The sequence below is a fragment of the Mastigoproctus giganteus genome, chromosome 1 (genome assembly GCF_048544385.1).
Source record: "Mastigoproctus giganteus isolate SK-2022 chromosome 1, ASM4854438v1, whole genome shotgun sequence".
Classification (NCBI taxonomy): domain Eukaryota; kingdom Metazoa; phylum Arthropoda; class Arachnida; order Uropygi; family Thelyphonidae; genus Mastigoproctus; species Mastigoproctus giganteus.
Window position 1 is genome coordinate 77,589,230 of NC_143575.1, and position 1,153,433 is coordinate 78,742,662.

General features: G+C 37.5%; 5 protein-coding genes across 7 annotated transcripts; 3 read left to right on the forward strand and 2 right to left on the reverse strand.

The window, feature by feature from the left end:
- Positions 1 to 32,608: 32,608 nt before the first annotated feature.
- On the forward strand, positions 32,609 to 234,608 carry LOC150090908 (uncharacterized). The gene is made up of 9 exons (XM_090380604.1): positions 32,609 to 32,702; positions 59,465 to 59,620; positions 99,784 to 99,799; positions 148,675 to 148,788; positions 180,150 to 180,231; positions 194,114 to 194,211; positions 211,313 to 211,446; positions 225,898 to 225,954; positions 234,519 to 234,608. Exons 2-9 carry the CDS (start codon positions 59,480 to 59,482, stop codon positions 234,552 to 234,554), a joined length of 678 nt encoding a protein of 225 aa, XP_090236730.1. The 5' UTR covers positions 32,609 to 32,702; positions 59,465 to 59,479; the 3' UTR covers positions 234,555 to 234,608.
- On the forward strand, positions 110,515 to 111,624 carry LOC150090909 (irregular chiasm C-roughest protein-like). The gene has a single exon (XM_090377891.1). It carries the CDS (start codon positions 110,515 to 110,517, stop codon positions 111,622 to 111,624), a length of 1,110 nt encoding a protein of 369 aa, XP_090234017.1.
- Positions 234,609 to 266,692: 32,084 nt separating the features above from the next.
- On the reverse strand, positions 266,693 to 749,078 carry LOC150090910 (serine/threonine-protein kinase DCLK1-like). The gene is made up of 18 exons (XM_090377039.1): positions 748,335 to 749,078; positions 689,951 to 690,047; positions 662,681 to 662,787; positions 661,418 to 661,713; positions 658,000 to 658,153; positions 653,461 to 653,512; positions 637,629 to 637,739; positions 626,278 to 626,354; positions 591,973 to 592,103; positions 571,429 to 571,486; positions 544,241 to 544,360; positions 488,477 to 488,623; positions 453,678 to 453,811; positions 446,787 to 446,864; positions 420,739 to 420,835; positions 399,339 to 399,419; positions 371,481 to 371,594; positions 266,693 to 266,819 (listed from the first exon to the last, which is right to left on the reverse strand). Exons 1-18 carry the CDS (start codon positions 749,073 to 749,075, stop codon positions 266,706 to 266,708), a joined length of 2,709 nt encoding a protein of 902 aa, XP_090233165.1. The 5' UTR covers positions 749,076 to 749,078; the 3' UTR covers positions 266,693 to 266,705.
- A 68,634-nt stretch (positions 749,079 to 817,712) lies between these two features.
- LOC150090911 (acid ceramidase-like) lies at positions 817,713 to 1,061,549 on the reverse strand. Of its 3 annotated transcripts, XM_090380616.1 has the most exons (13): positions 1,061,419 to 1,061,549; positions 1,050,816 to 1,050,853; positions 1,040,653 to 1,040,737; positions 1,025,741 to 1,025,824; positions 982,425 to 982,503; positions 942,167 to 942,241; positions 931,405 to 931,450; positions 912,371 to 912,515; positions 904,380 to 904,434; positions 874,177 to 874,343; positions 857,565 to 857,738; positions 833,042 to 833,098; positions 817,713 to 818,881 (listed from the first exon to the last, which is right to left on the reverse strand). In XM_090380616.1, exons 1-13 carry the CDS (start codon positions 1,061,491 to 1,061,493, stop codon positions 818,795 to 818,797), a joined length of 1,167 nt encoding a protein of 388 aa, XP_090236742.1. In that variant the 5' UTR covers positions 1,061,494 to 1,061,549; the 3' UTR covers positions 817,713 to 818,794. The 3 variants fall into 3 exon arrangements, with proteins under 3 accessions (XP_090236742.1, XP_090236755.1, XP_090236750.1); XM_090380629.1 differs by lacking the exon at positions 942,167 to 942,241; XM_090380624.1 differs by lacking the exon at positions 833,042 to 833,098.
- A 35,505-nt stretch (positions 1,061,550 to 1,097,054) lies between these two features.
- Atox1 (Antioxidant 1 copper chaperone) lies at positions 1,097,055 to 1,131,162 on the forward strand. The gene is made up of 3 exons (XM_090380636.1): positions 1,097,055 to 1,097,163; positions 1,125,480 to 1,125,555; positions 1,130,647 to 1,131,162. The coding sequence occupies exons 1-3, from the start codon at positions 1,097,152 to 1,097,154 to the stop codon at positions 1,130,784 to 1,130,786; spliced, it is 228 nt and encodes a 75-aa protein (XP_090236762.1). The 5' UTR covers positions 1,097,055 to 1,097,151; the 3' UTR covers positions 1,130,787 to 1,131,162.
- The last annotated feature ends 22,271 nt before the right edge of the window (positions 1,131,163 to 1,153,433 follow it).

A 1,153,433-nucleotide genomic window follows, 5' to 3' on the forward strand; every position in this document is an offset into this window, starting at 1 on the left:
CATATTGCAGGATAAATGTTATGAGATATCATGAATGTTTTGTTCTTGAACAGTATATGTGATCCTTAAATATGTGTACATAGTTTATATATATATATGGCATAATTTGGTTACTTGTTTTTCATATTTTTTACAGTTCAATATTTCATGTTGTTTCATAGGGCATCTAATAAGTGCATATGCAGTTTTATTGCTTTTACAGAAGTGGAAAGTTTAAGATCAGATTAAGGTATAGTGTGTCATACTGCATGTATGAAAATACCCATTACACTGAAATATCTATGATATTCTGTTACTAAAGTAATGGTATATTTTTGGATTTTATTTCCCAGTACCAGTATTTTCATCTCATTCTCTTTGAACCTCTAAATAATTAGTTTTCTTATAAATGCAGCATAAAAACAAGTACTTAAGAAACAAAATTATTATATTATATTATAGTACAGGGTAAGGGTCAAGTCACCGAACCCAAACTGAACATTTTTTTTTTAAATTTAGTTATGTGAAGTTAGAAAACATCATCATCTAAATCTGTTATATTCAGTGGGTGTACAGGTCACTGTGATAGTACAAATCAGTCCTTCTGGACTGTGTAAGCCTTACATTCATTATTTTATTCCATGCTGTCCCTTTTTACTGTTATATCTTTAGTTTAAGCAAGAGTAAGACTCCTTATAATGCTTACTTGATACCATCCATGTACCTTCCTCTTAGTCTAACTGAGGGCTTATTACCATTCATTTTTGCTCTAAATATCTGATGAGCTAATATCCATTCTCCCATCTTTTCTGTTTATGAATACTATGATAAGTTTATTTCAGTTACCTTTGATTAGATGTTTATTACCACAAGATTTTTTTCTGGCTTCCTTATTTGAATATGGCCTTTCTGTTGCTTCAGTCTGTTAATTCCATTTATTTTTTTAAAGGTCTTGTTTCTCAAGATCCAATTTTTGATCAGTTCATTTATCTTGTTACCCGGCTCCAAGATCTACTAAAGAGTTTATTTTGTTTTTAGGCTAATTTCTCTTTTGCTCTGTATTAATTTTTTTCATTGGCTTCCTATTCTGCCTGCTTTATTACTGTTTATTTCCATGTTTATCTGCTATTTTCATTAAAGACTGTTCCTTAAATACACAAAATTATCATTCTTGTTTGAATTTTTGCCTTAGTTTATACTGATTTTCTTTGTCTCTTCCAACTTTATTATTATGTTGACTTGTATGCACTTGTCTCTACTGATAATGTTGTGTCATGTCATAGCCATAAAAAATGCTCAAAAGAATTACACACTTTGGTGGTAGCACAAATTTACACGTTCATTATGGTTGCTAAAACACTGTGAAAAGTGTGAAAGCATTTTGTTGGAAATGCACCATTAAACTGTCAATTTCTGCTGTCAGGATGATTGTGGTTCCAGTCATTGCCTTTTGAAATTATGATATGGTAAACTGTCATGAACATTACCAACAGATTTGGGGTAGGTTCTTTGACATGTTACTATTTCATAATATGTTACTATTATATAATAAGTTCCTGTAGCTACAAAAAAATTTGAAGTTTGGGCCCACATGTCTTTGCTATCACCCTGCAAAACAGGAAAGCCAATAAAAAATATTGGTCAGACTTTACTGGGGTTCTGGACAAGAAAAATTTTACTGAAATTTGGGACATGTATTTCAGTTACCTTTGATTAGATGTTTATTACCACAAGATTTTTTTCTGGCTTCCTTAATTGAATATGGCCTTTCTGTTGCTTCAGTCTGTTAATTCCATTTATTTTTTTAAAGGTGGGCTAACTTGACAGAAGCATATTACAATGTTTTACAGAAGCATATTACAATGTCAGATGGAAATGATGCAAATGATGTCACTTCCTAAATGGCACTAACCCAGTCGCTAATGTTCATTCGGTAAAGTAACGGGTGTGAGCATAAAACGTTACATCGTTCATACTAAATATTTTGGACCGAAGTAAAACTGATTCGTAATGGAAATTATGCAAATGATGTCACTTCCTGAATGATGCTAACTCGGTCACTAACATTGATTTGGTAGAGTAAGTAGCATGCATGAACATAAAACATTACACATCGTTCTTCAGGTCTAGCTGTTCGATTTTAAAAATTTAAACAGTTTGGATTTTCATCAAAGATGTTTTCGCATAAAATAAAACGTCTTTTGTGCGTACAGGGTACACACATAATTTTTTTTTTTTTAAACTGCAATCTTTGTTGCTCCATACATATACGTACACTTTTTTCTCATATAGACTATATTCATCTACATGGAATAACGAGACACTTGCTGACAAAGTATCACTGTCTTGCTGACAGTGATACTTTGAAATTTTCATAGTACTATTGTTTTCTTTTTTCAAAAAATATTTATGATATAAATTTTATATCAGATCTCTCGCGTTGTAATGTACTTCTGTAAATCGAGGGTTTAGTGTCAAACAATATTAACTACAAAATTGCATTTTCTTTTTGCAATAACTTTAGTTTTACTTTATAAAAATAACAATTACTAATAAAAAGAAATGTACTAGGCATAATATACTATGAACTAATAGTTTACCATAGAGCTCACAGTGTAAATACACAATCCTTTGTTTGTAGTAGTAAACTACATTGATTTATTTGTATCTCATATTGTGACTGCCTTCACAATGAGTTACAAAGTATTACACCACCTCGAATAAGTAAAGCTTCACCAATTGAGGACTATTGTTACTTATTCTCAGTGGATACCACCACCCAGACAACACTGTTTCAGCGCTTGGTGGGCTGGTAGGTACCCTGGTGTTGCAATCATGCCAACCCAGTTATGAAGCATAACTCCACAATATGAGAGATGCCAAAAGGTATACTTAGTAATATTATTAATAAAAAATAAATGCACTAAGCATAATATACTACAAACTAGTAGTTTACCATAGAACTCTCATTGTAAATACACAGTCCTTCATTCGTAGTAGTAAACTACAGTATAGTAGTTTACTGTAGTTCGTAATAGTAAACTACAGTATAGTAGTTTACTGTAGTTCGTAATAGTAAACTACAGTATAGTAGTTTACTGTAGTTCGTAATAGTAAACTACAGTACAGTAGTAGTAGTAGTATAGTATTAGTAGTATACTGTAGTTTACTACTACTACAAGCGAAGGATTGTCTATTTACACTGAGAGTTCTATGGTAAACTACTAGTTCATATTATATTATGCCTAGTGCACTTATTTTTATTAGTAATATTACTGTGTACACCTTTTGGCATCTCTCATATTGTGTAGTTATACTTCATAACTGAGTTGGCATGATTGCAACACCAGGGTACCTCCTACCTGCCCATCGATAATAGGCCAACAAGCCTTGAAACTGTGCTGTCTGGGTGGTGGTGGTGGTGGTGGTATCCACTGAGAATAAGTAACAATAGTCTTTCCATTGGTGAAGCATTACTTATTCAAGGTAGTGCAGTACATGGTAACTCATGAAAGTAGGCACAATATGATATACAATTAAATTGATGCCATTCACACTACTGCTGTGGTTTACTACTACGAACGAAGGATTGTGTATTTACACTGAGAGTTCTATGGTAAACAAATAACAATGCATATCATGTCATAAAACTGTATCTCTCTGGTACTTTACAAGTTGGTTTAGGCTCTAAGTACATTTCTGGTAAACCAATAAAATGACAAATTATTTTTTTTGGTTAATTACAAAAAAACAACTACAAATGATTTTGTAGTTAATGTTGTTTGACACCAAATTCTTGAAATATCAATATGCATGGAAATAAATTTACATTTTTTTTTTTTTTTTTTTTTTAAAGTGTTTCTTTCAGTTTGTGGCTTTTCTTGAAAGATTTATTTTCCAGCTAACCTGGCTAATCATGAGTCTGCTATATATAGTTTCCTAAATTTCAATAAATTTTTTCACGAGAAACACCGTGAAGTGTGATTAACATGTTATAGTTTATTTCTGAATCCTACATTTGTGATGCCCTGTTCAGCCAACCATATTAGATGAAAGCCATTTAATAAAATTCTAGAACTTTTGAACTTCTTATTTATGGTATAATAATAGTAAATTTCAATTATTTTGTAATATAATTTTTATTTTGATATATTACAGTATATGATTCTTATTAAAAGCCAAAGTATAAGTTGTGATAGAACTTTGGCATGCCAGTAATGTTTTTAACAAGCCTCTTAACATTTTTAGTTTATTTTCTTTGTTTTTAAAATGGAGAGTGCAATATAAAACAGAAAAAAATTAGGTATTTGGTATACTATTGTATTATTTATATAAGCTTGTTTATCTAAAAAAATGCCATAACATTTGTTTGCTAATATTTATAGTCAAATTTTCTGTTCCTATCATGTTCTTGTTTTTTGTAAGTTAAATATTTTTATATTACTTTCTGTATGTTTTATTGAGAAACAGCATTTATAATATGAGAGTGGATAACTCAATATAATTGATTTTAACAATAATAAACCACTAATGGGATTTACTATGTACTTATATTTTGTTTACCAACATATACATACACAAATAACTGTTCTTAAGCCAGAGCTTATTTGCATATTTTGTACCATTGAGAAATTTCCTCTGTTCCCCCTACCCTTCACTTAAAGAAAAGAATAAATTACGCTGTTTTGTGTACAAGTTCTCACTTGTTTTCCTGCAGAACCCCTCCCCAGACAAAATGGAATATGAGGGACCTATTATATATATATTTTGTATTATAATAAGTAATGTTCCGTAAAATATTCAATTATTTTGTCTGTTCTATCTCTCTCCCTTTAATCTTGACTACCTTGAAATAAATTATTTCAGTGTTTTTGTTTGTTTCTAAAAAAAAATCTGCAAATGTACAGTGAGGAATATTTTTAATTGACAAAAGTATCTGTAGTTTTTTAATGGATTTAATAATACTGCTGTGATTCTTTCTATATGAAATGTTTTGATTATTTCTCTTTAAAATATAAGTAATAGATTTAGATTCAGTGGTATTTTATAATGTTAGCTGCATTATATTTCCTAAATGTATAGCCACAACGTATACAGAACTAAACATACAAAAGTGTATAGCTTTTTTTATTATTATTATTAATAAGTGTTCATTTTGGAAATATATTCTAAATAGAGAGATTGCTTACATTTCTGTGTATACAACTTAAAGCAAATAGTCCTTCTGGTCTCTTATTTCATTGAGAATGACTAGTTATGAATCCATCTTTAAAAAATTTTAAATAATACCAACTATATGTATATAAATTAAAGGGTGTTGCATGTCATATTGTGACAATGCATGCAGTGAATGAATCTGAGGTTACAATATATTGATACTTACAGTAATGTACTAAGACAAAGTCAAAATAAGTATGAGGGGGGGGTATCAAAAGGTTTGTACCTTTACCTAGAAATAACAGCCCTAGAAACGTGAAACTTCACAGTAATTTTGATCCTTTTCGATATACTTTCCATGTATAGTAACACATTTCTCCCATCAATGGAGCAGTTGTTTAATGCCTTGTTCATAGAAGTCTGCACTTTATTGCCTGAAACCACGATTCCACTTCATTGAAGACTTCCTGAGATGAATCAAAGCCACTGCTTAGACATGTCTTTAGTCTCCAGATCATACTGGTACACCCAGCATTTGTCATTTGTCACCAACCGATCAAAAAAGTTTATTCCACATTGCTTCTGCAAAGGTGTCAGCAATCTTGGAACCCATTGTGCAGAGACCTTAGACATGTGCAGATGGTCATGTAAAATGCTGTGGGCACACAACTAATTCCCACTTCATATGCAATGAAATGAATTGTCACACATCTGTCACTCAGCACCTCAACTGTCTGTGGATGTTGATGGCCTTCCTTCTCTTGGCTCGTCAAAGACACTTGAATGCACTGGAACTCCTGGTTCCACATTTTTACAGTGTCATAGGACGGATAATTCTGCCTATACACAGCATTCATTTTTTCATCAATTTCCTGAGCTTTCTTGCTTGCAAATGCAGCAACTTGATCACTGCTCAATGCTCCACCTTGTCAACCATAGCGTCCTTCCTCAGATTCCGGGCTCTACCTCTGGCTGGTGCACAATCACCTACAGGAATGAAATTTCACATTTCAGTTATTGAATATGTAGATAACTTATATTAAAAATGGCATCTTCCTACTGATATTTTATCTAGGTAACTTTCTGATACCCTGATACCCCCCCCCCCTCATAAGTAAGCAAAGTAGCTAATGGTATCATAATGCCCATTATTATTCCAAATTGACTTAGAAAATCTTGATGGCATCTCTGGAGAACAAATATCTATCGCTTATCTAATCAGGGAGTCAGCAAGGTGTGTGTGTGTGTTAGGACAGTCCCAAGCCAAACCTGCCACGTGTTTATGTGCGTTACTATACCCAGCAAGGCCATCCTGTATAGTGTTGCAAATCTATATTCTGTTCCATAGCAGATTAATATATTGTCAACACACAGTATACAAGTCATACATAAATTAATTTCAGTCATTAAAACTAAGTGACTTAATTGGAGTTTCATACTAAGCAGTACATGAAGATCTTTTACTGGTCTATGTGTATAGTACAGCGAACTGCAGTTATGTTCATGCAGTGGATTCAGCACTATGAACTGAATATGCAGTTTATCTAAGAACAATCTATTCACGGCACTATGAACTGTGAACTGAAAAAGAACCATAGACCAATTTACTATCCAGTTCGTCAGTCATCGGATGACTTCATTACTGCACTAGTTTGTCAAGAACAGGTGTAACATTATTTCTAAAGTTGAATTTGTGGCAGCAGCAGCACTGAGTGTGAGTTAAATTAAAAGTACAATGGAAGAATGCATTGCTGAAAATTTCCAGAAATATTAAGACCAAAGCCTTGTGGATAAAAGGGAGTTAGATAGACCTTTCTTATGAAAATCCAGGTGAATATTCATGATTAATAAATTGTACTCTACAAGTTTTACTCTACAAATTAACATGTAATTTATCCACTCCTTCAGTTCAAAGAAACCACTTTTAAAAAACTACATGGTGGTTTGTTCTAACAATTAATTATTATATGGCTGAAAACAAATTTTCTCATCTATGTTCTGAAACCATCCTTTTGCACACAAAAATCATACTTTATGCTCTCTTCTGTTATAAATCGTGAATTATTACTATTTGCTAATGTGCCTGAAATGTAACATACATTTAAGGTACCCCATACATTAACTAATTTTTTTAGGTTAAATGTAGTAGTGGCATGTGATGCAAGAAAGCAAGCGGGTGAGCTTATGCAGCATCAGCAAAAAAAAAAAAAAAAAAAAAATTCACACAACCATTCCCTCTAAATGTTTGTCCCGTTCCTCCTTAAATTTATTTAACCTATCAACTTTCACAATGACAGGTGGAAGTTTGTTCGAGCAATTAAACACCCATTGGCTAAAGACAAATTTCCACACATCTATTCTACATCTGTCCTCAATTTGAATTTATACTCCTTTAGGTTTGTAATCTGAACAAGTGGAAGAATCCCATCAGAATTTGGCGTGCTCAACCCATTTCAGATCACCTTGCAGGTGCCTAGTCTCCAGCTGCTGCAATTTGCAACACTTAGGCCTCTCTTGGTAAGAGAATCCCTTCATTCCCCTCACCAATCTTGTTGCCCTTCTCTACATGATCAATCAAATTTACACCCTTCTTAAAATGAGGCCTCCAGACTTGTACGAATTACTCAAGGCATGGCTTGACCATTGCATTATACAGTAGGACAATCACCTCCTTTTCCCTGCTAGCAAAATTCCAGTATATATCATTGATCTGCCCTGGCAGCCTGTCCACATTGCTCAGAAAACTTTATATCTGACTGCACAATTACTCCCAGGTCTTTCATTTTCTACCACCTTAAGTGTAGTACCACACAGTTGGTATGTTCCTCTGGGGTTACTTCCACCCATATGCAGTACTTGGCATTTGTCAATGTTAAACTTCAGTTGCCACTTCTCAGCCCATCTTCCCAAATTTTTTAGATCCTGTTGCAGTAGCACACTGCCATTACTGTCATTAACAACCCTGCCAACCTTGGTATCATCTGCAAACTTTGACATTAAACCTGATATACCTTCATCAATATCATTGATAAATATACAAAACAACAGTGGACCCAACACCGATCCCTGTGGGACTCCACTAATAACATTAGTTCCACGAAGAGCAGCACCCATTGATTACCACCCTCTGTCTTCTCCCACTCAACCATCCTTTTATCCATTATAGCAACTTACCCTTAATACCATTCTGTCCAGTTTGTACAGTAGTTTTCCATGCACAACAGTGTCAAAAGCTTTCTTTAAATCCAAGTATATGATATCAAAATAATTTTTTGCATCCATTTCCTTTGTAACTACATCATAATATCCAATCAAATTTGTCAGACAAGACTTTCCCTTAACAGACCCATGCTGTGTCTGAATTATTGCTGCAGTCTTGTCTAGATGATCCTGCAATGCATCTTTAACCAGTGACTCCATTATTTTACCCAGAACAAGTTTAACTGGTCTGTAATTACTCGTGTCACCCTTTGATCCCCCTTTGTGAATTGGAGACATTTGCACATCTCCAGTCCATGGGGACCTTCCCTGAGTACAAGGATGCTCTCATAATTATGGCTAAGGGTTGGCTTACTTCCTTTGCCATCTCCTTTAATATAACTGGATAGATCCCATCCACCCCAGGTGCCTTTCTTATGTTTAACTTCAACAATTTCTCCTCCACTTTGCTCTCAGTTATTACAAAATCATTAAGCATCCTGTTACAATTTGAACACCTGCCGTTTTCAATCCTTAATAACTCGTGTGAATGCAGATGGAAAATTCTCATTCAGTTTGTTTGCTATCTGAGCAGGATCATCAACAGTCGAACCATCGATATCAAGTGGACCAATCAGATTCATCCCCTTCCTTTTAGTTTATATAAGTAAAGAAATCCTTGCTGTTTTTTAGCATCCTTTGCCAAACATTTCTCATAATCTGCCTAACCTCCTTTGTGACTTGATTACTGACTAGCTTATATCTGCCATAGGCTTCTGTGTCGCCTGATAATTTATATGCATCCCGTGTATTTTTCTTCTCTGCGACAAGTCTCGCGTGGCAGAGAATAAAATCGTGTGTATTGTAGATTTGCCTGTTTTCCAGGCTTTCAGGAGATAAAAGCGTACAACCCAAGTCCGTAATCGATCAACTCGACCACTTTGGTAAAAAAAAATAACATGCTGCCTCATTAGCCGATTGGTCAAAGCGAAAGCCCATATTTTTTTGTTAGGTTTCAGGAGCATCAGCGACATAGGCTACGTTGCGCCTCTGCATAATATGTATATATGTGCCTTAAATGGAATTGAATCCAAATCTCTCTGATAATTTTCGAAATGTTTTCGTGTCTTGTATTTCATTGTTTTGAAATACCTGACAATGTTTCTACAGAAAGCATATTTACGTCATCCTTCGTACAGTTAAAGTTGCACATTAGGTGTTTCTTCAATTTTCTTTGAGATTTTCGAAATAGTGGCACACTTGCAAAATTGTTCCCGGAAAGAAAACCTGGAGGGTCAACAGTTTTAACTATAAATAAATGATTTAAACTACCACGAATTCTTAAAACGCAAAAAGTAAAGAACTTTTTTCATTTTTGCTGTGGCCTAATGATTAGGTGGTTGTGTTTGACTGACCATAGTTTCAGCCTGCATGATTACTAAAATACGGTGTAAATATTTGCTAGCTCCCAACCTGGAAGCTATCAAATAAATAAATAAAATAATAATAATTTAATGCCGCACTCAGAATTTCTTGTACAGAATTTTCTCAATCTTGTGGGTTCCCCTAACAGACTGATTGTCCCAAAGAATAAATAGAAAATTTATTTATTTAATACTTTTATACTGTATATTCCAGATTACCTGTATGAACTTTATCACGTGAAATGCAACTAGCTTTTATCAATTTCAAAGTGAATCTTTTGTTTAATGAATACAATAGTTAATCGTATATAGCAATCGAGGGCTTGAACCACGGTTCACTCAAAGAGCGTGTGCTACAGCACCCTTGACCAGAACCGGAACTATGGTGGGATGAGCGGGATCCCAGGCACAGAATTTAAGGGTGCACTGGACCAGTTACGTATTTTAAAATTGCTTCATTTTTGATTTAATTACAGTGGAACCTCTGTTTAAATGAACTTCTTTATAGCTAATTTTTTAAAATTCCACGTAATTATATTTAAAATGGTTTACGTAGAACGAAGAAAATTTCCATATAACTAACGGTTACGATAGACTTAACTTTGTACTCATTGTTCTCACCTTTATTAGAAAATCCCAATTAGAAAGTGCGAATTAAGGATTAAAGGGATTACCGTTCTGCAATGTTTGCGGTGCCCATAGAAACCCATGCAGCCACCTATCCCACATACCGAGAAGTTGCACTAGTCAATACGTTTTCCATAGCCAATGAAATGATACACGGATAATAGCCTCTAGTCAACCTGTGTTGTGGTTTCCTTTAACTCTGGCAAGTAATCATCTGTTTTTCGGAGAAGTGAGTAATCAACTCCTTTCAGTAAATTACTTCTCTCCATGTATAATGATTACAGTAGCTAAATATCCCATTGATTCCGACATTTTGAACAGTATTCAAAAAACTATTGACAGTACCAAAGTGAATTTCAAGATATTTTCAAATATGCTGATACCACAGCAGGAAAAACAGGATATACCAACTATATTTGCAGATGAAAGAAAAACAGGATGATACTTTACGAATCTTCGGACGATTTCAATTTATCTGCCATATAACAATTTTGTATTGAAATTAAATACGTTTTGGATGTTCTTATGAATCACTTAAGCACTAAATTTGGTTTTCTACTTATTAATAAATCTGTCTTGCAGAGGGCTGCTTCCGACTTTGCATTAAAATACAACGAAGATTTAAATGTGCCAAATATTTCAACAGAAGTTAAAAGTTTCAAACATCATTTTTAATCAATTCTACAGGATATAAAATCTGTAACCCGTTTTCAACTTCTTCATTTCATTCATAATATTGTCTAATAGAATCTTATCCAAACATAGAAATAGCGTTACGAATTTTTCTTCCTCTGCCTGTAACAGTAGCTTCTCATTGAAAGGTCCTTCAGTAAATGTAAATTGATTAAAGTTTACCTTAAATCAGGAGTGTCAAACTAATCTGGGCCGCACACAATCTTCAAATTGCAAATCTTGTCATTGCTAAGCCTAAAGACTCTTGCTCAGTTGTTGCTGATTGATACTCGCAGCTGAGAATGCAATAATAACTAATTGAAAGGAAATGAAAATCTGAATCAACAACAGAACGAAAAGCAAGTTTATTCCAGAAAATACAATATGTCAACGAGGGAATATACATTAAATTAGGTAATCTAGGTCTTTTTTTTTTTTTTGCCAGACACTTGACTCCGTTTGCTTGCAACTAGTTTCGTGAGATTTGGAGTCAAAGATTGAGAAGACACAACCTTCATTATGGAAGAAAAATTGGCGTCGGATAGTCTTGATCTGTACGCTCTTTTGTTAGCTTTCATATGCGAAAACATAAGTTATTGGCTTACATCTGGTAAGTATGGGCTTCACCCAGGATCCTGAGATAGATATCATCATTCTTCTCTTTCTTGGTGATTCTCTTTTACCTCTCTCTCTCTCTCTCAGGGTAACTCGGGAATTTTTTTTGGTTGGTGCAGCATAAGCCTCAGGCTTCCTTGCACCATATAGATAATAATAATAATATGTGCTCCCAAAGTAACATAGAATTTGTGCAGCAAACTTTCTTATCTCTGGGCATTATTGCCCTAAATACGAGTAGATTTTTAGGATCCAAACTTCCCAGTATTTCTCTTTTAAAATTAAGTCATTCTGCAGATCAATTAGTTCTGTTTGTATGGAAATGGGAGCTCTCTCGACATTAAAAGAAAAAGAACCCATGAAAAGAGAAAAATCGTCTTGGTGCTTCTTGAAATCTTTAAAGCGCTTATCAAATTCGTCTTTAATCTTTTCTATTCTGTCACAATATTTGAAAGATATAATTTTACTCTGATTTTTAAACTGTTCACACATAGAAAAGTAAGTTAGAGTACCCTCTTTTAATTGAGTTTGCCACACAATCAACTTTTTTTGAAAACTAACCAGTGCATCGTGCATGTCTGTTATCAACTCATCTTTCCCTTGTAGTTTGATATTTAGATCGCTTCGGTGACCTGTAATATCTACCTGGAAGGCCAGATCTTGTACCCAAGACTGATCCTTCAGAAGCGATACATCCTGACCTTTCATTTCTAGGAACAGTATTATTTCTTCCAAAAGTAAAAAAAAAACAACTCTGTAGTACGCTGTGGCAAGACAACCAACGAACCTCTGTGTAGTATGGCAGCCCTTCAAATTCATTTACCAGTCCAGAGGACTGAAAACATCTGTCCTTCAGTCCTCTTGACTGGATGAAGTTCAGTCTTGAGCACATAGTCCATTTTCAAATACAAACCCTGCTGATGAATAATGCAGTGGAAAGATTGCAATTTTTGTTTGTCCGGCTACTCCTCCTTCAGGTTTGTTTCTAGGGTTGATACAAATCCTTTGACTGCCTGTCATCGCTGGAGCGCCATCGGTAGTCACAGCCACGAGTCTCTTGAGAGGACGCTTGTATTTCACCAGAATGCTCCATATGGCGTCACAAATGTCGTCTCCAGTAGTAGTTCCATGGATGGGAATGAATCATTTCTAAAAACTCTTCAGTTATTTTCAAATTGTCATCGCAGGCTGGAAGAAACAATACAAATTGTGCCATGTCTTCAAAGTGCAACTGAAAAACATTGAAAGTTGCGGATGCTTCCTGCAGTTGTTCACGCAAGTTGTCTGCTATCTCAGCTATTCTTTCAGCCAATGTTTCTTGACAACGAAATGTCTTGGAACACTTTTACATTTCCGGGACAGACGTTTTCAGCTGCTTTTATCATGCATTCCTTAACCACGGAGCCTTCACTGCAAGTTTTGGAACGTTTTGACAGTAAATAGCTGATTTCATAACTGACCTGACTTTCCCTACCGATTCACTGGGTTCGTTAATTTTTGTAATTACATTTTGCTGCCTTTGAAGTGAGTTCTTCGTATCCTTTAGTTTTTCTTCTCTTAATTTACCATCGAAGCGGGAAAATTTTGCAAATAATACAGACAATTTTACCTTTAATCTCTGTGGAAAAATAACTCAATTCCCATCTTTCTTCGAATTGTCCGCAGTCATCGATAACCTTTCTTTTTCTGGTTGGTTTGGAAAGTGACATCACGTCGGAATCACGTGTATATGAGTAACAACCAAAAAACTTTGCTTGCTGACTATATAAACGGCAACACAAATATTAGCTCACTCGCGTTACGATGTAACCTACTCGAACGGTATGAAAGCTGTAGTAAAACTAACTGTCAATTCACGAAGCGATCGCTTAAATAGGCAATGGAAATTTTTGGAAATTGCGCGATCATAGGAAGCAGTAGACAGCAAATTCAAATTATTATATTAGGACTACCCGTAATTTCTTACATATACCGGTTTATATATTATATTTGTAAATGGCGTGTGTACTCTGGTCGATTTGACTGTTTTGCTGGACGAAAAAACCTGTTTCTGGGGGGAAAACCTTGCTATCTACGCCTGAGATCGACTAACTCAGCCACGGAGTGAAAAAAGCGCATTAAAGTTCCTCCCATCATCGACAGGATTCGAACCCGAACCTTTTCCAGCAAAAAAAAAAAAAACACTATTATTTTAAGGCCACCCGAATAATTAAATTCATCTGCCGCGCATTGTGTATTATGTCTGTAAATTGCTTGTGTTCTCTGGTTGATTTGCCTGTTTTGCTCGAAGAAAAACCCGAGTTGCCAGGGGAAAAAAACCTTGCTATTTCCCCCTGAACCGACTAACTCAGCCACGGAGTGAAAAAAGCCCATTAAAATTCCTCGCGTCATCGACGGAATTCGAACCCAGGCCTTTTCCACTCGGTGTGGGTGGGGGGAGAACAATGACGATACCAATGTGTTACCCGCGTAGATGGGCCTTTCCCAGCATGTATATTCATGTTGATGGTGGCTCCTAGGCTTCCATCCATCTCCATCTGTGTACCTCATAATTGATGTAAAACATCTACAAGGGGCCTGAAAAGTATGAAATGCAAGAATGTTAGTAAAGTGTAATATGTTGTACTTGTTAGTCAGGCCTCTTCGCCACCAGGGAGCAGTCGCCATATGGGCAAATGCTCTTTGGTGACCGACCCTGTCATGAGGATCCGGGCCTGAATCTACAATTCTGTCTGTGTGACTAGCACACTTTACCGCACCCACCAGAAGAAGTGCAAGTTTGATGGGGGTGCCAGCCTTCTCGCTCCCATGTTGCCCAACCTGAACGCTGGCCAATAAATAAATAAAATAATAATAATTTAATCCCGCACTTAGGTGCGAGAACAAAAAAAAAAAAAAAAAAACCAACCCGAGTGTCAGCAAAAAAAAAAAAAAAAAAACCAACCCGAGTGTCAGCAAAAAAAAAAAAAAAAAAACATATTAAGACTTACTAAGCAGACATGACCAGTATAGACATTTGTCTATGCTTTTTAAAGACATACTGTGAAAATTCCTGCAAGGCATTAAACTTTTCTCTGCTTTGAAGGTAAAGGTGCTCATTGCCCAGACCCAATTCATGAATTACCTGTTTTAGATGCATCCTATATTGCTCATAAATTAAACAGTCGTATAATACATGAGACAAAGACTTCACGCGAACAGAGGCAGTTTGGATCTGTTGCTAACCGAAAATAACATAACTTTAAATTAAAAGAACCATGACCAGTTAAAAAATAAGAAGTTTTCATCTCTGGAGAAAACCATACATTAATCTTTTTATCAAACGATAACCTTGGGATGAAGAGCCTGGTAACCACTCCTGTATAACTTACTTCCCATCTTTTCTGCCAGATTTCCATCGACTGATTCATAAGTTTCTTTTTAGCCTTACCACGTTCAATTGTAACATCACTTTTTTAATCCCATAAAATCTAAAGAAATACCCTTCCTTAAATAATAACAAAAGGCTCTATAAGCCACATACAAATCAAGTGGCTGGAAGCCCGACAGAACTTAAATCGCATTAGTGGACACTGTTCTACAAAACCTAAATAATTAAGGTATCATTTGCCTCTGTATGAACAAATTTAACCCCTGGGGCTCACATCTGGTGAGCTATGGGCTTGGCACACCCAGAGTCCTGAGCTGGATATCATAATTTTTCTCCTTCTTGGTGATTCCCTTCTACTTCTCTCTCTCTCTCTCCAGGGTAATTCTATTTTTTTGGGTTTTTTTCGGCTGGTGTAGCATAAGTCTCAGGCTTCCTTGCACCATATGGCTAATAATAATAATAATAAAAGTTCCTGTTTGAATTTTACATCCAAGATTTTTGTTATTTGGTTTTTAGGAGCATTAGCAACTGAGGCCATATTGCTCCGGGAATATGCGGTGGTTATTCCCTGATCTTTCAGCATCCTCCGTATTTGGTGCTGACGGGCTTGAACCCCGGTCTAATCAAGAAGCGTGTGCTATGCACTGCTGCTCCTTTCCACCTGGCTACGGAGGCGCCCCATGATTTTTGTGTACCAAACATTAGCACCATATACTACTATGGGTAGAAAGAGAGCCTTGTAATAAAGTACCAAGGCCCTCTTTTCTTAAACCCCAAGCAGTTCTTGCAATGCGAACAATGGCAGAGGAAATTTTTTTCGCTTAAATATTGTAAGTGCGACATAAAAGTCAACCGATTATCAATAATTATTCCAAAATATTTAGTACAAGTAACCACAGGGACGCGTTTACCATCCAATTTTACTACAGGAGGTCTTTCAATATCTAGTTTGCCTTTAACCAACACCATGACTGTTTTCTTATTTGAAATCTTAAGTTTATGTTCTTCAGACCACCTAAATACTGTAAGTTCGTCAAAGGTTGATTGTTTGTTTAGTCAGTTGTACACAAGAGTCTAATTTAGGTACTTTTTTTTTTTTTTTTTTTTTTAACATTGAGTGTCGTTGATATTATTTCCTCTGTGGGCACTTGCTGGTTTTCAACAGGATTACTATGCCTTGGTAGGTATGTTTTCCCAGTAATGAGGATGCATCGCAGTTGGTCATATAATGAACAGTCATACATCAGGTGTTGCGAACTCTCCAACCCGCCACAGGAACAGGTCGGGTCCTTTGCAATGCACTGCAGGGAGAGTTCGGCTTTAATAGATCCGTATCAATCCGTTCGATGTCCACCTAATTTCCGAACATTTCAGAAGCAAAGACCTAAAAAAAAAAAAAAAAAAAAATAAATAAATAAATAATATAAAAAAAAATAGATAAAGTAAAAAAAAGCAAAAAAAGAAAAGCGAGAAAGTTAGAATAGTGGTAGAGTCTGAAGGAGGGGAGGGGCAGGTAGAAACATGGGGATGATAGGGAAGGTAACCCCAATCTGGTCAGTGGGGACAAGCCCCACCAGGAGAAAAGAGGGGAGCAGGGAGGGGACGGAAGTGAACTGCGGAAGAGCGCCCCGTTCAGGTCGTCAATGTCAACAGTCGCTGTCAGGTAATGGATCCGTGTCATTAGGTATTAGGTATGTTCGGGGTCTGACGGCACCTGGGATTTCTCCCATCTCCGCGTATGTTCTCTGTATCGGACAAGCCAGAGATTTAAAAGTGTGTGGGATATGTACTGTGTAGTTTGTTGTGCCCATTGTTCATCCGGCCTGTTAGCCGCCGGGCCCCTATGAGACCCGACGTTACCAATACCCGCCACGGGGAGGCCGGCCGGGTGTTACCAATATTTGTACTCTGGCTGGTCTTGCCACTTACTTTCCTGGGATTTCAGTGGCTAGGACAAAAAAAAAAAATAAAATAAAAAATAAATAAATAAATAAATAAAAAAAAATAAAAAAAAAAAAATAAATAAATAATAATAATAAATAAATCGAGGTTGATATTAGTGATACTTAACAAGTTAGTATTAATAGTATGCGACGTGGGGCTGTGCGGTCAAAGTGAGTTTTAAAAACGAAATAGGTTCGGGCAAGAATTTTGATGTTCTCTTTTGATTTTGACATGTAGGGCTAAACGCTGTGCAAGACAAAAGTTTGGGGGGAGGATGAAGACAGGGGGGGAAGAAATTGGAAATAAGGGGCCGACAGAGTAGATGGCCCCTGTAGGTGGTGAGGCATGCCCTTGCCCCACCAGAGTGAGAAAATTGGGGAGGCAAGCCTCTCCTTCCCAGGAGTTTGAAAAAAAAAAAAAAAAAAAGATCCGCTGAAGAGAGCGCGGATTTGGGTCGCCAATAGGCTGTTCCGGCGGGAGAGTGCCACCGGATGTCGTCTCCATCAGTTTGCAGGCCCTAAAAAGCTGGCCATTGAGTCTCATCTAGGTGGGACACTAATAGGGGGTTAAATCTGAGATGTCATCCTTCCAGACTGCATGTGGTTTGGGGCCTATTTTCTGGTCATTATCTTGGGGTCATAATCAAGTCTACTGGTTGTCATTATGGGGTTTTATCCCTTCCGTGATGTTTGCTAGTCCTTACACTACCTTTTGTCATTTTGTAGTGGGTCTAAGCTGCAAGGTCTTGGGGCACTTTGTTCTGATGTCACGACTATTTAAAGGTTTTTTCGCTTCCATTGGCGGTAATCATGACTCTTATAGTTAGACAATCTATTATCACTTGTCTTTCCCAGTGCATTTTGTAGTCAGTCCAAGGTCTTTATAGTTGGCTCCTCTATGTCGTCTCGCTGCTATTTGCAGGTTTACCGTTAAGGTCTTCTGTATATGGCGGTTAGTGTTTGGCGCCTGGTAAATAATCCCTGGGCAAAATCAGTTAAGGCTAAATATTCTTCTTGCGTATCTAGTAGATGTGACTCGAGATCCCTCGGTAGATAGTGAACTCTAGTTATTAGTCTGCATCTAAGGTCTTCGTATTGGACACACTCAAACATAATGTGCACCCAGCTTTATTGTTCCCCGCAAGTACAACGTGGATCCTCCACTATTCCCAATGCTGTAAGCTTTGCATTGAAAGCCCCGTGACCCGTAAGGAGGTAGGTCGTGTAAAGTCCGGGTTGCAGCCAGGTTGGAAGAATGGGGTATACTCTGTCTACGTCCGGGATGAACTTTTTGGTGATATTCCCTTTTGTTGTGTTTGTCCAGCGGTCTTGCCAGGTTTCTTTTAGGTATGTCTGCAGCCTGTTCTTTTCAGCCTTGTGGGTTGCATTGTTATCCACTGTGTAGTCTTGGTGGGTGCAAGGCATTCCTTTGGTTATATAATAGGCTATTCCAGTACGTATGATGTCCAGATCAAGGGGAAGGGCTCCGGCCAAGACCTGTAGGGCAACAGTGCTAGTGGTGCTACAGGCTCTGGTAATGGTTAACAGGACAGTTCTATGGATTGAGTCGATTATGCGTCTATTTACGGCGGTTGATGCCTTGTGATACCAAACCGCAGAGGCGTATGTTATAGCTGGTAGGAATGTCGTTTTATAATATAAGGAGAGCACGCGACGTTTAAGTCCCCAGTCACGACGGACCACACGTGCTAACAGTGCAGAGTACTTCCTTATCTTTGTTCTTAAATGTATGAGATGCTGCTTGAAGGAAAGATTACAATCTAATATCACCCCCAGGTACTTAAGCTGGCTTTGGAGTTTCACTGTGGTGTTGTTCACCTTTATTTGAGGCGGCCTGTGCAGGTCAAGGGAGCCTTTCAGTAAGATTGAGGATGTCTTAGTTGGTGAGATTTTTAGGCAGTGTAAGATGGTCCAGTCCTGTAGTATCCTGATGGCATGGTTTGCTTTTACCTCCAACTGGGTTCTACTGTCGGCAGCAATTTTCAGGATTAAGTCGTCGGCAAAAGCTTGGGTTTGGACGTCACCAAGGTCCATGGCCAGGAACTCATCCAAGACAATGTTCCACAACAGCGGCCCCAGGACAGAACCCTGGGGGCAACCCCTGCAGACACGGCGGTTTACCCTACCATAGGGTGCCACGACACTGATACTCCTATCGGTAAGGTAAGACTTGATAGTGAGATACAGATTGCAGGGAATGTTGGCCCTCCTTAGCCTTGCCAGGACACTTGGCCACCAAATGGTGTCGAAAGCCCCGGCAAAATCTATGGAGATGATTAGGTAGTATTTACTGTTGCAACTGGCCACACCGTGCAGCAGATGTCTAAGTGCCTCTACTGTCGAAGACTCAGGCTTAAAGCCGAATTGGGTAGACATGTGCAGTTCAGCACTCTTGTAATGTGTGTCAATTCGGGTATATAGCATTCTCTCAAATAGTTTGCTGATCACTGGTAGCAAAGCTATCGGTCTGTAAGTGGTTGGCTGTTGTGGAGGCTTCGTGGGTGTTTTTGGGATCAGCTTCAGTCCCGCAGTCTTCCAGTTTCTTGGGAAGATGCCTTGATGCAAACAGTTGTTAAACAGATTTAGGAGGAGTTCGGGGGTCAGATCCGTTACTTTTTTGACAATTTCCGGTTCGAGATAGTCGAGGCCAGGGCACTTATTATTTCTTAAGTGATTTGCTGCGGATTTGATGTCATCTAACGTGAACGGTGGTTCACGGGAGTCAGTGCTGTATATGTCATTTTCTTGGCATATTCTATGCTGTTCAGGTGAAGTAGGCATGGCAGTCTCTGGGAAAATAGTGCCCAGAATATTTGTGATTGACTGTTGCCATGTGGTGGTTTGGCTCCCCTGTGGTGTCAATGTGGTAGAAATAACTTCCCCCCCTGGGGAGTTTGTTTGTGATTATCCTATAGACTACCCCCCATGGCTCATTATTTCCTGTTATGCCTGCCAAGTTTTCCCAGGCTCTTTGTTTGCTCTTGTTTATCGCATCCGTATATCTGTTTCTTGCTTCTCTATAGCGCTCCTTTAGTATCTGGACCTCCGCAGCAGGCCATGTGCGTCTTGCCCGTTGGAAGAGTTTTCTTCTTCTCATGGTCTCCCTTCTGAGTTGCTGGATCTCGTGAGTCCACCACGGGACTGCTCCCGGTTTGGGATTTCTCCTCTTCATTGATGCTTCACTCGCAGCAAATATTATTTCCGTTACCCTCTTTTGATTCTCGTCTGGATCCCCATTCTGGTTTGTTGTTTCCAGGTGTTGGGCTGCAGCGGGCATTAAAACCTCTCTGAACCTTTCCCAGTTCGCCCAGCGGATGGCGAAGCGATTTAGTGTTTGTTTAGGTATCAGTAGCCTGTTTAATAATCTTCTGATTTGGCAGGTAATCACCCTGTGGTCGGAAGTCGTCCACGAGTCTCTGACGATCCAATCATCAACGTAACCTGCAAGGTTTCCCGTGGACAACGTGACATCAATAGTCGCCTCCCACAGGGTATTACAAAATGTTGGCATCTGGTGTGGTCTGTTCAGGATAGTGAACCGGGAGTTGGAGAGAAAGTCCTCTAAAATCTGTCCATTTCTGGTACCTCTCCTGTCAGGGGTCAGACTATACCAGGCTGGTGAGCGGCAGTTTATATCTGCCCCAATTATGATCCTTTGATCAGGGAGCATGTCGGTCAAGGCCTGCAAGTACCTGGTGATGGGTGCGATGTCCTCGCCCGGCCTGCTGTAAAGGGCCACAGCATAGATTTGGCCCAATGGCGTTAAGATGTGGGCACACGCCGCCCAGGGTGCACAAAGCTGTGTCACTTTAGTCACAGTATAATTGGGATTGCGCACCACAACCGCAGCCCAAGGGGTGTCACTCTCATCATGGACTATTTTGTATGCAGCCGGATATCCACACACTCGTTTTGAGTGGGTATATGGTTCCTGTAGTAGTAAGACGTCAGCTGCTTCTTCGTCTGCTATGACCCTAAGTTGCTGGGCCACTGCTCTAGCTCTCTGTGCGTTATGCTGTATTATTGAAATTTTGGATCTGTTGTACTCTTTAGGGCGTCTCTCCATAGTCAGTTCGTGACTGGTATAACCCTTTTACTTTAAGATAAACTGGACAGTTCGGGTCTCTAATAGAATGCGAATGGTCCATTTTCCCTGCCTTGCAGTTTGTACAGATTGGATCTTGCTCCTTGTTTGGACATGTTTTATATTCATGTCCCCTGCCAGAGCAGTGACCGCAGGTTGATTCTGTTTGTGTACAGGTATGAGTTGTGTGGCCGTATTTACAACACCGGAAGCATTTCGGGACTGCCACATGCTCCCGGAATCGGTGGGATCCCCATTCAATGTAGATTCTCTCTTGTTTCTTTAATTGCTGCCAGACAGTCGGGGCCAGCTCTAGAACCCAGTTTCTGTTTGGTCCTGCCCTAGATCTGGTGGAGTACCTAGGCTGCACCAGGGTTCGCTGTTCCTGTAGTTGCTGGGGCGTCGGTCTCAGATTTCTGCTTATTATCTCTGTGGCTAACTGTTCTGGGGTTAGGTCTTTGTCAATGTCAAAGACAATGATAGCAGGTCCTCTCTTTTTTGGCAATTCTGCAGTCAAACCCAAGGTGGCAATTTTTGGGTTTTTCATTATCGTCTGTATGTCTTCATTTCCCTCCGTTTCAATAACGAGTCCTACATTCCTCGTTTTCCGGATGGACTTTATCTTAGTAGCTTTGAGGTCATCCCTTAGTTCCTTCATCACAGTTGTCTTTATTTCTTCACTAGTTCTCTTTTCCTGGGGGCCATCTGTGGCCACAGGTCTAAGCACAACCAAATTGGGTGTCATCAAGAGAGGTTGCTTCCTTTTTGGGGGCCAGCACTGAGTTTGTTTTCCCTGATTTTGGTTACTCCTCAGCGTTTCAGCATATGTGGGCGTACGCTGTTGCATTTTATTTGTCCCACATTCTTTATAGGCCTGCAGCCTCGCGGTGACCTTTTCATTTTCAACATATGTCTTGAAAAGGATAGTCTCCATCTTGTTAAAGATTGTGACGATTTGCGACCTCACAAGGGTGGTTATTCTGTTATTCGGTTCTTTAAATATTGACTCCAGTGCTGTTTTGAGTGCCAGTGACTTTTCATAGACAGTGCCCACCGGTAGGGAGGGATCTATGGGGGGAGTTTCCTGCTGCTCTTCGTTGTTTGTTTCTTCGTTTGCATTGACATTTTCCTGAGTGTCCTTATTCTCAGTTTGGGAGCGTGTTCCCCGCTCTATTTTCGCTGTTAACAGCTTTTTGTTTTTACGCTTGCTTTGTGTTTGGGGGGTCCCTGGACAGGCGTCTTCTGTGTTCTGCTGTTGTTCTGGGGGGGGGGGGTTATCTCGTCGTCCTGCCCTTTTGGCTCAGTTTCTTTCAGTTTGTGATTTTTTCTATCCATATCAGCAAAGGTTCCGGATAATCGGACGTGCGAATTATGGGGGTTGTCAATCTTTATATCAATTTGTGGCTGTAATATGCTGGTGAACAATACCCGCTACACGCATATAGGGCAAAAGATTAGCAATCAATAATCTACCAATTTTCCCAATAAGTCCTACTGAATCCGCCAGGGTGCGGGAGCACGGAAGAAAAGTTGTAGCTCGCCCATGCAATGACTATTGGTAGGGAGGAACGGAGGTAGGGGGATAACTTGAAGACGCATTTACTTCACTATGTTGTTTACAAGGTCATAGAGTGAAGGAGCACATTCCTACGCTATAGTAGCACACAGGGGGGGAACTAATCCCCAGTCTAAGAATGTGATTCAGGCGTGGTGACCGTATGTTGTCACGTGGTCACTCTCTCCAATTCTAAGCCAATGGCGCTTTTAACGGCAGACCCATTGTCGTTAGCGTTGGATAAATAACGCAAACAGAATCTCACTTCTATCCAAAGAAAGTTAAAACAAAACTCACCAAGGTGTTCCAGTTCCTTAATGGCTTTGATCTAACACAAATCCAGAGTTTGGCGCTAACTTTAAACTAGTAAACCAGGTCACAATTTACGGAGCTGTCACACACACGTGCACGCTTGGAAGCGGCTGACTATGGACTTTTTTCATGGATCCGTGTCATACATTTTTACATTTATTTATACACACAATTCTATATACATTCTCAAGATTTATATACATCCATTTATATATACATGATACAAGATTTATATACATCCATTTATATATACATGATACAAGATTTATATACAATTTATATACATTCTCACATATATATCCATTCGCGACATGTATACAGAAAGTGTATTTGTAAGTTATTAGCGGCTTCCAGGGTTTCCCCTATATCCGCCGTTTGTTAGGCTTTTTGCCAAGTTGCCGGCTTAGAAAAGAACTTAAAAAAAAAAAAAAGAGCATCAAAATTTCACGTATATATTTAACACACAAAAAAAAAAAATAAATAAAAAATAAAATAAAATAAAATAAAAAAAAAAAAAAAATTTCTTTAAATTTTTTAAGTTTTTTGAATTTTGAGAAGGAAAAAAAAAAAAAATGCATCTGATAGATGAAATATGTAATTAGGTGTGCATTAGTGTTGTGTTTGCGTTGTGTGTTAGCCGGCACCTGGCATTTAGCAGTAGGGGGCTGTGGCAGGTTTGTGTCACAGCCCCTCACTCCCATCCCTAGCCACATGGAGGCAGCCAGGATCTACTTTATCTTAAGAGGACACGGACTGCTCCGGTCCTGTGGTTAAGTTTTTGGACGTCTGATGTCCCATCAAGTTAATCCTGTGTGGCCGGGTAATGCATCAGGGAAGGTCCCCGCAGAATTACCAGGGCACACTTTTTTGGTTTTTTATTTCCCCTTAGATATAAAATAAAATAAAATAAAGTAAATAAAACAATTAAAATAAAGTAACGTAAAATAAAATAAATAAAACAATTAAAATAAAGTAAAGTAAAATAAAATAAGATAATTAAAATAAATAAAATTTATTTTATTTATTTTAATTCCGTGTCAGTGGATCGTGTCAGTGGAAACCGGTAGAAACGTCATTATTTTCCATGGAGACGGCGCGGCCACGAAAACAAAACAAAAAAAAAAACCCATCGCGGACCGCCAGTCGGACACACTTGCCTTAGATCAACAACTGGACAAGAACGACTAACCAACTTATCGCGAAGTCTGCGCGCGTAGCGCAGTGGTATCGTTACTGTCCTCCCCATACCACATCGGGTGGAAAAGGCCTGGGTTCGAATTCCGTCGATGACGCGAGGAACTTTAATGGACTTTTTTCACTCCGTGGCTCAGTTAGTCGGTCTCAGGCGTAGATAGCAAGGTTTTCCTCGGGGTTTTTTCGTCCAGCAAAACAGGCAAATCGACCATAGAACATACGTAATTTACAGACACAAATACGGGTTAATGTATTTAATTACAGGCAACCCTAAAATAATAATAATAATAATAATAACCAACTTATCGCAATTAATAGACATAAGACACAGCACGGCAGATGAATTTAATTATTCGGTTGGCCTAAAAATAATAGTTTTTTTTTTTTTTTTTTAACCAACTTATCACAACACTTGGTCTCACGGCAGAACCACCCAGGAAGAAAGGACCCTCCATATGATGTAGACAAAGACCTTAGTCAAGCTACAATACAGATGCTACCTACAACAGGACCTACCTACCCAGGACCCGGAGAGTGTTATCATCCCTAAATATCAGACAAGAAGCAGATATGGCAACTCCATAAATTGGGTTGTAGAGCTTATTCCAGACGCATGGAAGATTCTCACACGGCAGACAAGAATATTCATAAACTGGGGATCGCACTGGTACAGAGAGCATGTAGCAGTACCCAAGTGCTTCCGCTGCTGTCGCTTCGGACACACAACCCACACACGTGTGGGTTGTGTGTCCGAAGCGACAGCAGCGGACACACAAAGTCTGCAAAGTTGTGCTCCTTCTGCACAACTTTGCAGCGGACACACAGTCCGCAAAAGTTGTGCTCCTTCTCTGCACAATGACCTGCGGCCATTGTGCAGAGAAGGAGCACAACTTTGCAGACTTCCCCAACAAGGAACGAGAACCAACGTGCGTAAACTGCAAAACCCTGAAACTCTCACACGTCCATTCCATTCCATTCGTGACAGTAAATGCCCAGTATATCTTATAGACAAGAGTACCCACCAACAGAGAATTGAATATGGGGACGCTGCCTAAACAATATAACCACAAGTGCATCAAGTTCATGCAGATCAATGCGCAGCAGGCCAAAGCTGTGGTAGGCCAGATATATGAAGAAAGGCGGATGAAGGAAACTGCGATATCATCTCATACAAGAACCCAATGCGGTAGCCAGCGAAGTGCAGGTTTACCCGACATCCTATAAAACCGTCCAGGTGGACGGGGAAACACCCTGGGCAGCCATTCTGGTTAGGAACCCAAACCAGAAAGATCTCATAGTTGGTCACAAAGATCTCACAGTTATACTCGGCATGGGCCTCCTGCGCGCACATCATCTCCGCCCTTGAAGATTTCTATGTCATCTCTACTCTAATGTTCGCCATCTCTAATGGAGGAATTCTTGGCAAACAGTGGCATTGTCGTATTAAACTGTCCACACAACCTTCCAATTTTTGCCTCTACACTCTGGGAGGCAACTCTGGATTGAACAAGATTTCTCGCCCATTATATAACGGACTGGAAGGTCCAGCAGGATTGGACCACATCCGACCACCGTGCCATCACTTTCACCATGCACAGAACAATACATCAAGAGCCCATCACCAGTTAAAGCACCAGAGATACACTGTGGAAAAGGCAGAGTGGAATATGTTTGAGGAAGCGATCATTACAAACGCACAGAGACTGTCGACTGCAAAACTACCTCCAATCCGTACGGCAACAATGTTGGATGGAGTCCACAAAAGGGGGAATAACTCGTAAGTTCATTCCAGACGTAAAAACAACGTATCCAAAATCGCCTTCGTGGTTCTCCCGGGACTCTATTGCAGTATTTATTAACTGGACATGATGTCATACGCAACAAGCTAACAACAATGGGAATAGTCAAGAATCCATTTTGTGCATGTGGTTCACAGGAGACCTGGGATCACCTGATTATTATTATTATTATTATTATTATTATTATTAATGGCCATATGGTACAAGGAAGCCTGAGGCTTATGCTGCACCAGCCAAAAAAAAAAAAAAATTCCCAAGTTACCCCCTGAGAGAGAGAGAGAAGTAGAAAGGAATCACCAAGAAAGAGAAGAATGATGATATCCAGCTCAGGACCCTGGGTTTGCCAAGCCCATACTCACCAGATGTGAGCCCCCGGGGTTGTGTATGAGTGCCGATTCTATGCGGACCTCCGGGGTCTATTCATCACTGAGCTAGAGTTTATCCGTAAAGACAGAGAGCACCACATCCTACAGAGGGACATCACCTACCAAGCATTCTCCAAATATGCGCAAAGTCTCTTTACAAGAAGACTGACCCTGCCGCAACCACCAAACTCACCTGAATAGATAGCAACCTGCTACCATGAAAACTAGAGTGCAACAAACACAAGCAGCAACTGCTTGTTGCCTGGATGGAGGCATCTGACCACAGTAGGATAGGATGATGCCGTCACGAAAATCAGAGCAAACCAGATTAAGACATACTCGTTCCCGGATGTGATGCAAAATCGGAGGCGACTGACCACAGAACACAACGAAGCCTAGAGTGAACTACACTTCCCCGACAAGCATCATGAAATGTGATTAACTGAAACACGACTATTGATTGACCAACAGACTCACCCTATAAACTCCAGTTCCCCGGAGAAAAGTTATGAAAACGCGACAAACACTGGACCTCACTACCATTTGCAAGGACTACACTCAAGACAACATGGACGGGACTTGAGTCTCATGAGTGACTAGACCTCTATGGAGGCTAGACGGATACAACCGGACATGACAGTGCAGCTCTGCTGTTGCAGCTTGTCTGCATTGTTCAGAACACTGCACAATTACTCCCAGGTCCTTTTCATTTTCTACCACCCTAAGTGTAGTAGTAGTAGTGGCATGTGATGCAAGAAAGCAAGTGTATGAGCTTATGCAGCATCAGCCAAAAAAAAATCACACCATTCCCTCCAAATGCCTGTCCAGTTCCTACTTAAATTTATTAAACCTATCAACTTCCACGACGACAGATGGAAGTTTGTTCCAGCAATTAACCACCCGCTGGCTATAGGCAAATTTCCGCACATCTATTCTACATCTGTCCTTTCTTAATTTGAATTTATGTCCCTTTAGATTCGTAATTTGAACAAGTGGAAGGATCCCATCAGAATTCCGCGTGCTCAACCCATTCAAGGCCTCATACACCCCAATCAGATCACCGCGCAGGTGCGTAGTCTCCAGCCACTGCAATTTGCAGAATTTAAGCCTCTCTCGGTAAGAGGATCCCTTCATTCCCCTCACCAATCTTGTTGCCCTTCTGTGTACACGCTCAAGCAAATCTACATCCTTCCTAAAATGAGGCCTCCAGACCTGTATGCAGTACTCAAGGCGTGGCCTGACCATTGCCTTATACAGAGGGACAATCACCTCCTTTTCCCTACTAGCAAAATTCCTATATATCATTGACAAAACCCCATGACCTGCGCTGGCAGCCTGTCTCCATTGCGCAGAAAACTACATATCTGACTGCAAAATTACTCCCAGGTTTTTTTCATTTTCTACCACCTTAAGTGTAGTACCACACAGTTGGTACGTTTCTCTGGGGTTACTTCTACCCATATGCAGTACTTTGAATTTATCAAGGTTAAACTTCAGTTGTCACTTCTTAGCCCATCTGCCCAAATTATTTAGATCCTTTTCCAGTAGCACACTGCCATTACTGTCATTAACAACGATGCCAACCTTTGTATTATCTGCAAACTTCGAAACTATGCCTGATATATCTTTATCAATATCAATGATAAATATACAAACAACAGTGGTCCCAACACCGAACCCTGTGGAATTCCACTAATAACATTAGTCCACAAAGAGCAGCACCCATTGATTACCACCCTCTGTCTTCTCACACTTCACCATCTTTTTATCCATTGTAGCAACTTACCCTTAATTCTATTGTAGTTTTAAATGTTTTTCACCAACCTTATGTAGAAATAAAACACAAAAAAACGAAAACTGGAATCTTGATAACTATGTATTTATAATAAGTTATATTTGTCTGTATTTACAATAAATTATATTTAACTTTACAACTAAAATATATGAAATATACATATAAAATATACATTAAAATACACTGGGTTAAGAACAATAAAATACATTAAAATATACTAAATTGATAAAACCAAAGCTTTCGAAGGCTCCGGCCTTCTTCTTCAGCGGTATTTTCTTTGTTCTGCGGTGCGTCTTTAAATACCAGCAGGTTCACGGTACTCATCACGTGTTTCATTCCCACGTGTTCCGTTCTCTTGTGTTACGGAATCGGAAGTGGCTGGAGAGTGGGTCATGTGGAACCGTTCATCCCTTCTGAGGATAGTAGCCTCAAAGAGGGGATGGATCCGCATTCCTCTATCTCTATTAATGTTCACTGTGGAACAGATCCGCAAACTCTCAAGCCACTTCCGGTCCCAGAACTTATTCGCCCGATCGGTGATGATAGCCTCGTCCGGGGAGATGTGGTGCTGCTTCTCCCAAAAAAAAGTAAAGGACCCCATTCAAAAAGAGAATGCAAGTGGGGTCGTATACAGTATTAGATGCCCGGATTGTGGGGAGTGTTATGTAGGGGAAACAAAACGCCGTCTCAAAGACCGTCTGGGGGAGCACACTAAGGCAATAAGAAGTGCGGACTATGGTAAGTCCGCCGTGGCCGAGCATTTTTGGGAGAAGCGGCACCACATCTCCCCGGACGAGGCTATCATCACCGATCGGGCGAATAAGTTCTGGGACCGGAAGTGGCTTGAGAGTTTGCGGATCTGTTCCACAGTGAACATTAATAGAGATAGAGGAATGCGGATCCATCCCCTCTTTGAGGCTACTATTCTCAGAAGGGAGACGGCCTCCATAGCCGAGTGGGCAGGAGCGGGAGTGCAGTAGCACACGCTCTTTGAGTAGACCGGGGTTCAAGGCCCTGACTGCTGAATACGGTCGATCTGCCAACCCGCCCTGGACCAGCGTGGCAGATTATGGTCCATTTCCCTCAACATGAATTGTTGAGGAGGCTTCCATCCTGCAGTGGGTTGATAATGGCTGCACTTTACTTTTTACTTTTTATCCTCAGGAGGGAAGAACGGTTCCACATGACCCACTCTCCAGCCACTTCCGATTCCGTAACACAAGAGAACGGAACACGTGGGAATGAAACACGTGATGAGTACCGTGAACCTGCTGGTATTTAAAGACGCACCGCAGAACAAAGAAAATACCGCTGAAGAAGAAGGCCGGAGCCTTCGAAAGCTTTGGTTTTATCAATTTAGTATATTTTAATGTATTTTATTGTTCTTAACCCAGTATATTTTAATGTATATTTTATATGTATATTTCATATATTTTAGTTGTAAAGTTAAATATAATTTATTGTAAATACAGACAAATATAACTTATTATAAATACATAGTTATCAAGATTCCAGTTTTCGTTTTCTTTGTGTTTTATTTCTACATAAGGTTGGTGAAACACATTTAAAACTACAATATGAACATACCCAACCTCAGAGGCCTGTTTGAAGAATACCCTTAATTCTGCTCCAATTTGTACAATAGTCTTCCATGTGCAACAGAGTCAAAAGCTTTCCTGAAATCCAAATATATGATATCAAACTTATTTTTTGCATCCAGTTTTTTTGTAACCACATCATAATAACCAATCAAATTTGTCAGAAAAGACATTCCTTTAACAAATCCATGCTGTGTCTGAATTATTGCTGCAGTCTTGTCTAGATGATCCTGCAATGCATCTTTATGTAGTACCATACAGTTGGAACCTTTCTCTGGGGTAACTTCTACCCATATGCAGTACTTTGCATTTGTCAATGTTAAACTTCAGTGGACACTTCTCATCCCATCTGCCCAAATTTTCTAGATCCTGTTGCAGTAGCACACTGCCATTACTGTCATTAACAACCCTGCAAACCTTTGTATCATCTGCAACTTCGACACTATGCCTGATATACCTTCATCAATATCATTGATAAATATACAAAACAACAGTGGGCCTAACACCAAACCCTGTGGAACTCCACTAATAACATTAGTCCACAAAGAGCAGCGTCCATTGATTACCACCCTCTGTCTTCTCCCACTGAACCATCCTTTTATCCAGTAGCAACTTGGCCTTCTGCTCCAATGTGTACAGTAGTCTCCCATGTGCAACAGTGTCAAAAGCTTTCCTAAAATCCAAGTATATGATATCAAAATTATTTTTTGCATCCAGTTCCTTTGTAACCACATCATAGTATGCAATCCAATTTGTCAGACAAGTCTTTCCCTTAACAAAATCATGCTGTGTGTGAATTATTGCTGCAGTCTTGTCTAGATGATACTGCAGTGCATCTTTAACCAGTGATTGCATTATTTTACCGAGAACAGAAGTTAAACTGGTCTGTAATTACTCGTGCCCCCTACGATATACCTTTGGTCAATCGATTGAGGCCATATTATAGTATAGTGATTTCACAAAAATAGCCATTGTTTTGCTTTACATAGAAAACGCGTTATTGGAAATACCAATTAATTAGTCGTATCTGTAAATTACTAGCGTACTAAGAAACAGAAGTATATTAGGCATAGCATCGAAAAGAAATATATATTCTTAGGTTTGTTCTGTTATTTGGAGCGTTAGCAAGCAACTAAGGCCATATTGCTCCGGGCATATGCGGTGGTCATTCCCTGACCTTTCTGCATCCTCCTTATTTGGTGGTTAGGGGCTCAAACCCCGATCTAATCAAGAAGCGTGTGCTACGCACTGCTGCTCCTGCCAATCTGGCTACGGAGTTGCGATATTCTTAGGTAGAAATCATCATTCGTTATGTTTAAGAATTAACGTGAATATTTTCTGTTCAGTTATCATTTCCTCACAATCCTTTCACTCTTATGAAAAGGGATTCTCACTTACCCCCTTGCTCTCCTCTCACGGGCAACTTCATACAGACGAGTTGGGCGGAGTCCTTCAACTCAACGACGACACAGATACCGTACCACAAAAATAATGTCACGACATGTTTCGCGTGCTATGTTCAAAACTCCTTAGACAAAGCCTTCCGACACTTTCCTTCCCCTCCACTCCCTTATTCTCGGTTCTCTCCTCTTGGTCTCCCAGGACCCAGTTATTAAAGGGAGAAGATCCTGCAGAGTTTACATGAACCTGAAATCTGATTGGACTCTCCAGTACTCGTCTTGTGCACCTGGACGGCACGTCACGAAATCGGAATGATCGTATTGGTCCTACCATCTCTCTCAATCTGTGTCCCCTATCCAGTGACTACTTGAAGTACCAAGCGCATTTCCATATTTAGCTCAACTGCTGATACGCATTTGCGTGAATATCCACTACAGGCATGTGACTTATGTCCAAGCTAGGAGCATAAGGCTTCTCTGTTTATAATATATGTTATTTTAACAGCAGCTCAGTAGGAGTTGATAACTGAATATTACAAATAATAGATTCTGTAGAAATCCTTAGTAATGGGGAATAACAAAGGAACAGGGGAATGCTCGAACAACAAAAAAAGGTTAACTTTGTAATGAGAAATATACAAAATGAGAGAGGGAGTTTTAAAAACAATTAAAACAGGAAAATGAACTATATTATGACACCATTAATTCTCACAACTGGGGATTTCTACTCGTAAAATGACCCTTGTTCTTATTTTGGTTCCTGATAAAGTCAGGTTATGTAATCTATGCCAGTTATTAAGTTCATGCAAAACCTGCTGTGACCTGGTTTCCTAGTTGCCTCCGTAAATACCCTCAATTGGCACTACAAGATCATCAGCATACGCCACCATCTCGAAGTTCTTGCGCATGCAATCCTCCAAAGTTGGTTTTATAGGTTACAAATTTTAAAACTTAAAATAAATTCAAATTAAACAAGATAATGATTATTCTCGTTTTTGTTTATACGTTATCAGTTGGTCTGCGCCAGTAACACAGTGGTAATAACTACCGTCCTACGCATAGAACTTGGAAAAGGACTGGGTTCGAATCTCGTCAGTGACGCGAGGAACTTTTATGGGTCTTTTTCACTCTGTGGCTAAGTTAGTCGGTCTCAGAAGTTGACAGCCTGGTTCGCCCCTGAAACTCAGGTGTTTTTCCCGCAAAACAGAGAAATCGACGTGGGACACGAAATTTATGGACATATTACACTAGGGCAGAAATAATAAATCATTGTCTTCCCATCAGAAATAATAAATCATTATTATTCTATAATGGGGGGGGGGCTGATATGACTGCACAAAGGAATTCATAGGTACGCGGTTTTCCTGTGTAAACAGGTACAAAGATTCTTTATTGAAACTCCATTTTTAATTTTTTGTTGCTGTATTGCGTTCTAAAGAACAACAGCGCAAATTCAGCATAACGGCCAATTTTCTAATCATTCACATTCGCAGTAAGTACGATTTACTTGAGAGAGGAAGTTTAAGGCATTGATAAAATCCAAACAAGCAAAGCGCTTTTCTGAATATTTATAATACTATGCATACATAAAAAGGTAAGGTTATCTCTTCCTTATAAAAACATTTAAGCAGCAATAACGAAACATTTATTCACAGCATTCAGACAAAGTAACTGCTCGCCACAGTTCAAAAAAAATGTCTATTACTTTTAAATTTTAACGTCCAATATATTAAATGAAACAATTTAAAAATCAGCGAATGAGAGTACAGGCAGATGAAGGATTACGTTTTTCTTTTAGATGTACAGTCATTACAGAAACCACTATACTGTACTTCTATAGTGGGCGCGTTATCCCTTCATGGGGGCCCCCATCTAAAGAAAAAATGGTTAATCCGGTACTGTCCATGTCAAGTACTGCTACTCGCAACGACTAACCGGAAGGGTTGGTCGTTGCGAGTAGTAGTATTTGACATGCCTTGCCCTCGCTATGGTTGGCCTTAGGATGTTTATCCCCCACTTACCGCTGTTTTAATAACGGAAAACGCGTTCCCCACTTTAAAACAGCGGTGGGGGGGAGAATACACCCTAAGACTAACAATAGCGGGCTAGGCATATGCAGTAACGTTATTCCTCCTCACAACGATCAACCAGAAAAAGGCAACAACTTGTAAAGCTTAACCGAAAAAAACTAATAAAGAACACTATCAATTTCATTAATTGTGGCAACAAAAAAAATTATATGACATAAGAACTAAATATAAAATTTCATCAAAATCGGTAAAAAACATTTTTGGAAAAACGTAATTATCAAATTAATTTTCAAGTAAAGTTCATTGACCTTGGTAGGTAGAAAGTTAATTTCCCAATAAAAATCACTAAAAAAATACTAGTGAAAAACAGCAGTGAGTTTTTGAAACAATGATTTTGATCTGATCGGGGACCTAGGCAATGTCTTTTTGCGAATAGGATAACGCACCACTGTGCTTTTGTATCTGCATGGAGGACGGCACAGGAATATACGCGTTTTAAATACGACAATTCACAAAATCACAGTATAGTATTTAAAAATACCTTGTTCAGTAGGCTTTCAGGATAACGGCACATTCGGGAATTCAAGATGCCGTTATTTCGGTTTTTCCATTATCTAGAAAGTTTTATTTTAAATATATTTAATGCAGAACTAATGGGACTAAATAAGAAATAAATAAAGAATGCAATTTTATTAACTTCACATAAAAATGTTGACGATCCAGTGTTATATACAACCCCAGGGGCTCACATCTGGTGAGTATGGGCTTGGCACACGGAGTCCTGAGCTGGATATCATCATTCTCTTGTTGATTCCCTTCTATTTCTCTCTCTCGGGGTAATTCAGATTTTTTTTTTTTTTTTTTTGGCTGGTGCAGCATAAGCCTCAGGCTTCCTTGAACCACATGGCTAATAATAATAATATTTTGCCAATAATACACTCCTACTTACGCCTATTCTATTTTCTATTATTATATCAAGTTTGTCACTAATCTTTAATGTTGTATGAACAGCGATATAAACCGTGATGTCTGTACAGAATTCACCTTCAAAATGGCGATCAGAGTAATCACGTGACTTGCTGTTTTCTTTTTTTTCGGCACTGCAAGACATTAGTGCTGTATGAAAACATCCGATCTCAAAGTGACGCCAGCTCGAATGTTCTGCTACTCCATTTTGTTTCTAGCTTGCGAACTCCTTATGTGGTCTTCCTGGAGTATAAACGGGAAATATTTAATCAAAAAAATTCCTCGCGTCAAGAATGGGAATCGAACCCAGGCCTTTTCTACTCAGTGTGGAGAGGATGGTGATAATATCTACCCTAATATCTTGGAGGGTACAAATGGAAAATCACACGCCATTCTTTCGAATGCTTGCGATGTTGGATGTGCCTCCTTTCCGCGTCTTCTATTAAGTCGAAAGGTACTTAGGATATTATAATAAATAATATCCTAAGTACCTTTCCACACACAAAAAAAATAGCATGTACTGTTTTATTTTCTATTTACTATTAATTACGAAAAACTGCTGTGTTTTTTTTTTTTTTTCTTTCATATAGTCAGGGAAGGGTGAGTAGCATTAATTATAGCAATAATCAAAAGGATTTTATCCTCAAATAAAAAAAAAAAAAAAAACAGAAATTTTTTTTTTTTTTTTTAAATTAAATAGCATTAATTATAGCAATAATCAAAAGGATTTTATTCTCAAATAAAAAAAAAAAAAAACAGAAATTTAAACGTTACTGTCTGTCAGACGGCAGGCTAACGTCGAAAGGTGTAAATTTGTAAAGCTTTTTCTTCAGTCTAGGCAGTTCTCTCGGCATAAGTAAATATACGAGAGAACGACGTGATCAATTGGGAGATTCTCCGCTTGTCAAAGAAGTACGATGTTACCACCATAGAGAAGTTTGTTTGTTTGTTATTTGGTTTTTAGCAGCATTAGCAACTAAGGCCATATGGCTTCGGGATATGCGGTGGTCATTCCCTGACCTTTCCACATCCTCCGTATTTGGTGGTGACGGGCTCGAACCCCGGTCTAATCAACAAGCGTATACTACGCACTGTTGCTCGTTCCCACCTGGCTACAGAGAAGTAAGATATGTTACTACTGTGTGGTGTTTGACAAACGCCATCACTCATTCGAAAAAATTCAGGGAAGGGGTACTACAAAAAAAAATGCTTCTGATTTTACATTCACTTAGAATTCTGGATAATTTCTTTAGCATTCAATAATTTTTTACAGTCGTCATTGCCGCTTTCCTAACGTAAATACATTTAACACACACCGTTATTCATAACGAGGCGGTGTAGTGCACTTATCATTTTACAGTAACACCTCGCCGTTACAGCGCCAAACGTTACACTAACGCTTAAGTGTAGCGTTTTAATTGTAAAACGATAATTGCACCATTTCGATTCTTGATCAACGAGGTGTAAGCAGTGGCGCACCCAGAAATTTTGTTTGTGGGTAAGCTGGTACCAAGGGCTTAGAGGGCAAGCCAGTGCTAAGTTTATTGGGTCGCCAAAAATTGAAAGTCCAAAAAACAAAAAAAAAAAATCACTGTCGAACAACAAGAAAAAAAAACGAAACGCGACTGTATAGAAAATCAGGGCGTGAATTTTTGACATTTGAAAAAAAAAAAAAAAAAAAAGGTATTAAAGAAAATTTAACAGAGCCTGATTGATATGACATTTTGAGTCAAATTAACATCATAAACAAAGCCCTCTTATAGGTCAATTTAATCATGTTACACACTGCTGTTATCCTGCTTGCAACATCAGTTGAATACCTTAAAAATTGTAGAACAGATGATAAATTTAAGTGCCTTCTAGATGGTGCAAAGAAGTTGGCATTTGAATTGAAGCAAACAAGAATTTTTCCCTGAAAATGAATATTCAATATTGAACACAAAGACGAATTGGAATGAAGACAGAATTTTAGGATGCACTTTTTCAATATTTTAGATAATGCAATCCAGTCACTGAAAGGCAGGTTTTAGTTGATCATAAAGCATAATTATTAATTCCAAATTCTACACAATTTAAATTATCCACAGGAATGAGAGTCGGCAAGCTGTATAGCAGTTTTATGATTTAGAATTCTGATTAGAGATGTGATCAGAAAGACATTTCCAGCATTGATTTATATGAAGAAGTAAAATATTTGCAAAGCCATTTTGAAGACAGTTATTCTAAGCTTTCTGAACATCAGTTTTTTTTATGTAAGACAAAGGTTTTTCATTTGATGCTGATCGATGGGTCCTCTGATTGGACTTCCACGTTGTCTTTCTTGCATAAACCATAGCCATAATTCATTGTCTGCTAATACTAATTTAATTTCTTTAAAGTGGAGCAAAAATTTAACAACTCTTTTGAAACAAATTGAGTGCAAAATCCTTCTAGATTTTTTTTTTTTTCCATTCTTTTGCAATTGATTTGCCCACACCTAATTCTACAGCAGTTTTTTTTAGAGAACCTTTATCAATTACTTTCAGCATTGTTTTCAAAGAAACAAAAACTCCATTTCTTTTCTCACCCATATTTTATTACATTTCATCATAATATATAATTACAATAATAAATAAGTTTTGATGCACACACAGCTGACATCTCTGGAACTCAAGAGGAGGACACAGTGTACTAAACTTAGATACAAGTATTCTGGAACAGTGCCCACGGCATACTGCAGTTTGCCGTGGGCATCATATTTTAAAGATATTTTAGCAATATATTTTAAAGAGGGAAAGGAGAGCATTGGTTAATCTGGGAAGTTGGTTAAGAAATGGTTAATCTGGGAAGATGGTTAATCTGGGTAGTTGGTAAGGTCTGTTAAGAAGGCTTCTCCGGTATGTAAATTATAAAATTTAATTTGCATATATACATTAATCTCATAATTGAATTGATTATCTTGGATTGCAATAGTTTACAATTAGGAAGCTGATATTTGTCAGGAAAAAAAACAAGATTAAATATTTTATTCAAAAGTTTATCCAAAACACACACACGGGCATTATACATCAGTTTTCATTTATTCTGATATTTGGATACCATGATTAATTCTAATGTGCTAGTAATTGTAATCAAAAACAACCATCTCATCTTTAAGATATTTTGAAAAAAAGAGATATTTTCTTTTTTCAAAAGATATTTTTGAAAGAAAAGATACAAAAGATATTTTTTTCTTTGAAATTCAATATTTAGAATACTCTGAGCTTAATTTCAGAAAGTAATCTATGAACTGGAACAGTGTTTTGGTGTGTTTCAACCAGTGATAGATCGTTTTTTTTTTGTTTGTTAGTTGTTGGCATATTGGCTTCTGTGGCCATATTGCACCTCCCAAAGTTTTTGCATTTTCTACTCTGATCCAAGCCGAAGGCGGGATTTGAATCCGCGACCGTTGGGTTGCCAGGCAGGCATTTTACCCACCCGGCTAGACTGGTTGGCTGTGATAGATCTAATGACTGATGCTGGGAAATGCCAATTGGGTGTACAGCTGCCACCAAGTTAGGAATAACAAACCGAATCATTTAATTATCATTATCATTATCAGCCATGTGGTGCAAGGAAGCCGAGGCTTTTGCTGCACCAGGAAAAAAAAAAAAAATTCTGAGTTACCCTGAGAGAGAGAGAGAGAGAGAGAGAGAGAGAGAGAGAGAGAGAGAGAGAGAGAGAGAGAGAGAGAAAGGAAATCATCAAGAAAGAGAAGAATGATGAAATCCATCTCAGGATCTTGGGTGTGCCAAGCCCATACTCACCAGATGTGAGCCCCTCGGGGGATTTAATGAAGTAAATAATATTTCTTGCTTCTTATTGCCATACAAACTTTAGATATGTCACTACTGGTATTTAGGACAAGTTATTTCTTTAATGGAAAAATATGAATGTTTATCATACGACTTGAAACAGGAAACACTATAATTTTCATGTACCATTATTTTATCAAAGACAGGGTATCTGTAGTGGAAGAGTTTGTTGGATTACTTCACATTTATTGTTCAAACCGGATTAGAAGATTCCTTGTCAGAGATGATGCTAATGTGGATAATTTTCCTAACATTTCCCACACACACACACACACACACACTGCTAGTGTAGAAAGAAATTGCAAGTGCTTTGAAATGGAGTTTTGTGAATCTGCAATAATGGAAGATCATAATAATTATGAAATGTTATTTATTTGAAACAAATTTTAGCCTTTGATGAATGTACTGAACAATTAGCATGAGCAAAAGTTTGAAGAGGAGTTTGATTAAAATATTTTAAGGGCACAAAAGGTGATATTATTATTATTATCATTTTATTTCCAAAGGCAATGTTCTCCCCAGGACCTATCGAATGGGCACACTGCCCGGTGAATTTAACTGACTGCCCGACTAAAATTTAAGCAATTCTTGTGGTACTGTATGGTACTGCTCACTGATCTCGATCAGTGTTAATTCGAACATACTGTGTGATTGAAGTCAATGCGACAGAAGCATATAATGTTAAATTATGCAATTAATTTTTGCTCTGGATCGCTTAAGTCACATTTATAAATAACAGAAAATTTTATAATATTGCAAAGTATTACTCTTCCCCACCCAGTTGGCAAACTTTTTGGGGGAGAGCACTGCAAAGGAATGTCCTTTTACAACTATGCAGCTAGAGGACACGGGTTACCCAATGATATATGAGTTAACATGGTTACATGAATGAAAAATGACAAGTTTACATGATTTAAAAATGACAAACTATATTATTATTAGCCATATGGTGCAAGGAAGCCTGAGGCTTATGCTGCACCAGCCAAAAAAAAAAAAAAATTCTGAGTTACCTTGAGAGAGAGGGAGAGAAGTAGAAGGAAATCACCAAGAAAGAAATGATGATATTCAGCTCATATATACCATATTTCCCCATGTATAAGACGCACCTTAATTTTGGGGCTCGAAATTTAAAAAAAAAATGTATTATATAAAGTTATTGAACTCAAGTTTTATTCATCATAAAATTCATACAACTCATCACTGTCAAAACTCCCATCCATTAGCTTGTCCTCATCTGTGTCTGATGACGAATCACTGTCTTCATATATTGCCTCGTCCTCAGTTCCATCTATGGTATTTGAAATGCCACACTTCTTAAATGACTTGACAACGATCTCAATCTTGATATTATCCCAGGATCTTTTCATCCAGGTACAAACTTCTCCTATAGTTGGTTTCTTCACTTTTCCTGCTGGTGTCAATTTGTCCCCAGAAGACTTCATGCATTGGTTCCATTCGTTTCTCATGGCAGCTTTGAAGGGTTTGTTAATGCTGACATCAAGTGGTTGGAGCTGGGATGTCAAGCCTCCAGGTATGACGGCAAGTTTTGTTTTTTTTGCTCTGCAGCAATCTTCTTTGTATTTTTTGTTATGTGTGCCCTGAACTGATCAAGCACCAATAGGGCAGGTTTGCGTAAGAGACCACCTGGTCTCCTGCTCTAAACTTTCTCAAACCAGATCTTCATCCAATCCTGATCCATCCAACCCTTGTCATGAATGTGGACAATCACTCCTCGAGGAATGTCTTCTTTTGGCATTGTTTTGCGTTTGAAAATCAGCATAAGAGGCAGCTTGGTTCCGTCAGCACAACAAGCGAGAACAACTGTATAATGGCTCTTTTCGTGTCCACTTGTCTTCACAGTTACAGTTTTCACCCCCTTCTTATCAGCAGTTCTGTTACTTGGGACATCAAATTGAAGGGGGACTTTGTCCATATTTGCAATCTGTCCCAACTCAAACTGATGTGTCTTCTGACATTGAATGACAAAACGATGAAATTCAAGGACCTTCTGCTCATAGCTTTCAGGCATCTTTTGGGTAAGTCTGGTGCTTGTACGCATGCTTAGTCCATTCCGTTTCATGAACCTGAAGCACCAATTGTGTCCTCCTTTGAAATCAGTAATTTCTTTTTCATCAGCAATTCTTCTTGCCTCATGCTGAACCATCTTTATGGACACAGGAATTCCAATTGCCCTTTGCTCAATTGCCCTTTGCCCAATTGCCCTTTGCTCAATCCATATCATCAATTCCCTCTCTAAATCAGGCCATTTTGCTGACTTGCCTCTAATGCCCTTCTTCTGCCGTGGCGTTTTCAGTAGGGTTTCTTCTTCCCGTAGCCAGTCTCGGATTGTTTTCTCAGTTGGAGGAGGACCAAACTTACGTTCAGCAGCACGATTTACATTCACTTTTGCAAACTGGATCAATTTTAACTTGAATTCAGCACTGTACGAAAATCATTTCTGGGCAGAACGTGGCAAAACGTAACCTAATATACCAGTAACAAGTGTGAAACAATGAGCGCAAAGACAACAAGCGCAAAAAAGCGGGAAATGCAAGTAAAAAAAATCTACAACCACTGTATAAGACGCACCCAGTTTTTAGACCCCAAATTTTTCGAAAAAAGGTGCGTCTTATACATGGGGAAATGCAGTATATATATACAGTTTATGTATGCAGTAGTCAGGCAGGTTAACACAATACATGGCCTTAACCAACCTCTGGTTTATATACGTGAATACATCAATGCATACAATGTAGCTTCAGAGACACAATCTCACCTAGAGCTTAACGAGGGCATACATATCTTTGAGAGTGGAAGACCTGTAGGTTTTGTCATTGCACAGCTTCTGGAAGTCTATGGATAACGTGTTCGATATTTCAATAGAGTTAAATGGAAACGTATAGTCCAAGGAGGTCATGTTACACAGCATAGATCTGTATGGGAGTGCATTGGTGAGGCTTCTATTCTGACCTGATGGTCTGGCAATGATCTCCCAGATGCCAGGTGAGTGATTTTGAAATAGTAAGTGGTAGACTCCAATCTTATTCAGCCATTTTAAAATCCAGTATTCCAGTGATAAGAACCTGGTTTGGTATGATGGGGGTGCTGAGGACCATACAGTAGAGGCATATAAGGGAATAGGGATTATGCAACACAGTCTCACCTAGAGCTTAACAAGGGCATGCATATCTTTGAGAGTGGGCACGTTGGCATTATTGACATTAAGAGTAAGAAATCTGCTGACTTGCTTAACAAGTTCAGGTCAACGTTGAAAAAAAGTCGTCTGTTAGGGTTAAATTTGAGTGTCTGCAATTCTGCCCAGACATAGGAGGAAGTATATGACGAGAGCCTTGTTGATCAATTTGGCCCTGGACAGATTGTGCAAGGCTCATGGGGTAGAATTTTTTTCAATGTTGTCTGTGCTTGTTAACAGGAGAGACTGCTTCTACAGGGATGGGATGGGATATGCTTAAATAGAAAGGGTGCAAGAACATTTGCTGACATTATCAAGGCAGTGTTAGATGGGTCAGAAAACTACTAGCTTGGGGAGACTAATAGATTAACAGTAGCTGCAGGCAGAGGTGAAAGTGATACTTGCACTGCTTCTATTGGAACTATAAAACCAGTAAATAAGTTACAAGATATAAATAATATAAATTTTCTATTTATACCCTGGAAAACCACATCAAGTCGGGATTTCACAAAATGGACAGAATACAAGAACATCTACATATTTAGCTGTCATTCAGGCTCAATCCACAGTTAACACAAAAGTGAATAAAAATGGAGTGATACCTAGATTAATAGATTAGCAATAGCTGCAGGGAGAGATGAAAGTGATTCTGGCGCTACTTCTATTACAACAAGCAGAAGCCTTGAAAGCAAGGTGCTGACGATTTCAAGGACTGCTGGGAGTCATCATGAAACAAGTAAATACATTGGCTGTGTTAGGGTAACTAAGAGTAAGAACAGCTGCAAGTATGCTTACATGTACGCCAAAGCTGGGAGTACAGTAAATAAATTTGATGAATTTGAAGTGCTGGTCAACACATCAAAGGCAGATATTGTTGGGATATCAGAGACATGGTATCACACATATATAAGGAATGCTGAATATGAATTTGGGGAGTACACTGTGTACAGAAAGAACAGATGACATAAGAAGGGAGGAGGGGTTAGGCTGTTAATTAGGAAACAACAAATCTGAGGCAGTGCATCCAGTTGATATGGCAGGTAAGTTCAATGCTGAGTCAGTTTGGTTGTGACTGGGAAAGGAAAATTGAGAGGAATGTGTTATAGGCCTAATGACTTTAGATACAATGAACAACTGTACAGAGAAATAGACTGGGCCAGTAAATCAGAATGTCTTATAATGGGGGATTTTAACTTTCCAGATATTGATTGGAACTTGTGGGTTGGTCACTCGCAAGACTTTTGTTTATTTATTAGATGATTGTTTTCTACAGCAGCATGTTCAAGAAGCAACCAGAGGGAGTAATACTCTTGATCTGATTATCAGCAATGATTATTCATGTATAAAGAATTTGCAGATGAAGGAACAACTAGATGGCAGTGGTCACAGTGTACTGATGTGGGATTTACTTAAAGATGTAACTACCATCAAAGGTAAAGGGAAGGGCTTTTGCTTTCGTAAAGGTGACTATGGGGGTCTCACACAGTTTTTAAATTCTATACAATGGAACCAACTGATGATGTTACTATAGCAAATTCTAATGGGAACCATTCAAAGAATTTATCTTGGAAGCTACTAGGCTTTACATACCAACTAAGAAATATTGTTCAAGGTTTAGTCCTAAATGGATGTCAGATGAACTAATTAGACATATGGCAGAGAAGAAAAATGCATGGGATACATATAAATTAATGGGTGACATGGAAGCCTATGATAGATATAAGCTACTCTGTAACCAAGTCACAAAGGAGATTAGGCAAGTGAAAGCAAATTACGAGAAATCTTTGGCAAAGGATACACAGAAAAACAGCAAAGAATTCTTTACTTATTTAAACTTTTTTTTTTATGTAAACTCCAAACACGAGAGGTATTAGAACCTATAGTACTTAGTACCATGCTTGGGTTGGAGGTTGAGAAGACGAAAGAAGATATTTGTTGACATTGGACTTGAACTTCTGTAGACTGTAATTTTCAGCAAATACCTATGAAGGAAGGTTGTTCCAGAAAACGGCAGTTGAATGAATAAACAAGGAAGATTCTTCGAGTTCTGTGAGTTTGAAGTGATTCCCACATCTGGGAACAATATTCCATGGTAGGGCGGATTTGCGATTTATACAGAGTGAACAGCTGTTTGGAAGAAAAGTAATGCTGAGAACGAAAGAGGAGACCAAGTTTTTTAGATGCAGAGGAAGCAATATTTGTAATGTGCTTGTGCCAAGAGAGATTATAAGTCAGAGTAATCCCCAAAAAAAAAAAATATCATTTTGCCTAGAAATCGGAGTGTCACCAAAGATAAGCATAGGAGCAGAAGAATCCTTTTTGCGAGATATAAGACAAGACTGAGTTTTAGAACGATTGAAATCAACTAAGTTGTCTTTGCCCCACTGGAGATTTACCTGAAGATTGGCATTTAAGGAATTGGTAGCAGATTTTCTAGAAGTTGAAGCTGATTGAGTAGGGCAAGGTTTCTCAAAATGAAAAGTGGAATGCAATGTGCTATCATTGGCAAAACTATGAATAGGATTTCCAGTCAATGGAAGGTCACAAGAGGAAAAGAGTGGGGGAAAGAACTGAACCTTGGGGGACACCGGCATTAGTGGAGAATTTAGAAGACAGAGAGCCATCTACCTTCACCCTCAGTGAGCGATCAGAGAGAAAACTGGATAACCAATTACAAAAAACAGTTGGCAAACCATAAGATGGAAGCTTGTCTAGAAGACCTTTATGCCAAACACGATCGAAAGCCTTTCAGATGTCAAGAGCAACTACTTGTGTTTCACTGAACCTTTCCATTGAGTTAGTCCATAAATGGGTAACATAAGCCAGAATATCACCAGTGAATCGACGCTGACGGAATCCATGCTGGCGATCGTTGATCAGACGGAAGGTTTCTAGGTAGTTTAAAAGTTGGCGGTTAATTGATTTCTCCATTACTTTAGAAGGAGTACAAGTAATTGCAATGGGACGATAATTGGATGGGAGGGATTTGTCACCCTTTTTAGGAACTGGCTGGATATGAGCAAATTTCCAAGCAGAAGGAAAAACACCTTTGGAATAAGAAAGTAAAAAAAAAGGCGGCAAAAAATAGGAGTAAGTTCAGGAGCACAGGTTTTGAGAACAAGTGGAGAAATACCATCGGGACCTGGAGCTTTCTTAGCATCAAGATTCGTCAATATCCTTCTGACATCCTTTTGATGGAAGACCACAGGAGGCATTGAATGGAGCATGTTGGGAATGGTGGGAGGTGTTTTACCAAGATCATTAATACATGAGTCGGAAGAAAAATGGGATGCCAACAGGTCAGCTTTATCCTTGTCTGAAGTGACAACAGAACCATCTGATTTGGACAGAGGTGGGAGCAGAGGTGGGCAAAAGTTGTGACCAATAGCTTTGGCAAGAGACTGGAATGCTCGGCTACCATTAGGGCAAGAAGCAAGTTTTCTACTCTTAGCCTGTTCAAACTCTAGTTTGGACTGATTAATAACTGCTTTACAATTGTTGCGAGCTTTGATGTAGGTAGAGAATGAAACTGAAGAATTAGAAACAAGCCAATTATGATATGCAACATTCTTCTCTTGAACAGCCTTAGCACATTTATTGGAAAACCAAGGTTTAGATAAAGGACGAGATTTTAAGGTGGAGTGTGGGATAAAGGATTCCATTTCTGCAAGTATAATTTCATTGACACGATCTCAGCGAAGTTGACATCAGAGGTTTTGAAACAGTAATCTGACCAAGGAAAAGAAGAAAAGAAATCTCGCAGGTCATCCCATTTTGCGTTCTCGTAATGCCAAACAACACGAGGTTGGGAATAGCCATGAGATAAAGGTTCCACTGAAGAAGAGACAATCACCAAGTTGTGATCTGAAATACATAAAGGACTTCTCACTTCTACTGTGTACTTAGAAGGGTTGTTTGTGAGAAAAAGATCAAGTGTGTGCAAGGTTATTAATAATTGCAAAAGCCTCAGTATCTCGGCCAGCTGGGTCGGTGTGACTAGAAAACAGAAGCCAGCTGGAGTTGTGAACATTAAAATCACCAAGGAAAATTACCTCACTGTTAGGAAAGTTGGACTGGAGAAAGTCAAGTTGCAAAGAGAGGAGGTCAAAGAGCTTCAAGTGGTTACTGGAGTTGGGGGAATAGTAGAGACAACAGATGAATTTAACACAACGAGGTAGAGAGATTTTAAGGTAGAGAAGATCAAAGAGAGGAGATTCCAAATTGCCAAGTATCTGACAGGGAATATCAGAATGGACATATGCACAAGTACCACCTTTGAGGCGAAAGGAATCATACAGCGAATAATATGGGCATCTGAGATGAGCAGTAGTTGAATCAACCGATAACTGAAATTCTGTCAGAAAAAGTACATGGGGTTTGGCAGACTGCAGTGGAGATGGACATCGTTGAGATTAGAATTGAGACCACGTGTATTTGTGAAATGAATTTGGAAGTGTTGGGGTGGTTTAGATCTTTTCGCAGATAAGCTTGTTCTATTAGTTTCACAATTCATGGTGTATTGAATAGTAAGAAAAAGTGGGTGGAACATGCTGTATGAAGTAATGAAATTTTTGGATATGGCATACACACAGTAAGAATATACCCAGATCCTTGACATAATGTGGCCTCGACAATGATCCCCGCATACACACTACCCGGACTCCCTCCAGTCACTATCTGGCAGAGTAGAGGTAGCAAGATTATACACTAGCTGATCCGGAAGCCTCCTAGAGAGTTACCAATAAGTTCAGTCCAGTGTACTAACTAGCAGCCGGCCTGTGAACACTGTTTTAGAGCTGTACCCTCGAAATGGAAGGAATATTGGATCATGCCACAATGTTCATCATAACCTCAAAAGTCATCAATCATACTGCATGATGGAAGAGATGGGGAAGGGTTGACTGGAAAAGGAAGAAACTGTAGAAGGAAGGGAAGGAACAGGAAAGTGGAGGAGAAATTGTTAAAGTTAAACGTAAGAAAGGCCCCTCGGGTGGATGGTATCTATCCAGTTATATTAAGAGAGGCAGAACTTAAACCTTTTTACGAGACCATCCTTGGATTCAGGGGAGGTCCCACAAACAAACTGGAGATGTGCAAATGTATCCCAATTCACAAAGGGAATTGGGATACATTTGCAAACGGTGGCATGAGTAATTACAGTCCTGTTAGTTGATCTTCTGTTCCATGGAAAATAATCGAGTTCCTGGTTAAAGAAGCAATGCAGGATCATCTAGACAAGACTAGTTATTATTCAGACATAGCATGAGTTTGTTAAGGGGAAATTTTGTTTGACCACTTTGATTGCATATTATATAACGGACTGTATGCAAAAAATAATTTTTATATCATATACTTGGAGTTCAGGAATGCTTTTTATACTGTTGCGCATAAAAGACTGCCATATAAATTGGAGCAGTATAGCATTAAGTGCAAGTTGCTGCTATGGATAAAGGAATGGTTGAGTGGGAGAAGGCAGAGAGTGGTAATCAATGGACACTCCTCTTCGAGGACTAATGTTATTAGTGGAGTTCCCCAGTGTTCGGCGTTGGGCCCATTGTTGTTTTGTATATTTATCAATGATATTGATGTAGGTATATCAGGTTTAATGTCCAAGTTTGCAGATGATTCAAAGGTTGGCAGGGTTGTTAATGACAGTACTCTGGCACAACAGGATCCAGAAAAGTCAGGCAAATTGGTTGAGAAGTGGCAACTGAAGTTTAACATTGTCAGATGCAAAGTATTGCATATGGGTAGTAGTAACCCCAGAGTAACATACCAACTGTGGAGTACTACACTCAGGGTTGTGGAGAATGAAAAAGACCTGGAGGGTAATTGTGCAGTCAGTTAAGAAGTTGTTTTCAGAGCAGTGCAGACAGGCTGCCAGAGCAGGGTCATGGAGTCTTGTCAGTGATATACAGGAACTTTGTTGGTAGGGATAAGGAAGTGATTATTCCTTTGTATAAGGCAAATGTCAGGCCACACCTTGATACAGGTCTACACTGCATACAGGGCTGGAGGCCTCATTTGAGGAAGAATGTAGAGCTACTGGAATGAGTACAGAGAAGGGCAACTAGATTAGTGAGGGGAACAAAGGGGTATCTTACCATGAAAGGTTTCAGTTCTGCAAATTGCAGCATCTGGAGTCTAGGTACCTGTGAGGTTTTGTGATTGAGGTGTATAAGGCTTTGAATGGTTTGAGTAAGCTGAATGCTGCTGGGATTATTCTTCCTGCTAAGAGTACACACTTGAGGCAGCATAAATTCAAATTGTGGAAAGACAGTTGCACAGATTATGTGCGGAAATTTGCCTTTAGCCAGTGAGTGGGCGATTGCTCGAACAAACTTCCAGCTGTTGTTGTGGAAGTTTGTTGTGGGAAGTTGATAGCTTAAATAAATCTAAAGAAGAACTGACCAACTTTTGGAGTGAATAGATAGGTGAAATGGGAAAGTTTTTTGGTTGATGCTGCATAAACTTTCATCATATGCCACTACTAACTCTAATGCGGTTAAGGTAAAGAAAGCCAACACGAGAACGACGAAAAACTTCGGATAACTTATGTGGAAAATTAGTTTCCCGATACGGCACTCTAGCTCTGCTAACTTGGTAAACAGACAGTAGGTGTTATCGGTCTGGAGCAAAGTCGAGAATGATGTATTGATTGACAGGTAGGCATGGCAAACAATGTACTCATTAGTGTGCGAACACAACACACGATAACATTGGTTTAGTATCAGTTTAATAGCACTAAAGTAGTAGTGGCATGTGATGCAAGAAAGCAAGCATATGAGCTTATGCAGCATCAGCCAAAAAAAAAAAAATTTACACAACAATTCCCTCTAAATGTTAGTCCAGTTCCTCCTTAAATTTATTTAACCTATCAACTTCCACAACAGATGGAAGATTGTTCCAGCAATTAACCATCCGCTGGCTAAAGGCAAATTTCCGCAATCCCTTCATTCCTCTCACCAATCTTGTTGCCCTTCTCTGTACATGCTCAAGCAAATCTACATCCTTCCTAAAATGAGGCCTCCAGACCTGTATGCAGTACTCAAGGCAATGGCCTGACCATTGCCTTATACAGAGGGACAATCACCTCCTTTTCCCTGCTAGCAAAATTCCTGTATATCATTGACAAAACCCCATGACCTGCCCTGGCAATCTGTCTGCATTGCTCAGAAATCTTCATATCTGACTGCACAATTACTCCCAGGTCTTTTTCATTTTCTACCACCTTAAGTGTTACGACACAGTTGGTGGTGCGTTTGTCTGGGGTTACTTCTACCCATATGCAGTACTTTGCATTTGTCAATGTTAAATTTCAATTGCCACTTCTTAGCCCATCTGCCCAAATTATCTATATCCTGTTGCAGTAGCACACTGCCATACTGTCTTTAAAAACCCTGCCAACCTTTGTATCATCTGCAAACTTCGACACTAAGCCTGATATACCATCATCAATATCATTGATAAATTTAGAAAACAACAGTGGACCCAATACCGAACCCTGTGGAACTCCACTAATAACATTAGTCCACGAAGAGTAGTGCCCATTGATTACCACCCTCTGTCTTCTCCCACTCAACCATCCTTTTATCCATTGTAGCAACTTACCCTTAATACCATTCTGCTCCAATTTGTACAGTAGTCTTACATGCACAACAGTGTCAAAAGCTTTCCTGAAATCCAAGTATATGATATCAAAATTATTTTTTGCATCCCTTAACAGACTTTCCCTTAACAAACTCATGCTGTGTCTGAATTATTGCTGCAGTCTTGTCTAGATGATCCTGCAATGCATCTTTAACTAGTGACTCCATTATTTTACCCGGAACAGAAGTTAAACTAACTGGTCTGTAATTATTCGTGTCACCCTTCGATCCCCCTTTGTGAATTGGGGATACATGCACATCTCCAGTCCGTGGGGACCTCCCTTGAGTCTGAGGATGCTCTTATAATTATGGCTAAGGGTTTTCTTACTTCTTTACCGCCTCCTTTAATATAAAAAAATACAAAACTGGATAGATCTCATCCACCCCAGGTGCCTTTCTTATGTTTAACTTCAACAATTTCTCCTCCACTTTGCACTCAGTTATTACAAAATCATTAAGCAGTTTGCTACAATTTGATAACCTTCTGGCATTTTCAATCCTTAATAACTTCTCATGTGTGAATGTAGATGTAAAATACTCATTCCGTTTGTTTACTATCCGAGTAAGAACATCAACAGTCGAACCATCGATATCAAGTGGACCAATCAGATTCATCCCCTTCCGTTTAGAGTTTATATAAGTAAAGAAATCCTTGCTGTTTTTCTTTGCCAAAGATTTCTCCCTTGATCTGACTTTGCCTGCCTAACCTCTTTTGTGACTTGATTATAGACTAGCTTTTATCTGCCATAGGCTTCTGTGTCGCCTCATAATTTATATAGGCGTCTCCGTAGCCAGGTGGGAAGGAGCAGCAGTGCATAGCACACGCTTCTTGATTAGACCGGGGTTCGAGCCCGTCACCACCAAATACGGAGGATGCGGGAAGGTCAGGGAATGACCACCGCATATCCCCGGAGCAATATGGCCTTAGTTGCTAATGCTCCTAAAAACCAATTAACAATAATTTATATGCATCCCATGCATTTTTCTTCTGTGCCACGAGTCTCATTAATTCATTTGACAACCATTTAGGTCTAAACCTTGAACAATATTTCTTAATAGGTATGAAACTTTTAGTAGCTTCCACGATTAATTCCTTGAATGCTTCCCACTTAGAATTTGCTGTTCCTAACATTATCAGTTGATCCCACTGTACAGAATTTAAAAACTGTCTGAGAGGAGGGAGTAACCTAACCTTTTTTTTCTTTAGAATCATAGTCATATTTAGAAATACCTTCATAAAAAATAAATTTTTTTATGAATTTCCCACCTGTAAAAATACAGGTAGGAAAACCTGTATTTACACAGGTAGAAAGAAACCTTTTTCTTTTTTCGTAACCAAACCTAAATCAACAATATAGTAAAAACACTCATGAACTCCAAAAATCTGCTTCTAATAATGAGAAAAAAAACATAATGAAGTACATAAAAATTAACAGAATGAAACTTTTATTAATTTAGTTTTCATCAAAAAATCAACCCACATTTTATTTTCTTTACAAATTTCTTCCATCTTTAAAAGATTCATCGCTACTGTTACCTTTTTATTGTTCATCACAAAACTATTATGCACCATTGTTTACTCATAAATACACATAATGCCATCCAATGACTACACAGTAGCTTGTCGTCTGTCGTGCCCACAACCAATCATTTCATTGTTTGCCATGCCTACCTGTCAATCAATATATCCTTCTTCATTTTGGCTCTAGACCGATAACACCTGCCGTCTGTTTACCGAGCGAGCAGGGCCAGAGTTCAGTGTCGGGAAACTAATTTTCCGCGTAAGTTAACTGATGTTTCTCTTCGTTCTTGTGCTGGCTTTGCTTACCTTAGCCGAAGAAGTTTATCAACATTGATTGACCATTACTTAATTTTTTAAGGAGGACATGGCTACTCTGAAACTTTTATCTGCCATCGTGTCTAAATTTATACCAAATTCAAAAGTGTGACCAAAATAAATCAGTCCTGATTTAATTTTTCAAAGGGTATTTTGAACATAGGCTTTATGCTACTGTAATAGGAACACTTCTGTGTATTAAGAGGCTGTGTAATTTGGATATAAATTTTAAGAAAATTAATAACAATAATGCAGGGCATCTTACGTTTTGATAGATGTCTATGTGCTTCTGAGACGAAATTAAACATGAACTTTTAGAGAGACAGTTTACATGGTAGCTATTTACTCTGCTAACAAAGAATAATAAAAGTAAGGCCGAATGCTATTCTTGTGAGAATTGAGGAAATGTTAATTCCTTATAATGATATGGTGCTGCTTCCTCTTATTGGGTAATTTCTCCTGCTGCCTGTTCATAAATTTTTTGGGAGATAGGTAGATGCAGTTTGGCTGAACTGCTTCAGCCTGGGAGTAATCCTGATGGCTCTAGGTAAGTTTTTCACAAAGGAGAGACTGCAGTGGATGTAGGCCTCCATCTCTCCTAGAACAGTGACCATATGAACTATTAATTTTGATTGCATTGGTCTAGCCCTCATTCAAGTTCATTCCATAGATGTTCAGTAGGTTTCATATTGGGACTTTGCATTGGCCATTCAAACTTTAATTCATGTACATCCACAAGCCTTAATAACACCAGCAGGATGACATGGAAATATACCCAAGAACTGCCATAGCATATACAATTGTCCAAAATGTTAAGATAGACATTATTGTTCATGGTTCCTGCATAATAATTAAATGTCCTAGGCCATACTATATTTTTTTTTTTTTTTTTTTTTTGATTTGGTAGTTGTTGGCGCATCGGCTTCTGTGGCCATATTGCACCTGCCAAGGTTTTTGCAGTACTTTGATCCAAGCCCGAGGCGGGAATCGAACCCGCGACCTTTGGGTTACCGGGCAGGTACTTTACCCACTCGGCTAGCCCGGTCGGCACCATACTATAAGAAAGAGGTCCACATCATAACCTCACCTCCTCCAAACTTGATGGCTGGCCCTAAGCATTAGCATTAATGTTAGTAGAGGCATATGATGCAAAAAAGCAAGCTTATACAGCATCAGCCTCAAAAAAAAAAAAAACAAGAAAACTTCCCATTTCACCCACCCATTCATTCCAAAAGTTTGCCTAGTTCTGCCTTGAATTTACTTAAGCTATCAAATTCCACGACACATTTAAGTTTGTTTCAGCAATCACCACCTGCTAGCCAAAGGTAAATTTCCTCAATTTGAATTTATGCTCCCTCAAGTGCATAATCTGTGCAATAGAAAGAATCCCATAAGCATTGAGCTTGCTCAAACCATTCCAAGCCTTACACACCTCAATCAGATCATTTTGCAGGTGCCTAAATCTCTAGAAGCTGCAATGTTCAGACCTTAAATCTTTCTTGGTAAAAGCAACCCTTTGTTCCCCTCATTAATCACATGGTCCTTCTTTGTACTCGTTCCAGCAGCTGTACATCCATCCTAAAATGAAGCCTCCAGACCTGTATGCAATACTCAAGGTGTGGCCTGACCATTGCATTATACAAAGGTTTAATCACCTCCTTATCATTGCTAACAAAATTCTTGTATATTGTTGACAAGGCGTCATCACCAACAGCCTGTCTGCACTGCTCAGAAAACTTCATATCTGACTGCACAATTACCCCCAAGTCTTATTCATTCTCCACTACCCTAAGTGTAGTACCACACAGTTAGTACATTTCACTGTGGTTACTGCTACCCATATGCAGTATATGCAGTACTTCACATCTGTCAGTATTAAACTTCAGTTGCCACTTCTCAGCCTATCTACCCAACTTTTCTAGATCCTGTTGCAGTAGCATAATGTCATTACTGTGATTAACAACACTGCCAACTTATGTGTCATCTGCAGACTTCAACATTAAGCCTGATATACCTTGATTAATATCATTGATAAATATAAAAAACAACAATGGGCTCAACAGCCAACCCTGGAGGACTCCACTAATAACATTAGAACACGAAGAGCAGTGTCCATTGATTACCACTTTCTGTTTTCTCCCACTCACCTGTCCTTATCTGTTGTAGCAACTTTCCCTTAATGCCATACTGCTCTAATTTGTACAGTAGTCTTCCATGTTTCTTGCATCAAATGTCTTTACTAATGCTAATGTGCAACAGTTTCAAAAGCTTTCCTGAACTCCAAGTATATGATATCAAAATTATTTTTTGCATCCAGTTCCTTTGTTGCCACATCATAGTATCCAGTGAAATTGGTCAGACAAGACTTACCATTAACAAACCCATGCTGTGTCTTAATTATTACTGCAGTCTTGTCTGGATGAACCTGAAATGCTTCTTTAACCAGTGGCTCCATTATTTTCCCCAAAACAGAAGTTAAATAAACAGGTCTGTAATTACTTGTGTCACCTTTTGTGAACTGGGGTCACATCTCCAGTCCATGGGTACCTCCCCTGAATCCAAGGACGCTCTCATAATTATGGCTAAGGGTTTGCTTACTTCCTTTCCTGCCTCCTTTAATATAATTGGATAAATCCCACATACCCCAGTGCCTTTCTTATGTTTAACTGCAACAATTTCTCCTCCACTTTTCTCTTAATTATGACAAAAATATTTAGCTCCCTCTTAGAGTTTTATAAACTTCTGGCCACCACTTCCTTACAGAATTCCTCATGTGTGAATGTAGACGCAAAATACTCATTCAGTTTGTTAGCTACCTGACCAGGATCATCAATAATCAAACCATTGATATTAATTGTACCAATCTCATTCATCTACTTCCTGCAAGAGTTTACATAAGTAAAAGAAGTCTTTGCTGTTCCTTTTTGCATCCTTTGCTTGCCTAACCTTCATTGTGACTTGATTAGAGACTAGCCTATATCTACCAAAGGCTTCTCTATCACCTGATAATTTATATGCTTCCCATGCATTTTTTTTCTCTGCCACAAGTTTCATTAGTTCATCTGACATCTATTTAGGCCAAAATTTCAACAGTATTTCTTATTTGGTATGAAAAGCATAGTAGCATCCGAGATTAATTCCCTGAAGGTCTCCCATTTAGAATTCAGTTTTTAACATCATCAGTTGATCCCACTGTATAGAATTTAAAAACTGTCTGAGACCACCATAGTCACATTTACGAAAGCAAAAGCTCTTCCCTTTAACCCTGATGGTAGTTACATCTTTAAGTATATCCCCCATCAGTACGCTGTGATCACTGTCACCTAGTGGTTTCTTTATCTGCAGATTATTTATGCATTAATAATCACTGCCGGTAATCAGATCAAGTGTATTACTCCCTCTGGTTGCCTTTTGAAGATGCTGCCGTAGAAAACAATCATTCAGTAAATCTGCAGAAATATTGCTGGTGTGCAAGTGACCAATCCACAAGTTCCAGTTAATATCTGAAAAGTTAAAATCCCCCATTGTAAGACATTCTGATTTACTGGCCCACTCTGTTTCTCTGTACAGTTGTTTGTTGTACCCATTAGAGTCATTAGGCCTATATCACAAACCTGCTCTCATTTTTGCTTTCCCAGTGTCACACCAAACCGACTTAACATTGCACTGACCGTCCATATCAACTGGATGCACTGCCTCAGATTTTTGGTATTTCCTAGTTAACAGCATAATCCCTTCTCCCTTCCTTTCTGTACACAATGTACTCACCAAATTCCAATTCTTCATTCCTTATATCTGTGTGATGCCACATCTCTGATATCCCAACAATATTTGCCTTTGATATCTTGACCAGCACTTCAAATTCATTAAATTTATTTACTATATGCCTAGCACTGGTGTACATGCAAGTATACATGCACCTGTTCTTACTCTTATTTAACCTAACATAGTCCATGTATTTGCTTGTTCCACGATGACTCTCAGCACTCCTTGAATTCCATAGAACCTTGTTTTCAAGGCTGCTGCTGTTTGTTCCAAAGGAAGCAATGCAAGAATCACTTTCTCCTCTGCCTGTGGCTATTGTTAATCTATTAGTTTGCGGATCCCCTAATTTAGCAGTTTCTCATCCACCTAACATTGCCTTGATATCATCAGCAAATATTTTTGAACTCTTTCTATTTAATTGTATCCCATCTCTGTAGAAGCAATCTCTCCTGTTAACAAGCAGAGACCATGCTCAGAAAAATTCTACCCCATTAGCCTTGCACAATCTCTCTAGGGTCAAATTGATTGACAAGGCTCTCATCGTATACTCCCTCCTTTTGTGTCTGTTTAGAATTGCAGGCATTTTTTTTTCAACATTGACCTGTACTTGTTAAGTAAGTCTACAGTTCTGCTCTTAATGTCATTAGTGCAAATGTGTGCAACAGCATCACATTTTTTGCCCTTAAAAGTAAGTTGATATCTGCCCTACAACATTATCAACTTTTGCCCCTGGTAGACATACTCTGGACCTGTTCCATCTATTCTTTTTGTGCAGTATATTTCCCTGACAATAGAGTCACCAACGACCTGGAAACAGGCATTCTCCACAGTCATCTATTTCATCGGAATGGGGTGTAGCAGGATTTACCACTCCATGGAATCAATTTCTATCCTCTCCTAAACCAATTCTGGTGTTCATTGCTTCATGCAAAAGTGCGATCATGATTGCAGTTGGTGATATTTGGTATGGAAGAGTGTAGTTTCTTTCCCATGAAAACTGAGGGTGAGGAGTTCCGTATGTAGTGTGACGAAAAAGACCTCAACTCCTGTTGATGAGCCATACAAGTTGAACTAACTTGTATGGCTCACAAGTCTTAATTTTAAATGGAGTAAGGTGGTAAGATATAGAACTTACTGTAAGAATTTCAATAAGTTACAAGAGATGCAGAAAATACAGCATCAGAGATGTGTGAAGGGATATAAAGAGGAATGAATAAATACCAGATGCAACAGATACATTCAGGGCCCATTTAAGCACTTTTTGGGGCTCAAGGGCTGGGAGTTTTGTGACCCCAGATTATTTGTAACTATTTTAAATCTGTAATTTATCATAAGATAGGTTAACATAATATTGCCTGACATAGCCAAGTAGTCAGGAGCATGAGTGCAGTATCACTTGCTCTTTGAATGGGCTGGGGTTCAAGCCGGTGACTGCTAAATACAATTAACATTTGTATATATGATTTATTGGGAACTCCACTGACCTGGTGGTCATGCCAGAGTATAAACAAGAACATTATTTGTTTGTCACATTATATGCGAGCAGTGGTGAGCTATAGTGGGCTCGTCAGAGCCCATTGTTATTTTTTTTTGAAAATTTGCGCCCCCATTGTTGAGACAATCATTTATTTTACAAATGAAATTCTGAATGCGATTATTGAGTATCCAGAGCCGAAACTACGGTGGGGCGAGAGGCCCCCATTCCCAGCATTTTAATTAATGGCACAATCGATTGGTTATGTATTTAGAATTGCTTCATTTTTGATTTAATTATAGTCGGACCTCTGTTTAACGAACTCCTTTATAGCGATTTTTTTAAAAAAAACTATTTAAAGTTCAATGGAAACTTTAAATAGTATCCATTGAACGAAGAAAATTTCCATGTAATGAACGGATTAGGAATGACAACTTTGTATGCATTGTTCTCACCTCTGGCCTTGAGGCAATTTAGGTAATTAGAAAGTGCGAATTAAGGGTGAGAGGGATTACCATTTCACAATATTAGTGGTGTCCATAAAACCAATGCAGTTATATACCAAGAAGTCGCGTAGTCAACATGCTTTCCATAGCCAGTCAGAGGATTATATCCTGTGGTCAACGTGTGTTGTGGTTCCCCTTTACTCCGACAAACGACGTATGTTTTTCGGAGAAGTGAGTGACCCATGCCTTCCAGTAAATGTCTCCTATCTCTGTTTATGTGGTCACAGTAGCTGAATATCCGTGTGATTCCAGCATTTTGCACAATATTCAAAGAACTAGTGAGAGTAAAATGTTCAACGTAGAGGGGGGAGGGATTGAGGCAACTAAGATATTATATAAACTTTACAAAGATGAAATGTGGGCAGATTTTGAAACTTTGGCGAGTCTTTCACTGTGTAGAAAATGTTCTAAAATATAATGGCATACAGGCAATAATTAAAAAAAAAAACTATCACCAATCTCCAAAAAACTAGCATGAATTAAGGATGACTAGTCAGAGCTTGATGTGGAAACTATAAAGATCGGTTGTGTGTTCGGGCCACAATGAGCAGTTTGTAGCTTGCGGATGGCAATTGCTGGTTGGAGGAATTATCCCGCTTTGTGCAAACATTTTGAATCAGATGTTAAATATTCCAGATTATTAAATCGACTTTTAAATTTGGAATTTCTTAACCATTTAGCACTAATGATTGGCATCCTGCAGGAGCTCTCTTACCTTTCAGAAGCTTTACAGAATCACAGTGGTAAATGCATATAAATTAATTATTCGAACTATCAATGCTATTGCTAATTTGAAAAATTCTGAAGGAAATTATGAAGCTAAAATTGAGAGCATGTTTGAAGTGGAAAGAATTTGAAGGAATCAAAATCGAAAGTAAAAAAATTACTTCGTGACAAGTTATTAAATGCATTTTTTTGTCCTTAAAGGATTAGTTATTATTGCAACAGGGTGCTTTTAAATTAAATAAAGAAAATAATGATACCATTGAAAGAAATTTTAAACATATGCTACCCGAAATTGTGGAATGTGAAAGAACTTTCGTCTCAGTTACAATACGGTGAAAACTGAATAAGAAATTTGTTTTCTGATAAAATATGAAATAAAAATTAATGATTTTAGAGATTTTGTCAAATATGACAGTTTATCTTTAAAATCGAGTGAAATTCCCTCTTCAATTATAAAAGCCAGAAATATCTTTGAAACCACTGCGATTAGCACTGCTGAAGCCGAGCGAGCTTTTAGCGTAATGAATAATATTGAGTGAATGAATAATGTTGTGACAATTAAACACGTTGCCGATTATGATGACCATACATCTAAATGGAAAACCATTGCTTCAATTTGATCCGGATCGTTACGTCAAATCATTCCTGTGTAATCATCGCTCAGCTATTGAGCAAAGCAGAAGATCGACAACAAATATTAATGAAGAAGTAAATTCTGTATGGCAATTTTTAGAATAAATTTTTCTTGAATATTTGTGAAATAATTTTTTTTCATGTAATTTGTGATTTTTTTGTGTACTTTTTCTAGAAAGTTTGTTTTTTATGTACTATTATATTTGTTTGTTTGTTTAATATTGTTTTTATATTGTGGAATGTTTTGTGATATGAGAAATATGTAATGTTATTTTTTATTTGCAATATTAAAATTTTATCATGAAAACAATGTATCCATTATATTTCACTAGTTGTTAAAAAAAGACGAATAAAAAAAGTTGAGCATGTGCCAAGCACGTGTGGTAGATGGTTTATGCGAAACATCCTTCGCGTTTCTTTTAGGTATTTTGATTTGTATATATATAGATTACGAAATAAAATAGCTTTTTTATTGTAAATATTTTATTGATCATTCACAGATTTTCATAATTTCTGGAAGACAAAATAAAATGGGTTTATGATAACTAAAGAGATGTATACTTGTGAGTGCAATGTATCTAAATTTCTCTGTAAAATAGCACCGATTGATGTACCGATCTTGTAGTTGAAGCCACATATGCAGGTGTTAGGGGCACCTAACAATGGAATGTAACAAAAATGCGAGACGAAAAAAGAAATTGTTGACAAATATTTGTATTGTTGCACTCATGCTTACTGCAGTAGTAACTTCAGGAAGCATGATTGTGAGTGATGCCATACTATTCAAAAATTCTATAAAGTTAGAACTCCAGGCACTGTCATATCCAGTTATCATTGTAAGGCAAGGCATGACGACCAGGTTTTTAAGTTTTTTTTTTTTTTTTTTAGATAGACCTAGGAATGTTTTACACATTCACTTAAACACATGGTTAAGGGGATAATAAGCCGCATCTGACCCCCCCCTAAATCCGCCCCTGACTCGAGATATCATACCGGTCACGAAAAATGCGTCATGCGCTCTAATCACACTACTAGTAGCAGAGCCGGTCATAGGGTTTGCGGAGCTGTGTGTGATAATAAATGCGGGGCCAAAAAAAATAAACTTTTATTTACTCATTAAAGATACATGCCTTTTCAAATCTAAAAATAATTATTAAAATGAAATCACAGAAAGTTTTATAGAAAAAGTAACAAAAACAATTTCTATACCTTTCTGGAAGACAAAATAACAATATTAACAAAAACAAAATCTAAACAAAAACAATATTAATATAAACAAAAAACACTATATATTTTATTACAAAGTAATTCTACGTGCTTTTTTGCTGCAAAATCATCTATAATTAGTGAAAAATCTATCTCATTGCAAATGTTTCCTTCAATTGCAACTAGCGATATTCCAACTAGTTAAAAAATATTTTAATTTTTAATTTATTATAAAAATACATCGCCAGCACGGGGCTGTGTGCGGTGCACACCCTGCACTCCCCTTTCTCCGGCTCTGACTAGTAGTGCGAGCGTGGGAAGCACCTCTAGTGGAAGCCACGGATGACGTCACTTCCATGACCGATCAGATTTACTCGGTAGAAAGTCGAAAAACTGCGAGCCCATTGTTAAAATATTCACAGCTCACCACTGTATACGAGCATGTTTTGCTATTTATGGTGGTGAGAAATAAAGTTATATATAATTCCTTTTTATGTATAAGAAATGAGATTATTTCTAAATATTCATCTTATCACAGGTCTTCTGATTAGAAATGGAGAAAAGTGGTGGAAATGTTGACCATACTACACATACATCAATCAGTTTACAAGGAGAAGTGCAGAAAATTGAAAAAGCACAAAGCATTCTCTCAGCTCAGATTATTGCCCAAGAAGAAATTTTATGTGCAGTTAAAGTAGGTAAACAAAAATAAAATTAAAATCACTGAGAGGATTTTTTTAATAAAATATAGTATGTTGTCTGCTCCGAAACTAATGCCTCCAAAATTTTTTATTGCTTGTATGATGTAAATGTTACCATCAATAAATGTTACCACTGCATGTTACCTGCGAAATGGAGGGTGACATTTATGTGCAAGGCCGCCTCCGTAGCCAGGTGGGAAGGAGCAGCAGCGCATAGCACCCGTTTCTTGATTAGACCGGGGTTCGAGCCCGTCACCACCAAATACGGAGGATGCGGAAAGGTCAGGGAATGACCACCGCATATCTCCTGAGCAATATGGCCTTAGTTGCTAATGCTCCTAAAAAACCAAAATAACAAAAATAAAAAATTTATGTGCATACACCGATGAGCCAAAACATTATGAGCCAGCAAGTCGTTATGCAAATCAAAGCAACTACGGCACATGCGCGGGTCGGGACACGGTATAAAAAACTCCTGATACTGAGCTCCATTAATCAGTGTTATTCTTGTTCTTCAGATGGGAAAGGCAGTGGAATTAACCGAGTTTGACAAAGGCCAGATGACTGGGTCAGAGCATATCCGAAGTGGCACGGCTGGTGGGGGCGCTCACCGTCAGCCGTGGTTAGTACCTACTGAAAGTGGTCTGAGGAGGGGAAACCCATGAACTGCCGGCGAGGTGTTGAGTGACCATGGCTCATCGATGCTCGAGGTGAGCCTTCACTCACCTTGAGCATCGATGAGCGGAGTAATGTCACAACACACAGTACATTGAACCATGCTTAAAATGGGGCTGCGTAGCCGCAGGTCGCTCTGAGTGCCCAGAGCGACCTGCGGGCCCTCGCGTGCCCACTGTACAGTGGGCACGCGAGCATCAAAACTGGACCTTGAGTGATTGGAGGAAGGTAGTCTGGTCTGATTAATCATGTTTTCTATTGCACCATGTGGACCACTGGGTACGTGTGCATCGTTTACCCAGGGAAGTGATGGTGCCTGGATGCACCATGGGATGAAAACAAGCCGGTGGCGGCAGTGTCATGTTTTGGGCGATGTTCTGCTGGGATACCCTGGGTCCAGTCATCCATGTGCTGGGCACTCTGACATCTACCACCCACCTAAACATCATTGTTGACCAGGTACACTCTTTCATGGCAGCGGTCTTCCTTCTCTGGCAGTGTGTCTTTCAGCAGGATAATGCACCATGCCACACTGTCCGGATTGTTCGAAGAACATGAGGAAGACTTCTAGGTATTGCCCTAGCCTCCAAATTCCCCAACCATCAATCCCATCAAGCATCTGTGGTTTGTGTTGGAACGACAACTTCGATCTATGGTGTCTCAACCACAGACCTTACAGGAGTTAAAGGATCTGCTGGTTACGTGTTGGTACCTGATACCACAAGACACATTTAGAAATCTTGTAGCATACCCATATCTTTCTGGGTACGAGCTGTTTTGGCTGCACGTGGAGGACCAACATCATATTAGGTAAGTAGTCATAATGTTTTGGCTCATCAGTGTATGAAACAATGGCGTGTTGAGTTCCAGAATGTAAAGAACATTGTGTCTATTGAAATTCACTCATTGAAAAATGTTTATTGGTTCATAACAGTTGATGTGAGCACAGTTAGGCATGTCAGTGAGGTAGTGAATTGAAGGACATGCCAATGTTAGGCCATCCTTGCACTGCAGTGAGAGTGGAAAATGTCAGTGGATAAATTGATTCATGAAGACGTGCGTTAAAACCCGGGAAATATGGGCGAGAGTGGGACTGGGCTTTAATGTATTGAAAACAATTCTGGACAATCTAGGATACAAGAAGTTTTGTGTCGGGTTGCATGATTATTAATGTTGGATCACAAGGAGCAACGAGTACAGGCGTATGCCAATCTTTTGGAGTGGTATGAAACCATGGACAATGATTTTCTTGACATTATTGTCAGAGAAGATGAGACCTGGTACAGCACTTTGTGCATGCCTCCGTAGCCAGGTGGGAAGGAGCAGCAGTGCATAGCACATGCTTCTTGATTAGACCGGGGTTGAAGCCCGTCACCACCAAATAAAGAGGATGCAGAAAGGTCAGGGAATGACCACCGCATATTCCCAGAGCAATATGGCCTTAGTTGCTAATGCTCCTAAAAACCAAATAACAAACAAACAGCACTTTGAACGAGAATCAAAATGAAAGTCTGTGGAGTGGCAACAAGGATTCATCAATAAAGAAGAAATTCAAGGCTCCACAGCTGCTGGAAAAATAATGTATTCTCGTTCCTTGACAAGAGAGAAGTGTTATTTTTGTGGATTTTTTAGAATGGGGACACGTGATCCCCCATTCTCTACGTGGAGACACTACGTGGAAACACGAGAGTGAAGCGAGAAAAGAAAGGAAAATATTTCCTTTAGACTGACAATACTAGCCCCAATACCTCCATCCTGACATGGGAGGTCATTGCAGAATTTGAGTCTACTGTTCTGCTACATTCCCTGTATAGGCCCAACCTTGTGTCATGTTTTCACCTATTTTGACCACTCTGCTGATGACAATGCTGTTATTGTGACCATCAGGGAGTAGGTCTGCGAGGCTAACAGTAACTTGTGAGAGGTGGATGGTTCAGCAGTAGAGAAAAATGTATATAAAGTAGTGGTGAATACATGAAAAATCAATGCAATTATGTAAAGACTTGAAATACATAACATAGAGTTTAAGTTGGCATACCTGCAGTAGTATCCAAGAACAAATATGGAGGTATTAGTTTTGAAGAAACCCTCATATTTAAAAAAACAAAGAGGGAAAAAAAATTAGAATATTTTGTTATTTTTGATAATATCAAATAATTTTTTTTCATGTAATTTGTGATTTTTTGTGTACTTTTTCTAGAAAGTTTGTTTTTTATGTACTATTATATTTGTTTGTTTGTTTAATATTGTTTTTATATTGTGGAATGTTTTGTGATATGAGAAATATGTAATGTTATTTTTTATTTGCAATATTAAAATTTTATCATGAAAAAAATGTATCCATTATATTTCCCTAGTTGTTAAAAAAAGACGAATAAAATGGGTTAAGCCATTGGAAGATATGTGGAAGTGGGATCATATTGATCACCAATATTTTTGAAAATTTTAAAATTCTTTTGAACTCTAAGACCACACTGTTTACCTACTGTAATTCATAATTACATTACTAAAAGATTTTAGTAATGTGTTGTGATACTTGGTTTTCAATTAAAAATTTATTCTCTCCATTAAAAAGGATTAAAATGACTCCCACAGACCTATGAGTATTTGCATACCTGCCAGTAGATTAATGGGCTATCAGCAGTAATCCATGCTGATAGTCAGATTGCACCTTATTTATTGTTCTTATTGTCACTGGAAGATTAGAGTTGTGTGGTGGGGTATTAAACTTTTTGATTTTATGTGGTCATGGAAAATATACTTTCTTATTGTGCTCTTTGTATAAAACTCATGATGCAGTACTGTTTTATTAATTCTCTAGCAGATCTGTTAAAAAAAAAAGTCATATCCATATATGTGTTATGGTAAACTTGTTATTCATCAGTTTTTGGTTAAAAAGGTAAGATATAGTTGAAAATGGTGTACTTTAAAATTTATTTTTAATTCTGATGCTATATTTCATAATCAGAACACATAATAATTTAAGTAAAAGCAGTTTTTAGAGGTTTCACATTTGACATTGAAACCTTTGTATTGGGAAGTGGGAAAAATTGAAGCCGTAACCAGTTATATGTGGAATTAACTCAGCGTGTGTGGTTGCTTTTTTTTTGTGTAAACACGAAGTGATAAAGAAATTTTTATGATTATGCTTCTCCAATTAAAAATAATCAGTGATGCAGATTGAAACCGGAGACCATACTAGACGAAGACTAAAGTTTGTGTTTACAGAGTTTTAATAGATATTTTAATTTGAAAGTTTTTTTAAAATGTTTTGGTTGCTAGATACTAGAGTGTGTCCGTTACAGAGTTAATAGATGAATTCTCAAAAATTATTTGAAAAATGTTGTTCTTTCAAAAATTGATTACATAACCCAGCTAAGGAGAAACAAGTTATAACAGTTACCAACCATACTGCAATCATACAACATGAATTTGTTAAGGTGAGATGTTATCTGGCCAATCAGATTAGCTACTATGATCTTAATAACAAAGGAATTGGATGCAAAAATAATTTTGACAATGCTATACTTAGATTTCAGGAAAGATTTTGACACTGTTCCACACGAAAGACTGCTGTACAAATTGAAGCAATGTGGCAGTAATGTTATTAATTAAATCCTTCAAGTTTCAGCATTGGTTTCAATTGTTGTGTTGATTTCAATATTTGTTAACAATAGCAATGAAGGTATATCAAGTTTAATGTCAAAGTTTTCTGATGACACAGAGGCTAGCAGGATGGTTAATGATGGGAATCAGGGTATGCTACTGCAACAAGACCTAAAGAAACCAGGCAGGCAGGTGGGCTGAGAAGTGATAATTGAGGTTTAACATTGATAAATGCAAGATACTGCATTTGGGTAATAGTAACCTCAAAATAACATACCAATTAGGTGCTACAACACTCAAGATGGTGGAGAACAAAAAAAGACCTGGGGATCATTGTGCAGTCCTATTTGAAGTTTCTAAGCAGATGTGGATCTGTTTGAGTGGGTGTCAAGAAAAGCAACAAGATTGATTGGGGGCAGAAAAGGGTGAAATTCTATATTATCAAGAAAGACTTCACTTCCTTAATTTGCTGAGTCTGGAAACTAGGTACCTGCGAGGAGACTTGATTGAATTATTTAAGACTTTAAATGGATTTGAGTAAACAAAATGCTGAAGGCATCCTTACTCTTTTTCAGACAGTGCACATAAGGGGACATCAGTTTAATGAGGGTGTAATTGATTCTGGTTTTGTAGGAGTGGGTGGTTTGAATAAGTTTAAGTGATTTAACAAATTATTAGGTTGAATGTTGTGTGTAGTTTTTTTTGTTGTTGTTGATATGGCAAGGGTTGCTTGGCTTTTCTCATGCCACCTTGGACTTCCATTGCAGTCCAGGTAGACTGACAGTGTAATATATGAAATTTACAGACAGAATATACCAGCACAACATGCATAAGTTGCTGAGTTTCATTGTGGACTCCTAAAAGTCCACAATGAAAAACAACGAAGTATACTGTTGTCTCATCACTTTAGTTGCCTCGGTGCAAAATTAAATAAAGATAAATAAACAAAAATATGCGTTACATTGCATATGTGAAAAATATTTCATTTTAATATTAACTAGGGCACTTCGCCCCCTGCTCGCTTTGCTCACCAACCCTCACGCAAGCTTTTCTACGTAAAATGTAGAGGTATGACAGAGTAAGTCAAATCTTTTCTATGTAAAAGACACCTGTTGAAATGCACTTATCAATACATAATCAGGAAATGACCTGTGTAATTATTTACCTGTGCATTTGTAGTGACGTGATTGCCCCACCCACTTGTACCGCATGACCTGTATCCCTCTTCTCCCATTGGCTACCCCACCATGCAGCATTCTCAAGGTTGAATAAATATCACTACGTAATTATTTACCTGTGTTTAATAGGTCACTTAGGAAAAGGCCTTTTGCTTCGGGTTCCATAATGCATCTGAAAGAGCAGGACTAAAATATTTACAAACTATACAAATATTTAAAATATTTACAAAATACTAAACTATTTACAAATATACAAACTATATCAGGACGAGGGTCCTTTCATCAGCTGATGTAATATAAAGGGTTTTCCAATAGTAACGCTCGATGTTTGGCAACAGCGCATGACGAAGTCGACAGTCACACAGGTGGTATCTTTGGTAGCCGTATTCAGTTAGTCTCTGCATTTTATTATGGAGCGTTACACGACTGAGCAACAAGTCGAAATTGTAAAAAATTATTATCAAAACCAATGTTCTATTCGTCAAACGTTTCGTGCACTCCGTGCAGTTTATGGTGTCGACGAACGTCCTTCAGAATCCACAATTCGCCGTTTAATAAACAAATTCGAAGCAACTGGGTCTGTGGCAAATCTGAAAGTGCCTGTACGTCAGCGAAACGCAAGATCCGTTGAAAATATTGCTGCAGTCCGGGAAAGTGTGCGTGAGAATCCGCAACAGTCCATTCCGCGTCGGGCTCAAGAACTTGGCCTGTCTTCGACGACAACTTGGCGAATCCTGCATAAGGACTTAGGGCTTCACCCTTATAAAGTGCAATTAACCCAACAACTAAAGCCCAACGATCATGCGCAGCGGCGTGCATTCGCTGATTGGGCGCTAGAGCAGTTGGAGGTCGATCCTGATTTTGGGCGAAAAATAATGTTTAGTGACGAGGCTCATTTCTGGTTAAGTGGCTTTGTTAACAAGCAAAATTGCCGAATTTGGAGCGACGAAAACCCACGGGAGATTCATGAGGTCCCACTACATTCCGAAAAAGTTATGGTATGGTGTACACTTTGGTCCGGCGGAATAATCGGTCCGTATTTTTTCGAAAACGAAGAAGAAGTGGCACTTACGGTCAACGGTGAGCGATACAGGGCTATGATAAGAGATTTTTTTTGGCCTGCAGTGGATGGAATCGATCTAACAAACATTTGGTTTCAGCAAGACGGTGCTACGTGCCATATGGCACGTGATACAGTAACACTATTGCATGAGAAATTTGAAGGTTCCGTTATATCGCGAAATGGTGACGTTAATTGGCCGCCCAGATCCTGCGACCTAACGCCACTGGATTTTTTTCTCTGGGGCTTTCTAAAATCCAAAGTCTATGCCAACAAACCACGGATGGTTGCCGCCTTAAAGGCCAACATTAGGCACGTTATTGCTGAAATTGAGCCACTTTTATGCGATAACGTCATCACCAATTGGGTATCCAGGATTAACCAAACCAGACAAAGCCGCGGCGGACATTTATCTGATATAATTTTTAAAACATAATGTTAACACATATACTTCATAATAAAAATAAAAATAGATCACTATCACTCTCACAATTTGTTTTATTGCATTACAAAAATCGAGCGTTACTATTGGAAAGCCCTGTATAAAAAATGTTACAATCGAACATTAAATGATGCTAGGCATGGTCATGTATTAGACAGTGAAGCACGTGCACGAGGTTGGTGAACATTATGGAGGCAGTTGTCCTGCAGTGCGGCAAACGTTGGCATGCATCCCACAGATGTGCTCTATATTGTCAACAGCAAGTGTCTGATTCTGCCCAGTAACCCATTTGTGTGCCTTCCATTTAACGTTTTTTGTATATTAATGTCAACTGATGAAGGGACCCATTGTCTCAATATAGTAGAGGTATGATTGTAAATAGTTTAGTATTTTGTAAATATCTGTATAGTTTTGTTATTATTTGTATAATAATAACATTATAACATACTGATTAAAATCTAATCAGGAAGTAATCTATGTAATTATTTACCTGTGCGCTTGTAGTGATGTAATTTCCCTGCCCTCTTCTCCCATTTCCTTGATTAAATATCACTAAGGGAAAACTTTTTTAATGTATAGATAAACAATTCAAGGATTGTCTATCTATACATTAAAGATAGACAATTCAAGGATTGAAATACAAATTCTCGTTGTCAGAATGACGTAATTCTCATTGTTAGTGATGCAATTTTATGGCAATGGTGCCAAAGGCGGTACCAGATTTTTCTCCATATAGCCCAGTGAGATGATTTCATGTAATGGTAGGAATAATAAAGCTGAAATCTTCCACCTAATACCATGCATTACAATTTATAGTGTTGCAGTATTAAAAAAACTATCACGAAATGTGAAACCCCTGGGGTTCACATTTCGTGATAGTTTTCGTGAGTATGGGCTTGGTGGGCTTGGCACACCCAGGGTCCTGATCTGGATATCATCATTCTTCTCTTTTTTGGTGATTCCCTTCTACTTCTGACTCTTGTTCTCTCTCTCTCTCTCTCTCAAGGTAATTCAGAATTTTTTTTTTTTTTTTTTTTGGGTGGTGCAGCATAAGCCTCAGGCTTCTTTGTACCATATAGCTAATAATAATAATTAGCCATATGGGGCAAAGGAAATCTCAAGATTTTGCTGTCCCAGCTGGGGGAAAAAAAAAAAAAAACACTATGGATGTGACACCCACTTCTCATAAGCACCCATGACTTTGAATTTCCCTGAGAGAGAGAGAGAGAGAGAGAGTCATTTTCATAGTACAGTGCAGCCTCAATATAACACAGTTGTCAGGCGACAACTTTAATTCCCACATTATAAGAGAAGCATGTTATAGCCAAAAAAAATGTATAATTTTTTTAACATAAATACACTTTAATTAGTAAATAAATACAGTGGACCCCCACTTAATGATTGGTTCACTGTATGATCAAATCACTTAATGATGGACTCTCCGTAATAAAATACCGTTCACTATATGATATGTAGTAAGTGCCGGTCATTGTGATCATGTTTGCAAATTGAAATTTAATTCTAACAAACAGTGATTCTAATAAGCGAAAATAGGAGGAATATTATCCATAGGCTATAAAAGTAAAGATATAAAGCACACATTTACACTTTATTACCTTACTAATTAACAAAATTAAATGATAGTTGAAAATTGGAAGAATATTTTCCACAGGTTAGTAAAATAAAAATAAATTTATGCTTATGTATAGCTTAATTAATACTGTAATATGTACATACTAACTAATTGATATTTCTGTTCACTGAAATTTTTTTTTTTTGGTTGTAAAATTTAAAACAGTAAAAAAAAGATAAGTGATAAATAACAAAGAGCATGGCATGCACAAGTTGCAACTAACACGATACGCGCAAGTGAGATACAGAGTAAAAAGTTTACAAAGCTTAAAAAATAGGAATGAAGAGATTTTGAATATTTATTTATTTTTTTTTTTATAAGATTGAAGATTTCAGTAAAGGGAAAACACATTTCACCATGATAACATAAAAAACCACCCAATTCCAGCTATCACTATTTTTGCAAATGCAATAACATTGAGTTTACTACCCGTTTATAATTGCTTGCAGTAACAGAAAAAGTCCAATAAACTGGAAAGTGCTAATTGTTTTGTGGTTTTATAAATGGAGGTCACTACTAGGGATCTCCAGAAATGTGCCTATGAAAAATATCAAAAAAGGCATTCAAAATTGAACATATGATAATAATGAAAGTGTAGTGCATTTTAATGATTTGAATTGGTTTTTTGAAATTTGATTCTATAAAGTGGCTGATTCTATAACCAGTGATCATGTTAACTGTTGCCTACTTATTTCACGATTATCTTTATGATTTACGACATTGTTACGATTGTCTCTGATCCTTAATTATCAATTATCATTTTCAACAACATTTTTTTTTTGGTCGGGGGAGGAAATAAGTAAAAATGTGGCACCATCAGCATTTTTTCTTTTTTAAATTTGCATCATATTTTAATGTTTATTCTCATGTATAGATGCACCACAATTTTATGGTGACTTTTTTTCAGATAAAAGGTGAGTGATACACACTGGAAAATATGGTATTCAGTATTCTTTATAAAACTAATACAATTTTCATTATAAAAATCACCATTTAGAGAGATAAATAGCTTAATTATATAGTGAAAATTTCAACTTCAGGTCTTGGGAATGAATTACCAAAAAACAATGTGTTATTGGGTGCTTAAAACACCGTGGACTTTGACATTTAATGATGCACATTATGATATTACGATACAATGGTATCTCTGGAATGGATTAATATCATAAAGCAGGGGTCCACTGTACTTTGTTTACTAATGTTTTATGAGAATACAGACTGTATTAAAGCTTATGGACTTACATTTTACCTGTACTGTAGTTAGAGCTTTTGCCACCCCTCTCAGTACACACCAAAAATACTACAAAAAGTCAAAACGACGTATAATGAAATAAATTAAACTGACTGTGTGGTGCTGCTGCTGAGACACAGCCGCCGTGGTATAAGCAATAAACCAATAAAGGAATCGTCGTGTCATGCCTTTTATTGTTTTATTTTTAAGAATTTGAATTATAGTATTATAGGGAAATATAACGGTTTTGTTATATTTATATTTTATTTATTTTAGTTGTTAAAAACTAATTATTAATTAAGTAATAAAAATTACTAAGTTAACATAAATAAAAGAATCATTGAAAAATAAAATTGTGTCTCACGTGAAAAGTGCCGCCCGGGACGGACCGCCCCCCCCCCCTCTGCCCCACTCTAGCTATGCCACTGCATTTTACACATCTGGTCTGAATTAGCCAGAACTGATGACAGCATTTTTCAGTACATAATTCTTAATAGTCATCAGATGCAATAAATGAGGATGTTCCCTATAACTCCAATGTTCTAACCATACCATTACCTCATTAATGTTTTCAAGAACTTTGTTAATTTCGTGCTTTTGCCTTAGAGTCATTCACTTTATGTTCTGAGTCGCTCCCTACAGCACTGGCCTTTCATTTGTTGATTAATTCCCACTTTTCGTAGCTGGAGTTTCCGCATCCACCTCAATCCAAGTAGCCAGGTCATTTGCTCCAAGGCTGCCACCAAGTACATTTCAAGCAGCCTTTGCTTCTTGTTCTGAAAATGCTGCTAATTCAAGGTTATTAATAGTGATCTTGGTTTTTTCCAGTACATTTTTTCCAGCAGTTTTCAACTGCTGTTGAGCTTACTTTCTCCTGTGCTAATCCAATATTGTATGCAACTTTCATAGTTTTAATATTTTCAGAAATTCTAGAACTCGAATTTCTGAGTTCACAACACTAGCAAATAGCTCACCACAATAGTAGGCTTTGAAGGCATGAATAATGCCCTGATCCATGGGTTGAATTAGTGCACTTGTGTTCCTTGGCAGTAATACGACTCTGATCTTGCCATCTTTTTATTTGAGGACATTAACCGAAGGATGAGCTAAGCAATGATCCAACAGTAACAGAGCCTTTTCATCAAGTTTTTTGGAAAGCAAATGGTGTCTCACCGTTGGTACAAACTCACTTTCAAACCATGAAGCAAAAATATCACTCATTGTCCAGGAGCTGTTTTTATAAATCACATGTTGATGTGCTTAAAACACCATGGACTTTGACATTTAATGATGCACAATGACTTTAGCTTGTGATTTCCATTCTTGTTTGCACATAGTAAAACAGTAATTCTCTCTTTGTTAGTTTTCATGCCTGGTTTGTTGGGTGCATTTTTAATATCCAGTGATTTGTAGAGAAGTATTTAGTACAGTGCTGTTTCGTCATAGTGTACAACTGTTAATCTGAGAATTCATCATCTTGAATCACATTATACAGAAATTCAGGAAATGCTTCTGCTACTGTAATGTCACTAAATGCATATTTGCCTACAAGATTAACTTGGGATATTCCATAACGAGCCTTCCATTTCCAAAGCCACTCTTCAGAAGTTTTAAATGTGTCATCATCTCCACCAAGTGTCTGTGCTTTCAAAATTACCCCATTTATTGGTACTCCTTCACTACACTTCTGTAGAAACCACTTATATAAGCATTGGTCCCCATCACTGTTTTCACAAAGTCTAGTTTTCTTTCTTTGGAGGCCTACTTCATCTTCTATGGAATCAATGAAGGAATGCAATTTTTCTTCGTCTTTCATCCAATTGCAGATTGTTCTTTCTGGAATTTTACACTCATGAAATAGTGCATTTTGGTTTGCCCCACTTAACTCTTTTAATAGTTTTTAACTCTTTTAATAGTTTTTAACTTTTCTTCAACTGTGTAATTTTTTCTTTTGGTGGTCATTATTTCAGTTCTACTGATTTACTAATATTGCTCTGTATATATTTCTGATGCCCTAGAATTTACCATGTTTTGAGAAAACTCAATCAAAATCAAACTGTCTGGCCTGTTAAAGGAAAAATACAATTGAAATAAGAAAGTTTAAAAAGGTGACACAGAACAGGAGTAAGTTCAGGAGCATAGGATTTTGAAAACAAGCGGAGAAATACCATCAAGAACTGGAGCTTTTTTGGCATCAAGATTATTCAAAATTCTTCTGACCTCCTTTTGATGGAAGGCCACAGGAGGCATTGAGTGGCGTGTACCTGGAATGGTAGGAGGATTTAACAAGATTTTTGATACAAGAGTTAGAAAGAAATGTAGGATGCAAGCAAGTCAGCTATATCCTTAGCTGAGGAGGTAGTAGAACCATCAAGTTTTAACAGAGGTAGGACTGATGGGGATAAGTTGTGGCCAGCAGTTTTGGCAAGAGACCAGAATGCTTGACTACTGTTTTGACAAGAAGCAAATTTTCTACTCTTAGCCCATTCAAAATCTACAAAGTAGTTTGGACTGATTAATAACTGCTTTTCAGTTGTAGTGAGCTGTGGTGTAAGCTGAAAATGAACCTGGAGATTTCGATGCAAGCCAGTTGCAATATGCAGCATTCTACCTTGAACAGCCCTAGCACATTTATTAGGGAACCAAGGTCTAGATTTTAAGGTGGAGTGTGGATCTTACAAAAATACTTTCATTCACATTATCTGAGCAAATATTGACACCAGAAGATTCAAGACAATAATCCAACCAATGAAAGGTGAATATAAATCTCACAGGTCATCCCATTTTATATTCTTGTAATGCCAAGCAACACATGGCTGAGAATGGCTCCATTGGAGAAGAGTTCATCACCAAGTTGTGATCTGAGATACCTAGAGCAATGTTTCTCAACCGAAAACCAGTGCTGTACTGGTAAAGGTTATAAACATTCCACAGAGGACCAGTAAAATTTAGAAAACTACATTCAAAATTAAAAACTGTAAAATGAAAAGTAAAAAAAGATTTAAAATTTTTTTAATCAAGCTGCTAATAAAACTGACAGAATTTAATGTCAATCAGGCACTCACTGACAAGTCATCTGATTTAGGAGGACGAAAGTGGAAGTTAATTTGTTGTTTTGTAAGGATTTTTATTTTGAAAGAATTGTATCTTTATTTTCTTTCTTTTTGAAAATTTTTTTTTTTTTTTTTTTGTATTGTATTTGTTATGTATGTATGTAGATAGTATGAATCAGAGCTGTAATACTCAATACATTCTACGTTGATATTAATATTTGTAAAATGATGAGGAGTTTACCTCAATATAGTACGTAGAACACTTCCGTATGATACTCCCCAGAAATTAAAACGAAAAAATCGGCAACTTACATTAGAGTAAAATATAAATAATTAAAAACCAATTTAACACAATTCAAATCAATTTAAAACAATTAAAAATCAATTTAACGCAATTAAAACAAATCTAACGAAAATATTGTAAGTTGCCAATTTTTTCGTTTTAATTTCTAGGGAGTATCATACGGAAGTGTTCTACGTACTATATTGAGGTAAACTCCTCTTATTATTTACAAATATTAATATCAATGTAGAACGTATTGAGTATTACAGTTCTGATTCATACTAAGGAAGGAAAATGGTTGTGAATATTTTCGTTAGATTTGTTTTAATTGCGTTAAATTGATTTGAATTGTGTTAAATTGGTTTTTAATTATTTATATTTTACTCTAATGTAAGTTGCCGATTTTTTTGTTTTAATTTCTGGGGAGTATCATACGGAAGTGTTCTACGTACTATATTGAGGTAAACTCCTCTTATTATTTTACAAATATGTATGTATGTATGTGTATGGTTGGAGAGGGTAAGAAAGGGGCAAGGAAAACTACCTGAATACCATATGCTCGCAAAAATCTGTCAAGGGCAGGGAATGCTGTGGCCAAATGGCAAGAAACGGGAAAAGAGCAAAATGCTAGAAGGCCTTTCTTTGTTCTGCTTTAAAGTGCAGTACTTCAGATTTGTAGATAGAGCTTTTTTTAAACTTTCCATGCTGGTCCATGGACCAGCAGTTGATATACACTGGCTTAGAGGACTGCTCACCTTGACCACATAATTGGAAGTGTTGTTTGTGAGAAAAAGATCAAGAGTATTGGCTGTATGGTTAGCATATTCTGGTAGGTAAATGAACAATCTGTGTGAAGTCATTAGTAAAGACTATAACAAATTTGGGGCTAGAGCCTCAGACTACAATAGGATTCACTTGAATGAATGAGTAGTGCTGTTGTTATTGGGTTTAATGACACAAGGGCTACTGATGCCAAATTGCGTCTATTAATTGTTTAATTGCATGACCATATTCTTATAGTTGTTAAATTATATACTCTTGTATAGGTCAATACATTTTAAGTATATTAAAAGTTCTTCAATATTTGCATCATCTCCTAGGATATGGGATAAATCATGTGATACGTTAAGCCTGGAAACTGATTGAAAAGTGTTTGACCAGATAGTTGAATATAAGGGACAATCAAGCAGAAAATGGCAGACTGTAAGTTGACTGTTACGGGATGAGCACTGGGGTAGGTCCAATTCTCAGCCTTGCCAACGCCACTTCCTCTCATCTGTTTTGTCAGAAGCCAGAAAGCCACAGCTTTGGTTCTTGTTTTATTTAGTAAAGTTTGCTGTTAATATTCCTTTTCTAGATCTGTGACCAGTTGTAATAACATGCTTTACGAATAACAGGCTTATAGTCAGTGTAAGGAGGATGTTGTGAGGGAGTGGGTTGAGGATGTTTAGCGGCAAAGTCTGCTTTTTCATTTCCCGGAATGCCAGAATGGCCAGGGATCCAGCAAAAGCTGATTGACTGATTGAACATGTTACAGGAGAATAGCTGGGAATGAATATGTTTCAATGTAGGATGAGAAGAGGAGAAATTCTTTCTTATGGCATAGATAGTACTGAGGGAATCAGTGTAAATTATTGCAGGTGAGATGGAAAGTTCAGTAATCTTACTAAGTGCTAACTTGATGGCATAAAGTTCAGCAGTGAAGACACTGCATGCTAACGGTAGTGTGGCTGTAATTGTACATAAAGGAAAAACAGCTGCAGCTGTTTGAATCCGTCGGCGTATATTTTACAGGTATGGGAGTTAAGAGTAGCATCAGCTGAGTGCAACTGTCTGATGTTGTAGGGAGGTAGGGTGCACCATGCATGTGTGCAATGTGTTCGATGCACACAGGCACCAGGAAGCCAAAAGTAAAATTCATTGAATTTTAGAATATTAGTTTCTGATGTTTTTAATTAATGAGGCGCCGTATAAATTTTTGCACACAGGCGCTGCACACTCCTGGCATGCTCCTGTGGAAGGTATGACATTCTTCCCCCACTGGAGAAAATGTGTATCATGGGAGGCAGAAACATACATCCAAGGCGGAACAGGTGCAGTTGTGTTCTGAAAAATATCAGCTAAATTGATATTCCAACTCTGAATTAAATCTTTGATCCTGAGTGAGGCGGGTCGATTTTCATGTGGCTTATTCTCATAGAAAAAATCCCACCGAGTGTGATAAAGATATTCCCAACTGGGGTGTGATGGAAGACTCTCTGGATCTTAGAAGCTTAGAAAAGCAATAATGTTTTCCTACAAAGATGTAATGGAGGATCGTGGGCTTCAATATAAAGACTTTGCATTGAAGAAGTACTGAATGCTCCCAGCACAGTCCTCAGGACACTGTGCTAGATGACATTTAGCCATTCTAATGTACTTTTCCTAGCTGAGTAATATACGGGAGAACCATAATCTAAGCGTGAACGGATCAGAGACTTGTAGAGGTGAAGTAAGGAGTACTGATCAGCTCCCCATGACATGGATGAGACTGACCGAAGCATGTTCAACCATTTTAGACAAGCAGTTTGTAGATATGTGCTTGGAAGTTAAGCTTACTATTTGATGCTTTTTACTACTGGTATTGGACTGTTGTTTAGCTATAGTTCAGGATGGGGGTGGAGAGCATGTTGCTTACAAAAGTCTGTTCAGCTAGTTGATATCCATTGCATGACATCCATTATTCAGTTCTGTTAATGGCGAGTTGGAGTTGATGTTCAATGGTGTTCATGTTTTACGACTGGCAAGAGATGGCGAGGTCATCTGTGCATATATAAGCCTCCACAGTTTTGGGATATCTGGTTATTCTGTTGACTTGAATTGCAAATAACGTTGCACTGAGTATAGATCCATGTGGTACTCCTTCTTCCTGAATATGGGGAGTAGACAGTGTTCTGATAGCGGACCTGAAAAGAGCAGTGGCATAGGAAATTATGAGTTATCTGAAGGAGATGACCCCTTAGTCCTAGGTGATAAAGGTCCATAATAATACCATGTTGCCAGGTAGTATCAAATGCCTTTTCAATATCTAAATTGACCACGACTAGATGTTGCTTCATGACAAAGGCATTGCGAATATTCGATTCAGCTTTGATAGGGACATCAGGAGTGGATATGTTCTTGCGAAAGCCACTCTGATGATCTGTTAAAAGATTCTCTGCTTCTAAGATCCAGGTAAGCCTTGTATGTACCATTCTTTCAAAAATTTTCCCCATGCAACTTGTGAGAGATATTGGCTTATAATTTTTAACCAAAGAAGGGTCTTTGCCTGGTTTTGGTATGGCAAGTATGAAAGAATGACACCAGGAAAGCAGATAAGCATTTTCTGAGAAGATCCAGGTATAGAAGTTCAGTAGGGTTCATAAGTCTTCTTCAAGTGATTGTTTTAGCATAATATAATGTAGTCATCTGGGCCGGCAGCACTATTTGAAGATTTATTTAAGGATTTCTTGAGTTCTGTTAAATTAAACAGTTGATTGTATGGAGGTGAGAGCAGTGTGGAGAAGTTAATTTTGTGGCATTCTGCATCTGCCTTGATGCACTGAAAGGAGATGGAGTAGGAAGCAGAAGCAGATATTGTAGAGAATTATTCTGCTAGCACAGTGGCAATTTCCTTAGGTGCAGATAGATCTTTCCTATTCCAACAGAGTATTGGAGAGGGTGGTCGAGTGAATTTTCCATTTAGTGCTTTTTATTCTTCTCCAAATAAGTTGTGGGTCAGTGTCTTTGGTGATAGCTGAGGCAAATGAGATCCAGGAGTCATATTTGGCTTTTTGCCTAATCTGCCTTGCTTTGGTACAATCTTGGTTTCCTACAACCTACAATCTTGCAGTTAGATTACTGGTTGTAAGAAACTTACGGAATTGTTCCAAACACGGTTTTTCTAACGCTTGGCATCAGAGCAATCTGTATTCCACCAGTTGTTATGGTGGGAGCACTTGTGAGGTCGTGATTTTGGAATTGAATTTTTAGCTGCAGTTAGTACCTGGTTGGTAGGTAGTTACATCTTCAATTGGATGTTGCTGAACATAACTTGTCTAACTGGACCTGGGTGGAGTAGCTCTCCCAGTTTGCCTTCTTAAACTTCCAGGTGGATTGGTGCTCGAGAGTTGCAGTTACCAGTGTTTGTAATGAGCAAAGGATTGGAAAGTAATTGCTGTTTGGAGGATCATTTATCACTGACCATGTCATGCTTGGAAGAATTGATGGTGAGCAGATTGACAAGTCTATTGCAGAAGTAGATCCTGTAGTTGGGTGAATATAAGTGGGAGATCCAGAGTTTAGTATGGTTAGGTTGCCATTATTCATGAATGTTTCAATTAATTTGCCTCTTGTATCAATTTCAGGTGACCCCCATAATGGATGATGGCCATTGACCAAAAAGGCAGATAGGAGATGATAGTTGCATAACCAGATTATCAAGTTTTGTATTTGAAAATTGTTGAGAAGAGGAAATATATATAGAAGTTAGGGTTATTGACATGGGCGTCCACAGAAAATTTTCCAGGGGGGGGGCAAAGCTTGGAGACAAATAATTACATCAATAAATTTTTATTTAATTTTTTAAATAATTATTTAATTAAACAAGTAGATTATAGAATACAGTATTGCATCAATACAAAAACACATACATAATGTATATAAATTTACAATATAAAGGAAACAAGAATTAATATATATATATATATATATATATAGGGCTTAGAGGGGAACAGGTATCCTGTGTGTTATCAGACACTCAGCCTAAAACACTGATGGATCCAATATCTCTCTATTACAGAAGATTTAGGAGAAGTCCGGTTGGCCTGCCTCCCTAAAATCCACTCATGCACACCTTCTCGATGGTAAGCCCTGTTACATCACTTAGGTGGCAACGAACATGTAGAGTGGTTCTCTTCAAGATGCCTAGTCAGCGTGAAGAGGAAAAGACCAAACCCTCCAGCATATGACAGCATGACAAAGCAAATGGCCCTCAGTCCCCAGCAGCTTTCACTCTCCCTCTTATAGCAACGAGAGGATCAGAGTGGAAGCAGAGGGTGCTAAGAATCTCTGGGTACAACCAGGCTGCCATGCACAGAAACTGAACTTGCCCTGTTATAACGTAAGATCACTCATCGGTGAAGACAGGATATTAGAGCTGGAAAAGGAATTAGAAAATGTGAATTGGAATATCATCGGTTTGGCTGAAACAAGAAGAAGAAATGAATCACTTATAAGTTTATCAAGTGGAAATCTGCTGTACACCAATGGAAACAGTGAAAGGAGTGAAGGTGGAGTTGGGTTTCTGGTCCATAAAGATTTTAAAAACAACATTTTGGAATCCAAAAGTACATCATCAAGGGTGTCAAGACTAATACTCAAGATTTCTAAGAGGTACAAGCTAAAGATTATAATGATTTATGCACCAACATCGAGCCATGATGAAGAAGAGGTTGAAGAAATGTACACTGAAATTGAGTCTTCTAGATGAGCAGAAAACCCACTACACTATTATTATGGGGGACTTCAATGCTAAGGTTGGAAAAAGGCAAAACAGCGCAGAAAGAGGAACTATAGGAAATTTTGGAATTGGTGAAAGAAATAAAAGAGGTGAAAGACTTGTGGAATTTGCAGAATCTCAAGGACTATCAGTAATGAACACTTTTTTCAAGAAAAGGGTGAACAGAAAGTCGACATGGAAGAGCCCAAATGGATTAACAACTAATGAAATCGACTTCATCCTCACTAACAGAAGATATATTGTGAATGATGTTACCGTCCTGAATAAGGTAAATGTTGGAAGTGATCACAGAATGGTGAGATGTACACTTGATATAGATCTAGGAAAGGAAAGGAAAGGAAAAAACTGACTCGAGTAAATAATACAAAGGTCTTTGAGATAACAGAGGAGGAGAAAAAGCAGTATGTACTGGAACTTAAGAACAAGTTTGAGCTTCTGCAGACTACTCAGGACCAAGATATCGACGAGGAATATTACAACTTTCTGAAAGTGATAAAGCCCAAGAAACCTATAGGGAAAAAGAAATCCAAAGAAGAAAAAATTAGTCAAGAAACACTTGTCATGATGAACTGAAGACGACAAATGAAGAGCAAGAAAAACACTGATAGGGAGAAAATTGAGTATACTGAGTTATGCAAAGCCATTAGAAGGAGACTCAGAGATGACATAAGAAGATTTAACACAAGAAAAGTAGAACAAGTATTAAGGGAAAACAAAGGACTTAAATCAGCAGCCATGAGCAGTAATACAGGAAGACAAATGATACTGAAACTTAAGAATAGCGATGGTGTACTTATAAATAGCAGAGAAGGCATAATTCAAATAGCAGAAGACTACTATAGAGAATTATACAAGGAGCAATGGAATGATGCCAGCAGCAGTGAGAAAAATGGATCACAAATTAGCAACACATACAACATACCCGATATTCTTCCTGATGATTTAGAACATGCGTTGAAGAAAATGAAGAATTAAAAAGCCCCGTGGGAAGATGAAGTTACTGTAGAGTTGTTAAAATTGGGAGGAAGAGACATAACACAAAAACTGGCAAGGCTCTTCACAAAATACATTAGAAAAGGTGTGACTCCTAAGCAGTGGAATAATGCAATCATAGTTTTGCTGCATAAGAAAGGAGATAAATCAGAAATTGGAAATTATAGACCAATTAGCTTGTTATCCCGCATCTACAAGTTGTTCACAAGGGTCATTACTAACAGATTAGCAAGAATACTTGATGAGAATCAACTGAAAGAGCAAGCTGGCTTTAGAGAGGATTCTCAACTATGGATCACCAAATGAATGGAGACAGCAAATGAATATAAAACACCATTATGCCTGGCATTTGTGGATTATGAAAAGGCATTTGACTCCATACAGCATAAGGCAATGTTTCGGGCACTGGAAAGACAAGGCATAAATACCCCATATAATAATATTATTTTGAAGAAAATATATGAGAGTGCTACCTCCTTTATCTGACTAGACAAAGACAGTAGGAAATTTAAAATCGAGAAAGGAGTTCGACAAGGAGACACAATATCTCCGAAGCTGTTTACTGCTGCTTCAGAAGAAGCTTTCAGAAGATTAGACTGGTTGCAGAAAGGAGTCAATGTGAACGGAGAGTACCTAAACCATTTACGATTTGAAGATGACATTGTGGTCATAAGCCACGCTCCCAAAGAATTAGAGGAAAATCTTAATCAGTTATGTGCAGTTAGTAAGGATTTTGGACTAAAGACGAATATGGCTAAAAGAAAAGTAAGGATGAACAAGTATGCCACAGAAAGGGAAATAATGATTGAAGGAGCAGTAATTGAAAAGGTGGAGTCATATACTTATATGGGACAAGTTATTAGCTGTAATAATGATAAATGGCTGGAAGTCAAGAGAAGAATAAATTTTGGATGGATAGTATTCAGGAAATATAGTCACATACTGAAGAGCAATATCCCAGTTTGTCTGAAACGTAAAATAATGAAACAATGTATACTACCCACCATGACTTATGGAAGTGAAACTTGGGCACTCATCAAAAGAATGGAAGAGAAGATGAGAACTACACAGTGAAGAATGGAATGAATTATATTGGGAATCAGACTGTTAGATAAGAAGAGAAACACATGGATTAGGCAGCAAACTCAAGTAAATGACATTTTTATCAAAACTAAAGAACTAAAATGGTCTTGGGCAGGACACATAGCTCAAAGATATGATGACAGATGGACTAAGAAAATAATAGAATGGTACCCAAGAGGAGCTAGAAGAAAACCTGGAAGACAAAGGCGCAGATGGATAGATGAAATTCATGAGTTTTTGGGTAGTAAATGGATGTCCAGTGCTTAAAACAGAAGGAACTGGAAAGATGTTGGAGAGGCCTTCATCCTGCAGTGGATTGAAAATGGCTGACGACGACGACGACGATGACAATGATATATATATAAAACAGTTGTTTTATTTAATTGTAATACCAACTAGATAAATTGGAGAATTTAGCATAAAAGTATTAGGATGCAAACTGTACTCATTTCTGTTTGCCATTTGCCAAATGGCAAACAGAAACAGATAGCTTCAGCTAATTATTGATGGAATATATTGAGTGGAGCTAGCCTTAACATTCCATTCAATGTATCCATATATCTATAATTAGCTATATTATAATTTTAATTTTACTATTTTATATTATTTTATTTTATGTGTTTATTTATAGGGTACAACAAAGAAGTCCAACTTAGGGTACCTAAACTTGGCCCTCTGAACTAATGAGTATAGTTTGCACCCCTAATACATTTATGCTAAATTCTCCAATTTATCTAGTTGGTATTACAATTAACTAAAAAATTGTTATATACAGACAGATGTAATGTACAATCATAAATTTTATGGCATTAATCTGTTCTGTCACTCTTTCTCCTTTTCTGTTTCTTATATTCTTTTACATAACTTCATATATATATATATAGATAATAATAATTTCAATAATCATGTATCGTATAAGAATTGAATTCTCCGTCAATTGCGTGGCGCCTCCGTAGCCAGGTGGGAAGGAGCAGCAGTGCATAGCACACGCTTCTTGATTAGACTGGGGTTCGAGCCCATCACCACCAAATACTGAGGATGCGAAAAGGTCAGGGAATGACCACTGCATATTCCCGGAGCAATATGGCCTTAGTTGCTAATGCTCCTAAAAACCAAATAACCAACCAACCATCCGTCAATCGCTTGCAAACCTATTGATGACATTTTCAATAAATTTCTTCTTTTCCGCTTCCTCTTCTAGTTTCTTCTTGTGCACACTAATCATACATAAATCTTACAGGTAAGTTTCTGAGATAGTGGACACCTTAACCATGTTTTCACACGTCTCAAGTTGCTGAAACTTCTTTCAATGGTACAGGTCGTACCATTGAAAGAAGTAATGTCATACCAATAGTTATTGCAGAATTAATAGAAGGGAAATAGTCGCAATGTTCCAGAACTTCTGGTAAAGTTTGGGGAATATCAGTCGATGAACCAAAAACAGGAACTCTGTTTTATTGCTGCAATAGATGAAACACGTGTTCTATGGTTACCCCGCCGAGGGCCGAAACTGGCCAACCTGTAATAAAATTTTAAGGCAGACAAAGCGTCCCATGGTCGAGGGTGTAAGGTTACATATCTCAATCACTTTTACGATTATAATTTGTGGAATTTTTTACCAGAGAGGGGTAAGTGCCCTGTTTGCCCCCCCCCCCCTCTGCAGACGCCCAGGTTATTGATATACCGATTGGATTGAAATACATGCTGCCACAGCTTCTAGACTAGTTTGTAACTGAATTTTCCTGGATGGTATTTTTGATTTTATAAGCACAGCTACTCCTCCGCGAGCAGGAGACTCAGAGATCCTGTCTTTTCTATACATTGTATAGTTTGTAAATTTTGGTGAAACTTGAGATGATAAGAAAGTTTCCTGTAGACATACTCCTATTGGATTGTATAGAATTAGTAAATCTCTTAGGTCGTCAGAATTGCTTCTTAGTCCTCTGCAGTTACACTGTATGATATTAGACATTATTTAAGTTTAGTTGTGGTGGAGTGGTCTGACTGTTTTTTTAGAAGTGGAGCATTTCGATCTCTGTCTTGCATTTTTTTTTTAATCTTTTTTCAGGAAATAGGAGTATCATTTGCATGGAGTTCCAAAATGAGCTCCCCATTATCTAAACGCTTATCTACTTCCATATTGTTGGTAGGAGTTTCTATTTGTTTTGAATCTGTGTTAGATTTTGTTTGCTCTGTGTCATATGGGACTGATGGAGTATCACTAGGGATGCTGATTAGCATATTCGTAGCTTTGCTAGTTTTCTTTTGAGGATTTTTTTTTTTTGAATTTGAAGAGAGTAGATTTAAGCCAATTAGCCAGAGAGGTATTAGGCAGAATTTATACATCTGTTTGCTCCAGTAGATACATAGTTTCTAGTGCAAACAGTGTAGGATTGACTACTAAGCATGCTCAACATAACTTGCCTATGTGCCTCAGGAAATGTAACTTTATTTTCTATTTTATATTTTTGAATTTTTTTCCCCTGTAATCCATAATTCACAAGCTTTGGAAAAGGCAGGGTGACTTCCTTTCAAGTTTGGACATGCAGGGGTTGTGGCTGAGCAGTCAGCTTGAGTATGCTCCTTAGATCTGCAGATGGGACAGATGGCATCACCTCTACATGCCTGCCGGAAGGGCGCCTCCGTAGCCAGGTGGGAAGGAGTAGCAGTGTGTAGCACACGCTTCTTGATTAGACAGGGGTTCGAGCCCGTCACCACCAAATATGGAGGATGCGGAAAGGTCAGGGAATGACCACCGCATATCCCAGAGCAATATGGCCTTAGTTGCTAATGCTCCTAAAAACCAAATAACAACAACTGGCATTTGAAGCAACGAACGGGATTCAGAATATATGGTCTTATATGATAATTCAAATAGTCACCTTTAATTGAGGATGGTAAGTCTGGAGTACTGAATGTTAAAATGATGGTTCTGATTGGAGTTAGATTTCCATCTTTTTTACTCATGATTCTTGTCACATTTGTTACTTTTTGACTACTAAGTTCTTGGAGTAGTTCTTCTTCGGAGACTGTAATTAGGTCCCACTCACTGATCACACCTTTGATGAATTTAAGGTTCTGTGGGGGAGTAACTAATACCATCAGCCCCCCCCCCCCCCAATTATGTTGTATTTAACAGCCACTCAGAATGTTTTGAGGTGGCTATTTTAATCAGGAGGTCTCCTGATTGTAGTCGCTTTAGTATTTTTGGTGACCCTGCAATAGATTCTAAACATTTTTGTATCAAGAATGGTGATAACTTGCCTACAGGTTGGGCAGATAGAGAGTGTACCACCAGGAAATTTGGTATATCATTACGACACTGCTTCCCTTTGAAGCCTTTTTGGTTGAATAGAGTTATAGTCAATGTCAGAAATTTGTTGCCTCGAGCTTGAAGACTCTAAAGGTGGATAACTATTTGTATGCATGATAGCTCTTTTTGGCCCTGGGAGTTTAACTTTACCACCAAGGTTACCGGCCCTGCCATGGGGAGGCAGGAGCAGTCCTGCTTTGTGGCCAAGTGTAGAGGTTAGTACAGTTAGTAAGATGAATTAAATTAAAGAAAAATGTATTTTCCTTCTTCTGGGCTCTCTTCTTAGTGCCTTTAAGAAAGTAGAGCTACTTAACGGAAAAGTTTAATAAGTAAGGGAGAAAACAAAGGAGAGCCTAGTTGTTTACAGAAAAACGCTCTTAAATCGCATGAGAATCACTTGGTCACAGAAATGCTTGGCACCCAGGGTCAAGTTAGTGCAAAAATATAATTTTTGCATGTAGTGAATCCTGAAGTAGGTAAATTGGAATTGTTTTATTTATATTTCATATTGTGAAAACCTTCACAGTGAGTTGCCATGATATTGAACTACTTCAAATAAGTAACCCTTCACCAATGGGGAAGGCTAAAGTTACTTATTCTTTTTGGGGTACGAGGTTACTACCGCGTTGGTCAAGATTTTTGTAGCTCTGGTGAATGCTAAGTTTTCATTTATATTTAGTCATTTTATTGACTTAATTGTTATACTAAATTATTTTCTATAAGTAGCTTTATAGTTCTAGCCAAGCTCCGTGGTTTGTTTTGAATTTAGATAGCGATTTTGAAAGTTAATACTTAGTGTTCGTAGATTTTACATTCGTAACTTGCTGCTATTGTTATACGATACAGAATACCATAAAGTTTAACCTAAAACTAGATAGCGAAATACATGGCAGTGTATTAGAAATCTGTTAGATTAGTATAGTATTATCAATAAAATTTATTAATCTTATTAAATTTCATTGTTAATTAAATTATACTTAAATGGAATCATGACCCAGACTAGAGCAGCAAAGCAGTGTTCACAGAATAACCAGAGTGCTATGGCAAGCGGGAGAACCGAAGGGGACAATTCTGCCATGCATCAGTCTAAAACAATGCGTGAAATGTTTGCACACCTGTCTAGAACAGGAAATGATCTAGCCAAGGAGGATGTCTTTGTGTGTGCTAGGTGTACAGACTGTGAAGAAATTAGGCGCCAACTCAGCGTTCTGATGGATGTCTATGAGAGTTTGAGGTGTAGGGTAAATGCCCTCGAAGAAATTAATATGAGGTGCCCATCAAGCTCTCAGCTGCCCAACTCAAAGCCAGAGCTCACTCCTGTGCATCAGGCAACACAGCAGGGACCAGGGTATGTATGCCTCTCATAATTATGGCTAAGCAAATCCTTAGCCATAATTATGAGAGCATCCTTAGAGTCAGGGGGAGGTCCCCATGGACTGGAGATGTGCAAATGTATCGCCAATTCACAAGGGAGGTTCAAAGGGTGACAAAAATAATTATAGACCTGTTAGTTTAAATTCTGTTCCGGGGAAAATAATGGAGTCACTGGTTAAAGAGGAGATACAGGATCAACTAGATCCTGTATCTCCTCTTTAAGGGAAAGTCTTGCCTGACCAGTTTAATTGGATACTATGATGTGGTCACAAAGGAAGTGGATGCTGAAAATAATTTTGGTATCATATACTTGGATTTCAGGAAAGCTTTTGATACTGTTGCACATTAAGGGCAAGTTACTGCAATGGATGGGGAGGATGGTTGAGTGGGAGATGGCAGAGAGTAGTAATAAATGGACACTGCCCTTATAAACAGCAGAGAAGGCATAATTCAAATAGCAGAAGACTACTATAGAGAATTATACAAGGAGCGAGGGAATGTTACCAGCAGTGGGGAAGATGGATTGCAAAGTAGCAACACATACGACATACCCGATATTCTTCCTGATGAGGTAGAACATGCATTGAAGAAAATGAAGAATCGGAAAGCCCCGGGGGAAGATGAAGTTACTGTAGAGTTGTTAAAATTGGGAGGAAGAGACATAACACAAAAACTGGCAAGGCTCTTCACAAAGTGCATTAGAAAAGGTGTGACGCCTAAGCAGTGGAATAATGCAATCATAGTTTTGCTGCATAAGAAAGGAGATAAATCAGAAATTGGAAATTATAGACCAATTAGCTTGTTATCCCGCATCTACAAGTTGTTCACAAGGGTCATTACTAACAGATTAGAAAGAATACTTGATGAGAATCAACCGAAAGAGCAAGCTGGCTTTAGGACAGGATTCTCAACTATGGATCACCTTCACGTAATATCACAGCTAATGGAGAAAGCAAATGAATATAAAACACCATTATGCCTGACATTTGTGGATTATGAAAAGGCATTTGACTCCATACAGCATAACGCAATGTTTCGGGCACTGGAAAGACAAGGCATAGATACTCCACATATTATGATTTTCAAGAAAATATATGAGAGTGCTACATCCTTTATTAGACTAGACAAAGACAGTAGGAAATTTAAAATCGAGAAAGGAGTTCGACAAGGAGACACAATATCTCCGAAGCTGTTTACTGCTGCCCTTGAGGAAGCTTTCAGAAGATTAGACTGATCGCAGAAAGGAGTCAATGTGAACATTTACGATTTGCAGATGACATTGTGGTCATAAGCCACAATCCCAAAGAATTAGAGGAAAATCTTAATCAGTTATGCACAGTTAGTAAGGATTTTGGACTAAAGATGAATATGGCTAAAACAAAAGTAATGATGAACTTTTGTTAAGGAAAGGGAAATAATAATTGAAGGAGCAGTAATTGAAAAGGTGGAGTCATATACTTATCTGGGACAAGTTATTAGCTGTAATAATGATAAATGGCTGGAAGTCAAGAGAAGAATAAATTTTGGATGGATAGCATTCAGGAAATATAGTCACATACTGAAGAGCAATATCCCAGTTTGTCTGAAACGTAAAATAATGAATCAATGTATACTCCCCACCATGACTTATGGAAGTGAAACTTGGGCACTCACCAAAAGAATGGAAGAGAAGCTAAGAACTACACAGCGAAGAATGGAACGAATTATATTGGGAATCAGACTGTTAGATAAGAAGAGAAACACATGGATTAGGCAGCAAACTCAAGTAAAGGACATTCTTATCAAAACTAAAGAACTAAAATGGTCTTGGGCAGGACACATAGCTCGAAGACATGATGACAGATGGACTAAGAAAATAACAGAATGGTACCCAAGAGGAGCTAGAAGAAAACCTGGAAGACAAAGGCGGAGATGGATAGATGAAATTCATGAGTTTTTGAGTAGTAAATGGATGGCCAGTGCTCAAAACAGAAGGAACTGGAAAGTTGCTGGAGAGGCCTTCATCCTGCAGTGGATTGAAAATGGCTGATGATGATGATGATGCCCTACATGGACGGATGTTATTAGCGGAGTCTCCCAGTGTTCGACACTGGGCCTATTGTTGTTTTGTGTATTGATTAATGATATCAGTGAAGGTATTTCAGGCTTAATGTCCAAGTTTGGAGTGATACAAAGGTTGGCAGGGTGGTTAATGACACTAAAGACAGTATGCTACTGCAACAGGATCTAGAAAAGTTAGGCAGATGGGCTGAGAAGTGGTAACTGAAGTTTAACATTGACAAATGCAAAGTACTGCATATGGGCAGCAGTAGGGCTTATAACACCGAGATTCCGGGATCCTGGTAATTTTTTTCCGGTATTCAAATCCCAGTATTGATACAGAATTACCGGTTTTTCGGTATTTATTTAAAAAAAATAATTATCCATGATTTATTCACATAAAGATTATAAAATCGACAACAATAAATGATTAATACTGTTGAATTTGTAAATGAGGGATTGTTATACAAATGCAATGAAAACCTGAAAACATCATGAGACTGTAGGACATAAAATCTTACAAATATATTTCTCTTAATAACTATAGTGTGTATGTGGAAGTAAATCACTTAAGGAATAATGAAAACATCATTACCAAAATATTTCCATAGTGGCAGTAGGCTTGGTAGTGCAATTAAGGAATATGATGAGTGGTATGGCAGGTGCAGATGGGTTAAAATTAAAAGCTTCCGAACAATAGTTTAATCCCACTATTACACCGCTAAATGAGGATGCGACACTTAATGCATTTTGGGAAAGAGTGTCGGTCACAAAGGTATTGTGAACAGGTGATCTTGAGGTAAAAGATGAAAGCATTTCGTTGTGTGGGAAAAATATTCTGTTTTTGCCACCAAAGGAAGAAGAGTGAGTTTAAATAATAACATCATGATTGGATCAGGTTTAAATTAGATAGGGAGAGTTACATAAATGCGTGCAAACCCCTCTGCGGTTTGTACGTAAGCTTGTGTATAAAAAATTAGTACAAGGGGCGATTGTAACTTGCAAGTAAATTCAATAAATAAATAAATGAGAAGGAAATAAATAAGGTGCTCACACCAAAAGAGGGGTGTTGTTGTTTGGTGGGGTTGCAGACTTCCAGTGGTAGTTCTGGGTTCAGTTTGGGGCCAGTGTATACTATATAGCCTGGACACTATATAGTGTCCAGCTGTATAGGCTATATAGTGAATGTTTCTGCCGCGTATGTTCCTGTGCTAGAAGTTAATCCGGAAGTTGAATAACAAGCCAGTCTGATAGTGTCCTGGGTTCTACTACTGCTGTGGTAATTTCCTTCAGTATTAACAGACAACTGTTCTCAAAATCCTGAAATAAGACAGTACGGGAAGAGCTATACAGCAGAGATGCAGAGTTTAACTAAGAAAAGAGAGAGAGAGAGACATCACTACACTCCATGGAAGGAACCTGCATAAAGGAATCCCGCCATGAAAGAGAAGGAAGGTAAGTCCTCTGAAATGTTGTGTTGTTTTGGAAATGGTACTCAGATAAAGTGATAGATTATTTTAGAGTAAGGTTGAACTTGAAGAAACACGAGAAATAAGGAAATGTTTAGTATTGATATTGGTGATTAAGAGAAATATGAGGAAGTGATTAAGATTGAATTAGTTTAGTGTTTGAAGCTGTAGAGAGTTGAGGCTGTTAATTGAGAGAAATTTTATGGAAATGATAGTATGTATTAACAGATTAAATGAGAAAAATGAATAGATTAGATGTAAATGAATATATGTATTGTAAGTAGATTTGAATGATAAATGGATTTTGTTTTATATTTGTGTCATTGCTCTTGAGAAACTGACAGCTCACATAATATATATATAATATACAGTATATATACTCGTGTGTGTGTGTGGGGGGGGGATATCCCTTAGCTCCTGGAAATTCTGATTTTTAAATGCAGTCAGGTAGCTTGTGGGACTTAGTGCTTGAGGGGAGCTGCTGTACAAAAATCATAACAATGGCCACTGACGGCGATACTAAGGTACAGGAAAATAAATAAATAAATACCCCCCCCCCACAACTTAGATCTGGTTTCCTCACCAAGCGTAACTGTCAGATCCTTTCTTTCGTTAATATGGATATAGTGGCATAAAAAGACAAAAAGGAAATATTTTTATTTTTGATAAAAAGGAAATAAGATTTTTTAAAGATGCAGGAATAAGGGGCGGGGGTAAACTGCAACTCATCTATGACTATCTCAGTACAATAGCCCCAACCAGCACAGAATCCAAAAGGACATTTTTTGCTGCTAATTAAACATGTACCAAAATTAGATCCAGTTTAAACGATAACACTGTTGAGTTCCTTAAGACCTCACTTTATTTGGACAGGTAGTGTGGATGCTTATTTTTTTGTTTTTAGAATAACTGTATGTTTAATAATTTTTGCTAGAATATTTATTATTGTAATAAAAGTTTGATTTAAAATGTGAATTCAAGTAATTACTTGTTTTTAAATTACTTTATTGCACCTAATTGTCATCAAAATTTATTGTGAAAAATGTTTTTGTTTGGAATACCGGTATCTCGGTTTCATAAATTAAAAATACCGAAATATCAGTATTAAGATTTTGACTGATATTGTGAGCACTAGGTAGCAGTAACCCAAGAGAAAAAACGTACCCACTGGGTGGTACTACACTCAGGGAGGTGGAGAATGAAAAAGACCTGGGGGTAATTGTGCAGTCAGATGTGAAGTTCTCTGAGCAGTGCAGATGGGCTGCCAGAGCAGGTTATGGAGTTTTGTCAATGATATATAGGAATTTGGCTAGCAGAGACAAGGAGATGATTATTCCTTTGTATAAGGCAATGGTGAGGCCACACCTTGAATACTGTATACAGGTCTGGAGGCCTCATTTTAGGAAGGATGTAGAGTTGCTAGAATGAGTACAAAGAAGGGCAAAAAGATTAGTGAGAGGAATAAAGGGGTGCTCTTATGAAGAAAGGCTTAATTTCTGCAAGTTGCAGCATCTGGAGACTAGGCACATGCGAGGTGATCTGATTGAGGTGTATAAGGGCTTGAATGGTTTGAGCAGGCTCAGTGCTGATGGGATACTTCCACTTGCTTGCTCAGACGAACCTGAGGGGACATAGATTCAAATTGAGGAAAGACAGTTGTGCAGAAGTTTGCCTTTAGCCAATGGGTAGTTGATTGCTGGAACAGACTTCCATCTGTTGTTGTGGAAGTTGATAGCTTAAATAAATTTAAGGCTGAACTAGAGAAACATTTGGAGTGACTGGACAGGTGAAATGGGAAGGTTTTTTTTTTGGCTGATGCTGTATAAGCTTGCTTTCTTGCATCATATGCCTCAACTAATGCTTGGCAGATACCACTACCCAGACGGCAGCACACACCATTTTCAGGCTTGTTGGCTTCTCCTTGGTGGGCGGGTAGGTACCGTGGTGTTACAATAAGTGATAACCCAGTTATGAAGGATAACTCCACAATATAAGAGATGCCAATTGGTGCATAGTAGTATAGACTATAACAAATTCTGGGCTAGAGCCTCAGACTACGATAGGATTTACTTGAACAAACGTTTCAAGGCTTGTTGGAGAGGCAACAAGACTTGAAACGTTTCTTTCTGGGTAGTGGTATCTTCCTAGAATAAGTAACATTGGTCTTCTCCATTGGTGAAGTGTTACTTATTTTAGATAGTTCAGTATCATGGCAACTCGTTATGAAGGTTTTTACAATATGAGCTATAACTAAAACAATGCTAATTTACCTACTTCAAGATTCACTACGTACAAAAATGAAGCATTTGCACTAACTCATTTGTTCAGGTCATTAATAATTGCAAAGGCCTCAGCATCTTAACCAGTTGGGTCCATGTGATTAGAAAATGGAAGCCAGCTGGAGTTGTGAGTATTGAAAATAGTGGAGTTGGGAAAACGATAGATGCAACAGATTGAATTTGACAGAATGGGGTAGAAAGATTTTAAGCCAGATAAGATCGAAAAGTGGAGATTCCAAATTACTAAGTTTCTGACAGGGAATATCAGAGCAGACACATGCACAAGTACCAACATTGAAGTGAAATAAATAATACAGCGAGTAATTAAGACAACTTAGATGAGCAATGATTGAATCAATCAATAATCGGGATTTTGTCAGAAAAAGTAAGCGGGGCTTGGCAGACTGTAAATGGTATTGGATATCATTCAGATTGGAAGTGAGACTGCATATATTTGTGAGATGATTGGAGAAGTGTTTAGGAGGTTTAGATCTTTTTGCAGATAAGTTTGTACTATTAGTTTGACTATTCACGTTGTATTCAGTAGTAAGAAAAGGTAAGGAGGATATGTTGTATGAAGTAATGAAATTTTTGGATGTGGCTTAAACACAAGAAGACTATACTTGGCTCCTTGACGTGATGTAGTCTCGACAATGCCCCCTTGTATACACACTATTGGGATTCCCTCCAGTCACTGTCTTGCAGAGTAGAAGCACTGAAATTATACTTTAGCTGATTCAGATGCCTCCTAGAGAGTTACCAATAGGTTCGGTCTGGTGGACCATCTAGTGGCCAGCCTGCAAACACTGATTTAGAGCTGTACTCTTGAAATGTAAGGATGATTGTATCTCGCCATGATGTACATCATAACCTCAAATGACATCAGCCATACTGCATAATGATGAAAGAGGTGGAGGGGGGGTTGCCGGAGCTTTTCTCTGGAGACTAAACATGGGTTTCGCCACTTCAAACCTCCAATAAGTGAAGTGGTGGTATTGCATCCATTGATGAGTGTCATTTACCGTCTAGTATTGCCTGGTAATATAGAGATGTGGCATTCTTCTGTGTGGTGTGGATGGTACACCTTGACCCCTGCTTATGTTGGTTCACATCTTGGTGGTCACCTCCAGTATACTATGTGCTGTATTTCAGTACTTGCACATGGGGATTATACCCACAGTTATTAACAGTCCCACCATTGTGAAGGGGCAAGCAGAAGATTTGGTTGTTGCAAAATGACCAGACTTTGCTGAAATTTGGTCCCCTTGATTTAAGTGTCACCTGAATTTCAGTTCCATCAGTGTTTTAGACTCCCATATATCAAGCCATAGCTTATGATCCCTGAGAGAATATATGTGACAGCCTCAAGGAACTCAATTTATACAGTAATTGAAATCAAATAAAATTTGTATGCTTGTAATTTGTAATATAATTTGCCTTCAGTTTTCGGGGTGCCATGCACAGTCTTCTTTGGGAGCAGGATAACCATAGGGATAATGCTGCTCCCACTGATCCTGAGGCCAAGTAGTTGGCATTAAGGTTTGTGTTTATGTTCAGTTTTAGAGACAAATGATTTTTCTGTATCATTTTTTTGTGGGAGCAGAATTATCCCCATTTTTGAAAACTGTGTGCAGTAAAGCATACAAATTCTATTTCTACTACACTCTTCTGAAGTGAAAATTTGTCATTTCATTCTTTTAATTTGTATTAGGCATTTATTTAATTAATAGCTTAATTTGAAACATTTCACATGACTATATTGTTTGTAAAATGCTGATCTGCAGACAGTATTTTGTTTTATAACTAATTGGTTGTTAATATTTAAATCTTGTAGTAGTATTTTCTTTAGGCATCCCTATTTCTAACCAGCGGCATAAAGGGTGCCGCTGGTTAGAAATAGGGATGACAATTTTTTTTTGTTTGCAGGTGCAAAAATCCACTAAATTTATGTAGCCAGAAGAGCAGTTGATTACACTTAGTATCAAAATGGTGATGTTCACTATGCAACAGAAAGTTCGGTGGCTTTGGGTGATAAGCTTGTATGTGACACAGAAAATTCAGATGGGGCGCACTTATTTCGGCACCCTTTAATAATAGGAATAAAAAATAATAGGAATATTATTTTCAACAAAAATCTGCTTAATTCTGCCCGGGCTGCTGCTTCTTAAGGTAAAGGATTTCCCTTGCTTGATGTCTTTCAAAGATTTTGTGTTTCTAGAATTTTCGTGAACCTGATAAGGTCATTACCCTAAGAAGAAGTGGCCCAGGCAAAATTAAGTAGCTTGGGATGCAACTTTTTGCTTACAGATACAAGAGCTCAGCAAAAGTCAATGAAAACATTTTGCTAGAATCTATTTCCAAATTTGAATTCCAAATTGTTGTAAATCAGTAAAACTTACAATAAATATATACACACATATTCTTGGTCTTGTTTTATTTTTAGTAAGCCGTTGTTAAAAATTTACCAGCACACCACTGCTTGTTACTATGCAAAGGAAATTCAGGCAGGATTACAGACAGAATCCACCTCAGCATCATAGTGTAGTGAAATGGCATGAACTGTTGTTTGAAACAGGTTCTGTGTTGAGGAAGAAGGTAAGTGGCATCGAGGCAGTGTATGCAGACTGAGTTGAAGCGGAGTGGGAAGCTTTTCATCGAAGCCTCACAAATCCATTCGACAGGCCAGTCAAAAAATTGTCCACGAGCTACTGTGCACAATATTGTGTACAAAAGACTGCAGCTTAGAGCTTACAAGATTCATTTGGTACAGAAGATATAAGCAAGTGACAAACCCAAATGGAGCATGTTTGCTCAGGAAATGTTATCATGGATAGATGACAACAATGCTCCAACAATGATCCAACCTCCATTGTAATGCTTCCTCTGATGAAGTCACCTTTCACATTTCTGGTTTGGTGAACCAAAACAGCTTTCAAATCTGGGGAAGTGAAAACCTACATGTGGTCATTTGTCAAACTTCTCTCCAACTCAGCCTCCTAGGCTTTCAAACTCCTAGCCCATATGCTGATTTGTTACAATTTTGCAACTCAAACAAATCCTTTCTAGGTCAATTATTAGATTACAACACATAACACTAGTTGATTTTGATTAATAACAAAAAACAATATTGTGCAGCACAACCTTTAGCCTCGCAGCAAGGACAGCATCTCCATCCCCGCCATGAGTTACCATCCCCACCTTGAGGAGGTAGGTTGCCCTATCCAGGAAACCATTGTCTAGGCACCCGCCAGACAAATAATATAAATTCATTGACTTTTACATTTTTCATAAAGCAACCTTCAACCCATATCGTGAGTAAGAAGCTCCACCATCATTATAACATTATACCCTTTTTAGTTAACTACATCTAACAACCAAGCACCGGTTCAGTCTCCATCAACCTCGAACCCTGATGCTGGTTTATAGCTGACAGCTCTCCAGCATCCACCAGGAGGTGCCAACTTCGTCTTCCTTGCTGAAGGAGTCCTCCTACTCTGCCCACATGCTGGGTGGAGGAGGACTTCTACATGTGGCATTTGTCATTTGGGGGGGGGGGAGCCTTCATCCTAAGTTGTCTCCCGGGATCTCTCCCATATGCGATTTAGTTCTCATTGTTTGAAATAACCACACTATTCTTTTAGTAGATTTTATAACAAACAAGGCCAACTGGTCAACAAAACAACAGTGACATTAATTATTATCAGACCATTTGGCCTCGTGGAGAGGACGGACTGATCACGCCCCCACCACGCATTACCGTCCCCACTGCGAGGAGGTAGGTCGTCTAGTATCTGGGCATCGCCCACTTTAGAAATACAGACAATATAATTCATTAAATTGTTAAAATTTTCCTTGGTTAAAAACGTTTCTTCTAAACTAGACAATTCAAGAGCGATCATCCCTCGTCTCAACCCAGCTCTCAAATCCGAGTATAAGGAACATTCAAGCACTATGTGGAGGCCCATCTCTGGCTTACCGCAAGCACATCTATGCATATTGGAAAGCCCCAGCTGGAATAATCTCAATTTCAAGCCATGTCCAGTAAGCACAGAGCACGCCTGCAACCTAAACTGCAGCCAAGAACGTCTTTCCCAGCTGACAGTCCAAACAGAGGGCATAAAAGCATATAAATGCCTTCCCTTTCCAGAGGTAGTCCACTGAGTTTGCCTTATGGACTCTAATTCATCATTAACTCACCTCTGCTCAGATGTCAAGGTGGGTGGCAGGCCCGATCGGCCCACCTGGCACAACTTGACACCAAAAACCTGACTGGACAAACCCTTTTAAAGTGTATCTCAAGCAACTTCTAGCTACCTGCAAATCTGCAGGGAATTTACCTGTCAGAATGCACAGCGCCTCAGAAGCAACTGTACAGCATACCCTAGTGATACCTAGGGGAGCGAATCGCTGTGCCGAAATTAATATCCTTCGGACATGTGAATGGTCTGTCCGCTCTCCCCAAGCCACAGTTTGTTGTTCGTTTGTTTGTTATTTGGTTTTTAGGAGCATTAGCAACTAAAGCCATATTGCTCCAGGGATATGCGGCTGTCATTCCCCGACCTTTCCGCATCCTCCATATTTGGTGGTCACGGGCTCGAACCCCGGTCTAATCAAGAAGCGTGTGCTGCGTACTGCTGCTCCTGCCCACCTGGCTACAGAGGTGCCCTCCAAGCCCCAGCTGCATGTCAAGATTGGGACAAAGACATTGTCATAAAGGAGGTGGGGAGCAGCCCCCTTTATGCCCCAATCTACATGTGTAACTTGCTGGAGCTTGGCATAAAGTCTCTTGACTTTATTCCTAATATACTGGGCATGAGCTACAAAGCTCATTAGCTCTCCCAGGCACACCCCCAGGTGCATAGTAGTTTTAACCATTCTCAGAGAGAAATCTCCTGATCTACAAATTGGTGGTTTTGTCCAACTGAGGCCTCCTCTCAAAAGGACAGCCACAGATTTCTGCTGCAAAACCTGAAGCTTATGCAAGGCAGCCCGGTCAATCAATTGGGCTAAGCTTGTACCAGCTCTTTCCTCCAGCTGTCTCCAGGAATGAGCATTCACTAGAACAACAAGGTCATCTGCATAAGTAATTAGCTCCGTTTCCTCCACAGAGTGCAATTGCAAGTATTCGTCCAACACCCAATTCCAGAGTGTTGGTCCCAGAACTGAACCCTGAGGACATCCTCTATTAACCGACTTAATCAAGTCAGTATAAGGCGTTCTGACAACTACCTGTCTCTGATAAAAATAATCCTTTAAAAGTCAATAAATATTTACTGGACAGAGAGAGCAGCTTGAGCCCTGCAGAGAACAGAGTCCCACCACAGGGCATCAAATGCCCCCCTAAAGTCCATGAACAAGCCCGAGATATATCGCCCAGCCATGTGGTAGAGGAATATGATCATGACAGCCCAAAATTAAACGTGGTGTGTCATGACTTTGGTTTCTATTGGCTATTTTTCTTTGGAGAAGCCACAGTAACAGGGGCAACATACCTCAACACATATGCAATTCTTTGGATATTACAAGGATAAATTTTTTCAGCAAGATGGAGCCTCACCACATTATGCAATCTAGCGAAAGCCCACCTGAACAAACAGTCTGGAGAGTTGGATTCAAAGGGCAGGTCCCATCACATGGCCTCCTAGGTAATCAGATTTGACCTCTTTAGATTTCTGTTTAAGGGTGTTTGAAAAAGACCTTGTGTACCAAAAGCTGGTGCAGGATGTAGTTGAGCTAGAGCAGCAAATAATCGTTGCCTGTGAATCTGTCATGCTACAGATGCTGCAAAATATTGTTAATTAAGAAAAACAAAATCAAAAGAAGTGCATCCAGTTGATGTAGATGAACAGTGCACTGTTGAGTCAGTTTTGGTGTGACATAAGCACTGCGAAAGCAAAAATAAAAGTAGGAGTGTGTTATAGGCCTAATGACTCGAATGAGTACAATGAACAATTGTACAGAGAAATAGAGTGGGCTAGTAAATCGGAATGTCTTATAATGGGGGATTTCAACTTCCCAGATATTGACTGGAACTTGTGGTTGGCCACTCACACACTAGTCAGACTTTTGAGGATTTATTGGATGATTGTTTTCTGCAGCAGCATGTTCGAGAGGCAACCAGAGAAAGTAATACTCTTGATCTGGTTATCAGCAGTGATCATTCATGTATTAGGAATTTGCAGATAAAAGAACCACTAGGTGGCATTGATCACAGTGTACTGACGTGGGATTTACTTAAAGATCCCACGTCAGTACATTGTGACGTGGGATCTTAACTTAAAGATAATTACCATCAGGGGTAAAGGAAAGGGTTTTTGCTTCCGTAAAGGCGAGTACAGTGGTCTCCGACAGTTTTTAAATTCTGTACAGTGGAATCAACTGATGATGTTACCAACAGTAAATTCTAAGTGGGAAGCATTCAAGGAATTAAACGTGGCTGCTACTAAAAGTTTCATACCTATTAAGAAATATTGTTCAAGGTTTAGGCCTAAATGGTTGTCAAATGAACTAATGAGACTCGTAACAGAGAAGAAAAATGCATGGGATGCATACAAATTAACACATGACACAGAAACCTATGATAGCTCCAAGTTGATCTGTAACCAAGTTACAAAGGAGGTTAGGCAGGCGAAGGCAGATTACGAGAAATCCTTGGCAAAAGATGCTAAGAAAAACATCAAGAATTTCTTTACTTATATAAACTCTAAATGGAAGGGAATGAATCTGATTGGTCCACTTGACATCGATGGTTTGACAGTTGATGATCCTGCTCAGATAGCAAACAAACTGAATGAGTATTTTGCCTCTACATTCACACGTAAGGAATTATTAAGGTTTGAAAATGGCAGAAGGTTATCAAATTGTAGCAGGATACTTAATGATTTTGTAATAACTGAGAGCAAAGTGGAAGAGAAATTGTTGAAGTTAAACGTAAGAAAAGCACCTGGGGTGGATGGGATCTATCCAGTTATATTAAAGGAGGTGACAAAGAAACTAAGCAAACCGTTAGCCATAATTATGAGAACATCCTTGGACTCAGGGGAGGTTCCCACGGACTGGAGATGTGCAAATGTATCCCCAATTCACAAAGGGGGATCGAAGGGTGACACGGGTAATTACAGACCAGTTAGTTTAACTTCTGTTCCGTGTAAAATAATGGAGTCGCTGGTTAAATATGCATTGCAGGATCATCTAGACAAGACTGCAGCAATAATTCAGACACAGCATGGGTTTGTTAAGGGAAAGTCTTGTCTGACAAATTTGATAGGATATTATGATGTGGTTACAAAGGAACTGGATGCAAAAAGAATTTTGATATCATATATTTGGATTTCAGGAAAGCTTTTGACACTGTTGCGCATGGAAGACTATTGTACAAATTGGAGCAGAATGGTATTAAGGATAAGTTGCTACAATGGATAAAAGGATGGTTAAGTGGGAGAAGACAGAGGGTAGTAATCAATGGGTGCTGCTCTTCTTGGACTAATGTTAGTGGAGTCCCACAGGGTTCGGTGTTGGGTCCACTGTTGTTTTGTATATTTATCAATGATATTGATGAATTAATATCAGGCTTAGTGTCGAAGTTTGCAGATGATACAAAGGTTGGCAGGGTTGTTAATGACAGTAATGGCAGTGTGCTACTGCAACAGGATCTAGATAATTTGGGCAGATGGGCTAAGAAGTGGCAACTGAAGTTTAACCTTGACAAATGCAAAGTACTGCATATGGGTAGAACCCATATGCAGTACTTTGCATTTGCATAGTAACCCCAGAGAAACGTACCAACTGTGTGGTACTACACTTAAGGTGGTAGAAAATGAAAAAGACCTGGGAGTAATTGTGTAGGCAGATATGAAGTTTTCTGAGCAATGCAGACAGGCTGCCAGGGCAGGTCATGGGGTTTTGTCAATGATATATAGGAATTTTGCTAGCAGGGAAAAGGAGGTGATTATCCCTCTGTATAAGGCAATGGTCAGGCCACGCCTTGAGTACTGCGTACAGGTCTGGAGGCCTCATTTTAGGACTGATGTAGATTTACTTGAGCGTGTACAGAGAAGGGCAACAAGATTAGTGAGGGGAATGAAGGGATCCTCTTATCAAGAGAGGCTTAAGTTCTGCAAATTGCAGTGGCTGGAGACTAGGCACCTGCGCGGTGATCTGATTGAGGTGTATAAGGCCTTGAATGGGTTCAGCACGCTGAATTCTGATGGGATCCTTCCACTTGTTCAGATTACGAACCTAAGGGGGCATAAATTCAAATTAAGAAAAGACAGATGTAGATTGGATGTGCGGAAATTTGCCTTTAGCCAGCGGGTGGTTAATTGCTGGAACAAACTTCCATCTGTCGTTGTGGAAGTTGATAGGTTGAATAAATTTAAGGAGGAACTGGACAGGCATTTGGAGGGAATGGTGTGATTTTTTTTTTTTTTTTTGGCTGATGCTGCATAAGCTCATACATTTGCTTTCTTGCATCACATGCCACTACTACTACTACTAATACCTGGTGAGAGATAGAATACTGTCTTGATGTCTGACAGGCTTTGGTGGCCTGTCAGACATCAAGGAGAGACACACATAGAGATTTACTGACATTTTGGATGTCTGTACATCTCTGAGAAATAAAAAAAAAAAAAAAAAAAATCGTGATTCTATCACCATTAGTTTACGGAATATACGCATTTTTTATTGATAGTAATTTTGGAGGACATGCTGTATAACTGTGGCCTCAAACTCCTGAGAGCTGGTTTATATTTTATAACAGCTATAACCCTAATCTGTACCATTTGTGTCATATAAATAATACTGTCTGCACAACAGCCAAATTAACAAGTTCTAAATATTATCTGTTGTGTTTATGATATAACAGTAATTAATTTTTTTTCTTCTGTGATGTGACAAAAAAAAGGAAAGAATTGCAAAAGGTGAGTACTCCTTTTATTGATTTTGCTTTGTCTATGTTATTATTGAAACTACTAACGTAGTATGATGAATATGTTTATCCTGCTTGCATTTAAATTTATTTAAATAAGAATAAACTGGAAGTTAATTTATTTTGTTCACTTCTGAAATAACAAACTTTTCTGTTTCATAACATTATCTTTTTTCTCCCCATGATAATCTGATATTTGAAATAAACATGCCGAGATCCAGAATCCTAGTTGCACATTTCAGTTTCAGTAAAATATTAGTATTAGTCATATAAGTGCAAGGAAGCCACAGGCTTTTGATATATCAAAAAATAACATATATAACTAAATAAAAATAAAACAATAAAAAATGAAATTAATAATAAAAAAAAATAAAAAAAGAAACAACCTATGTGTTTCTCTCCTCACAATATATACTATCAGCTGACCTTTAAATTTCCCCAAGCTGTCAAACTCAACTACCAGTGTAGGAAACCTGTTTCAGTAATTAATAACTCGCTGCATAAAAGTAATTTATTTGAATTTATTAATGAATTTATGGCCTCTAGTTTTGAAATCATTTATAACAGTGAAAATTTCACCTTCATTCAACTGTTGCAGTGCTAATTCCGCCTTTTCCTCTAAATCTATAATAAATATATTAATTTTAATTTCTCATAATTCCCCTATTTAGTTATTATCCAAAACTTCATTTATTGACAATTTTAGAGTTATTAAAACTGAGTATTAAAGCAAGTTTGATGTCCTTAAATCTTTAAATTGGAACCTGTTATAATGGCGACTTAAAATATGGCGAAATTAGCCACAGCAACTGTGTAAAAGAAAGCCTATCAAAATCTCTACATAGGCCTGCAATTGCTGGCTGGCGATGCTATCTTGGGAGCCACTTAACGGGTTACATTTTTATAAACACAGGAGAGATGCGCTTAGCTTGACATGCAAATGATGACGACAGAAGGGGGGGAATCAGAGGAAGATATACAAACACCCGTGTGAACGGATATGGTAGATTCCTCCGAGCATCATAAACTCGGTGAATATGTAAGCTAGAGACTCTTCATTTTCCTAATAAGGAGCTGGTGAAGTGTCTACACGTGTGGCCAGAATGTTTGAGACATCGCATCTCGTAATCAAGGATGGTGGTGACTCCTTTGATTAAGTGTCCCATAACGTGGGAGTTCTCCAATAAGAGAAAGGAAAATGTATAAACAAAAGGGAGAACTAGGGGTATAAAAGCGGGTCCTCGACACCCAGAGAAAGAACAGAGGGAGGAGGAATTCAAGTCGAGAACGAGAAGTCGAGAGAGAGGTCGAGAGAAGAGGAGGTGACGAGACGAGAAGGAGAGCAAAGAAGATACTGCAGAGGATAGACGAGAATAGAGAAGTTCCAGTCACGGAGAACGGAGGGAAGAGCCGCCGCCCAGCAGTATCTTAGACTGGTAAGTTGATGACGAAAAGATGGATTCTTTCTAGCCTTTTATAATCTTGTAACTAATAACTGCTGTGTTTAAGAATGATAATCCCAAAGAACATGATCCTATTATTATCATAATGATTTGTTGAATTTATAACTATGTAAGATTTACTTTCTCTTGTATTAAACTTTATTATGTTTTGCACTATAGGAGTTTCTCATTCTCTGCCAAAACCTCACATGTAACCACTAAAGCTAAATGTTAAAGCATGATTAGAGGTTAATTGCGGTTATCGAGTAATCAGTTGCATGATTACCCGATAATAATAAGCACAACGCGAAGCCCAAACTGCGGGGAGGGGTAGAGAGGGGGATAAACAGCTCCATCTCTCTTCTTCCCTGAGGGTATACGAGGCTTTTGTCCTAAACCAAACCATTAGACGATAAATCGGAACTGAATATACTAAGGTAAATTAAGATGGCAGACCAAAAGAAAAGTGTCGGAAACGACGTAACTACACTTAGAACAAAAAGTATAGGTTATGCCTAGACTAACTAGTTCTGATGCGGCCACACCCTAGTACACACAAAACCTAAGTAAGTAAGTGTAACGAGTATATGTGTGTGTGTGTGTGTGCGTGCGGGGTAACATGGTGCCTTGCGCCCAGGATGGTTTTGAGTAGTGAATAGAAACTGATTAAGCTTACAGGACTAATAAGTAGAAAGATGAAATGGACGGTGGTGTTTTTGAGTTCTTGGCAGAGAGAATTTTACTGTACTACTTTTATTTAGCTATGATAAAATATCAATATTATTATCATTATAGTTGTTTGATAATGCAGAGCAAAAAGTAGCAACATATTATAAAGCAGTTAGCTGCATACATTTTGGCTTGGGAATATAGGCATGAACGAAAAAAAAACTTAATAGTTAGTAATGTAAACATACTATAAATGTTTTTAAAGGTAAATAAAAGAGAATTAAAAGTTGCTGCTTGTTGCTGATGAAATTTTTGTATTTCTTACCTTTCTCTATATAGTAACTTTATTTGAATTTTATTTTTCTTAACTTTTGCGCGCTACATAAAATCTTAGAAAGCTAAATTTAATACTAATAATATTTGAAATGCCCATTTAGCCATAAAATGGTAAGTATATTTATTTGTAAAATTGGGTCTGTACGGTAGGTGCATTGATATTAACTTAATATAAGCGTTTAACATACAAATATTACACAGCAAAATGGAAAGTCCAAGCTTAGATGGGGCGAATTTAGAAATTTCTGAACCTTTATTTCCCACCCAACATGAGGCAACACCTGCAAGGGTGCATCCGCCTCAAATTGCTGGTTTTCTTAATTTAGTTCCAATGTACTTTGGGAAAGACGATGAAGGGCCGTCGGCCTCGTTCTTTTTCGAATCACTGGAAGAAACTGCAAGCATTGCAAACTGGTCTGGCAGAGAGAAAATCGCAGTGGTGAAAAGTCGGCTGAAGGGCCCCACCTATGATTTTCTCTCTCATTCGATGGAGTTAAGATCAGAAAAGGATTATGAGAAATTTAAAGAGGCATTTATAACACGTTTTGAACGTTCACAACCTATCATATCACAATTGCAAAAATTTAGCTCTGCTAGGCAGGAATCTTCCAAAACAGTCATTCAGTTTGGCACTTGTTTAAACAATTTGTGTAGGGTTGCTTTTAAAACTGAGAATGAAACACTAGAAATACTTGCGTTAAGAGATCAGACATTATTAGCACAATTTTTGAACGGATTAAACCCTAGATTGAAACGTTTAGTTCTTAGTCAAAATCCAGCCACTTATCAACAAGCGCTAGAAATTTCAACTCGTGAGGAACAAAATGAAAGATTAACTCAAACTAAACACGTTACTATAAATTTGGCCGAAACTGCTAACGATCGAATTTTAACTCCTGAACAAGAACAAATAAATTCGTTACAACAATCACTAGAAGCATTATCAACGAACAACACTAATCTACATAGCTTAGAAAGAAACTTGTCTACCCTTGCCAGCAAATTTCAGAATTTCACAGCGGGAATTGACCAACAGTTACAAGAAATTAGACAAAATCAGTGTAAGCAGGGTTATCTGCCTAATGTGCGAGACACCGCTGTGAGGCCAATTGCCGAGAGCGCTCCGCACAGCGTATTGTTTACAAACAGAGAAGCTGCGCGCCACCAAGTAGGGTCAAATTACGGTAGACAGAGCAGAGCGTTAGGACCATCGGAAAGAGATATAAACAGAGAGAGGAGCGAAAATGTTACGGGAAGACCACGTATCTTTACCCCGAGTCAAGAGGCCTCTTATCGGCAGGGCTATCGGAGACCAACAGTAGCCAGAAATGACTACACTAGCGCTCCACAAGTTAGGATGCCTTTTGATAACAGGGTAAGAAATCGTTTTCAAAATAATATAGGATCAAATACTTATTATGCTAGACCTAGAGGAATGTTATATAGGGATAATACTGAATATAGACAACCTAGGGTATTCAATCGTAGGCAGATTAATCATATGGGAGTGGCTTCAGACCGACAATTTGGTCGAAGATCGAGTTGACAACCAAAATCTTTTAAACAGATTCCAAAACATAGTAAGTATAATAGAGCCGAGCATGGTGTTTTCACAGCTGAGAACGATACAGAGTTACCCTTAGTGGCAGGCTTTATTCAAGGTATCCCAACAACATTTTTAATTGACAGTGGGGCTTCAGTAACTTTAATTAGTGCAGATATTTTTCACAAAATTAAAAATGACAGATTTTTAAAACAAAGGCCACCTGATGTTACTGTTTGTGGAATCGGGGGAAATATTGTACCCTTGCATTCGAAAATTACAGTAAACTTAACATTAGATGGAAAAACATTTACAGAACATGTTCTTGTAGCCTCAGATACCTTAAGCCCTAGATATGAAATTGTCCTGGGTTCAGACATCTTACGCCGTCGTTCTTTTGTCATAGATTCTGGGAAGAGAATTTTAAAATCTTTACCACTTGGTATTTGCATGAGGGAAATAGGAGTTAGGAAAAAAATCCTAGGTGACACAAAACCCACAGTAGGAAAACTAACTTCTAAACATATCTTACCACCTAATACTGAATCTATACTAACAGTTCAGTGTAATTCCAAGGTTCTCCCAGGGCAATCAGTAATTGTAGAGCCGAATTATAATCTAGGCCGGAGCGATGTAGCTGTAAGGACTTCAATTGACCAGGTATCTCAGGACAGAAGGGTGTCAGTCCTAGTGGCAAATGTTTCTGATGAACCATTACATCTACCAAAACGTATGGGAATTGCTGTTATAGAATGTATTAAAATGAATGAAGTTAATTTTGCAGGTAAACAAGATAACAGGAAAAAGCTGCCTCCAGTGACTATTAATGACTTCAAGCTGAATCATTTGACTGATTCACAGCGACAGGAGTTATCTCGATTACTACATAAATATAGAGACGTTTTTGCTAATTCTCCATCCCAATTAGGTCATTCTACAGTTCTATATCATAGAATAAAACTTACAGATGATACCCCAGTTGCACAACGAGCTTATCGGACACCATATTCTTTGCAAAACGAGGTCGACCGACAGATCGATGGGTTGTTGGACGCAGGCATAATTTCTCCAAGTACTTCACCCTACAGTGCTCCGATTGTTATGGTGAAAAAAAAAGATGAATCGATGAGAATGTGTATTGACTTTAGGAAATTAAATTCTAAATCGGTCACAGATTCCTTTCCGCTTCCGTTAATTTCACAAATATTGGACCTCCTTTCGGGATCCCGTTTCTTCTCTTCGCTTGATATGCAATCGGGATATTGGAAAATCCCAGTGCATCCCGCTGATAAGCATAAAACCGCATTTACAACGGGAAGAGGATTATTTGAATGTGAAAAACTCCCATTCGGCCTCCAGGGGGCCCCGGCTAGTTTTTCGAGAGCCATGACGATCGTATTGCAAGGTCTCAAAACACAGTCCATTTTTTGGTATCTGGATGACATCGTGGTTGCCAGCAAGACGTTCTCAGAACACTTAGAGCGGTTGGAACTGGTGTTCCAGCGCTTGCGGCAGTATGATCTAAAGCTTAAGCCATCCAAATGTGATTTCTTAAAAGAAGAAATCACATACCTCGGCCATAGAGTCAGCTCAGAAGGGATCCGGCCAGATTGAAAAAATATCTCAGCAGTCGAAAACTGTATTCATCCTAGGAGTGTGAAGCAGGTGAGAAGATTCTTGGGAATGACAGGATTCTATAGAAAGTTTATTAAGGACTATGCGAAGGTGGCCAAGCCATTAACTGATCTCACAAAAAAGGACACCCCATTTAAGTGGGACGAGTCAACACAGTCCGCCTTTGAGAAATTGAAAATGGCCCTTATAACAGAGCCGGTCCTTATTTACCCAGACTTCTCCCAGCCCTTTTTCCTTGCCACAGATGCAAGTCAGACTGCTATCTCAGGGGTCTTAGAGCAGAATACAAAAGATGGGGAGAGACATCCAATTGCTTACGTAAGTCGACTCTTAAAACAGGCTGAAAAATCCTACAGCACTGTAGAAAAGGAAAGTTTAGCTGTGGTGTACTCCATATCTCAGTTTCGCCTGTATTTGTATGGGAATTATTTTAAGATCATCACAGATAATTCAGCATTAAGTTATCTATTGAAATTAAAAAATCCAACTCCTAGTTTAACTAGATGGAATTTAATGATCCAGGATTACAGGTTTGATGTAATCTACCGACCAGGTAGAATGCATTTAAACGCAGATTTTTTGTCTAGACCAGTGTTAGAAGAAGATGCAAAGCCTAAGTGCTTAAAGAAACCTAGAACTGAAGAAGTTGCGACGATGTCGACCGGAATTATGTTGGAAGCATTAGTAATGCCCAAGGAGGCTACTAAGGAATTAATGAGAACATTACAGAGGGAAGACAACAGTCTAAACGCCTTAATCACACAATTAGAGGGAAATGGCCAAGCTTTAGCTAAGATTCCAGATTCTTATTATTTAAATGAGGGGATATTATATCATTACTCCTTACCTGATGCTAAATCAACTCGAGAACAGCCATTTGAACAAGTTGTGGTTCCACTTGTATTAAAAGGTCAGATTTTGGAAGCTTGTCACGGCAGTCCTTCCAGTGGCCATCTATCGTTTGACAAAACTCTACAGAAAGTACGAAGAAATTTCTTCTGGACAAATATATACAAGGAAATTAAAGCTTATGTCAGTTCTTGCCCTTCATGCTTAGAAAGAAGATTTTTTTTTTTTTTTTTGATTTGGTAGTTGTTGGCGCATTGGCTTCTGTGGCCATATTGCACCTCCCAAGGTTTTTGCAGTACTTTGATCCAAGCCCGAGGCGGGAATCGAACCCGCGACCTTTGGGTTGCCGGGCAGGTACTTTACCCACTCGGCTAGCCCGGTCGGCTAGAAAGAAGAGGATATAATCCAAAAGCAAAAGCACACTTGCTGCGACTCCCAACGGAATCATCTCCCTGGTATACAGTGAGCATGGACATCCTTGGTCCATTGCCGACCAGTCTAGATGGACATAAATATTTATTAATGGTATTAGACTGCTTTACACGTTATGTGGAAGCAATACCTCTCAAGACACAGAAAGCAGAGGAAATAGCTACAGCTTTTGTAAATCATGTGGTTGCCAGACATGGAATCCCACAAACCCTGCTGACAGATAGAGGAACTAACTTCCTATCAACTTTAATGAAAGAGATCTATCAAAAACTGGGCATTAAGAAGCTTCAAACCACTGCTTTTCATCCCCAAACCAACGGAAGAGTAGAGAGGCTGAATAAAACTCTGGCAGCAATCCTATCGCATGTCGTGAATTCTACGCAATCACACTGGCATATCTGTGTTCCATTGGCAGTAGCAGCATATCATTCAGCTGTACATTCTGCTACCCATGAAACACCAAATTATTTAATGTATGGAAGAGATATTGTAATGCCACAGCACATCTGGACTTCAGAAACCCATCCTACATACGCCTCTTTGGAGCATTATTCGGAGCAAATGGTAGCAAGGATGCAACGAACTTATGAAATAGTTCAGCAACATCTGGAAAACGCTGCACAAACACAAGAAAAATATCGCTCTACTAAGGCCGTAGATAAGCAGATTAGGGTTGGAAGCATAGTATATCTCTATACTCCAATGGTTAAACCAGGTAGAACACGCAAGTTGTCACGTCAGAGTAGTGGACCATATCGTGTGATATCTCAAGCATCGGAAGTTAACTATCAGATTCAGTGCATATATCTAAAGTCATAGAACGCAAACCGTTTCCAGAACTACGTTTAGAGCTGTCAGAAACCACCTCCCTACCTGAACAAACCTCTGAACACACAAAACCAGAAGAGGTATATGTTGAATCAGAAGAAGAAGAATGGATTGACCCAGAAGTTTACCAGGTGCCAAGTTTGCCCGTTTCGATCCCGTTCAGGTATTTACCTAATAAGAATCAAAAACAATCAACAGTAGTAAAGCAAGAAGAACAAATAGTTTCACAGAGTCAAAGGCAAGAGGATAATGCCACTTTGCCAGGCAGAAAACAGCAAGTGCATTCCCAGCCAACACACCAATATAATCTACGGAGTAGAAGTCATGAGCCTCATTCTGTATCAATCCCTGAGCATAAGGAAGAGAAAATACTACCCCAGTCACAAAATGAGATAACTGCTCCTGAAATAGCCCAATCGACAGATGAAGAAATGGACCAAAGCGGTCCCTCCGAAAATATTGTGAAAGAAGACAAGACTCAGCCAGCTCAAATTTGCTCTGAAGAAAGGGCAGAAGCAGCACCGCCGCACTCTGAAGGTCTGAGTATTTATGATCGACTTGTACAGTGGGCAACAGAACCTATATTCGAACCCGATACCGAACCAACTTCGGAACGAAATTGGGCGAACGAGGGATATGATTATGTAGTGAAGTTCCTAGATGCGTTGAAATGAGCATAATCCCAAGAATTAGCATTTTCATGTATTGTACCTACTGGCTTAACTTGGAATCGAGGAGGTTACCATAATGGAAAAAAAAAAAAAAAAAAAAAAGGGGGAAAAGGATAGATGTCATTCGACTCTATCATTAAGTTTTATCAGCAGTTATATTATTGGATAGCCCAAGAAGCACAGAGTATTAAATGGTACAGTGGGCAACAGAACCTATATTCGAACCCGATACCGAACCAACTTCGGAACGAAATTGGGCGAACGAGGGATATGATTATGTAGTGAAGTTCCTAGATGCGTTGAAATGAGCATAATCCCAAGAATTAGCATTTTCATGTATTGTACCTACTGGCTTAACTTGGAATCGAGGAGGTTACCATAATGGAAAAAAAAAAAAAAAAAAAGGGGGAAAAGGATAGATGTCATTCGACTCTATCATTAAGTTTTATCAGCAGTTATATTATTGGATAGCCCAAGAAGCACAGAGTATTAAATGGTATAGTTAGAGACACAGGAAAGAGAAATCAATTTATCCTAACTGTAATTACAAGCAGAAGCATAAGTTATCTTTTAGGAATCAAAAAAAAAAAAAAGTGAATCGTCCAGAACTTTTAATTAACTAGTATTAAACAACCACTATTACTGAGCAAATAATATTTTTCCCCAAAAAAATATATTTTGAGTATACAAAATTTAAAAGAGGAGAGGAAGGATACAAAGGATCTAGGACTTTATAGGCGCCACCCTAGTTACTTTTTGTTTTCTCTCTCTCTCATTGCATGTCTAAATTCAAGTTCAAGAGAAAAGAAAAGAGTTAAAAAAAAAAAGAAAAAAAAAAAAAGAGATATCATCTGAAGTCTAAGGTCAAAATAAGGGGATCTTCTCCTTGTACTGTTTTAAAAAAAAGAAAACTCATTTTTACTCTCAAATAAAGGTTTGGAGCAATCTAAATCAGAATTTTGGTTCTACAAATAATTTTAAAATAGAACTTCATCTACTAATTATAACTGTTTTACATATGGAATTAAGGAGTTATTGACATTACATAGGAATGTCAAGACAGCAAATACATAGTTATTATCGATTAAACTGCATGAAAAAAAAAAAAAAAAAATTCAGCTGTCTTCTTCATGCTACATAAACTACGATTATCTCCGTGCTAACTCACATCACTCAAAACCTACCTATAAGGAATAACATGTGGCTATAACTGCTCTGAACTTTGTGAAGCAAGACGTTTGATTTGAACAAATAAGGTTTCAAGGTAATGTCTATGAATTCCCTTTTTACTTTGACACATGCAGGTACCTTAATCATACGAAAATTTGGAGCAGAGAGATCTTTTGTCATGGATAAAGAAACCCCTTCAAGTGAGTGTTCCCCAGGAGTTCTTGTTAACCCCGGGACCTTTAAAGTTCTTGCTTATTTCACAAAAGGGTAAGATTGTTGAAGGAATTAAACATTTATTAGGAAGAGACGAGTGTTGAAGATTATCTTGTGTTATATGTTGGGATTTGATTAGAAATAGACATTGTTTACCCAAGTACGTTATCTATGGGATCTATATAATAGTGGGAATAATTTTAGCACTTGTTTTTTGGTATGCGAAGCTCATACTAGGGTCAGTATGGCAGACAATAAAAGGTATGTTTTTCATGATAAAGAGTGTGTGGAAGGTGTTCAAAATTATATGGAGAATGACTGCCTTAGCAGGACTGACTACTGGAAAATCAGTGAGATCGACCGCAGGGAAGGTAAGAGAGTACATAGATCATGTGCAACTGAATCTCAGACAGGAAGTAAGAGTAACATTGTTACAGGTTTTCCTATAAGAATCATCCAATTATGTAAAAATCGGAAGGAGGAAGAAGCAATTAGGGTAGATTCTCTCTCACTTTGTATATCTAAAGCTTAGAGAGATGAATAAAACTAAAGATCAACATTCAGATGTTGAGTGAAAGATTCTTCTTTTTCTCATCAAAAAAAAAAAAAAAAAAAAAAAATATATATATATATATATATATGAGAGAAGAAAAGAAGAGGAAGAAGTAACAAAAGAAGTTTTATATTCGTCTTCTCACGCCTCCTGGAAAAAAAATGAGCCTATCAAATCGAACGATCAAAAAAAAAATATGTTCAACTCTGATTTTAGTATTTAGGTCTTTGAAGTAAATTTAATGAAAAAAAAAAAAAAATTTCCACTATCTCCTACATTAAAGTTTTATTTTACTTTAGGCCCAGAGAAAAAAAAAAAGGGGTAATGTTATTTTTGACAGAAATACATACCAGAATACTCATCAATATGACTTCTCCAGCACAGATCATGTTCCTGCTAGTTACGCTACTTATTCGATGTATGCCTTATCATACCGGTATCTTCATTCTTCAGCCAGTAGATAGAGAGGCCATTACTGGTCAAACTATCATCATCCCCTGCAGATTAGTTTCAAATATCACGGTCACTGTAAAATGGTTTTTCAACGGAAAAAGCACAGACCACCTTTTCAGACCGCCAGGGCTTCCTGATTATAAAATCGTCGGATCACCTAGAGAGAATGATTTTGCATTGCAAATCACCCAACTACAGCTGACAGATGAAGGTAAATATTTTTGCCACCACGTTCAAACTAAGGATGGACGTCAGTTCCGATCAAGTACAGCTATTGTAACAATTTATGTTACGCCTCTACCACCTCTAATCGGAGAAGGCTCATTCCTTAGTGGAAACGAAGGGGAGCAAGCCACTCTTACATGCAAATCTTTAGCAGGAAAACCACCAGCTATTTTGAGATGGATTCATTTTAATGGTAATCCCATCAACAGATCAGTACAAGCCAGTCAGGAATTATGGTCAGACAAAATAAGAGTGAACGCTTATTTGAAATGCATAACCACTCTATCACCAGAGTATGATAAGAAAGCATTTACCTGTGTCGCTAATCATCTAACTTACTTGCATCCTCAAATGGTCTCAATCACAGTCCTAGTGAAGTATAAGCCAAGAATCACTATGAAAACAACCTCAAAAATCGCACGTGAATACGATCGGTTCAAATTAAAATGTGAAGCCAGAGCAAACCCAGATGTTTTCGTTTACAAATGGTTTAAAAACGGAGAAATGCTAACAAAACAAGGAAATGCTTCTCTTGAAATTAAAAGCGTTATGAGAACAAATCATAACGATAACTTCACCTGCTTAGTCCGAAACGAACTAGGAACAGCCCAAGCTTCCTTCATAATGACAGTATCTTACGGACCCATTTTCATATCTAAATTGAACGATATTGCTACAATCCAAGGAAATCCAGTTTTGCTACAGTGTGAAGCTAGAGGAAATCCACTTCCAGTAATAAAATGGTATTTCGAGGATAAGATTATTCAAAGCAGTATCATTTCTACTTTATCAAGATGACATGTGTGTCTAAGATGACACGTCAAACGTCAGGTCGCTACACTTGTACAGCAGAAATCTCAAACTATCCTTTAGTGAAAGACCAGGCATTAATTTATATAAAAGGATCACCAGAAGGAAACTGTAAAACACATCTAGCAAGTTTAGGAGACGACGTTCGGCTACAATGTGTTTTTAAACATGTTCCTCCTCTACAGAATGTGACCTGGAAAAATACCATGACTAATGAACTGCTAACTACTCATTTGGAAGTATGGAGTCAACGAGATGTAACCAGTACTCTCAGCATCGACTCAGTCCAAGCAGAACAATTTGGCTTTTATGAATGTCTTGTATGGAATCAATGGGGACAATTAAAATTAATGGTGCATCTAGAATGGAATTGGTCTCGTGAAGCAGTATACCTTACTTTAGGAATCCCAGCCATAGTGTTGATCTTAATCACACTAGGAACAGTGTTATGGAAGCTATGGAAGTGTGGAAGCATCAATATGGAAACTTCAAATCAAACACGCACTTACCAAGTTTATTATAGTGAGAATGACAACGATCGTGTAAGCATTACCAGCCTAGAATAAGAAGAAAGGGGAGGAAAAGCCTTTCTCCTCTTCCCTGATGTCTAAATGAACTTCAGAAGTGCTTTTATTTTTTAGGAAACGTTCAAACTGTGTGTGTAGGGACTCATTGTCCCGTGTGAAAAAAAAAAAAAAAAAAAAAATTTCGAGTGAATTAAAAAAAAAAGAAACACTTAGAACTTTGAACTTTATGAATACTTCTGTTGACATTCTACTGACATTCAAATGAAATTTTAATGGAATAACTATGTTAGAGTGATATACTTATAATAGTAATTGTGAAATAATTATGGAAGTATTAATGCTTTTAAAGGTTTAAATTCTTGAAAAAAAAAAAAAACATTTGATTGTTACTTTTTCTATTATTGGTCAGTGTTATTTATAGTTATATATTAGCATTATGAAAAACACATATATAAATATAATGATAAGAACGTGTACTAACTTTGTTTATTTTATTACATGAACAATGTATCATGCTTGGAGAAAATCTTGGAAGACGATTGTGCTATAGAAAAGACGTGAATCGTTCTTAAAACAGAAGTGTACTACAGCCTAGCCGACCAAAGAAACATTGTGATTAGTGAATGTTATATGGACAATGGACACTTGAGAAGATATAATGAAGATAAGAAATACTATACATTGTAAAACTGTGCGTGCATGATAATACGTGAAGATATCCAATGGAAGATTTAAGAACTTATTATTGTTCATGATACAATATTACTAATGTTATACCGATATTATAATATCATAGATATTAACCTTCTAGTATTTTGTGTTTGAGAATATATATATATATATATAGTTTAGTTGTAGAGGCAGTTGTAAAGGAAGAAGCCATCTTTTACTTTGGGAATTTTAGTTTAGGACCCGATTTGGTTTTTCAGAATTGAGAAGAGTGATTTCCTTCTAAATCCCCAGTCTCAATTCTGAAAAAAAGGGGGAGCTGAGGAAGATGTTGCAGTGCTAATTCCGCTTTTTCCTCTAAATCTATAATAAATATATTAATTTTAATTTCTCATAATTCCCCTCTTTAGTTATTATCCAAAACTTCATTTATTGACAATTTTAGAGTTATTAAAACTGAGTATTAAAGCAAGTTTGATGTCCTTAAATCTTTAAATTGGAACCTGTTATAATGGCGACTTAAAATATGGCGAAATTAGCCACAGCAACTGTGTAAAAGAAAGCCTATCAAAATCTCTACATAGGCTTGCAATTGCTGGCCGGCGATGCTATCTTGGGAGCCACTTAACGGGTTACATTTTTATAAACACAGGAGAGATGCGCTTAGCTTGACATGCAAATGATGACGACAGAAGGGGGGGAATCAGAGGAAGATATACAAACACCCGTGTGAACGGATATGGTAGATTCCTCCGAGCATCATAAACTCGGTGAATATGTAAGCTAGAGACTCTTCATTTTCCTAATAAGGAGCTGGTGAAGTGTTTACACGTGTGGCCAGAATGTTTGAGACATCGCATCTCGTAATCAAGGATGGTGGTGACTCCTTTGATTAAGTGTCCCATAACGTGGGAGTTCTCCAATAAGAGAAAGGAAAATGTATAAACAAAAGGGAAAACTAGGGGTATAAAAGCGGGTCCTCGACACCCAGAGAAAGAACAGAGGGAGGAGGAATTCGAGTCGAGAACGAGAAGTCGAGAGAGAGGTCGAGAGAAGAGGAGGTGACGAGACGAGAAGGAGAGCAAAGAAGATACTGCAGAGGATAGAAGAGAATAGAGAAGTTCCAGTCACGGAGAACGGAGGGAAGAGCCGCCGCCCAGCCGTATCTTAGACTGGTAAGTTGATGACGAAAAGATGGATTCTTTCTAGCCTTTTATAATCTTGTAACTAATAACTGCTGTGTTTAAGAATGATAATCCCAAAGAACATGATCCTATTATTATCATAATGATTTGTTGAATTTATAACTATGTAAGATTTACTTTCTCTTGTATTAAACTTTATTATGTTTTGCACTATAGGAGTTTCTCATTCTCTGCCAAAACCTCACATGTAACCACTAAAGCTAAATGTTAAAGCATGATTAGAGGTTAATTGCGGTTATCGAGTAATCATTTGCATGATTACCCGATAATAATAAGCACAACGCGAAGCCCAAACTGCGGGGAGGGGTAGAGAGGGGGATAAACAGCTCCATCTCTCTTCTTCCCTGAGGGTATACGAGGCTTTTGTCCTAAACCAAACCATTAGACGATAAATCGGAACTGAATATACTAAGGTAAATTAAGATGGCAGACCAAAAGAAAAGTGTCGGAAACGACGTAACTACACTTAGAACAAAAAGTATAGGTTATGCCTAGACTAACTAGTTCTGATGCGGCCACACCCTAGTACACACAAAACCTAAGTAAGTAAGTGTAACGAGTATATGTGTGTGTGTGTGTGTGTGTGTGGGGTAACACAACTCAGTTGAGTTCCCCTTAAAGGTGTAAAAAAAAAAAAAAAAAGGTAAAGTGCAGCCATTATCAACCCACTGCAGGATGGAAGCCTCCTCAACAATTCATGCTGAGGGAAACGGACCATAATCTGCCACACTGGTCCAGTGTGGTTTGGCAGATCAACCATGTTCAACAGTCAGGGGCTTGAACCCCGGTCTACTCAAAGAGCGTGTGCTACTGCACTCCCGCTCCTGACCACTCGGCTACGTTGCCTAGCTGTGCAGCCATATATTTTTCCTCATAGATAACCTTCTGAGGATCTCACCAAGCAGGTTGACATCTTTGGACCCTTTCAAGGAGCTCAGTGTCTTTTTATACAGGAACACAGTATTCTAATTGAGGGCTTACAATTCCCTTATAAAGTAGGATTATAATTTCCCTATGTCTATTTTATGACAACCCTGAACACAAACGGTATAGAAACCTATAGTACTTAGTATGGTGTATGGGTTAAAGGAGATGGGTTGGAGGGAATGCCGGAAACTTTATTCTGGAGAATAAATATGCTTTTCACCATTTCAAGCCTCCAATAAGAAAAGTGGTGGTATTGCACCGGTTGATGAGAGTCATCTACCACCTAGAATAAGCAAATGTTCAATAAATCACCAAAAAAGGGATAGTTACTATTCCCCAAGCACAAGTCTTTGCAAAATGCAAAGAAATGCTTTTGGAATAGCAACATGGCTGCCACCTTTCTGGCCATTCTTGAAGCCTATTTAAGTCATCCTGAAGAAGTGTTGATCATTAACTATGCTCTTAATCTTCACATTATCTGCAAATTTTGACATACTACCGTCTATTCCTTGATTTCATTTATGAAAATTTAGAAATGATTTCAGAATTTCTATTGATGCTTGGATGAAAAAAAGTGAAGACTTCTTTATTTACTTAAATACTAGAAAGAAGAGAATGAATAACATTTGTCAACTTGATATCGATGGTTTAGTTGTTGATGATCCTTCTCATGTTGCTGACAAACTGAACTGATATTTTGCATCTACATTCACACATGAGGATTCTAGAAGGAAGGAAATGCCAGAAGCTTTTCAAACTCTTAATAGGAAGCTAAATGATTTTGTGATAACTGAGAGGAAGTGAAAATTGTTGAAGTTAAACATAAAAACAGGCATTTGGGATGGATGGGATCTATTGAATTATATTAATGGAGGCAGCAAAGGAGGAAAACAAATCCTTAGCCATAATTATGAGGGCATCTTTGGATTTAGGGGAGGCCCTTTTTGACTGGAGCTAATTCGCAAAGGGGATCAAAGAGTGACACAAGTAATTAAAGACCTGTTAGCTCAACTTCTCTTCCAGGGAAAATAATGGAGTGACTGGTTAAAGAAGTAATGCGGCACCATCTAGACAAGGGTGCAATTATATTTCAATCAGCATGGATTTGTTATTGGGTGACCTTGTCTGACCAGTTTAATTGAAAGCTTTTGATACTTTTGCACATAAAAGACTGTTGTACAAATTGGAGCAGTATGGCATTAAGGGAAAGTTACTGCTATGGATAAAGGGATGGTGCCGGAGAAAAGACAGAGAGTTGTTATAAATGGACACTGCTCTTCGTGGACTGATGTTATTAGTGGAGTAACCGGAGTTCAGTGTTGAGTCCTTGATTGTTTTCTATATTTATTAATGATATGGATGAAGGCTAAGTTTGCAGATGGTATAATTATGACAGGGTGGTTGACGGTAATCAGGGTATGCTACTGTAGCAAGATCTAGAAAAATTAAGCAGATGGCTGAGAAATGGCAATTGAAGTTTAATGTTGACAGGTGGAAGGTACTGCATATGGGTGGTAATCCCAGATTAATGTACTAACTGTGTGGTACTACACCAATAGAAGTGGAAAATGAAAATGATCTGGGAGTATTTATGCATTCAGATGTAAAGTTTTCTGAGCAGTGCAGACATGCTTCTAGGACATCTCATGGTGTTTTGTCAATGATGTACAGGATTTTGATAGCAGGGATAAGGAGTTGATTATCCCATTGTATGAGGGGAGGGGAGGGGTTCAAAAAAGCTTTATATTTACTCAGAAGTAGCGGTAATAGAAGATTGAAACAATCACCACATATTACATTTTTTCGACAGTCAACAGACAAAATGACACATTTTTACCATCTCTCAATACACTTCTGCAGGCCAGTTTTGTAAGTTTTGTAGAAGTCCTATGACTGTTCTTCAAATCGCAGAAGAAACCAAATCATCATCAGCAAAGGGCTTCAGGGCAGGAAAGAGGAAGAAATCCAAGAGTGCAAGATGAGAGGAATAAGCAGAATGGCAATATTTCAAATCCACATTTGTGGACATACCTCACTGCAGAATGTGAGGAATGCATAGGGGCAATATCATGGAGCAGGCATACGACTTTTGACAGCTTTACTCATCTTATTTGTTTTATAGCAGCACATAGCTTTATGAGGAAGTTGTAATTCTACTTTGTCATTACAGTACGGCCCTTTTGAAGGAAATCCGTTAGTATTACACCACTTTGCCAGCACTTGGTTATACCTTTGCCTTTTTGCGGAGAGGGTGGTTTTGCATGCTTCCATTGCTTTGACATTTGCTTACTTTTGGGATCATAATGATGGATTCAAGTTTCATCTATGGCGACTAGCTATAATAAAAAAAAAAAACGTGTGTACCATGTATGCACAAAAGATGTTTTATTTTATGTGAAAACATCCTTGGCTTGGATGAGGTTAAAGGGGGTTTAGTATGAAAAGAATCCAAACACATTTAACATTTTAAAGCATTTATTTTTTTTTTTGACAGTTTCAAATTTGTCTTGCATTCATACCGTTTCCCATAGGTTCTTTAGGAGCATTATTAAGCCACAAAAGAATGTGAGCATGTGGACTGCCACAATGTTGAAATTCGATCCCCAATCCACAAGTTTATTAAAATGAATTGCACACGTTACTGTATCGTCACCTTTTCCATAAAATGAAGAGCTTCTGCTTGCTTATCAGGGATATCCAAACTCTTAGGTTTAATTTTTATAAAATTTTTAGCAATTTAGGCCAACCGATTTCGTTTGCACTCAAAGTTAAGAAGAACATAGGTTTACCCAGTTGTCTGATCATCGCAAACAGATCTCTTTTATGTTGTGTACAGTAATAAGTTATTATTATTATTATTATTAGCCATTGGTGTAAAGAAGCCTGAGGCTTATGCTGCACCAGCCAAAAAAAAAATTTCCAAGTCACCCAGGGAGAGAGAAGTAGAAAGGAATCACCAAGAAAGAGAAGAATGATGATATCCAGTTGAATTAGGAATCGATTTCAAAAATGCCAAATTGTTTTCAATGCAGTTATCGACGTATTTTTGAGATTGGATTTGTTCTTTGGTGAGCTTCGTGTCTTTTCCAACATACTTAAAAGCAGCTGTTAACGAATCTCGAGTTCTTAGTCTCATTATTTTCATGGCCATATAAAGAAGATAATAAGGCATCACTCCACGCCGATCTGAACTACCAAGTTCACTCGATGCCATCATAAACGGTGTAACTTTTCAATTATCTATAAACCTTGATACTGACCAACAAGGTAAATGCTAGAAAAGGACAATTATTTGGCATATTCGTCAAAAAAAGAGCAAACTTTGTGGAATATTTCGTTCACCAGGAGCTATTCATAAATATTTGTCATTGCTCCACAAAAGAGTTTGTTGTTGATCATAGCTTCACACATTTCATCATGTGTAGGTGATGCTCCTGGTGAACCATCGTGTCCCATGCTTTCATCAAAGAATGCTTCGTCAATCTTGATATCATACAGACAATACAAAGGAGTCATAAGTAGATACTTTAACCAAACCCTTACATCTCGTTTACGACCCAAGCCCATTTAAATAACTCGATTTATGTATTTTTTACATTTGATATGAACATTAATGCAATAATTGTCATCTATTCTCTGAGGCAAATGATTGACCATTGAATTAACATTTACAGAAACATTTATAATTTGGCCAAAAATTCCTTTTGGCCGAAACCATGTCTTAGTCTTCTAATTTGCATGAATGGTATACAAGGAGAAATGAGTCACTCAATTACTAAATCCAGTCAAGGCAGATGAGATAGAATAGCAGGATAAACGAAACTGTTGCTCTTCAGAAATGTTGGAATCGAATCATTTTTGAGAGATGCTTGACAAGTATTACAAGCCTTCATAGTCATTATGTCTGCAGTTGGAAATCTTAGGAGAAGAACTGGGTAACTTCTTGGAGAACACAATTTTACTTGGAGACCGTCATTTTCATACAATAATCGATCGCAGATATCACAAACTGCTCCAAATGTATTTTTCAGAAATTGTCATTCAAATTCTTTATAGGAGTTACAGTCAGTTTGACATTCTTGTAAATGATTTCGTGCTCGACTACTGTTGAAACTCGTGGAATGTATACACAGACGATTGAGCTGAAATATGATTTTGTTTCTTTCTGGATGATGCAGTCAAAGCTAGTTGTTGCAGTATATTCTGTCTAGCTGGTTCAGAAATCAATTGAAAATCCTCAGGTAATTCATTTGAACTCAAATCTTCTGGATTGAAATCTTTGGGAAGTTCTTGAATATAATTTCGTGATGCCAATGGTCCAGCTTCTTGATGAGAAGTTGATGTAGAAGGTTGATGTTGATCAAAACCTTGAGAAGCAGATTTTATTAAACTGCATTTTTTTTTCATTCTTTATGTTTTTGAACTCGTTCTTTTGTCGATATGGGAAGCTTCTTCGGTGGCTTTGAAGCTTTTATTCTTGCATACTTTTCTTGATTTTGCTCAGCTGGAGTTTTAGTCATCTTCAAAATACTTTTATAGGTATTTTTACAATTCAGTAGTTAGTGAAATCCATTTGTAGACTAGTATGATGTCACAACCAAAAACTGTTGCAAGAAGTTTGTTTGTTTTATTGTTGCATTCTCGAATCAAAACCGTGTAAATTTTTAAATGGTTGATCAAAACTTACTTATTTACGCTACTTAGAAAGTTGACATTAATCAAAATCTTGAGAAGCAGATTTTATTAAAGTCAGCATTTTTCGTTTTCCATGTTTTTGAGCTTGTTCCTTTTCAACACGAGAGGCTTCTTTGGTGGCTTTGAAGCTTTTATTCTTGCATAATATTACTACCTGCTGCTTACTCTACCAAATTAATGTTAGTGACTGAGTTAGCATCATTTAAGAAGTGACGTCATTTCCATATCTTAGTATGAACTTGCTCTGCTGAATCAACTACTTACTCTACCAAATCAACGTTAGTGACTGAGTTAGCATCATTAACACCATTTAGGAAGTGACATCATTTGTCATTTAAAATTTAACAGCCACCTAAATGGAAGTGACGTCAATTGTGTAATTTCTGTAAAAAAATTTTGTTACCAATCAATTGTGTCATTCTGTTACTGTAAGCAAATTTTGTTACCAGTCGATTTTACTCTAATGTCACCATAAATGTTTTCATATCAAAACTCTCCTCTTGCTTTTCCTGGCACATTGACAGGAAAAGACCATGCACTTTGTGTCCTTTCATTCTGGTAGGGGATCAGAAGTCTGGGAATCCATACTTCTATACTCATACGCAACTGTTGATGGATGATATTCTCCACTGATCCTACACTAATTTCAAGCTCTAGAGCTAGTTCTTTGACACCGGTTTGGCAATATTTCAGGATTAATGTCTCATTTTTTGCAACAGTCTTCTGTTACAGCATCTGCTGGGCATCCTGGGATTTCTTCATCATGCACTGAGGTTCCACCGCATTTGAATTGTTTATACCAATGTGCAACACACTGTAACACGGGCAGTGTTCTCCCTAAACAACAATTTGTTTTGGATTATTTTGGGTGTTTTCCCTTGCAGAAAGAGGAATCGAATTGCTGATCTTCATTCCACTTTATCCATTGTGACACTTCACTTTATTTCATTCAGAGAAAAAAAAAACAACTGTCAGATTGAAACCAAAATTTGTGTGGTTTCTATACATCTTTCTATCACAACTACATCTGAGTGAATACAAATCTTTTTTGAACCCCTTTTGCATAAGGCAATGGTCAGGCCACATCTTGAGTCCTGCATGCAGGTGTCTGAATGAAGTGGTGTGTTGGTAAATATTTAACGACTGGCTCGCTAACAAAAAAAACAGTGTATATATTTATTGCAAGTTTTACTGATTTACAACAATTTGGAATACAAAAATTTCAAATAAAAATAAAATATTAATTTTTTTTATTATAATTTCCATATTGCCAATTGATTCTCATAAATTGTTTTCGTTGACTTTTGCCGAGCTCTTGTATCCATAGCCAATCTGTGGTTGCGATTCATCATTGATTTGACAAATGGAGTTGCATCCTGATCCACTAATTGTTTTCCTAATAAATTTATCATCATTAAATCTGATATGTGACGATATCACAACAATTCTAGTAACTTGAAATCTTTGACAGATGTTGGGCATGGGAATGTCATTACCTTAAGAAGCAGCAGCCCTGGCAAAATTAAACGGGTGTTTGTTGGAATAATATTCCTGTAAAATTGCTAGTAGAGATAATCCCTACACAGGCTGCCATGTAGGGAAGGGGGCTTGGGAAAGGAAACTCAAAGGGGACCAAAATAAGTACACCCTGGCTGGGACCCTCTTGGGTAGCACAGTTGGTAGGATCTCTGTCCTCCCCATACTGGGTGATGGAAAAGACCAGAGTTCAAATTTCCGTTGATGACAGGAGGAATTTTTATGGGTCTTTTTCATAATGCGGCTGAGTTAGTTGGTCTCAGGCGAGGGTAGCATTCTCCCTGAAACTTGGGTTTTTCATCCAGGAAACAGAAAATCGACCTCAGAACACACACACACAGTTTACAGATACACATGGAGCAACATGGCTGGAGTCACTGATGCTCCTACAACAATAACAACAGCCCAGGCTGGATTTTCCACGTCACCATATAAAAGCTTATTGTGGATTGAAGTGCAGGCCGCTCTACAGTTTATAGCCATTCTCGATTAAAAACCTACTCACAAAATCCTTGAAAATTCAAACGGCCCATGCAAACTGACACTAGCACACCACTATCTGAAGGCCTCATTTTAGGAAGGATCCAGTGCTGCTGGAATGAGTGTAGAGAAGTTAAACGAAATTGGTGAGGGGAACAAAGGGGTTCTCTTACTAAGAAATGTTTCAGTATTGCATTTGGCAGCGTACAGAGACTAGGCATCTGTGAGGTGATCTGACAGGTGTTAAGGATTTGAATGGATTGAGCAAGCTCAGTGCTGACAGAATTCTTCCTCTTGCTCAGACTACACACATCTAGGGATATAAATCGCAGAAGGATGGGCGCAGAATAGATGTGCAAAAATTTTCCTTTAGTCAGCAGGTGGATGATTGTTGGAACAACCTTCCATCTGTTGTGGAAGCATGTAAATATTTGAATAAATTCAATGAAGTGCTAAACAGACTGTTGGGTGGATGAAAAGATGATGTGGAATTTTTTTTTTCCCATATGCTGTATAATCTTGTTTTCTTGTGTCATTTGCCATTACTAATAATACTAATTACAGTGGTTTCACTGTTGAAGTGCTAACCTCTTAATTGGTGTTTAATTTTTTGTGAACAGAAAAAATTGCCGGCAATTGGTCTGGTGAGTATGGTGGATGCTGCAAAGAGATTGTATTTTACTCTGAAAGCATCTCCTGAATGAACAGAGTGTGCATTTTTTGCATGTAATAATATCCATTGTGCAGCACACAGTTCTGGATTTTTTGCAAAATTGTCACTTGTAATTTGCACAAAAGTTTTATGGAAATGAATTTTTCAAACATACTCTTCCTCTTAGGCAGGCCTGTCTTGACAAAATGTCTTGTTACAGTTTAAGTTCAATGAAATACAGAAATCACTGAAGTGAAATCACCAAACTTCTTTATGACTGCCACCTTATTTGAGGGTTATTAAAGAAAATGTCATATTACATATCCAGCACAGAGTAGTAATAAGCTGCCAAAATGAAGTTGCCTGAAATCATCACATGGTTACCTTTTTTATGAAAACCCCAAACACGAGAGGTATTAGAACCTATAGTATTTAGTACTGTGCTTGGGTTGGAGGTTGAGAAGATGAAAGAAGATATTTGTTGATATTAAACTTGAACTTCTGTAGACTGTAATTTTCAGTGAATACGTACGAAGGAAGGTTGTTCCAGAAAACGGCAGTTGAATGAATAAACGAGGACGATGAAAAGTTGGTTCTGCGAGTTTGAAGTTGGACAGTAAATGGATGTTGGCTAGTGGTGGCACATGTTCGGACTGTTTTGAAAGAGAGAGCAGGAATTATAGAAGCCAATTCAGAAGAACAGTGCCCAACGAAGTATCTGTAGAAAAGGCATGCAGCAGAAACAGTGTGTCTATGAGACAGCGAGTGGAGAGACTCTATTAGAGAGGAGTCATTAATTAACCTGACTGCCCTCTTCTGAATGGAATCTAGAAGCCTGAGAGAGGTTTGGGGGGGGGCACCACCCCAGATGTGTGACAATATTCCATGATAGGGTGGATTTGCAATTTATACAGAGTGAGCAGCTGTTTGGAAAAAAAGTAACCAAGAGCAAAAGAGAAAACAGATTTTTTTGATGCAGAGGAAGGAATATTTGTAATGTGCTTGTGCGAAGAGAGATTAGAAGTCAGGGTAATCCCCAAAAGAGATATATCATTTTGCCTAGAAATCGGAGTGTCACCAAAGATAAGCATAGGAGCAGAAGAATCCTTTTTGCGAGATATAAGACAAGACTGAGTTTTAGAACGATTGAAATCAACTAAGTTGTCTTTGCCCCACTGGAGAATTACCTGAAGATTGGCATTTAAGGAATTGGTAGCAGATTTTTGAGAAGTTGAAGCTGATTGAGTAGGGCAAGGTTTCTCAAAATGAAAAGTGGAATGCAATGTGCTATCATCGGCAAAACTATGAATAGGATTTCCAGTCAATGGAAGACAGTCATTAATATACAAGAGGAAAAGAGTGGGGGAAAGAATTGAACCTTGGGGGTTCAATTCTTTCAATTCTTGGCCACCAGAATCAGTGAAGGAGTTAGAAGACAGAGAGCCATCTACCATCACCCTCAGTGAGCGATCAGAGAGAAAACTGGATAATCAATTACAACAAACAGTTGGCAACCCATAAGATGGAAGCTTGTTTAGAAGACCTTTATGCCAAACACGATCGAAAGCCTTTGAGATGTCAAGAGCAAACTTTTCCATTGAATTTGTCTATAAATGAGTAACATCAGCCAGAATATCACCAGTGGATCGATACTGACGGAATCCATACTGGTGATTGTTGATCAGACAGAAGATTTCTAGGTAGTTTAAGAGTTGGTGGTTAATTTATTTCTCCATTACTTTAGAAAGGGCGCCTTCGTAGCCAGGTGGGCAGGAGCAGCAGTGTGTAGCACACGCTTCTTGATTAGACTGGGGTTCGAGCTCATGACCACCGAATACGGAGGATGTGGAAAGGTCAGAGAATGACCACCGCATATCCCCGGAGCAATATGGTCTTAGTTGCTAATGCTCCTAAAAACCAAATAACAACAATAACAACTTTAGAAAGAGTAGAAGTAATTGCAATGGGATGATAATTGGATGGGAGGGATTTGTCACCCTTTTTTAGGAACTGGCTGGATATGAGCAAATTTCCAAGCAGAAGGAAAAACACCTTTGGAATAAGAAAGTGAAAAAAGCGGCAAAGAATAGGAGTAAGTTCAGGAGCACAGGTTTTGAGAACATGTGGAGAAATACCATCAGGACCTGGAGCTTTCTTAGCATCAAGATTTGTCAAAATCCTTCTGACATCCTTTTGACGGAAGACCACAGGAAGCACTGAATGGAGCGTGTTGGGAATGGTGGAAGGTATTTTACCAAGATTATTAATACATGAGTTGGAAGAAAAATGGGATACTAGCAGGTCAGCTTTATCCTTGGCTGAAGTGACAACAGAACCATCTGGTTTGGACAGGGGTGGGAGCAGAGATGGGCAAAAGTTGCGGCCAATAGCTTTGGCAAGAGACCAGAATGCTTGGCTACCATTAGGGCAAGAAGCAAGTTTTCTGCTCTTAGCCTGTTCAAAATCTAGTTTGGACTGATTAATAACTGCTTTAAAATTGTTGCGAGCTTTGGTGTAGGCAGAAAATGAAACTGAAGAATTGGAAATAAGCCTATTGCGATATGCAACGTTCTTCTCTTGAACAGCCTTAGCACATTTGTTGGAAAACCAAGGTTTAGATAAAGGAAGAGATTTTAAAGTGGAGTGTGGGATAAAGGATTCCATTCCTTCAAGAATAATTTCACTGACACGATCTGAGCAAACGTTGATATCAGAAGTTTTGAAACAGTAATCCGACCAAGGAAAAGAAATCTCGCAGGTCATCCCATTTTGCATTCTTGTAATGCCAAACAATACGAGGTTGGGAATACCCATGAGATAAAGGCTCCATTGGAGAATAGACAATCACCACGTTTGATCTGAAGTGCCTAAAGGACCTCTCACTTCAACTGTGTACTTAGAAGGCTTGTTTGTGAGGAAAAAGATCAAGTGTGTTGGCTGTATGGTTAGAATTGTCCAATATTTTTGAAGGTAAATGAATAATCTGTGCAAGGTGTGGAAGAAGGTCATTAATATACAAGAGGAAAAGAGTGGGGGAAAGAATTGAATCTTGGGGGACACCAGCATTAGTGGAGGAGTTAGAGAGCCATCTACCATCACCCTCAGTGAGAGATCAGAGAGAAAACTGGATAACCAATTACAACAAACAGTTGGCAAACCATAATTGCAAAAGCCTCAGCATTTCGACCAGCTGGGTTGGTGTGACTAGAAAATGGAAGCCAGCTGGAGTTGTAAACATTAAAATTACCAAGGAAAATTACCTCACTGTTAGAAAAGTTGTTTGGAGAAAGTCAAGTTGCAAAGAGAGGAAGTCAAAGAGCTCCAAGTGATTAGTGGAGTTGGGAGAACGGTAGAGATAACAGATGATTTTGACAGAATGAAGTAGAGAGATTTTAAGCCAGGGAAGATCAAAGAGAGGAGATTCCAAATTTCCAAGTCTCTGACAGGAAATATAAAACGGACATATGCACATGTATCACCTTTGAGGCAAAAGGAATCATACAGTGAATAATTTGGGCATCTGAGATGAGCAGTAGTTAAATCAACCGATAACTGAGATTCTGTCAGAAAAAGTACATGGGGTTTGGCAGACTGCAAGTGGAAATGGACATCATTGAGATTAGAATTGAGACTACGTATTAGGAATTGTTTTTTTTTTTTTTTTATGAAAACCCCAAACACGAAAGGTATCAAAACCTATAGTACCTAGTACCATGCATGGGTTGAAGGAGAAGTATGAGGGGAGGTGGATGCCAGAAACTTTGCTCTAGATACTAAACATGGGTTCCACCACTTCAAGCCTCCAATAAGCAAAGTGGTAGTATTTCACCGGTTGATGAAAGTCATAGGTTTAGATCTTTTCGCAGATAAGCTTGCTCTATTAGTTTGACAGTTCTTGGTGTATTGAACAGTAAGAAAAAGTGGGGGGGGGGGGATATACTGTATGAAGTATGAAATTCTTGGATATGGCATACATGGTAAGAATATACCCAGATCCTTGACATAACGTGGCTTCGACAATGCTCTGTTGCATACACACTAATCAGTCCCTCCAGTCACTATCTGGCAGAGTAGAGGTAGCAAGATTATACACTAGCTGATCTGGAAGCCTCCTAGAGAGTTACCAATAGATTCGGTCTGGTGTACTAACTAACGGCCAGCTTGCAAACACTGGTTTAGAGCTGTACCCTCGAAATGTAAGGAATATTGGATCTCGCCACAGTGTTCATCATAACCTCAAAAGTCAACAATCATAGTGCATGATGGAAGAGATGGGGAAGGGTTGACCGGAACTTAGCTCTGGAGACTAAACATGGGTTTCACCACTTAAAGCCTCCAATAAGCAAAATGGTGGTATTGCACTGGTTGATGAGAGTCATCTACCACCTAGTACTGCCTGGTAACATTGAGGGGTGGCATTCCTCCATGTGGTGTGGGCGCCACGCCTCGACTCTTGCTTACGTTGGTTCACACCTGGGTTCACACCCACCACGAACTTATGCATGGAGGTTATACCCAGGATTACTAACGGTCCCACCATCATGAAGGTGCAAGTGGAGGATTTGACTGTCACAGAACGTCCGGACTTCACCGAAATTGGGTTCACTTGACTTGAGTGTCACCCGAATATCAGTTCCATCAGCATTTTAGACTCCCAGGTAGCAAGTACAGCTTGTCTGGCATATCTCAGAGAATGTCTGTGACAACCTCAAGGACCTAAGCCATTTTAGTGCCCTCTTGCCTCAGGTACTAAAATGGCTTGGCACGGCCCTGGTAGAGAGAGAGAGATTTTAAGCTACATAAAATCGAAAAGAGGAGATTCCAAATTACTGTTTCTGACGGAATATTGGAGCAGTCATATGCATAAATTCCAACTTTGAAGTGAAAGGAAGTCCTTCTGGGTAGCACATTTGGTAGGATTGCTGTCCTCCACACACCGAATGGAAAAGACATGAGTTTGAATCCTATGGATGACGAGGAATTTTTATGGTTCTTTTTCACAATGTGACTGAGTTAGTCAGTCTCAGGCAAGAGTAGCACGGTGTTTTCGCCTGGAAACTTGGGTTTTTCACCCAGAAAATTGACCTCATGCAATTTACAGACAGTATACACAGAGCAACATGGCCTTAGTTGCCGATGGTCCTAAAACCCAATAACAATAACAATAAGTGAAAGGAATCATACAGCAAATAATTAGAACAACTGAGATGAGCAGTGTTGAATCAATCAATATTTGGAATTCTGTTAGAAAAATTACATGGGGCTTGGCTGACTAAGTGGAAATGGACGTCATTGAGATTGGAACTGAGACCATGTATATTTATAAAATGAATGAAGATATATTTGGGAGGTGTAGAGCTTTTTACAGATAAGTTTGTTCCGTTAGTTTGACTCTTCATGATATATTCAGTAGTAAGGAAAGGTGGGGAGGACATGTTATATGAAGTAATGAAATTTTTAGATATGGCAATAATATACTCAATTCCTTGACATAATGTGGCCTCAACAATGTTCCCACATATACACTACTTGGACTCCCTCCACTCACTGTCTGGCAGAGTAGAGGCCATGAGATTATAAACTTACTGGTCCAGAAGCGTTCTAAAGAGGTAACAATAGGTTTGTTCACAATGGACTATATAGCAGCTGTCCCATGAACACCATTTTAGAACTGTGCCCTTGAAATGTAAAGAAGATTTAATTTCTCCATGATGCCTATTATAGCTTCAATAGACATCAGTCATACTGCATAAAGGAAGAGATGGGGGATTGCTGGAACCATGGGTTTCACCACTTCAAGCCTCCAATAAGCAAAATGGTAGTATTGCACCAGTTGATGAGTCATTCACCACCCAGTAATGTCTGGTAATACATAGGGGTGGCATTCCTCCATGCATTGTGGACGCCACAGCTTGACCCCTGCTTATGTTGGTTTGCACCTGGGTGGTGAGTTCCAGTATACTAGGTACCGTATTTCAGGACTTGCACATGAGGGTTATATTCAGGGTTACTAACAGTCCCACCACTGTGAAGGTGCAAGCAGAGGATTTGGCTGTCACAGAATGACCACATTTCACTGAAATTCAGTCCACTGATGGAACTGATATTCAAGTTTCACTTGAATATCAGTTCCATCAGCATTTTTGATTCCCAGGTAGCAAGCTCAGCTTGTCATATCTGTGAGAATGTCTATGACAGCCCCAAGGACTTAGTTACTAAACTAATTCATAAATTAAAAGTTTAATATGAAAAATATTGTGCTGCTGTTATCTAAATCGATACATCTCCAGCAGAAATTTCCCAAGTTTGAAAGATGCATTCAGTTTTTTTATGAGAAAAAGTATAACTTTTTCACTATAATTATTTTATTGTGATGAAAGAATAACAACATATAAGGCAAATTGTTTTCCATGCATGACACAAGAACAATCATTGGTCCATCCATTACTGAAGTTTTGTTTTTCACCTCTCTGAAATAAGTTTTTTAACAATTATTTTTTAAAGAGCACCGTATATTACTCATATCTCTTTAAAAGTACCTTTAAAAATGGATTTTTGAAAAATGGTTTATAGTTTTGGACATTATTGTGAATATACAAAACAAAGTGTATTTGAAAGCCTGGCTTTTGTGGACATCCTCACAGATTCAAAGATTAAATTACAAGAAGGCTCACTTCTTCTGGCAAATCTTTACAGTTTATTGAAACAGCATTAAAAGCTAATTTTGAACAATTGATTGAAACTTGTCATAATTTTATTAAATGTTTTGTTTGCAAATCCCAGTGCTGAATTTATGTTTCATTAGAGGTGTGAGCATGTTTGGTATCCAGCAAGAACTGACCTTTGACATGGCCAACTGGTCATGAAGGATAGTGATATTAGTTCATGGGCTTATAAAATTTATTTATTAATATTTTATGGAATTGCTCAGAAATACTACATTCCCTGGCATAATATGTCTATCCTGCATATCTAGGTCTTCAATTTGGGTGCATTTCTGGTATTGTCACTTCCATTGATCATCCTTTGGGAGGTGGGGGACTATCTTCTATGAATTCTCAACCTCATTTCAAGTGCTTAGACCAAACTTTTTATTTTGTTATTCAGAAGGGGTGCGATATCTCCATTACAGTATTCATGAACAACTTTTTCGTCCCTACTCTTATTTTGACAAAAATTTAATGTCTCAGTGCATCTATTTCATGCCGTCCATGTTTTCCTTTGGTTAAGTGGTTTAAATCTGTTTAGTTCTTCTTCTTCTGTACTTCATTGTATTGAGCTGGACCTGTGAAAACAAGATAGATATTTATGACAGTATAATAGAACTACAGTGTTTTATATATTGAGCATATGTAAAAAACTGCAAAGTTAGGTAATTCATTGAATACCCTTTGTACTACTGTATTAATATAAAGTTTAATCCAAAGTTCTGAGATGTTACTTTTCTGAAAAATTAGAATGAACACAGCATATAAGCAAGCTCCTTCAAAGTAGCCCCCCCCCCAATCATATGCAAGTGTCTCACTGTTCTTGCACTTCTGAAAGCATTAGCATTAGTAGAGGCATTTGATGCAAGAAAGCAAGCTTATGCAGCATCAGCCAAAAAAAAAAAAAACATAAAGTAAAATAAATAAATAAAAAATAAGCACTTCCACTTCACCCCTCTGTACGTTCGAAATACCTGTCCAGCTGAGCCTTAAACTTATTTAGGCTATCAACTTCCACGACAAGGGATGGAAGTCTGTTCCACCCGCTGGCTAAAGGCAAATTTCTGCACATCTATCCTACATCTGTCTTTCCTCAATTTGAATTTATGCCCTCTCAGGTGATTATTCTGAGCAAGAGGAAGAATCCCATCAGCATTGAGCATGCTCAAACCATTCAAGGCCTTGTACACCTCTATCAGATCACCTCGCTGGTGCCTAGTCTCCAGACACTGTAATTCGCAAAACTTAAGCCTTTCTTCGTAAGAACACCCCTTTGTTCCATTCACTAATCTTGTTGCCCTTCTCTGTACTCGTTCCAGCAGCTCTACATCCTTCTTGAAATGAGACCTCCAGGCCTGTATACAGTACTGTAGGTGTGGCCTGACCATTGCCTTATACAAGGGAATAATCACCTCCTTATCCCTGCTAGAAAAATTCCTATATATATCATTGACAATACACCATGAGCTACTCTTGCAGCCTGTCTGCACTGCTCAGAGAACTTCATATCTGCCTGCACAACCACCCCCAGGTCCCTTTCATTCTCTACCACTGTCAGTGTAGTACCACAGAGTTGATACGTTGCTCTGGGGTTGCTGTTTCCCATATGTAGTACTTTACATTTGTCAATGTTAAACTCCATTTGCCACCTCTCAGCCCATCTGCTCAACCTTTCCAGATCCTGTTGCAGTAGCATAGTGTCAGTAGTGTCCTTCACAACACTGCCAACCTTCGTATCATCTGCAAACTTGGACATTAAGCTTGATATACCATCCTCAATATCATTTATAAATACAGAAAACAATAATGGACCCAATACTGAACCCTGAGGAACTCCACTAATAACATTAGTCCATTGTCCATTGGTTACCACTCTCTGTCTTCTCCCCCTCAACCACCCCTTTATCCATAGCAGCAATTTGCCTCAAATGCCACACTGCTCCAATTTGTGCAGCAGTCTTCCATGTGCAACAGTATCAAAACCCTTTTTAAGATCCAAGTATATAATATCAAAGTTATTCCCTGCATCCAGTTCTTTTGTGACTGCATCATAGTATCCAATCAAATTGGTCAGGCAAGACTTCCCCTTAACAAAACCCTGCTGTGTCCGAGCTATAACTGAAGTCTTGGCTAGATGATCCTGCAGTGCTTCTTTAACCAGTGCCTCCATTAATTTTCCGGGAACAGAAGTTAAACTCACAGGTCTATAATTACTTGTGTCAGCCTTTGATCTTCCTTTGTAAATTGGGGTCACATTTGCACATCTCCAGTCCATGGGTACCTCCCCTGAGTCCAAGGAAGCTCTCATAATTATGGCTAAGGGTTTGCTTACTTTCTTTGCTGCCTCCTTTAATATAACTGGATAGATCCCATCCACCCCAGGTGCCTTTCTTGTGTTTATCTTCAACAATTTCTCCTCCACTTTACTCTCAGTTATTACAAGATTCTCTAGCTTACTGCCAGAGTTGTATACACCTCTGGCATTCCCCTTGCTGAATAACTCCTCATGTGTGAATGTCGATGCAGAATATTCATTTAGTTTGTTAGCTACCTGAGCAGGATCATCAACAGTTGACCCATCGATATCAAGTGGACCAATCTGATTCATCCCCTTCCTTCTAGAGTTTACATAAGTAAAGAACTCTTTGCTGTTTTTCTTCGCATCCCTTGCCAAGGGTTTCTCATAATCTGCCTTCGCCTGCCTAACCTCCTTTGTAACTTGGTTACAGATCAACTTGTATCTGTCATAGGCTTCTGTGTCACATGTTAATTTGTATGTATCCCATGCATTTTTCTTCTCTGCCATATGTCTCATTAGTTCATCTGCCATCCATTAAGGCCTTAACCTTGAACAATATTTCTTAGTTGGTATGTAAAGCCTAGTAGCTTCCAAGATGTTCTATGAATGCTTCCTATTTTGAATTTGCTGTTGGTAACATCATCAGTTGATCCCACTGTATAGAATTTAAATACTGTCTCAGTCCATCGTAGTCGCCTTTACAAAAGCAATACCCCTTCCCTTTACCCCTAATGGTAGTTACCTCTTTGAGTAAATCCCACTTCAGAACACTGTGATCACTGCCACCTAGTGGCTCATTTATCTGCAGATTCTTAATGCATGAAGAATCACTACTGATAATCAAATCAAGAGTATTACTCCCTCTAGTTACCTCCCGAACATGCTGATGTAGAAAACAATCATCCAATAAATCCACAAAAGCCTTGCTAGTGTGTGAGTGACCAGCCCCCAAATTCCAGTCAATATCTGGGAAATTAAAATCCCCCTTTATAAGACTCTCTGATTTACTGGCCCACTCTATTTCTCTGTACAGTTTCTTATTATACTCATCAGAGTCATTAGGCCTATAGCACACTCCTACTCTCAATTTTGATCTCCCAATGCTTATGTCAACTGGCTTCACTTCTTGGATTTTATGTGTTTCTTTACTAATAGCATAACCCCTCCTCCCTTCCTATCCTGTCTATCCTTTCTGTAGACATTGTACTCCCCAAATTCCAGTTCTGCATTCCTTATATCTGTGTGACACCACGTCTTTGAAATCCCAACAATATCTGCCTTTGATGTTTTGAGCAATACCTCAAATTCATCAAATTTATGTACTAAACTCCTAGCATTGGTGTACACGCAAGTATACATGCACCTGCTCTTCCTCTTAGCCACCCTAACACAACCCATGTGTTTACTTTTACCCCTATGATTCCCAGCAGTCTCTGAAATATCCTGCATCTTATTTTCCAGGCTGCTGCTCATTCCAATAGAAGCATTGCAAGAATCACTTTCTCCTCTGCCAGTGGCTACTGTTAATCTATTAGTCCTTGTATTCCCCCAATCTAGCAGTTTTCCGACCCACCTAACACTGCCTCGATAGCATCAGCAAAAATTCTTGCACCCTTTCTATTTAAGTGTATCCCATCCCTGTAGAAGCAGTCTCTCCTGTTAACAAGTACAGACCAGGCTGAAAAAAAATTCTACCCCCTTGGCCCTGCACAATCTTTCCAGGGCCGAATTGATCGATAAGGCTCTCATCATATACTCCATCCTATCGTGTCTGGGCAGAGTTGCAGACACTTTAAAATTCAACCCTAATTCACGGCTTTTTTTCAACAGTGATCTGTACTTGTTAAGTAATTCTGCCGGTCTCCTACTCTTAATATCATTAGTGCCAACGTGTACAACTATATCACCTTTTGTGCCCTTAAAAGATGATATCCGCTCTACATCATCAACCTTTGCCCCTGGCAGACATACCCTGGTCCTGTTCCACCTATCCTTTTTACAAAGCATGTTTCCCGTTTCCCTGACAATAGAGTCACCAACAACTACTAGTTCCTTTGGGACCAGTGCATTCTGCCTTGGGGGTTGCCGCTGTGTTGTGCGATGACCAAGTGCAAGCTCTGGCATTGGTGTGGGCAGCTGAGAGCTTGTATGGGCCCCTCACTTGTAATCCTTCGAGGGCATCCACCCTGTCCTTCAAGCTCTCATATAGGCCCATAACAACGCTGAGTTGTCGCCTGATTTCCTTACACTCCTTGCATCACGCACATACAAAGACATCCCCCATGGCAGTATCATGTCCCATACCTGACTGCTCTGCAAACATCAAGCAAATAGGGCATCTTAAAAGGCTGTGATTCACAGGGCAGCTACCCCCCCTCAGTTCTCCCCTGAGCCACAGCATTCCCATTAGCTTGAGCCTTTTGCTTTGCTGCTCTGGTTTGAGTCATGATTTCGATTTACTTTCAATAAAATTTCAATTTCAGTACAAAATTAAATCCTAAACTTGCATCCCAACACAGTTATAACGCTATATTTATGTTTCAGTAATGAGTGTTATCTACGAAATATTTATGTTTCAGTAACGAGTGTTATCTACGAAATATTTATGTTTCAGTAATGAGTGTTATCTACGAAATCTATGAGTGTTATCTACGAAATCTATGAGTGTTATCTACGAAATCTATGAGTGTTATCTACGAAATATTTATGTTTCAGTAACGAGTGTTATCTACGAAATCCCTTTATATAACTTCCGTATCAAGTTATGTATTAATTATTTATTTTTACTAATTATTTATGTTACGTAACCTAAGTGGTTATATGTATAGTTAAAAGTACAATTTAATTGCCAATGAAGTTCGACAAGATTAATAGATTTTACTGATTAATTTTTGCGTAACAATGGCGGCTATTTACGAACGGTAAACACGTGGATTTGATACCCTTTCCGATACTAAGTAATACCTACAAAATCTCTATCTAAGTTACTTTAAACTTAAGTACCGTAAATAGGAATATAAAGCTACTCTAGAAAATAAGTTAATATGTCAATTTAAACTAATAAAGCAGAAAAAAAATCAGAAAAAACTTCTCTGTTCCAAGAGCGGCAGAAAGGCACGTCTGCACAGGCAACTCTCCTGCTGCTGGAAGTTTTCACTTTTGAGCTGGTCAAGTTTTCCTGTCACATTCTGTTGGATGGTTGGAATATCAGTAAATATTCATCCTTTCAGCTTCATTTTGAGTTTGGGGAAGAGAGAAAATCACATGAAGCAAGGTCAAGTGAATTTTTTGGATCAAAAATTCTTGAATGGAGAGTGTGATGTTAGCAGGATCATTGTTTTTGGAAGAAACAATCCACCATTTTCAAATGGCTCACAGTGCTTATTTGTAAATTTTTCCATCAATAGAATTAGAACCACTTTATACTATATTTTACTGTTTGACCATTCTGAGCAAATTCATAATGAATCCCTGAATGTTGAAAAAACAAGTAACACTGTTTCACATTTGAAGCTGTTTTCTTTTTTTTTTTTTTTTGGATTGTCGATTTTGGTGATTTTCTGGTCTCACTTGAAACTCTTTTCAGGGTTATAGCTCTACATCCCTCTATCCTGGTTGGTATATCTTTGTGGCGAACTCCTTTGGTCATAATTCAACAAACTTGGAACAATTTTTGCCGACACTCATGTGTCGAAGTTTTCAGTAAAAATCTCTTCACCTAACATAATTGAAAAGAGATTCCCAGTTGATTAGCAGTTTGTCTCCTGGTTAATTTCTGATCTGAATGAATTTTTTTCATATACTTCGGTAATTAGCATTCCACTGATAAACATTGAAGTCAACCTTCTGCTTTAAGCGGCGAGAAAAAGCAGAAGGTTTGTTAGTGGTATATTAGTGGAATGCTAATTACTAACAGCTAATTTGTGGGGCATTAGCATTAATAGAGGCATATGATGCAAAGAAGCAAGCTTATACAGTATCAGCAAAAAAAAAAAAAAAACCTTCCCATTTCATCCATCCATTCACTTCAAATGTTTGTCCACTTGTGACTTGAATTTATATAAGCTGTCAACTTCAACAATGACCAAATGAAAGTTTGTTCCAGCAATCAACCACCAGCTGGCTAAAGACAAATTTCTGCACATCTGTTCTATAACTGTCTTTCCTCAATTTGAATTTATGTCCCCTCAGGCGATCATTCTGGGCAAGAGGAAGAATCACATCAGCATTGAGCATGCTCAAACCATTCAAGGCCTTATACACTGCAATCAGATCACCTTGCAGGTGCCTAGTCACCAGACACTGTAATTTGCAAAACTTATGCCTTTCTTCTTAAGAGCAACCCTTTGTTCCATTCACTAATTTTGTTGCCTTTCTCGGTATTCATTCCAGCAGATCTTCACCCTTCCTAAAATATGGCCTCCAGATCTGTATACAAGTACTCGAGGTGCAGCTTGACCACTGCCTTATACAAGGGACCATCTGCACTGTTCAGAAAACAAACTTCATATCTGATTGCACAGTTATCCCCAGATCCTTTTCATTCTCTACTATCCTCAGGGTAGTACCACACAGTTGATATGTTACTGGGGTTACTGCTACCCATATGCAGTACTTTACATTTGTCAATGTTAAACTTCATTTGCCACCTCTCAGCCCATCTGCTCAACTTTTTTAGATCCTGTTGCAGCAGCGTACTGTAATTAGTGTCATTAACAACTCTTCTAACCTTCGTGTCGTCTGCAAACTTTGGCATTAAGTCTGATATTCCATCATCATTAAACACTGAAAACAAAAATGGACCCAACACAGAACCCTGGGGGACTCCACTAATAACATCAGTCCACGAAGAGCAGTGACCATTGATTACCACTCTCTGTCTTCCCCCACTCAACCATCCCTTTATCCATAGCAGCAATTTGCCTCCAATGCCACACTGCCCCAATTTGTGCAGCAGCCTTCCATGTGCAACAGAATCGAAAGCCTTCCTAAGATCCAAGTATATGATAACAAAATTATTCTTTGCATCCAGTTCCTTTTTTGGCCACATCATAGTATCCAATCAAATTGGTCGACAAGACTTCCCCTTAACAAACTCATGCTGTGTCTGAACTATAACTCAATTCTTCTCTAGATGATCATGCAGTGCTTCTTTAATCAGTGCCTCCATTAATTTCCCTGGAACAGAAGTTAAACTAACGGGTATATAATTACTTGTGTCACTCTTTTGATTCTCCTTTATGAATTGAGATCACATCTGCACATCTCCAGTCCATGGGAATTTCCTCCCGATTCCAAGGAAGCTCTCAAAATTATGGCTAATAGTTTCCTTACTTTCTTTGCTGCCTCATTTAATATAACTGGATAGATCCCATCCACCTCAGGTTCATTTCTTATGTTTATCTTCAACATTTTTCCTCCACTTTGCTCTTTGTTATTACAAAATCATTTATCTTATTGCCAGAGTTAAATACACCTCTGCCATCCCCCCCCGCATAGTTGCCCATTTGTAAATGTAGATGCAAAATACTCGTTCAGTTTGTTAGCTACCTGAGCAGGATCATCAACTATTATGCTGCTCAGGTAGCCTGAGCAGGTTATGTCTGCCAGGAGCAAAGGTTGATGACGTCGTAGAGCGGATATCATCTTTTAAGGGCACAAAAGGTGATATAGTTGTACACGTTGACACTAATGATATTAAGAGTAGGAGACTGGCGGAATTACTTAACAAGTACAGGTCACTGTTGAAAAAAAGCCGTGAATTAGGGTTGAATTTGAAAGTGTCTGCAACACTGCCCAGACACGATAGGATGGAGTATATGATGAGAGCCTTATCGATCAATTCGGCCCTGGAAAGATTGTGCAAGGTTCAAGGTGTAGAATTTTTTTCAGCCTGGACTATACTTGTTAACAGGAGAGACTGCTTCTACAGGGATGGGATACATTTAAATAGAAAGGGTGCAAGAATATTTGCTGATGCTATCGAGGCCGTGTTAGGTGGGTCGGAAAACTGCTAGCTTGGGGGTAGACAAAGACTAATAGATTAACAGTAGCCACTGGCAGAGGTGAAAGAGATTCTTGCAACTGCTTCTATTGGAATGAGCAGAAGCCTGAAAAATAAGATGCAGGATATTTCAGCGACTGCTGGGAGTCACTGCGGTACAAATAAACACATGGGTTGTGTTAGGATAGCTAAGAATAGAAACAGGTGCATGTATACTTGCGTGTACACAAATGCTAGGAGTTTAGTAAATAAATTTGATGAATTTGAGTTATTGTTCAAAGCATCAAAGGCATATATTGTTGGTATATCAGAGACGTGGTGTCACACAGATATAAGGAATGCAGAACTGGAATTTGGGGAGTACAACGTCTACAAAAAGGATAGACAGTATAGGAAGGGAGGAGGCGTTATGCTATTAGTTAAGAAACACATAAAATCCAAGGAAGTGAAGCCAGTTGACATCGCTGGACAGTGCAGTGTCGAGTCAGTTTGGTGTGACATAAGCATTGGGAGATCAGAATTAAGAGTAGGAGTGTGCTATAGGCCTAATGACTCTGATGAGTATAATAAGAAACTGTACAGGGAGATAGAGCGGGCCAGTAAATCAGAGAGTCTTATAATTGGGCATTTTAATTTCCCAGATATTGACTGGAATTTGAGGGCTGGTCACTCACACACTAGCAAGGCTTTTGTTGATTTATTGGATGATTGTTTTCTACCTCAGCATGTTCGGGAGGCAACTAGAGGGAGTAATACTCTTGATTTGATTATCAGTAGTGATTCTTCATGCATTAAGAATCTGAAGGTAAATGAACCACTAGGTGGCAGTGATCACAGTGTTCTGAAGTGGGATTTACTCAAAGAGGTAACTACCATTAGGGGTAAAGGGAAGGGGTATTGCTTTTGTAAAGGCGACTACGATGGACTGAGACAGTATTTAAATTCTATACAGTGGGATCAACTGATGATGTTACCAACAGCAAATTCAAAATGGGAAGCATTCATAGAACTTATCTTGGAAGCTACTAGGCTTTACATACCAACTAAGAAATATTGTTCAAGGTTTAGGCCTAAATGGATGTCAGATGAACTAATGAGACATATGGCAGAGAACAAAAATGCATGGGATACATACAAATTAACACGTGACACAGAAGCCTATGATAGATACAAGTTGATCTGTAACCAAGTTACAAAGGAGGTTAGGCAGGCGAAGGCAGATTACGAGAAATCTTTGGCAAGGGATGCAAAGAAAAACAGCAAAGAGTTCTTTACTTATGTAAACTCTAGAAGAAAGGGGATGAATCAGTCCACTTGATATCGATGGGTCAACAGTTGATGATCCTGTTCAGGTAGCTAACAAACTAAATGAATATTTTGCATCGACATTCACACATGTGGAGTTATTCCGCGAGGGGAATGCCAGAGCTGTATTCAACTCTGGCAGTAAGCTAGAGAATCTTGTAATAACTGAGAGTAAAGTGGAGGAGAAATTGTTGAAGATAAACACAAGAAAGGCACCTGGGGTGGATGGGATCTATCCAGTTATATTAAAGGAGGCAGCAAAGGAAGTAAGCAAACTCTTAGCTATAATTATGAGAGCCTCCTTGTACTCAGGGGAGGTACCCACAGACTGGAGATGTGCGAATGTGAACCCAATTCACAAAGGAGGATCACAGGCTAACACAAGTAATTATAGACCTGTGAGTTTAACTTCTGTTCCAGGAAAATTAATGGAAGCACTGGTTAAAGAAGCACTGCAGGATCATCTAGACAAGACTTCAGTTATAGCTCGGACACAGCATGGTTTTGTTAAGGGGAAGTCTTGCCTGACCAATTTGATTGGATACTATGATGCAGTCACAAAAGAATTGGATGCAAGGAATAACTTTGATATTATATACTTGGATCTTAGAAAGGCTTTTGATACTGTTGCACATGGAAGACTGCTGCACAAATTGGAGCAGTGTGGCATTGGAGGCAAATTGCTGCTATGGATAAAGGGGTGGTTGAGGGGGGAGAAGACAGAGAGTGGTAATCAATGGACACTGCTCATCGTGGACTAATGTTATTAGTGGAGTCCCTCAGGGTTAAGTATTGGGTCCCTTATTGTTTTCTGTATTTATAAATGATATTGATGATGGTATATCTGGCGCCTCCGTAGCCAGGTGGGCAGGAGCAGCAGTGTGTAGCACACGCTTCTTGATTAGACCGGGGTTCGAGCCCGTGAGCCACCAAATATGGAGGATGCGGAAAGGTCAGGGAATGACCACCGCATATCCCCTGAGCAATATGGCCTTAGTTGCTAATGCTCCTAAAAAACAAACAAACAAACAGATGATGGTATATCAAGCTTAATGTCCAAGTTTGCAGACGATACGAAGGTTGGCAGGGTTGTCAAGGACACTACTGATACTATGCTGCTGCAACAGGATCTGGAAAGGTTGAGCAGATGGGCTGAGAGGTGGCAAATGAAGTTTAACATTGACAAATGTAAAGTACTACATATGGGAAACAGCAACCCCAGAGCAATGTATCAACTCTGTGGTATTACACTGACAGTGGTAGAGAATGAAAGGGACTTGGGGTGGTTGTGCAGGCAGATATGAAGTTCTCTCAGCAGTGCAGATGGGCTGCAAGAGTAGCACAAGATGTACTGTCAATGATATATATAGGAATTTTTCTAGCAGGGAGAAGGAGGTGATTATTCCCTTTTATAGGACAATGGTCAGGCCACACCTAGAGTACTGTATACAGGTCTGGAGGCCTCATTTCAAGAAGAGCTGCTGGAACGAGTACAGAGAAGGGCAACAAGATTAGTGAATGGAACAAAGGGGTGCTCTTACGAAGAAAGGCTTAAGTTTTGCAAATTACAGTGTTTGGAGACTAGGCACCAGCGAGGTGATCTGATAGAGATGTGTTTAAAGCCTTGAATGGTTTGAGCATGCTCAATGCTGATGGGATTCTTCCTCTTGCTCAGAATAATCACCTGAGAGGGCATAAATTCAAATTGAGGAAAGACATGTAGGATAGACGTGCGGAAATTTGCCTTTAGCCAGCGGGTGGTTGGTGGAACAGACTTCCATCCGTTGTCGTGGAAGTTGATAGCCTAAATAAGTTTAAGGCTGAGCTGGACAGGTATTTCGAACGAACAGAGGTGTGAAGTGGAAGTGGGGTTTTTTTTTTTTTGGCTGCTGCTGCATAAGCTTGCTTTCTTGCATCAAATGCCTCTACTAATGCTAATGCTAACTATTGAACCAATGAAATCAAGTGAACCAGTATGATTCATCCCTTTCCTTCCAGAGTTTACATAAATAAAGAACTCTTTGCTGTTTTTCTGTGTATCTTTGCCAAAGATTTCTCATAATCTGCTTTTGCCCTCCTAACCTTCTTTGTGACTTGGTTACAGACCAGCTTATATCTATCATAGACTTCAATGTCACCTGTTAATTTATATGTATCCCATGCATTTTTCTTCTCTGCCATGAGTCTCATTAGTTCATCTGATATCCATTTAGGCCTAGACCTTGAACAATATTTCTTAGTTGGTATGAAAAGCCTAATAGCTTCCAAGGTTTATCAGTGCCTTTAATCTTTAATCAGTGCCTCCATTAATTTCCCTGGAACAGAAGTTAAATTAACAGGTATGAAAAAAGATTAAAGGCACTGATAAACCTTGGAAGCTACTCAAAAGGAAGCACTCAAAATTATGACTAATGGTTTGCTTACTTTCTTCGCTGCCTCATTTAATATAACTGAATAGACCCCATCCACCTCAGGTTCATTTCTTATGTTTCTAAATGGAAAGCATTCTCTTTGAATGCTTTCCATTTAGAATTTGCTGTTGTTAATATCATCAGTCTCACTGTACAGGATTTAAAAACTGTCTGAGACCACTTTTGTCACCTTTACTGAAGCAAAAACCCTTCCCTTTACCCTTGATGGTAGTTACATCTTTAAGTAAATCTCACATCGGTACACTGTGATCACTGCCACCAAGTGGTTCCTTTATCTGGAACTTCTTAATGCATGAAGAATCACTACTGATAATTAGATGAAGAGTGTTACTCCCTTTAGTTTCCTCCCGAACATGCTGCTGTAGAAAACAGTCATCCAATAAATCCACAAAAGCCTTGCTAATGTGTGAGTGACCAATCCACAAGTTCCAGTCAGTACCTGGAAAATTAAAATCCCCCACTATAAGACAGTCTGATTTACTGGAACACTGTATTTCTCTGTACAGTTGTTCATTATACTCATCAGAGTTATTTGGCCTATAACACACTCCTACTCCCAGTTTTGCTTTCCCAGTGCTCATGTCCCACCAAACTGACTCAACACTGCACTGTCCACTCATGGTAACCGGCTGTAGTTCCTTAGATTTTGTGTTTCTAACTAATAGCATAACCCCTCTTCCCTTCTTATTGTGTCTTTCCTTCCTGTACACACTATACTCCCTCCTCTAATTCCAATTCTGCATTCCTTATATCTGTGTGACACCACGTCTCTGATATTCCAACAATATCTGCCTTTGATGTTCTGACCAGCACCTCAAATTCATCAAATTTATTTACTAAACTCCTACCATTGGTGTACCCGCAAGTATACATGCATCTGTTCTTATTCTTAGCTACCCTAACACAGCCCATGTATTTACTTGTTCTGTGATGACTCCCAGTGTCTCTGAAATCCCCCACACCTTGTTTTCCAGCCCGCTGCTCATTCCAATAGAAGCAGTGCAAGAATCGCTTTTACCTCTGCCAGCGACTACTGTTAATCTATTAGTCCATGTATCCCCCTCGAAGCTTGCAGTTTTCTGATCTGAATAACACTGCCTCAATAGCATCAGTAAATAGTCTTGCACCCTTTCCACGTAGAAGCAGTCTCTCCTGTTAACAAGCACAGACCAGGCTGAGAAAAATTCTACCCCTTGAGCATTGCCCAACCCTTCCAGTGCCAAATTAATTGACAACGCTTTCATCATATACTCCCTCCTATCATGTCTGGGCAGAATTGCAGACACTTTCATCTTTAACCCTAACTCATGACTTTTTTGCCCTGTTAGTGTCATAATAATTATTATTATTACTAGACATATAGTGCAAGGAAGCCTGAGGCTTATGCTGCAGTAGCCAAAAAAAATTTCCAAGTTACCCTGAGAGAGAGAGAGAGAGAGTCAGAAGTAGAAAGGAATCATTCATCAAGAAAGAGAAGAATGATGATATCCAGCTCAGGAGCCTGGGTGTGCCAAGACCGTACTCACCAGATGTGAACCCCTGGGGTTATTTGGGAACATTTTTGCTACTGATAAATGACAGCTTTAATTAAACAAGCATTACCAAATATTGTTCTTAACTTTGGAGAATTTCAATTCTGTTTTTCCCGTTCCTCATAAAAAACCCTGACAGAAACCCAAGACATGTCTGAACTTCAGCATGTGTTGCTCATTGATTTTAAAGATTGAGATGCAGGTCAAACTAGTAATGAGATGGCCCCCCTCTCTCTCTCACTCTGCCCCCCCCCCCCCATATTTACCCATCATTTTGGTCACCTACCTCCATCACTTTTTTTTTAGCAATGTAGTCTTCGAACTCTTTGATCAGCCCTCACAATTCTTTATCTGCAGATAAAGGAAATGCTAGGTGGTGGTGATCAGAGTGTATTGATAGATAGAGTATTGATGTGGGATTTCCTTAAAGATGCTACTACTGTCAAGAGCAAAGGGAAGGACTTTTGCTTTCATTAAGGTGACTACAGTGGATTGATAATTTTTACAATCTATTCAGTGGGACCAACTGATGATGTTACTAGCAGCAAATTCTAAATGAGAAGCATTCAGAGAAGTAATCATAGAAGCTAATAAGCCTTTTACTAACTAAGAGATACAGTTCAAGGTTTAGACCTAAATGGATATCAGATAAATTGATGGGCAAGTGGCAGAGAAGAAAAATAGATGGGGTGATTATAAATTATCAGGAGATGCAGAAATCAAGACTACTACTCAGGATTTCTAAGAGGTACAAGCTAAAGGTTATAATGAGTTATGCACCAACATCGAGCCACGATGATGAAGAGGTTGAAGGAATGTACAACGAAATTGAGAGTCTTCTAGATAAGCAGAAAACTCACTACACTATCATTATGGGAGAATCCAATGCTAAGGTTGGAAAGAGACAAAGCAACGCAGAAAGGGGAACTATAGGAAATTTTGGAATTGGTGAAAGAAATGAAAGAGGTGAAAGACTTCTGGAATTTGCAGAATCTCGAGGAATGTCAGTAATGAACACTTTTTTCAAGAAAAGGATGAACAGAAAGTGGACATGGAAGAGCCCAAATGGATTAGCAACTAATGAAATCAACTTCATCCTCACTAACAGAAGATATATCGTGAATGATGTTACTGTCCTGAACAAGGTAAATGTTGTAAGGGATCACAGAATGGTAAGATGTACACTTGATATAGATGTAAGAAAAGAAAGGGAAAAACTGACTCGAATAAATAATACAAAGGTCTTTGAGAGAACAGAAGAGGAGAAAAAGCAGGATGTACTGGAACTTAAGAACACATTTAGGCTTCTGCAGACTGCTCAGGGCTAAGATATCGACGAGGAATATTACAACTTTCTGAAAGTGATAAAGCCCAAGAAACCTATAGGGAAAAAGAAATCCAAAGAAGAAAAAATTAGTCAAGAAACACTTGTCATGATGAACCGAAGACGACAAATGAAGAGCAAGAAAAACACTGACAGGGAGAAAATTGAGTATACTGAGTTATGCAAAGCCATTAGAAAGAGACTCAGAGAGGACATAAGAAGATTTAACACAAGAAAAATAGAACAAGTAGTAATGGAAAACAAATGATTTAAATCAGCAGCCATGAGCAGTAATACAGAAAGACAAATGATACTGAAACTGAAGAATAGCGATGGTGTACTTATAAACAGCAGAGAAGGCATAATTCAAATAGCAGAAGACTACTATAGAGAATTATACAAGGAGCAAGGGAATGATGCAAGCAACACATACGACAGTGGGGAAGATGGATTGCAAATTAGCAACACATACGACATACCCGATATTCTTCCTGATGAGATAGAACATGCACTGAAGAAAATGAAGAATCAGAAAGCCCCAGGGGAAGATGAAGTTACTGTAGAGTTGTTAAAATTGGGAGGAAGAGACATAACACAAAAACTGGCAAGGCTCTTCACAAAGTGCATTAGAAAAGGTATGGCACCTAAGGAGTGGAATAATTCAATCATAGTTTTGCTGCATAAGAAAGGATATAAATCAGAAATTGGAAATTATAGACCAATTAGCTTGTTATCCCACATCTACAAGTTGTTCACAAGGGTCATTGCTAACAATACCTCTGAAGTTGTGTACTGCTGCCCTTGACGAAGCTTTCAGAAGATTAGACTGATTGCAGAAAGGAGTCTATGCGAATGGAGAGTACTTAAACCATTTATGATTTGCAGATGATGTTGTGGTCATAAGCCGCCAATCCCAAAGAATTAGAGGAAAATCTTAATCAGTTATGCAGAGTTAGTAAGGATTTTGGACTAAAGATGAATATGGCTAAAACAAAAGTAATGATGAACAAGTATGCCATAGAAAGGGATATAATGATTGAAGGAGCAGTAATTGAAAAGGTGGAGTCATATACTTATCTGGGACAAGTCATCAGCTGTAATAATGATAAGTGGCTGGAAGTCGAGAGAAGAATAAATTTTGGATGGATAGTATTCAGGAAATATAGTCACATACTGAAGAGCAATATCCTAATTTGTCTGAAACGTAAAATAATGAACCAATGCATACTAACCACCATGACTTATCGAAGGTGAAACTTGGGCACTCAACAAAAGAATGGTGACAGCTATACAGGGAAGAATGGAATGAATTATATTGGGAATCAGATTGTTAGAGAAGAAGAGAAATTCGTGGATTAGGCAGCAAACTCAAGTAAAGGACATTCTTATCAAAACTAAAGACCTAAAATGGTCATGGGCAGGACACATAACTCGAAGACATGATGACAGATGGACTAAGATAATAACAGAATGGTACCCAAGAGGAGATAGAAGAAAACCTGGAAGACAACAACGGAGATGGATAGATGAAATTCATGAGTTTGCGGGTAGTAAATGGATGACCATTGCACAAAACAGAAGTAACTGGAAAGTTGCTGGAGAGGCCTTCATCCTGCAGTAGATTGAAAATGGCTGATGATGACAGAAATCTGTAGTAGGTATAAACTTTTTATTCTTGTTATTATAAACTTGTAATGGTTGCTAACAGGAGAGACTGTTTTTACAATGATGGGATACATATAAATAGAAGGGGGTGCAAGAATATTTTCTGATACTCCCTTACTTGAGACAGTGTTAGGTGTGTCGGAAAACCTAGTTTGGGGAAGGATAAGCAGAATAATAGATTAATTACAACCATAGGCAAAGGTGTAAGTGATTATTGCAGTGGTTCTATTAGTATGTGCAGCACCTGGAAAGTAAGGTGTTGGAGATTTCAAAACCTGCTGGGGGTCTTCTTGGAACAAGCAAATACATTATCGGCATATCAGAAATGTGGTATTACCCCGGCATAAGTGATGTAGAATTTTAATATGGAGAGTACAATGTGTATAAAAAGGACAGCCAGTCCTATGTTTACCTATGTTCTTAATTAAGAATCATATAAAATCTAAGTCAGTGTATATAGTTGACATGGATGGGTGGCCAGTGAAATGAGTCAATTAGGTGTGACATAAGCACTGGAAAAACAAAAATGAGGGTGAGATTGTGGTATAGGTCTAATGACTGTGATGAGTATAATGAACTATTATCTATACAAAAAGAGTGGGCCAGTAAATCAGAATGTCTTATAATGGGAATTTTAACATTCTAGATATTGACTGCAACTTGTGGATTGGTCACTTGCACACTAGTAAGTACACTAGTTTTTTTTTTTTTTTTTTTTGAATTTTTGAAATTTATTGTATGATTGTTTTATAGCAGCATATTAGAGGGACAATGATAGAAAGCAGTACTCTTGATCTGATTATCAGCAGTGACTTTTTATGCATTAAGAATCTGCAGATAAAAGTACTACTGGGTGGCAGTGATCACAGTGTATTGATGTGAAATTTACTTAAAGATGTAAAAATTGTCAAGGACAATGGGAAGGGCTTTTGCTTCTATTAGGGTAACTACAGTGGTCTTAGAGAGTTTTTAAATTCTATCCAGTGGAACCAACTGATGATGTTACCAACAGCAAATTTAAAATGGGAAGCATTCAGGGAAGTAATTGTAGAAACTACTAGGCTTTTTATACCAACTAATAGGTAACGTCGAAAGCTTAGATCTAAAAGGATGAACTGATGAGATATGCAAGGGATGCATATAAATTATCATTTGATACAGACACCTATGGTAGATATAAACTAGTCTTCAATCAAGTCACAAAGGAGTTAGGCAAGCTAAGGCAGATTATGAGAAGTCTCTGGCAAATACAATACAATGAAATCTCTGGCAATACAACGAAAAGCAGCAAAGACTTCTTTACTTATGTAAATTTCTTTAACCTTGGTACATTAGGATTAAATTTGCACATCTCCAGTCCATAGGGACCCCCCCCCCCCTGAATTGAATGATGCTCTCATAACTATGGCTAAAGGTTTGCATACCTGTTTTGCTCCCTCCCTTAATATAATAAGATAGATTCCATCCATGACAGGTACCATTTTTATGTTTAGCTTCAACAATTAGTCTTCTACTTTCCTCTCATTTATCACAAAATCATTTAGTTTCCTCTAAACTTCACTGTTTAAAGAAGTAATGCAGGACCATGTTGACACAAATTCAGTTATACGGCAGTCATAGCATGGATTTGTTAAGCAGCAGCTTTATCTGACCAATCTGATTGGATACTTTAATACAGTTATAAAGGAAATAAATGCAAAAAAATAATTTTGACATCATATACTTAGATTTCAGAAAAGCCCTTTTTACTCTTCCACATAAAAGATCTGTACAAATTGAAGCGATATGGTATTAGGACGTTACTGCTATGGATAAAGGAATAGTTGAGTTTGAGAAGACAGAGAGAGGTTGTCATTGGGCACTGCTCTTCTTGGACTAATATTATTATTGGAGTCCCCTAGGGTTCATTGCTAGGCTCATTGTTTTCAATATTTATTAATAATATTGATTAAGGCATATCAGGCTTAATGTCTGAGTTTGCAGATGGTAGAAAGGCTTGCAGGGTGGTTAATAATCATAATGAGTGTATGCTGCTGCAAAAAAATATAGAGACATTAGACAGGTGGGCTGTAAAGTGGCAATTGAATTATATACTGCATATTGTAGCAGTAATCCTAGAATAATATACCAACCATACCAACTGTGAGGGTACTGGAGAGTGAAAAAAATCTGGGAGTAATTGTGCAGTTAGACATGAAGTTCTCTGAACAGTGCAGACAGGCTGCTAGGGCAGCTCATGAAGTTTTGTCAGTGAATTTTGCATTTTTTGAATTTAGATTTTCATACAGAAATTTTTCCAGCAGGAATAAGGAGGTAATTATTCCACTGTATAAGGCAATGGAAAACCATATATTGATTGATGCACATGTCTGGAAGCTTCATTTTAGGAAGGATGTGGTTTGTTTGAATGAATGAATGTGTGCAGAGAAGGGCAATGAGATTAATGAAAGGAACAAAAGAGTACTTTTGTTCCTTTCATACTACTACTACTACTTTTACGTAAAAAGGTTTCTCTTCTGCAGATTGCAGTATCTGCAAAATTGGCATCTGTGAATGAGATGTTTAAATCTTTGAATGGATTGAATAAACTCAATGCTGATTGCATCCTTCCTCTTGCTCAGACTTCATACATGAGGGGGTGTAAATTCAAATTAAGGAAGGATGGTTGCACGATATATGTGTGGAAATTTGATTTCAGCCAGAAGATAGTTAATTGTTGGAACAGACTTTCATCTAGTGTTTTGGCAGTATGTAGTTTAAATAAATTCAAGCAAGAATTAGGCAGATTATTAGAGGGATTGAATAGGTGATATGTGAAGTCCCTCCCCACCTTTTGGTTGTTGCTGTATAAGCTCGTTTTCTTACATCATTTGTCACTACTAATACTAATATTCTTATATACAAATAGGAGTTACTATAAATAAATACAAAAATAAATAGGAGTTACTAAAAATAAATACAAATACTAATTTATGATAACTCCTATGAGCTTGTGTGCCCTGCAGCATAAATAGCAAACTTAATTTTTAAAAGTAAGTGTATAATACTAAGGCATAAAAATAATATATGTGTATTGTAGGTCAGGAAAAGGTGGATAAAAAGGCTCAAGAAATAACCCACATTGACAGAAGAATTAATATCATTGAACAGAAAATTGCAGAAAGCAGCCAAAAGAACTTTGAGTTGCAACAAGGTGAGATGCATATAATCTGAGCTTTATGGATAAATTTTTATGAAGTTCAAACCTTTGAGCTTTTTAGAAGCTATTTTTGTGTAAAATATATATTTTTTTTATTGCATAAATTTGCATTATATGTTTTTGCAGACTGAGCATTTTGCAGATTTTACAGCATTTTATGACAGCATATTGCATCAGTATATATCTATATAAGTATTTATAATAGACTCATTTGTGTGTTGTGCAGTAAAACTCAGAATAAGTTACAGAGAGGAACCTGTGAGTAGTTAATCATTCCTCAGTTTAAAGAAGCTGGTAAAAATTCCTCCAGTCCGAAGGATTTGAACTCAGATCTCTACAAATGAGTGGCAAAGTCACTATACTGTCACAAGAGGACATATATAAATATATAAAATACAGCTTTTTTTTTTTTAAGAAGCATTAGCAACTAAGGCCATATTGCTCCAGGATATGTGGTGGTCATTCCCTGACCTTTCCGCATCCTCCATATTTGGTGGTGACGGGCTCAAACCCCGGTCTAATCAAGAAGCGTGTGCTACACACTGCTGCTCCTTCCCACCTGGCTATGGAGGTGCCATAAAATATAGCATGCAGCATGTTGAAGGTAGCATACATAATGATAAAATACACTTTTCTGTAATGAAAATGATTTATTCAAAGCGTACATATTTGCTCTGTTTTCCAAGTGGACATTAGCTACAAAACTAACTAACTAAAGCCTTCTTAGTGGACATTAGCTACAGAACTAACTAACTAAAGCCTTCTTAGTGGACATTAGCTACAGAACTAACTAAATTACATTATAGGTTAAAAATTTTAACAAAAATTTAATGGGGAAAAACATTACATAAAGCTTTTTGGTACAGCATTCACTATGGAAACTTCAAGAACAAGGCTTATGTTATTTTGGTCTTGGAAACAAGAGACAAAGGTTTGTTTGTTTGTTAATTGGTTTTTAGGAGCATTAGCAACTAAGGCCATATTGCTCTGGGGATATGCGGTGGTCATTCCCTGACCTTTTTCACATCCTCCATATTTGGTGGTCATGGGCTTGAACCTGGTCTAATCAAGAATCGTGTGCTATGCACTGCTGCTCCTGCCCATTGGGCTATGGAGGTGCCAAGAGACAAAGGAGAACACAGGTTGGAGATAGGGTAACATTATTCTCAACCCTGGGATACATGGGATATTCTGATGACATTGTTAGCTATCCTGGTAGACCTAGAAATAAGGGTTTCCAAGTTGTCAGCCTGTGGAGCTGGAACTGGGAAGGAATATAGGGGATATCTGGAGCTTCAGGTTTTAATGATTTAGCCACTGGGGTGGGGGCAGATCATTCACCTCATTCATGTTTCTGTTTATTTTCTGTTTTTAATTACATCATTGCTAATGTACTGCTATATTTACTATGAAGACTGTGTGTCTGACATATCCTCCTGCTTGCCATCCTAATATATTTCTTTATCTTTACAAAGAAACTGTAAAACAGCTTTTCTTCTTAAGAAAATTTAGAAAATTTTAAACAATTCTGCGAATTTGTGCACGAAATTCACTGTTTGCTTTGAGTTAATGAATTGGTTGTAAGGTGTGTTAGGTCTATGTTGCATAAACTATACAGAATGCATAAAGTGAAATGTTATGTGTACTGTAACATTAAACCATATTATCTGTATATGCATGGTTCAAAATAAAAATTTGATTTAACAGGGTTCTTCACTGAGATGCCAAAGACATATGACGTAAAGTTTAAGAGGATGTATATCTGAGATTATAAAGTTATTGTTTAACTAGGAACATTGAGCATAACATGTCTCAGGATAGCATGTCTCTTGGGAAATTGCTATTTTTAATTCACCTGTGAGTTATGGTCTGTTACCTTGCACAATCTGCTGTACGTATGCTGAGTTGTTATTAGCTGACATTAATATAGTTCTTTGCTCAAGGTATAGGGAATGTGAAGATCTTAAATCAAAACTTGCCTTATTAATTTGAGATTGAGTCTGAGACTACTACCTGTTGAGTAACAAAATCCCTGAAGAGTAACAAAATCTAGGGGCTTGGTAGTTATTCAGGTGTTGAGTAATTACCAAGGTACCACGCCAAGGTATCCGTTCCTAACCTCATTCTGAAGGATGAGGCATTAGGAACGGATAATTAGATTGAGAGTGCTTTAGTTTCAGGTGAGGTCATCCAATGTTAGGGAAACTGGAGACGCTCAGTGTATTGAATAATTCAAAGCAGATAGAATAGAATCATGGCATGTCTATGGGGTGCTAAAATTAAGGATGTTGATAACTAGTAGTCAGTGTTTAAGAGAACTAAAGGGCATATAGTTATATATATGGTAACTTATGATTAAAAACCAAATTTATGAATTGAATATAAATTGATGACTTAGTCAAGAAATATAAGGTCATATTGCTGCAAGATCGGCAAAAATGTTATTCTGGCTGCAATTCTGCCCAGTTGTGATAGGAGGGACTATATGATGAAAGCCTTGTGGATCAACTTAGACTTGGGATACTCTGCCAGGCTTATGGGGAGGGGATTATATTTTTTTTGCAGCTTGGCCTGCCCTAATTAATAAAAGGAATTTATTTTGTAAGGATGGAATTCCTTGAACTGGTGCGATATAAGGATTTTTGCTGATGCTGCAGAGAGGACTTTACAAGTTCAGGGAAACTTAGGAGGGAATAGGGAGGTAGTAGTAGTAGTAGTAGTGGCACATGATGCAAGAAAGCAAGTGTAGGAGCTTATGCAGCATCAGCCAAAAAAAAAAAAAAAAATCACACCATTCCCTCCAAATGCCTGTCCAGTTCCTCCTTAAATTTATTTAACCTATCAACTTCTACAACGACAGATGGAAGTTTGTTCCAGCAATTAACCACCCGCTGGCTAAAGGCAAATTTCCGCACATCTATTCTACATCTGTCCTTTCTTAATTTGAACTTATGTCCCCGTAGGTTGGTAATCTGAACAAGTGGAAGGATCCCATCAGAATTCAGCGTGCTCAACCCATTCAAGGCCTTATAGACCTCAATCAGATCACCGCGCAGGTGCCTAGTCTCCAGCCACTGCAATTTGCAGAACTTAAGCCTCTCTTGGTAAGAGAATCCCTTCATTCCCCTCAGGACATTCCTTAAGGACATTGACCAAGGTTACACTTGCACCCTTTTAAAGAGTACTTGTGGAGTACCTTGTAATTCCAAAGACAGAAAGAGCCAGTGAATAAGACACAACACTCTGGCAGTTACTTGCTACAGAGTAAGGCTTGGGTAATAACTATAGGGGATGTATTAGGGCAGTAAAAAGTAAAAAAAAATACAAAACTAACCTGTCTACATAATAATGCTAAGCTGTTGTTTGTAAATAAAATGAGCAATCATGAGTTTCTGGTCATGTAAAATCTCAGAGAGATTTTCCAGGGGATCTCAAAAGTACTTCTTTAGGTTTGATCAACTAATGCTGATATTGTAGGAAGAATTGAAATAAGGTGCATACTAAGGTAGGGGTTGACAAATTTCATTATAGTGAATATGGTGGGTTCAGAAAAGATAAGTTGGAGCAAAGGAGTTGGTAAGTTATACTGCTAATCAAAAGCCTCTAGAAAGTGACAAGACAGTTCCTAGATGTGTGTTATTGTTAAGGGCAGCTCCTAGAACATTAGTTCAAATTCACCTCATGTCACTGTAATTTTACAGACTGTAAAAATGGGCCAGATATGTAGTAGTGTAAGGTTTGTGTAGTCAGTGCGTGTTGTGTTGTTTGTGCTATCCGCTTGGCTACCCAGGCGCAGCAGTCACCTGGAAAGCTGCTTCTGAGTACTTGTCCCACCACAGGAAGGTGGGCCAGTTCCAGTATGTAGGATGCTAAGGGTGTCAGTTTGAGACAATAAAAAAAAAAAAAAAAAAAAACCTCCCCCTGTGGAGTGGGCTCCCAGAGGGGGAGTTTTTTTTTTACAACTCTACATCATTTTAGAAAGGATGTAGAGTTGCTAGTACAAGTACAGAGAAGGGCAACAAGATGTGAGAGGAACAAAGGGGTTCTCTTACCAGGAGAGGCTTAAATTCTGTAAATTGCAGCATTTGGAGACTAGGCACCTGCGAGATGATCTGATTGAGGTGTATAAGGCCTTGAATGTTTGAGCAGACTCAGTGCTAATGGGATACTTCTGCTTGCTCAGATTATTATTATTAGCTATATGCTGCAAGGAAGCCTGAGGCTTATGCTGCACCAGGAAGGTGGGCCAGTTCCAGTATGTAGGATGCTAAGGGTGTCAGTTTGAGACAATAAAAAAAAAAAAAAAAAAAAAAAACCTCCCCCTGTGGAGTGGGCTCCCAGAGGGGGAGTTTTTTTTTTACAACTCTACATCATTTTAGAAAGGATGTAGAGTTGCTAGTACAAGTACAGAGAAGGGCAACAAGATGTGAGAGGAACAAAGGGGTTCTCTTACCAGGAGAGGCTTAAATTCTGTAAATTGCAGCATTTGGAGACTAGGCACCTGCGAGATGATCTGATTGAGGTGTATAAGGCCTTGAATGTTTGAGCAGGCTCAGTGCTAATGGGATACTTCTGCTTGCTCAAATTATTATTATTAGCTATATGCTGCAAGGAAGCCTGAGGCTTATGCTGCACCAGCAAAAAAAAAAAAAAAAAAAAATCCCTGATTACCCTGAGAGAGAGAGTCAAAATTAGAAGGGAATCACCATGAGAGAAGAATGATGATACCCAGCTCAGGACCCTGAGTGTGCCAAGCCCATACTCACCATATGTGAGCCCCTGGGCAAAAGGATCTGAGGGGGTATAGATTCAAATTGAGGAAAGATAGTAGGACAGATGTGTAGAAGTTAGCCTTTAGCTAGCAGGTAGTTGATTGCTGGAACAAACTTCCATCTGTTGTTGTGGAAGTTGATAACTTAAATAAATTTAAGTGAACTAGACAAACATTTGGAGTGACCGGATGGACGGTTTTTTATTTTTTTTATTTATTTTATTTTATTTATTTATTTATTTTTTGGCTGATGCTCCTAAAGCCTGCTTTTTTGCATCATGTGCCTCAACTAATGCTAATATTCTTAATAAAAATTATTAGTTGTCTACTCAATTTTTACAACACACTAACACAATGGACTTATCCAAAGCCATTCGTGTCAGCATAAATTTTAGTGTTTTAAACACCTGATTGGTGAACACATGAAGAGCATTTAGATTAAAAACTTTCTATAAGTTTTGTCTCATGACCAGGAGAAATTGTTCCCACAGTAGTTTCAAATTTTGTCCTGATGTCCAAATATTATGGACAGTCGTACAAAACATGGCTCCAACTCTCAGCCTCTCCATGAAAACAGTGAGATGTATTGCTCAGGACGAATTTATACAGTTTATCATTTAATGAACCATGTCCTGTAAGAATATAAGAGCTGAACATGCTCATAGAGAACCACTTCTTTGTCCTATGTCCATTAAATAAGAAACCTGAGGAATAAATTTCTTAGTCACTAATCCAGCTTCGGATGTATCCCAATTGTTCACCAACTCATCCCAACACCTTTGTTTCTCTCTGTGGATGTTGAGGCTCTGTGGTGCGAAATGATAGGTAAAGGAAAGAAAATAGTGGGGGTGTATTACAGGCCAAGAAATTCCAAAGAGTATGATAAAAGTCTCTTTAGGCAACTTGGGTGAGCAAAAAAGAGCAAGAGAATCATTATGAGTGACTTTAATTACCCTTATATAAATAGGAATTTATGGACAGTCAGAACAATGATGTGAGAGTAGTTTCTTGAATAAACTAGATAGCTGTTATTTATTTCAGCAAATTAGAGAAAGCACAAGGATGTCAAATATTCTAGACCTAGTTCTCACCTAGAATCAAAACAGTATCAGAAATATGATAGTTCTGGAAGATCCTGTTCTAGACTGATCTTATTCAGATTGTTAACAAACTCAATAAATATTTTGCATCAAGATTTACCCATGAAGTTTTTAGGGATGGGAATAATAGAAGTATACCAAGTTATAACTGGGAGTTAAATGATTTTGTATTAACTGAGAAGAAAGTGGAACAGAAATTCTTGAAGCTAAAAGCAAACAAGATATCTAGAGCTGATGAGATCCATCCAGTTATATTAAAAGAAGCAGTAAAAGAGATAAGCAACCTTTGGGCCATGATTATAATAGAATCCCTGGAATTAGGGAAGATTCCTATAGATTGGCAATATGCAAGTGTCCCTCCTACTTATAAAGGATGGATCATAGGGCAACATGAGTAATTTCAGACATGTAAGGTTGACCTCTGTTCCAGGGAAAATAATGTAGTCAGTGGTTAAAGAAATATTGCAGGATCATCTTGATAGGAATGAGGTTTTATGGAAATTACAATATGGATTTGTTAAGTGGAAATCTTGTCTGATTAGCTACTATGCTGCAGTAACAAAGGAACTCAATGAAAAAAAAATTATTTTGAAATTTTATATACTTCAATTTCAGTAAACTTTTGACATTGTTCCACTTGAAAGACTGCTGTACAAATTAGACACTAGGTTTATTACATAGAAACTATGGTTGAATGGTAAAAGAGAGAGAGAGAGAGAGAGAGAGTGTGATTATAAATGGATACTGCCCTTCTTGGACTAATGTTATTAGCTGGATTCCTCACACTTCTTTACTATTTTCTGTGTTTATTAATTATATCGATGAAGGTATATCAAGATGATTGTCTAAATTTGTAGATGATACAAAGGTTGACGGGGTGATTAATGACAAGAATCAAGGTGTACAGTAATGCAACAATGCCAAATAATCGCTCAATAACATTCCAATTAAGTGTTCCACACTCAAGATTGGGGAATGAAAGAGATTTAGAGGTAATTGTACAGTCTGATATTAAGTTTTCTGATCAGGGCAGATAGCTGATTTTGCCAGAAGGAATAAGGAATGGATTATCCCATTGTATAAGTTATTGTATGGTAAGGCCACATCTTCAGTAGTGCATACAAGTCTGGAAGCCTCATTTTAAAAAGGATGCAGATCTTTTGGAATAAGTGCAGAAAAAAGCAACCAGATAAAATTTTTAATTGTTTACACAAGGATTACACAAGGTTCAGGGTGAGCAAAGGGTGCAGCACACTGTACAGGCTGAACAGAAAGTCACCATGCGACAGTTGACATCTCAATACAATATGGGGAATGCAAGAACAATATCCCAAATGACAATACACTGTACACTCAGATGTATGAGGTTCCACAGCAGATGATCCAAGAGACACCTTCTCCTCACTGCTGATCATTGTTGATGGTGGATTCTGTGGTGTCAACAAAATGCTGGTTGGACACTGGAGGACTGGAATGAGTGTGCTGGTTGGATGAGTCTGAAAATCTGGTGTGACACATCAACAGACGACTTTGTGTGTTGCGCAAGTAACACGAGTCCATAGGCCCATCTTGCATGGGGCCCACTATCCAGGCAGGCAGATGGCAGTGATTGCTTAATATAGGGTATGTTCATCCATATGCACTAGGATCTAGTGCATATGGATGACCAATGTTTCATGGTGAGGTCTACTGGCAGCTCTTAGGAGACCGTGTTCACCTTGCTACGTGGCATTTTTTTCTTGATAAAAATGGGATCTTCCAAGATGATAATGCACTGTATCATTGGGCCTGCACTGTGCACAACTGGTGTGAGGAACACAGTGAAGATACCAACCATCTTGATTGGCCTCTAATTTGACTGACTTCAATCCAGTTGAACACCTATGTGATGTTTTGGAATGGGAAGCGAGGCATACAGACATGCAGCTATCATCTATTCTGACACTGTGGAAAGCCTTGCAGGCAGCATGGCTTCAGATCCTTATAGACATCTTCAGACATCTGGCGGAGTTAATGCCTAGGCAAATAGCTGCTGTTGTCCATGTGAGTGGTAGCCCAACATGGTATTAGGTAAGTGGTCATAATTCAGTGGTCACACACACACACACACACACATGCGCGCGCCGATCAGGCTAACCGGATGGGTAAAGTGCCTGCCTAGCAACCCAAAGGTCGCAGGTTTGAATCCTGCCTCGGGCTTAGATCAAAGTACTGCAAAAACCTTGGGAGGTGCATTATGGCCACAGAAGCCGATGAACCAACAACTACCAAATAAAAACACACACACACACACACACACACACACACAGAGAGAGAGAGAGAGAGAGAGAGAGAGAGAGAGAGAGAGAGAGAGAGAGTGCACGTGTGTGTGTGCTTCTGCTGTCATTTTTGTTAGCTCTTGCTATTGATTGTCACACCAGACTGATTTACTGGGTATGCTTACCTTGATTCTTTATGCTTGTCAATTAAAACCATAACCCCTCCTTCCCCTTTGTCATGCTTATCCTTCCTATACACATTGTATTTACCATATTTAAATTCTGTATTAAGCATATCAGAATGATACCATGTTTCTTATATTTCTCTTATGTTTGCATTTGCTGACTTAACCACTACCTCAAGTTCAGCAAATTTGTTAATGACTACTAACATCAGCATAGAGACATATTCAAGTCTTTCTATTTGGGCTTGTTAAAAACATTTGTTGAGCTAATCATTAAAATCGGACAAATAGAAATCTGGCAATTATTTTTTCTTTTTTCCGTACAATTTGTTTGAAAAAAAAAAAAAAAAAAGAAATTTATTGATTAAATGCATTAAATGCAATTTTAAGTATTGTTACAGTATTGTTACAGACAGTCTGTGCATGCTTCTCATGTATTGTCACTTACGAAGAAATATATATATAAAGAGAGAGAAAAGAGACTTAAAAAAAAAAAAAACGAGTATTATGGGAGGAGAGTAATAAATATTATACAGTTGCAATTAAATTAAATGGCTGATTTTATAGAATGTAAACCTGTAGAGCTTTATTAAGTGTTCTGTAAAGTTATAATCTTAGTAATTAATTGATAAGGAGATAATTTACTTTTCATTTCTATTAATCTTTACTTTTTTTTTTTCATTTATTTACTTTTCATTTCTATTAATCACATACTTTTCGTTATTTACTTTACTTTTACTTTTCATTTCTATTAATCACAGAAAATTAAAAATTGTTTAATTTAAGAAAAAATCAAATGCACTGCATCCATCATCTGACTTATGTTTGTTGTGACTCTTAACATTTCCCATATCATCACATGGTGGTACTTTTTCCAGGAATTTTTCAGTTGGATATTAAGTTAGTTTTAACATTCTGTGTCCAACTGTTCAATAATTCTCCATTACTTTCTCAAGGTCCGGTGAACTTAAAGCTGGTTCTAGTTTTTCACTGTTATAATTCTATGAGAACTCTCACTTAGACTCTGTACTTACTCTGTTTATTCCGCAATTTAATTTCTCACCAGGCATTAATTCTTTTCTTCACGCAGTGAAACGTCTAACAAATTTTGAGATATGCTTAATTTCCTCACTGTCCCTGCACTTGAGGCACACAGAGGAATCACCTGTTGTGCAATTGTAACCTTTAGAGATAGTGTCAAATACATGGTACAATCTGTACAACAAACAGGATGCACAGGAGAAGCATCTGCAACAATTCCCCAATCAGTCATGTCATTCTGAGTCATTATATTCTCATATCTAGTTTTCAACATAATTAAAGCTAAGTTTCAAATTAAAGATTATAAATTTAGTCACACCAATAGAACTTCTTAGAAACTCTCAATAAAACATCTCGTAGTGCTGCTGATCCAGATGGAATCTACTACAAAATGTTAAGAGAACTAAACAACAAATCAAAAAAGCACCCTATTAAATTTCTACAATAAAATATTTTTAGAAAATACTTATCCAAACTCCTGGCATCACCCAGTTGTCCTAGCCTTTCTGAAACCAGGAAAGGATCATGCCGGCCTGACATAGCCGAGTGGTCAGGAGCGATAGTGCATAGCACGCATTCCTTGAGTGGACCGGGGTTCAGGCCCGTGACTACTGAATACGATAAATACTTGTATTGACGATTTATTGTAAAGTCTACTGATGTGGTTGTCGTGCCAGAGTATAAACAGAAAAATTTATTTATTACAGACCCATTTCACTGACTAGCTGTTTGGGCCAAGTCCTGGAAAAAATTATTCACAGGCAGTTAATGTGGTTCCTGGAAACTAAGAAACTTGTTAAACAATAATCAGTATGGGTTTTAGAAGAATCGGTTCACATTAGATATCATGATCAAAGCATAAGCAAACATCTACAATGCTTTCATACGGAAATGACACCTGGTCATGGTTAATCTCAATATTGAGAAAGTATTTGATACCAAATGGCAGTTGGTGTTCTTCAAGATCTTCAAGATCATTCTTTTGTTTTTTGAGAGGGCCATTATCTCAAATTATGAAAACTTCCTGTGCAACAGAATATTTTAGGTTAGTTATCTAAACAACTTATCTAGATAATTTGAAAAAGAGGAGAGTATACCACAGAACTCTATCCCCAATGTAACTTTATTTTCAATAAGAATTACATACATGACGCGGGACATTCTAAATACATTTAGAATTGAAATTTGAAACATACATGTTTGCTGATGGCTTCATCATTTTGTCACTCGCAAACTGTGAATACCATTGAAAGTCAGCTTCAACTTACTATACTCAGAGTAGAATCATGTGCACTACTGAATGGCCCTTCCCCCTAGCAGAAAAGAAATCCACTGCAATTTATTTCTGTAAAAAAAAAAACTATACAAACTACGTCTGGATCCAGAAATATATTTAAAAAATAATCTGATTCCACTTACCAACAACTTTCATTTATCGGGCTTATATTTAGATAAAAAACTTAATTTTGCTACTCATATCGTTCATCTTCAGATGGCTTGCCTAAAAAAATTTAACATCCTTGGAGTTGTCTTCACTATGTACTGGGGTGCTGATAGAAGCTCCCTCCTACGTCTCTGTAGAACCCTAATTCTGTTCCACTTGGACTATGGATTTCCAGTCTAAGACTCAGCAAGGAAAAGTTCTATATTATGTCTGAATACCATCCAGCATAGTTCCCTTAGGATAGCTGTAGGAGGCTTTAGAATATCCCTAGTCCACAGCCTGTGTATTGAGGCAAAGAATGCCATCTGCACCTGAAGTGAAAATACTTATTGTTACACTATGCAGCAAAAATTAAAAGTATTCCAGCTCATCCCAGTTGGGAGTATCTATTTGACTCTCAATATGTCATGCTATACCATAATAAACCTATTGAAATCTGCTCCGCAGAACGTTGATTGGAAGAGCTCATGCACAGTTGGGACATTAACTTTAAACTTGCCTTTTAAGATATTGCTACCCCCTGAACTTCTTTCTCACCTCTGTGTGACAGTTTCTTTCTAGGATGGGGAATGAGGATGAGGTGTATAAGGCTTTGAATGGTTTGAGCAAGCTCAGTGCTGATGAGATTCTTCCTCTTGCTCAGATTTCGCACCTGAGAGGCATAGATTCAAATCGAGGAAAGACAGTTGTAGAATAGAGGTGCAGAAATTTGCCTTTAGCAAGTGGGTGGTTGATTGCTGGAACAAACTTCCATCTGTCATTGTGGAAGTTGACAGCTTAAATAAATTCAAGGCAGAACTAGACAAACATTTGGATGGGTGAAATGGGGGTGTTTTTTTTGGCTGATACTGTATAAGCTTGCTTTCTTGCATCGTATGCCCCTGCTAATGCTAATATACAGATTCCTTAAGTGTGGTCACTGCCATTCAGTTTGCTTTTTATTCCTGTCATCCCATTCTGAAACAGATCTGTTCTAGATTGTGTCATTATCAAATGTCCAATCAGATGGTCACCTTCTGTTAGATCCCAGGCCACGTTGGCATCCCAGGTAATGAATGTGCAGATTTTACTGTTAAACATGCTGACACTGGATCTTCCTGTCAGCTGAAAGTTCCCTACACTGACTAGAAATCCATTATTAAAATGGCGTGTAGGAATCACTGATCTCAGCTGTGGTGAACTCAAATCAATAATAAACTCCTGCAGATTAAAAAAGAACTGCAGCTGTGGATATCTAGTTTCAGGAGAAACAAGAAGTGATTTTGGTGAGCCTCAGCATCAGTCATTCTCATCCAACTCATCTGCATTTTCTTATAGAAGAGAACTCTCTTCAGTGTTCATTCTGTCAATCCAATCCCAGCTGACAATCAAGCATATCCTCATTGAATGTCCTCAACAATCTGGAAATCCATCTGTAGCTCTCTATTCAGCTTGCATGAACCATTAGCTCTATCACAGATTCTTGGCAATGATGCAGATTTTGAAGAACTGTCAATATTTAAAATGCATAAATTTATATAATAGTCTATAAATAATTATAATAATAAAGATTTGATCATGCAGTTTTTGGCTTCAAACCATGAACAGGCACAATATAGCCTAGGAGGCTCTTGTGCCAGAAACTCTCAAAACAACAACAGCAACAACAAAAATTGTTAGAAATTGTTAGATGGGATGAACAGGTGATGTGTGATGTTTTTTTTTTTTTTTTTAGCTGATGCTATGTATAAGTTTGCTTGCATCCTTTACTACTAGTAATACTAATATTAGTGGAAAATAGCAATGGCAACCTTATTGTTCACTCTTAAGATCATGATTGCTTAAATTATCTTGAGGAACATTTATTAGCTCATTGTCTGATGGGAAATGGAGATGTTTTAGTTTACCCTTGAGCCTAGGAAATAGATGAAAGGATGACAAATGAACTATAAGCAGGGTTGGGAATTGTTTCAATGCTTAACTGATGTAGTTTTTCCTCAACAATTGAGACTGTGTGCACTCTTGCATTGTTGCAATGCAGTTACTATCTGAATGTTTTCAAATCAGATCCTCCCTTGTCCACTGTCTGATTCAGTTTTTTTTTAAATTTTACTGTAATATTTATCAGACACAGTGCAATGTTTTTGCACACTAAACATAAATAATGCCTTTATATCAAAAGAGGTGAACATATGCTTACTGGCAGACTTAAGAGATGTGCCTTGTTTGGAGATGCACTATATTTCCACTACAAACTTTGTTGTTTTGATTCAGGATCATAGTACTGGATAGGGGACTCATCTTCATTGATTATTTTTTTGTTAAAAAATCATTTTTTCTGACTTTGGTTAGTCATTTTGAAGTGATCACAGCTATCAACTCTAACATCTCTGGTCACACATAATCTGTGATAGCCTCTTTCAGGAGCAAGTAGTCCCTCATCAGATAATTGGTGGTCTTTAATGGCAACACACAAGCAAAACAGTTGTAAAGAAGTTGTTTGACGTGAGCTGCTTTGCAGTACACTGAATCAGAGCTTTCAGAGTCATAATATAGCTAAAGCTATCTGTGTAGGTTAACCATTTGGCCCAAAACACTATCATAGCAGGTTCATCTGTTAAACAAATAGTCAATTAAAATTCACCTCTTAGAAAGTAGTGCAATACCATGGAAACTCATTTCAAAGGTAAATTTGTTCTGCCGGGAGAATTAAGTGCATTACATTATCAATGCAGTTTAAATCCTGCTGGCTCCAAAAATAGATGAAAAGACAAGACAATTCTACAAGCATTTGTAATTTTTCTGAGGTCATATAGCAGGGATGCTTAGCATGTGGGATATGTGCCACTTAGATTTGTTTTGTTTGTTATTTGGAGCATTAGCAACTAAGGTCATATTGCTCCGAGAATATGCGGTGGTCATTCCCTGACCTTTCCGCATCCTCCGTATTTGGTGGTGACGGGCTCGAACCCCGGTCTAATCAAGAAGCGTGTGCTACGCACTACTGCTCCTTCCCACCTGGCTACGGAGGCGCCGTGCCACTTAGAACATTGTGGCTCTAGAAATGACACATTAATGTTCTTCAGATAAGAGAAAAAAAAAATTTTTTTTTTTTTTCAAATTTAAATATTTGGTGCTAAGAGAACAAGAGGCTGAACAAAGAGGGAGCACCTACTGTATTGCTTCCTCTTTCCCTTGTCATACACGAGCTTCGTGGCTCATTGGAGTTATTGAAGAGGTTTGATAATTTATATTTTATATAATTATGTATTTTATATAATCATATATCGAAAGAAGTTGATTCATCAATGAAATAAATCAAGATCAACTGAAGACCCAAAAATTCCTATAATGAAGTATATTTTTCTTTATATATATATTTTTTATTAGATGTGTAAACTTAAAAAATTTATCTACCTGTTGTGAAACCCAGTGACTTTGACATCACTTTAGGATAGCAGAAAGAGAGAGAGAGAGAGAGAGAGAGAGAGAGAGAGAGAGAGAGAGAGAGAGAGAGCTCAGTGTGGATACAGTTAAGTTAGAAAAGTGTATGCTTCATTAATTCCGTGGTTAATTTCTTCCATAAACAGTGACTTACTGATTTGCAAAAACTATAAATTTAATTCCATGCAGCCTAGATATTTTTTCTTCCATTATAATTAGTTATACTGCTTGTCGGTATATAATTATGCTGCATATAAATATAATAGTATTAGTATAGAGTCAGAAGCCACTCACTTGGCTTCTGACTCTAAACCAATACTATGGAAGGCCTAGTGCTACCTGTTGTTTTTCTCTCTGCTATAGTTATAATGGTGGAAAAAAATGAAATTTAGTGATCTCTGTTATTATATGCAAGAAATAGATTGGATTTCTCTATGATATTTTATTTTACAGAAAGAAAAATGTCATATAAACTGATAAAGATTGCTTTGTTATAATAATTATTGTTTAAGAAAAATAGTTAATATTTTCTTGTTCTTCAATACAAAAGTATTTTTTCTCTGAAGAGCACATCCATTGATATTCTGACATTTACTGTGACTGTGTTTATTGTCATTTTGTTCATATTTAACAAATCAATATGTTATTTACATTTTAACCTAGTACTATCTTTTAGTCAATATAAATTTTTACAGATGTAAATATGTTCAGTTATTAATATTAATTGTAATGTGTGTTCCAAAATTGCCCAATCACTCTCCAAAATCCAGAAAATTTTAAAATTCAGCATTGCTCAATCTCCATGGGTGCTGGATTTTAAAGAGTTTATTGGCCTCGAATGCCAAGTGTTTATAGTAATCAGGCAATTTATTTGTGATTATAAGGCAGTTTATATAGTGAAGAGAATACTATATATTATTACAGTTTAAAGCAAATTCTCTGCTGTATGTAAATGCCTAAAGCATAAGTACAAAAGATTCTAAGAAAGGAAAGGCACCTTTCCCTTATTTAAACACTATCCCCACTAACCACTAATGTACTTCAACATGGTCGCTGGTTGGCACCACTCCTGCCTCCCTGTGGCAAGACTAGAAACCTGGGAGGTAAAGCTATCAGTCCCGGGGCAAAAAGGGACAAATGTGAATGATCAAAACATCACAACCACAGATCCCAGAGATCTGGCTCCAGTGAGTTGGAAAAATGAGGATAATGACACCTTTGTTACCAAAAGACAAAAAACAGGACACAACATTGCTTCATGTGCTACATTTATAGTCCTTCATTTTATGACAGACTGGCCATTAGGAAAAATGTTGTCATCTGTCATCGAGAAGTGTCTAGAAAGTGTGGCTGGAACACCTAAAAGTGCCAAGTGACTTAAATCAGGTGACATTCTAGTCACTCGATTTAAGACTGCTTCAAATGACGATATTTGGTGTGATTCCAGCAATGGATTTAATACCCCGAATACATCAAATGGAGTAATTTCTGAATGAGATCTTATCAACATCTCTGAAGAAGAAATTAAAAACGAGTTGAAAAGTGCCAAGTGACTTAAATTAGGTGAAATTCTAGTCACTCGATTTAAGACTGCTTCAAATGACGATATTTGGTGTGATTCCAGCAATGGATTTAATACCCCTAATACCCCGAATCTTATCAACATCTCTGAAGAAGAAGAAATTAAAAATGAGTTGGAAGAATAAGGTGTCAAAGCTGTGAGAAGAATTAAGGTAACTAAAGATGGGACAGTTACTCCAACCAGAAATCTCATTCTGACACTCCCAAGCCACATACATCATTCAAGGCTAGATATTTAAATTAACATCATTCCAAATTCTCTATGTTGCTTCAAATACCAAAACTATGGTCGTTCACAAATGGTAGTTGTCTGCTCCAATTGTGAATCTCATGAATACGCTAATCGGAATTGCCCAACAGAAACTAAAATGTCCAAACTGTAAGGTTGACCGTTCCGTCTACTCAAAAACTCTGAATATTGGAAAAGAGAAAAGCAGATACAATGATATAAAGCAGAACATTGTATCGTATGGAACCTAAAAAGATTTCACAATTCCTCCATAGAAGTCTATTTCAGGCTGAGCATGAGAATTTACTTATAAAGTCCCAGCCACAATTTCAAGAGTGACTCACCATCTCTCCTGACGCAGAACACTCAAAAAAGAAAACCCATGAAGAAAAGCATCATAAACCAAAAAGCCAACTGAACAAATGGGGACAGAAGTGACAAACCAAACAGATGAATTAGTAGCATTAGCAAAGGCACATGATGCAAGAAAGCAAGCATATATAGTATCAGCCAAAAAAAAAAAAAAAACACCCCTTATTTCACCCATCCACTTGCTCCAAATGTTTGTCAAGTTCTGTCTTGATTCTATTTAAGCTATAAACTTCAACAATGACAGATGGAAGTTTGTTCCACCAATCAACCACCCCCTGGCTAAAGGCAAACTTCCGCACATTATCCTACAACCGACTTTCCTCAATTTGAATTTATGCCTCTCAGGTGATTATTCTGAGCAAGAGGAAGAATCCCATCTGCAGTGAGCATGCTCAAATGCTCAAACCATTCAAGGCTTTATACAACTCATTCAGATCACCTCGCAGGTACCTAATCTCCAGACACTGTAATTTGCAAAACTTAAGCTATCACTAATCTTGTTGCCCTTCTCCGTACTCATTCTACATCTTTCTTAAAATGAGGCCTCCAGACCTGTATACAGTACTCAAGGAGTGGCCTGACCATTGCCTTATTAAAAAAACCACTTCCACTTCACCCCTCCGTTCGTTCGAAATACCTGTACAGCTGAGCCTTAAATTTATTTAGGCTATCAACATCCACAACAAGGGATGGAAGTCTGTTCCACCAACCAACTACCCTCTGGCTAAAGACAAATTTCCAGACATCTATCCTGCATCTGTCTTTCCTCAATTTGAATTTATGCCCTCTCAGGTGATTCTGAGCAAGAGGCAGAATCCCATCAGCATTGAGCATGCTCAAACCATTCAAGGCTTTATACACCTCTATCAGATCACCTTGCCGGTGCCTAGTCTCCAGACGCTAATTTGCAAAACTTAAGCCTTTCTTCGCAAGAGCAACCCTTTATTCCATTCACTAACCTTGTTGCCCTTCTCTGTACTTGTTTCAACAGCTCTACATCCTTCTTGAAATGAGGACTCCAGACCTGTATACAGTACTCAAGGTGTGGCCTGACCATTGCCTTATACAAAGGAATAATCACCTCCTTATCCCTTCTAGAAAAATTCCTGTATATCATTGATAAGACACCATGAGCTACTCTTGCAGCCCATCTGCACTGCTCAGAGAACTTCATATCTGCCTGCACAATTACCCCCAGATCCTTTTCATTCTCTACCACTGTCAGTGTAGTACCACAGAGTTGATACGTTGCTCTGGGGTTGCTGTTTCCCATATGCAGTACTTTACATTTGTCAATGTTAAACTTCATTTGCCACCTCTCAGCCCATCTGCTCAACCTTTCCAGATCATTTTGCAGCAGCATAGCGTCAGTAGTGTCCTTAATAACCCTGCCAACTTTTGTATCGTCTGCAAACTTGGACATTAAGCTTGATATGCCATCATCAATATTATTTATAAATACAGAAAACAATAATGGATCCAACACTGAAACCTGAGGGACTCCACTAATAACATTAGTCCACGATGAGCAGTGTACGTTGATTACCACTCTCTGTCTTCTTCCCCCTCAACCACCCTTTTATCCATAACAGCAATTTGCCTCCAATGCCATACTGCTCCAATTTGTGCAGCAGTCTTCCATGTGCAACAGTATCAAAAGCCTTTCTAAGATCAAAGTATATAATATCAAAGTTATTCCCTGCATCCAGTTCTTTTGTGACTGCATCATAGTATCCAATCAAATTGATCAGGCAAGACTTCCCCTTAACAAAACCATGCTGTGTCTGAGCTATAACTGAAGTCTTGTCCAGATGATCCTACAGTGTTTCCTTAACCAGTGCCTCCATTAATTTTCCTGGAACAGAAGTTAAACTCACAGGTCTATAATTACTTGTGCAGCCTTTGATCCTCCTTTGTGAATTGGGGTCACATTTGCACATCTCCAGTCTATGGGTACCTCCCCTGAGTCCAAGGAAGCTCTCATAATTATGGCTAAGGGTTTGCTTACTTCCTTTGCTGCCTCCTTTAATATAACTGGATAGATCCCATCCACCCCAGGTGCCTTTCTTGTGTTTATCTTCAACAATTTCTCCTCCACTTTACTCTCAGTTATTACAAGATTATCTAGCTTACTGCCAGAGTTGAATACAGCTCTGGCATTCCCTTCGCTGAATAACTCCTCATGTGTGAATGTTGATGCAAAATATTCATTTAGTTTGTTAGCTACCTGAGCAGGATCATCAACAGTTGAACCATCGAAATTAAGTGGACCAATCTGATTTATCCCCTTCCTTCTAGAGTTTACATAAGAAAAGAACTCTTTACTGTTTTTCTCTTTGCATCCTTTGCCAAAGATTTCTCGTAATCTGCCTTCGCTTGCCTAACCTCCTTTGTAACTTGGTTACAGATCAACTTGTATCTATCATAGGTTTCTGTGTCACGTGTTAATTTATATGTATCCCAAGCATTTTTCTTCTCTGTCATATGTCTCATTAGTTCATCTGACATCCATTTAGGCCTAAACCTTGAACAATATTTCTTAGTTGGTATGTAGGCATCTCCATAGCCAGGTGGGAAAGAGCAGCAGCTGCAGTGCGCAGCACACGCTTCTTGATTAGACTGGGGTTCGAGCTCATCACCACCAAATACGGAGGATGGGGAAAGGTCAGGGAATGACCACCGCATATTCCCCGAGCAATATGGCCTTAGTTGCTAATGCTCCTAAAAACCAAATAACAGTTGATATATAAAGCCTAGTAGCTTCCAAGATAAGTTCTTTGAATGCTTCCCATTTTGAATTTTCTGTTGGTAACATCATCAGTTGGTTCCACTGTATAGAATTTAAATACTGTCTCAGACCATCGTAGTTGCCTTTATCTATCATAGGTTTCTGTGTCACGTGTTAATTTATATGTATCCCAAGCATTTTTCTTCTCTGTCATATGTCTCATTAGTTCATCTGACATCCATTTAAGCCTAAACCTTGAACAATATTTCTTAGTTGGTATGTAGGCATCTCCATAGCCAGGTGGGAAAGAGCAGCAGCTGCAGTGCGTAGCACACGCTTCTTGATTAGACTGGGGTTCGAGCTCATCACCACCAAATACGGAGGATGGGGAAAGGTCAGGGAATGACCACCGCATATTCCCCGAGCAATATGGCCTTAGTTGCTAATGCTCCTAAAAACCAAATAACAGTTGATATATAAAGCCTAGTAGCTTCCAAGATAAGTTCTTTGAATGCTTCCCATTTTGAATTTTCTGTTGGTAACATCATCAGTTGGTTCCACTGTATAGAATTTAAATACTGTCTCAGACCATCGTAGTTGCCTTTATCTATCATAGGTTTCTGTGTCACGTGTTAATTTATATGTATCCCAAGCATTTTTCTTCTCTGTCATATGTCTCATTAGTTCATCTGACATCCATTTAAGCCTAAACCTTGAACAATATTTCTTAGTTGGTATGTAGGCATCTCCATAGCCAGGTGGGAAAGAGCAGCAGCTGCAGTGCGTAGCACACGCTTCTTGATTAGACTGGGGTTCGAGCTCATCACCACCAAATACGGAGGATGGGGAAAGGTCAGGGAATGACCACCGCATATTCCCCGAGCAATATGGCCTTAGTTGCTAATGCTCCTAAAAACCAAATAACAGTTGATATATAAAGCCTAGTAGCTTCCAAGATAAGTTCTTTGAATGCTTCCCATTTTGAATTTTCTGTTGGTAACATCATCAGTTGGTTCCACTGTATAGAATTTAAATACTGTCTCAGACCATCGTAGTCGCCTTTACAAAAGCAATAACCCTTCCCTTTACCTCTAATGGTAGTTACCTCTTTGAGTAAATCCCACTTCAGCACACTGTGATCACTGCCACCTAGTGGTTCCTTTATCTGCAGATTCTTAATGCATGAAGAATCACTACTGATAATCAAATCAAGAGTATTACTCCCTCTAGTTGCCTCCCGAACATGGTGATGTAGAAAACAATCATCCAATAAATCCACAAAAGCCTTGTTAGTGTGTGAATGACCAACCCACAAATTCCAGTCAATATCTGGGAAATTAAAATCCCCCATTATAAGACTCTCTGATTTACTGGCCCACTCTATTTCCCTGTACAGTTTCTTATTATACTCATTAGAGTCATTAGGCCTATAACACACTCCTACTCTCAATTTTGATCTCCCAGCGCTTATGTCACACCAAACTGACTTGACACTGCACTGTCCAGCGATGTCAACTGGCTTCACATTGAACAATTAGACTTTACTCCAGCCGGTATTCAAATAAACAAATTCCAATCGTGCAACTAAAACACTTTATTTACAATAAAATAAAATAAAATATGAGCGTATAAAATGAAATTAAATGAAATAAAATAAAATATATAATAGTCTAAAACTGATGTGATTTAATTTACAATAAAACACAAAAATATAAAATATATATATAAAATATGATGATAAAAGCGTTAAAAACAATTAATAAAATATCGTAACAACTGTAGCTTTTGGAGATAGCGATCTCCTTTCTCAACAGCATATTTCTGCTGTGTGGCACATCCTTAAATAGCAGATCCACGTCACTCGTCACATGGTTCCTCGGGACTGGCTTCACTCCCTTGGATTTTATGTGTTTCTTAACTAATAGCATAACCCCTCCTCCCTTCCTATCCTGTCTATCCTTTCTGTAGACGTTGTACTCCCCAAATTCCAGTTCTGCATTCCTTAAATCTGTGTGACACCACGTCTCTGATATCCCAACAATATCTGCCTTTGATGCTTTGAGCAATACCTCAAATTCATCAAATTTATTTACCAAACTCCTAGCATTGGTGTACACACAAGTATACATGCACTTGTTCTTTTTCTTAGCTACCCTAACACAACCCATGTGTTTACTTGTACTGCAATGACTCCCAGCAGTCTCTGAAATATCCTGTGTCTTGTTTTCCAGGCATCTGCTCATTCCCATAGAAGCAGTGCAAGAATCACTTTCACCTCTGCCAGTGGCTACTGTTAATCTATTAGTCCTTGTATCCCCCCCAAGCTAGCAGTTTTCTGATCCACCTAACACTCCCTCGATAGCATCAGCAAATATTCTTGCACCCTTTCTATTTAAGTGTATCCCATCCCTGTAGAAGCAGTCTCTTCTGTTAAGAAGTACAGACCAGGCTGAAAAAAATTAGTACTAGAGATTCCAGTGGAACTGCAGAGCACTCCACACTAACATAAATGATATATATACACTGAAAGGTCAGAATTCATGGGATACCTGGTTCCTGGGCAATGCGGCGCTGTCACACCCTCTTGCTAGTGAATGAACCTACCACTTGGCAGGTATATATGTTCACTGCATTCACATAGACGGTAATTCAATGTCAATATGGATAAACGTTGTGAGTTAACTAATGGTCAGGCAACACCTAGAGTACTGTGTACAGGTCTGGAGGCTTCATTTTAGGAAGGATGTAGAGTTGCTAGAACGAGTTCAAAGAAGGGCAACAAGATTTGTGAGGGGAACAAATGGGTGCTCTTACCAAGAAATATTTGTTCTGCAAACCTGCAAGGTGATCTGATTCAGGTGTATAAGGCCTTGAATGGGTTGAAAAAGCTGAATGCTGATGGGACTCATCCTCTTGCTCAGATTAAGAACCTGAGGGGGCACAGATTCAAATTGAGGAAAGACAGTTGTAGAATAGATGTGCGGAAATTTGCCTTTAGCCAGCAAGTAGTTGATTGGTGGAACAGACTTCCATTTTTTGTTGTGGAAGTTGATAGCCTAAATAAATTTAAAGCTGCCTGGACAGGCAATTTGGAACAAATGGAGGGATGAAATATGAGTTTTTTTTTTTATTTTTTTGGCTGATGCTGCATAAGCTTGCTTTCTTGCATTGTATGCCTCTACTAATGCTAATGTCAGTTACTGTAAAATCAAGGCATTTTCACTGATGGAGGTGTTTCAACATCCGGTGATAAACAGCACATTAAAATAGCAACCAGTATTAACCTCAAAGATGTGGTTTATTCAAGATAAATAAAAATTTTGTTTTTTATTGTTTAACTTTATTCTTTTGTTTCTAATAAATAAATAAATTTTCTCTTTATATTCTGTGATGACTACATAAGGTCAGAGGAGTTTATACGTACAAAGTAAGTGTTTAAATTGTCAATTATATGGGTATAAATGGTTTCAGAAAAAAAACTTTCATTTTAACAGACATTCACTAATAATGGATGTGCCCTTCCCCCTATTAATCTGTAAAATCAAGGGTTTGCTGTATATGTGTGCACACATACACAAAAGGTTGTACTGGAAAACTAACAATTTAAAAAATTGGTTTTCTGGTTATCAGTGTGATGCGGAGGATTTCATCACCTGACATACTCTTGTCCAGATATTGCCATTTAGTAACCACAGAACAGAGAAGTGGAGCACAATGTTCTTTCACTGTGAATAAACACCATTCAGTGTTTATTTTGTATTTATTTTAAGCTTAAGCATCAAGATCCAGTACTCTCTGCTCATGTCATTAAAACATGGATATATAATTTTGAAGAAATTGGCTTTGCTCTCAAAAAGAAGCCATACACCAGAAAACATCACAGCTGTCATGACCACTCTCATATGGAGTCCAAAGCATTCTGCACATCAGCATGCACTATCATTGAACTTATCCAATAGGAGTGTATGATGAATATTGCACCAGGACTTAAATTTACACCCTTACAAAGTACAGGTACTGCAAGAATTAAAACTTTGCAATCTCCTTACGTGTAAAAATTTCTGTCAAGGAATGCTGACTCAAATGGATCATGATGAAGACTTTATTCATAAAACTGTGGATGTCTGACGTAGCTGACTTTCATCAAAATGGTTTTGTGAATAAACAAAACTTATGTTATTGCTCAAAATAAAACCCTTGCTAGTTCCATTAGCATCCATTGTACAGTGACTGGGTAATAGTGTGGTGTGCAGTTTCATCTCAGGACATTATTGATCCATTATGCTAATATGATTGCAACTTTTTTGACTAATGAGCCAGCTACTAAGTGTCCTCAAGTTAATGAGGCCAGTTGATGATTTCAACAGGGTGGCATAATGTCTCATTCTGCCGAGGTGTCAGTGGATACTGTACAACTGCCTTTTCATAACCACATCATCTCCAGGAATGGTGACATTTCTTAGCCTCAAAGGTCTCCAGACTTTTCAGAATGTGACTTTTTTTATGTGTGCACTTAAAAAGCAAGGTGCACTCTCATTGCACACATAGTATTGAAGAGCTTAAAGAAAGAATTAATGAAAAAATTGCCAATATTTCTTTGGAGATGTTAATGCACATCATGCTAAACTTACTTGGAAGATTAGAAAAATGCCCGAACAGAGGCAGAGGTTACCTTGAAAATATCACCAGGTTACCTTGAAAATATCATCTTAAAAAAATAAGCACCATGCTATATACTTTAAGGTTCTGTATTTGTAATATGGCAAATACAGAGTCTTTATTTAATTACTTAGTTTTTAAAATCACTATTTATGTATATATTTATTAGCAAAGCAGGAAAACCTGCTTTGCTAATATATATACATATATATAATATATGTATCTAATAACCTAATATATGTATCTAATAATCTGATATATGTATATTAGATATTCATACCTATGTTTTTTATCTGATTTTGCAATACAGTGAAACTTCCCTCTAACGGACAGCCATGGGAAATGAAAATGTGTCCGTTAGAGAGAAGTGTCCGCTAACAAGAAGTCTGAGGGAGAAAAAAAAAAAGAAAGAAAGAAAAATCGTTAAACGTTTAATGTAAAATTAAATTAAAATATATACAGATTTTGAACAATATTTTTGTAAATAATATACAATTACATACACAAGAGATAAAGAAAAATCGTTAAACGTTTAATGTAAAATTAAATTAAATTATATACAGGTTTTGCACAATATTTTTGTAAATAATATACATACAATTGTGCTATGCATATTATGACTTTATCTTAAGAAAAATGCATACAGTAATCACTTATTTTCTTCTGCACCTTCTTCCGGCTGATAATTTTGTTTTCAACATTTGTTTGGAGTGAAGAAACCATCGAAAGTCCTTCCGTATCTTCTTCAGTGGCGAAAAACATTTTTAAACGATTGATTTGTATGAGCACTTCTTCTATTTTCATGGGTGGTTCGTCGTTAATATGTTCTTCGACAGAATGACCTCCTTCCATTTCTTCATCCTCATGAGGAACTTCTTGAAAAATATTGATGATAATGTCGTTGATATCTAGAGCACCATCTTCTGTATCTTTGTAGCCAGGGTCACTTGTAGCGGAAGTATCGTACATTATCAATAGATGTTGAAGTTCTTGTTCTTCTTGGTGCTCCACATTGCTGTTCACAACTTCAGTTTTTGCGTTTGAGAAGCCAGACTTTACAAAACAGTTCATGACAGTTTGTTTTCTAATTGCGTTTACTGAAGAGGAAATCCACTGAATCGCATCTAGGATGCTGATTTTCTTTGCAAGGTCACTCGCACATGTTACATCGTTCATGTTTGCAATGAGATGTCTTAAAACACGTTTTCTGTAGTGAAGTTTAAAATTTTTTATTATCCCTTGATCCAAGGGCTGACACTCTGCAGATGTGTTTGGTGGTAGAAAAATGATTTGAATGTTGCACAATTCAATGTGTGGGTGAGATCCAGCATTATCCATGAAAAGAATAATTTTTCTGTTTTGACGAATCATGTTTTGGTTAAATTGACTTATCCATTCGCTCATGATATCTCGTGTCATCCACACTTTTTTATTAGACTTCCAGTCAACATCCAAAAGATTCAACTTTATGCCCTTGAAACAACGAGGATTTTGTGGGTTTCCTATAACAAGAGGTTGTTCAAAGTCTCCCAGCATATTTGTACACAATAGTACAGTCAAGCGTTCCTTAAGCCGACTGGGCTAGCCGAGTGGGTAAAGTACCTGCCCGGCAACCCAAAGGTCGCGGGTTCGATTCCCGCCTCGGGCTTGGATCAAAGTACTGCAAAAACCTTGGGAGGTGCAATATGGCCACAGAAGCCGATGCGCCAACAACTACCAAATCAAAAAAAAAAAAAAAAAAAGCTTTCCTTAGAAAATTTTCCGCCCTGGCACTTTTCGTTTTTTAAAATCTCGTTTTTTCAGGAAGAGCTTTAAAAAAAACAACCCTGTTTCATCACAGTTGTAAATATCCTTAGCTTCAAAATCACGACATAAATCTTCCAATTTGACGGTCCACTCTTACAACCCCAGTATCAACAGATCCACCTTCACCACTTACGGTTTTCCAAGAAATTTTATGCAGAGTTTTGAACTTGTCTAGCCATCCCACAGAAGCTTTGAACTCATTTACTCCCATAGATTTCGCAACCTCCAAAGCCTTTTCCCTAATAATAGGCCCATTAATGGGAATTTTTTTAGCACATGCGCGACAAATTTGAAGTCCAACAGTTTTCGGGAATGATTTTTGAACCTGATCATTTCCGTGTTGCCAAAATTGTTTGAGCAGTTCATTTTTTTTCTTTAGGATGTCGCTTACCTGCGTCTTCCCAATTTTGAATTTTGCAGCGAGATTGCGAACACTATTTTTTTGCCGATCATACGCATTAATGAGTTCGACTTTATCTTTTAAAGTTAAATGTTTACGAGAAGACATTGTGCACTTCACACGACACTGAACAAAACTGAAAACTGAAAAGACGAAAGGCCGACCATATTCCCCTCCCCCCGCACAGTAATAATCAGAAGTTTTACACGTGCCTTAAAATTCTTGAAAAAGGGTTTAGAACCGCGACGTAAACCTTGATAAAATTCAGAGAATCGGAAATAGAAGATAAACACATGATTGAGGCAATACGTGGAAGAAAAGTTCCTAGAAAAAGGGCCGTGAGCTCTCCCGCAGTCCGTTGTGGGGAGATCAAATTAAGTGCTAATCTAAACGAAACAGTGCAGATTGCCTGTCCGTGTCCGTTAAAGAGAATGTCCGCTAGACAGAAGCTGCAAACACGTTAAAACCAATGAAGGTGAGTTGGGGAATTTGAAAATGTCCGTTGTAGAGAGATGTCCGTTAATGAGAGGTGTCCGTTAGGAGAAGTTTCACTGTACATTGTTTAGTTATTCATTTTTTACTATTTTCCAAATATGTATAATATTAGAAAATCTTTATTGTAATACTGAATAGTATACAATAACCCATCACAGTGGCCACATCGGGGGTGTACATAATAGATATATAAATTGACTGAAACAAAAAAGTGCATAACAAAAGTATCATAAAGAAAACAAAATTATACAATTAATATTTAAAAGTTAATAAAACAATAATTAATAATTATAAGTTAATAAAGCAACAGTTAATAATTATGCATTAATACTGCGAGCATTAAAAGCAATTATTAATAAAGAAACTTTCTTCACTGTGTACATAAAGGGACAGGAAGGTAAAAAATATGAATTGGTATCATACATTTAAATTTCACAATGAGAAATAACAAGTTGCGTTACTTTGAATATTTATCAGAATGCACATTATTGTAGAATTACTGTGTTCAGTTTGATCAGGATTTCTCAGTGATGTAGGGCTTGTATTAGTTTTTAAAGTGACGATATGATTTCAGGGAGTGGATTATACAGTATCAGCTACACACACTCACACTTTATTTGCCTGTCCTTTGAAATTAAAAGTTATGTGTGTCATTTAAGAAAGAGTAAGAATGTCATCAGTATTTAATCAGGTCTCTTTGCAATGTCTGGTTTCCAGATATTGCAATTTACAGAACTTATAAAGTTTTTCTTGGTAAGAGTACCCTATTGTGTTTCTGGCTAACCTTGTTCTTCTCTGCATCCATTCCAACATCTATATCCTTCCTAAAATGAGTCTTTTAAACCTTTGTGCACTACTCAAGGTGTGCCCTCACCATTACCTTATACAGTATGATAATCACCTCTTTGTTTATGCTGCTAAAATTCCTGCATATTATTTGTTGATAGAACACCATGAGCTGCTCTAGCTGCCTGTCTTCACTGCTCAGAGCATTTCTTATCAGACTGTACAACTATTCCTAGGTGTTTTTTGTTCTTCACTACCTTGAGTTTGGTATCACCCAAATGGTATGTTATTTTGGGGTTATTTTACTAACCAAGCATATCTTATATTTAGCAAGGTTAAATTTCAATTCCTGGATGTCAACCCACTCCCCAATTTATTCTGGTCTCTTTGGAGTAGCGTACTCTGATTACTGTCATTAACTTTCATGCTTGCCTTTGTGTCATTATCAAGATTAGACATTAAACATAGTAAACCTACATCAGTATTGTTTACTACCTTGAGTTTGGTATCACCCAAATGGTATGTTATTTTGGGGTTATTTTACTAATCAAACATATCTTAATATTTAGCAAGGTTAAATTTCAATTCCTTGATGTCAACCCACTGCCCAATTTATTCTGGTCTCTTTGGAGTAGCATACTCTGATTACTGTCATTAACTTTCATGCTTGCCTTTGTGTCATTACAAGATTAGACATTAAATATAATAAACCTACATCAGTATTGTTAAATTGTGTGATGCAAAAGTGAAAGGTGGCATATTTATTAGTCCACAAGTAGATGTTAGCTTCACAAGAATTGGAAAACAACACAACTGATACTGAATGAAATGCATGGCAGTTAGTTTCACTTTATAGTGAATAGCTTTCTTGGTAAATTAAGAATGAAAATTACAAAGAATTGTAGTTGACAAGTTGATTGAAAATTATGCAGAAATGGGATGTGGATTGTCTATCAAGCTTTGCACTATCACCTGGATTTCTTCAGACCAAATCTGGGTCATTAGCAATAGCATTAGTAGAGGCATTTGATGCAAGAAAGCAAGCTTATGCAGCATCAGCCAAAAAAAAAAAAAAAAAAAAACCCCCACTTCCACTTCACCCCTCTGTTCGTTCAAAATACCTGTCCAGCTGAGCCTTAAACTTATTTAGGCTATCAACTTCCACGACAAGGGATGGAAGTCTGTTCCACCAACAAACCAACCACTCGCTGGCTAAAGGCAAATTTCCGCACGTCTATCCTACATCTGTCTTTCCTCAATTTGAATTTATGCCCTCTCAGGTGATTATTCTGAGCGAGAGGAAGAATCCCATCAGCATTGAGCATGCTCAAACCATTCAATGCTTTATACACCTCTATCAGATCACCTCGCTGGTGCCTAGTCTCCAGACACTGTAATTTGCAAAACTTAAGCCTTTCTTCGTAAGAGCACCCATTTGTTCCATTCACTAATCTTGTTGCTCTTCTCTGTACTCGTTCCAGCATCTCTACATCCTTCTTGAAATGAGGCCTCCAGACCTGTATACAGTACTCTAGGTGTGGCCTGACCATTGCCTTATACAAGGGAATAATCACCTCCTTATCCCTGCTAGAAAAATTCCTATATATCATTGACAATACACCATGAGCTACTCTTGCAGCCCGTCTGCACTGCTCAGAGAACTTCATATCTGCCTGCACAACCACCCCCAGGTCCCTTTCATTCTCTACCACTGTCAGTGTAGTACCACAGAGTTGATACGTTGCTCTGGGGTTGCTGTTTCCCATGTGTAGTACTTTACATTTGTCAATGTTAAACTTCATTTGCCACCTCTCAGCCCATCTGCTCAACCTTTCCAGATCCTGTTGCAGCAGCATAGTGTCAGTAGTGTCCTTGACAACCCTGCCTAACTTTGTATCGTCTGCAAACTTCGACATTAAGCTTGATATACCATCATCAATATCATTTATGAATACAGAAAACAAAAATGGACCCAACATTGAGCCCTGAGGGACTATTAGTGAAGAATGTGGGTAGATTCCACACGATATTTAGTTAGAGGAGAAGCTGTACCAAGGAAGGTAATTAAGTGGTAGAATGAGGCTGTGATGGGCAACTCTATCTGGTTTTTAGTTTAGGATGCTCACATTGATGACAAAAGATAAGCATGTTCAAATGTACATTTCTGAGGAATTTTTTTTGTTAATGTGAGTTTCAACTTTTAATTTTTGATTTTTTTTAGCTTGTTCTTTATTTGTAACAATGATGTATACTCTATTCTGTACAGAAGTTAAACTTGTTAATAAATCTGATATACGAGTAGCATTATTGCATATATATTTTTATTTCATTTCTGGGACAGCCGTATGCAATGTAAAAAATAAGGTTATATTCAGAATCATAATATTCAAATTCATAAATTAACATAAAAAAAAAAATGCAGATAAACAAAATGTTTCTGAAAATTTATTATATAGTGTAATGTTTAAGAAAAAGCTGAAATCAGACTTTTAAAAAAGCCTCCCCTATTTTCCTTCCAGTCTCCCTTGAAATTTTATCTAGCCCTGGATCAACAGGACAGAATCCATATTGGTAACTGCTGATCAGATGAAAGGTTTTGAAATAGTTTCAGTGCTAACGGTTGAAGGATTTCTCCACGACACAACTTCTGTGTCGTGTCACCTTTTACACTCACTTATTGTACCAATGTCTCCTTCTGAATGGAAATGTGCACACATCCCATTACTAAAAAGGGCAACAAATTCCTCCTTTCCAATTCTATTGTCTAATTGAAATTTCCTCAACTCTTTCCAAAGAAATGGAGAAATCCATCAACTGTTAGCTCTAAAACTATGTCAAAACCTTTTATCTGATCAGTACAGGTTTGGAGAATTTTTGGTATCAAATTTGTTCAGAATTCTTCTAAAGTTTTCTGTTGGAAGACCAAGGAAGGCAGTTAAATAGAATGTGGTTGGTATGGTAAGAAGAGATTTACGACAATCATTGATGCACATATTACAGGACAAGTAACATGCTAATAAATTATTTATAATTGTTGCAAACCTCAATAGGCAGAAAATGATGCTTGAGATCTGGATAAAAGATAATTCCTTTATTATATATTCTTATCCTGAACAGCTTTAGTGCATTTTTTGGAAGCCATGGCTCTGCAAGTGGACAAGAGTTTGTGGTGGGATTAGGAATGAGGATTGCATCCCTATAAGAATAATTTCTCTAACAGTCTGAGCAAATATTAGGATCGAAAGATTTAAAACAGCAGTCCAACTAAAGAATGAAGAATGAAAATTGTGTGGATCATCCCATTTCTCAGTCTTATAATGCCAAATGACATTAGGCTGAAAATGGTCATAAGACAGGCTTCATTGGAGAAGAGTGATCACCAACTTTTGGTCTGAGGTACTTAGAGGTATATACTGTGCACTTTGAAAGGGGTGTCGGGGAGGAAAATATAAAGGTATTAAATATGTGGTATTAATAGATGAGTGAAAGAGTTGTGTGAGGTCATTAATAATGGCAAAATCCTCTGGGTCTGTATACTAGAAAATTGAAGCCGATTAGAGGAGTGAACATTAAAAACACCAAGAAAAATTACTTTACTGTTAAGAAAGCTCTTTTGGAGAAAGTCAAGTTTCAAAAAGAGTCAAACTGAATGATTGTAGAGTTTAGGAACAAGAGCAGCTGGTTTGTTTTGTTTAGTGGTTTTATGGCGTATCAGCATCTGAGGCTATATTGCACCAAGTCAAACAAGAGAGGCAACAAATGAATTTGATAGAACTGATTGAAGCAATTTTTAAGCAACAGGAGATTAAAAAAAGGAGATTCCAAATTGGGAAGTCATAAGAAATATCAGAGCAGACATATACCTTTAAAGCAGAAGGAATCATAGTGAATAATCATTTAAAACAAGTGGCATGAGTAGAATCTTATCAGTTGTTGAGGCAACAACTGATAAGATTCTGTGAGAAAAAGTAACTGTTTTTTATAATTTAGTGTTGGTGTTGTGAATTTTAATGGTGTGTCTTGTCCATGTAATTACTTCATCCAAAGACCACATCAGGTGTTTTATTTTATTTTCAGATATTGAAGAAAAGGTGAAGGACATCCATGCAATGAAATTTAAACTGCATGAAAGAGAGAGAACTTTAGAAGAAGAAAAAAGGTAACACACATACACACACACACACATTACCCAAAAAAATACAATTTATAGTTGCAATATTTATTGATAAAAAAAAAGCATTTAATTTTCCTGATTCTACGAATAGGAAAACTTAAGGCTTGACTAGAATAAAATCTCTCGTCTGGGTTTCTTCATTGCATAATGGAGAAAGAGGCAAAGTTTTCATCCTGTTTGATTAGAACTTTAACCCATGGTATGCAGGGTCTTTGAGACCACACAATTTTAACAATGTCATGCTCTTCATCTGCTCAGTCCACATGGCTGAAACTCTCAATATTTATTGAAATAAAAATGTTTTCTTTGATTTATCCATTGTAAATTACAGAAATCTGGTGGTTATCATGCAAACAGAAAAATTGTAGTCCCAGGTCACATTCTATTCTCAATAATTATATGCATGTTTTGAAAAACAGCTGTCACATCCAGGGTCATGTTAACATATGGCCAAACTGGCCATGGCCCCTCACCTGAAGAGGGTCCTCATTTTCAGTGTACTTTATTTTTCAAGTCAAAAAACATAAAACATTTTTGACCTCTTAGTTTACATTTTTATCAAGGAATTATTATTCACAATATAAATATAAAAACCTATATAGTATTTGTATGTATGAGTGTAATATATATACAGGTATACAGTATGTATATTAAAGGGGCCTCAAATTTAAATATAACTGGGGGCTATTTCATCCTTAATCCGACCCTGGTCACATCCAATTATTGAAGCATGCTGACTGTATTTTTTTGCAGTGCTTCCAGTTGATAGTCTCAGTTTCATGTTATTGTAGAGTCTCAGTAGCATTCAATTATTGAAGCATGCAGATTTTTTATTTATATTCCACTTGCTGACAGTGAAGATAACCCCCAAATAAGGGAGGTAATAAAAAAGCATGTCTGAAGTGCTGCAGAGGGAAGGGGGTTAAAAAAAATTAAAAACGTATATTTTCATATAAAAATGGATTTTTCACATAATAGATACAAAATAAAGGTGACATAAAAATAAACAATTTCGAAATATTTATTTCTGATTTTTAAGGTTATAAATGTGGTAACTTTTTCCAAGTGCACGTGTGAGCCTCAAAAAAAATTGGCACAACTGCTTAAGGGTTATTAGCCACCTTCATTGCTGGCTATTTCCAAAGTTTGTTAAATGAGTGATCTTTTTTTACTAGCAGCTATGATATTAATACTGAATAAGAAAAACCAGATTTCATTTCAGCTCTTGATTTAAATCCTATTCCAAAGATGAACTGATTATTTGCATGACATGAAAATGGCCAAACAGTTGCAGAATAAATTTCTAAGGGTTTACATAACATTAAAAAATAGTTCTGATAATTCTTGGGTTTAAAGTCTTACTTTAATTATATTCAGTCTTTGCCTTCACCTGTCTGTAATAATCAATAAGCATATATAGGTAGGTCCTGATTTACATCAGGCACCTCCGTAGCCAAGTGGGAAGGAGCAGCAGTGCGTAGCACACGCTTCTTGATTAGACCGGGGTTCGAGCCCGTCACCACCACCAAATACGGAGGATGCAGAAAGGTCAAGGGAATGACCACCGTGTATTCCCAGAGCAATATGGCCTTAGTTGCTAATGCTCCTAAAAACCAAACAACAACCTGATTTACATTGTGTCAGGGTCGTTAGCTGAAGCAGCGTAAATCGAGGAAGAATTATAATGTATTTAAATGAGATAGTTTCTTTCACTATGAAAATTGAACCATAAGAGTTAATATAAGTGATTTTCATATTAAATATTTGTGGTTATTTTATAATTATGAGATATAAATAATATTTATAGATAAAATGTAAGTAATAAAATAAAAATTTAACGTAGCACTTCATTCCTGTAGAGCCATTTTTGGAGTATGTAGTAATGCCACTGTCTGCCCCCCCCCCCCCCCCACATTGATGTTCTTTGACAGTGGCGTAATGGGGCAACATTAATGGGATGGGTCTGATGGAGGGTCGATCGGTTCTGCAGGTTCTTTGGCCTTAGAAAAGAGCTGCAGCAATGATATTTGATGAGTCTTTCTCTCTTCTAACATATTGTAGTAGGGCTTAAATATGTTAGTAACAGCTCTTTGGATGGAAGAGTTTCTCAGTCTGGGTCATTATCACATAGAGTTTCACAACCTGTTTATATTTGTGCCAAAACTGATTGAAGTGTCTTTGTGGTGAGGGTCCTAATTGGTGCAATCTCTTGCTCTTCCTCCTCAGAATCCTGTTTAGCCAGTTGGGCAGCCAGCTCCTCTAAGTCTTCCTTTGAAAGAGGCTCACCATGGCTTTGCAGCAACTCACTGACATCATCAATGTCAACCTTGTCAAGGCCAACATCCTCAGCCATTCGAGTGACATCTTCAGCCACTGCTGAAACTGGCTCAAACTCAAGAAAGTAAGACACTGCATCAGGCCACAATTTCCTCCAAACGCCATTCATCCATGATTGTGACCTTTCCTGGCTACAGTAATGTTACTTACGGCCGTAAGGATGTTGTAGGACTTCCAGTAGTCCGTCACAATCACTGAGTTAGATGACTGCCTTGACAATCCCTTTGAAGGTCATATGTAAATAGTATGCCTTGAAGGTCATAATAGCACCCTGATCCACTGGCTGCAACAGTGAGGTGGTGTTGGGTGGCAAATAAATGACCTTCACATTCAGAATGTCATTAAGGATATTTTCAAGATTGGTGGATGTCCTGGAGCATTGTTGAGGACTAAAACAATGTTTTTGGGCAAGTTGTTTGCTGCACAAAATTGGGCCACTTCTGGACAAAAGTATGAAGTGTACCATTCACTAAAAAGGGTCGAGTCACCCATGCCTTCTTGTTAGAGTGTCAGAAAACAGGAAGTCGAGTCTTCACAATGCCCTTCATAACACATGGATTCTTTGAATGGTACACCAACATCAGCTTTAACTTAAAAGTGCCTGATGCATTACCACCCAGAAGTAATGTAAGCCAATCTTTTTCAGCCTTAAAACCAGAGGCAGACCTCTCTTCACAGACTATGTATGTCCTGCCAGGCATCTTATTCCAGTACAGCCCCGTTTCATCAACATTAAAGACCAAGTCTGGGATGTAGCAGCCTTCATCCATTAACTTTTGGAATATGGGAGTGCTGGTGCTAGCCGCCTCATCAGTAATTTTTACATTGTGAATTCTGGTCTGGTTTTTGAACTGGGAAAACCAGCTCCTGCTAGTCAAAAATGATGTGTCCCTCCCAATTCCTCATTAATTTCATTGAACAATCTCCTAGCCTTGTCCATAACCACTGCCTGTGTTACAGGAATGTTATTTTGGTTCATATCATCTATCCACAGCACTAGTAACTTCTCCCTCCTTGAATAAGTTGTTCTTGAAACGCTTTCATTAACAATTCCTGTATGTGACTGCTTGATCTTCTCAGTATTATTCATAATGGTCGTAACAGTAAAAGAGCGACATAAGTGGACCTGTGAGTTTAACTTCTGTTCCTGGAAAATTAATGGAGGCACTGGTTAAAGAAGCACTGCAGGATCATCTAGACAAGACTTCAGTTATAGCTCGGACACAGCATGGTTTTGTTAAGGGGAAGTCTTGCCTGACCAATTTGATTGGATACTATGATGCAGTCACAAAAGAATTGGATGCAAGGAATAACTTTGATATTATATACTTGGATCTTAGAAAGGCTTTTGATACTGTTGCACATGGAAGACTGCTGCACAAATTGGAGCAGTGTGGCATTGGAGGCAAATTGCTGCTATGGATAAAGGGGTGGTTGAGGGGGAGAAGACAGAGAGTGGTAACCAATGGACACTGCTCATCGTGGACTAATTTTATTAGTGGAGTTCCTCAGGGTTCAGTATTGGGTCCATTATTGTTTTCTGTATTTATAAATGATATTGATGATGGTATATCAAGCTTAATGTCCAAGTTTGCAGACGATACGAAGGTTGGCAGGGTTGTGAAGGACACTACTGACACTATGCTACTGCAACAGGATCTGGAAAGGTTGAGCAGATGGGCTGAGAGGTGGCAAATGGAGTTTAACATTGACAAATATAAAGTACTACATATGGGAAACAGCAACCCCAGAGCAACGTATCAACTCTGTGGTACTACACTGACAGTGGTAGAAAATGAAAGGGACCTGGAGGTGGTTGTGCAGGCAGATATGAAGTTTTCTGAGCAGTGCAGATGGGCTGCAAGAGTAGCTCATGGTATATTGTCGATGATATATAGGAATTTTTCTAGCAGGGATAAGGAGGTGATTATTCTCTTGTATAAGGCAATGGTCAGGCCACACCTACAGTACTGTATACAGGTCTGGAGGCCTCATTTCAAGAAGGATGTAGAGATGCTGGAACAAGTACAGAGAAGGGCAACAAGATTGGTGAATGGAACAAAGGGGTACTCTTACGAAGAAAGGCTTAAGTTTTGCAAATTACAGCATCTGGAGACTAGGCACCAGCGAGGTGATCTGATAGAGGTGTATAAAGCCTTGAATGGTTTGAGCATGCTCAATGCTGATGGGATTATTATTATTATTATTATTAATATCCATATGATGCAAGGAAGCCTGAGGCTTATGCTGCACGAGGAAAAAAAAAAAAAAAAAAAAAAAAAAAAGTTCCCGAGTAACCCTGAGAGAGAGAGAGAGAGAGAGAGAGAGAGTCAAAAGTAGAAGGGATTCACCAAGAAAGAGAAGAATGATGATATCCAGCTCAGGACCCTGGGTTTGCCAAGCCCATACTCACCAGATGTGAGCCCCCGGGGTTCATTCTTCCTCTTGCTCAGAATAATCACCTGAGAGGGCATAAATTCAAATTGAGGAAAGACAGATGTAGGATAGACGTGAGGAAATTTGCCTTTAGCCAGCGGGTGGTTGGTTGGTGGAACAGACTTCCATCCCTTGTCGTGGAGGTTGATAGCCTGAATAAGTTTAAGGCTCAGCTGGACAGGTATTTCGAACGAACAGAGGGGTGAAGTGGAAGTGGTTATTTTTTATTTATTTATTTATTTTTTTTTTTTTTTGGCTGATGCTGCATAAGCTTGCTTTCTTGCATCAAATGCCTATGCTAATGCTAGGTGCTAAGGTTAAGTTTTTGCACACCTCTGAACACTGCCCTCCAGTTTCCATACAATGAATGTTGTCCATTTTCACTTCAGTCATTAGAGATTTGCTGCTTTTTTTAACATGTGCAGGCACAGATTCACCGCTCACTAAGAAGATATGGTTGCACAGTTTATTTAAAATAATAAGGCACAAATGAACACAGGAAATTATTAAAATTTATGGCACACCTCACAACGCGTGCACACTGGCAGACAAGGAGAAAGTAATTGGCACTGACATTAGCGCCACCTAGGTACTCACTTCCTGTGCTGTGTTTACACTTGCCTTTTTGAAATTTTTTTATTATTATTTTTTTAATTTTTATTTTTTCAGTATTATTTTAAAAGGATGTTAACGTGAAACAAAAAAAAAGTAAAATGAAAAAAAAATGTAAAATGAAGTAAAGCAGGGCCTACCTGTACTTCTGTTTACAGTTCTAGATTGAGTTGATATTATTTGACTTCCTGACCAAAGGAGTTAAGATTGTACAGAATACAATTATTTTTTCAGAAAAGCATGATTGAAGCAGGATAGGAGATTGTACTTAACTGTAATTTATACCTGTATATTCAGACCTGTGTAAAGGTCTGAATATACATACATACATATATAATGAATTCTTGGCAAAGGTAAAGAAAGCCAACACGAGAACCACGGGAAACTTACTGGGCAAACTCGTTTCCTGCTACTGCAGTTTCTCCCTGCATTCTCGCTAAACCGATGGTGCATGTTATCTGTTGTGGCAGTAGAAGTCGATAATGATCTATTCATTAGTTTTTTCTCATTGATTATAAACTGTGATTACAATTACTTAGAAACATAGATGAGAGATTAGCATTAGCAGTGTCAACTGATGCAAGAAAGCAAGCTTATACAGCATCGGCCACAAAAAAAAAAAAAAAAAAACCAAAAAAAAATCCCCCCAGCAATTCCCATATCACCAATCCATTAAGGTGCCTCCATAGCCAGGTGGGAAGGAGCAGCAGTGCGTAGCACACGCTTCTTGATTAGACCGGGGTTCGAGCCCATCACCACCAAATATGGAGGATGCAGAAAGGTCAGGGAATGACCACCGCATATTCCCGGAGCAATATAGCCTTAGTTGCTAATGCTCCTAAAAACCAAATAACAAGCAACAAACAAACCAATCCATTAACTCCAATAGTTTGTCTAGTTTTTACTTGAATTTATTTATTTATTTAAACTATCGACTTCCACAACAACAGGTGGAAGTTTGTTTCAGCATTCAATCGCCTGCTGGCTAAAGGCAAACTTCTATACGTCTATTCCGCAACCAACCTTTCTTAATTTGAAATCAGCATGGAGCTTGCTCTTGAAGCTTTCTTGATAAGAGCACCTTTTTGTTCCAATTACCAATCTTGTCCTTCTCCGTACTCATTTCAGAAGCTCTACGTTCTTCCTAAAATGAGGCTTCCTGACCTGTATGTGATACTAAAGATGTGGCCTGATAATTGCCATATACAATGAGATAAGCACCTCATTATCCGTGCTAGAAAATTTCCTGCATATCATTGAGAAAACCCCATGAGCTTACCTAGCAGCCTGTCTGCTCTCTCTCTCTCGGAGAACTTCATATCTGCACAATTACCCTCAGGTCTCTTTATTTTCTACATGCCTACTGTAGAGATTTTGTAGAGATGGTATTCATTTGAATAAAGGTGGTGCAAGGATTTTTGTGGATTTCCTGATTTTCTTGTCCCCCCCTCCCCAACTAGCAGTTTCCTGAACTAGAGGCAGTGCACGTGAGGCTGAGCCATGTGAAATTAGTGGTCATATTTATAGATGATTGTTTATTAGAAAAATGTTTTCAAGTAAGGCTCCCGCATTTGGTGGCATATATCCTGTAGTTTTGAGGGAGGGAGTGTATTGGACTGTTGAGGCTAATTATGAGGGCATCTTTCTTAATGATACATAAGCTGACCCTAATGCTGTATTGATATTGTAAACAATACCCTTTCAGCTTTCATCCATTTGTATTTGATCAGGGGAAAAAAGAAAATCAAGGACCATACATAAAACATAAATATTAAGCAGTGTTGTTTGTATGCAACTTGGTAAGCATCCATATTTCTACTACATCTAATGGGTAAATTTGATTGTGTGAGGCCTGGTGTGGCTGCACCTGTTGCACATTCCTAAAGGTAGTCCTACACAGACAAACTTAAGTTGATGACTGTTATTATAATTAACTAATTTGTGTAGGTTGTGGTAAGGCAGAACCATATTAGCAGAAACTGCTCAAAGATACATGCATGTCTGAGCACTTTCATTGAAGTTTTTGTGGCATGAATGACTTGAAAGAAATATCAGAAAGTTCTGAAAATTTCACGTTTAGAGCCTGCAAACTTGCAGTGAGATTTTATTACTAGTTTCTAATGAACAAGTAATAAAATCTGGGGGAAAGTGGTCAGTGGCATCTCCCCTAACTTGGTAATCACTTTTGCAGTCTAAACCTCCTAATTGAAACTGCATATCTGTTACTGCTAATGGTAATGGTGGAATATGGTAATGTAGAAGTGGAAAATTGCAACAATTACAGTCTCTAGGAATTGGTATGAGAAAGCATTTCCTAATAGTAGTATCAATTTTATTGTTTTTAATCAGCTCATATTGCCAAATGAGAGTCTCAATTTCTTGATACCTGTTTGGGTGGAACTGGACTGGAATATATTGAGAGTGAAATGTCAAAATGCCTGGGAAGATATCATTGCTAAAAACTTTGTCTTCATAGCTCCTGCCTTTAGCTGAGTATCTTAATGTTGAAGTTAAAAATTCCTGAGAGGAAATGGTCTTTGTTATTATCATGTCTTCTTTTTATTAATAGAGGTAGAAAAGATAACTAATAAATATCTGTTTTCGTCCATACGCATGAAGATGTCAATCTGTTGGTTCATTTAATCACGTAACAAATTCATGTGAGATAACCAAGTCCTTTTCAGTAACTAATGCTTGCTCCATTTTTATTTGTTCATTTTAAAAGTTCCCCTTTTCTAGACTGCAAAAAAATATAAAGTTGATCCGTATCTCTCATTTGCACCGACATTTATGAAGCAACTGACTATCTGCTACTGATCTGGGCACCTAAATGCACTTAAATGTGCGACAAGATGTGTTAGCATTCCATTTCCTTGGATGGAGGGAACATTCTGACTAACAGCCAAAGTCACTTAATTGCATCAATAGCAGAAAGGTGGCCCCGGGTGCCAAGTGTTTTTCGAGGTCAAGTGATATTACTGCGACTTACAGAGTGCTCTTGACAAGCGATTAAAATTATTTTTAAGTTCCCATCTTTCTCTCAACAGTCTTATTTAAAACAGTTCTATACTTGAAAAACCAAAAGTTAGAATGCAGAAAGGAAACTCACCTTTCTCTACCTTTTTTTATATATTTCTAGTTTACACTAACCAACTAACCCTTTAACTGCTTGGCCTCCTAGCTGCACTGCTCCTGCCTCCCTGTGGTGGGGCCAGAAACCTTGGCAGAAAAGTCCTCTTGCCAAAGGCAAAAGGAGCAAACATGGCAAATGCAGATCGTGTTTCTGCTACTCAAACTAGCAGAAAACTAGATCAAATGGATTCATGTACAGCTAAAAGACAAAGGACAGAGGATCTCCCTCTAGTCGCACCACTGTTTCTAGTTATTCATTCTAAGAATGAACAACCGATTGGAAGTTCACCTTTCAGAATTCAAAAAACTCTTGAAAGCATAGCTAGTTCCCCTAAAATAATCAAAAGACTAAAATCAGGGGATCTACTAATAGAGATGACAAATCAAAAACAAGGAAAGCATCTAATAAAAGCAAGAACTTTTGGAGAAATTCCAATAACAGTTACTCCTCATTCCACCCTGAATACCTCGAAAGGAGTAATTACAGAGTGAGATCTCCTCAATGTTCCTGAAGATGAGATAAAAGAAGAGTTGAAAGACCGAGTTATTCAAGTGAAAAGAATAACAATTAAAAGAGAAGGAGAAATTATCCCAACGAGGAATATAATTCTAACTTTCAACACTCCAAAACCACCAAAAACAGTAAAAGCTGGATATCTAAACTGCCCACTGAGACCATATATTCCAAACCCTGTCTGATGCTTTAATTGTCAGAAGTATGGACACTCTCAAGCAGTATGTAGAGGCTTTTCCATCTGTGCCAAATGTGGGTCACGACTGTACAGCACAGAATTCAAGATGCCCAAAACTGCAGAGGAGAACATAATGCCTACTCAAAAGAATGTGAAGAATGGATGAGAGAAAAAAGAATACAGAAATATAAGGTAGAAAACAATGTAACATACCAAGAAGCAAAAAAAACAATACAACCACAATGAACAAATAGACCAACGTACGCACAGGTAACGCAAACTTATAGGACAATAGAAACACAGACAGATGTAACAGAAATTAGTTTTCCGACACCGGACTCTAGTCCTACTAGCTCAGTAAACAGGCGGTAGGTGTTATCAGTCTGGAGCTTAAATCAAGGCAAATCGTAAATGTGGCAAACAATGAAATGATTGGTTGTGGGTGCAACAAATGACAAGCTACTGTGTAGGCATTGGTTGGCATTATAATGTGTATTTATGAGATGGTGCATAATTGTTTTGTGATGAACAGTAAACAGATAGTAGTAGCAATGAATCTTTTAAAGATGGAAGAAATTTGTAAGGAAAATAAAATGTTGGTTTTTTTTTGATGAAAACTAAATTAATAAAAGATTCGTTCTGTTCATTTTTATGTTCTTCATTATGTTTTTTTCTCATTATTAGAAGCACATTTTTGGAGTTCACGAGTGTTTTTACTATATTGTTGATTTAGGTTTGGTTACAAAAAAAGGAGAAGGTTTCTTTATTTTTCGTAACCTGACCTTAAATGGTAGGTTAAGATTTTTTTTGATTTTTTTTTTTTTTTTTGATTTGGCAGTTGTTGGCGTATCGGCTTCTGTGGCCATATTGCACCTCCCAAGGTTTTTGCAGTACTTTGATCCAAGCCTGAGGCGGGAATCGAACCCGCGACCTTTGGGTTGCCGGGCAGGTACTTTACCCACTCGGCTAGCCCGGTCGGCTAAGGTAGATTAAGAAATAATAGAAAAGGTTTCCTTATATTTCGTGACCTAACCTTAAATATTAGGTTAGGAAATAATAGGAAAAGAAAGAAAGATTCTTTTTATATATATATATATATATATATATATATATATATATATAGTGAATAGCTATTGAGGTGTTGATTGATGTTATGATATGTATGTATCCACACGAGTGTCTTTAAAAATAAAAGTACAGTAATAAAAAATTAATATTTTGATAATAAACAATTAATGCGCTAGTCCACCCATGATTCTAAAGAAAAAAGGTTAGGTTACCCCCTCCATTTCAGGAGGTGTTCAGGCTCCCATGGGATTCAATTGGAGGTAACCTGACCTTTTTTCACCATTAGGGCATATTATTGAACAAGAAAATAAAAATACAGTCATAAAAAAATTTATTTTTTTTATGAATGTATTTATAAATATGAGTGTGATTCTAAAGAAAAAAGGTTATGTTGCCCCCTCCACTTTGGGAGGGGTTCAAGCTCCCATGGAATTCAAGTGGAGGCAACCTGACCTTTTTTTCACCATTACGGAAAGCATTCATTAGGGCAAGTTACCATTAGTCCTTCTGAGTGCTACTAAAGTGATACTAAACCGATGTTATCGTGTGTTGTGTTCGCGCACCAATCAGCACATTGTTTGCCACGCCTACCCACCACCAAATACGGAGGATGCGGAAAGGTTGGGGAATGACTACCGCATATTCCCGGAGCAATATGGCCTTAGTTGCTAATGCTCCTAAAAACCAAATAACAAACAAACAAACAAACAGCCACGCCTACCTGTCAGTCAATATATCGTTCTTGACTTTGCTCCAGATAACACCTACCGTCTGTTTACCGAGCGAGCAGTGCTAGAATGCCGTATCGGGAAACTAATTTTCCATGTAAGTTATCCAACGTTTCTCATCGTTCTCGTGTTGGCTTTCTTTACCTTTGTCAATTTTCTCAGTTGACATTGATTCAGGGATAGAGGGCATGATATCAAAATTTGCAGATGATGGAAAGATCAGCAAAGTAGTTAATGATAAGCTACATGATAGTTAAGCTATATGATAGTTAATGATAAGGATGATTTAGATAGACTTCAGCAATGGTCAAAAAAGTGGCAGTTATATTTTAATGCATCAAAATAAAGGTCTTACACCTGGGAATAGCAACCCCAAAATAACTTATACACTTGGTGGGGTTGAATTGAAAGCAGTAGAGGATGAAAGAGAGTTGGGATTTATGATATGGTCACACATAAAAGTTCTCTGAGTGGTGTAGACAGGCAGAAAAGAAGGCCCCATGGTGTTTTTCGAACATTTGCATGCAGAGATAGGGAGGTCTCAATCCTGCTTCCTAAGTCAATTGTAAGACCACATTTGGAATACTGTGTTTAGATGTGGAGACCGTATACTTAAAAAAAAGACATTGAGCTTCTTGAAAGGATCCAAAGATGAGCAGTGCACCTGGAGGAAAGACGAGGAGAGACGACTTCACTTTTATGTGCTAACAGAGTTTGGAAACTAGCCAGCTTCGAGGAGAGTTAATTGAGGTGTATAAGGCTCTGAAAGGTGAAAGTAAAATAATTGAATATGAAAATTTCACTGTTATAACTCTAAAATTAGGGACCATAATTTCAAATTACTGGGTAAGACATTTAGACTGGATTGCAGAACGTTTTCTTTTAGCCATCATTGTTGAATACTGAACAAGTTGCCATCCATGGATGGTTGAGGCCGGGAGCGTGGGGAAATTCAAAGGTTGACATAGACACCTACATGAGAATGAAGTCAAGTAGATATTTTATTTTATTATTTATTTATTATTTTTAATGAATGAATGAATTTTTTTTTTTGGCTGGTGCAGCAGAAGACTGCAGCTTCCTTGCACCATATGGCTATTATACTAACTCTGGAGCTGTGATGAAAATGCTAAACTAGGAGAATTCTGAAATCTTTAAAAAAAATGAGCTGGCCAAGCATTAAGCACCTACTGCTTGAGTCATGTTTAAAAATCTCATATTGTGACTACCTTCATGAGTTACCATGTATTGCACTACCTTAAATAAGTAATGCTTCACCAATGGAGAAAACTGTTGTTACTTATTCTCGGGGGGGGGGGGGGGAGATACCACCACCCAGACAGCACTGTTTCAAGGCTTGTTGGCCTATCGTCAGTGGACGGGTAGGTTGGTGTTGGTAACAACAGTTTTCTCCATTGGTGAAGCATTGTGAGGCAACTCCACAATATGAGAGATGCCAGTTGGTGTGTATAATAGTAATACTAAAAAGAATAAACCCACAAGGCGTAATAGACTATAGATTGGTAATTCACTATACGAATATCAGTGATATATTACCGTATTTTTCCATAGTAGTAAAAAAACTACAGAAGTAGTGTAAATGGCATTGATTTAATTGGATCTCGTATTGTGACTACCTTCACAATAAGTTACCATGTATTCCACTACCTCGAATAAGTAAAGCTTCACCAGTGGAGAAGACTATTGTTACTTATTCTCGGGGGATATTACCACCCAGATGGCACCATTTCAAGGCTTTCTGGCCTATCTGCAACACCAGGATACCTACCCTCCCACCGACGATAGGCTGAAGCATTACTTATTTGAGGTAGTGCAAAACATGATAACTCATTGTGAGGGTAGTCACAATATGAGATACAATTAAATCAATGCCATTTACACTACTTCAGTGGTTTTTTACTACTATGGAAAAATATGGCGATATATCACTGACTTATAGTGAATTGCCAATCTGTAGTCTATTACTCCTTGTGCGTTTATTCTTTTTAGTATTAAAATTTAGTAAAAAAAATTCTCTTAGCAAACTTTGTTCATAGATTAACATAGGAGAAAACAGTAAGGTACTTTACTGATTCAAACATTTGTCAAGTTTCGTTCTAAGTAACAAAAGTATTCTTGTTACTTTGTGAAGAAGTATTCAGAAGAAAAGAGGAACACCTCTTTTGATAGTCAAAATAACAACTTTCCTGATATAAATTGTGTAGCCAGATTGACATGCTATCAAGGCTTTGAATATGGTTAATGGCTACACAGTTTATGAGTTGTACCTTTAAAAATTTTATACGGTAACCCCCTAATTAAATTGACTTCAGAAATGACAGACAGCATCCACAGAACCAAGTTTTTCTTCTGTATAGGACCTGATGCAACTGTCTCAGTTTGATGGTATTTACTATCAGTTAAAATATTTTCACAATAACACAGATTTAACTAGCAGCTAATGAGATGGTTGGCATTACTTTAATTTATTAATGCAGTATTCATTAATGGATAGTTGAATTTAATGGATATGCTTTCCTCCATGTAATCAACTGAGGTTTTACTATATTTTTGAATATTTTACCCTGCTTCTGCTGCAATACTGGTTGCTTTTCTATAGTGGGAAGATGTTAGTGCTGCTTGAAATTGCTACTATTGTAACAATAAATAAATAGTCTGCACATCAAATAGACCAATAATTTCATTTTTTTTTCTTTCATTGAAATCTGTTTAGTGGTTTCACACTTATGAATAAAGCAAGTAAAAATATGCTTGTGAATATAGTTTGCATGTATATGTATACATATTTCCAGAAACTGTACTGACAGTATATATCATTGTAATTACTTTAATTCATCCTAGAAAATTTAAGATGGCCATTGAAAAGATGGAAAACCACAAAAGGAAACTGGCTGGTCAGGAAGAAAAGCTAAGCATACTGACTGCTGACTGCAGTCATAGTAAGTACAGAGCTATGTTTATTTAACATCTAATATTTGGCTACAAATATTTATACTGATACTTAATACAGTCAAGAAGTTCAATGTTGCAGTTGTTATATTGCACATTTCAATCTGTATCAACATGTGTAGAACTTTTTTTCAGCATTCAGTGTATTTCTTTGCTATATGTTTGAAGTGCATTTACTTTTATCATGATTTCCACGTGTCAAAACTGTGAAATTTGGAACATTGAGCAAACATCAAGCATTGAAAAACTTTGATGATCGCTATGATCTCATTCCTCAAAGTGCCACTCCGAGTAAGGAAAGATACATAGTAGTATTGCACTGGCTCTGACAGGTAATTCTGCAAAAGCATACAGAATGGCGAGCAGCCAAAGTTGTTGCATGCCAATATACCTGCACACTTCTCATTTCTCGTGCAACAAGAGTTCATTAAATATTTTTGTATTGTCTCATCCCTCTATTCATGTTATATTTTTTCTTTTCCTGAAAGTGAAACATTTGTGAGGCTACTTTTGTGGCAAACATTAGCATTAGCATTAGTAGAGGCATTTGATGTAAGAAAGCAAGCTTATGCAGCATCAGCCAAAAAAAAAAAAAAACCCACTTCCACTTCACCCCTTTGTTCGTTCAAAATACCTGTCCAGCTGAGCCTTAAACTTATTTAGGCTATCAACTTCCACGACAAAGGATGGAAGTCTGTTCCACCAACCAACCACCTGCTGGCTAAAGGCAAATTTCCGCACGTCTATCCTACATCTGTCTTTCCTCAATTTGAATTTATGCCCTCTCAGGTGATTATTCTGAGCGAGAGGAAGAATCCCTTCAGCATTGAGCATGCTCAAACCATTCAAGGCTTTATACACCTCTATCAGATCACCTCGCTGGTGATCTGATAGAGGTGTTTTGTAACTTAAGTTTACTTTAGCTTAAGTTTTGTAAATTACAGTGTCTGGAGACTAGGGTCTCCAGACACTGTAATTTACAAAACTTAAGCCTTTCTTCGTAAGAGCACCCCATTTTTCCATTCACTAATCTTGTTGCCCTTCTCTGTACTCGTTCCAGCAGCTCTACATCCTTCTTGAAATGAGACCTCCAGACCTGTATACAGTACTCTAGGTGTGGCCTGACCATTGCCTTATACGAGGGAATAATCACCTCCTTATCCCTGCTAGAAAAATTCCTATATATCATTGACAATACACCATGAGCTACTCTTGCAGCCCGTCTGCACTGCTCAGAGAACTTCATATCTGCCTGCACAACCACCCCCAGGTTCCTTTCATTCTGTACCACTATCAGTGTAGTACCACAGAGTTGATACATTGCTCTGGGGTTGCTGTTTCCCATGTGTAGTACTTTACATTTGTCAATGTTAAACTTCATTTGCCACCTCTCAGCCCATCTGCTCAACCTTTCCAGATCCTGTTGCAGCAGCATAGTGTCAGTAGTGTCCTCGACAACCCTACCTACCTTTGTATCGTCTGCAAACTTGGACATTAAGCTTGATATACCATCAACAATATCATTTATGAATACAGAAAACAATAATGGACCCAACACTGAGCCCTGAGGGACTCCACTAATAACATTAGTCCACGACGAGCAGTGTCCATTGATTACCACTCTCTGTCTTCTCCCCCTCAGCAAACAAGAGGTTATTGATGCACTCAAAATGCTCTCCATACTATCTAACCAGCACAATTTCAGAACTGCTACCAAAAATTGCATTACTGCTCAAGGAGAGTGGGCTTTTTAAGTATAGTTACATTTAATATGTGAGCATGGGAACTTTTTGACTGATACTTTTATATTACAATACTTAAGGACAAAAAAGTTAATCACTTGTGGTATTTAGGGCATGTAAGAGATTGGACATATGTATCTTCTGTGTCTGTTTGCTTACAGCACTGAATATAAGGCAGGTGCAGAAAAGATATTGGTAAGTGGCATAAAGGAGTGATAGTATTTGGTAGGTCTAAAGGACATCCTCTTAAAAAAGCAGTTGAATTTACTGGTATTTCAGAAAGAACAATAATAAAGAGTTTTTAAGAAATTGTGAGGCAAAATCAACCAGAAATCAGCAGCAGAATTGTGGTGTGTTCTACGTCAGTTTTCTCAACTGGGGGATCTGTGGCTTGTGCTTCGGAAAACTGCAAGTTTACCTTACATTTGACTCAGCATTTTCTGAAACTTCCTAATTGGAGAAAGAAGGGAAGAGATCAGTTTCTTGCAAGATCGAGTTCATATTGTCTGTTCCTTGAAAACAAGACTTTGTGCTCTTTATCTTTAAGTACAAAGTAGTCTTGGTGTATAAGTATCACACACTCTGGGAATTTTATCTCATTGTCCCTGTGCAGGCCAAAGATTCCCCACCTATATAAAAGTATTGCTGATATTTTTCCATTTAAACCCCCACAACCAGCGTTTGAACTCAGAAGAAAAAAGGACTTGCAGCACATCAGTTTTACTTTGCTTCCCAGGGGAGAATATTTTATTTATTGAATGCGCCAGTTTTCCATAGTTTGCATAATCAGGAATTCAGAATCTTTGGCAAATTATGGCCTCAGTTGCCAATGCCCCATTAAACAACCAACCAACCAAGTTTCCCCTTATTTTATATATATATATATATATAAATGCTGTGTAATTATTTTTCAGTAACCTCTTTTCCATAATGAGCAAGTAAAGAATGCTCTTTGATTTTGTGCCAACTTCAAAGAAGTTGGCACAAAATCAGAGAGCGTTCTTTATAAAAATCAAAATATTGTGACGATGTTGTCAATGTCGTCACAACAGAAAATAGAAGGTACTGGCAGAACCTTTATGAATACTTTTAGTGGTATAACAAGTGCAACCATAAAAAAAGACGATCGATGAATCTTCCACGAATTTGTCAGATAAGTTCAAAAAACAAAAATATGATTTTCCATACATTCAGTAGGGTTTTTATGGTCCATTTCCCTCAGCATGAATTGTTGAGGAGGCTTCCATCCTGCAGTGGGTTGATAATGGCTGCACTTTACTTTACAGTAGGGTTTTTAGTTGCACTAAACTTGATGGAGTTGTAAGGCTCCAGTGCTGCAGTGTGTGCTTTGTGGTGATACGTTAGTAATAGCCATTATAGTGCAATGAAGATGCAGGCTTTTTGCTGCACTGGCGAAAAAAAAAAAAAAACACAATTAGATAAGAAAATACAAATTATTTTCTTCCCTTCTCATTCAGGTACAATTTACCTCATGTAAGTAAATTCAAATTTTCAGCCTCAACTACCTATGAAGGTAACCTATTCCAGCAATCAATGACTTTCTAGCTAAAAGAAATGTTCCTGCAATCTAGTCTAAAGCTCTTCCCCTGTAATTTAAAATTATGCTCCCTAGTTCTGGAATTCTTTTTTAACAGTGAAAATTCTACATTCATTCATTTTACTAACCACTCTCAAACACTTAAAAACCTCAATCAGGTCACCTCTGGGGTGCCTGATTGCCAACTCTGTAGCCCACATAATTGGAGTCTTTCCTCATATGGTCATTGTTTTACTGATTTCACAGTGCAAGTTGCCTGCCTTTGGTCCCTTTCACAAAACTCAATGTCTGTTTTCAGAGGTCTCCATACTTGAACATATTCCAAATGTGGTCTTACATTTGCTTATACAGTGGGATTATGACCTCTCTAGCTCTAAAGGATGATGTGTGATAAATCATCGATAATACGGGCTTTCCTGGCCGCCTGTTTATGCTGCTCAGAAAACTTCATGTCTGCCGATATCGCAACTCCCAGATCCTCTCTTCCTTTACAGTTTTTATTTCAACCCCAAGAAGTGTATAATACATTTTGGGGATGCTAATCCCTAAGTGTAAGAACTTACATTTTGCTGCAATAAAGCATAGCTGTCCGTTTCTAACCATTCTTGAAGCCTCTTTAAGTCATCCTGAAAGAGTGCTGCTTGGTCATCATCATCAGCCATTTTCAATCCACTGCAGGATGAAGGCCTCTCCAGCAACTTTCCAGTTCCTTCTGTTTTGTGCAATGACCATCCATTTACTACCCACAAACTCATAAATTTCATCTATCCATCTCCGTCGTTGTCTTCCAGGTTTTCTTCTAGCTCCTCTTGGGTACCATTCTGTTATTTTCTTAGTCCATCAGTCATCATGTCTTCGAGCTATGTGTCCTGCCCAAGACCATTTTAGTTCTTTAGTTTTGATAAGAATGTCCTTTACTTGAGTTTGCTGCCTAATCCACGAATTTCTCTTCTTATCTAACAGTCTGATTCCCAATATAATTCATTCCATTCTTCACTGTGTAGTTCTCAGCTTCTCTTCCATTCTTTTGGTGAGTGCCCAAGTTTCACTTCCATAAGTCATGGTGGGTAGTATACATTGTTTCATTATTTTACGTTTCAGACAAATTGGGATATTGCTCCTCAGTATGTGACAATATTTCCTGAATGCTATCCATCCAGAATTTATTCTTCTCTTGACTTCCAGCCATTAATCATTATTACAGCTAATGACTTGTCCCAGATAAGTATATTACTCCACCTTTTCAATTACTGCTCCTTCAATAATTATATCCCTTTCTATGGCGTACTTGTTCATCATTACTTTTGTTTTAGCCACATTCATCTTTAGTCCAAAATCCTTACTAACTCTGCATAACTGATTAAGATTTTCCTCTAATTCTTTGGTGGTCGTGGCTTATGACCACAATGTCATCTGCAAATCGTAAATGGGTTAGGTACTCTCCTTTCACATTGACTCCTTTCTGCAACCAGTCTAATCTTCTGAAAGCTTCCTCAAGAGCAGCAGCAAACAATTTCGGAGATATTGTGTCTCCTTGTCGAACTCCTTTCTCAATTTTAAATTTGCTCCTGTCTTTGTCTAGTCTAATAAACGAGGTAGCATTCTCATATATTTTCTTCAAAATCATAATATATGGGGTAGCTATGCCTTGTCTTTCCAGTGCCCGAAACGTCTTATGCTGTATGGAGTCAAATGCCTTTTCATAATCCACAAATTCCTGGCATAATGGTGTTTTATATTCATTTGCTTTCTCCATTTGCTGTGACATTACATGAAGGTGATCCATAGTTGAGAATCCTGTCTAAAGCCAGCTTGCTCTTTCAGTTGATTCTCATCAAGTATTCTTTCTAATCTGTTAGTAATGACCCTTGTGAACAACTTGTAGATGTGGGATAACAAGCTAATTGGTCTATAATTTCCAATTTCTGATTTATCTCCTTTCTTATGCAGCAAAACTATGATTGCATTATTCCACTCCTTGGGCGTCACACATTTTCTAATGCATTTTGTGAAGAGTCTTACCAGTTTTTGTGTCATATCCCTTCCTCCCAATTTTAACAACTGTACAGTAACTTCATCATCACTCGGGGCTTTCTGATTCTTCATTTTCTTCAACGCATGTTCTACCTCATCAGGAAGGATATCAGGTATGTTGTATGTGTTACTAATTTGCAATCCATCTTCCCCACTGCTGGCATCATTCACTCGCTCCTTGTATAACTCTTTATAGTAGTCTTCTGCTATTTGAATTATGCCTTCTCTGCTATTTATAAGTACACCATCACTATTGTTCAGTTTCAGTATCATTTGTCTTTCTGTATTACTGCTCATGCCTGCTGATTTAAATCGTTTGTTTTCCCTTAATACTTGTTCTATTTTTCTTGTGTTAAATTTTCTTATGTCCTCTCTGAATCTCTTTCTAATGGCTTTGCATAACTCAGTATACTCAATTTTCTCGTCGGTGTTTATCTTGCTCGTCATTTTTCACCTTTGGTCCATCATAACAAGTGTTTCTTGACTAATTTTTTCTTTTTTGGATTTCTTTTTCCCTATAGGTTTCTTGGGCTTTATCACTTTCAGAAAGTTGTAATATTCCTCGTCGATATCTTAGTCCTGAGCAGTCTGCAGAAGCCTAAACGTGTTCTTAATTTCCAGTACATACTGCTTTTTCTCCTCTTCTGTTCTCTCAAAGACCTTTGTATTATTTACTCGAGTCAGTTTTTTCCTTTCTTTTCTTACATCTATATCAAGTGTATACCTTACCATTCTGTGATAACTTCCAACATTTACCTTGTTCAGGACAGTAACATCATTCACAATATATCTTCTGTTAGTGAGGATGAAGTCGATTTCATTAGTTGTTAATCCATTTGGGCTCTTCCATGTCCACTTTCTGTTCATCCTTTTCTTGAAAAAAGTGTTCATTACTGACATTCCTCGAGATTCTGCAAATTCCAGAAGTCTTTCACCTCTTTCATTTCTTACACCAATTCCTAAATTTCCTATAGTTCCCCTTTCTGCGCTGTTTTGTCTCTTTCAAACCTACACTATCATTAAACATAATGATAGTGTAGTGGGTTTTCTGCTCATCTAGGAGACTCTCAATTTTGGTGTACATTTCTTCAACCTCTTCATCATCATGGCTCGATGTTGATGCATAAATCATTATAACCTTTAGCTTATACCTCTTAGAAATCCTGAGTATTAGTCTTTAACACCCTTGGTGATGTACTTTTGAATTCCAAAATTTTGCTTTTTTATATCTTTATGGACCAGAAAGCCAACTCCATCTTCACTCCTTTCACTGTTTCCATTGGTGTACAGCAGATTTACACTTGATAAACTTATAAGTTATTCATTTCTTCTTCTTGTTTCAACCAAACTGATGATATTCCAATTCACATTTTCTTGTTCCTTTTCCAGCTTTAATATTCTGTCTTCACCAATGAGCGATCTTACGTTGTAACAGTCTAAGTTCAGTTTCCGTGCATGGCAGCCTGGTCGTACCCAGAGATTCTTAGCACCTTCTGCTTCCACTCTGATCCTCTCGCTGCCATAAGAGGGGGAGTGAAGCCGCTGGGGATTGAGGGCCATTTGTTTCGTCTTACTGTCATGTGCTGGAGGGTTTGGTCTTTTCCTCTTCACGCTGACCAGGCATCTTGAAGAGAACCACTCTACACGTTCGTTGCCACCTAAGCGACGTAAAAGGGCTTACCATCGAGAAAGTGTGCATGAATGGATTTTAGGGAGGCAGGCCAACCGGACTTCTCCTAAATCTTCTGAAATAGAAAGATATTGGATCCATCTGTGTTTTAGACTGAGTATCTGATAACACAGAATGGCTGTTCCCCTCTAAGCTCCTTGGTACTGCTCTTTATCGTTAACCAGCAGTAACCCTTGGTACTTCTCGTTAATGATCAGTACCAAGTGCTGCTTTGTACTGATCATTAACTACTCTACCAATCTTTACGTCATCTCCAAATTTTTACATCGAGCTGTGTCTCCCTTCGTCGATATAATTTATGAAAATCAAAAATAACAGTGGTCCAAGAACCAATCCTTGGGACCCCGCTTCTGACTTTACACCGATCTGAACAATATCCATTAATCACAGCTCTCTGCCTTCTACCCTGCAGCCACACAACCAATCCATTTTAGAATTTTCCAGTAGTAAGTAATCCTTACATGTTCCAGTTTATACAGTAACCTCTCATGAGGGACTGAGTCAAATATTTTGTTAAAATCCAAATAAACTGTCAAAATTGTTCATTACATACAGCTCATGAGTAACTGTGTAAAAATAGTGCATTAAGTTAATTAAACATGATTTTATCTTAACAAAACTGTGTAAAAACTATCTGAATGTCACTGAATTGCACCATTAATCATTGCCTCTTAAGTTTTTTCCCCACCACTGAAGTCACTCTAACTGGTCTGTAGTTACTGACTTCACTCTTAGAATCACCTTTATGTATTGGTGGTATGCCTTATTTGCCTTTATGCACCAAAGTTTTTCTAATAAACAATCATCTGTAATTAAGACATCAATAATTTCATATGGCTCACACCAGTAGCGTAGCTACCCTTTTTCGGGCCCGGAGGCAAAGAACATGTTCGGGTCGCTACTTAATTAATGAAAACTGCAAAAACAGGAGACAGCCAAAGAAGCCGGGCCCCTAAAGTGCCCGGAGGCAATTGCCTTGCTTGCCTACATGGTAGCTCCGCCACTGGCTCACACAGCCTCTTCTCAGCATTAGGGATCTTTCATCAGCAAAGACTGATGCAAAGTACCTATTGACTTCATTCGCAATGTCAGCTGGATAATCTAAGACTTTCCCACATCCAGTACACAAGGGTCCGATCCGATTAGCTTTTTTCTTCATTGTATTCACATATATGAAAAATTCTTCGTCTCCATTCTTTGCTCCCTTAGACAATGCTCTCTTATATGCAGCCTTAGCCTCCCTGACGTTATTTGTGGTGCTATTACAGATCAATTTTTACCTGTTGTAGGCTTCAATATTTTTCATCACACTAACTGTCCCATGCTATCTCTATCTGCTCTATTTGACCAGCCAGCTCCACAGTCATCCATTTCGGCATCCTCCTCCTGCAATATTTTCTTAAAGGTATGTGCGGTTATGGTTTCTGTGATTTTTGTTTTAAATGTATTTCATGATTAAAATAGATTTAGTATCCCTCAACAATCTGCCTGGTTCACAGATGCCATATAGTGCCTTAAAGTGTGAAAGTCCCCTCTTCTAAAGTTAAAACCCATGCCATTCATTCATAATGACAAAGTCGAGAATATTCTCACCACTAGTATTTTCTCTAACATGCTGGTACATACATTAATTGTCTAATTTATTCAAAAATGTTTTTCCCCATCATGATTTCCCCCTCACACTTATTACAATCAGTTAGGGGCAGATTAAAGTCATCCATAATAAGACATTCATGTTTTCTTGACCATTCCATCTACATATAAAGACTTCAGTCATATTCGTCACAATCTTCTGGGTTGTAAATTACTTCCATTCTCATTGTTCCTTTGCTTCCCATTAACTCACATTACACAGATTCTATGCTGGCAGATTTAACTGCAGATTCAGCAAAAGCACTTTTTGCACCCAGGCTCTTTTGATAAGAAGCATGACCTCCATCCATTCTATCTTCCCAAAATACATTTACCTAACGTAATGGAACTCGTCATCACCAATTTTCAGGTGGCACCACATTTCTGTTAGCCCTATCATATCTGCATTAGTTGTCCTAACGAATGATACTGCCAAAAATCTTTGCACCACCTTTGTTCAAATGAATACCATTTCTACAAAATGGATTCCTTCTACCTACAAATGCAAGCAAAGCTGATAAAAAATCCTCCCCCTTTGCAGATTCCCCAAATTCATGAGTTAATCCACATGGCTTTGGCATATAATCCTACCTACACCAAAGCTCGCAACAATTGTAAAGCAGTTATTAATCAGTCCAAGCTAGAGTTTGAACAGGCTAAGAGTAGAAAACTTGCTTCTTGTCCTAATGATAGCTGAGCATTCTGGTCTCTTGCCAAAACTATTGGCCACAACTTTTGCCCATCTCTGCTCCCACCTCTGTCCAAACCAGATGGTTCTGTTGTCACTTCAGCCAAGGATAAAGCTGACCTGCTAGCATCCCATTTTTCTTCCAACTCATGTATTAATCATCTTGGTAAAACACCTCCCACCATTCCCAACACACTCCATTCAATGCCTCCTGTGGTCTTCCGTCAAAAGGATGTCAGAAGGATTTTGACGAATCTTGATGCTAAGAAAGCTCCAGGTCCCAACGGTATTTCTTCACTTGTTCTCAAAACCTGTGCTCCTGAACTTACTCCTATTCTTTGCCACCTTTTTTCACTTTCATATTCTAAAGGTGTTTTTCCTTCTGCTTGGAAATTTGCTCATATCCAGCCAGTTCCTAAAAAGGGTGACAAATCCCTCCCATCCAATTATTGTCCCATTGCAATTACTTCTACCCTTTCTAAAGTAATGGAGAAATCAATTAACTGCCTATTCTTAAACTACCTTCCATCTGATCAACGATCGACAGTATGGATTCCATCAGTGTGTCTATCCACTGGTGATATTCTTGCTTGTTACCCATTTATGGAATAATTCAGTGGAAAAGTTCGGTGAAACACAAACAGTTGCTCTTGACATCTGAAAGGCTTTCGATCGTGTTTGGCATAAGGGTCTAAACAAACTTCCATCTTATGGTTTGCCAACTGTTTTTTGTAATGGGTTATCCAGTTTTCTCTCTGATCGCTCACTGAGGGTGATGGTAGATGGCTCTCTGTCTTCTAACTTCTCCACTAATGCCAGTTTCCCCCAAGGTTCAGTTCTTTCCCCCACTCTTTTCCTCTTGTATAATAATGACCTTCTTCCATTGACTGGAAATCCTATCCATAGTTTTTGCCGATGATAGCACATTGCATTCCACTTTCCATTTTGAGAAATCTTGCCCTGCTCAATCAGCTTCAACTTCTTGAAAATCTGCTACCAATTCTTTAAATGCCGATCTCCAGATAATTCTACAGTGAGCAATTTAGTTGATTTCAATCCTTCTAAAACTCAGTCTTGTCTTATATCTCGCAAAAAGGATTCTTCTGCTCCTATGCTTATCTTTGGTGACACTCTGATTTCTAGGCAAAATGATATATCTCTTTTGGGGATTACCCTGACTTCTAATCTCTTTTGGCACAAGCACATTACAAATATTTCTTCCTCTGCATCTAAAAAACTTGGTTTTCTCTTTCGCTCTCGGCATTACTTTTCTTCCAAACAGCTGTTCACTCTGTACAAATTGCAAATCTACCCTACCATGGAATATTGTTCCCACATCTGGAGTGGTGCCCCAAAACCTCTCTCAGGCTTCTTAATTCCGTTCAGAAGAGGGCAGTTATGTTAATTAATGATTCACCTCTAACAGAGTCCCTCCACTTGCTGTCTCATAGACGTACTGTTTGCTGCATGCCTCTTCTACAGATATTTCCATGGTCACTGTTCTTCTGAATTGGTTTCTATAATTCCTGCTCTCTCTTTCAAAACAGTCCGAACACGTGCCGCCACCAGCCAACATCCATTTACTGTCCAACTTTAAACTCACAGAACTAACTTTTCATCTTCCTTGTTAATTCATTCAACTGCCGTTTTCTGGAACAACCTTCCTTAATACGTATTTCCTGAAAATTACAGTCTACAGAAGTTTAAGTCCAATGTCAACAAATATCTTCTTTTGTCCTCTCAACCTCCAAGCCTGTACTAAGTACTATAGGTTCTAATACCTCTCGCATTTGGGGTTTACATAAAAAAAAAAATAAATAAATAAAATAATAATCCTTCCTATTGTGTCTGGGTTGAATTGCAAGAAATGCATTCTAACCTGACTTGTGGCTTTTTTTTTTTAGCATAGTCCTTTATTTATCCAACAGATGGTCAGGCTGTGAATGTTTAATATCGTTAGTCACCATGTGAATAATAATTCTCTCTTTACCTCCTTTAAAATCTGACAATCTGTGTTGGTAACATCATCAGTTGTTGCTTTTGGCAAACACACTCTGGTTCTAGACCACTTATCTTAATTAAAAAATATGTTACCTGTTTCCTTGACAATAGTGTATCCCAATAAAAGTAGATCACCCACGACCAGAGCAGGGTGCAGTTGACTATTCTTTTCTGGGATCCGAATTGGGGTGTACCACTTGGCAGGCCAGGAGATATTGGGTCTCTGACAAGCTCCCAGTTACATTTGTTTTTAGGGCAAGCACTCATTTTTTTCAGTGACTCAAATTCTTCTTGTAACACACCAATTTCTAATTTGAGAATCATCAATTGAGCTAGGTCTGTCTAGTAGACCTGCCTTAGAATACGTTGGTTGGTTGTTTGTTTAAGGATTTTATGGCGCATTAGCATCTAAGGCTATAATACGCCAAGTCAAAAAGGTGTACAATATAAAAGTATAATATTATAATTGTTTATAGATTATTGTAAAGGAGTATACAATATAAAAAGTTCATAAAGCATAAAACGATAAAAACATTCTAGATAAAGTTATTTAAATTAATAAGTTGTAAAAACTTAAATATAGCTGACACGTTGTCATTGCCCGATAAAATCTGTCTGAGTGTATAAGGCTCAGACAGATGGCTAAAACATAAATGACGGTCATTATAAAAAGACGGACATTCAATTAAAATATGAAGGACTGTTAAAATGGTGTCACAATTTCTACACACATAGGACGATCGTCTGCCCTCAGCAGATAGCAAAGTGTCAAGTGACAATGTCCAATGCGGAGCCGAGATAGAATAACTTCCTCTTTTCGGTTCCTGCGCAGACTAGACTGCCAGTTTTCAATTACAGGCTTAATCTCATATAATTTGTTTGCAGTCTGTCCATGCCATGAGTGTTGCCATTGGGATACCAGTTTCTTTCAAATTATTTGCCTGTAGTCTGTATAGGGGGACTAACATGCAAGAGTTAAAAAGGTTCGCTGATTTGTCTACAAAGTCTGCCATATCATTTCCTGAGATCCCAATGTGGCCTGGGATCCAGCAGAAACGAACATCAAATTCAGATTGTGAAAGGAAGTGCAGAATCTGCTGTATCCAGATCAGGACAGGATGAGGGTTGAACTTCATCGATGATAAAGCCTGCAATGAACTCAGAGAATCAGTATATATGTAATGTATTTTTTGTGGTGGGTGGAGGATTGTATACGATCCAAAGCTAGCTCAACTGCGTGCATCTCTGCATTCGTGGGAGATCTGCTCAGTTACCGTGGTGTCTGGGAAAACAGCTGCAGATCCAACAGACACTTCTGACCTCGAGCCATCTATGTAGACAGGCAAGAAGTCAGAATGTTCAGAGCGCTGTGCTAAAAAGAGCTGCAGGTAGACAGCAGATGGTGTGCTGTCCTTTCTCCAATTGTTAAGAGAGAGAGAGAGAGGTTGCAGTTTGGGACACGAGCATGCCAGGGTGGAGTAGGTTGCCCTGGTGAGGGAGCAACATTGTCTAATGTGATGTTCAAATTGCCAAGTAGCCTTTGGATACGAATACCATATGGTTGATTGGCAGTCTGCCGAGTGTTGTACAGATTTTCCCAACGTGGCTCAGAAACGGGCGTCCACGTCGGATGGTCTGGCAGAGATTTCAGTTTCAAAGCATATTGTAGAGACAAGTGTTTCCTATGAAGCAATAACAAGGGCTCATTCACTTCAGCATATAGGCTCTGGACAGGAGACGTTCGGAATGCTCCAGTGGCAATATGGATTGCCTGATGGTGGATGGGATCCAGCCATCGGAGTACGCTGAGTCTAGAAGATGCATATATTTGGCACCCGTAATCTAACCTTGATTGCACAAGTGCATGATAGAGGCACAAAAGGGTGCACCAGTCAGTGCCCCAAGAATGTGAAGAGATTGCACTTAGGATATTCAAATCTCTCATGCACTTTGTAAGTAGTTGACAAATGTGTTGTAGAAAGGTCAACTTTCTATCAAATACTAGCCCCAAAAATCTAGTCTCAGGTACTATTGGGATAGCATTAAGTCCAAGCCTCAATTCAGGTTCGGGGTGAAGATTGCGCTTTCTGCAAAAATGCATGCAAACAGTCTTCTGTGGAGAGAACCTGAATCCGTTATTCATTGCCCATGAGTTCAGATGGTCAATGGCATGTTGCAGTTGCCTCTCAACCCTCATGTTGCAGGAATGACAGAATATGCTAAAATCGTCAACACAGAGGGCACAATTTATAGTTGGAGGAAGTTGTTCTGTGATGATATTAATTTGATGGCAAAAAGCATAATACTTAAAACGGATCCTTGAGGTACTCCCTCCTCTTGGCTAAAAGAGCGATAGAGAGTAGATCCTACACGGACTTGGAAAGAACAATGAGATAAAAAGTTTTTTATAAAATTTGGGAGATGACCTCTAAGGCTGATGCTGTAGAGGTCTTTTAAAATTCCAAATCTCCAAGTTGTGTCATACGCTTTTTCCATATCCAAGAACCCGGACACCAGGTGTTCTCGTTTTAAAAAGGCATCTCGAATGGAAGTTTCGAGCTGATTAAATGGTCCAAAGTTGACCTGTTCCTACAGAAGTCGCACTGCAATCTGGAGATGAGCCCATTTTCCTCCAAATACCATATAAGGTGGGCATTGACCATTCTCTCCAGAATTTTGTACAGACAGCTGGTCAGAGCAATAGGATGGTAGTTCGTTGGGATTTTAGGATCTTTTCCTGACTTAGGAAAGGTAAGCGCGAATGTCTTATGCCACGAGTCCGGAAACTGCTCTTCTTGAAATATTTTGTTGCAGACAGATGCTGATCATATCATAATGGATAAGATCTGGTTCAGCAGCACTTGCCTTGGAAAGAGTTAGAGCTGTTTTTACCTCTTCCGGGATGAACTGCCCGTTATAGGGATAAAACTTTTTTGATTTAAAGTTAATTGGCTGCTTTTCAAGTTTTTCTTTCCAGACCAGAAATTCTGGGGAGTAAGATGTTGACGAGATGGCAGAAAAGGTCTCCCCAAGTGTGTTGGCTATTGCAGTTGGATCCGCAATAACGCATCCATTACATTCCAGGACCGATGAAGGGTGCGATATATATTTACCCTTCATTTTCCGGATTTTGTCCCAGATAGCTTTACTGCTGGTAGACTGGGTAATAGTAGATGTAAAGCAGATCCAGGATTCCTTTTGGCTCTGACGACGAGTATATTGTGCTTTAGTGTGTGCACGTTTGAAGGCTAAAAGTTTGACTGTGGTAGGATATCGTCAGAAAATACCCCAAGCTTTATTTTGTGCCTTTTTTGCTGCTGTGCATTCAGGATTCCACCAAGGTTTTGGAAATGGTGGGAACTGGCTAGTTGTTTTGAAATTGTAACTGCAGCTGCATGGACAATGGTTTCAGTGATGTACGCCACTGCATCATTGATAGGCTCCTCACTGACTGCACTGATGTTAAGGTCTACCAGGTGTTGAAAGGTATTCCAGTCAGCCTGATCAATCTTCCATCACGGTAACCTAAAAGGTGGGCACGGCCTTCCTTTAGGTAAGTTGGTTATCATGGGGAAGTGATCGCTTCCATAAAGGTTCTCCTCTACCTCCCAGGTGAGTGAGGGAAGAAGAGAGGAACATATAGAGAAGTCAATAGCAGAAAACGTATGGGTAGGCATGTGGAAAAAGGTGTTAGTTCCCACATTTAGAAGGGAAAGGTCATTATCAGTGAGCATATGCTCTATGACACGTCCCCTTCCATTAACGTGGGCACTATCCCACAGGGTGTTATGTCCATTGAAATCGCCCAGGAGTAAGACAGGAGTAGGCAGCTGCATGATGAGATCATCAATGTCTTTCTGGGAGATATCAGCCCCAGGTGGTAAATAAACCAAACAGACTGTTAATAAAAACCCCACTGTTAGGCGAACCACTACCGCTTCTACATTTGTAGAGACTGGAATAGTTTGAAATGGGGTATGGTTGCTTAGAAGTATAGCAACACCCCCATGAGCAGTTCCATCCCCGGTTCTGTCCTTTCGGACGATAGTAGTGTTACAAAGGGAAGGGTTTTCATTTGCCTTCAGATATGTCTCTTGTGTGCAAAAGCAAACTGGCTCATGCTTTTGCAAGAGGGCCTTGATGTCATCATTGTTTCACTGGAATCCACGCAGTTCCACTGTAAGAATTTAACCATTATTTTGGCTTGGTGGGTCCATCAGGTGGCTTCCGAGGTGCTGAGGGCTTACTTTTGTCAGTCTTGGCTTTATCTTTCCTGGTGAAGTACAGACGCTGTCGGCGCCTCCATAGCCGGGTGGGCAGGAGCAGCAGTGCGTAGCACATGCTTCTTGATTAGACCGGGGTTCGAGCCCTTGACCACCAAATACGGAGGATGCGGAAAGGTCAGAGAATGACCACCGCATATCCCCGGAGCAATATGGCCTTCATTACTAATTCTCCTAAAAACCAAATAACAAACAAACAAACAGACGCTGTCCGGTGTCCATTTCCTCCTCAGCAAAGAGCTCCAAGACTGAATCTTCTTGTACCTCCTTCTCCACGACATCCATGTTTTCTTGGGTACTAGGGGATGCTTCAACTTTCTTAGTCTTTTCTTTGGACGTTGCTTTTGTTACTTGTGGAGCATAAGGAGGTATCGATATAGGAGTGGCAGCTGATTAGTCTTTCTGTGCAGGTTTTTGTGGGCTTAAGAGGTAATGTGCGATGGGAGTGAATGACTTTTGGAGGAATGGTCATGTCTGTCTGAGTTCCGATGGAACATCTCCCTGCTACCTTCTGGGCGTAGGTGGGTTTGGTGAAATTTAGAGGTTTCACCGCTTTCCTTGCCTCCTGGTATGTTATGTTTAGCTCTGCCTTCAGCCGTTGGATTTATTTTTCTTCTTTCCACTTCTGGCATGCTCGTGAGTAGGCTGGTTGTTCTCCCTAGCAGTGAATGCAGGTAGGTTTTGTGGCTGAACATGCTGTTGTTTCGTGGTCCTTTGAACCACATCGAGCGCATGCAAGGACTCCACGGCAGGCCATTTGAGAATGTCCATATTTCTGGCATTTAAAACACCGTAAAGGGTTTGGAACATATGGACATACTGGACAGTTGATGTAGCCAACTTTAATCTCATCAGGAGACTTAGGTGAGTTAAAAGTCAGGATTATATTTCTAATTTTGACAAGTTTCCCATCTCTATGCACGTTAATTCTCTTTATGGCAATAACTCCTTGTGGTTTCAGTTCGGAGCAGATTTCCTCCTCAGTAACGTCGAGAAGGTCCCACTCTGAGATGACACCTCTCGATGAATTGAGTGTTCTATGTGGTGTCACTGTTATGGGTACTCCTCCGATTGATGTTGCTCGGAGTAGCTGCTCAGACCGCCTGTCAGTTTTAGTTTCAATTAAGAGGTCACCAGAACGGAGCCTCTTAACTGATTTGGATGAACCTGCTAACCGATCTAACCCTTTCTGTGTAAAGAAGGGTGACATTTTGCCAATCAGTTTTTCGCCGGTAGAATGTATAATTAAAAACCTTGGAACAGGCCCTGATGATATTTCAGTTCGCTGCCTCTTTGTAGCAATAATGCTATCTGTGTCTTCATCTATATTTTCAAATAGGGACCGGGTTGGGCCCCCCCTGAAGAAACTTAGGCTTAGAAGTGGTATCTCTTAAAAACATTGACATTAACCTTTTTCCAAAGTTTTTTTTTGTTGTGAATTATTTTATCTTTTATAATGGCAGCAAATAAATACGGAATCAGTCCTGAAACAATGGAGCACATGAGAAAGGAAGGTGAATGGCTCACTCTGCAGATAAAAAGAAGAATGAAAGAAAAATTAAATATTCTCCATCATATAGATCAAATGAAATCTAAGGTAAAGGCTAAAGAGCCTTTTTATCACTTTTTCTAATGTATTATTTCATAAATATATTTTATTATTTTATTTTTAATTTATTTTATTTTGTTACACAGAGCATTAAAACTATGATAAATGAATTAGCTTTCGGCTGGGTGGCAGCCTTCATCAGATTAAAATACTTTGAATGGCAGTTGGAATAGAGATGCACTGCCAGGATGGTGCGTGAGGCACGTGGTTAATTGTTTGTTGATGTTTGTGGCTGTGACGTATGGTGGTGACGTGGCCAGCGTTTGTCTATGGACAGAATTACTGCTTCTGTGATGGGGTTAAGTTGACAACCACTGTTCCTGTTCAACGAGGTATCCGAGCATTTTATACTTAACGATTCCAACCAGGTGCACCTTAGGTAATGTGGGACTTGTCTACAACCACAACATCGTGGTGGGTTGTCCAGACATGCTCGGCAATAACTGAGTGTTCTACATCTGCCAAACGGATCGCCCTTTTATGTTCTGAGAGGCGTTTCTCGAGTCGACGTCCGGTCTCTCCAAAGTAGCAGCTCGTGCAGTCACGGCAAGAGATGCGATAGACCAAACCACTCTGTAGAAGGGTGGGGACAGGTGTTTTTATGTTGGAAAGGAGAGAACGCAGTTTCTTGCCTGGGAGTTGGATGCACTTTATCCCATGCGATCTTAGGATTCTACCGATCTGCTGTGACAGGTTGGGGTAGTATGGGATGAATGCCCTCGTGGAAGACTCGTCAGTGTTGGCGTTGCTGTTGGTCGTCACGTTGTCGCGTGCTTGTAGATCACACCTGTTAAGGACATCGATGGGGTAGCCACACCTCGTAAGGCCTACTTTGACTCTGGTGATCTCTTTGCGCCTTTCATCTGCAGAGCTGGAGTGTGTCCAGGCGCGAGTTAGCAAGGTTCGGGCGGTTGAGAGGAGGTGGCCCCGTGCGTGTGCTGACTGGAAGTTGGTAAATTGGCCAGCACACATAGGCTTACGATAAACTGTCGTCTTCAAGCACGTGTCTTCGCGCCGGACAAGTGTATCTAGGTATGGTATAGAGTTGTTCGACTCCAGCTCAATCGTGAATTTTATGAAGGGCGACAGTGAGTTGAGGTGGGTTAGGAGTCGCTGACCTGAGTCTCTAGGGATCACTACAAACACATCGTCTACATAGCGACACCAAAAGGCGATGTGATCCGGTGCGTGTGTAAACGCACGTCCCTCTAACTCCTCCATCACGATGTTTGCTGTGACCGAGCTGACAGGGGAACCCATGGCTGTGCCATGTATCTGCTGGTAGATTGAGCCATTAAACATGATTGCACCCCCTGTTAAGCACAGTCTGAGGGCGGCGGAAATGTCATCAGGCGTCAGCTTAGTTCTGTCGCTAAGGGTTCCATCATTATCCAAGAGTTGTTTTGCGCAAGAGATGGCAAGTTCCACTAGGATGGAGGTAAAGAGTGATACGACATCGAACAATGCCATGACTTGATCTTGCGAGATGGATATAGTGTGGATCCTTTCTATGAACTCAACACTGTTGGAGGCGGTGTAGGTGGTCTTGCCAACAGTGTTGAGTTCATAGAAAAGATCCGCACTATATCCATCTCGCAAGATCAAGTCATGGCATCGTTCGATGTCGTATCACTCTTTACCTCCATCCCAGTGGAACTTGCCATCTCTTGCGCAAAACAACTCTTGGATAATGATGGAACCCCTTAGCGACAGAACTAAGCTGACGCCTGATGACATTTCCGCCGCCCTCAGACTGTGCTTAACAGGGGGTGCAATCATGTTTAATGGTTCAATCTACCAGCAGATACATGGCACAGCCATGGGTTCCCCTGTCAGCTCGGTCACAGCAAACATCGTGATGGAGGAGTTAGAGGGACGTGCGTTTACACACGCACCGGATCACATCGCCTTTTGGTGTCGCTATGTAGACGATGTGTTTGTAGTGATCCCTAGAGACTCAGGTCAGCGACTCCTAACCCACCTCAACTCACTGTCGCCCTTCATAAAATTCACGATTGAGCTGGAGTCGAACAACTCTATACCATACCTAGATACACTTGTCCGGCGCGAAGACACATGCTTGAAGACGACAGTTTATCGTAAGCCTATGTGTGCTGGCCAATTTACCAACTTCCAGTCAGCACACGCACGGGGCCACCTCCTCTCAACCGCCCGAACCTTGCTAACTCGTGCCTGGACACACTCCAGCTCTGCAGATGAAAGGCGCAAAGAGATCACCAGAGTCAAAGTAGACCTTACGAGGTGTGGCTACCCCATCGATGTCCTTAACAGGTGTGATCTACAAGCACGCGACAACGTGACGACCAACAGCAACGCCAACACTGACGAGTCTTCCACGAGGGCATTCATCCCATACTACCCCAACCTGTCACAGCAGATCGGTAGAATCCTAAGATCGCATGGGATAAAGTGCATCCAACTCCCAGGCAAGAAACTGCGTTCTCTCCTTTCCAACATAAAAACACCTGTCCCCACCCTTCTACAGAGTGGTTTGGTCTATCGCATCTCTTGCCGTGACTGCACGAGCTGCTACTTTGGAGAGACCGGACGTCGACTCGAGAAACGCCTCTCAGAACATAAAAGGGCGATCCGTTTGGCAGATGTAGAACACTCAGCTATCGCCGAGCATGTCTGGACAACCCACCACGATGTCATGGTTGTAGACAAGTCCCACCATTACCTAAGGCGCACCTGGTTGGAATCGTTAAGTATAAAATGCTCGGATACCTCGTTGAACAGGAACAGTGGTTGTCAACTTAACCCCATCACAGAAGCAGTAATTCTGTCCATAGACAAACGCTGGCCACGTCACCACCATACGTCACAGCCACAAACATCAACAAACAATTAACCACGTGCCTCACGCACCATCCTGGCAGTGCATCTCTATTCCAACTGCCATTCAAAGTATTTTAATCTGATGAAGGCTGCCACCCAGCCGAAAGCTAATTCATTTATCATAGTTTTAATGCTCTGTGTAACAAAATAAAATAAATTATGAATCCAGAGCATGCAGGCGTGTTTTATTATTATTTTATTTTATTATTCAGAAATAAATTTTATCTAAAATAAATAAATAATATGTTTTAAATGCAGAGTACATTGTGAATGATTTAAAAAAGTGTATATTATTTCACGTTGTGAAATTAACAATACACACACACACTTCTCATTACTGATTTTGCAGACTTGAAAGCTAGAAAGAGACATATTCTTGTATGTGGCAATATGTAACTAATTTTTTATTTGTCAGTTATAATCTTGTCATTTGATGTTTTGCATTAATTGTGTAGAATTAATGTATATAATAGAAGTGTATGTTTTAGATGTTTGGGCATTACTTGATAAGGAGAAGTTGGATTTACACCGAATGTTCAGTGTATGTTCTGCTAGTCTTAGGAAGATTTTTGGATCAGTTCTGATTCTATAGTCTTCCCTCTCCCCCCCCTTATGAAAGTATTTCAGGTATTACTTGTGAAAAAATAGCCAGATTGTCACTAAATTTTCAGCACATTTTTTGTTAATCCATGGGATTTGATTTCCATTTTACTGGCGAAAAAGCAGCTAAAGGTGTAATGCACCAAGCCCACACTATAAAGAGTAAAAGAGAATAAAGTTTTTAGTAGCCTTTATGGGGAGATTATCCAATCATAAAATATACAATTTAAAATTAGGTAAAATGGCAGTTTACTGACTAAAATTTTACTGGCACAAAAGCAACTAAGGCTATAGTTGCACCAGGACCACACCCAGGGCCGGATTTAAACTTGTTGCCCTTGGCTATAAGGATATATGAGGCCCTTCTCTCTTACAGTTCACCTGTGACAATATTAAAAAAAGGATTTTTTTGGCTATAGTGAGGCCCCTTGTAATGTGAGGCCCTAATTGTAGCTTGTCTAGCTTATATGTAAATCTGGCCCTGACTACACCATGAAAAAGTAAAAGATTATAAGGTGTTCAGTAACCTTTATGAGAGGTTACCTCCTTAAAAAATTATACAGTTGTAAAATAGAATAAAAAGGCTGTATACTGACTAAAATTAAATGCTATAATAATTATTATTGTTATTAGTACTGATAAATTGATGCAAGAAGCAAGCTTACATAACATCAGAAAAAAACAAAAAAACGAGCACTACTCACCTGAGGGGCTCACATCTGGTGAGTATGGGCTTGGCACACTCAGGGTCCTGAGCTGGGTATCATCATTCTTCTCTTTCTTGGTGATTTCCTTCTCTCTCTCAGGGTAACTCAGAATTTTGGTGCCTCCGTAGCCAGGTGGGAAGGAGCAGCAGTGCGTAGCACACGCTTCTTGATTAGACCGGGGTTTGAGCCCGTCACCACCAAATATGGAGGATGCGGAAAGGTCAGGGAATGACTACCGCATATCCTCGGAGCAATATGACTTTAGTTGCTAATGCTCCTAAAAACCAAATAACAAACAAACTCAGAATTTTTTCCCCCCCCCTGGTGTAGCAAAAGCCTTAGGCTTCCTTGCACCATATGGCTAATAATGATAATGATAATCTGTCCATTCCTTCTAATAATATGGCTAATTCTTCCTTAAATTTTTCTGACTTTCAACAATAAGTTACTCTCTTTGAAAGCAAATTTTCACATTTGTCCTGCACCATTCTTCCTCAATTTAATTTTTTGCCCCTTATGTGCATTGTCTGAGAAAGAGTTATAATACCACCAACAAGATTACTCAATCCATTTAAAGCTTTAAATACTTCAGTCAGGTCTCCTTATAAGAGCCTAGTTCCAAGTGCTGCAATTTGCAGAACTAAAGTATTTTGTAGTAAGAATACCTCTTTGCGTGCTTGACTAATCTGGTTGCTCTTCTCTGCACCTGTTCCACGAGATCCACATCTTTCTTAAAATAAGACTTGCAGAATTGTATACAGTACTGAAGGTGGCCCAACCATTGACTTATATATGCTGTTAGTTAAGAAACACATAAAATCTAAGGAAGTGCATGCAGTTGACATCGATGGATAGTGCAATGTTGAGTCAGTTTGGTGTGACATAAGCACTGGAAAAACAAAAATGAGGGTAGGAGTTTGTTATAGGCCTAATGAATCTGATGAGCACAATGAACAGTTACACAGAGAAATAGAGTGAGCCAGTAAATCAGAGTATCTTATAATGGGGGATTTTTGTGGATTTATTGGATGATTGTTTTCTACAGCAGCAGCATGTTAGAGAGGCAAACAGAAGGAGTAACACCCTTGATCTGATTATCAGCGTGATTATTCATGCATTAAGCATTTACAGATAAAGGAACCACTAGGGGGCAGTCATCACAGTGTATTGATGTGGGATTTACTTAAAGATGTAACTACCATCAGGGGTAAAGGTGACTTTTTTTTTTTTTATGAAAACCCCAAACACGAAAGGTATCAAAACCTATAGTACTTAGTACTGTGCATGGGTGAAGGAGAAGTATAGGGGAAGGGGGGGGGTGCAGGAAACTTTGCTCTAGAGACTAAACATGGGTTTCACCACTTCAAGCCTCCAGTAAGCAAAGTGGTGGTATTTCACCGGTTGATGAAAGTCATCTACCACCTTGACTACAGTGATCTCAGAGATTTTTTAAATTCTATACAATAGGACCAGCTGATGATGTTACCAACAGCAAATTCTAAATGGGAAGCATTCTAGGAACTAATCTTGGAAACTACTAGGCTTCCAACTAAGAAATACTGTTGTTTTTCTTAGTTGGAAGTTTGTTTGTTTTAGTTTGTTAATAGTTTGTTTGTCTTAGTTTGTTAATATTTCTTTGTTTTAAAATAGTTTGTCTTAGTTTGTTAATATTTCTTAGTTGTTCCAACTAAGAAATACTGTTCTAGAAAACTTCATATCTGAAATCAGAAAACTTCATATCTGACTGCACAATTACTCCCAGGTCTCTTTCATTCTCCACTACCCTAAGTGTAACACCATCTAGTTGGTACTTTCTCTGGGGTTACTGCTACCCATATGCAGTACTTTGCATTTGTCAATGTTAAACTTCAGTTTCCTTTTCTCCGCCCATTGCCCAACTTTTCCAGATCCTGTTGTAGCAGTATACTATCATTACTGTTATTAACAACTCTGCCAACCTTTGTATCATCTGCACATTAAGCTTGATATACCTTCATCAATATCATGGATAAATATACAAAACAACAATGGGCTTAACAACAAATCCTGAGAGACACCACTAATAATATTAGTCCATGTAGAGCCTCAGAGTGATGTTACCACTCTGCCTTCTCCCGCTCAACCATCCATTTATCCATTGTAGCACTTGCCCTTAATGCCGCACTGCTCCAATTTGTACAGTAGTCTTCCATGTGCAACAGTATCAAAAGCTTTCCTGAAATCCAAGTATATGATATCAAAATTATTTTCTGCATCCAGTTCCTTTGTGACCATATCATAGTATCCAATCAAATTGGTCAGACAAGATTTCCCCTTGCTGAGTCTGAATTATTGCTGTTGTCTTGTTTAGATGATCCTGCAATGCTTCTTTAACCAGTAATTCCATTATTTTCCCTGGAACAGAAGTCAAACTAGCAGCTCTGTAAGTACCTCACCCTTTGATCCCCTTTTGTGAATTGGAGATACATTTGCACATCTGCAGTCTGTGGGGATTTCCCCAGAGTCAAAGGATGCTTCTATAATTATGGCTAAGGGCTTGCTTACTTCCTTTGCCACCTCCTTTAATATAACTGGATAGATCCCATCTACCCCAGGTGCCTTTCTTATGTTTAACTTCAACAATTTCTCCTCCACTTTGCTCTCAGTTATTACAAAATCATTTAACTCCCTGTTAGAGCTTGATAAACATCTGGCCCTCTCCTCCTTGAATAACTCATGTGTGAATATAGATGCAAAATAGTCATTTTGTTCAGCAGCTATCTAAGAATAATCTTCTACAGTCAAACCATTGATATCAAGTGGACCAATGTAATTCATCCCCTTCCTTTTAGAGTTTATATAAGTAAAGAAGTCTTTGCTGTTTTTCTTTGCATCTTTTGCTAAAGATTTTCCTAATCTGCCTTCGCTTGCCCAACCTCCTCTGTGACTTGATTACAGACTAGCTTGTATCTACCATAGGCTTCTGTGTCGCCCGACAATTTATGTGCATCCCATGCATTTTTCTTCTCTGCCACGAGTCTCATTTTATCTGACATCCATTTGGGCCTAAACCTAGATCAGTATTACTTAGTCAAAAAGCCTTTTAGCATCTGAAATTACTTCCTTGAATGCTTCTCATTTAGAATTTGCTGTTGGTAATATCATCAGTTAGTCCCACCGTATAGAACCTAAAAAATCTCTGAGACCACTGTAGTTGCCTTTACGAAAGCAAAAACCCTTCCCTTTACTCCTGATGGTTATTACATCTTTAACTTATCCCACATCGGTGCACTGTGATTACTGCCTCCTTGTGGTTCCTTTATCTGTAAATTCTTAATGCATGAATAATCACTGCAGATAATCAGATCAAGAGTGTTACTCTCTCTCTTATTGCCTCTCTAACATGCTGCTGTATAAAACCATCATCCAAAAAATCTACAAAAACCTTGCTAGTGTGCGAGTGACCAATTCACAAGTTCCAATTAATATCTGGGTAGTTAAAATTCCCCATTATAAGACACCTGATTTACTGGCCCACTCTGTTTCTCTGTGTAACTGTTCATTGTACTCATCTGACTGAGTTATAAGCCCTATAACAAACTCCTACCCTCATTTTTGCTTTTCCAGTGCTTATGTCACACCAGACTGACTCAACATTTCACTGTCCATCTATGGAAACTGGATGCACTTCCTTAGATTTTATGTGTTTCTTAACTAACAGCATAACCCCACCTCCTTTCTTATCCTTTCTGTACACATTGTACTCCCTAAATTCCAAATCTGCATCCCTTATTTTGAGTGACACCACGTCTCTGATATCCCAACAATATCCACCTTGGATGTCTTAACCAGCACTTCAAATTCATTTACTATACTCCTGGTATACTTGCAAGTATACATGCACCTGTTCTTACTCTAACACAGCCCATGTATTTACTTGTTTCACGACTCCCAGCAATTCCTGAAATCCCCAGCAACTTGCTTTCCAGGCTGCTGCTCATTCCAATAGAAGCAGTGCAAGAATCATTTCCACCTCTGCCTGCGGCTACTGTTGATCTATTAGTCTGTGAATCCCCCCAAGCTAGCTAGCTAGTTTTTTGACCCACCTAACATTGCCTCGATAGCATCAGCAAATATTCTTGCACTCTTTCTATTTAAGTGTATCCCATCCCTGTAGAAGCAATCTCTCCTCTTAACAATTCCTGGAGTTTTTGCAAATATCCGATTCAACTGGCGAAGGTTTATCTAGCACTACTGTAAACAAATTATGTGCTTGGAATCTGGATATTGGTGACATAAAAGGACAAGGGTATGATAATGGTACAAATATGAAGGGTGCAGAACCTGGACTAAAATAATGATTTTAAACAAAAACCCTCACACCTTCTTTGTACCCTGTGCTGCCCACAGCCTCAATTTAGTAAATACTGAAACAGTCAGTTTCTTTGGAACTACAAGAAATATACAAATTTTTGCAGGATCAGCAAAACACTGGGAAGTACTCAAGATACATATTTCTTCATTGACATTGAAGCCCATTGTGGATGTCCAACGGGAAAGCTGCATTGATGCTCTGCGACCTCTAAGACATCAAACTGGAGAAATATATGATTCCCTATATGAAATTTATCGTAATGAAATGATATATAAAGAAACGCGACGTGGTGCAAAAAAAATTATGCACTAAGCTAAAGGATTTCAAATTTTTGTTTTCACTGATACCATGGCATGACGTATTAAATCATATCAATCACTGAAATGCTTCAAAACATTAGTGTAAACATGGCTGTATCTTTGAAATCCATAAAAAATTTACAAACTTTTATTTCGAATTACTTTTCTAATGCCAGCTACGAGAAACTTCAACAACAAGCAAAACAACTTTGTGAAGATCTTAATGCTATACCAAACTAATAAACAGCCAAACAAGTTTGCTAAAGGAAAAAAATTTAAGCATTTTGACTACGAGCATGAGGATGAATTGTTGCAATCGCCGGAAGATAAATTTCGAGTGGATTTCTCCAACACCATTTTAGATGTTGCAATGGCTCTCCCCAAATGAAAGATTTGAACAACTAAAACTACACAATGAGTAGTTTCAGTTTTTTGTGTGATTTACATAAACTCAATGATTCTGATCACGAAAAACTTTGACAGAATTGTAACAATTTGCAAATACATTTAACAGATGTTCCATCGGTTCCGTTTATGTCAAATAACATAAATGGAACTGAGTTATTCGATGAAATATGTGCATTCAGGGTTCTTTTTAAATTGGATTTAGATAAATTTAAACATCCCTATGAAACATTAAAATTAATTTGCACAAATAAATTGCCTTTTCTGAATTTGACATTTAAGACTTTGATTTACTAGCCCACTCTGTTTGTCTTTCTACATTGATCTTTATACCATCACAGTCATTAGGCCTATAACACACTCCTGCTCTCATTTTTTGTTGATCCCAGTGATTATGTCGCATCAAACTGACCAAACATTGTACGGGCCACCCGTGTCAACTGGACATGTGAAGCACATATGATGATAGTGTAAATTACCAGAGTATTCTCCTGTTAGATAAGTGATTTCTGTTTAGAATGGTTCAATTATTTATTGTCCAGGAGAAACTGTTTTTAATTCTTTTTGAAGTCATTTCATGTTTCTGGTGAACAAATTAAGATGATTTTGATAATTTTGTTGCAACTGTATAAGGAGTGAAAAGTTTCCATTAAGTTAATCACACTACAGTTTGCCTTATAGAAAGGGAGGGGATTAATCAATTGTTAGCATGAGCTAAAAGAGTGTTGCCTCTGGGATTATTTATTTCTATTTAAATTAATAGCAATAACTGTTCTTCCCACACAACTCAGCTCCAAAGCTGTTGTGCAAAACTGCATTGCTATATTGATTTTTTGGCAAAGGACAAGTAGAGAAAAATGGACAACTCTTTGGCAACTTTACTGTAAGTTCCATATGAATAATTTGACAATCTCACTATATGATGTTCATCTCTTGTTGGTTGTTGTTGTACTGTACAGTTTGTGGTGCATCAGCATGTTATACCATGTTGTGCTGTATATATGTCTGTAAATTGCATGTGTTCTATGGTTGATTGGCTGGAAGAAAATACTGAGTTTCTAAGGAAAACAAACAGTGCATCCTTTGCCTAAGACCAACTTTTTACAACAAGCCCATAAAATTGATATCGATGGGTCAACTGTTGATGATCCTGCTCAGGTAGCTAACAAACTAAATGAATATTTTGTATCGACATTCACACATGAGGAGTTATTTAGCGAGGGGAATGCCAGAGGTGTATTCAACTCTAGCAGTAAGCTAGAGAATCTTGTAATAACTGAGAGTAAAGTGGAGCAGAAATTGTTGAAGATAAACACAAGAAAGGCACCCGGGGTGGATGGGATCTATCCAGTTATATTAAAGGAGGCAGCAGAGGAAGTAAGCAAACCCTTAGCCATAATTATGAGAGCTTCCTTGGACTCAGGGGAGGTAACCACAGACTGGAGATGTGCAAATGTGACCCCAATTCACAAAGGAGGATCAAAGGCTGACACAAGTAATTATAGACCTGTGAGTTTAACTTCTTTTCCAGGAAAATTAATGGAGGCACTAGTTAAAGAAGCACTGCAGGATCATTTAGACAAGACTTCAGTTATAGCTCGGACACAGCATGGTTTTGTTAAGGGGAAGTCTTGCCTGACCAATTTGATTGGATACTATGATGCAGTCACAAAGGAACTGGATGCAGGGAATAACTTTGATATTATATACTTGGATCTTAGAAAGGCTTTTGATACTGTTGCACATGGAAGACTGCTGCGCAAATTGGAGCAGTGTGACATTGGAGGCAAATTGCTGCTGTGGATAAAGGGGTGGCTGAGGGGGAGAAGACAGAGAGTGGTAATCAATGGACACTGCTCATCATGGACTAATGTTATTAGTGGAGTCCCTCAGGGCTCAGTGTTGGGTCCATTATTGTTTTCTGTATTCATAAATGATATTGATGATGGTATATCAAGCTTAATGTTGAAGTTTGCAGACAATACAAAGGTAGGCAGGGTTGTCAAGGACACTACTGACACTATGCTGCTGCAACAGGATCTGGAAAGGTTGAGCAGATGGGCTGAGAGGTGGCAAATGAAGTTTAACATTGACAAATGTAAAGTACTACACATGGGAAACAGCAACCCCAGAGCAACGTATCAACTCTGTGGTACTACACTGACAGTGGTAGAGAATGAAAGGGACCTGGGGGTGGTTGTGCAGGCAGATATGAAGTTCTCTGAGCAGTGCAGACGGGCTGCAAGAGTAGCTCATGGTGTATTGTCAATGATATATAGGAATTTTTCTAGCAGGGATAAGGAGGTGATTATTCCCTTGTATAAGGCAATGGTCAGGCCACACCTAGAGTACTGTATACAGATGTGGAGGCTTCATTTCAAGAAGGATGTAGAGCTGCTGGAACGAGTACAGAGAAGGGCAACAAGATTAGTGAATGGAACAAAGGGGTGCTCTTACGAAGAAAGGCTTAAATTTTGCAAATTACAGTGTCTGGAGACTAGGCACCAGCGAGGTGATCTGATAGAGGTGTATAAAGCCTTGAATGGTTTGAGCATGCTCAGTGCTGATGGGATTCTTCCTCTCGCTCAGAATAATCACCTGAGAGGGCATAAATTCAAATTGAGGAAAGACAGATGTAGGACAGACGTGCGGAAATTTGCCTGTAGCCAGTGGGTGGTTGGTTGGTGGAACAGACTTCCATCCCTTGTCGTGGAAGTTGATAGCCTAAATAAGTTTAAGGCTCAGCTGGACAGGTATTTCAAACAAACAGAGGGGTAAAGTGGAAGCGGTTTTTATTTTTTTTTTTGGCTGATGCCGCATAAGCTTGCTTTCTTGCATCAAATGCCTCTACTAATGCTAATGCTAATTCCTTGTGTCATTGATGTGATTTGAACCTGGACTTTTTCCAGCCAGTGTGGGGAGGACAGTGCTTATATGCATTTTGTAGTCTGTAAGGACTCTCTCATTGGTGTTTACTGATCATGACTGTTGTTAATCAAAGAGCAGATAACTAACCAGAACAAACTGTATATGATCATTTGAAATCAACAGAAGACATATGTCTTACAATAAGTTTATTGAACTATTGTACGTTAGTTACAGGGAAAGTCTTTTATAGCAGAACCATAAGTAGTGTCTGTAGTGATTTCAGCGGTGTGACCTGTGGAGCAGTGACAAAATGCAAAATGTAGCATACTTAGATGAGCACAAATTTCAGCCCTTTTGCAGTGATAGTTTTGCTATACAGCAATACCCCGCATAGCACTGATAATTGGTACCAAAACTGTTCCATGTTATGTGAAACCGTGCTGATTGAGGTATAATTATAATGGGTTTTAATTGAATGCGTACCACAGAAACAGTCTATAAACAAATTGTAATAAATCTATATGCAATTTCCGCTTGATAGCCAATTAAAAGGATTTGAAATTAAAAATATAGCATAAATTTTATTAATAAAAAGATAACATCATGAGAGATGAGAAAAAAGCTTTATTGTTTATTTAGGTATTTCAATAATAAAATCTGGTGAAGAAGTCTCTTCTTTTCTTGGCATACAAATCTTTGTAGCATCAAATCCCATCTTGTAAAATTTGCTGTATTTTGATGCTACATTCAACAACCGGATCTCCATTCATAATCACCTCGCTGTCCATGTCAACCCCCACCCCAAAAAAAAAACTTTCTCCAATTCTTCTGTTGAAAATTCTTTTGGTGCCACTTCAGAATTGTTTTCCTCTTCTTCATATGAAGTTTGCTTGTAAATTTCAAGGAGAGTTGCATCATCTAAGTCATTTGCATGTGAGTCAATGCAGTCATGTACATTGACAGTGTTCAAATTTTTGAATCCCAAGTCTTTTCTGATCTTCATAATGTCTTCGGAAATTGTCTGAATTTGCGATTCAAAATCAGTGAAATCATTTGCAAAATAGGGCAAAACATGTCAAACAGAACTCTGTAGTTGACAGTGATTTCTAGCCAAGATGCAAATATATTTTTGATTGTATTTATCCTTTTTGATTTTTTATCCCTTTAGGGATAAAAAATAAATTGTGAAATGAACAGTTTGAAAGCTATCATGTTGTCTCGTCAGGATGGAATTAAGAATATTGAACATTGTTGCACATTGCCGCTGACTGCCTGAGGGGAGCTGTTGGCACATGAGTTTAGAAGTTGGCAGTAGAGTTGGCACTGCAGCATATATGTATGCGTTCATAGGCTACGACAACACAGCATATATGTAGAATACGTATCGAGGCTATTGAATGAGTTTTAATATGTACAGTAAATTTTTGACTTAAACTTAATTGAAAACCGTGTTATAGTGAAACCCATGCTGTTTGAAGCCATGCTAAGTGAGGTATTGCTGTACTTCGGTTGATGGCATGGAGAAGATCTCAAGTGAACTTGGACTCTGCAAGTGTCAATTCTACAGCTGAGGCCAGTAGTGACAGATTGATTTTCCTGTGTTTTATTGACCATAATTGGATCCTCTCATCCATATGGAGGATGACATCAGAGCTGTAACTGTATATTTTAAAAGGTCAAGTATATTTTATGATGGTTTATACTCTTGTCCTGAAAGTCTGGTTATCATTCGGAATTATAGTGAAGTGAATGCCCGTCAGGATAATAACAGTACAATCTCAGTCAGAGGGGTTGCAGGAATGGTTGGGGAATGCGACATCAGGTTAAAATATTTATTCTATCTCTCATTCTATCTCTCATGATCCTTGGTTTTTAATCCTACTAAGCATCTCTGGAATATGCTAAAGCTGTGGGCCAGGAACAGTAGTAGCATTGTGCAATTTTAACATCTGTTGCCAGATGACCAGAACCTCAACAGATAACTACATTGTCCTATGTTACCATGTGCAGCAGCAGCAGTTTTCATAAAGGTTTTTTTTTTTTTTTTCATAAAGGCAGTTTATAATAGAAATCATGCACTATGGAACCACCACCATTTTTTTTTTTAAAGTTGATATTAATGACTTAAATTCTACATATCTACTTCATATTATGTTCTGTTTATAATCTGGTATGATCACTCGATCATAGAAGTTTAATATTAGTCATTTTGACAATGAATGCAATTATTAACCATATGAACTACACGCTACTTAAATACATATGCTACTGCATTCTTGGTCTTGACTACTGGACTATGTATTTATAATGTGAATTATATAATCAGAAATAAATATTTATTTTTTAGATTACAGAGACAGAGAAGCAGCAGCAGCAGCTGGAGAGAGAAATATCTATTTTGCAAGTGAGTGGATACTATATGAAGTCATTTTAGATTTAAATTGAATTTATCTGACATTTTTTATTTTTAGTGTTGTATATTAGTATTGGTAGTGACATATGATGTAAGAAAGCAAGCTTATACGTTTCAGACAAAAATAAATAAGTAAATAAAACATATATAAAAAAAAAACTATACACAATGTTTGTCCCTCCCCTCTAATAATTTTTCTAATCCTACATTTATTCAAACTATCCACTTCTGCAACATCAGATTGAAGCTTATTACGACAGTTAATTATTCTCTGGTTGACAGCCACAGCAAGCATGTCAAAGTGGAAGGGTACATAAGTACATGCATTTGAGTGACCATGATTCAAGTCTGTGTGACTGCTTAATATGGTGCTGTTATTTTAGTCTCTCTCTCTTTATCTGTTTTGTGAACTCCTTTGATTTATTTATTTTTTTAATGAAAACCCCAAGCAAAGATAGGTATTAGAACCTATAGTGACAGTACTGTGCATAGGTTGAAGGTAGATAAGATGAAAAAAGATACTTGGTGACATTAGACTTGAATTTTTGTAGATCGTAATTTTTGGGAAATACATGTGAAGGAAGGTTGTTCCAGAAAATGGAAGTTGAAGGAATAAATGAGGAAGAAGAAAAGTTGATTCTGTGAGTTAGAGGTTGGACAGTAAAAGGATGCTGACTAGTTGAAGCACATGTTCAGACTGGTTTAGAAGAGAGAGTGGAGTTATAGAAGCCAATTCAGAAGAACAGTGCCCATGGAAGTATCTAATGAAAAGACATGCAGCAGAAACAGAATGACTATGAGAAAGAGAGTGGAGAGACTTTGTTAGAGGTGGTTCATAAATTAACCTAATTGCCCTCTTTTGAATGGAGTCTAGGAGCCTGAGAAAGGTTTTGGGGGCACCATTCCAAATGTGAGAACAATATTTCATAGTAGGGTGGTTTTGAGTTTTGTGCAAAGTGAATAGCTGTTTTGAAGAAAAGTAATGGTGAGAGTGAACGAGAAAACCCAGTTTTTTAGATGCAGAAGAAGCAATATTTATAATATGCTTATGCCAAGAGGGATTAGAAATTAGAGTAATCCCCAATAGAGATATATGATCATGCCTAGAAATTGGAGTGTTGTCACCAAAGATAAGAATAGGAGCAGAAGAATCCTCTTTGTGAGATATAAGAGAGGATGGAGTTTTAGAAGGATTGAAATCAACTAAGTTGTCTTTGCTCCACTGGAGAATTACTTGGAGATCGGCATTTAAGGAATTAATAGTGGATATTCGAGAAGTATAATCTGTTTGAGCAGGACTAGGTTTCCAAAATTGGAAGGTGGAATGCAATGTGCTATCATCAGCAAAACTATGGATAGGAATTCTAGTCAATGGAAGAAGGTCACTAATATACAAGAGGAAAAGAATGGGAGAAAAAACTGGACCTTAGGGAACAGCAGCATTAGTGGAAACGTTACAAGGCATAGAGCTATCTACAATCACCTGCACTGAGTGGTCGGAGAGAAAACTGGATACCCAATTACAAAAATCAGTTGGCAAACCATAAGATGGAAGCTTATTTAGAAGACCTTTATGCCAACACAATAAAAGCCTTTGAAATGTCAAGAGCAACTGCTTGAGTTTTACCAGACTTTTCCATTGATTTGTCCAAAGATGGGTAACATAAGCTAGTATATGAGCAGTGGATCGACACTAACAAAATCCATACTGGTGATCATTGTCAGATGGAAGGTTTCTAGATAGTGTAGGAGTTGGTGGTTAATGGATTTCTCCATTACTTTAGAAAGAATTTATTTTAGTAAGTGGAAGGGGACGATATTGGGATGGAGGGTTTTGTCACCTTTTCTAGGAAAAGACTGGATATAAGCAAATTTTCAAGCAGAAGGGAAAACACCATTGGAATAAGAAACTGTGGACATGTGATATAGAACAGGAGTAAGCTCAGGACCTGACACTTTCTTGACATCGACTGTTCAAAATTCTTCTGGCATCATTTTGACGGCAGACCACAGGAGGTACTGAATGGAGTGTACTGGGAATTATGAGAGATTGTTTACCAAGATCATCAATACGAGTTAGAATAAAAATGGGATGCTAGCAGATCAGCTTTATCTTTAGCTGATGTGACAAAAGAACCTCTGTTTTTGACAGAGGTTAGAATAGAGATGAGCAAAAGTTGCAGCCAATAGCTTTGGTAGAGACCAGAATGCTAAACTAACTTTGGATTAGAAGCAAGTTTTCTACTCTTAGTCTGTTCAAAATCTACAAGTAGTTTGGACTGATTAATAACTGTTTTACAATTGTTACAAGCTTTGGTTTAGACCAAAAATGAAATGGAGATTTCAATACAAGCCATTTGCGATATGCAACACTGTTATCTTGAACAGCCTTAGCATATTTATTGGAAAACCAGGGTTTAGATAAAGGACAAGATTTTTAGATGGAATGTGGAATAAAGGATTATACCCCTACAGGAATAATTTCACTGATACAATCTGAGCAAACACTGACATCAAAATTTTTAATACAGTAATGCAACCAAGGAAAAGAAGAATGGATATCTTGCAGGTCATCCCATTTTGCATTCTTGTAATGATAAGCAACACAAGTCTGAGAATGGCCATGAGAGAAAGGCTCCATTGGAGAAGAGACTATCACCGAGTTGTGATCTGTGGTTCCTAAAGGAGTACTCACCTTTACCTTGTACTTGGAAGGGTTGTTTGTGAGAAAAAGATAAAAAGTGTTGGCTGTGTGGTTAGGATTGTCTGGTCTTCTGATAGGAAATGAACAGTCTGAGGGCATTAGTAACTGCAAAAGCCTCAGTATCTTGATCAGCTGGGTCCATGTGAGTAGAAAACAGAGGTCAGCTGGAGTCATTTAAAATCACCATGGAAAATTATCTCAATGTTAGAAAAGTTAAACTGGAATTGCCAAGTGATTAGTGGAGTTGGGAGAACGATAGATGCAACAGATGGATTTGACTGAATGGGGTGGAGGGATTTTAAGCCAGAGAAGATTGAAAGGAGGAGATTCCAAATTACTAAGCCTCTGTCAAGGAATATCAGAGCAGATAATTGCACAAGTACCACCTTTGAAGCGAAAGGAATTGTATGGTGAATAATTAGGACAACTGAGATGAGCAGTGGTTGAATCAACCGATAATTGAGATTATGTCAGAAAAAGTACATGAGGCCCTGGCTGACTGTAGGTGGAAATGGACATCACTGAGATTGGAATTTAGACCATGTATATTTGTGAAGTGTTTGTGGGGGGGGGGGTATAGATCTTTTTGCAGATAAGTGTATTCTATTAGTTTGACTTTTCATGATTCATGCAGTAGTAAGAAAAGGTGGGGAGGATATGTTGTATGAAGTAATGAAATTTTTGTATATGGCCTTGAAAATTCCCCCCCTGCATACACACCACTTGGACTCCCTCCAGTTACTATCTGGCAGAGTTAGAGGCACTAGCTGATCTAGAAACCTCCTACAGAGTAGCCTGCAAACACCATTTTAGAGCTGTAACCTCAAAAGGAATGGAAGATTGGATCTCCCCATGATGCTCATCATAACCTCAAAAGACATCAATCATACTGCATGATGGAAGAGATGGTTCCACCACTTTAAGCCTCCAATAAGCAAATTAGTGAAGTCACACTGGTTTATGAGAATCATCTATCACCTAGTATTGCCTGGAATCACAGAGGGACAGCATTCCTCAATGCATCCATGTGTTGTGGATGCCACACCTTGTGAGAAAACCCCTGCTTATGTTGGTTTGCACCTGGGTTGATCAACTCTAGTATACTAGGTGCCATATTTTGGGATTTGTACAGGGGCTATGCCCAGGGTTAATAAAGTACCACCATCGTGAAGGTGCAAGCAGAGTATTTGATTATTGTAGAATGACCACACTTTGCCAAAATTTGGTCCACTTGACTTGATTATCACCTGTATATCAGTTCCATTAGCATCTTAAGACTCCCAGGTAGCAAGCTCAGCTTGTCATAATTGAGAGAATGTCTGTGACAGACTCAAGGACCAATCCTTTATGGTTGTCCTTGAGTATAAAGTTTAGAAAATTTATTTATTTGTTTATTTTAAAATTTCACACATCTATCCTACAGCCATTCTTTTTCAATTTAAATTCTTTTAGGTTTTGTAATCAGAGAAAAGGTAATGATGCCATCAGCATTTAGTTCTCAATAATTTAAATCCTTAAACATTTAATCAGGTCTTCCCATAGCTGCATGGTTTCCAGACTGTGCAGTTTACAGAGCTAAAATATTTATTGGTATGAATATCCCTTTTTTTTTTTTTTGGCTAATCTTGTTGCTAATTTCTGCACCCATTCAATTTTCAATTGCTGTTGAAAACTGCTGGAATGCTGGAAAAAATATATTTTGGAAAAGATGAGAATACTAATCTCGTCTTTTCTTGAACTGCTTGTTCAAGGTAAATCTCATCAATTTACCTTGAACAAGCAGTATTTTTGGAACAAGAAGCAAAGGCCGCTTGTAACCTCTCTGATCAGTGGGAAGACAATCAACAAACGGGCCAGTGACATAGGAAGTGGCTTAGTAGATAATGTGAATGACTTGTGTAAGGAAAAAGCACCAGAAATTAACAAAGTGCTTGAAAACCTTAATGAGGTGATGATGATGAACATAATTTATTGCAGATGACTACTATTAAGAATATGTACTGAATAAATGCTGTATTAATGACTGAATTAATGACTATTTCAGAATGGATGCATAAAATGAAAGTTCATAACAGAATTGTGTATTAGTAGAATGTAAAGGGAATGATATAACATTTAATACTTTTTTCTTTTAGTCTGTATACTCATAAAACATTAGTAAATAAAGTATTTATTTACTAAGTAACATGCATTTATGTTAAAAACTGTAAAAAAATGGTAAAATTTTTTGGCTAAATACGTTTTGCTTATAATGCTGGTATCGAAGTTGATACGTGACACCTGCGTTATATCATGGTTGCACTATATTAGTAAACAATGCAAGAAAGTAAGCTTATACAGCATCAGCAAAAAAACCTTGCCCTCACATGTCGAGTTCTTCCTTGAATTTTTTTTAAACTACTCTCTTGCACAACAACAGATGGGAGTTTGTTCCAACAATCAACCACCTGTCTAAATGCAAACTTCCACATATCTATTCTGCAACTGTCCTTCCTCAATTTGAATTTATGCCTCTCATGTATGTAGTCTGAGCAAGAGGAAGAATGCCATTAGAATTGAGCTTGCTCAGTCCATTCAAAGCCTTAAACACCTCACAGATATCTAGTTGCCAGATGCTGCAATTTGCAAAACTGAAGCCATACCCGGTGTGCACCCTTTTGCTTCTCTCACTAACTTGTTGCTCTTGTGTGCACTCGTTTAGCATTAGCAGAGGTATATGATGCAAGAAAGCAAGCTTATGCAGCATCAGCCAAAAAAAAAAAAAAAAAACCCACTTCCACTTCACCCCTCTGTTCGTTCGAAATACCTGTCCAGCTGAGCCTTAAATTTATTTAGGCTATCAACTTCCACGACAAGGGATGGAAGTCTGCTCCACCAACCAACCACCTACTGACTAAAGGCAAATTTCCGCACGTCTGTCCTACATGTGTCGTTCCAGCAGATCCACATCCTTCTTAAAATGGGACTTCTAAAGCTGTATGCTGTACTCAACAGGATAATCTCCCCCTTATCCCTGTTGGCAAAATTTCTGTATATCATTGGCAAAACCCCATGAGCTGTCCAAGCAGCCTATCTGTACTGCTCAGAGAACTTCATAGCTGACTGCACAATTATCTCCAGGTCTTTTTCAGTTTCCCCCTACCCTTAATGGTAGGGTAAAGTAATAGTATAATTTAGTAGTAGTATATCACAAAATGATCTGAGATTACTACTACTCATATGCAGAACCTTTCATTTGTCAATGTCAAATTTCAATTGCCATTTCTCAGCCCATCTGCCTTATTTTTTTTAGATCTTGTTGCAGTAGCATACATTGATTACTGTGGTTAATCACCCTGCTAACCTTTGTGTCACTTCAGACTTAGACTTTATGCCTTCATCAATATCATTAATAAATATAAAAAACAATGATGAGCTCAGCCCTGAACCTTGGGAGGAATTCCCCTAATAATGTTAGTCTATGAAGAGCAGTGTCCATTGATAACCACTCTCTGTTTCTACGGCTCAACCATCCCTTTATCCATAGCAGTAACTTGCCCTTAATGCCATGCTGCTCCAATTTGTACAGCAGTCTTTTATGTGAAACAGTATCAAAAGCTTTCCTGAAATCCAAGTACAGCAGGACCCCATTATAACGCAGTTCGCTTTACGCTGATTTGCTATAATGCTGTTCTTATATTATAACCCGTATCTGACTATAATGCTGTCACAGATCACTATAAAGCTCTTTTACAGATTGCATTTTTGGCATATTTAACGAAATTGTTTCATTTGATGGAGTCGATAGCTTGAAAATGAATAGCAAAACAGAATTAAAATGTTTCCCATGCCGACTTGAGAAATTTTCCCATGCCGACTTGAGAAATTTTCCCACGCTCAGTGAAATTTTCTCGCACGCTAATTTATTGCAGTACAGCGACTCGCTACATAGTTCCGAGATCAACATTTTAAAAAATGATCAAGTATATTGCTTGTAATATTTGTGTTATATGCATTTATCCGAAGTCTAGTCATCACTCAGTACAAGACATTGTGCATAACAGACAGTTCACTTGAACATTGTATCATAATTAATGCAACCAATGCAGTTACATTTTCGAAGAGCTAATAATGACCGATAGAAATGAAAAAGCAACAAAGTCTGGGCGCAGTACGAAGACTATAAATGTAAGAAAAAAGACTGAATTTGAAAATTAAATTAGGCATTTTGAAACGAATCGATTCCGGTCAAAGACAAGCGGATGTATGCCATAATTTAGGACTTGCAAGTTTAACTGTAAGAACAATTATAAAAAAAAAAAAAAATAAAGAATTAATTTTAGCATCGGGAAAGGTAGCTGTTCCACTGCAAACAACTAGGATGGCTATTAGGATTGAAATGGAAAGACTAATTTTATTGAAGATAATATCCAATGCAGAATTCAGTTAAGTTAAATATTATTTAAAAAAAAAGAGAGAGAGAGAGAGAGAGAGAGAGAGAGAGAGAGAGAGAGAGAGAGAGAGAGAGAGAGATTAGCCAAAATCTGAAGAAAACTCACCTTAAAAAAAAAAAAGAAAAAAAAGTGGAACCATTTAAAACTAGTAAGGGCTGGTTGAATAGATTTAAAATCCAGGGAGAAGCCGCACGTGCAGAAGGAACCGAAACTTTCAAAAAAGAACTTCTTAAAATTATTGATGAGGGATTATGTGTTATACTTCTCAACAAGTTTTTAACATAGATGAAGCAGGACTTTTGTGAAAACGAATGCCTAAAAGAAGAAAAAAACATGCCAGGTTTCAAAGCGGCGAAGGATCGGGTGACTTTATTGTTGGATGGTAATGCTGCAGGGGATTTAAAATTAATACCCCTTTTAGTTTATTTGGAAGAGGGCCAAAGTTCAACCCAAAATCGACACATTTTTCATGATTAAATTCATTAATTAAATTAAATCAATTTAGATCAATTAAATTCATGATTTTAATTGGAATTTTAAGTTTAATTTTGATATGTAAGTAGTTACCACATAATTATATATGTATGTAATGCAGAATATTTTATATGTACAAATATTTGAATATTAAATATTTGTGCATCTTTTCACTACCGTTTATTATTGATTAGGAAATATCCTATGGCACCGACCGCAACTAACAAATACATATGTTACCTTATGGGAATACGGCGCTCACTTAGTGCTCTGTTTTTCCAGAACGAATTATCAGTGTTAAGCGGGGGTCACCTGTTTATGATATCAAAATTATTTTTTGCATCTAGTTCCTTTATTACTGAATCATATCCAATCAAATTGATTAGACAAGATTGCCCCTTAACAAATCCATACTGTGACTGAAGTATATCTGCACTCCTATCTAGATGGTCGTGTAGTGCCTTCATTATTTTCCCTGGAACAGCAGCTAACAGATCTGTAATTACTCATGTCACGTTTTGATCCCCTTTGTGAATTGGCACATCTCCAATCCCCAGGGACCTCCTCTGAAATACAAACAGTGCCAATCCCAAAATTTGTGGGGCCCTGGGTTCTTGTTCAAAACTTTTATGGGGTATTTTTTGTAATAGTGATTTTTTAATTTTTTTTTTTCCAAATATTTAAGATGTTTAAACCTGTGTTAGCAAGTTTATTGGATTTCTAACTTTTTTTTTTGTTTAGTGTTTTACTTACCAGACTAAACTTTTTTTTTTTTACTGCCCATCCCTATTTTTCCCATAAGCCCTGTTATTTTTAATGCACAAAATACCATAATGTGGAGATTTTTAGGAACCCATGTTATAGTAGAACTTACTGTACTGTAATTTGTTTACCTAGTGAGTGTCAATTTTTTAATATCTAAACTATTCTTTCCATTTTAATAGAAGCAAAATTTTGCACAGTTATTGCAAGAGAAGTGACAACTGCAAAAAACTCAAGCAGAGGCAAGAAAGTTAACACCTGTTACAGGAAGGATTCTTATATTAGATGTGTTATATTGTTATAATATGTATTGTTAATACATCAGATCAGAGAAAGACAAAGTGTATTTGCAATAATACCTCTTGCATAGCAGTTAACATGTTTCCATATTTTTTTAAGCCTTAAAATAAAACTGTATAAAGAATTTTTAGTGGTATTATTAAATTATTTCCTTTCCCATTGGAATCACCACCATATCAAACAAGTTATTATTCTTTGCTGTTATCCCCAAAAACCATTTACAATAAAATTTATCTGTTGACTCCACACCACTGGAGAAAAACTAAGGTTATAAACTATTGCTATAAAGGTTGAAATATTTCTGTCTATCACAATTGGCATTGTGCCGTTTGCAACCATAGGAAGTTTTTTTTTTTTTTTTTTTGTTAGTTGTTGGTGCATCGGCTTCTGTGGCCATAATGCACCTCCCAACGTTTTTGCATTTTACTCTGATCCAAGCCTGAGTTGGGATTCGAACCCCCGACCTTTGGGTTGCCAGGCAGGCACTTTACCCACCTGGCTAACCCGGTCGGCATCCATAGGAAGTTAGCTAAGCTTTCATGTTGCCTAGTGTATATGTGAGCTCATGGTATACGACATCCAAAGAGGGCCTGATGTGAAGCAGTTGCTTATTATGAGGGGGGTATCAATTAGTTGATACCCTTACCTAGAAATAATAGCCCTAGAAAGGTGGAACTTCACAGGAATCCTTTTCTATGTACTCTCTATGTATAGTAACACATTTCTCCCATCTACGGATCAGTTGTTTAATGCCTTGATCATAGAAGTCTGCACTGTTTGCCTGAAACCACAATTCCACTTCATTGATGACTTCCTGAGATGAATCAAAGTGGTGTCCATGCAATGGTTTCTTCATTTCTCAAAACAAGAAGCCTGATGGTGCTAGGTCAGGAGAATAGGGTGGGTGCTGCAGTAGCACAAATCCAACAGTTGGTGAGAACACTGCATTCGACATTGCTTCTGCAAAGCAATCTTGAAACCCATCGTGCGGAGACCTTAGACATGTGCAGATGGTCATGTAAAATGCTGTGAGCAGATCCATAACTATTCCCACTGCATTTGTGATGAAATGAATTGTTACATGTCTGTCACTCAGCTCCAGCTGCTCAACCTTTGCAACCATCTCACTGTCTGTGGATGTTGATGGCCTTCCCTCTCTTGGCTCGTCAAAGACGCTTGTACGTCTGCACTGGAACTCCCGTTTCCACTTTTTTACAGTGTCATAGTTTGAACAATTCTGCCCATACACAGCTTTCATTTCTTCGTCAATTTCCTGAGCTTTCTTGACCTGCAAATGCAGGAAGTTGATCACTGCTCGATACTCCATTTTGTTAACCATAGTATCCTTCCTCAGATTCCGAGCTCCACCTCTGGTGTACAATCACCTACAGGAATAAAATTTCACATTAGTTATTGAATATGTAGACAACTTATATTAAAAACGGCATCTTCCTACTGATGTTTTATCTAGGTCAGGGTACAAACTTTTTGTACCCCCTTCTATATGCATTAGTTTATACAATGGTTCTAATATATTTTAATGCAAAACATAAATCAAAATTAATTTATGTTTTGAGATATCAGGAGGTTTTTATTTGAAGGTTTATTATAAGGCAAATGGTATTTTAAAATATTTAAGATGGAAGAGAATTACAAATCCTCACAAGCCAAGCATGAAGACAATGTTTTTTGCAGCGTCAAAGTTCAGAAACTTAGAAATGGATAAGATAATGCCAAAACAGAAATTTCTGTTTTGGCATTAGAGGTTACAATGGCACTATGTCATTTTCTCTTGCAATCGATATAATGAAGTACCCACAGAAAATCATGGAGGTATATTGAAAATCATGAAGGAATTTGGACCTTCCCCATCCCACCCAAAAAAATAAAAAAATTTTTTTATATTTCAGGCCCACCATATAAGGTCAGAAGAATTTCTAAGATAGATTTTTTTTTTTTTTTTTTTTGTTTTAGTTAGTTTTTGGTGCATCGGCTTCTGTGGCCATAGTGCACCTCCCAAGGTTTTTGCAGTACTCTACTCCAAGCCCGAGGCGGGATTCAAACCCGCGACTTTTGGGTTGTCAGGCAGGCACTTTACCCACCCGGCTAGCCCAGTCGGCTCTAAGATAGAGATATATAAAGAAAAAAAAGTCTAATAAGACAGGTCCTTCACTGGGCAGATCTGCACATATATTTTTTTCCTGGCATTATACAAAAGGTTATACACCAGCTTTATTATAAATGGCTTTTGCAAAAATAAAGTATTAGAAGGTATTGCATGGGACCAGAATTAATCCTTGGATAGTTCTTTCAAAATCTGGGCTATGTGTTGGATATTTCAGGACTTTTCACTCAAAATTTTTCATTGGCTTCTGTGTCTGATATGTAGCATGGAGTCTAGCCATTTGTGGGTTTCCACTGTGCTCAGGCCCTTTGTTTCTGGCGTTAATTGCTATACCCATATTTCACTGTCAAAATGATGTTATGCCAAAATTCATTTTTCTTATATGTCCATATTTGGATCTGGTGTAAGGGAAGCCATCTATGTTCTGCTTACACATTTTCAATTAATTCTCTAAGGATCCATGAAAACACAGATTATGGTAGCCAAAAATATAATGGATGATACCCTACACAACTGAATATAATATCTCCAGTTTGCAGGCTATCTCACATATTGAACTCACTTGGATTGTTGATGTCCTTGGCCTACTGCTGCATCCCATACTGTACTAGTTACACCATTCATTAATATGTTCAAAAATGATATTAAAGTTTCATCATCAATTTCACCATTTTGGTAATGAATTTTCTGCTGCTGGAACTTGCTTTACTTGCAAGAACTAAATACTTTCACAAAGTTACTTAGAAGACCAAATTTCCAGTCTGACATTTTAAACTGGCACTATGAATGATATACTTCTGAGTAATAAACCTTTCAGGATAGGTCAAAGTGATAAGCAGAGCAACATACTTAAATATTTATTTTTGAAACTTTTAAAAAAATATTGTCATCTTTTTATTATGTCTCATGAAATTGTGTACTGGTGTAATATCAATAGCCAATGAGTGAATAGCATGCAACAAAAACATGCTCGCAGATTTGTTATATTTCATCTCATGGTATATGTGCTAATATCTCTCACTACCTTGTCAAAGTTATGTTTATGGCATGTTTCTAATGTTCATAATGTGGAACACTTGGTTTTTTTTATGGTCAGAATTCTCCTCACATTGACTGCTTTGTTGACAATGCACCAGTGGATGTGATTTTTAGTGTCATGTTTGTACAGCCTTAAGCTCACGGAGAAACTTGCATGTTGTGTAAGCTGAAAAAGTTAGGACTCTAATCCCTTTTCTGTGGTTGATTAACTACAGCCTGAGCTGAACTTCGCCAATGGGATTTGAATCTGGACCTCTCAAAACAAGTTTGGTTTGGTTATTGGAAGTTTAATGGCGCATCAGCATCTAAAGCTATCGTGTACCAACTCAAAACAAATAAGAAGTAGTGAATCCACTATACGAGGATTGATCGAAAAGTTCAGGGACCAAACTAGTGGATGGATCTCCTTTGAACTAATCACCTTTACACTATACACCAATTCCAATGCATTTTCACCTTCTGGAATTGCATTCTGAATAATTTTCTAAGTTGTTGTAAATCTGTTATCTTTCATGAAGACTAAGCTCAGGGGAAAAATATATCACAGGATATTTTTTATTATTATTATTTTTTTTATAGTTGTTGGTGCATCGGCTTCTGTGGCCATAATGCACCTCCCAAGGTTTTTTTTTTTTGCAGTACTTTGAACCAAGCCCGAGGCGGGATTCAAACCCGCGACCTTTGGGTTGCTAGGCAGGCACTTTACCCACCCGGCTAGCCCGGTCGGCCTCACAGGATATATTTCTCCTATCTGCTATATTCACCATTGAATATAGCAGATAAGAAACAACAGCGATGGAGTGTTTTACAAGAACTTCTTCAAATGAAAATGTTGAGTGTCCAGGGGCCACTGTTGTGATTCAAGCACCAATTCCGCGAAGCCCACTTTCCAAGCTATTAAGCTATTTTCTCTGATCAGTGTCATGCTTTTGTAGAACTGTTTCATATTATTCCTGGTTCATTATTTAATGTGTGGGATTAATTCAAAACAAACAATTCCTTGTGAGTCAAAAAATATGTGATAATCATGACCTTCACATTTAATAGAGATTATCTTGTTTTTTTTTCTGGCCTTGGAGAAGTCTTCCATTGAGAGTGCTCGGCCTTTGATTTTGTGTCATTGCCATCACCAGTAACGTTGGTAGAAACAAAGAGTAGGTAAGCAGCAGCAGGTTAATGAGGATCCTGACGTGGGAGAACTAGCTGCTCTCTGTGATCAGTGACGACATGAGGCACAAACTTAGCCAAAATGTATCACATTTCCAAACCCTATGTTAAAATTGATTGGCACATCCCATAAATATCAATTTTGCTAGAAACTTTGTTGATGTTAAGCTGATTACTTCTGATCAGAACATGAGCAACTGAATCATTGGTATTTGAAGTTGAAGATCCTGACATGTGAGATCTCCCCTCCCCTTCCCTTGTGAGTACAAACTTTATTCCTCTTTTTATTTCTCAGTGTTGTAATGCACACATACAATCCAAACTTTTCACAAATTGGTTGTTTGGCTAACATCTTTTCTGTAACGAAAATTTTCTGGTTAATTAAAGAACCCTTCTTGTATTATAATAGCAATAAGTGTCATACTATACATTAGTAGTGTAAACCACTATATTTTAATGCATCAGTGACCAGAGGGTGCCATTGGAGGGGTAACTGTTAAATTTTATATGCTATGAGGCAGCGCTCCAAAAATGCAACTTAAATCTATTAACCACAAAAAAATTTACTCACCCGGTCTAATTTATTCTTTTTATAGGTGATGTTTTAATTAAACTGAATTAATTTAACATTTAACTAAATGTTAAATGTTATGGGGACAAAACAAAAGTAATTCTTACTACACTTTACACATAATTATATGAAAATATCATTTCCTTTAGATGGGTTTAAAATGTATGCCAATAATACTTGCAGTTCATTTACATAAGGGCTTCTTATGTCCTCCACTGTATTTTTTTATGTTTGCAAAATACCACAAATCTATCTGGAATAAAGTCCTGCAGAGAAGGACCAGTTGTTGATGACTTTAACTTCCTGTTTATTAGATTCATTTGGCTAAAACCTCATTCATGTGATGAAGTACTTGTTGATAAAACAGCTACAATTTCAGGCAGTTTTGAAAGAAATAAAAACCTGTCCTTATCACTCATTTTTCTTTCAAGATCTTTAATGTTTAAATGCTTCCCCACAACTTTGAACTCGTACCACTTTTTCATCAAATTTATTGAAACTGTTCTTTATTATATCAAAATATTTGTTGAAATGTATATATATATATATATATTTTTTTTTTTTTTCTTACTTCAGGAAAGCCTACTTCTTGATTTCTACATTTAATGTTTATAATTTACACTGCCAAAGTAAGGTTGTTTAAGCCAATAATGTAGTTGCATAGATTGACAGAGTATGGGCTTCAACATAGAATGGTTGAGAAACTATTTCAGAAGTCTGTTTCAACTTCCTGTTGGGAAACGTTTCAACAAATATTTTGATATTTGTTGAAACATTCCCCCAAAATTAAGCTTCCTACCCAAAATCTTCCAGATTGTCAGGCCAGATAAATGTATCAAATATTGAGACAGCTTTGGCAATTTCTGATTCCTTTTCACCAAATCTTTTTATCAAATACTTTATTTCTTCATCTATTAGTTTTTTTTGTTCAACATTCGAATAGCTCTCTGCATGCATTAGCTGAATATACACCTAAGACCATTTACATTACCAAAAAATTTCCTCTCAAAATGTTGAGCTTCTCTTATTTCTTTTGGGAAAGTCAAGGTTTTTTTGTTATTGTTATTTTTTATTTTTTTTGGTTTTTAGGAGCATTAGCAACTAAGGCCATATTGTTCCGGGGATATGCGGTGGTCATTCCCTGACCTTTCCGCATCCTCCGTATTTGGTGGTCACGGGCTCGAACCCCGGTCTAATCAAGAAGCGTGTGCTACGCACTGCTGCTCCTGCTCACCTGGCTACGGAGGTGCCATTACACACAGTCAAGGTACTGTCCACATGGTATTTTTTTTGACTAAGTAGCAGGTTTTCCTTTTGAAAAATCAGTGACAGTTGCTTGAGTAAATTAAAAAATCTAAGAGAAAATGGATCCTTGTTGCAAAGAAGTGTTTTCGTTTTCTTTAACAAGCTTTATGATGTTGCAGCATCATCCCCCTTTCTATTGCCTATTTCCAAATGCATTACCACTGCAAGAGTATTTGCTAACAAGTGCAGTCAGTGCTCTCACTCTATTAGACACCCACCTTACTGAATGCAGATACTTGAAAGGTAAGGATATTTGTGTGTAGCATGTCTGCTACTTTTTCCAATTCTTTCAGTCTTTTTGGTGAGTTCTGGTAAATGGTATATAATTTTTTTTTATCACTGTTTCATTTTCAGCAACACAGGGATTTTTCCATTTTTTTTGCCCAGAACAGATTTACTATTCTTCTCCTGTGTATATATATATATATATATTTTTTTTTTTAAATGTCTCTTTTTTTCCTCACTCTTTATGTATTTTACACAGTAAAGTCTTTAGACAGTCTGTGCACACTTTGCACAGACTGTCTAAAGCTAACAATACTGCATAAGGCTATATTTAATCTATGAATTTTTTTCCATACAAATTTTGTGGAAAAAAATAAATAAATAATTGCCAGATTTATATCTGTCAGGTTTTAATGAGATTTGGAATGGCTCAACAAATATTTCAAAAAGAACTAAATATAAAATTTCACAAAAATCCATCCACTGGGAATTAACTGGATATGGCAAGGACAATAGGCACTTAGCATATATATATACAGTATATATATATATATATATTTTTTTTTTTGTTATGTGAATGTGCCTAAAAGTGATAATCTACATTTAATTTTTTTTGTCTGAACTCTATGGCACAAAGGTTTAAACATTTAATAAAGACTTCTGGTCTCTGTTTCAGTAGTTTCTCAACCATTCTATGTTGAAGCCCATACTCTGTAAATCTATGCAACTACATTATTGGCTTAAACAACCTTACTTTGGCAGTGTAAATTATAAACGTCATTAAATGTAGCAATCAAGAAGTAGGCTTTCCTGAAGTAAGAAAAAAAAAAAAATATATATATATATATATAGAAAACAAGTGCTGTGTTGAAATAAAATATACCATTCTGCTATGTAGGATAATTTATGTTAATTATCAATGAACCCAAGAAATATATTTCAATTAGCACGGGTATGTTCTTATTAGAATAAAGTTTATATAAAGGAGACATAAGTAAAAGGAGCAAAAACTTATTTTTAAAAAATTCCATGAATTAAATAAGTTTTTATTTATGAAAGACAAATGATACAAACACATGACTTACATAAATTATACTGCATTCAGACTATTCACTGTATAAATACATGTATAAAAATTAGTAGCAGCACATAACTGCATAGTGAGTAGAAAAAATACACATTATTTACATAAAAGATAAATATACCACAAAGGACATAACAATGAAACTTTTTTTTTTTTTTTTTGTTTCCCAAATTTAGTTATACATAATTCAAATTAATACAATACATGGAGAAATTTAGCCAGTTTGTAAAGTTTTATAATAAATAAAAGTTAGACACATACCATTTGATTAATACTTAATGGCCATGATCATTATGACTAAAATAAAATTAACTTTTCTTAGCCCTCCATAAAGCTCAGTAACAATAGCTTTCACCCTTCCTCATTTACATTTAATTTCATATAATATAATAAATAAACAAATGAAATGTATTTGTAAGAGAAACTAAGCAATAATACCCAGGATTTCACATACTTTGAGAACTGATTTAACTATCATAAAAACAAATATAAAAATTCTTAAAACAACTTTAACTTATGTGGAACAGGAATAATGACGCTCATCTCTACATGTTTATTCAGTATTTATTACTCTAGCCACAGAGAGAGAGAGAGAGAGAGAGAGAGGTGCTTTGCAAATGCACATTGTGGATGTAATGTTAACACTGCAGTTCCGTGGTCACTCATGTCTCCTCTTGATTTATCTTATGGTGTTATCTAAGGTTACATTTCTTACAACAGGTATTTATGAAGAGCTTCTTCTGGGCATATGCTATTGCAGTAATACATGAACTGAATAAATACATAGAAATGAATGCCATTATTCCTGCTCCAGATTGGCTTCACTTTTGTAATGTCAATTAAACTGTTAAAGACTATTTTACAAAAACTGTTTAAAAACCATACTGGAGCTTTAATTTAGTTAATACTAATTTCAATTGTAACATAATTCAATTAATGTTGCCAGACAGATCAGTATTGGTGAGATTTTCCTTATAGTGACAGTTTTATGTACTAAAACAAAAAAAAAAAAAAAAACTCCTTTATTTTCAATCAAAGTTGTGGATCTAATTGTCACTTATAATCAAAAACAGGATTCTTCAGTTTGATGTCAGATTAATATATATATATATATTATCCAAAAGTTAGAACAAGTCAATCTCACAGCTGAGCATAGTAATAAGCAAGTGCTTTTTTGCATAATTGTTTTTATTTTTTATTTTATTTTTACGAGTTGAGAGTATAGTAATAAACAAGCACTTTTTTTTTTTTTTTTTTTTTTTGCATAATTTCTTTCTTTTATCCCAAAGTATTAATTTTGAGATAAAAAAGGAAATAAATAATTTAAAACTGTGCACTTTGTGATGCCATCCACTGTTTCAATATTATAATGAATATAAGTAGTAATTTTACACACACACACACACATATATATATATACAGTATACAAATACACAGGTTCAATTAAGAGGCATCACAGTCTCACTTATTTTAGGTTTAGGTTATTTGTCCTCTTGCCCATTTTTGTCTTATTTTTGAATTATGTTAAAACTGGCTAGGTATTACAATTTAGATTTTAAAATATCTAAATTTAAAGTTTGCATAATCAGCTGCTTTTTTTCTCAGTGCAAAAGTTGTTTTCCATCCTTGGTTTAGTCTAAAAACATCATTGATATACTTCTGAAACCAATGTAAATTGATTTTATTTGAAGAACACACACCTATAGTTGTATGCAATGTTTGCCCTTCAGCATGCACATTCAATTGTGTAGAACAGCTGGCTCTATGAATGCAATTATGTGTAATGTCTCCTCATGCTAAAACCATTGTATTTTGTAGTTATTTTTTCCACATAAAATCAGATTACATTCATTTCAGAATACGTATATAAAAATGATGTTTTTAGACCAAACTGAGGACAGGCACAACTTTCCCACTGAGAAAAAAAAAAAAAAAAAAAAAAATAGTAGGTGATTAGGTAAAATTTAAATAGAAATACTTAGTTTACTCAATTTTAAAATTACATTCAGAAATTTTAGCCAAAATAAAATTTAGAAAAGTCCATGTCACAAATAACCTAAATCTAAAACAAGTGAGATGGAGTCTGGTGCCTTTTAATTGAAAATTCCTATATAAACACATATGTTACTTTTAATTTCAGAAGTCTAGTTATACAATAATTATAGTTATATTTCTTCACTTTCAACACAAATGGTTTGTTGCAGGCAACGTACCATTCAGTCTTTCCTAAGGGAGAGAGGAGGAGGCTTCAGTTTTAACTGAATATATTATATATTTATTGAAATATATAACATAAATCAGTGTATCTAGATTTTCTGAACTTGGACATAATGGGAGAGTACAAGTCAAAGGAAAATAATTTTAGGATATCCATGATCATCATTCAGAATGTTCCAAACTCATCTTAGGAAATGCCCCATTACTCCAGCCAGTTTCTTCATTGAGGCAGTTTACAGCTGCTAAGATTTCACTCAATTTTTGAACTGTGTGAAGATTGCTTATACAGTATCCTTAAGTAGCACAGGTTCAGATCTCAAGATTATGATGGCCTTAAACAATTCATGCTCCAAATATGCAGGAAAATTACTGATAAAACTTGGTCTTGAAATCCCTCATCGAGAACATTTGCTAAATGTTCTTAATTGAGGATGTTTGGATGTGGAGCATGTTGAAACTATATTTGCTAAAAATTGATATTACTTTAGAAGAGTGGGATAAATTGTTCAAAGAGATGTAGATAACTGTTAGTAGTCATACATATTGTTGAGAAAAACTGGCCTAATGATGATATGAGCTAAAAAGTCTGGTGCCTTATTGAAAATGTACCACACTACACATTTTCAGGGAAACAATTAAGTCTATTATTTTATGTGAATTTTTCTGTAGCTAGTCTATACATGCATGCAATGGCATATTCAGGTATCATTATAAGGGGGGATTTGCCAACCAGGTCCAGGTATCGTAGGAGGGTAAGGTGACAAGGCTTTTGAGTTGTTTTTTTTTTTTTTTTTAGCTCTTGTGTTCTTTAATTTAAAAAAATCTCATATGGTGATGATTTTTCAATTGAAGTTGTTGAGACACCCACGTAGAGATTTTCTAGGCTTCACAACAGCAAATTTATGCTGATCATGTGTAAAATTTTCTCTTGTCCTATTTTCTTTTTGTTGACATAACCTTTTTATTGTTGACCATGTGCTCAACTGTTCCAAGATTGACTAGCTTTTTTATTACAGACCTGCTTGTAACTTTCCTGTATGCACTTGAATTTTACTCAAAATTCATGTTGAATAATATAAGTAGTTTGGTAAAACTGTTTCACTATAAACACATACTGTTCTGCTCTGTATATCATCTTGATTGGTGCTGCTTTATGAAGTCACTGTCAAAAGTAGAACATACTGCAGAGTCCACTAAGTCAGATACATGTATTTCAGAAAATATATGGGTTAACCGCACAATTGGAGCACCTGTTTGGAAAGACGTATTTTTGATACAAAGCAACTGCATTTTGTAACATTGTTCTTGAATTTAAATTTATATTATTATTTTTTTATAATTAAGTGGTGGAAATGAAAAATTGTATTTAGTCGGGCACGTTGCATATTTTGTATGCTCAACAGTGAGAGTTATGATTTTTTTACAGTTCTGCTTCTCTAATTCTAATGCAATCAGTGATGCTGATCAGATGTCAAATCATACTGAGGGAATACTAAAATTCATTTATGACAATCTAATAGCTTTTATTTTTAACTGTTTTTGGTATCCTTTGTATGCTGTTGTACTCACTGGATAGTGAATTATCAAAAATGCAAATATTAGTCTGTTATATAAATTAGCTGGATTCACAGACTGCTATAAGGAAGATGAAACTCACATGTAAGTAACATTATTTACTTTTATTAAAAAAAAAAAAAAAAAAATGTTACATAACTTTTTTTCACATGACCCTTCCTGCCATTACATAATTTGTGAATGGCACCCAACCCAAAACTCTTTTTAAATCCATTTGTTGAAATTTTGCACAATATTAATTTTTTTCATTTTTATTTTTTTTTTGTTGTTGTTGTGGAACAGTATCCACTACTTATTAGTTCAGCATCATGGAAACTATAAAAATACTGATGCTTTTATATTCTAATATCTGTTACAGCTAAATCACAGGCCAAAATAGCAGATTTTTTTTTTTCCCCCTTCTGAAATGTTAATGTGCCTGAAGAAAACAGACACATAACTTCACAGTTTTCTACACTGAAATTATTTTAAGTAAGTACTTAAGAAATTAATATAAGTGGATCTGATATAACTGAAGTAAATCATTGTAAAAAAGAGAAGGCACTCTTTTTACTTGGCTGAAAAATCCTACTACAAGTTATTATTATTAGATAGATTGGGAGGTAGGGTGCTTCACTGGCTGGAGTGAATATGTAGCCAAAAGGTTAGCCATGCGAGCAGATTAACAAAGTAATGATACTTTCATAAATTAATGATTAAGCATTTGCTCTGGAAAATCTACTATTCATAGTGGGAATTCATTTTGTGGCATTGTAGCATTTCTCAAACATGTTTTAACCCCCCTGGATATTCTGTAAATTGAATACGTCTCAAATGAAGGCATTTTGCAGAGCTGTTATGGATATATATGGAAGAGGCACTGGACAAAATGCAATGCATACAATCCAGAAGAGAGTACTTTGAAACTTGCTATTATTTAAATTTTTCTCATATTAAAAATGTATTTTTTTAATTGTCTTGAGACAATTCAAAAATTTTGAAACTTAATTGCCTCACTGTGTATAACTGATTTTGACAGTCCATGACAGATATTATTATAAAACAAAATTGAACATTTTTTTGGTCAGGCAATTTCTTATTTATAAGTATAGATATGTTTATCTGATCCTGAGGAGGTACTTATGTTCTGGATAAATTATGTTGGCATTTCTGGAAACAAAAACATTTTATTTTATGCTAAGCATTAAAATTAGGCTATACAAGGAGTAACCATGAATTATCTGAGAAAAAGAGAGTTCTTAAATGATTCTGTGGATCTTCTTCAGTGCGTGCACACATGCTTAATCTGATGGGGGGTGGGACAAAACATGAAAAATTATGAATCTAACATTTGTAGGCTGTGCACCAAGAAGTGACAGAGAGGGGGGACTAACCTGCATGATCATATACAGCAGTGGTGTCCAACCTATGGCCCACGAATAATTTTTCTATGGCCCGCATGGAAGTGAACTAAAACAGCATTTCAGAAAGTCATGTGCCATTGCGTATACAAGCATGCAAGCGTCCAGTTCAACTGCATCAAATGTGTATCATGTAGCCAAATCATATGTATGCTAAATACAGTTATGTACATATCAATATTTTGATATTGTGAAATTCTACAATTTTTATATAATTTGTTCATTGTATTGAATTATTATTAATTTGCATTGACTTAAAAATTCATCCTTTAAAAAAATGTTGTGAAAGAGGAAAGTCAATTTGGAGTGTTTGGTTTTTAATGCAAGGCGGACTGAAGACTATTTCTTCATTGAGTATGACGAAAAAGCAGTGTGTGGTGTGTAAGGAGATGATGTTAGTTTTAACGAATATAATTTAAGATTCCAAGCATAAATCTTATGATCAAAAAGCAGTGCTGCAAAAAGAAAGTGTTCAAAGTTACAAACCAAATTAAGAAAACAACGAAACATGCTGAAAATCAGTCAAGAAATTTATCTGCTGTAAGTGCTATTTATCAAGTTGCACATCTCATCACTTGTGAAAGTAAACTGTTCAGTGATGGTGAATTTGTTGAATGCTGCTTGTTAAAAGTTGTGGAAGAAATTTGTCAGGAGAAATGAACAATGATACCAGACATCAATTTGTCTCGATGAACAATGTGAACAGTAGAAGATATTGGAAAGAATTTGTTCGAACAACTTTGGGAAAACAAATGAAATATTTCAGTGTGCTACTGGATGACAACCATTCTGATGTAAATGACACAGCTCAATTCCTTCATATGTGGAATTTATGATAATTTTGTACCAGTTGAAGATTTAGTTGATCTACAGAGTATGCTGGAACAACTATAGGTGAAAATCATTTAGAAAATTTTACCACCACCCAGACGGCACCATTTCAGGGCTATTTGGCCCTTCTTCGGTGGGTGGTACCTACCCACCCACCGAAGAAGGGCCAAATAGCCCTGAAACGGTGCCATCTGGATGGTGGTATCCACTGAGAATAAGTAACAATAGTCTTCTCCTTTGGTGAAGTGTTACTTATTCGAAATAGTGCAATGTTATGGCAACTCGTCATGAAGGTATTCACAATATGAGATATGACTTAAACGATGCCGCTCTTGCAAATAATTTGCCAATTTAGGATTAGTTGTGTACTAACATGATGCTTTTGCACTAATTTGTACATAAGCAAAAGTAAGGTATTTAAAAAAAAAAAAAAAAAAGTATTTTTTAAAAAAACAAAAGTAAGTCGTTTTTATAATTTTAATGAAATCTAAAAAATAAATCACTGAGTGATTTGTTGCACATAAGTGTGGAGAATTTTGAATTTTTTATATATAGCCTGAAAATAAACGAAAATAGAAACTTCCTATTATAAGAAACACACTAATTTTTTTCGAATCACTTAGTGAGGCCCTTGAAACAAATCTAACTTTGAATATGGCCCCTGTATGGGAAAAGGTTGGACACCACTGATATACAGGCAAATACAAGCATGCTGTTAGAGTGCAGGTTGTTTCGATGTTTCTTTGCAGCATGACCCAAACATATTTTTATGTGAAACTGAGTGTATTCTATTGTGGATACCTATCTGGTTTGTTACTGTTCATTTAGGAGGAGAAAAAAAAATTTAGATATGCCCATAAAATCTATAAAAATATTTGGGGATGTCTGCAGAAGTCAGCAGTAAGAAATTTTCAGGAGTTTAACCTTTCGGGAGTGAGTTCACGAAATTTTTAAAATTCATAAAAATGAAAACCTTGCACAAAAATCCTTTTAAACATTAATCTCTCCCCCCAGGGGGGGAAGAAACCCTTCCCATACCACCTACCCATCCCATCTAATAATTTGTCTAATTCCTTCCTTAAATTTATTCAAACTATCCATTTCCAAAACACCAGATGTAAGTTTGTTCCATTAATCAATCACTGGCTGAAATAAAATTTTTACACATCTATCCTGCAACCATCCATTTTTCAATTTATACCACTATGTATTGTCTAATAAAGAGCAAGAATGCCATCAGCACTTACTCAGTCAATTTGAAGCCTTAAACATTCCCAACCAGGTTTCCCCCATGTGTCTAGTTTCCATTTTCTGTGATTTGTTGAACTGAAGTCTTTCTTGGCAACAGTACCCTTTTGCACCCAACTAATCTTGTTGCTCTTCTCTGCACCTGTTACAACAGATAGATAACATCCTGCCTAATCTTTTTTTTATTTTTATTTCCCAATATTTGAGTAAAATTATTTTCTTTTTTGATATATTGTTTTCTGCATCTATTTATGTATCGCTCAATTCAATTTCAGATCCAGATCTGAATTCCTGAAAATTAAGGAGTTGAGGATTTAGAAGCCAAAATTCAACAATGGCTGAGGTGAAATCTTCTCTTCTGATTTTCATGCTGTCATCTATTATAAACTGTTTTCAATTACTTAAAAACACAGATAAGATGGGAGCACTTACTGAAAGATTTGGAATGTATTTTGAAGTACTATTTCAAACAATCTTAAAACATATTAAAGTGTGTGTGTTCCAGAAAAGGTTAGAAAACATATAGGGTGGGCCAGTTTACTGAGAAATAATTTGTGCAATTTAAATCTTGAATTCAATTTCATGCTCATACAAGGTGCAGCTATTAAATAATGAGACTGCTGCAATAAAATAAACATAATTAAATATTTTGTGCCTTACAAGTTATTTTCTTCAAAATAAGCCTTGGGCTAGCACACACTCTTCCATGCATTCCTTTCAAGCACAGAAACATTTCTGGGAGTCATCTTTTGTAATCTCTTTTAACACCTCTGTTATTTTTTTCTGAATGTCTTCAGTGGTCTGAAAATGGGTTTCCTTAATTACACTTTTCAAGTTTAAGGAAGAGAAAAAGTCACAAGAGGCTAGGTCTGGTGATTAGGGTGCATGTTCACACACGGATTTGTTTTTTGGCTAGAAACTGGCAAACTGAGAGCACGTTGTCTTGGAGCATCCAACCATCCTTCCACAAATCGGGTCTCTTCCTTCAAATTTTTTCATGCAGCCTTATCAGAATTTCAATGTAGTATGTTTGATTGATAGTCTGGTTTGATGGGATGTATTCAGCCATAATAATTCCTTTAATAGCGAAGAAAACAAGAAGCACAGTTTTCATTTTCGATTTTGATATTCTTGGTCCTGGGAATTGTACTACCTTCCATTGCATTGGTTGTCTTTTAGTTTGTGTTGTGCTGGAACAGCCAATTTTCATTGCAAGTAATTACAATACTCAGAAAGTCTGGATCTTCAATTTTTTTTTAAAACATCTTCACAAACTTCTCATTCTTTGATCTTTATTCAATATTTCTGGCACAACCTTGACACACTTTTCTCCTGCTTCAGTTAAAATTTTGTCTAACTGTTTCTTTGTCCATTCTGATGTAACCATTCTAACGCTTAAACAACAATCACTTCTAATCACATTATCATCAGTTTTCGTGGATACCAGACAGACTGGTCATTCATCATCTTCCACATCCTGTCTTTCTTCTAAGTCTTTTATGCCATTCAAACACATGACCTCTTGAAAACAGTATTTGTATCTTCTCCATAAACTTGATGTAATAACTCATAACTTTCACTTGTTGTTTTGTTAAAAATTGAGGTTGATTCGTTGTTTGATTCTTTTGTCTGTCATTTTTCTGGCAAACTGCAAAAACACAAGATAATGAAAACCCTGTCTCACTGTAAAGTATGTTGGGATGAGACTTGGCAGACAACTAGGGAAACGTTCAAGGTCAACTTCACAGATGGTGCTTGGTGTGTAGTCGCTGTGCGTGCAGTCTTTTTATTTAATTGCCACACATTTATTTTATTATCATTTATATTATTTATTAATATTATAACATTTATGACATTTGAATTAACTGTTCAAATTATTTTTTGGCCCTTGCTTTTCTTAATAAATTGTATCTCTTAGTAAAGTGACATATGGCTGAGAAAATAATTTGTGCAATTCAAATCTTGAAGTCGGTTTTCATGCCCATATTTTATTAATATTATATTTAAATTATGTTATTTATGACAGTTGAATGATTTCTGTATCACAGTTAATTCTGTTATTACTTCTTGGTAAATTGCATCTCTTCTTGGTAAACTGAAATATAGTCCACTTGGCATCCCATGACTTTGTCAAGCCTTCAGGAGGTGATTCCTGAGGTCATTCTGAGTGAAAAATGTTATATTAACATGAGTGTTAATTCTTAAAATGGTTACTGGGTTTGAGTATTTGAAATGTAGCCTGACTGAAGGGGCTTAATATTGCAAAAATTTTTTATTGGGAAAAAGTTTACATCAGATTATACAGTGCAGCAATGACTCAATACATTCTATGTTATATGTAAATAATTTATAAATGGATGATTTACCTCTATGATGTCTTGTCTACGTAGAGTATCAACACTTCAGTACTGATACTCTCCGTAGTTGAATAATTATACAAATAGATTATGTATTCCACTCCATCATAGACAAGATCAGTGACACAATGCACCCCGAAATTGGGGACCCACGGATCCCAAAATACATCGAATCACCACCCCAATTTTTGAGCAAGAGAATACAAATGTATTTAAATCTTGTCTATGAAGGAGTGGAATACATGTAATGTATTTGTATAATTATTCAACTAAGGAGAGTATCAGCACTGAAGTGTTCTACAAAACATCATAGAGGTAAATCTTCCATTTCTAAACTAACTATACAGTTAATATAGTTTAACCCATGGTAATTGTTGAAAATGTCCACTATCAGCTTGGATGCACAGCCTAACTGTTTTGTCTAGAGAACACAATCTTAACAATGACCTGCAGTTTCATTAACATGCTTTGAGATCTCAAAAATTTGCTTAATTAGCTTGTATCATGTACGCCTTCTTCAAACTATTTTTGGTAACTATTTTCTTTGTATATTGCATCTCTTCTTGATAAACTGACATATGGCTGACTATGATACAGCATAGTCAACATATGGCTGATACAGCATAGAGTCGCACCAACGAGGGAACAACTCATTCAGATATCACATGATGTGATGTTATTAATGAAATGTGAGGGTGTTTTGTCATGCTTAGTTTATTTTGCAAAAATCCTGTGAAAATGTTACTTGTCAGAAGATTATAATTCAAACAGCTGGTCACACATAACACATTTAGAGAAAAATTAATCTTGAAGTTACTTTCTGCTGTTAGATGTAGAACCTCATGGGTAAATACATTTTCTGGTATTGCTGATTTCATCATAGGTAGCATGCAAACATGGATGTAAATTACTAGTTTTTGGTTTGGTTTTGGGTTTTTTGGCACATGAGCACAGCTAAGGCTATAATGCACCAAGTCCAGTAAATTACTAGTGGCAGAATTCCAACTGCTTATCTGTGACCACATTTCAAGATGTTGAATTTGCTAGACATAATATGGATACAATTATTAACTGTTTAATGGTTTCAGATGTTGTGTGTGGAAAAGTTAATACTCAGAGAATTTCTGCCCATTTCAGTGGGCAGAAATTCTTCCTGTACTAACTCGTGGACTGCACTGTGTTATTTCAGTGTTGTTGTCCTTTTCGCTTGTGTTCTGTCATACTGGATGTTATGGCACACTTGACAATTAGTCACTTTGCAAAACCTGTTGACTATTAATAAACACTTGTTGATCTGGGAACCTTCACTGTGGAAATTTTTGCTAATATTCCTTAGTAGGAGGCACTGATGCCACAATTGCAAAATTTGTGTACAAAATGCATATGCACATATGTGTACACAGAACACTGACAGTTAATTCTGTTATGACACCAATTTAGCCAAGTGGTCAGTAGAAAGAGTGCAGTAGCACACACTGTTTGAGTGGACCATGGTTCAAGCTAAATATGATTAATAATTGTATTCATGATTTATTGTGAATCCTCTGACCTGGTGGTTATACCAGAATATAAACAAGGTTTTTTTTTTAATGATTTGATTCTTGTTACCTTACATGCTACTCATATGCTCCTAACATAAACTTGTCCATGTGCTACATTTCAAATACATTGAGAATACAGGTGCAAATTAGACACATATTTATATAATGATTTTCATTCAGAATAATCTTGGGAATTTCCATCTGAATTAGAATATAAATTCACAGGGGTGCTTTGTATATACAGAGTGTCTCATAAGTCCACTTCTACAGGTGAACTCTTCTACAGTTATGTAACAAAATACCAAAAGTGAAAGGGGAAATAGTTGCTTCAAATTCCAGTCTGAAGTGTTGAAGTTTTTTATTCTAGGATGAGCCACTCCTACACTACCCTCTTGCAGTATCAATAGTAAAAGATGCTAGCAATGTTGTTACTTTAACATAATAATAAAAGATGGACGTTGCCAGAACAGGGCAACGTCCATCATGTAGACAAATAGTAAACAAAGCCATTATGTTGAATGAATTCATACAGAAACAATGTTTCAGCATGGCCAACAGTGGTAAAGTTCTGCAAGGCAGAACTTTGCCAAAACCACTCACAGGTTTGACATATACAGGTCAAACCTCCTGAAATTGGCAATCCATTATTCAGCATCACCAAAAAAAGTCACCATCTTGGCTGTTGGTTGTAAAGCCAAATTTTTTTTTCATGCTCCATATTTTTTAAGAATTAATAATGTATTTTTTGAAAGGTATACATGAAAAAAGTTGATGGCTATCAAAAGAGTATTTTAATGGCTTTTTATACAGTTTTCGCTTAATTCTGACTGTTTTTTGTTTCTATCACAGTGACACAATTGATGTTACTACAATAGCATAGGGCAAAGTAGCCATTTTACTATTGTTCAGTATAGGTTGTAAATTTTATTAAAACATTGAATAGTGCATGGGTGAGCACTTCTACCTTAGATAAGGATTGTGTGCATGACTATAGTAGTTTTCTTAGTTGTAATTGCAAGCAAAGTATTAGTGATAGTTTTTTTCCTCATGCTTTATTCTCCTTGTTGAGTATTTCTTTTCCTTTCTTTGAATAGTTCTACCAAAAATTACTGAATTTTTGCACCCCCTGAATTTTAATTCAACCCACTCATAATGAAAATAATGTGGCTGGAAATTGAGCAGACCACCACATTACCGGTTGCGAAACCAAGGAAATATACTGGGCAGGTAGCTGCACAGAATGTTCAAGAGGAAGATGAGGTGAATCCAAGCAGAAGCTCCGGGTGAATTCCTGTGAAACTAAGGAAAAGGAGGAAGTGAGCAAACCCAAAGAGTCAGCCAACCTGAGCAAGGACAAACCAAACCAGACTAAGGACCACACCAAAGAACAATCAAATCAGAGCAAAGAGCAAAGCAGCTGTGTACCAATACAAACACCTCCAAAACCTAAAATCTCCTGGATGTCATGGTTGCCTCTAGGCTGCAGCTAGAACAAATTATTCATGAACAAATGCATGAACAAATTATTCATTATTGGCTTGATGTGGAGATGACATCTACAGAGCTAATAATCCAGAACCAGGTTCTTGCAGTCCAACTGGAACTCACAATAAAGGAAAAAGAAGCCTATCAAAGACTTCTTTTTCCTTTATTATGAGGCACCTCCATAGCCAGGTGGGAAGGAGCAGCAGTGTGTAGCACACGCTTCTTGATTAGACCGGGGTTTGAGCCCGTCACCACCAAATATGGAGGATGTGGAAAGGTCAGAGAATGACCACCGCATATCCCGGAGCAATATGGCCTTAGTTGCTAATGCTCCTAAAAACCAAATAACAAACAACATAACAACCTTTATTGTGATAAAGGAAAAAGAAGCCTTTATCCTACTATCCTACACTCAGGTTAGTGGTCATTTGATATGCTTAGGACAAACACTATCGTGCAAAGGTTTCCAACAAACAAGGTCAAACTATGACAGCTGGAAATCCCTCACCTAGGCAGCAGAACACAGTGACTATAAGGCCTAAAGAACAGGGAACTTCAGAAACCAGTGAAGTATTCAAAGACTTAGTAAGGGAGAAGCTTGCAAACCCACCACAAGTCATGGTGAAAAGCGAAAATATGCAACGCAGGAATCTTAATAGACTGCCACCAAAAAGGATGCCAAGGTCATAAAAATCTCAATCAGAGGTGTACAATTAGGGCTTAAAGCAGATCCCCCCCCCCCCACTAATAGAGGACCAGCAATTATCATTTTTAATTAAGAAATCAAAAAGCATGAACTTTCTGATGAGAAAAATTTATGACAAAACCTTCCAAGGAAGAAATGGTCAAGGAATTCACCCTGCGGTATGCAAAAGGAATCCTGACAGATGCAGTTGCATTGTCAACTTCCAGAGTTTGGAAGATCCTAACAAATCATGACTGGATCTATGCTGGCTGGACCAGTTGCCAGTACAGGGCAACACTTCTCCCTGATTAAATGTCTAAAGCGGTGTTTCCCAACGTGGGTCCCACGCCCCACATGGGGGAAATTTGATTGTTCAGGGGGGGCAATTCAAAAATTGCTCATCTAGAGTTTAAAACAACCGCCTACTATGACTTAACTTGTACAAAAGAAGAATTGTTGGTAAAGTCTCTGTTTATTGCTCATACTGCAACTGTCAATCGTACTCTTGAGGCTAGTTATGAAATTTCTTTACTCATTGCTAAATCTGGGAAAAATCATACTACAGGAGAAAATTTAATCAAACCATCAATATCAGAATTTCTTAAAACAGTTCTGGAAAAAGATGACAAAGACTTGAAAGCTATGCCACTCAATAACAATACTGTTAGCGGAAGAATAGATGAAATGAGTGAAGATATTGAAATACAACTTGTTGGAAAGCTGAAAACAAGAAAATTCTCAGTGCAAATGGATGACTCAACTTTGAGAGACAGTGAAGCTGTACTGATAACTTATGTAAGATATATTGGATAAAGGTAATTTTTCTGAAGAAATGTTATTCTGTAAATCATTAGAGAGCACCACTACCTCCAAAGATATATATAATAAGCTAAAAAATTACTTAGATGACAATAATATATCAATGAAAAATATAACATCTTGCACTGCAGATGGTGCTCCTAATAAGATGGGCAAGAAAAATGGCTGCTTAAAATTGATGAAAGATGAGAATCCAGAAATGCTTCTTGTGCACTGTTATTCATAGGGAAAACTTGTGTCTCTTCAAGCTTTTTTGTGAAGAACAAAATGATCATGTGAGATTTTTACTTCACACTGAAGTAAGGTGGCTCTCGAAAGGGAACTGCTTGAAAAGATTTATGGAACTATTTGATACTATTAGTGACTTTTTAAGTGACAAACCTAAAATGAAGCATCTGTTAACAGTCGATGGTAAAGCATTTGTGAGTTATTTAGCCGATATCTTTGAAAAACTAAATATATTAAATAAACAACTTCAAGGAACAAATAAAACTCTCGTCGATGCAAAAGCGAAGACATTTGGTTTCATTACATTTATTAAATTATGTCAAAAATATATTTTTAAAAAAAATTTGAACAGTTTCGTTGTCTGCAAAAATGTGAAGTGGCTGTATTTGTTATTGTTGATCATCTGAAAATTCTGTCCGATGATTTAAAAGAAAGGTTTTTTGATTTAAAACAAATTGATTTTCCAACCTGGATGATGTAACCAATGTTAGTGGATTTGTCTGATGTATCAATGCAGTACCAAGAAGAATTCTCAGAAATGCAAAATGATGAGTCATTTAGTTCCATAAATGATTTGTTACTAAAGAAAAGAAATCGACTGGATATCACAATGTCTATTATATGTTTTGAAAATTTACTTACTATTTTTTTCTTAATAATTTCCTAATGATTTCTTCCTAAAACCTAAGTCTCGTGCCCTGAACAAGTTGGAATTAGACTTCATTTAGGGAATAATTCAATTTTTGAATATAAAAAATATGTATATCGGTGTTTATCAACATTACATAGGGGGCATCAGAATTTTAGAAAGACTTAGGTGGGGCATGGTAAAAAAAAGGTTGGGAAACACCGGTCTAAAGTATGGCCACACTTTGCACCAATGTCAGCAGAAGGACAGCACTTGCAGACATTGTGCTGTAAATGACCATGAAAAAACAAGAGCACAGAGCCAAAGTGTGCCACTTGTAAGGCTGCTGGGCTTAACTAAATACATTCTCTACATGACAGCAAATGATTCATGTTTCACAAATTAGTCAAGCAGTTGAACTTTAAGACATACTCTGGACTTCAACTGTAAATTGGCTAATGATAAAGTGCTCACGTTTGTCCAGCTGAATGCCCAAAGAACCCAAGCTGTTGTGGATGAAATTAAAATCAGAATGAGGAGAAAGAAATAGACATACTGACTGTCCAGGAGCCCTACACACATGGTAGTAGGGTACAGAGTTACCCCCATCATATCATGTTGTGGAATCTGCCACAAATACAACCTGGGCAACCATAGTAATAAGAAACATCACCCTTGTAGTGACTAAGGTAAATGCAGTATGTACACTCCACGTGATCTTCCTGTATTGCAGACCAGGAGAGACTATAGCCCCAAGCATCAATTACTTGAGAAATGAGTGCTCTTGCCATCTTACCTGGCAGACTGCTTGTTTCCACACATACCAATTGTTGCTCACCACTATGACATAGCTGTCTGATAACCATGGGGGTACCAACAGTGAGTTGTTTGTTTGGTTTTTTTTTTTTTTCTAGGAGCATTAAAGGCCATATTGCTCAGGGATATGCATTGGTCATTCCCTGACCTTTCTGCATCCTCTGTATTTGGTGGTGACGGGCTCGAACCCCGGTCTAATCAAGAAGCGTATGCTACGCACTGCTGCTCCTTCCCACCTGGCTACGGAGGCGCCTCCAACAATGAGTGGCTGACAACATAATCAGGTAATGAATTCAGGATATATCTGAAAATATTGCAAATTTGGTGCGAGTTACGGTTTTTGAATTCTTATTCATATGCAGACTAGTAAAAAAGAGAAGAGAGTACTGTATGATTTAGGCGTGTTTTTTTTTAAATTTTTCCTTAGACTATTACAGTAAATGCTCTAATAATGCACTTAAAATTGCTGCAGACTAGTAAAAAAGAGGAGAGAGTACTGTACTGGATTTAGGCATGTTTTTTTTTTTTTTTTTTTTAATTTTTCCTTAGACTACTACAGTAAATGTTCTAATAATGCACTTAAAATTGTGCAGTAAATAAATGCACTTAAAATTGCTGCATCTACCAATGTTAGCAGACTTTCTTAACTCTTGGCTTTCATATGTTTTATTTATGAAGAAAAAATTGTGGAACAATATTTATGCTACAAAGAAATACTGTTCAACAATTAGACTACAAGCAGAGAAGATATTTTTAGGATTTTAAATGAGTGCATGCAAAAGATGAATTTATGTTGGCAGAACTGTGTTGGAATATGAATAGATGGTGATTCTTTCAATGACAGGGGCCACAAAAGGTTTTATTTCCTTGGCAAAAAAATAAAACGAGAAAATACTAATTACAGATTGGTAACTTTCTACACTGAGGAGTGTTGGTTGCAAAAACTACTGGGGAAGACCTAATGATAGTTTTAGACAAGACAGTACAGATGATAAAAGTTATTAAAAGCAGGCCTCTTAAATCATGCAATTTGCTCATATATGCAAAGAAATGGGCACAAAACACAATCTTCTCCTCCACTACTGAAGTTTATTGGTTATCAAGGGGATGAGTATTAAGTTGCATTTATGAGCTCAAGGATACAATGTTGGAGTTATTTGAGCATGAAAATAAAACTGAGTTTATAAGTCTACTTAAAAATGAACTATGGTGCATAAAATTAGCTTTTCTGCCAGTATGCAAGGAAAGGGTGAGAGCATTTGGAATACAACAGACGAAATTTCAGCACTGAGAGATAAATTAAAAATTTTGTTCAGGAAAGTTAAATATGATAATTAGGAAATGTTACCAAAAATTTCTGATTGTTATTAAAGAAAGATATGAAAGATTGGTTTGTAATTACCTGACAAAACTTGAAGAGTACTGTCCAGATTTGAACAGAAACACATGACTGGATAAGAAATAAATCATTTTGTTTCAGATGTTAGTGGGCTTTCCCAGGCAGAAGAGGAGGAATTTTCAGAGCTAAAAAATAACTAGAGCTTGAAGTTAAAATACCAAGAAAATGATCTAGTCAGCTTATGGATTTCACTGCAAGAAGATTTTCCTAATTTAGCTAAACAAGATCTTGTGGTTTTGTTGCAGTTTCAACCACTTATTCTTGTAAAGCTGGCTTTTCTGTGATAACCAATTTAAAAACAGTGAAATGCAGAAGTTTAAAAAATGTTAAATGAGGAAATGCAAGTAAACTTGACCCCCCAAAAGAAATTTATAAGTCACCAAACATGTGAGCCACTAAACTTGTTGTTGTTGTTATTTTGTTTTTAGGGGCATTAGCAACTAAGGCCATATTGCTCCGGGGATATGCAGTGGTCATTTCCTGACCTTTCCACATCCTCCGTACTTAGTGGTCACGGGCTTGAACCCCAGTCTAATCAAGAAGCATGTGCTATGCACTAATGCTCCTGGCTATGGAGGCGCCCCACTAAACTTGAAAAATCTTATTAAAAATATTGTTTGTAAATTTGAATATGTTTTTTCCCATTCTAGAAGACACATAAATACTATAATTATAATACAACTATATATTTTTTTGTGGCAGGACGTACAGAATTTTGAATGTCCTTGGGATTTCGCCATGGAAAATCTTTGGAAAGTTACGGACTACAGGTAAAACAGTGCCTGTACCCTGTACGTATGAAAAATGTTTTTTTTTTTTTTTTTTTTTTTTTTAATGTGAAAACATCTATGGCAGCACTAGGGTAAAACTGTTTAAATTTTTGAACGGTTTGATCAAAACTTATTTATGCTACTTAGAAGGTGATATTGATCAAAATCTCGAGAAGCATATTTTATTTATTAAAGTCTGCATTTTTTTCTTGCATGATATTACTACCCACTGCTTACTCTACTGAATCAACATTAGTGACTGAGTTGGCGTCATTTCCATATCTTAGTATAAACTTACTCTGCTGAATCAGCTACTTACTCTACTGAATGAATGTTAGTGACTGAGTTAGCATCATTAGTTCCATTTAGGAAGTGACATCATTTGTGTCATTTAAAATCTCATAGCCACCTAATAGGAAGTGACATTAATTACATTATTTCAGTAAAAAAAAATTCGTTAACAATCAATTGCATCATTTCCATTACTGTAAGAAAACTTTGTTACCAATTGATTTTACTCTTGTGCTGCCATAGATGTTTTCACATTGAAAAGCTAGCTACACTTGCAAAATACTATATATATAGTAAATTGCAGTACAGATATGCAATACATATATTTATAAGGATCATTTGTACTGAATATTATTTTATGTGCACGTGGTTTTGCTGATTTGCAACTTTTGGCCAATGAACAAATGTCTATGAATAAGTACACTATTCATCTTTCTGTATTGCCACTTTTCTGCTCTGGAAACATACTTTCCTCTTTTGCTGTCATGTTAAATGTGGCAACATTGCCAGCACCTTTTTTTACTGACATGCTGAGAGAAAAGTGCCATAATGGCTCATATCAAGTAAAAAATTCTATAACTTCAGATTGGAAAGCCATGATTTTTAACAACTTTCCTCTCTTTAACTCTTTGGTATTTTATAAAATAAGACTGTTTCCATGAACATCTCCTGTATCACTCTCTTCTCTCTCTCTCTCTCTCTCTCTCACACACACACACACACACACACAAACACACACACACACACACACACACACACAGTCTTTTAATAGACACAAATCAAGAACAAATAAAACAATAAATAAGCATTATAGTAGACGTGTAATTGTGTACATTGGTAGAAATGATGCATAATTTGTCCCAATCCCTACTATTTTTCTGAAAGTTTCAGGCCTCTTGCAGTACTATCACACATCCATTTTAGGTGGTGAACACTGTTTCAAGTGGTGTATTTTATAAATTTTATGGACTTATGCCAGTTTGAGTCATTTTAATATTTCATAAAAATGGGTCTAATTTTTTTCCATTACTGTTTGTAAAAGTTATTTTTAGAGGTTGGAAACCCCAATGTCTATGAAAAAGAAAGTAATAGTTCAGTCCTTAGAATTAGTAGTGATGTTACTAGCAGACCTTTTGTAGTAGTCAGTGAAGGAAATGTCATTCCTCTACCTCTTTTTTACTTGGCTTGTTTGGAAAGGAGAATCAAAGTTCACATCTCTGATTAGACCTTGATCAAAAATCGGTGTAAGTGAAGACAGTCTTAATCCTATTTTAATGTCTCTATCTCTTTATAATTGTTCCTTAAAGTTAAATTCTTCACTTTTGGGAATTAATTTTTGGTTTTTATTGCTACTTAAAAAAAAGATGGATACAGCTCTGGACACACCTTTTCCCCCCTATTATGTTCATATATCTAATTCAGAAAACTTGGTATTTTATCTATAAATCAACCTAGAAAAAAAAAATTCTTCTGATCATTCTTCTATCTCTGAGTTTCTCAAGAAGAGAAATTCAAGCAGATGTATACTTTTGGGGATATCAATCAGTCAGCATTTTGAATTCTTATTCATATGCAGACTAGTAAAAAAGAGGAGAGAGTACTGTACTGGATTTAGACGTGTTTTTTTTTTTTTTTTAAATTTTTCCTTAGACTACTACAGTAAATGCTCTAATTACTGGTATATTTATATTCTAGAACAGGGGCAGGAGGGATCACCAATTATAGTCATTTTCTTGATGGTCCATAATATAAAATGTGAAATAAATACAAATTATGATAACATATTTTTATTTCTTCTTATTATAGAATGCTTTACTTTACTTATTATTACAGAATGCAATTTAAGGTGCATTCAATATTAAGATTGATTTTTTAAATATTACAATTACAAAAATGCAAAACTAATAAAATAATTAGTTACTGCTTGGTGGTGGCTGCCATATAAAAAGTTTGCCATTGTAAATATTTTAATCAGAATAATTAGAACCCCCAAATGATAATATGTAGTTATTTTTGAGTGTCTCCCCCCCAAAAAAAAATAGAAAATTAAAATGATAAAGTCAGGTCACTCAATATTAATAAATAAATAAATAAATAAATAAATAATGTAATGTAATTACAATGTAAAGATTTTTGTTTGACTTAATCATAATACTTTAAAGAAGTATAATATGATACATGCTATTCCAAGAGTCTTTAAATAATAAAACAAAATATATATACTGAATGGCAACTTTATTAAGTACATCTACCCTTTTCATGAAATGGAATACACCTTCAGTAACTACATCACATTTGTATCACAGGATGTAAAGCAAGTAGACAGATATATAGGGTGCTGTACTTGTATTCAGTGTGAGAATGTGTAAGACAAAAGATTTAAGTGACTCTGAATGCCACATGCAAGTCAGCACCAGATGCACAAATGTGATGGTAAACAGAAACTGCCACCCTGCTGGAGTTCTTACATGTAGCTGTGTCTTGGGTATACAGGCAACCCCCCATATAACACGGTTTCTCTCTAACACGGTTAGAGAATTTCCACAGACTGTGCATAACACAGTATTTTTGAGCTTTTGTGTGGGGAAAAACCTGCTATTATGTTGAATGAATTTTTTAAACATTTGCATTCTTTTTTGTGTATCCCCTGCTGTTAACTCAATAGTCATTATGAAAAAAAAAAAAAAAAAAAAAATGGGAAATCATATATTTTGTTGGGAAATCCCCATGTTAGGTTCTGTGCTAATTTGAGACCATAAAAATTTGTGACTTCAAAGCGTGCAGTTTGTAATTTTTAAGGTTTTTGTAAGGTTATTTTGGTTTTTATTTGGTCGTTTATAAATTTTTCCAGATATGTATTACTAAACTCTGTTCTTAAGAAGTGTATTGGAATAATTTCTTTGTTGTGAATTAAATTCCAGCCCTAAATTATGCCTAAGGAAATTAGGCATAACTTGGGTAACTGCTGATTTATTTAAAGAATGGATTCTAAATTGTTTTGTGCCAGCTGTGCAAAATTATTTAAAGTGGAAAAATCTAGATATCATTATTAAATTTTATTACTATTGGATAATACACCAGGCTGTCCAAAAGATTTAAGTCATCCAAAATGTTGAAGTAATGTTTCTACCACCTAATACAACTTCTTTTGATTTTTTTTTGATTTGGTAGTTGTTGGCGCATCGGCTTCTATGGCCATATTGCACCTCCCAAGGTTTTTGCAGTACTTTGATCCAAGCCCGAGGCGGGAATCGAACCCGCGACCTTTGGGTTGCCGGGCAGGTACTTTACCCACTCGGCTAGCCCGGTCGGCAAAAACTTCTTTAATTCAGCCATTAGACTAATGCATTATATCTACCTTTAAAACTCATTACATCAGAAAATCATTACAATGGATTTTGGAAAAAATTAATTCCAAATCTATTGAAGTGATGGAGGCATGGAAACATTTTTCAGTTGTGGGCTGTATTGGAATCAGCTTTATCGCTCAAAGAAGTAAAACCGTCAACACGTGTGTGGTGGAAAAATGTATGGCCAAACCAGCAGAAAATGGAATCAGTATGTTAGTAGAACTTGCTAAGCCGGTAAGAGGATAAGGTTTTGATGATATGACTACTGAAGATGTTCAAGAATTAATGGTAGGAAAAGAGGCTGGCAAAGCAGATTTGGTGGAAATGGTATCGGAGGTAAACCAAATCAATTCAGAGGATAATAGCACAGATGAAAATTCTGAAGTTAAAAATTTTACACTAAAAAGCATACGGGAAAGCATAAACTTTGCCGAGCAATTAGAATCTTATTTTATGAATGCAGGTCCTTCGACTGAAAGGAGCATAAAATTTAAAATGGAGCTTCAAAAATGCTTAGTTCCACACGATTAAATTTACAAAGATCTATCAAGCAAAAGCAAACAAGCCCAGATAACTGATTTTTTAGAGAGAGAAGAAGATACACAAAGTCTAGAAGATGCAGAAGAAAGTTCAGAAGGTGAAGATATTCTGCCACAGAGAAAATGTTCTCCATTGATTGTGTTTAGCAGCGATGAATAGGAAGAAAATTAAATGAACGTACATCTCTGACATATACGCATCACAGTTTGTATGAAGTTTGTTCAGTTATTACTATTTTGTAAAAAAAAAAAAAAAAAAAAAAAATTAAGTTTCCAATAGTTATAAAAAAATGGTGTATTTTTGTTAGCTTTTGGAATGTAACCCCCCTTTCACACTGAATGAGATTTCATAGGAACCTACCGTATTTCCCCATGTATAAGACGCACCTTTTTTCAAAAAATTTGGGGTCAAAAAACTGGGTGCGTCTTATACAGTGGTTGTAGATTTTTTTACTTGCATTTCCCGCTTTTTCGCGCTCATTGTTTCACACTTGTTACCGGTGTATTAGGTTACGTTTTGCCACATTTTGCCCAGAAATGGCTCAGAAAAGATTTTCGTACAGTGCTGAATTCAAGTTATGAGGAGTTGTATGAATTTTATGATGAATAAAACTTGAGTTCAATAACTTTATGTAATACATTTTTTTTTTTTTCAAATTTCAGGCCCCAAAATTAAGGTGCATCTTATACATGGAGAAATACGGTAACTACCATGTTATGTGCGGGTGACCTGTACTGAGATCGGTCCAATAACCAGATAGTATCTAACTGATGGTTATTCTGTGGTTGGAAATAACTTGTTGATGCAAGAGACCGCCGGAGTCTTACAAAACTTGTGTATGGTAACAGAAAAGCTATAGTCAGTCAAGTAACAACTCAGTACAACAGGGGTAATCAAGTAGGCATATCCAAAGGCACAGCATGTTATACCTCATTGTGGATGAGGTATCACAGTAAAAGACAGTGTGGTTCCTCCTCTGTCAGCAAAAACAAAGTACAGTTACCGTGGGTTCAAGAACACTAACACTGTGTACTGGAAAAACATTGCACGTGTGCCTAAAGTGGTAAGCGTACAAATTTTTTGGGCACATGGAATTCAGAGCTTCCCAAAAAAATTTCAAACTTCATGCAATGATCTGTTTGAAGTCGGAGTGGCGAGATGTACTGATGAAATTGCGAAACAAAATTAAGAAAAAAATTCATATATTTCACACATTTATTCAGAACATAAGCTATTGGTAAAGTTATGCGAGATATATTATCCACATTCAGTATTTAGTGTAGCCTCCATTGTCAGTTACAGTTTGTATGTGGCACGGAGATTATTCTTCATTAATTCTCATAAATATTTTAATTGCTATTTGCCCTTTACAGATTGTTCAGGATATCAGCTCGACCGCCAAAGAAACAAAAACATTCAAATGAAGAGGGGAGTAGCAGAGAATTTCAAGGATCTTGGAGTGAAAGATTTGGTATGATTAAGAAGGATAATAAAGCATTATGCATTTTGTGTTCTGAAATGCTAGCATAGTTTTTTAAAAGATTTAACCAATTTTGGCACGCACACTTAAAAATGCTCACCACCCCTGGCCTAGTCTAACAAATCCTGATTCTATTTCATGCTCATGAAAGGAACAGAATATGGTAAAAAAACAGCTCAATCCAGTGGTGGTGAATGGTGTGTAGAGTGTTCTTGCTCCTTGATACCAGTGGAACATTATCTGGATGCCACAGGTTATCTAAAAATTGTTTCCAACCAGGCACATCCCTTCATAACCTTAGTGTATCTATTCATGAGTGGGTTCTTCCAACAGATAATGTGCATGTCACAAGACCAGAATTGTAAAGAACTGGTTCCAGGAATATGAGAGTGAATTCAGCCTACTGTTGTTGTAGCTACCTTCTCAGTCACCAGATTTAAATCCAATTGAATACCTGTGGAAAGTGATTGGATGAGCTCTTCAGAGTGGAGATCTGCAGCCATCCAATTTGCAACAACTGTAGGAAGCAACTGACTCAACACGAACCAACATCCCTGTGGCATGCTTTTGAAACCTCACTGAGTCTATGCCATGACAGACTGAGGTTGTTCTGAGGGCTAAAGGGAGACCTCTCTCTCACTATTAGGAAGGTGTTGCTAATAAAGTGGCCACTCATACATATGAGGATGGAAGAATAAAAATCTTCAATATTTTTTGTTCCCAATAAATATTTTGCCTAAAACTAATTACATTCACAAAATTCTCTGAAGAGAAAATTTAACTAATTTCTCTTCAAACACTGAGCATATAAAAAAATAAGCATCTAATAAATATGACAATTCTTTGGAAGCATTGTAAAGAACAGCTGCTGTGTTGGATATAGCATGTGAACCATTAGAAAAGTTCCTCTTCATCTTCTGTTGGCTGAAAGGGCTGCAGAGAGGCCGATGGTTGTGAGGAACACTGGTTGTTACGAAAGTAGTTGGACTCCTTGTCCAGAGGGGTCCTCTATGGCAATGGAGAAAACTTAGTTAGTTTATTTGCAAAAAAAAAAAAATAAAATAAATAATAAATAAAAACAAAATGCATGGTATGACTACTTTAATACATGAAAAATAGTTTATATAATAAAAAATCATGGAAAGTACTTATAAACTAATTGCACTTTTCTTCTTAAATGTAGCCTCCCTATGCATCAAAAGTGCTGTGCAATATTGCCAACATCACTGGAATTTGTTGAAACATCTCTGGAAGTCATTTTTTGGGAATTTTTTTCATATACTGTTAGAGGTGCTTGAGTATGTGGAATATCCTCAAGGGTCAATCTGCACATTCAAGCAGAAAATGGTGGCCTATCATAGCTCTTTTGACCAAAAACTGTTAGCTAGACTATGCTGGTTGTGGGTGTGCTACTGTACGAAATGAATCAGTTTCCAGATTCCCACATCTGTGTGGTCACAACAAATATTCACAAATGATTAAGTGCTGTAGAACACCCTTTTAAAAGTTTTTATTAACAGTTACACCTACAGGGACAAACTACTTTTGTAAAAACCCATTTTGCATTTAGAAATGCGATCAAGAGGGATTTCACTTTCATCTTCCAAGTACACTTTTTTGAGAAGGGTGATAGGGTTTCTTTTGCTCTTGTCTGTCACTTCACTGGAGGATCAGATTGGAAGCATCAACTTTTATCTCCAGCAATAAAAGAAGTAATGAAGGTGTTATCATTAAGTGAAGTTTGCAGAGGGTCAGCACAACTCACAGTCAGCGGTCAGTTTTGCTGGACCATCCTCCTCAAAATTGTTTTGGTTTGTTTTCCAGAATCAGTCAAAATCCATGACAACTACTTTTCTACTGCTCAACTTGTTTGCTAGCAGCTGAACGGTTACTTAGCAATCACATTTCAAAAATTCCCAGACCCTATTGCGACGAAGCTTCATCACTAAACTTTTTGCACAGGGTTGTGTGTCTTTGTGGCACTTTTGCCCGATTTTAAACAAAATTTAATGTTCACTTGTTGCTTCCCAATCTCCATGCAACAGTGGACTAATATTGTTCAAAACAAGCCAGAATGACGACATCAACTAAGAAATGTGTGCCATGACAAGAATTTGAATGGAAGTAGGGAACTCTCTCTCTCTCTCTCTTTTTTTCTTTCTTTTATGAAAATCCAAAACACAAAAGGTGTCAAAACCTATAGTACTTAGTACTGTGCATGGGTTGAAAAAGTATGGAGGAGGGATGCCAGAAACTTGCTATAGAAACTAAACATGAGTTTCACCACTTCAAGCCTCCAATAAGCAAAATGGTGATATTGCACCGGTTGATGAGAGCCATCTACCACCTAAAAAACTTCACATATACATAAAATTACATGAATATCTACTGATTTAAAAAAAAAAAATTCTGGAACTTTGAGACATGCCTTGTATGCCTTTCACAAAATTATCCTATATTTCTCTTACAATATCAATAAATAAATATTCATTTATTGCAAATACAGCAAGCCCATCACAGCACATGGCTAGGGGCAGGTAAAAATACAAAGGAAATGACATAAAATAATCGAGTATATGTACATAGCAGATTTTATATAGATATTAACAATGACTAGGAATTTTAGTTATGAATTTAAAAAAAAATTGCAGAACAGGACATTTGGCTTTCAGTTGCAATTACTGGGTTGGATTATTTTTCTTCATTTCATCGGAGATCTGACTCCTGTAAGCTTCAGAGTTAATTAACCTATTGCAATCAATGTTGTGATGATTTATGAGGTGAAGGGATGCACTGGGGAACATTTGTTTGAGCCTGGAGAAGTTGGATTTGAATCGCTGGTTTCTTGAATTTTCCCTGTTGGGGGCAGCTATTATATTGGCTAAGTCTGGTGAATCGCATGCAGAGGTGATTAACTTTGCAAGAAGCATGACTCCAGACTCGTTGATCATCTGTTGCAGAGGCTTTGTTTTTAGGTTTTTATAAAGCTGTTGCCTGGATATTGTATGGGGAAAACGAAGCTTACTATCGAGCCATCTAAGAACCCAATATTCTAGGGCAAGGAATTTCTTGATGATTACTTGAGGAGCACCAGACCAGATTTGGAAGCATAGGACAGAATGGGAAAGATGCATCTTTGAACATGCTTAATGACTGTTTTTCTGTCTTGAATTGCTGCTGTTTCTTGTTTAATTAACCATTTTGCTTTTTGAATTTTTTGAGCAACATATAAATAGTGGGCAATAAAGGAGAGATTTTTATCAAAAACAACTCCAAGGTCTTTGTGAGCATAAACATTTGGGATTGGGACATCTGCAATTTTTATTTCTATGTGGTTGGGTTGTTTCTGAAGGGAATAAGTAATTTGAGCAGATTTGCTTGCATTTATAGTCAGACTGAGTTCTTGCAGGTACTTGATTTCCCAAATCTGTGAATTCGCATCATTGATAACTTTGCGAATATCATCACTGGCTTTGGAGATTATAAATAATCTTTAAATCATCGGCATATGCCAGTAGATTTGGATTTTCTTGTAGAAGTGGTTGAAGAGATGCTGAAAATATAGTACTGGAGAGAATGGCTCCTTGGGGAATGCCTGTTGAGGTTGTGACGAGAATATTGTCAGTACTAGTGGGGAAGAGGAGAAGTCTGCGATTTAGGCTGTATTGAAGGTAGGAAATAATAATTGTGTCAACGAGAAAATGATTTTTTAGTATTTGAAAAGCTTTTTTGAGATCTATGTTGTTGAAAGCACCTTTGATGTAAAAATAAAATACATTGCATTGTGCCTTATCTTGAAACGCAGTTTGGATGCGTACAGTGGTGTCAGCCAGGCTTGTTATTGTTGTGGATCTCCCTCTAGGACCAAAATGCATATTGACAGGTTCATTAGCAAAGATTCCATGTTGAAGATATGGGAGCATGATTTTTTCAATAATTTTAGTAATTATTGACGAAACAGCAACTGGTCGATGGCCGGGATGGTTATTTCTGCAAGCTTTTTTAGGAATCAGCGTAATTCTGAAAGTTTTCCACTGTCTTGGAAGGAATGGCTGGCAGATGCACCTGGAAATGATATGCACTACCGAATCAATAATGTATACGCTGGACAATCTAATAATAAAACCAGGGATGCCGTCAGGACCTTCACTACTATCAGGGCTTGATTCGGAGACACATCATGTTGCACTTTGTCTGCTTCATGAGATTTACATGCTATAAATCTGTTTTGTATACCTTCAGTGAAAATGTCAGATCTGCTTGTTTCCATATTGCATCTTATCCATTCAAAAACTAGTTCATGCTGTAAGGTAGCTGTTGTTTTTGTAAAAAGTGCTCTTTTATTGTGCTTTAGCATGGACATAACATAATTTTTGTATGACTGAATTTTTTTGAGTTGAAACAAAGCTCTGCTCTTTTTATATTTTATGTGTGCTGATGAAGTGCCATATTTCTTCCACTGTCTGTGGTATTTTTGCTTACTTTCAAAGTATGGTTTCAGGTGGGATTTGAACCAAGGTTTGGAGTGAGAAGATATTCTAACAAGTTTGGATTCCGACTCTGTTTTCAGTTGAGTCAGCCATTTTATAAGAAGAAAGGTGGCATCCTGTATAGGAATATTTTTAAGAGAATCCCATGGGTAGCATTTTAAGAGTTGCAAAAACTTTTCTTTCTGAAGGAATTTAATTGATGATATTCTTTTAGTGATTTCCAGAGGGGGGGGCAAGGATTCCCGCAGCAAATCGTTGCTTACAGTTCTATACTTTTGTGGTCAGATTTAAATGCAATGTTCCTGCTAAGTTTTTCAGCAGTGGAAAGATGGAGTATACAAGATCAAGTGCTTGATTACCTCTTGTAACAGGAACGTTGATTTTTTTAGCTCCTAGAACTAAAAATGAGTCTGACAGCAGCTTCATTTGTAAATTATATTTGGGCAGGGGGAACGTTAAAGTCGCCCATCATAATGATGTTAGTTTGAGGCTTAAGAACAGTAGTGATCCAGGTTATTACTTCATTAATGATGTCATCAGTAGGTCCAGGAGGAATATAAATATTATAAATTTGAAGCAGAGAATCCTTAACTTGGATTAGTAGGGAAATTCCTTCAAAGTTGAAAGTATTAGAGTTGTATGTGTTCAAAACTTTAAAATTGGATTTTAAAATTATTGCTGTCCAACCACCTCTACGATTAATTCTTGATGTCATGAATGGCGTGTAGCTGAGATTCTCCGGCAGTAGGAAAACATCTTGTAAAGATTCCTGCACCCACGTTTCAACTAAACATATGATGTCATGCGATTCTTCAACCATTAATGAAATAAGCGTAGACAGTTTATTTTTTATGCTTCTTACATTTTGAAGAAAAATGCTGAGACGGACATTTGTGTTAGAAGGATGTTTGCAAACAGATGTCTTAGGTGGCAAGTTAAATGATGGATTAGGATGAGAATTAGGAATATTATTCTCTAGCTATGCAGAGAATTCAGCAGATTGAGAATTAGTTGGTAACTTTTCACTAGAGTTGTTCACCGATCCTCCAATAGCTCCATAAAGTGGCACGACGAGTAGACCATTTGGCCAGATATCAGGATTTAGATATTATTGTAGGTCACAATTCTTTAGCTGAGTTCTAAATGATGAATATGTGGGATGTTTCGTTCTTATTTTGAATGCTCTACCTGGAATTTATAGCTATAATAGTAGCTGATCCATCTGCTGGGAAGTAGTATTGGGGTCTAGCCTGCTAAGAAAAATGTTACTACTTCTAAGCATCAAACTATTTCTGTTTCTAATTTTAATACAAGACTGCATATTTCTTGTTCCTATTATGCTTGCATATCTGTTGTTTCTGCGGGGAAACTTAAAACTTGGGGAGTTTGAAGGCAAGCCATTATGGGAAGGCACTTCAGGATAATGCTCAGAGCAATCATTTTGACAGTGCACATACAAATTGCTCAGTTTTTGTTGATTACTAATAGTGGTGGATATCGGTTGTCTGCCTGTGTCAACACGTTGCGAGGAAGCCGATTGTTTTCTCGGAGAGAAAGAGAGCTAGAGCTTGATTTTTGGGATCGCACAGCTGTTTTTTTTTGGAACAAATTCTTCAGCATCTGGACTGAGGACTGGAACTGCAGAAGCCTGATTAAAAGAAGGGTGAGGCACTGGATGGCTTTCGACCATAGCCTTTAGTGCGAGAAGCAAGTGGTAGAATTTACATTGCTGATCTTCTATTCGAAAAAGATGCTGTTTAATATCATCATTTTCTCTAAATTGTTTCCTCAGCATTTGTTCCATTGTTGTTGTTTTTTGATTTTTAGGAGCATTAGCAACTAAGGCCATATTGTTCCGGGATATGCAGTGGTCATTCCCTGACCTTTCCACATCCTCCGTATTTGGTGGTCACTGGCTTGAACCCCGGTCTAATCAAGAAGCATATGCTATGCACTGATGCTCCTGGCTATGGAGGCGCCCCACTAAACTTGAAAAATCTTATTAAAAATTTGTTTGTAAATTTGAATATGTTTTTTCCCATTCTAGAAGACACATAAATACTATAATTATAATACAACTATATATTTTTTTGTGGCAGGACGTACAGAATTTTGAATGTCCTTGGGATTTCGCCATGGAAAATCTTTGGAAAGTTACGGACTACAGGGAGGGAGAAGAGGTGGGGGAAAGAAAGAAAAAAAAAAACAGTGCCTCTACCCTGTACATATGAAAGATGTTGTATTTTTTTTTTTTTTTTTTTTTTTAATGTGAAAACATCTATGGCAGCACTAGGGTAAAACTGTTTAAATTTTTGAACGGTTTGATCAAAACTTATTTATGCTACTTAGAAGGTGATATTGATCAAAATCTCAAGAAGCATATTTTATTTATTAAAGTCCACATCCTCCGTATTTGGTAGTCATGGGCTTGAACCCTGGTCTAATCAAGAAGCATGTGCTATGCACTGATGCTCCTTCCCACCTGGCTACGGAGGCACCATTTGTTCCAGGGAAGCAGATGAGCGATCATTGTTTGGGGCTGTTGAAGGCAGGGGGGACAGAGAGGAAGCGTCATCCGTTTGGGCGGAGGCATCTTTAGTTGACTTCCTTGTATGGTCTGAGGGCTTAGGAGATTGTACTATATTGACGGGGGAAGACGAGGGATGGTCAGCATCTATTGGGGTATCCTGGGAATTCAGCTTATGCTGACTAGGAGACTGTAAGTTTGCACTTCCTTTGTTAGCACTTTTGCACGAAGGGCATCTGAATTTGTTTTTTAAATTACTGGATTTAGAAAAGTTTTTTATTAATGAACACGCATCACAAAACCCCAAACTGCAAATTACCTTGCAGATAACCCAATTCCATACTGTTTTTTGACTTACATTGCATGAAACCGCTTCTTTAGGTGGCATGTTGAAGAGTTGAGAATGTAATAAATAAGCAGGTGAGCCGTTATTGACACAGCAGGGAATCGAAGAGAAGAGTATTAAGCCTGAAGAAATAAGACGACAGTTCAGACGTAGGAGTGGCTAACTGCAAAATTGCTAGAAGGCTGCAGGACTTTACAAAAGCAGGAACACTGCCAAGGTCACAAACAGCTTTGTGTCAAGGTAAGAACCAGGTCAAAAGTCAATAACGTTGCTGTTTGTAGCTACGCTAAACAAAGGCTCAGAGAGTAATTTGCACACTAAAAATTTAAGCTTAAATAAATAGTACTTATCTTGAAGAAGACTTCGTAAAAACCGTCTAAGTTGCTTGATGGTCATCTAAGGAACATGTCAGTACACAGATTTTATAAAGCTGCCCTTTAAAAACTACTTAAAATCGCTATAAAGCAGGAGCTAAATCACACATGTCTAACCCCTAGGCCACTTGGCGGAAGTTTGGCCCAAAGTTTTCTAAAACTCCTCCAACTCTTCCTCATCTCCCTAATTGTTGATACATAGATTATATGCACATCATACATAAAAAATATACAACAGTTTTTATGTCAATTACAGTGTTTTGAAGTCTCAGTGAGAAAATGTCCATCTAAAAATATACATTTTTAGATGTAAAGAATCATACAACAAAGTAGTCAAAGTGCCCAACCTGTAGTTTATATGTGTCAGCTCCATTTGCTATCACCATTTCTTTAATGATAAGGGCAACTTCAACATCAGTGGCAGTATCCTTGGTGTAAAAGGAATTCTGATAGATTCTGGTTTTAAGTGTCCCTATAGGGAAAAAGTTTAAAGGAGTCAGATCAGGTGAGATTGGCAGCCACTCAGCAGGACTTCTGGAATAATACAGAGAAGCATAATTTTTCTGGAAAACTATGATGAAAAGAGCAGAAAGAGAAAAGTCGTCTTTTAGATAGATTCACGAGCCAAAATATCACAACCACCTACCTAATAGTGTGTTGGGCAGCCTTTCGCTGTGATTAATGCTTGCACCTGGTGTGGCATTCTACTCCACGTGATTCAAATGGTCTGGTATGGGATTTGTTATGATCTAGACGCATGCTAGTTCTCTGATATACCTTGAAGTTTTGAAAGATGTGCTTTTATTTACACTCATGAGCCAAACCATTATGACTACCATTGCCTCCATGAGCAGATGCATCCCACAGTACCTAAGGGTGACATCACTGAAAAGTGCAGCATATATAGTGACAGAATGGGTAGCACCTGTTAGTTCATCAGTATGAAGCTCATGCAATGGGAAAAGAGAAGTACCTGAAGGAGCTTGAATGGGGAATGATTTGGGACATTAAAAACGCTAGGGCTTGCATCTCAGCAACTGCAGGCATTGTACTGCCATAGTGAAGGTATTTGAAGAGGGGTACACAACTGCTCAACATGCTGCGATAGGAAACCACAACTGGTTGACAGTCAAGGTGAAAGGTAGTTGGCACATTGATATCTAGGACGACAGATGGGTATCTGGACCAGTTGAACATCCTAGTGTTCAGCAATGGAGTGAGGCACTAGCATGGACTGGCAAATGCTGTATTCCACTGCATCCTACAAATGTTTGATGGGATGATGAGAGAGAGAGAGAGAGAGAGAGAGAGAGAGGGATTTGGAAGGCAGGGAGCACATAAAATGCTTGGTCATGATCCTTGAACCATTCCTGCAAAATGTGAGCCTTGAGACATGGATTTTATCTTTTTGAAACAGTCCAGTGCCTTCTGGATATGCAGTCACCATGTAGGGCAAAACTTGGCCCGAAAAAATTCTGAGGTAGGATCTGATGGTGAGGGTGTGTTCAATAGGGAAGAGGAGACCCAGTAATATCTATGAAAACAACCATGATACCACTGCTGCCAGTCATTATTTTGTCTAACCACGCAGTCTGTTTGCAGCTGTTCATCTGCTTACCATTGAATACACAACTTCAGCATGATGAAACTGGAACCTTATTCATCAAACAAGGCACCTCTTTTCCAGTTATCCAATGTCCAGAAACATGCTCCCATGCCCATTGCAGATGGAAATGTCAATGATGATTGGTCGACGTGGGTACATGCACAGGTTGTCTAATCCGCAAGAGGGTCTGCTGAATGGTGCGCTCAGATATGTTTCAATGTTCTTCCTGGTGATAGTTCCCCATTAGTTGAGGGATCGTGAGCCATCTGTCGTCCTGGATAGCAGTGTGCCAACTACTGTTCACCTTGACTGTCAACCAGTTGTGGTTTCTTGTCGCAGCATGTTGAGCAGTTGTGTGCCCCTCTTCAGATACCTTCACTACGGCAGCCAACAATGCCTGCAGTTGCTGAGATGCAAGCAACATCTCAGCAACTGCAGGCATTGTTGGCCTTTTTTAGGCTGGGGCTTGCATATTAGGAATGATTTGTCAAATCATTCCCTATTCAAGCTCCATCAGGTCCTTCTCTTTCCCCATTGCATGAGCTTCATACTGATGAACTGACAGGCGCTACCCATTCTGTCACTATATATGCTGCACTTTTCAGTGACGTCACCCTTAGGTATTGTGGGATGCATCTGCTCATGGAGGCAATGGTAGTCACAATGGTTTGGCTCATGAGTGTAAATAAAAGCGCATATTCCAAAACTTCAAGGTATATCAGAGAACTAGTATGCATCTAGATCAAAACAAATCCCATACCAGACCATTAAATTATGTCCATGCACAGCATAAACACGGGCATATTTTTCTTCAATCATTCTATATACTTTACAGGTGGACTTTATTTTATTCCCTTATAAAGCGATGTTATTGAATCAAATTTTAAGTCTTCATAGAGAGAGAGAGAATGTAATGGCTGACTTTTTCAAGCTTTGCCTCCCATTTGGTCAGTGTCGACAAGAATACCACATTTATCTTACTCTTGACCAATAAACGGCATTTATAACAGATGGTCATTATGCAGCTAAACAAGTGAAAGCAAACACTGATAACATTGTTATATGTTTTTACTTGTTAATGTTCACTTTCTCTAATTCCTTATTTTAAACAGTGTGACCATTTATCTGCAACTGTGTATTACTATCCCACTTAATTTTTAATCATAAAATTAAGAAAATAAATGTTAAGATCAACATTCAGAATGCCTTTTTACTGAGAGGTCCAGTTTGACAATTATATATGCCCATTACATTACTGAAATGAAACCCTTCATTTATTAAAAGAATGACAAAGGTTTATAAATTAAGGAAAAAATACAGAATGCAACTCCCTTATGATCTTAAGTGGTTCTTGAATTTTGGAGCATGAGCATATCATGGATAGTAATTTTAATATTATTTGTAGTAGAATTATACAAGGAAGCAAGCTTATGCATTAAAAAAAAAAAAAAAAAAAAAATTCAAACTACTCACTTCCACAACACCAGAAGTTGAAGTCTGAATAGTTAATTGTTTGTTTTTTCCAAAAATCAATTATTCTCTGGCTGCAAGCAAATTTGCTCAGCTATTGTTTTTTTGGGAGCATTCCATCAGGTTGCAGGGCCTCCTGAGGGTGTTTTTAGTGTTAGTAATCTGTCTTCCTCTACGTATGCAGCTATTGTTTTTTTTTTTTATTTAAATTTATGTCTTCTGTGCATCATCTGAAAAAAGTAAGGATGCCACCAGCATTTAATTTATTCAACTCATTTAGAGCCCTAAATACTTCAATCAGGTCTCCTAACAGATGCCTAGTTACCAGAAGTTGTAATTTATAGAATTCAAGTCTTTCTTATAAAATGTACCCATTTGTGCCCCTGACTAATCTTGTTTTTCTACTCTGCACACCATCCAACAGATCTACAACTTTCCTAAAATGAGCCTTCCAACCTGTATGAAGTGCTCAAGTTGAAGCTTAACCATTTCATTTCCATTCCATACTATTTTGTATACAAATATGGTGGGAATATAATTAATTTATTCTAATGCAATCCATTTTGTGGCACTGGCAACATGAGTCCATGGACCCATTGTGTATGGTGGCCACTATGCAGGCAGGTGGCGGTGGCTGTGGCATTTTGCTGGTGGTCATACTGGTACACCCAGCATTCGTCATTTGTCACCAACCAAAGAAGTTCACAACATCCACATTACACAAATCCAACAGTTGGCGAGAAAATTGCATTCGGCATTGCTTCTGCAAAGGCATCAGCAATCTTGGAACTCATCATGCAGAGACCTTAGACATGTGCAGATGGTCATGTAAAATGTTGTGAGCATACCCATAACTAATTCACACTGCATTTGTGAAATGAATTGTCACACGTCTTTCACTCAGCACCAGCTGTTCAACCATTGCAACTGTCTCACTGTCTGTGGATGTTGATGGCCTTCCTTCTCTTGGCATATCAAAGACACTTGTACAACCACAGTGCAATTCCCATTTCCACTTTTTTACAGTGTCATAGGATGGCCAATTCTGCCCATACACAGCTTTCATTTCTTTGTTAATTTCCTGAACTTTTTGCCCTGCAAATGCAGGAACTTGATCACTGTTCAATACTCCACTTTGTCAACTATAGCCTCCTTCCTCAGATTTCAGTCTCCACCTCTGGTGTATGATCACCTACAGGAATGAAATTTCACATGTTAGTTATTGAATATGTAGACAACTTATATTAAAAACTTCATCTTCCTACTGATGTTTTATCTAGGTCAGGGTATGAACTTTTTGATACCCTCTTGTATGTGCTTGGCACACGCAGGGTCCTGAGCTGGATATCATCATTCTTCTCTTTCTTGGTGATTCCCTTCTACTTCTCTTTCTCTCATGGTCCAGTCACAGGATAACTCAATTTTTTTTTTTTTTTTTTTTTGCTGGTGCAGCATAAGCCTCAGGCTTCCTTGTACCATATGGCTAATAATAATATTATTATCAAAAACACACACAAATATGAAAGGTCACACAAATTTATTTCAATGAATTTAGACAAATTAGTTTTAGAAATTTAAAATATGTAAAAATTTTTTCTTTAACTGACTTCTCTGTAAAGGTCTTAAAAATTTCAAAATTTGTTTCTTTATTCTTCCAAGTGGGTTGGTCACCCAGGAATTCTGCCAGATGGAGATCAGTTCATGTCTAATTATTTTCTTCTTGGACATTGTTGTTCAGGTCCAATACTATGTTGTTGCTGCTGCATGGAAGGTTTCGTCTCTTATGGTATACAGCAATATTTCGCTTAGCATGGCTTCAAAGAGCACAGGTTTCACTATAACACGGTTTTCAATTAAATTTAAGTTGAAAATTTACTGTACATATTAAAACTCATTCAGTAGTCTAGACACATACTCTACATATATGCTGCATTGTCATAGCCTAGGTATGGGTACATATATGCTGCAGTGCCAACTCTATTGTCTCATATATTCTGCTCATATGACAGTAGTCCTCAGGCAGTCAGTGGCAACAGTGTTCAATTTATTTTTTACCCCTTTAAATACGATCGAAAATATATCTGCATCTTAGTTAGAAATCATTGCCGACAACATGCGTTATGTTTGGCAGCACGGTTTGCCCCATTTGGCAAATGATTTCATTGGTTTTGAATCGCAAGTTCAGACAATTGCCGAAGAAAAGAAAAGACTTTGGATTCGAAACTTTGGACATTGCCAATGTTGTTGTTATTGTTGTTATTTGGTTTTTAGGAGCATTAGCAACTAAGGCCATATTGCTCCGGGGATATGCGGTGGTCATTTCCTGACCTTTCCGCATCTTCTGTATTTGGTGGTCATGGGCTCGAACCCAGGTCTGATCAAGAAGCGTGTGCTACGCACTGCTGCTCCTGCCCACCTGGCTACAGAGGCGCCTCTCCCAATGTACATGACTGCACTGACTCACATGCAAATAACTTAGATGATACAACTCTCCTTGAAATTGATGAGAAAATTGCATATGAAGAGGAGGAAATCAATTCTGAAGTGGCACCAAAAGAATTTAAGAAAGTTTTTCGGGGCTTGACATGGCCTGCGAGGCAATTATGAATGGAGATCCATATGTTAGATGTAGCATCCAGATACAGCAAATTTAATAAGATGGGATTCAATGCTACAAAGACTTGTATACCAAGAAAAAGAAGAAATGACTTCACAAAACTTCATTTTTGAAATACCCAAATAAACAATAAAGCTTTTTTCTCATCTCTCATTATGTTACCTTTTCATTAATAAAATTTTTGTAATATTTTTTATTTCAAATCCTTTTAATTGGCTATCAAGTGCAAATTGTTTATAGATTTAATATAATTTAGACTGTTTCTCTGGTATGCATTCATTTAAAACACCCATTATAATTATACCTCAATCAGCATGGTTTCACGTAACACGGAACAGTTTTGGTACCAATCATCAGTGCTATGCAGGATATTGCTGTATTAGATAATGGTATACCACCTTGAGATTAAGATGTAACTTGCCAGATAGGACCTGCCGTGCAGGAGTAGAAACTGTTCTGCAGGCCCTAGAGGTCACCAGGAGGATGGTGCGATGTCTTGGTCTTGGTCTTGCTGTCGTTTTATCACAGTGTATTTGGCTCTATGGCCCCGGGCACCAGTCCCATAGGTGGCTATTGGGAGTAAAATACATTCATAGTATAGCTTTAAGGTTTGCTCCCCCAGTTCTTCCTGGTGACCTGCAGGAGCTTGCCAGCATATTTTTTGATCTTCTCCATGATGTAGCTGGTGTGTTCTCTGAAGGATAGCTTCTCATCCAGCAGGACGCTAAGATATTTGTAGGTAGGGTCAAGCATTATTCGTTGGTCCCGATACTTAAGCTGGGGAGGACCTGGTTGGATTTAGGTGTCGTTGAGAAGCATCTATAGAGTTTTAGCAGTTGAGACTAAGTTTGTGGTTTTCACACCACTGTGAGAGATCTTCTAGAACGTTGTTGGCTGCTTCTTCCAATTGTTGTCTCGAATCCCCATGTCGGACCATACCCAGATCAAACAACACCACCCCAATATCACGAAGCTATCTTCGTGATATTGGGATGGTGTTTTGATAGCCAGGTGTTGAACACCTTGTTCCATGTGAGAGGACCAAGAATGGATCTTTGTGGGCAACCCCTAGTCGAAGGTCTGGCAACTTCCTCCGTGGCGGTTGTCCAGGTAGCTGGCCACTAGGTGATACATTGGTGTGGACACCCTGGCCTCTTGGAATCTCTACAGGATGCTATGCCACCAAAGGATGTCAAAAGCCCCTTTAAAATCCACAAAGAGGCCACAAATGATGGCCATCATCACATCACTAGGGTATCTACCCACCCACTGAAGAAGAGCCAAATAGCCCTGAAATGGTGCAGTCTGGGTTGTGGTATCTGCTGAGAATAAGTAACAATAGTCTTCTCCTTTGGTAAAGCGTTACTTATTCGAAGTAGTACAATATTATGGCAACTCATTATAAGGTATTCACAATATGGGATATAACTTAAACAATGCTGCCTTTGCAAAAATTTGCTAATTCAGAGTTTAGCTGTGTACTAATATGATGCATTTGCACTAACTTGTACGTAGTCTAATTCTCTTGCAGCATGAGGCCTAAGCCCTTAATGCATCTTAGTCTTAATTATGTACAGGATATCATTCAAGAAATTGTACAGGATATCATTTGTACAGGATATCATTCAAGAAATCATTAATAGAATGCCATGGGTTTTCCTGGCCACCTGGCTGCACTGCTAGAAAACTTCATATCTCCTGAACAGATAGGGAAGAACCAATTGCTATCTGTTCAGGAGATAGATAGGGAAGAACCAATCCTTGTGGGAACCCCACTTTAAAAATTTCAACATACCAATAAAACAATTACATTACAATGGTCCAGTTAAAACAATTAAAAGCTGGGATGTACAATACACCCACACTTTTTAGCCAGGTCAAACTACATAAGACAGGTTTCCCCATTTGTCCCATCGTTTCTTACAAACACTCAGCATTAGCGTCCCACATATATAATATATGTAAAACCGTTCAGACAAATCATAAAATTTGGAATAAAAACTACGATTCGTTGTTTAATATCCTAAAAGATAAAACACTTAATAATGATAAAGACAACCTATTTTCCCTAGATTTCACCTCTTTACATACCAACGTGAACGTTGCACACACACACACACCCTGGACATCATCCGGGACATGCTAAACAAAGACCCCCCTCTACTGATTAATCATACAAAACTCCCAATTACTGCTATATTCAACCTGATAAAACTTTTAACTGAAGCCAATTATATCACCTTCCTAGGTAAAGTCTTCAAACAGTTTTATGGGCTACCCATGGGATTAAATTTGAGTGGCTTACTTGCAGAAATATACCTTACCAACATCAAAACAATACATTTAATTCCCTTTCATCCATGGATCACCTGCTATTGTAGATATCTGGATGATATACTCCGCATCACAGATGGGGGGAACATACAGGACATCCTACAAAACTTAAATAATATCCATGCAAGATTAAGCTCCACACTAGAATCCGAAAATACCTAAACAAAATCATTACATTTTCTAAATTGCACCCTCACATGGGTTATGAACAATATTCAATTCACCATACACAGAAAGGTCATCAACACTGGACTGCTCCTTCATTACAACAGCTACCACCCCTTCACCTATAAAAGATCCATCCCCCTTAATTTCTTAATGCCTACAAATACTCAACATCTGAATCAGCCCTAAACACAGAAATACAAACACAAAAAAAAAAAAAAAAAAAGATTTAAAAATAGAAGTTACCCCATACCTATTATAAACGAAATAAGGATACACGCAAGAAACAGATTATGCAATACCTTTCCTGTTATCAACAATAATAACATAAAAAATATATTTTATTGCTTTACCATATATTGAACAATGGTTCAAACAACTAAATAGTATTTTAGTTCAAACAGCTAAATAGTATCTAGGGTTGCAACTCCCCATACCAGGGATCCACTCTTTATACACTCAATACGAGAATGAAAAACATTCATTCACTGAAATCCACACCTTTCTATTCAATGAAGCAAAAATTCTCAGCATCCAACATGATTACACCAAACTATTAATTTAAGAGACACTTGAAATTAAATTACATCAAAATTCAGTCAATGTACGTCACCCCTACCCCATCTCAGATTCATGGTCCTTCACGCGCATGTGCCAGGATCGCAACTAATCTCCATGCTATAAAATTCCCTGCAATACCCATGGTTTCACTTTCCTGTGATCATGACCCTGGTCAAAAATCCCCATCCGCTTCAGAGAAGTACAAAATTCTTCAGTCTCTTAATGTTTTATAGGATTCTTAATTTTTTTTGTTTTTATAATATTTAAGAGTATGGATTCACTATGTATTTATTTGGTCTCAAATCATTTAAATTGTTTTTAAAATACAGATGTATTGCATTCTCTCACTCAAAGACTGGGGCAGTGATCAGATGTATTCTTGGGGTCTGCGAGTCTCCGATTCCAGGATGCATTGGATTGCTGATCTTGTCTATGAGGGAGCGGAATACATGTAATATATCTGTATAATTATTCAACTGCAGAGAGTATCATCACTGAAGTGTTCTACCAGACAGAGGTAAATCTTTCATTTCTAAACTAATTTACCAGTAATGGCTCAATACGTAGAACGTATTGAGCCACTGCTGTTCTGTTAACTATTAATTATATATATATATATATATATATATTATGTAGAAAGTGTGAAGAAGATTTTGTTTAATCCTATTGAATCTACGGTATACACCACAAGTGATCTTGACTAAATGGATAAGGAATGTAGCGATATATGGTAAGATATGAAAAAGAGAAAGACGGGCAAGAAATTAAAATAAGAAATGAAAAGGCTACCAAAATAAGATTACATTGCAGTGTTTTTCACAATTTCAGTGTCTTCATCAGAGGCCATCCACCGAAATTATGAGGAAGACGGCAATGTTCTTGCTTCTATTTCTGACGTATTTTGTATGCTATGGTGCACATGTGCTGTAGACACGTGTTAAGAACGAATTTTGAAATTTTGCGGCAAAAATAAGGTCTAATAAATTGTGCCAATAAATGTAATTATAGGGCATACAGATCATGGATGACCTTACAGAAGCAAGTAAAAAGATTGAAAAAACTAAAGTAATGATATCGGAATGTAGGAATAGGCAAGAAGAAAGGAACTTACTGTTGTAAGACTGAAAATGACCAATTGGCGGCATGCCAGTATATTTATGCATAGGTATGGTAACGGTTCCTAGCATTAGAAAATGATGTGGAGAAAAAAAAAAAAAAAAATTGCATAGTATGGTGTCTGTAGGCTAGTTGGACGTATAAACTGAAACGCAATATGTGGTGATGAACACTGTAAAATACATGGTGCCTAAACTGCCCAGGATAGTTGAGAGATATAATGGCTTACAAAGTAGCAGTGAAAAGCAGCTAAACTTTGTTAAGGCAAAAAATAGATTGGGTAAAGTAAGAAGGTAGTATATTTGTGTTCAATAAACTAATGGCTCACAGGACATAAGAAGTAGGGGGTTGCAAACTCGTTCCTATAGTTAGGACCCTGAACGAAGGTCTGGGAGTGAGTACATCATGCATTTAAGGTCAGTTGTGTGAGTGAGAAAAATATGATAGATAGATAATGAAATAAAAATTAAAAATTAAATTAAGTTATATACATGGTTAATACATTATGTTAGGCCAATTAGTGGGTACAGGTTTTCTAAGCTGTAAGACACCGCCACAGAGGCCTAGTGTATTGTGTATACACTATTTACAAACTTGGTGTATATGAGTTTTTGTAATCAATTATTGCTGATTATGTTGTCTATACTGATGACCCATAGTTTTTTTAAGTTTCACGATGTTGAGGACTTTCCAGAAGTGGTAGCGAAAATATACTGTAGGAAAAAGGTGGTTTGTCACTTTTTTGTATAGCATCAAGATGCTACAGCATAGCTTCGGTACAGAATTTTGTATAGCATCAAGCTATACAAAATACAGAAACTGACAAACAATCTTTTTCCTACAGCATATCTTCACTACCACTTCTGGAAAGCCCTCAACATCATGAAACATAAAAAACTATGGGACATCAATATAGACAACATAATCAACAATAATTGATTACAAAAACCCATATACACCAAGTTTTGTAATGGTGTATATACAATACACTAGGCCTCTGTGGGTCTTACAGCTTAGAAAACCTGTACCCACCAATTGGCCTAACACAGTGCATTAACCATGTATATAATTTATACAGTGAATTCCGGTTATTTGGGCCACCGGTTAATCGGGGCAACCGTTTATTTGGGACAAATCTTAAAAAACAGAAACCAATAGAGAAAATAGCCAGGGTTTACTTCGCTTAATTGGGACAGCATGCCATTTAATCGGGGCAGGAGACCGCAGCACTGGAGATTACCATACGATTGTCTCTGACGGTACATTACTTTTCTGTCGAAATTCTGGAGGTTACAACCATAAAACAATGAGCAGTCACCTGTTTATTGGGCTTTTCTGTTAGCGAAATTATCATAACTCCTCTGACCGTATGGTCGTCCCGGAGTATAAACAGAAAATTTATTTATTCATTATAAATGGACAGTAAACTCGATCTTACTGAATTTGCGATAATACCGACAGCTGGAATTCTGTGGGTTATTATGGTGAAATGTGTTTACACTTTCATGAATTCTTCGATCATATAAAAAAATTAATTTTCAGATCTTCTCTTCATTCCTATTTTTAAAGCTTTGTAACTCGTTACTCCGTTCTCATTTGTGCATATTGCGTTACTTTTAATTTGTTTGTGCCGTGTTCTTTGCTATTGATTGCTTATCTTTTTACTTTTTAAATTTTAACCCCCACCCACAAATGTCAGCTAGTTCGTATGTACATATTACAGTACGTATTAATTATTCCGATTATCAGGTATATTCTTCCGATTTTCACGTATCATTTAATTTTTTTAATTGGTAAGGTAATAATGGGTGAATTTGTGCTTAATATCTTTGCTTTTATAACCTGTGGATAATATTCCTCCTATTTTTGTTAATTAGAATCGCTGTTTAATAGAATTAAAATTCAATTCACAAACGTGATCACAATGACTGGCGCTTACTGCACATCATATAGTGAACAGTACTTTACTATATTGAGTTCGTCGTAACTTGATTTGATTGTACAGTGAACCAATTGTAAAGGGGGGGGGGGTGTACATTGTATTTTTAACTATTTACGTGAAACTTCGGATAATTGGGGCAGCCGCTTAATCGGGCCAAAATACACTAGCCCATATGTGGCTCAAATAACCAGAATGGACTGTATTTAATTTTAATTTCAATATCTATCTATCATATTTTTCTCATTCACACAACTGACCTTAAATACACGATGTACTCACTCCCAGAATTTTGTTCTTACCTCTACTTTATTCATCTTTCTGCTTTACTTGCCCCTACTTCTTATGTCCTGTGAGCCACTAGTTTATCGAATGCAATATGCGGGGTACTACCTTCTTACTTTACCCAATCTATTTTTCACCATAACAAAGTTTAGCTACTTTTTGCTGCTACTTTGTAAGCCATTATATCTCTCAACTATCCTGGGCAGTTTGGGCACCATGTATTTAACAGTGTTCATCACCATATATTGCATTTCAATTTATACATCCAACTAGCCTACAGACACCATACCATTTTCTAACGCTAGGAACTGCTAGTGTACCTACGCATAAATATGCTAGCATGCCGGAACTTGGTCATTTTCAGTCTTACAAGGTAACGGTAAGTTCCTTTCTTCTTGCCTATTCGTACATTCTGATATCATTACTTTAGTTTTGTTCAATCTTTTTACTTGCTTCTGTAAGATCATCCATGATCTGTATGCCCTACGTAATATAATTACATTTATTGGCACGATTTATTAGAACTTATTCTTGCCGCAAAATTTCAAATTTTCAAAATTCGTTCTTAACACGTGTGTACAATAGCATACAGAACATGTCAGAAACAGAAGCAAGAACATTGCCGTCTTCGTCACAATTTCGATGAATGGCCTCTGATGAAGACACTGAGATTGTGAAAAACACTGCAATGTAATCTTATTTTGGTAGCCTTTTCATTTCTTATTTTAATTTCTTGCCTGTCTCGCTCTTTTTCATATCTTACCATATATCGCTACATTCCTTATCCATTTAGTCGAGATCACTTCTGGTGTATACCGTAGATTCAATAGGATTAAACAAAATCTTCTTCACACTTTCTACATAATATATATATATATATATATATATATATATACACATACACATTATGGCTGTAGGGTACGTTTTGCTTATGCAGTGTCCCTGATCCATAATCAACGTTGTGTTCCTTTTCGTACTGTTACTCTCCACCCTCCATGATTACTTAACTTCTTAATATTATTATTCTTTTATTATATATATATATATATATATATATATATATATAATTGAAGTAGTTAAGGTCCTAGGACCTACAGCTCTTGGTTCTTACAATTATTAATTGCATTTTATTTTTATTTCAGGTAAATTGATTTTTTACTTACAGGTTCTCCCTATCTTTCTTTGGTTACTACACCTTATAGCCCAACCCCCCCTACCATATACATAAATATATTGATTTTTACCTTTTTGTCTATATATATATACAGGGTGTCTCAATAATATTAGTACAAACATTTAAGGGAGGTAGGTAACATCTAAAGGAATGTGAATCGCATAGGAACCATAACTGGAAACGTCACGGGAAAATAGTAGCAGAGGCACAAGAAGCAGAAATGACACAAGACAGTAATTAGTGGCAAACATTTATTTGATATAATATTAACAATGGAGTATGAGATGGATGCATTTCATGATGTTACAACAGATGCCCGAAGGTTCCACCATGAGACGCGATGCATGTGTGACACCAACGCAGCATGGATTGGCAGACATGGTCAAACACACCTGGAGTTTCTTTGACAGTAGCAGCAGTGCAGACGAGTCTCGCCACGAGATCCATTTCCTTCTCCACAGGCGATTCATACACGATAGATTTGCGGGGCCTCCACAGAAAGAAATCAAGGCTCGATAAATCAGGTGAGCGTGGGGGCCAGGCAACGGGTCCACCACGGCCAATCCATCGATGCCCAAAACGCCTGTTCAAATGGTCACGAACACACCTTCCATAATGGGCAGGTGCCCCGTCATGCTGAAACCAAATGTTGCGTCTCACATTTGCTGGAACATCATCAAATAACCCTGGTAGAACTTGTTCAAGAAAGATCCGATATTTAGCGGAGTTCATGTGGGATGGTAACAGGTATGGGCTGACTAAGCAGTCACCGACCATACCTGCCCACACATTTATTGAGAAGTGATGTTGTGCCGCATGGGGGTGCACACCGTGTGGGCCGTCTGCTAATCCATACACTAGATGCATGTCTGCCAGCTCACAGTTCGTATATCAATGCATGCTCTTCGTGCGGCGACTACTGCTTGAATGAGTAAACCAGAAATTTTCCCTCTCGCGAACTGATGAACAGTGCCGTGTACCGACTCACGGTGACGTTTCCGGTTATGGGTTCCTATGTGATTCACATTCCTTTAGATGTTACCTACTTCCCCTAAACGTGTATATATATATATATATATATATATATATATATATATATATATATATATATATATAGAGAGAGAGAGAGAGAGAGAAAGAGAGAGAGAAAATCCCAACTACTTTTTGCCAAATAAATCAAACTATGGAAAATTAACATAAGAACAGATATGTAGTGCTCTTTTTTGCACGAATGGAGAGCCATAAAGAATTTTTTATGGCTGCTTTTCTAATCAAATTTAATAATGCAGATTAAAGTGGATACCATAGTTAGAAAACACAAAAAATTATGCCATGTAATTTTAATATCTTAAATTAAATTAAATTATTTCTGTGGAGGCCCCGCAAATGATAATTTAGGATATACTGGCATCCAACATTTTTTAAAATGTTGGATGCCAGTATATCCTAAATTATCCACTAGATTAGTGGTGTCTAACCTATGGCCCACAAATAATTTTTATACAGCCCGCACGGAAAGTGAACTAAAACAGTATTTTAGAGAGTAGAGCGAATGCGTATAAAGGCATCAAGCTTTGAGCTCGACTGTATCAAACGTGTGCATGTGGTTCAGTGCAGTCATTTAGTGTACGTATGCACACTAAATACAGTTATGTACATATCAATCTTTTCATATTGTGAAATTCCACTATTTTGATAAAACTTGTTTATAATATTGAATTAAAAAAAAAAATCATCCTTAAAAATGTTCCAAAAGAGGAAAATCAATTTAGCATGTCGTATTTTTGATCAAAGGTGGCCTGGAGACTATTTCTTCATTGAGTAAAATGAAAAAGCAGTGCGCTTAGTGTAAGGATACTGTGTGAGTTTTTAAAAAATATAATTTAAAATGACACTGATTCCAAGCATAAATCTTATGATAAACATAAAGGAGTGTTGCAAAGAGAGTAAATTCTTCAGAGACTTTTCTCTTTGCAACACTCATTAACTTCAGAGATTTCAAAAACGAATTAAGAAAATAACAAAACACACGGAAAACGTATCAGTCAAGAAATTTATCTACTGTAAGTGCCAATTATCAAGTTGCACATTTGATCGCTTTTGAAAGTAAACTGTTCAGTGATGATTAAAAGCTGTGGAAAAACGTGTATGGAGAAATGAACAATGAAAAACAGACATTAATTTGTCTCAACAAACAATTATGTGAAGAGCAGAAGATATTGGAAAGAATTTGATCAAACAACTTTGGGAAAACAAAATAAATGAAATATTTTAGTGTGGAACTTGATGACAGTACTGAGGTAAATGAAACAGTCCAATTCCTTATCTTCATTTGTGGAATTAATGATAATTTTGTACCAGTTGAAGATTTAGCTGATCTACAGAGTATGCACAGAACAAGTGAAAATCTTTTTGAAAATTTTTGCCAATGTATTGAAAAAGTTAGGATTAAATATTAAAAACCTGGTAGGAGTCACAACTGGCAGTTCAAAAAATATGATTAGTAAAAACATTGGGCTTATGGGTAGAATAACCAAGAAAATGATAGATATTGGAGCTGAAACTCCAATGCATTGTGTATCAAGAAGCTGTTTATGGGAAAGTATTGGATATCCAACACATTATGAATGTGGTTATTTCAACTATAAATTTTATAAGATCACATGGCCTTAATCACAGAATGTTTCAACAGTTTCTTTCAGAAATTGAAACTGAATACGAAGATGTAATTTTATATTTTGGAAAGAGATGACTTAGTTGTGGCAAAAAATTACATCGGTTCTTTACACTATGTTGTGAAATTGATATTTTTTATGGCAGAAAAAGGGAAACCAATAAAACAACTATCAAATATGGAATGGCTGTTTGATCTTTCAATTCATACAGACATTTCTAATCACTTAAATACTGTTAATTTAAAACTACAAAGGAAAGGAAAATTGTTCTCTGATTTGTTTGGTGACATCAAATCATTTCAGAATAAGTTATTATTTTAATCCCAACTTGAGCAAGACAATTTAGTCACTTTGAATACTGTACTGAGCTAAAGGAGAAACACATATTTCTAAAGAATCTTTGCCTCTCGTTATTACAATTACTTTTCGACGAGTTTGAAAGTTGATTTGCTAATATAAGATCCCATGAGAAAGCAATCCCAGCTGGCAACTTGAAATTATTGATCTTCAAGCCAAAACATGGTTCAAAAATAAGTACAGGCAATCCCCGTATAACATGGTACTTCTACAACTACTTCTAAATTGAGGGGGCCCATCAAGCTCTCAGCTGCCCATATCAGTGACAGAGCTTGCACTGGTCCCACAGGATATAGTAGAGTCACCAACAACTACTAGTTGTAGGTGACTCTACTGTCAGGGAAACAGGGAACATGGTATGTAAAAAGGATAGGTGGAACAAAACCAGGGTATGTCTGCCAGGGGCAAAGGTTGTTGACGTTGTAGAGTGGATATCATCTTTTAAGGGCACAAAAGGTGATATTGTTATACACGTTAGCACTAATGATATTAGCCATAATTATGAGAGCTGCCGTGGAATCGGGGGAGGTCCCCATGGACTGGAGGTGTGCAAATGTATCACCAATTCACAAAGGAGATTCAAAAGGTGACACAAGTAACTACAGACCTGTTTGATTAACTTGTGTTCCATGGAAAATAATGGAATCACTGGTTAAAGAAGCATTGCAGGCTGATCTAGACAAGACTGCAGTAATAGTTAAGACACAGAATGGGTTTGTTAAAGGGAAGTCTTGTCTGACCAATTTGACTGGATACTACAATGTGGTCACAAAGGAAATGAATGTCAAAAATAATTTCATATCATATATTTGGATTTCAGGAAAGCTTTTCATACTGATTCACATGAAAGACTGCTGTATAAATTGGAGGTATGGCATTAAGGGTAAGCTGCTACAATGGATAAAGGGATGGTTGAGTGTGAGACAACAGAGAGTGGTAATCAATGGACACTGCGCTTCATAGACAAATGTTATTAGTGGAGTTCCCCAGGGTTTGGTGTTGGGTCCATTGTTGTTTTGCATATTTATCAATGATATTGATGAAGGTATATCGGGTTTAGTGTCCAAGTTTGCAGATGATACAAAGGTTGGCAGGGTTGTTAACGACAGTAAAGACAGTATGCTACTCCAACTGGATCTGAATAATTTGGGAAAATGGGCTGACAGGTGGCAACTGAAGTTTAACATTGACAAATGAAAGATACTGCATATGGGTAGCAACAACCCAAGAGAAACGTACCGTGTGGTACTACACTCAGGGATGTGGAAAGCAAAAAGACCTGGGGGTAATTGTGCAGTCAAGTATGAAGTTCTCTGGGCAGGTCATGGAGTCCTCTCAATGATATATAGCAGGGTTAGCCAACGAGTCGATCGCGGATTTAATTTTGGTCAATCACGACAAATTTTAAATATACAGTCTTCCCTCGATTTGTGTACTTTGTGCTATGAAATTTTTGAGATGATTGATCACGGCACATTTTGAAGGACAAAAGTAGATCGCAAAACAAATTAAGTTGGCCACTCCTGATATATAGGAATTTTGCTAGCAGGGACAGGGAGGTGATTATCCCGTTGTACAAGGCAATGGTCAGGCCACACCTAGAGTACTGTGTACAGGTCTGGAGGCCTCATTTTAGGAAGGATGTAGAGTTGCTAGAACGAGTACAAAGAAGGGCAACAAGATTGGTGAGGGGAACAAATTGGTGCTCTTACCAAGAAAGGCTTAAGTTCAGCAAATTGCAGTTCCTGGAGAGTAGGCACCTGTGAGGTGATCTAAGTACTTGAGGGGGCACAGTTTCAAATTGAGGAAAGATAGTTGTAGAATAGATGCGCGGAAATTTGCCTTTAGCCAGCAGATAGTTGATTGGTGGAACAGGCTTCCATCTTTTGCTGTGGAAGCAAATAGCCTAAATAAATTTAAGGCTGAGCTCAACAGGCATTTAGAATGAATGGAGGGGTGAAATGGGAGGGGTTTTTTTTGGCTGATGTTGCATAAGCTTGCTTTCTTGCATCGTATGCCTCTACTAATGCTAATGCTACCTGCCTGTGTAGTTTATAATCATAACAGTGATTTGGTCTACAAGCAACATACTCATTTTTATTTTCCCACTGCTTATGTTGCACTGGCGAACCACATCATCTAGCACTGCCTTCATTTTTTGCACCTGTTTCTGCATTTATTAAGACAACTCTAAGACATGTATTTGCTTATCACATGATGACCCCAGCAGGCCTTGTAATCTTCAACACGTCGCTTTTCAGGCTATTGCAATCAACAGAAGCAGTGCAAGAACCACGTTCACCTCTGGTTGTGGCTGCTGTTAATGTATTAGTTTCTGTATTCCCTGAGCTAGCAGTTTTCCAGGCCTCCTAACCATGCCCCAATAGTATCAGCAAATATTTTTGCAACCCTTATATTTAGTATTACTAATAATAGTGGCAAATGATGCAAGAAAGCAAGCTTATACAGCATCAGCCAAAAAAAAAAAAAAAAAAAAATCCCAATTTCACCTATCCATTTGCTTCAAAAGTTAGTCCAATTCTTCCTTGAATTTATTAAAACTATCTACTTCATGAAAAATGGATGGTAGCTTGTTCTAGCAATCAACTATCTATTACCTGAAAACAATAGATCATTGATTGCACATTTCAGATGGTTCTGTACATTTGTATCAGCATTGAGTTTGCTCAAGCCATTCAAAGCCTTAAACATCTCAATCAGATCATCTCACATGATGATCTGATTGAGATGTTTAATCTCAATCAGATAAAGCCCAAGGCAATTATTTTGAAGGGGATAACTTGTAAGGCACAAAATATTTAATTATATTTGTTTTAATGCAACAGTCTTGTTATTTGATAACCAAACCTTGTATATACATAATATTAAATCCTTAACTGAAATATTTCTAGGTGAGGGTAAATACTTATTGACTGGTTCTCATATAAGGCAATGGTTAAGTGACATCTTGAGTACTGTATGCAGGTCTAGAAGCACCATTTCAAGAAAGATGTGGATCTGTTTAAATGTGTGCTGAGAAGAGCAAGAAGATTAGTCAAGGACACAAAAGATACTCTTACCATAAAAGACTTCAATTCTGCAAATTACAGTTCTTGGAAACTAGGCGCTAGCAGGGAGACTTGATTTGAATTGTTTAAAGCTTTAAAGGGATTGGGTAAACTAAATGCTGATGGCATCCTTACTTTTTCTTGGAACAGCACACATAAGGAGGCATACATTTAAGCTGAAAAAGGATAATTGTAGGGCAGATATGTGAAAATTTGTCTGCTGCCAGAGAATGTGAAAATTGATTGTTGTAAAATTGATTGCTGGTGTGTAAGTGGGTAGATTAATTAAAAATAAGGAAGAATTAGCCAAATAATTAGAGGAGATGAAAAGATGGTGTTTCTTTTTGTTGATGCTTTATAGCTTGCTTTCTTGAATCATTTACCACTAAAAATACTGTTTCACTCACTTCAGTTGTTTGTTGTTTGGTTTTTAGGAGCATTAGCAACTAAGGCCATATTGCTCCGGAATATGCGGTGGTCATTCCCTGACCTTTCCCCACCCTCCGTATTTGGTGGTGACGGGCTCGAACCCCAGTCTAATCAAGAAGCGTGTGGTATGCACTGCTGCTCCTTCCCACCTGGCTACGGAGGCGCCCCTCACTTCAGTAAGAGTTTTTCTGGTATCCTTTATTTAATTAAAAGTTTAATGTTTTTGTTTATTTTCTATAAGTAAACTGAATATGCTATTAAAACAAAAGCATGAATGTTCCACTTGTAATGGTGAATGCCTTATATAGGCTAGGTTTTGTGGAATCAATAAGCAAGTAATAGTAATAGAGGCATGTGATGGAAGAAAGAAAGCGTATAAGCTTATATAGCATCAGCCAAAAAAAAAAAAAAAAATTCACACAACCATTCCCTCTAAATGTTTGTCCAGTTCTTCCTTGAATTTATTTAAGCTATCAACTTCCACAATAAAAGATGGCAGTCTGTTCCACCAATCAACCACCCACTGGCTAAAGGCAAATTTCCACACACCTATTCTACAGCTGTCTTTCTTCAACTTGAATTTATGTCCCCTTAGGTTCGTAATCTGAGCAAGTGGAAGAATCCCGCCAGAATTCAACATGCTCAACCCATTCAAGGCCTTATACAGCTCCATTAGATCACCTCGCAGGTGCCTAGTCTCCAGCCACTGCAATTTGCAGAACTTAAGCCTCTCTGGGTAAGGGATCCCTTCATTCCCCTCACCAATCTTGTTGCCCTTCTCTGTACACGCTCAAGCAAATCTACATCCTTTCTACCTAAAATGAGGCCTCCAGACCTGTACGCAGTACTCAAGGCGTGGTCTGACCATTGCCTTATACAGAGGGATAATCACCTCCTTTTCCCTGCTAGCAAAATTCCTATATATCATTGACAAAACCCCATGACCAGTTCTTGCAGCCTGTCTGCATTGCTCAGAAAACTTCATATCTAACTGCACAATTACTCCCAGGTCTTTTTCATTTTCTACCATCTTAAGTGTAGTACCACACAGTTGGTACATTCCTCTGGAGTTACTTCTACCATATGCAGTATTTTGCATTTGTCAATGTTAAACTTCAGTTGCCACTTCTAAACCCATCTGCCCAAATTTTCTAGATCCTGTTGTAGTAGCACACTGCCATTACTGTCATTAACAACCCTGCCAACTTTTGTATCATCTGCAAACTTCGACACTAAGCCTGATATACCTTCATCAATATCATTGATAAACATACAAAACAGCAGTGGGTCCAACACTGAACCCCTGTGGAACTCTACTAATAACATTAGTCCACGAAGATCAGCACCCATTGATTACCACCCTCGGTCTTCTCCAATTCTGCTCCAATTTTTACAGTAGTCTTCCATGCGCAACAGTCTCAAAAGCTTTCCTGAAATCCAAGTATATGATATCAAAATTATTTTTTGCATCCAGTCCCTTTGTAACCACATCATAGTATCCAAACAAATCCATGCTGTGTCTGAATTATTGCCGCAATCTTGTCTAGATGATCATGCAATGCATCTTTAACCAGTGACTCTATTATTTTCCACGGAACAGAAGTTAAATTAAATGGTCTGTAATTACTTGTGTCCCCTTCGATCCCCCCTTTGTGAATTGGGGATACATTGGCACATCTCCAGTCCGTGGGAACCTCCCCTGAGTCCAAGGACGCTCTCATAATTATGGCTAAGGATTTGCTTAGTTTCTTTGCCGCCTCCTTTAATATAACTGGATAGATCCCATCCACCCCAGGTGCTTTTCTTACGTTTAACTTCAACAATTTCTCTTCCACTTTGCTCTCAGTTATTACAAAATCATTAAGCACCCCTGCTACAATTTGATAACCTTCTGCCATTTTCCTTCCTTAATAACTCCTCATGTGTGAATGTATATGCAAAATACTCATTCCATTTGTTTGCTATCTGAGCAGGATCATCAACAGTCGAACCATCAATATCAAATGGAGCAATCTGATTCATCCCCTTTCTCTGAGAATTTATATAAGTAAAGAAATCCTTGCTGTTTTTCTTAGCATCCTCTGCCAAAGATTTCTTGTAATCTGCCTTGCCTAATTTCCTTTGTAACTTGATTACAGACTAGCTTATATCTGCTGTAGGTTTCTATGTCGTCTGATAATTTATATGCATCCCATGCATTTTTCTTCTCTGCCATGAATCTCATTAATTCATCTGACATCCATTTAGGCCTAAACCTTGAATAGTATTTCTTAGTTGGAATGAAAAGCTTAGTAACCTCCAAAATTAATTCCCTGAAGGCTTCCCATTTAGAATTCAATGTTGGTAACATCATCAGTTGTTCCCACTGTACAGAATTTAAAAACTGTCTGAGACCACTGTAGTCACCTTCATGGAAGCAAAAACCTCTGATGGTAATTATATCTTTAAATAAATCCCACATCAGAACACTGTGATCACTGCCACCTAGTGGTTCCTTTATCTGCAAATTCTTAATACACGAATGATCACTACTGATAACCAGATCAAGAGTATTATTCTCTCTGGTTGCCTCTCGAATATACTGCTGCAGAAAACAATCATCCAATAAATCCGCAAAAATCTTGCTAGTGTGCGAGTGACCAACCCACAAGTTCCGGTCAATATCTGGGAAGTTAAAATCTCCCATTATAAGGCATTTTGATTAAGTTCCACCTATATAGCTATAAAAAATCTTTGGCTAAGAACACAAAGAAAAATACTAAAGATGTCTTTGATTATGCTAACGTAAGGAAAGAAATCATGAACCATATTGGTCTACTGGACATAAATGGCATAACTATTGATGAAAAGATAAATACACATGTTCATCTTTTTGGAGATGAACTGGACATAAAAAGCTGAACCACACTGGCTCACTACATAAATGGCAAACTACTGATGATCCAATACAGTTGCTGACAAACTGAAATATTTTGCATCTGCATTCATATGTGAAGAAATTTGAGAGATGGCCCACAATTTTACTTAACTGGAAGTTACTGTAAATGATGTACGATAACTGAAAAAGAAAGTGGAAGAGAAATTGTTGAAGCTAAAGTTAAATAAGCACCTGATGTGCTAGATTCTCTCCGATCATATTAAAAGTAGCAGCAAAAAAGTTAACTAAATCCTCTCAGCCTAATTATGAGAATAGCTTTGGATTCAAGCGATATTCCTACAGACTGGAGATATACAATTGTAGAAGGATGGTTGGGTGCTGCAGCACACAATGTGCTCTCTGTTTACCAGTTTCTGGTCAAGGAACAAATCTCTCTGTGTGAGCATGAACCCTACTCACCAGACCTGGCCCCTTGTGAATTTCTTTTCTTTCCTAAACTGAAAAGGGTACTTAAGGGAATATATGAAGACATTCACAAAAAAAACAACAGAAGTTAAAAGGGCTTACAGGAGATGATTTCCAGAAATGTATCTGTATTTGGAAGAAATGTATGGAACAGTATATGCAAGTTGAAGACAATTATTTTGAAGGGGTTAACTTGTAGGTATGAAATATTTTATTATATTATGACAGGCTCGTTATTTAATAGTCACACCTTGTATACTTAAATAGAAGGGGTGCAAGAAAATTTGCCAATGCAATCAAGGCAGTGTTAGATCAGTCGGGAAACTGCTAACCGGGGAGGCAGAAACTAATAGATTAACAGCAGCTACAGGTAAACATGTACGTGAATCTTGCAGTGCTTCTATCAGAACATGCAGCGGCATCTGAAAAGCAAGGTGCTGGTGATCCTCACGAAACAAGCAAATATATGGGCTGGCTTAGTGTTGCTAAAAGTAAAAACAGACCCATGCATACTTGTGTGAACACTAATGATAAGATCATAGTAAAATATTTGATGAATTTGAGTACTGTGCAAGTCATAAAATGCAGACATTGTGAAAATATTGGAGACACGGAGTCACTCAAATATAAGGGAAGCAGAATTCGAATATGGGGAGTACAACATGTATAGAAAACAGAGACACGATAGGAGGGGGAGGAGAGGTCATGCTCTTACTAAAGAAGAACATAAAATCTGAGACTGTGCATCCAAGTGACATGGCTGGTGAAGTGTAATGTCCAGCCATGTTGGTGCAAAAACTGTGAAAATGAAAAAAAAATAGGAGTAGGAATGTGTCATAGATGTAATGATTGTGATGAGTGTAATGAACAACTGTAAAGACAAATCAGATTGTATTATGATGGGGCTTTTTAAATTTCCAAATATTGACATTGTTGTTGTGTTTGATGGTTTTTTTGGCACAAGGGCCTCCTGGGCCATATTGTGCCTGTTCATTATAAACTTATGACTGAGTCTAATATGATTATCAGAGGTGATTATATATACAGGTAGTTCTCAACTTTACGAGTTAATTCATTCTTAGCGTGCGCTCATAAAGCGGGAATTTATTTCCCACAGACACAAGGTTAAAAATAGGGGTTACGTTCTCAACAATGAAATTAGTTAGCTAATCAGTTTATATTTAAACAATGATTGAGTTATTGAAAGAAATGAAAACGTAGCCTGTAAAATCAAGCAAATTATAATAATAGAGAAATTATTTACGACTTACAAATGTTAAAGAATGTTTATTCTTCATCATCATCATCGACTAAATGCACACTCGTTTGATCGCTCATTATTGGCTTGGCACTCGTTGGTTTGTTGCACAAGGAGTAGTCTTCTTCAGAAATGTTTCAAGAGGCGTTTGTTTCCAAGATAATATTCTCTATTTCACGATTGCATGCATAAGCATTTTTTTAACGGCACACAAATTGTAACTAACATGATTCGCATGGAGTAACAAGTTTACGAAGCTTACAAAAAAAGGAATGAAGAGAAGATTCTAAAAATTTATTTGTTTTTTATACAATTGACGATTTCAGTAAAGAGGAAACACATTTCACCATAATAATGTAAAAAACCACACAATTCCAGCTATCGGTATTTTTGCAAATGCATGAAGATAAAGTTTATACCAGTTTATAATTGCTTGTAGTAACAGAAAAACCCAATAAACTGGAAAGTGCAAATTGTTTTATGGTCGTGACCTCCAGAAATGTGCTTTAGAAAAATATTACAAAGGCATTTAAAATTGATTCTATAACGGAACACATGATAACAATGAAAGTGTAGTGCATTTTAATGATTTGAATTGGTAGCTAATACAATTTACAAACCATGCTCACAACCTTTTATATGGCCGTAAGGTCACACTCATGACCTTAAAAATGACATTTTAGAGAGATAAATAGCTTAGTTATACAGCGAAAATTTTAACTTCCAAGATCTTGAAACGAATTATCAAAAAAAACCCAATGTGTTATTGGGTTCACATTACGATATTTTAACAATAGGATGGCGTCTCTGGAATGGATTAATATCATAAAGCGGGATACACTGTATTGTATAGCTACATGTGATTTGGAATGCAGTATTTATGAATGTTTAACATTTGTTTTTTTGTAATTAATGTTCATATTTTTGATTGTTGATACTTGATACTTGGGGGGAAAAAACTTGTAAACCCGGGAACTCGTAAAGCAAGAACTGCCTGTATTTATACTTATCAAGTATTGAAACAGTGCTTGAAGATTTGCATTATTGCCAAGTATGTGTGGTAAAGTTAAAGGTTCCTGAAAGTTGGATAGAGGGCAAAAACTAGATTTCTGGGTACTTGAATATTGAGGGCATTTTTTGAGGATATGTTTGATAGTTAATTGGGATTCACAATAGGAACATTGAGGAGGATTTTTTCCCATAAACAGATGAGTTACATAGGAATGACCGATTCAGAGTCTTGCCAAAATGACTTCTTCTCGTCTTCTTTTCCTGAAACTAGAAGTTCACAGCTGAGGTTCTTTTTTACTTTGAAATAGTTTATTATTCACTTGTGTTTGCCACAATTGAATCCTACATGCAGTTTTAACAGCGGATTTATAATCAGTGTACAGGACTTTCAGATGGCAAAATGATCCACTGTCAGGATGTTTAGCAACATGATCTGCATGTTCATTATCTGGGATGCTGACATGACCAGGGATCCAGCAGAAGGTGACCATTTGGTTGAATGTTTCATACTGATATAAACAAGATCGGATCTGTCTCAGAATGGGATGTTGGGGAGAAGTAACAGACTGAATGGCAGTGCACTGCCATTAAGGCACTGACTCCTTAAGTGCAGTGACTGCACTTAAGGAGTCAGTGTATATTAGAGCTTGCTTGAATTGCTGCTTGGTTATATTATCTAGGGCTAGTTTTATTGCATACAGTTCTGTGGTACAGATACTGCATTCTGTAGGAAGAGAAAGAAGAACAAATTGCTGCAGCACCTACAGCTTCATCTGTTTTGGAGCCATCAGTAAAAATATATAGTTTCTCTGAGTTCTCTAAGGTGTGGGCTTCATATAGCTGCTGAAAGTTGTTTGGCAGGGAGTCTTTCCTCCATCTCAGAAAGAAATTATCACAAGGAGGTGAGAATTGAATCCAGGAATATTCAGGAGGAGTAACATCTTCGAGGATATGCTGGAAGTTAATATTCTAACTAAGCATCAGCTCTTGCAATCTAAGACCCACATGGCAGTTTTCATTAGGTTTATTATGGTATAGCATTACACACCGAGGGTCAAACAGGTATTCCCAGCTAGGATGAGATGGAATACTTTTAATTTTTGCAGCCTAGCTACATAGTAATGATTTTTGTCTGAGATGCAGTAGGGGGTTCATTTGCCTTAAAATACAGGCTGTTGACTGGAGACGTTTTGAAGGCTCCTGTTATCCTTAGGGCACTACGTTGAATAGTATTCATATGCTGTTGTTGTTGTTTGGTTTTTAGGAGCATTAGCAACTAAGGCCATATTGCTCCAGGGATATGAGGTGGTTATGGGCTTGAACCCCGGTCTAATCAAGAAGCGTGTGCTATGCACTGGTGCTCCTGCCCACCTGGCTATGGAGGCGCCAGTATTCAGATGTAACAAGGAACTATTTCTTGCGAAGTCATACACAGGTGATTTGTAATTTAAGTAGGATCGAGTTTAGTTTTTTTAGCATCATATAGCAAACTCCATCCGGACAAGCAGCAGTACTAGATGTTTTATTTAGAGACTCCAAAAGTTCCTTTAAAGTGAATGGCGGACTGTATGGGGTGTGATACCATAATAGAAAAGTTTATTTTGTGTTTTTCTGCAGATGCCTTAATTTTTTGAAAGATTTGGCTATATGTGGACACTGCTGATATATTGGCAAATGACTCAGCTAATGCACTTGCTATTTATGTTAGAGCAGACAATTCCTGCCCTTTTCAGTTTAGGATTGAGACTGAAGACTGCACATATATACCATTAAGTGCTTGGATTTTTTTCCAAATGAATGGGTTGTCCATGTTCTTGTAATGGTGGAAGCAAAACTTATCCAGGCATCTTTCTTTGCCTTTCTTCTTATTTGTCAGAATTTGGCTTCGAGTCTTTTAAAGTTAATAAGATTAGCAGTTGTAGGGAATTTGCAAAATAAATTCCAAGCTCTATTTTTTGTCTGATTAGCATGTGTGTATTCCTGATTCCACCAGTAACTGCTGTTTTCATTTCCCAGACAAAGATTTAGGTATTGCAGAATTTGCAGCTTAATATCTGATTGGTGACAATATCTATGGGCACTGAGACTGGACTATCTCATCATCAAACTGGATTAGGGAGGCATATTCATGCCAGCTTGCCTTACAGAATTTCCAAGTGGATCGCTGCAATGGTGACTTTTTTTTTTTTTTTTTTGTGTTTGAATATTGCAAAGAATCGGTTTGTTATTTGGTTTTTAGGAGCATTAGCAACTAAGACCATATTGCTCTGGGGATATGCGGTGGTCATTCCCTGACCTTTCCGCATCCTCCGTATTTAGTAGTCACGGGCTCGAACCCGGTCTAATCAAGAGGCATATGTTACACACCGCTGCTCCTGCCCAGCTGGCTACGGAGGCGCCGCAAAGAATCGGTTGTTGATCACTATTTAGTAGGTTATCAAGAACTTTCCAATATACAGTAAACCCCCACTATTTGTGGGGGTTACATTCCTGAGAAATGCTGCGAATACCGAAAACGCGAATAGTGAGTTATGGCTCCCATAATAATAAAGGGGTTCCATTCCAAAGTATGAAATATATAAGATTACTTATTCAAAGTAGTGCAATATCATGGCAACTCGTCGTGAAGGCAGAGCACAATATGAGAAAGAGCAAATGATGCCTACAACAACTACTTTGTAGTTTATTAAGAGTTATCTATGGTGTATTTAAACACCGATATTATATAGATACCAAACTCTTAAAGTATTATGCCTTGTGCATTTATTTATTTTAAATATTGACATCTACACCTCTTGGCATCTCTCATATTGTGTGATTAACTTCACAACTGGGTCGTCATGTCTGCATTACCAGGGTACCTGCCCACCCACTGGTGATCGGCCAATAGCCGTGAAACAGTGCTGTCTGGGTGGTGGTACTCAACTGAGAATAAGTAACAATAGCCTTCTCTATTAGTGAAGAGTTACTTATTCGAAGTAGTGCAATATCATGGCAACTCGTCGTGAAGGCAGAACACAATATGAGAAAGAGCAAATGATGCCTACAACAACTACTTTGTAGTTTATTAAGAGTTATCTATGGTGTATTTAAACACCGATATTATATAGATACCAAACTCTTAAAGTATTATGCCTTGTGCATTTATTTATTTTAAATATTGACATCTACACCTCTTGGCATCTCTCATATTGTGTGATTAACTTCACAACTGGGTCGTCATGTCTGCATTACCAGGGTACCTGCCCACCCACTGATGATCGGCCAATAGCCGTGAAACAGTGCTGTCTGGGTGGTGGTGGTACTCAACTGAGAATAAGTAACAATAGCCTTCTCTATTAGTGAAGAGTTACTTATTCGAAGTAGTGCAATATCATGGCAACTCGTCGTGAAGGCAGAGCACAATATGAGAAAGAGCAAATGATGCCTACAACAACTACTTTGTAGTTTATTAAGAGTTATCTATGGTGTATTTAAACACCGATATTATATAGATACCAAACTCTTAAAGTATTATGCCTTGTGCATTTATTTATTTTAAATATTGACATCTACACCTCTTGGCATCTCTCATATTGTGTGATTAACTTCACAACTGGGTCGTCATGTCTGCATTACCAGGGTACCTGCCCACCCACTGATGATCGGCCAATAGCCGTGAAACAGTGCTGTCTGGGTGGTGGTACTCAACTGAGAATAAGTAACAATAGCCTTCTCTATTAGTGAAGAGTTACTTATTCGAAGTAGTGCAATATCATGGCAACTCGTCGTGAAGGCAGAGCACAATATGAGAAAGAGCAAATGATGCCTACAACAACTACTTTGTAGTTTATTAAGAGTTATCTATGGTGTATTTAAACACCGATATTATATAGATACCAAACTCTTAAAGTATTATGCCTTGTGCATTTATTTATTTTGAAATATATAAGAAAAACTAGTCTAAAATTTTGTCTATGTATGTATTATATGTACCTTCATAATATGACTATGCACATAGACAGTACATAGTGAAATGCAAGCATAAGGCATCGAAATGAAAAAAAAAAAAAAAAAAAAAAACCAATTTAATATTAAATGTAATATTTATTAGAAATTTCATACAAATCTTTCAATCCAGCACCTTTGCTATAGCAAAAAACTTATCCCGCCAGTGCTATCACCAGTTTCCCTAAAGTGTTGATAAAGGTGTTTTGCCTTTTCACGAATGATGAGTGAACGTAATGGAATTTTATTTTGAGTTCGGTCTTCTATTCACAGATTTAAAGCCTTTTCCATTTTTTCTAATTTAACATCACAAGTTACAGAGCAAATTATTGAAGCAATTAGCGCATTTTCACGGACACTACAGCGGATTTTTTCTTCCGATTTCTTGATTGATCGTACCATTGACTTATTGATTTTATAATGTTTTGCGACTGACGAGACACTTTCACCATTAGAAATTTTTTCTAATAACTGAATTTTACTCGCTAATGTAATCACCTTTGATCTTTTCCCAATACCCTTGTTATTCAAAAATAGCTATATTTTTGTAGGGATTAGAAAAGAGCTTGTCCACAATAAAGTCACTTTCTTCTGTTAACACACTCCAAAAAGTCTATTTTCACTAACACACCGCAAAACGGTAGATTTTTAACTTTTGTAAGCATATCAATTTATAAATTGATAAATTTATTCAATCTATAAGCATATAAATTAAAAGCAAACAACGAAACCTTCCATGACAAGCGCATAGCACATACTGAACAAGGATTAGCGAGAAACATCCACTCTCGTGATTTTGTCACCCCTCTCCTCCCCCACCCACTGAGCGCTGTCTTGACTGGGAAAGATGATTTTTTCCACGCCCATTTTTTATGGCGAAAAATATTCACGGTGCTTTAAAATTCAAATTTTTTTTGGTTTCATTTTACAATAAACCCCCGCTATTTGCGGTCGCTGATTTAATATAAAATGAAACCTAAAAAAAAATGTGAATTTTAAAGCGGCGTGAACATTTTCTGCCATAAAAAAAACATGGGCGTGGGCTAAAATTATCTTTCCCAGTCAAAACAGAGCTCAGTGGGTGGGGTCAGAGGGGTGACAAAATCGCGAGCGTAGATGTTTCTCGCTTATCCTTGTTCAGTATGTGTTATGCGCTTGTCATGGAAGGTTTCGTCGTTTGCTTTTAATTTATATGCTTAAAAATTGAATAAATTTATAAATTGATATGCTTACAAAAGTGATAAATCTACCGTTTTGCTGTGTAAAACAGACTTTTTCGAGTGTGTTATGGAAGAAAGTGACTTTATTGTGGACAAGTTCTTTCTAACCCGTACAAAAATATGGCTACGAATAACAAGAGAAATGTGAAAAGATCAAAGAAGGTGACATTAGCGAATAAAATTGAGTTATTAGATAAAATTTCTAATGGTGAAAGTGTCTCCTCAATGGCAAAATATTATAAAATCAATGAGTCAACAGTACGATCAATCAAGAAATCTGAAGGAAAAATTCGCCATAGTGTCCGTGAAAACGCGCTAATTGCTTCAAAAATTTGCTCTGTAACTTGTGATGTTAAATTAGAAAAAATGGAAAAAGCTTTAAATCTCTGGATAGAAGACCGAACTCAAAATAAAATTCCGTTAAGTTCGCTCATCATTCGTGAAAAGGCAAAACTCCTTTATCAACACTTCAGCGAAACTGGTGATAGCACTGGCGGGATAAGTTTTTTAACTAGCAAAGACGCTGGTTTGAAAGATTTGTTTCAAATTTCTAATAAATATTACATTTAATATTAAATTGTTTCTTATTTTCATTTCGATGCCTTATGCTTGCATTTCACTATGTACTGTCAATGTACATAGTCATATAATACATACATACATAGACAAAATTTTAGACTAGTTTTTCTTATATATTTCATACTTTGGAACGGAACCCCTTTATTACTATGGGAGGCATAACTCAGTATTCGCGTTTTCGGTATTCGCGCCATTTCTCAGGAATGTAACCCCCGCGAATAGTGGGGGTTTACTGTATATTAAATCGGTGACCGCAAATATGCGAATACAGATATCGCGAATAACTGTATTTACTGTATATTGGCATATATGGAGGGAGAACAGATTCAAAGGTCTATTGCAGTCATGGAACCTGTAGAAAAATGGAACCTGTAGAAAAATGGATATAAGTAGGTTCACCAGTGTTTAACAGGGTAAGGTTATGAGCATATCAAGCAGGGATTCTATTATTTTACCCCTTTTGTCAATTGTTGGAGATACCCATAGTGGATGATGAGCATTGAAGTCACCCAGTAAGCAGAATGGAGATGGCAACTGACCTATAAGGTTTTCTAAGTCATCTGAGGAGAAAGAGAAATTAGGAGGGAGATATATAGAAGCTATTGTAAGGGTGATACCAATTACAATGCACACTGCTGCTACTTTAAAGGAGTCTGAAGAGAAACATGTTTGGATGGAATGTTGTTTCTGACAATAATCGTTATCCCTCCATGAGCTGGTGTGTCAATACTTCTGCCTCGTCTAAAGATAGTATAATTTTTGATGGAAGGACTTACTTGTGAAACTAAAAGAGTTTCCTATAATGCTATGCCAGCTGGTTCATACTGATCGATTAGATCCTACAAATCATCTTTTGTATTCCAAAGCCTCTGCAATTCCATTGAAGATTTTTTCCATTATGTGGTTTTGTGTGTTGTGTTTGGTTCCAACAGTTTTTTACTTGTAGTTTGCTTGTATCGATCTATTTTTATCTTGTCTTTCTTAGGGAAGGCAGGCAGGTCACGTCCATCTCATTATTTGCATGTAATTCTATAATGCCATGATCTGAATCATGATGTTCGTTGATGTTCATTCTGGTAGTGAGGGATGATTGTGGTTTCATGGTTTCTGTCACTTTTGGTTTTATTGTTGAGGAAACATCGGTTGGTATGGTAATTGTGGTATTACTGGCTTGTTCACTTGTTTATTGTGTAGGACACTGTTTTGAAACAGAGGGCAATGAACGTGCCCAATTTGCAATAGATATATTTGGAGGAACTGATACTTCAATCTGGTTCCCTACAGACTGGAAATGTTGAGTTGCTGTAGCATATGTATGCTTTGTCTCTGTTTTGATTCTCTATCTTCTCGCCTCTGAGTATATCACTTTGTTTTCTACTTTATATTTCTGAATATTTTTCCCTTGCTTCCATAGAGCACACATTCTTGAGAAAGCCAGGTGGTTACCCTTGCAGTTTGGGCAATGCAGAGTGGTAATTGTGCAGTCAAATTGGTTATGCTCCTTTGAACCACAGTTCAGACATATTGCCTTGCCTCAACATGCAGTTTGTGAGTGTCCATATTTTTGGTATTTGTAGCATCTGATGGGATTCAGATTCTCTATCTTCTCGCCTCTGAGTATGTCACTTTGTTTTCTACTTTATATTTTTCCTTTGCTTCCATAGTTCACACATTCTTGAGGAAAGCCAGGTGGTTACCCTTGCAGTTTGGACAATGTGGAGTGGTAATGGTGCAGTCAAATTGGTTATGCTCCTTTGAACTACAGTTCAGACATATTGCCTCGCCTCAACATGCAATTTGTGAGTGTCCATATTTTTGGTATTTGTAGCATCTGATGGGATTCAGAATATATGGCCGGACAGTTTTTTTAGTAGCATCTGATGGGATTCGGAATATATGGTCAGACACAGCAATGTAGGTTGCCTGCTTTCACAGATGTTGGTAAGTTAAATGTGCTAAAAGTAAGAATTATGCTCATTGTTGGAACCAGAGTATCATATTTTCGGGTCACAATTCTCCTTGCTTGGATGATTTTTTGATCATGCAATTCTTGGACAATTTCCTCCTCTGATACAAGTAATAAGTCCCATTCTGTTATTACTCCCTTGGAGGAGTTTAAGGTGGCATGGGGAGAAACTTTTATTGGTTGTCCTCCAAAGGTTGTGAGCTTTAAAAGCTTTGCAGAATGTTGAGGTTGAGTAGTCTATCAGAAGATTGCCTGACTGGAGTCACCTTACTGATTTAGGCAAACCTGCACAGACTCAATGCATTTCTGCACAAGGAAGGGTGATAATTTACTCAGTGGCCAATCTGATAGAGAATGCAAGATGAGGAAAGCTGTTATCTCCTCTTGAGGGGTTGTTTTTAATCTCTTCAGTTGAGAATAGTCATTATCGATGTTATTTGTCACAAGTTTTGAGCTTGATGGCTATAAAGGTGGAAACATGTTGTTATCTATCTTTGCTCCTTTCAGCCCTGGGAGAGTGGATTTCTTCTCCAGGTTACTGGCCCTAGCACGGCGAGGCAGGAGTGCCGCTAGAGTGACCAAGAGGTAGAAACATTAGTTTAGGGGGGGGGGAGTGGTTTTCCTCTCTTAAACTTACTTACAATTTGTAAGACTAACTTTTCAAACCAAAGAAAAATTGTGGCTTTGAGTAAATGCTCTATGAATCACTCGGAAAATCGTTTGATCACTATAACGCTTGGCACCCAGGGCCCTGGAACTTGTGTGTTGGTCAATCAAGCAGCATGAACACATTTGTAGAATTACTGGATGTCTATTTTCCACACCAGCATATTGGAGAGGAAACAAGAGAAAGCAATATGTGACCTGATTATCAGCAGCAACTCTTTGTGCATTAAGAATCTGCATATAAAAGACCCACTGGATGGCAGTGATCACAGTGTATTGATGTGGGATTTACTTAAAGATGTAAGTACGGTCAAATGCAAAGGGAAGAGCTTTTGCTTTTGAAAAGTGACCATAGCGTCTTAGCCAGTTTTTAAATTCTATGTATTGAGACCAAATATGTTATCAACATTGAATTTTAAATGGACAACATTTAGGGAAGTAATTGTAGAAGCTATTAGACTTTTTATACCAACTAAGAATATTGTTCAAGGCTCTATACCTAAATGGATGTCAGATACGATGAGACTTGTGGCAGAGAAAAAAAAATGCATGGAGGATATGCATCCTCCATGCATTTTTATGGGAAGGATCTATGCAATTATATTCAAGCAGGCAGCAAAAGAGGTAAGCAAACCTTTATCCATGATCGTGATTGGGATCATGATCCCTGAATTGGGAGGTCCCAATGGACTGGAGATACGTGAATGCCTCCCAATTCACTAAGGAGGATCAAAGGATGACATGAGTAATTACAGACCTGTTATGTCTTTAATAAGTAATTCTATCATTTCCAGGAAAAATTATAGAATTGCTCATTAAAGAAGTAATGTGCAGTTATACTGCATTCATAGCATGGATTTGTTAAAAGCATCTTACCAATCTGATCAGATACTATGATACAGTAGCAAAGGAACTGGATGCAAAAAATAATTTTGGCATTGTACGCTTGGATTTCAGAAACGCTTTTGATACTGTTTCACTTAAAAGACTGTTGTACAAATTGGAGCACAGTGGGATCAAGAGCAAGTTGCTGCTATGGATAAAGGAATGGTCAAGTGGTAGCAGGTGAACACTAGTTATCAATAGACACTGCCTTCATAACTAATGTCATTAGTTGTTTCATTGTTGTTTTCTGTGTATTAATGATGAATACATATTAGGCAGGATGGTTAATGACAGTACTCAAGGTACGGTACCACACAGATCTAGAAAAATTAGGCACATGGGTGGCAGTAATCTTCAATTAACATAAAAGTTATATGGTACCATCTTTGAGGTTTGTTTGTTTGTTATTTGGTTTTTAGGAGCATTAGCAACTAAGGCCATATTGCGCCGGGGATATGCGGTGGTCATTCTCTGACCTTTCCGCATCCTCCGTATTTGGTGGTCACGGGCTCGAACCACAGTCTAATCAAGAAACGTGCTACGCACTGCTGCTCCTGCCCACCTGGCTACGGAGGTGCCATCTTTGAGGTAGTAGATAATGAAAAAGACCTACGCGTAATTATGCAATCAGATATGATGTTCTCTATGCAGTGCAGACAGATTCTCAGGACAGCAAATGGGATTTTATTGATGATATATTGGAATTTTACCCGCAAGAATAAGGAAGTGATTATCCCATAGTATAATACAATGGTCAGACCATATGTTGAGTACTTCACACAGAATTGGAAGCTTCATTTTAGGAAGGATGTAAATCTGTGGAATGTGTGCAGAGAAGAGAAAACAAGGTTAGTAAGGGGAACAAAAAGGTGTTCTTACCACGAAAGGTTTCAGTTATGTAAACTACAGTGTCTGGAGAGTAGGCACCTGAAAGGAGATCTGATCGAGATGTTTAAGGCTTGAATAAGTTCAATGGTAATGGAATGTTTTCTTGTGCTCAGATTACAAACACGAGGGCATAAATTCAAATTGATGAAGGATGGTTTAAGGAGGGATGTTTGGAAATTTTCTTTCATTCAGCAGGTAGTTGATTGTTGGAACAAACTTCCATCTGGTGTTGTAGAAGTGGGTAGCTTACATAAATTCAAGAAGGAACTAGACAAACTATTAGTTTTGTTAGTATTTTGTGCCTCTGGATGTTGGGTGTATATTGCTGATGTCAAAAATTACTTTGTGTGCAGATCTGAAAAACACTGCACATGGAATATTCTAATTTGACAAGAACATCTAATATTGATCTAGTGCAACATATGCCACTCTGAAATGCTGGTCGGTTCTTCTGCATGTTTATGGACATAATTCATGCACGACATATTCATTGCATCCTCCACTTTATCAGTAATACATCACAGTCTAGGTGTGAAGTTGTGAAGAACATGCTCCAATATTTATTGTAACAAAGAAAAAAATTTCAAACTTCAATTGCTTTTTACTGTGCAGGAATATTACATGGATTCTTCTGAACCAGTATCCCTGAGATAACCCTAGAGATAATAATCATATGAGTTTAAATTAGGTAACATTAGAGGCCATGCCTATCCTTTACTATACACCTCAGAGTGGGTTCAATATTGCCAACTAAATATCTACCTTTCTTTACAGAGTTATGATATTTAAAAAAAAAAATTGAAGCTTGTAAAACTGTAAAGAAAAGAAATAGTATGAGGAATGAAAAAATCACTATGCCTATATACACTTCCCTACAATGAATATCCAGATGCCCCTCCACCGATAGTGGCTCATGTCCTACCCAAACACCACGTGGCAGGCATAACTATAAATATTCTCACAGGCCTCAAGGAGATAGCAGTACAATTGAGAATGCAAGATGCTGTGTTAGGAGACTTCCAGCATGGAATGATAACAGGGTGCCATATAAGCAGTTGGTCTCTACATGACATTTCAATGGCAATGAAGATCCCTGTTTTGATGACTGATTACGTGATCTGCAAATGAAAGCTGGTGCTGAAACCATCACTAAATTAACCAGAACACCTCCAAAGCTGGCATTGTCCCCACACACACACACACACACACACACACACACACACACACACCTTGCTGCATGACAATCATGCACGATGGTTATGATGATCGTGCAGTTGTCCACAAGCCACTAATCACTCCTCACTAATACCAGATACTATGTGGCTGTAAGGACTGCTATTCGTGGACTGCACACCATTGGAAAGCTGTGTTTTGAGTGACAAGTCACAATACATGGTTTACCAACCTGATGGTATTAGCATTAGTAGAGCCATCATTATTATGATGCAAGAAAAGCAAGCTTATATAGCATCAGCCAAAAAAAAAATAAAATAATAAAATAAAAAAATAAAAGCTTCCCATTTTACCCATCAGTTCACTCCAAATGTTTGTCTAGTTCTGCTTTGAACTTATTTAAGTTGCTGGCCTCCACTGCAACAGATGGAAGTTTGTTCCAACTATCAACTACCCGCTGGCTAAAGGCCGAATTTCTGCACATCTATTCTACAATTGTCTTTCCTCGATTTAAATTTATGTCCCCTTATGAGCAAGAGGAAGAATCCCATTACCATTGAGCTCGCTCAATCCATTCAAGGCCTTTTACACTCTCATTGCCCTTCTCTGTACTCGTTCAAGCAGCTCTAGGGCTTTCCTAAAATGAGGCCTCCAGACCTGTACACAGTACTCAAGGTGCGGCCTGAACATACATTATACAAGGGGACAATGACTCCCTTATTCCTGCTAGCAAAATTCCTGTATATCATTGACAAGACACCATGAGCTACTTTTGCAGCACTGCTCAGAAAACTTCACATCTGGCTGCACAGCTACCCTCAGGTCGTTTTCATTCTCCACTACCCAGAGTAATGTCTCACACAGTTGAGACATTACTCTGGTATTACTGCTACCCATACGTAGTACTTTACATTTATCAATGTTAAACTTCAGTTGCCACCTCTCATCTCATATGCTCAACTTTACCAGATCCTGTTGCAGTAGTGTACTATCATTACATTCATTATCAACCCTGCCAACCTTTGTATGGTCTGCAAACTTAGACATTAACCTTGATTAGCTTCATCAGTATCATTGACAAATACCGAAAACAACAATACTCCCAACACCAAATCGAAGGGACCCAACTAATAGCACTAGTCCATGAAGAGCAGTGTCCATTGTTAAGCACCCTCTGTCTTCTCCCACTCAACTATCCTTTTATCCATTGTAGCAACTTGCCCTTAATGCTATACTGCTCCAATCTGTACTGCAGTCTTCCATTTGCTACAGTATCAAAAGCTTTCCTAAAATATATGCTATATATGCTATATAAAAATTATTCTTTGCATCCAGTTCCTTTGTGACCACATCATAGCATTCAATAAAATTTGTCAGACAAGACTTTCCCTTAACAAACCCAAGCTGTGTCTGAATTATTACTGCAGCCTTGTCTAGAATATCCTGCAATGCATCTTTAACCAGTGATTCCATTTTTTTCCCCCAGAACAGAAGTTAAACTAACTGGTCTGTAATTACTCATGTCACCCTTAGATTCCCCATTATGAATTGAGGATACATTTGCATATCTCCAGTCCATGGGGACTTCCCACGAGTCCAAGGATGCTCTTATAATTATGGCTAAGGGTTTGCTTTTTTCTTTTACCGCCTTCTTTAATATAATTGGATAGATCCCATCCACCCCAGTAGCCTTCCTTATGTTTAACTTTAACAATTTCTCCTCCTCTTTGCCCTCAGTTATGACAAAATCACTTGGCTTCCTGTTAGAGTTTGAAAGACGTCTGGCATTCTCCTCCTTGAATAACTCTTCACGTGCAAATGTAGAGGCAAAATACTGATTCAGTTTATCGGCTACCTGAGCATGATCATCAATAGTCAAACTATCTATGTTAAGTGGACCAATCTGATTCACCCCTTTCTTTCTAGAGTTTACACAAGTATATTTTTCTTTGCATCCTTTACCAAAGATTTCTGGTAATCTGCCTTTGCCTGCCTAACCTCGTTTGTGACTTGATTACAGAAGAGCTTATATCTGACAAAGGCTTCTGTGTTGCCTGATAATTTATATGCATCCCATGCATTTCTCTCCTCTGCCACTAGCCTCATTAATTCATCTGATATCCATTTAGGCCTAACCGTTGAACAGTACAGTCAGTCCTTGTATAGCATGATAGTTGTGTTCCTAGAAACCCTCGTGCAATGCAAAATCGTGCAATATAAACAACAGGCCCTATGGGAAAAATAGGGTTAGGTGCCGACCACCCAAGATTGAACACACATTTGTAACCAAAACATTAACAAACACAATAAATAGTCGTAATAAAATACTTATGTATTTTATTACGACTATTACGTAATAAAATATTGCTAATGCTTTTACTTCTATCGTAAGCAAACTTGTTTTTTGTTTGACAGCCATTCCATCTCTTCCAATTCTTTGTGTCTTAATCTAATGGATTTTAATTACACTTTGAGTTGTTCCTGCTATGAAAGTTGTTTTTATTTTCTCTGCATTCTTTGTAATTCTCGGCGTCACCTCATTTAGGTCTGTAGCACGTGCAATATCACATGGTCTTTCATTTCGCTCAAAGCATTTCACAATTTCATATTTTTTCTCTCTTGACAGAGGCTGTTTGTTTGTTATTTGGTTTTTAGGAGCATTAGCAACTAAGGCCATATTGCTCCGGGATACGCAGTGGTCATTCCCTGACCTTTCCGCATCCTCCGTATTTGGTGGTGACGGGCTCGAACCCCGGTCTAATCAAGACGCGTGTACTACGTACTGCTGCTCCTTCCCATCTGGCTACGGAGGCGCATCGACAGAGGCAGACTAGCCATAAGCCTTACTGGGGTGGGCTGGAGGCTGGTGTGATTTTGGCCATAAATCATAGTATGAGGCCACTATAAATTTTCCCGGGTAAGAATTTTTGACCCAGTCCGCCTCTGTTTATCGATATTGCTTTTCTTTTTCTCTCTGAATCTGCAGTTCTTCACCAGGACGTTTCCTTTTCACACCTTTTAAATATTTTACTCATTTTTAGGGAATAAAGCACAATTACAAAATGAGGCACACCTGATACACATACACAAAGTTGCACACGTGTAGCAACCGAATAAACAACACCGTAAAGGCAGAGATACACTATTAACACCTCACATTTCTAGGGGTTACTACCATAAAACAATAAAAATCCAGTTGCGTTTCTGCTAGTGGAATCTGTTAAAAATTGGTAGTAAACTCGATCTAATTGCATTTGCGATTATACCGATAGCTGGAATTGTGTTGGTTTTACGTTATTATGGTGAAATGTGTTTCCCCTTCACTGATATAAAAAACATAAATACATTTTCAGAATCTTCTCTTCATTCCTATCGTGTTGCGTTCGGTTGGGATGATTCTGCGTTCGACTGCCATTTCTTGTAAACATAAAGGCGAACCGTGCATAGCCAATTCGGTTCATGTTACATTATAAGATATCGTTACCATATTTATAAATAGTGTGTGTTCGAATTCGTGTAGTGTAAACACGTGTTATACGAGGACTGACTGTATACAGCTCGACCGACGCAATCCATTTCTCTCGTGAAAACGATGTAATTTCCGACAAAAGTTGAGCACGAATTCGAACGCACTTGTATAAGTTATTCTTGTATAAGTTGAATTTTGTTCATCTTTCGCTCTCACTTTCCGCCGTCGCTCTGTATATTGATAACATATGAAAAACGACCTTGAAGATAGTGGGCGGCAGTGTTGCCAAACGAAAAAATCAAGAACCGCGTAACTCCGAGTTCGCGTAAGTCGGGGGTATTACTGTAATCAGAATACAAAAAGCAGATTTCTTACACCTTCAGCACTCAAGGAGCTTGAAATGTTCTTCCACAAAGAATAGTCCAAGATTTATTTGAATATATTTCATGGAGAATATATGATGTTTTAAAAACAAAGGGTGGCCCAACATCATATTAGTGTAAATCTTGTAACACTTAGCACACCTGTAACTCTTATACCAGGTGTTTCCATTATTTTGTCTGCTCTCCCTGTGTAATCTATATATTTAATATGGAAGGCGTTTTCTTTCAACAGTCAGTCAGTGTGAACGATAAGCTTAAACGATCAGGCTGAAAGTGGTCTCAAATTGAAGCTGTTTCTTCCTAGGTGTACACAAAATTGTTAAAATTTAAAAATTCCGAATAGTTTTATTTTATGGAAAGGACCAGTTTTGTAGTACAAATGAGAATAGTTCAACATTTTCACTTCATAGATGGAGCCAGAGGAGGATCTTAACTGTTAAACAAACAGATAAGGCTAAGTTCATAAGGCATTTTTTTATTAACAATTTGCACTTTTAACTATTTAAATGATTAACAATTTGCACATTCACACAATCATGTCCTTCGCTACGAAAAAAAAAAAAAAATAATAAATAAATAAAATAAAATAATAATTCTCTACTAGCGTGCTGCTGCCTACCTTAAAAGAAAGAACTAATCGTTAGGATTCCATTGCACTGCTCGCTCACTATATGTCCTCACATTGTGCATGCGAGCTCATACACTCATTGCCATTCGTTACGTTTAATATGTTTAAAATGTTCAGAACACATCATTTTATTGTAATCATTATCAACTTCAAGTTTATTTGTTTTTTAAGGTGAGTAACAATTTAAGGATTTAGAATTATGTCACAGTCAGGAATACTTGTTTGCCGCCATGATACTCTGAATGGTTGTGTTGAATGTACCTTGCGGCGAAGAAGATACACACCTTTTTGAGTTTCTGCAAATGTATTCAGGAATTGGTCTCAAATGGTGAAATCAAAGAAAATTTATAAGTTTCCTCAATACAAGAAATGACAAAGGATTTGACTCGTACTGGCTTACCTGCTTGCGACATAAGGATTCAACGCATACTGGCTTGCTTGCTTACAACAAAACACGCACCACATTTCTTTAGAACGGCTAGAGAAAACTTTAAATTCGCATACTAACGAGCGAACGAAATTTAAAAGAGAAATTCAGGTATGCATTAGTTTCAGGTCTGTGGTTGAGAATTTTTTAGAGAACAATAAAGATCCAGACTAGCAGACTACAATTGAAAATATGTTGGCGAACTTCAAGAAGTTGGGCCGCAACATCAATGTCACGGTTCATTGTCACTGTACCTTGACAATGATGTTGGGCTGCAACATCATTGTCACGGTACATTTTTACACTTCCACATTCCAGGTTTAAACAGGACATTAAACACATGGAGATCAGGTACCAAGAGAGCTGAAATGTCAACATCAGGGCTGATATTTCCTGGATACTGAAGCAGTACTGTACAGTAGAAACATCTGCAAGAAAACGAAAGATACGAAACACTAATAATGAATGTTTGACTGAGTTTTTGAAGTGAAAGGTGAGTTTTAGTGTACTTTTTAATATTCTGCCCTTTTCAGTAGTATGTTAAAGAGATGACAATGAATTGTCCAAAAATTTTCAGGAAAATATCAGGCAATAAAAATTGTGCTACCAATTGCAATATTATTTTACCAAATTGCGCTAAGGTAAGCAGCCTTACCGCGTGTAGATTTGACTCCATCTGATTCGACTTTGCCATTCTCATTTAAGAGACGGCAGTTTCCTATTGGCTGGCAATGGGGTTATTATTAATGTTTAATGTGTAAATTAATTCCAGATTATGATATGAAATTTCAGTTTTTTTCTCTTTCTGTTCTATTGATAGTCCTTATAATAGTTTTGACAAAGAGAAATCAAAAATGCTGTCTAAAAGTTAATTAATTTAAACATTTGGATGATATGTATGTTGGCTTTTAAGTTTTTAAATTCTCTAGCATTTAGTGTAAAATAAATTTCTTCCCCCCCATAAATTAGTATGTTACTGTAAGTGACAATATGTAAATGATAGAATAGCTACTTCACCGAATTACTGAAAGTTTAAAGAGCATGGTTGCTATGCAGAGGTTCTTGATTTTTGTTTTTTAAACAGAAATTGTGATTCTGGTATGTGCACATTGTTTGTCTCCTCTCCCCCCTTTAAAAAAATGAAATGATTTAGTATTACCATTAGTATTTGCAAAATAACGCAAAACAACTACCCAATTCATTGTCCAAACCTTCTAATAATCTGTCTAATCCTTCTAAATTTATTATTCTACCCACTTCCAAACACCAGATTGTTCCAAAAAAGTCACTCTCTAGCTGAAAGAAAACTTTTGAATTTCTATCCTAACACCATCCTTTTCCAAGTTAAATTCATGTCTCCTTATGAATGTTAGCTGCATTTAGTTTACTCAATCCATTTAAAGCCTTAAACAACTTCAATCACGTATACTCACGGATACCTATTTCCTGATGCTGCAATTTTCAGAAATGAAGTCTTTCATGGTAAAAATACTTTGTTTCATTTCTGGCTAATTTTGTATCAGTTCCAAAAGATGTACTTCCTTCTTAAAACTGTTTTATACAATGGGATAATCACCTCTTGTCCCTTCTTGCCAAATTCCTGTATATAACTGACAGAACATCATGGTGTTCTATCAACCAGTCTGCACTGCTCAGAGAACATCATGTCAGATTGTATCCTTAAGGCTTCATTATCGACTACATTTGAGTTTTTTACCACCCAATTGTTATGTAACTGTAGGATTACTGTTCCACAAATCTTTTTAATTTAAATGCATAAGCATTAGATTATGTAAAATACACAGATCTCATGCAAAAGTTGCTTATAAAATAGGAAATTAAGCGAGAAAACAAGCACAAAGGAAGGAAAAATGAAATGAACTGATACTTACACTGTTCTGTACCTTTTCGCTCAGTTTTCAGGGGCTCCAATTCTTAAAGAAGTGCAAGCAGAAAGAAGGAAAGAATATTGGAAAGAAAGCAAGGGTGCAGTAAACTAAGTCAAGAGTAGTATAAAGTAGAGCATATCAAGAAAAAGAACAGAAATCAAGTAGCATGCTTTGCAAAGTACATAAACAGTCTGAGTATGTGTGTGAGGGGAAAGGGAAGGAAAGAAACATCAAATTTTATCTTTTCATATATAGGATTGCTCTATCTCTCATTTTTTTACAGTGATGAACCTTCATTACATATATAAAACTTTGAAAGAAGATGGCTAATGCTATAAAGAAAATGCCACATATTCTCCCAACTAATTTTACAAATTCACTTCCCAAAATATTTTTGTTGGAAGTGAACAAAAACAATGTTATTTATTAACATTCATATTATTCTGAAATTACAGTTTGACAGAATAATAAGGAAATATATATTTTATAAAAGGAGTACAGTCAGTCCTCGTAAAACACGTGTTTACACTACACAAATTCGATCATACACGATTTATAAATAGGCGAACGATATCTTATATAACACGAACCGAATTTGCTTATGCACAATTCACCTTTGTGTTTAAAAGAAATTGCAGTCGAACGCAGAATCACCCCAACCGAACCCAACACGATAGGAATGAAGAGAAGATTCTGAAAATGTATTTATGTTTTTTATATCAGTGAAGGAGAAACACATTTCACCATAATAACGTAAAAACCAACACAATTCCAGCTATCAGTATAATCGCAAATGCAGTTAGATCGAGTTTACTACCAGTTTATAACAGATTCCACTAGCAGGAACGCAACTGGAAATTGTTTTTATTGTTTTATGGTAGTAACCCCCAGAAATGTGCTTTAGTAAAATGTGAGGTGTTAATAGTGTATCTCTGCCTTTACGGTGTTCTTTATTCAGTTGCTACACGTGCGCAGCTTTGTTTATGTGTGCTTCCTCGTTTTGTAATTGTGCTTTAAAAATGAGTAAAATACTTGTGAAAAGGAAGTGTCCTGGTGAAGACACTGCACATTCAGAGAGAAAAAGAAAAGCAATATCTATAAACAGAGGCGGACTGAGTCAAAAATTCTTACCCAGGAAAATTTATAGTGGCCTCATACTATGGTTTATGGCCAAAATCACACCGGCCTCCAGCACACTGGGGTTTCCCCGGTAAGGCTTATGGCCATTCCGCCTCTGTCGATAAAGAAAAAAATATGAAATTGTGAAACGCTTTGAGCGAAATGAAAGACCATGTGATATTGCACGTGCTACAGACCTAAATGAGGCAACGCCGAGAATTACAAAGAATGCAGAAAAAATAAAAACAACTTTCAGAGCAGGAACAACTCAAAGTGTAATTAAAATCCATTAGATTAAGACACAAAGAATTGGAAGAGATGGAACGGCTGTCATCTGTTTGGATAGAAAATCAAACAAAAAAACAAGTTTGCTTACGATAGAAGCAAAAGCATTAGCAATATTTTATTATGTAATAGTCTTAATAAAATACGTAAGTATTTTATTACAATTATTTATTGTGTTTGGTAATGTTTTGGTTACAAATGTGTGTTCAATCTTGTGTGGTCGGCACCTAACCCTGTTTTTCCCATAGAGCCTGTTGTTTATATTGCATGATTTTGCATTGCACGAGGGTTTCTAGGAACACAACTATTGTGCTATACGAGGACTGACTGTATAAGTAAGTAATCTTAAAAATAAACTGAAATAAAAGTATATTTTCAAGGAAAATTTTCCACTGTCAAAAAATGGAGATTAATATTTCTTTACAGGAAGACTTTTTTTTTAAAGTGATACCCTCTTTGTGTAAATAAATCTTTCATTTTCTTTTAAAAATATCAGGCAAATTGTAATTCCTAAAATTTATCAATAAGGTTGCCACTAATGCATCCAAATGTGAATAAAATAATAAAGTAGATGCTTAGATGTGACTGATGAAAGGCTTTGTATGCTGGTGACACACAATACAGAAAAATTAACTAAAACTAACATCTAAACAATTTTAGAATACTAAGGATATAAAACATACAGGGAAGACATATTAAAAACAAAAATGGCTGACTGAGATATGTCACTGAATTTGTTGATGCATTACACAGCACCATCCCCACCTCACATCACATCACAGTTATTAAATATAGAGGAAGTTATGTTTTATCAAAACATGCCAATTTTGCATAATCTAGCCAGTAATGTATGACATACTGATTTATTTTAACAGATATAAGCTAATTCTTTTAATTTTAGCAATCGATTCTGGCCTCTGTTTTCTTGTGAACATAATTACACTTCTACCCATGGTTCTTATGTTCAAATTCCGATGCAACAATTTACAATTTGAAGAGTACACACAGCGTTTTTGGTGAGGATTTTTCCTTTCAGTGTTTTCACATGAGTAGAACTAGTAAGTTTCCACAACATCTGTGTTCTGTTTAGTGATAAAAATTGAATGTGTTGTTTTTATATTGTAGTGTTCAAAACTGAATTTATGTTTTCAGAAATTCATTTAGTGCTACAATGAATAAGCAGACACATAGGAAGTGTATCAATCATCCATACAATTTTTGTTATGTTTGTGGACAGTTTACCCCAAAGGCTCAAAGGAAAAATATCTATGACATTATAAAACTTTCGTATTCTTTTTATTTCAGATGTAAAATTGGTGATTAAGACAAACCTCAGGAAGTGGTTACATGGCAAACTCAAAGCATTACCTTTTGCAGTCCCTATGGTTTGGCGAGAACCATCTAATCAATCTAGTGATTGCTACTTCTGTATAACAAATATATCTGGTGTGTCTAAAACAAGAAAACATGCTATAATATATCCAAACATATCTTCTGCAATTTGGCCCATTCAACACAGTGATGATTTGCCAGCACCAGTGTCCCCCCAAAACTTGGGATAACAGTAGTGGGGAAGATAATAGTAATCAAGTTCAAGTTGAGGATTCCCTCCAGGGAATTTCCTGGAAGCCTCTACTTCACAAGATGTCGACTATGTCAGTAAGTTCAGGTAGTGAGGTACATTTGATCAAACAAGATGAGTTGAATGATTTGGTTCGAGACTTGAATATGCAGAAAGAACAAGCTGAACTGTTATGTTCTAGGTTACAGCAGTAAATTTTTTATGTCCACTAATTTATTAACTGTTGCAATCAATTGTTATATATAGATTTCAAAAATAATTGTTCAAATTTTATATTGTCAAATTATATTATTAATTTTTACACACACAGGTTGTTGTGTTTACCCATAATATGTATATATCTTTGTAAAATTTTTGGAAGCAGACAGTACACTGATCTGTTGTATTACCTACAAATAATACTATTTGCATGTGCTCACAGATGGCAGCAATATTGGGGAGGGTTAACGTGTCCAAACTTGTCTGAACTCCTAACTCTTTCATTAATGAAAGACATTTGTAGCGTGAGTGCATGTTGCACATCATGTTTATTATGTGTTTTTCTTAGCAATGTGCTGTTAAAATGCAAAGGCCATGTCTGAATCACCTTGACAATTTCTGCTAAATGTATATGCAGTTTACAACAAAAACTCAGAGGAAGAAAATCTACAGTATTACTAAAAGTGAGGATTCTTTGTGCATTGGTTGCAAGATGGTGATCAGGACAAATTTTGTCTCCACAAATGTGCCATTATTACCTGCTTACAAATATGAGGATGTGGGTTAAATGGGAAAGCCCTTTGCTGTTCCTTTGGTGTGGTGAGAACCATGCATCCACTTTGATTGCTATTTCTACATGTCAAAAATATCAGGAATATCCAACCAAAGCAAGCCTAGCATCAAATATTCTAAAACATCATCCTCAATAAGCCCAGTTCACTTAATGAAGGTCTGCCAAGAGCAGATCGTCTAGAGTCATGGAATAATAGAAATACTAATGAATATAGTGAGGATTCTTGTGTTGAAAATTTTGCTGGACCATCCGGTTCAACAGATTTGGACCACCAACCAGAAAATTATAACATGCTGCACTTAAAATTAACCTGAATGACTTACTTCATGATCTAAATTAATCTAAAGAGTAAGCAGAACTTGGCTCTAGGTTACAACAGTGGAAGTTATTTGAAGCAAGAACTAAAATTTTACTGAAATCTACATATATGATTCAAAAATATTTCTTGCATCCAAGTTACTTTGTTACAGCATCACAGTAGGTAATCAGATTGGTCAGACAAGATTTCTTCTTAACAAATTCATTTTTGCAAATCGATGAAGTTATAAAGTAATCTATGATTGCAGTTATACATATCTGTGAAAATGACACTGCATTACTTCTTTAAACACTGACTACATTATTTTCCCTGGAATAGAAATCAAGCTTGCAGGTCTTTAATTCCCCTTTGTGAAAAGGAGAATCATTTGCTTATCTTCAAAGTGTAGGGACTTCCACTGAATCTAAGGATGCTCTCATAATTATGGTCAAGGGTTTATTTGCCTCATGCACTTTTTTAATATAACTGATTTGATTGATTTTGATTTTATTGCCATAAAAACGACTACGGTTATACTGCGCCAAGAAAAGATTAAAATATCAACAAAGATAAATTCTGGTAACCTTTAAAAAGGTTACCAGAATTTATATATAAATAACAATTCGTCAAATTGTTATTTATATATATATAAAGCAGTATAAGTTTAAAGGTAAATTATCCAATTAATATATGTGTGGATATATTAATAGCTTGTAAAAATTTAAAAACTGCTCACATGTGGTCGTTGTCTGATAAAATATGACTGAGTGTATAAGGCTCAGTCGGATGAGTAAAAGCAGTAAAATATATATTGCGAACATGGGTTTATTGATAAAACTATTTATTGATAAAATGGTGCCGCAAGACTCGCACATAGGAGGGTCATCTGGCCTCAGCAGAAACGAATATGTCCTATGCGGAGTCGAGCAAGAACAACTTCCTCGCTCCGATTCCTGTGCAGACTGGACTGCCATGTTTCTATTACAGGCTTTATCCGGTATAATTTATTTGTTCTCTCTCTATGCCATAGTTCTTGCCATTGGGAATATATCTTGTTGTGTACTGTTTGCGTGTAGTCTGTATAGGGGACTGACAGGCAACGATTATTAGTGGGAGCTGCTGATTTGGCTGCGGTGTCAGCCAAATCATTTCTCTTTATCCCAGTGTGGCTAGGAATCCAGCAGAAGCGGATATCAAACTTGTATTCATGAAGAGAATGTATCTTCTGCTGAACCCAACAGAGAACTGGATGAGAGTTGTGTCTCAAAGATAATAAAGCCTGTAATACACTCAAAGAATCAGAATATATTATTGACCTTTAGCATTGACAAGTTCGAATGTGATCCAAGGCTAACTCTATAGCATGCAGCTCTGCAGTGTATATGCTGGATTCGGGAAGAATCTGCTGAGATATTATAGTGTCCGGAAAGACAACAGCAGATCCTACACACAATTCAGACTTCGAGTCGTTTGTGTAAACTGGCAGGAAGTCAGAATGCTCAGCTCGGTGTGCAGAATAGAGCTGCTGGTAGACAGATGATGGAGTCTCAGACTTTATCCAATTCTTAAGGGAAAAGTCGCACGATGGGGTATGAGCATGCTAGGGTGGAAGAGTTTCTTTTGGTGTTTGTGCAACCTTGTCTACCATGATGTTAAACTCTCTGAATAGCTCTTGGACACGAATACCAAAAGGTCGGCTGACAGTCTGACGGATATTGTACAAGTTTTCCCAACATGGCTCAAAAACGGATGTCCACATAGGATGGTCTGGCAGGGATTTCAACTTTAAAGCATAGTTTAAAGACAACTGCTTACGTCGAAGGGATAACGGTGGTTCGTTTGCTTCCATGTATAAGCTCTGGACAAGAGGTGTTCGAAATGCTCCAGTAGCGATACGGATAGCCTGATGGTGGACAGGGTCCGGCCATCGAAGGACACTGTCTCTGGCTGAGGAGTATACCTGGGACCCATAGTCTAATTTGGATCGTACAAGTGCAAGATGCCAACCGGGCTAGCCGGGTGGGTAAAGTGCCTGCCTGGCAACCCAAAGGTCGCGGGTTCAAATCCTGCCTCGGGCTTGGATCAAAGTACTGCAAAAACCTTGGGAGGTGCATTATGGCCACAGAAGCCGATGCGCCAACAACTACCAAAAAAAAAAAAGAAAAAAAGAAAAAAAGAAAGTGCACGATAAATTCGTAGTAAGGTGCACCTGTCTGCTCCCCAATGCGTAGAGGAGAGAAAGCGAAGAATATTTAGTCCCCTTGTGCACTTTGTACGAAGTTGACGAATATGTTCTAGAAAGGTCAACTTTTTATCAAACACAAGTCCCAAGGATTTAGTGTCTGACACTATTGGAATAGCATTTTGTCCAAGCCTTAATTCAGGTTCAGGATGAAGATTACACTTATGACAAAAGTGTACGCAAACGGTTTTCTCCGGCGAGAACCTGAAGCCATTAGCAAGTGCCCAGGAATTAAGGCGATTGATAGCTTGTTGCAGTTGTCTTTCAATAACCCTCATGTTGCATTACTGACAAAATACGCTAAAGTCATCAACATAGAGGGCACTGTTTACAGTTGGAGGAAGCTGTTCTGTGATAGAATTTACTTTGATGGCGAAAAGCGTGACACTTAATACTGATCCTTGTGGTACTCCCTCCTCTTGGCAGAAGGGACGAGAAAGTGAGGATCCCACACGAACTTGGAAAGATCGATTGGCTAAAAAGTTTTTAATAAAAATGGGGAGGTGCCCACTAAGACCAAGGCTATGCAAATCTTTTAAGATGCCAAATCTCCACGCCTTCTCCATGTCAAAGAACACTGACACCAAATGTTTGCGTTTTAGAAAAGCATCCCGGATGGATGTTTCCAGTCTAATTAAGTGATGAAGAGTTGATCTGTTTTTTCGGAAGCTGCACTGGATGCTGGAGAGATCGTTCAATTCTAAATACCACATTAACCGAAAATTAATCGTTGTCTCCAGGATTTTGCACAGACAGCTCGTCAGAGCTATAGGTCGGTAATTATTAGGGAGTTTAGGATCCTTTCCTGGCTTTGCAAAGGCAAGCACAAATGCCATGTGCCAGGAATCTGGAAATTGCTCTTTTATATAGATTCTGTTATACAGAACAAGCAGGCGATCCATAGATGTTGGTGAGAGATGTTTAAGCATTTCATAATGGGTGGCATCTGGTCCAACAGCACTTGCCTTGGAATGATAGAGAGCTCTTTTTAGTTCCTGCAGAGTGAAAGGCACGTTGTAGGGAAAAAGGCCTTTTGGTCTGAAATTTAGTGCCTCCTTTTCTCTTTTATGTTTCAGGACAGGGAACTCTGGGGAATAAGATGATATCCCAGAGATGTTTGAAAATGTTTCCCCAAGAGCATTGGCTATTGCAGTGGGCTCTGCAATAGTGCATCCATTATAGTCTAGGATCGATGAGAGGTGAGATGTATATTTTCCTTTCATTTTTCGGATTTTATCCCAGACTACCTTAGTGCTGGTAGACTGGTTAATAGATTATGTGAAATGGATCCATGATTCCTTTTGACTCTGATGGCGAATGTAGCATGCTTTGGCTTGCGCATGTTTGAAGGCTATTAGATTAACAGTAGTAGGATATCGGTGGAATATCCCCCACGCTTTGTTTTGAGCCTTTTTTGCTGCTGTGCATTGTGAATTCCACCATGGTTTGGGAAATGGTGGAAACTGGGCAGATGTTTTTGGGATGGCATTCATAGCTGCTTGGACGATATTTTCTGTGATGTACTTTACTGCATCATTGATAGGCTCCTGACTAACGCTACTGAGGTCGAAATTTGCCTCATGTTTGGAGGCAGTCCAGTCAGCCTGATCAGTCTCCCACCATGGTAACCTAAAAGGAAGACACGGTCTCCCACTGTGTAACGAGGTTATCACAGGGAAGTGGTCACTTCCGTATGGGTTCTCCTCCATTTCCAAAATGAGTGAAGGGAGTAGAGAAGGGGAACAGATAGAGAGATCAATGGCAGAAAATGTACGAGTAGGCATGTGGAAGGTGTTTGTTCCAATATTTAGAAGGTAAACGTCATTGTCATTTAGCATACGCTCTATGACTCGTCCCCTTCTATTGATGCTAGCACTACCCCACAGGGTGTCATGTCCATTAAAATCCGCGAGAAGTAAGAAAAGGGGAGGCAACTTCATTACAAGATCATCAAGGTCTTCCTGGGAGATGTCAGTCCCAGGTGGCAAATAAATAGAGCAGACGGTTAATAAAAATCCCACTGTAAGGCAAATTGCAACAGCCTCTATGCTGGTTGTAAGCAGCAAGGCCTGAACTGGGTCTGGTTGCATACAAGGATAGCCACTGCTCCATGAGCAAGACCATCCGCAATTCTATCCTTACGAAAAATTGTGATGTTTTGCAGGAGGGCCTTGATGTCATTAGTATTTCGCCGGAATCCACGACAATTCCATTGTAGGAATTTAGCCATTATTTTGGCTTGGTGGGTCCATCAGGTGGCTTCCGAGGTGCTAAGGGCTTACTTTTGTCAGTCTTGGATTTATCTTTTTTGGGGAAGTGTGGATGCTGTCCCATGTCCATTTCTTCCTCTGCAAAGAGTTCCAAGACTGATCCGTCTGGTACCTCCTTATTCTCTACATCCATTGTTTCTGGTATTACGGGTGACTCTTCCAAACTTTTTAGCTTTTCTTTACCACTTGGTTTTGGTAGTGGTGGAGCACTAGGAGGTACGGATATAGGGGTGGCAGCCGATTGTGTTTTTTTGGTGGGCTTTTGTCAACTCAATAAATAGCGTGCAATCGGAGTGAATGACTCTCTTGGTGATATAGTCATCTCAGTTGTGTACCGATAGTGCACTTAGCAAAAACCTTCTGGGCATATTAAGGTTTCCTGCTATTTATTGGTTGGATACATTTTCTGGCCTCTGGATAGGAGATATTCAGCTCTGTTTTCAGTTTTTGGATTTCTTTTTCATCCTTCCACCGCTGGCATGTTCTAGAATAGGTGGGGTGCTCTCCTTGGCAATTGAAACTCGGTTTTGAAGCTGAACATTCCTTGCTCTCGTGGTCTTTAACACCACATCGAGCACAGGCAGGGTTACCACGACAAGATGTTTGTGAGTGGCTGTATTTTTGGCATCTAAAACACCTCAGTGGGTTTGGGATATAAATCCTCACTGGGCAGTTTAGATAGCCTGCCTTGATGGAACTTGGAGGCCGTGGGATGTTGAACGTGAGGATAAGAACTCGGGTAGGGACGAGATTCCCATCCTTTCGTATCGATATTCTCTTGACAGTTGTCACTCCTTGGTCTTTCAATTCAGAGCAGATTTCTTCTTCAGAAACATGAAGAAGGTCCCACTCTGATATAACACCTCGTGAAGAATTCAGAGTTTTGTGGGGGGGTTATGGTGATAGGTATTCCCCCTATGGATGTAGACTTTATGATTTTTGCCGCTTGTTTTGTGGTAGAAGCTTCGACCAAAAGGTCGCCAGAATGCAGTCTTTTTACAGATTTAGGTGACCCTGCCAACCCTTCTAATCCTTTCTGGATAAAGAAGGGTGACATCTTTCCAATTGACTGCTCTCCGGTGGAATGGAGAATGAGGAAAAGCAGTGTCACTGATGGTGGTGGTGCATCCTCAGTCCTGGCTCTTTTTGCAGAAGTGTTTTCTGCGTCATCATCTCGATTAAGTAAGGGCCTTGTTGGGGCCCCAGAAGAATTTGAATTTATAATACTCATAGGAGTAAAATAAAAATTTCCGATGCCCTAAGTACCTCACCCACCACGGAGCTCTACGAGGGGACGCCCACCCGTGAACTAGCAGTACTGCGTACACGAATGGGACACCAAGTTAGCTTAGGAGCACCATACCCACATTTCCAATAAGCCTTGATCCCATCCCAGGACAAAAGGGAGGGAGACTTATTGGAACGCAGTTGACCCTAGCAGTAAGAACCACATGTCTTGTCGAAGCAGGGGCCAAAGTGGTGTATTAAGGCTGGGCCCCTCAACCACCAGGAGCCCCATTTCCGAATTCCACGGGTCGCGCCGCACAGCTGCACACGCCGGATTCCAATGATGTAACCCTGGAACCAAGGTATGGACGTTAGATCCCAGTGATGCTAATCTGAAAACCAGCAGCATCACTGGGAGGTCCCCTCACCACATACAGGTACCCACGTCGAGGGAAAAAAAAAAGAATACATATAACACTAATACAGTAATGCCCTGAAGTTACACGATAGGTGGGTCCAACGAAAATCGCTTAAGTTGAATTTGCGTAAGCCGGGGTAAAACTTTGCATATAAATACATATAAATTTTGTTTAATTGGGACCAAGGACTAACAAAAACACTAGTTTAGAAGAAAAATATTTAATAAAATTGCAGTCCTTTATACATATTAATACAAAATATGTGCAGGTGGTGCCTCGCAATTCGACGTACTGCTATTCGATAGTTGGATTTCACGGGCCAGCGAAAACGCTACATGATATTGCACGGTAGAATTCTTTGCTGGACTACGTAACTGTGTTTTAACTGTGTTTTAGTGCCATTTAGTAACAGTTTTAACTGTTACTAAATGGCACTAAATAGTGACGGCTGCTTCATACATTTTAACCAATAGTATTAAAGAGCAAGAGTAACATTTAACCAATGATAGATAAAGCGGGAATAGATCCCTCAATTGTTCAGCTATGTTAGCCACCCTCAAAGATAGCTACAGGTATGCAGTCAGTTCTTCCTCAGTTATGAGACAACATTATCTCGTTAATAATCGTAGTCTGAGTTCACGTTTGCTCTAGTTGTTTGTGCTAATTTATAATTCTGCATTTCTCATAAAGTAAAAAATTTTGTGCTTTGGCAGCTATTTATTTTTTGAGTGAAATTTGATAATGGGTCCAAAGAGAAGTGAACAGCGGAATAATTCAGGAAAGAAACACACTTGGTTGAGCATAGAAAAGAAGAAAGAAATTATAAAAAAAGTGCAGAAAGGTAGAACAATTACAGATGTAGCTCAAGAGTATGGCATCCCTAGGTCAACTGTGGCTACTTTTTGGCAAAAAAGAGACAAGATTATAGGTGCTAGGGTGTTTGTTGGAGCAATGAAAATTTCTGACAGAAACAGATCTTTAATCAATGAAGAAATGGAAAAGCTGCTTCTTACCTGGATTAGAGAAAGACAGATGAAAGGAGATCCGTAACTCAGGCAATGATCTGTGAGAAGGCTAGGTTAATTTTTGAAGAATTGCAGAAGAAAATTCCAGGACGTATCTCAGATCAAACTGATGAATTAAGGCAAGTCGTGGGTGGTTTCACAGATTCAAAGGTAGAACAGGTATCCATAGTGTTCTCAGACATGGGGAAGCAGCTAGCAGATAAAAAGGCTGCAGAAGAGTTTGTGAAAAAATTTGAAGATTTAATCATGAAGGAAGGCTACTTGCCGCAGCAAATTTTTAACGGGGATGAAACTGGGTTATTTTGGAAGCACTTACCAAATCGAACATACATCACGCAAGAAGAAGTGACGCTCCCAGGACATAAGCCTATGAAAGATAGGCTTACCTTGTTATTGGCAGCAAATGCAAGCGGAGACTTGCATTTGCTGTCATCAAGCCCAAACTGCCAGTGATGTGGAGATCCAATGCAAAAGCCTGGGTAGACCAGAAAGTCTTCAAAGATTAGATTTTTGAGGAGTTTGCCCCGAGTGTAAAAAAATTCCTCATTGACAACAATTTACCTTTGAAAGCACTGCTGATTCTTGACAATGCTAGTGCCCCCCCCCCCAAGACTTGGGAAACATTCTTGAAATTGACTTTGATTTCAAAGTCCAGTTTTTGCCTCCAAACACCACATCACTGATCCAACCCATGGATCAAGAAGTAATTGCCTGTTTTAAAAAACTTTACACCAAGGCTTTGTTTTCACAGCTTTTAGACGTGACTCATTCTTCTGTTAAGACACTGAAGGAGTTCTGGAAGACTGAGTTCAATATTCTTAACGCGATTTCCTTTATTAAAACTGCCTGGGGGGGGGGGAGTGACACAGAGGACCCTTCGTGCATCATGGAAGAAACTCGTTCCTTCCTTTTTTCGGGATGACAACAATGCAGTCCAAGCCGCTGAAGAATCAGAAGCAACTGCGGCCATGCGAGAAGTCATTTCGACGGCAGAGAACCTCGACATAGGAGAAGTTGATGAGGCTGATGTGGAAGAGCTTGTGGAGGATCACGATGACGAACCAACCGTGGAAGAACTCAAAACACTCAGCGAACAGGAAGCAAAAGAGAGAGAAAAGGAAATTTCACTTGAAGAAGAAGACAGGGAAAAAAGGCCAATGCCAACAGCTGCCATTAAAGAAATTTTATTCCATTGAGAGAAGGTGCAGTCTGCTTGTTTAAAATGGCACCCCAACACTGCTGTTGTAACTAGAATGACAGACTTGTTTAATAACACTACTATGCATCACTTCAAGGCTATTTTGAAAAAGAGGGAGAGACAGTCCACCCTTGATCAATTCCTCATTCCCATTCAAGCCAAGAGGAGAAGAGAAAGGGTAGAACAAGATAAATAAAACATCCTTCCAACATCTAAGGCTCAATGAAATGTATGTACTCATTATGTATTTTGTAATTTTGTTTGTTATATGGTAGAATATAGTAAAGTCAATATTACTGTGAATTTCTCTCCAACGACGAATTAATCAATCTTCCATAAACTTATATGGAAAATATTGACCCGCAATTCGACAAATTCGCAATTCGACTCTAATTCGGCGACGGATTATAGTCGAATTGCGAGGCACCACTGTATTAAAAAAATAAATGAGTTACGTAAAAAAGTTATTCCGATGTCGATGGCTTCACAAAATCTAACAAATTCATCTGATGACACGGCGGCTTCTTTTTTCCATGCAGAATTTCTTCGTAGTTATAATGCGCTTCACTGGAGTCTATGTTTTCTAAAATTTTTAAGCCCTTTTCAATTGAGCTGAGACCTTCTGTCAAGCTTGCAATTGTCATGTGCTTTTCTGGTAGAACTGGGTCTGAAGTGTCGGATATTTCAGTGACGTTTTGCTCGCGCATCTCTATGAGCTCCTTCATTGTCAGGTCCTGATTATGTGAATCCAACAGCTCATTGACATCATCACCATTGACTTCCAAATCTAATTGCCTGGCAAGATTAACAACTTCTTCTATCACATGAGCGACATGATCAGTTTCTGGCGTTGTTTTCGTCTCGTTTTTGAAAAAAAAATGGACAAAATTTCTTCCAGACACAATTCAATGTTTTTTTTTGTGAATTTCATCCCAAGATTCTTCAATAATTCTTACTGCATCTAAAACATTGAATTGTTTCCAAAAGTCTTTAACAGATATCTCACTATTTACATCTCACGATGTAATTTCCAACAAAAGCTGAGCACGAATTCGAATGCACACATATAAATATGACAGTTGGAATACAAATTCTTGTATATGTGTGCAGCTCATGCGGCAGCAAAGTTGAATTTTGTTCATCTTTCGCTCTCACTCTCTGCCGTCACACTGTATATCGATAGCATATGAAAAATGACCTTGAAGATAGTGGGCGGCAGTGTTGCCAAACGAAAAAATCAAGAACCGCGTAACTCCGAGTTCGCATAAGTCGGGGTATTACTGTTCATATTATATGCATTTATATTTATGTTCATATTATATGAATTTACACAATTAACATGGTCACAACAAGCATTTGGATATAATCTTTTATATAAGTCTAATAATGGCATCCTTTGGTGAGAAATTAGGTAGTGAAATTAGATTTCACTTTCATTTTATATCATCAGGAAGTGAAGAGTCAGTTAAAAAAGTGGAGTAGGCTGGTTTTAGCTCACAGTATTGGATGAGACAACTGAGAGTACAATTTATTTCTTTTATAAGCAGATTAAATTTTTTAGCAAAGCTTATTATCTTATTACTAATGTACTAAGATACTAGTACTAAGTATAAGTACTAAGCTTTGTATCTTAGTACTTTGTTGCTAAAAAAATTTAATGGATAATCAACAGTGCTTTAAGCTGTAAAAGTAGTCAATCATTTTATAAGCAGAGCCAGCTCTAGGCTAGTAGAAGAGGTGCTCAAAACCTGGTTCCACACTTTGAGACAACCATGTGTTTGTAAAGAAGGCATAGAATCATTTAACTACAGAAGGACATTGTGTGATAATATAAACTTCAGATGTCAATGTAAAATTAAATTAGTCTGTCAGGATACAATTTTTTTTTTTTACATTCTTGCTGTACAATTTTTTTACAATCTTGCTGTAAAGAGCACTGGTTATCAAGTTAAGAGGCAAAGTTTCTGAATTCTCATATGGAATTCTGTCATCAGGCCAAAGAAGGGATCTACATAAATGTAAACAGTACAAAGAAACAACTGGGTGAACAATATCTGGATAATTATTATTTATACAATATTAGATAGTTTTATGTTATCATTAGAGGCATATGATGCAAGAAAGCAAGTTTATACAGCATCAGCCAAAAAAAAAAAAAAAAAAAAAAAACACCCTTCCCATTTCACCTATCCATTCACTCCAAAAATTTGTGTAATTCTGCCTTGAATTTACTTAAGCTATCAACTTCTACAACGACAGATGGAAGTTTGTTCCATCAATCAATCAACCAACCACCTGCTGGCTAAAGGCCAGCGGGTGGTTGATTCCACACATCTATTCACAACTGTCTTTCCTCAATTTGAATTTATGGCCCTTCAGGTGATTAATCTGTGAAGGAGGAAGAATCCAATCCAGCTTGCTCAAACCATTCAAGGCCTTATACACTTCAATCAGATCACCTCACAGATGCCTAGTCTCCAGACACTGTATCGTAAATCCCTGCTATTCACAGTCACTGATTTAATATAAAATGAAACATAAAAAAAATAAGGACCGTGAACATTTTCCACAATAAAAATATGGGCATGGCTAAAACAATCTTGCCCAGTCAAAACAGCACTCAGTAGGGGGGGGTGACACAATCACGAGTGCGGATGTTTTGTCGTTTGCTTTTAATTAATATGCTTATGAAAGTGAAAAATGTACCATTTTGCAGTGTGTTAGTGTAAAGACTTTTTTGAGTGTGTTAACGGTTAAGAAAAGTGACTTTATTGTGGACAAGTTCTTTTCTAACCCCTATGAAAATATGGCTACAAATAACAAGAGAATTGTGAAAAGGTCAAAGAAGGTGATGACAGCGAATAAAATTGAGTTACTAGACAAAATTTCTAATGGTGAAAGTGTCGAGTCAGTGGCAAAACATTATAAAATCAATGAGGTAACAGTATGATCAACCAAGAAATTGGAAGAAAAAATCCACAGTACCATAGTGTCCGTGAAAATGCACTAATTGCTTCAAAAATTTGCTCTGTAACTCATGATGTTAAATTAGAAAAAATGGAAAAGGCTTTAAATCTGTGGGTAGAACACCGAACTCAAAATAGAATTCCATTAAGTTCACTCATCATTCGTGAAAAGCCAAAACACCTTTATCAACACTTTAGAGAAACTAGTGATAGCTCTGGCAGGATACGTTTTTTTAGCTAGCAATGGTGAAATCGATATGGCCTTCATAATGCAAAATGTGTAGGAAAGTCTGTATCAGTAGATTTTGTGGCTGCAGAAAGTATCCTGACTGAATTAAAAAAAATTAATTACGAACAAAGGATATGTTCCCGAACAGGTGTTCAATGCAGACGAAACTGGGTTGTTTGGAAGAGAATGCCAGCCAGAACATATTTAATTAGATAGGCTTACTCTTTTGTTTTGTGCAAATGCTAGTGGACACAAGGTCAAACCGATGCTAGTGTATAAATCGCAGAATCAATGTGCTTTGAAGGAAAAAAAATAGAGAACATCTTCCAGTTTATTGGAAATCCGATAAAAGTCTGGGTAACAATACACTTTTTAGAGAACAGTTTAATGATAGCTTTGTGCAAGAGGTGTTAAGTTACTTAGCTTCAAAATCTTTGCCTTTCAAACTTCTGCTTCTTATTAATAATGTGCCAGGACATCCAAGCAGTCTAGCATTTGACCACCCAAATGTTGAAATTGCATTTTTGCCACCCAACACCACATCACTTTTAAAAACTGCTAGACCAAGGTGTGATTTCTGCGTTTAAGCCCTACTATGTTAGAACTTTTACTGGCTTAATTACAAAAATGAAAAGGGAGTCAGACTTAACCATAAGTCAAAGTTAGAAAAATTATAACATTGCAGATTGCCTGATCAACATCAAAGCATCAGTTAATGAGATAAGAGCATCTACAATTAACATGTGTTGGCAAAAATTGTGGCCAGAAGTAGTAGCCAATCCCCAATGTCTACGAATGGGTGCCAATATTAAAGAATTCGCACAGGGGCTTTGAAAACATAGACGCAACAGACATTCAGGAACTCAATGAGGCTCATCAGATGATAGAAGAGTAGGATGAATTAGTGACAAGGTCAAATGAGAACGAAACGATCCCGAGGAATAAGATCTCTACGTTGTTACACCAGAATTAAATAACAAATCATTAGAGGAAATCTTTAGCCTCTCCACACAACTTTCAGAAAAGGTGATGGAAATGGATCCTAATTTGGAAATAATCATCAAGTTTAAACGAGACCTAGAACAATTACTCTTGCCTTACAAGGAAATCTAAAAGGAGCTCAATAAAAAAATGAAGAAACAAACTTCGATTAAGAGTTATTTTTCACTCAGCAACCCATATTCTTGATAAGTTTTTGAAAGATTGCTAATAAATGTTACATTTAATATTAATATTGTTCTTATTTTCATTTCGATAACTCATGCTTCTATTTCACTATGTACTGTTTATGTTTTTATATGTACATAGTCATTATTTAGGTACATATAACACACACATAGACAAAATTTTAGACTAGTTTTTCTGATATATTTCATACTTTGCAAAGGAACTCTTTTATTACCATGGACGCCATAACTCAGTATTTGCGCCATTTCTCAGGAACGTAACCTTCGACCTTCGCGAATAGTGGGGGTTTACTATAATTTGCAAAACTTAAGCCTTTCTTCGTAAGAGCCACCCTTTGTTCCATTCACTAATCTTGTTGCCCTTCTCTGTACTTGTTCCAGCAGCTCTACATCCTTCCTAAAACGAGGCCTCTAGACCTGTATACAGTACTCAAGGTGTGGACTGACTATTGCCTTAAAAGAGGGAATAATCATCTCCATATCCGAGCTAGAAAATTTCCTGTATATCATTGACAAGACACCATGAGCTACTCTTGCAGACCATCTGCACTGCTCAGTAAACTTCATATCCGACTGCACAATTACCCCTAAGTTCTTTTTATTCTCTACCACCGAGTGTAGCACCACACAGGTCATATGTTACTCTGGGGTTACTGCTATCCATATGTGGTACTTTACATTTCTCAATGTTGAACTTCAGTTGTCTCCTCTCAGCCCATTTGCTCAACTTTTCCAGATCCTGTTGCAGTAGCATACTGTCATAAGTGTCAACAACAACCCTGCCAAACTTCTTGTCGTCTGCAAACTTGGACATTAAGCTTGATATACCTTCATCTATATCATTGATAAATATAGAATACAACAATGGGCCTGAACCCTGGGGACTCCACTAATAACAGTGGCCCACGAAGAGCAGTGTCCATTCATTACCACCATCTGTTTTCTCCCACTTAACCATCCCTTTATCCATAGCAGCAATTTGCCCTTAATACCACATACTGCTCCACTTTGTACAGTAGTCTTCTATGTGCAACAGTATCAAAAGCTTTCCTGAGATCCAAGTATATAATACCAAAATTATTTTTTGCATCTAGTTCCTTTGTGACCACATAATAGAATCCAATCAAATTGGTCAGACAAGACTTTCCCTTAACAAACCCATGCTGTGTCCGAACTACAACTGAAGTCTTCTCTAGATGTTCCTGCAGTGCTTCTTTAACCAGTGTACCCATTAATTTTCCCAGAACAGAAGTTAAACTAACACATCTGTAATTATTTATGTCACCCTTTGAACCTCTTTTGTGAATTGGGGTCACATTTGCACAGCTGCAGTCCATGGGTACCTCCCATGAGTCCAAAGAAACTCTCATAATTATGGCTAAGGGATTGCTTACTTCCTTTGCTGCCTCCTTTAATATAACTGGATAGATTACATCCACCGCAGGTGCCTTTCTTATGTTTATCTTCAATTTCTGCTCCACTTGGCTCTCAGTTATTACAAAATCATTAAGCACCCTGTTATAATTTGATAAACTTCCGGCATTTTCCTCCCTTAACTTCTCATGTGTGAATGTAGATGCAAAATACTCCTTCAGTTTATCAACTACTTGAGCAGGATCATCAATAGTTGAACCATCTATGTTAAGTGGACCAAACTGATTCATCCCCTTCCTTCTAGAATTTACATAAGTAAAAAACTCTTTGCTGTTTTTCTTTGCATCCTTTACCAAAGATTTCTAGTAATCTGTCTTTGCTTGCCTAACCTCCTTTGTGACGATTACAGACCAGTTTATATTTTCCATAGGCTTCTGTGTCACCTGTTAATTTATATGTATCCCATGCATTTTTCTTCTCTGCCACATATCTCATTAGTTCATCTGACATCCATTTAGGCCTAAACCTTGAACAATATTTCTTAGTTTGTATGAAAAGCCTAATAGCTTCCAATATTAATTTTTGAATGTTTCCTGTTTAGAATTTGCTGTTGGTAACACCACCAGTTGGTTCCACTTATAGAATTTAAAAACTGTCTCAGACCACCGTAGTCACCTTTACGAAAGCAAAAACCCTTCCCTTTAGCTGTGATGGTAGTTACCTCTTTGAATAAATCCCACATCAGCACACTGGGATCCCTGAAACCTGGTGGTTCCTTTATCTTCAGATTCTTAATGCATGAAGAATCACTACTGATAATCAGATCAAGAGTACTACTCCCTCTGGTTCCCCCAAAGATGTTGCTGTAGAAAACAATCATTCAATAAATCCACAAAAGCCTTGCTAGTGTGCGAGTGAACAATTCACATATTCCAGTCAATATCTGGGAAATTAAAATTCCCCATTATAAGACAATCTGATTTACTGGCCCACTCTATTTCTCTGTACAGAGAAATAGAGTGGGCTTGTTGTTATACTTGTCAGATCATTAGGCCTATAACATACGTGTACTCTCAATTTTGTATTTTCTGTGCTTACTTCGTACCAAACTGACTCAACAATGCAATATCCACCCATGTCAACTGGCACCCCCCCCCCCCGCCTTCCTATCCTGTCTATAATTCCTGTACAAATTGTACTCACCAAATTCCAATTCTGCATTCTTTATATCTGTGTGACACAACATCTCTGATACCCAACAATATCTGCCTTTGATGTTTTGACCAACACCTCAAATTGATCAAATTTATTTACTACACTCTTAGCAATGATGTACACGCAAGTATACATGCCCCTGTTCTTATTCTTAGCTACCCTAACACAGCCCATGTATTTACTTGTTCTGCGAGGACTCCCAGCAGTCTCTGAAATCCTTCACACTTTGTTTTCCAGGCTGCTGCTCATTCCAATAGAAGCAGTGCAAGAATCACTTTGACCTCTGCCAGTGGCTACCGTTAATCTATTAATCCATGTATCACCCTAAGCTAGCAATTTTCTAACCCACCTAACACTGCCTCGATAGCATCAGCAAATATTCTTGAACCCTTTCTATTTAAGTGTATTCCACCCCTGTAGAAGCAGTCTCTCCTGTTAGCAAGCACAGACAAAGCTGAGAAAAATTCTACGCCACAAGCCTTGCACAATCTCTCCAGGGCCAAACTGATTGACAACTCTCATTATATACTCCCTCCTATCATGTCTGAGCAGAATTGCAGACACTTCCAAATGCAACTGTAACTCAGTTTTTTTTCAAACTTGACCTGTTCTTAAGTAATTCTGCCATTCTCCTACTATTAATATCATTGGTGCCGTGTACAACAATATCACCTTTTATGCCCTTAAAATATGATATCTGCTCTACATTTGCCCCGAGCAGACATACCCTGGCCTTATTTCACCTATCCTTTTTGCACAATATATTCTCTGTTTCCATGACAACAGACTAACTGACAACTAGTTCCTGTGGGACCAGCACATTCTGCCTTAGGGATTGCCATCGTGTTGCCTGATGGTCAAGTGCAAGCTCTGGCATTGATGCGGGCAGCTGATAGCTTTATGGGCCCTCAATTTAAATCCTTTGAGGGCATTTAACCTGTTCTTCAAGCTCTCATAAAGGTCCATAAACATGCTGAATTGGCACCTAGTTTCCTCACACTCCTTACATAGAGCACACACACAAAGACATTCTCATTGGCAATATCATGTCCCATTCCTGATAGTTCCACAAACATCAAACAAGCAGTACATTTCAAAAGGCTGTGATTTAGATGACGACCCCCCTCCTAGTTCTTCCCTGAGCCACAGAAACTCTTACTACCTTGAGCCTTTTTCTTTGCTGCTCTGAGGCATGATTTCGATTCAATTTCAATACAATTAAAAATATAACACAACTTAAATCCCTAATGCAATGATATCACTATATATATAAAACAGCAAAGGAGTAATTATTAATCAAATACAATATATAACTACAGAGGTAAATGCTAATGACAGGTATCTTTGATTAAAATCAAGTTGTAGAAAAATGATAAAATCTAACCTTGAAGTTTACTTTCAGATACAAGGAAACACCTGTAGTATTAATACTAAAAAAAAAAAAAAAAAAAAAAACATTTATTAAATCATGTAGATCCATCATTCTCAATTGGGTGAAAACGTTTTTTTTTTTTTTTTTTTTTTTGGGGGGGGGGGGGGAAATAATCATGTTTATTACAATGGTTTGTGGCCCTCTAAAGTTCAACCCTACCCAACAACATCTTATTCCTTAATATTTAATTTCTCTTACTGCTTTTCTTTTCCCCCGAGACAACTGATTTTTAACATATAGATTTATTATATTAGAAGTCAGTGAGAAATTTTGATAAAAGGAACATAGTGGGCGTGATTTAATTTAACGACTTTGCTTTTCATAAGCATTAAATACCTAAGTGCTTTCAGACATAATGTGTCTTCTTTTGTTTCACTGGTCAATATATGAGGCATGGATGGGATGAGGAAATGTTTGCCTATTGTTTCTACTTTCTAAGCAGCAATTAGTATTTATTTATTGTTTCCTTGTGGAAGTTTTTTTTTTATCCACAGTGCTTTTGTGAGTGACATGGAGTATGAGAGTTAAATAAAAATAGTTTATGTATATAAAGTGCTTAGCTCTAGCCCTAAATGCGCCTTAATAAAAATAGTTTATATTTTATTATTTAATGCTTTGTAGTTATTCAGCTCATCATCAATCATGTCAAGTGCTGAAAAGAAAAAGTGTCAACAGAATCTGGATGAATATCTAGCTTATGGTTTTATTGAAATCCCAATGGACTCAAGACAGCCTGTGTCTTAGTAATAGTTCTTTTTCAAATGAGGCTATGAAACTATCAAGACTTTTAGATCACTTAAAAAGGAAACATCCTAATAAGGTTGGTAAACATTGAATATTTTAAAAATTTAAAACAGAATTTTGAGCAACGTAACACTGTTACTTCCTTATTTAAGAAAAACACACAAGCAAATGACAGCGGAATGATTGTGTCTGATAACATTGCAGAAATCATTGCAAAAACTGGTAGTGCTTGTACAGTTGCTGAAACTGTTATACGACCTGCATGTAATTTCAACAGTGATGCATCACAATCCTTCCAGTATTTTAAAAGCATTGCCATTGAGCAACAATTCAATTTGAAGACAAATCGATGAGATGTAAAGTTAACATTGAAGAGCAGCTAATTGACAATATAAAAATGAGAACATTTTCTATTCAGATTGATGAATCCACAGTTACTGACAATAAGGCCCTTCTAATGGCATATGTTCATTAATTCAATGATGATTGAAAATTGCAAGAAGAGATGTTGTTTATAAAATCTTTAGAAACTGACCATACTGGAGAATCCATTTTTGCTGCTGTAAAAACTTGGTTTGATGAAAAACAAGTGCATTGGAAAATTTGTTATCCTATGCCACCGATGGTGCTACCTCCAATGGTTGGAAGACAAAGGCTTTATAGCCTACCTAAAGGAAGTATGTCCCAAAGTTCTTGCAATACATTGTAATGTGCACCAACATCTGGTTGCAAAAAAATTATTAGTTCGGTTCTTTATCAATCTCTCAGTATAATTATTAAAACTATCGATAAAATAAAGTCACATAGCAAATATGATCCTCTTTTCAGGAAATTTTGTGGTGATAAAAAAGAACAGTATGCGAAGCTTATTTTACATATGGCTTTATCAGGAAACTGTATAACAAGATTTATAAACCTTTTGATATGATAATTAGTTTTTTAGAAAGCAAAGGAGACATAGATTTAGCAAAGGAGATGAGCGAACACAAAAACAACATACATAAACTGCTCCCCAAATTATGTAAGGGTTTTGTTCTGCAGAACTCTACATAAGTTGGAATTTCCCTAAATGCTTATGCAGCACTCGCAAATTTGATTGAAGCAAAAAAGAAATGTTCAACGAACATGCAAACAGAATTATTTATTCAATTTTTTTTTATCTCATGTGCAGGAAAAATTATAAAAGTGTACAAAATTACAAATTTATAAAATTACAAAAAGAGAGAGGAGACAGGTATAACGTTAGAAAGTTTTACCATTCAAGGATCGTTGCCAGAATTAACTCTCCAGCTGATAAGCATGCTGCTGCGGAAGTTGAGGGCTGTGGAGATTTAAAATGGGTTTTTTTCCAACACATCACAAAATTTCTCTGCTGCTGTTGCAGAATCGACATTAGCGACTCCAACGCATACTTTAATGTTTCGGAAACCAGCGCAATGCTTGGACCTATTAAACTACCCATTACTTGTCATGAGCTTGGCTTGGGGTTTGCCGTACTTATCCATAATATCTTCCTAAATACTTCTTGCTTTTGCTTGAATGGCCATTGGACTCAGGAGCACTTGCTTCTGAATCTGATTTTTCATTCATATTATTAATAGCTTTTCCACCTTTGATATAGCACCTGAACGCTGGTTTGTGATCACTGTTGATCGTAAATGTATTGATCCTTTAACGTGTTCTTTTATACATACACTGTCCCTTAAAATAGTATTCACTGTTGAAACAGCGAGACCTATTTCCGTGCAATAGATGACAAACTTTGTCCTGCTTTGTACTTCTTAATTAATCATCTTTGTTTCTAAATCAATTTTGTTTTCTTTCCTAGCACTGCCAGCACTTGCACTTTGCTGAAAATTTATTTATGCTTTTTATATTATTGAAGGTTTCAGTGAAGGGGAACTCATTTCACCACAATACTGTAATGTAAAAACCCACAGAAATCCAGTTATCGGTATATTATTGCAAATGCAATAAGATCGAGTTTACTACCATTTATAATAGATTGTGCTAACAGAAAAGCCCAATAAACCGGAAAGTGCAAATTGCTTTTATTGTTTTATGGTCGTGACCTCTAGAAATGTGTTTTAGAAAAATATCAAAGGCATTCAAAATTGATTCTTACAACAGAACATGTGATAGCAACGAAAGTGTAGTGCAATTTCCATTATAAAAAATTATCTTTTACAGAGATAAATAGCTCAGTTATATAGCAAAAATTTCAACTTCCAGGGTCTTGGAGCGAATTATCAAAAAAAAAAAAAAAAACATGTTATTGGGTTCACATTGCGATATTTCACGATACCTCCATTTATTCCTACGGGAGGCAAAATAAGTTTCCACAATTTTCTTAAGTTAGCACTGCCTGGCAAAAACTTACATAAAGGCAAATTTCCATAAGTCAAGTATTATGTAAGCTGGGGAGTAGTTGCATATGGCTTGGATTTTTTGAAAACTTCATTAAGTATAAATTCAACTTCAAGGGAAATTAATTACAGTGATAGATGGCAATACGTATTAAAAGACTTCACTGAAAAACTGGAAATATTTGAAAACAATTTAATGAGAAATGGTATGCAAAAGTTAGCTGAAATCAATGAACCTCTCACCGAGAATGATCTTAAGAATTACTCTGATCACTTGTGTTCTTTAAAAGGTTAAATGAAAAATAGATTTTCAGATTTATTTTCTTTTGAAGTGAAGCCACGGAAGTTAGATCCAACTGGATGCAATGCTGGGTCTGCTAGTGAAGAAATTAAAGAACATCGTTGAATTAAAATGTAACAAGGAATAAAAATATAAATTCAAAGAAGGTGGAATGGCTGAGTTGTGGGGATCAAAAACAACTAAACTTCTTTATCCACCAATGTGGTCTGAAATGGCCAAAGTGCTTCTTTGTGTTCCAACATCTTATATGGTTGAAAATGGATTTAGTTCATTAAATAAATTATTAATAAAGGAAAGAAACAGAATTGATATATATTCAGGAGGTGACATTAGAATTAAACTTACTAACATCACAAACATTGAACTTTTAGCTAAGAAGCATCTGGTTCAGGGATCCCACTGAATAAAAAAGAGTAAGTATAAAGCATTTTTTTTATTTAAAATTTCATGAGGGGCGATTAGTAAAAAAAATTCTCTAAAAAGCCTTTTAGGCCACAATAATTAAAAAGAGGTTGAGAAACACTGAAACAGATAATAACATACTATCACTAAGATACAAGATCTGAAGGCAGATTCCTGCAATGATTTCAAAGTTAATGGTTAGCCAAAATTACCACCAATAAGCAAGAGCAAGTATCTTGTTCATAAGATGCATGATACATATATCACTTCGATGTGCTTTCTTCTTATTGGCACAGTTATTCTGCTGAAAGGCCCTCAGTAATGGTGTTCTGAATTCAATCAGCTTTGAAGATTCTGTGGCTTTTAGGTCTGTTTGCAAATGAATAGAGTGCCTATTGTCCTCATGAAGTTTGACTATCTATGGGTAACAACTCAAATCCCAATGAAATAGATTTATTTTCACAAGGTTTTATATTTGCATCTTTTAGAAAAATTATCAAACAATCCCAAAATTCATTTTGGGCACTATGTGCACATACATTTCTCATTTTTCAAGATCATTTCAACACCAGCGATAAACTGAATGAGCATTTTGCATCTATGTTCACACATGAGGAATTTTGTGGGAAAGTAGAGGCCAGAAACTTATTAAACTATAAACAGGAAGTTAAATGATTTTGTCATAACTGAGAGTGAAGTGGAGGAGAAATTATTGAAGTTAAATATAAGAAAGGCACTGGGGATGGATGGATTCTATCCAGTTATATTAAAGGAGGCAGCAAAGAAGTAAGCCAACCCTTAGTCATAATTATGAGAACATCCTAGGACTTGGGGGAAGTCCCCACACACTGGGGATGAGAAAATGTATCACCAATTCACAAAGAGGGATCAAAGGGTGACACGAGTAATTACAGAACAGTTAGTTTAACTTCTGTTCTGGGAAAAATAATGGAGTCATTGGTCAAAAAGGCACTGCAGGGTCATCTTAACAAGACTGTTATAGTTCTGACACAGCATGGGTTAGTTAAGGAGAAGTCTTGTCTGACCACTTTGAATGAATACTATGATGTGGTCACAAAAGAACTGGATACGAAAAGACTTTTTGATATCATATACTTGGATTTCAGGTAAGCTTTTGATACTGTTGAACATGGAAGACTACTTTACAAATTGGAACTGGTATGGCATTAAGGGCAAGTTGCTGCTAAGGATAAAGGGATGGTTGAGTGGGCAAAGACAAGAGTGGTAATCAATGGACACTGCTGTTCACGGGCTAATGATTATTAGTGGAGTCTGACAGGATTCAGGCCCATTGTTGTATTCTATATTTATCAATGATATAGGTGAAGGTATATCATGGTTAATGACCAAGTTTGCAGAAGATAAGAGGGTTGGCAGGGTTGTTAATGACAATACAATACAGCAACAGGATCTAGAAAACTGAAGTTTAACATGGACAAATGCAAAGTACTGCATGTGGGTAGCAGTAATCAGAGTGATGTACCAACTGTGTGGTACACCACTCAGGGTAATGGAGAATGAAAAAGACCTGGCAGTAATTGTGCAGTCAGATATGAAGTTTTCTCAGCAGTGCAGAACAGGCTGCAAGAGCAACTGATGGGGGTCTTTTCAATGGTATACAGGAATTTTGCTAACAGGGATAAGGAGTTAATTATTCCTTTGTTTAAGGCAATGATCAGGCCACATCTTAAGTATTGGATACAGGTCTGGAGGAATCATTTTAGAAAGGAGGTAGAGCTGCTGGAACAAGCACAGAGAAAGGCAATGAGATTGATGAGGGGAACAGAGGGCTGCTCTTATGAAGAAAGGCTTAAGTTCTGCAAATTGCAGCATCTTGAGAGTAGGTACCTCAAAGCTGATCTGACTGACGTACATATGGCCTTCAGTGGTTTCAGCAAGTTCAATGCTGATGAGATGATTCTTGTTCACATTAAGCATCTGAGGGGCATAAATTCATATTGAGGAAAGACAGTTGTAGAACAGATGTGTATAAATTTGCCTTAGGGTGTGGGTGCTTGATTGATGGAACAAACTTCCATCTGTCATTGTGGAATTTGATAGCTTAAATAGCATCAAGGAAGAACTAGATGAACTTTGGAACTAATCATCTTTTAAAGACACAAAAGGTGATACTGTAGTACATGTTGACACTAATGACCTTAGACTAAGAGATCTGCAGATTTACCTAACAAGTACCGGTCAATACTAAAAAAAAAGTTGCGAGTTAGGGTTAAATTTACCGGTGAAATACCACCACTTTGCTTATTGGAGGCTTGAAGTGGTGAAACCTCTAGAGCAAAGTTTCCGGCATCCCCCCCCCCCCCCATACTTCTCCTTCAACCCATGCACGGTACTAAGTACTATATGTTTTGATACCTTTCGTGTTTGGGGTTTCATAAAAAAAAATTTGACAGTGTGCAATTCTGGCCAGACATGATAGAAGGGAGTATACGATGAGAGCCGTGATGATCAATTCTGCCATGCAAAGATTGTGCAAGGCTCAAAAAGTACAATTTTTTTCAGCCTGGTCAAACTGCTTCTACAGGGATAGGGTACACTTAAATAGAAAGGGTGAAAGAATATTTGCTGATACTATCGAGACAGCGTTAGGTGGGTAGGATAACTGCTAGATTAGGGGAATACATAGACTAAAGGGTTAACAGTGGCTGCAGGCAGAGGCAAAAGTGATTCTTACGCTGCTTCTATCAGAACGAGCAGCAGCATGGAAAGCAAGGCAATGAAGACTTCCAGGACTGTTGGGAGTCACGGTGGAACAAATAAATACATGGGCTGTGTTTGGGTAACTAAGAGTAGAAACAGGTGCATGTATACTTGCATGTACACCAATGTTAGGAGTATAGTTAATAAATTTGATGAGCTTGAAGTGCTAGTCAAGACATCAAAGGCAGATATTGTTGGGATATCATATACGTGGTGTCACACAGATATAAGCAGTGCAGAATTGGAATTTGGGGTGTATAATGTGTACAGAAAGGATAGACAGGACAGGAAGGGAGGAGGGGTTATGCTGTTAGTTAAGAAACACATAAAATCTAAGGAAGTGCATCCAATTGAAGTTGGTTGACAATGCAATATTGTGTCTGTTTCATGTGACACAAGCACTGGGAAAGGAAAATGAAAGTAGGTTTGTGTCATAGGCCTAATGAATCTGATGAGTATAATGAGCAATTGTGCAGAGAAATAGAGTGGACTAGTAAATCAGAATGTCTTAAACTGCAGATTTTGACCAGTTATTTGACCAGGAACTTGTGGGTTTATCACTCGCACACTAGCAAAACTTTTATGGATTTATTTGATGACTGTTTTCTACAGCAACATGTTCGAGGGCAACCAGAGGGAGTAATACTCTTCATCTAATTAACAGCAGTCATTTTTCTTGCATTAAGAATTCACAGATAAAGGAACCACTGGGTGACAATGATCACAATGTACTGATATGGGAATTACTTTTGCTTTCATAAATATGACTACAGGGTCTCAGACAGTTCTTCAATTCTGTACAGTGGGATTAACTGATGATGTTACCAACGTTGAATTCTAAATGGGAAGCCTTCGGGGATTTAATCTTGGAGGCTGCTACGCTTTTCATTCCAACTAAGAAATACTGTTCAGGCTTAAATGGATGTCAGATGAATTAATTAGGCTCATGGCAGAGAGGAAAAATGTATAGAATGCATATAAATTATCAGGTGATACAGAAGGCTATGGCAGATATAAGTTTGTCTGTAACCAATGCACAAATGAGGTTAGGCAGGCGAAGGCAAATTACGAGAAATCTTTGGCAAAGGATGCAAAGAAAAACAGCAAATAGTTCTTTACTTATGTAAACTCTAGAAGGAAAGGGAAGAATCAGATAGGGCATAGATGGGTTGACTACTGATGAACATGCTCAGGTAGCTGAAAAACTAAATGAGTATTTTGTATTTACATTCACACACTAGGAGTTATTCAATGAGGGGAATGCTAAAAGTTTATCAAACTCTAACAGGGAGCTAAGTGATTTTGTAATAACTGAGAGCAAAGTGAAGGAGAAATTGTTGAAGTTAAACCTAAGAAAAGCACCTGGTATGAATGGGATCTATCCAGTTATATCAAAGGAGGCAGCAAAGGAAGTAATCAGACCCTTAGCCATAATTATGAGAGCTTCCTTGGACTCAGGGCAGGTCCCCATGGACTGGAGGTGTGCAAATGTATCACCAATTCGCAAAAAGGGTTCAAAAGGTGACACAAGTAACTATAGACCTGTCAGTTTAACTTGTGTTCCAGGGAAAATAATGAAGTCACTGGTTAAAGAAGCATTGCAGGATCATCTAGACAAGACTGCAGTAATAGTTAAGACACACAGCATGGGTTTGTAAAAGGGAGATCTTGTCTAACCAATTTGATTGGATACTACAATGTGGTCACAAAGGAAATGAATGTCAAAAATAATTTTGATATCATATACTTGGATTTCAGGAAAGCTTTTCATACTGTTGCACGTGGAAGACTGCTGTACAAATGGGAGAGGTAAGGCATTAAGGGTAAGTTGCTACAATGGATAAAGGGATGGTTGAGTGGGAGATGACAGAGAGTGGTAAAAAATGGACACTGCTCATCATGGACAAAAGTTATTATTGGAGTTCCCCAGGTTTTGGTGCTGGGCCCATTGTTGTTATTCATCAATGATACTGATGAAGGTATAACAGGATTAATGTACAAGTTTTCAGATGGTACAAAGGCTGGTTTGTTAACGACAGTAAAGACAGTATGCTACTCCAACTGGATCTAGATAAGTTGGGCAAATGGGCTGAGAAGCAGCAACTGAAGTTTAACATTGACAAATGCAAAGTACTGCACGTGGATAGCAATAACCCAAGAGAAACGTACCAACTGTGTGGTACTACACTCAGGGACGTGGACAGTGAAAAAGACCTGGGGGAGGGAGTAACCGTGCAGTCAAATATGAAGTTTGCTGAGCAGTGCTGATGGGTTGCCAGGGCAGGTCATGGAGTCTTGTCAATGATATATAGGAATTTTGCTAGCAGTGACAGGGAGGTGATTATCCCGTTGTACAAGGCAATGGTCAGACCACACCTAGAATATTGTGTACAGGTTTGGATGCCTCATTTTAGGAAGGATGTAGATTTGCTAGAACGAGTACAAAAGGGCAACAAGATTGGTAAGGAGAACAAAGGGGTGCTCTTACCAAGAAAGGCTTAAGTTCTGCAAATTGCAGCACCTGGAGAGTAGGCATCTGCGAGGTGATCTGATTGAGGCCTTGTATGAGTTCAGCAAGCTGAATTAAGAACCTGAGGGGGGCATAAATTCAAACTGAGGAAAGACAGTTGTAGAATAAATGTGCAGAAATTTGCCTTTAGCCAGTGGGTGGTTAAATGGTGGAACAGACTTCCATCTTTTATTGTGGAAGTTGATAGCCTAAATAAATTTAAGGCTGAGCTGGACAGGCATTTGGAACAAATGGAGGGGTGAAATGGGAGGGTTTTTTTTTTTTTTTTGGATGGTGCTGCATAAGCTTGCTTTCTTGCATTGTATGCCTCTACTAATGCTAATGGATAGATAAAATGGGAAGGTTTTTTTAAATTTAATATTATTATTATTATTTTTTTGTCTGATGCTGTATAAGCTTGCTTTCTTTCATCACATGCCCCTACTAATGCAAATACAGTTAGTCCTTGTATAACACGTGTTTATACTACATGAATTCGATCATATACAATTTATAAATAGGGGAACGATATCGTATATAACACGAACCGAATTTGCTTATGCATTTTCACCTTTGTGTTTACAAGAAATGGCAGTCAAATACGGAATAATCCCAAATGAACGCAACACGATAGGAATGAAGAGAAGATTCTGAAAATGTATTTATGTTTTTTTATCAGTGAAGGGGGAAACACATTTCACCATAATAACATAAAATCCCACACAATTCCAGCTATCAGTATTATCGCAAATGCAATTAGATCGAGTTTACTACCACTTTATAACAGATTCCACGAGCAGAAACGCAACTGGAAATTGTTTTTATTGTTTTATGGTAGTAACCCCCAGAAATGTGCTTTAATAAAATGTGAGGTAGTGAGGTGTTAATAGTGTGTCTCTGCCTTTACGGTGTTGTTTATTCAGTTGCTACACACGTGCAGTTTTGTTTATGTGTATCACGCATACCTCCTCATTTTGTAATTGTGCTTTATTCCTAAAAATGAGTAAAATATTTAAAAGGTGTGAAAAGGAAGCATTCTTGTGAAGACACTACAGATTCAGAGAGAGAGAGAAAAAGAAAAGCAGTACAGTCGGTCCTCGTATAACACGTGTTTACATTACACGAATTTGATCATACACGATTTATAAATAGGGGAACGTTATCTTACATAACACGAACCGAATTCGCTTATGCACGATTCGCCTTTGTATTTACAAGAAATGGCAGTCGAACGCGGAATCACCCCAACCCAACGCAACACGATAGGAATGAAGAAGATTCTGAAAATGTATTTATGTGTTTTATATCAGTGAAGGGGAAACACATTTCACCATAATAACGTAAAAACCAACACAATTCTAGCTTTCGGTATAATCGCAAATGCAATTAGATGGAGTTTACTACCAGTTTATAACAGATTCCACTAGCAGAAACGAAACTGGAAATTGTTTTTATTGTTTTATGGTAGTAACCCCCAGAAATATGCTTTAGTAAAATGTGGGGTGTTAATAGTGTATCTCGGCCTTTACGGTGTTGTTTATTCAGTTGCTACACGTGCGCAGCTTTGTTTATGTGTATCAAGCGTGCCTCCTCGTTTTGTAATTGTGCTTTAAAAATGAGTAAAATACTTAAAAGGTGTGAAAAGGAAGCGTCCTGGCGAAGACACTGCAGATTCAAAGAGAGAAAAAAAAAAAAAAAAAAGAAGCAATATCGATAAACAGAGGCGGACTGGGTCAAAAATTCTTACCCGGGAAAATTTATAGTGGCCTCATACTACGGTTTATGGCCAAAATCACATCGGCCTCCGGCCCACCGGGATTTCCCGGGTAAGGCTTATGGCCAGTCCGCCTCTGTCGATAGAGAAAAAATATGAAATTGTGAAAAGCTTTGAGCTTAAATTATGAAAGACCATGTGATATTGCACATGCTACAGACCTAAATGAGGCAACGCCGAGAATTAAAAAGAATGCGGAGAAAATAAAAACAACTTTCATAGCAGAAACAACTCAAAGTGTAATTAAAAACCATTAGAGTAAGACACAAGAATTGGAAGAGATGGAACGGCTGTCATCTGTTTGGATAGAAAATCAAACAAAAAACAAGTTTGCTTACGATAGAAGCAAAAGCATTAGCAATATTTTATTACGTAATAGTCGTAATAAAATACGTAAGCATTTTATTACGACTTACGTATTATAATTTATACTTACGTATTAAAAAATACGTAAGTATTTTATTACGACTATTTTATTTAATATAATAATTTTTTTACGAATAAAATACGTATTTTATTCGTAAAAAATACTTTTTAGTATTAAAAAATAATAAATAATAAAAATATTTATTTTTTATTATTTATTATATTATAATAAAAAATATATATGTTTTATTACGTATTTTAATCGTTATAAAATACGTAAGTATTTTATAACGATTAAAATTACCCGATTATTTATTTTGTTTGGTAATGTTTTGGTTCCAAATGTGTGTTCGATCTTGGGTGGTCGGCACCTAACCCCACTTTTCCCATAGGGCCTGTTGTTTATATTGCACGATTTTGCATTGCACGAGGGTTTCTAGGAACACAACTATCGTGCTATACGAGGACAGACTGTATTGATAAACAGAGGCAGACTAGGTCAAAAATTCTTACCCAGGTAAATTTATAGTGGCCTCATACTAGCGTTTATGGCCAAAATCACACTGGTCTCCATCGCCTTCTGGCCTCTGGCATTTCCCCGGTAAGGCTTATGGCCAGGCTGCCTCTGTCGATAGAGAAAAAATATGAAATTGTGAAACGCTTTGAGTGAAATGAAAGCCCGTGTGATATTGCACGTGCTACAGGTCTAAATCAGGCAATGCCGAGAATTAGAAAGAATACAGAGAAAATAAAAACTTTCATAGCAGGAATAACTCAAAGTGTAATTAAATTCCATTAGATCAAGACACAAAGAATTGGAAGAGATGGAACAGCTGTCATCTGTTTGGATAGAAAATTAAACAAGGAACAAGTTTGCTTATGATAGAAGCAAAAGCAGTAGCAATATTTTATTACGTAATAGATTATTTATTGTGTTTGGTAATGTTTTGGTTACAAATGTGTGTTCAATCTTGGGTGGTCGGCACATAACCCTATTTTTCTCATAGGACCTGTTGTTTATATTGCACGATTTTGCATTGCATGAGGGTTTCTAGGAACACAACTATCATTCTATACGAGGACTGACTGACTGTATGTCTATTTATCTGTGCTCCCAAATAATTGTAGAGAGTTTTTATTAAAAGTCTATCAGTTCATAAGTTATGGCAGACTGAAAATAGCTTCTAAAATAAGAAGAGATGGCAACTGTTACCCGCAGTGGTCCAATTTTGTATTAGCACTAGCAGTGGCAAATGATGCAAGGAAGCCATCATATATAGCTTAAAACAAAAAGGCTACCTGCCTTGTCATTCTATCCATCTCTAATAATTTGTCTAATTTTCCTTAATTTATTTAAAACTAACCATTTCCACAAGATGGAAGTTTAAAAGAATTGACTACAGCTGGTTGAAAGCAACTGCATCCTTCTTCTTCTGTTTGAAATTTTGGCCCCCCCCCTCATGGTGTGCTGTCTGAACAAAAGTAAGGATGTGCCAGCAACATTTAGCTTACTCAAACTATTCAAAGCCTTAAACACTTCAATTAGATCAACTTACAGGTGCCTAGTCTCCAGACTTTGCAATTTTCAGAACTTAAGCTTTTCTTGGTAAGAGTACTCCTTTGTTCCCTTCACCAATCTTGTTGCCCTTTTCTGTAGTCAAGGTAACCTATTCAGATGGGCTGAGAAATAGCAGTTGAAGTTTAATATTGAAAAATGCAAAGTGCTGCATATGGCTAGCAGTAATCTCAGATTAACATACCAATTGTGCGGTACTACACTTAGGGTAGCAGAAAATGAAAAAGACCTGGTGGTAACTGTGCAGTCAGATATGAAGACTCTAAGCAGTGCAGACAGGCTGCCAGGAGAGTTCATGTGGTTTTGTCAATGATAAACAAGAACTTTGCTAGCAGGGATAAGATAGTGATTATCCCATTGTACAAGGCAATGGTTAGGAGTAATGTATACAGGTATGAGGGGCTCATTTCAGGAAACCTGCTGGAATGGGTGCAGAGAAAGAAAAAAAGGGTGATCTTGCCACAAAAGGCTTCAGTTCTGCAAATTGCAGAACTGAAGTCTTTTGCACCTGGAGACTAGGAACACTTACGAGGAAATCTGATTGAGGTGTTTAAGGACTTGAATGGATTGAGTAAGCTCAATGCTCATGGCATTCTTTCTCTTGCCCAGGCTACACATATGTGATGCCATAAATTCAAATTGAGAAATGATGGTTGCAGGATAGGTGTGTGGTAGTCTGCCTTCAGCCAGCAAGTGGTTGATTGTTGGAACAAACTTCCATCTGTTATTGGTAGTGGAAATGGTAGTTTCAATAAGTTCAAGGAGAATTAGATATATTATTGGAGGGGATAAACAGGTGATGTTGGAATTTTTTTTTGCTGATGCTTTAAAAGCTTGCTTTCTTGCATCATTGGCCATTACTAATACTAAGTATTAATGGAACCACACCATTATTCACAGAATTAATTCCCTATAGTGCCACATTGCTTCAATTTGTACAGTAGTCTTTTATGTGGAACAGTATCTGAAGCTTTTTTGAAAAAAAAAAAAAAAACTAATTATGCAACATGTAAATTGCTTCTTTTTTTTCCCATCCAGTTTCCTTTGTTACTGTATCATACTATCAATCAGAAATCAGACAAAAATTTCTTCTGTCCGTGAAGAAATCCCTGCTTCCTGACTTGATTGTAGATAGTTTGTACCTATTGCAAGTTTCTTTATTTCCCCCTGATAATTTATACACATTCCATATATTTTCTTCTCTGTCACTAGTCTCATTAGTTCATTTGATATCTATTTAGGTCTTAGCCTTGAGCAGTATCTCTTTAGTATAAAAAGTCTAGTAGTTCCTATTGTTACTTTCCTGAATGCTTCCCATTTAGAATTTTTTGTTACTGTTTACACCAGCAATGTATATTTCAGCAATGTAGTCACCTTCCAAAAGCAAACCTTTTCCCATTTCCCCTTCACAGTGTCACCTAGTGGTTCTTTCATCTGCAGATTTTTAATGCATAAAGAGTCACTGCTGTTAATCAGAACAAGAATATTGCTTTCATTCAATGCTTGACTAACATTCTGATGTAAAAAACAGACATCTAGTAAATCCAGAAAAGTATTGCCACAATGTGTGATAAACCCACATGTTACAGTCAATATCTTGGAAGGGGGGGAATTCCCACTATAAGGCCTTCTGATTTACAGGCTCACCCTATTTGTCTGTAACAGTTTGTTGTTAATATTCATCACAATCATTAGGCCTATCCAGAGATTTTTAATGCATGAAGAGTTACTGCTGATAGTCACAAAACGAGTTTTGATTTTTCTTTTTGCCTCTCTAACATGCTGCTGCAGAAACAGTCAACAGTCATCCAAAATATATAGAAACGTTTTGTTAACTTCTGAAAAGTTAAATTTTTTTAACTTTTGAGGCATTCTGATTTTTTTGGCCCAGTCCATTTGTCCGTGGAGTTGTCCATTATATTCATTGATAATTTAGCTTATAACGTATCCCTTTTCTCAATTTTGTTTATCCATTGTTTATGTCACATTAAATTGATTCAGCATTGCACTCGCCAGCCATATCAACTGTATACCATCTTCGATTCTGTGTTTATTTATGCCAAGGGCATAATCCCCCCCCCCACTCCCTGTTCTGTCTGTCCTTTCTTCACAAGTAAATGTTCAACTGTGAGACCACACCTTTGCAGCTGCATATTATTAAGGTGTCATGTCCTGCTGAATACCCATGCAGATTCTACAAGTGAAGGTATTGTGGCAGGTAAATTTTTTATGCTACTTGGTTCAGGGGCTGCCGAGACATCAATAATTATTTGTAACAACTTTTTTATGATCAGATATATAACATTTGAGAAAGCAAAGCATTATCATAGCTGGCATAAGCCTTTGGCTTTCTGTACTAATATTTCAGAACATCAGACTGGGAAAGAAACTTACATTTGCCAAACTTTTATGGCCATGATGGTGTACTTATTTTTTTAGTAACTTTAAAGATATGGACCCTTTCAATCATTTCTTTGTTGGTGTATATATTGAATTTTTTCTTGTTTAATTTACCATATGCTCATATTTCAGCAAACAGGCTAGTCACTTAAAACTGATCTCATTCAATCACACTATACCCCAACATCATATAGCATTAGCAAAAAAAAAAAAAAAAAACCTACACCTCCCATTTCACCTATTCATTCCCTCCAATAGTTTGTCCAATTCTTCCTTGAATTCAAGCACACAACAACAGATGGAAGTTTTTTCCAGCAATCAACCACCCACTGGCTAAAGGCAAACATCCTTCCTCAATTTAAATTTTGCCTCCTTGTGCGTGGTCTTGAGCAAGAGGAAGAATCCCAGCATTGAGCTTGCTCAAACCATTAAAAGACAAACACCTCAATCAGATCACCGCGCAGGTGCAGAGTCTCCAGCCACTGCAATTTGCAAGAACTTAAGCCTCTCTTGGTAAGAGGATTCCTTCATTCCCCTCACCAATCTTGTTGCCCTTCTCTGTACACGCTCAAGTAAATCTACATCCTTCCTAAAATGAGGCCTCCAGACCTGTATGCAGTACTCAAGGCGTGGCCTGACCATTGCCTTATAAAGAGGGATAATAACCTCCTTTTCCCTGCTAGCAAAATTCCTATATATCATTGACAAAACCCCATGACCTGCCTCAGCAGCCTGTCTGCATTGCTCAGAAAACTTCATATCTGCCTGCACAATTCCTCCCGGGTCTTTTTCATTTTCTACCACCTTAAGTGTAGTACCACACAGTTGGTGCGTTTCTCTGGGGTTACTTCTACCCATATGCAGTACTTTGCATTTGTCAAGGTTAAACTTCAGTTGCCACTTCTTAGCCCATCTGCCCAAATTATCTAGATCCTGTTGCAGTAGCACACTGACATTACTGTCATTAGCAACCCTGCTAACCTTTGTATCATCTGGAAACTTCGACATTAAGCCTGATATACCTTCATCAATATCATCGATAAATATACAAAACAACAGTGGACCCAACACCGAAACCCTGTGGGACTCCACTAATGACATTAGTCCACAAAGAGCAGCACCCATTGATTACCACCCTCTGTCTTCTCCCACTTAACCATTCTTTTATCCATTGTAGCAACTTACCCTTAATACCATTCTGCTCCAATTTGTACAATAGTCTTCCATGCACAACAGTGTCAAAAGCTTTCCTGAAATCCAAATATATGATATCAAAATTATTTTTTGCATCCAGTTCCTTTGTAACCACATCATAATATCCTATCAAATTTGTCAGACAAGACTTTCCCTTAACAAACCCGTGCTGTGTCTGAATTATTGCTGCAGTGTTGTCTAGATGATCCTGCAATGCATCTTTAACCAGTGACTCCATTATTTTACCCGGAACAGAAGTTAAACTAACTGGTCTGTAATTACTCGTGTCACCCTTCGATCCCCCCCCCCTTTGTGAATTGGGATACATTTGCACATCTCCAGTCCGTGGGAACCTCCCCTGAGTCCAAGGATGCTCTCATAATTATGGCTAAGGGTTTGCATAGTTGCTTTGCCACCTCCTTTAATATAACTGGATAGATCCCATCCACCCCAGGTGCTTTTCTTATGTTTAACTTCAACAATTTCTCCCCCACTTTGCTCTTAGTTATTACAAAATCATTAAGTATCCTGCTACAATTTAATAACCTTCTGCCATTTTCAAACCTTAATAATTCCTCATGTGTGCATGTAGATGCAAAATACTCATTCAGTTTGTTTGCTATCTCAGCAGGATCATCAACAGTCAAACCATCGATGTCAAGTGGACCAATCAGATTCATCCCCTTCCTTTTAGAGTTTATATAAGTAAAGAAATCCTTGCTGTTTTTCTTAGCATCTTTTGCCAAGGATTTCTCGTAATCTGCCTTCTCCTGCCTAACCTCCTTTGTGACCTGATTACAGACTAGCTTATATCTGCCATAGGCTTCTGAGTCGCTTAATAATTTATATGCATCCCATGCATTTTTCTTCTCTGTTACGAGTCTCATTAGTTCATTTGATAACCATTTAGGCCTAAACCTTGAACAATATTTCTTAATAGGTATGAAACTTTTAGTAGCTTCCACGATTAATTCCTTGAATGCTTCCCACTTAGAATTTACTGTTGGTAACATCATCAGTTTATCCCACTGTACAGAATTTAAAAACCTTTCTGAGACCACTGTACTCACCTTTACGGAAGCAAAAACCCTTTCCTTTACCCCTAATGGTAATTATATCTTTAAGTAAATCCCACATCAGTACACTGTGATCACTGCCACCTAGTGGTTCCTTTATCTGCAAATTCTTAATACACGAATGATCACTGCCGATAACTAGATCAAGAGTATTACTCTCTTTGGTTGCCTTTCAAACATGCTGCTGCAGAAAACAATCATCCAATAAATCCACAAAAGTCTGACTAGTGTGGGAGTGACCAACCCACAAGTTCCAGTCAATATCTGGGAAGTTAAAATCCCCCATTATAAGACATTCTGATTTACTGGCCCACTCTATTTCTTTGTATAATTGTTCATTGGGCCTACAACATACTCCTACTCTTATTTTTGCTTTCGCAGCGCTTATGTCACACTAAACTGACTCAACAGTGCACTGTTCATCTATATCAACTGGGTGCACTGTTAATATAGTTGAGTCTCGCGTCTCATTAGTTTATCTGACATCCATTTAGACCTAAACCGTGAACAGTATGTCTTAATGGGTATGAAAAGCCTAATGGCTTGGCTTTTTTTTTTTTCTTTTTTTTCTTTGTTAGTTGTTGGGGCATCAGCTTCTGTGGCCATAATGCACCTCCCAAAGTTTTTGCATTTTACTCTGATCCAAGCCCGAGGCGGGATTTGAACCCCGCGACCTTTGGGTTGCCAGGCAGGCACTTTACCCACCTGGCTAGCCCAGTCGCTACTAATGGCTTCTATGATTAATTCCTTGGATGCTTCCCATTTAGAATTTGCTGATAGTAACAACAACAACCACTTCTCAGCTGAGAAGCAGCAATCGAAGCTTAATAATTAATAGCTGCCTGATTTATCTAGATCTTGTTGTAGTAACATAACCTGTTTAATGTGATTAACTATCCTGCCAAATTTTGTATCACCTGCAAACTTACATATTAAGACTGGTATGCCTTCATCAGTATCATTATTAAACAACAATGAGTCCAGCACTGAACTCTATAAATAACATTAATCATAGTACAGCGAAACCTCTCTCTACAGCAGAGACCACTGGGGCATAAGGAAATGTCTGCTATATCTAGGTGTCTGCTTTGCCGAGGTCAGTGTATATGTAGTCAGTTTCAATAATTCAGGAAAATGACATTCTCTGTAACTGGTTACTTAACACAGGCTTTTTTTTGTTTGTTTATCATTATACATTTGTCTTTCAAATAACTTTTAATAAATACACCTCTCCTCACTTATGTACCTCTCTTCCTTATGCACTCCTCTACTTACGTAAAACTTGCAGATACGTACAAAGCTGTCATTATGTTTGGATATAAGAATAAATTTTGAACACACCTTCGTGATATTTTTCTAAAGCCTCCCTATGGTAGTGACCTCCAGATATTTTTCTGGAAATCACTACCATAAAACAATAAAAACAATTAGCAGTTTCTGGTTTATTAGTCTTTTCTGTTAGCGCAATCTATTATAAATGGGTAGTAAACTCGATCTTATTGCATTTGCGGAAATACCGATAGCTGGAATTCTGTGTTATTATGATGAAATGGGCTCGCCCTTCACTGAAATCTTCAGTCATATAAAAAACATAAATAAATTTTCAGAATCTTCTCTTCATTTCTATTTTTTGAACTTTGTAAAGTTGTTACTCCGTATCTCACTTGCACATATCGTGTTAGTTGCAATTGTACGTGCTGTTTTTGTTATTGATTGCTTATTTTCTTACTGTATTAAATTTTACAACAAAAAAAAAAAGTCAGTGAACAGAAATATCAATTAGTTACACTATTAATTAAGCTATGTACGTAAGCATAAATTTATTTTTATTTTTCTAACCTGTGGGAAATATTCTTCCGATTTTCATACATAATTTAATTTTGTTAATTGGAGGAAGTAAAGTGTAAATTTGTGCTCTATATCTATACTTTTAAAGCCTGTGGATAATTTTCCTCCTATTTTCGCTTATTAGAATAGCCATTTAATACAATTAAAATTCAGTTCGCAAATGTGATCACAATGACTGGCATTTACTACATATTGTATAATGAACGGTATTTTATTTGAGTCTATCGTAAAGTGATTTGATCATAGATTAAATTAAATTACGTATCGTATTTAGATTAAATTAGTTTTGAATAAATACTGTACTCTACGTTAGTATTCATTTGTATGTTTTTTCAGCCTGATTTTTCTGATTTGTAACTGAGTTCAGTTACCAATCAGGAAATGCTGCATATGATGAAGTTGGTTGGGAGTTATACTCTCAGTGCTTTGTATTTTATTTTGTATTTTGTATCTCCAAGACCGAAATCGAACTTGCGTAGATGAAAAAAAAAAAAAAAAAACCCAATTAAGTATGCAAGTCGAGGAGTGCCTGTAATGCATAATTAATTTTTAATAAATAAACTTTTATTTGTGTTAATTATTATAAAAGATCATTAACTTTTAGTAAAAAAATGAATATAAATTGCTTTCTTTAGAGTATTTCATTTTCATTGTCAATAATTAGATTGCTCGTATATTATTCGAACAAAAAACATTTTAACAAATGCAAAACAGACTGAAGGAATTTTCATTGGGCATCAAATAAAGAAACACACTAAATATGATATACAGTCTAAGCTCTTTATAGCTGTTGTTGTTGTTATTTGGTTTTTAGGAGCATTAGCAGCTAAGGCCATATTGCTCCGGGGATATGCGTTGGTCATTTCTTGACCTTTCCACATCCTCCGTATTTGGTGGTCACAGGCTTGTCCCCGGTCTAATCAAGAAGCATGTGCTATGCACTGCTACTCCTGCCCACCTGGCCACGAAGGTGCCGGTCAGATGTGAAGTTTTCTGACAGTGCAGACAGGTTGCCAGAGAAACTCATGCGGTCTCGTCAATGTTATAGAGGAATTTTGCTAGCAGGAATAAGGAGGTGATTATCCCTTTGTATAAGACAACGGTCAGGTCACACCTTGAGTACTGCATACAGGCCTGGTGGCCTCATTTTAGGAAGGATGTAGAGCTGCTGAAACACGTGCAGAGAAGGGCAACAGGATTGGTGAGGAGAACAAAGGGGCACTATTACCAAGAAAGGCTTAAGTTCTGAAAATTGCAGCACCTGGAGACTAGGCACCTGCGAGGTGATCTGATTGAGGTGTATAAGGCTTTGAATAGTCTGAGCAAGCTCAATGCTGATGGGATTCTTCCTCTTGCTCAGATTATGCATTTGAGGGGGCATAAATTAAAACTGAGGAAAGACAGTTACAGAATAGATGTGCAGAAATTTGCCTCTAGTCAGTGAGTGGTTGATTGCTGGAACAAACTTCCATCTGTTGTTGTGGAAGTTGACAGCTTAAATAAATTCAAGGAAGAACTGGAAAAACCTTTGGATTGAATGGATAGGTAAAATCGGATTTTCTTTTTGGCTGATATTGTATATGCTTGCTTTCTTGCATCATTGCTGCTACTAATGCTAATTGTAGAGTAGCTCATTGTATTCCATGTTGCTAATCCAAATTATAGCTTGTAGTACATCTATACTTTTGCAAAGTTTTGGACAACTTTTTTTTTCTTCATCATTTTTAAATCAGGTGTTTAAAAATCATTTGTTGATATTTTAGCTTAAAGTTTGCAATTAGTCCTTGATCTAGTGGTTGAGAAGCGGATGTGAAGATGGGAATTAAAAACACCATTTCAACATTATTCTGTTTAATGTGTGAGTGAGATGTGGTATTGTTAAGAAATAAAATAACTATTCTATTTTGGTAAATCATTCTTTTTTCCAACTGGATCAGCCATTCTGTCATTATCTCCCTAGTCATCAAAGCCTTATTGTTTTATTTCCAATGCACATTGAGTTTGCTTAATCCAAATCTTTAAAACACTTTCCTTTCCTTTCATAGATTTACCTATAAAAAGAGGTATTTCACCCATCATACTTGTATGCAAAACGCACAGTTAAATGCTTCCTTGCTACTTTACCAGCAGTACATGTTTCACCTCTAAGGCACATTGTTTTATCTGGAACTGCATGAAAAGAAAGACCTGTTTCATCAGCATTCAATATGTTTTCTGGTGATTAAGCAACAAGTATTGATGCAGCTTTTTTTTTTTTTTTTTTTTTTTTTACTCAGCAACAGTTTCCAATTAACATCAGTAGATTCCTCCACAAATTGCTTCAAAGTAAATAGTTTGATTCTATGGAATTTACCCAACCAGCCATTAGATGCTTTAAAGTCAACGGTACCAATTTCTTTATATTAATTTCCAAAACTTTGGTTTGCATTATAGGTCCAGAGATGGGAATGTTTTGATTGCATACCCCGGACTAAACAACTCAAAAGTCAATTTATCCAACAAAGTACCTTTTGCCATGAGAAAATGTATGGTATACTGCTTTCCATTTCCATTTTCCTTGTACCGCTTTAACACAGTTTCTTGATTTTTAATAATTGCTGCTGCTGAAGCCTTTCCAATTTTGAAGTGATCAGCTAACATACGAACTCCACCCTTTTCTTTTCTAGAATATTCTATCACTTCTACTTTTTCTTTCAGAGTTAACTGTTTTTGAGGCATACTGTTTTACAGTATGAGAATGCAAGTGTAAATCCTTACCCAAGCCTGGAACTCTGCACAGAATTTCATGATCATCCAGATTCTGTCCAAAAATGATATTTACTACCATACTGCAACAACCACACACTCTGACGAAACAAAACTGAGCCTTAAATAGATGGTAGCAGCAGATATGTGAGTTGGGGTTTTTTTTTTTTTAAATTCTGAAGCTTGACATATCGTGTCTAGTGGTGATAAGAGTGGTTTCTATCAAAGTGTCCGATTAAGTTTAATTTACAGTTTTATTAATGTAGCATGCATATGTAGAGGACTTAATGCAAATGCATTAGAATCCATTTTTAGGGTATTAATTTTTTTTTTTTTTAAAGAAATTTATTGTACTGTACTGTATTACAACTGTATTCACTCTCACATTCACACTGAAACTCGCTTCTTTCTCTCTCAACAACAGCACCTCTTAGGTTTACAATTTTATTGCCTTGCTAAGTGATGCACATTGCCAGTGAATTGCTTCACTCAAAACAAAGTTTGCAAATTCTATATCAGCAGTGATGAGCATATTAACAATATATTCTGAAATCTGCTCCATAAGTAATCTGTGGCTATCAGAAGTCTAATTATTGTTACTGTAATGAACTTGACATTCACTTGCTTTTGTGGCTAAATGAAGACCTATGAAAATTCATATCTACGAGTTACCAGCAACGAACGTGTTCATCCAAAATGTTACCCTTGAAAAAATTTAAGCATCCACTGCAAGGAGGTTGAAAAATCAAAAAGGACAGCTATCAAAAGTGTCCGAATTTGTAGGAGAGAGTGTCCGCTTTAGAGAGGTCACTTAACATGTAATTTAAAATATTTATGGCTGGAACCCAAGCCTGAGTGTCCACAACCAGGAGTATCTGCTTTAGAGAGGTGTCCATTAAAGGTTTCACTGTATATACAATCAGATTAGTCAGACAAAAATGCCCCTTAATATATCCATGCTGTGACTGCAATATAACCACATTCTGTCTAGATGGCCCCACATTATTTCTTTAATCAGTGACTACATTATTTTCTCTGGAACAGAAGTCAAGCTAACAGTCTGTAATTACTCATGTCTTCCTTTGATCTCTGTTTGTAAACTGGAGATATATTTGGACATCTCCAGTCCACAAGGCCCTTCCCTGAATCCAAGGATGTCTCATAATCATTGCTAAAGGTTTGCTTACCTCTTCTGCTGCCACCTTTAATATAAGATCCTAGCCAATCCACGTGCATTTTTTAAGTTTAGCCTTAATATTTTCTCCTTCACTTTCCTCTCAGTTATAACAACATAATTCAGCTTCCTGCCAGAATTTTACTCACTTCTGCCATCCCATCTCTAAAAATTCCTCATGTGAATCAAATGCAAAACACCCACTCAGTTTGGTAGAAACCTGAGCAGGATCATCTAGAGTTAATCTATTCGTATCTAGTGGATCAACATGATTCAATTCCTTCCTTGTGCTGTTTAAATAAATAAAGGAATCTTTACTGCTTTTCATGTATTCTTTTTCAGCAACTTGAACAGGATCATCAACAGTTAAACCATCAATCATGTGATTCAACCCCTTCCTTCTACTGTTAATATAAAGAAGTTTTGCTATATTTCTTGGCACTGTTTGCCAGAGACTTCTTGTACTCTGCCTTATATTGTCTAACCTCCTTTGTGACTTCATTACTGGCTAACTTATTATCTGCTGTAAGCATCTGTATCACATGATGATTTATATGTATACCACAAAGTTTTCTTCACTGCTACAAGTCTCATCAGTTCATCTCACATCGCTTCTCAGCCTTCTGGCTTAGATCGTATTATATTGTTTAGTTCACCTCACAACCATTTAGGTTCAAGCCTTCAAACAGTATTTCTAAATCAGTAAAAAAAAATAATAAATAATAATAATAATAAAAAAATATGTCTATTAGCTTCTACAGTTACTTCCCTGAATGCTATCCATTTAGAATTTGCTGTTGATAACATCATCAGTTGGTCCCACTGTCTGAAATCATTGTAGTCATCTTTATGAAAGCAAAAGCCCTTTCCTATGCCTTTGAGAGTAGTTACAGCTTTAAGTAAATCCCACATCAATACATTGTGATTACTGCCACCTAGAGGGTCTTTTATCTGCAAATTCTTGATCTGATTAGCAGATTATTGATCTGATTAGCTAGTGGCAGAAATAATCATACAGTAAATCCACAAAAGTCTAGCTAAGTGTGAGTGACCAACTCACACAAGGTCCAGTTAATATTTGGAAAGTTAAAGTTCCCCATTTATAAGTCATTCTGATTTACTGGCTACTCTATATGTCTGTGAGTTGTTCATTATAGTCAATATAATGAACTGGTCGTCAAAAAAAAATTTTTTTTCACTCCACTGATGTTTATGACTAAACCAAGGATGAGGAACAACTTTACCATGAGAAAATAGCAGTTTACCATGCAAAATTTTTAGATATTCTAAAATCCAAACCATAATTCTTAATCAAATTTTAACATAAAATTCAAAAATTTCAGTCGAAATATGACAAAATATCCAATAATCTAAACCGAAAATTAAGTAAGCTGCAGCAAAAGTAATGGTCACAATGTTTTGATATGACTTCCAGCAGTAGCACAGCACACCAATGGTGACCAACCTCTTGCCAGACACTCTGTAACACAGCTGGTGTTAAACATGCAATTGCTATACTGATCCTTCTTTTCAAGCCATTCACATCAGTTGGAAAGGGATGAGGATTCTACATCTGGCCCCTAACATAAACTCACAAAAAGAAGTCCAATAGGGTGACATCTGGTAAGTGAGCTGACCTCAGAGTTGAACTTACATGGACTAATCATCAACAACCTGGAAAGTGGAGATCCAAACAGTTTTGAATATCTTTACAGAAGTGAGGGTATGCACTATCTTGTTGGAAAGGAAAGCACAGCGCATTGCCAGGATCACCTTAAGCAATTTCTAGTTCTCCAACACATCTTGATACGTGGGACTGGTAATTATTCTTTCTGTGAACATAGCTGCTAACTTTTGACTTTCGAAAAGCTAGAAATCAAGCATTTGCAAGGAAAGAAAGCAGGAGGCTTTTGGGCCAAAATAGGAAAAAAAACAGAAGGAAAAGTTTTTCAGAAAAAGCAGGAGTGTTTTTAAAATCTGCAGCACACTATAAATTAAATTTCACTGACAAAATACACATTTCATAATAAAACACAGCAATACACAATATGCCAGTATAATATGCTTTTAAATGTTTGCTAACCTAATGTTTTTCTGTCAATGGATTTATATTTGGATATTTTATTAGAGATCAGCTGATTTTGATCTTCCAGAAAGATACTACTGCAAACTCTGCCTTCTTCAGAAGTGGAGTGAAAGTTTTGTTCGTAAAAATGGCTGGGCTCTCTCGACTTGGCTGTTGGGAGTATTTCCAAAGCTTCAGCAGGAAGAGATCTGAACTCAGTTTTTGTTTTTCTAACCTGGCTGAATACTCTCTCACACTGAGCATTTTCTGAATACTCTGAATACTCTCACACACTTGGAATTTTAACAATGTTAAAATGCCAAGCATGATTGGAGACAATTTGTTATATTTCAAGCTTCCTTGTGCACTTGCCAGTTCCCCAAACCAAGCATCACTGCACATCAGTTCTTTCTTTTTTGCCTAATAGCATGTGGTAAGTTTTCATCTTAAAACTTACAGAACTGATGCTGCAAAACATCTAGTGGTTCATCTGTTTCTTTATCTTTAACAACACCAAGAAATACTAGAAACTTATTCACAAAAAATTTCAAATTTGAAAATGATGTACTGCAAATTTATGAAATTTGTGCTGTTTTAGCATTTATAAGCACATCATTCTTCAATGGGAATTTATGCACTATGGAATCACATGCAGCCACAATGTATCGCTGATCCAAAGAATCAAATCTTCTCTTGTTTTAGACTCTCCATGACCTTGGCCGTAGAAATGCCTATGTCCAAGTCAGAATAATCCATCTGGTTTAGTCTGCTATGGTAATGAATTTCCAAAATGTAAGATTTGAAAACTGTTGGTAAAATAAATTTACACAACATTCTTTAACATATCTAGGAGTAATGACCTCAGTAGTACATGAATATGAGGTATTCTAGATTTAAGAGCTATGTTTGAATTTTCAAATGTTGGAACAATAGTTAAAAGAAACAAGCAAATTGCTTTATTCAAGCCAGAACAGAGAAATCACACACACACACACATGCACAAGTGATGATAACATGCCTAGACTTATCAGCATGTTTGGCATAATTAGGCTTGCTTTTACCAGTTCTTTTTCTTGAGTTCATTATATGTCCTCTTTCCAAACTTTTGGATCATGAAGTGGATTTGAACATGAGTCAGTGCCATTTACTAGTGATCACTTGTTGTACTTTTCAATTTGATAACTCTTAAAGTGTTCATATTACTTTTCTTACCACCTGTAATCTTTTCTTTGCACAAACAAGTCAAAGGTTGTCATTGTTCTACCATTCTAGTTACACATTTAACCAGAAATAGCCAATACATGCTTCAAAACTTTTTTTTTACTTCAGTGGAATACAGCAGTTTAAACTGTTTAAATCTATCTTTTCTTTGATCACTTCTTTCAGATGAGTACTACCTGGAAATTTACAGGTAGTACTCATCTATTTTCACAAGCAGGCATGCCTTTCCAGCACACAAATTAATCAAATAACAAGAAAACAGCCTATTACCACCAAGTACTCACTTCTCTTTTAATACCATTGCTACTCTAGTTTTCTACCATAACAAGCACATTATCAACGCTAAGTGTCAAACTTTTTTTGAAGGAATCTCACATGCTTTCTGGTTGTTCAGAAGATGATGACCCTGAAGAGTCACTTTCCAATGCTGGCACTTAGAGAAAGCTGGATTTGATTTGACTTTTTATTTATTTATTTTTTTTAATATTTGAAGATTAAATGCACAAGGCATAATATGTTATGGGTTTAAATTAACTATATAATATCGGTGTAGATACACCCATAAATTAAACTACTTATGTAGTGCGGAAGGCATTGTTTTTATTTGTATCTCATATTGTGGCTACCTTCAACGAGATACCAGATATTGCACTACTTCAAATAAGTAATGCTTCTCTAGTAGAGAAGACTAATGTTATTTATTCTCAGTGGATACCACCACCCAGACAGAACCGTTTCAAAGCTGTTGCCCTATCATTGGTGGGTGGGTAGGCAGGTACCCAGATAATGCAAACATGCCATCACAGTTGTGAAATGGTTCCACAATATGAGAGATGCCAAATGGTGTACAGAATGGTAGAATATTTAAAGATTAAATGCACAGGGCATAATATGATATGGGTTTAAATTAACTGTATAATATTGGTGTAGATATACCATAGCCACAATACAAGATACAATTAAAAAATGATGCCTTTCACACTACGTAAGCAGTTTAATTTATTATGGGTAAACTATGGTGTATCTACACCGATATTATATAGTTAATTCAAACCCATATCATATGCCTTGTGTTTCAGTGCTACGCTACTGAAAGCTACTGAAGCTAAAATATTTGTGGAAAGAAGTCTCAGGAAACAATGTACAAATTTTATCTAAAACTTCCTTGATGCATTGCTTAGCTTCACACATTCCCTTGACTTTATGAAAGCCAAACAAAGCTTATTTTGAGACTCCCTAATCATATTAATTATAAAGTTCTTTAGAAATTTCATTTCAATTTTGATTTATAACAGTTTTTTCGTGCATATCTGAATTTTTTTTTAATTGAAACAAAACCAAAGGTGAAAACAATACCTTCATTTCAAATTGAATGACCCAAATGAACATGCTAAATAAGTTTATTACTTCCAACCCAATGAAACAAATTAACCTTTAAAACCAACCCATCATACTTAAAACCTAAGATAAAATAAGTGAATCATATATTTTAAAATTAACCTTTTAGAGTACAGAATTACTTTCACTGCCTTCTCCATGCAGTCCATCTCTAACAATCAAAAAAATGATTAGTTGAAATGTGATGTTCAAAAATTATTTATATTAGAGTTTACAAGCTAATATATAAAATAAAACAGCATGACAAAACATGAAACAAATATTCACACAACTTTCAATCTAGATTATTGAAAATATATTTTTTTTAACTTTAGAGTCCAAAATGTCTGCAGAAATCTCTCCCTGCTAAATACATTCTGAAAAATTTTATATCTGTCGATCAATTTTAAAACCAATTTTTCTTTATATCAGGTTTTTTTTTTCCATTTTTAAAATTTTTTTTTTATTTAGTCCAATGTTGATAATAACAGCAAAAAACTCATTTAGTTCATTTGGTGAAACTGAAACCCAGTCACACCATATGGATCAGTATGAAGCTATCTTATTTGTAGGAATTTCCTTACTTGACTCAATTTGTTCAGTAAGTGCCAACATTTTGCCTAAATACTTCACATTAACAGAGCATAAGTGACTCTTTTATGCTGGGGGAGTGGGGAATCACTGCCTACCATTAAAAGTTTAGTATAAACATCAATAAATATCAACTTAGTTTTTCAGATTGTTCATATAAAGTATAAATGGATGGCAGTACAATAGGAAAACTAATTTTATAATTTTAAATTGTGATAGTTATGCTAGTTGCAACATTGGAATTGAAGAGGAGAGAAACATCACCTGCCATTAAAAATTGAATATAAACATCAATTTAGTTTTTCAGATTGTAAAATTATAAATGGATGGCAGTACAGAGGGGAAAAAATTAATAATTGGAGATTCCAACAGCCTCAAAGAGGGGGGGGGGGAAGCCTGCCAGTAACACCGTTTATATGAAGTATAAATGGGTGGCATTACAATAAATGAGCCAGTACAGAGAAAAACAAATTTCACAATCGAAAATGCAGACATTTGTGGTGCCATGACATTTGGCTGAAAGAGGTCTACAAAAAACATTACACCACCTGCCATTAACAATTAAATACAAATATCAATTTAGCCTTTCAGATTGTTTAAAAAAAAAAGTAAATAGATGATGGAACAACAATTGAGCCAGAAGGCTGAAAAACAAATTCCGTAGCTGGAAATGCTAATGGACATGATGGCCACAACATCGGACTGAAGTGAAATTTCACAATGTCATGGTGGTCGTGACAGTGGACTGCAACGGATTACCCTCCTGCTTCAAAGAATTGAAGATAGAGCCCACTGAGAAGGAAAAGAAAGAGACACATGGATGGCTCTGAAGTGCTAAGAACTAAGTAGGTTTAAGGGAGACACTTTATTATTGAAGTACAGTAAACCCCCGCTATTCGCGGTATCTGTATTCGCGATCGCCGATTTAATATAAAATGAAACCTAAAAAATGTGAATTTTAAAGCGCCGTGAATATTTTCCGCCATAAAAAAACCATGGGCATGGCTAAAATTATCTTTCCCGGTCAAAACAGCGCTCAGTGGGTGGCAAAATCGCGAGCGTGAATGTTACTCGCTAATCCTTGTTCAATATGTGTTATGCGCTTGTTATGGAAGGTTTCGTCGTTTGCTTTTAATTTATATGCTTATAAATTGAATAAATTTATCAATTTATAAATTGATATGCTCACAAAAGTGATAAATCTACCTTTTTGCAGTGTAAAACAGACTTTTTCGAGTGTGTTAACGGAAGAAAGCGACTTTATTGTGGACAAGTTCTTTCTAGCCCCTACAAAAATATGACTACGAATAACAAGAGAAATGTGAAAATATCAAAGAAGGTGATGACATTAGCGAATAAAATTGAGTTATTAGATAAAATTTCGAATGGTGAAAGTGTCTCCTCAGTGGCAAAACATTATAAAATCAATGAGTCAACGGTACGATCAATCAAAAAATCGGAAGAAGAAATCCGCCGTAGTGTCCGTGAAAACGCGCTAATTGCTTCAAAAATTTGCTCTATAACTCGTGATGTTAAATTAGAAAAAAATGGAGAAAGCTTTAAATCTGTGGATAGAAGACCGAACTCAAAATAAAATTCCGTTAAATTCACTCATCATTCGTGAAAACGCAAAACTCCTTATCAACGCTTTAGCGAAACTGGTGATAGCACTGGCGGGATAGGTTTTTTTAGCTAGCAAGGATGCTGGTTTGAAATTTCTAATAAATATTACATTTAATATTAAATTGTTTCTTATTTTCATTTCGATGCCATGTGCTTGCATTTCACTATGTACTGTCTATGTACATAGTCATATTATGAAGGTACATATAATACATACATAGACAAAATTTTAGACTAGTTTTTCTTATATATTTCATACTTTGGAATGGAACCCCTTTATTACTATGGGAGCCATAACTCAGTATTCATGTTTTTGGTATTCGCGGCATTTCTCAGGAACATAACCCCCGCGAATAGCGGTGGTTTACTGTATTTAATTAGTTTATTGAAATGAGAGGAATTATTACAATAGCCCCAAGAAGTCCTAATAACAAAATAAATTGGCTACATTTTGGATTTCTATGTTGAAATTCATCTTCAGGTCCGGATTTTTAGTTAAGGATAAGTTTATAACTCTTCTTTGGAGTACCCAAAATGTAGCCAATTTATTTAGTTGTTGGTACTGTTTGGGTCAATTGTAATAATTGTCCTCTCATTCCAATAAATTCATTAAATACTTCACATGTTACAGTGTCTTTAATCATGAGATTTGTGGGTATTATCCATCTAGAAATAAACACACTTTGTACAGCATAATAAATAATTTTGATATATGAGCATTATGTTACAATGAAACATAATCATTATGTTACAATGTAACATAATAGTTATGTATTAAAATTATTTATCATGGTGTACAAAGTATGTGAATAGTTTATTTCTGGATGGTGAAATGTCTTTACTAAACCTACTTAGTAGTAATTCCACATAATGTCCTTCTCAAGTTTAATTATGCTAAAAACTTTCAGAAACTTTCTTCGAAGAGTAAAACCTATGATAACTTACACTATGTTTCAATGAAACAATTCATTGTATTACTTCAAAAAGGGCAGGTTTTGGAAGGGGCTTTAATTTAAAGGTGAAGTAGAAAAGACAGAGATCCTTTCTTTTCCTTGTATACTCTAATAGATTTGAAAGATAAAAGATGGAATTAAAAAAGACAAAAAAAAAAAAAAAAAAAAAAAAAGAATATTTTAGTTTTCCACTCAGAAATACAGGTGTGTAATTACCTGTACTATTAGTTGAAGTCCTGTATAATGGGACAATGAAAAAGAGGGTCCCTAAAGTAAACAAGTGATGCCATATTAGCAATCAATCTGTGTTTGATATTGCAGCAATGTCGGAACACCCTAGCTTAATGGTGGCTTATGTATTCAACAAACGGATTTATCATGGTGCTAGTACAACCAAAAAGCATTCAGGCACGTGAAAAATATTGATGAAAAGAGACCTGAGGGCACTCAGAATGGTACATAGATGTCAACTAGGAGTTCTGCAAGGTCACTGGAACTAATGTTAGTAAAAGGACAATATGTAAGGAGCTGTATAACACTAGATTTTACAGAAGAGCTGCAGCACACAAACCAAACACAGTATTTCATAACATAGTTCATAAAAAGTTGGGAAATTTTGTTATGGAATGGCAAATCACAGTATACAGTTTTCCAATCTGATGGTCATGTCTGGGTCTGGAAGATGCTCAGAGAATGTTATCGAGCAGAGTATGTATGTGCCTCGTTGCCTGGGAAGCTTGGTGGTGATGATATCACCACCTGTGGTTATTTCTCGTGGGCTTGGACCATCATCATTCCTAGAACAATGATCTCATGCAGTATATTGACATCCTGATCAACTTTGCTTGTCTTATACTGTGGCAACAGATGGGGTGTACCCCTTCTGTTTCATCATGACACATCAGCATAAAACAGATGGGGTACAGAAACTTTGTTATGGAATGGCAAATCACAGTATACAGTTTTCCAATCTGGTGGTCATGTCTGGGTCTGGAAGATGCTCAGAGAATGTTTTTGAGCAGAGTATGTATGTGCCTCGTTGCCTGGGAAGCTTGGTGGTGATGATATCACCGCCTCTGGTTATTTCTCGTGGGCTTGGACCATCATCATTCCTAGAACAATGATCTCATGCAGTATATTGACATCCTGATCAACTTTGCTTGTCTTATACTGTGGCAACAGATGGGGTGTACCCCTTCTGTTTCATCATGACACATCAGCATAAAACAGATGGGATACACCCCATCTGTTTCAGCATGACAATTCACCATATCAATCTGCACAGCCTATAGTGACATGGTTTGAAGACAGTGGCATGCAAAAAGTTTTCACTGTCCTGTTCAACACCCGGCCTTAACACTCTTGTACATCTCTGGTATGTAATGTAACATCAGCTTCAGCCTAGGTTAACATGCTCACGGCCAACAGGTGAACTGACAACTGTGCTGAAGGAAGAATGGACAAAAATATCACCTTCCTGTTATCAGAAATTGATTTGGTGTCTACCAGTGAGGATACAATAAAAATATAAGTAAGGTCAAAGTAAATTAATTCAAAATATTATTAATTAGCCTGATAAGAAGATCCTACAAATCAACCAAAACAGATTGCCAATTGTTAAGCAGTTGTGTTGTGTGAGAGTTTTAAACTACTTATAGTAAACTGTAACTGACGTATATAAAACAAAGACTTAAGATTAATAAATTTTCCATGACAAAAATAAACCCATTTATAAAGTTCTAATCAAATCACCAGGTATAACTTGTCCCCTCCTCCCATCCATCACCACAAAACAAATTATCTCAGTGCAGCCTATCCTAATTGCATTCCTAATTACACAAACTACTAAACTTCAAACAGATTATTTCCATGTCAACAGATGATTTTATTCTAAAATTTCAGTAGCTATCAGATGGTATAAAAAAAGAATTTCTAAGATGACCACAACAAAATTACAAATAGGAACTTTTCATTTAGAAATGAAAAATGTCAGTATTGTATGATATAAATAATAATCTGTTCTTTAAATTTCCAATTTCTTAACTGAAGAAATAGCTTTTGGGAGTTCCAGAAAGAGTTTTTCTGTCACCACAACTTGAAAAAACTGGCAAACAATTTTGGTTTTATGAATTACTGTGAAGCTGATGAGCATATTAATAAAATATTTCAATGCTATATTTTTAAACTTTATGGTAGGAACAATTTTTATGGAAATAAATCAAGGCGATTTCTGTTAGATAAACATTGGAGAGCATTGTAACTTTTAGTTCTATTAAATTAAAATTTGTATCTTATATTAAAATTTGTGTACTTGTGACATTATAATTTCTACATATAATTACTATACATGATTGTATTAAACTGAATTTACATCCTCAAAAAAACTGAAAATCATAATTAAATTCTCATAATTTTGGAACTATGTTTAAAAAATACATCAATATTTTAAAAGAGATACTATTTCATTGGTTACTTACAGCTATAAGGGCTACACCTGCAGACCTGAAGGATGATTTGCATTTATTGTCAAAATGAATAGTAAGCTTTTGAGATACAGCTGACAGCATAGTTTTCTCAGAAGCTATGTCCCCCTATTAGTAGAAAATATAATCATCAAAACATAATAAAAATCTAACAAGTGGAAAAATATTACTGAAAAGAGAAAATATTGTTGCTTCAATTTAAATTCTTTTTACAAGGCCGCACCAAACATAGTGTGCCTTCAGATATAACACAAATATAGAAATTTTGAACAATGTAATTTTCTACATAATGATATTTAAAGAATATAACTGCTACTAATGGACATGAGTGTTTAAAATGAAACTCATGAGAGACAATTTTTGCAATCTTACTTTCATATTCAAAGATGCTACATATAATATATACATATTATTATAATGATAATAGAATTAACAAATTTTGTTTGAGGAGTAACATTTATGCAGTATTTTTGATAGTAAAAATTTTGAGGTTCATTATTACATTATTTAATATAGTATAATTTAGTCATTACCTGTATACCAGTTGTCAGTCTTCAAGGGGAAGGAAACATGGTCAAATGATAAAGTAAAAAAGAACTGTTGATTTTGTCATAAAATATGTGGTCATGCTGAAGGGGGGGGGAGAAAAAAAAGCAACAAGTCAAAATGTTGTTATATCTGCAATCCTGGACAGACACAAAAGGAGGTATATGATCAAGGCCTGTTGATTACTCTAAACCCAAGGAACTGTAAAAAGCTTAAAAGGAAAAAATTTTCTCAGTGTGGTCTGCCCCAATTTAACAGAAGGAACCTCCAAAACAAAAACTTGTATGAATTTTTAAAGAAGTATCTGAACTTTAGTATGCTTCACGTATAGTAGCCTGATCTGCATTACTAATTATTTTTTAATTGGAGAAGTACAGCTGTAAAAATTATGTTGAGACTCCATATTGGTACAAAACATTTATATGGGATTTAATATTTGGGATTTTTATTTGGGATATAAAAAATATTTGGGATTTTTTTTTGGAGAACAAGGCATGACTTTATTATTCAGTATAATTCCATAATTAAAAATAAAATATTAGTTTCTCTTTTTCAACAACATTTTGCCTTTTCTCTTCCAAAAAAAAAAAAAAAAGTTAACTCTCAATGAATTTTTGTGGAATGTTCACTAGAGTTGTATATTTACTTCTTGTTTTTCCAATTTAAAAAGGCATTTAAAAGCATGAAATTTCAAATATGCCCATATCTGGACTTTTAAAGTAAATATTATTAAAAACATATTACATATATTTAGAAGTAACTAATAACATTAGCATTAGTTGAGACATATTACACAAGAAAGCAAGCTTATACAGCATCAGCCAAAAAAATGTTCCCATTTGGCTCATCCAGTCACTCCAAATGTTTCTCTAGTTCAGCCTTAAATTTCTTTAAACTATCAACTTCCACAACAACAACAGATGGAAGTCTGTTCCAGCAATCAGCTACCTGCTGACTAAAAGCAAACCTCTGCACATCTATGCCTCCTCACTGTCTTTGCTCAATTTGAATCTATGCCACCTCAGGTTCTTAGTCTGAGCAAGTGGAAGTATCCAGTCATCAGTGAGGCATTCAAGGCCTTATACACCTCAATCAGATTACCTTGCAGGTGCCTAGTCTCCAGATGTTGCAACTTGCAGTACTTAAGCCTTTCTTCGTAAGCATACCCTTTGTTCCTCTCGCCAATCTTCCCTTCTCTATATCCTTCCTAAAATAAGGCCTCCAGACTTGTATGGAATACTCAAGATGTGGCCTGACTATTGCCTTATACAAAGGGATAACAACTTCTTGTCTCTGGTAGCAAAATTCCTATATATCATTGACAAAACTCCATGACTGCTTTGGCTGCACATCTGCACTGTTCAGAGAACTTCATATCTGACTGCACAATTACCACCACATCTTTTTAATTCTCCACCTTCCTGAGTGTAGTACTACACAGTTGGTACATTTCTCTTGGGTTACTGCTACCCATAAGCAGTACTTTCCATTTGTCTATGTTAAACTTCATTTGCCGCTTCTCAGCCCATCTGCCTAACTTTTCTAGATCTGTTGCAGTAGCATACTGCCTTTAGTGTCATTAACAACCATGCCAACCTTTGTATCATCTGCAAATTTCGACATTAAGCCTGATATACTTCTTCAGTCTTCCATGTGCAACAGTATCAAAAGCTTTCCTGAAATCCAAGCACAGTCAGTCCTCGTATAACACGTGTTTACACTACGCAAATTCGATCAAACACGATTTATAAATAGGGGAACGATATCATATAAAACACATACCGAATTCGCTTATACACGATTCGCCTTTGTGTTTAAAAGAAATGGCAGTCGAACGCAGAATCACCCCAACCGAACGCAACACGATAGGAATGAAGAGAAGATTCTGAAAATGTATTTATGTTTTTTTATATCAGTGAAGGGGAAACACATTTCACCATAATAACGTAAAAACCAACACAATTCCAGCTATCAGTATAATCGCAAATGCAGTTAGATCGAGTTTACTACCAGTTTATAACAGATTCCACTAGCAGGAACGCAACTGGAAATTGTTTTATGGTAGTAACCCCTAGAAATGTGCTTTAGTAAAATGTGGGGTGTTAATAGTGTATCTCTATCTTTACGGTGTTGTTCATTCAGATGCTACACACTCACAGCTTTGTTTATGTGTATCAAGCATGCCTCCTCATTTTCTAATTATGCTTTATTTCTTAAAAATGAGTAAAATACTTAAAAAGTGTGAAAAGGAAGCATCCTGGTGAAGACACTACAGATTCAGAGAGAAAAAGAAAAGCAATATCGATAAACAGAGGGGGACTGGGTCAAAAATTCTTACCCAGGAAAATTTGTAGTGGCCTCATACTAGCGTTTATGGCCAAAATCACACCGGCCTCCGACCAACAGTGGTTTCCCCGGTAAGGCTTATGGCCAGTCCGCCTCTGTCGATAGAGAAAAAAGTATGAAATTGTGAAACACTTTGAGCGAAATGAAAGACCATGTGATATTGCATGTGCTACAGGCCTAAATTAGGCAAAGCCGAGAATTACAAAGAATGCAGAGAAAATAAAAACTTTCATAGCAGGGACAACTCAAGAAATTAAAATCCATTAGATTAAGACACATAGAATTGGAAGAGATGGAATAGCTGTCATCTCTTTGGATAGAAAATCAAACGAAAAACAAGTTTACTTATGATAGAAGCAAAAGCAGTAGCAATATTTTATTACGATAATTTATTGTGTTTGGTAATGTGTTGGTTACAAATGTGTGTTCAATCTTTGGTGGTCGGCACCTAACCCTACTTTTCCCATAGGACCTGTTGTTTATATTGCATGATTTTGCATTGCACGAGGGTTTCTAGGAACACAACTATCGTGCTATACGAGGACTGAGTGTATATGATATCGAAATTATATTTTGCACCCAGTTCCTTTGCGACCACATCGTAGTATCCAATCAAATTGGTTGGACAAGACTTCTCCCTCAACAAACCCATGCTATGTCTGAACTATTACTGCAGTCTTGTCTAGGTGATCCTGTATCACCTGTTTAACCAGTGACTCCATTATTTTCCCCAAAACAGAAGTTAAACCAACAAGTCTATAATTATTTGTGTCACCCTTTGAACCCCCTCTGTGAATTGGGGATACATTTGCACATCTCCTGTCTGTGGGGACTTCCCCCATCCTAGGATGCTCTCATAATTATGACTAAGCGTTTGCTAACTTCCCTCGCTGCCTCCTTCAGTATAACTGAATAGATTCCATCCACCACAGGTGCCTTTTTTATGTTTAACTTCAACAATTTCTCCTCCACTTTGCTCTCAGTTATTACAAAATTACTTAGCTCTCTGTTAGAGTTTGATAAACTTCTGGCATTCCCCTCCTTGAATAATTCCTCATGTGTGAACATAGTTGCAAAATACTCATTCTGTTTATCAGCTACTTGAGCATGATCAAAATAGTTGAACCATCTATGTTAAGTGGACCAAACTGATTCATCCCCTTTCTTCTAGAGTTTACATAAGTAAAGATGTCTTTGCAGTTTTACCCTTTGCATCCTTTGCTAAAGAATTCTTGTAATCTGTCTTTGCCTGCCTAACCTCCTTTGTGACTTGATTACAGACTAGATTATATCTGCCATAGACTTTGCATCGCTTGAAAATTTATATGTATCCCATGCATTTTTCTTCTCTGCCAGAAGCCTCATTAATTCATCTCACATCCATTTAGGTCTGAACCTTGAACAGTATTTCTTAGTTGGTATGAAAAGCCTAGTAGGCTCCAAGGCTAAGTCTCTGAAGGCTTCCCATTTAGAATTCACTGTTGGTAACATCATCAGTTGATCCCACTGTATAGGATTTAAAAACTTTCTGAGACCACTTTAGTCACCTTTACAAAAAAGCAAAAACCCTTCCCTTTACCCTCGATGGTAGTTACTTCTTTAGAAATCCCACATCAGTACACTGTGAACACTGTCACCTAGTGGTTCCTTTATCTGCAAATATTCTTAATGCATGATATTTTTGAGGGGCATCTATCAGGTGCCATGCCACAATTAATAGGTTAAGAAATATATTCTTATACATTGCTGTCTTCAGGAATGTCGAGTCAAAGTTTTGGCACAGTCTCTAGACTTGGCTGTCAAGTGCATTTCCAAAATATCATCAGAAAGGAATCTGATGTGTTTTCTGTCTTTCTCATCAGGCTGAATATCCTCACATTCTCAGAATTACTCTGAGGAAATGTTGAAATGCCATGTAATTTGAAATAATAATATATTTCAAATTTCTTTCTGCACACACTAGTTCTCCAACCAAGGGGGGACTCCACATCAATTCCTTCTGCTTTCAACTTAACAGCTTCAGCCATGTTCTCACACAAATTTACAAAATGCTGAGCGTTATCACAAAATAAGTAAATACATGGGCTGCGTTAGGATAACTAACAGTAAGAACAGATGCATGTATACTGGCAACTATACTAATGCTAAGGAGCATAGTAAATAAATTTGATGAATTTGGTGTACTGATTAAGTCATCAAATCAGACATTGTGGGAATGTGAGAGACATGGTGTCACTCAGATATAAGGGATGCAGAATTTGAATATGGAGAGCAAAATGTGTACAGAAAGAACAGATAGGACAGAAAGGGAGAGAAGCATATTATATTTAAGACAGTGCACTAGTTGACATGGGTGGCCAGTGGTTGATTGATTGATTTAGTTTTTAATGGTGCATTGGCAGCTAAGGCCATAATGCTCCAAGTCAAATTTAAAAGACTACTAAACAATTTGGTAGCCTAGGATACCATATCGAGCAATTAACTACTATGTAACAAAGGTTTACTAGGTGGCCAGTGGAATGTTGAGTCAGTTTGGTGTGACAAGTACTGGGACAACAAAAATGAAGGTAGGTTTCTGTTATATGTCTAATGACTGCGATAAGTATACCAAACAACTATAAAGAGAAACAGAGTGGGCCAGTAATTCAGAATGTCTTATAATGGGGGATTTTAACTTTCCAGACACTGACTGGAACTTTTGGTTTGGTCACTCTGTGAGCTAGTAAGACTTTTGTGAATTTATTGGATGACTGTTTTCTACAGCAGCATGTTAGAGAAGCAACAAGAAGAAGCAATACTCTTGATCTGATTATCAGAATTGATTGCTCATGAACTAAAAATCTGCAGGTGAAAGATCCTCTGGGTGTCAGTGATCACTTTGTGTGCTGATGTGGGATTTACTTAAAGACATAACTACTATCAAGGGTAAAGGGAAGGGCTTTTGTAACGGTGACTAAAGTAGTCCCAGATTGTTCTTGATTCTATACAATGAGACTATCTCATGATGTTACCAGTAGCCTATTCTAAATGGGAAGCATTTGGAGAATTCATCATAAAGCCACTAGGCTTTTCATACTAACAAAGAAATACTGTGCCAGGCTTAGACCTAAATGGATGTCAGAAGAACTGAAGAGACTTATATCAGAGAAGAAAAATGCTTGGGATGCATTATCAAGTGATAAAGAAGCCTATTGTAGATATAAACTAGTCTGTAATCAAGTGACAAATAAAATTAGGCAAGCTAAGGCACATTACAAGAAATGTCTGGCAAAAAATGCCAAGAAAAGCAGCAATGATTTCTTTGATTATTCAGGGCTGTTAAAATTAAAGTATCCCTATGTAGAGGGCTCTGGAGCAAGTTCTAAAGCTTGCACTGAAGATAAATTTGGACAACAGGTACAATAAAGAATGCACTCGCCATTTATTGGGAAAAAAAAATTAGTTACAAAATTTGTCACTATATGGGGCTGTGGCAACACAAATCATATGAACAGCGCTATAGTTGTTCAATGTGTCCTCCATTTTAGTCAACGACAGTTTCCATTCGAAGAACAGCATTTTCTACAGCAGAACGTAACATGTCAACTGTAATAGCCAGCATGACGTTTAATGCTGTCCTTCAGATCTGCCAGAGTTTGACATTCTTCCCAATACACCTGGTTCTTCAAAAAACCCCACAACCAGAAGTCGCATGTGGTGAGGTCCAGTGATCGGGTGGCCAAGATATCTGGAAACAACGTATGTGAAACAAATATCTGCATCACCATTTATCTGCTGTAGCATGTGCATCTTGTAAGGATTGTACCACAACACCTGACGTATTACTAGCCTTACAGTGGAAGGACACATTACTAGCCTTACAGTTCAGCAGAGGTAAAAATTCCATCAATATTAAAAAAAAAAAAAAAAAAAATGACGGTCACACTATGGCTAAACAGGAAACCACTGCACACGAAGAAGAGAACAAACAGGATGACCTATCACTACAAGAGGCAAAAAATAATAAGAAGGGGGAAAAGCCAAAGAAAAATAAATTGGAAAAAACATCTTCCAGAAAAATATTGCCAATGAATTTGGTATTAAATCCAGTGCTCCTGCCTGTAAATTCACTAAACCCAAAATTTCAGATCTTGGGTCTGATTCTGATCAAGAAGATGGTCACAAAGCTTATGTTTTCTCTGAAAGGCCTTGTCCCCTACTTTAATATATTTGTCATTATCTTCTGGAAAAGGACTTCTCCTCCATGGACTCAAGCATGCAAGGACTAAAGCCTTCGACTTCGCATAAGCACTCTCCTCCCTCAATTGTAGCCAACTTCCAAGATAGAAGGAAAGGTATTATGATGGATAATTGCTCAAAAATAGACAAGTCAGAAGTGAAACATGTACTTGGAGTGCGGAATGAACTTAAAATGCTATTATAGCTTACATATAGAAAATGAGAAGTTAAAGATGATTAGTGAAGAAATAAAAACAGACATTAATAAACTGAAAAGTCAACAGGTATAACAAACAACAAATTATGAAACTATTCTGAAAGAGTACCTAAACTACAGATCTTGCCTAGTGTTGCTAGAACTTGCAGTGTCCTCTCTTCAAATGCAATGAGAATCAAGCCTAACCAACAAAATATCTTATTTCTAACAAGACCAGTGGAATTCACTTAAGTCAGGAAGTCAAAGAGATTATTATTATTATTTATTATTATTTTTTTTTATGAAAACTCCAAACACGAGAGGAACCTATAGTACTTAGTACCCTGCACAGGTTGTTGTTGTTGTGGGGGTTTTCTGGTGCATAAGCTGCTTTGGCTATAATGCGCCTATTCCTTTATTGTAATAATATATGAGAATTTCTTGTTATGTCAGAAGAGGCAAAAATCAGAAATGACTAAAAACTCCAATTTTCTTCAGAAAGTTAAAAAATTCAGGGATATTTGCATTGTCACCAATGACATTCTCTAGAGTTATTGGTTTGCGAAGGTTAACCAAAGATAGCAGGGTTGTATTTCTGTCTTGATTATAGTGTGGGAATTCAATGAGAATGTGTTTCACAGTCAGATTTAGAAAACAATGTGGACACTGTGGTGGATCATCTCCTGTGAGTAAATGAAGGCGAGTCAAATGTGTATGGCCTATTCTTGATCTTGAAAGGAGTACCTCTTCTCGTCTTGATGAACAGACACTGGAACGCCAAATTCTAGGATCCTGAATAAATTGAAAAATTTTGTTATGTGTTTGAGAGTGCCAGAGTGCTGTCCATTCTGTTAGGCATGCATCACGAATGATTTGTGGGTAGTCTGATGCTGGAACAGGGATAGTGGTTAGATCTAAGGTAGATGGATTTTTTGCCGCTTTATCGGCCAGTTCATTACCAGAAATTCCAGAATGTGCTGGAATCCAGCAGAAGGTGATCATTTGGTGGCGCTCTTCAATCTGCAGTAATAATATTCTAATTTCATTTAAAAAAGGGTGAACTTTATCTGTGGAGTTAGATAATGCCATAATTGAGCTGAGGGAATCAGTGTAAATAACAAATTTTAATGAGCAGTCAGAACAGAGATTTTCTAAGGCTAGTTTAATTGCATATAATTCTGCTGAGAATATACTGAATTCAGGTGGAAGGGCTGCTGAAATAGTAGTATTTAGAAACACTGCTGCTGCTCCAACATTTGAGTTAGATTTAGAGCCATCTGTATAAATTGGGGAAAAGTCAAAATATTTGTGAGTGTGAATTGCACGAAGTTGTTTCACATTTGATGCTTGAAGAACATTTTTTCCCCACTGGCAAAGGTAAGTGTCACAGGTGGGTAGAGGAGTAAGAGTCCATGGTGGTTGAGTGCATGTTACTACTTCTTGTACAGAATGAATGGAAACTTTCCAAACTTGCATCAGTTCAAGAAGGCAAAGACCAGCTGGTTTTACTATACTAGGCTTACTTCTGTAGAGGTTTTCTAATGGTGGATTAAATAAGTATGACTGAATTGGATGCGAGGCACAACTTTGTATTTTGACAGCATACTTCAGTAGCAGTGTTTTCCTACGTAGTGTTAACGGGGGCTCACGAGCGTCAATGTAGAGGCTATGTGCTGGTGATGTTCTGAAAGCTCCAAGTGCAATCCTCAAAGCACTGTGTTGAACTGGATCAAGCCAGCACAAAACACTTGCTCTGGCAGAATCATAGACAGGAGCACCACAATCGAGACGGGATCGGATTAATGCCCTGTATAGCCGAAGTAAGGAGGTGCGATCTGCACCCCATGTTAGGGCGGATAAAGTTCTGAGTATATTTAACTTTTTTAAACAGGAAGTACGTACATTTTTAATATGGTCTAAGAAATTTAATTTGTTGTCAAGGATTAATCCTAGAAATCTGATGTTACTATTGACTAGGATGGAGAAGTTGGAAATTTGGAGTTCAGGATCCAGATGGAGTTTGCGTTGTCGACAAAAATGGATAGCAACTGTTTTCTGTTGTGAGAGTCGACAGCCGTTAAGGTTGGCCCATTGTTGTATTTTATTCAGTGATATCTGAAGCTGCCTTTCAATTGATCTCATGCTTTGGGAATGACAGGAAATGGAAAGGTCATCCGCGTAAAGATATGACTCAACTGTGTTTGGAAGCTGTTTAGTGATGGAATCGATTCTAAGAGCAAAAAGAGTGGCACTCAGCACAGATCCCTGAGGAACACCTTCTTCCTGAATGAAAGTTGTAGAGAGGTCATTTTGGTATTTTACTTGAAACGATCTAGTGTATAGGAAGTTCTGTACAAATATGGGAAGGTTTCCCCGTAGACCGAGAGAATAAAGATCACTAAGTGTGCCATGTCGCCAGGTGGTGTCAAAGGCTTTCTGTATATCTATAGTAACCATTACCAGATGCTCGTGTTTAACGAACGCATTGCGAATGGCAAATTCAGCCTTGATCATGAGATCTAAGCATGATCTGTTTTGTCGAAAGCCATGCTGACTATTGCTCATGAGATGTTGTGACTCTATGATCCAGACGAGTCTATTGTGGACAATTTTTTCAAGGATTTTGCTGAGGCAGCTTGACAGAGATATAGGTCTATAGTTATGGGGATTGGTTGGATCTTTTCCAGGCTTCAGGAACACCAAAACAATAGAGTGGTGCCAAGAAGCTGGATAAGTTTTTTCTAAAAAAATATGGTTGTAAAAGACCAGGAGGAGGCGCAAAGCTTTGTCATCAAGATGTTGCAGCATGATATAATAGATCCCATCTGGTCCGGCGGCACCATTACGAGCTGTTTTAATGGTATGCAATAATTCAGAATATTGTAGAGGTTTGTTATATGGCAGAATGAGGGCAGTTTGGAAGTTAATAGAATACCATTCTCAACTGTTTTTAATTCGTTGGAAAGATGTAGTATAAGCTGATGTTGCTGAGATCTCAGCAAAAGTATTGCCCAAAGCGTTAGCTATATCCGAGGGACTAGTTAAATCTCGCCCATTCCAGAGGAGGACTGGAGAGGGTATGGTTGGAAACTTACCAGAAAGCTGTCTAATTTTTTTCCAGATTAATTTGCTGTCAGTATTTCTGTTAATTGTTGATGCAAAACGGGTCCAGGATTCTTTTTTGGCTTGCCTCTGTATGAAGCGTGCTTTTGCCCTTACTTTCTTATAATTTATCAGATTGGCTGTGATTGGATATTGCCGAAACAAATTCCACGCTTTATTTTTTGCTTTGGTGCATTCCTCATTCCACCAATAATTATAGTGCTTTTGACCCGGTGGATTTGATAATGGTATTGTATCTTTAGCCTCGTTTAAGAGATGCGACGTGATGTAATCTGTCACATCATCAATACGGTGGAGACGGATTTTTTTCTCATCGAAAGAGATTGATGACTGAAATTTTGCTCAGTTTGCTCTTGTAAATTTCCATTTCCTGCAGGGTTTAGTTAAAGGAGTCTGTGCTATCAATACCTTGCATACGATTGAGAAGTGATCACTGCCCATAGGATCGTTTATAACATACCACTCTATGGTCGGGACCAGTACTGGAGAACAAATGGAAAGATCTATTGCTGAAGTACGTCCAGTTGCGAGCTGAATGTGAGTGTGCGTGCCAGTATTCAGTATGGTGAGGTTTAGTGCATCTACAAGTCTTTCAATGAGTCGACCACGTGTATCCAATTTAGAAGCACCCCATAGGGGGTTGTGCCCATTAAAGTCCCCTAATATACAGAGAGGTGGAGGTATCTGTATGAGGAGGTCTTCAAGTTCTTTTAAACAATAAGTATGGTTTGGCTGTAAATAGATTGAGACTAGTGTTATTGCAATATGGAGAGTTATACGAACCGCAACAGCTTCTATTTCAGTTCGAAGTGGGATATGCTTAGTTGGGATCTTTGAATTTATCAGGATTGCTACACCACCGTGGGCAGTATTTGCTGTATTGCGATCTCTTCGATAAAGGCAGTAGTTCTTTATCAATGGAGAAATTTGCGAGGCTAAGTAAGTTTCTTGGAGACAGAGAGCAACTGGAGAATACTGGTTAATTAGATTATGGATGTCATCTGTGTTGCAACGAAAGCCTCTGCAGTTCCATTGTACAATGAAGGCCATTATTTGTGTTTAATTGTTTGAGATGTATCTGACTGCTTTTTGAAGGTGACTGGTTTATGACGTTCCAATTTTTGTTTGTCTTTTTTTAGGAAAACTGGCTGACCAGTGTCCATTTCTTCTTCTTCGGCATGAATTTCTAATATTGGATCTTCCGGTAGAGCAGGAGATGTCGCTGGTATTGTAAGAGGAGTGTTACTTGCCTGGTCTGAATGCTTGGGGTTACTGGACTGTTGCTGAGAGAGGACAGCTCGAGCCCAGTCAGAGATTGATATGTTTGAGGGGACGGTAACTTCAGTTTGGGTGGATACTGTTTGTTGTTTTTGTGCAACATTTGCATAGGTATGTTTGGGCATGGTAGGAGCAATTATTTTCCTTGCTTCTTGAAAGCTTACCTTGTTCTCAACCTTATATTTAACAATTTGTTTCTCAGTTTTCCATCTCTCACACGTTCTAGAATATGCAGGATGGTTACCTTTACAGTTGAGACATGTCTTTTCTGTCGCCAAACATTCAGACTGAGTATGATCGGAAGATCCACAGTTTGGACAAACTGGGTTTCCTCTACATGTTGTCTGAGAGTGAACATACTTTTGGCACTTGTAGCATCTCAAGGGATTGGGTATATACGGGGGAACACGGCAAAATAGATAGCCAGCTTTTACTGTTGATGGTAGGTTTGGGGAATTCAATGTAGTAGTAGTAGTAGTAGTAGTGGCATGTGATGCAAGAAAGCAAATGTATGAGCTTATGTAGCATCAGCCAAAAAAAAAAAAAAAAAAAATCACACCATTCCCTCCAAATGCCTGTCCAGAATGTAAGAATGATATTCCTGGTAGGCATACGGTTATTGTCTTTTTTAATCATGATTCTTCTTGATGCAATAACATTTTGATCCTGAAGTTCTTGGGTTAATTCATCCTCTGTCACGTTCAACAAATCCCAACTAGAAATCACACCTCTGGATGTATTTAAGGTAGCATGGGGAGATACTTTAATTGGTATCCCAGCAAAATTTGAAAGTTGTAAGAGTTTCTCTGAATGTCTACTTTTTGTTGTTTCTAAAAGGTCTCCAGATTGCAGCCTTCTCACAGTCTTCAGAGATCCTGCAATACTCTCCAGGTGTTTCTGGATGAGGAAAGGAGATAATTTGCTGAGAGGTTGTTCTGAAAGTGAATGTAAAATTAAAAAAGAAGGAAACTCTTTGGTTGTTGAATTTGTTTTCAATTCTTGGGTTGTGAAATGTCATAATCAATTTCAGTATGTGGCCGAGAGCTTGTCGGCTCTAAAGATGGATAATCATTTTGCTCCATCTTTGCTCCTTTTCGCCCTTGGCAGATGAGCTTTTCTGCCAAGGTTTCCAGACCCGCCACGGGGAGGCAGGAGCAGTGCCTGGTGTGACCAAGCAAGAAGTAGTAGGGGGTTAGTAATAAGACTATGAAAAAAGAAAGGTGGCTTGCCTTTCTTGCTCTGTACAGGTACTCTTGTAGCAAGAGCAGTTATAAAATAAATAGATTACTTAACGAGAGGAACGCAAAAGAACTATATATCACTTTTTGGAAATCGCACTATAAGGCACAGATAAATCGCTCAGTCACAATCGCTTGGCACCCAAGGCCTACCCTGCACAGGCTGAAGGTTGGGAAGATGAAAGAAGATTGTTCCAGAAAACGGAAGTTGAATGAAAAATGTGAAAGAAGAAACATTGGTTCTGCGAGTTTGAAGTTGACAATTAAAGGATGTTGACTGATTGCAGCACACATTCGTACTGCTTTGGATGAGACAGCGGGAATTATAGAAGCCAATTCAGAAGAATAGTGCCCATGGAAGTATCTATAGAAAAGGAATACAGCAGGCACATAACATCTATGACACGAAGTGGAGAAACTTTGTTAGAGAAGGGTCATTAAATAACCTAACTGCCCTCTCTTGAATGGAATCTAGAAGTCTGAGAGAAGTTTTGGGGGACCACCAACCAAGATATAGGAACAATATTTTGTGGTAGGGTGGATTTGCAATTTGCACAGATTGAACAGCTGTTTTCAAGAATAGTAACACCGAAAGTGAAAGAAAAAACTCAGTATTTCAGATGAAGAGGAAGCAATATTTGTAATGTGATTATGCCAAGAGAGATTAGAAGTTAAGGCAATACCCAATATGGCACCTCCGTAGTCAGGTGGGCAGGAGCAGCAATGCATAGCATATGCTTCTTGATTAGACCAGGGTTCGAGCTCATGACCACCAAATATGGAGGATGCAGAAAGGTCAGGGAGTGACTGCATATCCCCGGAGCAATAAGGCCTTAGTTGGGAGATCAAAATTGAGAGTAGGAGTGTGCTATAGGCCTAATGACTCTGATGAGTATAATAAGGAACTGTACAGGGAAATAGAGTGGGCCAGTAAATCAGAGAGTCTTATAATGGGAGATTTTAATTTCCCAGATATTGACTGGAATTTGGGGGCTGGTTACTCACACACTAGCAGGGCTTTTGTGGATTTATTGGATGATTGTTTTCTACATCAGCATGTTCGGGAGGCAACTAGAGGGAGTAATACTCTTGATTTGATTATCAGCAGTGATTCTTCATGCATTAAGAATCTGCAGATAAATGAACCACTAGGTGACAGTGATCACGGTGTGCTGAAGTGGGATTTACTGAAAGAGGTAACTACCATTAGGGGTAGTTACCTCTTTCAGTAAATTAAGTTAGGGGTAAAGGGAAGGGTTATTGCTTCCGTAAAGGCGACTACGATGGACTGAGACAGTATTTAAATTCTATACAGTGGGACCAACTGATGATGTTACCAACAGCAAATTCAAAATGGGAAGCATTCAAAGAACTTATCTTGGAAGCTACTAGGCTTTACATACCAACTAAGAAATATTGTTCAAGGTTTAGGCCAAAATGGATGTCAGATGAACTAATGAGGCATATGGCAGAGAAGAAAAATGCATGGGATACTTACAAATTAACACATGACACAGAAGCCTATGATAGATACAAGTTGATATGCAACCAAGTTACAAAGGAGGTTAGGCAGGCGAAGGCAGATTACGAGAAATCCTTGGCAAGGGATGCAAAGAAAAACAGCAAAGAGTTCTTTACTTATGTAAACTCTAGAAGGAAGGGGATGAATCAGATTGGTCCACTTGATATCGATGGTTCAACTGTTCATGATCCTGCTCAGGTAGCTAACAAACTAAATCAATATTTTGCATCTACATTCACACGTGAGGTGTTATTCAGGAAGGGGAATGCCATAGATGAAGTAAATACTGGGCTAGATGTGAGCTAGATGATCTAGTAATATTAGAGAGTAAAGTGGAGGAGAAATTGTTGAAGATAAACACAAGAAAGGCACCTGGGGTGGATGGGATCTATCCAGTTATATTAAAGGAGGCAGCAAAGGAAGTAAGTAATCCGTTAGCCATAATTATGAGAGCTTCCTTGGACTCAGGGGAGGTATGTGGGAGGTATTTGCACAGACTGGAGATGTGCAAATGTAACCCCAATTCACAAAGGACGATCAAAGGATGACAGAAGTAATTATAGACCTGTGAGTTTAACTTCTGTTCCAGGAAAATTAATGGAAGCACTGGTTAAAGAAGCACTGCAGGATCATCTTGACAAGAATTCAGTTATAGCTCAGACACAGCATGGTTTTGTTAAGGGAAGGTCTTGCCTGACCAATTTGATTGGATACTATGATAGTCACAAAAGAATTGGATGCAGGGAATAACTTTGATATTATATATTTGGATCTTAGAAAGGCTTTTGATACTGTTGTACATGGAAGACTGCTGCACAAATTGGAGCAGTATGGCATTGGAGGCAAATTGCTGCTATGGATAAAAGGGTGGTTGAGGGGGGAGAAGACAGAGAGTGGTAATCAACGGACACTGCTCATCGTGGACTAATGTTATTAGTGGAGTCCCTCAGGGTTCAGTGTTGGGTCCATTGTCTGTATTTATAAATAATATTGATGATGGTATATCAAGCTTAATGTCCAAGTTTGCAGACGATACAAAGGTTGGCAGGGTTGCTAAGGACGCTGCTGACACTATGCTGCTGCAACAGGATCTGGAAAGGTTGAACAGATGGGCTGAGAGGTGGCAAATAAAGTTTAACATTGACAAATGTAAAGTACTACATATGGGAAACAGCAACCCCAGACACGTATCAACTCTGTGGTACTACACTGACAGTGGTAGAGAATGAAAAGGACCTGGGGGTAATTGTGCAGGCAGATATGAAATTCTCTGAGCAGTGCAGACGGGCTGCAAGAGTAGCTCATGGTGTCTTATCAGTGATATACAGGAATTTTTCTAGCAGGGAGGTGATTATTCCCTTGTATAAGGCAATGGTCAGGCCACACCTTGAGTACTGTATACAGGTCTGGAGGCCTCATTTCAAGAAGGATGTAGAGCTGCTGGAACGAGTACAGAGAAGGGCAACAAGGTTAGTGAACGGAATAAAGTGTTGCTCTTACGAAGAAAGGCTTAAGTTTTGCAAATTACAGTGTCTTGTGACTAGGCACCGGCGAAGTGATCTGATAGAGGTGTACAAATCCTGAATGGTTTGAGCATGCTCCATGCTGATGGGATTTTTCCTCTTGCTCAGAATAATCACCTGAGAGGGCATAAATTCAAATTGAAGAGAGACAATTGTAGGATAGATGTGCAGAAATTTGCCTTTAGCCAGCAGGTAGTTGGTTGGTGAAACAGACTTCTTTGTTGTGGAAGTTGATAGCCTAAATAAATTTAAGGCTCAGCTGGACAGGTATTTCGAACAAACGGAGGGGTGAAGTGGAAGGTTTTTTTTTTTTTTTTTTGGCTGATGCTGCATAAGCTTGCTTTCTTGCATCATATGCCTCTAGTTATGCTAATACTAATTTTAATTCTAGCTGCTAATGCTCCTAAAAACCAAATAACAACAACAATATCCAATAGAGATATATGATCTTGCCTAGAAATCAGTGTCATCAAAGAGAAGTATAGAAGCAGAACAATCCTTTTTGCGAGATAGAGGACTGAGTTTTAGAAGGATTAAAATCAACTAAGTTATCTATGCTCCACTGGAGAATTACCTTGAGATCGGCATTTAAGGAATTGTTAGTGGATATTTGAAAAGTTGAAGCTGTTTGTGCAGGGCAAGGTTTCTCAAACTGGAAGATGGAATGCAATGTGCTATTATCAACAAAACTATGGATAGGATTTTGGGTCAATGGAAGAAGGTTATTAATGTACAAGAGAAAAATAGTGTGAGAAAGAAGTGAACCTTGGGGAATGCCAGCATTAGTGGAGAAGATAAAAGACAGAGAGACATCTACCATCACCGAGCAGTCAGAGAGAAAACTGAATACCCAATTACAAAAAGCAGTTGGCAAACCATAAGATGGAAGCTTATTTAAGAGCCCTTTATGCAAAACACAATCAAAAGCCATTGAAATGTCAAGAGCAACTGCTTGAGTTTCAACCAACTTTCCACTGAATTTGTCCATATGTGGGTAATATAAGGCCTGACATAGCCAAGTGGTCAGGAGTGGGAGTGCAGTAGCACATACTCTTTGAGTGGATTGGAATTCAAGTCCGTGACTGCTAAATACAATTAATGTTTGTATTGACTGATTTATTGTAAACTCCACTGAGCTGGTGGTCATGCCGGAACATAAACAAGAATATAAGCCAGAATATCACCAATGAATTGACACTGACAGAATCCATAACGGTGATTGTTGATCAGATGGAAGGTTTCTAGATAATTTAAAAGTTGTCGGTTAATTGATTTTTCCATTACTCTAGGAAAAGTAGAAGCAAGTGAAATGGGACGATAATTGGATGGCAGGGATTTGCCACCCTTTTTAGAAACTGGCTGGATGAGCAAATTTCCCAGCAGAAGGGAAAACAGCAACACAGAAAAGGAATAAGTCCAGCAGCACAGGTTTTGAGAACAAGTGGAGAATTACCATCAGGTCCTGGAGCTTTCTTATCATCAAGATTTGTCGAAATCTTTCTGATATTCTTTTGATGGAAGACCACAGGAGGCATTGAATTGAGCCTACTGGGAATGGTAGGAGGTGGTTTACTAACAAGTTACTAAGATCATTAATCACCAGTTGGAAGAAAAATAGGATGTTATCAGGTCAGCTTTATATTTGCCTGAAGTGGCAATAGAACTGTCTGGTTTTGGCAAAGGTGGGACTACAGATGGGCAAAAGTTGCGACCAATAGCTTTGGCAAGAAACCAGCATGCTCGACTACCATTAGGGCAAGAAGCAAGTTTTCTACTCTTAGCCTGTTCAAAATCTAGCTTGGACTGATTAATAACTGCTTTACAGTTGTTGCGATTTTTGGTATAGGCAGAAAACAAACCTGGAGATTTGGATAGAAGTGAATTGTGATGTGCAACATTTTTATTTTGAATGGCCTTAGCTCATTTATTGGAAAACCAAGGTTTAGATAAAGGATGAGATTTTAAGGAAGAATAAAGGATTTCATCCCTACAAGAATAATTTCACTGACACGATCTGAGCAAATGCTGACATTGGAAGATTTGAAACAGTAATCAGACCAAGGAAAGGAAGAAAAGAAATCTTGTAAATCATCCCATTTTTCATTCTTCTAATGCAAAGCAACACAGGGTTAACAATGGTCATAGAGAAAGGCTCCACTGGAGAAGAGACCATCTCACCAACTTGTGATTTGAGGTGCCTAGAGGCCCATTCACCTCGACCATGTACTTAGAAAAGTTGAGAAAAAGATGAAGCATGTTGGCTGTGTGATCAGGATCATCTAGTATTCTGGTAGGTAAATGAACAATCTATGTGAGGTCATTAGTAATTGCAAAAGCCTCAGCCCGACCAGCTGGGTCCGTGTGACTAGAAAAACAGAAGCCAGATGGAGTTGTGAACATTAAAATCACCAAGGAAAATTACCTTACTGTTAGGAAATTTGTACTGGAGAAAGACAAGTTTCAAAAAAGAGGAAGTTGTTGTTGTTTGGTTTTTAGGAGCATTAGCAACTAAAGCCATATTGCTCCGGGATATGCGGTGGTCATTCCCTGACCTTTCCGCATCCTCCGTATTTGGTGGTGATGGGCTCGAACCCCGGTCTAATCAAGAAGTGTGTGCTACGCACTGCTGCTCCTTCCCACCTGGCTACGGAGACACCTAAGAGGAAGTTGGAGTGCCACTTGATTAGTGGAGTCAGGAGAACGATTGAGGCAAATAGACGAATTTGACAGAATGTGGCAGAGAGATTTTAAGTCAGAGAAGATTGAAAAGAGAAGATTCCAAATTAATAAGGTTTCTGACAGGGAATATCAGATTGGGCATATGCACAAGTACCACTTTTGAAGTGAAGGGAATCATACAACAAACAATTTGGAAAACTGAGATGAGCAGTGATTGAATCAACTGATAACTGGGATTCTGTCAAAAAAAGTTGATGGGGTTTGGCAGACTGTAAATGGAAATCGGTGAAATTGGAACTGAAACCATATATATCAGTGAAATGATTGAGGACATGCTTGGAAGGTTTAGATCTTTTCACAGATAAGTTGATTAGTTTGAAAATTCATTTGTTCATGAATGGTGGGGAGGACATGCTGTATGAAGTGACAAAATTTCTAGTTATGGTGTACACATGGCAAGACATAACGTGGCCTTGACAATGTCCCCTGTATACACACTACTCAGACTCCCTCCAGTCACTATCTGGCAAATTAGAGCCAGCGAGATCATACACTAGATGATCTGGAGGCCTCCTAGAAGCTTCGTCAACTGGTTTAGTCTGGTGAACTATTTAGCGGCTGGCCTGCAAACTCCATTTTAGAGCTGTACCCTTGAAATGTAAGGAAGATCGGATCTTGCCATGACATCCATCATAACTTCAAAAGACATCAATTGTACTGCATGATGGAAGAGATGTGGGGGGGGGGGGGTTGCCGGGACTTTGTTCTGGAGACAAAACATGGGTTCCACCATTACAAGTTTCCAATAAGCAAAGTGGTGTTATTTCAATGGTTGATGAGAGTCATCTACCACCTAGTATTACCTGTACCAACTAATATTGTAATAGTGCAATATGGCCTTAATAGCTCTTGAAACAATAAATCAAATGAAGAACCTAGTATTGCCTGATAACACAGAGAGGAGACACTCCTCCGTGTGGTGTGAATACCACACTTCGAGTCCTGCTTACATTGTTTTGCAGCTGGGTGGTTACCTCTAGTATGCTAGGTGTTGTATTTTAGAACTTGGTTGTATTTTACAACAGGGTCCAGTCACATTATTATGACCACTAACCTAGTATCCAGAATATGCGCCTTTCAGAGCATACACTGCAGCCAGCCGCCATGGGAGGGGCTCTAAGTCCGCTGGGTATCTGTGACCATGCAGACTGCAGTGAATCCTGGAATTCCTGTAGGTTCCTTGGTGGAGGATCCAGCTGTCTGATGTATCAATTGAGGTGGTCCCATAGATTTTCAATTGGGTTAAAATCTGGGGAATTCAGTGGCTAAGGGAGTAGCTTTAAGTCTTCGTTGTGCTCCTCAAACTGCTCACGGACAATTCTGGCGACATGGCAAGGCACACTATCTTGCTGATAGATGCCATGGCCCCAGGGAACACGGTCAACATGTAGGGGTGTACCTGATCGGCAATGATCGATAGGTAACCATTTGCATTCAGGATGTCCTCCAGAGGTATGCTCCTCAAACTGCTCACGGACAATTCTGGCGACATGGCAAGGCACACTATCTTGCTGATAGATGCCATGGCCCCAGGGAACACGGTCAACATGTAGGGGTGTACCTGATCGGCAATGATCGATAGGTAACCATTTGCATTCAGGATGTCCTCCAGAGGTATCAGCAGACCCAAGCCATTCCATGAAACATTCCCCAGATCATAACGTCGCCCCCATATCTGGGTGTCTGTTTTCGGAGGTTTCACGCCTAATACGCCACCACCCATCCACTCGGTGGAGTAGAAACCACAACTCATTGGAGAAGGCCACCCGTTGCCACTCAGCTGGGGTTCAGTGTTGGTATTTCTGTGCAAACTGATGCCGTGTTTGCAATGAATGGCCATCAGCATGGGTGCTGTCACCAAGCGTCTGCTCCGGAGCCCAATGTGTAACAGGGTTCGCTGCACTGTTGTGTTGGAGACCTTTCTGGTGGCCCCACAGTTCATTTGAACAGCTAGTTGAGCAACAGTAGTGCGCTGATCGGTCCTAACCAACCATTTCAGCTGATGTTTACCTCTGGGATCAAGAGAGCATGCGGCTCTGCAATTGGCAAATCGGTTGTCAAAACTGTCCCATTTGTCCCAATAGTCGATGATTATGCCTTTTTGCAGGTCTTACAGGTTGCGTGCTTTGCCCGTGGCAGAGGCTTTTACTGTGTTCACGGATGCCGAACATCAAGCCTTATATGCTTGCGGTGTGTGAACATGACACGTGTGCTGCATGATTCGCTAGGTGTGTCTGATGTCTGCATTGGGGGGTTGGTCTTAATATTGTGACTGGACTCTGTATGTTATTAGTAGTAATAGTGGCAAATGATGCCATTAAGCAAGTGTATACAGCATCTGCAAAAAAAGCTAACACTTCTCATTTAGTTCTTCCTTTAATTTATTCAAACTACTCCAATCTACAAGATTAGATAGTAGTTTGTTCAAACAATCAACTATCCTCTATCTTAAAGCAAATTCCTGCAGATTTGACCGGCAACCATCCTTCCTCAGTTTCAATTTATGCCCCCTCATGTGTAAGTCTGAGCATGAGGACTGATCTTACTCAATTCATTCAAGGCCTTAAACACCTCAATCAGATCTCCTTGCAGGTGACTAGTTTCCAGATGCTACAATTTAGAAAACTGAAGCCTTTCCTGGTCAGAGCACCCTTTTTCTCCTCTCAGTAATCTTGTTTCTTTTCTCTACACTCATTCCAACAGATACACGTCCTTCCTAAAATGAAATGAAAGACATTTGAACCAAGTCAGTCAGATTAACTAGAAACAAAGGAGTCATGCTAGAAACTGTTATCGATGATGAAATTACCAGAATAACCAGCTCCTCAAACTTTTCTGATATTGGTCTCTCCTCTGATACCTTAAAACTTGCTAATCATACATTACTAATATCTGATATTGACAAAAATTTAGCCAAAGAGGAAATAACAGGAGATATTTTTTGCAAGAACATGAATAATCAGGACATTACATTAGGAGAGGTCTCAAATGGCACTACTTTAAGATTTGGCACACAACTTACAAAGAATTCATTTGAATCTAACTGGGTAAATGGCTTTGTGACCAAGTTATATAAAACTTGTGGTTAACCCAGGATAAATTTTATACTGTTGATTTGTGCATAGAATTAAACGATTTATGGTCACAGGCAAATGCTTTACACGTCTTGGCTATGGGTATACATCTTTCTCCTGTCATGTTAAAACTCTGCCCTGTGGTCACTGTTCTAAAAGTGGACACATTTTCACTGAATGCACCCCCGCCCCCTCCAAGGCAGAACCACTTATCTGCATCAATTGTATAAGGAGAAAAAGAGACAGTAAGCACTCAATATAAGAGATGGCACCTGCCCTGAATACCAAAGAACAATTGAAATAGCCAAACTTGATGACTCAATATGAATAACATTAATACAACACATCCCTCCCATCCACCAGAGATCACTTAATGCAGACTGATACTCTGATATTAATATTCTATAGATAAATGCTCACAATACCAGACACATGGTAAGTGAGATTAATTAGGTGGCTGAAGAGAATGACATTGATATTATTTGCCTTTGAGAGCCCTTCTACTCACAAGGGAAACATTGGTCTGAGATGCAAAATTATAGGCTATCCTGGCCTTTCTCATATCCCTTCTATGCAAGAAGAACCAAAGGCTGGTATTGTAATTGTCAACCCTTACTATGATGTCACTGCCATCAGTGGGCTCTGTAAAGAGCTTTCCACCTGCATTGCATTACAGTTCCTATAGCCCCATTCCATCTCATCTCTCTCTCTCTACTGTCCACCCAATGGTAATCTTGATCTCTCTGCACTATATCAACACAACTTTTGATACCCTAGGTGACAATAATATTATCATTGCTTCTGATGCCAACTCTAAATTTCAGCTGTGGCACAGTGACCACCTAGACTACATAGGCTCTAATGTGGAAGATTTTATTTTAAAACAAGATATTGGCATTTTAAATCAACCCAAAAACTGTATACATTTAGTAATACTCATGGAGAATCCAATATAGATGTCTCATTATCCTTTGCCAACTTAGCTCACAAAATCTCTAATTTGAACATCAAGACTGATGGTACATCAGCAATTACCTTTCCCTTCTAGCTTCTTTATATCACAGAATTCTTGTCAGTCCTCAAGAGCCAAGATTTGTAAATAGAAATGGAAATTCCACAAGTCTATAAATAAGGATCTACCCAACCCAGAAGACCTACCATTCTTTGGAATTCCAACCAGAAGGAAAATCATTCTTAATAAAAGTAACCCCCGGTGGCTGCCGGAGGTATCGCTAAACAAAATGTGTACAAAGAAGAATCTTCCAGAAAAAGAGAAGGACCTAGACTCCCAACGAAGTAAAATATCTTAAACAAATTTACATAAATATGAATAAAAAAAAAAAAAAAAAAATACAACAAGGCTATCAACACCCAGAAAATCTGATCGTGGCAGCACACCTAGTCTATGCTCATTCTCTATGATAATGAGCATTTTGAGCATTTCTGCAGTATTACTTATGAGCATATGGTCATCAGTAATACTGCAGAAACATGAACTTGACATATACAGTGAATGGGTCTAGATAAAGTAATGGCTACAGATGATCCAGCCACAGACCACCCCTATCATCATAAAATAAGAAGACTTGATGAAGCATATTCTCTGCTATAAAAAATTCACTTCATTCACCATGGATAAAGCTGTTACCAAAATAAAGCCCAACAAGTGCGCAGGATTAGACCATTTGAAAAACATTCATTGAAAAATTCTTCTGCCTCAGACCCATCTTCCTAATGCTTTTTAATAAATGCTTAGCCAACAGATTGTACCCTGATTAGAAAACTTCTCTACTAAAACCTAATAAACTCCCCACTTGTGACACACAAAGGCCTTTAAGGCCAATTACACTTAGAAAATTGCTAGACAGCTTAACTGTAGGCAGAATAAACACTCTTATTACAAGAATAATTTTGTCATCAAAACTATATGGTTTCTGACCTGAAAAATCCTGAATGATACCCTGGGATCTGGTCAAATTTATTGCTCTTAAATATGTCCTTCCTCTGGTGGGCAGTATTCTCAACAGGCTCCATACTGCTGGTTCTCCAACCATTTCAGACTATCAAAATTAAAAATCTGTCTGAAGACTTGTCTCTTGCAATTTTTGATCTGAGGACTTCTTTTTTTGGAATCTAGTCAGGAACAACTGGCTTAACAATCAATTTGGGGAAAAAAAACCATCAAATAGGTTATCTCACAACCTGAAAATACTTTTTCAAGGAGGTTCAAGGGCAGAACTAGAGTTATAGCCAATAAGGTACTGGTTAACCTTTATCTTTGGATCATGCAAAATAAGCTAACTATATCTTCTTCTAGAACCAAAATGTTAATTTTCTGCAGCAAGTTAAATCAAGATTATTAAGATAAATAGTGCCTCTATCTCTCTTGTCTCTCACTAGCACAGCATCTTGGAGTTATTTATGGTAACAAGCTTTCTGCATATAAAACATATATGCAACAAAAATCAAACCTACACAGGCATACTGATCCGAGTACTAAAAGTGACTGGAGTCTAAACAAGAAACTTTACTTTTACTCTACAAGGCAGCCTTTATCCCTTATTGTCAACTTTTGCTGTGAGAGCCTGGTTTCATCTTGTCAAAATTGTCAACTGTCAGAATCAATTCTTCTCACCATCACAAACGCCTGCAAAACCACCTCTACCTGAGCCCAAGTCTTCTTGAGATCTCTACTGATAAATCTTCATGTCCTCTTCCATGAATTATAAATATCATATTAAAAAATATATTCCATTAAGGTTTCTAGACATAATCATAAATAATAATATACATTATTATTTATGATTAGAGAGACACCAAGATAGAGAGAACATTTGTTATGCTGCGGGAGCACTGGTCTCTTTCTAGCAAAGGTGCTGTTACTAGATCCTTCTTTCCTAATGTTCACTATATTACAGATGAAAAAAACAGAAATGGTTCTCAAGCAATATATACCTTTCATACTATCTGACTGTACACAGTTCTCTCAACACTATGAAGTTTCAGCCTTGGGATCTCAAATATTGACCAATGCCTCTTTGGTAGCTGGGGAAACTGGGCCCACTGCTCTACTCGTGTTAGTAATGGCCATACGGTGCAAGGAAGCTTAGGGCTTATGCTGCACCAGCAAAAAATAAAATAAATAATAATAATAATTAAAAATCTATGATGATCTTAAGCTTCTGCTGTTGCTAGCTTCAGGGTATTTTTTCACTGGGGATAAGGAAAAATTTGTGTAAAGCAGGGAAATGTTCCAACTTCTGAAAGATTTTGCCATCAAAGCCTTCTCTAGAAGAAAGATCCTTCGCTCTAGTATACCTATAGTAACCATGTCTCATTCCTGTGAAGTGGATGATTTTCTCAACTTCTTTATTCTTGTTCCCTGGGTGGCAACACATCTGCTTCCCAATATATTTTATTTATTCATTTTTATGTTTTTATGTACTTTTTCTCCTCTTTTTTGGGTTGAGGAAACCTTCCTATCTCATAGGAGATATCTTCGCTGGTTCTGTCAAAATGTTTTTCCCCCCACTTTATTTCATTTTATTTTTTTGTATGCCTGTCTTCAGATCAGGCAGTATGTGCTTGTTGTGACCTACCTCTTCATGGTAGATGTGGGTACCGGGAAGCAGCCTTCCAGTCTAAATGGCCAGGTAGAACAAACGAACACACACACACACACACGCGCATGCACACATGCACAGCCTTAATGGTGTTCTGCTAACCTCACAGAGAAACATGGCAGAATTAAACTACTGTTTAGGAGTTTCCACACATAAGATATTTCATGTTTCTCTCCCACCTGTGAAGCTAGGTGGAAAAATATCTTAAATTATCTCTCTCTCTCTCTCTCTCTCTCTCTCTCTCTCTCTCTCTCTCTCTCTCTCTCTCCCTCCTTCACTCAACACATGAAATATTTCAAGGACAAAGTTAAGAAATACACAGGTATGCTTACAAGGATCACAAGGGCAGAATTTGGCCTGAAAGAAAAAAATAACTGGCAGTTTTATACACCTGGAACCCCATAGTTACTTATGGGGCCAAAAGCTGTTTGGATATCAATCATGTAGCCGAGTGGGCAGGAGCGGGAGTGCAGTAGCACACGCTCTTTGAGTAGACCAGGGTTCAAGCCCCTGACTGCTGAATACGGTCGATCTGCCAACCCGCACTGGACCAGCGTGGCAGATTATGGTCCATTTCCCTCAGCATGAATTGTTGAGGAGGCTTCCATCCTGCAGTGGGTTGATAATGGCTGCACTTTACTTTACTTTTTTTACATGTCAGATTCCTATGGTCTTAGACTGAACCTAGCTAATATCTGGAATTAAGCTAATCATTCATTGCCAGCAACGTGCTCCATCCATTCCTGCCGTTTTAGTTAATTCTACACTGTTCTAAATGCATGGAGAGCATCTGACTTTTTCTTCTCTCTGCTGACAACTACAATAATTTTCTATTACCATAATTAATATGCAATAATTTTCTAAGTCTATTATTGTCAACTGACACAGCTTATTCACTCTGATAATATATAAGGTTAATTTATCAAAATAATACTTCAATTTTGGATATGAAAAATAAGGTGTTATATTGTAGTGCTCGTTCGGAAGCAATTACTTCAAAAAATGAAAGCAAGGAAGAGAATTATGGGGTATTATTTCAAAACATAACTGAGGGTCATGATATAAATATACACTTTCTGACTGTATAGTGAGAACCAGATTTTTTCTAAATTCCGAACATGGATTTTCGTTGATAATGAAAATTCTTATACAATGTTTTTTTTTTTTTTGATTTGGTAGTTGTTGGCGCATCGGCTTCTGTGGCCATATTGCACCTTCCAAGGTTTTTGCAGTACTTTGATCCAAGCCCGAGGCGGGAATCGAACCCGCGACCTTTGGGTTGCCGGGCAGGTACTTTACCCACTCGGCTAGCCCGGTCGGCCCTTATACAATGTGAAACATATTCAATCTTATGACATTATTTTATTTTTAACTGTTTCATGCAGTCTTTTATATTTTTAACATTGTGTATTAAAATAATAATAATAGATAATTAAATTTCTAAAAATAAATTAAAAGCACAGATTAAAAGATTAGATAAATTAAAAGCATAGAGAGCAGAAATGATAACAAAATCCAAAAAAATCCAATGCTACGCCTTATAAGTATGGGAAAAAATATTTAGCACTCAGAAGATTAATGGTACCTCACAATCTTATGTAAATGCACACTTTAAGTAACATGATAAACAGATGATATATTCCTTTAAATACACACAGCTAGTAGTTTGTTTAATCTTCAACTTACTTTTTTTTAGACAGAAATAAACAGTTAAACTGTACTGCTAATTTCTTTTCGTGTTTTATTTTGTTTCTATTATAAAAAAAGGATACGTTCTTTATCCTATGGTTCTTATAAAAAAAATTAACTTTTTTAAAGAAATTAAAAAGAAAATTTTAAAAATGTAATAATTTATCTTTAACATAGTAATTAAATTTTATTGCATCCACATGGCTCTTCATTTTCATGCTGATGTAATTTGGAAAAAGATATAAAATAAAGAGAAAATAGAAAATTATAAAAGAGAGAGAGAGAGAGAGAGAGAGAGAAAGGGATGCATTAGCATATGCAGGTTTAAAACTCACATAACATTATGACTCTCAGTTGGCAGTATCTTGTCCAAGTCTGTGGTTATAGCCACAAGATGATGACTGAAAAGGATGGTTATGTATGTAGTTCATTTGAATGAATATGGATCTTTGGTGAAAACGTATAAAAAACCAAATATTGAAGTGAAAGGTGAAAAATAAGACTTCTCATGTGAAAATCATCTCTGAAAATATATTTCCATATTGTTCATGATTATTTAATTTACTGAGCTCTTTAAATAAAAAAGCTTTTTCTGGTATAAAATTTAATAATATATTTTTGATTCTTTAAAACGTCTAATATAATAAGCTTCCTAAAATGTGCAATGCAAGTGGAAGAAAAAATAGAGTTATAATAAACAGATACAACCACCACCAAGAAGATGATGCAGAACCCACCGCTACCCATGGATGTTCCAAAACTTGTGCTGCTGAATAGCGAAGTTTGGGATCAATTTCTAGCATATGACTGATGAGATCCTATATTTAAGAAAAAATATTCAGAATTAGTTATGTATAATACTATGTAACAAAAAAAGTCTATATTTAACTGTTTCTTACACATATTTTGTCTAGAGAATCTAACAACATCATTGGCTTTACTCTGGTGTCAACTGAAGGTGTTATGTTTATGCTATAGTTTATATATTTCAAAAGTGTTTACCAATACAGGACACAAAAGGTGACATTGTTTTGCACATTGGTACCAATGATATTAAGGAGATGTGAGGATTCACTTAATCTGGCAGCACTAGTGTAGGAATGGATGATGCTTTTCTAAAATATCTGTTGCAGATTAATTGTTAATTAAAAATTAAAAATCTGAATTTTTTTCTACCTTCCTAAATATACTCAAACTTTTATTTGAGATGTTTGGGAGGCAAAAAATAGTTTCTTTTCTTTGAATTATAGATGCAACAAATCTGTAAAGTGCTGCACAACTAGTCACTCCCCCCATTATGCTTATTTGTTGGTTTCATTTTCAGCTTCTTACAAACAACACATTGTGGAGGCATCTGCTATGGAAAGTAGTTCCTCTCAGTTTTATCTTTAATTGCTATAAAAATATGTATTATTTATTCTGATTATTATTGTTTTAGTTTTTGCTTTGATTATCATTTATAATTTATCTGTTATTCCTTTATTTATTTGATAAAGCAAATTAATAAGTGCAGGAACATAAGTTTGAAATTTCATGCATTCTTTGAATGATTCTATGAGCAGGAAAATGGAAGGATCTATTAGTTTCTTGTTTATATTTTATGAATGTATCTTTGTTTTTTTAACTTTAAGCACAATAAATATATTTTTTGTTTTTTAAAAATAAAAATATGTAAAAAACACAAAAACAGCATTTTTTTAATATTTAAAATTTATATTAAAAATTACATTAATAAGCAATGAAACCCATTAAGAAAAGAAGAAATACAATGTATACTGCACACAGAATTTAAAATAAAAAAAAAAATCCCAGAAATAAAAAAACAAAATTCTGCACCTATTATCAGATTCCATGCAACTTGGTAGCAAATTGTGGCATGACTGCTGACAGGTTTACAGGTATAGAGCAATGTTGAAAAAAAAATTCACAAGTTAGGATTAAATTTGCAAGTGAATGTTATGATACCCAGACAAAATAGGGATTACATGATAAGAATCTTACCAATCAATTCATACCTAGAGAGAATTTTTCTACAATGACAGGATATGCTTAAACAGAAACTATACAAGAATATTTCCTAATGCTATCAAGGCAGTGTTAGGTGGGTTAGAAAACTGCTAGTTTGCATGGAGATACACAGATTATGCTCTAATCATTGGAGCCAGTCGCATTATGCAAGTGTGTTATGTTAAATAGGACTATGTTGGAGTGTTGTTTGATTGGCCACTTAGCAACCAGGAAGTAACCATCACTTGGAAGGAAATTCCCTGGTTCTGGTCATTGCTACATAGTGAGATACCAATGTACACACTCTTACTGAGTTAAAGAAAACTCCCAAAAATAAAAATTCTCACCTTTGACAAGGGGAGCCTAGAGTCAGCAATCTTGTGCATTCAATATGATCAACATGCCAAAAACAGCAAAAAATAAATAAATACTAATAATAAGATCACATAGATAAAATTGCTTCCAATGCATGGCTCACGGGTGGGACGCTCTTCCCCAAGACTGAAGGATTCATGCTTGCCATCCAAGACCAGGTAATCAACACCAAAAAACTACAGAAAATACATCACCAAGGAGCCCAGAGTGTCCAATAGCACATGTTGACGGTGCCACCAAGACTCAGAAACGATCCAACACATCACTATGGGATACAAGGTGATCACCCAGACAGTACATTCGTAGACACGACCAGGTAGCCAGGATAATACATCAGAAGCTAGCAAGGAAATACCAGTTGATCAAAGAAAATGTACCACACTACAAGTACAAACCCCAGGCAGTACTAGAGATCCCGACCTACAACCTGTACTGGGACCATGCCACAAATCAGGAAGTACATGTACCTAATACAGGAGGTCAAGGAGATGTGGCATATGCAACAAGTAACGACCATCCTGATCATCATGTCAACCACAGGTATGGTGCCAAAGACACTACATAACAGCCCAGCAGCAATAAATCTCCCAGAAAACACCTACAAGGAACTCCAGAAAGTTGCAATCCTGAACACCTGTAGGATAGTCAGAGAGTTCCTTGACCAACAGTAACATCAGACATAACAACAACCACCCTATGTACTTGGTAGCAATACTTGTCACGAGGTGGAATCCCCAATCAGGCAGAAATAATATAAGAGCAATAATAATAATAATAAAAAACCAGCAGCAAGTTGTTGGGTGGAGGATATCAACAAGAGAGGCAGGCAATTGGTTGAATGATGAGAAAACTTTTTAAAAAGGCTGTTACAAAAAGTATGGAAGTGTTTATAATTTTATTTATTTCCTATGAGATGCTGCTCACAACACAATCAATATTGCCAACATTAGAAATATGTAGTGACTTTTCATGAGAATATGACCAATAGTCAAAGAGAACATGAGACCAACTTAACTTCATCACAAAGACAATGGTCAGATAATGATGCACCTTTCTCAAAAAGCTTTTGGTTGAGAGAGGAAGATCCATGACCAGTACAAATAAACGTAGTCTTAGATACAAATAATACAAATAAAAAAAGCAATTGTAGTTTTTCCCATAATGCAGTGATCTTTGTTGCCACGCAATAATTTTTAATACATGCATTTTTTCTATTTAATTCCTTGCCTTTTCAAAGTAAGGTTAATATCCAAAATGTTGTCAGGAAAACTGCAATGATGCAAAAACTGCAAAGCCCAGCATAAAAGACTCTGAGGTCTGCATTCATCTAGCAATGACCTACATGGCAGAAGTTGACACTTATTGGTTGGTTGTTGTTGTTGTTTGGTTTTTAGGAGCATTAGCAACTAAGGCCATATTGCTCCGGGATATGCGGTGGTCATTCCCTGACCTTTCCGCATCCTCCGTATTTGGTGGTGATGGGCTCGAACCCCGGTCTAATCAAGAAGCGTGTGCTACGCACTGCTGCTCCTTCCCACCTGGCTACGGAGTCGCCTGCGCAAATACTATGCCTCCTTAAAGCCTCATGAAATTTAGTGGCTACAGAATTTGCTAAACCAAATTCTGTAGCCATTGAAGCTGCATAGAAAACTTCATATCTACCTGCATCCTTACCCCAGACCCATTTTAACTTTTCCCAATTTTAATTTAGCCTCTCCAAGTTTGAGTACAAAGTTACTTGTATTTGGGATTGTTATTTCCCAAGTGTAAAAGTTACATTTTGCAACATTAAAACATAGTTGCCATTTATGTGACCATTCCTAAAGCCTATCCAAGTCACCCAAAAGGAGCCTTGCTTAACACTGGCATTTAGCCAATCTCCCAATCCTCAGCTCATCTGAATATTTCACATTCCAACCTGTATCCCTTTAAAAGACAGAAACAAAAGAAATCTAATCCTAGCTCATTCTGACAAGTAACCATTGATTATAATTATTTGGCTCCTGCTACATAGCCATCTTGTAATAGATCCAAGAATCTTTTTCACAATCTCAGTATTTGCCAGCTTATATAGCAAACACTCACGTGGAATTAAGTCATATGTCTAGATCGTACTTGCAAGTCTATTAGAACTACCATGCCTCTGGGGGTAGAAGAAGTTAATTTTTTGTCTTCAGTATAATATATAACTTTTAATCTTTGGAGTATGCTGTTAGAGTAGTCTCTTGCAGGGTGGCTACTGGGTCATATTGGGTGATTAAATCATAGAGTTCATTAAATTTGCACCATAAACCTCTGCAGTTCCACTGAAGGATGTGCTGCATTATTTGTTTTTGCTATTGGAAGGTGAATCTGTCTTTTTTTTTTTTTAATGAGCTATTTGTTTATATTTTATGAGCTAATGTGGAAGATTTCATTTTAAAACTTGACCTGTATGCTTTCATCATTTTCTGTTTTTGGTAAAAACAGCAAAAAAAAAAAAAAAAAAAAAAAGCATCCAGAACTTTGACCTTCTTTATGTCTGAAGAATAGAGCATAGTATGTCCGCATCAAAAGAAAGGGATGAACAGAAAGTGGCCATGGAAGAACCCAAATGGATTAACAACTAATGAAGTTGACTTCATCCTCACTAACAGAAGATATATCGTGAATGATGTTACTGTCCTGAACAAGGTAAATGTTGGAAGTGATCACAGAAAAGTAAGATGCACTTGATATAGATGTAAGAAAAGAAAGGAAAAAACTGACTTGAGTAAATAATACAAAGATCTTTTAGATAACAGAAAAAGCAGTATACTGGAACTTAAGAACAAGTCTGAGCTTCTGCAGACAGCTCAGGAACAAGATATCGATGAGGAATATTACAACTTTCTGAAAGTGATAAAGCCCAAGAAACCTATAGGTAGAAAGAAATCCAAAGAAGAAAAATTAGTCAAGAAACACTTGTCGTGATGAACCAAAGATGACAAATGAAGCAAGATAAACACTGACAAGGAGAAAATTGAGTATACCGAGTTATGCAAAGCCATTAGAAAGAGACTCAGAGAGGACATAAGAAGATTTAACACAAGAAAAGTAGAACAAGCATTAAGGGAAAACAAAGGATTTAAATCAGCAGCCATGAGCAATAATACAGAAAGACAAATGATACTGAAACTGAAGAATAGCGATGGTGTACTTATAAACAGCAGAGAAGGCATAATTCAAATAGCAGAAGACTACTATAGAGAATAATACAAGGAGCAGGGGAATGATGCCAGCAGTGGGGAAGATGGATTGCAAAGTAGCAACACATACGACATACCCGATATTCTTCCTGATGAGGTAGAACATGCATTGAAGAAAATGAAGAATCAGAAAGCCCCAGGGGAAGATGAAGTTACTGTAGAGTTGTTAAAATTGGGAGGAAGAGACATAACACAAAAACTGGCAAGGCTCTTCGCAAAGTGCATTAGAAAAGGTGTGACGCCTAAGCAGTGGAATAATGCAATCATAGTTTTGCTGCATAAGAAAGGAGATAAATCAGAAATTGGAAATTATAGACCAATTAGCTTGTTATCCCACATCTACAAGTTGTTCACAAGGGTCATTACTAACAGATTAGAAAGAATACTTGATGAGAATCAACCGAAAGAGCAAGCTGGCTTTAGGACAGGATTCTCAACTATGGATCACCTTCACGTAATATCACGGGTAATGGAGAAAGCAAATGAATATAAAACACCATTATGCCTGGCATTTGTAGATTATGAAAAGGCATTTGACTCCATACAGCATAAGGCAATGTTTCGGGCACTGGAATGACAAGGCATAGATACCCCATATATTATGATTTTGAAGAAAATATATGAGAGTGCTACCTCCTTTGTTAGACTAGACAAAGACAGTAGCAAATTTAAAATCGAGAAAGGAGTTCGACAAGGAGACACAATATCTCCGAAGCTGTTTACTGCTGCCCTTGAGGAAGCTTTCAGAAGATTAGACTGGTCGCAGAAAGGAGTCAATGTGAATGGAGAGTACCTAAACCATTTACGATTTTCAAATGACATTGTGGTCATAAGCCACGATCCCAAAGAATTAGAGGAAAATCTTAATCAGTTATGCAGAGTTAGTAAGGATTTTGGACTAAAGATGAATATGGCTAAAACAAAACTAATGATGAACAAGTATCCCACAGAAAGGAATATAATGATTGAAGGAGCAGTAATTGAAAAGGTGGAGTAATAATTATAAATGGCTGGAAGTCAAGGGACACGGTATGTTTTTTATACTGTGTCCCAATCTGCTGGTCATGTTTTGGCTCATGTGTGTGTGTGTGTGTGTGTTGTAAATAGAGCGTACTTTCAAGTTGCTAGGTACTTGGGCCCAGCAGACAGTGTGCAACAGGTCTTCATGATTACTAGCTCAGATGCCAAGTAACTCAATGATCAAGTGATCTAGAAAATGTTCTCTATTTAAAAGATTATATTAGTTTTTAAATAAATCATTCTATAAATAACAGTACATAATGAATTTACTAGTTTTCATGAACCAAGCACAGGTGACATAGCAAACAATGGCTATATGATCAGTCATCCCAATAAATTTTTTGATTCCTTAATTTTACAATAATGACATGTTGGATAAAAGTTATTCTTTAATAAACCCAAGTATTTACTAGTAAGTGAATACTGAATTGTGTTATCAAAGATTTTCGCATTAAGCGGATAGGTGGAATAGGACCCGGATATGTCTTCCAGAGGCTAAAGTAGATGCCATTGTACAGCAGATATCATCTTTTAAGGGCACAAAATGAATCGAATTTATTAATTATTGGGTAGGACGACTTTCACTGTCACTAACGGAATCACTGCTATCTGTTGACTTTTTTCTTTTTTTGCGACTTTAACAGGGAACCTATCCAATGACACTTGCTTTTGCCTCCTTTTGAGGATTTCACGGAAATATGACATTCCATTGTCGTTAAACAGCTTCATCACTCGCACTATTACAAAATGAGGAGGCACGCTTGTAGCAACTGAATAAACAACACTGTAAAGGCAGAGATACACTATTAACACCTCACATTTTACTAAAGCACATTTCTAGGGGGTTACTACCATAAAACAATAAAAACAATTTCCAGTTGCGTTCCTGCTAGTGGAATCTGTTATAAACTGGTAGTAAACTCGATCTAATTGCATTTGTGATTATACTGATAGCTGGAATTGTGTTGGTTTTTACGTTATTATGGTGAAATGCCCTTCACTGATATAAAAAACAAATACATTTTCAAAATCTTCTCTTCATTCCTATCGTGTTGTGTTCGACTGCCATTTCTTGTAAACACAAAGGCGAATCGTGCAAAAGCGAATTCGGTTCATGTTATACAAAATATCGTTCCCCTATTTATAAATTGTGTATGATCGAATTCGTGCAGTGTAAACACGTGTTATACGAGGACTGACTGTACTCGTATTGCAAGACCTCGCTCATTTATCAAGTTAAAATTTATTAAAAATTTTTGCTCGTCTTGCAAAACACTCGCAGACCAAGTTACTCACAATCCAAGGTACCACTGTACAGAGAAATACAGTGGGCCAGTAAATCAGAATGTCTTATAATGTGCGATTTTAACTTTCCAGATGTTGACTGGAATTTGTGGGTTGGTCACTCAACACACTAGCAAGACTTTTTTAGATTTCTTTAATGATTGTTTTCTACAGTAGCATGTTAGAGAGGCAACAAGAGAAAGCAATAGTAACTTGGTTATCAGCAGTGGTTCTACATGCATTAAGAATCTGCAGATAAAAGACCCACTGGGTAGCAGCGATCACAGTGTACTAATGTGGAATTTAATTAACAAGGCCATAGTTAGGCTGCATATCTGCATATTTAGGCTGCACAGATCTCAAGGCCTTTAGGAAGGATGTAGAGCAGGGCAACTAGATTTGTGAAGGGAAAAAAAGGGGTGCTCTTACCTAGAAAGGCTTCAGTTCTGCAAATTGCAGCATCTGGAGACTAGGCACCTGTGGGGTGATCTGACTGAAGCATTTAAAGCCTTGAATAGACTGAGAAAGTTGAATATGAATGGCATTCTTTGTCATGCTGAGACTACACTCAATGAGGAAGGATGGTTACAGGATAGATGTGTGGAAATTAGGCTTCCATCTGTTGGGTGGGTGGGTGGGTGGGTGAGAGTGAGTGAGTGAGTGAGTGTGTGTGTGTGTGAATTCTTTGAAGGATAACTGTCCCACTGAATACAGTCAATTGTTCCTTCAAAAGTTATGAAAATATCAAGTAAGTATTTGGAAGAAGAACTCTGCCAAACTGTGCCATAACCATGTTGGTAACAGGAGGATAGACTTTCAGTTTCATATGTATCATTTATGCAGGCAGAAAGGTGACTTTACATAATTTTCTACAACTGAATGAAGAACTATCAGCCTAAAGGATTTAGGAGTGGTGACTGACTAATCTGGTTATTTCAGCAAGAGTTTCAGTATAGTCGAGAACTAGAAAAGACCGTGTCTGAGCATTTCACGTTCAACAGTCAGAGTCAGGACATTTACCTGATTTAGAATTTTTTAATAGCTAGAGCTAGCTCTTACAGAGAAAAAGATGGTTCTTCATCAGCAGCAAAATAAGTTTTAAATTCTGACGTTTCATATTAAAATGCACTTGAAGATTTTCTTCTTGAGAATTGGAAGGAGCAGTTTATTTTTTCTAGAATCAAGTCAATGGACTCAGACCAAGAAACATATCAAGAGTTCCATAATAATGCAAGGCAGAAAAGATTTGCTGGTCTATTTTTGTCCATAACAACATGATACACTAAGCCCCAGTGGTCATCTTTACTGACTGAAGTAACCAGTGCTCATCAAAAGCTCTTCACTATGAATAAGTGCTGAATACTAGGTTAAAGAGAGAAGAGTAATTACCTTTGAAGGTATTACTCTCTGGGTGGCAAGAGCATGATGCATGAATGTGTGTATGAAGAACAGAAAGCTCAGCAGTCAATCAAGCAACAGGCCTAGAAAACCAGTCTTAAGTTTCATTGAGTTACTGGCAGCTGAAATAACTAGGTTCTGAAAAAACAAGGACATCTCCTCTGCCAGAAGGGCAGAAAAATAAGCAACATCATCTTCCATAAAACTATTCTTTAAGAAGTTATCAATTTTTCCAAGTAGCATTTTCAATTGAAAATCTTGCAATTTAATAGGAAGCAGAATGTCTAATAGAGTGCTCAATAATATATAAACAATACTCTTGTGTTTTACTGGTAATTTCATCAATAAGCACTTTCCAGAATTTAATTTTGTTTGCAAAAGACGGAATGGCTGTGGTAATAACAATGTTGGATTGGCCCACTGATAAGCAGTAGGTTGAAAGGAAACCAGGTTGGTTAAGGATGACAAGATTTCTGGAAGTAATTAAACAATATGGATGCTGCCTGTGTTGATCATTGAAACTACTCCACCAAAAAGCAGGGTGCCTCCATAGCCAAGTGGGCAGGAACGGCAGTGCGTAGTACACGCTTCTTGATTAGACCGGGGTTCCAGCCCGTGACCAACAAATACGGAGGATGCGGAAAGGTCAGGGAATGACCACCGCATATCCCCAGAGCAATATGGCTTTAGTTGCTAATGCTCTAAAAACCAAATAACAACAACAACCACCAAAAAGCGGAGCAAGCATTAGTATCACCAGCATGTTCTTGATACAAAATGTACAGATTGAAGTTGTCACTAAATTAGAAGTACCATAAAATCAAGTAAACAGAACCAAAGTCCCTGATAGCATTAACACATACGTTATAAGAAAAGCAGAAGGGTTCAATTCATATAAACACCAAGTTGGGGCTACATACAATAATAACTGCAGAACAATTTGGCTCCTGCCTTGATTACCCTATAAGCAAGAGGAAAGCCTCTCACAATGCCATTAAAGCAATATGGCTCCTACAAACTAGCTACATTTAAAGCATCATCTTCCATTTTAATTATAATCTGGTCAGCAACAACAATTCAGCAATGTCAATGAATTTGGAGAACAGGTCCCTCATTCTTGTCTACTAAAGCGGCATATTACTCTAATTTAACCCCTTCATGGATTATCCCAAAATATCTCGTTTTTAGTTTTAAAAGTTATTTGGAACTACACGAAATATCTCGGGATACAATATACCTCAAAATTTAGGATTGAAATGTATTTTCTTCGGCATTTATCTTGCTAATTTTGCATTAGCCAGATAATTCCCGAGATTTCTCGGGATTTTCTTACGTCTGGCGGCAGAAGGCTGGCTTTCATTTTACTTATATTTACTTATTGTACAGCAATGTCAGAACAGCAGCAAGCATTCCTATGTGTCCACTAAGCAAAATAAAATTTGCCATCCTAAATGCTGAATACTGATAAGCGTTAACCAATTAGAAATATCGAAAAATATTTCAGCACCCTCTTGAACTGCCACCCGTAAGCGATGCTTACCTTACCTATCCACTTGCAGAGGCCATGTGTCAGAATGTATTGCTTGTGGGTTAATTACTCCCATGTATTTTCTACTAAAATATTTTTAAAAAACACAAAAAATTATATGAGTATTCGCATGATGCATACTTTTAATCTGTAAAATAAAAAAAAGTCAATCCGTTACGGCACATTTTCCGGAAAAAAATGTTCTGGGAAGGGGTTAAGCTTTATTAGCATGGATTTGCTAGAAATATCTAGATACTCCTTTTCTTTGTCCTACTTTATGTGTGTTTATTTTAGTTTGGCCATATATGGCCAAACTAAATGGCCATGTATTTTCATGTTAATACATGGAAGTTTAACTTTTCGTTGGGCAAAAAAAAAGCAAATAAAATGGTGAATGCTGTGGGCCACACAGATACTTGCAGGTAGTGATCACGTAAGAATCTCTGCTGTACCTAGGACAGGAATGGATTAGGATTAAACTGCACTGATGAAAAGGTCTGCAATGAACTGAGAAAATTGGAAGTAGTATACACTGAGTGATCACTGAATTATGACCACCTACCTAATACTTGGGGGCAACATTGTCTGCCTTGATTTCCAAATTTCTGAGTAGCAATTGGATACAAATACCAAATAGATGATTGGCAGTCTGGCAAGTGCTGTACAGATTTTTCCAGCTTGGCTTTAAAAAAAAGTGTCCACGTGGGGTGATCTGACAATAGGGTTGCCGGGTCCTATGTTTTTTTGGTTGATTTTAATGTTTACATTTTTAATTTGCCCGTAAGTAGGTTTCTTCTTCCCCCCCCTTTTTTTAAACAATGAAAATCATGTTTTAAACGTCCCGGTAAATATAGTTAAAAGTTGGTTGCTAACACAACCATCAAATGATGCTGCAAATATTCTAAAACTGTTGGCAACAATGTTTTTTCAACATTTGCCTCATGAGAAAGGAAGAAGAAGGAAGAAATTGCAGAACATATTGTTCTTTCACTTTATTGTCCATCATGTGGGAGAAGGATGCAATGTAGTTTATCATGTGTTGAAATGTGAAGTTGTTAATTTTTTTTTTTTTTTTTTTAGTTAGTTGTTGGTGCATCGGCTTCTGTGGCCATAATGCACCTCCCAAGGTTTTTGCAGTACTTTGATCCAAGCCCGAGGCGGGATTCAAACCCGCGACCTTTGGGTTGCCAGGCAGGCACTTCACCCACCCGGCTAGCCCGGTCAGTGAAGTTGTTAATGAGTTATAGTAAGGAATATTGAACTTTATAGAAATTTAACACTGTGCACTATTATTCATATTTTTAAATATAAAATCACTTGTGTGCATTATTTCTTCTTAATAGTTCTTTCTTCCTCAAATTGAGAGCAAGATCCTAGGAGAGATGTGGGCTTTGGATTATTTGTTGATGAGGTAGGATTAACAAATTATTATATACTGTTAATTTAATTCTCTCCATATTTGAAATACATTGTTAAGCTGACAGACAATATTTGATATTTGCGCAACTTTTACTACTAATTTTTTTTTATTATTATTATTATTTTCAGATTGCCATTGAATAATTTTTGATAGAATGAGTAAAGTATCATAATCCATTAGTCCTCCCAACACTCCTCCCAAGAAGAAAAAAAAAAAAAAAAAACAATTACAGTATAAGCAAGTCTACTTGAAGTGGGAAGAAACCTTTGCATGGGTGGCTCCAGCTTCTTCAGAGGATTGTGCCTACTGCAAATTGTGCAACAAAAATTTTTTATTAGTCATGGTGGTCAATTCGATGTTAAGCAGCATGCACAATACAAAGGGCATCAACAAAAAGCAAAGGGAAATGTGGGTGTACACAAGTTATCAAGCTACTTTGTTAGTTTTAAAAAATCAAAATATGACAGCGTGACAGCATGTGAACTAGAGTTAATATAATACAATGTGAAACACAATCATAGTTATAATAGTTTGGACTGTGATAATGAACTGGCATCATCCTTACTCCATGATTATGATCTTGCAATAAGATCGTGTTGTGGAAGAATAAAATCAGAACTGTTAGTTAAAAATGTTCTAGCTCCTAAAAGTGTAGAAGACTTTGTGGACATTCTTAATGATCCAACTAAATGCAGTCAGTTCTTTTGTATTGCTACAAATGCTTCAAACAAGGGCAACAGAAAGCTTCTTCCATTATGCATTAGATATTTTGATCTTACTAAAGGTATAGAAAATAAATTGTTAGGTGTTGTTGAAAGGGCTGATTAAACAGCTATTCCTATATCTGAAATGTTGTTAGAAAAACTTGAGGCTTTTCACTTTAAACTCAAAATATATTTCTGCATACAGTGCTGATAACGCAAATGTAAATTTTGGAAAATATCACTCTGTTTTTTAGTTGTTAAGGGCGAGTAATGCCGATATTGTTAAAGCTAATTGTTATTGTTAAAAGCTAACTATATATTGCATAATGCTATGAAATATGCTTGTGACAGTTTTGAAGTAGATATAGAAAACATTGTACTGAAAACATACAATTTTTTTTTTTTTTTTGTATCAGCTAAAAGAAGGAAAAACTTAGAATCATTTTTTGACTTTTTGGAGCTAGACTGGTCTCGATTGGTATATTATTTTCTAACGACAACCATCTCGTTGGTATATCATGTACCAACGAGATGGTTGTCCTTAACACCAGCTGTCAAAAGATTACTTCAAAACTGGCCTGCTATTAAAAGCTATTTACAAAGTATTGATGATTGCCCCAAATTTTTCTCAAAATTATTTCCAAGCGAGGATAGAGATTCAGAATAAAATTGCAAGTGGTTTTTAACTTTTTTGTCAATGTTGGAGAATTGCTAGATGTTACTACTAAAATTCTTGAGAAAAGTGACTTGAGTATTATGGATTCATACAAATCAATGACAATGATCAGAAATAAAATAAATCAAAGAATCCAGGATCAATACTTCGGAAATTCTGCAAAGCAATTTTTGAAAAAGTTAACCCAATGCAAACAGAAAAAGATTGTCGATGAATGTTGTGATTTTTATTCAAATCTATTGCAATACCTAGAAAAAACTATGAATTTAGTGAGAAAAATAAGTGTTCTAAGTTAATAAACTTTTCTCTGGAAACAGAAGAAATTAAGTATCAAGATTTGGAAACGGCAATTGATATTTTTCAACTCCAAGAATGTGTAAATCTGGACGAGTTGTATGAAAACTTTTGTGAGAAATATGTTGAAGTTGATGGAAAGCATTAAGTGTACAGGAAGTGATGTGCACAAGTGGCTTGATTTTTTTTCTAAAGTTCCTAAAGAAAATGTACCCAATATCAGTAGAATAGTAGGATATTTGTTAAGTATTCTTGGCTCAAATGCTGTAATAGAAAGGGTGTGTTCGTTAACGAAATTGAAGTGGACAGATGTCAGAAACAGAAGTCACCGAGAATTAATCGTGGCAGAGTTGCAGCTTGAAATGAATTTCTCTTTTACATGTAAAGAGTTCCTTCAGCAGGTAAAACAGGATAAACAATTGTTAAAAAGGGCAAAATGTCAAAATAAGTACAATAAAATATCAGACAATTTAAATTTTCTTGTATTTTTTTTTAAAACAAATTTTTATCGACAAAAATCTTTTTTTTTTTTTTTTTTAAGGAAAACCCTATCTGACAAGGATTTCAGTTTGAATGCATACTGTAGAGACAACTGTTTCTGACGAAGCAATAACAATGGTTCATTTGCTCAACACAGAAGCTGTGGCCAAGAGATGTTCAAAATGTTCCAGTAACAATATACGAATTGCCTGATGGGAAATGGAATTCAGCCATCAGATACCACTTTACTTATTCTATGGTATCTGCACAGAATAAGTAACATTTGTCTTCTCCACTGGTGAAGCGTTGCCTACTCGAGGTAGTACAATCCAGGGCAACTCATTGTGAAGGCATTCACAATATACAGGGTGTTTGAAAAGTGATGGTCAAAAATTTAAAGGCAAAAAGTACAAACTAAAATAAGCAAAAATGTCCAAACGTCGGGCCACAAATGAACCGTTTTCGAGGTAATGCACATTTTCTGTTAGGATCCGCCACTGACCATGGGAGGACTAGTTTAGCAAAAAAGGCTGTGAATCCTTTGCTAAGGGTGGTTTTATTAAACATAAGATAATACATTTTTAATTTTTGGTTTCAACATCACAGGATTTTACAGATGTTACATGTTACAAGATGTTCTTTCTAACACCCTTTCCTCAACATCAGGTGTGATGCTGCTGGGCCTACCTGCTCATACTCCATGTACGAAGCGCCCATGTTCTCCAAGGCGTTGATGTAGACTGATGAATGTGTTCTTGTTGGGCTGCCTTTGGCAGGGAAACGCTTCTTGGTACAAACGTGCAGCCTCGAGTGTACTGCCGTTGGCTTTACCATACATGAAGTGCATGTCTGCATACTCTTCGTTGCTGTAACCTCTTTCTGTGTTGACAATCCTTTGACAAGTACTAGTATACAGGCTCAGAGCACTGAGAGAGGGGTAAGGGAGAGAATGAGCATAACCTAACCTAACCTAAACAAACAAGCCTAAACAGTCAGTAGTGGGTCCCAACTTGAAATATGCAATATCTCAAATACGATTCACTTAAGGACCCATGTTTACTAGGCTTCTTTTGCACATTGTAATCTGTACAGTTCACCTTTAAATTATTGACCATCACTTTTGAAAAAACACCTGTATATATAAATGGCAATTTAAATATTATACCTGATCTGAAACTCAGAAGCATCATGTCTTATGGCTTCAAATACAGGTTATTATACTCTAAAATCAGCTTGTCACTCTTCAAAAAACAGTTATATTAGGATTTGCTCAACTTCTGTTTTAAGCTTTCTTACCACTATAACATCCTCATTGAAGCCTTCCAATTAAGGATAAATTCAGTACTAGCTAAGATACTACATAACTATAAATCATCAATGCCATATGTGCAACCATCTGCTAGATTAAAATGCCATTCTTTAAAAAAAAAAAAAAAACAATTGGCAGATCTACACAAACATTTGTCATCACACCTGTGGGTAAAGCCTTTTATTTCCAAACATTAAATGCAGAACTCAATTCCAGTGCCATCTACAAATCAATTACCAATAACAGTGGTATAATCACTAAGAAATTAATTGCTTTCAGCAAGAAATTAAAAATTAGCATTAATAATTACAAATTTTCTCATATTTACTTCATACCTAAGTTCCACAAAAACCCCACAGGTTTCAGATTTATCACTTCTTGCATATAAAGTTATGCTGATAAGACAGGCAAAACTTTAGAACTGTGACTTAAACCTATTATGGACATCCTACCTGATAGCAGAATAATTAATAATAATATACCCATTATAAATGCTCTAAGTAATGGCAATATCTCTCATGTTCAAACATTTGACTTTAATAGTCTATTTACTAACATAGACCTAACCAACTTAAAATCAGTCATGAATGAATTTTACAAGAACTATAAACACATTATAAATTGTAATTCCATGTATTGGAACAATCTCATAAATCTCTGCATTTCCAATAATTACATATTTGATGGCAAAACTGTATACAGTCGGTCCTCATATAGCATGATAGTTGTGTTCCTAGAAATCCTCGTGCAATATAAACAACAGGCCCTATGGGAAAAATATGGTTAGTGTCGACCATCCAAGATTGAACACACATTTGTAACCAAAACATTATAATCGTAAGAAAATACTTACATATTTTATTATGACTATCATATAACAAAATATTGCTAATGCTTTTGCTTCTATCGTAAGCAAACTTGTTTTGTTTGATTTTCTATCCAAACAGATGACAGCCATTCCATCTCTTCCAATTCTTTGTGTCTTGATCTAATGCTTTTTAATTACACTTTGAGTTGTTCCTGCAATGAAAGTTGTTTTTATTTTCTCTGCATTCTTTCTAATTCTCGGCATTGCCTCATTTAGCCCTGTAGCACGTGCAATATCACATGGCCTTTCATTTCGCTCAAAGAATTTCAAAATTTCATATTTTTTCTCTATTGAGAGAGGTAGACTGGGCATAAGCCTTACCGAGGAAACCCCAATGGGCTGGAGGCCGGTGTGATTTTGGCCAACGCTAGTGTGAGGCCACTACAAATTTTCCCGGGTAAGAATTTTTGACCCAGTCCACCTCTGTCTATCGATATTGCTTTTCTTTTTCTCTTTGAATCTGTAGTGTCTTCACCAGGACACTTCCTTTTCACACCTTTTAAGTATTTTACTCATTTTTAGGGAATAAAACACAATTAGAAAATGAGGAGGCATGCATGATACACATAAACAAAGCTGCGCGCATGTAGCAACTGAATAAACAACACTGTAAAGGCGGAGACACACTATTAATGCCTCATTAGCTCACATTTTACTAAAGCACATTTCTGGGAGTTACTACCATAAAACAATTTCCAATTGCATTTCTGCTAGTGGAATCTGTTATAAAGTGGTAGTAAACTCGATCTAATTGCATTTGTGATAATACCGATAGCTGGAATTTTGTGGGTTTTTATGTTATTATGGTGAAATGTGTTTCCCCTTCACTGATATAAAAAACAAATACATTTTCAGAATCTGCTCTTCATTCCTATCGTGTTCGACTGCCATTTCTTGTAAACACAAAGGCAAATCGTGCATAAGCGAATTCGGTTCATGTTATACACGATATCGTTGTTATTGTTAGGTTTTTTTTTTTAGGAGCATTAGCAACTAAGGCCACATTCTCCGGGATATGCGGTGGTCATTCTCTGACCTTTTCGCATCCTCCGTATTTGGTGGTGACGGGCTCAAACCCCGGTCTAATCAAGAAGTGTGTGCTACGCACTGCTGCTCCTTCCCACCTGGCGACGGAGGTGCCTACGATATCGTTCCCCTATTTATAAATCCTGTATTATCAAATTCGTGTAGTGTAAACACGTGTTATATGAGGACTGACTGTATTAGGGAATAATGCGACTATAACATGATTTTCACGTTGGGTCATGTGCAATTTTGTCTGTGAGTAATATCGGGTGAACATAAAACTCAACACCAAGCTAAATGTAGCGACATGCGCAGCATACAAGTTTACGAAGCTTAAAAAAATGTCAAACCTTAAATGTGTGAGAGCAATATTTTCCTATATACTGTAACTGTATTGGTCAGAGACACTGTTGTCATTCGCTGTATTCACAAGATTTTTTGTTCGAACCAAAATTTCGTGAGACGGGATAGCGTGAGCAGAGGAGCACATTTCTGGAGGTCACTACCATAAAACAACAAAAACAATTTGCAGTTCCCATCAGAATTGCCACCATATGTAATAACAACAAACTCTTTTTAGATAATATGAAATTACTCCAAAACAAACTACTTGGTAATAGTTTCCTTCAGCCTTACTTTACCATCATTTTAAGAAAGGACTGAATATCATGAAATATAAAAAGCTTATTGACAACCATATTGATATTAACAACATAATTGGTCAGCAGGGTTGTCAAAGACACTAATTACAGTACACTGCTGCAGAATCTAAAAAATTTGAGCATATGAGCTGAGAGGTGGCAACTGAAGTTTAACATTGACAAATATAAAGTAGAAATATAAACCCCAGCGTAACGTACCAACTGTGTGGTATTCACACTGACAGTGGTAGAGAACGAAAAGGACCTGGGGGTAATTCTGCAGGCAGATATGAAGTTTTCTGAGCAGTGCAGATGGTCTGCAAGAGTAGCTCATGGTGTCTTGTCAATGACATACAGGAATTTTTCTAGCAGGGATAAGGAGGTGATAATCCCCTTGTATAAGGTAATGGTCAGGCCACACCTGGAGTACTGTACAGACCTGGAGGCCTCATTTTAAGAAGGATGTAGAACTGCTGAAATGAGTACAGAGAAGGGCAACAAGATTAGTGAATGGAACAAAGGGTTGCTCTTAGGAAGAAAGTCTTAAGTTTTGCAAATTAGTGTCTGGAAACTAGGCACCTGCAAGGTTATCTGATTGACGTGTATAAAGCCTTGAATGGTTTGAGCATGCACAATGCTGATGGTATTCTTCCTCTTGCTCAGAATAATCGCCTGAAAGGGCCTAATTAAAATGGAGGAAAGACAGTTGTAGGATAGATGTACGGAAGTGTGCCTTTAGCCAGCGGGTGGTTGATTGCTAGAACAAGCTTCCATCTGTCGTTGTAGAAGCTGATAGCTTAAATAGATTCAAGGCAGAACTAGATAAACATTTAGAGCGAGTGGATGGGTGAAATGAGAAGGGGTGTTTTTTTTTTTTTTTTTGGCTGATGTTTTATAAGCTTGCTTCCTTGCATCATGTGCCTTTACTAATGCCAATGCTAATTGATATCCTTTTACATTCTGGCTTGTACATATTGTATAGCCAAATATTATCTTATGGTGTAGAAAGCTTGTGCCAACGGATTGGCTAATAACGGGAGTATTATATTTTGTTTGTTATGTCTTGTTAGCTGTTTTTTCGTCTTTATTTTCTTTTCTGACATTGTGCATATTTGTGAAAACGATACCATTACTGACTTAAATACATGAGGCATATGTGCAGGGACCTACTATAGGTATAGGTTACGCAATCCCAGACTGCCAGAGAACTGCATTACTTTTTTCTGTTTTTAAACACTGCATCTTATATCTCAATGCATGATTAGACTGGCTGATACTATTTTTGTTCTACAACAAAGTTTCGTGTCTTTTCAATGCTACTTTGTTAGTCGTTGATTTCTCCTCTTTGCTGGTCCATTTTGTGGTGACTCTATTGTCAGGGAGAAGAGGAATATACTATGCAAAAAGGATAGGTGGAGCAGGACCAGGGTATGTCTGCCAGGGGCAAAAGTTGATAACATTGTAGAGCAGTCATTAAAGTCTCTGACATTGTAGAGCAGTCATTTCATCTTCTATTAAAGATGAAATCTTTAAAATATTTCATCTTTTAAAGGCACAAAAGGTGATATTGTTGTACACATTGGAACTAATGACATTAAGGGTAAGAGATCTGCAGATTTACTCAACAAGTACAGGTCAACGTTGAAAAAAAGTTGCGAGTTAGGGTTGAATGTGAAAGTGTCTGCAATTCTGCCCAGACATGATAGGAAGGAGTATATGATGAGAGCCTTGTTGATCAATTCGGCCTTGGAGAGATTGTGCAAGGCACAAGGGGTAGAATTTTTTTCAGCCTGGTCTGTGCTTGTTGACAGGCGAGACTGCTTCTACAGGGACAGGGTACACTTAAATAGAAAGGGAGCAAAAATATTTGCTGATGCTATCAAGGCAGTGTTAGGTGGGTCAGAAAACTGCTAGCTTGGGGGGATACACAAACTAAAAGGTTAACAGTGGCTGCAGGCAGAGGCAAAAGTGATTCTTGCACTGCTTCTATTAGAATGAGCAGCAGAATGGAAAGCAAGGCAATGAAGATTTCCAAGATTGTTGGAAGTCATAGTGGAACAAATAAATACATGGGCTGTGTTAGGGTAATTAAGAGCAGGAACAAGTGCATGTATACTTGCATGTACACCAATGCTAGGAGTATAGTTAATAAATTTGATGAGCTTGAAGTGCTAGTCAAGACATCAAGGGCAGATATTGTTGGGATATCAGAGATGTGGTGTCACACAGATATAAGATATAAGCAGTGCAGAATTGGAATTTGGAGTACAATGTGTAAAGAAAGTATAGACAGTACAGGAAGGGAGGAGGGGTTATTAGTTAAGAAACACAAAATCTAAGTAAATGCATCCAATTGATGAGGGTGGACAATGCAGTGTTCAGTTTGTTTGGTGTGACACAAGCACTAGGAAAGGAAAAATGAGAGTAGGTGTGTGTGTTATAGGCCTAATGAATCTGATGAGTATAATGAGCAATTGTGCAGAGAAATAGAGTGGGCCAGTAAATCAGAATGTCTTATTATGGGGGATTTTAACTTTCCAGATATTGACTGGAACAAAAGGGATGAGATATGAGTATTTTTAATAAAAGTCTTTTAGTTGCTTTTAGAGTATTTTTAATATAATTACAATATTTTCAATAAAAGTTTGCCATTGTTAAACCATAATACTCTTTTTATAACACAAAGTTGTGACAATGTACTTTTTTTTGTAATTAGATTTGCTTCACTCCATTAGCTCAATAGCTGTCATGGGAAATTTCTTTTGGCAATAATATCTGCTCCCATGATCAGGCACAAATTAGCAAAGAAGTTTTCAAAAACTCTTTTTAAACATGCTATAAATGTGCATTATTTTTAAATTTCCGAGGTAATCTAAGTTTGTCCCATGTTATCAGCAATAGTATTATCAACTGTAAAAAACATAAGGCATTCAGCAACTTTTACAGCAGAAAAATTTAAACAACCTTCCCTAAGTTAAGGAAAAATGCCTTGAACATCAAGAAACATATAAAAGCTACTTGAGTAAATTGCTTAATCTTAATCATAATTTCTTTCTTTCCTCTGCCCACATCATTGTACACTTTTCTGATCTAGTTTATCTGTAACTTGTCATATGCCACATTTCAAATGCTTATATCATGTGACATGCCACTTTTTTTTCCTAGTGGACATTTCTGCTGTTTAAAGATATTGCACACCAAGCACAATTATGTTGCTAAAGATGCCTTATGCCTGAGTCAAAAGCTATTTATGTGACTTCAACATTTTAGCACTTTTATGTATTTATTTTTACCAGTTCTCAATTTACTTTGACTATTTTTATATTATAAGTATGTACTATCCTTCCAAAAGTGTGTAACCAAAAAAAAAAAAAAAAAAAAACAAACAAATGCAATAAACAGTAAACTTGATATTCAGCAGTATCTTTCCTGCTGCTGAATATTTTGGAATATCCAAATCTATTTCTATATTAGGGTTTTTTTTTAACATATTTTATAGTCTTAATTAAATTAATGCTATATTTTTCTATTCTACTCATCGTATTTCAGATTAATTTTTCATTAGAGTGTTGCACATAGGTGTTCCTTGTACCACAAGGGAGACAAGGTCATCTCTGCTAGCTATGTAAAAAAAAAATCTTTGTATTTTAATGTGGAGTAGTATTATATAAACTTCACGGTGTTGTGTGAAATTAGCAGTGCTATATATTTTAACATAGAGCAGTATTATTATAAAAATTTAATTTTTACACCTATGATTAACCAGTCATCTCAAGAAGATATTAAAACTCAAGTTTTCTCGTTCATAAATGATAAAACAAACAACTGTACTTTTGAATTTAAAAATAAAAAGAGTGGAATACTGAAAATGGATTCTTACCTTAGCAGGATCAGATATATCATCCCAATAAGGTGGCATATATTCATATTTTCCTGTTAAAATATGGTCAAACAACTCTTCTTGATTATTGTTTTGGCTGAAAATGCAATATGCAGTAATATATATATATATACAGTCAGTAATAAAAATGTACATTTTATATTATTCATGTAGATGATGAAAAAATAAATTACATGTATATGAAAAAGTTTCTAGTATTAACATTAGTAGTAACAAATTTTATTAATACTAATGATACAAGGAAGGAATCTTATATAGAACCAACCAAAAAATAATAAAATAAAATAAAACCTACACCACCTCCTCATCTTTCTATCACCTCTAACAATTTGTCTAATTCTTTCTTAAATTTATCAAACTACAATTTCCACAATCCAGTAATTCATAACAAAACCAAACAGTAATTCATATAATTTAAATTATACAACTAGAACTGGTCAGTTTCGGCTCTGCCACTGATGGATCACATGTAAACTTCTTTGTTCTCTCTCTCTCTCTCTCTCTCTCTCTCTCTCTCTCTCTCTCTCTCTCTCTCTCTCTCTCTCTCTCACAGCAACTTTTTTCCATTTAAAAATGTTAGTGAGAAAAAGTGTAATGGCTGCACCCTTTATTACTCTCTGGCATTTTCATTTTCATGCAGCCTACATGAAAAATTAGAGGTGCCTCCATAGCCAGGTGGGAAGGAGCAGCAGTGCATAGCACACACTTCTTGATTAGACCGGGGTTCGAGCCCATCACCACCAAATACGGAGGATGCGGAAAGGTCAGGGAATGACCACCGCATATCCGAGCAATATGGCCTTAGTTGCTAATGCTCCTAAAAACCAAATAACTAACTACACAAAAATGGCAGAATGGCACACAGCCACTGTGTGAGTTCATATGGTGAACTCATCTGGCCACTATTCTTTCAGAACACAACTTAAAAAAGCTTACTGTTATACATATGTATATATATATCCCCCCCCCCACACACTTTGAGAAAATATATGTATATGAATTAGTAATCAGTACAACATATTTGAAAGAAATATAAAAGTAAATCAATACAGTAAACACAAGTAAAATGTTTAAAATTTTAGAGAAAATACATACTGTTGGTGTAACTAAAGTATAAGTGACATTTTCACGGGTCACCCACCTAGAAACTAGATGGTTGATACCTGTATAGTGTGTATTTCTTTTTTTTGTTTTAGTAAATAAATCCTTTATTTAATAATAATGTGTTGTGTTATTAAATCTAATTCAGAACTTTAAATTCTTCAACTACTCCATTATGCTGATGCTTATGAAATTCAAATTAAATCTGTTAGATTGAATTATGGTACTACTGCTTTGGGAGGAGGAGGCCCAAATTAAACAGTTAACTAAATAAATGATAAGGCTCACATTTTGCTATAATTTTGTATATCATAAAATTCAAGCTTCTTGTTTTCCATTACTGTGTCAACACATTAATTGTGAGACCATAAAAAGTAGACGACTGTATTTTAAATAATTTTATCCAAAATATTTTGACATTTTTATAACATAAGAACCATTAATGATCTACTGCAACACAGTAGCATTAGGGTATTGGTAAAAATGGTTCCTTTATTTTAATTTATTACAATAAGAAAGAAATAGTGTGAGCAGCGTATCTTGAAAGCTGTGAAACTCAGAGACTGAAAACTAGTATAGATACAAAGGAAATTACAGGGGTGTACCTCCATGGGTTTTTTTTTTTTTTTTTGATAAACACACTAAATTTTTTCTCTACATTATTAATAATTTCTCATTTCTACTAAATGGTGCCATTACTGATAGAAGGCATAATAAAAGCTACTTTACTGACTTTGGAAGGGGAGTAAAAGAGAGAATTAGAATTTAATTTGCTTCTGAGAATATGAAGTTACTGTTAATTATAAACGAATCAATTGAATTATGACAAGTACATTAAATATTTTCTCTCGATAAGCAAAAAATAAAACAATAATAAAATATAACAAATATAATAATAACAATTTAAAAAAAAATTAACAATAACCATTATATTAGTATTAGTAGTGGCAAAAGATGCAAGAAAGCAACCTTATAATTCATCAACAAAAAAAAAAACAACCTCTTCCCACATCACCTGACCTCCCCTCCAATAGTTTCTTTAGTTCTTTGTTCAATTTATTCAAATTACCCAACTCCACAACAGATGGAAGTCTGTTTGAACAATCCATCACCTGCTGGCTGAAGGCTAACTTCTGACTTCTGCACATCTACCCTGCAGCCATCCCTCCTCAATTGGAATTAACAAATACATGCTGAGACTGCAGTATAACTGCAATCCTATATACATGGTCCTACATTACTTCGTTAACTAGTGACTCCATTATTTTCCCTGGAACAGAAGAGAAGCTAACAAGTCTGTAATTACTCATATCACCTAATGATCTCCCTTAGAGAATTAGGGATACATTCACACATTTCCAATCCGAGGGACTTCCCCTTAATCCAAAAACATTCTCATAATTATGGCTAAGGTTTCGCTTACCTCCTTTGCTACCTTCCTTACTATAATTGGATAGATCCCATCACTGAGGCACCTTTTTTCTATGTTAAGATTCAACAATTTCTCTTTCATTTTCCTCTCAATTACAATATATTTCATATTTATAAATGAGAAAGAAGTTTTAAATTGACCTTGGTAAATTTTTGTAATTAACCCAGCAGTGGTGACAAAATGTAGCAAAAATGGTGGTGGGTCACCTAAGAGGTACTCGACTTTCTTTTTAAGTTTTGAAAATTTTTTTGGGTTTTTGAATTCTGTTCAAACAGTGACAATATTTCATCTTTTCTGAATGGATTGCAGTACATATTGTATATACTTTTTAAGTTTTAATAAAATGATAATAATAATTATTATTATTATTAAGTATAAGGTAAAACTAGATAACGTAAGGTATAATGTAAAATTAGATAGCATAATACATATCACTGCATTAGCTTAATGTACTATTGTTAATTAATCAATTAAATTCATTAGGTTAATAAGTTTACCTAATATATTAATTTTTATTGTAAATCAATTAATTTGTATTTAAACAGAAATTATGCCCCTGACTAGAGCAGCAAAGCAATGGGCACAAAGTGTTGGGAGAGCTGTGGCTCCGGGGAGAACTGAAGGTGGCGATTCTCCAACGCATCACATCCTAAAAAAATGTACAAATTATGAAATGTTTCTGGAGCTTTATGGAACAGGACATGATCTAGCCAAGGAGATTTTCATTGTGTGTGTCTGTGTGTGCTAAGTGCAGAAAGTGTGAAGAAATTAAGTGCCAACTCAGCATTCTGATGGGAGTCTATGAGAGTACAGTGGATGCCTTTGAAGGAATTAAAATGGGGGCCCATCAAACTTTCAGCTGCCAACTAAATGCCAGAACTTGTGCATCAGGCAACATAGTGGCAATCTTCAAGGCAGAATGCACTGGTCCCACAGGAGCTAGTTATTGTCATTGACTCTATTATCAGGGAAAAGGAAATATATTTTGCAAAAGGGATACATGGAATAGGCCCGGGGTATGTTTGTTGGAGGAAAAAGCTGATGACATTAAGAGTAGGAAATCTGCAGACTTAATTAACAAGTACAGGTCAGTGTTGAAAAAAGTTGTGAGTTAGGGCTAAATTTGAAAGCATCTGCAATTCTACACAGACATGATAGGAAGGAGTATATGATGAGAGCCTTGTCAATCACTTCAACCTGAAGAGACTGTGCAAGGCTTATGTACATTTTTCTCAGTGTGGTCTGTGCATGTTAATAGTAAAGGCTATTTCTACAGGGATGGGATACACTTAAATAGGAAGGGTGTAAGAATCTTTGCTAATGCTATCAAGGCAGAGGCAGTGTTAAGTGGGTTGGAAAACTGCTAGCTTGGGAGGGATTCACAGACTAAAAAATTAACAGTAGCCGCAGGCAGAAGTGAAAGTGATTCTTACACTGCTTCTATTGGAATGAGCAGCAGCCTGGCAAGCAAGATGCTGTGGATTTCAAGTACTGCTGGGAGTTATCAGGGAACAAATAAATACATGGGCTGTGTTAGGGTAACTAAGAGAAAGAACACATGCATTATAGTTGCACATACACCAATGGTAGGAGTATGGTAAATAAATCTGATGAATTTGAGGTGCTGGTCAAGATCACAAAGGCAGATATTGTTGGGATGTCAGAGACATGGTGTCACACAGATATAAAGAAGGCAGAATTGAAATTTGAGGAGTACAATGTGTACAAGAAGGGCAGACAGGATAGGAAGGGAAGAAGGGTTATACTGTTAGTTAAGACAAAATCTAAGGAAGTGCATCCAGTTGAAATGGGCAGACAGTGCAATGTTGAGTCAGTTTGGTGTGACATAAGAACTGGGAAAGCAAACTGTTCATTGTACTCATCAGCCTAATAACTGATGAGCACAATGAACAGTTATACAAAGAAATAGAGTGGGGCAGTAAATCAGTGTCTTATAATGGGGGATTTTATCTTTCCAGATATAGCCTGGAACGTGTGGTTGGTGGCTTGCACACTAGCAAGACTTTTGGGAATTTATAGGATGATTCTTTTCTACAGCAGTATGGTAAGGAAGCAACTAGGGGGAGTAATACTCTTGATCTGATTATCACCAGTGATTATTCATTCATCAAGAATCTGCAGATAAAGGAACCACAAGGTGGCACTGATCACAGTGCACTGGTGTGGGATTTACTCAGAGATGTAACTACCATCAGGGGTAAAGAGAAGGGTTTTTGCTTTCGTAAAGATGACTACAGTGGTCTCAGACAGTTTTCAAATTCTATACAGTGGAACCAGTTGATGATGTTACCAACAACAAATTCTAAATGGGAAGCATTCAAGGAATTAATCTTGAAATCTACTAGACCTTTCATACAAACTAAGAAATACTGTTCAAAGTTTAGCCCTAAATGGATATCAGATGAACAATTGAAACTCGTGACATTGAAGAAAAATATATCAGATGAATATAAATTATCAAGAGACGGAAGACTATGGTAGATATAAGCTAGTTTTTAATCGAGTCACAAAGTAGGTTAGGCAAGCAAAGGCAGATTACAAGAAATCTTTGGCAAAGGATGCAAAGAAAAACAACAAAGACTTCTTTACTTAAGTAAACTCTAGAAGGAAAGGGATGAATCAGATTGGTCCACTTCACATCAATGGTTCGACTGTTGATGATCCTGCTCAGGTAGATGACAAACTGAATGAGTATTTTTCATCTACATTCACACATGAGGAATTCTGTAGGGAAGTAGAGGGCAGAAGCTTATTGAAGTTCAATGATTTTATAACAACTAAGAGCAAAGTAGAGGGAAATTGATGCAAGAAAAACAATTTCACACAACAATTCCCTCTAAAATGTTTGCCCTGTTCCTCCTTGAATTTATTTAAGCTATCAACTTCTACAACAACAGATGGAAGTTTGTTCCAGCAATTAACCACCAGCTGGTTAAATGCAAATTTCAACACATCTATTCCACAAATGTCTTTCCTCAATTTGAATTTATGCCCCTTCAGATTTGTAATCTGAGCAATCGGAAGAATCCCATCAGAATTCAGCATGCTCAGCCCATTCAAGGCCGGCCCTATATGCCTCAGTCAGATCACCTCACAGGTGCCTAGTGTCCAGCCGCTGCAATTTGCAGAACTTAAGTCTTTCTTGGTAAGAGGACCCTTTCTTTCCCCTCACCAATCTTGTTGCCCTTTTCTGTACACGCTCAAGCAACTCTACATCCTTCCTAAAATGAGGCCTCCAGACCTGTACACAGTACTTAAGGCAGAAATTAATCTGCAATTACCCTGTTTGGTTGCCTTTCGAACAAGCTGCTGAAGAAAACCATCCAATGGATAGATCCCATTGAGTGGATGGGATCTATCCAGTTATATCAAAGGAAGTAGCAAAGGAAGCAAGCAAACCCTTAGCCATAATTATGAGAGCATTCTTGGACTCAGGGGAGGTCTCCATGGACAGGAGATGCAAATGTATCCCCAATTCACAAAATGGGACACGTGTAAATACAGACCTGTTAGTTTAACTTCTTTTCGTGAAAATAATGGAGTCACTGGTTAAAGAAGCATTGCAGAATCATTTACACAAGACTGCAGTTATAGTTCAGGCACAGTGTGGGTTTGTTATGACGAAATCTTGCTTGACCTATCTGCTTGGATACCATGATGTGGTCACAAAGGAATTGGATGTAAAAAATAATTTTGATATCATATACTTCGATTCTAGTAAAACTTTTGATACTGTTGCACACGGAAGAATTCTGTACAAATTGGAACAGTATGGCATTAAGTGTAAGTTGCTACTATGGATAAAGGGATGGTTGAGTGGGAGAAGACAAAGAGTGGTAATCAATGGATACTGCACTTCATGGACTAATGTTATTAGTGAAGTTCTCAAGGGTTCAGTGTTCGTTCAATTATTGTTTTCTACATTTATCAATTATATCAATGAAGTTGTATCAGACATAATGTCCAAGTTTGCAGACGATACAAATGTTGGCAGGGTTGTTAATGACAATAATGACAGTATGCTATTGCAACTGGATCTAAATTGGGCAGATGGGCTGAGAAGTGGCATCTGAAGTTTAACATTGACAAATGCAAAGTACTGCATATGGGAAGCAGTAACCCCCAGAGTAATGTACCGACTTTGCAGGACTACACTCAGGGTAGTAGAGAATGAAAGAAACCAGGGGGTTATTGTGCAGTCAGAATGAAGTTCTCTGTGCACTGCAAACAGGCTGCCAGGACAGCTCATGGGGTTTTGTCAATGATATACAGCAATTTTCCTAGCAGGGATAAGGAGGTGATTATCCCTTTGTATAAGGCAGTAGTAGCCAGCAAGTCAATTGGGGCTTTAATTTCAGTCAATCACGATGAATTTTAAATATATATAAAAAATAGATTAGTCAAAATCTAAATGTTATTATTATTATGCACCCTAATGCATATACTTATTACAAATCCGTCGAACCATGTGACTACTCGTTGCCACCAGGATTGTCTAGTGAAAATTCACGCATTTATGTTGTGGAAAGCATAGTGTATGAGTCGAATTCTTGTTTAGCTTACTTAATATTAACAACTGGACAGTACTTATACGTTAATTTAATACACTGTGATGTTAAATGAATACTATAAAAAAGAGTAAAACATATCCTTTTCATCAAGAGTGTGAACTAGAATACTTTTTTGTAATGATAAAAGAAAAATTATGTTGTTTGATTTGCAATGCTTCCGTGGCTATACCCAAAAAAGGAAATTTAGAAAGGCACTTCAATCGTAAATTCCAATCGGATTTTCTGCCTAATAGTGACCTTAAAAAAAAACATTAAAAGAACTTAAATCGAGATTATTCGCACAACAAAATTTCTTCACAACACCTAATTTACAACCTAAAGCAGTAAGTGAAGCATCATTTAAAGTGAGTCATCTTCTTACAAAAAAATCTAAACCAATTTCTGATTGTCAATTCATTAAATATGCATTTTTAGAAATTACAGATTCTCTTTTTGAAAATTTTAAGATCAAAATTGAAATTAAATGTGCCTTTCAAAATCAATTATATTGAAATACAGCAGACTCAATTTACTGGGAAGCAGATTAACCAAGAAAAAAAAAAAAAAAAAAAAAACACAAATCATAAAATTCAAGTAATCCTTAATGAACCATTATAATGTTGGTGAACAAACCATTATTAGCTATATGGTGCAAGGAAGCCTGAGGCTTTTTTTTTCTTTTTTTATGTAAACCCCAAACACGAGAGGTATTAGAACCTATAGTACTTGGTACCGTGCTTGGGTTGGAGATTGAGAGGACAAAAGAAGATGTTTGTTGACATTGGACTTGAACTTCTGTAGACTGTAATTTTCAGGAAATAAGTATGAAGGAAAGTTGTTCCAGAAAACGGCAGTTGAATGGATAAACGAGGAAGATGAAAAGTTGGTTCTATAAGTTTGAAGTTAGACAGTAAATGGATGATGTTGGCGGCACGTGTTCGGACTGTTTTCAAAGAGGAGCGGGAATTATAGAAACCAATTTCAGAAGAACAGTGCCCATGGAAGTATCTGTAGAAGAGGCATGCAGCAGAAACAGTACATCTATGAGACTGCGAGTGGAGAGACTCTGTTAGAGATGGATCAGATCATTAATTAACCTAACTGCCCTCTTCTGAATGGAATCAAGAAGCCTGAGAGAGGTTTTGGGGGCACCCCCAGATGTGGGAACAATATTCCATGGCAGGGTGGATTTGCGATTTATACAGAGTGAGAAGCTGTATAGAAGAAAAGTAACGTCGAGAGCGAAAGAGAAAATCAAATTTTTTAGATGCAGAAGAAGCAATATTTGTAATGTGCTTGTGCCAAGAGAGAGAGAGATTAGAGGTCAAGGTAATCCCCAAAAGAGATATATCGTTTTGCCTAGATATTGGAGTGTCACCAAAGATAAGCATAGGAGCAGAAGAATCATTTTTTGCGAGATATAAGACAAGACTGAGTTTTAGAAGGGTTGAAATCAACTAAGTTATCTTTGCCCCACCGGAGTATTACCTGAAGATCGGCATTTAAGGAATTGGTAGCAAATTTTCGAGAAGTTGAAGCTGATCTCAAAATGGAAAGTGGAATGCAATGTGCTATCATCAGCAAAACTATGGATACGATTTCCAGTCAATGGAAGAAGGTCATAAATATACAAGAGGAAAAGAGTGGGGGAAAGAACTAAACCTCGGGGAACACCAGCATTAGAAGTTAGAAGAGAGAGAGAGAGCCATCTACCCTCACCCTCAGTGAGCGATCAGAGAGAAAACAGGATAACCAATTACTAAAAACAGTTGGCAAACCATAAGATGGAAGCTTGTTTAGAAGACCTTTATGCCAAACACGATCGAAAGCCTTTGATATGTCAAGAGCAACTGCTTGTGTTTCACCGAACCTTTCCATTGAATTAGTCCATAAATGGGTAACATAAGCCAGAATATCACCAGTGGATCGACACTGATGGAATTCACACTGGCGATCGTTGATCAGACGGAAGGTTTCTAGGTAGTTTAAGAGTTGATGGTTAATTGATTTCTCCATTACTTTAGAAAGAGTAGAAGTAATTGCAATGCAACGATAATTGGATGGGAGGGATTTGTCACCCTTTTTAGGAACTGGTTGGATATGAGAAAATTTCCAAGTAGAAGGAAAAACACCTTTGGAATAAGAAAGTGAAAAAAGGCGACAAAGAATAGGAGTAAGTTCAGGAGCGCAGGTTTTGAGAACAAGTGGAGAAATACCATTGGGACCTGGAGCTTTCTTAGTACCAAGATTCGTCAAAATCCTTCTGACATCCTTTTGACGGAAGACCAGAGGAGGCATTGAATGGAGCGTATTGGAAATGGTGGGAGGTGTTTTACCAAGATCATTAATACATGAGCTGAAAGAAAAATGGGATGCTAGCAGGTCAGCTTTATCCTTGGCTGAAGTGACAACAGAACCATCTGGTTTGGACAGAGGTGGGAGCAGAGATGGGCAAAAGTTGCGGCCAATAGCTTTGGCAAGAGACCAGAATGCTCGGCTACCATTAGGGCAAGAAGCAGGTTTTCTACTCATAGCCTGTTCAAACTCTAGTTTGGACTGATTAATAACTGCTTTACAATTGTTGTGAGTTTTGGTGTAGGCAGAAAATGAAACTGAAGAATTAGAAACAAGCCAATTACGATATGCAACATTCTTCTTTTGAACAGCCTTTGCACATTTATTGGAAAACCAAGGTTTAGATAAAGGACGAGATTTTAAAGTGGAGTGTGGGATAAAGGATTCCATTCCTGCAAGAATAATTTCACTGACACGATCTGAACAAACGTTGACATCAGAAGTTTTGAAACAGTAATCCGACCAAGGAAAAGAAGAAAAGAAGTCACGCAGGTCATCCCATTTTGCATTCTTGTAATGCCAAACAACACGAGGTTGGGAATAGCCATGGGATAAAGGTTCCATTGGAGAAGAGGCAATCACCAAGTTGTGATCAGCCAAAAAAATTAAAGTAAAATAAATAAATAAAAAATAACCACTTCCACTTCACCCCTTTGTTCGTTCGAAATACCTGTCCAGCCGAGCCTTAAACTTATTTAGGCTATCAACTTCCACAAAAAGGATGGAAGTCTATTCCACCTACCAACAACCCGCTGGCTAAAGGCAAATTTCCGCACATCTATCCTACATCCGTCTTTCCTCAATTTGAATTTATGCCCTCTCAGGTGATTATTCTGAGCTAGAGGAAGAATCCCATCAGCATTGAGCATGCTCAAACCATTCAAGGCTTTATACACCTCTATCAGATCACCTCCTGGTGCCTAGTCTCCAGACACTGTAATTCGCAAAACTTAAGCCTTTCTTCGTAAGAGCACCCATTTGTTCCATTCACTAATCTTGTTGCCCTTCTCTGTACTCGTTCCAGCAGCTCTACATCCTTCTTGAAATGAGGCCTCCAGGCCTCCATACAGTACTCTAGGTGTGGCCTGACCATTGCCTTATACAAGGGAATAATCACCTCCTTATCCCTGCTAGAAAAATTCCTATATATCATTGACAATACACCATGAGCAACTCTTGCAGCCCGTCTGCACTGCCCAGAGAACTTCATATCTGCCTCCACAACCACCCCCAGGTCCCTTTCATTCTCTACCACTGTCAGTGTAGTACCACAGAATTGATACATTGCTCTGGGGTTGCTGTTTCCCATATGTAGTACTTTACATTTGTCAATGTTAAACTTCATTTGCCACCTCTCAGCCCATCTGCTCAACCTTTCCAGATCATGTTGCAGCAGCATAGTGTCAGTAGTGTCCTTCACAACCCTGCCAACCTTCGTATTGTCTGCAATCTTGGACATTAAGCTAGATATACCATCATCAATATCATTTATAAATACAGAAAACAATAATGGACCCAATACTGAACCTTGAGGAACTCCATTAATAACATTAGTCCACGATGAGCAGTGCTCATTGATTACCACTCTCTGTCTTCTACCCCTCAACCACCCCTTTATCCATAGCAGCAATTTGCCTCCAATGCCACACTGCTCCAATTTGTGCAGCAGTCTTCCATGTGCAACAGTATCAAAAGCCTTTCTAAGATCCAAGTATATAATATGAAAGTTATTCCCTGCATCCAGTTCTTTTGTGACTGCATCATAGTATCCAATCAAATTTGTCAGGCAAGACTTCCCCTTAACAAACCCATGCTGTGTCTGAGCTATAACTGAAGTCTTGTCTAGATGATCCTGCAGTGCTTCTTTTACCAGTGCCTCCATTAATTTTCCGGGAACAGAAGTTAAACTCACAGGTCTATAATTACTTGTGCAGCCTTTGATCCTCCTTTGTGAATTGGGGTCACATTTGCACATCTCCAGTCCATGGGTACCTCCCCTGAGTCCAAGGAACCTCTCATAATTATGGCTAAGGGTTTGCTTATTTCCTTTGCTGCCTCCTTTAATATAACTGGATAGATTCCATCCACCCCAGGTGCCTTTCTTGTGTTTATCTTCAACAATTTCTGCTCCACTTTACTCTCAGTTATTACAAGATTCTCTAGCTTACTGCCAGAGTTGAATACACCTCTGGCATTCCCCTCGCTGAATAACTCCTCATGTGTGAATGTCGATGCAAAATATTCATTTAGTTTGTTAGCTACCTGAGCAGGATCATCAACAGTTGACGCATCGATATCAAGTGGACCAATCTGATTCATCCCCTTCCTTCTAGAGTTTACATAAGTAAAGAACTCTTTGCTGTTTTTCTTCGCATCCCTTGCCAAGGATTTCTCGTAATCTGCCTTCGCCTGCCTAACCTCCTTTGTAACTTGGTTACAGATCAACTTGTATCTATCATAGGCTTCTGTGTCATGTGTTAATTTGTATATATCCCATGCATTTTTCTTCTCTGCCATATGCCTCATTAGTTCATCTGACATCCACTTAGGCCTAAACCTTGAACAATATTTCTTAGTTGGTATGTAAAGCCTAGTAGCTTCCAAGACAAGTTCTTTGAATGCTTCCCATTTTGAATTTGCTGTTGGTAACGTTATCAGTTGATCCCACTGTATAGAAATTAAAATCCCCCATAATAAGACTCTCTGATTTACTGGCCCACTCTATTTCTCTGTACAGTTTCTTATTATATTCATCAGAGTCATTAGGCTTAAAGCACACTCCTACTCTCAATTTTGATCTCCCAATGCTTATGTCACACCATACTGACTCGACACTGCACTGTCCAGCGATGTCGAATGGCTTCACTTCCTTGGATTTTATGTGTTTCTTAACTAATAGCATAACCCCTCCTCCCTTCCTATCCTTTCTGTAGACATTGTACTCCCCAAATTCCAGTCCTGCATTTCTTATATCTATGTGACACCACGTCTCTGAAATCCCAACAATATCTGCCTTTGATGTTTTGAGCAATACCTCAAATTCATCAAATTTATTTACTAGACTCCTAGCATTGGTGTACACGCAAGTATACATGCACCTGCTCTTCCTCTTAGTCACCCTAACACAACCCATGTATTTACTTGTACCCCAATGATTCCCAGCAGTCTCTGAAATATCCTGCATCTTATTTTCCAGGCTGCTGCTCATTCCAATAGAAGCAGTGCAAGAATCACTTTCTCCTCTGCCAGTGGCTACTGTTAATCTATTAGTCCTTGTATCCCCCCAATCTAGCAGTTTTCCGACCCTCCTAACACTGCCTCGATAGCATCAGCAAACATTCTTGCACCCTTTCTATTTAAGTGTATCCCATCCCTGTAGAAGCAGTCTCTCCTGTTAACAAAAGTACAGACCAGGCTGAAAAAAATTCTACCCCTTGAGCCCCGCACAATCTTTCCAGGGCCGAATTGATCGACAGGGCTCTCATCGTATACTCCCTCCTATCGTGTCTGGGCAGAATTGCAGACACTTTCAAATTCAACCCTAATTCATGGCTTTTTTTCATCAGTGACCTGTACTTGTTAAGTAATTCCGCCGGTCTCCTACTCTTAATATCATTAGTGCAAACATGTACAACTATATCACCTTTTGTGCCCTTAAAAGATGATATCCGTTCTACAACGTCATCAACCTTTGCCCCTGGCAGATATACCCTGGTCCTGTTCCACCTATCCTTTTTACAAAGCATGTTTCCCGTTTCCCTGACAATAGAGTCGCTAACAACTACTTGTTCCTTTGGGACCAGCGCATTCTGCCTTGGGGGCTGCCGCTGTGTTGCGCGATGACCAAGTGCAAGCTCTGGCATTGGTGTGGGCAGCTGAGAGCTTGATGGGCCCCTCACTTGTAATCCTTCGAGGGCATCCACCCTGTCCTTCAAGCTCTCATATAGGCCCATAACAATGCTGAGTTGACGCCTGATTTCCTTACACTCCTTGCATCGTGCACATACAAAGACATCCCCCATGGCCGTATCATGTCCCATACCTGACTGCTCTGCGAACATCAAGCAAATAGTGCATCTTAAAAGGCTGTGATTCAGAGGGCAACTGCTCCCCTCAGTTCTCCTCTGAGCCACAACATTCCAATTAGCTTAAGCCTTTTGCTTTGCTGCTCTGGTTTGAGTCATGATTTCGATTTACTTTCAATAAAATGTCAATTTCTGTACAAAATTAAATCCTAAACTTGTATCCCAACACAGTTATAACGCTATATTTATGTTTCAGTAACGAATGTTATCTATGAAATATTTGTTTCAGTAACGAGTGTTATCTAAGAAAAATTTATGTTTCAGTAACGAGTGTTATCTATGAAATATTTATGTTTCAGTAACGAGTGTTATCTACGAAATCTACTAGTGTTATCTACGAAATATTTGTTTCAGTAACGAGTGTTATCTACGAAATCTACTAGTGTTATCTACGAAATATTTGTTTCAGTAACGAGTGTTATCTATGAAATATTTGTTTCAGTAACGAGTGTTATCTACGAAATCCCTTTATATAACTTCCGTATCAAGTTATGTATTAATTATTTATTTTTACTAATTATTTATATTACGTAACCTAAGTGGTTATATGTATAGTTAAAAGTACAATTTAATTGCCAATGAAGTTCGACAAGATTAATAGATTTTACTGATTAATTTTTGCGTGACAATGGCGGCTATTTACGATCGGTAAACACGTGGATTTGATACCCTTTCCGATACTAAGTAATACCTACAAAATCTCTATCTAAGTTACTTTAAACTTAAGCCGTAACTAGGAATATAAAGCTACTCTAGAAAATAAGTTAATATGTCAATTTAAACTAATAAAGCAGAAAATAAATCAGAAAAAAATTCTCTGTTCCAAGAGCGGCAGAAAGGCATGTCTGCACAGGCAACCCTCGTCCTGAGACTTAGAAGGGTTGTTTGTGAGAAAAAGATCAAGCGTATTGGCTGTATGATTATGATTGTCTGGTATTTTTGTAGGTAGATGAACAATCTGTGCAAGGTCATTAGTAATTGCAAAAGACTCAGCATCTCGACCAGCTGGGTCAGTGTGACAATAAAACGGAAGCCAGCTGGAGTTGTGAACATTAAAATCACCAAGGAAAATAACCTCACTGTTAGAAAAGTTGGACTGGAGAAAGTCAATTTGGAGAGAGAGGAAGTCAAAGAGCTCCAAGTGATTAATGGAGTTGGGAGAACGGTAGAGACAACAGATGAATTTGGCACAATGAGGTAGAGAGATTTTAAGCCAGAGAAGATCAAAGAGAGGAGATTCCAAATTGCCAAGTCTTTCTGCCTACACCACAGGGAATATCAGAACAGACATATGCACAAGCACAACCTTTGAGGCGAAAGGAATCATGCAGCGAATAATTTGGGCATTTGAGATGAGCAGTATTTGAAGCAACCGATAACTGAGATTCTGTCAGAAAAAGTATGTGCGGTTTGACAGACTGCAAGTGGAAATGGACATCGTTGAGATTAGAATTGAGACCAAGTATATTTGTGAAATGAATTAGAAAGAGTATGGATTAGGAAATAATGAATTAGGAAGTTATGCTGCACCAGCCAAAAAAAAAAAATTCCCGCGTTACCCTGAGAGAGACAAAAATAGAAGAAAATCATCAAGGAAAAGAAGAATGATGATATCTAGCTCAGGGCCCTGGGTGTGCCAAGCCCTTACGCACCATATGTAAGCGCAACATCGTAAAAATTAAAGGGAAGCATCGTATTGGACATGCAAGTAGTGCGAGGTAAGTTTTTTTATCTATAGCAATATATTTTTACATAGGTTGCTGAATATTTTTGGATATAGTAAGTCCCCGACTTACATAACTTCTTAATTTGAGTGAAAAAAATTAACATAAGTTTTTTTCTCCTATTATTAACATAATAGGAGAAAAAAATTAACATAAGTTAATTTTTTTCACTCAAATTTTTTTAAAATTTTTTACGATTGTAAAATTTAAAACAGAGTAATAATAATAAGCAATCAATACCGACGATCATGACACGCACAAATTGCACAAGCGAGATATGGAGTAACAGGTAAAACTCTACCATTTTTGCTGTTGTTGTTATTGTTATTTGGTTTTTAGGAGCATTAGCAACTAAGGCCATATTGCTCTGTGGATAGATGGTGGTTATTCCCTGACCTTTCCGCATCCTCCATATTTGGTGGTCACGGGCTTGATCCCCGGTCTAATCAAGAAACGTGTGCTATGCACTGCTGCTCCTGCCCACCGGCTACAGAGGTGCCATTTTTGCTGTTATGGGCATTGCATCAGTCCATGTAAAATTTACTACTTATTTTCGCTGATTGCAATAAAGATATTATAAAATAGGAATGAAGACAAGATTCTGAAAATTTATTTACGTTTTTTATATGACTGAAGATTTCAGTGAAGGAGACACACATTTCACCATAATAATGTAAAATCCCACAGAATTCCAGCTATCGGTATTATTGCCAATGCAATACGACTGAATTTACTACCTGTTTATAATGAATTGCACTAACAGAAAAGCCCAATAACCTGGAAAGTGCAAATTGTTTTTATTGTTTTATGGTAGTGACCTCCAGAAATGTGTTTTAGTAAAATGTGAGCTCGCGTGGATGATAATAGTGAGTTTTTGCTTTAACCCTGTGAAGTTCTTTTCAGAAAATTTCATTTTGACTGTTATCGTGGTGCTGTCTAAGAGAATAAGTGACAGCAGTACTAGTAAATTAATCAAGAAAAGGATAGCGATTGAGTTGAATCAGAAAATTAAAATAATAAGGATGTATGAAAATGGCCAAACATTAATAAGTATCGCGCGGAATTCAGATTTGCCAGTGGCAAGGGTGAACACAATAATAGGAGAAAGACAGAATACGAGATGCGTTGAAGGGATCTGCACCAATGAAGTCAACTATAATAACCAAGTGATATAACTTGGTTATTACAGGTGTTAACAAATATCACTGATGTTTGTTAACTTGGTTAACAAACATCAGTGATATAACTCAATTGTTCGTTTTTAATCGTATGGTTTTCAATGATTCTGCCAGTAGAGAACTGCTGGGTATGGTGTCATTAAAAGAAAGAACTAGAGGTCATGATATATTCAATGCATTCAAAAATTTTATTGAAAAATTAAATTACCACTATTTAAGTTGGTAGCAATAACAACCGATGTAGCTAAAGCAATGACGGGGAATCTTAACGGATTCATTGCCATGAATTTCCAGATTTTTTGAGTTACCACTATATCATCAACCAACAAATGTTAGCCAGCAAAAGATTAAATACTAAAAATGTTATGGTCATAGCTTTCAAAATCGTGAATTCCATCAGAGGAGATCTCTTCAAAGGAGATTTTTCGAAATGCAACTTGATGAAAATGAACCAGATTAAATATTACACACAGATGTCAGGTGGCTGAGTCAGAGTAAGTTTCTACAGAGATTTCAAAATTTGCTGAATGAAATTAAAAAATTTGTTGATCAAATTTTTGATCACCAAATTTTTTAGGGAAAATGATTATCAGCAGCTACGAAGTGGTTGTGTGATCTGTCTTTTTTGGCAAATTTTACCAGTAAATTAAGTGATCTGAATTTGGAATTAAAAATAAAAATGTGGCTGACATGATTAGTAGTATTTCTGCATATAAATACCAATTTTTGGCAATGGCTAACGATCTCAAAGAAAAAAAATGATCAGTTTGCAAATATGCAAGATCATTTGCAAAAATATCCTGTTTTTGATTTAATAGTGAGAAATATGTTTCTGAAATTGAGAAAGTTGATGATTTTGAATCCAGATTCAATGATTTTAAAACAATTGAAGACATTGCTCAATATATTTCTTATCCATTTAATGTCGACTTAGATATGAAACAAATTGCAGAAAAAACCATTGAGATTTTTCACATGGAGAAAATATTACTTGAATATGAAATTATTACACTGTGAAATGGTTTACTCCTAAAAGCCAGATCATCAGAAAAAGACTTGGAAAATATGTTTGCTGAGAAAAGTGCTCAAATGTAAAAAAATGCAACAACTTTTAAATTCCTATTTTTGTTCCACATATCTATGTGAATCGGCCTTTTTGTATTTGAAACAAACAAAGACAGAGAATCGCTTTACTCTTAGGAACTGCCATACAGAAGATGCTTTACAGTTGGCCTTATCACAGTATATCCCAGATTTTGAAAGCTTTCCAGATAACATGAAGATACAAACTTCACATAAAAAATTAAAATACGTATGAATTTAAAATAAGAATTCTGAATTGTATTTAATTTTAATTTATAAACATCATTTTTCAATTTGTGTTGATTAAATTTTTTAACCATGTACAATGAAATTCCTGAGATGGTAGATCGTGGCACATTTTGAAGAAAAAAGTAATCATATTACAAATTAAGTTGGCCAATCCTGGTATAAGGCAATGGTAAGACCACACCTAGTGCTGCATACAGGTCTGGAAGCCTAATTTTAGGAAGAATGTAGAGTCGCTAGAACAAGTACAGAGAAGGACAACAAGATTGATGAGGGGGAACATTGGAGCTATTTTACCATGAAAGGCTTAAGTTCTGCAAATTGCAGCACCTGGAGACTAGGTACCTGCGAGGTGATCTGATTGAGGTGCATAAGGTTTTGAATGGTTTGAGCAGGCTCAATGCTGATGGGATTCTTCCTTTTGCTCTGATTATGCATCTGAAGTGGCTTGTTTGTTTGTTATTTGGTTTTTAGGAGCATTAGCAACTAAGGCCATATTGCTCCGGGATATGCGGTGGTCATTCCCTGACCTTTCCGCATCCTCCGTATTTGGTGGTGACGGGCTCGAACCCCGGTCTAATCAAGAAGCGTGTGCTACGCACTGCTGCTCCTTCCCACCTGGCTACGGAGGCGCCTCCCTGAAGTGGCATAAATTCAAATTGAGGAAAGACAGTTGTGGAACAGATGCATGGAAATTTGCTTTTAGCCAGCAGGTGGTTGATTGTTAGAACAAACTTCAAGCTGTCGTTATGGAAGTTGATGGTTTAAATAAATTCAAGGAAATGAATTCTAGACAAACTTTTGGAGTGAATGGATGGGTGAAATTGGAGGGTTTTTTTTTTTTTTTTTTATCATATGCCTGAACTTATGGAGACTAGGTACCTGCGAGGTGATCTGATTGAGGTAAATCAGATCACCTCGCAGGTACCTAAGGCTAAAATCATATTTGTAGTCAAGATGTGGAACCTAGCGGAATGAAGAATCTCAATGTGTTGGGTTTTTAGCTGGTTGACCAGCATAGCTCACTGCTGGTGACAAGAATCCAACAAGAAATCACTTCTTGTGTTTTTCCTTTGAGTTGTATCAATCAGGTTTGAGTCATGTAGGAAAGGGTAGATAAGAGTGGAGTTTGCTGAAAGGCAGAGGGGAGTATGCTGAAAGGCAGCTCAAGCTAAAAAATAAAGCTTCTACCTCTGATAATCAAGATAAAGCTATTTCAATGGAAATCATCAGGGAAACAGCTTCAATATTTTGCAAACTGAAGGAAGCAGTACTTCCAAATTTTGCATATCACTTTAATGACCAGAAGTTCATTTGTTAAAGAGTCATGCTCACACCAAAAAATGATGCAGTCAATACCACAAACAGTTTTCTCAGTTGCTGCACCTGTGTTGTTGGAAGTAGGGTGCAGTGACTTTGAAACTCTTATTACGTTTTGCTCACCCAATAAAAATTACTATTAATCAAATGGTGAAAAATAAATTGTTGAACAATCAGTGACACAAAGTATTACAGAATTTGTATTTATTAAAAAATATATATCAACCTTGCATATATCACAAATCTTCCATATTAAATTATTGTTTGCACTTTATCTAGAATGACCCAAGCCTTTTCCATTTGTGTCATGCAGAAACAAACACACTAACTCAAGGGTTGATGCCAAAAGTTTGTGTTGGATGTCTTTGTAGGTGAGATGTCAACTTCACGGGTTCCATATCCTGTTGTTGGCAGGGTGCTTTTGTTCTTTTTCTTATTTTCAAATGGTTATTTTATTAAGTTTACTGATTTAAACATTCAGTGGAATTACTGCTTTCAGTCAGTAAACTTGTTCTTTGTGTAGATGGAGTCTGCTTAATCATGCTAATTTTCAGTGGTTTTTATAGTCCACACTGGATAAATTTATTCAATAATGGCAAAGAACACAAGTACAGGACAATGTTGGGAAAAGTCATGAGTTAAGTTTCTGCAATTCTGCTCAAACATAATAGGAAGGAGTACATGTTGAGAGTCTTGTCAAACAATTTGCGCTTGAAGAGACAGTGCAGAGCTCATCAGTTAGAATTTTTCTCAGTGTGGTCTGTGCTTGTTAACAGGAGAGAGTTTTTCAGGGATGGGATACACTTAAATAGAAGAGGTGCAAGAATAATTACTGATGCTATCAAGGTAGTATTCGATGGGATATACAGAATAATAGATTAACTAGAGCTGCAGGCAGAGGTGTAAGTGATTCTTCAACTGCTTCCGTTGGAAAATGCAGCAGTCGGAAAGCAAGGTTGTGGGGATTTCAAGCCTTGCTGTGAGTCATCATGAAACATGTAAATACATGGAATATCAGAGTAACCAAGAATAAGAACAGGTGAATTCTTGTGTGATACTAATTCTAGGAACATAGTAAATAAATCTGATGAATTTGAAGTATCGATTAAGTCATCAAATGCAGACATTGTGGGATATCAGAATGGCATCACTTAGACATAAAGGATGCAGAATTTGAATATGGGAAGTGCAATATATACAGAAAGGACAGAAGGGAAGATAGGGTTATACTCTTAGTTATAAAGCATATCAAATCTAAGGCAGCACATCCAGTTCACGTTGGTGGCCAATGCAATGTGGAGTCAGTTTGCTGTGACATAAGCATTGGGAAAACAAAAATGAGATTAAGAGTATGTAATAGGCCTAATGCATGTGATGAGTATGCCAAACAACTATAGAGAGAAACAGAGTAGGCCAGTAAATCAGAATGTTTTATAATAGGGAATTTTAAATTTCCAGATACTGACCAGAATTTGTAGGCTGCCCATTCACAAACCAGCAAGACTTTTGTGGATTTATTGAATGTTTTCTACAACAGCATGTTAGAGAAGCAACAAGCGGAAGTAATTCTCTTGATCTGATTATCATCAGTAATTTTCCATACATTAAGACCCTGTAGGTAAAAGAGTCTCGGGTAGCAGTGATCACAGTATGCTGATGTGGTTGTTCTTGTTTTGATTGGAGCTTAATGACACAAAGGCTGCTAAGGCTTAAATGTGTTTTCTATGATTCAACTGCATATCAGATTATGAGCAGCACATTGATGTTAATTAAATACTGTGATTAGAATGTTCTGTCTAAGGAAGACAAAAACATTCTACGAAATTTGCTGTATTTCCTAGGAGATGTAGTGTTAGAGGGGGGCCCCTTCAGGTTTAAAAAAAGTCTGGGATGTGTTAGACCTGACATTAGAATAATGGGGGCATTCAATTAAGATATGTTTGACAGCATGCTGGATTTTACATGAAGTGCATTAAGGAGAACTTTCACCCATAAGTAAACAGAGGTGGGTACGGTAAGTGTGGTTAATCTGAAATGGTGTAACATCTCTTCCCCTAGTTTGATTTGGAAAGAGCTAGAAATCCATTTTTCTGGTCCAGTTTTAATGTGATGGAGTTGTTAAAAGTCTGTTCTTTCCATATCATTGCCCATTCCTGATTGCGTGCTTTTTGGATTATACTCTTAAAATCCATGTAGACTGATTTGCTGTTTCGTTTCCCCAGAGTTCCTGGTATCCAGCAGTGTTATTTCTTTACACTGTTGAAGGCGACTTCTAATGTCTTTCAATACTGGAATTGAAGAGGAAAGTTCATTTCCAATAGTCAATAATGCAGTGAGGGAATCTGTATAAATTATGGCAGGTCAAAAAGAAAGATTGCAGAATTTTATCAAGACTAGATGGATTGCATACAGCTCAGCTGTCAGTATGCTACATTCCAAGGGTAGTAAAATATTCTCTATAAAGGAAGGGAAAATGGCAGCTGCACCTACATGATTATCAGATTTTGCATAATCAGTGTATATTGAACATTTAGGAATTTTCTAAAGTATGAACAGCATGCAGTTGTTGAAAACTATGAGCTAGCAAATTATTCTTTCCCCATTGCATGAAGAAGTCATTGCAGTGAGGAATAGGAGTCCACTAAGTGGATCAGACAAGGAAGTATCCTGATGGATGGTGCTAAAATCCAATTTCCAGTTAAGCAGTTATTTCAGGTAAAGTCCTGCAGGTTGAAGCTCTGTAGGCAGTACCTTGTAGAAAGTAAACCGATGCGGATCAAAGAGATACTTCCAACTTGGAAATATCTGTATCTTTGCAGCATATAGACATAGGAGTGTTTGCCTTCTAAGGGATAATGGGGGATTCATTAGCTTCAATATTAGGGAGATTCTAAAAGCTCCAAGAGATGTCTCAAGAGCACTGTGCTGAATGGTGTAAGTCATTGAAAACACTTTTCCTGGCTGAGGCATACACCACAGATCCATAATCAAGTTGGGATTTAATTAATGCTTAACAGAGATGTAAAAGTGAGTCTCTGTCTGCACCCTATGGCACAGCTGATAATGATCAAAGAATATTTAGTTTCTGCAGGCAGCTAGATCTGTTTACATAAGCCTAGATCTGTTTACATTATCCATTATTAAATCCAGAAAATTGACAGTATTAGTCAGTGGTATCAGAGTATTCTTTATTCAAAGTTCTGGGTCAAGGTGTAGTGCATGTCATTTGCAGAAATGCATGGCAATAGCTTTTTGCACAGATATTCAGTGGGTCAATATCTAGTTGAAATGCAGAAATGCAGTTGAAATTTAACATTGACAAATGCAAGGTACTGCATACAGTTAGCAGTAATCCCAGATTAATGTACCAACTCTGTAGTACTACTCTCAGGGTAGTGGAAAATGAAAAAGACATGAGGTTAATTGTGTAGTCAGATATGAAGTTCTCTGAGCAATGCAGATGGGCTCGTGTTTCATCTATGGTATATAGGAACTTTGCTAGCAGGGTTAAAGTAATTACCCCATTGTATAAGGCTATGGTTAAGCCCATCTTGAGTACTTCATACATCTGGAGGCCTCATTCCAGATAATTTACATCCTTCAGGCAGGATGTAGATTATCTGGAATGGGTACAGAGAAAGACAATGTGATTGACGAAGAGAAACAAAAATGTGGCCTCACCAAGACAGGCTTCAGTTCTGAAAACTGCAGCATCTGGAGATGAGGCATCTGCAAATTGATCTGATTGAGGTGTTTTGGGCTTTCAATGGATTTGACAATCTTAAAGCTGACAACCTTCCTCTTGCTCAGACTACACATGGGGGGGGCATAAATTCAAATTGAGGAAGACTAGATACAAGACAGTCTGTGGAGGTTTTCCTTCTGCTGGCAATTGGTTGATTGGTGGAGCAAACTTCCAAATATTATTAGCCATACAGTGCAAGGAAGCCTGAGGCTTATGCTGCACCAGGCAAAAAAAAAAAAAAAAAAAAACTTTCTGAGTTATCCTGTGTGTGTGTGTGTGTGTGTGTGTGTGTGTGTGTGTGTGTGTGTGTGTGTGTGTGTGTGTGTGTGTGTGTGTGTGTGTGTGTGTGTGTGTGTGTGAGAGAGAGAGAGAGAGAGAGAGAGAGAGAGAGAGAGGAAAGGAATCACCAAGAAGAACAATGATGATATTATTGTGGAAGTGGATAGTTTGAATAAATTCAAGGAAGAACTAGAAAAATCATTGGAGGAGATGGACAGGTGAGGCGGGAGGTCCACCCCCTTATGGCCAATGCTTTATAAGCTTGCTTTCCTGACTCGCTTGTTCTGACTTGAATCAATCACAAGCCAAACTAGAAAGGGAAAATAGTCATATGAAGGGCTTGAAACACCAATAAAAATTCCAATACAAACTTTCAATTTTGAGATGTGGTGGGGGAGATTATGCCTGGCTGATTTATGAGATGAGTGTTAAAGCTTTCTGTAAATTATGCAGAGAGGTGTAAGAAATAAAGTTAATAACATTTTCAACAAAATTTGAAGCTGCTTTCTTGTGTAGTGGTTCTGATAATTGGAAGATGGCTTTAGAATAATTTAATAAACATGAAAAATCCAGCTGCCATAGAAAATGTTGGATGACGATACAGGGTATACATAAATTATGGATTAAGTTATGCTTTCATTTTATAACGAACACTGGTAATCGCAGTTTTAAACTGCGATTACCAGTGTTCGTTAGAAGTAGATAAATATAAAAAGTTTTGTTACATTATTAAAGAACTTCTACAAGTGCACCATAAGTGGCCCTTAAAACATCTAAATAATGTTTGCACTCATGGCATACACTTTCCAACATTTGTGGGGTAACATTAGCAATTGCACGTAATGTTTATGCAAATTATTTTTATCAGCAACAATTGTTTGGAAAATCCAAGTCTTTTATGTTATCATATAGAAAAAAATCCAGTAGAATAATGTCTGGTGATCTAGGGGTAACTTGCATTTGATTTGTCCCCGCCAATCAATTTGGAAATGCTGCGTTGGGAGTTTCAAGAACACTATCTGTAGTTGGCATGAGGCTTCTCTCAGTGATTTCATTGGTGATTATGCGAAAGCAGTTATAATGTTTACCATTATCTCATTAGAAATTGTTGGTCTATCATTGCTCCTTCCCTTTTCCACTGTTCCAGTTTCCAAGAATTTTCTCATCCACAACTTAACTTCAATTCAAGTGGATTCTTTCCATATTTCATTCTGAATGACTGCTGAACACTAACAGGAGATTTGCAAGCCAAACAATACATTGTGCCTTCTATGTCATGCATATCATCTTCACTGAACAGCTACTACAGCACTCCTAGTGGCTTATACAATAAACAAAACACACCAGCACAGAAACTATATGTGTACACATGCTTACCTATAAAAAGGAAATGGATTTTAGATTCTCCATTAAAAATAATAGCATACTACAATCAGGGTAATTATATATGGACAGTGTACTTTTGTCAAAACAGATATTAATGTTTCCATTGAATTATCAGAAATGAAAAAGAATGAAATGGGCAAATGTAGGGTTGTACCCTTGAGAACATTTTCTTCTCTTTGGTACCTAGTATATCTGAGGATTAAACATAAGAAGGCACAGAGACAACACAAGCAGGTTTAGAATGCTGTTAGATTTGAAACTGGCAGGTTTCTCAGGGCCAAGAACATTTTTATATAGTGATTTTTTGCAAAATATGTTTATCCCATGATATTACCAATGAGATGACTGAATAATATCTCATTAATTTTGAAAAAAAAAAAAAAAAAAAATAGTACAAAAATAAAAGACAACATATATTAAGCAATTATGGTCAATTAAATAGCAAACTTAAAGTGAACGAAGTTTGTATTTGTGAATTAAGATCTTGAAAGTCAAAAATTGTTTAACAGATTTTTCAGCACTAACTCTCATATTTATAAATAATGAAGCTATAAATACTTCTCTGCAAGGCCAAAATTTGTCATTTCAGCAAGTACGTAAGAAACTCAATTTTTTAATTCAATCATTTAAGAGGTTTTAAGAAAGATTTGAAGATAAAATAATTAACAGTTGCATAAGAAAGTAAAGGCCTTAGTCTCAATGAGCTTGAATCACCATGTCAGAGAAGGATTCTGCCCCCAACAACAACAACAACAAAAAACACGTCTCTTGAATTTTAATTTGAATGCCCCAAAATATTGAAATATTTATTCTGATCTGATCAAAACTACTGTTTCACGTATTAATTCAAATAGAAAAATCAAATGACCAAATCCCTAAGTGGAACACTTCAACATATGAAATTAAGACAATTCCCATGACATCTGCAGAGATATGCTGCTGAAATTTTCAAAGAACAAAAATATAGCAGTCCATAATTTTGAAGATCTGATTCACTTAATGAAAATGAGAAACATAATTCTGAAATACTGACCAAAATGGCACTACTTATCAGACTAGTACTTATCATACTAATAACAACACGTAATGTTAAAAGATCTTTTCTAGTCTCAGGAGACTGAAAAATTCTTTAATATCAACAAAAAATTCTGTAATATCAACACAGGGCAACATTAAGATCATCATAGCACTAATAAAACATAAGTTAATTCCAGTTTGTTTGTATATGTTTAGTGATAATATACTGAAAATAACAATCAATAAGAATTATAAAATGCTACAGTTATTCACTCAATTATATTTATATGGATCTTATTCTTAGGCCACATTCAGAGAAACTCAGGTTATGTGACAGATGTAGGTGGCTGCAGCAGTGAACCAGAATATCATACCTCACCCCTCCTCCCCCAAATAATGAGATAGGGAGAGAGATACAGACAGACAGAGTGTGCATGCAAAATAATTTCAATAACTTAAAACAGGAAGGTAGGAAAAGTTATTAAATGCCAAATATAAAACTTACCTAACAAAGGGAGGGAAGCCACACAGAAGGATATAGGTAATTACTCCTGCTGCCCAAATATCAACTTTCAAGCCATACCTATTGTTATATAAAAATGTCATGTCACAAGCAGAAGAATAAAACAAATAATGTATAGTATGCACACACACACACACACACACACACACACACACACACACACACACACACACACACACACACACACACACACACCAAACAATATCTTAGAGCACAAAAGAAAGGAAGGGATTTAGACATCCCTTAATTCCCTTTGTGTTTCAAAGTGAAAAACTCATATTTTTAATTAGAAAAAAGAATAACAAAGCTGGTCCTTAAGGCTGGTCAGAGGCATTGCCATGTATGAAAAATTAGGGGTTGCTACCTTGGGAGTTTAAAACACTGATGGAACTGATTTTCAGGTGACACTTGTGAGTCAGGTGGATCAAATTTCAGTGGAATCCGGTTGTTCTTTGACAACCAAATCCTCTGTATCTTCACAATGGTGGGAGTATTAGTAACCTTGGGTATAAACTCCGAAATGCTATACACAGTTTACTGGAGATGTGAACTACCATAAGCAGGGATCAAGGGGCCATACCACACAGACAAATGTCACCTCTGCATTACCGGGCAATACCAAGTAGTAGTTGACTCTCATCAACTGGTGTGATACCATCACTTTCTTTATTGGGGATTCAAAGTGGCAAAACCTTTCTTTAGTCTCCAGGCAAAGCTCCAGCAATTCCCCATTCCCTTCCATCATGCAGTATCATTGGTCTTTTGAGGTTATTATGGGCATCGTGGTAAGATCCAATCTTCCTTACATTTCTAAAACAGTAATCACAGAAGAGCCACTAAATAGTCAACCAGACCAAACCTATTGGTAACTCTCTTGGAGGCATCCACATCAGCTAGTGTATAATCTTGCTGCCTCTACTCTGCCAGATGGAAGTCCATGTAGCGTGTACAGAGGAGACATTGGGAACGCCATGTTATATCAAGGAGGTATGTTTATTCTTGCTCTGATACATCATACCTAAAAATTTCATTACTTAATACACTCCCCCCCCCATTTTACTTTAGTACTGAATATGTCATGAATACTCAAACTAATAGTAGTAGTAGTAGTAGTAGTGGCATGTGATGCAAGAAAGCAAATGTATGAGCTTATGCAGCATCAGCCAAAAAAAAAATCACACCATTCCCTCCAAATGCCTGTCCAGTTCCTCCTTAAATTTATTCAACCTATCAACTTCCACAACGACAGATGGAAGTTTGTTCCAGCAATTAACCACCCGCTGGCTAAAGGCATATTTCCGCACATCCAATCTACATCTGTCTTTTCTTAATTTGAATTTATGCCTCCTTAGGTTCGTAATCTGAACAAGTGGAAGAATCCCATCAGAATTCAGCGTGCTGAACCCATTCAAGGCCTTATACACCTCAATCAGATCACCGCGCAGGTGCCTAGTCTCCAGCCACTGCAATTTGCAGAACTTAAGCCTCTCTTGATAAGAGGATCCCTTCATTCCCCTCACTAATTTTGTTGCCCTTCTCTGTACACGCTCAAGTAAATCTACATCCTTCCTAAAATGAGGCCTCCAGACCTGTATGCAGTACTCAAGGCGTGGCCTGACCACTGCCTTATACAGAGGGATAATCACCTCCTTTTCCCTGCTAGCAAAATTCCTATATATCATTGACAAAACCCCATGACCTGCCCTGGCAGCCTGTCTGCATTGCTCAGAAAACTTCATATCTGCCTGCACAATTACTCCCAGGTCTTTTTCATTTTCTACCACCTTAAGTGTAGTACCACACAGTTGGTACGTTTCTCTGGGGTTACTTCTACCCATATGCAGTACTTTGCATTTGTCAAGGTTAAACTTCAGTTGCCACTTCTTAGCCCGAAAGTTCTCATTAAATAATAATTTAATTTGAAGTCTGCTAAATCCCATGTACTTTTTCTGACAGAATCTCATTTATTGGTTGATTCAATTACTGCTCATCTCAGATGCCCAAATTATTCGCTGTATGATTCCTTTCGCCTCAAAGGTGGTACTTGTGCATATGTCCGTTCTGATATTCCCTGAAATTACTTTTGTAGGGATGACTACAACTCAGCTCACTACAACTGAAATAAGTCTAAACAAGATTTTGAACAGGGCAGATTAGAAAACTTGTTTCTTGTCCAAACCACAGTTGAACATTCTGGTTTCTTGCCAAAGCTCTTGGCTGGAACTTTTGCCCATTATACTCACAATTCTGTTAAACCTGATGGTTCTATTGCTGACTCAGCTAAAGATAAAGCTGACCTATTAGCATCCTGCTTTTCTTCAAACTCCAGTACTGACAATCTAGGAAAACTACCTCCATCCATTCATTGCTAGTACATTCCACTCAATGCCTCCTGTGGACTTCCGTCAAAAGGATATCAGAAGGATTTTCAATAACCATACCAAGAGAGCTCCAAGACCTGATGGTATTTCTCCACTTGTTTTCGAAATGTGTGCTCCTAAGCTTGCTCCAGTTCTGTCTTACCTCATTATGCCTTCTTATTCCATTTGTGTTTTTCTATCTGCTTGAAAATTTGCTCGTGTCAAGCCAGTTGCTAAAAAGGCTGATAAATCCTTCCCATCCAATTATCATCATGTGGCACTTAACTCTTTCCAAAGAAATGAAGAAATCTATTAACCAGCAACTCCTAAGCTATCTTGAAACCATCTATCTGATCAATGACTGCCAATATGAATTCCATCAGTTTCAATCTATTGGTGATTTTTTGGTTATGTTACCTATCTAGAGACAAATTCAATGGAAAAGTTTAGTGAAACTCTAGCAGTTGCTCTTGACATTTCTAAAGCTTTTGATCATGTTTGGCATAAAGGTTTTCTAAACAAGCTTACATCTCACAGACTGGTGGCTGTGTTTTTCAATTGGGTATCTAATTTTCTCTCTTACTGCTAACTGCAGTATACTGCTATCTTCTAAAATCTCCACTAATTTTTGTGTTCCCCAAGGTTCAGTTCTTTCACTCATTCTTTTTGTCTTGTATATTAATCACCTTCTTCCACTTACTTAAAATCCTATTCAACATTTTGTTTATTATAGTACGATTCATGCCACATTCCACTTTGTGAAATGTTGCCTCGGCACAAACACCATCAACTTCTTGAATATCCACCACCAATTACTTAAATGATCTTCAGGTAATTCTGCAATGGGACCAAGATAACTTAGTTTAATTTTATCCATCTAAAACACAGTCCTGTCTTATATCTCACAGAAAGGATAAGAGATACTGCTCCTATTCATATTTTTGATGACACTCATTCTAAACAAGATAATATATATGAGGGATTACCTCAATCAGATCACCTCGCAGGTGCCTAGATTCTGCAAAAGTTCCCTTCTTTGCACCTGTTACAGGATATCTGCTTAGAAATTTGCTCATGTCCATCATAAATTGAGGCATCCAGATGTGTATACAGTACACAAAAAGCAACATTCTTGGTCAGAGACTTCTCATAATCTGCCTTGGCTTGCCTAATCCCCTTTGTGACTTGATGATTACAGATGAGTTTTTATCTACCAATAGGCTTCTGTATCACCTGATAATTTATATGCATCTCATGCATTTTTCTTCTCTGCCACTCATCTCATAAATTTATCTGACATCCAATTTAGTCTAAGCTTGGAATGGTACTTCTTAGTTGGCATGATAAAGCCTAGTAGCTTCTTTGATTATTTTCCTAACTGTTTTCCATTTAGAATTTGCTTTTGGTAACATAATTAGATGGGTCTATTGCATAGGATTTAAAAACTGTCTGAGACCACCGTAGTCACCCTTACAAAAGCAAAAGCCCTTCCCTTTACACTTGACAGTAGTTATAGTTTAAGCAAATCCCACATCACTGCCACCCAGAGGATTTTTTACCTGCAGAATCTTAATGCATGTAGAATTGCTGTTGATAGATCAAAAGTAATGCTTCCTCTTGTTGCCTCTCTAACATGGTACTGTAGAAAACAGTCATCCAATAACTTAACAGAATTCTTGATAATGTGTGAGTAAACAAACTACAAGTTCTATTCAATATCTGGAAGGTTAAAACTTCCCCATTATAAGACATTCTGATTTACTAGCTCACTTATACCATATAATTTTTAAAGTTACATATAAAATGGGCCACCCTTTACCACATCCAACTGGATGATTGTTTTCAGATCTTGAAAATGACATCTTCTGCAGTATATTAGATTGGTAAAGGGAACAAAAGGATCGTCTTACCAAGAAAAGCTTCAGTTATGCAAATTGAAGTGTCTGGAGGGCAGGCATCTGAGAGTTGATGTGATTGAGATGTTTAAGGCTTTGAATGGATTTAGCAAGCTCAATACTGATGGTATTCTTCCTCTTGTTCAGACTACACACATGAGGGGACATAAATTCAAATTGATGAAGGATGGTTGCAGGATAGATGTCCATAAGTTTGCCTTCAGCCAGCAGGTGGTTGATTGCTAAAACAAACTTAAATCTGTTATTGTGGAAGTGGTAGTCTGAATAAATTCATGGACAAACTAGACAAATTATTGGAGGGGATAGACAGGTAATGAGGAAGGGTTTGTTTCATTAGTTGATGCTTTATAATATTGCTCTCTTGCCTCACTTTCCCCAAATACAAATTAATACTATTTTTTTCTGAATCCTAAAGAAGTAATGTTTAAATTATTTCCTACATGCAGTATATAAATCATTATGCCAAAATAGATGAGGTTAGTTAACATGATTTCCTCTTGACAAAATCATGTTGTCTGTCCTTCAGAACTACATTTCTATTTAATTATCGCTATACTGAACTGTTGAGAATTATTTCTATCAGTTTGTCTATCGCTGAAGTCAGACTGGCCTTTCTGTAGTTACTCACTTCACTCTTGCCCAAGCCTTTAAGTATTGTCAACCCAGTAGTAGACCTAACCATTGCCTTATACAATGCCATAATTGCCTCCTTATCTCTGCAAGCAAAATTCTTTTTTTTTTTTTATATATATATATTCTGTATATACCATCAAAGAAATTTATTCTAAATCCAACAAAGATGCCCTCATAATTAATTTTAATGGTTCAATTCAATCTCTTGCTGCCTTTCTCAAAATTACTGTTAGGGGAGCAGAAAATCCAGATTACCATATCAGCTGTGTGTTATTACATTCAGGGAAAAAGAGAATGAAAAAGACCTGGGGTAATTGTGCAATCAGATACAAAGTTCTCCGAACAATGCAGACAGGCTACCAGGACAGCTCATGGGGTTTTATCAATGGTATATACAGGATATATATATTTAAAAAAAAGAAGAAGAATTTTGCTTGCAGAGATAAGGAGGCAATTATCCCATTGTATAAGGCAATGGTTAGGACTACTACTGGGTACGTGCCATCAACTCCAGGAAACTTAGGCCACACCTTGAGTACTGCATCCAGGTCAGGCAGCCTCATTTTAGGAAGGACATGGATTTACTGAAACATGTGCAGATAAGAGCGTCGAAAAAAGTGGTGTTGCTTCACTTTTGCAAATTGCAGCATCTGGAAACTAGACCCCTGCAAGGAGATCTAACTGAGGTGTTTAAGGCCTTGAATGGATTCAATAAGTATATGTGGGGGGCACAAATTCAACTTGTCATTTGATACTACTACTGAGTACATGCCATCAACTCCAGGAAACTTAGATGTATTTAGACTGTTCAGTTTTTCTAATATAAACACTTTTTTAATGAATTTGTGAGCGATAACTCACATCTGATAAACATATTTCAAGGCATATTGAAAAATTATAAGTACTGCATATGTGTAGCAATAACCGAAGAGAAACGGTTATCTTCCCCGAGTGTAGTACCAAGAGTGTGGTACTACACTCAGAGAAGAAGAAAGTGAAAAGGACCTGGGGGTAATTGTGCAGTCAAATATGAAGTTCGCTGAGCAGTGCAGATGGGCTGCCAGGGCAGGTCATGGAGTCTTGTCAATGATATATAGGAATTTTGCTAGCAGGGTCAGGGAGGTGATTATCCCGTTATACAAGGCAATGGTCAGACCACACCTAGAGTACTATGTACAGTTCTGGAGGTGTCATTTTAGAAAGGATGTAGAGTTGCTAGAACAAGTACAAAGAAGGACAACAAGATTGGTGAGGGGACAAAGGGGGGCTCTTACCAAGAAAGGCTTAAGTTCTGCAAATTGCAGCAGCTGGACACTAGGCACCTGTGAGGTGACCTGACTGAGGTGTATAAGGCCTTGAATGGGTTGAGGCATGCTGAATTCTGATGGGATTCTTCCGACTGCTCAGATTACAAACCTGAAGGGGCATAAATTCAAATTGAGGAAAGATAGTTGTAGAACAGATGTGTGGAAATTTGCCTTTAGCCAGCGGGTAGTTGATTGGTGGAACAGGCGTTCATCTTTTGTTGTGGAAGCTATTAGCTTCCACAACAAAAGCTTAGATAAATTTAAGGCTGAGCTGGACAGGCATTTGGAACGAATGGAGGAGTGAAATGGGAGATTTTTTTTTTTTTGGCTGATGCTGCATAACCTTGCTTTCTTGCATCATATGCCTCTACTAATGCTAATAATGCTAATCACATTGATAAAATGCCTTCAATAACTACACATTCATTCGAGAACTTTCAAATATGGTAATTGTTCTGTTTGTTTCTGTGACGACTTGAATACAAGCAATGCAGTTAGCGATCCACCTGTTCAAATGAAAACCTTTTCCATTTAGGTTGTAGAATGAAATAATGTTTCTAATCTTCAGCTATGTTTTCCATCTTCACACTGCACTCTCAAATGACACATTCTTTACTAGTTTCAAGTTTAAATTATACAACTGAAATCTGTACTTACCCAGTTTCTGCAAGAATTTCTGGGGCCACATAGGTTGGAGTGCCGCATACAGTAAACAAAGATTCTTTAACTTCTACAGCCAGTCCAAAATCTCCCAACTTTAAAGATTTGCTCCCATCTTCATGCTCAACAACCTTAAAAATATAATAATTAAAATAAATAATTTTTAAATCATCTGAATCTCTGTACGTAATTGATGTTTTGTGTAAGCTTTACTTCTTGGATATGAAAAATTGAACATGTGCTCAAGGTAGAGATAGCACCATTAGCCATATTCAACCTATGTCATTTTAAACAATTGGTATCACCAAAAGGCAAATCTGCCACTCATACCAGAACACCATCAGCATACAGCTATCACGACTAATCTCTCAACTGATGAGGCATGGCTCCGATTATCAAATATATGTCAATCTGTGAATAATGTATTGAAGCTAAATGAGCTGGATGCTCATTTAGATTCACTCAGTTCATAACCTTTATACATGTTTAGCTGGAAGCATTTTTTCATACATTGCTTGGCTCAATTAGATTTAATGTATTCTTCAGGAGTCTGCATACAGTGGCTAATAAAAACCACTTATCATCTGATGAGAGACCAGTACTCTCATCTGAGCAGTGCATTCAGAATAAACTGAATGTACTGACCAGTGCATTCAGTTTAAGCAAATGGTTGATTTGCTGAATTAAATCAATTTAACATGCTATATGGTCATAAGACTTGTCTGCTAATGCTGACTACTCATTTAACTCTAAAGAAATGCATGTACAAATAAAATACAAACTGGAAGAATGTTAGGAAAAACTGCTTAAAAAAAAAAAAAAAAAAACAGCAGCCATTATCAACCCACTGAAGGATGGAAGTCTCCTCAACAATTCACATTGAGAGAAATGTGACCATAATTTGCCACGCTGGTCGAGTGCGGGTTGGCAGATCGACCATATTTAGCAATCAAGGGCTTGAACCCCGGTCTACTCTAGGAGCGTGTGCTACTGCACTCCTGCTCCTGACCACTCGAAAACAAAAAACTGCTATACAATTATTAATGTTTTAAATAAAAAAAACATTAAAAAAATATTGTAATACTATGTTTTATTTTACTTACCAGCTGTGTAGAGTAGAACAGCTTAAAATTTTGCAGCGTTTCCATGATGACAACTGTGACAAAAGCTTATTTAGAGGCTGAAGAGCTGTCAAATATCTATTCTGGTAGTTCAGCAAATATTCTACTAGTATCTGATGATCGGGAGGCTCATGGTAAGGAAAATCCTGCCTACCTGGATTTTCAATATTCACAATACACACTATAATATTCACATCATTCTCTGGCGATACAGTGGCACTTCTCCAATCCAAAGGCATCTCCCTTGAGTCCAAAGATGCCCTCATAATTAAACCTCAGTGATTCAATGCACTCCTTTGCACTTTCTCACAAAACTACATGGTATATGCCATCAACTCCAGGATCCTTACTTGTAATTATGCTCAAAAGTTTCTAATAAACAATCATCTGAAATTACAACATCACTAATTTCATATGGCTCAGTCTCACTCATACAACCTTCTCAACATGAATGGGATTTCGTCAGTAAAGACAGATGCAAAGTACAGGAACTCCCTGATTTGCATAATACTCTACTTATGGAAATCCGACTTTACATAAGTTTTTGCTGGCCAGTGCAAATCTAAAAATATCATCGAAACGTATTTTGCCTCCCGTAGGAATAAATGAAGGTATCATAAAAATATTGTAATATGGACCCAATAACACATTATGGGGTGGGTTTTTTTTTTTTTTTTTTGTAATTCGTTCCAAGTCCATGAAAGTTAAAATTTCGCTATATTAATAAACTATTTATCTCTCTCTAAAAAGCCATATTTATAATGGAAATTGCACTACCCTTTCATCGTTATCATATGTTCTCGTTATAAGAATCAATTTTGAATGCCTTTGCAATATTTTTCTAAAGTACGTTTCTGGAGGTCACGACCATAAAACAATAAAAACAATTTGCACTTTCCAGTTTATTGGCTTTTCTGTTAGTGCATCTAATTATAAATGGGTAGTAAATTTGATTTTATTGCATTTGCGATAATACCGATAACTGCAATTGTGTGGATTTTTACGCTATTATGGTGAAATGTGTTCCTCTTCACTGAAATCTTCAATCATGTAAAAAACAAATTTTCAGAAACTTGTCTTCATTCCTATTTACCTATTACAATGATGAAGGTAAAGCAACCAACAATAAGTGCAAGTGGTGGTAGTGCCAGGAAATGAAACAAAATTGATTTAGAAATAAAGATGAAAATGATTAAGAAGTAAGAAGCAGGACAAAGTTTGTCATCTATTACAAGGGATTTAGGTCTTGCTGCTTCAACAGTGAATACTATTTTAAAGGACAGTGCACATATAAAAGAACATGTCAAAGGATCAACGCACTTAAGATCAACAGTGATCACAAAACAGCGCTCAGGTGCTATATTGAAGATGGAACAGCTGTTAATAATATGGATAGAAAATCAGATTCTGAAGCAAGTGCCCCTGAGTCTATGACCATTCACGCAAAAGCAACAAGTATTTATAAAAATATTAATGATAAGTATGGCGAATCCCAAACCAAGTTCGTGACAAGCAACAGGTGGTTTAATAGGGTCAAGCATCGCGCCGGTTTCTACAACATTAATGTATGCGGTGAAGTAGCCAGTGCCGATTGTGCAGTAGCAGAGAAATTTTGTGATGTGCTGGAAAAAATTATTAATGAAGTTGGCTATTCAATGCAGCAAATTTTTAACATTGACGAGACTGCTCTGTATTGGAAAAAAATGCCGGATCAAACATACATTGCCAAAGCCAAAGAGGAAAATAGAATGCCAGGTTTCAAGGTTTCAAACGATAGGGCCATGCTCTTACTTGGGGCTAATGCAGCGGGAGATTACAGATTAAACCACAGCTTGTGTACCATTCTGAAAATCCTTGTGCATTTAAGGGCATCACTAAAACCAACTTAGCCATGCATTTCCCTTTCTTGGTGATCCTCTCTCTCTCTCTCTCTCTCTCTCTCTCTCTCTCTCTCTCTCTCTCTCTCTCTCTCTCTCTCTCTCTCTCTCTCTCTCAGGGTAATTCAGAAATTTTTTTTTGGCTGGTGAAGCATAAGCCTCAAGCTTCCTTGTACCATATGGCTAATAATAATAATAATAATAATAATAATAATAATTTCCAATCGAACCAGAGCAAGGATAACAATATCTCTCTCTTTGAGGATTAGTTTAAATGCAGCTTCATTCTCGAGGTTGAAAAATATTATAAAGACAACGACATTCCTTTCAAAATTTTGTTTTTATTAGATAATGCTCCTGGACATCCTATGCATCTAGATGATTTCAATTCAAACGTGAGAGACGTATTTCTACCACCAAACATGACTTCACACATCCAACCTTTGGATCTGGATGTTATTTTGAATTTAAAAGCATACTATTTACGCACAACATTTGCTCAGGCATTGTCTGAAGTAGATGATGAGAAAAATTTTACGTTAAGAGACTTTTGGAAATATTACAATATTTACCACGCCATCTTAAACTGGGCGGAAATTACTAAAAGTTGTTTAAATGGCGCATGGAAGAAAATATGCTCACGGCATGTAAAAGGCTTCGAAGGATTTGAAAAAGACAAATTATATGAAGAGGTTACAGATAAGATTGTAAAGATTGCAGAGCTACTTCAGTTGGAGGTTGATGCAAAAGATGTGGAGGAGTTAATAGAGGAAGAAGAGTAGGAATTATCCAACAAAGAACTTACTGACTTGCAGGCAGCGATAGTGAAAGAAGAAAATGCTGCTGAAGCTCAAATGAACCAAATAAGGAGCCAAGAAGCTTCATCACCAGAGAGAGAAAAAGAGAGAGATGACAATGGCATTTCGTGAAATTGCATCGGCAAAGGCAAGGTTTGGGAGGATGGATCCTGACAGCGAACGATTCTTAAAAGTTAACAGATCAGTGAATGATATGATTGCTGCTACAAAGAAATCTATGAGGAAAAGAAAAAAGAACATGGATTAATATGTTCTTTCGTAAGATTGAGTGGCCGACACCTACTAAATCTCCACAGCCCTCAACCTCTGCAGCGCCATACTTATCAACTGAAGACGTCAATTCTGGCAATGATGCTTGAGAGGTAAAACTTACTGATGTAATGCCTGTCTCCTCTCTTTTTTTGTAATTTTATAATTTTGAATTTTTTTTTTTTAAATTGCATGCTTTTGTAATTTTTCATGCGCATGAGATAAATAAATACAATAAATAATTCTATTTACATGTTCATCAAACATTTCTTTTTTGATTCAATCAATTCAGTGAGCACAGTTGCGAGTGCTGCACAAGCATGGGGGAAATTCCGACTTACGTAACGTTCCATGGAATGCAACCCTTATGTAAGTCGGGGAGTTCCTGTACCTGTTCAATTCATGTGCAAAATCAACTGGGTTGTCTGACTTTTCCACAGTCAGTGCACAAGGGTCTAATCTGATTAGCTTTTTTCTTTCTTGTAATTCACGTACATGAAAAATTCCCTGTCCCCATTTCTTTCTTCTCTAGGCCAATGCTTTCTCATATGCAGCCTTGGGCTTCTGGACTCCATTTGTGGTACTATTACAAATAAACTTGTACCTGTTATAAGCTTCAGTACCTTTTCATTCTGTAACTGTCCCATCTAATCTTTTTCTACTCTATTTGACCAGCCAGCACCACAGTCATTCAATTCCAGCATCCTCCTCCTGTAATATTTTCTTAAAGGTATGTATACGTTCATGGCTTCTGTGATTTTTGTTTTAAAAGTATTCCACAATCCAAATGTATTTGCCATCCCTCGGCAATCTGCCAATTTCAGAGATGCTATATATTGCCTTAAACTGTCAAAGTTCTCCCCTTCTGAAGTTAAAACCTGTGCCTTTACCCACTGTAACATCTTTCTTCATCTTCCAACTGACGATTCCACGATCACTTTCTCAATGGTTCCTGTAGTTTAAGTACTATGATGTCATCTGTTTCGTTAGTAATGATGAGGTCAAGAATATTCTCGCCTCTAGTACTATCTCTAATACGCTGGTGCAAATAATAATCATCTAGTTTATTTTAAAAAGTTTTTCCCCGTTGTGAGTTTTCCTCGCACTTATTCTGATCAATCTGGGGCAAATTAAAAGTCACCCATAATAAGACATTCATGTTTGCTTTGCCATTCCAGCTGCATGTAAAGACTCTCGTCATATTCTTCGCAATCTTCTGAAGGTTACTCCTACTCTCATTGTTCCTTTGCTCCTGAGTAACTCACATCACACAGATTCTATGCTGGCAAACGTAACTTCAGACTCAGGAAAAGCTCTTTTCATACTCAGGCTACCTTTGATAAGAAGCATGACCTGCCCTCCATCCCTTCTATCTTCCTATTTTTCCTAAATATGCAGTTGAATACATACATACCATAGTGGAACCCGTCATCACAAATTTCCGCGTGGCACCACGTTTCTGTTAGTCCTATTATAACAGCATTAGTTTTCCTAACCAGGAGTTCAAATTCGGCCATTTTATTGACAACACTCCTGACATTACTGTAAACACAGTTGAGAGTAATCTTCTATAGTTTACTATCCCAACACACCCCTGGAAGTTATTTAGGTTTGTATCCCATGCTATATCTTCCCTCTCGTTTGAAACATTGCTACCCTCAGAACATCTCATCAACATTGAATGTTGTGGCAACAAACAAGAATTCATGAGGTGAGTGCAAGCATTAGTTTCATCCCGCATCATCACATAAATGCAGATCTAAATTACTCATCTTCCCCCTAACTAGCAGGGTCCCCGAACCCTTAGGGTATCCTTAATAATACTGGCAAAAATCCTTTCACCACCTTTGTTTAAACAAATACCATCTCTATAAAATAGATTCCTACTACCTACAGATGTGGCCATGCAGATAATGATTCCCCCCCCCCATAGTCTGGGCAGAATTGCAGATACATACACATTCTAACCTAACTCACAGAATTTTTTCAGCATAGTCCTGTATTTCTCCAACAGATAGTCTGTTGGAGGATTATGCTTAATATCATTATTACAGAAATTATTATTAAAGAAGCATTAGATGAGTGGTTTTCTGATGCTGCCTGTATACAAATATATCCCAGCCTGTATACAATTATAAGATTGCATTTCAGAATCCAAAGTTAAATTCAAAGTTTATGAACATATCCAACAACTTTCTGACTTTTGAGAGCTTTTCTGGATATTTTCACGAATAACAAAATTATCCACAGTTGAAAACTGTGTACTAAGCAAAGCATGAACTGGAAGTCCAACCACTTCATTTGCTTTTTCTTTAGCAGAAGGCAGCATAATATTCTTTCATTAGCAGATGTACCAGGAGCAAAAGTAGGACTGAAAGTCCATTTTGTGAACCTGTTTATTCTGCTACTATAAATTTTGTTTCTTCTCCATTAACCATTCCATGTGAAGCAAAATAAGTCTTCACAGAAACACAACCTTGTGTTGCATAATTTTCTGATGAGTTGTGCTTTTAGAATGGATAATGACTATTTGTCAATCTATGTCATTAAGATCAAATACTTTCTTTGAAGACTCTTGTACTGCCCTTCAGTTCTTCTAACCATTCAGACCATTCTGGATTCACATGTGGGATTAAATCAAGTTTGGTAAACTGCCATGTTCTATAGAACAAGGACTCTGGTGATTTCCTCAAAAAATTAGCTGTAAGAAAAATATGAATTAATATAAAATTAACTCAGATATTCAGTCACATTTTTTGTTTTTTTTTAGAAAAAACATAAATCTGAAGGTTGTTATGCCTATACTCACAAGCAGTGGGCCACTGAATGAAATGGATTGTTATGTAACAAAAAATTGTGGTCCTCTGCAACACATCAAATGCATGCAAGGACAAGACAGGCCATTTGCAAGTGTCTCCATTTTTGACACTTGAGCATCTTAAGGGATTTGGTACATATTGCCTTACTGGGCAGTGCAGGCATCCAGCTGTGATGGAATTAGGAGACTTTAGCAAATTGAAAGTAAGGATGAGGTTTCTAGTGGGTACTAGATTCCCCTCTCTACACACAAACATTCTCTTTACAGCTGCCACTCCTTGTGACAAGTTGAGAATAAATTTCGTCCTCTGACAATTCCATAAGGTCCAACCTAGAGATTGTGCTACATGATGAATTTCCTGTCTTATGAGGGGTAACTGTAATCAGAATTCTCTCATGGAGTTAGCTTGAATTTTTGGCTTTTTGGTTTCTATTTGAATATCACCAGAACAAAACTATTTCACTGATTTTCACATACCTGCCAACCCACCCAGATCCTTCTGAATAAAGGATTGTTGTTTTATGGTGCATTGGCATCTAAGACCACAATGCACCTATAAAGAAGGGTTGCATTTTCCCAATGGGCTTTTCAGTAGTGGAATGAATTATCAAGAAGCATAGTGTAGGTCGTGGTGTTTCTTCCATTCTGATTCCTTTTGCTGTATTGGTGATATTATTTTCAACTATATTAGTACCTAGTAGGGACTGAGTTGGAGTCCCAAAAAAAAGTTTCGATTATCGGGATTCATGTGTGGGGTTTTTTTTGTTCAGTGCCCAGGCTGCCCCCCCCTCCAGCCCAAATGCCCACAGCCTGGCAAGCAATAAATATGCTTGGGAGTGAAATGTCAGGAATACCCAGATACCACACCTGCACCACACCAGAGTGAATCCTGTCCCCCACCATGAGGGTAGGTGCATGGCAATGACACAGTTGACCCTTGCAGGTGAGCTCACTAGCCAACTGATCCCATGACCACCCACCTCATTGAAATGAAAGTGGTGTGTTGAAGTTAGGACACTCAACCACCAGGATCCCCCTTTCTGAGTTTCCTCGGGTTGAATTGCACAGCAAACACACTCAATTCCTAGGATGTTAGCCTGGAACCTAGGATGTCCGCACTCGATCCAAGTGAAATTAATCAGGCCCAGCAAACCAGCAGCATCACTGACAGGTCCCATCACCACATACAGATGCCCTTGTCAAGGGATATTTCAAGAGAATCTAAATAAACTATACAGAAGAACACACCACCATTTAGGTGGTATCAAATTCAAGGTAGCACGACAGGATACGAAAAAGACTTGTTAGCACTGCTAACAAGTCTTTTTCATATTTCACAATTGAACAGGTTGACAATTTCACAGAGAATTGCAGAGAATTTCACAATTGAACAGGTTGACAGAAAATTCTCTGAACAGTGCACACAAGTTGCTAGTACAGCTTGTGGGGGTACTGCCAATATTATAGAAGACCTTTGTTAGCAAACACACAGAGGTGATCATGCCATATGTACAGCCATAATCACATTGATAGGTGCAATACGGCCTAAGTAGCTCTTATATCAAAAATTCTCATTTTTGGTATAAGGATAAAAATCCCATTGTATACAACGGATAGGCCACATTTAGAATATGGCATAGGGGTAGAATTTTTTTCAGCCTGGTCTGTACTTGTTAACAGGAGAGACTGCTTCTACAGGGATGGGACACACTTAAATAGAAAGGGTGCAAGAATGTTTGCTGATGCTATCGAGGCAGTGTTAAGTGGTCGAAAAACTGCTAGATTGGGGGGGGATACAAGGACTAATAGATTAACAGTAGCCACTGGCAGAGGTGAAAGTGATTCTTGCACTGCTTCTATTGGAATGAGCCGCAGCCTGGAAAACAAGATGCAGGATATTTCAGAGACTGCTGGGAATCATTGGGGTACAAATAAACACATAGGTTGTGTTAGGGTAGCTAAGAAAAAAAACAGGTGCATGTATACTTGTGTGTACACCAATGCTAGGAGTTTAGCAAATAAATTTGATGAATTTGAGGTATTTCTCAAAACATCAAAGGCAGATATTGTGGGGATTTCAGAGACGTGGTGTCACACAGATATAAGGAATGCAGAATTGGAATTTGCGGAGTACAATGTCTACAGAAAGGATAGACAGGGTAGGAAGGGAGAAGGGGTTATGCTATTAGTTAAGAAATACATAAAATCCAAGGAAGTGAAGCCAGTCGACATTGCTGGACAGTGCAGTGTCGAGTCAGTTTGGTGTGACATAAGCATTGGGAGATCAAAATTGAGAGTAGGAGTGTGCTACAGGCCTAATGACTCTGATGAGTATAATAAGAAACTGTACGGGGAAATAGAGTGGGTCAGTAAATCAGAGAGTCTTATAATGGGGGATTTTAATTTCCCAGATATTGACTGGAATTTGGGGGCTGGTCACTCACACACTAGCACAGGCTTTTGTGGATTTATTGGATGATTGTTTTCTACATCAGCATGTTCAGGATGCAACTAGAGGGAGTAATACTCTTGATTTGATTATCAGTAGTGATTCTTCATGCATTAAGAATCTGCAGGTAAATGAACCACTAGGTGGCAGTGATCACAGTGTGCTGAAGTGGGATTTACTCAAAGAGGTAACTACCATTAGGGGTAAAGGGAAGGGTTATTGCTCTCGTAAAGGCGACTACGATGGACTGACACAGTATTTAAATTCTATACAGTGGGACCAACTGATGATGTTACCAACAGCAAATTCAAAATGGGAAGCATTCAAAGAACTTATCTTGGAAGCTACTAGGCTTTACATACCAACTAAGAAATATTGTTCAAGGTTTAGGCCTAAGTGGATGTCAGATGAACTAATGAGACATATGGCAGAGAAGAAAAATGCATGGGATACATACAAATTAACACGTGACACAGAAGCCTATGATAAATACAAGTTGATCTGTAACCAAGTTACCAAGGAGGTTAGGCAGGCGAAGGCAGATTACGAGAGATCCTTGGCAAGGGATGCAAAGAAAAACAGCAAAGAGTTCTTTACTTATGTAAACTCTAGGAAGGGGATGAATCAGATTGGTCCACTTGATATCGATGGGTCAACTGTTGATGACCCTGCTCAGGTAGCTAACAAACTAAATGAATATTTTGCATCGACATTCACACATGAGGAGTTATTCGGCGAGGGGAATGCCAGAGGTGTATTCAACTCTGGCAGTAAGCTAGAGAATCTTGTAATAACTGAGAGTAAAGTGGAGGAGAAACTGTTGAAGATAAATACAAGAAAGGCACCTGGGGTGGATGGGATCTTATCCAGTTATATTAAAGGAAGCAGCAAAGGAAGTAAGCAAACCCTTAGCCATAATTATGAGAGCTTCCTTGGTCTCAGGGGAAGTACCCATGGACTGGAGATGTGCAAATGTGACCCCAATTCACAAAGGAGGATCAAAGGGTGACACAAGTAATTATAGACCTGTTAGTTTAACTTCTGTTCCTGGAAAATTAATGGAGGCACTGGTTAAAGGCACTGCAGGATCATCTAGACAAGACTTCAGTTATAGCTCAGACACAGCATGGGTTTGTTAAGGGGAAGTCTTGCCTGACCAACTTGATTGGATACTATGATGCAGTCACAAAAGAACTGGATGCAGGGAATAACTTTGATATTATATACTTGGATCTTAGAAAGGCTTTTGATACTGTTGCACATGGAAGACTGCTGCACAAATTGGAGCAGTGTGGCATTGGAGGCAAATTGCTGCTATGGGTAAAGGGGTGGTTGAGGGGAAGAAGACGGAGAGTGGTAATCAATGGACACTGCTCATCGTGGACTAATGTTATTAGTGAAGTCTCTCAAGGTTCAGTATTGGGTCCATTATTGTTTTCTGTATTTATAAATGATACTGATGATAGTATATCAAGCTTAATGTCCAAGTTTGCAGACGATACGAAGGTTGGCAGGGTTGTCAAGGACACTACTGACACTATGCTACTGCAACAGGATCTGGAAAGGTTGAGCAGATGGGCTGAGAGGTGGCAAATGAAGTTTAACATTGACAAATGTAAAGTACTACATATGGGAAACAGCAACCCCAGAGCAACGTATCAACTCTGTGGTACTATACTGACAGTGGTAGAGAATGAAAGGGACCTGGGGGTGGTTGTGCAGGCAGATATGAAGTTTTCTGAGTAGTGCAGATGGGCTGCAAGAGTAGCTCATGGTGTTGTTGTTGTTGTTGGGGTTTCATGGCGCATAAGCTACTTTGGCTATAATGCACCTGTTCATTTATATTAAAGGAAAAGTGAAAGAATCGTACTGTCTGAAATGTCCTTAATCAGAAAAGATTAAAAATTCTAGTTTGCTTCATAAAATGGAAGAATTCAGATATATCTGCCTTGTCACCTATCAAATTCTCTAGGGTTATTGGTTGTTGAAGCATAACCAGTGATTGCAGGGTTGAAATTCTGTCTTGTTTATAATAGGGGCAGTCAATGAGAATGTGTTTAACAGTCATATTTATATAGCAATGTGGACATTGTGGTGGATCGTCTCCGGTGAGTAAATGAAGGTGGGTCAGGTAAGTATGACCTATTCTTACTCTTGAAAGAATTACTTCTTCTCGTCTTGATGTCCGGACACTGGAGAGCCAGATTTTCGGAACCTGTTTAATCTGAAAGAGTTTATTATTCGTTTGGGATTGCCATAGTGCTGTCCATTCTGATAGGCATGCAACATGAATCATTAGTGCATAGTCTGAGGCTGGGACAGGGATATTGGTTAAATCTAAGCTGGTTGGGTTTTTTGCAGCTTTATCAGCCTGTTCATTGCCTAAAATACCAGAATGTGCTGGTATCCAGCAGAATGCGACCAGTTGGTGACGTTCTTTAATCTTTAGTAATAATTTTCTAATTTCAATTATAACAGGGTGAAATTTATCTGAGGAACTACACAAAGCCTTGATTGAGCTGAGGGAATCCGTGTAAATTACTGATTTTAATGAGCAGTCAGGAGGGAGATTTTTTAGAGCTAGTTTAATTGCGAATAATTCAGCTGAGAAGATACTGTATTCACGAGGAAGGGCTGCTGATACAATTGTATTCGGAAACACTGCAGCTGCTCCAACTTTTGAATTGGATTTAGAGCCATCTGTGTATATTGGTAAAAAATCAATATACTTTTGAGTGTGAACAGCATGAACTTGTCTGATATTTGATGATTGCAAAATATTCTTTCCCCACTGACAGAGGTAAATGTCACAGGTCGGTATAAGAGTTTGAACCCATGGTGGTTGGGTACAAGTGGCTACTTGTTGTACGGAATGGATGGATATATTCCAAACCTGCAGTAGTTCAAGAAGGCGATGACCAGCTGGTTTTACTATGCTAGGTTTATTTCTGTACAGATTTTCTAATGATGGATTGAAAAGATATGGCTGAATGGGATGCGAGGCACAACTTTGTATCTTGACAGAATACTTTAGCAATAGCAATTTCCTACGTAAAGATAGTGGCGGTTCATGAGCATCAATGTAAAGGCTATGTGCTGGCGATGTTCTGAATGCGCCAAGTGCAATCCTCAGTGCACTGTGTTGAACTGGATCAAGCCAGCGTAATGTGCTCTTTCTGGCAGAGTCATAAATGGGAGCTCCATAATCAAGACGGGATCTGATTAATGCCCTGTATAATCGAAGAAGGCAGGTACGGTCTGCACCCCACGTTTGTGCAGATAAAGATCTGAGTATGTTTATCTTTTTTAAGCAGGCAGTACGAACTTTTTTAATGTGCTCTAAAAAATTTAGCTTGTTGTCCGTGATTAAACCTAGAAATCTAATGTTACTAGTGACTGGGATGTAAATATTAGAGATGTGAAGTTCAGGATCCAGATGAAATTTGCGTTGTCTACAAAAATGGATAGCAACTGTTTTCTGCTGTGATAGCCTATAGCCGTTAAGGCTGGCCCATTGCTGTATTTTATTTAATGATATCTGAAGCTGTCGTTCAATAGATCTCATATTTTGGGAATGACAGGAGATGGAAAGGTCATCCGCATAAAGGTAAGTTTCTACAGTATTTGGAAGTTGTTTAGTGATAGAATCTATTCTTAGGGCAAAAAGAGTGGCACTCAGTACTGATCCCTGTGGAACACCTTCTTCCTGAATGTAAGTTGCAGAGAGGGCATGTTGGTATCGAACTTGGAACGATCTAGTGTAGAAAATGCTTTATAAATATAGGAAGGTTGCCCCGCAGACCAAGAGAGTAAAGATCTCTTAGTATGCCATGCCGCAGGTGGTATCAAAAGCCTTCTCTATATCTATGGAAACCATTACTAGATGTTCATGCTTAATAAAGGCATTACGAATGGCAAATTCAGCCTTAACCATAAGGTCCAGGCATGACCTGTTTTGACGAAAGCCATACTGACTATTGCTCATTAACTGTTCTGACTCAATGATCCAGACGAGTCTACAGTGGACAATTTTTTCTAGAATTTTGCTGAGGCAGTTTGAGAGGGATATTGGTCTATAGCTATGGGGATTGGTTGGATCTTTTCCAGGTTTTAGGAATGCCAAAACAGTAGAATGATGCCAAGAAGTTGGATAGACATTTTCTAGAAAAATACGATTGTAAAAGAGCAGAAGGAGATGCAAAGTTCTGTCGTCAAGATGTTGTAGCACGATGTAATAGATTCCATCTGGTCCGGCAGCACCATTGTGGGCTGTTCCGATAGCATACAAGAGTTCGGAATATTGTAGGGGTTTGTTATACGGCAGAAGGAGAGCAGTTTGGAAATTAACAGATTGTTGTTCTGCAGCGTTTTTAATTCTCTGGAAAAGTGGAGTATAGGCTGCTGCCACTGAGATTTCAGCAAATGTGTTGCCCAAAGCATTTGCGATATCTAAAGGACTAGATAGATCTTGCCCATTACAGGACAGAATTGGTGAAGGTACGGTGGGAAACTTACCAGAAAGCTGTCTAATTTTTTTCCATATTATTTTGGTGTCAGTATTTTTGTTAATGCTTGATGCAAAACGGATCCAGGATTCTTTCTTGGCTTGCCTTTGTATGAAGCGTGCTTTTGCCTTTGACTTCTTATAATTTATTACATTGGGTGTTGTTGGATATTGCCAAAACAAATTCCAGGCTTTATTTTTTGATTTTTTGGCTTTTGTGCATTGCTCATTCCACCAATAATTATAATGCTTACGAACCGAGGGATTTGATAGTGGTATTGCTTCTTTAGCCGCATTTAGGAGATGTGATGTGATGTATTCTGTCACATCATCGATAGGCTGGAGACGGATTTTTTCCTCATCAAGAGATATTGATGACCGAAATTTTTCCCAGTTTGCTCGAGCAAATTTCCATTTTCTGCAGGGTTGAGCTGGAGGAGTCTGTGCTATTAATAGGTTGCATACGATTGGGAAGTGATCACTACCAATTATATCATTTAAAACATACCACTCTATGGTCGGGACCAGTAATGGAGAAGAAATGGAGAGATCTATAGCTGAGGTATGTCCATTTGGGAGCTGAACATGAGTGAGTGTGTGTGCCAGTATTGAGTATAGTGAGGTTTACTGCCTCTATTAGGCTCTCAATGAGTCGACCTCGTCTATCTAATTTAGGATCACCCCATAAGGGGTGGTGCCCGTTGAAGTCTCCTAACATACAGAGAGGTGGAGGTATCTGTGTAAGATCTTCAAGATCTTTTAAACACTAGGTACGGTTTGGCTGTAAGTAGATTGATACTAAAGTTATTTCAATATGGAGCGTTATATGCACAGCAACAGCTTCTATTTCAGTTTGAAGTGGAATATGTTTAGTTAGGATCACTGAATTTATCAGGATTGCTACACCACCGTGGGCAGCATTTGCTGTATTACGATCCCTTCGATAAAGGCAATAGTTCTTTATTGAAGGAGAAATTTGCAAAGTTAAGTAAGTTTCCTGAAGACAAATGGCAACTGGAGAAAATCAATTTATTAGATCTTGGATATCAACTGTATTGCAACGAAAGCCTCTGCAGTTCCATTGTAAAATACAAGGCATTATTTGTGTTTAGTTGATGGAGCTGATTCTGACTGCTTTTTGAAAGTGATTGGTTTATGTCGTTCCAATTTGTGTTTGTCCTTTTTTTGGAAGACTGGCCGACCAGTGTCCATTTCTTCTTCTTCTTCGGCATGGATCTCTAAAAGAGGATCTTCCTGTATAGATGTGCCATCTGTGTCCATGGTTGTGTCTTGAATATTTTTGATTATATTTGAATTTGTAATACATGGTGTGGTAGCACTCACTGGAGGAAGAGATTCTGCTGGTATTGTAAGAGGAGTATTATTTGCTTGGGCTGAGAATTTGGGTTGTTGTTTACGTACATTTGGTTTTTCCTCAGAGAGGACAGTTCTAGCCCAATTTGAAATTGAAATATTAGTAGGAACTGTAACATTAGTTTGAGTAGAGACTGTTTGGTATTTTTTAACTGCATTAGCATAGGAAATATTTTTATTCATAGTAGGTGCCACTAGTCTTCTCGCTTCTGGGTAACTCACTTTGTTCTCGACCTTGTATTTTACAATTTGTTTCTCCATTTTCCATTTTTCACAAGTTCTGGAATAGGCAGGATGATCACCTTTGCAATTTGGACAGGTCATTTTTGTAGTCGTACAGTCACTTTGTATGTGATCCGAGGAACCACAGTTGGGGTAGACAGGAACTCCTCTGCATACAGTTTGTGAGTGGCCATACTTTTGACATTTAAAACATCTTAAAGGATTGGGAATATACAGGCAGATACGGCAAAGTAAATAACCTGCTTTTACAGAGGAGGGTAAGTTGGGCGTATTGAACGTGAGAATAATGTTTCTGGTTGGGATAAGTTGATTATCTTTTTTAGTCATTATACGTTTGGCTTGAATTACATTTTGTCCCTGCAGCTCTTGGGTAATTTCTTCCTCTGTGACATTTAACAGGTCCCAACTGGATATGACATCCTTAGATGAATTTAGGGTTGAGTGAGGAGATATTTTTACCGGAATGCCAGCAAAGTTTGTTAACAGTAAGAGTTTCTCCGAATGCCTGTGGTTCGTAGTTTCCACTAGCAGGTCTCCTGATTGTAATCTCTTGACAGTCTTAGGAGATCCTGCAATACCTTCGAGATGTTTTTGTATTACGAAGGGAGACAGTTTGCTCATTGGCTGACTAGTAAGTGAGTGGAAAATTAAAAAGGATGGGCAGGGTTGCTCCATCTGATTAGTCTTCTGTCTCTTTGGATGATCATTTTCTAAGTCGTGATTGGGGTCTGGCTTCTTTTCGCCCTGGGGGTTTCTCCTTACCGCCCAGATTACCGGCCCCGCCACGGGGAGGCAGGAGTAGTGCCGCTTTGTGGCCAAGCGTAGAGTTAGTACGGTTAGTAAATCTAAATTAAAGAAAAAGGTGATTTCCTTTTTCTCGGCTCTCTTCTTATTTCTTATAAGAGGCTAGAGCTACTTAACAGAAAATTTAATAACTGCAAGAGAAAACAAAGGAAAACTTAGTCGCTGGGAAGAAAAACGCTCGATATACGCACAATAATCACTTGGCCACGGAAACGCTTGGCACCCGGGGCCAGCTCATGGTGTATTGTCGATGATATATAAGAATTTTTCTAGCAGGGATAAGGAGGTGATTATTCCCTTGTATAAGGAAATGGTCAGACCGCACCTAAAGTACTGTATACAGGTCTGGAGGCCTCATTTCAAGAAGGATGTAGAGATGCTGGAACGAGTACAGAGAAGGGCAACAAGATTAGTGAATGGAACAAAGGGGTGCTCTTACAAAGAAAGGCTTACGTTTTGCAAATTACAGTGTCTGGAGACTAGGCACCGGCGAGGTGATCTGATAGAGGTGTATAAAGCCTTGAATGGTTTGAGCATGCTCAATGCTGATGGGATTCTTCCTCTTGCTCAGAATAATCACCTGAGAGGGCATAAATTCAAATTGAGGAAAGAGAGATGTAGGATAGACGTGAGGAAATTTGCCTTTAGCTAGCAGGTGGTTGGTTGCTGGAATAGACTTCCATCCCTTGTCGTGGAAGTTGATAGCCTAAATAAGTTTAAGGCTCAGCTGGACAGGTATTTCGAACGAACAGAGGGGAGAAGTGGAAGTGGTTATTTATTTATTTATTTTTATTTTTTTTTTGGCTGATGCTGCATAAGCTTACTTTCTTGCATCAAATTTATGTTTGACTGGTAGCACGATCATATTTAACGACTCTGTTTCGGTAGATCCAAGCACAGCTATGGGTGCCCCTGTCATAGCTAATATTGCTATGGAGAAAGTGGAGAGTCGTATATTTTTGAACCTACCTGTTCTCATCAACCTCTGGTGTTGGTATGTCAATGATGTCTTTGCTGTTGTCCCTCAGGGATCAGAAACTCGACTCCTTCAATATCTCAATTCCTTTTCACCTTTCATTCAATTTACTACTGAGCTGGAAACAAATAATACTCTTCCTTTCTTAGACATCTTAGTCCAACGTGTGGGACCAGGCTTTACAATGCTCCGTCTTCAGGAAACTTACGTGTTCAGGCCATATACTAATCATGGGTCTGCACATGCTTCTAGACATCTATGTGGCAGTGCTCACATCTTATTTACCCATGCATGGATGCATTCCAGTTCCATTAGTGATAGGCAACTGGAAATTTCTAAAGTAAGAATGGAACTTTCTAATTGCGGTTATCCCCGATGTTCCAGATAGGTGTGAGTTGCAAGCTCACGATTTTGTCACTCGATCAAATCCTCCCCACAATAATGAGTTTATCTCTATTGCCTACATCAGTTATTATTATGGCATGTCAGAGCTTCTTGCTAGAATTTTATGCTCTTACTGTGTATGGTGTGTGCAAATCCCAGGTAGAAAATTGCATTCCATTGTTTTCAGACTTAAAACACCTATTCTTCCTTTTTTTAAGGAGTTTCCATTTACCACAGATATCATATGTAGCTGGATTGTGGAATATGTTATGTTGGTGAGACTGCCAGGAGGTTCAAAGATTGTGTTTCAGAACATGAAGTAGCTCTCTACACCACTATATTTGAATGCTCCTCTGTTGTTGAACATTACTGGGTCAAGCAACATAACTTGGGGAAACAGTTGAGGAAAACCTTCCCAAACTTTGTTCAGAGGACAACTTTTCCTCTGACATTAATTTTTCCTCCCTCCTGAATGCAGGTTAGTGTGCACCTGCAGGAGATTCCACTATCTCCCACTCCTTATTTTCACCTCGGAGGATACCCCATTTCTCTCAATCTATATCATAAAACTAACTCTCACCCTGTTCTTACCTTTTCAACACTATTCAAGGGCTTGCCTGAACAGTCGGTGGATTGTTGGCTGCTGCAAAAGGTTAAGTATTTTTAAATTTTTACCGTATTCTTCGTTAATTAGCATGGTACATTGTGTTTTACAGAGATATTGAATAGGTTTAGTAGCATTCATTAGCTTCTTATTTTGAATTTAACTAGTGATTTTTGGAAGTTATGACTCTGGTTGTTAGCACCAATACTGTTGAACTAACCACCATAATGTAGTCAATAAGAAATAGCTTTAAGTATATATATCTCGAACGGATAGCTTAAGGTATCAAGTAAAAAAAAGATAGCATAATACGAAGCACTATATTAGGAATCTGTTAGCTTATTATAGTATTATCAATTAATCAAAAATAATATTAATCTTATTAAAATTCATTGTTAATTAAATGGTATTTAAACGAAAATCATGACCCAGACTAGAGCTGCAAAGCAAAAATCACAGACTAGCGAGAGTGCTGTGGCTCGAGGGAGAAACGAGGGGGGGCGATTGTCCAACACATCACAGCCTCAAAAAAATGTACAAAATGTGAAATGTTTGCCGAACTTTCTAAAACAGGACATGACCTAGTCAAGGAGATACAAAGCAAAAATCACAGACTAGCGAGAGTGCTGTGGCTCGAGGGAGAAACGAGGGGGGGCGATTGTCCAACACATCACAGCCTCAAAAAAATGTACAAAATGTGAAATGTTTGCCGAACTTTCTAAAACAGGACATGACCTAGTCAATGATATTACAACAGATACTCGAAGGTGTGTGCTAGGAGTCTGGAGTGTCAAGAAATTAGGCAGCAATTTAGCGTTCTGATGGGCATCTATGAGAGCTTGAGATATAGGGTAAATACCCTAGAAGAAATCAATATGAGGGGCCCATCAGGCTCTCAGCTGCCCAGCTCAACGACAGAGTTCACTTCTGTGCATCAAGCAACACAGAGGCAATCTCCTGAGGCAGAATGCACTGTTCTCAAAGGAACTAGTTATTGTTGATGATGCTATTGTCAGGGAGACAGGGAATATACTATGTAAGAAGGATGGGTGGAACATGACCAGAGTATGTCTGCCAGGTGCAAAAGTTGATGACGATGTAGAGCAGATATCATCTCTTTAAGGACACAAAAGGTGATATTGTTTTACACGTTGGAACTAATGACATTAAGAGTAAAAGACCTGCAGATTTACTCAACAAGTTCAGGTCAATGTTTTAAAAAAAAGTTGTGAGTTAAGGTTGAATGTGATAGTGTCTGCAATTCTGCCCAGACACGATATGAGGGAGTATATGATGAGAGCCTTGTCAATCAATTCAGCCCTGGATTGTGCAAGGCTCAAGGAGTAGAATTTTTTTCAGCCTGGTCTGTGCTTGTTGACAGGAGAGACTGCTTCTACAGGGATGAGATACACTTAAATAGAAAGGGTGCAAGAATATTTGCTGATACTATCAAGGCGGCGTTAGATGGGGCGGAAAACTGCTAGCATGGGGGGGATACACAGAATAAAAGGTTAACTGTGGCCACAGGCAGAGGCCAAAATGATTCTTGAACTGCTTCTATTAGAATGGGCAGCAGACTGTAAAATAAGGTAATGGAGATATCCAGGACTGCTGGAAGTCATAGTGGAACAAGTAAATACATGGGCTGTCTTAGGGTGGCTAGGAGCAGGAACAGGTGCATGCATACTTGCATGTAGACCAATGCTAGGAGTATAGTTAATAAATTTAATGAGCTTGAAGTGCTAGTCAAGACATCAAAGGAAGATATTATTGGGATATCAGAGACGGGGTGTCAGACAGATATAGGCAGTGCAGAGTTGGAAGTTGGAGAGTACAATGTGTATAGAAAGGATAGACAGGATAGGAAAGGAGGAGGGGTTATGCTGTTAGTTAAGAAACACATAAAATCTATGCATCCAATTGATGCTGGTGAACAATGCAATGTTCAGTCTGTTTGGTGTGAAATGAGCTGTTGTTGTTTTGTTTGTTATTTGGTTTTTAGGAACGTTAGCAACTAAGGCCATATTGCTCTGGGGATATGCGGTGGTCATTCCCTGACCTTCCCGAATTCACCGTATTTGGTGGTCAAGGGCTTAAACCCCGGTCTAATCAAGAAGCGTGTGCTACGCACTGCTGCTCCTGCCCACTTGGCTATGGAGGCATGAAATGAGGACTGGGAAAGAAAAAATGAGAGTAGGTGTGCGTTATAGGTCTAATCAATCTGATGAGTATAATGAGCAATTGTGCAGAGAAATAGAGTGGGCCAGTAAATCACAATGTCTTATAACGGCAGATTTTAACTTTCCAGATATTGACTGGAACTTGTGGATTGGCCACTCGCACACTAGCAAGACTTTTGTGGATTTATTGGATGTTGAACACATTGGATTTATTGGATGTTGAACCTTGTTGTTTTCTACAGCAACATGTTCAAGAGGCAACCAGAGGGAGTAATGCTCTTGATCTGATTATAAGTAGTGATTCTTCACGCATTAAGAATCTGCAGATAAAGGACCCACTGGGCGACAGTGATCACAATGAATTGATGTGGGAATTATTTAAAGATCTAACTATCATAAAGGCTAAAGGGAAGAGCTTTTGCTTTCGTAAAGTTGAATACAGAGGCCTCAGACAGTTGGGATCAACTGATGATGTTACCAACAGTGAATTCTAAATGGGAAGCCCTCAGGGACTTAACATTCCAACTTAATATTGCTTCAGTTGAGGACGAGAGTTTCCTGTGCGGACGTGCCTTTCTGCCGCTCTTGGAACAGAGAAGTTTTTTCTGATTTATTTTCTGCTTTATTAGTTTAAATTGACATATTAACTTATTTCTAGAGTAGCTTTATATTCCTATTTACGGTACTTAAAGTTAAAGCAACTTAGATAGAGATTTGTAGGTATTACTTAGTATCGGAAAGGGTATCAAATCCACGTGTTTACCGTTCATAAACAGCCGCCATTGTTACGTGAAAATTAATCAGTAAAATCTATTAATCTTGTCGAACTTCATTGGCAATTAAATTGTACTTTTAACTATACATATAACCACTTAGGTTACGGAACATAAATTAGTAATTTATGTTCCGTAACCTAATTAGTAAAAATAACCGTATTTTTACTAATTAAAAATAATTAGTAAAAATAAATAATTAATACATAACTTGATACGGAAGTTATATAAAGGAATTTCGTAGATAACACTTGTTACTGAAACGCGATACAGCATATCCGGAATTCGATAGCATTAGCTTTGTATAGTATAGTGCATAATATAATATTGTCAATTAATCAGTAGATCTATTAATCTTGTTAAACTTCATTGTCAATTAAATTGTACTTTTAACTATATATATATAACGACTTAGAGTACAAGCGTAACAAATAATTAATACATACTTGATACGGAAGTTATATAAAGGTAACTCGTAGATAACACTCGATACTGAAAAATAAATATAGCGTTATAACTGTGTTAAGATACAAGTTTAAGGTTTTAATTTTGTTCTGAAATTGTAATTTTATTGACATTTAAATCGAAATCATGACTCTGACCAGAGCAGCAAAGCAAAAGGCTCAAGCTTAATGGGAGTGCTGTGACTCAGGGGAGAACTGAGGGGGGGCAGTTGCCCTCTGAATCACAGCCTTTTAAGATGCACTGTTTGCTTGATGTTTGCGGAGCAATCGGGTACGGAACATGATACTGCCATGGGGGATGTCTTTGTGTGTGCACGATGCAAGAAAATTAGGCGACAACTCGGCGTTGTTATGGGCCTATATGAGACCTTGAAGGACAGGGTGGATGCCCTCGAAGGAAATAAATTGAGGGGCCCATCAAGCTCTCAGCTGCCCACATCAATGCCAGAGCTTGCACTTGGTCATCTTGCAACACAGAGGCAGCCCCCAAGGCAGAATGCGCTGGTCCCACAGGAACTAGTAGTTGTTGGTGACTCTATTGTCAGGGAAACGGGGGACATGCTTTGTAAAAAGGATAGGTGGAACAGGACCAGGGTATGTCTGCCAGGGGCAAAGGTTGATGACGTTGTAGAGCAGATATCATCTTTTAAGGGCACAAAAGGTGTTATAGTTGTACACGTTGGCACTAATGATATTAAGAGTAGGAGACCAGCGGAATTACTTAACAAGTACAGGTCACTGTTGAAAAAAACCCGTGAAGTAGGGTTGAATTTGAAAGTGTCTGCAATTCTGCCCAGACACGATAGGAGGGAGTATATGATGAGAGCCTTGTCGATCAATTCGGCCCTGGAAAGATTGTGCAAGGCTCAAGGGGTAGAATTTTTTTCAGCCTGGAATGTACTGGTTAACAGGAGAGATTGCTTCTACAGGGATGGGATACACTTAAATAGAAAGGGTGCAAGAATATTTGCTGATGCTATCGAGGCAGTGTTAGGTGGGTCGGAAAACTGCTAGATTGGGGGGAGACAAAGACTAATGGATTAACAGTAGCCACTGGCAGAGGTGAAAGAGATTCTTGCACTGCTTCTATTGGAATGAGCAGAAGCCTGAAAAACAAGATGCAGGATATTTCAGAGACTGCTGGAAGTCATTGCGGTACAAGTAAACACATGGGTTGTGTTAGGGTAGCTAAGAATAGAAACAGGTGCATGTATACTTGCGTGTACACCAATGCTAGGAGTTTAGTAAATAAATTTGATGAATTTGAGGTATTGCTCAAAACATCAAAGGCAGATATTGTTGGGATATCAGAGACGTGGTGTCACACAGATATAAGGAATGCAGAACTGGAATTTGGGGAGTACAATGTGTATAGAAAGGATAGACAGTACCAGGAGGGGAGGAGGGGTTATGCTATTAGTTAAAAAACACATAAAATCCAAGGAAGTGAGCCAGTCGACATTGATGGACAGGGCAGTGTTGAGTCAGTTTGGTGTGACATAAGCATAGGTAAATCAAAATTGAGAGTAGGAGTGTGCTATAGGCCTAATGACTCTGATGAGTATAATAAGATACTGTACAGGGAAATAGAATGGGCCAGTAAATCAGAGTCTTATAATGGGGGATTTTAATTTCCCAGATATTGACTGGAATTTGTGGGTTGGTCACTCACACACTAGCAAGGCTTTTGTGGATTTATTGGATGATTGTTTTTTACACCAGCATGTTCGGTAGGCAACTAGAGGGAGTAATACCCTTGATCTGATTATCAGTAGTGATTCTTCATGCATTAGGAATCTGCAGATAAAGGAACCACTGGGTGGCAGTGATCACAGTGTGCTGAAGTGGGATTTACTCAAGGAGGTAACTATCATCAGAGGTAAAGGGAAGGGTTTTTGCTTTCGTAAAGGCGACTATGATGGTCTGAGACAGTATTTAAATTCTATACAGTGGGACCAACTGATGATGTTACCAACAGCAAATTCAAAATGGGAAGAATTCAAGGAACTAATCTTGGAAGATACCAGGCTTTACATACCAACCAAGAAATATTGTTCAAGGTTCAGGCCTAAATGGTTGACAGATGAACTAATGAGACATATGGCAGAGAAGAAAAATGCATGGGATACATACAAATTAATGGGTGATATGGAAGCCTATGATAGATATAAGTTGGTCTGTAACCAAGTCACAAAGGAGATTAGGCAGGCAAAGGCAGATTATGAGAAATCCTTGGCAAAGGATGCAAAGAAAAACAGAAAAGAGTTCTTTACCTATTTAAACTCAAGAAGGAAAGGGATGAATCAGATTGGTCCACTGGATGTTGATGGTTCAACAGCTGAGGATCCAGCTCAGGTGGCTTACAATCTAAACGAGTATTTTGCATCTACATTCACACATGAGGAGTTATTCAGGAAGGGGAATGTCGTAGGTGAAGTAAACATTGGCAGTGAGCTAGATGATTTTTTAATAACTGAGAGGAAAGTGGAGGAGAAATTGTTGAGGATAAGCATAAAAAAGGCACCCGGGGAGGATGGGATCTATCCAGTTATATTAAAGGAGGCAGCAAAGGAAGTAAGCAAACCCCTAGCCATAATTATGAGAGCTTCTTTGGACTCAGGGGAGGTACCCATGGACTGGAGATGTGCAAATGTAACTCCAATTCACAAAGGAGGATCAAAGGCTGACACAAGTAATTATAGACCTGTTAGTTTAACTTCGGTTCCAGGAAAATTAATGGAGGTACTGGTTAAAGAAGCACTGCAGGATCATCTGGACAAGAATTCAGTTATAGCTCAGACACAGCATGGTTTTGTTAAGGGCAGGTCTTGTCTGACCAGTTTGATTGGATACTATGATGTAGTCACAAAAGAACTGGATGCAGGGAATAACTTTGATATTATATATTTGGATCTTAGAAAGGCTTTTGATACTGTTGCGCATGGAAGACTGCTGCACAAATTGGAGAAGTGTGGCATTGGAGGCAAATTGCTGCTATGGATAAAGGGATGGTGGAGTGGGAGAAGACGGAGAGTGGTAATTAACGGACACTGCTCAACGTGGACTAATGTTATTAGTGGAGTTCCTCAGGGTTCAGTGTTGGGTCCATTGTTGTTTTCTGTATTTATAAATGATATTGATGATGGTGTATCAGGCTTAATGTCCAAGTTTGCAGACGATACCAAGGTTGGCAGGGTTGTTAAGGACACTACTGATACTATGCTGCTGCAACAGGATCTGGAAAGGTTGAGCAGATGGGCTGAGAGGTGGCAAATGAAGTTTAACATTGACAAATGTAAAGTACTACATATGGGAAACAGTAACCCCAGATCAAAGTATCAACTCTGTGGTACTACGCTGACAGTGGTAGAGAATGAAAAGGACCTGGGGGTAATTGTGCAGGCAGATATGAAGTTCTCTGAGCAGTGCAGACGAGCTGCAAGAGTAGCTCATGGTGTCTTGTCAATGATATACAGGAATTTTTCTAGCAGGGACAGGGATGTGATTATTCCCTTGTATAAGGCATTGGTCAGGCCACACCTTGAGTACTATATACAGGTCTGGAGGCCTCATTGAAAGAAGGATGTAGAGCTGCTGGAACGAGTACAGAGAAGGGCAACAAGATTAGTGAATGGAACAAAGGGTTGCTCTTACGAAGAAAGGCTTAAGTTTTGCAAATTACACAGCCTGGCGACTAGGCATCGGCGAGGTGATCTGATAGAGGTGTATAAGGCTTTGAATGGCTTGAGCATGCTCAATGCCGATGGGATTCTTCCTCTTGCTCAGAATAATCACCTGAGAGGCCATAAATTCAAATTGAGGAAGGATGGATGTCGGATAGATGTGCGGAAATTTGCCTTTAGCCAGCAGGCAGTTGGTTTGCGGAATAGACTCCCATCGCTTGTTGTTGAAGTTGATAGCCTAAACAAATTTAAGGCTCAGCTGGACAGGTATTTCGAACGAACGGAGGGGTGAAATGGGAGTAGTGGTTGTTTTTTTTTTGGCTGATGCTGAATAAGCTTGCTTTCTTGCATCATATGCCTCTACTAATGCTAATGCTAATGCTAAGAAATACTGTTCAAGGTTTAGGCCTAAATGGATGTCAGATGAATTAATGAGGCTAGTGGCAGAGAAGAAGAAGAATGTATGGGATACATATAACGTATCATGCGACATAGAAGCCTATGGCTGGTATAAATTAGTCTGTAATCAAGTCCCAAAGGAGTTTAGGCAGGCAAAGGCAAAGGATGCAAAGAAAAACAGCAAGGAGTTCTTTACTTATGTAAACTCTAGAAGGAAAGGGATTTATCAGATTTGAACCACTTAACATAGATGGGTTGACTATTGATGATCCTGCTCAGGTAGCTGATAAACTCAATGAGTATTTTGCATTTACATTAACAAGAGGAGTTATTCAATGAGGGGAGTGCTAGAAGTTTATTAAACGCTAACAGGGAGCTAAGTGATTTTGTAATAACTGAGAGCAAAGTGGAGGAGAAATTGTTGAAGTTAAACATAAGGAAGGCACATGGGGTGGATAGGATCTAACCAGTTATATTAAAGGAGGCAACAAAGGAATCAAGCAAACTCTTAGCCATAATAATTATCAGAGCTTCCTTGGACTCAATTAATTATAGACCTGTGAGTTTAACTTCTGTTCCAGGAATATTAATGGAAGCACTGGTTAAAGAAGCACTGCAGGATCATCTTGACAAGAATTCAGTTATAGCTCAGACACAGCATGGTTTTGTTGAGGGAAGGTCTTGCCTGACCAATTTGATCGGATACTATGATGTAGTCACAAAAGATTAGATGCAGGGAATAACTTTGATATTATATATTTGGATCTTAGAAAGGCTTTTGATACTGTTGAACATGGAAGACTGCTGCACAAATTGGAGCAGTTTGGCATTGGTGGCAAATTGTTGCTATGGATAAAGAGATGGCTGAATGGCAGAAGACAGAGAGTGGTAATTAATGGACACTGCTCATCGTGGACTAATGTTATTAGTGGAGTTCCTCAGGGTTCAGTGTTGGGTCCATTATTGTTTTCTGTATTTATAAATGATATTGATGATGGTATATCAAGCTTAATGTCCAAGTTTGCAGACGATACAAAGGTTGGCAAGGTTGTTAAGGACGCTACTGACGCTATGCTGCTGCAACAGGATCTGGAAAGGTTGAGCAGATGGGCTGAGAGGTGGCAAATGAAGTTTAACATTGACAAATGTAAAGTACTACATATGGGAAACAGTAACCCGAGAGCAACGTATCAACTCTCTGGTACTACACTGACAGTGGTAGAGAATGAAAAGGACCTGGGGGTAATGGTGCAGGCAGATATGAAGTTCTCTGAGCAGTGCAGACGGGCTGCAAGAGTAGCTCATGGTGTCTTATCAATGATATACAGGAATTTTTCTATCAGGGATAGGGAGGTGATTATTCCCTTGTATAAGGCAATTGTCAGGCCACATCTTGCGTACTGTATACAGGTCTGGAGGCCTCATTTCAAGAAGGATGTAGAGCTGCTGTAACGAGTACAGAGAAGGGCAACAAGGTTAGTGAACGGAACGAAGGGTTGCTCTTACGAAGAAAGGCTCAAGTTTTGCAAATTACAGTGTCTTCAGACTAGGCACCGGTGAGGTGATCTGATAGAGGTGTACCAAGCCTTGAATGGTTTGAGCATGCTCAATGCTGGTATGATTCTTCCTCTTGCTCAGAATAATCACCTGAGAGGGCATAAATTCAAATTGAGGAAGGACGGATGTAGGATAGATGTGTGGAAATTTGCCTTTAGCCAGTGGGTAGTTGGTTGGTGGAGCAGACTTCCATCCCTTTTAGTGGAAGTTGATAGCCTAAATAAATTTAAGGCTCAGCTGGACAGGTATTTCGAACAAACGGAGGGGTGAAGTGGAAGGGTTTTTTTTTTTTTTTTTTTTTTTTTGGCTGATGCTGCATAAGCTTGCTTTCTTGCATCTATGCCTCTACTAATGCTAATGCTCAGGGGAGGTCCCCTTGGACTGGAGGTGTGCAAATGATTCACCAATTCACAAAGGAGTTCAAGAAGGGGACACAAGTAACTACAGACCACTTAGTTTAACTTGTGTTCCAAGGAAAATAATGGAATCACTGGTTAAAGAAGCACGGCAGGATCATCTAGACAAGACTATAGTAATAGTTAAGACACAGCATGGGTTTGTTAAAGGGAGATCTTGTCTGACCAATTTGTTTGGTTACTATGATGTTGTAACAAAGGAACTGAATGCCAAAAATAATTTTGATATCATATACTTGGATTTCAGGAAAGCTTTTGATAATGTTGCACAAGGATGACTGCTGTACAAATTAGAGAGATATGGCATCAAGGGTAATCTGCTATAATGGATAAAGGGATGGTTGAGTGGGAGACAAACAGAGAGTGGTAATCAATGACACTGCTCTTCGTGAACAAATATTATTAGTGGAGTTCCCCAGGGTTCGGTGTTGGGCCCATTGTTGTTTGGCATATTTATCAATGATATTGATGAAGGTATATCAGGTTTAATGTCCAAGTTTGCAGATGATACAAAGGTTGGCTGGGTTGTTAATGACAGTAATGACGGTATGCTACTCCAACTGGATCTAGATAAGTTGGAAAAATGGGATGAGAAGCGTCAACTGGAGTTTAACATTGACAAATGCAAAGTACTGCATATGGGTAGCAATAACCGAAGAGAAACGTACCAACTGGATGGTACTACACCCAGGGAAGTGGAAAGTGATCGTGCAGCCAAATATGAAGTTTGCTGAGCAGTGCAGATGGGCTGCCAGGGCAGGTCATGGAGTCTTGTCAATGACATATATAGGAATTTTGTTAGCAGGGACAGGGAGGTGATAATCCCGTTATACAAGGCAATGGTCAGGCCACACCTAGAGTACTGTGTACAGGTCTGGAGGCCTCATTTTAGTAAGGATGTAGAGTTGCTAGAACGAGTACAAAGAAGGGCAACAAGATTGGTGAGGGGAACAAAAGGGTGCTCTGACGAAAAAAGGCTTAAGTTCTGCAAATTGCAGCACCTGCGAGGTGATCTGATTGAGGTGTATAAGGCCTTGAATGGGTTGAGCAAGCTGAATCCTGATGGGATTCTTCACCTTGCTCATGCTAAGAACCCGAGGGGGCACAGTTTCAAACTGAGGAAAGATAGTTGTAGAATAGATGTGTGGAAATTTGCCTTTAGCCCGCAGGTAGTTGATTGGTGGAACAGGCTTGCATCTTTTGGTGTGAAAACTAATAGCCTATATAAATTTAAGGCTGAGCTGGACAGGCATTTGGAATGAATGGTAGGATGAAATGGGAGGGGTCTTTTTTTTCGGCTGATGCTGCATAAGCTTGCTTTCTTGCATCGTACGCCTCTACTAATACTAATGCTCTGTGAGATGATTTTGCAATGGAGCAATGAACCAATATCAAATTTTGCTTTAAACTTGTAAAACCTGGAACAGAAATATATGAAATACTAAAAAATTGTTTATGGTGATGAAATGTTAAGTCATACTAGTGTGTCTGAATGGTATAAGCAGTTCAAGGTGTATATGAGAATGTATGCGATTACCCAAGAAGCAAGCATCCATCAATCTCTTGAAATAAGGACAGGGTTCTAAATGGTCGAGAAATTGCTGCAAGAGATTGTCATTTGACCATCAGAATGATGGCTAGTGAATTGGATATGAATAAGGCGGCGAATCATCAAACCCTGAATGAAAATTTAGGGAAACGGAAGGGCTGTGTAAAATTTGTGCTGCACAGCCTCGCGCATGAACAGAGGCAACAAAGGGTGTCATCATGTAAAGCATGTAAAGACTTCAACCAGACTTGTCAAAACAATTCTAATTTCCTCAACTGTAATGTACCTGGAGATGAGTGTTGAGTGTTTCAGTATGACCCAGAGACAAAGCATCAGAATATGCAGTGGATTTCAAAAGACAACGTCCACAGTGGTGAACTGAATAAAAATCATTTTCAAATGTAACTGCTGGAATTGCTTTGCACATTTGTTTAATTTTATCCTTTAACTGTTGAAGCATGGCTGGTTTTCTAGCATACACAAGTAGGAGTAGAGTGGGGTTAATCCGGTGAATGTGAGGGTATTTAAATGAATCCTCATCAGCCTAATCACTAGTCTGCAATATGATTATCAAGATTAGTGCTTACATCATGATGATATTGTGGGAGTGCCCCATCCTACTGGTAATAAACCACTTCAGCTACATAAGTTCATAAATGATGGGCACACTGGATACATTAAGCATATGGACGTATATCTTACCAGTAACCATCCCTTCAAAAAAATACAGTCCAACTATTTCTCTACTTGTAGAGAAATTGTTGGGCAGTTCTGTCAGTTCAGTAGTGTTAGTTCACACTACTGAACTAACTAACACTACTGAACTGACATAATTGGGAATTCACCACTGAGCTTGAACATTGACTCATTCAATCAAACAATCTTGTCCGAACATCTTGTATCCTCATCTACTTTTGCTTTAAACCTGCACAAAATTCAATTCAATGATAAGGATCATATTCATTCAAATCACACAGCAAACTTGGCACAGAAGATTTTCGCTTAGCTCTTTTGAGAACAGGTTGTGCACCTTTCTAAATCTTAATAGCCCTTGAGCCATAAAAACCAAAATCAAAAATCTTTCTAAATTGATTCCAATCTCACAAGTAACTTGCCTTAAGATTTTTATGGTGATTGTGAAAAATCACTGCAACACGATACCATAATTTTCCTCACCTGTTCGTGAGCAGGATCGCCCAGATCTTCACTTGCACAAATCTTGCATATTACCATATATGTCAAATTTATCACAAATTTTTGAAATTGTTCTTTTATAGTGGGGGCGTTTGTGGTAAATTAGCATTTCCACTCTTTGAACTACACGCTCCATATTTTCCATTTTGCATCATGGGTATTATTTCTCTATTTTAACAACTAACACCATCTTTTATCAGCAAAAAAATACTAATCAAAGATTAAAAAAATTAAGTTCAACTATGATTATATGAATAAATGATGAAAATGTATATCCATCTTTTTGAGACACTCTAGACACATAGTTTAGTAAATAGGAAACAGAATATTTAACAATTTATCTGCAACAGTGACCATTATAAACACAAATATACATTCAAAGTAGTGGCATAAACATGACTCATTTAACACAAGTCTGGTTTCATTGGTATGTCTATTATCCTCCCACCAGTGTAAGTTATAAGTCTAAACTAACCTAACCAGTGCATATTTATGTATATTTATTTATATTTATAGGAGGAGATTTAATGGTGACAAAGGTTGTAATGCATGAGTGGTGACGTCATACCTACTGGTGAGAGGATAATAGATGAGTACCATTTCATTTGCCAAACAGAACATTCAACACTATTCCTCAATGCTCAGAGACACATGTACACATGCAGAGAATGGCATAAACATGAGACTCATTTAACACAAGTCTGGTATCTGTTTTGTTCACCAAATAGATGTTCAACATTAGTTGAACATACCTGGTGTATGCTGCCGTATTGCAATTTGTAAATTGCTTACTGTGATGATGGTCGAAAAATTGATGCTTGTTTTATTTTTGGCTGTCAGAATACCATACACTTACAGTTCATTCCTGAGGTCAGACTGTTAACAAGAGCAGAGGATTTGTAATGGGTCAAAAGAAAAGGCTCATTTATGGAGAGCAAAGAACCAAGTCTCCATAATGATAATGCCCCTGGCATATCGTCACATCTAATCAAGGAATATACAACTTGGGCCAGTAAATCAGAATGTCTTATAATGGGGGGTTTTAACTTTCCAGATATTGAATGAAACTTGTGGTTTGGTCATTCACACACCAGCAAGACTTTTGGGAATTTACAGGATGACCATCTTCTACAGTAGCAGCTTTTTAAAGATACAACAAGAGGAAGCAATACCCTTGATCTAATTATCAGCAATGATTCTTCATGCAATAAAAAGACCTTCTGTGTAGCAGTGATCAGAGTGTGCTGATGTGGAATTTACTTAAAGATGTCAACTACTGTCGAGGGAAGGGCTTTTGCTTTTGTAAGGGTGACTACAATGGTCTCAGACAGTTTTTATACAGTAAGACTAACTAATGGTTACCAACAAAAATTTCTAAATGGGAAGCATTCAGGAAAGTAATTGTAGAAGCTAATAGGCTTTTCATAAAAAAGTAAGAAATACCATTCCAAGCTTAGACCTAAATGGATGTCAGATGAACTGTTGAGACTTGAGGCAGAGAAGAAAAATGGATGGGATGCATATAAATTATCAATTAATACAGAAGCGTATGGTAGATATAAACTAGTCTGTAATCAAGTCACAAAGAAGGTTAGGCAAGCTACGGCAGATTAGAAGAGGTCACTAGCAAATAATGCCAAGAGAAGCAGCAAGACTTCTTTACTTATTTTAACAGCAGAAGCAAGGGGTTGGATCAAATTAGTACACTTAGTGGCCACGGTTTCACCGTTGACGATCCTGCTCAAGTTGCTGAAAAACTGAATAGGTATTCTGTATTTATATTCAAACATGAGGAGTCCTTTAAGGAGGGGAATGCCACACTTCATCAAAATCTAACAGGAGACTAATGATTTTGTGATAACTGAGAGGAAAGTGGAAGAAAAACTGTTGAAACCTAACATAAAAAAGGCATCTGGGGTGGATGGGATCTATACAATTATATTAAGAGAAGCAGCAAAGGAGGTAAGCAAACCCTCAGCCATATTTATGAGAGCATCCTTGGATTCAGGAGGGCCTCTGTGGACTGGAAATGTACAAATGTATTCCTAATTCATAAAGGAGGATCAAAAGGTGACATAAATAATTACAGATCTGTAAGCATAAATTCTGTTCCAAGGAAATAATGAAGTCTCTACTTAAAAAAAGTAATGCAGGACCATCTAGACAGGAATGCAATTACACTGGAATCATAGCACGGATATGTTAAGGTGAGATCTTGTCTGACCAATCTGATTGGATATTATGATGTAGTAACAAAAGAACTGGATGCAAAAGATAATTTTGGCATCGTATACTTGGATTTCAGGAACGCTTTTGTTACTGTTGCACATAAAAGACTGCTGTAAAAATTGGAGCAGTATGGTATTAAGGGAAAATTGCTGCTATGGATAAAGGGATGGTTGAGTGGGAGAAGACAGAGTAGCTACTAATGGACACTGCTCTTCACAGACTAATGTTATTAGTGGGGTCTCCAAGGTTCAGTGCTGGGCCCATTGTGTTTTCTATATTTATTAATCCTAGGGATGGAAGTATATCAGGCTAAATATCTACGTTTGCAGATGATACAAGGGTTGGCAAGGTGATTAATGGCAGTAATCAGGGTAAGGTACTGCAATAAGATCTAAAAAGAATTAGGCACACCGGCTGAGAAATGACAGTTGAAGTCTAATGTTCACAAATGCAAGATACTACATATGGATAGCTGTTACCCCAGATTAACGTACCAACTCTGTGCTACTACACTCAGGGTAGTGGAAAACGAAAAAGACCTACATTCTTCTCAAAATGAGGCCTCCAGACCTGCATACAGGTCTGGAGGCCTCATTTTGAGAAGAATATAGAGCTGCTGGAACAGACACAGAAAAGCGAAATGAGATCGGTGAAGGGAACAAAATGGGGGGGGGGTATACTGTGCAGTCAGATTTGAAGTGATTATCCCATTGTATGAAGAAATGGATAGGCCATATCTTGAGTAATGCATACATGTCTGGAGGCCTCATTTTGAGAAGAATGTAGAGCTGCTGGAACAGACACAGAAAAGGGAAATGAGATTGGTGAAGGGAACAAAAGGTTGGCCTTACAAGATGCTTCAACTCTGCAAATTTCAGAGCATAGAGACTAAGCATCTGTGAGATGACCTGATTGAGGGGTTTAAGTCTTTGATTGGATTAGGCAAGCCCAATGCTGATGGCATACTTCCTCTTGCTCAGACTACACACGTGAGGAGGCAGAAATTCAAACTAAGGAAGGACAGTTGCAGGATAGATGCCAACAGGTGGTTGATTGTTGGAACAAACTTCCATCTATTGTTTCGGATGTGGGCAGTTCGAATAAATTCAAGCAAGAAGTACACAAATTATTGGAATGGATGGGCAAGTAATGTGAGAAGGGATTTTTTTTTTTTTTTTTTGGGTGATGCTATATAAACTTGCTCTCTTGTATCATATGCCACTACAACTACTACTACTACTAATAATAATAATATTAATAATATCTGGCAAACACAGAGTACTCATCCTTCCAAATCCCTTACTCATCAGATCCAGTTCCTGAAACTTCTCTCTTCACAGATATGAAAGTAATGAAGGTTTAATGTTTCGAGTCAGTGGAGAAGGTACACAGTGCTATGATGAACACCCTCAAGAAATAACACAGAATGGTTTTCAGAGCTCCTGTGTTCTTTACCTGATATAAATAATAAACAATTTTTTCTTTAAATGTAAAATCAGTGTTCTCCTTACATCAAACTGTTTCTGAAACAATGAATTACTGGATAGAAAATTTAAGAAGTTTACGTGCCCATTGAGGGTTGGGGAATGTGCTGTGAAACTGATTGTTAGTAATCAATGTTGGGTATGCATCATGAAAAAATTCATGATACATGAAGAATCTTTCAGATTGTAATATGTGATGCCATGTTTTTTTTTTCCCTAAGGGAAAATACATTTCATAACCCAAAGCTAATATAAACCATAACTTCTTGTCCACCTCTCCTTTACTCATGCTTCTTACCATCATAGGAAGCAAGTTTAAAACTATCCTGATTTTCTTGAATAGACTGTCTACTATTATTATTACTAACTTAAATAATGCTGTTTTATCTGCTCATTACTTTCACTAATCTATAATGAATAGTTACCTTGAATAACTTAACCTTCTAAATATTAAATTAAACATGCTCCAATTTACACTGTTTTTACAAAATTTTAAGTGTATGATTTGATGGTGAAAAGCTCATAAACTAAGGTAAATTCCCAAAAAATTAGCATGTAAAATACTGTATAAAAACAAAACAAAACAGGAGATAACTGAAACCCAAAATAAGCATTGTTGAAATTAGTTTATAAATTAAGATACTTACTAATAAGTTTTCAGGCTTGATATCTCTGTGAACGATGTTCTGATTATGTAAATACCTCAGAGCACTAGCCAAATTATATACCATTCTGCTGGCATCTTTTTCTGTATATTTTGTAGCTGATGCAATAGCATCAAATAAATCACCATCCTGAAATCATGCATCACCATGGATAAATGAATTAATATTTCTCAAAGCAATATAAAGTAAAGAATTTGTTGAAATAGCCATAACAATGTCAAATTAATACATTTATGCAATTATAAATGAGGCATTCATTCTGAACAATTCAAATATACAATGAGCTTTTCATCTAAAGCAGCTTACTTAGCAGTCTTATGAGATTGTTTGAAAATACAAATACAGTAGACTCTCGATTTTCCGGGATAGATGGTAAAAAAAAAAAATTCCTGGATAACTGATTTCCCAGTTAATCCAAAAATACGGTAAGTCCCCGACATATGTAAGAGATACATTCCAAGACTTCTTACATAAGTCGAGTTTTACGTAACTCGGGAATGACTAATAAAATATTGCTACTATATCCCTGATATGCCAAAATTAAAAAAACCACATAATATCCTCAGAAGACCGAAGAAAAATAGTTATATATTTTTAATTAGTTCAATTAAAAACTTTATCTGGGGACAGTGGTGAAGTAGCCAGATTGGCACATAAGAAAAGAAAACCTAAAAGGAACTAAAAAACACATGCTATTGTACTGTAAAAACTGATATGCATTTCGTAGCCTTGGTTATTATAGCTGACCTTCGTTGGTGCCAATCGCTTCACTGCTTCTCGTATTCTTTCTCCTTTATTGTGTTCACCATTGCCACTAACAAATCTGAATTCTGCGCCATACTTGTTAATGTTTGACCATTTTCATACATCCTTATTATTTAATTTTCTGATCCAACTTGATCACTTTCCTTTTCTTGATAGATTTACCAGTACTGCTGTCACTTAATCTCTTAGTCAGCACCATGAAAACAGTGAAAAGTAAATTTTCTGAAAAGAACTTCACACGGTTAAGGTGAAAACTCACTATTATCACCCCCATGTGAGCTCACATTTTACTAAAACACATCACTGCCATAAAACATTAACAACAATTTGCACTTTTCGGGTTATTGGGCTTTTCTGCTAGTGCATCTAATTATAAATGGGTAGTAAACTCGATCTTATTGCATTTGCGATAATACCAATAACTGGAATTCTGTGGGTTTTTACATTACGGTATTATGGTGAAATGTGTCCCCTTCACTGAAGTCTTCAGTGATATAAAAATATATATAAATAACGTAACGCAAGTCCGAAGTTACGTAAGTCGGGGACTTACTGTGTCAAAAAATGTTCAGCAACCTACGTAAAAAGTATAGCGATAGATGAAAAATGAAAAAACTTACCACGCAATACTCGCGTGTCCAATACGCGAGTAGTGCGTATTTGGACAAACTTTTGAATAATTTCAAGTTTTTGTTTAATTGAAAGCACAACTCTTGCATTTGCCCATCATTTTCGTGATTTCTCAAAAAAAAAAAAAAGTTACTATATAAAATAAAAAATTCCTGACATAAATAACGTGCTTTTGCAGTGCGATGGAATACAACAATCGACATGACACATTAAAACAAACCAAACATTTGGGTGTTTTTTTTTTGTTTTTTTTTTTTTTTTTCGTGGCAGGTTTCAAAGACAGCAGGAGTTGCAAGATAATAAACACACTAATCTCCCAATGACGACTTATAATGCCACTTCTTCTCGCTTATTTACGACTTGCAAAACATCGGTTTATACCTATTCTCGTTATTACTTCAATTTTATGATTTCAGGTTGTGTTTTTTTTTTTTTTAATTTGGCATCTTGAAGTATCCCGGTTAATCCAATCCAGGTAAATCGAGAGTCTGCTGTATAAATTATTATAAAAAATTATGAAACCATTTTAAGGAAAAAATAATAAAAATTTTCGCTTCACTGAACTTTCTAGATTCCAGAAACAAAAGAAAATGATACTGGATATTTTCAGAATAATTCATTTCATAATAATTTATATTTATGATTTTCAAATTTTAGAATAAGACATCACTGTTTTCTTTTCTATATACACACATATAAGGCACGTGATATTAGACAGTTCTAAGAGAGCACACAGTTTTGTAAGAGTTTCTAGCTCATGTGATATTCAAAGTTAGTCTGTGTACTTTAATTTTTTTTTCTAAAATTGTGAAAACTATCTAAAATAAAGGCTGATAAGCAAAAACTAAAATATAACAAAACCTCACTAATTTGGACTTATAATTCAGAATGCTTCAGTTATATCTATTTTTTTATGCAGAAAGAAGATTTGGCTTAATTAATATTTAATGATACAATTCAAAAAATTTACATAATGGTTTCACAATCAATGTACAAAGAAGTAACTGTTCAGAATATAAAAAAAAAATTAAATACGAATGAAAAACTGAAAAGTACTGTTGCATTGTAAATAATGGACCTGCAATATAAGGAGTACAGGTTCATTACTTACAATGCACCTGTACACCAGTCTGTTTAAATTTCAAGTAATTTCAAATGTTTTTTTTTTTTTTTTTTTTACATCCCAATACCACAGCCCACATACAACCTATAAATCAGTCAGTCATTCTCAATTGTGACCATTTATACCTACAGAAATAATTGAAGTGTATGAGTGCATGCACGTGTGAAGTGTATGTGTGTGCATAGACATGCAGTGGCATAACTAAGAATTTTGGTTCCTATCATAAAAAATATCACTTTTGATTTTCATTAATTAACTAAATTATTTAATAAACATTAATATTATATTTATAATTTAATGTTGTTTTAATTTATTATAATATTAATGAAATTATTAGTATAATAATACTGTTATTACTGGTCAATGGGACATGAAAGTCAGGCTTTTTCTACATCAGCCAAATTTTTTTTTAAAAACCCTAATCCTTGTGTTTTCCATTTCTGATCCAACCTGGCCTACGAATTTCCCAAAGCTAATGGCCTAAACTACCAACTTAATAAAGTGACTTAATAAATCACTTTAATAAGTTGTTAAAGTGGCTAACTACTCACTGACTAAATCAACACTTTTTACAATAATTCATTCTATACCACTTTTAATTTTAATTTGTGCCTCCTTGTTCAAGAATCATTAACATGTGTATATGAAAATTTTGCCTTCACCCAAATGCGCAAATACTTGTTGTTGTTTGGTTTTTAGGAGCATTAGCAACTAAGGCCATATTGCTCCGGGATATGCGGTGGTCATTCCCTGACCTTTCCGCATCCTCCGTATTTGGTGGTGATAGGCTCGAACCCCGGTCTAATCAAGAAGCGTGTGCTACGCACTGCTGCTCCTTCCCACCTGGCTACGGAGTTGCCTGCGCAAATAATATTCCTCCTTAAAGCCTCATGAAATTTAGTGGCTACAGAATTTGCTAAACCAAATTCTGTAGCCATTGAAGCTGCATAGAAAACTTCATATCTACCTGCATCTTAACCCCAGACCCATTTTAACTTTTCCCAATTTTAATTTAGCCTCTCCAAGTTTGAGTAAAAAGTTACTTGTATTTGGGATTGTTATTTCCCAAGTGTAAAAGTTACATTTTGCAACATTAAAACATAGTTGCCATTTATGTGACCATTCCTAAAGCCTATCCAAGTCACCCAAAAGGAGCCCTGCTTAACACTGGCATTTAGCCAATCTCCCAATCCTCAGCTCATCTGAATATTTCACATTCCAACCTGTATCCTTTTAAAAGACAGAAACAAAAGAAATCTAATCCTAGCTCATTCTGACAGTAACCATTGATTATAATTATTTGGCTCCTGCTACATAGCCATCTTGTAATAGATCCAAGAATCTTTTTCACAATCTCAGTATTTGCCAGCTTATATAGCAAACACTCACCTGGAATTAAGTCAAAAGCTATTCTAAAGGCCAAAAGAGTCATCGATGCAAACACTGCAGGGATATTGGACACATGGTGAAAATATCCCTCCAATGTTTAGCCAATAAAAGATAAGGAATTTAAGTATGGTGAGTGCGATGTGTACAAAAATGATAGACAGGATAGGAGCGGGAGGAAATAAAAGTTATGCTCTTCATTAAGAAGCATATAGAATCTAAGACTAACATTTCAGCCAGTTGAAGCAGATAGCCAGGTTAACATAAGCACTTGTAAAACAAAAATGTAAGTGGGAGTAAGTTATAGGTCAAATGACTGCAATATGCATAAGAAACAGCTATACATACAAACGGAGTATGCCAGCAAATCAGAATTTCTTATGATGAGAGATTATGACTTCCCAGATACTGCCTAGAATATGCAAGTAGATGACTAACACAGTAGCAGAGCATTTTTTTGGATGTACTGGATGAGTGCTTTCTACACCAGCATGTTAGAGGACAAAAAAGAGAAAACAATACTCTTGATCTGATTATCAACAATTAATCTTCATGAGATAAAGAATCACCTGATAAAGGATCATTAGGTGGCAGTAATCATAATATACTGATATGGGATTTACTTAAAGATAAAACTATTGCCAATGATAAAGAGAAAGGTATTGTTCTCAAAAAGGTGAATGCAATGGACTTAAATTTATTTCAGGAGAGCAACTGATAATGTTAACAACTGTGAATCCTAAATAGGAAGCATTCACAGAAATAATCATAGGAGCTACTGAGCTTTTGACACCAAGGGATATTGTTCAAAGTTTAGACCTAAATGGAAAACAGATGAACTGACAATGTAGTAATGTTATTAATAGAGAAGAAAAATGCATGTGATGATTATAAAATATCAAGGGATATTGAAAACTACATTAAGCATAAGCTAGACTGCAATCATGCCAGTAGGGGAAGATAAAACAGGCATATTGTGAAGACATCTTTAGCTAAGAATACAATTAAAAGCAGCAAAGAATTCTAAGCTTTTGGTAACACTAGAAAAAAAAGGAATGAACCACACTGGCTCGCTATATATGAATGGTGTAACTAACAATGATCCTGTTTAGACTGCTGACAAACTGAATAAATATTTTCAATCTATTCACACTAAAGGAATAGGAATACCAGAAGGGCACAAAGTTATAAAAAGGAGCTAAATGATTTTGAGAAAGCTGGGGGGAAAAAAGTGGAAGACAAACTGTTGAAGCTGAAAGTAAATATAACACAAAGAGGAGTAAGGAAATCTTTGGCCATGAAAGCAGCATTAGATTGGGGGGAGGTCCCTATGGATTGGAAATGTGCAAATATCTCTCTTATTCAAAATAGGGTGGGGAGGCAGAGAGAGAGAGAGAATCAAAGAGTGAAGTGAGTAATTACAGACCTGTAAGTCTGACTTTTGTTCTTGGGAAAATAATGGAACAGTAGTTAAAGAAGTGATGCAGGATAATCTTCACAGGAATATGGTTATACAAAATAACAGCATGAATTTGTTAAGGGGTGATCTTGCTCTGACCAATCCTTATTAGCTGCTGGGGCACAGTAACAAAGGAACTGGATCCAAAAATAATGCAACATCATATACTTAGATTCCAGTAAAAACTGCTATACAAACTGGAGCAGTGTAGCACTGGAGGAAGTTACTGCTATGGATAAAGTGATAGTGATAGTCAAGGGGCAGAAAACAGATAGTAGTTATAAATGGGCTCTTCTCTTCTGGGATTAATGTTATTACTGGAGTCTCTTAGGATTCAGTGCTGTACCCTTTTACCCTTGCAATATTTATAAATAATATTGATTAAGGTATGTCAAGCTCTGTCTAAGTTTCTAGATGATACAAATGTCAGCAGGTAGTTAATGACAGGAAACAAAGCATATTTCTACAAGACCTAGAAAAATTGGACAGATTGGCTGAGAAATGGCAACTAAGGTTTAATGCTGAAAAATGAAGATACTTTATACGGGGTATCAGTAGTGACACACTTACGGTGGTGAAGAACAAAAGACTTAGGGGTGATTGTACTGTCTGACATAAAGTTCTCTGAGCAGTGCAAATGGAACTATAATGCTTCATGGTGTTATGCCAATAATATACAAGAAATTTGTCAGCAGAAACAAGGATATGATTTTCCCATTGTATAAGTATATATACATATGTGGTTAGGCCACAAGATCTTGGGTAAATGCAGACAGGTGTGGAAGCCTCATTTCAAGAAGGATCTGTTGGAACAGGTGCATGAGCAACCAGATTAGTTAAGTACACAAATGGCTACTCATACCGTAAAACACTTCAGTTGCACAAATTGCAAAACTTGGAGACTATGCATCTGTGAGGAAACCTGTATGAAGCACTTAAGGCTTTACAATGGACTGAGCATATTAAATGCGCATAGAATACATATTCTTTCTAAGAAATCACACGTAAGGGAAGGCATATATTTAAATTGATTAAGGAAGATTGTAAGATAGATGTGAAAACATTTCCCAGCAATGACTGAATTTCAGAACAAACTTCCATCTGGTGTCATGGAATTGGATAATCTGAATAAAGTTAAAGAAAAATAATCAGACAAATTATTAGAGGGAATTGAAAAGTGAGTGCATATTATTTGGCATTATTCATCAGAATATCACTGAAATTTATTTCAAAGAGATCATTATTTGTATTACTGTTTAGAATCAAAAGAGCAAAGCAGCCCAATATGTCCTATTATTATAATCTTAAATTAAAAGAAGAAACCTCATACCTTTTTAACAGGACTGTGAATCTTTCAACACTCAATCGTGGATGAATGTATTATTATATGAACTTTTCAAATAAATCAAATTAAAAATAGTTACTAATTAAAATTATCATGCATTCAATTCTCATACCATACCAAGTGCACCAAGAGGAGTCACGAACAGCCGGCGGCCACCATTCCCCACAAAAACCAACCAACACACTACCACATGAGAATTGAAAAACAATTGTTGCAAAAAAAAAGCTTAAAACGACAACACAAATACTCATCAATTTACAAACAATTTAAATTTTAAAAACCATTTACTTCTTTTAAGTGACCAACTTATTCAGATTTTCCGTGTTCACAAGAATTACAAAACAATATGCAAATGATATTCTCCTTGTTATATAAAAAAAAAAAAAATTTGGATTTTCCATGTTCTTTAGAACACAGAAAATCCAAATAAGTTGGTCACTTAAAAGAAGTAAAATGTTTTTAAAGTTTAAATTGTCTGTAAATTTATGAATATTTGTGTCGTGGTTTTAAGATTTTTTTGTGACAATTGTTTTTCAATTCTTATGGTAGCGTGCGATATTGGTTGGTTTTTATGGGGGTTGGTGCACACCGACTGTCCATTACTTTTTTGGTGCAATTGGTATAATATGAGAATTTAATGCTTGTTATTTGTTATTCCTATTTGGTTTTTAGGAGCATTAGCAACTAAGGCCATATTGCTCTGGGGATATGCGGTGGTCATTCCCTGACCTTTGCACATCCTCCGTATTTGGTGATGACGGGCTCGAACCCCGGTCTAATCAAGAAGTGTGTGCTACGCACTGCTGCTCCTTCCCACACGGCTACGGAGACACCGGAATTCAATGCATGATGATTTTAATTAGTAACTATTTTTAATTGATTTACTTAAGTTCCACCTTATTTATTTATTTACCATTTCTTTATGTCCCATCCACCTTTTCTTACTATTGAATATACCATGAATTGTCAAACTAATAGAGTAAAGTTTATCTGTGAAAAGATATAAACCTCCCAAACACTTCCTAATTCATTTCACAAATATATGTGGTCTCAAATCTAATCTAAACGATGTCCATTTCCACTTGCAGTCTGCCAAACCCCATGAACTTTTTCTGACAGAATCTCAGTTACCGGGTTAATTTAACTACTGCTCCTCTCAGTTGCTCAAATTATTCACTGTATGATTCCTTTCGCCACAAAGGTGGTACTCGTGCACATGTCCGTTCCGATATTCCCTGTCAGAGACTTGGTAATTTGGAATCTCCTCTTTTCGATCTTCTCTGACTTAAAATTTTTCTACCTCGTTGTGTCAAATTCATCAGTTGTCTCTACCTTTCTCCCAACTCCACTAATCACTTGGAGCTCTTACTCTTCCTCTCTTTACAACTTGACTTTCTCCAATCCAAATTTCCTAACAGTGAGGTAATTTTCCATGGTGATTTTAATGTTCACAACTCCACCTGGCTTCCGTTTTCTAGTCACACCGACCCAGCTGGTCGAGATGCTGAGGCTTTTGCAATTACTAATGACCTTGCACAGATTGTTCATTTACCTACAAGAATACCGGACAATCCTAACCATACAGCCAAACGCTTGATCTTTTTCTCACAAACAACCCTTCAAAGTATACGGTCAAAGTGAAAGGTCCTTGAGGCACCTCAGATCGCAACTTGGTGATTGTCTCTTCTCCAATGGAGCCTTTATCTCATGGCTATTCTCAACCTCGTATTGTGTGGCATTACAAGAATGCAAAACGGGATGACCTGTGAGATTTCTTTTCTTCTTTTCCATGGTCTGATTACTGTTTTAAAACTTCTGATGTCAACGTGTCGGTGAAATTATTCTTGCAGGAATGAAATCCTTTATCCCACACTCCACTTTAAAATCTCGTCCTTTATCTAAACCTTGGTTTTCCAATAAATGTGCTAAGGCTGTTAAAGAGAAGAACATTGCATATCGTAATTGGCTTGTTTCTAATTCTTCAGTTTCATTTTCTGCCTACACCAAAGGTGGCAACAATTGTAAAGCAGTTATTAATCAGTCCAAACTAGAGTTTTAACAGGCTAAGAGTAGAAAACTTGCTTCTTGCCCTAATGGTAGCCGAGCATTCTGGTCTCTTGCCAAAGCTATTGGCCGCAACTTTTGCCCATCTCTGCTCACACCTCTGTCCAAATCAGATGGTTCTGTTGTCACTTCAGCCAAGCATAAAGCTGACCTGCTAGCATCCCATTTTTCTTCCAACTCATGTATTAATGATATTGGTAAAGCACATACCACCATTCCCAACCCGCTCAATTCAATGCCTCCTGTGGTCTTCCGTCAAAAGGATATCAGAAGGATTTTGATGAATCTTGATGCTAAGAAAGATCCAGGTCACAATGGAATTTCTCCACTTGTTCTCAAAACCTGCGCTCCTGAACTTACTCCTATTCTTTGTCGCCTTTTTTCACTTTCTTATTCCAAAGGTGTTTTTCCTTCTACTTGGAAATTTGCTCACATGCAGCCAGTTCCTAAAAAGGGTGACAAATCCCTCCAATCCAATTATCGTCCCATTGCAATTACTTCTACTCTTTCTAAAGTAATGGAGAGATCAGTTAACCGCCAACTCAAACTACCTAGAAATCTTCCATCTGATCAATGATCGCCAGTATGGATTTCGTCAGCGTCGATCCACTGTTGATATTCTCAGTTATGTTACCCATTTATGGACTAATTCAATGGAAAAAATTTGGAGAAACACAAGTAGTTGCTCTTGACATCTAAAAGGCTTTTGATCATGATTGGCATAAAGATCTTCTAAACAAGCTTCCATCTTATGGTTTGCCAACTGTTTTTTGTAATTGGTTATCCAGTTTTCTCTCTGACCGCTCACTGAAGGTGATGGTAGATGGCTCTCTGTCTTCTAACTTCTCCCCTGATGCCGGTGTCCCCCAAGGTTCAGTTCTTTCCTCCACTCTTTTCCTCTTGTATATTAATGACCTTCTTCCATTGACTCGAAATCCTATCTATAGTTTTCCTGATGAATGCACATTGAATTCCACTTTCCATTTTGAGAAACCTTGCCCTGCTCAATCAGCTTCAACTTCTCGAAAAGCTGTTACCAATTCCTTAAATGCCGATCTCCAGGTAATTCTCCAGTGGGGCAAAGACAACTTAGTTGATTCCAATCCTTCAAAACTCAGTCTTGTCATATCTCGCAAAAAGGATTCTTCTGCTCCTATGCTTATCTTTGGTGACACTCCGATTTCTGGGCAAAATGATATATCTCTTTTGGGGATTACCCTGACTTCTAATCTCTCTTGGCACAAGCACATTACAAATATTGCTTCCTCTGCATCTAAAAAACTTGGTTTTCTCTTTCGTTCTTGGTGTTACGTTTCTTCCAAACAGCTGTTCAACTCTGTACAAATCACATCCACCCTACCATGGAATACTGTTCCCACATCTGGGGTGGTGCCCCCAAAACCTCTCTCGGGCTTCTTGATTCCGTTCAGAAGAGGGCAGTTAGGTTAATTAATGATTCATCTTTAACAGAGTCTCTCCACTCTCTGTCTCATAGACGTACTGTTTCTGCTGCAAGCCTCTTCTACAGATATTTCCATGGTCACTGTTCTTCTGAATTGGCTTTTATAATTCCCGCTCGCTCTTTCAAAACAGTCCGAACACGTGCCACCACCAGCCAACATCCATTTACTGTGCAACTTCAAACTCACAGAACCAACTCTTCGTCTTCCTCGTTTATTCATTCAACTGCCGTTTTCTCGAACAACCTTCCTTCATATGTATTTCCTGAAAATTACAGTCTACGGAAGTTCAAGTCCAATGTCAACAAATATCTTCTTTCGTCTTCTCAACCTCCACCGTACTAAGTACTACCAATTCCTTAAATGCCGATCTTAGTACAATACGTATCGGCATTTAAGGAATTGGTAGCAGATTTCCGAGAAGTTGAAGCTGATTCAGCAGAAAAGGTTTCTCAAAATGGAAAGTGGAATGCAATGTGCTATCATCATCAAAACTATGGATAGGATTTCCAGTAAATGGAAGAAGGTCATTAATATATAAGAGGAAAAGAATGGGGGAAAGAACTAAACCTTGGGGGACAACGGCATTAGTGGAGAAGTTAGAAGACAGAGAGCCATCTACCCTCACCCACAGTGAGCGATCAGAGAGAAAATTGGATAACGAATTACTAAAAACAGTTGGCAAACCATAAGATGGAAGCTTGTTTAGAAGACCTTTATGCCAAACACGATCAAAAGCCTTTGAGATGTCAAGGGCAACTACTTGCGTTTCACCGAACCTTTCCATTGAATTAGTCCATAAATGGGTAACATAAGCCAGAATATCATCCGTACTGGCGATCGTTGATCAGATGGAAGGTTTCTCGGTAGTTTAAGACTTGGCGGTTAATTGATTTCTCCATTACTTTAGAAAGAGTAGAAGTAATTGCAATGGGACGATAATTGGATGGGAGAGATTTATTACCCTTTTTCGGAACTGGCTGGATATGAGCAAATTTCCAAGCAGAAGGAAAAACACCTTTGGAATAAGAAAGTGAAAAAAGGCGGCAAAGAATAGGAGTAAGTTAAGGAGCACAGGTTTTGAGAACAAGGGGAGAAATACCATCGGGACCTGGAGCTTTCTTAGCATCAAGATTCTTCAAAATTCTTCTGACATCCATTTGACGGAAGACCACAGGGGGCATTGAATGAAGCGTATTTGGAATGGTGGGAGGTGTTTTACCAAGATCATTAATACATGAGTTGGAAGAAAAATGGGATGCTAGCAGGTCAGCTTTATCCTTGGCTGAAGTGACAACAGAACCATCTGGTTTGAACAGAGGTGGGAGCAGAGATGGGCAAAAGTTGCAGCCAACAGCTTTGGCAAGAGTTTTCCACTCTTAGCCTGTTCAAACTCTAGTTTTAAACAGGCTAAGTTTGGACTGATTAATAACTGTTTAACAATTGTTGCGAGCTTTGGTGTACACAGAAAATGAAACTGAAGAATTAGAAACGAGCCAATTATGATATGCTACATTCTTCTCTTGAACAGCTTAGCACATTTATTGGAAAACCAAGGTTTGTTTAAAGGTCAAGATTTTAAAGTGGAGTGTGGGATAAAGGATTCCATTCCTGCAAGAATAATTTCACTGACACGATCTGAGCAAACGTTGACATCAGAAGTTTTGAAACAGTAATCCGAGCAGGTAAAAGAAGAAAAGAAGTCTCGCAGGTCATCCCACTTTGCATTCTTGTAATGCCAAACAACACGAGGTTAGGAATAGCCAAGAGATAATGGTTCCATTGGAGAAGAGACAATCACCAAGTTGTGATCTGAAGTGCCTAAAGGACCTCTCACTTCGACCGTGTACTTAGAAGGGTTGTTTGTGAGAAAAAGATCAAGCGTATTGGCTGTATGATTAGGATTATCCGGTATTCTTGTAGGTAAATGAACAATCTGTGCCAGGACATTAGTAATTGCAAAAGCCTCACCATCTCGACCAGTTGGGTCAGTGTGACTAGAAAACGGAAGCCAGCTGGTGCTGTGAACATTAAAATCACAAAGGAAAATTACCTCACTGTTAAGAAAGTTGGACTGGAGAAAGTCAAGTTGTAAAGAGAGGAAGTCAAAGAGCTCCAAGTGATTAGTGGAGTTGGGAGAAAGGTAGAGACAACAGATGAATTTGACAAAATGAGGAAGAAAGATTTTAAGCCAGAGAAAATCAAAGAGAGGAGATTCCAAATTGGCAAGTCTCTGACAGGGAATATCAGAACGGACATATGCACAAGTACCATATTTGAGGCGAAAGGAATCATACAGCGAATAATATGGGCATCTGAGATGAGCAGTAGTTGAATCAACGGATAACTGAGATTCTGTCAGAAAAAGTACATGGGGTTTGGCAGACTGCAAGTGGAAATGGACATCGTTGAGATTAGAATTGAGACCACATATATTTGTGAAATGAATTAGGAAGTGCTTGGGAGGTTTAGATCTTTTCGCAGATAAGCTTGCTCTATTAGTTTGACAATTCATGGTGTATTCAATAGTAAGAAAAAGTGGGTGGGACATGCTGTATAAAGTAATGAAATTTTTGGATATGGCGTACACGTGGTAAGAATATACCCAGATCCTTGACATAACGTGGCCTCGACAATGCTCCCAGCATACACACTACTCGGACATCCTCCAGTCACTATCTGGCAGAGTAGAGGTAGCAAGATTATACACTAGCTGATCCGGAAGCCTCCTAGAGAATTACAATAGGTTCGGTCTGGTGTACTAACTAGCAGCCCGGCTGCGAACACCGTTTTAGAGCTGTACCCTCGAAATGTAAGGAATATTGGATCTTGCTACGATGTTCATCATAACTTCAAAAGTCATCAATCATACTGCATGATGGAAGGGTTGACCGGAACATAGCTCTAGAGACTAAATATGGGTTCCACCACTTCAAGCCTCCACAATAAGCAAAGTGATGGTATTGCACTGGTTGATGAGTCATCTACCACCTAGTACTGCCTGGTAACATAGAGGGGCAACATTCCTCCATGTGGTATGGGCGCCACACACCTCGATATCTGCTTACGTTGGTTCACACTTGGGTGGTCACCCACCATGTACTTGTGCATGGAGGTTATACCCAGGATTACTAACAGTCCCACCATCGTGAAGGTGCAAGCAGAGGATTTGGCTGTCACAGACCGTCCGGACTTCGCCGTAATTGTCTATTCCACAAATTAATCTTTTAAGTAAGAGTCTAAATTATAATTTACCCACCAAGCCACCTTCCTAAAAGGCAAACAGTTATTGAATTCGAATTTGGGTTAAGGAACGCAAAAAATATGGAAAGTTTTATACAACAGATTAATGGAATTTTTAATCAGGATAGTGAACCACATATACCTAGGTTATCAAAAAAGAGAGCATGGGTCTCCAGAAGTTACGACAGAACAATAATATTATTATACAGAAAACTGACAAGGGGAATACAGTTGTAGTCTTAAATAAAATTGATTACATACACAAACGTAGTAATATTATATTAGCATTAGTAGAGGCAGCATTTGATGCAAGAAAGCCAGTTTATGCAGCATCAGCCAAAAAAAAAAAAATAAAGTAAAATAAATAAATAAAAAATAACCACTTCCACTTCACCCCTCTGTTCGTTCGAAATACCTGTCCAGCTGAGCCTTAAACTTATTTAGGCTATCAACTTCCATGACAAGGGATGGAAGTCTGTTCCACCTACCAACCACCCGCTGGCTAAAGGCAAATTTCCGCACATCTATCCTACATCTGTCTTTCCTCAATTTGAATTTATGCCCTCTCAGGTGATTATTCTGAGCAAGAGGAAGAATCTCATCAGCATTGAGCATGCTCAAACTATTCAAGGCTTTGTACACCTCTATCAGATCACCTCGCTGGTGCCTAGTCTCCAGACACTGTAATTCGCAAAACTTAAGCCTTTCTTCGTAAGAGCACTCCTTTGTTCCATTCACTAATCTTGTTGCTCTTCTCTGTGCTCGTTCCAGCAGCTCTACATCCTTCTTGAAATAAGGCCTCCAGGCCTGTATACAGTACTCTAGGTGTGGCCCAACCATTGCCTTATACAAGGGAATAATCACCTCCTTATCCCTGCTAGAAAAATTCGTATGTATCATTGACAATACACCATGAGCTACTCTTGCAGCCCGTCTGCACTGCTCAGAGAACTTCATATCTGCCTCCACAACCACCCCCAGGTCCCTTTCATTCTCTACCACTGTCAGTGTAGTACCACAGAGTTGATACATTGCTGTTTCCCATATGTAGTACTTTACATTTGTCAATGTTAAACTTCATTTGCCACCTCTCAGCCCATCTGCTCAACCTTTCCAGATCCTGTTGCAGCAGCACAGTGTCAGTAGTGTCCTTGACAACCCTGCCAACCTTCGTATCGTCTGCAAACTTGGACATTAAGCTTGATATACCATCATCAATATCATTTATAAATACAGAGAACAAAAAAGGACCCAATACTGAACCCTGAGGGACTCCACGATGAGCAGTGTCCATTGATTACCACTCTCTGTCTTCTCCCCCTCAACCACCCCTTTATCCATAGCAGCAATTTGCCCCCAATGGCACACTGCTCCAATTTGTGCAGCAGTCTTCCATGTGCAACAGTATCAAAAGCCTTTCTAAGATCCAAGTATATAATATCAAAGTTATTCCCTGCATCCAGTTCTTTTGTGACTGCATCATAGTATCCAATCAAATTGGTCAGGTAAGACTTCCCCTTAACAAAACCATGCTGTGTCCAAGCTATACTGAAGTCTTGTCTAGATGATCCTGCAGTGCTTCTTTAACCAGTGCCTCCATTAATTTTCCGGGAACAGAAGTTAAACTCACAGGTCTATAATTACTTGTGTCAGCCTTTGATCCTACCTTGTGAATTGGGGTTACATTTGCACATCTCCAGTCCATGGGTACCTCCCCTGAGTCCAAGGAAGCTCTCATAATTATGGCTAAGGGTTTGCTTACTTCCTTTGCTGCCTCCTTTAATATAACTGGATAGATCCCATCCACCCCAGGTGCCTTTCTTGTGTTTATCTTCAACAATTTCTCCTCCACTTTACTCTCAGTTATTACAAGATTCTCTAGCTTACTGCCAGAGTTGAATACACCTCTGGCATTCCCCTCGCTGAATAACTCCTCATGTGTGAATGTCGATGCAAAATATTCATTTAGTTTGTTAGCTACCTGAGCAGGGTCATCAACAGTTGACCCATCGATATCAAGGGGACCAATCTGATTCATCCCCTTCCTTCTAGAGTTTACATAAGTAAAGAACTATTTGCTGTTTTTCTTCGCATCCCTTGCCAAGGATCTCTCGTAATCTGCCTTCGCCTGCCTAACCTCCTTTGCAACTTGGTTACAGATCAACTTGTATCTATCATTGGCTTCTGTGTCACGTGTTAATTTGTATGTATCCCATGCATTTTTCTTCTCTGCCATATGCCTCATTAGTTCATCTGACATCCATTTAGGCCTAAACCTTGAACAATATTTCTTAGTTGGTATGTTAAGCCTAGTAGCTTGCAAGATAAGTTCTTTGAATGCTTCCCATTTTGAATTTGCTGTTGGTAACATCATCAGCTGATTCCACTGTATAGAATTTAAATACTGTCTCAGTCCATCATAGTCGCCTTTACGAAAGCAATACCCCTTCCCTTTACCCCTAATGGTAGTTACCGCTTTGAGTAACTCCCACTTCAGAACACTGTGATCACTGCCACCTAGTGGTTCATTTATCTGCAGATTCTTAATGCATGAAGAATCACTACTGATAATCAAATCAAGAGTATTACTCCCTCTAGTTGCCTCCCGAACATGCTGATGTAGAAAACAATCACCCAATAAATCCACAAAAGCCTTGCTAGTGTGTGTGACCAGCCCCCAAATTCCAATCAATATCTGGGAAATTAAAATCCCCCATTATACGACTCTCTGATTTACTGGCCCACTCTATTTCTCTGTACAGTTTCTTATTATACTCATCAGAGTCATTAGGCCTATAGAACACTCCTACTCTCAATTTTGATCTCCCAATGCTTATGTCACACCAAACTGACTCGACACTGCACTGTCCAGCGATGGCTTCACTTCCTTGGATTTTATGTGTTTCTTAACTAATAGCATAAGCCCTTCTCCCTTTCTATCCTTTCTGTAGACATTGTACTCCCCAAATTCCAGTTCTGCATTCCTTATATCTGTGTGACACCACGTCTCTGAAATCCCAACAATATCTGCCTTTGATGTTTTGAGCAATAACTCAAATTCATCAAATTTATTTACTAAACTCCTAGCATTGGTGTACACGCAAGTATACATGCACCTGCTCTTCCTCTTAGCCACCCTAACACAACCCATGTGTTTACTTGTACCCCCATGATTCCCAGCAGTCTCTGTAATATCCTGCATCTTATTTTCCAGGCTGCTGCTCATTCCAATAGAAGCAGTGCAAGAATCACTTTCTCCTCTGCCAGTGGCTACTGTTAATCTATTAGTCCTTGTATCCCCCCCAATCTAGCAGTTTTCCGACCCACCTAACACTGCCTCGATAGCATCAGCAAACATTCTTGCACCCTTTCTATTTAAGTGTATCCCATCCATGTAGAAGCAGTCTCTCCTGTTAACAAGTATCCAATAGTTCTACCAACAAGTTTCTGAAGAAAGCAGTGTTTGACAAACTAATTAAACAATTTAATAGCAAGTTAAATGAGTACAGTAAAAGAAGACTATATTTCGATGGCCATTTTAAAAACCCTGAAAGCTAGGTCTAATGCAGTACTAACTCTTTTCGGACAAGTTAAATTATATAAAATAGGATCTCCAATTAGACCCATTGTCTCCTACAGAAACACAGCTTTTGCATCGCTCGCGACGTATCTATACAGCATTAATAAACCTTTGTGTTCAACATTGAAGTTCAGTTTAAAGAGTTCGGACATGTTATTTAACCAATTAAACGGAAAAATCCTAAATGTAGATGATGAATTATTCTCTTTAGATGTTGTTTTCCTATACACTAATGTACATGTAGAATATGCCCTAGACGCAATATGGGACCTTATCAATGATCAGGCAATTAGTTTAAATATGCCAAATTTATATAGGAATGAAATATTCTATTGGATTAAATTTCTTGTTCAAACCAATTATATTTATTTCCAGGGTAAGATATACAAGCAAATATTTGAGTTACCGAAGGGGCTAGCTTGAGTGGATTGGCTGCTGAAATTTATCTGAATAAGATCGAACAGGTATATTTAACACCACGTCTCCCAAATATAATATTTTATGGTAGATATCTGGATGATATCTTTATAATTACTAATAAACACATAGTACAGAATGTCCAGGATACATTTAATAACATAAATACCAGACTTAAGTTTACTTTAGAAATGGAAATTCCCACAGAACAAGTCCATAAATTTTTAAAATTTTACTTTAACTAGGGATAGTGAAAATGTACGTTTTAAAATTTATAGGAAGTTAACGAATACCAGGAAATGTTTGCACTGTTCAAGCTATCATCCTTTCACATATAAACGAAGCATTACTTTTAATCAGTTTCGCAATGCATATAAATATAGCTCCACGCAGGATTATTTATTGGAGCTTATGGATTTTTTTTTTTTTTTGATTTGGTAGTTGTTGGCGCATCGGCTTCTGTGGCCATATTGCACCTCCCAAGGTTTTTGCAGTACAGTCGGTCCTCGTATAACACGTGTTTGCATTACACGAATTCGATCATACACGATTTATAAATAGGGGACCGTTATCTTATATAACACAAACCGAATTCGCTTATACACGATTCGCCTTTGTGTTTACAAGAAATGGCAGTCGAACGTGGAATCACCCCAACCGAACGCAACACGATAGGAATGAAGAAGATTCTGAAAATGTATTTATGTGTTTTATATCAGTGAAGGGGAAACACATTTCACTATAATAACGTAAAAACCAACACAATCGCAAATGCAATTAGATGGAGTTTACTACCAGTTTATAACAGGTTCCACTAGCAGAAACGCAACTAGAAATCGTTTTTATTGTTTTATGGTAGTAACCTACAAAAATGTGCTTTAGTAAAATGCGAGGTGTTAATTAATAGTGTATCTCAGCCTTTACGGTGTTATTTATTCAGTTGCTACACGCGCGCAGCTTTGTTTATGTGTATCAAGCGTGCCTCCTCGTTTTGTAATTGTGCTTTATTCCCTAAAAATTAGTAAAATACTTAAAAGGAAGCGTCCTGGCTAAGACACTGCAGATAAAAAAAAAAAAAAGCAATATCGATAAACAGAGGCGGACTGGGTCAAAAATTCTTACCCGGGAAAATTTATAGTGGCCTCATACTACGGTTTATGGCCAAAATCACACCGGCCTCCGGCCCACCGTGGTTTCCCCCGTAAGGCTTATGGCCAGTCCGCTTCTGTCAATAGAGAAAAAATATGAAATTGTGAAACGCTTTGAGAGAAATGAAAGACCATGTGATATTGCACGTGCTACAGACCTAAATGAGGCAACGCCGAGAATTACAAAGAATGCGGAGAAAATAAAAACAACTTCCATAGCGGGAACAACTCAAAGTGTAATTAAAATCCATTAGATTAAGACACAAAGAATTGGAAGAGATGGAACGGCTGTCATCTCTTTGGATAGAAAATCAAACAAAAAGCAAGTCTGCTTACGATAGAAGCAAAAGCATTAGCAATATTTTATTACGACTTACGTATTATAATTTATACTTACATATTATAAAATACGTAAGTATTTTATTACGACTATTTTATTTAATATAATAAATTTTTTACGAATAAAATATGTATTTTATTCGTAAAAAATACTTTTTTAGTATTAAAAAATACTAAAAATACTTTATTATAATATAATATTATTTTTATTACGTATTTTAATCGTTATAAAATACGTAAGTATTTTATAACGATTAAAATTACCCGATTATTTATTGTGTTTGGTAATGTTTTGGTTCCAAATGTGTGTTCAATCTTGGGTGGTCGGCACCTAACCCTACTTTTCCCATAGGGCCTGTTTATATTGCACGATTTTGCATTGCACGAGGATTTCTAGGAACGCAACTATCATGCTATACGAGGACAGACTGTACTTTGATCCAAGCCCGAGGCGGGAATCGAACCCGCGACCTTTGGGTTGCCGGGCAGGTACTTTACCCACTCGGCTAACCCGGTCGGCTAGGAGCTTATGGAACTCACAAAAAGATTTTTAAACAGGGGTTGTTATTCATTAGGTATCATCAAAGACTCCCAGGGGCTCACATCTGGTGAGTATGGGCTTGGCACAGCCATGGTCCTGAGCTGGATATCATCATTCTTCTCTTTCTTGGTGATTCCTTTCTACTTCTGACTCTTGTTCTCTCTCTCTCATGGTAATTCAGAATTTTTTTTTTTTTTTTTTTTTTTTTGCCTGTTGCAGCAGAAGCCTCAAGGCTTCCTTGCATCATATGGCTAATATTAATAATAAATAGATTAGTCAAAATCTAAATGTTATTATTATTATGCACCCAATTCTGCAGGTGCTTATTAAGATCCATTGAACGACATGACTACTCTTGTCGCCTCGCAGCCGCTAGGCTTGTCTAGTGAAAATTCACCCAGTTACACTGTGGAGAGCATGTGTATTCTTATTTAATAGAGCATTCTTATTTAATATTAATAACTGGACAGTACTTATACATTAATTTGATTTGATTTAAAATTAATACTACAAAAAAGAGTAAAATGTATCATTTTTATCGAGTGGGAACTAGAATACTTTTTTGTAATGATAAAAGAAAAATGTTGTTTGATTTGCAATGCTTCCGTGGCTATACCCAAAAAAAGAAAATTTAGAAAGGCACTTCAAAGTACTCCATGGAAAATACCAATTGGATTTTCTGCCTAATAGTGACCTTAGAAAAAATAAATTAAAATAACTTAAATCCAGATTATTCGCACAACAAAATTTCTTTGTGACACCTAATTTACAATCTAAAGCAGTAACTGTAGTGTCAATTAAAGTGAGTCATCTTCTTGCAAAAAAATGCAAACCATTTTCTGATGGTCAATTCATCAAAGATGCATTTTTAGAAATAACAGATTCTTTTTTTGAAAATTTTAAGAACAAAAATGAAATTAAAAGTGCTCTTCAAGATCTGCAATTATCTTGAAATTCTGTGATGCAGCACATTAAAAAAATAAGTCAAAATGTGAGCAAACAATTGCGTGTTCACATTGCTAATTGTGTGTCATTTTCTTTACAACTGGATGAATCTACAAACGTCAATGATACAGCTCAAATTGCTTGTTTTTGTTCCTATGTTTTTCGATGATTCTGCCACTAGAGAAGAACTGCTGGGTATAGTTTCTTTAAAAGAAAGAACAAGGTCCAGATGGAGCTAAAGCAATGACAGGGCATCTTACCAGATTCATCGCATTGTGCCAAAAGGATGATGAATTCCCAGATTTTTTGAGTCTGTATCATCCACCACCAACAAGTGTTAACCAGCAAAACATTAAATACTAAAAGTGTTATGGACATAGTTTTCAAAATCGTGAATTCCATCAGAGGACAATCTCTTCAAAGGAGGCTTTCCAAAATGCAACTCAATGTAAATGAACCAGATCTGATTTTACCCACAGATGTGAGGTGGCTGAGTCAGAGTAAGTCTCTACAGAGATTTTGAAATTTGCTGAAAGAAATGAAAAAATTTGTTGATCAAACTTTTTTGGGGAGATGATTATCAGCAGCTACAAGATACAGAGTTGTTGTGTGATCTGGCTTTTTTTGGCAGATTTTACCAGTAAATTAAGTGATCTGAATTTGGAATTACAAGGAAAAAATAAAAATGTGAGTGACATGATTAGTAGTATTTCTGCATAAAAATATCAATTTTTGGCAATGGCTAAGGATCTCAAAGAAAAAAAAATTCAATCATTTTGAAAATATGCAAGATCATTTGCAAAAATATTCTGTTTTTGAATTTAATTGTGAGAAATATGTTTCTGAAATTGAGAAAGTTGTGGACAATTTTGAAATCAGATTCAGTGATTTTAAAACAACTGAAGACATTGTTCAATATATTTCTTATCCATTTAACGTCCACTTAGATACGAAACAAATTGCAGGAAGGAAAAAAAAAAATATATATATATATATATATCGTTGAGATTTTTCAAATGGAGAAGAAAAAATTTTACTTGAAAATGAAATTATTACATTGCGAAACGATATCTTCCTAAAAGCCAGATCATCAGAAAAGACTTTTGGAAATATGTTTGCTGGGAAAAATACTCAAATGTAAAAAAAAAAAATGCAGTAAACTTTTAAATTCCTGTTTTGGTTCCACATATCTATGTGAATCGGCCATTTCATATTTGAAACAAACAAAGACAAAGAATCGCTCTACTTCTACTACTGACTTGCATACAGAAGATTCTTTCCGGTTAGCCTTATCACAGTATATCCCCAATTTTGAAAGCTTGGCAGATAACACGAAGACACAAACTTCGCATAAATTAAAATTTCAAATAAGAATTCTGAATTGTATTTAATTTTAAAATTTATAAACAACATTTTTCAATATGTTTTGATTAACTTTTTTAACCATGTGCAATGAAATTCTTGAGATGGTAGATCGTGGCACATTTTGAAGAAAAAAAGTAGATCGCATCACAAATTAAGTTGGCCATCCCTGGTACAGACAATTCATTAACATTTTTAAGAACACTAAATTTAAGATTGTTGCTCAACCCATGAGTAAACTCCATGCCATCTTAACACATAGAGCGATTGGTGTAGTCCCTACCATGGAAGCTCATAACATTGTTTTACAATGTTCCTTGTGGTGGGTGCATTCCGCTTATATTGGCTCGACCCAAAATTTACTTTCGATAAGGATGTAGCAGCATGCGGCATCAGTTAGGGCAGGTGCCTCGGAGCTTGCATTTATGCGATCTATGATGGACACGTCTTCCTTTTTAATGAATCAAAAGTCCTTAACACACAGCAGGAATATTTAAAATTATTAATTGCTGAAATTAGATATGAGATTAAATGCTGACTCTATTAATATAAACAGACCTTATAATATTTTGGACTTGTCGACTCTAACGCGCATGTATGTAAAGTAATTCATACATGTTTATATAAACAATCTCCTGTCAGGTTTCCATAATTTTTTTTATATATAACGGGGGGGGGGGGGGGTATATCATTTGCATATAGTTTTGTACTTCTTGTGAACACGGAAAGTCCGAATAAGTTGGTCACTTAAAAGAAGTAAATGGTTTTTAAAGTTTAAATTGTTTGTCAATTGATGGGTATTTGTGTTGTGGTTTTAAGCTTTTTTTGCGACAATTGTTTTTCAATTCTCATGTGGTAGCGTGTAATATTGGTTGGTTTTTGTGGGGATTGGTGGGCGGCGGCTGTCCGTGACCTCTTGGTGCACTTGGTATGATATGTGAGTTGAATGCATGATGATTTTAATTAGTAATTATTTTTAATTTGGTTTATTTAAGTTCATATAATGATACATTCATCTGCGATTGAGTGTCGTGAGATTTGCAGTCCTACTAAAAAAGTATGAGGTTTCCTCTTTTAATTTAATATAATACTGAGTGTGCGCATGCACGCAAAGTGTGGCAATGAAGTTTCCGAATGGGTACTGTTGCAGTCATGTTTGTTGAGTTTGAAAATAAATGGATGTGGTGTAGTTGACTTCCTCCAACAGATTATGGTACAGATTTGATTTTTTGATTTGGTAGTTGTTGGCGCATCGGCTTCTGTGGCCATATTGCACCTCCCAAGGTTTTTGAAGTACTTTGATCCAAGCCCGAGGCGGGAATCGAACCCGCGACCTTTGGGTTGCCGGGCAGGTACTTTACCCACTCGGCTAGCCCGGTCGGCACTATGGTACAGAGATTATACAGTAGGCTGAAGGTTGCAAGTAACAACCAGTTTTGTTAGTAGTGTTAATGTTTCATGTCACAATTTTGCAAGAACAACAAGCAAATATCAAATCTTGCTTTAAACTGGGAAAATCTGTAACAAAAACATATGAAATGTTAAAACCTGTGTGTTTGAATGTTGTAAGCTGAGCACAGATAGACATGCGAATGTGCGTATCGACCCAAGAAGTGAGCATCCACCAACCTCTCTAAATAAGAACAGTTACAAAAGTTCAGGATATTGTGAAAGGAGATCTTTGTTTGACCCTCAGAATGATGGTTGATGAGTTGTATATGAATAAGATTATTCATCAAATTCTGCACAAATATTTAAGGAAAATAAAGGTCTCTGCAAAATTTGTGTTACACAGTCCCACAGATGAGCAGAAGCAACAAAGAGTGTTATCATGCAAAGACTTCATCCAGACTTGTCAAAACCCAGAAATGAAGCACCAGAGCATGCAGTGGACTTCAAAATCATCACCAAGGCCAAAAAAGTGTCATTTACAGAGGTCCAAGGATCAAGATGATGCTGATCGTGTTTATCGACAACCAGAGTTGTCGATAAACACAATCAAGGAATTTGTAGGGGGAGAGAGTCAATGCGTCGTTCTATGTACAGAGGCTTCAAAGACCAGTGAAGCACATTTCCCAAGTGAGGCTACAATTTCGAGAGAAAGGCTGGTCTGATTTTTGATGTTGTTACACAACAAGGAGTCCGCTGACAAGGCTAGTAGGAGCCAGACGTGTTCAAAGCCGCTAAGTGGATTTTTCTTATTTATTGATTTGAAATTATTGTTTTTCTAAAACTTTTGATTTAAATTTAGTAGTATAGCATTATTTTGTAATTTTCTGATTAATCTGGTGTATTTATTCTTTACTCGGCCTTGTAATTGCATAAAAGTATCGGTAAGGGTATCAAATCCACGTGTTACAAGTTGCAACTTCGCTGAACGAGAAGTTTTTTAGCCATGTTTAGCCGCTTTATTGAATATTTTTTTACATCAAATTATTTTCTGTAAGTAGCTTATAAACCTAGTAAGGATCGTTAGTTTATTCTGAATTGAGACAGCGAGATTTGAAAGTTAATTAATACTTAAGTGTCCGTAACTTGCCGCCTTTGTCACACGACACGTTATATACCGAACTAGATAGGGTTAGTATAGTACAGGTTATAATACTGTCAGTTGATCAGTAGTCTATTAAACTTGTTGAACTTCATTGTCAATTAAACTGTACTTTTAACTAAATACATATAACGACTTAGATTACAAATGTAACATAATTAATTAATACATAACTGATACGGAAGTTACATAAAGGGAACTGGTAGATAATTAATACGTGACACTGAAAAAAAAAATATATATATATATATATATACACCGTTATAACTGTCTTGGGATACAAGTTTAGGCTTATAATTTTGAATTGAAATTAATAGAAATCATGACAGACCAGAGCAGCAAAGCAAAAGGCTCAAGCTAATGGAAGTTTGCTGACGAGGCTACTAGAGACGGTCGTGTTCCAAGCCGCTAAGTGGATTTTTCTTATTTATTGATTTGAAATTGTTTTTCTAAAACTTTTGATTTAAATTTAGTAGTATAACATTATTTTGTGATTTTCTGATTAACTTGGTGTATTTATTCTTTACTCGGCCTTGTAATTGCATAAAAGTATCGGTAAAGGTTTCCACGTGTTTCAACTCCGCTAGCATTCGTAATTTTCCCGCCATTGTGATACTATAGTTGTATGCCGTACTAGATAGCGTTAGTTGAACTTCGTTAGCAGTTAAATTGTACGTTTAAATAAATACATATAACGACTTAGATTACAAACGTAATATAATTAATTATATTTAACATAATTAATAACATAACATAATTAATTATAATTAATTAATAAATTAATAGAATCATGACTCAGACCAGAGCAGCAAAGCAAAAGGCTCAAGCCAATGGAAGCGCTGTGGCTCAGAGCAGAACTGAGGTGGGCAGTTGTCCTCTGACTCACAGCCTTATAAAATGCACTGTTTGCTTGATGTTTGCAGAGCAATCGGGTACGGGACATGATACTGCCAAGGGGGATGTCTTTGTGTGTGCGCGATGCAAGGAGTGTATCGATATCAGGCAACAACTCGGCGTTCTTGTGGGCCTATATGAGAGCTTGAAGGACAGGGTGGATGCCCTCGAAGAAACTAAATTGAGGGGCCCATCAAGCTCTCAGCTGCCCACATCAACGCCAGAGCTTGCACTTGGGCATCGCGTGACACAGAGACAACCCCCAAGGCCGAATGCGCTGGTCCCGAAGGAACTAGTAGTTGTTGGTGACTCTATTGTCAGGGAAACGGGGAACATGCTTTGTAAAAAAGATAGGTGGAACAGGACCAGGGTATGTCTGCCAGGGGCAAAGGTTGATGACGTTGTAGAGCGAATATCATCTTTTAAGGGCACAAAAGGTGATATAGTTGTACACATTGGCACTAATAATATTAAGAGTAGGAGACCGGCAGAATTACTTAACAAGTACAGGTCACTGTTGAACAAAAGCCGAGAATTAGGATTGAATTTGAAAGTGTCTGCAATTCTGCCCAGACACGATAGGAGGGAGTATATGATGAGAGCCTTGTCGATCAATTCGGCCCTGGAAAGATTGTGCAAGGCTCAAGGGGTAGAATTTTTTTCAGCCTGGACTGTACTTGTTAACAGGAGAGATTGCTTCTACAGGGATGGGATACACTTAAATAGAAAGGGTGCAAGAATATTTGCTGATGCTATCGAGGCAGTGTTAGGTGGGTCGGAAAACTGCTAGCTTGGGGGGAGACAAAGACCAATAGATTGACAGTAGCCACTGGCAGAGGTGAAAGAGATTCTTGCACTGCTTCTATTAGAATGAGCAGAAGCCTGAAAAACAAGATGCATGGTATTTCAGAGACTGCTGGGAGCCATTGCGGTACAAGTAAACACATGGGTTGTGTTACGGTAGCTAAGAATAGAAACAGGTGCAGGTATACTTAGGTGTACACCAATGCTAGGAGTTTAGTAAATAAATTTGATGAATTTGAGGTATTGCTCAAAACATCAAAGGCAGATATTGTTGGGATATCAGAGACGTGGTGTCACACAGATATAAGGGATGCAGAACTGCAATTTGGGGAGTACAACGTCAACAGAAAGGATAGACAGGATAGGAAGGGGGGGGGGGTTATGCTATTAGTTAAGAAACACATAAAAACCAAGGAAGTGAAGCCAGTCGACATCGCTGGACAGTGCAGTGTTGAGTCAGTTTGGTGTGACATAAGCATTGGGAGATCAAAATTGAGAGTAGGAGTGTGCTATAGGCCTAATGACTCTGATGAGTATAATAAGGAACTGTACAGGGAAATAGAGTGGGCCAGTAAATCAGAGAGTCTTATAATGGGAGATTTTAATTTCCCAGATATTGACTGGAATTTGGGGGCTGGTTACTCACACACTAGCAGGGCTTTTGTGGATTTATTGGATGATTGTTTTCTACATCAGCATGTTCAGGAGGCAACTAGAGGGAGTAATACTCTTGATTTGATTATCAGCAGTGATTCTTCATGCATTAAGAATCTGCAGATAAATGAACCACTAGGTGGCAGTGATAACAGTGTGCTGAAGTGGGATTTACTGAAAGAGGTAACTACCATTAGGGGTAAAGGGAAGGGTTATTGCTTCCGTAAAGGCGACTACGATGGACTGAGACAGTATTTAAATTCTATACAGTGGGACCAACTGATGATGTTACCAACAGCAAATTCAAAATGGGAAGCATTCAAAGAACATATCTTGGAAGCTACTAGGCTTTACATACCAACTAAGAAATATTGTTCAAGGTTTAGGCCAAAATGGATGTCAGATGAACTAATGAGGCATATGGCAGAGAAGAAAAATGCATGGGATACTTACAAATTAACACATGACACAGAAGCCTATGATAGATACAAGTTGATATGCAACCAAGTTACAAAGGAGGTTAGGCAGGTGAAGGCAGATTACGAGAAATCCTTGGCAAGGGATGCAAAGAAAAACAGCAAAGAGTTCTTTACTTATGTAAACTCTAGAAGGAAGGGGATGAATCAGATTGGTCCACTTGATATTGATGGGTCAACTGTTGATGATCCTGTAGCTAACAAACTAAATGAATATTTTGCATCGACATTCACACATGAGGAGTTATTCAGCAAGGGGAATGCCAGAGGTGTATTCAACTCTAGCAGTAAGCTACAGAATCTTGAAATAACTGGGAGTAAAGTGGAGGAGAAACTGTCGAAGATAAACACAAGAAAGGCACCCGGGGTGGATGGGATCTATCCAGTTATATTAAAGGAGGCAGCAAAGGAAGTAAGCAAACCCTTAGCCATAATTATGAGAGCTTCCTTGGACTCAGGGGAGGTACCCATAGACTGGAAATGTGCAAATGTGACTGACCCCAATTCACAAAGGAGGATCAAAGGCTGACACAAGTAACTATAGACCTGTGAGCTTAACTTCTGTTCCAGGAAAATTAATGGAGGCACTGGTTAAAGAAGCACTGCAGGATCATTTAGACAAGACTTCAGTTATAGCTCAGACACAGCATGGTTTTGTTAAGGGGAAGTCTTGCCTGACCAACTTGATTGGATACTATGATGCAGTCACAAAAGAACTGGATGCAGGGAATAACTTTGATATTATATACTTGGATCTTAGAAAGGCTTTTGATACTGTTGCACATGGAAGACTGCTACACAAATTGGAGCAGTGTGACATTGGAGGCAAATTGCTGCTATGGATAAAGGGGTGGTTGAGTGGGAGAAGACAGAGAGTGGTAATCAATGGACACTGCTCATCGTGGACTAATGTTATTAGTGGAGTCCCTCAGGGCTCAGTGTTGGGTCCATTATTGTTTTCTGTATTTATAAATGATATTGATGATGGTATATCAAGCTTAATGTCCAAGTTTGCAGATGATACAAAGGTTGGCAGGGTTGTCAAGGACACTACTGACACTACACTGCTGCAACAGGATCTGGAAAGGTTGAGCAGATGGGCTGAGAGGTGGCAAATGAAGTTTAACATTGACAAATGTAAAGTACTGCACATGGGAAACAGCAACCCCAGGGCAACGTATCAACTCTGTGGTACTACACTGACAGTGGTAGAGAATGAAAGGGACTTGGGGGTGATTGTGCAGGCAGATATGAAGTTCTCTGAGCAGTGCAGACGGGCTGCAAGAGTAGCTCATGGAGTATTGTCAATGATATACAGGAATTTTTCCAGCAGGGATAAGGAGGTGATTATTCCATTGTACAAGGCAATGGTCAGGCCACACCTAGAGTACTGTATACAGGTCTGGAGGCCTCATTTCAAGAAGGATGTAGAGCTGCTGGAACGAGTACAGAGAAGGGCAACAAGATTAGTGAATGGAACAAAGGGGTGCTCTTACGAGGAAAGGCTTAAGTTTTGCAAATTACAGTGTCTGGAGACTAGGCACCAGCGAGGTGATCTGATAGAGGTGTATAAAGCCTTGAATGGTTTAAGCATGCTCAATGCTGATGGGAGTCTTCCTCTAGCTCAGAAAAATCACCTGAGAGGGCATAAATTCAAATTGAGGAAAGACAGATGTAGGATAGACGTGCGGAAATTTGCCTTTAGCCAGCGGGTGGTTGGTTGGTGGAACAGACTGCCATCCCTTGTGGTGGAGGTTGATAGCCTAAATAAGTTTAAGGCTCAGCTGGACAGGTATTTTGAACGAACAGAGGGGTGAAGTGGAAGTGGGTTTTTTTTTTTTTTTGGCTGATGCTGCATAAGCTTGCTTTCTTGCATCAAATGCCTCTACTAATGCTAATGCTAATGCTAATGAAGTACTGTGGCTCAGAGGAGAACTGAGGGGGCAGTTGCCTTCTGAATCACAGCCTTTTAAAATGCACTGCTTGCATGATGTTTGTGGAGCATTCAGGTACAGGATGGTGGATGCCCTAGAAGGAACTAAATTGAGGGGCCCATCAAGCTCTCAGCTGCCCACATCAACGCCAGAGCTTGCACTTGGTCATCACGCAACACAGCGGCAACCCCCAAGGCAGAATGCGCTGGTCCCACAGGAACTAGTAGTTGTTGGTGACTCTATTGTCAGGGAAACGGGGGACATGCTTTGTAAAAAGGATAGGTGGAACAGGACCAGGGTATATCTGCCAGGGGCAAACGTTGGTGATATTGTAGAGTGGATATCATCTTTTAAGGGCACAAAAGGTGATATAGTTGTACATGTTGGCACTAATGATATCAAGAGTAGGAGAACGGCAGAATTACTTAACAAGTACAGGTCACTGTTGAAAAAAAGCCGTGAATTAGGGTTGAATTTGAAAGTGTCTGCAACTCTGCCCAGACACAATAGTAAGGAGTATATGATGAGAGCCTTGTCGATCAATTTGACCCTGGAAAGATCGTGCAAAGCTCAAGGGGTAGAATTATTTTCACCCTAGACTATACTTGTTAACAGGAGACTGCTTCTACAGGAATGGGATACACTTAAATAGAAAGGGTGCAAGAATATTTGCTGGTACTATCGAGGCAGTGTTAGGTGGGTCGGAAAACTGCTAGCTTGGGGTGGAGACAAAGACTAATAGATTAACAGTAGCCACTGGCAGAGGTGAAAGAGATTCTTGCACTGCTTCTATTGGAATGAGCAGAAGCCTGAAAAACAAGATGCAGGATATTTCAGAAACTGCTGGGAGTCATTGTGGTACAAGTAAACACATAGGTTGTGTTAGGGTAGCTAAGAATAGAAACAGGTGCATGTATACTTTCATGTACACCAATGCTAGGAGTTTAGTAAATAATTTGATGAATTTGAAGTATTGCTCAAAACATCAAAGGCAGATATTGGAATATCAGACACGTGGTGTCACACAGATATAAGGAATGCAGAACTGGAATTTGGGGAGTACAATGTCTACAGAAAGGATAGACAGGATAGGAAGGGAGGAGGGGTTATGCTATTAATTAAGAAACACATAAAATCAAAGGAACGAAGCCAATCGACATTGCTGGACAGTGGAGTGTCGAGTCAGTTTGGTGTGACATAAGCATTGGGAGGTCAAAACACACAGGTATCCTGTGTGTTATCAGACGCTCATCCTAAAACACTGATGGATCCAATATCTCTCTATTACAGAAGATTTAGGAGAAGTCCGGTTGGCCTGGCTCCCTAAATTCCACTCATGCATACCTTCTCAATGGTAAGCCCTGTTACGTCACTTAGGTGGCAACGAACGCGTAGAGTGGTTCTCTTCAAAAGGCCTGGTCAGTGTGAAGAGGAAAAGACCAAACCCTCCAGCATATGACAGCACAACAAAACAAATGGCCCTCAGTCCCCAGCAGCTTTCATTCCCCCCTCTTACGGCAGCGACAGGATCAGAGTGGAAGCAGAGGGTGCTAAGAATCTCTGGGTACGACCAGGCTGCCATGCACAGAAACTGAACTTGGCCTGCTATAACGTAAGATCAATCATCGGTGAAGACAGGATATTAGAGCTAGAAAAGGAATTGGAATATCATTGGTTTGGCTGAAACAAGAAGAAGAAATGAATCACTCATAAGTTTATCAAGTGGAAATCTGCTGTACACCAATGGAAACAGTGAAAGGAGTGAAGGTGGAGTGGTTTCTGGTCCATAAAGATTTTAAAAACAACATTTTGGAATTCAAAAGCACATCACCAAGGGTGTCAAGACTAATACTCAAGATTTCTAAGAGGTATAAGCTAAAGGTTATAATGATTTATACACCAACATCGAGCCATGATGATGAAGAGGTTGAAGAAATGTACACCGAAATTGAGAGTCTTCTAAATGAGCAGAAAACCCACTACACTATTATTATGAGGGACTTCAATGCTAAGGTTGGAAAAAGACAAAACAGCACAGAAAGGGAAACTATAGGAAATTTTGGAATTGGTGAAAGAAATGAAAGAGGTGAAAGACTTGTGGAATTTGCAGAATCTCAAGGACTGTCAGTAATGAACACTTTTTTCCAAGAAAAGGGTGAACAGAAAGTGGACATGGAAGAGTCCAAATGGATTAACAACTAATGAAATCGACTTCATCCTCACTAACAGAAGATGTATTGTGAATGATGTTACCGTCCTGAATAAGGTAAATGTTGGAAGTGATCATAGAATGGTAAGATGCACACTTGATATAGATGTAGGAAAGGAAAAAACTGACTCGAGTAAACAATACAAAGGTCTTTGAGATAACAGAAGAGGAGAAAAAGCAGTATGTACTGGAACTTAAGAACAAGTTTGAGCTTCTGCAGACTGCTCAGGACCAAGATATCGACGAGGAATATTACAACTTTCTGAAAGTGATAAAGCCCAAGAAACCTATAGAGAAAAAGAAATCCAAAGAAGAAAAAATTAGTCAAGAAACACTTGTCATGATGAACCAAAGACGACAAATGAAGAGCAAGAAAAACACTGACAGGGAGAAAATTGAGTATACTGAGTTATGCAAAGCCATTAGAAAGAGACTCAGAGAGGACATAAGAAGATTTAACACAAGAAAAGTAGAACAAGCATTAAGGGAAAACAAAGGATTTAAATTAGCAGCCATGAGCAGTAATACGAGGTATTACTGCTCATGGCTATATGATAGGCCTAATGACTCTGATGAGTATAATACAGAAAGACAAATGATACTGAAACTGAAGAATAGCAATGGTGTACTTATAAACAGCAGAAAAGGCATAATTCAAATAGTAGAAGACTACTATAGAGAATTATACAAGGAGCAAGGGAATGATGCCAGCAGTGAGGAAGATGGATTGCAAAGTAGCAACACATACCACATACCCGATATTCTTTCTGATGAGTTAGAACATGCATTGAAGAAAATGAAGAATCAGAAAGCTCAGGGAAAAGATGAAGTTACTGTAGAGTTGTTAAAATTGGGAGGAAGAAACATAACACAAAAACAGGCAAGGCTCTTCACAAAGTGCATTCGAAAAGGTGTGACACCTAAGCAGTGGAATAATGCAATCATAGTTTTGCTGCATAAGAAAGGAGATAATTACAGACCAATTAGCTTGTTATCCCACATCTACAAGTTGTTCACAAGGATCATTACTAACAGATTAGAAAGAATACTTGATGAGAATCAACCGAAAGAGCTAGTTGGCTTTAGGACAGGATTCTCAACTATGGATCAACTTCACGTAATATCACGGGTAATGGAGAAAGCAAATGAATATAAAACACCATTATACCTGGCATTTGTGGATTATGAAAAGGCATTTGACTCCATGCAGCATAAGGCAATGTTTTGGGCACTAGAAAGACAAGGCACGCACAGATACCCCACATATTATGATTTTCAAGAAAATATATGAGAATGCTACTTCCTTTATTAGACAAGACAAAGAGAGTAGGAAATTTAAAATCGAGAAAGGAGTTCTAAAAGGAGATACAATATCTCCGAAGCTGTTTACTGCTGCCCTTGAGGAAGCTTTCAGAAGATTAGACTGGTCGCAGAAAGGAGTCAATGTGAATGGAGAGTACCTAAACCATTTACGATTTGCAGATGAAATTGTGGTCATAAGCCATGATCCCAAAGAATTAGAGGAAAATCTTAATCAGTTACGCACAGTTAGTAAGGATTTAGGACTAAAGATGAATACGGCTAAAACAAAAGCAATGATGAACAAGTATGCCACAGAAAGGGAAATAATGATTGAAGGAGCAGTAATTGAAAAGGTGCGAGTCATATACAGTAAACCCCCGGTATTCGCAGGATCCATATTCGCGGTTTCGCGTATTCGCGGTCGCTGATTTAATATAAAATGAAACCTAAAAAATGTGAATTTTAAAGCGCCGTGAATATTTTCCACCATAAAAAACATGGGCGTGGCTAAAATTATCTTTCCCAGTCAAAGCAGTGCTTAGTGGGTGGGTGGAGGGGTGACAAAATCGCAAGCGTGGATGTTTCTTGCTAATCCTTGTTCAGTATGTGTTATGCGCTTGTCATGAAGGTTTCGCCGTTTGCTTTTAATTTGTATGCTTATAACTTGAATAAATTTATCAATTTATAAATTGATATGCTTACAAAATGATAAATCAACCATTTTGCAGTGTAAGACAGACTTTTTCAAGTGTGTTAATGGAAGAAAGTGACTTTATTGTGGACAAGTTTTTCCTAACCGTACAAAAATATGGCTACGAATAACAAGAGAAATGTGAAAAGATCAAAGAAGGTGATGACATTAGATAATAAAATTGAGTTATTAGATAAAATTTCTAATGGTGAAAGTGTCTTCTCGGTGGCAAAACGTTATAAAATCAATGAGTCAACTGTACGATAATCAAGAAATCAGGAGAAAAAATCTGCCATAGTGTCCGTGAAAAGACGCTAATTGTTTCAAAAATTTGCTCTGTAACTTGTGATGTCAAATTAGGAAAAATAGAAAAAGCTTTAAATCTGTGGATGGAAGAGCGAACTCAAAATAAAATTCCGTTAAGTTCGCTCATCATTCGTGAAAAAGCAAAACTCCTTTATCAACACTTTAGCGAAACTGGTGATAGCACTGCGGGAAAAGTGTTTTAGCTAGAAAAGGCGCTGGTTTCAAAGATTTGTTTGAAATTTCTAATAAATATTACATTTAATATTAAATTATTTCTTATTTTCATTTCGATGCCATTTCACTGTGTACTGTCTATGTACATAGTCATATTGTGAACGTATATATAATACATATATAGACAAAATTTTAGACTAGTTTTACTTATATATTTCATACTTTGGAACGGAACCCCTTTGTTACTATGGGAGCCATAACTCAGTATTCGCGTTTTCGGTATTCGCAGCATTTCTCAGGAACATAACCCCCGCGAATAGCGGGGTTTTACTGTACTTATCTGGGACAAGTTATTAGCTGTAATAATGATAAATGGCTGGAAGTCAAGAGAAGAATAAATTTTGGATGGATAGCATTCAGGAAATATAGTCACATACTGAAGAGCAATATCCCAGTTTGTCTGAAATGTAAAATAATGAACCAATGTATAGTCCCCACCATGACTTATAGAAGTGAAACTTCGGCACTCACCAAAAGAATGGAAGAGAAGCTGAGAACTACACAGCGAAGAATGGAACAAATCATATTGGGAATCAGACTGTTAGATAAGAAGAGAAACACATGGATTAGGCAGCAAACTCAAGTAAAGGACATTCTTATCAAAACTAAAGAACTAAAATGGTCTTGGGCAGGACACATAGCTTGAAGACATGATGACAGATGGACTAAAAAAATAACTGAATGGTACCCAAGAGGAGAAAGAAATCCTGGAAGACAAAGGCGGAGATGGATAGATGAAATTCATGAGTTTGTGGGTAGTAAATGGATTGCCAGTGCTCAAAACAGAAGGAACTGGAAAGTTGCTGGAGAGGCCTTCATCCTGCAGTGGATTGAAAATGGCTGATGATGATGATAGGCCTAATGATTCTGATGAGTATAATAAGAAACTGTACAGGGAAATAGAGTGAGCCAGTAAATCAGAGAGTCTTATAATGGGAGATTTTAATTTCCCAGATATTGACTGGAATTTGGGGGCTGGTCACTCACACACTAGCAAGGCTTTTGTGGATTTATTGGATGATTGTTTTCTACAAGAGTATTACTCCCTCTAGGCAACTAGAGGGAGTAATACTCTTGATTTGATTATCAGTAGTGATTTTTCATGCATTAAGAATCTGCAGATAAATGAACCACTAGGTGGCAGTGATCGCAGTGTGCTGAAGTGGGATTTACTCAAAGAGGTAACTACCATTAGGGGTAAAGGGAAGGTTACTGCTTTCGTAAAGGCGACTACGATGGTCGGAGACAGTATTTAAATTCTATACAGTGGGACCAACTGATGATGTTACCCACAGCAAATTTAAAATGGGAAGCATTCAAAGAACTTATCTTGGAAGCTACTAGGCTTTACATACCAACTAAGAAATATTGTTCAAGGTTTAGGCCTAAATGGATGTCAGATGAACTAATGAGACATATGGCAGAGAAGAAAATGCTTGGGATACATACAAATTAACTATATAATATCGGTGTTTAGATACACCATAGACACTCTTGAAAAATTACAAAGTAGTTGTTGTGGGCATCATTTGCTCTTTCTCATATTGTGCTCTGCCTTCACGACGAGTTGCCACGATACTGCACTACCTCAAATAAGTAACGCTTCACTAATAGAGAAGACTCACTGAGAGTAAGTAACAATAGTCTTCTCTATTAGTGAAGCGTTACTTATTTGAGGTAGTGCAGTATCATGGCAACTCGTCGTGAAGGCAGAGCACAATATGAGAAAGAGCAAATGATGCCCACAACAACTACTTTGTAGTATTTTAAGAGTGTCTATGGTGTATCTAAACACCGATATTATATAGATATTAAGCTCTTAAAGTATTATGCCAAGTGCATTTAATTATTTTAAATATTATCTTATACACCTTTTGGCATCTCTCATATTGTGCGATTAACTTCACAACTGGGTCGTCATGTCTGCAATACTAGGGTACCTGCGCACCCACTGATGATAGGCCAATAGCCTTGAAACATGTCTGGGTGGTGGTACTCACTGAGAATAAGTAACAATAGTCTTCTCTATTAGTGAAGCATTACTTATTTGAGGTAGTGCAGTATCATGGCAACTCGTCGTGAAGGCAGAGTACAATATGAGAAAGAGCAAATGATGTCCACAACAACTACTTTGTAGTTTTTTAAGAGTGTCTATGGTGTATCTAAACACCGATATTATATAGATATTAAGCTCTTCAAGTATTATGCCAAGTGCATTTAATTATTTTAAATACAAATTAACGAGTGACACAGAAGCCTATGATAGATACAAGTTGATCTGTAACCAAGTTACAAAGGAGGTTAGGCAGGCGAAGGCAGATTACGAGAAAGCTTTGGCAAGGGATGCAAAGAAAAGCAGCAAAGAGTTCTTTACTTATGTAAACTCTAGAAGGAAGGGGATGAATCAGATTGGTCCACTTGATATCGATGGGTCAACTGTTGATGATCCTGCTCAGGTAGCTAACAAACTAAATGAATATTTTGCATCGACATTCACACATGAGAAGTTATTCAGCAAGGGGAATGCCAGAGGTGTATTCAACTCTGGTAGTAAGCTAGAGAATCTTGTAATAACTGAGAGTAAAGTGGAGGAGAAATTGTTGAAGATAAACTTGTTGAAGAAAGGCACCCGGGGTGGATGGGATCTATCTAGTTATATTAAAGGAGGCAGCAAAGGAAGTAAGCAAACCCTTAGCCATAATTATGAGAGAATCCTTGGACTCAAGGGAGGTACCCACATACTGGAGATGTGCAACCCCAATTCCAATTCACAAAGGAGGATCAAAGGCTGACACAAGTAATTATAGACCTGTGAGTTTAACTTCAGTTCCAGGGAAATTAATGGAGGCACTGGTTAAAGAAGCACTGCAGGATCATCTAGACAAGACTTCAGTTATAGCTTGGACACAGCATGGTTTTGTTAAGAGGAAGTCTTCCTGACAGGGAGACCTGTCAGGTCTCCCTGTCAGGAAGACTACCATAGGCCTCCGTAGCCGAGTGGTCAGGAGCGGGAGTGCAGTAGCACACGCTCTTTGAGTAGACCGGGGTTCAAGCCCCTGATTGCTGAATACGGTCGATCTGCCAACCCGCAGTGGACCAGCGTGGCAGATTATGGGCCGTTTCCCTCAGCATGAATTGTTGAGGAGGCTTCCATCCTGCAGTGGGTTGATAATGGCTGCACTTTACTTTACTTTACTTTTTACTTCCTGGCAAATCTGATTGGATACTATGATGCAGTCACAAAAGAACTGGATGCAGTTAATAACATTGATATTATATACTTGGATCTTAGAAAGGCTTTTGATACTGTTGCACATGGAAGACTGCTGCACAAGTTGGAGCAGTGTGGCATTGGCTGTTGTTGTTGTTGTTTTTTGGCACAAGGGCTACTATGACCAAATTGTGCCTAATTCTGTGGAGAGACACTGTACAGATCAGTAAAGCGAGTTTATAAGAGCACATATATATTAATCTGTTTCAGAAAGTGAAACAATTCAGATAGATTAGAGTTGTGTCCAAGTATATGTCTTAGTTGAAGAGATTCATTCAAGTTAGGGAGGGATCTAAATGATGTGAATCTGAAAGACTGATAATAATTGCACTCTATAAGAATATGTTTTATAGTTAGTGGTGAATCACAATGCAAGCATAGTGGGGGGTTATTTCTTTGCAATAAATAGAGATGTGTAAGGTGGGTATGTCCAATATGTGCCCTGGCAAGTACAACCTCTTCGTGCCTGTTTGAGCGGAAACTAGATTTCCATACCTGCGGATTCTGTTTTATATTTCGTAACTTGTTATTTAACTGATTATGCCAAATTTCTCTCCATTTTTCATTGCTTATTCGGTGAATGATTAATTTATAGTCTGTGAAAGGAATCTGGATATTGTCATTGTCAGTGGGATTTCTTGCTGCTTTATATGCATGCTCATTTCCTGGTATTCCAGTGTGCCCTGGGATCCAACAAAAAGTAACAATCTGCTTATTTTTATGAAGATCCAATATTTGAGTTCTTATTAGATTTATCAATGGATGTGGAGAGCGAGAATTACCATGGACCGCTGTCACTACACTCAAAGAGTCTGTATATATTATAGTCTTTGGTATGGAGTTAGTAGCAATGAAAATCAAACCCATCTTAATGGCATAGAGTTCTGCAGTGAAAACACTGCATTCCTGAGGCAACGAGACAGAGACTGTTGATGTTGGTAGAACCACAGCAGTTCCCACAGCTGTGTCATTTTTGGAGCCGTCAGTATTAATTTGCAGAGTTTGTGCATTTGCCAAGGACTGGGCTGCATGTATTTTCTGAAAAGTTTCATTGTTCAGGGATTGTTTCCCCCAACGTTGAAAGTAATAATCGCATGAAGGTATGCATGCTTTCCATGGAGGTTGCACGATTTCTCATTCTTGATGAATATTGGTCAAATGTATATTCCACTGCTGAATTAGTTCTTGTAGGCGGATTCCTATAGATTTGTTTTCATGAGGTTTATTTCTAAAAAGGTTTACCCATTGGAGATCGTAGAGGTGTGACCAGATAGGATGATATGGAAAACTATTTATTTTAACTGCATAGTTGAGGAGCAGCATCTTTCCCCGAAGGTGGAGTGGAGGTTCATTGGCTTCTATATATAGGCTTTGGATTGGCGAAGTCCTGAATGCCCCAAGAGCAATCCTGAGCGCACTATGTTGTACTGTGTCAAGACAGGCCAACAGAGTCTTTCTAGCAGAATCATAAACTGGAGCGCCATAATCTAATCGCGATCTTATTAAAGCTCGGTATAGATGGAGCAGAGTATAGCGATCAGCTCCCCATGTCATGGATGAGACAACTTTAAGTATATTCAGCTTTTTCATACAGATAGTTCGTGTTTGTAGTATATGCTTCTGGAATGTCAGTTTGGTGTCAAATGTCATGCCCAAGAATCGGATATTGCTAGTGATTGGTATCGGTTTATTTCCCAATGTCAATTCGGGTTCTGGATGTAACTGACGTTTTTTTTTACAAAAGTGAATGGCTATAGTTTTGGTTGCGGATAGACGATAACCATTATGTGAAGTCCATGACACTATTTTGTTTATGGAAAGTTGCAGTTGTCGTTCAATGGAACGCATATTCTGTGAATGGCAGAATATTGCAAGATCATCAGCATACAGATAGATGTCTACATTACCCAAAATGTTGGGCACTAAACTGTTTATCCTGAAAGCAAAGAGTGCAGCACTGAGTACCGATCCCTGTGGTACACCTTCGCTTTGGACAAAAGATTGTAAAAGAGCATTACGGTATCTCACTTGAAAAGTTCTATTTTTAAGATAACTCTCTATGATCGTTGGGAGTCGACCTCTGAGTCCTATGGTATAGAGGTCTTGTAGAATGCCATAGCGCCAGGTGGTGTCAAAGGCTTTTTCAATATCTAGGCACACCATGACAAAATGTTCTTTTCGGATAAAGGCGTTTCGTATGTTACACTCGGCTTTCACCATCAAGTCTAATGTGGATCGGTTTTTGCGGAAGCCGTATTGATTACAGTTAATGACTGAGTGGGATCCTATGTACCATACAAGTCTATTGTGTATCATCTTTTCTAATGTCTTGCCCAAGCAGCTGGTAAGGGATATTGGTCTATAGTTGCATGGATTCGTCTGATCTTTTCCAGCTTTAGGAAACACTAGCACTGTTGAATGACACCATGAGCGTGGATAGTGGCTTTCGGAGAAGAGCCGATTCAGAAACAGCAATAGGGAATTTAATGCCTTTTGGTCTAGATGTTGCAGCATGAGGTAATAAATCCCATCAGGACCTGATGCCCCATTTGTTGATTTTTTTAGAGCGTCCTGTAGTTCCAAAAGCGTAAATGACTGATTATATGGATGTGTTAGTTTTGTTCTGAAGTTTAATTTGCATTTCTCAGCCCTTCTTTTATGTTGCTGAAAAGATGATTCATATGCAGCAATATCTGATATTTTGGCAAAATTTTCTGCAAGAGCATTGGCTATTTCAATTGGTGAAGATAAGTGTTGTCCATTCCATCTCAGTATTGTATGGGGCGTTGGTAAGAATCTTCCATTCAGTTTTTTTATTTTATTCCAGATTATTCTGCTATTGGTATCTTTTGTTATAGTAGAGGCAAACTGGATCCAAGAATCTTTTTTAGCCTTTTTCCTTACAAATCGTGCTTTTGCTTTTAAGTTTTTTGAAATTTATAAGGTTCTCCGTTGTTGGGTGTTTTCAAAACAGGTTCCATACCCGATTTTTCTCTTTTTTTGGCAAGCTGGAATGCATCACTCCACCACAAATTTACATGTTTAGAGGAACCAATATGGATTTTGGGTATAGCCTTGGTTGCGGCATTTAGGATCTCAGTTGTGATATGTGTATCAGACATCAATCCATCATCGATGGATTGATATCTGATAACTTTGTTGTCGAATGAGATATTAGAAGCAAACAACTTCCAATCTGCCTTGCAAAATTTCCATTTCAAGTGCATATTATTTGCCTGAGGTATTCTAGATGTTTGGATTTCACAAATTATCGGATAATGGTCACTGTTTAGGGGATTATCCCTTGTTGACCAGCTAATGAGGGGATATAATGTTGGAGAGCAGATTGTTAAGTCTATAGCTATAGTTGTTCTAGTAGCGAAATGAATGTAAGTATCTGCACCAGTGTTCAGCAGTGTTAGATTACATTTCTCAAGTAGTGATTCCAGAATTTTTCCTCGTCTGTCTGTATGCGGGGAGCCCCAGAGTGGATGGTGGGCATAAAAATCCCCCAATAAAAAAGGGGGGGAGGGATCTGTAGCAGAAGTTCTTCTAGATCATTATAAGTATATACTTTGTTTGGTGATAGGTAGATTGAAACTATTGTTAGCAGGATTCCTAAGGAGACACGTACTGCTACTGCTTCTAAGGGGATCTGCAGTGGAATATGTTTAGTAGGAATTCTTGAGTTTACAAGAATGGCCACACCTCCACGCACAGTGTTATTGTTATTTCTGTTATGCTGATATATAGTATAATTCTTGATTTTTGGGATTACTTGTGGTGGTAGATTAGTTTCTTTTAAACATATGCTTACCGGACTATACTTTTGGATTAGGTCATAGATATCATCAATGTTGCTACGTAGGCCTCTACAGTTCCACTGTACGATGTGGTCCATTATTTGTTTTTAGTAGTTGGGTTTGGTTCAGTCTTCCTTTTAGGTCCAGTCTGTTTCTGTCTCTCCAATTTTATTCTTTCTTTTTTCGAGAAAATAGGTCGTCCGGTGTCCATGTCATCTTCTGCGTGTAGATCTAAGATTGTCTCATCCTGGTTGATGTTTTCATCTGTATCCATATTTGTTAAATTTGGCTGAGTTTTGTGCATTGGAGCTACTATTTTAGTTTTTATGGTTTCTGAGGAGGACTGCGATGCAGTTGATGGTACTGTAATTGGTGTATTATTGGCATGATCTGTCGCATGTTGTTGTTTAGTAGATTGCTGTGAGGTTGAGAGTATTTCTCTAGCCCAGTCTGCAATAGACATGGATGGGAATAGACCTTTTCTGATCATAATCCGCTTAGCTTGTGAGACATTCTGTTCTTTTAATTCTTGGACCAGTTCTTCATCTGTGACATTCATCAAATCCCACTCAGAAATTACCCCTCTGGAGGTATTTAGTGTTGCATGTGGTGTAATTTTCACTGGAATACCACCAACGGTTGAGAGGTTCAGCAGAGTCTCTGATTGCTTACGACTCGCACTTTCTATTAGCAAATCTCCGGATCTAAGCCTTTTCACCATTTTAGGCGAACATCCTGATGAGCTTTCCAAGCATTTCTGTATCAGAAATGGGGAGAGCGTATTCATGCATATGCTTGACAAGGAGTGGAAGATTAGGAAAGATGGGAATTCCTGTTGCTCTTTGTCAGTTCGCAGTTTTTTCGACTGTGATGTGTCATGGTCTGTGTCATTGACTTTTGGACCTGATGAGCGTCGAGGCTCAATTGGAGGAAAATTATCAAATTCCATGTTTGCTCCTTTTAGCCCCAGGAGAGGGACTTTCTTCTCCCAGGTACCGGCCCTGCCACGTGGAGGCAGGAGCAGTGCCACCAGTGACCAAGCGAAAAGTGGTTAGTGTGTTAGAGAAGTTAATTATATATATATTAGAAAGGTGTCTTTCCTTTCTTGGCAGGAAGCTTACTTCTTTATTTAGGAAGAGTCAAAATAAATAACTTTATAAAAGAAAAGGTTTTAACAAACTCTCTAATCAGTCGCTTGGAAAAAAGACGCTTTCAAATCGCTTTGTATATCGCTATGATCACTCGCTTGGCACTCGGGGCCAGTGTGGCATTGGAGGCAAATTAACGCTATGGATAAAAGGGTGGTTGAGGGGGAGAAGACAGAGAGTGGTAATCAATGGACACTGCTCATCGTAAACTAATGTTATTAGTGGAGTCCCTCAGGGTTCAGTGTTGGGTCCATTTTTGTTTTCTGTATTTATAAATGATATTGATGATGGTATAGCAAGCTTAATGTCCAAGTTTGCAGACGATACGAAGGTTGGCAGGGTTGTCACCGACACTACTGACACTATGCTGCTGCAAAAGGATCTGGAAAGGTTGAGCAGATGGGCTGAGAGGTGGCAAATGAAGTTGAACATTGACAACTGTAAAGTACTACATATGGGAAATAGCAACCCCAGAGCAACGTATCAACTCTGTGTTACTTTACTGACAGTGGTAGAGAATGAAAGGGATCTAGGGGTGGTTGTGCAGGCAGATATGAAGTTCTCTGAGCAGTGCAGACAGGCTGCAAGAGTAGCTCATGGTGTATTGTCAATGATATATAGGAATTTTTCTAGCAGGGATAAGGAGGTGATTATTCCCTTGTATAAGGCAATGGTCAGGCCACACCTAGAGTACTGTATACAGGTCTAGAGGCCTCATTTCAAGAAGAATGTAGAGCTGCTGGAACGAGTACAGAGAAGGGCAACAAGATTAGTGAATGGAACAAAGGGGTGCTCTTACGAAGAAAGGCTTAAGTTTTGCAAATAGCTGGAGACTAGGCACCAGCGAGGTGATCTGATAGAGGTGTATAAAGCCTTGAATGCTCTGAGCATGCTCAATGCTGATGGGATTCTTCCTCTCGCTCAGAATAATCACCTGAGAGGGCATAAATTCAAATTGAGGAAAGACAGATGTAGGATAGACGTGCGGAAATTTGCCTTTAGCCAGCGGGTGGTTGGTTGGTGGAACAGACTTCCATCCCTTGTCGTGGAAGTTGATAGCCTAAATAAGTTTAAGGCTCAGCTGGACAGGTTATTTCGAACAAACAGTGGGATGAGGTGGAAGTGGGTTTTTTTTTTTTTTTTGGCTGCTGCTGCATAAGCTTGCTTTCTTGCATCAAATGCCTCTACTAATGCTAATGCCAATGACCAAGCCAATTAAACACTTGTTGTGAAGGCATTTCTGATGAAAATGCAACTTTACAGATCAACTATCTGCCTTTCCTTCGTGATCTAGTACCACAAGACTTTTCCTCATTCCCAAGATGAAAAGTGCCTTCAAAGAAAAAAGATTTGACGATGTTGAGGACATAAAGAAACATATAACTGCTGAACTGAACATCATCTCTTTGTATGTCTTCACTGACTCTTTTCAGAAACTTTTAAAATGGTGTAATAAATGCATTCACTTGGGTGGTGAATGCATATACCTTGAATGAAAATAAAAAATTTTGAGATGGCTTTGTGTTTTCCATTGTGTATATACATAAAAGTAGTGATTTCTGCTTTATCTTACTTAAATAGTGACTTTGAAATCTATTATAAATAAATAAAATGATGAAATATATGTACAACAAAAGTAAAAAAATATATTCTTAAGGGAGGGGGTTTAAATGCATATTTTATTTATATCAAAGATTCGGAGATAGAGTGTAACAGATTCAACTTATTGTTTCTTTTCACATGTTAAGATATTAATTTTTGTTTAAAAACTTATTTAATGTACAAAGTGTTACATTTCAGGCATATTAAGTTATTTTTTCTTAAATTCATTTAATTTTTTTTCTTTTTGTGTGATTAATAGAAATATAGCTATGAAAAGGAAATAAAGCTATCTCCATATCAATTAAATAATTTTATAGAACACTCAATACAACCCTACGGTTTTGCATTCTCTAATCTTAGCCATTCAGTTTATTACAATTTATAATATTTATTATACAATAAACCCCCGCTATTTGCAGTATCTGTATTCACGGTTTCACGTATTTGCGATCGCTGATTTAATATAAAATGAAACCTTAAAAAATATGAATTTTAAAGAGGCGTGAATATTTTCCGCCATAAAAAAACATGGGCGTGATTAAAATTATCTTTCCTAGTTAAAACAGTGCTCAGTGGGTGGGGGGGAGAGGGGTGACAAAATCGCGAGCTTGGATGTTTCTCGCTAATCCTTGTTCAGTATGTGTTATGCACTTGTCATGGGAGGTTTTGTCGTTTGCTTTTAATTTATATGCTTATAAATTGAATAAATTTATCTGCTTACAAAAGTAATAAATCTACCGTTTTCCAGTGTAAAAAAACTTTTTCAAGTGTGTTAACAGAAGAAAGTGACTTTATTGTGGACAAGTTCTTTCTAACCCGTACAAAAAAATGGCTACGAATAACAAGGGAAATGTGAAAATATCAAAGAAGGTGATGACATTAGCGAATAAAATTGAGTTATTAGACAAAATTTCTAATGGTGAAAGTGGCAAAACATTATAAAATCAATGAGTCAACGGTACGATCAATCAAAAAATCGGAAGAAAAAATCCGCCGTAGTGTCCGTGAAAACATGCTAATTGCTTCAAAAATTTGCTCTGTAACGCGTGATGTTAAATTAGAAAAAAAATGGAAAAGGCTTTAAATCTGTGGATAGAAGACAGAACTCAAAATAAAATTCTGTTAAGTTCACTCATCATTCGTGAAAATGCAAAACTCCTTTATCAACACTTTAGTGAAACTGGTGATAGCATTGGGGGGTATAAGTTTTTTTAGCTAGCAAAGGCGCTGGTTTGTTTCTAATAAATATTACATTTAATATTAAATTGTTTCTTATTTTCATTTCGATGCCATATGTACTGTCTATGCACATAGTTATATTATGAAGGTACATATAATACATACATAGACAAAATTTTAGACTAGTTTTTCTTATATATTTCATACTTTGGAACGGAACCCCTTTATTACTATGGGAGCCATAACTCAGTATTCGCGTTTTCGGTATTCGCGACATTTCTCAGGAACATATCCCCCGCGAATAGCGAGGACTTACTGTATATATATATATATATATATATATATATATATAAGATCATTTATTGCCATCCAATACCCGGTACCTCCAAGCTAGAGGAGTTTCCATAAATTAGGTGATAATAATTATATAAAATAGGGAAATGTAACTTTAACATAAGAAAAAAAATAAATAAAAATGTAACAAGCCCAATGAACGGGGAGAACAAGTCTGTGAAAGTTAAAAGTTAGATATGAGAAAAGCTAAAATAATTTTTTTCTGTACACCTTGTCACGAATCCAGACAATTCAGTGTCAATATATCAAAGCAGGTGGCCAGCTGGATGGAATTGTTGATGAAGGAAGAATCAAATCTGTTTATTCTGAAGAGTTTAGATTGAGGAGACAGAGTGGCTCTAGTAATCTTGGGTGGAATTCGCTACTGAAGAAAATCCAAAATGTTAAGGAAATCACTTTGGCCATTGAGCAGAATTACACAAAAGACTATATGACTTTGTATTTATTGAGAGAAGTAACAGGCATTATTTCAATTTGTTGATACAGCTGATTTTGAGATGACAAAGTAAGATGTTCAAGCTTATTTAACCATCTGATGAGAAAATATTTGTCAAGCATAATAGGCTGAAAGGCAGATTTCAAGATGAAAAACCAGACAAGTGATGCATAGAGGAAGTGAGGTAGGATATAGACAGAAAAATATTTCCGTTATAGTATTCAGATTATTAATGAGAGCAAGGATGCACTTCATAAAGCAAAATGCTATTAGAATAGTAGACCGAAGCTTTGTGCAATGTACTGAGAAGAGACGTTTAGAATCCAGATGTACTCCTAACAATTTAATCTGGTTTACAGGGAGAATTAACTTCGGTTGGATTCTAAGTTGTAAGATTGTCAAAGGAGCAAATGGTAGGTTCTTGGCCTTCGAGGACTCACATGCAAACCAAAAAATACAACATAATCCAGGAAATCATCAATCAGTTGTTGAGCCGAGCTACATGAATTGAAAAGGCTGATAATGCCAGAAGGGCTAGAAAAGCCAAGAAAATATCATTAACATAAGAGCTGAAGTTCAGGTGACTTGAAAGAAAAGGAAAGCGTATGTTCAAGAAGAACAAGGCCAAGAAGGCTCCGTCTTGGGGCAGGCCTAAGCTAATGTTCCAAATACAGGTTACAGATTTGTTAGAGAAGGTAAGAGCACAATCATAAAGTAATTGTTGAACCACTTTCAGCAGAGGTCCTGAGATGCGGTAATAGTTGTCAAAATATAAGTGGTCATTCATCAGTAAATTATGTAATTTGTTTACCTATAACTGGAATTGCATTAGCATTAGCATGGGCACATGGATGCAAGAAAGCAAGTTTATATAGCATCAGCCAAAAAAAAAAAAAAAAAAAAACCCTTATTTCACCCATCCCCTCGCTCCAAATGTTTGCAAGTTCTGCCTTGAATCTATTTAAACCATCAACTTCTACAACAAGGGATGGAAGTCTGTTCCAGCAATCAACCATACGCTGGCTAAAGGCAAACTTCTGCACATCTATCCTACAACCGTCTTTCCTCAATTTGAATTTATGCCCTCTCAGGCGATTATTCTGAGCAAGAAGAAGAATCCCATCAGCATTGAGCATGCTCAAAGCATTCAAGGCTTTATACATCTCAGTCAGATCACCTCGCAGGTGCCTAGTCTCCAGACATTGTAATTTGCAAAACTTAAGCCTTTCTTCGTAAAAGCAACCCTTTGTTCTGTTCACTAATCTTGTTGCCCTTCTCTGTACTCGTTCCAACAGCTCTACATCCTTCTTAAAATGAGGCCTCCAGATTTGTATACAGTACTCAAGGTGTGGCCTGACCATTGCCTTATACAAGGGGATAATCACCTCCTTATCCCTGCTAGAAAAATTCCTGTATATCATTGACAAGACACCATGAGCTACTCTTGCAAACCATCTGCACTGCTCAGAAAACTTCATATCTGCCTGCACAATTACCCCAGGTCCTTTTCATTCTCAACCACTGTCAGTGTAGTACCACAGAGTTGATACGTTACTCTGAGATTACTGCTTCCCATATGCAGCACTTTACATTTGTCAATGTTCAACTTCATTTGCCACCTCTCAGCCCATCTGCTCAACCTTTCCAGATCCTGTTGCAGCAGCATAGTGTCAGTAGTGTCCGTGACAACCCTGCCAACCTTCATACTGTCTGCAAACTTGGACATTAAGCCTGATATACCATCATGAATATCATTTATAAATACAGAAAACAACAGTGGACCCAACATTGAACCCCGAGGGACTCCACTAATAACATTAGTCCACGAAGAGCAGTGTCCATTGATTACCACTCTGTCTTCTCCCACTCAACCATCCCTTTATCCATAGCAGCAATTTGCCTCAAATGCCACACTGCTCCAATTTGTGCAGCAGTCTTCCATGTGCAACAGTATCAAATTGACCCTACCAACAATGGGATTCTCTCTCTCTCTCTCTCTCTCTCTCATCCTAAAGTTAGTCTCAACCATATACGTTTATACATTATTAATATTTATAAGTACAGAATTAATTAGTCACTGTTAACATCTTACAAAAACTGGAAATGAAACAGAAATTAAATCAATTATTTTTAATACTTATCACTGGATATTTATTTGTTTCTAAATCAAGTTGCCACATATATATATATATATATATAAAATAATACATGCTAAGTGCATGGACTGCCCAATCTATGAATTTATTTTTCTATACAATTTGAAAGGGAAAAAAGAAATAGTAATTATAATTTCTTTTTATAATTTATTATAGAAATATACAAAATTTTAAAAAAATATGTAAAAATAAATATAAAAAACATAAATAAAATTAAAAATATACAAATATTTTTTAAAAGGCCCAAATATAAAATTTCATGAAAATCCATTAAATGAGTTTGTTGTTTTTTGTTTGCTATTTGGCTTTTAGGAGCATTAGCAACTAAGGCCATATTGCTCCGGGAATATGCGGTGGTCATTCCGTGACCTTTCCGCATCCTCCATTTTTGATGGTCAGGGGCTCGAACCCCGGTCTAATCAAGAAGCGTGTGCTATGCACTACTGCTCCTGCCCACCTGGCTACATGCAGACAGTGGGCTGTTTATTATCTTTCATTTTAAAGTAAGATATAGAGTTGCTTAACAAATGGTCATATCTACCGTCTTAAAAATTGCAAAAGGAAGATGAACATACATAGGCCTATCATTCAGAACAAGAAGTTGCTATTGTCAAAAATCAACAAATTTGTTTTCCTATTTGATATATATGATTATCACCCTAGAATATAGTGACCATTCAGATTCCCAAGGATGCAAAAAGGTGTAGGCGTTGAGCTATGAGATTATGTAGCTCATTTTAGTGAACAGGATTTTTGGTGGACAAGGAGCAGATTTTAATGTTTATATTGTCTATTCAGCCTGCCACTGCCTCTAGAGAAGAGTTCAGTAATATTATCTGGTTGGATATGTGTGTTCATTAGGGCTTGCAATACCGGGATCCCAGTCATTTTTTTCCAGTACTGATACAAAAAATACCGGTTTTTCGGTACTAATTTTAAAAAAATAATTGTTTATAATTTAATCACATAAAGGTTATAAAATCACCTTTATGTGATTATGACGTCGTTATCTCTACTAGCAGATGTTCGATAAATGATCGATAGGACACCATGCAACGTTCCAACCTGTCCACAATTCTCGGACAACTTCATGCCTGACCATATCATAACTCCCAAGTCCCATTCCTCCACTACTGACTTTAGTTCAACTCCACCAAGCATATAAGTTATTTTAGAGTTGCTGTTCTGCAGGTGTAAGACCTTGCATTTTGCTGAATTAAAACATAGCTGCCACTTTTCTGACCATCCCGGAAGTCTATCTAGTTCACTCTGAAGAAGCTCTGCTTGGCAGCAATCATTAACTACTCTACTGATCTTTGCATCATCTGCAAGTTTAGACCTTACGCCCTCCATCCCTTCATAGATGTCATTTAAGATAATCAAAAACAAGTGGTCCCAATAACAATTTTTGGGGAATTCCACTACTTAGATTAACCCAATCTGAGGAATAACCATTTATCACAACCCTATGCCCTCAAGCTATCGTGTTATCCATCTAAGGATTTTCCCTATGATTCCAGCCTGCTCCAACTTATAAAGTAACAACTCATGTGGGACTGAGTCAAATGCTTTGCTGAAATCCAAATAAAAAATGTCGAAATTATTCCCTAAATCCAGCTCACGAGTGACCTGTCAAAATGGCTAACCAGATTTGTTAAACATTATTTTCACATTACAAAACCATGCTGTGTATCCTATAGAATTCCATTCCATCTAAATGATCCTGAATTCCACCCTTTATCATTGCCTCCATGATTTTCCCTACTTTGATTTTCCTGTTACACCCCTAGAACCGTCTATGTTCCAATTTACACCAATCCAAAGGAATCACTCCTGTCAGTGATGCTCTAATAACTAGCCTTAATGGTTTGATGCACTCACTTGCTGCCTCATTTAAGATTATAGGGTATATGCCATCAACCACAGGTGCCTTACTCGCCTGTAGGTGCGAAAGTTCTCATTAAATAATCATTTCAAAATCATTAATTGCATTTTTTTTCAAATTTACTTCCATAATATCTCATTTACACAAAGGGTTTTTTTATGTAATATCGATGCAAATTAACTGTTGAGTTCATCTGCAACTTCAGCTATGTTATCTAATACTATCCACGTCCATTACATAATGGTCCAATCTGATTTGTCCCCCTGTTCTTTGCATTTATATATGTGAATTCCTTAACTGTACTCTTTGCTCTCTTCTTTAATCCTTATCCCCACTCTTTGCTCTCTCCCAGACTCAGTAAAGTTACTATAGTGAAAATTATACTTCGCTTAATAAAACGTCTTTCTACTTAATGAACGTAATTCAACCATGGAAGACCAACATGGAACAGAACATCAGTGCTCCGCAAATTCTTTCCAAAATAAGAAATTGCCTGACTCCAATGAGATTTTAAAAGATGAACTTGAGTCAGAAATTAATGAAATACTTTTAATTATTTTTGCTAAAAAAGCCTAGAAAATATGGACTGAGATCATCCACGATTATCTCAGTACAATAGTACCAGAATAGAATCTGAAAGGGCGTTTTTCTGCCGCTAATCAAATACTGTATGTACCAAAATTAGATCCATTTTAAATGATCATGCTATTGATTGCTTATGTTTCTTAAGAGCTCACTTTATTCGGGCAGGTAGTGTGGAGGCTTAAACATAACTACACTTTGCAGTAACAATGTAGTTTTTTGTTTTTAGAATAACTGTATTTTAATGATTTTTTTCAGAATATTTATTATTGTAATAAAAGTTTAAGTAATTACGGTACTTGTTTTTTTCCTTACTTCATTGCACCTAATTGTCATCAAAATTTATTGAAAAAAATGTTTGTTTTTGGAATACCGGTATCCTTGTTTCGTAAATTAAAAATACTGAAATACCTGTATTAAGATTTTGACTGGTATTGTAGGCCCTAGTGTTCATTATAAATTCTAACCCCCCCCCCCCCATTTGTGTTGTTTTGATAAATTCTGCCCTTTCTAAAAATATTGAACTGGCATAATTTCAGCATATTATGTAGTTTCAAAAATGTCTCTTGGAGGCAGAGGTATATTTAGCAGTAAGCTTGTATAGGTCGCTTATAAACAGTGGCTCAGAAATCACAATTCCACTGAAGCAGGATGTTCATTATTTATTTCTTGTTAAACTTTCAGAGCATTTCCAAGTTGCTGAGGTTTTGTGCTTTTCAGTCTTGTTTTTATCATTTTTGGGAAGAAAGGCATTCCTACATCCATTCTTTCCTCAATAAAAGTTTCTAGGGCAGGATCATCTGAAGGATTTTTTCGTCTGTATCCATTTCCTGCTCATGATTTGAAGTTTTGATTTTGTTTCTCCTTGAATCATTGATTCGAAAAGTGGAAGTTTGAGTGGTATGATTTGTTTTTTTTGGCATACGATTTTACTGGCACATTAGCAGCAATGGCTATTATGCACCAAGACAAGGAGCAGTATGGAAACTGGCATTTTGACAGCTTGGGTTTGTACTCAATTTTGTATTTAATAGTGTTTTTACATACTTTGAGAATGACTCTTTTGGTGGTATTGTTATTAGTTTGGTCTGTAATTCTGCTTATTGGTATCTCTTAGTGATTTGAACACGTGTAAAGTCTGTTCACATGGGTTGGTGTTCAGATAATTTGTTTTTCCTCCAGTAGAAAGCATTGATTCGTTTTACATTTTTGAATCAGTTATTCACTTTTCAGTTTGTTTGTTTGTTATTTAGCTTTTTAGGAGCATTAGCAACTAAGGCCATATTGCTCCAGGGATATGCGGTGGTCATTCCCTGACCTTTCTGCATCCTCAGTATTTGGAGGTCACAGGCTCGAACCCCGGTCTAATCAAGAAGCGTGTGCTACGCACTGCTGCTCCTGCCCACCTGGCTATGGAGGCGCCTCACTTTTCAGTGGCCACAATTTCTAGCATAGGCTTCCCAAGTTTAAACAAATTGGTTGTGAAGCAGTGCAGGCTTCGCTGTTAGGATCAACTGATTCACACTTCACACAAGTAGGAGTTCCCTGACAAGCTGTCTGGCAAGATCTGTATTTCTGATGTTGGAAAGATATAACTGGTACAGTGTGTGTGTGTGTGTGTGCGTGCGTGCACATGCAGTTTCTGACATTACATACTACATATCTAGCCTTAATGGAAGTTGGATGCTGAATGGTGTGTTGAGGATTATCTTGACTTAGATTACTCCCTCTTCTTTAAATTCTTCTAAGATCTCCTCTTTAGACATTTTACAGATCCCAGTCCTATAGAGGTGAGCTGTCACCATTACTAATAAATCTTTCAAAGAGGTTAAAATTCAAAGGTTGCTCAGAATGTCTAGTGCTGGAGGTCTTAATAAAGATATCTGCTGATGCAAGTTTTTTAACAGATTTGGAAGACACAGCTATTATTTCCAATTCATTTTGATCTCCTAAAGGAGAGGGTTTGCCAATCAGATTTTCACCACTGGAGTGATTTTTTTTTTTTTTTTAAATCAAGAATGGTGAAAGTAGGTAGGATTCAATGTAACTTTTGAAATGTCAGACCATGCCTCCATTGGTCATATCTTTTTTTCTGACTTCTCTGGAGTGCATCTGGCAGCCTAGAATGTCAGAGATCTTTCTGGCCCTGGGAGGTTGTCTTTTCTCATGGGTTACCAGCCCAACCACATGAAGACAAGAGCAGTGTCACCTAGTGACTCAAAGAAAGAAAATAAAGACGGCATTCTGTTTTTAGGCTTATTAATTCAGATACTCACAAGCTAACAGACTTAGGCAACTCAAGAGAAACTTATTTATAGTTAAGCATACTAGACAATCATCATGAAAAGATTCCCTAATATTTCTTGGCACTTGGGGCCAGTGAATTTCCATGTGGCCAGGGCCAGAGCCACATTCCACATGTGCAAGTAATGTGTAATTGGGGGATATAAAAACATGGCTAGAAGAAGAACAACCTGAGACTGGTTTCCACATGGTAATGGATAAAACAGCCATTCTAAAGGAGAGGGGGTATCATAGGTGAAGCAGAAAAACAAAGACTGTGCTAAGGCTGTTCAAGATATGAATATAGCACTTTGCAACGGATTTGAACCCAAATCTCCAGCTTCATTTTTTGGCTATAATAAAGCCCATAACAATTACAAAGCAGTACTAGTCAATCTAAACTCAATTTTGAACAAGCTAAGAGCAGAAAGCTTGCTTCTTGTCCAAGTGATAGTCAAACATTCTTGTCCCTTGTAAAAGCTACTGGCCACCTATTCTCCTATCTCTGTGATAAACTGATAGTTCTATTGCATCCTCAGATAATGTTGACTTACTGGCATCCTACATCTTTTCTAACTCTTGTGTTGATGATCTTGGTAAAAGAGCAATGGTATCAAAAGTGATGTCTGCATTCACCAAATACCAAGCAATATCTTGGTATTCTTTAGGTGCTATCATCACCCTGAACAGGAAAATTACTGCCACTGATTACCTTGATATACTGAGTGACCTGGTTCACCCTACAGTACAAACATTGTTTCCCATAAAAAATACCATGTTTCAAGGTGGTAATGCTCTAATATACACAACCAGATGTGTCCAATCTTGATTTGAGAAATATGGAACTGAGGCTGGGCATCTCCCATGGCTTGCACAATCATCAGACTTAAATATTATCAAGCCACTGTGGGCATATTTGAAGAGGAGAGTGAGAAGCATATTTCCATCAACATCACTCAAGGAGCTTGAAACCAAGAAGAAGAATGATCATCCCAATTAAGACAGGATTTATTTGAATCTATTCCATGTAGAATACAAGCTGATTTGTTTTACATTTTTGGATCAGTTATTCACTTTTCAGTTTGTTTGTTTGTTTGTTATTTAGTTTTTTAAAGAAAAAAACTAAATAAAGGAAAGGGTGGCCCCAACACCATATTAGCACATACCTGAAATTCATATCACATGTTCCCTTTATTTTGTCCACCACGCCTGAACATACTACCCTCTTCCACATTACATGAAATGACCAAACTTTCTGCAACCCAAGCCAGGACACCTTGTTAAAATGGGGCTAAGTTATAAAGATAAATCCAATTTTGAATGTGAAAAATCAAGATCCTGCAAAAGTACAGCAAACTCTTTAAAATTTGACACCCACCTTTAGGGATTAAAGGTGCTGGATTTTAAAATTTTCTGGACACATTTCAATAAAAGCACAAACAATTGAACTTGTTTACATCTGTAAGCATATATATAATGATTATCTTGTTGTTTCATTTGTTTTGGGGTCCAGAAATATTTAAACTGCATTGACAATGCAATCAATGTAAAGTAGACACTGTTTTCAATACCATTTTATAAATTTTCATGAGATCAGTCCTGATAAATTCAGAGTTTTTGATGGATTTGAAATAAGACAGCTGATTAAAGAAAAATTTTTTGCTGTGTGCATACCTTAGTTGTTGAGTTTTAGGAACTCATCAGGACATTAGCACCAGTGTGTCTCAGAAAGGAATCACAACCTAGACATCAGTTGTGTTGTGGATTGATTTTTTTTTTTTTTTTTTTTTTTTGGATAATCATAACAACAAAGGGAAAAAAAAAATACAAGATTTTCAACAATGTGCTAATTGGGTTTGCATCCAGTATACTGTATTACAATATAAGTTTGAAGCTTTATTTTTTACATAGCCACCTTGACTACTTCAACTCAAAATTTTGGTGCAGTTAGCAAAGGTAAGAGTGAAAGGTCATTCCTCTAGCCTGTCTCTATCTGCTCTTCATAAAATAGTTATACTAACAAACCGAAACTTACATTACAAATGTGAACTGAAATACTTGCATATCCAGCAAATGTGAAAAACAGTTTTCAGAGAGATTAACTGATCACCCTATATGGAAAACTGACTGACACTTTCACAAAAATTACTTTTCTGAAATAATGAAAAGGCCACAGTAACCAAACATATTCACAAAAAAATGTATTGTATAAAGTGTCTATAACTGTTTAGAAAATGAACATATTTAGAGTACAAAGTAAAAATGTAAGATTCTACACGATTTTGATTCTAGCTGATTTTGGTAAAAGCATCATTTAATAGAGTACAATCAACAGCAGATCTGGAATCAGCATCACTAATTTGTCTGAGTTTACCTACTTTCAATAAAACAGGATTTTTCCCCCCCCCATATGTACTGTATACTAGCATAATCCTTCTTGAGCTGAATTCAGTAACTAACATCATAACACTATTTTTTAATAACTGGTGAAATACCACCACTTTGCTTATTGGAGGCTTAAAGTGGTGAAACCCATGTTTAGTCTCTAGAGCAAAGTTTCCGGCACCCCCTTCCCCCCATACTTCTCCTTCAACCCATGCACGGTACTAAGCACTATAGGTTTTGATACCTTTCGTGTTTGGGGTTTTCATAAAAAAAAAAAAAAAAAAAACCAAAATCTAGGATACCATGAAATTCATTATGAGGTTATTATAGTTGCAAAAGTATGGCTTGGCTTTGTTCTATAAGCAGCACTGAGAAAACTGAGTTTGAAACTAAGTGCACTGATCTCATATTTATGGAGACACTTATCACAAATTGCCTTGCTATTGCAATACACACTTTAAAGACAAGCACTGTCCAATGAAGAAATAAATTTACAAAACATAATACTGAATGATGTTTGAGAAATATTACAAATCACTCTCTTCCTGTTTAGTGTGCGAACACTAAATGATAAAATTAAGATAAGCCCTCATGATAAAATTAAGTCAGAGTTAGGCAGACTAACTCTGACTTAATTTTATCATGAGGGCTTTCTTATATACAAGGCACCAAATTTTTACAAAATTGAAACCAGATTTTTTAACCCACCCCATAACTTAATACTGGTAAATATTATGACTACCAATATGCAACAGTGGTTACAAACTATATGTTTAAAAACACCTCATTAAAGAGCATACCTTTACAAGTTCCATTACTAGATAAAGTTCATTTTCATAATCAAACTCTCCAAGTAACTGAACAATATTTGGATGCTTGACTTTCCTTAATATAGCCACTTCACTTGCTATCATGTGTTCCTAAAATCAAAACCAAATGAAAAAAAAAAACTAAATTATTAAATTGTATTTTTACAGTGAAACTAAAAATTTCACTAAAAAAAAAAAAAACACATTTCATATTGATATTCATAAAATACACATTTTACATTAAAATACCATAGGACTGTTTATTAGTACAGTATGCACTTAAGCATTAACACAACTAATAGTTTTCTGTCTACAGATTTCTGCTTGGATTGTCTTTTAGATATCAACTGATTATGACCGCTTCAAGAAAATATTGTAGCACACTTTGCACATCTTCAGAAATGTTGAGTCACAAGTTTTTGTTATAACAATGGCAATGCTGTTCATAGCTGGCCGTTGAGAGCATTTCCTTAACTGACCAGAAGGAGATTGGAATTCAGTTTGTTGTTGTTGTTTCCCCCCCACACCAAGTTGAATATTTATGACACTCAGCATTATTTATGACACTCAATTATTAAAATGCCAAGAATGACCTGGAATAGCTTGTTATATTTCAAGCTTCCTTGTGCATTTGTCAGATTCTCAACCAAGGAGCACTAATAGCATTAGTAGGTGGCTTCACATAGAAACAGAACTGGTGTGTGTGTGTGTGTGTGTGTGTGTGTGTGTGTGTGTGTGTGTGTGTGTGTGTGTGTGTGTGTGTGTGTGTGTGTGAGTGAGTGAGTGAGTGAGTGAGTGAGTGGGCAAAATCAATTCTTTTCAATTTGGTTCAAAAAATCCATTCTCCAAATGTTACTGGATGAAAAATATTAGTTCTCCAAATATAATTAAATTTAAGTTAAATAACGTTTAACTTAATGCTTCTGATAGCCCGGATGGACTAACTTGCTATCTATGGATTCTGTTTGGAGACAGAAAATTTCCAACTGCTGTAAAGAAATATACTTTGGTCTAGGAAATTCAGAATAGAAAGTCAGCTGGCTGCCAAATTGGCAGCCTCTCGAACTCTGGTTGCCTCTCGAACATGTTGCTGTAGAAATCAGTCATCCAGTAAATCCACAAAAGTCTTGCTAGTGTGAGAGTGACCAACCGACAAGTTCCAGTCGATATCTGGAAAGTTAAAATCCTCTATTATGAGACATTCTGATTTACTGGCTCACTCTATTTCTCTGCACAATTGCTCATTATACTCATGAGATTCATTAGGCTTATAACACACACCTTCTCTCATTTTTCCTTTCCTAGTGCTTATGTCACACCAAACAGACTCAACAGTGCATTGTCCACCAACATCAATTGGATGTACTTCCTTAGATTTTGTGTTTCTTAACTAACAGCGTAACCCCTCCTTCCTTCCTGTCCCTGTCTATCCTTTCTGTACACATTGTACTCCCCAAATTCCAATTCTGCACTGCTTATGTCTGTGTGACACCATGTCTCTGATATCCCAACTATATCTGCCTTTGTCTTGACTAGCACTTCAAGCTCATCAAATTTATTAACTATACTTCTAGCATTGATGTATGTGCAAGCATACATGGGCTGTGTTAGGGTAACTAAGAGTAAGAACAGGTGCATGTATACTTGCACATACATCAATGCTAGAAGTATAGTTAATAAATTTGATGAGCTTGAAGTGCTAGTCAAGACAAAGGCAGATATAGTTGGGATATCAGAGACATGGTGTCACACAGACATAAGCAGTGCAGAATTGGAATTTGGGGAGTACAATGTGTACAGAAAGGATAGACAGGGACAGGAAGGAAGGAGGGGTTACGCTGTTAGTTAAGAAACACAAAATCTAAGGAAGTACATCCAATTGATGTTGGTGGACAATGCACTGTTGAGTCTGTTTGGTGTGACATAAGCACTAGGAAAGGAAAAATGAGAGAAGGTGTGTGTTATAAGCCTAATGAATCTCATGAGTATAATGAGCAATTGTGCAGAGAAATAGAGTGAGCCAGTAAATCAGAATGTCTCATAATAGAGGATTTTAACTTTCCAGATATCGATTGGAACTTGTCGGTTGGTCACTCTCACACTAGCAAGACTTTTGTGGATTTACTGGATGACTGATTTCTACAGCAACATGTTCGAGAGGCAACCAGAGGGAGTAATACTCTTGATCTGATTATCAGCAGTGATTACTCATGCATTAAGAATTTGAAAATAAAGGAACCATTGGGTGACTGATCGCAACGTACTGATGTGGGAATAACTTAAAGATGTAACTACCATCAAGGCTAAAGGAAAGGGCTATTGGTTTTGTAAAGGTGACTACAGGGGTCTCAGACTGTTTTTAAATTCTGTATAGTGGGATCAACTGATTATGTTACAAATGTTGAATTCTAAATGGGACGCCTTCAGGGACTTAATTTTGGAGGCTGTTCATTCCAACTAAGAAATACTGCTCAAGGTTTAGAGGCTCATGGCAGAGAAGAAAAATGTATGGGATTCATATAAATTATCAGGTGACACAAGAGCCTATGGCAGATATAAACTAGTCTGTAATCAAGTCACAAAGGAGGTTAGTAGCAGTAGCAGAATGTGATGCAAGAAAGCTAGTGTATGAGCTTACGCAGCATCAGCCGGGGAAAAAAAAAAAAAAAAGGGAAAAAAATCTACAAAACAGTTCCCTCTAAATGTTTGTCCAGTTCCTCCTTAAATTTATTTAACCTATCAACTTCCACAAATACAGATGGAGGTTTGTTTCAGCAATTAACAATCCGCTGACTAAAGGCAAATTTCCGCATATCTATTCTACATCTGTCTTTCCTAAATTTGAATTTATGCCCCCTTAGGTTCGAAATCTGAACACATGGAAGAATCCCATCAGAATTCAGCATGCTGAACCCATTCAAGGCCTTATACACCTCAATCAGATCACCGCGCAGGTGCCTAGTCTCCAGCCACTGCAATCTGCAGAACTTAAGCCTCTCTTGATAAGAGGATCCCTTCATTCCCCTCACTAATTTTGTTGCCCTTCTCTGTACACGCTCAAGTAAATCTACATCCTTCCTAAAATCAGGCCTCCAGACCTGTACGCAGTACTCAAGGTGTGGCCTGACCATTGCCTTATACAGAGGGACAATCACCTCCTTTTCCCTGCTAGCAAAATTCCTGTATATCATTGACAAAACCCCCATGACCTGCCCTGACAGCCTGTCTCCATTGCTCAGAAAACTTCATATCTGACTGCACAATTACTCCCAGGTCTTTTTCATTTTCTACCACCTTAAGTGTAGTACCACACAGTTGGTACATTTCTCTAGGTTTACTTCTATGCATATGCAGCACTTTGCATTTATCAATGTTAAACTTCAGTTGCCACTTCTCAGCCCATCTAACCAAATTTTCTAGATCCTGTTGCAGTAGCACACTGCCATTACTGTCATTAACAACCCTGCCAACCTTTGTATCATCTGCAAACTTCAACACTAGGCCTAATATACCTTCATCAATATCATTGATGAATATACAAAACAACAGTGGAGCCAACAACGAACCCTGTGGGACTCCATTAAAAATATTAGTCCATGAATAGCAGCACCCATTGATTACCGCCCTCTGTCTTATCCCACTCAACCATTCTTTTATCCATTGTAGCAACTTACCCTTAATACCATTCTGCTCCAATTTGTACAGTAGTCTACCAAGCGCAACGGTGTCAAAAGCTTTCCTGAAATCCAAGTATATGATATCAAAATTATTTTTTCCATCCAGTTCCTTTGTAACCACATCATAATATCCTATCAAATTTGATGACCTTAAAAAGGATTGATTTCTACTAACAACTGTCTACTTACTTTATTATTATTTAAAATAAAAATTTACTGACATCATAGTAATAAAATTACAAATACAGTAGTTCTGTCAAATTGTAACAAAATTAAAAGAATAGTAAAAAAAAATCACAATAAACAAAATTTACAGCAATGAGTAACATATAGTAGTATCACAAACTGGGCAATGTTTGATGATCGCCGACATCATGGATCATTCATAATTTGTGAATGGTCCATCATGTAAAATAAACTAATGAAAACTGGAATAATAAATATACTTGCTTAAATCTTCAGCCTTTTTATCACAAGTTGGAAAAATTGCAATCGTGCTGGTTGACAGTGTTTTTCTTGCTCTGAGAAACTTGAAAATGTAGAATAATTGTACATGATGCTTGATAACAGCACAGAATTTTCTTTCTTTGCCAATAAAGGGAAATGAAAATCTGTGATTTACTAAATTCTTTTGCTTTGTTTCTCATCTCATTTCCCAAGTTACTCCTTCGAGTAAATTTGCAACAAATTTTCCCACCACAAACGAAAACAGAACAGAACAGATACACATAAAAAGGTTATAAAATGTATTATTCATTGACAGCGAAAAAGTCTGGGTCTTGTTAACTGTATAGAAACAAAGCAATTGACAAGGGTAGAATGTTGTTGTGAAAATGGCAAATTAACCTCAAAACCATAAATTTAACGAAATTTCATGCTTTGTAGTGACTGAAATAGACCTTTACTCTGACTGGTCATTGTTTATTCCGCTCTCTGAACACCACGGGATAAACACTAATTACAGGAATGGTTCCTTCCAATGCACTATTCAGTTTCAGAACGTCAAATGCAAGGATCATAGGTTCTGCAATTTAGATGTGTCTTTGGTTAGCATAGTAATAACTGATTCCTAGTCCTTGAGGTTTAGGGCAAGTGAGGTAATGCCACTGGTTTTCAATTTTTACGGTATTTTTCGCCTTTGCCATTTTCTGCCAGCGTGTTGATCACGCATTCCCCGCACTTCTGAGTGGCCCTGACTATCTCTATAGGCTACTGTTTAATAAATCATCAATAGGCTTTCAAGGGTGCCTGTTTAAACTGCTCAGAGAATGCAATATCCAGCCATATAATACATCCTAGATCCTTTCCTCTACAGTTTAATTCATCTACACCAAGTGATTAGTTATTTTGGGGTCACTATTCGCCAATTATAAGATCTTGCATTTTGCTGCATTAAAACACAGCTGCCACTTTTCTGACCATCCTTGAAGTTCAAGTCATCCTGAAGAAGTGCTGCTTGGCACTGGTCATTAACGACTCTCCCAATCTTTATATCACCTGCAAATTTTGATCCCCACTTCTTATGTTACACTAATCTGAAGCATATCCATTAATCACAACCTTCTGCCTTGCAGCCAACCTGTGATCCATCTTAGAATCAAGCCAGTAATCCCAACAAGTTCCAGCTTATCAATAACCTCTCGCGAGGGAATGAGTCAAATGCCTTGCCAAAATCCAAATAACCTGTGTTGAAATTATTCCCTATTTCAAGCTCTTGAATAACTGGGCTTTCCTTTAATTAATTAAGCATATGAATCAGCAAAATAGCTAACCAGGTTAGCTATTTTCCCTTAACAAAACCATGCTGTGTGTACTTCAGAATTCCATTCCTGCCTAAATGTCCTGGATTGCACTCAATCATTTCCTCCAAGATTTTCTCTACCACTGAAGACAGACTAACTTGATTTTAGTTACTAACTTCAGTCTTAGAACTTCCTATATGTACTGGCGATATACTGGCACATATCTAATCCAAAGGAATCTTTTCTTCAAAATTAATGGATATATGTCTTCAACTTCAGGAGTCTTACTTGCCTTTGGGTGCTCAAGTTTTTCTAATAAACAATCACCTGTAAATTTCAAAATCGCTGATTTCATGTTTCAGCCCCTCTCACACAGCCACTCATCACTATGAAAGGTTTTCATTAGTAAAGATGGATGTGAAGTATCTATTCATCAGCAACATTAATGGGTTATCTAAGACTCTCCCACACAAGGGTCTGATCTAATTTGCTTTCCTTTTGTTGTATTCACATACAAAAAACCCTTATCCCCATTCTTAACTCTCTTATAGCCAGTGTTTTCTGATACTCAACCTTGGCTAACCTAACTTTTCTGTGATCAACTTGTAGCTGTTATAGGCTTCAATACTTTTCACCACTCTGAAACTTTCCCAAACCATCTTTTTCATTCTATTAGACTGGCCAGCTCCACATTTGTCCACCTTGGCATCCTCCTCATGCTATATTTGCTTAATGGTGCCATCATCATCTTCAACCATTGTTGATCCACTGTAGGATGAAGGCCTCCTCAATATATTTCCAGCAACTGGTGCTTTCTTTTGCCATACATCAGAAAATTTCATTGATCCACCTAATCTTTGGTCTTTTTCTTGGGAGTTTAATGTCAAGAGGTATCCATTCCAAAATCTGTTTAGTCCATCTGTCGTCAGTTCTTGATATGTGACCTGTCCGTTTCCATTTTAAGTGCTTTGCTATTTCAATGGTCACAGATCTTAATTTGTTGGCAAACTCGTGCACATATTTTTTTGGTCTCATTTGGTTATGTTCAAAATTCAGCACTCCATACCTCTCTGTGTGAGCCTCAGTTTTTGTAAAGCTTTAACATTCAATGTCCATGTTTCAATCATAAGTTAGGACAGGGAGGAGGAGGAGGATTCATTGATCAAAAACTTTTCATTTGAGAGAGAGTGGCAAGTTTGTCTAGAAGACTATATTAAGCTTTCCAAATGTTTGCCATTGCAATTTTATGTGCCAATCAATTTCCATCTGCTGAAGTTTCTTGTCCATCGTCCATGATTTTCTTTGGTCTGGTAAATTTGTTGGACATAACCTGTGTTTTTTTTGACAATCTTCTTTAAACCAAACTTTTTGTTTTCATGCTGCAGTTCAATGTTTTGCTGCCATTCTTTCAAATCATTAGCAAAGAGAATGATATGATCTGCAAATTGTAAGTGATTCAGATAATTTACATTTATCTTGAGTCCTTTATCCTTTATTATCCTAATTTACCTAGAAAAAATTTCTTCTAAACAGGCAGAAAACAGTTTTGGGGAGATTTTGTCTCTCCTTGTGGGATTTCTTTTTCTATGTTGATATGAACTTTATCATTGTCGATCCATACATTCTGCAATTTAGATGCATCTTTGGTTAGCTTAGTAATAACTGATTCCTAGTCCTTGTGGTTTAGGTCAAGTGAGCAATCGCCTTTTCATATACTGATTGGAAAATATTGACACAAGCTCTGCCTATGCCTTGGTTGATTAGGGAATTAATTATTGTTTGTTTTGTGACTCTGTTGAATGCTTTTTCATAGTCAATGAAGGCTATACATAATGGAAGGTTGTATTCATTGTGCCACTCTATAACTTGCAGCACTGTTTGGATGTGATCCACTAATGAAGCTGCTTCTCAAATCTGCTTGTTCTTTAGGTTGTGACACATTAAGTATTGTGCCTATTTTTCTTGAAAGTATCCTTGTAAAAATCTTGTAGACAAATGGCAATAGACTTATTGTTCAGTAGTTTTTTAAAACTGCCTTGTCACCTTTTTTGTGCAGCAGGATGGCTTCTACATTTTTACATGCTACAGGTACAGTAAGCATTTTAAAAACGGTCTGGTCTCCAGCTTCCAATATTTCAACAGTGACTTTATCGGGTCTTGCTGTTTTGCCATTTTTTATTGATTTTAGAGCTTCTTCTACTTCTACACAAACACCAGATGCAGCTTCTGTATCTAGTGTTGGATCCAGTTGTCCTTTATCCTTATAAAGATCTGAATAAAATTCAAATAAAATGGTCTTGCACATTTCTACATATTCTACCTTGTTAATTATGTTACCACTTTGATTCACGGTATATATACCGAGTGGTTATAAAATAAAGTTTCCCTATTCAGGAGACTGTATTGTCAAAACGGTTAGAGATAGCGCTGCAAAAAGGTATGTGGGTATGTCATTTAGGGTATGGGGAAGCAATTTATAGAAGTAAAAAATATTTCAAATTTCCGCCACCAGGGGATGAAATTGGCATTGTAAACATGAGATGGAATACTTAACTTAGGATTAGATTTTAATATCAGAACTTAGAAATCTACAGATATTGTTCTATGTGCTTTCCTTCACTTGAGATGACATTCTGAAAACAGGGAACTGCATACAACACAGTTTCGGGTAGCATCTCATTGAGGAGGCTACACGCTGTTTAATGCTTGCTTTCAAATCGTCAAGCGTCTGTATGCCCCACGGTAAACTCTGTCTTTCCGGTATCCCCATAACCAGAAATCACAGGGATTGAGATCTGTGATCGGGATGGCCAGAACTGCGGAAAGTCTCTAGAAATGATGGTATAATTTCCGAATGTTGAACGGAGCAGTTTCTTCACTTGTCGATCAATGTGGGGGAAGGCACCATCTTGCACGAACACTACGGTCTCCAAGTTGCCTTTGTTGCAGAGCGGGAATGTGATCTCTTAGAAGAGCGCAGTACCATGCACTAGTTACTGTACACCTGAAGGGGCCATGAGGTGTACACTCTTCAAAGAAAAATGGTCTGATTATAAACTCTGCTGTGAATCCACACGATACTCTAACATATGGACTTTGTAGTGGTCTTTCATGCACAGCAGATGGATGAGAATTTCCCCATATTTGGCAGTTTTGTGCATTTACAGCCCTATAAAGAGTGAAATGTGCCTCATCAGATAACAAGATCATTCGAGCCCATGTATCATCAAGTTCCATACGAGCCAGAAATCGTAGAGCAAAGTCTATTCGTTGTTGCTGATCACAAGCCTTTAGTCCTTGCACTACGTGAATCTTGTATGGGAACCAGCATAAAATTATTCAAAGCACTTTACGTACAGTAAACCAAGGAAGGTTCAAGTCTCTAGACACACATCTGGCACTACTGACTGGTAGTGTTTCACATTCTGACCTGAAGGCAATTGCAACCACCACTTCATGCACTACTTCCATTCCGATATTTCATCGTCCCCTGCCTGGAATTGCACCTAACTCCCTGGTCGTTTCAAATTTCTTTATTAGTTTACAAAGCTCCACTAATGTCAAAGGTCTTTTACGCAAACCTTTAAGTTTCCGACATTCACGTAGTGCTGCATTAGCGTTACTATTATTCTGGTAGAACAGTTTCCCTAAAAGAGCACGTTCCTTTTTTGTAAGAGCCATAATGGTTACTGACGGTGGCGTAGGCCTTTCTGCTTTTATCTAACAGGATGTCATTTGCATAAGCAGCATGCTTGAAGTAAATGACAACTTTTACATATGTGCAGCACCGTTTTCCCCTGGTAGCAGAAAATTGAACTAATTTTTTTTCTTCTACAAATAAATCACTTCCCCATACCCTAAATGACATATCCACCGATTTTCACAGCACTAACTCTAACCGTTTTGATACTAAGGTCTCCTGAATAGGGAAACTTATTTTATAACTACCCGGTATGTGCATATATAGCTTTGTGATTACTGCTTTAAAGTGTTCCATAATCTATTGTATTCCCTCTTCCTCTGCAATCTGCTTAATTGATAGACATCATGTTGCATCTTAAACTGTCATAGTCCCCTTTCTTGAAATTAAAAACTTTTGCATTTACCTTTAACTACTGCAATATCTCTCTTCATCTTGCAACTGACTGCATAATCAGTACCTGCCAGTAGTTCCTGTACTATGAGCTCCATGTTGTCATCTGATTATTGAGTTGTTTGTTATTTGGTTTTTAGGAGCATTAGCAACTAAGGCCATATTGCGCCGGGGATATGCGGTGGTCATTCCCTGACCTTTCCGCATCCTCCGTATTTGGTGGTCACGGGCTCGAACCCCAGTCTAATCAAGAAGCGTGTGCTACGCACTGCTGCTCCTGCCCACCTGGCTACGGAGGCACCGATTATTGAGTAATGATCAGGGTCTAGAATATTCTTACCCCTAGTATTTTCTCTAATGTGCTGTACAAATAATAATCATCTAGCCAATTTAAAAGGAAAAAGATAAAGCATATGGATCTGAGCAGTGACAAAAACCAAAATAGAAAGTGTGCAACACATTCAGAAATTATGACTGTTATCTCTACATAGCAATCCTGTAATGCTAAAGAAGCTTAAATATTGGTATTCAAAAAAATTCCTAGCAAAATTCATTGAATTTCTGTGAAATTTGACAATATATCATATATGTTTTCTAATAGCATTACGCTGTTGTATCATCCATCTCCGTACATGATTGCATCACACTTGTGGCAGTGTAAATACAGTGCATATGCTATTGCAATGTCCAAATTTTCACAATTAACACCACATAGGAAAAGTGCTGCTGCTGCTGCTGCACTGAATGCAGAGGAACATACTATGAATAAAATAGCTAAAAGATTCACTGTAATCAGTCAACAGTGCAACAATTATTAAGAAAATTATCAGAAACAGGTAATTCAAACAGAAAGAAAGAAAGTGGATATTTACAAATATCCTCTACAGTGCAGGACAAATTTCTGGTCCATCTCTGTGTCTCGAACACTCCTCGCTGGCAGATCTTAAAACAGCAAGGGAAAAAGATACAGGAGTAAAGGCAAGTCCTGCTGCAGTATGTAAATGCCTTTTCTCATTGCAATTAGCAGTAAGTTTCCCAAGAAAAAAAAAAAAAAAAAATTGACATAAAACACTTTTGTTTTGTGTTTGTTTTTAAAACACTTTTGACATAAAAAATGAAAGCCCAGTGTCTAACGTGAACAAAAGAGCATGCTAATTGGTCTAGGCATCAGTGAAAATGTGCTATTTTTTCTGATGAATAAAATTTCAACTTGCATGATTTGGATGGCCAGCAGACTGTTAGATGAAGAGAAGAATTTCATCCTGACTGTGCTGGTTCCACAGTCAAACATTTGCATCCCAAATAATATAGGGGTACATTTCACATGGAGGAGTTAGTTATCTCGAATTTGTGAAGGGTACAGTGAATGCTGAGGTGTACCAGGACTGGAGACAAAATTACTTCCCACAATTAGAAATCACTATGGGAATGTTGCCAAATGCATTTTTAAGAATGACTCTGTTCCATATCATAGAGCCAAAACCGTAAATACTACTTTACGAAATTAGCAAAAGTTTTAAATTTATGAAACATCTAGCTTTGATTAAATAAATGTAATTTTTTCTGCTGTCTTTACTGTCCATAGATGCAAAAATGGTTGAGGGATATTTGTTTGTTTGTTTCGGGGTTTTCTGAGGCTATAATGCGGCAAGGCAAGGATTTAAAAATACATAAAAGTAAAATATTATAATTATTTAATAAATTATTGTAAAAGTGTATATGATATAAAACAGTTATAAAACATAAAAAAATAAAACATTCTAAATAAAATGTTATAAATTAATATGTTGTAAAAAATAAAATAAATCTGACACATTGTCCAATAAAGATTGTGAGTGTATAAGGCTCAGACAGATAGGTAAAACACAAATGATGATCATTATTAAAACACACACATTCGATTAAAATATGACAGGCTGTTAAACAGTGTCACAATTTCTACACGTAGGATGATTGTCTATGGAACCTGTGGGGGGTGCCGGATTAGTGAGTTTGCCGGATCACTGGTGGTTAGATTAGCACATACAGTTTATCCAACAGCTAACCACCTCATCCCACCTCATCCTACATGTTGACTGCCAGGTTAGTTTAAGAAAAAAATTCCCCAGGGGCCAAAAAGTATTTAGCAAATAATTTGATTAGTAATTCTAAAATAAATTTTGTAATGTCAGTGTTGTCATTTTTTCGCTTAAAATATCAAAAAAAGAGAATTTTTTTGTGTCGCATATACGTGGCCCAGTAGGTTACTTTATTTCTTGAAAAGCCGTGTCAGCCACATACGTGTGACGCTATTACGGAATACATATGAAGGTCGTTTGTAATTAGCTTATTGCAAGCACTGCAATAAAACTAATTGCAATAAAATAAACTCTCAAATGTTTCAATAAGTTTGTCGTATTGTTAGAGATTTTGTGAAAACAAGTTCGTTAGCGCACTGTATTATCCATCATATTGTATTGTGTTTTTCCGCAAGTTTGTACAAGTGTGTACAACAGCAGGTTCAACATGGGAAGCATTCTAAGAATTAATCTTGGAGGCTACTGGGCTTTTCATACCAACAAAGAAATATCGTTTCTTTGTTGGTATGGTCAACAAATGCTACCAAAACAGTAGCGACAGGTCGGTGTGCCGACTGGGGAAATTTGAAATTACGTTCTGTGAAATTATGTCCAAATTAGCGATGGAACCGGATTAGTGATGGTCGACCTGTACTAAGAAATTAAAAATACATTTGTTGGAAAATGAAAGCACTAAATTGCTGTATGAAAGTCGATTGAAAGATAAACTCAAATCAGATGAGAGAGTGATAATGTTGAGGAAATCTGGTCAAATATGAAAAAATAAATTCTGGGTGCTGCTGAAGAAAGTCTTGGATATAAACCTATAAAAAATATAAACAGGCTAAGAACTTGGAATGAAGAATTGAAACAAACAAGCAATGAGAAAAAAAAAAAAAAAAAAGGGCTATAAACTGTTCCTACAAACTAAAGACGTACATCTACACATAAAATATAAAAAGCTTAAAGCAGAAATTAGAAAACCAACCAGAAGAGTCCGACGAGATGACTGGGATAAATTTGTTAAATCATTAAAACATGATATCACGGCCCACAGAGAGGAGGTTCCAAAATTTTTAAGAAATTACAACTAGATACAAATGATCAAACAAAAACCAACTCGATCTCTCAAGCAGAATGGAAGCAACACTATTCCAAACTATGGTATAACTCTGACACAAAGGAATTGGAAGATGAATCTGTGGTAACCAAAGATGAAGAAAATATAACAATGGAAGAACCAGAGTTAATATTACGAAAATCAAAAAAAGGACACGCATAGACAATTTGAATGTAGAACTATTTAAATATGGTGGCACCTTATTAAAAAATGCACTTCTAAAATTATTTAACATCATAGGGCACAAGCAACACATACTCAAATTAAATAATAAAATGATATGAGAAAAAAATGGATCAGCCACATAGAAAGAATAAACCTAGACCAGATCCCAAAATTAACCTTTAACTACAAAACTAAAGGCAAGTGTAGGGTGGTTAGTGTCAAACGGCACCAGGGGTTCCCCCATCTCTGCCAAACCTACAGGCAAGAGAGATGTGGGTTGACCAAGACAACAATGGCAAGATCAAGAACATCTCCAGAGCTACAACAGAACAGGTCTTAAAAGACCTAAGTCGGACCAAGTTCATGATGATGATCTCACATAACTTCTTGTTTGCTGCCTGCCTATGCCATGAGTATTGCCAATGGGATACCAGTTCCTTATGTACTAATTGCCTGTAGTCTATACAGGGGGCTAACAGGCAAGAGTCAAAAAGGGTCACTGATTTGGCTGCCAAATCATTTCCTAATACCCCAATGTAGCCGGGGAACAAACATCAAATTCAAATTGCAAAAAAGTGCAGCTTCTGCTGTACCCGGGACAGGACAGGATGAGGATTGAACCTCATCGATGATATAGCCTAAATGAATTGGAGTCGATTGAGGGATAAATCAATTTGTATAATAACATGGACCAGGAACAGTTCAGATCTCAATCCAACTGAAAATTGTTGAAATAAAACTTATGTTGCAGTAATGCAAAAGAAACCAAAAACACTCAGAGAAATAAAGGAGACATAAATCCATGTTTAATACTGTGGGATTTCCCAGAAATATATTCAGAACCTTATCCAGTTAATGCCACGACAATGTGAAGCAGTCACAAAGCAACAAGAGGGCCAACAAAATTAGCATTAGCAAGGACACATGATGCAAGAAAGCAAGCTTATATAGCATCAGCCAAAAAAAAAAAAAAACACACCCACGTACACCCTTCTCACTCCACCCATTCATTAGCTCCAAATGTTTGCCGGGTTCTGCCTTGAATCTGTTTAAGCTATCAACTTCTACAACAACAGATGGAAGTTTGTTCCAGCAATCAACCACCTGCTAGCTAAAGGCAAACTTCCACACATCTATCCAACTGTCTTTCCTCAATTTGAATTTATGCCCTCTCAGGCAATTATTCTAAGCAAGTGGAAGAATCCCATTAGCATTGAGCATGCTCAAAGCACTCAAGGCTTTATACACCTCAATCAGATCACCTTGTGGGTGCCTAGTCTCCAGATACTGTAATTTGCAAAACTTAAGCCTTTCTTCATAAGAGCAACCCTTTGTTCCATTCACTAATCTTGTTGCCCTTCTCGGTACACATTCCAACAGCTCTACATCCTTCTTAAAATGAAGCCTCCAGATCCTGTATACAGTACTCAAGGTGTAACCTAATTATTGCCTTATACAAGGGGATAATCACCTCCTTATCCCTGCTAGAAAAATTCCTGTATATCATTGACAAGACACCCATTGAGCTACTCTTGCAGCCCATATGCACTGCTCAGAAAACTTCATATCTGCCTGCACAATTACCCCAGGTCCTTTTCACTCTCTACCACTGTCAGTGTAGAACCCTGGGCACACATTCTATATGAATGTTTAATTTATGACATCCCCAGAACCCAGCTAATAGCACAGATTGGCCCCCTTCCAAGGGGAGAAGGAAGAACATATATTCATTATAGAATGAGGAAAATTAAAAAGCCCTTACAACCTTCACACAGAAAGTATTCAAAATGCGCAGAACTATCAATATAGCAATTCAGCCCCCCAGCAATTAAATAATAATCAATAGTTAAAATTGCCCACATCTCCCACCACGCCGAGACAATGACCTAATGACTGTCAGGACAGCAGTATTCTGCACCTTGACATGACAAAACCGGATTGACCTGGGTACCCCCCCCCCCCCCCAGGACAACCCTGCCATGTGTAGGAACCTGTGGCCCCACACCAAATAAGTAACCATGTGGAGGGGGGGGGGAGATGTACAGACAGCCAGGGAAGCAGATTAGCTGAAAAATATCAGTAAGCTGGTAGCAATGGGATACAATATAGAATGAAAGACAGAATGAATAGGCTGGTCACTTAGTGAAAGGGTGAATTAGTGATTATGCTAAAAGGGAATAAATGTAAGTTCTGGTAAAAGAAAGATGGACCCAGCATGAGGGAAAGAGAGTGAATGAGTGTTATGGTGAATGGAAATGAGTGGAAGAGCAAATGCACTAACATTTGCTCTTCCACTTTTTACTAAAAAATTTACTAACAACACTATGACTGCATTCTTCCCGGCTGCAAAAAACTTGCAGCTAGGCCTGCACCACAACTGAAGAATAATAGTAAGTTGACGTGCCGAGAGAGTGCAGTGCAGAAAGCACGAGTCGAACAAATGAAATGAAAGCCAGAAGAATGAATGAGAGTGTAAGTGTGTGAGAAAAAGAACACAAACCATAAATGTTAAGTTCACACAAAGCCCAGTTTTATTATTTTATATTCTTTCTTATTTAGCTTAATTATTAAGCATCAGATTTAAATTACATTACACACCATTGCAACCCCCCCCCATGGTGTGTGAGTGGAGAAAAAAAAAAAAAAAAAAATATATATATATATATATATATATATATATATATATATCCTAACAGGGAAGGAAAAAATTATTATAAACTATAAGAAAAGAAAAAAAAAGTATAAAAATAGAAGGCAAGTAGATAGAATGCAAATAGATTGCACCCTTTCTATTTAAGTGTATCCCATCCCTGTAGAAGCAGTCTCTCCTGTTAACAAGCACAGACCAGACTGAGAAAAATTCTACCCCTTGATCCTTGCACCATCTCTCCAGAGCCAAATTGACCAACAAGGCTCTCATCATATACTCCCTCCTATCGTGTCTGGGCACAATGCAGACACTTTCAAATTCAACCCTCCAACTCACGGCTTTTTTTTCAACATTGACCTGTTGAAATCTGTGAAATCTTTTTTTCAATATTGACCTGTTGAAGACTGGCGGAATTACTGTTAAGTAATTCCGCCAGTCTCCTACTCTCAATATCACTAGAGCCAATGGGTACAACGATATCACCTTTTGTGCCCTTAAAAGATGATATCTGCTCTACAACATCATCAACCTTAGCCCCCTGGCAGACATACCCTGGTCCTGTTCCATCTATCCTTTTGGCACAATATGTTCCCCGTTTCCCTGACAATAGAGCCACCAACAACAACTAGTTCCTTTGGCACCAGCGCATTCTGCCTTGGGGGGTTGCCGCTGTGTTGCATGATGGGATTGAGAATCAATGCCAAGTGAAAGCTTTGGCATTAATGTGGGCAGCTAAGAGCTTGATGGGCCCTCAATTTAAATCATTCGAGGGCATCCACCCTATCCTTTACGCTCTCATATAGGCCCGTAACAATGCTGAGTTGGCACCTGATTTCCTCACACTCCTTACATCGCACGCACACAAAGACATCCCCTTGGCAATATCATGTCCCATTTCTGATCGCTCAACTAACATCAAACAAGCAATGCATTTTAAAAGGCTGTGATTCAGAGGATAACTGTACCCCGGCCCCCTCAGTTCTCCCCTGAGCCACAGCACTCTCATTAGTTTGAGCCTTTTGCTTTGCTGCTCTGGTCTGAATTATGATTTCTATTCAATTTCAAATAAAATTCCAATACAAAGTATAACCCTAAACTAATATCCCAATGCAGTTATAACACTATATATGTGTATTTCAGAATTTAATATTACCTCCGAGTATATGTTATATGATTTTCTTTTCTCCTGTCAAGTTATATGTATTAATTTATAATGTTTACGTTTGTAAAAACTGTCATTATATGTATTTAGTTAAAAAAGTACAATTTAATTGACAATGAAATTTAATAAGATTAGTAAATTTTACTGATTAATTTATACTACTATACTCGCTATCCAGTTTTCAGTTAAACCTTATGCTATCTAGTTCAGGGTATACGTTGTACGTATAACAATAGCCGCAAGTTACGAATGCTAAATCTAAGGACACGAGGTATTAATTACTTTCAAAATCGCACTATCTAAATTCAAAATAAACCTTGCAGAATAAAACAAATCTTGCACCTCATCCCATTTTGCATTCTTGTAATGCCAAACAATACAAGGATGGGAAAAGACGTGAGATAAAGGCTGCATTGGTGAAGAGACAATCACCAAGTTGTAAACTGAGGTACCCAAAGGACCACTCACTTCGACCACGTACTTAGAAAGGTTGTTTGTGAGAAAAAGATCAAGCGTGTTGGCTGTATGGTTAAGATTGTCTGGTATTCTTGTAGGTAAATGTACAATCTGTGCAAGGTTATTAGTAATTGCAAAAGCCTCAGCATCTCGACCAGCTGGGTCAGTGTGACTAGAAAACGGAAGCCAGCTGGAGTTGTGAACATTAAAATCACCAAGGAAAATTACCTCACTGTTAGGAAAGTGGGACTGGAGATAGTCAAGTTGCAAAGACAGGAAGTCAAAGAGCTCCAAGTGATTATTGGAGTTGGGAGAACGATAAAGACAGCAGATGAATCTGACACAATGAAGTAGAGAGATTTTAAGCCAGAGAAGATCGAAGAGAGGAGATTCCAAATTACCAAGTCTCTGTCAGGGAATATAGGAACGGACATATGCACAAGTACCACATTTGAGGCGAAAGGAATCATACAGCAAATAATTTGGGCAACTGAGATGAGCAGTATTTGAATCAACCGATAACTGAGATTCTATGAGAAAAAGTACATGGGATTTGGCAGACTGCAAGTGGAAATGGACATCGTTGAGATTAGAATTGAGACCACGTATATTTGTGAAATGAACTAGGAAGTGTTTGGGAGGTTTAGATCTTTTCGCAGATAGGCTTACTCTATTTGTTTGACAATTCTTGGTGTATTCAATAGTAAGAAAAAGTGGGAGGGACATGCTGTATGAAGTAATGAGGCATACACATGGTAAGAATATACCCAGATCCTCGACATAACGTGGCCTTGACAATGGCCCTCGCATACACACTACTTGGACTCCCTCCAGTCACTATCTGGCAGAGTAGAGGTAGCAAGATTATACACTAGCTGATCCAGAAGCCTCCTAAAGAGTTACCAATAGATTCAGTCCGGTGTATTAACTAGCGGCCAGCCTGCAAACATCATTTTAAAGCTGTACCCTCGAAATGTAATAATAGATTGGATCTCGCCATGATTCGTCACAACCTCAAAAGTCATCCATCATAATGCATGTTGGAAGAGATATGGAAGGGTTGGGTGGGAAGCTCTTTGACTTCCTCTCTTTGCAACTTGATTTTCTCCACTCCAACTTTCCAAACAGTGAGGTAATTTTCCTCGGTGATTTTGATATTCACAATTCCAGCTGACTTCCGTTTTCTAGTCACACCGACCCAGCTGGTCAAGATGCTCAGGTTTTTGCAATTACTAATGACCTTGCACAGATTATTCATTTACCTACAAGAATACCGGACAATCCTAACCATACAGCCAACGTGCTTGATCTTTTTCTCACAAATGACCCTTCTATGTACACAGTCAAAGTGAGTGATCCTTTAGGCACCTCAGATCACAACTTGTTGATTGTCTCTTCTCCAATGGAGTCTTTATCTCACGGCTATTCCCAACCTTGTATTGTTTGGCATTACAAGAATGCAAAATGGGATGACCTGTGAGATTTCTTTTCCTTGGTCGGATTACTGTTTCAAAACTTCTGATGTCAACATTTGCTCAGATCGTGTCAGTGGAATTATTCTTGTAGGAATGGAATCCTTTATTCCACACTCCACTGTCAAATCTTGTCCTTTATCTAAACCTTGGTTTTGCAACAAATGTGCTAAGGCTGTTCAAGAGAAGAACGTTGCATATCATAATTGGCTTGTTTCTAATTCTTCAGTTTCATTTTCTGCCTACACCAAAGCTTGCAGCAATTTTAAAGCAGTTATTAATCAGTGCAAACTAAATTTCGAACAGGCTAAGAGTAGAAAACTTGCTTTTTGCCCTACTGGTAGCCGAGCATTCGGGTCTCTTGCCAAAGCTATTGGCCACAACTTTTGCCCATCTTTGCTCTCACCTCTGTCCAAACCAGATGGTTCTGTTGTGACTTCAGCCAAGGATAAAGCTGACCTCCTAGCATCCCATTTTTCTTCCATCTCATGTATTAATGATCTTGGTAAAACATCTCCCACTATTCCCAACATGCTCCATTCAATGCCACCTGTGGTCTTCCGTTATAAAGATGTCAGAAGGATTTTGACGAATCTCGATGCTAAGAAAGCTTCAGGTCCTGATGGTATTTCTTCACTTGTTCTCAAAACGTGCTCCTGAACTTACTCCTCCTTTACCGCCTTTTTTCGCTTTCTTATTCCAAAGATGTTTTTCCTTCTGCTTGGAAATTTGCTCATATCCAACCAGTTCCCAAAAAAGAGTGACAAATCCCCCCCCCCCATCCAATTATCGTCTCATTGCAATTACTTCTACTCTTTCTAAAGTAATGGTGAAATCAATTAACCACCAACTCTTAAATTACCTAGAAACCTTCTGTTTTGTGGGAGATGTTTTACCACTGATGATATTCTGGCTTATGATACCCATTTATGGACAAATTCAATTGAAAAGTTTGGTGAAACACAAGCAGTTGCTCTTGACATCTCAAAGGCTTTCGATCGTGTCTGGCATAAAGGTCTTCAAAAGAAGCTTCCATCTTAGGTTTCCCAACTGTTTTTTTTTTTTTTTTTTTTTTTTTTTTGCTAATCCAGTTTTCTCTCGGATCGCTCACTGAGGGTGATGGTAGCTGGCTCTCTGTCTTCTAACTTCTCCACTAATGCTGGTGTCCCCCAAGGTTCAGTTCTTTCCCCCACTCTTTTTCTCTTCTATATTAATGACCTTCTTCCATTGACTGGAAATCCTATCTGTAATTTTTAAAATGATAGCACATTGCATTCCACTTACCATTTTGAAAAACCGTGCCCTGCTCAATCAGCTTCAACTTCTCAAATATCTGCTACCAATTCCTTAAATGCCGATCTTCAGGTAATTCTCCAGTGGGGCAAAGACAACTTAGTTAATTTCAATCCTTCTAAAAATCAGTCTTGCCTTACATCTCACAAAAAGGATTTTTCTGTTCCTATGCTTATCTTTGGTGACATTCCGATTTCTAGGCAAAATGATATATCTCTTTTGGGGATTACCCCGACTTCTAAACTCTCTTGGCACAAGCACATTACAAATATTGCTTCCTCAGCATCTAAAAAACTTGGTTCTCTTTCGCTATCGGCATTACTTTTCTTCCAAACAGCTGTTCACTCTGTACGAATCACAAATCTGCCCTATCATGAAATATTGTTCCCACATCTGGGGTGGGGCCTCCAAAACATCTCTCAGGCTTCTTGATTCCATTCAGAAGAGGGCAGTTAGGTTAATTAATGATTCATCATTAACAGAGTCTGTCCACTCACTGTCTCGTAGACGTACTGTTTCTGCTGCATGCCTCTTCTACAGATACTTCCATTGGCACTGTTCTTCTGAATTGGCTTCTATAATTCCTTCTCTCTCTTTCAAAACAGTCCGAACAAGTTCCACCACCAGCCATCATCCATTTTACTGTTCAACTTCAAACTCACAGAACCAACTTTTCATCTTCCTCGTTTATTCATTCAACTGCCATTTTCTGGAACAACCTTCCTTCATATGTCTTTCCTGAAAATTACAGTCTATAGAAGTTCAAGTCTAATGTCAACAAATATCTTCTTTCATCTTCTCAACCTCCAACCCAAGCATGGTACTAAGTACTATAGGTTCTAATACCTCTCATGTTTGGGTTTTCATAAAAAAAAAAAAAAAAAAAAAACTGAAGTTTAACATTGACAAATGCAAATTACTCCATATGGGGGGGGGGGTGCCTCCATAGCCAGGTGGGAAGGAGCAGCAGTGCGTAACACACGCTTCTTGATTAGACCGGGGTTCGAGCCGTGTCACCACCAAATACGGAGGATGCGGAAAGGTCAGGGAATGACCACCGCATATTCTCGGAGCAATATGGCCTTAGTTGCTAATGCTCCTAAAAACCAAATAACAACAACAACAACTCCATATGGGTAGCAGCAACCCCAGAATAGCTTAACAACTGTGCAGTACAACACTCAGGGTAGGAGTTTTTTTTTTTTTTTTTTTTAAGGAGCATTAGCAACTAAGGCCATATTGCTCCAGGGATATGCGGTGGTCATTCCCTGACATTTCCGCATCCTCCGTATTTGGTGGTCACCAGCTCGAACCCCGGTCTAATCAAAATGTGCCATGCACTGCTGCTCCTGCTCACCTAGCTATGGAGGTGCCACTCACTAATACTAAACACACACCTTTTGTCATAAAAACAATTCAACACTCACAAAAACTGCTTTTCCACGTGGTTGTACAGACTGTTACGTTCATGTTTTGAAATTAACAAATGATCGAAAATTCAGGAGAATAAGGAAAACAAAACGCACTCCATGTTCTTTCAACTATTAAGTAGACATTAACAAACATTTGCACATTTTACTTGTTACTTTCAAGTCTTTAATTTTTAAATAAATCTGTATCAAGGGTTGAGTATTTCACTGCATCTCTGGAGTAAAACAGTTTTACCTGTAAAATTGAAAGGAAATCTACCTTTTCTGTTTAAAGAAATTTAAGTCCAGTTTGAAAACCAGCGAGTGCCTCCATGATCTTAGGTGGTGGCAGCTCTTGCTCCTCAACTTAATTTTCATCAATTGCATCTGGATCATGACTTTTGCCAGTAAGGTTTCAATTATTTCCAAGTCAATCATGTGCTCATACGTAGGACAGTTGTTGTCCCCATCTATCCAACATTCTACAGTGGCCCCCTCTTTCTCTATTAACGAACTATGCCAGTACTGGCTCGGCATTGGTCATGTCACCTTCTGTCAGGCCTTCATTAGTGTACTTTTCCAAGAACTGGTCAGCAGCAGTGACAGCTTCCTCTATAATGCCCTCAAAGTCATTCTCTTTATCACTGTCACTGGCTACTTGGGAGTTATCTTGTTGTTGTTATTTTGTTTTTAGGAGCATTAGCAACTAAGGCCATATTGCTATGGGAATATGCGGTGGTTATTCCCTGACCTTTCCATATCCTCTGTATTTGGTGGCTACGGGCTCAAACCCCGGTCTAATCAAGAAGCATGTGCTATGCACTGCTGCTCCTTCCCACCTGGCTACGGAGGCACCAGGAGTTATCTGGGATCAGACTTGCACCCAATATGTTTCTCCAACATTTTGAAATACACCTTTTCATCACAGTTCCCCAGGCTTCGCCACTGATGTGAAAAACTTGCTTTAAGTTCAGTTTCTTTAAAAATGAGGTAAGAGGATCCTCACTAGTGATTATTCAATTAAAAAAAAAACTTTCTTATTTAACCTATCAACTTCCACAACAACAGATGGAAGTTTGTTCTGGAAATCAACTACCCACTGGCTAAAGAAACAGACAAGAAGGAATAACTGTGTTACATAATCAAAGCCTTCCATATACATGCACAGCTTCAATAAGAGTGATGTCACAGCAACTACATCTGTAGATTTTGGTTTTCTTATCCTGAACACATAAATGTAAGCAACAAGACTCTACACGTTGTAGAGCCTTACTGCTTATTTATAGTTACTGTGGAGTGTAATAAAATGCACAATACAAACATTAAAAATAACAAGTTTATACATTTGAATAAAAAAAAAATGACAATATTTCTTAATACAGATTTTACTGTAACAAACCACTATTATTCAAGAATCAAAAGGACTGTAATAAAGGGGTCAACTTATAGGGTGAACACACAATTAACAACTAATTTTCAGGGAAAAACAAAAAACAGAAGTCGACTTAAATGCCATGTCAACTTAAATGCAAGAATACTTAACTCTATTAAAAATCTTAAACATCACCATTATATCTCAACACATTTGACTACTTCCACATATGAGGTGTGACAATAAAGTTCCCTGACTGGTTCAATAAAAACATGAAGTGAAGGAGCTCAAAAATGGTTTTATTTTTATCCAAGGTAATCACCACCTGATTGAATGCACTTATTACACTAAAAGAGTCAACAAAGTCATCCAAAGAGACGATGTTCATTTTATTGGTTAAGTTTTTCTTTAAGTTCTCAACATCCTGAAATATCTTGAGGATATGCGAGCCTAACTTGAGGATTGTGGGCCCTAGACAAAAAAATTTTTGGGGCCCCTGTAAAAATATTAATTATGAACAGGGCCTATCATTGGAGTATTTGATCCTTAAGCAAAATATTTTTTCTGAGGCCCTTACACACTACTTTAATAGTAAAAAAAAATAGGGCATAGGGGGCCCTTGGAAAATTAGGATTATGCAATAAATATAAAAATGTAAAGCAAATAAATCTGCAGTTCTAGGAAAATATATTCAAATCTGAATAAATCGGCTGTAAGCACATTTTGACTAGAAGCTACATCACAATTTGAAAGTGTATTTTATTTGCAAATTTTATAAAGAACACGAGCACTGATGCTCATCGTTACACTACTGGATATCACCGATTTTAGCTGTGTCATTTATGGGCCCCTAAAAGTACGGGCCCTAGGCACATGCCTAGTTTGCCTAGGCCTAAGGTAGGCCCTGCACATGTGCGGGACATTGTCGTGCAACAGGAACTAGCAATCTTGAAGTTACAGCCTCACCCAGGAAATGCACTTCAATAGTCTTTTAAGCACCTGATGTAGAATGCAGCATTGATTTTCTCCCCTTCAGGTGAAAATTCCTTATGAAACCCACCATTTGTCAAAAATCACAATCGGCATCACGTTGATTTTCGACTTCTGTAAACAAAACTTTTTGGGCCTTGGTGATGATTTTAAAGTCCACTGCATGCTCTGATGCGTCATCTCTGGGTTGTACTGAAACATGCAACACTCATCTCCAGTGACAATACAGTTGAGGAAATTAGGATTGTCTTGACAAGAGTCTGGATGAAGTCTTCATGGATGATGACACTCTGCACTGCTTCTGATCATCCATGAGACTATACAGCACAAATTTTTCACATATCTTCCTTTTCAATAAATCTTCAAGCAGAATTTGATGAATTGTAACATTATTCATATTCAACTCATCAGCCATCAAGGCACCTCCATAGCCAGGTGGGCAGGAGCAGCAGTGCGTAGCATACGCTTCTTAATTAGAACAGGGTTCAAGCACGTGACCACCAAATACGGAGGATGCGAAAAGGTCAGGGAATGGCCACCGTATATCCCTGGAGCAATATGGCCTTAGTTGCTAATGCTCCTAAAAACCAAATAAATAACATCAGCCATCATTCTGAGCGTCGAATGATGATCTCCTGCCACAATTTCCCAAACTTTTGCATCTTTGTACTCACTTTACGAGGCTAACAGACATCCACTTCTTAAGTAATTACAAACATCCTCGTGTTCATCTTTGAACCACTTATACCATTCATAAACACTGGTATGACAATGTTTCATCACCATAAACAGTTTTTAACATTTCACATATTACTGTCGCAGATTTTCCTACTGTAAAGCAATGATATTTGTTCGTTGCTCCATTGAAAACTAGTGACATGGAACATTGCTGCTACTAATGAAACTGGCCATTACTTGCAAACTGTCATCCTACTGGACAATCGTTGTACCACCATCTGTTGGAGAAAGTATGAATTAAAGTATACCACAGCTGTTTATTTTCAAACTCATTGAACACAACCAAGAATATAAGAATATTCTTTTATGCTTCAACTAATCATACCTATTCTTTGTTGCACCCTTTCCTACAGATGGACATTCTTCCTAAAATAGGTTTCTTAACCTGTACACAGTGTTCAAGATGTGATCTAATATTGCTTTATATGTGATAATCACCAATCTGTTCCTGATGGTAGAGTTCCAGTGTGTTGTTTGCATAACCACACAAACTGCCCTCGTAACCCACCTACACTCTTCAGAAGGCATCATGTCAGAATACAATTATCCACAGTACATTACTTTCATTATCAACCACCTTGAGCTTGCTGCTTCCCAACCAGAATGTTATCTTCAGAATGCTGTTACTGAATAGCAGTTCCTTATATTTATGAACGATATATTCAGCCCATGTGCAGTGTATTTATACCTTGTTGAAGTAACACATCCTGATTAGTATCAATAACCTTCCTTCTCATCTCTAAATCACAAGTGAACTTAGACATTTAACTTAAAATATACATCCTTCAATATATATTAGAAACAGTAAGAAGCCTAGCACGGAACCCCTAGGACTCCACTAATAACAACCAGGGCACTGGCCATTTCTAACTACTCTGTTGCCTACTATTTTACCATCCCTTTTCCCATAGAAGCTTGCTTGTAATGACAAATTTCCTAATTTACACAAAAAAATAATTCATTTGGAAGTATCAAATAATGGACTCCATAATTTTCCTGAGGCATGGAAATCATACTTACAAGTCTATAATTATTTCATCCTTTGAACAACCTTTGTGAATAACATATACATTGGAGAGATTTCCCATGAACTCAAGATACTCATTATTATAGATAAAGGCTTGATTACCTCTTTTACTGCTTCTTGTAATATAATTGGAGAGATTCTATCAGCACCAGGTATCTGTTTTAGTTTTAGCTGCAACTGTTTTTCTTCCAGCTTCATTACAGTCATCATTAAATCATTTAACTCCCACTTGCTATTAGACAGACTTCCTGTATGCCCAGCTCTAATTTTCATGTGTGAATATAGATGCAAAATAATTATTCGGTTTGTCAGCAACCTGTCCAGGATCATTATTTTTGTCATTCTGATCATCAAGTGGACCAATATGTTCCTCCATTTTCTTCTAGTGTTAATACATGCAAAGAATGCTTTGCTACTTTTCATTACACTCAGCCACGGGATTCGTCCCATAATCTGCCATAGTATACCTAACCTCCTAAGTAACTTGATTACAGACTAATTTATATTTACTGTAGCATTCTGTTTCCTGAGATTTTATACTCATTAATTTTATTTTCTACTTATAAGATCATCAATTCATGTAACATTTTCATTTTGGCCTAAGCTTTGAATAATACCCCACCGCACACACTTTTTTTTTTTTTTTGTTTTTTAAATATATAAAGCTAAGCTGTTTCTAGAATTATATCTCTAAGCTTCCTATTTGGCATTTGTAGATGATGAAGAGGATGGGGGACATCAGTTTGTCCCAGAAAAATTTTTAAACATATCTATGACCTTTCAAAAACAATATCCCTTTCCTTTACCCTTGACAGTGTTATTTCTGACTGACATTAATTATTGCCTAATGACTGCTAGTTACACTTCTTACTATCTAATATTAAAAGCTGTTGCTATTTTTCATATTAAAGTAATTTCTTTTGTAAATCATACATCAATATACTATGGTCACTGCTGCCTAGTGGTTACTTTGGTTGATGATACTTAATACATTATGAATTGCAGCCACAGTCAAAGTAAGAATATTAGATTTTCACATTACATCATGAAAGCAGTCATCCATCAAATCCAGAAAAGTACTGCGATTACTAATTGAATCACCAATCCACAAGTTCTATTCAATATCTACAAAATTAATATCCCCTTGATAAGATATTTTGATTTAGTATTTTTCACTGTATTTTTCTCTATATTGTTTGTTATACTCATAATTCATTTTGCCTATAACAATACTCCTATTCTCTTTTTTTTTCTTCTCAATGCTCATGTTACACAAGACTAACTCAATCTAATTGTGTCTCAACCAAAATGTCTGCCCTGTAAAGAACCTCCTACTCCTTGTTTTCCAGGATCTGAATGTATAAACAGAAACAATGCAAGCATCAATTACACTTCTTCTTATGGCTGTCTTTAGATTATTTTTCTGTATATCCGCAGAATACCACCTAATACTTCTATTCAAATGCATCCCATCTCTATAAAAATGGTCTCATCTGTTAACAACTGCTAGCCACGGTGAAAAAAAAAAAAATTCTATCCCAAAATGCCTTTTATCCATATCCATAGTAGTATACATAATTTAGTATGAATACTACTACTATGGATACTGTGGATATAGTGTAAATCCTTACACTCTATAACAAAAAATGAGTTTAGCTGACATTACTGTGGTTCTCTTATATTCTAAATTATTAGTTGAAAATGGATACATGGCAATGATTTTAGTAAATTGAAACATTAATTCTGATACACTTACTTTCCCCCTACATTTGGTTTTGTCAATAATTTTCAGAGCATATTCTTGTTTTGTAATCCTGAAAAAAGTATCAATAACCCATATACTAAAAATAACTATAAGTTATATTTATAATAAATGTAATAATATAAATAAAAACATAACCAAACAGAGACAATTTGTAATTTTTTGCAAGTGCGCTTCATACTGAATGCCATTCTCGATATTTTTTAACAAGCAAAAATTGTTTAATATGGTAAATTTTATCATTCTAATCTTTATTCTAACACTATTGGATAACAACAGCAATTAATATCTTTGTAATGGCAATCTTTTATATACAAAAAACAATTAATTACTGATTTTAACACTTTGAAACGGCAAACCAGTGCAACCAAAAAACTGAAGATGAAACCAATGCATTGCAGAAATATGAGTGCAGTGCATTTTGTACACCAACTTTGATTCTTTATTGGATTTTTACAGCTAAACTCGTCAAACAAAAAATAATTAGAATGAAGATCAAAACTAAAGACACATTTTTTCTTTAGTGTTTTTTAATGGAAACCTCAAAATTGAGAGGTATTAGAACTGACAGTACTTAGTACCTGATTTTGATTTTTTTTTTTTTTTTTTTTTGATTTGGTAGTTGTTGGCGCATCGGCTTCTGTGGCCATATTGCACCTCCCAAAGTTTTTGCAGTACAGTAATACCCCGACTTACGCTACCCCGACTTACGCGAACTCGGAGTTACGCGGTTCTTGATTTTTTCGTTTGGCAACGCTGCCGCCCACTATCTTCAAGGTCGTTTTTCATATGTTCATATGTTATCGATATACAGTGCGACAGCGGAGAATGAGAGCGAAAGATGAACAAAATTCAACTTTGCTGCTTTTATGTTTTTTATATCAGTGAAGGGGAAACACATTTCACCATAATAACGTAAAAACCAACACAATTCCAGCTATCGGTATAATCGCAAATGCAATTAGATCGAGTTTACTACCAGTTTATAACAGATTTCACTAGCAGAAATGCAACTGGATTTTTATTGTTTTATGGTAGTAACCCCTAGAAATGTGAGGTGTTAATAGTGTATCTCTGCCTTTATGGTGTTGTTTGTTCAGTTGCTACATGCGCGCAGCTTTGTTTATGCGTATCAAGCGTGCCTCCTCGTTTTGTAATTGTGCTTTATTCCCTAAAAATGAGTAAAATACTTAATTAAAAGGTGTGAAAAGGAAGCGTCCTGGTGAAGACACTGCAGATTCAGAGAGAAAAAGAAAAGCAATTATCGATAAACAGAGGCGGACTGGATCAAAAATTCTTACCCGGGAAAATTTATAGTGGCCTCATACTATGGTTTATGGCCAAAATCACACCGGCCTCCGGCCCACCGGGGTTTCCCCGGTAAGGCTTATGGCCAGTCCGCCTCTGTCGATAGAGAAAAAATATGAAATTGTGAAACGCTTTGAGTGAAATGAAAGACCATGTGATATTGCACGTGCTACAGGCCTAAATGAAGCAACGGCGAAAAGCACATGACAATTGCAAACTTGACAGGTTGAAAATTGAAAAGGGCTCAATTGTAAAGGGCTTAAAAATTTTAGAAAACATAGACTCCAACGAAGAACGCGTTATAGCTACAAAGCAAGGAATAAAAAAATTATTAGCTTGCTACGATGAAATTCTGCGTGAAAAAAAGAAGGCGCTATGTCGTCAGATGAATTTGTTAGATTTTATGAAGCCATCGACATCGAAATAACTTTTTTACGTAAGTCATTTGTTTTTTTAATACATATTTTGTATTAATATGCATAAAGAACTGCAATTTTATTAATATTTTTCTTCTAAACTAGTGTTTTTGTTAGTCTTTGGTCCCAATTAAGCAAAGTTTATATGTATTTATATGCAAAGTTTACCCCGACTTACGCGAATTCGACTTACGCGATTTTCGTCGGACCCACCTATCGCGTAACTTCGGGGTATTACTGTACTTTGATCCAAGCCCGAGGCGGGAATCGAACCCGCGACCTTTGGGTTGCCGGGCAGGTACTTTACCCACTCGGCTAGCCCGGTCGGCTGTACTTAGTACCATGCATGGGTAGAAGGTTGAGAAGATGAAAGAAGGTACTTATTGATATTAGACTTAAATTTCTGTAGATTGTATATCAAGAAATACACATGAAGAAAATTTGTTCCAGAAGTTGAAGGAATAAATGAGGAAGAGGAAAAGTTAGCAATATGAGTTTAAATTGAACAGAAAAAGGATGGTGACTAGCTGCAGCCATTCTATTTTCCAGTTTCTCAAATTGGAAGATAGAATGCAATGTGTTACCATTACCAAAACTATGGATAAGATTTCCATTATGTAAGAATGGTTATTAATATACAAGAGGAAAAGACTGGGAGAAAGAACTGAACATTGGGGAACACCAGCATTAGTGGAGAAGTTAGAAGGAAGACAGACAGCTATCTACTAACACACAATGAGCAGTCAGAGAGAAAACTGGATATGCAATTAGAGGGGGAAAAAAAAAAAAAAAAAAAAAAAACAATTGGTAATCCATATGATGGAAACTTATTTAGAAGACCTTTATGCCAAACACGATCAAAAGCATTTGAAATGTCAAGCTGCTTGATTTCACCAGACTTTTCCACTGAATTTGTACACAGATGGGTAACATCAGCCAGTGTATCACCAGTGGATCAACAATGACAGAATCTGTGCTAGCAATCATTGATCAGATGGAAAGTTTCTATATAGTTTAGGAATTGGCAGATATTGGATTTCTCCATTATTTTAGAAAGAGTAGAAATTTGAATTGGAGGGATTTGTCACTGTTTTTAGGAACTGGCTGGATATGAGCAAATTTCCAAGTAGAAGGGAAAACACAAATGGAATGAGAAAGTGAAAAAAGGTTACACAGAACAGGAGTCAGCTCGGGAGCACAGGTTTAGAGAACAAGTGAAGAAATACTATCAGACAGGAAATACTATCAAATAATTTTGAAAAGTCCTGATGCTTTCTTGGCATCACGACTTTTCAAAATTATTCTGACATCCTTTGATGGAAAACAACGAGAGGCAATGAAAACAACAAGAGGCAAAGTGTACTGGGAATGGTAGAAGATGATTTACCAGCTCATTGATACAAGAGTTGGAAGAAAACTGGGAGGCTATATCTTAAGCTGAGGTGGCAATAGAATCATTGGGTTTTAACAGAGGTGGGAGTAGAGATGGACAAAGGTTGCTTCCAATGGCTCTGGCAAGAGACCAGAATGCTAAACTATCATTTGGACAAGAAGCAAGTTTTCTACTCTTCACCTGTTCAAAATCTACTTTGGACTGATTAATAACTGCCTTAAAATTGTTGCAATCTTTAGTGTAGGCAGAAAATGAACCTGGAGATTTGGATGCAGACAATTGCTATATGTAGCATTCTTATCTTGAACACCTTTAACACATTTATTGGAAAAGTAAAGTTTAGATAAAGGATAAGATTTTAAGGTGCAGTTTTAAATAAAAGATTTCATTTCTAAAAGAATAATTTCACTGACACGATCTGAGCAAACACAGACAACAGAAGACTTAAAACAGTAATTTTCCTGGGGCATGGAAATCACACTTACAGGTCTACAATTATTTCACCCTTTGAATAACCTTTGTGAATAAAATATACATTGGCACATCTCCAATATGGAAAGATTTCCCATGAACTCAAAATGTTCTCATTATTATATATAAAGGCTTGATTACCTCTTTTACTCCTTCTTGTAATATAATAGGATAGATTCAAACAAGGAAAAGAATAGAAATCTCACAGATCATCCCATTTTGCATTCATGTAGTGCCAAACAATGCTGGGCTGCCACAAGAGAAAGGCTCCATTGGAGAAGGGACCATCACCAAGTTATCTGAGGTACTTAGAGGACCACTTACCTCGACTGAGTATTTGGAAGGGTTCTTCATAAGAAAAAGATCAAGAGTGTTGGCTGGGTGGTTAGGATTGTCTGGTATTTGGGTAGATAAATGATCATTAGTAACTGCAAAGCCTCATCATCTCAACCAGCTGTATCCATGTGGCTAGAACAGAGACAGCTGGAATTGTGAACATTGAAAATCATCAAGAAAAATTACCTCACTGTTAGAAAAGTTGGACTGGAGAAAGAAAAATTAGAAAGAAAGGAAATCAAAGAGATTAGTGGAGTTGAGTGATTGACAGATACAACAGATGAATTTAACAGAATGGGGTAGAAAGATTTTAAGCCACAGAACATTGAAAAGAGAAAATTAAAAATTGCTAAGTCCCTGACAGAGAATATCAGAACAGACAAATGCACAAATACCACTTTTGAAGTTAAAGGAAGTCTCATTGCCCTTATCTGTACTCTATCTAGCAGCTCTAAATCGTTCCTAAAATGAGGCCTCTAGACCTGTATGCAGTACTCAAGGTGTGACCTGAACATTGCCTTATACAAGGGGTTAATCATCTCCTTATCTCTGCTAGAAAAATTCCAATATATCATTCACAAAACCCCATGATCTACTCTTGATCATGATCTACTCAGTCAGATGTGAAGTTTTCTGTATAGTGTCTGCACTGCTCAGAAAACTTCATATCTGAATGCATAATTACCTGCAGGTATTTTTCAATCTCCACTATTCTGAGTGTAGCACCGCACAGTTGGTATGTTACTCTGGGATTACTGCTACCTATATGTAGCACTTCGCATTTGTCAATGTTAAACTTCAGTTTCCACTTCTTGGTACATCTGTTGACTTTTCCAAATCCTGTTGCAGTAGCATACTGTCCTTACTGTCATTAATAACCCAACCAACCTTCTTATCATCTGCAAACTTGGCCATTAAGCCTGATATACTTTCATCAATATCATTGATAAATACAGAAAACAACACCGGCCCCAACACGGACCCCTGGGGGCACTATTAATAACATTAGTCCACAAGGAGCAGCATCCATTGATTACCAGTCTTTGTCTTCTCCCATTGAACTCCCATTCATCCCTTTATCCACAGCAGCAACTTGCCCTTAATGCCATACTGCTCCAATTTGTACAGTAGTCTTCCATGTGCAACAGTATCAAAAGCTTTCCTGAAATCCAAGTATATGATATCAAAATTATTTTTTTGCATCCAGTTTCTTTGTCACCACATCGTAGTATCCAATCAAATTAGTTAGATAAGACCTCCCCTTAACAAAACTATGCTATGTCTGAACTATAACTGCAGTATTGTCTGGATGATCCTGCAATGCTTTATTAACCTGCTTAATCTGTATAACTTAATCTGTTTAAAATCAAGAGCAATACTCTTGATCTGATTATCAGCAGTCTTCATGCATTAAGAACCTGAAGATAAAAGAACCACTAGATGGCAGTGATCACCAGTGCATTGATGCGAGATTTACTTAAAGATGTAACTACCATCAAAGGTAAAGAGAAGGCTTTTGCTTTCATAAAGGAGACTACAGGGGTCTGAGACAGTTTATAAATTCTATACAGTGAGGGTAACTAATGAGTGCTGCCAAAAACAAATGGGAAGTATTCATGGAAAAAATCACAGATGCTACTAGGCATTTCATACCAACCAAGAATTACTATATAAGGGTTACCTTATATAGTAATTACGTTCAAGGCTTACTGTTCAAGAATTACTGTTCATTTACCTACATAAATGGATGTCAGATGAACTATTGAGATAAGTGGCAGAAAAGAATGATGCATGGGATGCATATTAAATATCAGGATATACAGAAAGATGTGGTAGATATTGACCAGTCTGCAATCAAGTCACAAAGGAGGTTAGGCAAGCCAAGGCAGATTACAAAAAATCTCTGGCAAAGAATGCCAAGAAAAGCAGCAAAGACTTTACTTATATAAACAGTGAAAGGAAGGGACTGAATTACACTGGTCCACATGATGTCGATGGTTTAACTGCTGATGGTCCTGATCAGGTTTCTGACAAACTGAATAGGTATTTTGAATCTACATTCACACAACGTGTTCTTTAGGTAGGGTGATGCTAGCTCTAACAAGGAACTCAATGATTTTGTGATAACTGAAGGCAACATTGCTGAACTTAAAATAAAAAAGCCATCTTAGGTGGATGGAATCTATCCAATTATATTAAGGGAGACAGAAAAGGATGTTAGCAAACCATTAGCCATACTTATAAGAGAATCTTTAGATTCAGCAGAGGTCGCTGTGGACTGGAGATGTGCGAATGTACCTCCAATTCCCAAAGGGGGATCAAAAAGTGACATGAGTAATTAGAGATCTGCTTGCTCAACTTCTACTCCAGGAAAATAATGGAGCTGGTTAAAGAAATAATGCAGGATCATCTAGACAGAAATTCAATTAAACTACATTCACAGCATGGATTTGTTAAGGGGCGGTCTTGTCTGATCAATCTGATTGGATACTAAGATACAGTGATAAATGAACTGGATGCAAAACGTAATTTTGACAGAGAGTGATTATCAGTTCTAAAGTAATGTTATTAGTGGAGTCCCACAGTGTTTGATGCTGACCCACTGTTGTTGTCTCTATTTAATAATGATACTGATGAGAGTATATCAGACTTAATCTCTAAGTTTGCAGACGATACAAAGGTTGGCAGGGAGGTTAATCACAGTAATGGTGTGCTGCTGCAACAAGACTGAGAAAAATTAGGCAGATGGTCTGAGAAATGGCAATTGAAGTTTAACATTGACAAATGCAAGGTACAGAATATGAGTAGCAGTAATACCAGAGTAATCTGGCATACAGAGCACAAACATAATTCTCCAAAACTAAATGTCTAATTGTTGAATAAGTTTTGGAGGTGGAGTAGTGGATTAAATTTCTTCCTAAACAATATTGCTAATTGTGGGACATTATTCAGCTATATTACAGACTTGTGCATTTAAAGAAATGTCCTCAATATTATTGTCCTCAAGACCTGAAGGCTACCTCAAAAAGGACAGGACTTCTTGTCATTTTTAAAGATTGTTTGGACTTTTTTCTGGATGACCAATTTCTGTCACACTGGGATAATCATTCAAGGTGGCCTATATATTTTTCAGATCTTACTTCCTGTGAAAGAGGAAAAACGAAGCTGCAAAACTAGGCAACACCAATCATCTTCCTAAAGTACAGTGGAATCTCCTTAATACAAAGTTCAATTTATTTGGTTTTTAGGAGCATTAGCAACTAAGGACATATTGCTCCGGGGATATGAGGTGGTCATTCCCTGACCTTTCTGCATCCTCCTTATTTGGTGGCCACGGGCCCGAACCCTGGTCTAATCAAGAAGTGTATGCTACGCATTGCTGCTCCTGCCCACCTGGCTGCAGAGGTGCCACAAAATTCAAGGGACCTAAATTTTCACGTTTTGTAATAATGAGGTTTGTAGTAACAAGGTCCCTCCCAAAAGTGTCAAAATTTTACCTTGTTTTTTTTTTTTTTTTTTGGGTACATACTGTATATCTAAGAATAATAATAAAAAATATTCATAAAAAAATAATAATAAAATAAAATAAAAACAAAAGCCTTGTCTAACAATACAGTAATAGGAATAACATATTTTTTAATGATTTTATTTTATTTGTAAGATAAACTAAGAGAAAAGCAATATTAACGTAAATGAAAATATTGTACAGTATTTTGATTTACAGGGTGTCTCAAAAATATTGGTACAAACGTTTAGAGGTAGATAACATCTAAAGGAATGTGAATCGCATAGGAACCCATAACCGGAAACATCACCATAAGTCGGTAGATGGCACTGTTCATCAGTTCGCAAGAGGGAAAATTTCTAGTTTACTCATTCAAGCAGTAGTCGCCGCACGAAGAGCATGCATCGATATACAAACTGTGAGCTGGCAGACATGCACCTAGCGTATGGATTAGCAGAGGGCAATGGACGAGCCACTCAACGAATTTATGGAAAACGCTTCCTAGACAGACAGAAATGTACGGGACCACCATTTGTTTGCACGTGTGCATCAAAATTTGTGTGATTATGGGTCATTTAGAGGTAACAGGAGTAGTGCGGGCAGACCACGTTCGACGCGAACTCCCGCCATGGAAGAAAGTGTGTTGAAAGCCATCCAGAATAATCCTACTACCAGCACACGTGCCATTGCCTCTGCCTTAGGAGTGTCTCGTTGCAGTGTGCAGCGTGTCTGGCACGACGATTCCTTACACCCCTTTCATCTCCAAAGGGTTCAGTTACTGCTCCCCAAGATCATCCTGCACGTGTGGCTTTTGCGCAGTGGTTTCTCCAAGAAAGTGTTCAAGGCTTGAATTTTCCAGCCTATGTTTTGGTCACGGATGAGGCTTATTTCACTCGGGAAGGCTTATTCAATTAGCACAATGCTCATGTGTGAGCTCACGACAACCCACACGGTGTGCGCCCCATATGGAACAACATCGCTTCACAATAAATGTGTGGGCAGGTATGGTCAGTGACTGCTTAGTCAGCCCATACCTGTTACCATCCCGCATGAACTCCACTAAATATCGGATCTTTCTTGAACAAGTTCTACCAGGGTTACTTGACGATGTTCCAGCAAATGTGAGACGCAACATTTCGTTTCAACATGATGGGGCGACTGCCCATTATAGAAGGTGTGTTTGTGACCATTTGAACAGGCGTGTTGGGCATCGATGGATTGGCCGGGGTGGACCCATTGCCTGGCCCCCACGCTCACCTGAATTATCGAGCCTTGATTTCTTTCTGTGGGGGGCCCTCAAATCTATCGTGTATGAATCGCCTGTGGAGATGGAAATGGATCTTGTGGCGAGACTCATCTGCGCTGCTGCTACTGTCAAAGAAACTCCAGGTGTGTTCGACCATGTCCGCCAATCCATGCTGCGTCGGTGTCAAGCATGCATCGCGTCTCATGGTGGAACCTTCGAGCATCTGTTGTAACATCATGAAGTGCATCCATCTCGTACTCCATTGTTAATATTATGTCAAATAAATGTTTGTCACTAATTACTGTCTTGTGTCATTTCTGCTTCTTGTGCCTCTGCTACTACTTTCCCGTGACGTTTCCGGTTATGGGTTCCTATGCGATTCACATTCCTTTAGATGTTACCTACATCCCTTAAATGTTTGTACCAATATTTTTGAGACAGCCTGTATACAATATTTTAGTATCACAGTAAAAAGAATTACAATCTTAATATAAAAGGAGACATAGAAACCATTCACTTTTTAATAATTTAATCTAATTTAAAGAAAGAATCCAATGCTGTTTGCACGGTTTTTGTCCTATATGCATTTTTAACTACAGCACAGACGTCATCAAATGCAATAGTTGTTTCTTTATCAACGTTACTGCAGACCAACACATTCTCTATTATGTTCAAATGCATTTTGGGCAACTTTTTTAGATGGCAGTGTGTGTGCACTTCTTCACTTTTGCTGTCGCTGGTAACAAAAACATCATTGTTTTGTTCGGTTCCCAGCAGTTCTTCTGGTGTTGGCATTGCAGTGGTAGCAACTTCTTCATCCACCTTCACAAACTCTTCAAATCTGCCAACAAAATCCATATGCTCCTTCAAATTCCTCCATTCCTCACTGTTGCTATCACATTCGTCTGCTGGACCATGTTTTTCGATGATGTTCCCACCAAAGCCACTCTTTCTGAAACAGTTGATTATTACACTTGATGTAATACTTTCCCAAACAATAACAAGATTATGGATAGCATCCAAGACATTCCAATTTGGCTGCAAATTGTTCCCTCCTTCTATGTTGCAGATCAAGTACCTTATCAGGCGGGCTCTATATGCTCTCTTGAGGTTATAAATAATGCCTTGATCCAATGGTTGCATTAAACTGGTGGTATTGTTGGGTAAAAACAACAGCCGTATATTTGTCAACTTAAGTGTCTCGGCAGAATGTGCTGTACAACAGTCTAGAATCATCAAAATGTTCCTTTTTTCTGAAGCCATTCTGTCCAATTTTGACCGCAAGCCAAGCACTTCTACTGGCCTCGTAATCACAGGGAAGTTGGTTAACTGCTTTAAAACATCTTGGCTTGGAAAACTTACCAATCACAAATGGACACAGTTTTGTACTGCCATCTGAATGCAGCATAACAGAACAATGAGTCTTTGTTTACTTAATTCTGCACCATGACAAGACTCTTCTCAAACAGCAAATGTTTTGTTTGGCAGCAAATTATAAAATAAACCTGTCACTTCAAGATTAAAAATATCCTTTGCCTCATATTTTTCAAGGATGGACCATACAGAACACAACCAGTCTGTAGCGTTTTCTTTGTCAACTAATTCAGACTCACCGCAAACATTTCGTGAAACCAAGTTATCTCGTTATAAGAATCAATTTTGAAGGCCTTTGCGAAATTTTTCTAAAGTACATTTCTGGAGGTCACGACCATAAAACAAAACTTTCCAGTTTATTGGGCTTTTCTGTTAGTGCATCTAATTATAAATGGGTAGTAAATTCGATTTTATTGCATTTGCAATAATACCGATAACTGCAATTGTGTGGATTTTTACGCTATTAGGGTGAAATGTGTTCCCCTTCACTGAAATCTGCAATCATATAAAAAACAAATTTTCAGAAACTTCTCTTCATTCCTATTTACCTATTACAATGATGAAGGTAAAGCAACCAACAATAAGTGCAAGTGGTGGTAGTGCCAGGAAACGAAACAAAACTGATTTAGAAATGAAGATGAAAATGATTAAGAAGTACGAAGCAGGACAAAGTTTGTCATCTATTACAAGGGATTTAGGTCTCGCTGCTTCAACAGTGAATACTATTTTAAAGGACAGTGCACATATAAAAGAACATGTCAAAGGATCAATGCACTTAAGATCAACAGTGATCACAAAACAGCACTTAAGATCAACAGTGATCACAAAACAGCACTTAAGATCAACAGTGATCACAAAACAGCACTTAGGTGTAATATTGAAGGTGGAACAACTATTAATAATATGGATGGAAAATCAGATTCTGAAGCAAGTGCCCCTGAGACTGTGACAATTCAAGCAAAAGCAACAAGTATTTATAAAGATATTAATGATAAGTATGGCGAATCCCATCCCAAGTTCGTGGCAAGCACAGGTGGTTTAATAGGTTCAAGGTTCGCGCCAGTTTCCACATTAAAATATGCAGTAAAATCACCAGTGCCGATTCTGCAGCTGCAGAGAAATTTTGTGATGTCCTGGAAAAAATTATTCATGAAGGCTACTCAATGCAGCAAATTTTTAACGTTGACAAGAATGCCTGTATTCGAAAAAGATGCCAGATAAAACATACAATTCCAAAGAGGAAAACAATGCCAGGTTTCAAGGTGTCAAAGATAGTGCCACGCACTTTCTTAGGGCTAATGCAGCGTGAAATTACAGATTAAAACCACTGCTTGTGAACCATTCTGGAAATCCTCGTGCATTTAAGGTCATCAATAAAGCCACCACGCTACCCGTGCATTTCTGATTGAACCAGAGAGCACAGATAACAATATCTCTCTTTGAGGACTGGTTTAAATGCTGTTTCATTCCCAAGGCTGAAAAGTATTGTAAAGACAACAACATTCCTTTCAAAATTTTGCTTTTATTACATAATGCTCCTGAACATCATATGCATCTAGATGATTTCAATTTGAAAGTGAGAGTAATATTTCTACCTCCAAACATGACTTCACTCATCCAACCTATGGATCAGGGTGTTATTTCGAATTTAAAAGCATACTATTTACGCACAACCTTTGCTCAGGCATTGTCTGCAGTAGATGGTGAAAAAAATTTTAAGTTAAGAGACTTTTGGGAATCGTACAATATTTACCACGCCATCCTAAACAGGCCTGGGCAGAAATTACTAAAAGTTATTTAATGGCGAATGGAAGAAAATATGCCCACGGCACGTAAAAGACTTTGAAGGATTTGAAAAAGACGAATTATATGAAGAGGTTACAGTTAAGATTGTAAAGACTGCAGAGCTACTTCAGTTGGAGGTTGATGCCAAAGACATGGAGGAGTTAACAGAGGAAGAAGAGAAGGAATTATCTAATGAAGAACTTATTGACTAGTAGGCAACGACAGTGAAAGAAGATGCTGACGAAGCTCAAGTTGAGCCAAATGAGTAGCCGAGATATGCTTCATCACGAGAGAGAGAGAGAGAGAGAGAGAGAGAGAGAGAGAGAGAGAGAGAGAGAGAGAGAGAGAGAGAGAGAGAGAGATGTCAATGGCATTTCGTGAAATTGCATCGGCAAAGGCAAGGTTTGAGAAGATGGATCCTGGCAGTGAATGATTCGTAAAAGTTAGCAGAGGGTTGAATGATATGCTTGCTTGCTACAAAGAAATCTACAATGAAATGAAAAAAGCCACCGTCCAGTCATTAATTAATATGTTCTTTCGTAAGGTTGAGCAGCCGAATTTAAATCTCCACAGCCCTCGACCTCCGTAGCAGCATACTTATCAGCTGAAGATGTCAATTCTGGCAACGATGCACAAGAGGTAAAACTTACTGATGCCTGTCTCCTTTCTTTTTTGCAATTTTATAATTTTGAAATTTTTTAAAATTTTGTAAATTTTAAAAAATTTACAAAATTTCCTGCGCATGATAAAAAAATTGAATAAATACAATAAATAATTCTATTCACATGTTCATCGAACATTTCTTTTTTGATTCAGTTAATTCAGTGAGCACAGTTGCGAGTGCTGCAAAAGCATGGGGGAAATTCCATGCTTGCGTAGCGTTCCGCAGAATGCAACTCTTATGTATGTTGTTGTTGTTGTTTGGTTTTTAGGAGCATTAGCAACTAAGGCCATACTGCTCCGGGGATATGTGGTGGTCATTCCCTGACCTTACCGCATCCTCTGTATTGGTGGTCATGGGCTCGAACCCCGGTCTAATCAAGAAGCATGTGCTATACACTGCTACATCTGCCCACCTGGCTACGGGGGAACCTCACTGAGATATCCTTACTTGACTGTATTATTCTACACAATAGCCCACACACACAAAAAACATATATACGTACATATCGCTCTATTGAGCATTGTCGTGTATACAAGGTCAAGTTCAAGGTGTGTTTCTTTCAATTGCGGTCTCCAGGGTTTCCCCTATATGCTGCTGTAGCATCTGAAAAGGTGAAGGCCGGCAAGCGTAGGTGTGTATGTATGTAGGTGTGTAAGTATGCATCTTGTTATGTTGAGTGCCGGCACTGGTGACTTTGCAGCCAGGGGGAAGGGGACCAGGTGTCCCCTGCCTGACTCCCAACCTTAGCCACGAGGAGGCATGCCAAGGTCCACTTTCTAGCTGAGACTCTTACTGGGGCTATCAGGCAAGCCTGGGATGTTGTATATACAGATATATGCTCCAAAGAGCTCACGCAAGAAAGATGGGTTAGTCTTTAGTATATGTTACTCATTTTAATGGCCATGCAAAGATGTGCTGTAAAGCAGTGATCGACAAGCCAAATATGGATTATGGAAATATGCAATGCTTATATGCATGTTGTATTTCTGTGTGGCACAAAGCAGTGATTAGCATGTGCAGTGTAATTTACCATTTGTTTGCATCTGAACATTTCTGATAAGCTTCTAATATAAATGTATTAGAATGTTTTGATAGGTTATAAGTTACAGCTCATTTCGGTGCTGATGTATTAAGGCAGGATTTGGCAACTTTTTATGAGTGAAGAGCCATTTTTGATCTAATTTTAAAAAAGAGAGAATCCGAAGAGCCGCACCTCAGCTCAAGCTGGGGGGGGGGGAGTTTTTTAAGAAATGGAATAGAGTGGGAAGGTGATTTATTAAAAATGTATATATTTTGAAATATTATTTATCAATACCGAAAAAACGTAACAAACATCCAGTTAGGTACGAATTGCTGAGAGACTCGCATAGTTCAGACAGTTTCTTTATTTTTTTTTAATATAATTCATGTTCGAAAATATTTGCACACAGAAATACATCAAACCAAAAATTGAATCCAAATGCAAATATTTTCAAACTTATATACATGTCCGGTAAGTTACTTCACGTATCAAACACAATTTGGTCTTGCCTTTTCAATTCATCTATCACCGTCCATTTGTGTAGAATTGCATGAGCAGCTTTTTGCATTTCCAAATCCTCAATTTTAGTTTTAAGGCATTTTAAGTTTTGCAATCCACGTACTCGATTTTTAAGTCCTCTAACTCCATTTTAAATTGTGCTTCATATGGGCTAAAAGATAAAGAGCAGCAGTTACATGTTCTAAGAGCCGCAGGTTGCCGACCCCTGTATTAAGCAAAAGTGAAGTGGTCATTTCCATTTCTAATAGAATAGGGCGAGTAGGCCATGAACCCTCTGGAGGGGGGAGAGGGAGAGAGAGAGAGAGAGAGACTGCAAGATTTTTCTATAGTTTGCAGAAGGATAGATGTAAGTGTGTGACTGAGTGGTATATGAGTGTGGGTTTGATATAAATGCCCCACGTGTGGAAATTTAATGAAATTTTTTTCTTCCCCCCCCCATGAAAACCCCAAACATAAGAGGTACGACAACCTACAGTACTTATTGGCAGTTGAGAAGGTGAAAGAAGATATTTGTTGACATTAGACGAACTTCTGTAGATTGTAACTGTCAGGAAATACATATGAGAGAAGGTTGTTCCAGAAAACGGAAGTTGAAGGAAAAACGAGAAGGGAGAAAAGTTGGTTCTGTGAGTTTGAAATTGGACAGTAAAAAGATGTTGAGTGGTAATGGCACGTGTTCGGACTGCTTTGAAAGAGAGAGCATAAATTATAGAAGCCAATTCAGAAGAACAGTGCCCATGGATGTATGGATAGAGAAGGCATGCAGCAGAAACAGAATGTCAATGAAACAGAGAGTGGAGAGACTGATAGAGATGAGTCATTAATTAACCTAACTTCCCTCTTCTGAATGGAATCTAATAGTTTGAGAGAGGTTTTGGGAGCACCACCAAAGATGTGGGAACAATATTCCATGGTACGGCAGATTTGCAATTTGTACAGAGTGAACAGCTTCTTGGAAGAAAAGCAACCATAAGAGCGAAAGATAAAGCCAGTTTTTTAGATGCGGAGGAAGCAATATTTATAATGTGCTTATGCCAAAAGAGATTAGAAGATGGGGTAATCCCCAATAGAGATATATCATCTTGCCTAGAAATCGGAGTGCCATTGAAGATAAGCATAGCAGCAAAAGAATTCTTTTTGCGACATATAAGCCAGGACTGAGTTTTAGAAGGATAGAAATCAACTAATTTATCTTTATCCCACTGGAGAATTACCTGGAGATCAGCATTTAAGGAATTGGTAGTGGATATTTGAGAAGTTGAAGCTATTTGAGCAGGGCAAGGTTTCTCAAACTGGAAGGTGGAATGCAATGAGCTATCATCAATAAAACTATGGATAGGATTTCCAGTCAATGGAAGAAGGTCATTAATGTACAAGAGGTAAAAGATTGGGGGAAAGAACTAAACCTTGGGGAACACCAGCATTAGTGGAAAAGTTAAAAGAGAGGGGGCCGTATACCATCACATGCAGTGAGCAGTCAGAAAGAAAACTGGATATCCAATTACAAAAAGCAGTTGCCAAACTGTACAATGGAAGATTATAAATAAGCTTCCATCATATGGCTTTTAGGGGATCTTTATGCCAAACATGATCAAAAGTCTTTAAAATGTCAAGAGCAACTGCTTGAGTTTCACCAACTTTTCCACTGAATTTATCCATAGATGAGTAACATAAGCCAAAATATCACCAGTGCATTGACACTGCCAGAATCCATACTGATGATCGTTCAGATGGAAAGTTCTCTAGATGATTTCTAGAGAACTTTCTAGAAAAGTTAGTGGTTACTTGATTTCTCAATTACTTTAGAAAGAGTACAAGTAATTGCAATGAGATGATAATTGGATGGGAGGGATTTGTCACCCTTTTTAGGAACTGGCTGGATATGAGCAAATTTCCAAGCAGAAGAAAAAGAAAAAGATGGAATAAAACCTTTGGAATAAGAAAATGAAAAAAGGCAACACAGAACAGGGGTAAGCTCAGGACACAAGTTTTAAGAACAAGTTGAGTAATACCATCATGACCTGCAGCTTTCTTATTATCAAATTGTTCAAAATTTTTTTTGACATCCTTTTGATGGAAGACACAAGGCATTGATTGGAACATACTGGGAATGGTGGGAGGTGGTTTCCCAAGATCATTAATACACGAGTTGGAAAAAAAATAGAATGCTAGCAGGTCAGCTTTATCTTTCACTGAAGTGGCAATAGAACCATCTGGTTTTGACCCAGGTGCAAACACAGACGGACAAAAGTTGCAGCAAGAGACCAGAATGATCGGCTACCATTTGGACAAGAAATAAGTTTTCTACTCTTAGTTTGTTCAAAATTCAGTTATTAATCAGTTCAGACTGATTAATAACTGCTTTACAATTGTTGGGAGCTTTGGTGTATGCAGAAAATCAAACTGAAGATTTGGAAACAAGCCAATTATGATATGCAATATCGTAATTGGCTTGTTTATATATATATGTGCTAAGGCTGTTCTTCTCTTGAACAGCCTTAGCACATTTATTGGGAAACCAAGGTTTAGATAAATTATGAGATTTTAATGTGGAGTGTGGAATAACGGATTCCATCCCTAGAAGAACAATTTCAGACATGATCTGAGCAGACATTGATGTCAAAGTTTTGAAACAGTAATCCGACCAAGGAAAAGAAGAAAACAAATCTCGCAGATCATCCCATTGTGCATTCTTGTAATACCAAACAACATGAGGTTGGGTAATGGCCATGAGAGAAAGTCTCCATTGCAAGAAGGGACCATCACCAAGTTATGATCTGAGGTGCCTAGAGGACCATTCACCTTGAAAGTGTAATTAGAAGGGTTGTTTATGAGAAAAAGATCAAGTGTGTTGACTGTGTGGTTACGACTGTCTGGTATTCTTGTAGATAAATGAACAACCTGTGCAAAGTCAATAGTAATTGCAAAAGTCTCAGCATTTTGACCAACTGGGTCCGTGTGACTAGAAAACGGAAGCCAGCCGGAGTTGTGAACATTAAAATCACCAAGGACAATTACTTCACTGTTAGAAAAGTTGAACTGGAGGAAGTCAAAAAGTTCTAAGTGATTTGTGCAGTTGGAAGAATGATAGAGGCAACAGATGAATTTGACAGAATGTGGTAGAGAGATTTTAAGAGAAATTAACCAAACGAAAGGATGTTATAGATGGGGAATGAATGGAAATGCAGAGTGAAAGGAAGAAATACTCATATTGTGAAAAGATCTGTGCAAAAGGGGTCATAGTTCTTAGAATGCTAGTTAAGAAATTAATGTTCTTCTTTTGACCTATTATTGGGTTCAGAAGACACCACGTGAGTTTGTGATGCATAAGTTGGGTGTGAGTTCTACAACCAAGACTGACTGGAGGCACTTTTCTCAAGCAGCGTGTGTAAATATGTGTGAAAGAAAGTTGTATGCTTGTTAGTTTGGATTTTTTTTTTTTTTAGTGAAACCTCAAACATGAAAGGTATCAAAACCTATAGTACTTAATACTGTGCATGGGCTGAAGGAGATGAGGAGGGGTGTAGTTGTTGAAATTGATGAGAGTAAGTATAGGAAGAGAAAGTACAATAGAGGTAAACGTGTCAATAGGAGATGGGTGTTTAATGAAGTTTGATGAGGTTCCATATGGTGTTTTTTCACAATGTTAAAAATTGGAGTAAATATGTCCTTCTAGAACTTCATTAAGACTTCCATTTTGTCCTACTGTGGTATCGGATTGCTGGAAGTCTCATGATTGCCTAATTGACAAAGGTTTTTGGCATATCTCTGTGAACCACCTGCCTCATTTCAGCAATCCTGAAACAGGCAAGAACACCAACAGTATTTAGGGCTCATGGAGTTCTATTAAAGAGACACATTCTGCACCGACCTGAAAGAAATCAATTTGACTCTTACCTCGCCAACTATATGTGGTGAAGAAGTCACATACACACTGTACCAACTTGAGAAAGTAATTTTTCATGGTGGTGAATGCCAGTTTTAAACCGATGGATTCTGACCAGCTGCCATGAGTGCAATGTACAAGCCACTCTCATGAGAGCAATGTACAAGCTGGTGACATCAAATTAGTGTTTATTTCAAGTTTTGCTTAGTTTTCTTAATTGGATTAAGTTACAATAGGTCAGGTTATGTGTCATACCACTATTCGGGAGAGATTCCAACTAGTTTCTGTTTCATGTAAAAAAAAAAAAAAAAAAAAAGTAAAGTAAACTGCAGCCATTATCAATCCACTGCAGGATGGAAGCCTCAACAGTTCATGTTGAGGGAAATGGACCATAATCTCTTTTCAGGTAAATCTTCGACACCCTCATAACAGAGTTCAAGCCCCTGACTGCTAAATACGGTTGATCAGCCAACCCGGACTGGATCAGCATGACAGATTATGGTCCATTTCCCTCAACATGAACTGTTGAGGCTTCCATCCTGCAGTGGATTGATAATGGCTGCAGTTTACTTTACTTTTTTTTTTTTTTTTTTTTACCCTCACAAATGTCAGCTAGTTGAAAATTGCAATGCAATCGTGGGAGAAAACTGCAGGAATGCAATGGGTGGGAGAAGCTAGTTTGCTAATCAGTGCTTCATGCCCTCCATGCCCAATCAAAAGGGATACCATATACTAAATTAACAGAAAGACATACATATAAATATGTACAAATAGCAAAATGGTAAAGTGTAACCATGTACAGTCAGTCCTCGTATAACACGCGTTTACACTACACGATTTATAAATCGGGAAACAATATCGTATATAACACGAATCGAATTTGCTTATGCACAATTCGCCTTTGTATCTACAAGAAATGGCAGTTGAATGCAGAATCACCCCAACTGAATGCAACACGATAGGAATGAAGAGAAGATTCTGAAAATGTATTTATGTTTTTTATATCAGTGAAGGGGAAACACATTTCACCATAATAGCGTAAAAACCCACACAATTCCAGCTATCGGTATTATCGCAAATGCAATTAGATCAAGTTTACTACCAGTTTATAACTAATTCCACTAGCAGAAACACAACTGGAAATTGTTTTTATTGTTTTATGGTAGTAATCCCCCAGAAATGTGCTTTAGTAAAATGTGAGCTTTACGGTGATGTTTACTCAGTTGCTACATGCATGCAGCTTTGTTTATGTGTATCAAGCGTGCCTCCACATTTTGTAATTGTGCTTTATTCCCTAAAAATGAGTAAAATACTTAAAAGGTGTGAAAAGGAAGCATCCTGGTGAAGACACTACAGATTCAGAGTGAAAAAGAAAAGCAATATCGATAGACAGAGGTGGACTGGGTCAAAAATTCTTACCCATTTATGGCCAAAATCACACCGGCCTCCATCGTCTTCTGGCCTCCAGCTTGTCGGAGTTTCCCAGTAAGGCTTATGGCCAGTCCACTTCTGTTGATAGAGAAACAATATGAAATTGTGAAATACTTTGAGTGAAATGAAAGACCACGTGATATTGACGGCCTAAATGAGGCAACGCCGAGAATTAGAAAGAATGCTGAAAAATAAAACTTTCACAGAACAACTCAAAGTGTAACAAGATCCATTAGATCAAGACACAGAATTGGAAGAGATGGAACAACTGTCATCTGTTTGGATAGAAGATCAAACAAAGAACAAGTTTGCTTACAATAGAAGCAAAAGCATTAGCAATGTTTTATTAAGTAATAGTCAAAATAAAATACATAATTTATTACATTTATTTATTGTTTGGTAATGTTTTGGTTACAAATGTGTTCAATCTTGGGTGGTCAGTACCTAACCCCATTTTTCCCATAGGGTCTGTTGTTTATATTGCACGATTTTCCATTGCACGAAGATTTCTAGGAACACAACTATTGTGCTATACGAGGACTGACTGTACCACTATTTTCATTTAGTAATAGCAATATTAATTTTTTTTTATGCTCAATATATGTTTGACACACAACGTCTGTAAGCTCAACTGTATAAAAGAATTTCATAATATATTATGTATATTACGAAATTTTATCATTCGTAGTGAAAGAAATATGCACAGATACATAATTCAGAGCTCACACATGAAAGATATATATATATAAATAAGTACATACTTCCAAAATGGTAAAGTGTAATCATGTACCGCTATTTTCATATAGTTATAGCAGTTAGAACTTTTTTATCGTTTTTCATGCTCAATATATCTTTGACATACACAAGGTTTGGAAGCTCAACTGTATAAAATAATTTCATAGTATATTATATATCATCTCATGCAATATAAACCATTTTATTATTCATATTGAAATAAATCAGGCCTGATGTAGCCAAGTGGTCAGGAGAGCAAGTGCAGTAGTACAATCTCTTTGAATGGACTGGGGTTCAAGTCCGTAACTGCTAAATATGATTAACAATTTGTACTGATTGATTTATTGCAAACTCCACTGACTTGGTGATCATGCCGGAGTAGAACAAAGCTAGAACAACTTAAATTTTTTCAAGAGTTCATTAAACGGTAGTGCAAGACACTCCTTACCTGTCTGTACATTCTCGAACAACAGCAAAATTGCCATCTCCTATTACCTTGCCTATTTCATAAAGTTGTGTTATTTCCCGAGGAAAAACAGACACAGAAGTAGGATGACCATTCTGCAACTTCTTTATATTCTAAAAATAAATAAAAATTAATATTCAAATTTACTTTTATTTGTATTCAAGTAAAACAGGCAAAAATCTTTAAATAATAGGAAGGAGTAACATTTCAAACACACATTTTCATGGTAACACAGTTTCAGTAATATAAGGTGTGATTTAGTTATAACTTATGATAAGCTATAATTCTGAGCATATATCAAGAATAATTTGGAATCTCTGCTATATAATCTATCATAACCAATACTTTGAAATATAAGTAGTATATATCCATTGTAAAGAAATGTGATTCAGGGCATAGATGGGATGAAAAACCTTTCTGGAAGCAGATATACAAACACAATTTTAATTAACAATGTAAATAATAAAATGAATTCTTGAATTCATTTTATTATTTGAATATTGAATTGAATATTCAATGTTGAATTGAATTGAATATTCAATGTCTATTGAATATTCAATTCAATAGACATTGAATGTTCATAGACAACTAGATGGGCATATCTACCTCCAAGATTACAGTTAACAGATCACTTACTGAGAGCTGCTAAGTTGTCTTTTTTCAATTACTTAAAAGGTATTGATTTTTGCTATATTCTTATACAAAATTAGTAGAGCACTTGTTATTTATGTTTCTCTGATAAAGCAGGCTAATTTTATGTTTACTTGGTTTTCAAAATAGTTTAAAAAACTAAAGTTATAGTCTGCTGCCATTGTTACTGTATCCATACAACAATAATATATCTACAATAGTTATAGTATCAATATAAGGACAATATAAATGTAATATGAATTATAGTATTATTATAGAATGATATAAATGTGATTTAGTAGTCTTCTATATAATTCTGTAGAAGCATAGTTAATATTAGAAGAGTTTTAAGAAGATTAAAAATATATAGCAATAAAAATGCACTCTCAAAGCAATTGTATCACAGAGTCCATAATGTAACTTAGCATAGTAAGTTAATAGAATAGCAGTTACTCCTGCCAAATAATCCAGACCCAGGTTATGTTATATACATTACACCAAGAAATATATCATACTGATATGTAATAGTTTTGTATGGCATTCTTAAATTTAGACTAGAATCATGTCTCAGACTAGAGCAGGGAAGCAAAAGGCTCAAAGTAGTGGGAATGCTTTGCCTTGGGAGAGAACTTCCAAGAGCAGTTCTCTTATGAATCAGTGTTTTATCATATGTCCTGAATGTTTTCTCTGCGAAACTGCCTTTAGCCAAACATCAAACAACCAAAAAAGGGCACGCATTGTATGTGTGAGGTAATAAACACGGGCATAGGATAAAACTCAAATTCAGCAGCCTGATAAGCTTAGGAGAGCTTGAACACCACGAACAATGCTCTCAAAGGAATAAATAATGAGTGACCATCAAGCACTCAATTCAATACTATATGCATCTGAGCATCTCATCCACTAAAACCCAATCCATTCCCCTGAAGGGCTGTCTTGATCCGCGGAGGCTGCCTCAAATCAAGATACATGGCACAACCATCAAGCTTGTTACCCAAGGCGCCTCCGTAGCCAGGTGGGAAGGAGCAGCAGTGCGTAGCACACGCTTCATGATTAGACCGGGGTTCGAGCCCATCACCACCAAATACAGAGGATGCGGAAAGGTCAGGGAATGACCACCGCCTATCCCAGAGCAATATGGCCTTAGTTGCTAATGCTCCTAAAAACCAAATAACAACAACAACTTGTTACCCAGCTGAAACTCCTGGGCATTATCATCAACAGCAAACTAACATTACTCCCACACCTCAACTATCTAGAGAGGAAATTAAGAAATTACACTGCACTGGTTGCCAGGGTGACTCGCCGAGATTGGGGGCTCAAAAAATGCACTGTAGCATTACTCTATAAAGCCATAATCATTCCTGGCTATCACCTACGCTTCTGGCATATGGTTCACCAAAGCCTCCACTGGACGAAGAAAGCTGAACATCATTCAACGGCCAATTCTCCTTATGATAACCAGAGCATGTTGCACCTCCAGCACGCACACTGTACAGGTCCTCCCCAGTGTACTGCCCCTAGACCTTGAGGTGGCCCATGTGGGGATGCTGTATCAGCTCAGCAGAGGAAAGTCTACTACCTTTATTGATTTTACCACGGACCCTGCTAACACCTATTCCAGTGAAAAAAGCAGACTCCTAACATACTTATAACAGACCTGGCAAGCTAGATGGTCTTAATCCACCAAAGGGGCCATTACCCACAAATTTATACTGGACATATGCAAAGTATATCCCAAATCATCATCCTGGTTCTCCCCAGGCCTTCTAACCATGTATCTCCTAACAGGGCATGGTGCTTTTCACAGCAAACCGAACATTCTTGGACTTTCCGACAGCTACCTTTGCACCTGTGGTGCCCAGGAGACCTGGGATCACTTGATGCGTGACTGCCTACTATATGATGACCTCAGATCTTCTCTCATCATACAAATTCATTCCATCCCGAGAGACCAGGAGCAGCATCTCCTGGAAGACCACCATACCTATATAGCCTTTTCTAACTTTGCTCAGGGCCTCTTCACGAGGCAGAAAACCCTACCACAATCTCAGAATCAGACCCAACCAGACAATGAAACGGCCTAATCAGCCATGTGTCAAGACCACTACTTGCTTCAGCGTACTGCAATCCCCGTGAAGACTTTCAATCTGCACAATAATCGTGCCTTTACAATGCAGCCTCAATATAACCTCGATCTACCATGACTGCCACTCCGGCTTCGCCCCCACCAAGTTGACTCACCACTGAAATGACTTCACCACCTGGACTGGACTCTGCCAACTATGACTTCATGCAGCATTGCTGCCAATGCCATGTGGTGATCCTGAACCAGTGCTCCCTTGCACGGATCTGTTTCTCCCCTATCCTCCTGGCAGGGGGGAGGTGACGGTCCTCTTGTCTCCTCCCTGCTGCCCCCTCTTTCCTACTGGTGGGGCATGGGCCTGCCTCACTGATTTTGAGGTCATCTACTCTATCGACCCTATACTTCTGTCTCTCACCCCCCAGGCTTCAGTCTCCCCCCCTCTAGTTTTCCAACTAGCATTCATCCCATATCAAAATTATCCTAGCCCTACACCCAAAATTCTTAATTCCACACTGTATAACTTAAAACTCCTTTGGCCTGACCCACCCTCAAGTGCACCTCCTCCTCCTTTTTTTTTTTTTTTTTTTAAGGTCTAGCCACTGAAATCCCAGGAAATTAGGTGGCAGGACCTGCCAGAGTACTTATTTAAAAATACTGGCTTGCTTCCACGGGGCTAAGTGTGGACAATGTTGGGCCTCAGTAGGGGTCCAGCGGCTAAATGGCCAGATGAACAATGGTACATGACACTACATCCAACAATATCCATACACTTTTAAATCTCTGGTCTTTACAGTGTTCTGTAACACACGACAATGTAGACTACGCAAAGATGGGGAGAAACCCCTGGTGCCGTTAGAACCTAAACACACTATATGCACACTAGACAACACAACAGACATCCTCAACAACAGAAATCTCTGGTCTCACAGGATAGCAGGTTTCAGTGCAATGGGACGATAAAGATGGGAGAGATTTTTCATGCTTTTTTAGGAACTGGGTGGATATGACAAATTTCCAAGAAGAGAAAACACCTTTGGAATTGAAAGTGTAAAAAGGTGTAGAACAAGATTAAGGTCGGGAGTACAGGCTTTGAGAACAAGTGGAGAAATACCATCAGGACCTGGTGTTTTGTAGGCATCAGGACTGTTCAAAAATTCTTCTGACATCCTTTCGACAGAAGACTATAGGAGGCCTTGAACGGAGTTTTCTGGGAATGGTAGGAGGTGGTTAACCAAGATCAATACACAAGTTAGAAGATAACTAGGATGCTAGCAGGGCAGCTTTATCTGAAATTATCTTTAGCTGAAGTGACAACAGAATCATCTGGTTTTGAGAGATGGTGCCAACAGAGATGGTCAAAAGTTGTGGCCAACAGCTTTAGCAAGAAACCACAACTTGACTACCATTCAGACAAAAAGCAAGTTCTCTACTTTAGCCTATTTGAAATCTAGTTTGAATTGATTAATAACTGCTGTACAATTGTTGTAAGCTTTGATGTTGGCAGAAAATGAACCTGGAGATTTGAATGCAAGCCAACTGCAATATGCAACATTCTTAATCCTGAATAGCCTTAGCACATTAATTGGAAAACCGAGGTTTAGTTATAGGATAAGATTTTGCATTCTTGTAATGCTAAACAACAAGAAGTTGAGAATGGCCATGAAAGAAAGACTCCATGAAAGAAAGACTCCACTGGAGAAGGGTCTATCACAAAGTTGTGATCGGAGGTGCCTAGAGCACAACCCACCTCAACAAGGTACTTAAAAGGGTTGTTTGGGAGAAAAAGATCAAGTGCATTGGCTGTGTGGTTAAGATTGTCTAGTATTCTTGTAGGTAAATGAATAATCTGTGCAAGGTCATTAGTAATTGCAAAAGCCTCAGCAGTGTGAATCGAACACAGAAGAAGCTGGAGTTGTGAACACTAAAATCACCAAATAAAATTAACTCACTGTTAGGAAAGTTGGACTGGAAAAAGTCAAGTTTCAAAGAGAGGCTCAAAAAGTTCCAAGTGATTAATGGATTTGGGAGAACAATAGAGGCAACAGATGATTGTGGAAGGGAGATTACAGAATGTGGAAGGGAGATTTTAAGCCAGAGAAGATTGAAAAGAGGACATTCCAAATTACTCTGACGGGGAATAACAAAAAGGCCTATGCACAAGTACTACTTTTGAAGTGAATGGAATCATAAAGCAAATAACTCAGACAACTGAGATGAGCAGCGGTTGAATCAACCGATAATTGTGAATCTCTCGGAAAAAGTACATAGGGTTGGTTTGGCAGACTGTAAGTGAAAATGGCATCAATGAGATTGGAACTGAGACCACATATGTTTGTGAAATGAACGAGAAGTACTTAGGAGGTTTAGATCTTTTTGCAGATAAGGAAAATGAGGAATATACTGTGTAAAAAGGATAGTTGGAACAGGACCAGGTTGCATGCTGGGGGATAATGCTAATTGTTAAGGGCAATTGTCATTTTTTAATAAGAGTAGTAGATATGATTATTTACTTAAGTGTTCATAAAAAAGTCACATTAGGAAAAAATTTTAAATTGTCTGCAATTCTGCCCAGACATCATAGGACAGAATACACGATAAGATGCTTGTTGGCACTGGAGAGACTGTGTGAGGCTGATAGGGTAGAATTTTTCTTGTCGTGGTCTGTGCTTGTTAACAGGAGAGAGTTTTTTGTTGATGCTATCTAAGCAGACTAATAAATTAACAGCAGCTGCAAGGTGTTGGAGATTACAGGGCCTTCTTGGGGGAAGGGGTCATCATGAAACAATAAAATACATCGGTTGTGGTAGGGTCAGCAAAGGCAAAAATAGGTGCATGTATACTTGCTTATACACTAATGCTAAGAGTATAGTAAACAAATTTCGTGAATTTGGAGAACTAGTTAAGTCAACAAATGCAGCAGACACAGCAGGGATATCAAAACCATGGTGCGACTCAGAAATAAGCAAATGGGTAATCTGAATATGGTAAGTACAATATGTACAGAAAGAATAGGCAAAGTGGGGGAGAGTAATGCTCTTAATTAAAAAGCACGGAATCTAAGGTACTGCACCAAGATGATGTGTACAGCTAGTGTAATTTTGAGTCAGTTTTGTGTGATACAAGCACAAGGAAATTAAAATGCAAATAGGAGTCTGCTATAGACCAAATGAATGTGACAAATATAATTTACACTGACAGGCAGAGTGGGCTTGTAGATTAGAATGTCTTATGATGGGGAACTTTAACTTTCCAGATATAGAGAAAACTTGTGCATCCGTCACTCACACAGTAGCAGAAATTTTCTGGATTTATTGAATGATTGTTGTCTAGAGCATTATGTTAGAAAGATTTGTTGGTTTTTAGGAGCATTAGCAACTAAGGCCATATTGCTCCGGGATATGCGGTGGTCATTCCTTGACCTTTCCGCATCCTCCGTATTTGGTGGTGACGGGCTCGAACCCCGGTCTAATCAAGAAGCGTGTGCTGCGCACTGCTGCTCCTTCCCACCTGGCTACGGAGGCGCCATGTTAGAAAGAAGAGTATGCAATACACTTGATCTAATTATCAGCAGTAGCTCATCATGCATTAAGAATATTCAGATATAGGAACGTGGTGGCAGTGAGCATAATACATTGACGTGGAATAAAGTTAAAGATACAACTACCATCAAGAGTACAGCCACTACCTGACTTATGCAAAGGTTGCGTTCCGCGGAACTCTACATAAGTCGAATTTTACGTAAGTTGGATTTTCCCTAACTGCTTAAGCAGCACTCGCAAATTTGATTGAAGCAAAAAAGAAATGTTCAACGAACATGTAAACAGAATTATTTATTCAATTTTTTTTTTTTAAATCTCGTGCAGGAAAAATTACAAAAGTGTACAAAATTACAAAAATTTCAAAATTATAAAATTACAAAATGAGAGAGGAGACAGGCATAACGTCAGCAAGTTTTACCTTTCGAGGATTGTTGCCAGAATTAACTACCCAGCTGATAAGCATGCCATGCTGCGGAAGTTAAGGGCTGTGGAGATTTAGAAGAGGTTTTTTTTTTTCCAACACATCGCAAAATTTCTCTACAGCTGCAGAATCGGCACTGGTGACTTCACCGCATACTTTAATGTTTTGGAAACTAGTGTGATGCTTAAACCTATTAAACCACCCATTGCTTTCCACTAACTTGGCTTGAGGTTTGCCATACTTATCCTTAATAGCTTCATAAATACTTCTTGCTTTTCCTTGAATGGCCATTCAACTCAGGGGCCCTTGCTTCTGAATCTGATTTTCCATCAATATTATTAATAGCTTTTCCATCTTCGATACAGCACCTGAACCCTAGTTTGTGATCACTGTTGATCCTTTGACATGTTCTTTTATAGTGCACTGTCCTTTAAAACAGTTGAAGCAGCGAGAACTAATTCCGTGCAATAGATGACAAACTCTGTCTTGCTTCGTACTTCTTAATCATCTTCGTTTCTAAATCAATTTTGTTTTCTAGCACTGCCAGCACTTGCACTTTCCATTGGTCGCTTTCCCTCCACCATTGTAATAAGTAAATACGAATGGAGAGAAGATTCTGAAAATTTATTTATGTTTTTTATAGGATTGAAGATTTCAGTGAAGGAGAACTCATTTCACTATAATACCATAACATAAAAACCCACAGAATTCCAGTTATCAGTATTATCGCAAATGCAATAAGATTGAGTTTACTACCCATTTATAACAGATTGCACTAACAGAAAAGCCGGAAATAAACCGGAAAGTGCAAATTGTTTTTATTGTTTTATGGTAGTGACCTCCAGAAATGTGTTTTAGAAAAATATCACAAAGGTGTTCAAAACTGATTATTATAAAGGAACATGTGATAAAATTAAATTTCCAAATTAAAATTTCCCCGATTTTTTTTAAGTTTGAACCGGCCAGCAAAAACTTACATAAACTCAAATTTCCGTAAGCCAGGGAGTGCCTGTAAAGGTTTTTCTTCTTTCATAACAGTGAGCTTTACTTTTTAAATTTTTTTCAGTGAGACTATATGATTATGCAAATTATAAATGAGAGGAATTCATAAAAGCAATAATAGCAGTTACTAAGCTTTTTATATCAACTAGGAGATACTGTTCCAGGTTTAGACCTAAATGGATGTCAGATGAACTGATGAGATGTATCAACTGATGAAATGTGAGGAGTGTTTATAATTTAATAAGAGACATAGAATCCTACAGAAATCACAAACTAGTCTGCAAACAAGTCACTAAGGGATTGTGCAAACTAAGGCAAATTATGAGAAGTCATTGATAAAACATGCAAAGAAAAGTAGTAAAAAAAGAATTCTTTTTTTATATTAACACTAGAAGGAAGGAAGGGTATTAATCACATTTGGGCACCTCCGTAGCCAGGTGAGCAGGAGCAGCAGTGCGTAGCACACGCTTCTTAATTAGACCGGGGTTCGAGCCAGTGCCCACCAAATACAGAGGATGCGGAAAGGTCAGGAAATGACCACTGCATATCCAGTAGCAATATGGCCTTAGTTGCTAATGCTCCTAAATAAAAAAAAAATCACATTTGCTCACTGGATATAAATGGCATAAGTAATGATGATCCTGTTCAGGTCGAGGACAAACTGAATAACTATCTTGCATCTATATTCATGCATGAAGAAGTTTTTAGGGATGGGAATACTAGAAATGTACCAAGTTATAACTGGAAATTAAATGACTGTGCTGTAAGATAAATTGTTGAAGCTAAACATAAATAAAGTATCTGGGGCTGATGGCATCTATCCAATTATAATAAAAGTAGCAGCAAGAGAGGAGAGCAAACTTTTGAAACAAGAACTGAGAGAGCAAACTTTTGGTCATAACTGAGAGAGCAAACTTTTGGCCATAACTGAGAGAGCATTCTTGGATTCAGAGGAATTTCCAACAAATTTCAGATGCACAAAAGTTCCTCCTATTCACAAAGGGCATCAAAAAATAATGGAGTCACTGGTTAAACAAACACAGAAGGATCCCCTCAACAGGAACTATACAGAAATCACAGCATTGGTTTGTTGGGGGGGCCTATTCAGTATGACCGATCTGATTAGCTACTTGGATGCAGTAACAAAGAGGAACTGAATGCAAATAACAATATTGACATCATATATTCAGACTTCAGTAAAACATTTGACACTGTTTCACATGAAAAACTGCTATACAAATTAAAGCAAAGCACATTAAGAGCAAGTCACTGTAATTAATAAAAGGATGTTTGAGTGGCAGAAGACACAGAGGATGGGTATATAAATGAGCACTGCTCTTCTTGGACTAATGCTATTACAAGAGTCCGTCAGAGTTAGAGCTGTGCCTATTACTGTTTACAATATTTAGTAACGATACTGATGAAGTTACAGTCTGTCTCCAATATACGTAAGAGATACGTTCCAGGACTTCCTACATAAGTTTAGTTTTACGTAACTCGGGAATGACTAATAAAATATTGTTACAATATCCTTGATATGCCAAAATTACAAAAACTACATAATATCCTCAGAAGGTCTGCTGTATCTGGGTACAGCAGTGAAATAGTACTGCTTTCAATTATTCTCTTAAGCGGCACCATGATAACGATCAAAATGAAATTTCCTTTAAAGAACTTCACAGTGTTAAGTTAAAAGAGATGCTGTCATGCCTTACAAGATGTGTATACATGATAATAGTTTGACGCTAAGTCGTTGAAAATGGTAGGAGAACATGAATTTCAACTTCACCGCAATAACCCGATGTGTAACAAATATTACATATAAAAGCACACAAAAACTCCCATTTCGCTCTCAAAGAAAACTGATTTGACTCTACAATACAGAAAGAAAGAAAGGAAAGGATGTAGAGACAAAGGGCTAGCGTGTAATCCTCCTAAGAAATAGCTGAAGGGACACAGTCCATGTGGCTTGAACATTGTGGGGGGGGGAAATCTCTGAAGTGCTTCAAAGTAATTCACCAGTCTGAAACACAATGTCGAATATTTCTTCGGAATTTTTAAAGCAGAAAATGAAACGTTAATTCTAGTTATTTACCTAGATTCTAGTTATGCTGCAGGTTATTATTCAACATATTTTGCAGGGGAACAAAAATAAAAATTTCTACTTATTGTTCCTTAATTTGACTTCACTCTTAAAAATTATACAGAAAGTATCTACAATTTTTACCAAAAAAAATATATGTATGTATATCTGAAGTTACGTAGTAGTTGTAATAGTGACATGTGATGCAAGAAAGCAAGAGTATGAGCTTATACAGCATCAGCCAAAAAAAAAAATTCACACAACCATTCCCCTCTAAATGTTTGTCCAGTTCCTCCTTAAATTTATTTAACCTATCAACTTCAACGACAGATGGAAGTTCATTCCAGCAATTAACCACCCACTGGCTAAAGGCACATTTCCACACATCTACTCTACATCTGTCTTTCCTCAATTTCAATTTATACCCCCTTAGGTTCATAATCTGAAAAAATGGAAGGATGCCATCAGAATTCAGCGAGCTCAACCCATTCAAGGCTTTATACACCTCAATCACCTCGCAGGTGTCTAGTCACCAGCCACTGCAATTTACAGAACTTAAGCCTCCCTTGGTAAGAGGACCTCTTCATTCCCCTCACAAATCTTGTTGCCCTTCTCTGTAAATGCTCAAGCAAATCTACAACCTTCCTAAAATGAGGCCTCCAGAACTGTATGCAATACTCAAGGTGGGGCTTGATCATCGCCTTATACAGAGGGACAATCAAGTAATTTTTTCTTTTTTTTTATCTTTTCTTCTTTTTTTTTTTTTTTTTTATATGTAAACCCCAAATGAGAGAGGTACTAGAACCTATAGTACTTGATACCGCGCTTGGGTTGGAGGTTGAAAAGACGAAAGAAGATATTTGTTGATATTAGTCTTAAAATTCTGTAGACTGTAATTTTCAGGAAATACGCATGAAGGAAAGTTGTTCCAGAAAACAGCAGTTGACTGAATAAACGAGGACGACGAAAAGTTGGTTCTGTGAGTTTGATGTTGGACAGTAAATGGATGTTGGCTGGTGGCGGCACATGTTCGGACTGTTTTGAAAGAGAGAGAGAGCAGGAATAATAGAAGCCAATTCAGAAGAACAGTGCCCATGGAAGTATCTGTAGAAAAGGCATTCAGAAGAAACAGTACGTCTATGAGCCAGTGAGTGAAGAGACTGTTACAGAGGAGTCATTAATTAACCTAACTGCCCTCTTCTAAATGGAATCTAGACGCCTGAGAGAGATTTTGGGGGCACCACCCCTGATCTGGGAACAATATTCCATGCTAAGGGCGCGCCTCCATAGCCAGGTGGGAAGGAGCAGCAGTGCATAGCACACGCTTCTTGAATAGACCAGGGTTCGAGCCCGTCACCACCAAATACGGAGAATGCGGAAAGGTCGGGGAATGACCCCCCGCATATTCCCGGAGCAATATGGCCTTAGTTGCTAATGCTCCTAAAAACCAAACAACAAACAAAAAACCATGCTAAGGCAGATTTGCGATTTCTACAGAGTGAACAGCTGTTTGGAAGAAAAGTAACGCCGAGAGCGAAAGAGACAACCAAGTTTTTTTAGTTGTTGTTATTTGGTTTTTTAGGAGCATTAGCAACTAAGGACATATTGCTCCGGGACATGCGGTGGTCATTCTCTGACCTTTCCGCATCCTCCATATTTGGTGGTGACGGGCTTGAACCCCGGTCTAATCAAGAAGTGTGTGCTATGCACTGCTGCTCCTTCCCACCTGGCTACGGAGACGCCCCAAGTTTTTTTTTTTTTTTAGATGCACAGGAAGCAATATTTGTAATGTTCTTGTGCCTAGAGAAAATTAGAAGTCAGGGTAATCACCAAAAGCGATATATCAACTTGCCTAGAAGTCAGAGTGCCAACAAAGGTAAGCATAGGAGCATAAGAATCCTTTTTTGCGAGATAAAAGACAAGACTGAGTTTTAGAAGAATTGAAATCAACTAAGTTGCCTTTCCCACATTGCAGAATTACCTGGAGATCGACATTTAATGAATTGGTAACATATTCGAGAAGTTGAAGTTCATTGAGCAGGACACGGTTTCTCAAAATGGAAAGTGGAATGCAATGTGCTATCATCGGCAAAACTATGGATAGGATTTCTAGTCAATTACTGAACCTTGGGGGATACCAGCATTAAAAGACGGAGAGCCATCTACCTGAGCCATCTCTCTGATTGCTCAGTGAGCAATCAGAGAGAAAACTGGATAACCAATTACAAAAAACAGTTGGCAAACCATAAGATGGAAGCTTATTTAGAAGATCTTTATACCAAACACGTTAGAAAGCCTTTGAGATATCAAGAGCAACTGCTTATGTTTCACCAAACTTTTCCATTGAATTTGTCCATAAATGTGTAACATAAGCCAGAATATCACCAGTGGATTGACACTGACAGAATCCATACTGGTGATCGTTGTTGTTGTTGTTGTTGTTTGGTTTTTAGGGGCATTAGCAACCAAGGCCATATTTCTCGGGGGATGTGCGGTAGTCATTCTCTAACTTTTCTGCATCCTCCGTATTTGGTGGTCACAGGCTCGAACCCCGGTCTAATCAAGAAGCGGGTGCTACACAGTGGGCGCCTCCGTATCCAGGTGGGAAGGAGCAGCAGTGCATAGCACACACTTCTTGACTAGACAGACCGGGGTTCGAGCCCGTCACCACCAAATACGGAGGATGCGGAAAGGTCAGGGAAAGACCACCGCACCAAACCAATATGGCCTTAGTTGCTAATGCTCCGAAAAACCAAATAACAACAACAGCTACGCAGTGCTGCTCCTGCCCACCTGGCTACGGAGGTGCCTACTGGCGATCGCTGATCAGACGGAAGGTTTCTAGGTAGTTTAAGAGTTGGCGGTTAATTGATTTCTCCATTACTTTAGAAAGAGTAGAAGTAATTACAATGGGATGATAATTGGATGGGAGGGATTTGTCACCCTTTTTAGGAACTAGCTGGATATGAGCAAATTTCCAAGCAGAAGGAAAAACACCTTCGGAATAAGAAATTGAAAAAAGGCGGCAAAGAACAGGAGTAAGTTCAGGAGCATGGGTTTTGAGAAGAAGTGGAGAAATACCATCAAGACCTGGAGCTTTCTTAGCATCGAAATCGCAAGAGGTGTTTTACCAAGATCATTAATACATGAGTTGGAAGAAAAATGGGATGCTAACAGGTCATCTTTATCCTTGGCTGAAGTGACAACAGAACCGTTTGGTTTTGACAGAGGTGGGAGCAAAGATGGGCAAAAGTTGCAGCCAATAGCTTTGGCAAGAGACCAGAATGCTCGGCTACCGTTAGGGCAAGAAGCAAGTTTTCTACTCTTAGCCTGTTCTAAATCTAGTTTGGACTGATTAATAACTGCTTTTAAATTGTTGCAAGCTTTGGTGTAGGCAAAAAATGAAACTGAAGAATTAGAAATAAGCCAATTACGATATGCAATGCTCTTGAACAGCCTTAGCACATTTATTGGAAAACCAAGGTTTAGATTAAGGACGAGATTTTAAAGTGGAGTGTGGAATAAAGGATTCCATTCCTACAAGAATAATTTCACTGACACGATCTGAGCAAACACTGACATCAGAAGTTTCGAAACAGTAATCTGACCAAGCAAAAGAAATAAAGAAATCTCGCAGGTCATCCCTTGCATTCTTGTAATGCTAAACAACACGAGGTTTGGAATAGCCATGAGATAAAGGCTCCATTGAAGAAGAGACAATAACCAAGTTGTGATCTGAGGTGCCAAAAGGACCACTCACTTCGACCGTGTACTTAGAGGGGTTGCTTGTGAGAAAAAGATCAAGCATGTGGGCTGTATGGTTAGGATTGTCTGGTAATCTTGTAGGTAAATGAACAATCTGTGCAAGGTCATTTTTCAATTAGTAATTACAAAAGCCTCAGCATCTCGACCAGCTGGGTCGGTGTGACTAGAAAACAGAAGCCAGCTGGAGTTGTGAACATTTAAATCACCAAGGAAAATTACCTCACTGTTAGGAAAGTTGGACTGGAGAAAGTCAAGTTGCAAAGAGAGGAAGTCAAAGAGCTCCAAGTGATTAGTAGAGTTGGGAGAACGGTAGAGACAACAGACGAATTTGACACAATGAGGTAGAGAGATTTTGAGCCAGAGAAGATCAAAGAGAGGAGATTCCAAATTGCCAAGTCTCTGACAGGGAATATCAGAACGGACATATGCACAAATACCACCTTTGAGGCGAAAGGAATCATACAGCGAATAATTTGGGCATCTGAGATGAGCAGTAGTTGAATCAACCGATAACTGAGTTTCTATTAGAAAAAGTATATGGGGTTTGGCAGACTGCAAGTGGAAATGGACATCACTGAGATTAGAATTGAGACCACGTATATATTTGTGAAATGAACTAGGAAGTGTTTGAGAGGTTTAGATCTTTTTGCAGATAAGCTTACTCTATTAGTTTGACAATTCCTGGTGTATTCAACAGTAAGAAAAAGTGGGGGGGGGGAGACATGCTGTATGAAGTAATGAAAATTTTTGGATAAGGCGTACACATGGTAAGAATATACCCAGATCCTTGACATAACATGGCCTCGACAATGCCCCCCACATACACACTACTCGAACTCCCTGCAGTCACTATCTGGCAGAGTAGAGGTAACAAGTTTATATACTAGCTTATATACACAATACAGATCATATATACAAAAAAAGAAGCCTCCTAAAGAGATACTAATAGGTTCGGTCCAGTGTACTAACTAGCGGCCAGCCTACAAACACCATTTTAGAGCTGTACCCTCGAAATGTAAGGAAGATTGGATCTCGCCATAATGTTCATTATAGCCTCAAAAGTCATCAGTCATACTGCACAATGGAAGAGATGGGGAAGGGTCGACCGGAACTAAGCTCTGGAGATTAAACATGGGTTCCACCACTTCAAGCCTCCAATAAGCAAAGTGGTGGTATTGCTCCGGTTGATGGGAGGCATCTACCATCTAGTATTGCCTGGTAACACAGAGGGGCGGCATTCCTCCATGTGGTGTGGGCACCACCACACCTCGACCTCTGCTTACATTTGTTCACACCTGGCTAGTCACCCACAGTGCTTGTGCATGTAGGTTAAACCCAGGATTACTATCAGTCCCACCATCGGGACTGTTAGTAATCCTGTTAGTAAACTTTTGGTTGTCAACGACCGTCCGGACTTTGCCAAAATTGGGTGCTCTTGACTTGAATGTCACCAGAATATCAGTTCCATCATTGTTTTAGACTCCGAGGTAGCAAATATATCATTGACAAAACGCCATGACCTAACCTGGCCGCCTGTTTGCATTGCTCAGAAATCTTCATATCTGACTGCACAATTACTCCCAGTCCTTTTCATTTTCTACCACCCTAAGTGTAGTACCACACAGCTGGTACGTTCCTCTGAGGTTACTTCTACCCATATGCAGTACTTCAGTTACCACTTCTCAGCCCATCTTCCCACATTTCCTAGATCGTGCTGCAGTAGCACGCTGCCATTACAGTCATTAACAACCCTGCCAACCATTGCATCATCTGCAAACTTCGACACTAAGCCTGATATACCTTCATCAATATTTTAGCAGGATGCTTAATGATTTTGTAATAACTGAGAGCAAAGTGGAGGAGAAATTGTTGAAATTAAACATAAGAAAGGCACCTGGGGTGGATGGGATCTATCCAGTTATATTAAAGGAGTCGGCAAAGGAAGTAGGCAAACCCTTAGCCATAATTATGAGAGCATCCTTGGACTCAGGAGAGGTCCCCACGGACTGGAGATGTGCAAATGTATCCCAATTCACAAAGGGGAATTGAAGGGTGACAAGTAATTACAGACCAGTTAGATTAGCTTCGGTTCCGGGTAAAATAATGGAGTCACTGGCTAAAGATGCATTGCAGGATCATCTAGACCAGACTGCAGCAATAATTCAGACAGACACAGCATGGGTTTGTTAATGGAAAATTTTGTCTGACAAATTTGATTGGATATTAAGGAACTGGATGCAAAATATAATTTTGATATCATATACTTGGATTTCAGGAAAGCTTTTGACACTGTTGCAAATGGAAGACTACTGTAAAAATTGGAGCAAAATGGTATTTGATAACCTTATGGCATTTCCAATCCTTAACTCCTCATGGTGAATGTAGATGCAAAATATTCATTCAGTTAGTTTGCTATCTGAGAACGATCATCAACAGTCGAACCATCGATATCAAGTGGACCAATCAGATTCATCCCCTTCCTTTTAGAGTTTATATATGTAAAGAGATCCTTCCTGTTTTAAGCATCCTTTGCCAAGAATTTCTCGTAATCTGCCTTCGGCTGCCTAACCTCCTTTGTGATTTGATTACAGACTAGCTTATATCTGCAACAGGCTTTTATGTCACTTAATAAATGGTAGCAATAGCTTAATTTTTAGCTTCTGTGTCACCTGAGAATTTATATGCATCCCATGCATTTTTCTTCTCTGACACGAGTCTTATTAGTTCATTTTACAACTATTTAGGCCTAAACCTTGAACAATATTTCTTAATAGGTATGAAACGTTTAGTAGCTTCCACGATTAATTCCTTGAATGCTTACCACTTAGAATTTGCTGTTGGTAACATCATCAGTTGATCCCACTGTACAGAATTTAAAAACTGTCTGAGACCACTGTAGTCACCTTTACGGAAGCAAACACCCTTTCCTTTAACTCCTGATGGTAATTATATCTTTAAATAAATCCCACATCAGTACACTGTGATCACTGCCACCTAGTGGTTCCCTTAATTGCAAATTCTTAATACACGAATGATCACTGCTGATAACCAGATCAAGAGTATTACCCTCTCTGGTTCCTCTCAAACATGCTGCTGCAGAAAACAATCATCCAATAAATCCAAAAAGTCTTACTAGTGTGCGGGTGACCAATTTACAAGTTCCAGTCAATATTTGGGAAGTTAAAATCCCTCATTATAAGACATTCTGATTTACTAGCCCAATCTATTTCTCTGTACAATTGTTGATTGTACTCATTCGAGCATTACGCCTATAACACGACTTATGTAACTTAGGCTTACGTAAGTCGGGACCAACTGTACACTCATAAGCCAAAATATTATGACCACCAACGGCCTCCGTAGCGGAGTGGTCAAGAGCGGGAGTGCAGTAGCACACGCTATTTGAGTAGACTGGGGTTCAACCTCCTGACTGCTGAATACGGTCAATCTGCCAACCCGCACTGGAACAACGTGGCAGATTATGGTCCATTTCACTGAGCATGAATTGTTGAGGAAGCTTCCATCCTGCAGTGGGTTGATAATGGCTGCACTTTTTTTTTACCTAATAGCATGATGGGCTACCTTTTGCTGTGATAACTGCTTGCAACCAGCGATCATAGACTCCACAAGAAAACTAAGATGTCCTCAGATATTCTGGAGAGGCTGGAGAGAAAGATGTTCCAGAGTATCGCAACACAGCTGCAAAAGTGAAAACTTAAAAATATCACAGGCAATGATATTTGAAAGTGCACCACGGACAGATTGCTTCTAGATGCCATTATGCCAGCAAAAATGTCAGATATGTGTAAAAACATACATTAAAAAAACATTGGACAATACTGAAATCACAGTACAATTAGGAATGATATTGATACAGTACAAAGGGTACTAGGAAAGTTTTGCAATACAGCTTTGTTTATTCAATTTTTTCAAAGTAATTTCCTCTACATTCAATACACCTCTCCATCCTCCGAAACCAATCTTTAAACCAGTTCTGCCAAGTTTCACTAGGGAGTAAAGCACACTCGTTGTCCCAAGCCCGTCCTCATCACTGGAAAACCGCCTCCCTTTTAGCTTCATTTTCACATGCGGGAACAGTGCAAAGTCGCAGGGAGCAAGGTCTGGACTGTAGGGAGGGTGCTTGAGAAGTTCCAGTCCTGTCACGGTCAAATATTCGGTGCAGGCTTTGGCGCGGTGAGCTGGAGCATAATCGTGATGGAGTTACCAAGTGTCCATTCTTGACTTTGGCCGCAGGTTCTTCATAGATCCAATGACTTTAGGCAGGCATTGTTCAGTATACCACTTAGCTGTGACTGTCTTCTGCGTGTCCAAAACGACACATTCCACAATTCCACTCGATTTGAAAAATACAGCTATCATTTTCTTCTTTACAGATCAGGATTTTCTGACAATTACGGGTGTGTCGTCATCATCAAAGACCCAAACTTTGTTTTGAGCCTTGGTCGGCAGATCGTAATAGTACAGCCAAGTCTTGTCACCTGTCACGATGTTGTTCATATACCGAGATTGTCCCTTATCAAACTTTTTTAACATCTCCCGGCACCAAGTCACACGTCGTGTCATCTGCTCTTCAGTCAGTTGATGCGGCACCCAGAGAGAACAAAGTTTCTTCACGTGCAAATGATATTGCAGAATCGAACGAATTGCTGGTGCATTTAGGCCCAAAGTATCCTCTATCTGTTGGTAGGTCACTCGCCTGTTTTCATCAAGCATTTTCCTCACAGCAGTAACGTTTTCCTCCGTAACTGACGTTCCTGGCCTTCCCGGCCTCTCAGAATCCTCCAGAGTGAAATTTCCCCTTTGGAATTCTCTATACCACCTGAATATCATTGTACGATGTGGACAATCATCATCTAGTACAAGAGTCATTTCTTCTAAGCACTGGTCTATGGTTAAACCACGCACGAAATTATACCGCAAAACTGTCCTTATCTCATTTCGTGACCACGATGCCATCGCAAGCACTTTATACTCTCACTACTAATGAATAACTGAGCCCATCGACTTGGCGCGGCGGCTACTATGCACGTATGAACATGTCTCAACATGCAGCTTGTTGTTGTTGTTGTTGTTATTTGGTTTTTAGGAACATTAGCAACTAAGGCCATATTGCTCCGGGATATGCGGTGGTCATTCCTTGACCTTTCCGCATACTCCGTATTTGGTGGTGACGGGCTCGAACCCCGGTCTAATCAAGAAGCATGCGCTACGCACTGCTGCTCCTTCCCACCTGGCTGCGGAGGCGCCTCAACATGCAGCAACAAGCAGCTTCCTGTGATTCATTGTTGCGTCATATTGCAAAACTTTCCTAGTACCCTTTGTACAATTACTTTATGGTAATGTATAAATCCACCTTTACATCTGTATTTTCAATTGCCCAAGTAGCATTTAAAAGGAACAAGCAAACTGTTTTATTCAAATTAGAAGAGAGGGACATGAACAGACTTACCACACAACTGATTCCTGTGTGGTAGGCGACTCTCTTCAACCAGTGAAATACCTTGCTTACTGGAGGCTTGAAGTGCTGATACCCATATTTAGTCTCCAGAGTAAACCTACTCATCTCTTCCATCATGCATTTTGATTAATGTTTTTTTAGGTTATGTTAGGCATCATGGCGAGATCCATTCTTTGTTATATTTCAAGACTACAGTTCGATGTTGTTGTTATTTGGTTTTTAGGAGCATTAGCAACTAAGGCCATACTGCTCCAGGGATATGCGGTGGTCATTCCCTGACCGTTCTGCATCCTCCGTATTTGGTAGTCACGGGATCGAACCCCAGTCTAATCAAGAAGCGTGTGCTACACACTGCTGCTCCTGCCCACCTGGCTATGGAGGCGCCACACTACAGTTCTATAATGCCATTCACAGGTTGGCCACTAAACAGTCCACCAGACCGAACCTACTGGTAACTCTCTAGAAAGCACTTGGATCAGCTAGTGTATAATCTTGCTGCCTCTACTTTGCCAGAAAATGACAGGAAGGAGTATGAGTGGAGTGTATGCAGGAAACATTGTCAAGACCATGTTATGTCAAGGAGCTGGGTATATTCTTGCTGTGTGTACCACATTCAAAAATTTCATTACTTCATACGATATATTCTCCGCAGATTTTCTTAATACTGAATACATCACAAATAGTCAAACCAATAGAAAAAACTTATCAAAAAGATCTAAACCTCCCAAACACTTCCTTGTTCATTTCACAACTATACACAGTCTCAGTTCCAATCTCAACGGTGTCAATTTCCACATACAGACTGAAAAGCCCCACTTACTTTTTCTGAGAGATTCCCAATTCAGTGGCATCAACTACTACTCATCCCAGCTGTCCTAATTATACATTATGATTCCTTTCACTTCAAAGATGGTACTTATTATTTTTATTATTGCTCATATTATGTCTCCCTGATTGGGGGTTCCAGCTCATGACAGGTATTGCTACCAAGTACACAGGGTGGTTATTATGTCTGGTGTTACTGTTGGTCAAGGAACTCGCTGACTATCCTACAGGAGTTCAGGATTGCGACTTTTTGGAATTCCTTGTAGGTGTTCACTGGGAGACCTATTGCTGCTAGGTTGTTATGTAAGGCCTTTGGCACCATACCTGTGGTTGACAGGATGAGTGGGATGGTCATAACTTGTTGCATATGACACATCTCTTTGATCTCCTGTCTCAGGTTTGTGTACTTCCTGATTTTTTTACCCATGGGTTTTCTGGACATTGCCAGTGTTGGGCACTGCTATGTCAATCAGATAAGTAGCTTTTTCCCTTCTTGTCTACAAGAGTTATGTGCGGTCTGTTGTGCAGGATTGTCTTATCTGTTATTATGGCATGGTTCCAGTACAGCTTGTGGGTTGGGGTCTCTAGTACTGCCTGGGGTTCGTACTTGTAGTACGGTAAACGTTCTTTGATCAACTGATATTTCCTTGCTAGCTTCTGATGTATTATCCAGGCCACCTGGTCGTGTCTATGAGTGTACTCAGACTGAGTACACTCATAGACACGACCTTGCACCCTGCGGTGATGTGTTGAATCATTTGAGGCCAGGTGGTATTGTCAACACGTGTCATCGGACACTCCAGGCTCCTTGGTGATGTATTTTATATAGTTTCTGGTGTTGTTTATCTGGTCTTGAATGGCAAGCATGAATCCTTCAGTCTCGGGGAAGAGCGTCCCACTCATGAGCCATACATTGGAAGCAATTTTATCTATGTGGTCTTGATGGAGATCATTGTAATTTATTATGCACCCCTAAGTAATTTATTTTATTTTGAGGCACCCCTACTCAATTTTCTGCCTATTAGATCTGATTCTCTCTCTGTATATATCCGTGTATATATATATATATATATATATATATATATATATACACAGGGTGATTCACTACCAGTGCGACAAACTTGCAGGAGGTGTAGGAGGCACAAAGACGAATCGGAATCACATAGCATTGCAGGGTCCGAAATGCCTTTGTAATGCAGTAGAAGGCGTTGAACGGAAGGTCGCGTGAACAGCAATCCCGCTGGAAGTCAGCATTTGCGAACTGGTTCCCAAAGCAGTAGGATGGATGAGTATTCAAACATTGAACTGGCCGACATGCACCTCGCATATGGAGCTGCGGACTGTAACGGGCACGCTGCTCTGCGCTTGTACCAGGAACGTTTCCAGCACAGGTGTGCTCCTCATCATACGATTTTCGCACATGTGCACAGAAGGTTACGTGAGACTGGTTGTTTCACGAGAGGTACCATGAATCGAGAGCGAACGACGAGAACGCCAGACAATGAGGAGAATGTCCTACGTTTTGCAGAAGGCAATCCGAGTACGAGTACTCGAGCGATACGATTGGGTATTTCCCAATCCACTGTATGGAAGATACTGTCAACAAACCAAATGACTTCGTACCATCTGCAACGCGTCCAATCATTGGACGCCTGCAAATTATCCACTCTGGAGGACTTTTGCTACTTGGTTTCTTAAACAGAGTGCGGCAGACAGCACATTTGCTGCATCCATATTGTTCATGAATGAGGCAAGTTTCACAAGAGAGGGAACCTTCAATCAACATAATGCCCATTTGTGGGCTTTGGAGACCCCCATGGTACGCGAACACGTGCAACTGAACACCGTTTCTCTGTCAATGTTTGGGCCAGCATTGTTGGAGACCACCTCATTGGACCGTACCTTCTGCCCCCTTGTCTGGACGGTAGGGCATACTTGATCTTTCTACAGCAAGTCCTGCCCGAACTTATTGAAAAGCACATGTTCCTCTGTCGTTGCGCCACTCATTGGACGGCATTGGATATGTCGTGGTGGTCCGGTTCATTGGCCTGCTAGATCGCCGGATCTATCATGCCTGGACTTCTTCTGCTGGGGTCAAATGAAGACATTGGTGTACGAGACCCCCGTTTATTCAGTTGAAGACCTCGTCGCTCGAATCTCTGTAGCTGCCGGGGAGATTCGAGACATGCCAGGAATCTTCCAGAACGTTAGGGATTCCATGCGGCGGAGCTGTGAAGTCTATGTGACTGCTTCTGGTCGAACTTTTGAACGCCTTCTGTAGCATGGCTTTTTGCCAATGTAAAACTTGTCATTAAAGTGATTTCTGTTACACTAACGAGTTGCTGTTTCTGTTCTTTTTCTTTGCTTCTTTGTTCACGCGACCTCCAGCATGACGAAGGCATTTCAGACCCTGCAATGCTATGTGATTCCGATTCATCTTTGTGCCCCCTACACCTCCTGCAAGTTTGTCGCACTGGTAGTGAATCACCCTGTGTGTGTGTGTATATATATATATATATATAATATTAAAAAATATATATGTTATATGATATTTATTACAATAATATAATTATAAAAATTACATTTCACAATACAAATTATATATATGCAGTATATAATTTTATTCTTTATATAGAGGTACTAAGTAAACATCAATTTATCACCACAAAATTAAAAAGTAATGCAGTTCTCCACAAAAGTAAAAAGTAAAGTAGTTCCTGCCCATCTTTCTAGCTTTGTTTGTGCCTCCTGGTTGAAAGGGGTCCTTGCTTAGGTTGAGTGGGGTATACCGCTTGTCTATCTTCCTTATGGCCTGGTGGAGCACTGCTGTGTTTCCAGAAGTAATCCTTCAGATTAGCATTCACTGTTTCCTGCTGCTCGATGAGGTCTATCAAGGCCCCTTCTTCCTTCTTGTGCTGTAACTGCTGAGCCTGCATCATCCCCAAGTATTTGTAGGCCTCTCCCTCTGCCATGGCTTTGATCTCTTTACCAATCTGCATCTGGTAGTTTCTGTTGACTAATTTTCCCTGGTGCAATCCGTGGGACTTGCATTTGTCTAAACCAAATTTCATCCTAATATCACTGCTGAATTCTTCGGTGATCCAGAGTAGTTGCTGGAGTTGCTGCTCGATTCCCGCATAGAGATTGATGTCATCCATGTACATCAGGTGGGTAAGAGCATACAGGTTCTTCCTTCCTTCTTTGGGGTTATATCCGTACTAACTTGCTGCTGTTAAGCGCTAGACAGAACCACAGTGGACTCAGGGCATCTCCCTAAAAGATTCTTCTCCTGATGGGGATTGGCTTGATTGTAATATTCTCAACCTTAATGGGGGTACTCCATTTCGCCATCATTTCTCCTAGGAATTTTGTCACTATCGGATTGACATTGTAGATGTTCAGCGCCTCTACTAGCCAGCTATGAGGCACGGAGTCGAATGCTTTGTGGTAATCAATGTAGGCTGTGTACATGTTGTGGTGCTTCTTGTAGGCTTTCTCTATAACCGCGGCATCTATGGTTAATTTCTCCTTGTGTCCTTTGCTCAGCCACTTACATCCTTTCTGCTGTTTGCCCATTATGTCCTGGCTCTCCAAGTGGTGTGATATCTTCATGGTTATGCAGCTGGTCAGGATCACGTACATTGTTGTGAGGCAGGTAATTGAACTGTATTTCACCGGGTTTTTTGTATCTTCGTCTTTAGGCTTCACATATGTGATTCCTTGAGTGAGACACTTCGGGATTGTCTCTGGGTGCCTTATCATTTGGGTGAACTGCTCTGCCAGGTGCTTGTGTGTGCAAGTGAGCTTCTTATACCAGTAGTTGTGGACGTTATCTATTGCTGCAGTTTGCCAGTTGTGAGAGTTCTTGATTGTCTGTTTTACTTCTTCTTCCCGAATCTTCCACTCTCTCATTCTTGTACATCCTTGGTTTTCTTACGTTCTGGTTCTATCCAGGAGGCTTGGTTGTTAAGTCTTACTTCCCTGCTCCATACGTTGCCCCAGAACTCCTCAATCATCTTCTGCTCGGGTGGTCCGTTCCCTTCTTTCCCCGTCTTCTCCGAGGCTCCTGTAGAAGCCTCTTTGGTACTAATTGAAGATTCGGTTTTGTTTGTTTTCCTCTGGGAGCTCTCTTTGTATTGGCGTAGAATCTTGCTGAGTGCAAGGAGGTTCTGCTTCAGTATGTCCAAGTACTCTCCTATTCGCATCTCATGTTTGCTGTGGATGCTGTCTTTCTTGTTTGATGCTCTTCACTTACTATTATTATTAGCTACGTAGTGCAAAGGAAGCCAGAGGCTTAGTCTGAACCAGCCAAAAAAAAAAAAAATTCCCCAAGTTAAGAGAGAGAGAGAATCAAAAGTAAAGGGGAATCACCAAGAAAGAGAAGAATGATGATATCCAGCTCAGGACCCTGGGTGTGGCAAGCCCATACTTGCCAGATGTGAGCCCCTGGGGTTATGCTTATGTCCACTCTGATATTCGAATCTACTCTTTTCCATTTTCTCTGGCTGAAAATCTCTCTACCCCATTCTGTCAAATTCACCTGCTGCCTCTATTGTTCTCCCAACTCCAGTAATCACTAGGACAACTTTGACTTCCTTTCTCTAAAACTCTACTTTCTCCAGTCCAACTTTTCTACCAGTAAAGGAATTGTTCTTGGTGATATTATTATTATATGGTTCGACTATTGATGATCCTGCTCAGATAGCAAACAAACTGAATGAGTATTTTGCATCTATATTACCACATTAAGAGTTATTAAGGAAGGAAAATGCCAGAATTTTATCAAATTATAACAGGGTGCTTAATGATTTTGTAATAACTGAGAGCAAAGTGGAGGAGAAATTGTTGACGTTAAGAAAAGCACCTAGGGTGGATGGGATCTATCTAGTTATATTAAAGGATGCAGCAAAGGAAGTAAGCAAACCTTTAGCCATAATTATGAGAGCATCCTTGGACCGAGGGGAAGCCCCCCCCACATACTGGAGATGTGCAAATGTATCCCCAATTCACAAAGGGGGATCGAACGGTGATAGGAGTAATTACAGACCAGTTAGTATAACTTCTGTTCCAGGAAAATATGGAGTCAATGGTTAAAGATGCATTGCAGGATCATCTGTACACGACTGCAGCAATAAAACAGACACAGCATGGGTTTGTTAAGGCAAAGTCTTGTCTGACATATTTCATTGGATACTATGGTGTGGTTACAAAGGAGTGGATGCAAAAAATAATTTTGATATCATATACTTGGATTTCAGGAAAGCTTTTGACCTGTTATGCATGGAAGACTACTGTACAAATTGGAGCAGAATGGTATTAACGGTACGTTTCTACAATGGATAAATGGGTGGTTGAGTGTGAGACAGCAGAGAGTAGTAAGAAATGGACACTGCTCTACGTGGACTAATATTATTAGGGGAATCCCACAGGGTTTGGTGTTGGGCACACTGTTGTTTTTTATATTTATAAATAATATTGATGAAGGTATATATCAGGCTTAGTGTCAAAGTTTGCAGATAATACCAAGGTTGGCAGGGTTGTTAATCATAGTAATGACAGTGTGCTACTGCAAAAGGATCTAGAAAATTTGGGCAGATGGGCTGAGAAGTGGCAACTGAAGTTTAACACTGATAAATGCAAATTACTGCATATGGGTAGAAGTAACCCCAGAGGAATGTACCAACTGTGTGGTACTACACTTAAGAGTGGTAGAAAATGAAAAATAACCGGGGAGTAACTGTGTGGTCAGATATGAAGTTTTCTAAGCAATGCAGACAGGCTGTAAGAGCAGGTCATGGGGTTTTGTCAATGACATACAGCAATTTTACTAGCAGGGAAAAGGAGGTGATTATCCCTTTGCATAAGGCAATGATTAGGCCACACCTTGAGTACTGTATGCAGGTCTGGAGGCATCATTTTAGGAAGGATGTAGAATTGCTTGAGCATGTACAGAGAAAGGCAACAAGATTGGTGAGGGGAATGAAAGGATCCTCTTACCAAGAGAGGCTTAAGTTCTGCAAATTGCAACACCTGGAGAGTATGCACCTGTGAGGTGATTTGATTGAGGCGTATAAGGCCTTGACTGGGTTGAGCACGCTGAATTGTGATGTGTTCAGATTACGAACGTAAGGGGGCATAAATCCAAATTGAGGAAAGACAGTTACAGAACAGATGTGCGGAAAATTGCCTTTAGCCAGTGGGTGGTTAACTGGTGGAAAAAACTTCCATCTGTCGTTGTGGAAGTTGGTAGCTTAATTAAATTCAAGGAGGAACTGGACAAACTTTTAGAGGGAATGGTTGTGTGAATTTTTTTTTTTTTTTTGTTATTATTATTTTTGGCTGATGCTACATAAGTTCACACGCTTGCTTTCTTGCATCACATGCCACCATTACTATTACTATTTTAACATTCTGAATTCCAACTGGCTTCAGTTTTCTAGTCTCACAGATCCAGCTTGATGTAAAACTTCACGAGTGAGGTCATTGATTAACCCTTCATTATTCCAGCAGGATGCTGAATTTTTGCAATTACTAAGGAACTCATACATTTCTTTTTCACCTACCAGAATAGGAGGCAATTCTAATCACACAACCATGGCTCTTGAACTTTTTCCCATGAAGAGTTAAGGTGAGTGTTCTTCTAGGCCAGTGGTTCCCAACTGGCGGTTTGCAAACCCCTGGGGGTTCATAAAAGTGTTCCAGGGGGTTCGCACTAAAAATTCTGTAATGGTGTCTGCTTAGATTTACATGGTATATTATTGTTTGTAAACTACAAAATATAACTAATAATAAACAATAAACTAAAATAAAATTAAACGAAAAGTAAAAAACTGCCAAAGAAAGAAATCAAATCTCCCACAATTCCTTATAATTACTTTACTATCTTACAGTATTATCATGTTAAATAAATATGTTTCCATACTAAATTTTTTTTCATTCTCAAGGATCATTGTTATGTATAGGTTAGGTACTTTTTTTTTTTTCTTTTTTTTTTAAGAATCTATAGTACTTAGTACTGTGCATGGGTTGCAGGTAGAAAAAATAAAAGAAGATACTTATTGACATTAGATGAACTTCTGCACATTGTAATTTTCAGAAAATACTATGAAGGAAGGTTATTCCAGAAAACAGAAGTTGAATTAATAAACGAGAAAGAAGAAAAGTTGGCTCTGTGGGATTGAACTTGGACAGTAAAAGGATGTTGATTGGTTGAGGCATGTGTTCGGACTGCTTTGAAAAAGAGAGTGGGAATTATGGAAACCAATTCAGAAGAACGGTGCCCATACAAGTGTCTATAGAAAAGACATGCAACAGAAAGTCTATGAGACAGAAAGCATAGAGACTCTGTTAAAGATGAGACATTAATTAACCTAGCTGTCCTCTTTCAAATGGAATCTAGAAGTCTGAGAGAGGTTTTGGGGGCACCGCCCCAGATGTTGGAACAATATTCCATGGTAGGTCGGATTCGCGATTTCTACAGAGTCAACAACTGTTTAGAAGAAAAGTAACGCCGAGAGCAAAAGAGAAAACCCAGTTTTTTAGATGCGGAGGAAGCAATATTTATAATGTGCTTTATGCCAAGAGAGATTAGAAGTCGGGGTAATCCCCAAGATCTTGCCTAGAAATCAGAGTGCCACCAAAGGTAAGCACAGGAGCAGAAGAATCCATTTTACGAGATATAAGACAGAACTCTGTTTTAGAAGGATTGAAATTAAATTATCTTTGACCCACTGGAGAATTACTTGGAAATCAGCATTTAAGTATTTGGCAGTGGATACTCAACAAGTTCAAGCTGTTTGAGCAGGGCAAGTTTTCTCGAACTGGAAGGTAGAATGCATTATGCTATCATCAGCAAAACTATGGATAGGATTTCCAGTCAATGGAAGAAAATCATTAATATACAACAGGAAAAGTTGGAGAAAGAACTGAACCTTGGGGAACACCAGCATTAGTGGAGAAGTTAGAAGACAGAGATTGTCTACCATCACCCACAGTGAGCAGTCAGAGAGAAAACTGGATACCCAATTAAAAAGAACAGCTGGAAAACCATAGGACAGAAACTTGTTTAGAAGACCTTTATGCCAAACATGATCAGAAGCCTCTGAAATGTCAAGAGCAATGGCTTGAGTTTCACCAAACTTTTCCACTGAATTTATCCATATATGGGTAACATAAGCCAGATATTCCCAGTGGAACAACACTGATGGAATTCAAACTGGCGATCGCTGATCAGATTAAAGATTTCCAGATAGTTTAAGAGTTAGCAGTTAATTGATTTCTCCATTACTTTGGAAAGAATAGAAGTAATTGCAATGAGATGATAATTGGATGGAAGGAATGTCACTCTTTTTAGGAACTGGCTGGATATGAGCAAATTTCCAAACAGAAGGAAAAACACCTTTGGAATAAGAAAGCAAAAAAAGGCGGCAAAGAACAGGTGTAAGTTCAGGGGCACAGGTTTTGAGAGCAAGTGGAGAAATACCATAAGGACCTCGATCTTTCTTGACATCAGATTCAATTCCTTCTGACATTATTTTGATGGAAGACCATAGGAGGAATTGAATGGAGTGTACTGGGAACGATTTGAGGTGATTTTCCAAGATCATCAATACATGAGTTGGAAGAAAAATAGGATGCTAGTATGTCAGCTTTATCTTTTGGTGATGTGACAACATAACAAATCTGGTTTTGAGAGAGGAGGGAAAGCTATTGCGGCCAATAGCTTTGGCAAGAGACCAGAATGTTCGTCTACCATTTGGACATGAAGAAAATTTTCTACTCTTAGCCTGTTCAAAATCTAGTTTGAACTGATTAATAACTGCTTTACAAAGTATAAATAATATATTTTAATTTAATTTAATTAAATTAAAATATATATGAAAGGGGTTCGCGATAAAAAACATAACGTTGAAAGGAGTTCAAGAGTCAAAAAGGTTGGGAACTGCTGCTCTAGACACTCCAGATCACTCTTTGTGATCGTCTCTTCTCCAATAGAGCCTTCCCTATTAGCCTTGTGTTGTTTGGCATTACAAAATAACAAGCTTACATCTTATAAAATGTTGACTGTCTTCTGCAAGTGGGTATCCGGTTTTCTCTCTGAAAGCTTGCTGCTGTGGGTGATGGTAGATGCTCGCTGTTTTCTAACTTTTTCACTAATGCCTCTAGATCTAAAAACTGGGTTTTATCTCTCACTCTCAGCATTACTTTTCTTCTAAACAACTTCTCACTCTGTACAAACCTCAAATCTGTTCTACCATGGAATATTGTTTCTGCATGGAATATTGTTTCTGGCTGATGCACCCAAAATGTCTTTCAGGCTTCTAGACTCATTCAAAAGATGGCAGTCAGGTTAATAAAAAAACCAATCTTTTGCAAAGTTTCTCCATTCTCTCTCTCTGTCTCATAGACATTCTCTCTGTTTCCTGAATGTCTTTTCTATAGATCCTTTCACGGGCACTGTTATTCAGAATTGGCATCTATAATTTCTTCTCTCGCTTACAAACCTATCCAAACATGTGCTACAACCAATCAGAATCCATTTATTGTCTAACTTCAAACTCACAAAACCTGTGTTTCTTCTTCCTCATTTATCCCTTCAACTTCCGTATTCTAGAACAATCTTCCTCACATGTATTTCCTGAAAATTACTCTGTACCAAAATTCAATTTCATGTTAACAAGTAGTTTCTGTCTTCTCAACCTTCAACCCATGCACATACTGAATCTCTAAATATTTAATGAAGTTTGGTTCCAACAGGATGGAGTACAATTTCACTATAGAAAATTGACTGGATTGATCTCAGGAAGTTTACATTTAGTTTTTGTGTTTCAAACCACCTGAATAACCCATCTTCATGAATGGTTGCAGTTGACAGTCTGGCTGAATCTAATCAGCAACTGGATTGTTACCACTACCTTGTCAGACAAATAACCAAATAGTGCTCTCCTATGATTTGCCCTTTTCAGTTCCAATGTACAGACACACTTATAATGGATGATGCCCATTAAAATCACCCAATAAAACAGAAAGGAGCAAGTATTTGTGCTACAAGTTTTTCTAGGTTTGGTAGTGCATGGATGATTTGGTGAGAGGTATACAGAAACAAGTGTTTCTTTATACCTCTCACCAAAAGAAAATTTGAATGTAATATGGATAGCAACTGCTCCAATTAAGGTGTGAACAGAAATATGTCTGAATGGTATTCTCGAGTCAATTATAACTGCATATCGGCTGAGCACAGGAAGTTAAATTTCTTTCTTTTCAATACAATATATAATTTTAATCTTTGGAGTAACCTGTAGGGTCAAATTAGTCTCTTGCAAGCACATGGGTCATATCAGGAAATTAAATCACAGAGCTCATTGATATTTCTGTATAAACCTCTGCAGTTCCACTGAACGATGTGGTGCATTATCTGTTTTTGCTAAAGGAAGATGAATCTGTCCGATTTTTACATGCTGTTTGCTTATGCCAATCATTTTTACCCTTTTCTTTTTTTGGAAGAAAAGTAAGTCCAGAATCCTGACCTTTTCCTTCTATGTTTTAAGAAAATCGTCTTCTATATGGAGATCAAATACTGTTTCACCTTGGTCAATCGTATCATTGTATTCAATCTTGTAGTAGTATCCATACTGTTCTGATTTGCTTGCACTGACTGTTCAGCATCGAGCCTTTGTTGTTTCTTTGCCATTTGATTATATGAGGAGTGATTTTTGGTGGAACTGTGATCAGCTGTTGCATTTTCTTGGTCTGTTAAGGTTATAACTTGAAGGTGAAGGATGGTTTGAAAGCACAGATCTTGCCCATTCTGCAACTGATGTATCAGGTAAAACTGACACTTCTGTTTGTGTTGCTACTGTCTGGTAATTCCAAGTGGTGATTGCATATGTATGCCCAGGCATAATTAATTTTACTTGTTTTCTCTCCTCTTGGTATGTTACTTTATTCTCAGTCTTATAATTTTGAATTTTTTCCCTAGTTTCCAAAGATAACATACTTTTGAGAAAGTAGAGCACTCATCCTTGCAATTAAAACATTGTGGAGATTGGCAGTATATTCATTTTGTGAGTGATTTTTATATCTGCAATTTGCATGAGTAGTTTCATCACAGCAAACTGTCTGGGAGTGTCCAAACTTTTGATAATCCTAACTGATTACGGATAACACCGTAATCAGTTAGGAATGTATGGTTGAATACAGCAATTTAAGTATTTGAGGTCAGCAAATTCGGTGAATTAAAGGTGAAAAAGATGTGGTGTTGGAATTACATTATATGTCAATTTCTAAATCTTGCAACTCTTCCAACTATTTCCCCTTCTGAACAGTTTAACAGGGTTCATTCACTTATAACTCCCTTGGAGGAGTTTAGCTTTGCATATAGAGAAATGTTTCTGGCAACTGATAAAACGTTTGGTAGGATGCTGCAGGATTTCACTGTGCAAACCTGGCTTCAATGAAAATGCAAATAAGTCATCAGCAGAATTAAAAACCAGTTTGTTCAGGTGGTTAAAAAATTTGTTGTGCAGTATGAAAATGAAACATGTTACACAAACTTGGCAATTAAATTCAGTTGGGTTTAATAATTGAAATGACAAAATTTTGTGTCACAATATTTGGCAAGCCCACATTCACATAAATTAGTTGTCAAAAATGGTAAAATTTTATGAACTGCTTTGTCTGCTATATCAGAGGAAGAGTCCAACAAACTAGCCCAGAAGAAAAATAGTGGAACACTAAAAAATTTTCTTGGAGTGACAAGAGATATTAATCAGTTCTTCTTTTGTGGATAGGACATGGGAGTTTTGGTTTTTCAAGAAAGGGTTTGCTATCCACCTGTAATTTTTAATCTGTGTTGACAAGAAAACAGCTGTGTGAGGTAGTCTATTATTGCTTTCTGTAAGTCTGACTCTGCAGAGATAGTTTTCTCAACAAGACATGTAGTACAAGTATTGAATACATCATATTATCCTGCTTCAGCTCTCTTTCCCAAAGAATAATTTTATCTTTGAATGAAGAGATTTTATCATTAGCCATGAAAAGTGTCGTGTTTTTACCTTGAAGTGATAGATTCGGTGCAGTCAGTTTGTCAAATATATCGAAAAGGTATGCAACCCCTTGTAAATTCATAATCACTAGACAAAGTCGATGAATCTCTGTAGTTTATCTTGAGTTGTTTTTTTTCTGTGGCTTCAGGACTCAGCCAAAATGCTTCAGTGTAAAAAAAAGTAAGCAGCCATAGTCCCTGCCCATTTCATTGCAAATCTGCCAGAAAAGCCTTTTATTTAAGCCACTAGATTTCACATGAATGACAATTTCTATTATTGTCTTAAAAATATTTCAGTTTTGTAAGAATGTTTTTCACAGTTAAATTTTCCCCGTGGAGTACACAGTGACTACTTGAACAGGAAAGGTGTGCTACTGCCTTGATTCTCATAACACCTAAAATGGGACCCTGCATAGCCTTAGCACTGTCAGTACAGACATCAATACATTTCTTCCAGTTGAGTCCATGAGCACAAAAAAAGCTGTCAATTTTTTAAAAAATATCAGCGACTCTTGTAGTGGTTTTGAAATCAGAGATAAGAATATCTTCGCACAGATCACCATTATACAGGTATCAAACAAATACTAACAGCACAGCTAGGCTACTGACATCAGTGCTCTCAATGAGTTGCAAAGTAAAATAAGGCAACAACTTAAGTCCATGAATGAGTTTATTTAAAAGATTGGCTGAGAAAATAAAATTCTTCTTTTTACAGCATCATTAGAGAGCAGCAGGACCTGTTATATTTTTGCTGATTCTTTGCATCAGAATATTGTCTCACACAGGTCATTAGTGCATGACATTATCAAATTTTCACCAAGTGTGGGCCTCTTCATGACAAGCAATGCAATTGCTCACTTTCAGTAAGGCTTCTAATAATTCTTTTTTGACTCACAAATATAGATTACACCAATGAAGTCTTTTTTTTTTTATGTAATACTTCTTTTCTCTTCAAAATAAGCAATGAACTTACTGTTCAACTCTTGATGATTTCTTTCAAAATGTCTCATCAACAGAGAGGGTTTCATACAGTTATTACTGAGTTTCTGTTAACATATTAAACACAGAGGGGGTTTGGTTCTGCTCATTAATGGAATAATGGAAGCCATATTTCAAATATTCATTTTGATAATGTCATTTTTTTTTGTTACTATCTGAAGCTGATTTGCTTGTAGATGGACTTGGTGAATGGTCATGATTACTCACCACTTGATCTGTCATATCGAGATGTTCTCAAGTCATCTCCACATCGTTTCTCAAGATTTTCTGTTCTCTCCGTAGAATCTAACTTTCTATTTGTTCCTCTTCATAAAAATTTATCCATGATTGGATGGTGTGAAATAAAAATACTTACACAAAAAAAAAAACCACCACGTTGCTCCAGCACAAACTCACAAAGCATTTCTGGGCCTTGTATACCTGCTGCATATCCATATTTCTAAGAGGGAAAAATGCTAAAAATTGGCTGTATATTTGCATCGATATATTCAATATTCAACTGCCTAGCAATTTTTGTAAATGACAGGACTCGTCAGTCGATAATTACCGAAAACACCCAATTTCTCCCCTCAGCTGAAAATGCAATAAACAAGTATTTCAGTGGAATACTACTTACAAACAGCTACCTCTGGAGGGGAATTCGGCTACCGTTCATCAAGTGCAATACATTATTTGCAAAGTAAATTTTTGTAAACAGCAGCACATGACATCCTTTCACCAACTAAAAGTTACACTTAGGATAGTAAAAACTGCTAAGGACTAAACTAGACAAAAATATACGTGAAGTAAGAAGTGATTTAAGGAAAACTATATGATGACTTCATTTTGGCACTATGATAGGCAGGGCAGTTTTGTTTTGATTTAGTTTCAAGGCATCGAAAATAAATAAACAGTAAAATCAGAAATATTTCTTAATTAGCTGATAAATATTTTACTAACACTACGCACATTAAAATCTGCCATTTTGGATGCAAAGCCTGAGGTACTCTCCCAAGGCCCTGATTGAGAACCATGGAAGTATTATACGCCTGTTGTTTCCTAATATGGTATAACATACATCACCAGGACAGAAGTGTACAGACATGCTTAAAAGTTCAGAAGACTTCGTCCTCCTTCCTTAGCTAATCAGTTCCCCAGAAATCAACTTGAAAAAACACATATGAAAAAGTATGGATCTTTTACCATTCATAGCAACAGGACATTTACTTCAGCTAGTACTCCTTAAGTCCAAATCACTGCACATCCAGAATGCCATTATGTAGGTATTCATATCGTGCGTGCGTGCGCACGCGCGCGTATGTTTTAACCAATTGTGAGCATTAAGCTACTGCATGAATATAGATTCCAGCCTCCTAAAAAAAACTGAAGAATAAAAAACAAAACTGATTCTAAGTATTCCAAACAGTAATACTTACTGGAGATCTTGAATACATTCTACGAGATGCCTTGGGCGATCCAGAAAGTGAACTTCGGCCACTTGTACAAGGAGACCCTAACAAAATAAATGAATCAGTGCCTCCTACAAATAATAATCACACTAAATCAGTATGAATGCAACACACAATTCACATGCACATGTGAATTGTCTGTGTGCACTCGGAATGCTCAGTTGATAAACAGAACAAAAACATCACAACTTTTTATTTCTATATATCTTTCACAGTGAATTTTCTTCATAAATAAATACTGAGAGCAAAAGGTAGATTAATAAGGCTGACAAACAGGGGTATAGTTTTGTTGCATTTCAATTACTGTACAAATCAAATGATTATTTACAGAGATAAAAAAAATATCTCATATGTTGGATGTGAGAAAAATTTCTAAAATAATTAGAAATAGAGAATAAAAAAAATGCCAGTCAGCAATCACAGAAAAACAAGATATAAATATTTTGATAAAGTGAAAATATAATGTAAAATAAGATAAAATATTTCACAAGTCAATTTTTTTAATGAAGATATAAAAAAGTCAAGGGACAACAATGAAGGCTATGTAAGGGAAATCAAGTGAGAAATGTATTGATTAGTAATTTCCTGCATGGAATTGCACTGACAGAATGCAAAGCAGGTGAAAAAAATATTTTGTCGCCTAATTTACATTCTGACAGTGCATAGAAATTTGAAATGACTGGCCATATCTATGTGGCATCTTTAATCTTGGTACAGTGAATTCTTACTTTACGTGTGTGTAAATTATATGAATTTAAAATAATGCTTGGCAACCATATTTACGGAAAACTCCATGAGAGGGGGGATTACATACCCGAACAGATATTGAACTTCGATGAAACATGTTTATATTGGGAAAAAAAATGCCCGATTGCACTTATATTTCCATTGCTGAAAACACTGTGCCTAGCTTTATGGCAGCAAACGGTCAGCTAACACTTCTGTTTGGTGCTAATATGGAGGATCATAAACTGAAACCTGTGTAATTTACCACTATCAAAACTCTCGTGTGCTTAAAGGGTACAACAGGCCATGTATGCCTGTGTACCAGTTCTCAAACCTAACGGGTCAATGACTGCTGTTATTTTCAGAAGTTATCTTGGATCTCAGTTATGATCAGAAATGGAATTCCGTTCAACATCTTACTTTTTCTTGATAATGCCACAAGCCATCCACCAAGTAATGTGGATGTCTGTTCCAATATCAAAAATTTTTTTTTTCCGGCAAATACAACCTCAATACTCTGGCCTATGGATTAAATCTTTTTAAGCTCAGTATTTAAAGTATGTTCTGGCTGATCTAACACTTCTTTTTAATAAATAGAAAGAATGTAATCTGTGAAGAATCTTCACTCCAGGTAACGCTGGCATCTGTTGTTAGTAGCATTCTAACATCAACAGATGTATCTGAACAAGATTCAGAATCTGCAACACTCAAATAGAATTCTATTTCAGTATCTGATGACATATTATAAAGAGCTGATTCTATGTCATTAGCTTCAACATACTGTCCACCCCTACTCCTCTTCAGTCCTGATGTCTCAGGCTGTGGATCCATTATAATAACCCTTTAGGGAAAAACATTATAGGAAAACACATTTTAGACAAAATTTTATCAGGAGACACATACTAAGGATGTTTTGTTTTTTACCAAGTTAAAGAATTAAAACTCAGCAAGAATAATCTTCAAAAAATTTTATCTTCTTAGTTAAAAAACTAAACTAGATAAAATAGCTTCAAACAAGCAAATAACATAAAAAACTGTGAACCAAGTATATAGTTTTTATAGTACTCTTGGAGATCATGAGAAGGACAAGGGAAATAATGATGAAGAGCCACCAACACCATCCCAAGGTGGTCACAAACTAAAGAATTAAAATTCAGCAAGCATAATAGTCAAAAAATTTTACCCTTTCTTCTTATGGAAAATACTAAAATAGATATAATAACTTCAACATAAGCAAGGAACATAATGAAACCGTGAACCAAGTATATATGCAAAGCCAAGTATAATATGAACAGCAACTGCTCCCAAGGATGTTTGAAAGGGGATATTATTTGCTTGGATGTGATGGGATATATCTGGAAGGGATTCTGGAGTTCACTAAGACTGTCACACCATGTGTGGAGGAGGATGAGTTCCTGTCTTTTATAGCACTCTCTAGACCAGTGTTTCTCAAACTGTGTTCTGCGGAACACTAGGATTCTGTGAGATGTGAACGAGTGTTCTGCAAAAAATTGTAATTAATAATTAAAAAAATAATAATAAATAATAAATAAATTTTGCATATTTGTAGGGTACACCACTTTTGTATCATTATAATATTTAACATAATTTTTTTTTTGGTTAATGTACTGCCACAGATTAATAATAAAATAGACCGCGGAACACTTTATTTTGGCGGGTTTTGCATAGAAAAGTATGCTTGAAAAGAGGAACTTTAAAACGAAAAGCAAAGTACTTCTAGTAGTACAACTGTGGTCGATGAAAACGAACACAATATTGTCACATTTCAAAGTGAGAATGAACAATCACAGCCTTTTGTTCCCCAAAAATCCAAAGTGAAAAAACAGGAACCAACTAATAAAAGACCAAAATGAAAGTATAATGACAGTTATTTGAATTTCTACTTTACATATGTTGGAAATAAAGATGCTCCTGATGCATAGTGCATCAGGAGCATCATTATTTATCCATCATAGGTTATAAAATATTAACAAACAGTTCTTTGGCTCCTGCTAAACTTGTGTTTTGTAAGTGTTCCGTGCAATATGTTGTGAGATGAAAAGTGTTCTGTGACTAAAAAAGTTTGGGAAACACTACCCTAGACAGTGCAATCGATGCTAAGCAAAATCTCATCCATAACGTAAATAGACCATTGCTCAATCAGTGTGTCGATATCAAGCAGTTTTCATTCCACATGCCTTTCCTTTTAGAGTGCTCCTTTACTGATCGCAATTGAATGGACACATAATTGAATTAAGACAATTTTTTTCATTTCATTTTTCAATGTTTGCATTCCAGCAGCAAACATGTTAAGAACACTTGCAATTTTGGATGGACAATTGTGGTATAGTAATATTGGGGTTGCTGCCAGTATCTGATGTGCAATACACTCTGCAGCAGAATCAACAAGTTGGTGCTGATGGCTTTTTCATCAAATTAAGTAATTTTAATTTGCTCCAATCAGCCTTGGAAAATTTCCATTTCATACAATACTCTCCTCATGAAGAACTTGATGTTTGTATCTTGCAGATTATGAGACAATGATCACTATCATGTGGAACATCTGGTACTGGCCACTCAATACTTAGATATAAGTTAGCAGAACAGATGAAAAAAATCGATGGCTGTGGTTAACCCAGTAGGTACACATAAGTGGGGCAGACAGCATTTAGTAGAGTAAGACTGATATCAAGTAATAATTCTATTAATTTTCCTTGTTTATCCATCTAAGAGATTCCTATAATGCAGGCCTGGCCAACCAGATGATTTTTGTACTACTGACAACATCAGTGGGAAATCATTCACAGCTACACTAAGCAAAATAAATAATGTGAATTATAATACTAGACCAGCTGTACTTCCCCGAATCCCCACCACTCATTCCCTTCTTCGAACCGGAAACTCTGCAGATGGAAGTAATTGATTTACAGTGCAATAATGAATTAAAACACGTTCACGCCACGACATCAAAAATCAACTTTAACACATGCATGTGTGACAGCAGAAAAGTATTCCAAATTAAGATTTTTTGCATAAAAAATTGCAAGCACTTTCGGATGCACACACATTTGTGAAACTTTCTTTTCAAAAATGAAATTTATTAAAAGTAAATCTCGAGCTTCAATAACAAATCAATTAAGATGAGCAACTACCAACATTAAAGTAGATTTTTAAAAAATTGAGTGATTGCAAAAAAAAAAGCAAATATCTCATTGTGTAGATATAAAATAATAATGAATGAATAAAATAAATTTTTATGGCATTTGATTTTTTATTTTTAAAAGATTGTTTCATTTTATATGTGGCCCATGGAAAATTTGTAGTTCATCAAAGTGGCCTGTGAAAAATTTGTAGTTCGTCAAAGTGGCACACAAAAAATTTGTAGTTCGCCAAAGTCGTCCACGAAAAATTTGTAGTTCGCCAAAGTGGCCCGTGGAAAATTTGTAGTTCATCAAGGTGGCCGGCAGAACGATTTGGGTTGCTATAATGGATTGTGGCCATTAAAATCGCTGAATAAATAAAGAATTTAGTTTGAATTTGAGCAACAAGTTCTTTAATACACAGGCATGATTTGAAGAAAGGTATATGGAGACCACAATTAGTGCAAAGCAAAGCATGATATGAACAGCAACTGCTTCTAAGAAAGTTTGAAGGGGATATGATTTGTTTGGTTGTGATATATCTGGATGGGATTCTGGAGTTCACTAAGACTGTCACACCTCCATGTGTGGAGGAGGATGGTTTCCTGTCTTTTGTATAAAATATGAAGTTTTTGATATTGGGAGAAACCTGTGGTAAACCATATGCCTATGGGATTATAACGAGAGATAAGCTCACGGAAATCATCAATTTACAATGTAAACCTCTGCAATTTTACTGTGCGATGCTTTCCATTAGTTGGTTTTGTAAGAGGTAGAAGAATCTGCATGCTCTTTATGAGTAGAATATTTATTGCAATCATATTTTAATTTTTATTTACTAGAAAATTAGGGTTTATGAGTCCTTAATATTTTCTGTATTCTTGTACAGAACATTACTTGTTCACTATCTGTTGCAATTACTTGTTAACAGGAGAGTCTGCTTCTACAAGGATGGGATACACTTAAATAGAAAGAGTGCAAGAATATTTGCTGATGCTATCGAGGCAGTGTTAGGTGGGTCGAAAAACTGCTAGTTGGAGGGATACAAGGATTAATAGAATAACTAACAGTAGCCACTGGCAGAGGTGAAAGTGATTCTTGCACTGCTTCTACTGGAATGAGCAACAGGCTGGAAAACAAGGGCAGGGGATTCCAGAGACTGCTGGGAGTCCTTGCAGTACAAGTAAACATATGGGTTGTGTTAGGGTAGCTAAGAATAGGAACAGGTGCATGTATACTTGCGTATACACTAATGCTAGGAGTTTGGTAAATAAATTTGATGAATTTGAGGTATTGCTCAAAACATCAAAGGCAGATATTGTTGGGATATCAGAGACATGGCGTCACACAGAAATAAGGTATGCAGAACTGGAATTTGGGGAGTACAATGTGTACAGGAAGGATAGACAGGATAGGAAGGGAGGAGGGATTATGCTATTAGTTAAGAAACACAAAATCCAAGGAAGTGGAGTCAGTCGACATTGCTGGACAGTGCAGTGTTGAGTCAGTTTGGTGTGACATAAGCATTGGAAGATCAAAATTGAGAGTAGGAGTGTGTTATTGGCCTATTGACTCTGATGAGTATAATAAGAAACTATACAGGGAAATGGATTGGGCCAGTAAATCAGAGAGCCTTATAATGGGGGATTTTAATTTCCCGGATATTGACTGGAACTTGTAGATTGGTCACTCACACAAATTGCATGAATGTTTTCTACATTAGCATGACCAGAAGTAATTAGAGGGAGTAATAATCTTGATCTGATTATCAGTAGTGATTCTTCGTGCATTAAGAATCTGCAGATAAAGAAACCACTAGGTGCCAGTGGTCACAGTGTGCTGAAGAGGGATTTACTCAAAGAGGTAACTACCATCAGGGGTAAAGGGAAGGGTTTTTGCTTTTGTAAAGGCGGCTACGGTGGTCTCAGACAGTATTTAAATTCTATACAGACCAAGAGCAAATTCAAAATGGGAAGCATTCAAAGAATTTAGCTTTGAAGCAACTAGGCTTTACATACAAACTAAGAAATATTGTTCAAGGTTTAGGCCTAAATGGATGTCATATGAACTAATGAGACATGGCACAAAAGAAAAATGCATGGGATACATATAAATTAATGGGTGACATTGAAGGCTATGATAGATATAAGCTGGTCTGTAACCAAGTCAGAAAGGAGATTAGGCAGGTAAAGGCAGATTATGAGAAATCTTTGGCAAAGAGTGCAAAGAAAAACAGCAAAGAGTTCTCTACCTATATAAACTCTAGAAGGAAAGGGATGAATCAGATTGGTCCACTGGATATTGATGGTTCAACTGTTGATGTTCCTTGATCATCAACAGTTGAACCATTGGTCTTAGCCAACAGGTGGCTGACAAACTGGGCGCCTCCATAGCCAGGTGGGCAGGAGCAGCAGGGCGTAGCACATGCTTCTTGATTAGACCAGGTTCGAGCAGGTGCCCACCAAATACGGAGGATGTGGAAAGGTCAGGGAATGACCACCGCATATTCCCTTAGTTGCTAATGCTCATAAAAACCAAATAACATAACATAACATAGGCGCCTCCGTAGCCAGGTGGGAAGGAGCAGCAGTGCGTAGCACACGCTTCTTGATTAGACTGGGGTTCGAGCCCGTCACCAACAAATACGGAGGATGCGGAAAGGTCAGGGAATGACCACCGCATATCCTGGAGCAATATGGCCTTAGTTGCTAATGCTCCTAAAAACCAAATAACAAACAAACATAACATAGATAACAAACTAAATGAGTATTTTGCATCTACATTCACACATGAGGAGTTACTCAGGGAGTGGAATGCCAGAGATGAAGTAAACTCTGGCAGTGAGCTAGATGATTTTGTTGTAACTGAGAGTAAAGTGCAAGAGAAATTGTTGAACATAAACCAAAAAAAGGCACCCAGGGTGGATGGGATCTATCCAGTTATATTAAAGGAGGCAGCAAAGGAAGTAAGCAAACCCTTAGCCATAACTATGAGAGCTTCTTTGGACTCAGGGGAGGAACCCATGGACTGGAGATGTGCAAATGTGACCCCAATTCACAAAGGAGGATCAAAGGGTGACACAAGTAATTATAGACCTGTTAGTTTAACTTCTGTTATAGGAAAATTAATGGAGGCACTGATTAAAGAAGCACTGCAGGATCATCTAGATAAGACTTCAGTTATAGCTCAGACATAGCATGCTTTTGTTAAGGGAAAGTCTTGCCTGACAAATTTCATTTGATTCTATGATGTGGTCATAAAGGAACTTGATGCAGGAAATAACTTTGACATCATATATTTGGATTTTAGAAAGACTTTTGATACTGTTGCACATGGAAGACTGCTGAACAAATTGGAGCAGTGTGGCATTGGAGGCAAATTGCTGCTATCGATAAAGGGATGGTTGAGTGGGAGAAGACAGAGTGGTAATCAATGAACACTGCTCATCGTAGACTAATGTTATTAATGGAGTCCCTCAGGGTTCAGTGTTGGGTCCATTGTTGTTTTCTGTATTTATAAATGATATTGATGATGGTATATCAAGCTTAATGTCCAAGTTTTCAGACAATACGAAGGTTGGCAGGGTTGTTAAGGACACTAATGACAGTACGCTGCTGCAACAGTATCTAGCAAATTTGAGCAGATGGGCTGAGAGGTGGCAAATGAAGATTAACATTGACAAATGTAAAGTAAGGGAAGAAGTAACCCCAGAGTAACATATCAACTCTGTGGTACTCCACTGACAGTAGTAGAGAACGAAAAGAACCTGGCAATAATTGTGCAGGCAAATATGAAGTTTTCTGAGCAGTACAGACGGTCTGCAAAAGTAGCTCATGGTGTCTTGTCAATGATATACAGGAATTTTTCTAGCAGGGATAAGGTGATTATCCCCTTGTATAAGGTAATGGTCAGGCCACACCTTGAGTAATGTACAAAGTATACAGGTCTGGAGGCCTCATTTTAAGAAGAATGTAGAGCTGTTGGAACGAGTACAGAGAAAGGCTTAAGCAGAACGCTCTTATGAAGAAAGGCTTAAGTTTTGCAAATTACAGCGTCTGGAGACTAGGCACCTGCGAGGTGATCTTATTGAGGTGTATAAAGCCTTGAATGGTTTGAGTACGCTCAATGATGATGGGATTCTTCCTCTTGCTCAGAATAATCACCTGAGAGGGCATAAATTCAAATTGAAGAAAGACATATGTAGGATAGATGTACGGAAGTTTGCCTTTAGCCAACAGGTAGTCGGTTGGTGGAGCAGACTTCCATCCCTTGTTGTGGAAATTGATAGCATAAATAAATTTAAGGCTGAGCTGTACAGGTATTTGGAACAAACAGAGGGTTGAAATGGGAGTGTTTTTTTTTTTTTTTTTTTTTTTTGCTGATGCTGCATAAGCTTGCTTTCTTGCATCATATGCCTCTACTAATGCCAAAGCTAATGCTAACATCCAATTTTCATATCATTATCATCATCTATATGTATTTTAAGTAATTCATCTTGGCAAGTAATATCATCTGTGTCCATACTTTCTGGGTGTGATTGTCTCACTTCAACAGGATTTGGTTTATGTGATTTATTTATTACTTGACAAAGGAGGTTTGTTTTACTATGCCACAAAGTGACAATGCATTGATCAGCATTCCCTTCAATCATAATGGATGTTGTACCTACCTGTAAATATATATTTTCATTAATTTTTAATGTTGCACAGTTTTGTTTTTGACGGGTAACACAGCGCCAGAAAGCCCTTATTGCATTCGATACTTAATTAAGTTTAATATATTTGTGCAACACAGAAAAACCTATTGCTGCACACCATACACCTTATTACAGTTTGTGCCATCAGGTGACACTGATCACAAATCGATATTGCCAGTGTTTGGAAATTTCTACACTTCATAGTAGTTTTCACTATACAAGGTATTTGCAGTACAAGAAGCATTAGTAACTGGGTATTAATGGAAGGATGAGAATAACAGTCAAAGGAGAGGAGAAAGGTCCCTTAGACAATTACTGTGCCAATAGTCAGCAATCTCTGCATCTTTGTCTCCCATATGAATCAAGCAGTAATGGCAATGACTCGCCTAATATTGCTTATGCATACAAAGTATGTGACAAATGACAACCTAAGTATTACACAAAAAATAGTTTCTCATACTTGAACAACCAATTAAATTATTTCTTAGAAAAACTGAATTGAAATTCTGAGCTACTGATATCAATAATCACTTCAGATTTACAAAAATCAAGTATGTAAATAGCTTCAAAGTGATCAGTGGTAATACTCAGTAAGAGAATATGACTATTCTGATAGCAAAATTATGTTTTGAAATATGTCTGATAATTCTGCAGCTTAACAAAATTATGTTAAGCTGCAGAATTATCAGACATATTTCAAGTACATATGCAGCCTCAAGAGGATGTGACCGGAGAAATCTCTAGACCTACTCTGAAGCCTTGCCAGTGTGCTCACAAGCAGACAACCTTGACAAAAAGGAGGGGAAAAAATGCCAGAAGCTCTAAATACCATTAAGTTAATTAATGATCACATTAATAGTAAAGAGCAACAGCTGGAATATTCCAGATGACAGAAAAAGATTTTATATAGTGCAGTGTAGATAGAAGCTTTGTCTAATTTTAATATTAACAATATTATTTACATTTTATAAGGGGTTTTTTTTTTTTTTTGTATGGGTTGAAGGTTAGAGAAATAAAAGAAAATACTTGTTGACATTAGACTTGAATTACTGTGGATTGTAATTTTTAGGAATTATGTATGAAGGGAGGTTGTTTCAGAAAATTAAAGTTGAAAAAATAAATGAGAAAGAAGAAAAGTTCATTCTGTGAGTTTGAAGCCAGACAGTAAAAGGAGGTTGACTGGTTGTGGTACGTTTTTTTTTTTTTTTTTTTTGTTAGTTGTTGGCGCATTGGCTTCTGTGGCCATAATGCACCTCCGAAAGCTTTTACATTTTACTCTGATCCGAGCCCGAGGTGGGATTCGAACCAGCGACCTTTGGGTTGCCAGGAAGGCACTTTATCCACTTGGCTAGCCTGGTCAGCATGGCACATGTTTGGAATGATTTGGGAGAGGGAGAAAGAGAGAGAGAGACCAGGAATTATAGAAGCCAATTCAGAAGAACAATGCCCATGGAAGTATCTATAGACAAAGCCATGCAGGAGAAACAGAATGTCTATGAGACAGACATTGGAGAGACTTTGTTAGAGATGAGTCATTAATTAACCTAACTACCCTCTTTTGAATGGAATCTAGAAGCCTGAGAGAGTTTTGGGGACACTGCCCCAGATGTGGGAGTAATATTCCATGGTAGGGTGGATTTGCGATTTGTATAGAGTGAACAGCTGTTCGGAAGAACAGTAATGCTGTGAGTGAAAGAGAAATTCCAGTTTTTTAGATGCAAAGGAACCAATACTTGATGTGCTTATGCCAAGAGAGATTAGAAGTTGGGGTATTCCCCAATACAGATTAAAGAGAGATTTGCAAATACAGGTAGTTCTCGTACAAGTTAATTTGTTCCTAGCGCGTGCTCATAAAGCGAAAACTCGTAAAGTGGGAATTCATTTCCCATAGATGTAATGTTAAAAACAGGGATTACATTCTCAACAATGATTTTTAACCATAGTAATGTTAAAGCTCAACAACACAATAGTTTATGATTAAACAATGATTTACTTATCCAAATAAATAAAAACATAGCCTTTAAAATCAAGAAAATTTAATAATAAAGAAATTATTTGTCATACAAATGTTAAAGAATGTTTATTCTTCATCATCAACCAACAATGAAGAATAATAAGATCTCGTTTACTTATGATCTTATATTTTGTTTCCAATGTTATTCCTCTTCGCTGTTTCTTTTTATTAATATCACTCTCCATAGTATTACTTCGCTTTGGCAAACTACAGTATTAATAAGCAGGCTAAATTTGAAATAAGACAAGATGGCAAAAATGAAGAGCAACATAACCATCTTTTGTAACATCAACGTGGTAACTGCTTTATGTTATGTGAGTCAGTGAGATGCTCTCATCTGCCTGAACAAACAGCAGCACACAAGGTAGTACATGTAGCTATACAATATTACAATAGTTCTGTAGTATTGTATAGCTGCATACAGGCTTGAAGTGCCATATTTATGAATGTTTAGCATTTATTTATTGCAATTAAAGTTCATATTTTCGATTTTGTTGATACTTGAAAAAAAAAAAAAAGAACTCGTAAAGCAGGAACTGCCTGTAATTAAAAACTTGCAAAATTATGATTTTGACATTTTTTTTAATTATTGAAGCTAATATTTTCTTATTCTTCATAATCTACTGTCCAAAAAACATTTGTACTCATATTTTGCTTTAACTACAGTACCTTGTAAAGTAAGATCTAATTCACACACACAATTTTACTTTCCTTGAGCCTGACTTATTTACTACTTTCCTACCTTCAACTGATACATGATGTCTTGAGAATGTAGGAGAAGACAGAGCACTTGTGCGGCGAGATCTTCTTGTGGGAACTGGAGTTTTCGAATTTCCACTCAAATATTTACATTCTTAATTGGGGGAGAAAAAAATTTATGTAGTAATTTATATAATGCACTTATCAACAAAAAAGTTTATACAACAGTATCTCATTAATACAAAGTTCAAGAATCCTAAATTCTCTGGTTTTGAAATAACAAGGTCCTCCAAATAAGTCAAAACTTGGCCATTTTCAATTATGCATATTAAGTTATGCTTTTGTGAACAATAATGTTTAGATTTGCTTTTACTTATAGGATGTGCTTATATTTGAATGGCAATATATTTGAAGTGAAAATACATAATTAGTACCAACAAACCAGTAAACAAAGAACCACAGTATTAATATTAAAGGCAACATGAAAACCAATTAACTCTGTAATAAATTAATTAATTTAGAGAAAGAATCCAATTTCACTTGCAATTTGTATTACATGCATTCTTAAGTATGACACAGATATTTTAACTTTCATCAATGCAACGAAAACTTCATTTTACTTGGTAATCAGCTCCTATAAAGCAGTGCTGTAGTAGCAACATCATTCATGTTGCTACTAAAGCTGTTGAGGCAATACAAAGCTGTTACTTTACAAAGCCACTGATGCAATACCATCACAAGGAATAACATTGCATTTTGGCTGAAAACTCTTCCATCCTTCTATGCTGAGGATCAATTACCTTACGCTCTCTTAAGGTTATAAATAATGCCTTTATCCAGTTTCTGCACAAAACTGGTAGTATTAGAAGGTGTGTTCTTCAACCATAGCATCTCAGCAGAATAACGATATACTATCTAGACTTGGATGTATCAAGTTTTCTTTTTCTAAAGTCATTCTATCCACTTCCAATAATCAAGACAAAAAAAAATTTTTGACTGCAAGCCAAGTAACTCCTAATGATTCTCAAAATATGAAAAATAGTTCCTAAAAGGGAGTCATGGTTACAGTGCTAGTCTCCTAGAAAACATTATAAAAGGAGTTTTGTGCAATTTTGTGTCCATATATACAAAGTGTGACAATACCAGACTGGTGTAATAAAAAGAACATAATGTGAAGGAGTTCAAAAATGGTTTTATATTTATTCAAAATAATCACCACATGATTGAATATACTTATAACACAAATTTCTGAAAAGGGTCGGCAAAGGCATTCAAAAAGATGATGTTTGATTTGGTAGTTACGTTTATGTCCTCAACATCCTAAAATCTCTTTTCAGGGCAGTTTTCACCTTGGGAAAGAGGAAAAAGTCTGGTGGTACTAGACTGGGAGAGTATGGTGGATGGTTGGTTTATACAATGCCATGTTTTGTCAGAAATGTCTTCACAAGAATTGCAGAATGTGTGGGTGCATTTTTGTGTAATAAGAACCAGCTGAATTATCTTGAAATTGCGGCCTTGCCTGGGAAATGCACTTCAGTAGTCATTGAAGCATCTGTATATAGAACACAGAATTGACTCATCCCAATTCAAGTAAAAATTCCTTGTGAATCATATTCTGTTTGTCAAAAAACATGATCAGCATTAACCTTGACCCTGGACTTCTATAAACAAAACTTTTCCGGACCAGGGTGGTGATTATTTTTAAGTCCACTGCATGCTCTGATGGTTCATCTGTGGGTCACACCGAAACACTCAACACGCATCTCTCCAATGACATCACATTCAAGGAAATCAGGATTGTTTTCTTGACAAGTCTGGATGAAGTCTTTGCATGACAACACTCTTCATTGCTTCTTCTCATCTGTAAGGCTGTGCGACAAATTTTTCACAGACCTTCCGTTTCACTAAATCTTCATGCAGAATTTGACAAATCATCGCCTTATTCATATTCAACTTGTCAACCTCATTCTGAGGCTCAAACAAAGATCTCTTGCCCCAAACTTTTCTTGTAATTTTTTCAGCTCCGGCGAATGCTAAGTTTTTAATTATATACAGTAAACCCCCGTTATTTGCGGTATCTATATTCGCGGTTTCGCGATCGCTGATTTAATATAAAATGAAACCTAATAAAATGTGAATTTTAAAGCGCCGTGAACATTTTCCGCCATAAAAAAATCGTGGCTAAAATTATCTTTCCTGGTCAAAACAGCGCTCAATGGGTGGGGGGAGAGGGGTGACAAAATCGCGAGCGTGGATATTTCTCGCTAATCCTTGTTCAGTATGTGTTATGCGCTTGCCATGGAAGGTTTCGTCGTTTGCTTGTAATTTATATGCTTATAAATTGAATAAATTTATAAATTGATATGCTTACAAAAGTGATAAATCTACCGTTTTGCAGTGTAAAACAGACTTTTTCGAGTGTGTTAACAGAAGAAAGTGACTTTATTGTGGACAAGTTCTTTCTAACCCATACAAAAATATGGCTACGAATAACGAGGGAAATGTGAAAATATCAAAGAAGGTGATGACATTAGCGAATAAAATTGAGTTATTAGACAAAATTTCTAATGGTGAAAGTGTCTCCTTAGTGGCAAAACATTATAAAATCAATGATGTCAACGGTACGATCAATCAAAAAATCGGAAGAAAAAATCTGCCGTAGTGTCCGTGAAAACGCGCTAATTGCTTCAAAAATTTGCTCTGTAACTCGTGATGTTAAATTAGAAAAAATGGAAAAGGCTTTAAATCTGTGGATAGAAGACCGAACTCAAAATAAAATTCCGTTAAGTTCACTCATCATTCGTGAAAAGGCAAAACTCCTTTATCAACACTTTAGCGAAACTGGTGATAGCACTGGCGGGATAAGTTTTTTTGCTAGCAAAGGCGCTTGTTTGAAATTTCTAATAAATATTACATTTAATATTAAATTGATTCTTATTTTCATTTCGATGCTATATGCTTGCGTTTCACTATGTACTGTCTATGTACATAGTCATATTATGAAGGTACATATAATACATACATAGAAACAATTTTAGACTAGTTTTTCTTATATATTTCATACTTTGGAACGGAACCCCTTTATTATTATGGGAGCCATAACTCAGTATTCGTGTTTTCGGTATTCGCGACATTTCTCAAGAACGTAACCCCCGCGAATAGCGGGGGTTTAATGTATAGCCTTTTAACTGACTTAATTGTTATATTAAATTATTTTCTATAAGTAGCTTATAGAACTAGTCAAGCTCCTGGTTTTCTTTGAATTTAGATAAGGATTTTGAAAGTTAATTAATACTTAGTGTCATTAGATTTACTTTCGTAAATTGAATTTTGCAAATTCGTAACTTGCAGCCATTGTTATACAATACAACGTATATCTGAAATAAACAGCATAAGGTTTAACATGGTTTAACATAAAACTAGATAGCAAAACACATAGCACTGTATTAGAAATCTATTAGCTTAGTATGGTATAGTATTATCAATTAATCAGTAAAATTTATTAATCTTATTAAATTTCACTGTCAATTAAATTGTACTTTTTTAACTAAATACATATAACGACCGAGATTTTACAAAAGTAACATTATAAATTAATACATATAACTTGACAGGAGAAAAGAAATTCATAATAACATAACTCAGAGATAATATTCGATACTGAAATACACATATATAGTGTTATAACTGCATTGGGATATAAGTTTAGAGTTATATTTTGTATTGGAATTTTATTGGAAATTGAATAGAAATCATGACAGACCAGAGCAGCAAAGCAAAAGGCTCAGGCTAATGCGAGTACTGTGGCTCAGGGGAGAACTGAGGGTGGCGGTTGTCCTCTGAATCACAGCCTTTTGAAATGAACTGCTTGCGTGATGTTTGTGGATCAATCAGGAATGGAACATGATATTGCCAAGGTCTTTGTGTGCGTGATGTAAGGAGTGTGAGTAAATCAGGTTGCACCTCAGCGTTATGGGCCTATATGACAGCTTGAAGGACAGGGTGGATGCCCTCGAAGGATTTAATTTGAGGGAGCCAATCAAGCTCTCAGCTGCCCATATCAACGCCAGAGCTTGCCTTTAAACATCGCACAAAACAGCGATAATTCCCAAAGCAGAATTCACTGGTCCGAAAGAAACTAGTTGTTATCGGTGACTCTATTGTCAGTGAAATGGGGAACATATTGTGCAAAAAGGATAGGTCGAGCAGGACCAGGGTATGTATACCAGGGGCAAAGGTTGATGACGTAGAGCAGATATCATCTTTTAAGGGCACAAAAGGTGATATTGTTGTACACATTGGCACTAATCATATAAGGGTAGGAGACCAGCAGAATTACTTAACAAGTACAGGTCAATGTTGGAAAAAAGCCGTGACGTGAGTTAAGGTTGAATTTGAAAGTGTCTGCAATTCAGCCCCATACACGATAGGAGGGAGTATGATTAAAGAGGCCTGTGCGCTCTGGATTCATTATTAACATCGAATTACTGTTGCACAGAGTGAAACGGATACAGAATAAATTATGACAAGTTTAATAATAGGAAAATACACACATATATTAGATTAGATACATACAAAAAAGGTTTTGGTTGTTTTTGTCAACCTTCCTCAGTCAAACTGACAGTTAAGAGTGGAACACGAAAGTGTGTACTGCCAATCATGTACATGAACTGCGTGATTAATTGTTGGATGTTGAAGCCTGTGGCTGTGATGCATGTGAACGTTGCCAGCGTTTGTCATTAATCAGAACTGTTGTTTTGATGATAGGGTGGACCCGACATCCACTGCTCCAGTTGACCGAGGTATTGGAGCATGTGATGCTCAACGACTCCAACCAGGCGCGTTGTCAATAGTGGCGGGACCTATCCACAATCACGACATCGGTCAATGTCGTGGTAGGTTGCCCAAACGTGTTTGGCAATAGCTGAGTGCTCTACATCCGTTAAGCAGATTGCTCTTTCATGTTCGGAAAGATGTTTTTCGAGTCGTCTCCCAGTTTCCCCAATGTAGCAGCTAGTGCAGTCACAGCAAGAGATGAAGTAAGGTGGGGACTGGTGTTTTCACTTTAGAGATGAGGGATTGTAACTTTCTGCCTGGAAGTTGTATGGAAGTTGTATCCAATGTGATTTTAGGACCCTATAAACCTGTTGTGATAGGTTTGGGTAGTATGGGATAAAGGCGCTCGCGGTTGAGTCATTACCTTGGATGTTTCTGTTGGTTGCTACGTGGTCATGTGTCAGTAGGTCACACCTGTCAAGGGTATTGATGGGATAGCCAAACTGCGTAAGATCCGCATTGACTTCAGCAATTTTGGTGCGCCTCCCATCTACAGAACTAGAGTGGCTCCAGGCACAAGTTAGCAAGGGTTGTGCAGTAGCAAGAAGATGACTACGCATGTGTGCTGACCAGAAGTTGGTAAATTAGCCAGCACACATTAGTTTACAATAGACAGTTGTCTTCAAGCGCATGCCCTCGCATTGGACAAGGGTGTCTAAGTATGGTATTGTCTGATTCTGGCTCGATGGTGAATTTTATGAAAGGCGACAGAGAATTGAGGTGGTCTACGAGTCAGTCACCCGAATTTCTGGAAATAACCACAAACACCTCATCCACGTAGCGACACCAAAAGGTAATGGGATCTGGTACATTCGTAAATGCACACCCCTCTAATTCGTCCATCGCAATATTTGCCGTGACTGAACTAACCAGGAAACCCATGGCTGTGCCGTGTATCTGTTGGTAAATGGAGTCATTGAACATAATTGCACCACCTGTTAAGCACAGTCTGAGGGTGGTGCGGATATCGTCTGGTGTTAGTTCAGTTCTACTACCAAGGGTTTGGTCGTTATCCAAGAATTGCTTTGCATATGTGATGTCAAGTTCTACTGGGATGGAGGTGAAAAGTGACACTACATTAAATGATGCCATGATTTGATCTTTTGAGATGGATAGGGTTCGGATCCATTCTAAAATGATGCCATGATTTGATCTTTTGAGATGGATAGGGTTCGGATCCATTCTAAAAATTTGCTACCGTTGGAGACGGTGTTGGTGGTCATGCCTACTAGCGGAGAAAAGAGCCCCGAGACAAACTTTGCTAATTCGTAACTCGGTGAGCCACAACAGGAGACAATGGGTCTTAACGGTATGCCTTCTTTGTGAACCTTCGGTAGTCTGTAGAATTGTGGAATCTGGAAGCCAGAGGCACGGAGGCGATTACGTGTGGAATCTGTTATTTTCTTCTGTTTAAAGCAACAGTTGACGAGGATGTTCACTTTCGATTCCTATCATTCCAAGGCTTTGATGGGAGGAACAGTTAAGGGTTGGTAAACAGAAGTGTCCTGCAAGAGCAGCAAGGCTTTTATCTTGTAATCTGTGCGATTCATTAAGACTGTTCGACGTCCTTTATCTGCCGGTAAGATTACGATGGATGAGTCTTGTTTCAATGTCTTCAGAGCAAAAATTTGTTTTGCGGTTGAGATTGGAAGAAGCAGGCCGAGTGCAAAATTGTTACAGTTTTTAGGCGAATTGTGTTTGCCACATCTTCAGGGAAATGTGCTAAACACGCTTCTACGCCTAAAGCAATATCAGTGATTGGTGGGTTTCTTGGGAGAACAGCAAATTTCATACCCAGAGTCAACAGGTCTACTTGTTCTGTAGATAACTGTTTGTTGTTCAAGTTCAATACAAAATGTGTGCAAGTTGTGGAAGGGGTATTATGCTGATGACGAAATTTATGGGACTCACCAATTAAAACAGCAAACTTATGTTTTTGACGTGTACAGTAGCGTTCAGATTCTGTGACGGATTCATAGCACAAGATATGGATTATATCGGTGTAAACAGGATCAGGAACTAAACTTCTAAGTTTGACTAGCAGGGCTGCTTTACTCATTGAAGCATTTTGTAAGTCTCAATGAAGGCAGCCAATCCATATATTCAGGGTCTTGTAGCTGAAGTTTTGACAGGCACGTCGCATACATTCGTTAGGAAATGGTGGTTTGTAGAGAAATCCTTTTGGCATGATTTTTTTTTTTTTTTTTTTTTGCACCTGTGAGCAAATCTGAATGTTGTTTGCCACGGACTATAAAGATTAAATTCTTTTGCAGTTTCATGACTATGTCATATGTTTGTTGGCCAAGAACAGTTCAAATATGATTAAAGAGGCCTGTGCACTCTGGATTCATTATTAATATCGAATTACTGTTGCACATAGCGAAATGGATACAGAATAAAGTATGACAAGTTTAATAACAGGAAAATACATACATATATTAGATTGGATACATACAAAAAAACTTTCGGTTGTTTTTGTCAGCCTTCCTCAGTCAAACTGACGGTTAAGAGTGGGACATGAGGGCGTGTACTGCCAATCATGTACATGACCTGCGTGATTAATTGTTGGATGTTGAAGCATGTGTCTGTGGCGCATGTGGACGTTGCCAGCATTTGTCATTAGTCAGAACTGTTGTTTCGATGATAGGGTGGACCCGACATCCACTGCTCCTGTTGACCAAAGTATTGGAGCATGTGATGTTCAATGACTCCAACCAGGTGTGTCGTCGATAGTGGCAGGACCTATCCACAATCACGACATCGTAGTGTGGGTCAATGTCATGGTGGGTTGCCCAAACGTGTTCGGCAATAGCTGAGTGCTCTACATCCGCTAAGCGGATTGCTCTTTCGTGTTCGGAAACACGTTTTTCGAGTCGTCTCCCTGTTTCCCCAATGTAGCAGCTAGTGCAGTCACGGCAAGAGATTCGGTAGACTAAACCGCTTGTAGTGTTACATGAGGGATCGTAACTTTCTGCCCGGGAGTTTTACACATTTTATCCCATGTGATTTTAGTACCCTAGAAACCTGTTGTAATAGGTTTGGGTATGACTCAACCACGAGCGCCTTTATCCCATACTACCCAAACCTATCATCCCAAGGTGCAAGAATATTAAATGACACTATCAAGGCAGTGTTAGGTGGGTCGGAAAACTGCTAGCTTCGAAGGATACAAGGACTAATAGAATAATTAACAGTAGCCGCTGGCAGAGGTGAAAGTGATTCTTGCACTACTTCTACTGGAATGAGCAGCAGCCTGGAAAACAAGAGGCAGGGGATTCCAGAGACTGCTGGGAGTCATTGTGGAACTAGTAAATACATGGGCTGTGATAGGGTAGCTAAGAATAGGAACAGGTGCATGTATACTAGCGTGTACACAAATGATAGCAGTTTGGTAAATAAATTTGATGAATTTGAGGTGTTGGTCAAAACATCAAAGGCAGATATTGTTGGAATATAAGAGACGTGGTGTTCACACAAATATAAGGAATGCAGAACTGGAATTTGGAGAGTACAATGTGTACAGGAAGAGAGGAGGGGTTATGCTATTAGTTAAGAAACACAAAATCCAAGGAAGTACAGCCGGTCGACAGGGCTGGACAGTGCAGTGTCAGGTCAATTTGATGCATAAGCACTGGGAAATCAAAATTGAGAGTAGGAGTGTGTTACAGGCCTATTGACTCTGATGAGTATAATAAATAGCTCTACAGAAAAATAGAGTGGGCCAGTAACTCAGTGTCTTATAATGGAGGATTTTAATTTCCCAGATATTGACTGGAATTTATGGGTTGGTCACTCACACACTAGCAAGGCTTTTGTGGATTTATTGGATGACTGTTTTCTACAGCACCAAGTTCAGGAGGCAAATAGAGGGAGTAATACTCTTGATCTGATTATCAATAGTGGTTCTTCATGCATTAAGAATCTGCAGAAAAAGGAACCACTAGGTGGCACTGATCACAGTGAGCTGAAGTGGGATTTGTTATTTGTTATTTTTGGTTTTTAGGAACATTAGCAACTAAGGCCATATTGCTCCGGGATATGCGGTGGTCATTCCCTGACCTTTCCGCATTCTCCGTATTTGGTGGTGACGGGCTCGAACCCCGGTCTAATCAAGAAGCGTGTGCTACGCACTGCTGCTCCTTCCCACCTGGCTACGGAGGCGCCCGAAGTGGGATTTACTCAAAGAGGTAACTACCATCAGCGGCAAAGGGAAGGGTTTTTGCTTTTGAAAAGGCGACTATGGAGGTCTGAGACAGTATTTAAATTCTATAAGGTGAGACCAACTGATGTTACCAACAGAAAATTCTAAATGGAAAGCATTCAAAGGTTTTTCGTACAAACTAAGAAGTGTTGTTCAAGGTTTAGGCCTAAATGGATGAACTAACGAGACATGTGGCAGAGAAGAAAAATTCATGGGATACATATAAATTAACAGGCGACACAGAAGCCTATGAGAGATAAAAGCTGGTCTGTAACCAAGTCACAAAGAAGGTTAGGCAGGCAAAGGGAGATTACGAGAAAATTTTGGAAAAAGATGCAAAGAAAAAGGGCAAAGAGTTCTTTACTTATGTAAACTCTAGGAGGACGGGGATGAATCAGATTGGTCCACTTGATATCGATAGTTGCTGATGATCCTGCTCAGGTAGCTAAAAAACTAAATGAGTATTTTGCATCTACATTCACACATGAGGAGTTATTCAGAGAGTGGAATCCCAGATGTGAAGTAAACTGGCAGTGAGCTAGATGATTTTCTAATAACTGAGAGCAAAGTGGAGGAGAAATTGTTGAAGATAGGAAAGATAAGAAAGGCACCTGGGTTGGATGAGATCTATCCAGTTATATTAAAGGTGGCAGCAAAGGAAGTAAGCAAACACTTAGCCATAATTATGAGAGCTACCTTGGACTCAGGGGAGGTACTCATGGACTGGAGATGTGCAAATGTGACCCAATTCACAAAGGAGGACACAAGTAATTATAAACCTATTAGTTTAGCTTATATTCCAGGGAAATTAATGGAGGCACTGGTTAAAGAAGCACTGCAGGATCATCTAGACAAGACTTCAGTTATAGCTTGAACACAGCATGAGTTTAAGGGGAAGTCTTGTCTAACCAATTTGATTGGATACTATGATGTGGTCACAAAGGAACTGGATACAAAGAATAATTTTGATATCATATATTTGGATCTTAGAAAGGTTTTTGATAATGTTGCACATGGAAAACTGCTGCACAAATTGGAGCAGTGTGGCATTGGAGGCAAATTGCTGCTATGGATAAAAGGATGGTTAAGTGGGAGAAGACAGATAGTGGTAATCAATGGACACTGCTCTTCATGGATTAATGTTATTAGTGGTGTCCCCCAGTGTTCAGTGTTGGATCCATTGTTGTTTTCTGTATTTATTAATGATAGTGATGATTGTATTTCAGGCTTAATGTCCAGGCTTGCGGACAACACAAAGGTTGGCAGGGTTGTTAATGACACTGTGGCTCAGAGCAGAACTGAGGGGGACAGTTGTCCTCTGACTCACAGCCTTATAAAATGCACTGTTTGCTTGATGTTTGCAGAGCAATCGGGTACGGGACATGATACTGCCAAGGGGGATGTCTTTGTGTGTGCGCGATGCAAGGAGTGTATCAATATCAGGCAACAACTCGGCGTTCTTGTGGGCCTATATGAGAGCTTGAAGGACAGGGTGGATGCCCTCGAAGAAACTAAATTGAGGGGCCCATCAAGCTCTCAGCTGCCCACATCAACGCCAGAGCTTGCACTTGGGCATCGCGTGACACAGAGACAACCCCCAAGGCAGAATGCGCTGGTCCCGAAGGAACTAGTAGTTGTTGTTGACTCTATTGTCAGGGAAACGGGGAACATGCTTTGTAAAAAAGATAGGTGGAACAGGACCAGGGTATGTCTGCCAGGGGCAAAGGTTGATGACGTTACAGAGCGAATATCATCTTTTAAGGGCACAAAAGGTGATATAGTTGTACACATTGGCACTAATAATATTAAGAGTAGGAGACCGGCAGAATTACTTAACAAGTACAGGTCACTGTTCAGCAAAAGCCGAGAATTAGGGTTGAATTTGAGAGTGTCTGCAATTCTGCCCAGACACGAAAGGAGGGAGTATATGATGAGAGCCTTGTCGATCAATTCGGCCCTGGAAAGATTGTGCAAGGCTCAAGGGGTAGAATTTTTTTCAGCCTGGACTGTACTTGTTAACAGGAGAGATTGCTTCTACAGGGATGGGATACACTTAAATAGAAAGGGTGCAAGAATATTTGCTGATGCTATCGAGGCAGTGTTAGGTGGGTCGGAAAACTGCTAGCTTGGGGGGAGACAAAGACCAATAGATTGACAGTAGCCACTGGCAGAGGTGAAAGAGATTCTTGCACTGCTTCTATTAGAATGAGCAGAAGCCTGAAAAACAAGATGCATGGTATTTCAGAGACTGCTGGGAGCCATTGCGGTACAAGTAAACACATGGGTTGTGTTAGGGTAGCTAAGAATAGAAACAGGTGCAGGTATACTTTGGTGTACACCAATGCTAGGAGTTTAGTAAATAAATTTGATGAATTTGAGGTATTGCTCAAAACATCAAAGGCAGATATTGTTGGGATATCAGAGATGTGGTGTCACACAGATATAAGAGATGCAGAAATGCAATTTGGGGAGTACAACGTCTACAGAAAGGATAGACAGGATAGGAAGGGGGGGGGTTATGCTATTAGTTAAGAAACACATAAAAACCAAGGAAGGGAAGCCAGTCGACATCGCTGGACAGTGCAGTGTTGAGTCAGTTTGGTGTGACATAAGCATTGGGAGATCAAAATTGAGAGTAGGAGTGTGCTGTAGGCCTAATGACTCTGATGAGTATAATAAGGAACTGTACAAGGAAATAGAGTGGGCCAGTAAATCAGAGAGTCTTATAATGGGAGATTTTAATTTCCCAGATATTGACTGGAATTTGGCAGCTGGTCACTCACACACTAGCAAGGCTTTTGTGGATTTATTGGATGATTGTTTTCTACATCAGCATGTTCGGGAGGCAACTAGAGGGAGTAATACTCTTGATTTGATTATCAGCAGTGATTCTTCATGCATTAAGAATCTGCAGATAAATGAACCACTAGGTGGCAGTGATCACAGTGTGCTGAAGTGGGATTTACTCAAAGAGGTAACTACCATTAGGGGTAAAGGGAAGGGTTATTGCTTCCGTAAAGGCGACTACGATGGACTGAGACAGTATTTAAATTCTATACAGTGGGACCAACTGATGATGTTACCAACAGCAAATTCAAAATGGGAAGCATTCAAAGAACTTATCTTGGAAGCTACTAGGCTTTACATACCAACTAAGAAATATTGTTCAAGGATGTCAGATGAACTAATGAGGCATATGGCAGAGAAGAAAAATGCATGGGATACTTACAAATTAACACATGACACAGAAGCCTATGATAGATACAAGTTGATATGCAACCAAGTTACAAAGGAGGTTAGGCAGGCGAAGGCAGATTACGAGAAATCCTTGGCAAGGGATGCAAAGAAAAACAGCAAAGAGTTCTTTACTTATGTAAACTCTAGAAGGAAGGGGATGAATCAGATTGGTCCACTTGATATTGATGGGTCAACTGTTGATGATCCTGTAGCTAACAAACTAAATGAATATTTTGCATCGACATTCACACATGAGGAGTTATTCAGCAAGGGGAATGCCAGAGGTGTATTCAACTCTAGCAGTAAGCTACAGAATCTTGAAATAACTGGGAGTAAAGTGGAGGAGAAACTGTTGAAGATAAATACAAGAAAGGCACCCGGGGTGGATGGGATCTATCCAGTTATATTAAAGGAGGCAGCAAAGGAAGTAAGCAAACCCTTAGCCATAATTATGAGCTTCCTTGGACTCAGGGGAGGTACCCATAGATTGGAAATGTGCAAATGTGACCCCAATTCACAAAGCAGGATCAAAGGCTGACACAAGTAATTATAGACCTGTGAGCTTAACATCTGTGCCAGGAAAATTAATGGAGGCACTGGTTAAAGAAGCACTGCAGGATCATTTAGACAAGACTTCAGTTATAGCTCAGACACAGCATGGTTTTGTTAAGGGGAAGTCTTGCCTGACCAACTTGATTGGATACTATGATGCAGTCACAAAAGAACTGGATGCAGGGAATAACTTTGATATTATATACTTGTATCTTAGAAAGGCTTTTGATACTGTTGCACATGGAAGACTGCTACACAAATTAGAGCAGTGTGACATTGGAGGCAAATTGCTGCTATGGATAAAGGGGTGGTTGAGGGGGAGAAGACAGAGAGTGGTAATCAATGGACACTGCTCATCGTGGACTAATGTTATTAGTGGAGTCCCTCAGGGCTCAGTGTTGGGTCCATTATTGTTTTCTGTATTTATAAATGATATTGATGATGGTATATCAAGCTTAATGTCCAGGTTTGCAGACGATACAAAGGTTGGCAGGGTTGTCAAGGACACTACTGACACTGTGCTGCTGCAACAGGATCTGGAAAGGTTGAGCAGATGGGCTGAGAGGTGGCAAATGAAGTTTAACATTGACAAAAGTAAAGTACTACACATGGGAAACAGCAACCCCAGAGCAACGTATCAACTCTGTGGTACTACACTGACAGTGGTAGAGAATGAAAGGGACCTGGGGGTGGTTGTGCAGGCAGATATGAAGTTCTCTGAGCAGTGCAGACGGGCTACAAGAGTAGCTCATGGTGTATTGTCAATGATATATAGGAATTTTTGTAGCAGGGATAAGGAGGTGATTATTCCCTTGTATAAGGCAATGGTCAGGCCACACCTAGAGTACTGTATACAGGTCTGGAGGCCCCATTTCAAGAAGGATGTAGAGCTGCTGGAACGAGTAAAGAGAAGGGCAACAAGATTAGTGAATGGAACAAAGGGGTGCTCTTACGAAGAAAGGCTTAAGTTTTGCAAATTACAGTGTCTGGAGAATAGGCACCAGCGAGAAGATCTGATAGAGGTGTATAAAGCCTTGAATGGTTTAAGCATGCTCAATGCTGATGGGATTCTTCCTCTAGCTCAGAAAAATCACCTGAGAGGGCATAAATTCAAATTGAGGAAAGACAGATGTAGGATAGACGTGCGGAAATTTGCCTTTAGCCAGCGGGTGGTTGGTTGGTGGAACAGACTTCCATCCCTTGTGGTGGAGGTTGATAGCCTAAATAAGTTTAAGGCTCGGCTGGACAGGTATTTTGAACGAACAGAGGGGTGAAGTGGAAGTGTTTTTTTTTTTTTTTTGGGCTGATGCTGCATAAGCTTGCTTTCTTGCATCAAATGCCTATACTAATGCTAATGACAGTATGCTGCTGCTGCAACCGGATCTAGAAAAGTTGAGCAGATGGGCTGAGAGGCAGTAACCCCCAGAGTAACGTATCAAGTGTGTGGTACTACACTGACAGTGGTAGAGAATGAAAAGGACCTAGTGGTAATTGTGCAGGCAGATACAAAGTTTTCTGAGCAGTGCAAAAAGGCTGCAAGAGAAGTTACGGTGTCTTGTCAATGATATACAGGAATTTTGCTAGCATTGATAAGAGGGTGATTGTCCCCTTGTATAAGGCAATGGTCGGGCCACACCTTGAGTACTGTATACAGGTGTGGAGGCCTCATTTTAGGAAAAATGTAGAGCTGCTGGAACAAGAACAGAAAAGTGTAACGAGTTTGGTGAATGGAACAAAAGGTTGGTGTTACCAAGAAAGGCTTAAGTTCTGCAAATTGCAGCTTTTGTAGACTAGGCACCTGTGAAGTGATCTAATTGAGGTGTATAAGGCCTTGAATGGATTAAGCAAGCTCAGTGCTAATGGATTCTTCTTCTTCTTGCTCAGATTACTCACCTGAGGGGTATAAATTCAAATTAAGGAAAGACAATTGTAGAATAGATGTGTGGAAATTTGGCTTTAGCCAGTGGGTAGTTGATAGTTGGAACGAACCTCCATATGTTTTAGTGGAGGTCAGCAACTTAAATAAGTTTAAGGCAGAACCAGACAAGCATTTGGAGTGAATAGATGGGTGAAATGGGAAGGGTGGGGTTTTTTTTTTGCTGATGCTATATAAGCTTGCATTCTTGCATCATGTGCCTTTACTAATGCTAATTCCTGAACTTTTGCAATTCTCTCCCCATGTTAAGAGGTTGATGAATGCTCACTTCCTGGGTAATGCAGAGATCTTCATGTCCACCTTTGAATAATCACTTATACCAATAAAACAAGCTGGTACGACTTAACATTTCATCACTATTTGAACGGTTTTAACAGTTCATACATTTCTTTTGCAGATTTTTCCAGTTTTAAGCAAAATTTGATATTTGATTGTTGCTCCGTTGCAAAATCATCACAGAGAACATTAACACTACTAACAAAACTGGTTGTTACTTGCAACCTGTTAGTCTACTAGGCAATCTCTGTCTGTTGGAGGAAATTTTAACTAACCATACTACTTCTGTTTATTTTCAAACTCATCGAACATGATTACAACAACACCAATCCGGGAACTTCACTGCCACACCATGTACATATAAATATAAACTTGAAATAAGTAATAAAGAAAAATGGAAAGGAGGAAGAAAATCAGTGTAAAAAATATCAGTGGTTGAAAAGCTTTACTTCCCACACGTTGCAGAAACTTAATTCGAATATAAAACAAGAATATGCTAATCATATGGCAAAGCATGTAAGTGGCAAATAGAAAGTGAACCAGGACATAACTACAGCAACAAATGAAGAAAAGGTGGAGGGGGGTGAGAGAGAGAGAGAATTAGAATTTAAATTTTAATTATGTTTCCTCAGACCACTGGACTCATTTTTGTGGGGTTACCTTAAGGACCAAACATACAAGCCCTATGCCCCCACCTGCAACTAAAGTGCAATGACTTGGAGGGGAAGATCACTACAATGATCAACACAGGTACATCAGCCAAGTCACAGACCACCTGGAAAGAGGTTGATAAGTACCATGTTACTGCTGGAAGCTATAACAAAATGTAACCATTACTTTCACTTAAACTTTGGATTTGTACAAATTTGCTTCCAGAAAAATATTTCTTCTATGTAAACATAATAAAAAAAGTTATAAATCACCAAATATGTGAAGCTACTTTTGATTTATCTTGTATAAATAACTCATGGGGTTTCCAGCAGTAGCATATTATGAAATGTATTTCCAAAAGTAATGTTCTAATTTTGTTTATGAAATCTAACTTTTCAGGAACTGGTTTTCTATATTTCTATTTTTTTATAATTTTGAGAAAATTCTGTATATCATCCAGCAAATATCTGTTACATCAGATGCTATCTGTAATAAACACTGAACCGCTTCTTATAGTTTATGTAGGGAAAACACAAAGTCCAGAGAAACTGAGCAGCCCAACGATCTTGAGTGTTCTGTGTTAAACATTACAATATTCTACTGCCCAATACTGGCCTGAGGATAGAAATCAGAAGGAAGCAAGAAACACAGGCAGAGGTGATCTAACTGAGGTGTATAATAAGGCCTTGAATGGTTTGAGCAAACTCAATACTGATGGAATTCTTCCTCTAGCTCAGATTACTCACCCAAGGGGACATAAATTCAAATTGAGTTTAGACAATTGTAGAACAGATGTGCGGAAATTTGCCTTTAGCCAGTGGGTGGGTGATAATTGGAACAAACTTCATCTGTCATAGTGGAGGTCGACAACTTAAATAAGTTCAAGGCAGAACTAGACAAGCATTTGAAGTGAATGGATGAGTGAAATGGGAAGGGGTTTTTTTGGCTGACATATAAGCTTGCTTTCTTGAATCATATGCCTCTGCTAATGATGCAAAAAATGGGGAGTGAAAGTAACTATCACCCTTCGATTTTGTTTACTAGAACCTGCAAATATCTGTGAATGGCATGATCATGCAAGGTTATTAGCATATTGTCATGAACAAAAACATTATGACCACCTACCCAATAGCGTGTTGGGCTGCCTTTTGCCGTGATAACCACTAGTAGGCGGCATGGCATCGAATCTACAATACCACGGACAGAAGGATGTCACAGAGTTCGGCAATGGAACGAGACACTGTCGTGCACCAGAAAATGCTGCATCCTGCCACTTTCCACAAATGTTGGATGGGATTGGTGGCCAGGGGAACACGCAAAATATTTAGACATGATCCTCGACCCATTGTTACACTGGATTCTTTCAACAAAACAATGCTCTATGTCATCTAGATATGTGGTCACTATGTAAGGCAAAACTTGGTCCAAAACAATGCAGAGGTAAGATCTAGCAGTGAGGGTGTGTTCAATGGAGATGAGAGGACCCAGTGGTGCCCATGAAAACATCCTCCAAACCATGATGCCACCAGCCTGTTTTCATCGTCATGTGCAGTTTGGTTGCAGCTGTTCACTGTAAAATCTGCAATATGCACCCATCCACTGGTATGATGGAGCTGGAACCTTATTTCATCAGACCAAGTGACTCTTTTCCAGTCATCTAATAAATCATCGATAGGACACAATTGGCCTTCCTTGCAATCTGTCTACAATGCTTGGAGAATTTCATGTCTGGCCAAACTCCCAAGTCCTTTTCTTCCACTACTGATTGCTGCTATATTCTTCCACTACTGATTGCTGTTATATAATTTCTATGCAGTAGAAATTTAGAATTCAGAGGAAGTGATTATCATCGTGACTCTATTAATATCGGAATTTTTTAGGATTACTTGAACTACTGGAAATATAATGTCATTCTGGCAAACTATTTATCTAATAGTTGAGAAAGTAAGGCACATGTTCAGCATCATCTGTCTAATAGATCTCAAAATAGGTTTTTACAAGATCTTAGTGAAAAAGTATTGAACACAATTTTAATGTTAGAACTGCAAAATAATACAGTTTGCAAATGGACTGTACAACAGACATTTCACACAAAGAACAAATGTCAATAATAGACATGTTCACAGTGACAAGAACTCTAGTGAAGTAAAAATTCTTGGAAACCTTATAGGGTTTTCAAAAATTATATTAATTATATATATAATTTTTTGAAGTTTAGATCACACTGGTGACGGTCTTGCAAATCTGCTGTTAAATAATTTAGAAAAGTATAATACAGACATTGACAACTGCAGAGGGCAATGTTATGATAGTGGATCAAATATGAAGGGCAACACGAAGTTGTTCAAACCAAAATATGCACATTACTCCTAAAGCAGTATACTTAGAAAATGTTACATATATTTATATGTAACATATTCTGCATCAATCTAAGAATAACATTAAAGCCACTAAGTAACACTCAATGGAAAGCAAGGATAGAATCAGTTAAGGCCATTTTCTTCCATTTAAGAGGAAATCAGCAGACTTTCTAATGCATTCAGCAAACAATAATGCAACTAAATCAGAAGCTAATAGTTTACTAAAGCATGTTCAGAAAGACCCTTTATCATTTTTAACACTGTATGGTATGATACTGAATTGTTATTCTGACCCTCAAAGTGTACATTCAGTACACCTTCAGCAAATCCATCTCCTAAGCTGAGGCTTATATGTGGGTTATGCTACTTCAGTGAAAAATTTCTTAACTGTGTTAAAACATTTCATTAAACATCAAACTATTTAAAATTCATAAACAACACTCAACTCAAATGAGAGCACTATACCTCTTAGCCATAGCCAAGAAGGATATAGTCTTGGCTAACGTCGTCTCACATATCCTAATGGACTATGTTACCGTCCCCAGCCACGGGGAGGTGGGTACTACTATCTAGCCTTTGTCTTGCTCTCCGCTTAAAAACCAAACTCACAAAATTATTAAAATACCAAAACAGAGCCCTATCCATGAACCTGATCCAAAGATTTCCTTGTTCAAGTCCACCCAAGCACACCTCCAACTCATTCCTCAAATCAACGTAACTACTACAATGCAACATAATGTGTGCACTGGTTTCTTGTTGTCCACAAAAACATAAATCACTTTCTGCAAGTCCCAACTCATATAATCTTTTGGCCAGTCCGTGTCCTGTAATTAGAAATGTGGCATGCAATCCAAATTGCTGCCAAGGATTCGCTCACACATTCAATATGTCCACCTTGGGAAGATACATATAGGTAACACGGACTTTCTCGCTGGTGTCCCATCTTTGTTGCCATACTGCCAATAATTCACTTTTTATTCTTACCTTTTCATCCTTAAGATCACATCTAGTGTATGTCTTATGTGAATCAGGACAAGAGGCCACACCCAACACTATTTTTCTTATATTGTTCTTGGTACAATATAATAATGCCGACAATATGGTCCACAAGTCAGCCGGTAGTCGACCAGCCAAAACCTGCAGAGCATCTGTCAACACCGTCCTACAAGCATGTGTCGTATATAGGAGAGCGAACCTCTGCGCTTGGAACAAGTATTTCTTGACAACAGAATTTGTTATCCTGTGCAGCCAAGCCACTGAAGAGTGTTATGATGGGGACAAATAAACAATCATAAAGAAGATTTAAGGCTCTTCCTTTTATCCCCCAATCAGTTCTTATCATTCTTCTTAGCTTAGCATAAAGCACCGGCACTTTATTTTTTAAATACTTCATATGCTCCACAAGTACCATTCTCTCCCCCACACATACACCAAGATACTTAACAGAAGTTACGTATCGAATGGACATATCAAGTGCTCTTACCACCAGACACCTATTCATGCTTAAGCAACCCTTAAGCAGCATCTGCACAGTTTTCGTTTTTGAAATCTGTAATTTAAATAGAGTCGACCACTCTATTAATTCTTCCATGATCTGAGAGGCACGTACCTCTAGTTCGGACCTTGCATTGCCATATACCAGAATTAACAAGTCATCAGCATATATCATCCCGTTCACACCAACGTGATTCCTACACAAAAAGTCATCCAACACTATTGCCCAGGCACGAGGACCAATCACCAAGCCCTGAGAACAACCACGTGTTACATTTCTTCTTACTTCCGTGTATCCAGTTCTTACCACTATCTTACTGCAAGTCCCAACTCATATAATCTTGTTTTGAGAAATATTCCTTAAAGACTGAATACAGGTTGTCTGAACATCCAATAGTTCTAATCCTAGAGAGAATTCCCTCCCACCAAAGTATGTCGAATGCACTGTGAAAATCAACAAAGATTCCAAGGACATAATGCCCCTCGTAGCCCTAAACATATGATATCAACTGATAAATAGCATCCTCTGTAGACTTTCCTTTTTTATAACCATACTGGTTATTAGAGAACATATGATTCTCATCATATTTAATCATAAGTCGACTGATACACAGTCGTTCATAAGTCTTTGCTATTACAGATAACAGTGCTATGGGACGATACGAACCTGGTTCACTCGGAAGCTTATCTGGACTCTTCATTATCAACTTCAAAATGGCCACTCTCCACACTTCAGGGAAAGAACCCAACTCCAAGCATTTGTTAAACATGTTAACTAACAAATCAGGTCTTATAATAAACACCCTCTTCATAATCTTAACCTCTATTAGATTCTTGGAGGAGTCCTTGACAGGGTTCTTCCAGAAAATACCTCAAACTCTGTTAATTCCTGAACTTGTGACAAGATTTCTCCCGTTATTTCCTCCCTTTCATCATCTGTGACCTCAGATGTTGCCTCGGCCAATTCTTCTTCACTCAGAATCCCGTCCGATTCTTCAACACTAGCCATGTATACAATAAAATAGCTATTTACAATTAAAAGTTAAATCTCAATAATGAGAAAAAACAACTATTTATAATATTTACACGGCTTCCCACAGCTTCTGAATGAATTACTAAAGGATTTCTGAAATCTATCTTTAAAAAACAATTAATTCACGCCCAAGTCAAACGGGTTGTGGTCCCAGGAACAAAACTTCAAGGGCACGGAAATGCTTTTAACAATTCTTTCCTAAATCCCAGAATCAATCAATTAAGTCCGTCTAGCCAGCCGGGGAATCTCCCCGACTGCCCACTCCAGACTACGAGAAAGTAGGGCTAGCTAAACTGGTTCTGGCACTATAAATTGTACAAAGCAAGAAAACAAGAAAGCAAATTAATACAACTTACAATCAAATTATTATATCACTCGGATATCTCGCAATGTAAGCACCCCAGAATAGTCCCCTGGGGCCCTCAAAGTGTACAGACAAAATAATTTAAGCACCTCCGTAGCCAGGTGGGCAGGAGCAGCACTGCGTAGCATATCCTTCTTGATTAGACCGGGGTTCGAGCCCGTGACCACCAAATACGGAGGATGCGGAAAGGTCAGGGAATGACCATCACATATCCCCGGAACAATATGGCCTTAGTTGCTAATGCTACTAAAAAAAAAAAAAAAAAAGAAAAGAATTTGAGCTTGTGAGAATGGATACAATTTTGGAAATTTTTACCATCTTCTTGATTAATTAAAACATGAAATTGTGTCTGAAAAATATTTTAATAGTCTTAGTCATTAGGCATGTTCGTTAGCTTATTTTTAAATTTAGCCAGAGATTTTGTAAGTTACGACTTATTATTTGCAGACCTTTTCAATCAGTGTTTTGGCATGGATATCTTAACACATAACTAGTAGAGCAGTACAATTGTAGGGATTTAATTGTGAAAAATAAGTAACTCAAAGGTTCTAATCCCATATTTTGGCATATTGTTTTTGTTATCAGCCACAAAATTTTGCTTTTAATAAGGATATAACTAAATTAAAACTCTATGAATGTAACAGAATAGTGTAACATATAACTTTAACTTGATAGAGTAACATATAACTTTAACTTGATAGAGCAACGTATAACTTGAACTTGATATAAGGTATGATGTAAACTTTGATAATGCAATACATATCATTGCATTTAAGAATCTATTAGATTAGTGTAATATTGTCAATTAATCCTTTAAACTGATTAATTTTATTAATTTTCATTGTTAATCAATTAAATTGTATTTAAACAAAAATGATGCTTCACACTAGACCAGCAAAGCAAGGAGTAAAAGTAGAAGAGTACTATGGCTCGGGGGAGAACCGAAAGGGGTAATTGTTCTACGAATCACGGCCTAACAAAATGTACAATTTGTGGAATGTTTGCAGATGTTTCTGGAACAAGACAAGATACACCCAAGGTGGAATGTTCTTGTGCATATTCAGAGCTGAGCATGAAAAAATTATATGATAAATTCTGATGAGCATTTATCAATCAGAGCTTGAAAAGTAGGGTGAACACCTGAGAAGGAATTAAAATGGGGGGAATTCATCAAGCTCTCAGCTGCACAACTCAACACCACAGCTCACACTTGTGCATCAGGCAACACAGTAGCAATCCCCAAGACAGAATGAGCTAGTCCCACAGGAGGTAGTTACTGTCAGTGACTCTATTGTCAGGAAAATATATTGTGCAAAAGGATAGATGGAATCGGGAGTAGAGTATGCCAGTGGCAAAAGTAGATGACATCTTATAGCACATACCATCATTTAAGGATACAAAAGGTGATTATACATGTTGGCATGTATTAAGAGCATGAGATCTGAGGACTTAACACGAACAGGGCAATGTTGGGAAAAGGTCACAAGTTAGAACTGAATTTGAAAGTGTCTGCAATTATGCCCAGACACAAGAGGAGGGAGTATGTTGAGAGAGAGTCTTGTCAATCATTTCAGCACTGGAGAAAATGTGCAAGAGACGGCATGCTCTGTGCTTGTTAACAGGAGAATCTGTTTTACAGGGATGGTATACACTTAAATAGAAGAAATGCAAAAATATTTGCCAATGCTATCGAGGCAGTAATAGTTTATTGTTGTGTGGGTTTAATGGTACACAAGCTGCTTTGGCTATAATGCGCCTACCAGTAATAGGTGGGTTGGAAAACTGCTAGCTTGGGAGGATACATAGACTAATAGATAACTAATAACTAGAGCCACAGGTGTAGGTGGTTCTTCCAATGCTTCCACTGGAACATGCAACGACCTGAAAAGCAAGGTGTCCGGAATTTTGAACCCTGCCATGAGTCATCATGAAACAAGTAAATACATGGACTGTGTTAAAGTAACTAAGTGTAAGAACATGTGCATATATACTTGCACATACACTAAAGCCAGGAGCATAACAAATAATTCTGATGAATTTTAAATACTGATTAAGCTGTCATATGAAGACATTTTAGAGATAACGGAGACATGATGTCACTAAGACAATAAGTGATGCTTAGCATGGATTTGTGAAGGGGTGATCTTGTCTGACCAATCTAATTGGATACTAATGATGCAGTGACCAAGAAACTGAAAACAAAAAATAATTTTGATATCATATACACCTAAACCTCTTTTTACGCGATAGATACATTCCTAAAAATAACGCGTAAAAAGAACTACTGACTCCATAGAAAAAGTGAAGATTGGTTCCAAACCTGAAATATAAGCAAAACAATGAAAAAAACAAATATTAAATTCGTTAAGATCATAAGATTTTTATTTACATTTCATGGAGAACACACATATGTATATGTATACATATAATGATTTTAATAACTTTAAAAAAAAACATTCATTTCAGTTGTTTGCTAAGGATTCTATAAAAAAATTATGTTATTCACTATCAGTTTCTGACAATAAACGCAAAAGCTTTCGTTTACGTGAGACTATAATATCACTAGAACTACTAGATATGGTATTATCTTCATCGACTTCCGCCTCGACTTGTGGAATTCTTCTTGTCATTACCACTACAACTAGTGGTACTTTTGTTCAATTCTTCTTGAACAAAAGTACCACTAGTTGTTTCAGTAGTTTTAGGCATGAACTCAGTTATTAATCGCTGTGTTGATGCTTTAGATAAGTCGCAATATAATTCTCTGTATGAAGACATTAACAACTTAAGCTCACGGGAAAACTTCCCAGCACATCCTTCATTTGGATCATGTCGGGCAAAATAATTGCCTAAATTACTGGCCAGTTTAAGGCCTTCTTTAATTATATCAGCAGTAAAAGTAGATCTTGATCTTTATCATTAACTTCTTCGCTTTCAGGAGTCTCAGAAACAATCTCCACTCTTTTGTCTTCACTAAGAGGTTTATCAATTAACAATTCTTCGATATCTGCCGACGTAAGATCATCGAATCCTTCTCCGCCAATTTCAAATGCCAAACTTATTATATTGGGGAATTCTGCAGTATGATTGAAGGGAACAGGAGCATTCTCTTTAACACATGCGGGCCAAATAGCATTCCAGCATGCATTCATAGTTTCTGGTCTCAATTCAGATAACGAAAATCGAACCTGATCAATACAATCCATAATTGAAAATTTTTTCCACACATCCATAACTGACAGTATTTCCTCATCATTTAGCTTGTTCAAAACGAACCGAAATGTTCGGCTGACATAATATGTTTTAAAAGTCGCAAGGATATCCTGATCTAGAGGTTGTAGCAATGATGTGGTATTGGGTGGCAGAAAACAAAATTGCACATTTGGGTGTTCTATGGCAGGATGACCGGGTGCATTATTAAGAATCAAAAGCACTTTAAATTCGAGACACTTGTCATTCAAATAGCGTCTAACTTCTGGCACAAAATGTTTGTGGAACCACTCAGTGAAAATATCAATGGTCACCCAAGCTTTTTTGTTGGCCATCCAATGAACTGGCAATTTTTGAAAATCTACGCCTTTCATTGGCCGTGGTCTTAATGATCAATTTATGAGCAGTGGTTTTAACATCCAATCTCCTAAAGCATTCGAACAAAATGGGAGTGTTATGCGATCCTTTGCTGCTTTGAACCCACCAACAGTTTTTGCATTTTTGATACGCTAGTTCTGTTTGGCATTTTTTTCCAGAAAAGGCCAGTTTCATCCATATTCCAAACTTGTTCATGAGTGTAACCTCCATCTTCAATTATTTTAGCAAGTTTTTGTGGAAATGCTTTAGCAGCTGTTTCATCAGCAGAAGCTGTTTCACCTTTAATTTTTATATTATGAAGAGCATGTCTTTTAATAAACTTAGCTAGCCAACCATTGCATGCATGAAATTCATATTTTTTCCTAGATTGAGATGAAGTATCTGGCTGCAGTTTTTAAATCAGTTCATAAAATCTCAATGCTGATTGCTTGATGGCATTTCCGTCAACTGGCATTCTTTTTTGTACATTATCTACTATCCACATCAATAAAGCTTTTTCGCCTTTTCTAGAACAACATCTCTTGTGTATGATGATAATTTCGCACTCAATTTTGTACCAGAACATACCGCTTTTCTAATAGCCTCTTCATTTTTCTTTATAGAGCTGATAGCTGATTCACAGATTCCAAACTGCTTACCCACAGCCATCGCACCTTCCCCAGTTTGAAGACGATCTAAAATTTGAATTTTTATATCCAAGGAAACGGCTTTCCTTATTTTTTTGGTTACAAATGATGTTTCCTTATTTTTTTGGTTACAAAAAAATAAGGAAACATCATGTGAGGGCTGGATTAAAATCTTCGGTTAATGAAATGAAAGTTTGAAAATTACATACAATGTAGCTTACCATTTATTATTTCTTGGCAAAATTATTAATTTTACAGCGCGATTTTTATTTTGATTTCACTTAAAAAATGCAAATACAAAAAATGCAGTAACTGTGTTGTCTACTCAAACACCAAATTCAAACTACTAAGAACTGCTTTTTTATGCGCAGTCAGTTATGTAATTCGGGGAATTCCCAATAAATGAAATTCGTAAGAATTTTCTAAGTTGATACGAGAAACCAAATTCAAACTGCAAACAACTGCTGTTTTTTTTTGTTTATGCATAGTTAGTTATGTAATTCGGGGAATTTTGAATTTTCTTAATTGGAACAAGAATGCAATTCTACAAAATTCTCAGAATTTTCTTGAATTACAGATTTTTTCCTAACTTAGACTTTAGGTTGGTCACATAAAAGTGAATAAAATTCGCGTAAAAAAAATAATTTTTGATATCCCAATTCGTGTAAAAAAATTTGCATAAAAAGAGGTTTAGGTGTACTTGGAATTCAGGAAGGCTTTTGATACTGTTACACATAAAAGACTGTTGTACAAGCTGGAGCTTTGTGGCATTAAGAGTAAGTTAAAGTCAATGGACCCTGCTCTTCATGGACTAACGTTATTAGTGAGGTTCCCCAGGTTTCAGTGCTCGGCTCCTTAGTATTTTCAATATTTATTAATGATATTGATGAAGGTATATCAATCAGGCTTAATACTTCATTTTCAGATGATTACTGTCATTAACCACTCTATCAACAGTTGACAGAGTGGTTAATGAAAGTAATCAGCATACGCCACTACAAACAAGATGTAGACAAATGGGTTGAGAAGTGGCAATTGAAGTTTAATATTAACAAGTGCAAGGTACTTCATATGAAGATTGTTTGTTTGTTTGTTTGTTATTTGGTTTTTAGGAGCATTAGCAACTAAGGCCATATTGCTCCAGGATATGCAGTGGTCATTCCCTGACCTTTCCGCATCCTCTGTATTTGGTGGTGACGGGCTCGAACCCCAGTCTAATCAAGAAGCATGTGCTACGAACTGCTGCTCCTTCCCACCTGGCTACGGAGGAGCCCCTCATTCATATGAACAGCAGTAATCCAAAATTAACGTATTGACTGCGTGGTAGTAAACTCTGGGTAGAGGTAAATGAAAAAGACCTTGGGGGTAATTGTACAGTTAGATATAACATTCTCTGAGGTACTTCATATGAAGAGCTGTAATCCAAAATTAACATACTGACTGTGTGGTAGTAAACTTTGGGTAGCGGGAAATGAAAAAGACCTTGGGGTAATTGTGCAGTTAGATATAACATTCTCTTTTTAGTGCAGAAAGACTGTCAAGAAGACAGCTCATGGGGTTTTGTCAAAAATATACAGAAACTTTGCTAGTAGGGATAGGGAAGTGATTATTCCTTTGTACAAATCCATGGCTAAGTCTCAACTTGAGTACTGTACATAGGTAAGGAAGCTTCACTTTAGGAAGGATGCAGATAAGGGCAACCAGATTGGTGAAGGGAACAAAGGGATGCTCTTACCAGGAAATGCTTCAGTTAGCATTAGCAGAGGCATATGATAGAAGAAAGCAACCTATATAGCATCAGCCAAAATAAAAAAAAATAATAAAAAACCTTCCTGTTTCACCCATCCATACAAATTGCAGACTAGGAGACCTGGAGACTAGGTGCCTGCAGGGAAATCTGACTGAGGTGTTTAATGCCTTGAACGAATTGAGTAAGCTAGATGTTGATGCCATCCTTCCTCTTGCTGAGATTACACACAAGGGGCAAATTCAAGTTGGAGAAGGATGGTTGCAGACAGATGTATAGAAGTTTGCCATCAGCCAGTGGGTTTTTGATTGTTGGAACAAACTTCCATCTGCTGTTGTGGAAGTGAGTGGTTTGAATAAATTCAAGGATGAACTAGCCAAATTCTTGGAATGGATGGATGGACGAAGGGGTTTTTTTTTTTTTTTTTTTTTGCTGATGCCATAAGCTTTCTTCTTGCATCATTTACCATTACTCATACTAATATTCTCAATGATTAACTGTAATTCAAATGCAAAAAGAGATATTCTGTTTAAAAAATGGTGTAGATTCAGTGATAGATATATTAGAATTGTAAAAATCTGAAGTCAATTGGGAATAATGAGAGAATTTACAGATATCGAATTAGGAAAAGGTTTCATTTTGATGAAACTGGTGAGGATAAATCATTAACAAATGTAGAGGAAAACTTTAAAGTCTCAATTTACTTAACATCAGTAGACAGAATAATAAGTCAGAACAATGTTTTCCAAATAATCTCCAGAAGACAATTGACACATATTTTTCTCAAAATTAAACTGCTAGCACTACAGATTTAGCAAAGTGTGTAAAGGATTTCTATTAATAATATTCTAATAATGTGATTGAAATTTGCTGGGAAGAATCAATCCTACAAGTTGTGTTAAACACCAAAATCATCTATCTTCAAACCTATAGATATGCTATAATACATAATAGGAAATAACTTGGAAGATATATTTCAAAATTGTTGGAACAAACTGCCATCTGCTGTTGTAGAAGTGAGTGGTTTGAATAAATTCAAGGATGAACTAGATAAATTCTTGGAGGGTATGGATGGATGAAGTGTGTAATTTTTTTTTTTCCTTCTTTTGGCTGATGCTTTATAAGCATGCTTTCTTGCACCATTTGCCACTACTCGTACTAATATTCCCAATGATAAACTGTAATTAAAATGGAAAATACCCATTAGAATATTTTTATCCTTTCCTGAGTGAAAAGTTGAGTGAACATTCAGGAATTTATGTTTAATAAAGACATATCTGCATTCAAACATTCACAGGAAAGATCTGTCTGCTTTTAAAATGATTTTGAAAAAAACCACACAGATTTACAATGGATTGCACTGAAAAACATACTGCAACTTCCTGTAAAAAAAAAAAAAAAAAAAAAGATTTTAAAAGTTATCCCACAGTTTTAAAACAAGGATCACTTGATCCTTGATCTAAAAGTTTTCATTAATAGTTTTTTACTTTTAAATACTGAATTTAATTAACTGTAACAAAGTTATAATAAATGTAAAAAAGTGTTTTGCATATTAATAGAATTTTGGTATATATTTTTGAGTATTTTATTGCATATTTTTCCTGTTTTTAGTGACTTATAGACACCACTTTGGAAACCCATGATCTGGACTGAAACCTAAAAGTCAGACTGCAAGCAAGAAGTATATAGTTATCAATTACTATATGATAAGGGGAAAAGGCCTCTCCTATCTTAAAGTGATTAGACTTTAAAATATAACTGGGAAAATTGGTTTGCCATTACCGAATATGAAGAGGAATAAGGATAGTAATAGATTGAAGTCTATTACTATCCTTATTCCTCTTCATATTTGCCTTAATTTTAGATATAAGCCTTCCTTTTCACTACATAAATAAATAGTTGGTTCACATATATTATTCATCATTCACTTCCATTATTATTAATTTTCACAGCTATCTGTAGGGCTAGCAGTTATTCTGCCAGTTTTCTACTAAATTTAAGGTATATTAAAGTAATTAAGCCAATTTTATTATATATTCACAGTAAATTCTCAGTATATTTGAACATAGAAAAACTGGCAAATGGCAAACAGATGGCCTCAGCTAATTACCGATGGGATATATTGAGTGGAGCTAACCCTAGTTAACATTCCATTCAATGTATCCATATATCTATAATTAGCTATATTATCATTTTAATTTTACTATTTCATTTTATTTTGATTTTATTTTATTATGTGTTTATTTATAGGGTACAACAAAAATTAGTCCAACTTAGGTTACCTAAACTTGGCCCTTTGAACAATTGAATAGTTTTCACCCCTAATACTTTTATGCTAAATTCTCCAATTTATCTCGTTGGTATTATAATTAATTAAAAAATTATTATATATATATATATATATATATATATATATATATATTAATAATTTTAAACAATTATTAAAAATTATTAATAATTTTAAACAAGTGTATACAGTCAGACCTCTCTTTAACGAACTTTCATATAGCGAGATTTTTTATGTAGCAAACTTTTTTGATTTCCCCTTGGTCTTTACACTGAAAGTAGTTTCCGTATAACAAAGAAAATTTCCATATAACGAACTGATTTTGAGAAACCTGAGTATGCATTGTTTGCACCTCTGCCCTTTAGGCAATAGAACTGATTCTGTAGAAAGCACAAATTAAGAGCTAAAAGGATTAAGAATTAATCCCTTTAGCTTTAATAGCTAAAGGCATTAATTCCACAAATTAAGAACTAAAACATTTTACAATTTAATGGCACCTGTAAAACCCTGAAGGAGGAGAAAACTGGCCAACCATGGTGCAGGATAAAAAAAGATGGAAGATTCTGGGAGAGGCCTTTGCCCTGCAGAGGATCAGCAATGGCTAAAAAGAAGTAAAACCTATTCAACTTATACACTACTATACCAAGAAGTCCTGCTGATCAGTTGTCCACAGCCATTGGCAAAGATTAAGGCATATTCCTGACATGGGCATTGGCTCTGATCAACCTATTTTCTACAGTAAGAATCCTATTAGAGAATTAGGAGCAAGTGATTTTCCTTTATCTCGGAAATTCATCTGTTTTTTCGAAGAAATGAATCATCCACAGTTTCGCTAAATTTCACCTATCTCTGTTTATGACATGTACCTGTCTAATTATTTTGGCTTTGTTTTAACTGCTGTGCAAGTACTTGAGTGAAGTGTGAAAAAGTGAAAGTGCTTAATAGTGTAGATTGGAGCGTTAAAAAAAGAAAAATAAATCGCTTTAAAATTTGAAAAACCATGTTTCAATTTTCAAACTGTTTAAGGAAACAGGACCCAATCGGAAGCATGCGAAATTATGCCTTTGGGAAGATGTAGATGAAGCAGTTTTTAAGTGGATGAAGTTGATTCGAAACCAAAACATGCCGATATCAGGGCTATTAATAAAAGAAAAGGCTATGAAGTACGCATCTTTTCTGGGGCACAAAACATTTCAAGCCACTTCTGGTTGGCTGGACAAATTTAAAGAGTGTCAGGTCTTACTCGAAAAAGTTATTTCTGATTAAAGTGGAGTTGCAATCGAAAAAGACTATACCCACTGGAAAGAAACAGTTTTGAAAAAATTTATAGAGGGTTACTAGTCCAAAGACATATTCAACATTGATGAAACAGGTCTATTTTTTAAACGTTTGCCGAACAAGACATTAACTTTTAAAGGTGATAAATGTGTAGGTCAGTGGTTTTCAACCAGGGTGCTGTGGCACCTTAGGGTGTTGCAACAACATTCCAGGTGTGTGCCATGTAATTTGGGTTTAAGTAACTTAAATTTATTATTATTTTTTAATTTATATGTTTACAGGTGACCCCCGCTTAACGCTGATAATTCATTCCGGAAAAACAGAGCGCTAAATGAATCTGCGTTAATCGAGCACCGCATTCCCATAAGGTAACATGTATTTGTGAATTGCGGTCGGTGCCATAGGATATTTCCTAATCAATAATAAATGGTAGTGAAAATATGCACAAATGTTGGTCAAAATATTTAATATTCAAATATTTGTACATATTTGTTGTTATTTGGTTTTTAGGAGCATTAGCAACTAAGGCCATATTATTTGTACATATAAAATATTCTGCATTATATATGTATATAATTATGTGGCAACTACTAACGTATCAAAATTAAACTTAAAATTCCAATTAAAATAATGAGTTTAATTGATCTAAATTGATTTTAATTTAATCGATTTTGGGTTGTACTTTGGCCCTTTTCCTGGTAAACTTTTTTTTTTTTTTTTATGAAAACCCCAAACACGAAAGGTATCAAAACCTATAGTACTTAGTACCGTGCATGGGTTGAAGGAGAAGTATGGGGGGAGGGGATGCCAGAAACTTTGCTCTAGAGACTAAACATTGGTTTAACCACTTCAAGCCTCCAATAAGTAAAGTGGTGGTATTTCACCGGTTGATGAAAGTCATCTACCACCTAGACTAAAAATGGGTTTTAATTTAAAATCCCCTGCAGCATTACCAACCAACAGTAAAGTCAACCGATCCTTCACTGCTTTGAAACCTGGCATGTTTTTTTCTTCTTTCACAATATGAAACTTCTTTTAGACATTTGTTTCCAAAAAAGTCCTGCTTCATCTATGTTAAAAACTTGTTGAGAAGTATAAAACATAATACCCCTCTTCAATAATTTTAACAAGTTCTATTCAGCCTCAGGGGCTCACATCTGGTAAGTATGGGCTTGGCAAACCTAGTGTCTCAAGCTGGATATCATCATTCTTCTCTTTCTTGCCCTCTACTTCTGATTCTCTCCGGGTAACATTGGAAGGGTTTTTTTTTTTTTTTGGCTGGTGCAGCATAAGCCACAGGCTTCCTTGCACTATATGGCTAATAGTAATATTTTGAAAGTTTCGGCTCCTTGATCTGCACTTGCGGCTTCTCCCTGGATTTTAAATCTATTTAACCAACCCTTACTAGTTTTAAATGGTTCTGCTTTTTTTTTTTTTTTTAGGTGAGTTTTCTTCAGATCATCATATAGACTAATCTCTTTTTTTTTTTTTTTTTTTTTTAATAATATTTAACTAAACGGAATTGTGCGTTGGATATTATCTTCAATAAAATTATTTAGAAGTCTCTCCACCATTTCAATTATAATAGACGGCCTAGTTGCTTGCAGTGGAACAGCCGTCTTTCCCGCTGCTAAATTAATTCTTTATTTTTTATATAATTGTTCTTACAGTTGAACCTGCCAGTCCTAAATTATCGCACACATCCACTTGTCGTTGAACGGAATCGATTCATTTCAAAACGTATAATTTAATTTTGAAATTCAGTCTTTTTCTTACCTTAGTAGGCTTTGTATGTACCATGTCCAGATGTTGTCACTTTTTAATTCTTATCCACCATTATCAACTCTTCAAAAATGTAACTGCGTTGGTTGCATTAATTATGATTCAACGTTCAAGTAAACTGTCTGTTATGCACTATGTCTAATACTGTACTGAGTGATGACTAGACTTCGGATAAATGCACATAATACAAATATTACAAGCAATACACTTGATCATTTTTTAAAATGTTGAATTCAGAACTCCGTAACAAGTCACTGTACTGCAATTAAATTAGCGTGAAAGAAAATTTCACTGAGCGAGGGAAAATTTCTCAAGTCGCCATGGGAAATATTTTAATGCTATTTTGCTATTCATTTTGAAGTTTACCCCATCAGATGAAACATTTTCATTAAACATGCCAAAAATGCAATCTGTACGCTGGTAAAAGAGCGTTATAGTGATTTGTGACAGCATTATAGTCAGATACAGGTTTATAATATAAGAACAGCATAAAGTGAACCGCGTTATAATGAGGGTCTGCTGTATTTCATTATAAAAAGGTGTACGGTATGTTTTTAATTTTGTGCTAATCTATAATTGATGTTTGCTTAATACCTCTATATAAAGAATAAAATGATATACTGTATATATATATATAATTTATATTATGAAATGTAATTTTTATAATTATATTATTGTAATAAATATCATATAACATATATATTTTTTAATATTATATATACAGTCAGTCTTCGTATAACACGTGTTTACACTACACGAATTCGATCATACACGATTTATAAGTAGGGGAACGATATCTTATATAACACGAACCGAATTCGCTTATGCACGATTTGCCTTTGTGTTTACAAGAAATGGCAGTCGAACGCAGAATCACCACAATTGAACGCAGCACGATAGGAATGAAGAGAAGATTCTGAAAATGTATTTATGTTTTTTATATCAGTGAAGGGGAAACGCATTTCACCATAATAATGTAAAAACCAACACAATTCCAGCTATCGGTATAATCGCAAATGCAATTAGTTTTGTTTTTTGTTATTTGGTTTTTAGGAGCATTAGCAACTAAGGCCATATTGCTCCGTGGTCATTCCCTGACCTTTCCGCATCCTCCGTATTTGGTGGTGACGGGCTCGAACCCCGTCTAATCAAGAAGCGTGTGCTACGCACTGCTGCTCCTTCCCACCTGGCTAACGGAGGTGCCGCAAATGCAATTAGATCGAGTTTACTACCAGTTTATAACAGATTCCACTAGCAGAAACGCAACTGGAAATTGTATTTTATTGTTTTATGGTAGTAACCCCCAGAAATGTGCTTTAGTAAAATGTGAGGTATTAATATAGTGTATCTCTGCCTTTACGGTGTTGTTTATTCAGTTGCTACACGTGCACAGCTTTGTTTATGTGTATAAAGCGTGCCTCCTCGTTTTGTAATTGTGTTTTATTAACTAAAAATTAGCAAAATACTTAAAAGCGTCCTGGTGAAGACTGCAGATTCAGAGAGAAAAATCAAAGCAATATCAATAAACAGAGGTGGACTGGATCAAAAATTCTTACCCAGGAAAATTTATAGTGGCCTCATACTATGGTTTATGGCCAAAATCATACCGGCCTCCGGGCAAGGCTTATGGCCAGTCCGCCTCTGTCGATAGAGAAAAAATATGAAATTGTGAAACGCTTTGAGCGAAATGAAACACCATGTGATATTGCACGTGCTGCAGGCCTAAATGAGGCAACGCCGAGAATTACAAAGAATGTAGAGAAAATAAAAACAACTTTCATAGCAGGAACAACTCAAAGTGTAATTAAAATCCATTGGATTAAGACACAAAGAATTGGAAGAGATGGAACGGCTGTCATCTGTTTGGATAGAAAATCAAACAAAAAACAAGTGTGCTTACGACAGAAGCAAAAGCATTAGCAATATTTTATTACATAATAGTAATCGTAATAAGTAAATAAATAAATAGTAATAAATAGTAATCGTAAAAATTATCGTAATAAAATACTTACGTATTTTATTACGATTATTTATTGCGTTTTGTAATGTTTCGGTTACAAATGTGTGTTCAATCTTGGGTGGTCGGCACCTAACCCTATTTTTCCCATAGGGCCTCTTGTTTATACTGCACGAGGGTTTCTAGGAACACAACTATCATGCTATACGAGGACTGACTATGTGTATGTGTACGAATATATATATATATATATATATATATATATATATATATATATATATACACACACACACACACACACACACAGAAATATATACAGAGAGAAAATCGGAGCTACAGGCAGAAAATTGAGTAGGGGTGTCGCAAAATAAAATAAATTACTTAGGGGTGCCGTTGTGGGGGTGGTTTTATTATCTTTATTATTCTGAAAATCCTATTCCTCAAAGAGGCCTACAATTATATTATATTATGTTATATATATATTTTTTTTATCCCCTTATTTTAACCCCTCCCACTTTAACACCTGACTTGATTGATTTCAGAAAATTCCCAGACTCACGGGGACCCCTAATATATTAAGGTATTCTTCCACTGGACTGGCTGAGTTTAGAAATGACAGACACACACACAAGAATGTAGAATATACAAATTTGTTTTTTATTGTCATATTATATATAAGAAAATTTCAATAACCTTTAACAGAATACAGTATTTAGTTTGACACTTGTTATTTTACTAATTTTTAAATGTGTATATATCTTGTAATTTACAGTCAACCTTGTTATCAAAAGAACTACTAAATCCTAATACTTATATATATCTACATATATATCACTGTGTCTCTTCATGTTGCTCTACAAAGATTTCAGTAGGTCCGGGCATTTATTACCCCTCACAATGCACAATCTGCCTCTTTGCTCCTTAACAGTCCATGTAAGTCAATAAACCACCATCAGCCAATGAACAGACAAAATATAATTTCATAAGTGCTCGTTTCCCAACTTATTAGGAAATACATATATATTCATTCCAGAATCCTTACTTGCAAACATGTCAACAGTCAACAATATCCAACCAATTTACTTAGTTACCTTTCCGTTCAATTAATCCACTATTTCACAATTAGGGCTAGATGCTCATTTAATTGTTTACCTGTTTAATCATTTTCTACCCCAAATAAGTCATACTCACAGCAATTTAACATTCACAATAATTCAAGGACAAAATTTTTACTTCCTACTACAGATTAACTTACTCTTAAATTGCATTACTCTGATCTCTATACTAAATTGAATTATCACTCCTTAAGTATTACACTCGTTCAAATATATATGTATATATATTTAGTACTTTGACATTCTCTCTTAAAACTTATAGCGTCCTCCTAGAGTCCTTTTCATTATTAAATTAGTTCCCCTTTTTTTTACAAATTATATTCTCAGTACTTATTCTAACACTTACGCAATGGTCTGGTATTCCTCCCTGCTCGGTCTCTCTTCCTATCTGTTCGGGGTGAGGACTGGAAAGCGAAAGGTTGCTCATCCGGGGAACACAGTAATCTATCCTGGGTTTCTCTACCGGGTACTGCACGGCTGAAGGTAATACCGGATCTTATCTCCTTTCTTCCTCCATCTGCGTTGCGTCCGAGGACTGGGATACCTTCCGGGTCGACTAGTCACTCAACTGCTCAATCGAGAAATTTGCCTCTAGGGCGTTTCACCATTCTTCCTCCATAGACTGCATTAACTTCTTCAAGGGAACGATACTTCCGACTCTAGACTTTCACAAAATAAATTCTTATAATCAATTCTCCCACTACAGCTTCCATCTCCCCAGGACTGCTTCCACCACAAAAACTCCTCTCCGAAAGCTCAGTATCAATTTTTTCTTCCCTTCTCTCCTTTCTCTCAAATTTCCCACCGCTTTCTTCCTGGCCAATCGTTGACTTCCCTATCCTTTCCTTCGTGATCCTATTCGTCTCCCTTCATTTCCGTGGGCGTGCTTTCTTTTTCCTAGTGTGATCGAACTTCCGATAGACTGGAAATTACTGGATATTTCTAGAATTTAAACGTAAGTTCCGGTCAGCTAAGAGTTTCAGGCTTTCTTTGTGACCTCACCCCCATATCCATTTCTAGTCGCCCACACCTGCTAGAGGTCGAACCGTGAAATCTATAATAGGGCCACTTCCGCACTCAGTGCCCTTTCTATAGTGTATATGCTCCTGTCTTAAGTGGGATTTGTTTCGGTCCATTATGATTGCTTTTACTGACTCGCTTAAGGAATTTTTCCATACAACCGAGATTTAACTAACTGGGTGTGTCTGGAATAACCTTCGAATTTCAGTGTTTCTTAACAAATGATACTTGTCTGAAACTAACTATATACGCCACAATTAATTCTTCCAATATTTAACAACCTTTATTAAATTATTGTAAGGCTGGGTCCTTACATTGCATCTCTCTCCCCCTAAAATTTATATCCCATATATATAAATTTTATACAGGTCCTCAGGCGGATGTGCCTTCTTCCAGGGCCTACTTATTAACTACAATCTATCCCTCCTTCTAAATTTTCTATATACAATTATATACATGACATTACTTAAATTTTTTTTTTTCTAAAACTATTCCCATCCCATGTTTTCATTAAATACTGCTCCTAAATACATTTGTTGTAGTCTGTTTGTCTCTTTCAACTTGAGGGCCCTTTCCCCATAGGAAGTTTCAGTTCTGTGGTTCCATGGCCATTCGATTCTCTTCGACTCTGTTGATTCATTTACCCAGTTGTCATTCTTTTCACCTCCACTTTCTTCCACTTTATTTAACAGTTCGCTATCTTCATGTTTCTCTTTATCTTTCTCCTTTACTTCTAATGTTCCCACGTGTAGTGTTTTGGTCCTATTCCGCCGTCTGGGTCCCTTCTTTCGCCCTTTCACATCAATTTTTTCAGTCTCTTTCCACTTCTTTTCTTTCCTTTCAATTACCGAGCTTGATCTCTTGTCGTTTCTCTCACTTACCGGACTTCCATAATTCATCTCTCTCATTTCTGGCCTATCCTTGCACTCTATTGGACCAAATATGAGGTTTCTTGAGCGCCAAGGATAAAATCGACCTCTCTTGATCTTCCATGACTTTCTGGGATCAGTATTCCCATACTTGACTCCCTGATCCACCATCTGAGTCCGGCAGAATCTGGCTATATGCCCATATCTGCTGCACCTATAACACTTCACCTGACCTTGATGATTCCATTTATGTCCTCGATTGGCCAAAACTATTGGTTCTTTATTCATAAACTTACTTCTATGTGTGAGGGGCATCGTCCTTGTGCTGCCTGATTTATTCCTCCCTTTTTCACAGGAATTATTTTCCCAGTGTCTAAGATGCAGAGCATTCATACTTATATGCTGCCCTTGATTTGTGCCCCTGTCTTGGCAGTGTTCATTTCTGTCCCCGTGATATCTATCCCTATACCAGCAGTCTTTGGCCCAGTGATTGCTTCGCCCGCATATATAGCATTTCTTTCCATATCTTTCTCGCCTAACTTCTTTGACTTCCCCTTTCCACCCCTCTGTGTCGTTGTACTTACCTCTTGTGCTCTGCCCCGTTTGCGGTCTTTCACCCCCCTGCCTATTATTTTCATCTAGTGCATTGTTTTTTGTGTTTAATTGCTCTAATAATTTATTTAACTTTATTTCCATTCCCGCTATCTGTTTTTCTAGCCCTTCTAACTTAATTTCGCCTTCCCTTTCTTTATTACCTTTCGGTTTTGTCCCTTCTCCTGTGGCTAATACATTTATGTCCCCTCTTATTGCCCCCCGACCTTGGAGATCTAGCTTTTCCTCATCAGTGGCTAGTTTCATGGCCTCGGCTAATGAATTGGGTTTTCTCCTTAGAATCTCTCGCTTATATTTATCCCTGACCCCCATCAAAAATTGTCCCATCAGGATTTTGTCAAAGGCGCTATTTTCTTTTTCTGATACTTCTGTATTTAATTTTACTGTTAAAAACCTTTTGTAATAGTCCTCTATGCTTTCGCGATTATTTTGACTATAATTATTTAATATCCCGATTCCTTCTAGGAACGTGATCTTTGGGGAAAATAACTTCCTTAATATCTTTTCAAATTTGTCTAATGTTGCTATTTCCATCCCTTGGGTCTCCTCTAAATACCTAGTCTGGGCCCTGCCCTCTAGCTTGAATTCCGCCATCATGACTATTTCTAGTTCCGTTAATTCTTCCTTTTCCTTAATCATTTTCAGTTTTCTCAGAAAATGTTCCACATTTTCTGATGGTTCCCCTTTAAATACTTTTAAAAATTTGCTTAACTTAATTGGGCCCCTATTATCATTCCCTATACTAACAATTGTTTCTCCTGATGTCTCCTGCCCGTTGATATTTTCCTCCCTTTCTCTATCCCTACTGCTGTTCGCTCTCCTTGTAGCCATGACTTATCTTTCGAGGTTGGGGTTTAATCTAATTAACTCGTTATTTGTTGTCAATACCTTTCTTATTCTATAACTTAATTCACCTAATTCTAAACACAAGGAAATTCTATTTCAGTACCCACTTTAACTACTTACTTTTTCACTTTTCACTTTCTGGCTCGCCAGCTGAATTTTTTCTATCAGTTTCAGCAACTGGATTACATATATATATACATGTATATATATTTTCCTGTCGTTCTGAACTCAGCCTTCCGTTGTGCAGAATTATCCTGGCTTACGCTCGCCAATTGTGGGGGTGGTTTTATTATCTTTATTATTCTGAAAATCCTATTCCTCAAAGAGGCCTACAATTATATTATATTATGTTATATATATATTTTTTTTATCCCCTTATTTTAACCCCTCCCACTTTAACACCTGACTTGATTGATTTCAGAAAATTCCCAGACTCACGGGGACCCCTAATATATTAAGGTATTCTTCCACTGGACTGGTGTAGGTAGTAAAAATAGTAAGGAGAGAATTACACTCTTGGTTGAAAATATGGCTGGTAATAAAAAACTGAAGCTTTTGGTAATAGGCAAAAGTAAACAACCGCTATGTTTCAAAGGAGTAAAGTCATTAGATTTGAACTACAACAAAAAATCTTGAATGACAAGCGAACATTTTGAGCAGTGGATTTTAAATTTCTATAGAAAGATGACCAAAGGAAACAGAAAAATCGCGTTGATTGTAAAACAACTGCCCTGCCCACCTTCCTTCGGTAATTTCGAAACTTACAAGTGTGAAGCTTGTTTTCTTCCTTCTGAAAATTATTATTTATTTTTTTATTATTATTATATTAGAGTTCCCTGTAATTGATTACATTAACCCGTATTTGTGTCTGTAAATCGCGTGGATTCTCTGATCAATTTGCCTGTTTTTCTGGATGAAAGAACTCCAGTTTCTGTGGGGGGAACCTTGCTATCTACACCTGGGACCGACTAACTCAGCCACAGTATGAAAAAAGCCCATTAAAGTTCCTCGCGTCATCAACAGGATTCAAACCTGGCCTTTTCCACCTGGTGTGAGGAGGACGGTGATGATACCACTGTGCTACCCGTGCAGACAACTTCCTTCTGAATAATTTATCTTAACTGCAGCCAGTGCCGGATTTACATATAAGCTAAACAAGCTACAGCTTAGGGCCTCACGTTCCAACGGGCCGCGCTCCATCTTAAAAAATCCTTTTTAATATTGTCACAGGTGAACAGTAAGGGAGAAGGGCCTCATACATGTTATAGCTTAGGGCCACAACAAGTTTAAATCCAGCCATGACTACAGCCAATGGACTAAGGCGTTATCAAGAATTTGAAAATGTACTACCGAAGGCTCATACTGAAAAAAATAATACTGAGAATAGAAAGCAACCAACCTATAGATTTTGTTATAGATTTGTGGATGTGCATATCAGAGTTGGCGAAAGTGTGGAATCAAGATGTGATGGAAACAACGATTAAGAATTGTTTCACAAAAGCAGGTTTTGCTAAAATGCTAATTAACAGAGATGAGAGGGATGAACTACTAGAAAACATTGAGCAACCATGGGAAAATTTCCAAACAAGGTTTGATCAGTGGAGAAATTGTTCTTGAAGAATTTTTAGGAGTTGATAATGATGTCATAGCAGCTGAATATCCGAGTGACTTCAATATTTTGGCGCGTATTTAAAGAACTAGTGACAATATCGACGATGAGCTGAATGAAAATGAGGGCAATATTAAACACTCCAAACAAGAAACTTTGGCAGGCCTTCAGTGGGAAGAAAATGTAACAGAAAATATATCTCAGTGGTTCAAGTTTAAACAAAGTTGAACATTTTTATGAACGGTGTACAGTAGAATCCAGTGTACAACAAAAAATAACCCAATATTTTATGACAAGTGTACTAATATTTTAAAAGTGTACTAATATATTTTGAGCATTATGTACATAGTCATTTCTTAAAATATATGTATTAATAAATGTAACCATTCCCAATTATTTCTGATTTATTTCCCATCTTTTACTATATTTTTGAATTTACAATATTTTTCATTGTTGAAAAGGTCATATTTCTGTATAACGAATTTTGTCAAGGAAACGATCAATTTATTTATACAAAGGGTACTAGGAAAGTTTTGCAATACAGCTTTGTTTATTTAATTTTTTCAAAGTAATTTCCTCTACATTCAGTACACCTCTCCATCCTCCGAAACCAATCTTTAAACCAGTTCTGCCAAGTTTCACTAGGGAGTAAAGCACACTCGTTGTCCCAAGCCCGTAGAAGGTCCTCATCACTGGAAAACCGCCTCCCTTTTAGCTTCATTTTCACATGCGGGAACAATGCAAAGTCGCAGGGAGCAAGGTCTGGACTGTAGGGAGGGTTCTCGAGAAGTTTCAGTCCTGTCGTGGTCAAATATTTGGTGCGGGCTTTGGCGCTTTGAGCTGGAGCATTATCGTGATGGAGGTACCAGGTGTCCATTCTTGACTTTGGCCGCAGGTTCTTCATAGATCCAATGACTTTAGGCAGGCATTGTTCAGTATACCACTTAGCTGTGACTGTCTTCTGCATGTCCAAAACGACACGTTCCACAATTCCACTCGATTTGAAAAATACAGCTATCATTTTCTTCTTTACAGATCGAGATTTTCTGACAATTACGGGTGTGTCGTCATCATCAAAGACCCAAACTTTGTTTTGAGCCTTGGTCGGCAGATCGTAATAGTACAGCCAAGTCTCGTCACGTGTCACGATGTTGTTCACATACCGAGATTGTCCCTTATCAAACTTTTTTAACATCTCCCGGCACCAAGTCACACGTCGTGTCATCTGCTCTTCAGTCAGTTGATGCGGCACCCAGAGAGAACAAAGTTTCTTCACATGCAAATGATCTTGCAGAATCGAACGAATTGCTGGTGCATTTAAGCCCAAAGTATCCTCTATCTGTTGGTAGGTCACTCGCCTGTTTTCGTCAAGCATTTTCCTCACAGCAGTAACGTTTTCCTCCGTAACTGACGTTCGTGGCCTTCCCGGCCTCTCAGAATCTTCCAGAGTGAAATTTCCCCTTTGGAATTCTCTATACCACCTGAATATCGTTGTACGATGTGGACAATCATCATCTAGTGCAAGAGTCATTTCTTCTAAGCACTGGTCTATGGTTAAACCACGCACGAAATTATACCGCAAAACTGTCCTTATCTCATTTCGTGACCACAATGCCATCGCAAGCACTTTACACTCTCACTACTAATGAATAACCGAGCCCATCGACTTGGCGCGGCGGCTACTATGCATGTATGAACATGTCTCAACATGCAGCAACAAGCAGCTTCCTGTGATTCATTGTTGCATCATATTGCAAAACTTTCCTAGTACCCTTTGTATAGAGGTTCAACTGTATATTCACAAACTGGAAGTTATTTCTGTTGGTATAGGTAATAATACATTTATTATTTGTTTTAAATGGTTTGATGTTCTTTTTTGAACATACATGAATTGCATTAAATTTAAAAAAAAATATTTTAAAAAATTAACATAATTATATAAAAACAAACAAATATAGAATTATAACATCAGTTTTTTAATACAAGAGTTCATTGTGAGGCACAATAAACCCTTGTTCTCAGCTCCTCTTCTACCGACTTTAGTCTCTCTCTCTCTCTTTGTTTAATCTCGTTTAAAGCAGGAAACCCTGTTTCTTAAAAGTAGGAAGTGGAAAATGGCAAAAAAATTCTAATTGCCTTTTCGGAAATTTGTGGATATTCATTCTGATTCAAAATTTGCTCATACGGGTTGACCATCACTGGCTACCGGTAATCCGGTTCCACTGCTAATTCGGACATAATTTCCGTGAACGTAATTTAAAATTTTCCAGGTCAGCGCACCAGCCTGCCGCTGCTGTTTTGGTTGCATTGGTTGCAGCATCAGCTGTTGGCACGAACTCGTAAACACTGGCAAGCCATTCCCACTTGTTTTTCTGCATCCATCACTGGCCACCGGTAATCCAGTTCAATTGCTAATTCGGACATAATTTCCGTGAACATAATTTAAAATTTCCCAGGTCAGCACACCACCCTGCCGCTACTGTTTTGGTTGCATTGGTTGCAGCATCAGCTGTTGGCGCAAACTCGTAAACACTGGCAATCCATTCCCACTTGTTTTTCTACATTTATTATTATAACCTGCTCACATTTAGCCCCAGCCATGGTTCCAATGCATAAAGGAAGTGCCTCTCGTAGTGTAAAGCGCAAACACCGTACATGGTCCATAACAGATAAAGTTGAACATCTGAAAAAAACTCGACAGCGGTGTGTCTGTGAGAAATTTAACTCTGCTTAATTGTAAATTCCAGCAATTTCTCTCAGTTCCTCTTATCTTAGTAAGAAAATTATTATTATTATTTTATGTGTACTTTTTCTACTACATTAAGAATAAGTTAAATCTTAGAACAAAAGTAACCTTATATTATGCATTAGTGGACTCCCAACTCAATTATTTAGTAAACATATGGGCACAAGCAAATAAAACAGAAATAAGGGCAATAGACAACTTAATGAATAGGATTCTGAAACTTTTAATGGGGACAAACTCTTGGAATGACCTGAATAAGAGAAGTCAATTTTTGTTGAAACATAAAATATTGTATCCAGTTCAAAAACTGAAGTTAAATCTATTCTTAAAAAATCTTAACACTATTTTTGAAGAGTCGAATCTGCAAAGAAATGTCTAACATAATTTAAGGAACCCAAAAGCAATTACTTTGCCTCACCCTAGGATACTAAATAGATTTGGAGATAGGCACATAATGAATGTAATAAACAACTTGTTGGCTAGCATTGATTTCAGGCTCAGGAGAAGTTATCCCATCTCCAAATTAAAATTCCTAATAAGAAAATTCTTGATACTCAATGACACAGAAGATTAGAATTGATATGCAGATAAACTACCTCTGTTTACAGTGTGGAATATACTATGTGTAGTGACTTCATAGTCTTTTCTGTAAGATAACAAATTTGTACAAAACTTGTAAAGGAAGAACTACAACTTGTTGTCAAGAAATTTACTTTTCTTAACAAGTTCATTTATTGTAAACGAATTCTCTTGATAAATAAAGTATTGTATTGTATTGTATTGTATTAATAATAATAATTTTCTTTTGGCCATTCCTTTTTAGATTTCTTCTTTTTTTTTCACAACACACTTATACAAACTTGTGCAAAAACACAACACAATATGATGGATAATACAGCGCACTAACGAACTTGTTTTCACAAAATCTTGAACAATACTGACAAACTTATTAACTTAATGCGATGTTTGAGAATTTATTTTATGTAATTAGTTGTATTGCAGCGCTCACTGCACGTGCAATAAACTAATCACAAACAACCTTCATATGTATGCCGTAATAGCGTCACACGTATGTGGCCGACACGGCTTCGCTTTTTTTTTTTTTTTTTTTTTGTTAGTTGTTGGCATATCGGCTTCTGTGGCCATAATGCACTTCCCAAAATTTTTTGCATTTTTACTCTGATCCAAGCCCAAGGCAGGATTCAAACCCGCAACCTTTGGATTGCCAGGCACTTTACCCACCTGGCTAGTCCGGTCGGCTCCACGGCTTCTCAAGAAATAAAGTAACAAACGTATGTGGCCACGTTGACCACATATATGCGACATAAAAAAAAAAAACTTTTTTTTTTTATACATTAAGTGAAAAAACGACAACACTGACATTACAATATTTATTTCAGAATTACTAATCAAATTATTTCCTAAATATTTTTTGGCCCCTGGGGAATTTTTTTCTTAAACTAGCTTGGCAGTCAACGTGTTAAAGGTAGAAGGAGGTGGTTAGCTGTTTGGTAAAATGTATGTGCTAAAATAACCACCGGTGATCTGGCAAAACTCCCTGATCCAGCACCCCACAGGTCCCAACGTTGCCGGATTAGTGATGATCAACCTATATTAGTATTATTTTAAAGTGAATATCCAGCAACTGGTCACTGAGGATCTCAGCCAATTCTTCTTCCTCTTGCAGATTAAGTTCTAACATCGGAAGGTTTCTCGTTGCAAATAGGTCTCTACCCACAAATAACTTTTGGTATCAAGGGATGGAAAGTAATGTTCAATTTTTGTCTATAATAGCTCTGATGTTTTGCTTATTACGTTAATTATTTTAGTATAATTTGTTTTTACAGTCAAGGGAAACATTTCTAAATTTTTTTCATTTACATATTTTTTCCATATACTTAACTTTTCTTTAAAGGCGAACAACTTGTCAGTAGAAGTGAGTAAATTTTTCTATGGACCTTGCATACTGATATTTAATTTATTAAGCTGCGCAAATAAATCTTCTAGAAAAGCTAATTTACAGCACCAAAGTTCATCATTTAAATAATCACAAAATTCTGATTGGTCCAGTGAAAAAAAAATTTGAGCATTTCCTCACGCAACTCATATGTAGGGATAAGTACATTTCCTTTTCATAGCCACCAAACCTCAGTATGCATTATTAAAGAAAAATGATCAGACTCCAGTTCATCGTGTAATTTTCTGAAAATACATATTTTTTGTGGTCTGTTTTTGTTATTTGGTGTTTAGGAGCATTGGCAACTAAGGCCATATTGCTCCGGGGATATGCGGTGGTCATTCCCTGACCTTTCTGCATCCTCCGTATTTGGTGGTCATGTGCTCGAACCCCGGTCTAATCAAGAAGCGTGTGCTATGCACTGCTGCTCCTGCCCATCTGACTACGGAGGTGCCCTTGTGGTTTAGTTTTGATATAATTGATAAAGTCGCTTGACAAAGTACAAGTTTTAAATCGGATACAACTGCCTTCGCTACTAGAACATCTCTGTGTATAAAACAGTGTGTTGAATAATATTTTAATTGTGTTGTTTTACTGAGTTCATAAATCCTTTTAGTGCTCCTGTCATTGCAGGAGCACCGTCGGTGCAAAGGCCGACACGACTTCCATAATATACAACACTTTTGTAAATAATTATTCATTACTTCGAAAATAACTTAGCCAGTTGTTGTTCTTTTGGGGAGTTTTTTTACAACAACATAAAAAAAAAAAAAAAAAAAAGATTAATAATTGTGTCATTTTTGATAAACCTGACAAATGCTATTAATTGGGCTTTCCCGCTAATATCTGTAGAATTATCCACTTGCAATGCAAACAGTCAACCAAATTATTAATATTTCGAACAAATTATCTTTCAATATCATCGGCCATTTCTTTTATAGCCTGCTAATTGTGCTGTTCGAGAGTGGTACTGTCATTATTTTTTTTTCAGCTTCCTCTCCCAAAATACTTTTCACGATTACCATTCACATGAAAATACTTTTCACGACATGCTGGTAAAATCAGACTTCTTGCAATCAGGGGAGATTTCTTCTTTTTTTTTTTCTTTTTTTTTTGCCACCAGTTTGGCTACTCAAAAGGCTTCTTTAGCTTCATAAGATATTACAGCCATACTATAAAATTCTGTACCTTGTTTTTTGTAGAGACCTACAATCTTTTAAAATATTCCATAGTTTTGGGCGATAAATTCTCGTGTAAATAACACTCCAATTTACTCGGCACCATTGATTCATTCAACAATTTTAAACTACATAAAGGACAATCTTGGATATCAGTATACGAAAATCCCATCACCAGATAATCATCATCATATTTATGACGTTTTCTTTTTTGATGTTGATGGCTGATCATTTTTGTTTTTGTCATTTTCTCCAAGCTCGTTGTTTTTGCCTCTTCTGATTTCCTTTCACTAAAAATTTATCCATCAATAATAATTTCTAAAAAAATTAAAGTTACTTCTAACTTTAATTTTTGTAGAAAATGTACTAATACAGTTTACTGATAATACCTGTTCTATATGAATTAACTGAATATGACGCTTTAGAGATATAAAAACCCAAAAAGTACTTTTAAAACACAAAGGAAATTTCTTACTATGCTGCTTACCAAGTTGCACTTATACAACTGCAGGGTGCCTGGGAGAGTCTCTCAATGGATAAGAATGGCTGAATAAAGGTGAACAGATCTACTACTAGGTGAATCAAAAGGTGAATAAAAGATTAAAGATGAACAGATCTAATACTGGGAATCAAAACGTGACGTCACATAGACCAATGGAAAGGGCTGGGATCGGGGCAGCTTAAATAAACGAAGTTTTTATTTCAATTAATTTTTATAATAAAACTTGGATTTATTAATTTTTTTACTTTCATTTTCCATGGCACACCTTAAGCATACGCATCACACTAATGTGGCGCAGCATACAGGTTGAGAAACACTGGTTTAATTGCTTACTTCCCCGTGACACGGGTATGGTTCTATTTGACGATTTCACGGCCCCCCACTCGGGTTACTTCAAATGATATAAATATACTCTACAGAGAACTATCAGCTTTCATCTTAGGTCTCCGATGTAGCTCTGTATTCACCACGCTCAGCTAATTTCACTGATTCCGGTCTAAGCACACAGTAAGTTGTCACAAACCTTACTTTTTTCCTTTATCTTAAGTTGCTTTGTTTAAATTTAATAATGAATTTTGCCTTCTTTCTGAATTCAAACTTTCATTCATTTTTCCTTTAACAGGATTTAATTGGCATTATTTTAGATTTTTAACCCTACTTTATTTATTTTTATTTATGCTTGAATTTTAGTCCTTCCTTTTGGTCTCTGTCGGCTATGATTGTATACGTTTTGTACATATACATCATAACAGAAACAGAGACCCTGCTTATTGCAGTGGCTCCTACAGTTTTGGCTGCCGACCCCATGATGAAGTAGTTAAAGTCCTAGGACCCACTACTTTAGGTACCAACAATGTTTTCGTTATTATTACCTTCCCAAAGAGTAAAATACGTAACTAATGGAAATATGAGAAATCATGCAAATGGCAATCATGACAGCCAAACATAAATTTTATTACATTTACGTGTAAAAACTGAAATGACAAGTTAACGTAAGAATATTATGTACTGTAAATCAGCAAAATACGTCCTCAATATTTTGTTGTTCGTCCTCGAGATGCAATTACAGCCTTGCAACGATCTGGCATAGAGTTAATCAACTTCTGGATATGGTTACCCAATTTCTTGGTACCACACAATTACAATGCTCTCCTGCAGCTGAATCTTACTTGTTGGCTTCTTCTGAGCAATTTTAGACGACATTATGTACCAGCAATTTTCAATAGGCTTCAAATGTGGACTGTTGCCAGGCCAGTCCAACACTGTAATGCCAGCATTTCTGAGGTATGACTGAACCTTTGAGAAGAACGATGGTATAAATGTTTTAAGCCTTGTGAAACAAGAAGACAAACTCATCATTAAATCTAAATAGCATAAAACTTACCAATTTTGTTGTGTGGCAAGGTACTGTTTTTTTTTTTTTTTTGTGTGTTAGTTGTTGGCACATTGGCTTCTGTGGCCATAATGCATCTTCCAAAGTTTTTGCAATTTACTCTGATCCAAGCCCGAGGTGGGATTCGAACCCACGATCTTTGGGTTGCCAGGCAGGCACTTTACCCACCTGGCTAGCCCAGTCGGCTGCAAGATACTGTGTACTGAGTCCTGTTGAAAAATGCAGTTTTGGACGTCTGTGTGATGATCCCTAATAACGGGTTTCAGACACTCCTCCAAGATAGAAGTGTAGGTTTCTGCATTCACCATTCCATTAAAAAACTTAATTCGCCCCACCCCTTTGCTTTATGCATCCCCAGACCATCTGATCAGCTGGGAACTTTACAGTCGGTGTTATGCAGTCAGGATGGTATCCCTCCGATTTCTTCATCTGACATATCGCTTCCCATCCGAGCCTTGCAGGTTGAATTTCGATTCATCGGAAAAGATGACGGTGTCCCATTACTCCTTTGTCCGTGAAACATGCGTTTTAGCCCAAGCAAGTCACTTCTTCCTCATTTCTTGGGTCAACAAAGGCTTCTTCTTGGGCCGATTGGAATGCAGACCACATTCCAAAAGACCACAAGTGCACGAACTATTCTTTGGATAGTTCGTGCACTTGTTTTGATACCAGAGGCAATCTCAAAGTCCAGTTTTAGATCAGGAGCACTAGCATGGCAATTACGAAGGCATAGCCATTTCAAATATCGATCTTGGTAAGGTGTAGTCACTCTCGTACAGCCTGATCCAGGTCTTCTCTTCACAACACCGGTTCCACACTTTAATTTCAGATCCCAGGATACTGTTGACTGGTGGCAGCCTATTTTATCAGCGATAGCACGCATAGAAAGCCCTTCCTGGGACAGAGCAACAGCTACACTTTTTTTTTCTTGGTGTCAACTGACCATAGGGAGCCATTCTTACATCTCTGCAAAACAGGATATTAATGAGCGTGTGTACCCGTCGAACACCGTCTTTATAGAATCGGCTGAAGTAATACCTTTGCTTTGCGACAAACAAAATTACTGTAATAAAACAATATCTTATACGTTTCACTACAAATGTTACTTTTTTTAAGGTGATGCAGTATTTTTGTCCGCCACTGCATATTAGTAGTAGGTGGCATGGTAGTAGGTGCAAGCTGTGCTGGCGCCTCTGTAGCCAGGAGCAGCAGTGCGTAGCACACGCTTCTTGATTAGTCCAGGGTTCGAGCCCGTCACCACCAAATATGGAGGATGCGGAAAGGTCAGGGAATGACCATGAAATATCCCGGAGAAATATCGCCTTAGTTGCTCATGCTCCTAAAAACCAAATAAACAAACAACAAGCAAGATGTGCTGGACAAAGCATCTCTGAAACGGCAGTTCTCCTGAACTTTTCACGCACCACAGTTTCAAGGGTGTATCGAGAATGGTAAAACAAACTGAAAACATCCTCTCAATGGCACTCCTGTGGAAGAAAATCGCTTGTTGATGAGAGAGGTCAGAGGACGATGACTAGAATTGTGCAAGCAAACAGATGGGCCACAATGTTCCACATCACGTCAGAATACAACCTTGGTGCACAGAACAAAATATCACAACAGACCAGTAGTTGCACTTTGTTGTGAATGGGCTACAACAGCCGACGGCCACATTGCGTACCTTTGTTATCAATGAAGAACAAGACAGAACACCTCCTGTAGACACAGCAACACCAGCACTGGACTATCGAGGATTGGAAAACAGTTGCTTGGTCTTATGAGTCGAAGTTCCTGGTGCATCATGTTGGAAGGCTCAGAATTTGGCAAAAACAACATGAATCCATGGATCCGTCATGTCTGACAACTACTGTGCAGGGAATGTTTTCTTGGCACAAGTTGGGTCCATTGATACCCAGAGATTCACATCTGAATGCCACATCGTACCTAAACATCGTTGCTGACCAAGTGCATCCGTTCATGTTGACAGTTTATCCTCAGTCAGATGGTTGCTTCCAGCAGGATAATGCGTTAATACACAAAGATCAAATCACTATGGAATGGTTCCAGGAACATGACAATGACTTTTCTTTGCTGCATTGGCCTGCTCAGTCCACGGATCTCAATCCTACTGAACATCTTTGTGATGAGATGGAAAGGTCTGTTCGCTGCAGGCCTACACCTCCGTCGAATCTCAAAGAACTTCGTGACACACTCATGTCTGCACGGTACTCCATTCCTACACAACGTTTTCAGCATCTTGTTCAATCTATGCCTAGACAAATTCAGGCTGTCTTGAAGGCTAAAGGCGGATCAACACGCCATTAGGTAGGTGTACCTAATAAAGTGGCAGCACTGTGTATATATACAGTAAACCCCCGCTATTCGAGGGGGTTACGTTCCTGAGAAATGCAGCGAATACCGAAAACGCGAATACTGAGTTATGGCTCCCATAGTAATAAAGGGGTTCCTTTTCAAAGTATGAAATATATAAGAAAAACTAGTCTAAAATTGTCTATGTATGTATATATGTACCTTCATAAAATGACTATGTACATAGACAGTACATAGTGAAATGCAAGCATATGCCATCGAAATGAATATAAGAAACAATTTAATATTAAATGTAATATTTATTAGAAATTTCAAATAAATCTTTCAAATCAGCGCCTTTGCTAGCTAAAAAAGTTATCTCGCCAGTGCTATCACCAGTTTCGCTAAAGTGTTGATAAAGGAGTTTTGCCTTTTCACGAATGATGAGTGAACTTAAGGGAATTTTATTTTGAGTTCGGTCTTCTATCCACAGATTTAAAACCTTTTCCATTTTTTCAAATTTAACATCACGAGTTACAGAGCAAATTTTTGAAGCAATTAGCGCGTTTTCACGGACACTACGGCGGACTTTTTCTTCCGATTTCTTGATTGATCATACCGTTGACTCATTGATTTTATAATGTTTTGCCACTGAGGAGACACTTTCACCATTAGAAATTTTATCTAATAACTCAATTTTATTCGCTAGTCATCACCTTTGATCTTTTCACATTTCCCGTTATTTGTAGCCATATTTTTGTACGGGTTAGAAAGAACTTCTCCACAATAAAGTCACTTTCTTCCATTAGCACACTCGAAAAAGTCTGTTTTACACTGCAAAATGGTAGATTTATCACTTTTGTAAGCATATCAATTTATAAATTGATAAATTTATTCAATTTATAAGCATATAAATTAAAAGCAAACGACGAAACCTTCCATGACAAGCACATAACACATACTGAACAAGGATTAGCAAGAAACATCCATGCTCGCGATTTTGTCACCCCTCTCCCCCCACCCACTGAGCACTGTTTTGACAGGAAAAGATAATTTTAGCCATGCCCATGTTTTTTTATGGCGAAAAATGTTCACTTCGCTTTAAAATTCACATTTTTTTTAGGTTTCATTTCATATTAAATCAGCGACCGTGAAACCGTGAATACAGATACCGCGAATAGCGGGGGTTTACTGTATTGCAAATAGCTATTGAAGTATTGATTGATGCTATTATACATGCATATCTGTGCAAATGTCTTTAAAAATAAACACAGTTTATTTTTAAAGACACTTTCACGAATACGCATGCAATAAAAAATACATAATAAAAAATTAATATTTTGTTAATAAACAATTTATCCACTAGGCCAGTGGTCTCAAACTCAAATTGCATGCGGGCCAAATGCACGATCTGAAAGCAGCTGACGGGCCGGAATTTATTTTTTTTTTTTACAAAATGAAAGTGAGTATAAGACCCGTATTTACAACAAATACATAACTGAAATGTATTCGCAGGCCGTGTAAAATTGCTTCAGGGGCCGGATGCGGCCCGCAGGCCGCCAGTTTGAGACCACTGCACTAGGCCACCCACGATTCTAAAAAAAAAAGGTCAGGTTACCCCCCCCTCCACTTTGGGAGGGGGTACAAACTCCCATGAGACTTGTGTAACCTGACTTTTTTTCACCATTATGGAAAGTGTTCATTAGTGCTTCTGAGATTAGGACAAGTGAGACTAAACCAATGTTATTGTCTGTTGTGTTCACGCACCAATCAGTACATTGTCTGCCACGCCTATATGTCAATCAATATATTGTTCTCGACTTCTGCTTCAAACCAATAACACCTACAATCTGTTTACTGAGCAAGCAACACTAGTGCGGTAGCGGCAAAAAAAGTTTGAACGGTAAGTTACCCGAAGTTCGCCGTGGTTCTTGTGTTGGCTTTCTTTACCTTTGCCAAATTTTCTAATTACTGGAACTATTTTGTATTACTAGCTATCTTACCTTCTGAGTCAAGATCAAAATCATCATGAGAAAATTTTTCTGGTCCATAAGCAATAAAAATATCCTCCTCTCCAAAGAAGTCAGCTAAACTGGATACCTAACAAAGCAATGAAAGGGATTAATCAGTGACATAAATAAACAAAAATTAAATTCATCACATCTTCTACATGTAGGATATTACCCAAATATATGCTCTCAATCATTCAGTTTAGCACAAATTGACTTTATTTTGTTTTATATAATTTTCACAAACAGTAATTCAGTACTGAAACTAATCCAACTTTATTGTAGATAATATAAGCATATTAAAAGTATAAAGTTATGGAAAAAACAGATAAGCGAGGTAGATGCAAAAAGTTTCAGGAATTTTACTAGTTTATGTGCACACGCACAGAAGAAAGGTACTTTTAAAAAGTACCTTTCTTCTGTGCATGTACACATAAACTTGCTTCATTGATCTTTCCAAGCTTTGAAACATTCTTTAAAATCATGTTTTTTTAGTGCACATAGGGCTGCTTCAGTGTTTTTTTTTCTTTGATATCGTCCACAGTAGTAAAAAATGACACCAAATCCCCATATTCAGTTTAGAGAACAGCTAAGAGTTAGATAGTGCGTGGTCAAAGGATTAGGGGGGCTGCTACATAACTGCGATGTTTTTTGCAGGCAAGAACTGCTGAAATGCCATCACCATGTGACTGGGCACATTTTTATGGCGCAGGATCCAGGTATCTTTCCATTTCTGAGGTCGTCTTTGCCTCATATTTTCATACAAATGTGTCAAAACTTCAATGTAGTAATGCTTCCCCCTCCCGATCACAAATTCATGGTGCAATATGTCCACATCATCAAAAAAAAAAACAATTAGCACAACTTTGACATTGAATTTTGTTGCAAGAGACTTCTTGAGCCATGAAAACATTTTTGTGTGCCCTTCGGATGATTTCACCTTAGTCTAGGGATATAGACAAACAACAGTCATTCCCAGTGACCACTTTTCTTAGGAAGCTCAGATCATACGTAGATTTTTCAAACAGATAACCTGCGATGGCTTTCCTGTTGACCATTGACAGAAAGTGGGGAACAAACTTTGCACACACACATGATGCATCCCAAAATCTTCCATCAAGATTGCGTGTACTGAGTCTGCAGACAGTCCAACTTCACGAGCAATCTCAACAAATGTCATTTGCCTTATCATTTCACGAGTTCCTTCACTTTCATTACAATTCCATCGTTGTTACACTATGAGATTCATTTTCCTGTTCAATTTCCAGCATTTCCTGCTCAAACTGCTGTTTTCTTCAAAGCATCATCTCCATAAACTTTCTAATGCATGCAGCATCTCTGTTGCACTTTTCTCAAGTTTAAAATACTTTGATGTTAGCACACTATCCAAACTGTAACATTCCACAATCAATCAGTTGTGACAAACAAATGAAATAGTTAAGCCAGTTCCCACTTGGCGTGCGCACCAAAGTTAATATCAACATCAATGCCCCATAAAACCTTATGGCCATAGCACAAACCATTTAAATACCAGTGTGCAATTCTGGGAACTGTTTGAATGTACTATGTATGATTTAATCTTATTATTTTCTCTCTACATGTGCAAATGCACGTCCCTCACAACTTGAAACTTCTAGGATGAACATCAAATTATTAGTATTCAAGAAATTTCAATAATCAAAATATTAAATTGTTAAAAATCATTTTAAGGTCATTTGAAATTCCTAAATGCTAGTGAAACTTTGGCTAGTTTAAACATATTAGTAGAAGGTCAAATTTAAGTCAATAAAAGAAATTCTTCTTGAAAAAGGTTAGACAGTAACATAAATGAATGAATAAAGTTAGTATTTAACAAATGATACAAGGAAATAAGTTATGCAGCATCAGCCAAAAAAAAATTTCCCCCGTCATATATCTGTCCGCTCTAATAATTTGCATAATCCTTCCTTAAATTTATTCAAACTATCCACTTTCACAACACCAGATGATAGCTTGTTCCAACAATAACTACCTGTTGGGTGAAAGAAAATTTCTGCACATCTAACATGCAAACCCTTCCTCGATTTAAATTTATACCTCCTCATGCACTGTCAGAGCAAAAGTAAAGATTTCCATCGACATTTAGCTTTCTTAATCCATTCAAAGTCTTAAACACCAAGTTCAGATTTCATCACAGGTGTCTAACAACCTCTGTGAAGCTCAGAGAATTTCATATCTGACCACACATTACACCTAAGTCTTTTTCATTCTGCACTACCCTGTGTGTGTGTGTGTGGTACCACATAATTAGTATGTCGTTCTGGGTACTGTTACTACATACATTACTGCTACCCACATGCAGTACCTTGCATTCGTCAATGTTAAATTCCAATTGCCACTTCTTGGCCATCTGACTAATTTTTCTCTATTTTGTTGAAGTAGCATACTCTCCCTGATTACTATTACAAAAATTTAGACCAGGGGTTCCCAGCCTTCTTTATATGCTAGAAGATAAGACTTATGTTTGAACGAGCGCGCTGATTGGTTGGGAGATATAAACGAGCACTCTGATTGGCTGTTGATTTGGTGGGCAGGGCCTGTTCTGATTGGCTGTTGAGTCAAGGGGGAAAAATATTTATTTTTGTTCTTATTTTGCTCCCTAGATGGCGTTGCATATTTTTTCTATTTTTGTTTTATTTAGGCTCGAACCAATGTCATCCTTGCTGGTGGTCTGGTGCTTATCCCCAGGGCTACCCTTTAAGTTATAAGAATGTGTAAATGTGCTTGTTATAGTTAAAAGTGTGACGTCGAGAGACCTGTATTCTGCAATGAATTGTGGGGCCTTCTATCGCAGGGCTGGGTGCCAATCGTTGCATTATTTCTTCTAGTTGTTATAAATAAATAAATTTTCTGTTTATACTCCGGGATGACCAAACGGTCAGAGGAGTTCACAAGATAGATAGAATACAAGAAACAGCACCGTATTCAGTAGTCACGGGCTTGAAACCCGGTCACTCAAGGCACGTGTACTTATGCACCCGCGCGCCTGACCACTAGGCTACGGCGGCCTCATGTACCTGAAACAAAAAGTTTTTATTTATTTAATTTCCAATGTTGATACTATTGGAAATAAATACAGTGTTATTGTTAGTCCATTTTGCCAGTGAGAATCTGAAATTAATGATTTTTTATTTTATTTAATTTTATGTGTTTTGATGATTAAATATATATATATTTACCCTAAGTATGTTGGCGCCATCTATCAGTCCTTTCTGCAAGCTGAAATGTGAGAATCTGAAATTAATGATTTTTTATTTTATTTAATTTTATGTGTTTGATGATTAAATATATATATTTTTACCCATAGCTATGTATGGTAGCTCCATCTATTGGTCCTTTCTGCAAGTTGAATTTGTCTCCCGTGTTTAGAGACACTCTGTCTGAAAAGTAGATTTTTAGGTGTTCTGTACTGCTTTTGATCTGTAAATTTATTTTCCAATGCTTTTCCTTCTTATTTTCTAGAATGTAAAGTTTTTATTTCCATTGTTGATAATATTTGTATCCCAATGTTTAGAGATACACTTTGCCTTTGAAAAAACCTGAAAAAGTAAAGATTTTTTTTTGTTCTGTAGTGCTTTGATGTGTAAATTTATTTACCAACACTGTGAACGATGACTATCTATTGGTCCAATCTGCAACTTGAATTTTACTCTATACATTTCTATACTTTAATATTTCTAAAAGTAACTTCCCAAAATCTAAGGTTATTGATTAATGGAAAAATTAAAATTTATTTTTTCTAGTAACTAAGAAAAAAAAAAAAAAAGACAGACAATATTTACAAATAGATATATTTTTATTGACAAACAAAAAAAAAAAAAAAAAAATATATATATATATATATATATATATATATATATATATTATACACACAAAATTACAATGTGGGGGTTATTGTGTTGTTTTCCCCAACAACAAAGCCTTCAATGTCAATTGTCAACCCCTCTTCTTCTAACAGTAGCACCAGCAGCTCACACAGGGCGCACAGAAAAATCATTATAAACGCCACCAGTATTCCTCAGCATCCTGTAAGTAAGGCATCTCCATTTGGAAAAGAACAAAAAAAAAAAAATGTTAGAAGATTACAATGATCCTCGTGTCGTGGGAAGTTTCAGTAGTGTTAATGCATTACAAAAATATACAAAACTACCCAGGCGTGTCGTGAAAGAGTACTTGGCATCTCAGCCTGCTTATGTGAGACACAAACCTCAAAGAGTTAATTTTCCTAGAAATCAGATAATAGTTCCAGGGCTACACCATACATTTCAGTGTGACTTAGCAGAAGTTTCCAATCTGTCTAAAGATAATGGGGGAGTATGTTATTTGCTCATTTGTATAGATGCATTTTCAAGATACGCCTGGGTGAGAACACTTAGAAATAAAACTTCAAAGCAAATGGTAAAGGCATTCAAATCAATTTTCAAGGAAGAAATGCCATTCAGTCTTAACAGCGATCAAGGCAAAGAATTTACAAATAAAGATGTAAGAGCATTATTTAAGTCTCTTAACATTAATTTCTATACTACTAGGTCAGAAAAAAAGGCAGCCATAGCTGAATGTTTCATCTGAACTCTGAAAGAAAAAATATTTAAAGGGATAACTTATTCTGAAAGTAAGAAATATGTGCGCATTCTTCCCGACATTGTAGCTACTTAAAATCGAACACAGCATCAAACCATAGGGATACCACCAGCTGATGTCACATTGCATAATGAAGAAGACGTCTACAGGAAATTGTACTTGGAAAAAAACAAAGAACAGATTCCTAAATTTAAACTAGGGAATCGTGTCATTCTAAGCACAGGTTCTCATCTTTTCCATAAAGGATTCTGGGGTAGTTGGAGTCGTGAGGTGTTCACTGTAACCCAAGTATTGAAACAAAGGCAACCAGTTGTGTACAGAGTCAAAGACAGGGCCAGTGAAACGATTGAGGGCACCTTTCATGAACAACAGCTACAACGTGTTAATCTCCAAGACACATTGCCTACCGATGTCTATCTTATTAAAAAAGTACTTAAGGCATGACGTTTAGGAGGAGAGCATCAATTACGTGTTAAGTGATTAGGATATCCAGTGTCCTACAACTGTTGAGTTCCAGCTAAAGATGTTCTTCTTAACCCTACCAAGTAACGCGAGCATGGATTTCCATCCCCAGAATACACAGTCTAATTTTACTGTTATCTTGCCCGATGCTATACCTCTCAATGGCAAATGGGAGGTTGCGTTGGCAGAAATCCACGTTCCTAATTCCTGGAACAAAATTTCCGAAGGCTGGGCTGAGTTTGCAACTTTGCAGAAAGAACTTTCACCCAGGAACACTGAGGTTTACGTGTTGGACGCCGAGTACGAAAATTCGACTAAACTGATTGACCATATGTGTAGTCTTAATGCCAATTTAGAGTTTAAAGTAGTAGAGACAGAAATCAGGGCGAGATTCACAATTAACATTAAGAACAGCAGTGAGCTGCATATGGCTTTCCGAACTGCTGAAATTCTGGGTCTGATCCCTAAATCTAAAGCCAGGAGTGATGTTGGTGACAAATATAGAACTTTCAAAAGCGAACCACTGGAAAGTGGATACATAAAGGTAAAATTATGTTAACCCCCAATAACGACCACCAGCGTAGACAGGAGGCTTGTGTTCATAGGACCTTCGACTCGTGATGTTCACGAGTATAAAATTCCTTATGGTAATTACAGTAGCATCTCCGAAATCCTACAAGCTATTACCGAAATTGCCCCCAAAATTAAGGGAAGTGTAAATACCCATGGCTTTGTTTCTTTCGAAATAGAAAGTGGGGCGTGTCTTCGTTTTCCTGAGACAGGACTAGGCAAGCTGCTCGGTTTTGACCGTCTGCATGGTGATTTCAAAGGAACTGTGAGATCGAGATTTGCATGCGATATAAATAGGTGTCGGCTCTAACTTCGTTTATAGTAACGTGATCGAAGATCAGATCGTAGGTGATACCAAAGCTCCTCTTTTGCGAGTAGTACCGTTCGGAAAGAGGTGAATTCTCACATTTGGATTATTACCCAGTACTTCTCTCAAGCATTCATTCCGTGACTATTCAAATTCGCACAGACAACGGTCAGATATTTCCATTCAGAGGAGGGAAACTCTAATTAAGCTACATTTTTGACCCCAATGAACGCTTAGGTGGAATACTACACCATGCAGGCGGGGGGGGGGGAGTCTTACTTTTCCGGAGCAGCAATCCAGAGAGGTCAAGGATTAGGCAGCATATTCCGTTCAGCATTTACATTTCTCTCTCCTCTTCTGAAACCCGCAGCTAAGTTCATTGGTCAAGTGCTGTCAGCAGGTTGTAATATGCTCGATGATGTCATTTTGGGAGCACCTGTGAAACGATCATTTATAAATCGAACTTCCAAAGTGGGACAAGCCATAAAGAAAAAGTCCACAGTCAGAACGGAGGAAAATGCCGAAAATATCAGGACATCTTTCAATGATGCAGATGATGTCAGAATTAGATTTGTTCGCACAGCCGGCTACTAATCTGTGCATCGAACGGTCTTTCACGTCACGTTCTTGCCTTTAGCATCTGTGGACACACCAATGGAGTTTTCCGTTCCGGGAACGTAGGAAGAATATTTGGACCTGGAAAAACTTATTTGTGGCTCAAAGTACAATTAACCCAAAGCAATGGTAAAGAACTACAATCGAGTGTGGGTGTTGTGAACAACTTTTTCCATTCCCTGTTTAACCGTGTTGACCTTTTCGTTCAGGATAAACTCATCAATCCCAGCAGTGACACCTATGCCTATAGAGCTTATTTAGAAACGCTTTTGAACTTTGACCAAGGAGCTAAAAACTCCCAACTCAGTACAGAACTGTTCGTAAAGGACAATGTTTGCGATGTGCCACAGATGTTTTCTCAAACTGATAGCGGTATGAATCAGCGTATGAAGTACTTTTCGAAAAGCAAGACGGTAGAGCTTCTAGGACGCCTCAGACTAGATTTGTGCCACCAGGCCAAATATATTATTAAAAACATATGACTCCGTCTGAAAATGGTTCGCAGCTCACATGAGTTCTATCTGTTATCTCTCTACACTACGGCAAAGGTGCACATACGAGAAGCCTGTTTTTTTGTGCGTAAAGTTAAACTAAATCCCAACAAACAGTTGCCCACATGAGTGTTATTGAAAAGCACCCACTTGTTTAGCCCATTAACAGAGTTAACGTTACTTACTTCTCAGTTCCCAAAGGTATGTCCAATTCTACCAGAGACAATATATATCTAGGCCAGATCCCCGCCCATCTACTCGTCGGTATTGTGTCCAGTGATAGTTTCAATGGCTCCTTCAAACCCAACCCATTTAATTTTACACACTACAACCTGTGCTATTTACTTCTGACGGCCAACGGGGTCCAGTATCCTTCTGTACCACTCCACCCGATTATAAAAACGGACATTATACTAGATCCTACCTGTCGCTTTTTACATCCCTAAACAAGTGAAATCCGGACTGTGGAAATGACATATCCCTCTTGGATTATACAGAAGACATGCTATTTACGCCTTCGATTTAACCCCAGATCAAAATGCAGTTGCGGAATATATCGACTCAACACGTCAAGGTGGTGTTCGCCTTGAAATGAAATTCGCAGAACCACTTCCCGAAAAAAATAGCAGTGATCTTGTATGCCGAATTCGAAAACATTCTGTCTGTGACTAAGGACAGGGCAGTTCTCATAGACTATGAACACTGAACAGATCCTGAAAGTTTTAGAAGCCAATGGTGAATCGGGAAAACTTCTGATCGGTGTCTATGCGCGAGATGAATTACCGTCAAGAATACAGAGAAAACCAGCCCTACTCGTCGTCAATACTGACTTTGCACACATGCCTGGCACACATTGGGTGTGTATTTACCTGGGAAAAAACGAAAGCCAATATTTCGACAGCTTCGCAAGACCTCCACCAGCGGACATTGCAGAGTTCCTTAGCCAGAAGAGCAAGAAATGGACTTATAACAAAGAGTTAATTCAACATCCAGAATCTATAGCGTGCAGACTACACTGCAGTTTTTTCTTAATTCAGATGTAGAGGTATTTCTATGCAAAAGATTGTAAACAAATATTATTGTAAAGATTTGTGGGCAAATGATGTAATTACCACATTAGATGTAATTCAACATTTACTTCCAAAATAAATTTTTTTTTTTAAAAATTGCTTTATTGAAAAAAAAATAAATCAAAAAAATACTCACCATAATGATATCCATTTTTGCTTATTCCTCAAGCGCCGAAGAGAAATCAGCGCCATATAACTCCGTTTGACTAACTTGCGATGCTTCTCCGCTCTGCCCTCGGGATGAGTGGAGAAGCTTCAGAGGGAATGCTGGGTAACGACATGGAGCTTGGTATCGATACAGCGGCTTCAGTGTCACCTTAGAAATCGCCTGTTTTGCCGCATTGGTTTTCAGACCCAAATAAGACTACAGAATCTGAAGATACATTTTAACTTTAGACTCCGGAGGCAAGTCTTGTCTTTTTAAGATAGCCGACATTTGCTCGTCTAAAGATACCAGCAGTTTTAGTTCTGGTGGTGCAGCTACAAGCAGGAATTTGCAGAAAGATTCACTCATCTTCTGATCAAACTTGTGATAAGTGGTGCGATGATGCTTGCTAAGAGAGAGAACAACGCACCTCCTTGCTGATGGATTAATTTCCGCCTTGTTTTAAAGGCGACTTTTTTTTTTATCGGCTAGTGTTCTAAGCAGGCGTTTTTTTGCGTTCTAACCTTGTTTTCACTGTCTGTCAAAGGAATGTTACCTTTGATTATGTGTTTGCAAATCTCACAGAGTGAATCAATTTGGGTGGGATTTGAGGCCTGTTTTGGTCGAGCTTCCGACATACTTCATAAAGTTAGCGTTGCGTTTTAGATGTCCAGCCACTTGGGTACATAAATGACAGTAGACCCTTCGTTTGCCAGCACGTGTGTGTGCGCAGTCTCAGTCAATCGTCAGTATCCTGACAAAAATGAAACAGCAGATATGAATGCGGATTGTGTGTGGCATCTTTATATATGTCAACAAGAACACGTGACATACCGGGGAACACTTGACTTGCTAGATGTGAGATTTGTCTCGAGTCACGGGAATTTTTAAAAACAACCACATAGTGCGAATTCAAGCTAATAGTGCGGAACTGAGTACCTTGAGAGAATAAGTTTTGTGTTAATAAAATCACACTCAAATTTCTGTGGTGTGATCCCTGTATAAATATTTCGGGCACTACAGCACTATCTTTTGCCTGGCTAATGAGATCGTCTAAAACGAGTAGTGTTTACTCTAGGATCGAATTCAGGGATGTTTAAACCCTCTACAAACTCAATTTGTAGGTATCGTTGAAACGTATCTTGAGTCTCTGAATAGCAATAGACGATTCTTTGAGGTGGTGGCGAAATTAAATTTTCACTATTTTCTAGCAGAGACAATAAAAACGTCTTCCCACTCTGTGTTGCTCCGGAGACTATAGCTGTAAATGGGTGGTTCATCATTGTGTAAGTGATCGCACGCGAGTCTGGACCCCGTATTTATGTGTGTTCGCGCGCTTGTACAGATGCGAGAGGTAGGACTAGCAATGGTAAAGATAGAAGGTGACGTCTCCAGAAAAAAAGATGCATTGTCCCCATTTTAAAAAAAGTTGTGAGAATTTCACTCTGAAAAAGATGCGTTTTTTGGAAACTGCTTTTTTTTGTTTTGCCTTGAGCCCATTGTGACAATACGAAAGGGTTGTGTGCATTCCCCACCCAACATCTAAACGTGCCCGTCACATCCTCACAGGTGGTGGGGGTGCCACGATCCTCCCGCGATTCCCCCCTGCGCACCTTCACAAACGTGACGTCGGGAGAGAGGATGGGGAGGTGCGTGCCCGGGCGCCCTCGCCAACATCCAGAAAAAAGGAGATGCCACCAGGGTAGCCACTGAAATCTGCTTGGTGTCAAAAACATGGGGATTGTCTAATGTTGACAGTTTGATTGATGTCTAGGTGGTTAGCTTTCACTAGGTGTCTTGGAAATATCCATAAGGGTAAATGCATGTGTTGTCTCCAACCACCCGTTAGTGAAAGTAAATCCAAACCTTTTTGTGACTGAGGACTCAAGGAGACGAGAAGTGCGTTTTTCTCTTCGGACAGAAAACGGTACTTCGACTGAAATATCAACATGTTAGCCTTTTACTGCAGCTGTCATAACGTCCATGTTGACTACGTTCGCGTTTTTTGGCATTAAGGGTCACGCACTTGCATTTGGTCACTGTTTTACTCCCTCAGGTGTGGAAGGAGTAAGATTTGGGACCCGTCAAAGCGAACTCAACAATATGATCTCCAGATAATTCATCTGTGAGGTGTCCCAACGAGTGACAGACGGGTGGACGTTCGTTGCCCGGTTTCTGGATGAATACTACACTATCCGTGTCGCAGTATAAAAGAAGGTGGCGTAGAGTGGCCATAGCCTTATAGAGCTTCATTCAGCCATAGGAAGCGACGAAAGAGCCAATGAATGCATTCCACGGATGGTAGGGTTCCTCCGTTCCCTCGATTGGAGCGAATGCAACTTGCATTATTTCATCTGACACTAACGTGGCCTCGTGTATGATTCTTGTATCATCCATGAAAAGCTCTACAATGCTTTCGTAAGTGTTACATACTTTTGTACTCACCCTATTGGTTCTCATTGCGAACCTCCCCCACAGAGAATTCAAACACAATTTACCAAGAGCACATTTTGCGGGGTTCGCCTTTATTTCGTTTCTGTCCGTAGCGATACTTTCTTTACTTTTAAAGTCGGAGATGTACGTGGGTTCAACCCCCTCGGGCCAGCCCGACGCCTCCTGTTTGATTTTCAGGATGTCTATGTAGCCACCAAATAATGACTTAAGGCTGTCTTCGAAATGCCAAAACTTTGTAGATGTCATTAATTTTATAACCGCTCTCAACTGCCAGGTAAAACTCGGGCATGCACCAGATCCCCGAAAAGCTCCAATCCTCGTGATTACACGTGGGCGACATCTGCTTGGCACAAGCACTGCATAGTGGGAACACTAGCTTGCCATTGGAGCTTATTGGGAGGACGGGTAAGAACTGCTTCTTGGGCACTGTCACCCTTGCATGGATGACACCAAAGTATGCATTGTGACTATAATCAAAGTCGCTAAGAACGACTTTAGGGTGACCGCGAGGATATACGCCATATTTGCAAACCCACGGATACAACGAACAGAAATCCACATAGTGAATCTCCTCGTTATCCGACGCCTGGTGGTAAAGTTTAAAACAATCAGCTCTACCACCTCTGAGAGCATTACGTGGAGTAATCAATTTGTGCGTTATGAATGCTGCAACAAAATCTTTCATGGCTGGGTCATTTTCTGTTGGCTGTAAAATTGTCATTCCCAAACGGAAACCACATCATATCCTTGAGACCTAATGAAGGCTTTGCCGTCCATGGTTTCAGCGTATAGGGATCCCATAGGTTTGTTTCTTTGAGTTTGTATAGTGTTAAAACTAAAACACTTCTTGCATCTGTGATAGCATCCATAAAACTTGTAGGCAGTGCTACCACAAACTCCATCTAATAAAAAAGGACCTACTCTAACTTCCCCACCCTGTGATCGAGCTTGCTGAATTTTAATGTTGTTCTGTTGTTCCAGCCACGAAAGCCAAGCCAACGCCTTCCTAGTCTGTGTGTTACTCCTTATGTATCCACCAGGTGGCAGGATAGCCATTGTGTTTGGTTCTAAAAAGTTTCTTGTGAAGATCCTGCTACATGCACCAGCGAATAGTGATCTCTTGACAGAAAGGATCAAATTGCAAGACTCTTATGAAGAGAGAGCGAAAATTATTGCAGGAATCTCGCAATACCGTTACGTCATCCAAGGCATAAGCCAAAAGTTCACACTTCAGGTTGTAGGTCTCTCATGACTTCACTTGGTACCACAACATGAATTCTGCACGGGTTTCTTCGCTCATGAATTCCGGTTTAAAATATTTTTGGTCGGGTAAAGCTCCCACATAATCTAAAGTATCTATCTTGTGGAATTCATGACGGAAGAAGCCACTTACGAACCTCAGGCAGCTCGAACACTGATGGTAGTTTGGGAGCGGAATGGCTAGAAATGAATAAGAGTCCAAGAAGACTGTTTAATGTGGACAGAAAAATGCCCAAAATTTTCGACCCATCATAGATCGTATGGAGAACTATGTGTTTCGTGAAAATATAAGATAGCATGAAGTAGCCGTCAAAATCACGAAAGTTGTGAATGACCACTCGCGCATTCTGAAATTTTGGCTCAGAGTGTCGAAGTTTTCGGCCATCCCTGCCTCGTTTCAGTCTCTCGGACTCCTAGCAGCTCATCCAAAAACTCAGCCATGCAATTTCAGCCCCAGTAAACGCGTTCTTGATTACCAAAAAAAAAGCAACGCAGAGCACAGCCACGTGTTCACCATTTAGCAAGATTGTTTCTGTGTCAAAGTAAACAACAGAAACATCGTGCTTCGGGTCCTCAGGTTTTTGAACAAAACAATGTTGTGTTTTGTGTGCAGTCTTAGAGTGGCTACAGAACTCAGAATCGATGCATTTGTGTGCTGTTGGTAAGAAAAGTGCACAAACAAACGCAACAGCGATGCACTTCAGAGCAAGTTTTGTTTGCCCTTTTTTTTTTTGGTAGTTGTTGGCGCTTCGCTTCTGTGGCATAATGCACTTCCCAAGGTTTTTGCAGTACCTTGATCAAAGCCCAAGGCGGGATTCGAGTTAATGCATTTTTCTCCTTCGAAATAATGATTGCAAGTTACATAAAAGAAGGTTACTTTCGTTATGAACGGCGATCGCTCTGCATCTATTGCACTTGAAAGCGCAATTGTGAGTATTCAACCTCTCACGATTAAGCATGGCAGAGGGGACAATAGTAATCACTGCCAAACAAAGCTTTCAAAGATCGCACAAGATCATAATGACCATCGTGGCTGAGAAGAAATACCTGTTTATCAGCAGTAGGGCCCCGATATGCAACTTTAAAACCACACTCGGCGGGAATGACAACGATTTGGAAATCGGGGATCGCACGCTGAAACAGTTCAACTTCAGTCAAACCACAACTTCCTAAAGCAATCCCTGCGATTCCATGTACATTAGTAGCCCTGATAGTTTGCATATTACATGCATCCTCTCGCATCTGTCTAAGTTTTAGCACCGTCCTGATGGGCTGAAATACCGACAGATATAGCTCTGGCAAGACACAAACTGTTGGTATTATTGATTTGAATAAGATTTTTTTTTTTTAGTCATTCAAATTCAACATTGCCGGTTTTTTTATGTTCTCAGGATGGTTGCTCCCGTCCCCCCTATTGGTGATATTAATGAGAATGACGTCCAGACTCAAGTAATCCGTAAGAATAAACTCGCTGTTTGACTGGTCAATGACTATGAAAGCTGACATCACACGGTCAAACATCAGGTCTGTCAGTGGCATGAATGGTAAGTTTATAGAATTTTTTAGACTGGGAGCGTCTAAACACAACCTAACATGCGAATAAACGCCCTGGTTGTTTAAACAAGCAATTATCTCTTCCGACATCTGTCGCAAGTTCAAAAAAAACAGATCACCATCGGCTAGTGCTCCTATATCTCTAAACCGGACCTCGAAAGTTTTACACAAGGCCCGGTATTTTTTTGAATAGCACTCAACCCCGTCCTGAATGTTGTAAAAGTGCTCAAAATTTTCATCATGTGCATCTCCAGCTTTCTTCCATCTAAAATTTAAAAAAAAAAATCGCGTAAGAGGAGGGACTTTTTTTCACTGACAAAAAAAAATAATAAAATAATAATAATATAGACATACATCATCATCTTCACTAATCTGCAAAATAGACAGGCTCTTTGGACTCAAATTCTCGTCTTCGTGGAGCCCCGCACCTTCCAAAATCTTGATCTCAGTTGAACAACTCATATTTTCGCTACATGCGGGGTTGAAAATAGCAAGTTGTTCGGGGTCAAAGAACTCCGAATTTTGAAAGAATAATGGTTAGAAATACAATTACCAAACAATAACTCTATAAAGCAATTTTAAAAATTGATAAAAATTTTTCAGTGATGAAAAAATACTCACACTTGAATACATCAAGCTTCTACGGAATTCAATCTCGGTCTCTATATCCATTACTTCCACACATTCCATCTCAAGCCTGGTCGCAAGATATACGAGCTGCGAGTCATCATCCAATAAAGCAAATTGGTCCAACATGTTTTTGATAATGATGTGAAAAAGCAAGTGAGAATTGTAGCCATACTGAGCCTTTTTAAAACAAACTCAGGGTTGAAACAACAGTTGACAGCAGCCAATCAGCATTTAGAATCAAGAGGTTGTCCATGTCGTAGACAACAGGAAATTTCCTCTCTAGGAGAGTGAAACAGTGTCAATGAAACAGTCTAAAGGAAACAAGCTTTTCAGTACAACACACGATCGGAAAATTCAAACACACATGTGATCATAAAGTTATCGTCTTCTTTGAAGTTAAAACAGTTTGCAGAAAGGACTGATAGATGGAGCCACCATACTTAGTTATGGTAAAAGTATATATATTTAACCATCAAAACACAAAAAATTAAATAAAATTAAAAAAATAATTAATTTCAGATTCTCAACGGCAAATGAACCTTTTTAAAGCAAAGTTATGGGATTGAAACAACTGCTGACATCAATGACAGTTGGGCTTAAGAAAGGAAATGAGTTGTTTCCTCTCTAGGAGAGAGATACAATGTTGGTAGTAAGAAAGGAAACAAGCTTTTCGGTACAACACACAGTCAGCGAATTCAACCACACATGCATCATAAAGTGGCCGTCTTCTTGATATTAAACAGATTACAGAAAGGACCGATAGATGGAACCACCATACTTAGTTATAGTAAAAATATATATATTTAACCATCAAAGCACATAAAATTAAATAAAATATAAATCATTAATTTCAGATTCTCAACAGCAGATGAGCCTTTTTAAAGCAAAGCCGAAATTGAAACGGCGGTTGACATCAATGACAGTTGGGAGTAGGAAAGGAGAAGACTTGTTTCCTCTACAGTTAAAGCAAAGTCATGGGTTTGAAACGGTGGTTAGCATCAACGACAGTCGGGAGTAAGAAAGGAAAAGAACTGTTTCCTCTATAGGAGAGAGAGAGAGAGAGAGAGAGAGAGAGAGAGAGAGAGAGAGAGATACAACACATGGTCGGCGAATTCAAACACATCTGCAATCATAAAGTGGTCGCCTTCTTTTGAAATGAAAACAAACCTTTGTTTTATTGCACGGTGTATGATTCTGTTGGTTCTGCTACGTGTTGAGTGAGTGTGTTTGTAGCCACATGACTATATTCTGTGCACATGAGCCGGTAGCATTTGGACATTAGTTGCAGTTTGAAACGTTCTCTCTATGGTTGTCAAAAAAATGTCAAGGTCTACAAAGTTTTGTGAAGAAAACAGAACGTTATTTTCTATAGACGTTTGGGTCATAGTACTACAGTGCGTGTTTCTTGTTACGAATTTGAACCGAATGGCATGTTCGAGACAAGTAATGCACACATGCGGTTATCGAGAAGACAATGGACTGAATTCAAAGCCAAAATGTCTGATGTCTTGCTTTTCGTTAGAGCTAAAGCTAAAGATGAAATCCAATTGCATCGACTTCAGATCAATACAGAGGATGGTACTAGCGACTTCTACTGGAAACACATCCCTAGAACCAGAGGTCCGCTTAACCTTACATCTTTCTGAACTTGAAGTTCTATCTACTAGAATCCTAGACATCGATGCTTTTCTTCAACGTCTAGCAAACGAAAAGCCTGCATTTCTGTTAATGCAAACAGTTATATTGGAACACCTTGACAGTGTTAGAGAACGTAAAAAGAACGATGTGTTTTTAACTTCTTTCGATGTTACGTTTAATGATGTATATGCTTATTATGTAAGAACTGCTGAACCGCATACTAGTGTTCAAATTTTTTCTACTAAATGTTTGAAAGAGGGGATAACCACAGAGTTCAACATTTATGGTTTGTTCAATACAATAATTTCGATGATCGATGAACTTAATTGTGCCTACACTCTGAAATATACGACGTATGAGTTCAGATAAAAAAGTATTGTACCTATGTAAGTGACTGTGTTAATTTTGTGATTTGTAGCTAGTTCTGTAAAAATCTTACCAATAAAAATATATCTATTTGTAAATATTGTGTCTGTCTTTTTTTTTCTTAGATACCAGAAAACATAAATTTTAATTTTTCCATTAATCAATAACCTTAAACTATGGGAAGTTACTTTTAGAAATGTAAAAAGTATAGAAATGTATAGAGTAAAATTCAAGTTGCAGATTGGATCAATAGATGGAGTCATCGTTCACAATGCAGTAAATAAATTTACACATCAAAGCACTAACAGAACATATAAAAATCTTTACTTTTTTTTTTTTTTTGGTAGTTGCTGGCGCATCGGCTTCTGTGGCCATAATGCACCTCCCAAAGGTTTTTGCAGTACTTTGATTCAAGCCAGAGGCGGGATTCAAACCCACGACCTTTGGGTTGCCAGGTAGGCACTATACCCACCCGGCTTGCCCGGCCAGCAAGTGTATCTCTAAACACTGGGTTACAAATATTATCAACAATGGAAATAAAAATTTACATTCTAGAATAAGAAGGAAAAACATTGGAAAATAAATTTACAGATCAAAAGCAGTACAGAACACATAAAAATCTTTACTTTTCAGACAAAGAGTCTCTCTAAACATGGGAGACAAATTCAGCTTGCAGAAAGGAGCAATAGATGGAGCCACCATACATAGCTATGGGTAAAAATGTACTTAAATATTCAAACACATAAAATTAAATTAAATAAATCATTAATTTCAGATTCTCACTTTTCAGCTTGCAGGAAGGGCCGATAGATGGCGCCACCATACTTAGGGTAAATTTATATGTTTAATCATCAAAACGCATAAAATTAAATAAAATAAAACATCATTAATTTCAGATTCTCACTGGCAAAAAACTAACAATAACACTATATTTCCAATGGTATCAACACTGGAAATTAAATAAATAAAAACTTTTTGTTTCAGGTACAAACACCAGAAGAAATAACGATCGGCCCGGCCCTGCGATGGAGGGCCCCACAATTCACTGCAGAATACAGGTCTCTTGATGTCACACACACACACACACTTTTAACTATAACAGGCACATTTACACATATTCTTACAACTTAAAGGGTAGCTGTGGGGATAAGCACCAGACTGCCAGCAAGGATGACATAGGTTCGAGCCTAAATAAAATAAAAATAGAAAAAATACACAGCGCCATTTAGGGAGGAAACAAAAAATATGTGCCATCTAGGGAGCAAAATAAGAACGAAAATAAATATCTTTCCCCTCGACTCAACAGCCAATCAGAACAGGCCCCACCCACCAAATCACCAACCAATCAGAGCACTCGTTCAAACACCAGTCTTATCTACTTAGGCTAAACACTTTAGAAAATGCATTTTCCCCTCATCCAAAAAATACATTGGATTGTAAGAACTCTGTTAATAATAGTTATTTATTAATTAAAAATACAAAATAAGTCTAATACATAGGTAAATAACAATCAGTTTATGGTTACGGGAACTCCCGACTTATGTAAGGGTTGCATTCTGCAGAACAATACGTAAGGATTTTATGTACATTGGAATTTTCCCTATGCTTCTGCAGCACTCGCAACTGTGCTTGCATAATTGATTGAATCAAAAAAGAAATGTTCAACAAGCACGTAAATAGAATTATTTATTGTTATTTGGTTTTTAGGAGCATTAGCAACTAAGGCCATATTGCTCCGGGATATGCGGTGGTCATTCCCTGACCTTTCCGCATCTTCCGTATTTGGTGGTGACGGGCTCGAACCCCGGTCTAATCAAGAAGCGTGTGCTACGCACTGCTGCTCCTTCCCACCTGGCTACAGAGGCGCCTATTATTTATTGTATTTATTCAATTTTTTTTATCTCATGAGCAATAAAGATTACAAAAGCGTGCAATTTAAAAAAAATTTCAAAATTAAAAAATTACAAAAAAGAGATTACGTATGTTGTTATTTGGTTTTCAGGAGCATTAGCAACTAAGGCCATATTGCTCTGGAGATATGTGGTGGTCATTCCCTGACCTTTCCGCATCCTCCGTATTTGGTGGCTCACAGGCTCGAACTCCGGTCTAATCAAGAAGCATGTGCTACACACTGCTGCTCCTGCCCACCTGGCTACGGAGGCACCACACAAAAAAAAAAGGAGACAGGCATAACATCAGTAAGTTTTCACACTCAAGCATCGTTGCCAGAATCGATGTCTTCAGCTGATAAGTAAGCTGCTGCAGAGGTTGAGAAGGAGCTGGCCGCTCTACCTTATGAAAGAACATATTAATGGATGACTGGATGTTGACTTTTTTCTTTTCATCGTAGATTTCTTTTTAGCGAGCAAGTATATCATTCCCCCTCTGTTAACTTTTAAGTATCGTTCGCTGTCAGGATCCATCTTCTCAAACCTTGCCATTGCCATCTCTCTGGTGATGAAGCGTCTTGGCTCCTCATTTGGTTCGTCTTGAGCTTCATCAGCATTTTCCTCTTTCACTATCGCTGCCTGCAAGTCAATAAGTTCTTTGTTAGATAATTCCTTCTCTTCTTCCTCTATTAACTCCTCGTCTTTGGCATCAACCTCCAACTGAAGTAGCTGTGCAACCTATACAATCTTATCTTAACCTTTTCATATGATTCGTCTTTTTCAAATCTTTCGAAGCCTTTTACGTGCCGTGGGCATATTTTCTTCCATGCACCATTTAAGCAACTTTTAGTAATTTTCACCCAGGCCAGTTTAAGATGGCATGGTAAATATTGTAAGATTTGAGGTCAACTATAATAATGAAGGCTACGAAATATAAATCAGTTTTTACAGTACAATAACGCATTTTTTCTTCCTTTTATGTTTTCTTTTCTTATGTGCCACTCTGGCTACTTCATCGCTGTCCACAGATAGTTTTTAATTGAACTAATTGAAAATATATAACTATTTTTCTTCATTCTTCTGAGGATATTATGTGGCTTTTGTAATTTTGGCATATCAGGAATAGAGTAGCAATATTTTTTTAGTAATTCCACAGTTATGTAAAACTCGACTTACGTAACAAGTCCAGAAACGTATTTCTTATGTATGTCGGAAACTTACTGTATTTTTCGATTAACTGGGAAATGGATTATCCAGGAATTTTTTTTTACCATCTAGCCCAGAAAATTGAGAGTCTACTGTATTTAAATTTAATAAAAATTTAAGAATCTCACACAGTAAGTGCTGCAACCTGTTAAGAAAAGATGATATATTGATATTCTGCAAACAGAACTGAAAGGGGAGAAAAAAAAACTTTTTCATTGCAAGTTTCAATTTCAATTCTGCGTGCAAAACTGCTAGCAGAATTGAAATAAAGAAAATTTAACTTTTTCATAAACAAAACACAAAGCTGACCACCTGTCAGGTGACAAACAATCCTCTTTTCAAAAAAACTGGGACACGACCATTGCCAAGTTAAATTACCACCTTAAAAAAAAAAAAAAAAAAGATGTAATCTAGGCAAAGTTGTTGATATCATCAGAGAAATAACTTAGTGAACAGGGCTACAGCAAAATCAGTTCCTATTTCAAAAGGGGGTGAGCAAAGAGAACGTAATATACAAGAATACAAACTACTCACATAACACTAGTGTACTGAGATTTCTTTCGCCTTTACCTTCATTGGGAACTACTTTTCACTTAATAGTGGTTTGCATAACAGAACAACAGTGTTTCAAACCCAGCCCACTGGTACATTTAAAGTGATTGAAATTCCATCCCTTAGTTTTTTTTTCAGATGGTGATGCCTTGTAGTTCCTGACAAAATGAGGCTCTGGCAGATGAAGTCCTTTATTCCAATATGTATTTTTAATTGTATTTCACCATTTATCTTTTGGCATTTTAGTTCACAAATCCAGCACCTCAAAAATGTGCTGCAGAAAGAGATAAGATAGTCTTGGCTAGCTAAGTATACTTTTAAGTGATTCCAAAAATCATTTCAAAAATCTGCCACAATGCCAAATTGCACTATAAAAATGAAAGTTCTTTATGTCCCTTTTACTATGGTAAACATAAAAGCAAATTAAAGTTTGTGCTACAAAAACATTTTCTGTAATCAATGTTATCTTATAATATATCAATGGATGACCAAGCACAGCAAATCAAGTAAACAGCATTTTCCTTTCAAGTATACTGGCTTTTATCAAAAGGACATCTTGTATTATTAATACTCTTAAACTTAAGACTTAAGCTGTCGTTTTATTTAGCATTAGTAGAGGCATTTGATGCAAGAAAGCAAGCTTATGCAGTATCAGCCAAAAATAAATAAAAAGAATAAAATAAAAATAACCACTTCAACTTCACCCCTCTGTTCGTTCGAAATACCTGTCCAGCTGAGCCTTAAACTTATTTAGGCTATCAACTTCCACGACAAGGGATGGAAGTCTGTTCCACCAACCAACCACCCGATGGCTAAAGGCAAATTTCCTCACGTCTATCCTACATCTGTCTTTCTTCAATTTGAATTTATGCCCTCTCAGGTGATTTTTCTGAGCAAGAGGAAGAATCCCATCAGCATTGAGCATGCTCAAACCATTCAAGGCTTTATACACCTCAATCAGATCACCTCGCTGGTGCCTAGTCTCCAGACACTGTAATTTGCAAAACTTAAGCCTTTCTTCGTAAGAGCACCCCTTTGTTCCATTCACCAATCTTGTTGCCGTGGTAGTGTATTTTATATACACGACCACTAGACTTCTTTCACACTGCAGATTAACTTCTCAGAAGAAAATACCTTTTATCTACACCATGATACTGAAGTAACTTGTGATGATGGCACTGCAAATGTGAGATCAATGATGAATGTTCTTTGAATACCATAACAAAGGCAATATCCAGAGATAACTACCAACTGATATACTATTACACCCCAACTATTACCTTTGTTAATAGTATCATGTTCTGGAACTTCTGCTAATCCTTTGATCATACAAATACTTTGATCATACATACAAAGTTAGTGTAATAACAAATATCAATTAGCAGCTATCTCTTAATGGACATAACCTAAAGAAATCAGCATGTTAAAGTCATGATCAGGGAAAAGTAGTATCAATTATAAGATGAAATCATATTAATTGCAAGGAATTCCTGAACAACTCATAATTTTAATAAGAATCTGTGTTTTATATAAACCTTTATAAATACTATTCGATCATTTTTTTCCTTATTATCATATAACTGCAGGTTTCATAAGTTCTAAAGAGATATACAGAACAATATTCAAAATGTATGCTCCTTTATTAATGAGCAGTTTAAAATTGTTTGAGCCATTGTTTATCAGTATTATTACTACTACTGTATTATTAAGAAATATACTTTGAACCAGTACTAAAAATCTTGCAAAATGAATGATTTATACAATGCAAATACATAGTTATAATGACATACACTCTAGGAACTAGGTAAAACAGCAAATAAATTTGAAAATTATCAATATCACTGCACACAGTGGTGCAGTGTCCGTACCATACCAGTAACCTCCATGCTCTCTCTCTCTCTCTCTCTCTCTCTCTCTCTCTCTCTCTCTCTCTCTCTCTCTCTCTCTCTCTCTCTCTCTCTCTCTCTCTCTCTCTCTCTCTCTCTCCAACATGAGTATTTACAAATTGTGGTAGGGCACCCCTACCACATCAGTATCAAGCATGCATGCTCTCCATGAATGAATCAACTGTGATATTGGTTGTCTTTTGTACTCTAATTAAAAATGCCCAAATTTTGAATGGCTTTCTTGAACAGAAAATGCAGAAGAAAGCATGTGTGTAAGTAGACTGGTGAAAAAAAATTAATTTTTGAAAAAACATTCATGAGGATAATTTTTACTACATCAAAATCCCATTACAACAAATTTCTGGGAGTGCATGAATCATTTTGTAGGAATGAATATCATTCAAATTATTTTTAAAATAACAGTTCCTTAATATAAAAAAGTAATAATTTCCATTTTATTTAACAGAAATATAGACTTTAAATCAATAATAAATAAATCAGAGGAAACAATATTTAATACATAAGTGTAAAATTAGCATTAGCACATGTGCAGGAAAGCAAGCTTATACAGCATCAGCAAAAAAAAAAACAAAAAAAAAAAACACCATTCCCATTTCACCCATCCATTCACTCCAAATGTTTGTCTAGGTCTGCCTTGAATTTATTTCAGTTGTTGTTGATCTCCACTACAACAGATGTAAGTTTGTTCAAACTATCAAACACCCACTGGCTAAAGGCGAATTTCCGCACATCTATTCTACAATTGCCTTTCCTCGATTTGAATTTATGCCCCCTCAGGCGAGTAATCTGGGCAAGAGGGTCCTTGGGGTTGTCACAGACATTCTCTCAGATATACCAGACAAGCTGTACTTGCTACCTGGGAGTCTAAAACGCTGATGGAACTGATATTTGGGTGGCACTCAAGTCAAGTGGACCCAATTTCGGCGAAGTCCGGACGGTCTGTGACAGCCAAATCCACTGCTTGCACCTTCACGATGGTGGGACTGTTAGTAATCCTGGGGATAACCTCCATGCACAAGTACATGGTGGGTGAGCACCCAGGTGTGAACCAACGTAAGCAGGGGTCGAGGTGTGGTGCTCACACCACATGGAGGAACGCCGCCCCTCTATGTTACCAGGCAGTACTAGGTGGTAGATGACTCATCAACCGGTGAAATACCACCACTTTGCTTATTGGAGGCTTGCAGTGGTGGAACCCATGTTTAGTCTCTAGAGCTAAGTTCCGGCCAACCCTACTCTATCTCTTCCATCATGCAGTATGATTGACGACTTTTGAGGTTATGATGAACGTCGTGGCGAGATCCAATATTCCTTACATTTCGAGGGTACGGCTCTAAAACGGTGTTCGCAGGCCGGCCGCTAGTTAGTACACCGGACTGAACCTATTGGTAACTCTCTAGGAGGCTTCCGGATCAGCTAGTGTATAATCTTGCTACCTCTACTCTGCCAGATAGTGACTGGAGGGAGTCCGAGTAGTGTGTATGCGGGGAGCATTGTCGAGGCCACGTTATGTCAAGGATCTGGATATATTCTTACATGTACGCCATATCCAAAAATTTCATTACTTCGTACAGCATGTCCCACCCACTTTTTCTTACTATTCATGAATTGTCAAAATAATAGAGCAAGCTTATCTGCAAAAAGATCTAACCCTCCCAAGCACTTCCTAATTCATTTCACAGATATATGTGGTCTCAATTCTAATCTCAACAATGTCCATTTCCACTTGCAGTCTGCCAAATCCCATGTACTTTTTCTAACAGAATCTCAGTTATCCATTGATTCAACTACTGCTCATCTCAGATGCCCAAATTATTCGCTGTGTGATTCCTTTCCCCTCAAAGGTGGTACTTGTGCATATGTCCATTCTGATATTTGCTGTCAGAGACTTGGAAATTTGCAATCTCCACTCTTTGATCTTCTCTGGCTAAAAATCTCTCTACCTCATTGTGTCAAATTCATCTGTTGTCTCTACCGTTCTCCCAACTCCACTAATCACTTGGAACTCTTTGACTTCCTCTCTTTGCAACTTGACTTTCTCCAGTCCAACTTTCCTAACAGTGAGGTAATTTTCCTTGGTAATTTTAATGTTCACAACTCCAGCTGGCTTCCGTTTTCTAGTCACACCGACCCAGCAGGTCAAGATGCTGAGGCTTTTGCAATTACTCATGACGTAGCACAGATTGTTTATTTACCTACAAGAATTCCGGACAATCCTAATCATACAGCCAATAAGCTTGATCTTTTTCTCACAAACAACCCTTCTAAGTACACGGTTGAAGTGAGAGGTCCTTTAGGCATTTCATACCACAACTTGATGATTGTCTCTTCTCCAACAGAACCTTTATCTCATGGCTATTCCCAACCTCGTGTTGTTTGACATTACAAGAATGCAAAATGGGATGACCTGCGAGACTTCTTTTCTTCTTTTCCTTGGTCGGATTACTGTTTCAAAACTTCTGATCTCAACGTTTGTTCAGATCGTGTCAGTGAAATTATTCTTGCAGGAATGGAATCCTTTATCCCACACTCCAATTTAAAATCTCGTTCTTTATCTAAACCTTGGTTTTCCAATAAATGTGCTAAAGCTGTTCAGGAGAAGAATGTTGCATATCGTAATTGGCTTGTTTCTAATTCTTCAGTTTCATTTTCTGCCTACACAAAAGCTCGCAACAATTGTAAAGCAGTTATTAATCAGCCCAAACTAGAGTTTGAACAGGCTAAGAGTAGAAAACTTGCTTCTTGCCCTAATGGTAGCCGAGCATTCTGGTCTTTTGCCAAAGCTATTGGCCGCAACTTTTGCCCATCTCTGCTCCCACCTCTGTCCAAACCAGATGGTTCTGTTATCACTTCAGCCAAGGATAAAGATGACCTGCTAGCATCCCATTTTTCTTCCAGCTCATGTATTAATGATCTTGGTAAAACACCTCCCACCATTCCCAACACGCTCCATTCAATGCCTCCTGTGGTCTTCCGTCAAAAGAATGTCAGAAGGATTTTGACGAATTTCGATGCTAAGAAAGCTCCAGGTCCTGATGATATTTCTCCACTTGTTCTCAAAACTGTGCTGCTGAACTTACTCCTATTCTATGCCGCCTTTTTTCACTTTCTTATTCCAAAGGTGTTTTTCCTTCTACTTGGAAATTTGCTCATATCCAGCCAATTCCTAAAAAGGGTGACAAATCCCTCCCATCCAATTATCGTCCCATTGCAATTACTCACACTGTTTCTAAAGTAATGGAGAAATCAATTAACCGCCAACTCTTAAACTACCTAGAAACCTTCCGTCTGGTCAACGATCGCCAGTATAGATTCCGTCAGTGTCAATCCACTGGTGATATTCTGGCTTATGTTACAAATTTATGGACTAATTCAATGGAAAGTTTCGGTGAAACACAAGTAGTTGCTCTTGACATCTCAAAACTTTAGGCTTTTGATCGTGTTTGGCATAAAGGTCTTCTAAACAAGCTTCCATCTTATGGTTTGCCAACTGCTTTTAGTAATTGGTTATCCAGTTTTCTCTCTGATCGCTCACGGTAGATGGCTCTCTGTCTTCTAACTTCTCCACTAATGCCGGTGTCCCCCAAGGTTCAGTTCTTTCCCCCCACTCTTTTCCTCTTGTATATTAATGACCTTCTTCCATTGACTGGCAATCCTATCCATAGTTTGGCCGATGATAGCACATTGCATTCCACTTTTCATTTTGAGAAATCTTGTCCTGCTCAATTAGCTTCAACTTCTCGAAAATCTGCTGCCAATTCCTTAAATGCCGATCTTCAGGTAATTCTTCAGTGGGGCAAAGAGAGCTTAGTTGATTTCAACCCTTCTAAAACTCAGTCTTGTCTTATATCTCGCAAAAAGGATTCTTCTGCTCCTATGCTTATCTTTAGGGCCACTCCGATTTCTAGGCAAAATGATATATCTCTTTTGGGGATTATCCTGACTTCTAATCTCTCTTGGCACAAGCACATTACAAATATTGCTTCCTCTGCATCTAAAAAACTCAGTTTTCTCTTTCACTCTAGGCGTTACTTTTCTTCCAAACAGCTGCTCACTCTGTATAAATCGCAAATCCGCCCTGCCATGGAATATTGTTCCCACATCTGGGGTGTTGCCCCCAAAACCTCTCTCAGGCTTCTTGAGTCCATTCAGAAGAGGGCAATTAGGTTAATTAATGATTCATCTTTAACAAAGTCTGTCCACTCGCTTTCTCATAGACGTACTGTTTCTGCTGCATGCCTCTTCTACAGATACTTCCATGGGCACTGTTCTTCCAAATTGGCTTCTATAATTCCTGCTCTCTCTTTCAAAACAGTCCGAACACATGCCGCCACCAGCCAACATCCATTTACTGTCCAACTTCAAACCCACAGAACCAACTTTTCATCTTCCTCATTTATTCATTCAACTGCCGTTTTCTGGAACAACCTTCCTTCATACGTATTTCCTGAAAATTACAATCTACAGAAGTTCAAGTCCAATGTCAACAAATATCTTCTTTCGTCTTCTCAACCTCGAACCCAAGCACAGTACTAAATACTATAGGTTCTAATACCTCTCGTGTTTGGGGTTCACATAAAAAAAAAAAACTGATCATTACATACTTATGTATTACAAATTATTATATTCTTAATAAATAATTTAACTATTATTAACAGAATTTTCTTAGAATCCATCCAATAAAATAAAAATTCATGTGTTTTTGGATGTGGGGTTGATAACTGAAAAATATGATTTTTAAAGAGTCACTGAGTAAAAAAAAAAAAAAAAAGGTTGAAAATCCATGGTTTAGTGTGACATAAGCATAAAAATAAATTTGATACTGTTGAACGTGAAAGACTGCTGTACAAACTGCAACAGTATAAGATTAATGGCAAGTTTTATATTAGGGCTACAGATAAAGGGATGGTCGAGTGGGAGAAGACAGAATGGTAATCAATGGGCACTGCTCTTCATGGACTAATGTTATTAGTGGAGTCCGCCAGGGTTCAGTGTTGGGCCGATTTTTGTTTTCTATATTTATCAATGATATTGATGAAGGTATATATCAGGCTTCATGTCCAATTTTTTCAGCCAATACAATGGGTTGTTAATGACAGTAATGACAGTACACTACTGCAATGAGACCGAAAAAAGTTAGACTCTGCATTTGTCAAAATACACTAAACCTCCGCTATTCGCGAGGTTACGTTCTGAGAAATGTCGCGATTACCGAAAACGCGAATACTGATTTACGGTTCCCATAGTAATAAAAGGGGTTCCGTTCCAAAGTATGAAATATATAAGAAAAACTAATCTAAAATTTTGTCTATGTATGTATTATACGTACCTTCATAATATGACTTATGTACATAGTGAAATGCAAGCATATGGCATCGAAATGAAAATAAGAAACGATTTAATATTAAATGTAATATTTATTACAAATTTCAAACAAATCTTTCAAACCAGCGTCTTTGCTAGCTAAAAAAACTTATCCAGCCAGTGCTATCACCAGTTTCGCTAAAGTGTTGATAAAGGAGTTTTTCCTTTTCACGAATGATGAGTGAACTTAACGGAATTTTATTTTGAGTTTGGTCTTCTATGCACAGATTTAAAGCCTTTTCCATTTTTTTCCAATTTAACATCACGAGTTACAGAGCAAATTTTTGAAGCAACAGGCACGTTTTCACGGATACTACGGCTGATTTTTTCCTTCCGATTTTTTGATTGATCGTACCGTTGACTCATTGATTTTAGTTTTGTCACTGAAAAGACACTTTCACTATTAGAAATTTTATCTAATAACTCAATTTCATTTGCTAATATCATCACCTTCTTTGATATTTTCACATTTCTCTTGTTATTCGTAGCCGTATTTTTGTGGGGGTTAGAAAGAACTTATCGACAATAAAGTCACTTTGTTCCGTTAACACACTCGAAAAAGTCTGTTTTACACTGCAAAACGGTAGATTTATCTTTTTTGTAAGCATATCAATTTATAAGCATATAAATTAAAAGCAAACGACGAAACCTTCCATGACAAGCGCATAACATACTGAAAAAGGATTAGCGAGAAACATCCACGCTCGCGATTTTGTCACCTCTCGCCCCCCACCCACTGAGCGCTGTTTTGACCGGGAAAGATAATTTTAGCCACGCCCATGTGTTTTTATGGCGGAAAATGTTCACAGCGCTTTAAAATTCACATTTTTTTAGGTTTCATTTTATATTAAATCGGCGATCGCGAATACGCGAATACAGATACCGCGAATAGCAGGGGTTTACTGTATTAAACTTCAATTTTTGCCTCTCAGCCCATCAGTCTTACAGAGGTAACTTGGGCAGTACTACACTCAGGTTAGTGGAGAATGAAAAAGACCTGGAGGTAATTATGCAGTCAGATATGACGTTTCCCGAACAGTGCAGACAGGCCGACAGAGCAACTCATGGGATCTTGTCAATGATAAACAGGAATTCTGCTAGCAGGGATAAGGAGGTGATGATTCCTTTGTATAATGCAATGGTGAGACCACACCTTAGTAGAGTACTGTGTACAGGTCTGGAGGCCTCATTTTAGGAAGAATGTAGAGCTGCTGAAACAAGTACAGAGTAGGGCAACGAGATTGGTTAAGGGAACAAATGGTTTATCTTACCAAAAAAGGCTTACGTTCTGCAAATTTCTGTATCTAGAGACTAGGCACCTGCAAAGTGGCCTGATTGAGGGGGTATAAGGCCTTGAATGGTTTGAGCACTAAATGCTGATGGGCATTGAGAACTCAATGCTGACTCAATTCTTCCTCTTACTCAGAATACACACCTGAGGAAGCAAATTCAAATTGAGGAAAGATAATTATAAAATAGATGGGCAGAAATTTGCCTTTGGCCAGTGGATGGTTGGTTGCTAAAACAAAGTTCCATCTGTCATTGTGGAAGTTGATAGCATAAATAAATTCAAAGATGAACTGGACAAATTTTTGGAGCAAATGGATAGGTGAAACTGGAAGTTTCTTTTTTTTTTTTCTTTTTTTTTTTTGCTGATACAGTATAAGCCAGCTTTCTTGTATTATATGCTCCAATGCTAAAAAAGTAGATTCAGCATGTGTTATAGGCCCAATAATTGTGTTGAGCATAACAAACAACTTTACAGATATATTAGAGTGGACAAGTAAATCAGAATGTCTTAAATTGGGAGACTAACTTTCAAGATATTGACTGAAACTTGTGGGTTGGTCATTCATACAGAAGCAAGGCTTTTCTGGATGACTGTTTCCTACACCAGCATCTTAGAGAAGCAACAAGAGAAAGTGATCTGACTATCAGCAGCAACTCTTTTTGCATTAAGAATCTGCAAATAAAAGACCTACTGGCAGCAATGATCACAGTGTATTGATATGGCATTTACTTAAGGATGTAGCTCAGTGGTTCTTAAAGTGGGTGCCATGGCACCCTAAGGTGTGACTTACTCTTTATAGGGGTGTCGCAACGTCAAATTTAGCATCGGCTTACATCGTGGCCGTCGCTACAAAAGGTCATTGAATTTCATGCAACTGCATAAATTAGACGCATGAAATAATTGTTGACCGCATCGGTGTTTATACATAAACAGAACAGCCGAGCCATCTGTCACGTACACTGTATTTGAAATAGCACCACCTTACAAAATATTCTGCCAACGCACGTTGCACCCGGTGCTGGGGGTGCCAGGCATTTTTCGTAATGGATTTAGGGTGCCTTCACATTACAAAGTTTGAGAACCACTGATGTAGCTACTATCAAGGGCAAAGGAAAAGGCTTTTGCTTTCATAAAGGTAACTAGGTCTCAGACAGTTTTTAAATTCTATGCAGTGGGACCAAATGATGAAGTTACCAACAGCAAATTCTAAATGGGAAGCATTCAGAGATACAATCATAGAAGCTACTAAGAGATACTATTCAAGGCTTAAAGCTAAATGGATGTCATATGAACTGATGACATTTGTGGCAGAGAAGAAAAATGCATGGGATGCATATAAATTATCGGGTGATGCAAATGCCTACAATAGATTAAAAAACTAGTCTTCAATCAAGTCACAAAGTAGGTTAAGCAAACTAAGGCAGATTTTGAGAAGTATCTAACAAAGAAAAAGAATTATTTATATATCAAGGGTTTAGTGTCAAACAACATTAACTACAAAATCATTTTCCATTAAATGTTTTTGTAATTAACCAAGAAAAAGTCATTTGACATTTCCAGAAATGTGCTTACAGCCCAAGCTAACTTCCAAAGTACTAGAGAGATACAGTTCTATGACATGATATGCATTGTTATTTGTATAAAGTAAAACTAAAATTGTCTCAAAACAAAAATTCAATTTTGTAGTTAACGTTGTTTGACACTAAACCCTTGATATGTAAACACTAGAAGCAACAGAATGAATAACATTATCTATTAGATATGAATGGTTTAACTGTTGATGATCCTGCTCAGGCTGCTGACAACCTGAATAGGTATTTTGCACCTACATTCAAGACGAGGAATTTATGGATGGCGATGCCAGCTGAGCATCAAATTCTAACAGGGACTTAAATGATTTTGGAAAACAAGAGGAAAGTGGAAAAGAAATTGAAGTTAAATATAAAAAAGGCACCTGGCATAGGCAGGACCTATCCAATTATATTAAGTGAAGCATTAAAAGAGGTGAAAAAACCTCAGTCATAATTATGAGAGCATCCTTTGATTCAAGGGTGGTCCCTATAGACTAGTTATATGTGAATATATCCCCAATTGACAAAGGGAGATCAAAGGGTGATACAATTAATTACAGACCTGTTAAGTTGACTATTGTTCAGGGAACAATGGAGCCACTGACTGAAGTAATGCAGGACCACCTAGACTGCATGCATGGATTTGTCAAGGGGTGATCCTGTGTGGCCAATCTGACTGGATACTATAATGCAGTAACAAAGGAACTGGATGCAAAAAAAATAATTTTGACATCATAAACTTAGATTTCAGAAAAGCTTTTGACACTGGTCCATAAAAAGACTGCTATGCTCTTTTTATGTGGACTATTGTTTCTGTGTCAAATTCTGAATAATTTCCTCAATCATTGCAAATTTGTGAACAACTTTTGGCTTGGGGACAGAAACAGTTTATGGTGAGTATGGCAGCAGATGGGAGACCGCAGTGATAGGCTGCATCACAAGAACTTCTTGAATGGAAAGCACTAAATGTGCAGAGGTGTTGTTGCAATGCAAGTGCTAATTCTGTTTTTTGTTTTTTTTTTAGCCTTGGAAAAAACAGTCTTCTATTGAGAAAATGGGGCCTTTGTTTCCAGCTATAATACACCCACAATTCATCATCAGCAATGACAGAAGAAACAAAATGTCGGCAAGCAGAGACATTAATGAAGATCCTCACAGGCGAGTGAGGATCTTCATTAATGTCTCTGCGATCACCAGTTTGAGAAAATCACGTTGCATTCCAAAATCTCGTGTTAATATTTTATTGATGTCCCATTAGAAATTCCAGTTTCATTAAAAACATTTTAGAGAGTGGAACAGTGATCACTTCTGATCAGGTGTCAGGCATGAACAATTGAATTTTTAGTGTTTTGAAGATGAAGGGTGGTCAGAACAAGGATCATCAAGCAGGCCTCCTTAAACTTTGAACTACTGAAAAGTCTTTATACAATACATGATATCTTCTCTGAAAGCTGTTTTTAATATTTTATAGGATTTTCTTGCACTTTTCAATAATTGGAAACAAAATCTGATGCAAATTAACTGTTCAGTAAAATCACTCATTTTAACTTGCAACGAAACATATAAACCACTACGTATTTTACCTTAGATTTACTGCAGATAAACATGGAATTTATCTGCAGTAAATATGTATATCAGTCATTTATACATATTACTATGTATAAATGACTGATAGACACAGTAACACATGAACATGTGGCAAATCACAACTTGCTATGATGCCACAATTTCAAAACAAAAAGTCAGTCTCCACATATTTTGATCACACCTCATATGGATTTAGCTAATAATATTATATTTGATGATCAAACAGTAAATAAAAAATTTGCATGATTAAATGCAAATTTGAATTTCACTGAACCTCTGTTCCGTGGTTTTAGGTTACCTCTGTTTTAGTAACCACTTACAACTCTAGCAATGAATGCACTAATTTTAGCAGTGTCTCATAATAACTACATGGTTACTTCCTGACCTGTTCAAAATTTCATATCTAAATTTTAAATGGTGTCTATCCAGAATACCCCAACCTTGTAATGATTTCTGATGTCATCTGCCTTTCCAGTACAATTTTTCTCCAGTATTTCAGTGTAATCTTTGCATTCGTTTTACCTTTCACAATTTGGAGTTGTCCAAAACAATGCTGGATTTAGGTGGTATGGGACCCTGGCACATATTTTTAGTCCTTAAAAATAAGGTTGGAAAAAAAGGAAGGTTTGATAAATGGTAATTGCACTGTTTCAGGACATTCAATGACTTTGGGCCCCCAGGAAAACTTGCCAGTGTGCCATAAATTCGGCCTTGATCTGACAACATGACCTGAATTTGTTATGTCATCTCCTTATAAGAGCTCTACCCTGATTTTCTGAAATGCACACCTGGCTTTCATCACCAAAAATGGTCTTCTTTCAACCTTGATCAATTCAAAATGCAATCCTTTACCCAATGCTGTTCCTTTCAAATTGGAAATCTGCGATAAAAGATTTGAACAAGCATTACACCCTTATAATCCAATTTTGGCAATGGTAGGATAGCTGCATCAGACCTGAAATGAGCAAAATTCATAATAATCAATGCCGACCAACATGCATGTTGTTTGCTAACAAGCAGATTTTTACTACCTACCATGACTAGCAAAAGGAGTTGAAATAGAGGAAAGCTGCCAGGTGGGTGATATAAATGCTACAAAGTGAATAACTGCAAATAAACAGCCTTGTAAAAAAATGATAGGCTGAACCTTGACCTTTAAGCTGACCACCTGGGTAGCTTAAATACTGGCTGACCAGGTTAATATTAAAATTTAATCTGTTAAAGAAATTTGTGCTTCCTAGTTAATGAAAAAAGTTTAAATACAGAAAATTATAAATCAATTATAATTACAGAAAAACAGGCACCTAAAAAATATAATTCCAAAATTTTATTCCAACAATAAAATTCTCCAAACTAATTTTTAAACACAGATTTCTAAGATAAATTCTTTCTTTGACTTTTTCTGTTCGCAAAATCATTAACAATAATGTACTGCAAGTACATTTGTGCTGGAATAAATGATGTGGAAGTTGTTTTAAAGAAACTCCAATCTCTTTAAAACAACATAATAGATTTGCCACAAGAGCATTTTAATATGTTTGATGATAGTGATAATAATGTAGTGAGGTCCTGAAATGAAGAATACCTAGGGTCTATGGTTTGCAAAGAGTTAAGTTAATGCCATTTATCTGAAAGTAGTGAAATACTAGGGCAACTCATTATGAAGGCAAATGTATTCTACTGTTAGTAATGAGACTGCTGCATAAAATAGGCAGTTTAAAATACTATTAGCTGCAAAAACACATTATGGGAGCAGACAGTCTCACATCTACATACAACCTTAGAAAAAATCTGATTGCTTTTTTTCTACATTACAGTTTGCCCTGCTTAATTTCTCGAACATGGATAACTGCTTACTTTTCTATGCCTACAGTAAACATTTTAGAACTACAAATTCAAATATTACTACGTATTACAGTAATTTAAGCAGTAGTTTTTCTTAAACATCTCTTTCCTTAGCTGTCTTGGAATCCAAATAGTGTCTTGGAATCCATAAACATCTCTTTCCTTGGCTGTCTTGGAATCCAAATAGTTTCTATATGCTGTATATATTTTATGTGAGTAATCATATATACATATAAAGATTATCATTATTGTGTATTTAAATAAGGTCAAATAGTATTATCTATTTTATTTTATAATTTTCAAGCTTTAACTTTGTACAGTTAATTTAAAATATAAAATAATTATGTATCTTAGAGTTGTATGTATTTTTATTATTTTATTGCATAAAATAAGTACATAAAATAAATAACATACAGAAAATCATCACACATCAATATTTCTTCCCCTCGTTGGTGCCGGTTCATCTACTGGTATATTTTTATAAACTACAGATTAAATTTTTGCATTAAACTGGTAAGCCACTATTCAAGCCACCCAAGTGATGGGCTTAAAGGTCACGGTTCAAACTACATACACTGTCATCCCTTGAGAATGTTTTCTCACCGAATAATAAACTCTCTCTAAAAGAAGTTCAAGTCAGTTTAAAGAAGTACTACGCCAAACTTTTATTGATTAATTAACAGAATTACCTGTTCATCCATTTGGTGAGATAGTGTTTCTTGATACAGAGTTTTTGCATCATATTTAAAATCGTTTCAGATATTAACAAACTGATTTGAAATATTTTTGTAAAAAGGCATAAAATCTGCATTATAACAGTTAAAAAAAAAAAAAAAAAAAAAAAAGTATAAAGATACATCTTGAATAAAAAGTAGATGGAATGACAAAAATACTATGGTTGGTGACTGCCAATCATTGTAATATTTTGTCTATTTTGTCAACTTTCGAAAATAGAATTTGAAACAAACGAAGCAAAATAAAGAATTAGAAAATATAAACACTTTGATAATTCTCAGGAGTAGCTGTACTACTATTGATCGAGAGGCATCAAACAAACCGTCCACCCAAAACCATGACTCACTGTCCATTTTCCGCTACCGGCCAATAACGGTAGAACGGCACTCGTAAGTACTGCAATTGCGTCACCAGCAGAATGAATCGGGATGGGTGAGTAAGCTTTGTCAGCTCCGAAAGGTTTATATTATAAAGAAAATAATTAAAAAAAAAAAAAAAAAACGTTAAATTACAATCAGAATAAGGGAATGCCTATCGCTTTTTTCTTTGGGATCTATGTACTTGTGTTTACAGAGTGTTTTCTGCTTTGTATTGTAAATACAATACAGTACTGTACATATATTTTTACTTAAGGGAAGGGGAAAAAAACTGTTTGTGTTTTTTGTTTGTAAATACGTATATACCAATAATCCGGGATAATCACACATATTCAGTTGTCCAGACATCTGGAAGAAGTGAATGAACTCTAATAATTTTGAAAATACGGTTGCTTTCTTCTACTGTAAATATCAATTTTCAGTTGTATAGCTTGTCTTTCCATCCGTTTTCATTTCCACTTGTAGGTCGGTGGGCATTTGTGTATTTTTTACACTGAACGAGGAGCTAGCCCCTTGCAGCAACCCCAACCTAGAGGTATCTCTCTTAGTCTGGCCCCTACCCTATGACCTGTCCGGCTTGGGAGGCTCTACTAGTAGCTAAGCTACCACCGACTTAGCTCTCCGGGTGGAGGGACAAGCAGTTTGTCCCTCCTCCACCGCGACAAGGAGTACAGTATACCATCAGGGGAGAACTCATAGAAAAAATCCCAAAGAACAAAGATATTTTTAATGTGGGATTTCAATCTTTGTGAAAACAGTTCGACTTGAGAACAAACAACACATTTTTCCAACACAAGGATATCCATAAATATACTTGGTCGCAGGAGACAAGACAAATTAGATCAGTTATAGATTACAGCAGGCCCCGTTATAACGCGATTCGCTATAACGCTGTTCTTATATTATAACTCGTATCTGACTATAACGCTGTCACAGATCACTATAACTCTCTTTTACAGATTGCATTTTTGGCGTATTTAACGAAATCGTTTCATTTGATGGATGAATAGTAAAACAGCATTAAAACGTTTCCCACGCCGACTTGAGAAATTTTCTCGCACGCTAATTTAATTGCAGTACAGTGACTTGTTACGTAGTTCCGAGATCAACATTTTAAAAAATGACCAAGTATATTGCTTGTAATATTTGCGTTATATGCATTTATCCGAAGTCTAGTCACACTCAGTACCGTATTAGACATCGTGCGAAACGGACAGTTTACTTGAACATTGTATCAACCAACGCAGTTTCATTTTCGAAGATTGGTTTGGTTTGGGGTTTATTGGCGCATCAGCAACTGAGGCTATAATGCGCCAATTTTCGAAGAGTTAATAATGGCCGATAAGAATGAAAAAGCAACAACGTCTGATCGCAGTAAGAAAAAGACTGAATTTGAAAATTAAATTAGACGTTTTGAAGCGAATCGATTCCGGTCAAAGACAAGCGGATGTGTGCCATAATTTAGGACTTACTAGTTTAACTGTAAGAACAATTATAAAAAAAAAACAAAGAATTAATTTTAGCAGCGGGAAAGATAACTGTTCCACTGCAAGCAACTAGGGCTAGGCCGGCTATTAGGATTGAAATGGAAAGACTAACTAATTTTATTGAAGATAATATCCAATGCAGAATTCAGTTAAGTTAAATATTATTAAAAAAAAAAAAAGATTAGCCAATATGATGATCTGAAGAAAACTCACCTAAAAATATGTGGAACCATTTAAAACTAGTAAGGGCTGGTTGAATAGATTTAAAATCCAGGGAGAAGCCGCAAGTGCAGATTAAGGAGCCGAAACTTCCAAAAAAGAACTTGTTAAAATTATTGAAGAGGGATATTATGTGTTATACTTCTCAACAAGCTTTTAACAAAGTGAAGCAGGACTTTTGTGGAAACGAATGCCTAAAAGAAGTTTCATATTGAAAGAAGAAAAAAACATGCCAGGTAAAGAAGAAAAAAACATGCCAGGTTTCAAAGCGGCGACGGATCGGTTGACTTTATTGTTGGGTGGTAACGCTGCGGGGAATTTAAAATTAATACTCCTTTTAGTTTATTTGGAAGAGGGCCAAAGTTCAACCCAAAATCGACACATTTTTCTTGATTAAATTCATCAATTAAATTAAATCAATTTAGATCAATTAAATTCATGATTTTAATTGGAATTTTTAAGTTTAATTTTGATACGTAAGTAGTTACCACATAATTATATACGTATGTAATGCAGAATATTTTATATGTACAAATATTTGTATATTAAATATTTTGACCGACATTTGTGCATCTTTTTTAACCATCTTTTCATTACAGTTTAATATTGATTAGGAAATATCCTATGGCACCGACCGCAACTCACAAATACATATGTTACCTTATGGGAATGCCGCGCTCGCTTAGCGCGGATTCACTTAGCGCTCTGTTTTTACGGAACGAATTATCAGCGTTAAGCGGAGGTCACCTGTACATTATTTCAAAACATTCAAGGACATAATAATTGAAAGATTTCAGAGTTTATAGAGAAGCCGAATGTGGATCTGTCCATTTTCTTGTTAAAACAACACTGGGGTGGAACTGGATTAACAAAATAAGAGTGGACAACCAACTATACAGGGAAGGAGAAATGCTACAAGTGGATCAATTTAACGTTGAACTACTTCAGGACGACAGCATTAGAAACAACTTCACCTCGATTTTGGATGCTGCAATTAACATAGAGATAGAAGGTAATACTGAAGTAATTTACGAATATTTTAAAAATATTGTAAAAAAAAAAAATAGCACGTGAAATCCTCGGTAAAAAGAAGAGCCCAGGGCCAAAAAAGACCTGGATTACAGAGAAAGCAAGAGCTGCTGTAGAGAAAAATAAACTTGCATATCAGAAATGGCTGGGTGAAAGGAATGATAATACATATTAAGAACATTTATGTTGAAAAGAAGAAAATAGCCAATCGGTTGTTAGTAGAAGCAAAAAATGAAGAATGGAAAGGAAGTTCGCGACCAATAACAGCAAATTGCGCTTCAAGCGATCAGCGGAATAGTGGAAGACTTGTGAAAACAATAAACACAACACTGGTTTGCAATTAATACCTTTGAAAGATTGGATCAAGTACGATGAAGGATGAAAGGTGTAAAGTGTATTTAGTGTCTAACGGCACCAGAGGTTTCCCCCATCTCCGCGTTGCTTTCATTGTGGGTGTACCAGTTCACTGGGAAGGCCAGAGATTTAAAAGTGTATGGATATGGTACATGTGTAGTGTTGTGTTCTGTTGTTCATCTGGCCGTTTAGCCGCTGGACCCCTACTGAGGCCCAACATTGTCCACACTTGGCCCCGTGGAGGCAGACCAGGTACACCAGTATTTTTAGATAAGTACTCTGGCAGGTCCTGCCACCTAATTTCCTGAGATTTCATAGGCACAGTGCCTAGGGTCTACGAAGGAGGGGGGGGGGGGAGAACAGTTCACTCTTTTCGCTGTGACTAATGAAAAACGATCTGAGAAAACGTGCGCAGTCGATTCTAGGAGCTTCAATTCAATACGCATAATGAAGTTCTCAAAACAACAAGAATCGAAATGATGGTTGCTCCGTCAATTGAGGTGGTTTATCATTTATTATAGTTGAAACTTGAGTCACTGTAATTGACGTGATTCGTAGTTAAAGTGTTAAAACAGAAGAAACATTTTACCCCTTTTCGGAATAAAAGTGCCTAGGGCCTACGAACACCAAAATCCAGCCCTGCCAGGAAAGGTGTTCAAGGCGGTTTGGAAGACTCGGGCTTAGAAGTTTCTGTTAGGGAAGTGGAACTCTTACTAAAGGAGGGAAGGAATGGCAAATCACCTGGACCTGGAGGAGTTTATATGGAACTTCCGAAATACGGGGAAAGAGGAGTGGCTGGTTTGATACAAAAACTGTTAAATGGTATACTAAGAGGAGAAGAACTACCAAAAGAAATAACAGGTTTATATTACATCAATTTATAAGACGGGCGATCGAAAAAGCTGTTCATATTTCAGAAGAATATGCGTCCTGAACCCGCTGTTAAAGATTCTTGGAAAATGGATTTGGAACCATTTAGAAGTCCGAATCGAGATGTCATAAGAACAAAGTAGTTTTTTCAGCCAGGAGATTATATAAAGACCATATCTCAACAGTAAGACAAATCCTTGAAATTTTTCAATCAAAATGAAAAGAAATCTTTATGATTTTCATTAACCTTGAAAAGGCATATGACAGTGTTCCAAGAAAACTCTTAGGGGAAGCACCGAAAGAGGCAAATATTGGTGGACAGTTGATTAACATCATTAAGACAATTTACAGGAATAATCGACATCTTTCCCAACCCTAAAATTTATGAATCCTTGGGGAGGGAAGAGTCAGTAAAAAAAAAAAAAAGTTTAAAAAAATGAAACCGGAAATAATTCTTTTTACAAACTACGAGGGTGGTTCAATAAAGAATCGCCCTCACCTACTTCCACATGTCGTAGAATCATGATATTTTGTGTGTAGCATCATACATATCTCTGTACTAAAGATGAGAAATTTCAGCCCTGTGTCTTAATTTGTGTTTCTCTTACAGAGCTGAACATGATGGATTCCCCGATTATTGACTGTATTCCAGAAGGCTGATCGACAACAGAAATCACAAGAGCTGTTAGCCCTATGCCAAAAAAATCATGAAGACTTTTTCTTTCGCCTAATCACTCAGGATGAAAGTTGGATACGCCATTTCAACCCTGAAAATGAAAAGCAGTCCATGGAATGGCGAAATCATGGTTCCCCTCCCCCAAAACACAAGGGTCCAAGAGTCGGCAGGAAAGGTCTTGCTGACAGTGTTTTGGGATGAGAAGGGCGTAATAATGACTGATTACCTGCCGAAAGGTAGAAAAATGACAGGTGCCTATTATGCCAACTTACTCACAAAATAAAGGGATAAAATCAAAACATGTAGGCGTGGCATGCACTTCTGAAATTGCAACAACACAAGCCGCCACTTGTGGATATGACATACTGCCCCATCCAGCCTACTGATCCGATCTTGAACCATCGGGCTTCTTGTTTCCTTCCCTCAAATCATTTCTTCGGGGAACCCACTTCCCTTACGACGAGACACTCATTTCTGCAACAGAGTCATGATTCAAAGACCAACCTCACCATTTCTCCAAAAACGGTATCCGTAGCCTCATCCATCGATGGGGAAAATGTGTAAATCTGCACGGTGGTATGTAGAGCAGGACTAAAACCTGTGCCAAGTATCAATTTATTAGCACCTCTGCAGCTAGGTCAGTGTGATTCTTTATTGAACCACCCTCGTATATATAAGAAATATAATGAATAAATGAATATATTTCGCTTGAACAAAATAGTTTTAAAAAAATTCAGTACAACAAATTACTTTCAATTCCTATGTTTAAAATACTGTATACTTGTTTACAACTAAAAAAATAAATAAATAAAAATTTTAAAATATATATATACGTATATATATGAACAATATTGCCCACATTCTAATACAACTACGTAAACTTCACTTGAATAAAAAAAATAAAAAAACAATACGCCAAAACAATTGCACTTATGTATTTTTTTTTTATGGTAGATTCATCAAATCACTCACTCAAGCCTGATGAAGTTGGCCTCAGTTTTGATGAGGTATTTTATACCTACGAAAGCAATACAAGTGAAATTGTTGGAATTCCAAAATCTCGTAGGAGAAACGTCTGAGATATTAGGGGGTCCATATTGGAGAAATACAAATTAATTGACAAGATAATAGCATTTTTTGGTAAAAACTGCAACACCAAATTCGGTAGCACTGAGAGTAAAGGCAAGAATAATGTCTGTCATAAGTTAGCCAAAGATGAGGCGATTTAAAGGCGAGCGCGCCCTGGGCCCCGACTTCTGAAGGGCCCACGCAAAACCGCAACTTTATACGCAAAACCCCAACAAATTAGTTGAACTAATATGTTCAACTATTAGTTCAAAACTTTGTGATTATTATTATGCTATTATTAATTATATTATGCATATATTATATTCAAATTTTATTGGAAATAAAACATTAATTGTAGATAATATTTTTTATTTAAAAAAAATGGTTAACATGTATTTTTATTTTCCCTGTCTCTCTCTTTTTTTTAAGGGGCCCAATATTTTCTTCTGCGCCTGGGGCCTCAACTGACCTTAATCCGCTACTGCCAAAGAACATAAAAATTAACATCTTAGGAGTAGGCTGTGCTGCACATATCGTGCATAACGCTTTGTAAACAAGTGCATATATGCTGCCATTTATTGGAATCAATTATTAACAAAGCGTTTTAACATTTTCATGTTTTCACTATTAGAGTTGAGGCACTGAAATCATGCAATTTTGTTGAAGTGGGATACAAGCAACTTTTAGGAAATATGAAGACGAGATTGTTTGTTATTTGGTTTTTAGGAGCATTGGCAACTAAGGCCATATTGCTCCGGGATATGCGGTGGTCATTCCCTGACCTTTCCCCATCCTCCGTATTTGGTGGTGACGGGCTCGAACCCCGGTCTAATCAAGAAGCGTGCGCTAAGCACTGCTGCTCCTTCCCACCTGGCTACGGAGGCCCTATGAAGACGAGAAGGCTTTCCTTGCTACCTGCAGTGGAAAGAAGGAGGTAAACGTTTGTTAGACAGAATTATTTATGAACTATTTATGACGACATTATTCACGAAATTCATGAAGACAGGAGAAAACTATATTTCGATGTCCGTAAATGAAACGACAGACAAGCGTTTGTGGCCGCTTTATTGCACATTTTACATGTTGAAAATTAGGCGCAAAACCATCGCGACCGTACTTCGCGATGGTTTTGCGCCTAATTTTCCATCGCGAAAAGGCAATTACAGCCATCGTAATTGCCTAAAACCATCGCGAAAAGGCAATTACAGCAGACTCTCTATTTACTGGGATCGGATTAACCGGGACACTTCAAGACTCCGAATTAAAAAAAAAATCAACCAGAAATCATAAAATTCAAGTGTTATAACTAGTATAAACAGATGTTTTGCAAGTCGTAAATAAACGACAAGTAGCGGCGTCATAAGTCGTCATTGGGAGATTAGTGTACCTATTATATTGCAACACCCGCCGCTCAAAAAAAAAAAAAAAAGACCAACTGTTTAGTTTGTTTTAGTGCGTCGTCGATTGTTGTGTTCCGTCGCACCGCTAAAAGACAAATCTTGTTTCATTATTTATGTCAGGGATGTCGGAATTTTTTGATAGTAAATATATACTGTATATATTTTTTTGTTTAGAAATCGCGAAAATGATAGGTAAACGCAAAATAGTTGCGCTTTCAGTTAAACAAAAAGCTTGAAATTATTCAAAAGTTTGAAAACGGTGCATTCGTTAATCTTTAAAGAACCATTATAATTGTGGTGATCAAACCCTACGAAACATCGTAAAAAATAAAGGGCAGCATTGTACATTTCACATTTCAGCGACACATTTCACCATAATAACGTAAAATCCCCCAGAATTCCAGCTATTGGTATTTTCGCAAATACAATAAGATCGAGTTTACTGCCCGTTTATAATGAATTGCGCTAACAGGAAAGCCCAATAAACCGGAAATTGCAAATTGTTTTTATTGTTTTATGGTAGTGACTTCCAAAATGTGCTTTAGTAAAATGTGAGCTCGTGTGCAGTGATAATAGTGAGTTTTCGCCTTGACTCTGTGAAGTTCTTTACAGAAAATTTAATTTTGACCGTACTGTGAATAAGTGACAGCAGTACTGTACTGGGATATCTATGAAGAAAAGGAAAGCGATCGAGTTGGATCAGAAAATTAAAATACAGTAAAAAAATAAGGATGTATGAAAATGGTCAAACATTAACAAGTATCGCGAGGAATTCAGATTTGTCAATAATAATATAGTAGCAATATGCTATTAGTCATTCCAGAGTTACGTAAAACTCGACGAAGTAAGAAGTCCTAGAACGTATCTCTTACGTATGTTGGGGACTTCTGTATTTTTGGATTAACCGGGAAATCGATTATCCGGGATTTGTTTTTTACCATCTATCCCGGAAAATCGAGAGCCTACTGTACTCTAAAACAGCAAGATTTTGTAATGATTCTTTGCAGTGATTATGGTCAGAATCGAGCCATGGCAAAGGGTCTGTATTTTTGTTAGTGACGCTGCTTTGTATATGATAAAAGGCCGCACCTGTGTTAGACGTTTTCTATCCAAATCTGTTCCGTGTTACTTGCTTAGCCCATGGCTTACACAGGTTGGCAGAAGCAAATCGGGAGAATTTTGGTGAAATTAACAAACTTATTTCTACTATAAAAAAATTGTGAAAAGCACCTTCCAGAATTGCAACTTACCCATTCTTCCTCTCCTACCTGATCCTGTTCTCACAAGATGAATAACGTGGTTACAATGGACATCGTTTTATGCTAAAAATTTTGATTCTATAAGAGTTTGCTGATTCCTTGGATAGTACGCATTTTTAAGATAGTTTTCTAATTTCTTGGCCAGAAAACATTTACGCTACATGTTCTTGGTTATACTCCAGCACGACCACCAAGTCAGTAGAATTTACAATAAATCATCAATACAAATATTAATCATATTTAGCAGTCACGCGCTTGAACACCCCATCCCGGTCCACTCAAAGAACGCGTGCTACTGCACTCATGACCTCACCACTCGGCTACATCAGTCGTATCGGGATCAGTTTCAACTGGTTACCTTAGTTGGATAACCGAACTTGGAAACGTGGGGACTTGTTTTGAGCAGCACAATTGGAGAGATGGAAAAAGTTGAATATTTCAACCGTAACTGCAGGCACAGGAGAAGAAATAAGAAAATATAATAACTAAAAAAAAAACTGATTTCACACTTTAAGGAAATTAAATGAATTTATAAGTGGGAAAGGAAATGAACTTCCATTTCAAGGAGAGGCTTCAAAAGCTCACATTTTTAAATACAGCCCAGTCACTTTCATAGAAAGGTCACTCTGAGTATAAAATGATCTTGGCCGAAAAACGCAACAAATTTACAATGGCCAGCTTTGAGAAATATATTGTTGTGTATTGTAACAAAAATTATTCCAGTTGTGAGTTTGAAAGGGTACACTTTTTAAAAAGATGTTAAAGCTTTTCATAAACAGTTTAATTATTTTAACATGTTGAATACAAAGTTGTGCTTCAATTAACTGTAATAAACAAGTAATACAATGTAAAAATTGTAGTGCATTTTGGTGCATATAATCCGATGTCTAATGAGCGGAATTTGTACAGTCCGACAGATTTTTTATTTTATTTTATTATTATTTTTTTTTTAATTTTTTTTTTTTTTTTTTCAGCTGGGAAAGGAAAATTTTTAAGATTAGAAATATTTTCATTTGTCCATCATAATGTTTTATTACTGGGAAAAATAAAATATTTGGGGGTCTGCCAGCAAAGCATAGAATAAAAGTATCAGCGACGGAAATAGTTGAATGACACTGGACAACACATCATGCAATAACACGCGGCTAATCACGCACAGGGAAAGGTAATCCGCGTGGCAACCACTATAGAGAGAGAGCATCTAGGATCAGTGACATCGTCAGATGACCACAAAACCTCCGATCGTGTTCTCGAAAGTAAAATGGGTCTTCCCCGAAACGAAATTCCTGACCCCTTAACTAAAAGTACTTATTATTTTGGATATAGCAAGACTCAAAAACTATAGATAAATTCGGTGACCCTATTTTCTTGGAGAAAATAAGGGGCAAATCTGAAATAGGTTCATAAGGATTAAAAAAAGAAAGTTTATTTTTATTACTTTGTTTTGCAAAGAAAATCTTTACAAAAATATTTAACAAAACGCATATTCTAATAAAAATATCTAACTTCAAATAATATATGTAAATTTATTTTAAAAAACACAACCCAATTTTCATATTTTTCGCATGAATGTATTTTTTATAAATATCTCACTCATCTTTTTAAGTCTTAAAACTGTATACAGCTCATATATCAAAATTGCATTTAGTATAAATGCATGCTTCCACTGTTTCAACTTTTAGTTTGTTTTTTCTGGTCCACATGTTGTTTATTACTGAAAATATTCTTTCAGTAAGAGAATTTGATCCCAGGAAACAGGCAAAATTCTACGTTTTTATAGATATTTGTAAAATATCTAAAAATTTCAACCCATTTATGATGGCAGGTCATTTCCTCATTTTGTCGCCACTCTTCTTCGTTTTCACTAGGTAACGATTTTTAACACAACAAACTTCGTCGAATAACTCGCCATCGTTAATACTCAGTTTTCTTTTATTTGAAATAAAAGAAACACTCTCCTCAACCTTCGTCCACAATGGAATTTCTCACAAAAGGTTCCATTCAAATACTGTACTTCCATTTCTAGGAAGGCGCTGTCCCATTGATTAAAATAGTCAATGCAGGTTTGGTAAAATGATTGAACTGATCCCTTAAATAATTTTATATCAAGGTTGTTTTGTTTTGCTTCTAATTCTGAAATGATTTTCTTAATATTCATTGGTAAAAATTATTGATGTTTTCGTTCACTCAACTTTAATTTCAATTCATTGACAAAAGTTTCACACACAGAAATATTTTGAGATTCAATTTTTAGAATATGTTTATAAAAAGTTGAAGCTTGACTGAACGAAAATTAACCATGATTCAGCTAACGGATCGTTAGCTGAATCATGGTTTCAGCTGAATCAAAGTTTGAGAACTACAAGACATCTTTCTTGTTACAAAAAAAAATTTAGCAGCTTAAGGATGCATTTCAACAACTTTATCGTCATTCTCTTTGAGGAAAGCTGAAGCGAAATGAATTGCCACAGTTCATCCTCTTCAGATTTTGAAGAAGGTTTAGAAAATGCATGCGCTTTTCTTATAGCCGAGAAAACAAAAGAGTACGCGATGGATACACGATATCAACTGGAAGAGAACAGAAAAAGGCGAATTCCATCATTTACTGGACTTAGAAGATGATGAAAATCGTTTCACGGTGTACTTACGGAATAAAGAAGAATTTAATTTCCTATATAATTCAATTAAGGATGACATTCAAAGGCAAAATACGCAATTTCGAAATTCAATCAGCGCGAAGGAAAAATTAGTTATATGTTTAAGAAAAGTTAAAATACTGCAAGTTTAATTTTGAATAAGGACTTATTCTGTCAAAATACGAAACAAAAATTTTTATTGAAATTTAATAACAACAAAAAACTACTTCTCAACCCTAAAAATTGAACTTGAAACAAATTGTTATGAGTTGTGCAAATTGAAATGATCGACTTGTTCGTGCTCTCAATTTGTAATTCTGTTGGTCTATTTTTCTCCTTCGGCCATTTTTGAGCGTCCCTGTGACTGGACATTTTCAGTGAGTATGCCGAGTAGTTGGTCGAAGTGGAGGGTGCTTCGGAATAGGCACAGGAGCAACGTCCTTGATGTTGTTGTTATTTGTTTTCGAATATTCTTACTTGTGCGCTCAAAACAGACTATTCACTTCTAATTTAATTTTCTATTAGGTCCCTCCTGTCACGCCTAACGAAATTTCTGTTCGAACAAAAAATCTGACTTCCTGACAATGTCATTCGGCCTTGAAGCCCGACGTGTTATCTTGTGAATAGAGTCAATGAGAACAGTGCTCTCCGAGCAATAAAATAATGTACCCCCACATTTGACATTAGATATGTATACGAGTGAAGTGATAATAGTGTGTTTCCGCCCTAATTCTTTTTGTATAACGCGAACAAGACAACGACTGGATCGCATGCCGTGAATAGGTTCCCCTGAAATGATTCCTCAATGACGGTTGCTATTGTAATTAGTGTGCAGCGGCTTTCAGGGGAAGGGCTAAGCAGAGAGAGGAGTCTACTGCAGTCACTATTTCAATCGTCGGCAGTTTCGCTTTATGGTTTTCATATTCCCTTTGTTTTTTTTTTTTTTTTTTTTTTTTCACAGCAATAGTCTCTACTTGTGGCTAGTTCTTTTCTATACCGCAAACAAGATGGTTTGGTCGCAGCCTGTAAACAATACATTTTATGATCTTTTTATTATATATGTATCTATACTATAATATTGCCAGACAAGCTCAGAAGGCCCAAATGGGTTATCGGCAAAATTAATAAATGAAGTGATTGATACATATACTGTACAAAGAAGAATAAGATTTTTATAATACTTGCAGGTTTGATTATAATTTGTATGATTTTTTTTTGTGTGTGTGTGAATTTTAATCGGCGATTTCCATATTACAGTACAGTGGATTCCGGTTATTTGGGGCAAATCTTAAAAAACAGAAACCAATCGAGAAAATAACCAGGGTTTACTTCGCTTAATTGGGACAGCATGCCGTTTAATCGGGGCAGGAGACCGCAGCACTGGAGATTACCATACGATTGTCTCCGACGGTACCACGTGGTTCGGTCAAAATTCTGGAGGTCACAACCATAAAACAATTAGCAGTCACCTGTTTATTGGGCTTTTCTGTTAGTGAAATCTATCATAAACGGACAGTAAACTCGATCTTATTGAATTTGCGATAATACCGACAGCTGGAATTCTGTAGGTTATTATGGTGAAATGTGTTTACACTTCCATGAAATCTTCAATCATATAAAAAAATTAATTTTCAGATCTTCTCTTCATTCCTATTTTTAAAGCTTTGTAACTCGTTACTCCGTTCTCACTTGCGCATATCGTGTTACTTGCAATTTGTGTGTGGTGTTCTTTGTTATTGATTGCTTATCTTTTTACTGTTTTAAGTTTTAACCCCCACCCACAAATGTCAGTGAACAGAAATGTCAACTAGTTCGTGTGTACATATTACAGTTCGTATTAATTATTCCGATTATCACGTATATTCTTCCGATTTTCACGTATCATTTATTATTATTTTTTAATTGGTAATAAGGTAATAAAGGGTAAATTTGTGTATAATATATCTTTGCTTTTATAGCCTGTGGATAATATTCCTCCTATTTTCGCTAATTAGAATTGCTGTTTAATAGAATTAAAATTCAATTCGCAAACGTGATCACAATGACCGGCGCTTACTGCACATCGTATAGTGAACGGTACTTTACTATGTTGAGTTCGTCGTAACGTGATTTGATTGTACAGTGAATCAATTGTAAAAGGGGGGGGGGGGGGTACATTGTATTTTTAACTATTTAAGTGAAACTTCGGATAACTGGGGCAGCCGCTTAATCGGGCCAAAATGCACTAGTCCCGATGTGTCCCAAATAACCGGAATGGACTGTATTAAAATATGATCATTGTCAGTAATGTGGTTTTTGTGAACTGACTAATAGTATTAAGGTTTATATTTCCTTTTGTTTATCTCATATTCTCTTATTATATCATTCATAAATATACAGATTTGTTTGTTACATATACATATGTTGTAAATATAAATTAATAATAATTAAAAAATATACGCATATACTACATGTATCGCCCCAAGTTTACATTACCCCCCCTCCCGCCCCAGTGCAAACACTCTGGTTTAACACTACTCGTAATACAATGTATTTGCGTTATATGCATTTATCCGAAGTCTAGTCATCACTCAGTACAGTGTTAGACGCCGACCGGGCTAGCCGGGTGGGTAAAGTGCCTGCCTGGCAACACAAAGGTCGCGGGTTCGAATCCGAGCTTGGATATCACGATGGTGCCGCACTATCCGGTTGGATCTCACGGCTACGATACACGAAGGAAGCAGGAAAAACTGGTTCCATCGTGTATTGCTCACATCATACGATTAAAAAAGAAATGTTAGACATCGTCCGTAACGGATAGTTTACTCGAACATTGTGTCATAATTAATGCAACGCAGTTACATTTCTTAATGCCGGATAAGAATGAAAAAGCAACAAAGTCTGGACGTGGTACAAAAAAGATGATTAGACCATTAGTTTGGAAATTAAATTAGATGTTTTGAAGCGAATCGATTCAAACTCTCCGACAAATGAATGTGTGCACAATAATTTAGGATTGGCTCGTTCAACTGTAAAATCAATTATAAAAAAATAAAGAATTAATTTTAGCAGCGGAAAGACAACTGTTCCATTATTGGTTATTAGGAAATATCCTATGGCACAGACCACAACTCACAAATTCATATGTTACCTTATGGCGCTCACTTAGCGCTCTGTTTTTCCGAAACGAATTAGCAGCGTTAAGCGGGGTCACCTGTGCTAAGCAGTATTGTAACGATATCTTAAATACACTTTATAAAGCTGCGTTTCTAGCAAATTTATGATAAATAGTTATTATTACATATTTATGTAAAAATAACAATAAATTTGAGTTGTTTTAAACATAAAACTTTGAATTTTCTTTTCAGAAAATCTAATGTGTGTATATATATATATGTGTGTGTGTATATATCATGTAAAATATATATGTATATATCACTGAAATTACGTTTGAAAAATTAATACAAAAGCCCGTAGTATGGCAAAACTGTACAGCGAAAATTTAACACAAACCTAACAATCAATGGTAATTGGGAGGATAGAATAGGGGTAAAAAGACAAACTGTAGTAGAAAGCCTCCAAATAATTTAGTATATAATTTAAATCCAATTCAAATAAATCCATTTTAAAATTTAAAATATAGAACCAATTGTATAACAATTTAGCTCCCCCCACCCCAGTAAGGTGCCAGTTCCGAGAAAAATCACTAAAAGAGACTAATCAAACTACTAAAACAAAATAACATAAAAACAGACTGACCATTATGCCCCCATATCGACATATGGGGCATAATGGTATAAATATCTATAAATATATTTTCTAGATCTATTTTATGGATCTATAAATATATTTTCTATATCTATATAAGCTGGTTAAGCTTTCAGAATGTCTGTGGTGTGGCTTTGCTCTGGAGTGCTAGTCTGTTCTACTGTTTATTTTTCGCTGCATAAGGACCACCGCTATGCAAATCCTCTGCATTTGTGCAAGAAGGAGGGGTGGATAGGTCCTTCGATCGGTTCGCCTATGCGACGATTTGTCTGGCGATTGAAATGCAGTGATTCCATGACCATTATTATCCTCGTGGTCCTCTGTCGATATGAGGCATAAATGGTCAGTCTATTTTTATTTTATTTTGTTTTAGTAGTTTGATTAGTCTCTTTTGGTGATATTTCACGTTTCTCGGAACTGGTACTTTACTAGGGGGCGCCGCTAAATTGTTATACAATTGGTTCTATATTTTAAAATGGATTTAAATTATATTCGAAATTATTTGGAAGCTTTCAACTACAGTTTCTGTATTTTTACCCCTTCTCTACCCTCCCAATTACGATTAATTGTTATGTTTGTGTTAAATTTTCGCTCTACAGTTTTGCCATACTACGGGCTTTTGTATTAATTTTTCAATACGTGATTTCGGTAATATATTGGGTAGCATGTGAAGGATTTGTATTTTACTGCCTCTAATGACTACTTCATGTTTATTTATTTTCTTATTTATCTATTTTATTTTTTAATGTCATTACTTATATATATATATATATAAAGCTAAAACGGGATATTGCCAATAGCATGGCAAACAAGTAGAGTGAAAATGAGCTTAACCAAATAAAATAACATCAAATACTGTATATAACAACATTACGTGACCAAATGTTAGTCCACGCTTCCATCTTAGTGAGATTTCACATAATTCGGAAACGGGTGCCTACGAGGGGGACGCCGCTAAATTACTTTTAATTGGCTTAATTTTCTAAATTATTTTGGAACGTTGCTTCAACACTACCCTTTTCTTCTTTACCCCTCCCCCCTATTTGTGTTATACAGGCGGGCCTCGATTAACGCGATTAATTCGTCCCGCGAGCACATCGCGCAAAACGGAAACGCGTTAATCGATTATCATAACCAATAGGAAAAATTATAATTGGTCCTTGACCTTCTGGAATGTCCATAAAGAATTTTAAAAATACCTTTTAAATAACTTTTTAACTGTATATAAGGTAAAAGATGAAAATAATTATGGAATTAAATGTTTATTGCATAAAACGGCGGTTCTTAAACTGTGCGCCGCAGAATATTTTAAATTTTCGAGGGAAACACAGCGAACAGCGATACTCGACATCTGTCGGACACCGCGCGAACTACTAGCTCGAGGTAGTTCACAGTTTCAGCATTTCTTATTAAGTTGTTTGGACCTAACTACTAAACGAAACTGTTAGATATTTCTTTTGGTCTGGGTGCGCCTTTAAAAAATTACTGAGACATTAAAGGCGCCGTGAACCGAGAAACTTTGGGAACCCTGACATAAAATACACAATGAGGAAATTACTGTTGCGGAAATAGTTGAACAGTGTTGACTTTCTCTTTTCATCAATCAATTTCCGATAGCACACAACAATCTTCTCTGGGCCCTGGCGAAATAAATATCGCGGAGAACATCAAACCTTTTGTTTGAGGTTCTATGCGATACGAAATATTTCATCTAATTCTTTTACCGTTATCTCCTTCGCGGTAACATTTTCATCTGGCTCATTTAAAAATTTGAATTTTTAAATGCAAGTCTGCATTGACTTTATTAGCAGGAGACAAACACGTCTTCTTCCGATGGTTGATGGAACACACCGAGGCGAGCAGCAGGCAAACGTTTGTTTATTGACCGTACGGCTCGCGGTAAGCTTAACGGGCGATTCAAATCTTTTTTAACTATCGCATAAAAAAAAAAAGAAAAAAGATCGCGTTAACTGGAAATTTGCATAGTGTAAAGTGAAATCATTTTTCAAATAGCGTTAACTGAATATCGCGTTAATCGAACTCGCGTTATGCGAGGCTTAGCTGTATATTTGTTGTTATTTTATTTGGTTAAGTTCATTTTCACTCTACTGGCTTGCCATGCTGCTGGCAAATATCCCGTTTTAGTTTATTATAAACAACATGTAGTGGATTGTGCTTTGCTACTGACACATGTTGGCTTTCTACTATTTTTTTTTTTTTTTCTTTTCTTATTTATTTTTACTATATATACAGCAGACTCTCGATTAACTGGGACACTTCAAGACTCCAAATAAAAAAAAAATAAATTTAAAAAAAAATCAACCAGAAATCAAAAATTCAAGAATAACTGGAATAGGTATAAACAGATATTTTGCAAGTCGTAAATAAGCGGCATTATAAGTCGTCATTGGGAGATTAGATTACCTTGTATCTTGCAATTCCTGCTGTCTTCACAACCGCCGCTCAAAAAAAGGGAGAAAAAAAAAAAAAAAAAAAAGAAACCAAATGTTTAGTTTGTTTTAATGCGTCGCGTCGATTGCTGTGTTCCGTTGCAGCGCAAAAGGACAAATTTTGTTTCGATATTTATGTCAGGGATGTCAATTTTTTTTTATAGTTTTTTTTTTGTTTAGAAATCGCGAAAATGGTGGGCAAACGCAAAAGAGTTGCATTTTCAGTTAAACAAAAACTTGAAATTATTCAAAAGTTTGAAAACGGTGCATCTGTTAAATCTCTAAGGGATCATTATAATGTAATGTTGGTGACCAAACCATACGCAACATCGTAAAAAATAAAGGGAAGCATCGTACTGGACATGTGAGTAGTACATGGTAAGAAGTTTTTTCGTTTTTTATCTATCGCCATATTTTTTACGTAGGTTGCTGAACATTTTTCGATACAGTAAGTCCTCGACTTACGTAATACTACGGATTTACGTAAATTTTTTTTCACTCACACAATTTTTTTTTTTTTTAGGTTTGTAAATTTAAAAGAAACAAAAATAATAAATAAACAAAATAAGCAATCAATAACGACGTTCACGGCACAACACAGCACAAGTAAGATACGGAGTAACAAGCAAAAAAATAGGAAAGAAGAGAAGATTCTTACAATTTTTTTATGGTTTTTTTTTTATATATGATTGAAGATTTCAGTGAAGGGGACAGACACTTCACCATAATAACATAAAAACACACACAATTCCAGCTATAGGTATTATCGCAAATGCAATAAGATCGAGTTTACTACCCGTTCATAATGAATTGCGTAAACAGATAAGCCCAGTAAACCCGGATGGTGCAAATTGTTTAATGGCAGTGACCTCCAGAAATGTGCTTTAGTAAAATTTCATTTTGACCGTTATCATGGTGCCGACTAAGAGACAGCGCTACTAATAAATCTACCAACAAAAGGAAAGCCATCGATTTGGATCAGAAAATTAAAATAATAAGGATGTATGAAAATGGCCAAACTTTAACAAGTATCGCGCGGAATTCAGATTTGTCAATAATAATATAGTAGAAATATGTTATTAGTCATTTCCGAGTTACGTAAAACTCGACGAAGTAAGAAGTCCTGTAACGTATCTCTTACGTATGTCGGGGACTTTTGTATTTTTGGATTAACCAGGAAATCGATTATCCAGGATTTGTTTTTTACCATCTATCTAGTAAAATCGAGTCTACTGTATTTTTATCGCTATTTAATTTTTGGATTACTTACACACACAGAAAAAAAAATATATGGTTCCGCGAATGTTCTTTTTTTTTTTTTTTGAAGAGGTCCATAAATTTTTAATTTTTAAAAGGGTCCGTAGATCTCAGTGGTTTGGGAACCACTGCTTTAAGGTATTAAAAAAAGTTATTATTTTTTTTCTTTTTCATCATTTCGTTAATATATATATATATATATTTTTTTTTTTTCTCCCATTGGTGTGTAATGTAGTTGGTATTACGGATCTTTATATTCGAGGTAATAAATAGGTATTGTGTTGTCTTTGTACCACACGCACAAAACACATCGTTAACTTGGCTTCACGAAGTGCACTTGACGTACATATAGAAGCACACCACGGGAGCAAGCTCCTGCGATCAATGCCAGAATGACTCATCAGTTTCTGTCCTCTTCTTCCGCGAACCCCAAGAATTGTACAAGCTGGAGTAATATGAATTTGCTCCGTCCCATACAATACATATTTATCTTGTTGATCGCACATACTATGTGCAAAATTTTCGTCAAAAAAATAAATTATCACCTATTCTTGAAAATCTGACGCTACAAAATAATAATAATAAAAAAAAAAAAAAAAAAACTTTAACAGGAAAACATTATTTTCAGTAAAGTAACATTCATACATAAATAAACGATTTCATAAAAGTATTATGATAAATATTATAATAAGTATTTTTATACTCCGGACATGACCACCAGGTCAGGTCATGTCCGGAGTATAAAAAAGAACATTTTTACAATAAAAGAAAGCTTTTCTAAAGAAAAATTTTGGAATTAATTCTGCGGTGAGCACGAAGTGGTCTAATATTGTTATAATTGATATAATTAATCTGCTTCACAACCAGCTCTTTATAGAGCTAAAAAACAGATCTGAATTATGCATAAAAGGTCAGTAGAGCGAATTCGGAAAGGCAAATCATATTATCATGATGAAATTTCATTAGAGCAAAACAAAAAGTTAATTCTATCTGGAAAAAAGAAAAACATTATAAACATAAAACTACAGTACAGCTCTTTATATAATTTTCCTTTCATCAAGATAACGTCTGATCGTTTTGTACAGCAAATTAGGACATCGAAACTGTCTTAATGAGCATGAAGAGAGTAAAGACATACTTCTCAATAGATTGTTGACAGAAAGTAACCAAATCATGCATGCCAAATCATCCTCAGCAGTCAGATTTTTCTTAAAACCATATTGATGTTCAAAAATTATGTTATGTTCATTAAATAAAAAATTCAATCTTAACTCTCATACAATTTTCCAAGATTTGCTAAGAGCGATATCAGCCTATATACTCTAGGATTGGTTAATGGTTTATCAGGTTTATGTAATAATTTTAATAATGCCATCTTCCAGTACCATGGAAATACTCCCTCCAACAGACATTTATTATACATACAAAGCACAATTTTAGGAAACATCTCAACAAACTTCAAAATACAATTATTTTCTACTAAATCTATTCCCAACTCTTATTAATATTAATCTTGACACAGACAGGACTGCATTTTGAAGCGCTTATGCCTTAAAAAATGTAAAGCTTCTTTGTCTGAGCTGAAAAGAGAATGGGAAGAACATACAGGAGTGTATGTTCTTCCCATTTCAAAAATGGGAGGTTCTTCAAAAATGGGCTTGTAGCCCATCATCCTAAGAAGAAGCCCCTCCTCACACAAAAATGAAAAAGGCCCAATTAATTTGGTGTAAGGAGCATGTCAAATGGACCCCCGAGCAGTGGAAGTCAGTTATTTTCTCAGATGAGAAGAAATTCAACCTGCATGGCTCTGATGGGAGACAAACAATTCACTGTAGGCAAGGTGAAGAATACCATCCAGACTGTATGGTGTCTACAGTGAAATTCCCTACCAGCCAAATGATATGGGGGTGCATTTCGTATCACCTGCAGTTTATAAAAGGTTCCATAAATGCCAATGGATACCTGGGCTATATTGGAAGGCAAATTGGTGCCAACCATTAGACCATTTCAACCTGCCAAGTAACTGCATCTTTCAGGACGACTCTGCTCCTTGTCATCAGGCAAAAAAGTGTAAGTAGGCACTTCTGTAGTTACTTTAGCTTCATTTCTGCATTAGAGATTCGACAGTAATGTGCTTGCATTTGTTACAGGTGAAAAAATGGTCCATTACAACTCTTAGCTGGCCAGGAAACAGCCCGGACCTGAATCCTATTGAGAACTGTTGGCATTGTGTGAAATCTGCAGTTGCCAGAAAGAAACCAAAGACCTTTCAGAACTTCAGGAAACCACAAACTATCAGTTGATTATCTTCAAAAATTGATCTTGTCAATGCCTCGACTAAATATTGGTTCAACTAAATATTAGTTTGCACCTGGTGAACTTTGCATTTTGTTTTCCATTTAAAATGATAAACTGAAGCAAATTGAGGGCTTCTGATAACATTTCAGCCATGATTGTCATGTTTACCAAAACTGTTGTATAAAGGTTGCAAATGCTGATTTTGGAATATTTTGAGAGCACCTGTCAAATATTACTTAGCTTTGCCTTAACTATTAATAAATATCTTTTGTTTATATTTCTATTTGTGATGCTAATCAACAATGTAATATAGCATTCCAAAAAAGGGTTAGAAATGTAAAATTCCTAGGCGATGCACTTTCTTTGAACACCAGTGTACAGTGCAGCCTTTAATGTTTCAATACTTTCCTGTATACATAATTTAGTGTTGTAGCCAAAAAAATTATTAAAATGAAATGGTTTTATTTAAATATTCAACCACTTCCGAATGCATATATCTACCATGTCCAGGGTCGTTACTAACAAGGACGGGAAATTGCGCTCCTGGATAACCTGAGCACCGGCTTTATATTCTTCAAACATATACCGTTTACTTTCCAACAACTAAATTTCTTCCACACTCTGAGCTATGTGGAGCCATTGATGGACGCATTGATGAAATGCCTGAAGATGTAGAAAATCAACTTATTGCTCAATTACGAGTGAAACAGTTTGCAATGAAACTCAATGAATCAACTTTGATGGGCAATGAAGCACTTTTATTGGCATATGTAAGATGTATGGATGATAATCAACTCAGAGAGGAAATGCTTTTTACAAGATTCCTCAAAACAGATACTAAAAGTGAAACAATATTTAAGGAAGTCCAGTCTTATTTTAGAGAAAAAAAATATACCACTCAAAAATTTAATGGCTTGTGCTACTGATGGCGCTCTTTCCATGGTCGGCAGGTACAGAGGGTTTATCACTCATTTAAAAAATGCATTGCCAAAAGTATTTTGCATACATTCCGTGATTCACCACCAACATCTGGTGGCAAAGAGATTGAGTACGTCTTCACGAAGCCTTAACTCTTGTAATAAAAGCTGTCAACCTCATTAAGGCTAATGCTCTTCAAGATCGTCTCTTTCGCAAATTTTGTGATGAAAATGAAGGATTTCATTTTCATCACAAAACCGTCACCGTCTTGCACTGCATACAGAGGTGCGATGGTTGTCTAAAGGCAATTGTCTTCGTTGTCCTATGGGACAGTATTGTATCATTTCTAAACAAAAAGGAGATTGGAAAACAGTTGGTTGCCATGAAAACAGACATATTTTACCTCTCAGATGTGTTTGAAAAACCGAATTCTCTTAATAAGCTGCAACAAGGACATAATTGTGATTTAATATCTAGCAAAGAAGCCATTAATGCATTTCTAGGAAAACTCAAATTGCACAGTCTTAATATCTCACGCCGTGTGTTTGACCAGTTTCCAAACCTTGCTTCAGTTAGCAATGATTTAAAAGATGATGATTGTGTTGTGTATGTTGATCATTTAAAAAAAATTTATGAAGACATGCAAGTTCGGTTCAAGGACCTACTAGAACTGAACATCCCAGATTGGGTGCTGATTCCATTTGAGGTAAATGTTCCTGATGTTGAAATTGATTTACAAGAGGAACTTGTTGAATTGCAGTCTGATGAGACAGTCTGAAGTCTATTCAAAAAAGGAAAGCATGATATATGGAAGAATAGTGACATTGCATGTAAATATCTGCTTCTATAGGAGAAAGCTAAAATGTACGTCATTGTTTTCCCATCATCTTATCTTGTGGAATCTGGCTTTAGTTGTGTAACACAGTTGTTAACAAAAAATTGTAATCGAATTGACATAGTAAAAAGAGGTGATTTTCGTCTGATTGTCACAAAATTGGAGCCAGATATTAAAATGCTAATATCAAAACATCAGTCACAAGGATCTCATTAGTAGGGTCTATTTAATGGGATCCTATTTAATAGCCTTAGGAATAAATTTATATATGTTGTTTGAAATAGTATTTTTTAAAATTTTTTTTTACTAATTCTGTCATTACAAGTAAAAATATGTTTCAGTTTTATCAATTAAAATTTTCAAAATTTGTAATTTACATTTTTTATATTATATTGAATTGTTTAATTATTAGCTTTTACTAACCTACAAAGAAATATTTCATTTAGGAATATTACATATGCGTATATGGGGGTCCACATACATAAAGTTAGGACTCAGGGGGTCCACAAGCAAAAAAAAAGTTGGGAACCCTTGCACTAAAGTGTCTACACATGAAGCAGATACTGTCAGGGTGATTCATACACTTCCTTTGCTTCTGCTTAATATTTTGACAACACAATGCTAAGCAAAACATAGAGGAAACAAACAAGTTGCAACAGATATGCAGATAAACCATACATGTACTCACACCACAACTGTCTTTCCATTACTCAAGGAGAGTGGTGGGAGACAGACAAACAAGATTGAGTGTGCTGCTAACTCTCCACAACATTACTACTATCTATGAGCACATTCACACATTATTATTTGCAGGTAATACAAATCAGTGTCATATCAACTTCCTTAAATTGTAATAAGATATGTATTATGGGTAAAAATAAAAATAAAAACCTGTATGTGTAGAAACTGCATCACGATGTGAAATTTAAAGAATTATTTTCAAAATCTGTAAGAATTGCCTGTAAACAGCTGATATATAAATTGAATAAAAATCATGCTGGCCAGGGTTACTGGAAGGAATGGGCAAATAAAGTGGGTAAAAATTACTTTATATTACTTTTATTTATTTATTTTTTGCTGATGCTTGTGTAAGCTTTTCTTTCTTGCATCATTTTGACATTACTAATAAACAGCGCCAAATAGTTGAGCGAGTGTTACTACACCACTTTGGAAATGCCAATAACATAAAACTAATAAGATGCACATTGAATAAATTAATATTTATAGATATTCCAGATATGAAAAATTTCTATTTTTATTAAAAAATGATTGGATACTACATAAAGCTGGATACCTGATACTGAAGTTTACTATACATAAATATACATTTCTTCAAATAATAATAATAATAATTTGAAGAAATACTTACCTGCCTTCCACTCAAGGTAAAAACTTTTCGAACTGCACCAGTGTCCAGCTTTATAGCATTCGTGATGTCTCCTAACACTTGATCAAAAGAATGTGCTGTTTTTTTGTTCAATAATATTCTAACTGCTTTTCGAGGTTTTATGCCATTTCTTATAACAGTGACCAGCTTGGGTTTAATGAAATGCCTAGTTTCTTTAAAATCATTTTCTATAATTGAAGATGGTTCTGACTTTATCGTAGAAATATTTTCATCTGTCTTCCGTGTTCCAATCCACTGTGGTTTCTCACTTTTTGCATAATCAAGTTTAATGAAATTATCAGTGGAAGAGCAAACGTAGCTCTCCCCATCCTGCAACTGGGCTAAAGAGGAAATTTTTTCTTTGCCATCAACATTAAAAATTAGCCGTACACCTTTAGGCAAATTTACTTGATCTGCTAATACACGAGTAAGATCTTCCAATAAAGAATCAAAAGTACGAATTCTTTCAGTGGATAAGGCATATATAAATCCCTTATAAAAACGGTCTCCATTCCTATAAAAGCGAACCTTCTTAGCCTTCTTCTCCTGGCAAAGTTTCTGCAGACTAGTTCTCATCAAACATCCATGTGCACTATGGGTTGGGCTGGAACGTCCATCACGAGACATTCGAAATATTCCTTGTACCTGATCTCGTCTTTCGTCAGAGCTGTTTCTTGCAAGTGATGTGGAAAAATGCTCATTGCATAAGTTCTCGGATGTCATGGTTACAAGCTGATCTGCTAAGAGAAATGAAATATCAACTTGCAGAAAATGTCAAAAAAAATTTCTCTAGTATCTCAGATTCACAATCAATCTTTATTTCCTTCTTATACAAAGTTACAGATAGTAAAAAAATTAGCAATGATAATATATTAACCCTAGATTTTCCTGGCATATATTTTTATTAATACTTTTCTAATGATTATAATCATTACTGGATATCACTAGTCAACACCAAAAATGTTTCTGGCTTGAAAATAGTCAATTCTTCTTAATTTCAGCATGAGAAAAACGAATATAACATTTAAAACTCTTAATTAGCTCTTGGTTCCACAATATAGCCCCTTTTATGATTTAGGGGAATATTGGTGAATAGTAGGGAATTTTGGAGTCTAGAGAATAGATAGGTTGGTAACACTGAAACAGGAACTGATACGCCATTTTTTTTTTTCTGTGTATCATTTACTTTGCAAGTATGTTATGAGTGATGTTCATTTCTTTTTTTTTTTTTTTTCAGGTTTATGAACAAAAATTATGTAAAAAGCTAGGATGCCACGTAAATGTGTTAACAGTGCTGACAATTTCTGTTATGTGTGTGGTGATGTGAAATTTTCCACTCAGAAACGCCAAGATTAACTCCACTTGTGAAGACAACCTACTACCATTATTTTGGCTGTAAGGCAAAATAATGATAAAAATAAAGGGATGAAGGCAGACCCTGAGACCTCATATTTGGTGTAAATCTCCATGTATGGTTGAATAGCAAAGGACATTCAATGCCTTTTGCCATCCCAATGATTTGGAGGGAGCTTTCAAATCATGTATATAACTGTTATTTCTGCATGGTGCCTCTTCAGCATGGCATGTCAAAAAAAAAGGAAGTGGTCTGTGGAATACCCCAACATCTCGTTAGCTATCTGACCAGTGGCACATGGGGATAGTCTGCCTGTACCTCACCCTCCAGAAGAGTACACTTTGGAGTCTGATGAAGATGGGGACAGTGTGGAGAATGATGGTCAATCTGGGCACCTTCAACATCACAGGATCCTGATTTTGTGCCAGAACCCGAGTCGCCAAGTGAGTCACACAGAATCACTCAAGGCGAACTAAGTGATCTAATTCGAGACCTAGCTCCATTGAAAGATAAAGCAGAGCTTCTGGGATCAAGGCTCCAACAGTGGAATCTTCTGCAACCAAATGTCAAGGTGTCCATGTACAGGAGCAGGCAGAATGACTCCACATTTTAAAAGTGAAAACAACCTTATTGCCTGCTGTGATGTCAATGGTTTGATGACAGCTTTGAATGTGGAGCAAAACCCACAGGACTGGAGGCTATTCATAGACTCAAAGCTAAGTTTAAAAGCAATGGCAATGCTCTTCCTTCAATTTCTCTAGGCCATGCTGTCCACATGAAGGAGACATATGAGAATATGAAATTAATCCTGGAAGCAATGAAGTACAAAGACCACCAATGGCAGATCTGTGGAGACCTGAAGGTGATTGCAGTACTGCTGTTTCCTGTGTGAGTGGGATAGTTGAGCTAGGTCTTCACACTACAAGAGAAAAGTCTGGCCTATAAGGGAAAATTTGTGCCCTGGGGGAAAAAAAAAAATGTCCAGCACAATCCTCTGGTTGATCGAAGCAAAATTCTTCTGCCCCTTTACACATCAAACTGAGACTCATGAAGAACTTTGTTAAGGGAATGAACCAGGATGGAGAAGCTTTCAAGTACCTGAGAGGACAATTTCCACTGTTGGGTGATGCCAAGGTTAAGGAAGGAATCTTTCTTGGTCTGCAAATTCGTGAACTGAAGGATGAAAACTTTGAGCAAGTCTTCCAGGGTAATGCGAATGCAGCTTGGGAAGCCTTTAAAAGTGTTGTGCATGACTTCGGGGAAACCGAAGCGCTGGAAACTATGTTGAGACTGTGAACAACCTTCTAGAAAAGTAACATCAATTAGGCTGCAACATGTCACTGAAAATCCACTTTCTCGACTCTCATCTGGACTTCTTCCCTGAAAACTTTGGTGCAGTGAGTGATGAGCACAGTGAGCAATTCCACTAAGACATTTCAGCAATAGAAAGAATATATCAGGGTAGGTGTAATGCTTCTATGCTTGCTGACTACTATTGGACTTTCGGTTGCTGTGCAGTTTTCTTGTGTTCTTGTTTTTTTACATTTTAATTAAAAACAACTGTGATTTATGTTGTATAAAGGAAATGTAAATATGAAGATTGTTTTAATATTACCTTTCACTCCGACTACTACTGAAATTACTATAGTCTTAGACGAAAAATTTCTGAAGTCATATTCGCTTTTCTCGACCCAAAATTAGTAAACTTTGCCTATTTTAAAAATGGAAACAAATTCAAAGAATTTTTTTGTTGAACAGTGTTACTAAAAAATAACAATGTTCACAATGTTCATTTGTTAGAACTTCAGAAGGGGTTCACATCTGGTGAGTATGGGCTTGGCACACCCAGGGTCCTGAGCTGGATATCATCATTCTACTTTTTCTTGATGATTCCCTTCTCTCTCTCTCTCGGGGTAATTCAGAAATTTTTTTTTTTCTTGGCTGGTGCAGCATAAGTCATAGGCTTCCTTGCACAATATGGCTAATGATAATAATAATAATAAGATATATATTAGTGTGAAAGCCACTTTGATTTATGCAAACAAGTCGAGAACATGGAGGATAAAAAACCAATACTGTATTATTATATATTTACTATGATAATAATCATAGAAACAATAATAATTTACACTGTTTGCATTAAGAAAATTTCTGTTTTATAGCCGATAAGAAATCTGAACTATATTTTTAACCCAGCAGTAGTCTCATCCAAAAAAAGTTGCAATGAGGGTCATGCAGTAAGTGACAGGTGTCCAATTTTTAATTTTTTTTTAATTCTGCTTGTAGCATACCAATATGTTATCTTTTCTTTATACACTACGGTACTTATTTTATGTAACTTTTTTAAATTTTTAATAAAAAAATTTAAATATGTAAATATGCTGTTTTTTACACGTTATCTAAATACTATATATATATATGATATACAGTAAGCACCAGTTATAGTTAAATATGATACATGTTCGCAAATTGAATTTTGATTCTAATAAACGGTGAATGTAATAAGCGAAAATCAACAAAGAGGCTATAAAAATAAAGATATAAAGCACAAATTTACACTTTATTACCAAAGGTTTATTACCAATTAAATGATATGTGAAAATTGGAAGAATATTATCCACAAGTTAGAAAATAAAAACAAATTTATTCTTAAGTACATAGCTTAATTAATATACATTAATTAAACAACACTTTGTAATATGATTATAATTTTAAAAAGTCACTTGTTTTAGATTGCTTTAAATTATCACTATGAAGTATATTTATAGATTTTTCAATATTGCATAACAGTCTATAATCACGATCACTTGCACCAGTTTCTTCCATCGCTATCCTCAGGACAGCTACAGCTTCATGAGTTTGCCATTTTGTAACTGGAATTAATTTGGTTCATCTTCATTTTCCTTCTCGGCTAAATAATCAGTAACAGATCGGCAATTTCTTCATCTGTTAAAGCTGTAGTAACTTGTAGATCACCATCTATCTCTACCAAATCATTAAACTCCTGTTCACCCATGTCTTCAGCTTTTTCAATGTGATCAGTATCATGACTTAGTTGACCATCATGAATAATTAATCCATGAATAATTAATTTTGAAAGAGTTGCTAATGCAGGTTTCAGAAACCTCATTCCAGGCACTCATTGTCATAAAAAGTGCATCTAGAACAGTTATCTGCTTTGCGATATCGGATGATATTCCCAAACCTCTATCTACAGACTGGATGATTCTTCGCTTCATATCCGATCTATAAAAGATCTTAAAGGGTTTTATTATTCCCCGGTTGAGAGACTGAATCAGTGATGTGGTATTCGAAGGTAGAAAAACTAATTCAACATTTCTGAAAGTCAACTTTGGATGAGCTGGGAAGTTGCCCAAAACCAATGCAATTTTTTTGTTTTTCTTATCCAATCGCAAATCCCATTTACGAAGATAATCTTCAAATGAAGAAGCTGTCGTCCAAGCATTGGCATATTAAACAGGCAGTTTTACTCCTTTAAAACATATAGGCAACTTATTCTTGCCATGTTGCATGTTAAAAGAACTGTAATCCTGTCATTGATCTTCTTTCCTGCAGAGACAGAGGAATTTTTAAAAATCATGCAGTGGTCTGGAGTAGCCGTGTAGTACAGCCCTGTTCCATCTGTATTAAAAATGTCTTGAGGATTATAAGTGCTTAACACAGTTTGCCAAGAGGTTTTCAACCAGGTGTCAGCTGCAGAACCATAGGAATCCTGTTTTGTTCTGTGAAGTTTGTTTTTTGTAAGCAATATCATGCCTCTCCTTCCATCTTGTTAGCCATCCATCCATTGCCTTAAACTCTTCGTGTAATTTTTCAGCAAAATCATTAGCTATTTGAAGAAGAATGTTATGATTGATTGGTGAATAAAATGAGTTGGCCTGTTTGAACCAAACGAACAGAGCTTCATCTACTTATTTTGGTATTCCCCTTCAACTTCTTTCCTTTTTCTGGTTTCACTAATCACATTAGATTTGATTTGATAGTTGTTGGTGCATCGGCTTCTGTGGCCATATTACATCTCCCAAGGTTTTTGCAGTACTCTGATCCAAGCCCGAGGCGGGAATTGAACCCGCGACCTTTGGGTTGCCGGGCAGGTACTTTACCTACTCAGCTAGCCCAGTCGGCCCTAATCACATTAGTGTTTGATGTGTAGTGTGATTTTAATAATTTTGATAAAGATGATTGAGGCACTCCTAATTTTACTACTGCTTCCCTTTGAGACATATTGCCTAAGTTTAATTCATCATACGTTTCTATAATTCATAACTTATCTTTCCACTCAAATTCACTCTTTCTGTTCACTGACATTTTTTTTTTTTTTTTTTGGGTAGTAAAATTTAAAACACAGTAAAAAAGATAAGCATCAATCAATAACAAAGCACATGATACCCACAAACTAGAACTAACACAACACATGCAAGTGAGACAAAGTTTAGATATAGAAATGCCGAGCAGATTTCAGTGAATGGAAATCGCATTTCACTATAATAATGTGAAAACACAGAATTCCAGCTATTGGTATTACCGCAAATTCAATAAGAAAAAGTTTACTACCAGTTTATTGCACTAACAGAAAAGCCCAATAAACTGGAAACTGCAAATTGTTTTTATTGTTTTATGGTTGTGACCTCCAGATATGTGTTTTAGAAAAATATCACAAAGGTGTTCAAAATCGATTCTTATAACCGAACATGTGATTCTAATAAACGATGAAAGTGTAGTTCATTTTTATTGATTTGAATCGGTTCTTTGAAATTTGATTCTATAAAGCAGCTGATTCTAATAGCCAGTGATCACTATAATCGGCACTTATTGTATATCGTTTCGGGTAAAAATGAAAAAGGAGAATCACATTTGTAAAATGTAAGCATGAAACTAATAGTCTCTTCCACTTTTAAGTTCAGAAAACTGTTTTTAAGAGCACGAAATTTTAAAACTACATTTGCACATATATTTCTGAATGTACATTATGTATGTTAGCAGAAATTTGCAGCCAATTTTATTAATTCTCCTGGAAAAAAAAATAATAAAAAATATTTTTATTAATAATAAAAAGTAAATAATAAAAATTTTTAATAAATAAAAATAAAAAAATTTATTTTAATAATAAAAAGTCAAATCATGAAATATAACTTTATTATGTAGTTTCTATTAATAAGCCTAAAACACATTAAGAGCAAGAAATTTCAAAATTATGTATGCACACTTTTTGGTGCTTAGAATTTTGTTTGATATGCTGCTTGGAGGAGTCAATGGAAATGGACTCCTGTGTTTTCAGTAACAGAATTTAAAAGCTTTTGGATCTATGGGCACAAACACACTCAAATTTTTTTTTTAATTGTTTATTAATTCTCCTGAACATAAAATAACAAAATAAATAACAATATCATCATCATCATCAGCCATTTTCAATCCACTGCAGGATGAAGGCCTCTCCAGCAACTTTCCAGTTCCTTCTGTTTTGAGCACTGGCCATCCATTTACTACTCAAAAACTCATGAATTTCATCTATCCATCTCCGCCTTTGTCTTCCAGGTTTTCTTCTAGCTCCTCTTGGGTACCATTCTGTTATTTTCTTAGTCCATCTGTCATCATGTCTTCGAGCTATGTGTCCTGCCCAAGACCATTTTAGTTCTTTAGTTTTGATAAGAATGTCCTTTACCTGAGTTTGCTGCCTAATCCATGTGTTTCTCTTCTTATCTAACAGTCTGATTCCCAATATGATTTGTTCCATTCTTCGCTGTGTAGTTCTCAGCTTCTCTTCCATTCTTTTGGTGAGTGTCCAAGTTTCACTTCCATAAGTCATGGTGGGGAGTATACATTGATTCATTATTTTACGTTTCAGACAAACTGGGATATTGCTCTTCAGTATGTGACTATATTTCCTGAATGCTATCCATCCAAAATTTATTCTTCTCTTGACTTCCAGCCATTTATCATTATTACAGCTAATAACTTGTCCCAGATAAGTATATGACTCCACCTTTTCAATTACTGCTCCTTCAATCATTATTTCCCTTTCCGTGGCATACTTGTTCATCATTACTTTTGTTTAAGCCATATTCATCTTTAGTCCAAAATCCTTACTAACTGTGCATAACTGATTAAGATTTTCCTCTAATTCTTTGGGATCGTGGCTTATGACCACAATGTCATCTGCAAATCGTAAATGGTTTAGGTACTCTCCGTTCACATTGACTCCTTTCTGCGACCAGTCTAATCTTCTGAAAGCTTCCTCAAGGGCAGCAGTAAACAGCTTCGGAGATATTGTGTCTCCTTGTCGAACTCCTTTCTCGATTTTAAATTTGCTACTGTCTTTGTCTAGTCTAATAAAGGATGTAGCACTCTCATATATTTTCTTCAAAATCATAATATATGGAGTATCTATGCCTTGTCTTTCCAGTGCCCGAAACATTGCCTTATGCTGTATGGAGTCAAATGCCTTTTCATAATCCACAAATGCCAGGCATAATGGTGTTTTATATTCATTTGCTTTATCCATTAGCTGTGATATTACGTGAAGGTGACCCATAGTTGAGAATCCTGTCCTAAAGCCAGCTTGCTCTTTCGGTTGATTCTCATCAAGTATTCTTTCTAATCCGTTAGTAATGACCCTTGTGAACAACTTGTAGATATGGGATAACAAGCTAATTGGTCTATAATTTCCACTTTCTGATTTATCTCCTTTCTTATGCAGCAAAACTATGATTGCATTATTCCACTGCTTAGGCATCACACCTTTTCTAATGCACTTTGTGAAGAGCCTTGCCAGTTTTTGTGTAATGTCTCTTCCTCCCAATTTTAACAACTCTACAGTAACTTCATCTTCCCCCGGGGCTTTCCGATTCTTCATTTTCTTCAATGCATGTTCTACCTCATCAGGAAGAATATCGGGTATGTCGTATGTGTTGCTACTTTGCAATCCATCTTCCCCACTGCTGGTATCATTCCCTCGCTCCTTGTATAATTCTCTATAGTAGTCTTCTGCTATTTGAATTATGCCTTCTCTGCTGTTTATAAGTACACCATCACTATTCTTCAGTTTCAGTATCATTTGTCTTTCTGTATTACTGCTCATGGCTGCTGATTTAAATCCTTTGTTTTCCCTTAATGCTTGTTCTACTTTTCTTGTGTTAAATCTTCTTATGTCCTCTCTGAGTCTCTTTCTAATGGCTTTGCATAACTCAGTATACTCAATTTTCTCCCTGTCAGTGTTTTTCTTGCTCTTCATTTGTCGTCTTTGGTTCATCATGACATGTGTTTCTTGACTAATTTTTAAATAACAATATACAGTAGTCAAAATATACAATTGAAGTATTATTTTCCCCTCTTCAAATTTCAAAAATTAATTGAAATTTGCTCTATCACATCAAGATATTTTATACAAATAAAAAAATAAAGGTAGAAAAAATGAATATAAAAATATTTTTATATAATAATACTGATAAAAATATGTAAAAACAGAAATATCAAAGGCTACATCCTCCTGTTAAGCACATAAATGGCCATGCACTGGATTTCTTATACACTAGACTGGATTAAACTTGCATCTTTTTGACTTCCTCAGGCAGTTAGTTAAGTGCTGAAAATAAGGCTGTCCCTCTTTTTAGAACCCAGCAGCAGTCGGCCATCATACTGACATTCCAATCCCCTTTTCCATTTCTTTTATATCCTGATGGAATCTCCTCCATTTTTTTCACTTAAACTACCTAAATCTTCTTGGAAATATTTGAGATGAAAGTGCATAAAGTGTATCTTAATGTTCATATTGAATGCGTAGTTCTCTGAGCTTCAGCATGTCACTCATGATCGTATCATAATCTGAGTGTTTGTTTCCTAAAAGTTGTGTATATTTTTAAAGCCTGTTCAAGCATCTTTCAATTTTATTCATGCATTCTTCAAATACAGAGTCTACCATCAGCTTACAGATTTGAAGTCCAAAAAAAATTCTGGCTTTGATTTTTTTTTTTTTTTTTTTTGGAGGGTAAGTGATGGGAATTTAGTGCAAACATACCTAGAACAATTTCCTTCTTTATTTTATAAACTGTTTTATTAAACCTAGCTTAATATGCAGGGGAAGTAGTACTTTCTTTTGGTGTAATGGTCTAATTGGCACTAATGTTCACTTCTTGCTCCGACTCAACAGAAAACAAGGCATTTTTGTTTAACCAAGTTGTTGGCTGAGTAGCAGACCAATAACAGACTTTAAAACCTTCACACATTAGCCAACCATGATCTTTGTATTGAATTTTTCCAAAAGAAGCTTAACATTTTCATAGTTTTCATTTAAGTGTGCTGAATGGGTCACAGTTTATTTGTTTCCTTTAAAAAGGAGAAGTCCTTTGAGGCTTTGCTTTGGCGAATTAATCAATATCCTCCATTCTGCTGGTAAAAAGATTCCAAAAAAGTTTATAACTGCAAGAATGTTGTTGCAATATATCAATATGTCTTTGGAAACATGGGGATCTAATTCTTTTTCACAATGTCTACACTACAAAATGACTGTCGGGGCAGCCCATCATTGGATTTCATTCTTGATCCTAAAAGCTCTGCAAATACTTTGAGTGTAAATCCTTTAAATTTCTCATGAGATCAAATTCACTTTGGGCATACTGCTGTGGTTGAGTAATTTCTTCATTACGATAATTTATATAATCCTCTAGGTCACAAATATCAGATTTGGGTTCTGATGGCACATGGTCAACAACAACGGGTGGAGGTAGTAATAGTAGTTCAGGTCCACTGGGTACTGGCTTAATGGCCAAAGTAATTTTGTTGGAGTATACAATGCTCTGCTTGTTCTTCACTTTATAACCTGCTACACTTTTGAAGGAAAAAAAAAAGTCATTAATATGATTCCAAGGATTCCCTCCAAACCAGGGGAATAGCAAATGTCATAGCTTTCTTTTTACCACATTTCCAAAATTGTAAGCACTTGACATACGTGCAGCATATATAATGGTTGGGGGGGGGACCAATTTTATCTTGGTTACCTAATTTAATTCCAAAATATTTGACATGCATTTTTCACAAATTACATTACATTACATTCTTCACAAATTATAGTTACAAGAAATGTAACAAAATATATTTGGATCATTCATGAAACAAGTTGTCAAAGACAGAGAATATGAATAATCACGTCAGAAGTAGATACTGGTTAATATGACTGTATCAGAAAACAACTGAATGAAGAAGCACTTCAGAGGTTCATACAGCTACAAGGACTTACTGGTCCCATGTCTGGGCACATCAATACCTGTCAATCACAAAGTAGTATGCAACTGAGATTTCTTAGAAACATGTATCTAAGAAAACAATTCTTACGGTTTGTGGAAAAAAAAAAAAAAAAGCTATAAGTGACAAAAAAAGTGTTTGAATTTTTCGAATTGGCACTATAGTACACTCAGAAACACCATGAATTTTGGAAACATCAAAATCTATGCAGCCCAGTGTTATCATCCACTTCTTTTTTTTTTTAATTCAGAACCAGTAAGTGTACAAAATTGTTTTGGGGTGACAATTCTCCAAAGGTAAAACCGTACATTTGGCTGCATTAAAACATAGGTGCCGCTTCACTGACATTCCCTGAAGCCTATCTAAGTTTAACTTCTCTCTTGACCTTGACATCTTCAAATTTTTGACATCCTACCCTGTATCCGTTCACTGATGTCATTTAAGTAAATAAATAAATTTTCTGCATACTCCTGGATGACCTGCATAAAAGGTAAAGTGCAGCCATTATCAACCCACTGCAGGATGGAAGCCTCCTCAACAATTCATGGTGAGGGAAATGGACCATAATCTGCCACGCTGGTCCAGTGCGGGTTGGCAGATCGACCATATTCAGCAGTCAGGAGCTTGAACCCCGGTCTACTCAAAGAGCGTGTGCTACTGCACTCCTGCTCCTGACCACTCAGCTATGGAGGCCTATGACCTGCATACTCCGGGTCAAAGGAGTTCACTAAAGTACTAAAGATTCTGCATACTCCGGGTCAGAGGAGTTCACAAGGTAGAGAGAAAACAAGAAACAGAACCATAGCAGTCATGGGCTTGAACCCCAGTCAGTCAAAGCAGATAATGAAAGAGTGGTGGCCCCACTGTCAACCCTCGAGGGACCCAACTTCTTGTACTAGCCCATTTTTAAAAAGCAGCCTTCAATCACAACACTGGCTCCTGCCCTGCAGCAATCCTGATCCATCTACAGATTTTAACTGTGATAACATATTTCAGCTTATATGGTGATTTCTCATGTATGACTTGAGTCAAATGCTCTGCTAAAATCCAAATAAATTACCAAATTATTTCCTATATTTAGCTCATGAGTGACTCTGTCAAACTAGATTGGTTAAACATGATTTTGCCTTTATAAAACTTTGTTTCCTTTAGAATACCACTTCTATCTAAATGACCCTGTTCTGCACTTTTGATCACTGCCAGCACGATTTGTTATTTTGAGGGTTATTGCACATGGTCACCTGGGACATATTGTGCCCATTCACAGTTTAAAGCCAAAAACTGTATGACTAAATCTTCTGTTTGAAGATTTACTTCTGTTTGTTCACATTTTGAAGCCAAAAACTGTATGATATAAATTTATGTATTTTAAATACTGAAAGAGTTCTTCAAAATCTGCATCACTGCCAAGTATCTGTGATAGAGCTATTCCTGCAAGTTGCATAGAGAGCTAAAGCTGGATTTCTAGATAACTGATTGTTGAGGACATTCAATGAGCATATACTTGACTATCAGCTGTGATTGGCAGAATGAACACTGAGGAGGATTCTCACCTATAAGCAAATACAGATGATTTGAATGAGAATGGACAAATGAGAAGTCTCGTCAAAATCACTTCTCACCTGTTTCTCCTGAAACTAGATGTCCACAGTTGCAGTTCTTTTTTTTTTTATCTGCAGGAGTTTATTATTGGTTTTAGTTTGATGTTAGTTTGTTATTTGGTTTTTAGGAGCATTAGCAACTAAGGCCATATTGCTCTGGGATATGCGGTGGTCATTCCCTGACCTTTCCGCATCCTCCATATTTGGTGGTGATGGGCTCGAACCCCAGTCTAATCAAGAAGCGTGTACTACGCACTGCTGCTCCTTCCCACCTGGCTACAGAGGCGCCTGTTTTAGTTTGCCACAGTTGAAACCAGTGATTCCTACATGCTGTTTTAATAATGGATTTCTGGTTAGTGTAGGGCACTTTCAGCTGACAGGAAGATCCAGTGTCAGAATGTTTTAGCAGTACAATCTGCACATTCATTACTTAGGATGCCAACATGACAAAGAACCCAGCAGAAGGTGACTGTCTGATTGTATGTTTGACAGTGACATAATCTAGATTATATCTGTTTCAGAATGGGATGAGATGAATAAAAAGTGGACTGAATGGCAGTGACCACACTTAAGGAATATATATATATATCAGAGCTTGCTTGAAATCAGATCTAGATGCGATTTATATCTAGGGCTAGTTTTATTATATACAATTCCACAGGATATATACTGCACATTCGGCAGGAAGAGATGCAGCAACTGTGAAGGTGGAAGAGACTGCTGCAGCACCTATGGCTGCACCTGTTTGGAGCAACTGGAATAGATGATACGCAGTTTTCTGAGTTTTCCAAGGTATGTCTGCATGTAGCTGCCGAAAGTCAACATTTGCTAGGGAACGTTTTCCCCATCCAAGAAAGAAAATGTCATACAGAGGTAAGAAAGAGGTTCAGGGATAGCAATATCTTGAAAGATAAGTTGAAAGTTAATGTCCCAACTGTGCATGAGATCTTCCAATTGAAGACATGCAGGACAGTTTTCATTAGGTTTATTATGGTATAGCATGGCATAGTGAGGGTCAAACAGGTACTCTGACTGGAATGAGCTGGAATACTTTCAATTTTTGCTGCATAGCTTAACAATAAGGATTTTTGCCTCAGGTGCAGAGGGTTTCATGTGGGAGTCTTTATAACATTTCTGTGGACCAGAGATGTTATAAAGGCTCCCACAACTGTCCGAGGGGCACTATGCTGAATGGTATTCAGACGTAATCAAGAACTTTTCCTTGCAGGAGTCAGACTGGTGGTCCATATTCCAAGCAGGACTGAATTAGGGTTCTATACAAATGTAGGCGGGAGCTATCAGCATCCCAGAACATTGCAAAGACAGCTCTAAGGATATTCAGTTTTTTTGATAAGCTGTCCAAAGATAAGCTATAAGCTTAATTTTGCTATATGAATAACAAAATTAAGTTTATTATCTAAATATAAGCAAAGTAAATGAAACTTGTTGGTAAGGGAAATCAGATTGTTTTTTAAATAAAATTTTAGATCTAGAGGCAGTTTGCATTTACAGAAATGAATTGCAGTGGATTTCTTTTCTGTTAGGGAGTGACCATTCTGTAGCACCTATAATTCTATGGAAAGTTGAAATTGCTTTTCAAAGGTATTCATAGTTTGTGACTAACAAGGGATGATGAGGTCATCAGCAAACATATACGATTCTACTGTATTTGGAAAGTCACGTGAAATGTTTGCAATTCTTATTGAAAATAAAGTTGACTATAGATGGATACCTGCAGTACCCTTTGTCTTGTTGAAATCATTCCAGATGAGCTGTTTATATAACTGACCTCAAACTTCTGTGGCACAGGAAGTTTTATATACATTTGGGTAATGGCCCTCTCAAACTAAAAGGATCTTATTACTATTGGATTACTGCAGATACAAAGCGAAACAAAGACAGAATAAATATGATAAGTTTAATAATAGGAAAAACATTAAATTAGATACATACAAAAGCTTTCAGTTAATTTGTTAACCTTCCTCAGTCAAACTGACAGTTAAGAGTGGAACATGAGGGCATGTACTGGCAGTCATGTATATTGACAGTTAAGAGAACTTTAACTGTCAGTTTGACTGAGGAAGGTTAACAAATTAACCGAAAGTTTTTTTATGTATCTAATTTAATATGTGTTTTTCCTATTATTAAAAGGATCTTGAAGAACACTATATTGCCAGGTGGTATCATAGGCTTTCTCAATATCGAGATTAACTGTGACAGGTGTTGTCTCCTTATGAAAGCTATTTGTTATTTGGTTTTTAGGAGCATTAGCAACTAAGGCCATATTGCTCCGGGATATGCGGTGGTCATTCCCTGACCTTTCCGCATCCTCCGTATTTGGTGGTGACGGGCTCGAACCCCGGTCTAATCAAGAAGCGTGTGCTACGCACTGCTGCTCCTTCCCACCTAGCTACGGAGGTGCCTCCTTATGAAAGCACTGCAGGTGTTTGCTTCTGCTTTGACAGTCACATCTAATATGGAGGCCTAATTCATCCAAAAATTGTACTGATTATTATTTAGCAAGCCATGAACCATTTTTTCCAGGACTCTGCCTAAACAGCTAGTCAGTGAAATCAGTCTGTAATTACATGGAAAGGTACGATTCTTTCCTGGCTTCGGGAAAGCTAGGACAATTGAGTGACACCAGAAGTTTAGATAATATTGAAAATTTTCTAAAAATATTCAATTGTAAAATTTAACAGGAAGTTTTTTTTTGCTTTGTTGTTTCGTTATTTTAACCTTATGTAGTATATTCCATCTGAAGTAGTGGCAGTACTATTGAATGTTTCATTGATTTATAAAAGTTCTGTTGATGTGAATGTCCATAGTGGCAAAGGTGGTTTTATGCTGATCTGCAGATGCCTTACTTTGTTGAAAGACTGGGTTGTAAGAGGATACTGCCAATATAATAACAAATATTCAGCTAAGGCATTCACTATTTCTGCCCTTTCCAGTTTAGTATTGAGGCTGGGGACTGCACATATTTGCCATTCGATGTTTGAATTTTCCTACAGATAAGTAACTGTCTGTGTCCTTAGTTGAAGAATAACTAATCACACTCACAGATAATCTTTATTTTTAAATAATCATGATGTCATATTATTAGTTGATTAACTAATAATATGACTGAATACAAATCCTATGTCTTTATTTGAAAATCTGTTAATGTTAAATTCTGATTTTGTTTAACTGTCCTGATAATATAATTCAATGTAATGTTATTTATGTTGTTTCACTACAGTGGCCTCAGTATTTTATTACAGTTTTCTACATGAATCACAACTTTCCATAATGATGATATAAAAATTGAAGAGTATGTGAATTAATAAATAATAATGTAATCTGTTATATCTTAACCCCATTATTTGTGCTTTATGCAAATATGTTGCAAGTCAAATAAGTAAAAAAGTACAGAAGTACAATTGAATAAAAATAAGTAATAATTAAATACAAATGCATAATTAAGTAAAAGTACGCAAAATTAAGTGAAACAGTAAAGATAAATAAAAATACGTACAAAATTAGATACATGCTAAGGCTTATTTTGCCTTACCATGTATCCAAATTGATCATAGTTATGTAACTGTTAACTTCCTTGTCATACTTATTTGTTAAGCTTATAGTAAGAGTTAATGTGAACAAATATAATATGATGTAATTATCTAAATTCTTTGAGACATAAAAAAAGAAAAAAAAATAGACTAACATTTGGGACTTGGGTACGAGATTATTACCGTTTTGGCCATGATTTTTTTAAGCTCTGGAGAATGCTAAGGTTTTATTAATATTTAGTCATTTTATTGACTTAATTGTTATACTAAATTATTTTTCTATAAATAGCTTTATAGTTCTAGTCAAGCTCCATGGTTTATTTTGAATTCAAATAGCAATTTTGAAAGTTAATGCTTAGTGTCGACAGATTTTACATCATAACTTGGTGCCACTGTTATACCATACCATACGGAATAGCATAACATAAATCCTGAACTTCATAGCATAAGGTTTAATGTAGAACTAGATAGCGAAATACGTAGCACTGTATTAGAAATCTGTTAGATTAGTATAATATCAATTAATCAGTAAAATTTATTAATCTTGTTAAATTTCATTGTTAATTAAATTATACTTAAATGGAATCATGACCCAGACTAGAGCAGTAAAGCAACGGGCACAAAGTAACAGGAGTGCTGCGGCTTTGGAGAGAACTGAAGGGAGTGATTCTCTAGTGCATCACAGTCTAAAAAAATGTGTGAAATGTTTGCAGACCTTTCTAGAACGGGACATGATCTAGCCAAGGAGGATGTCTTTGTGTGTGTGTGTGTGCTAGGTGCAGACTGTGAATAAATTAGGCACAAACTCAGCATTCTGATGAGCATCTATGTGAGTCTGAGGTGTAAGATAAATGCCTTCTAAGAAATTAATATGAGGAGCCCATCAAGCTCTCAGCAGCCCAACTCAATGCCAGAGCTCTCTCCTGTGCATCAGGCAACACAGCAGCAATCTCCAAAACAGAATGTGCTGGTCCCACAGGAACTAGTTATTGTTAGTGACTCTATTGTCAGGAAGACAGGGAATATATTATGCAAAAAGGATAGGTGGAACAGGACCAGGGTATGTCTGCCAGGAGCAAAAGTTGATGACATTGTAGACCACATATCATTTTTTAAGGGGCACAAAAGCTAATATTGATGTACACGTTGACACTAATGGCCTTAAGAGAAAGAGATCTGCAGATTTACTTAACAAGTACAGGTCAATGCTGAAAAAAAAGTCGCGAGTTAGGATTAAATTTGAAAGTGTCTGCAATTCTGCCTAGACATGATAGGAAGCAGTACATGATGAGAGCCTTGTCAATCAATTCAGCCCTGGAGAGATTGTGCAATTTTTTCATTGTGGTCTGTGACTGCTAACAGGAGAGACTGCTTCTACAGGGATGGGATACACTTAAATAGAAAGGGTGCAAGAATATTTGCTGATGCTATCGAGGCAGTGTTAGGTGGGTTAGAAAACTGCTAGCTTGGGAGGATTCACATACTAAAAGATTAACAGTAGGTGCAGGCAGAAGGATTCTTGCACTGCTTCTATGTTAATGAGCAGAAGCCTAGAGAGCAAGTTGCTGGGAATTTCAAGAGCTGCTGTGAGTCATCATGGAACAAGTAAATACAGTCGGACCTCTCTTTAATGAACTTCCATATAGCAAAATTTTCTATGTAGCAAACTTCTTTGATTTCCCCTTGGTCATTACATTGAAAATAGTTTCCCTATAACGAAGAAAATTTCCATATAATGAACTGATTTCAAGAGAGAGAGAGACCTCGGTATGCATTATTCGCACCTCTGGCCCTTAGGCAATAAAACTGATGCTATAGAAAGCACAAATTAAGAGCTAAAAGGATTAAGCATTAATCCCTTTAGCTTTTAATAGCTAAAGGCTTTAATTCGATGAATTAAGAACTAAAACATTTTACAATTTAATGGTGCCTGTAAACCCCTGCAGAAGGAAACTGGCCAAACATAGCACCAAATATAGAAAAAGATGGAAGTTTGGGAGAGGCCTTTGCCAAGCAGTGGATCGGCAATGGATAAAAAGAAGTAAAACCTATAAAACTTATACAAATGTACACTACTGTGCCGAGAAGTCCTGCTGGTCAGCTGTCCACAGCCATTGGCAAAGATTAATGGCATATTCCTGACATGGGCATCAGCCAACCTATTTTCTACCATAAGCATTAGAGAATTAGGAGAACGTTTTCCTTTAACCTAGAAATTCATCTGTTGTTTCGAAGAAATGAGTCATCCACACTTTCACTAAATTTCACCTGTCTCTGTTTACATGGTAGCTACAAGTGGTCCCTAATTTCAGCTTTGCTTTAACTACCGTGCAAGTAATCTTTTAGTGTCTATGAGGAAATCCTTATGTGAAAAAGTGGAAATGCTTAATAGTGTTGATCACAGTGTTAAAAAAAAAAAAAAAAGAAAATCGCTTTAAAATTTGATGTCCCTACCAGTAGTGTGTCAAACCCTTCTGAAAAACCCTTTTTCAATTCTCAAACTGTTTGAGGAAATGGGAACCAGTCGGAAGCGTACGAAATTATGCCTTTGGGAAGATGTAGATGAAGCAGTTTTTAAGTGGATGAAGTTGATTTGAGACCAAAACATGCCAATATAAGGGCTATTAATAAAAGAAAAGGCTATGGAGTACGCATCTTTTCTGGGGCACAAAACATTCCAAGCTGGTTCCGGTTGGCTGGACAAATTTAAAGAGCGTCATGGCTTACTCGAAAAAGTTATTTCTGATGAAAGTGGAGTAGCAATTGAAGAAGACTATATCCACTGGAAAGAAACAGTTTTGAAAAAAATTGTGGAGGACTACGAGTCCAAAGACATATTCAACGTTGATGAAACATGTTTATTTTTTAAATGTTTTCCGAAGAAGACGCTGACTTTTAGCATTAGCATTAGCATTAGTAGAGGCACTTGATGCAAGAAAGCAAGCTTATGCAGCATCAGCCAAAAAAAAAAAAAAACCCACTTCCACTTCACCCCTCTGTTCGTTCAAAATACCTGTCCAGATGAGCCTTAAACTTATTTAGGCTATCAACCTCCACCACAAGGGATGGCAGTCTGTTCCACCAACCAACCACCCGCTGGCTAAAGGCAAATTTCCGCACGTCTATCCTACATCTGTCTTTCCTCAATTTGAATTTATGCCCTCTCAGGTGATTTTTCTGAGCTAGAGGAAGAATCCCATCAGCATTGAGCATGCTTAAACCATTCAAGGCTTTATACACCTCTATCAGATCACCTCGCTGGTGCCTAGTCTCCAGACACTGTAATTTGCAAAACTTAAGCCTTTCTTCGTAAGAGCACCCCTTTGTTCCATTCACTAATCTTGTTGCCCTTCTCTGTACTCGTTCCAGCAGCTCTACATCCTTCTTGAAATGAGGCCTCCAGACCTGTATACAGTACTCTAGGTGTGGCCTGACCATTGCCTTATACAATGGAATAATCACCTCCTTATCCCTGCTGGAAAAATTCCTGTATATCATTGACAATACTCCATGAGCTACTCTTGCAGCCCGTCTGCACTGCTCAGAGAACTTCATATCTGCCTGCACAATCACCCCCAAGTCCCTTTCATTCTCTACCACTGTCAGTGTAGTACCACAGAGTTGATACGTTGCTCTGGGGTTGCTTTTTCCCATGTGTAGTACTTTACATTTGTCAATGTTAAACTTCATTTGCCACCTCTCAGCCCATCTGCTCAACCTTTCCAGATCCTGTTGCAGCAGCATAGTGTCAGTAGTGTCCTTGACAACCCTGCCAACCTTTGTATCATCTGCAAACTTGGACATTAAGCTTGATATACCATCATCAATATCATTTATAAATACAGAAAACAATAATGGACCCAACACTGAGCCCTGAGGGACTCCACTAATAACATTAGTCCACGATGAGCAGTGTCCATTGATTACCACTCTCTGTCTTCTCCCCCTCAACCACCCCTTTATCCATAGCAGCAATTTGCCTCCAATGTCACACTGCTCCAATTTGTGCAGCAGTCTTCCATGTGCAACAGTATCAAAAGCCTTTCTAAGATCCAAGTATATAATATCAAAGTTATTCCCTGCATCCAGTTCTTTTGTGACTGCATCATAGTATCCAATCAAGTTGGTCAGGCAAGACTTCCCCTTAACAAAACCATGCTGTCTCTGAGCTATAACTGAAGTCTTGTCTAAATGATCCTGCAGTGCTTCTTTAACCAGTGCCTCCATTAATTTTCCTGGAACAGAAGTTAAGCTCACAGGTCTATAATTACTTGTGTCAGCCTTGGATCCTCCTTTGTGAATTGGGGTCACATTTGCACATTTCCAGTCTATGGGTACCTCCCCTGAGTCCAAGGAAGCTCTCATAATTATGGCTAAGGGTTTGCTTACTTCCTTTGCTGCCTCCTTTAATATAACTGGATAGATCCCATCCACCCCAGGTGCCTTTCTTGTGTTTATCTTCAACAGTTTCTCCTCCACTTTACTCCCAGTTATTTCAAGATTCTGTAGCTTACTGCTAGAGTTGAATACACCTCTGGCATTCCCCTTGCTGAAAACTCCTCATGTGTGAATGTCGATGCAAAATATTCATTTAGTTTGTTGGCTACCTGAGCAGGATCATCAACAGTTGACCCATCAATATCAAGTGGACCAATCTGATTCATCCCCTTCCTTCTAGAGTTTACATAAGTAAAGAACTCTTTGCTGTTTTTCTTTGCATCCCTTGCCAAGGATTTCTCGTAATCTGCCTTCGCCTGCCTAACCTCCTTTGTAACTTGGTTGCATATCAACTTGTATCTATCATAGGCTTCTGTGTCATGTGTTAATTTGTAAGTATCCCATGCATTTTTCTTCTCTGCCATATGCCTCATTAGTTCATCTGACATCCATTTTGGCCTAAACCTTGAACAATATTTCTGAGTTGGTATGTAAAGCCTAGTAGCTTCCACGATAAGTTCTTTGAATGCTTCCCATTTTGAATTTGCTGTTGGTAACATCATCAGTTGGTCCCACTGTATAGAATTTAAATACTGTCTCAGTCCATCGTAGTCGCCTTTACGGAAGCAATAACCCTTCCCTTTACCCCTAATGGTAGTTACCTCTTTCAGTAAATCCCACTTCAGCACACTGTGATCACTGCCACCTAGTGGTTCATTTATCTGCAGATTCTTAATGCATGAAGAATCACTGCTGATAATCAAATCAAGAGTATTACTCCCTCTAGTTGCCTCCCGAACATGCTGATGTAGAAAACAATCATCCAATAAATCCACAAAAGCCCTGCTAGTGTGTGAGTAACCAGCCCCCAAATTCCAGTCAATATCTGGGAAATTAAAATCTCCCATTATAAGACTCTCTGATTTACTGGCCCACTCTATTTCCCTGTACAGTTCCTTATTATACTCATCAGAGTCATTAGGCCTATAGCACACTCCTACTCTCAATTTTGATCTCCCAATGCTTATGTCACACCAAACTGACTCAACACTGCACTGTCCAGCGATGTCGACTGGCTTCACTTCCTTGGTTTTTATGTGTTTCTTAACTAATAGCATAATCCCTCCCCCCTTCCTATCCTGTCTATCCTTTCTGTAGACGTTGTACTCCCCAAATTGCATTTCTGCATCCCTTATATCTGTGTGACACCACGTCTCTGATATCCCAGAGATAAAGATAATAAATGTTTAGGTGGTAAAAATAGTAAGGAGAGGATTACACTCTTGGTTGAAAATATGGCTGGCAATGAAAAACAAGCTTTTGGTAATAAGCAAATAACCCTGATGTTTCACATGAATAAAGTCTTTAGAGTTGGACTACAACAACAACAAAAAACCTTGAAATGACAAGAGCAATGGATTTTAAGTTTCGATAGAAAGATGACAAAAGAAAACAGAAAAATCGCATTGACTGTCAACAACTGCCCTGCCCACCTTCACTTGGTAATTTCGAAATTTACAAGTGTGAAGCTTGTTTTCTTCCCTCCGAATATCTCGTCTTAACTGCAACCAATGGACCAAGGCATTATCAAGATTTTGAAAATGCACTATCAAAGGCGCATAGTGAAAAATAGTGAAAAAAATTATACTGAGAATAGAAACCAACGAACCTATAGATTCTATTCTAGATTTGTTGATGCGCATATCAGAACTGGCAGAAGTGTGGAGTCAAGATGTGAGGGAAAAAATTATTAAGAATTGTTTTGCAAAAGCAGGTTTTGCTAAAATGCTAATTAACAGAGATGAGATGGATGATCTACTAGAAGATAATATCGATGATGAGTTGGATAAAATTAGGGTAATATTAAACATTCCAAACAAATGTTGGCAGCATTTGAAACTTTGCATCAAGGCCTTCAGTGGGAAGAAAATGTAACAGAAACTATTTCCAAGTGTTTAAAGTTTAAACAAATGTGAACATTTTTATGAATGGTATACAGTAGAATCCAGTGTACAACAAAAAAAATAACTAAATATTTTACAACATAATTCTTAAAAAGTGTACTAATAAATTGGACATCACGTAAGCAATAATTTCTTAATATGTATGTATTAATAAATTGTGGCATCACGTAAGTAATAATTTCTTAATATGTGTGTATTAATAAATTGTTTTAAAAGGTTAGAAAATTTATTCATTTCCCACTTCTTTCCCATCTTTTACTATATTTCTGAATTTACAGTATTTTTCATTGTTGAAAACGTCATATTTTTTTATAACGAAATTTCTGTATAACAAATTTTTTCAAGGAAATGATCGATTTCATTATATAAAGGTCCGACTGTACATGGGCTGTGTTAGGGTAACTAAGAGTAAGAACAGGTGCATGTACACCAATGCTAGAGGTATAGTTGATGAATTTGAAGTGCTGATCAAGATATCAAAGGCAGATATTGTTGGGATATCAGAGACATGTGTCACACAGATATAAGCAGTGCAGAACTGGAATTTGGGGAGTACAATACATACAGAAAGTATAGATAGGGTAGGAAGGGTTATGCCTCTGGTTAAGAAACACAAAATCAAAGTAAGTGCATCCAGTTGACATGGGTGGACAGTGTAATTTGAGTCTGTTTGGTGTGACATAAAAACTGGGAAATGGGAAAATGAGAATAGGAGTATGTTATAGGCCTAATGACTCTGATGAGTACAAAGAACAGTTATGTAGAGAAATAGTGGGCAAGTAAATCAGAACGTCTTGTAAGGGAGGATTTTAACTTTCCAGATATCAACTGGAACTTGTGGGTTGGTCAATCGAACAATAGCAAGATTTTGTGGATTTATTGAAGGATTGTATTCTACAGCAACATATTCGAGGGGCAACCAGAGGGAGTAACACTCTTGGTCACCTGGTGACCAAGAGTGTTATCACCCGGTGATTATTCATGCATTAAGAATTTGCAAATAAAGGAACCACTAGGTGACAGCGTCCACAGCGAACTGATGTTTGGATTTACTTAAAGAGGTAACTACCATCAAAGGTAAAGGGAAGGGTTTTTGTTTTCGTAAAGGTGACTACAGTGGTCTCAGACAGTTTTTAAATTTTATACAGTGGGATCAACTGATGATGTTACCAATGGTGAATGGGAAGCCTTCAGAGACTTAATCTTGGAGGCTCTAGGCTTTTGCATGGGATACATATAAATTATCAGGCGGCACAAAAACCTACGGCATATATAAGCTAGTCTGTAATTAAGTCACAAAGGAAGTAGTAGTAGTAGTAGTAGTAGCAGTAGCAGCAGCAGCATGTGATGCAAGAGAGAAAGTGTATGAACTAATGCAGCATCAGCCAAAACAAAAAAAAAAAAAAAAAATGTACAAAACAATTCCCTCTAAATGTTTGTCCAGTTCCTTCTTAAATTTATTTAACCTATCAATTTCCACAATGACAGATGATAGTTTGTTCCAGCAATTAACCACCCTCTGGCCAAAGGCAAATTTCCGCACATCTATTCTACAACTGTCTTTCCTCAACTTCAATTTATGCCCCCGTAGGTTTGTAATCTGAACAAGTGGAAGAATCCTAACAGAATTCAGCGTGCTCAACCAATTCAAGGCCTTATACACCTCAATAAGATCACCTCGCAGGTGCCTAGTCTCCAGCCACTGCAATTTGCAGAACTTTAGGAGAAGTTTGTACCTGGGTGAAAAGATCCTGGGATAATATCAAGATTGAGATCGTTATCAAGTCATTTAAGAAGTGTGGCATTTCAAATGCCATAGATGGAACTGAGGATGAGGCAATATATGAAGACAGTGATTCGTCATCAGATGCAGATGAGGACAAGCTAATGGATGGGAGTTTTGACAGTGATGAGGAGTTGTGTGAATTTTATGATGAATAAAACTTGAGTTCGATAACTTTATGTAATACATTTTTTTTCAAATTTCTGGAATTTTTTATTTAGAAATCGCGAAAATCATGGGCAAACGCAAGACTTTTGCTTTCAATAAAACAAAATCTTGAAATTATTCAAAAGTTTGAAAACAGTGCATCTGTTAAATCTCTGAGGAACCGTTATAATGTTGGTGACAAACTATACGCAACATTGTAAAAAATAAAGGGAAGCTGTTCAATTTAAAATGGACATCGTAAAAAATAAAGGGAAGCATCATAATGGACACGCGAGTAGTGCGTGGTAAGTTTTTTCGTTTTTTATCTATCGCCATACTTTTTACGTAGTTGCCGAACATTTTTCAATATGATAAGTCCAAGACTTACATAGCTTCGAACTTACATTACGTTAGACAGAATACGAGAAGTGGTGAAGGGATCTGCACCAATGAAGTGAACTATAATAATCAAGGCTACAAAACACATATCAGTTTTTACAGTACAATAACGTGTTTTTTTTCTTCCTTTTATGTTTTCTTTTCTTACGTGCCACTCCGGCTACTTACTATTTTTCTTCATTCTTCTGAGGATATTATGTGGTTTTTATATTTTTGGCATATCACGGATATAGTAGCAATATTATATTAGTCATTCCCGAGTTCTTAAAACTGAACTTAAGTAAGAAGTCCAGTAATGTACTCTTACGTATGTCAGGGATTAACCAGGAAATCGATTATCCGGGAATTTCTTTTTACCATCTATCTCGGAAAATCGACAGTCTATTGTATATGATATCAAAATTATTTTTTGCATCCAGTTCCTTAGTAACCACATCATAATATTCAATCAGATTTTTCAGACAAGACTTTCCCTTAACAGACCCATGCTATGTCTGAATTATTGCTGTCTTGTCTAGTCTAGATGTCAAGTCTTGTCTAGATCAGTGTTTCTCAAAGGGTGTGCCGCGTCACATTAGTGTGCCGCAAAATTTTCCAAGTGTGCCGCAAAATTTAGAAATTTCTTCTTCTATGACTACGTAGGTGTGCCGCGAAATTTTTCTTCTTTGGAAAATGTGCCACGAGAGTAAAAAGATTGAGAAACACTGGTCTAGATGATCCTGCAATGCATCTTTAACCAGTGACTCCATTATTTTACCCGCAACAGAAGTTAAACTAACTGATCTGTAATTACTCGTGTCACCCTTCGATCCTCCTTTGTGAACTGAGGATACATCCCATCCATCCCAGGTGCCTTTCTTATGTTTAACTTCAACAATTTCTCCTCCATTTTGTTCTCAGTTATTACAAAAATCATTAAGCACCCTGCAACAATTTGATAACCTTCTGGCATTTTCAAACCTTAATAACTCCTCTGTGTGAATGTAGATGCAAAACACTCCTTCAGTTTGTTTGCTACCTGAGCAGGATCATCAACAGTCGAACCATCGATGTCAAGTGAACCAATCAGATTCATCCCCTTCCTTTTAGAGTTTATATAAGTAAAGAAATCCTTGCTGTTTTTCTTAGCATCATTTGCCAAAGATTTCTCATAATCTGCCTTCACCTGCCTAACCTCCTTTGTGACTTGATTACAGACTAGGTTATATCTGCCATAGGCTTCTGTGTCACCTGATCATTTATATGCATCCCGTGCATTTTTCTTCTCTGCCATGAGTCTCATTATTTCATTTGACAACTATTTAGGCCTAAACCTTGAACAATATTTCTTAATAGGTATGAAACTTTTAGTAGCTTCCACGATTAATTCCTTGAATGCTTCCCACTTAGAATTTGCTGTTGGTAACATCATCTGTTAGCCACTGTACAGAATTTAAAAACCGTCTGAGACTGTAGTACCTTTAGGGAAGCAAAAACCCTTTCCTTTACCCCTGATGGTAATTATATCTTTAAGTAAATCCCACATTAGTACACTGTGATCACGGCCACCTAGTGGTTCCTTTATCTGAAAATTCTTAATACACGAATGGTCATTGCTGATAACCAGATCAAGGGTATTAGCCTCTCTGGTTGCCTCTCGAACATGTTGCTGCAGAAAACAATCATCCAATAAATCCACAAAAGTCTTACTAGTGTGCGAGTGACCAACCCACAAGTTCCAGTCACTATCTGGGAAGTTAATATCCCCCATTATAAGACATTCTGATTAACTAGCCCACTCTATTTCTCTGTACAATTCGTCTGTGTATTCATTCGAGTCATTAGGCCTATAACACAATCCTACTCTTATTTTTTCTTTCGCTGTGCTTAGGTCACACCAAACTGACTCAACAGTGCACTGTTCGTCTACATCAACTGGATGCAACTTCTTTTGATTTTATGTTTTTCTTAATTAACAGCATAACACCTCTCTTCCCTTCCCTTTAGTCTCTTCCCTTCCTATCCTGTCTATCCTTTATGTATACATTGTACTCCCCAAATTCCAGTTCTGCATTCCTCATATCTGTGTGACACCATGTCTCTGCTATCCCAACAATATCTGCTTTTGATGTCTTGATCAACACTTCAAATTCATTTCCTATACTTCTAGCATTGCTATACATGCACCTATTCTTACTTACCCTAACACATCCCATTTACCCACCTGTTTCACGATGACTGCCATCAGTCCCTGAAACCCCCAGCACCCCTCGCTCCAGGTCTTGCTTATTCTAATAGAAGTAGTATAAGAATCACCTTCGCCTCTGCCTGCGGCTACTTTTAACCTTTTAGTCTGCGAATCCCCCCCCCCAAAGCTAGCAGTTTTCCGATCCACCTAACTCTGCCTCAATAGCATCAGCAAATATTCTTGCACCCTTTCTATTTAAGTGTATCCCATCCCTGTAGAAGCAGTGTCTCCTGTTAACAAGCACAGACCAGACTGAAAAAAATTCTACCCCTTGAGCCTTGCACATTACCTCCAGAGCCGAATTGATTGACAAGTCTCTCATAATGTACTCCCTCCTATCGTGTCTGGGCAGAATTGCAGACACTTTCAAATTTAACCCTAACTCACCTGTACTTGTTATGTAAATCTGCAGATCTCCTACTCTTAATGTCATTGGTGCCAACGTGTACAACAATATCACCCTTTGTGCCCTTAAAAGATGAAAAATGCTTTACAACGTCATCAACTTTTGCCCCTGGCAGACATACCCTAGTCCTATTCCATCTATTCTTTTTACACAATATATTCCCCATCTCCCTGACAGAGTTCCCAAGAATAACTAACTCCTGTGGGACCAGCGCATTCTGTCTTGGAGATTGCCGCTGTGTTGCCTGATGCCCACGAGTGAGCTCTGACATTGAGTTGGGCAGCTGAGAGCTTGACAGGCCCCTCATTAATTTCTTCGAGGGCATCTACCCTATACCTCAAGCTCTCATAGATACCCATTAGAAAGCTGAGTTTATGTCTAATTTCTAGACACTCTGCACCTGGCACACACAAAGACATCCTCCTTGGCTAGATCATGTTCTGTTCCAGAGAGTTCGGCAAACATTTCACAAGTTGTTGCACATTTTTTTAGGCTGTGATGTGTTGGAGAATCCCCCTCAGTTCTCCCCCGAGTCACAGCACACCTGGAACTTTGAGCCCGTTGCTTTGCTGCTCTAGTCTGGGGCATGATATTTTAAATTAATAAGATCAATAGATTTAATTAATTAATTGTCAATATTACACTATCTAATAAAAAACCTAAATGCAGGGATGCGTATTACACTATACAATTTTACGTCCTACCTAAAAATTTGAATTCCCTACCACTCCATACAAAAACAATGGCTGCAAGATTCGAACAAAACAACAGTTTTACGTATATTAAGTAGTAATCTACAAAAACTCTTATCTAAATTAAAAATAACCAGCATAACTAGAACTATAAGGCTACTTATAAAGTAGAACATAAAATAACAATTAGGTAAATAAAATGGCAAACAATTATCACTTTTTCAGAGCCTGTAATTCACAGCTGTAATTTTTAAAGAGAGTCAGCGGCCTCTTTAGGTTAGGAAGCCAAAGGATGCAAAGAAAAACAGCAAGGACCTCTTTACTTATATAAACTCTAGAAGGAAGGGGATGAATCAGATTGGTCCAATTAACATAGATAGTTCAACTATTGATGATCCTGCTCAAGTAGCTAATAAACTGAATGAGTATTTTTCATCTATATTCACACATGAGGAGTTATTCAGGGAGGGGATTGACAGAGATGATTTAAACTCTGGCAGTGAACTAGATGATTTTGTCATAACTGAGAGCAAAGGGAAGGAGAAACTGTTGAAGTTCAACATAAAAAAAGGCACATGGGACACATGGAATCTATCCAGTTATATTGAAAGAGGCAGCAAGGGAATTAAGCAAACCCTTAGCTATAATTGATATGAGAGCATCCTTAGAGTCAGGAGAGGTGCCCATGGACTGGAGATATGCAAATGTATCCCCAATTCACAAAGGGTGACACAAATAATTATAGACCTGTTAGTTTAACATCTGTTCTGGGGAAAAGAATGGAGTCACTGGTTTAAGAGGTGATACAGGATCACCTAGACAAGACAGCAGTAATAGTTCAGACACAGCACGGGTTTGTTAAGGGGAAGTCTTGCCTGACCAATTTGATTGGATACTACGATGTGGTGAAAAAAGAACTGGATGCAAAGAATAATTTTGATATCATATACTTGGATTTCAGGAAAGCTTTTGCTACTGTTGCATACGGATCACTTCTGTACAGATTGGAGCGGCTTGGCATTAAAGGCAAGTTGCTGCAATGGATAAAGGAATGGTTGAGTGGGAGAGGGCAGAGAGTGGTAATAAATGGACACTGCTCTACATGCACTAATGTTATTAGTGAAGTTCCCCAGGGTTCGGTGTTGGGCCCATTATTGTTTTCGATATTTATCAATGATATTGATGAAGGTATATCAGGATTAATGTCTAAGTTTGCAGATGATACAAAGGTTGTCAGTACACTACTGCAACAGGATCTGTAAAAGTTGAGCAGATGAGCTCAGAGGTGGCAATTGAAGTTTAACACTGACAAATGTAAAGTTGTTGTTGTTGATTGGTTTTTAGGAGCATTAGCAACTAAGGCCATATTGCTCTGGGATATGCGGTGTTCATTCCCTGACCTTTCCGCATCCTCCATATTTGGTGGTGACGGGCTCGAACCCCGGTCTAATCAAGAAGCGTGTGCTACGCACTGCTACTCCTTCCCACCTGGCTACGGACGCGCCCTACAAATGTAAAGTACTGCATATACTTATTACTCTGGGGTTATGGTAGCAATAACCCCAGAGTAACGTATAATGGTAGCGGAGCATTCTGGTCTCTTGCCAAAGCTATTGGCCACAACTTTTGCCCATCTCTTCTACCACCTCTGTCCAAACTAGATGGTTCTGTTGTCACTTCAGCCAAGGATAAAGCTGACCTGCTAGCATCCCATTTTTCTTCCAGCTCATGTATAATGATCTTGGTAAAACACCTCCCACCATTCCCAACACGCTCCATTCAATGCCTCCTGTGGTTTTCCGTCAAAAGGATATCAGAAGGATTTTGATGAATCTTGATGCTAAGAAAGCTGCAGGTCCTGATGGTATTTCTCCACATGTTCTCAAAACCAATGCTCCTGAACTTACTCCTATTCTTTGCCATCTTTTTTCACTTTCTTATTCCAAAGGTGTTTTTCCTTCTGCTTGGAAATTTGCTCATATCCAGCCAGTTCCTAAAAAGGGTGACAAATCCCTCCCATCCAATTATCGTCCCATTGCAATTACTTCTACTCTTTCTAAAGTAATGGAGAAATCAATTAACCGCCAACTCTTAAACTACCTAGAAACCTTCCGTCTGATCGATGATCGCCAGTATGGATTCCGTCAGTGTCGATCCACTGGTGATATTCTGGCTTATGTTACCCATTTATGGACTAATTCTATGGAAAGGTTTGGTGAAACACAAGTAGTTGCTCTTGACATCTCAAAGACTTTTGATCGTGTTTGGCATAAAGGTCTTCTAAACAAGCTTCCATCTTATGGTTTGCCAACTGTTTTTATTAATTGGTTATCCAGTTTTCTCTCTGATCGCTCACTGAGGGTAATGGTAGATAGCTCTCTGTCTTCTAACTTCTCCACTAATGCTGGTGTCCCCCAAGGTTCAGTTCTTTCCCCCACTCTTTTCCTCTTGTATATTAATGACCTTCTTCCATTGACTGGAAATCCTATCCATAGTTTTGCCGATGATAGCACATTGCATTCCACTTTCCATTTTGAGAAACCTTGTCCTGCTCAATCAGCTTCAACTTCTCGAAAATCTGCTACCAATTCCTTAAATGCCGATCTTCAGGTAATTCTCCAGTGGGGCAAAGACAACTTAGTTGATTTCAACCCTTCTAAAACTCAGTCTTGTCTTATATCTCGCAAAAAAGGATTCTTCTGCTCCTATGCTTATCTTTAGTGACACTCCGATTTCTAGGCAAAATGATATATCTCTTTTGGGGATTACCCTGACTTCTAATCTCTCTTGACACAAGCACATTACAAATATTGCTTCCTCTGCATCTAAAAAACTTGGTTTTCTCTTTCGCTCTTGTCTTTACTTTTCTTCCAAACAGCTGCTCACTCTGTATAAATCGCAAATCCGCCCTGCCATGGAATATTGTTCCCACATCTGGGGTGGTGCCCCCAAAACCTCTCCCAGGCTTCTTGATTCCATTCAGAAGAGGGCAGTTAGGTTAATTAATGATTCATCTCTAACAGAGTCTCTCCACTCGCTTTCTCATAGACGTACTGTTTCTGCTGCATGCCTCTTCTACAGATACTTCCATGGGTACTGTTCTTCTGAATTGATTTCTATAATTCCCGCTCTCTCTTTCAAAACAGTCCGAACACGTGCCGCCACCAGCCAACATCCATTTACTGTCCAACTTCAAATCCACAGAACCAACTTTTCATCTTCCTCATTTATTCATTCAACTGCCGTTTTCTGGAACAACCTTCCTTCATACATATTTACTGAAAATTACAATCTACAGAAGTTCAAGTCCAATGTCAACAAATATCTTCTTTCGTCTTCTCAACCTCGAACCCAAGCATGGTACTAAGTACTATAGGTTCTAATACCTCTCGTGTTTGAGGTTCACATAAAAAAATAAAAAAATAAACTGGGTGGTACTACACTCAGGGTAGAGGAGAATGAAAAGGACCTGGGGGGTAATTGTGCAATCAGATACGAAGTTTTCTGAGCAGTGCAAAAAGGCTACAAGAGCAGTTATGGTGTCTTGTCAATGATATACAGGAATTTTGCTAGCAGGGATAAGGGGGAGATTGTCCCCTTGCATAAGGCAATGGTCACATTGCACTGTATACAGTACAGTTGGGAGCTTTCAGAGAATCTGTAAATGACTGCTATTTCATGGTTGTCCAAAACCAACCACTCTGTATTAGCATATCTGGTAGGAGAATAGATTGAAAGGTCTATTGCAGTCATGGATCCTGTAGAAAAATGAATATAGGTAAGTTCGCCAGTGTTCAAAAGAGTAAGCTGGTAAGCATCAAGCAGGAATTCTGTTAGCCTACCTTTCCTGTAATTGTTGGAGAACCCTACAGCAGATTATTACCATTGAAATCTACAAGTAAGCAGAATGGAGATGGTAGCTGATGTATTAGACTTTCTAGGTCATCTGAGGAAAACAAGAAATTAGGAGGAAGTTATACAGAAGTATTGTAAGAGTGATACCAATTTCAAAACATATTGCAACTACTTCTAAAAGAGTCTGAAGAGAAACATGTTTGGATGGAATGCTGTTTCTAACAAGAACCGCTACAAGCTGGCAAGTCAATACTTTTATAAAAGATGGTATAATTTTTAATGGTAGGACTCACTTGTGGATTTAAGTAAGTTGCTTGTAAGGATATTCTTGCCGGTTCATATCAATGGATAAGATCTTGTAAATTACCCTTTGTGTTCTGAAAGTTTCTACAATGACATTGAAAGACTCTTTCCATTATGTGGCATTTTTTTTTTTGATTTTGACTTCTTTTTAGTTTTTTTTTTTATGTAAACCTCAAACACGAGAGGTATAGAACCTATAGTACTTAGTACCGTGCTTGGGTTGCAGGTTGAGAAGATGAAAGAAGATATTTGTCGACAGTGGACTTGAACTTCTGTAGACTAATTTTCAGGAAATACGTATGAAGGGAGGTTGTTCCAGAAAACAGCAGTTGAATGAATAAACGAGGAAGATGAAAAGTTGGTTCTGTGCGTTTGAAGTTGGACAGTAAATGGATGTTGGTTGGTGGTGGCACGTGTTCGGACTGTTTTGAAAGAGAGAGAATGGGAATTATAGAAGCGAATTCAGAAGAACAGTGCCCAAGGAAGTATCTGTAGAAAAGGCATGCGGCAGAAACAGTACAGCGAGTGGAGAGACTGTAAAAAATGAGTCATTATATAACCTAACTGCTCTCTTCTGAATGGAATCTAGAAGCGTGAGAGAGGTTTTGGGGGCACCGCCCCTAATGTGTGAACAATATTCCATGATCGGGCAGTTTGCAATTTATACAGAGTGAACAGCTGTTTGGAAAAAAAGTAATGCCAAGAACGAAAGAGAAAACCAAGTTTTTTAGATGCAGAGGAAGAAATATTTGTAATGTGCTTGTGCCAAGAGAGATTAGAAGTCAGGGTAATCCCCAAAAGAGATATATCATTTTGCCTAGAAATCGGAGTGTCACCAAAGATAAGCATACAAGCAGAAAAATCCTTTTTGCGAGATAAGTCAAGACTGAGTTTTAGATGGATTGAAATCAACTAAGTTGTCTTTGCCCCACTGGAGAATTACCTGAAGATCGGCATTTAAGGAATTCGTAGCAGATTTTCGAGAAGTTGAAGCTGATTGAGCAGGGCAAGGTTTCTCAAAATGGAAAGTAAAATGCAATGTGCTATCATCGGCAAAACTATGGATAGGATTTCCAGTCAATGGAAGGTTATTAATATACAAGAAGAAAAGAGTGGGGGAAAGAACTGGACCTTGGGGGACACCAGCATTAGCGGAGAAGTTAGAAGACAGAGAGCGATCTACCATCACTCTCAGTGAGCGATCAGAGAGAAAACTGGATAGCCAATTACTAAAAACAGTTGGCAAACCATAAGATGGAAGCTGATTGTTTAGAAGACCTTTATGCCAAACATGATCGAGAGCCTTTGAGATGTCAAGAGCAACTACTTGTGTTTCACCGTACCTTTCCATTGAATTAGTCCATAAATGGATAACATAAGCCAGAATATCACCGATGGATCGACACCTGATGGAATCCATACTGGTGATCGTTGATCAAACGGAAGGTTTCTAGATAGTTTAAGAGTTGGCGGTTAATTAATTTCTCCATTAATTTAGAAAGAGTAGAAGTAATTGCAATGGGATGATAATTGGATGGGAGGGATTTGTCATCCTTTGTAGGAACTGGCTGGATATGAGCAAATTTCCAAGCAGAAGGAAAAACGCCTTTGGAATAAGAAAGTGAAAAAAGGCGGCAAAGAACAGGAGTAAGTTCAGGAGCACAGGTTTTGAGAACAAGTGGAGAAATACCATCGGGACCTGGAGCTTTCTTAGCATCAAGATTCGTCAAAATCCTTCTGACATCCTTTTGGCAGAAGACCACAGGAGGCATTGAATGGAGCATGTTGGGAATGGTGGAAGGTGTTTTACTAAGATCATTAATGCATGAGTTGGAAGAAAAATGGGATGCTAGCAGGTCATCTTTATCCTTGGCTGAATTGACAACAGAACCATCTGGTTTGGACAGAGGTGGGAGCAGAGATGGGCAAAAGTTGCAGCCAATAGCTTTGGCAAGAGACCAGAATGCTCGGCTACCATTAGGCAAGAAGCAAGTTTTCTATTCTTAGCCTGTTCAAAATCTAGTTTGGACTGATTAACAACTGCTTTACAATTGTTGCAAGCTTTGGTGTAGGCAGAAAATGAAACTGAAGAATTAGAAACAAGCCAATTACGATATGCAACATTCTTCTCTTGAACAGCCTTAGCACATTTATTGGAAAACCAAGGTTTAGATAAAGGACGAGATTTTAAAGTGGAGTGTGGGATAAAGGATTCCATTCCTGCAAGAATAATTTCACTGACACAATCTGAGGAAACGTTGACAGAAGTTTAGAAACAGTAATCCGACCAAGGAAAAGAAATCTCGCAGGTCATCCCATTTTGCATTCTTGTAATGCCAAACACAAGGTTGGGAATAGCCATGAGATAAAGGCTCCATTGGAGAAGAGACAATCACCAAGTTGTGATCTGAAGTGCCTAAAGGACCTCTCACTTCAACCATGTACTTAGATGGGTTGTTTGTGAGAAAAAGATCAAGCGTCTCTTGTATGATTAGGATTGTCCGCTTTTCTTGTAGGTAAATGAACAATCTGTGCAAGGTCATTAGTAATTGCAAAAGCCTCAGCATCTCGACCTGCTGGGTCGGTGTGACTAGAAAACGGAAGCCAGCTGGAGTTATGAACATTAAAATCACCAAAGAAAATTACTTGTATCAATCTATTTATTTATTTATTTTTTTTTTTTTTTTGCCTTTCTTAGGAAAACAGTGGCGTGTTATGTCCATCTCATCAGTCGCATAGAATTCTGAAACTCCATCATCTGGATCATTCTGTTCGTTAATATCTATTCTGGTAGAAATTGATGGCTACAGTTCATTCATTTCTGTCACTTTTGGTTTTGTTGTTGGAGATAGAGTAGCTGGAATTATAAATTTGTAAGACTATGTGCAAGTAATAAAACTGCATAAAACTCAGGAGTGAAACTATAAATTTGGGTCCCGTTTTTCTGGAAGATTTCTGAATGGTTCCCACATTATCTCTAACATGCATATAATTTCAATCAGTGGGCCCAACTCTTTGAATCCCTTTCCAGTGACAGACCAGAAAGTACAGTAATTTCACCACTTGTTAACTTGAGATCAAAGTTTGTTATCACCTCTGACATCAGCATCAAGTGGGTTGTATACCATAACTCAGTGTTTCTCAATCTTTTTACTCTCATGGCACATTTTCCAAAGAAGAAAAATTTCGCGGCACACCTACGTAGTCATAGAAGAAGAAATTTCTAAATTTTGCGGCACACTTGGAAAATTTTGCGGCACACTAATGTGACGCGGCACACCCTTTGAGAAACACTGCCATAACTAATGGCCAAGGCTGTGCAACAAATAAGTATACAAATGCAAACAAAAAATGCTACTTCTCCCCCTCCAACATGAAAAGGTCCCAATAATATTGTATTAATTCTGCTGCCGTCTCAATTAATATTAATCACTTTGCCGCACTAAGAGAGCCAAAGGCCCTCTTTTGTGCGGCAAAATGAATGGCTCTTTGGAGAGCCGACGCTCTCTAATGAGCTACGCTCTTTCACCTCCAAGGGAGCTGACGCTCTGTAGATGTGAAAGCCGGGATGCGGTGGCTACAGACTTCCACCTTAACACGGGCCTGCTAGTAATCACCACACAAGGATCACGGATCGAAAATGAAAATATTGCGGAATGAAACGCTTGTTAATCAAATATATTTTTAATGCTCAAACATTTACACAATATTAGTGAAGCGGCGTTCCAATGTGCTCCGGTCCATTCCGATTACTGTTTTAACAAGTTCAAAATACGAAACGGTATAAGCTTACCTAGTTATAAAGTTACTTTTAAATTACCCTGTATAACTTGAAAAACTGCTACCCCTAGTCCAAGAACAGTTTGAATTTGTCAAAATGACAACACTTGGCAGCACAATGAACGTTTAGACAATGTCCGCAAACAGCATTATTTGAGGCACACTACCAATTTAATAAAAAGATTTTTTCTAAATGATGTATTACTAGAAGTGTAACTTTCAGTAAAATTTTTGGTTGGTTATCATGAGAAACACTTTGTATACATTACACAATGGTTACTCCGCATCCCCCGCTTTGGGCCAGCAAAACCATAAACGCTCCCGCTAATTTATAGCAAAAATTATTTTTCACTTTTTGCACGAACGTATACAACCAAATCCACCCAACAATAGCTGGCACAAATTCTGAGAACTTTAATCATTCTTCTCTCCCCTCCTGCACTCCACACAACTATATATATATATATATATATTTTTAATATCGCCGACTAACAACCGCTAACTTAAAACACTCAATTATATGGCCAATATCATTAAGCAGTAAAAATCAAATGATAAAAAATAATAATAACTTACCTCTCTTTTAGGAAAAAAAGTATAAATAAATAATTAAGACAACCTTCAAGAATATTACGTTAATTTAATTGAAAACTGCATAATAAAGAGTACATAGTAATAGGGTGCCAAGACTAATTTCTGAATAGTCAAAGGGAACAAACTCGGTGTACTGTATTTACTAACAAACTAGCTCGCTTGCCGCTTTGCTTTCGACCACCTCTCCATGCGACTACCCGCCAGCCGACCACAACCTACCAAAACTAAAGACAACGCAAACATCACCTATCAGAATTTACAGCCAGATGAATGAAAAGAATTAAAGTTGCAAAAATTAACCGATAGGGGAAACCGGCGCATAAAACAGTCGCCGAAAGCAAAGCTACAACATTTGTATTATTATTAGCCATATGGTGCAAGGAAGCCTGAGGCTTTTGTTGCACAAGCCAAAAAAAAAAAAAAAAAAAAAAATTCTGAGAGAGAGAGAGAGTCAGAAAGACTTTAAATAAATAATCTCAAATTGAATTAATATTAAAATTATAATTTATCAAAATAAATATTGATTATATTAAAAGCATGACTACTTTTCCAACAAAATACACTGCTATAGGACCCAAAGGTGCCGAGGTTGAGACGAACGCGGCTCTTGCCTCAGATTAAAAGCTGAAAGGGGCGCCAAAAGAAAGATTAAATAATTGTCAAAGTTGCCATGATTAACAGTAGGGCGCAATTTTTCATTCTTGCCTCAGGTACTGCAATTGCTTGCGTCGGCCCTGATAGGACCTATTTAAAGTGAGCTAGACACAGAACAGGGTGACCAGATATCCCATTTCTAATAAGCTTGTTGGCATTTTTAAGTCGTATGCCCCCTTATCAGTGACAAAAATATGTTCTTGTTTATACTCTGGCTCGACTAGAAAGTCAGTGGAGTTTACAATAAATAATCAAAAAAAAAAAAAAAAAAAAAAACCGTTAATCATATTTAGAAATCGGGGGCTTGAACCCCGGTCCACTCAAAAAGTGAGTGCAACTGCACTCACGCTCCTGACTCGGCAACGTCCGCCAGGTCCTCCTCTATGGAAAAACCAAAAGAGACGGGGGGAGGCCAAAGGTTCAGGTAATATAGTTGTTAAAGATCACGTTGCAGATTGTTCGGATATCTTGCGGGAGTAAGAATTCTCCAATAATTAGCATTAGAATAAGCTATTGATGCAAGCAAGCACACTTATAGAGCATCAGCCAAAACAGAAAGAAAAAAGCTTTCCATTTTTCCAAAAGTTTGTCTAATTCTACCTTGAATTGATTTAAGCTATCAACTTCCACAATGACAGAAGGACGTTTGTTCGCGCAAACAACATTCCGCTGACTAAAGGAAAAATTCCCGCACATCTAGTCTGCAACCGTCTTTCCTCAAGTTGAATCGATGCCCCACGCAGATGCGTAATCTCAGAAAAATGAAGAATCCCATCAGCACTGACTTGCTCAAACCATTCAAAGCCTTATACACATCAATCAGAGCACCTCGTTTCCATACGCTGCAATTTGCAGGATTTAAACATTTCTTCGTAAGGGCACCCACTTTCTTCCCCTCACCAATGTCACTGCCTTTCTTTGTACTCGTTCCAGCAGCTATATATACTACCTAAAATGAGGCCACAAGATCTGTACGCAGTACTAAAGGTGTAGTCTGCCCATCACCTTATACAAATGGATAATCACCTCCTTATCCCTGCAAGCAAAATTTCTGCATATCATTGACACCCCAGGGGCTCACATCTGGTGAGTGTGGATTTGGCACACCCAGGGTCCTCAGCTGGATATCATCATTCTTCTCTTTCTTGGTGATTCCTTCTACTTTTTTCTCTCTCGCTCTCTCTCTCTCTCAGGGTAATTCAGAAATTTTTTTTGGCTGGTGCAGTATAAGCTTCAGGCTTCCTTGCACCATAGGGCTAATAATAATAAGACATCATGGGATGTTTTGTTGTTTCAGCAGGCTACCTGCAATGCTCAGAAAATTTCATATTTGGCTGAACAATAATCCCCAGATCTGTTTCATCCTCCACTATCACACAATTGGTACGTTAGTTTGGGGTTACTGCTACCCATAAGTAGTACTTTGCTTTTCTCAAAGTAAAACTTCAGTGGCCACCTCTCAGCCTATCTCCCCAAATTTTTTAGATCCTGCTGCAGTAGTGTACTGTAATTGCTGTCATTAACAACCTGGCCAACCTTTGTATTGTCTGCAAACATGAACATTACGCCTGATATACCTTCATCAATATCATTGATAAATACAGAAAACAACAATAGGACCAACACTAAAAGCTAATGACTAATAGCATTAGTCCACGAAGAGCAGTGTCCATTGATTACCACACTCTGACTTCTCCCGCTCAACTATCCCTTTATCCATAGCAGAAACTGGCCTTTAGTGCCATAGTGGTCCAATTTGAACAGCAGTCTTTTATTGGTATTGCTATGGATGTTTTAGGGCACAAGGGAAACTGAGGCCAAAATGTGCCTATTTTTTATGTTATAATTTTATGTGCTTAATCGGACCGATTTTCGCATCATAGGAATTCATATATTCGTATTTGCTTGAGAAAGCTAAATAGCTGATTTAGATTTGCATTATTTCCAATAATATGGACAAGTGATATAGGTTCTTGTAATCTTGACAATGAAAGGAAAGCTTTTTCTGATGCGAGCATAATGCGTACAATCTAGGAGTATACACTGAATTATGACCTCCTACCTAATACTTCGTAAGTAGTAATCGGAAGTGATACTAACAAAATTCGCGGGGACGGACCCCCAAGTAGGATTCTGGTCCGAACAATATGAACCAATTTTGCGGGGATGGAGGCGGGTCCCTCGATTTGATGGGAAATTGTATTTCGGAATAAAAAAGGTTTGTTTTTCTCTCGGTAGATGGCAGTAGTTGTAACTTCAGAATTTAATCTATTTTACCTCTGGTCCGGATTACGCGAACCGGGATCTTCGACGTTTCCTCACGCCTGTGCAGCAATATTGGAAAGTTAGATGTAGTCTTTGAATGTATCGATTCTGACGTCAGAGTGGATTTTTGTGAACAATTTTAACATTAATTATGTGCAGTGCATTGTGGGTTTTAATTGGGAAGGTCTATTTTGAGGATGGTTATGTTGTTGGGGAAGGGCAGACGCGGCACATTGTTTGCGGGATGAAAAACTTTTTTTCTGAAATTCTTTGCTGTTTCCATCTGTTGTTGTTGAGACTGAAAATAAAATCATCTGTAGTCTTAGTTTTTCTTGACCAAAGTTCCACCTGTTCTTGAAAAGCTGAAAAAAATTAAACCGATGTGTTTCCTTTATCTGCAATGTTTATGTTATTTTCTCAAACCTCTGTATGTGTGATGTGTAAAATCTATTCCAAAGTAAAATTTAAGATTAAGCGAATTTTCAAAACAAAGTTAACAAAAACACAAACTATTTACGAGCTTAATAAGGGGACCACGAAGCAGACGCGATGTTTTTAAGTGGGATGAAAAAACCTTAAACTTAGTATTTCTCTGTTGATAGAGACATGACCACCATCATGTTTGTTGACCTTACGTGATGTGTAAAGCTAACACTACGAGTTTCTGCACGGTTAAAAACCTTCAATTTAGAATTTCTATGTGTGTGATTGAAAACATTTTCATGTATGATTCCACTGTATCTGCACCGCACGAGCAAGCAAGCGTGTGTGCGTTTTCACAATATCCGGATCAACTTAATGGAAATATTTCTAAAGAAAAAATTTTAAGATTGAACTTAAAATCTACTTAAGCTTACTCTTAGTAAACATAGGCGCTGATAACATTTACAAATGCCAAAAAACTATTCAACAACTTAATAAGGGAATAGTAACGTAATAAATAACAAAAGCTTTTATTTAGGATTCGCGCAGTCAAACTGAATCAAAAAATCACCAGGACTGCTCCAGTGGAAGCAGAATTGTGCAGGTTCTTCGAAAAGCATAAACACAAAGCGCTTACCAGATGGGGATATTTGCAAAATATATTCGATATTCCATATTCTTTACCATAACCACACACGAAAATCAAATGGAGATTTATTCTACTACATGGTTAGATTTTAGTCCGTTTTCAGTTTATTGAAGGTAAATGAGTTTATTTACATATTAACAGTAGAAGACAAATTCAAGCTGCCCCGAGAGATACATGCTTGGGTTGACACAGAGCATACATTCTTTTCTGCCTACGTTCGAAAACTTCAGCCAACGTTTTGGATGGTAACACTACAAATGATGGAAATGAACGTATTTCATGTTAACAACAGCACATTGTTGAGCAAAGAAGAAAACACATTTTCCACTCAGCTGCATGAAAGCGCAAACATATACAACTTCAACCGACAGACAGACAGACAGAACGCCGTTTCTTTTAATTCCCCGCTTATTCGTATAAATAGCCCCAGGGGCTCATATCTGGTGAGTATGGGCTTGGCACACCCAGGGTCCTGAACTGGATGTCATCATTCTTTATTTCTTGGTGATTTCTCTCTCTCTCTCTCGGTAACGCAGGATTTTTTTTTAACACAAACTTCAATAACAGCACGGTTATTAGCATTAGCATTAGTAGAGGCATATGATGCAAGAAAGCAAGCTTATTCAGCATCAGCCAAAAAAAAAAAAAAAAACCACTCCCATTTCACCCCTCCGTTCGTTCGAAATACCTGTCCAGTTGAGCTTTAAATTTGTTTAGGCTATCAACTTCAACAACAAGTGATGGAAGTCGGTTCCACCAACCAACCACCCGCTGGCCAAAGGCAAATTTCCGCACATCTATCCGACATCCGTCCTTCCTCAATTTGAATTTATGCCCTCTGAGGTGATTATTCTGAGCAAGATGAAGAATCCCATTGGCATTGAGCATGCTCAAACCATTCAAAACCTTATACACCTCTATCAGATCACCTCGCCGGTGCCTAGTCTCCAGACTCTGCAATTTGCAAAACTTAAGCCTTTCTTCGTAAGAGCAACCCTTTGTTCCATTCACTAATCTTGTTGCCCTTCTCTGTACCCGTTCCAGCAGCTCTACATCCTTCTTGAAATGAGGCCTCCAGACCTGTATACAGTACTCAAGATGTGGCCTAACCATTGCCTTATACAAGGGAATAATCGCCTCCTTATCCCTGCTAGAAAAATTCCTGTATATCATTGACAAGACACCATGAGCTACTCTTGCAGCTCGTCTGCACTGCTCAGAGAACTTCATATCTGCCTGCACAATTACCTCCAGGTCCTTTTCATTCTCCACCACTGTCAGTGTAGTACCGCAGAGTTGATACGTTGCTCTGGGATTACTGTTTCCCATATGTACTACTTTACATTTGTCAATGTTAAACTTCATTTGCCACCTCTCAGCCCATCTGTTCAACCTTTCCAGATCCTGTTGCAGCAGCATAGCGTCAGTAGTGTCCTTAACGACCCTGCCAACCTTTGTATCATCTGCAAACTTGGACATTAAACTTGATATCCCATCATCAATATCATTCATAAACACCGAAAACAACAACGGACCCAACACTGAACCTTGAGGAACTCCACTAATAACATTAGTCCACGTTGAGCAGTGTCCATTGATTACCACTCTCTGTCTTCTGCCACTCAACCAACCCCTTATCCATAGCAGCAATTTGCCTCCAATGCCACACTGCTCCAATTTGTGCAGCAGTCTTCCATGTGCAACAGTATCGAAAGCCTTTCTAAGATCCAAATATATAATATCAAAGTTATTCCCTGCATCCAGTTCTTTTGTGACTACATCATAGTATCCAATCAAATTGGTCAGGCAAGACCTGCCCTTAACAAAACCATGCTGCGTCTGAGCTATAACGGAATTCTTGTCTAGATGATCCTGCAGTGCTTCTTTAACCAGTGCCTCCATTAATTTACCTGGAACAGAAGTTAAACTAACAGGTCTATAATTACTTGTGTCAGCCTTTGATCCTCCTTTGTGAATTGGGGTTACATTTGCACATCTCCAGTCTATGGGTACCTCCCCTGAGTCCAAAGAAGCTCTCATAATTATGGCTAGGGGTTTGCATACTTCCTTTGCTGCCTCCTTTAATATAACTGGATAGATCCCATCCACCCCAGGTGCCTTTTTTATGTTTATCCTCAACAATCTCTCCTCCACTTTCCTCAGTTATTACAAAATCATCCAGCTCATTGCCAATGTTTACTTTACCTACATCATTCTCCTTCCTGAATAACTCCTCATGCGTGAATGTAGATGCAAAATACTTGTTTAGATTGTTAGCCACCTGAGCAGGATCCTCAACTGTTGAACCATCAATATCCAGTGGACCAATCTGATTCATCCCTTTCCTTCTCAAGTTCAAGTATGTAAAGAACTCTTTTCTGTTTTTTTTTTGCATCCTTTGCCAAGGATTTTTCGTAGTCTGCCTTTGCCTGCCTAATCTCCTTTGTGACTTGGTATTATTGAATCGGTGTTCCAAAATATTCAAATTCAAATTTTAAGTGAATAATCTGTTTTGAGAAACAAAAGACAGAAAGTAATCATATTTGCATCTTAACACACATATAGAGAAATATGGCCTTTTAAAACACATATTCGCTCGGTCATTCCTGGAAATAGTGCCCCGGAATGACTTTGGAACTGAGTCGAAACTCGGAACTACTATCACGCTGGAAATTATAAAAAAGCTCTAATTTTGAAAGGTAAAATTTCAATGCTAACGGTTCGTTTAGTCTGTGCAACGAATAGACAATGTACTTGTCGCTTTTTAAACATTATTAACGTAATAATGTTTAAAAAGCAACTCGATTTTTGAACACAAAGAAGCCGTATTTCCATCCCGAAAAAAACAACAGCTTTGTTTTTATTCCTGACAGCTTTAAAAATAAGGTGAAATGAAGGGTTTTTCATTTGAAAGTTTACTTTTGAAAGAATACTTAATGCGAATGACCAATCCACCTAGAGGCTTGTGGACGTATGACTTAGGTTATTTCCAGTACAGACAGGCATCTTATATTTCGCAAAAAGGATTCTTCTCCTCCTATGCTTATCTTTTGGTGACACTCCGATTTCTAGGCAAGATGATAGCCTCTTTTCGGGATTACCCTGACTTCTAATCTCTGTTGGCACAAAAACATTACAAATATTGCTACCTCTGCATCCAAAAAACTTGATTTTCTCTTTTGCTATCGGCGTTACTTTTCTTCAAAATAACTGTTCACTCTGTACAAATCGCAAATCCACCCTACCGTGGAATATTGTTCCAACATCTTGGGCAGTGCACCCAAAACCTCTCTCTATTGGGCTTCTAGGATTCCATTCAGAAGAGAGCAGTTAGGTTAATTAATGATTCATCTCTAACAGAGTCTCTCCACTCGCTGTCTCATTGACTTACTGTTTCTGCTGTATGCCTTCTCTACAGATACTTCCATGGGCACTGTTCTTCTGAATTGATTTCTATAATCCCTGCTCTCTCTTTCAAAAGTCCAAACATGTGCCACCACCAGCCAACATACATTTACTGTCCAACTTCAAACTCACAGAACCGACTTTTCTTCTTCCTCATTTATTCATTCTGCCATTTTCTGGAAAACCCTTCCTTCTTATGTATTTCCTACAAATTACAATCTACAGAAGTTCAAGTCTAATGTCAACAAATATCTTCTTTTGTCTTATCAAACTACAACTCGTTCATGTACGAATACCTCGTGTTTGGGGTTTTCGTAAAAAAAAAATATCACTTCTAATAATCAGATCAAAAGTATTACTCGCTCTGGTTGCCCCTCGAACACGTTGCTGTAGAAATCCTCCAATAAATCCACAAAAGTATTGCTAGCGTGCGAATGACCAATCCATAAGTTTCAGTCAATACCTGGAAAGCTAAAACCCCCATTACAAGATATTCTGATTTACTGGCCCACTATCTCTCTGCACAACTGTTCGTTGTGCTCATCAGTCATTTGGTTTATAACACACTCCTGCTCTCATTTTCCCTTTCCCAGTGTTTATGTCACACCAAACAAATTCAACATTGCCGTCCACCCACGTCAACTGGATGCACTTCCTTAGCTAACAGCATAACCCTTCCTACCCTGTCTATCCTTTCTGTAGATTGTACTCCCCAAATTCCAATTCTTCACTGCTTATACCTGTGACAGTCTCTGATATCCCAACAATATGTCTTTGATATCTTTATCAGTATTTCAAATTCAAATTTATTTCCTATACTTCCAGCATTGGTGTACATGCAAGTATACATGCACCTGTTCTTTCTCTTAGTTAACCTAACACAGCCCATGTATTTACTCATTCCATGATGACTCCAGTGACATAGCTAACATGTCAGCAGGCAAGGCAATTGCCTCCGGGCCCGGCGTCTTTGGCTATCTCCTGTTTTTGCAATTTTCATTAAGTAGGGCCCCGAAAACGGGTAGCTACACCAGTGGTTGACTCCCAGCAGCTCTTGAAATCCCTAGCAACTTGCTCTCTAGGCTGCTGCTCATTAAAATAGAAGCAGTGCAAGAATCACTTTTGCCCTGCATGCGGCTGTTAATCTTTTAGTACAGGGTCATTAAAGTATCCCTATGTAGAGGGCTCTGGAGCGAGTTCTAAGGCTCATACTGAAGACAAATTTGGACAACAGGTACAATAAAGAATGCGCTCGCCATTTATTGTAACCCCAGGGGCTCAAATCTGGTGAGTACGAGCTCGGCACACCCAAGGTCTTGAGCTGGATATCATCATTCTTCTCTTTATTGGTAATTCCCTTCTCTCTCTCTCTGGGTAATTCAGAAATTTTGTTTGGCTGGTGCAACCGAACCTTCCTTGCATCATATAGCTAATAATAAAAAAAATATTAGTTACAAAATTTATCACTATATGGCACTGTGGCAACTGTTATTTGGATTTTAGGAGCATTAGCAACTAAGGCCATATTGCTGTGGGAATATGCAGTGGTCATTTCCTGACCTTTCCGCATCCTCCATATTTGGTGGTGATGGGCTCGAACCCCGGTCTGATCAAGTAGCCTCTGCTATGCACTGCCGCTCCTGCCCACCTGGCTATGGAGGCACCGCTGTGGCAATACAAGTCACTTGAACAGCGCTACAATTGTTCAATGTGTCGTCCATTTTGGTCAACAACAGTTTCCATTCAAAGAACAGCATTTTCTACAGCAGAAGATAACATGTCAACTGAAATACCCAGCACATGACATCTAATGCTGTCCTTCAGATCTGCCAGAGTTTGACATCCTTCCAAATACACCTGGTTCTTCTAAAAACCCCACAACCAGAAGTTGCATGGGGTGAGGTCCAGTGATCGGACTGGCCAAGATTCAAACAATGGCTGATGACCCGTTTGTCTGTAAAGTGTTGCCTTAGCAATCTTTGGACACAATGATGGATGTGGGGTGGCGCACCATCTTGCACGAATATGGTATCCTGAAGGCACCTACGTTGTTGCAGCTCTGGTCTTGCGAAATTTGCCAACATTTCATAATATCGCTGTCCAGTGACGGAACAGGTGTGGGGTCCAGTTGGTGTTACCTGTTCAAAAAAATATGGCCTAATCATGAATGTGGCTGTATATCCACAACGCACTGTCACTTGTGGAGAATGTAACGGGACCTCTTGGATAATTCAAGGATTTTCTGTTGCCCAAATGCGACAGTTGTGCCTTTTCACGTGTTCATTTAAGCAGAAGTGGGCTTCATCACTCCAAAGGATGTTCCATGGCCAAGTGATATCTACTGTCATTCACACCAGAAACTGAAGTGCGTATGTGAAACAAATATCTGCATCACCACGCTTTAGCTGGCATGTGCATCTTGTAAGTATACTATTGCAACACCTGATGCATTACTAGCTTTACAGTGGAATACGGCATGTCCACTTCATGAGAAACAGCTGGTACAATTGTGCTACCACATGGAGATTCACTTGATAAATCCACGACAGCTACAGCCACATCTCAACACGAAAGGAGTCCACTCGTTTTCGATCTCTACCTGGTTGAACACCAAGATGTCCTGTTGCTCCAAATTTCAATCATTTTGCAGACAGCACAGTCATAGGGCCACACCTTATGCGTTTCTGGTTATGCAAACAGCGTAAGTTATTTGCATAATCGTAACTAAGATAATTATGTGCCATACAGTGACAAATTTTGTAACTAATTTTTTTTTCCAATAAATGGCAAATGCATTCTTTATTGTACCTGTTGTCCAAATTTCTCTTCAGTACAAGCCTTAGAACTTACTCCAGAGCCCTCTCTCTATATAGGGATACTTTAATTTTAACAACCCTGTATGTGAATCCCCCAAGCAAGCAGTTTTCGGACCCACCGAACACTGCCTCAATAGCATCGGCAAATTTTCTTGCACCTTTCTATTTAATTATTATTATTAGCTATATGGTGCAAGGAAGTCTGAGGCTTATGCTGCACCAGCCACAAAAAAAAAAATCTTGAGTTATCCTGAGAGTGAGAAAGAGACAGACAGAAGTAGAAACGAATCACCAAGAAAGAGAAGAATGATGAATTGTATCCCATTCCTGTAGAAGCAGTCTCTCCTGTTAGCAAGCTCACATCATGCTGAAAAAACAATTCTACCCTGTGAGCCTTGTAGTCTCTCCAGGGCCGAATTGATAAAGCTCTCCTCATATACTCGCTCCTCTCATGTCATGTCAGGGCATATACTCCCTCCTCTCATGTCAGTATCTGCAATTCTGCCCTGACATGAGAGGAGGGAGTATATGAGGAGAGCCTTATGTCTGCAATTCTGCCCCGACATAAGGCTCTCCTCATATACTCCCTCCTCTCATGTCAAGGCAGAATTGCAGACACTTTCAAATTTAATGCTAACTCAAGGTTTTTTTTTCACCTGTACTCGTGAAGTAAATCTGCAGATCTCTTACTCTTAAGGGCGTTAGTGCCAACGTGTACAACAATATCACCTTATTATTATTAACTATATGGTGCAAGGAAGCCTGAGGCTTATGCTGCAACAGCCAAAAAAAAAAAAAAAAAACCAAGGTTACCCTGAGAGAGAGAGAGGAATAATATCAAGCTCAGGACCCTGTGAGTACTAAGCCCATACTCACCAGATGTGAGCCCCTGGGGTTGCTTTTTGTGCCCTTAAACGATGATATCTGCTCTACAACGTGATCAACTTTCGTCCCTAGCAGACATACCCTGGTCCTGTTGCACCTATCCTTTTTGCATAATATATTCCCCGACTCTCTGACAATAGAGTCACTAATAATTAGTTCCTGTTGGACCAATGCATTCTGCCTTGGAGATTACCACTGTGTTGCCTGATGCATAGGAGTGTCTGGTGTTGAGTTGGGAAGCTGAGAGCATGATGGGCCTCATATCAATTTCTTCAAGTCATCTACCCCACACCTCAAACTCTCATCAGAATGCTGAATTGGCATCTAATTTCTTCACAGTCTCTGCACCTAGCACACGTAAAGAGACTGTCCTTGGCTAGATCATGTCCTGTTCTAGACGGGTCTGCAAACATTTCACATTTTGCATATTTTTTTAGACTGATGCGTTGGAGAATTGCCCTCTCCGGTTCTCCCGCGAGCCACAGTACTACCACTACTTTGTGCTCGCTTATTGAGTGTTCTCTATTATTTGCTTGAATTTGTTTGTTTTTCTAAGATTGTTTAATTTAGTCCGGTTATATTTAGGATTGTTTTTGCTAGCAGGCTTGGGTGCGCTAAGGGTAAGTTTAATGTGAGCACTATCTATTCTATGACCCAAGTTTATCTCTACACTGTTACAGGCTCTGCAGTTTTGTGCTGATCTTGTCCATTGGCAGTTGATTAACAGATGATCTATTTGTGTTTTTGTTCCATTTGGACATTATCAGGTCCATTTTCTTACAGGTCTATGTAGGCTTACAAGGTTATGTGAGTTAGAAAGTTCTGTAAATAGGAGTCCATTTTCATTTGTGTATTCATAAAAAGGTATAATGAGCTATATTTTGAGTAGTGGCAGAAACATCGCTTCCTATTTGTAGTTGAAAGGCACCTGGGGTGGATGCACTGGTTAAAGAAGTAATGCAGGACCACCTGAAAATTGAAGTCACCACCAATGAGATGAAGTTTATGAGTAGGGGTGTTGGTCACATGATCTGATAGGTCTTTGTAAAATCTTTATTTCTTCAAACATTTCTTTTGGGTGTGTATATACACATAATAGTGGCTTTTGGATTTAGTGGAATTGAAATTATCCTATGAAATTCAAATACTATGAATTGAAGAAAGTTTATTATAGATTCTGGAATTGATAAGAATTCCAACACCTATATTGCTAGATTTGTTAGCTATTGAGTAGATAAGGGTCCATTTGTTGTCTCCTGATCTAATTTCATTCCACTAATTCTGTTTTCCATCACTGTTCTTGAATACAGATTACATAGAGGTTTTCTGCTTCTGGGCCTCTGCAAAATTCAAATAGCTTTCCACATTTAAAAAGTGTTCAGATGTTATATGTAGATACAGTTAATGGCATTTTCCAGAGTTGATGTTTAGAGCACCTGTTCTTCACCTTTATGCACCTGTTGACTTCCTGAAGGGCTTTGGCCTGCAAGTTTCATATCATCTGGGAGAGATGAGGGAACATGATTGGTGAAAATAAAAGATTTTGTATTTTTGTTTCCTTTTGTAATCTAAAAGAAATTCACATACTGGGTGATTGGGCCTAATATGGTTCACTAGTGGGCCTACAGAGAATTTATCCAGCATTTTCTAGGGGTCACCACTGAGAGGTTTGATTTGGACTTTGACCCCATAAGGAGGGTTAAAGTCCAAGCCAGTGTTGGGAGAAATAGGGGTTAAATTAAAAATAAGATATCCTCAGTATCTACATTTGAATGAAGTTCTATTATCACGAGAAAAATAGTGAGCAGCCAAATAGTTAAACTTGGCAAGAAAGCAATTACTCGATTATGTAATTTCACAATTAACATTAAAAATCAGATTAATATCAAATTTGATTCATCCATTCCTTGATGAGGCATTGAGTTTTTGATATCAAAATAAAGCTTTGTAGCATAGCTATCATTTGATATCTATGCCTTTGTAGACTACAGAGAAGATTTTAGACAAACATATTCATTAACAGATTCACATTGCAACTAACATCACTAAATTTACTGACCCTTCAGTGACAGAAAGTTCCATCAATGATAAATTCTTCTGGAACAATTGTAGAAACTGACTGAATATACAGGGTAGCCACAAAGTCCCATTACCATATATATATAATAATTATTAGCCAGTATCAAATATTCATCTATTTTAAACATTTTTATTTTCTTTTGCAGTCGCTGGTATTGGATATTCTATATTTTCAGATTTCACAATAGCTTTCCAGAGTAATTACACTATTGAAGAACATGTTATTGAGGTTGTTGAGTGCACAACAGCAGAAGAATTAAGAAGATAGTGAAAGAGATGTGAACTGATTTCCAGTAGTGATTACAATGAGATCCTCCACTAAACCAAACACTTGTGGTGGAAGAAGAAAATCTTTAGCAGAGGAAGTGTAAAGGATAAACCAAGAATTGGCAGGCCTTCATCAAGAGGGGAACAGCGCAGACAAGTTGAGGAGTCTGTTGTGACATCACCAATGAAATCCATGGGTAAAAAAGCATCAAATCTTATCCGGAATAAGATTTGATGCTGGGGAATTCCAGTTGTAAACTGGAATTCCTCAGTTGACAACGCAAAAATTTACGAAAAATCGACTTAAAATTGCATCCGTATTGTCCTGTGTTTGTGGAAGAATTATCTGACAGTGAGTTAATTCGGAGGAAGGGGCATGTTCCAGATACTTCAAACTTTCAACACAATTACAAAGCATGGTAAAGTCATTTTAGTAATGAATGTGCCATATGTAGGAGTTGTCAGTCACGAAATGTGGTGTTTTGGTCAGAGGAAACCCTCACTTTTGAGGAATAATGACACACTGTGGCTCGTCATGGACAACAAATGGTTGTTTGGACCTTACTTTTTTGATGGCATCGTTAATCACGACCAATACCCTCTTGAATAACCTTTGAATCAAAGAGAGAAATGCTGCATTCAACACAATGGAGCATCATCACATTATGCCATCGAAGTACGTGAATATCTCAATGAGGTGTTACCCTTGAATGGTCATCTCAAAACCCTAACCTATCACACAGCATGCCACAATTCCTTATGGGGATTCATAAAGGATATTGTTGCACAATAATGTTATAGTACCACTGATGAGCTCAAAGAAGCTGTAAAATTTGCTTTCTAAAAATTAAATTAATTTTCTCAATTCTTCATAATGTGAATATAGGATATTCACATTCTCTCTTTTTACAAACCTACAATACTTCCTATTTCTGCTAATCTCACCCTTTTAGTTTTTGGCAATTTTTGTATTTTTCATTCCCATCTCTGCACTTTTATCAAAATTTATTAAACCTATCAATTGCTACATCATCATCATCATCATCAGCCATTTTCAATCCACTGCAGGATGAAGGCCTCTCCAGCAACTTTCCAGTTCCTTCTGTTTTGAGCACTGGCCATCCATTTACTACTCAAAAACTCATGAATTTCATCTATCCATCTCCGTCTTTGTCTTCCAGGTTTTCTTCTAGCTCCTCTTGGGTACCATTCTGTTATTTTCTTAGTCCATCTGTCATCATGTCTTCGAGCTATGTGTCCTGCCCAAGACCATTTTAGTTCTTTAGTTTTGATAAGAATGTCCTTTACTTGAGTTTGCTGCCTAATCCATGTGCTTCTCTTCTTATCTAACAGTCTGATTCCCAATATAATTCGTTCCATTCTTCGCTGTGTAGTTCTTAGCTTCTCTTCCATTCTTTTGGTGAGTGCCCAAGTTTCACTTCCATAAGTCATGGTGGGGAGTATACATTGATTCATTATTTTACGTTTCAGACAAACTGGGATATTGCTCTTCAGTATGTGACTATATTTCCTGAATGCTATCCATCCAAAATTTATTCTTCTCTTGACTTCCAGCCATTTATCATTATTACAGCTAATAACTTGTCCCAGATAAGTATATGACTCCACCTTTTCAATTACTGCTCCTTCAATCATTATTTCCCTTTCCGTAGCATACTTGTTCATCATTACTTTTGTTTTAGCCATATTCATCTTTAGTCCAAAATCCTTACTAACTGTGCATAACTGATTAAGATTTTCCTCTAATTCTTTGGGATCGTGGCTTATGACCACAATGTCATCTGCAAATCGTAAATGGTTCAGGTACTCTCCGTCCACATTGACTCCTTTCTGCGACCAGTCTAATCTTCTGAAAGCTTCCTCAAGGGCAGCAGTAAACAGCTTCGGAGATATTGTGTCTCCTTGTCGAACTCCTTTCTCGATTTTAAATTTGCTACTGTCTTTGTCTAGTCTAATAAAGGATGTAGCACTCTCATATATTTTCTTCAAAATCATAATATATGGAGTATCTATGCCTTGTCTTTCCAGTGCCCGAAACATTGCTTTATGTTGTATGGAGTCAAATGCCTTTTCATAATCCACAAATGCCAGGCATAATGGTGTTTTATATTCATTCGCTTTCTCCATTAGCTGTGATATTACGTGAAGGTGATCCATAGTTGAGAATCCTGTCCTAAAGCCAGCTTGCTCTTTCGGTTGATTCTCATCAAGTATTCTTTCTAATCTGTTAGTAATGACCCTTGTGAACAACTTGTAGATATGGGATAACAAGCTAATTGGTCTATAATTTCCAATTTCTGATTTATCTCCTTTCTTATGCAGCAAAACTATGATTGCATTATTCCACTGCTTAGGCATCACACCTTTTCTAATGCACTTTGTGAAGAGCCTTGCCAGTTTTTGTGTTATGTCTCTTCCTCCCAATTTTAACAACTCTACAGTAACTTCATCTTCCCCTGGGGCTTTCCGATTCTTCATTTTCTTCAATGCATGTTCTACCTCATCAGGAAGAATATCGGGTATGTCGTATGTGTTGCTACTTTGCAATCCATGTTCCCCACTGCTGGTATCATTCCCTCGCTCCTTTTATAATTCTCTATAGTAGTCTTCTGCTATTTGAATTATGCCTTCTCTGCTGTTTATAAGTACACCATCGCTATTCTTCAATTTCAGTATCATTTGTCTTTCTGTATTACTGCTCATGGCTGCTGATTTAAATCCTTTGTTTTCCCTTAATGCTTGTTCTACTTTTCTTGTGTTAAATCTTCTTATGTCCTCTCTGAGTCTCTTTCTAATGGCTTTGCATAACTCAGTATACTCAATTTTCTCCCTGTCAGTGTTTTTCTTGTTCTTCATTTGTCGTCTTTGGTTCATCATGACATATATATACATATATACATAAATATATACATATATATATATTTAACATATATATAATTGCTACATACATATATAAACTTTTGCATCCTTTCCTGCTGCTTTGTGCGTTTTGGTGTATCCATCATATCTTATATTGCTTTACACACACACACACACACACACACACACACACACACACACACACACACACAGTCTTTGTATAACAATTAAATTAGATTTTAAAAAAAATTTTAATTTCTCAAGTCGGCATGGGAAATGTTTTAATGCTATTTTGCTATTCATTTTGAAGTTAACCCCATTAGATGAAACATTTTCATGAAACATGCCAAAAATGCAATCTGTATGCTGGTAAAAGAGCGTTATAGTGATTTGTGACAGCATTATAGTCAGATACAGGTTTATAATATAAGAACAGCGTTATAGTGAATCAGCGTAAAGTGAACCGCGTTATGAGGGTCTGCTGTATTTCATTATAAAAAGGTGTACGGTATGTTTTTAATTTTGTGCTAATCTATAATTGATGCTTACTTAGTACCTCTATATAAAGAATAAAATTATATACTGTATATATATAATTTGTATTATGAAATGTAATTTTTATAATTATGTTATTGTAATAAATATCATAACATATATATATTTTTTAATATTATATATACAGTCAGTCCTCGTATAACACGTGTTTAAGCTACACGAATTCGATCATACACGATTTATAAATAGGGGAACGATATCTTATATAGCATGAACCGAATTCGCTTATGCACGATTCGCCTTTGTGTTTACAAGAAATGGCAGTCAAATGCAGAATCACCCCAATTGAACGCAACACGATAGGAATGAAGAGAGAGAGGATTCTGAAAATGTATTTATGTTTTTTATATCAGTGAAGGGGAAACACATTTCACCATAATAATGTAAAAACTAACACAATTCCAGCTATCGGTATTATCGCAAATGCAATTAGATCGAGTTTACTACCAGTTTATAAAAAAAAAAAAAAATAGTGAGCAGCCAAATAGTTAAACTTGGCAAGAAAGCAATTACTCGATTATGTAATTTCATAATTAACATCAAAAAATCAGATTAATATCAAATTTGATTCATCCATTCCTTGATGAGGCATTGAGTTTTTGATATCAAAATAAAGCTTTGTAGGCATAGCTATCATTTGATATCTATGCCTTTGTAGATGAAAACTATAGAGTAAGATTTTAGACAAACATATTCAGGAACAACCACTAGTAGAAATGCAAAATTTGTACCGGCCTCATACTAGCATTTATGGCCAAAATCACACCGGCCTCTATCGTCTTCTGGCCTACCAGGGTTTCCCCAGTAAGGCTTATGGCCAGTCTGCCTCTATCGACAGAAAAAAAAAAAATGATATTGTGAAACTCTTTGAGCGAAATGAAAGACCATGTGATATTGCATGTGCTACAGGCCTAAATGAGGCAACGCCGAGAATTAGAAATAATGCAGAAAAAATAAAATCAACTTTCATAGCAGGAGCAACTCAAAAGTGTAACAAAATCCATTAGATCAAGACACAAAGAATTGGAAGAGATGGAACGGCTGTCATCTGTTTAGATAGAAGATCAAACAAAGAACAAGTTTGCTTACGATAGAAGTAAAAGCATTAGCAATACTCTATTACATAATAGTTGTATAAAATACGTAAATATTTTATTACAATTATTTATTGTGTTTGGTAATGTTTTGGTTACAAATGTGTGTTCAATCTTGGATGGTCGGCACTTAACCCTATTTTTCCTCATTGGGCCTGTTATTTATATTGCGTGATTTTGCATTGCACGAGGGTTTCTAGAAACACAACTAATGTGCTATACGAGAACTGACTGTGTATATATATATATTTTTTTTTTTTATAAATACTAAAAAAGGTTCAATGTTCTTTTTTTAATAGTTCTATGATCACATTTGTTGTAGCTAGCATAAAACTGCTTCATCCCTTCAATTTGCAGAGGGAAAAAATTGCATAACATAAGATCAGATTAATGAAGAGGATGTAAGATAGTTATAGTATTTGGAAAGTAACTGGAAATTGTCATACAATGTAACAGGAACACTAACATGGAGAATTTCTGGTTTTTCCTTGCTACAGAGCAAATGTCTTTCTCTCTCTCTCAGTTCTTAATGATTTTTAAGCACGCACCATCTTGTTAACAGTATGAGCTTCTGATACAAATTCATTATAATTATGCCTTTAAAAACAAAAAAAAATAATTCTAGCATAACTTTACCTTTAAAAATGTTCAACTCTTGTTTCCATCTGATCTTTTTCTAAAAACTTGGGAACAAAGAACTGCACAGTCCTTTTGTGTTTAAAATATCAGATATGACAGCTTGCCAACTAATACTGATATTCCAACTTGAGTCTATTCTTAGTTGATTACACAGATCATTCAAGTTTTCTTTTTCTACATAAACAAAAATTTCAGTTAAAAAATTTAATACATAATACAGGCATCTTTTATGAAGATAAGATTGGTCCAGTAATAAGAAAAAGGTGATTGCAATTTGTCACTTCCCTCAAGAATGAGGACGAGGGTTGCCTGTGTGGACGTGCCTTTCCGCCGCTGTTGAAACAGAGAAGTTTTTTTCTGATTTATTAGTTTAAATTGACATATTAACTTATTTTCTAGAGTAGCTTTACATTCCTATTCACGGTACTTAAGATTAAAGTAACTTAGATAGAGATTTTGTAGGTATTACTTAGTATCGGAAAGGGTATCAAATCCACGTGTTTACTGTTCGTAATTAGCCGCCATTGTTACATGAGAATTAATCAGTAAAATATATTAATCTTGTCGAACTTCATTGGCAATTAAATTGTACTTTTAACTATACATATAACCACTTAGGTTACGTAACATAAATAATTAGTAAAAATAAATAATTAATACATAACGATACGGAAGTTATATAAAGGGATTTCGTAGATAACACTCGTTACTGAAACATAAATATTTCTTAGATAACACTCGTTACTGAAACATAAATATAGCGTTATAACTGTGTTGGGATACAAGTTTAGGATTTAATTTTGTACCGAAATTTTATTGAAAGTAAATTGAAATCATGACTCAAACCAGAGCAGCAAAGCAAAAGGCTCAAGCTAATGGGAATGCTGTGGCTCAGGGGAGAACTGAGGGGGGGCAGTTGCCCTCTGAATCACAGCCTTTTAAGATGCACTAATTGCTTGATGTTTGCAGAGCAGTCAGGTATGGGACATGATACTGCCATGTGGGATGTCTTTGTATGTGCGCGATGCAAGGAGTGTAAGGAAATCAGGCGACAACTCAGCGTTCTTGTGGGCCTATATGAGAGCTTGAAGGACAGGGTGGATGCCCTCGAAGGATTACAAGTGAGGGGGCCCATCAAGCTCTCAGCTGCGCACACCAATGCCAGAGCTTGCACTTGGTCATCGTGCAACACAGCGGCAACCCCCAAGGCAGAATGCGCTGGTCCCAAAGGAACTAGTAGTTGTTGGTGACTATTGTCAGGGAAACGGGAAACATGCTTTGTAAAAAGGATAAGTGGAACAGGACCAGGGTATGAATGCCAGGGGCAAAGGTTGATGACGTTGTAGAGCGGATATCATCTTTTAAGGGCACAAAAGGTGATATAGTTGTACACGTTGGGACTAATGATATTAAGAGTAGGAGACCGGCGGAATTACTCAACAAGTACAGGTCACTGATGAAAAAAAGCCGTGAATTAGGGTTGAATTTGAAAGTGTCTGCAATTCTGCCCAGACACGATAGGAGGGAGTATATGATGAGAGCCCTGTTGATCAATTCGGCCCTGGAAAGATTGTGCAGGGCTCAAGGAGTAGAATTTTTTTCAGCCTGGTCTGTACTTGTTAACAGGAGAGACTGCTTCTACAGGGATGGGATACACTTAAATAGAAAAGGTGCAAGAATGTTTGCTGATGCTATCGAGCCACTGTTAGGTGGGTCGGAAAACTGCTAGATTGGAGGGATATAAGGACTAATAGATTAACAGTAGCCACTGGCAGAGGAGAAAGTGATTCTTGCACTGCTTCTATTGGAATGAGCAGCAGGTTGGAAAATAAGATGCAGTATATTTCAGAGACTGCTGGGAATCATGGGGGTACAAGTAAACACATGGGTTGTGTTAGGGTGGCTAAGACGAAGAGCAGGTGCATGTATACTTGCGTGTACACCAATGCTAGGAGTTTAGTAAATAAATTTGATGAATTTGAGGTATTGCTCAAAACATCAAAGGCAGATATTGTTGGGATTTCAGAGACGTGGTGTCACACAGATATAAGGAATGCAGTACTGGAATTTGGGGAGTACAATGTCTACAGAAAGGATAGAAAGGGAGGAGGGGTTATGCTATTAGTTAAGAAACATAAAATCCAAGGAAGTGAAGACATCGCTGGACAGTGCAGTGTCGAGTCAGTTTGGTGTGACATAAGCATTGGGAGATCAAAATTGAGAGTAGGAGTGTGCTATAGGCCTAATGACTCTGATGAGTATAATAAGAAACTGTACAGAGAAATAGAGTGGGCCAGTAAATCAGAGAGTCTTATAATGGGCGATTTTAATTTCCCAGATATTGACTGGAATTGGGGGCTGGTCACTCACACACTAGCAAGGCTTTTGTGGATTTATTGGATGATTGTTTTCTACATCAGCATGTTCGGGAGGCAACTAGAGGGAGTAATACTCTTGATTTTATTATCAGTAGTGATTCTTCATGCATTAAGAATCTGCAGATAAATGAACCACTATGTGGCAGTGACCAGTGTTCTGAAGTGGGATTTACTCAAAGAGGTAACTACCATACTACCATTAGGGGTAAAGGGAAGGGGTATTGCTTGCGTAAAGGCGACTACGATGGACTGAGACAGTATTTAAATTCTATACAGTGGGATAAACTGATGATGTTACCAACAGCAAATTCAAAATGGGAAGCATTCAAAGAACTTATCTTGGAAGCTACTAGGCTTTACATACCAACTAAGAAATATTGTTCAAGGTTTAGGCCTAAATGGATGTCAGATGAACTAATGAAGCATATGGCAGAGAAGAAAAATGCATGGGATACATACAAATTAACATGTAACACAGAAGCCTATGATAGATACAAGTTGATCTGTAACCAAGTTACAAAGGAGGTTAGGCAGGCAAAGGCAGATTACGAGAAATCCTTGGCAAGGAATGCGAAGAAAAACAGCAAAGGGTTCTTTACTTATGTAAACTCTAGAAGGAAGGGGATGAATCAGATTGGTCCACTTGATATCGACGGGTCAACTGTTGATGATCCTGCTCAGGTAGCTAACAAACTAAATGAATATTTTGCATCGACATTCACACATGAGGAGCTATTCAGTGAGGGGAATGCCAGAGGTGTATTCAACTCTGGCAGTAAGCTAGAGAATCTTGTAATAACTGAGAGTAAAGTGGAGGATAAATTGTTGAAGATAAACACAAGAAAGGCACCTGGGGTGGATGGGATCTATCCAGTTATATTAAAGGAGGCAGCAAAGGAAGTAAGCAAACTCTTAGCCATAATTATGAGAGCTTCCTTGGACTCAGGGGAGGTACCCATGGACTGGAGATGTGCAAATGTGACCCCAATTCACAAAGGAGGATCAAAGGCTGACACAAGTAATTATAGACCTGTGAGTTTAACTTCTGTTCTCGGAAAATTAATGGAGGCACTGGTTAAAGAAGCACTGCAGGATCATCTAGACAAGACTTCAGTTATAGCTCGGACACAGCATGGTTTTGTTAAGGGGAAGTCTTGCCTGACCAATTTGATTGGATACTATGATGCAGTCACAAAAGAACTGGATGCAGAGAATAACTTTGATATCATATATTTGGATCTTAGAAAGGCTTTTGATACTGTTGCACATGGAAGACTGCTGCACAAATTGGAGCAGTGCGGCATTGGAGACAAATTGCTGCTATGGATAAAGGGGTGGTGGAGGGGAAGAAGACAGAGAGTGGTAATCAATGGACACTGCTCATCGTGGACTGTTGTTTTTGTTGTTTGGTTTTTAGGAGCATTAGCAACTAAGGCCATATTGCTCCGAGATATGCGGTGGTTATTTCCTGACCTTTCCGCATCCTCCGTATTTGGTGGTCACGGGCTCGAACCCTGGTCTAATCAAGAAGCGTGTGCTACGCACTGCTGCTCCTGCCCACCTGGCTACGGAGGCGCCTCATCATTGTGGACTAATGTTATTAGTGGAGTCCCCCAGGGTTCAGTATTGGGTCCTTTACTGTTTTCTGTATTTATAAATGATATTGATGATGGTATATCAAGCTTAATGTCCAAGTTTGCAGACGATACGAATGTTGGCAGGGTTATCAAGGACACTACTGACACTATGCTGCTGCAACAGGATTTGGAAAGGTTGAGCAGATGGGCTGAGAGGTGGCAAATGAAGTTTAACATTGACAAATGTAAAGTACTACATATGGGAAACAGCAACCCCAGAGCAACGTATCAACTCTGTGGTACTACACTGACAGTGGTAGAGAATGAAAGGGACCTGGGGGTGGTTGTGCAGGCAGATATGAAGTTCTCTGAGCAGTGCAGACGGGCTACAAGAGTAGCTCATGGTGTATTGTCAATGATATATAGGAATTTTTCTAGCAGGGATAAGGAGGTGATTATTCCCTTGTATAAGGCAATGGTCAGGCCACACCTAGAGTACTGTATACAGGTCTGGAGGCCTCATTTCAAGAAGGATGTAGAGCTGCTGGAACAAGTACAGAGAAGGGCAATAAGATTAGTGAATGGAACAAAGGGGTGCTCTTATGAAGAAAGGCTTAAATTTTGCGAATTACAGTGTCTGGAGACTAGGCACCAGCGAGGTGATCTGATAGAGGAGTACAAAGCCTTGAATGGTTTGAGCATGCTCAATGCTGATGGGATTGTTCCTCTTGCTCAGAATAATCACCTGAGAGGGCATAAATTCAAATTGAGGAAAGACAGATGTAGGATAGATGTGCGGAAATTTGCCTTTAGCCAGCGGGTGGTTGGTAGGTGGAAAAGACTTCCATCCCTTGTCGTGGAAGTTGATAGCCTAAATAAGTTTAAGGCTCAGCTGGATAATTATTTCGAACGAACAGAGGGGTGAAGTGAAGTGATTATTTTTTATTTATTTATTTTACTTTATTTTTTTTTGGCTGATGCTGCATAAGCTTGCTTTCTTACATCAAATGCCTCTACTAATGCTAATGAAGTTTACTGTAATTGCAGTTCATATCACATCTTTATGGAATTTGCTCTGTGTTCAGTAGTGCCATTCATATCTGCTTTAGCTGCCATACCATTGGAAATAAACACTAGCTGCCTTGTTGTCTCAGAAAAAAAAAAAAACAAAAACGTAAAAATATCTACATAAACATAACAAAGCTGTTGTCTGAGTTCAATTTCCATCTTGGGGGATGCTTTGGTCCCTCTAGTAACAGAGATTGGCTTTCAGCTATCAAGGTTTGGTCTTCTGCGTGAATTAGTAATGATACAGTTATCCACAAGTCAACCTAAATTTCTAATACTGTTTTATACAAAAAAAATGATAAAAAAAGGTGAATTTATTTGTATAAAACTCAGGGCATTGTTGTGACAGTTGTTTCAACACTTACTGGTACCTCATAAGATATCTCTCATGTGGTTAAATGTATAAAATTGTGCTTAATAGGAAGTTTTTCTGTTGGCTGATTAATTAGACTATATACTATTCACAGGTCAGAAAACATTTTCTAACAGAGGCTGTTCATCATCTGATGAGAAAATGAAGTCTCATCTTTTTGGTGAGGCTATTTATATTAAACAATACTAACAATTTAGGTATACTTGTAGATAATTGTGTCATTGCTGAGCAATGACAATTATCCATAAGTATACCAAATTTGTTAGTACTGTTTAATATAAATAGCGTAACCCAGTAAGACCAAAGGCCGACTTTCAATGTCAAGATGGATAGAATGCAGAGACGTATATAATTTTCACATTATTTTAAAATCTGCATTAAAATATAACCCTGCAACCTTTAGCAGTTTGGTAGAGATGAATATGAAACCAGAAAAGGAATTGATCACCATGTATCAAAAACAGATTATGTTTAATATACAGAGATTATGGTAGATATAAACTAGTCTGTAATCAAGTCATAGAAGAGGTTATGCAAGGCAGATAAGAGGTCTCTGGCAAAGAAAACCAGCAGAGTCTTCTATGCATATATTAACAGTAGAAGGGCCGACCGGGCTAGCCAGGTGGGTAAAGTGCCTGGCTGGCAATCCAAAGGTTGTGGGTTCGAATCCCGCCTCAGGCTTGGATATCACGATGGTGCCACACTATCCAGTTGGATCTCACTGCCACGATACACGAAGGAAGCAGGAAGAAACTGGTTCCTTCATGTACTGCTCACATCATACAATATATATATATATAAAAAAAAAAAAAAAAAAAAAATAGTAGAAGAGGCTGAATCACATTGGGCCACTTAATGTCGATGGGTTAACTGTTGACGACCCTGCTCATGTTGTAGACAAATTGAATAGGTATTTTGCATCTACATTTCACACATGAAGAATTCTTTTGGGAAGGGGATGCCAGAAGTTTATCAAACTCTAATAAGGAGCAAAATGACTTTTATGTTGCACACAAAGGACTGCTGTATAAACTGGAGCAACCTGGCATTAAGGGCAAGTTACTGCTACCACCCCAGTTGTTTCCAGTAAGGAATAGTCTGCAATGGTCTGGATAGTGTGCACAAGGAAGCCTTCTCTTCATCGTATCCAAGCCAGCACACTTTTCAATCACCACTTTGAAACACCTGTTAAAGTGGATCATGGGAAATGAGCAAGAAGGTATGTGCATCAACTGCCACTAATCAAGCCACTCTCTTCCATGAACGGTAAGGGCAATAATCAGTACTTTAAACAAACTGTATATGTATCAATTGTCATTCTTTTTATTTAAGTTCAATTTCATTTCATGTCATCTTATATTATTTAATGTCATTTTAATTTAATTTTGTTTAATTCTTTAATATATCTCATTGTCATCCTCTCTGTAAGTGTCTATATAGTCAACACCTCTTATCTGTAAACCCTGGCCTTATGGTCATGAAGGGACAATGCGACACCATCCAATCTTGTAACTGGTTACAATTGAATGTTGTGCAATAAAGATATTCTTTCTCTCCCTCTACACTCAGGGTAGTGGAAAATAAGACTTGGCATAATTGTGCAGTCAGATAAGAAATTCACTGAGGAGTGCAGACATTCTGCTAAGGCAAATTAAAAGATACTGATATACAGAAACTTTGTTAGCAGGGATAAGGAGGTCATTATCCCTTTGTATAAGGCCATGGTTAGGCCACATCTTGAGTACTGTATACTGGTCTGGAGGCCTCACTTCAGGAAGGATGTAAATCTGCTGGAACAGGTGCAACCAGACTGGTAAAAGGAACAAAAGGGTGCTCTTTCCTAGAAAAACTTCAGTTCTACAAATTGCATCGTCTAGAGACTAGGCACCTGCAGGGAGATCAGATTGAGGTGTTTAAAGCCTTGAGTGGATTGAGTAAGCTGAATGTTAATAGCATTATTCCACTTGTTGCGACTACACACAAGGGGCATAAATTCAAGTTGAGGAAGTATGGTTGTAGGATAGATGTGCGAAAGTTTGACTTCAGCCAGCAAGGTTGACTGTCGGAACAGGCTATTGTCTGTTGTTATGGAAGTGGATGGGTTGAATAAATTCAAGGAAGAACTAGATAAATTCTTGGGTTGTATGGATGGGTAAACTGTGTAGTTTGTTTTTTTTTTTGATGCTATATTGCTTTCTTGCATCATTTACCATTACTACTACTAATACAAAAGAAAATTTCTTCAGAATGTAGCAATATTGAGATAAGAGATGGGCAGGAGGCAGTGTTAAAAAAAAAATTCAAAATAGTACAGTACAAGTCCGTCCCTAGATTTAGTCCTCAGGCATTCAGAAAATGTATTGACCTAGGCATAAGTCAATATTAGAAAACGTGCTGAGTGAATAGTTGAGTCAGCATAATTTTTTTATATTTTGCATGAAAAAAAAAAAAAAAAAAAAAAAAAAAAAAAAAAGGTGAAGTGTGCAAAAACTATTTCATCCAAAACTTTTTTGATAGCAAATAAATGGAATATTTATATTAAAGTATTTTGTAAAATTAAAAGATACTATTTATTGCTTACTTTAATATTAAATGATTAAGCAACTGTTTTCAAAACTGTACAACTAAAAAAACTAGTAATTTTTTTAGTTAAAGAAAGTTTAGTTTAGTTTAGATAACTGCAAAAATTAATAGTGACTAGATATGCAATAAGCTAAGCGTCACATTCACTCTATAAAGAACCGAGAATAAGATGAATTTTTCCTGGTGACATTAAAAAAATACATTTAAAAATAATTTTAAGTTATTAACATAAAATTTTCTATATGTTAAAAAAATTTCCTGGAGTGCTATTGTGGTCATGTTCAATGAGCTTGAAAATAAATTAGGTGGTATGTGGTAGTTCAAACTTCATTCAACGGATGGTGGTATAGAGATTGTCCAGTAGGCTGACAGGTTGCATGTCACAACCAGTTTCATTAGTATCATTAACATTCCATGTCATGATTTTTCAACGGAGCAATGAACAGATATCAAACTTTGCTTTTAACTGCGTAAATCTACAACAGAAATGTTAAAAAATTGTTTATGGTGATGAAACGTTAAGTTTTACCAGTGTTTCTGAATGTTATAAACAGTTCAAAGACAAACATGAGGATGGTTACAATGACCAAAGAAATGGGCATCCATCAACTTTTAAATGAGGAAAGGGTTGCAAAAGTTTGGAAAATTGTAGCAAGAGATCATTGTTTGACCCTCAGAATGATAGTTAATGAGTTTAAATTATGAATAAGGAGATGATTCATCAAATTTTGCATGAAGATTTAGAGAAAAGCCTGTGCAAAATTTGTTCCTCGAAGGCTTTTCAAGACAATTTTAATTTCCTTTGTATTTTCACTGGAGATGAGTGTTGAGTGTTTCAATATGACCTAGAGACAAAGCATCAGAGCATGGAGTAGATTTCAAAATCACCAATTCTCAAAATGTTTCGTTTACAGAAGTTCAAGATCAAGATGATTCTGATCACTTTTTTTGACAGTGTGATTCAAAAGGATTTTTACCTGAAGGGGAGAGAGACAATGCTGCATTCTATGTACAGGTGATTCAAAGGCTACTGAAGTGCATTTCCTGGGGGGGGGCGACAATTTCAAGAAAAAGGTAGCTGGTTCTTGTTCGCTGTCCATTCTACGCTTGTCATGAAGATATTTCTGATGAAACATGGCACTGTTGACAGAAATTAACTATCCACCCTACTCTTCTGATTCACTGATTCAGCATTAATGGATTTCTTCCTCTTCCCCAAGGTGAAAACTGTCCTCAAAAGGAAAGAGATTTCAGGATGTTGGGAACATAAAGGAAACATAACTGCTGAACACAGTCTCTTTGGATGCCTTCGCTGACTCCTTTTAGAACAGTGTAATAAGTGCATTCGATCAGATGCAGAATACTTTGAATAAAAATAAAACCATTTTGGAGCTCTTTCACCCTTTGTGGTCTCTTTATTGCAGTTCAGAAACTTTACTGCCACACCTTGTAAAAAAACTATCATGACTTGTATAAGATAACCATCTCACTTTCTGATTTCGAAAACAACCAAAATTTCTTGACTTATACTCAAGTATTTACAGTACAATTTTCAGTACATATAGTCCTGGCCACACAAGAAAAAATTCTTAACCCCCACCAAGTTGTTTTGTTACATATAAACTACAAATTTATGCTTCTATTGGTGATTTTGTGATTAGAAAAAAATAAAAATAATAATAACAATACAGTCTGCAAAAAAGCATGAAGGCTATATGACAACCAGAAATGAGATGGAAGAAAATATATATGTAGTACAAAATAATAATTTTAATCATTTCACGTGATATAAATAAAATATGCAGCATGTGAAAATTATACTTTGTAATATTATTTTGCAGTAAAAACAATGAGGTAAAATATAAATGTATTATACTAACAATAAAGTTTTATAAAGAGACAGATTTGATCACATTGCAAATTAAAACATTCCAAAAGATTAAGGGAAAGAAAATATTATCTTACTCTTTTCAATTTCAATAATATGAGCACAACTGCTCTAGACCTAGCTGTAAGAAATACAGTACAGTCAGTCCTCATATAAAACATGTTTACACTACACAAATTCAACCATGTATGATTTATGAATAGGGGAATGATGTTGCACACAACACGATCCAAATTCGCTTTTGTGTTTACAAGAAATTTTCGCACAATAACGTAAAAACCCACAGAATTCCAGTTATCAGTATTATTGCAAATGTAATTAGATCGAGTTTTCTACCCACTTATAACAGATTTTACTAGCAGGAACCCCCAATAAACCGGAAATTGCAAATTGTTTTTTGATAGTGACCGCCAGAAATGCGCTTTATTATAACTTAAGCACGTAAAATGTGAGCATAGTGTATTTCCACCTTCACTGCATTGTTTATTCAGTTTCTACACGGGCACTGCATTGTTTATTCAGTTGCTAAGTGCGTGCTGTGCTGTTTATGTGTATCAAGCTTTCCTCCTCATTTTTGTTCTTTTTACACTTGCGTTCTGTTCCTAAAAATGAGTAAAATACTTAAAAAATGTGTGAAAAGGAAGCATCCTGGTGAAGATACTACAGGTTCAGAGAGAAAAAGAAAAGCAATATCGATATAGGAAAAATACGAAATTGTGAAATGCTTTGAGCGGAATGAAAGAACATATGATATTGTGTGTGCTACAGGCCTAAATGAGGCAATGCTGAGAACAATTAGAAATACTGCAGAGAAAATAAAAGGCAACTTTCATAGTAGGAACAACTCAAAGTGTAACAAAATCAATTAGATCAAGACACAAAGAATTGGAAGAGATGGAACATCTGTTATCTGTTTGGATAAAAGATCAAACAAAGAATAAATCAGGAATAAGTTTGCTTACAATGAAAACAAAAGCATTAGCAATATTTGAAGACCTCGGAAATAAAGCTGAAAACCCTCAAGAAGTGCCTCCCTTTATTGCCAGTAGTGGCTAGTTTAATAATTTCAGGAAACATCATGATTACCATAATGAGAAATTATCAGATTAAGCTGCAAGTGCAGATGAAGAAGCAGCAAAGGCATTACCACAGATACTGAAAAAACTAGTTGAGGAAGAGAGCTATACACTGGACCAAATTTTCAACTTTGATGAAACCGGACCATATTGGAAAAAAATGCCATCAAGAACACACACTGGTGTTCAAAGAAAGTGCATCACCCCTTAAAATTGTAATTATCGTCAGAATAATGTAAGTATGTGGCAATATTTCTTATAGATTGCATCAGCTGTTACTTTCAGCTATATAAGCATGCTCTGGAAGAGTTGCAGTCATTCCTTGACTGTGTCAGGATAGTGAGTTACATGCAGTTGAAGCCACGAAGAAAGACTTATTGTTGCTTTATGTGAGGAAGGATGTTCTTCGCATCAATATGCTTATAGAGCATCTTGTAATCAGTCAACAGTGAGTAGATTTCTTTCCAAACTCAAGAATACTGGTTCTACTGATAGGAAAAAAGGAACCAGAAGCAAACGAATCTCTATGCTGAAATAGGACCGTGTTTTTAAGCGCTTATGAATTAAAAACCTTAAAGCTTCTTCGTCTGAGCTGTAAAGAGAATGGGAAGAACATACAGAAGTGGTAGCAAGTGCAGTAACAGTCAGAAGATGACTCTTCAAAAATGGACTTGTAGCCCGTTGACTTAAGAAGGCCCTCTTCACACAAAAAATGAAAAGGGCCCAATTAATTTGGTGTAAGGAGCATATCAAATGGACCTCCGAGCAGTGGAAGTCAGTTATTTTCTCAGATGAGAAGAAATTCAACTTGTATGGCTCTGGTGGGAGACAAACGCTTCGCTGTAGACGTGGTGAAGAATACCATCCAGACTGTATGGTGTCTACAGTGAAATCCCCTACCAGACAAATGATATGGGGGTGCATTTCGTATCACCTGCAGTTTATAAAAGGTTCCATAAATGCCAATGGATACCTAGCTATATTGGAAGGCAAATTGCTGCCAACCATTAGACCATTTAAACCTGCATCTTTTTAACTGCATTTTTCAAGATGACTCTGCTCCTTGTCATCAGGCAAAAAAGTGTAAGTAGGCACTTCTGTAGTTACTTTAGCTTCATTTCTGCATTAGAGATTTGACAGTAATGTGCTTGCATTTGTTACAGGTGAAAAAAAATGGTTGGAAGAATGGTCCACTACAACTCTTAGCTGGCCAAGAAACAGTCCGAACTTGAATCCTATAGAGAACTGTTGGCATTGTGCGGAATCTGCAATTGCCAGAAAGAAACCAAAGACCCTTCGTGAACTTCAGGAAGCCATAATTTGTGATTGGAACCACGAACTATCAGTTGATTATCTTCAGAAATTGATCTTGTCAATGCCTTGATGGTGTGCTGCTGTCATCAGGACCAGAGGGGGGGGGTTCAACTAAATATTAGTTTGCACCTGGTGAACTTTTCATTTTGTTTTCCATTTAAAATGATAAACTGAAGCAAATTGAGGGCTTCTGATAACATTTCAGCCATAATTGTCAAGTTTACCAAAACAATTGTATAAAGGTTGCAAATGCTCATTTTGGAATATTTTGAGAGCACCAGTCAAATATTACTTAGCTTTGCATTAACTATTAATAAATATCTTTTATTTATATTTCTATTTGTGATGCAAATGCAAGTGGCGACTTGAAACTGAAGCCTGTTGTTGTTTATCATGCAGCCAATCCAAAAGTGTTAAAAGGGATCGTAAGGTCTACCCTGGGTGTTTACTTTGGGAACAGCAGAAGAGGGTGGATGACAGGGCAGATCTTCACTGATCTTCTAATAGAAGTGTTTGAGGGTGCTTTGAAACTACTGCAAAAAGAAAAATTTGGATTTTAAGATTTTAATTGTTTTGGACAATGCACCAAGTCACCCTCCAACCCTTGCTGAACTCTCACCAAACATCAAAATCCTGTTTTTCCTCCAACACAACATCTCTTATGCAGCCACTTGACCAAGGAGTAATTGCTGCTTTTAAGCACTATTACAAGACACATTTAAGACGTTGATAACAGCAACAGAGGGCAAAAATGCACCAACAGGTATGGACTTCTGGAAGCAATTCATACTTACATGGTGTTTGGCAGCCTCCTTACCAGATTTTATTTGTGTATTTTATTATGTTATTATTTGGTTTTTAGGAGCATTAGCAACTAAGGCCATATTGCTCCGGGGACGTGCGGTGGTCATTCCCTGCCCTTTCCGCATCCTCCATATTTGGTGGTGACGGGCTCGAACCCCGGTCTAATCAAGAAGCGTGTGCTACACACTGGTGCTCCTTCCCACCTGGCTACGGAGGCGCCTTTTGTGTATTTTAATTAAAGACTTTGATCCTGTAAAGGAGTTTCCTAAGTTAAAAGCACACTGTGTTGCCCTCAAAGAGCTTTGAGGAATTGGAGGAAGAAGATTTAGAAGAGTTGCTTCAGTTCCATGAAGAAGAAAGACTTTCAACTGAAGAAATGAAACAACTTGTTGCTGGAGGGCAGGTGGAAGGTGGGGAAGACAAAAAAGATGAAGTTTTGAATTCATTTGAGAAAAGTATTCAATGGCTAGAAGATAATGATTACAATGCAGAAAGAAGCAGAAGAGCGCTTCATACAATTCAATCTGCTTTGGAGCCATATAAACAGCTGCTTTGTGAAAGAAGGAAGATAGCAAAACAACAGATACTAGATGTCTTTTTTATGAAAACACCCAAGAAAGAGACAGAATATCAGCCACAGCCCTGTAGTTCTGGTGTGACCACAATTAGTTCAAAGCCCTCATCTGCATCTCCTCCACCTCCCAGAGTTCTGATAATGATGACAACCTGCTGCCACTTTCTCCTGCTTGAACTTTCTCATGCCCTTTCCTTCAAGCTGTCTTCATTTATTTTTAAGGTAGGAACTTAAATTTAAATGATTAAATTATTAATTTGACATTTTTCAACTGTGTATAAGTGTTTTATTATTTATTGTGTTTGGTAATGTTTTGGTTACAAATGTCCCTTCAATCTTGGGTGGTTGGCACCTAACCCTATTTTTCCCATAAGGCCTGTAATTTATATTGCATGAATTTGAATTGCCCAAGGGTTTCTAGGAACATAACTATCGTGTTATACGAGGGCTGACTGTATTTGCTATGGTGGGATTGCAACCCTGTTTTATACCCCATAATTGAAAGGTTAACTATGACTAGTTGCACTCACTAGTAACACTCCTTCAATAGAGAAGTATAATGTTACTTATTAACGTGTTGTGCCAACCCACAGACAGCCATTTTGATGCTACTGGCATCTTGTTAGATGGTGGCTAGGTACAGCAAGTACAGCACAGACATCTCTACACTGGAGAAGTAACACTTCTCCAGTAGAGAGGTATAACAATACTTATTAGCGTGTGGTGCTTCCTTTCCCACCCCCGATGGCTGTACTCAGTGCTCAGCCTCCCACTGATAAGATGCCAATAAGCATTGGAACAGCCATCTGGGGTGGGGAAGGAAGCACCACACGCTAATAGTATTGTTATACCTCTCCACTTGAGAAGTGTTACTTAGTAGTAGTGCAACATTAGGCAGCTCATCGTGGTTGACATTTGAGAGGTAAAAGCTTTTGAGGACTTTGCACCCTTTTTTTTTTTTTCATACCCGGGTTACAAAAAAGGGATGTAATTCCACCACAGCAATTACTCTTATTAAAAGAGATCTAAATCAACATTTGTATTCAGTTGAATGTTATTATAACGGGATCCACAGGACCAATAACATTACCCATAACCATTACAGCAATTGATTACACCTAACAAACTATTAATCATTCAGCCCTGCATTTCAAGAGCATAGGTTCAAAATTGTCATTGTGCTACAACTAGCTGTATGAACATCACCTGTATTTATCAGCATTGGCATCAAAGGCAAACACCACACATATTGTTCCTTGACAATGGTAAATAAAATTCAGTTTTAGTAATTTATATATTAACAGAATGTGCTGAGTCCTATATAAAATTAAATTTTGCTTATTGAATACCCCATACCATCCAAAAAATTACATGCAAAATGATTTGACAGATAGGTTGGCAACCAAAAGATGGTCCAATGAGTGTAGTGGGAAATAAACTTGCTAAAACAGTCTACAGCATCACAAATTCCAATTTTACTGGTATTTGAATTCCAGACTTTCATTGGAAAAAAAAGTGAAATGTTTGTCTTTTTCACAGATAACTTCAAATATCCTTTCATCTTTGCCTCATTATCTCTGTGAAAGTCATAAATACAAATATGAAATTTTTCCATTAAAATACATTGTTTCTAACCAAGTGTTCATTATATGCACATTTTGGCATGATATTGTGATATCCATGTTTTTTATAACCGAGATCAGAAGTACTAATTATCTAAAGTTAGTAGAGTTGACGAATCAAAATTATCATCTGAGATTCTCATTTTTTTTTTTCTCACAGAAGGACAGCATTCAACTGATAATTTAAAGCAAATAAACGCTTTCCCGAATCTTCCCGAAGTATTTACCAAATTGGACAGGGATTCTTGCAATTCTGAAGGTAAGTCTCCATCTTGCCATTTACTTGCATCAGAGTGGTGTATGATGTTAACTGGAAAATAAGAATATTTATCAGTGCTTCATAAGAACATCTAGAGTATACCACATGGGAAAGTGAGTGGCTTAGCCATTCATTTTTGCAACTTAAAATGTAAGTGGCTTATATTTTGATTATGCTATAACTCTGATCATCACAACTGTTAGACAATACACTAAGGCTATTCCTTTTGTTATATAATTACATACATATCAGAGGTTCTTAACCATCTCTGTAAGGGAATTGAGAAGGGTTCCCTATATATACAGTATAATTGGTACTATATAGGTATTCAAAGTGTATTAAAACATTGGCATAAAAGTACTCAGCAGGCCAAAAGAACCTATAAAGACCAAGATAGCCTTGTGTTGGTTTATATTGCTATACCCAAGAAATAAATATATAATTAGCAATAAAATAAAAAAAAAAAAATAATGATTATGCAGCTAATTATTGATAAATGGATGCATTGAATGGCACTTTTTCGAGGGCTAACACCATTCAATATATCCCACCAATAATTAGCAAGGCTATCTGTTTCTGATTAAACAGGCAGATAAACTAGGTCCAAATAATTAAACATGAAGGCAATCTATGCTCAACTTAGTAATGGTACCTCAATTTCCGTCGAATTGCTCTAATAGATCTTGAGGTATGAAATTTTAGAGTTAGAAAGTAAAAAGTGAAAAGCAAAGAAAATAGCTTTTTATAATGGTACTTAGGATATACCGGGAGCATAACTGCCCAACCCTTTAGTAAGGGATCCTGTTATAACTACAAAGGGTTAAAGGATTGTATTTAATGGACAAAAACAGGATTACAATCATGAAGAAATATAGAATAAAAATTGTAGATGATAATCAGGAAATAAAAGAAATAACTATTACCAAATGTAGGCATATTTAAATAAAATTGACATTTTAAGAATTTTATAATAATTAAAATAATTTATTCTATCTGATATAGTAATAAATTGCAGACCATTTTACAGAACAGTTATATTAAATTAAACAATAACCAATTACAACAAAAAGAATAAATAAGCATTGCAGCTTACCACCCTATTACGTACTGAGTATAAAGTGAATTATTTGAGCACATGTTACCTATAATAAAACAAATAGCAACTACAGCACCCTCTCAGTTCAGATAACTGCAAGACGAACTAAATAAATTATTAATTTATAATAACCAAAGAAAGCAGCTCTTTGGTACCGGCTTTGTTACACCAGTGTTTAAGGTTTTTGAGTGCTGAAAACTGAAGTATTGCTTTAGAATCTGCAGCCAATACACTGAAAAGACAGACTTCGTGGGGTACCTGGATCCTGGGCAATGAGATGCTGTCACCCCTCATGCTAGTGGACTAACCCACAGCTTGGCAGGTATATAGGTACACCGTATTCATGTAGATGTTAATTTGATGTCAGGATGGTTAAATGTTGTGAGTTCACAGACTTGAAAGAGGGATGATAGAGGGTGCCTGACACTTGGGTCACTCTTATCATGGAGGTGGTACTACCCTGTTCAACAGTATCAAGAGTGTATCAGGAATACACCATTTCCGTGATAACATCTCATCGTGGACAGTGCTGTGGGTGGAGAAAGATGTGGCTGTCGATGTCTGTCTCACATTGTTTCAGCCAACTGGAGAGCGACAGTGGCACAAATCACCACTGATTTCAACGAGGGAGGTGCCAGAAACATCTCCATAAAGACTATCAAGCGATCATTAGCCACAATAAGTTATAGGAGCTGCTGACCTACCAGAGTCCCATTGCTAATGCCATGACACAGGACTCAACGCTTGAACTGGGCAAAGGAACATCGGCACTGAACCTTGGATTGGAGGCAGGTCTCCTGGTCCAACGAGTCCCATTTCCAGTTATTTTGAGCGAATGGGACAGTGTGCATCTGGTGGAAACCGCAGGAAGCTATGCACTTGTCATATCAACAAGAAACTGTTTGGACAGGTGGATGGTCGGTAATGGTATGGTTATGTGTCATTCCTTGCAGACCATCTGCATCCCTGCAGAATGCAGATGGTCTTCACGTCCGGTTTCCCTGGGTTCTAAAATCTGCTGAATGCTATTTTAACTAGTCGCCATGGCTCTGTAGGGAGGCACATTGTCCTGCCTAGAACATGGTTCAAAGAGCATTCTGCAGATTTTACCACCATGGAATGGCCTCCCCATTCACTGAACATGAACCCTGTTCAGAATCTTTGGGATGCTGTGGAAAGGTCTATTTGAGCTTTGGATCCTCCACCCAGGAATGCAAAGGAATTATGGACAGTGGCACAGCAAGCATGGATGGAAATACATGTGGAATGCTTTCGTGAATGCCTCGCCGTGTAACTGCTGGGTGAAAGGTGGGCTTACCCATTACTAGGTAGGTATCCCATGATTTCTGTCCACTTAATGTATTTGCTCAGTAACATCATCAATTGGCTGTAGTCTAACCAACTGACTATCAAAGGAAATGCCGGCTGAATACTTTCTCAATCTGCTTTAGAAAACTTCCGTATTACCCAACGATTGGGGGGGGGGGGAACGGGCTATTTAGTATTTGAATTCTGCATATAAATGGGAAATGACCACCATTGTGCAGCTTGTTTAAAACTGTCCGCTGTATACTGGGAAACAATATGGAGGAATAAATGAACAGATAGATCTCCTGAGATGGCAAGGTATAAATATCATGACCAGTGTTCAGTAATGCTAGATTTAGCTGGTCTAGCACCTTCTCTACCAAGTTGTCCTCTATTGAATTCACTAAGGAGACAAAAGGGTGGTGGTAATTGTTTAATAAGGTCTAGTTCCTTCAAGATGTAGATTTTGTTAGGTGGAAGGTACAAACAACGAGATTAGAGTAAGCATTTGCCACACTGTAAAATAGCTTCCCTTTAGAAGCTATTTTACAGTCATAAAATCACAACATCTCGTTGTGGGAAACTGAAGAATTTCTTTTCTGTAACTTGTAAAATTTTTAATTGATAGAGTTCCTTGTAGAATTAGATTAGTCTCCTTCAAGCAAAAGGCTACAGGATTATATTAGGGGATTAAATCATAGATATCACTGGCTGCATAAATCTCTGCAGTTCCTTTGTAAAATTTGCTGCATTATTTGAAAATGGGAAGATGAGCCTGTGTTTCTTGCGAGCAGTTTGCTTTTGACAGTCATATTTTAATTTTTTTTTAAGTGAAGAGAAAAAAAAAAAAAATATCCCATCCAGAATTTGTACTCTTCTAAATCACTGATTTGAATATGTGAGTTTCATTGTGTCAATTCAATGGCATGTTACCTTGGTGATCTCTTGTATTTTGTAATTTGGTGGATTTTAGATGAAACTGTGATTCATTTCATCAACTTATCAACCCTGGTTTGGAAGTAGAATGATATGCTGAGAGTACTGATCATGAGCATTCTGAAAGGATGTGTTAGGCAGGATCAATATCTCTGTTTCAGTTGATGGTCTAGCAATTTTGGATAGTGGAAGCATTGGTGTGCACCTTGGCATATTTACCCTGAACTTGCTTTCTTTCTTTTTGATATGTGACTTTATTTTAGATCTTGTACTTCTGTATTTTTATTTCAGGAGTTCACAGCTCATGACTTCAAATATGTTGGATGATCACTCTTGAAATTTGGATATTCTGGAGACTGCAGTACATTCTGTTTGTGAATGGCTTTTAGACCCACAATTAGGATAGTATAATTCATCTCTGCATGTTGTTTGAGAATGACCAAATTTTTGGCATTTGAAGTGCTCAGGGATTTGGTATGTATCACTTGACATGGCAGTGCAGGTAGCCTGCTTTAACTGAGGTTGATAAATCAGGTGCATTGAAGGTGAATCATTGTCCTTTTTTTATCGTTATTTGTCTTAGCATTAGTAAAGGCATATGATGCAAGAAAGCAAGCTTATGCAGCATCAGCCAAAAAAAAAAAAAAACCCACTTCCATTTCACCCCGCCGTTCGTTCGAAATACCTGTCCAGCTGAGCCTTAAATTTATTTAGGCTATCGGCTTCCACAACAAGGGATAAAAGTCTGTTCCACCAACCAATTACCCGCTGGCTAAAGGCAAAATTCCGCACATCTATCCTACATCTGTCTTTCCTCAATCTGAATTTATGCCTTCTCAGGTGATTATTCTGAGCAAGAAGAAGAATCCCATCGGCATTGAGCATGCTCAAACCATTCAAGGCTTTATACACCTCTATCAGATCACCTCGCCGGTGCCTAGTCTCCAGACACTGTAATTTGCAAAACTTAAGCCTTTCTTCATTAGAGCAACCCTTTGTTCCTTCACTAATCTTGTTGCCCTTCTCTGTACTCATTCCAGCAACTCTACATCCTTCTTGAAATGAAGACTCCAGACCTGAATACAGTACTCAAGGTGTGGCCTGACCATTGCCTTATACAAGGGAATAATCACCTCCTTATCCCTGCTAGAAAAATTCCTGTATATCATTGACAAGACACCATGAGCTACTCTTGCAGCCTGTCTGCACTGTCAGAGAACTTCATATCTGCCTGCACAATTACCCCCAGGTCCTTTTCATTCTCTACCACTGTCGGTGTAGTACCACAGAGTTGATATGTTGCTCTGGGGTTGCTGTTTCCCATATGTAGTACTTTATATTTGTCAATGATAAACTTCATTTGCCACCTCTCAGCCCATCTGCTCAACCTTTCCAGATCCTGTTGCAGTAACATAGCGTCAGTAGTGCCTTAACAACCCTGCCAACCTTTGTATCGTCTGCAAACTTGAACAATAAGCTTGATATACCATCGTCAATATCATTTATAAATACAGAAAACAATAATGGACCCAACATTGAACCTTGAGGGACTCCACTAATAACATTAGTCCACGATGAGCAGTGTTCATTGATTACCACTCTTTGTCTTCTCCCACTAACCATCCCTTTATCCACAGCAGCAATTTGCCTCCAATGCCATACGGCTTTGTGCAACAGTATCAAAAGCCTTTCTAAGATCCAAATATATAATATCAAAGTTATTCCCTGCATCCAGTTCTTTTGTGACTGCATCATAGTATCCAATCAAATTGGTCAGGCAAGACTTTCCCTGAACAAAACCAAGCTGTGTCCGAGCTATAACTGAAGTCTTGTCTAGTTGATCCTGCAGTGCTTCTTTAACCGGTGCCTCCATTAATTTTCCTGGAACAGAAATTAAACTAACAGGTCTATAATTACTTGTGTCGCCCTTTGATGCTCCTTTGTGAATTGGGATCACGTTTGCACATCTCCAGTCCTTGGGTTCCTCGCCTGAGTGCTTTTTTTTTTGTTTATCTTCAACAATTTCTCCTCCACTTTACTCTCAGTTATTACAAGATTATCTAGCTTACTGCCAGAGTTGAATACACCTCTGGCATTCCCCTCACTGAATAACTCCTCATGTGTGAATGTCGATGCAAAATATTCATTTAGTTTGTTAGCTACCTGAGCAGGATCATCAACAGTTGAACCATTGATATCAAGTGGACCAATCTGATTTATACCCTTCCTTCTAGAGTTTACATAAGTAAAGAACTCTTTGCTGTTTTTCTTTGCATCCTTTGCCAAAGATTTCTCGTAATATGCCTTTGCCTGCCTAACCTCCTTTGTAACTTGGTTACAGATCAGCTTATATCTATCATAGGCTTCTGTGTCACATGTTAATTTATATGTATCCCATGCATTTTTCTTCTCTGCCATATGTCTCATTAGTTCTCTACTCTGCCAGATAGTGACTGGAGGGAGTCCGAGTAGTGTGTATGCGGGGAGCATTGTCGAGGCCACGTTATGTCAAGGATCTGGGTATATTCTTACCACATGTACGCCATATCCAAAAATTTCATTACTTCATACAGCATGTCCCACCCACTTTTCTTACTATTGAATACACCATGAATTGTCAAAATAATAGAGCAAGCTTATCTGCGAAAAGATCTAAACCTCCCAAGGACTTCCTAATTCATTTCACAAATATACGTGGTCTCAATTCTAATCTCAATGATGTCCATTTCCACTTGCAGTCTTCCAAACCCCATGTACTTTTTCTGACTGAATCTCAGTTATCAGTTGATTCAACTACTGCTCATCTCAGATGTCCAAATTATTTGCTGTATGATTCCTTTCGACTCAAAGGTGGTACTTGTGCATATGTCCATTCTGATATTCCCTGTGAGAGACTTGGCAATTTGGAATCTCCTCTCTTTGATCTTCTCTGGCTTAAAATCTCTCTACCTCATTGTGTAAAATTCATCTGTTGTCTCTACCGTTCTCCCAACTCCACTAATCACTTGGAGCTCTTTGACTTCCTCTCTTTGCAACTTGACTTTTTCCAGTCCAACTTTGCTAACAGTGAGGTAATTTTCCTTGGTGATTTTAACATTCACAACTCCAGCTGGCTTCCGTTTTCTAGTCACACCGACCCAGCAGGTCGAGGTGCTGAGGCTTTTGCAATTACTAATGACCTAGCACAGATTGTTCATTTACCTACAAGAATACCAGACAATCCTAATCATACAGCCAATACGCTTGATCTTTTTCTCACAAACAACCCTTCTAAGTACAAGGTTGAAGTGAGAGGTCCTTTAGGCACTTCAGATCACAACTTGGTGATTGTCTCTTCTCCAATGGAACCTTTATCTCATGGCTATTCCCAACCTCGTATTGTTTGGCATTACAAGAATACAAAATGGGATGACCTGCGAGACTTCTTTTCTTCTTTTCCTTGGTCTGATTACTGTTTCAAAACTTCTAATGTCAACGTTTGCTCAGATCGTGTCAGTGAAATTATTCTTGCAGGAATGGAATCCTTTATCCCACACTCCTCTTTAAAATCTCGTCCTTTATCTAAACCTTGGTTTTCCAATAAATGTGCTAAGGCTGTCCAAGAGAAGAATGTTGCATATCGTAATTGGCTTGTTTCTAATTCTTCAGTTTCATTTTCTGCCTACACCAAAGCTCGCAACAATTGTAAAGCAGTTATTAATCAGTCCAAACTAGAGTTTGAACAGGCTAAGAGTAGAAAACTTGCTTCTTGCCCTAATGGTAGCCGAGCATTCTGGTCTCTTGCCAAAGCTATTGGCCGCAACTTTTGCCCATCTCTGCTGGCACCTCTGTCCAAACCAGATGGTTCTGTTGTCACTTCAGCCAAGGATAAAGCTGACCTGCTAGCATCCCATTTTTCTTCGAGCTCATGTATTAATGATCTTGGTAAAACACCTCCCACCATTCCTAACACGCTCCATTCAATGCCTCCTGTGGTCTTCCGTCAAAAGGATATCAAAAGGATTTTGATGAATCTTGATGCTAAGAAAGCTCCAGGTCCTGGTGGTATTTCTCCACTTGTTCTCAAAACCTGTGCTCCTGAACTTACTCCTATTCTTTGCCATCTTTTTTCACTTTCTTATTCCAAAGGTGTTTTTCCTTCTGCTTGGAAATTTGCTCATATCCAGACAGTTCCTAAAAAGGGTGACAAATCCCTCCCATCCAATTATCGTCCCATTGCAATTACTTCTACTCTTTCTAAAGTAATGGAGAAATCAATTAACCGCCAACTCTTAAACTACCTAGAAACCTTCCGTCTGATCAACGATCGCCAGTATGGATTCCATCAGTGTCGATCCACTGGTGATATTCTGGCTTATGTTACCCATTTATGGACTAATTCAATGGAAAGGTTCGGTGAAACACAAGTAGTTGCTCTTGACATCTCAAAGGCTTTTGATCGTGTTTGGCAAAAGGTCTTCTAAACAAGCTTCCATCTTATGGTTTGCCGACTGTTTTTAGTAATTGGTTATCCAGTTTTCTCTCTGATCGCTCACTGAGTGTGATGGTGGATGGCTCTCTGTCTTCTAACTTCTCCACTAATGCCGGTGTCCCCCAAGGTTTAGTTCTTTCCCCCACTCTTTTCCTCTTGTATATCAATGACCTTCTTCCATTGACTGGAAATCGTATCCATAGTTTTGCCGATGATAGCACATTGCATTCAACTTTCCATTTTGAGAAACCTTGTCCAGCTCAATCAGCTTCAAGTTCTCGAAAATCTGCTGCCAATTCCTTAAATGCCGATCTTCAGGTAATTCTCCAGTGGGGCAAAGACAACTTAGTTGATTTCAACCCTTCTAAAACTCAATCTTGTCTTATATCTCGCAAAAAGGATTCTTCTGCTCCTATGCTTATCTTTAATGACACTCCGATTTCTAGGCAAAATGATATATCTCTTTTGGGGATTACCCTGACTTCTAATCTCTCTTGGCACAAGCACATTACAAATATTGCTTCCTCTGCATCTAAAAAACTTGGTTTTCTCTTTCGCTCTCGGTGTTACTTTTCTCCCAAACAGCTGCTCACTCTGTATAAATCGCAAATCCGCCCTGCCATGGAATATTGTTCCCACATCTGGGGTGGTGCCCCCAAAACCTCTCTCAGGCTTCTTGATTCCATTCAGAAGAGGGCAGTTAGGTTAATTAATGATTCATCTCTAACAGAGTCTCTCCACTCGCTTTCTCATAGACGCACTGTTTCTGCTGCATGCCTCTTCTACAGATACTTCCATGGGCACTGTTCTTCTGAATTGGCTTCTATAATTCCCGCTCTCTCTCTTTCAAAACAGTCCGAACACGTGCCGCCACCAGCCAACATCCATTTACTGTCCAACTTCAAACCCACAGAACCAACTTTTCATCTTCCTCGTTTATTCATTCAACTGCCGTTTTCTGGAACAACCTTCCTTCTTACGTATTTCCTGAAAATTACAATCTACAGAAGTTCAAGTCGAATATCAACAAATATCTTCTTTCGTCTTCTCAACCTCGAACCCAAGCACAGTACTAAGTACTATAGGTTCTAATACCTCTCGTGTTTGGGGTTCTCATAAAAAAAAAAAAAAAAGTTCATCTGACATCCATTTAGGCCTAAACCTTGAACAATATTTCTTAGTTGGTATGTAATGCCCAATAGCTTCCAAGATAAGTTCTTTGAATGCTTCCCATTTTGAATTTGCTGTAGGTAACATCATCAGTTGGTCCCACTATATAGAATTTAAATACTGTCTCAGACCATCGTTGTTGCCTTTAGGAAAGCAAAAACCCTTCCCTTTACACCTGATGGTTGTTACCTCTTTGAGTAAATCCCACTTCAGCACACTGCAATCACTGCCACCTAGTGGTTCCTTTATCTGCAGATTCTTAATACATGAAGAATCACTACTGATAATCAGATCAAGAATATTACTCCCTTTAGTTGCCTCCTGAACATGCTGATGCAGAAAACAATCATCCAATAAATCTACAAAAGCCTTGCTAGTGTGTGAGTGACCAACCCACAAATTCCAGTCAAAGAAGCTGGGAAATTAAAATCCTCCATTATAAGACACTCTGATTTACTGTCCCACTATTTCCCTGTACAGTTTCTTATTATACTCATCAGAGTCATTAGGCCTATAGCACACTCCTACTCTCAATTTTGATCTCCCAATGCTTATGTCACACCAAACTGACTTGACACTGCACTGTCCAGCGATGTCTACTGGCTTCACTTCCTTGGATTTTATGTGTTTCTTAACTAATAGCATAACCCCTCCTCCCTTGCTATCCTGTCTATCCTTTCTGTACACATTGTACTCCCCAAATTCCAGTTCTGCATTCCTTATATCTGTGCAACACCACATCTCTGATATCCCAACAATATCTACCTTTGATGTTTTGAGCAATACCTCAAATTCATTTACCAAACTGCTAGCATTGGTGTACACACAAGTATACATGCACCTGTTCCTATTCTTAGTTACCCTAACACAACCCATGTGTTTACTTGTACCGCAATAACTCCCAGCAGTCTCTGAAATATCAAGAATATTTGCTGATGCTATCGAGGCAGTGTTAGGTGGGTCGGAAAACTGCTAGCTTGGGGGGATACGAGGACTAATAGATTAACAGTAGCCACTGGCAGAGGTGAAAGTGATTCTTGCACTGCTTCTATTGGAATGAGCAGTAACAACAGTCTTCTCTTTTGGTGAAGCGTTACTTATTCGAAGTAGTGCAATATCATGGCAACTCATTGTGAAGGTATTCACAATGTGAGATAACTTACACGATGCCACCTTTGCATATTTTTGCTAATTCAGAGTTTAGCTGTGTACTAATATGATGCGTTTGCACTAACTTGTACATCATCAAAGCCTTTTTGTTGTAGTCCAACTCTAATGACTTTACTCCTTTGAAACATTGCGGTTGTTTACTTTTGCCTATTACCAAAAGCTTCAGTTTTTCATTACCAGCCATATTTGCACCAATCAAGACTGTAGGTCTTTCCTTACTATTTTTACCACCTACACATTTGTCACCTTTAAAAGTCAGTGTCCCGTTCGGCAAACATTTAAAAAATAGACCTGTTTCATCAACGTTGAATGTCTTTGGGCTCATAGTCCTCCATAATTTTTTTCAAAACTGTTTCTTTCCAATGGGTACACTCTTCTTCAATTACAACCCCACTTTCATCAGAAATAACTTTTTCAAGTAAGCCATGGAGCTGTTTAAATTTGTCCAGCCAACCAGAACTGGCTTGGAAAGTTTTATGCCCCAGAAAAGATGCGTACTGTATAGCTTTTTCTTTTATTAATGGCTCTGATATCAGCATGTTTTGGTCTCAAATCAACTTCACCCACTTAAAAACTGCTTCATCCACATCTTCATACAGGCACAATTTTGCACACTTTTGAATGGGTCCCATTTTCTCAAACAGTTTGAGAATTGAAACATGGTTTTTCAGAATGGTTGACGCACTACTTTCAGGGATACCGAATTTTAAAGCATTTTCTTTCTTTTTTTTTTCAACGCTCCGATCTACATTATTAAGCACTTCCACCTTTTCCGCTACACTCAAGGATGTCCTCTTAGACATTTTAAGGTTACTCGCACAGCAGCAAACAAAACTGATTTATGGAACACTTGTAGAGACAGGTGAAATTTAGTGAAAGTATGGATGACTCATTTCTGCAAAACAACAGATGAATTTCTGGGATAAAGGAAAATCACTCTTTCCTAATTCTCTAATAGGGTGATTGCAATAGAAAACAGGTTGACCAGAGCCAATGTCCGTGTCGGGAATATGCCTTAATCTTTGCCAATGGCTGTGTGGATACATTGATAGTAGTTTCCCAGTGAAACTTCTCAGTACAGTAAATGCGCTACGGGCAGCATTAAATTTTGGAATACTCTTGAGAATTAAACCCTTTAGCTATTAAAAGCTAAAGTGATTAATTCTTAATCAATTTAGTTCTTAATTTGTGCTTTCTACAGCGTCAGCTCTATTGCCTAAAGGCCAGTGGTGCGAACAATGTGTACCCAGGTTTCTCGAAATTAGTTTGTTATATAGAAACTATTTTCAATGTAATGACCAAGGGGAAATCAAAAAAGTTCGCTATATAGAAAAATTCACTATATGGACGTTGGTTAAAAAGAGGTCCGACTGCATATACAAGAAAAGAAAGGTGGATTTACTTTCTGGATTCCTACTTGATACAAAATTATAAGAAAAGGTGCTAAAAATAAAATATAACTAACTTGCTTGGCACATTCATCTGTAATTACTCATGTCATCTTCATGTAAATGTTACTTAATTGCTTACTTCACAACAGCATCACAATGTGAAAGATTAAGGCCATGAATTAAGACTGTTTTTATTTGGACAAGCTTTTGCTTGATCAAGTATATCAATAAATTTGAGTTATTACAAAAGTTAAAAATATTTACATAATTTCTTTACTTCCAAGTTTAATAAAGTCATCAACATTTAGTGTATACATTCTCAGTAATGACTGAGTATTAAATGACTTTATAATAAGATAAAGGAAGGTGTTGAAGAGAAACTGCTGAAGCTAAAATTGAACAAAGCATGTGGGCTCATGGAATTTATCCAATTACGATAAAAGAACCTGCAATAGAAGCAGTCAAACCTTTAGCCATAATAATGGAGCGTCCTTAGATTCAGAAGGAATGATGTGCAATGAAGGAACAGATGTGCAATCTGTAGGAAGTCACTACAGATTGCACATCAAATGTACCTCCTATTCGCAAGGATGGATTCAGTGAGCTTGTTGTTTTTTGTATTTATTAAGGATATCGATAAGGGTATATCAAGCTTAATGTCTAAGTTTGCCAAGGTTGGCAGAGTGGTTAGTGACAGTAATGAAGATATACTGCTGCAAGAAGATCTAGAAAAATTAGGCAGATGGGCTGAGAAATGACAACTGAAGTTTAACATTGACAAATGCAACGTATTGCACATGGGTAACAATAATCCCAGAGTAATGTATCAACTGTATGGTACTACACTCAGGGTAATGGAAAATGAAAGGACCTGGGATTAATTGTGCAGTCTGATAAGAAGTTCTCTGAGCAGCGCAGACAGGCTGCCAGAAGAGCTCATGGGGTTCTGTCAATGATATATAGGAATTTTGCTAGCAGGGATAAGGAGGTGATTATCCCATTGTATAAGGAAATAGAACACATCTTGAGTACTGCATACAAGTCTGGAGGCTTCATTTTAGGAAGAATGTAAAGCTGCTGAAACAGCTACAGAGAAGGGTAAAAAGATTGGCGAGGGGAACAAAGGGGTGCTCTTACCAAAAAACACTTCAGTCTGCAAATTGCAGCACCCGGAGAACAGGTGCCTGTGAAGTTTATCTAATTGAGGTCATTAAGCCTTTGAATGGCTTGAGAAAACTCACTGCTGATGGGGTCTTCCCCAGACTATGCAAGTGAGAGGTGGCATAAATTCAAACTGGCAACAGACATACAGAAGTCTGCCTTCAGCTAACAGGTAGTTGGTTGCTGGAACAGCTTTTCTAACTATTCAAACTATCTACTTCCACAAGAATATCTATTCTTGTGGAAGTAGATAGTTTGAATATATTCAAGGAAAAACCAGACAAACTATTGGAGGGGAGGGATGGATAGATGAAATGGTTTTCTTTTTGGCTGATGCTATATAAGCTTGCTTTCTTGCATCATTTCTACTATTAATACTAATATTAAATGGTGATGTGGGTGACTACAGACCTGTAAGTTTGACTTCTGCCAGGAAGAATAATGGAATCAATAGTTAAAGAAGTGAGGCATAATCATCTTGATAGTAATGGAGTCATAAGGCAACTGCAGTAAGGAAGTGTTAAAGGTAGATCATGCCTGATCAAGCTGATTAATTAGTATGAGGTCATCACAAAGAAAATGGATGCAAAGGATAATTTTGATATATGTATAAACTGGAGCAATGTGGCTTTAGAGGCTAGTTACTACTATTGATAAAGGGGTGGTTAAGTGGTAGGAGCTAGAGTTAATAGAAATAATCACTGCTCTTCATGGAATAATGTGATGAGAAAGGTACCACAGGAGTTTGTGTTGGGCACCACTTACTGGTTTTAATATTTATTAATGATACTGGTGTAGGTATTTCAAGTTTGATGTGTAAGTTTGTTGATGATATAAAGGTGAGCAAAGTGGTTCATTCAATAATCAAAGTATGCTAATTCAAGATCTAGATAAATTTAATGGGTGTGATGACAAAGCGTGTACTCTGGGGAAAAAAAAAAAAAAAAAAAAAAAAGTATAACATTAATAAATGCAAGGTACTGAATTTGGCAGTATTTTCAGCATAATATACCATTTGGATAGCATCAAAGTAGTTGATAAGGAAAAAGATTTGTGGTTCTATACACTGCAGTCTCAGGAAACCAGGCATGATGACTTAATTAGAGGTGTATAAGGCTTCAGAAGAGTTAAATAAACTAAATTCTGATAACATTTTTACTCTCTCAGATGACACACTCAAGGGAACAAATTTAAACTGATGAAGGATAGTTAGAGAATAGATACATGGAACTTTGCATTCATCCAAAGAGTAACTCATTTCTGGAATAAACTTGGACCAAGTGCTGTGTAAGCAAGTAGTCTGAACAAATTTAAAGAAAGTTTGGCCAAAGTATTGGTATGAATGAACAAATAAAATGGATAAAATATTTATTGTATTTTTTTTTTGGTTAGTGCTGTATAAAGTTTAGTTTCCTTGCAAAGGAGGTAATATTACAAACACTAATATCAAAGCCCAAAAATCTTAAATGTTAATAAAGAACATCATTAAGTACTGGAAAATTTTTTACCTGGTTTAATATAGGCTTGGTAGATAACACATTAAATAATCCAGCAAATGATGCACCCTGTTGAAAAATGGGGAGAAAAAATACCACTTTATTTAACAACAGATTAATTTAACTATCAGAGAATTAGTTCTCTGCTTTATAATATGAGATATGATACTTTATTTTTTTTTTTTTCCAACTGCAATCTGTGGTCATAGCTATTTACAGTGTTTTCGGTCTAACGGGACCAGGGGTTTCCCCATATCCACTATAGCTATGTACAATAAGTTAGTTGATATACATAGTGAGTTACATTTCAGGCACATTAGCAAATAGTAATTCACAATTTATAACAAAATAAGTCAACCCATTAACATGAAAATTTGTCACAAAGATTCCTAAATATTCTATGTAAGCATTAAAATTCTGAAATGGATTGGAGATTCTGTTCCAAATTTATAATAATTCTGTAGTAGAATGTGGGAAGGGAATGCTGAAATCAGAATTGAATTTAGAACCATCCAAGAGGGACAATATGTGGTAAAAATTTGGTAGCAATCTGCAATTTTTGGGTTCATCAATGCAAAAATATACTTTCATTTGTGGCAATTTTTGTAAGGGAAAGTAAACAAGGGGTGTGAAATTGTAACCAGATCTGAAAATTTCCCAAGGACTAATAGAACACAAGTTTAAATTTGACCCCGAAATAATTTTTCTGTTTTAGAGTAATATAGAAAATATACTTCCATTTATATGAACAGATTTCTGTGGTTAGGAGCAGAGGATATGATTGATCTTAAAAGCTATCCAGGGACCAACAAAAAACATACTTTGAAAATCCAATTGAAATTTTTCTTGTTAAGTAATATTTAAACATCCAACAACATACTTCCATTACATATAAGATAATGTATGTAGTGCATTACATTTCAGGTGCATTCTATTTTTTTTTTTTTTTTCCTTAAAATTGAGTTTTTTCTTTTTCTGTAATAAACTGAAGTGAAAAATAAATATAGTTATCTTCTTATCAATTAGTTACAATAACTTTATAAAACACTTAATAAAACTCTGTAGTTTAAACGTTTAAGTCTACATAGCCATTCAGTTTTATTACAACTTATAATATTTATTATTCTCAAACTTTTTTTTTTTTAAAGTAAATTTTACTTTAAAAAAAAAAAGCTTGATATACCTTCATCAATATCACTGATAAATATACAAAACAACAATGGGCCCAACACCGAACCAATCATAACACACAATTGGTATAAATATACAAGAGTAGTATAATTTAATAGAAGATTTCTTTACACCAAAAGTATTCTTGGTAATTTTAATAATTTTATAGGTTATAACTTTTATTTTTGAAGTACATATTTTGCATGGTAGACCACTAATAACATTAGTCCACGTAGAGCAGTATCCCTTGATTACCACGCTGTCTTCTCCAACTCAACCATCCTTTTATGCATTGTAGCAACTTGATGCCATACTGCTCCAATTTGTACAGTAGTCTTCCATGTGCAATAGTATCAAAAGCTTTACTGAAATCCAAGTATATGATATCAAAACTATTTTTTTGTATCCAGTTCCTTTGTGACCATATCATAGTATCCAATCAAATTGGTCACACAAGACTTCCCTTAAAAAGCCCATGCTGTGTCTGAACTATAAGTGGTCTTGTTTAGATGATCCTGCAATGCTTCTTTTAACCAGTGATTTCCATTATTTTCCCTGGAACAGAAGTCAAACTAACAGGTCTGTAATTACTCATTGTACCCTTTGTGAATTGGAGATACATTTGCCCATCTCAGTCTTTCATTATCATTATTAGCCATATGGTGCAAGGAAGCCTGAAGCTTTTGCTGCACCAGGCAAAAAAAATTCTGAGGGGGGGGGGGAATCACCAAGAAAGAGAAGAATGATGATATCCAGCTCAGGACCCTGGATGTGCCAAGCCCATACTCACCAGATGTGAGCCCCTCTGAATGATACCGAATTCTTTTTCTACATCTTTAATCCAGTAATGATAACACTTGGTTCAACAGACCACAAATTCTCTTTTTTATTTCTGAAAAAAGTTTTTGGTTTACATTCAGATCCCACTTTGTATTGGAATTGTGTTCTTATTAAAAAAAAAAAAAACACGGCACAAACTGAAATAGTTTTCCATTAGAAACTACTGACATATCAAATATAGGTACCGACACTACAATTTTCAAGAAATAATATTTTAAGAAACTGTAAATTAATCCTCATTTGTGCACACATTCTGGCTATATTTTGTGCTAAACACCATTCACACATGAATATTTCATCTCCTTCCAAGAGTCTGAAATATTTTTATAGCATTCATGCTGAACTTTTTCCAAAACTTCTGCATAATTGACTTATCTTGTCCAGTAGCTTTAAGAAGCTGTTTAAATGTACGTCAGAGGTGATAACTTTTAAAAGTTGAAATTACTCCTTGATCCATTGGCTGGATCAATGATGTGGTATTAAGAGGCAAAAGCAAATTTTACACTTTCTGATAAATTACTAAATTAAACTGTTACCAGGAACATTAATAAAATTAGTGTCTTAAAGTCAAGTTCTCACTAGAGCAGCAGACTTTCATTTCATGAATATCAAGTCAAAACCCAGTCTTTAAATAAAAACTGCTGTAATCTAAGCTTTTTTGTTTGCTCTCAGCAGACAGGTCAATCCTTTTAAAAAGCCATTCTTCATAGTTCTGGGTAGAAGCTCAGAATAAGAAGAGGTTTAAATTTAAAATTCCCTTCATATTACCAACTAAAAGAAGAAAATCTTATCTTTTGCAGTTTAAATCTTGGTGCAGATTTCTATGTTTTGGTGATATAAGTTTTAGTTGGTAGATGTTTACAAAATAAGGCAGTCACATCCACAATAAAGATGTGTTTCAAAGTATAGCCAAATTCACAAATTACTGGTTTCACCTTTTCAGAGAAATTCCCTGCTGCAACGGTATTTGTGCTAGCTACTTCACCCTTTAGTGAAATGCTGCATTGATTTGCATAAACTTGGAGCTGCTTAAACTAACCCTTGATTAGCTTCAAACTTTTCTTTCTTATTAGTAGTGCTACAACTTGCACTCCATATTAACTTATTTTAAAGATATCAAATAATCCTTTGTAAGTTATACCTTTTTACTAAACAGTATTAACTTTTTTTTGCTCAACAGTATTCTCTGTACAACATGATTTTGTAACCGAATAGTATTCAAAGTATTTTATTAAATTTTTGCGGGTTCCAGGGTTCCCCTATCCGCCACTAAAAGGTAACAGTATACAATACCAAACGTACCCTCGCACACAGACCTTGGCGTTCTGTTCGACCAAAAGATGTCCTTTGTCAACCAGATCGACAAACTCAGTACCAGATTTTCTCGTCTACGGTGGATCTCAAAGCAGCAGCTGCTACACGTCCGACATCCTGCCACTGTTAAAAGGTTCATCACCTCCACCGTCTACCCTGCCAATCTCTATGGTGCAGAAATATGGGCCTCTGCTGCACATACAAACCTTAAGCGGGTGTACACTGCTGAATACTGGCTACTGAAATGGGCGAATAACAAGCTTCGGCTACCTCCCGCTACCACAACTACCATGATGGCACAAGCACTCGACATCCCGAGGTTGAAGTTCCTGATCATTGAAAAGAGGCTGGTCTTCACAGCCAAACTCATCTCAGGCCAAATATCATCTCCAAATATTTGGAATGCTTGCTCTTGGAGGATTCCACAGCCAAGCCTAAGGTCGGTACCAGCACTTGTGGCTCACCACAACAGGCTTGTACTCACCGAAAGATTTCTGCCCAAGCAGATGCTCGCTGCCCTCAACCGTGTGGACGCCGACATCGACACCATAATAAGTAAAAAGAAGGACAGACACAACTTTATCATAGCTCTTGAAACCTGAATCACTGCCAAGTTGTATTTGTTTTTCTTTATTTGTGTTCAGCTCCTTGTTTTTATGATGTATTTGTATTTCTTTTTGCATTTGTAATCTGTATTTTGTAGCCTTTTGTATGTGTTCGCTATATTTTGAGCCATTTGAATTTGTACTTATGTTATCTATATGTGAACCCCTGGCGCTCGTCGCCGTGATGGGATATTGTGCTGTAATTCTACTTCACAATAAAGATTTATTTATTTATTGTGTACAATTTAAAGCAACTATATACAATGATATATAAATGCTATTTACAATGATAACGATACATAAAGGCTATTTACAATGCTAACGATACAAAATAAACACTGGGCTTCGGAGTCCAGCAGACTGATCAATACATCAGGTAAGAGAATCCAAAAATGGAAATAGTCTACAAACTAAAAGAAGACCAAATATTTTCTCCACACAGGTGGAGAAGGCAGCATAATACTCAGGACAGGTAACTAATCTTGGCAGCTCAGAGCAATCAAATACATTTGTGAGAAGTTGAAAGTCCAGTCTTAAATCATCATACAGATGACAATGAAAGACAAAGTGCTCAACAGTTCCTTGAGCACCACAACTGCAGAGTGGAGTGTTACTTAATCCTAATGAGAACAATTTAGAGTTAAGACTGCCATGACCAGTATATAGAAACGTAACATATAAGCCAGGATTGAACCAGTCCATTTTCTTATCACAATCAGCAACCTCGGGAAAGAACCTAAAGATCTCCCTACCCAAGGTAGAGGTAGACCAAGTATTTTGCCACGCTCTACAACATTCATTTCTCATTCTTTTAATGTCTACATTTTGTTGTAAGCCAGTATTATAAGTAAAACCATTTACAACCACAGAACATTTTTTCTTCTACAATATAAAAGACAGTGTAACATTACTTCATATTGGATTGGCAATCGATGACTGAGGACCTGGAGAGCAGCTGTAGAGACAGTTCAACAAGTTCTACTTACAGCGAGAAGAAAAAAAATCTTTGTGCTTGAGTAAGATATTTTTGAACAAGGGAATTACTAATTCTATATCCCAAGGCCCCAGCCACATAACACACAATTGGTATAAATATACAAGAGTAGTATAATTTAATAGAAGATTTCTTTACACCAAAAGTATTCTTGGTAATTTTAATAATTTTATAGGTTATAACTTTTATTTTTGAAGTACATATTTTGCATGATAATAATTAAAATTAAGATTCATCCAAATAAAATCCTAAGTATTTATGCTGCCTAGTACTCCTAATCATTTCTCCATTTAGTTTAATAACAGGTGGTCTATTCACATCAAGGAAGCCCTTTAGCAACATTTTTTTTTTTTTAGTCACGATTTGAAGTTTGTGTTTGACACCAGATATTCAAGTCCTCGAGAACTTCATTTGCTCTGTGCTCAAGCTCCCTGCAGGAATTACCAAAAACAGAATAACAAGGTCGTCTGCGTAAGCGAGCTGAAAGATGTCATCTCGCTCAACCGAGAGCCACCCATCAAGGACCATATTCCAGCACACAGGACCAAGAACAGAGCCCTGAGGGCAGCCCCTACTTACAGATCTTGTGACAGAACAAAATCCTGAAGTGACTGATGTTGCAAGAATCAAAATAATTCAAAAGGAGGCGGTAAATGGGAACAGAGACCCCGGCCTCTCTGGACCTCACCAGGACACTCTGCCACCAAACAGCATCGAATGCCCCTTTGAAGTCAACAAAAAGACCCAGGACATATTTAGAAGTGGAATTTTGAACAGTATTCAGAACCTGACAAATAGCATCAACAGAAGACCTTCCACGGGTAAAGCCATGGAAGGTTTTCTGTTGATGAAGTGGGGAACTTAAATTTCTATCTAAATAGTAATTTAGAAAATGAGAAACAATTAATTTTTCTAGAACTTTGCCAAGGATGGGCAGCAGAGCAATGGGCCTGTAAGAGGCCAGATCATTGCAGGGTTTGTCAAAGGACTTAACCAGAAGTTTAAGTCTAGCCTGTTTCCACGGCAATGGGAATAACCCTGAAGATAGACAAGTATTCATAAGATTTAATAACGAAGGTAAAGAAAGCCTGCACGAGAAGCATGCAAAAGTTCGATGAAATTTACCGGTAAAAGTACTTTGCTGTAATGGCATTTGTATTGTTGCTCGCTTAGTAAACAGATGGTGGGTGTTATCGGTCAGGAGTAGAAATTGAATCCCATGGGAGATTGAAACCCTCCCGAAGTGGAGGGGGTAACCTGACCTTTTTTCTTTAGAATCACTAGTGGATAGATTATTTATTAAGAAAAAAAAAAAAAAAGGCAAAGGAAGCCCACAGGAGAAGCACGGCAAACTTCGAAAACGTTTACTGGTGAAACTACGTTATGAACATTTTTTACAACGCCAGAACTTCCAATATGACTCTGTTTGTGATTCGATTAGTGATTCTAAAGAAAAAAGGTCTGGTTATCCCCTCCACTTCGGGAGGGTTTCAAGCTCCCGTGGGATTAAACTTCTACTCCAGACCGATAACACCCACTGTCTGTTTACTGAGTGAGCAACAATACAAATGCCGTTACGGCAAAGTACTTTTACCGGTAAATTTCTTTGAACTTTTGCATGCTTCTCGTGCAGGCTTTCTTTACCTTAGCCGATTTAATATTATTAATGGACAATTTTTCCAAAATCTTTTAAGAACAGAAACCTCAAGGAGGTCTTGTCCAGGACACTTTCCATCCCTTAAGGTTGAGACAGCAGATTCCCAGCTCAATATCTGAAAAATGGAGCCTTGGCATGGGGTCCTAGATATGATAAATGATCTAATCTCACTGTAGTTTGGATAGTGTTTTCACGGGAGGCAGTGTCCTCATGGAGCAACCTGTCCAAAATGGCATTAATTGACAAGCTCCAGCCCAAGGTTTCATTACCATTCACAATAATAGATGAGAAAACATCATCGGGATGAATCTTTTTTGTAACAAGTTTGTAGGGTAATCCCCACAGATCTTCATTTAGGTTGTGCTGAACAAACCTGCCCAGGCGAGTTTTTTTCTCTTGGAAGATGGTACTGAAGTAACTCCTGTTGGATTTATACAACTCACCAAGTCTGTCACTCTCAGCCCTGGACCTGTTAGCTCTCTTTGCTCTCTGAAAATTATGACAAGCATTTTGTAAGTTTCTTCTGAGAATACTGAGATTTGGGGTCCGCCAAGGAACGCAGTTAATTTTTCGTTTTTTCTCTTTTAGAGTGCTCTCACAGACCGTGTTTAGAATCTCTTGGACCCTGGTAACCTGCATATATGCAAGAAGAGAGCCAAGTTGGACGATTATTTCTTCAGAAATAAGCTCACAGACTTTTACATCAAAGCCATTCCAATCAACATGTTTTGTTTTAAACTGGGAGAAGTCAAAACAGCACCTGATAACCATAGGATTGGTGCTGTGACTGATCGTAAAGGTGATGACATTGTGGTCACTTGAGCACCACGACGTATGGCTAAGCCAGCTGGAAATGCCATCACCAAGAGCAGAGTTTGAAAGGGCAATGTCAATATAGGATTGACCAAGAGACGAAATGAAAGTTGGCAGATGTCCTGGAGTATTCCATAAAACTGAATAGACAAAGACAGTTTTCACCATAAGATTATTATTAGCTATATGGTGCAAGGAAGCCTGAGGCTTATGCTGCACCAGCCAAACAAAAAAATTTGCATTACCCTGAGAGAGAGAGAGAGAGAGAGAGAGAGAGAGAGAGAGAGAGAGAGAGAGAGAGAGAGAGAGAGAGAGAGAGAGAAAGCAGAAGAGAATCAGCAAGAAAGAGAAGAATGATGATATCCAGCTCAGGCCTCTGGGTGTGCTAAGCCCATACTCACCAGATGTGAGCCGCTGGGGTTATCTTAGCATCTGAAAGCATTACAAATTTAGCAGTTTCCCTTATTTTATTTCCATCACTATTTCTATTTCAAATAGCTCTTGCCATTTTAGGAGTCAGACCAAAGGCTTTTTTATATCCAAGCCTTCTCTCCAGCATAAAACCTTTGGAACACATCTAATTTAGTATTAGTAGTAGTGGAAAATGATGCAAAAAAGCAAGCTTATAAAGCATCAGCAATAATAAATAAAAAAACTTCCCACATCACCTGCTCTTAACCTTCAATAATTCGTCTAGTTCTTCCTTGAATTTATTCAACCTATCCAAATAACAGATAGAAGTCTGTTCTAACAATCAACCACTGTTGGCTGAAGGCAAATTTCCATGTCTATTCTGCAACCATCCTTCCTCAATTTCAATTTACACTCCCTTGTGTGTATTGTTTGTGCAAAAGGAAGAGTGTCTTTAGCACTGAGCTTGCTGAATCCATTCAAAGCCTTAAACATCTCAATCAGATCATTTTGCAGGTGCTTAGTCTCCAGATGCTAATTTGAGGGGAACAAAAAGGATAGTATTGGTAGACCACCCTTTTTTTCCCCTCAATCTTGTTGTCCTTCTCTGCACCCGTTCCAGCAGGTCTACATTCTTTCAAAAATGAGACCTCTAGACCTGTATGTAGAACTCAAGATGCAGCCAAACCAATGCCCTGTGTAATGGTATAATTACCTCTTTATCTCTGCTAGCAAAGTTCCTGTATTATCATTGACAAAACCCCATGAACTATCCTGGCATCCCATCTGCACTGTGCAGAGACTTCAATACCTGACTGCAAAATTACTCAGATCTTTTTTCATTTTTCACTACTCTGAATTCGGTACCATACAGTTGGTATGATAATCTGGTATTACTGCTACCCATATGAAGTACGTTGCATTTATCAATTTAAACTTCAACTGCCATTTCTCTGCCCATCTTCCTAATTTTTTAGATCTTGTTGCAGTAGCCTATGTTGATTACCGTCATTAACCACCCTGCTAATCTTTGTAAAAGACATCAAGCAGCCCGAGGGGCCAAGGACGATTCTACAATAACATTAGTCCACAAAGAGCAGTGTCCATTAACAACCACTCTGTCTTCTCCCACTCAACCATCCCTTTATCCATAACTGTAACTTGTTCTTAATGCCACAAAGCTCTAATTTACTCAGCAAATTAGAAATACACTCAGAAAATACACTCAGCAAATATATGCTTTCGCTCATGTCTAATCATAAAAATAAATAAATAAATAAAAACATAAAACAGAAATAACACAATGTAATCATGCTTGTGTTTATAAATCTAACAAATTTTATGTACATTTGATGTAAGAAGACAGAACTATAAAATAAAGTTTTATACTTATTCTAAATATTGACAGTACACACTAAATTTATGGGTAAAAATTAAACCGAGTGACAAAACCATGTCTCAGTATAAGTTAAGTAAAGCCACTTTTAATCGTTTGGCAATTTGAAAATATCAATCTATTACACAGTTGTTTACAGTCTATCACATTATATGTGTGCTAGTTGACTGGCTATTACTAATGTAGTGGCTTATTCCTAATCTAGACAAGCTGCTCTTGAACAGAGTATAGCAGAAAAATAACGAAACAGGGAATCCCCAAACAGACAACAACAACACAAATGCAGAATTTAATTTCTCAAAGCAAAGTTTTGGCTTTGATTGTTTAACAATGACTTTGTCAACAGCACAAATTGAAACAAAGCAAAGTAGGGTCTGAATGTACTCTAATTCTGCTGAGAGTATACCAATCCTTGACCTAATGGTCAATAATTAGCAACTAATGGATTGCAATACCTATGAAATGTTATTTTTATTTTATTAAATGAAAAATTTGAAAGTTAAAATTCTTATTTTTTTTTACTGCTGCCAAAAAAGACAAGACAATACACTGCTATTCAGTAGGTAGCAATGAAAAAGATTGGAATATAAATTTTAGAAAGGAATAAGAACACTTACAGTGAAAATTCAACAACAAAATTAAGAAAATAATTAGCAATTATTTATTTATTTATTTTTAACTTAGAACATTATAGGTATACAGGAATTGCATTATAGATTATAAATTCAGAACGCTTTTCTGTAAATTTTAGAAAAAAAAAGCTTTCTGAATTTATATTATATTCTAAACAAATAACTGAAGATGAAGTCATTTGTAAATTCAATAGTGATTATTATCACCTCATCCTCCAGCTGAAGTCAAAAAATGCTGATTTCGCCAAAAGAAAAAGTGAAGATTCCCCCCCCCCCCCAACTGCAATAAATCACTGGTAATGGAACCACTTCAATGTACTCTTCTGTACTTTCTCTTCCACCTAACCTGTTCCTTTAATCAAGAGAGGTTCTTCAGGGAGAAAGGCAATTCAGAATACTCTTTCTAAACCTATAGCTCTATTAGATTAAAAATTAAATCACATAAATTCATTTTAACTGTATAATATAATATCCTTTATTCATGTATATAGTTATCCAATTGGTCAATGTGATTCAATGTTAAATAATCTTATTTGTTTTCAATTAGGCATATTATTAGTTTGGTTTCAGTTAGATCATCTTTCCATCTTATTTTTGGTTTTCTCTACATCATTTGCCTATGGATCTCCAGCTCTTTAATATTTCTGTCCACCTGTCATTCTCCATCCTATGTTTTTCCCATTATATATATATATATATATATATATATATTCATTAATTGGTTGTATTTTACTTTAAGTTCCCCCTGATTTTCTCATTTTTAAGTTTATCTATTACTATTTTGTTAGTTATTTTCATTTTTTTTTTTTTTGTACCTCTTGTCTCAGCTGCATTTGTTATTATAGGCCTTACCCCTTGCCTGACCATCCCACTCACACAAAAAGCAAGGTGTTTTTGTATAGGCAGATTGCTGTCCAAGTAACATGCCTATCACCTTGAAGTCAACACAGACCAACCGAGCTACTGAAATTGATCCTATTTATTTCCATTGTGAAGCAACATACCTTTGAGACTCCTCTTCGATGATTCAATAAAAAGTCTCCATTCCACAGGATTGTAACTAATTCCTAAATACAGGTTGACCATCACTAATCCGGTTCCACCGCTAATTCGGACATAATTTCCGCGAACGTAATTTCAAATTTCCCGGGTCCGCGCACTGACCTGCCGCTATTGTTTTGTTGGCGTTGGTTGCAGCACCAGCTGTCGGCACGAACTCAAACACTGGCAAGCAATTCCCACTTGTTTTTCTGCATTTATTATTATAACCTGCTCACATTTAGCCCCAGCCATGGTTCCAATGCATAAAGGAAGTGCCTCTCGTGGTGTAAAGCGCAAACACCGTACATTGTCCATAACAGATAAAGTTGAACTTCTGAAAACACTCGACAGCGGTGTGTCCTGTGAGAAGTTTAACTCTGCTTAATTATAAATTCCAGAAATTTCTCTCAGTTCCTCTTATTTTAGTAATTTTCATTTAGCCATTCCTTTTTAGATTTTTTTTTTTTACAACACACTTGTACAAACTTGAGGAAAAACACAGCATGATGGATAATACGGCGTGCTAACGAACTTGTTTTCGCAAAATCTCTTAACACAACTGACAAACTTATTGCGATGTCTGAGAATTTATTTTATCACAATTAGTTTTATTGCAGCGCTTGCCACGTGTGCAATAAACTAATCACAAATGACCTTCATATGTATGCCGTAATAGCGTCGCACATATGTGGCCGACACGGCTTCTTAAGAAGCAAAGTAACCTAATGGGTCACGTCGGCCACATATATGCGACTTAAAAATGTTCCCTTTTTTTTAATATATTTTAAGCGAAAAAACGACAACACTGACATTACAATATTTATTTTAGAATTACTAATCAAATTATTTGCTAAATATTTTTTAAAGTAGGAGGTTAAAGGTAGGAGGTGGTTAGCTGTTGGGTAAACTGTATGTGCTAAAATAACCACCGCTGATTCAAGCAAACTCACTAATCCGTCACACCACAGGTCCCAACTGCCGGATTAGTGATTTTCATGGTCGACCTGTAGTTCATTAAGTCATTTATGTTACTGCTAAACACCATAGAAACATCCTCAGAAAAGTAGGGGACTAGTTGTCATTCTCTGTGGCTGAACCATGAGAAAAAAAACATCCCATGTGCTAGAATATTTTTTGATTTAAGTCTAGAACCAAGAAGTTCTGCAGATTCCTTTGATAAATTTAAATATCTTACTGGATCATTAAGTTCATGCTGTGAAAACAGTTGAGGACTGGACTCAATGTCTCTAGGCATGTAAACTTCAGACTTTCTGCTGCTTCATTCTACAATATAAATGGAGGGCATGGAATCAGCAGGTTATCTCCATGTGGGACTGGTCTAATGGCAAATGGAATATTACAATACACAATGTCCTTCTTACTCTTTGCATTGTATCCCTCTACATTAACTACACAAAAAGGAACAGTCATAACAGTGATTTGTAGCCCCCACAAATCATGGGAATTGCAAATGGCATAGTCTTCTTTTACCATTTTCCCACAATCTCAATGCATCAACAGGTTCAGCAAACTTTATGAGGAACCCATTATTTACCTTGGTCACCGTGTTTCACTCCAAAATAAGCAAAATACACATTTTTTTACAAATTCTTTAATATCTTGTCTTTGCTTGAGCACTACATAACTTCCACAAATATAACAAAATAAGTTTGGATTGTTCAAACACTTGCATAAAGACATTTTATTCACTTTTCAGCACAAGTCTGACAATGATAATCTCAAAAATAATCTGCACTCACACTGATAAACACTGCTGCATGGAACTCTCAAAGTCAAGAAACAAATGACTGAAGGCAGTGTTGCCAACATTGTGAAGATTTAGTTTACAAATTCCCAGCATTTACTCCTAACTTAATACATTTAATAATACAACTCATGAAGAGATCTGTTGTTATTTGGTTTTTTAGGAGAATTAGCAACTAAGGCCATATTGCTCCGGGGATATGCGGTGGTCATTCCTTGACCTTTCCGCATTCTTCGTACTTGGTGGTCACGGACTCAAACTCCAGTCTAATCAAGAAGCGTGTGCTACGCACTGCTGCTCCTGCCCACCTGGCTAAGGAGGTGTCATGAAGAGATCTGTGACAAAACAGTACATGATAGAAAAAAAAACAAAACATTTCTGAAATCAGCATAAAAAAACTGGGTTAAAAACAATTATTAGTTAAATAACATCAAAACAATGCAGAGTCAGGTTATTCTGTTCTCACCTCCTGAACAGTGAAGAACACTATTCATTAGTGATAAGGATTATTAACATTTAAAAAAAAAAAAAAAAAAAACACACTACCATTTTCTAAGACAGTGAGATATACATAATGAAAAAAAATTACATACCATATTCCAAGAAAAATAAAATGGGAAAAAGTAAAAACTAAACTATTTTCTGGATAAACATAATATAGAGGACAAGCTTTTAACTTTGGCAATATTAAGGCTCATATGATGAACGTTGACCAATGCGATTACCCACAAGTAGCAAGAGTCACTAAAAAAACGTCTTCTTTCTGAGCCTTTCTCTCCATTAATGGCATAAAACATTTCTCCCAGAACATGCAAAGAGTTTTGGGAGTACTGTTTTCTACATCACATCCAGGTATCATCATGGGGGGGGTAACAACCAGGCTTTTGAGTTTTTTTTTTTTTAAATAGACCTAGGAACACTTATATGCATAGTAAGGGAGATAAGCCTCATCTGCCTCACCCCCGAATATGCCCTTACCTGTGAACATAGGTTGTGTGTGGGGGGGGGGGAGTACAATAAGCAGGAGCCCTCAGTTGGGATTTGGGGTATTGCACTCACTGTAACCGCATGGTCCCCAAGGGCAAACCCTGACTTGAGACATAGCATCTGAAATATAGAATTTCACTGCTTTACACAACTCCTTGTAATACAATGTCACTACCATAATTTTTAGCGAATTGGTGGCTGACAATTTATTCAGGATAATGTACAGTGGTCTATCAACAAAACGGCTTCGAAACGTAAGGCTATTGTTATTATTGTTATTTTTTGGTTTTTAGGAGCATTAGCAACTAAGGCCATATTGCTCCGGGATATGCGGTGGTCATTTCCTGACCTTTCCGCATCCTCCGTATTTGGTGGTGATGGGCTCGAACCCTGGTCTAATCAAGAAGCGTGTGCTACGCACTGCTGCTCCTTCCCACCTGGCTACGGAGGCACCTCGAAACGTAAGGCAGTTGCTAATCTGAACTTTTAAATTTATTTTTCTAGTACGCACAGTTCAATTTCTGTATTTAAGTTTACTTTCGTAGACATTTCGTAAAGTAAACTGATTTTTAAAGAACTTCAAATTTTTTAAAATTTTATTTTAAAAAAATAAGAGCTCGTGGTTCCTGCATTGTTTTTTCAAGAGAGTGAGGAAATATTAGTCGAAAAACAGATAGTCTCCTAAATTACGGATCATCAGAGCAGTTTATTATGAAATAAATGCCTAAGATTTGAAACAAAGGGATACGGTATTCAATATACAGTATTCAATGGCATTTCTTCAATGAGAAACGAAGCCTTTTAACCTAAAAACTGCTTTTTTTGTGTGTACAATTAAGTTCAAATATTGGATTATCATAATGGCCCACAATAACAAAATAGTAATTTTCAGGCATTATTATTTCGACTTCTAACAATCACAATGAGAAGTCCAATGTGGATATGAAAAACTGAAGTTATCAAAAATACATTAATGAACAAAAACTGACTCCTATTAAATACTGATGCCCATTTTCAAAATTTTACATACATATCCTCATTAACTTTTGAGAATAACAAACAAATTAGAAAGTAAAAAATTCCATAAATCAAAGTTAGCATTCCTTGTATTTTGTTTCTGGTTGGATGTAAGTCAGCACCCCTTTGATAAAAACACTGTTGCTCCCACACAATGGACTCTTCTAATCACAAAGTAAGGTATCTTATTACTCTGTGCTTCTAACTACAAAATACAGTACATGTTGTGAAGGTGGCATGATGTCATACATCATGAAGCATTTGCTTGCAGTTTAAGTTGACCAAGGAAAACTACGCATGTGAATCGTGCATGTGTATGTGCCTCACCAGATAGATTATGTGTGTTGTTGTTGTTGTAGAATTTTTAGGTGAATCGACAACTTTGACCATATTGTGCCATATATATACACACTGTAATATGTCAATTTGCTTGTTTGCTGATCAATTTGCTTGTCAAATTGATCAGAAAACAAGCAAAGGGGTGGGCAGAGGGGAATATTTCCCCTTAACCAAAAATTAGAAATTAAGAAAAAGCATTATAAAAAAACAACTTAAAAGTCTGGTTGGCAGCCCAACCAGACTTTTAAGTTGGGCATGCCAACCAGACAATGATACGCCACTGTCCACTACTACCAGCGAGAGCATTATTAAAAAAAAAATTAAAAAAAAAAAAATAAAGGACCATGTGGTTCCCATATTGTTTTTTCTAGAGTTTGAAGAAATATCAGTCAAAACAATTAAATTTAGTCTCTTATCTACCCATGAGAGTGAGGTCTATTTCTCACATGCCGCTATAAAATAATAATAATAATAAAAAAACTGCATGTGTACCCTGTACTCACAAAAGAGGTTTAATGTACAAACATTCTTGACGACGCCTACTAAATTTTGAACAGCTAGAACCGAACAATGTAATGTTTTATGCTCATGCCCGCTACTTACTCTACCAAATCAATGTTAACGACATTAGCATCATACTTCAGTTGTAAATATTTAGTATGAATGATGTAATGTTTTATGCACAGGCTGCTGCTTACTCTACCAAATCAATGTTTGGAAGAGATTAGTCTAATAGCCTAATTACCCATTTGTTGAATATGATTGCAACAATACAAGTATATATCGTTACAATCATACTATCACGTTACACTGTCATGCTTTGTCAAAAATTACACATGATGCAGTGCTACGGGAGCAACAAGAAACAACAGTATCCACGTATAATATGCTATCGAAACTATGACTTGGATCAGGATCTCAACGAGTACAAGTGCAAGATGGTAATGCTGCACATTCCATTTTGCAATGAGGAAACAGAAATACTGTCAGAGATGAAATATGTCAAGATATACGATGACAATGAAGAGCTCACATTAGATTGTAAATTATACGAATTGGACCTGGACATTTGCAAAACAATTGAAATATGTAAGACGATTTGTCAAGACAATGATGACCCTGATGAAGCATGTGGTAATGACCTACATAGCCTTGTAATGTGATTGCAAGAAGAACACCCCTTTCGAAACTTTTACAATCATCCAAACAGCAAGACAAATGAGGATCTAAAACTCGCCAAGCTCAACTGACTCAACACAATTGCAGAGAAATGTGAAAACTTGATGACCAACGAGGACTTCTGCAACTTAATGAGAATGACCAATGACAAGCAAAAGATTCTATCCATACATGTAATTTGGAGTGTGTCATCTCCCAATCGCAAACAGATTCATTTTTTGGCCGGCCCAGTTGGTTTCAGAAAAACATTTATGATTCGCCTCTTGATGGAAATATGCAACCACTTCAGTAATACAGACTGGTACTGTAACACCTAAATTACATGCGCTTCAACTGGTAAAGGCTGAAGTGCATGTAATATAATGATCTTGGATGTGCTCAGAGCTGCTTTACGACGACTCCGTAGCCAGGTGGGCAGAAGCAGCAGTGCGTAGCACATACTTCTTGATTAGACCAGAGTTTGATCCCGTGACCACCAAATACGGAGGATGTGGAAAGATCAGAGAATGACCACCGCATATCCCCGGAGAAATATGGCCTTAGTTGCTAATACACCTTAAAAAAAAAAAAAAGCTGCTTTATGCCGGCTCTGAGCACATCCAAGATCACTGCCCTCAAGATATCCATTTCTCTGGTTACCAAAAGGTTTCTGCCATGGGTGGCAATGGTTAGCCCAAAGGCACAGAAGTATGCCCCGAATTATAAACTAGCAGTTTTTCAACAACCAGTTGGTTCATGCCAGCTCTGAGCACATTGAAGATCACCTCCCATGACCCTTTGTGTGATCTCCTGTCCCGACTCAGTTTTTCTTTGTTATGAAACGGAAATGACGTCAAATGACAATGTCATATACGCCTTGCGAAATCATGAAAATTTTATTATATTACAGTCCATAATTTAGTAGGTGTCGCCAAAGATGTTTACACACCAAAAACTCAAAAACCTGGCACCATGCTAACCCCCCCATTACGATAATACCTGGATGGTCGCCATGCCCCCCTTATGATGATACCTAGATATACGCCACTGCTTATAACCTTCATATCATCTGCAAATTCTGAAATTAGATCTGTATCCTTTCGGCGATGAAATTTATAAAATTCAGAGACAAAAGTGGTCCCAGTACTGATCCTCTCCTCACACAGTTTCTACCTGTAGAGACTATCCCTGAGTCTAAGGATGCTCTCATAATTATGGCTAAGGGTTTGCTTACTTCCTTTGCCACCTCCTTTAATATCACTGGATAGATCTCATCTACCCCAGGTGGCTTTCTTATGTTTAACTTCAACAATTTCTCCACCACTTTGCTCTCAGCTATTACAAAATCATTTTAACTCCCTGTTAGAGTTTGATAAATTTCTGTCCTTCTCCTCCTTGAATAACTCATGTGTGAATGTAGATGCAAAATACTCATTAAGTTTGGCAGCTATCTGAGAATGATCATCTATAGTCAAACCATTGATATCAAGCGGACCAATCTTATTTTCCCTTCCTTTTAGAGTTTATAAAAGTAAAGAGGTCTTTGCTGTTTTTCTTTGCATCCTAAAGACAAAGATTTCTCATAATCTGCCTTCTCTTACCTAACTTCCTTTGTGACTTGATTACAGACTAGCTAGTACCTACCATAGGCATCTGTGTCACCTGATAATTTATATGCATCCCATGCATTTTTCTTTTCTGCCATGAGTCTTATCAGATTATCTGACATTCATTTGGGCCTAAATCTAGAACAGTATTTCTTAGTCGGAACAAAAAGCCTAGTAGCTTCTAAAATTACTTCCTTGAATGCTTCCCATTTAGAATTTACTGTTGGTAACATCATCGGTTGATCCCACTGTATAGAATTTAAAATCTGTCACCTTCACAAAAGCAAAAACCCATCTCTTTACCCCTGATGGCAGTTTACATCTTTAAGTAAATCCGACATAGGTACACTGTGATTACTGCTACCTAGTGGTTCCTTTATTTGCAGATTCTTAATGCATGAAGAATCACTGCTGATAATCAGATCAAGAATAATTACTCCCTCTAGTTGCTTCTCAAACATGCTGCTGTAGAAAACAATCATCCAATAACTCCACAAAAACCCTTGCGAGTGTTGGGACTGACCAACCCCCCAAGTTCCAGTCAATATCTGGGAAGTTAGAATCCCACATTATAAGAGTCTGGTTTACTGGACAATTTTTTCTCTGTACAGTTGTTCATTGTATTCATCAGAGTTAGGTGCCTCCGTAGCCAGGTGGGAAGGAACAGCAGTGCGTAGCACACGCTTCTTGATTAGACTGGGGTTCGTAGCCCGTCGCCACCAAATACGGAGGATGCGGAAAGATCAGGGAATGACCACCGCATATCCTGGAGCAATATGGCCTTAGTTGTTAATGCTCCTAAAAAAACCAAATAACAACAACAACATCAGAGTCATTAGGCCTATAACAAACTCCTACCCTCACTTTGCTTTCCCAGTGCTTATTTCACACCAAACTGACTCAGCATTGCACTGTCCATCTATGTCAACTGGATGCACTTCCTTAGATTTTATGTGTTTCTTAACTAAGAGCATAACCCCTTGTCCCCTACTAATCTGTCTATCCTTTCTGTATGCATTGTACTCCACCAATTCCAATTCTGAATTCGTTTTTTCTGTGTGACACACCACATCTCTGATATCCCAATAATATCTGCCTTTGATGTTTTGACCAGCACAGCAAATTCATCAAATTTATTTACTAAATTCCTAGCATTGGTATACATGCAAGTATACATCACCTGTTCTTACTCTTAGTTACCCTAACACAGCCCATGTATTTACTTGTTCCACGATGACTCCCAGCAGTCCTTGAAATCACAACCACATTGTTTTACAGGCTGCTGCTCATTCCAATAGAAGCAATGTAAGAATCATGTTCACCTCTGCCATCGGCTACTGTTAATCTATTAGTCTGTGTATCCCTCCAAGCTAGTAGTTTTCCGACCCATTGAATACTGCCTGATAGCATCAGCAAATATTCTGAACATTGCCTCGATAGCATCAGCAAATATTCTTGCATCCTTTCTATTTAAGTGTATCTCATCCCCGTAGAAAACAATCTCTCCTGTTAACAAGCACAGACCATGCTGAGAAAAATTCTACCCCACGAGCCCTGCACACTCTCTCCAGGGTCGAATTAATTGACAAGACTCTCATCATATACTCCATTCTATCATGTCTGGGCAGGATTGCAGACTTTCAAATTTAACCCTAGCTCGTGACTTTTTTTTCAACACTCACCTGTACTTGTTAAGTAAATCCTCAGATCTCCTACACTTAATTCCATTAGTGCCAACGTTTACAACGATATCACCTTTTGTGCCTTAAAAGATAATATCTGTTCTACAACGTCATCAACTCTTGCCCCTGGTAGACATAACTCTGGTCCTATTCCACCTATCCTTTTTGCACAATATATTTCCCATTTTCCTGACAATTGAGTCACTGACAATAAGTAGCTCCTGTGGGACCACTGAATTCTGCCCTGAAGATTGCCGCTGTTGCCTGGAGTACAACCTCCTGCTGAGTTGAGCAGCTGAGTGCCTGATGGGCCCCTCCATTTTAATTCCTTTGAGAGCATCTACCTGATTCTTTAAGCTCTCATAGACTCCCATCAGAACACTGAGTTGGCGCCTAATTTCTTCACATTCTCTGCACCTAGCACACACACAAAGATATTCACCATGGCTAGATTATGTTCTGTTCGAGAAAGATCTGCAAAAATATTACATTTTGCACATTTTTTTAGACTGTGATGCATTGGAGAATTGCGCCCTTCTGTTCTCGCCCAAACCACAGCACTTTTGCTACTTTGTGCACGTTGCTTTGCTGCTCTAGTCTGGGGCATGATTTCCGTTTAAATACAACTTAATTAACAATAAAAATTAATAAGATTTATAAATTTAATTGATTAATTGCCAATACTATACTAAGCTAATAGATTCCTACTACAGTGCTACATATTACGCTATTTTTATGTTATACTTTAAGCTATCAAGTTCAAGATATTACACTATTCCGTATCAGTACTACAACAATGGCAGCAAGTTTCGAACAGTAAGTTTTACCAATACTAAGTAATCACCTATAAAATCTCTATCTAAGTTCAAAATAAACTATTGTAACTAGGAATATAAAGCTACTTCTAGAAAATAAATTTATATGCCAATTAAGTCAATAAAATGGTAAAAATTTAAGAAAAACTTCTCTATTAGCTGGAGCCATAAAAACTTCACTTGGATGGAGTTAATCTCGACTTGTTTGCTTTGTTGCTTCCAGTGTAATATTCTCACATGCTTGATTTCGGCAGTATGTAGCTAGACGAAGAAGTAGCATAAGTATCTCACTGAAGCCAAACTTGAAAAGTTAGTAAATAAAGAGTTTGAGGATATTCCTGATGAATTGGAATTGTCAGAAGATGAAGGTGTGTTACCGGAAGACATTTCACAAAGCCAAAGACAACAAATTAGCAATTCATCCAACAAAGATGATGAAAGCAATTATTCTGCACATGCTGGTAATGAATTATCTGACGACGACAGTGAAAATAATAATTCTGCAAATACAATTTTGACTAAAAATGGCACTCAGTGATCAAAAAACTAACCATCTGCAAGAAGATGTCTTACAACAAACATATTCAACAAAAAACCCAGACTTACAAGTTATAGTGAGAAGATTACAACACCTAGAAGCATTCGACTTATTCATAACCGATGAAATTTTGGATATACTTATTCAAGAAACCAATCATAAAGCTATCTTAAAGTATCGCATAGAAATGAAAGCATTAATAGGCTTGTTGGTTATTGCTGGTTCACTCAAAGCATATTGGGAACCCATTCTAGAATTAAAAAGCCACAGAAATCCTGCATTGCAATGTGTGATTTTTTCTACAAGCATGTCATGCACTGGAATGAAGGATTTTCTCAGATTCATTAGATTTGACAATATAGAGACTCAACCACAACTGTGAGAAGAGAGTAAGTTAGCAGAGATTGAAGATATATTCCACATGTTTGTTTTGAATTGTAAAAAAGCACATATTCCTGGTGGCGACTTATGCATTGATGAGCGGATCTGTATGAAAACCAAACTGGCCAGGTATGGGATAAAGATATGGAGCTTATGTAATGTAGAAGATTCTTATTGCTGGAATGTGAAAATTTATACTGGAATGAAAGATGGTGCACCTGAAAAGGAACAGGGCAAGGGAGTAGCATTAGATTTGGTAAAAGGTTTGTCTTCAGGTTAATGGAGTTACCACTGCATATTTACATATCTTGCTCTTGCACAAGAATTATTAAAGCAAGGTAAAACATTAAACAGAACTATGCAGCTCAATCGAAAAGAGGTTCCTCGAGAATTTCATCCAAATAGAAACTGTACAGTGCACTCAATTAATGTTGTATTTACTAAGGATGCCATGATGATTTCCTATCTTCCTAAGAAAAATAGGAGCATAGTTCTTACTATCAATTCAGCACTTTGATTTGAATATATCAGATGAAACAACTTATTTCAAGCCCCAAGTGATACTAGACAACAATAAGTGGAAAGGGGCTGTAGACACTTTGGATCACATGTTTGGAAAATACACACGCTCCTGTAACACTAAATGTTGGCCATTGGTGGTATTTTTCCAAATTCTGAATTTGGTAGCCATCAATGGATTTGTTCTGTATACAAAGAAATAGGAAGATTACGAAAGAGAAAACTTTTAGAAGATGCCTATTCCTTGAAGAATTAGGTAAAACTGCTAATAGCTACAAGTTCTCAAAGAATGGCTCCCAAATGCTATTATGATTTTGGAAACTGAGAACACCGAGGAAAAACAGGAACTATGTGATCAAAATAAAACACCTAGTGCAAAATGAGCTCGCCGTACTGTATGCCCCAGGAACCTTGATAAGAAAACCATGAAAAATTGCAGTAAGTGTATCGTGTTTGCAGGAACCATGCCACTGTAATAAAATCAACAATATGCCAATCATGCAATAACCAGAACAAATAATTTCAATTCAGTGGAATGCATATATATTGAAACTAGTTAATGTTACAGAACTATTTCGTTACCAGTATTTAACTTAGCTGTTGTTTGTTTGTTATTTGGTTTTTTTAGGAGCATTAGCAAGGCCATATTGCTCCAGGATATGCGGTGGTCATTCCCTGACGTTTCCGCATCTTCTGTATTTGGTGGTGATGGGCTCTGAACCCCGGTCTAATTAAGAAGCGTGTGCTACGCACTGCTACTCCTTCCCACCTGGCTACAGAGGCGCCAATTAACTTAGCAACTGTTTGATTTAATTTTGATGTGTTATTTCTACTAATAAATGTTTATTTAGCTTTGTATTGCATTTTATTTCGTATACAGTTAGTAACTGTATTATATAAGCCCGAGTTACATAAATTCGGACTTGCATAAATTTTTTTGGTAAAATCATAAAGATAATTTCTGTATAATTTTTAAGAGTGAAGTCGAATGAAGGAAGTATAAGTTTTTATTTTCGTTCCCGTACAAGCTATGTTAGATAATAACCTGCAGCATAACTAGAATCTAGGTAAATACATTTCATTTTCTGCTTTAAAAATTCTGAAGAAATATTCAACAAAATGTGTTTGAGACAGTTGAATTATGTTGAAGCACTTCGGAGAAACCCCCACAACATTTAAGCCACATGGACTATGTCCCATTAACTATTTCTTCGGCGATTTATACTCTATCCCTTTGATGGAATATGCAAAATTTCAAGAGCCGGAATGATTTGACAACAACTTGTATGAGCGAGTTTGGAAAATTCTAAAAAATTGAGCTTAACAATGAAGGGTTCAACAAAGATGAGCTGATGTCTTCTGCTACCAAAGAAATTGCAAACTTAGCCCAGGAGTTGCAGCTGGTCCTGGAGAATGAAGATGTAGACGAGCTTGTGGTTGAACGAGGTGAAGATTTAACAACTGAAGACTTAGCCCAGTTGAACGCACAAATAGTTGAGAAACTGGAGCAACCCAAGAAGCAGTTCAAATTAAAGGAAATGGCAGAAGCGTTCTGTAAAATTCATGAAGGTCTCTGTTTGATGGAATGGATGAAAACACTGAACATTTCTTGAAAATAGAAAAAAAAAAAAAAAAGCATATGAAACAGATGAAGATCGGAAGAGTTCATATCACGTACTACCTCCCTGACCTCTACTCAGCCTACAACACCCTGTGATTAATGTGTCTTATTAATAATTCAGGCTTGTTTTAAGTTACCTTCAGTTCATCACACCTGAAGTGTATACACTTTGGTTTTGATTCTCTTAGTAGCCCTTATAAAGTCTACATGGCATAGGAAATACATATCAGTTTTTACAGTAAAATAACGCATTTTTCCTTCCTTTTATGTTTTCTTTTCTTATGTGCCACTCCAGTTAATTCATCGCTGTCACCAGATAAAGTTTTTAATTGTTATGGTACATAACCATTTTTCTTCATTCTTCTAAGGATATTATGTATGTGGTTTTTGTAATTTTGGCATATCAGAGTTATAGTATTAATATTTTATTAGTCATTCACGAGTTACGTAAAAATCGATTTACATAAGAACTCCTGGAATGTATCTCTTACTTTCCAGGAGTTCTTATATATTTATTTTTTTATTATTAGCCATATGGTGCAAGGAAGCCTAAGGCTTATGTTGCACCAGCCAAAAAAAAAAAAAAAAATTATGAATTACTCCCCGAGAGAGAGAGAGAGAGAGAGAGAGAGAGAGAGAGAGAGAGAGAGAGAGAGAGAGAAAGAGAGAGAGAGAGAGAAAGAGAGAGAGAGAGAGAAAGAGAGAGAAAGAGAGAGAAAGTGATTTGGATTTTATTGGCACATTAGCAACTAAGGCTATAATGAGAGAGAGAGCACTTTCAGTTAGCATAAAACAATTCAAAACATGCATAGTTGTGGTATGTGATATTTGCAGGATCAGAGGATCGCTCGGAAAATATAATCATGCTGTTGCTCTAGAATTTCATACAGTAATACCATACTCTCCACATAGCAATATCACCCCACATAAATCATTTCTGAAAAACACGTTTTCTCACTATTTGTAAAATTGTGTGAAAACATGTTGTGTGAAATTGTGTTAGTTTCATTCACACGTGTGAAACTGACATAGCTGAGCAACAAAAAAATTTAGATTAAGATAGGTCCATTCCTTGAATTAAACAATGAACCCACATGAAATTCATTTGCTTCACAAATATATTTAAATACAACTACATGTTGCACATTATAGCCTTAGCCGCTTATGTGCCATTAAGCCTCCATAACAACAACAACTACATACACATACAAAACTTAAAATTAAATGACCAACCTTTTGTGTCAAATATTTCAAGCAGCTTACAGCAGGAGTTCTTCTATCATCAATAAAGAGAGGAGATGTCCAGTGGTCATAATTAGTTTCCACCAAAAACCAACCATTTCCAGACTCCTTCATTGTCCAGATATCAGATTCAGAAGTGCCTCTGTCTTTAGTAATAATGCAGGCCTGAAAATACATTTAAGATAGATATTGATAGAAACTGAAGTTCAGTGTGTGTGTGTGTGTGTTCATTTTAAAACTAAACCCATGTTACCTGTATTAAGTATAACAGTACCAAGAAATAATCACCGGTGTAATTGTGCGAGGACATTAGTGAAGGATAGTACTGCATTCAAAGTGTTCAATTTGTCACAGTCTGTATTTTGAAGTTGCACATGTTATTACTAGTGAATAAATGTTATGCAATATTGGTTCCCAAACTACTGAAATCTATGGACCCCATCAAAAAAAAAAAAAAAAAGTTCATGGACCCCTTAAAAAAAAAATGAAAAAGTTTGCAGACTCCCTATATATACAGTAAACTCCCACTATTCGCGGTTTTGCGATCACCGATTTAATATAAAATGAAACCTAAAAAAATGTGAATTTTAAAGCGCCGTGAATATTTTCAGCCATAAAAAAACATGGGCGTGGTTAGAATTATCTTTCCCGGTCAAAACAGCGCTCAGTGGGTGGGGGGAGAGGGGTGACAAAATCGCGAGCATGGATGTTTCTTGCTAATCCTTGTTCAGTATGTGTTATGCGCTTGTCATGGAAGGTTTCATCGTTTGCTTTTAATTTATATGCTTATAAATTGAATAAATTTATCAATTTATAAATTGATATGCTTACAAAAATGATAAATCTACCATTTTGCAGTGTAAAACACTTTTTCGAGTGTGCTAACGGAAGAAAGTGGACACGTTCTTTCTAACCCCTACAAAAATATGGCTACAAATAACAAGGGAAATGCGAAAAGATCAAAGAAGGTGATGACATTAGTGAATAAAATTGAGTTATTAGACAAAATTTCTAATGGTGAAAGTGTCTCCTCAGTGGCAAAACATTATAAAATCAATGAGTCAACGGTACGATCAATCAAGAAATCAGAAGAAAAAGTCTGGCGTAGTGAAAACGCGCTAATTGCTTCAAACATTTGCTCTGTAACTCATGATGTTAAATTAGAAAAAATGGAAAAGGCTTAAAATCTGTGGATAGAAGACCAAACTCAAAATAAAATTCCGTTAAGTTCACTCATCATTCGTGAAAAGGCAAAACTCCTCTATCAACACTTTAGCGAAACTTGTGATAGCACTGGCGTGATAAGTTTTTTTTGCTAGCAAAGGCGCTGGTTTGAAAGATTTGTTTGAAATTTCTAATAAATATTACATTTAACATTAAATTGTTTCTTATTTTCATTTCGATGCCATATGCTTGCATTTCACTGTGTACATAGTCATAATATGAAGGTACATATAATACATAGACAAAATTTTAGACTAGTTTTTCTTATATATTTCATACTTTGGAACAGAACCCTTTTATTACTAAGGGAGCCATAACTCGGTATTCGCGTTTTCGTTATTTGCGACATTTCTCAGGAACGTAACCCCCGCAAATAGCAGGGGTTTACTGTATATGTTTCTCTGTGTGTGTTCATTTTAAAACTAAACCCATGTTACCTGTATTAAGTATAACAGTACCAAGCAATAATCACTGGTGTAATTGTGCGAGGGCATTAGTGAAGGATAGTACTGCATTCAAAGTGTTCAATTTGTCACAGTCTGTATTTTGAAGTTGCACATGTTATTACTAGTGAATAAATGTTATGCAATACTGGTTCCCAAACTACTGAAATCTATGGACCCCTTCAAAAAAAAAAAAAAAAAAAGTCCATGGACCCTTAAAAAAATGAAAAAAGGTTTGCAGACTCCCTATATATATATATATATGTTTCTGTGTGTGTGTGTGTGTGTGTGTGTGTGTGTGTGTGTGTGTGTGTGTGTGTGTGTGTGTGTGTACACTGGGTTTTCTGTAAAGAAAATTCAAAGTTTTATGTTTAAAACAACTCAACTTTATTCTTATTTTTACAAAAATATATAATAATAACTTTATTTATGATCGATTTGCTATACATAGAATGAATAATTTGACCAGTTCCAGAGGATCATTTCGCAGACCCCCTGGAAATAGTCTACGGACCCCAGTTTGGGAACCGCTGCCATATACCACTGAGCATGGTGTTCTTTAAGAGAATCTTCCTTGAAAATGAATTACGAGCTATCCTTCAAATCTGTCAAAGGATAGTTGGCCTATATTTTTTGAACAAACTGTCAACTTCTGTTCATTAAGGCAATCATAATGCATTTTACTGCATTACTAGAGGAAAATGAAAGGGATACCTGGCTGCAACATGATAGGGCAAACTGCCATGCGACACTTCTTAACCACTAAAATATTGCAAGTTTTTTTGGAGATAAAATCATATTATAAGAATCCATTCCAATAATCATGCTGGTCTATTGAATTAATATCCCCATATTTCTTTTTATAGTGTTGCTTAAAGCAGAAAGCTTAAAGAGAGTAATTCATTATACATTCAGCAGAGCATTGAAAATGCAGTAAGGAGTGTACCGACAAACTCTTTGCATCACTCACATGAAAAAAAAGTGAATTATGTATTGCTAAAAACAGAGAACACTCTGGCATTGTTTATAAAGTATTATTTGTTAATTATTCTAATAATAAATCACATTTCCCTTTGATCATTCTTGATTTACTTTTAAAACAAATTCCGTGTGTGAACCATGAAGGTTATCAAAAAAAAAAAAAAAGCACCCTGCACACGTACTCCTCACCTTTATACACCCACATGACTGAGATTTATCGGGATAATATGAAGTTTAACCTCAACATTAGTGTGCTTGAAACAGAGTTCTTGCATTGAATGTTTGTGTAGGAGCTTCTAAAAAATGGATGGTAATACTGGTCAGGTTAGATTATTTTCAGATCAAAGATCTTTTATCAAAATCAAAACTTAATTTTATGAATTTTTGTGGGAAGTATGCACTGCATAAACAGTAGATTGTATCCCAATTTCACATTGGTCCAAAAGGTTTCATCAAGGTCAGACGAGCATTGAAGATATATGATGCTCAGGTACACCAAGAATATCTATGGACAACACATCAGCAGTCATTATTACCACCATTTTGAATGAAGGGAGACATGATCTGTGAAGAAATAGCCAATGAATCTGGAATACCAAAATACCTGCTCACCAGATTTTAATTGAGGTGTTACAAAAACAAGAGGTTGCCACCAGATAGGCCCATTTGCTGTCAGATGAACAATAAGCAAAATATAAAAAAATTGCAGCACACTTACTGGCATGTTACCAACAAGAAGGACATGAAATTTTGAATTGAAGTCACAATCAGCTCAATGGATGCATCCATCTTTGACATACCCCCTTTTACCAGCAATAATAAAAGGTGAAACAAATGGTCATCATAATCATGGTCTATGATTATGAGGGCATTACTGCATCTGATCATGTCCCACTTAGAAGAATAGTAACTGGCAACTGTTATGCAAAATTATGCCCAAAAATTTGTCAGAAGTGTGCATAGATGTTGGGAGCTAGTGTGCTCCACAACAATGCAAGGCCTCAATACCAAACAGTCTGTACAATCGTTTTCACTCGTTACATGTAGGAAGCATCCCCCCCCCCCATAATCATGATATTGAGTGCTTGTGATTACGTTCTGTTCCTCAAATTCAAGGAACCATCATGTTGACAAAGATTTCTGTCTTTAGAAGCACTGTGCAGCTGTGACTCAACACACTCAGCAGAGTTAAATAGCATTAAAAAATTACTTGAACTTTGGGAGCTGTCAACAAAGTGTGAAGGAGAATACATTGAGGTTTTTAATCTTTTATCATTACTTAATTCTTGGCATCACATAACAGGTAACATCAAGGAGAGCATTTTACAAAAATTCACACCAAACTGTTTCAATGACACATTCATCAGTTACACCCACCATTCATATTAACCCTGAAGTGTTCACAGCTGCACAGACAGCCCATTCTATCCCAATGGGGTTTAGACAGGGAAGACCCACTGAAGAATCCTTGGATGTATCCAAGGAGCAAGACAGTGGTAGCATTTGTGATGGTAAAAAACTTCTCAGATCACTGGAAATCCAAAAGATTCTGGTTAGCAAATGCTCGATATGGGAGTGAAACGTTCATTTAGGGTCAAAAGTGACACTAAGCTCTGTCTGACTCTAAATCACAGGAACTGGTGGTGGCATGCCTTCACAATAACACAGGTTGGAGGTGGGGAGAGAGAGCTGGTTCAGGGAAAACATCATTGCAGATTTGGAGTGGTTTAAATTCAGCCCGAATTAAAATAGAAAGTTTAAAACATGCTGTATGTTTTACATAATTTATTTTCAAAAAAAAAAAAATTTTATTCTGCTGAAAGCAAAAAAAAATGTTTTAGGCAAAATAGAAACATGAGACTCTTAGTCTCTTCCATTTTCAAGTTTAAAAGATATTTATGCTTGTTATGTAAATAAATATTATTATTAAAAAAAAAAAAAAAAACACTAAATATATTTGATACTACAAGGCCATTTTAAGGGAGCACTGCGTTTTGTGTTATAGTCTTTACTATGTAAAAACAAAAAGGTTAAGTAGATGCTTATTGCTCTAGTGGGAGATGGGAAACAATGTGTTATTATTTTATTGTTAATTGTTTTTTTTTTTTTTTTTTAGGAGCATTAGCAGCTAAGGCCATATTGCTCCGGGATATGCGGTGGTCATTCCCTGACCTTTCCGCATCCTCTGTATTTTGATCCGGTCTAATCAAAAAGCGTGTGCTACGCACTGATACTCCTTCCCACCTGGCTACGGAGGCGCCGCAGAAACAACGCGAAACATTAAACAAATACAGTGTCAGGGCTTGTCCGGTATCATGCCACACTTCAAGCAAAAGCCATATTTGTCTGAAGTTGTTATTATTATTATTATTATTAGACATATAGTGTGGGTGCGAGAGTACATGTGAACAGGCAAAGATTTTATGGCTCCAGCAAATAGAGAAGTTTTTTGCTTTTTTATTGACTTAAATTGGCATATTAATTTATTTTTTAGAGTTGCTTTATATACCTAGTAACAATACTTTAGTTTAAATTGAATTTAGATAGAGTTTTTGTAGGTTATTACTTAGTATCGGTAAGAGTATCAAATCCATGTGTGGACAGGTTTTTGCAGCTCCCGCAAATGCAAAGTTTTTAATTATACTTAGCCACTTTATTGACTTAATTGTTAGATTAAATTATTTTCTATAAGTAGCTTATAGACCTAGTCAAGCTCTTGGTTAATTTTGAATTTAGATAGCACAATTTGGAAAGTAAATAATACCTCGTGTCCGTAGATTAACCATTCGTAACTTGCGGCCATTGTTATAAGATCGTGTGCTAGCGTAAGGTTTAACGAAAAACTAGATAGCGTAAGATTTAACAGAAAATGAGATAACGAGTATAGTAGTATCAATTAATCGGTAAAATTTATTAATCTTATTAAATTTCATTGTCAATTGAATTGTACTTTTTTTAACTAAATAAATATAGCAACCTAGTTATTACAAACATAACATCATAAATACATACATATAAGTTGACAGGGGATAAGAAAGTCACATAATGTAATTCAGAGATAATATTCAATACCAAAATACATATATATAGGTTATAAATGCATTGGGATATAGGTTTAGGGTTATATTTTGTATTGGAATTTTATTGAACTTGAATAGAAATCATGACTCAGACCAGAGCAGCAAAGCAAAAGGCTCAAACTAGTGGAAGTGCTGTGGCTCAGGGGAGAAATGAGGGGGGCAGTTGTCCTCTGAATCACAGTCTGTTGAAAGGCACTGCTTGTGGAGCAATCAGGAACGGAACATGATATTGCCAAGGGGATTGTCTTTGTGTGTGTGCATGATGTAAGGAGTGTGAGGAAATCAGGTGCAAAATCGGCATTGTTATGGGCTTATATGAGAGCTTGAAGGACAGGGTGAATGCCCTCGTAAGGGTTTAAATTGAGAGACCCATCAAGCTCTTAGCTGCCCACATCAATGCCAGAGCTTGCACTTGAACATCACACAACACAGCGGCAACCCCCAAGGCAGAATGTGCTGGTCTCTATTTTCAGGGAAACAGGAAATATTGTGCAAAAAAGGATAGATGGAACAGGATCAGGGTATGTCTGCCAGGGGGCAAAGGTTGATGCTGTTGTAGGGCAGATATCATACTTTAAGGACACAAAGGGTGATATTGTTGTACATGTTGGCACTAATGATATTAAGAGTAGGAGACCGGCAGAATAATTTAACAAGTACAAGACGATGCTGAAAAAAAGCCGTGAGTTAGGGTTGAATTTGAAAGTGTCTGCAATTCTGCCCAGACATGATAGGAGGGAGTATATGATGAGAGCTTTGTTGATCAATTCAGCCCTAGAGAGATAGTGCAAGGCTCAAGGTGTAGAATTATTCTCAGCCTGGTCTGTGCTTGTTAACAGGAGAGACTGCTTCTACAGGGATGGGATACACTTAATTAGAAAGGGTGCCAGAATATTTGCTGATGCTATTGAGGCAGAGTTAGGTGGGTCGGAAAACTGCTAGTTTGGGGGGATACAAGGACTAATAGATTAACAGCAGCCACTGGCAGAGGTAAAAGTGATTCTTGCACTACTTCTATTGAAATGCAATTGAGAAACAGCCTGGAAAGCAAGACAATGGGAATTTCCAGGATTGCTGGGAGTTATAGTGGAACAAGTAAATACATGGACTGTGTTAGGGTAACTAAGAGTAGAAATAGGTGCATGTACACCAGTGCTAGGAGTATAGTTAATAAATTCAATGAGCTTGAAGTGCTAGTCAAGACATCAAAGGCAGATATTGTTGGGATATCAGAGACATGGTGTCACACAGGCATCCCTCTGTATAAGGCAATGGTCAGGCCACGCCTTCAGTACTGCGTACAGGTCTGGTGGCCTCATTTTAGGAAGCATGTAGATTTGCTTGAACGTGTGCAGAGAAGGGCAACAAGATTGGTGAGGGGAATGAAGGGATCCTCTTACCAAGAGAGGCTTAAGTTCTGCAAATTGCAGTGGCTGCAGACTAGACACCAGCGCGGTGATCTGATTGAGGTGTATAAGGCCTTGAATGGGTTGAGCACGCTGAATTCTGATGGGATCCTTCCACTTGTTCAGATTACGAACCTAAGGGGGCATAAATTCAAATTAAGAAAAGACAGATGTAGAACAGATGTGCAGAAATTTGCCTTTAGCCAGCGGGTGGTTAATTGCTGGAACAAACTTCTATCTGTCGTTGTGGAAGTTGATAGGTTAAATAAATTTAAGGAGGAACTGGACAGGCATTTGGAGGGAATGGTGTGATTTTTTTTTTTTTTTTGGCTGATGCTGCATAAGCTCATTGACTTGCTTTCTTGCATCACATGCAACTACTACTACTACTACTACATAAGCAGTGCAGAACTGGAATTTGGGGAGTACAATGTGCACATAAAGATAGACAGGACAGAACAGGAAGGGAGGAGGGGTTATGCTGTTAGTTAAGAAACACAAAATCTAATGAAGTGCATCCAATTGATGTGGGTCGACAATACAATGTTCAGTCTGTTTGGTGTGACATAAGCACTGGGAAAGTAAAAATGAGAGTGGGTGTGTTATAGGCCTAATTAATTTGATGAGTATTAGCATTAGTAGAGGCATTTGATGCAAGAAAGCAAGCTTATGCAGCATCAGCCAAAAAAAAAAAAAAAAAAAAAACACGTCCACTTCACCCCTCTGTTCGTTCAAAATACCTGTCTAACTGAGCCTTAAACTTATTTAGGCTATCAGCTTCCACGACAAGGGATGGAAGTCTGTTCCACCAACCAACCACCCACTGGCTAAAGGCAAATTTCCGCACATCTATCCTACTTATGTCTTTCCTCAATTTGAATTTATGCCCTGTCAGGTGATTATTCTGAGCAAGAGGAAGAATCCCATCAGCATTGAGCATGCTCAAACCATTCAAGGCCTTATACACCTCTATCAGATCACCTTGCTGGTGCCTAGTCTCCAGACACTGTAATTTGCAAAACTTAAGCCTTTCTTCGTAAGAGCACCCTTTTGTTCCATTCACTAATCTTGTTGCCCTTCTCTGTACTCGTTCCATCAGCTCTACATCCTTCTTGAAATGAGGCCTCCAGACCTGTATACAGTACTCTAGGTGTGGCCTGACCATTGCCTTATACAAGGGAATAATCACCTCCTTATCCCTGCTACAAAAATTCCTATATATCATTGACAATACACCATGAGCTACTCTTGTAGCCCGTCTGCACTGCTCAGAGAACTTCATATCTGCCTGCACAACCACCCCCAGGTCCCTTTCATTCTCTACCACTGTCAGTGTAGTACCAGAGAGTTGATACGTTGCTCTGGGGTTGCTGTTTCCCATGTGTAGTACTTTACTTTTGTCAATGTTAAACTTCATTTGCCACCTCTCAGCCCATCTGCTCAACCTTTCCAGATCCTGTTGCAGCAGCGTAGTGTAGGCAGTGCAGTAGGCAGTGTTGCAGTAGGCAGTAGTGTCCTTGACAACCCTGCCTACCTTTGTATCATCTGCAAACTTTGACATTAAGCTTGATTTACCCTCATCAATATCATTTATGAATACAGAAAACAATAATGGGCCCAACACTGAGCCCTGAGGGACTCCACTAATAACATTAGTCCACGGCGAGCAGTGTCCATTGATTACCACTCTCCGTCTTCTCCCCCTCAACCACCCCTTTTTATCCACAGCAGCAATTTGCCTCCAATGCCACACTGCTCCAATTTGTGCAGCAGTCTTCCATGTGCAACAGTATCAAAAGCCTTTCTAAGATCCAAGTATATAATATCAAAGTTATTCCCTGCATCCAGTTCCTTTGTGACTGCATCATAGTATCCAATCAAATTGGTCAGGCATGACTTCCTCTTAACAAAACTATGCTATGTTCGAGCTATAGCTGAAGTCTTGTCTAAATGATCCTGCAGTGCTTCTTTAACTAGTGCCTCCATTAATTTTCCTGGAACAGAAGTTAAACTCACAGGTCTATAATTACTTGTGTCAGCCTTTGATCCTCCTTTGTGAATTGGGGTGACATTTGCAAATCTCCAGTCTGTGGGTACCTCCCCTGTGTCCAAGGGAGCTCTCATAATTATGGCTAAAGGTTTGCTTACTTCCTTTGCTGCCTCCTTTAATATAACTGGACAGATTCCGTCTACCCCCAGGTGCCTTTCTTGTGTTTATCTTCAACAATTTCTCCTACACTTTACTCTCAGTTATTACAAGATTCTCTAGCTTACTGCTAGAGTTGAACACACCTCTGGCTTTCCCCTCGCTAAATAACTCCTCATGTGTGAATGTCGATGCAAAATATTCATTTAGTTTGTTAGCTATCTGAGCAGGATCATCAACAATATAATGAGCAATTGTGCAGAGAAATAGAGTGAGCCAGTATACCAGACTCTTATAATGGCAGATTAATTTCACGGATATTGAGTGGAATTTGTGGGTTGGTTACTCTCACACTAGCAATGCTTTTTTGGATTTATTGGATGATTGTTTACTACAGCATCATGTTCAGAAGGCAGCTAGAGGGAGTAATACCCTTGATCTGATTATCAGTAGTGATTCTTCATGCATCAAGAATCTGCAGATAAAGGAACTACTAGGTGGCAGTGATCACAGTGTGCTGAAGTGGGATTTACTCAAAGAGGTAACTACCATCAAGGATAAAGGGAAGGGTTTTTGCTTTCATAAAGGACACTACGGTGGTCTGAGACAGTATTTAAATTCTATACAGTGGAACTAACTGATGATGTTACCAACAGCAAATTCAAAATGGGAAGCATTCAAAGAATTAATCTTGGAAGCTACTAGGCTTTTCACACCAACAAAAAAATATTGTTCAAGATTTAGGCCTAAATAGATCTCAGATGAACTAATTAGACAAGTGGCAGAGAAGAAAAATGCATGGGATACATATAAATTAACATGTAACCCAGAAGCCCATGATATATATAAGCTGGTCTCTAACCAAGTTACAAAGGAGGTTAGGCAGGCGAAGATTATGAGAAATCTTTGGCAAAGGATGCAAAGAAAAACTACAAATAGTTCTTTACTTATGTAAACTCTAGAAGGAAGGGGATTAATGAGATTGGTCCACTTGTTGTCAATAGTTCAACTGTTGATGATCCTGCTCAGGTAGCTAACAAACTGAATGAATATTTTCAACATTCACAATGAGGAGTTATTCAGGGAGGGAAATGCCAGAGGTGTATTCAACTCTGGCAGTAAGCTAGATAATCTTGTAATAACAGAGTAAAGTGGAGGAGAAATTGTTGAAGATAAACACAAGAAAGGCACCTGGGGGTAGACGGAATCTATCCAGTTATATTAAATGAGGCAGCAAAGGAAGTAAGCAAACCCTTAGCCATAATTAGGAGAGCTTCCCTGGACTCAGGGGAGGTACCCATGGACTGGAGATGTGCAAATGTGACCCCAATTCACAAAGGAGGATCAAAGGGAGACTCAGCTAATTACCGACACGTTAGTTTAACTTCTGTTCCAGGGAAATTATTGGAACCACTGGTTAAAGAAGCATTGCAGGATCATCTAGACAAGACTTCACTTATAGCCTGGACACAGCACAGCAAGGGTTTGTTAAGGGGAAGTCTTGTCTGACTAAATTGATTGGATATTATGATGTAGTCACAAAGGAACTGGATGCAAAGAATAACTTTGATATCATATATTTGGATCTTAGAAAAGCCTTTGATACTGTTGCTCATGGAAGACTGCTGCACAAATTGGAGCAGTGTGGCATTGGAGGCAAATTGCTACTATGGATAAAGGGATGGTTGAGTGGGAGAAGACAGATAGTGGTAATCAATGGACCCTGCTCTTCATGGACTAATGCTATTAGTGGAGTCCCTCAGGTTTTAGTGTTGGGTCCATTGTTCTTTTCTGTATTTATAAACGATATTGATGATGGTATATCAGGTTTAATGTCCAAGTTTGCAGATGATACGAAGGTTGGCAGGGTTGTTAATGACAGTACACTGCTGCAACAGGATCTAGAAAAGTTGAGCAGATGGGCTGAGAAGTGGCAAATGAAGTTTAACATTGAGAAATGTAAAGTACTACATATGGGAAGCAGTAATCCCAGAGTAACGTATCAACTATGTAGTACTACACTGATAGTGGTAGAGAATGAAAAGGACCTGGGGGTAATTGTGCAAGCAGATATGAAGTTTTCTGAGCAGTGCAGACGGTCTGCAAGAGTACCTCATGGTGTCTTGTCAATGATATACAGGAATTTTTCTAGCAGGGATAAGGAGGTGATTATCCCCTTGTATAAGGCAATGGTCAGGCCACACCTTGATTACTGTATACAGATCTGGAGGCCTCATTTTAAGGAAATAGAGCTGTTGGAACGAGTACAGAGAAGGGCAACAAGATTAGTGAATGGAACAAAGGGTTGCTCTTATGAAGAAAGGCTTAAATTTTCAAATTACAGTGTCTGGAGACTAGGAACCTGCAAGGTGATCGGATTGAGGTGTATAAAGCCTTGAATGGTTGGAGAATGCTCAATGCTGATGGGATTCTTCTTCTTCTTGCTCAGAATAATCACCAGAGAGGGCATAAATTCAAATTGAGGAAGGGTGGTTGTAGGATAGATGTGCAGAAGTTTGCCTTCAGCCAGCGGGTGGTTGATTGCTGGAACAAACTTCCCTCTGCCGTTGTAGAAGTTGATAGCTTAAATAGATTCAAGGCAGAACTGGACAAACATTTGGCGCGAGTGGATGGGCGAAATAAGGAGTTTTTTTTTTTTTTTGCTGAGCTGATGCTATATGAGCTTGCTTTCTTGCATCATGTGCCTTTGCTAATGCTAAAGCAGTGCAAGGAAGCCTGAGGTTTATGCTGCACCAGCAAAAAAAATCTGAGTTATCCTGAGAGAGAGAGAAGTAGAAGGGAATCACCAAGAAAGAGACGAATGATGATATCCAGCTCAGGACCCTAGGTGTGCCAATCCCATACTCATCAGATGTGAGCCCTTGAGGTTTGTAAAGACAGAGGCAGGTTCTCATGCACAATTTCTGAAGCTTTCACAAGAACCAAAAAAAAAAAAAAAAATCACTTCAGAAACTATTTGCGGCAAAAGTTTTCCTATGTTTAGAAAAGTAGAAAAGTTTTAGATTTTTTATCATTGAACATTATCAATGGGGCAGACACATGTCAGGCAGCAACCTGCCGTCACTTCTGAGTTAAAGTTGTAGAAGTGTTGAAGAAGAGTGGCGAAACATACTATCAAAAGCTGCCTCCAGATCAACACATGCCATTTCTGCCTTGGCATTAAAAGCTTTCAGAATGGAACTGGTTACTGCCAGCAGGTTTGTAAATGTTGAACAATTTTGGAGAAAATTTGGATTTTGACTGCTTGAGTAGTCAAAGTTGGTTTGTTAGAATTGGGAGCAACAGCTTTTCCAATAACTTAAGAAGCAGAGTGGACACAGTTTGCTCTGAATTGCTCATCATGCTTAAATATCATGTAAAGATTGCAAATGTCTTGTTATAACTCTTCTTTAAGAAGAATAGGTTTCTTCTTATCTCCTGATATGAAAGTATTTTTTTCCTCTTAAGCACATTCATTGATATTCTGGCTGATACTGTACTAGGTATGAATTTAAAAATGACATTACAGTTCATGACATTTGTTGGTTCTGAAACAAGCTGTCATTAGTGTCTCATCTTTTAAAAGATGAGACAAAAAAGCCATTTGTTTGAAAGCAGGGCAACCATTGCAAAGGCTAGTTTGTTCTACTGTGAGAATTAAGGCTATTGCATTATCTTCGCAGTTTAAATTCTGCGACTACAAAAACAGAAAAAGGAAGACTCCAGCAAACATCTTATAAGGAGAGAAATGCCACCATTTTTTGCATGTATTCTTCAAGACAAACGCAATATGAATGTGTAAAGTGTGCTGGTTTACAAAATTCACTGTTATTTCGTTTCATGAATCCTTATTTCTAGTCACATGAATAGCAAACATAATATAGCAATCATTCATTTGTATTTAAACACCAATGAAGAATCCTAAAATTACATTTGTATACTGCAAATTCTTACACACTATTACTTAGTAAGGATTGATTTTTCAGGAAAAAAAAATCAAAATTATGCAGAAACAATAACATGAATGAAAAGGAATAGGCTCATACAGGGTGGGGTATGAAATGTTGATACATTTGTATTATCAATTAAAAATTAATTATTAGTTGAATTTCATTTGCAAATTGGCAGTAGTCTGCAGAAGTTTCTGAAAAATTCAACAGAGCAGCAATAAGTCACAGCACTTCACATTCTCATGAATCCCATATGCCCCTATCAGTAAGTAAAACAGCAGAACTCAATCTTCACAATTGAGCAGAAAACTATAAATTTGTGCTTTTTCTCCTGCTAAAACAAAGAGTAACAACTACACATTTCAGGCTTGGCTTCTTTGTTTTTTTTAAAGTAATTGGGCACCTGCAAAACTTAACACTTTATTTAGCAGTTTTAAGAGGAAGGTTGTGTAAAGGAATAAAAATGAACTTTCACAACCAGTGTTCATTCTGAAATATCAGAGACATGGTGGCACATGGATATAAGGAATGCAGAATTCAAATTTGGGGAGTAAGATGTATACAGAAAGGAAACACAGGATAGGAAGGGAGGAGGGGTTATGCTGTTAATTAAAAAACACAAAATTTAAGAAAGTGCATCCAGTTGATATTGGTGGAGAGTACAATGTTGAGTCAGTTTCATGTGACATAAGCAGAGGGAAAGTAAAATTGACAGTAGGAGTATATTATAGGCCTAATGACTCTGATGAGTACAATGAACAACTGTACAGAGAAATAGATTGTCCAGTAAACCAGACAGTCTTATAATGGGGGATTCTTACTTCCAAGATATTGACTAGAACTTAGGGGATTGGTCAGTCCCAACACTTGCAAGGCTTTTGTGGAGTTATTGGATGATTGTTTTCTACAGCAGCAGCATGTTTGAGAAGCAACTAGAGGGAGTAATTACTCTTGATTTGATTATCAGCAGATTTCATTAAGAATCTGCAAATAAAGGAACCACTAGGTGGCAGTGAGCACAGTGTATCGATGTGGGATTTACTTAAAAATGTAAACTACCATCAGGGATAAAGGGATGGGTTTTTGCTTTCGTAAAGGTGACTACAGTGGTCTCAGAGATTTTTTTAAGTTCTACACAGTGGGACCAACTGATGATGTTAACAACAGCAAATTCTAAATGGGAAGCATGCAAGGAAATAATCTGGGAAGCTACTAGGCTTTTCGTCCCAACTTTTCGTCCCTACTGTTCAAGGTCTGAACATTAACTCATCTGCCATCCATTTAGGCCTAAATGGATGGCAGATGAGTTAATGAGACTCGTGGCAGAGAAGAAAAATGCATAGGATACATTAAATTATCAAGGGACACAGGAGGCTACAGTAGATATAAGATTATCTGTAATCAAATCACAAAGAAGGTTAAGCAAATGAAGGCAGATTATGAGAAATCTTTGGCAAAGACTTCTTTACTTATGTAAACTCTCAAAGAAAGAGATAAATCAAATTGGTCCATTTGATATCAACGGTTCACTTATTGATGATACTGCTGAGGTAGCTGACAAACTGAATGAGCATTTTGCATCTACATTCACACATGAGAAAGTTCGTATGGAAGTGGAGGCCAGAAGCTTATCAAACTCTAGAGAGCTAAATGATTTTTTAATAACTGAAAGCAAAGTGGAGGAGAAATTATTCAAGTTGAACATAAGAAAGGCACCAGGAGTGGATGGGATCTATCCAGTTATATTAAAGGAAGCAGCAAAGGAAATAAGAAAACACTAAGTCATAATTATGAAAGCTTCTTTGGACTCAGGGGAGGTCCCCATGGACTGGAGATGTGCAAATGTGTCCCCAATTAACAAAGGAGGATCAAAGGGTGACACAAGTAATTACAGACCTCTTAGTTTAAATTCTGTACCAGGAAAAATAATGGAGTCACTCGTTAAAGAAGTACTGCAGGATCAGTTAGACAATACTGCAGTTATAGTTCAAACACAGCATGGGTTTGTTAAGGGGAAGTCTTGCATGACAAATTTGATTGGATACAAAAATTGGACTACAATTGGATACAAAAATTTGATTGGTCACAAAGCAACTAAATGCAAAAAATAAGTTTGATATCATATACTTGGATATGATATCAAAATTAGTATCATAAATTTTGATATTTATGATTAGTATCATAAATTTTTAAATTTGGATTTCAGGAAAGCTTTTGATACTGTTGCACATGGAAGACTATTGTACAAATTGGAGCAGTTAAAGGCAAGTTGCTGCTATGGATAAGAGGATAGTTGAGTGGGAGAAGACAGAGTGGTAATCAATGGAATGCTCTAAATGGACTAATATTAATTATTAGTGGAGTCTCCCAGAGTTCAGTGTTGGGCCCCTTGTTGTTTTCTGTATTTATCATGATATTGATGAAGGTGTATCAGGGTTAATGTCCTAGTTTGCAGATGATACAAAAGTTGGTAGGGTTGTTAATGACAGTACACTACTGCAAGAGAATCTAGAAACATTCAGCAGATGGGCTGAGAGGTGGCAACTGAAGTTTAACATTGACAAATGTAAGGTAGTGCACATGGGTAGCAGTAACCTCAGAGTAACTTACCAACTGTGTGGTACTACACTCGGGGTAGTGGAGAATGAAAAGGCCCTGGCGTTAATTGTGTAGTCAGATATAAAGTTTTCTGAGCAGTGCAGACAGTCTGCAAGAGTAGCTCCTGGTGTCTTGTCAATGATATACAAGAATTTTGCTAGCAGGGATAAGGAGGTGATTGTCCTCTTGTATAAGGCAATGGTCAGGCCACACCTTGAGTACTGCATACAGGTCTGGAGGCCTCATTTTAGGAAGGATGTAGAACTGCTGGAATGACTAGAGAGAAGGGCAATGAGATTGGCGATTGGAACAAATGGTTGCTGTTACCAAGAAAAGCTCAAGTTCTACAAATTGCAGCATCTGGAGACTAGGCACCTTCAAGATGATTTGGTTGAGGTGTATAAGGCCTTGAATGATTTGAACAAGCTCAATGCTGATGGAATTGTTCCTCTTGCTCAGATTATTCACCTGTAGGGACATAAAATGAGGAAAGACAATTGTTGAATAGATGTGTGGAAATTTGCCTTTAGATAGCGGGCAGTTGATAGGTGGAACAAAATTTCATCGGCCATAGTGGGGGCCAACAACTTAAATAAATTGGAACGCATCTGGAGTGAATGGGAAGGTTTTTTTTTTTTTTTGTTGATGCTATATAAGCTTGCTTTCTTGCATCATATGCCTCTACTAATGCTAAATTCATAAAGCTCATAATGATTCACTGGGTTAATATTTCACAGGCAACACTTTATAAACAAATTCATAAAAATCAACTTACTTGTTCACTACTGTTTCCTCCTAAAATAAAGTAAACAGGTGAAATAAGTTTAGCACTAGATAGCATCTTCTGTGCATGATAATAACTTTTAGCATTCTCCATCACCAGGCGTGTTAAGAATCCCATCCAAAATTCAGAACGCCAGCCCATAATCCATTTGTATATTCCTACATTGCAGGATGACAAACAGTAAGAAGACTATTTAGCATACAGTATTGTTTTAATGATTAAGAATTATTGTAATTGTCAAAATGGATTCAATGTTATACTATTTCTAGATTAATGAATAGTTTGAGAAGTGTTTTCTTATTTTTTTTTTTCCCCAGAGTGCCAATCACATTTAAAGTTTCTGTTTGTTTGTTTGTTATTTGGTTTTTAGGAGCATTAGGGGATATGTGGTGGTCATTCCCTGACCTTTCTGCATCCTCCATATTTGGTGGTCACAGGCTCGAACCCCAGTCTAATCAAGAAGCATATGCTACGCACTGCTGCTCCTGCTCACCTGGCTATGGAGGTGCCAAAGTTTCTGTAATGATTCTCCAATTACATAATACATATGTTTACATACACCACAGAAACTTGTGACAAATATGGTTAACTCAGATTCAAGATTAAAGAAAAAAATACCCGCTAAACTGGCAATGCTATATATAAGGTTGTGTAGTGTGCATGTGCATAATGAACATAGGACTGTCACACAGTTATTTAGGGAAAAAAGTGCCTATCAGAGGCAGTAGTGTAGGAACTCCTTGGCATTGGGCAGGTGCCAATGGCACCGGTATCAGTCAGGATGAGAGCAGAGGGGTGGGATGAAAATTAATTTTTGTGCCAAATGACATGTTTTCAGAGGGCAATTCAAGCCTGCATGCATCTTTAAATCTGAGTACGTACTGCATAGCAGCATAGATCTATTTTAAATCCAGAATGTAACTTTCAAGGGACCAATCAGGGGATTGATCATCAGCACATGCTCGAATACATAGCAGTCGCAATTCATGCACTGTATGTTCTATGATACTGAATGTTAGAAGTTATAAATAATGTATGTACAGTGTTTTTTGTGCTTGCTATATAAACAGGTAATCATGAATATTGTGATTTATAATTTAAATAAAACAAAAGCCCAATTAATTTTAGACATGCCACCAAAGAAAAAAAGCAGACATCAGTACCGTGTAGAATGACTGCATAAAGAGGAAATTAAAAAAAAAAAAAAAAAACATTTTGCTAGTCACTTTCACCTGAAAGTGACTAGCGAAATTTTTGTTGTCACTTTCACCTGAAAGTGACAACAAAAATGAATATAATTCAAATGAGGATGAAACAAACGATGATGCAACTGAAATAGCCTCTTATTTATATCTGGCACAAATAATGCTCAATTTTCTAGCTCAGATGGATTTATGGACTGGAAACATCTAAATCCACATGTTCTATTTCATGAGAATTCATTACAACACATGAACAATTTCACAAAATGGAAATTATTAGAAAACAGTCTTCAAAAAGGTGGACTAATTGACGTTGCACAAGCAGCACTAAGAAATGAAATTTTAAAATGCCGCCATATATTAAAAATAATATTAAAATGTGTATTGCTCTGTGCTGAAAATAATTTGGCATTTCATGATGGACATGATATTAATATCGATACTGAAGAAAAAAAAAATTGTGGTATATTTTTAAATTTGATCGTTGTCAGTCAATTTGATGTTGGTATGAAAAATGCCCTGGAATCACATATTAAACACCACACTAATTATTTATCACCAGAAATTCAAACTGAATTTATTAATTTGTTAGCATAAAAAGTACAAAGTGAAATAATAAAAGAAATCCAAATAGCTAAATATTATAGTATAATATTTGATAACAATCCAGATGTATCACACAGAGACCAGTTAACAGCAATTATTCGGTATGTACAATTTTTAGACAATAAATATACAATTGAAGAAAGGTTCGTCGATTTCATAAACACAATACAAAAAACAGGAGAGGGAATTGTATAAGAAATTAAGGAAAAACTAATTCAAGATGGCCTATTAATTGAAAATAGGCATGGTCAAGGCAACAATAATGGTGGCAATATGTCAAGAAAGTACAAAGGTGTCCAAGCCATATTCCAAAAGGAGAATTCCTTTGTTTGGTATAGTGGATGTTGTGCATATAATCTTAATTTGATACGCAACCACAGACAGCCAGCATTAATGCAGATATATTTTTCAGAATTATATCCATTGTACAATTTCTTCTCTTCACCCACTAGCAGATGGGAAACACTATCATCGGTCATAAAAATCAGCCTGAAGAGACATACCAATACAAAATGGTGTTTAAAAGAAAATGCCATAAGTATATAGGAAACTCGAACAAATTATTTTAATATTAGACAAAATGAAAGATGATTTACTTAGTGATGTATTATCTCTTGCTAAATTATTGCACTGTCAAATGAGTAGTTATAAGTTTGTGTTTTTAAGCCTGTAGAATTTGATACTGGAAAGAATAGAGTCAACATATCAGTGCAAAAAAAAAAAAAAAAACACAGGATATTTATCGATCATCCATTTTAATTAAGGAACTTGCAGTTTATTTTTAGAAGCTAAGAAATAATAAAATTTGTTTTTACTGAAATTGAGGAAACTTTCAAAAAAATTAAAATAGCACCAGCTGAAAAGAGGAAGGGGAAACAAAAAAAATTTCTAGGCGTGCATGCTGAAGATGAATCATCCAACTTTGGAATAAAAATTTCTTGTTTTTCAATAATTGGTTCTATTATAATGCAGTTAAATGAAAGGTTTGAATCTCTAAAAAAGAGAGCAGAAGGCTTTAATTTTTTAACTGGTGAAGCGTTCCATTCAATGACAAGAGGATTTAGAAACTAAAGCTATTTTATTGTCGGATAAAAAACCCCTGAAATTAATCAAGACTGATTTAAAATTGAAATCAAATGCTCTAAACACCAAATAATTGAAATATTAGAAAACAACAATCCACATACAATATATCACTTAGATATTTTAAATGTATTGGCTAAATGGGAGTTGCAAGAAACCTATCCAAATATTGAAAAAGCTCTTAAAATATTCCTTACAATGCCAACAATAGTAGCCACTGCTGAAAGGACTTTTAGCAAGTAAAAACTTGTCAAGGATTATTTGAGATCGACATCACAATGAGAATACACATTATATCTATGTCACCTTTCAATGAACTTGAACATGAACTTGCTAGTAAAACAGCCTTTATGAAATTATCACAAATTTTGCACTAAAGCAAGAAAAATTATGCTTTGATGTAATTTAATAATTTTATGTCAATTTTATAAAAAAAAATTGCCAACACCAGAGTAATAAAATTACAAATTGTTCTGTCAAATTGTAACAAAATGTAAAGAATAGTAAAAAACAATAATAATAAATGAATAAATATATAAATCTTCAGCAATGAGTAACATATATTAGCATCAAAACTGGACAGCATTTGTGATTGCTGACACATCATGGATCATTCATAATTTGTGAATGGTCCATCATGTAGACTAATAAAAACAAATAATAAATTGACTAAATAAACTTACTAAAATTTACTAAATAGACTATGAAAAAAAAAATAAATTAATTAAATTAATAAATTATGTCTTCAGCCACACAAGTTAGAAAGGAATGGTGGTAATGGGTATTTATTTTCGTCCTCTGAGAAACTTGTAGAATCAGTGCACTTGAAAATTTAGACTTACAGAATAATACATGATTCTGGTGGCACCTCTGTAGCTAGGAGCGGCAGCAGTGCATAGCACATGCTTCTTGATTAGACCGGGGTTCGAGCCCGTGACCACCAAATAAGGAGGATGCAGAAAGGTCAGGGAATGACCACCGCATATCCCGGGAGCAATATGGCCTTAGTTGCTAATGCTCCTAAAAAACCAAACAACATGATTCTGAATAACAGCGAGAGAACTTTTTTTTTCTCTGCAACAAAGCAAATGAAAAATTCTGCGATTGTCTGAATTTGTTTTGTTTTCCCAAGTTACTCCTTCAAGTAACTTTGCAACAAATTTTCATACCACAAACCAAAACAGAACAGAACAGATCCATATAAAAGGGTTATAAAATGTATTATTCATGGCCATTGCTGGCCATGAATAATACATTTTATTCGTGGTCAGCGATGGCCATTTTCTGTTCACTGTATAGAAATAAAGCAATAGACAAAGGTAGAATGTTGTTGTGAAAATGGCAAATGAACCTTAAAACCACAAATTTAATGAAACTGCATGCTTTGGAGTGACTGAATAAATGCTTTAATCTGCCTGGTGATTGTTTATTCTGATCTCTGAACACCACGGGATAAAAGATAATTACAAGGTTTCCTCCCAATACACTTATCAGTTTCAGTTTCAGAATGTGAAATGCAAGGATCAAAGGTTCGGCAATTTAGATGCATCTCTCGTTGGCCTATAAGTAAGTAAACAATCTCAGATTTGATGCTTACCATTGGCACATTTGTAATTTATTGATTCCAAATATTTCAATGTAAACACAACAAAAAGTATATTGCAATAAATAGTTTTCCACAACAAGTAAAAGGAGAAAAGCAAAAAGTCTATAATAACAACAATAATTTTCATTTTTTTGTATACCGATGTTCATTATTTATAAATTATTTATTTTTTCTATACTGACACAGAGGGGCCCCTAAGCTCTAGCTTGTGCATAAATCTGGCCCTGCTCTTTACCCAGCCCAGTCCATATGAGGGCAGTTACAACTTTGAGTAAATCCCACTTCACCACTTTATCACTGCCAGATAAAGGAACCACTAGGTGGTTCCTTTATCTGCAGATTCTTAATGCATGAAAAATCACTACTGATAATTAGACCAAGAGGATTATCCTCTCTGGTTGCCTCTTGAACATGCTGCTGTAGAAAACAATCATCCAATAAATGTGGGTTGGTCACTCGTCTTGCTAGTGTGCGAGTGACCAACCCACAAGTTCCAGTCAATATATGGGAAGTTAAAATTCCATATTATAAGGCAATCTGATTTATTGGCTCACTATTTCTCTGTACAGTTGTTTATTGTACTCATCAGAGTCAATAGGCCTATAACACACTCCTCCTCCTCTCAATTTTGCTTTCCCAGTGCTTTTTCACATCAAACTGACTCAACATAGCCTTGCCCACAGGATGCACTGCCTTAGATTTTGTGTTTCTTAACTAACAGCATAACACCTCCTCCCTTACTAATTTGTCTATCCTTTCTGTATGCATTGTACACCACCAATTCCAATTCTGAATTCCTTATATGTATGACACCACATCTCTGATATCCTAATAATATCTGCATTTGATGTTTTGACCAGCACAGCAAATTCATCAAATTTATTTACTAAATTCCTAGCATTGGTCTACATGCAAGTATACATCACCTGTTCTTACTCTTAGTTACCCTAACACAGCCTGTTCTGCGATGACTCCCAGCAGTCCTTGAAATCAGAAGCACATTGTTTTTCAGGCTGCTGCTCATTCCAATAGAAGCAATGTAAGAATCATGTTCACCTCTGCCATCGGCTACTGTTAATCTATTAGTCTGTGTATCCCTCCAGCTAGTGGTTTTCTCAAGCACCTAACACTGCCTCAATAGCATCAGCAAATATTCTTGCACCCTTTCTATTTAAGTGTATAGCATCCCTGTAGAAGCAGTCTCTCAAGTTAACAAGCACAGACCATGCTGAGAAAAATTTTACCCTATGAGCCTTGCACAATCTCTCCAGGGCCGAATTGATTGACAAGGTTCTCGTCATATACTACTTCTTAGTGTGCCTGGGCAGAATTGCAGAAACTTTCAAATTCAACCCTAATTTGTGGGTTTTTTTTTTTTTTTTTAGCTAAAATAATGAGAGCAACTATATTTAGGGGAAGTTCTAAAAAATCAGCCAAAAGTAATGGAGTCAGTTGTGGTGTACTCCAGGGGTCGGTTTTGTGACCTTTACTTTTTTTAATAATCTATTAATGATATTTATGTATGTATTATTGGTGATGGTTCAAATGTGAGCAAAGTGGTTCATGAGAGTATCTGCATTTGCTACTTAAAGATCTAGATAAACTGGGCAATTGAACAGGAAAACAGCAATTGAGGATTAACACTGGTAAATGCAAGGTCCTGTATTTGCATAGCAGTAATGCTTAAATAGGCAGTATACCACTTGGGTTGCATTAAACTCAGGATAATTTAAACAGTCAGACATGATGTTCTCTGAGCAGTGCAAGTAGGTTCTAAAACAGTTCTTGGAATTCTGTGTCAGTGATATAAGGGCTTGGCACACCAGGGTCCTGAGCTGGATATCATCATTCTTCTCTTTCTTGGTGATTCTCTTCTACTTCTGATTCTCTCTCTCTCTCTCTCTCTCTCTCTCTCTCTCTAACTCAAATTTTTTTTTGGCTGGTTCAGCATAAGCCTCAGGCTTCCTTGCACTATATGGCTAATAATAATAATAAGCTTTCCAGCAAGGACAAAGGGACAATTATCCAGTTGCATAGAGAATGATTAGGCCACATGTGGAATACTATTCTTCCTAAAATTAGGTTTGAAAACCTCATTTTTGGAAGGACAATCTGCTGGAAAGGGTACAGAGAAGAGCAACATGATTAGTTTTGGAGGGGCTCCAAAACTAATCATGTTTTTGGGGGTGTTACAAAAGACTTTTCTTACAAAGAAAGAATGGGGTTCTGTAAATTATATGCTCTGAAATTCTTAAAGTTGGTCATCCAGGATGCGATGGACTCATAGCCACAACAAACTTTAAAATAATATCACAGAACATGAGATTGAATTTAAACATTTTCAATCACATACCGTTTCGAATATTTATATTTCAGTTTTGGCACAAATTCATAACCTCAATTTGAGGTTAAAACAGGAAGAAATCCTTACGCTTAAATATAAATCTCTTTATCCTTATGGTCTTAATAATAAGTTCAACCACCAATTATTTCTAATCATATATTTAATGCACATTTATTATAAATTTCAGATTGTTAAATATCTTACTAAGACTTCAACTGTTAGACCTTCTGAACTTCAGAAGGTCTAAAAGGCCTCCCAGTTGCCCCCTTTCATGTCTAATGCCCCCATGGATAATTCAAACACCCCCCCAGGGGGCGATATCGCCCACTTTGAGAAGCACTGTTCTAAAGGAAAAAAACAGGCAAAAAGAGAAACAAATCTAATTTAGTGACAAATGGGCCTGGAGTACTGGGGTCCATAGTTTAACAGATATTTATTTAAGGTATACCCAGTATAAAATAAAATAAAATAAAATATTTCCAGAAGCTTTCGGAACTCGTGTCCCTTTCTCAACTGACAGAATTTTTGAATACATTACAAGCAAAGTGTGGCACGTTACTCATTCGTCATTGTTGTAGCACGGACGTGTGCTGCCTTGCGCCAGTGATCATCCATCAATAAAACGGTTGTCTCCAGGATTGGATGTATACGCATGCCTTTCTGGCGATTTAATGCCTTAGGGTTGTTCATTATGTTTAGTGACTCTAGCCATAGGCGGTGGCGAAAGTGTCGCGCGTGGTCCACTATCTCAAAGTCGCGCTTGGGGTCAAGATCGTGGTTGGTAGCCCAAAAATGTTCTGCAAGCGCGGACTGGTCAGTTTCGGCAAGCCGGATTGCTCTGTCGTGTTCCGTGAGGCGATCCTGGAGACCGTCTCGATGTCTCACCTACGTAGCAACTGTTACAGGCCCTACAGGTGATACGGTACACTACATTGCTGCGTAAGACAGGTGTGACAGGGGTCTTCACACTGGAGACAAGTGAACGTAGGTTCCTACCTGGTAATTGTACACCCCTGTCACTACCTGTATTTACGCAGCAATTTAGTGTACCGTCATCACCTGTAGGCCTGTAACAGTTGTACGTAGGCGATGATATCCGACTGCTTCGGTCTTGGGTTGGAAGTAAGTTCTTGTGCCTGTAACAAGCATCTGTTTAGTACATGGATGGATAACCGCATCTGGTTAAGTCCGCCTTCACACGGGAGATCTCGTTACGTCTAATTGTGTCGGTGCTGGAATGGCTCCAGGCCCTGGAGAACAGGGTGCGGGCAGTGCTATTGAGATGGCTTGGAGCGTGGCCGGACCCGTAGTTGGTGAATTGACCGCACCACATGGGTTTGCGGTATACTGAGGTCTCTAGATGTGGGCCTACGCGATGCACTAGCACGTCCAGAAACGGGAGCGAACCGTCCACCTCTGATTCTACGGTAAACTTGATGAAATTGGATAGAGAGTTGAGGTATTCTAGTAGTACCGTTTCAGAACCACGTGGTATTATGGTAAAAATATCGTCGACATATCTACACCACGTTGTAATAGGTGTAGGTGGGTTCTGGTGTATCTGCTTCTCCAGATCTTCCATGGCGATGTTAGCTACTACGGAACTGACAGGGGCACCCATAGCAGTGCCATGTACTTGTTTGTAGAGTGAGTCTTCAAAGGTGAAGATGCTGCTAGAGAGGCATAGGTTGAGACCTATGCCTCTCTAGCAGCATCTTCACCTTTGAAGACTCACTCTACAAACAAGTACATGGCACTGCTATGGGTGCCCCTGTCAGTTCCGTAGTAGCTAACATCGCCATGGAAGATCTGGAGAAGCAGATACACCAGAACCCACCTACACCTATTACAACGTGGTGTAGATATGTCGACGATATTTTTACCATAATACCACGTGGTTCTGAAACGGTACTACTAGAATACCTCAACTCTCTATCCAATTTCATCAAGTTTACCGTAGAATCAGAGGTGGACGGTTCGCTCCCGTTTCTGGACGTGCTAGTGCATCGCGTAGGCCCACATCTAGAGACCTCAGTATACCGCAAACCCATGTGGTGCGGTCAATTCACCAACTACGGGTCCGGCCACGCTCCAAGCCATCTCAATAGCACTGCCCGCACCCTGTTCTCCAGGGCCTGGAGCCATTCCAGCACCGACACAATTAGACGTAACGAGATCTCCCGTGTGAAGGCGGACTTAACCAGATGCGGTTATCCATCCCATGTACTAAACAGATGCTTGTTACAGGCACAAGAACTTACTTCCAACCCAAGACCTCCGAAGCAAGTCGGCATATCATCCGCCTACATTCCGTACTATCCAGGAGTGTCAGGACGTATCTCGAAGATCCTGAGAAGTTACAACATAAAATGTGTACAATTACCAGGTAGGAACCTACGTTCACTTGTCTCCAGTGTGAAGACCCCTGTCACACCTGTCTTACGCAGCAATGTAGTGTACCGTATCACCTGTAGGGCCTGTAACAGTTGCTACGTAGGTGAGACATCGAGACGGTCTCCAGGATCGCCTCACGGAACACGACAGAGCAATCCGGCTTGCCGAAACTGACCAGTCCGCGCTTGCAGAACATTTTTGGGCTACCAACCACGATCTTGACCCCAAGCGCGACTTTGAGATAGTGGACCACGCGCGACACTATCGCCACCGCCTATGGCTAGAGTCACTAAACATAATGAACAACCCTAAGGCATTAAATCGCCAGAAAGGCATGCGTATACATCCAATCCTGGAGACAACCGTTTTATTGATGGATGATCACTGGCGCAAGGCAGCACACGTCCGTGCTACAACAATGACGAATGAGTAACGTGCCACACTTTGCTTGTAATGTATTCAAAAATTCTGTCAGTTGAGAAAGGGACACGAGTTCCGAAAGCTTCTGGAAATATTTTATTTTATTTTATTTTATACTGGGTATACCTTAAATAAATATCTGTTAAATCTAATTTAGGTGACTTTTCTATTCTACTCATTCAACAAGATATATTTTCAATGTACAATTGATTCATAATATACTTTTTTGGTCTTAAACTTAGTGTTCTCAAAGAACTTCTTAGATTTTTTCAAACTTTTCATTTTAAACTACTCATTTTTATCATTTAATTAATGGCATTTGTAAGTTTAAGCTTTTAGATTACAGTAGTACTCCCCAAAAGACTTTCATATTCTATTTTAAAATTCAGTCAAAACATGGATTTCGTTAATATTAGTGATTGCATTAATTCAGAGTTCTTTATTATCTTTTGCAGCAGGATCTAGAAAAGTTAGGCAGATGGGCTGAGAAGTGGCAACTGAAGTTTAACATTGACAAATGCAAAGTACTGCATATGAGTAGCAGTAACCCAAGAGAAATGTACCAAATGTGTGGTACTACACTCAGGGAGGTGGAGAATGAAAAAGACCTGGGGGTAATTGTGCAGTCAGGTATGAAGTTCTCTGAGCAGGCTGCTAGAGCAGGTCATTAAGTTTTGTCAATGATATATATAGGAATTTTACTAGCAGAGACAAGGAGGTGATTATCCCTTTGTATAAGGGAATGGTCAGGCCACACCTTGAGTTTGGTTTGGTTTGAAATTTTACTGGCGCATTAGCAGCAGTGGCTATTATGCACCAAGAAAAAGGTAAAAATAGATTCTGGTAACTTTAAAAGAGGTTATCTGGTCAAAAGATTAGGTGTAAGTTTAAAAGGTGATATATATTCTAAAAATATAAAGCTTATTTTATATAAATGTACATAAATTAGTAAGCTGTAAAAAATTAAAGAGCTGACACCTTGTCATTGTCGGATAAAATCTGACTGAGTGTACAAGGTTCAGTCAGATGATTAAAAGCGGTAAAGTGCATATTATTAAAATCTGGGCACTGGATTAAAATATGTTTCAGGGATAAAACTGCATCACAGGACTCACATATAGGAGGGTCATCAGCCCTCAGCAAGAAAGAATGTCTCAGATGACTGTCCTATGCGGGTCCATGCTAGAACAACTTCCTCCTTATGATTTCTGCGCAGACTAAAGTGCCACGGTTCAATTACAGTTGGTTCAATTGTAATTTATTTGTAGTCTGTCTATTCCATGTACCTTGCCACAAGGTGTGAATCTTTTTGTGTATTACTTGCCTGTAGTCTGAATAGGGGACTGACAGGCAACAATTATTACCACACCTTGAGTACTGCGTACAGGTCTGGAGGTCCCATTTTACGAATGATGTAGAGCTGCTAGAATGAGAACAGAGAAGGGCAACAAGATTGGCGAGAGGAACAAGGGTATATGCTTACGAAGAAAGGCTTAAGTTCTGAAACTTGCAGCATCTGGAGACTAGGCACCTGTGAGATGATCTGATTGAGGTGTATAAGGCTTTGAATGGTTTGGGCAGGCTCAATGCGGATTGGGATGCTTCCCATCAGCATTGATGATTAAGAACGTGAGGGGGCATAGATTAAAATTGAAGAAATACAGTTGAAGAATAAATGTGTGGAAGTTTGCCTTTAGCCAGTAGGTAGTTGATTGCTGGAACATACTTCCATCTGTTGTAGTGGAAGCTAGCATTAGCATATGATGCAAGAAAGCAAGTTATGCAGCATCAGCCAAAAAAAAAAAAAAAAAAGCTCCCATTTCACCCCTTTGTTCATTCTAAATACCTGTCCAACTCAGTCTTAAATTTATTTAGGCTATCAACTTCCACAACAAAACATGGAAGTCTGTTCCATCAATCAACTACCCCTATTAAAAAGGCAAACTTCCACACATCTATCCTACAACAGCCTTTCCTCAATTTAAATTTATGCCCTCTCAGGTGATTATTCTGAGCAGGAGGAAGAATCCATTAGCATTGAGCATGCTCAAATGGTTCAAGGCTTTATACACCTCAATCAGATCACCTCACAAGTGCCCAGTCTCCAGACACTAATTTTCAAAATTTAAGCCTTTCTTCTTAAGAGCAACCCTTTGCTAGCATTAGTAGAGGCATATGATGCAAGAAAGCAAGCTTATTCAGCATCAGCCAAAAAAAAAAAAAAACCACTACTCCCATTTCACCCCTCTTCGTTTGAAATACCTGTCCAGCTGAGCCTTAAATTTGTTTAGGCTATCAACTTCAACAACAAGCGATGGGAGTCTATTCCACAAACCAACTGCCCGCTGGCTAAAGGCAAATTTCCGCACATCTATCCGACATCCGTCCTTCCTCAATTTGAATTTATGCCCTCTCAGGTGATTATTCTGAGCAAGAGGAAGAATCCCAACGGCATTGAGCATGCTCAAGCCATTCAAAGCCTTATACACCTCTATCAGATCACCTCGCCGATGCCTAGTCTCCAGGCTCTGTAATTTGCAAAACTTAAGCCTTTCTTCGTAAGAGCAACCCTTTGTTCCATTCACTAATCTTGTTGCCCTTCTCTCTACTCGTTCCAGCAGCTCTACATCCTTCTTGAAATGAGGCCTTCAGACCTGTATACAGTACTCAAGGTGTGGCCTGACCAATGCCTTATACAAGGGAATAATCACATCCCTGTCCCTGCTAGAAAAATTCCTGTATATCATTGACAAGACACCATGAGCTACTCTTGCAGCTCGTCTGCACTGCTCAGAGAACTTCATATCTGCCTGCACAATTACCCCCAGGTCCTTTTCATTCTCTACCACTGTCAGCGTAGTACCACAGAGTTGATACGTTGATCTGGGGTTACTGTTTCCCATATGTAGTACTTTACATTTGTCAATGTTAAACTTCATTTGCCACCTCTCAGCCCATCTGCTCAACCTTTCCAGATCCTATTGCAACAGCATAGTATCAGTAGTGTCCTTAACAACCCTGCCAACCTTGGTATCGTCTGCAAACTTGGACATTAAGCCTGATACACCATCATCAATATCATTTATTTATAAATACAGAAAACAACAATGGACCCAACACTGAACCCTGAGGAACTCCACTAATAACATTAGTCCACGTTGAGCAGTGTCCATTGATTACCACTGTCTTCTGCCACTCAACCATCCCTTTATCCATAGCAGCAATTTGCCTCCAATGCCACACTTCTCCAATTTGTGCAGCAGTCTTCCATGCGCAACAGTATCAAAAGCCTTTCTAAGATCCAAATATATAATATCAAAGTTATTCCCTGCATCCAGTTCTTTTGTGACTACATCATAGTATCCAATCAAATTGGTCAGACAAGACCTGCCCTTAACAAAACCATGCTGTGTCTGAGCTATAACTGAATTCTTGTCCAGATGATCCTGCAGTGCTTCTTTAACCAGTGCCTCCATTAATTTTCCTGGAACCAAAGTTAAACTAACAGGTCTATAATTACTTGTGTCAGCCTTTGATCCTCCTTTGTGAATTGGGGTTACATTTGCACATCTCCAGTCCATGGGTACCTCCCCTGAGTCCAAAGAAGCTCTCATAATTATGGCTAGGGGTTTGCTTACTTCCTTTGCTGCCTCCTTTAATATAACTGGATAGATCCCATCCACCCTGGGTGCCTTTTTTATGTTTATCCTCAACAATTTCTCCTCCACTTTCCTCTCAGTTATTAGAAAATAATCTAGCTCACTGCCAATGTTTACTTCACCTACGACATTCCCCTTCCTGAATAACTCCTCAAGTGTGAATGTAGATGCAAAATACTCGTTTAGATTGTTATCCACCTGAGCTGGATCCTCAACTGTTGAACCATCAACATCCAGTGGACCAATCTGATTAATCCCTTTCCTTCTTGAGTTTAAATAGGTAAAGAACTCTTTTCTGTTTTTCTTTGCGTCCTTTGCCAAGGATTTCTCATAATCTGCATTTGCCTGCCTAATCTCCTTTGTGACTTGGTTACAGACCAACTTATATCTATCATAGGCTTCCATGTCACCCATTAATTTGTATGTATCCCATGCATTTTTCTTCTCTGCCATATGTCTCATTAGTTCATCTGAGAACCATTTAGGCCTGAACCTTGAACAATATTTCTTGGTTGGTATGTAAAGCCTGGTAGCTTCCAAGATTAGTTCCTTGAATGCTTCCCATTTTGAATTTGCTGCTGGTAACATCATCAGTTGGTCCCACTGTATAGAATTTAAATACTGTCTCAGACCATCATAGTCGCCTTTACGAAAGCAAAAACCCTTCCCTTTACCTCTGATGGTAGTTACCTCCTTGAGTAAATTCCACTTCAGCACACTGTGATCACTGCCACCCAGTGGTTCCTTTATCTGCAGATTCCTAATGCATGAAGAATCACTACTGATAATCAGATCAAGAATATTACTCCCTCTAGTTGCCTCCCGAACATGCTGGTGTAGAAAACAATCATCCAATAAATCCACAAAAGCCTTGCTAGTGTGTGAGTGACCAACCCACAAATTCCAGTCAATATCTGGGAAATTAAAATTTCCCCATTATAAGACTCTCTGATTTACTGGCCCATTCTATTTCCCTGTACAGTATCTTATTATACTCATCAGAGTCATTAGGCCTATAGCACACTCCTACTCTCAATTTTGATTTACCTATGCTTATGTCACACCAAACTGACTCGACACTGCCCTGTCCATCAATGTCGACTGGCTTCACTTCCTTGGATTTTATGTGTTTTTTTAACTAATAGCATAACCCCTCCTCCCCTCCTGTCCTGCTATCCTTTCTATACACATTGTACTCCCCAAATTCCAGTTCTGCATTCCTTATATCTGTGTGACACCACGTCTCTGATATCCCAACAATATCTGCCTTTGATGTTTTGAGCAATACCTCAAATTCATCAAATTTATTTACTAAACTCCTAGCATTGGTGTACACGCAAGTATACATGCACCTCTTTCTATTCTTAGCTACCCTAACACAACCCATGTGTTTACTTGTACCGCAATGACTTCCAGCAGTCTATGAAATATTCTGCATCTTGTTTTTCAGGCTTCTGCTCATTCCAATAGAAGCAGTGCAAGAATCTCTTTCACCTCTGCCAGTGGCTACTGTTAATCCATTAGTCTTTGTCTCCCCCCAAGCTAGCAGTTTTCCAACCCACCTAACACTGCCTCGATAGCATCAGCAAATATTCTTGCATCCTTTCTATTTAAGTGTATCCCATCCCTGTAGAAGCAATCTCTCCTGTTAACAAGTACATTCCAGTCTGAAAAAAATTCTACCCCTTGAGCCTTGCACACTCTTTCCAGGGCCGAATTGATCGACAAGGCTCTCTCATCATATACTCCCTCCTATCGTGTCTGGGCAGAATTGCAGACACTTTCAAATTCAACCCTACTTCACGGCTTTTTTTCAACAGTGACCTGTACTTGTTAAGTAATTCCGCTGGTCTTCTACTCTTAATATCATTAGTGCCAACATGTACAACTATATCACCTTTTGTGCCCTTAAAAGATGATATCTGCTCTACAACGTCATCAACCTTTGCCCCTGGCAGACATACCCTGGTCCTGTTCCACCTATCCTTTTTACAAAGCATGTTCCCCGTTTCCCTGACAATAGAGTCACCAACAACTACTAGTTCCTGTGGGACCAGCGCATTCTGCCTTGGTGGCTGCCTCTGTGTTGCAAGATGACCAAGTGCAAGCTCTGGCGTTGATGTGGGCAGATGAGAGCTTGATGGGCCCCTCAATTTATTTCCTTCGAGGGCATCCACCCTGTCCTTCAAGGTCTCATATAGGCCTGTAACAACACCGAGTTGTCGCCTAATTTCCTTGCACTCCTTGCATCGTGCACACACAAAGACATGCCCCATGGCAGTATCATGTCCCGTACCAGATTGCTCCGCAAACATCAAGCAAACAGTGCATCTTAAAAGGATGTGATTCAGAGGGCAACTGCCCCCCCTCAGTTCTCCCCTGAGTCACAGCACTCCCATTAGCTTGAGCCTTTTGCTTTGCTGCTCTGGTCAGAGTCATGATTTCGATTTAAATGTCAATAAAATTACAATTTCAGAACAAAATTAAAACCTTAAACTTGTATCTTAACACAGTTATAACGATATATTTATTTTTCAGTATCGAGTGTTATCTACGAGTTCCCTTTATATAACTTCCGTATCAAGTATTTATTAATTATTTGTTACGTTTGTACTCCAAGTCGTTATATATATATATAGTTAAAAGTACAATTTAATTGACAATGAAGTTTAAGAGATTAATAGATCTACTGATTAATTGACAATATTATATTATGCACTATACTATACAAAGCTAATGCTATCGAATTCCGGATATGCTGTATCGCGTTTCAGTAACGAGTGTTATCTACGAAATCCCTTTATATAACTTCCGTATCAAGTTATGTATTAATTATTAATTTTTACTAATTATTTATGTTCCGTAACCTAAGTGGTTATATGTATAGTTAAAAGTACAATTTAATTGCCAATGAAGTTCGACAAGATTAATAGATTTTACTGATTAATTTTCACGTAACAATGGCGGCTGTTTATGAACGGTAAACACGTGGATTTGATACCCTTCCCGATACTAAGTAATACCTACAAATCTCTATCTAAGTTACTTTAAATAGGAATATAAAGCTACTCTAGAAATAAGTTAATATGTCAATTTAAACTAATAAAGCAGAAAATAAATCAGAAAAAACTTCTCTGGTCCAAGAGCGGCAGAAAGGCACATCCGCACAGGAAACTCTCATCCTCAAACAGAGTTTGAGGACGAGAGTTGTTCCATTCACTAATCTTGTTGCCCCTCTCTACACTCACTCCAGCAGTTCTACATCCTTCATAAAATGAGGCCTCCAGACCTGTATACAGTACTCAAGGTGTGGCCTGACCATTGTCTTATACAAGGGGATAATCACCTCCTTATCCCTGCTAGAAAAATTCTTGTATATCATTGACAAGACACCATGAGCTACTCTTGCAGACCATCTGCACTGCTCAGAAAACTTCATATCGGACTGCACAATTACCCCCCAGGTCCTTTTCATTCTCTACCACTGTCAACATAGTACCACAGAGTTGATACGTTACTTTGGGGTTACTGCTTCCCCATAGTCACTGCTATATGTGGTAATTTACATTTGTCAATGTTAAACTTCATTTGCCACCTCTCAGCCCATCTGCTCAACTTTTCTAGATCCTGTTGCAGCGGCATACTGTCATTAGTGTCCTTCACAACCCTGCCAACCTCCGTATCATCTGCAAACTTGGACATTAACCCTGATATACCATCATCAGTATCCTTTATAAATACAGAAAACAATGGACCCAACACTGAACCATAAGGGATTCCACTAATAACAATAGTCCACGAAGAGCAGTGTCCATTGATTTCCACTCTGTCTTCTCCCACTCAACCATCCTTTAATCCATAGCAGCTATTTGCCTCCAATGTTTTATTTCCATTTATTTTGGCAGCAAATTTATATTTCAGTACAATAAATTTTATTCTCATTTTCACTTTATCGGCTTGTGGTTTTTTTTTTTTTTTTTTTATGTAAACCCCAAACACGAGAGGTATTAGAACCTGTAGTACTTAGTACCGTGCTTGGGTTGGAGGGTGAGAAGACGAAAGAAGATATTTGTTGACATTGGACTTGAACTTCTGTAGACTGTAATTTTCAGGAAATACGTATGAAGGAAGGTTGTTCCAGAAAACGGCAGTTGAATGAATAAATGAGGAAGATGAGAAGTTGGTTCTGTGAGTTTGGAGTTGGACAGTAAATGGATGTTGGCTGGCGGCAGCACATGTTCGGACTGTTCTGAAAGAGAGAGAGCGAGAATTATAGAACCCAATTCAGAAGAACAGTGCCCATGGAAGTATCTGTAGAAGAGGAATGCAGCAGAAACAGTATGTCTATGAGACAGCGAGTGGACAGACTTTGTTAAAGATAAATCATTAATTAACCTAATTGCCCTCTTCTGAATGGAATCAAGAAGCCTGAGAGAGGTTTTGGGTGCACCACCCCAGATGTGGGAACAATATTCCATGGTAGGTCGGATTTGCGATTTATACAGAGTGAGCAGCTGTTTGGAAGAAAAGTAATGCCGAGAGCGAAAGAGAAAACCAAGTTTTTTAGATGCAGAGGAAGCAATATTTGTAATGTGCTTGTGTCAAGAGAGAGTAGAAGTCAGGGTAATCCCCAAAAGAGAGATATCATTTTGCCTAGAAATCGGAGTGTCACTAAAGATAAGCATAGAAGCAGAAGAATTCTTTTTTTTTTGTGAGATATAAGACAAGACTGAGTTTTAGAAGAGTTGAAATCAACTAAGTTGTCTTTGCCCCACTGGAGAATTACCTGGGGATTGGCATTTAAGGGATTGGTACCAGATTTTTGAGAAGTTGAAGCTGATTGAGCAAGACAAGGTTTCTCAAAATGGAAAGTGGAATGCAATGTGCTATCATCGGCAAAACTATGGATACGATTTCCAGTCAATGGAAGAAGGTCATTAATATACAAGAGGAAAAGAGTGGGGGAAAGAACTGAACCTTGGGGGACACCGGCATTAGTGGAGAAGTTAGAAGACAGAGAGCCATCTACCATCACCCTCAGTGAATGATCAGAGAGAAAATTGGATAACCAATTACTAAAAACAGTTGGCAAACCATAAGATGGAAGATTGTTTAGAAGACCTTTAGGCTAAACACAATCAAAAGCCTTTGAGATGTCAAGAGCAACTGCTTGTGTTTCACTGAACTTTTCCATTGAATTTGTCCATAAATGGGTAACATAAGCCAGAATATTACCAGTGGATTGACACTGACGGAATCTGTACTGGCAATCATTGATCAGACGAAAGGTTTCTAGGTAGTTTAAGAGTTGATGGTTAATTGATTTCTCCATTACTTTAGAAAGAGTAGAAGTGATTGCTATGGGACGATAATTGGATGGGAGGGATTTGTCACCCTTTTTAGGAACTGGCTGGATATGAGCAAATTTCCAAGCAGAAGGAAAAACACCTTTGGAATAAGAAGGTGAAAAAAGTCGGCAAAGAATAGGAGTAAGATCAGGAGCACAGGTTTTGAGAACAAGTGGAGAAATACCATCGGGACCTGGAGCTTTCTTAGCGTCAATATTCGTCAAAATCCTTCTAACATCCTTTTGACAGAAGACCACAAAAGGCATTGAATGGAGCGTGTTGGGAATGGTTGGAGGTGTTTTACCAAGATCATTAATACATGAGTTGGAAGAAAAATGGGATGCTAGGAGGTCAGCTTTATTCTTGGCTGAAGTGACAACAGAACCATCTGGTTTGAACAGAGGTGGGAGCAGAGATGGGCAAAAGTTGCGGCCAATAGCTTTGGCAAGAGACCAGAATGCTCGGCTACCATTAAGGCATTAAGCAAGTTTTCTACTCTTAGCCTGTTCAAACTCTAGTTTGGACTGATTAATAACTGCTTTACAATTGTTGCGAGCTTTGGTGTATGCAAAAAATGAAACTGAAGAATTAGGAACGAGCCAATTACGATATGCAACATTCTTCTCTTGAACAGCCTTAGCACATTTATTGGAAAACCAAGGTTTAGATAAAGGACGAGATTTTAAAGTGTAGTGTGGGATAAAATATTCCATTCCTGCAAGAATAATTTCACTGACACGATCTGAGCAAATGTTGCCATCACAAATTTTGAAACAGTAATCCGAGCAGGGAAAAGATGAAAAGAAGTCTCGCAGGTCATCCCATTTTGCATTCTTGTAATGCCAAACTACACGAGGTTGGGAATAGCGATGAGATAAAGGTTCCACTGGAAAAGAGACAATCACCAAGTTGTGATCTGAAGAGCCTAAAGGACCTCGCACTTTGACCATGTACTTAGAAGGGTTGTTTGTGAGAAAAAAAATCAAAAAAATACATGGTACTGTAAGTCAATTAATAAAACATTGGCTGTATGATTAGGATTGTCTGGTATTCTTGTAGGTAAATGAACAATCTGTGCAAGGTCATTAGTAATTGCAAAAGCCTCAGCATCTCGACCAGCTGGTTCGGTGTGTGACTAGAAAACGGAAGCCACCTGGAGTTGTGAACATTAAAATCATCAAGGAAAATTACCTCACTGTTAGGAAAGTTGGGCTGGAGAAAGTCAAGTTGTAAAGAGAGGAAGTTAAAGAGCTCCAAGTGATTAGTGGAGTTAAGAGAACACTAGAGACAACAGATGAATTTGACACAATGAGGTAGAGAGATTTTAAGCCAGAGAAGATCAAAGGGAGGAGATTCCAAATTGCCACGTCTCTGACAGGGAATATCAGAATGGACATATGCACAAGTACCACCTTTGAGGCGAAAGGAATCATACAGCGAATAATTTGGGCATCTGAGATGAGCAGTAGTTGAATCAACCGATAACTGAGATTCTGTGAGAAAAAGTACATGGGGTTTGGCAGACTGCAAGTGGAAATGGACATCGTTGAGATTAGAATTGAGACCACATATATCTGTGAAATGAATTAGGAAGTGCTTGGGCGGTTTAGATCTTTTCGCAGATAAGCTTGCTCTATTAGTTTGACAATTCGTGTTGTATTCAATAGTAAGAAAAAGTGGGTGAAGTAATGAAATTTTTGGATATGGCGTACACATGGCAAGAAAATATCCATATCCTTGACATAACGTGACCTCGACAATGCTCCCCGCATACACACTACTCAGACTCCCTCCAGTCACTATCTGGCAGAGTAGAGGTAGCAAGATTATACACTAGCTGATCTGGAAGCCTCCTAGAGAGTTACCAATAGATTCAGTCCAGTGTACTAACTAGCGGCCAGCCTGCGAACACCATTTTAGAGCTGTACCCTCAAAATGTAAGGAATATTGGATCTCGCCACGATGTTCATCATAACCTCAAAAGTCATCAATCATACTGCATTGATGGAAGAGATAGGGAAGGGTTGACCGGAACTTAGCTCTAGAGACTAAACATGGGTTCCACCACTTCAAGCCTCCAATAAGCAAAGTGGTGGTATTGCACCGGTTGATGAGTCATCTACCACCTAGTACTACCTGGTAACATAGAGGGGCGGATTCCTCCATGTGGTGTGGGCGCCACACCCGACCCCTACTTACGTTGGTTCACACCTGGGTGGTCACCCTGCATGTGCATGTAGGTTATACCCAGGATTACTAACAGTCCCACCATCACGAAGGTGCAAGCAGAGGATTTGGCTGGAACAGACCGTCCGGACTTCGCCGAAATTGGGTCCACTTGACTTGAGTGTCACCCGAATATCAGTTCCATCAGCGTTTTAGACTCCTAGGTAGCAAGTACAGCGTGTCTGGCATATCTGAGAGAATGTCTGTAACAACCTCAAGGACCGGGTTTACATCAGAAATGAAGACACTTGTTGCTATTTTGCTTGCAATTCTCACCATTGATACCTGACGAGAGGCATGTTTTATAAGTTGTGTGGCAACATGTTTATTTTGTCAACTTGTAATTATTTATTTCTTATTATACATTTTTTTTGTTACCTTCTTCCCCTCTTCAATCACTCTATTACTCTTACATGGTACTGTAAGTCAATTAATAAAACATTGGGCCTGGGAGGGAAAAACTATTCCATTATTCCTTTATTGTCAGTAGTATAATTGCATTTTATCATGCCCCAGATTTTAACATTAATATTTGTTAAAAAAGTATTTGTTTTTTGAATTGTGCTTTGAATGCAGTAAAGCCAGAATTTACCGTATTTCCCCATGTATAAGACACACCCTTTTTCGAAAAATTTGGGGTCTAAAAACCGGGTGCATCTTATACAGTGGTTGTAGATTTTTTTACTTGCATTTCCCACTTTTTCGCACTTGTTGTCTGTGCGCTCATTGTTTCGCAATTGTTACTGGTATATTAGGTTAAGTTTTGCCACGTTCTGCCCAGAAATGGCTCAGAAAAGCTTTTCGTACAGTGCTGAATTCAAATTAAAAGTGATCCAGTTTGCAAAAGTGAATGGAAATCGTGCTGCTGAATGTAAGTTTGGTCCTCCTCCAACTGAGAAAACAATCCGAGACTGGCTACGGGAAGAAGAAACCCTACTGAAAATGCCACGGCAGAAGAAGGCCATGAGAAGCAAGTCAGCAACATGGCCTCATTTAGAGAGGGAATTGAAGATATAGATTGAAGAGCAAAGGGCAATTGGAATTCCTGTGTCCACAAAGATGGTTCAGCATGAGGCAAGAAGAACTGCTGATGAAACAGAAGTTACTGATTTCAAAGAAGGACACGATTAGTGCTTCAGTTTCATGAAACAGAATGGACTAAGCATGCATACACGCACCAGACTTACCCAAAAGATGCCTGAAAGCTATGAGCAGAAGGTCCTTGAATTTCATCATTTTGTCATTCAATGTCGGAAGACACATCAGTTTGAGTTGGGACAGATTGCAAATAGGGACAAAGTCCCCCTTCAATTTGATGTCCCAAGTAACAGAACTGTTGATAAGAAGGGGGTGAAAACTGTAACTGTGACATGAAACTATGACAAGGGGACATGAAAAGAGCCATTATACAGTTGTTCTAGCTTGTTGTGCCGACAGAACCAAGCTACCTCCTATGCTGATTTTCAATGCAAAACAATGCCAAAAGAAGACATTCCTCGAGGAGTGATTGTCCACATTCATGACAAGGGTTGGATGGATCAGGATGTGATGAAGATCTGGTTTGAGAAAGTTTGGAGCAGGAGACCAGGTGGGCTCTTACACAAACCTGCCTTATTGGTGCTTGATCAGTTCAGGGCACACATAACAAAAAACAGAAAGAAGATTGCTGCAGAGCAAAAAACAAAACTTGCTGTCATATCTGGAGGCTTGACATCCCAGCTCTAACCACTTGATGTTAGCATTAACAAACCCTTCAAAGCTGCTATGAAAGACGAATGGAACCAATGGATGAAGTCTTCTGGGGACAATTGGACACCAGCAGGAAGAGTGAAGAAACCAACTATAGAAGAAGTTTGTACCTGGGTGAAAAGATTCTGGGATAATATCAAGATTGAGATCGTTGTCAAGTCATTTAAGAAGTGTGGCATTTCAAATGCCATAGATGGAACTGAGGACAAGGCAATATATGAAGACAGTGATTCATCATCAGACACAGATGAGGCCAAGCTAACGGATGGGAGTTTTGACAGTGATGAGGAGTTGTATGAATTTTATGATGAATAAAACTTGAGTTCAATAACTTTATGTAATACATTTTTTTTCAAATTTCGGGCCCCAAAATTAAGGTGTCTTATACATGGGGAAATATGGTATATAAATAGACTAATGTTTATTAATTTTTTAATAACTGAAAATTTTGGAAATGTGTTTTTTACACTAAAATTACTCATTACTTAGAATGAAAAAGTGAATTAATTATACTTAAATTTTCAGAAAAAAAATGTTCAAAACAAAATACAAACATGAAATAATTTCATGGTGGAGAAATCATTCAATTTTGCTGGAGAAATACCAAAATTTGGCATTTCTCCAGCAAAACAAATTAAGTCAATATTTACAAAAAAAAAAAAAAAAAAAAAAAACACTTCTGAAATTAACATATTTCATTGAAACAAGTAAATTCCTATTAATTCTGCTTATATATGTAATGAATAAAATGAATATTATAAACATGAAGTCATTCACATCCTTTTTGCAAAGGATTCTTTTGAATTCACTGCATGGAAATTCTACACTACTTAGTTCAAAAATGAGGGCATTATGTTGCTTCATATGCCCTTCTTTTATTGTAATCATTTTTATTTTTCTTGTGAATAACTCATATTCATAAGAAAAATAAACATGATTACAAATTTATTAGATTACATGTGTAATCTAATAAATTACTCATGTAATTTATTATATTACACAATTTATTTATTCACACACTAAAAGGTTAAAAGCAGCCGCAGGTAGAGGTGAAAGTGATTCTTGCACTGCTTCTATTAGAATGAGCAGCATCCTGGAGGGCAGGGTGCTGGGAGTTTCAAGGACTGGTGGGAGTCATCATGAAACAAATAAATAGATATTCTTAGTTATCCCAACACAGCCTAAGAACAGGTGCATGTATATTTGCATGTACACCAATGCTAGAAGTATAGTAAATAAATTTGATGAATTTGAAGTGCTGGTCAAGACATCAAAGGTGAATACTGTTGGGATATCAGAGACATAGTGTCACACATATATAAAGAATGAAGAATTGGAATTTGAGGAGTACAATGTGTACAGAAAGGATAGGAAGGGTTATGCTGTTAATTAAGTAAAACATAAAATCTAAGCAAGTGCATCTAGTTGACATAGATGAACAGTGCTATATTGAGTCAGTTTGGTGTGACATAACACTGGGAAAGCAAAAATGAGAGTAGGAGTGTGTTATAGGCCTAATCACTCTAATGAGTACAATGAACAATTGTACAGAAAAATAGAATGGTCCAGTAAATCAAATTTTGTTATAATGGGGGATTTTAACTTCCCAGATATTGACTGGAACTTGTGAATTGGGCACTTGCATACTAGCAAAGACTCTTGTAGATTTATTGGGTGATTGTTTTCTACAGCAGCATGTTTGAGAAGCAATCAGAGAGTGCTGTTGTTATTGGGTTTAAAGACACAAGGGCTACTGAGGCGACCAGAGAGTGCAATACTCTTGATCTGGTTATCAGCGGTGATTATTTGTGCATTAAGAATTTGCAGATAAACGACCCACTAGCTGGCAGTGATCACAGTGTACTGATGTGGGATTTACTTAAAGATGTCTCTACCCTCAGGGGTAAAGGAAGCGTTTTTGCTTCGGTAAAGGGGACTACAGTTGTCTCAGACAGTTTTTACATTCTGTACAGTGGGAACAACTGATGATGTTGTTACCGACAGAATTCTAAGCGGGAAGAATCCAAGGAACTAAACGTGGAAGATACTAGGCTTTTCATACCGATTGAGAAATTTTGTTCAAGGTTTAGGCCTAAATAGATGTCATATGAACTAATGAGACTCGTGGCAGAGAAGAAAAATGCTGCATTGCATATAAATTATCAAGTGACACAGAAGACTATGGCAGATATAAGCTAGTGTGCAATCAAGTCACAAAGGAGATTACGCAAGCGAAGGAAGGCAGATTATGAGAAATCTTTGGCAAAGGATACTAAGAAAAACAGCAAGGACATCTTTACTTATATAAACTCTAGCAGGAAGGGGATGAATCAGATTGGTCCACTTGATATTGATGGTTTGATTGTTGATGATCCTGCTCAGATAGATGATAATCTGAATGAGTATTTTGCATCTACATTCACACATGAGAAGTTATTAAGGGAGGAAAATGCTGTAAGTTTATCAAACTGTAACAGGATGTTAAATGATTTTGTAATAACTGAGAGCAAAGTGGGAGAGAAATGTTGAAGTTAAACATAAGAATGACACCTGGGGTGGATGGTATCTATTAGTCTGCACGAACTGTAAATGTGCAAAAATAATGGAGTCACTGGTTAAAGAAGCATTGCAAAATCATCTAGACGAGACAGGAGAGACTGTTTCTACAGGGATGGGATACACTTAAATAGAAAGGGTGCAAGAATATTTGCTGATGCTATCAAGGCACTGTTAGGTGGGTGAAAAAATTGCCAACTTGGAGGGATACACAGACTAATAGATTAACAGCAGCCGCTAGCAGATGTGAAATTGATTCTTGCACTGCTTCTATTGGAATGAGCAGCAGCCTGGAAAACAAGATGCAGAGTATTTCAGAGACTGCTGGGAGTCATTGCAGTACAAGTAAACACATGGGTTGTGTTAGGGTAGCTAAGAATAGGAACAGGTGCATGTAGACTTGCATGTACACCAATGCTATTGGTAAATAAATTTGATGAATTTGAGGTGTTGGTCAAAATATCAAAGGCAGATATTGTTAGAATATCAGAGACATGGTGTCACACATATATAAGGAATGTAGAACTGGAATTTGGAGAGTACAATGTGTATGGGAAGGATAGACAGGACAGGACAGGACAGGGAGAGAGGAGGGGTTATAATATTAGTTAAGAAACACAATCTAAGGAAGTGCACCCAGTTGACATAGATGGACAGTGCAATATTGAGTCAGTTTGGTGTGACATAAGCACTGGGAAAGCAAAATTAGGGTAGTAGTTTGTTATAGGCTTAATGACTCTGATGAGTATAGTGTACAATTATACAGAGAAATAGAATGGGCCAGTAAATCAGAGTCTTATAAATCTGGATTTTAATTTTCTGGATATTGACTGGAATTTGTGGATTGCTCACTCATACACTAGCAAGGCTTTTGTGGATTTATTGGATGATTGTTTTCTACATCAGCATGTTCGGGAGGCAACTAGAGGGAGTAATACTCTTGATCTGATTATCAGTAGTGATTCTTCATGAATTAAGAACCTGCAGATAAAGGAACCACTAAGTGGCAGTGATCACAGTGTGCTGAAGTGGGATTTACTCAAAGAGGTAACTATCATCAGGGGTAAAGGGAAGGGTTTTTGCTTTTGTGAAGGTCACTATGGTGGTCTGAGACAGTATTTAAATTCTATACAGTGGGACCAACTGTTGATGTTACCAACAGCAAATTCAAAATGGAAAGAATTCAAAGAATTAACTTTGGAAGCTACTAGACTTTTCATACCAACTAAGAAATAATCTTCAAGATTTAGGCCTAAATGAACGTTAGATGAACTAATGAGGCTCGTGGCAGAGAAGAAAAATGTATGGGATGCATATAAATTATAAGGTGACAGATAAGCCTACAGTAGATATAAACTAGTGTGTAATCAAGTCACAAAGAAGGTTAGGCAGGCGAAAGCAGATTACAAGAAATCATTGGCAGAGGATGCAAAGAAAAACAGAAAGAGTTCTTTACTTATTTAAACTCTAGAAGGAAAGGGATTAATTGGATTGGACCACTTAACATATATGTGTTGACTACTGATGATCATGATCAGATAGCTTATAAACCGAATCAGTATTTTGCATCTACATTCACACACGAGGAGTTATTCAATAAGGGGAGTGCAGAACTTTATAAAACTCTAACAGGGAGCTAAGTGATTTTGTAATAACTGAGAGCAAAGTGGAGGAGAAATTGTTGAAGTCAAACATAAAAAAAGGCACCTGGGGTGGATGAGATCTATCCAGTTATATTAAAGGAGGCAGCAAAGGAAGTAAGCAAACCCTTAGCCATAATTATAAGAGCTTCCTTGTACACCGGAGAGGTACCACCCATGGACTGGATATGTGCAAATGTGATCAGAATTAACAAAGGAGGATCAAATGGTGACAAGTAATTATAGACCTGTTAGTTTAACTTCTGTTCCAGATATATCATGCATCGTATTTAAAGGATGATCTAGACAAGACTTCAGTTATAACCCAGACACAGCATCGGTTTCTTAAGGGGGAAGTCTTGTGTGACTTATTCAATTGGATACTGTGGTCACAAAGGAAATGGATGCAGGGAATAACTTTGATATCATATATGTGGATCTTAGAAAGGCTTTTGATCTCTTGCACATGGAAGACTGCTGAAAAAATTGGAGCACTGTGGCATTGGAGGCAAATTGGTACTATGGATAAAGGGATGGTTGAGTGGGAAACAGAATGGTAATCAATGGACCCTGCTCTTCGTGGACTAATGTTATTACTGAAGTCCCTCAGGGTTCAGTGTTGGGTCCATTTTTGTTTTCTGTATTTATAAATGATATTGATGATGGTATACCAGGATTAATGTCCAAGTTTGCAGAAGATACGAAGGTTGGCAGGGTTGTAAAGGACACTAATGACAGTATGCTGCTGCAACAGGATCTAGAAAAGTTGAGCAGATGGGCTGAGAGGTGGCAAATGAAGTTTAACATTGAAATGTAAAGTACTACATATGGGAAGCAGTAAGTTTATACGTTACTCCAGAGTAACGTATAAACTCTGTGATACTACACTGACAGTAATAGAGATTGAAAAGGACCTGGTGGTAATTGTGCAGGCAGATATGAAGTTTTCTGAGCAGTGCAGAAGACGGTCTGCAAGAGTAGCTCATGGTGTTTTGTCAATGATATACAGGAATTTTTCTAGCAGGGTTAAGGAGGTGATTATTCCCTTGTATAAGGCAATGGTCAGGCCACACCTTGAGTACTGTATACAGGTCTGGAGATCTCATTTTAAGTAGGATGTAGAGCTGTTGGAATGAGTACAGAGAAGGGCAACAAGATTAGTGAATGGAACAAAGGGTTGCTCTTACAAAGAAAGGCTTCAATTTTGCAGTTTACAGTGTCTGGAGACTAGGCACCTGTGAGGTGATCTGATTGAGGTGTATAAAGCCTTGAATGGTTTGAGCATGCTCAATGCTAATGGAATTCTTCCTCTTGCTCAGAATAATCACCTGAGAGGGCATAAATTCAAATTGAGGAAAGACAGTTGTAGGATAGATGTGCGGAACTTTGCCTTTAGTCAGCAAGTAGTTGACTGGTGGAACAGACTTCCATCTTTTGTTGTGGAAGTTGATAGCCTAAATAAATTTAAGGCTGAACTGGACAGGTATTTGGAATGAATGGAGGGGTGAAATGGGAGCGGTTTGTTTTTTTTTTTTTTGGCTGATGCTGCATAAGCTTGCTTTCTTGCATCGTATGCCTCTACTAAAGCTAAATGTAGTAGTAATAATTCAGACACAGTATGGGCTTGTGAAGGGAAAGTCTTGTCTGATAAATTTGATAATATACAAAAAATAATTCTGATATCGTATACTTGGAAATGTTAGGAAAGCTTTTGACACTGTTGCGCATGGAAAACTACTGTAGAAATCGGAGCAGTATGGTATTAAGGGTAAGATGCTACAATGGATAAAAGGATGTTTGAGTGGGAGAAGATAGAGTGGTAATCAATGGATGCTGCTCTATGTGGACTAATGTTATTAGTGGAGTCACCAGGGTTTGGTGTTGGGCCCTGGGTGACTTGACTGTTGTTTTGTTTTATTTTTCAATGATATCGATGAAGGTATATCAGGCTTAATGTCCAAGTTTGCAGATGAGACAAAAGTTGGCAGTGTTGTTAATGACAGTGATAGCAGTGTGCTTCTGCAACAGGATCTAGAAAATTTGGGCAGATGTGCCGACAAGTGGCAACTGAAGTTTAACATTGACAAATGCAAAGTACTGCATATGGGTAGAAGTAACTCCATAGAAATGTACCAACTGTGTGGTACTACACTTAGGGTGGTAGAAAATGAAAAAGACCTGGAAATAATTGTGCAGTCAGATATGAAATTTTCTGAGTAATGCAGACGGGCTGCCAGAGTAGGTCATGGGGAATCATCAATGAGATACAGGAATTTTGATAGTAGGGAAAAGGAGGTGAATTCACAGGCAATGAAGTTTATTAACAAATATGGTAACAAGTATCAATCCCAAAGACCTGGATAGTTGCCATATTCAAGGGATGTTGGACAATTACCAGGCCAAAAAATTCCCTTCAAAATCTGGTTGATCATAGACAATGCCCCTGATCATCCTCTCCAAATGTTAGATGATGTGCATTCCCCAGATCAATGTTGTCCTGTGTTTAGTGGCAGGACAACATTCCCCAGATCAATGTTGTCCTGTCACTAAACACATTCTCAGTGCTGCAAACAATAGATCCAGGGTTTGTTACTTTTGATGAATTTACAGCATACTTTCAAGTTTTACAGAATACTATACAAGCAGGACATTTTCTCAAAATATTTAAGCTACAGACAGGAATGACATGGCATGACTTTGAAATATTTATGAAAAGGACTACATTAATGATAAAAAAAAAAAAAAAAAAAAAAAAAACACTAACAAAAACAAACAAACAAACAGTAGTCTGGGATGAGTTCAAGCCAATGAACATGAATGGCATTTGATAGAATCTACATTCAACATTAATATCCTTCACAGGTTTGAGAATACAGTCATAAAATCACAAATCTTGACTGATTTGCCTTCAGAACCACTCACAGGTTCCTGACAGTGGCTCTGAAGATATTGGAACTATCCTCAGTTCATATGAAGACCTGAGAAATGAGAAGTTAGAGCTGGAGGCAGAAAACATTGTAGATGAGAATTATGATGTTGAGGTGAAGCCACCAAACCACACTATAATAAAGGAAACAGCAATGAAAGGATGGACCGCAATGTCACCACGTACATCAAGTTTATAGCAAGCCAGCACATTTTATAACATTTTTATGATTTGTACTCATATTTCATGTATTCCATATTTCGGGTTTATGTAAAAAGTTCACTAGACTTAATCAGCCATCATACTAACCCCACCAATGCCTATTTAAGATTTTAAAAGATGTCTGACTTACATATAGGATTGGAAACCTAAACCCCTATATAAGATTGGTACTGTCTGCATTTTTTATTTACTTTTTTTGTCAATAATAGTTACCTATAAATCCACCAGCAAGCCTGAACCTCTCATCAACTGAAAAGGTGAAAGCATTCTGAAAACATAAGAATAAAAAAAATATATAAGAAAAATAAAAAAAAATTAAGTACGTTGACATGTACACACACACATATATACATATATATATATAAATATATACAGAGAGAGAGAGAGAGAGAGAGAGAGAGAAAACGACACTTCAAGGTAAAAATTGATGTTTAATGGCACATTTTTGGAATGTGCCAGGTAATAACAATAATCACATAGACTAAGATATACATAAATATTGGGAAGTGTTTAATCATATAGGTGTAGAACTCAGAGCTCAGAGTGAAAAAGGAAAAAAAAAAAAAAAAAATCATGTTTTATTGCCTAACAAGATGCATGTGATTTTGGAAAAAATGTTTGAGTGGAAAAATGAGGTTGGATATTTTTATATCCACAACAGAATGGCTCACATCTGGTGAGTATGGGCTTGGCAAACCCAGGATCCTGAGCTGGATATCATCATTCTTCTCTTTCTTGGTGATTTCCTTCTACTTCTGAGTCTCTCTCTCAGGGTAATGTGGGATTTTTTTTTTTTTTTTTTTTTTGGCTGGTGCAGCATAAGCCTCTGGCTTCCTTGTACCATAGGGGTAATAATAATAATGTTGTGCAAGCTGCTCTAAGGGACCTATCTACCTCAAGGTCAGAGTGGCTGCTAAGCCAGATTGTGGCACCATCTGGTGTCACTCCCAAGAACTACCACTGGACATAAGCCGAAGCTAAACAGGTCCACCTCCATAGATTGATGATGTCGCAGAAAAATATTAATCATACTGCATCGAGTGTGGCACACGATAAAGTCACTCGCATTCAGGCCTTAGGCAGAGGGGCTGGTTCAAAAGAAATCAGAGACAGTCTCCTGAGGAAGACAGTGGAGCAGTGGTGCTGTCCTCCCCCCAATATGGCTACCACAAGAGAAGGGCAAGACCATCCAGCCCACCAACTGGAAGTGCTTCCTGCGCAAGTGACCAAGGCGCCTCCGTAGCCAGGTGGGAAGGAGCAGCAGTGCGTAGCACACGCTTCTTGATTAGACCGGGGTTCGAGCCCGTCACCACTAAATACGGAGGATGCGGAAAGGTCAGGGAATAACCACCGCATATCCCGGAGCAATATGGCCTTAGTCGCTAATGCTCCTAAAAACCAAATAAACAACAACAACAACAGCAAGTGACCATCCAGGAAGGAAGAAAATGCCAATGCATGAAGTGGAGCATTGAAATGAATATGTACATCATGCAAGCATACTACAAAATAACGAAGCTGGGAACCGATATGACAACTTACAGGACGAGACTACATACCAAGTGGCTGGAACAATTCCTGGATATTCAGGTCACCGAACAGCGAATAGTAGACCAGAGAAGGACCATTATCACAAAGACTTTGATAGCTTCTGCAATCTTGGAGAAAATCAAGCAGGACGTGAGCGATCAACTACAAAGGATAAAGAATATGGAACCAGAGGAGGACGAACATACCACCACCGAACCAGAGAAGGAAGAACAAGAAGAAATACAACCCACAGCAGCTGAAGTGGAAAGAGATGAGGTCATGATATCCAGAATAGAGGACAAGTGGAAGAAGGCCCTAACAGAATTCGAAGGAATGGACCCCACAAAGACTCACGCGTGATAGTGAAGCAGAGACCGAACAGAACCTTGGGGAGAGTCACAGACCACCTCGCAATTGGCAAAAAATACCTCATTACCTCGACAACAATGGTGCAACACTGGAGGCCATCCACACAGCCATGTATTGTGCTGACATAGCAGCCACTAAGATTAATGGAAGAGAAAGGAGAGACCAGCAGCAGAAGAACCGAATACAGAAGTAACCGCCAGCTTGGGAAAGAAAACTTCAGCAGAAGATAGAAGAATTAAGAGTTAAGATAAGCCAATTGATCCAGTACCAACAGGGCAATAGGAGTAAGTAAGAAATTAAATGTAAAAGTGAAGAGCATCCTCAAGAGAGACAGCATCCACAGCAAACATGAGACAAAAAAAAAAAAAAAAAAAAAAAACAGAGAATAGGAGAGTACTTGGACATATTGAAGCAGAACCTCCTTGCTCAGCAAGAGAATACACTTATACAAAGAGAGCTCCCAGAGGAAAATAAACAACCAAATCTTTGATGAGGACCAAAGAGGCTTCTACAGGAGTCTCGGAGAAGACGGGAAAGAAGGAATGGACCACCCAAGCAGAAGACAATTGAGGAGTTCTGAGGAAACATATGGAGCAGGGAAGTAAAACCTAACAGCTGAGCCCCCTGGATAGAAGTAGCACGCAAGAAAACCAAGGACTACAAGAAATGAGAGAGCGGGAGATTCAGGAAGGAGTAAAACAGACGATCAAGAACTGTCACAACTGGCGAACTCCAGGAATAGATAATATCCACGACTACTGGTACAAGGAGCTCACTTGCACACACACAAGCACCTGGCAGAGCAGTTATCATTCTACCGAATGATAAGGCACCCAGAGACAATCCCGAAGTTTCTTACTCAAGGAATCACATATCTGAAGCCTAAAGATGAAGATACAAAAAACCCGGCGAAATATAGGTCAATCACCTGCCTTCCAACAATGTACAAGATCCTGACCAGCTGCATAACCAGGAAGATATCAGACCTCTTGGAGAGCCAGAACATAATGGCCAAACAGCAGAAAGGATGCAAGCGGCTGAGCAAAGGATGCAAGGAGCAATTAACTATAGATGCTGCAGTTATGAAGCAAGCCTACAAGAAGCACTGCAACATGTACACAGCCTACATCAATTACCGCAAGGCCTTTGACTCCGTGCCCAATAGCTGGCTAATAGAGGTGCTGAACATCTACAAAATCAAATCCGATAGTGACAAACTTCCTAGGAGAAATTATGGTGAAACGGAGTACCACCATTAAGCGGTGATTATTTGTAACTTAAGGTCAAAAACTTCACAACCAGGCCAATCCCCATCAGGAGAGGAATCTTTCAGGGAGATGCCCTGAGCTCATTGTGGTTCTGTCTAGCACTTAACCCACTATCCATCATGCTCAACAGTAGCAAGTACAGATATAACCTCAAAGTAGGAAGGAAAAACCTGTACACCTCACCCACCTGATGTACATGGATGACATCAAGCTCTACATGGGAACCGAGAAGCAGCTCCAGAAACTACTCCAGAACACCGAAGAATTCAGCAATGCTGTTGTTTGTTTATTTGTTATTTGGTTTTTAGGAGCATTAGCAACTAAGGCCATATTGCTCTGGGGATATGCGGCGGTCATTCCCTGACCGTTCTGCATCCTCCATATTTGGTGGTCACGGGCTTAAACCTCTGTCTAATCAAGAAGTGTGTGCTACGAACTGCTACCCCTGACCACCTGGCTATGGAGGTGCCAATTCAGCAATGATATTAAGATGGAATTTGGTCTAGACAAATGCAAGACCCACGGATTGCACCAGGGAAAATTAGCCAATTGAAACTACCAGCTGCAGACTGGGTAAAGAGATCGAATCCATAGCAGAGGGAGAGGCCTACAAATACTTGGGGATGATGCAGGCTCAGCAGTTACAGCACAAGGAAATTAAGGCCTGCCTGACTGAAAAATACCATCAGAGACTCAGAAGCCTGCTGAAAGTAAAGCTGAATGGAGGGAACACAGTTAAAGCCATAAAGACTTATGCAGTCCCAGTGCTAACATACTCTTTCGGGGTTTAGATTGGACTAACACCGAGTTGGAGGATATCACGAGAAGGACAACGATGACCAAGAGCTGCCAACACCACCCAAAGTCAGCCAGGGAGAGACTGATAATTGCTCGGAAAGAAGAAGAAAGGGGCCTGATACACCTCATCGAGCAACAGAAAACAGCAATTGCTAACCTAAAGGATTACTTCCAGAAACACACAGCAGCAGTTCAACAGGCTATAAGGAAGATAGACAAGTAGTATACCCCCCACTCAACTTAAATGAGGAGTCCCTCCCAACCAGGAGCCACAAACGAAGCTAGAAAGATGGGCAGAGAAGACACTCTGTGGCAGACACTACAATGATCTCCAGCAAGATCACATAGGTAAAATTTCTTCCAATGTATGGCTCACGAATGGGATGCTCTTACCCGAGACAGGATTCATGCTCCCCATCCAAGACCAGGTAATCAACACCAGGAACTAGAAAATACATTGCCAAGGAGCCCAGAGTGTCCGATAAGTAGTAGTAGTGGCATGTGATGCAAGAAAGCAAGTGTATGAGCTTATGCAGCATCAGCCAAAAAAAAAAAAAAAAAAAAATCACACCATTCCCTCCAAATGCCTGTCCAGTTCCTCCTTAAATTTATTTAACCTATCAACTTCCACAACGACAGATGGAAGTTTGTTCCAGCAATTAACCACCCACTGGCTAAAGGTAAATTTCCGCACATCTATTCTACATCTGTCTTTTCTTCATTTGAATTTATGCCCCATTAGGTTCGTAATCTGAACAAGTGGAAGGATCCCATCAGAATTCAGCATGCTCAATCCATTCAAGGCCTTATACACCTCAATCAGATCACTGTGCAGATGCCTAGTCTCCATCCACTGCAATTTGCAGAACTTAAGCCTCTCTTAGTAAGAGGATCCCTTCATTCCCCTCACCAATCTTGTTGCCCTTCTCTGTACACGCTCAAGCAAATCTACATCCTTCTAAAATGAGGACTCCAGACCTCAAGGTGTGGCCTGACCATTGCCTTATACAGAGGGACAATCACCTCCTTTTCCCTGCTAGCAATGTTCCTATAAATCATTGACAAAACCCCATGACTTGCCCTGGCAAAGCAACTTTTCTGAGCAATGTCTGCATTGCTCAGAAAACTTCATATCTGACTGCACAATTACTCCCAGGTCTTTTTCATTTTCTACCACTTTAAGTGTAGTACCACACAGTTGGTACGTTTCTCTAGGGTTACGTCTACCCATATGCAGTACTTTGCATTTGTTAAGGTTAAACTTCATTTGCCACTTCTTATCTAGATCCTGTTGCAGGCCCACTGCCATTATTGTCATTAACAACCCTGCCAACCTTTGTATCATCTGCAAATTTCGACACTAAGCCTGATATACCTTCATCAATATCATTGATAAATATACAAAACAACAGTGGGCCCAACACCGAATCCTGTGGGATTCCACTAATAACATTAGTCTACGCATTAGTCCAGCACCCATTAACTACCACTCTCTGTCTTCTCCCACTCAACCATCCTTTTATCAATTGTAGGAACTTACCCTTAATACCATTCTGCTCCAATTTGTACAATAGTCTTCCATGTGCAACAGTGTCAAAAGCTTTCCTGAAATCCAAATATATGATATCAAAATTATTTTTTGCATCCAGTTCCATTGTAACCACATCATAATATCCTATCAAATTTGTGAGACAAGACTTTACCTTAACAAACCCATGCTGTGTCTGAATTATTGCTGCAGTCTTGTCTAGATGATCCTGCAATGCATCTTTAACCAGTGACTCCATTATTTTACCCAGAACAGAAGTTAAATTAACTGGTCTGTAATTACTTGTGTCACCCTTCAATCCCCCTTTGTGAATTGGGGATACATTTGCACATCTCCAGTCCGTGGGGACCTCCCCCAAGTCCAAAGATGCTCTCATAATTATGGCTAAGGGTTTGCTTAGTTGCTTTGCCGCCTCCTTTAATATAACTGGATAGATCCCATCCACCCCAGGTGCCTTTCTTATGTTTAACTTCAACAATTTCTCCTCCACATTGCTCTCAGTTATTACAAAATCATTAAGCACCCTGCTACAATTTGATAACCTTCTGCCATTTTCAAACCTTAATAACCACTTAAGTAAATGAAGATTAAATCTCTTCCCCATTGGCATTTCACTGTATACAAATTTACAACACCATACTTCAATGATTTTTTTTTTTTTTTTTTTTTTTTTGATTTGGTAGTTGTTGGCGCATCGGCTTCTGTGGCCATATTGCACCTCCCAAGGTTTTTGCAGTACTTTGATCCGAGCCCGAGGCGGGAATCGAACCCGCGACCTTGGGGTTGCCGGGCAGGTACTTTACCCACTCGGCTAGCCCGGTCGGCATACTTCAATGATATTCACTTTAATTTCCTAAAGTTCTATAATCCTGTTTTAAAATTACTCTGCTTTGTTTGAATGTCCATTTTAAAATATAACCAAATTTGTGTTTTTTGTCTATGTACTATACATAACTCTTTATAGATGGCAATAATAAAAGTATAAAAGGTCATGAAATATAACAAATATGGAAAGACAGTGAGTAAGGATGAAATTAGACCAGAACTGCTTGAAAGAAAACAGCATCATTATTATTATCCAAGTAGTTTTCAAAGGAAAAGTTTCAGAACTTTGGACCAAATTATTAATTGTACCAATGTATAAAGAAGAAAATAAACAATGTGGAAATTACAGAGAAATTTCACTCATTGGCATAACAGATAAAATTTATTAAAGTATCTTAGAGATGAGGATCATATGTATTGTTGATGTAACCCTGGTGAAGAACAGTCTGGTTTTAGGCCAGGAAGATATATGTGTAGAAGTATGTTCTGGGCTGAAAAATCTGCAATAACTCATGGGAAAACCTCTAATTCCTCAGCCTGAGATTGGCTAGCCAGGGAACCCAAACCTAGACTTAGCAAACAAGTGACGGGTGGTGAAACCACTTTAATGTCAAAGAGGATAATTTTGCAGTAAAAACTAGAAATTGTTCTGGAAGCACTGGGAAAATGAATGGAGGTTAAACTTGGAGTCAGGGAGGGCTGAACCTTATTATCCCTTCATTTTTATAATTTCCATGAACCATTTAATAAAATAAATCAACGGGAAATGAAAAATTGAATTCTACCAAACAAATTTAAAGTAGTTTGCAAGATATTCAAGAATTTGGTATGGAAATTAGTTACACCAAAAACAAAAATTCTGAAAGTTGGGAAAGACACACAGAAAACTTAAAGAGTTTAGACTAAATAAGAGAAAACTGGAAAAAGTTAGTAATTTCATCATATATCTAAGAATAGTCTTTAATGAAGATGAACAATTAGACACGGAAACAAAATGACAGAATGAGTCAAGCAAGAAACACAGGAGGCAAATTAAATTCATTTGGAGCAAAGAAGAAATTTAGCAAGAAGACAAAATTAACTTTTATAATTCATTTTAAGCCTATATTTTTTTACCCATGGAGCTGAAAGCTGGGTAAGAAATAAAGGGATTTATCAAAAATATTCAAATATGAGTTTTAAGAAAAATGAATGGAATTAACTCATGGGAGCAATGCTAAGATGATATTAAAAATGAGAAAATAGGAAAAAATCTTGTGGTAACACATCCAATCTTTCTGCATGTCCATACTACAGGGATGTAGAAAGGATGAGAAGGCAGATTACCGAAACAGATATTTCAAGCAAAAATAAATGCTAATAGGTGAGATGGCAAGGTAAAGTACCAAGCAATCATTAGAGAAAAATAGTAAACAGAAGGCTAGTAGTCCAGCAGGACTAATAAGAACTACCATAGTGAGTAGTATGATAAGTATCACAGGCTTGGAATGTGACACTCAATATTTGATTATTATTATTTTTTTAAATCTGATTTCATTTTGATAGTGATTTCACTTTAATGTTATATGACAAATACAAAAATAAGAAAAAAAATTAATAAGTAATAACATAAAAAATTTTCATTATTAAAAATCTTGAAAAATTTCATGAAGAAACACTGCAGGACACAGTGCTAATAAATAAATAAATAAATAAATAAATAAATAAAAAAACCTTATTCACCAAAGAGTTAATAAAAGATCTGTCTCAAAAATTATAACTGGGGGGAACCCCCTAAAGTTCAAGAAAATTTGTAAAATATGAATATGATACATATCCTATAATGGGTATATTTATATTACAAAATTCAAAATATAAAATCTTACAGGTTTCATTCCTGTCAAAATTCCAATATATCCTGCAAAACTTGTAGCTCTAAACAGAGTTTTGCCATTCTTCTGAAAATCTAATTCAACAACTGCTCTGCGAATAATTTCTGGCAGTAACCAGGTATCATTCTTTTCATCCCACCTGCAAGAATCATTGAAAAACACTGAAATCAGGAAGAAAATAGATCATGCCAAACAATTATTAAAGTTTCTGATTACAGTTAATAAATAAAACCACTTTTCTTAAATGCTGATGTTACTTAACACTATACTTCTAGCAATCCATTTTTAAATTAACAAAATATTAGTATTACTAGTGGCAAATGATGCACATTAATCCTGATATACCCTCACCACTATTATTAATGAATAAAGAAAACAACAAGGCCCAGCATTGAAGTCTGGGGGGGGACTCCACTAATAACATTAGGCCATGAAGTGTCTACTGATAACCACTGTGTCTTTTTCCCACTCAACCATTCCTTTATCCATTTCACTAACTTTCCCTTAATGAAAAAGCTTTCAAAGTATCAAAAGCTCTCCTGAAATCAAAGTATATGGTATCAAAATTATATTATTTTTTGCATCCAGTTCCTTTGTCACTGCATCATAGGAACCAATCAAATTGCTAACAGGTCTGTAATTACTCGTGTCATGCTTTGATTGCCCTTTGTGTATTGCAGATATATTCATACATCTCCAGGCCACAGAGACCTCCCCTGAATCTAAAGATGCATTCATAATTATGGTCAAGGGTTCGCTTACTGCCTTTGCTGCCACCCTTAAAATAACTAGATAGATCCATCCATCCCAGGTTCCTTTATTATGTTTAACTTTAACAATTTCTCTTTCACTTTCCTCTCAGTTATCACAAAATCATTCCTTTTCTTGTTAGATTGATAAACTCCTGGCATCCTTTCCCTAAAGAATTCCTCATGTGTGAATGTAGATCCAAAATACCTATTTAGCCTGTCAGCAACTTGAGCAGGATCATCCACAGTTAAACCACTGACATCAAGTGGACCAATGTGATTCAGCCTCTTCCTTCTACTGTTAATATAAATAAAGAAGTCTTTGCTGCTTTCCTTGGCATTGTCTGCCAGAGAATTCTCAAAATCTGCTCTGGCTTGCCTAACCTCCTTTGTGACTTGTTTGCAGCCTAGTTTATATCCATCCTAGGCTTCTGTATCACATGGAAATTTATATGCATCCCATGCATTTTTCTTCTCTGTCATATGTTTCTTCTCTGTCAGTTTATTTAACATCCATTTAGATCTAAGCCTTAAACAATATTTCTTACTGTTTGGTATGAAAAACCTAGTAGCTTCTATGATTATTTCCCTGAATGCTTCCTATTTGAAATTTGTGAACAGGATTATTTACAAATAATAATTGAGACAATCTACTGTTTATGGCAAGCATATTTCCCCAGTTTCGTTTGTAAATAAATTCACAAAAGTTTCAAATGGCTCTTCAAATAAAACTAACATAAACAGGTTATCTTGGCATATTTGAAGACAATTTGTTTTCTAAATTATTAGTGTGTGTGCCTTCTGTGTTTGGAGTTTTTATGAAAACTTCAAACACAGAAGGCACTGGAACCTATAATACTTAAGTATCATGCATGGGGTTAAAGGTTCAGAAGGCAGAAATACTTGTTGACATTAGAGTTCAATTTCTGTAGACCAGTTTTCACCAGGGAATACACCTGAAGGAAGGTTTCCCAATGAATAGCAGTAGAAATGATAACTGAGAAAGAAACGTTAGATTTCAGTTCAACGATGAATGGATGCTGACTACTTGTGGCACTTCACAAATTTTTGCAGAGAATGATGGAAAATTACACAGAGACTCACTGAAATATCTACTGTTAACGCATACAGCAGAAATTATGAGAGAGAGAGAGAATTCATAAGAAACTGGTCATTCATCAACCTGGCTATCCTCCTCTGAATATACCCCGGGGCTCACATCTGGTGAGTACGCGCTTGGCAAACCCAGGGGTCTGAGCTGGATATCATCATTCTTCTCTTTCTTGGTGATTCCTTTCTACTTCTGATTCTCTCTCTCTCTCTCTCTCTCTCTCTCTCTCTCTCGGGAATTTTTTTTTTTTTTTTTTTTGGCTGGTGCAACATAAGCCTCAGGCTTCCTTGTACCATATGTCTAATAATAATAATAAAGTCTAAAAGCTTTAAAAATTTTAGGGCCACCAACACAGTTGTGGAAACAATATTCCAAGGTAGATTTGTGATTTTAACATAGTTGGTGTGTAAAAGAAAAGTACTGCTAAGAATTAAAAATAAAGTTTTTTTTTAATGAAAACCTGAAGCATGAGAATTATTAGAACCTATAATACTTAGTACTGCACATGGGTTGAAGATTGAGAAGACAAAATAAGGTACTTGTTGTATTAGACTTGAATTTATGTAGACTGTAATTTTCAAGAAATATGTATGGGAGGTTGTTCCAAAAGGGAAGCTGAAGAAATAAATGAAGGGAAAAAAAAAAAAAAAAAAAATTGGTTCTGTGAGTCTGAAGTTGGACAGTAAAAAGATGCTGACTGGTTCCAGCATGTGTTTGGGTTTGTTTGGAAGACACAGCAGAATTACAGATGTCATTTCAGAAGAACAGTGCCCATGAAAATATCTACAGAAAATGCATGCATCAGAAACAGAATGTCTTTTAGAAAGAGAGCGGAGAGACTTTGTTAGAGATGGGTCATTAATTAACCAAACTATGCTCTTTTGAATGGCATCTAGAAGCTGAGAGAGATTTTAGGGATGCCACCCCAGCTGTTAGAAGAATAATCCATGGTAGGGTATATTTGACATTTGTAGAGTGAGCAGTTATTTGGAAGAAAAGTAACACCAAGAAAAAAAAAGAAAACCCAGTTTTAAGGATCCAGAGGAAGCAATATTTGTGATCATATGCCAAAAGAGATTAAAAAATAAAGATAATCTCTAATAGAGATATGTGATCTTGTCTAGAAATCTGAGTGTTGTCGAACATAAACATAGGAGCAGAAGAATCCTTTTTGCAAAATATAAGACAGGACAGAGTTTTAGGGAATCAATTAAGAAATCAATTAAGTTATCTTTGCCCCACTGGAAAATTACCCAGAGATTAGAATTTAAGGAATTGGTAGTAGATATTCGAGAAGTTGAAGATGTTTATGCAGGACAAGATTTCTGAAACTGGAAAGTGAAAACAATGTGTTATTATAAGAAAAATTGATAGGATTTCCAGTCAATTGAAGGTCATTAATATACAAGAGGAAAAGAGTGGGAGAAAGCTGAACCTTGGGAAATTCCAGCATTAGTGCAGAAGTTAGAAGACAGAGAGCCAGCTATCATCACCTGCAGTGAGAAAGAAAACTGACTACCCAATTACAAAAAATGGTTGACAAACTATAATATAGAAGCTTATTTAGAAGACCTTTATGGCAAACATAATCAAAAGCTTTTGAAATATCAAGAGCAACTGCTTGAATTTCACCACAGAAGAGGTAACATAAACCAGTACATCACCAGTGGGTTGACACTGAAGGATCCATACCAATGATCACGGATCAGATGGAAGGTTTCTAGTTAGTTTAGGAGTTGGCAGTTAATGAATTTCTCCATTACTTTTGAAAGAGTAGAAGTATGTGCAATGGAATGATAATTGGATGGGAGCGATTTGTCACCCTTTTTAGGCTGGATATGAGCAAATTTCCCAGCAGAAAGAAAAACATGTGGAAGAAGAAAGTGAAAAAAGATGACACAGAACAGGAGTAAGCTCAGGAGCACAGGTTTTGAGGACAAGTGGAGAAATACCATCGGGATCTGGCACTCTCTCGCCATCAAAACTGTTCTCAAAATTCTTCTGACATTCTTTTTGATGCAAGACTACAGGAGGCATTGAATGGAGTGTAATGGGAATGGTATAAGGTGGTTTACTAAATCAGAATATACAAATTAGAAGAAAAATAGGATGCTGGTAGGTCAGCTATATCTTTAGCTGAGGTGGCAATAGAACCATCCGGTTTTGATAGAGGTGGGCAAAAGTTGCAGCCAATAGCTTTCACAAAAGACCAGAATTGCTTGACTACCATTTAAATATGAAGCAAGTTTTCTACTCTTAGCCTGTTCAAAATCTAGTTTGGACTGATTAATAACTGCTTTACAAGCTTTGGTGTAGGCAAAAAATGAAACTGGAGATTTGTATGCAAGCCAATTGCAGGCATCATTCTTATCTTGAACAGCCTTGGCACATTTATTGGAAAACCAAGGTTTAGATGAAGGACGAGATTTTAAGGTGAAATATAAAATAAAGGATTTCATCCCTACAAGAATAATTTCACTGACATGATATGGGCAAATGTTGACATCAGATGATTTAAAACAGTAATCCAACCAAGGAAAATAAATCTTGCAGATCATCCAATTTTGACTTCTTGTAATGCAAAACAACACAAGATTGAGAATGGACAGGAGAGAAAGGCTCCATTGAGAAGAGACCATTACTAAGTTGTAATCTGAGGTGCCTAGAGGACCAATCACCTCAACTATGTTCCTGGACAGTTTTTTGTGTGGCTAGGATTATCTGGTATTCAGGTAGGTAGATGAATAATCTTTTTGAGGTCATTAGTAAACTGCAAATCCTCAGTATCTCAACCAGCTGTATTCATGTAACTAGAAGCCAGCTGGAGTTGTGAAAACTGAAATCGCAAAGGAAAATTACCTCATTGTTAGGAAAGTTGGACTGAAGACAACCAAGTTTCAAAGAGTTCCAAGTGATTAGTGGAGTTGGATAGAGGCAACAGATGAATCTTACAGAATGGGGTAGAGACATATCAGAGAAGATCTAAAAGAGGATATCAAATTACTGTTTCTGACATGGAATATCAGAGTGTACATATGCACAAGTACCAACTTTGAAGCAAAAGGAATTGTACAGAAAATAATTAGGGAAACTGAGATAAGCAGTAATTGAATCAACTGATAATTGGAATTCTGTCAGAAAAAGTACGTAGACTATAAGTGGAAATAGACATCAATGAGATTGGAACTGAGACCACATATATTTGTGAAATTAACAAGGAAATGTTGGGAAGGTTTAGATTTTTTTGCCGATAAATTTGTTCTATTAATTTGACCATTCATGATGAATTCAGTAATAAGAAAAAGTCGGGAGGACATTTTTTATAAGGCAATGAAATTTTTGGATATGCCACACAAACACCGCAAGAATATACCCAGCTCCTTCACACAATGCAACCTCAATAATGACACCCCCCCCACATCATACACACTACTCAGACAACTTCCAGTCATCATTTGCATCCAAATCTTGGCACACTTATTGAAAAACCAAGGTTTAGAAAAAGGATGAGATTTTAAGTGTAGAGGCAGCAAAATTAGACACTAGCTGATTTGGAAACTGCCTAGAGAGTTAACAACAGTTTCAGTCCGGTAGACTATTTAGCAGCCAGCCTGCAAACACTGTTTTAGAGCTGTACCCATGAAATGTAAGGAAGATTGGATCTCACTACAATGACCATCGATGGTGGCGCTGTGGTCGCAGTAGTGAATGGCACATCTACATGGAGTTGCACTCGATTGTTGACAGCGGGTGCGGGTTGTAGGATAACTTCGTTTGATTTTGGATCAATACTATATTTTACTATGGAATCTTTTCAATTTTAAGGTACATGGCAAATGGAGGTAAGTGATATATTCCAGGTAAAAGTTTTGCTTACTATACTTTTCACCAATTTTTGTGCTTTTGAGAGTATTTTCATGCACCATGATCGCTACAGCACTAGTCGTCTCACTGTTACTATTGTTGACTTGCTTGCACACCTTAAGAACACAAGAGTTCTGAGTATATTACAAGTAAAACTAGCTAAATTAGGCATATTTTGAATGGGGATCTAATTATAATGGTAGTTATAGCGTATTTTCAGAAGTTGAGTTAGTTTTCTTTGTTTATAGCAGTTTTCCCGACAAAACTGGGAAATTGCGATATTTCAGTTTAAATAGGGAATAAATGAAAACGGACAAGGAACAAATGAAAATGGACAAAATGACTGAGCAAGAACAAAATACTGAAGATAAAATGCAAAAATCTGGAAATAATGATTTAGACATAGAGACAAACCCTAACTTAGAAATAAGAATTTAAAGGGAAAGGACTCATAAAAATGGTGATGAAACATTAGCATTAGTAGAACATATGATGCAAGAAAGCAAGCTTATACAGCATCAGCAAAAAAAAAAAAATTCCAATTTCACTGATCCATTCATTCCAAATGTTTGTCCAGTTCTGCCTTAAATTTATTTAAGCTCCGCAACAACAGATGGAAGTGTGTTCCAGCAATACACTACCTGCTGGCTAAAGGCAAACTTCCACACATCAATTCTACAACTGTCTTTCCTCAGTTTGCATCTATGTCCACTTAGGTTTGTAATCTGAGCAAGAAGAAGAATCCCATCAACATTGAGCCTGCTCAATCCATTCAATGCCTTATACACCTCAATCAGATCACCTCACAGGTGCCTAGTCTCCAGAAGTTGCAATTTGCAGAACTTAAGCCTTTCTTCATAAGAGCACCCATTTGTTCCCTTCACTAAGTATTTTGCCTTTCTCTGTACTTGTTCTAGCAACTTTACATCCTTCCAAAAATGAGGCTTCCAGACCAGTACTCAGTACTCAAGGTGTGGCCTGACCATTGCCTTATGCAAGGGGATAATCACCTCCTTATCACTGCTCACAAAATTTCTGTATATCATTGACAAGACCCCATGACCTACTCTGGCAGCCTGCTGCATTACTCAGAAACCTTCATATCTGATTGCACAATTAGCATTAGTAAAGGCACATGATGCAAGAAAGCAGGCTTATACAGCATCAGCCAAAAAAAAAAAAAAAAATTTCTTCTCATTTCACCCCTCCACTCGCTACAAATGCTTGTTGAATCGATTTAAGCTATCAACTTCAACAACAGACAGAAGTTTGTTCTAGCAATCAACCACCCACTAGCTAAAGGCAAACGTCCGCACATCTATCCTACAACTGTCTTTCCTCAATTTGAATTTATGCCCTTTAAGACGATTATTCTGAGCAAGAGGAAGAATCCATCAGCATTGAGCATGCTCAAACCATTGAAGGCTTTATACATCTCAATCATATCACCTCGCAGGTGCCTAGTCTCCAGACAATGTAATTTGCAAACACTTAAGGCTTTCTTTGTAAGAGCAACCCTTTGTTCCATTCACCAATCTTGTTGCCCTTCTCTTTAACCCCCCCTCCCCAGGTCTCTTTCATTCTACACTACCCTGAGTGTAACACCACACAGTTGGTACATTTCTCTGGGGTTACTGCTACCCATATGCAATACTTTGTATTTGTCAATGTTAAACTTCAATTGCTACTTCTCAACACATTTACCCAACTTTTCCAGATACTGTTGCAACAGCATACTGTCATTACTGTTATTAACAATCATGCCAACCTTTGTATCATCTGCAGTCTTTGCCATTTAAGCTTGATATACCTTCATAAATATCATTGATAAATATACAAAACAACAATGGGTCCAACACCGAACCCTGAGGGACACCACTAATCACATTAGTCCACGTAGAGCAGTATCCATTGATTACCACTCAAACATCCTTTTGTCCATTGTAGCAACTGGCCCTTAATGCCATACTGCTCCAATTTGTACAATAGTCTTCCATGTGCAACAATATCAAAAGCCTTCCTGATATCCAAGTGTGATATCAAAATTATTTGATATCATACTACTTGAAAGCTACTGCTACTTATTATATATTTTATATTATATTAAACTGGGTTATCATTGTATGTATATATTTTTTCTTAAAATTATTTTTTGCATCCTTTGTGACCACATTATACTATCCAACCAAATTGGCCAGAGAAGACTTCCCCTTGACAAATCCATGCTGTGTCTGAATTATTACTGCTGTCGTGTCGAAATGATTCTGCAATGCTTCTTTAACCAGTAACTCCATTATTTTCCCTGGAACAGAAGTCAAACTAATAGGTCTGTAATTATTCGTGTCACTCTTTGTTCCCCTTTGTGAACTGGAGATATATTTGCACATCTGCAGTCCGTGGGACTTGCCCCAAGTCCAAGAATGCATTCATGATTATGGCTAAGGGTTTGCTTACTTCCTTTGGCACCTCCTTTAATATAACTGGATAGATCCCATCCACCTCAGGTGCCATTCTTATGTTTAATTCAACAGTTTCTCCTCCACTTTGCTCTCAGTTCAAAATAATTTAACTCCCTGTTAGAATTTGATAAACATCTGGCTCTCTCCTCCTTGAATAATTCCTCATGTATGAATGTAGATGCAAAATACTCATTTAGTCTGGTAGCTATCGGAGAATGATCATCTACAGTCAAACCATTGATATCAAATGGACCAACCTAATTCAACCTCTTTCTTTTAGAGTTTATATAAGTAAAGAAGTCTGTGCTGTTTTTCTTTGCATCCTTTGCCAAAGATTTCTCATAATCTGCCTTTGCTTGCCTAACCTCCTTTGTGACTTGATTACAGACTAGCTTGTTTGAATAGATGGTAGAATAGGCTACATAGAAGGCTACATGGTAGAATAGGCTACATTTAAATGGTAGAATAGGCTACATTAGAAGCCTGTCTACCATAGGCTTCTATGTCGCCTGACAATTTATGTGCATCCTATGCATTTTTCTTCTCTGCCACGAGTCTCACATTAGTTCATCTCACATCCATTTGGGCTTAAACCTAGAGCAGTATTTCTTAGTTGGAACAAAAAGCCTAGTAGCTCCAAAATTACTTCCTTGAATGCTTCCCATTTAGAATTTGCTGTTGGAAACATCGTCAGTTGGTCCCACTGTATAGAACCTAAAAAATCTGAGACCACTGTAGTCGCTTTACAAAAGCAAAAACCTTTCCCTTTACCCCTGATGGTAGTTTAAATCTTTAAGCAAATCCTATATCAGTCCACTGTGTTCACTGCCACCTAGTGGTTCCTTTATTTTTAAATTCTTAATGCATGAATAATCACTGCTGATAATCAGATCAAGAGTGTTACTCCCTCTTGTTGCCTCCCTAACATGCTACTGTAGAAAACAATCATCCAATAAATCCATAGAAGCCTTGCTAATGTGCGAGTGAACAACCCACAAGTTCCAATCTATATCTGGGAAGTTAAATATCCCCATTATAAGACACTCATTTACTGGCCCACTATTTCTCTGTATAATTGTTCATCAGATGTGTATTGCTAAAAAAAAAAAAAAAAAAAGTAGTACTGGAATGCTCATTCTCCAGAAGACAATATGATAATGCCAGATCAACTATACAGTAACTGAATCAGACTTCAGAGTCATGGTTCATAGAACAACCAGCTCTAACGTTCAGCTCATGGCGAATGAAAATGCGGCATTCGCACACATCATAGTATATTTCATTTAGTGGATCTCTTTATTTAACACATTATACTTTAGTAAGAAACATTCAAGTTTCATTGCAAAAGTTTTATTTTTTTTTTTAAAAATAAATTTTTAAAGAAATCTATTAATTTAAAAGATTACTATTAATATATATTTTTAGTAGCAATGGGTAAAATAGATATTTCTCCCTCCCGTTTGATTACGCCATTGTTTCATAATATTAGGTGTATAAATTTAATGATTTTCTATTATGCCATTTATAAAAAAGTACCAGAACGTTGTTCCAGTCCGAATACACCACTGCTGTTCATTGTACTCATCAGAATCATTAAGCCTATAACAAACTCCTACCCTCAATTTTTGCTTTCCCTGTGCTTATTTCACACCAAACTGAATCAACATTGCACTGTCCATCTATGTCAACTGGATGCACCTCCTTAGATTCTGTGTGTTTCTTAACTAACAGCATAACCCCTCCTCCCTTCCTACCCTGTCTGTCCTTTCTGTACATATTGTACTCCTCAAATATCAATTCTGCACGGCTTATCTATGTGACACCATATCTCTGATATCCCAACAATATCTGCCTTTGATGTCTTGATCAGCACTTCAAATTCATAAATTTTATTTACTATACTTCTAGCATTAATGTTCATGCACTTGTCCTTACTCTTAGTTACCCTAACACAGCCCATGTATTTACTTGTTCCATGATGACACCCAGCAGCTCTTGAAATCCCCAGCAACTTGCTCTCTAAGCTGCTGCTGCTCATTACAATAGAAACAGTGCAAGAATCAGTTCCACCTCTGCCTGCAGCTACTGTTAATCTATTAGTCTGTGAATCCCCCTCCAAGCTAGCAGTTTTCTGACCCACGTAATATTGCCTCGATGGCATCAGCAAATATTCTTGCACCCCTTCTATTTAAGTGTATCCTATCCCTTTAGATGGCAATCTCTCCTGCTAATAAGCACAGACCATGCAGAGAAAAAAAAATTCTACCCCATGAACCCTGCACAATCTCTCTCTCTCTCTCTCTCTCTCTCTCTAGAGCTGAATTGATTGACAAGGCTCTCATCATATACTCCCTCCTATCGTGTCTGGGCAAGATTGCAGACACTTTCAAATTTAACCCTGACTTGCAACTTTTTTTGAACATTGACCTGTACTTGCTTAGTAAATCCATAGATCTCCTACACTTAATGTCATTAGTGCAAACGTGTACAACGATATCACCTTTTGTGGCCTTAAAAGATATTTACTTTTGCCTCTGGCAGTCATACCCTGGTCCTATTCCACCTATCCTATTTGCACAATATATTTCCTGTTTCCCTGGCAATCGAGTCACCAACAATAACTAATAATGAACAATAACTAATAATGAAGACTTAGATGCATGTCCTGCAGTCCTCTTGAGTATGAAAAGGGCAAAAAAAAAAAAAGTGAGGAACCAAGCTGAGAACAAAGAGGGTAAAGCGAAGTAAAAAACATAGAACAGATTGATAATAAGACAGAAGAGGAAAAAGGTTTCAAGCAATAAATGAACTGGCAGATCCAATTAAGCAAATAAAAGAGTTGATATCCAGCTCAGGACCCTGGGTGTGCCAGGGTGTCCTCAGCTGGATATCACCATTCTTCTCTTTCTTGGTGATTTCCTTCTACTTCTGACTCTTTCTCTCTCTCTCTCTCTCTCTCTCTCTCTCTCTCTCTCTCTCTCTCTCTCTCTCTCTCTCTCTCTCTCTCTCTCTCAGGGTAATTTAGAAATTTTTTTTTGGTGCAGCATAAGCCTCAGGCTTCCTTGCACCATGTGGCTAATAATAATAATCCTGAGAAGGAATTAATGACAGATATATATTATAAAAATTTCCAAGAAATAATGGACATTGCTAACAGTTCCAACTCAAAATATCCACAAAAAGCAGGAAAAATGGCCAGATAAATATCATAGTGAGATTTTAACAAAAATCTGGAGGCATCTACAAGAACAGCAAAGAATCTGTGCTGGTTGGATCAGTTATAGATTCAGAGTGCACTTCCCTGCAACAACAAAGTGTTATAATTGTCAAAAATTTTGACACACTGCCAGAGATTGCAGTCAAAAAGAACCTGTCTGTGGTCACTGTGCAGTGGCTCTAGGCACGACTAGAAAAGTGCCTCTGTAGCCAAGTGGGCAGGAGCAGCAGTGCATAGTACACGCTTCTTGATTAGACCGGGGTTCGAGCCCGTGCCCACCAAAAACGGAGGATGCAGAAAGGTCAGGGAATGCCCACCGCATATCCCCGGAGCAAAATGGAAGTATAGATAGCACATTTATTAAAAAATCAAGGTTTAAATAATGGACAAGATTAATGTAGAACGAGGAATATAATATTTTACGAGGGGTGTCCAATAAATTATCTACCTACCTACCTATGAGGGAAATGAGATAGAAGCCGAAATTTTTTTTATTTTTCAATGTAACTCTCCTGAACTTCAATACACTTGTTCCATTGTTGGCAATGAAGGAATACCAGACAAATAAAATTCTTTGTCCTGTCCATCAAAGAACGCAGAAACAGCAGACTTCAGTTCATTATCATCAGCAAAGTGATGTCCATGTATATTTTTTTTTGAGGTGTCAAAACAGGAAATAGTCACTGAGGGCCAGATCCGAACTGTAAGGTAGATGGGCAAGTTCTGTAAAGTCACAGTCTCTCAAAAGCAGCAAGCATGTGACCTGTGCAATGGTGCATTGTCCTGAAGAAGCAGCACACCTCTGGAAAAATTTTCCACGGCATTTTTCCTTTATGACATCCCTTAGGTTGTACAGTAGGGATACATATAACTACCCAGTGACTGTCTACTTGTGTTCCAAGTAGTGAATGTAAAAAACATAGTGAAGGTACAAAATTCCCTCAGCATCCCAAAAAATGGTGGCCATAATCATGCCAGCTAATGGTTGTATCCGAAATTTTTTGGATGGCAGAGAACCCTCGTGCTTCCATTGCATTGATTCTTGCATGGTCCCAGGATCCCAGTGATAAACCCATGTTTCACCCATAACAATTCTGGAGATGAAAGTTTCAGGATCCCTTCCAAAAAACTCTAAATTCTCCTCACAACAACGTACTCTGAATTGCTTCTGCACAAACGTCAGAAAACTGGGGACCCACCTTGCACTGATCTTACTCATCCCCAAACGTTCATGGAGGATGGTTATAACTGTTCCTTCAGATATGTCATATTTCCTACAGATTTGGGACACCTTTAAGTGTCTGTCATTCAGTACAAGGGTTTCCATAGCTTGGCACATTTCTGGAGTGGTTGCTGTCAGACATCTTCCTGGACATCGATCATCTTTAATGGACTCTGTCCCACTTGAATTGTTTTGACAAGATTTTCACCTGGTACACTAAAGGTGCACTGTTGCCATACACAGCCACCATCCTTTCATGAATATCCTTTATCCCATTTCCTTCTTTGGTAAGAAACTTGACTGAATGATGCTCTAATTCCAGCAAATCCATAATTTTATACAGGTGTCTTCCTGCTTTCTGTTAGAGCAGCACAACTTAAAAACATAGTGGGATCAAAATTAGCGTGATTCAAGTTCAGTTATGTAGGAACATGATAAATCATGAATCACTGAAATATAACTATGGGAAGTACCTTAGGTAGATAATTTATTGAATGCCCCTGGTATATGTACAAAAATAATTTCACTGACACAATCCTAAGGACCATTAACATTAACAGTGAACTTTTGAAGGTTGTTGGCGAAGAAAAGATGAAGAGTGTTGGGTATCTGGTAGGTATAATTATTAATTGTAATTAATAATTACAAATGCCTCAGAATCTTAATGAGCTGGGTCTGTGTAATTGGAAAACTGAAGCTAGTCAAATTTGTTAACATTAAAATCATCATTAAAAAAAAAAAAAAAAACTTCACGGTTAGAAAAGTTAAACCTAAGAAAGCTTAGTTTCATAGAAAGGAAGCCAAAAGCTTCCAAGCAATTTTTAGAATTGGGAGAACAACTGAGAAAACAGATCATTTTGACAGAATGGGATAGTGTGATTATAAGGTAATCGAAAAGAGGAGATTCAAAATTAGGAAGTAGTTGACATAGAATACTGGAGCACACATATGATAAGTACTGCTTCTTCTGAAGTGAAAAGCATTATAAAGCAAATAATTAGGACAACTAATATGACTAGTGTTTGAGATAGCAGATAATTCAGATTCTGTCAGATAGTGAGGCTTGGCATATTACATGGGAAAATGGGCATTATTGAGATGGAACTGAAACCACATATGTTTGTGAAATGAATGAGGAAGTTTTTGGGAGGTATATTTGTTCTAAGTTTGACTAGTCACAATGAGTGCAGTCAATAAAGTGGGGGACAGATATGTTTTATGAAATTGTTTGTTGTTTGTTATTTGGTTTTTAGGAGCATTAGCAACTAAGGCCATATTGCTCTGAGATATGCAGTGATCATTCCCTGACCTTTCCGCATTTGGTGGTAACGGGCTCGAACCCCGGTCTAATCAAGAAGCGTGTGCTACGCGCTGCTGCTCCTTTCCACCTGGCTATGGAGGCGCCCTGTTTTATGATATAATGAAATTTTTGGATATGGCATACACAGTAAGAATATACCCAGTTCCTTGACATAAAATGGCCATACAGTGCTTATAATACACGCACTACTCAAACTACATAAAAAATATGTCAGGGACTTACTGTAATGTGTTCTGAAATTTTTTTTTTTAGTGAAAGGAAAGTGTACGTAAGACCATATTCCAACAATTGGGCCATGAGCCTCAATCGTTCTTAGATATGTTTTGGCAAGAGTTTCAAGGTGCCAACTTAGTTGCTTATGCAGACAATTTAGCTGTAGTGATACATGCTAATTCTTATTCTGAAATATAAAACAGTGCATACCAAGTTTTTGATAGTTTGCTAACATTGAGTGCTAGATACAAATTAATTTTGTCACGTATCAAGGCTCTGCACATGCACCTGAAGGCAGGCTGAGTATAAAGAGATTTCCAGTGGTTGGAGACCAAGATGATTCTCTGAGATATGTTACCATTGTGAAGTATTTAAGGCTGTCTAGAGGAATGATTATTCTTCACAGAACATCTCGGATATTTAAAGAATTGGGTAAAGCTTGTATATGCCAGGCTAAGGAAAGTAATGAGTTGAATGAAAAATTAAAATCATGCTATAAATCCATTAAATAACAATTTCTCATCCCAATCATCATCAGCCATTTTCAATCCACTGCAGGACGAAGGCCTCTCCAGCAACTTTCCACTTCCTTTTGTTTTGCGCAATGGCCATCCATTTACTACCCACAAACTCATGAATTTCATCTGTCCAGCTCCATTGTTCTCTGACAGGTTTTCTTCTAGCTCCTCTTGGGTACCATTCTGTTATTTTCTTAGTCCATCTGTCTTCGAGCTATTGTCCTGCCCAAGACCATTTTAGTTCTTTAGTTTTGATAAGAAGTTTACTTGAGTTTGCTGCCTAATCCATGTGTTTCTCTTCTTATCTAACAGTCTGATTTCCAATATAATTTGTTCCATCCTTTGCTGTGTAGTTCTTAGCTTCTCTTCCATTCTTTTGGTGAGTGGTCAAGTTTCACTTCCATAAGTCGTGGTGGAGAGTATACATTGGTTCATTATTTTACGTTTCAGACAAATTGGGATATTGCTCCTAAGTATGTGACTATATTTCCTGAATGCTATCCATCCAAAATTTATTCCTCTCTTGACTTCCAGGCATTTATCATTCTTACAGCTAATGACTTGTCCCAGATAAGTATATAACCCCACTTTTTCAATTACTGCTCCTTCAATTATTATATCCCTTTCTATGGCATAAAAAGTAAAGTGCAGCCATTATCAACCCACTGCAGGGTGGAAGCCTCCTCAACAATTCATGCTGAGGGAAATGGACCATAATCTGCCACGCTGGTCCAGTGCGGGTTGGCAGATCGACCGTATTCAGCAGTCAGGGGCTTGAACCCCGGTCTACTCAAAGAGCATGTGGTACTGCACTCCCGCTCCTGCCCACTCCGGATACTTGTTCATTACTTTTGTTTTAGCCATATTCATCTTTAGTCCTAAATCCTTACTAACTCTGCATAACTGATTAAGATTTTCCTCTAATTCTTTGGGATCGTGGCTTATGACCACAATGTCATCTGCAAATCGTAAATGGTTTAGGTACTCTCCATTCTCATTGACTCCTTTCTGCGACCAGACTAATCTTCTGAAAGCTTCCTCAAGAGCAGCAGGAAACAACTTTGGAGATATCGTGTCTCCTTGTCAAACTCCTTTCTCAATTTGCTAATGTCTTTGTCTAGTCTAATAAAGGAGGTAGTGTTTTCATATATTTTCTTCGAAATCATAATATATATATATATAGGGGATCTATGCCTTGTCTTTCCAGTGCCCAAAACATTGCCTTATGCTGTATGGAGTCAAATGCCTTTTCATAATCCACAAATGCCAGGCATAATGGTGTTTTATATTCATTTGCTTTCTCCATTAGCTGTGACATTACGTGAAGGTGATCCATAGTTGAGAATCCTGTCCTAAAGCCAGCTTGCTCTTTCGGTTGATTCTCATCAAGTATTCTTTCTTATCTGTTAGTAATGACCCTTGTGAACAACTTGTAGATGTGGTATGTTGTATGTGTTACTAATTTGTGATCCATCTTCCTCACTGCTGGCATCATTCCCTCGCTCCATGTATAACTCTTTATAGTAGTCTTCTGCTATTTGAATTATGCCTTCTCTGCTATTTATAAGTACACCATCACTATTCTTCAGTTTCAGTATCATTTGTCTTTCTGTATTACTGCTCATGGCTGCTGATTTAAATCCTTTGTTTTCCCTTAATGATTGTTCTACTTTTCTTGTGTTAAATTTTTTTATGTCCTCTCTGAGTCTCTTTCTAATGGCTTTGCATAACTCAGTATACTCAATTTTCTCCTTGTCAGTGTTTATCTTGCTTTTCATTTGTCATCTTCGGTTCATCATGACAAGTGTTTCTTGACTAATTTTTTCTTCTTTGGATTTCTTTTTACCTTTAGGATTCTTGTGCTTTATCACTTTCAGAAAGTTTAATATTCCTCGTTGATATCTTGATTGAACAATTTGCAGAAGCTCAAACTTGTTCTTAAGTTCCAGTACACACTGCCTTTTCTTCTCTTCTGCTATCTTGAAGACCTTCGTATAATTTACTCGAGTCAGTTTTTTCCTTTCTTTTCTTACATCTATATGAAGTGTGCATCTTACCATTCTGTGATTTCCAACATTTATCTTGTTCAGGACAGTAACATCATTCACAATATATCTTCTGTTAGTGAGGATGAAGTCAGTTTCATCAGTTGTTAATCCTTTTGGGATCTTCCATGCCCACTTTCTTTCTGTTCACCCTTTTCTTGAAAAAAGGGTTCATTACTGACATTCCTCAAGATTCTGCAAATTCCACAAGTCTTTCACCTCTTTCACCAATTCCAAAATTTCCTTTCTGCACTGTTTTGTCTCTTTCCAACTTTAGCATTGAAGTCTCCCATAATGATAGTGTAGTGAGTTTTCTGTTCATCTAGGAGACTCAATTTCGATGTACATTTCTTCAACCTCGTCATCATCATGGCTCGATGTTGGTGCATAAATCGTTATAACCTTTAGCTTATACCTCCTAGAAATCTTGAGTAGTAGTCGTCTTGACACCCTTGGTGATGTACTTTTGAATTCCAAAATGTTGTTTTTTTTATATCTTTATGGACCAGAAAGCCAACTCCACCTACACTCCTTTCACTGTTTCCATTGGTGTACAGCAAATTTCCACTTGATAAACTTATAAGTGATTCATTTCTTCTTCTTGTTTCAGCCAAACTGATGATATTCCAATTCACATTTTCTAATTCCTTTTTCAGCTCTAATATCCTGTCTTCACTGATGAGTAATCTTATGTTATAACAGGCCAAGTTCAGTTTCCGTGCATGGCAGCCTGGTCGTACCCAGAGATTCTTAGCACCTTCTGCTTCCACTCTGATCCTCTTGCTGCTGTAAGAGGGTAAGTCAGTGAAAGCCGCTGGGGACTGAGGGCCATTTGTTTCTTCTTACTGTCATGTTCTGAACTGTTTGGTCTTTTCCTCTTCACGCTGACCAGACGTCTTGAATAGAACCACTCTACACATTCTTTGCCACCTAAGTGACGTAACAGGGTTTACCATTGAGAAGGTGTGCATGAGTGGATTTTAGGGAGGCAGGCCAACTGGACTTCTCCTAAATCTTCTGAAATAGAAAGATATATTGGATCCATCAGTGTTTTAGACTGAGTGTCTGATAACACACAGAATGCCTGTTTCCCTCTAAGCCCCTGTTCCCCTTCATCCCTATTGACATATATCTCTGGAGCTTGGTTTTGCAAGGCTCAATTTTATATGAAAGCTCTTATTTTCTGTACAAAGATTTGCTGTTTTATGCATAACCTATTCCTAGTACATGGTATCTAGAGAAGCATTACAGGTTATCTCAGGTAGGCTTGCTGCAGATTTGCTGCTTATTAACATATTGACAGAATTAACATATTTTGTAAAAAGAAAGATACATCATATGAGGCACTGGAAGTCAAGTCCTTCTCTGATTTTTAAAACATTATATCGTAGGCTTGATGTTCCAAAAAAATGGAAGAGGATTTTGGCAACAACCACAGGATGAAACCAAGAAGGATGGAAAGACCTATGGCTTAATCACCAATATTCAAGTTGTAGATTCAAAAAGAAAGTATTGAGTTAAAAAATATTACAGTTTTGGTCACATATAACCTTTTTGTTTTCAGGGTATACTTCAATTAATTTTCAACTTGGACTGTGTAGAAATACCTTGTGTGAATGTGGGGAGAAATTCATATAATGTTACAACCTAATTATGTAGACATAAGAAGTGAATTACAGAGAGCTGTTTATCCATTAACTCACGATAATTTACTTCTGTTCACTGATCATTAAAAGTCTGCTTGTTTTACCAAATTTGTAGCTAAAACAATCAAAAGAAGGGAAAGGTTAAGGGAAGGGAAATGTCAGCTAAACAGTAAAGCCTTGCCTATAAATAACAGAAAACAAGTTCACTGGATAGGTGGGATATGCCATGAGCTGAAGTCTATCCATTTAATTGGTGCTAAGAAGCTGTCCTTGTTTGTGTTGAGTTGGTATTTTATTATTTATTTATTAACTAAAAAATCAACTTGAAAATTAATTGAAGTATTTAAAGTTAAGTGTTAACTTAACTTTAAATGTTTCAATCAATTTCTAAGCAGGTATGTTTCTCAAATGACAATACAATAAATGTTATTTGAAATGATATTTATCATATATGACCTGAAAGACAACATATTATTTTTAAGAACTATGTTAAATAGTTTTGTCCTCCTTTGCACAAAAAATAAAAACCTTCTTTTGAACTCCATGTTTAATTTTTATTTAACAATGAATAATTCAATTCCTTTTCTAATACCAACATTAAGAAATAATGTTCCAAACTTGTTTTATAATATTAAACAATAAAATTATTTCAAAAATACTTACCCCATAAATAAACCAAAATCTAAGTTTCTGCCATGATATAATTTTCCTGAAATACACAAAATATATGAATATCATAATTCATTTTAAGTTTATCATTTTTTTATTGATTCTTTTGACTTAAAACGATTTATATAAATGAATATTTTAAAAGCTGCAATGAGCAGCATCATGTTCAGTATTTATATTCATAGTATATAGTTATATACCACAAATTTTCAAATTTAAAAAGTGATTTTAATATGGTATTAGGATCAGATAAGATCTATCACATACAAAAAAAAAAAAAAAAAAAAAAATCAGTGATTACAAACATTACAGGTTGCTGGAACCTACAGTATAATGAATGAGTTAAGAATCTAGAATAAACTTGTTGACCTTAATTTATTCAATTTTAAAAATTCAATACTAGTTGATAATATAACATAACATAAGGCAATCAGCAGGTCAAATTCAACCCATGAATTAGGGTTGAATTTGAAAGTGTCTGCAATTTTGCCCAGACACAATAGGAGGGAGTATACAATGAGAGCCTTGTCGATCAATTCGGGCCTGGAAAGATTGTGCAAGGCTCAAGGTGTAGAATTTTTTTCAGCCTGGTCTGTACTTGTTAACAGAAGGGACTGCTTCTACAGGGATGGGATACTTAAATAGAAAGGATGCAAGAATATTTGCTGATGTTATCGAGGCAGTGTTAGGTGGGTCAGAAAACTGCTAGCTTGGAGGGGATACAAGGACTAATAGATTAACAGTAGCCACTGGCAGAGGTGAAAGTGATTCTTGCACTGCTTCTATTGGAATGAGCAGAAGCCTGGAAAACAAGATGCAAGATATTTCAGTGACTGCTGGGAGTCATTGCGGTACAAGTAAACACATGGGTTGTGTTAGAGTAGCTAAGAAAAAGAACAGGTGCATGTATACTTGCGTGTACACCAATGCTAGGAGTTTGGTAAATAAATTTGAGGTATTGCTCAAAGCATCAAAGGCGGATATTGTTGGGGAGACGTGGTGTCACACAGATATAAGGAATGCAGAACTGTAATTTGGGGAGTACAACGTCTACAGAAAGGATAGACAGAATATAAAGGGAGGAGGGGGTTATGCTATTAGTTAAGAAACACAAAATCCAAGGAAGTGAAGCCAGTTGACAATGCTGGACAGTGCAGTGTCAAGTCAGTTTGGTGTGACATAAGCATTGGGAGATCAAAATTGAGAGTAGGAGTGTGCTATAGGCCTAATGACTATGATGAGTATAATAAGAAACTGTACAGAGAAATAGAGTGGGCCAGTAAATCAGAGTCTTATAATGAGGGATTTTAATTTCCCAGATATTGACTGGAATTTGTGGGTTGGTCAGTCACACACTAGCAAGGCTTTTGTGGATTTATTGGATGATTGTTTTCTACATCAACATGTTTGGGAGGGAACTAGAGGGAGTAATACTCTTAATTTGATTATCAGTAGTGATTCTTCATGCATTAAGAATCTGCAGATAGAAGAACCACTAAGTGGCAGTGATCACAGTGTGTTGAAGTGGGATTTACTCAAAGAGGTAACTACCATCAGGGGTAAAGGGAAGGGTTATTGCTTTCGTAAAGGCGACTATGATGGTCTTTTTTTTTTTTTTTATGAGAACCCCAAACACGAATGGTATCAAAACCTATAGTACTTAGTACCGTGCAAGGGTTGAAGGAGAAGTATGGGGAGAGGGGGATGCCGGAAACTTGGCTCTAGAGACTAAACATGGGTTTCACCACTTCAAGCCTCCAATAAGCAAAGTGGTGGTATTTCACTGGTTGATGAAAGTCATCTACCACCTAAAATATATGTATAAGTTAGGTAAGTTAAGTATATGCATATTGTTTGCTTTTTTTTTGTTTTGCACTGTATTATTAAATTGTTTAAGCAGAAGAAAATGAAGTGTCTGAATCAGCCTGACAATTTCTGATACATAGTTATGTTGGGGGGCTTTACAACAAAAATTCAGATTGAGAAAATCTACAATACCACATTGACGATTTCTATTTCTGCAATATCAAGGTTGTATAGAAAATCAATCGCAGCATCAAATATCCTAATATATCATCTACAGCAGGGGTGGCCAACTTAATTTGTAATGCAACCTACCATCTCAAGAATTTCATTGCACATGGTTAAAAAAGTTAATTGACACAACGAAAAATGTTGTTTATAAATTTTAAAATTAAACACAATTCAGAATTCTTATTTTAATTCATATGTATTTAAACTTTTAATTTATATGAAGTTTGCATCTTCATGTCATCTGCCAAGCTTTCAAAATCAGGGATATACTGTTATAAGACCAACCGTAAAGAATCTTCTGTATGCAAGTCTGTAAGAGTAGAGCGATTCTTCGACTTTGTTTGTTTCAAATATGAAAAGACTAATTCACATAGATATTTAAAATTTAAAAGTTCACTGCATTTTTTTACATTTGGACACTTTTCTCGGCAAAATTGTTTCCAAAAGTCTTTTTCTCATGATCTGGAGGAAGATATCGTTTGGCATATTACTTGAAAATTTCATTTTCAAGTAATATTTTCTCCATGTGAAAAATCTCAGCGATTTTTTCTGCAATTTGTTTTGTATCTAAGTCAACATTAAACAGATAAGAAATATATTAAACAATGTCTTCAATTGTTTTAAAATCACTGGATCTGGTTTCAAAATCATCCATAACTTTCTCAATTTTAGAAACATATTTCTCACTATTAAATTCAAAAATAGGATATTTTTGCAAATGATCTTGCTTATTTGCAAAGTGATTGAATTTTTTTCTTTGAGATCCTTAGCCATTACCAAAAACTGATATTTATATGCAGAAATACTACTACTAATAATCACCCACATTTTTATTTTTTTTTCTTATAATTCCAAATTCAAATTACTTAATTTACTGGTAAAATCTGCCAAAAAATCCAGATCACACAACCACTCCGTATCTCGTAGCTGCTGATAATCATCTCCCCTTTGATCAACAAATTTTTTAATTTCATTCAGCAAATTTCAAAATCTCTGTCAAAACTTACTCCGACTCAGCCACCTCACATCTGTGTGTAATATCAGATCTGGTTAATTTTTATCGAGTTGCATTTTGAAAAGTCTCCTTTGAAGAGATTGTCCTCTGATGGAATTCTCGATTTTGAAAGCTATGTCCATAACACTTTTAGTATTTAATCTTTTGCTGGCTATCAATCTTTTGTTGGTGGATGATAACAGTGGTAACTCAAAAAATCTGGGAATTCATTATCCATTTGGCACAATGTATTGAATCCATTAAGATGGCTCATCTTTGCTTTAGCTCTATCTATTGTTATTGATACGAACTTAAATAGTGGTAATTTAATTTTTTCAATAAAATTTTTAAATGTGTTAAATATATCAAGACGTCTAAACCCAGATGTTCTTCTCTAGTGGCAGAATCATCGAAAACCATATGAATAAAAATGAACAATTGAGCTGTATCACTGATGTTTGTAGATTCATCCAGTTGTAAAGAAAAGAACACACAATTAGGAGCATGCAATTGTTTGCTCACATTTTTACTCTTTTTTTTTATGCATCTCACAGTATTTGAGATAATTGCAGATCTTGAAGAGCAGTTTTAATTTACTTTTTTTTCTTAAAATTTTCAAAAAGAGAATCTGTTATTTCTAAAAATGCATCTGATGAATTGACCATCAGAAAATGGTTTTCATTTTTTTGCAAGAAGATGACTCACTTTAAATGGTGCCACAGTTACTGTTTTAGATTGTAAATTAGGTGTCATGAAGAAATTTGGTTGTGCGAATAATCTGGACTTAAGTTTTTTAATTTATTTTTTCTAAGGTCACTATTAGGCAGAAATTCTAATTGGTATTTAACATGGAGTGCACTGAAGTGCCTTTCTAAATTTCCTTTTTTGGGTATAGCCACAGAAGCATTGCAAATCTAACAACAACATTTTTCATTACAAAAAATATTCTAGTCCCCACTCTTAATGAAAATGATACATTTACTCTTTTTTGTAGTATTCATTTTAAATCAAAGGGTATTAAATTAACGTATAAGTACTGTCCAGTTATTAATATTAAGATCTGAGGTCTGATCTTAATATTAATAACTGAGACATTAATATTAATAACTGATATTAAGGTCTGACACAGTATTTAAATTCTATACAGTGGGACCAACTGATGATGTTACCAACAGCAAATTCAAAATGGGAAGCATTCAAAGAACTTATCTTGGAAGCTACTAGGCTTTACATACCAACTAAGAAATATTGTTCAAGGTTTAGGCCTAAATGAATGTCAGATGAACTAATGAGACATATGGCAGAGAAGAAAAATGCATGGGATACATACAAATTAACACGTGACACAGAAGCCTATGATAGATATAAGTTGATCTGTAACCAAGTTACAAAGGAGGTTAGACAGGCGAAAGCAGATTACGAGAAATCTTTGACAAGGGATGCAAAGAAAAACAGCAAAGAGTTCTTTACTTATGTAAACTCTAGAAGGAAGGTGATGAATCAGATTGGTCCACTTTATATCGATGGTTCAACTGTTGATAATCCTGCTCAGGTAGCTAACAAACTAAATGAATATTTTGCATCGACATTCACACATGAGTTATTCAGTGAGGGGAATGCCAGAGGTGTATTCAACTATGGCAGTTTGCTAGATAATCTTGTAATAACTGAGAGTAAAGTGGAGGAGAAATTGTTGAAGATAAACACAAGAAAGGCACCTGGGGTGGATGGAATCTATCCAGTTATATTAAAGGAGGCAGCAATGGAAGTAAGCAAACCCTTAGCCATAATTATGAGAGCTTCCTTGGACTCAGGGGAGGTACCCATGGACTGGAGATGTGCAAATGTGACCCCAATTCACAAAGGAGGCTCAAAGACTGACACAAGTAATTATAGACCTGTGAGTTTAACTTCTGTTCCCGGAAAATTAATGGAGGCACTGGTTAAAGAAGCACTGCAGGATCATTTAGACAAGACTTCAGTTATAGCTCAGACACAGCATGGTTTTGTTAAGGGGAAGTCTTGCCTGACCAATTTGATTGGATACTATGATGCAGTCACAAAAGAACTGGATGCAGGGAATAACTTTGATATTATATACTTGGATCTTAGAAAGGCTTTTGATACTGTTGCACATGGAAGACTGCTGCACAAATTGGAGCAGTGTGGCATTGGAGGCAAATTGCTGCTATGGATAAAGGGGTGGTTGAGGGGGAGAAGACAGAGAGTGGTAATCAATGGACACTGCTCATCGTGGACTAATGGATCATTCGTGGACCATTTATTAGTGGAGTCCCTCAGGGTTCAGTATTGGGTCCTTTATTGTTTTCTGTATTTATAAATGATATTGATGATGGTATATCAAGCTTAATGTCCAAGTTTGTAGACGATACGAAGGTTGGCAGGGTTGTCAAGGACACTACTGACACTATGCTGCTGCTGCAACAGGATCTGGAAAGGTTGAGCAGATGGGCTGAGAGGTGGCAAATGAAGTTTAACATTGACAAATGTAAAGTACTACATATGGGAAACAGCAACCCCAGAGCAATGTATCAACTCTGTGGTACTACACTGACAGTGGTAGAGAATGAAAGGGACCTGGGGGTGGTTGTGCAGGCAGATATGAAGTTCTCTGAGCAGTGCAGACGGGCTGCAAGAGTAGCTCATGGTGTATTGTCAATGATATATACGAATTTTTCTAGCAGGGATAAGGAGGTGATTATTCCCTTGTATAAGGCAATGGTCAGGCCACACCTAGAGTACTGTATACAGGCCTGGAGACCTCATTTCAAGAAGGATGTAGAGCTGCTGGAACAAGTACAGAGAAGGGCAACAAGATTAGTGAATGGAACAAAGGGGTGATCTTACGAAGAAAGGCTTAAGTTTTGCGAATTACAGTGTCTGGAGACTAGGCAGCAGCGAGGTGATCTGATAGAGGTGTACAAAGCCTTGAATGGTTTGAGCATGCTCAATGCTGATGGGATTCTTCCTCTTGCTCAGAATAATCCACTGAGAGGGCATAAATTCAAATTGAGGAAAGACAGATGTAGGATAGATGTGCGGAAATTTGCCTTTAGCCAGCGGGTGGTTGGTAGGTGGAACAGACTTCCATCCCTTGTCGTGGAAGTTGATAGCCTAAATAAGTTTTAGGCTCGGCTGGACAGGTATTTCGAACGAACAGAGGGGTGAAGTGGAAGTGGTTATTTTTTATTCATTTATTTTGCTTTAATTTTTTTTGGCTGATGCTGCATAAGCTTGCTTTCTTGCATCAAATTCCTGTATTAATGCTAATATCATCAGTTGGGCCCACAGCACACAATTTAAAAACTGTCAGAGACCTCTGTAGTCACCCTTACGAAAGCAAAAGCCTTTTCCTTTACTCTTGAAATAGTTATGTCTTCAATTAAATTCCATATTAGTACACTGTGATCGCTACCATCCTGTTTCTTACCTGCAGATTCTTAATGAACAAGAGGTTAGGTAATAACAAGAATGTTATGACTTACCTAATCTATACAAAAAAAATATAAAAATACACCACCGTTTCACTGAAACATCAGTTCTTTCCAAACAGATTTTATCTAAATCCATGAAAATAACAAGTGAGGAAAAAATCTATCTTCCAAATATTTTTTTTTTGTAGAGTTACTGCTATAGGGTTTTAGATGCACGAGTGACAGACCATATTGTGCTGTATACATTTACATCTGTAAATTGTATGTATTCTGTGGTTGATTTGTTCATTTGCTGGACAAAAAATCCAAGTTCTAGGATTAAAAAAACCGTACTATCCTTGCCTGTGACCAACTAAATCAGCCACATTGTGAAAGGTCTATAAAAATCCTTGCATCATTGAATTCATTCTCAGGTCTTTTACACCTAGTGTGAAGAGGACAGTGATTATACCAACTATGCTACCTGCAAGGGCTTTTTATAAAGTAATATTTAATTTGTATTTTTATGAAAAACAAATGTAGAACTTTCATAGAAACTGTGGATGCTGGAAAATTCTCTCTCTCATATTTGAAATCATAAACACAGTGCTTTACATTTCATGCACATACAATTACCAAATAACAAGTTAGGAACTTCAATATTATACTCAGGAAGTGTTTAACATGGTTATCCATCATTTGAACATTGTCACATAATGGGCAGATGTTAGATTGGATTTGTGTAGCACTTTTTTTAAAATGAGGGTAGTACATGCAGATACAAGAGATATGGATTAGCCTGTCAACATGCAATTTGTTTAAAGATCCAGATTATTCTAAATAAGTCCTGAAGTGTTCAAAAGGGCCAGAGCACTTGTTCCAAATTTAATGGAACAATGTTTCAATAGGATGGAGGAGGGTTCTGGAAGGACTGTGCAATTACAATTAGTCCAAGCTTGCAAGGAGCCAAAGAAACATACTGAAATTTTGATTCGACTTTTCTCATGAGATTACTGCTCCACATCTGAAACTACTACAGGTTTCTATAAGAGTGGAGAAAAAGGGGAGATATTGAATTCGAAATGAACACAAAACATTCATTTCAAATTCACCCAGTTGACGTGGGTTGCCAGTGTAATTTTGGGTCAGTTTTTAAATTTTTGACATAAGCACTGGCTAATAATAAGCTTTAATTTTTGACATAAGCATTCAATATCTTATAATGGTAGGACTCCAAATTTTCAGATACTGACTAGAATTTGTAAGTCAGTCACTCACACAGCAGCAGAACTTTCCTGGATGTATTGGATGATTATTTCTACTCTAGCATATTAGAGAAGCAACAAACCTTTGTGCACTAAGAATCTTCACATAAAAGCATCACTAGGTGGCAGTGTTCAGAGTCTATTGATGCAGTATTTGTTTAAAATTTAATTATAATGGGAAGAGAATTTGCCTTCACAAAGGCAGCTATAGTGGTCTTAGACAGTTTTAAATTCTTTCAGTGAGATCAACTGTAGACTCTATGTTGAAAGTGTTCAGAAAAGTAGAAGTTACTAAGGTTTTTACACCAATTAAGATAATGTTCAAAGTTTCAATGTTCTTATCAGATGAACTGACAAGACTAATGGAAGAGAAGAGCAAGTTATTTAATGTAAGCAGCACAGCAATAATTCATGATTTATAACAAAATAAGTCAACCCATTGACATAAAAATTTGTTACAAAGATTCCTAAAATATTCTAAGTAAGCACTGAAATTTTGATATGGAATGGAGCTCCTGTTCTAAATTTATAGTAATATTTCTGTAGGGAAACTGGAGGAGGGGGAAAGGAGGGATGCTATGAAATTGCATTGAACTTAAAATCATCCCAGGGGAACCAAGAAAAAAAAAAAAGAAATGTCGAAAATTTGGTAGTAATCAACATTTTTCTTTTCAGTTAATGAAAGAACTGTTTCATTAATGCTGATATCTGTGTGTGTGTGGGAGTGGGGGATGAGAATGGTAAAATCTTAACAGGACCCAAAATTTTCCCAAGGACCAACAGAACACAAGTTGAAAATTTGGCATTGATTTTGCATTATAGAGTAATACACAAATATATTTTCATTATATGAACAGATTTCTGTGGTTGGAGGGACAAGTGAGGCTATAATTGGTCTTAAAAGCTTTCCGGGAACCAATGAAACATACACAGAAAATGTGATAGATTGAACCATTTCTTATTAAGTAATGTCTAAACATCCAATAACATACTTCCATTACAAGTTAGGTAATATACATAGTTCATTACATTTCAGGCACATAATATTTTTTTCTTAAAATTAATTGAATTTTTTTTAAAATTAATTGAATTGACTAATAACAGCATTAGTCAATCTTTTGAGACTTTATACCCAGGTTGTGATGCTTCATTTGCAGCCAAATAAGTTTTAGTTGGCATCCATTTCCAAAATTGGCCCGTTTCGTCTACATTAAATATTTTCTGATTGTCGTATTCACCATCCTGAATGATTTTTTTTGCAATTCTGCAGGAAATTTGGCTGCAGCATCTTCATCAGCGATAGCAGCTTCCCCTGTTACTTTGTAACATTATGCAGTCCTGCTCGATTCTTGAAACATTCAAACCACCCTGAACTAGCAACAAACATTTGTCTCCCCTTGATATTTTGGTTCTTTGAGCTTAGTAAAAATGTTAATAGCTTTGTTCTGAATATTGTCCTTAGATAATGGAATTCTTTTTTGATTGCAATTTTCTATCCAAATTGATAAGACTTTCTATTTAAATCATTATTGGAGTTCTGTTTCTGGTATTTTGTAAAACAAAAGAAGTTGATGAAACTTTACCTTTCTCTTTATATTCGCCCTTACGGCTTAAGCTAGTTCATACAGTAGACTCACTGTATACTAGATCTCTTATGATTTTTGCATGGTTTGCACCACTTTCATGTTTTTTTTAATAACTTTTTCAGCTAAAGCAATAAAACTTTTCATTTTTTTTTATTGCAATCACATTGTTTTTCGCTCTTTCTTTTATCCGTAATTAACAGGGGGAGAATAAATTAGAATTTTTTGAATGCATCTGCACGTGACTTTATTAGCTATTAGCAGGAGACAAACAAGTAACACATCTGCTTCTGATGGTTGACGGAACACACTGAGGTGGGTAGCGGGCAAATGCTTGTTTATTGGCCGTCAGACGCTTAGTGCGAGATTCGAATCTTTTTCAACTATTAGAAAAAAAAATATCGCATTAACTGGAAATTTTCATTGCGTAAAGTAAAAAAGTGGTAATTTTTTGCAAATCGCAGTAACTGAAAAATGCATTAATCAAACTCACATTATGCGAGGCCTGGCTGTATTACTAATACAGTCTAACAACCACATGATTGTTAGATTATTAGTAAATAATGATTCTACATCACACTGGTTGTCAAGTTGAATGAAAGGGACCTGGGGGTGGTTGTGCAGGCAGATATGAAGTTCTCTGAGCAGTGCAGACGGGCTGCAAGAGTAGCTCTTGCAGCCCGTCTGCTTTCATTTCAGGTACTTTAACCATTTTGATTATTTGGAGCAGCATATGAAAGCCAGATTTTGTGCACAGAACAGTTGTTTTTGTGATCTTAAAATAACTAGAAATTTCAAATTTATTAAAAATTATGATGAATGTATAATTTAATAACAAAATTATTATCTTGTGCCCAAATTCAAATATATATATGTATGTATAATCATCAAGGATAATACAATAGAGAAGTAAGATTAGATAAGACAGAGTTATAATAACGTGAATTATGGATCAGGGTCACTGCTGTCACAAAAGTACCCCACAAAAAGTACCATAACGTAAATATAAAATATTACTAGTATAAAATACATTACTTAGATGTTTAAGCATGGAAAAGAACTATTGAAAATACGGTGTAAATCTCCACCTAGGTCGTCTCTTCAAAAATATTCGTTTGGTTTACTTTTCTATCCTTATTATTATCTTTCCAGTTCCTTGCTTCCCACCTTCGTTCGCAACACATATCGCCACCAGGGTACACCGTATTTTCAATAGTTCTTTTCCATGCTTAAACATCTACGTAATGTATTTTATACTAGTAATATTTTATATATATGTATATATATACATTTTTATTATTTTTTTGTGAAAAATATCTGAAAGGCACAATTCACTACCGCAGCCAATGCACTTTTTATATTTTTAGTTTTTAATCTGTTTTCTTTTAAGAAGGAAAAAAGAAAATAATAAAACTAAGTAAAGTATATATTAGTACTGTGTCTTACCTGAAGTATTCCGGACGATAATGGAGGTACAAAAAGTAAAAATATCGTAAAATACATTATAGAAACCAATTTCACCTGAAAAATTTAATTTTTTAGAACATAATCAAGAAATTTTAACTAATGATCATAAAACGTATTAAATACCATATTTATTTTCAAAATTCAAATAGACAAATTTCTTATATCAGTAAGTCTTACCTCACATTTATACTTATTAACACACTGGTGTTTAATATATTCATGATATGGTTAAAAAGGCCTATGCCCTCCAGATTCATACTTAGTAAAATAAATTACGGCTTTCTCAGAGCGAATTGTAACAGGTTTAATAAATATACATAGAAACATACAAAGCTTTCGGTTGGTTAGACAACCTTCTTCAGTTGAAACAAAAACATAAAATGACAGTTAGAATGGAGGCGTGTACTGCCAGTCTGGTACGTGAAGTGCATGGCTAATTGTTTGAGGTTGAAGCCTGTGGCTGTGACGTATGTGGACGTGGCCAGCGCTTGTCAATTGACAGGACTATTGCTTCGGTAATAGGGTGGACTTGACAACCACTGTTCCTGTTCATTGAGGTATTGGAGCATTTGATGTTTAACGATTCCAACCAGGCGCGGCGCAGATAATGGCAGGACTTATCCACAATCACGACATCGCGGTGTGGGTCAATGTCGTGGTGGGTTGCCCAGACGTGTTCAGCAATAGCTGAGTGCTCCACATCTGCCAAACGGATCGCCCTCTTGTGTTCGGAAAGGCGTTTTTCAATCCGCCTTCCGGTTTCCCCGAAATAGCAGCTAGTGCAATCATAGCAAGAGATGCAGTAGACTAACCCGCTCTGCAGTAGGGTGGGGACAGGTGTTTTTACGTTGGAAATGAGGGATCGTAGTTTCCTGCCTGGGAGTTGGAGGCACTTTATCCCATGCGATTTTAAGATCCTACAGACCTGTTGTGATAGGTTAGGGTAGTACGGGATAAAGGCGCTCATGGTTGAGTCACCACTTTGGATGTTTCTGTTGGTCGCTACGTGGTCGCGTGCCTGTACATCACACCTGTCAAGGGTATTGATGGGATAGCCACACCTCGCAAGGTCCGCTTTGACTCTAGCAATCTCTGTGCGCCTCTCACTTACAGAGCTAGAGTGTGTCCAGGCACGAGTTGCCTTCATCGAGACTTGCAATATGCTTCAGCGAACAAAGCAGCCCTGCTAGCCGAACTTAGGAGTCTGGTTCCTGATCCTATTTACACCAATGTGATCCATACCTTATGCTACCAAGCCGTCAGAGAATCTGAATGCTATTGTGCACGCCAGAAACGTAAGTTCGATGATTTAATTAATGAGTCCCGTCAATTTTGTCGTCAACATAATACCCTTTCCACAGGTTGCACAGATTTCGCATTGAACCTGAGCAACAAGCAGTTATCTGTGGAACAAATAGACCTATTGACTCTTGGGATGAAATTTGCTGTTCTTCAAGGAACCCACCGACATCGCCTTAGGCGTAGAAGCATGTTTAATGCGCCTCCCAGAAGATGTGGCAAACTCAATTCGCCTAAACACTGCAGCAGTTCTACACCATGCTCGCCCCTCTTCTTCAAATCTCAGCCACAAACAGATCTCTGCCCTTAAGACACTGAAACGGGATTTGTCCATCGTCATCCTACCGGCGGACAAAGGGCGTTGAACGGTCGTAATGAACCACGCAGATTACGAGGCAAAAGCCTTGCTGCTCTTGCAGGATACTTCTGTCTACAAGCCCTTAACCGTTCCCCCCATCAAAGGCTTAGAGCGATGGGAGTCAAAGGTGAACATCCTCGTCAACAGTTGGCTCAAACAGGAGAAGATAACGTAATCACCTTCGTGCTTCTGGTTGTCAGATCCCACAATTTTACGGACTACCGAAGGTACACAAAGGGGGTATTCCACTAAGACCCACTGTACCCTGTTGTGGCTCACGGAGTTACGAGTTATCTAAGTTTGTCTTGAGGCTTCTTTCTCCCCTAGTAGGCAAGACCACCAACACCGTCTCCAGCAGTACCGAGTTCATAGAAAGGATCCGTACTATGTCCATCTCACAAGATCAGGTTATGGCATCATTTGATGTAGTATCACTTTTTATCTCCATCCCAGTGGAAGTTGCCATCACTCATGCGAAACAATTCTTGGACAATGATGAAACCCTTGGCAGCAGAACTGTGCTTAACAGGTGGTGCTATCATGTTTGATGACTCCGTTAACCAGCAAGTGCACGGTGCAGCCATGGGTTCCCCAGTTAGTTCGGTCACGGCAAACATTGCGATGGAGGAGTTAGAGGGTCATGCATTTACAAACGTGCCAGATTCCATTGCCTTTTGGTGTCGCTATGTGGACGATGTGTTCGTCCACATAGTTCGTAGTTATCCCCAGAGATTCAGGTCAACGAATCCTAGCTCACCTCAACTCTTTGTCACCTTTCATAAAATTCACGATCGAGCTAGAGTCGAACAACACCATATCATACCTAGACACCCTTGTCTGGCGCGAGGGCACATACTTGAAGATGACGGTCTATCGTAAACCTATGTGTGCTGGCCAATTTACCAACTTCCGGTCAGCACACGCACGTAGCCATCTTCTTGCCACTGAGCGAACCTTGATAACTCGCGCCTAGACACACTCTAGCTCTGTAAGTGAGAGGCGCACAGAGATTGCTAGAGTCAAAGTGGACCTTGCGAGGTGTGGCTATCCCATCAATACCCTTGACAGGTGTGACATACAGGCACGCGACCACGTAGCAACCAACAGAAACATCCAAAGTGGTGACTCAACCACGAGTGGCTTTATCCCGTACTACTCTAACCTATCACAACAGGTCTGTTGGATCTTAAAATCGCATGGGATAAAGTGCCTCCAACTCCCAGGCAGGAAACTACGATCCCTTGTTTCCAACATAAAAACACCTGTCCCCACCCTACTGCAGAGCGGGTTAGTCTACTGCATCTCTTGCCATTACTGCACTAGCTGCTACTTCGGGGAAACCGGAAGGCGGATCGAAAAACGCCTTTCCGAACACAAGAGGGCGATCCGTTTGGCAGATGTGGAGCACTCAGCTATTGCTGAACACGTCGGGGCAACCCACCAAGACATTGACCCACACCACGATGTCGTGATTGTGGATACGTCCCGCCATTATCTGCGCTGCACCTGGTTGGAATCGTTAAACATCAAATGCTCCAATACCTCAATGAACAGGAACAGTGGTTGTCAAGTCCACCCTATTACCGAAGCAATAGTCCTGTCAATTGACAAGCGCTGGCCACGTCCACATACGTCACAGCCACAGGCTTCAACCTCAAACAATTAGCCACGCACTTCACGTACCAGATTGGCAGTACACGCCTCCATTCTAACTGTCATTTTATGTTTTTGTTTCAACTGAAGAAGGTTGTCTAACCAACCGAAAGCTTTGTATGTTTCTATGTATATTTATTAAACCTGTTACAATTCGCTCTGAGAAAGCTGTAATTTATTTTACTAAATATTCATGATATATTAAACACCAGTGAGTTCAATATATACTGATGAGCAGCAATAACTGCTAAATTTAAGAAAATGTGGACAGAGTTGTAGCGAAAAACCATGGGTGGGGGAGCGAAATGTTCTACCATATCCCTATACTTTTTTTTTTTTTTTTTTTTTTATGAACAGCACTCAGCCACTTCCTACAGTCACTAAGAGCATTTGTCTCAGTGACTGTAGAAATTAAGACCAAACCACAAAGGATTTAAATACACTTAAATAGAAAAGGTGCAAGAATATTTGCTGATTCTATCGAGGCAGTGTTAGGTGGGTCGGAAAACTGCTAACTTGGGGTATACAAGGACTAATACATTAACAGTAGCCACTGGCAGAGGTGAAAGTGATTATTGAACTGCTTCTATTGGAATGAGCAGCAGCCTGGAAAACAAGATGCAGGATATTTCAGAGACTGCTGGGAGTCATTGTGGTACAAGTAAACACATGGGTTGTGTTAGGATAACTAAGAATAGGAACAGGTGCATGTATACTTGCGTGTACACCAATGCTAGGAGTTTGGTAAATAAATTTGATGAATTTGAGGTATTGCTCAAAACATCAAGGGTAGATATTACTGGGATATCGAGACGTGGTGTCACACAGATATAAGGAATGCAGAACTGGAATTTGGGAAGTACAATGTGTACAGAAAAGATAGACAGGATAGGAAGGGAGGAGGGGCTATGCTATTATTTAAGAAACAAAAAATCCAAAGAAGTGAAGCCAGTTGACATTGTTGGACAGTGCAGTGTCAAGTCAGTTTGGTGTGACATAAGCATTGGGAGATCAAAATTGAGAGTAGGAGTGTGGGGCTATGCTATTAGTTAAGAAACAAAAAATCCAAAGAAGTGAAGCCAGTTGACACTGTTGGACAGTGCAGTGTCAAGTCAGTTTGGTGTGACATAAGCATTGGGAGATCAAAATTGAGAGTAGGAGTGTGCTATAGGCCTAATGACTGATGAGTATAATAAAAAACTGTACAGGGAAATAGAGTGGGCCAGTAAATCAGAGAGTCTTATAATGAGGGATTTTAATTTCCCAGATATTGACCAGAATTTGTAGGTTGGTCACTCACACACTAACAAGGCTTTTGTGGATTTATTGGACGATTGTTTTCTACATCAGCATGTTCGGGAGGCAACTAGAGGGAGTAATACTCTTGATCTGATTATCAGTAGTGATTCTTCATGCATTAAGAATCTGCAGATAAAGGAACCACTATGAGGCAGTGATCACAGTGTGCTGAAGTGGGATTTACTCAAAGAGGTAACTACCAAAAGGCCGCCGTAGCCTAGTGGTTAGGCGCGCGGGTGCATAAGTACACGTGCCTTGAGTGACCGGGGTTCAAGCCCGTGACCACTGAATACGGTGCTGTTTCTTGTATTCTATCTATCTTGTGAACTCCTCTGACCGTTTGGTCGTCCCGGAGTATAAACAGAAAATTTATTTTATTTATTTACCATCAGGGGTTAAGGGAAGGGTTTTTGCTTTCATAAAGGTGACTACTATGGTCTGAGACAGCATTTAAATTCTATACAGTGGGACCAACTGATGATCTTACCAACAGCAAATTCAAAATGGGAAGCATTCAAAGAACTTAACTTGGAAGCTACTAGGTGTTACATACCAACTAAGAAATATTGTTCAAGGTTTAGGCCTAAATGGGTGTCAGATGAACTAATGAGACATGGCAGAGAAGAAAAATGCATGGGATACATATAAATTAATATGTTACACAGAAGCCTATGATAGATATAAGCTGATCTGTAACCAAGTTACAAAGGAGGTTAGACAGGCGAAGGCAGATTAAGAGAAATCTTTGGCAAGGGATGCAAAGAAAAACAGCAAAGAGTTCGTTACTTATGTAAACTCTAGAAGGAAGGGGATGAATCAGATTGGTCCACTTGATATCGATGGTTCAACTGTTGATGATCCTCCTCAGGTAGCTAACTAACTGAATGAATATTTTGCATCGACATTCACACATGAAGAGTTATTCAGCAAGGGAAATGCCAGAGGTGTATTCAACTCTGGCAGTAAGCTAGATAATCTTGAAATAACTGAGAGTAAAGTGGAGGAGAAATTGTTGAAGATAAACACAAGAAAGGCACCTGGGGTGGATGGGATCTATCCAGTTATATTAAAGGAGGCAGCAAAGGAAGTAAGCAAACCCGTATCCATAATTATGAGAGCTTCCTTGGACTCAGGGGACGTACCCATAGACTGAAGAAGTACAAATGTGACTCCAATTCAAAGGAGGCAAAGGTTGACAAGTAATTATAGACTTATGAGTTTAACTTCTGTTCCAGGAAAATTAATGGAGGCACTGGTTAAAGAAGCACTGCAGGATCATCTAGACAAGACATCAGTTAAGGTTAAGACACAGCATGGTTTTGTTAAGGGAAAGTCTTGCCTGACCAATTTGATTGGATACTATGATGCAGTCACAAAAGAACTGGATGCAGGAAATAACTTTGATATTATATATTTGGATCTTAGAAAGGCTTTTAATACTGTTGCACATGGAAGACTGCTGCACAAATTGGAGCAGTGTGGCACTGGAGGCAAATTGCTGCTATGGATAAAGGGATGGTTGAGTGGGAGAAGACAGAGAGTGGTAAGCAATGGACACTGCTCATCGTGGACTAATGTTATTAGTGGAGTCCCTCAGGTTTTAGTGTTGGGTCCATTATTGTTTTCTGGATTTATAAATGATATCGATCATGGCATATCAAGCTTAATGTCCAAGTTTGCAGACGATACAAAGGTTGGCAGGGTTGTTAAGGACACTACTGATGCTATGCTGCTGCTGCTGCAACAGGATCTGGAAAGGTTGTGCAGATGGGTTGAGAGGTGGCAAATGAAGTTTAACATTGACAAATGTAAAGTACTAACATATGGGAAACAGCAACCCCAGAGCAATGTATGAACTCTGTGGTACTACACTGACAGTGGTAGAGAATGAAAAGGACGTGTGGGTAATTATGCAGGCAGATATGAAGTTCTCTGAGCAGTGCAGATGGGCTGCAAGAGTAGCTCACTTTGCTTGTCAATGATATACTGGAATTTTTCTAGCAGGGATAAGGAGGTGATTATTCCCTTGTATAAGGCAATGGCCAAGCCACACCTTGAGTACTGTATACAGGTCTGGAGGCCTCATTTCAAGAAGGATGTAGAGCTGCTGGAATGAGTACAGAGAAGGGCAAGGTTAGTGAATGGAACAAAGGGTTGCTCTTACAAAGAAAGGCTTAAGTTTTGCAAATTACAGTAGGAATCTGGAGACTAGGCACCGGCAAGGTTGTTGTTGTTATTTGGTTTTTAGGAGCATTAGCAACTAAGGCCATATTGCTCCGGGATATGCGGTAGTCATTTCCTGACCTTTCCGCATCCTCCGTATTTGGTGGTGACTGGCTCGAACCCCGAGAAGAATAATCAAGAAGCATGTGCTGCGCACTGCTGCTCCTTCCCACCTGGCTACGGAGGCGCCTACCGGCAAGGTGATCTGATAGATGTGTATAAAGTCTTGAATGGTTTGAGCATGCTCAATGCCGATCGGATTCTTCCTCTTGCTCAGAATAATCTCCTGAGAGGGCATAAATTCAGATTGAGGAAAGACAGATGTAGGATAGATGTGCGGAAATTTGCCTTTAGCCAGCGGGTAGTTGGTTGGTGGAACAGACTTCCATCCCTTGTTGTGGAAGTTGATAGCCTAAATAAAGGCTCAGCTGGACAGGTATTTCGAAGAAGGGAGGGGTAAAATGGAAGTGTTTTTTTTGGCTGATGCTATATAAGCTCGCTTTCTTGCATCATATGCCTCTACTAATGCTAAAGTAATATGCTAGAAGTGTAATTTTTCCTTTCAGTATTTGCTAAGAAGGCTGTCTTTGCAAGCTCATTTTATTTCAAAGTTATTGTTTTAGGAAAATGATCAGAAGAGGGAAAATGTTTCTATTGTTGTGTGCAATTACTAAATTTAATCCCTCACATCATTAGCATTAGTAGAGCCATTTGATGCAAGAAAGCAAGCTGATGCAGCATCAGGCCAAAAAAAAAAAAAAAACCACTTCCACTTCACCCCTCTGTTCATTCAAAATACCTGTCCAGCTGAGCCTTAAACTTATTTAGGCTATCAACTTCCACGACAAGGGATGGAAGTCTGTTCCACCAACCAACCACCCGCTGGCTAAAGGCAAATTTCCATACGTCTATCCTACATCTGTCTTTCCACAATTTGAATTTATGCCCTCTCAAGGTGATTATTCTGAGCGAGAGGAAGAATTCCATCAGCATTGAGCATGCTCAAACCATTCAATGCTTTATACACGTCTATCAGATCACCTCGCTGGTGCCTAGTCTCCAGACACTGTAATTTGCAAAACTTAAGCCTTTCTTCGTAAGAGCACCCCTTTGTTCCATTCACTAATCTTGTTGCCCTTCTCTGTACTCGTTCCAGCAGCTCTACATCCTTCTTGAAATGAGGCCTCCAGACCTGTATACAGTACTCTAGGTGTGGCCTGACCATTGCCTTATACAAGGGAATAATCACCTCCTTATCCCTGCTAAAAAAATTCCTATATATCATTGACAATACACCATGAGCTACTTTTTCAGCCCATCTGCACTGCTCAGAGAACTTCATATCTGCCTGCACAACCACCCCCAGGTCCCTTTCATTCTCTACCACTGTCAGTGTAGTACCACAGAGTTGATACGTTGCTCTGGGGTTGCTGTTTCCCATGTGTAGTACTTTACATTTGTCAATGTTAAACTTCATTTGCCACCTCTCAGCCCATCTGCTCAACCTTTCCATATCCTGCCGCAGCAGCATAATGTCAGTAATGTCCTTGACAACCCTGCCTACCTTTGTATCGTCTGCAAACTTCGATATTTAGCTTGATATACCATCATCAATATCATTTATGAATACAGAAAACAATAATGGACCCAACACTGAGCCCTGAGGGACTCCACTAATAACATTAGTCCACGATGAGCAGTGTCCATTGATTACCACTCTGTCTTCTCCCCCTTAGCCATCCCTTTATCCACAGCAGCAGCAATTTGCCTCCAATGTCACACTGCTCTAATTTGTGCAGCAGTCTTCCATGTGCAACAGTATCAAAAGCCTTTCTAAGATCCAAGTATATAATATCAAAGTTATTCCCTGCATCCAGTTCCTTTGTAACTGCATCATAGTATCCAATCAAATTGGTCAGGCAAGACTTCCCCTTAACAAAACCATGCTGTGTCCGAGCTATAACTGAAGTCTTGTCTAAATGATCCTGCAGTGCTTCTTTAACTAGTGCCTCCATTAATTTTCCGGGAACAGAAGTTAAACTCACTGGTAATTACTTGTGTCAGCCTTTGATCCTCCTTTGTGAATTGGGGTCACATTTGCACATCTCCAGTCTGCGGGTACCTCCCCTGAGTCCAAGGAAGCTCTCATAATTATGGCTAAGGGTTTGCTTACTTCCTCTGCTGCCTCCTTTAATATAACTGGATAGATTCCATCCACCCCAGGTGCCTTTCTTGTGTTTATCTTCAACAGTTTCTCCTCCACTTTACTTTCAGTTATTGCAAGCTTCTCTAGCTTACTGCTAGAGTTGAATACACCTCTGGCTTTCCCCTCGCTAAATAACTCCTCATGTGTGAATGTCGATGCAAAATATTCATTCAGTTTGTTAGCTACCTGAGCAGGATCATCAACAGTTGACCCATCGATATCAAGTGGACCAATCTGATTCATCCCCTTCCTTCTAGAGTTTACATAAGTAAAGAACTCTTTACAACTTCAAGCTAATGCTTCTAAAAAGTAACTGTCACATTTGTTATTTTAACTATAAGAATTTTTATGTATAATGTTAATCTTGTGCATTAATGTAATAATTTATTCAGATCTGCCATGCTACTTACTAACAGACATGTATGGAGCCTACCTAAATTAAAAATGACTAATGTTCAGTTTGCTTTAATTAATCAGCTAAGGTAAAGAAAGCCAACACGAGAAGTTACTGGACAAAACTCACTTTGAGCTACCGCAGTCTATCTGTATTCTCAGTAAACAGATGGTGCTTGTTATTGGTAGTTGAAGTCGATAACGATGTATTGGTTAGTTTTTTCTCATTATTATTGGAGTTCATGAGTGTTTTCACAGCTGAAATTTACTTATGGGTACACCCTACAGACTGCCTTAGTCTTAGGATGTTTATCTCCCCTTCCCACTGTTTTAAAATAGGAAAACAACTTCTATTGCCACTACCGATAACACACCGTCCATAGAAGTCATTTCACTATTTTAAAACAGTGGAAAGCGGGGATAAACACCCTAAAACTGAGGCAGTCTGGAGGGTGTACCCATAAGTAAATTTCGGCTGTGAAGGCTGAAACACTCACAAACACCAATAGTCTGCTTTTAATAATGAGAAAAAACTAGCCAATACATCGTTATTGACTTCTACCGCCACTACCGATATGCACCATCTGTTTACCGAGAATGTAGAGAGAACCTGCAGTAGCAGGAAACGGCGCCTCCGTAGCCAGGTGGGAAGGAGTACCAGTGTGTAACACACGCTTCTTGATTAGACCGGGGTTTGAGCCCGTCACCACCAAATATGGAGGATGCGGAAAGGTCAGGGAATGACCACCGCACATCCCCGGAGCAATATGGCCTTAGTTGCTAATGCTCCTAAAAACCAAATAACAACAATAACAGCAGGAAACGAGTTTGTCTGGCAAGTTTCCCGAAGTTTGCAGTGGTTCTTGTGTTGGCTTTCTTACCTCCGCCAATTAATCTAAGTGAACTTGAGCAAATAGTGAAATTAGTCACTTTCTTGTATGTAGTCTTCACATGGTTCATTTTGATCAGCTCGAAGACCTAAAGAACTGTAGAATACATATGCACAAGGCTCTTTTGCAAATTTTTCCTGCAAGTACTAATACTACTAGACTTTGTGAATTTGGATATATATTTCAACTGTTTGGAGCTTTCAAATACTGAGAGGCCACAAAGTGCTGTGTAGGTGTACTGGTGCATATCTAATGCACCTATACACTACTGCCTCATGTATGGTTCTTGGAAGGGTTTTTTTTTTGAGAACTACAAGCACGAGAGTATTAGAACCTATAGTACTTAGTACAGTGCATGGGTTGAAGGTTGAGAAGATGAAAGAAGATACTTTTTGACATTAGATTTGAATTTCTGTAGATTGTAATTTTCAGGAAATATATATCAAGGGTGGTTCCAGAAAATGGAAGTTAAATGAATAAATGAGGAAGAAGAAAAGTTGGTTCAGTCAGTTTGAAGTTGGACAGTAAAAGATTGCAGCATATTCAAATTCCTTTGAAAGAGAGAGCAGGAATTATAGAAGACAATTCAGAAGAACAGTGCCCATAACAGTATCTATAGAAAAGGCATGCAGCAGAAACAGAATATCTAAGATACAGAGAGTAAAAACATTTTATTAGAGATGAATCATTAATTAACCTAACTGCCCTCTTTTGAATGGAATCTAGAAGCCTGAGAGAGATTTTGGGGGCACTTTCCAAGATATGGGAACAAGATTCCATGGTAAGGCAGTTTAGTGATTTGTACAGATTGAACAGCAGTTTGGAAGAAAAGTAATGTCGAGAGCAAAAGAGAGATTCTTTTGGTCTCGACATTCTTCTTATCTCTCTTATGCATAAGAGAGATTAGAAGTCGCGGTAATCCCCAGTACCTTGCTTAGAAATTGGAGTGTCATCGAAGATAATTATAAGAGCAGAAGTATCCTTTTTGCAAGATATAAGACAGGACTGAGTTTTAGAAGGATTGAAATCAACTAAGTTATCTTTGACCCACCGGAGAATTACCTGGAGATCAGCATTTAAGGAATTGATAGTGGATATTCAAGAAGTTGAAGTTCTTTGTGCAGAGCAAGGTTTCTCAAACTGGAAAGTGAAATGTAATGCATAGTGAAATGCAACGTGCTATCATCACCAAAACTATGGATAGGATTTCTGGTCAATGGAAGAAGGTCATTAATATAAAAGGAAAGGAGTGGAAGAAAGAACCAAACCTTGCAAACACCAGCATTAGTGAAGCAGTTAGAAAAGAGAGCCAACCACCATTACCCTCAGTGAGTGGCCAGAGATAAAACTAGATACCCAATTACAAATATCAGTTGGTAAACCATAAGATGAAAGCTTATTAAGAAGACATTTATGCCAAACACGATCAAAGCCTTTGAAATGTTAAGAGCAAATGCTTGGGTTTCACCAAACTTTTCCATTGAATTTGTCCGTAGATGGGTAACATAAGCCAGAATATCACCAGTACATCGACACTGACAGAATCCATACTGGCGATTGTTGACGAGATGGAAGGATTCTAGGTAGTTTCAGAGTTGGCAGTTAATTGATTTCTCTCTTACTTTAGAAAGAGTAGAAGTGAGTAACAATGGGACAATAATTGCATGGGAGGGATTTTTCCCGCTTTTTAGGAACTGGCTGGATATGAGCAGACTTCCAGAAGAAGGGAAAACACCTTTGGAACAAGTGAAAAAATATGACACAAAACAGGAGTAAGCTCAGGAGCACAGGTTTTGAGAACAAGTGGAGAAATACCATCAGTACTTGGAGCTTTCTTAGCATCAAGATTGTTCGAAATCCTTCTGACATCCTTTTGATGGGTTTTTTTTTTTTTTTTTTTTTTTTATTTGGTAGTTGTTGGCGCATCGGCTTCTGTGGCCATATTGCACCTCCCAAGTTTTTTGCAGTACTTTGATCCAAGCCCGAGGCGGGAATCGAACCCGCGACCTTTGGGTTGCCGGGCAGGTACTTTACCCACTCGGCTAGCCCGGTCGGCCCCCTTTTGATGGAAGAATACAGGAGGCATTGAAATGGAGTTTACTGGGAATGGTAGGAGGTGGTTTACCAAGATCATCAATATATTAGTTAGAAGAAAAGTACGATGGTAGCATGTCAACTTTATCTTTGGCTGAAGTGACAATAGAACCATCTGGTTTTGACAGAGGTGGCATTAGGCATGAGCAAAAGTTGTGGACAATAGCTTTAGCAAGAGACCAGATTGCTCGATTACCATTTGGACAAGAAGAAAGTTTTAGAGATTTTCAATTGTTGCAAGCTTTGGGGTATGCAGAAAATTAACCTGGAGATTTGCAATATACAACATTATCTTGAACAGCCTAAGGCTGTTAAGGTTTATTGGAAAACCAAGATTTAGACAAAGGATGATATTTTAAGATGGAGTGTGGAATAAAAGATTTCATCATTACAAGAATAATTTCGCTAATATCAGAATATTTGAAACAGTAATCTGAGTAATGAAAAAAAAACATTCTTGCAGATTATCCCATTTTGCATTCTTGTAATGCCCAACAACGAGGTAAGAAGGCTCCATTGGAGAAGAGGCCATCACAAAGTGTTGATATGAGGTACCTACAGGACCACTCACTGCGACCATGTACTTAGAAGGGTTGTTTGTGAGAAAAAGATCAAGCATGTTGGCTACGTGGTCAGGATTGTCTAATATTCTGGTAGGTAAATGAACAATCTGTGCAAGATCATTAGTAACTGCAAAAGCATCAGCATCTCGGCCAGCTGGGTATGTGTGACTAGAAAACAGAAACCAACTGGAGTTGTAACATTAAAATCAGCAAGGAAGGTTACCTCACTGTTAGGAAAGCTGGCCTTGAAAAAGTCATTTCAAAGAGAGAAAGTTAGAGTTCCAAGTCTCAGACAGGGAATATCAGAGTATGCACATGCACAAGTACTACCTTTGAAGCAAAAGGAATCATACAGCTAATAATTGTATGTACTCTATGTACTCTTTCTGTCAGAAAGAGTACATAGGGTTTGGCAGACTGTAAGTGGAAATGGACATCACTAAGATTGGAACTGAGTCCTGTCTTATGTCTCCCAAAAAGGATTCTTCTGCTCCTATGGTTATCTTTGGTGATATTCCGATTTCTAGACAAGATGATATCTCTCTTTTGGGGATTAACCTGCCTTCTAATCCCTCTTGGCACAAGCACATTACAAATATTGCTTCCTCTGCATCTAAAAAACTTGGTTTTCTCTTTCACTCTCGGCATTACTTTTCTTCCAAACAGCTGTTCACTCTGTACAAATCGCAAATCTGCCCTATGCCCCATGAAATATTGTTCCCACATCTGCAGTGGTGCCCCCAAAACCTCTCTCAGGCTTCTAGATTCCATTCAGAAAAGGGCAGTTAGGTTAATTAATGACATCTCTAACAGAGTCTCTCCACTCTGTCTCATAGACATACTGTTTCTGCTGCAGCCTTTCTTACAGATACTTCCATGGACACTGTTCTTCTGAATTTGTTTCAATAATTCTCGCTCTCTCTCTCTCTTTCAAAACAATCCAAACACGTGCCACCACCAACAAACATCCATTTACTGTCCAACTTCAGACTCACAGAACCAACTTTTCATCTTCGTCATTTATTCCTTCAAAATTAACCCCGGGGGCTCACATCTGGTGAGTATGGGCTTGGCAAACCCAGGGTCCTGAGCTGGATATCATCATTCTTCTCTTTCTTGGTGATTCCTTTCTACTTCTCTCTCTCCCTCTCAGGGGGTAACTTGGGAATTTTTTTTTTTTTTTTTTTTTTTTTGGCTGGTGCAGAATAAGCCTTAGGCTTCCTTGTACCACATGGCCATTAATAATAATAATAATAAAAATAAACTGCCGTTTTCTGGAACAACCTTCCTTCATTCATTCATTCATTCATATTTCCTGAAAATTACAGTCTACAGAAGTTCAAGTCTAATGTCAACAAATATCTTCTTTTGTCTTCCCAACCTCCAACCCATGTATGGTACTATAGGTTCTAATACCTCTCGTGTTTGGGGTTTTCATAAAAAAAAAAAAAAAAAAAAAAAATGCTCATCTGTTATTCTGTTTCTTTTTAAATATTTATTTGATTTTATGAGTGAAAAAAATCTGCTTGTAAACATACGTTGATCCAAACAAAGTAGCCATTTTCATGGCATTTTCTTTCATTAGCGGAAAATCTTCAGATGGGAAAGCCTTGTAGAATTCAAATAGTTTATTTTTGCAGTATATATATACTTATTTTTAAATAATATTTTGGCTTGAAGATCAATAATTTCAAATTGCAATCTGGGATTGTAGTTTTCAGCCATAGAATTACTTCTATGGCTGAAAACTACAATCCCAGATTGCAACTTGAAATTATTGATTGGTTCTCACACAAAAGCTTATGTTTTTTCATGGGATTTTATATCAGAAAATAGACTTTCAAACTTTGTCAAGAAGTAATTGTAATAACAAAAGGCAACAATTCTTTGGAAATGTGTTTCTCCTTTAGCTCAGTACAACATTCAAAGTGAACTAAATTGTCTAGCTCAACTGGGATTTAAATAATAGCAACTAATTCTGAAATGATTTGATGTCACCAAACAAATCAGACCAATTTTCCTTTCCCTTGTAGTTTTAAATTAAGAGCACATTTAAATGACTAGAAATGTATGTATAAATTGCAAGATCAAACAGCCACTCCATATTTGATAGTTGTTTTATTGGTTTCCCCTTTTCTGGTTGAAACATTTGGTGATGTTTCAACAGCTACATTAAGGCCATGTGATCTTGTAAAATGTACAGTTGAAATAACCACATTCATAACATGTTGGAGATCCAATATTTTCCCATAAAGAGCTTCCTGATGCACAATGCAGTGAATTCCAATTGGAGTTTCAACTCTGATATCTATCATTTTCTTGGTTGTTCTACCCATAAGCCCAATGTTTTTACCAATCATATTTTTTGCACTGTCAGTTATGACTCCTACCAGGTTTTTAATATTTTTCGATAAGTTTGGCAAAAACTTTGATAGATTGGCAAAAATTTTCAAAAAGATTTAAAACCTGGTCAGCTAAATCTTCAACTGGTACAAAATTATCATTAATTCCACGTATGATGATGAGGAGTTGGGCTATGTCATTTACATGAGCATTTTCATCCAGCGCCACACTAAAATATTTAATTTTTTTTATGTTTTCCAAAATTTGTTCGAACAAATTCTTTCCAATATCTTCTACTATTCGCATAATTGTTTGTCGAGACAAACTAATGTCTTGTATCATTGTTCGTCTCTCCGGACAAATTTCTTCCACAATTTTTAACACACAATGCTTAACAAATTCACAATCGTTGAATGGTTTACTTTCAAAAGCGATCAAATATGCAACTTGATAACTGGCATGTACAGCAGATAAATTTCTTGACTGATACATTTTCAGCATGTTTTGTTGTTTTTTCTTAATTTGTTTTGTAACGTTGAACACTTTTCTTTTCGCAGCACTCCTTTATGTTGATGATAAGATTTATGATTGGAATCTGTGTCGTTTTACATTATATTCTTTAAAAACTCGCACAGTCCCCTGACACACCAAACACACTGCTTTTTCATGGTAATCAATGAAGAAATAGTCTTCAGTCCACCTTGGATCAAAAACACGACACTCCAAATCAATTTTCCCCTTTTGGAACATTTTTAAGAATGATTTTTTTTAAAATTCAATACAAATTAATAATTAATTCAATGCAATGAACAAGCTATATCAAAATACATAACTGTATTTAGCGTACATATGACTGCACTGAACCACATGTACCTGTTTGATACAGTCGAGCTGGACATTTGCATACCTGTACATGCAGTGGCGATTAATGTTGTTTTAGTTAATTTTCTGCATGGGCCTTATAAAAATTATCTGCGGGCCAGATCCAGCCTGCAGGTTGGACACCACTGATCTAAACAATAACAATTTCAAATAGAGGCATCTGGAGTTTAGCCTTAGCTTTCTTACTCCAGACACTAGGCCTTACAGCTTCAGATTTCAAGATCCTGGCCATCCGTGCTTTACAAGGAAATATGGTTGGAAGTTTCATCATAACATGACATCCATGATTCAAGACTGATGTTGTTTGATTTTGCTACATTTTGTAGGCAACATACCATTAACTATGGGAATTATAATAATAATAATAATAATAATAAAAAGTTGCCACAATGCAATATAAAAGAAAGTTAAGTGTTGTAATACTATATATTTTACTGCACTTAACAGATGTGTGGAGTAGAAGAGCTTTAAATTTTGTCGCATATTGTGTTGTATTATGAATCAACAGGGATTACCTTTATTTTAGATTTAGGAAGCTTCTTTTCCATCCAACTCGCTAATAATTCTTGGGGAAGGCAATATCAATTTTGCAAAACATATGGGACATCTTCCCCACTGTCAGAACCATAGTGTTCAGACCATACGGTCTCAACAATGAGCGCTCAAGGCTTCTGTCTTCAAACACCATGCCTCTGGCGGCAAGGAAACCATTACGTGGATTGACATAAAATTAGATTTTTGAAGGTCTAAACTGCTTAATAAATATGGACCGATTATTTCTTTTGGTCCTGTAGCTTGACTTTAGAGTTAAATTTAGGGGTCTAAAAAGTTTAATGGATATGGGGGGGGGGGGAATTATTCTCTACATTCCTTAAGTCCGATTAGAACTTTAGGGGGCATCATATTCACAGGAATAGAGCAACTTACAATGTGAACATGATGCCTCGAAAAGTTCTAGTCCGACTTAAGGAATGTAGAGAATAATCGCCCTCCCCCATATCCATTAAACTTTTTAGACCCCTAAATTTAACTCTAAAGTCAAGCTACAGGACCAAAAGAAATAATCAGTCCATATTTATTAAGCAGTTTAGACCTTCAAAAAATCTAATTTTATGTCAATCCACGTAATGGTTTCCTTGCTGCCAGAGGTATGGTGTTTGAAGACACAAGTCTTGAGCACTCATTGTTGAGACCATACGGTCTGAACACTACAGTTCTGACAGTGGGAAAGATGTCCCACATGTTTTCCAAAATTGATATTGCCTTCACCAAGAATTATTAGCGAGTTGGACCAGGAGAGTTGGCTGGAAAAGAAGCTTCCTATATCTAAAATAAAGGTAATCCCTGTTGATTCATAATATAATAGAATATAGGAATTATCGAGCACTTAATAGCTCTCTATTATCAAATATATTGTATTGTGTATGTAGTGGAAAATCTTAATGAAGCCTATTCAGAAAACTCTCAAAAATCTTGGCTGGATAACTCACTACTTGATATGCTTGCCAAGATGGCAGAAGGATAGTTAAGAAAATCCTAGCTCCCTCAGTCTGATATACTTAACATCTGACTGAGATAATTTAGTCACCGGGTGCCACACACACAAAAAGCTTGGTTCAGTGGATGCTGTCAGTTATTTCCAAAAGTCACGTGTGAAAACAAGGGTTTAACATTATTATTAGCCATATGATGCAAGGAAGCCTGAAGCTTATGCTGCACCATCCAAAAAAAAACCTCTTCTGAGTTACCCTTGAGAGAGAGAAGTAGAAGGAAATCACCAAGAAAGAGAAGAATGATGATGTCCAGCTCAAGAACCTGGGTGTGCCATGCTCATACTCACCAGATGTGAGCCCCTGGGGATAATGTGGTGCACATTTTAACACACAATAATATACATGTACACACAATAAATATATAAATTTTATGTAAAAGATACAAAACTGTGTATGGAGGAGGTACACAAATACCGTGGATTACATATATTTGTGTGCTACCTTGGTATAAATATCTTATGGTAATTTACTTTAAACTATTTCAAATTTTTTCATTTTTCCATTTGGTTGACAACATTGAATTCTCTCCAGTTGACATGAGTTAAAATGGTTATATACAACACTGAGCATGAATGTTTATTGTTACGGAATACTACAGAAGTGGAAATTCAATTGTTCAAAGAAGACACTGACCAAACTTTTGATTGCATGCTGAACCAACAAACCAAATAGTGTTGAGGTTAGTGGATCAATTTGAGAGAACAGGTAATGTTTTAGATGAAAAGAAAGGACATTCAGGTCAACCATCATTAAGAATACCTTTCTGGCATTCTTAACGATGGTTGGCCCGCGTGTCCTTTCTCGAGAAATCTTGCTGCCCTACAGGCACAGTAAGGAAGGTTTATTGAAGTGACTTATCTATATATATCCTTACAAAATTAAGCACAGCCAAATATAAAAGAATGCAGTGTTCAGATAGCCACTGAATTCAGCATACTCTTAGAGCAAGAATCTCATACTATAAACAAAATTTGGTTTTCAGATGAAGTGCATCTTTATTTTAGACAATTACACAAATAAGCAAAATGCAAGATTTATATTTTGGCTATGGAGAATCCACAAACAGTGACATACTGAGGATATGACAATCCATTATATGCACAAAGGGATGCTTTGTGGTGTGCAATCTCTGCATATGGAATTTTTGGGGCAGCATTTGTTGATGGAAACATTACAAGCGACATCTACCTCAATCTCATTAGGAACAATTTTGTGCATTTTTTGTATGGCTATAGCAATGACATGGATGACAACTGGTTTCAATAGGATGAAGCAAGACCCCATACATCAGTTGTCCTGAAGTTCCAACAACAGTGTGGCTTCTAACTACTACCCTGATGTGCATGGCAAAAAATTAGTGAGGCATCCAATATCAACTGATTTAAACAACCATGCAATTTTTTTCTCTTAGATTTTCTTAAAGATAACACTGAACAACAAATTTTGAGTCATGTCTTGTTATAGGCATGAAAGTAAGTTTACTTTATAGATTTTGGGGTGCTAAACATGGAAATAGTACTTAAAATGGCAGATTCACTCTTGTTTTCAACAAAAGTATTATATTTATACCAGGTCATTTTTATTTATATGGCAGTAAGATATAGCTACAAACATACCTGCATTAAACACGGAATCTTTTCCCCCTTTGCTTGTATTCAGCTTTGGGGGCATACCTTTTCACAATCCAACAATAATTGGCTAAATTGGTGGCACTCCATTTGCTTTTGTATCTTTGTTCCATCGCTGCGATACCTTGATGGAAGTGCTCACCATGTTCATTGCTGACACCAACACAGTTTGGCAGGAAGAAATCCAAGTGTGAGTGCAAGAAATGCATCTTCCATGCCATTTTGTACCCTAGTTTATCGTAAGATGTAATGAGATCTTCCACAAGCTGCCAGTAGTTGACATCTTTAGCATTTCCTAGAAAACCAGTCAAAACATTTTGAAAGGCTTTTCATGCTGATTTCTCGCTATCACTAAGGACACGTTCGAACTGTTTGTCTTTGAAAAGTTGCCTTATTTGTGGAACAATGAAAATGCCTGCCTTAATCTTCTCTGTACTAAGTCTTGGGAATATCTCTTGAAACTATGTGGATGCAGGACCGTTCACTTCCCAAGTTTTCACGAAATTTTTCACGAACCCCAGTTTGATGTGGAGTGTAGAAGCAAAACTTTATTTGGATCTACCACAGGTTCAAATGCTATGTTCTTCATTCCAGGTGTTAATCATTTTCATTGAGGCCAACTCCTCTTCTCATAGTGCATACCCTTGGCACAACTATCCCACTCACAGAGAAAGTAACAATATTTAGTGTAATCCTTTTATAGTTCTAATAAAATGGTGATTACCTTTAAATCACCACATATCTGCCACTCATACTACTGATAGTGTACACCTAAGAGTATGTTCTCCCTGTTTGTGTACGTTTCTTTTTTGTGGACGGCATACGCAAGAGGTATTAGTAGTAGTGGCAAGTGATGCAAGAAAGCAAGTGTATGAGCTTATGCAGCATCAGCCAAAAAAAAAAAAAAAAAAAAAAATTTACAAAACAATTCCCTCTAAATGTTTGCCCAGTTCCTCCTTAAATTTATTTAACCTATCAAACTTCCACAATGACAGATGGCAGTTTGTTCCAGCAATTAACCACCCACTGGCTAAATTACCAGTGGGTGATTTAAAGGCAAATTTCCACACATCAATTCTACATCTGTCTTTGCTCACTTTGGATTTATGCCCCCTTAGGTTCATAGTCTGAACAAGTGGAAGTATCCCATCAGAATTCAGCTGAACCCATTCAAGGCCTTATACACCTCAATCAGATCACATTGCAGGTGCCTAGAGTCCAGCCACTGCAATTTGCAGAACATAAGCCTCTCTTGGTAAGAGGATCCCTTCATTTCCCTCACCAATCTTATTGCCCTTCTCTGTATACGCTCAAGCAAATCTACATCCTTCCTAAAATGAGGCCTCCAGACCTGTACGCAGTACTCAAGTCTTGGCCTGACCATTGCCTTATACAGAGGGACAATCACCTCCTTTTCCCTGCTAGCAAAGTTCCTGTATATCATTGACAAAACCCTATGACCTGCCCTGGCAGCCTATCTGCATTGCTCAGAAAACTTCATATCTGACTGCACAATTACCCCCAGGTCTTTTTAATTTTCTACCACCTTAAGTGTAGTACCACACAGTTGGTACGTTTCTCTGGGATTACTTCTACCCATATGCAGTACTTTGCATTTGTCAATGTTAAACTTCAGTTGCCACTTCTCAGCCCATCTGCTCAAATTTTCTAGATCCTGTTGCAGTAGCACACTGCTATTAGCGTCATTAACAACCCTGCCAACCTTTGTATCATCTGCAAATTTCGACACTAAGCCTGATATACCTTCATCAATATCATTGATAAATATACAAAACAACAGTGGGCCCAACACCGAATCCTGTGGGATTCCACTAATAACATTAGTCCATGAAGAGCAGCATCCATTGATTACTACCCTCTGTCTTCTCCCACTCAACTACCCTTTTATTCATTGTAGCAACTTACCTCAATACCATTCTGCTCCAATTTATACAGAAGTATTTCATGCGCAACAGTGTCAACACCTTTCCTGAAATCCAAGTATATAATTTCAAAACTATTTTTGGCATTATCCAATCAAATTTGTCAGACAAGACAAATTTTGTTAAGTCCCTTAACAAACCCATGCTGTGTCTGAATTATTGCTGCAGTCTTATCTAGATGATCCTGCAATGCATCTTTAACCAGTGACTCCATTATTTTACTCGGAACAGAAGTTAACCTAACTGGTCTGTAATTATTCGTGTCACCCTCCGATCCCCCCTTTGTGAATTGAGGATACATTTGCACATCTCCAGTCCGTGAGGACCTCCCCAGAGTCCAAAGATGCTCTCATAATTATGGCTAAGGGTTTGCTTAGTTGCTTTGCCACCTCCTTTAATATAACTGGATAGATCCCATCCACCCCAGGTGCCTTTCTTATGTTTAACTTCAACAATTTCTCCTCCACATTGCTCTCAGTTATTACAAAATCATTAAGTACCCTGCTACAATTTGATAACCTTCTGGCATTTTCAAACCTTAATAACTCCTCATGTGTGAATGTAGATGCAAAATATACATTCAGTTTGTTTGCTATCTGAGCAGGATCATCAACAGTCAAACCATCAATATCAAGAGGACCAATCAGATTCATCCTCTTTCTTTTAGAGTTTATATAAGTAAAGAAATCCTTGCTGTTTTCCTTAGCATCCTTTGCCTGCCTAACCTCCTTTGTGACTTGATTACAGATTAGCTTATATCTGCCATAGGCTTTTGTATCGCCTGATAATTTAGATGCATCCCATGCATTTTTCTTCTCTGCCACGAGTCTCATTAGTTCATTTGACAACCATTTAAGCCTAAACCTTGAACAATATTTCTTAATAGGTATGAAACTTTTAGTAGCTTCCACGATTAATTCCTTGAATGTTTCCCACTTAGAATTTGCTGTTGGTAACACCATTAGTTGATCCCACTGTATAGAATTTAAAAACTTTCTGAGACCACTGTAGTCACCTTTATGGAAGCAAAAACCCTTTCCTTTACTCCTGATGATAATTATATCTTTAAGTAAATCCCACATCAATACACTGATCACTGCCACCTAGTGGTTCCTTTATCTGCAAATTCTTAATACACGAATGATCACTGCTGATAACCAGATCAAGAGTATTACCCTCTCTGGTTGCATTGAAGGCAAATATTAAAATTTGAAAAATTTTAATAGTGAAGGCAGCATATTTCCATTCTTCAGGAATGTGCTTCATGTTCGTTGCTGCCATTAGACCAACTACATCCTTACAAACAGTGAGTTCACCTTCTGTCTGATAGAATTTATCATAGTCTTTATTTTGAGTACAAAATGTCACTTTCACAGAATGATCTAGAAGATTCCACTGTTGCAGCCTAGAGGCTAAAAGCTCTGCCTTATTCTTTGGCAGTTTGAGATCCCTGATGAAGTCATTAACCTCATCAGGGATACCTTATCTTGATGTAGACAGCTGCTGTACTTCTTCGTGTATATCAAATTGACGTTCAGTGTGTTCGTTTTCATCAGAGTGTACAGAAAATGGCCGGGGATTCAGGAAGAGGTAGTACTTCACGATGAGCACAGGACAAATTGTACATGGTATATTTGAGTATGTCACTTTTTTTTCATTGTCATCCCTTTTCTAATAGGAAGCAACATACAGAAGTAACAGTCTGTGATGTGATTTGTTGGCTCCCTCCATATCGTAGGCACTGCGAAAGGCATAAAACGTCCCTTTCAATTCACCGACACTGAGTTTTGATGAATATGTAGTGCAGCCTATAGGTGGAGCCCAGTTCTTTCCTGGTCACCTACTTTACACCCAAAGCACACGAAATAGGCCTTTTTTATGGCTTGAGTTAAAGGATTCTTTCTTGAAGCTAACATGACTTCTCCACGTACGTAACAAAAGTCGTCCAGACTATTCACACATCTATGGGGCATATTAATCTTACACGACACAAATACTACACAAAAAGTATGAACCTCACAGAGAACAACCATTAACTGAGAAAAAAATCAGTACATAGCCGTATTCGAGGATTACTGCAACAAGAGTTGAAGAAACTTCAGGTAACAACTTATCAAGCGTGTGATGCAGAGCAAAGCGGCAGTTGCTGATCACTTGATAAAAGCATGGTGGTATTTAAATGTGATTTTCATGTGCAGCAGCATAAAATTAGTCAAGATTTGGTATTTTCATTTTCATAACATTTTGTGTTGATCAGTGTAATGTTTCAGAAGAATTCATGAAACATTCCTGCACTGAAGAAAGTAATCAAAGAATTTTTTCTGTGCTGGGGCATGTTCTTCATAACTCTGCACCCCAACTGCAACACACTGATAAATGTAGAGGATGTACTGCAGAAATGGCAACTTTTCCAACAGTGCTAAATATCATCATCATCATGCCATTTTCAAAACACTGCAGGACGAAGGCCTCTCCAGCAAAACAGAAGGAACTTTCCAGTTCCTTCTGTTTTGTGCAATGGCCATCCATTTACTATCTACAAACTTGTGAATTTCATCTCTCCATCTCCACCGTTATCTTCCAGGTTTTCTTCTAGCTCCTCTTGGGTACCATTCTGTTATTTTCTTAGTCCATCTGTCATCATGTCTTCTAGCTATATGTCCTGCCCAAGACGATTTTAGTTCTTTAGTTTTGATAAGAATGTCCTTTACTTGAGTTTTCTGCCTAATCCTTGTGTTTCTCTTCTTATCTAACAGTCTGATTCCCAATATAATTTGTTCCATTCTTCACTGTGTAGTTCTCAGCTTCTCTTCCATTCTTTTGGTGAGTGGTCAAGTTTCACTTCCATAAGTCATGGTGAGGAGTATACATTGGTTCATTATTTTACGTTTCAGACAATTGGGATATTGCATCTCAGTATGTGACTATATTTTCTGAATGCTATCCATTCAAAATTTATTCTTCTCTTGACTTCCAGGCATTTATCATTCTTACAGCTAATGACTTGTCCCAGATAACTATATGACTCCACTTTTTGAATTACTGCTCCTTCAATCAATTATTATATCCCTTTCTATGGCATACTTGTTCATCATTACTTTTGTTTTAGCCATATTCATCTTTAGTCCAAAATCCTTACTAACTGTGCATAACTGATTAAAATTTTCCTGTAATTCTTTGGGATCGTGGCTTATGACCACAATGTCATCTGCAAATCGTAAATGGTTTAGGCACTCTCCATTCACATTGACTCCTTTCTGCTACCAGCCTAATCTTCTGAAAGCTTCCTCAAGGGCAGCAGGAAACAACTTTGGAGATATTGTGTCTCCTTTTCTGAACAGTGCAGACAGGCGGCGGAGCAGCTCATGGGGTCTTGTCAATGATATATAACAATTTTGTTAGCTGGGATAAGGAGGTGATTATCCTTATAATATATATAAGGTGTATAAGGCAATGATCAGGCTACAATTAGGCTGAGTGGAAATGATCAGGCTGAGTACTGCATACAGATCTGGAGGCATCACTTTAGGAAGAATGTAGAGCTGCTGGAAAGAGTACAGAGAAAGGCAATGATATTGGTGAGAGGAACAAAGGGGTGCCTTACTAAGAAAGGCTTAAGTTCTGCAAATTGCAGCATCTGGAGACTAGGCACCTGCAAAGTAATCTGATTGAAGTGTTTAAGGCTTTGAATGATTTCAGGAAGAAGCTCAATGCTGATGGGATTCTTCCTCTTGCTAAGATTATGCACTTGAGGGGACATAAATACAAATTAAAGAAAAAGACAGTTGCAAAATAGATGTGAGGAAATTTGCCTTTAGCCAGGGATTGCTTGAACTTCCATGTGTTGTTATGGAAGTTGATAGCTTAAATGAATTCAAGGAAGAACTGGACAAACTTTTGGAGCAAATGGATAGGTGAAACGGGAAGTGTTTTTTTTTCTTCTCCCCCCCCCCTTTTGGCTGATACTGTATTAGCTTGCTTTCTTGCATCATATGCCACTGCTAATGAAGTCAAGTATATTCATCTGTTATTACTCCCCTTTCCCTCTGATCCCTTTTTGTGAACTGAGGATGCATTTGCACATCTCCAATCCACAGGAACCTCACTGAATCCGCGTATGCTCTTATAATCATGGCTAAAGGTTTGCTTTCCTTTTTTTGCTGCCTCCATTAATATAACTGAATAGCTCTCACCCAGATGCCTTTTTTACATTCAGTTTCAACAGTTTCTCTTCTACTTTCTCTCAGTTATCACAAAATCAATTAGTTCCCCGTTAGAATTTGATACCTTCATGACATCCCCATCCTTAAAAACTTCCTCACAGGCAAAGATGTAAAATAGCTACTCAGTTTGTCAGCAACCTGAATAGGGTCATCATCGGTTAAATCATTTATGATAAAACTGCAGATTAGGGTACCTCGTCCAACATGGTGGCCAGCAAAACAGCGGAAAGCAGTGATTGACAAGTTGTGATTCCGCCCACTTCCTGCTCACTGTCTTCCTAGGTTGACATGCCTAGGGTGTTTATCTCTCCGCTTGCAGCTGTTTTCAGATCGCAAACTCATTTTCCAATTCAAAAACACCAGATGGGGGATGAAAAACCCTAAGCACCTTGCTCCTTGATGACACAAAACAATCAGAAAGAAAACGCCTCCACAATAATCAGCCAATCACAGAACTGAGTGGGAGGAGCTTTCACCTGTCAATCACTTCTTTCCTCACCATGTTGGATGGGGTACCCTAATCTGGAGTTAGCGCCATTCATATATATTGGACCAATGTGATTTATCCCCTTCCTTCTAGTGTTTACATAAGTGAAGAATTCTTTGCTACTTATCTTTGCCAGAGACTTTTCATAATTTGCCCAATGTTGCCTAATCCGTTTGTGACCTGATTGCAGACATCTAGTTTACATCTACTATAGGTTTTTGTATCAACTGAATTTATATGCATCTTGTGCATTTTTCTTCTCTGCAATCTCACCAGTTCATCTGACATCCATTTAGGTCTAAACCATCAACAGTATCTCTTAATTAGTAAAAAAACAACATAGTAGCTTCTACAATTACTTCTCTGAATACTTCTCTTTAGCATTTGCTGCTGGAGGGACAAACATCATCAGTTTGTCCCACCAAACAGATTTTAAAAACTGTGAGACCACTGTAGTTACTTTCACAAAAGCAAAAGCCCTTCCTTTTGCCCTTAATGGTAGTTACATCTTTAAGTAAATCCCACATCAATACACTGATCACTACCACCTAATGGTTTTTTTTCTGGAGATTCTCAATGCATGAAGAGTTGCTGCTGATAATTAGTTCAAGACGATTGCTTTCCCTTGTTGCCTTCCTAACATACTCTGAGAATACAATCATCTAATAAACCCACAAAAGTCTCACTAGTATGCAAGTACACAAGATCCAATCAATATCTGGAAAATCCCCCATTATAAGACATTCAGATTTACTAGCCCTCTATATGTCTGTACAGTTGTTTGTTATATTTATAACAAACAAGGAGAGCAGAATCTTTTTCTGTTCTTTTGTTGAGTCCCTGTTGATTTGAGTATGTGGACTCATTCTGGGAAAAATTCCCCTTGCAGAGCAAATGCTCTGTAAAGCATACAGATGTTTAAACTAGATTGGCATAAAGATGAAACCGACAAATATACACACCATCCTACACCTTTCTATAGAGGGCTACTAGAAAGATTATTTGTTTTATAGTCTTGATGGCAGATGGAAAATAGACAAGAATATCATGGTACAGACCAGACCCCTCCTCCAAAAACCTGGTATCAAAGGGCTTTCTGGATACTAGGAATTTTGAAATTTCAGATTCTTAGCAAGAGAATTGAGAACACAAGCAAAATAATTAAATGCATATATTTAAATCTTAATTTTCTAAGAAGCATTAGAAAATAACTGCTGCAATAAGTTTTGCAAGATGCAAAGGTCATTTCCACAAAACTGCCTCTATGTAGGGCATACAAGATTGCCTACAACATCAATGTAGCATTCAGCAATCATTTTTCCATGCACTACGACCAATGAACCTAGCCTGTATCACAACAAACACCCTCAGACTATAATACTGCCTCCTTGTAACTTCAAAACTAGGATAACACTCAAATATTAAGCATTCTTCAGGCATCCCTAAATGCACCCCCATCAGATTAGAACACCAAACACCCTGACTTCTCATTCCACATGGCAAAATATTTCCAATCCAGGAAATCCTGGTCCAATTCATGTTTAATATACTTTTCAGAGTGTAATGCATTTATTTTTGCTAGGGATACAGGTCTTCTGTGAAGATTCATAGCATATAGCTCTCTAATACTAACAGGTGAAAAACTGAGCCCAAGAATCAAGCATAAAATATTAACTGACAGGAGATGGCAGGTTTTTTATCTCAAGTCTGTTAGACCCTAGAGAATCAAAGGCAAGAGCTGTGAACAGTCACAGGAAAACTTGAAAGTGCTTCCATGACATGCTTCTGTGTATTGTCACAGAAGTACTTTCAAATTTTTCTGTGGCTGTTTGCAGCTCCTGATTGGCTTGATTTGGTTTAGGGTTTACTGTTACAACAGCTGGTTAGGCCATAATGTGCCAACAACAATAAATGAATGGAAATATTTCTAAAATGTAAAAAACAAAGGTTGTTAAAAGATTAGTTATCGGTGAAAATGACCAGTGACTGTCAGAAAATGGATCTGTACACAATATACGTATAAAAGTCATCTAGTTTTAAAGGATATACAAAAAAGTAATAAAAGTATATATAATAAAAGAGTATATTTTAAACAGATGCAAATAAGTTTATCAATTTTAAATAGATAAAAACAGCTGACACAGTCAATGTCAGAGAGTATCTGACTGAGTGCATAGGGCTCGGTCAGACGGGTAAAAGCAGTAAAAGATATACATCATTCATGTCTAAAACGTGGACATTCAGTTAAAATGTCTAATTTTTAAAATGGTGTTCCATGTGTGAGATTTATCAGCCCTCAGCAGAACAGAATGTGTAAGACAACTATGTCCTATGTGAAGGCGAGTTAGAACAACCTCTCTATGGCCCCTGTGAAGACTAGACTGCCCTGTTTGGATTACAGGCTTAATTTGATACAATTTGTTTGTGGACTGTCTGTGCCATAATTGTGGCCACTGGGTGCATAATACATTTCTTATCAGTTGCCCATAGGGGACTAGCAGGCTGTGATTGATGTGGGACTGCACTGATCTAGCTGCAAAGTCTGCCAGATTATTTCCCTTGATCCCAATGTGGTTTGGGATCCAGCAGAAGCAGATATCAAATGTAGATTCACAAAGGATAAACAACTTCTGCTGAGTCTCAGACAGGACTGGATGTGAATTATATCTAATTATGGATAAAGCCTGTAATGCACTTAAAGAATCAGCATAAACCATACACCTTTGATAATTATTAGTTTTAATGTGGTCCAAGGATAGCTATATAGTGTTACAACTCTTGCAGCTCCTGATTCAGATTTTCTAGGGTCTGACGGTGAAACGAGAAACCAGCCATCTCACAGAATGCTAGCTCCTATCAATCAATATTTTATCTCTAGTTGGACATTTCTTGAGCTGAGTATCGCCCGTAGACTTCTATTTCTTCAACACATTGCCAATTTGAAAATGTCTAATTCCCAAATAATAACATTCACAGAATATTTTCCCCACATGACATCCAACTACCATTTGCCTCTGAAACCATGTTAGCACTTCCTATGTATTCAGTGTTTGAAATGAGTTCTGGACTAAATGCTGATCACTCTTACAGATTAAAATATTTACATATTTCATAGTCACACACAATTTCTTGCAATCAGAAGAGTGTCCCATAACTTTTGATAAGATAAGCTTTCCAATAACCCTTCATGTTTGTCACTTTTTATCACTGTTAAAAAGATATGAAGGTAACTGGAGAGACCAAAACATTAATGATGGATCTTGCAGACCCCATGTTGGACTATAGGTAGGAAGGAATTCTCTAGAAAGCTCAAATCATGACTACACAATAAAAACTAGAGCAAGTAACAGCATGTTGAATTTACATTCTGTAATGGAAAGCTACACTTTCAACCAGCCACATAAACATCAGGAAAGAGGCTTGACATGCTCCTTCAAAATTCCGTCCAAACTCATAAATGGAAACAAGAAAATCTATCCAAACCCCTCCCCACTGGCTTAGTCTATTTTCGTATCTCATTCCAGCAATAATCAATGGTTGATTACCTCTGCTTCTCCAGCTTCACCCTTTTTTTCCTATTCTTTCCCACTTTTCAACAATATAGGAGTATCCATCTGAAGTCACTTCTATCTTGCCCATATTGAATGAAATGTGTTTTTTTTTTTTTTTTTATTTAAATGAAAATTCCAAACACAAAAAAGGTATTAGAACCTATAGTACTCAGCATAGGTTGAAAAGATGAAAGAAGATAATTATTGACATTAGACTTGAACTTCTCTAGATAGTAATGTTCAGGAAATACATATGAAGAAAGGCTGTTCTAGAAAACAGAAGCTGAATAAATAAATGAGGAAGAAGTAAAGCTGGTTCTGTGAGCTTGAAGTTGGACAATAAAAGGATGCTGGTTGCGGCACATATTCGAACTTCTTTGGATGAGAGAGAAGTGAACAGTGCCCATAAAAATATCTATAGAAAAGGCATGTAGCAGAACAGAACATTTATGACACAGAGTGGAGAGACTTTGTTAGAGATGAGTCATTAATTAACCTAACTGTCCTCTTTTGAATGGAATCTAGAAGCCTGAGAGTAAAGCCTATTGGGTGCACCTTCCCAGATGATGGAATAATATTCCATGGCAGGGTGGATTTGCAATTTGTACAGAGTGAACAGCTGTATGGAAGAAAAGTAACACAGAGTGAAAGAGAAAATTGTGTTTTTTAGATGCAGAGAAAACAATATTTGTGATATGCTTATGCCAAGAGAGATTAGGAGTTGGAGTAATCCCCAATGATCTTGTCTAGAAATCAGTGTCATCAAAGATAAGCATAGGAGTAGAATTCTTTTTGCAAGATATAAGACAGAACTGAGTTATAGAAGGATTGAAATCAACTAACTTATCTTTGCCCCACTGGAGCTCAGCATTCAAGAAATTAGGAGCGGGCATTCAAGAAATTGAAACTGTGAACAGAGGAAAGGTTTCTCAAACTTGAGTATGGAATGCAATGTGCTATCATCAGCAAAACTATGGATAGGATTTCCAGTCAATGGAAGGTCATTAATATACAAGAGGAAAAGAGTGGGAGAAAGAAATGAACCTTGAGGAACACCAGCATTAAGGGAAAAGTTAGAAGACAAAGAGCCATCTATCATCACCTGCAGTGAGCAGTCAGAGAGAAACAATATCCAATTACTAAAAACAGTTGGCAAACCACAAGATGGAAGCTTATTTAGACGACCCTTATGCCAAACATAATCAAAAGCCTTTGAAATGTTAAGAGCAACTGCTTGAGTTTCACCGGACTTTTCCATTGAATTTATCCAAAGATGAGTAACATAAGCCAGAATATCAACAGGGGATTGACTGACAGAATCCATACTGGCTAGCGTTGATCAGATGGAAGGATTCTAGGTAGTTTAAGAGTTGGCAGTTAATTGAGAATGAGTAGAAGTAAGAGTACAATGGGATGATAATTGGATGGGAAGGATGTCACCCTTTTAGGAACTGGCTGGATATGAGCACATTTCCAAGTAGAAGGGGAAAATACCTATGGAACAAGAAAGTAAAAAAAAGATAGCACAGAACAGGAGCAGGGACAAGAAGTCCAGGAGCACAGCTTTTGGGAACAGGAGGAGAAATACTATCAGGATCTGGAGCTTTCTTAGCATCAAGATTTGTCAAAATCCTTCTGACATCCTTTTGCCAGAAGACCACTGGAAGCATTGAATAGAGTGTACTGGAAATGGTAGGAGGTGGTTTACCATGATCATCAATGAGTTGAAAGAAAAATGGGATGCCAGCAGGTCTGCTTTGCCTTTGGCTGAAATGACAATAGAACCATCTTGTTTTGACAGAGATGGGCAAAAGTCACAGCCAGTAGCTTTGAAAAGGGACCAGACTGCTCAGCTACCATTTGGACACGAAGCAAGTTTTCTATTATTAGCCTGCTTGGAATCTAGTTTAGACTGATTAATAACAATTGTTGTGAGCTTTGGTGTAGGCAGAAAATGAACCTGGAGATTTTGAAACAAGCAAATTACAATATGCAACATTATTTTCTTGAACAGTCTTAGCATTTTTATTGGAAAACCAAGGTTTAGATATAGGATGGATGAGATTTTAAGGTGGAGTGTGGGAATGAAGGATTTCATCCTTATAAGAATAATTTCGCCAACACAATCTGAGCATATTTTGACATAACAATATTTGAAACAGTAAACCAATGAAGGAAAAATCTCGTAGATCATCCTATTTTGCATTTTGTAATGCCAAACAACAAGAGGTTGAGAATGGCCAGGAGAGAAAGGCTCCGTTGGAGAAGAGACCATCACCAAGTTGCAATCTGAGATGTCCAGAGGACCACTCAGCTTGAACAGAAAAAGATCAAGCATGTTGGCTGTGTGGTTAGGATTGTCTGGTATTCTGGTAGGTAAATGAACAATTTGTGCAAGGTCATTAGTAATTGCCAAAGCCTCAGCATCTTGACCAGCTGGAGTTGTGAACTTTAAAATCACCAAGGAAAATTATCTCACTGTTAGAAAAGTAGGACTGGAGAAAGTCAAGTTTCAAAGAGAGGAAGTCAAGATTTCCATTAAGTGATTAGTGGAGTTGGAAGAATGATAGAAGCAACAGATGAATTTGACAGAATGTGGTAGAGAGATTTTAACCCAGAGAAAACTGAAATGTTGTTAGAACTGTCAGAGTGGCTGCTAAATGAGCAACTAATCTCTCTATCTATCTCTCTCTCTATCTCTCTCTTTCTCTCTCTCTCTCTCACTCTCACACACACACACACACACACACACACAAATGCAACAGTCTCCAGAAGAGCAACCATTTCAGTATGACTGAATCCACTGGCGATGCTGTTCATTCTGTATATTTAGTCCACAAAACCAAAGATCATTTGCAGCTACAATTATAGCTGCAAACAGTTGCAATCACATTACTTGAACAATTAAAGGGCACAAAGGTCATTACATTTAAGAAACTATTCAACATAATGAATACCAGTTAAAATCAGGGGTGGCTCGTCCATAGGCATTGATGCATCCCCAGCTATTTAAATCTAGATATACAGTGAAGGGAGTTATATGAAATTTTGTGAAGAACAATGCAACGCAATGAATATTTTTATTAACAGAACCCACATATAGTATGCACATCCTCTATTTCCAAGTAATCATGTCAATAATAAACGAATAAAATGCGAAATCATTTCCAACTTTGAAGTTTAATTAACTATACGCCTCACTGTGCACCAGACAGTGACATTTTGCATTCCAGTGAATATGTGGTAGTTGGTTGCAATTGGCAACAAGGTTATTGGCAACTTGCCAATATACATTTTTTATAGATGAAAACGAATCAAAGTCACTGTAAAGTGTGCAATGCAGATTTCTCATTGACCATGATGGGTGTGTAGCCAAAATGTCAGCGTGTTTTTGTTATTCGGTCAAATCCCCATTAAGTAACTAAATAATATCAGTGTTAAGTCAATACTCAACATTCAACAGTGTAATTATGTGATTACAGCTTAATTGTGAACTGAGCTTGAACTCGGTAAGCTGAAGTTATACAAAGGGTACTAGGAAAGTTTTGCAACATGACGCAACAATGAATCACAGGAAGCTGCTTGTTGCTGCATGTTGAGACATGTTCATACGTGCATAGTAGCCGCCGCACCAAGTCGATGGGCTCAGTTATTCATTAGTAGTGAGAGTGTAAAGTGCTTGCGATGGCATCGTGGTCACGAAATGAGATAAGGACAGTTTTGCGGTATAATTTCGTGCGTGGTTTAACCATAGACCAGTGCTTAGAAGAAATGACTCTTGCACTAGATGATGATTGTCCACATTGTACAACGATATTCAGGTGGTATAGAGAATTCCAAAGGGGAAATTTCACTCTGGAGGATTCTGAGAGGCCGGGAAGGCCACGAACGTCAGTTACGGAGGAAAACGTTACTGCTGTGAGGAAAATGCTTGACGAAAACAGGCGAGTGACCTACCAACAGATAGAGGATACTTTGGGCCTAAATGCACCAGCAATTCGTTCGATTCTGCAAGATCATTTGCACGTGAAGAAACTTTGTTCTCTCTGGGTGCCGCATCAACTGACTGAAGAGCAGATGACGACGTGTGACTTGGTGCCGGGAGATGTTAAAAAAGTTTGATAAGGGACAATCTCGGTATGTGAACAACATCGTGACAGGTGACGAGATTGGCTGTACTATTACTATCTGCCGACCAAGGCTCAAAACAAAGTTTGGGTCTTTGACGATGACGACACACCCGTAATTGTCAGAAAATCCCGATCTGTAAAGAAGAAAATGATAGCTGTATTTTTCAAATAGAGTGGAATTGTGGAACATGTCTTTTGGACACACAGAAGACAGTCACAGCTAAGTGGTATACTGAACAATGCCTGCCTAAAGTCATTGGATCTATGAAGAACCTGCGGCCAAAGTCAAGAATGGACACCTGGTACCTCCATCCCGATAATGCTCCAGCTCACCGCGCCAAAGCCTGCACCGAATATTTGACCATGACAGGACTGAAACTTCTCGAGCACCCTCCCTACAGTCCAGACCTTGCTCCCTGTGACTTTCCACTGTTCCCGCATGTGAAAATGAAGCTAAAAGGGAGGCGGTTTTCCAGTGATGAGGACCTTCTACGGGCTTGGGACAGTGTGCTTTACTCCCTAGTGAAACTTGGCAGAACTGGTTTAAAGATTGGTTTCGGAGGATGGAGAGGTGTATTGAATGTAGAGGAAATTACTTTGAAAAAATTAAATAAACAAAGCTGTATTGCAAAACTTTGCTAGTACCCTTTGTATTATGAGGTGATGCGTAAGTAAAACATTATTTCAATGACACACGATTTTGTGAAATTTGATTCGATCATGGCCTCCATACTTCCCCGCGAAGTAAATCATGTGACAGTAAATAAACTTCAGCAGCTTAGTTTTTCACAATTATCTCTCCAAGAAAAAAAATGCTATTAAAAAAGGCCACCCCACACCAAAGATTCAAAATTTCTCAGTGGGGAATAAGTAATAATAAGAAATATATTTTCAGTTTTAAAACTGAATGGTAACAAAGGAAAAGTTGGCTTTGTGGTTGTGAAGTTAAAAATGCATTGTTTTGTTTTCCATGTTTACTAGCATTAATAGAGGCATTTGATGCAAGAAAGCAAGCTTATGCAGCATCAGCCAAAAAAAGAAACCACTTCCACTTGACCCCTCTGTTCGTTCAAAATACCTGTCCAGCTGAGCCTTAAACTTATTTAGGCTATCAACTTCCACGACAAGGGATGGAAGTCTATTCCACCAACCAACCACCCGCTGGCTAAAGGCAAATTTCCGCACGGCTATCCTACATCTGTCTTTCCTCAATTTGAATTTATGCCCTCTCAGGTGATTATTCTGAGCGAGAGGAAGAATCCCATCAGCATTGAGCATACTCAAACCATTCAAGACTTTATACACCTCAATCAGATCACCTTGCTGGTGCCTAGTCTCCAGACACTGTAATTTGCAAAATTGAAGCCTTTCTTCGTAAGAGCACCCCTTTGTTCCATTCACTAATCTTGTTGCCCTTCTCTGTACTCGTTCCAGCAGCTCTACATCGTTCTTGAAATGAGGCCTCCAGACCTGTATACAGTACTCTAGGTGTGGCCTGACCATTGCCTTATACAAGGGAATAATCACCTCCTTATCCCTGCTAGAAAAATTCCTATATATCATTGACAATACACCATGAGCTACTCTTGCAGCCCGTCTGCACTGCTCAGAGAACTTCATATCTGCCTGCACAACCACCCCCAGGTCCCTTTCATTCTCTACCACTGTCAGTGTAGTACCACAGAGTAGTACTACTACTACTGTTCGGAGGTGACTTAACGGGGACAAAAAGTGGCTTTACAAACAAACAGAATGAAAGAAAAAAAAACTCTAAAACATGAGTTCGAAGAAACATATTGATAATGTGATTTCACTATTGCTTTTAGGAAGCGTAAATATTAAACAGCTTAGTGAGGCCTACAGACTTTCGATTTGCAAACATAACAAGAATCGTGAGGTATATCTAAAATAACAGACTGAATTAAATTTTGTGGACAGTTTGAAATTCCTTTATGTGGACATGACAAAAAAGACAATTCTAAAAATCCAGGAGTATTCAGAGGATTAATAAATTTCGTCTGTACATCAGATTCCAATTTAAAGAACTATTTAGAAAGTAATGCAGCATTTAAAGGCATTTCAAAAACTATTCATTTCGATATTCTTGACTGTTTGCTGCAAATATGCCAGGATGAAATAAAAAGAGAAATTAAAGAAGCTTTGTTCGTAGCTGTCATAGCTGATAACACAACAGATGTTTCAGAACATATACAAATGGTAATTTTTCTGAGATATGAACTGAATGGTGACACTTTTGAGCATTTTTGGGGTTTTTTTTCACTCCGGAAAACTAAACGGCAGATGGAATATCGAAGTGCATTCTAGATCAGATAGACATAATCCTCAAAGGAAATACTCAAACTGGTTGCTCAGACAATTGATGGCACAAGCGTGTTACTGCAGTGAAAGGCAAGAAAGAGGAATTCAGGCTAAAATAAAAGAAGTGTACAAAAATGCACATTTTATTCACTGCTATGCATGCCAACTGAATCTGATGATGAGAAATGCAGCAAGTAGTACCAAAGATTCAAGAATTTCTTTCAAAACCTCATGTCGATAGCAACATTTTTCTTGAGATCACCACAGCATCTCTCTGTTCTCAGAAAGCATATGGACAGCCGTGTTGCCCGACCTTCTCCTACAAGATGGGACTTCAATATGTGCACTGTGAACAGCATTTATGAAAATTTTTAGTCCTTGAAAAAGTGCATGGAGGAACTACAAGCGACAGCAAATGCAGATAAGACAATTTCAGGAGCAACTGGAATTTTGCACATCTTGAGTAATGAAAAATTTGAGTTCTGGTTAGAACTTTTCCATCAGATAATGCCTTACATGGAAGTTATTTATAATCAAATGCAATCTCGAGAAATTGAGGCAGTTAAAATAAATGAATATATAGGAACCTTTAAGAATGCCATTCTAAAAATCAGGAATTCAATATACTGTGAAAATCCTTCAAAAATACTCATGATTGAAGTGAAGGAAGTATGCAACTATATAAGTGTTGACATAGGTGAGAGATATTCTTTTATAAAACAATTAATTGCTGCTAAATTGTTTAACAAGGAGAACTTTGTTATTTTTCGTACGAAAATGCCCATGGAAGAGGTGCGGGAGACTACTGAGGTATATCCCATGATTGAAAGAGAAAAAACTTCTTACGGAATTACAAGTTTTCTATAGCAGACGTGATCTACACAGTTATTGCAAATTAACTGACTTGCTGAAATTTATCTCAGAAAATAATCTAGCTGAAGTTCTTACATAACTCAAAAGTTCTCTTGCCCATTTCAATGACTACTTCAGAGCCCAAACGCTGCCATTTGACATTAAAAAAAGAATGAAAACATTTTTAAAGAGCACTATGAATCAGGAAAGGCTAAATGCTCAAGCAATGCTTTCAATAAGCTTGGTCAACAGTGCACCAAACTTGAATGAAAAAGTTATTAATCTATTTTCAACAAATAAAAACAGAAGAATGGATTTTTTTTTAAATAAAAGTTCAAGTCTCTTAATGGTAAATGTCTAGTTAATGTTTTGTAGTATTTTTAACTTGCTTATTATTACTACTGTGTATATCTACATGTCTTATAACCAAGGCAATTGTAACTTTAAGATGCAGCACCCCCAAACATCGGAGTCATGAGCTGCCACTGGTTAACATGTTCACATTATGCAATGTTTGTTGTTGTTTGTTATTTGATTTTTGGGAGCATTAGCAACTAAGGCCATATTGCTCCAAGAATATGCGGTGGTCATTCCCTGACCTTTCCGCATCCTCCGTATTTGGTTGTGACGGGCTCAAACTCTGGTCTAATCAAGAAGTGTGTGTTACGCACTGCTTGCCCCTTCCCAGCTGGCTACGGAGGCGCCACATTATGCAATGAAATCCTTACAAAATACAGGTCGACCATCACTAATCCGACAGCATTGAGATCTGTGCCAGATTAGCGAGTTTGCCAGATCACCGGTGGTTATTTTATCACATACATTTTACCCAACAGCTAACCACCTCCTTCTACCTTTAATAGGTAGACTGCCAAGTTAATTTAAGAAAAAAATCCCCTGGGGCCAAAAAATATTTAGGAAATAATTTGATTAGCAATTCTAAAATAAATATTGTAATGTTAGTGTTGTCGTTTTTTCGCTTAAAAAAAAAATATATATAAAAAAATAAAAAAAAAAAAAGTCTTTTTTTACGTCGCATATATTGGTTACTTTATTTCTTGAGAAGCCGTGTCGGCCACATACGTGTGACGCTATTACGGCATACACACGAAGGTCGTTTGTGATTAGTTTATTGCACGCGCGATGAGCGCTGCAATAAAACTAATTACGATAAAATAAACTTTCAAACATCACAATAAGTTTGTCAGTACAGTATTGTTAGATATTTTGTGAAAACAAGTTCGTTAGCGCGCTGTGTTATCCATCATATTGTGTTGTGTTTTTTCCGAAAGTTTGTTAAGTGTGTTGTTAAAAAAAAACTAAAAAGGAATGGCTAAAAGAAAATTACAAAGATAAGAGGAACTGAGAGAAATTGCTGGAATTTATAATTAAGCAGAGTTAAACTTCTCACAGGACACACAGCTGTCGAGTTTTTTCAGAAGTTCAACCTTATTTGCTATGGACAATGTACAGTGTTCGCGCTTTACACCACGAGAGGCACTTCCTTTATGCATTGGAACCATGGCTGGTGCTAAATGTAATCAGATTATAATAATAAATGCAGAAAAACAAGTGGGAATGGCTTGCCAGTGTTTACGAGTTCGCGCCAACAGCTGATGCTGCAACCAACCACTAAAACAGTAGCGGCAGGTCGGTGCGCCGACCCGAGAAATTTTAAATTACGTTCGCGGAAATTATGTCCGAATTAGCGATGGAACCGGATCACCGGTGGCCGGATTAGTGATGGTCAACCTGTATTTTTGAAGTATGAGATACCTAATAATTTTAATACTATAATACAAATTATACAAAGATATAAATTCAAATAGAATGTGCCATGTAGAAACTGCAGGATTATATTTTGTAGTAGTAGAAAACCAATGCAATTTCTCTCAGCACTGTCTATTACACTGGGATTCTGGAGAACACCTCTTGTAACCAATTAAATGTAAGTATCAGTCTCATTGTATGAGCCATGATACTGATACTTTTATTTCAATAGTTCTTTAATATCTTGGGGTAGTACTATGATAATTTTACTGTTACTGCAATCTTCCTTTCAGTGCTAGTTTAATAAACTCTGACATGAAGTTTACAATTAATAATTTGACAATGAATACAAGCGTTAACCATATTTTTCAATCAAAGAGGATTTAAACCATGGTTCACTCAAATGCAACTATACCCTTGTGCTTGACCACTTGTTAATCTTAATATATAAACAAAAAGATTAATTATTATATTTATCTTATTATTAATTTTTTTTGAAGTAGTATACAAAGAAGAGCCCAAACTGGATTTCTGATAATAAAAAAGAGAAAAAAGTGACCCTTGTTATAGCTTGTTTTTGAACTAGAGTTTTCACCTCTCCCTGAATTAATCCACTTAATACTATATTACCTCTTTAGAATCTGGTACATTGCCCATATTTTGTTTATCCAACTGTTCATGTGATGACTATGTTGGTGCACAGATCAGAATTGGCATGCTCATTTCAAATGGAATGTACACACCTTACCTTGAAATTAATGTTATGCATGAAGTTTGGAAGAGAACTCTCTCTCCTTTATAACCACAGAATTAGAAGTTTCAGAATTGAAACTTCTAACTCTGCGGTTACAAATTGAGATGGAGAAGAGAGCTGACCAAAACATTAGGAATTAGTGGAAAATCTAATCATCTGAAAAGAGCACAATTATATGCATCTTAATTAAAAACAAATGTTAAAACTGTTTTGCAAGCATTCATTAGTGAATAAATATTTATACTAAATAAACATAACATTGCTTTTTTTCTCTCTCTCATGTAGGTTATTATTTCACTTGATTAATTTATTGGAATTGTATAGGACTGTCAAATGGCACCCAGGGGGGATAAATAAAAGAGGCGAGTTCAGCTAATACACCATTATCCTTTCTGAATGTTTATTGGGTACATATAAACAGTAGGTGCACAGGGTGTCTACAGCACACCAGCAGCCAAAATTCATTACAAACCACAGACAGTGATCAGCAATGAACTAATAGATATTAAGAAGGGAAAAAAAAAATTTTTTTTTTCTTAATGATTGCACCATACTGTAATCTGAACAGAAAGATTACAGTGCAGCAGTTTTAAGCTGAACTATACAGCAAGGCAGCTATGATCCCAAACTTGCAGTACAGCAAAAATTAGAGCCAACTGCATCATTGTCACTTTTTGGGATTCACTGCCCCATCAATACATTTTATTCTTGCAAGGATCTGGCTATTTGCAATTCCAAATTTTAGCTTTGTACAATTACACTTTTTCATTTACAGGCCTAAAAATTGAATCAATTTAATTATAATAATTCTGAAAGATAAATACCAATATTTATTCCTGTGGCATTTGCTATTCCTTTCATTTCTTCATGGAATGGTGATGGAAAAGTGCTAACAAGGTATGGCTGGGGGAAAAAAAAAAAATTGCATACTTAAATAATATCACAAAATGAAAAATGATTCTAGGAAAATTAATTAGAAACAAATTTATTTCACAGCAGTGATATTACTAAGGCGAATTATACATGTCAAAAATTGGCATAACTTAGAACATTTTTGGATAACAAATGTCTGAATACATGCTGCTTGAATAAACTCTCATCTCTGTTTGTTTGTTTGTTTGTTATTTGGTTTTTAGGAGCATTAGCAACTAAGGCCATATTGCTCCGGGATATGCGGTGGTCATTCCCTGACCTTTCCGCATCCTCCGTATTTGGTGGTGACGGGCTCGAACCCCGGTCTAATCAAGGAGCGTGTGCTATGCACTGCTGCTCCTTCTCACCTGGCTACGGAGTCTCCCTCATCTCTGTTCTTGCGGAAATGTAAAGTGGATAAATATTGGAAGTAGGAGAATGAAAAACCAATACCAAAGATTCTTAGAATTCACAAGTCCCATCCTGCATTTGTTACCTTTCATTACTTTAATATTAATTTCATTACTCCAAGGTTAATACCACATTCTCTCCAGAAAATACTGATCTGAAAGAATGGTGGAAGTACCAAAACCAATTCAGAAGAACAGTGCCCAAGAAAGATCTACAGCAAAAACTGAACATCTGTGGGATAGACTTAGTAAGAAACAGATTAATAATTAACCTGGCTACATTCATTTGAATAGAGGCTAGGAACTTAAGAGGTCTGAAAGCACTACTCAAGATGTGAATCATGACAATACGGTAGGGTGGATTTGAGATTTGTGCAAAGTTAGCAGTTTTTTGGAAGAAAAGTAATTCTGTTAGCAAAAAAAAAAAATCATTTTTTTTTATGCAGAGGAAGCAATATTTGTGACATACTGATATAAAAAAAAAAAAAAAAAAAAAAAAAAAAAGTCAGGGTAATGTTATCTTGGACTTTCCTCTCTCTTTGGGTCAAGCAAGAATGCTGATATTTCGAAGAAAACCAAAGTATTGTAGAGTACTTGCTGCAAACCGGTATGGCATCTTTGTGAGCTTTCTCCAGACTCCAGTATAAAGAATTTCCAAAATATTCTATAATTATCAAAAATTTGGAGGTTCTTACCCAGTTTATCATGTAGTCATTCTTGAGACAATTTTGTAGCCCTATAGTACAGGGCCAGTTGTGGTACTAGCAGTTCAAAAGTCTGTTCTTGTGGAACCTGATTCATGGAACATGGAATTATGGAGACAATAGTCTCCATAATTCCATGTTCTAGGATCAGGTTCTTCAGTCACATATACATATCAGGTACGTGCCCCTGGGTAGGCAAGGTAGGCAGTGCCTAGACAGACTAAATTTATAAATATTAAATATAAAAAGTAAATGATTTAAATTCATTATAAAAATATTAATTTAATGCATGAAATTTAATGTATTATTTAGTAAATGGGTATATTTTGAGATTAGACAGGCACAATTTCCCTGTGTCTTTCAATCTCAATATATATATATATATACTAATGCGTTACATTGTTAAACTACATGCCATGTTAAGCAGCTCCAGATGCATGAAATACAGTGTTATAAAGGCAAAATAATTCCTGCCTTCAGTGTGCCATCAGTCTTTTCAGAGTGAGGAGTGGATGCATGTGTTGTTGCATCATTTGCACTCTAGTGATAGAGCTGATACTTTATTACTTTACAAATACTTTATTTCAAAATTTATCCCTTTTCAAATATGGACAGTGAGTCTCTTAAAAATTTTTATAATCTGTCTTATGAAGAAAAGTCTAATGTGATTAAAAGTGAAAGACCAACACCGGAACAACTTCAACAGCGTGAAGGGACAAAAATAATAAGAACATTTCAAACTGCATGGTACAGCAAGAAAGATTGGTTGTGCAGCTGTATTACAACAGATAGACTTTTGTTTCCCATGCTTGTTATTTTCTATATCCAGTGAAAGTGTGTGGGTAACCAGATATTGTGATTTAAATAATTTGTCTAATGTTTTAAAGTAAATATGAAAACCAAATATCATTGAAAACATTTGGATCTACACGAATCAACTTTAGCATAGATAAGCTGAAAAAAACTTAGCGTTGAAATTCAAAATAAAAAAAGGTAAAGGAGAACAGAGACATATTTCAAAAATTTATATCTGCAACTTGCTTTTTGATTAAACAAGAACTTACTTTTCGTGGTAATAATGAAGGCAAATCCTCTTTAAATTGTGGAAACTATATTGAATTACTGAACTACACTACAAAATTTAATGAAAAATTGGAACAACATTTACAGACATCATCTGTTTTTTCTGGTATTTCTAACAAGATCCAAAATGACTTGATTGAAGTAGTAGGAACAGCTGTAGAAAATAATGTTAAAGAAGAGATCACAAGATTCCCATTAAGATATGTATTGGATTCTGAAATTAAAGAAACCTTCACAGGAGTTGATGAACTTAAAGAGAGAACAGCTACTGGTGTAACAGAATGCATATTTAAAAATTTAGAAAAATACAACATCTGTGCTGATAAACTTATAGCACAGACATATTATGGGGCATCAGTAATGGCATCGCATTTAAATGGCGTTCATGCAAAAGTAAGAGAAAAAGCACCATCAGCATTATTTACCCATTGCTATGCTCACAAGTTGAATCTTGTTCTGTCTCCATCAGCAAAATTCATATCTGAATGCACAATATTTTTCAAGACCAATGAGGGTCTTGCTTCATTTTTCAGTCACTCTACAAAACGAATGCAATTTCTTGATGACGCATAGTGCAGAAACGCATTCCACTGATGAGATGGAGTTCTAACTCAAAACTAGTATAAACTATTTCACACTACCATAGTGACCTTTGCAACAGCATTAACATCAATCCTTTATTGTGGGGATTTAGATACCTTAGTGAGGAGAAATGGATTTTATAATTGGTTAACGCAAGATTCAACATACTTTCTTCTTATGGTTTATGATAAAATTTTCATTAAAACTGACACACTCTTCAATATCTTACAAACTAAAATTATAGATATTCTATATTGCATTGAAAGAATCAATGAAGGTGCCTCCATAGCCAGGCGGGCAGGAGCAGCAGTGCGTAGCACACGCTTCCTGATTAGACTGGGGTTCGAACCCGTGACCAACAAATACGGAGGATGTGGAAGGTCAGGGAATGAACACCGCATACCCCCAACCCGGATAAAGGGTGAGGGTTGACATCAGGAAGGGCATCTGGCTGTAAAAACACTGACCTCATATATATATATATATATATAAAAAATGGGAAAAAGGCGAGGATAAAAAAAAAAAAAAAATTGAAAGAATCAATGAAACAATAAATTCGCTCGAAGATCTGTGCAGACATTTTGATGATATATACGAGAAGTTTGAAGAATGTTGCAAAGAGAATAACTTGATTGAATCAAAATGTCTTACAAAACATCCAATTAAAGAAGAAAGAGAAAGAATATTCTGTCTAATATTGAAAGATATCTTGAAGCATATGGAAGCAGCGAGTTTAAATATTTACAATTTATTTCATTAGTCGATAGTAAAAAGTTTCAAAAACTAGCTAGCAAGTTGACAAGGATGCATTAGAAAGTTTGAAAAGAATTATGGTGACATCTTTGATGTCATAAGACTCAAAATTGATCTAACTGGAATTTATAATGGACAAGTGTTCCAGGATAAATTAATTCAAAATTTGCTTACTTTCTTGTTTCAAAATGGACTCTAACAAATGTTCCCTGAAGCAGTGAAGCTGCTGCAATTGATTTTAACAATTCCAGCTGCAACAGTTTCTGTTGAGAGGTAATTTTCAGCTTTGAAAAGAATTAAAAGCTTCACCAGAAATAGAATTAAAAATGAAAGGCTTTCGTCACTTGCTTTAATTTCCATTGAAAAGGAAACATTAATTAAAATGGAGCAAAGTCCAACTTACAATTTCTATGAAAAAGTGACTGATATTTTTAGTACTAGCAAAGAGAGAATGGAATTCATCTACAAATAAAACTGTGAGTAAATATTTTTTGTTTAAAATATTTTTACATATTGTTTTATAGCGACAAGGCCTTTTTCTTATAATTTACTTCATAAATGTCTACTGCCTACCCTAAGTATTTACTCACAGCATATATATATGTATAGCAAAGGTAATCTGTATTATTATATGTAGGTTCCTACTTCCCAACAAGGTCACTTACCTGAATGTGTGAGGGCTGTTCAATAAAGAATAATCATAATTCCCCCCTCCCTCCCTTCCCACAACATACCTTTAATAATCATCCATATTTTGACAGTCCATTTAAAAGTAGTCCCCATTTGATGAAATTCACTTACTCCAACATTTCTCCGATTCTTCAAAAACATGATGGAAGCCATTTTTTTTTATCATGCATGAATCACCCCCAATGTCTTTAGAACTTCTGATGACTAGAAACTTTTACCTCACAGATCCTTCTTTAAACTTTGGAAAGGGTGCATAATAGCGTTAGATGCTAATGCGCCAATAAAATCATAATCATAATTTTGGAAAAAAAAAATCACAGGGTGCAAGGTCAGGGCTGTAGGGCAGATAAGGAACACATTCAACATTAATGCTGGCTAAGTACTTGATGACAATGTAAAGGTCTTGCATTGCCATGATGCAGCTTCTAACCATCTGAGTGCAGTTTTTTGCGATGAACGTAATCCCACAAAGTGTGCAGTACAGTTCTGTAGTAAGGACCTGTAACAGGCATATGATGTGGCATAACATGCTGGTAAACCTTTTCTTGAATATCAAAAAAAAAAAGAGATGACCATAACCTTTTCTGCAGAAGCCACAACTTTTGCTTTTTTCAGCGTTGATGACGACGTAGACTTCCAAACAGAACTTTGTTACTTACTCTGTGTCCAAATGAAGTCATGTCTCATCTGCTGTTATCACCTTGTGCAGAACTTCATCATCTTCAGTAACCATCCATTACAGCTCCTGACAAACCTTCATACAAACTTGCTGTTGCCCAGGTGTGAGTAATATTGGAAGCCAGCATACACAAACACGTTATATGCAAATGTGATGGAAAATATCATGCTTGTTCCTACTGATATTCTCTCACGATTACAGAAGCAGTAGTTATGGTTTCTGTGATGACAGCAGTGATTGGAGTTCCAGGACTGCCGAATTATGTGATTAAATCACATCCAACTTTAAACATTCTAAACTACCTGTGCAAGCTGTGTTATATGGAAGTGTAGATTATAAGCCTCTTAACGTTTCGTATGTTTCAGTTGATGTTTTCTTGATGTGGAAACAAAATTTGAGAGCAGCAGTATATTCAGCTTAATGCTCCTTGCATGTCACATCCATTGTTATGGGCAAAACTGAACAAGCATAAACTTGTTTGACTGTCAAGATCACACCATGTGCAGAAGTCAGCCACACAGTTGCTACATGATGCAGCTTGGTTTGGTCATAAATTCTACAGCTCAGCTAGAAAGAGCAAGGACTACGGCTGTTCATGAAAATTATGATCATTATTTATTGAACAGCTGTCATATTTTGATGTTGGTAATGCTTCAAATAGATCGTGATTCCAGCCACGTAGGTTTTCTATGTACTATAGGCAAAGGGCAATCATATCACATAATTCTTAATCAATAGATGATACCTTAATAATTAGGAATAACAAGAGATTATAAATAAACAATAACAGGGCAGTGGCAACTGATGCAAGAAAGCAAGTTTATATAGCACCATCAAAAAAAAAAAAAAAAAGCTGTGGCTAGTTTTAATTTATTCAAACAGCCATAACAACAGGTGGAAGCCTATTCTAACAATCAACCACTTGCTGGCTGAAAACAAAACTTCCACACATCTATCCTGCAAACATCCTTTCTCAACTTAAATTTTGGCCACTTCACCTCATGTGTGAGTGTGTGTAGTCTCAGCAAGAGCCAGAATGCCATTCACATTCAGCTTACTCAGTCCATTTAAGGCCTTAAATGCCAATAGTGAAATTATAGTAATCTTATAATACCGTGAAAAATCTGACTAAAAAATGAATAGCAAATGCTTAGAAAACGGTACTCACCTTGTATAAATCTGCAATAAATTTTTTGGTAGATGGTGGCTAAATTTAGGTTGGAAGAAGCATTAAAAAGAACTAAGGCGGGGAATGGGGTGAAAATATTTTAAACAGATTTTAAAATGAGTGCAAGGAAGTAGAAATGCAGATCTCCAATCCTTGGTTGTCATAAAGAGGTTAAAAGACGTAAATGAAAAAAAGAGAGAAGACCAGTGGTGCCAATAGTCGTTATGAGGGACTTTCATTGAATAAACCGTCATCAGTTGGCAAATGGAAGAGAAGTGAGCGCGTGTTGTATTTAAAGTTTATCTAAACTCCCATGATGCACTTTTTGACACGTGGGAACTTTTCACAAAACAAAAAGAGCATCACGGGAGTTTAGATAAACTTTAAATACAACACGCGCTCACTTCTCTTCCATTTGCCAACTGATGATGGTTTATTCAACGAAAGTCCCTCGTAATGACTGTTGGCACCACCGGTCTTCTCTCTTTTTTTCATTTACGTCTTTTAACCTCTTTATGACAACCAAGGATTGGAGATCTGCATTTCTAATTCCTTGCGCTCGTTTTAAAATATTTTCACCCCATTCCCCGCCTTAGTTCTTTTTAATGCTTCTTCCAACCTAATTTTAGGTTGGAAGAAGCATTAAAACCACCATCTACCAAAAAATTTATTGTAGATCTATACAAGGTGAGTACCATTTTCTAAGCATTTGCTATTCATTTTTTTTTTTGGCCTTAAATGCCTCAATTAGGAGGCATTTAAGCATCTAGAGTCTTGGCACCCAACAGGTGCCTAGACTCCAGATGCTGCAATTTGCAGAACTGAAGCCTTTCTAGGTAAGAGCACCCTTTTGTTCCCTTCACCAAGAAGTATTATATACTGGTCTGAAGTTATACACTTCAGACCAGTATATAGATGTTGCCTAACCATAGCCTTGTACAAAGAGATAATCACCTCCTTACCCTTACTAGAAAACTTTCTGTATATCATTGATGAGCAAACCCTCTGGGCTAAGATGAAAATACCAACTCAGTTTGACAAAGCCCTAGGAACTGTCCTGGCAGCATATCTGCACTGCTCGGAGAATTTCATATCTTACTGCACAAATACCCCCAGATCTTTTTCATTTTCTACTAACCTGAGTGTAATACCACATAGCTGATTAGTTACTCCGAGGTTACTGCTACCCATGTGTAGTACCTTGCATTTGTGAATGTTAAAACTTCAACTGACATTTCTCAGCCCATCGACCCAATTTTCCTACATCTGTTATTAACCATTCTGTCTACCATTGTATCATCTGCAAACTTAGACATTAAGCCTGATATACCTTCATTAATATTACTGATAAATATTGAGAAGAAAAAAAATAAAAATTACTCATGCTGAACCCTGGGAAACTCCAGTAATAACATCAGTCCATGAAGAGCAGTGCCCATTGATAACCACTGTCTTCTTCCACTTGACCATTAATTTATTCATAGCAGTAACTTGCCCTTAATGCCACATTGCTGCAGTTGTTATTTGGTTTTTAGGAGCATTAGCAACTAAGGCCATATTGCTATGGGGATATGCGGTGGTCATTCCCTGACCTTTCTGCATCCTCTGTATTTGGTGTTATACTGCAGTCTTTTATGTGCAATAGTATCAAAAGCCTTCCTGAATTTGAAGTATTGATATCAAAATTATTTTTTGCATCCAGTTCCTTGGTGACTGCATCACAGTAACCTATCATATTGTTTAGACAAGACTGCTCCTTAAAAATCCATGCTGTGACTGCAGTATAACTGCACTCCTGTCCTGATGGTCCTGCATTACTTCTTTAACCAATGATTCCATTATTTTACCTGGAACAAATGTTAAACTGACTGATCTGTAATTACTCATGTCACCTTTTGATGCCCCTTTATAAATTGGGGATACAGTCGCACATCCAGTCCATGGGGACCTCCCCTGAATCCAAGGATGCTCTCATCATTATGGCTAACGGTTTGCTCATCTCCTTTGCTGCCTCCCTTAATATGGTTGAATAGATCCGATTCTGCCCCAGGTACCTTTTTTTAAGTTCAGCTTCAACAATTTCTCTCTTCCATTTTTTCCTTTCAGTTATCACAAAGTCATTTAGCTCTCTGTTGGAGTTTGACAAACTTCTGAAATCTCCTGTAGAGAATTCCTCTCAGGCAAAAATGAAAAATATCTACTCAGTTGTCAGCAATCTGAACAGGATCATCAACAGTTAAACCTTTCATATATATATATATATATTGGACCAATGTGACTCAATCCCTTCCTTCTATTGTTAATATAAGCATAGAAGTCTTCTCATAATCTGCCTTAGTTTGCCTAATCTCTTTTGTGACTTGATTACACACTAATTTTTATATTTGTTTTCATTAATAGGGGTGACTTATTATATAATTTTGGGATGATATCATTGATAAGATCAGAATAATCACGATAACATCATACCATAGGAGATGCATAGATGAATTAATGAAATTTTTTGATATGGCATACACAGCAAGCAAAATCACACCACTCAGGTTCCACCTAGTCACTAGCTGGCTAAGTAGAGGAAGTAGTATACACTAACTGATCCAAATGCTTCCTAGAAAATTTAAAAAGGTTAAATTTTGTGGGCTGCTGAGCAGCCAATTTGCAAAAGCTGTTTCATAGGCACACCCTCAAAATATAAGGAACATTGGATTTCACCAAGACACGCATCATAATTCAAACCATCACTCATACCAGTTGTTGTTGGCGACTATTGTCAGGAAAACGGGGAACATATTGTGCAAGGATAGGTGCAACAGGACCAGGGTATGTCTGCCAGGAGCAAAGGTTGATTACTGTAGAGCAGATAACATCATTTAAGGGCACAAAAAGTGATATTGTTGTACATGTTGGCATTAATGATATTAAGAATAGGAGACTGGCAGAATTACTTAACAAATACAGGTTAATGTTGAAAAAAAGCCACGAGTTAGGGTTGAATTTGAAAATATCTGCAATTCTGCCCAGACACGATAGGAGGGAGTACATGATGAGAGCCTTGTCGACCAATTCGGCCCTGGAGAGATCGTGCAAGGCTCAAGTGGTAGAATTTTTCTCAGCCTGATCTATGCTTGTCAACAGGAGAGACTGCTTCTACAGGGATAGGATCCACTTAAATAGAAAGGGTGCAAGAATATCTGCTGAAACTATCAAGGCATTGTTAAGTGGGTCGGAAAACTGCTAGCTTGGGGAGGATACACGAACTAATAGATTAACAGTAGCCGCTGGCAGAGGTGAAAGTGATTCTTGCACTGCTTCTACTGGAATGAGCAGCAGCCTGGAAAACAAGGGGCAGGGGGGTTTCAGAGACTGCTGGGAGTCATTGCGGAACAAGAAAATATATAGGATTTTAGGGTGGTTAAGAATAAGAACAGGTGCATGTATACTTGTGTGTACACCAATGCTATGAGTTTGGTAAATAAATTTGATGAATTTGAGGCGTTGGTCAAAACATCAAAGGCAGATATTGTTGGGAAATCAGAGACATGGTGTCACACAGATATAAGGAATACAGAACTGGAATTTGGGGAGTACAATGTGTACAGGAAAGGAGGAGGGGTTATGCTATTAGTTAAGAACTAATAGCATAACCCGGTCTAATCAAGAAGCGTGTACTACGCACTGCTGCTCCTTCCCACCTGGCTACGGAGGCAACTAGTAGGCAAATAAATCAGACTGTCTTATAATGGGGGATTTTAATTTCCCAGATATTGACTGGAATTTGGAGGTTGGTCACTCACACACTAACAACATTTTTGTGGATTTATTGGATGATTGTTTTCTGCAGCAACATGTTCAGGGGGAAAATAGAGGGAGTAATACTCTTGATCTGATTATCGGTAGTGATTCTTCATGCATTAAGAATCTGTGCAGATAAAGGAACCACTAGGGGGCAATGATCACAGCATGCTGAAGTTGGATTTACTCAAAGAGGTAACTGTCATCAGGGGTACAGGGTAGTGTATTTGCTTTTGTAAAGATGACTACGGTGGTCTGAGATGGTATTTAAATTCTATACTGTGGGACCAACTGATGACGTTACCGACAGCAAATTCAAAATAGGAAGCATTCAAAGAATTAATCTTGGAATACTACTAGGCTTTACATACCAACTAAGAAATATTGTTCAAGGTTTAGGCCTAAATGGATGTCAGATGAACTAACGAGACATGTGGCAGAGAAGAAAAAATGCATGGGATACATATAAAATAACAGGTGACACAGAAGCCTATGATAGATATAAGCCTGGTCTGTAACCAAGTTACAAAGGAGGGTAGGCAGGCAAAGGCAGATTATGAGAAATATCTGGCAAAGGATGCAAAGAAAAACAGCAAAGAGTTCTTTACTTATGTAAAGTCTAGAAGGGAGGGGATGAATCAGATTGGTCCACTTGATATCGATGGTTTAACTATTGATGATCCTGCACAGGTAGCCAACAAACTAAAAGAGTATTTTTGCATCAACATTCACACATGAGGAGTTATTCAGGGAGGAGAATGCCAGAGGGGAATTAAACTCTGGCAGTGAGCTATATGATTTTGTAATAACTGAGAGAAAAGTGGAGGAGAAATTGTTGAAGATAAACATAAGAAAGGCACCTGGGTTGGATGGGATCTATCCAGTTATATGAAAGTAAGCAAACCTTTAGCCATAATTATGAGAACTTCCTTGTACTCCGGGGAGGTACCCATGGACTGGAGATGTGCAAATGTGACCCCAATTCACAAAGGAGGATCAAAGGGCGACACAAGTAATTACAGACCTGTTAGTTTAACTTCTGTTCCAGGGAAATTAATGGAGGCACTGGTTAAAGAAGCAATGCAGGATCATCTAGACAAGACTTCAGTTATAGCTCAGACACTGCATGGATTTTTTAAGGGGAAATCTTGTTTGACCAATTTGATTGGATACTATGATGTGGTCACAAAGCAACTGGATGCAAGGAATAACTTTGATATCATATATTTGGATCTTAGAAAGGCTTTTGATACTGTTGCACATGGAAGACTGCTGAACAAATTGGAGCAGTGTGGCACTGGAGGCAAATTGCTGCTATGGATAAAGGGATGGTTGAGTGGGAGAAGACAGAGTAATAATCAATGGACACTGCTCTTCGTGGACTAATGTTATTAGTGGAGTCCCTCAGGGTTCAGCGTTGGATCCATTATTGTTTTCTGTATTTATAAATGATATTGATGATGGTATATCAGGCTTAATGTCCACATTTGAAGACGATACGAAGTTTGGTAGGGTTGTTAAGGACACTACTGATGCTATGCTGCTGCAACAGGATCTGGAAAGGTTGAGCAGATTGGCTGAGAGGTTTCAACTGATGTTTAACATTGACAAATGTAAAGTACTGCATATGGGAAGCAGTAACCCCAGAGTAACATATCAACTGTGTGATACTACACTGACAGTGGTAGAGAATGAAAAGGACCTTGGGGTAATTGTGCAGGCAGATATGAAGTTTTCCAAGCAGCGCAGCGAATTTGCAAGAGTAGCCTATGGTATCTTGTCAATGATATACAGGAATTTTTCTTGCAGGGATAAGGAGATGATTGTCCCCTTGTATAAGGCAATGGTCAGGCCACACCTTGAGTACTGTATACAGGTCTGGAGGCCTCATTTCAAGAAGGATGTAGAGCTGCTGGAACAAGTACAGAGAAGGGCAACAAGATTAGTGAATGGAACAAAGGATTGCTCTTACAAAGAAAGGTCAAGTGTTGCAAATTACAGTGTCTGGAGACTAGGCATCTGCGAGGTGATCTGATTGAGGTGTATAAAGCTTTGAATGGTTTGAGCATGCTCAATGCTAATGGGATTCCTCCTCTTGCTCAGAATAATCGCCTGAGAGGGAATAAATTCAAATTGAGGAAAGACAGTTGTAGGATAAATGCGTGGAAGTTTGCCTTTAGCCAGCGGGTGGTTGATTGCTGGAACAAACTTTCATCTGTCGTTGTAGAAGTTGATAGCTTAAATATATTCAAAGCTTAATAATTAAATATTAAAAAAATAATTAAATATAATATTAATAATATAATTAATATAATATTTAATCTTAATTAATGAATACTTAATAAATGATTACAATTAATAATTAAATAGATGCAATAGATACTAAACAAACATCTGTTAGGCACCTCCGTAGCCAGGTGGGAAGGAGCAGCAGTGCGTAGCACACACTTCTTGATTAGATCGGGGTTCGAGCCCATCACCACCAAATACGGAGAATGCGGAAAGGTCAGGGAATGACCACCGCATATCCCGGAGCAATATGGCCTTAGTTGCTAATGCTCCTAAAAACCAAATAACAAACAAACAAACATCTGGAGCAAGTGGATGGGTGAAATGAGTTTTTTTTTTTTTGACTGATGCTATATAAGCTTGCTTTCTTGCATCATGTGCCTTTACTAATGCTAATATGTGATGAAAAAGGCTGGGGTTGTCAAATTTAACACTGCACTAAACATGGGTTTTACCACTTCAAGCTTTCAATACGCAAAGAGCTGGTATTGTACCAGATAAGATTCATCTACTATCGCCTTGTGACACAGAGGGGTGTTATTCTTCTGGGTGATGTGAATGCACACTTCAACCCTTGCTAACACTGATTCACATCTAAGTGATCACCTCCAGTATACATATTATATGCAAGGTTTCAGACTTCACATATGAGGGATATACCCAGGGTTAAGAGAGTCCCACCATTGTGAATGTGCAAGTAAAGAATCTGGCTGTTAACAGAATGATTGCACTTCAATGAATTTGGTCCACTTGACTCACGAATGAAAACTGAAATTTAGAATTCAGGAGTTTTAGACTCCTAGGTAGCAAGCCCCAGCTATCATTACCCAGAAGAATGTCAGATGGTAGATGGATCTAGCAACCAAAGGACACTATTTCTAGCAGATAAATATACTTGTGATCCATAATCTAATCTTAATCACACAAGTGCATGGAATAAAATTCACCATTCTGTACTCCACGGAGTAGAGGAATGAGCACAGAAAATATTCAACCCTCTCATTCACCTAATTGACAAACATGTTGAGAAAGGCCACTTTATCAAATATGAGCCCTAAGAATTTCTTCTCAGGTAATACTAAGAATAGCATTTTGTTCAGGCCTCAATTCAGGGTGGATATTTGTTTGCAGTAAAAATGTATGCAGATTGTTTTCAGCAATGAGAACTGAAGCATCAGCAACTGCCTAGGAGTTGAGGTGGTCTATGGCTTGTTGCCATTGCAGTTCAATGACCTAAGTACTGCAAGACTGGAAGGAAAAAAAAATAAAAATGATAATATTGATCATCAACAAAGAGTACACTGTTTACAGTTAGCAGAAGTTGTTCTGAAATGGCATTCACTTTTTCCAAGAGAGGGTATATCTTACATGAACTTGGAACTTACGTGAACTTGAGAAAAAAAGAAAAAAAAAAACCCTTATTTCACCCATCCCCTAGCTCCAAATGTTTGTCAAATTCTGCCTTGAATCTATTTAAGCTATCAACTTCTACGACAGATGGAAGTTTATTCCAGCAATCAACCACTTGCAGGCTAAAGGCAAACTTCCGCACATCTATCCTACAACCGTCTTTCTTCTATTTGAATTTATGCCCTCTCAGGCGATTATTCTGAGCAAGAGGAAATGTCCCATAAGCATTGAGCATGCTCAAACCATTCAAGGCCTTATACACCTCAAATCAGATCACCTCACAGGTGCCTACTCTCCAGACATTGTAATTTGCAAAACTTAAGCCTTTCTTCGTAAGAGCAACCCTTTACAGAGATGGCCTATAAGATCTAAGTTAAAAATCTTTTAAAATACCAGTTCTTCAACCTGTGTCATATCAAAGAAAAACTGTCACCAGGTGCTTGCATTTCAGGAAATGCAGCTCAGATAGATATTTATAGTTGAATAAAATGGTCTTGTTCCTTCAAAAGTAACACTGCACTCCAAAAACGAGATCATTTTCTTCAAGTACGATATAAGATGGGCACTGAACATTTTTCTAGGATTTTGCAGAAAGAGACAGTTAAAGCTATAATACAGCAATTACCTTGAACTTCTGAATCCTTTCTTAGTTTGGCAAGAGCAGGGCCAACTGCCCTGCACTAGGAGTCTTGTTAAACAGAAAGAGCAGGTGATGCACAGATTATGCAGAGAAATGTTTAGTCATCTCATAATGGATGTCATCTAGTCCTACAGCATTTTCACAAGAAAGACAAAGTAATGTTTTTAGCTCACACATTGTTAATGGTATGCTGTATGAGTCAAATCCCTTAGAACTAAAATTTAAAATCCGAATTTCACTTTTCTTTTTCTGGAAACTGGAGAATAAGATATTGCTGAAGTTTTAGAAAATGTTTCCCCAAGAGCATTAGTTATTGTAGTTGAACTGCTGTGTAATATACTTATTATATTCCAGGATCAAATTAAGGGTGTAAAGTCCATTTTACCTCCATTTTTCAGATTTTATCCCAGACCACCTCAAGGCTAGTAAATTGAACAATACAGGAAGTAAACTAAATCCACAATTCATTTTGGCAGTGACATCAAACATGTACTTTGGCACACATACATTTAAAGGCTGAGAAGACTGGCAGTGCTGGGATATCACCGGCACAATATTTTCTGTGATGTGTATCTGATAGGCTCCTGACTGACTGTAATGATGTCAAAATCTGCCAGATGCTAGAAGATATTCCAGTCAGCCCTTCCATCAGGACATCATAAAAGGAACACAAAGTCCCCAACCATGTAATAAAGTTAGCACAAGGAAGTGACTGCTACTGGGAGTAGACAGTAAAATTAGTGGCAGAAAATGTCCAGGTAGGTATGCTGAAAACGGTAATGGTCCCCACATTTAAAAGTAAAAGTGACATGTTGTTGTAGTAGTAGTTATTTGGTTTTTAGGAGCATTAGCAACTAAGGCCATATTGCTCCGGAGATATGCGGTGGTCATTCCCTGACCTTTCCACATCCTCCGTATTTGGTGGCTCACGGGCTCGAACCCCGGTCTAACCAAGAAGCGTGTGCTACGCACTGCTGCTCCTGCCCACCTGTCTATGGAGGCGCCACACATGTTGTTGTGAGTTGATCTGTAATAGTAAGACAAAGTTCGGGTGGCAGATGAAATGAACAATTACTTTGATATTTATTGAAGAAAGACCTTTCGTAGTGAGGAGAAACTGCAAGTGAGGTTGGGAAGCATGAAATTAGCATCATGAAATTTCAGATTATTTACTAGAAAAACCCTAGAGCCTAAAGGCAAGTAAGGCTCCTGGAATTGATGGCACGTACCTAGTAATTCTGTGGGAGGTGGCAAGAGAATGGATTAACCATTGAGGTCATCATTAGCCCCAGGAGTTATTCCCCCTTAGGTCAGGGAAGGGTCAATACATAAAGACCTAAGAGAGAAGTATACCATTCAAACTACAGCTACTCTGTCTGACTTCAGTGGTAGGGAAATAATAGAAGCAATGATCAAGAGTGCACTATAGGATCATTTAGACAGAAATGGAATTCTAAAGGAAACATGGTTTTTGTCAAGGGAAAATCATGATTAACTAATTTGGTTAGCTATATTGACAGTCTTTCATCAGCTGGATGAAGGAAATAATTTCAACACTGTTCACTTGAATTTCAGAAAAGCATTTAAATCAGTCCTGAAAAATGGGTTACTGTATAAGCCAGGGAAAAAAAATCTTAGATGGATCACAGGGTGGGAGGCATAGGTTTATGATCAATGGTTAGCATTAGCAGAGGCATATGATGCAAGAAAGCAAGCTTATATGGCATCAGCAAAAAAAAAAAACTTTCCATTTCACCCATACATTTGCTCCAAAAGTTTGTGCACTTCTTCCTTGAATTTATTTAAGCTATCTACTTGCACAGTGACAGATGGCAGTTTATTCCAGCAATCAACTACCAGCCGACTAAAGGCGAATTTCTGCACATTTATTCGACAACTATCTTTCCTCAATTTGAGGTTATGTCCCCTCAGGTTTGTAATCTGAAGGAGAGGAAGAATCCCATCAACATTGAACCTGCTCAATCCATTCAAGGCCTTATACACTTCAATCAGATCACCTCGCAAATGCCTAGTCACCAGATGTAGCAATTTGCAGAACTTAGGCCTTTCTTTGTAAGAGAACTCCTTTTTCTCCTTACCAGCCTTGTTGCATTCTCTGTACTTATTCTAGCAACTACATCCTGCCTAAAATGATGACTTCAGACCTGTACACAGTACTCAAGGTGTGGCCTCACCATTGCCTTATACAAGGGGAGAATCACCTCCTTATCCTTGCTAACAAAATTCCCATATATCACTAACAAGACCCCATGACCCGCTCAGGTAACCTGTCTGCTCAAAAAACTTCATATCTGACTGCACAATTACCCCAGGTCTTTTTCATTCTCCATTAACCCGAGCATAACGTCATACACTTGACACATTTCTCTGGGGGTTACAGTTACCCATATGCAGTACTTTGCATTTGTCAATGTTAAACTTCAGTTGCCACTTCTCAGCCCAATTTTTCTAGATTCTGTTGCAGTAGCATACTGTCATTAACAACCCTGCCAACCTTTGTATCATCTGCAAACTTTGACATTAAGCTTGATATACCTTCGTTAATATCATTAATAAATATACAAAACAACAATGAGCCCAACACCGAGCCCTGGGAGACTCCACTAATAACATTACGAATGACAAGCAGTGTCCATTGATTACTGCTCTGTCTTCTCCCACTCAACCATCCTTTTATCCACTGTATCAACTTGCACTTAATGCCATACTGCTCCAATTTGTACAGTAGCCTTCCATGTGCAACAGTATCAAAAGCTTTCCTGAAATCAAAGTACAGGCAGTCCTAGCTTTGTATCATTCCGATATGCAAGATTTAGTTACCATGGTTTAGTTAAATAACACCAGTCCCCCAACAACATAGTTCAAATTTAAGTTACCACGGTATATTAACTGTGAGTAATTACATAATTACAAACTTTGCTGCTAGCTCTTCAGTCCACAAATCACTAAACAGATACACATGATCAGTGACCAATGACGTCACTTCTTTCAATATCTGTCAGCAATTGGTCGCTGTGCATCTGTTATTCAGTTCACGCACAGACATCAAAGGAAGTAGTTGTGTTGCCTCCTTGTCTCCCAGGTGGCAGCAAAAATGGATAATCAAAAGAGGGAATTGGCCAACAAAGATGAAAGTCCAGCAAAGAAATGAAAAGTGATAACGCTGGAAGTGAAATTGGATGCGATTAGAAGATTCGAAAATGGTGACAGCAAAGCAAAGATAGGATGAGATCTAGGCCTGCATGAAGCTATGGTACAAACCACGAAAAAGTCAGATAAATATAAAACACAAGATAAAGTAGCTTCAACATCTTTTAGTTTAAATTGCACTAGGAAGAGAAAGCTGCTTATGGTTGAAATGGAGCATTTACTTCTACTTTGGATTGAAGACTGTAATAAAAAAAAAAAAAATTCCAATCAGTTTGACTAGCATTCAGGCCAAAGTGTTGAAGTTAGTTGCTGCATTGAAAGAAAACAGTAATTACAAGAAGACTGAAGAACCTTTTACTGCCAGTAAAGACTGGTTTCATCGTTTCAGAAGTCAGCATGAATTGATTAATGTTAAGCTATCTGGTGAAGCTGCTAGCACAGATAAGGATGCTGCTGTGAAATTTGCATCCAGGTTTCAAGGATTAGTTAAAGCAGGTGGTTATGATGATCAAATATTTAATGTTGATGAGAAAGCTCTTTTTGTCAATGGCAACCACATCAAGAACTTATGTGACAAAAGACATAGGATTGCAAAGTGGCCATAAAGGAGTTAAAGATAGATTAACTCTTTTATTAGGAGGCAACACAGTGGGTGACTTTAAATTAAAACCTATGCTTATCTATCGGTCCGAGAATCCCAGAGCATTAAAAAATCATAACAAAGCATCTCTAACAGTCATTAGGCATGCAAATAAAAGTGATGTTTTTAATGCATAATTAAAAGGTTACAATAACATTGTTTCAAGACTTTGTATCAATTATATTTTTGTCCAGCGGTAGAGAGATACTGTAAGCAAAATACTGTAATTTAACTTTTAAAACCCTACTACTGTTGGATAATGCTCCAGGTCACCGTGATTCTCTTGGGGACATGAATGAAAATATGAAAATTTGCTTTTTACCACCAAACAACTTCATTAATCCTGCCAATGAACCAAGGAATTATTTCGAATTTTAAAGTCTATTATCTTAGATGGATTTTTGGACAGGCTATTGATGCTACTACAACTGGAGATCATGCAATTTCTTTAGCTGAGTTTTGGGAGAAATATGACATAAAGCATGCTACTGAAAACACTTAACTGAAAACAATGAAGTAAAAAACTTCACATTAAAGGAACTCTCAGAGATATTTCACAACATTGAAAGTGCAAAAGGATAAAATGTTAGAAGTTGATCCAAACTTAGGAGTATGACAATTTGCCAAGGCATAGAAAAGATGTTCGCTCTGTATCAAAAGTTATATGATAAGAAGGAAAGCACTGTTTAAACTATCCTTGATAAGTTTTTACAAAGAAATAAAACACTAATTCTTAATGTTTCTAATGTTTTAAATTACAGTGTACTAAATAAATATTAGTTTTACTATTTTTCATTTCCCTATACATTTATAACCGACAGTAAGAGTTTTTAGTATTTTGATAAAAAAATTTTAAAGGTTACAGATGGAACAATCATAATTTTTCCCATTGATTATTAAGATTGCTTGCATAGTCATTCTTACCATCCCACACTACCATGCAAAGCGAGGATGGCCTCATGTATATGATATCAAAATTATTTTTTGCATCCAGTTCCTTTGTGACCACATCACAGTATCCAATCAAATTGGTCAAAAGACCTCCCTTAAACCCATGCTGGGTCTGAATTATTACTGCAGTCTTGTCTAGATGATCCTGCAATGCTTCTTTAACCAGTGACTCCATTATTTTCCCTGGAAAAGAAGTTAAACTAACAGGTCTGTAATTACTTGATCCCTCTTTGTGAATTGGAGATACATTTGCACATCTCCAGTCCATGGGGACCTCCCCATAGTCCAACGATGCTCTCATAATTATGGCTAAGAGCCTGCTTACTTCCTTTGCTGCCTCCTATAATATAACTGGATACATCTCATCCACCCCAGGTGCTTTTCTTATGTTTAACTTCAACAATTTCTCCTCCACTTTGCTCACATATCTCCCTGTTAGAGTTTAATAAGCTTCTGTTCTCCACTTCCCTACAGAATTCCTCATGTGTGAATGTAGATGCAAAATACTTATTCAGTTTGTCAGCTATCCGAGCAGGATCATCTACAGTCAAACCATTAATATCAATCAAATGGACCAATCTGATTCATCCATTTCCTCCTAAAGTTTGCATAAGTAAAGAAGTCTTGGTTGTTTTTCTTTGCATCCTTTGCCAAAGATTTCTTATAATCTGCCTTAGCTTGCCTAAACTCCTTTGCGACTTGATGAGACTAGATTATATGTACCATAGGCTTCTATGTCACCTGATAATTTATATGCATCCTGTGCATTTTTCTTCTCTGCCACTATTCTCATTAGTTCATCTGACATTCATTTGGGACTGGAAGAGGTGTACTAGTATTCAACTCTTCATTAATAAATGAGAGTATACTGTAATTGCACTGATTAATCCAACCAGTGTCACACTTGACCTGTCAGGTGAGGCACGTAAAAAGTTGTGCACATTTTTTTTTTTGAAAATCATTGACAAACTTTACCTTCCTAAATATGTACCCAGTTTCACTTAGGGTGTTTTGAAGAAATATTTTGCATTTTTCACAGTTTATAATTATCAGGTAAAATAACCTACCAGCATACTCCCCCCAACACAAGTGATGCACCTATTTTTTGACTTAATCAAACATTTTCCATTCTAGTTAGTCTGTTTCCTAGAAGAAAGCAGCATTATTAGTTTAATCCATTTCCTAGAAGTAACGACCAATAAAACACAGTGGATTAAAAGAAAAGTAGTCCACACCATTCTCATTCAAAAAAAAAAAAAAAAAAAAAAACCACCAGATATTCTCTGTAACCATACTAATTTCCGATTACCTGATGTGTATATACTATACTCATATACATGAAAAAAAAAAAAAAAAAAAATTTGCTCTCCTGCCACCTTCATTCCTGTAATTATTTTTGTGGAGAACTTCAGTTGATGAGAAATACTAAGTTCACTTTTTCAGTGTTTATTTTATTTAAATCGTACTGAATCTTTATATGGTAGTTCAGAGTTTAGTTGTTTTATATTACATAAAAATGGATTTATTTATCATTTACTTCATGAAACATTTTATGGAAAGTAACATCTATTTTTTTTTTGAAAATCATTGACTGAAACTTTACCTTCCTAAATATGTACCCAGTTTCACTTAGGGTGTTTTGAAGAAATATTTTGCATTTTTCACAGTTTATAATTGCAGCATATGAGTACTGAAGAACTGTAACAAATGCAGTAATACAACAAGAAACTATATATATATATACACACACACACACACAGTATTTTTCTTTTAATTCTGCTGCTGAATTTGAATATTTTTAATTAAGAAATATTGATGAACACATACTGGAAACTGTAGCCTTCTGCTAGCAATATACCAAACTGAATAATACTAACTGAAAAAAAAAAAAAAAACATGCAAGCAGAAATGTGCACATTCATAACTTTGTATCTAAGCATGCTGAATGATTTTATCAATCCTAAAATCAAAGTGTCTAATAGATTCCTGTTTATATTTTATGACTGTAACACTTATTTAAAGAAGAATTAATAAAATTTACTGCATATTTCTGCTGAAGACAAAAAAAGCTACAGCCATAAAACACAAACATGGCATTAATAGTCTCTTTCATTTTGCAACTGTTATCGGTAACAGAAAATGGAAGAGACTATTATTTCATGTTTATGTTCTATGGCTGTAACATTTTTTGCCTTCAAATAGAATTAATATTTTTTAAAAAAATAATGTGTAAAAAACGGCATTTTTTTTAATATTTAGCTTTCTTATTAAAATATTGACTTAAATTAAATTAGTGACGAAACTCAATTACAAAATGAATTCAAAAAATCCAAAAACTTTTTCTATAAATAAAAACATGGGGATTGTGCTACCCCCTTTTTTTTTTTTTTTTTTTTTTTTATGTGAACCCCAAACACGAGAGGTATTAGAACCTGTAGTACTTAGTACCGTGCTTGGGTTGGAGGTTGAGAAGACGAAAGAAGATATTTGTTGGACTTAACTTCTGTAGATTGTAATTTTCAGGAAATACGTATGAAGGAAGGTTGTTCCAGAAAACGGCAGTTGAATGAATAAATGAGGAAGATGAAAAGTTGGTTCTGTGGGTTTGAAGTTGGACAGTAAATGGATGTTGGCTGGTGGCAGCACGTGTTCAGACTGTTTTGAAAGAGAGAGTGGGAATTATAGAAGCCAATTCAGAAGAACAGTTCCCATGGAAGTATCTGTGGAAGAGGCATGCAGCAGAAACAGCACGTCTATGAGAAAGCGAGTGGAGCAGCGACTCTGTTAGAGATGAATCATTAATTAACCTAACTGCCCTCTTCTGAATGGAATCAAGAAGCCTGAGAGACGTTTTGGGGGCACCACCCCAGATGTGGGAACAATATTCCATTGCAGGGCGGATTTGCAATTTATACAGAGTGAGCAGCTGTTTGGAAGAAAAGTAATGCCGAGAGCGAAAGAGAAAACCAAGTTTTTTAGATGCAGAGGAAGCAATATTTGTAATGTGCTTGTGCCAAGAGAGATTAGAAGTCAGGGTAATCCCCAAAAGAGACATATCGTTTTGCCTAGAAATCAGAGTGTCACTAAAGATAAGCATAGGAGCAGAAGAATCCTTTTTGCGAGATATAAGACAAGACTGAGTTTTAGAAGGGTTGAAATCAACTAAGTTGTCTTTGCCCAACTGGAGAATTACCTGAAGATCGGCATTTAAGAAATTGGTGGCAGATTTTCGAGAAGTTGAAGCTGATTGAGCAGGACAAGGTTTCTCAAAATGGAAAGTGGAATGCAATGTGCTATCATCGGCAAAACAATGGATAGGATTTCCAGTCAATGGAAGAAGGTCATTAATATATAAGAGGAAAAGAGTGGGGGAAAGAAATGAACCTTGGGGGACACCGGCATTAGTGGAGAAGTTAGAAGACTGAGAGCCATCTACCATCCCCTTCAGTGATCGATCAGAGAGAAAACTGGATAACCAATTACTAAAAACATTTGGAAAACCATAAGATGGAAGCTTGTTCAGAAGACCTTTATGCCAAACACGATCAAAAGCCTTTGAGATGTCAAGAGCAACTACTTGTGTTTCACCGAACCTTTCCATTGAATTAGTCCATAAATGGGTAACATAAGCCAGCATATCACCAGTGGATCAACACTGACAGAATCCATATTGGCGATCATTGATCAGACGGAAGGTTTCTAGGTAGTTTAAGAGTTGGCGGTTAATTGATTTCTCCATTACTTTAGAAAGAGTAGAAGTAATTGCAATGGGACGATAATTGGATGGGAGGGATTTGTCACCCGTTTTAGGAACTGGCTGGATATGAGCAAATTTCCAAGCAGAAGGAAAAACACCTTTGGAATAAGAAAGTGAAAAAAAGTGGTAAAGAATAGGAGTAAGTTCAGGAGCACAGGTTTTGAGAACAAGTGGAGAAATACTATCGGGACCTGGAGTTTTCTTAGCATCAAGATTCTTCAAAATCCTTCTGACATCCTTTTGACGGAAGACCACAGGGGGCATTGAATGGAACGTGTTTGGAATGGTGGGAGGTGTTTTACCAAGATCATTAATACATGAGTTGGAAGAAAAATGGGATGCTAGCAGGTCAGCTTTATCCTTGGCTGAAGTGACAACAGAACCATCTGGTTTGGACAGAGGTGGGAGCAAAGATGGGCAAAAGTTGCTTTGGCAAGAGACCAGAATGCTCGGCTACCATTAGGGCAAGAAGCAAGATTTCTACTCTTAGCCTGTTCAAACTAGTTTGGACTGATTAATAACTGCTTTACAATTGTTGCGAGCTTTGGTGTAGGCAGAAAATGAAACTGAAGAATTAGAAACAAGTCAATTAAGATATGCAACATTCTTCTCTTGAACAGCCTTAGCACATTTATTGGAAAACCAAGGTTTAGATAAAGGACGAGATTTTAAAGTGGAGTGTGGGATAAAGGATTCCATTCCTGCAAGAATAATTTCACTGCCACGATCTGAGCAAACGTTGCCGTCAGAAGTTTTGAAACAGTAATCCGACCAAGGAAAAGAAGTCTCGCAGGTCATCCCATTTTGCATTCTTGTAATGCCAAACAACATGAGGTTCAGAATAACCATGAGATAAAAGGTTCCATTGGAGAAGAGACAATCACCAAGTTGTGATCTGAAGTGCCTAAAGGACCTCTCACTTCGACCATGTACTTAGAAGGGTTGTTTGTGAAAAAAAGATCAAGCGTATTGGCAGTATGATTAGGATTGTTCATTATTCTTGTAGGTAAATGAACAATCTGTGCAAGGTCATTAGTAATTGTAAAAGACTCAGCATCTCGACCTACTGGGTCGGTGTGACTAGAAAACAGAAGCCAGCTGGAGTTGTGAACATTAAAATCACCAAGGAAAATTACCTCACTGTTAGGAAAGTTGGACTGGAGAAAGTCAAGTTGCAAAGAGAGGAAGTCAAAGAGCTCCAAGTGATTAGTGGAGTTGGGAGAACAGTAGAGACAACAGATGAATTTGACACAATGAGGTAGAGAGATTTTGAGCCAGAGAAGATCAAAGAGAGGAGATTCCAAATTGCCAAGTCTCTGACAGGGAATATCAGAACGGACATATGCACAAGTACCACCTTTGAGGCGAAAGGAATCATACAGCGAATAATTTGGGCATCTGAGATGAGCAGTAGTTGAATCAACCGATAACTGAGATTCTGTCAGAAAAAGTACATGGGGTTTGGCAGACTGCAAGTGGAAATGGACATCGTTGAGATTAGAATTGAGACCACGTATATTTGTGAAATAAATTTGGAAGTGCTTGGAAGGTTTAGATCTTTTCGCAGATAAGCTTGCTCTATTAGTTTGACAATTCATGGTGTATTCAATAGTAAGAAAAAGTAGGTGGGACATGCTGTATGAAGTAATGAAATTTTTGGATATGGCATACACGTGGTAAGAATATACCCAGATCCTTGACATAACGTGGCCTCGACAATGCTCACCGCATACACACTACTCGGACTCCCTCCAGTCACTATCTGGCAGAGTAGAGGTAGCAAGATTATACACTAGCTGATCCGGAAGCCTCCTAGAGAGTTACCAATAGGTTCGGTCCGGTGTACTAACTAGCAGCCGGCCTGCGAACACCGTTTTAGAGCTGTACCCTCGAAATGTAAGGAATATTGGATCTCGCCACGACGTTCATCATAACCTCAAAAGTCAATCATACTGCATGATGGAAGAGATAGGGAAGGGTTGACTTGAACTTAACTCTAGAGACTAAACATGGGTTCCACCACTTCAAGCCTCCAATAAGCAAAGTGGTGGTATTTCGCCGGTTGATGAGAGTCATCTACCACCTAGTACTGCCTAGTAACATAGAGGGGTGGCGTTCCTCCATGTGGTGTGGGCGCCACACCTCGACCCCTGCTTACATTGGTTCACACCTGGGTGGTCACCCACCACGTACTTATGCATGGAGGTTATACCCAGGATTACTAACAGTCCCACCATCGCGAAGGTGCAAGCAGAGGATTTGGCTGTCACAGACCGTCCGGACTGCGCCGAAATTGGGTCCACTTGACTTGAGTGCCACCCGAATATCAGTTCCATCAGCATTTTAGACTCTCAGGTAGCAAGTACAGCCTGTTTAGCATATCTGAGAGAATGTCTGTGACAACCTCAAGGACCCTGTCACCTGACAGAGGTGGTGCAAACCCCATTGGCTCAAACTCAATGTAACCATTGCCAAGCTAATGCAAATAATGTACTTTTGCAAACATTCATTTTAATCCACTTTCTAAATAAGTAAAATAATTTGTTTTATTCTCACAAGCTATGTTATACTGGAAACATCACATTCATGACATTAAGGGGCATCAGAGAAAATAGAAGTTAATGGAGTTAAAAATGGTAAGTTGCCATGGAAGTACACTATTATTGATTTTACTTTGTATATAAAAGCTATGTAAACACATGTAAATGACTGAAATCTTACCTCAAAGGATTCTTAACTTAAGCTGTAGATCTCTAAGCATAACAATGCTATTTAGGTGTAGACATCACAAACTTAATGCTTAATTATTAAAGTCATGCTCAGAACTTAAACTTTGTAGTGAAAAATTATATTTTTTAAATTTCAAACAAGTCTGAGAATTTTTAAATTCAAATTTAAGTTTTAAATTTTGTGAACTATAAAATACTATCAGTACCTATTTTGAAAATTTTGCAATTGGTAGCAGAGTTTTCCTCTAGCTGCCCTAAAGAAATTTAGTCCATGTTTTGTTGTGAGCACATAAGCCAGTATGCATCTAATCCTTTCTCATTTCTTGTATCTGAGGAAACTTATAAATTTTCTTTGGTTTTGCCATTTTTCTAATTATTCAAAATGTGCACGTTGTGTAATAATTTCACACGTAAAAAATGTAGTACAATCTCTATAATACTCCTTTGAAAATGACATTTTTTTATATTCTTATGCCTTTCTGGTAACCTTATCTTAACAAGCTGGAATCATCTTACTCGAGATATTGCTACATACAATTGGCCATGACTAAATACAGGGTTAGTAAGCGAAATTCTGACTCTATCAAACGTTTGCCTTTGACTTTTATTTATAGTCGGCCAAACAGGAAACTGCCGGTCTCTTAAATGAGAATGGCAAAGTCGAATTGGATGGAGTCAAATTTACACGTGGTAAGGCTATCTACCTACCTTAGCGCATTTGGTAAAATTTTGCAATTGGTAGCACAGTTTTTATTGCCTGATATTTTCACCAAAATTTTTGGACAATTCACTGTCATCTCTGAAAAATACTACTGAAAAGGGCAGAATATTAAAAAGTACACTAAAAACTCACCTTTAAAAACTCAGTCAAACTTTCATTATTAGTGTTTAGTTTCTTTTGTTTTCTTGCAGATGCTTCCTACTGTACAGTACCTCTTCAATATCCAGCAAATATCAGCCTTGATGTTCACATTTCAACTCCCCTGGTACCTCATCTCCAAGTGTTTAATGTCCTGTTTAAACCTCTCGCTTTTTACTTACAAATGTGAAAGTGCAAAAAATATATTGTGACAAAATCATGTTGAGGCCCAACTTCTTCAAGTTCAACAACATATTCTCAACTGTAGTCTGGTAGTCCGGATCTTAATTGTTCTCTAAAAAATCTCAACCACAGACCTGAACCTAATGCATACCTGAATTTCTCTTTTAAATTTTGTTCCCTCATTAGTATGCGAATTTAAAGTTTTCTCTAGCTGTTCTAAAGAAATGTAGTGTGTGCTTTGTCATAAGCCAGTATGCGTTGAATCTTTATGTCATAAGCAGGTAAGCCAGTATGCGCCGAATCCTTTGTCATTTCTTGTATCTGAGGAAACTTATAAATTTTCTTGGATTTCACCATTTCAGACCAATTCCTGAATATTGTCAGAAGCATGAAAAGCATGCATCTTCTTTGCCGCAAGGTACATTCAACACGACACGTCTTTTTGACTGTGACATAATTCTAAATCCTTAAATTATTACTCACCTTGAAAAACAAAAAACAAATAAACTTGAAGTTGATAACGATAAAATGATGACTTCTGAACGTTTTAAACATATAATTAAACATAATGAATGGCAATGAGTGTATGAGCTCGCGTGCACAACTTGGGGAGCAGTGCAATTGAATCCTAATGATTAGTTCTTTCTTTTAAGATAGGCAATTTCACAATTAGTAGCAGAGTTTTATTTATTTATTTATTTTATATTTTTTTTTTTTCAGAACAAAGGACACTATTGTGCAAACATGAAAATTGTTAATCAGAAAAAAAAATGCTGTATCAACTTAGACAACTGAATGTTTAATAGTTAACATCTTCCTGTAACTCCATCTATGTTGTTGTTGTTTGGTTTTTAGGAGCATTAGCAACTAAGGCCATATTGCTCTGGGATATGCGGTAGTCATTCCCTGACCTTTCCGCATCCTCCGCATTTGGTCGTGACGGGCTCGAACCCCGGTCTAATCAAGAAGCGTGTGCTCCTTCCCACCTGGCTACGGAGGCGCCATAACTCCATCTATGAAGTGAATGTTGAATTATTCTTGTTAGTACTACAAACTTTGTGCACACCTAGGAAGAAATAGCTACAACCCCAGGGGCTCACACCTGGTGAGTATGGGCTTGGCACACCCAGGATCCTGAGCTGGATATCATCATTCTTCTCTCTCTCTCTCTCTCTCTCTCTCTCTCTCTCTCTCTCTCTCTCTCTGAAATTTTTTTTAGCTGGTGAAGCATAAGCCTCAGGCTTTCTTGCACTATATGATTAGTAATAATAAATCAAAGCAGTGTCCACGTAATGGCTTCTTCATTTCTCAATACAAGAAGTCTGAAGATGCTAGGTCAGGAGAATAGGATGGGTTCCGCAGTAGTCCGAAGCTGCACTGGGCAACAAAGTTGGTGGTGGCAATGGCAGTTTTGATTTTTTTTGATTTGATTTGGTAGTTGTTGGCGCATCGGCTTCTGTGGCCATATTGCACCTCCCAAGGTTTTTGCAGTACTTTGATCCAAGCCCGAGGCGGGAATCGAACCCGCGACCTTTGGGTTGCCGGGCAGGTACTTTACCCACTCGGCTAGCCCGGTCGGCGCAATGGCAGTGTGAGCCGGTGCATTGTCTGACAGAAGACAATGCACCAGCTCACATTCCATGCCTTTTCACCTTTAAAGCATCGTGTAACTTTTTCAAAAGATTTCTGTAGTATTCTCTGGTAAGTGTGGAACCACAAAGTAGGTAATCTGTCAGGATAACCCCTTTTCTGTCCCAAAACATGGATATCATCACCTTCACAGATGGAGTAGTCTTTGCCTTTTTGGGAGATGAGGAGGAGGTGTGCTTCCACTGCTTTGACGTCTTTAGTCTCCAGATTATACTGGTACACCCAGCATTCATCATTTGTCACCAACTGATCAAAAAAAGTTCTCAACATCTGCATTACACAAATCCAACAGTTGGCAAGAACATTGCTTTTGCAAAGGCGTCAGCAATCTTGGAACCCATCATGCAGAGATCTTAGACATGCGCAGATGGTCGTGTAAAATGCTGTGGGCAGACTCCACAGCATTTTACATGACCATCCCACTGCATTTGCAATGAAATGAATAACTAATTCTCATGCATTTGCAGTGAAATTAATGCAATTCCCACTGCATTTGCAATGAAATGAATTGTCACACGTCTGTCACTCAGCACCAGCTGCTCAACCTTTGCAACCGTCTCACTGTCTGTGGATATTGATGGCCATCCTCTTGGCTCGTCAAAGACACTTGTATGACCGCAATGGAACTTTCATTTCCACTTTTTTACAGTGTCATAAGATGGAAAATTGTGCCCATACACATCTTTCATTTCCTCGTCAATTTCCTGAGCTTTCTTGTCCTGCAAATGCAGTAACTTGATCACTTGTCGATACTCCACTTTGTCAACCATACAGGCCTTCCTCAGATTCTGGGCTCCACCTCTGGTGTACAATCACCTACAGGAATGAAATTTCACATTAGTTATTGAATATATAGATAACTTATATTAAAAACAGCATCGTCCTACTGATGTAGTATCTAGGTCAGGGTACGAACTTTTTGATATTCCCTCATATTTATGCATCCCCTCCACTGCATCCCAAGGATCTGTGATTCAAAGTGAACAAGCCTGCTTCTGCCTATATTTGAGAGAATGCATCCAATGTGCCATATTTTCAGAACCTTGAGAAACAACAATATTCCAAAAATATGTAAATAATTGTTTCAGGTTAGATAAAATCTGATATTCACAGTTAAAAACAAACACATCCTTCTGGCTGAGCTTTAAATCAGAACAAATAAATTTTATGGAAAATTTATTCCACATTCATGAACTAACCTCAGTACAAGCAAAGAACAAATAAAACTGTGTACCAAGTCAAAACTAAATGTATTTATGCAAATAGCCCGGAGTTCGGTGGTTTAAGGTTCGTTATTTGTTTGTTCGTTATTTGGTTTTTAGGAGCATTAGCAACTAAGGCCACATTGCTCCGGGATATGCGGCGGTCATTCCCTGACCTTTCCGCATCCTCCATATTTGGTGGTGACGGGCTCGAACCCCGGTCTAATCAAGAAGCGAGTGCTACACACTGCTGCTCCTTCCCACCTGTCTATGGAGGCACCTGACTGTTTAAGGATGGCCACTCCTAAGCATAACAGTTCATCACTTTCAGTGCCGTATGATGTGCTTATGTGTACACAAATTAAATTTAAAAAAATCAATAAAATTAATGGAACATTAACAACCACTGGTCTAGAATAGTTCTGAATCTTGGATATTTCTTAACCCACATTAAAATATTGTTAATATATATCTCAAGAAGTTTAATATATCTCAAAAAGTATATATATACACACACCAGTACCACAATTTAATATGGTACTGGTATGTGTGTGTATATATATATATATAAAAGCAAACTAGAATTCAAGTTAAAATAGCTCTCTTCGAACCAAGTGAGTTATGAGTGCAGAAGTCTCCTGCATCCAGTCAAAGTTAAAGTTAACTGAAACAATTTAATATGGTACTGTACTGGTATGTAGAAAGGATTGAAGAAGAGAGAGATAATCTAAACAGATATTTGAAGTAAAATGAATACTAATAAGTCCACAGACAGAACAACAGAAAGGTACACTGATAATGTCAAGCTATAGGAAAAAAGCTTACTCTTGCAAGGATTAAAAATTAATTTTGGAAATAGAATAACAATGGAATAAAATAGTGAATGGAAGGCTGATTTGTACCACCGCTGGGTATATAACAGATAGAAACTTTTTGGATAATTTCAATTGCTAGCTTTCATAAAAATGGTTTAAAATCTTAAATATTTAAAAGGGAGATAACTACGTTTGAACCTTACATGAAAAAGTTGCTAGCTCAATATTATTTCTAGGAAGCTCTACTAACCAACTCTGTAGAACAACACCCTCAAAGTGGACAGCGAAATAGAAATTTTCCTACAAAAGAGATCATTTGACACACAATGTAGAAACTTAGAATAAATAAAAACTTCAAAAAAAAAAAAAAAAAAACTTTTCTGTTAATCAAACTATCCTGCTTAAAAGGAAGAAAAAAATTATATCCACATTCATTTTTGACGAAAAAGTTTTCTTTTTTATTCTTAATCATGACCTCATCAACACAAAAACGGAAATAGGGGGGGGACACAAAAATTACTCACATTTTCCTGTCTGGCGCTGCCATTTTTAATTTTAAAAATATTTTAAACCTACTCATTGAGCTCTTTCCAACGGTGTATAATAAGCTATAGGTTGTCAACATTTTTTTTTTTTTTTTTTATCACCCCACATTTTACCCCTCCATTTCTCAGACAAATTTTTGTCAACAACGATCAATATGGCATTATGTTGGCCCACATGATGTACAAACCCATGCAAAATTTCGAGTCAATAGGTTGAATGGTTCCAGAGATACAATGCTGCGATCGACAGACAGACAGACGGACATACAGACAAACAACCGAGTGACATTATAAGGGTCTTTTGTTGGACTACGGACCCTAAAAATAATAGGTAAAAATAAATAACATAAGTAAAATTAATTTCATAAAGTTTTTGTAAAATATTCCAAATTTTTATTAAGTTCTCATCCAACACCCTATGCTATGTCGACTTCTTTTCTTCCTCTTTGTGTGTCGGTTTTTGAATGACGTTTCCGAAGTAGCCACGAATCGACATATTTTGCTGGATCGAAGCGGGTCAGCAGGGACCTGCAAATTTAAGAAACAGTAGTGAAGAAATTATTTTTGTCATCAACGAAGCTCTTGTTGGGTTGGCGATAAGATTCATTTGTGAAAATCCTCGTTCACACTGACTTGATAAAATTGGTATCGTACTCAGAGTGTCCATCAAATGCAATTAGGTATTCCAGAAATCCACGAATTGTATCTCTTTCATTTAACTGTAACCTAATTGACAATTTTCTAACTTCATTTTCATCAAATGACAACAATTCTTATTTAGAAGGTTTAAACCTTCATTGTCCTCATTTTGCTTCTCCTTTCATCAATGTTGTCACATTAGTTCCTAAATTTGAATTTTCTTCTTTCTTTTTCTTTTTTTTTGAAACTGTCCAAAATGTTAGTGTCATTCGGATATTCAGGTACTGTGATCATGTAAAGAGAGATAGGGAAAATTTAAGAAAAAATGTCGATAACGCACATCCGCAAAAGAACAGATGATTATTTTTCGAGGTAAAAGAAAATCGCTCTCTCCTAATTCTCAAACAGGGCACTTACAATTGAATCACAGCGGTGTCCAACCTACGGCCCACCCGGAAAATCAACTAAATCAGCATAAAGAAATCCAACTTTGAATTTTTTTTTTGAATATGGTCCCAGCACAGGAAAAGTTTGAACACCACTGCAGTAGAAGGTGGACTAGAGCCCGTGGGAAATACCCCTTGATCTGCTCATTGTTGACCAGCGCAAATTCTCTGTATGTGGGGCAGTTGGTCGGATAGGTTTTACCAAGTACCACTAGTTGCAGAATGGTAACCACTTTAGCTCTCTTAATTCGCGCAGCAGCAGCACTAATTTCCTAAATTGCCTGAAGGCCAGAAATGTGAACAGTACATACCGAGTTAATTCTCTTCTGATCCGTTCGCTATATGAAAATTTTCTTCACTCAGCGGAAACTATTTTAAACGTTACTTCCAAGGGGAATTCAAAATAATTTGCTATAAAAGGAGTTCATTAAACAGAGGTCCGACTGAGTAATTTAGAATATGAAAATGGTTATACAGTTTTATGTAGAAAATATCTTAACAATAGACAGTGAAAAATGCAAATTTAGTTAAATAATTTTAAGCCTATTTGAATAGTATATAAACATGTGAAAAAAAAATTTACGGAATATTACAAATTTCGAAGTGCATTGCATCCAAATATCACACGTCACTGTTAATAAAGGTGCGGGTACACCGTACCAATGCGTACCGTCCCAAAAAAAGCACTTTATATATATAAAATCTCTTTGTTAATAATACTGCATGCAATGAATTCTGAATACTATTTGTGTAGTCAAGTTTTTTGACTTTTTTATAATCATCCACTGGGTCTCCCGTACAAGATTCCAACAGTAGTCTGCCAAAATATTTGGACTCGATTTCCCCTGGTATCTTTCTTTCCATTTGAGAAATACCTTTCTTCAGTGGAGACTGCTACAAAGTTTTCAGGGAAAAAAAAAGTCTAAATGGGAATGTAGGATTTTAAGCTTTAAACAACAGGTCTTGGTTTTCGGTCATTAAGCAATGATATTTGAAAACAGAGTGATGAGAACATTTTAAGCACAAATCTAGTTTTTGAATGTGTTTCCTAGGAGAATCTGTTGAAATTATTTCAGGGAGGAGCTTGATGCTGACCAGAGTAATTTATCAATGGGCTTTTTACCTTTTCAGTGCACTACACAGTGCAAATATAAAATTACAATTATAATAAAATATAGTAAAGCTTTAAATAAAATGAATTTAAAATTTAAATAACACCAACTTCACATCCCATTTTCAGTAGCTTATAATGCAGCCATATGTACAGAAGATTCTTGCTGATATATATGTATAAACTATGCAGTGTGAGAAAAGAAGAGGAAAAGTAAGGAAGAAAGGAGTTTATGGACTAGGCCCCCTGCAAAGTAAAAAGACCTAATGACTATTATGAATATATAGATTTAAAAAAATATATATATATATATATACATGCATAATACACACCCTCAGTGTTATGAAGAGCTAACCATGGAAACTGTAAAAAAAAAAAGATGCAAACATGTAAGTTTTGTTTCTGATAAACATTATGCAAATAAATTTTTCTTCTCTGCCACATGTCTCATTAATTCATCTTATATCCATTTAGGTTTAGGCTTAAATGGATGTCAGATGAACTAATGAGACATGTGGCAGAGAAGAAAAATGCATGGAATACATATATATTAATGAGTGACATGGAAGCCTACAATAGATATAAGCAGGTCTGTAACCACGTCACAAAGGAGATTAGGCAAGCAAAGGCAGATTATGAGAAATCTTTGGTAAAAATTGCAAAGAAAAACAGCAAAGAGTTCTTTACCTATGTAAACTCTAGAAGGAAGGGGATGAATCAGATTGGTCCACTGGATATCAATGATTCAACTGTTGATGATCCTGCTCAGGTGGCTAATAAACTAAATGAATATTTTGCATCTACATTCACACATGAGGAGTTATTCAATGAGGGGAGTGCCAGAACTTTATAAAACTCTAACAGGGAGCTAAGTGATTTTGTAATAACTGAGAGCAAAGTGGAGGAGAAATTGTTGAAGTTAAACATAAAAAAGGCACCTGGGGTGGACGAGATCTATCCAGTTATATTAAAGGAGGCAGCAAAGGAAGTAAGCAAACCTTTAGCCATAATTATAAGAGCTTCCTTGTACTCTGGAGAGGTACTCATGGCCTAGAGATGTACAAATGTGACCCCAATTCACAAAGGAGGATCAAAAGGTGACAAAAGTAATTATAGATCTGTTAGTTTAACTCCTGTTCCAGGGATATTAATGGATGCACTGGTTAAAGAAGCACTGCAGGATCATCTAGACAAGACTTCAGTTATAGCTTGGACACAGCATGGGTTTGTCTTGTCCAACCAATTTGATTGGATACTATGATGTGGTCAAAAAGCAACTGGATGTAGGGAATAACTTTGATATCATATAGTAACCCCAGGGGTTCACATCTGGTGAGTATGGGCTTGGCACACCCAGGGTCCTGAGCTGGATATCATCATTCTTCTCTTCCTTGGTGATTCCCTTTTATTTCTCTCTCTCTCTCTCTCTCTCTCTCTCTCTCTGGGTAGTTCAGAAATTTTTTTTTTTTTTTTTTTTGACTGTGCAGCATAAGCCTCAGGCTTCCTTGCACCATATGGCTAATAATAATAATAATTTGGATTTAGAAAGGCTTTTGATACTGTTGCACATGGAAGACTGCTGCACAAATTGGAGCAGTGTGGCATTGGAGGCAAATTGCTGCTATGGATAAAGGGATGGTTGAGTGGGAGAAGACAGAGAGTGGTAATCAATGGACACTGCTCTTTGTGGACTAATGTTATTAGTGGAGTACCTCAGGATTCAGTGTTGGGTCCATTGTTGTTTTCTGTATAAATTAGCATTAGCAGAGGCATTTGATGCAAGAAAGCAAGCTTATGCAGCATCAGCCCAAAAAAAAAAATAAAATAAAATAAAATAAAATAAAATAACCACTTCCACTTCACCCCTCTGTTCGTTCGAAATACCTGCCCAGCTGAGCTTTAAACTTATTTAGGCTATCAACTTCCACGACAAGGGATGGAAGTCTGTTCCACCAACCAACCACCCGCTGGCTAAAGGCAAATTTCCGCACGATCTGTCTTTCCTCAATTTGAATTTATGCCCTCTCAGGTGATTATTCTGAGCAAGAGGGAGATTCCCATCAGCACTGAGCATGCTCAAACCATTCAAGGCCTTATACACCTCTATCAGATCACCTTGCTGGTGCCTAGTCTCCAGACACTGTAATTTGCAAAACTTAAGCCTTTCTTCGTAAGAGCACCCCTTTGTTCCATTCACTACTCTTGTTGCCCTTCTCTGTACTCTTTCCAGCAGCTCTACATCCTTCTTGAAATGAAGCCTCCAGACCTGTATACAGTACTCTAGGTGTGGCCTGACCATTGCCTTATACAAGGGAATAATCACCTCCTTATCCCTGCTAGAAAAATTCCTATATATCATTGACAATACACCATGAGCTACTCTTGCAGCCCGTCTGCACTGCTCAGAGATCTTCATATCTGCCTGCTCAACCACCCCCAGGTCCTTTTCATTCTTTACCACTGTTGCTCTACTACGTTGCTCTGGGGTTGCTGTTTCGCATATGTAGTACTTTACATATGTCAATGTTAAACTTCATTTGCCACCTCAGCCCATCTGCTCAACCTTTCCATATCCTGTTGCAGCAGCATAGTGTCAGTAGTGTCCTTGACAACCCTGCCAACCTTTGTATCATCTGCAAACTTGAACATTAAGCTTGATATACCATCATCAATATCATTTATAAATACAGAAAACAATAATGGACCCAATACTGAACCCTAAGGGACTCCACTAATAACATTAGTCCACAATGAACAGTGTCCATTGATTACCACTCTTTGTCTTCTTCCCCTCAACCATCCCTTTATCCATAGCAGCAATTTGCCTCCAATGCCACACTGCTCCAATTTGTGCAGCAGTCTTCCATGTGCAACAGTATCAAAAGCCTTTCTAAGATCCAAGTATATAATATCAAAGTTATTCCCTGCATCCAGTTCTTTTGTGACTGCATCATAGTATCCAATCAAATTGGTCAGGCAAGACTTCCCCTTAACAAAACCATGCTGTGTCCGAGCTATAACTGAAGTCTTGTCTAGATGATCCTGCAGTGCTTCTTTAACCAGTGCCTCCATTAATTTTCCGGGAACAGAAGTTAAACTCACAGGTAATTACTTGTGTCAGCCTTTGATCCTCCTTTGTGAATTGGGGTCACATTTGCACATCTCCAGTCCATGGGTACCTCCCCTGAGTCCAAGGAAGCTCTCATAATTATGGCTAAGAGTTTGCTTACTTCCTTTGCTGCCTCCTTTAATATAACTGGATAGATCCCATCCACCCCAGGTGCCTTTCTTGTGCTTATCTTCAACAATTTCTCCTCCACTTTACTCTCAGAGATTACAAGATTCTCTAGCTTACTGCCAGAGTTGAATACACCTCTGGCATTCCCCTCGCCGAATAACTCCTCATGTGTGAATGTCGATGCAAAATATTCATTTAGTTTGTTAGCTACCTGAGCAGGATCATCAACAGTTGACCCATCGATATCCAGTGGACCAATCTGATTCATCCCCTTCCTTCTAGAGTTTACATAAGTAAAGAACTCTTTGCTGTTTTCTTTACATCCCTTGCCAAAGATATCTCGTAATCTGCCTTCGCCTGCCTAACCTCCTTTGTAACTTGGTTACAGATCAACTTATATCTATCATAGGCTTCTGTGTCACGTGTTAATTTGTATGTATCCCATGCATTTTTCTTCTCTGCCATATGTCTCATTAGTTCATCTGACATCCATTTAGGCCTAAACCATGAACAATATTTCTTAGTTGGTATGTAAAGCCTAGTAGCTTCCAAGATAAGTTCTTTGAATGCTCCCCATTTTGAATTTACTGTTGGTAACATCATCAGTTGGTCCCACTGTATAGAATTTAAATACAGTCTCAGTCCATCGTAGTCACCTTTACGAAAGCAATAACCCTTCCCTTTACCCCTAATGGTAGTTACCTCTTTGAGTAAATCCCACTTCAGCACACTGTCATCACTGCCACCTAGTGGTTCATTTATCTGCAGATTCTTAATGCATGAAAAATCACTACTGATAATCAAATCAAGAGTATTACTTCCTCTAGTTGCCTCCCGAACATGCTGATGTAGAAAACAATCATCCAATAAATCCACAAAAGCCTTGCTAGTGTGTGAGTGACCAGCTGCCAAATTCCAGTCAATATCTGGGAAATTAAAATCCCCCATTATAAGACTCTGATTTCCTGGCCCACTCTATTTCCCTGTACAGTTTCTTATTATACTCATCAGAGTCATTAGGCCTATAGCACACTCCTACTCTCAATTTTGATCTCCCAATGCTTATGTCACACCAAACTGACTCGACACTGCACTGTTCCAGCAATGTCGACTGGCTTCACTTCCTTGGTATGTATTTTATATATGTATTTCTTAACTAATAGCATAACCCCTCCTCCCTTCCTATCCTGTCTATCCTTTCTGTAGACATTGTACTCCCCAAATTCCAGTTCTGCATTCCTTATATCTGTGTGACACCATGTTTCTGAAATCACAACAATATCTGCCTTTGATGTTTTGAGCAATACCTCAAATTCATCAAATTTATTTACTAAACTCTTAGCATTGGTGTACACGCAAGTATACATGCACCTGTTCTTTAGCTACCCTAGCACAACCCATGTGTTTACTTGTACCTCGATGATTCCCAGCAGTCTCTGAAATATCCTGCATCTTATTTTCCAGGCTGCTGCTCATTCCAATAGAAGCAGTGCAAGAATCACTTTCACCTCTGCCAGTGGCTACTGGCAATCTATTAGTCCTTGTATCCCCCCAATCTAGCACTTTTCCGACCCACCTAACACTGCCTCGATATCATCAGCAAACATTCTTGCACCCTTTCTATTTAAGTGTATCCCATCCCTATAGAATCAGTCTCTCCTGTTAAAAAGTACAGACCAGGCTGAAAAAAATTCTATCCCTTGAGCCCTGCACAATCTTTCCAGGGCAGAATTGACCTACAGGGCTCTCATCATATACTCCCTCCTATCATGTCAGGGCAGAATTGCAGACAATTTCAAATTCAACCCTAATTCACTCCTTTTTTTCAACAGTGACCTGTACTTGTTAAGTAATTCCACCAGTCTCCTACTCTTAATATCATTAAATGATACTGATGATGGTATATCAGGCTTAATGTCCAAGTTTGCAGATGATACGAAGGTTGGCATTGTTGTTAATGACATTAATGACAGTACACTGCTGTAACAGGATCTAGAAAAGTTGAGAAGACGGGCTGAGAGGTTGCAAATGAAGTTTAACATTGACAAATGTAAAGTACTACATATGGGAAGCAATAACCCCACAGTAGCATATCAACTCTTTGGTACTACACTGACAGTGGTAGAGAATGAAACGCCTCCGTAGCCAGGTGGGCAGGAACAGCAGTGTGTAGCACAAGCTTCTGGATTAGACCGGGGGTTCAAGTCTGTGACCACCAAATATGGAGGATGCTGAAAGGTCAGGGAATGACCACCGCATATCCTCGGAGCAATATGGCTTTAGTTGCTAATGCTCCTAAAAACCAAATAACAACAACAAAAAGAGAATGAAAAGGACCTGGGGGTAATTGTGCAGGCAGATATGAAGCTTTGTGAGCGGTGCAGATGGTCTGCAAGAGTAGCTCATGGTGTCTTGTCAATGATATACAGGAATTTTTCTAGCAGGGATAAAGAGGTGATTATCCTCTTGTGTAAGGCTCTTGTGTGAAAAGTTGAGAAGATGGGCTGAGAGGTGGCAAATGAAGTTTAACATTGACAAATGTAAAGTACTACATATGGGAAGCAATAACCCCACAGTAACATATCAACTCACCTTGAGTACTGTATACAGGTCTGGAGGCCTCATTTTAAGAAGGATGCAGAGTTGTTAGAACGAGTACAGAGAAGGGCAACAAGATTAGTGAATGGAACAAAGGGTTGCTCTTACGAAGAAAGGCTTAAGTTTTGCTGATTACAGAGTTTGGAGACTAAGCACCTGCGAGGTGATCTGACTGAGGTGTATAAAGCCTTGAATGGTTTGAGCATGCTCAATGCTGATGGGACTTTTCCTCTTGCTCAGAATAATCACCTGAGAGGGCATAAATTCAAATTGAAGAGAGACAATTGTAGGATAGATGTGTGGAAGTTTGCCTTTAGCCAGCAGGTAGTTGATTAGTGGAACAGAATTTAATCTTTTGTTGTGGAAGTTGATAGCCTAAATAAATTTAAGGCTGAGCTGGAGAGGTATTTGGAACGAATAGAGGGGTGAAATCAGAGTGTTTTTTTTTTTGGCTGATGCTGCATAAGCTTGCTTTCCTGCATCATGTACCTCTACTAATGCTAAATAGTATTAGCAGTGGTATACGATGAAAGAAAGCAAGCTTATACACCATCATCCTTTGTCCAGTTCTTTCTTGAATTTATTTAGGCTATCTACTTCCACAACAACAGATGGAAACTTGTTCCAACAATCCACCACTTGCTGGCTAAAAGCAAAATTCTGCAGATCTATTCTGCAACTGTCTTTTCTCAATTTAAATTTATATACCTTCAAGTGTGTAATCTGAGCAAGAGGTAGAATCCCATCAGCACTGAGCTTGCCCAAATCATTCAAAGTCACTTCAGACAGATCATATCACAGTCTCCAGATGTTACAATTTGCAGAACTTAAGCCTTTCTCGGTAAGAGCACACCTTTGTTCCAATCTCACGGCCCTCCTCTGTACTTTTTACAGCAGCTCTGCATCCTTCCTCAAATGAGGCCTCCGGACCTGTATGTAGTACTCAAGGAGTGAACTGACCATTGCCTTATATAAAGAATAATCACCTCATTATCCCTGCTAGCAAAATTCCTGTATATCATTGACAAGACCCCATGAGCTGCTCTGGCAGCCTGTCTGCACTGCTCAGAAAACTTCATATCTGATGGCACAATTACACCCAGGTCTTTTTTTCATTATCCACTACTCTGAGTGCAATACTGCACAATTGTTAGGTTACTCTGGGGTTACTGCTACCCATATGCAGTACTTTGCATTTGTCAATGTTAAACTCCAGTTGCCACCTCTCAGCCCATTTGCCCAGCTTTTATAGATCCTGTTGCAGTAGCATATTGTCATTAACAACCCTGCCAACCTTCGTATTGTCTGCAAACTGGACATAAAGCCTTATATACATATACCAATATTGTTGATAAATATAGAAAACAACAATGGACCCAACAGGCCACAAAGAGCAGTGTCCATTGATTGCCACTCATTCTTCTCCCACTCAATCATCCCTTTAGCCCTTAATGCCAAATTGCTCCAGTTTGTACAGCAGTCTTTCGTGTGCAACAGTATCAAAAACTTTCCTGAAATCCAAGTATATGATATAAAAATTATTTTTTGCATCCAGTTTATTTGTGACCACATTGTAGGATATAATCAAATTGGTCAGACAAGATTTCCCCTCAACAAACTCGTGTTGTGTCTGAACTATAAGTGCAGTCTTGTCTAGATAATCTTGCATTACATCTTTAACCAGTGACTATTATTTTCCTTGAAAGAGAAGTTAAAGTAACAGGTCTAATACTTGTGTCTCATCTGATCCCTCTTTGTGAACTGGGGATATATTTGTACATCTCCAGTCCATGGGGACCTCCCCTGAATCCAAGGATGCTCCCATAATTATGGATAAGGGTTTGCTTACTTCCTTTGCTGCCTCCTTTAATATAATTGGATAGATTCCATCCACCTCGGGTGCCTTTCTTATGCTTAACCTCCACAAACTCTCCTTCACTTTTCTCTCGGTTATTTCAAAATTATTTAGTTCCCTGTTTTAGTTTGGTAACTTCTGAGCTCCACTTACTTGCATACTGAATTCAGAACATTATTTGATTTAGAATTTTGCAAATAAAAGAAAGGCTTAATGACACAAGCAGGCAGTTTACTCAAAGGATCAAATAGAATAAGTAGAAATAAACAGATAATAAAAATAACTTGCTGTTTTCTAGGGCAAACAAACTTTCAAAAATGGGGAACCATTAACAACCAAACTGAAACCACAACAACCTGAGGTGGGGAAATTAAATTAAGAGGAAGCAGTAAATTATAGAAGGAAAAGAAATGTGTGCATTGTTAATGTTTAATTAAGTTCATGATAAATACAGCCCTGCATAGAAAAGGAAAGTAAAGAATGAATAAAGCAGCAAAATAACAGATGCTAAACTTTGAGATGGATATAAAAAGTTAATATAAGAGGTACACAGCTTCTTGATACTCATTTGTAAAAGTAACAGCTCACGAGAAACAAGAAGAGGAATGTAGAAAAATAAAAATAACAGCAGAAAAATAGATTGGCTCAGGCAGCTTGGGATTCCATTACCCATTCTTACAGAGAGGACCATCTTGAACTGAGATCTGAGGTTATGAACCATGAATTTAAAGTCAGTTATGTATAAATACAAAGAATAATAATACAAAGAAATATAAAAATGAAAAATATAATAATAAAATTAAAAAATATATACCATAATAGCAGGTGGGTACAAGTTTTCTAAACTGCAAGATACCACAACAGCAAGGTGCATAATACATACCTGAGGTGGGGAAATAAGTAAAAGCTAATTGAAAATTTGGTTTTTATATACATAACCATAACTGATTTTATACACATAACTGAAACATAAAACTATTAAGCTTTTTATGTTCGATAATATTTAATGCTCTAGAAAAGTGATATTGAAGATAAGTCAATAGAAATAGGTTGCTAATAAGCTTAGAATAAACACTTCTGATACTAGCAACTGCAATTTCAATAACATTGCAAATAGTAGCAATCCTGGTACATAATGAAAGGATAACACTGGAATGTGTACTTTTGGAAATGCTGGATAATTAATGCAAGAGATTTAATCATATTAAAATTAAAAACATCACATTCATTGCAGAGATTAATAACTGTATAACCATTATCAATATTTATAACCAAGTATAAATAATTGGTTTTTTGGCCATTACCATTAATTGTATCCAAAAGAAAATACTGAGGACATAAATTACCAAAATCATTTATGTCCTCAGTAACTTTAGGCAATCAGGCACACATAAATCATCAACATACTGTAGTAAAGAGGCTTTAGGCCAGTGGAAATATAGATTAGCAATAACGGATGAGGAAAGAGTGCCCACAAATGTATCTTTGATCTGCTTTTGCCATTATACCATCAAAGAAAAAGTTATTAAAACAGATTAACAAGACTGTTTCAATGTGCTGCATTGCATTTAATTACATGCTTATAATTACGATATACACCGAGTTGGCTTTACATTAGCAACATTGATGGTCAATTCTTGGCATTATGACAATTCTCCCCCTCCCCTTTTTTATCACATGCTGTAAAAGTAAAACAAGATTCATACTGAGTTCCCCCATTTTACATGGTTGGTTTTGGTAATTACAGAACTCCTTTTTCTTAAAAATTTAAGGAACAGCAACAAATTGTTTTTACAGAATTTTTTTTAATGATTAAAAGCCTTATCTATGTGCTGTTAAATAATCTTATTACAAAAGCCAAAATAATTACTTTTATTTTTTTAACAATCTAAATGGCTGTTTTCGGCAATTGCTGTGTTTCCTTTTAAGAAAATGGTTCAGCAACTGAATGAATTTTTTTCTCTTGCTTGGTTGTTGTTGGTTTTAAGTAACTTAAGCCATATTGTGCTGTATATAATATATCTGCAAATTACATGTGTTCTGTGGTCAATTTGCTGTTTGCCGAATGAAAAACTTGAGTTTCTGGGAGGGGAAAACCATGCTATCCTTGCTTGAGACTAACTAACTCAACCACATTGTGGAAAAAAAAAGGCCCACAAAAATTCTTCACATCTTTGATGGGATTCGAATTCAGGTCGTCCACTTGGTGTGGGGAGGATGGTGATTATACCGAATGTAATACCCATGTGGGCTTTCCTCTTGCTGCCTTCAGTGTCAAATAAAAATTGACAAAAACACTTCTAGAAACAATGAATATCATTCATATTTTGAACTAAAATTTTTGTAATCACTAAATCAGTTAGTCACCCTTCAGTAGTCCTTTGAGATGTTTCAAATACAAAGTGTAATTTTACCAATAATCATCAGAAGTAGCCCTAAAGCTACTTCTGAAATAATTCTGTCATGAACAAACTGCTTACTACTTTACTGGATGATTTTTTTTTCCCCCCAGAAAATTTCAGTCATTGGGGTATTTCCAATATCAAGCAGCTACTCATCAGTTAATAACCATGGGCATTTATTTATTGAATTTTAATTTCATTTTCAAATTTATTTCACTTTAATTTAATTTTACTTACGAAATATGCATCCACAATGCTGAATAAAAGGTCTTTTAAAAAGGGTTCTGTAAGTTTTTTTATCTCTTGAATCAAATCTTGAATCTAAAAAAATTATATTTGCTGTGAACAACAGTTGCTGAAATATTAAACAAAACAAGTTTACATATGGCTGCAAATATATCCACAATCAAGGAATATGAATACAAAGTTCAACTATTTTAATTTATCTCATTACATGGGTTATTTTCAGAAGTGGATTCAAAGATGGATGGAAACATGCTCAGAATAGCTACTACGTTATTCAAGTTCAAATTCATTTATACTGATGTGATTTTTGATGACAGAAATAGCAGAGTTTATTCTGCACAAAAGGACAAAGCTAAGATTTAGCTATTGCTTTATAATAGAAAAAGAGAATCAGTTTATTAAAGACATTGGCAATTGACCTTGATAAAACCAAAATATTCACTGACAAAGTTAAACTTTTTTATTTTCAAAAGAAAAAAACCACATGAACACAGTTGTTTGTTATTACAATATAACTAATTTAAAAATTTAACTTTGCTATATTGCACTTGGAATTAGTAATTATTGTGAGGGTCACTTCTCTTCCAATTTCATACATTTTATTGCACATTACTTTCACTAACATAACATTTACCATTCTAGATATATTCACCAAAATTTGGTTTCTTCTTTGATAGTTTCGAGATACTTTGATGTTCTTAAAGCATTTCTGCTTTAATTTCAAAGTGAGAAATTTGGCATTATCTTTGAGGAGCACTAGATCTTTAAAGAAGTCATTCAGCTCATCTTGGGTAAACAGCTTCAATGCCACTCGATTGGGTGTACACGGTATCAGATAAAGTTCTCAGGTCACCTTCACTGCATTTTGTCTTCTAATGAATCTAGTCCATGCTGTGGATATAACTGTCATCACCGAATCCTAGTTCAAATAAAGAATCTTTTCTTGTGCTTATTCTTTGCCAAGAATCCAGTTACATTCACATTGCAAAAGTAACAATTACTTTTGTGGTCTTTCAGCTTCTATATCATGGGTGCAGCAAATGGCATCAACAATGGTGAAATGGGAAGTTGTTTTTTTTTTTTTTTTGGCTGATGCTATATAAGCTTCCTTTCTTGTATCTATGCCTCTACTAATGCTAATCTCTTTGAAGCAGCATTTTTCCTGCTCATTGAAGATCTTACTAAAAACGTTAATGGAATTTATACTATCAAGTTGACAGTAATGCCAGTCGAAGGCAACACTACTGATTAGTGGGGTTTTTTGTTTTTTTTTATAGATTGGCAGTAATTTAATCGTTAGCATGCACAGCAAAAAGTAAGGAGGTTGTAAGTCCAAGCCTGTTTTTCACTGCCACAAAAAATGCACAACCCACTGGACTGTGGCACAGAAAATCTGTCTGGCTGCCCTTGATAATTAATTCACAGTATGTATGCAGTCAAAAAAAATATGCAGCTCCTCTGGCTGGAGCCGTAATGAGAATAAATGGAAATTTATTATTTCCATTTGTTCAACCATCAGTACAAATAACATGTGGTGCCAATGCCATTTTTGGGTCACCTAGAACAGTGTTTCCCAAACTTTTTTTTCACGGAACACTTTTCATCTCACAATATATTTGTAGAGCACTAGTTTAGCGGGATCCAAAGACCTGTTTGCTAATACATATGACATACTGTGCATCAGGAGCATCTTTATTTCCAATACATGTAAAGCTGAAATGCAAATAACTGTCATCATACTTTTGTTTTGATCTTTTATTAGTTGGTTCCTGTTTTTTCACTTCAGATTTTTGGGGAACAAAATGCTGTGATTGTTCATCCTCACTTTGGAGTGTGACAATATTTGGTTCATTTTCATCAACCACAGTTGCACTACTAGAAGTAGTTTGCTTCTCGTTTTAAAGTTCCATTTTTAAACCACAAATCCATGGTCATTTATTTTAATAATAATATTTTGAAAGACTGATAATTATCAAAAAAATAAAATAAAATAAACAAGGAAGTGAGTTTAGTTATGATATCGGTTCACTTCCCCTTTTCCTTCAACCCGTGTACTCAAGCTAAATTGCATATGAATGGCATATTAGATCACTACATTGCTACTTTTTCGTAGATGTCATTACTTCTACGCATACTTCTCTATGCAAAAAGAATTATTAAAATAATTCTTTTTAAAAAATAATAATATTGGGAAATTATTCGGGAAAATAATAAAAATTATTAATTTTTACCACTGCAATTTTTGCCATTTCTTATCCAAGATCACTTAGTAGTGGTAAAAATCAATTTTTAAATTTTAACAAATATTTTTAAACTTATAACAAACCAGCAGATACACACCATACAAATAATTTATAACATTCTACTTCGTTTATATATGAGACTCAAAGTAGTATAGTTTCAAAAAGAAAGTCAACTTGTTCTTTAAATGTCATTCATAAACTCAGTGTCGCCTCCCTATGTCTTTGGCTTACAGTTATTAAATTCTACGGAATCATAAATACACAGCAAAATTAGTAAATCAGTAGGACTGAAGTAATGGCTACCAAAAGAAAAAAAAAAAAATTATACAGTTGAAGAAAAGTTAAGATTATTCAAAGAGTTAAGAGTAGCGAGACAAAATGCAGTATATTTCACGAGTGTGAAATTCCAGAAGGAATAATCTGTGTTTGGATGAAAGGGGAAGAAAAATTGCCTTCATTTGTATTTGTAGACTCCATAAAAGATAAAGTAGGCCTCTCCCCAACTAGTCACTGGATATTAAAAAGACATCCAACAAAGTGGACATCTAAACTAACAAAGAGAGAATTATTGTGTACAAACAACACTGGAAATCACAAGCTAAAGCATTGTGTATCAGAAAAAGTCAAAAGTCCCTGGTGTGTTAAGCACATCAACATAAAATCTCTCTACCTGTGATTTATAAAAATAGCTACAACACTTGGATGAAGAGTGATATTTGATATTTTCATGGTTTGAAAGTGTTTGTACCATCAGTGAGACACCACTTGCTTTCAAAAGAAGTTTCAAGCAAATGTTGATTTCAGCTGATTGCCCGAAATCAAAAGATGGAGAGTCACATTTCTGCCAAGGAACACAACTGCATTAATTCAGCCCATGGATTAGGAAGGCTTTGAAGCCTTATTCAAGGCTTCAAAAGCCTACTATCATGGTAAGCTATTGCTGGTGTTGCGAACTTGGAAAGAAATTCTGAGAAATTCAGATTCTAGAAGAAATTCTAGAATTTGAATTTCTGGGAGATATTAAGCTCAATGGCAACTGAAAACTGCTAGAAAAAATGTACTGGTTAAAGACAAGATCACTAATAACAACCTTCAATTAGCAGTATTTTCAGAAAATGCAGCAAAGGCTACTTGTAATTTACTTTGTGGCAGCCTTAAAGCAAGTGATCTGGCTGCTTTGACTGAGGTCAATGCAAGAGCCTCACTTGCATATTGCCTGAGCAAGGAAGAAATCACAGCTTCTCTGAATAGAAGACCACAGGTGGCACAGAGAGTGACACAGAAGATAATGTCAATGACTTGTGTAAGGATAAAAAAAAAAAAAAAAAAAAAAAAAAATTAACAGTGCTTGAAAACATTACTGAGGTGATATCACAGTAAGAACATTAGAGTGATACTGAATATCTTCATTTATTACATCTGACCCACTAGTAACAATTATGTACCAAAAAAAAAAAAAATGCTGTTATCAGTTCTGCCAAACTAAATTATGTGACTATTTCAGAATGGATACTTTTTAAAACATCCATTCTGAAATAGTAAAAAAAAAAATTAAAAAAATAAACTAAACACATTTCTTTTTATTTATTTTTTATGAAAACCCCAAACGAGAGGTATTAGAACCTACAGTACTTGGTATCGTGCTTGGGTAGGAGGTTGAGAAGACAAAAGAAGATATTTGTTGACATTACACTTGAACTTCTGTAAACTAATTTGTAGGAAATACGTATGAAGGAAGGTTAATCCAGAAAATGGCAGAACGAACAAACAAGGAAGATGAAAAGTTGGTTCTGTGAGTTTGAAGTTGAACAGTAAATGGATGTCAGCTGGTGGCGGCATGTGTTCAGATTGTTTTGAAAGAGAGAGCAGGAATTATAGGAGCCAATTCAGAAGAACAGTGCCCATGGAAATATCTGTAGAAAAGGCATGAAGCGGAAACAGTACATCTATGAGACAGCGAGTGGAGAGACTCTGTTAGATATGAGTCATTAATTAAGCTAACTGCCCTCTTCTGAATGGAATCTAGAAGCCTGAAAGAGGTTTTGGGGGCACTGCCCCAAATGTGGGAACAATATTCCATGGTAGGTTGGATTTGCGATTTGTACACAGCAAAAATCGCACGGATTTGTGATTTGTACAGAGTGAACAGCTGTTTGGAAGAAAAATAATGCCGAGAGCAAAAGAGAAAACCAAGTTTTTTGAATGCAGAGGAAGCAATATTTGTAATGTGCTTGTGCACAAGAGAGATTAGAAGTCAGGGTAATCCTCAAAATAGATATATCATCTTGCCTAGAAATCAGAATGTCACCAAAGACAAGCATAGGAGCAGAAGAATCCTTTTGGTGATATATAAGACAGGATTGAGTTTCAGAAGGATTGAAATCAACTGAGTTGTCTTTGCCCCACTGGAGAATTACCTGGGGATTGGCATTTAAGGAATTGGTAGCAGATATTCAAGAAATTGAAGCTGATTGAGCAGGGCAAGGTTTCTCAAACTGGAAAATGGAATGCAATATGCTATCATTGGCAAACAGATACAAGAAGGTCATTAATATACAAGAAAAGAGTGCATGAAAGAACTGAACCTTGCGGGACACTGGCATTAGCGGAGAAGTTAGAAGACAGAGAGCCATCTACCATCACCCTCAGTGAGCGATCAGAGAGAAAACTGGATGATCAGAGAGAAAACTGGATAACCGATTACAAAAACAGTTGGCAAACCATAAGATGGAAGCTTGTTTAGAAGACCTTTATGCCAAACACGATCAAAAGCCTTTGAGATGTCAAGAGCAACTGCTTGTGTTTCACTGAACTCTTCCATTGAATTTGTCCATTAATGGGTAACATAAGCCAGAATATCACCAGTGGATCGACACTGATGGAATCCATATTGGCGATTGTTGATCAGATGAAAGGTTTCTAGGTAGTTTAAGAGTTGGGGGTTAAGTGATTTCTCCATTACTTTAGAAAGAGTAGAAGTGATTGCAAATGGAATGATAATTGGATGGGAGGGATTTGTCACCCTTTTTAGGTACTGGCTGGATATGAGCAAATTTCCAAGCAGAAGGAAAAATACCTTTGGAATAAGAAAGTGAAAAAAGGAGGCAAAGAACAGGAACAAGTTCAGGAACACAGGCTCTGAGAACAAGTGGAGAAACATCATCAGGACCTGGAGCCTTCTTAGCATCAAGATTCGTCAAAATCTTTCTGACATCCTTTTGACGGAAAGCCACAAAAGGCATTGAATGGAGCCTGTTGGGAATGGTAGCAGGTGTTTTACCAAGATCATTAATACATGAGTTGGGAAAAAATGGGATGCTAGCAGGTCAGCTTTATCCTTGGCTGAAGTGACAATGGAACCATTTGGTTTTGACAGAGGTGGGATCAGAGATGGGTAAAAGTTGCAGCCAATACCTTTGGCAAGAGACCAGAACGCTCGGCTACCATTAGGGCAAGAAGCAAGTTTTCTACTCATGGCCTGTTCAAAATCTAGTTTGGACTGATTAATAACTGCTTTACAATTGTTGCGAGCTTTGGTGTTAGCAGAAAATGAAACCGAATAATTAGAAACAAGCCAATTACGATATGCAACATTCGTCTCTTGAACAGCCTTAGCACATTTATTGGAAAACCAAGGTTTAGATAAAGGACGAGATTTTAAAGTGGAGTGTGGAATAAAGGATTCCATTCTTACAAGGATAACTTCACTGACATGATCTGAATAAATGTTGACATCAGAAATTTTGAAACAGTAATCTGACCAAGGAAAAGAAATCTCGTATGTCATCCCATTTTGCATTCTTGTAATGCCAAACAACACAAGGTTGGGAATAGCCATGAGATAAAGACTACTGGAGAAGAGACAATCACCAAGTTGTGATCTGAGGTGCCTAAGGGACCACTTCAACCGTGCACTTAGAAGGGTTGTTTGTGAGAAAAATATGGCTGTGTGGTTAGGATTGTCCGGTATTCTGGTAGGTAAATGAACAATATGCGTCAGGTCATTAGTAATTGCATCTCAACCAGCAGGGTCTGTGTGACTAGAGAACGGAAACCAGCTGGAGTTGTGAACATTAAAATCACCAAGGAAAATTACCTCACTGTTAGGAAAGTTGGACTGGAGATTTTAAGGCAGAGAAGGTCGAACAGAGAAGATTCCAAATTACCAGGTCTCTGACAGGGAATATCAGAAAGGACATATGCACAAGTGCCACTTTTGAGACGAAAGGAATCATACACTGAATAATTTGGGCAACCGAGATGAGCAGTGGTTGAATCAATCAATAACTGAGATTTTATCAGAAAAAAATAGATGGGGTTTGGCAGACTGCAAGTGGAAATGGACATCACTGAGATTAGAACTGAGACCACATATATTTGTGAAATGTATTAAGAAGTATTTGGGAGGTTTAGATGATTTTTTTGCAGATAAGCTTACTCTATTAGTTTGACAATTCATGGTGTATTCAATAACATGAAAAAGTGGGTGGGGAGGGGGACATGCTGTATGAAGTAATGAAATTTTTGGATATGGCGTACACGTGGTAAGAATATACCCAGATCCTTGATATAATGTGGCCTCGACAATGCCCCCTGCACACACACACACTACTCTGCCTTCCTCCAGTCACTATCTGGCAGAGTAGAGGTAGCAAGATTATATACTAGCTGATCTGGAAGCCTCCTAGAGAGTTACCAATAGATTCAGTCGGGTGTACTAACTAGCGGCCAGCCTGCGAACACCATTTTAGAGCTGTGCCCTCGAAATGTAAGGAAGTTTGTGTCTCGCCATGATATTCATCATAACCTCAAAAGACATCAGTCATACTGCATGATGGAAGAGACAGGGAAGGGTTATAAGTCCATAACAGCATTGTGTATTAGTAGAATGTAAAGGGAATGATATAACCTTTAATACTTTATGTTCTCTAGTCTGTATACTCATAAAACATTAGTAAATAAAATATTTGTTGTCAAATACAGTGTAACCTCAATATGATGCAGGTGTCAGTCAACAACTTAAATAACCCACGTTATAAGCAGTGTGTTATAGCCAAAAAATTTTTTACCATTTTTACACTTTATTTAGTAAATAAATATTTTATTGATTGTTATTGTTCAGCTTTACCACTTTTATTTGTTCTCTTCGCCTTAAAGTCCTATTGCCCTTTCCACAATTTATTCTCTTTTTAAAGATCTCTATCTTTTTGATATTCCAGACATTTGTGATCTGTCATATTTTAGTCCACTTTCTTCCACAATTAGCACATTTTGGGGTTTCACTTCTTATTAGACAATCTTTAAAGTCATACATGTTGGAGCCCGGTGCCTACAAATCTCTCTTTCTGTACACTTTAGTAATGTGTCCATATCCATAACATTTAAAACAGAGTCACTAGATAGATGTCGATTATTATATATAAGGACCATCCTATATACACTCTTGTTCTCCATAAGTATTCTCCTTATTCTACCTCTTCCAATAGAATCCAATTAAGGTTTCCTCTTTTCACTGAATTCTTTCTCCTGCTTTTAATTGCCTGTTTATAGTAGTCCTCTCCTTTAAATTTTTATGTCATACATCATATATAAACTCCAATTCCACTACTTCTCTATCCACTTCATACACAATCAAGTTCACAATTGGGTCAGTCTTCTCTGGAATAACTTTCAATTCAGCTCTTATTTCTCACACCTTTGTACCTTTTCCATATCACCCTTTGCAGCCAATTCCAAGACTACACCAGATTCTCTAATTCTCTTCAAGATTTCCACTTTCACAGATATTAACTCGGGCTAAAGGGTCTTTAAAAGAAATTCCTTCAGTTCAGTGCTATTTTCATATCTCTTACCTTCTGACCTTATTAACAAAGTTTCATTATTCTCCACCTTCTGTCTCTCCTTTACCACTTCAGCATATGATACTTTCAGTTATTTGGATTGGCCCTCTCCCATACAGGAACTCCCCGACTTATGTAAGGGTTGCATAGTGAAGTAGTGGAATACTACTTAAGTCGGGAATTTCCTCCATGCTTGTTCAGCACTCGCAACTGTGCTCGCTGATTGATTGAATCAAAAAAGAAATGCTCGACGGACATGTAAATATTATTATTTATTGTATTTATTCAATTTTTTATCTCGTGCGCAGGAAAAATTACAAAAGTGTGCAATTTAAAAAAAAATTTCAAAATTATAAAATTACAAAAAGAGGAGACAGGAATAACGTCAGCAAGTTTTACCTCTCGAGCATCGTTGCAAAAATTGACGTCTTCATCTGATAAGTATGCCATTATGGAGGTTGAGGGCTGTGGAGAATTAGAAGGGGCCGGCCGCTCAACCTTACAAAAGAACATATTAATGGATGACTGTACAGCGGCTTTTTTCTTTTCATCGTAGATTTCTTTGTAGCAAGTAAGCATATCATTCACCCCTCTGTTAACTTTTAAGAATTGTTCACCGTCAGGATCCATTTTCTCAAACCTCGCCATTGCCGATGCAATTTCACGAAATGCCATTGCCATCTCTCTGGTGATGAAGCATCTCGGCTCCTCATGTGGTTCATCTTGAGCTTCGTTAGCATTTTCTTCTTTCACTATCGCTGCCTGCAAGTCGATAAGTTCTTCATTAGATAATTCTTTCTCTTAATCCTCTATTAACTCCTCCACATCTTTGGCATCAACCTCCAACTGAAGTAGCTCTGCAACCTTTACAATCTTATCTGTAACCTCTTCATATAATTCTTCTTTTTTAAATCCTTTGAAGCCTTTTACGTGCTGTGGGCATGTTTTCTTCCATACACCATTTAAACAACTTTTAGTAATTTCCGCTCAGGCTTTATTAATGTTTAAGATGGTGTAGTAAATATTGTAAGATTTCCAAAAGTCTCTTAACGTAAATTTTTCTCATCGTCTACTGCAAACAATGCCTGAGCACGTTGTGTGTAAATAGTATGCTTTTAAATTCGAAATAATACCCTGATTTTCTCATCGTCTACTGCAAACAATGCCTGAGCACGTTGTGTGTAAATAGTATGCTTTTAAATTCGAAATAATACCCTGATCCATGGGTTGGATGAGTGAAATCATGTTTGGCTACTATGACTCTCGCATTCAAATTGAAATCATTTAGATGAGTAGGATGTCCAGGAGCATCTAATAGAAGCAAAATCTTGAAAGGAACGTCATTGTCTTTACAATATTTTTAAACCTCGGAAATGAAGCAGCATTTAAACCAATCCTCAAAGAGAGATACTGTTATCCATACTCTCTGGTTCGATCAGAAATGCATGGGTAGGGCGGCTTTATTGATGCTCTTAAATGCACGAGGATTTCCAGAATGGTACACAAGCAGTGGTATTAATCTATAATCTCGCAGTGCATTAGCCCCAAGCAAGAGCATGGCCCTATCTTTTGACACCTTGTAATCTTGCAATATATGTTCAATCCAGTATTTTTTTCCAATACAGAGCAGTCTCGTCAAAGTTAAAAATTTGCAGTGTTGAATAGCTACCTTCATCAATAAATTTTTTCCGACATATCACAAAATTTGTCAGCAGCTGCAAAATCGGCACTGGCGACTTCACTGCATACTTTAACCACCTGTTGCTTGCCACAAACTTGGGTTGGGGTTCATCGTACTTATCCTTAATATCTTTATAAATTCTTGTTGCTTTTGCTTGAATGGTCATTAGACTCAGGGGCAGTCGCATCTGAATCTGATTTTCCATCCATATTATTAACAGCTGTTCCATCTTCAATACAGCACCTGAATGCTGTTTTGTGATCACTGTTGATCTTAAGTGCATTGATCCTTTGACATGTTCTTTTATATGTGCACTGTCCTTTAAAATAGTATTCACTGTTGAAGCAGCAAGACCTAAATCCCTTGTAATAGATGACAAGCTTTGTCCTGCTTCGTACTTAATCATTTTCATCTTTATTTCTAAATCAATTTTGTTTCGTTTTCTGGCACTAACACCACTTGCACTTTTTGTTGTGTGCTTTCCCTTCATCATTGTAATACGTAAATAGGAATTAAGAGAAGTTTCTGAAAATTTGTTTTTTTATACGACTTAAAATTTCAGTGAAGTTGAACACATTTCACCATAATAGCATAAAAACCCACACAATTGCAGTTATCGGTATTATCACAAATGCAATAAGATAGAGTTTACTACCCGTTTATAATTAGATGCACTAACAAAAAAGCCCAATAAACCGGAAAGGGCAAATTGTTTTTATTGTTTTTTGTCGTGACCTCCAGAAACGCGATTTAGAAAAATATCACAAAAACTTTCAAAATTAATTCTTACAACGGGAATGTATGATAACGATGAAAGGGTAGTGCGATTTCCATTATAAATATGACATTTTAGAAAGACAAATGGCTTAGTAATACAGCGAAATTTTCAACTTCCATGACTTGGAACAAATTACAAAAAAAAAAAAAAAAAAAGTTATTGGGTTCAGATTACGACATTTCTGCAAATTTTTAAGTTTGCACCGGCTGGCAAAGACTTATGTAAAGTCGAATTTCCATAAGTTGAGTATTACGTAAGTCGGGGAGTTCCTGTATTATTCTACTTTAGTTTAATCTTAGGCATGTCACATAACCACAGGACTGCATTCTCAAAGTAGTACATGTTTTCATTATGAATCTAGAGGCAGCTTTATTTACTCTGTTGCTGTCCTTCCTCATGAAATCAAACATTTCTTGCCTTTCTTTAACTAACTCTGCAATTCTGGTATATCTAATAACATGGATTCATCATCTCTTCTTGTACCCCAAAGCAGGGTATGAAAATAGGCTCCACAACATTGTGTGTTGATTTGAAGAGGAGGTTCATTTGAGTCATAATTTCCTTCTCAATAGCTTCATTTTCTTGTTTCGATTTTTCAATCTCTTTTCTAAACTGCCTTTCTTCCTCTGGGACAGCACACTCTGAGTAAGTCACCAGAACCTACATCTTTTCCCATTTCTTCTGCCCACAAGTGAACTATTAGTAAATAACAATAAAACACCAAGTTAATATTTACAATAAAAGTGTTAAATTATACTATTTGAAACAACTGCAGCACAGTAACCCAAGTTAAACAAGTTACTGTACCCATATAAGGATTTGCTTCATGTCCATTTATGCTGCCGATTACAACTTTTTCTTGATTAGGGCTATCACTAACTCCCCAAAACATAGTGGAGGTGGAATCCACTTAACCTGAAAAAACCACTTGTAAAGCCAATCAACACAAAAGACAAAGGTCACCTATAGGATAGCCAAACTATAATAGGCAAATATTCTGAATATCCATTAAGATTGAATGCCAAGTTTAGTTAGGAAAATGAGACATTAACAGAACTTGTTGGGTGATATTTACTTTCAAGGCATGATAAAAAAAAAAAGAAACATTTCAGTAATTCATTATATCTTACCTGAAACAACTATCAAATAATTAAATTATGAAAGAAGGATATACTGCAACAGTTACATAAATATTAATATAAAAACAAAGATAATAATTAAATTCATGTAGGTTAGCTTAACAAGTATGCAAATGGCATAAACAGTCTTGTTTATGTCTGTGTAATCTGTCTTATTATAAAAACTAGATATGTTAGAGAAAATCAAAGCACAGATTTGGAATCGGCATCTAAAGGTCTGTCTAGTCCACATGTTTTTTTAATTAAAAATACTTGTCGACCTGTGCAACTCAGTGAAATCACCTTTGGTAAGGACCCAGATTTTCCAAAAAGAAGTGGAAGAGACGATGAAATCCTAATTTTTGATTATGAAAATTTAGGATATTTTTAAATGATAATGTGAATAGATTCCACCTAATCAACTTCGATGTACCTTCCTGTGTGTGTGTGTGTGTGTGTGTGTGTGTGTGCGCGCGCGCGCGCGCACACACATACTATAGTGAAATGACAACCACAAAGCTCCATTTTCAATTTAAAGAGCATACCAGAAGTCAGATGGTGTAAGGTTGGGGAAGCAGAGGCTGCTACATGACAGCGATTTTTTTTTTTTTTTGCGACCAAGAGCTGCTATCCCATGTGACTGGGTGTATTACCATGATGCAGGTTCCAGCCATCCTTCAAATTTTGATGTTGTCTTCATCTCTCATTCTCAAGCAAATGTGTCAAAACTCCAATATAGCAAGCAGCAACAATTCTTCTCCAACCTAAACATAAATTTGTGACACACTATCCCTTGTTGTGGGGGGGGGGAAACATGATCAACATGACTTTGAATTTTGTTACACGAAACTTCTTGGGCCATGGGGACACTTGTGCCATTCAGATGATTCCACCTTAGTCTCCGGATTGTAGGCAACACCCAACTGCCATCCCCAGTGATCACTTTTCTTAGGAAGATTGGATTCTGCGTCGATTTTTTGAGCAAATCATATGCAATGCCTTTTCTGCAGTTCATTTAATTGTCCAACAGTAGCATGGAACAAACTTGGCACACACATGCAAAGCATAGTGAAATCTTGCATCAGGATTGTGTACTGAGCTTACAGCCAGTCCATCTTCATGGGAAATCTCAATAACAGTCATTCGCCTAACAATTTGCATGAGTTTTTACTTTTGTGACATTTTCGGACTCAGCATTTTGTAACATCAAAGGGCATCCACTGCAAGGTTCACCTCCCAGCATTTCCTATCCATTTTTAACCAATTAAACCACTCGTAAATTTACATTTTCTTCAGTGCATCATCACCATAAACTTTCTGTAATGCGTGCAGCATCTCTGTAACACTTCTCCCAAGTTTAAAAATATGTTAGCACCCTGTTCACATTGTGACATTCTTCAGTCAGCTGTGACACCCAAGTGAAGTGGTCTAGCCAGTTTCCACTCGGCATGCATGTGCACCAAGGTCAATGTCAATGCTCCACAAAACCATAGCACAAACCATTTAAATACCAGTGTGAAATTCTGGGAAATTTTTGAATATACTATGTATTTATAATTTATTAAAGTTTTTATATCATCCCACATGGAAGGCTGTTGTAAAAACTAGAAGTTGGAGTTAATGATATGATCCCATGCTGGATTGAGGGATAGCTAAAATATAGGAGACAGAGTTATCATTAATGATAACTCTTCATCAGATTGGACTGATATAACAAGTTGAATCCCACAGAGTTCTGTTGTTAGGTCCCCTCCTATTTTTATAGATACTGACAAGAGTAGCCAAGGGAAGCATCAACATCTGCTAAAGATTTGAAGGTAGGAAGGGTGGTTATCAATTGAAGCCAGGCCCTGCTTAAAAAAAAAAAAGACTTCATTTGGTTGCAGATATGATCCAAAAAATATGGCAACTGAAGTTTAATGCTTCTAAGCATAAGGGGAAACATTACATTCCCCCTTATGTTTAGAAAACTTCTACTTGACCCCAGGAATAGAAATCCTGGAGTCAAGTAGAAGCTGGGGGGGGGAGTAAAGTGGTCCAAGACAAAAATAAAATAAATGTCAGGTTGAATCTTAACTTGCATTTATAATTCAACCTGGCATTTATTGATCCTTTAAATATACCTCAGCCATACCCTCCCTACCAACAATGTCCAGTTGCTAAGCTTTTCAGACCACACTTTCTAAACCATTCTTTACAAGGATGTGTAATACTCCTTGCTAATCTGAACACACTCCTCTGAATCCTCTCTAGAAATTTGTTTTTGTTTTAGATATGGTTTCCAGAACTGAATACAACATTCCAAATGTAGTCTCACCTTATTCCTATATAGAGCAACAATGACATCCTTTTCCCTACTTACAAAGGTCTGATATTTCAGTGATGCTATGTGCCTTCCTTGGTGCTTGTTCTCACTACATGGAAAACATCTGTTTGTATTGTAACTCATTAAGTTTTTCTCATCTAGTATTGCCTTTAACTCCCTCCCCCCACCAAGTCTATAGGTACTGCTGTGTTTTTGTCTCCCCCCCCAGGTGAAGTTATGTTATTTGGTTTTTAGGAGCATTAGCAACTAAGGCCATATTGCTCCGGGATATGCGGTGGTCATTCCCTGACCTTTCCGCATCCTCCATATTTGGTGGTGACGGGCTCGAACCCCGGTCTAATCAAGAAGCGTGTGCTACGCACTGCTGCTCCTTCCCACCTGGCTACGGAGGCGCCTCCCCCAGGTGAAAGATCTTATATTTAATAACATTAAATAAATGTTTGGCTACCATTTTCATTTTTTTGCAATCAAAGTCATTTTGAAACAGCATAGCTTGGTGTCCTGGTCATTAAAAGCTTGAAGTCATTAGAAAACTTTAAAGATTAAAGAGGAAGCTGTCCATGTCATTAAAGAAAATGTATATCAAGAAGCCCCTAGAACAGATCTCTGTGGGACTCCCTTGCTATGCTGACCCCACTCAAGTATGTCATTTATGATTACCCTCTGTCTAATGTCATTGACCCATATACACTAATATGATGTAATTTTTATATATTACATCAAGTTAGCACATATATTCATTGTTTCCATTAAATTAATAATAAAACATGTAACAGAAAAATTAATTACAGATTTGTTACTTGAATTTTTTCTAATGTACATCATAAATATGTCAGAGCTATATGGCACAAACATTAAAAAATTAGTTGGAACTTAAATGCATTTTAAATTACTAAGAAATTTAAAAAATTTCTTACCACAGCCTTTTTGTCAGTTACAACTTGAGTCCATCGATGCTGAGGGGGCAAATCTAAATCAATAATGTACGTTGCCACCTTGGTGCTGAAACACAGATACAAGAATTTTCTATAAACTAAAAACTTCAAATAAAGTTCATGTTAAGAAATACATTACATTAAATGTCAGATATAATGCTACCCAGTATATTGCAGAAGAATCAAAATATTGCAAACCAAGCAGAAAAGATTCAGTAAATTAAGTTAGTTTCCTAAACCTTTTCTACTTGTCTTTACAGGGAGGTAGAAAATTTCCTGTAGCCAACTACTGCTATCACATGACTGGCCATTTCTTTATAATCAAACTACATTATGTTGGGCCTTCATTGGTGTTTACTAATACTAACTGATAACCTCTTTCAATTTTGTAGTTTGAAGAAAAAGTAATGGTTTGAAAATTGAAAACTTTTCTATTACATTATACTTTGTTGCGAGTTCTACTGCATTGTGTAACTGAAAAAGAATTATCGTCCTTTGTACAACAGAGTACCAACTAAGAGATAACACATTGACATATCATTCAAGAATGTTAGGCTCATTTATGACAATAAGATTGTCAATAAAATAATAAAGAATCAAATTATCACTTAAGTTCTTTTCAAAGTAATGCAAGTAAAGGTTTGCAACATTTTCCTCTATCACTATACCACACTGCTGCTCACAAGATGTGGCTATTAAATAAAAAGACAGTTGCAATAAAATAAATATGAAATATTTCTTACCTTACTAGTTATAAACTTCAAAATAATTGCCTTGGGCTTGCACACACTATTCCATACATTCCTTCCATGCACAGAAACCTTTCTGGAAGTCATCTTCTAAAAGCCCTTTTAACACTTTTTCTGAATGTCTTCAATGGACTGAGAATGGGTTCCCTTAAATGCCCTTTTCAGTTTAGGAAGGAGAAAAAGTCACAAGGGGCTAAGTCCGGCAAATAGCATGTATGTTCACAACAGGGATTTGTTTTTTGGCCAAAAACTGGAAAACAGTGTGTGCTAAAGTATTGTCTTGATGGAGCATCCAAACCATCCTTCCAGTCTCTTGCTTCAAAATTTTTTTGTGCAGCTTTGTCAGAATTTCAATGTAGTATGTTTAACTGACAGTCTGATTTGATGGCATGTATTCAGCCATAATATTCCCTTTAATATCAAAGAAAACAAGCATCGTTTCATTTTTTATTTTGGCATTGATTTTTTTTGGTCTGGGGGATTGTTTTATCTTCTATTGCATTGACTGTCTTTTAGTTTCTCGGTTGTATTGGAACAACTGACTTTCACCTCAAGTAATTACAGTACTCAAAGTCTGTATCTTCAATTTTTTTTTCCAAAATATCTTCACAAACTTTGAGTTTGCTCATTCTTTGATCTTCTTTCAATTTTTGGCACAATCATGGCACACACTTTTTACATGCCTAAATTTTCAGTTAAAATTTAGTCTGTTTTTTTGTCTGTGTTGAGTGCTGATGCCACCATTTTAATGCTTAAATAGCAATCACTTCTAATGATGTCCCTACTAGATCAACATTTTCATCAGTTTTCATGGATACCAGACTGGTGACAGTATCTTTCCCATAAATTTGATGTAACAACTGCAAACTTCCAGTGTTGGTGTTTTATTCTCTTCAATAATCTGGTTGCCTTTCTCTGCAACCATTCCAGCAAATCTACATCCTTCCTAAAGTGAGGCCTCAGACCTGTATAATATACTTGAGATGCAGCCTAACCATGGCCTTGTACAAAGGGATAATCACTTCCTTATCCCTGCTAGCAAAGTTTCTATATATCACTGACAAAACCCCATGAGCTGTTCTGGCAGCATGTCTCCAATACTCAGAGAATTTCATATCTGGCTGCACAATTAGAGCAAGCTTATCTGCGAAAAGATCTAAACCTCCCAAGCACTTCCTAATTCATTTCACAAATATACGTGGTCTCAATTCTAATCTCAACGATGTCCATTTCCACTTGCAGTCTGCCAAATCCCATGTACTTTTTCTGACAGAATCTCAGTTGTTGATTGATTCAACTACTGCTCATCTCAGATTATTATCTCAAATTATTTGCTGTATGATTCCTTTTGCCTCAAAAGGTGGTACTTGTGCATATGTCCGTTCTGATATTCCCTGTCAGAGACTTGGCAATTTGGAATCTCCTCTCTTTGATCTTCTCTGGCTTAAAATCTCTCTACCTTATTGTGTCAAATTCATCTGTTGTCTCTACCGTTCTCCCAACTCCACTAATCACTTGGAGCTCTTTGACTTCCTCTCTTTGCAACTTGACTTTCTCCAGTCCAACTTTCCTAACAGTGAGGTAATTTTCCTTGGTGATTTTAAATGTTCACAACTCCAGCTGGCTTCTGTTTTCTAGTCACACCGACCCAGCAGGTCGAGATGCTGAGGATTTTGCAATTACTAATGACCTAGCACAGATTGTTCATTTACCTACAAGAATACCGGACAATCCTAATCATACAGCCAATACGCTTGATCTTTTTCTCACAAACAATCCTTCTAAGTACACGGTCAAAGTGAGAGGTCCTTTAGGCACTTCAGATCACAACTTGGTGATTGTCTCTTCTCCAATGGAACCTTTATCTCATGGCTATTCCTAACCTCGTGTTGTTTGGCATTACAAGAATGCAAAATGGGATGACCTGCGAGACTTCTCTTCTTTTCCTTGGTCGGATTACTGTTTCAAAAGTTCTGATGTCAACGTTTACTCAGATCATGTCAGTGAAATTATTCTTACAGGAATGGAATCCTTTATCCCACACTCCACTTTAAAATCTCTTCCTTTATCTAAACCTTGGTTTTCCAATAAACGTACTAAGGCTGTTCAAGAGAAGAATGTTGCATATCATAATTGGCTTGTTTCTAATTCTTCAGTTTCATTTTTGCCTACACCAAAGCTCGCAACAATTGTAAAGCAGTTATTAATCAGTCCAAACTAGAGTTTTAACAGGCTAAGAGTAGAAAACCTGCTTCTGGCCCTAATGGTAGCCAAGCATTCAGGTCTCTTGCCAAAGCTACTGGCCGCAACTTTTGCCCATCTCTGCTCCCACCTCTGTCCAAACCAGATGGTTTTGTTGCCACTTCAGCTAAGGATAAAGCTGACCTGCTAGCATCCCATTTTTCTTCCAGCTCATGTATTGATGATCTTGGTAAAACACCTCCCACCATTCCCAACATGCTCCATTCTATGCCTCCTGTGGTCTTCCGTCAAAAGGATATCAGAAAAGATTTTGATGAATCTTGATGCTAAGAAAGCTCCAGGTCCTGATGGTATTTTCCACATGTTCTCAAAACCAAATGCTCCTGAACTTTCTCCTATTCTTTACTGCCTTTTTTCACTTTCTTATTCCAAAGGCATTTTTCCTTCTGCTTGGAAATTTGCTCATATCCAGCCAGTTCCTAAAAAGGGTGACAAATCCCTCCTATCCAATTATCGTCCCATTGCAATTACTTCTACTCTTTCTAAAGTAATGGAGAAATCCATTAACTACCAACTCTTAAACTACCTAGAAACCTTCCGTCTGATCAACAATCGCCAGTATGGATTCCATCAGTGTCGATCCCACTGGTGATATTCTGGCTTATGTTACCCATTTATGGACTAATTCTATGGAAAGGTTCGGTGAAACACAAGTAGTTGCTCTTGACATCTCAAAGGCTTTTGATGGTGTTTGGTATAAAGGTCTTCTAAACAAGCTTCCATCTTATGTTTTACCAACTGTTTTTATTAATTGGTTATCCAGTTTTCTCTCTGATCGCTCACTGAGGGTAATGGTAGATAGCTCTCTGTCTTCTAACTTCTCCACTAATGCTGGTGTCCCCCAACATTCAGTTCTTCCCCCCACTCTTTTCCTCTTGTATATTAATGACCTTCTTCCATTGACTGGAAATCCTATCCATAGTTTTGCCAATGATAGCACATTGCATTCCACTTTCCATTTTGTGAAACCTTGTCCTGCTCAATCAGCTTCAACTTCTCGAAAATCTGCCACCAATTCCTTAAATGCCGATCTTCAGGTAATTCTCCAGTGGGGCAAAGACAACTTAGTTGATTTCAACCCTTCTAAAACTCAGTCTTGTCTTATATTTCGCAAAAAGGATTCTTCTGCTTCTATGCTTATCTTTAGTGACATTTCGATTTCTAGGCAAAATGATATCTCTTTTGGGGATTACCCTGACTTCTAATCTCTCTTGGCACAAGCACATTACAAATATTGCTTCCTCTGCCTCTAAAAAACTTGGTTTTCTCTTTCGCTCTCGGTGTTACTTTCTCCCAAACAGCTGCTCACTCTGTATAAATCGCAAATCTGCCCTGCCATGGAATATTGTTCCCACATCTGGGGTGGTGCCCCCAAAACGTCTCTCAGGCTTCTTGATTCCATTCAGAAGAGGGCAGTTAGGTTAATTAATGATTCATCTCTAACAGAGTCTCTCCACTCGCTTTCTCATAGATGCACTGTTTCTGCTGCATGCCTCTTCTGTGGCATGCAGCAGAAACAGAGGCACTGTTCTGAATTGGCTTCTATAATTCCAGCTCTCTCTTTCAAAACAGTCCGAACATGTGCCGCCACCAGCCATTTACTGCTGCATATGGGTAGAAGTAACCCCAGAGAAACGTACCAACTGTGTGGTACTACCCTTAAGGTGGTAGGAAATGAAAAAGATCTGGGAGTAATTGCGCAGTCAGATATGAAGTTTTCTGAGCAATGCAGGCAGGCTGCCAGGGCAGGTCATGGAGTTTTGTCAATCATATATATAGGAATTTTGCTAGCAGGGAGAAGGAGGTGATTGTCCCTCTGTATAAGGCAATGGTCAGGCCACACCTTGAGTACTACGTACAGGTCTGGAGGCCTCATTTTAGGAAGGATGTAGATTTACTTGAGCGTGTACAGAGAAGGGCAACAAGATTGGTGAGGGGAATGAAGGGATCCTCTTACCAAGAGAGGCTTAAGTTCTGCAAATTGCAGTGGCCGGAGACTAGGCACCTGCAATGTGATCTGATTGAGGTGTATAAGGCCTTGAATGGGTTGAGCACGCTGAATTCTGATGGGATCCTTCCACTTGTTCAGATTACGAACCTAAGGGGGCATAAATTCAAATTAAGAAAAGACAGATGTAGAATAGATGTGCGGAAATTTGCCTTTAGCCAGCGGGTGGTTAATTGCTGGAACAAACTTCCATCTGTCGTTGTGGAAGTTGATAGGTTGAATAAATTTAAGGAGGAACTGGACAGGCATTTGGAGGGAATGGTGTGATTTTTTTTTTTTTTTTTGGCTGATGCTACATAAGCTCATACACTTGCTTTCTTGCATCACATGCCACTACTACTATTGTCCAACTTCAAACCCACAGAACCAATTTTTCATCTTCCTCATTTATTCGTTCAACTGCCGTTTTCTGGAACAACCTTCCTTCATACGTATTTCCTGAAAATTACAATCTACAGAAGTTCCAGTCCAATGTCAACAAATATCTTCTTTCGTCTTCTCAACCTCCAACCCAAGCACGGTACTAAGTACTATAAGTTCTAATACCTCTCGTGTTTGTGGTTCACATAAAAAAATAAATAAATAAAAATAACCCTGGGACTTTTTCATTTTCCACCACCCCGAGTGTAGTACCACACAGTTGATAAGTTAATCTGGGATTACTGCTACACATAGCAGTACCTTGCATTTATCAATGTTAAACTTCAACTGCTATTTCTCAGCCAACAGACCCTATTTTCCTAGATCTTTGTTGCAGTAGCTCACCCTGATTAATGTCATTAACAACCCTGCCAACCTTTGTATAAACTTTGATATTGAGCCTGATATATACCTTCATTAATAAATGTTGAAAACAACAATGGGCACAGCAGTGAACCCTGGGGAATTCCACTGATTTAATATTAGTCCATAAAGAGCAGCCCACTGATAACCACTGTCTTCATCCACTTAACCATCCCTTTATCTGTAGCAGTTATTTATTTTTATTTTTTTTTTTAGGAGCATTAGCAACTAAGGCCATATTGCTCCAGGGATATGCGGTGGTCATTCCCTGACCTTACTGCATCCTCCGTATTTGGTGGGATCACGGGCTCAAACCCCGGTCTAATCAAGAAGTGTGTGCTACGCACTGCTGCTCCTGCCCATTTGGCTACGGAGGCGCCATCTGTAGCAGTAACTTGCCACATTGCTCCAGTTTGTAAAGCAGTCTTTTTGCAACAGTATCAAAAGCCTTCCTGAAATCCAAGTATATGATATAAAAATTAATTTTTGCAGACAGTTCCTTGGTCACTACATCATAGTAACCTATCAAATTGGTTAGACATGACTGCCTCTTAAAAATCCATGCTGTGACTGCAGTATAATTGCATTCCTGCCCAATTCATGCTTCTTTAACCTGTGACTTGATTATTTCCCCTGGAACTGACATTAAGCTAACAGGTAATTACTCAAGACACCTTTTGATCCCCCTTTATGAATTGGAGGTACATTCGCACGTCTCCAGTCTATAGAAAACTCCTACTGAATCCAAGGATGCTCTCAATTATGGCTAAAGTCATGCTTACCTCCTTTACTTCCTCTTTTAATAAGATTGGATAGATCTCATCCACCACAGGTGCTTTTTTTTTTTTTTTTTTTTTTTTTATGTTCAGCTTCAGCAATTGCTCTTCCAGCTCTACCACTAGAGTTTGATAAATTTCTGGCATCCTCTTCCCTAAAGAAATTATCAGTTTTCGTGGATACTGAAAAAGTCTTTGCTGCTTTTGTTTGCATTCTTTGTCAGAGACTTCTCATAATCTGCCTTAGCTTACCTGACCTGTTTTGTGACTTGATTACAGACTAATTTATATCTACCACAGGCTATTAAATCACCTATTAATTTATATGCATCACCTGCGCTTTTCTTCTCTGCCACTTGTCTCAATAGTTCATCTAACATCCATTTTGTGCTAAGTCTTGAACAGTATTTCTTCTTTGGTCTTTGGTATGGAAAGTGTAGTAGCTTTTATGATTACTTCCCTGAATGTTCTCCATTTAGAGCTTATCATTGGCAACATCATCAGTTGGTCCTACTGTATAAAATTTAAAAACTGTCTGAGACCACTGTAGTCACCCTTACAAAAGCAAAAGCTTTTCCCTTGACAGCAGTTATATCTTTAATTAAATTACACATTAGTACACAGGGATCGCGGTAATCCCATTGGATTACCACAATCCAACAGATTCTTAATGCACGTAGAATCACTGCTGACAACCAATTCAAGAGTATCTTGTTGCCTCTTTAACATACAAAGTAAACAGTACTCCAAGAAGTCTACAAACAATTGCTAGTGTGTGAGTGACAAACCCACAAATTCCTGTCAACATCTGGAACGTTAAAATCCCCATTATAAGACATTCTGATTTACTGGCCCAATATTTTTCTGTATAGCTTCATTGGTATACTCGTAACTTTCTTAACTAAGAGCATAACCCCTCCTATCCTTCCTGTATACATTATACTCCTCATATTCAAATTCTGCATCACTTATGTCTGGGTGACATGTCTCTGCTATGCCTATAAGGTGCTGAGGTACTGATTAAGTCATCAGATGTCTACATTTGATGACTTAATCAGTATTTCAAATTAGCATTAGCAGAGGCATATGATGCAAGAAAGCAAGCTTATGCAGCATCAGCCAAAAAAAACCCAGTCAGATTTCACCCCTCCATTCGTTCCAAATACCTGTCCAGCTCATCCTTAAATTTATTTAGGCTATCAACTTTCACAACGAAAGATGGAAGTCTGTTCAACCAACCAACTACCAGCTAGCTAAAGGCAAAGTTCAGCACATCTATCCTACAACTGTCTTTGCTCAATTTGAATTTATGCTCTCGGCAATTATTCTCAGCAAGAGCAAGAGTCCCATCAGCATTGAGCATGGTCAAACCATTCAAGGCTTTATACACCTCAATCAGATCACCTCGCAGGTGCCTAGTCTCCAAACACTGTAAAAAACTTAAGCAAATCTGCAAAACTTAAGCCTTTCTTCGTAGGAGCAACCCTTTGTGTTCCATTCGCTAATCTTGTTGCCCTTCTCTGTACTTGTTCCAACAGCTCTACATCCTTCTTAAAATGAGGCCTCCAGACCTGTATACAGTACTCAAGGTGTGGCCTGACCATTGCCTTATACAAGGGAATAATCACCTCCTTATTCCTGCTAGAAAAATTCCTGTATATCATTGGCAAGGCACCATGAGCTACTCTTGCAGACAGTCTGCACTGCTCAGAAAACTTCGTATCTGCCTGCACAATTACCCCTAGGTCCTTCAACAGTATCAAAAGCCTTCCTAAGATCCAAATATATGATATCAAAGTTATTCCCTGCATCCAGTTGCTTTGTGACCACATCATAGTATCCAATCAAATTGGTCAAACAAGACTTCCCCTTAATAAACCCATGCTGTGTCCGAGCTATAACTGAAGTCTTGTCTAGATGATCCTGCAGTGCTTCTTTAACCAGTGCCTCCATTAATTTCCCTGGAACAGAAGTTAAACTAACAGGTCTATAATTACTTGTGTCGCTGTCGCCCTTTAATCCTCCTTTGTGAATTAGGGTAACATTTGCACATCTCCAGTCTATGGGGACCTCTCCTGAGTCCAAGGATGCTCTCATAATTATGGCTAAGGGTTTGCCTACTTCCTTTGCCGACTCCTTTAATATAAGTGGATAGATCCCATCCACCCCAGGTGCCTTTTTTATGTTTATCTTGAACAATTTCTCCTCCACTTTCTTCAGTTATTACAAAATGATCTAGCTTACTGCCAGAATTTAGTTCACCTCCCTGAATAACTCCTCATGTGTGAATGTAGATGCAAAATACTCATTTAGTTTATTAGCCACCTAAGAAGGATCATCAACAATTGAACCATCGATATCCAGTGGACCAATTTGATTTTCATCTCCTTCCTTCTAGAGTTCACATATGTAAAGAACTTTTTGCTGTTCATCAAGTTTATTTACAGTTTTCCTGGCATTAGTATATGTTCTTACTCTTAGTTGCCCTTACACAACCTATATATTCACTTGTTCCACACAGCAAGGAATGAAATTTCCAACACCTTGCTTTCCAGGTTGCTGCATTTTCCAATAAAAGCAGTGCAAGAATCACCTACACCTCTGCATGTGGCAGCTCTTTATAATCTATTAGTCTGTGTATCCCCTCAAGCCAGCAGTTTTCCAACCTACCTATCGCTGTCTCGATAGCATCAGCAATATTCTTGCACCTCTCCTATTTAAGCATATTAACCCCAGGGGCTCACATCTGGTGAGTATGGGCTTGGCACACCCAGGGTCCTGAGCTGGATTTCATCTTCATCTCTCTCTCTCTCTCTCTCTCTCTCTCTCTCTCTCTCTCTCTCTCTCTCCTCTCTCTCTCTCTCTCGAATTTTTTTTTTTTTGACTGGTGCAGCAAAAGCCTCAGGCTTCCTTGCACCATACAGCTAATGATAATAATAATATCAGTCCCCCCCCCACAGATGCAGAATAAATTCTGCTTCCTTGTATCATTATGGCATCTTAATGCTAATACTATATGTAAATATAAATATTTTTTCCCCCAGTCTGATTTTAGAGAAATCATGAACTAAGTAAATGGCTTACTTTTAACAATAAAGTGTTTTTTTTCATTGCAATCCCAAATAATTTTTAACCAGAAACTAAAATTAGTTAACCTTTACAGCCTGCATTCTACTCTGTTCATCAGCTTTATTCCTGACAAATAAATACACATCAACAAGTAAAGCTCCCATTGGTCATCTGCTAAACAACACAATCATACCTTGAAAACTGACCAACAAGAGCATTTGTTCATATTAGAATTAAAGTTTGAATGAACAGAGTATAGATCCTTCTGTGTACACCCCCAAAAATCAATAACTATTATTATGTATAAAATATAGTTTTATACAAAACTATCTTGTGAACTAAGGGCCCAAACCATCATCTTTTTCCATAGGCCTTAGCCTCACCATCCAGACTTCTTCGTAACACCACAAATGGAGAGAAAATCCATTATATTTCAGATGAAAATCTACTTTAAAAGATCAAATGATCTCAACAAACAACAAAATTTAAAAATCTTACCTTGGTGGTGGAGGGTATTTTCCTGTTGCACATTCATCCTAATCAGAAAAAAACCTGTCATTTCAAAATGGAGAATAAGTTCATACAAAATTGAATTGTATATAACAGCAAAAAGCAAAAAAAAAAAAAAAGTACAATTTCAGTTGCTGGTTTATGTGAGACACTGAATGGGGTTATGCAAGAGCCAATTCAAGCAACATCGAACAAAACAAAATCAAATAATAAAACCGATTCTATGTGAGAAATGAATACATTCTAGGAAATACCTTATAAATAAAATTTATACTTATGGTAGATTAGTTATCCATTTCAGTCATGCTTTGCAAACAGTCAAAACAACTTAACAAGCTTCAAAACTCAAAGTGCATTAATGACAAAAGGGTACCACCATTCCATCATTCGAATCTGTTAGAACAGATAGATGTGTGTCACCATGACTGTAATATAACAGTATTACAATCATTATACAAATAACATTAAGCTATAGCCTTTGTGATTTGCAATATCACAAAGATTTAGATCTAGGACTAAAGATCTATTTCCCATTAGATCTTTAGTCCTAGATCTAAATTCCTATCCTATTTCCCCATTAGTCCTAGCCAGCATCAACAGAAACAACGCTTGCTTGATAACCAGGATGTCACTAAGCCTTTTATCATCCCTAAGTAAAAAATGAAAATGTCATTCCTTTCCTTTGAAAGGGTGGAGGAACCCTGTATTGAATTAGTCACACAAATAATTTTATACATGATGTATAACGTAACTGAAAAGTATACAGAAGTAGCATACTGTTTAAACAGCATATTACACAAGTAATCCTAATCAAATCGCATCAAATAAAAGCACTTCACCAGTGTAGGATTTAGAATCTGTTATAGTCAAACAATCATACATTTCATGGATGTTTTCTCCTCTACTTTTTCAGTGACTACAAAATTGAACTAGTCATCGAAGAAGTAGAGGAGAAAATTCTGTGAAACATATTTTTTATTTTATAAAAAATAATAATAATAAATAACAAGCAAAAACAAAATTACCTTTGCCCACTGGAGAATTACCTCAAAATCAGCATTTAAGGAATTGTTAATAGATATTCAAGCATTTGAAACTTTATACAGGGCAGGGTTTCTCAAACCAGAAGGTGGAATGCTATGTGCTATTATTGGCAAAACTATGAGTAGAATTTCCAGTCAGTGGAAAAAAGTTGTTAATGTACAAGAAGAAAAGAGTGGGAGAAAGAACTGAACCTTGGGGAACATCAGCATTAGTGGAGAATTTAGAAGACAAAGCAATTAAAGAGAAAACTGGGTACCCAATTGCAAAAAGCAGAATCTGCAAAATGGAAGATTGTTAAGAAGACCTTTTTGTCAAACATAATCAGAAACCTTTGAAATGTCAACAGCAAAATGCTTGTTTCGCCAAGCGGCAAAGAAAGCCAACACAAGAACCACGGCAAACTACAGGAAACTTACTGGACAAACTGGTTTGCTGCTACTTGCATTCTCAGTAAACAGACTGTTATCGGCAGCAGAAGTCAAGAATGATATACTGATTGACACATAGGCATGACAGACTATTTACTGATTGAAGATGATAACATCATAGCATTAAGTGATTGATTGATGTCATGATATGCATATATATATAAGGAATCTTTCTTTCTTTTCCTATTATTTCCAGTAAAATTAAGAACAGGGTGCGCACTCCAGCTTAACATAACTTTTTTTTCACCAGCCTGCTTATATCCGTCCTGAATTAGTGGCATAGCTAACAACCTTTTTTCACTGGACAAAAATGAAAGTCTATTAAAAGCCCACACTGCTTTTGTACTGTGGGCTTTTTAATTAATTGACTAATTTTTGGCTAGTGTAAAAAAGCCCACACTTCTTTTGTACAAAAAAAAAAAAAAAAAAAAAAATTACACCTATCGAGTGTGCAGCTATGCAATTGTGAGCTCCATCGGAAAAAGTGATAAGTTTTATATGCTGAAATTTTCAATCACCAACGATGTCGGGGGAAAGCACACAGTACTCTGGATACTCAGGTGACTTTTTGACAAAAATTGTTTACATTTAAAAGAATTATGAACGATTTAAAATTTTGTATGTAACGGTTGGCCATTTGTATATGATGCGAATAGGAAATCTTGGACATTAGCATCCCGAGAAGCATTATGGCCTATTATGGTGCTTACAGAGCAAAACTGTGACAGTAAAGTAATATTAATCATCATACTAGATATATAAATAGTACCTCTACAAAATGTATAATTATTTATGTCTCAATTCTGTAAGTTGCCTCCTCTCCTCATCAATCATCCACATCGCTATAACAGTAGTGATGTCATATTGGCTGCCATCTTGGTATTGACTTCATCGCGAGGTGAAATACATGGTTATTTCATGCTATCACGAGGTTTTAAAAGCTGAATTTCGTATTTATATGGTAATCCCTACTGTAGATAAGCACCCAAGGGGTTAATGAGTGTATTTAATGTGCCCAAACATGTTATACCTTGATATCATGCATCACGTGGTGGAAACTCTTGCCAGGTTCCAAAACAAATTGAGAAAAATATGGAAATTGGTAGCCTGCGATCCAGGTAGCAGAAAGGAAAACTAAAACATACCGACCTAAAGAGGAATCTTCCCTCGTATTAAACAAATCTTGAACAAGAACCTTGTTCCAAAAATCTCCAGATATTATAGTGACTCTCTTTGAGTTCATTCAACATGAACCTTTGTGTTCTTCCACCTGCCCCCCCCCCCACACACAACAGACTTATCGTGGGTGAACTGAATTTCTGCCCCTGTGCATTTCAACAACAAATTGAGATCACCATCGTTTTTTGTACTCTCACTCCAAGAGAAACTAGTCCGCTATCTCTAGGGTCATACTTTAGGCTGTGTGCCTCCCCCCATGTTACCAGTAGGGGGGGTCAGCCCAAAGTTCACCAGGCTGTAACTCCGCACATGTTCAGGCTATGGACTCATGGCACATCTCATTCTTCACCATTTTGATAGCCCCATCAAGCTATCCACATCACTCTCATTAATCCGGACAGACTCGATTTTCTAATTTCTGGATAAAGATGCTTGAGGAAGTGCATGAAACTGCAGAAAAATTAGGTCCTGCTGAGCAACCAACGCAGCAAGACACCCCCCCCCCCAAGCATTGATCTCACTGAGGAACCTGAGGTCACAAAACCTACCCCTGCTCTGAAAAGGAAAAATAAGAGATTAACAATGCCTGTTAATTCTAGTTCTAGTTAATTCTGCTTCTAGTTTCCCTGTCAGGCTAACTCTGACAGGGAAACTAGAAGCCAGCAGGAAAGTAGAGACATCCATGAAATCCCATGCTCTCAAACTGACCCTGGCAAAGAAACCAAAGGCAAGGAGTCTGAATGACTGGATCCCACCGTCCCAGAAGGGAACATTATAGATAAACCTGATACTTAGAACAGCCTTAGAAGACCTATTAAAAGAATCCAGTTGTAGAATCAAGCTGTGCTACAAGGGAAAATAGTCACAATTTGGCCAAACTGGAGACTACTCTACCAGACCAATATAGAATGAGAGCGGGCTAAGGCAAAACGTGAAGCCTTTGAAGAAAGTGGGTCAAAACAAATGCCACAGTGGGTCCTACTTATGCTGAAATTCTGAGGAACTCACAAGCAGTTGTGGGGGCTCGAAGAGCAACCCAGCCAAGGAGGCAACCCCTCATGAAGACACCAAACCTGGTGGTCTTCAGACCTATTGAGGATGACAGTGTCTGCACCAGCAAAGAATTCAAGGTAATGAAGGGGCTTAAGGAGGAATTCAAGATTAAACATTTTAAATAACTAAAAACAGCTAATAAATTGACATTGTTGAAAAAAATCTGACATTGAATAAGGCTCGGTCAGCTGTCTAAAAGCAGTAAGATATATAAGACATCCGTGCCTATAAAGTGGACACTCAGATAAAATGTCTTATGGTTAAAAAAAGGTGTCATATTGCTCAGAGAGGAGAGTCATCTGCTTCAGCAGGAATGAATGAGTAAGATGACTGCATCCTATGTGGAGACAAGAAAGAACAACTTCCTCTATGTGGTTCATGCACAGATAAGACTGCCACTGTTTAATTACAGGCTTTATCTGCCAAAATTTTTGCCACTGGGAGAGTAATCTTTTGGGTATTAATTGCCTGTAGTCTGTATAGGGGACTAACAGGCTACAAGTTGTCTGGGGTTGCCATGACCTGGCTGCACGCTGTTGTTGAGTTTAATAACACACAGGCTGCTAGGGCCATAGTGTGTCTTTCTAATGGTGAATATGAATTAATTGTTATATTTAATAACAATTAACACGGACATACCTGTTATATTTTATGTATATTATTATTAGCCATATAGTGCAAAGAAGCCAGAAATTTATGCTGCACCAGCCAAAAAAAATTTGAGTTACCCAGAGAAACACAGAGAAAACAAGAGTCAGAAGTAAAAGGGAATCACCAAGAAAGAGAAGAATGATGATATCCAACTCAGGACCTTGGGTGTGCCAAGCCCATACTCACCAGATGTAAGCAGCTGGGGTTAATTTTTCTATATGATTTAGGAAAGTAAATGGTTTTTTTATTAGGATCATCTCAGAGAATCTGCAATAAATTTATTGATGGCTGGTATTAGACTGTCTCTCTGTCTCTGTGTGTGTAAGTAACTCAGGAATTTCTTTTTGGCTGGTGCAGCATAAGCCTCAGGCTTCATTGCACCATATGGCTAATAATCCAACACTTACCATATCACTTACCATAAAAAAAGCCAACACTTACCATATCACTCAACCATCTCTTCTAACAGCTTGTCTAGTTCTTCCTTGAATTTATTCAAATGACTTACCTCTACAACAGGGGTGGGCAACAGCCGGCCCGCGACGATGTTGAATCCGGCCCCCTCAGTAAATGCATAAATATAGAAAATCCATACCTGACTACACTCGCCGTAAACTTTCGGCTTAATTCGGTTCAATCGGGAATCGCAGCCAGTACAACAGTAACCAAGTGATTCTACGCAGCGTCAAAGAGTTATTTCCTAATTATTATTGTAGCATCGATCGAACGAAGTTCCTTTGGGTTTGACTTCTTATTGAAAAAAAATAATATTGGTGCAAGATATTTTATGTTTTATGCCTTTTCTAATTATTACAATTTTTAATTTAATATAATTTATAGCCCATAAAATGAGCCAATTAAAAAAAAAAAAAGAAAAATTGATGCCGAATGCCGCATTTTCAATGATAATTGGACATTCAGATTTTTTTTTTAAAAATATATTAATAATTTGGTAATTCAAATAATATAACATTTTTTTAGGTTCTGATTTTTTTTTATTAAATCGTTCAATCTATTCCGGCCCGCATCATGATACGAAAATTTCATTCGGCCCGCTGACGAAAAAAAGTTGCCCGCCCCTGCTCTACAACATCATATGGAAGTTTGTGCCTGCAAACTCCCTCAGTTTGAATTTATGCCCCTCATGTGTGCAGACTGAGCAAGAGAAAGGATTCTATCAATATTAATCCATTCAAAGCCTTAATCACCTCAATCAGATATCCTTGAAGGTGCCTAATCCCCATGCAATGTGCAACATCTGAAGTGGAGCCTACGGAGGAAGTTGCAGAGCAGACTTCTACTCTAATTCCACAGAAAAAACCAGAAACTGTGGATCATCTTAACAGCGAATGGAACAGTGGCAGTCACCTCTCCACCATCACTGAACAGTCCATCACCTTCAACGTGTGACACTTAATATGAGAATGATCCAAAGCCAAGAAACTGTTTTCTTAATTCCTGAAATTGAAATGTTTGTATTTCATTCTAAAAAGTTTTCTTTATCTTTCCTTTTTTGCTTTGTACATAGAATGTAAATAGTTGTTGTTGAAAATGTATCTACTGTTCATGTTTTAATAAAATAAAAATAAAAAATAAATAATCCCCATGCAATGCAGTTCACAGAACTACAGCCTTTTCTTGTAAGAGCATACTTTTGAACCTCTCACTAATCTCATTATTCTTCTCTGCACCCATTCCACGTCCTTCCTAAAATATGGGCTCCAGACCTTATTTTAGGAGTACTGCATACAGTACTCACAATGTAGCCTGACCACTACCTTATACAATGGCATAATTACTTCCTTAATTGCTGTAAAAAAATTCCTGTATATCGCTGACAAAAGCCCATTACTTGCTCTGGCAGCCTGTCTGCACTACTCAGAAAACTTCATATCTGACCGCACAATTACCTCCAGGTCTTTTTTATTCTCCATCACCATGAATGTGGTAACACATAGTTGGTACATTATTCTGCTACTCATATGAATTATCTTGCTTTTGTCAATATTAAAGCTCAATTGCCACTTCTCAGCAATTGAGAAGTGGCAATTCAATCTCAGCTCATCTACCTAATTTATCTAGACCTTGTTGCAGTAGTGTACCTGATTACTGTGATTAACCACTCTGTCACCTTCGTATCATCTGCAAACTAAAGACATTAAGTGTGATATGTCTTCGCCAATATCATTAACAAATCCATTCTTGCAGTATTACTGCATGCCTGAGTAGATGGTCCTGCATTACTTCTTTAACCAATAACTCCATTATTTTTCCTGGAACAGAAGTTAACAAGTCTGTAATTACTCGTGTCACACTCGGTCCATATGGAGTCTGTCTGATACATTCAGACAGACTCCATATGGACCTTCCTTGAATCCAAAAATGCTTTCATAATCATGGCTAAAGATTTGGATACATCTTTTGCTGCCTCCCTTAAACATTAAAAAAAAAAAAAAAAAAAAAATTATCTGGAAGCATATTTATTCCAGTGATAGGAGGATGTCAAAACTGATAACATGAGAATTTAGAGCTCTTATACAGCTAAAGAAGGATGCACGGGTCAGTTACATTATTTCATAACACTGACACATGAGAACTACACACACTAACCAAAATAATATGAATAATTGTATTAAGACAATTACAAGCAGAAGAAATATAAATGATGCAAAGAAAACTGTGACATGAGGTGATAATGTGTTGCCTCATTGAGTATAATAACTGCACAGGCTCTTCAGCTGCAGTAATATGAAGTCAGAATGGCGAAAATGCATGCTCTATCAGACTTTTAAAAAAAAAAAAAAATTATCTTGGATGCACGTTTACCAAGAGCTATGATTCAAGAAATGAAAAAAGACATCTGATTCTCAAAAGCATCCATCTCAAAGGTTTTTGACGACTGAAAAGCAAGCAATTCTTCCATATCTCAAAGGTATAAATGTGGCAGAAAAACAATACTTAAGAATGAAGCCATCATATTTTAGGGAGGATTGGACATCCAGTGTGCATCAAATAAGGTATGAATTCAACCAAGCCCAGAACTGCCCTATTTCAACTCATACTATATGCATGGAATTAAAGAAATTGGATATTGGCAGTTGCTTGCTTGCTTATTCAGGGGCAAATTGTTTCAGAGAAAACCAGAAAAATTTGCTTGCAGTGGTGCCAAGAATGTTGTGATTGGATAGTGAAACAATGGAAAAAAAGACATGTGGTCAGATAAATCATGATACACTTTGTTTTATGCTGATGGTAGGCAGAGTACGTAACTAGAACCTGATGAAGCAATGGACCCTGCTTGCCTTATTAAAATAACCCAAACAGTTGGAGGTGGTATTGTGGTATAGAGAATGTTTTGTTGGCATGGACTGAATCTGTTGATACTAGTGGAAGGTCAAATGTCATCAAGGGAGTACCCTGAATTTTGTATCAGATCTGCTGCACCCGGCAATGTTACACTTTTATCCCGAAGGTGATAGCCACTTTATGGTTGACAATGCAAAAGCATTGTCAACCATAAAGTGGCTATCACCTTTGGTTATCACAGAATCAAGAATGGTTCAAGAATTGTCAACAATCAAGAATGGTTTGGTGAACATGACACGGTTTCCACCATCTTCCCTGGCTCTCACATTCATCTGATCTCAATCCTATTGAGAATGTGTGGGATATACTGAAGAGAGCTATTTGGCAAAGACGTCCTCTTCCTTTAACTTTGTCCCAGTTACATGATATTTTGCTGGAAGAATAGTTCCAATTAGACCAAACACACTTAAACACCTTACAGAATCCACACCACACACTTCCCATTATTCAAAACAAAGGTGATCCAATCTGATAGTGAATAAAGGCACGTATTTTTTTTTTGGCCAGTGTGTATAATATAAATAATACTTAAATAATTTTAAGTATAAGTTCTGACTTTGTGGTATTATGTTATACCTAAGCAGTCATGAAAAGAATTGTTCTTCCTCAAAGTGTGTGGAGTCACTTCAATCCCATGCACATAGATATAGAAAATAATAATAATTCAAAAACATTTACTTTCTTAAATGACACCATTATTTTCAATCTTTTCTGACCAAAACTTTGAAAAATTAGTTTTTCATATTATAAACATATATAGTAGACACCACTTATTGTAATCGGTTTGAGACACAGCTTAACTGATAACAAAAACTGATTGATAATAACAACTGAAATAAGAATGCAGCTGTTTAGTATTATTTATTGATGTAGTTCTTCTTGAAGAGTTTCTTATACTAGTGCATTTGATAAGAAATTATTGAATGCTTCATGCAGATTATCAGCTTCTATAATACCTTCTTTGGGACCATTAATAAAATGGACACTGTTTCTTGAAAGTTTTTTTTTTTTCCCTTTAATATCATCAATGGAAATAACACCACTTCAATTCTTTTTTTTCCCTAAGCACATTTATTGAAAAAAAAAAATACAAAATATCAAAAGTTACAAAATTTAAAAATACTACATTAAGATTTTAATGCCAATATGTTTCTTTAAACTGATAGAGACCACTGCCATGTCATAAATTTTAAGTGATATATTCCAGAATTAAAATTCAAATAGTCATAGCCACACAACTTTCAGAATTGGACTAAATGCTAATGTAACCTTTTTCCAATGCTTTCATGTGCTGACCATACAGGGCTTTGTGGAGTAAAGATACTTGTGTAGGGTTGCCACATATCTAGCTTTATGCCGGCTTACTGAACAGGCATCCTCTTTCAGATGTCAGCTGTCTAGCTTACCAAGTTAATATAAAATAAGAAAATTCAAGCAAATAAATTTTCAAAATTTTGTACCAACTATTTCTGTAACAACTGTTGGTACAGAAATAATCTTGCACTTTGTATGTATAGGTGTCAGTCAATTCCTCCAATTTAGGCTCGTTGTTCTAAGTATGTCTTCTCCTAGATATCAACTGTGCAAACAACTGTTTCTGTACCAACTGTTGATACATATGGCAACTGCACTGCCATATATATCAAAAGTTGGTAAGCTTTACTACTGCAGGCTTTCTCAAATTGTGGGCTGCAACTCTGAGGATTTGCAATATTTTAAGCTTTGCCTTAGGTTGCAAATGCTTTTTTTTTTTTTTTGTTAGTTGTTGGCACATTGGCTTCTGTGACCATAATGCACCTCGCAAAGCTTTTGCATTTTACTCTGATCCAAGCCCGAGGCGGGATTTGAAATTTGTTTGTTTATTTCCAATACAAGAGTTTTATTTTGCAAAGTTGCAAGATTCTATCACTGTTTTATTGAATATATAGATTCAGTGGTATATTCATTCTTGAATGAATATACCACTGAATCTATATATTCAATAAAACAGTGATAGAATCTTGCAACTTTGCATTATATTATATTCATTCATTCTTGAATGAATATACCACTATGAATGAATATGGTATATTCATTCTTGACCCAATGAAATTATTAGTTTTGAATTTGTGTGGGATGGTAGCACAGATTCGTTTATCATTTTGAGAGGTACAGTCAAGTTTTAAACCATACAGTAGTATTAAAGTAGCACTTTAACTAAGCAGTTAAAGCAAAATACTACGCTAACTGGTTAGTTGGTGTAAAGATTTTTTTTTTAATATTAATTATTGTGTGCTATTAAAAATGTCGAAATGATCAGCAACGTACTCGGAACCATGCGGGGAAAAAAAAAAGTATGGACGGTCAAGATTACGTTACGTCGAGATTGCTTATTGTGTAGGTGAAACACTGAAGTATCAAATAAAATAAATTTTATCCGCATTGGTGCACTATAAAACATTAACTGAAAAACATACACTGAACGAAAGAAATGAATAGCATCGGTGGCGTAGCTACCACGTAGGCAGGCAAGGCAATTGCCTCCGGGTTCGGCGTCTTTGGCTGTCTCCTCTTTTTGCAATTTTCATTATTAGTAGGGGCCCCGAACATGTTCTTTGCCTCCCGGCCCGAAAAAGGGTAGCTACGCTACTGAATAGCATACAGCTCTTTTTATTATACATTTACAAATATTTAAAAATAATTCATTAGTCATTATTTTTTAGTTATTCGTTATTCATTAGTTATTATTATTATATTATGTTATATACCCAAATTTCACATTACACTCTGAAAAAATGTTAAGGAACAGCTTTTTTGGGTGTTTAAAATGTGGTAACCACGTACCTGTGTATGTACTCTACAAAGATTATTTATATTCATCAGGTGCCTACCTTTGTGATGGTCAAAGATATTTTAACACATACTGCCGAAAAAACAATAAAAAGAAGTTTTCTTATCACACCCATATTTACAGCATGAATACAGAATTATTACTAAATTTCCATTTATAGTGATCACATATACGCGTACACAGTTTTCTTACAAAACAGTCCACACGTCATGTCCTATACACCCAATTCGTTGTGATAATTATATGATCTAATGCATGACATTCAACCTTAGCGCCATCTCCAGTAGCCAATTGCATATCATTAAATGGGGGGGGGGGACAGTTGTGCTTCCGCCAAATTTTAAAAAACTGTCCATTTAATAACCATGCTAAATAGGCAGTTCCGATACCGAGACACCGACCGCCCGTATAAAAAAAAAAAAAAGGCGGTTGTGTCTGCGCAGTAAGTAAAAATTGAAGTGTCCATAAAAATCAGGGTAAGGGTCCAAAACACGGTGCCCCTTAGAAAATGACGTCGAAAAGAGGGGAAAAGCAGTTACGTACGGTTCGTAACTCAGCCCACACCATGCGTGTGGCGAATATCACGTGACATAGGTATAGAGGAGCTGAAAAACAACTAAATTAACGGCAATAGGGCAATTTTTTCGGAGCAGCAACTAAAACAGATGCAATTTATTCCGAAAAGACAAAATCTCACGCAACATAACATGTCAGAGTTAAAATTAAGAAAATTTAACACAAAAACAGTATTTTTTTCTGAAAACGAAACAAAAGCTAATATGACATGCAGCAAACGACCAGCTTTCGCTAAAAAAACTCCGGAAGTCGCGTAAAAATCTTAACCTAAAATCATAACTATTTTTCAATAAACACAAATGAAAGTCGATCAAAAACATGACACGGTTTTGACACCATTATAATTTTTTGGCTATGCTCCAGAATTTGGGTACAAGTTTTCTCTGCGCAGTGGGCGTGGTCTTACTGTGAATGCGTAATTTTTGCTCTGATTGTTTCATTGGATGTAAATTTAGTTTGGTTTAGAGGGCAGTAGGAAGTTATCATTTTCACGTGTGCATTTGGTTTTTTCGTCGCCGTTTTCCTGGTGCTATTAATATATTTTGTGCTACATTTTGCTTGTCGTGTTAGGTGTTTTCTGCTTTCGTCGTTATTGTGCCAGTTACGCATATTACTCTCTGCTGCCGACACGTTTTATTTTCCTTTTTGTTGTTTAGTCCCAATGAACGAGTGAATGTAGCTTTATCCCCCACCATGCCGCTGTTTTTGTAACGGAAAAGGAGTTCCATATTTAAAAACAGCCGTAAAGAATATTTTATCCAAAGATTATGCCCAGCCCTCGCTATCTGCAGTCTTAGTTACGGCGTTTATCCCCCACCATACCACTGTTTTTTGTAGCAGAAAACGAGTTCCCTATTTAAAAACAGCGGTAACGGATATTTTAACCAAAGATTATGCCCAGCCCTCGCTGTCTGTAGATATAGTTAGGGTGCTTATCCCCCTCTTTACCGCTGCTTTTATAGCGTCACTCCGTGACTAAATTAGTCGGTCTCAGGCGTAGATCGCAAGGTTTTTTCCCCAGAAACTGGGGTTTTTCGTCCACAAACAGACAAATCGACCATAGGACACACGCAATTAATAGACATAAGACAGAACGGCAGATGAATTTAATTATTCGGGTGGCCTAAATATAATAGTTTGGTTTTTTTGATTTTATAGCGGAAAACGTCTTCCCTATTTAAAAACAGCGGTAACGGATATTCTGACCAAAGATTACGCACAGCACTCGCTATCTGAAATCTTATGTTTTTCATCGTCTCCTCATCGCTGTTTTATAGCGAAAAAAAAGAGTGGTCGAAAGTCAGAAACGGGTACTCCTTCCAGACTGCTAGCGATACGGCCATGATTGACGGGTGCTGACTCCGCCCAGTGTCACGTGAGCTCCTTAAGAGAAGGACACACCTGGCATGGGTGACACGCACTGCGTGCCATGTACTGGCACTGGAAACACGAGGCACGCTTAGGTTCGGCCGCGAATTTTCTGCACACGGTTCGTTCATTTCTTGTGATAGGGTTACGAATTAATATTGTTCTCGGCTGAATAATTCTCGGGGTGTGGGGGCTGGGACTCCCACAGAGACGAGTCTGGGGATGTCATGAAAGCTGAAGCAGTTCCCCCCACCTTCCAGGGCTGGATTTACACATAAGCTAAACAAGCTACACCTTAGAGCCTGATATTACAAGTAGCCTCGCTCCACCTTAAAATTTATTTTTTAATATTGTCACAGTGAACTTGTGAAGGGCCTCATACATGTTGTAGCTTAGGGCCACAACAAGTTTAAATCCGGCTCTGCCCCCTCCCTGCAAAATGATTACCAGCCAAAGAAGAACAAAGTAACCGAATCCTAAAAATATCATTAAAGTCCAATGTTCTTTTTGCCGGCTCACAAAGATGATGTTACCAACTGAAAATTCTAAATGGGAAGCATTCATAGCAGTAATCATGGATAATACTAAACTTCTCAACTAAGAGATAATGTTCAAGACTCAGACCTGTATGGATACCACATGAACTGATGCGACTAATGGCGGATAACAAAATTGTATAGATTTAGAACGTATGAATCAGAGCTGTAATACTCAATATGTTCTACGTTGATAATAATATTAGCAAATTAATAAGAGGAGTTTACCTCAATATAGTATGTAGAACACTTCCGTATGATACCCTCCAGAAATTTAAAACGAAAAAATCAACAACTTACCGGTACATTAAAGCAAAATATAAATAATTAAATAATCAATTTAACACAATTCAAAATCAATTTAAAACAATTAAAATTCAAATTAACGCAATTAAAAGAATCTAACGAAAATATTCAAAACGATTTTCCTTCCTATTACTTTTGATTGATTTTAATTGATTATTTAATTATTTATATTTTACTTTAATGTACCGGTAAGTTGTTGATTTTTTCGTTTTTTCCGTTTTAAATTTCTGGAGGGTATCATACGGAAGTGTTCTACGTACTATATTGAGGTAAACTCCTCTTATTAATTTACTAATAGATTTAAAACATATCAGCAGGGAAAATAGAAACCTACAGAAAGCACAAACTAGTCTGAAATAAAGTCACTAAAAGGGTTAAGCAAGCTAAGGTAGATTATTAGAGTTATTCTCTATGAATGCGAAGAAAAGTAGCAAAAAAATTCTCCCCTAATCTTTACACTATAAGAAAAGGGAGGATTTAAATTGCCAAGCTAGATACCATAGACATAAATCTTGTTCAGATTGCAGACAGACTAAAATATTTTGAATCTATCCTCGTACATGAAAAATTTTCAGATGACAGCAAAAGAATATCCACTTATAACTGGGAGATAAATGATTTTGTGATAAATGAGAGAAAAGCGAAAAACATATCAGTGAACCTAAAAGTAAAAAAGTATCCTTAGGATGCAAACATCTATCCAGTTATTGTTGTTTACTGTATTTATCAATGTTATTGATGAAGCCATATCAGCATTAATGTTAAAGTTTGCAGATGATACAATGCCAACAGGGTAGTTAATGGCAGTAAGGAGAGAATGCTCTTCAACAGAATCTAGAAAAGTTAGGCATAGGGGTTGAGAAATAGCGATTGAAGTTTAACATTGATACATGAAAAGTACTGTACATGAGTAGCAGTAACCCCAGGGTAACTAATTAACTGGGTATATTACCCTCAGGGTAGTGGAAAACAAAAATAACCGGGGGTAATTGGGCACCCAGATATGAAGTTCTCTTAGCAATGTAGAGATGCTGCCAGGACAGCTCACAGGGTTTTGTCCAGGATATACAATAAATTTCCTAGAAGAGAAAAGGTGGTTATTAATCCAATATATAAGGCAATGGTCATGACAGATCGTGATTATTGCATACAAGTCTGAAGGCCTCATTTTAGAAAGGATGTGGAGCTGCTGGAATGGGTACAGAGAAGAGCAACGAGATTGTTGAGGGGGAACAAAGGGGTGCTCTTACCATGAAAGGCTTTAGTTCTGCCTGCAAATTGCAGCGTCTACAGACTAGACATCTGCGAGGTGGTCTGTTTGAGGTGTTTAATGCTTTGAGTAGATTGAGCAAGCTCACTGCTGATGGAATTCTTCCTTTTGCTTGCATATGAGAAAGCAAAAATTTAAATTGAGGAAGGATGGCTGAAGAATAGATGTGCGGTAGTTTTCCTTTAGCCAGCGAGTGGCTGATTGCTAGAACAAACTTCCATCTGTTGTTGTTGTTGTAGAAGCTGATAGGTTAATCAAATTCAAGGAAGAACCAGACAGACTATTCGAGGGAATGAATAGGTGAACGGGAAGGGTCTTTCGTATTTTATTTTTTGGCTGATGATGTGTACGCTTGCTTTCTTGCATCATTTGCCACTGCTAATGTTAGTTATAATAAAAGAACAACAAAAGAGGTAAGCAAATGTTTTGCCTGAATTATTAATGCATCCGTAGTTTCAGGGGAAAATCCTACATGTTAGAATTGTGAAACGTCTCTCCTATTAACACCAGGGGAACAAAAGGTGATATTGTACAAGGAGTAAAGCTACCTGTAAGCTTGACTAGTATTCTAGGAAAAATAACGAAGTCAGTGGTTAACAAATAATGAAGGATAATCTTGATAGGAAGGGAGTTATATGGTAATCACAGGATAGGATTTTTAAGGAGATTTGTGTCTGACCAAATTAATTGGCTGCTGCTGTGACGGAGTTAAAAATTAACTGAAAGCGAAATATATATTTGAATCAAAATTTTCGTTGAAAATTTTGACACTGTTTCACATTAAAGAATATTCTACAAATTGTTTCATAAGAAAAGAGTTACTGCTGTAGATAAAAGGCTGTTTCAGTGGCAAAAACTAGTGGGTGGAAATAAATAAGTGCCTAATCTTTTTGGACTAATATTATTAATGGAATTCCGTATGTTGCAATACTGGTACCTCACTGTTTACAATTTTTATTAAAAATATTAAAGAATATCAAAGTTATTCTTCAAGTCTTCAGAGACACAAAGGTTTGCAGAAGGATTAAGTGGAGGAATCAAAGTGTTCTATTACAATCAGACCTAAAAATATCAGGCAAATTGAGGTTTGACATTCATAAATACGACGTACTGCGTGTAGCCAGAAATAATTCTATAATGACATGCCAATCAGATGGTACCACCAGTCATTGTGTAGCACGAATAAAATCTAGGGATTTTATTAAGTGTTTTAAATCGCGTAGACAGGTTTCTAAGAGAGGTGTGGGGGTAAAATGAGGCTTCTAAATGTTTTACTCAGGTGCATTCTGGGAAACATGTTTGGAAGCTTGATTTTAAAAAAAGAATCTGGATCGCTTCGAAAGGGGGTAGAAAAGAGCAATACGAGTAGGTATTGATCAAGGACAAAAAAGGGTACTCTTAGTACGAAAGACTTGAATCCTGCAGGATCTATTTATTGAAGCTCCTGCAGGCGATACTTTAATTGAAATGGGTAACCCAAATATTGATGGCATTCTTACTTTTTCTTAGACAATACAAACCAAACTATGATATTTAGGCCACCCGAATAATTAAATTCATCTGCCTTACTGTGTCTTATGTCTGTTAACTGTGTATTCTATGGTTCGATTTGCCTGTTTGCAAGACAAAACAAAATCTTGCTATCTACGCCTGAGGCCATATAAGAGAATTGTAATTAAAAAAGGATGGCTGCAGGATACATTGATGAAAATTTTCTGTCAGAAAGACAGTAATTAATCGTGTAACAAAGTAACATCTCGTTTTGTGGAATAATTACTTTTAAAAAATTTAATGCAGAATACCGCGAATATTTAAAAGGGTTGGACAGTGATTTCAAGATTCACTGTGCAATTGGATAGTGATTTCAAGATGAACAGTTCTTTTAAGATTGTTTCCTCGCATCATTTGACTACTAGCACTAATAATAATACTAAAATTTCACAGAAAGTATTAATATGGGTACCTTGCATAACTCTATAAGGATGATTACGAAATGGAGATCAACATACGTGTTGACCTCCAACACTTAATATTATTTTAGTATTCGTATTGGGAAATGATGCAAAGAAGCCAGCTTAAAAAGAATCAGTCTGAAGAAATAAATAAACACCTCCTACAGAATTCTCCATTTCCAGGTTTTCCAAAAATCAACTACTCTACGGACGAAATAAAATTTTTGAATTTCTTACTTGCAACGATCCATCCTCGATTTATATTTATAGACCGTTTATATGTGTTGTCTGAGTAAGACTAAGGATGCCATCAACATTTAGCTTAATCATTCCATAAAAAGCTTTAAACCATTCCGTCAGATCTCCTCGCATGTCCTTCGTTGATAGCACAATTGGCGTAATCAGCCACCTCCCCACACTTGATGTAAAAAACCTGTGTTCGAATCACACGAATATTTTTTGTTGAGTCTTTTTCACAACATTGCTGAGATGGCTGTCTCAGAAGAAGGGGTAGCATGAATTTTTATTCTAGAAACGGGTTTTTCGTCCAGCAAATAGCAAATCGATCACACAATTCCAGGGGCTCAAATCTGGTGAGTATGGGCTTGGCTCAGAAACCTAGGCAAACCTAAGGTCCTGAGCTCGATATCATCATTCTTCTTTTTCTTGGTGATTCTCTCTCTCTCTCTCTCTCTCTCTCTCTCCCCCCCCCTAGGGGTAACTCAGAAAATTTTTTTGACTAGTGCAGCAAAAGCCTCAGGCTTCCTTGCATATGGCTAATAATAATAAAACAACAACACACGCAGTTTACAGACATATTATACGCCCCCTCCTAATATTCTGGATTCACAATGTATGACAATTTTCGTAATTTTTTTTTTGAAATTATCTATGACAATGTAAGATTAAATAGAAAAAAAAAAAAAAAACAAGCTACGAAGTATTTTAAAATATTTTTTAAGAATTTAAAATTTACAGAAAAAAATGCTGAAATGATTAATGTAAACAACTATACTGTTTTTAATAAAATAAATCACCACGAGATTTTATCACAAGACGACCTGGAATTCTGGCGATAAATTCTATAGTAGTGTCTTAACTAACATAAGCCAGGCAATTGGAGTGGACACACCATAATTTTCAATACCCCTTATGTTTTTTTTTTTTTTATTGTTAGTAAGTCCCTCCACAGCTTAGAGGGTTTTCGGGTCATCGTCTTTTTGTAATATAAATTTTTTTATACAAAATAAAAGCCCAGAGGATATTGTATTGTGTTCAAGAATGATTTTATAGCATTCTTTTCTTAAAATTCCTTCAATTCTGACAATGTCACCCACACTAGAAAAACAAGCAAACCCAGTGGTGTGCTCGAGCCAACTCGCGCGAGCCTTTTGTAAAAATTTCAAGAATTTTGCGCGCCAGTTGTTAAACCGACAATCATTATAAACTGAGAGACAGTGGCAAGCACTTCAATCCACAATGGCTAGAGTCATTTGGGGGATAACCTTGTAGTAGTAGTAGTGGCTTGCGATGCAAGAAAGCAAGTGTATGAGCTTATACAGCATCAGCAAAAAAACAATCACACCATTCCCTACAAATGCCTGTCCTGTTCCTCCTTAAATTTATTCAACCTATCAACTTCCACAACGATAGATGGAAGTTTGTTCCAGCAATTAACCACCCGCTGGCTAAAGACAAATTTCCGCACATTTATTCTGCATCTGTCTTTTTTAATTTGAATTTATGGCCCCTTAGGTTCGTAATCTGAACAAGTGGAAGGATCCCATCAGAATTCACCGTGCTCAATCCGTTCAAGACCTTATACACCTCACTCAGATCGCCTCGCAGGTGCCTGGTCTCCAACCGCTGCAATTTGCAGAACTTAAGCCTCTCTTCTTAAGAGGATCCTTTCATTCCTCTCACCAATCTTGTTGCCCTTCTCTGTACATGCTCATGCAAATCTATATCTTTCCTAAAATAAGGCCTCCAGACCTGTACGCAGTACTCAAGGCGTGGCCTGACCATTGCCTTATACAGAGGGACAATCACCTCCTTTTCCCTCCTAGCAAAATTCCTATATATCATTGACAAAACCACATGACCTGCCCTGGCAGCCTGTCTGCTTTGCTCCGAAAACTTCATACCTGACTGCACAATTACTCCGAGGTCTTTTTCATTTTCTACCACCTTAAGTGTAGTACCACACAGTTGGTACTTTTCTCTCGGGTGACTTCTACCCATATGCAGTACTTTGCATTTGTGAAGGTTAAACTTCAGTTGCCACATCTTTGCCCATCTGCACAAATTATCTAGGTCCAGTTGCAGTAGCACACTGCCATTACTGTCATTAACAACCCTGCCAACCTTTGTATCATCTACAAACTTCGACACTAAGCCTGATATACCTTCATCAATATCATTGATAAATATACAAAACAAGAGAGAACCCAACACCGAACCTTGTGGGACTCCTCTAATAACATTAGTCCACGAAGAGCAGCACCTATTGATTACCACCCTCTGTCTTCTCCCACTTAACCATCCTTTTATCCAATGTAGCAACTTACCCTTAATACCATTCTGCTCTAATTTGTACAATAGCCTTCCATGCGCTACAGTTGTATATGGTAACATGGAAAATCCGGCCGGGGAGCGCTTATTTCGACACCCTTTGTGCTTCCTTTCCCCAACCCCCTTCCGTATATAGCAGCCTGTATAAGGATTATCTCAGCTAACAATTTTACGGGATTACAGTATTATTTCCAACAGACAGCCAGCTTCAGTCCCATCCCGTTTTAAAGCATTGATAGTCCGCTGGGGTGAAAATTACCTTAGTGAAATTATTTATTTCTATTCTATCTACAAAACTGAAACTATCAATATACATAAACAGAAGTGTTTCTTTAATGTCCCAAATATAAAATTCAGAAAAATCTAGTAATTAACGCGCACACAGTAAAAATGTACGTTCAAGTATGCATATTCTAATAATTTCAGAGAAAAACCATCAGGCATTAGCATTAGCTTTAGTAGAGGCATTTGATGCAAGAAAGCAAGCTTATGCAGCATCAGCCAAAAAAAAAAAAAAAAAAAACACACTTCCACTTCATCCCTCTGTTCGTTCAAAATACCTGTCCAGCTGAGACTTGAACTTAGTTAGACTATCAATCTCCACGACAAGGGATGGAAGTCTGTTCCACCAACCAACCACCCGCTGGCTAAAGGCAAATTTCCGCACGTCTATCCTACATCTGTCTTTCCTCAATTTGAATTTATGCCCTCTCAGGCGATTATTCTGAGCAAGAGGAGGAATCCCATCAGCATTGAGCATGCTCAAACCATTCAAGGCTTTATACACCTCTATCAGATCACCTCGGTGGTGCCTAGTCTCCAGACACTGTAATTTGCAACACTTGACCTTTCTTTGTAAGAGCAATCCTTTGTTCCATTCACTAATCTCGTTGCCCTTCTCTGTACTTGTTCCATCAGCTCTACATCCTTCTTGAAATGAGGCCTCCTCCAGACCTGTATACAGTACTATAGGTGTGGCCTGACCATTGCCTTATACAAGGGAATAATGACCTCCTTATCCCTGCTGGAAAAATTCCTGTATATCATTGACAATACTCCATGAGCTACTCTGGCAGCCCATCTGCACTGCTCAGAGAACTTCATATCTGCCTGCACAACCACCCTCAAGTCCCTTTCATTCTCTACCACTGTCAGTGTAGTACCACAGGGTTGATACGTTGCTCTGGGGTTGCTGTTTCCCATGTGTAGTACTTTACATTTGTCAATGTTAAACTTCATTTGCCATCTCTCAGCCCATCTGCCAACCTTTCCAGATCCTGTTGCAGCAGCATAATGTCAGTAGTGTCCATGACAACCCTGCCAACATTTGTATTGTCTGCAAACTTGGACATTAAGCTTGATATACCATCATCAATATCATTTATAAATACAGAAAACAATAATGGACCCAACACTGAGCCCTGAGGGACTCCACTAATAACATTAGTCCACGATAGACAGTGTCCATTGATTACCACTCTCTGTCTTCTCCCCCCTCAACCACCCCTTTATCCATAGCAGCAATTTGCCTCCAATGTCACACTGCTCCCCTTTGTGTAGCAGTCTTCCATGTGCAACAGTATCAAAAGCCTTTCTAAGATCCAAGTATATAATATGAAAGCTATTCCCTGCATCCAGTTCTTTTGTGACTGCATCATAGTATCCAATCAAACTGGTCAGGCAAGACTTCCCCTTAACAAAACCATGCTGTGTCCGAGCTATAACTGAAGTCTTGTGTTCCACAGGCTTTTCCGTCATATTATGCTCTTGCCTATCAATATACTCGTGAATCCTCGCTATAGCAAGTCAGCACAATATCATGTGAATTCCAGAAAAGCCTGGGTTTCGAATGATCTATCTAGTGGTTCAAATTAGGACAAAATCCTGCGCCCTCAAGTCTCACTCAACATGTCACAGTGAGCGTACTCGCAGCGACAGAATTGCGTTGTGTTTTTCATCCCGAAACAACTCTTAGCTAAGGGCTGGTTCGAAATGCCGCCATAAATGATTCTTAAAAATAATGATTGTTCAGTGAATTGTATGTAATTTAGAAAGAATGATCAGAACGCAAAATAATAACAAACAAAATAAGGTTTATTTAACATATATGTATACAAGTGAGTACAATATAACTGGTAAATAAGTTAGATTAATTGGTATTTAATTGTTAGAGAAATTAATTGAATGCAAGCATTATCTTGCTGTTAGCTATATTACAATGTTGTAATATTCTTCATATGGTTTTTCCACTAATTCCTTAGCAAGTACAAAATAATTAGTGTTTGTCATAACATATCACTGTTCAAAATATGAAACAGGTAATTATATTATCTTAATAGTGTAATTAGTAATTGACAATTAAATTAATAAGTCGCATTATTATTAAAGTTGAATACTAAGAAAATAATACAGTTGTCGGGGTATATTTATGTGAGGAAAGGTGTCTTATAAAGGCATTAAAACGTATGCAGGTAATAGGTTGGCTTTTGGGTGATTTAATACAGTTTGTTATTAAACAATAAGGGTTGTCTTACCCGAAAATATTCTGCAACGCCTCGGGGGAGGGGGAATCTGTTCCAGACATCAATATAGTTCTTTTCTCATCTTTTCCCTCGTAATTATTAATTTACATCTTCTTTACACAATTGCAAAAATCGGCCAACCGTATCACTACTCTTTCTTCAGTCATGTCTTGCACAAAGATCACTGTCTGTGTGCCTCTGTGTTTCTGTTCTTCCCCTTTCAAATATATCTATCCCTGCATCGCTTCGGGGGGGGGGGTGAGAAATAAATTGATACTGTACCATGCACGGCCTCGTAGTGACAATTAATATCTTTATAAAGGTCTTGTTATGCAAGACCTGCTGTGTCTTGTTCTGGTAATTTCTACTCATATACAATTCACCGTTCTTCGGACCTTTGCATTCGATCAACATTCTTGTCCGCTCAGGAGAACGGGTGACGTCACTGTGGTGTAGTATTACGGCGAGCGCACCTTTGGGGTGTTTGAATTCGAAAGTAAAAGCTTAGCTCAAGTGACGCTATCGTTATATAATTTAGTTGTATAGGCCGTGAAAAATATATCAGGCATTATTAGGCCAAATACCTCTTGAAAATAAGTGAAAGGGCTGAAAATGAAAAATATTTTTCACACACCTTCCCCCTACAGATAAGAAATTCTGAGCGCCGAGAATTTCACAAGCTCAAAATTTCTCAAGTTTTTTTTTTTTTTTTTTTTAAAAAAACGTGTAACATGAATTCTACCGGTGTAAAAAAAATGAAGTGACAGACATCTTTCCTCTTACAGAATTCGGATTGTTCTCCACTATGATAAATGGTACCCCAAACAAAAAGAAAAAATGTGTCTACATACTTTTCAAAATCTTCTGAGTCCTCTAATCCTACCTTGGATGAGCCAACAACTTGGTCTGCAGACCTTAAACAAAATCCCATATTAGCAAGTAAATTTTCACAAGAGGTGTTTATCATATATGCAATGTCTATATTGTAGCAATGTTTATTTTTGTATTAACACAAATTGTTGTAGTATGTTGCACTGAATGTTCTCTACACAAACGTCTGAACTGGACAATTGAAGCACTGGAATACTGATAGGATTGTTCATTGTTGGTCAGGGAAAAATACTGAAACTTCTTCTCAAAGAATTCTTTGGTCACATTTCCTTTATAACAGCATTGACTCCGCACAATAGTATTACATGCAACAAAAAAAATCAAAGAATCTGTATCTATTCTTTTTAACATAATTAGTATAGTATGACACTAGATATACTATTCATTATGACAGTTAGCAACTGAGACAACACAAATGTTCAATACATATGACATCCTTTTATAATAAATGTATTTAAAAATATATCAAGTAAACAGCAAAAAAAAATATTCTTCTAACAGGTGAACATTTTTTTCTTATGCTATCTTATTTATTTATTTATTTATTTATTTTTTTTTTTTTTTACAAGAAAAACATAGCAAACATCAAACACTAAATGATTATATAATATAAATCCTCAAATATAATTGCAAATTCCTGCAACTAATATACAGAATTTGCAATAAGAACAAAATATCATAGAATACATTGAATAAATATGGCTGCATGTTCCAACTTATACTTGCAATGTTATAAGACTACAGATTCAATTGTAAAATTTAGGCAGTTATATTAACTGACCAATTGTATAGTTTAACTGTTCAGCACCTTCTGATGGTGCAACCATCATCTGTGGAAAATATCTCACTAACTCTCCAGACATAGAGTTCTTGGGTCCACAAATCCTTAAAGTTTAAGGCCTAAGTACACTTGTCGGCTGTGAAGACAACATAATATTCCTTGAGTGATTTCATAGAGATAGTCCTTCACTATTAACTGGAACACCATGTCAGAGCATGAGAAAGACTAAATGTTCACTACAGTTCTGAATGGGAGAACTTTTTGCATGCCTTCAGAGGAAGGACAACCATCATGCACATAAAACTGAGACTTCCTAAAAAAATATCCTCTAAGCAACTGAGCAAGAAGATAGTAAAATGTTAAGTGGATCTCATTTTCTCTTTTTGTCTTTCTTTTTTTCTTTCTGGACAATTTGTTCAACTGATAGGTTCACAAACTTTATTCATCTTTTCAGATTTGTTTTGACTTGTAGGAGAGGGGGTGAGGTCTCATGCCATTTACCCTTCATCTATAGACTTTCCACTCACTTTTCTTGTACTTGTTCACTTTCCAAAACTGTCACCTCCTTATTTCCTTTCATTTCTTTTTAAAAAATGGGTTTTTCTCTCTATTTTCAAAACAGAAACACACAAGTCACTCATGCCAGATAAACAAGATTCCCTTAACAGAAATTAGTAACCAATCTCTAAACTTGAAAATGAGCTCTGATCTGCTCATTCAGTGCACTATTTTAATCATCAGCTATTTGGATTATCAAAGGCAAGAGCACAAGATTGATACTTCAACAGTTTGCTTTCAGTTCCCTTTTCATTGTAGTTGATATTGACCAAGTATGAGTACTATTCAAACTCTCTTTACTTTAATACAATATCATTTACTCTTCTAACGTCATATGTGATACAACTGTAATTAGTGGATATACTCCTTTTCAAAAAAAATAATTATTTATGGAACTACTACTCTGATTTATATTGTTTCAACTTTAACTCAGGATGAGGCTGAGTATTCTTTTTCAAAATGGTACAAGGAAAGATTCTCTTATCTTCATCTAGAAACACAGGTGTTACTATTTATTACACTCTACTCTTCTCTTCGGAGGAACGACAAAACAAGCAGTAACTGGGCGGAACCAGCCGTCCTCAGGCCACTTATTTCATCCGATCTTCAAAAGAAAAAGCCTAAATATATATATAGACATATTTATATTTTTTTCCAGAATCTTTTCTCTTGTAGTGAAATTTTAGTCAGCAATGAGAGAGAGAGAAAACAAAAGAAACTAGGGGGTGCACCCAAAAGGCCCTAGTATCCACTGCAACCTTCCTCTCAAAATTGGCCTATACAATTGCAACATGTTTTGTGGAATGAGGGTGATAATATAGGTTCCATAAGAAAATATTTTCCTCAATGGTCAAATTTGAATAAGAGTTCTAGTATTTATCTTCTTTTACCTCCTCTTTTTTTTTTTTTTAAAACAACTCCTGAAAATAACTCTTGTTTTTATTTGAAATCCAGATTCTCTTTCCATGTTTTCACCTTCATCCTTTAATCCCCTTTGCTCACTGCATCATCCATAACAAAACTGCTGATAAACACAATGCTTGTGTCTGATGAGAACTAACCTTTCTTTTCCCTTTGTAAATAAAAACTTCATGGGTCTGATACTCTAATTAATCAGAAACTTCATTTAATGTATCTCTTAGCTTATAATCAAATCATCTTCAACCGAATGCAATATTCATCTCATGACACTATGCATCAATTTAGCATGATACTGGAATCATTATTCTTATATAACTTTCCCTCTCCAAGAACTGACTTCTTTTCTTTAAAGATGGAGGAAACACAATAACAAACTTTTCCTCATACTGTTTTCTCTTTCTCACAAATTTCAATTTTGCTTCTTTTTACTTTTAATCTCTCCACGCATCTCTGATAAGACCTGCAAAATCAAAACCCTTATCACTATTTTGTGAATCCAGTCTCGAAGCAAGTGGACCTAGCATCCACTGAATAGTCCTATCTAATCCACTGGGTTGATCAGCGTGATCAGCACTTCCATGTTCTTCTGTATTTTGATCAGAAGATTCGCCTCTCTGCATCTCTGTTTCATGAGAGGAGCTTCCATGTTCTGTTCCTACTCTACTGTCAGAAGCTGATTCGTGAATTCTCACTTCATTTTGTGACGGTGGATTGAGGGTTACCACATATGGTGTGTGAGTTACACGACTACGACTGCGCAAATTATAGTCATGTGTCTGTGCTGGCTTATGGGTAGATTCAACTGTCTCTTCAGACTGTTTTATCACTGACGGCCTATTTTGGTTCTCATTTGAAGATGTCGTCAAAGGTTCTGGAATAGGTGCAGTTCTGGTTGGCTGCAAATACACAGGTTGGGGGTCTATGGGTGGGATTAAATCACATTCTTCTATTATGGGGTCATCAAAGATCCATGTTTCTTTTGGCACTTTTGGCACCGTCTCTGTACCAGATTGATCTTGTATTTCACCATCTTCTGATTCTTCTGACTCTTCTACTCTAAGTTCAGGAAACACTTTCCTATTTACCACCTTTGTCAATCTGTCAACATGCACTAACTGCTTGTCCTTAGGTTTATTTATATTCTGTATTTCAAAATTGACTGGAGAGGTCTGATTGATCACACGGTAAGGTCCTGTACTCAATCGAGCCAGTTTCTTCGTGGTACCGGCTTTCACCTTAGGAGTGAAAAGGTAAACAAGACTTCCTACTCGAATATTCTTATCCACAGCCACTGCTGCTCTACGTTGTTCTTGTTTCTGCACTGCTTCCTCCAAATGTTCAGAGACCATTTCATAAGCTCTATGGAGTCGTGCACACATTTCTTCTGAATAGTTCTCTAAGGATGCGTAACTTGGCCTTAATTTTGCATGCCATAAATCTGAAGGTAACACTAAATCTCTGCCATAGATTAAAAAGTTGGGTGTTTCTTGAGTAGAACTGTGAGTTGCAGCATGATATACAGCCACAGCCAATGGAATCATTTCGTCCCAGTCAGTCTGAGTCTGATTTATGACATGGGATAATATGTTCGCTAAGGTACGGTTTAACCGTTCCACCTTGGCATTGCACTGCGCATAAAACGGAGAGGTATGAATTTGGTGAATGTTCAATTTTTCACATACTTGTCGCAATAATGAGGACATGAAATTTGTACCTTGATCGGTGAGTATGTATTTAGGAATTCCATGTCTCGCTATCACATTGTTTATAAATGCGGTGGCTACTTCATCTGCCTTCTGAGTTTTGAGTGGAACTGCTTCAACATAACGCGTGAAATTATCCACTGCTAACAATAAATATTTGTGTCCTCTCAAGGACATAGGAAGTGGTCCTAGGATATCTAATGATACTCGCACCCAAGGTGAACTTTCACTGGGAACTCTCATCAGAGCTGCTTTAGCTTTCGGATTGTACCCTTTTCGTTCCAAACACGATGGACATGACTCAATATAATTCTTAATGTCGCTGTAAATCCCAATCCAGAAAAAATTCTTTTTTACCTTCTCTAATGTCTTCTGTAGAGACCAATGGCCTCCGTTGTCGTGGCATGCTTTCAATACCTCTGTCTTTAGGCCAACGGGGACCACTAATTGTTCTGTTGGCTCTTCTCTTGTCGCTCCAGGGTCAGATAAAGTGTAATGATATAGTATTCCCTCTTTCGATAAATAGAAGGAATCTGGGATTTTTGCTGATGCCTGGGGTATTCCTTCCAATTGTTCAATTAAGTTTTGCAAAATTGGATCTTCTCTTTGCAGGGTTTTAATTAAATTTCTGGTTTGTTGCTGGGGCATCACCAATGATTCCATGGTTAAATCAGCTGATATGGGAGCTACTAACTCAGTTGTTTTAGCCTTTCTTAGCCCTTTTTTCTTTTCATCCTCTTCTAACACTGGCCTTGAAAGAAAGTCTGCGTTTGAATGTACTTTACCAGGACGGTACTGAATTTGGAAGTCGTATTCTTGTAAAAGCATACTCCATCTCGCTAAGCGGGGGGGAGGATTCTTCAGATTGAGCAAATAACTCAAGGGTTGGTGATCTGTTATCAGGGTGAAATGATTGGACACTAAAAAAGGTCTGAACTTTGTTACTGCGAAAACAATAGCCAAAGCTTCTTTCTCTGTCGTACTATAATTCAATTCTGACTCCTTTAATAGCCTAGAAGCATAGGCAACTGGCTGTCTTGTATCTTCATCCATCTGAAGCTCGAGACAGGCCCCTACACAGTACGCTGAGGTATCAGTAGATAAGAGAAATGGTTTTGTAAAGTCAGGAAAAACCAACAGAGGTTCAGTTGTCAAGGCAGTTTTCAGTTGATCGAAAGCGTGCTGCGTGGAACAGTCCCAAACAAAAGGCTTTTCTTTTTTTGTTAGCGAAGTGAGAGGTCTTGCTATCTCTGCATAATTGGGAATAAATTTCCTATAGAAACCTGCCATTCCAAGAAATGATCGGACTTGTTTTACGGACCGGGGGGGGCGTGCGTCTCGAACGGCGACTAAGTTTTCTCGATCCGGACGGATGCCTTCAGAACTAACTAAATGCCCAACATATTTAAACTGTTCTTTCAGGAACTCACATTTCTTAGGTTTTAGCTTAAGGTCGTATTCTCTCAGACGCTGGAAAACCTTTCGCAACCTCAAGAGATGCTCATTAAGGTTGGGCGATGCAATAATTATATGATCAAGGTAAGCGAAAATCGATTCTTCACCGAGACCATGAAGCACTAATGATAAGGCTTTCAAGAATGACGAAAATCCATTCTTTAATCCATGTGGCATTCGAGAAAACTCAAATAAGGCTTCTCCAGTAGTGAAGGCGGTTTTGTGTCGATCAGCTGGGTGCACCTCAATTTGATGGAATCCACTTCGCAAATCAAGTGAAGAGAAGTAGCGCGCTTTCCCTAAAAGTTGGAGAATTTCATTTAAATCTGGGACAGGATATGCATCTGAAACCGTTTTCGCATTCAATCTCCGAAAATCAATACACAGCCTATATGATTGGTCCTTTTTGCACACCAAAACAATTGGCGCTGAATATGGGGAGTGGCTTGGTTGTATGATGTTGGATTCCAAAAGTTCATTTACCTGCCTTCGAACTTCATCTTTCAACAAGAAAGGAACTCTATAAGCTGTCTGCTTAACCGGTATGCTGTCCGTCAATTTAATTCTATGTTTATATACCTTTGAATTTCCTAGCTGAGCTGGACACTTGGCAAAAATGTCTCTATATTCATACAACAAGTCTGATAGTTTACGTTTCTGATCACCAGTCAAATGATCAAGATTAAAATCATTTAAAGTCACAGGAGATGTCTTATTGTCTTCTACTTCCTTACCTGCAAAAGTAACTGGATTAATTTCAACCCTTTCCAAACTAGCAATACCCATCCCCTTTGGAAGATATAAAGGCTCAGTTGACAAATTTGCCACCAAGACTGATATCAATCCATCGGACTGTACTTTGTCCACTGAACAACGGACAGCTAAGTCCTCATGACCAAGGTTATAATTAGGCTCTGTTAACACCAGTTGTTCTGTGGAAACAGCAAGCTGGTTACAATAGGCTGTCAAAACCCTTTCGGACGATCCTGGTAGTACATGTTTACATGTGAGTTTTGCTACCACGGGTTTAGAACTCATAATTCGTTCCTTAACACCTACTTCTCTTAAACAAATATTCAATGGGATTGAGCGAACCATTTTTTTACCTAAGTCAATTATGAACGAAAAACGTCTCAAAACATTCAATCCTAATATAACATTATATTGTCCGGTGAAATTTCCATTAGCTACCAAAACATTATCTTGAAAACATGCATTATCCAGTTTAATGTTTACTGTAATTTCAGTATGGATCGGTACTACATATCCAGAGACACCCGTTACCGTCAAGTTTGGAGCTCTTGGATTTAGAGATTTATCTTTTTTAATTTTATTAAATAAATCTGTACTAATTAAAGTTACGCTAGCGCCTGAATCTACCAAAAATTTAGCCTCAACATTTTGAACTGATCCCATGATCAACGGCAATTGAGAATCGTTATCTAAGATATAAACTCCATGTTGTACATTTTTGTGATTGGCATACGATTTAGCTCCTCTATAATAATTTTGACCTGGTAACACATTTCTATGACGCAGATAGTCCCTTCTATTTCCTTCTGACATCCGTTTATGTCAGAAATACCTATCTCTACCTTGTCTGTAACTTACATTATCTACCTGGTTAATTTGCCTACCAAAAATCGCTTTAGGGTGAGTTTGTCCCTGATTAAACTTATTTCTAGGTATTTCTTTTGTTGCACCCGTGTAAGAGTTCATATCTGTCCTATTTCGATTATTATAATACATTTGGTTTGCATTTTTAACCCCATTTCCATTAAAATTGCAACTTTGTGTATTAACATAAGGCGTCCGATATTTTGGTAACGCAGTGTATTCACGCGCTCCGCGACTCGGGCACGGACGGTTAGAATAAGTTGGCGTTGGTCGGGAGCTGCTCGGACGACGGCAAGCGGCATAGCGTCTTACTGCCTGTCTTGCTTCGTACGTAGGGTTACAGTATACATGCTTCCCAGCATAGCACGGAGCAGGAACGCGTCTCTCACTTCTGGCGAGTTCATTGCTACTGACGCCTGAGGGCATAGCGTCTCTTCGTTCGTCAGACCGCGAACACGTATAACTGGACGCTCTATTATTGTAGGGTGAAAAATATGGATAAGCCGCAGTATCAAAATTTTGACATCGTTCCGTTTCGTAAATTGGCGTTTGTAAATTATTACAAGTCGCGTTACTTACAGCTAAGGCTTTAAACGATTGTTGTAAATCTAGTATTTCATCTTGTAAAGGTTTAATAAATTTTTCAAAATAATTTTCCTGCTGGCTACCGACTACTTCATTATTAGATTGACAGTATATGGCATTAATTGGTCTGTGTTTTGTTTCTGTAATAAGTTCATTTGTCTCCTCTCGTTTCGAAATAATAATTGCTTGATGGAAAGTGAGGGGGTTTTGTGACAAGACTATCCTTTTAATTTTATTTGAAACACCCCTAAGAAATTGGGCTAACATTGCCTGATCTAAAATCGACTTTGCTTCAGGGGTTTCATTTTGTATCTTAAACGCCTTTCTTGCCAGATTTTGAATTCGGGCTCCAAAGCTGGCGACATTTTCGTCAGGTTTTTGCACAGTATTAGCGAATTCGCTTAAACAAGTGACTATGGGTTCCGTTTTTTCAAAGTGAGCTAAGAAAGCATTTTTGAACACGTTATAATTTTCTTCCTTACGCAATTCAGTGGATTGTGCTAGAAATTCTGATGCCAAAGAACGAAATTTAGATCTTGAAATGGCGATCATTTCTGAGCTTTCCCAAGCCGCTAATTTCCCTACGCTTTCTAAAGTTTCAAAAAAATATTGGACCGATGGGCCTTCGTCTGTACCAAAAAAAGTAGGCACCAAACTTAGGTAACCTGCGATATTAGCCACACGCAGTCTGTCAGATCCGGGAGGGGATTGCGTTTGTTGCGTATCAAACAATGGGGCAGAAAGGTCGGTTGAAGTTTGTGGGATTTGTTCTTCCATGTTGGATTTATAAGTGTCTATGTTAAATTAGACGACTCTATTAATATTTGAGTAAAATTTGGGGTGGAAAGGTCCCTCCAAAATAGTGTACTTACCTTTACGTAGCTGAAACAGAACTAAACAGTTAGTACTGAGCAATGCTAAAAACAAAATGAGTTTCTAACATATAGCAACTAGAATTTTTTTGTTTTTTTGTAATTTATTATTATTATTTGTTTTGACAAATCAATTAACTACTACTAAATGCTTCTAGTTGTATGTATTACTACTGTGTATGTACTTGAGGACTATGTTATTTGTATTGCTGAAAAAGAAAAAAATAATAATAAAATGTCTCTAACCATTCTCTGTATACACACAAAATCACTAGTGTTAGACGTTTCCCTTTTATTCTGTTACCACATTAATCCCTTATTTGTCTTCTATTCACTAGTTACTCTTGTTGTGCTTTGCTCTTCAGTTTACAGTAATCCTCATAACTCACAAGCTTTCATATATAAAAAAAAAGGTTTTTCATCCCGCAAAAGCACATTTCATCCTGGTCACGATTAGCAACCAGTGTTCCACAGGCTTTTCCGTCATATTATGCTCTTGCCTATCAATATACTCGTGAATCCTCGCTATAGCAAGTCAGCACAATATCATGTGAATTCCAGAAAAGCCTGGGTTTCGAATGATCTATCTAGTGGTTCAAATTAGGACAAAATCCTGCGCCCTCAAGTCTCACTCAACATGTCACAGTGAGCGTACTCGCAGCGACAGAATTGCGTTGTGTTTTTCATCCCGAAACAACTCTTAGCTAAGGGCTGGTTCGAAATGCCGCCATAAATGATTCTTAAAAATAATGATTGTTCAGTGAATTGTATGTAATTTAGAAAGAATGATCAGAACGCAAAATAATAACAAACAAAATAAGGTTTATTTAACATATATGTATACAAGTGAGTACAATATAACTGGTAAATAAGTTAGATTAATTGGTATTTAATTGTTAGAGAAATTAATTGAATGCAAGCATTATCTTGCTGTTAGCTATATTACAATGTTGTAATATTCTTCATATGGTTTTTCCACTAATTCCTTAGCAAGTACAAAATAATTAGTGTTTGTCATAACATATCACTGTTCAAAATATGAAACAGGTAATTATATTATCTTAATAGTGTAATTAGTAATTGACAATTAAATTAATAAGTCGCATTATTATTAAAGTTGAATACTAAGAAAATAATACAGTTGTCGGGGTATATTTATGTGAGGAAAGGTGTCTTATAAAGGCATTAAAACGTATGCAGGTAATAGGTTGGCTTTTGGGTGATTTAATACAGTTTGTTATTAAACAGTAAGGGTTGTCTTACCCGAAAATATTCTGCAACGCCTCGGGGGAGGGGGAATCTGTTCCAGACATCAATATAGTTCTTTTCTCATCTTTTCCCTCGTAATTATTAATTTACATCTTCTTTACACAATCGCAAAAATCGGCCAACCGTATCACTACTCTTTCTTCAGTCATGTCTTGCACAAAGATCACTGTCTGTGTGCCTCTGTGTTTCTGTTCTTCCCCTTTCAAATATATCTATCCCTGCATCGCTTCGGGGGGGGGGGGTGAGAAATAAATTGATACTGTACCATGCACGGCCTCGTAGTGACAATTAATATCTTTATAAAGGTCTTGTTATGCAAGACCTGCTGTGTCTTGTTCTGGTAATTTCTACTCATATACAATTCACCGTTCTTCGGACCTTTGCGTTCGATCAACATTCTTGTCCGCTCAGGAGAACGGGTGACGTCACTGTGGTGTAGTATTACGGCGAGCGCACCCCTGGGGTGTTTGAATTCGAAAGTAAAAGCTTAGCTCAAGTGACGCTATCGTTATATAATTTAGTTGTATAGGCCGTGAAAAATATATCAGGCATTATTAGGCCAAATACCTCTTGAAAATAAGTGAAAGGGCTGAAAATGAAAAATATTTTTCACACAGTAAAAATGTACGTTCAAGTATGCATATTCTAATAATTTCAGAGAAAAACCATCAGGCATTAGCATTAGCCTTAGTAGAGGCATTTGATGCAAGAAAGCAAGCTTATGCAGCATCAGCCAAAAAAAAAAAAACACACTTCCACTTCATCCCTCTGTTCGTTCAAAATACCTGTCCAGCTGAGACTTGAACTTAGTTAGACTATCAATCTCCACGACAAGGGATGGAAGTCTGTTCCACCAACCAACCACCCGCTGGCTAAAGGCAAATTTCCGCACGTCTATCCTACATCTGTCTTTCCTCAATTTGAATTTATGCCCTCTCAGGCGATTATTCTGAGCAAGAGGAGGAATCCCATCAGCATTGAGCATGCTCAAACCATTCAAGGCTTTATACACCTCTATCAGATCACCTCGGTGGTGCCTAGTCTCCAGACACTGTAATTTGCAACACTTGACCTTTCTTTGTAAGAGCAATCCTTTGTTCCATTCACTAATCTCGTTGCCCTTCTCTGTACTTGTTCCATCAGCTCTACATCCTTCTTGAAATGAGGCCTCCTCCAGACCTGTATACAGTACTATAGGTGTGGCCTGACCATTGCCTTATACAAGGGAATAATGACCTCCTTATCCCTGCTGGAAAAATTCCTGTATATCATTGACAATACTCCATGAGCTACTCTGGCAGCCCGTCTGCACTGCTCAGAGAACTTCATATCTGCCTGCACAACCACCCTCAAGTCCCTTTCATTCTGTACCACTGTCAGTGTAGTACCACAGGGTTGATACGTTGCTCTGGGGTTGCTGTTTCCCATGTGTAGTACTTTACATTTGTCAATGTTAAACTTCATTTGCCATCTCTCAACCCATCTGCCAACCTTTCCAGATCCTGTTGCAGCAGCATAATGTCAGTAGTGTCCATGACAACCCTGCCAACATTTGTATTGTCTGCAAACTTGGACATTAAGCTTGATATACCATCATCAATATCATTTATAAATACAGAAAACAATAATGGACCCAACACTGAGCCCTGAGGGACTCCACTAATAACATTAGTCCACGATAGACAGTGTCCATTGATTACCACTCTCTGTCTTCTCCCCCCTCAACCACCCCTTTATCCATAGCAGCAATTTGCCTCCAATGTCACACTGCTCCCCTTTGTGTAGCAGTCTTCCATGTGCAACAGTATCAAAAGCCTTTCTAAGATCCAAGTATATAATATGAAAGCTATTCCCTGCATCCAGTTCTTTTGTGACTGCATCATAGTATCCAATCAAACTGGTCAGGCAAGACTTCCCCTTAACAAAACCATGCTGTGTCCGAGCTATAACTGAAGTCTTGTCTAAATGATCCTGCAGTGCTTCTTTAACCAGTGCCTCCATTAATTTTCCTGGAACAGAAGTTCAGCTCACAGGTCTATAATTACTTGGGTCAGCCTTTGATCCTCCTTTGTGAATTGGGGTCACATTTGCCCATTTCCAGTCTATGGGTACTTCCCCTGAGTCCAAGGGAGCTCTCCTAATTATGGCTAAGGGTTTGCTTATTTCCTTTGCTGCCTCCTTTAATATAACTGGATAGATCCCATCCACCCCGGGTGCCTTTCTTGTGTTTATTTTCAACAATTTCTCCTCCACTTTACTCCCAGTTATTTCAAGATTCTGTAGCTTAGTGCTAGAGTTGAATACACCTCTGGCATTCCCCTAGCTGAATAACTCCTCATGTGTGAATGTCGATGCAAAATATTCATTTAGTTTGTTAGCTACCTGAGTAGGATCATCAACAGTTGACCCATCAATATCAAGTGGACCAATCTGATTCATCCCCTTCGTTCTAGAGTTTACATAAGTAAAGAACTCTTTGCTGTTTTTCTTTGCATCCCTTGCCAAGTATTTCTCGTAATCTGCCTTCGCCTGCCTAACCTCCTTTGTAACTTGGTTACATATTAACTTGTATCTATCATAGCCTTCTGTGTCATGTGTAAATTTGTAAGTATCACATGCATTTTTCTTCTCTGCCATATGCCTCATTAGTTCATCTGACATCCATTTTGGCCTAAATCTTGAACAATATTTCTTAGTTGGTATGTAAAGCCTAGTAGCTTCCAAGATAACTTCTTTGAATGCTTACCATTTTGAATTTGCCTTTGGTAACATCATCAATTGGTCAGACTGTATAGAATTTAAATACTGTCTCAGTCCATCGTAGTCGCCTTTACGAAAGCAAAAACCCTTCCCTTTACACCTGATGGTAGTTACCTCTTTGAGTAAATCCCACTTCAGTACACTGTGATCACTGCCACCTAGTGGTTCATTTATCTGCAGATTCGTAATGCATGAAGAATCACTGCTGATAATCAAATCAAGAGTATTACTCCCTCTAGTTGCCTCCCGAACATGCTGATGTAGATAACAATCATCCAATAAATCCACAAAAGCCATGGTAGTGTGTGAGTGACCAGCCCGCAAATTCCAGTCAATATCTGGGAAATTAAAATCTCCCATTATAAGACTTTCTGATTTACTGGCCCACTCTATTTCCCAGTACAGTTAATTTTTATATTCATCAGAGTCATTAGGCCTATAGCACACTCCTACTCTCAATTTCAAGGCGTCGACCTTGATCGCGTCACTGAATTTGTTTGGAGATCTCGCGTGTGAGTTTTCCGCCGCTGGCTAAAGGGAATGAAAAATTTCCGATCTCAACAACAGATGGAAACAGCAAGAAAATTTTGATCTTTCAGGAAAAAAAAAAAAGTTTTACATCCTGCATACAAACATGGTGGTGCGGGGGCGCTGGCTCTCCTCATACCATAAACAAAATAAATTTCCCAGAATACACCTCCCCAATTAAGACCCACAATGCAATACAACATCATCATTATCAGCCATTTTCAATCCACTGCAGGATGAAGGCATCTCCAGCAACTTTCCAGTTCCTTCTGTTTTGAGCACTGGCCATCCATTTACTACCCCCAAAACTCATGAATTTCATCTATCCATCTCCACCTTTGTTTTCCAGGTTTTCGTCTACCTCCTCTTGGGTACCATGCAGTTATTACAACATAATTAACGTTAAAAATATGGACAAAAATTCACTTTGACGTCACAACTGTCACATTGCCGGCTGTACACAATGATCTCAGCTCGTGCCCTGCCGTACCCCAAAGGTAAATATAAAAATGAATAAAAATTAAATTCTGAAATTATAACTAAACCCAATCTGTCCTACTAAAGGGATATCTAACTCCTACCAGACCACCGCAGATAAAATTCTACAACAGAACGATCTAGTTAGCCAGAGAACTCAAGTACCTAGGAGTGATCCTGGACCGAAATTTATCATTTACACCCCACTTAAAATACATCCAGAAGAAAATGAAAAACTACGCTGCCATGCTTGCCAGGATTACCCGCCGTGAATGGGGGCTGAAAAGAAGAACCCTAGCAATACTTTACAAAGCAGCCATTATCCCTGCGATTGCATATGCTTCTGGTGTCTGGCACCATAAGGCCTCTACGGCGGTAAATCGTCGGCTACTCAACATCATTCACCGACCGATTTTATTAACCTTCACCAGAGCGTGCCGCACTGTATCTACTCATGTGCTGCAAGTACTCACTGGGACCCTCCCTCTTGATCTTGAAGTGATTCGCCTAGGCATGTTACAGCAGCCTAGACGCGGAAATCCAACTACCTTCCAGGATCACACCACAGACCCAACTGCAAATCGGACAGTGGAGAAGAAAGACTCCAGATCTATTTGCGATCAGTATGGCAGCAGCGCTGGACGACCTCCACAAAAGGGGAAGTCACGCGGAGGTTCCTCCCCAATCTACAACAAATATACCCACAGTATCCGGTATGGCTTTGCCCTGGATTGTACAGCACGTATCTCCTAACAGGACATGGAGCGATCCGCCACAAATTACAGCTTCTCGGACTCGAAAACAACCGAATGTGTGCATGTAGCTCTGTGGAGACCTGGGGACACCAGATGTATGACTGTGAATTTTATGAAGATCTTCGTGTTGAATTAATCATCCAAGTGCGCCTTAGTCCCAAAAACCGGGAACACTACTTACTGGAAGATGAAGCCTCATATATAGCATTCACCAAGTTTGCCCAGAACCTGTATGCTAGACGCTTGACCATTCCTCTACCTGCAAACTTCGAATAGATGTGTCCAACAAAGCTTCTGAGAAATCCCCAACCAGATGTCTGGTTTCACTGCTTGATCCTTCATGCAAGACAAAACTGGAACTCATATGAGAAGTGAGAAAACTCCACTTCCCAGAACATTGACTACCGGACGGGACAACAGTCCCATGAATGATTCCCAACTGTGACATTTTGCACAACCTGTTCAGCCAAACCAACATTGGATCGCCTCTGCTGGGCCTCAAGTTTTTCTGGATGGTGCGGACCTGACCCTGTGGTCTGGTTGGCTCCCACCCATGCACACAGGCCATATTGGCAACCTGAGCCAGCCCCCTTGTTTGGCTCACTGTCTTACCTGTTCCTGGCAGAGCAGGGAGGGGACAGTTTGCTGTCCCCTTCCTCCCTGCCACCCTATTTCTTCCCTCTGGTGGGGCATGGGCATTTCCCACTGTAAACTGGAGTTGCCTTCCTTTCGGCTCCATATTTCTGTCTATCTGCCCCCCAGTTTTCAGCCTTCACCCCACTCTATCTGACAGCACCGTGAACATGCCCCAGACAATCTAAAATCATCAATCTAAATTAATTTTGCCCAACATTTTGGACTTCCAGCGCTCCCCGCGACGCGTACGCGATATTTTTTTTTTTTTTTTTTTAGGTCCTAGCCACTGAAATCTCAGGAAATTAGGTGGCCGGATCTGCCAGAGTGAACTGTATACTAGTGAGTACCTGGTCTGCCTCCACGGGGCGAAAGTGGGACAACGTCGGGCCTCAGTAGGGGTCTGGCGGCTAAATGACCATATGAACAACGTTACAAGGCATCACACATATACAAAGTCCGTACACTTTTGAATCTCTGGCTTTTCCCGTCAACTGGTTCACGCACAATGTAAACTACGCGGATATGGGGGAAACCCCTGGTGCCGCTTGACCCTAAACACACTTTACACTTTACCGCCATCTGTCGAGAGAAAAACAAACCTTTTTATTTTCAAATACCATTTCCCAAGTTGGGACTCGTCACAGCAAAATCTGTTCATATTGTTGGGACGCGCATCCTCCTGGGTACCCATCATCGCAAAATAGGTTCAAACCCACCTCCATTACTACTGGCAATGAACACCAGAATCTATTGAAAATACATCGCCAAGGAACCCGGAGTGTCCGATGACACGTCGACGATGTCACCTGGCTTCAGAAACCATCCAATACATCACTGCGGGATGCAAGGTGATCACCTAGACTGAGTAGACTCATAAACCGGGTAGCCAGGATAATACATCAGAAGCTAGCAAGGAAATACCAGTTTGTCAAAGAAAATGTACCGTTCTACAAGTAGGAACCACAGGCAGTACTAGAGACCCCAACCTACAAGCTGTAGTGGGACTGTGCCATAATAAAAGATAAGACTGTCCCGCACAGCAGACCGGACATAACCCTTGCGGACAAGAACGAAAAGGCTAGCTATCTGATTGACATAGCCGTTTTGTGCAGTTTACCAGTGTTGGGTACGACTATTCAAGGGAGCGATCACTCATCGGTGAAGACAGGATATTAGAGCTGGAAAAGGAATTAGAAAATGTGAATTGGAATATCATCGGTTTGGCTGAAACAAGAAGAAGAAATGAATCACTTATAAGTTTATCAAGTGGAAATCTGCTGTACACCAATGGAAACAGTGAAAGGAGTGAAGGTGGAGTTGGGTTTCTGGTCCATAAAGATTTTAAAAACAACATTTTGGAATCCAAAAGTACATCACCAAGGGCGTCAAGACTAATACTCAAGATTTCTAAGAGGTACAAGCTAAAGATTATAATGATTTATGCACCAACATCGAGCCATGATGATGAAGAGGTTGAAGAAATGTACACTGAAATTGAGTTTTCTAGATGAGCGGAAAACCCACTACACTATTATTATGGGGGACTTCAATGCTAAGGTTGGAAAAAGGCAAAACAGCGCAGAAAGAGGAACTATAGGAAATTTTGGAATTGGTGAAAGAAATAAAAGAGGTGAAAGACTTGTGGAATTTGCAGAATCTCAAGGACTATCAGTAATGAACACTTTTTTCAAGAAAAGGGTGAACAGAAAGTGGACATGGAAGAGCCCAAATGGATTAACAACTAATGAAATCGACTTCATCCTCACTAACAGAAGATATATTGTGAATGATGTTACCGTCCTGAATAAGGTAAATGTTGGAAGTGATCACAGAATGGTAAGATGTACACTTGATATAGATCTAGGAAAGGAAAGGAAAAAACTGACTCGAGTAAATAATACAAAGGTCTTTGAGATAACAGAGGAGGAGAAAAAGCAGTATGTACTGGAACTTAAGAACAAGTTTGAGCTTCTGCAGACTACTCAGGACCAAGATATCGACGAGGAATATTACAAATTTCTGAAAGTGATAAAGCCCAAGAAACCTATAGGGAAACAGAAATCCAAAGAAGAAAAAATTAGTCAAGAAACACTTGTCATGATGAACCAAAGACGACAAATGAAGAGCAAGAAAAACACTGACAGGGAGAAAATTGAGTATACTGAGTTATGCAAAGCCATTAGAAAGAGACTCAGAGAGGACATAAGAAGATTTAACACAAGAAAAGTAGAACAAGCATTAAGGGAAAACAAAGGATTTAAATCAGCAGCCATGAGCAGTAATACAGAAAGACAAATGATACTGGAACTGAAGAATAGCGATGGTGTACTTATAAACAGCAGAGAAGGCATAAATCAAATAGCAGAGACTACTATAGAGAATTATACAAGGAGCGAGGGAATGATACCAGCAGTGGGGAAGATGGATTGCAAAGTAGCAACACATACGACATACCCGATATTCTTCCTGATGAGGTAGACATGCATTGAAGGAAATGAAGAATCGGAAAGCCCCGGGGGAAGATGAAGTTACTGTAGAGTTGTTAAAATTGGGAGGAAGAGACATAACACAAAAACTGGCAAGGCTCTTCACAAAGTGCATTAGAAGAGGTGTGATGCCTATGCATTGGAATAATGCAATCATAGTTTTGCTGCATAAGAAAGGAGATAAATCAGAAATTGGAAATTATAGACCAATTAGCTTGTTATCCCATATCTACAAGTTGTTCACAAGGGTCATTACTAACAGATTAGAAAGAATACTTGATGAGAATCAACCGAAAGAGCAAGCTGGCTTTAGGACAGGATTCTCAACTATGGATCACCTTCACGTAATATCACAGCTAATGGATAAAGCAAATGAATATAAAACACCATTATGCCTGGCATTTGTGGATTATGAAAAGGCATTTGACTCCATACAGCATAAGGCAATGTTTCGGGCACTGGAAAGACAAGGCATAGATACTCCATATATTATGATTTTGAAGAAAATATATGAGAGTGCTACATCCTTTATTAGACTAGACAAAGACAGTAGCAAATTTAAAATCGAGAAGGAGTTCGACAAGGAGACACGATATCTCCGAAGCTGTTTACTGCTGCCCTTGAGGAAGCTTTCAGAAGATTAGACTGGTCGCAGAAAGGAGTCAATGTGAACGGAGAGTACCTAAACCATTTACGATTTGCAGATGACATTGTGGTCATAAGCCAAAGAATCCCAAAGAATTACAGGAAAATTTTAATCAGTTATGCACAGTTAGTAAGGATTTTGGACTAAAGATGAATATGGCTAAAACAAAAGTAATGATGAACAAGTATGCCACGGAAAGGGAAATAATGATTGAAGGAGCAGTAATTGAAAAGGTGGAGTCATATACTTATCTGGGACAAGTTATTAGCTGTAATAATGATCACTGGCTGGAAGTCAAGAGAAGAATAAATTTTGGATTGATAGCATTCAGGAAATATAGTCAAATACTGAAGAGCAATATCCCAGTTTGTCTGAAACGTAAAATAATGAATCAATGTATACTCCCCACCATGACTTATGGAAGTGAAACTTGGGCACTCACCAAAAGAATGGAAGAGAAGCTAAGAACTACACAGCGAAGAATGGAACGAATTATATTGGGAATCAGACTGTTAGATAAGAAGATAAACACATGGATTAGGCAGCGAACTCAAGTAAAGGACATTCTTATCAAAACTAAAGAACTAAAATGGTCTTGGGCAGGACACATAGCTCGAAGACATGATGACAGATGGACTAAGAAAATAACAGAATGGTACCCAATAGGAGCTAGAAGAAAACCTGGAAGACAAAGGCGCAGATGGATAGATGAAATTCATGAGTTTTTGAGTAGTAAATGGATGGCCAGTGCTCAAAACAGAAGGAACTGGAAAGTTGCTGGAGAGGCTTTCATCCTGCAGTGGATTGAAAATGGCTGATGATGATGATGATGATGATTCAAGGTAGCCTTTACATACAAGAATACTTTGAACAGCGGTACCCAACACTGGCAACCTTCAGAAAACCCATGGGGAAAGAATCAGGGAGTACATGAATCGAAGACAGGAAATCAAAGAGATGTGGCATAGGCAACAAGTGACGCCCATCTGGATCATCGTTTCAATCACAAGTATGGTGCCATATACCCTATACATAACAGCCTAGCAGCAATAGGTCTCCCAGCGAACACCTAAAAGGAACTCCAGAAAGTTGCAATTCTGAACAACTGTAGGATAGTCAGAGAGTTCTTCGACCAACAGTAACACCAGACATAACAACAATCGCCCTGTGTACTTGGTAGCAGTACTCGTCAGGAGGTGAAATCTCCAATCAGGGAGAAATAATATAATAATATGTATTAAATGGAGGTGAGGATAACAGTACTCTGGCATTTAGAGTGCTCTTATCCTCACAAGGTACTAAAAGCGCAGTTGTGGGAAAACAACAGTGGCGCCTAATCCCCAACTATGTACACTATGGTGCTGCATAAATTTTGCCATTTTCACCCATGGTACAACACAACGTTAGAAATGTTAAATTTGAGCAATTTTTAAGAAAAATTATATAAATTTCTGTATATGCCCCAGAACACCACTAGAAATATTTCTTGGGTTATGTATGCTTGCGTGTAAATATTAAAACGTGCCATTTTATGGCCAAAAGTTTGTTATTGAGAAGTAATTTTGTTATCCAGGCTTGTCGCCTGACTGTTGATCACGAAATTTCCTGTCATTTGAACACCCACAGAGACCACATGGGGGGATTAAAAAAATAAAAAAACATAAACAGCAACACAAAAAAAAAAAAAAAAAGTCATATTAGGGCCACCCAACATCTACCTTATTATCTGCTGTCTATGAATTGCATGATTTTCTGGTCGACTTGCCAGTTTTGCTGAACGAAAAACTCAAATTTATCAGAGAAAAACCTGACCTCACTATATTATACACTTGAGCCGTCTAATCAGTCACGGTGTGAAAAAAGGCCATAAAAGTTCCTCGAGTCATTGGCGGGATTCGAACTCTGGCCTTTTCCACCTTGTTTGTGAAGGTCAGTGATTACAACCACTGTACTCATTTGGCGGAAACAGATAGATAAACGGAATCCTATTATTATAGCTAGTGGTTTTTCGACTAAAACGAGTAAGGTTCAAAGATTATTACAAACACGATATGCTGAATCCAACTGCGTTAACTGCCTTAATGCTTAACACATACCACCACCACTACCTGCTTAATGTCTACTCGTTGCAGTCTCAAAAGTCACTGGGTAGAAAGTAGGATTCCACCTAATATCTATAAATCACGAATGGCATTGTCCTCGTAATATTAGCAAGGGCACATGATGTAAAAAAGCAAGCTTATATAGCATCAGCCAAAACACACTTCTCATTTCACCCATCCACTCTCTCCAAATGTTTGTCTAGTTCTGCATTGAATCTGTTTAAGCTATCAACTTCTACAACTACAGATGGAAGTTTGTTCCAGCAATCAACCACCCGCAGGCTAAAGGCAAACTACCGCACATCTGTCCTACAACTTCTTTCCTCAATTTGAATTTATGCCCTCTCAGGCGATTATTCTGAGCAAGAGGAAGAATGCCATCAGCATTGAGCATGCTCAAACCATTCAAGGCTTTATGCACCTCAATCAGATCACCTCGTAGTGTCTCCAGACACTGTAATTTGCAAAACTTAAGCCTTTCTTCCTAAGAGCGACCGATTCCATTTAATATATGTATTAAATGGAATCCTATCCTTATACCTAGTGACTTTTTGCGATTGCAAAGAGTTAGGTATAAGATGCTGGTGATATGTGTGTGTTAAGCATTAAGACAGTTGACGCAGTGAGATGTGAGTATAATCATGTACTGTACATCGGAAGATAAAACAAGACACCGGTGTGTAATGTTTTCGCTAGTTAGTTAAATTTTGGCAAAAATATATATATTAATTGTGATTTTGTTTCTAAATAAATATTGACGATTTGGTTCTTAATATTTTCCCATTTGAGCACTGGTTTAAAGTTAAATTTATTTCACTTTTGATTAAATTTTGCCAGAACTAGGGAGATTTTCTTTAACTTAGCATTAGTATTAGCATTAGTAGAGGCATATGATGCAAGAAAGCAAGCTTATTCAGCATCAGCCAAAAAAAAAAAAAAAAAACCCACTCCCATTTCACCCCTCTGTTCGTTCGAAATACCTGTCCAGTTGAGCTTTAAATTTGTTTAGGCTATCAACTTCAACAACAACAAGTGATGGAAGTCGGTTCCACCAACCAACCACCCGCTGGCCAAAGGCAAATTTCCGCACATCTATCCGACATCCGTCCTTCCTCAATTTGAATTTATGCCCTCTGAGGTGATTATTCTGAGCAAGATGAAGAATCCCATTGGCATTGAGCATGCTCAAACCATTCAAAGCCTTATACACCTCTATCAGATCACCTCGCCGGTGCCTAGTCTCCAGACTCTGTAATTTGCAAAACTTAAGCCTTTCTTCGTAAGAGCAACCCTTTGTTCCATTCACTAATCTTGTTGCCCTTCTCTGTACCCGTTCCAGCAGTTCTACATCCTTCTTGAAATGAGGCCTCTAGACCTGTATACAGTACTCAAGATGTGGCCTAACCATTGCCTTATACAAGGGAATAATCACCTCCTTATCCCTGCTAGAAAAATTCCTGTATATCATTGACAAGACACCATGAGCTACTCTTGCAGCTCGTCTGCACTGCTCAGAGAACTTCATATCTGCCTGCACAATTACCCCCAGGTCCTTTTCATTCTCCACCACTGTCAGTGTAGTACCGCAGAGTTGATACGTTGCTCTGGGGTTGCTGTTTCCCATATGTAGTACTTTACATTTGTCAATGTTAAACTTCATTTGCCACCTCTCAGCCCATCTGTTCAACCTTTCCAGATCCTGTTGCAGCAGCATAGCGTCAGTAGTGTCCTTTTCGACCCTGCCAACCTTTGTATCATCTGCAAACTTGGACATTAAACTTGATATCCCATCATCAATATCATTCATAAACACCGAAAACAACAACGGACCCAACACTGAACCTTGAGGAACTCCACTAATAACATTAGTCCACGTTGAGCAGTGTCCATTGATTACCACTCTCTGTCTTCTGCCACTCAACCAACCCCTTATCCATAGCAGCAATTTTCCTCCAATGCCACACTGCTCCAATTTGTGCAGCAGTCTTCCATGTGCAACAGTATCAAAAGCCTTTCTAAGATCCAAGTATAAAATATCAAAGTTATTCCCTGCATCCAGTTCTTTTGTGACTACATCATAGTATCCAATCAAATTGGTCAGGCAAGACCTGCCGTTAACAAAACCATGCTGCGTCTGAGCTATAACTGAATTCTTGTCTAGATGATCCTGCAGTGCTTCTTTAACCAGTGCCTCCATTAATTTACCTGGAACAGAAGTTAAACTAACAGGTCTATAATTACTTGTGTCAGCCTTTGATCCTCCTTTGTGAATTGGGGTTACATTTGCACATCTCCAGTGTATGGGTACCTCCCCCTGACTCCAAAGAAGCTCTCATAATTATGGCTAGGGGTTTGGATACTTCCTTTGCTGCCCCCTTTAATATAACTGGATAGATCCCATCCACCCCAGGTGCCTTTTTTATGTTTATCCTCAACAATCTCTCCTCCACTTTCCTCACAGTTATTACAAAATCATCCAGCTCACTGCCAATGTTTACTTTACCTACATCATTCTCCTTCCTGAATAACTTCTCATGCGTGAATGTAGATGCAAAATACTCGTTTAGATTGTTAGTCCCCTGAGCAGGATCCTCAACTGTTGAACCATCAATATCCAGCGGACCAATCTGATTCATCCCTTTCCTTCTTGAGTTCAAATATGTAAAGAACTCTTTTCTGTTTTTCTTTGCATCCTTTGCCAAGGATTTTTCGTAGTCTGCCTTTGCCTGCCTAATCTCCTTTGTGACTTGGTTACAGACCAACTTATATCTATCACAGGCTTCCATGTCACCCATTAATTTGCATGTATCCCATGCATTTTTCTTCTCTGCCACATGTCTCATTAATTCATCTGACAACCATTTAGGCCTAAACCTTGAACAATATTTCTTAGTTGGAATGTAAAGCCTGGTAGCCTCCAAGATTAGTTCCTTGAATGCTTCCCATTTTGAGTTTGCTGTTGGTAACATCATCAGTTGATCCCACTGTATAGAATTTAAATACTGTCTCAGACCATCATAGTCGCCTTTACGAAAACAAAAACCCTTCCCTTTACCTCTGATGGTAGTTACCTCCTTGAGTAAATCCCACTTCAACACACTGTGATCACTGCCACCTAGTGGTTAATTTATCTGGAGATTCTTAATGCATGAAGAATCACTACTGATAATCAGATCAAGAGTATTGCTCCCTCTTGTTGCCTCACGAACATGCTGATGTAGAAAACAATCATCCAATAAATCCACAAAAGCCTTGCTAGTGTGCGAGGGACCAACCCACAAATTCCAGTCAATATCTGGGAAATTAAAATCCCCCATTATAAGACTCTCTGATTTACTGGCCCACTCTATTTCCCTGTACAATATCTTATTATACTCATCAGAGTCAAACTTATAGGAACATAAAAAAATATAAATAAATAAAAAAAAAAGTAAAAGTCAACATTCATCGGACTCCACGCGCATAGTAGTAAGATAGTTCTCTGTGACTCCACCTATGCAGACGAGATTTTACTTTTAGTATTAACGCAGAGAGTATCTACTGCTCTGTGACAGAGAAGGAGTACTAAATATATATTTCACGGTTCATACGAAAACTGTTTTTTTTTTTTTTTTACTTCTTCTTTCAAGAATGACATCGGAGGTAAAAATGTGAATTATTTATTTCATTTAGACATAGCTGTTAAGACCCCTCTTATAGAAATCTTTTTTTGTGTGACGTGTAATATCAGATGCTTTAACGTTCGGTTTAACTTGATTTTGCGTTGAGGATAGTACTTGAACTGTACAGTTTCTTGAGCTGGCTTGATTGCATATTCTTCGGAAATAAAATTTCGCAATAAAATTATCGTAGAAGTTAACACACCCCCCCTTCCCAATATGTATAAAAGTTTCGTCGTATGTTCAGTAAGAAACAACAATTTTTTTTTAAACTGTAACGTTTTTTATTTTATTTTCAGTTTAATTTGATTACAGAAAAGGAATGCATATAAAAAGTGAATACTGTACTGTTTTAAGTGCAATGATTACTTTAACTTAATTTAATCACGAACAGAGTCATATGTAAAGTGGCCAGATCCTTAGCATTCCAATGCAGTACATATAATAGGGAGGGATTTTTCAACCCACTGGGAAACAGTATATACATTTTTAAAATTTTTTTATATAAAAAAATATTCACATACAAAATATAAATTAAATATATTGACTTCTTTGAACTAAAATTATCAGTCTTCTTAAAAAAAACCCAAATATATATATATATGTGATGTAATACAAAAATGTATAAAAATGTATAAATTATATTATATTGTTATAAAATAGTATTGATAATTTGACTATTGCTACAGTTTTTCATCAATAAGTGTTATGGAATTTTCTTTAGCAATACGCAACAAGTTGCAAAATCCTAAATGTATAGGCCGCGGGTAATTAAGATAACCGAGAATAGGCTAGCTTAAAGACCAGTAATGTATTAACTATAATATCTTTAGTTAAAAACACCGGCACGGACAATGTTTAATTAGCCATCATGGCGAAAAACAGTGACATTAAAGAAGAACAAAGACGAGTTAAACCACAATATAATTCAAAAGAATAATAATAAGTACTCTGTTAGTACCCATGCATTGCTAAAACAGCTACTGGGACAACAGAAAAAGCTAGAAAGAAATTAAATAAAACTACTATAATAAATAAAACTACTATAATAGAATATTAAAAATAAAATGCAAATTGAACCATCATAATACAAAAGAATAATTATATATATACAAAGGGTACTAGGAAAGTTTTGCAATATGACGCAACAATGAATCACAGGAAGCTGCTTGTTGCTGCCTGTTGAGACATGTTCATACGTGCATAGTAGCCGCCGTGCCAAGTCGATGGGCCCAGTTATTCATTAGTAGTGAGAGTGTAAAGTTCTTGGTATGGCATCGTGGTCACGAAGTGAGATAAGGACAGTTTTGCGGTATAATTTCGTGCGTGGTTTAACCATAGACCAGTGCTTAGAAGAAATGACTCTTGCACTAGATGATGATTGTCCACATCGTACAACAATATTCAGGTGGTATAGAGAATTCCAAAGGGGAAATTTCACTCTGGAGGATTCTGAGAGGCCGGGAAGGCCACGAAGATCAGTTACGGAGGAAAACGTTACTGCTGTGAGGAAAATGCTTGACGAAAACAGGCGTGTGACCTACCAACAGATAGAGGATACTTTGGGCCTAAATGCACCAGCAATTCGTTCGATTCTGCAAGATCATTTGCACGTGAAGAAACTTTGCTCTCTCTGGGTGCCACATCAACTGACTGAAGAGCAGATGACACGACGTGTGACTTGGTGCCGGGAGATGTTAAAAAAGTTTGATAAGGGACAATCTCGGTATGTGAACAACATCGTGACAGGTGACGAGACTTGGCTGTACTATTACGATCTGCCGACCAAGGCTCAAAACAAAGTTTCGGTCTTTGATGATGACGACACACCCGTAATTGTCAGAAAATCCCGATCTGTAAAGAAGAAAATGATAGCTGTATTTTTCAAATCGAGTGGAATTGTCGAACGTGTCGTTTTGGACACGCAGAAGACAGTCACAGCTAAGTGGTATACTGAACAATGCCTGCCTAAAGTCATTGGATCTATGAAGAACCTGCGGCCAAAGTCAAGAATGGACACCTGGTACCTCCATCACGAAAATGCTCCAGCTCACTGCGCCAAAGCCTGCACCGAATATTTGACCATGACAGGACTGAAACTTCTCGAGCACCCTCCCTACAGTTCAGACCTTGCTCCCTGTGACTTTGCACTGTTCCCGCATGTGAAAATGAAGCTAAAAGGGAGGCGGTTTTCCAGTGATGAGGACCTTCTACGGGCTTGGGACAACGAGTGTGCTTTACTCCCTAGTGAAACTTGGCAGAACTGGTTTAAAGATTGGTTTCGGAGGATGGGGAGGTGTATTGAATGTAGAGGAAATTACTTTGAAAAAATTAAATAAACAAAGCTGTATTGCAAAACTTTCCTAGTACCCTTTGTATATATATATATATATATATATATATATATATATTTTTTTTTTTTTTCACAGAAAAGCTGAAATTCAACCCTCCTGTTACGCTACGTAACGATCAGAGGGTTGCGTAAAAGATGTGAACTGAGAAAAATAGTCGTAATTAGAAAAAAAATAATAAAACGAGTATTAAGTGTTTTTGCCAGAATTAAGCATGTTTTAAATATATTTTTGTTTAGTTAAAAAAGGTTGTTTTTTCTTAGAAATAAAAATACATACTTCTTTTAACAATAAAAACAAGAGAAATTAAATATTTTTCTGTTGATTGAATTTTTTTTAATAATTCTTCCTTATTTGCTATATATATTCGTAAAATTCTTCGCAAGAATTAGTAAAATTGCACTTAACTTGTAGTATTCCTTTCAGCGTTTCTATGGGCATTTGTTTTTGTTGATGTGCACAGCTTATTTACTACTGAAAAACTCTTTCTATTGTACCACTGGTTTCTGGCAAACATAATGCAAACAAAATTATGTTTGCCATTAAGTATGGAGGCTACATGTCCAGTCCGGGACAGTTTGCAATGTGGGACAAACAACTGCTATCCGGGACTGTCCTGCATAATCCTGCAAATTTATATGATGAGAGCCTTGTCGATCAATTCGGCCCTGGAAAGATTGTGCAAGGCTCAAGGGGTAGAATTTTTTTCAGCCTGGTCTGTACTTGTTAACAGGAGAGACTGCTTCTACAGGGATGGGATACACTTAAATAGAAAAGGTGCAAGAATATTTGCTGATGCTATCGAGGCAGTGTTAGGTGGGTTGGAAAACTGCTAGATTGGGGGGGGGATACAAGGACTAATAGATTAACAGCCACTGGCAGAGGTGAAAGTGATTCTTGCACTGCTTTTATTGGAATGAGCAGCAGCCTGGAAAACAAGATGCAGGATATTTCAGTGACTGCTGGAAGTCATTGCGGTACAAGTAAACACATGGGTTGTGTTAGGGTAGCTAAGAAAAAGAACAGGTGCACGTATACTTGCGTGTAAACCAATGCTAGGAGTTTGTTAAATAAATTTGATGAATTTGAGGTATTGCTCAAAGCATCAAAGGCGGATATTGTTGGGATATCAGAGATGTGGTGTCACACAGATATAAGGAATGCAGAACTGGAATTTGGGGAGTACAATGTGTACAGAAAGGATAGACAGGATAGGAAGGGAGGAGGGTTATGCTATTAGTTAAGAAACACATAAAATTCAAGGAAGTGAAGCCAGTCAACATCGCTGGACAGTGCAGTGTTGATTCAGTTTGGTGTGACATAAGCATTGGGAGGTCAAAATTGAGAGTAGAAGTGTGCTATAGGCCTAATGACTCTGATGAGTATAATAAGAAACTGTACAGGGAAATAGAGTGGGCCAGTAAATCAGAGAGTCTTATAATGGGGGATTTTAATTTCCCAGATATTGACTGGAATTTGTGGGTTGGTTACTCACACACTAGCAAGGCTTTTGTGGATTTATTGGATGATTGTTTTCTACATCAGCATGTTCGGGAGGCAACTAGAGGGAGTAATACTCTTGATCTGATTATCAGTAGTGATTCTTCATGCATTAAGAATCTGCAGATAAAGGAATCACTAGGTGGCAGTGATCACAGTGTGCTGAAGTGGGATTTACTGAAAGATGTAACTACCATTAGGTGTAAAGGGAAGGGTTTTTGCTTTCGTAAAGACATTTATGATGGTCTGAGACAGTATTTAAATTCTATACAGTGGGACCAACTGATGATGTTACCAACAGCAAATTAAAAATGGGAAGCATTCAAAGAACTTATCTTGGAAGCTACTAGGCTTTACATACCAACTAAGAAATATTGTTCAAGGTTTAGGCCTAAACGGATGTCAGATGAACTAATGAGACATATGGCAGAGAAGAAAAATGCATGGGATACATATAAATTAACATGTGCCACAGAAGCCTATGATAAATATAAGCTGATCTGTAACCAAGTTACAAAGGAGGTTAGGCAGGCGAAGGCAGATTACGAGAAATCTTTGGCAAAGGATGCAAAGAAAAACAGCAGAGTTCTTTACTTATGTAAACTCTAGAAGGAAGGGGATGAATCAGATTGGTCCACTTGATATCGATGGTTCAACTGTTGATGATCCTGCTCAGATAGCTAACAAACTAAATGAATATTTTGCATCGACATTCACACATGAGGAGTTATTCAGCGAGGGGAATGCCAGAGGTGTATTCAACTCTGGAAGTAAGCTAGATAATCTTGTAATAACGGAGAGTAAAGTAGAGGAGAAATTGTTGAAGATGAACACAAGAAAGGCACCTGGGGTGGATGGGATCTATCCAGTTATATTAAAGGAGGGAGCAAAGGAAGTAAGCAAACCCTTAGCCATAATTATGAGAGCTTCCTTGGACTCAGGGGAGGTACCCATAGACTGGAGATGTGCAAATGTGACCCCAGTTCACAAAGGAGGATCCAAGGCTGACACAAGTAATTATAGACCTGTGAGTTTAACTTCTGTTCCAGAAAAATTAATGGAGGCACTGGTTAAAGAAGCACTGCAGTATCAACTAGACAAGACTTCAGTTATAGCTCGGACACAGCATGGTTTTGTTAAGGGGAAGTCTTGCCTGACCAATTTGATTGGATACTATGATGCAGTCACAAAAGAACTGGATGCAGGGATTAACTTTGATATTATATATTTGGATCTTAGAAAGGCTTTTAATACTGTTGCACATGGAAGACTGCTGCACGAATTGGAGCAGTGTGGCATTGGAGGCAAATTGCTGCTATGGATAAAGGGATGGTTGAATGGGAGAAGACAGAGAGTGGTAATCAATGGACACTGCTCATCGTGGACTAATGTTATTAGTGGAGTCCCTCAGGGTTCTGTGTTGGGTCCATTACTGTTTTCTGTATTTATAAATGATATTGATGATGATATATCAGGCTTAATGTCCAAGTTTGCAGATGATACAAAGGTTGGCAGGGTTGTTAAGTACACTACTGACGCTATGCTGCTGCTGCAACAGGATCTGGAAAGGTTGAGCAGATGGGCTGAGATGTTGCAAATGAAGTTTAATCTTGACAAATGTAAAGTACTACATATGGGAAACAGCAACCCCAGAGCAATGTATCAACTCTGTGGTATTACACTTACAGTGGTAGAGAATGAAAAGGACCTGGGGGTAATTGTGCAGGCAGATATGAAGTTCTCTGAGCAGTGCAGATGGGCTGGAAGAGTAGCTCAAGGTATCTTGTCAATGATATACAGGAATGTTTCTAGCAGGGATAAGGAGGTGATTATTCCCTCTTATAAGGCAATTGTCAGGCCACACCTTTAGTAATGTATACTGGCCTGGAGGCCTCATTTCAAGACGGATGTAGAGCTGCTGGAACAAGTACAGAGAAGGGCAAAAAGATTAGTGAATGGAACGAAGGGCTGCTCTTATGAAGAAAGGCTTTAGTTTTGCAAATTATAGTGTCTGGAGACTAGGCACTTGTGAGGTGATCTGATAGAGGTGTTTAAAGTCTTGAATGGTTTCAGCATGCTCAATCTGATGGGATTCTTCCTCTTGCTCAGAATAATCACCTGGGCATAAATTCAGATAAGCACCTCCGTAGCCAGGTGGGAAGGAGCAGCAGTGCGTAGCACACGCTTCTTGATTAGACCGGGGTTTGAGTCCGTCACCACCAAATACGGCGGATGCGGAAAGGTCAGGGAATGACCACTGCATATCCCGGAGCAATATGGCCTTAGTTGCTAATGCTCCTAAAATATAATGTGCAGAAATTTGTCTTTAGCCAGCGGGTAGTTGGTTGGTGAAACAGATTTCCATCCCTTGTTGTGGAAGTTGATAGCCTAAATAAATTTAAGGCTCAGCTGGACAGTTGTTTTGAATGAACGACGGGGTGAAATTGAAGTGTGTTTTTTTTTCTTTGGCTGATGCTGCATAAGCTTGCTTTCTTGCATCATATACCTCTGCTAATGCTGATAATCCAGGAATTCTGGCTACTCTAGTCATGTGGAAAGTTCTGGCATTGTAAAAAATGTTCTGCGTGACTTTCTCTATTAAAACATAATTTTATGGAAAAAGAAAACTCCACTAAAAAAGATAATGTATGTTTTATACTTTTGGTGAGCATGCACGCCAGTAACTACGACAGCATTCCATGTGGAGATTTCGAAAGTAACAGCAATTAAGTTTTATAAGATACTAAGAGAGATTTGCAAATTGCTGTTGTTAAAAAAAAATCCATTAAGTTGGGTGGATTCGAGAAAACTGTAGAAGCAGATAAAACTATATTGGTAAAACCAAAACATCACAGAGGATGAAATTTAACTGCTAAGATGAAATGGGTGTTTGGAGTATTTGAAAGAGAATCAAAATTTGTGTTCATGAAATTCATAAAAAGTCGGAAAGCGAAAACTCTTTTATGCATATTTAGAAAAGTAGTGAAGAAAAACACTACCATCATAACAGATAAATGTTGTGGATACAGGCATATTACGACTTTAGAAAAAAAATAATTAACAAACATTTAACGCCGAAATATAAGGAACATTTTGTAGATCTATATACACAGAACACACATGAATAATATCGGAGCCCAGTGGAAGAGATTAAAAAGTGTGACTGAGAGACTAAATGGAAACTGTAAAGATATGTTCGCTGGTAACATGAATGAATATATATGGCATCAGATTTATGGGAAAGATCGTGACGATACTTTTCGGAATATTATTAATGAAATTGTGAAATAGCTATTGAGGACCAACTATATGATTTGTATTCATGAAATTGATTTTTTTTTCTGAAAAAGCATTGTTCTGTTCATTTTTGTGTTCTTCATTATGTTTTTTTCTCATTATTAAAAGCAGATTTTTGGAGTTCATGAGTGTTTTTACTATAGTGAGACCCCCGTATTCACAGAGGATGTGTTCCAAGACCTACCGTGGATGGCTGAAACCATGGATGTAGGCGAACATCTGCTGACCCCATATATAACGTGATTTATTTTGTACATACATATGTATAATAAAGTTTAATTGATAAATTAAACACACAGTAAGACATTGCCAACATTAAATACGGTAATAATAAAGTACAGCAGACACACGATTTACTGGGGTTGGATTAACCGGGGCACTTCAAGACTCCAAATTTAAAAAAAAAAAAAACAAATCATAAAATTCTAGTAATAACTAGAAGAGGTATATAAGAAGAGGCGTGTGTATATAAAGTGTATTGAGTAATAACTAGAAGAGGCATAAGCAACAAGAACCGGTATTATAAGTCGTCATTGGAACATTATCCCATTATCTTGCAACCCCCGCTGTCTTCACACCTACCGCTCAAAAAAAAAAAAAAAAAAAAAAAGAGACCAAATGTTTGGTTTGATTTAGTGCATCGTGTCGATTGTTGTTCCGTCGCACCACAAAAGGACAAATTTTGTTTCTTTGTTTATGTCAGAGATGTAGGAATTTTTTTTTTTTATAATAACTTTTTTTTTTTTTTTGTTTAGAAATCGCAAAAATGATGGGCAAATGCAAGAGTTGTGCTTCCAATTAAACAAAAACTTGAAATTGTTCAAACGTTTGAAAACTGTGCATCCGTTAAATCTCTAAAGAACCATTGTAATGTTGGTGACCAAACTATATGCAACATTGTAAAAAAATAAAGGTAAGCTATTAGATTTAAAATCAACGTCGTAAAAAATAAAGGGAAGCATCATATTGGACATGTGGTAGTACATGTTAGGTTTTTTGTGTTTTTTTCCTTGGTTAACCGCGAGTAACTGAATCAGCAGATACGGGGGCACAACTGTATATTATTGATTTAGTTTTGCTTATGAAAAAAGGAAAAGGTTTCCTTTATTTTTCATTATATTTCATAACCTGACCTTAAATGGTAGGTTAGGAAATAATAGAAAAGGTTTCCTTATATTTCCTGATCTAACCTTTCCCTCCCTATCAGGGGAGTGGGGTAACCTGACCTTTTTTCACCATTATGGAAAGCATTCATTAGGGCATGTGCAATTAGGACAAGTTATCATAGCAGCACACAAGTTTGACTGGTAAGTTACTCGAAGTTCGCCGTGGTTCTTGTGTTGGCTTTCTTTACCTTCACCCATTTTGTTTATAATGCTGGTGTTAACCTTGAATCAGTTGCACAGAATTGATTTGACCTTGACAATATTTCAGCAATTTGTGCTTTATCTACTCCATCCACACAGCTGAAACTCCTAATGTTGGTCCTCTACTTGCAGCCAAAACAACTCGTACCCAGTGAGGCATGGATGCTACAAAGTTTCTAAATGTCTTTTGGTATCTGGTACCAACACGTAACCAGCAGATCCTTTAACTCCTTCTTGATGGGATTGATATCTGGGGAATTTGGAGGCCAGGGCAATGCCTGGAAGTCTTCCTCATGTTCAGCGAACCAGTCTTGAACAATCCAGGCAGTGTGGCATTGTGCATTATCCTGCTGAAGGACAGCACACGGCCAGAGGGGAAGACTGTTGCCATGAAAGGGTGTAGCTGGTCGGCAATGATGTTTAAGTAGATGGTAGACATCAGGATGCCTGGCACATGGATGACTGGACCCAGGGTATCCCAGCAGAACATCACCCAAAGCATGACACCACCACCACTACTGGCTTGTTTTCATCCCACAGTGCATCCAGGTGCCACAAGCTCCGATTTCATCCCTCCTTTCGTTCCAAATACCTGTCCAGCTCAGCCTTAAATTTATTTAGGCTATCAACTTCCATAACAAAGGATGGAAGTCCACCAATTTTTCCACCAATCAACTACCCGCTGGCTAAAGGTAAACACATCTATCTGCACATCTATCCTACAACTGCACATCTATCCTACAACTGTCTTTCCTCAATTTGAATCTATGCCCTCTCAGGTGATTATTCTGAACAAGAGGAAGAATCCCATCAACATTGAGCATGCTCAAACCATTCAAGGCTTTATACACCTCAATCAGATCACTGCACTGGTGCCTAGTCTCCAAACACTGTAATCTGCAAAACTTAAGCATTTCTTCATAAGAGCACCCTTTGTTCCATTCACTAATCTTGTTGCTCTTCTCTGTACTCGTTCCAACAGCTCTACATCCTTCCTAAAATGAGGCCTCCAGATGTGTATACAGTACTCAAGGTGTGGCCTGACCATTGCCTTATACAAGGGAATAATCACCTCCTTAACCCTGCTAGAAAAATTCTTGTATATCATTGACAAGACACCATGAGCTACTTTTTGCAGACTGCCTGCACTGCTTAGAAAACTTCATATCTGCCTGCACAATTACTCCCATGTCCTTTTCGTTCTCTACCACTGTCAGTGTAGTACCACAGAGTTGATACGTTACTCTGGGGTTACTGCTTCCCATATGTAGTACTTTATATTTGTCAGTGTAAACTTCATTTTCAACCTCTCAGCCCATCTGCTCAACTTTTCTAGATCCTGATGCAGCAGCATACCATCATTACAACCTTTGTATTGTCTCCAAACTTGGACATTAAGCCTGATATACCATCATCAGTATCATTTATAAATATAGAAAACAACAATGAACCCAACACTGAACCCTGAGGCACTCCACTAATAACATTAGTCCACGAAGAGCAGTGTCCATTGATTACCACTCTGTCTTCTCCCACTCAACCATCCCTTTATTCATAGCAGCAATTTGCCTGCTATGCCGCACTGCTCTAATTTGTGCAGCAGTCTTCCATGTGCAACAGTGTCAAAAGCCTTTCTAAGATCCAAATAAATGATATCAAAGTTATACCCTGCATCCAGTTGCTTTGTGACCACATCATAGTATCCAATCAAATTAGTCAGACAAGACTTCCCCTTAACAAACCCATGCTGTGTCCGAGCTATAACTGAAATCTTGTCTAGATGATCCTGCAGTGCTTCTTTAACCAGTGCCTCCATAATTTCCCTGGAACAGAAGTTAAACTAACAGGTCTAATTACTTGTGAATTGGGGCACATTTGCACATCTCCATTCCACGGATACCTCCCCTTATCCCAAGAAAGCTCTCATAATTATGGCTAAGGGTTTGCTTACTTCCTTTGCTGCCTCCTTTAATATAACTGGATAGATCCCATCCACCCCAGGTGCCTTTCTTATGTTTATCTTCAACAATTTCTCCTCCATTTTTCCCTCAGTTATTACAAAATTGTCTAGGTCACTGCCAGAGTTTAGTTCACCTTTGGCATTCCACTCCCTGAATAACTCCTCATGTGCAAATGTAGATGCAAAATACTCATTTAGTTCGTTAGCTACCTGATCAGGATCATCAACAGTTGAACCATTGATATCCAGTGGATCAATCTGATTCATCCCCTTCCTTCTAGAGTTTACATAAGTAAAGAACTCTTTGCTGTTTTTCTTTCCATCCTTTTCCAAAGATTTCTCGTAATCTGCCTTTGCTTTCCTAAACTGCTTTGTGACTTGGTTACAGACCAACTTATATCTATCGAAGGCTTCCATGTCACCCATTAATTTATGTATCCCATGCATTTTTCTTCTCTGCCACATATCTCATTAGTTCATCTGACATCCATTTAGGCCTAAATCTTGAACATTATTATTTCTTAGTTGGTGTGTAAAGCCTAGTAGCTTCCAAGATTAATTCTTTGAATGCTTCCCATTTAAAATTTGCTGTTGGCAACATCATCAGTTGGCCCCTCTGTATAGAATTTAAATACTGTCATAGACCTCCACAGTCGCCTTTACGAAAGCAAAAACCCTTCCCCTTACCCTCGATGGTAGTTACCTCTTTGACAAATCCCACTTCAGCACAGTGCAATCACTGCCATCTAGGGGTTCCTTTATCTGCAGATTCTTAATTCATGAAGAATCACTATTGATAATCAAATCAAGTGTATTACTCCCTCTAGTTGTCTCCCAAACATGCTAATATAGAAAACAATCATCCAATAAATCCACAAAAGCCTTGCTAGTGTGTGAGTGACCAACCCACAAATTCTAGTTAATATCCGGGAAATTAAAATCGCCCATTATAAGACTCTGATTTACTGGCCCACTATTTCCCTGTACAGTTTTTTATTATACTCTGTGTTATAGGCCTAATGAGTTATCAGAGTCATTTGGCCTATAACACACTCCTACTCTCAATTTTGATTTCCCAGTGTCACAACAAACTGACTCGACACTGCACTGTCCAGCCATGTCGACTGGCTATTCTTCCTTGGATTTTATGTGGTTCTTAACTAATAGCATAACCCCTCCTCCATTCCTGTACACATTGTACTCCCCAAATTCCAGTTCTGCATTCCTTATATCTGTGTGACACCACATCACTGATATTCCAACATCTGCCTTTGATGTTTTGACCAATACCTCAAATTCATCAAATTTATTTACGAAACTCCTTGCATTGGTCTACATGCAAGTATACGTGCACTTGTTCCTATTCTTAGCTACCCTAACACAGCCCATGTGTTACTTGTACCGCAATGACTCCTAGCAGTCTCTGAACTCCCCTGCATCTTGTTTTCCAGGCTGCTGCTCATTCCAATAGAAACAGTGTAAGAATCACTTTCACCTCTGCCAGTGGCTACTGTTAATCTATTAGTCCTTGTATCCCCTTTCCCCAAGCTAGCAGTTTTCCGACCCACCTAACACTGCCTTGATACCATCAGCAAATATTCTTGCACCCTTTCTATTTAAGTGTATCTCATCCCTATAGAAGCAGTCTCTCCTCTTAACAAGCACAGACCAGGCTGAGAAAATTCTATCCCTTGAGCCTTGCACAATCTCTCCAGGGCTGAATTGATCGACAAGGTTCTCATCATATACTCCCTCCTATCATGTCTGGGCAGAATTGCAGACACTTTCAAATTCAACCCTAATTCAACAGTGACCTGTACTTGTTTACTAATTCCACCAGTCTCCTACTCTTAATATCATTATTGCCAACGTGTACAACAATATCTCCTTTTGTGCCCTTAAAAGATATCTGCTCTATGTCGTCAACCTTTGCCCCAGGCAGACATATTGGCAGGCACCCCAATGATTCCTGCCAGGGGCAATTGACCATTAGTGCTTCTGAGATTAGGGCAGAAATTAAACTGGTTATAGTCTGTGTTCACGCACCGATCAGTACATCATCTACTATGCCTACCTGTCAATCAAATGTTGTTCTCGACTTCTGCTCCAGAGTGATAACACTTTCCGTCTGTTTACCGAGCGAGCAGTGCTATTGTGTGGTAACGCCAAACAAGTTTGACCAGTAAGGTACATGAAGTTCGCTCTGTTGGCTTTCTTTACCTTCACCCACTTTGTGTATAATGTTGGTGTTAACCTTGAATCAGCTGCATGGAGTTGATTTGACCCTGATAATATTTCAGTAATTTGTGCTTTATCTACTCCATCCACACAGCTGAAACTCCTAATAGGCTGTTTTTGAAAATGTTTTCTTTGAATTCTACACTGAAAATTCCAGAAATGTCTGTTAATTATCTCACAGTTAGAAAAAATTCACCAATAAATTAAACCTTATTCTGTGCACATGTTGATTGGCATGTCATGTAGTGTTATTGATAGCAAGCTCACTTTACTGTTCCTTGCTTTTCTCCAATTGGTGTATGCTCTCTGGCTTCGTGATGTTAATGCATCATCTGGGATCAAACTGATCAAAAGTTTCATGTAGCGAGTGCTTCAGTTACTGACAGGGTGGTGTCTGATCACAGGCGTTTTTTGAAGCATGTGGTTTGTAATTTGCATTTGCTCACTGACAGTCTAAAGGGAGTTTTAACTTTAAAAAATTAATTAAATAAGTATATGTTTTTAATATAGATGTGATTCTTCACAGTTCTGTTCAAAAAAGATTGGAAATAAAGGTGCCATAAAAAATGAACAATTTTTCACAGTTATATTCAGAAAAAAATTGAAAATAAAGGTGGCATAAAAAATTGAACAATTTTGAATTATTTTTTGATGATTTTTCAAAATTTCACATTCCTAACTCAGGTTAAAGCTGTCCCTTGACACATATGTTTATTGAGGTTGTACTGTATCATCATAACATCTGCTTTATGCAAAGAGTTTTGTCACCAAAAATTCATTATCCAGGAGTTCATCCAGTACACAGCTCTGCATAATGTGACCAAGGATATATCCCTCAACACCCTCTCTCACCTACAGTGAGTACAGGAATGTCGTCACTGGATATTTCAAGGACTGAAAAAAAAAAAAAAGGTTCAGGTGTAACGAATCCAGGTTCCAGTTGTTCTATATTGGTGGCAGGACTAAGATATGGTGACAGCAGCATAAATCAATGGAACTATCGTGCCAGATGTCAAAACCGCAGGCTGGGGTTGGAAGTGTGATGGTGATAGAATAAGAGTGGACTGGGGAAAGAGGGGGAGTGTTTTCATGACACACATTAGGTCCTCTGATACTTTTTGATAAAAATCTGAATGCTACATATACTTTATTACTAATTAGATGTATCTATTCAGGTGACGAGGGTGATTTTACCGTACTTTATTGACCTGCTCAGGTACAGGATTTCAACACAATTGAGTATCTTTGTGCTGAAGTGGAATGAGGCACTTGTGGTAGGAATTCATTGCTGGCCAATCTGAGCACTTGTGAAATGCAGTAGTGTGCATGTTTTCTTGTACCCAGATGACTTAAGACTGTTCTTAGGTTTAAAGATGGCACTACTTGTTATTAGAACAGCACAGGTATGAGACCCGTCTGTCAATTTTATTATTATTATTATTATTAATAGCCATATGGTGCAAGGAAGCCCGAGGTTTATGCTGCACCAGAGGGGAAAAAAAAAAAAAAAAAATCCTGAGTTACCCAAAGAGACAGAGTCAAAAGTAGAAGGAAATCACCAAGGAGAAGAATGATGATATCCAGCTCAGGACCCTGGGTGTGCCAAGCCCATACTCACCAGATGTGAGCTTCACTATTTATATATTTACTTTATAACTCTTTAAATGTGGAAAAAGAAGTTAGTCTCTTTTCCTACACTACTAGATCGATGTCTTTGGTATGTTCGGAGATGAGGATAAGTGCCCACTCCTACTGTAAGTCCGACTATTGGCATACTCGCGACATCGCTTCCTCCCATGCGTTTCACTGCCATGACATCAGGGTCCTATATGACGAGGTACCAGTTGATCTACATTGTTGGAGATAATTTGGTTTCTGCAGAACACACTCCTGAAGTCTGTTTAGCCTATAGACACTGAATTACTGCTTGCATATTCAGTACGGTTGCCATGTTCCGACTAACGTTGGGTCCACATGTGGTCTAATCTGCTTGTGTAGTTGCCTGCTCGCACACTGTGGGAACCCCATACTAACGATCCCCAAGCTAGAGCTCAAAATGATCGTTTGCTACTGAGGATAAAATAGGAACCTTCTTTTTTGACTTCTCCCTCTTAATTAATTCCACAAACAAATAGGTCGAGCCTTTTTAAGTTCATTTTACTAATATTTATTAACTGCACAATTGTGATGAAAGGTGAAATAATTTGCATGCAGAAAAGTACTCGTTAAAGAACGATTTTCCCAAGGTCAGGTAGAAGCTTCCAGTGCACACATTTGTACATTGTCGAGAACATCCAACTGCTCCTAAGTTTCGGAAGTTGTGCCAGTTTGTAAGTGCAGCAGAAAAGATAAGTTTATACAAACAAGCTTAATATAATGAGTAACAGCAAAGCTTAGTAAGACGGCATGGAAGAAGGGTGAGCACATCCCCCTGAGGAACACCCGCTGTTATACGCTAATATCAGTGGTTCCCAATCTAATAATAATAATAAGATTCTTTATTAACATCAATTGTATATAATAGTGATTCCTTACACAGAAAGACAGAGGATTCTTATAATATGTTTTTTATTAGAAAATAATAATAATAAATAACTAAATAATAATAAATAAATAAAAAACAAAAATAATAATCAAAATGTAAAAATTAAGTAGTAATTAAAACAAAAAAGGGCTACAAGTTGAGCAGAACATGAAATGACATCCGCTAACTAAGACCGGCACTTACGTAACTGTCCTTTACAAACAGAAAGATAGGACAAGATGCCATCGCGATATGCCTTGTCAATAGACCACAGGTCGATGTTGAGCAAGTTGAGCGTGTCCAGAGTCACATTTGGGAAGTGTCTCTTGAAATTTTGTAACCTCTGGAGCCTTGAGCACAATGAGGGGTTACTGCGGAGATATCTGCCTGGCAAACGCCAACCAACCGTGTTCCAGATGTTGATGTGATCATGCTTAGCTGAGCACAGATGAAGGAATGCCTTTATTTTTGGCACATGGGCTCTGTGGACTGTGGGCGTGTATTGCAGGTTGGAGCAGAGTGTAGATCTGGTGCGACCACAAGTTGGCCCACTTCAGGACCCAGAATTCGAGGTCCCATAGTTTCCTGAGGCTGGTGGGTGGTGCCGCCAACCAAACTTCCACGGCATAGGAGAGAACACTACAGAAGTAAGTTGCAAAGTATCTGTATTCTGTGGTATCTCTGTTGCAAGGTATTTGTATTCCGTGCCCACGGAAGTGGAGAGGGTGGGGGAATGAACCCGTAAGCTGTTTTTAATATCGAAAAATATACTGTTCGCAGTTTATTCGTTTGTATCCTGAAGATTGCTGATTTTAGCTTCCTACATAATGGTTTACATTGGGATTAAACAAAAATGCTTACATTTTAGAAAAAACGGAAATAAATTTTAGTAGTGTTATTTAGTAATTAATAAATTAATTTTCAATATTAGTACTATGCAGGCCAAAAATTCAATTGTTTTCTTGCAAATAGACAATAGCAACTTAGTCGTGGTACCCATTGGTAAGCTTTTTGAAAATTGCATCACTCCTATTGGTAGTGAATGTGGCATGCTGCACTTTCTAATTTTTATTAACTGACTTAGTAGATACTCTGCAGAAGACTTGATTTTTTGTTGCTAAATGTGAGCAATTATCTATTTAAGCAATTGATATACCTTAACTGAATTCAAGGATACTCTCATAATTATGGCTAATGGTTTGCTTACTTCCTTTGTTGCCTTCTTTCCTGCTTACTTCCTTTGTTGCTTTCTTTGTTGCCTATAATTAGATAGATCCCATCTACCCCGGGTGCCTTTCTTATGTTTAACTTCAACAATTTCTCCTTCACTTTGCTCTCAGTTATTACAAAATTATTTAGCTCCCTGTGAGAGTTTTATTAACTTCTGGCCTTCATTCTCTTAGAGAATTTCTCATGTGTGAATGTAGATAGAAAATGCTCATTCAATTTGTTAGCTACCTGAGCAGAATCATCAACAGTTGAACCATCAATATGAAGTGGACCAATCTGATTCATCCCCTTCCTTCTAGAATTTATATAAGTAGAGAAGCCTTTGCTGCTTTTGTTTGCATCCTTTGCTAAAGATTTCTTGTAATCTGCCTTCGCTTGTCTAACCTCCTTTGTGACTTTATTACAGACTAATATATCTACCATAGGCTTCTGTGTTGCCTGATAATTTTTATGAAACCCCAATCATTTTTCTTCCCTGTCACAAGTCTGTTGTGGCAGAGAAGAAATATCAGTGGATATCAGTTTGTCTGACATCCATTTAGGCCTAAAACTGGAACAGTATTTCTTAGTTGGTATGAAAAACCTAGTAGTTTCCAAAATTAATTCCTTGAATGTTTCCCATTTAGAATTTGCTGTTGGTAACATCATGAGTTGGTCCCACTGTATTGGTCCCACTGTACAGAATTTAAAAACTGTCTGAGACCACTATAGTCACCTTTACGAAAGCAAAAACCCTTCCTGATGGTAGTTACATCTTTTAGTAACTCCCACATCAGTACACTGTGATCACTGCCACCTAGTGGTTCCTTTATCTGCAGGTTCTTAATAATAATCACTGCTGATAATAAAATCAAGAGTATTACTCCCCCTGATTGACTCTTGAACATGCAGCTGTAGAAAATAGTCATCCAATAAATCTACAAAAGCCTTGCTAGTGTGCAAATGACCAATCCACGAGTCCCAGTCAATATCTGGAAAGTTAAAATTCCCAATTATAAGACATTCTGATTTATTGGTTCACTATTTCTCTGTACATTTGTTCATTGTACTTATCAGTCATTAGGCCTATAACACACTACTACTCTCGAAATTCCTCTGAAATATCTTCCTGAAGTGTTGCCCCCCCATCTCCTGTATGGCACTGAATGAATTTATGTATCTTTGTCTCTTCATCAGAATTTCTCTCTGCTGTACTTTTGTTTCTTAATTTATTGTAGAGCTCAATTGCCCCTGATAGATTGGTGTCAGTAGAACAGTTTGTTGTTGCCTTGTCTGCTAGCTGTAGGGAGAACAAAGGTTTTTTATGCATTCCTCCCTTGTTGGTTTTGGTTTTTAATATGCAGTTGTAAGAACCAGGTTCTAAGCATTATAGAATCTTAATTATATATATAAAAAAAACAATTGTAAAAGTTTTTGAATGCTGTGCTTAATAGCATATCCATCAACCTGTGCAATGTTCATGACATTGCACAGGTTGATGGATATGCAATGTTCATGACATTTTTGTATTTGTCTCTAATTGGTTTTTAACATGGTCTTCAAGACCCCACATAATTTCAGTGATTTCCTCCTCTTCTACTTGGTCTATAGAGTTAAATCCCAATACCTTTCGACAAGTGTTTTCTTTTGATTTTGCTATCTTATGCTGATGCTGCATAAGCTCATACATTTGCTTTCTTGCATCACATGCCACTACTACTATTATTGAGAATTTCCTAATTCAGGTAGTTATGTACAAATAAGAAAAATGCAGGATCAAGTTAAGCCTATTTATGATAATAATATGAACAGGTTGGAAAATATTGAAGTGTGTGTGTGTGTGCGCTCTTTGCATTTTATGGTATACATATTAGGAACGAGGTTATCCACTTTTTGGAAAAGATTTTGCAGCTCCATCAAACACTTAAGTTTTTGAAAATTTTTGACATTTTATTGACTTAATTGTCATTAATTTTATAGAAGTAGTTTTATAGTCTCCTACTCACACTCCTTAGTTTATTTTGAGTTTAGATAGAGGTTTTGTAGGTTACTATTTAGTATCTTTAGAATCTTGTACCATTTGAAACTTGATGACATTTTCATAGTATATTAGATCGATAGGGAATAGCATAATGTATATATCGAACTTGATAGTATAACGTAATAGTAATGGAGGCATGTGATGCAAGAAAGCAAGCGTATGAGCTTATGTAGCATCAGCCAATAAAAAATAAAACAATTTCACACATCCATTCCTTCTAGAAGTTTGTCCAGCTCCTACTTGAATTTATTTAAGCTATCAACTTCCACAACGACAGTTGGAAGTTTGTTCCAGCAATTAATCACCTGCTGGCTAAAGGTAAATTTCTGCAAATCCATTCTACAACTGTCTTTCCTCAATTTGAATTTATGCCCCCCTCAGTGTGGAATCTGAGCAAGAGGAAGAATCCCATCAGAATTCAGTGTGCTCAACCCATTCAACGCCTTATATACCTCAATTAGATCACCTTGCAGTGCCTAATCTCCAGCTGCTGCAATTTGCAGAACTTAAGCCTTTCTCCCTTCTCTGTACATGCTCAAGCAACTCTACATCCTTCCTAAAATGAGGCCTCCACAACTGTATCAGTACTTAATGCGTGGCCTGACCATTGCCTTATACAAAGGGATAATCATCTCCTTTTCCCTACTAGCAAAATTCCTGTATATCATTGACAATACCCCATGACCTGCTCTGGCAGCCTGTCTGCATTGCTCGGAAAACTTAATATCTGAATGCACAATTACTCACAGACCTTTTTCATTTTCTACCACCCTAAGTGTAGTACTACACAATTGGTATGTTTCTCTGGGGTTACTTCTACCCATATGCAGTACTTTGCATTTGTCAATGTTAAACTGAAGTTTGATATTGACATAAAATTAAACAGTGTAATACGTAGCGCTCTATTAGAAATCTGTTAGCTTAGTATAGCTTAGTCAATTATGTCAAAAAATTAATATAGACATATATTAATTAAATTGTATTTAAACAGAAATCATGCCCCAGGCTAGAGCAGCAAAGCAACGACACAAAGTAGCAAAAGTGCTGTGACTTGGGGGAGAACTGAGGGGAGTGATTCTCAATACATCACAGTCTAAAAAAATGTGCAAAATAGGAAATGTTTGTAGACCTTTCTGGAACAGGACATGAACTAGCCAAGGAGGATGTCTTTGTGTGCTAGATGTGGGGAATGAGAGAAATTAGGCACCAACTCAGCATTCTGATGGGCTTCTATGAGAGTTTGAGGTGTAGGGTAGATGCCCTCGAAGGAATTAAAATGGGCGGCCTATCAGGCTCTCAACTGCCCAACTGAACACCAGAGCTCACTGCGTCAGGCAACACAGCGGCAATCTTCAGAGCAGAATGCTTTGGTCCCACAGGAGCTAGTTATTGTCAGTGACTCAATTGTCAGGGAAACGGGGAAATATATTGTGTGAAAAAGATAGCCGAAGTGGAACAGGACCAGAGTATGTCTGCCAAGGGGCAAAAGTTGATGATGTTGTAGAGTAGATATCATCTTTTAAGGGCACAAAAGGTGATATTGTTGTACATTGGCACTAATGACATTAAGTGTAGGAGATCTGTGGACTTAGCAAGTACAGGTCAATGTTAAAAAAGAGTCGCAAGTTAAGGTTAAATTTGAAAGTGTCTGCAATTCTGCCCAGACAAAATAGGAGGGAGTATATGATGAGATCCTTGGGAATCAATTTGGCTCTGGAGAGATTGTGCATGGCTCATGGGGTAGAATTTTTCTCAGTGGGGTCTGTGCTTGTTAACAGGAGAGATTGCTTTTACAGGGTTTTTTTTGTTTTGTTTTAAGGAGCATTAGCAACTAAGGCCATATTGCTCCGTGAATATGCGGTGGTCATTCCCTGACCTTTCCGCATCCTCCGTATTTGGTGGTGACGGGCTTGAACCCCGGTCTGATCAAGAAGCGTGTGCTACGCACTGCTGCTCCTTCCCACCTGGCTACGGAGGTGGCTTTGCTTTTACAGGGATGGGATATACTTAAATAAAAAGAGCACCAGAATATTTGCTGATCCTATCGAAGCAGTGTTAGGCATGTCGGAAAACTGCTAGCTTGGGGAGATTTAGAGACTAAAAGATTAACAGTAGCCAAAGGCAGAGGCGAAAGAGATTCTTGTACTGCTTCTATTGGAATGAGCAGCAACCTGGAAAACAAGTTGCTGGGAGTCATGAAACAAATAAATACATGGGCTGTGTTAGGGTAACTAAGAGTAAGAACTGGTGCATGTATACTTGCATGAACACCAAGCATGATGATTTGTGGGTTCTCTTCATATTATAGAAAAAGCATACAATTATGACTACCCCTAAACCAGTCCTTTGATGTTGATGTGCAGCTACCACAGCAAAAGGAGGTGCCCATATCTTCGCTTCATCACTCTTAGGTATTCCAAAGTAGTCTTTGTATGCATTACAAAATTTTGTGTTACTAGCAACATTTGGACCCATATAACATCCACAAAGGTAGTAGAATGAATGGAGATAACTTTCATCTTCATTTGGTAGCCATGGTAAACTGTCAGAAAAACTGTAAACGAGACCAGGAAAGTTAGTGTTCTGCATTGCATTTGTTCACACATCAGGGGAGAAAAATAACTTATTATACAAATACTACAGGCTCTTATATATCAAAGATTATTACATATCAAAAAGAAATAATAATTGCTTGATGTCTATTTGTTCAATTTTAATAAAGTTTGGTGTAGCAAATATTTTTAACAAGACCAAGTGGAAAATTTTCTGAAAATCTGTCCACTAGGAGGTCCTCTGTTAACATGAGGTTGGACAGACATGGCAAAGATAATGAGTGTGTTCACATATATATGTGAACATACCTAAAAAGGGTTGGCAGTGTTCATGAAAGTGGTAAATACAATAGCAAAATCTGCCCCATCATATGCAGTTATCAAAAATTGGGTGGCTGAATTTAAATGGTGGAACTGGCATCAAAGATGAACCATGCAGTGGCTGTGCATCAACAGCACCACTCCAGAAAATATTAATAAAATTTACGACATAGTGATGGATGATCTGTAGAGGTTGCAGGCATCTTAATTGAACAGGTCCAAAACATTTTGACAAATGAATTAGGTATGACAACAGTTTTCCAATGATTGGTTCCCCTCACCTTTTTGAGTAGATCAGAAACATCTTCAGTTCAAAACTTCAAAGCAACTTTTTGCTTGTTATCAAGCAGCTCCTGAAAAAACTTTCTGACTAGATATGTAACCATGGATGAAACATGGCTTCTACCAACCAGAGTAAAAACTTAATTACTTTGGTTGGTAAATAAGAATTATAATCAAAATAATGGAAGCTTGCTGATTCACCACCTGAAAAGAAGACCAAGTTGGTCCCATTGGCATATGAGGTCATGTCATCTGTATTCTGGGATTCAAATGGGATAATAATGGTATATTATCCTCCAAAGGGACAAAAATAAATGGACAATACTATACTAACTTAACTAAACAGTGAGTGCAATCAAGTGAAAGAGGCCAAGAAAAGCTACCTGAGTGTTCTCTCTCACTAAGACAGTGTACCTGATCACACATTAGTTGTTGTTGTTATGGCTGAAATTCATCAGGCTAGGCTATGAATTGTGCCACCCACCATACTAGATCTAGTAGGTATAGCGACTGCTGTCAAAAATAAAAACCAATATGTTTGGAAGAAAATTTGGATCAGATTATGAGGTGATAGTGACCACATGCCTGTTTTTTCAGGACCTTCAAGAAAGCAACCACAAAACTAGATTCTTCTTGGAGTATCTCTAGAAAAAGTGAATTGAGTTACAAGGGACTACATCAAAAAATAAAGTGAAGTCAACATTATCTAACTCAGTGTTTCCCAACCTTTTTTTTACCATGCCCCACCTAAGTCTTTCTAAAATTCTGATGCCCCCTATGTAACGTTGGGAAACACCGATATACATATTTTTTATATTCAAAAATTGAATTATTTCCTAAATGAAGCCTAATTACAACTTGTTCAGGACACAAAACTTAGGTTTTAGGAAGAAATCATTAGGAAATTATTAAGAAAAAAACAGTAAGTAAATTTTCAAAACATATAATGGACAACTAAAATTCAAGTACAAAATAATTTATATGAAAGATTTTTTTATAATATTTTAATTTTTAGTAATTATTATTTAATTGTTTAATAATTTCAACATTCCATGTGAAGTCACTTCTAGATGAGTGCACTAAATTTAGTGAGACCCTTGTGCTTGATGCTTGCCGCAGAGAGATTTTATATTGGGCTCCAATTTAGTCAGCTTCAGTCTCAAGTCTCCCCGTTTTGTGATATCCAGTCGATTTCTTTTCTTTAGGAACAAATCATTTATGGCACTAAATCCACATTCAGCTAAATATGAAGATGGAAACGGTAACAATAGCTCTCTTGCAAAGTTGGTTGAATTTGGGTATTTAATTTCTGTTTCATCACAAAGCCATGCCATCGCTCCTTTTATATTGAATAAAGTTTTAACTGACTCATCATTTTGCATTTCTGAGAGTTCTTCTTGGTACTGCATTGATACATCAGACAAATCCACTAACATTGGTTGCATCATCCAGGTTGGAAAATCAATTTGTTTTAAATCAGAAAACCTTTCTTTTAAATCAGCGGACAGAATTTTCAGATGATCGACAATAACAAGTACAGCGGTATCAGTCACTTCACATTTTTGCAGCCAACGAAACTGTTCAAAATTTTTGTTACAAATATATTTTTGACATAATTCAATAAATGTAATGAAACCAAATATCTTCGCTTTTGCATCGACGAGAGTTTTATTTGTTCCTTGAAGTTGTTTATTTAATATATTTAGTTTTTCAAAGATATCGGCTAAATAACTCACAAATGCTTTACCATCGACCGTTAACAGATGCTTCATTTCAGGTTTGTCACTTAAAAAGTCACTAATAGTATCAAATAGTTCCATGAATCTTTTCAAGCAGTTCCCTTTCGAGAGCCACCTTACTTCAGTGTGAAGTAAAAGTCTCACATGGTCTCCATTTTGTTCTTCACAAAAAAGCTTGAAGAGACGCTCACATTTGGCATTAGCTTTAATAGCATTGACACATTTTATAACTGATTTTAGTACTTCATGAAGAACAGGCGAAATATTTTTAGCTACCAAGTTTTCCCTATGAATAACACAATGCACAAGAAGCATTTCTGGATTCTCATCTTTCATCAATTTTAAGCAGCCATTTTTCTTGCCCATCATATTAGGAGCACCATCTGAAGCGCAAGATGTTATATTTTTCATTGGTATATTATTGTCATCTAAGTAATTTTTTAGCTTATTATATATATCTTTGGAGGTAGTGGTGCTCTCTAATGATTTACAGAATAACATTTCTTCAGCAAAATTACCTTTATCAATATATCTCACATAAGTTATCAGTACGGCTTCACTGTCTCTCAAAGTTGATTCATCCATTTGCACTGAGAATTTTCTTGTTTTCAGCTTTCCAACAAGTTGTATTTCAATATCTTCACTCATTTCATCTATTCTTCTGCTAACAGTATTGTTATTGAGTGGCATAGCTTTCACGTCTTTGTCATCTTTTTCCAGAACTGTTTTAAGAAATGCTGATATTGATGGTTTGATTAAATTCTCTCCTATAGTATGATTTTTCCCAGATTTAGCAATGAGTAAAGAAATTTCATAACTAGCCTCAAGAGTACGATTGACAGTTGCAGTATGAGCAATAAACAGAGACTTTAATGTTGCTCTTTTTTCAAAATTCTTCTGTAAAGTTTGAAAGTAATCTAAATCTGAATTTACATGAGCATTATGTTTCGCCTTCAAATGTGCCTCAAGACGACCTCGCTTCATTGATTCGTTGGTCAAGCATTGTTGGCATAAAAGACAAAAAGGTGACCTTTGATCGTGGATAGCGGGTATGAAACCAAATTTTAAGTATTCCTCTGAATACTGACGAACTTTTTACTTGCACTACTCATTTTACTGCGCAACTGAAAGAAATAAATATAAGATAAATCAAAAACTAAAAATAAACTATGCATTAAAGTTAATTTAATTTTATTTTAATATATCAAAATTAATTATTAGTACGCTTTTTGAATGAATAAATCACACGAATTACTGAATTCGTGCTATTAAATCTGTGGTCTCTGTGAACAAGCAGATAAGTCTAATTTGTCAAAAATGAGATAAGTGCACTATAATAAAGTATTTATTATTTACTATTATGTGACACGCAGCTATCTTCGTTATTGTAGTTTTAGCGTGAGTAATAAATATTTGTATATTCGAATATATGCGTGTTTATATGAGAGTGTGAAGTTTATTTTTCCTCTCCTGCAAATTCGAGTTTTTGGACTTATTTGCTTATTTACTGAGACCACAGAAATACATATATGACAAATACATACCATTGTATATCACGGTTCTTCATTAATAATAATTCTGTGCGTGGACAAAGTAATTTTTATTTTAATCTGAGATCGTCAAACCTATCCAAATGTACAGTCACGATGCCCAAACGAGCGTTTGTATGAAAGGAATTACCTATTTCATATAACATGCTGAGTTTGCGGTAGGCTACAGTAGACAACCACTTTGCTTGCACATTGCATATGCCATAAGCAATCGTCCAATACAGTATGTACTATTCCTTCACTAGGCATAGTAAGCAATACTCTCCGAGCAAACTGTAGTTGATATTACTCCAAACTTTCAAGTGCAGCTCTATAGAAAGTACAACATTTAACGAATGCTTATTTAAAATTGAGATACCAACAATTCTTCTTTTGTACAAGTTAAATCATAGTAGGCGGTTGTTTTAAACTCTAGACGAGCAATTTTTGAATTGCCCCCCTGAACAATCAAATTGCCCCCATGTGGGGCGTGGGACCCACGTTGGGAAACACTGATCTAACTCCTATGCTAGGTTAGAAAATCAAATAACCTTTGTATATAGAAATACCAATGATACCACTGGATACAGTTCATAAAATATGTGTAAGAAACAGTTAAATATAAACAAACTTATTTTTTTACACATAGTGTTATACAGGGTGTATGAGAATTATCTCTTCAACTTTGATCTTAAATAAAATTTTAATTGTGAGTTGCAGATCAATATTGAAAATCTTATTTTAAAGAAAAACTTTCGAAGTTTCACTGAGTACTGGTTGAAGCTGCACACCTTTACAAATTGCAACTGCTGCAAGCAATTTTGCAAGATGATAGGGTTGCCTGTAAGGAATTTGATAGATTCGACACTTATAATGAATTTCAGGAAAAAATCATGTTCACAGATGAAGCCACATTCCATGTTTCAGGGACAGTTAACAAACAAAACATACAAATCTGGGGATCAGAAAACCCACACATCATGACAGAGCACATCAGAGACAGCCCCAAAGTTAAATGTTTGGCCTCTTTCATAATTGTGTGATTGGACCTTTTTTCTTTGTGGAATCGATGATCAACTGTGACATCCCTAGACATGCTGGAAACTTTGTCTATCTGCAGCTAGAAGAACTTAGTGATTTCTTCTTCTTCCAGAAAGATGGTGCCCCGCCACACTGGGGCTTGATTGTGCATGAGTCTCTCAATGAGAAATACCCAAATTGATGGATTGGGCATGGTGGTCCCATATCTTGACCACCTAGATCACCAGATATTACGCTCTGTGATTTCTTTCTATGCGGGTATGTTAAAGGCCTTGTGTACAAAACTCTGGTGGCTGACATTAATGATTTTAAGAAAAGAATCGCAGTTAAAATTGAAAATGTTGATGCAAACATGCTGCAGCGTAGCGTTCATGGCAGGAATTGGAATATCGTTTGGATATTTTGCGTGTGACTAAACGGTGCCCACATTGAGTGTTTGTTGCTTTCAGAAAAAACTGAAATTTTATCTGCTGATGTCGCCTGAACAGTAATTCCAAGTCTTTCAATAAAGTTATTTCAAAATAAAGTTTAAATAATGTATGATTCTCATACATCCTGTATTATCAACTGAACTTTTTGATCAAATCTTGTATATGTATAGTGGGTTCTGCTTATAAGAATAACTGGTTGTTTTATTGAATCAAAACTTGGAAGCCTAAATCTTTTTTGTGCAAAATTCTCTTATAAGAATTATAATTTTGGTTTATTGAATCATAAAGGTTGATGTCATTAATAATCCAGGATTTTCAGTGTTTTTTTTGTTACTGATTTTATTGGACCAATTGAACTTGAGCATATATGTATAAGCACACTATACAGGGGACTCCTAATTATCCATAGTGGGTGGTAAATAAATTTTCCTGGATAATTGAAACCTAGTATGATCAGCAGAATGAAACACTGAAATTTTACAAAAATGTAAATTTAATTTACATACTTATATTTATGAAAAGTATACTAGAGCATGGGGAAATATGATAAAATTTAATATGTAAATTTTTTTGAGAAAGGAAAACAATGCTTTACATTTTCTCTTAATAATTTTGAAGTGTCATCAGGTCAGTGAGTGTGGCATCTCCATGTTGTTTCCATATAGTCAAATAGAGATTCCACAAGACTAAACAGGGGACAGACTACAGTTATTTCAATCCCCCAGATGATTTGGAGTTTATTATACAATTGCCTTGTTTGCTTTCACAGTTTACATGCAGGACTTTACTTTACCATCTGTCAGAAATGATCACGTGATAATCACCATTGTTTGTCTGCTGACTCCATTCCCTGAATGGATTGTACATTCCATACTGTACTGTAATTGAATTAATTTTAGATTGTCAGTGGCAGCATTCTCTTTCAGAAAGAATGCATTTTCGTAAAATGGCCTTAAGTTTCTTAAAATCCACCACAATTTTTTAATAATCTTTTTTATTCAATCCAGTGTAAGTTGTGATGGGTAAAAACATTAGAGTTTTATTTGAAGTCATGCATTTAATTATTTATTTATTTGTAGACATATACAGTATATAAAAATTTTAAGTTTAAACTTGGAGTGAGGTAAGGCTGTACCTTATAGCACTTTTTGTAGTTTTCGGCAACATTTAATAAAATAATGTAAATTACCAGTAGTTCAGTGTAGGAGGTGTAAAAATTTATCATTCTTATATATTGTGCTGTTAAATTATTAGATGAAATTATCAAGATGTATAGGGATGGACACATTATAAAATTATTTTGGAAGGAACAAATATGTTGATTTTACTTAGCTATAACAAACGGAATTAGAATTTGTGCTGAATAATTTGACTCATTTTGAAACTGAATTAGAGTAAATTGGGAATGTTTCAGAAGAGCAGGAGAAGTACCAGGATGCAGTGTGTCCAAAATTGTATTCCAGGTTAAAACCACAGCAGGCTTGATGTTTCTGTAGGTAACATGGCAACTGACTTTAGACAAGAGAGGAACAGTGAAAGCTCACACCTTTTATAAATTTTATAAGAGAACAGGGGTTTGACTTTTATTAGCTTGACTAGAAAACAGGTTGAGATCTTTATACTCATGTTTCAGAGAAAGTGAATTGATTCCTGATTTTAGATTTTTTCTGTTTTTATTTTATGATACTAAATTACAGTATATTAAATTATTTTAAATATATAAATCTTAAACAACTAAATTTATAGTTCAAATTTATCAGCTACTCTGGTTAATCAAATTTATAAACTATTTATTGTATTCCAAATTTGATAGAAAAATTATATTTATCTAATTTTTATCAAATTTTGCACTTTATATTTAGAGCTTCAACTGGTTGCCATGTAAATTATCTTTGCTTTGTTATTTTAAAATTTAAGGTACACGAATTTCAAGTAGAAATGACTTGTGAAGGATGTTCTGGTGCAGTGAAGAGGGTATTGGGCAAGCTAGAAGGTAAATGTACTTCCTTTATATTTAAGCTTTAGTATTCTGCAGATACCCAGGTCAACAAATGATACATGTTTATTTTATTGTGCTATCAACTGCACAAAGTGTAGTTTTGTGTAGGGATAAATTTGTTTCTTTTCAGCAGAAAGTTCTAATTAACAGGAAGAAAAAACTCAGTAGTTTAAAAAAAAAAAAAAATCAGAATGAAAAAGATTCATACACATATTCCCTGCTAGCATAAATGAGGCATACATGATCACTTCATAAAAATTTATCTCAAACCAAATATTGTCATATTTGAGTCTCCAAGCTGCACAGGGGTTGAAAGGTTAGTTGCCCCCCCTGGGTTATTTTTTCATACTAATGTGACTTTTGGCTTAATTTTTAAAACAAGAAAAGACTAGCCTCATTCAGAAATTCAGACAATTATATTTTGAATAAAACTATTTTTAAATTGGTTTTAGATAGTTAAACCTTTTTATATATTTTGATAGCTGCAGTTTTAAACCTATATAAACATTTCTTTAAAATGATAGAAAACTATGGGCAATTTCTTACAAGAAGTCTTGGTTTAATGTAGTTACTTTTTTTTGGTAGTCCTAAATTCAATGATGTTATCAACAGCATCAGTTCTCTTTTTTCGTATAAGCTTTGATGTTTGCATTTAAGATAAATTTCCTTGCAAAATTGTCTCAGAATTAAAATTCTCTTGCTTGGATACATGTGCACGCACGCACACCACACACACACACGCACACATACTGTACTGTAATTGAATTAATTTTAGATTGTCAATGGCAGCATTCTCTTTCAGAAAGAATGCATTTTTGTAAAACGGCCTTAAGTTTCTTAAAATGCACCACAATTTTTTAATAATCCTTTTTATTCAATCCAGTGTAAGTTGTGATGGGTAAAAACATTAGAGAGTTTTATTTGAAGTCATGCATTTAATGTACGTGTAATTTCAAGATACGTGTAATGTTTCTTTGAAGTGAAAAATTCCTTCATGCCGAGCTATGCCAGAATTAACACAAATAGATAAAATAGGGTAGTAGTGGCATGTGATGCAAGAAAGCAAGTGTATGAGCTTATGCAGCATCAGCCAAAAAAAAAAAAAAAAATCACACCATTCCCTCCAAATGCCTGTCCAGTTCCTCCTTAAATTTATTTAACCTATCAATTTCCACAATGACAGATGGAAGTTTGTTCCTGCAATTAACCACCTGCTGGCTAAAGCCAAATTTCCGCACATCTATTCTACATGTCTTTTTTTAATTTGAATTTATGTCCCCTTAGGTTCGTAATCTGAACAAGTGGAAGGATTCCATCAGAATTCAGCATTCTCAACCTATTCAAGGCCTTATACATCTCAATCAGATCACCGTGCAGGTGCCTAGTCTCCGACCGCTGCAATTTGCAGAACTTAAGCCTCTCTTGGTAAGAGGATCCCTTCATTCCCCTCACTAATCTTGTTGCCCTTCTCTGTATCATTGATAAATATACAAAACAACAGTGGACCCAACACCAAATCCTCTGGGACTCCACTAATAACATTAGTCCATGAAGAGCAGCACCCACTGATTACCACCCTCTGTCTTCTCCCACTCAACCATCCTTTTATCCATTGTAGCAACTTACCCTTAATACCATTCTGCTCCAATTTGTACAGTAGTCTTCCATGCGCAACAGTCTCAAAAGCTTTCCTGAAATCCAAGTATATGATATCAAAATTATTTTTTGCATCCAGTTCCTTTGTGACCACATCATAATAACCAATCAAATTTGTCAGACAAGACTTTCCCTTAACAAACCCATGCTGTGTCTGAATTATTGCTGCAGTCTTGTCTAGATGATCCTGCAATGCATCTTTAACCAGTGACTCCATTATTTTACCCGGAACAGAAGTTAAACTAACTGGTCTGTGATTACTCTTGTCACCATTCAATCCCCCTTTGTGAATTGGGGATCGAAGTGAATGATGATGCAGTGTTTTCTGTTTTTGTCCAGATTTACTAAATAGGTACCAAGTTATATTTATTCATTTGTACCAAATATTGAAAGTTGGCATTTTATATTTGAAGGTTTGATATATTTGTCATGCAAATTATGTGTGCTTTGTTATTTAAAGTTTTTTTAGATACAAAAATAAGGTTAATTGTGTTGCATCTGATAAATTTTGCATAAGTCAATGAGTCTTTTTTTTTTTTTGGAATTATCTAGAGTGTTAAAAATACCACCCATCTAGCAATCATAATTCAGTTTCCTGGGTGACGATAATATATTTGTCTCAATGGTATTTTATAATTTGGCACTTTATGCCCATTGTGTATATTTTCTGAAATTTACAATTTTTTCTCCAAAGGTGATTTGCTGAATGAAAATCCAGTAAGTCATTCAGTGGTTGTGAAGGGGGGATTATATTTAATAGAAGAAGAATATTGAGAAATGATGTTTTTGTAATTAAAAAAAAAATGTCTAAAACAGATGCTATGCAAGCATTTTAGTATTAGCAGTGGCAAATGATACAAGAAAGCAAGCTTATACAGCTTTAGCAAAAAAAACCCTTCCCACATCACTTGTCCATGGTGGAAATTTGGCTAAAGTCAAATTTCCACACATCTATCCTGCAACCATCCTTCCTCAATTTTAATTTGTCTTTTCATGTGTATTGAGTTGCTGTAATTTGCAGAACTCTTTTTTGGTAAGAGTAACTTTTGTTTCCTTCACTAATTTTGTTGTTCTTCTCTGCACCTGTTCCAACAGATTTAAAAGAATGGTTTACATTAAGATTAATGTATAAATTAAAAGTCAATGCATTACTAAATAAAACATTTTGAATTGTTTAGGCTAATAAAAAAAGTAGTTTTGCCACTTAGGGAATGAGTTACCCGATTTATAATCTACAATAAAAACAATATGAAAGAAGTGACATATTTGCACGTGCTTGTGTTAAGCTGCAAAAATTTAATAGCACGTAATTTTTAATCATTGTATAACAGCAATAATTGTCAGAAAGTCTATTCGGTGTTTTGAAGTTAATATAATAAACAGTTCATTGTCTGTGGAACCACCTTCTTTCAGTGTCCTGTTATGTTTAAGAATGGCTTCCTTTATTTTTCACAAGGTAACAGGACCTCATTCAAATTTTTTCCCTTCTTATTAACCTGCAAATAAGAATTTTGAACTGATTCAACAATAACTTAGCTAGGTAAGGTTGCACACAGTTGCAGGTCCATGTTAGTATCCAGCCATTCAATCAGTGAATTCCTGTTTTATCCCATCAGGCAATCACTAAGCCCAATTCTTAAGACTTTTCTTCATCTCTGTAGCTCGAAGCAGATTTTCTAAAACAATGTTTAATGCAGTTTTTATTTATTTCATATAGGGGTGTGACTCCCCAGACAGTTAAAAAGTATATGCTAATTAAATGAAGCACTTATAGTAAGTAATTCAGTTAAAGTTGATTACATTTAAAATAGGAATTGGAGACAAGACAAGTTAGTAGTAGATGTGATTCTCAGTAAAGGACTCTTCTGGCATGTAATGAGGAGACCTGGGATTAATACTAAGTAAAAGTATTAGATTACTGATACATAGACTAGCCTTGATGCATTAGTGTATAGCCACTGTTCAGAACGTAATGCTTATAGGTATGATTGGTTGCAGATTTATGCAGATTGGTGACCAGTGTTTGTTCAAATGATAGCTTTCCAGTTAAAAAATAGTGATGCAGATTGAAAGTGACTACCATACTGGAGGAATACTAAAATTTGCACTGACATTCTAATTTTTTTTGGTGTATCTGGTACACTAGGGTGCTGATAAGAAATGTGCATGAAATTGATTCATATTAATTTGAATAACTCTGCACATTGCTATGGTGCTGTTACAGGGATCAGTAACATATCAGCATATTCTTTATATGAGTACATGTTAGTCTGCTGTATTTCACAGTAGTATAAGTAGAGCCAGTCATTGTTATGTTGGGGTAAATGGTCTCAATCCATTCTGACTACTCTGGCTCCAAACTTTGTGCAGTTGTGGTGCAAAAGCAATGTGATTGATGATGATGATTAAACATTAATTCATCTCTAAAAAGGAATAAACCTGCTGTATGTTCTGGTGTTAGAAGTTCCAAAAATTATCTTTAAAACCATCAGTTGATTACACATACTGGGTACAGGGTGTAAACCTTAAATTCATATGTATATCTTTAGGTAAATACATGTACTGTATATTCCAGCCATACAAGTCAACCTTTCAAGCATTAAAAATTGTCTAACATTTTAAACTTCCTTCCATCCATCCAACCAACCAACCAACCAACCAACCAACCAACCAACCAACCAACCAACCAACCAACCAACCAATCCAGTCTACCTTGTGAATGAAAACTCCCACTAGAAACCTTTATTTTCATCATCCTCATTTTCTGAAAATAATCATTGGTTTTAAAAACAGTGCAATTTACCAAAAGTAAACTTTTGAGATTGTCATTTATATCAAATGCACTTCCATGTTGAGATATCATTTACAAAGAAACCAATTTGCATACTAAACAGGCAACACAGAATGGTTCAGTTGCATAATTAGTCTGCCATTTAGACATCAATAAGAGCGATGTCATGTTTTTATCCATGCCTATAGGTTTTGATTTTGTGACCCTATGCAATGTCACAGTATCATCTTTTGAATTAAAAGTTGACCCTTGTCAATGCAATACTATAGCACATCACTGTGCAAGATGTGAAGGAACTATTAAAAAAAAAACGATATGATGAAGCATGAATTTAAGGCAAAAATTAGAAGTAAACTTGTATACGATAATTAAGAATTGCACTACATGCAGCTGTGTATATGTAAATAGGCTGTTATTAAATAGTAAAGTTTTAAAAATAAATTTTCCAATTATATTCTGGGATGAAACACCTTGAATTTGAATATGAAAGTTCTATAATTTGTTTAAACTATCTTGAATCTGTACTGTATAAAGTACTGAATTCTTTTCAAAGTGGTGAATTTGAAATCTACAGAAATTAACTTTGTTTTTCTTTCTCTTTTCAAATATCCATTATATATCTAATAAATTTCTTTAAGGTCAAGGAGTAGAAAAAGTAGACATTGACATGCCAAATCAAAAAGTATATGTGTCCTCTACTTTGTCATCTGATCAGCTGCTGGAAACTCTGAAAAAAACAGGAAAAAAATGTTCTTATATCGGCATCAAGATGCCATGAAGTCAACAACATTTCTTCCATTTGGTACGAGTTGTATTAATATTTTATAGGTTCCATTTTTGTTTGTACTAGTTTTATATTTACAGTTAGAGCTAGAGCCACTGATGATGGCTGCAGTAGAGTTCATTGGCAGGAAGATAAAAGGAAAATGTTATACAGTAAAATCCCATTAGAGCAAACTTCTTGGAGAGACATGAATCATTTCATTTTGCCTGAATTTCATTCTAATGAATATCACTCAAAATTATTTTAACAATCATTATTGTTGAAATAAGTTTGCTGTACTTTTCTTACATTCAAGAAGTAGCAATTTCTGCTTTATTTTACTTAAATATTCACTTAAATCAGTAATAAATAAAACAAAAATGTATTATAGAAGCAATATGTTTATACAGAGATTGTTTGTAAATCATATTTTAGTTTGAGAATTTAATGTTCAGCTTTGTTTTCTGTATTGTATTAATGTATTAGATAGTATGAATCAGAGCTGTAATACTCAATATGTTCTACGTTGATAATAATATTAGTAAATTAATAAGAGGAGTTTACCTCAATATAGTACGTGGAACACTTCCGTATGATACCCTCCAGAAATTAAAACGGAAAAAACGAAAAAATCGACAACTTACCGGTCCATTAAAGTAAAATATAAATAATTAAAGTAAAATATAAATAATTAAATAATCAATTTAACACAATTCAAAATCAATTCAAAACAATTAAAATTAAAATTAACGCAATTAAAAGAATAACGAAAATATTCAAAACGATCTTCCTTCCTCCCTCCCCCGCGTGTTCTAAGGTCAGTTTTGGGTCTGTGAGGGGAAACCGGAGCTCCCGGAGGAAACCTCACGACCCGGCCTTGAGACTGACTAACTCAAGATACTGAGAGAGAAATACGCGACTACCGATAGCGGGCCTCGAACCCACACACTCTGACTCAGTACAGCCTAGCGCTCTTGCTAACATGGCTACCGGGCCCCCGGTCAGTCTCAAGTCAGTCTCAAGGCCGGGTCGTGAGGTTTCCTCCGGGAGCTCCAGTTTCCCCTCACAGACCCAAAACTGACCTTAGAACACGCGGGGGAGGGAGGAAGGAAGATCGTTTTGAATATTTTCGTTATTCTTTTAATTGCGTTAATTTTAATTTTAATTGTTTTGAATTGATTTTGAATTGTGTTAAATTGATTATTTAATTATTTATATTTTACTTTAATTATTTATATTTTACTTTAATGGACCGGTAAGTTGTCGATTTTTTCGTTTTTTCCGTTTTAATTTCTGGAGGGTATCATACGGAAGTGTTCCACGTACTATATTGAGGTAAACTCCTCTTATTAATTTACTAATTGTATTAATGTGAAAATTCAATTTAGTTCAATCAGAAATATGCAATTTTAAATTGTACTGAAGTTGAAACATATTAGTAATTAAATATGTTAATGTAAAAGCCCAAAATCTGGTAAATCCTAGTATTTACTAGTTTGTATTGTTAAAACTTCAAAATATCGACACTCATTTTATTTCTGACTTTTAATTTTTTAATACTGCAAGTTTTTTTTGGTAAAAGAATGATGGTCATTTTTAAAAACCAACAATTCAAAATATGTAAATTTTTTTTTTTTTTTTTTAGGAATGTTGTCTTCACAAATTTGAGTGTATTATAGAAATATAAACCGTAAACAGGTATGATTTCTTACGTAGTAAACTTATACAGCACTTACATATCATGTTTAGTGATCTGCATGAACGTATAATCCTGAAACATATTTGTGTGCAACTGCACATTTTGAATCCTTGTACTCCAGAAAGAGACTTTCTGTTATGCTGATTTCTTTGGATGTTTTGTCCTCAAAAAAGTTAGTAACAGCTTGAGAAAGAAAGCAATGATAATTTTCTAATTCATTTGCTTTTCTGATTTTTAAACATGGGGGAAATATTCACAATGTTTGGACTATAGCAATATACATTACCTAGACAACTTTTGCAGGGATAGATATATCCCCCAGTGCCCTTATTTCAAAATAGGAAAAAAGGTGATTGAACAATGTGAAAAAGGAAACATGATAATTTATTTCTTCATTCAATTTCCAGTTTTTAAATGTGAATATGTTACCCATAAAGTTGTATGGGTAACATTATTCAGAATAAAGTAAATAAGGTATTCAGTCTTTTTTTTTTTTTTATGGTTTGTTTCTTTGATTTCTGTTTCTATGCTAGGATTTGTGAAGAAAACTTTCCTAAAAAAATAAATAAATAACTTTACTTACTTTAAAGTGGTGGTTTTTAAAAATCATCTTCATCCTTTTGCCAAAACAAACTTGCAAATGTAAGGATTTATCATATCAGAGTGATAGAAATCGGAAATAAAATAGTCTTGATATTTTGGGCTTTTACTAATGCAAACTAGTAAATCGTAAGATTTAATAAAACAATCTGGTAAAAGTCTTCCTTTTAAACTTTTACCAGTGCAAATTGGAAAATCCTAGGATTTACTGGATTTTGAGGTTTTACAATATTTCTCTCTCTCTCTCTCTCTCTCTCTCTCTCTCTCTCTCTCTCTCTCTCTCTCTCTCTCTCTCTCTCTCTCTCTCTCTCTCTCTCTCTCTCTCTCTCACACACACACACACACACACACTTACTTGTGTTATTTTATGGACTGATTATGATAATGCTTCAGGAGAAAAAAGACTTGAAATCATGAAAAGGCATTTTATTCTTATCCCACATCAGTTTTTTTTTTGTTTTTATTTGATTTCATTGGTGTTTTGTTTTTTTTTTCCCTTTTAATATAAATGTACTAGTGGAGCATATGATTGCTTACTACAGGATTAAAAAGGAAATTGGATTTAATAATGATTATTATTCAGGAATGCGGAAAACATAGAGGTTGAGATACAATTCTTTTCTCAGATCTTTCAAAACTTCCATATTTTCTTCAAGCAAATGCTGTTTGCATTTCTTATTTCTTCTTCATATTAACAATATGGGATGCCCTCTATGCTGTGTTCTAAGTAAGGAGTTTTAAATAAGGAACACATTAACAATAACTTATTCCTTGCTGAACTTCATGGATTTTCAGATACCATTTTGCTTGAAAATAATTCATTGTACTAAATTATTGATTTTTTATCAGAACTGTTTTGTTCACATGGGATTTACAAATTTCTAATAATGCAGGAAGTCATTTAAGACCTGGAAATATTTTCATTGGAGCGAAATTTTTGTTTCAACAAAAAATTTCGCTAGAAGAATTTTAATTCTATTTGTTCATTATAATGGGATTTTACTGTAGTTTAAGTTGTGAACACTTAAAATTTTAAATGAATAACTAATCACTTTCTTGCTTTTCTTTAAGTGATATATTTGATATTTGTATGAATTATTTAGAGTTAAATAACCTTAATTCAGGCTGCTGGTGAAATTTAAAACAGTGCTGTGTACACATTCCATATTTTCAAATAAAAGGTGGCTTTTTTCCCACTTCACATCGTCTTGGTTGCATTTCAGTGGTTACCCCCCCCCCCTATGTGAACACTTGGGATTTTACAATAAGTTGGTGAACACTTAAAATTTTAAATGAATAACTAATCACTTTCTTGCTTTTCTTTAAGTGATATATTTCTTTGACATTTGTGTTAATTATTTAGAGTTAAATAACCTTAATTCAGGCTGCTAGTGAAATTTAAAACAGTGTTGTATACACATTCCATATTTGTAAATAAAAGGTGGCTTTTTTCCCACTTCACATCGTTTTGGTTGCATTTCAGTGGTTATCCCCCCCCTCTGTGAACACTCATGGTTAGATTCCCACCCCCCCAGTGGATTATATTCTTGAAGTTAAATTTAACTGCACAGTGGCAGTAATACATTGAAACCTGCTTTAAATGAGCTGATTTATCAGCTCACTCTATTGTTAAACCTTTCTCTCTTTTATAAATGCCCTCTGTTAAGCACCAACCTGTCCGATATAAACAGAAAGCAATTCATTCAATTCTCAAATGTTAACTCAGCTGTTTAGTGTTACTATAATTAAAAAAAAAACTTCACTATGAAAATATTATATAGTAATATTTATATAATCTTTTCAAATTTCTTATAGTGAACACATGCTTGCAAATGAGGAAAAAAAATTTTTTTAATAAAATTTTTATTAATTTTTTAAAAATTTAATAAATTTTTAAAAAAATTGGCCATGCACCCTTTGTTAAGTACTGCATTTTTGTTGTTCCCTTGAGGTGATGCTTAATGCAGGTTTTGCTGTGTTTCAGTTATGCAGTTTTGAAGAGGAGTGCATTGTATAATGTGAACCCCCCTCTTTCCTTGCTGTTATTTAACTTTGTCATTTAGATGTCTTGGTATAAATTCATTTATTATATTTTCATTTTGGCAATCAGTTGTAAACACTACAAGAATTATATTCAGATTTTCAGACAAGTAAATTCAGCCTTGAATATTATTTGAATTTAAAGAAACCTTTAAAAATTTAATATTTTGCTAAACATATTTTATATATGGGAGGGAAAAAGTGCCTTGTTACAAGTTTGTAAAAAATATAATGCATTTTAATGAAAATTTGAACTACTTATATTATTTGTGCCATCTGTTTAATAATGAGAAATTTTATGCCACCTATTTTATCATTTTGGAGATGTAATTTCATTTGTGTGTTTGTGAACAAGTTTGTTTATGAATTTGTGCATTTTGTAAGCATGCTTACTTTGAAATAAAACACATAAACCGAGAGGTGCTATAGTCAATTTGGATATTTATTAATCTGAAAAAGACATTGTTGTAAGTATTCTGATAAATAAGCTACTGACTCTTTTTAACATGAAAATTGGTTTACTAACAAAATTCTTGGCTCTGACCAGTTCCAGTCACAAAACTAATGTTGCCAACCAGGGATGGAAACCATAATATAACAATACCTGATAACATTATAATAAATTTATTAGGTATTGTTATATTACAATTATTAAGTGAGGATTGGTTAATTTTTACAATAACAATGTCATTATAACACTGTATAGGACATTTTGGCACATTCCAACTGGCTACATTGGCGGCAGCACATGTGGTGTTCAACCAAAATTTATGCAGAACTTAGTGCATTTGGCTTTACAGTTGACTGATCAGTGGATGACTTCAATTCTGTGAATGGCTTAACTGTTTGGAATCAGCTGATGTCAGGAATGAGCTTTGCATCTGTTTCAGTTGAACTTACTGATCAGGTTATCTCCGTTTGATTGGTTGATGGAACTATTATGAGTAATATCATACTTTTAAGATTTCTGCAATTTGCCAACTTAGGCTAAAAATGTTATTGCATCATTTATTGGGATCATAAAAGATTTATTAATGTATAAATTTGTTATTGTGAAATTTTACTGCCATTTTGCCAAAAACAGGTTTATTTGGCATAATCCATGAAAATGGACCTTTTGGTTTTGATGTCTGGGTCATGCACTTAAGTATGTTTGGTATTACTTTTCTTTCCAGTCTTCATTCTTTTAACTGTTTCTTAGCTAGTTTTTTCTGCAGTCTTGAAAAGCTAGTTTTTTCTGAGTCTTTCAGAGTCCTCATTTTTGTAAAGTTCTTTGGCCAATTTATTTATTCAAGTAAGTTTCAGTGTACACTTTAATTTTAAATTATATTTTAAAATTTTGTATTGTTGTCATATTGTATTACAGTAGTCAGTTATCCGAAATAATTAATGTCAGACCTCTTCCAGATAGCAAAATTTTCTGGATAATCGTTTGCAAGATAAAATTAAATAAATTCTGTTATAATATATTAAAGTAAAAGAAAAAGACTTTAAATAGCGTGAAAAAAATGAATTTATTTAATTAAAAATAATTTATACATAAAAATTCGCACATTTACATATGTATACAGATATATTCTGATAGGTATTTTACTGCAAATTTTATGTAGGGAAAAAAAAAGTAATTTTTTAAAATAATGTTCGATCATCTTTTGTTTCATTTGTTGTGACTTTTTTTTGCTACTAAATCTCAAGTTCCTTAATAATGTCAATTTGATTATATTGCATTCTTTTTCTGTCCATTTCAGTGCTGTTTCTTTTCATTAACATTTTGCTGAGAAAAATAATAAATCGCACAGTTTCAGGCCAATATTATTCTTACCAAATCTGGAACTAAACTAAACATAATATGAAACGAAGAGAACAAAATATGTCATGGAAAATTGGCTTCACAGAAGCGAATGACTAAACTCTATCACTTATTTTTTTTTTCAAAATTCATAATTAAAGCATCACTATAGTAAAACAAAGAAAAAGTTCTCTTGTTTATATTCTAGCACAACCACTAGGTGGGAGGGGTTTACAATTAATCATTTTGAGGGTAAATACAATTGTTAATCATATTTAGAATTCATGCAAGCTTGAATCACAGTCCACTTAAACCCATGTGCAGTGCACTCTTGTGCTTGACCCCTCATCCACATCAGGCATGTAACGTCAGTCACACCTTCTCACTGTAGTCTTAGCAGTCCCTAGTCTATCTCAAGCAAGTTTGAATATTCAACATCATATGAAGATAATTTAAGAAATAATGATTGGGCTACTGCTTATTATTGTAAAACTAAATAATTGGAATGATGTAAAGAAAAATACTTTATCAAAACTTTCATAGATAATAGGTTGACTTCAGGTCTAATCACAATGTGTAACGTAAATGATATTTGTAAGACTGCGCAGTAAAGTAGATATAACTAAATCATGGCTCTCAGACACATATAGACAAGAAAATATTTGTGCCTCAAAATATTTTGGTTAACAGGAAATAAAAAATAAATAAAAAAACAAAAACAAATATCTAATGATTTTAGTATTTTTCGAGAAATTCATGCATTGCTTCTAACTTTATTTCATACAGAAATATACAGAAAGCTGTCTTGCCTTAGGAAAAAATATTTTTAATTAATAGTATTTTCCCTGTCATTTTGTGCCTGATTACAGTTTGTAGCCTCAAAATCTTGCCTCAATTTTAGGGGGTTTATATATCTTATCTTAACCTCCAGCCAGGGTCATAGTTAGGGAGATGTTGGGGGTGGCTGAGCCTCTCCTAAGCCGAATACCAAAATATATTGAAGCAGGCATTGGCCATTTTATTGCCTGAACTGAGCAGGCATGTATTGTCAGCCTTAGTTTCATAATTGATGTTCTTCATAGAGGTGGACTGGCTCAGGCAGCAATTGCCACCAGGAAAAAACTGTCAGGAGCCACAAGGCCAACTATAGCCACCCAGTCCCATGTCTAGAAATTTCTTGGAGTTCTTTAAACTTTGTCTAGTCTAAATTAATTAGTCTACTTGCCTTTTGTTCTTATTCTGTTTATAAGCACTTATAGACTTTCCTATGAGTCTATAGATTATAATTTTTGGCAAGCTTGTGAAAATTTGGCTGCAGCATTCCTACACGAGAATTTAAATTCTCAGTTTTAATTAAAATGATTTGCAGGCTATCAATCCAATTTAATTCTGTAATACTTGTACTAGTATTAGTAGTGGCAAACGATGTAATGAAGCAGGCTGACATAGCATCAGCCAATAAAAATAAATTAAAAATAAAAACCTTTCCATAAATATTTTCAAACTACCCATTATGGAAGCTTGTTCCAACAATCAACTACTCTCTCTGACTGAAAGTAAATTTTCACACATCTATCTTGCAGCCATCATTTTTCAGTTTAACTGTATCCCTTATGTGTATGGTCCGAGGCAGAGTTAGCATACCATTGGATTTAGTTTACTCCAACTATTAAACACTTAGATCAGATCTCCTCACAGTGGTGTAGTTTCCAGGTACAGAAATTTGCAGAACTTTTACATCCTTGACTGATCTTGTTACTTTTTTCTGTACCCAGTCCACATCCTAAAATTAGGCTTCCAGACTTAGATTCAGTAATTTATACAATGGGATGACCACCACCTTGTTCCTGCTGGAAAAATTTCTGTATATCATTAGAGAACTCCATGAGCTGTTCTGGCAGCCTGTGTGAACGGCTCAGAGAACGTGATGTTCAAATGTATAATTATCTGTAAGTCTTTCATTCTTCATCACTTGAGTTTGGTTACTACCCAAATGTTATGTTATTCTCAGATTATTACAGCCTAAATGCAGTACCTTGCATTTATCAATGTTAATCCACAGTTGCCACTTCACATTTCATCTGCTTAATTTTTCTAGGTCCTGTAGTAGCATGCCTTGATTCTTTTCGTTAATGACCCTGCCAACCTTTGTCATATGCAAACTTAGAAATTATTAAAAATCTGGCAGTGATCACAGTTTACTAAAATGGAATTTAATTAAAGACATAACTGCCATTAAGGGTAAAGGGAAGGGCTTTTGTTTTTCTAAGGGTGACTACAGTGGTCCAACTGATGATGTTACCAACAGCAAATTCTAAATGGAAAGCATGCATTCAGGAAAGTAATCAAAGAAGCTACTATGCTTTTCACGCCAACTAAGAAATACTGTTCATGGTTTAGGTCTAAATGTTAAATGGATGTCAGATGAACTAATGAGACTTGTGAGAGAGAAGAAAAATGCATGGGATGCATATAAATTATCAGGCGACACAGGAGCCTATGGTAGATATAAACTACTCTGTAATCAAGTCACAAAGGAGATTAAGCAGGCAAAGGAAGCTTACGAGAAATCTTTGGAAAAGGATGCAAAGAAAAACAGTAAAGACTTCTATGCTTATTTTAACAGTAGAAGGAAGGGGTTAAATCACATTGGGCCACTTGATGTCAGTAGTTTGTGTTGGTGTTAGAAGTTTACCAAACTACAATGGGGAGATAAATGATATTGATAACTGAAAGGAAAGTGAAAGAGAAATTTTTGAAGCTAAACATAAAAAAGCATCTTTCGTAGATGGGATCTATCCAATCATATTAATGGAACAGCAAAGGAGTTGAGCAAAACCTTAGCTATAATTATGAGAGCATCCTTGAATTCGGAGGAAGTTCCTGTAGACTGGAGATGTGTGAATGTAACCTCAATTCATAAAGGAGGATCAAAAGGGAGAGGAGGACCCATCTGTCAGCTTATTGTTCCATGGAAAATAATGGAGTCACTGGTTAAAGAAGTAATGCAGGACCATCTGGACAGAAATGCAATTATTCTGTAGTCACAGCATGGGTTTGTTAAGGGGCAGTCTTGTCTAATATTGATGCATCATAGTAACACTATGATGGGTTACTGTGATACAGTGCCAAGGAACTGGAGGCAAAAAATAATTTTGATAAATTTGATATCATATACTTGGATTTCAAGAAGGTGTTTAGTACTGTTGCACATTAAAGACTGCTGTATAAACTGGAGCAATGTTGACATTAAGGGCAAGTTACTGCTATGGATAAAGGAATGGTTAAGTGGAAGAGGACAGAGTGGTTATCAATGGGCACTGCTCTTCATGGACTAATGTTATCAGTGGAGTTCTGCAGGGTTCAGTGCTGGGCCCATTGTTGTGTTCAATATTTATTAATGATATTGATGAAGGTATATCAGGCTTAATGTCAAAGTTTGACAGGGAAGTTAAACGACTGTAATGACAGTAGAAGCAGATTTACAATGAAGCTTAAACTTCAGGGTCCCTCTCTTGCACGGGCATCTTCCAAGCCCCCAGAAGGGGCCCTAGCAATGTGTTCACATGGTCATATGTTTTTGTAAAATTTGCAAAAGTAAAATATTTTAACCATAATCAGTTCAGACAGCTGTCTCTTTCCACTCCAACTTCCCCTCGTGTTGGGTTGCATTGGAATGGCCACCAACTTTAAGAAAAAGAATACAAATAAATTTTGTATTTTTCTTAAAGAGGAGCCCCAAATTGTATAAGCTTCAGACCACACAAAACTTGGATCCACCCCTGAATGACAGTATGCCGTAACAAGATTTAGAAAAATTAGGTCAATGGGCTGAGAAATGGCAGTTCAAGTTTTACGAGAAATGCAAGGTACTGCATATTGTGTAGCAGTAATCCCAGAGTAACTTGTCAACTGTCTGGAACTACACTTAGAGTAATGGAGAATGAAAAAGACCTGGGTATAATTGTGCAGTCAGATATGAAATTTTCTGAGCAGTGTAGACATGCTGCTAGCACAGCTCATGGATTTTTGTCAATGATATACAGAAACTTTGCTGGTAGGGATGAGGAGGCAATTGGCCATTACTAATACTAATCCGGTGCTTAGAGGGGAACAGGCATTTTGTGTGTTATCAGACACTCAGTCTAAAACACTGCTAGATCCAATATCTTTCTATTTCAGAAGATTTAGAAGTCTGGTTGGCCTGCCTCCCTAAAATCCACTCATGCACATCTTCTCGATGGTAAGCCCTGTTATGTCACTTAAGTGGTAACGAACATGTAGAGTGGTTCTCTTCAATACGCCTGGTCAGCGTGAAGAGGAAAAGACCAAACCCTCCAGCACATGACATCACAAAAAACAAATAGCCCTCAGTCCCCAGCAGCTTTCATTCCCCCTCTTACAGCAGTGAGAGGATCAGAGTGGAAGCAGAGGGTGCTAAGAATCTCTGGGTACGATCAGGCTGCCATGCACGGAAACTGAACTTGGCCTGTTAAAACGTAAGATCGCTCATCGGTGAAGACAGGATACTAGAGCTGAAAAGAAAATTAGAAAATGTAAATTGGAATATCATCGGTTTGGCTGAAACAAGAAGAAGAAATGAATCACTTATAAGTTTATCAAGTGGAAATCTGCTGTACACCAATGGAAACAGTGAAAGGAGTGTAGGTGGAGTTGGCTTTCTGGTCCATAAAGATATAAAAAACAACATTTTGGAATTCAAAAGTACATCACCAAGGGTGTCAAGACTAATACTCAAGATTTCTAAGAGGTATAAGCTAAAAGTTATGATTTATGCACCAACATCAAGCCATGATGATGAAGAGGTTGTACACAAAATTGAGTCTTCTAAATGAACAGAAAACTCACTACACTATCATTATGGGGGACTTCAATGCTAAGGTTGGAAAGAGACAAAACAGTGCAGAAAGGGGAACTATAGGAAATTTTGGAATTGGTGAAAGAAATGAAAGAGGTGAAAGACTTGTGGAATTTGCAGAATCTCGAAGAATGTCAGTAATGAACACTTTTTTCAAGAAAAGGGTGAACAGAAAGTGGACATGGAAAAGCCCAAATGGATTAACAACTAATGAAATCAGCAGTGGTTCTTCATGCATTAAGAATCTGCAGATAAATGAACCACTAGGTGGCAGTGATCACAGTGTGCTGAAGTGGGATTTACTCAAAGAGGTAACTACCATTAGGGGTAAAGGGAAGGGTTATTGCTTCCGTAAAGGCGACTACGATGGACTGAGACAGTATTTAAATTCTATACAGTGGGACCAACTGATGATGTTACCAAAAGCAAATTCAAAATGGGAAGCATTCAAAGAACTTATCTTGGAAGCTACTAGGCTTTACATACCAACTAAGAAATATTGTTCAAGATTTAGGCCTAAATGGATGTCAGATGAACTGATGAGGCATATGGCAGAGAAGAAACATGCATGGGATACATACAAATTAACACATGACACAGAAGCCTATGATAGATACAAGTTGATATGCAACCAAGTTACAAAGGAGGTTACGCAGGCGAAGGCAGATTACGAGAAATCCTTGGCAAGGGATGCAAAGAAAAACAGCAAAGAGTTCTTTACTTATGTAAACTCTAGAAGGAAGGGAATGAATCAGATTGGTCCACTTGATATTGATGAGTCAACTGTTGATGATCCTGCTCAGGTAGCTAACAAACTAAATGAATATTTTGCATCGACATTCACACATGAGGAGTTATTCAGCGAGGGGAATGCCAGAGGTGTATTCAACTCTAGCAGTACGCTACAGAATCTTGAAATAACTGGGAGTAAAGTGGAGGAGAAATTGTTGAAGATAAACACAAGAAAGGCACCCGGGGTGGATGGGATCTATCCAGTTATATTAAAGGAGGCAGCAAAGGAAGTAAGAAACCCTTAGCCATAATTATGAGAGCTTCCTTGGACTCAGGGAAGGTATCATAGACTGGAAATGTGCAAATGTGACACCAATTCACAAAGGAGGATCAAAGGCTGACACAAGTAATTATAGACCTGTGAGCTTAACTTCTGTTCCAGGAAAAATTAATGGAGGCACTGGTTAAAGAAGCACTGCAGGATCATTTAGACAAGACTTCAGTTATAGCTCGGACACAGCATGGTTTTGTTAAGGGGAAGTCTTGCCTGACCAATTTGATTGGATACTATGATGCAGTTACAAAAGAACTGGATGCAGGGAATAGCTTTGATATTATATACTCGGATCTTAGAAAGGCTTTTGATACTGTTGCACATGGAAGACTGCTACACAAATTGGAGCAGTGTGACATTGGAGGCAAATTGCTGCTATGGATAAAGGGGGTGATTGAGGGGGAGAAGACAGAGAGTGGTAATCAATGGACACTGCTCATCGTGGACTAATGTCATTAGTGGAGTCCCTCAGGGTTCAGTGTTGGGTCCATTATTGTTTTCTATATTTATAAATGATATTGATGATGGTATATCAAGCTTAATGTCCAAGTTTGCAGACGATACAAAGGTTGGCAGGGTTGTCAAGGACACTACTGACACTATGCTGCTGCAACAGGATCTGGAAAGGTTGAGCAGATGGGCTGAGAGGTGGCAAATGAAGTTTAACATTGACAAATGTAAAGTACTACACATGGGAAACAGCAACCCCAGAGCAACGTATCAACTCTGTTGTACTACACTGACAGTGGTAGAGAATGAAAGGGACTTGGGAGGGGTTGTGCAGGCAGATATGAAGTTCTCTGAGCAGTGCAGATGGGCTGCAAGAGTAGCTCATGGAGTATTGTCAATGATATACAGGAATTTTTCCAGCAGGGATAAGGTGGTGATTATTCCCTTGTATAAGGCAATGGTCAGGCCACACCTAGAGTACTGTATACAGGTCTGGAGGCCTCATTTCAAGAAGGATGTAGAGCTGCTGGAACGAGTACAGAGAAGGGCAACAAGATTAGTGAATGGAACAAAGGAGTGCTCTTACGAAGAAAGGCTTAAGTTTTGCAAATTACAGTGTCTGGAGACTAGGCACCAGCGAGGTGATCTGATAGAGGTGTATAAAGCCTTGAATGGTTTGAGCATGCTTAATGCTGATGGGATTCTTCCTCTAGCTCAGAATAATCACCTGAGAGGGCATAAATTCAAATTGAGGAAAGACAGATGTAGGATAGACGTGCGGAAATTTGCCTTTAGCCAGCGGGTGGTTGGTTGGTGGAACAGACTTCCATCCCTTGGTGTGGAGGTTGATAGCCTAAATAAGTTTAAGGCTCAGTTGGACAGGTATTTTGAACGAACAGAGGGGTGAAGTGGAAGTGGCTTTTTTTTTTGCCTGATGCTGTATAAGCTTGCTTTCTTGCATCAAATGCCTCTACTAATGCTAAATCAACTTCTTCCTCACTAACAGAAGATATATCATGAATGATGTTACTGTCCTGAACAAGGTAAATGTTGGAAGTGAGCACAGAATGGTAAGATGCACACTTGATATAGATGTAAGAAAAGAAAGGAAAAAACTGACTCGAGTAAATAATACAAAGGTCTTTGAGATAACAGAAGAGGAAAAAAAGCAATGTGTACTGGAACTTAAGAACAAGTTTGAGCTTCTGCAGACTGTTCAGTACCAACTTTATGAAAGTGATAAAGCCCAAGAAACCTATAGGGAAAAAGAAATCCAAAGAAGAAAAATCAAGAAACACTCATGATGAAGTGAAGACGACAAATGAAGAACAAGAAAAACACTCACAGGGAGAAAATTGAGTATACTGAGTAATGCAAAGCCATTAGAAAGAGACTCAGAGAGGACATAAGAAAATTTAACACAAGAAAAGTAGAACAAGTATTAAGGGAAAACAAAGGATTTAAATCAGCAGTAATACAGAAAGACAAATGATACTGAAACTGAAGAATAACAATAGTGTACTTATGAATAGCAGAGAAGGCATAATTCAGAAAGCAGAATACTACTATAAAGAGTTATACAAGGAGCAAGGGAATGATGCCAGCAGTGGGGAACATGGATTACAAAGTAGCAACACATACGACATACCTGATAACCTTCCTGATGAGGTAGAACATGCGTAGAAGAAAATGAAGAATCAGAAAGCTCCGGGGGAAGATGAAGTTACTGTAGAGTTGTTAAAATTGGGAGGAAGAGACATGGCACAAAAACTGGCAAGACTTCACAAAATACATTAGAAAAGGTGTGGTGCCTAAGAAATGGAATAATGCAATCATAGTTTTGCTGCATAAGAAAGGAGATAAATCAGAAATTGGAAATTATAGACCAATTAGCTTGTTATCCCGCATCTACAAGTTGTTCACAAGGGTCATTACTAACAGATTAGAAAGAATACTTGATGATAATCAACCGAAAGAGCAAGCTGGCATTAGGACAGGATTTTAAACTATGGATCACCTTCGCGTAATGTCACAGCTAATGGAAAAGGCAAATGAATATAAAATACTGTTATGCCTGGAATTTGTGGATTATGAAAAGGCATTTGGCTCCATACAGCATAAGGCAATGTTTCGGGCGCTGGAAAGACAAGGCATAGATACCCTATATATTATGATTTTGAAGAAAGTATACGGGAATGCTACCTCCTTTATTAGACTAGACAAAGACAGTTATAAATTTAAAATTGAGAAAGGAGTTCAACAAGAAGAAACAATCTCCGAAGTTGTTTACTGCTGCCCTAGAGGAAGCTTTCAGAAGATTAGACTGGCTGCAGAAAGGAGTCGATGTGAATGGAGAGTACTTAAACCATTTACGAATAGCAGATGACATTGTGGTCATAAGCCACGATCCCAAAGAATTAAGAGGAAAATCTTAATCAGTTATGCACAGCTAGTAAGGATTTTGGACTAAAGATGAATATGGCTAAAACAAAAGTAATGATGAACAAGTATGCCACAGAAAGGGATATAATGATTGAAGGAGCAGTAATTGAAAAGGTGGAGTCATATACTTATCTGGGACAAGTCATTAGCTGTAATAATGATAAATGGCTGGAAGTCAAGAGAAGAATAAATTTGGATGGATAGCATTCAGGAAATATAGTCACATACTGAAGAGCAATATCCCAGTTTGTCTGAAACGTAAAATAATGAACCAATGTATACTCTCCACCATGACTTATGGAAGTGAAACTTGGGCACTCACCAAAAGAATGGAAGAGAAGCTGAGAACTACACAGCAAAGAATGGAACGAATTATATTGGGAATCAGACTGTTAGATAAGAAGAGAAACACATGGATTTGGCAGCAAACTCAAGTAAAGGACATTCTTATCAAAACTAAAGAACTAAAATGATCTTGGGCAGGACACATAGTTCGAAGACATGATGACGGATGGACTAAGAAAATAACAGAATGGTATCCAAGACGAGCTAAGGGAAAACCTGGAAGACAACGATGGAGATGGACAGATGAAATTCATCAGTTTGTGCGTACTAAATGGATGGCCATTGCACAAAATAAATGGAACTGGAAAGTTGCTGGAGAGGCCTTCATTCTTTAGTGAATTGAAAATGGCTGATGATGAATACTAATCCCTTTGTACAAGGCCATGGTTAGGCTGCATTTAGAGTATTGTATACAGGTCTGGATGCCTCACTTCAGGAAGGATTTAGATTTGCTAGAATGGGTGCAGAGAAGGACAGCCAGATTGGTGAAGAGAACAAAAGGGTGCTTTTACCTAGAAAGGCTTCGTTCTGCAAATTGCAGTGTCTGGAGACACGGCACTTGCAGGGTGATCTGATTGATGTGTTTAAGAGCTTAGATGGATTGAGTAAGCTGAATGTTACTGGTATTCTTCCACTTGCTGGGACTACACATATGAGAGGACATAAATTCAAGTTTAGGAAGGATGGTTGCTGAATAGATGTGTGGAAGTTTTGCCTTCAGACAACAAATGGTTGATTGGTGGAATAGGCTTCCATCTGTTGTGGAAGTGGATGGTTTGAATAAATTCAAGGAAGAACTAGACTTGGAGGGTAAGGATGGGTGAAGTGTGTGTTGTGTGTGTGGGTTTTTTTTTTTGGTTGATTCTATATAAGTTTTCTTGCATCATTTGCCATTACTACTATAACTGCCTTCTGTCTTCTGCCACTCAAGTATTCTTTTATCCATAGGAGGAACTTGCCTCTAATGCCAGTGCCACGCTGCTTCAGTTTGTCGAGTAGTGTTTCGTGTGGAACAGCATAAAAATCTTTACTGAAATCTAAGTACATGTTGTCAGGTTTTTTTTTCCTTTGCATCCAATTCATAATAGCTAATTAAGTTGCTCAGATAAGACTACGCTTAAATCCATACTGTCGATTATCATATAACTGCATTCCTGTCAAGATTAACCTACATTACTTCTTTAACTTCATTATTTTACTTGGGACAGAAGTCGAGCTTAGGTATGTGCTTAGTCACTTTGCCCTTTCATTTCCGTTTTTGAATAGGGGAGACATTTGCACATCTCCAAGCTATAGGGACTTAACCTAAACCAATGGATGCTATCATAATTATGGCCAAGGGTTTAAATTACCTCTTTTCCCACTTATTTTAATCTAATTGAGTGGATTTTTCAGTCTCAGGAGTCTGAATACTTTTGATTTCAGCAATTTCTTGTCCCTTTTTTATAAGTTATCACAAAATCATTTAGCTCCCAATTATAACTTGGTATACTACTGATATCCCCATCCCTAAAAACTTGCATGTGGATTTAGGTGCAAAATATTTATTCAGTTTGTCAGCAACATGAACAGGATCATTAATAGTTAGCCATTCATATCTGTTGGGCTAATGTGACTCATCCCAAGAAAAGTAGCAAAGAAATCTTTGCTACTCTTCTTTGCATTCTTAACCAAAGACTTCTCATAATGCCAGAGCTTGCACTTGAACATCACACAACACAGCGACAACCCCCAAGGCAGAATGCGCTGGTCCCAAAGAAACTAGTTGCTGTAGGTGACTCTATTGTCACGGAAACGGGGAACATATTGTGCAAAAAAAGATAGATGGAACAGGACCAGGGTGTCTGCCAGGGGCAAAGGTTGATGATGTAGAGCAGATATCTTTTAAGGGCACAAAGGGCGATATTGTTGTACATGTTGGTACTAATGATATTAAGAGTAGGAGACCAGCGGAATTACTTAAGTACAAGTCAGTGCTGAAAAAAAGCCATGAGTTAGGATTGAATTTGAAAGTGTCTGCAATTCTGCCCAGACATGATAGGAGGGAGTATATGATGAGAGCCTTGTCGATCTGTTCGGCCCTGGAGAGATTGTGCAAGGCTCAAGGGGTAGAATTTTTCTCAGCCTGGTTTGTGCTTGTTAACAGGAGAGACCTTCTACAGGGATGGAATACACTTAAATAGAAAGGGCACAAGGATATTTGCTGATGCTATTGAGGCAGTGTTAGGTGGGTCAGAAAACTGCTAGCTTGGAGGAGATATAGGGACTATTAGATTAATAGTAGCCGCTGGCAGAGGTGAAAGTGATTCTTGCACTGCTTCTATTGAAATGCAATTGAGAAACAGCCTGGAAAGCAAGGCAGTGGGGATTTCCATGACTGCTGGATTTCCATAAGTAAATACATGAGCTGTGTTAAGGTAACTAAGAGTAGAAACAGGTGCATGTATACTTGCATGCACACCAATGTTAGGAGTATAGTTAATAAATTTGATGAGCTTGAAGTGCTAGTCAAGACATTAAAGGCAGATATTGTTGGGATATCACAGACGTGGTGTCACACAGATATAAGCAGTGCAGAATTGGAATTTGGGGTGTACAATCTGTACAGAAAGGATAGACAGGAAGGGAGGAGGGGTTATGCTGTTAGTTAACCCCGAACCGGTCCACCTTTTTTTTAACTCTACTTTAACCCTAACTTGAAAGTTGCCCCTCCTGAAAAAAACAAGTAATTTCCATAATTTCTACTCAATTTACAAAATTGAAACTCCCAATATACATAAACAGAAGTATATTCTTTGATTTCCTACCTTTAGCGCTCAGCAAAAACTATTAATTTACTCTAAAACAGCAAAAATGTACGATCACATTTCAATTTACTAAATTTTGATGTCGGCAAAACAAGATCCAAGCTTTGAAAATAAAACGAGTTATATCATTAGTTCAAAAATTCGCGCGTCATCTGGACGCCTCTGGCTAAAACGAATCAACGCAAGCGGAGAGATAATTGACTGATCGAGCTTACGTCAATTAGCGTTACCAAGGTGATCCAAGGAGAACGTAAAAATGTAAACGATTTTCGTGGAAAACAAACAGTTGAGCATCATTACACTAATTTGCATAGCTCTCCCGCATGGCTCTCTCACAACAGTTTGCTTTACTGGTTTTCGTAATTGTTGTACGAAAGAATTGCAACGAATTTTTGAAAAACAAAAATATCTTTTCTTTTCTTCAGTATGTATTGTATCTACTAACAAAATATCAAGGAAATTCATCTATTGGAAGCCATACTGGAAACGGAAGGAAAACAGAAGAAAAAACTGATCACCACAATGCGCAATTACAATAAAGCCAACTTTTTTTTTTTCAAAAAAAAAAAAGTTGGCTTTATTGTAAATGTTTTTAGAGGACTAAATCAGATATTTCCTCGATACCATCAAAAATTGTTCATTGTGAACACACGCCCGAAATATTCAGCACAAAGAGTCATATGTTTCGATGCTCGAATTCAGTTTCACAACAGATGCTAATAAGTCAGCTTCAACGTAGGACGCCTAAGTCCTACAGTGAAGCCGATTAGCTTTTTCGTAATTATTTTCAGGAACAATAGTTTGAACAATCCCTCTGGAAATATTAGCGAGTGAATTGCATTATGCATTTCAAAAATCGCTGTATAGCTTGTCCCTGAATGCAAATAGCTTCTTTTGAGTGAGCGCCCTTGTACAGATGTTTTATTGCGGACAGTTCCTTCCAGTCAGTAAAAATCATCAGTAGTCGTCCTTTATTATACCTATAAAGTAATTCGTTATGTTGGGGGAAACGGTTTGTGCTCCTAATTGATGTAGCAATTTCGAATTTTGGCAAAGTGTATTATTTGAACACAACCTACATTAGAAGGTCACTAAAAGAGTTGATAATTGGTGGGCAGCATTCCGACAAACAAATTCCATTTATATTCCGGGATGACCTCTCTCTCTCTATTTCGGGATCTTTGACCACAAGGAGGGAGACTGCTAAATGCGGTCACCGGTCACCGACCGCATTTAGCAGTCAGCGACCCATCTGCCAAAAATCACAGAAAAACAAGAGAAGTGATGGGGAGAAAATATATTTTTTTCAGCGGGGTTATCTGTTTATTGCAGCTAGAACAGCTTTATGACCGTGGATAGTGAATTTATTCCGCTTCTGTACTAAATATGAATTTCTCCCTTGGTGATGACATCAAAGCGTAACAAGCAAATATCTTCTAACAATAGGTTTTGAGCAGCCGTTAGTCGTAATCTGTTAGCTTTGAATTGTTATAAATATTGCAGTTTTGTGAAGAATACACAGTTCAAGAAAGAACGTTATTCATAGCGGATGATTTTTTTTCTTTCCTTTTATGCACAAGTTTTCGAAGTTTATAACGCAACTATAAATAAATACTTTCTCGAAATTTCGTTACAAGATCAAAACCAGGAAACTGCTGTTCCGATATTGTTTACTAAAAATAATTACAATAAAGCAAACTTTTTTGTTTTCATAAAATGCGCTTTGCAGTGTTATCAGTTTTACAGTTTTGTCCGGTTTACAACAGATGAATTTCCTTGATCTTCTGTTCGTAGGAGCAATACACGTTGAAGAAAGGAAATACGATCTGTTCGCCTTTCAAAAACACTGCTACTCAACTAAAAGTATTTACCTACCTTCCCTTCCCTTCCCTTCAATATTCGACGTAACTTCACGGGCGACGGTGTGACGTAGCCAACGGTTTTCTCACGCTCCGCGCCACGAAAACAATTTCGCTCTGTAAAGAGAAACTCCCCCTCCAAAAGAAACGAACGAATCAAGTGTCATGTTTCATAAGCCATAGGCAAATTAGGTGGGTTTAATGCACACTTGATGTCACATTTTTGTAAATTTCGTGAAATTCAATAGAAGATTTTGAAAATTGAAGTGGGAAAATTCAAGAAAACAGTTCTGGCTCCAACTATAGCGAGTTTCAGCTATGTAAGTAGAGTAAAAATTATAGAATTTATTAGTTGTAATTTGATCTGGGTAGATATTTACCCAGGGGATCGGATCGAAACACATAAAATCTAAGGAAGAGCATCCAGTTGACTGGTGGACAATGCAATGTTGAGTCTGTTTGCTGTTGACATAAGCACTGGAAAGGAAAAATGAGAGTAGGTGTGTGTTATAGGCCTAATGAATCCGATAAGTATAATGAGCAGTTGTGCAGAGGAATAGAGTGGGCCAGTAAATCAGAGTGTCTTATAATGGGGGATTTAAATTTCCCATTTCCCAGAGATTGACTGGAATTTGTGGGTTGGTCACACACACACACACTAGCAAGGCTTTTGTGGGTTTATTGGATGATTGTTTTCTACAGCAGCATGTTCGAGAGGCAACTCGAGGGAGTAATACTCTTGGTCTGATTATCAGTAGTGATTCTTCATGCATTAAGAATCTGCAGATAAAGGAACCACTAGGTGGCAGTGATCACTGTGCTGAAGTGGGATTTACTCAGAAGTAACTACCATCAAGGGTAAAGGGGAAGGGTTTTTGCTTTTGTAAAGGTGACTATGGGGGTCTGAGACAAAATTTAAATTCTATACGGTGGGACCAATTGATGATGTTACCAACAGCAAATTCAAATTGAGAAGCATTCAAAGAATTAATCTTGGAAGCTACTAGGCTTTTCATGCCAACTAAGAAATATTTTTCAAGATTTAGGCCTAAATGGATGTCAGATTAAATAATTAGGCATGTGACAGAGAAGAAAAATGCATGGGATACATAAAATAACAGGTGACACAGAAGCCTATGATGGATATAAGTTGATCTGTAACCAAATCACAAAGGAGGTTAGGCAGGCGAAGGCAAATTATAAGAAATCTTTGGCAAATGATGCAAAGAAAAACAGCAAAGAGTTCTTTACTTATGTAAACTCCAGAAGGAAGGGGGATGAATCAGATTGGTCCACTTGATATCGATGGTTCAACTGTTGATGATCCTGCCCAGGTAGTCAACAAACTAAATGAATATTTTGCATCTACATTCACACGGGAGTTATTCAGGGAGGGAAATGCCTGAGGTGTATTAAACTCTGGCAGTAAGCTAGATAATCTTGTAATAACTGAGAGTAAAGTTGAGAAATTGTTGAAGTTCAACATAAGAAAGGCACCTGGGGTGGATGGAATCTATCCAGTTATATTAAAGGGGGTGGCAAAGGAAGTAAGCAAACCCTTAACCATAATTATGAGAGCTTCCCCGTACTCAGAGGAAGTATCCATGGACTGGAGATATGCAAATGTGACCCCAATCCACAAAGGAGGATCAAAGGGTGACAGGTAATTACAGACCTGTTAGTTTAGCTTCTGTTCTATGGAAATTAATGGAGGCACTGGTTAAAGAAGCATTGCAGGATCATCTAGACAAGACTTCAGTTATAGCTCGGATGCAGCATGGTTTTGTTAAGGGAAAGTCTTGCCTGGCCAATTTCATTGGATACTATGATGAAGTCACAAAGGAACTGGATGCAAAGAATAACTTTGATATCATATATTTGGATCTTAGAAAGGCCTTTGATACTGTTGTACATGGAAGACTGCTGCAGAAATTGGAGCAGTGTGGCATTGGAGGCAAATTGCTGCTATGGATAAAGGGATGGTTGAGTGGGAGAAGACAGAGAGTGGTAATCAGTGGACATTGCTCTTTGTGGACTAATGTTATTAGTGTTGTCCCTCGGTTCAGTGTTGGGTCCATTGTTGTTTTCTGTATTTATAAATGATATTGATGATAGTATATCAGGCTTAATGTCCAAGTTTGGAGACATTATGAAGGTTGGCAGGATTGTTAATGACAGTACTCTGCTGCATGTAAAGTACGACGTATGGGAATCAGTAACTCCAGAATTACGCATCAACTCTGTGGTACTACACTGACAGTGGTAGAGAATGAAAAGGACCTTGGGGTAATTGTGCAGGCAGATATGAAGTTTTCTGAGCAGTGCAGATGGTCTGCAAGAGTAGCTCATAGTGTCTTGTCATTGATATACAGGAGTTTTTCTCGCAGGGATAAGGAGGTGATTATCCACTTGTATAAGGCAATGGTCAGGTCTCAACTTGAGTATGGTATACAGATCTGGAGGCCTGATTTTAAGAAGGATGGGGATCTGTTGGAACGATTAGAGAGAAGGGCAACAAGATTAGCGAATGGAAGAAAGGGTTGCTCTTACGAAGAAAGGCTTAAGTTTTGCAAATTACAGTGTCTGGAGACTAGGCATCTGCGAAGTGATCTGATTGAGGTGTATAAAGCCTTGAATGGTTTGGGCATGCTCAGTGCTGATGGGATTCTTCCTCTTGCTCAGAATA

Coding starts and splice junctions, on each gene's coding strand:
- LOC150090908 (XM_090380604.1), top strand. CDS start 59,480: ATGGAGAAAAGTGGTGGAAATGTTGACCATACTACACATACATCAATC. Junction 211,447..225,897: donor TAGATCAAATGAAATCTAAG/GTAAAGGCTAAA, acceptor TTTATTTTTTAG/ATTACAGAGACAGAGAAGCA. Junction 225,955..234,518: donor GAGAAATATCTATTTTGCAA/GTGAGTGGATAC, acceptor CCATTTTAATAG/AAGCAAAATTTTGCACAGTT.
- LOC150090909 (XM_090377891.1), top strand. CDS start 110,515: ATGACTTCTCCAGCACAGATCATGTTCCTGCTAGTTACGCTACTTATT.
- LOC150090910 (XM_090377039.1), bottom strand. CDS start 749,075: ATGACATCCGAGAACTTATGCAATGAGCATTTTTCCACATCACTTGCA. Junction 690,048..748,334: donor TTACCTTGAGTGGAAGGCAG/GTAAGTATTTCT, acceptor TTGCTTTGTTAG/GTATCCAGTTTAGCTGACTT. Junction 653,513..657,999: donor AGGAATTAACAGAGTTTGAG/GTATTTTCTGGA, acceptor ATGTTTACATAG/AAGAAATATTTTTCTGGAAG.
- LOC150090911 (XM_090380616.1), bottom strand. CDS start 1,061,493: ATGGGTGTGATAAGAAAACTTCTTTTTATTGTTTTTTCGGCAGTATGT. Junction 1,050,854..1,061,418: donor TATCTTTGACCATCACAAAG/GTAGGCACCTGA, acceptor TTTTCTGATTAG/GATGAATGTGCAACAGGAAA. Junction 942,242..982,424: donor TGCCACAGGAATAAATATTG/GTATTTATCTTT, acceptor TAAATTTTTCAG/GTGAAATTGGTTTCTATAAT.
- Atox1 (XM_090380636.1), top strand. Junction 1,125,556..1,130,646: donor GGTATTGGGCAAGCTAGAAG/GTAAATGTACTT, acceptor AATTTCTTTAAG/GTCAAGGAGTAGAAAAAGTA.